The 1,153,433-nt window shown below is 38.7% G+C and overlaps 11 protein-coding genes and 6 long non-coding RNA genes across 35 annotated transcripts in view; 8 read left to right on the top strand and 9 right to left on the bottom strand.

The window, feature by feature from the left end:
* Positions 1–2,227, top strand: part of HSBP1 (heat shock factor binding protein 1) — a 3,336-nt gene extending 1,109 nt beyond the window's left edge. The window contains exons 4-5 of one of the 2 annotated variants that reach the window (XM_035336867.1): positions 534–578; positions 811–2,227. The gene's annotated coding sequence lies outside the window, so the exon portion shown is untranslated. The remainder of the gene's footprint in view (positions 1–533; positions 579–810) is intronic. The other variant, XM_035336866.1, reaches the window with a different exon arrangement.
* An 11,696-nt stretch (positions 2,228–13,923) lies between these two features.
* LOC118172761 lies at positions 13,924–16,175 on the bottom strand. The gene is made up of 2 exons (XR_004753851.1): positions 16,044–16,175; positions 13,924–13,988 (listed from the first exon to the last, which is right to left on the bottom strand). It is a non-coding gene; the product is annotated as an uncharacterized LOC118172761 (long non-coding RNA).
* A 59,979-nt stretch (positions 16,176–76,154) lies between these two features.
* MLYCD (malonyl-CoA decarboxylase) lies at positions 76,155–96,354 on the top strand. The gene is made up of 5 exons (XM_035336836.1): positions 76,155–76,757; positions 82,682–82,794; positions 84,365–84,521; positions 84,974–85,123; positions 94,438–96,354. Exons 1-5 carry the CDS (start codon positions 76,197–76,199, stop codon positions 94,969–94,971), a joined length of 1,515 nt encoding a protein of 504 aa, XP_035192727.1. The 5' UTR covers positions 76,155–76,196; the 3' UTR covers positions 94,972–96,354.
* Positions 87,640–92,300, top strand: LOC118172742. The gene is made up of 2 exons (XR_004753844.1): positions 87,640–89,821; positions 90,451–92,300. It is a non-coding gene; the product is annotated as an uncharacterized LOC118172742 (long non-coding RNA).
* A 153,756-nt stretch (positions 96,355–250,110) lies between the features above and the next one.
* On the top strand, positions 250,111–252,675 carry LOC118172510. The gene is made up of 3 exons (XR_004753740.1): positions 250,111–250,352; positions 250,956–251,086; positions 252,564–252,675. It is a non-coding gene; the product is annotated as an uncharacterized LOC118172510 (long non-coding RNA).
* A 1,939-nt stretch (positions 252,676–254,614) lies between these two features.
* On the bottom strand, positions 254,615–730,096 carry CDH13 (cadherin 13). Of its 6 annotated transcripts, XM_035336423.1 has the most exons (14): positions 729,926–730,086; positions 640,499–640,610; positions 567,837–568,045; positions 538,227–538,343; positions 506,444–506,596; positions 454,743–454,887; positions 397,939–398,117; positions 345,016–345,156; positions 316,182–316,364; positions 314,670–314,923; positions 289,723–289,865; positions 277,888–278,121; positions 276,245–276,460; positions 254,615–260,163 (listed from the first exon to the last, which is right to left on the bottom strand). In XM_035336423.1, exons 1-14 carry the CDS (start codon positions 729,968–729,970, stop codon positions 260,156–260,158), a joined length of 2,139 nt encoding a protein of 712 aa, XP_035192314.1. In that variant the 5' UTR covers positions 729,971–730,086; the 3' UTR covers positions 254,615–260,155. The 6 variants fall into 6 exon arrangements, with proteins under 6 accessions (XP_035192314.1, XP_035192315.1, XP_035192317.1 ...); XM_035336422.1 differs by lacking the exon at positions 254,615–260,163 and having other exon boundaries at positions 275,970–276,460; positions 729,926–730,087; XM_035336424.1 differs by lacking the exons at positions 506,444–506,596; positions 538,227–538,343; positions 567,837–568,045; positions 640,499–640,610; positions 729,926–730,086 and adding an exon at positions 458,228–458,695.
* Positions 730,097–800,742: 70,646 nt separating this feature from the next.
* On the top strand, positions 800,743–860,202 carry LOC118172961. 3 transcript variants are annotated; one of them, XR_004753941.1, is made up of 4 exons: positions 800,743–800,856; positions 837,083–837,224; positions 858,100–858,204; positions 858,586–860,202. It is a non-coding gene; the product is annotated as an uncharacterized LOC118172961 (long non-coding RNA). The 3 variants fall into 3 exon arrangements; XR_004753940.1 differs by lacking the exons at positions 800,743–800,856; positions 837,083–837,224 and adding exons at positions 854,589–856,124; positions 856,567–857,124; XR_004753942.1 differs by lacking the exon at positions 837,083–837,224 and having other exon boundaries at positions 800,754–800,856.
* A 31,478-nt stretch (positions 860,203–891,680) lies between these two features.
* On the top strand, positions 891,681–899,753 carry MPHOSPH6 (M-phase phosphoprotein 6). The gene is made up of 5 exons (XM_035336702.1): positions 891,681–891,845; positions 896,209–896,321; positions 897,856–897,946; positions 898,984–899,081; positions 899,502–899,753. Exons 1-5 carry the CDS (start codon positions 891,795–891,797, stop codon positions 899,641–899,643), a joined length of 495 nt encoding a protein of 164 aa, XP_035192593.1. The 5' UTR covers positions 891,681–891,794; the 3' UTR covers positions 899,644–899,753.
* Positions 899,754–904,085: 4,332 nt separating this feature from the next.
* On the bottom strand, positions 904,086–909,464 carry LOC118172647 (arylamine N-acetyltransferase, pineal gland isozyme NAT-10). The gene is made up of 2 exons (XM_035336701.1): positions 908,770–909,464; positions 904,086–906,361 (listed from the first exon to the last, which is right to left on the bottom strand). Exon 2 carries the CDS (start codon positions 906,354–906,356, stop codon positions 905,484–905,486), a length of 873 nt encoding a protein of 290 aa, XP_035192592.1. The 5' UTR covers positions 906,357–906,361; positions 908,770–909,464; the 3' UTR covers positions 904,086–905,483.
* A 135-nt stretch (positions 909,465–909,599) lies between these two features.
* On the bottom strand, positions 909,600–915,289 carry LOC118172645 (arylamine N-acetyltransferase, liver isozyme-like). 3 transcript variants are annotated; one of them, XM_035336696.1, is made up of 2 exons: positions 914,522–915,289; positions 909,600–911,593 (listed from the first exon to the last, which is right to left on the bottom strand). In XM_035336696.1, the coding sequence occupies exon 2, from the start codon at positions 911,586–911,588 to the stop codon at positions 910,701–910,703; it is 888 nt and encodes a 295-aa protein (XP_035192587.1). In that variant the 5' UTR covers positions 911,589–911,593; positions 914,522–915,289; the 3' UTR covers positions 909,600–910,700. The 3 variants fall into 3 exon arrangements, with proteins under 3 accessions (XP_035192587.1, XP_035192588.1, XP_035192586.1); XM_035336697.1 differs by lacking the exon at positions 914,522–915,289 and adding an exon at positions 914,153–914,337; XM_035336695.1 differs by lacking the exon at positions 914,522–915,289 and adding an exon at positions 914,002–914,336.
* A 1,808-nt stretch (positions 915,290–917,097) lies between these two features.
* Positions 917,098–926,728, bottom strand: LOC118172646 (arylamine N-acetyltransferase, pineal gland isozyme NAT-3). 3 transcript variants are annotated; one of them, XM_035336698.1, is made up of 4 exons: positions 926,591–926,728; positions 923,835–923,993; positions 920,085–920,267; positions 917,098–918,149 (listed from the first exon to the last, which is right to left on the bottom strand). In XM_035336698.1, the coding sequence occupies exon 4, from the start codon at positions 918,140–918,142 to the stop codon at positions 917,270–917,272; it is 873 nt and encodes a 290-aa protein (XP_035192589.1). In that variant the 5' UTR covers positions 918,143–918,149; positions 920,085–920,267; positions 923,835–923,993; positions 926,591–926,728; the 3' UTR covers positions 917,098–917,269. The 3 variants fall into 3 exon arrangements, with proteins under 3 accessions (XP_035192589.1, XP_035192590.1, XP_035192591.1); XM_035336699.1 differs by lacking the exon at positions 926,591–926,728 and adding an exon at positions 924,502–924,518; XM_035336700.1 differs by lacking the exons at positions 923,835–923,993; positions 926,591–926,728 and adding an exon at positions 920,360–920,375.
* Positions 926,729–950,931: 24,203 nt separating this feature from the next.
* HSD17B2 (hydroxysteroid 17-beta dehydrogenase 2) lies at positions 950,932–961,180 on the bottom strand. 2 transcript variants are annotated; one of them, XM_035337056.1, is made up of 5 exons: positions 961,084–961,180; positions 956,127–956,339; positions 955,641–955,826; positions 953,353–953,490; positions 950,932–952,326 (listed from the first exon to the last, which is right to left on the bottom strand). In XM_035337056.1, the coding sequence occupies exons 1-5, from the start codon at positions 961,163–961,165 to the stop codon at positions 951,968–951,970; spliced, it is 978 nt and encodes a 325-aa protein (XP_035192947.1). In that variant the 5' UTR covers positions 961,166–961,180; the 3' UTR covers positions 950,932–951,967. The 2 variants fall into 2 exon arrangements, with proteins under 2 accessions (XP_035192947.1, XP_035192946.1); XM_035337055.1 differs by lacking the exon at positions 961,084–961,180 and adding an exon at positions 960,613–960,937.
* Positions 961,181–979,469: 18,289 nt separating this feature from the next.
* SDR42E1 (short chain dehydrogenase/reductase family 42E, member 1) lies at positions 979,470–982,168 on the top strand. Of its 3 annotated transcripts, XM_035336864.1 has the most exons (3): positions 979,470–979,580; positions 979,910–980,008; positions 980,573–982,168. In XM_035336864.1, the coding sequence occupies exons 2-3, from the start codon at positions 979,941–979,943 to the stop codon at positions 981,675–981,677; spliced, it is 1,173 nt and encodes a 390-aa protein (XP_035192755.1). In that variant the 5' UTR covers positions 979,470–979,580; positions 979,910–979,940; the 3' UTR covers positions 981,678–982,168. The 3 variants fall into 3 exon arrangements, with proteins under 3 accessions (XP_035192755.1, XP_035192756.1, XP_035192754.1); XM_035336865.1 differs by lacking the exon at positions 979,470–979,580 and having other exon boundaries at positions 979,595–980,008; positions 980,578–982,168; XM_035336863.1 differs by lacking the exon at positions 979,470–979,580 and having other exon boundaries at positions 979,595–980,008.
* Positions 982,169–984,126: 1,958 nt separating this feature from the next.
* PLCG2 (phospholipase C gamma 2) lies at positions 984,127–1,048,434 on the bottom strand. 4 transcript variants are annotated; one of them, XM_035336860.1, is made up of 33 exons: positions 1,048,153–1,048,434; positions 1,042,564–1,042,813; positions 1,027,634–1,027,774; positions 1,025,373–1,025,466; positions 1,023,845–1,023,892; positions 1,020,540–1,020,624; positions 1,019,687–1,019,770; positions 1,018,247–1,018,290; positions 1,016,993–1,017,065; positions 1,015,752–1,015,853; positions 1,015,460–1,015,578; positions 1,014,752–1,014,837; positions 1,013,637–1,013,757; positions 1,012,670–1,012,838; positions 1,009,936–1,010,040; positions 1,009,639–1,009,728; positions 1,008,427–1,008,605; positions 1,007,469–1,007,669; positions 1,005,820–1,005,939; positions 1,004,698–1,004,878; positions 1,003,972–1,004,040; positions 1,002,962–1,003,071; positions 1,002,088–1,002,184; positions 1,001,126–1,001,192; positions 1,000,703–1,000,860; positions 998,118–998,220; positions 996,672–996,881; positions 995,900–996,045; positions 994,813–994,927; positions 993,316–993,483; positions 992,345–992,433; positions 988,651–988,835; positions 984,127–987,829 (listed from the first exon to the last, which is right to left on the bottom strand). In XM_035336860.1, exons 2-33 carry the CDS (start codon positions 1,042,757–1,042,759, stop codon positions 987,787–987,789), a joined length of 3,798 nt encoding a protein of 1,265 aa, XP_035192751.1. In that variant the 5' UTR covers positions 1,042,760–1,042,813; positions 1,048,153–1,048,434; the 3' UTR covers positions 984,127–987,786. The 4 variants fall into 4 exon arrangements, with proteins under 4 accessions (XP_035192751.1, XP_035192750.1, XP_035192753.1 ...); XM_035336859.1 differs by having other exon boundaries at positions 1,048,226–1,048,434; XM_035336862.1 differs by lacking the exon at positions 1,048,153–1,048,434 and adding an exon at positions 1,047,788–1,047,806 and having other exon boundaries at positions 1,042,564–1,042,816.
* An 8,698-nt stretch (positions 1,048,435–1,057,132) lies between these two features.
* Positions 1,057,133–1,063,263, bottom strand: LOC118172905. The gene is made up of 3 exons (XR_004753893.1): positions 1,062,613–1,063,263; positions 1,059,817–1,059,862; positions 1,057,133–1,057,765 (listed from the first exon to the last, which is right to left on the bottom strand). It is a non-coding gene; the product is annotated as an uncharacterized LOC118172905 (long non-coding RNA).
* Positions 1,063,264–1,077,261: 13,998 nt separating this feature from the next.
* CMIP (c-Maf inducing protein) overlaps positions 1,077,262–1,153,433 on the bottom strand; it is a gene marked incomplete at its 5' end in the record, with an annotated part of 126,158 nt that continues 49,986 nt past the window's right edge. The window contains 20 exons of the mRNA XM_035337071.1: positions 1,077,262–1,079,209; positions 1,081,545–1,081,615; positions 1,082,758–1,082,863; positions 1,084,230–1,084,376; positions 1,085,164–1,085,211; positions 1,086,171–1,086,311; positions 1,087,665–1,087,781; positions 1,089,424–1,089,531; positions 1,091,199–1,091,247; positions 1,091,714–1,091,740; positions 1,092,833–1,092,898; positions 1,099,992–1,100,345; positions 1,101,640–1,101,744; positions 1,102,276–1,102,379; positions 1,104,800–1,104,880; positions 1,106,220–1,106,282; positions 1,108,761–1,108,802; positions 1,109,945–1,110,106; positions 1,125,584–1,125,634; positions 1,134,628–1,134,753. Of these exons, the coding sequence (XP_035192962.1) occupies positions 1,079,156–1,079,209; positions 1,081,545–1,081,615; positions 1,082,758–1,082,863; positions 1,084,230–1,084,376; positions 1,085,164–1,085,211; positions 1,086,171–1,086,311; positions 1,087,665–1,087,781; positions 1,089,424–1,089,531; positions 1,091,199–1,091,247; positions 1,091,714–1,091,740; positions 1,092,833–1,092,898; positions 1,099,992–1,100,345; positions 1,101,640–1,101,744; positions 1,102,276–1,102,379; positions 1,104,800–1,104,880; positions 1,106,220–1,106,282; positions 1,108,761–1,108,802; positions 1,109,945–1,110,106; positions 1,125,584–1,125,634; positions 1,134,628–1,134,753 (2,022 nt within the window). The remainder of the gene's footprint in view (positions 1,079,210–1,081,544; positions 1,081,616–1,082,757; positions 1,082,864–1,084,229; positions 1,084,377–1,085,163; positions 1,085,212–1,086,170; positions 1,086,312–1,087,664; positions 1,087,782–1,089,423; positions 1,089,532–1,091,198; positions 1,091,248–1,091,713; positions 1,091,741–1,092,832; positions 1,092,899–1,099,991; positions 1,100,346–1,101,639; positions 1,101,745–1,102,275; positions 1,102,380–1,104,799; positions 1,104,881–1,106,219; positions 1,106,283–1,108,760; positions 1,108,803–1,109,944; positions 1,110,107–1,125,583; positions 1,125,635–1,134,627; positions 1,134,754–1,153,433) is intronic.
* LOC118172957 lies at positions 1,124,713–1,125,221 on the top strand. Its single transcript, XR_004753936.1, has 2 exons — positions 1,124,713–1,124,865; positions 1,124,903–1,125,221. It is a non-coding gene; the product is annotated as an uncharacterized LOC118172957 (long non-coding RNA).

Raw genomic sequence — 1,153,433 nt, 5'->3', positions numbered from 1 at the left:
ATACGTTACAGTAAGTGAATGTGCAGGAAGCTCCCTTCAGCAGGAACTTGTTAGTTTCTTCACCAAGGATGTTTTCTTCATGCATAATTAGTTTTGAGGAACTGCAATAGCTGTATTCATCCTCTCTTGTTCACGCACTCTGATAGTCTTGGTAAGAGCTGGAATAATGACCATCTTTGCTGCTTGGAAAGGAGAAGAGTTGGAAAGTTCCTGCATAAAAACATTAGAGAAGTAGATGTCTCATCCATTTGGCAAACAGCGATTAAGAATCTGGTACTAAAATATATAAAGAAATTAAAGTGGTGACCTCATGCAGCATTTACAACTGTTGCTAAAGGTATTTCAGAAGGAAGGGGCAATGCAGGAATGCCAAAGCATTCCAGCATAAACAAGGGCTGTGTGTTGGAGCCTAACTGCAATATGTGAGTGCTAAGATTTCATTTCGGTTTGTACAGAACTTGATTTTTGCAATCCGTGGAAGGGAACTGGTAAATGAACACACGTGATATTAGATTAATGTTTTCTTTTTTTAGGTGGCTAAATAAGGTATGTCTCGGCCTCATGCCTGAAATTCTGAGATTAGTTCTAGAACACTACGCAGCCTGTGTAATAGGCACATATATATTTGAAATGTTTTTTTTTTCTTGTTACAGGATCTATGTTTTGTATACTTTGAGAAAAACACAAATTATTATGGACTTCATTGTCCCCAGTGTCAGTTTTCTTAGCTTGAACCCCCAAAATGAAAGTTTCTGATCAGTGTGGTTTTTAAATTCTTCTCAGTAATTCTTTATTATTTTTCCCCAACAGATTGCCAATAATTTAAGATTAATGCTGGAAGACTTTTTTTTTTTTCTACAAGCCCTTGGAATTACCGAACAGCTTTTTGCAACTACTGTGTGTAAAAGCATTTTTATATTGTTACAGAGCTTGCATTCCTAATGTATATTGTATAGGTAGGAATAGGTTAGTTTATATTTTGATTTGTGTACTGTAATTTCACTCTCTGAATTCTTGTTATGAGGATCAATTAGTTATTAAAACACAGATCTTATGGATCTCAACTACTGGGCGTATTTTTTTTGTTGTTACTTTTTTAAATACTTTTTCTAGACATTTCATTTTTGATAGCTAAACATCTAGTGACTTCGATTAAATGGAAATCTTAACTTCTATGTAACTTTGTGGAGTGAAGCACAAGTTTGAAACTTGGCATTAATCTTAGCTCTGATCACCAGTCTTGACTAGCAGATGACTATGTATTGTGTTTTCCTCATAAATGTAGTAAGGTGGTTTTTGGAAATGTAAGACACTGAATATCAAAATCGTATCTCATGTTCATCATATTACCTTACATGTGTGTTCCTAGAACATAGAACAGAAATACAGGTTAGACATCAGAGACATCTGTACACAGTGAAGCAATGACTGCCGTTCAAATGTGGTATATTTAAACAAAGAATTACCATGAAAAATCTCACTATGGGATTCAAGTTTTTTTAACATTGTAAACCTCTACTTTGTAACTGACCATGTGTCACTTGGCATCACCTTTGAACAGCAATTATGATTAAAATACTGATACTTGACAGATTAGGGATGGGATTGTAGGGGTGTGTGTTCTTTCAGTTTAAATCACTGGTTTGTTGTACAACACAGTTTGCTAAACAAGGCAATGATGCTGAGTAACAAAAGGAGAATCCAGTCAGAATTGTAAAGCCTTACTACTCTTTGAATAACAGAGCTGGAACTCTTCAAAATAATTAGTTTAGAAAAGTGTTTGCTTTTATAGTCATATCCACATTTATGGGCCTGAAGTTTAACTGATTACATTAAAGTATTTTGGTAATTATAAGTGTTTTTAGAAGAATCTGTAATATGTCACTGGTGTGAAGAAAAATGACCAATGTCTCATATTACTGACAATCATTGCAATCCTACTCCAGCTTGAAATACAAATTCAAGAAAGCACTAGTGGCAGTCAGCAGTTACATGTGGACCCCACTCAAGACTGCTCTTTGAGTGCCACCAAATTAGTACCTGTGTATTACGAAGGCAATATGACAGGTCATTTTTCAAAACTGAGAGGAAATTGTAATAAAAGCTGATAATAATAGGGCAATTTTGTGAACATAGAAAATGTATCAATATACCTTGTAATACCAGCCTTAGGCTATTTTCAATGTCATTAAAAAAAATCTAATAAATTATTATGTGTTAACAAATAGTCAGGTCATATATATTAAAGTGAAATCTAGCGTAAGTATATAATTTTATCAGAGATTGTATTTAGTTTTAAGTTATGGAAAGACCTTAGCACGACCTCTGTCTATAAAATACAGGCTAGAATATAAATGTATTGTGTACAGTAAAAAGCTAAGCACAATTCATGCCTCATCAGATCTATATTGTGCTGGGTAGTTACAGTATAGACCAAAGCCATCTGCTATTATCCCAGCGGAAACCAGAATACATATGAAGAAAGCTGTTCCTTACATTAATTTAAACCAAGTTCTGTAATCCTGTGATCTGTTTAGGACTGTCATTTGAGATGTGGCTTGCATTTTTTATCTTTTTATCTCTATGCTTGAGTCTACATAAGCACTTTCTTTTAAGATACCTTTTCTGCTATCATCATGGTAACACACAGTTGTGTTTTATTATTGACATATTTACAGTTTATTTTCACAACCATTTACTGATTATAGGCACCTTACTCTGATTTCATTGCAGACGCAGGTACGGTGGACAATGCATTTTCAGATTTGTAATTCAAACCTAGTGCAATTTCGCACAAACCTATGCAAGTTCAGAGACACAGCAGACCCATGCTATGGCAGCAAAATTGTCTGCTCTGCCTTTGTAAGTGAATGTGGGTATTGGGTCATTTCTGCCTCCTGCCTGCCTACATCAGGGGAGAGGGTTTCTGCTTTGATAGGTGCCATCTAGGAGGCAGTGAAATGGATGGAAAACACTCTCTTGAACTTGTCATTTTCTTTATTCTTTCCCTTGCTTAGTGGGCTAAGCAGCAAATAAGTGGACAGTGAATCTATTTTTCAAAAAATGAGCATGAGGTACAGAATTACACAGAGCAAGCAGAGACTTTGGGTTCTACATTTATGGGGAAAAAGAAAAAACAAACTGAACATAGAGAAGACAGAATCCCTGTAACCATGCTCCTGCCCAAGTTTCTCAGGCTCTCTCCATTGTCTCTGCTCTTACCACTTGTTACTTCTCCAAATTTTCATTATCACCACCCTCTTCAACCCCCCACTTTTCTTCAGCATGGAATTCAGAGTTCAATTTCAGCTGTTACTAAGGAAAATGACACAGTTTCAAGGTAAATACTGAGTATAGAAGCGTTCTTACAAAAGATCCATATTAGGAACAGCAAATAGAATGTCTTTTTCTATGACAAAAACGATGAGTGACACCACACAAGTCTTTGACCAATATTTAAGAGCCAATCATTAATAGCAGTATCATTTTCTGTCTTTAAGACCCGAGAACCCAGAAACAAATTGAAGATCATAGAAGTTGTTTCATATGCACAAAGTTGTGCATGCTGTTCTAAATGATTTAGAAATAGGTCTGAAACTTCTGCTACATCTCTTTTGGTGTCTTAAGTTCTATCGTTACAGCAGGAGCGATGCTCTCATTTACAGAGATTCAAAACTTATATCCCTGTTTTGAAACAGTCCCACTGATAAGTGACACAATTATGGAGTCCTTAAGAGGATTTTTCATTTAATCTCTGTCCTGAAGACAGTGTACTGTAAATAAGACTGGACACAGATAGCTCTTTAACTAATCAATACCATGGGGTACATGCACTGAATGAAGCCAGTTGTAGAGAGACCCTAAGCTATGACACCCACTGTCTGCAAGGGGTAGTTTCAAAGCCCGCCTTTCCTTTCCCTGAGTTGAACGCAGGGAGGTTTCCTCAGAAAAACTTACTTTCATGGTAAGTACTGTTGCCCACACTACTGCCAGTTTGTGGATGAATCTTGTGAGGAATTAATACAATTTCTTCTTGCATTTCTTGGCAAGGGAGACAAGGAACGGTTGCACAAATTCACATTAACCCCCCCTCTAGAATTATTATCTCAACATTCCCAATAAAGTTCTGCTGGGTCCTTTCCTCAGAAGGAATGATACATGGGAAATTGATTTGCCTGACATTACGGGGGAAATCAGTAAGAAAGAGACCTCACCCTCCTGTCTTCCTAGGGCAGTGCTGAGACTGCTCACTGGTTCTCTCTCCAACCTTGAAAATTCACGTAATGCATTCCTTCATATTATAAACACATTTGACACTGCAACCTTGAAAAACAAATAATTTTGATTCATTTTGGTTTTGCTGCAAAATAGCTGTAAACAAGGCTAGATACACTGTCCATCCTCTCTCTAAAATTGCACCTGTCAGCAGTTCTGGAAGTATTCACATGGAATTATTTATATGAAACATTTTCCTCAGTACTCTTTTCCTCAATATTATAACTCTAGCAGATAGTGCCTTCTAGTGGGCACACTGCAGTCTCACTAATAAAAGGAATGCTACTCAGATTAATTATTTGGTTACCTTTAATAAACAAGTTCAGATGTTAGGACTTTAATGAGCCACATGCTGTTTTGAAATGTGATTATTACACAAGGTACTGAGGCTTTGTTTACAGTTAAGAAATTAATGGGATATAAAAATCCGTTTCTGAGCTTTAAGTCTTAGCATGTTTTGAAAGACCTGGTACTTGTTGAACTTTTTTTTTCTGACTGATGTAGAGTTAATGAAATTAGGTCATTATGAAAATAAAGCATGGGATTAAAAAACTTTGCATCATATAAGCTCTGGGATAAGTGATCGAATAGGTTTTGTCTCTTTGGAAGATGTACATACATTCACAGAAATTGTTCTTTCATGTTATTTTGCTGGAGACCTACTTTTTTTTTTTTTTTTTTTTCTTTAATTGAAGCTCATCTAGTTAAATGGATATATATAAATTCTTCAGTTTACAAAGCTGTACCATATATAATCCTCACTGAAGAAATTAAATTCCATTTGAAATAGCAACTGGAGAATGGGAAGCAATGCAGTTGTTATCCATGACAGACACTGTGTAGTTTGGGAACATCGAAGCAACTGATAACAGAGGAACAAGACTCATGCTTTAAGACCCAAGGCTATCTGCTACTGTCTAGACCCAACCTGAGAAGAGCGCGCGTGCTGAAGTGGGGCTGAGCTCTGACGTACGACACATCCCAGAGGCGATACCCAGGCAGTGTCTGTCTGCTTCCCCAGGGGCTGCTCCACAGCAGAGCAGGAATTTGTTTAGTTCACCAGCTGCTATGGAACAGGAGAGGTTTTGTATCATACAACAAGCAGCCAATTCAGTTAGACTGTAAGAGGACGAACTTCAGCCAAATCCTCTCTTCAAAATTTATTAACTTTAAAAAGTATACTTTAAAGTTAGAAAGCAGTAAAATCGGTAAATAAATGCAGTAGATAAATGTCTAAGGCCCAGAAATGCAAATGTCATTGATCTTTGCAAACAGATTGATTCTGCAAGGATTTGGTTCACTTGTGAAATACCAGGAAGACGACCTTCAAGGGTCATCACCAGATCTGGTAGGAGAAAGTATATTCCTATCTCTACACAGCAGTAAGGTTTTTTAATGAAAATGACTGGTCACCAAAGATAAAACAACCTGAGGGCTTGCCTGCCTAAATTCATGTGGAGAGACCCAAGGACAGACCTCAGTCATGTTATTATCTTTTATAAACATGCCTCATTCCAGTAACTGAGGATTCTCGGTGAATGTTAATGTGATATAAGGGAAAAAAAAAAAAAAAAGAAAAAAGAAAAAAAGAAAAAAGAAAAAGAAAACCTTACACATTATTCAGTGAAGCCAGCTCGCCTGCTGTTAACACACACACAGAAAAACCATTATAAATAGACCACACCTTCTTAAAAAACTAATGGGACTGCAAATGTTAAAATTAATGACAAATGCAATCAACATTTATTAGAAGGGACATCACTGGGATCTCCAACGAGTCAGGCAAAAAATTTAATCAGGTTCTTATCAGAGGGTTACAAATAGATGTGTCATTTTAATAAATTTGACAAGTGTACCATGCAACTGAGAACTGGGTGCATCTTAAAAGACAATTAACCAGGTCTCAGTGGTCTGGAAACACTTTGCAAGTCCTTTTTCCAAACTTTTAGTGTACTCTATTGTGTGAGGAGGCACAAAGTTGTGCTCTTCTTCATAAACAGCCCCAATTCTCACCTTTTAAACTGAATGTTTGAACAAAAAAAGTGTTCAGAACCAGTACACAATCCTTAAGCAAGAGGTCTTCAATTCATTCAGCATTGCAAGGTGGCAGTGGAGGAGACGGTTGGGGTACTTTTACAAACTGGTTTTACAAGCACTTAATTTTATTTCTTTACAAATCCTTCGCACTGATGTTTTTCTTTAAGGTCAGAACCATTTTAAAATAAAAATCAAGATGACAGTTTACAAATTTACCACTGGGCAACTGTGGAAGTGAATATGACTAGTTTTAATTACCTCACAGAGATCCTGGACATGCTCAAGGCCTTCCCCAGCCACATCCTCACCAAAGACTTTGGGATTCAAGGTGACCGATGACCTCAATTATTAGTGCCACCCGTCAACAAGAAATGTACTAAATTGAAACCCTTGAAGGAGAGGTCTGTCGCTTGCATGATAAAGCTCTTGTTTAAATTCCACTTTGAGCACTTTTAAAACAACAGGCAACAGTAAACAGCATTTAGCAGAATGACACCATCTGCCATTATTTTCTCCTATCATCTTTCCAGCATTTTAAGCAATGATTTGGTTAAAAATGCTGACAATTGGCACTATAAATTATGACTTTCTGCTCTCTGAATAGTCAGGAGTAAAAACAAAGTGCAGAATTAAATCTCGGTTTTCATGCATTATCATGCTTTCAAGATGTGTCTCCAAATTAATCCACTCCTGCCTCAAAGTCATGAGAGGCGATCTAGATACTGCTGGAACAAATTCAGTGAGGTTTGTCATTGCTTCTACACCTGGTTGGGCTACCCAGAACGATGGATAGGGTTCCACTTCACAGAGATAACAGTGAAATGAATGGCTGAAGGAAAGGAGCAAGACAAACCAGCCACCTTTGCATCTTTATTTGGAGCCCTCTCATACCTCAGTGCTGCTCCTTCTAAGGCTTAGAATAGCAGGAGTGTACCGCTCCTCCAAACACTGTGATATTTACGGGGGCTTTGTGTTCTTCCAGTGATACAAGACAACAAGCAGAATGTAAATTTCTACTGCCTTTACGCCTGTGTAGCCTCCTTGTCCCAGTGTGTTTTATGAAACCCTGCTCCACCTCCCTGCAAGCACTGAACAAAATTTCTGTTTCACACATCATGCAAAATTAAAAACAAATTTATTGAACCTGAGGCGTATTTAAAGATCAGGAGGCTTTTCATGCTGTAAGCTATTTTAAACCATCTTTGAAACTGCTCCATAGACTGAAGTTAAACAATTAAAATGCATAATCACATTTAAAAAGCAGCACCAAAAATGTAAGTCATTTTGTCACAGAGGCTGCTCCAGTATGGTTTGATTATTTAACGTTATGCTGTAAAACCAATTTATACTCGATACCCTTGATCTCTATTTCAATTTCAGGATGTTAATATATGCACCATTGCTGTATTAGCTGATAGGGCAGAACAAATACTTAGGGAAAAGTCACGATTAGAATTCGAAATCTCTCTCAGCCATGTTTAATACCCAAACGTACTCACCTTGCTGGCTTCTGCTGTAGATTTTCTCCCCTGAACCCCATGTTTTTTTCTTTCCTTACCTGCAAAGAAAGATTAATCAACATCGGTAACAGGTGAATGAGGAGCTCTACAGGGAACATATAGGTGCAGTCACACCTGCAATGAATGCAAAAATCCTCAGCCATCCATCAGATCTTGTCCATATGAGATGTTCCACAGCCCAGGGGCCTCTCTCACAGGGCAGGGAGCGCAGGCAGCCTCCACACAACATGCTGCAGAAATGTTAGGACCCAGATAGCTCAGTCTGAAGGTGCCAAAAGCTATTTTCTCATGTTCTTCATAGCATTACATACACGTCCAGTTTCTGCAAACTTTCTTCTATTTCTTGTGGTTTGTTTCACCGTGTACAATCCTGCAATGAGATGATGTGAGGGGGTTTGGATCAAGCTGAAGCAAGCCATGTGTTTTGGAGCCTCTAACACAGTCCCGAGCTCCATTCACCCTCTACCAGAGGGAACAACACACCAGATTAAGGAGGACACAGAACCACCATCACAGAACACATTATTTTGTATTCTGAGCACTAGCAAAGATATCAGGGAAAATTGAGCAGGCATTTAGAGGAATTTAGCTGGCAGGCAGCATTAACACAGGGGCTACCATCCCCTGTATCACTAACACTTTATTAATTGCATGCATACAGCCTGAAAAGTGATTCATTACCTTTTGTTGTTTGAGACACATTGCGTATAAACACAGCCCACTATTGGAATACACATTCCCAAGCGTTTCAAACTGAGGACTTGTCTAGAAGAATGGTAACATGTTCTTGTGCTCCCCGAGGAAGGCACAGAGGGGCAACTGTTCGCATCCTCCTTGAATTCCTCCAAGAAAGGACTATGGCAGGTGGTTGCTTGAACAGCATAGGGAGGCAGGGGCAGTGTAGAGCTGTCCCAAAAAACATCTGGTGGAGATGCAAGTCCTTTCCCCTTCAGATGAGCACGTGGCTATGACCCAGTGCCAGTTTCCCACGGGACAGTTGTCATTTCAGGGAAAAGAGGGACTTGAACTGGAACAAGGATTTACAAGGATGCCTTGGAGGAGGCAGAAGTATAATGAAATGCTCTGAACAGCAAAAACTGCAGCAAATTCTTCCATGTCTGCAAGAGGGCTGCTATTCCAGCCCGCTAAAATAAGCCTGATTCTCTTAAAAAGGAGCAGATAATTTGGAGGAGACAGCATTGCCTGGAACTAAGTGAACAGTCATTTTCACTGTGTACTACAAATCCACTCTTAAGTATCTGCCTAGTGTTTCTGTAGTAAATCTTCATTCTGAGGACAGAAAGCTTTCACTTTGGTATCAGTCACTTTTTCTCAGCATTTTACAGCTTGTATCAGAAAAGGATGGAAATCTCTCCCTACAGCAGCCTCTTAGAAAAGACAGGAACAAGTGGCTCATTCTTGATAGCAACACCCATATATTTTCAGAGGCAGGTTTACCAAGCAGAGGGACTACGACACTTACTCTGCAAAAATTCTGCAGTATTTTCTTGTGTAAGATAGGAAAGGATGGTGAAAGTAGCAAGCTGTCCTTCAAGTGCCCTTGCCTAAACAAAATGAACAGCCTGAGTTCCTATCATTAGCAGGCAGAACACCTCTGCAGGAGGCACACGGCTTGAAACCCAGAGAATTCTGCATGATTACAGCTAAGCAACTCCTCAAAAATCAAACAAAGTTTTCCTGAGGGAATTTTTCTATGAAAAAAGCTGTTTACATTAAGGTTAGCATGTATTAACTAGGTCTGAGTAGAAAAAAAAATGTTATTTGGAGATAAACAGGGAGTTTCAGCTCTCAGAGGGATAAAGGGTTGAGGGCACATGCCCTCACTGCAAGGACACAGAAGATGTATGCTTCACCTTGGGGTACTGTGGGCAGCATCTCCAGCTCCAAGGTGATGAGCAAAAACATGCGCTCGTAACAGAGCATAAATACACAATTACTGGAGGAAATATATTTCTTTGAAGTTGGGAAAGACTAAATGCCCCACAATGCCAGGCTAGTTGAAAGCTACTTCTGCTAAACAGAAATTGGAACAGCTGACCACAATCACACATCACAGTTTTCCTGTCTCTGATGTCTATGCTTCTGATTTCAGAATCATAGAAAAAACTAGAACGAACAATGACTAGATAGTTGATCTCTCAGCCTAGAAATTTCAGTGAGGTTTTGTGGTTCTGGAGCACTCCCACTAGGCCCTGTGGATCTTTTTGGAGGAGGTCCTACAGGTTTTGCTTTATCACAGAATAAATATACACTATATAATTCTTCAGAATTATTGCACAGATGTCACTATATATGTTTAACTAGGGAATTTGAATCCATGACTAAAAATCTTCTAATCTTCATTAGAATAACTATTGTTGCTTAAACATCAGCCTTACTTATTACAATGGCTGTTAGTTAAATGCAAGTCTTATGATGCAAGTCTTATGGCGATATTACCTGGTTAGATTTTTACCTTTCTCCCATGCATAGAGCTGAATTGTCACCTGGGTGGCAGAAGTCTTGCTACAAGATCGAGGAAATACTTTTGTAGGATCAGTGACAGAAATATCTCTTTTTTTTTTTTTTTTTTTTTTTTTTTCTTTTTTCTGAGCAGACACCTTAGGCCTGTTGCTACATTTTGATCACAGGAGCTTATTACAGCTCAAGAGTTTTGCCTCAGTGTGAAATTATTATTGAGTCCAGCAAAGCTGGCTTGCACGGAAAATGCATGTCTTGTACTTCAGCTATTTCTTTGATTTTATCAGTTTTCAGGTATAGTTGTTGGAACTAAACAGCTACTGAAGACATCACATCAGTGAGCGCATGCACAGGCCAGACCCAACTTAGGATTCTGAATTTTGGTAAGGGTCAGAGCCACACTTCTTTGTCTCTACTGCCGTTAGTGAGATAGTTCAGCAACCTCCAAATGACAGCCACAAGCCTGCAGTTGTCACACTGAAGTCAGAGCCTCATGATGACAGCAAGAGTAATTCCTTGATTTTTTTCTGTTCCAAAGAGCAGGAACAGATTTGCTGCCTGAAGGGAAGGAGTGAAGAAACACTAAAGCATTTACAACTGTCAAACCTAGGGCCCATGGGACAGCAAACCTTCCAGGTTACATGAAGGAGCAAATCTCATTCATTTTCCCTTTTAGCTAACAGGTATATATAGCCTTCAAAAACAGCCTGAACAGTACCATTTAATGTATTAGAATTTAGAAAATTACAAAACCCTCAACATTTGAGTTAAGAATCTGTCTCCATATACTGCAGGATTCTGGGCCACTGAGCAGATCCTGTATTCCCTTCATCTCTCAGAGCAGCCATGTTCTGTTACTCTTCATCACTGTAACTAGGAAGCTTTCAAATAAGTGGGATCTGCAATAATCATTCACAAACAGTGCAGAGTTCAAGAGCTATACAACTGCAAAAGATCCTAAAAACTGAAATGTATATGATTTGGATAAAAATATTATTCTATGAATATGTCAAATAGTCTTCAAAATGACACAAAACCATATAGTAAAGTGGTTGGAATAATGTGATTTCAGAACTGCTAGCGTGACTCTAACACATTACTGATGCTAAATTACTGTCCATTATTTATCGTTAGTGTGATCAGCTCCAGGCAGAACATACGGCAGGACTGAACTGAAGGAGCAGAGAGGGTTGTCTTAAATGAACAGTCAGCAGAGAGCACTAGGATAAATCGATAAAGGTACGAGATCATTTCACATTTTTGTGGAAGTTACGAAAACACACTGTCAGCCTGATTCAGTAGATGGCACTCTACCCTCTGTAATGAAGCAATGCTTCAGGATAGTGTTAAGGGAAGAATCAGGTTCTGGATGAGAAGTACAGCTGAGATCCTTACTCCTTGTAGTCATTAGATGCTCAGATACCGTGGCACTAAGTGCCACTGATAGGCCTTAACAGATGGCAAGATTCAGGGTGCTTTTCAACTCCAGGCTTGATAGCCCAATGACCTGGTTGTAGATTGGGTATTGACATTCTGCCTTCCAAAATTGCTGTGAAGTTGAAATTGGGCATAATGGCATCATTCATTTCCTGTCCTGAACTCCTTGGTCATTTCAGTGCCAGTTCCCAATCCAGCAGTGCATTGTATTCCAGCTGGTGTTGGAAGATTGCCATGTGTGTAAGTATAACGCTTGGGTAATTCAGGGGGATGGAGAAACACCTCAGAAAATAAAGATACTTTGCTTAGGTTCAGGGGAGGAACTTTCCAAGTGATATAATTAAGCAAGAGGGACATAGTCCTTCAATTTTTCACAGCCAGTCTCCTTTTCTTCAGCTCTTTCTTTGCTAAGGGAAGTTATTTTCTGCCCTCAGCTAAAAAATGACATATTGACACATTCCAATAGCAGCACCTTTGGGATTGTGATCTCTTATTGCAGTGTGGGGTCAGACTACAACCAAATTCCCCATGGCATTGAAACTGGACAGAACAGTATCCTTGACTTCCAGTCCTCAGTCACTGCTGATTGCTGTATGACTACCCAGCACGCTGGCTGCATATCAAATGCTGATAAAACCAGGTGGGCATGCATATAGAGCATTATAGGGATACAGTGGGGATAGGAAGGTATTGCAAAACTAAACACAAGCAATACAAGAATCTGAAGTTATTTTACTTATTGTAAGTCCTGTGTCTGAGAAACAGAAATGGGTCAGAATTTTAGCAAGAGATTGTGTTGGTGACCAAATAGGAAATGGCATTTCTGACCTACTTTCCCCTAAAAAAAATAGATATAGAAATCTTGAACTTCTTTTCAAGCAAAACAAGAATCTGTAGCATTTGTGCTTCTCTGCAAAAATCCTATTCTCTTTTATTACCCCAGCAAAAATCAGAAACAACTCACTTCAGTGAGGTAGAATCAGAATGAACATACACTAGGTGTGAAGAAATAAATCTTTTTGTTCCTTCAAGCTGGCACCGTGCATGAGATGGGATGGATGGCTGCATTATTGGTGTCCTCCTCCAGCTCAGGTGACAGTTCAGGATATTAAAAACCTATGTCTCTAGGGATGGTGAGGCAGGGAATCCAGAGATGAAAGCCACAGATCACATTGTTATCTCATTTATGGATGAAACCTTTCTCTTCTTATATTCACTTGAATTTCAAACCCCATTTTGACAAATGCAGGATAAGCACAATTTCGGACTACAGTGAAAGTCAAATTTATGTTGTACTTTTATGCCTGCGCTGTTCCACTCTCATCAGAGACTACATAGTCGAGAGAGGCGATGTTTCACCCATAATTCTGATCCCACTTCCCCAAGCAAAAACAGGAAAGAATGGAAGATTCAGCATTCTTCTGCTGATAATTTATCCCTGTCAGACTCCAAAAATAATAAATAACACCAAAACCAAACTAAAACCCATAAGCCTCCATCTAGTTTTGAATAGTGATTTTCAAAACGAGCTCATTCTGCCATGATTCTTCTCATGACACTTTCCATGATTTTTCCACACCAGCAACTTTCTAATAGCAGCAGAGAAAGAAAGAGCAGCTCCATAAAATAGCATTAAACAAGGAGGCTCATTGGTAATTAAAGTGGGAATGGAGATAGAGGAATACTGGGTAAAGCCTGCTGGAATGCCTCTTTGGGATATTTCAAACAGTTTTTTGAAATAACATTTCTGTCTTCCTGGAGCTAATTATACATTTGCTGCACACTAAGCAGAAGGCTAAATTAATTGGAAGAACAAAGGTAATTTGTTGCGGGTTGGAAGGAGGCCATGGATGCTTGTTTCCCTTGTGGGAGAAGAGCTGATGACCTATCCTAGGTTTGTCATCATCAAAAGGAGGGATGCAGGACCAGAACGTTCATCCCACCCAGCCCATCATACAGAACTACTACTCTCCAGCCTCCTCTTCATCCCTAGCTGTGCCAGGCACTGTGACTACTGCCTGGGTAGCAGCAGGTGGAAAGTCTCTCTGCCTCTCCTTCCAGCCCCCTTCCATTCTTTCACCATCTGGCAGTAGATTGCTTCGGTAAGAGCTGCCAAATTCAACGTGTCAATATTAATCACGAAAGTCACAATGGAGTATTTGTGAGGCCCATACTCATGTTCTGCCTGTCAAATAGATCATCTCCTTTGCGCTAGTTCTTCATAACATCTGGAGACACCTTATTAAAATAGAACAGATCATCAGCAGCTGGAGCATTTCAAAGATGAATGGGCTTTATGCCAGTAAATATGGTGCTTGCCAAAATGCAGGTGGCAACTATATCTCTACAAGACTGTTACCCTTCCTATTGTATACATTCATTCAGACAGGCTATACCATGTGGGACAGGTATTGAATACCTACCTCTTTTCCCCAAGTTGTCAACATTTGCAAATATGAATTATGCATTTTCAAGCTTCCAGAATGTCTGCTTAAATACAAAGCAATTCAGTAGTTCCTTTTTTTTTTTTTTTTTCTCTTATAAAAAGAAGTATGATCAAAGAATTTGCTGAACATTTGCAGAAAATCAATTTCTCTGAGGTGCAAGAAGGCTATAATGCCAAACTTGGAAGCCATTTAAAAATATACATTTCAGTTTGAGGTGTTCGTGCTTTTTCGGGAAAACATACACATGCAGTTGGCGTCTTTAAATGCAGTTTCATTCCCCTGTGAGAAGGATTTAATTGGCTTCAAATAAGAAACCACTGTTTTACATAGTACAATCTTTCACTTAATACCCAAGAATCCATGTCACGTATTTAAACTACAAGTAAAATACTTACTAATGAGCTAATGTTTTGCAAACACCCACAGAAATATTTGAACTTGACCACCTTCCTTTTAAACAGGACGCGGTCTAGAGAGGGAGGTAGCTTTCTCGGCTAACCGCAGTGTTGATGAAAGAACATGGCTGTTAAACACAATTGTGGCCCTTCATTTTACTTCCAGCATTTCCCTCTAATTCACTGTTTAACTTCAGGAAAGACACTTAACCTCTACGCGCCTCAGTTCACCCGTCTGTAAAATAGTAGATAAGTCACCTAATTCGCAGGGATGTTATGGAGATTAATTAACTAACGTCTGGAAAATGTCTCAAGATCCTTCTGTGAAAGGCATTATAAGGGCAAAGGATAGTAGTATAACCGTATGCAAAAGGTTTTATCACTTGGCACAAGACAGTTTGGTTTTATCCTCTTTCGTTCTGCAACATCACTGAGTATTTTTACAGGGACCATTGGCTAATAACAGACTCATAGAGCTTCACAGAGTACCATTATCTTAAGTCAAAGGACATGTTGTTTCACCCTAAATAAAACTCTATTTAGTCAGCTCCTGATACTGCTTCAAGATCCCCAGTGAGGTCAGAGCCCCGACAGGCTAGATGCTGTACCCAGTCCTTGAAAAACGGGCCTTGAATATGCAAGAAAACTGCATCTCCTTAACATAAGAGATCTTTATAAGCTAATTTAATTGATCTGACAAATGTGCTATGCGGGCTGTCTTTAACGGCGGTCTATTTTCATGGCCAGCTCTAGGTGGATGCAACCCAGGCAGAGCTGCCTTGAGCAGCAGACTGCTGTGGCCGTGGGCTTTCTGCCAGCTTTGCCTGTGCCAATCTATGAGATGTCTGCCTGACCATTGCTGCTCTCCTGACCAAAAAAAAAAAAAAAAAAAAGAGTTGGTGTGGATGGGGGATGAGTTATTGATCCCTCTGACCCCCAAACTCAGTGGTAGCAGTCTTCTACCCTAGCCTTTACTTTTCCTTTGCCATTCTGAATATAGTAGGTTTCATTCAAACCGAAAGAACAGATAGTGAAGCTGACATGATTTTTAGTCCATGAGATGACATGAAGTCAGACCTTACATTAATTCAACTTCGCAGTACCCACAGTAACTGCTCTTTGGTGCTTGCCACATGAACAGAGGGGAAAAAAAAAAAAAAAAAAAAAAAAAAGGAAGAATGGAACAGGGACAAAGTGAGTAAATGGCTTGCCCATCATTAAGAGCCAGAAATAACTCCCAGATCTAGCCACTCCCTCATATGTATTAGTGATTTGTTTTGGTCAACCTGATTTTCCATCAATACTTTTGTGTATGATCTGATAGTTCCTTTACCCAGGAAATTGCATTATACTCTGCTGTTTTCTCCAATGAGCCCTACATACAGCTTGACATGCTCCACTCCCCCGCCACTTGTTACCTGCTCTTAGTCAACTTTAAAATAGAAAAGTACCTGTCACAGCCACATTGCCTTCAACTGCACATTGCTGTTAAGTTTTGCATTAGGAAGGGAGCTGGAAAACTTTGTTTTCAAGTAGCTGTTTATCTTCTTGTGCTATTCTTATTCACTGTTTCCTCTTCAAACCACAGACCTGGAAGGGCAAGGGAATGGGGAGAAAGAAAGGTTTGGTCGCAATTTAGAGTCATTTGTTCCTGTCAGAATTTATACGAGCTAAATCTCAAGCCTGGACAAGCCTTAATAACTATCATATTTAAAGTTCAGCTTTACAGGGGATGACTTTGTTGCCCAAGGGGATAAGTAATAGAATATAGAATAGTTCACCTTTCATGTGCCCATTCATACCCAATCTAGCAAAGAAAGGCTGGTGCTGGCCTTTCAGAGGCATACATGACATGAATTTATCAGTCTCTAAGCTAATCCCATTGGGCTAAACTACTGCTAATTGGTGTCCTTGCTAGATAAAGTCACTTAGAAGGTCACAGAGAGCCAAAAGAGCTAGCTTTACTGCCAGGCCTATTCTGGAGGGATGGGAAGCCTCTACATTCTCCTGATAAGCTGACCCATCCAAACATTTTTTAATGTTCCTCTCCATACTTTATCTCTACAATCAATGTTAGTTTCAAGAGAATGCACCCTACTGAGGCAGTGATCTACACATGAGAAAAAGCAACACATGGGCAGAGAGGCTTTCCGCAGAGCGAGGTGCCTCGTCGATAGCGAAGACATGAAACAAACGGAGCGAGAGATCCCCCTCCACTGGAGTGTCACAGGTCACAAATGGAAATGTCTGCACAGAAGACTGAGGAATGTCTCGAGCAAAGAATTTTTACCACTGCAGACTACTAGGAAATCAATAATCATCTGCCAATTACCTCTTCAGAAACTGGCTGCAAACAAAGACATTTCTCCCATCATTGGCCTCAAGTTCAGAGCTTCTCTGCCCAGGATTACAACTTCACACATTCCTGCGAATAGCTACCACTAGCAGTAGGCTGTTACCAGAGAAGTTTTTATTTCAGTTGATAGAGGCCAGTGCTTTCCACCTGGAAGGTCCCTGAGCTGGTCCCTGCCAACCTGCTGCTGCGAGGTGTACGAGCAAGAGGCACGAACAAGCCTGTTCAGAAATCCCCCTTGCTGAAATCACTCCTGACCTAGGAGCACAACTCAAAGGCAGTGTGTTCTGCAGTAACCTATTTCTCGTTAGCAGCTCAGTCACAAAAGACATCCGCAGCAGCAGCTGGCCATCCCTGTGGGATATCATGCCCGGAACAGTGAGTATGGGTGTCTGCCTTCTAAAGGGGCAGTGGAAAACAGAACAAAGATGGGAAAAAGGGTTGCTAGGAGTAAGTTCAGTTGGGCAACAACCTTGTTGGGGATGTGGATGAATGCTAATGTGCTTGAATTATTCACGTGTAATCTGGTACGAAGAGGTTTAGCCCAAATAGCCTCCGGTGGTAGCTCTCTGGAAGAAGAAATCTCACCGAAAATGAGACTCGGGGCAGGAGGGAGAGAGAGAGATCTGGGGAGAAAACAAAAGCAAGAGGATCCTCCCATAACACCTGTGGCTAGAGAAGACATTTCTCCAGCACTAGAAGCTGATACCTTTCACTGGCACTAAATTTGTTTTGGCAAAAGACAAACACAAAGAAAAGGTCTGACCTTGTTCTTTTTCACAGCCACATCTCTAACAAGACGGAGACTGCCACAGGATATCACTCTCACAGAAACTTCCCCTCTTTAGTAGTCTGCTGATTGTAATCCTTCCTTAAGGGGACCCGCTTTGCCTCCCCCCATCTCTTAATGGGGAAGCTTGGACCTTGTGAGGAGCTTTATTTTGTGATGTGCATACTGTTAGTGGGAGTACACACTGAAGAATACATGTGCATGAAAAACAATGTAGAGGAAAAACAAATTTCCTTACTTTTAAAAATTGATCTCTTTTTTTTTTTTTTTTAATAATTCTGCAAGTTGAAGCCGAGCCCAATTTTCAATTGGTAACACCAGGTTTGCATTGAGAGGAGAAAGAAACAGCTCTAAAATTAGAAGACTGAATAATCTTGGGTTTAAAAGCATCACAAATGCTGGTCTTGTAAATATAGTCATCAAGAGAAATACAAGCATGTTTGCCATGTAATTGCATATTCAAAAATAATACGGAGAGAGCGTTTTGTAAAGAAATGCAAATTTAACACTCATGAGAGGTCCAGTCTGGACAGCCTGGAGAATGAAATTGCTCCACTGACTCACTAAGGAGACAGAGCAGTGCAGCAGGTCAGTCTCCATTCAGTTCTGCTCACAATGGAACAAAATCAGTGCAAATCACCCCTCATTTACACGTTGTTCCTGTAGCTCACCCCTCTTGCCCCTTCCAGCCTTTTGTTGTGTGATCACAGGTGGCAAATCTGTAAGGATACAAGCTCACTGATGTCTTTAGCCATTTTGCCACAAGAGCAAGCTTGTAAATGAAGGAAAGAAACCGACTCGCTGTCCTAATTCCATTTCCTTGGACCACCAAGCTTCACAGCATTCAGACAAAGTATTTGGTGTGCCTCTCTGAATTCAGGCAGAAAAAGATTAAAAAAAAAAAAAAGAAAAGAAAAGAAAAAGTCATTTTTCAGAAGAAAAATGGACAGAGATAGGGAAAAAGATGTCAAGATAAGGGAACAAAAGGGATTGAAATAGTCCCTACTTTCCAAATCCTCAGGAGTTTGGTGGGGGCTAACCATTACTATTCCAATGATCTAATCCCAGGCTCTCCCACTGGTGGGTGCTCAGCCTGCAAACCCAAATACCACAGACCTGAATCACAATTACATGTAAAGTTGAGCAGCGGATGGATCTACAGAGCTGCTACTAAGCACTGAACAGAGGCGTGCTTGAAGGTTTCTCACAAAAGTTATCTATTTGGCAGCTTCAAAGTCTCAAAAGCACATTTGCTAAAATAAACTAAAACATCCCAGTTTTAAACCCCTGCTCATGACTTTCAGACAGGTCTAGGATCAACACAAAGCAACCAGATAACATCATACATGCTTACTGACCGCATATGAGCACATACTCACGGACTAGATCAAATTGGCTTGAAAAGCAATGGAAGTAAAACCCATCATGTGGTGTAAATAATAGATTATCAGCTCTGATGTAAATAACAGATTTGCAACTCTTTCAGCACCTTAAGACACAGACATGTTCTTCAAATAGCCTGAAACTCTACTACAATATTGAGCAGTACAGTATACAGCTTACAATATCCCCAGATATTGGTCACACCAGTTACTGTAAGCTTAAGCTGCAAGAAACTTTTTACTGAGGCTTAAAAGCTTCCATTTCAAGAGCATAATACAAATCCTACTGGTAAACTTCAGCATTTAGATCCCTTTTGAATACATAGTCTCATTTACAGCAGACAAGACCCAAAACAAGTCCTGCCAAAAAATGTTCTCCATGTTAAACTTGAACACTACTTTTCCAAGAGCCATTCTAGCGAAATACTTGTTTATCAAGGGAAGCTGCAGAAAGGGATGGGTGCATTTTGTTCCCACTGCCTTTATCCAGATGCTTTGGTAGAGGCACTCCTTAGTAAGAGTGAGATGGAAAGGAAGACAGGTGGAAGAAAGCAGTATGGTTTGAAAAGGGTTTTTGGAAATACTTCAGTGGGCACTTTTGAATGTGATTCATGTGATAAGATCACTGGTAACTCCTCCACAACTGCATCAGATAGATAATTATAGAGGGATAATTACAGAAATAGAGATCTCCCAGTGTTTCCAAAAGGAATTCTCCATGTTACTGCTTCTATGACACTATGATAGCAAATGCTTGTAATAGGTCCAGCGTCCTCAGAAAAGATGCCCTGAAAGCCTGCTGTGCTGGGCTCTCTAGATTTCCCTAGGAAGACGCAAGCCCCAGAGAGCTCAGCCTCACTTGTCCTCACTTGGACAATGTGTGGTACATGTATGGTGACACAGGGTGAATGAAGATCTTACAGCCATGAGGTGACCGTCTTTTTGAACCAAAGAGAAAGGTTATATGTAGCTGAAAGAGTTTAGCAGAATCTACAGAGATTAATCAGGGTACGAAGAGGGACATTCTCCTGCCGCCAGTAGCAGTTAGCACCATCCAATTATGACAGAAAGCTTCCCAGGGAGTTCAGCCACCTCACCCCAAGGGCTCTCCCCTTCAGACAAGCAAGCCCGGCTTTCCTTTCTGCGATACAGACACTTGAAGCAAAATTCGTGAGTGATGTTCAGCTGGAGTGTTTGCTTTGCTCTAACGACCACCGTGCTTGCATCCCGGCTCAGATCAAATGTAGTGCTGAGTATATGCACTCCCTCTGAGGATTAATCATCAAAATAGGGCTGGAAGAGAACCTCAAAGGTCATTCAGTCTATCTTTCTGCCTAAGGCAGGCTAAGCTACACAAACTGTTCTTGACAGACGTTTCTCTAATCTGTTCTTGAAAGCCTCTGAGGATAAGGACTTCACCACCCCTAAGGAAATCTCTTCCATGCTTAACCACATTGCAGTCCCAAAGTTCCTCCTACCAAGTAAAATCTCCCCTGGTTTATGTGACACATGGAATAGCAAAACAATGCAAAATGAGGTCAGAGAGACCTTGTCTCCATCTTGCACATTTAATTGTGATTTTTTTTTTTCCTTTTAGCTAGAGCACATGCCGAGTCTTGAGTTTAGAGTTCATATTCAATATGACACATCCTGGCATCTTGTCTGTCCAAGATGCCAGACAAGCAATGGGATTGTTGTTGATGAACTTTCCAGTTGTGACTTTGTCTTCCAGACTGTATTGGAAGCTAATATATTGCAATGGAAAAAATGGAAATTTTTGAAGTAGTGCCCTTAAAAAGAAAGCATCTATGAACAGAAATTAGTTTAATTTTTCTCTTAACCTGGTTGTTTATTGAACCCTTTTGACATTTAAAGACTTTACTGTATTTCTGCCTGTCTGTGCTGTGACACAGGCAGAAGAGAACGTTGATTCAAAAGAGATTCTTTTGGCAATCATGCTTAAATGCACTCAGCTTTTAAAGACAGGCTTCCCATAAGGTTTCCCTTGACCTGAACTGTCATCACTTCCATCCACAAATCTCTCCCAAACCTCAAGTCAATGATTTAATCTCATAGTGGACCAAAACGAGGTCAAAGACCTAAAGACAATTTCTTCTTCAGGAGTTCAGAGTATTTCAGAGGGACTTGCCCTTTGGTCAAGATATACAGATGTTAATGGTCAGCGAGCAGCCCAGAAGAATGAAATTGAGGGCTAGAGAAACTAAACAAGAGCACAGGAAAGGGAACTTGCTGCAAGAATACGATGAGCAGCAGGATCTTGGGGAGAGGTACCCAAAGCCAGGCAAAAAACACAGGAAATTCTGAAGCCCTTTCGTGGCAACACTAGGGAGGAGCAGGTCAGAGAGCCATGCCTGCAAAAGCAAGTGGAAGTAGTCTAGAGAAAGCTTTTTCATTTGCTAAATAGAAAAAGACAGCAAGTCTTCCCCCGAGCACGGGTTTACAAGCTTTCACTTCTCCATAGTAGTCTTCCCCTTCAAGCAGAATTTAACTCAACTGCAGTGCTCCCAGGAATGGAGACGGACATCATCCAGAAGATGGTGCTCTTGGGTAAAGCACAACTTCTGGGAGAGGAAAAAAAAAAAAAAGTTTCTTTAAAATTCCCTTGGATTTCATGGCATAGCAGGATTCCTGCACATTTATTCTCAATTCACTGAGGAAGCCCATGCAAGAATTGCCACGCAGCACGGAGGAAGGCATAAGGAGGCAGACAGATTACTGGAAATAGGACTGGGCTATTGAGAAAATTCCCCACCCATCCCTTTGTTAGTACATACACACAAACAATAAAATTGCAAAAATAAACAGTTTTGCCATCAGCTTGATCCAGATCTTTTCAGGATCAAGGAACTACTTGGAGTCCTCCTCTAAAACCCAGCGCTGAAAATATGCCAGAAATGATGTGGGGAAGGGGAAACAGTCAAAACACGAGGAACATGCCTAGCAATTCATTCCCAGTCATCATATAACTTTTTCTGGGTTACTCATGTGCTGAGAGCACCACCTCTGACTATTGCCCACAGGGAAGGAGGGGTTAAAGGAAAGGGAAAGAAAAAAAGCAGCTGTATTATGAAGGCTCATGAATCAATATTATTTAGCCAGCATTTCATTTTTAAATGCACTCATGCATCTATCAAATAAATGTTTTCTCTCAAGGATCTCCAAGTATTTTACATAAAAAAAAATAAATATGACTATTTACATAACAGAGATTGAAATGGAATTATTTTCATTGCCAAAGCAATCTGTTTTTCTTACCTTTTTAATAGAGCACATCCACCTTTGTACTGGTGAGATGATGCATTGGAATATGCTACCGTGGCTTGTTCCCAGATTTTGGTACAAACTCCAGAAAGAAAAAAAAAAAAGTGTATATAGATAGACATATGAAAGCTTAATTCTCAGATGTAGTTATGTTTTTATTTGAGGGCTAGTGAAATCAAAAACAGACAGAAAGCTTAACAGATTTTAAGGTAAGTGTCCAGCAACTTTCTTGCACCAAGGGCAGGGCACCTCTTGCATTTGGCTGAGCCTTCATTGCCACCTTCTTTGTGCTCTTTGTTTCAGAAATCATGGCCACATGAGCCAGCTTTAGCCTGGGCTAGCAGTGAAGCCCAGGCTGCCTTTTCAATATAATTCTGCTACCCTGTGAGATGCAACAAGCATAGTTTCTCTTTTTATTAATCTAACAAGAAGCTAATAAACCTGATCTTTTTTATTATTATTATTTTTTCTCCTTTTTTAAAGAATAACCTTGTACCTCAGTTGTTGGCTGAAAGAAAAAGACTTCAACAAAAATAAATGAAGACCCAACCAGCAGGCTCAGAAACCTCTATTCCCTAAACTGAGAGTCAATTAGTTATAATCAATTAAATAAAATTAAGGAAAACAAAGTCACATGGGCTTGGGGAAGGAAAAATGATAAATGAACTACCACTGTAGTCACTTGGGGAAAAAAAATGTCACCATCAAGGAGAAAAAAAATGGAAGCAATTAAAAATTTAAAAAGTTTCCTTATTGCAAAGAGACCAGGGAGCGTGCCAGCCCCCCAAGGTTTTTATCAAGATTTTTGAATTCATTTCATTTCTCTGTGCTGAGGTACTGTGGGAGGTACGAAGCCACGAGGCCGGAGCCTTGCACTGCCCTACTTCACAAACCCAAGTGTAGCTGCCAACACTTGGGCTGCTGCAGGCCAGATGCTTACAGCTGACTTCAACCCAAATGTTTTGTCCCCATTACATTTTAAGAATGCCCTCCATGAACAAAGGACAATCCTACATAGGTGGTGGTTTGAGAAAATGAATATCCACCACCAGGAAGATGACTGATTAGACTCTATGGCTGCTCAACTAGCTATACAGATAAGACCCAGAAAGAAAAGATTTAAAAGATTTCAGATGAGGCATGCAAATCACAGTAGAAAAAAAAAAATGAAAGTCCAAGCTGCCCTGGACATAGGGCATCTTCTTGATGATACCTTTGAAGTCTGCACTGTCTGGATTTGAGTTCAGACAAATCTGACAAGTCTAGTATTAATACATCTCACTTTTAACATAGATGGAGCTTCTGTGACACACTGCCAACAAGAATGTCAATGAATACCAGCCTTGGTGGTAGGTTTCAAAATCAATATAATCAGCACAGTGTTCTATTCACAGCTTATAAATTGCTGTCACAGTGGCTAACTTCACAGTCCTATCAATTCCAGAAGCCTTGTTAAAGCTGCCTGTGAAGTTTGCTGGACACAGTTTTGTCAAAAGGTATTCTGCCTGCAGCTCAGCGCTGGCACACCATTCAGTCTCTGCCCAGAAACTCCCCATGTTGCAGCAGCCGAGGCCACAGAAGAGGAGGAAAACATGCTGACAACATTTCAAGAGGTAAGGCAGAAACAAAAGTGGCATATTTGGAAATAAAACTTTTTTTTTTTTTTTTTTTTCCTTCTCAAAGAAGCGTTCTTAAAGGCCATGAATTCAGGAATCTTTAAACAGAAGCAGAAGGTAGAAAAATAAAGCAATTATAAGTGCAGTGTTTTCTACTTCACCAGTTCATATTAATACCACAGAATTCCAGATGTCTAGGAGCACATGATGGCTGAAACATGCTATTTTTCACCACAGGACAACTCCACACCACCCACAAGACATACATCCTTTCAAGACAAAAATCACATCATTATCAAGCAGCTAATTTAGTCTTTCACCTATCATGTAATTAGGTGAAGAACTCATCACCCTCTTTCTGTAAGCTCAAATATTATTTTAGGATTCCTGTGATATGTGCCTTGTGCCTTGGACCTGGATTTGGCAGTATTTCATAATCTTTCACTAATCCTACTTCTCCAAAAATATCTCTGTTTTCAAAGAATTTGAATAAATCAATTCCTGGTATGGTTCCCTTGATTTCAGGTGAGTTATACCCTTCAGTTTCAAACTTAACAACATATTCTTAAAGTTTGGAAGAATAAAGTGTTGTTCAACACCCAGACAATCCTTTAAGGTTATAAGGTTTCATCATGACCCTTAGTGGTAAGGTGTCGTTTATTAAAATATTTTTTCTCTACTATATGCTTTATCCTGCCACCGTTAAGACTTCAGAAATCAAACTATCAACTAAATAATGTGAAAAAGTACTACTGCAAATCTACCTAAGGGGAAATAGACACAAACATTAAGTGATTTGCCTGCAACAGTTGAGGGAACCCATACTGGGGCTGGGAAATGAACTAATGCCCCTCAGCTCTTCATTCAGTACTTTCTTCTTGGGCTCACTCTCATCTTTCTCAGAAGTTTGCTTCAATAGCCTAGAAAGACAACATTTAATTGCCTTGGGTGGTGTCATCTTCTTCCATTCAGCCCTGAAGCTCCTACAGACACGACTATCTCAGAAAGCATTAGTCACTTCCACAGACAAGGGAAATTTCTGCTTTTTAACAAGAACAATTGCCTCCCAGTAGTAACTTCTAGTTTTTTGTTTGTTTGTTTGTTTGTTTTCCCCCTCTTTCTCCAGTAATTTAAAACCACCGGGATTAACCCATTACTCCCAGGATTTTCTCTTTTCTTCACAGCAGTTCTGTGAAAACAAAGAAACATTAAATCTGTTGTCAAACATATGATGCCAAAACACAGAACTGCTACAGCTCTAAGCTTTGTTGGGTAGCTTGGTATTTTATGCTGAAAGAGCACACAGGAAATATCTGATGTCAAAAAATATTACTTTGGCTTCTAAGGCAATCTAAATTAGCAACCTCCCCACCAAATCCATTCTTGAAACTACTCCTCCCATTTTTTTCCAGCAAACCATATCACAACTTCAACCACAATGCAAACATACAGATATCTAGGAGAACTGCAAAATTTTTTCAGTCTATGTTGGAAGTTTAGCTATGGATTGTAACTAAAGTAGTCAGACCATTTATATTCAACAGGGATGTTCAAGTATCACATCAAGATTAGTTTAGTGGGGCCAATTTTAAACCCAAAAACCTGACTCCCAAGTTATCAGCTTTGTATAGAAAACGTCTGCCGCCCAGCCTCTCTAGAAAGCTTGGAACTATACTTCTCATTTTCACTTCTCATCTCACTTCTGCATTATCTCCTACAAGCCATTGCATATCTATTGTGAAATTTCTTGTATGCCTCTGCCCAAAATTTCTCCTTTTTCCTTTCTTCTCTTTTTTCAATTTGGAATATTTCGCTGCATTCAGAATGGGAACCATATGGGTGCACTTCGCTCATGTTCTGTACCTATATTATCTCATGTGACCTCACAGACGTTAGCAAGAAACTCAATATAAGCACTTTCAAACATCAGCTGTCATTGTTAAGAGTGCTAAAATTCATGAAAAAAATAGATCTCACTAGATTTTTACTATCCCCTTTCTATGCTATCTTGTCACCAAATGCTCAGATTTACAGCAAGATAGTTCCAGTGAAAGCTGAACCTCCACAATCATGTAAACTTCTGGGAAGGTGTCTAAGCATTCTCAGAAGGGATGCCAGAACTGGGCATGGGACTGAAACCTTTGAATGCTCAGTGGGACTGAGTTCTGAATTAAATGCTGCCATGATTAAGTTACCGGGAGCTTTTTTTCCCACCACAGACTTCACAAAGAGTACAGAGACCTTGAATGGCTCCTTAGGGTAAGATTCAACTCACCTACTCCACTTGTCTACAAATTGGGTGTCAAGTCAAAGTTAGTCTTCAGTGCCACTCACAGTGCCACTGACTGTGTTCGTCATCCTGGGCAAGTCACTTCATTTTTCCTAGCTACATTAATTTCTGGAGTGTTTCATATAAGTGAAAGTAGTAAGAAAGCCTCGCAATGGCAATGTCCGGTATAAAATCAAAGTCTACAGAGAACATTCAACACTCCCACAAAAGAGGTAACACGAAGACATGCCATCACTTATATGGATATTTTTCAAGAGGCAAAGGCTATAATGGATCTTATTCTATTGGAGAGGTATCACAGACTTGGTGGAAGTTACTGTGGGGTAACAGCACAGTGCCTTTCTATAATTATGTAAATGACACTGGTTATGACTACTGGTTATATTCACATGAATGACCCTGATTTTTCAGAGATACTCCTCTTCCAGGTGTCATTTTGCATGCAACATAAACTGTGGACTTCAGAGAAGCACTTTAAGCATCTAAATATCAGACTGTGCCTACAAATTGTTTAGACAGATACTTTAATACTGTAATTTGTTAGTGCAATTACTTCAGTAGGCAAGACCTTGTGCAAGGAGGCAGTAAATAATTAAGACCACCAAGCTGGAGCCTAGGGCACCATTTAAAAATATTTTATCTAATATTTAAATTTGGTAAGTGTAGGCAAAAGGTGCTTAAGGAGAATGCACTTAGACAACCAGCACATAAGCCCCACATTGCACTACACAATCTATTTGCACTTATTGCTGAAGATTATTTTTGAATGCTCTGATTCTAAAGATATCAAAATTGGCTATTGTAAGCAGTTGATGCTGCTTGGCTTTTCAAAGCCTCATCAAGTTTTTAAAAACACAGATGGCTGTTCTAAAATAAAAAAGAATTTACCTGCAGTGATGCATTTACACCAGAATAGTCGGTCTGTAACAAGAGAAAGAACAAGCCGTATATTCAATATGGAAAGTTACATCCATGAACCCTAGTGCTGTCAGTATAAACAGGTGCTATGCTGAAAAATCTGAAGCCTCATTAATGCATCATTTAATAAAATGCACCATTTTCTCATCTTCCAGGTCTCTTTACATCTTCCACAAAGATTTGCTTTTCTAAGTTAGTCATCACAACCCAATGATGTGATAGATCTCGAGTCTCAGAAATGGTTCTGACTACAGCAGTTGACAACATAAAATGCCATACAAAAGAAATACTAAAACCTTTATGTATGTGATTAAGGCTACTGAGAATGCTCCATCTACAGCCCTGAAAATAAAAAGCTTCTTGCTGCTTGAAAATGTTGTTCCAGCAGCATTTCAGCTCAAAAATGTTGTAGGAAAAACAAGAGACAAAAAGCCTTCAAACAATCCCCCTCGCAGAAATAAATAAATAAATAAATAAAGCAACATTAAACACAACAGATTTCACAATGTCAAATCAGTAGCCTGCAGCTTTTTCACAGGCTCAGTATTTGTATTGGGGAAGCTGTCCAAGCCAACAGAGCATGGCATGAGATGGACAGAAAAACCTTGCAGAATCAATGCAGGAGGAATCCTGGAGTGAAAGAAAATGAAAGGCAGCGGGGTAGAGATAAAACCACCGTTAGGTAAGTCATCGCTCTGTGGCCAGCAGAGAAGTCCCTATAGAATCAGGCAGCTGACAAAAAAATGTCTTCTTGAACAAGAGAAGGTGGCAGGGTGGTCTCTGGCAGCGTACGGGCACAGCGAGAGTTTCACACTCTGGGCATGAAGAGGAAAAAATGGCTGGGTTGCTACCGACAGACTGTTGGGAAGCAACTGATCCACCCCAAAAAAGTGAATTATATCTTACAACCTCATTTTTTCCTCACCTTCTCAAGTTATATTAAGCTTCTGGACTGCTTCTGGATGTCTCAGCTTAAAAAAGTCTCATCCTGTAAAGCTTAAGAACTCCGAGCTTTGAGATATAAATATCCCTAAGGATTTCAGATCTTCAGACAGGAATTTTCCCAAGAAATCTTCACCTTTTACAATTTCCACAAAGCCTTTGCATCAAGATGATCAGTAACTTTGTAAGTATATTTTGATTTCACAAAGCTTAGATGTAATTTTCTGGTATAAAATTCAAACTAAATTTGCTTCCAGACCAGTGCCATCTTCAGCTCCCTCAGAGCTGCACCACAGGACCTGCTCTTCAGTTGCATCTTGATTTGTATTTTTACTTTCCCCAGGGTGGTATCCTCTGCTGCCCACAGTAATTGTCAATAATAGAATACAATCAGGTAATTTCCAGGAGGTATAAAGTCTTCCCCTGAGTCTCCAGGTACTTCATGAGAGATACAGCCCAGTTCAGGGCCACTTAAGAAAAGTGTAGGCCTGAAATGTCACTTCTTTGAGGTTTTAAAGTTTCAAAAACAAATTCAGGTTTATGTTTAAATGATTTAAATGTGTCATCTATGTTCAGCAAACAAAGTGAAGTGTTGTGACTCATAACACCCAAACACTTCTTGTTGGTGAGAAAAAAATGTCAAAACAAAAGTGTTCTCCAAATCAACAATTTTATTTTATTTTTATTTTTTCCCCTAATTCAGGAAGTAAACAAAAGATGGAAATAGTTGAACTTTTCATAGGTTATAAGTGGGACAAGTCAGTTTGCTCAGATCTATGCAGAGTACAGGTCTCCACACACCTGACCCATGACAAAGTTGCAGAAATTCTCACTGCCAGCACGTCTCTTTTCCCTCTAAAAGCAAAACCAAAATTTCCCTGACTTCATGGAAAAGTTATACTAGTGACACTTTCAAATTCAGAGAAAGGCAAAAATGAACAGCCTGAGGAAACTGAAATACTTGAGAGATAAGTTCAAAATGCAGTGCAATAGCAGACACCTATCTTAGCAATACAGTATTGCTCCTATAGGGTTTCTATAGGAGTAGCAAATATATTTTTTTGTATCTACATAAAAATACTTATTTAATTACCAACAGTAAATATTTATTCATGAGACTTCATACATCTACGTTACTTACACATCCTTATTGTGAATTCTCTGATGTCTGATAACCTGGCTGAATTTACATTGTAGCCCATAAGGCCATCCATTGGGATTTCTTCTCCCTGCTCAATTGCCTGCTTTCACACAACTTGTTAGCAGAAACCATCACTGATACCACTACAACTCTGTCAAATTTGGTTGAAAAGAGCTAATAGGATCAAAAGTTATTAAAGGAACAAAGAAGAGACAGTGCGTTCATAAATCTTGCTTCTTGAACAAACCAGAGATAATGTACTGTATTAAAATAAGAAAATCCCATATTAGGAATCAAATGTTTTACCTGTTGATGATAATGACTGATAACAACATGGTAAGAAGTGCTTTTCAGTCCATCTCCTTCAGGGGGTGGATTCTCATTGCTAAAATTTATAACGTTAAGCTGTGCTGTCCCAGTGATCTCTTAGAGAGCAGCTTCTAATTTAATAAGCTAAGAATCTTTCATTGAAATGAGGATAAATAGATTAATCAAAATGAAGAAATATTTTGTTTAAACAAAGATCACAATCTTCTAGCTGCCATGGAAGAAGTATCCACACAGTCCTTAAAGCTGGGCATATTTCTTTGAAGTGATGTTGCATAGCTCCCTCTAGCATATAAGAATTTCCCCTCTTAACTCCTTATATACTGCACCCATAAGCACAGACTGATGCTTTAAACTATATCCTTACAATAAAAATTAAAAAGACTTCTGGATAAAAGTGTAACATTAACTCAAACCCTAATACCTCATTGAAGAGTCAGTTATATAATCCTATATTAAAAGAAGAAAAAAAGCAAGTTATCAGTTGTAAAGTACTCACAGATCCTAAAATTAGGTCTAAAGTGGTATAGCCTTACTACAAATTTTGCAAGTCAGATCCACACCCATCTCTTGATAAATGAAGTGATAGTATTGCTTCACTGTCAGACTACCTAGAAGTTGTCAGGGTTCATACAGCGTGCTTGTCATATCTCTCTATCTTAAAATATACCGTTCCCATTTATCCTCACATTCCAAGGCAAAAATAAACAGAATTCACATATTACTCATGCAACCTTTTCTTCTCTATTAGACCAGACGTTCCTCAAATACTAGATCCTACTTGACGTAGCTGATGAAAACATATTCATACAGTATCTTGGTATGTTTTTTTCTTTAGCATAATTTATTTTGGGTTATCCCCTTGTCCTCAAAATTATGCAGGAGGTTCCATGTTGAAGTTACCAATTTGGTCTTGATAATCCCTGTTCAGCTCAGCTTTTTCATTGGCATCAGTTATTGCCTTAAGGAAAAAAAAAAAAAAAAAAAAAAAAAAAGGAGGACATGAGGACATCTTTAATGCCACTGAATCCAGTTCATAGCTGGCTGGAAAATTCTTTTTAGCTATGCAACTGAACAGTTTGCATCTGTATTCTACCTTGTAAGAATTATTTCAATCTTAAACCCCAGAAATACTTCACTCCAATACCTCTGCAGGGACTTTGTCAGGTCACTTTTGACTATGAAAGAAAAGAGAGTCAACTATGTGCTATGCAAAACTCACTATCATTCATCTAAATATTAAACCATTTTTTTTTTTTTATTAGAAAAGATGCTTCATCAAAAATAATATTCTTAAAAGCAGGTACCTGACACACTTTGGCTCAGGATGCAACATTTCAGCTGAACTATTTAGGAATGGGAGAAAGGGACTGAAGTGGCCTCAATGACAAATCCTTTAAGTAAGGGTCACACGAGCAGAGCTGCAGACAAAATTCAGCACAAAGTTGGACCCACAACCAGAGCAATTCTTGTTACAGTGCAATCTTTGATAATAACTATTACCAGTAAATAAAACAAATGGAACAAGAAAGATTAAAGCTCCATTTGATAGCATTTTCCTAAAGTATATTCTTTTGTTCAAAATCCTTAAATCATACTGAATGCTATTTTTACTTTAAATATAATCAAGGAGAATGAGAAACTAATATTCTCAAATTGCAATTATGAAAGAAAGCATGCAACATTTAGGTGCTTCATTTAGAGAACACTCCAGGTTAATTACATGATTTTTCTAATGAAGATATTTCCATGAATACTTAGGATTGTTGCATTCATCTCATTTGGTAATGAATAGATTGATACACAGATGATTTCAGCATTTCATTAAAATAGCTGCAAAATAAATGCTGAAATTCATTCAAGTGAATTGAGAATGCTAGTTCCAATTATGCTGCTTCCTAAGATTAATTAATAAGTTGTATTGTTATGATTAATCACAGTCAGATGATTACAAAAAGTGAGGTTTTATCATCTGAATGCTTTCTAATTGCACACTGTGATATACCTATATCTTTCAAGTCCACGTGCAGTAAATCCAACAATACATACAATAATATCCAAGAACTTGGCATAACCACCACGGAGCTGCTGTGAAACCCTTTTGGAACAGCTCTATCTAGATGCCCTCCTTCATTTATTGTAATAAGAAACAAAGCAAGCAGGACTGGGGCCCCAGCTCACATCCTGCCAGGGAGGCAGGTAAATATAAAAAAGAATGCAAAATTTGAAGGACCAAGATGGAGAATAATTCAGTGACATTTTTATTGGACTGCTGTGATTGCCAAGCAGGTACAACAAGAAATTCCCTCCACCACCTGCCAGGCTTTTTAGCCTGGCTAACCAACCACACACACAGCCTGGCCTAGTCCAGGCCCCTCCACAACCCCTGCTTCTGGCCTTCCATGTTCTTTAAAATCAGCTCTTGTCACTATTTCTTACCCCTTTTCCCCTCTCCCTTTAATCTGTCATAGCCAGAAGAGTAGCAAAAGCATTTCAGGTGACAGTTTACACTGCTACACATTAATTTCCTTGAACTGGAGTAGTAAAAGTCTTACTGTCATTCTCAATTGAGGGCTTATTTCTAACTGTAAAACCAGTGACCTTTTTTTGACCTGATAAGACAGCATTTGGTTTTCTACTTTACCTGGTCATTCTGCAGCTTTCTACCCCTCTGTCTTTTATGGTGTTTTAAAATAAAACTCCTTTTGACATAGCATTTGGAAATGAGTTTTAAGGACTACTCTCTGATAATAAAATAAGAGCTTGATCCAAAGGCCAGAGAGGTCAGAAGAAGATTTCCATGTGGCCATGTGCCCATTTCAATGAACTTTAGATCACAGCTTAGGTTTACCAATAGTTTTTTGTTTGTTTGTTTTTTTAAAATCCTTTATAAGTATACTTTTGCCACAATTCTGAATAATTGGGAGACTTGCATTGTGAAGAAAGAACATTATAGGAAAAAAAAAATCAGGAAATTTTTACTCTTAATTTCTAAATTGAATCACTACGAGGAATACAGTTGAAAGGGATTATTTTAGATCCATCCTTTTCTATTTCTAATTACACTTAAGATTTTTAATAACAGCAAACTGCAAGCTCTTCTCAAAAGATGAAAGATAAATTGCTTTCATTGGATCCTGCTTGGCTGAATAATAATAATAAAAAAAATCTGCTAATGTTTATACAAACCTTTATTTGCAAAGAACACTGAGGTTGCATTTCTCCACCAGAATGATATATGGTTTTCTAATAATGTTCCTTGAAACTACGCAGTTTATTCTTCATTTCAAAACTGCCATAAATTGGGAGTTCCTAGTTCTATAATTTCTCCAAGGGTGATCTGCTAGCAAGGTGTTGTTTTGACATGCCATTTATTTTGGAGTGGACTTGGAAAAGCAAAGATGACTTGAATAAACAAGTAGAAGTTATTATCTAATAATGATGTTTGCTTGAAGGCTTAGGCCAAGTTAGTTTTAACACCACTGATTTATTTCTGGATGCCTTTGTGCTAAAAGCGATCATATTATTTCAATCAAAATTATTTGGTGATAAAAATATAGATAATACAGGTATTTTTAATAAATCACTATCACTGACAACTTTTCATTCTGGTCAGAAATTATTCTGTTGCACAAAGGAAATCTGCAGCCTCACAATCCTCAAAATTCCCCTTGATCTTTTCTGGGATCTTCATGCCAGACAAATGAGAAGTGAACCAGTTGAAGTGAGGCTTTGCTACGTGGCATGCTATTACTGTCCTGCTCTGCTTCTACATCCTTTAGGAGAAAAAGCATGCTTTAAAATTGTTAGAGTACAATTTAAGTTCCCATTGTCAGATTTGCTGCTTGAACACACCTAGTACGTATCTGGGTTTGCCATTTCAGATAGAGGTGTACTGAAGATCAAACTAAAACATTTCAGGGGGGGTTTAATACATTCCAAAGATCTGACTGTAAGACAACTCCTCAACTAAAATATCTCTACCAGCATTTCTTGCTTTAAATTTTCTTTCACAGGAGATTCTAGATGACGCATTAAGTAGGGGCTGGGGAAGACATTACACTTCAATAATATCTCACCTCAGTTTTTTAAAAAAAACTATTCAGTCATAGAAACACAAGGCAGGGACAATAAGGACTTCACTTTTAAGTGGTGTATTTTAAGACCGTTAGGAACCAAGTGTTCTGCAGAGTACACGCCATGGTCAGTCTCGCCAAAGTAAATCTTAGACAAAAGTATTTTGATAGTTTGCTTTAAACATTTTTCACCCATATGAAGGGAACTCGAAAGTACAAAGTTTGATGATGTTGCCTCATTCAAGCAATATCATTTATTTCCCCAGAAAGCAAGGGCAGTACAGCAAAACCTCCATTGAATAAGATGACCCATCTTTACTAACCACATCTCTATATTTTATACCAGGTATCAGTGACCTAAGATGCACAGTCAAGTTCCAGAATCATTCAATCAAGCCCAGGAAGCACAGTGCTTTGGTCATACCAAAATGATATAAACTGAGAATTTACCTTCTACGGCAGTTTCTGTAGGTCATTTATGCTAAAAGGTGTTCCAAACCATTAGTATGGTATATGAGAGGAGACCTACATTTCTGGGAAGCTCCATTATAAAAAATAATAATAAAAAGTGATAGTTTTGTGATGGCTCTCCACATTAATTGGCTGATGTGGAAAAGGATGTGCAATCAAACCACATCACTGCGCTATGATTTTTTAATTAAACAATAAATTAACAGTGTGGAGATCAATACTCAATTCCATTTGAAAATGCCAGATGGGCCCAAATTCAGAAAAGGTCACACATTGTAGATGAGCTCTCCTGAAATAATTAGTGAAAGAAGATGCAGTCTAGCCTCTTAATTTGGAGCACATTTTGAAAAATGTGAGTAATTACTTATTTTCAGTATTAGGAAATTAATACAGAGATTATTGAAAGTCTGGAAATTTTACAACAGCATAAAAAATGTGAACTGAGGGTTGTGAGATGGATGCTATGTGTAAAGGAGAAATGTAAAGCTAGCTGGGCAAAAACAGGAGAGGGATGAGGTGTTTGCACTTTTGTTCTGCTCACCTTTAAAAGATCTATCCAGCACAGACGTGCAATTTCAAGACCTACAGAATTTATTCTCAGATGTGAATAGCCAAAAGCAAGCTTATCCATTTAAGCAAAAGAATAGGTAAATATAAAAGCATCAGGAAGGAAGCTGAATAGATTCAGTAATCAAATACCACCCAGTGGACCTCATCTAGTATCTATAGAACTGATCTGGCTACTATTTTGTTGTTATTAAGCATTGAGATTTAAAATGTAATTTTCCTAGATGCTGCGATGTGTGATACACTATATTTTACTACATGCAACATCTAGATGGAAAGTCATACTACTAACATCAGTTTTTCCATCTTTTTGCATGACCAGTATTCTAAAAAGTTGAGATCCAAACTACAGATAATTCGATCCAGATACATTAAAACCAATATGGGAAATTTACAGCAGATAAGAACTGACTCAGGTGTCCTCTGATCATCAAAACAGTGTTACATGGTGCAGTTTGAACCAATTTTTTGGTTGTTGCTTTGACAGCTAAGCCTACCTCTTCCTGAAGTAGGGCAAGCAGCACTAAGCCCTGTCAGAGTGCTCTTGGAAGATTAGGATCAGCCTCGCAAGTAGCAGATGCAGCAATCTGGTATTGCTACATCAGAAAAATAGATGTGTCCACCTCGTGGCATTGAAACCTACACAGCGAGTTGTCCCTTGGTTCACGGAACAGTTCAAACTTACTGCACTTTTCTTCAAAATCTGGAGCAAATCAGCCAGTAGCTCTTCTAAAGGAGAAAAAAGGGAGAGACCCAAAGCACCCACCCCAAGAACCCGTGTTCTGATTCCAGTTCCCTGGAGGAGAGGTAGGTTCCTACTTTAAGCATTTCAGAGCATGAGCTTAACTTCAGAGTCCTGATGTCTATTTATCATATTGGGAGATTAATTTCTCTAAGCTTCTAATATATATTGCTAAAATTAGTCAGTACTAATCTCTCCTCCTTTCCCCATTCTCCCAAAATTTCTCTTCTAAGGTCTCATATTACTTAGGCCTCATGGATTACTTACAAGAAAGAGGGCTTTATCCTGGCTCCCTGGGATAACTGACAGAAAAATAGAGGCCTAATTATTTTAAGCAGCGGTATCACGGGGACTATACCACAAGATACAGGCAGATTTCTGAGCCTCAAGCTAACCTAGGAGGGCTTCAATGCACTCATATTAAGACCCCAGCAGTACGTGGATTACCTTTGTTACTTGAGATTCATTGTGATATTGATGAAGGCGACACTGTATTCCTCAACAGAGCTTACAAGGGTAATAAATGTAAATGGACACCATGTAGAAGACTTCTGTTCCAGCAAGCTGGAAACACACCTTCCACCTCTATGAATCATTCCCTCCAAATAAGTACGAGCCTACAACTGGCAAGAAACAGTCCCTAGAGACAAACAGAGAATTATCAAGTGAGATCACACCTCAAAATGGGAATGACTAGCTTAGCAATAACTCCATCATTATATCCTGGTATCTGTAGGTCCTAATTACACCTAATATTTGGTAGCCTATTAAGTATCTGATGCAGTGGTGAAAGAAAGGTGCAAAGAAGGACAATGAAGCCAATAAGCAAACACACAAACGAGATATCTATCTTTTGTGAGAGCTTTTTTCCCTCTTCCTCTTCACAAAGCAAACTCTGTTCTACAAGAGATTGGAAGATGGATTTCACACAGCAGCTGAGGCCCTCTCCACACCCCTTTTCAAAATCTAAGTGCTGTTCGACCAAGGTGGCAGTCTGTCTGACACCTCTGGCAGAAGAAGTACTCTTGTTCTCTCTCCAATATCCTTTATGGCCATGAAAAGAAAACACAGCTCTCAGGTGGGTGAAAACTAGAAGGGAAATACATGCAGGAAGTACAGAATCAGTCTTAATAAATAAATAAATAAATGTACCATAATTTTTCTTCACTAATTTGTTCTAATATAGCTAGGGCTGGGAAGAAAACAGTTTTTACATAGGGCACCTTACCAGAATAGGTATGTGAAGCAGCTGAAACCCTTCCTAAATGGTATTGACATCTAAGAAAAATAGCAAAAACTTGGAATCCAGGTCTTAGCAAACTAACAGATGCTAAAAAAAAAAAAAAAAAAAAAAAAAAAAAAAAGGAAAAACAAGTACAGAACAACTCAACAACTCAATGTTTCACAGAGACACCTGGAAAGCAGAACAAGACACACCTCTGCCAGTTACAAAAAAATAAATCCAAGCTTTCAAGCTTTTCCCTAACCTTCACGTATTCTTTCAATGGCATTTAACAGAAAAATCTCTGTTGGAAATTGTTAGGTTTCTAAGAATAAAAACGACAAGTGGCTTAGCAAACTGCAGAATTTGGGGAATGGACAGAAGGAATCATGCATCTCACTGGGCTGTGTAACACCAGCACGCACCAAACAAGAAACTGGAGCACGTCAGATCTTACACCGTGGATCAAGCTCCCCAAAGGCCAGTGTTCCTTTGCAATTCTGTTTCTAGGTAACCAAGTCCCTGTCACACACAGATTCCCACATTTCCGCAGGGGACACTGACACGAGCAGCACAGAGACCGCTGCTATCAATAGGTAATGCTGTATCTCTGTCTTTTTATAAAATGTCAGGGAAGCGTAACATTACATTGTCACCTGCAACTGGTGGTGGAACAGGGCTGAGGCTGGGCTGTATATGCTCAAAAGGTTACGTGTGTGCTGCTGCAAGCCATTAGATTTCTGTAACACCATTTCTCAGGGCTGCAGGGCAGCAACCTCGGGATCTGCAAGAGCATTCTTGGTTGGGAAGAACTGTGCTATCACAAGGATTAGCCTGAAAACTGCGAACGCCTGCCAGACTTTGAGCTGCTGCCATCTGCAGCACGAATGGATGGACAAAGCAGCTCGAAAGCCACTGGGTGCTTTCTGTGGTGATGCCAAGGGCTTGTGCTAGCAGCTTCCTAGGGGAAACACAGCTCTTACACTCAGTTACATGGAAACACTAGCATGAAGGGCTGGCCCTTAAGCAGCAGAAATGGCAAGTCAGAGGGGGACAGATATTCAGAGGCTGACTGTTACTGCCCTGCTGCATGCAGAGAGCTGCACCATCCTGGCTATACAGTGAGACAGCAGAACTTGCTGCATCCAACCTGGGGCCTTAGAAGGCCTTCTCCATGAAGCATCCTATGCTCAACATAGAGGCTTCAAGACATGATATCAGTGATTGATAAGCCTCACTTAAGACCCTAAATTTAATACCAAGAATTGAAAGCCTGTGAATAATATCCTTCGAAGGGGAATAGCAAGATGAATGCAGAGTATCTGTATTTTAAAAAGTTACAGCATATTACCTTTCTACTTTTATTAAAACCTTTTTAGCTTAAAAGGAAAATACCTAACAAAAAGAACCACATACCAGGCAGGAGGCAGTGCTAAGAGACATTACAGCTTTCGGGTGCTTTCATCTAAGCACGCTCAACAAGCTCTATAATTGTTCAACATAAGCCAGTTCCTCTCCTGCTTCCAAGACTCTTTCTTTTAGTACTAATTTGTCAGAGAGATGCATCAAGGCAAAAATTAGTAATCAACCAAACATCAAACCATTCAGACAGCACTCAGGCCAAATATCAGACCCATATTTCCAGGCAAGTAACAAAATTAAAGGCAGTAACTTACATTAAATGTTTTAGATGTACAACCAATGAATACTACTAGCAAAGTAAGTTTGGCAAGAACCTCCAATGCTCATCTTTCCTACAAAAATATCCTTCGCATGCAGACCTAGCTGAAAGCTGATATACAAACAACAAACAAACAAAACTCCTAACCTCAGTATAAAGACTTCATTGCAATATATCCAAATGGTAGATTTCATAAGCTTGAGGTAAATGTTTGCTGAGAAATTATGCGGCCTTTAAAAATACATCAGAATTGGGTTAAAGAAATTCAATGATTTATTGATGAAAATCACGTCCATCAAAACAAAATTATTTTGCACTCAAGTCTACAGAGAAAGCCCAGAAAGCCACCCTTGTTTCTCACAACCATGTAGTTAGATCTATTTTTAAATACAGACAATAAGGGGAATTGAATTTATCTTTAGGTTTCTGATGTCTGCTTTAAAGTTTTAAGGCTCTAGCAGTAATGAAAGCTTAGCTTCTCTCATCAGCGATGCCCTCTCTCTCTCCCCCCTCGGTACCATGCCAAGTGTTTGGTTTTTGGCATATCAAATGATGGAAGAAAAGCTGAGACACAGGGTGGCATTTCAGCATAAGCAGAATGGACAGATTGGCTCAAACAAAGCTGCCAAGCTTAATACAGTTTTAAGGAACCCCTCAGATTTGCTCTAGTCCTTCTATCTGTAGTCACTGCTGCTGCACACGTCTGAGAGAAGAGAGCTCTAAATGAAAGACAGCAAGAGATGGAGCCCAAGAAATGGAGCCACCTGACACACGGGGAAGAAAGTTCACCGGGGACGAGTTGACTGATCACTGTGTCAGTCAGCTCATAACCCTTAAGTACACGGGTTAAGCTGCAAACAGGCTGCATGGATTCACAACAGAACAACCATGACAAAACCCATTCAGCATAGACAGCAAAACTTTCCTGGGCCTCTGGGTAAGCCCTGGGACAGCCAGCCCCAGGGGCCCTCTGTTGCCAGCACGTGACACAGCTCATTGGCAACTGCTTTGCCCTGCAGTTCACCCATTCCTGCAAGATAATGTTAACACTACAATAAGATGACAAGCCTTTATATGTTAAAGACTCCTCAGATGCACAGGATTGGTAAATATACAGCTATTAGATGCATCCGTACCAGCCAGCTTTAAAGTCACACGTAAACACCTAGATTTCAGGTATCTGTTAGACTACACGTGCTCTGCATCTCCCTGTTAAACTACACGAGTGCTGGAGCCAGGAGATGCTGGGCATACAGTTCAAAAGGCAGAGAGCAGGTCCATGGATCTAACTGAAAAAATTTACTTCTCATTTTAATCTTATAAAATGTAACAACTCAGCAACACTACCAGAACACTGAAAGGTACCTGTAAAGTGCTCTTGCAATGAATTTTCAGTTCAGTCACAGCTTGCCAGATATATTTCTACCTCTTCCACTAGCTATGTTATTGCTCAGATTTGAATTTTTTCCCCCCAAGATGGATATCACTGTAGTAGCCAGATTTTTGCCTGAGCACTCCATGATTCTGCTGGAACAATGACAGCACTCGTGACAGCAGTAGAAACACAGCATGCCTTACCCATTACTAAGAAAAAATGTCTCAGTACCAAGTGTGGGTTAGATCCCTGATTCCCACCTGCAAGACTACTGGGGAGAGAATCAAAATCCTCGAAACAAAAGATGACACACTACTTCTGCTTTCTGTTTGAAAATGTCATTTAACATAGCTTCAAAATTGTTGCTGAAGCCGATAGGACATATACCAGATCTCCTGTGGCCATATCAAAGTTAACTAGATAGTTTTATCCAGAAAAAATTCAAAACAATGCCGTCTCTTACTCATCCCTTTCTTGTTTTCTAATTTCACAATAGTGAATTAGAAGCCATTTATATCAAGGCTTCAAATTGCAAACATCCCGCACAGACTTCTGAGATGCTAGCACTTGCCGTGCTCATCTCTTTGCCTGCACAAAGACACGTGGCGAGGGAAGGTGCAGGAGCAGCACGCGGCTAGCCAGGTAGCATTATCTCACCCCATGTATAAAGAGGGAATTACTGCAACTTTGGTATTTATAAGAGGACTTTCCTTTCTTAGCGACTTCAAATCTTCTATTTGGAAGTTGGGTTCTAGACAATATTAGCAGCATTTGATATTCTTAATCCTAAAACTTTGAAGCTGTAAAAAGTGTATATATTCTAATCTGTATGCTAAGCTAGGGGGTATTTTCTGCTGAAACTATAGAATCATTCCACTATCTTTCGTTATTCAGCTATACCGTGACTATTATTACAGTAATGCCATTCTGTCAATTGCCCTTTCATCTTTTTTTCTTAACATAGATCCATTTTTAAACCTACCACGGGTTTTATAACACACCCCTTTAATGTGTCATTTATGCTCTTCCCACTTGAGTTTCAGCCTTTGTCCAAGATTTGAAAACTATATGATAGCCTGCTCAATCTTCAGGCAAAGCAAAATAATCCTATTTCACTTACACAGGAGCAACCCATTTTACTTTGAAATGTAAATAATTCTAAGTGTTGGAGGAATGTGAAAAATTTCCCAACACAAGTTCCCATTTGATAGCTTATAATAGAGTTCTGTCTCACTGCCACTGAACTCCAAAAACTCTGGCTGCAGTTCAGCAGCATGGTTAACTCATATTTATGTCCTGCTGATCAATATGGAATTTACATGCTTTGTCAGATCAAGATATACACAAAAATAAATACTGGTACCTCCCTATTCTTCACATTTAAAAACCTCTAATTCCACTCCACAGACAAACACAGGAGATAACCAGCACACAGGTAACCCTAAAACATATATGTGAATTTATTCTCATGAGCCAATATTCAGTGGATTGGTGAGTTTTTACAATATGCTGTAGCAACTGCAGAGAAAGGTCATTTATTTCATCACATAGCAACAAATGGGCTTAGAGCTAACTGCAATTATCCTCAGGGAGCAACAGAAGCCCCAGCTGATCTCAATTAAACTGGCATCAAATCAGAAGAACCCCAATGAATCCAGGCTGTAAGTGGAAATGGCATTTAGCCATTTTAATACAGGTAATGCATTAATAAAAGTTGCAACATTCCATCTTAATCTCATAATTTAATAAAACTCCAGAACAGTTTTTGAGCAAAAAAAAGCATTTTTAAAAAATATTTGTTCGTAAAACACTATTTTTAGTTAGAGCTAGAAAAATAGCAGTTTAAGATGAATCTGACATGTTTTGAGAAGACACTAGAGTGTAATGGTATTAATAAAACAAATGTTACTGTTATTCTGGAAACACCACCAAATAGGTTTGAGAGCTTTTGTTTTCCCTGAACGTATTTTTGCTTTTAGTCCCAATCACTATTTACTGCCACTGGCAGTCAGACACAGAAATACAAGCCTAGCAGAGATTATTTTACAGAAAAAAATCAGAACAGCCACCACATTATTTATCCAGGTTGCCACCTGGTTCTGTATTACTTACATAATATATTCATAAGGCACCTTCACTGTAAATCAAGTTGAATGTTCTTTCAAATCAAGTCAAATTGTTGGTTAGAAATGTTTTTGTTATTGCTTCTATGAAGAGAAATACCATAACATTTTACTGCTTTTTCAACAGCTGAGAAAGGCCCTGTCCCCTCTGCACCTTTCAGTGTATTATTTTTCAGATTTTATGAGGCATTTCATTAGATGAATCATGGATGGAAGATCTGACCTTGGTGCAATTTAAATTGACCAGTCATGGGTCAACATTTGCAAAAACCGCTGAGCACCTGAAGTTTATATACATTTTTCAAGTGAGTTATAAAGGAATAAAATTAGTGAGGAACAGCATTTTTTAATTCAGGTTGAAAGATAAAGTGGAAAATATATCAGGATTGATGCTGCTGAACCTAATAAAATTTTAATTTCCTCTCTCCACAAGCATCATCTTTTGTTTAACTTTGAATCAATTGCTAGGTTCATGCAAAACCCAATGGATGTGCTGTTATAGTACCTGATCTGAAAAGTGCTCAAAGCTTACACGTTTTGGGGGAAAGAAAAAAAGTCAGCAAATTGGAAACAATTCTGTAACAAAAGCCCTCCTTGAACAATACATTTAAATTATAGAGATGAAAAGCCAACTCAAAATGCTCTTGTATGTGTTCGGAACTGGTTCTGTCAGGGCTTTGACATTTTAGAGCAAATTGCAAGCGTTCGTTTCGAGTCCGTCTGTACAAGGAGGCAGCTGCCACATCCTTACGCACGGGGTTACCCTATGAAATACTCAGATTCCCCCCTTGCACCCTTAATTCCCTCCATGCAGACAGCCACCACTATTACACAGGTCAGATCTAAAGCCCTCTAAAAGGTAATAGATCGCTTTCAATTATTTTGATAGCCTTTGCATCAGAACTGTGTATGCACAGTTGTATGAGAAAACATTTTTATTATGGGATTTAATGAATAAGCACTATTTTATTTTTAAAAGGCGTAAGGGAAGGCAGACAAAAGATGGTTTCAAGAACATTTTAAATAGGGTATCTTCCTTCTACTGATCTATCTCACAGTCCTCTTATAAATATTATAGCAGAAAGCAACTCGCTTGGCAGATTTAAGATTAATTTTACTTTTGTTTTTTAATATGTTACTGTTAGTTGATTCAGCATTTGGATCTCTTGGAACAAATCAATTATATAAACTACCAAACTTGTTTCAGTAGCTATCTTGATACCAAATAAAAATCCATACTGAAACAATTAGTGCTCATGAGCTCATTACACAAGACATTAAGGCCCGTTGATCAATAATCTCGTCAAGTAGGTGATTACCATCATAAAAAAACATTACGTCTCCAGGCAGTGGGCCAGAGGCCGTGTCAAACAACAGGCTCTGTTTTTCCAGAATCTTCCATTTAAACCCATCTTCATATTTCTTCTCCTCCCATCTGCAATTCATAACAGAGTAGGCAAACTTTTTAGACACCTACTGGGAGTTGTTAGCAAGACAAATATATTTCTAGGGGCTAAATAACAGAGTTCTTTGTTCACCTTATTACCTCTGGCAAGGATTTGATGTGATCCTAACTCCCAGAAAGGCAAATCCTCAGAAAGGTAAAAGCAAAATGTCATCCAGGCCATGCCTGAGTATTCCTTTATTTACAGCATAGAGGAAGAAAAAGCTAGAGACACATCCGTCACATTAACCTATAACCCAATCTAACTTTGTTATCAAAGGACATCATTCTTCTAATATATGAAATCATCGTTCTGCTTTTGTTTGTTTTAAAAACGAAGCATTAAGTCATTACAGGTTTTGTCTCTGCTGCTTACTTTCAGAACGGCCTCATCTCTACCCCGAAACAGAAGCAATCACTTCTAGCACACACCACACTACAGTCATTGCCAAAGACTGCTTTCAAAGTTTTTTTTTAACCTAGCATTGCATAAAAAAACACTTGATAAACTCTTTGCCCAATCTTAGTTCTCAGTAAAGCAGATATGGAGAAAGAATCTTCATTTTAAAGATGAAACATTTTCAGCTTTTACCATAAGACGAAGAACCAATTATCCCAAACTTTGTTGACAGTAAGGTTCTAAGTGCAGCAGAAAAAAACTGATTTCAAAGATTATGCTCAGACCAAATAATATCTTTACAAATTAATGTAATCAAATTTAGTAGCATCTCATTAATAACAACTTGTCTGTGATTTGGCACTGATGTGACTTTGGCAGCTGTTGCTGTTACCAAGCAAATGATATAATAGAAATGTTAGAAAAATGTTACCCATAAAACATCCCCTGGAAGTGAGTGTTGCTCCTTCAGGCAATGCAGCAAATTAATGCCCAGAAACCTGTGGTGCCACCATCACTAAATAAAATATTTCAGAGGAAAAGTTTGTGTGAATAGCAGAAACTTAACAAATGAAAAAATACCTACCTACTTAAAATACAAGGCACTCAATAGGAAAACATCACTGAATTTGAAGTGTTTGGTGCTTAAACACCCCCACCACACAACACCTTTGGTCTTATGATGAAAGCTTTATTCTTATGTAAGCAGAAAAGCCCTGGAAAACCCTGGGGAGCTGACTATAGGAAATGCTTAACAATTTTGCAATGTAGAATATTCTTAAATTGATTAGATTGCTAAAATCAGGGTGCTGAACACAACAATGTTATGTCAATTGAACACAAGTTTGTAATGTTAACTTTGAACTTTTCCTAACCAAAACAGGGAAGAAAAATAGCCTTGACACAGGTCACCTTATAAAGACTGAATATTTTATTCAGAAAAGATTTATCGGGTTTCAGCACTATATTACAGTTATAATTCTTTCAGTCTGGCCATATGCATGCATACTGGGAAACTGATCTGCCTATAAATTGTTTGTTGCTTCTACTCTCCAAGGTAGGAGGCAGCAGTGGCAGTACTGAGGCAGCAGGGTTTTTATCCTGAACTCATTCACAGTGTCCTGAATTCAATTCATTCTGTGTCTCCTACAGCGAGGACTTACTGTGCAGTAAGGAGACGAGAAGCCTTTAGTCTGGGCTGACCATTCTGCCTCGGCTATCATGGATGTGGAGTGCTGATTTTCCCTTATAAACAGCTGAGATTCAGCCATAGGTACCCTCCAAATCCATTTCCTGCAATAATCTAACATTTCAAGTAATCTAATTTCAAAAAATATGAAATTGAGTTTGGAAGTTACAATTCATTTATGTGATCCTCCTCCATATGCTTACTCGAAGAAGTTCAGTTTTTTACCTGTTAAAATCCATGAAAGCAACCATTGATTTATTTACATGCATTCCCATGCATGCTACAGTTAAACTAAAACATGATTTGGGATCTTGAATGACAAGAGAAGACAGTGACATAGAGGAAATTTGCAGCTAAAGAGTGGGGTTTAATTTCTTAATTTTTCCCCTTGCATGCAGAAGAAAAAGCAATACACTGATGCAAAATGTATACAAAAAAAAAAAAGTAGATTTAAACTGGCAGGGTAGAACTATGCAGCCAAATTAACTTTAATCATTACTTGAACGTGAGGCTCTAAACATCTGTACAGTGCAATCTGATGCTCCTCACTAGCAGACATGAGGAATATGGATACAATAAGGCTTGATAATCCACAGGGGCTAAGTCATTTGAAAGGCTTTCCCATTCCCTGAGGCAGTAAGTGCTGTTGTTTCAGTTCAGTTCAAAAATTATTGGTGGCATAAATAAGGCATTGGAGTGCTTAGGTGAGGGCAGATGGAAAATTCCATCATGTCTGAGGGGAGATAGGACAAAAGGAAAACTGCTTCCATCTTAAAGCTGGAAAAGTTTAACAGCTAGACAGGTGAAAAAAAAAAAAAAGAAAAAAAAAAAAAAGCCAAAAGCTTTTAAAATAAGAAAACCAGTTTGTATTTGCTCATTCAGAGTTCTCTTAAGACAGTTATTTTTTAAAGAGCTGCCTTTGTTCAAGGGATATGTGGGGACACTGTCACAGAATTAGGAAGCATAAATTGGCTTCATCAGTTCTGTCTCGTGTTGCTTCCTCCAGCATTCAAAGTCACACAGAATTTGGCACGCTGGTTCTTTATAAACAAACCTCCCTTCAACAAGGCCTGAAAAGATGGAAGGTGGGAGGCAAAGAAAGTAAGTCGATATATCAACATGAAGGAAATAGCATTCTGAAAAAGGGAGGAAAAAGCCAAACTACTTTCAGAGTCAAGCACTGGGAACATTAAAGCATCAGGGACCAAACCTCAATTACAAGGCTTCATACAAATCTGAATCAGAGAAAAAGCTTTCATTAGAATCTGAGTGACATCCACATCCTGGGAGATACATCCCTCAGAAAAGGTCTCCAGTGTTCACAGGAGTTATATCAAGTACAGACGTTGTTTTCCTTAAAACTGGAGGAGTTACTTGCAGCAGAGGAGTCAAGGGTAAATATTAAACCAAGTTTGCTTCTTATATGTGCAATATAGCCTTTACCTACATTCACTGCCAGATCTGTAGCACTAGATGGACAATTTAGGGATGCATAAAAGTGAATAAACCACCACTTCCTAGCCTTGTCGAGTCTATAGAAGTGATCTAGTGGGTAACATTTCAAATACTTCAAATGGTTAACAAAATGGTTAAGGACCATGAGCAGACTACGTTGGAATACAAATATAGCATTTGTAACTGTACATTTTAGATGTTATCATGAGAGTAGGTAATCTTTGTATAAGTAAACAGCCCTAAAAAGTCATTAATATGAAGTTAATTTGGGAATAAAAACAACCATTTACATTCCTCATTATAATTCTGAGTTAAAAAAAATCCCAATCTGAAGTCAAAACTTTCTCAATATTGAGCTTCCACACACTCATCTGCTTCAGGTCTGTCAGATTTGATATTGATTTAGTAGAATAACCTTTATTTCAACCAAAGAAAAAGCAGCAAAAACAGTCCCTTTACAACTCTGAAACAATAAATACGCAGCATCAAAGACAAGAACCTCTACTCTGAGTCTTGTCTGAGACAATAACCTGGGACTGAATACCTAATGAATACTAACTTGCTCTAGGAAAGAAATACAAAACAAATAAATGCAGGAGAATGTTATCTACAGAAAATAAATCTGGGATAAATCCATATATCATTTGCAAATAGCACAAATCAGGAGAAGAAACATTATGAAACAGATGCAAATATATGAGTAGCATCTGAGTGATAAAAGAGACTTCAGAACAGCTTCTTGTGCCTCAGTGAAGCTGATGCTGGTAGAGACAAGCCCTCATTTGGGAAATGGGCAACTTTTCACTTAAACAAATAAACAAAAAACAGCCAAGATACTGCACTGAGGTAAGAAAATAGTTTTCTTATTCCCCTTACTATGCACTGATGATGTCTCTGAAGCGTAATGCTTGGAGAATTTCAGTGAGCTGGGTTTTATCTCCCTAACTACTGACACTGTGCAAATTTCTTTTAAAAACTCTGAAAAGTTTCTTTGGAAAATCGGAAAGTAGAAGCCATTTGTGCTTTCAAATGCATATTTTTATCTTTGGTGGAAGACCAGCAGCTTGACAAGCAAGACCTTGCATGCACTATGCATTCTTCCTCTCGAGACAAAGAGTACATTACAAAGACAGTTTGGGAACATTGCAGCTGAATCACCATTAGCCCTTTTAAATTAACCTTTTGCAATGACTTTAGAGTTTAACTACTATATTTATATAATATTCTTAGCAGGATTTCTGAATTTAATCTCAGTTTCATCAAGAAATGGGAAATCTTTCCATTCTTTTTAAGGGACCTTGCAATCCAAAACACAAAGGAGAGTCCTATATACATGAAAAAAATCAGGGGATTCTTATGCTCAGGTGACGGAGCCAAGCATTTCACTGTGCTTGGAAATAAATTGGTAGTGGAACATTACATCATTCTACTGCTAAATGATAATGCAAAAAGAAAGTGTTTACAAGCGAGTCCTCCGATTTAAAATCAGTAGTACAATATGTACTAACCTAGCAATGAACTCTGATATTTATGGGTAGTTGCTTTGTGAAAAAAAAATCAAAGCATATTTGCATCGATCGTGGGGGCTGTATGGGGAACACAATTCATTTCAAAAGATAACAGCAGCAAACAGATTGAAAGAAGAATTTTAGTCTGCTCCACTGTAAAAAGAACAAATAACCACAACTAGCGGAGTAATGCAAGAATCTATTTGCAAACGCCTTTATGATAAAGTATTGCATATTAATTCTCTCTTCTTACATTTGTAATATGTTTAAGTATTTTCTAACAGATACTGGTTTGTCTGTAAATATTTATGAACCCTGAAGCTACAAGAATAATACTTCATTTGAAAATATGTTCTAGAAATGCACTTTTCAACTTTCACTTTGCTTTAAAAAAGACTCAGCAAGCTAGCCAAAATGCAAAACAAGGACCTTTTGAATTCAGTAACAAATCACAGAGAAAACTGACACCCCAAATGAGAAGTTTGGCCAAAATTCACAGCTTGGAATTCATCTGCAAATGTTATTAATTAGAAATATCAATTAATCCTTCTAGATTTTCCCTTCCTTGGGAATGAGAAGATTTGTAAGATAAGTGACTAAATTTATCATTAATTATCCAATATGATCTTTACTTGTCTTGCTCTAACACAGATAAAAGGCCTAAGAATCTGTTTAGAGAATACATTGCTTTAACCCTCCCACTGATTGAACAAAGATGCACACAAGAAGCTAGAGTAGAGCTGAGGAGACAATTTATACAATTACGGCAGCTTGACCTGAAATGACCATGAACACGCTGGTCCCAGGAACTGGAAATGTAATTTTAAAGTTAAGTAGTAAGGTTCCCAAAGCTCATTTCCCTCCTTCATAAACTAGCATTAGGGATCCTCTGAGCATTCAAGTATTGTTTTTCCATTCAGCGTTAATTCAGCTGTTTTCCCAGCATACTATAATCTACCTGTCATTGCCACCACTAAAGCAAATACTGGCGAAATGGGCTACCACATATATGTTTAGAGAGTCACTAGCATCTTTGTTTCTAACAGATGGTTCCAGGAATCTCATTGTATAATTCTTAGACCCCTAAAATCTGTCAAAAACCCTCATGCAGGTAGATTCAAACCACCAGATCCCAGCAGCTCAGCTCCAGTAAGAGAACTGGAGACTCAGGTGTCCAGGATAGAAGTTGGAAAGCCTTGAGCCAGTAACTCAAGTACCATCTACACATTCTGTGCTCAGGCTTCAGCTTTATATCCTAGTCACTGGCCTGAAATCCACAGATCAAGTTCTACTATAAGAAATGCACAGACTACTTCTTAGGAAAACATCTATCTATATATATGCACACACATATTTCTATATATATCTATATATACATATATATACACACACTATTTCTATAGAAAATTGATCTTGTGCTTATGCATTAAGACTACATTGTCTGGTTTAAAACTCATTTTAACTTGAGTAATCTTGATTTGGCAATCTCTGCATCATCTAATACTTCAAATAGCCTGAAGAGTCGGTTCAAATGCTGTACACTAAAGACAGATGAATCTGCGTGGTGTCTCAAGAGATTTTTTTAAATGACTAGAACAACACATGCAAGTCAAGAAAAGTGAACCGAGATGGATGCTGCACAAGAATAGGGAACTACTCAGTAAAAAAATCCCATAGCAAGGCTGCTAGCAGTCCTGCTAAAGTAATGCTGGGAAGCATTCAGCTTTCTGAAGTGGAGAGTAACCAACTGCCCAAAGGAGAATAATAAACCTTTTATGTTTTTTTGCACACAAGAAGCTAGAGCAGAGCTGAGGAGACAACTTACACAATTACGAAAAAAATCTGAGAAGTAACTGATTGATAGTAGGAGCCAAGGATTTCCTCTGTCTGGTGTTCCATATTTTGGTGTTTGCTTTTAACTCTACTTTTTTCTGAAAGGCTCCGAGTGAATGTAAGATACTCTTATTCTGACTTTAAGGTACCATACTTTGATAAACAAGAAATCTGACTAACAGTAGCAAAGTAGCTTCATGGGAGATGACTCTGTTCTGCTTTAAGACAACAAAGGTTACTGTGGTTGATATAGTAAATATTGAGTTCATCATCCAATCTGCACTGATACATCAACTTGTGTAACACTACTGGTACCCATCTAAATATCTTCCTTATTAAGCCCTACACATAAATATACCACCCATGCAACCTGTTTTTCATCCAAAGCCACATCTCTGGGTTACAAACTTTCAGTAATTCAGGTAAGATTTGACATCCTCATTACTGAATAAATGTTTTTGTATCATCTTTAGTGATGCCTCTTCCCACAAGCCTTTTAAATGATGTTAAGATGCCTTAAAGAAGGAGGAGTGAGCATACACAAGCAAAAAGAAACAGCAACAACAAAAAACGAGCTCTGGATTTCTGCAAGTAAGGGATGAGTTGGATTTCTTTTCCCATCCTGAAGTCTCCTGATGATGGTACCAGCAAGGTACTTTGCAAGCCACTAAGAGGAATATTTCACCACATCAGTGTTATGCTGTTGCAGCTGATGGGACAGTTTTTGTAGTTATTATTGAAGTAAAATATTGTTTCAGATGCCTTAACCATTTGCAGACACTGTCCCACCCATGAAGACTAATGAGAGCACAGACACTGACTCTCCAGTTGCACACTGGTCATGCAGCAGTTTGTCCTTTATTATCATTAAAGTACTCCCCCCCGCCCCCACCCCAGTGTGGATGGTTTTGATTAAATGACATTTCCTAACTAAGCACTTTCTCACTAGATTGTGGCAGATTTTCAGTGCTGCTACATCTGTGGAATGTTTTCAAGTTATTCTCTTAAGTAAACATAAGACTATAAAATGTAAATGTAAACAAAACAGTTCTCTAACAGTAAAAGCATAATTTGAATAAATAGGGAAGTTAATGAAACACCATTATATGTAAGAGACTATCATCTCCCTCTATGCACTAAGCAATGAACTTGCAACTGCAAATTCAAAAGTAAAAGAATCTATTCAGCTCAATCTTTTGATTTTTATACAAGTCACAAAACATTTGTTTCTATACATTAGCCATTCAAACTACCTTGCAATTTTCTTATTTCTATTAGCATTTCAGTCGTGACTTATCAGTCTGAGAGCAGGCAGGAAGTGAACCATTTATCTGTAAACTAACAATCAGTGCAGAGGAAAGAAGCAGGCATTAATCTGAACTGCAAAATACAAAAATTACCAGATACTGACACTCTTCCAAAAATGTAAAACAATAAAGAAACAATGTGTGACCTCCTTATCAAAAGGAACCCATGTATACATCCTTTTTTTTTCTTCATAAACCATCATTTCAATTTCATTATGTATTGGAATCAACACTTCTCAGTGCAACACTTCATATACATACAAGAACATCAAGATAACCTGGAGTCAAGATTGCTTTTGGACCTTTCTCCTTTAACAAAGAAAAATTCCATGTTCTCATCTATACTTTCAAGCCTTTAGCTCTAGTTACGGAATTACAAACAGTGGAAAAGTGATACCTACAAACCTATACAACATTATAAATTCTCTCTAATTCTCTTTTGGTCTCCTTCAGGCCTAAATTCTGTCTCATCTACGGTTTTGATCTCCTTTTGCTACAAAACTCCAGGAGTCTGTGTTATATTGTTTTGATTCTGCTTACAATACAAAACGGTAGAAACCTACTGTGTCACAGAGACTTTGGGGACTGTTTGGAAAAAAATCCCACAACCTGGGAAACACAGTTACTTCCAGTTAGACAAAGCAGTTTGAGTCCATAAATAAAATGAGACATGAAGTAATAAATATAGCAATTTCTGCAATTGTTTTGATAGCTTTGATCAGTGATAAATTTGAAGAGAGGTAAGTATTCTCTAATGTTTGGGTTTTGTTTGCTTGCTATAAGTGTAACTGTGATTATCAATTAAAGAAGAGATTATATTGTCAACAAAAGACAACTGAGTCTTTCAAATGGCAGTTTGCATATGTTTACCTAGAGTGCTTAAGAATCTGAGACTAGATTTTCCTCATTTGGGTGCCTTACTGTTAAACCAGAATGCAAATTCTAGTATGTACTTACCATTTCTTTTGTTGCTTTTTCTCTCACTTTAATTTCAAGACAGAACCATTCTCTGCTCCTTCCTGAGATTTTATTTATTTATTTTTCTGGAAATTCCTTTTGATAATTCCATCTTCCCTTTAAGGGCAGACATACATGCACACATAAGAAAACCTCAGGAAAGGAAAATGTATTGTGCTGCCTGAAGTCATCTGTCACATAACCATAAAACGTATTGCTCTAAGAGGCAATAACTGCAGCTTTGCTCTCTGTAGTAACAGTGAAGAATAACTGGGAGCTATAGAAAAGTGGAATCTTCTGCTACTTCATTCTCTTTGCAGCCTTGATACATTAAGACAAATTTAAAGATTCTGCTTTATTACTGAATTCTCAAACATGAAATGTGTAGTGTTTGTAACACAGAAAAGGCCTTACCTTTCTAAAAGGTAGAGGAACAAATCAAAGCCAAGAAAGACCACTGTCTCTGCACTGAGAAACAAAAGCCTTTCCAAAAGAAGACAGCCTGTGTCTCTGCTACCCGAGAAGTTAAAATGCTCACACAGGGTGTTCACCTTACACCAGGAACTTCCCATTCGAAGCATTTGTGTTTTTCAAACACAAAACTACTCCCACCTGCTCTGAGAATTTTTAGGAATTGTCTCTTACTCAGAAAAGTGAAAGTTACTGCGTAGTCTGTAGACTACCTTTCTCAAGTCTATACTATGAATTAAAACCAAACAAAAATATAGTTAACTGACAGTATAATAAAAAACGAGCAGAGGATGACTTAATTAATTGATGGGTTGTGTAACATAATGGTCACAGATCATCAGTCACACAATACAATTAAAAACAAAAAAAAGTAAAAAATAAACTACATGCATTTGCCTGATTAAGTTTGGCTGGGAATAGAAACATTAAATTCGCATTATGGTTTGACCTTCTCTCACCTTTCTTGCTGTTTTCAGCAAGTTCCATTTTTTTAAGGGGGGAATTCAAAAAACTTTGTTTTAACTGGTGCTTTAAAAATTGTGTTACACTTCAGAACAGTCACTTAATTTAAATCATACTACTTCTTGAGAATTCATCTATTATTGTATGGTTTTGCTTAAAAGTCCTACTGCTTCTCATGAGAAACTTAATTAAACAACAGTGTTAAGCTGCCAAGAGTATACAAACTAATGACCAACTGACTTTCTGATGCCATACAGATGCCATTAGTTCTAAGAAATGTAGTTATCAGCGTAGGAAATGGCTTATTTCTTCATAAACTTCTGCCACTTGGTCACAAACACCATACCAGTACAAGCGATACTTGTACTCCCCTCTGGGCAGCTGAATACTTTCCTAAAGATGCACATCCAAAGTTAAGAAATTTCACAGTCTTCAAGTATCACTTTGGCCAGTTAGACTCATTTTCCCGGTAGTCACTGCATACAGCTGAGATCCTGCAGACAACAAACACATATCCCAAGCTTGCATGAGCCATTCTAATAGGTTATACTGTTTAGAAAAGTTTTCAAAAACCACAGGCTCAAATGACCACAACTTGCTGTTGGCTTTCAGACTTGGCCATAAGAAAGTAAGGATATAATCCCTTCAATAAGACATACAAAGACTGACTGCAAAAGGGGGCCATTGTGCATTCATTATGAACAGCGTCTCTCAGCTTCAGAGTAAAATAGCTTTCTTTTGAACAGTTCTGAAGGTTGGTTTAACAGAGACAAACTGAAGCCAATGCAGTCTGGCTTTTAGACTTCTCACTGGTTGGAAAGCAAGAAAATTTGTAAGACTTGTAGCTAGATTTTCCATATGAAAACTATTGCTGTAACAGTAGTTCCTCTTCTCATGCTTAGGTGAAAATAAGTGTTTTTTTTTTTTTTTTAATTATTATTATTATTTTTATTTTATTTCTTTTTCCTCCAGCTTAGTACCTCTTTTTCTACCCATCATATATTTTGCTGTGAGATTACTATCCTCTGGGGGAGGAAATTATAACTCTCTTGGTCTGGTACTAAAACACTAGATGTGAATTGAACACAAGACATCTCTTACAATAGGTATAGCACTTTCTACAAAATTAGAGCAATCGTGAGGAAAGCCTTTTATAATTCACTTGGCTTTACTTCCCTAGTGCTCTCAGGAATATTATTTTTGTTTTTTAATCTCTTGAACATTATGATCATCGAGACAACTGCTCTCCAAAACTCTTTAAAACCAGCCCCTTTAGAGAAAGGCTTCATGAACATCGCAAATTATGCCAAATCAAGGGATAGTTTATTCTCCCAAATTCCAAACCTCCATAATAAACTTAACTGCACCTGAATTTCAAACACTTGCTCCACATTCAAGTTTTACAACCTCATGGGACTTAAACTGGCAATAGAAAAAATGATTTTATGACTGGAGCAGATCTGGCTTAAGAAAATTTCACTTTTCCTAGGACAGGTTGGCTACATTTCCCCTGGAAAATCTTGTGATTTATTTGAATTTACTTTCCTTGATGCATCACCTCTATTGGAAGGGGTCCTGACCCGAATCCTAGCAGAGCAACCATCATTTACTGCCATTTCATCATTTCCTGATGATGTAATTGTTCACAAAAGTATATGGTGCTAAGCCAAAGAACTGAAGAACGAACAGCTCATGGTCACTGGAACAGATTCAAACAACATTTCTGGATATACGAGCATCCTTTGACTCAAAAGCAAATCATCACTTAACTTGACTTTTTGAAAACAAAGAGAAAGGAAAAAACAACCTTCATTTTTTACTCAGTGGTGGTTTTCTTTAAAAAGGTTCCCTTGGTTATGCTTTCCTCCTGCAAGTCACGCAATGGAGCTTGTATTTTCATGCAGCCACATTTAAGCTGAACCAACAGTCAGTGATAAAACCACATACACCACTTCGTATTTCCCCATAACTGACACTAACAGAGAGTGCTTTGCCAGTCAGAAATGATTCTACATCGGTGTGATCTTGTTTCAGCCGAACACTAGGGAAATGCCCACACATTATTTTTATCCAAAGCCAAAGGAAAATAAAAGAATTGGAAATTCAGCCAATGAATACAGTAGCGACTGACTTCACAGGGCAGCATCAGTAGTATTTTCACCCAATGTTCCCTCATTTGTTTTGCAAATTATTTTGCATATAATAAAAAGAGCTTCGCAGAAATAATGTGAAATGATAATAATAAAAAACTTTTAACTATCATTTTTTATGCTTTATTTGGCTTCATCAGATCTGAGAAAATCTAATCTAAAGAAGTCATCTTATTGAAACAGTATCAATACATTCACCTCTACAACCTATCACAAAACTCGGATTGGAAGTAAACCTGAAAGTGTTAAAGTTGGTTTGGGCCCTACCACACCTGGCCACGTAGGAGCTGTTCCCTTGCTGTGATTAGCACTGCATTAACAGCTAGAATTACAGCAAGCACAGAGAGAAGCTTTGGCAGTCATACACAAAAGGGGCACAGGGGAATTCTGACTTCACCTAGTCTGGCTTTCCTTCCCAACGCTTAATATCTTACTGTCGCGTGTACTTAATTCACTGCAGACATACTAAATGTTCACTGGCAATGATTGTGACAAACCTGGCAATCTATGCTTAAAGGTTTAACCTGATGACATAGTAAGATATGAGCTCATCCTTTTTATTAAATCAAGAACAAGACATTCTGCAGGCTTAAAAAAAAAATAAAATCAAAAGATATGGTTTAGTATAAGTTTGGGGTTCAGTGATTTTAAAATATTAAGTAGTTTCTAACACCATGATAAAATGTTCACAATGGGCAGTTAGAAATGTGAAAGCTTCCAAAATGCAGATAAGACTGAAGCAAGAAAAGCAATGGCTTTCCGACACTGACGTCAAACTGATTTGCAAAGTGTTCTTTATCTCCTATTACTGGTTGTTCCATCCACCCTTTACATCTTTTCAGTCTAGCCTTGCCTGTGTTGTCCCACACGCCTTGCTTTATGCTTTCAACCTCATTCTGGTTACCAATATGTCACTTGATCTCTTCCTGCCTGACTTTTTTTCCCCTTGCATACATACCTTGCTTTGATCTTTACTCTTGCATACATCTAAGATGTGAATTCCATGCAAAAATACCTGAGAAGCCTGTTTAGGAGTACAATATGTTCTTCTTTCTTTCTTTTTTTTTTTTTTTTCTCCCCCCTAGCCAAAACCACCAAAAACATCAATTGTGAAATCAATTTTCATCACAATTCACTCAAGGGACACACTGAGTTTCCTATTAAACTAACATTTCAGGCATTTTGAGTCAAGAGAAATATTAGATTTCAGCACTATATTTTAAAATATACAGTATAAAAATTAACACACTTGGAAAAATCCAAGATATTGTCTTCCAGAAATGAAGTGTTTTGACATTTAGTGAAATAACTCCTTTCAACTTTTCTTTCACAACTAAGTTTTACTGAAGTTGCTATGTACTTGTGGAAAGTTTCCTTTTTAGCAGAACTGTTTTCTCACGAGGACATACTCTGCTGAGACAGTCTCAAGTAGTAATAACTACACTGTAGATGCACTTCACCCGTCCTCCCCAAGCTACCTGCTCAGATTCCTAGCACTGAAGCAGCTATTACTTGTTTTTATAACTCAAAAGCCTCCAGATCTCACTGATGATCCTAAAGGCCATGCTGATAAATAAACTATCATTTAATAATTTAAATTTAAGTCCGTGAGATACGTACGAAATCGGTACAAAAGTGATGCTTTTACAGGGATGCATATTAAGAGCCAACACAAAATTAGACTGATGGACAAAACTCCAGTATTATGCACACACAGAACAATGAGCTCTCTTCCCCAAAGTAATAGCAAATGTAAAACTGGATAAAATATATTTATAATTTTCTGAAACAAAACAGTTTCATCTTCATATTTCAAAAAAAAAGGGCGGATTAAAGTTGGAACTGCTTGTACAAGCTTAAATATTAAAAACTTAAAAGTACTTAACTAGGATTGTTTTTAAAAAAACTCTAAGCAAGTTCAGCACTTCCATGTTTCTAGAAGAACAGCTTATAGACTATATGCTGTCTTCATTATGTTTTGTTGATGAATGCCACAGATACAATTCAGAAGAGAGCTAGCCATTTGCTTTAACAAAAGAATATAACAGGAGTACAATATACATGAACAAAGAGCCAGAGATACTAAGTTGCTTCCTCCATTTCTGCAAGCAGAACATTTTCCTATTTGTAGATCAACACCATCTCTTAAGCCAATAGAAAACTGCCAGTGGATAAATGTGGATAAATGGATTTATCACATCACATAAATATCACATTGTCTGCAGCGTGCTATGGTGTCTCTGAGCTCCCAAATGCCAACGTATAATAAACAGAAAACATTTTTACAGGAACTAATGACTGTCACAGCAAGAAGGATTTTACACTGGATTTTTCAAGTTCTTTTCATGCAATTGTGTACAGCAGCATTTTATATTGTTATGAAGTTAGTTAATTGGAAGAGTCATATCTCCCCTCAGCCATGATATTAAGTCACTCTCAAAATTTGTCCCTAGCTATAGAAACCAGCTTTGTAAGCTTGTTGTATGCTCCATTTTCCCACTCCTCCAAAACCCTACAGAGAGCAAAAAAACAAACCACAGTGCAACATGAAATAGCCAAAATATGACTTACAGCAGCTGTTTTTATACACCTCGTTTCTTGGCTACAATCATATCCTGAAGTCAGTGTCTTGATCTCTCTACAATGGGATTGGTTTGATAAGTTTATGACAATTTGTGCTGCTACAACTGATAGGATTTGCTCTGTACCAGTTTCTGTAGTTTCAGTACTACCAATCATCATATGCCGTTTATAAAAGCAATAGAAAAATATAACCTAGGAACTTCGGAATTTTGTTAGGTTTTGCTTCAAGTATTTTTCAGTGTCCCACAGTTTCTTCACTCCTGTTTTATATTTCCAGTTGCAACTCTACTATTATTCTAAAATTATTTTATAGCAGCACATCCTTACAGTCATCTTTTATAGCATTTGGATTGCTTCTCATCTGCCACAGACCGCACAACAGACTTTTACTCCCCTACATGCAACTAATAGTCTGGAAAGGATCTGGAAAGACGGTGGAGATTCGATATCAGCTTACACATATCTTTAACCTCAAACAGCACATGGCCTTTTTCCTGTCTTTGGACAGGGATGAAGTCAGAATCTCCGTCTCTTCTTTGGTTGGTTTTGAATGGGAACAATTTTAAGTTTTGACATGAAAGTCAAAAAGAAAAAAAAATATATATCCTTCAATGTAATAATTTGGTACTTCATTAGGAACAAACTCTTAAGATTTCTCTCTGAAAAGGGAGGAGCACTGTAGGAAAGAACTGAGGTAATGAACATTTCTGTCACTCACCTTACAAACTCAAATTCCTTCCACACATTAGATGCTGCCTTGCTCTTCTCCTCAAACACAAGTGACAGATTGTATTAGATGCATGAATTACACGAATTATATTTATGTCACCAGCAAATTAGCTGCTAAATTTAGTTTGCATGATGCTATTGACAGTTCCTTGATTTAAGAACCTTTTTACATTTTAGTCTTTTTTCCTCCACTTCTTTCCTCTTTTGTCAAGATCTCCACCGCATTTTTGGAAGCACCCAGTAAACAGTGCAAATGTATGACACAGACTTAAGTACAGCGAGATTAAGTTACTCCTAAAAGGGTAGGGAAAAGATTGCTTTTAAATGAATTCATAAACGAAGTAAATATTACATAAGCATACCAGCCAATAAATGCACCTGGCCCTGTAGATAAAAGTTTTAGCAGACTTATTTTTGTCCTTTTTTTTTTTTTTTTCTTTTTTGTATCCCTAGCAAGTGCTTCTGTTCCAAATAGAATTCAGGCAACTTTCGATATATTTAAGGAATTGTAGAGATTTGAGCTTTATGGCTGGCTCCTCAAATTGACTTTGTTTCTAGACCTCAGGAAACAATTCCTTTACTATGAAACCACTTCTACACATCACAGGTAGCCAAAAATTTACAGCATGGTTCATTCATGAGCTACAGCTGCAAAGTTCTGCCCCACTGAGTACATGCAAATCTCAGCAGGATGCATTAGCTTCAGCATAATGAGGTATGATCCAGTTTGAAGCCCCAGGTAAAAGAAAAGTTCAACAGGTACATACTCATCATCACTTATGATTAAACACCACAAATACAATAAATCTTTTTTTGGTAAAGACTTTATTATTATTATTATTCGTATAACACTTTCCAGTTCATTGTGGTTCATAAAATACTTTAAGAAGAACAAAGCCAGGAAGTCCCACTCAAAACTACAGAAAAATTGTCATCATCTCTGCCCAGTCAGATGACACGGTTAGACCTTTAGTTGTCTTTTAACTAAGTTATCAGGAAGAATACAAGCTCCCATCTGAAAGAGCAGGCAACTCCAGATGTGCTGTAATAACCAGTATGCTGAAGTCCAGAATTTTGCAGTAACACATTGTTCAAAAATACTGAGATTCAGCTCACTGCGCATCACAGCATTCTCCTGCCAAATCCTCAGATCACCTCCCCACATTAGTTGTAGAGGAATCCCCAGGAAGTTATTAGGATCTGCAAAGCTTGATGATGCCATTACATTTGTGAACTAATGGAGTTTCTATACATACAAAATTATAACCAAAAGACCACTCTGAAGATGAATAGTTTCTCCTGGGGTTCATTTTGTCAAAATTCTTAAGTATTTGGCCACAATAAATTCAAGCAATTGACAAGCAGATGTTCCATGCAGCTCTTCCCTTACATGCACAGAAATATTTATCCTTTCAGGATTGGTTTCTGAATTATTGCATAACTTTAAGGCTACTGCGATCTACAAGTTTCATGAATAAACAAATATTTTGATGTCTGGGTTGAACTCTGGCTCCAATATGAAGTAATACGTCAAGCTACTTCGTATGAGGCATAGTACAAGAAAAAAAACTGCGTATCGTTGAAAAGTTCACAGTGTTGGTGTTTCTGAGCAACAAAGGATGTTAACCGGTCATTTGATCTCTGGACGAGTTTGTGAACTATTTATGCTGCCTGTGGTTTACCCAAGTAGGGAAATTCTGTGGCACAGCTCGGCAGGAAAACACCTAAGGAATTCCCTTAGTAGAACAACCTGCCAGAACTGGAACTTTACCTACAGAATCACACAGAAGGGTTTGTGATCCAGGACTCTTCTACAAGGAAGAGCAGAAATATATTAAGAAGCAGTTAACTAGAATAAACACTGGAGGTTGAAAAGGAGGCTGTTTAAAAGCTTTTAAATGGACGTATATATATGTATGTATATATAAAAGCTCTATAGGTCCACTCAATTACAAAAGGTTGTAAAGTTGGTTCCTTAGATGTGTTTTAGCATGAAATAAGTGCGATAATGTTTTAAATCAAAATAGCCCAAGTACTGTTGTTTTGTCAATGCTTCTGCAGATATGCATTCTGTGGACTCAGTAATATTTGGTATATTCGGCTGCCTAACAAGTCACCTAGGCACCCTTTTAGCCTTTATGCTACTTTTTAATTAGGACTTCTGTCTAAACTCAGAACCAGACAACAGTTTTGTGCCTTCTTAGAAAAAGAGTGAACACGCTTTACAGCATAAATAGAAAGCCACACACTGTAGTAACATCACAAAGAATAACTGGTATCTAACCCCCACTGCGTGCACACAAGAAAGTTCCTACTAACGATATGTGTGCCTTTCAAGGTTCCGGATTTTTTTAGGGCTAGTCAGATTTTGTTTAGAAGCCAGCTCCCTAGCAGAATTAAACTATATTTGACAGAGAGCCAACTAAAATCATCAGAACAGAGGTATACATAGACTTCTTTTTAAACTCAAATTTCCAGATTGACTCTAATCTTCTTACAGTAGTGAAGGTTAAAAATAAAGCATATTTATATATCTCTTCAGAGACAGCCTCAAGTTCTCGTTCCCCATTTATGTGAACATAAATTCCAAGGGGAATCCTACCAGGGGGATGAGAAGGGAAGCTTTGAAGGCTTGGGCCCCAACACTTAATCTTAAGCACCACGAATTGCAGAAGAAAGAAAAAAAAAAAAAAAAAGAGAGAGAGAGAGAAAATATCTTTCCTTGTATGCCTACATGGTTCTCTTTAGGCAGAAACAAGCTCCTTGCAAGAAAGTGTTTCAATATGCCTAATACATTCATAAGAGACTCTTCCTCTCCCACCCCTTGCCTCCCCCCAGTTCAGCCCCTGTTACAAATTCTCATATGTTAGGATTTAAAAAGTAAGTTTTAATCCTGGCTCTGCCAATAATCTTCTGGATGACCTTGAGGAAATCGCTTAGCCTCAGTTCTTTCAGCCTCACTGTAAAGCTGGATTAATTCTTATTCACTCACAGTGGTGTAAAGTAAATGATTGTCAAGCAGTATTCTGAAGCACTACAACATGCAAAAGATAAGCAAGACATACACTAAGCTTTGCATGAACTTGGCAAAGATAAGCTTAAAACAACTGTCTATGAGGTTTGAAGGGAAGCTATCAATATTCTTATTCAAAAAGGTTTTCATCTTGCATCCCAAATGAATCCCACCTGAAACTCAGGTTTTTATTAAAAGCATTCAAGACAGTAAGCACATACTTGATTTACGTTAATAGGATAGGAAAAACACACAAGTAATTACCTTTTCCCTTATTTTTTTCTTTTCATGATGTATGGCTCTGTACTTAAGTATACATATGCTTTGCTTCAATAGCCTTGTTTCAATAACATCCAAAATCTTGTTGAAACATTGAAATGACTCCATTTTGCAAGACTTCAAAATGCAAAGCCAGACCACCATCTTATTGTGCCTGTAACATGGCTAGACACCAAGGAGTGGTGGATGGGAAAAAAAGCCTAATAATATCCATTATCCTCCATTTAAAAATTTAAATTAATTGGTTACTGGCTAGTCACACATTTGTTTTTACAAAACACTCCTAACACAGCAAAGCTGTGTTACCTAGTGTTCCCAATAATGATTTTAATTAAACTGTCAGCTTTTTGAAGCCAGAGTTATCTAAAGACTGTTCTTGCTGGTCTCTTATTACAGCTGGATTTTGTTTTCATTAGTCTCTTTCTCGTGGTGACTTTGTTCTTTGCACTCATTACAGTGAAGATTCGTATACTGAAATGACACTTTTGCAGGAAACTCCCAATTCAACCAACACAGCGTTTGTTCATTAAAGATACAAACCTGCTTATCAGGAACTTATTTCTTCTGCATAAATAAACACATAAGAACTACAATGACCTACAACACTGAAATTAAGAGTCAAACATTTGTAAGGGCTGAGAAGAACTGTTCCAAAGGATGACAGGGGTTCTTCAAATACATATACACAGAAATACTGTCCATACCTCTATAGACGTTTGCAGGAATACAACTTTTTGCAAATCTAAGGTAACTATCTTCAGACTTAGCTATTTATTTGTTTCTACAAAAGAAAAAAGTTGCAATGCATACCAGAAAAAAACAAACCCACAAAGTGTGGCTTATAGAGTTTGAGTCAAAGCCTTTGTCTTCCAGTACCTCAGCACTCAGTGAGCTGCTCATGTACTAGAGATTCCACTAGCTGGTGAACTGGCATTCATTAATATGCAACTCTTAGCAAGACTCATTCTCATTTTTGACTGCTTTTTAGTACCTATTTTCTTAATATGCTGATAGCATACCCATGGCAAGAAATGCTTAAAGTACTAAGGCATACACTTGCAATAGTTTCCTGAAGATGAAATAAAATATTAGTAAGACTGAGAATCTCAATAACCAGACATAAGAATTACATCAAAAGGTCTTGAGTAATTAACATACAGTGATGTTTCCGGATAAGCTAGTACCATCTCAGTCCCTAAAATAATCCATCTTTTATTTAAAAATTCTTTAATGTGATCTTTTCTGTACAGATCCTTGGAGCTAATTGAACAAAACTCTGAAATCTCACGCAGCTTCATACTGTTCTTGAAAAAATTCTAAGATCTCAAGCAACAGTGTCCCAAGGGAACAGAGTGAAGCCATAATCAGGATTGCTCTTCTGGCTGCAGCTGAGCTGGGTTCCAAGTTTAATGACCTGAGCAGAGCTAGCTCACTCCCTTCCTGCCAAGTGTTGCTGCCCCTTCACACCTGCTGATAGAAGGGCTTCTGTAATTGCTTTCTACTTCTGTCAAGTGACCCCGCTTCCTGCTTTTTTGTTTGTTTTTAAAAAACATCACCACCACAAGAACAACTTGCTATTAAAGGCAGATAATTTTTACTAGAATTGAAAAGCATTTAACATTGACATAAAGGACTTGAGTGTTAATTAAAATAAGTAAAGAATTTTTGAAACCTATGAAATCCACTGTGGCTTCTCGCTAAATATTCACATGCCTAAGACAAAGAAACCAGAACAACGACAATAAAAAGGATCAACTTAAAGCCTCATGAAATCTTCTGCTAAAGAAGCACTTTTCAGGAAGTGGACGTCCTGTGGGAATGAAGGCAACAGAAAAAGCAAAGCATGGCTCACGCCGAATGCAGAACAGACCCTGTAGAAAGCTCTCACGCAAGAACTCCATGAGTTTGTCTATTGGAATCTGAGAAAAATAACTCAACATATTAACCGCTGCCACCTTTTACAAAGTGCTTTGTGTGTTGCTGGCATTCTCTAATCTGTCAAAATGTGGCCTTAAATCTAAATGGGAAACCTTCAGGTGATGTGGTTAATGCGACCTTTGTTTCCTATTTAGATAAAAGCCGTTGGTCTTAGTATTTCAATTGCAAGATTCAAGACAGGCACTGTCTATACGGACATATAAAAAGTAATAGGATTACATTATTCAAGCTATTTATCCCACGTTGTACAAGCTTTTTCTGCCTTCAAAGCATAGAAACAGGAAAACAGCATATTTCCATCAGTTTCAATCCATCAGTTCAGTGGCCTCCCTCATCTCTATATCCATTCCAGAGAAAAAATGTTTCCTTTATTTTTAAAGCTTTTGCGGCACAGCTATCCATCAACGCAGAGATCAGCTTGCCTGCAGCCAGCCCAGTGCTGGCTTCTTATGAGTATCAGAAAAAGCTCAGACTTGGAGCAATAAATATGCATTTATTTCCCAGTAAAACCAATTGGCAGCACAGTTCGGTCAGTGACTAGGAGGAAACACTGAAACACGTCAGGTTGATAGATCATGATCTGACAAGTTACCTAATACCCACATGCACCAAAATCCACCAGAAAATGCAAATTCAGTCACAAACCAAACACCTAAAAATAAACAAGCATAAGGCCATCAGATCACAGGCTCACAACGGTCAGGATGTCGTACTCAGCAGCAGAGCTACTTTCAGAACGGCTTAGTTTATTCCTGCCCTATCACAACATGCTATTGTTAAAAATCAATTTAACTATGCTCATTATGATCCCATTACTACAAGGCCCTATATATTTGATTGTATAATCAGAGAAAAGTTTCTTTTCAATATATATACATATGCCTCAACAGGTCATATGGACAGAATTAATAGTGTGCTTAAATGAAGGATTAGGGTGTAAATGTGCTTGCTTTTCAGTGAAGCTACACAATAGGAGACAAAATGCCTTCCTCTAATGTGAAGACCATTTCAAAGAAAATTTGATTAGATATTTGAAGAGCTATTTTATCCATAGCTGTACTCACAGCAAGCAAGATGAATGTAATAAGCAGACAAAGCACTCCTGCAATCCAGACTAGGAAATGGAAAAGCAAAGATTTTTTTTTTTTTTTTTTTTTTCTCTCTCTCTCCGGAAGAGAACAATAAACCCAAAGAGAAGGCTGGAAAATATCTGGAAATGGCCAAAAGATTTTGGAAAATGCAGCAAGAAACATATTAGCTCCGAGAGCTGTAACACCTTGGGCAAAGCACCTTGCCTTTATATCTGTCATTCTCCTGATTTCTGTTTAGAATGGAGATCTAGAAGATATGTACTACATATTACTTGTCTGCATAATTCCTGACACGAAGACCCCCAAATGTGTTTGACTAGGCACCTGAAGAAAAATGATGCATCTTCAAAAATAAAAAGTTAGAAAAAACAAGTTGATTAAAGCAACAGAGGAAACAAGATAATATAAGAGCAGTGGAATTTGAAAATTATTATTATTATTATTATTATTTATTTTTCTTTTTAATTAAGACTACAGAAGGGCCAACAGTTACAAAATTAATGAGGTAAACTTTAATGCTTCAGGGCTGGGAAATTTAGAAATTATCCCAAATGCAAACTCCACCAATTCTGAGCCCAGCAGACAGCCACACTTCTCAAGCAGCCCTGCTGCAGGGACTGCAATAAAGGAACCACTTCACCTCTGAAGGGCAAAAAGTCAGAGGAATATTTAATATGGCATTCATAATTATCCAGACGAGGTAATGAATCTTCCGCCCTTCCTGTATTTGCTCTTATTCTGTAGAACATAATAAACAAGAGGTTGTTTTAGGTTCAAAAAGCTTACAAGCATGTGAAGGAGCAACACTGGAGGCTTCATTACTGCAGAACATCGGAGCAAGAAGGTGGTTTCTAAAGGCATCGAGTGACAGGATAATAAAAATTATTGATTTCCCTCTTCAGAAGGAAAACTGAATTCTATTTTAATAAATTAAATGACTGTGGACACAAGAATAATGCCTGTGTGAATTCTAGGCCCAGATCTATTTTGGCCTTGTGAGAACAACAATCAGAAAGCAGAAAAAGGCCAAGCTGGGCCTTAGGCCAGAGTTGTTTTTAGTTACTTATAACTTCATTGTACTTTCAGTTAACTGGCACTTCTGAAGTATTTATATTTACTGGGTATCAATGGGATAAAACCTCCAAAAAAAAAACAAAAAAAAAAAAACTAGAAATTTGTGTGTGCTATTGGTACAGGTGGCCTCTTACGTGCTGTTTGACCTCTACTTTATTTTTACTAAAAGCTATTCATTTTCCACTCAAAGCTTATCTGTGTTAAACTGCCCAAAACAATGGTGGGTTTGTAATTATCATTAGTGTCTAGAAATATTTAAAGCTGAATTTAGTACATTTTTAAATGAACATTTAAAGAAGAAGACGGCGATCATTTTACTTTATGGCACACAGTCATGCATTAATCCCTAAACAATGTCCCAGATTTCAAAACCTATGAGAAATGTATTTCTGACGTACTGTGTGTATAACTGCTTTTATGGTGCCACTCCACTGCAAGCATCATAAAACACTGAACACATAACAAATAATTCATAGCTAATAGAGGTATGCGTGGTATTTGCCAAACCGCAGGACAAACCTGCTTTTTGTCAAAGTTAGCTTGCCAAAGCACTAAAAAAAAGGTTAGAAAAAAAGGTTAAAATGTAAGCTTAAATAATTTTAATATGACTGGCTTCAAAGGTATCATACAAGGGAAACTATATTTTTCAGTTATTTGAGCTTGAAGGAAAAAAGCATGATTTTTCTTTTAGTTTTTCTCTTCGTAAGAGGTGTCCTTGGGCTTGAGTAAAAATAGCCTGTGTCAGTGGACTAGTACAATGCTCCTTTTTTTTTATCCATTAATATATTTGATGGGGCCTAGAATGGCACACATTTATGAATTGTTCTTTCCTGAATGGGATCCAGATGATCTTAACACAGTTTGGCACAGACCACTATCTAGCTCAAGCACAGCTTTCCTGGAGGCCACGTTCCATAATAACCATCCTAAGCTTCAATGAAAATTACGTACCATGGCCTACACGAAGTGAGAGAAATACTTCTGTTGCTGTTACCATGATCTGATATATGGCTAGAATGAACATCAACACTAATAAAATATTTAATAGCCTAGATTTAACTTGGCTTGCTATAGGGTACAATGAAGCTTTTGACTTGATTAAATATTCCACTTGAGTGTGGGATGCAGGTTTAGCATTGTTTAATTCTTCCCCAGAGCACCATGCCAGGTTTTCACATAATTAAGTGGGTACACTCCAGACTGTTTACAATTGGGTCCCTGACGAGACTACTGCCTGAAAACTTTATGTTCTTTTCATAACTACATATAGGCTATTAAGTTCTTTAATATTTCCTTTGTAGGGGCTGTTTCAGAAAGAGTTTTAAGTAATTTATCATTAAAGAAGCCAAATAGATGCCACCACCACCTCTCTCCCCTGCTTTTTTTTGTTGTTGTTGTTGTTATTTTTTTTCTAATTTCTTCTCTGCCATGGGTTTATGACTCTTACTTACACAAGTAATTAAGAAAAAGCTGAAACAGAACTAGCTTAATTTGAGGCATAGAAATGAGCCCTTTTACAGCATATTAATCTGTGGAATAATTACAAAGCAAAGAAGAAACCTTTAGTTCGTTTGAAAAGAATGACTGTCAAAGCTTCCGGAAGAGAACTATGCTTGATACATTAAAAATATTAAATTTGAAACACTGTCATCAGAATCAACTGCTATTGCACAGAAATACTCTAATAGCATATGAAATCATTCTCTCAATATATATATATTTTGTACAAATTTAATAAGACAGAACAGTTCCTTTATTCAGAGGTATTTGTGCTTTCAGTCCGCTATCCCGTCACATATTGTTAGGATGCAAGTATTTATATTAACAACAAAACATCAAATTGGAAGGGGACTTCCAATAAGAAACACCCGTTCAAGGTAAGTACAGCAGTAGACAAGGTAGGAAGCTTGTATACAGAGCAAGTCCTAGAGTTTTAAAAAAGATACTACTACCTACATTGTCCTTGTACAATGGCACGCAACCCAACATTAAGTGAATTTGTGTGTTCTTACAAACCTTAGAGTCCACAAAATATACAGTAACCACAGAATAAATGGCACTTCAAGTTGCAGGTGATGAAGTCACAGTCAAAGAACGCAAAGCAAAATTTAAAAAATGCTCCCAATAAGCAGTAAGAAGATATCCATGAAAGAAACAACACTGATCCTTTTCTTCTCATTTCACATAATTACCTTGAATGCCACGTCCAAAGATCATTAGCAATCCCGGAGATAAACTGCTTGCTAACATGGATCCTATCCATGTTCTGATCCCATCCAGGTATCATGTAGGTGACAAATACAGTTTTTCCTCTTAAGGCCCATCTACAGTGTAGACATTTGCTTATTAAATATTTTGAAAATAAAGTACAATTATATTAATTATAAAAATAACATACAATTGATAATCTGAAGTTTAATCCTTTTTTATTTCCCTGAATATTATACGAAGCATTACACATCACTTTAACAAAAAAAAAAAAAAACACCTCTGTACTAACCTTTGTTAATCCATATATATATATACACATATATATACACAGACGCCTCGATTATCTGTGCAAATACCCAACTCTTTTGAATACATGGTATTACCGTGAATTCATTATGCATGCATTCAGCATTAACTCATGTTCTGTTTCACGCACACGACGGTGCACATCTTTGCACCAAATCCTGGCTTTGGCTCTGCAGTAATGGTGCAGAAGAGTTATCAGCCCCAATCTCCACCCACTGTAAAAAGGGAGACCAGACACACATCCTTAGTACAGCACTCAATTACAAGGGCAGAAATACAGTGGCATATCAAGAGACACAAAAATGCAATTTCCTCCTAAGAGGAGCATTCTCTCCCAAATCCTTTCAATTTCTAATTTTGTTATGCTTTAAATTGAGGTTGTGGCCTTGACTCTTTTTTTTTCCTATCCTTCAGAGATTTCACCAGCCACCGCAGTATTTGCAAAAACCATCTGCAGCATCAGACAAGTCTCCCTAAGATTCCTCTCCCTCTTGTATAACTATATTTACCATCACGTTAAATGAAATACACCTCCGCACAGCACACGTTTTCATGCTCCAGTTTGTGGGTAATTTCTTTGGGGTCAGTAATCAATAAAAGTTTAAATGAAAACTATGAACTAGACCCAGCTGCATTTAGATCCCTAAGTAATGGCATAACAGTATTTTCACATGCATTAGTATAAAATTCAGAAAACACCCCTCTCTCCTAAACTTGGGCACAGACATTTACATTTCAGTCTCTGCTCGCAAATCTCATGGGTACACATGAATTACATCAGCTGCATGCAGTGATGCTCAAAATTTCAGGTCTAGGAACAAGGACTACATCACAGCCAAAATTTAATTCTGAAGGAGCTCTCTGCATTGAGTATGTATTACATCAGAGCCTTAGCCCTTGGACTGATTGACATAGATGTGTCTGTTTTTCACTTTTTCTTCTTTAATGACAGCACAATGAGCAGTTTCATTTGACATTCAAGTGTTTGCTGGTGTGAGATACTTGCTCAAGTTTACAGTTTCAAAATCGCTTCATTATTCAACACGTTCATCATTCACTTGAAGGCATTCTCATGTTTCCAAACCACCACCTTGCCTTACATTGCAGCATGACTGAATGCAAGACTGCACCTAAATCTCATCCACTGTAAAACAGAGGGTGCAGATCTTTAGTTCTGGCAATTGTACAGCACAAAGGGTAACAGGGATAGGCCACTGACACCTGCCATTTCTGAACTACTGCGGTGGGCTTCTATGGGAGCGAAAAATCAGCTGGAGCCTGATAAGAAAATGATGTGCAACTCTGTGAAGTAAGGACACTAAAACACTTTTAATCTCCAAGATACCTTGTATTAGTACATAGAATAGAATACAATCCATTCTTGGCAGGGAAAAACAATGTACTAAGTAAGAAAGATTTCAATGTCTAGCAACAACCACCTCAGTGCCTGCTGGGCATGGCTTACGGTGCTGTACCTCCAGCGCTGCTCAAGTTGAGCAGCAATCACCAGCTTCTTGACATGGCCTCCTACGGAGCTTAGCGAAATCCCCTTCCACTGTCTATGAGACACAACATTGACCTGCTGCCCTGTAATCTGAAGGCATAAGGGGAGTACATGCTAGCTAGTTCGGCTGGGTGGTTGTGACTACAGGCACCAAGATTCCTCCACTGTCAGTTAGGCGATAGGAAGGCATTTAGTCCCGTTCTGGAAACCCAGTGAGACGAGCAGAAGAACAGGAGCTAATCGATATCTATGTCCTGCTCACCAGTGATAGCTCCTTTGCGTACACCGCTTAAAAGGCCAGATTACGTCTGACAAGACTTTGTTGTTGTTGTTCATTCTACAGTTGTAGCAAGAAGAGACCACATAAGTTTTCATTTGATTATAACAGCCAGCCTGCACTCATCCCGGCAGCATTAAATACCAATTGTAGAAGAAGCAAAATTTACAGGGTAAATAACTATGTTGCATCCTGAATTGCTCCTCATATGATCGAGTAAATCCTTTAACTGAGCAAATGCCTGAAGCAGAATTGGACGGGGATGGAAAAAAAAACAGAAATCGCTCTAATCAGAGAGAGGGAGGGAGAGAGATTGGTCATCCAAGGCAATGCCAAAGTCACTCATGGGCAATGCAATACTTTGCACATAATGCAGTTACAAGAAATCAGGCCTCTACTACAGTAAGCATGCTTTGACTGTCAGCGCTTTGGGTCATGTTTTGCTCTAAGCTCCGCAGAGCTCACTCCGGCTCATTGGGCTGAATGGAGCCATCCATCCAGTCTTTTATGATGAAGAATTAAAAGAAGAAAGCAATGAAAGCTAGAAAATTCACATATTCTAAACTGCTTCACAAACTAAGTTAGAGGACAGGTGAGTTTACCTCAACATCTAAAACCATCTCACGACAGATGAAAAGTTGTGTGTCTTCCCACCAAGAGTACCGAATATTTCATTACATTTCCCATCCAGCTGCTGTGACTGAACACGTGAATAAAATACAAAGTAGTTTCCATATTCGAGACTTGCAGCTTCTCCTTCTTTATACCTTCAAGTTCAAGGAACTGAACAAATTGGGTAAATACTAACAGAAGTACTATCTAAAAATTGAATCATGAACTAAGATTTCTCAAAAGTCAGGAAAAGACAAAAAAAGAAAAAGAAAAAATGGCAATTTGCAAGAGGGCAGGGGGGAAGGAACTTTGTTTAACATATACAAAGTCTTGTATTTTTTATGCTAAAACAGAAGTTAGTTATCAATAGAAGATGGAGTTTTGTTGCTGTTTCTCATCAATCCAGAAGAAATGGGAGGAAAGAGTCAGTTTGAAGTCTGTACGTGCCAATTCCAGGCTAATTGCAAGGACTGGAGTAACAAGGATGAAGTATATACACAAACTCATTTGCTAGATTCCATTTTTATTTGCTATCAAATTCTGTAAGAGGACAATCAAGCATCAAACAATAAAGTAAATAAATGTTCATCTGTAAATTAGTAACTTCCAACACTGTAGTTAATCCCCATGACTGAAAATAAAAATATCACATTTGTTTTTAACTATAGACTGAAATCTTAAAGCCTTCTTAGAATCAAGAACATAGAACTTTTTTTTTTTTTTTTAAAGTAAAATTTGAGTGTGAGAAATGTACTCATCCTGACAGTAATAAATATTCTTAAAGTTTGTAGAACTAGCAAGACCTTTTTTTTTTTTTTTTTTTTTTTAAATAATGAAAGCTCTGATTTTTCAGGAACTTAAAAAAAAAAAAAAAAATCCTTAACTTCTAAACCATTATTTCAGAAAACTGCTCAAAACAGCAAGATTAATCACTTGAAACAAATATTACAATGATCTGATCTTAAAGACAGACACCTATCCTGAACAGTAATTCATTTTGTTACCTAGAGAACTACTATCTGCAGGCAAATTAAACAAGTATTTGAAGATCTGAAGAGCCAGGAATAAAAACACTGAACCCAGTCAGCCTTCCAATGAAGCTCTAACAAAATTGTTCAGTTGAGAGCAAAGAATTTAATCTATTGCCTCTGTATATAAGCCTCATGTTTAAAGCCAAAAAATTCTATAAAACAATATCATATTTATCTAAAATTAAGATTAAAGCTAAACACCAGCTACAGCTCTGGCAATTGAACATTGCTATCTAATTTTAAACAGAGAGCTCTGGGAGTTGTAACAAAACAACCCTCAGAATTGCCATATAGAATTGCCTATCTGGAGGGCCTAAATAATTGAAGGCCAACTAAGAAAGCTGAAAAGATCCTGCTTTTTACTAAGTAACTAGAGCAGCATTTTTTTTTCCAATTATACTTCCTGAGATTTATGATATCTTCAGAACACGATATTCTCTTATTTAAAGTCATTTTACAAACTCTTTCCAAAGCCATTACCAAACTCATTTAGAGCTCGCAACGCAGCTTGCCACTGTGTTATGACACTGTAAGCACTGCTACCTCACCAACCTTGAAAGAAAAAACAGGGGAAGAGGCCTTTTATCATCCCTCAGCTTTTTTCTTGATATCAAACTGAAAAAGGCTGTTTTTCAATAAAATAAATAGTTTGATGTTTTTAATATGTTCTGGTAGGTACTTTAAAAAAAAAAACTTAATTTGAGAGCTCTGCTTAGAAAAAGAAATTGTGTATATGCCTGATGATTACACGTAAGAATAGAAGTCATGATACCCTTATGGCAGCTGTGGAGCAACACTGCTTTATAAATCTCTCTAGGATGAACAGTTATAAACACAGGCTTTATTAGAAATACCTCTTTCCATCTTCTTTCCTTTGAAGTTAATGGAAGTTCTGCTATTCTTTTTAATAGTAGCACAGCTTTTTCCTCATTTAAGATTCCCATTTTACATATACTTGCACGCATATAAGTGCAAACACTAAAACCCACAGGACTGTATTCACATCCAACGTAAATCAGTCTGTCTTAATTACAGAAGAATTACTGAGCAGAGAATCCAGGCTATCTTCTTTATTTTTACTTAACATTTGAACTGATTAAAAAGAGGGAAAAAAAATCATCAATCAGATTCTTACCATCTTTTTTAATGCTTCTCATTTTGCTTGGAGACAAAAGTTACAATTACTAAAGTATAATTAGTTTCTTTCAATCTCCAGTTTTCTGATAATAATATATATATTTCAACAAATCCAAGAAAATACTTCAATTTTTAAGACTATCTTGAATTAATTTCCAAGTATCCCGAGTTTAGCAAAGTCTTTGTTATTTCAAGGAAGGCAAGTTCTTGAAGCAGCAGGGGTCGGCCGCTGCCTACAGGCCAAGGAGCTATGGCCAGTAGGAGCCCCGCCACATGAGTGGGGTGAGTGAGGCAGGCCTTGCTAGCAGCTTCCTTCAACTAAGAGGCCAGATCAATGTGTAAATCCAACATGTAAAGTCAAGCCAGGGCGTGAGTCAGAATCAGACCTAACAATAGCAACTAGAGTAAGACACAGAATGGTAACCGTTAGGTAGGCCCATGGCGGCAGTCTGAAGGCAGGCCAGGAAGTGGGGATACAGATAAGAATCAGTAAGGCCTGCGGCCAGGCACAGGCAGGGCACTGCCTGAGCTGGAAACCCATGCTTGTACTACTTAGTTCAGAAAAGGTCTGAAACACTCCAGGCTGAGTCAAAATGGGGCTCTGAGGCCCATGGCAGGGTGTGAGAGGAGACCCCAGGTGAAGCTGCTCAGGCCCCTTAATCTCCATTAGCGCCCTCAGGTCCTGACAGGAAGAGACCTATTTTCATTTTTGAAGCAGCAGCTGACAACGATAATAATTTTCCCGAGGGGACAAAAGAAGTAATAGATTTCAAAAGAAATCTATTACCTCACAAAGCCTTATATCTTACATCACACTGTATTTTCTTGCAGATCAACTCCATAGCTAGTTTTTAACTGCCTGTAGGTTATACAAGAGAAGTATGTTATTTCAAGAATAACCAAGGCCAATCTGAGACGGTTGCCAAAATGGATTTCTGTGTAGGATTTGTACAAGCCAGAAATACTGGACTAGATCCTAAGAAATGCTGTTTCTTGGGAGGTTGTAAGGAAGCCTTCAACTTATACCTCCACCCTCCCTTTATTAACACTTCTGTCTTGAGCTTCCTTAAGTTTCTAGGAACCACTGAATCACACAGAAACTGAATTGGTGTGTAAGGCTTCCTATATTTTTGTAAATACCTTAATGTTTTGCTTTTATTTATTTTACTCATAGATACACAAGTGTCCTGAGACACTAAGGAGTCACATCTTCCTGTAGTTACCTCTGCATGCAAGTCTTTAGGTTTTCTGGCTGATGAGGCAGAAGTAGCCATTTTGTAATACCGTTTTCAGAAGATGATGTGCACTACCAAGAACAATCTGAAAGACTAACTAGGAACAAGCAGTCTTCTGGCACAAATTTTAGGCTTACATTAACCAAATCTGCATCATGGCTTGTAAAGAGGTTTATTATATGATCATGTATCTGACAAACAAATAGAGCAGTTTAAAGAGAACTATCAAGCATAAAGAAGAATATGTTCAATTTCTAGCCACCGTAATGTAAAAATAAAATAAAATAAAATAATAAAATAAAAAATCTTTCCACCTCTCATTATGGAGCATTGATGAATAATGGTTTATTTTATTTTTCAAATGGGAAAAGTTGTGCCCAGATAATGGGTACCCATTTAAAGCTGCAGCATCAATGTTTCTAAACAGTGCTCATAAAAATATAATCATGTTAATTGGTGAAAGTCTCAGGATTCCTCTCTCTTGGAAAATATTAGTGTGTGAATCTGACATAGACAGAAGCCATCTTTGACAGCCTGTTTCATTTAGAGGAGAAACAGAACAAGTAACCAGCCAAGTTTTGAGTGTTTTTACTTTTACTGAAAATAAAGTTATAAAGTTGTTAAGGGAATTTCTGAAATGTAAGTCATTGCCTCTGGATTTTTTTAAAAAAGTATTTTTCATATATTGTAATCCTTCTGAGTCATATTTCCCTCCCTTAAGGGTTTCTAAGGTTATCTTATGACCCTCAGTTTCCCAGTGCTACACTGCTGACATCGCTTAACTTTTTTTTTTTTTTTTTTTTTTTTTTTCCCTTGGGAGCTCTAGAATATTATTCTAGAATTTTTTAATGATATTTCACGCGAATAGTGGTGCTGTTTTTATGTCTCTCTGTTCACTGGTAGAGAGGGCTTGATACTGTTTTCAATTCTTACTTCAGCTGTGGAGAATCAAGAATCCTTATGTTTCCCAAAGTGGGGACAATTGCTGCTCACTCCTAATCTCGCTGACAACAATCTGACCTACATGTTTTTCTTGGTTTAATGCGCATGTCAGAGTAATAAGGATAGAGCATATGGAATGTCAGAAACAAATACATCTTTGTAAAACTGGATGTATAAAATCCATATGCAGCGTGTATACATTTAACTTTGTTCATGAAGTGTCCTGTCACACTCCTCCCAAAGAGGACTTTTGGGTTTACCACTGGAGGCTTTTTTACAGGTTCCAGAGGGCACACTGCTTTCAGGACTACATCCTGAAAAAACAAAACTGAATTTGCGCAATCTCATGCACTTATTTAAGACTGAAAATATGTCATCAGGCCTGGCCCAGATTTCCTGGGACTGCGAAATAACCTCTGTACCCACATTGCTCAGCCACTCAAGCTGGTAGCCTTCCAGGAGCCCAAACAGGTTAACTCCCTTAAGACCAGGTAGACATGCTGTTTTAGATATTGCCAGTCTTAAATCAGCATTATCCGTGTTGCCAAAGTTTTGTTGTCAGGGCCTTTGGTTCACCATGGAGTTTGGCCTAAAGCACAATTAGCTCATGCACTAGGTATGGAGGAGCTGTGAGTGAAACAGCAGCGTGTACATGGAAAATGGGAGCAACAGGTGAAAAAAGAACAGGAACCGTTGGGCTGTACATTGAAGGCTAGAATCGTAGAATCCTAGAATGGCTTCGGTTGGAACGGACCTCAAAGATCCTCTCAACTCCAACCCCTGCCATAGGCAGGGACGCCACCCACTGGATCAGGTCGGCCAAGGCCCTGTCCAGCCTGGCCTTGGATGGGGAAGGGATGGGGCAGCCACATCCTCTGGGCAACCTGTAACAGTGCCTCACCACCCTTTCACTGAAGAAAGGAGGGAGAGAAATGTTTTCTACGATATGAAGGCGAGCCACGGAACACCCCTAAAAGAGGAACACCGCTCGCCTGCGCGCCACTCTCAAAATGGCGGCTGCAGCCCCCTCCACCCCCTTCCACACTCTCCTGCCCTTCTCCTTCTCGTCTCCGATTGGCGGGGCCTGCGACGCCAGCCAATCAGCGCGCCCGACGCAGCTCCGTGGGCGGTGCCGCGGCCTGGCCCCGCGGCGGCCGTGCGGGGAGCGGCGATGCGCGGACTGCGGCGCCAGCTAAGCCGCCTCGGGCCCCGCCTCGGCCCCTGGGCGGTGCCGCGGAGCCTCCGTGGGGTTTTGAGGGCGGCCGGGCCGTGGCGGGGCCAGTCCTCGGCAGGCTCCGTTTCCGAGCGTGGCGGTGCAAGCATGGAGGAGGTGCTGCGCCGCTCCGTGCCCCTGCTGCCGCCCTACGAGACCAAGGAGAAGGCGCCGCCTCCGGCCGAGCGGCGCAGCGCGGAGTTCGTGCTGTACTACCGCGGCCTGGAGGCCGGGTCGCCCAGGGCCGAGCTGCTCGGCTGCCTGGCCCGCGACTTCGGCGCCGATCACGGCCGGGTGGCGGAGTTCAGTGCCAAGGTGCTGCAGGCTCGGGAGCAGGAGAGGGAGCAGGGGGCCCTGCTGCAGGCCGAGGACCGGCTCCGCTATTACCTGACCCCCCGCTACCGGGCGCTCTTCCAGCACCTGGGGCGCCTCGAGGGCGGGCTACGCTTCCTGGTGGAGCTGAGGGGCGACCTGGTGGAGGGGCTGGCGGCAAAGGCGGTGGATGGGCCTCACGTCAAGGTGAGGGCTGGGCCTGGGGTCCCCAAAATGAGTCGGGGGAGGCTTGAGGGGATGTGGTGTGGGGCGTCCTGTGATCCCAATTCACTGTGTAACAAAGCAAAGCTGCTTCCCGTAGGCCGTGGCACCAGCAGGAACTGACTTTGCTCACACAGCTCAGCCTGGAAGGAAGGGAGCGGCTGGTGGTGTGAAGTAATGGCCTCTCCAGTGGGAATCTGGCTGTGAGCTACTGTGGGCTAGCATTAGGGCACTGGAGCAAGGGCCACACTGCCCCAGTGTGACACAGTGTGGCTGATGTTAAAACTGCCAGGCAGTGTCATGGTGCACCAGACATTTACCGCAGAAGTGATGGGACTTCTGAGCCTGGTATAGGGCCGCAAGTGACATAGCAGCAGTGCCGTGCTAATGGTGAAGAATATCAACGGGAGAAAGAAGTTTTGTCACGGTCGGTTCAGTACTGTGTAGAAAACGAGTGAGGTGGAACATCTACCGTGATGATATAATGCAGCGAGGTGTCGTGAGCATGGAAGAAGGAACAGTGTAGCAGCCAGCAGCGACAGGACTTTGTGAAGGCAATGAAGGTTCTTTCTGGAAGAACGACAATGAGTTGGCCACGTGTACTTGCTAAAATTTGTCTATGTTTAGATCCAAGTTAAGTTTGACAACAATAGGATGTTTTTGATGTCAGTGGTGAGTTCCTAATTTTGCTGGAAAAAGAGGTATGAATGAAACGTGATTAACACGTGACTGAAGTAGTAACAGAATTGGTAAGATTCAGCATCCAGTTGGATCAGCCTGGTAAAACCAGGCTGAATTTGCAGAATTAGCAAAATAGAAATGTGTATAACATATGAACGCCTGTGCAGCAAATAATACGTTACGTCAGAAACACGCTAAACCCATTGCAAAGTAGGAGAATAGCGTCTGCAAAACTGAAGCTTCAATAAAAGGGTTCTTCTCAAAGCATTTTTGAAAGGTTTGGTGGTGTCATATGACTGCGCTTGCAGTTTTTTTTTGCACTTGTTGGTAAGATTTACTTTTCAAATGTAATACAGGCTAAAGTGAGAGGTGGTGGTAAGGAACGCATAGCCAGGAAAGCTTAAGCTAGAACTGGTTTGCCTTGTTCTCTTTGTTTGTGACCGTTTTGGCTCTGATAATTTACTCCAGATAATGCTTCTTTTCAGTTTGGAGTTTCATTTATGTTAGTCTAATCTGTTTTCCGCGACAACCCAGATGTTAAGCTATGTGTTTCTCTGCTCTTCTTGCTGGGTTGTCTGGGAAGAGTTAGGCCTTCCTTCTGAATCAAATGTCTCGCTCGGCCTTTAAAATCTATTTGCTTCTATTGCAAGCAACCATTGGAATAACTAGAGGCTATTAAGGGAGTATCCAGCCCACGGGAAGTTTTGACTGTCACTGCAATGGAGCTGGTTACTAGCAGGTGGTCAGCTCAAGTGGGTTATCAAGAGGTTGTGTGAAGGCGTGAGTATTTATTTGGACAACTCAAGACATAGGTGTGAGTTACAGCATTACCCGTTCTGAGGTTAAATGTCAAGAACAGAGAAACCAATACGGCACAATATTCAGGCTATTGATTTTTGAAGTGGGGATTGTTGCTGTTTTTTTTTTTTTTTTATTTAACAAAGGATTTAAGTCTTGAGTAGAGAAGGATTCTCATGATACAAGATGTATCTTGTGATCTTTTAGTTTTAGTGGACAGTTCTAGAGTGGCTCTTGACTGGATTCCCTAACTACAAGAAAGAGATGAGAAAAAAAGATAGAGAAGCTCAGGAATTGAGGATGGATAGTAAATCCTTCAGTATCATCGTTACATATGATGAACTTTTGTCAATCTAAATTTCTTAAAATATATTTTTAGACGAAGAAGATGCAAAATACCTGATGATTGTTTCTCCATTAATGTCATTGTTCTTGAATCATTAACACAATAGATGAAGCTCTGCAAACCGCTGCAGTGCTGTCTTTTAGTTACTCCCGAGTATAGACACCTTCATAAAGCTTTCAGCTGTCTATTTCATAAATCACTTTTTACCTTAAACATCAACGAAACTTAAGTGAAGAAATACGTTTGCTTAACTCACTGTGATTTTATGTACTGTGTGATATGTGCATCGCTCCTCTGCTCTCCAAATTGTGTCTCATTATTAGAGTTGTGAAAGGCTCAGAGCACGGAGGTCACTGAACTGTATTAGCAGTGTCCATAAAATCAGAAGTCATAGAAAAAATCTGTGTCTTACATGTCAGGATCCAGTGTAAGGCAAATCGGGTTAGAAGGGCTCATTTATAAGAAACTGAGAAGAATGGTGACTGCCTTACGGGAAGAACTTCATAGATCCTTGACATAAACTCTGAACAATGCGTTGGAAATGCTTAAAGTGGCAGGCTGCGCAAAGAAAAGGTATGTGCTATAAGCAAGGTTCGGGTCATATTTAAGTTCATTATTATACGGCAAAACCATCACCTAGAGCAAGATGGAAAAAATTATTGGTACTTCCAGTGACAAGTTGTTGACATAGTCAGTGTCTTCCTGTGGATGTTTAAAAGGTGATGAGTTGTTGATAATCAGATGGCAAAAAATAGCAGTAAACTGATTTTTTTAAAGCTGTGCAGCCTCTTTTTTAAGGAGTCCACCGAAAATACATAGAAGATGTATTGAAAAGAAAAAAAAAATCATAAAATGTCCCAGAGGTGGGTTTTCTTTTCTGTTAAACACATGGCTCCATTGTTACTATCATAGGCCTTATGGATAATGTTTCAATGACAATTTCCAAAAAGCAGTAGTGTCAGAAGGCATTCTTTGAAAAGTTAAATTACAGTGTAGCTGGGCACAATTCTTTTTCATGATGCTGTTTGGAATTTTTCCCTTTCTCTCTCCTGATCTTTTTATGTGTTAACCTGCCTTCCACCAAAGGCTGTGCACCTTTTCAGGTATCTTGATACATGAGTTAATTTTCTGATGACTTCCCCTTAGAACACTCAGCATGAAACTTGTTGAAACCCTCTTGTATGAGTGTAGCGCTCCCTATTTCAGTGCAGAACGCTCCCAGCTACGTTACTTCTTTTTCTGTCCCGGCTCTTTCCTACCGGGAGGTGTTTTTTATGTTTTGCCTGCTTTCTCAGTTTTGGCATTTGAAATATAGACTCTGGTGAAGAATTCATAACGTTAATCTTGGTAGCAAACAATGATCTATTGCATTTAGAGTTTTCTTCATCTTTCTATATGATTTAGGAAAAAGTCAGTTGAAAATTCAAGTTGCTGGTAAGAAATAATGGAAAAAGAATTTTTATAAATAAGCCTGGTTCCATAATTAAGCAGTAGTTAAGGCGTATATGCAATACTGTGGTTCTCATATTTGTCTACTAGAAAACAGGAAGAAGCTCATAGTTGTTTTGATATTTTTTTTCCCCCCCTCATAGGAGCCACTCATACATAATGAGGATCTAAAGTTACATATTTTCTTGAATTACTATTTTTCTTAAGTGTCTCAAAGGTTTGAATGCTACATATAATCAGGGAAAATGGTTTAAAATATTTGTGGAGAAATTGTACTTTTGAGGAGATTTTTTTGGTACCTAGGCTGAACATGACTATCTGGGGAGAGGAGATATTTCTGGACGTACCTACGTATGTCCACAGGAGGATGTATTTCTATGTATGTATTTCACACAATTGTATTGACTTGAAGTAACTGTAGTCTCCTTGACAAGGGCACCAGTGTTCACTCCAAATATTGAAGCAGTCAGTTTCTTTTAAAGATCTGAGCAGCCCTTATCTAGAGAAACAACCAAAAGTTAAAAGTTTTTCCTTGAAAAAAAGAAAGTGTTTGGTATTTACCTATCAAAAGGCATCTTTAGCTGTTCAGTTACTGTAGATTTCGTTTAAATTCTAACATACATAAAAGTAAACTTGCAGCAAGAGTTTTATAACTTGTGTGTTTGTATCTGCATTGAAAACGAAATCTGGAAATAAAATTAAATGGATCTTCATGATGCTGGAGGGAAACTATAGAATGCTTTATATATATATATTTTTTTGGTTTTGCCCAGTCCAAGATATTTCTTAGGTGGTCTTAGTTCTTACTTCGTGTTTTGAAAGGCCTATTTAAACAAGGATTACCCACTACTGTGGTGTGAATATTAAACACTATTTCCTCAAAGCGTGTCAGTGCAAAAACAGCTCAGACTGGCTTTTATACCAGCGTACCTTGGACCTAAAGCAGCTCAATCATATGTTCTGCATCTTGGAAAGCAACTTCCAGTTCAGCTGGGCAACTTTATGTCCATCATATGGAGCGCCCTTGCTAAACCTGTACCCACTTCAAAGCAGCAAAATGCATCAGATTCCGGCCTTTTCCACTTGTACCGGTCTCCCCATAGTATAACTGGCCTCCTTCCAAGCCACTCGTTGCCATCTGAGCCGTGGTAGTGCCAGTAGACGGGAGCAGTGTGCTCAAAATGAGTGGTGGGAGCGCAGCCATAAGCAGCTTTCCCTCCTAGCTGCTTGCCTGCAGCTGGAAGTGCTGCTGCTTCTCCAAAAAGCAGATGGATGCTGGGAGAGCCACAGGAATCTGATGGTTTGACCCCAGCTCTTACAACTGTAGTTAACTTTTTCTGGCTTATGTTGTACCCTGGCCAAAAAAAAACCAACCAAAAGTCACCAACAATCCTGAAATATGTGGAGGTGGTCACTACACCAAGGGGTATTTGACCAATGTGATTTACGGTTATTTTTGAAAGTCTTCAAAGCTTTCAAAAGAAAAGCAAGAACGGTTTTTTTATTATTATTATTATTACTATTATTTAATTAATCTATTAGCATATATTGCCTTGTGATACAAGCACAGGTGGAAGTATAGCTTGACAGAAGACTTTTGGCACATCATGCTAGTCTATTTTACAACTTAAAGACAACTCTATTGAGCAAGACCAACAAAGAATTAATTTATTAAGTTAGTTTCAGGTAAGCCTACAGTTCTGCCCAGGCTGCTGGTAAGGTGGTGCTGGTATCACACTGTGTCCTGTATGCGAAGCAAAAATAAGAAAGAAAAATAAGCTTTAGAATCTCTATAAGGAATATTCATGCTGTGTTGAGTTCAAGAATACTTTCTAAACTCACATAAAGAATTTTAGACAGAAAGTCTTTAATAATGTAGGCAGGAGGAAATTAGTACAGAATATAAAATTCATTATTATGATGAATGCTTTTGAAAGTATTTGGTATTAGAGTTGGCTTTAATTCAGTATCACACTGTGTCAAGTCTGTTGTGATTTTTGATTCTGTAGTCTTAATGCTGTTCCTTTTGCTTTTCTTCCTCAAAAATTTTCACGTTTATATAGACGTTAAAAGAAAAATTCTGTAAAACCCATGGTTTTAGGTACATAGTGGTCAGCGGTATGCAGTTTTCTGTTTCATTATCCTGAGTGGGTGGGCATGTGCAGCTGCAGTGCTGTTGGATCTAGCGCAGTAATCTTCCTACGGCATGAACTCCTTGAAAGAGATTCAGAGGTAGAAATACTTCTTGAATTTAAAATCCTTATTTTAATCAATTTTCCTAAGACTTGTTTCATGATATTTAAATTAATGCATCTGAGCACCTGTGCAACTGCTGCTTTATCCTCAAGACTACTAAAACGCTAGCATTTATTGCCTTTTATCTACGTTGTTTTGCGTTATCTTCCATTTTCCTGTCTGCAGTTTACTACTGATGGTAAATTCATTCTGTCTGTAAACAGTCATTGTGTTAGTCCTGTGTGAGAAAAGCTGAGCTGTTAGGCCTTTCATCAAGTAGATGCATTGTTTTCCTCGAACTTCCCAAGGCTGTAGTTTGAAGTAATTAAGGTTGTTTTTACTTGTATTTGTATGCTATACCTAGCTTACTTAGCAAATATGTCCATCCTTCTTTGTGCAGGAAATGAGTGGTGTTCTGAAGAACATGCTTTCAGAGTGGTTTTCAACAGGATTCCTAAATCTGGAACGGGTCACGTGGCAATCACCTTGTGAAGTGCTCCAGAAAATTAGCGAGTAAGTGCTAAAAATTCCAAAGACTCATGAGTGAAGTGGTGATGAAACACATCTAACTGTAGAGATCCACTATTTTCAAGATAACTGCTTCTTCAATACTTTGCCATAGGCAAAGTATAATTGAGGAGTAGTTGCATTTAATGCACTTATGAGCACACTTACAAAGATTGAATTAAACAGTGAAGGGGGACTGTTGTCCCACACTGTGATCTTTCAGCCTACATGCTGCATGTGTAGACAGCTCTTTTCTGGTAAATGAATTTCCTTTCATCCTTCTCAGTTACTCTCTCTACCACGCTCCCAGAGTTGGTTCCCTGGTTGGAACTGGTGAGGTGTGCAGAACTGGTTGTAAACTCTACGTGAAGAGAGCACCTGTTTTTTGTTTTGTTTTTTTCTTTAACAAGCATTCACACAGAATAACTGAATTGTAGGGGTTGGAAAGGACCTCCAGATCATTGGGTCCAACCCCCCTGCCAAGGCAGACCTACAGCGTTTATCCTTAACCTTCTGTCTAATACTCAAAATTGTAGCGATGAAGTTGGAGATGATTGAATGAAAGTTATATCGTATGACATTTCATCATATTAAAATCTTAAAAAAAAATAAAAATCTCTAAAGAGATTTCTGGAAGTATGTGACTTAAATGTTGATAAGGCAAACAAAATAGGTCTTATACAAGCTGATTTTTCCATATAAAAGGAATTGGTAATATGTCACTTAATCTTCAGGGTATTTTGGCAAACGTACTAGACTTTCAAATACAGTAGAGAAAAGAATGTTTTGAGTGATTGTTTGAAGGTGTGGCTGTGGGAGTGCTAGTAGAAAATTAATTTCATCTAGGTATATATATTGTTTGTCAAGATCTATTAAAGCATTTGGCTAGCTTACTAAAACCTATTGAAGTAAAAGATGTTGCATTCTTGTATCTGCCCAGTACACTACATAAATCTTCAAAATAACAATTTACAAAACACCCTGCAGTAATATCTGAGTACTTCTAAAAGCAAGTGACACTATATGGGTGGTGTATTAGTGGCAAATACTTTTTAGAATAGGTTGAAGTAGAAGAGCAGAAATGCTCTAAGATAAGCATCAAGCTGAACTTCTAAAGTTGTATACTAGACAATATTATTACTGGAAATCATTTTCTAACTCTTTAGGTGAAAATTTTGAAGTATCCTACAAGGATGATCATCTCTGTAGTTTGGGAAAGCTAATTCCTTAGAAGTGTGTTCACACTCATTCAATGACTCATTCAATGACCTGATTCAAATGACATTTGAATCAGGTATCCTACACCAAATAGAAGTTGCAAATGGAATCTCTCAATGAGCATATCCCAAAAACTAGAGAGTATTGGTATGCAGTAGGCTTTAACAGTTGACTTGTCACAACATGGTGATGGATTTTACTTTTTTGAATTGCAGCCTAGTTCTCCTTCTTTGGTCTGAGAATTTTGTTGCTGATATCAGTGGGGAAAAGTACTGAGCTTGTAGGATTGGCAGCTGACCTTTGTTTATAAATAAATAATAAAAAAAAAACACTCTTTTTTTCTTTTCCCCTCATTGAGTTCTGAAGCTGTGCATCCTGTTAGAAACTGGGTTGATTTGAAGCGCCGAGTTGGGCCATATAGAAGATGCTACTTTTTTTCTCACTGTGCAATCCCAGGAGAACCACTGATAGTCTTGCATGTTGCATTAACCAGTGATATCTCCAGCAGCGTCCAGGTACAGTCACTGATAATATTCAGTACGCAGCAAAGTGCTCAAATTACAATGTATGCCTTGGTTTTCTTTCATTCTTTAGAGTTGAGAGAGTTGGTTTTCCTTTTAAAAATGACAGGGATACTCAGGAAAATTTTGGTGCTTTCTTCAATCGCAAGAGGAGTAAGATAAGAAATAAATTAAGAAACAACAGTAAATGAGATTAAAACTTCAAAGCAGTTACAATTGCTTCTGAAAATTTTAAACCCCATTACAGTTATTTCCTGCACTTCCTAATGGATAAGTAGCTCTTCTTAATACTTTTTGATTAGATTTTTGTTGTTTTTCACAGAGAATAATGAATAAAACAGTGGGAAAATGTGTTAAGGCATTTGAAAGTTAAAAAGAAGAGTCCCCTCACCATAATTAGAGTAATAACTACAACTATTTTTTTTGTCTTCATTCTCGTTTTCCAGTCCATAGTAAAAGATGTGGAATCTTTAGAAACAGAAGATGCAGACAAAATCACAACAGCAATTTTCTACTCAATCAGTTTGGCTCAGCAAGGACTGCAAGGTGTAGAACTTGGCCATCACCTCATCAAACGGGTCGTAAAGGAGCTGCAGGTGGGTGTGGCACGTAATTTAACATTTTGCCAATGTGCTCCCCTTACATTGCTGTGTTAGTTTCCATTTCCTCACGTTTATCAATGTGAGGAACTGCCTGGTCTGCTGCATTTTCAGCTTCTTACCAGATCAGCTTTTGAAAATGTGGAGAGAGTTGGAAGAACATTTTCTGCGATTGGTTGATATCAGCCAGAGGTAGGTAGTGTAGATACTTGGAACATGCATGTGTTCCAGTTGGATAGGTGCTTAAAAGTCAAATTAGTACTTTTCTGTTGAACGTATCTCTAGCTTTAGTTTGACATGTATATTATTAGATTCACTATTTCCCACAGTTGAGCGGTTGTGGTATTGTTAACACATGCTAAATGGGAGCCCTCCTGTTCAGCATGTGTTAACAGGGCCTTGATCAACATCTTCTCTTTTCAGTGTACTTAATTGTTTGTTTGAAATCTAATGGCTGCTCCAGTAGCAGTAATACTTCATTACGTAAATGAATTATTTTTCCTGTTTGTTACACTGAATTGCTGCTAGTTACACATAATGTTCACGTTTGCCTGGTAAAAAAAAAAAAAGTTTAATTTAAAAAAAAAACTCTTTGCTCAGACACTTAAAATATAGGAAGATGTCTTCAACACTTGAAAGTTACAGGAATCAGTTCCTTTATGAAAACCTATGAATTCATACAGTATCGTGGCATGCTGTAGGGTTATTCTTTGTGGTTTTAGGACTAGTTCTTTTAGAGCCTTCTTCCAAGTGACAGGAGAAAAGAATGAAAATTCATTTATACAGAGTGTTGTGGGACAGATTTCAGTTTTAAGTATATTATTTAATTTAAGTCTTTAAGTATTAAATTATTAACAAGGATACCACTTCAAAGTAATGGTCAATGCCTGTGTTTGTATTCATTGTTCTAACTTGTGGATTAGTAATGATGCTTGGAAAATTGTCCATGATTTAAAACTTCAGTTCTATTTACAAAAATAACTCAAAATTGGATGCACCAAATTTCTACTACTACAAAATGATTGATTAGTCAAGTACTGAATCATAGCTGGCTGCCCTGAAGTTGTTTTTTTTTTAATGGATATTTTGGCTGAATTTTGTTGCTTCTTGCTTTCAAAATGGCTTTTAAATTAATTGTCTAAAGTGCAATAGTCCAGGTATAATTAGACTGTGCCATCTGTCTGATCTTGACTGAGGGGAAATTGGAATAAATTCATGCAGTTATCTACTTTCACATCTGAAAAATAATTTTTGGATAATTGAGTTGCTCTCGTAAAATAACCCCATTGACAATGTATTTGTCCATCGCTAAATTGCTTACAACACTGGAAGAATTATGAGTGGGTTACAGAGGAAAATGGACAAACCATGCTTTGATAACATAGATCCAAGTTCTGAAATTTGATTTGTCTAACAGAAGAATTCGTTTCTTATTCGTAATTAAGACAAAAGTTTCTACATTTCAGCACTGTAAAATGCAGTCCTCCTTCATTGTTTGTCAAATACGTAATGAATAGAAAACAGTATGGTTGAGATAAGTTTAAGAACTGGATCAGGCTGTTCTCGTGATTCAGGAACAACTGTCATTACCTGTGCTCTTATTTCTCATTCCTATTCCCAAAGCTATTATGTGCTGCATGGATATAGTTTATTCTAGCTGGGTGTACAAGAACTGACGGTTGGTTGTGTGTTGCTAGAAATCTTAATCTCATCTTTTCAGAACAAGGCCAGATACTCTTCATCCTTCAGTCAACCTGAAGTGATCAGGCTGAGTGCAGGTGAAAATTTATGGAGGGGAACGCAGGCCAGTATTTCAGGAGGCCAGATCTGATTGTACAATTTGACTTAGGCTTTAATAATCTGCCAAAACCAGTTTTTATTTACAGGTCACATTTTTCCCTTTAGGTCAGACCTTTTAAAGTTGAATTTCATCCTCCCAATCTTGTCTTACTTCTAAAGATATTAATGGCCTTTCAGACTTCGCATCTGGACAGTAAGTCACCTCTGGCCATTATTACCTCACCCAATACACTTGGCTATCCACCGATGGCCTTCAGAAGGGTGAAACTGTGGTAATGGTCAAACTGATGTTTAGGAGGGAGTGTGTAAGAATATTTCCCCCCAGTTTTCATGTTTTTTTTGAACTATATAACAGTAGAATTTTCAATCAGCATAGGGAGGGGCTATCCCTTTTTAGATGGAAGTACATCTGAAAGATAAAGACTTAAGTATTTTTTAATCTTCTTGCTTAACATAAGATTCATGTTATAATAAATTTTCTATGTAGTGTTTATTGTTTATTATCAAACATATTTATACTACATGGACCTTATGAATTTTTATGTACATTATCCCCATTCACTTTGCATCTCCAGCCCTTTTCTTCCACTGATTTTTTTTTTTACGCATAAAATAAGCCACATTTCATAAACAACATTCTGTGTAATAAGTGAAGAAAATAGTAAAATAGTAGTTTTGACATTAACCTTGGGGGGGGGGGGGCGGCGAATCAGTAATTTGTTGTGGCCTTTAACAGCTTGTAAGACGTGTATGTAATTGGAAGTGCAAAGGAACGCTTATTTATATGTAGGAATTCAGATGCAGAAGGTGAGTTAATATTTTAAATCCCACAGCGATGAGATCCATCTTCATATACACATTATTAGGCTTATTTGGCCAGATACCAGTCACTTTTTTTAAATAGCAACAGTCAAAATAAGGTATTACTGTAAATCCAAGTTTTGTTCTGCATTGTGAATTAAAAGTGTGACACTCATCAGTCACTTTGCCTTCCGAGTAACTTCATATAGTGTTATTTTAACCTGCACCTTGTAGTTTGAGATAATTGATTAAATTTTTTTTTTTTGACCAGACATACACTCTTACTGGTCTCACAAAATCAAAAGCCCATCTAGTTACTATGGCTGTTCTTAATAATAGTAATGATGGAACATAGCACAAGAAAAGACTTTTTTTTTCCCTGACTCTTCGGCACATTTCTGATTCAGAATCGAAGCGTGGATTTAGCTTACTTTGAGGTACAGAGAACAGATAGATAGCTTCACCTCACATCCACTGCAGATCTGTTTCTTTGCTGAATTGATATGGAGAGAGTGTATACGGAAGTCTAAAGTTACAACACATTTCATGCCTTTTTCCAGAAGTCTTCATATTTCGTAGTATTTTATGACAAGCTTGGACAGCAAAGGACCCCTTGTAGGTAGATGGCAAGCTGTATAATTTTTGTGAGGTCTGGAGTGAAAAGTTCTTCAAACTGCTTGAAGTTTGCAAGCACATGGAAGTGTCATTATTTTGGTTCTATAATCTGTGAGTTAAGAAGGGTTTAAAGCCCCAATATGTTGGAAGTGTACAGTGATTTCAATGAAAGGCCAAGTTGAGGGCTGTTTTACATCTGTAACAACCTCCACGTATCTCCTCTACACCATCCCTTGTTGTCTTGGGGCAACATTGTAGGGCTGAACAGAGCTAGAGAGAGGAAGGATAATCAGGACTGTGTATCCATGACGGATATGGTTCTCTAATTTTTTTCAGTTCTTTGATATTTTCTATTTTCCCAATTCTTCCTTTCTTCCTCTTCATTCTAGAGCATAGTTCTTGAATTTCTTGTCTTGAAATCTGCAAGAACCATTTCCCACTACCTATTTCCCATCTGTGAAGTGACTCTAAGACATCATGCTGTTGTTACTGGTGTTTGGGGTGAGGGATTATTTAATGTACTTCTGTGATGCCTACTCATTCAGCTTTCGTTGTAAATGTGGTGACTCTTGCCTTGGTGGACTTCATTGTTCAGAGGAGAGAAGTTGTGTGCATTTCTGCTTCAAAATACATACATTGTGAAATACTTACACTGCAGTTAGGTTCAAGGCAAAGGCAGGGCACGTGATCAGCACTACTCTTGGCAGCATGTTTTACCCTTCTCTGAAAGTCCCACTTCAGTGCATTAAATTGCATGCATGTGCACTCTTTCTCTCTGGTCAGGTCCAAGTAAAGGACTTTCCAAGGTTGCGTGTGTTAAGATTGAACATAATTCTTTGCAGCAGCATAATAGTCACTTACTTGAGAAGGCACGAATGATATAACAGTAGTGCTGAGTTGACTTGGTGACAGCAGCTGAAACAATGTAGTCTCAGCAAAAAAAACCCAACTTGTTAGTATCAGAAATTACATCTCATTAAGCTTGCAGCTGCCTTTCTAAAAAATAGATAAGGTCTCTGGTAGGAAAATATTTTCTTTCTATAACCTTTGCATTGCTTTGCAATAAACAAATCTCTCCTTAGAGCACTGCTAAATGTTCAGGTGTTGCAGGTTACGTATGGTGAGCCTGTCTTTAAATTAACTGATTAAAAAATACTTGGCAGAGAGCATTTGAAGGACTTGAGGATTTTGTTGTTCATCGTACATGAGCAGTTGATGCTTAATACACTTTTGTAACCTACTATTTGTTTGAATTAACTTTTGTGTACCCGTTTGATCTGCAGAATGTTACTTGATTCAGACTTTCCCAAGACACTGCAAACTTCTAAAACTTTTTTTTACACTCATGTAAAAATCCTTTATATGACTTTGCCTTAGCTTAACCTGCTCTGACACTTCCACTTGTCTTTGTAACCTCAAAACTGAATTCTCAGCTGTCATTCCTCATACGAAAAGCTCTGAATCAGGCATGTCACGAAGGTGTATCACTAGATCAGAAAAAGACGTGCACTAAATTAAAAACATGCTAATAGCCATTCTTTCTCCCTCCCCAGTGAAGCCTTTATTTGGGAAGACCTTTGAAAATTGTACTGAAACATTGAACTAGACGACTAGACGGTCTCTACACTATAAAGTTATGTCTATAAATTCAGTTAGTACCAGATTCCTTAAAAGAAAATCTCATTAACAGGCAATTTAGACCTGAAGTTTTAGAAGTCTTGCTAATTCTTCTGAACCAGTTATATAGACTGCTAACGTATATAGGGTAGCACTGCTCACCTTCAAAGACTGTCTGTCACAGCTTGCCTCATGAAAATTTCTTGCAAATATTTTTTTATTAGGACCATTAGGAAAATGCAGCAGTAGAGGCTCTGGTGAGGATTACAACCCTCGGTGTTAAGCACAGATAGTCTGAGGTTCTGCACAGGAGTCAATGCCCCCCCACTTTGAGTCTTGCACTAACTTGAGCAGCTGGAGGACATGTGAAGTTGAGTCACAGAAATGGGTCCTTGGTTTCATCGCTTTATATGTGCACAGTAGGTTGAATCTCAGTATAGCCATTACGATTTGGCATTTGCCACAGGTATTGTAATGTAATTGGGTAAAAGGGGGGGATATAACAGGGAGCAGGACAGGGCCTCGGGGAAGGAGCTTGTATCATGTACAGAGGAAATCCTGGGTGGCAGCGTGCTGCTCTAGATAGAGTTTTTGGTGGTTTTTTTGGGTAGTTGTTTTGAAAGTTTGCTACACAAATAATTTAAAGCGTTTTGTAAACACACTTCTGTTGTTGTCTAAGTATTTGCTTTTTGGATAATTCTGGGGCAAGCAGTGGGATGAATCCATTCATCCACTGATGCTACTTCAGTCCCAGTTCTGCCTAGAAGAGATCTGAGAGTAGGCTACGTGTTCATTCCTGGCTATACAAAGCAGGGAGCAGACAGCATAAATCTCTTCTATTTCTTATATTTAAGCTTTTGTTGCTCCTGGAAATGAAATGGATTCTTAAACAATCTCAGAAAACTGGTTTAAAGAAAAAAAAAAGGGGGTGCTAGAAAACAAACAGGCAGATGCCTTTCTAGCAAGCTGATAGGTGCTGGCAAAAGAGTAGACAGAGATTTCTCATTAGGCAGACATTTAATTCAGAATGTGTTTATAGCCAATCTAAGTGGTCTGCAGCTCTGCAGAAGGTACATCATAGCAATTCAGTCTGCAGATGACAGACACAGATAACTGGTGGAGCCTTTGAGAAAACTGCTTAGAATTTTACAGCCTGTAGCATTTGGGGGAGAAAACTGATAGCTACTATGTGACTCAATAGAATGCTTAACAATTGGTGGCAGATTTGAGCTTTCTGGTTGGACTGTTGATAATTGCTACCTTAATTTGATCTAGGTGACCTGGGGAGATTATGATTTCCAAAACAGGCTCTGCTTTCATTGATGAAGAATGTGACCTTGGACTACAGCTTTCAGAGTGCAAGACAGTTTCAGATGAGTTTTAGATAATAGGAGAAATCTGCACGCTTCTTCAATTTAAAAAAAAAAAGCCCCAAAACGAAAAGACGGTCAAAACGAAAAATCCCCTCCAAAACAAAATGAGCAGCTGCTTCTTAACGGTGTGTGGATTTCTGACAAGAAAATAAACATTAATGGATCTCCACCAATAGTCTTACAAACTAGCACATCAATTTAGCAACAACATAAATGTGCACACTTCACTGCATCTATTTTATTTTTACAAGAAGTGGCCGGCTAAGATAAGCTCCTACACTCAAGAATTTATCAGATATGTAATAGTCTGTACTGTAGCTTCAAAATGGGGTCACTTTCCTATGTCTTATCTGTCTTATCTAAGAAGTTAAATAAATAATTTTTATATTTATTAATAGAGCAGGAGCTACCAACTTCCCGATAAATATTTTTGGGTTGGGCTTGGTGAGCAAGGCACTCCTGGAAGTGAATGATAAATAAAGAGCAGTCAACATCATAAAGAAGCAAAATGGCAGTACTTAATTAGGAACCTTGCAGTGGCTAGTATTAAGACACAGGTATGGGAAGAAATTATCCACTTGTTTTGTCATAGTGGATGGTGTGTTACCCTCTCACCTCTGCAAACTGGGAGATGAGGTCCTTACCCTACGTAAGCACAGGGAATGTTGTATGAAGAGCCATTAGTTTGTTTGGTTCAGTACCAAAGCAGTATTTTCAAATACTGTGCTTTCATAGAGGTGGTGCAGAAGACTTAAAGATTCCACTTTCTGGTAAGCAGCATTTTCTCTCGGTCCAATCAGTTTTTCCTTTTAACCTAAAAGAATAATTTCAGCTTCCCAAATTTCAACAGTACCTTCCATCTTCCTCTCTCAGGTTTCAACCCCAAACATCTGTGAAGAACGCATGAAAAACCTAAGCAATGTGTTCTCAAAGGCACTACTTATTATAGGATGAAATAATGTAATCAGAATTTCAAAAAATATATTTAAGAAATATAATCCCGTCTTTGGGTCAAAAAGAAGTACATCCTGTATTCCTTGAATTCCTACCTAGAGAAACATAGCCTCTAACAACTTTTTCATTTTCAGATATATAAAGGTATTTTCTAGTTTACCACGGTCATTGCTCCTTTTTTCAAAAGGAGAGGGGAAACTTTCCTAAAAATTTTGAACTGTCTACTCCAAGGAACACTTTTTTAAATTAAAACATATTTGCCATATTCATGTCTTACAAGGCCGTGATTTGCAGTAAGAAAGAGCACAACCTTAATAAACTGTTTTTTTTATAAATGCCATATTCTCAAATTGTGGAAAGAGATGCTAAGATATCACCAGAAATTACCTTCCAGAGACATCTCTTTCCATCAGTTTTCAAAGAATGCTTTTTCTTTTATAAAATCCAAATGCAGTGAAACCTTGTAGTTGTACTGCACGAATCTTGCTACAAACACATGCTTCAGAATGACTCTTAAAATAAAATATTACAGTGTCCTTGAGTGGAGACTTGAAAAAGTCAGAGGAGATCAACGCCTCAGTAATATTGCACTCTGAGTGTAGTAGATCTAGTTGTTGGGAAAATGACCCAGACAGCATCTCCTGGGCCCTCTGATTATAGAAACGCTTGTTTCATTCCATGTGATATAGAAATGAGTATTTTATTAAATTTGCTTTTTGCTTTATCCAGTTCTCCAAGGAGATGAAATGGGATGTTTCTTTGTAACTTCTGTCTCCTGATCTTGTTCGTGTCTGGTCCCCAAAGAATTCTTTGCCTTATGGATCTGTGTACTATTTAATGAACTTCTGATGAGGGGAGGTGGTGAGGTTAGTCACTTTATGCAGTCGTAACTCACAAAACTGAGGAGATGGTAGGTCTGAGATGACTGGCTGTATCATGGCACTGGAAGCCACCAGAATAGCAGTACGCTATTTGGGAAGCTCCATGTGGAAGGGGAAAAAAGATGCTGTAAATAACCAGCCAAGTATTATTGCAATTATTGAAGCTATTAGGAATGTTGCATGGCTTAGTGCTGCAACTTGTAATGGAAAAAGGGCACATCTGCTTTCCCTGGCTTCTCTGTCCTCACAAAACAGACCGCAGACAGCAGCGGTGTGCGGAGCACAGCGGTACCTGAGGCTGCAGCAGCGCAGGTGCAATTCAGGCACTGTAGCAGCATGCATGCCATTAACATTTGCTAGCGTAAGATAGCATCTAAGCGATGATGACTTTTTAATGGTTATCTGGGAAATGCTTAAAGTAGAACAAAATGCAGTTTGTAGTCATTTAAAGACAATTTCCCGTTGACATGAAGATGCTTCTGTAATGCTGATAAATGTCTCTTCTTACCACTGCCTCCTTTATGAACAGTAATTAAAACACAGTGGTTGTTCCACCTCATCAGCAGCTTACCTCAGTTCCTGGTCCCCCTGCTCCTTGAATAGGGTTGGCTTTTGGTGTCAGTTTTATTAAAACCAAGTAAGAGTGAGTTGAACAACCTTCTCTATTCTTTGCTATTGTGCGTCAAAACTAACATAGAGTGAATAGCATGGAAGGGAGCTGGCGTGTCTCAAGAACCTCTTCCATTACTTCAGGAAATAGTTATTTCCTAAAAAACAACAACAAAAAACAAAAACCCTCCAAAACAACAAGAAAAAGTAATTGCTCTACTGATTTCCTCATGGACTGGAATTATGAACCGTCTTCATTAGTTGAACATAAAAAGTAAATTATTTAAAAGGTTTTGAAAACTTTTATGTTGATTTAATTGTTTTTAAATCTTTTTCCTCTGAATAACATCCTTATAGCATGTGATTGCATTTATTTATTTCTGCCTATAAAAGGATAAGCCAGAACAAAGGCTTGGTAAGTACTGTATAAGCACTTTTAAATAGATGGCGTGTGCGGACTGTAATTCAGTCAGCGTTAAAATTTTCTTAGCACTCCAAATGCTTTTTAGTCACTTACCTGTTACTGTCAGTGTGATAGATTCCCCCACCCCCCTTTGGTCTATGTGTATCAGTTAATTCTCAGAATCCTTCATCTTTACTCAAACTTCTAATTGTGAGTCATGACAGAACTCATGAGTTTTTTTTCCCCTTTTGTCTGTAGAAAGACCTTCCTCAGATAAAAGCTTTTTCTTCTCTGTCGCCTATCCCTGGATTCACAAAATGGCTTCTTGGTCTCCTCTCTTCACAAACAAAAGAACTGGGAAGAAGTGAACTTCTTACAGAATCGGAACGCCAAGAAATCTCTGAGATCACGGAGGACTCTACTACTGAAACTCTAAAAAACCTCTTAACTAACAGTGAATGGGTGAAATCAGAAAAATTAGTCAAAGCACTGCATTCGCCACTTATGAGATTGTGTGCCTGGTATTTGTATGGAGAGAAACATCGTGGCTATGCTCTTAATCCGGTAGCAAATTTTCATCTTCAGAATGGCGCTGAGTTGTGGCGGATAAACTGGATGGGAGACACGAGCCCTCGGGGCATTGCAGCTTCTTGTGGCATGATGGTAAACTACCGGTATTTCTTAGAGGATACAGCCACTAACAGTGCGGCATATCTGGGGACAAAACACATTAAAGCCTCAGAGCAGGTTCTTTCCTTCGTGTCTCAGTTCCAGCAAAATAGCAAGCTCTAAGTACTAAAAGAACTAGGAACAGGTATCCTCACCTATGAAGAGCTTTAAAATTTACAGTGTCCATATTTACATGAGAATATCCCTTATAAAGAAAATTTAGTCAGCACAGCAGGATGCAAAATTATTTAAATTATCACTTGTTTTATTTACATTGTCATATATTCAAAATCTGATTTGTTGTGCTTGAGTCACTGAGTTCTAGACATCTGTCACATACAAATGAATTGGAGGTGTGCATTAAAGGGTGACTAAATTCTCAATTTCAAGACAATGATAACTTGTATGGGAAATACTAGAGCAATACCATTATTCTGCTGATAAACCTGTATTAATGTTGTGCTTTTGGTAGGGATAGAGTTCATGTTCTTCACAGAGGCTCATATGATCAGGTGCCTTGGATTTTTGATGAAAATAGTGGTGATAACACACTGATGGTTTTAGTTGTTGCAGAACAATGCCTACCTAAAGTCAAGGCTTTTCTGCTCCTCGTGCTGCAAAGCCAGTGAGGAGGCTGCAGATGCACAAGGAACTGGGAGGGGACACAGCCAGGACAGGAGCCCCAGCATGTCCAGAGGGCTATTCCATGCCATATGGCTGCATGCCCAGCAGTAAAAGCTGGGGTAAAGGAGGAAGAGGAAGCGATGTTCAGAGCGATGACATTAGTCTTCCCAAGAAACCTTTACACGCAAGGAGCCCTGCTTTCCTGGACATGGCTGGACTCCTGCCTGCTGATGGGAATCAGTGTATGAATTCCTTGGTTTGCTTTGCTTGTGTCTTTTGCTTTACCTGGTAAACTATCTTTAGCTCAATCCATGAGTTCCCACATTTTTACCTCTCTGGGTAAGAAAGGTTTTTTTTTAAAAAAAAAAAAAAAAAACAACTCTGGGGAGAGTGAGTGACCAGCTGCATAGTGCTCAGCTGCCTGCCAGGAACCATAACACTAACCCACAGCTTCAAAAAGAGCTGTGCTTCTCAGTTACACCACTACCATAAGTAGATCAGTACCAAAGCAGCTGGAATGAAGCACTGTATGAAAGTAATTTTGGGGTGAAACACATTAGGAGAACAGTAGTCTACAATTTTATTTCAATAATACTTTTTTTCTCCATCAAACACACAAAACATCTTATTGTTTTCCTTTCTCAAACCCACTAAAAATCTCATTGAATCTGCTTTGTTGGGAGCATAAAAAAGCCTTGCATTAATGTTCTTGAAAATCAGGTCTTCTCAGGGAAGCAGGTACGTAATGTTATAATTGCACTTTAGTCTGCTAAAATGTAATGAGTAAGAAGGAAGTGTTCAAATAAAAGACTTGATAAAGAGCTTTTTTAATGAAGAGGTAGGCGTGATGTGTAAACCAATAAAGTAAGATTTCTCATTAAATTATGTGTTGTGTATTTCTTTGTGTACCTTGATTTACTTAACAGCTTTTCTTGATAATAGTATCACCGGAGATCTAAGACCATCTTAGCACAGTTTAATGCTGTCATACAATTCCCACTTCCCTTTCTGGTCAAATCTTGTTCCTGTTTTTGAGAGAATAATTTTACAGGGGAATTGAAAGTGGTAGAGTCCCTGCTCCTGTATGAAAACAGGAATAAAGAAAGCTGTAAATTTCTTCACTAGGAGAAATTAGCCTTTCTCCTAAAATGAAATTATAAAAAATGTAAAACTAATTATATAGTTATAGTAAGAAAAAATCCTATCTTCCAGACTGGTAACCATTACGTGAAGCTTATTTATAAGTATCTTCTAACTAGAGAAAAGCTAGGTTAACTGGCTTGTGTTCATGGTAGATTTCACAGTACTGATGGTTGAAGGAAAGGGTATATTCCCTGCCTGTTATTCCCTTGAGAATAAAGACATTTTTATGTAGCAGCTGGTCACCAAAAGTGTTAATTATCCTATTCCAGGTTGCCTTCATTGTATTTTTGAGAGCTGGGGAACTAAGGCCTAAGGTTAAAACTGTTGGAGTATTGGAAACTTTTAGTAAGAAACTCAAAAAAAACAACACCTCAATCCTGGCCAACATGAGGAAGTAACGTCAGGGTGATCATCTAATATTGCTTTTGTGTCAATAGTTATAGTAAGTAGTCTGCACAGCCACATGTGTGTATAGTCTTTTTAGTAGTTCATATGGAAGCTTATAAAATTGAAGTATATCGTTTTAAGTTCCATCTGAAGTTTGATGTGAAAGTTTTAGACCTGGAACTTGAACGTATGGGAGAACACTGTGTTACGTGTGTGTGCATGTATATATATACACACTCCATATACATTTTTAAAGCACTTCATAAAAGGTAGCTATCTAAAATTTAGAGCATCAGAACAGGTGATTGAACAAAATACTTAGACACTTACTTTTTGAAGTAGAATGGGCATTTTGCTAATCAGGTTTTTATCTGGGACCTTAGGGTGAACATATGCTCATAAGTGTATTAGTACAGAAATTTTCACTGAAGTATTACAGGATTGGCTTTTTCTTCTAAGCAGTAGTCAGATGTCTTCGTTCTTTTGTTGGGTTTCCAAGCTTTGAAAAATACTTCCCAGTTCAGGTTTCAAGCTGAAATTTAGTTGCTTGTAAAAATATGTACAAGGTACTCTTGGCAGAGAGGAATGAAGAAAGAGAACCCTTTCTCTCTCTCTTTTTTAAAGGTCTTCAAATTTGAAGAAACCAGGTTACTTATTTCAAATGGAAGAGTTCTGGAAATGCATTTGTTGTTGTTATTTTGAAACAGGAGGAGGAGTTATGAGGGCAGTGAAATGTGCATCCACCTCTCCACATTTCAAATAGCGCTCCTGCTTATTGCAGATGGAAATAAAAGACAATGCAATAGTCTTAATGGCTGGACTTAGAGGATAATGAATTTTTTCCACCTGAAGCCCCAGACAAATGTATGAGAGTTAGTTCAATGATTTGATAATATCTTAAAAGGAAGAAAAGCAAAGCTTGCTAGCTTTTTGTTACCATTTCAATTATGTCCCTAGACCTCTGGCTTACACCCAGTGCAGAAAACACATTATTCTGTACTGCTTATACCTGCCTTTGGCTTGAGGGAAATGTGCACGTCAGTATCTTCCTATCTCTCCTAAAACTGGGAAGATAGAGACTGTCATTTTGGCACGTCAAAGCATCCACAGAAGTTTCTCTAAAATTCTGATAAACTCCTGTACCCCATGGTTCCCACACTGCCTACATAGCTGCCTACCAAAGTAATTTAGCTGACATGTTGTGAACAAGTCTGCCCCTTCTGCCTTACCTTAATGCATATGCCACATTTCTCATGAATTGACTTACCAGTCGCTTCCTGTATTAGCAGTCAACTCAGTTTAGTCAAATTCTTAGGAGTTGTTGTAACGTACTTGAGATGTGGGGCTGAGCAGCAGATTAAAGGCAAGGATCTGCAGCATCTTCCAGGAGCCATTAGGTATGGATACGTTTGTTATCCAACATCTGTTCTCCATCAGAGCCCTAGCACCTGCAGAGTTATTTCCTCTTCAGCCATTGTTATGGTTTTGGTTATTGATTGTGTTTTGCTTTCTGAGGTCACTTCATCTGTTTTATTGATAAGCTAGCAATGGGAGGCTCAATTTCCTACCGTGAGTTCTGTACCGGATTCACAGTATGATTTTAAATGCAAAAAAAATCAGATGAGGGTGAAGGTGGGACAATCCGTGCTCATAAAAGCCACCAGCTGTTAATTGCTATTACTTTTCTTTCATTGGTCATTGACTCCTAAGCATCTAGCAGTGCTTGGATTTTCCAATTTCTAAAGAGCGATTTTAGCATGAATGATGCTGAAGAGAAAAAATAAATATTCACCATCTGTACTACATCTTAGGATAATAAGCATGTCATTAGAGAGGGATTTTATTGTATCAAAGGGTGTCTTCACAGATCAAAAAGACAAGAGGAGGCCAGTTTCTTCCCCTCCTTCCTCTCAACATGCAAAAATTGTTACTCTGGTTTTGAAGAGCAGGCCGTTAACAGTAAGGGCATTGATATCTGTCAGGTAACACCCACGGGTCTCTTATGGGGGGACAACTGTCAAAAATAAAAGAGCAGTAGCTTCAAATCTGTCACTTATTGATTCTAAAATGAGACATACTAGAAGATGAGAATGGTTTGGTAAAGTTACAGTTTTGTACCAATGCCGTGTGTGACCGTGCCAGCAGCCCTCCCAGCACTAATGCTATTCGCCTGTGCCCCCAGGGTAACACGCGAGTTTCTGCTCTAGTAGGAGGCAGTGCTATCGAATGCAGGTTTTTAACCAGCACTGCTGAAATAGATGTGACTTTAGGCCACGATGTAACGCTGTAAACAGTGTTTGGGCTGCCCCACTCAGTGCAGTCCATAGGGGGAAGAAAAGGCCAAAGCTGTAAGGTGTGGTGCTGTTCGTTCTTCACATAAACCTACCTCACGGCCTTGCCTGCTCAGGCACTCACAACATCCTGTGATCACCTCCTCAAGAGGGCCCATTTTGCCAGTAGCTTTCACCTACCACCCTGGCCCTTCAGCCTGGATCCCTGACCTTCTCAGGACACTTCTGTCACAGCTTGTGGTGCCATTTGTCTAGAAGGAAAAAGCAGAGGCTGGTTTTGGTGCCTTGCTTCCTCAGTAAGCAATGAGAGCTGCTGTGCTGTTAGGCGCATCGCGGTTTCGCAGCTGCATTCTGCTCTTGAAAGCAAATCAATAGAAATGATGTTACTTTGTCACTTACACTTGTTTTATGACCAACTTACACCATTTTTCTTCTCACAGGAGTATGGCCTCTATCGGTACAACTTGTGTGGAGTTTAGCAGGAACTGTGCTCTAGCATGTGCCCTGGAAGGGTAACGCGAGGCCAAAATATTACTTGAAGGGAGGATATTCAGATTAGCTGCAGATGCTGAGCTATCACAAAGCCCTGTTAAAGAAAGCAGTAAGTGTTTCTTGAATCAGATAAACCTTCTATGTATTTCGCTATACTCTTTTTGTTTATACTCTTTTAGTTTAGTTCAGACTTTCAGGGCCTACAAAACGTGCCAGCTGTGGTCTTTGTGGAAGTAAGTACCAAGGTTTAGTAGACCTGATGAACTAAGATAATGGTGGTCCGATTCTTCAATGCTTTGATAAAGAAACCCTTGGAGCAGTTACACATTTTTAGCATTGTTTTCTCCAGAAAAATAAGGAATGAGGAGCAATCACATTTACCAAAAGATTAACAAAAAAAAAAAAAAAAAGTGTTTGATTTTTTAACAAATTAAATAGAACAGAAAAGTTATGTCTCCAAGATACTCATTTCCAAATACAGACAAAATTAGGTGAAAGAAAAAAAACTTTATTAATGCTACTCAGAAGTGGTTTCTCAAGCAGGCAAGCCAACCACTAGGGTGTTGTGCAGATGTTTCTCACCATTTAGCACCCCTCTTTGAAAGAGGACTCATAAATGGACCTAAAGGGAAATCCTATGCCATAAACCTGTTCAGACATGTTTCTGCACTTATTCAAGTGCCTGTCAGCAGATATTTTTCCACGTGCACCTGCCATGAAACTTCCATCAAGCCATCTACATACATGGTACGCAGGGTAATAAGGCAAGCTGAAACGTCCCAATATTGTTGCATCCAAGCCAAGTGCCTACATTTAGGTAATTGAGAAATTGCAAGTAGGTCAGATACAAAGTACTTTGCAGTCAGACTTTTTTTTTTTTTTTTAATTTAGAATATCTGAAATTCTTCAGAAAAAAATTGCTTGTTGCCATATAATATCTAATAAATGATAAAATGAACATATACTTATTCCTCTTAAAATAAATTTGTATCAGCATTAATTAGTACTTGGAGAATGCTGTGGATACAGCAATATGTAATCTGCCTTCATATTTATTAAGTTATTAAACCTTATATACTCACATTGTAGCTGAGAGCCCAATGAGAGCTTAATGTGGGATTGGGTTCCAGGCTCTGGTTTCAGCTCAGGTTTGTTACGGCAGTGCCCAGAAGCCATTACCCACCTGATGAGTCTTGCAGCAGACGGTAGTTCATACAACACATGTCAAACCTTGCGCAAAGTTGTCACTGTTCATTGCCTTCTTCAAACTTGATACCAGCCCACCCATTAGCTACTACTCTGGAGCTTGGCTAGTTTCCTACAGTTCTCCTAATTCCCTCAGAAGCGCAGGGCTGGAAGAGCAGCTGGCATCTTAGCCAGCTTTCTCTGGTTATCAACCCCAGTTAAAGCCTGGTATCAGCACCAGATGCTTGCTGTCTATGCAGATTTCTTAAGGTAAGGCTCCGAAGTTCCCTTTAATTTGGCTTGCTAAGTGCTGGAATCTGCTGATCTTATTTAAGCTCTGCCACTGTTGAAGTCAGTGGGAGATTTGTTCTCTTGGAAAGTGTTGGATTTGGATGTATTGATTGTTTTCTCACAGTGAAATCCTTCCAAATGCAAACATGAACTACATGCTTTCAAGGCTGTAATAAATGCTGCAAATGCAATTTTTTAAAGGAGTTTCATTAATTTTTCATGTGACTGGAGCTGCAGTAACTGCAGGATGCATTATCTCCCTGCAATAGCTCACATCACATTGAGAAACAGAAAAAGGTATTGCCTTTTTGTATTCTGTATAATATTTATGGATACCCATCTCTTCCCTTTTTTATTGTCTCTTTATTATGGACAGAACTAAGAAGGACAATCTCTGAAACGCAGCATACGCAACTAGTTGCTGAAACCAATAAACTAGGCAGCCATTGGGTTGGTAGGATCATGAGGAAATAAAAGGTATTCTGATTCCTTTTTTTTAGAAATGGCAATCAAAAGCTTTATATATACATATAATATACTACAGTTGTTCAAACTATTAGAGCCTTTTTTAAAATTATTTTTTTTTAATGAAAAAACAGGAAATACAGAGGAAAATTAAGGTAACTATTTTGCTGAAACAGATATGCAAAGTTCCCACCCCAATGTGATTTGTAAACCAGACAACTCATGAACCCAATTACTGGGGATTAGGCTAGAATCATGTTCTGAATCTTAACTGGAGCTGGAATCTGGGAGTGTTGGGGATGCAGAGGAGATAAAAGGGAAAAAAAGAGAATTAAAATGACCTAGGTTGTTTCTGCTTAATTACAATATATATATATATATAAATAAATAATAAAAAAAGAAATGATGCTAAAACTTTAAATAGTGAAAAAATCATTAAGTTGGTATGATCTGTATCTAAGAAAATACTTAGATGGACTTTACGTTCCAGGACAGTATTTAAAATGAAATTTAAATATTTAAGATGTTTGCTTAATTTTTTGTTTTGTTTTGTTTTCATTTGTGTATGTATTTTTTGTTGTTGTTGTTGTTGTTGTTGTTTTCTCCCCAAAGAATATTCTCCAGAAGAGATGGCCTTGTTGAAAGTTCATGTACTTACTGGAAATACTACTCTCATAAAGACTTATTTTAAAGTTAAGAGAATGGCTTTAGTGAAAGTATAAGGTTTAAATTTGGTTTCTGAATAAAAGGCTTTTGCATTCTAACCAAATTTCAAATAGTTCTGTATTCAAAATATGTATTACACTATAGATCTTTGATCTCGTACTGAAATTCTGAAGCTCCCTGCCTTCCTCATGGCACACTCTCAAGCCTTTCAGTAATGTGGCAGTTGCAGACTTGGTCATGGGGTGCATGTCACTGCGCTGCTTGACAGGGTTGTTAGCTCCGCTGGGGAAGAAGCAGGATAACTGCTGCAGAGCCATGTGTGACAGAAATGTCCCAATAATTCTGGGAGCCCAACATGAGATGTCTGTGACTTGATTTGAGCTAGTACTCTCGTAGCACATTATTTGTGCAAAGTGGAGCGTCTGTGTTTTGACTGTTAGTCTACACTGCTTGACAACTTTATGAACTGGGGCTCAGCTGTCTCTTGCTTGACACTTAAAAACAATGGGAAAATCCCCTGCTGTGCCTGTGAAAGTCTGCTCTGGGGCTAGCTCTTCAGAATCCCAGGGAAAATATGGGAACAGGCCTGAGTAGCACCCAGGTCTGAAGGTGGACACCAGAACTGAGGTTCCCAAGGTGCTCGTTGCTGCCTTCCAGTACCACTCGCTTTCCTGCTCTGCTTTGGTCATAGTCCTTGCCCTTTTTGTTTTGGTGACCCACAGCAGAACTGATGCTGCAGCTGCTGGTTTGCTTGCATCCCACTGACTTGCCCCATGCTGCACGCTGCCCTGGGTGCCAGGGACTCTGCTGTAGGGCTAATCCTTGCTCAAACCCTGCAGACCTGACAGGGAGCATGAACTCAGCAGTACAGCTGAACTGCTTCACAGAATTAGCTGATTGTTTTCCCCTGAGTCTGTACAAGCAAAGATTTTGGAGGCTTAGTAGGGAGGGAGAGCCTAAAGCATCTCTGTGAAACACTGGTAATATACACTTGAGCAAAATGATACCTTTTCTCCCTAACTATGCTCTGAAGGAAATATCTAGCACTTTTCTTGCTCATTTTTTTTTAAACCAATAAATAGTTGACCACTGTTTCCTTTCAATTTTTTTTCCCAGGTAGCCTGTAGGGGGATGCTTGACCGAGCCATGGTGAAAAACAAAGGTTAGATTTGAGGATAAGAAATTACTCTGTGAGTCACAGCAGCATAGCTGTATTTCTCTATGTTTTTCGTTATGAATCTGATTAAGATAAGGTCACTTGGAAAACCAGTGAAAACAAGAAAGGCTATTGTAGTAGGCCACAGTTACACAGTTCAATCAGGAGCCTGTGAAATGTCAGGTGAGAGAGCAATAACCACAGAATGAATGATGTAGGAGTGAATGTTTTTAAAACAGAACAAGGTTGTTGGAACTTCTACATAGACGTATCATTTCTTTTTTGGAAGGAAATGATACGGAGGATTTGAATATGTCCAGGCTGAAACAAGTGGCTGAGAAAGGGAGTACTGAGAGAACAGGCTTTTGATAGAAAATATATTGAAGTAAGTTATCATGTGAACACTTTGTGCCTCCCTGAAGTGCACACTTCTACGTGTAGGTTATTGTTAATGTAATAGGATTTATCAAGAGGGATTTATTCACTGTGTTGGCACTTCTGCTCTTTCTGCTCCCTCCCTAATGTACAGCATGTATACCAGTATCTGATGCGTGTATACCATATATACATACATACCCGTATGTATGCTTTGATGCATACGTAATAGAAAAGTCGGAGGAAAGGAAGCACTCATATTATCTTGTTTGTAGAAAAGTTCCTAATGAGAGTAACCTAATGTTTGAGATGAATGCATGTCTGTGTCTGTTCCCTGAAGCAATCAAGCCATTTTGTTTCTTTAGCCCGTACTAAACTCTAGGGTTGTTATGGTTTTATATAAGGAAAACAAATATTAGAAAAGAGTGAACCAAATCTTGATTATTATCGTGTTGCACATGTATTTTTTCTCAGTAAGCTTATTTATTAGCGTATCAATGAGTATCATTTCCCATGGCCAAGCTTATAAAAAGGAGAAGAGAACAATAATTAGATAATCTCTCTGACTCTTATAGGATTAAAAACTTTGGAAATACAGCTGAAATACTGGTTCTGTTGAAATCAACACTAGAACTCCTAATGACTTTCAGCGAGCCAATAGTGATTTGTCTGTCTGCTTGCTCATCTGGTCTACCTTGATTTATCTCAGGTTTGCTCTTCCTTTGTGTGCTTATTGCTCTTGATGCAGCCTATCAAACCATGCAACCCCCTATGATAGCTCTGTGGAGATATATTTAATTTGATTTGCTGCTGTCCCCAGGAGCTTATTCTCTGTCAAACAGCTGCCTGTTGCAGTGAAACCACAATATAGAAGAGTATAATGGTTTACAGATAGAGCATTTAAGCACCACCACTGAATGGCATATGTCTGATAAATATGCTCAAAATATAGTCTTGGATATGCAAAGGCCGTTGTTCTGTAGCAGGTCCAAAGATACGGCTAAAAATGCAACACAGAATTATCTGCCAAACTTTGTCAAGAGTTTAGAAACGCTTCTGCTGTTTGAATGTTTCCACACCATACATTTTAGTTCATTACTTCTGCTCAGGTTGTTAATGTAAGAATAAGGTAGCTTCAGTATATGTTCCTGTGCTTTGTTCGTCTTCTGTTCTTAATCCCTCTACATCCCTTCTTCCTGCTCTTTCTTCCCTCCTCCTCAAAAGGTGAAATAAGTGTCTACTGAGGCTGGCTCAAAACCTGTGTTAACAGCAAATTAACTGAGGCTGCTAAACCAAAAAAAAGACACAGAAATGCACATTATTTGCATGTGTTAATAGGAATAAGGAAACAAAAGAAAAAATAGAAAGTGCCTGTACTCCATCACTGCCAGCGCAGTCATTTGTAGCTACCCTGACACTGATCTACTGATGCTGGCTTCATGCCAGAGTACATCCAGTAAGTGAAGTCCTGCCCTTGGTGAAAGTGCTTTGGTATTAATTTCAATAGGGCCTGGATTTTATCCACTTATTTTAACGGAGTAATTAATTTCTATTATTCCCATTTGTATGTTGCTTCCCACATGCTCTTGGGATCATATAGATGAGCAATAAAGCTAAAAATGGAAACACTGGAGTGTCGTGTTAGAATGACATTTTCGACTGGTCGTAAAGATGTTACCTTAAGCCTTAATGAAGTTTCATGGGAGTAGGATGGCACATTCCCTAAAAACTTCCCTGCCCACCTTTTCCTTGAGCTGCTTCCCACCCACACTGCTCCCCAGAACTTCAGGCAGTTACCTCTCTACCTAAGACCCTCCAGCTCGATGGCTGCGAAGAGTGTTCACTAATATATTTCAGGGCTCCAGAGAGCTCACTGGAATTTAAAGTATTTGAGCCAAATCAGCTCATTGTGAGGAAAGCATTTCCCAGAGTAGCCAAGATGGTATGTCAGAAGGGTACCAGCAAGAAGATACCATAGCAATGGTTTGTGTGAACAAGCCCTTCCTGTCCTTTAACAATCCTGACTCCATGGATCAAATCCTGGCTTCACACAGAGCAGAGGAGATGATCTGTGTCTTCAAAGACCTTTTTGAAGTTAAGTTGAGCTTCACATGGGCAGCATCAAATTCAAGTTTTCCTTGCCTGATGGGTTCCTCTATTGCTTCCTCCCAATGTTGTTCGATTGCTGTTTTGTCCCAAGTCTTTGCTACTCTCACAGATGATTTACAGACTGGATTTCTGATTTCTGAAGTCTACATTCATCCAGCTCCTCACACAGCAAGGAATTACCAACACATGGCTTAGGCACTCACATGCGTTCAGGAAGCTTCACTTTTGAGAGCATCTGAACAGATGCAAAAAGTCAGTCTTCATTTCTAGATCCCAGCATCATCTTTCATGCTGGCCTTGGTACTCATTTCACAGGCATATTTATTCACAGGATGTTGAGTAAATATGGTCCAAAGGTCCTCTAAAGCCACTACCAAAGGGTCTTATGGTCTTTTTCAGAAATATTTGTTATGCCAAAGCCATGCAGATATATGCCTTTTGCTGATCCCAGTTCTCCAAAATGCAGAATTCTATTAAGAGATCTTTAAGGCCCTATAAATTTACTGGGCATTATGGAGATGCACGTGCAATTTAGATTGTGTTAGCTTTCTTTATAGGAGGTGTCAGCAGATGTCCTCAAAGTGTTTTGTTATTGAGCACTAACTACCACTGTGTCTAGCTTCATAAGCACAAATTTTGTCATCAGAATTTCATTGGGGTGAGGAAGAGAAAAATAACACTTCCTTACATGCTGCCAATCAAGTGACTGACAGTTATATTACAATCTTGGCTGTGCTCTTCACATGAAACTATGGCACATTACTGTGAGCTTCCAGGGACTTGCCCTTTTTAAAAAGAAAAAAAAAAGAGAGGAAAAATGATATTTGCCTTCTTTCACCAGGGTATGTCTGTACACAGCAAGCACATTTCATAAGCTTGTTCTGTGAGTGGCAGGCTATCCTAGGGTGCTCACACATGTTCTAGCAACAAGAGGCACAACACATTTGGAGAGGAAAATTTGCAGAATAACTCTAATCCAAGTAGATCAGAAAATAGTGATAATCAGGAATAGGATTACAGTCCTAAAACAGGTCTTTCATAATCTCTGGAGAAAATGCTGTTGCAAAATTTTATCAACAGTATAGCAAATACCCATGCCAGAGTACAGGAGGTGGGGAATAATGATTAATATATATATATTTCCTTATTTTAATATATTTTTAATTCTACTGTATTTGAAATAACTATGGAGATGAACCAGGTTTTGCTTCCTTGCCCTCCCGCAGCCTCATGGTCATGATCAGCAGAGCCCGTGTCATGCCATGGGTGGGTCTGTGGTGGGCTGGCCAGCAGCCAGCTGCTGCCGTGTTCCTGTCCAGCTCTTTGTCCCAGAGCAGCTGTGAGGATGTGGAGGTACCAGCTGTCAAGACCTCCTCATGTCTTAGATTGATGACCACGTGCAGGTTCTGAACATTTTTTTTTTTTTTTATCCGCAATCATACCAGTGTTTGCCTTTCCATTGCAGTTCTATCCCACAGCTCGAAGAAGCTGCCTTAGCTGAAATCCCCAAGAGACATCTATAGATTGTTAAAGCATTTGCAGTCTGTGCAGTAGCCTTTATAATTCTCTAATATGTGCATTTTTTTTTCTATGCACAGTAAAATATTGCACTGCTACTCTTTTGCCTAGCTTTAGTAATTGTTTTATACAGTACTTCAGATAGTAAATCTTTTAGGTGTAATGGTAATGACAAATTCTTCTGAAAAATTAGTCAGTATATTTACCAGTTTTATGGGATACATGTACACCTCTGAATAATGAGATCATTGTTTGTGTGCTTTCAGTTTGTTTGGTGCTGTGGGCTTGAGGTGTTTGGCTTCTTGGAGAGTACAGAAGCTTCAGGATGTAGCAAAAAGGTCTGGGGAAAATTTCAAAATAAGAACAAGGGCATCAATGAAGACGAGTAAGCAGAAGGTGGCTGTAGAAGAAAACTGGATTAAAGGGAAAGTTATCATAGGTCTTACTTGTGCTGGGTCAGTATCAGTCTGCCCTGGATGCTATGGTGTCCTTGAAGTTTTCCTTGATGAATTTGAAATGTTGTTTTGTGGGTGTGTGCTCAAACAAAAAATGTACTTATATATTTTTAAACAAGGTGTTGTTTTTTCTGGATGTATTGTTCTCGGAGTAGAGTTTTGCTGTGCATTTAGAGTGGGCGAGCACTCCAAGTAGACAAGCGTGAGGTCTGATAAATACTGCTTGAAGAGGAAAATGAAAAAAATCAGAAGTCCCAGGCAAAGCCTATCCTTTGAATGTTATCAACAAAAAGTTGAGGACGAGAGCATGTTCAGGTGTTGTACATTTGTTGCAGGTTATTATAGAGTGATCTGAGTTATAGTTTGAAGCTTTTCTTATGAATAAAGAAGTGTGGAAGAATGTAGTATGTTTAGTTTGTCAGAATATCCACTAGAGGGTGAAAATCAGAGGAACCTTTGGAGGATTTAGCACTACCTCATTGATTCAGTGGGACTTTACCAGCTTGCCCTGGCTAGAACATAACCCAATAAGTGTAAAAAATACATTAAGCCACATGACAATATGAAGTTAAGCAGCATGAAGATTGTTTTTGCAATCCTCCCTTAAGTGGCTTGGGGTTACCGTTTTATGAATGAAGGAATTTGTCTTGAAATTTGTCCAGAGTGACAGAGAGCAGCTGAGCATAGAAGCTATGAGAAGAGGAAATGTAAACCTAAAAAATAAATTAAAACCTTCATTTTTCTCACTAAGTACCCACTCGTTAATCCAAGTAAGTCTGCTTACCCCCTTCTTTCTGTTCCAAGGCTGTACTTTGTTGGTAGTCCTCTATGGTAAAACACGCACACTACCTGTTCATGTTTTTTTTCCTCCAGTAGGGTCCCATAATTCTTTCTAATCTACTTAAAGGATTTAGCCAAAGTATTAATGCAAGCCAGCAGGGATAATGTTGTTATTTGATTATAAAATAACACTGAATATCCTTTAATATAGGTAATGTCTACACTTCATACCTCACCTTTTCTATACTTTACAATTTCCTTCTCTCCCCTCGTTCTTTGTTTTCACTTTGGCAGTAGGTCAGTTCTTTCCATCTGTTCATGCATATGATCAATAATTCAACATGAGATACTTCCCAAACAGCCCCCTGAAAGAGGTCTAGGTGAGACCAAGCACATTGTCAAGGGATCTTTCCAAGTGTTCATTCTATCAGCTCCAGTGCAACAAGCTGTGTAAGCATGTGCCAAGTCTAAAGCCTATCAGTGGTCCCATTTCTTTGACTTAATTACTGATGTATCCTGATGAATTAGGGCTACAAGTTGTACCAACATTGTATCAAATAATATCAGACAAATCCAGCCTTCACTGTCTATGCTCAAAGCTGGGCAGATGTGGGATAGCTCCATTTTGGAAACTGTACATGCATATTAGTAAAACAATTGGTTGGAGCTCATAAGCTTTGTTAATGAGCTATCTTGGGCACGAGTCTGGACCCACGTATTTAAATGGTTTCAGATTGGAGCAGGCTTACATCCTACCAGCAACACAGGCAATCCATGTTTGCCATCCGCTTCCCTCTTCCAAGGGGGGGATCAGAGGGGACAAGCAATGAAGCTGGAGTCAATGTGTGTGGATGAGTGCCGTACCCAGGGCTCGCTGAGGTCTCCTCTGCCAGCACCACGGGGCCAAGAGCTCATGTTTGTGTGTTGCATCCGTTGCAGAACCTGGATATGCTGGCAGTAGTCATCCTAGTACAGCATTAGGCCGATGTTGAACTGGGAGGGTTCTAGACTGGTAGATACTAAGGCTTCTGCTCCATCTTGTTTTAAAACATTTTGAGAGTTAGAAAATACATTTTTGCTTCATTTCAATACTTCTGCAAAAGATTTACTATAATCCTTGTTTGCGGTAGTCAAACATAACCAATGATTCTAAGGTTTGATTTGGCAATTGAGCTTATAAAATAATGAATATAATCCCTCCATCCTCTACTGAACAGCTGGTGCAAACTTATTAAAAGGCAACCTCATTTTGCACTGGTTTCTGATGTATTTTTAGCTATTGCATCCTCTGCATGGTGTGCTTACTCCACACATTCTTCTTTCTTTTCTGTATTTCCACTAGTCTTTTCTCTATTTACTTACTTTAAGAAAGGTTACTTTCAGTACCTACTGTTCTGTATGATATTACATGCATCACTTCGTGTAGTATTTACTACCTTTGATCTAATGCCTACTATCGACCCAAATGCTGTCATCATTCTCGACTTCTCACTCTATGATGTTTCTGAACTACTCTTAAAATCAACACTTCACAACCTTCTCTAATTGATTTCCCTCTACTACCACTCTGTGTTTGAAAACTTCTCATATTCTTGTCATGCCACACCTCCTCATTGCTGTCTGTCATCCCATCTGCTCCCTTTCCAATGAGACCTCGGTCTATTCCATGCACATTTTTATACACGTCGTGTGTGTTGATGTTCTTGGTCCTCTGTAAAGCAGCGGATACTTAGAGAGCTTTGGTGCTCAGCTTTTCTGAAATAACATTTCAGCAATACTGAAGCAGGTTATAGGGTTATTTTACTTAAACTGTGTATAGTAGTCCTGTGAAGAGACAGTCACACATGTAATTAACCCAGACGTGAATACCTGGCTCCTACACCAGACGTTTAGCCTAACTCTGGAAAGAGCTCACTTGGTCCTGGATACTGTCTTCTTACCGACTGCAGTTTTAACCATAACGCTTACATCACTTTACTACTTCTTGAGTAAGCAGTTCTTCCATATATTAAGACAAAATAAAAAGAAGTTTAAAAGTGCTGTTTAATGGAATGGTTTCCCTATAACAATGTAAGTATGGGTGCAAGTGTCTCACTAAATATATAAACGTAGATAATCCTTGCTTTCTAACTCTCTTCTTCCAAGCTACATTTTTCCCTTTATAACTCATCCCTGGAGAAAGGTTCATAGTGAAAAATCATTGCTAACTTCATTTTTTCGCCTTCCCTGTGCATTTCTTTCCTGGAGCAATAATAAGAAATAATGGGTGTAATGCTTTCCTACAGAGTCCATAGTATGTAACAAATAGTCTGTTCTTTTATTTGTTGTTGCCATATTTAATTTAAGTGTATTAATTTTTCTCCTTGCCTTATCTATTTTCTTTGTAAGTTCAGGGGGCCTTTCAAACCTTTTTGTAATAATATTTTAGGAGCAGATCAGTTTCGTAGTTAGATGAGTAAATTAAGATTCAAGTCTCAAGTCTCTCCCACTTCCTTTCTGGATTAACTTCCACAGTTCCCATTTTTCCTGAGCAATCATCAATAACAAGTATCTAGATTAATAAATTGATTGTAAACCAAAATCAATCAGAGTCTACAACTTAAACTGACACAGGAAGACATGTTTTCTTGATGTCTCTGAAAAGCAGGCCAGCTGAGCCACAGAAATCAGCCTTGTTAATCTTAATTCCTGTATGTCTCAATTCTCAATTTCCTTTTTTTTTTTTTAAATTGTTGTAATATCTAATTTACAAGGAAGGAGCATTCAGTCTATTTAAAGCTTGTGAAACATTCACAGCTCTGAGTGGATTGCAGCTGATGGATGCTAAGTTAAATGACATTATTTTCTGTCATGGAGTGATTCTTCTGATTAAAATAGATTTGGAAAAAAATGGCTGGATGGGCAGATTCTCTTGTTATATCTAAGCAAATTTAACGAATCCAAGGACAAAAATATTTCCTTAGTTATTTCCTTAGTTACATTTTTGTGATCCTGTTTTCTTCATTCGTTCAGAGTTAGAAGATACATTTGTATTATAAATGGAATCTGTAATAACTTACTGTTCACTTTCTGGACTACAGGTTCAACTTGGTTTGACTAGTGAGGATTCCCACTAAGTAAGAGTAGAAAAATATGGATTTGCACCATCTGAACCAGACTTGCGGGGAGCTGGTTTGTTCAGATAGTCCCTGTCCATCTGGACAGAAGGTTGGAGGGACAGCGAGTGACAAAGCAAACCATGCAGGCCTGGTAAGTGCTCTGGCAGTCCTGCAGCTGAGCAATGCAGTCACAGAACACAATTCATCCTCATTCAAGTCTCAAGTGGCACTCAGGTGTGCAATTGATTCTTTGTGCTTTGTGTCAGTAGTAGAGGAAACACCTCGCTGGCCTTTCTGTTCTGCTGTGTACCCACACCATTCCTGCACACTGCTGAGGCCTAGGCTTACCTGTCGCTCAATCTGATAAACATCAAAACACAGAGGAGATTTTTTATGTATATTTTATGTATATTTTAAAGAAAATAGGGTTTGCAGGAAGATAAATTCTCCTTCAGATCTCTTAGGGAAAAAAAAAAATAATAAAAAAAAAAAAGAAAGAAAAGCAGAGGTAAATAACGCACATTAAAATGTTGGTTTTAATTTTTTTCACTATCTCTTTAGATCTGAGAAGACTGTATCTGTAGTCATTCTGTGGCTTTTTCTTTTCTGCTCCTTAGGGTTGTTGAAAATAAACAGCTGCTTGCTGTTTATTTTGTATGTACTTCAGTACAGGCATTGTTTTGGATTATGCTGCAAATAACTGAAGACTTTCCCTTCTTCCTGTGGTATCTATCCTTGCAGGTTCAATTGTACAGGATCACCATAAATACAGAGTCACTGCTTGAGCACTTCATCCAGCATAGTGGAGCTTCCATTTCATGGATGTAGTAAGCAAAGCAGTGTTGTTTCAGGAGTGTAAGCATGAGTGAAAACTGCTTAATTCTTTGGCTTACGGACCAAGGCTGGCAGGGGGTGCTTGTTTCCTTGTTTCTTTCTGGCTAATATTTGCTGAATGATTTTTCAGAAATAATTTAATCTCTGTTGGCTCCTTTGCAAAATGGGTAGCATTTTGTTCTTGCCCACATAAACGCTGTTTAATGGTACACTGAGATCCTGGAATGAAAGCTGCTATGTAACTTCAAAACACCGTCAAGCTACAAGTGCAGCAGCATCAAGTATGGATTCAGCTATTAATCTTGGAGGCTTAAAAAATGTGAAGAATTCTTGTTCTGGTATTCGAGATCTAGATGACTTGTCAGTGTCCTAGTAGATTGTCCTTAAGCAGAAAATATTCTAGTGCCTTATCCAAGCAAATGCCCAACAAAGCAGGGCAACAGTATAAGCAGGGGAATTTGAGGTCTTCATCTGCAGCACAATGCTTACTAAAGATAGTCATTTATTTCTTTTTCTTCAGCTCCCATTCCAGATGGGAAAGTTTTCGCTAGCCAGCTCAGTTTGTCTTTTCAGGTAGTTCTCACATTACATTCTTTTGACGGATGTAAATTGCAGTGCAATTATAATTTACTCTATATGAAATTACTATTATACTTTATAATCTTTTCATTTCTAAATTTCTTCTCATAGCTGCAAACCAAAATAAAGACTGTCTTTCTTTTCTTCTTGGAGAAAAATGCATATTACTGTTTTGTTATTAAATGCCACTTACTTTATTCCACTTGTTCTATGCAAAGAATGGACCCTTTTAAAAATAATAATGATAAAAACTTACTTACCCTTCCATTCAACCCATGGGTAATCTATCCTTTAAATTACAAAAAATATTTGTAATATTTTTTTTTAAAAATTACACATCTCAGCAGTACTCAATTCTGAACCCAAGCTGCACTTTTTTCTTGTCACCTATACATATTTAATACACTTCGGGATTTATAAAACAATATGTTTTAGACTAACAGCTTAGACACAGCTGTTCAAAGCAAGTTTCAAATTAGGTTCGTGGCCTGTAGCTAACAGTAGCCTAATAAAATATAATAGTAAATAAAATGCAAATAAATAACTGGGAAATATAACCAAGAAACAAGAAAATCTCCCTTAATAAAAAGGAGATTGCATTGCATAGTCATGACTCCAAGTTCCATTAGGATGTTGGCTCTCCATTATCTATAACACCTGAAATGTTTAATTTGCAGCTAAGAACAATATTTAAAACTCAAAAAAGCAGTGTTCATGCAAAAGTACTTTGGAAGTAGTTGAACACCCCAACTTTCAGAATAATATTTCATTTATTTACAAAATAATATTTCACGTTGCAATACTGAGGCAAGAATCCATGATTTGGTGCAACAGCTGTGCTAGTTTGTCTTTAGGATCCACAGGCTGGCCCCTAAACTGACATAATACACCTTATTTCTGTTGATGTCATTTGAATTACGATGGCTTACTCAAGCTGAGGTTCTGGTCCTATAAGTTAGTAGAAAGATTATTCCCCTTTGGTGACTTTGAGCTAAAACAGAATAGAACTATGACAGTGGGAAACTGAATTAGTCATAGATGATAATTCAGCAGCATTCTGGCCCAAAGCTCTGCTCTGGGCACAAGAGGGGATAAGGCGAGGTGCTCCCTAGTTCAGGGCATGAACATAAGTCTTTCTGCAAGTTATGCTGCTGGGAAATAAAGCTATGCTAGCGATGTTGTGTGCTTTTAACCTTCAGTACATTTATGTGAGAAAGCAGGGGGAATGAAAATGTATAAATGTGCCTGTCAGAAACCTTGATCAGTCTGGGAGGTTTATAATGTGCTTGTAAAAATAATGGTCTATGGCTTTTATATGGTAGTTCTTAAGACAGAATCACAATTTTTTAAATAACTGCTACTTAGTCATAGGAGAGCAAGTCATAAAGAAAGTTGTACCGAGAATTTTCTGATGTTAAAATCTTGGTGCATTTAACAAATGAAATGTTTCAGCCCCTATCAGGCAGCTTCTTATTCTGTACATATTTATTCATGTGCTTAACCTTGGACTCTGTGAATTGTCCCATTAACTGCCCCCATTGCCCTGCTTTTACATTAGTTAGTTAAGATGGGTAACAGCAACAGCAAGTAACCCTGGAGAGACATCAGGATGCTACTGCATTAAGTACAGTAGAGACGCACAATAAAAATGCTCCAAAAGTCTTCCAGGTGGAGTCAAGACAAAAGAGATGGGTACAAGAGAAGCAAGCTCAGAGAGAAGTAGGGAAAGCACCAACATTTTGTGGTGTGTCTGAAATGGACTGGTTTAGTCAGGCCTGACTCTTGGTAGGTTTGATGGCACTGAAGGGTTTAAAGAAGGACAAAGAAATTGTTTCAGAGATACTTGAAGAACGCATGCCTCAGGGGTGAGGCAGTGAGAGGATAAATGAAAGTTCCCCTTGGACAACTTACACCAGAGGGATGAAAACTATGCACATGTACAAATCTTTGCGAGACCAGTAGCTATGTGTTCAGGGTGATTTTTCACAAGTTTCTCATAATGTATTTGGGTGGTATAGTCAGAGCTATAGGTCTAGCTCTGTGGGGTAAAATAATTGAAAATTAATAAACAGACTCAGCACAATAAAATTCTAATTATGAAAAGGCATAATTTTTCAGCTTGAAAAGATGTAGGGATAGATATATAGGAGCTATGTGTGAATAATTTCCATAAGGTTGGAAAAAAAAAAGCAAATATAGCTTTCAATATTTATGACTCTTTTCTTGGACAGTTGCTTTGGTTTTTAAAAACAGTTTTTGATATTTCCTTAATTTCTTTCTTTTCCTTCCTATTCTCTTTATGCCATGGTTGAGGAATTGCTACCATTAATATTTCATAACCTCCAGAGTACGTGCTAAAAACGTGGAAATGTAGAAACAAATCACATTTTGGTATTAATGCAATATTGCAGAGTGTAGTTCTCAAGGCTGTGCAAAGAAAGGATTAGACTTTATGGGGGAAAAACCTAGCAGTAAAAATGTGTCTAGCAAAACACATTGAGAGTTTTTAAACAGTTTAAACAATTTTATCACATTCTGTAGTGACTTATTAACAGTGTCTTCAACCTTTATATATTCCAATAACAACCTGATGTCTTCATCTTATCTTACGGAACTATAATTGGCTGAATCCAGGTACCAGTGCCTGGAGGCCATACAGTCTTATAGACTTTAATGACTCATTAGGTATTTATTCACTTTAACTTAAACAGCTCAACCATTTGTGGAAAATGAGCCTTTAAAATAGAATTAGGGTTTTTTTTACCTAAGTGTAGTGTATAACCTGAACTGCTACTGAATTTAAATTTCCAGACCTGCCAGTTTAATTTGGCCTTGCTGTCTTCCCATTTCAAAATGGGTTATAGCTTTGTAATAACTTCTTATGCTGAAGCTCTGGTGGTAGTTAAAACTTTGAATTAAACAGAACGGCACCTTTAGTTAAAAAACAAACCAACCCACCGCTAAATATCTGGTTCATGTATTTTGATAACTCATGCTGACAGGTGTCATCTCTACAGGCTATCTCTAGCCTTTAATCATCAGAAAGCAGGGACTGAAGGGGTCCTAATTAATCTGAATTTTAGCCAGGGTGGTGGGTGGTTCTACTTCAGTGTTCAAAATAGCACAAGCCTCAACACACATGGTGAACCTTGAGTTGTGTCCAAAACCATGAGCCTGTGAGAGACTGTAAAAGATCACAGAGGATGGGGAGAACGTGATAGGCAGTTGCCTTTAACAGCTCCAGTTGAAGCCTGCAATCTGCACATTGGTCACACAACATGTGAATCTATTGTTCCCTTCCACTTAGTGATCCGGAAGGTCTGGCACAAAGGAAAACGTGGTTCATGTGCAGGATTTCACATCTCTGTGTATGAAGCCAAAGAAAAGCCTGGAATCACAGTGCAATGGCAGGCATTGTCTGCTAAACCACAGTCCTCTCTTGACAGGAACTGTGGTACAGCAGATAGAGGCTAAAACTGAAATTATCACTACCCCGGAGTGGTTTGGGACACCAGCTCTGCTGGATACACACTCTCTGTTGTCTCCCATTCATGCAAATCCTCTCTGCACATGGTAAAGGTGACTGACAGTAAGAGCCTGTTCCATCCTGTTTTGAGTATCTGTCTTTTTCCTGAAAAAATACAAGTAGTTCAACGAAAATGTACCATAACCATCATGTTTTTGAATGTTTTTTCAGGAAATTACTAGGCAAGGATATATGCTATTGGGCATAAAGGAAGTTAATTTATTTAACGTGGTTAGTTCTATGTAGCCATCATTGATTATCTCTTGGTGCATGCAAGTTTTGCTAGTGTGCTCGTCCTTCACTGCCCATGCTGCCATGCTAGGGAAAATGACATGGGCACGTGGCATGTGAAATAGAGAGCATTATGTGAAGGACACCATGGAATTTATAGCTGCATTAAGATTTTTGGGCCATAGGGTTCTGTGTAGGAACAATGAGGAATGCGAGGAAGAATTCTTGCCCCATGAGAATGCTGGCTCTGGTAGGCTTGTGATAATGACAACTGAAACTGGGGGGGGGGTGTGGTGGTTTTGTAAAGTGGAAAAATCAAAGCCCCTAAAATGCGTAGGAATTGTAATGGTACCTTTAATATGAACAGATTGTGATAGGCTATGCATGCTTCACTCTCATGTAGGCATGGGGGTGGGGGCAAAAATATAGCCTTGTTAAAGTTGTGGTCTAAAGAGTGAACAGGCCAAAACTGAGGAAAAACAGATGTTGTTTGTTCTTCCATTTAGAATCAAAGGAAAATTAAATACTGAAGGATTGATCCTCTTCCAGAATGATCATTAAGGTTGGTTAGTTACTTTAATTCACTTAGAGTAGTGCTCAAGACAATTTGTTTCTGATATCCCCATCAGCTAAAGCAAATGGTTTTCTTTTCCTCCCTTTCTTCCCTTTTTACCTGATGAGACCACAAAAGGCATTGTGAAGAGGGAAGGGCAGGAGACAGGAGCCTGTTTACTTATGCCACGTCCCTTTTTCATTATCCCGTGTCTGTTTTCTGCATGCTGAACACTATCTACAACTTTTAATGCCCAATTTAAATTGATTTCAAATAAGCGTCAGAGGAATGCATAAGCAGAGATGTCTGTTTCACATCAGGGAACAGCAGAGAGAGTATCTTGGTCACCCTTTCTTTTAAGCTTGTATACTCTGCTGCATGTATGCTAACTCCATGGATCAGCACCTTTGAAAAATGAGTCCATTATTATACAAAATGTCCCTATGAACCATGTTTTAAAAAGCAATATATCTACAAAATTAACCCCTGGACAGCTTTCAAGGCTCTCTCCCTTCCATAATAACATGGTCACAGTTAGAAAACACATCTTGATGTTTAATTACTGCAGACAACGGGGATGTCTGCAATATCTATGCTATTGAAAAGACAACAGTCATAGTATTACCAGGTCTGCTATGATGTACTTGAAATGCTGCTGTATCCTCTACTGTGTGTACCCCATATCACATAGTGAATAGAGGGGTCACAGTCCCTTAACCTTTCCTCTTTTCATCCCAGTAGATCCATCCCAAGAAACATTATTAGGATAATGGTTCTTCTGGGGCAAGATAGTTACCTCCTAAATCAACATTACTTCCTAATGAATAGCATTTTTTTTTCTGTGGAGCTCTTGAGTTGGGCCTAGCTCTGCTTAATTTAAAGTAGCTGTGTTGACATAATATATTTAGACTTCTGTAATGTGTTTGACTTAGTACTGCACAACATTCTGATTAAAAACAATTATCGCTATACAAAATCGGCGTTGTACATATTAAACGGCTCCCAAACTGTCTCAACGATAGCTTGTGGAAAGGAGCTGTGAAGCAGGAATCATCACTCAGGGGAAGTTTCCAGTTCCTCTGGGGTCTCACTGTAGGTTTGGTGAGACAGAGCAGAAGATCCAGCAAAGAATGGCTGGTATAAAAGACACAAAAGGCTGATTTCAATAGTAAGTCAGGTCATGCAGTGGACAGAAATCATCCAGCATCTACTTTCAATGGAACAAAACCCAGGCTCATAATTTAGGCTATACTTCTCCAGTAAGTGCTGTATAATAGAAGTGAATTAATCTGAAAATGCTGGAGGACATCACGTGAACCCAGCTGAATGTGACCCTTCAGAACAGTGTGGTAACTGAGGAGGTTGATGCGTGACTGCATGAACAAAGAGAGACAGGTTGAACCACTTCCGTAATGGCAGCCTCTGTTTGACAGAGAGACACCATGTCAGCTTTTGAAATCTGAACCTTTTTTTTTTTTTTTTTTTTTTTTTTTTCCCTTTTTTATTTTTATTTTTTTCTGTGAGCAGTGCCCAAGTCTGGGGGTCAGCAGCGGGGGCCTCTGTGAGGAGAGGCCTGCATTGCCTCACGCAGGCCACAGCTGGTTCCAGATTGTTCTGTGGCGGCCCCACCTCAACGCACCTGAGGCCCTCAGGGACAACAGCACCTCAGGGACAGCGTATCTAAGAAACAGTGAAAAATACTGCCTGCTATGAGGAATGAGGGAAAAAAGTGTGAGAAACAGCAATGTGAACCCCAAGGGCAGAGGAGGAGAAGGAGGTGCTCTGAGCAGGTATTTCCCCACAGCCTGTGGAAGACCTAACAGGGGAACAGGTGGATATTCCTGGACAAACTGCAGCTTGTGTAGCAGTGGAAAAGCGTGAAGAGGAGGCAGTTGGCAGAGAGGAGCTGTTAGGTACAGACCACAGCTCCATTCCCATTCCTTTGTGCTGCTGAGGGGAGGGGAGGAGCTGGGAGTGAAGGAGTGGGCTGAGCCTCAGGAAAAAAGGGGTGGGGAAAGTGAGGATTTAATTTTGTCTTTGCTTCTCACTATCCAAATCTATTTTAGTTGGTAATAAATTATTTTTCTCCAAGTTGAGCATGTTTTTCCTGTGAGAGTAATTGGTAAGAGATCCCCTGTCTTTCTGCTTACCCATGAGCTTTTTTTTTTTATTATTTTTATTTTTATTTTTTTTTATTTTTTTTATTTTTTTTTTTCTCCTGTCCTGCTGAGGCAGGGGAGTGAGAGAGCAGCTGGGTGGGCACTTGGATGCAGCCCAAGGTCAATCCATCAGTATTTCCCTTTGTAAAGGGCTCATAATACACATATAAGGATCTGATTTGGTAAATTCAAGGTCATCAACCTATTAATCTGGCTGAAGAGAAGGTTTTGATGTGTTTTGGGCATAGCCTGTATGAGGGAACAGACTGCATGAGGCACAGCAGGTAACTCCTTAACATAACAAGCAAAGTAAGGATAAGATCCTGTTAACTTTGCTTAAACTATAGTGACTTATTCTAATTGAAGATATGGCCCTACAGGTCAGTGAAAAAATAACTGCCCTGTGTTGACTTTGAGCCAAAATACAGTAACTTAGCAACTTTAAGCAGGCTGAGACCTGGTGGCAGACAACCGGAGCCAGCAGAAGTTCAGGTCAGAATTCAGGTGCTAACATTTCTCAGAAGAAATAACTAAACATTGGGATGATTTGCTGAGAGCTATAGAAGAGTTTTCATTATTTCTTTTTTTGTTGTTTTTTTAATATATTTCTAAAAATCTATTAACTCCTACCACAAAATAAGATGATGATACAGAGCTGCCAAGTGACATATTTTGACCTGGATTATACTGGAAGTCAAATAGATAAATGTAGTATTCCCTTCTGGTATAAAAATTCCATGAGGCTGAATGAGATCACAGCCTGCTATGATAGCATTTGCTGTCTCCTAGCACCACAGATGATTAGAGGCAGAATTATAGCAGGGTGATTTCATGTCAGAGGACAATGCTTTATTACTGTTTGATTTACTAAGTACATTGAATCAGAGCAGAGGAAGTTGTTTTAGATTTTTTTTTTTTTTTTTTTTTTTTTTTTTTTTTACTTAGCTCAGTTCTTTTCTTTAGTTCTTTCCAGTGACCTTCATTTGAGTATAGGAGCTTCTGTATAATAGAGATGTGAAATGTTTCTTTAAATTATGACTCACCCAAATGTAGCACTAGTGAAACAGCAATCTGCCATAGGGACAGAGGAAATTCAATGGACTTTACAACAAACTGATTAGTTTTGGAATGAACTCTTTCTGTAATTTCCGTAAAGATGCTAACAGCTACTGTTGATTACTAGGTAATCACTGGTAAGACAGGTTTCTGTACTCAGATAGCAGGAAGGAATTTATTCCGTTTAATTTGCCTATGTATAAGGTAGATCTAATCTAACTTAGGAATATAGGTTCTCTCTACAGTCCACTGGAAAGAATTAAGCCTTTCCAAAGATTATCATCCCATCATAAGATAGGTTCCTGAGACAGGTGGGCCAACGTAACTTCTGGAGATATCTGTATTGCTCTATGTATCATTAGAGTCATCCTAAGCAGGTGCCTAACTTTTATGTTCCAACAGAAAAAATACTCACTGACTTGAGCAGCCTTGTCTCTGCCTATGATTTCAACTTCCATGCTGCCCATTTAGTAGTACCAGCACAATAGTTTGTGGAGCTGTGTCACGAATCACTGGGGAACTGTCCTACTCCCTGCTGGAAGGGCATGATCGAGGGCAAGGAGAGATGGTGGAGAATAAGTAGAGCAAGATGATGAGTAGGTGGGGGCTGCTGCCCAGGAAATCTTAGTGCATTTGTAGCCTTGAGCAGCTAAATCTGGGGGAGAACCATACCTCACACTGATCGCAAGACCTATAAATAAGCCAAATAAATAAGAGGACTTGTATTTGGAAAACTTGTTAGTGTTTGATATAATCTGTCTACAGCAGTACAAGAGATATGGGCAACATAGGTTAGGGAATAAGATCTGTAGCTGTGATTTAATGAGGGTGGTGATCCTTAACTTTCCATTAAGGCTAATTCAGTAGTTTTCCTGGGCACTTAAATTCATGTGGAAAATACAGTCTTTGCTATTGTATAGTTTCTGTCACATTAACCCCTGAGTTCCCCACCCTCAAAGGTAACACCATTATATTCCATGCAGCAACATGACATATAACATCTTCAGTGAATGCATTGCCCTTGAGTACACCAGGGGTTAGTTAAGCAGTATTTCTGGATGTTTGATTACCATGTTGAGTTAATTAATGGGCTGCATGCGATCTCTATTAATTAGACCATGCTCAAGCCTTGATAAAGTGTGTGTCCTTATAGTACAGCATAATAGTTTCACAAATCCCCTACAAACTGTGGTTAATTACAAGCTCATCACGATTTCAGGATCTAAGGGAGGAAAAAAAAGATAAAATGCCTTTTTTTTTTTTTTTTTTTTTTTTTTAAATGGTTGTTAAATGGTTCTAAGAAAAATCTTCCATGAAGTGAAAGCAAGGATGCTTTTTTGAAGATGAAATGGTTTGGTGAAAGGATACAATTTTTCTTTTAGAAAGACAGTTTTGACAGTTTTCCTCTAACTTCATGATCTTATGTGTATATTTATGAAATTCAAAATAAAAACCCCAAAACCCTTTTGCTTTACAACTCTGGAGAATGCACTCTATTTTTGTATCTGTGTGGTGGAGCAAACTTAGGAAGGAATAAAAGTGGGTAGATGTTGCTTCAGTGTCTTTCTACTGTCAGTGGAAAGACAGTAGGTAACCTATACTGTTACCATTTCCTTAAATGTGGTAGGTCTATGCAGCAGTGTAAAAATCCCCATTCTAAATGCTATAAGAAGACACCTGCCACTTCTCAAATTGCAAGTTCCCATCATAGCAAGAAATCTTGTTCACTGCTGCAATCTAGATTTCATCCTGTTGTCCTTGGTTCTGACCCATTTGACTGCTAGATTCTCAGACACAGAGGCAAAGACATATGATGACATTTACCAGGTGGACTAAATGAGTGCCTACACTCTTCAGGCAGGAGATCACATGTATAGGTTTTGTAAGATAGAGACTACTTATCTGCCAGCTCTGAAGGGTCAAATTCAAGGGTGAACAAGCAAATTAAACAGAGCTAATTGACAACTGCCTGCCGTGGGCAATCAGTAGCTGCCAGGCAATCTGTATCTACAGTTCTCACAAATATAATTTGCCAGTTCGCAGCTTGACTTTTGGGTTTGTGAAGTAGGAGTCCTTGACTGGTAAAGTGGAGATGGCACTGGTAGGGGGTCCAACAAGCAGCTTCTTAGTGAACATAATTATTTATGTTGCAGCTATAGAAATGTCCATAGTTTTTCTGTTTGTATTGATCCAAACCCTTCAGGTCATTGCCCTTATTCTGGCTCAGCTGCCCTTGTAGTCTACAAGAGCTTAGGTTGAGCAGGAAAAAGGCTCATTGCGTACCATAAAATTATTTTAAAATATAGCATTTAATATTAAACATAGTAGTTAATATTATTATGTGTATTTATTATATAGAATATTTAATAAAATTTAATTAAAATTTGATGATCTACATGGAACTGAATTTGTGTTTAAATTACAGCTTTGCTGTTTCCTCAGTCACCTGAAGAACAGAGTCCTTCTGCAACGTTACGTATTGCCTCTTTACACTGATTGACTGCAGCATCACTTGGCCTCTTCAGCTATTCCTCTCCAATGGATGAAGGCTTCTTGCATGGAAGCTCCAATGTAACAGTAAGCTTGAACTTAAATATGAAATTTAAATATTATCAAAACAGTATTTGTTGAGTTACTGTCTATCCAAGTCATTTTGCGGGACATGAAAGGCGATCAGCTTCATTTTAGGGGTGCTGTTTCACTTTGCAAGCACCTTGATTATGATACATGCAAATGCAAGTCTGGATATCTTTAAAATGGTGGCTGATCACAACTCGTAAGACAGTTTAAAATTACTTCAGGTAATGTAATAGTTGCTGGGGCAAAAGTAACTTGTCTATCTAGACAAGTGGTTTGTCTGGTTAGAGAAACCGATTGCTTTCAAAACGAAAAAGAGGAAAAACTCATGGGGGGGGGGGGGGGGAAGGCAGAAAAAAAGCAAGAATAAAGAAGAAAAACCCACCTCAACAGGAGCTGATATTACTCAGTATTTCTTACAACAAAGCAGGAAGAATGATTTTCAACACTGTTGAATCAAACCATCATAAAATAAGTTTTAATGCATTGTAAAAGCAAGATAAACTTTTCCATTCCCCTGTAGAAACAAGCAACAATCTTGCAACACAACAAATTTCTCCTGCTTTGACTTGCTTTTCTCAACCATAAATGGAGTGTGGCCAGCAGCAGGACATATACAAAAGTAAACTACCAGTTCACAAAAGGCATGCAACATTATTTCTGTGTAAACCCAACTTGAACACAGGGATCCCTTACTGTTTTCTGCACTAGGTAGGTGGCAATCAACAGCATATATTTAATATTCCCCTGTACCTTGTGGCACAAGGAAGGACAGCAAATAAGAGCCGAATGTAAATGTTGGAGGATTAATTTTGAGGAGGCTGACAGCAGGTGAGTGAGGAAGAGATGAGGTTCTCACAACAGCAGCTTTCCAGTAGATGGCTCCATTATTATATATCAGTCTGTCCTGCAGCTCCTCCACCTTTCCCCAGAAACTTTTTGTTTTGTCTCAAGCAAAGCTTTAACACAAAACAGATGTACATATTTTTGCCTTTTCTTTTGGGCACCAGTGTCAAGTGTAGGTGTCTTTTTTATTATTACTAGTTTTTCCCTTGGTCATAACATGTAATTATGAAACTAGCATGATGCAGAAACTTTCACACAGAATAGACCAGCACTTGGCAAGCTGATAGTCTGAGTGAGGGCTGGTAGCTGATGTAGAGAGTTCTACTGAATTACTGGTTGCACGTTTATTCAAATAAAACTTAACAAGATCAATTAAAGCTTTTTGTTTAATGCAATATTACTTCACAAATGTTATTTCCAATTTCAGAATTTTTTGTGTTTTGTTTTTTGCAAAGAGCACAATATGGGATTGATGAGTCTTGTTATTTTGCCTATAAAGAGGTCTTAAATGCTCACAAATGCCTGCCAAGTGCAGCCATTCAGTTCTACACCACAGAACGAGATGAGTTTTACTCGAGTTATAAAATGCATTAATTTAAGATTATACCCCTGTATGCTGTGGAACATATGTAGGTACGGCACAAAGATGACAATTTGTCAGGCCCTTCTCCAAGCCCTTTCTGTGAAGAATGAGATACCATTTGGATAGATTACAAGTGAATAGACATTATACACTCAAAATCGTGCCTTTGTTGCTTAACAGTGCAAAATATTGTTGGTGTAATTATTTTTGTACAGTCCTCTTGCCCTGTGGCTTCAATCCAAATGTGATTCCAGCTCTACCTGGCTTTAACCCAAGACCATTCCACATAAGGCCCTCATGATCCTGATTCTCTCATTCAACTATGACCAGTGTCTGTGGTTTTAGTTCAACATACAATGATCTGTGCAGGGAAATCCAAACATTGTTCTAGTTGTCAGTGGCCTTCTGCAAAAATTTGTATTAATCTCTTGTACATTGTCAGTTTTTCAGAGACATCTATGTATCTGACACAATTTTCCCATTTCTTCACTTTAGCCCCTGATATTTTTCAGAGCCATTATATCCTTCTGTTTAAACTCCTGATACATTTATTGCATTACATACAAGCAGCCATGCATGCAAGTAAAGTATGTTTCCAAAAAACCTTTATTAACTGGGGCACCAAATCCATTCTGAGTAGCACATAATTCAGAAGGGAGCTGGAGCATATGACATATAAGCAGAGGGCAGAAGAACAGGATTTGTTTAGCCTTGAAAAGACAAGATTGAGGAAGCTCTAATTGCAGTCTTCCAATACATAAAAGAGGATTAGAAATAAGTCAAGAGTCAGATTCTTCTCAGAAGGGTACAACAAAAAGGCAAGACACAACAGTTACAAATTTTAACATGAAAAGTTCCAACTGGATATGAGGAAAAAACTCTTCACATCTGAACCACTTGTTTAAACACTGAGACAGGGGCTGAAAGAGCCCGTGGACATTTCTGTCTTGGACAAAGCCTTTTGCAACCTTATACAACTCCAGAGCCAACCCTGCTTGGAGTGGAAGCTTGGATTAAATGAACTCTTGAGGTTTTTTCCTTAGAATTTCTCCCCAGCATCTTTTTTTTTTTTTTTTTTTTTTCTCTACTTCACCTCATAAGAAGTATTCTAAAACAGTTCTAGAAGTTTTGGGTGAAGAAAGAAAGCCAGGGCAAATCTCCTTGGATTGGAAAGGCTTGAAATATGTGATGCTCTTTAGATCTGTGGGAGGGAGGAGGAGAGGAGACAGTCTAGGTATGGCTCTTAGGAAAGTTTGTTTTTCTACAGTGATGGGTTTCCTTGATACAAAATTTTTCTTACTGCCAGAGAAGCAGCAATATTTAAGCATAGTCCTTATTATTTATTCTGAACACAGCCTGTTGAATAAGTTGTAGCTACCTTCTGTCTAACAAGACTCCATTCTTGTTTTCCCAAGTCCTCAAGCCCATACCTATACTTTGATGTCTCTAAAAATGAAGTAGAAAATGAGACTCTTGTCTTATGCTAGACTGTATTTCTGAGCTGCAGAGTACAGTTTTCTGGAGCACCTGAAGTTTCCTGGATGGTAATGGTTCCTTCCATTTGGGTCCTAGCAAGATTAACGCTGGACCCCCACAGATGGTGCAATCTGACAGATCAGTCTTTGACCGAATCAGTGGTGCCCTGATTCAGGAAAGTCCCAAATCACCACATTGTCCTGTAGTTTGGTGTATAAAATAAATCCCAAAGATTTTTCTCTGCTGTTTTCCAAAGAGTTGAAGAGATGTAGAGTGTGGGCACTGTGGTCACAGGAAAATTAGAACTTTGGAGGTTTATGCTTTAGTATACAGTTTTAGAGGCCACTAAGGAGGTACTTTTTACATTTGCCTACAATCCTTTGCCACAACACAGAGGATATTTTCTCCCTTATCAGAATTTACAGATAGATAATCAAGTCCATGCTTTTCTCAGAAATAACTTGCAAGAAACAGCTCTTCATGCTACATAACATAAACAATTGCTAAAATATGCAGATCAGGAAAAGTAATGATGTGTAATACTATAATGTTTTAAATGTCTTAATTTAGTTTATAGGCACTCCAAAAAAATCTCTTAAGGAGCCAAGCATCAATAATGTGAGCCTGTGCTAGCTGAGTAATTACCTCTTGGTGCTGAATTCTTAAATATTAATTTGCTGTATGCTATTCATCATGTGCAACACTGTAATCTCTGAAGGAGAGGCAAAGTAAAAGGAGAGAGTAGCTTTTTCAGCCAACGTTCAGAGTTGCCAGTTCTTTAGTCTTGCATCTCCCACACTTATTGACAAACATGAATATGACATAGTTTCCAGTGTCCATTTGCATGGCCAGTTTAAATACTGGATTAGCAATATCAGATGACGTGACATCACCACATACTCTTCAAAGCACTGCTGTAGCTTACTAGTAGAAACCAGTTTGATGTGATGGATGTATGAGAGAAGGTGTGAATCTTTGAGACTCTTAGAAGTATACTGATTTGCTCCTAAATTACTCAAGAATTGCTTTTATTTTCTTGTGAGGTGTCTAAATAAATACTCATGGGTTTATTTTTGCCCTCAGCAAAGAAATGCAGTTCCTGTTGTTAGTGGGGTCAGTGAATATCTTTGCAGAACAGCTTCTGTGTAATCAAGTCAGGATATATTTGCATTGCAAAGTGCAGTATGGTAAAGACACCCAAGGTAAGGTCAAATGAACGAGGTCAGATACCAAAGGCACTTCAGCTGCAGTAATATACAACCACCCCAACTAATTCCCTGTGCCTGAGAGACTCTAAGTAAACAAACAAATATTTAACTTTAAATCCTGAAATGACATATTTTAAATTAATCTGACACCATATCTCATGCTTTTCCACTAGGAAAACTTAATTTCTTGGACTTGAGCAATTCTCTGTCATTTCAGAGAGGCTAGCCTATCTTAGGCAGGTAAACAGAGGGGAAAAAAAAAAACAACAAAACACAATATTTCACGTGCCCTGAAAATAAATAAAGCTGACTTAGAGAATCTTCTCCTAGATTGAGCAGGTTGTATTGGCTGGGGGGCACTCTTTTAATGCAAATCTACATTCTGGTGCTATGATCACACTGCTGATTATGGTCACACTGTAGTCATGCTTTATTATGGTTATGCTGTGGTCATGATTGCTAGCTGTAGCAATCACTAGGATAACAGGTTTCTGACTTGAGAAGGAAACCTCAGCCCTGATGGAAATCTCTAGTTCTGCCATTAAGATGATTTGTACAAATACACCAGTGTGCTTAATATATAATGCCAATAAACAGTGGGATGGAAAAAATAAAACAGCTTTTACTACTCATTTGGTGTAAGATTATTGGTAAGCCATTAGAACCATTTGGGGCTTCAAGGGTCTAATTTAAGTAGCAAATCTCCACACAGCTTGTGAAGTTACAATACCTAGTGGCAGAACTATGAATAAAAATCATTCCTTTTTCATTGTGCTTCGTGTTAAAAAGTGTTCATTTGACAGGAGAGATCCATCAGGGTGGATGTTTTCCTTCATCTGGAAAACAGAGGATACCTAAAGTTAGGCAGAGAGAATGATCTTTTCCAGTGGTTTATCCAGTAGTAAAATAAGGATAATTCTGTTTATACTCTCACAGGTGTGCTGTGGAGTGCAGGAGTTTTCCAAAGTCTTTCACAAATTTCCTGCCAAGTTTTACAGTGAATCTATGAGCTAAGATAGAAATCTGTTGGTGGGTATTAGATGTTTGCAGCTGCCTGAAAGGCTATGGCTCTCTGCCCCCTCTGGGTATTACGAAGTTCATTTATTTTTAATGCTATGAGAGGACAAAACTGTAGGGAACATCTGTGTGGAAAAAATATTTCTATAGTTGATCTCAGTTTTAACATCTGTGGCCTTTCAGCTAAAGCTTAAAACATGTCCTTCTACCTTTGCTTGTGCTTTTCCTGCTTGCTCACACCTCCTGTCGCAGCCTCTTTCATCCTGAGCTAACTGGAGTATACCAAGAGTGTGTGCATGCACCACATGCATGCATGCTTAGTAAGGAGCAAGTAGACAAGCAATCTTGTTCTGGTTCATCAGTTTCTCAAAAAACAGAGTTTGGAAAATGCTACAGCATAGTCAGACCAGAACTCTCACTGTCTATACAGAGAAACAGTGTGCTCCTTGGGCTGATCCTTCAAGGAAGCACATTTTCAAACTCCGCATCATCCCATTTGGTAGTTGTTTACCTTTTTTAACATGAAATTTTTAAATGATGCTTAATCATACCAAAGAGCTTTCTTTTCCTCAGACAAATTATGTATTTACATACAATTCTCTAATTGCTTACTGTATGTTGTCTTCCAAATGTAACACCTGCCTGGGGATGCTGCTAATTTAGATATAACAAGATAAACAGAGTTCTGCATTGTATGAAGCAGGAGAAAAATCATTCTTAAAACATAATTAAATAAGATTACATAATAATAGGAATAAAAATGTTTTTTTTCATATTTCATGTCTGCTTCTGCAGAATGATTTATTTTTCTATTGATTACGGGCATATTTCTAGGAAAATATAGCTTCATTATATGACAGAAATGAAACTAAAAATGCCTCCTGTTTAAAAAAAATGAGCTGTTGGTTTAGGGCTGGTAGGTGGCTTTGCATCCTGTTTTAGTGCTCTGGTAGATGCATATACCTATGTCTTTTCTGAGTGACTACCGTGGTAACTCCTTCATCATAGGCTTCACTTCTACATCTGGCATTGTCCTTTTACATCCTTGAGTCTTCTGTTATACCTACAGCTTTGCCCACCAGAGCAAAGATGAAGCATGCTGATTTTGCTCTGTCTCCTTTTTGCTTTCTTTTGCTTTCCCAGGCCTTATTGCAGAGACCTCTCCCAAACCTTTCTCCTTTATGTGCAACTGCCTGCAAGTACAGTGGAGAGCAAATATTCTTTGACCATTGGGAATTCATTGGCCGGGCTAGGTCGGTGTTGGTAGATAAAGCTGTGTTTGTCCTACTGGAAATCTTGCTGCAGTTCATAGTTGGTTCCTTTATTGACAAAAATGAGTTTCTGTTGCATTCTGCCTACTTGTCTTGTTCTGCTCTGTACATCATAAACTAAAAGGCCTATCTGGTTGTGGCTGCAAAAATGTTGGCTGAGGTGAAACGACCTGGGCTGAGAAAAGCATTCTGATTTTCACAAACCGTGTTTTGAATATTGTACTAGACCATTCATAGAAAATAACTGTACAGTGGTATTTTGTAATGTTTTTATTCCTACCACTCAATTTCATTTGTTGTTTTTTTGTTCCTCCCTTGGAAATAGTTTTTCTTTTCTGAAGATTTGAAAGTGCTTCAGAAATTACTGTTTTCTCAAACTCATATGTAGTTAAATGTAGTTTGCCTTTTTTAAAAATATGGAGGGAAAATGGGCTGCCTTCTTTGTCCATAGTGTACAAGCAGGTTGGTTCCTGCTTGGTTTTAGTTCATTCAATGAGTTTCTGTGTTGTTGTGAACCCAGTTTGCCATAGCTCCAGAAATGTGTTCCCTCCCTATCTGGGGCCTGATTATCTGCTCTTTGTATTTGTAGCATGAACGACAGGTTCCAAGCTGCACTGCCAATCTGCCTACTAACGCTGAAACCCCCAAATCGTGCTTAGCTGCCCATCTGAGTCCAGCTACATCCATTCCCTCCCAGCTGCCTTACAAAGGGTTCCCCTGAATTTGTTTAATAATAATAATAATAATAAATATATATATATAATGCAACCTGATAACCAAACAAATCCATCACAGAATGGGTTTTAAGTGATCTTTGTGTACTCACATGAGTCTAAACCAGAACTCAGATCCTGTCCATGCTTTTAGCATTTGTTTCATTTGTTTTCACTGTAGAGCATTCCTGCTTATGTAAAGGTTGCTCTGTGAAACCTAGAGGAGTGCCTTTGATAAGTGTGCTGTGACAAATGGTAGCATGCCACATGATGCAGTGATCCCTGATTTCTGTGGCTTGAGAACTTTCACAGAATTGTATAAAGTCACTCTGGAATTTTTTATTTTTTATTTTTTTCCTGAGGAACGTATTTCATTTTACAATTGGATCTTACTAAATTCTAAACGAGCATATATGGAAAGGACAGAAGAGGGCTGTGAGGTAATAGTGCCTTTTGCTTCTTGCTTGAAGTCTGTTCTTTGCTGTAAGCAAGCAAATAGCTTTGCCACCTGCAGCCGTTTGCAAGCCAAAATGAAATGAGCTGATGTTCTCTATCCTATTCCAAGCATACAGGTGTCCACTGTATGAAAAGTGTTATTGCCATTGGCATCATTTTTAATAGTGTCAGCACAGAAACCAAATGGCTCTGGTTGGAAATTGCCCTTTACACTGAACTGGGGCATGCTGGCTGGCAGTAGGGATGAGCTTTGACACAAAGCTGCACCTCGTTAGCAAGGAAACAGGATTTCAGTCTTTAATGGTGGTAGTCCAACATCTGCACCCAGAATATGACTCAAAGTTCATTAAATCACTGTGGTATTTTTACTGAATGCAAAAACCTTTACAGAAAGCCCTGAAGTCCTTGTTAGAAAGGATGTGGAGCTTACATTTGCAAAGTAGACCAGAGTTTCTCTATCCTCACTCACCTTCTTGTCTCTGATAACGTTGTTACCCACATTTGTTTCAGCAGAACAACCTGTTAGGAATTTTGTAGTGGAAGAAATGCGCTGCTCATGAACCAGAAACATTTTGTGGTTATTATATTTATATGTGGTTATTATATTTTGTGGTTATTATATTTACTAGTCTTGACAGGAAGACTGTCTCAGACCTCAGGTGGAATTTCATTAGTATATTAACCCTACTACAGAAGGAAACAAGGCAGCTATCAGGGCACTTCTTTTCCAACTTAATCAGCCCTGATTCCTCTCATTGTGAGGACAAGAGGTTACTGTGTTCACAGAACACAAAGCTTTATTTGTGTGTGCTTAATTTTTAAGCATATTCACATACCAAAGCAACCTGCCTTGCCTCCCTTTTGTTGTATCCAGGAATCTAAACATTTTCCAAATTTGAAACATTTTTGTAAGGCAAAGAAACTGCATTGCCCTCAGCATTACATAATAATTCTTTCTTCCTGCTCTACCCAAGTCTTGGACATTTTTACTAGTGTTATTATTGTTTTGTTTGGGACCTAAGGATAGGTACTGAATTCTGGTCTGACAGCAAGATTTTGGGAGCCTTTATTCTTTTAACTCTTCTAATACTGTTAATAAATCTGGTGAAAGGTGACCATAATTTCAGCCGCCATGTCTGAGAATTGCCTATTTTAATCTTATTTTTGGCCTCTGAACAGTGCCAAAAATTCAATACAGGCTATGAAGGCAGCAACAGCAGAGAACCCCCTTCACCTGAATTCTGGTCCAGTGCATAGGTGAGCCTGAGAGAGATGGAAAGTACGGGCTGTGCAACAGCAAGAGAGTCAGCAAAATACAAAAGCCTGACTGAAGCCAGAGGGAAAAAATAACAACAATGCAAATCAAAGCAGAAAGGCAGGTGAAAAACAGGCATCGAGTTAATAGGGACTCAGAAAAATCATGTTATCATTTGGTTGGAAAACCCATCAAATGTACTTGGCAGGGGAAATTTATTTAGATATAACTTCAGAAAATCCCACAAAGGATCCATTCTGACATGTGAATGCCTCACATTATCTATGAACACACAGGTGGCTTTTGGATGCAACATGCTGCATAACAGATGCCTTTGCCAGTGTCTCAGGAGCCACTCTTTGTGTATTCATATTGAGCCAAAATACTTTGACAATGCAAAAGATTTGGGAAAGGCTGCTTGGCTGATACTTATGTTGTGAAGCAAGCATTTAAAACAGAAAATCAGGATTGTTTTCATTGGTCATTAGAGGATAGTTTAACTAGCTTACTGCTTACTGCTTTTATTCCCATAAAACTACTTAAAATAATTGTGGAGACTGAACCATTGCAAAATAACCCTTGTTTATACATATGTATATTGACATCACTGTCCAATTTGGTCTTTGGTACAAATTTCATTAGCACAAAATGCATAAACACAAGTTTCAAGCAGCAATCAATACTTCACTAATATACCATAAAGTGCTATATCATACATTTACATAAATGATTAAAACTCCTCTTTTGCTAATGCATGCAGACTTGGTGCAGTGCAGATAACAATGCTGCTCACATGGCATTTATTAGCACGATCACCAGCATTGCAAAAGTTCAGTGTTAGGGCTGAAGGAACTGCAGCAATACAGAGCCATTAAGTAAGAACTGTCACCTGGCATGACAGAGTTCTGCTCAAAGAAATGAAGTATTTTTTTTTGTCCTTTTTGGGGACAAGTATGATTTTGAAAACAAATCAACCCCCTTTTCAGCTGTGTCTGTTTCTGTGCTCTAAGACCGCTGGGCTTTAGTTTCCTGCAACAGTTCTGTTGGAGGAACAATTCTGTGTTCATTTCAGTGATTTAAAGGTGTAAGGGAAGTGATGCCAGAAGCTAAGGAGCATTGTGCTTCTGGCTTGCAAAGACCTCTGTAAATTGAACTTTCCCATAGATGATGCAGAAATACTGTAATGATTCCTATGGGCTTGTGGTCCTCTAGTTTAGGTGATGCAGGTAGGAATAGCTCATATGGGACTTAAACTCCATCTACCCAGAACTACAGTTCTTTGCATGTATTTCAGCAGGATTTAGATTAGTTCCTCAAAAGCAAAGGAGCTTATCCATGCCCACAAATTCAGAGCATTGCTGTGAAGTATTTGTAACCACTTCAGCATTTTCATTGCTATGCCTCTGTTTTTCCAATCTTTAGCAGAAATGCATTCTTATTTCCTATTTCTGGAGGGATGTTTGCGTATTTTCTTTCAACTGTCCTGGCCTTTGGGAGGTTGAAACAAAAGGGCAGAGACCCCCTGCAAAAGATTTTGCTTCACAGTGGTATAGTATCTTTTATTGCTGAATGATTAATACCAATTTAATTATACTTGGGAGCCCTGTTTTTTTCTTTTGTTATGTCAGAACTGTGGAAATGAGTTTCAACTACTGTTAAAAAAATTGTTACAATACTACTATAAAATATAGAATTTCCAGTGTATCCAGCTTGTTCTACAGCCCTTCTAAATTGAACATAATTAGGCTGCATGTCTCCTTTATTGTCAAAAATATAATACTTTTACAGTCACATGTGGGATGTGGTAATGCATTAAGTCAGGATATTTGTCCATATCTCTAAACAGTGTCCTAAGGTGCCCTTTGTTGAAGTTCATTTTAAACTAGTGTGAATAACTGCTGAGATGATAATATGTCTTTATCTATATTTAGGATATTTATTATGGAATAGAACCAAGGGTAGGCCATAAGACAAAGAAGAATTTTTCTACTTTAAGACTTCTGAGCAGTGTTCGTGTGCATAGATAGATAAATGAGTATGATCACTATATATATATATATATATATATATATATATATATTGTGGCATGGGTGAAGGAGCTTCACATAGGTACATTTTCCTTGAGTTTAGTTGTTCTGTAGAAATATTATACACAACATGTCATGTGCTTCTGGTATAATCTGGTGCATTTTCAATGATTTCAGTGAGCTTCATCACTTAAAGTTTGCAGAAAAAGATTGGTCTTATTTTGTGGAAAATAAAACAAAGCAAAACACATAAGAACCCAATGCAAAATTCCATTAAGTTTACAGAAAGTTGTAGTGTCCTCAATGGGCACTTTATGAAGCACTAAAATTATTCTTAATACCTGCTTTTGAGTCATTTTATCTCTGTTGTTGCTGGTTCTTCCCACACCCCGTTTAAACTTTACTAAGCAATGCTGGTATTGAAGTGATATTTCCTAAAAGTATGTGCTCTAGATGACAAAATGTCAGCATACTTTTAAACAACAACAACAACAAAAAGTGAAAGTGTATTTATTTTATCCTAAAGAAGTGGGATGAGATGAAAAGCCCCATTGTCAGACACCTATCGGAGTAGTGAATTAAGAAGCAGCAGTATACTATTCAAATTCAGAGCATAATTCAATAAATACATACTGCACATTCACATTCCACAACTAGTAATTACAAACAGATGCAATCACCAGGTCTTTTTCAACATCTTTACAAACCTCACCGAACTGTTAAGAGACCTCAAAGAGGAGTTAATTGAGAAGTACGCCCACATCTCACACTCTGCTTAAATGTGTGTGCTTTTAAAGCTCGGCACCCCCACCCCTAAATAAATAAATAAATAGAGAAATAGAAGTGTGTGGGCAGGCAGGATTTATATAAGGAGAGAATTCAAACTTCAGCATGTTTTCAATTATAGGAAAGAGACGACAATGTCACCTTCTAAAACAGACTGGGCCTAGCTTGTCAGTCCCCATCACTTCCCATTGTGATGTGTAAACCGCAGCATAGAGGGTGCTAGGAGAGGTGATGTAGTTACTCGCTGATGCAGAGGTATCAGAGCAGTCCCTGCAGCTGGGCTCTTCAGTAGTTAGAGGACCAAGCAACGAATCTGTTGAGGAAGACGATACATGCAAAAGTAGGTTTCCTTCTTTTTCTTGGGTGTAATGATGTCATTTAGAAATGCCACATTTGCCTGATGTGTGGGAGTGGCAAACTCTATTCAAAGCTAAATATTTTTTTCATAGGTTTTAACAGCTTTTAAAACACAACTAACTTGCATTTCCACCTGCAGTGTCCTTTCTGCACCCTCGGACAGCATCAAACAAGGAATTACAAGAAATTGGGATTACAAGAAATGTTCCTTTTTTGTGATTGGTATAGTGGTTTATGTCACAAGAGGCATAATCTAAAATGTGGGGGAAGTTGTGGAATGAACAGCAAATATTTTTGTGAATAAGCTCAAAGCGTTACATTAATTGACAATACATACTTCAAATAGAAGACATGGCGTGAAAATGTCTTTCACAGTATCAAATTAGTTATCACTTAACGTTCCAAATATAAAGCAACCACGTTCTCTGTAATGCCATTCTATTTTCCTGCTTTAAGAATTGATCATAATAGCACTGTATATCAGCAGCATGAGCAGATATCTCCTGGAGCGTGAGGAGTCTCAAACACCTTACTGTAAGGAGAAGGTGAAGATGTAGGAAGTCCTGGTGAGTCTGAGCAGGCCAGGAGGGAATGATCTGGTGGGATTCAGGTTTTGGTTCAGTTTTCCTTCCCAGTTTGTAACTTCCTCATTGATTTCTTGGCTCCAAAAAGGGCAGGGCATTTTCCTCCCTGCCTACATGTTTGTTTGCTGCAGGATTGGTGAAAGTGGTAGGTAGTAAAAGAGCGATTTATGGAACACAGATGGATAAAGCATTAATAGAGGCATCAGGAGCTTTGACACTGATTTATGGGATAAGTGACTTGGGGCCACATGCAGTAAACAGTTTGAACATTGTTCATAATCTTTAAATTACATCCCCAAACTATTCTAGCTGAATTCTATAATCACCAGACTATGTTTTCTAGTGCTCCATTTCTGTGTTAATGAATCTTTAATTCCTCTCAGCACAGGGGCCAGATTTAAGAGAACAGTTGGTGGGTATTTCTCTTCTGACAGTGTTTCCTCCTCTGGAAACTCCTCTTCCAGATTCTTTCCCAATCCTCAGGATATAGGTGTTCTGGGAAAACTTTATTGAACTCAATCTCTGATAGAAATAGTTAGGGAGACCTCAGCAATACAATCACAGGAATCGTTGGTAGACATCTAATTTCTGATCATGCAAATTTCCACGTGGGAGCTGGTCCTAGGGCAATGTCTTGAAATCTTTCATGGTAACATGCAAGACTGTATTTTTTTATTCTTAAATCAGAGGTAAGGATAGTGTTAGAAATTTAGCAAGAGCCGGAACATAATGTATCTCAAAGGGATAAGCTACTGCCAATCAACTGATGAGCAGTATCATCACCCTCTCTGCAAGGCAGAAGCTGTCTTGTTGCCAGGTTTCACTGAGTTCACAATTTTGCTGAATGCTGTTTGCAATCACAAATGTAAGCTGCTCAGCCTGAACTAGGAGCAAGAAATCCATTTTTTTTTTTTCCTAAAAAAAAAAAAAAAAGATGATTCTCCACCATATGCTGTGAAATACATTTTTAGATACTCAAGGAAATTTTGAGTAGAAACTGTATTACCTCTGAGATGGGTGGTCCTAAAAGATGGAAGCTTGAGAATACGTTGTACTTAGGTACCTATATTCTGATTCAACCTTATTTTATAATCTTAAATAATTTGATCTAGTTTTTCTCCATGTTTACAATGCTCATTTAACTTTGGAAAACATCTTGTGGTCAATGGGTAGAATGTGTTTATTAAGCATGACGTATCACTTTATTTAGTTGATGATTGACCTGAGGGCCATGTATAGCTTTATAGCAGACCATAAAACAAAGCAAAGAGAAGGAAACTATCATTCAGATGAATTACAAATACAGAGTCCTGTCTGCAGCTGTTTTACGCCAGCTGTATGAAGTGCCCCTCATTATCTCTGGTAACAGGAAAAGGACCTGTTTTCTTCACATTTTAAAAATATAGCAGTCCCAGGGTCTCCTGTAGTATTCCTCACCACAGGGATCAGGGATCCCAAAGTGGTTTCCATATCAAGATGGTGTAGAGGAATTGCGTCCCTGTGAGAAAATTCCTGGTGGGACAGAAGGCAGCAATTGCTCACTGTGAGCAGGACCATTCTGTGTTGTCTGAGGCAGGTGGGACAGCCCTGAATCCCAGAGTTACCGGAAGGTCAGTCTGGGCCCGTTTTAGAAAGATGAACTACAAGGGAGTTATTATCTCTTGAGAATATTTTCTGGGTGATATTCACTAGACCAGCAAGGAAGATGAGTCTCCAGGATGTTCATGGTGACGGCACATGGTCTGAATTCAAAATGGAGAACCAAATCAGCTATACAGCAAGCAAAATTCCCATGATTTGAATTTCTATAGGACAAGTCCCAAAGGCTCTTTATTTAACATGTTTCTGAAATGACCAGCAGTCGTGTTCTCCTCATGCTGGCTGTGTAGTCACTGAACCAGCAGCCTTTAATTTGCTACAGCTCATCTTTTGTAGTCAGATCTTCACATTCATCCAGCATACCAAAGTTTTCTCATTTCACTTTTTTTCCCTAAGTGCAGCCAGTCATAAGCTCATAGATTCAGACATACTCTTTTAAGGAACCCCCTACCTGTGCTGCTTCTGTATTCAACTAGATACAAGGGTCAGTAGTTTTCCGCACCACCATTTCTTTCTCATCTCTTTCTCTGCTTCTTTGAGCCTGGGCCAATTTTTCATTAAGGAGAGCTCAGCAGTAGAAAGAACACATGTGGCAGCAAAAGCTGAGTGCCTTTTTCCATTTCCTACTGCCATGTGATTTTTTATTTTGAAATCTAAGCACAACATGTAGCATGCTGTTCTTCAACTCAATGAACTGGTAACTTGCTTCTCTGTATGTTGTCACCAGCAATCATGAACTAGGGAAAGGCAATCTCTCCTAAGACTGTTCCTTTCTAGGCTAGGGTAACAGAAGCCCTAGATGAAAGATTATTCATATCCTTCTATTGACAGTCTCATATGGTGATTTTCTTTGGAGAAAAAAAAAATCAGTAAAATTTACACTTCCAGGATCCTGTCTAAACTCTGCAGTTTATTTCATGCCTCTAAGTCAGAATGGCACTAATCAAAATACCTGCCACAGAATTTCTAGCTGCTACTTTACTGGCTAATCTGGACTCCCTGACATGTTCACATGTGTAGGTTAAATGAAAGATTGCACAACAGGGCTCAAGTTGTCCTTGCAGACACTTTTTATTTTATTTTATTTATTTTATTTTTTTTTCCCCGTTTGAGGCTGGTGAACAGTACATTCTTAACTGGGGACATTTCTTTCAAGTAATCAAGTGCCTGATTTGCAATTGGAAGGACTGGAGTTTGAAGAAGGCTCTACAGGTATGTCCAGATGATCACAAGCAATCCAATTCAGAAGCAAGGTTGTCCATCTGTCAAGGGTGGTAATTTTCAGCTAATGAGTGGTTATGTCTTAACACACCCTAACTTGGACTCTTGTGATCATCTGTGTACATTCTTGCTCTTGTTGGAGGTACAGTGTCGAATGCTTAATTAAATCCCAAGTCTCTTAAATATCAGGGAAAGAATTCTGCTCCCTTCTACAGTCTTTTGGCTTCACAGCCCGCAGTGCTGTAGACAAAGAACAAGGCGCTCGGTTAGCACTTTCTTAGCGCAAGAACAACAATGGTTTATTGCAAGTGACCACATTCAAATTCTAACATAAGAGGGCGGCATGTCAAAATGCGATCTACAGTCAGAAAAAACATATCCAGAAAAAAATAGTATTGTGGAAATGCTAAGCCGTATCAGGCTAGAAGGCAGCCCACAGGTAGAGCCTGAAAATCTGAAGAAGAAAAATAGTCATTTCAAAGCATCTCTCAAGTAATTCTCTGAGGCCTCCTGGAGAATTCCCTCCCAGAAGTAGGTGCTGCCATGGGAACAGAAAGAAAGAGCCCTTTAATATTATGTGCATTGAGTAGATTTGCTATCAATATGCTCTTAGGAATGGTAGCATTTCTGAGCTTAACGATTAAAGATGCAAAAGTATGGTGTTGTACTTCCCAATGAAAATTGGACCCTCCAGAGATTACAGATAAATGGCTAGATATCCCAGACCATAATTTGAGCAAGTTCCAGACCACTGACCAGAAGAAAATTCAACTACTGAACACAAAGACATGTTTGCAGCCATGAACACTATCTGACAGAGTAACTAGATTATATCAGATTTTTCTTACAGGCAAATGAAAGTAAATAAACCTGAAAAATTATTTTACAGTGTATGACTGTAGGTGTTGAAAAATACCACTCATGAAGAATTATGATACAAGCAAGAATTACCTTTCTGTCCCTAATCTCCTCTCAAGGCTTCCTTTTTGTCTTTAAAATAATAATAAAAAAAGAAGCTACTACCTCAATATTTCTTACATGTCAGCTCAGACCCCCTTGGGTTAATACATTCTGCAGTCTTGTTGTTTCCTTCTCATTAAGCTAAATGTTTTATGCAAATCGTCTGACATAAAGCCAGACGACCAATCTAGAAAGGCTGTAATTCCATCTGATGAGTTCATTCAACTGAAATCTGTACTTAATTTCCATAATTATACTACCCTATTCTCATAATGTGAACTGATTGCTGCAAAAACACAAAATAACTAAAATGCATTCAGATTTAAAATATGAAAATGATATGTCCCTTTGGGCACAAGAGTTATGTTTTACAAACAGTTTCTCTATTTTTTTTTTTCTTCCACAAAATATCTCTTTATTTAAGGCTGTGTCAGCCTAATTTAAAGACTAATAAAATGATAAGAGCCATTTCTAATGGAGTTTTGTCTTGATAGTGAAAAAAAATGGAAGGGAGGAAAGGAGGAGGGGGAAAAGAAAATTGAGAAAAAATGACACCAGGGCATTAACAATTATATTAATGTGTTATGCTCAGAAGCCTGAAGATTGGTATCTTCCTTGTCATGCAGCTTAAACTTAGAACAAACTGGCTGTGTTGTTGCTGACAAGTCTAAGTATCTTCTTAATTATAGAATCAGCCAAATTAAGTCACTGCTGCACCAATCAAGCTGTAAAAGAGCGAGCGTAGCTGCTTTTCACATGGCTTGAAGGAGATGACAAAGGCCTGAGCTTTCTTTAGGGAAAATCATGCTTTTCAAATATGTCTTGTTTGGTTGTCCAGAACCAGAATGTATATCTGTGTTGCTAGCTTTGGATTGGATTTATTGTGGGTATTTGAAGGAATCTAGTCTAACATAGAATGATATCTATTCAGCATGCTCTATCCAGCAGGCTCCCACAGTATTCCAAAGTTTGAGCTCAACATAACTCCCTAAGAGACTAAGTCACTGAGTTTCTAGAAAGCCAGGCTTTTAATCTTTTTCTGTTTGGTTCTATAACCATGGTCCAACTGAGAACAACAGTTACGATGTGTGACACTAAAAATGTGGAACAATATTTAGAAAACCCAGTTGAAAGGGCAGGATGCAAAAGAGGCATTCATAAAGGCTGACTGCCATTAACCAGGCTGCATTACCAACCTCTGTTGTTGTGCAGCCTTTGCCATTAAAGTGATCCATGAACAACCTGCAAAATTAAACTTGTGGCTGTTACCCAAAGAATAAGTGCAAACTGATCAATCCATCTCACATGTGTTATGTGAAAAGTACGCTGATAGTCAAAAATATATGCTTCTGTTTAATATAAAGCCTCTTATTATTTTTTTGTGTCCTGCATACAAAAAAGCATTTTTTCCTTGTATTACTCAGAAAGGTAGTAGTTAATTTTTGTTTTGGGTCACTGACTCTATCAGGTTTTGCTCGTTACCATATACTGCATGATCTTCCTTCTTCACCATCGACCGAGGGTCCTTTAGTATATCATGATTTGCGACTGCCCATTTGTCTGTCATCTAGGATTTGTGTTACTGAGTAATTTTTCTGCGTAGAGGAGATACCCTTGACTGATAATCTCTCATTAGGAAGCAATGCTCAGCAATTCAGTTCTACTAATGGTAATTGTAATACTGTATTTCAAAACCCAGATTCTTTCTATATAGGTGGAATAAACATAAACAGTGGCTGTTTTATTTCCCTTATATTTTAATCACTCTTGTCTCAGATATTTCTTCTTCATCTAAACTTTTGTGTATTGTAGTTGGGTTTAGGATTTGCTTGAACTCTATATGCTCTTAATTTGCAAGGAGCAGAAAAACAGAGTTCACTTTCTTGAAAACTTCCAGGGGTTCAGGAATGCAGTAGATGATGTTGCATATGATGAATGTTGAAACCAGTTAAATATGCCATGTTGCTTTGAGTATGTGCTATAATATTGCTTCAGGAATTCTATGGAATGGAGATAATTCTGCTGTTACCACGATGACCTTTCTAGGGAAAAAAGCAGAATCACATTATAGCTTTCTAATAAAAATAAGAACTAATCCTGTTAAATTCAAGCTCATCCAGCTAAATCACTTTAGCTTTCTCATACCCCTAGTTTAAATATCCTTAGCTGCCTTTCTTGAACTGACAAACACTCACAGATAAACAGTATTAGCCACTGCTGTGCAGTGAGAGGGAAGGCAGCCCATCTATCATCCTTTTCCAATAATGTTGAAATATGCAGGCTTACACCCATCTTTGGTCAGAGAGAAGTTCTTAGGGCACTTGCTTTTGTGAAGTGGCTAAAGAACTACAACACTGTATTTCTGTGCAGTTGCCTTAGCCTCCATTTAATGATTTGTTCTAAGAAGGTATGTCTAGTTGAGTAAAGCTCCTTGCTGGGACACTCGCTGGTCTTTTCAGAAGAGAGTGTCACTTACTTAATTGTCAGCATCACTTCCTGGAGCAACTGGTTATTCCAGAAGAATGAACTCTCTCTTATCCAATTAGCTTAATGGACTGGAAGTGTCTAAACCCAAATGCTCACACCAGCTAACTGAAAAGCTTTCTGTACTGAATACAAAGGTTGTTCATAGCCTTATGGATTATTAAGTTTATACTTTGTAATCAGAACTCAGAAGAAAATATTGTTTTGTAAGCCAAGCTCTATGAATTTTACAGTTGAGAGGAGTCCCTTTAAAAAACTAAATTGCATTTTATTTGGATGCAGGATAGAATGAAGAGGCTAATGAAACCAATTTGAAAAGGATGTCATTTGTTCTAAAAAGTGTTCGTCATTGTAGATTCCTTCATCTATTGGAGAAAATAACCTAATTTTACACAAGGTGAATCTAGTTCTGGAACTAGCAGTTTTGATTTGCATACACTGAATGAATCTACTTTTACCATGCTTATTTGCATGAAGCAATTTGGATGCAGCTTGGTCATAAAAAGTCTCTTGTCTGTGTTTCACTGGAGTTTTCGAACTGGTAAAGCTCAGTAATTATTTAATAGGAAATATAAGAATATTTTGCAGTGTCTGTGACTCCCTGGAATTTACCTTGAATTGATCTCAGTATGTTATTGCAATAGTGATCACCAAATACACATCTTGGTGATTTCTCTCCTCCCTCTTATTCCTTCCACTCAAAATTACATTAAATCAAATGGATTGGTTTTATATTACATAAAATTTCCATGAATTTCAGCATTGATTTGCATATCAATTGAGCAGATTTAACAATTAATAGTATTTTTATTGTGGTTGTAAGTACAGAAGCCCTACCAATTTGGCTTACTACGTAAGTATCACCACTTATTTTTATCTTGAATTCTCTTTTAATGAGATAGCTGTGAGTCACAGAACTCATTGGTTTGTGCATCTGAGGAAAAGAGTAAACTTACCTGCTGTGAGCACTCTATTGCCATTGCTAGATTCCTTCTAGTATCTTGTAGCTTGTTTACAGCTAGCTGTACACTGCACTGCAGGCTGTAATGCAGGCACACCCAAGATTGTTTTGCTAGTACAACTTCTCAGTATATTGATACTAAATCTGGCAGAGAAAGCACTATAGCTGCACGTCTGTTGCTGAAAATACCTCTTCCTTATTATGGCAATTTACAAAATGCCCAGCTAAAGTAATATCCAATATTTAATAACAGAAAATGTGGGTCTTATGTCTTAGCTGCAGATCTAAATATCAGACCTTGAGAGAAGAGAGATTGAATAGTCATTGAGAAAATGACTCAGAAAAGGATTTTTAGAGTGACTGTTCACTGCCTTCAAGCAGGCAGTTCCCAAAGCAGAGTCTTCCCACTGAGGATGCCTTGAGCTATTTGCAACTCATTGTTAACCTAAGATGATAAAAGACCAAAACTCAATTGGCTTATGAAGACATGCAGGCAAGTTACTTCATTTTCTTGGCCCCAATTCAGCAAAGCAGTTAAGCATGTGCTTCTGCATCATTAGAGTCCAATGGTGCTTTAAACCCATCCCTTAAAAGAGAGTTTTAATGTTGCTTACATCAGGTGGAACAAAAATGGTTAGAATGAAATAATCAACTAAAGAGAGTCTTGGGGTATAGCAGGGCAACACTATATATACAGAAAATGTTTAGTACCAAAATAAGTATTTATGAGCATATGCAAATATTATTGCACTGTACATGAAGTACCCCTTGGTAACAGCTTAATATTTTTCCAAGCTAAAGAGAAATACACTAGAATCTTTCCTTTGCTAGAAGATCTTTTTTGTGAGAAGTGGATAAGAGCGCAGAAGAAATAGAGAAATGGAGTTGCCTTGGGGGAAAGACAAGGAATTAAATTGAGGGGTAATTATAGAAATCTGCTTTGCAGACTCACACCAATTTTACAGACCTCAAACTAGCTGAAGTAACTCAGAGAAGCTTAAACTATTGGAAAGTCTTAATCACACTTGGTCTAAAAGTTTGTATTGAAAATGCACTCCCTGAATATTGGTTGAGTAATCAGAGATCATGTAGTGGCTACTAATTGAATGGCTGATCAAAGTCCATTACAGCATCTCCTCCTAGAAAAAAAAAAAAAAAAAAATTGTTCTGGAGTGTAACTCAAATCAAATCATCTTTCATGCCTATAGATTCAGCCCTCCTAATCTTCAGAGAAAAAACTGTGCAGAGCAAATATTGACATATCATACATGTCAAGTTGCCATCTCCCTTGCAGGTTTTTTTTTTTTTTGTTTGAGTTCCATTTAAAAAAAAAACTTGATTTTAATTTTTCCCTAGACCTCATATGGTAATGTATGCATGTTTATTTACAAACAAGCTGTCTAATTGGGAGACTTATAATTAAGTTCATATGCAAAATGGTCAACATTTCAAGCAATAGACTCCTTGGAACTCCTGGAATAGCTTCTGGCCATGGATGGCATCTCCATTTACATGAAGCAAATACTGTTTTAAAGTATCAGCTAAGCTCTTGTGCTTTTGCCTAACAGTTTTAATAATGAATCTTGCACTGTGGTTACAAGTTTTGCCTGAAGAAATGTGATCAGGTTAAGCTGCTTGGAATGCAAGGGATGGTTGAGACGGTGACATGATCACTGGGATCTCAATCTGGCTGTAAATTTGCTGTCAAAACCAACCCTATGCACAGGATTTTGCATGCCATTTAAATGCCAGCTCATCTAAATTTGCAGGCCCACCAATGGCAGACATTCACCTCCCTTTACTTTCTGTAGGTCTGGCTGCCAGAAGAGCCAACAGCTATGCCCAAAAAGGGTAAAACAAAGATGTATTACCCACTTTTAAGGAGTACCCTACAGATAATCTTAGTTATGGTTCTCAGTGACACATCATTCACTTCTTGTGAAAGAATGCTCACCTGTGAGACCATAATGAGCAGGTTATTAGAAGCCAGAAATATTCTGCTTTGATTTTTTTGGAGAGATGACAAGCTCCCTGCATAATCAGAATGACTTGAGCAATCAACCTCAGCAGGAGCTTATTTTCTAGTTCTAGTCTGTTTATAATCCATATGATATCTTCACTGTACTTTCACTAGAGACATATGTTCAGTCTTTTCTATGTATTTCATATGGACTTTACATTATGGATTTAGATGAAATTTGCAATGTAAGTTCATGCATACACTACCCATATACAAATAAATTATACATGCTCTATTAATTCTCCTTTTTCTTCATCACCTATCATGTATAAATCAAGATAGCAAAAATATATATGAAATGGATTACAGCGCTTCTTAGGATGTTCTCACTTTTCTGTTATGTTTGTTATTTCTATTTACTGAATGAGAATGAAGATTAAAATTGGAAAAGATATTTTCATAATTTTTCTACTTGGGAAGAAATCAAACAATGAACTGATTACTGCATCAATGGATACATAGATTTACTGTTAGCTTTAGGAGAGAGACATTGATTGGAATGAGAAGTGATCTTGGTTGATATCTTACAGTTATGATGGATTATGAAATACAATGATTTAATATTTGATGCGAGGGGAAGAACTGTGACATTCTTAAGCTTTGATTCAGGAAGGAAAAGATATATTCACACAACTTTCAGCACACAAATAGCCTATGTTATTCCAATAAAATTCCTCATGGGCTTTAAGTCAAGCACCAGCTTTAGCTGTAGGTAAACCTTTGTAGTAACCATGGTGTCATTGGGTTTTTAATAGTAGCCACTGGAATAAGGACAATCGGGATCTGTAGATGCTAAAGTGAATCCCAGATGAATCATCGGTTGAATGACTGGGTAATTAAGCATGCCTTTTCTGAACATAACCCTCTAGGGGACTTTGAAGCATTAAAAGGACTTGATGCAAAAAGAGGAATAGCAGAAAGAGCTTGGAGTTGTGATGGACAGCCTGTAGTGGTTCTCCCTGTAAGTACAAGTGAGGATCTTGTTTTTCCAAAGCTCAAGTTAAAAAAAAAAAAAAAGTAAGCAATTCTCCATAGATTCCAAGTCAGCATTCCTTCCCAGAGCAATACACTCATACCAATAATTTTATCCATGTATGAAATGTGATGAGCACAGAATGACTGTCTGTTACCAGTAAATGTATTAAAGGATGCTAATTAGAATTCATTAGTCAAGATGTGCAGTTACACTGCAAAATATATTTCCTCTCAGTGCACGTTCTGGGGTATGAAGCAAGAATAGTGAGGAAGAATGTGAGGTTTCAATGACAAACTATTCTGCATACTGGACTGAAGGCTGGTAGAATATCTTTCATTTTCCAGTCCTATCATCCTTCTTGAATACGTATTTCACTTCAGGAAAAACAAAACACAACAACAACAAAAACCACCTTTCGTCAAAATTGAGTTCAGTCCTATTTCAGACTTAATTTCTTGTGAGTGTTCTACCAAACAATTTTAATCAAGGTAGCCAACCTAAGAGTAATTTTAACAGAAGGCACATTTATAACTGTCAAGGTTCATTCCAGAAAAACTTAGATTTTGGAAAAGACAAATATACAACAAATTCTGTGTATGCACCTGAAACAATTTATGTTCTTGATATATAGTATTTGTAAATGAACATCCACCAATAGCTACTCAAGTAAGTTTATTGGCACCAAAATAATATAAGGAACTTCTGAGCTGTTCATGTACAATTTACCAGAAAGAAAGAGGTGAAATAACTTACAACTGTACATTGAATTTACTATACCACTATACTAAGACATTCTCTCTCTCTTTTTTACTCTCTCACTCATTTTCTTTCATTCTACCTGTCTGTCTTCATTGTCAGCAAAAAGATGAATCCTTTCTGGAGATTTTCTTAATACCAAGGTGGTGAATATGTGTGATAACATGTTGAGAGACATAACAACTAAGTAACCAAGCTGCCTCCTTAGATATTATTGCCTAGTGCTGCCACCAATTTGGGTTGTGTTTCTGGAGTAAAACAGCTCATGTTTATCCTCCTCCTCTACAGATGAATTATGTTATAATGGGAGGGGGAAATCCAACTCAGAAAAGGCTTCCTCCAAGGATATACTACAGTGAATGTTTGCTGCTTTACTTTGCTTTTGATACCAGTTTTGGTTTAGTGGAATAAGACCATGTTCAAACCTCTCCTTCAGGCTAGTTGCCCACATGCATGCTAGGTAGCTTGCAGCCTGCATGGTGCTGGCAGACCTAAAGCCAGCCAAAGTTCAGTGAATTTCAAACACAATTTAAAGCCACCTTTACCGAGCACCTCATGAACTGTGTTGCATTTCCCTAAGCAAGAGCTGAGGATTGTGTTTCTTCATACGTTACTTTCCAGTAAGGGACATTTTGATCTAAACTGATCATCCTCAGCTCCTAAAGCAGTCCTTGAAGTAAATGCCCTCCTCATATATTCATTCTTGGTTGGCAGCAACCAGACAAGGCCTAACAACATTACCTCCTAATCATCTGCTCTGTGGGTCAGCACAGTGGATCTAATCCTAATATACCACAGCATTCATTTTAGGGAATAAACTAATACAATAGTTACATGAATAGGAAAAATGCATTTCTAAGATGGGATAAAATGCTGTAGATATCAAATGCATTTCCTTCCTGTAATGCCATTCAAAAAGAAATCAGTCTTCCAACATACTCCATTGTACTGTCTGCAGTACAGTTTAGTCCTATATACTGTAGTCCTCATGCCCTTACATCCTTTTTCCTGACCTCATTATTTGGATGGCAGCGCTCTAGAATTAAATTTTCAGCCTTATAGAAATAGACTGTACTTCTTACAGTGAGCATTCCTTTCCAGTAGAATTGTTGAACACCTTTACTTTCTTTTTCTGGGCAGCAGTAGCTACGATCAGTGTATTCACATCTGTTCATACAATGGCCCTAATTTAAAAAAGGCCCAACTCCTTGTCAGTAGATGCTATTCCCCTTAAATACGCAGGCCTTTTAAAAGAATAGCTGTGTCAATAAAGGCCAGAAATTAATCTGGTGTCAAATGCAACATGGAATCTAGCAGCTTTATTCTAAACATCAAGACAAGGTCAACTGCAGATGAGTGGATTAGTCACATCAAGCTACAGGAAAGCCTACATATTTTCTTAAATTCCTTTAAAAAGTAAGTGTAAAACATTTTAAAATACCCCATTTTTCCTGAAAGGGTAAAGACAGATGTCATTCAGCCCTGATCTGATTTTTGGATGTTCTATTTCCTTAGTACAAATAGAAAATCAGCTCAACTGTGAGTAGAGAAACGCTACTGTGTTGTCTCCCTTTTGAAGGAAGCAAGCTGAAAGAAATAAATGAATGAGACCTATGACATTCTCCTCTTGGACTCAAGTGTCTAGGAGCAAGATTTTAATAGCCTTTGCAGGGAGAAGGAATCTTATCTCCCCAAACTTTAGCCCTGCCACTCAGCCAAAAAAAAGAGAACATCTGAGAGCAGTTAACATTTAACACATCAGAAGGAATGGAAGCTAGCTTACTATAGCAGCCAAGAAAATCTGTAATAAGGAAACAAGATTTGTCTGAGAGAAGAAGGCTGCAGAAGAGCCTCCATGGGGTTGAAGTCAAAGAAAAAGACAGAGCGTTTGACGTTGATGTCAAAGCTGATGTTTTCTTTGGTTGAAGCCTTTGCTCTTGGAACAGTATGTCATGGTGGCACTAAACCATCACATTGGTACAGTCTCCAAGTACAGATGTCAGACATTTTAAAAGTAAACAGAAGGTAATAGAGCCTTAGACACTACCACAAGAGGTCATGAGGAAAAGAAAATTGCCTGCAGGATACATTTTTGATTCATTTTCAGAACATTTGCAGAAGATGCAGTGTATTATCGGGACTATGGGTGCCATTCCCAGTGTAGGGCGACTTTCTTCCTTTCCTTAACTGAGCCAGGGAAACAGGAGAGGCATCCAAAATACTCAGGCATAACCCAAGAGCTTTTGGCTGTTAAACCAGTGTCCACTATCTAAAAGTAAGCTGGGTGGAAATATCATGAAGGTGAAGTAAAATCTGACCTGCGAGTGCACCTGGTCTATACTTATCCAAAATTTCAGTCTCTAATATGTAAGATGAGAGACTTCTCCCATACTGTTTCTTCTGGGGAGCTTTTACTAAAACACCTTCTGTAAAAACACATCCAGTCTGGAACAGAAAAAAAAAATATATATTTTAAATTTTCGGGCCTCTATTCCATTCCCTTATCTTCCTGTCTTTTATTTTACCAGATTAAAAGACTACAGGACATGGCATTTTTATCTTCCTCTTGGTCCCCAAGACACATTTTTTTTTTTTTCTTTATGATAAGCTAAACAGAGTGAGCTTTTTAAGTACTGTGTTGTAAGGCATCTATTTGAATCCTACTTTTATACTTCCCCCCCCCCCCCCTTACTGTTTGTACCAGAGCTGCAAGATTTTCTATTTCAGACTCTTGAGTGTTGGGTAAGATGATAAAAATCATATTTCTACTCAGATTACCTCTGTTTATATGAAGATTTTCTTAGTTCTTTTTGGTACAGCATCATCATGGATTCTCATCCATTCAGCTGTATATCCACTCTGAGCAGCAAATCTTTCCAGAGCAATTTCTTTCCAGGCTATAAATTCTTTGTGTGATAGGCATGGCCTGCCTTTCTTGTGTTTAGCTATGTCCAGTTGCATTTGGCTGTATGTGTCCTTTGCTTGAATTCCCCCAATTTACCAAGCAGCTCTGTTCAGTGTTCTAAACAATTTTTCTCTCAAGCAGTAGCTACAGCAGCCACCAATTTTCTCAACAGTGATTTTATAGTTAATTCTGGATCACTGATGAAAAGGGTGAATTCTGGTGGCAGTGATGTACTAAAATTCCATTTTTCCATGACAACTTTCCCTGAAAATAGGTTTGTAAAATGTGCCATACGGCTGGTTAGTAACCCACTTAATGTTTACCTTAAGAAGGTACAATACTAAATTTAAACATAATATTGTGTATTACAATATTCTAACATTAAATTTATAGGAGTTTAAGTGTGTTACCTCCCTAAACCCCACTTGTAAATTTACCACGGTGGTAAATGTAATTAGGTTAGTCTGACAAAACCTTTCTTCCATAGAACCATGGTGTCTCACACTCCCTTTTAATCCTTTATCAGATGAGTTCCTTGTTAGATATTTGACAACAGGCTAACAAGGCTTTGCTGAACCATCTCATTTGGTCTTCCTGAATATTGCCTCAAAATTTGCACTTTTATTCATGTCCAGGGTTTTTCATGGTATTTTACTCAAGCAGCCTAGGTATTGCCTAAACATGATCTCAAACTCTTGAAAAACAGCCATTCTTTCTGTCTGATCTTTGATTTTCTGATAGGCTTTATTGGACGTGCTCTTGGAAAGTATTTCATAATCTTTATGACTAGAAAGTACTTCTTTCATTTGCTGTAGGATAAAAACCATAAAAATAGAATATAGGTATAAAGCCAGTCACCTGCTGCTGAACCTTCCTTGCATTTGTCGGTTTTGTTAGCTTTGCTTTTCCTGACCAACTAAAATGCTAAACAAGCATTTGTTTTACTGAAAGAGCCCTTCTCTCTCTCTCAGGCTTTCTCCTGCTTTCAAAATTCCACAATGCTTGGTATAAAAAGAATTTTTGGATATGCTAATATTTGAGTATTTTCCTATGTACTGTTTGAGCTGAGGTTAGCATGGCACTGGGAATTTAAGAGAGAAGCCACAGCAGTAACACAGTTTGGGAAGAGGAAAAAAATCTCCTTTGAGAAGCAGAGAGTTCTTTCTTGGCTTTCCCTGCATACACTTAATAAGAGGAAAAAGATTCTTGCAGTGACACCTAATTGCTTTTGTTCCTTTATATTCCCTTTGCAAATCCTCTAAAATTGCAGAACTTCTTCAGGATTTGAGGACAGTTGTAAATCACCTTTTACTGGCAAAAAGACAAAGGATTGCAGCCCCCCTAGGCAAATGAAAATATTTATATTTTTTATCTATTTCTTGGCACAATATTTTGTCATTTTTCTGGACCTACACTTATTTCATACATCATATATCCTCCACCATCAGGAGGACTTGAACCACTGGGTCAAAAAATGCCCCATATTGGATGGTCACCCTTCAGGTGAGATGTGGTAGAAGAAGGACTTGCCAGGTGTAATAGTCATTTCATTTGAACAAAATGATAAGCAAATACTCAGTTTCCCTGATAACAGGCTGCGTTTCTTCCTAAAATTGAATATGATCTTGTTATTAAATTCTTCTTTACACCTCAGTCTACATGACAATTTTTTCAAGCTCTAATATTGGTCTAGAATTGAAAGGAAAACAATGTTTGCTTTCTAATTGCGCTATTTATTTTTAGTTTGATCTCATTTATTTAGCATTAAAATGAAATCTTTCCAAAGCAACTGCTCCATAAACTAAAGTGACAGCACTTAACACTGCTCCAGCACATATGTCTGTCACTCAAATAGACAGCCGTCTGTAAACACATATAAGCAACTTCATTCTTCCATCAGAAACCTTGCTGTTCCCAAGTCAAAACAGAAACATGGGTAGAATATAATTGTTATGAGAACTTGTTCCACAGTTTCCATGCTGCAGTACTGGCCTAATTTCACTGGGGAGGAATAGAAGTTTTATGGAGCTGGGAAAACTAGTGTTCAAAAATTACTTATAATTTATATGTGCCAAATGGTACTTCTGGCACCTTAATTATTCCTTGTTTCATTATTCCTGGATTCCTGATAGCGGGCTGATTCATAGCTTTCACTTGTTCTCACTGTAAGATAATACAGGGAGAGGCAAAGCAGCTGCTGTTTGCAGCAATATCTGTCACGGGGGAGAATCCTGAGTAGCGCCTAGGGGAGTCCTTTGAAGAAGGTCTATATGATGTGCTGGTCTCTTTGAGGAGTTGTGGAATACTTTGAAAGTTGGTTTAATGATGCTCACTATTTTGAGGGAATGAATCACCTGAAATTCAGCAGCAATAATACCTATATTCATAACAATGTCATTCTGCAATGTCTCTGAAAATGGACTGCAGGCAAGAGGCAATGCATACAGGAACACCGCCAAAGTCAAGCAAACAAAACACTCAGGATCATTACTTTTACCAGCCATTGCCCCTTTTTTTCTTGCAGTGAGAGGGCATCATCCATGCAGGTTCAATTTTCCTCTCTAGTTTTTAACCATATTTTACATGCAACAACTCTCTTCAGCTTGTGCTTTTGGGAGAAGAGGAAGACAGTCATTGTAATTACACACTCATCAGCCTGATGTGATCTTTGTCCCATTTTTCTGACATGTCAGTGCTTTCAGAGTCAAGTCTCGGGGTTTGGTTTTAAAAGCCACAGCCTGGAGTAGATGTCACAGGAGGAATGGGAGAAAGACAAGGACTCATTGTGTGGGTTTCTCAGGGTACCAAGGTACTTGCATCAGAGCTTCCACTTCAGTGTGCTTGGAGTTGAGGAATTAAAAAATTCATTGGTCCAGGAACTCTCACTACAGTCCATGAGGCTGAAATGAGTATGCTTTGAAAAAACAAACAAACAAACAAACAAAAACAAAACAAAAAAAAACACACACCCAAAGCCAGTTCATTTTGAAATACTGAATTAGTGAACAACTTTGTACTCCAAATTCTGTTAGAGTTTGATGAGGTGTGCTAGCAGGAACTATGAAGTGTGGTTCTTCAGATCATCATGGCCTTGCCCAGCTTCCACATGAATTAGTCTGCTGTGCTGCTTTGTAGGTAGATGAGCGAGAGTTTCCTGGAGGCTGATTATATTTCTGTGGCACTTTATAAAAATTTCCACTTATGGCTGTCATAAGTCAGCTCAATTTAAACTGAATAACACCTAACTATAAAGAGTGACATACTGTACTTAACCAGATCTGGCATTGTGTGATGGCATTTGTAATGAATGCCTCTTTTCCTTCATCACTTACTCCTAAATTCTTTCCTCCTCTAAACATGCTTTTAGTTTGTGAAATTGAGTTGAAATGCCAGTGCTTCATGCTGACATGCTTCAGTTTCTGATGGATTCATTTCTTCTGTGCTTCTCTGTGTTTCTTTTCAGTTGTTCTATATAAGAAAAAGGTAATAACTAAATTAGATTTCCAGGGATAACATCTCGTGTGTAATTTATGTTTTGAAGAACCTTACATAGTACTAAATGGGAATAACTGTTTGAACTATTTGAAAAGTTTCTCTCATAACTTTTTATGGTTGTTTCCTTTGGTTGTTGTTGGGTATCTTTGGCAATAACTTTTTTTTTTTTTTTTTTTTTAAGTGTTAGCAAAAAGTAATAATTTTGTTGAGTACTTTCACTTTTCTGTTAATAGCCTTCCCACCCCCTTTTTACAAGGAGACTAAAAACTAGTTAAAATAATGAAAAAGAAAAAAAAAAGTCAGTTTATCAACTCTTTTTTTCTTTTTAATTCTCATCTGCCTTCTTACAGCATATGCACATCTATGCAGTCTCAGTTCAGTAATGGTCCTTGAGGGCATTCAATGAAAGGTGTTCTAAGAGGGCAAATTATGAAGAAGCTATAATTTGCAAGGCCATATTTACACCAAGTACTCATTCAATGTGAAGAGTTGAGACCTCTGCAAAATGAGATGAAAGCCATTCCATATAAATTACTCTGTACTTTTTCTAGTTTTGTCCAGATTCCAGAATTTATCTTTCAATTGTGTCTTATGCATGGCTTGGAGTGCATTGCCAGTACCATTCCTTTGCAATCAGAAATAATCCAGTATCTCTTCTATCCACAATTCAGTTTAATGTTGTAGTTGTAGGAGGCATTAATTCTATGTGATTTACATTTTTTTTTTTTTTTCCCAGCTTGCACTCAAAATTCTTCCATTGTTAATCAATAGGTGATAACAAGGACAAAGCGTCCTAGGTATTCCTCAAGCTCCTTTAGTAGTCTTAATGAGTTGTCCCTCCATTTTCTTTAATTCATTTTAAAAGTGTACATTTTAGACATAAGGGTAGAAAAGAATGTTTTTCTAATTTACCCTGGGCTTGCCACATACAAATGGACAGTTGCATTTCTAACAGTGTAAAAAAATATCAATCACATTATGCATCCCCTTTTAAATAGAAGGACAATTTAGATTACAGAAATCCCCAAGATTGTATAATATGGATGTCTGACCTGGTGAAGAAGATAAAATATGAACTCTCCCTGGAATGTGAGAATCTGTAAGAACAGGCTTAAAATTGCTCAGAGGTCTTGCAAGTGTTCACTCCCTTACAATCCTCTATTTCCTCTTTCTGTGAAGGGCAATGAACCTATTTTTGGGAGCTGCTTAGCATTTGCAACCTTCTCTGTCTTGCCTGGGTTTTGAAGCCTGGAAGGTGAAATTCAAAAAGCATGCACTTTTTGCATCTCTATTTAATGGGTCTCCTCCACAGGTAAAAGAAAAAGAAAGGAAAAAACAACAACAACAACAAAAAACAGCAACAACAACAACAAAAAGATTGACTTTTCAGTGATGTGTAGTCTAAAATTAGAAATGCCACCAGGAAATCTGCTAGTATTAAGATAGAAAGCTATAGTTTGGAACTCATTTTCTCAGCTTTCCAGCCAAGCTGAGTATTGCCAAGATGTCTGCCTGCTTTGTATACAGTCTAAAGTCTTATAAACAATAATTATAAAGATTTCATTTATATAATATTATAGACTCACATATCACTTTGCAGAGATAGAAGACAAGGTCCTAATAGACTTAGCGCCCAGAGGAGCAACTAGCAAGGCCAGATGCAGCTTGTTGATAAGTAGCAGCAGTTTCTCAGATTGCATGCACCTTGTTAAGGTTCTGCCAGTTACAGGAATTATACTTTCCTCAACCCCTTGGATAAATCTAGATGTGAATAAGCTATAAGATACATATATGCCCCTGGAAACTGAGTCCTGTCTTTCCATAAAATTCATCCTGTGTGTCACTGTTATACCCAGATACCAAGTAAACTGGCACACAGCCAACTTGTCATGATTTTTTTAATTATTATTACTCACTTTCTGTGTTGACTGAGCCCTGATATCCTCACTCACTTTAGTAGTTTTCCTCCTTGCACACAGGCCCAGTGTCAGACATTTCACTGTCCTAGCAGAAAAATGCTGGAGAATCTGACTTGAGGCTGCTAAAAACTGACACTTTCAGTACTCTTACCAACGCAAGCAAAAAACAAAGATGTGCCATTTTCGCTTGCTGCTTAAATTACTTGAAATTTCATTTAGACAATTTTAAAAGGTGCAAAATGTAATCAAGAACTGCCAACCCGTTCTAAATTATTCAGATTCTCGATTGGAAGGGAGATGTGAGAAAATAAGATTTGTTAATGTTTCTAGTTTGTGTTGTCTTGCTGTGGCAATTATACTTTCAAATATGATGTGCCTGGATACACAAGCACGGTGTGCATAACTGATTGATTAGAGAAGCTGTGAACAAGCTACCTGTGCTGAGCTAATTTGAAACAGACAGAAGGCTTCCAGCATGGCCCAGGCTGGGGATCTCATGGCACATCCCTGCCCAGGGCTGAACTGTGTGCCTCCTGGGGCAAGTCGTCTCTGACAGGTTCTCATGTCTTTTTGTTAGATCAGGCTAAGGAGCTTGTGACAAGAGGGAGGTCTGTGCTGATAGTAACACAGTTGTACATCTTGAGTCTAATTTATTTATTTCATGACTTGACACAAGAGGATGGGGTCTGCCTTCCATCTCATTGCCTCTTTTCCTTCTTGTCAGAGTACCAAGAAAACTAAAAGGGCTTTGAAAATTCTAGAGCCACGTCTTACTTAGAAGACAGGCTAGAACCATAAATTTTTAAAAATGGTGAAAATTTCTAAGTGGGGCAGAGTAGCAACATGAGCACCTCATCTCCCTACATATACACCCCATGGCTGTGCAGCAGCTGCCCTCCTTTTCAGGTTTGCTCTGAGCCCAGCAAGGAGCTTCTTGGACTGCCACGATCTAAACATGTTTTTGTTTCATACCTTAAATATTCTTTTTCTTTCCACTGCAACTAAAGCTTGCTTAGAATCTCCTCTCCTCTTTTCAATGACACATCCTTTTGCACACACTGCACAGTCCATGCTGGCTGTGTCTCTTCATCCCTTCCCACACCATCCTGTATTGCTTTCCTAGGCTTTATAGTTCACTCTCAAAGAAGGTGCAATGATATCCACACGCTGTGCACAGTAGCCATCAGAAAGTAAAACAGAAGACCTGCTTTGCTGCAGACCAATCACAAGCTCTTTAAAAGAAAGTAGCATAGAGTACAAGCAGTTCCTGTGAGCATATGCATTAAATTATTACACAGTCTATTGCAAGCAACGCTCAATGTCAAATCAACAGTGTACATGTTACACAAGCAAAATGAAGTGATGGGGTTTAGAGGACTTCCAGCACAGCAGTTGCAATTCAGCTGAGCAGTCACCAATATTGTGAGATGTACTTAACCAGGCAGAGAAGGAAGACAGGAGGTGTTTTTCTAGTAAAGCTCCAGAGCAAGGTGACACAGTAAAGCACAGCTTAAGAAGTGGCCTTGCTTGGGAGTCCCTTTCGCCTTCTCTGAGGCCTTCTTTCTCCTTGCCTTCGTCAGTGGTGAAGGGCACATGCTTTCCATTTCTCCATTATGCAGTCACCTCATACATTTCTTGTCTTGTGGGTGCAATTTCAAAGCCTGGCCTACTTCATCTTATGTCCTTAAAAAGGTATATAAATCCTGGCTAAAATATCACAGGGTTTTTCACTCTCAAGCTTGGAAAGTATGTGAAATTAGAAAACACACACTCATTTAAAGTGTTCTGTCCTTTTACATGTATTCTAGGATGCATTGTAAGGAGCAAACCCAGGCACTTACACACAAACTAATGAGCAAAGTGGGACCGAGTTTCTTGGATGCTGAGGAGAGCTAAACACACAGCCCCTCCACAGTAAATTACCTTTTTAACACCAATGTTACAGCTCAGACTGTTTCCATTTAGTCTTTTCATAATTGTTCCTCTGAATGTTCTTCCAAATAAATATCTTCTGGGGCTTGTGTTAGAGGCTTTCATTTAAGACAAGTACCACCTGATTATTTGGTTCTCTATTTATATAGGAAGGGCCAAATTCTGCTGTTTTGTAAGAGGGGACAAAGCTGGTGATCATGCTACAGCTCCATTTACCATCACAAAAGGAAATTCAGCCCATCATCTCTTTTCTTAGAGAGAAGTCACACCCTGTCTTTTGCTCCTCCTTGATAGACCAATTTCCTTTCCTGCCATGTGTCCTGGCAGGTACGAAGCAGGATTAGGTTATAATGAGTACAAATGGATTTACATATTGAGGCTGCTGGACACAGATAGGTGCTGCATTTCCACCTGCTTTTTCAAGCTGCCAAACGGTCTGCACTTGCCTGTTTTAGTTTGTGTCATGGCTTCGAACCTCCTTTGAACATCGATCCTGAGGCAGCAGTCATAGAAGGGGTGATGCCACACTTCCAGCTGCCATCATTCTGCTAGGGAAATGTGGCTTGTCCCTTATCATTAGTGTTCATGCCTGTTTGGGGGGGATTTAGCATATCATTTCACACAGCTCTTTTTCCCTTCTCTCAAACTGTCAGGGATCCTCTTTCTTAATAGAAATGGAAAATTAATTTCTGCTTCAGAAGTTGCTGTGAAATAGACAATATACCGCAATTTGATTTTTGCCATAGCATCTTTCCTACATCCTGAATCCATATCTCTTCAGTGATACAGATACTGCAAAAAACAATGGATGGTATAGTTTACCACCCCCTCCTCCCCCCAAATCTTTTTAAAACTTAGAAAATAACCTAAGGAGTTGGTTCTTCATACCCACCATTCAGAATCATTATCATTGAATCTTTTACAGGCTGGACATTATCTTGTCTTAGCATCACTTACCAAGATATAAACCACTAGGGGGTTAATAGTGTAGAGGAATGCCTTGCCTGCCAGAGCTTATGGACAGACTAGTTAAATGACTCAGTTATATTCTCCATAAAAAGAGATTTTCATGCATTACTCCCAGCACACTGAGACATGAATGTGTCTTACTGTCTCCATTTTAATGTGTCCTTGAGAAAGTTTCCTATGAAAGAAAGGATTTGTTCTATGGGCTTATACAGCAATGGAGACTTGCATTTTCACAGACAACCACACCATTGTCAAGTAGATAGAGCTGAGAACTCGGAAATCGAGAGTTGCCCTTCCAGATGTTAGACTTTCTTTCTTAGCCCAAGGTACTTCAGTGCCTAGCCTCAGTTTCTCTGCCAGATGGCGGCAATTGTACTTGCTCGTTTTAAAGGTGATCTTGTAACTGGATGCTTCACAAGTCTCCATAAGAGTACTTGATGATACGTACATACGGGGCATCTTTATTGGTACTTCTCAAACTGCAGCTGGTTCTAATTTAAAAGATCCAGAGACATTGTGGTATTTCCGGGTATTTCTCTCCCCTTGCAAAGTAGGTGAGAATTTAAGGAGAGAAAAGTGATGGGGAAAGCAAACGGAACAAAACAAATCCAAAAGCTCAAATTCCACTCGATATAAAATCACTGTGAATTGGGAAGCAAAAGGACAGGATGTCCTGAATTCAGGGTTGGCTTTTAGGCATGCAGAAATGAGGCTATATCTTAGTATGCATATCCAAAGTGAGACAAATAAAAGAGCAAATGAAATACTTGGTTGAATCATGGGGGAAATTCTGTAGTGTGTGTGACTGTCATTGCACAGTGGGTGTCAGCCCTCAATCAAAGCAATGAATTCCAGTCATTACATTGGAAAGAGTATTATGGGACGTGAAAAAAAAGGAACAGGAGAGTAAAGGATTGACACTGTTGCCTTCAGCTCTAAAAGAAGGAGTTACGAGGACTAGTTTAAAACCTTAACCTCAGGGAAAAAAAAAAAAAAAGTTGAATAAGGGTATCTAATTAAAGAGCTCAAGCTCTATAATGGTAGAGCTAATGTCAGCATTATTCATAACTCAATGCAGAAAATTTGACAAAAGAGCACAAATGGAATTTAAATTGAAATAAAGACACAGGGGAGGATCTTCTCTGTCTGAAAGTAATAAATGTTTGGAGCAATCTACCTGGCAAGGTTTAGGAGGTGATGACACCAAGGGCATTTTCAAGAAGCACCTAAATTTTGCTCTGTGGAAACAAGGCATTAATATGGATGAGCTCAGATAAGCCAAATAGCCAATTCTCATATGTTTGCTGCCAGCACCAGCAGCTGCTTGATCTCTAATGAGCACAGGAGATTGGCAATGGCAAACAGCATCCTTTTTCAGGCTGATGGTGTGAGCGAGACCCTATAATGGATAAAGACATGTTTACCTTGGACTCATGTGTGATGTCTTCTTTACTGTAATATTTATGAAAATGCTTTTCTCCCTGGGGATATCCTGTTTTCCATTTCATATACACAACCCAGAAATAATTTACAGCCAAGGAAGAAAATGGTTAATTTCTACCGCTTGTCAAAGAACTAAATCAAATCATTTGTTGCTATTTGTTTATAAAACATAATAAAATTGCAGGAGGAAAGGGGAGGAGAATGGCTTAGAGTGAGCTTTACTAAAAGGTATTTTAAAGATCAATTTTTTTCCTTCTGCTGGCCCTTACTAACACCTTTTCTCACACATTAGAGTTCATCATTGATCTCAGAGGAAGAGCTGCTCATACTGGCCTTTAGGATGTCTCATGAAATGAATACCTCTTTCATGGTTTAGTCATTTCATGCTGAATCTGGATTTAAGAATGCTATTCTGTTTTGAATTATTATTATTATTTCAGGCTCAGTCCAGTGCTAAATTTTGTGAGGCTCACACTGGAGTTTAATTTAATATAATGCTATGATAGCTGTTGTTTTGACAGGTCTTTGAAGATTTAATATAAATGCAGGTGTTCTGAAGGAATAACATAAAGTTTCATTTTCACCCATAAGAGCAGTGAAAATTAAAAGTCTTTCATCAACAATCACAAACTTCCAGGAGAACAGGACTGTGTGAGCCATAAACTGATTCCTATTGTGTTTTAAGGTTCACATTTCTTATAATTATATCTTGAGAAGTTATTTCTGGTGACTCTGATGACTATTCCTAGGTATACAATCTGAATTGCGTTCACTGAAGGTGTAAGCCAATCTCTTTATGCAAATTTCTATAAAAATGCTCCCAAAAGTCGGATCTGAAATTAAGTTAATTTGTGATTAACACAATGGAGCTTGAAACAGGTTTTGGGGTTCTGTTCTTGAATTTGCCATGTAACTGCTTTATGGCTGTGGGTTATTTGTATATTTAGAACAAACTCCAAAGCTTGGTAAAGTTGATGTCTTTCTATTTATTTCAGTAAGTTCTGAGAATGTGACCCATTTCCATTTGGATGAATTGATCTCTCTTATGTGGATCTAGATGAATCAAATTCTTTCTAAAAAATTATCCTGGATTTCATGCAAAGGCATGAATTCACTTCCTTGAATTTCTCATCTATTTGTTGAAGCACCCTTGCATATTTCATTAAATATTTGACTGTCTAGAGAAAGTTTCATGATAATCACTGAAATCTCTATGTGGGGTGAATTTAGATTTGCTGCAGTAGTTTTTTTCTGGAAAAAATAACATACAAGTAAAATACACATGGTTGTGTTCTCAGCTGCCCTAAAAATCATCATTTCATCCACCTGTGTGTATCAACATTATTTAGTCATTTCAAAGAGGCCAGTTCTGTGCTGGTTCACAAGTCCAGACTGATCTGACATCCGTACTGTTTGCATGCAATGCATTGACGAACTCAGCGCAGGCACTTCATGACCCAGCTGCAACCAGACTAATAGGCTGCAACCAGCACAGATTGCTGCAGGGCACAATTTGCTGTGCTCAAGTCCTTTCAGGGGCCAATTCCTAGTCCTCTAGTACAGAAATAGCCAGGAATCTATAGATCCCAAATATGTCATCTCCCACAACTACTTTGAGAAATTTGGCTAGATTTTAATTGGGTCTTTGAGAAGTTTTATATAATTGCATGTCTTGTAAGCATCAGCTAAACTGCGTTTATTATGGTGCTTTCAAACGATGTTCTATAGTTCTATTTTCTTTGCAAGAAGGCCCCATAGCCCTAAACTACAAGTTAAATTGTATCATTGTTGTCCAAGTCCTTAGGGTCTTTATGCAATTTCACTACTTTTATAAGTTTGGTCCTTTATGAAATCCTTTGGATTTCTCAATGAGCAGGAGAAAAGATTGCGTAAGAAACAGCTATTTTAAAAAATCACTCTTTTAAAACAATTATCCCCCTGCAAGCTGTATTTGTTGGACAGGCAAAATGTGCGGAAGTCTAGCTTTCAAAGAAAACTAAGTAAGGTCATACAGAAAAATGTTACTAAGGGAATCTATGAACATGGTAGGATCACAGCTTCTTATGCCTGATTTCTATTTTTAGCAGATTTCTATTTTCAGGTTGCGGAGTGGAGCTGTCAGTTCAACTAGTGATTTAGATTTAATCAATGTAATCACCTTAATTTATTCACATTGACCAGAACCAAAAGTACAGAGTTCTATTAATTAAATAACAGTCCCACAGAATGTACAAAAAAAGTGATATCCATAAGGGATTCTCATTCCACCTTCCCTTCTTTCAATAAGGACTTTCAAAACCCTCTAGAGTCACTTATGGTCCTTTTCTACTAATGAAGTGATTAATAGAACATCCTAATTATTCTTTAACAAGGCAAGAAATACTTCCCTCTGAGCCAAGGGGCAAAAGAAAACATAAGAATTATTCTGAAAAATGTCGTCAAACAACTGAGAGGTACAGAGAGGAAGATACAAAAAAAGAAGAAGAAAAAAAAAAGACCCCCAAATTGCATTAAATTCTGGTATGAGATCCTTTAAATTCTTCCTCCACAAATTGAACATGAAGGCAATGATTTCATATCACTTGTGCTTCTGCAGGAGGATATGAATTGGATTGAGGAATAAAACTATAGCATTTACTGGAAATTGTGAAATTTCCCTGTTCTTTCATTCTCACTTTATTTGTTCATTTTCGTATTAAAGTCAGACTATATGACTACTTAGACCTAGGAAGAAGCAATGAATTTGAGGTTTGTAAGGACATGCTGATATACTTAGAGAACATTTACCTAGTATATTGTAGAGTTAAGGATTTGACCTCCAGAAGCTGTAAGATGTGAATTTGCTCTCCCTTAGTCTAAGCTTACCAGAAGCTGTTACTGTATTAACATAGCACTTCATCCAGGCTAATAAACCTGCCAAGTGCTCAGGTATTAGATGTGCCTTTAGTCATGTCAAAAGGTTTCGTACTCTGCTAATACTTTCACTACAGTCAGTGAGTGTAATTTCTGCTGCTGTAAATCAGCACAGCTTCAGTGCAGTCGCTGGTACTCCAGCAATACCTATCAGCTGGGGCTTTGGCTCATTATGTCAGGAAATCACAACCTCAAAAACAGAGAGCTGTGTAAGAGTTTCTGCAAAGTGGCGTGTGTAGCTGTATCGCTGGAGATCTCTAAGCATGGTTGTGTTCATCTCACAGCCAGTGAAACTCATGCTGTCGGCCTCTGAAGAGTTTTTAGGACACTATGACCTTGTGCTGTGATCTTGCCTTACTGCGATGGGCTGTGCTGAATCAGTTATTGAAACCCAACACCAAGATTTTTCAAAGCACCTAATTTTCCTGAGCACCTCAGGAACTAGGAGTTGAATGGCCTTTGATAGACAAGATCAAAGCTCTGTAGATTCACAAAAGTTAGAGGGACAGTAGGAGAAGTGATATGCTATGCTGAGCAGAGAAATTAGGAGTCTTAAGGAATCAGACAAATTCTTTTGCTTCCTCAGACATAATTTTGGGGTAAGCTGTTTGACTCCTTCTGTTTTTGTCATGTGTTGACTAGGAGTAAATGTTGTTAAATAAAAAAAAATGGTACAAAATGTATTATTTAAAATAACACAGAAAAAGAGCAAGTTCGTTCACCCTATGTATGTATTTTACTCCTAGCTAGTGCTCTACAAAAATATCATGTCTAATAGGCAGTCTGTCTCCAGGAGTCACAAATTACTACAGTTAGAATGGATTATAAATCTCAAGTAAAGTCTAGTCAATTCTACAAGTGATGTATTTCTTTTATTACTGACCCTTTATTGCTTCTCTCTCTTATACACATCTATCTTTTTTTCTTGGGCAGAGGGGGTGTCATACTGCATTAGTAATCTCAATAGCTTTTCTAGTCAGACCCATTTTCTTTCCTTTTTGCATCAGGAAACTTGATTCTCTCTCTTTTCATCACCCCCCCAAGTACTTACTTAGCAATGTAACAAAATACAGGGATATGAAATGTATTTAAAAGGGCAAGCAGGGAAATTGTGACATTTAAAAAAGAAGTATTTTTCCCAGAACAGAAGGATTCATTTACTATCACTGTCTTTTTAAGGGAAGAAAAAAAGTCCATTTCAGTTGAATTTTGCATCAGAAAGACAAACCTTTAAATTAGTGAACATTAATTTAATTGATCTGGGTTGAAATTACCAGAAAGAAGGCACTTGCTGTTTCTAAATAAATGTTCCCATAGATGTTTCTTTCCCTGAAAAAATTTGCTTTTCCAGCTTTCATCTTGACTCACCTTGGGGAAAAACAGTTGAAACATCTCTAGCTGCTGCAGAGCAGTATCGGCATCCAAGTCTATTAGCTGCTCATAGTGCTTGAAGGAGTAAGTTTCAAGGGATGTGGGGGGTCTGGTCTGAGTCCAAATCTCAGCACTGAAGATCCAGGATGTGATGGCCTCTCTAGTAACTGTGGTCATGAACAATAAGCTCTGAGTCAGTTATGCATAGCTGTTTAACAACCAGGTTGGACACTAGACCTTCAAGCCTGAGCAATCAGAAACCTGCTAAATTAAATCCACTTAGACACTGAAACAACGTGTGGGGCTCAATCTCTTCCACATGTCAGAGAAATGTGAGAGAGAGAACCCTTCCTGCCAGGTGCAGGGTGCTGAGCAACCATACAAACTCTTTATAGTGTGCAAGGAAATCACAATCCCTTGCTGGCAACAGACAGGAATGTTCTGCAGATTTCTATGCTATTTTGATGTCTGAATGTAAAAATCTCTTAAAACAAATATATGAAACATGCTACGCTGGAGAGAGACAAATCTCCCTTCCACCCTCAGGGACTGAATGCAACTTACAACTGCTGAGTGAATAATTAGTGGTAATTAGCACTAGAAATTGATGCCTTTGGAGATAGTCTGCCAAGTTTTTAAGCACTTTAATACTAATGGATTTTTTTTTTTTTTTTTCTCAGGGATAAATCTTTATAGAGGAAGCAAGTGCAAATTGATTTTTAAAGAGCCTGTCCAATGTTGAATTTATCTTACAAAAACATTGGATTTAAAAACAATTACATTTACCTTCAATGTATTTTAATGCTTTTTTTTTCCAGTGTGTTCATTTCTCTTTAAATATTTTTGCTGTCACTTTATGTCTAGCTCCTTGGAAAATGAGTATATGGAGTACACTTGAATCTTTAGAAGGTGCTAGGATAACATATGACACTATGTCAAGCTATTTAGTTCCTATATCATTTTTCAGTTACAGAAAAGTATTCAGCTTTAGTGATAATGGCAATATAATTATACTTGGAATTGTAAGAGTGAAGTTCTCTTAGCGGGGTAGAGGCAAAGATCTAAGCATTAAAAAAAATTGTACAAGCAATTTTGTGTCTCCTCTGTCCAAATAGTTGTTGACTGAACTCAGAATCCTTATTTAGATTTCTTTTCAGATCCTTCCAGCTAAAATCTAGTATTAAGGCAATAAGAGCTGGAAACAGAACTTGAACTTCTCCCTTCTAACTTGTATAGTGTAAGGGATTTGTGCATTTCCATGGGGAAATAAACATTAAACATGTAAGCAGGACTTTAGAGTTGGTGCACTGACAGGTCAAGGAGTGCACCGAACACTCTTATTGCACTGCTGGCTTCGTGCAGGGTTAGGTATACAGTTAGGTGCAGAGTCTGGTTCCAGTACTTTACCTGCTGAATTAGACTGAAATGTCAAAGATAAATACAGTACCCTGATTTCCAGAAGTTCTGGAAGTTCTGGGCACCTTGACCTCTCCCAGAAATGTCTAAGAAAACATAGATTCAAGACCTCAAAATTCTGATTGGAGAAATCTTACAGATTTTTGCAGGTGGCTGATGCGGAAAAGCCTAACATAAGAAAGAAAAGTGTCTTATTATATTATATGGTAGCCAGGAGTCTGAGCATTAAATCAGGGCAGCAGTTTCTTTGTTGTTATCACCAGCAATACACTGAGGATAAAAAGAGGAACTTCTGGAGAAATCAGAGATGAAAGCAAGGTTTGAAACATATACATGGTAAATATTAAGTACGTTAATTAGAGCAAAAGTATGTAACTTTTATAACGTGGTATATGGATGCCAGGTTCAGTGAAGCAGTCTGCTCTGTTGTGTTTTTTTAACACTGTTCAAATTATGCAGACAACGTACAAATTAATTTCCTGCAGCAAGAAAGAAGGACCGATTTTTATTTATAGGGAAAATGATTCTTTTTCACTGCCATCTTGAGATGTGTGAATATTTGTTCATGGCAGTGTGAATGTGAGAGTTACAAAATGAACAAAGACACACAACAGCCTCTCTGCTCCTCCCTCCCTTCCACTTATAGAATAGACATTTTCATATAGGTCATGATTCAAAACCAGCTCAAAGCAATGACATACCACCACTGATCTCCATAGCCTTTGGATGAGGCTGTTGTTTGAAATGACTGCCTACTCCACACGAGAGAGTTCTCTGGCCATGTACAGGACCGTATCTTGTGAGGACTGGTTACATTTGCATTTCTTCTGAAGGTGAAGAGAACTTCTGCTCATTAAGTGCACAAATGGGAAACAAGCCACAGAGTTTACCTTGTGGACTCTAGCAATGTCAGATTCAAAGTCCAGAGACCATTCTTCACAACCTAGTTACTAAGCACATGACTGTGACAGCTCACATATGATGTGTGTATGCTTGAGTAGCACTTGGAAAACTTAGGCAAGTAATGCTTCCTTTTCCTATTTTATTAATTTTCACTTTTAAAACCTGCATACAGACAGGTATGACTTAAATTTTGCTGTGAATAAAAATTAATTAATGTAAAAGATGGTTTACACAAACAATCCCTACTTCAAATTATTCACAGATCCTACCAATATGAACCCTCTGTATTCATACTTTGTTTGTCTTCACCATTTATTATCTGGAAATATTTCAAATGCAAAGTCATGAAGATGTGTGCTAACACTTCTTTGGGCACAGGTTCTGTGAGTTATTTGTGAACAAAACATCAGAGGAGACTAACAGTGGATATTGTGTTATTTTTGTTTATGCCAGCTAACACTAAAGGCTTTTGTGATCCCCAGTATGTTGTACATTGGTATTAGGAAATTCACCACTCTATCAAAATTTTGAGTTTATAGTCTCCTTGCATCTGTCACTCATCTAGATTTTCTGGTCAAAAAATCATACTAAGATCCAACACTCTCACCTCCCTCTTTCCCCTTTGCCATCCCTCCCCTTCCACTGAATAATACCTTTTACTCTCAGAATATATTAAGTACAGCATGATTCTCTAGAGATTATTTTCTCCCTTTTTATTGCTTTTGACTCTTTATTACTGCTCATTAGAATGTTATTAACTTGGCTGCAGTTACAACAATATTCAACACCTGTTTCATATAGCAAGCACATTCCCTTTCCCTTCTGTAGCATTGCACACCTGGGCCTTGAATTATTCCCTTTGGCTGAGTTGAAAGAAGGAGCATGAGAGAGCAGGTCCTGGATTTTTCTGAGGTCAGAGGATTTTAATTTGTGACTCAACATGAATCCTGTTATTATTGATTCTGTAGCATAATTTTCATCCTGACTATATGTAGGGACTGACACTGACAATTATTTTGGAAGAACAGAGATATGAGTGGTATTTCAATGGAAAAGAAGAGACAAGATTTAGTCAGGTTTTAGCTGAACTGGATTATTTGCTGGAAAACTTCACGTTGAGAACAAGAGACACATACAGATGGGCTGTGGCTTGGCTGGTGTGTGCAACACAAAAAGGCCAGCAGTCCTCTGGAGCTCCAGCTATGTTTTACTTCCAGCACAGTTATCAGCAGGTCAGAAACAGAGGGTCACCACTTTTTTCATTCTTTATTTCTTTCTTTCCTTTTTCCTTTTTTTATTTATTTTTTATTTTTTTTTTTATTTTCCACTAAGACAAGGCTAAGCAAAAGCCAGGGCTAGTGTCCTTATGAGTAATACTTCTGAACATGATACTGAAATGCTAGTGAAGTAGAGGTCTGTAAGGGAAAAGAAAGAGCATGGAAGAAATGGAGAATATGGAATGAGATTATCCTGTGATAACATATGTTCTCAGAAAACCAAGCAGAGCTGCATTATTTGGGATTGTATTGAAGAGAAATGTTTCCCCACCTCTCTAGTGATGGTTATTGCTTAGAAATAAAGACCACGGATGTTTTCTTTTCAGGATTCGTGTTTTCCCCTTTATTTAGTCAAGCTTTTTCAGTTATCAAAACTGGAATGAAGTCACAGCAATATCTCACAGAGAGAAAAGTGAGGACAAGAGAACAGGGATGGGATAGAAACATGTCCATGCAATTTAGAGTTTTTGTTGTTGTTGTTTTCCAAATCCTGAAGAACCACAGCTTCTGTACCTCAGACACTGATATTCTCACAACATTGACTCAAGGTTGGTTAACATTTGGAAGGAAATAAGAAGCCATTCAAAAATCTATTATTAATTTTACCAATGTAAGACATAAGGAGAATGAAGTTGTAACAAAGAACAAGTTTCACAGCCCCTTAAATCTATATAAATCCATTTAAATCAGACATTTACTTAAGCAGGTTACTTAAACTCCAGTACATACAACAATCTTGTTTTTCTTTTTCAAACACAGTTATTATGTACCGTATTTTTTTAAATATGAAGAAAACTATTTATTCCCATACCTTCTGCTATTCTTTCAAAAATAAAAATTTGAATCAAATTCAAAAATGCAAATAATGAATTTCTACAGTTCACAGTTCAATATTGTTAAAGTAGAAAAAATGATTTTATCTCTGTTGTAAAGGACAGGGTCCTCCCATCAAAGAAAACGTGATGTTTCCTTGATAAACTGAAAAAATATAATTTGAAGTCATTGTATTTTACCTGGTATGAACTGGAATTCCTTTAAGTAACTATAACCATTTTTAAATGACCAATTGACATTTCCAATTGAAAAATAATTTTGAATGGAAAAATAAGATGTGTTTTCTGGTATATGTAGAGGCTTGGAATGTATGGTTTTTAGCATGCAGAGTGGAATGGTTCAGGCTTATTCAAGAAAAATTAGCAACAAATAATGTTTGCTGGATATCTTTTTGCCAATTTGCCAATCTTTTTTGCCAATTGCAGAATTTCTCTTGGTAGTAAAGGGATGTGGAATGGGATCTGTTTTAAAAACTGACATATGGATAAACCTTGAGACTCCAAAACCAAGTGCCACTACAGATTCAGGGAATGTGATTTCACTCACACCAGAAATTCTGTTCATTAAAGAATTTAACTGCCTCACTTCCATTAAGGTCTTTATCAAGCAGGCAGGGAGTCTTTACAGCAAACAGCAACATCATATCTTGGTATCCTTATAAGGACCCTTAAGTAGGGCCCATCCATCTTTTGTGTTCATAACAAGCATTTTGAGATGAAGGGGATACTCCTTCAGTTTGTCCTGTTCTCAGAAGAGCTGAGTTTTCAGAACTTCAGCTGAAGCTACTGATGATCAGGCAATGGAAAGCCAGCATCCTGGAAAAACTGCTTTGAGAAGGACTGTCTAATCTCCTTTTGCTGATATATGGCTTGTTTTCTGGAAGGGGAGTTGATGGAGTTTACTGCTTGTTGGCTGAGGTCGTAGGGATGGAAAGGTAAAGTGTAAAAATACATGAACTCCTTGAGTATATATGCATTGTGAATATAGGAATTGTTTCAAAGTAGTAAACATCTATGCATGGCATCCAGTAGACAGAATTTTAAATTTTATAGCAAGTTACTAGGCAGCTTTTAAACATTCTCCTATTTGTGGATACATTCATTTCCTAGGCACTATAAGATGATAAAAAGCTCAGGATTTTTCTTTATAGCCTCAACTCTTTGACCCAGTCTGGCTGTATATCTTGTTGTCTAGAAGTGTGAAAAGATTTGAGGCAGAGTATTTTCATCCTAGGTCAACTTTCCCCAATACCTAATGCATACAAAGAAGGCCGCCAGGAGATTTCACACACACTGGAGAGTGATATTTGAAAGTACATGCTTATGACAGCTCTAAATGTAACATTTGTCACTGAGAATCCTTCCCAGCTGTACACTCTTTTCTATCACATTTCAAAGGAACTGAAGGAAAGGAAATTCTCAGGTGACCAACCTAAGATGGCACTAATGGAAACCTCTCCCCTGGGTTTCATGAGAGCAACTGTGGTTGAAGTTATCTATGTAACTGTGTTAGCCATAAGTGTTAATCAATATTTGTCCATCTGAACTAAAAAGGAATTAATAGTGGTCTTTAAAATAGAAATCTGCCTCCCATTAGATAGCTTTTTAAAAATTATTTTTGTCATCCATTGATAGTAATGGCTATTTATGTACACAGTTTTCTTTGTATTTCTCACCATCCGTCTTTTGCCCCTATTCATTCATAATAAAGTGATTATTAGTCACAATAATAGCTGAAGTAACTGATTGTGCTGCTGGAATTGAGGCTATACCGATTTTTCTGTAATGAGCTTCTTTTTTTCTCAAGGCTGTAAGTCAGCCATGAAATAGCTAAGAGTGAGGCAGCAGAAGGTCATAATTTGGGAAAGCTTTTTATTTTTAAAGAAATATAGATACAATGGAATTGATTGTTTTGAAGTTAAAAGGAGGCAACAGGCACGTTTTTGTTTGTTTCTTCTTTTGGATGAATTTTCTGTCTCAGGCTTATAATGGCTTTTTTCGTCTCAGAGAAGAAAAAGTGGCTTCTTTTCAGCCTGAAATGCTGTAATGCAGATTGCTTTAAAAAGGAAATGGATGAGATGGCCATGGAAGTGAATTTGGGGGGAGAGATGAATGGTATTATTATGTGATATTTTTAAAAAGGTAAACTTCGGAAATAGAAGAAATACCTGCATTTAGACATATCTACACAGCCAGTAATTTGGCAGCAAAAGGTTGTGAAGCCCAGGAAGCCTTACTAATGTGTTTTAGCTGACTATTTCAGCATCTTTAGAAACCTCTGATTCCCCTGCTCTCGCTTTAGAGAGGAAATGCAAAGTTTACTCATTTAGACTTTGGTACAGCAGCCTCCAGTGTACAATGCTGGCTTGGTTTTGTACTTCATAATGCAAGGGAAGTTACACAGATCTCTAAGCCATGATCCTGTGAGGTGTGTGAGGTGGGGTACTGTTCGAGCCACTCCTGGTGCTCTGTGGTGATACAGTTATTTTGTCTTTTCATCTTCTCCTCCTTCATAATGCTTTAGTGAACCCTGCAGCTGTAAAAGGTACCAGTTAGACAGCACTAAAATGCAAAAATGAACAATCTTAGTTGGCTGAAGACATCATTGATTCAGTTGAATCTGTGAAGCTACGAACATCTGCATCAGCTACAGATTTGTAAGTAAGCTGAGAAAGCTGAGGAATTGCAGGGGTAGAGCAAGTACATCTTGAGCTGGTCAGTTCTCGACAACCCGTACTGAGAGGTTTATGAAGGGAATGGCAAGGATAGTCATGAGTCTCAGCATGGTTGGATCCTGCTCTAAAACAGGACTGAGGATTTTTTGCTTACTGGGGCATGCACAACATTCTTGAAGTAGTAAAAATATCCAAGGCATCTTTCTATTTGGAATCATGCTCTTCTCCACGACTAAACTAGCCAATAGCTGTGATGAGAATTGGATGATGACTAAGTCACATTTAAAAATTGCTTGATAATTCCTTTAACAAAAGAACCTGTTGTGGACAAACTGTGAAAGTAAAGAATCTAATCCGATACTTATCACCCATTCCAGTCATAGGATAAATACAGCAATTAGACAATAAACCACATCTGTCTGCACTGTGAAGTTTACCTGATTGGTACAAAAAAGGCTGAAAGAACCTAAGCATTTGTTAAGAAACAAGAAAGAACATTACATTTGTGTTTTGCAATGCTTTCAGTCCTGGCTGAATAATAAAAAGCTGCAGTTCTAAAACACTTCTAACACATAAACAATTTTCATGAAGACATTTCCTGTGCCTTACATTACATCAGAGGAACAAAGGGATACCTATCAGACTGCTGACTATTGTTTGTGTTTTGTTCTTGATGCTTAACTTACTGCTTTATTTTGTTCTAGTTTTTTGAAAAAGTAGTATGTATTATTTTAATTAGTTTCAGTAATTAGAGTATATCATAAAACCATCCTGTTTTTCCTTACCATCCTATTATAACATTGTAATTTAAGGTAAGCTTTTGGGAGTTAGGCACACTAGAAGGGGAAGGGACTTTTATCTAAGGTTTTCCTGAACTGAATATTTCACCTAGAGATGCAGCAAGCCTCTTATTTTTAATTTAAACACCAGTGAATATCTCCCAAGCATGTCAGATCCAGATATCGCAATACTCCTGAGCTGCTGGTTACATTCTACATTAGAAAATGCATGTACCATACCACAGAGCTAATTACAAAATCTGCAGACTGAAATGGATGACAGTTATGTGCCCCAGAAAAGAGAAAAGAACATGACACATCCAAAAATTTAACTTAGAAAAACAAAAAACGTGTATGTGGAGGGAGGAATAAGACATGTTAGAGACATGTAGAATTCATGCAGACATGCCTTTTTTTTTTTTTTTTTTTAACTCTTTGAACATTATCTGCCTCTTCGGAAATCCATCTGAAAGCTGTTTGTCATGTAAAAACATTGACTATTAATAAATACCATGAAGTGAATCTGTGCTGCCATGACTTATCATCCAAACACAGAGATTAATTTCCAGCTTAAGGAAATGGAGGAGTGATTCAGAGGGAGCTGAGTCTATCCATTTTTAGGTTGTTCTAAGTTGTGATGTGCTGGATATGTCCTATAAATGGGAATATTTTGGAGTTGCACTCATCTTTATCACATCCAGAGATGTTTTGTTTAGATGGCTCAGCTGAAATGTTTGAGATAAAAAAAAAAAAAAAAAAAATGTTTTCTTGCAATACTGATTTTTGATTTGATTCGATTTGATTTTTTTCTGTAGAAAGGACTTAGTACATTTTAGGACAGCTGTTTAGTTGGCTGAGGCAGTGATGCCAACAGAGAAAAGTAAATAACAGAACCACTCCTCTTCAGTAAAGCTGAGGACAGTACTCCAAGAGTTTATCTGCTCATCAGCTCTATTGGAAAACTTATCTGAAATTTTCAGAGGAATTTTTAAAATTCCATACCCAGTCTGAAAGGAGTCCCTCACAGCCTGACTGACCCAGCAGATGTAGGGTGACACTGAGTTTTCTATGAAATTTCAAGGCATTCTCCATATCACCGTGTAGTCATTCTGCAAACTTGTATATCTCTTACAAGAACTCTCTGCTTGCTGGAAGGTAACGAGACAAATTAGTTATTAGGATTTGCCCCCCACCCCCCCGGATCAATAGATCAGCATACTGAAAACACGTTCAACAGGCTTGGGAGCCTTGTCTTGTGTAGTCTCCTTACAATTTAATCTGTATTTTTGCTTTCTCAGCTGTATTGGCTATGGCTTCTTTTAAAGCAACAGGAGATCTCCATTAGACCCCATTCTTCTAACTACTGCTCATGTGCTTGTTCTTCACTTGACGCTATTTCTTGTCAAAGACAATTTATTTTATTTTATTTTATTTTTATCAGAGAGGGTTCATGAAGAAAGCCCAAATGGTCTTTTCCAAGGGCAGTCTTTAGTCACTCATACAGCATCCTTCCCATCCCATCCCCTGCTTTGTGGATATTCCAGACTGTAGAAATGACTCATCAGACTTCTGGCTATTGTGAGCATCAGGTCACATGCAGCTTATCCATTTTTCCATTCAGAAAACTGGTGGCTTCTCTGTGCAGCGTGGCTTTATTCATAATTCAGCAGGAAATAATTGGTTTTCTGTATAAAACACCTGCATATTTTGGAAATAAGCAAAAAATAATTTGCAGACCAGAAGGCTTTGCTAATGTGCTGTGTTTATGTAGGTGCATATCAGTGTGTAATGTACAATATAAAAGTATTTGCTGGCTTTTGCTCCTGGAAAATTTGAAGGCTGACAGAAATATGCCATAACTATAGAGCCTGAACAGTTTTGTTTATTTTCTCTCTTTTTAATATATTTCGATAGGTTTCACACTATACGGACATGCAGAACAAGCCAGGGAAAATGACTGTAAGCCTAAATCACCAATGAAGAGAAATGTTAGATCTATTTATTCTGTAAAAACAGATGAAGAAGGAACACCTTAAAGCTTACATTTTGTTAATAACTCATTTTTCTCACTGTTCTTCAGTTTCTCTTCTTATTCCACAGATAAGTCTGTTCACTGATCCCCCCCAGCTCTGTCTGTACTCAGCTTCATGCACTGTGTTTGCTCACAGACAAATTCCACCCCTCCTCCCAGGTATCACTTCTATATTCTTAACAGCATTGTTTGTGAAATTAATTTCTACTGCTATATGTGATTTTTCTGATGCTATTTGCTGCAGTGATCATAGCAGAGTAGTGCTTTCCCAATAGAAATGTTTATGGCAAACTATATCACTGTTACTGAAACAATCACTGTTTCGAGTTGTATGAAGAATTGACACATTTCCTGCTGACTTTATTTTCATTTCCCTTAGATACCATCAAAGTCAAATCAAATCAAATCACCCCCAATTTATAACAGCATTTAACACCAACACAGCAGCAACACTCACTATTCACTTGTTTGAAACTGCTCCTTAAAAGACAGTTACATCTCTTTTATTCTCCTTTCCTCCTTTGAATAAAGTAGTAACCATTAAAACAAAAACAAAACCAACATAAGGAATCTAAGATGGGAGGATAATTTCAACAGCTCCATAGCCTGCTGCCTGAAGATTGGCTTCCCCAGCCTATTAAAAGGAATTGGAGTCTTCCAGTGACATTGTGTGCTCTGGGTCAGACCTGAATTTTATGGAATACTCCATCTCTGGTGAGTAGGCAGGCTAGATTTGCATGGGGGAGTTTGATTTACTCTGCCTTAACCATATTGTTTGTCAAGTTTAATATTTTTTCCTACATTTTGATATGTTTGAAGTGTTTATCAGAAAAACATATAAATTAAATTGTATCAGACTTTCAAATGCCAAGACCTTTTGTGTTATCTCTGCACATGTATAGAGAATAAAATTGTTGCAGTGAGCGATGCTAGAAGACTAGCCAGAATATAGCTTTGATTAATACTTTGAATCCATTCCCAGATTAAATATATATATAAAAAAACATTTAATAATAACCTTTTTCCTGGCTGAGATGAGGTACTTTGCATTTTATTCATTTCCGTTTGGGGGCTACTAGTCTGATTTCTGAAAGTTAGGTTTTGAATGCTGCATTCCTCAAGCCGCAGAGATGTGGATGTTATTTTAGTTGATGAGCTAGAGGAAAATGTATTTCCAGCTTTACTAGAATGGTTATAGCAGCAACACAAGTTATTATTCACATGGTCAGGTGGTGATGTGGTAAACATGACTATAAGTTACTGTGCAGTAATCCTTTTTGTCAATGCAGTTAGCCTGGAACCATTAAAGAGTCCCTCAAAAATAATATGTAGCATTTCACAGCAACTCATCTAACTTGTATGACTTGTATCAGCACTACAGCTCATCTTGGCTTTTTTTTCTAGTGGAAATGCTTAGTAGTGTTATGACTTTATACCAAGGCAACCAAGAGAGGGAAGCTTGTGTTCTGTATGTGCATTACAGGCAGTATGTAGCTGGTTAAGGGAGCTCACTAGCACAAGAATCACAATGTGTGGTTTTAAACAAAAGATTGGGTTATTTTATGACAGTGTCTTTGCAGCAAAAATGATAATGGTTCATGTATCATAGTTCAAGCAGGGGACCTGTAAGTACAGTGGATAACAGAAGTGAACAAATGCTGTCTTAATGCAGAGCCAAGGTGAAAAGACTTTCCACCCCGAGTCATGAATCAGAGGCCATTTCTGGAGCCAGAATATTAGATGTGACAGGCCCTTATCAGAACGGCAGGGCAGCAAGGCCATCACTTGGAATATTCTATTGCACATCAGACAGTTTCCTTTATTAGATATCCTGTCTAAGCGGTGTTATGGTGCCCTTTAATAAAGTATGCTGATCAACGTCCCATGGTAGGAACATTTATGCGTTATTATCTGTATAGCCAGCTGTAACCCGGGTGACTTGGAGATGCCTATTGCTGCCAGCACACAAACTTTACACCTTCTGTTCCGCAGCTTTTGAAATGTTAAAATACTAGACAAATCCAATGAACACAAGGAGTTCATGGATTTAACATGAAGCCTGAAACACTCGCAAGGAAGACACCTTAACAATATTATTTCTTCACCGATAAGATGCCCAAATCTCTTGCAGTTGAAAAATTACAGAGGATTTAAAAGGCTTCGTGCTCCAGGTTATAAATTGACAGTGAGGCAGTCACAATGAGAAGTTCTGTCTTACAGGGGCATTGAACTACTATTACTTCAAGCTTTCTAAATCTCTGCAACCTGAGTCTTGACAGATGACTGCAAAGAGAAGGCAGAAATGTCACTTGTTCCACCCCCTATCATGGTTTAGTTATTTACTTAAATGCTTCCTATACCATCCTTCTGCAGAGATAGAAGAATAATAAAAATGGAAAGGAAATCTGTCTTGAAAACATGGTGAGCTCCTCCCGAGAATCTGCTTCACTGAAGCACGAGGGTGATTCCTGAGGGAGGAAAAACCATCTGGTAGCTACATTGATGGGGAAACCACAGAATGTTTTGAGCCTGACTACTCTGTTACCCTGAGTCTTCTGCAGCCATTTACTCCGGTCCAAGTGATGCAGCCTCGTTCTGTACCCACCTTGCAGTGAGCACAGGCTGCTGCTGCTGCTGCTGTTGAAAAGAAGCCAGAAGGGCTTAGGCTGCTTCTCGTGTGATACATCACCTCTGCAGTTTCTCCGTTGGAAACATTGCTCTCCAAACCATAGCCTGGCCCTGAAAGCTATTAGAAGAAATCTGCTGTTAAAATATTGATTTCACTGTGGTAATGGCATGGTTAAGCTGCACCGATACATTACAGTTCCTGTAAGTCAGTGAGTCCAGGATGTCAGGCTGGGATTCTGGATACGAAGCTGTATATGTTAAATGTGTCACTGATTTACTGTATAACTGTGCAAATTAAAAGGCTGTCTCTAGTAGGATTTCTCTACTGGAGGTGATTCAAACTGTCATGTCATACCTTATATACCAGTGAGATGGGCCAGGACTGTACACAGTTCAGCTGAGGACAGGTATCTGGGTTGTACGTCACCATGACCCCCTTAGGTCACCTCAAATCCTTACAGAGAAAGCTCAGTGCTTCTGACTAAGATCAAAAGCCACAGATGTTGGGATAGCTGAAAAAGGAGTGAGATTTGTGATTCCTGGCCTAATACAGGTACAACAGGGAGTCTCTTGAACTATTCTTTGAGAGAACTGGAGGAGACACACACTCTTTTCTTTTTAAAACATCCCAGCCATGATCCAGGGTCTCTTGGCTGGCATAAGTGGGAAAAATACTTGTCTATGAAAAGGGTTTTCATTTTAGGATTGAAGCTTGAGGCTTCCTAATTCTCTGTCATTCCACCCTGCGTGCCTTTCCTGGGCTTTCAGTCCAGCCCTGCCTGATTCTAATAGAAGCAGAAATGAGAAATAAAGAGTTCCTGGTGCACCTCTTCTGCCCCTTAAATCTTGTGCATTTACGTGACGACCTTATCTATCCGATGTGACAGCAGTGGCTTATGAGTGCTAGTGTCAGTGGAAGGCAAGAACCCCCAGCCTGCAGCAGAAGTAGCAACATGGCTGTTGGGGGCAGCATGGATGAAGGTTAGCTCCCTGTGTGCAACTGCACCCACCGACCACGCTCTAGAACCCCTTAGAGAAGACACTTTCACCCCACTGCTTGGGCTGTGATTCAGCTGTGCCCTTTGGTTATGCTGCACAGAACCCAAAGGGCTTTGAGCTAAAACCAAATGTTGGTGGCATTTTTATATTAATGGAAAAGATCTGTAGTAAAGGCAGGTACAAAGGAAGTTTCTAGGAATAAATACTGAGGGTAGCTGACTGTCTTGAAAGTCTCCTTATCAGTTTCTTCATTTCAGATCACAGTAGGTTTAGTAATAGAACAGGTTTTTAAAAGTTTTTGCAGATACATAGACTTTTAAAATACTTTTCAGAACTTTTCTTCACTTAAATAACATCATCCCCCAACCAGATTAAATAGGTTCATCATCTGCAGACCCTAAGCAAGAGCTCAGGTGGAGGTAAACTGTAGTCATTACACTGAAATGAAAGCAGCTGTATGGACTTGCACCAGCTGGGAATCTAGTGAGGTGCTTAGAAATGGTTTCTTTAATTTAAACAGTATCTGAGAGCAGTATGTGGGATAGAAAAAAAAAAAAAACAAGCACTTTTCCCTGGAGGTAGCCTAGAAACTCACACCAGGATCATATTGTGCTGTAAGTGCAGGGAGATGTTCTATACTGCATCTCAGGTACAGTCCCTAAAGCACAGCGAGATCTTCAGGCAGGGTCTCTGGTGTGTTGAGTCAACACATCCAAATTCGTGGGCATGTTCAGGAACGTGTAGCTTAATGATGCAAAACTGCCAAGTTTTGCATTTATGAAAAAAGGGAATGCTAATTTAATGAGTGCATGTGTCTCATATAGCTAGTTTTCTCCATTTTTTTGCTATTGATGTTAGTTACATTCTAACTGCTTTCTCAAGCTCATTCTTATTATAAATCCATCAGGAAACTTTTTATTTGTAAATGTTTTGCATCTAGCTACTTTATATGTATACAGAAAACAAATTTAGAACTCTCCTGAGAAAAATGAGCATTATTTTATCTAAAATATTATTTTTCCACATGAATAGCTACCCATATGCAACAGCTCAGCTGACTCATGGTTTCAATACTTTCACAAGGGACTCCAACACAGTCCATATGTGTTAGTGATTCCCAGACATTAATCAAGGCCACTTAAGAAGTATTCTCCCCTAACAACAAAAGAGAAAACACATGGATCACTCACCTGAAATCTATTGATATTTTCTGGGGGGTAGTGCTGCTGGTGTAGTTAGCAGGCTGCACATAGGATTGGAGGTTATGTGTGGAGGTCATGTGAAGGGCTACAAACTGGGACTGAAATGTTTAGCTGGTACTTCTCATACAGACATTTTTTCAATGAAGTGTCAGTACTTCTGTCTCTTGTTACTGGATTTTCTGGATGAAGGAACAGGTGTTTTCATAAGGATTTCTTACCTAGCTCCCCATTAGAGGTAAGTGACATCCTAACTCCTAACCTTTGTGCTTAGTCAGGTCTGTTGTTGATCACAAAAAGAGAAACCTGAAGCTGGGAGTGAGGGGCAAAATATCTATTAGCTTTCTGTTTGCACTCTTTTTTCTTGATTTCTCTCAGCTTTCTGAAGGTTTTTCTTGTTTTTTCTTGGGAGGAGGGGGGCCTCTACAAAATATGAAGTTCCTTTAGGGTAATTCATGAGCTGGAGACTGAATATTTGGATTAAAGGCTTAAGATTTTAGTAAACAATTTAATGAACTGAACAAATAACATCTAGATATTTTTTCTTCTACATGTCAATCATCCTAAAACTATGTGAGCATCTACTTAACTTTTTTTACATGTTAATGACATCTCATTATTCCATTAATGGTATGCAGTGGGATTACATGTATTCATTTTCTATTGCTACTTATGCATATTGGCATGTCTCCACGAGTATTAAAAAGTTAAGCTTCACTTTTCCTTGGAAACATGGAAGAACTGAAGTTTCTTATAAAAAAGTTCTCAGTATGCGTATTTAAATATTTAGGTCTAGTTTATACTTTCTTTCAATTTCTCTAAGCTTTAGTATTTTAATTTTCCAGTCACTGAGTGATTGAGGGCTTGGTGGAAATAGGCCCTGTTAGATACTAGGACAGCTTTGTCCAGGATGGGCTTTTTCATTTTTGCTAATTGCTGGAGCTGTGATGGTTTATACTGTTTAAAGAGCTGGCTCTACAGCTTTAGTGAAGCTATCAATATCCTGCAAGTCCTTGGAATCTGCTGGTGTTATCTTTATTACTTATATTCGTAGAGTATTTCTATTAGGACAAGGTGGAATAAGGTCCCTAACCTCAAATTAGAGAGGCAGTAAAAAACAATGTATTTTCTTAGTTTTCTTCAGTACTTCTTGCTGAAGAGTGCTCTGGAATCCTGGCTTCATGACAGTGTAAATTCCCTCATGATCTGAACAAGTGTTTTCCTGACTTAGTGCAAGACCTGATAATCAAAAAGCTTATGGGAAAACCATGGGGATTGAAGTTGATGTTATCCACTTGAAAATATTTTTGAAGTTCTGAAAGAATATCTATTAAGAAACATTTGTGCTAAGACATCTTGCATAAGGAACTGGAGGTGTTTGAATATAAAAGTGTGACCGCTTCAACTTGGCAATACAATTCATGCTTAAAGACAGTCGTAAAAGAGAATCTGAGCCAGGCAGTGACCTCATCTGCTCTGCTATCACTAAAGCAAAGTAACTTGCTACTTTAGAAAATAGAGGGTGTGTTTTCCAAGACTATAAAATAACAATGAAATATGGTATTTGATACATGTTTTCCCAGAATGTGGCTCCTATTTCTTTGATGTTCTTTTCACTGTTATTGTTTAGCTGTTTTTCTTCCCAATAATGATAAAACTTTTTACTTTAGTACAAATTAAATCCTGTGCAGTGACTTACACTTAAGCAAGCACAGAAAAGGGATTAAAAGTCAGGATTAAACCAAAATTGATTTTTTTTGCCATAAAAGTCCTGTGTGGGTATTGGCTGCACTACTAGAAATCTCTCTCTTCCTGTTTCAAGTATTACAACAGGTTGAGAGCCTTGCCGTGGCTCATTACAGGTTTTGCCCAAAGTGGAGGAGAGGTAGTGTTGTGCATTAAGAAGTTTCAGCTGTTGAGCAGACTTTCATCTCAACTTGCAAAAGCTCAAGCCTGATAATGGCCCATCCCTGTTTGTACTGGATTTGATGGAGCTCTTTGAGATCTTTGAGAAAAATGAGTACATGTGGTCAAAATGAGTTTTGTTTTGCAGGTAAACTAAATTATTTTTTCTGCAAGAACGCAGACTTTCAGATGCGGGCTGCTTCTGTAAATTGTTTATATATGATTTGTTTTTAGACTTTTATAAAAATAATTTCATGATTGATCAGTATTCTGTGGTACTGCTATAGAAGTGGGTATGATGCAGGGCTTTTTCATTTTATTTTATTTTTTAACTCTTTCAACTCTTCAATTCCTTTAAATTGTTTCTCAGATTACCTTTCTTTCCCCTTCCCATGTTTCATGCTGTACTTGCTACAAGCTAACCAGGTGGTTTATTTTGGCCCTGCTGAATCGTGATATGTCTACTTTTGTCTTAGCTGTGAGGCTTCAGAGATGCTTTGGGAAAGTACACACCTTATTCCTACTGCACGTTTATCATATGAGTCCTGGTGTGAAGTCACAGGATCTGACAAAATATCCATGGTGATTTCAATTGATGTTGTATTAGCCCCATGGTGTTGTTTGATAGTGTTTTTAAAGCCTTCAGTTAGGTTCATAAAACAGATCATAGAATATTTGTAGCCCAGCCATATAACCTATTATATGGTGATGGAATAACCTCTTCAAACCCTTATTAAATTTATGAATGTAGTACAATATTTTGTTGGCTTTCTTTCCAACTTCTGTAAAGTGAGATTTTTATATATACATATATATATATATATATTTAATTTAATCTACTGCTAGTCCTACTTCTCCCCCATTTTGGCACTTGACCAATTGAGTTGTTGCTTTTCCCCATTTCATTTTTGTCTGCTCACATTTCTGTCTAAAAATGCTTTGCAACCTTGGAGAAATGCTTTTAAAGTATAACTTTGGCTTTAATAAAGGGAAACAAGAAGCAGTAGAGAAAGTGAAGGAGAAGAGGTGAATATGTAACAGATGTGAAGAAGAATGTGCTTATCCATATTTGTCTTTAATTGTTCGGTGTCTCTTCTGAAGGAGTGGGAAGGGTTATTGGTTTGAGAAAAGAATTGCCGTGACTCTGGCTGACTTTCTATGAGACCATTAAAGCTCATCTAAGATAAAATCAGAGAGATTGGTATTAAACTTCTTAGGAGTATTCCAAGATGCTTTGACCTTTATTGTAGCTGCTTTGGGCTAGTTAACAAGTAAGTGACTGTAATGTGAAACAATCTTATTAAAACATTCAAAATCACCTTTTGATCTTGAATATAGGCTGTGCGCGCAAAAGCTACCATAGTGCTTTCTTTAATGTTAGCAGTGGTACTCACAAAATTTCTGTGCCTTAATTTAATCTCTGTAATCCCACAGAATATCAAGAGGAGTCAGTCTGATGAATAAAAACATTATTTTATCAGGACTTGGGCTAAAGAATGTTTAAATTTGCTTTCTATACAAGAACATCAGAGTAAGATTGAAGCAAACAAACGCTTTCTGGGGTCTGTTGCACTTCTGGTAAAGTTTAGCTTCAGATCAGATCCAATTTGCCTTCAAGAAAGTAAATGCTTCCTTCTCTACAGCACTGTATTGTATCAGAAAATACCAGGGCTCGCATCTTCTTGTGACCTAGATTTATTAGTTGTCTAAGCTCTGTTTAGGATAGCTAATTTGGTTTGGTAGTGGATACCCGCAGGAGTTACCTCTCCATCCTGAGAGGTAGGTAATGTTTTAGTGGGGCCTAGCAGAAATTTTCACAGAATGGAAATAAACATTACTGTGCAAAGTGTCAACTGCCAGACTTTACTATGCAAATCTAGCAGTCTGCCAGGTGAAGTGTCCTGCAGGTCTTATTTTTGCCAGTTTAGGTTCTTCGTTTGCCTACTTATCTATAGGTGTTTAGTTGAGGTGATAAGGAACATGTCAAAAAATGAAGCTGCATTAAAAAATTGTGCCATGGCTTTATGGTGAGTGATATTATGAAGTCTTTTTCTAAATGTTCATTTCTTTACTTTCAAAATGATAGAATTGCAAAATATGTCCCGTGAGTCAGCACCTTCCATATCTAGGAATAGTCTGAGAGAGATAGCAAACTATGTGCATGACAGAGCTGCATAAAATGGTTCTTAGACTGTAACACAGTGACAGTTCTTCTGTGAAAAAGAAATAAATATTCAGCACAGAAATTAAGAAAGATGCTTCTGGTGTGCATGAGGTATGTGTTGCGTGACACATGCACCAGCCAAACCATTGTTTTCAAGAATATCTAAAGCATCTAATGGTAGATCTGCCCCATTCTGCTGAATTCATGAAGCAGACAATCTTCCCTGCAATCCCACTTCAGGAGAGCATATTAGAAAATACACAGAAAAATACCTGTAACTCTATTTCCTTGGTGCAACATCTGAATTACTCTTGAATACTGTGGGAAAACAATCTTTAGTTTATTGTACATCTCACACACCCTCGCTGTGTAGCTTTGCAGCTTTCATTTTTCAGTATCAGTAATCAGACATACCACAAATTTCTCAGAGCATCTTACCTTTCTCTTTCTTTGCCTCTGTTTTACGTGGCCACGTTGCACTCAGTTACTGAGATGATTTTTACCTGCTAGTTTGCAGAAGGTCCCATGCAAGTTATAAATAAAGAGCAGGCCACAGGGCATTGTGTGATAATTCTACCTTTACCTCCTGAGTAAGTGAAACCAACCTAATTAATGGCTTTCCTCCAACTAGAGATGTGCAGAATAGTAATTTGGATACTGGCAAACCACGGATTTATTGTCAGTTCAGAAGACTATGAGTGCCAACTCTGCAGTTCTCTATATCTCAACTTACAACTGGGATCAATACTGCACTCGCAGCTTCCCCTTGTATATTTTATTTATGGTGCACATATTTTGAAACTTTTTTCCTGTTGTTTTTAGAGTTACTACTGCTACCTATTTTGATTTAGGCTAGCCAGAATTTAGTTTGTTTTCTTTTGAAATTGGAACAACTGCTACCAATAACAGGATGCATTTAGGAATGTGCACACCTTGTGTATTGTTGGAGGTACCAGTATGTGTAAATCTGCCAGTCTGAATTTCAGTTAATTTCAAAATTTCCTTCCACCTGCTCTGTCAATGAACAGCTGTGATGTGGCCACCAGAATGGAATCAAGTCTTTGGTTTCCATGGGAATTATGCTTTTGTATATGCCTGGAAAATTCCAATAGGCTTTCTGTGGGCAACTACAATTGATAGTACAGAGGTACATTTAAACCACAGTCAACCTGAATATATATATATATATATTTTTTCCCCTCTCCTCTGGAGTTTGTGTCAGCGTTTGTATTCAAATGCTCCAGCTCTGTCCCTGGTGTGTTGACCCTTGCAGGTTATGCTTGATGTTGCATTTAATGAGGACATCTATGTTAAATGATCACAAAAAAAATGGGAAGCGCTACTTCTAGATCTTCACTGTGGTTCTACACCCACCCCTCTCTATACAGAGCAATAATGTAACCACTTTAATGAGCATAGGGGTGAGCTAATACATTATTTTCTTTGAAATCTAGCATGAGAATGCCTGGTTAACTATGTATAGACAATGGGAAAAATGGATTTTTTTCATATAGAAGCCACGACATAAAGCTGTACAATCAAATACAAAATGGCACTTTGAATACAAACAAGAAAATACTTTAAATGCTATTTGTCTGTCTTACTGCTTAGCTCAGCTTTCACACAAGTGTTACTGATGCCAAAGCATGCAAGTAGGGATCAAGCTGGCAGCATCTGTCCATCTGCTTTTGGGGAATTCTTTCCTGTTTCATGGGTAGAGTACTTTAAAGTCCATCTCTAATAGCTGTCGCACACAGTAAACCCTATCATTCTGTCTGTCTGCTCAGCTGCCTTCTCTGATGGTTTGCCACTCTAAGATGAAAATTAAAGTATGTACTGTATACAGGAAGATCAGATAAGATCAGATAAGTAAGATAATTATAATTATTTGCTATAACTTTTTTTGGATGGATAAGGTTTGGTTGCTGTCCTCCATAGAATTAGAGGAGCCTATTTACGCAGAAGCAGGAGTCCCAACTACCAAATTCATTCCATGAACCTAAAATTATTTAATAGTACCTCTGTTTTGCACTTAAGCTTAATTTTGCTCTTTAAAAAAATTACAATTTTTTTTTTTTTTTCAGAAGACCTCTTGTTTTATTGCATTGCCATAGTCCAAGTCTATGGGGACATTTTATTTCCGTGTTTTTCTGGACATAAAATTGTCCTCTATTAAATACCTGTGAATTTGATGTGGGTTGATTTTTTTTGTTGTTGTTGTTTTTGTTGTTTTTTTTTGGTCTGCTCAGAGTAATAACAGCTGAACAAAATGGAACTTAGGCACACGTATTTTTCATTCACTGCAGTTAATGCATCCCAGTTCACTGGATTTCATGCTTTACTGGTGACAATGAATGTGTTCTGGCTAATTGCAATATCTCTAGGTCTCAGGACTTCAAGAAAAACAACTAGAAAGTTTTAATTAAGTCCCCCCACCCCTCCCATTTTTATTTTTTATTTTTTTTTACTACCAGACAAAATATATATATTTTTTGTAAAATAATTTTGGTTTTCTATTTCGTAAACCATGGAGCATCGGTTTAACTATTGCCTAAAAGGTAATGTGATGGAAGCCTGGCTATAGATTTGATATATTGCAGGAAGGCTGCATACATGAATTGTGAATAAGAGCAACAATTTTTCAAATATATATTGTCAAAGACATTTTCTTTCCAATAACATTGCACATAAAATGTTACAAGTGTAATGGCTATTTTACTTGCAGTTAAAAAGTGCATACAATTGTAATATATCAGCTGTTGTTAAAATGACATCTAGGGATATATGAAGACCTATTTTTTTTCCCTCTTACTCTGTTTCAGACTTCTTTACTACCTTTGTTTCCTGTTAACTGTACTAGTATTAAAGAATTGCTTGAGAGGCACAGTACTTATACGCATTTATAAATAGGTGTATATATTTATATATACGTATTTGTTCTTGGCAGGATTTAATACCTGTATTTAATATTTGTTATTCAATAGATAGTAACATAGTTGTTTCTTTCTAGTTCAAATATTGGACCTTGCTGTACAGTATCACTTGCATCTGTCAAATACCAGCATCCTAGCTGGCCTGTGGTTGTTCTGAATGGCTGTAGGTTCCTAAAGCCCTTTGTATTAAATGGTTGATTCTTGTTGCAGATACAGAGATCACAGAACTGTAGGGGTGATCTTAATTCAACTTGTACAGCAAAGTCAGTTTCAGTAAAATTAATTCTTCAACTGTACTTCAAAGAAATTCTAATACAGGTTGTTAAAAACTCTAAAGGTCTGACAAAGAAATTTAAAGTGACTTATCGAGAAGGATTTCTCTGCTATAAGCAGCTGATGTGCAATCCTCGATCAGTTGAGGACAAATGCAAAGCTTTCCTTTTGCTGAGACCAGGATTTCATCTGCAGTGTAGGATTTTTGGAAAGTGTTCGTCATAGATGTTTGAAGTCTTTGATAGGAATACCCATGCTGAAAATCCTTCTTAATATACTGTGCATATGGCACGCACAAATCATCATGTTCCTTCTACTCATCATTGAATAAGTCATTGCTTAAACTTAATGTCTTATTTTTACAGTTTCTCCACGATCCTACACAGGAGTTTGTACTTGCAAAGTGCACACCACTGTTTCTGAAGGGTTTGCTAGCTATGTCTACTTTGGACTGAGGCTTTTAAAAGGCAAATCCTTGAGAGCAGGAAGCTGCATTTATTCATTTAGAAATCTGTAAAGCTCCTTATTTACCTTAGCTTTGGGATTGATATCTGACCCTGAGAAATGCAGGCTGGGAGCACTGCCTTGCCTTGAAGATGCTCCTCTAAACTTTCCCTGCTTTACCAGCAATCCTGGGCTAGCAAGTACAATTCCTTGCACGAGATAACTGCAAGTCCCTTCCATGATCTAGGAAGGAAATACAACTGAGTTTCCGTGACCAGCATCATTTCAAACTCTATAAAAGAGGCTGAAAGCAAGAGTCTATTATGAAAATTATTATATTTGAATATCCCTGCTTTTGCTGAAGTGTCTGCTCTGTCCTTTTCCCTGCATTTCCTGAGTACTTTGATACTGCCGCATGTACTTTATCAAGCTCTATTCAGAGCTGCTTACCTCATTAGGTTTAATGTTTGATTAGTGAGTCATTAAATCCTATAAATCAGGACACACAACATATCCAGTTTTCCTTCAGTTTCTAGTAATGATTTGAAAGTTTTCAAATCCTGTGTGATGTACCTTTGTCATGGGCAGGTCAGAAGGCATGGCAGTTTGTAAAAATAATAATAGTAAAAAAAAAATCTAATCAAATATTTTATAACGCTAATTCATCCAAGATTTGAACACTGAAATGACTAATCTAAGGACTTTGTTACTATTTTTTTTTTTTTAATATGATACTTGGCAACCTGTAGTCTCAGATGAGTGTCTCTGTTGTGTTGAGACAGAAGTTTATTTTCAAAGGAATTTAGCCCTGCTAAGAAAGAAGCAGCAGGAATTGATGCTGGCTCCCCCAGCTGTCCTGGGGAGAGGACTTACCTGCTGTGACGGACTTCTTGGAGAGATGCTAGTTGATTGGAAGATGGGCATATCAGGAGTCCAGCAAACGAGTTGTTAGTGCTGTTTGTAACTGATTTGGTCTACTTGCACCATCTCTCTTCTCCCTATACTCCGCGTGTGTATATATACGTATATTTCCACATGCATTTCCACTGGATTGCTGCAGGCCTCCTGAGCATTAAAGCAGCAGTTTGAGTTTGGTAGCGATATGCTATTGTGCCTGCGGTAACAGCAAATTAGCAGCATCAGCCTTCGTACTGCCTAGTTTAGGCTGCTGTATGGAGCAGGCAAAGTCAATGGAATGTGATAAAAATATTACAAATGCATATTTATTGGAACCATATTGTTTCCCTGACACTGACTTTTTTCTTGCTGTAATTAAAGTGGTTACATGTTGGCACTCTAATATTCATTCTGATACCTTCTTTCTTATGGAACCTTTTTTAACATTAAGGATTATTTTTCTAACACATGTTCAGATTCCATATTCCTACCTTAATCCTTTATTTTATCACTCTTGAATGCTAGGGATTGAATAACAGCTACTCTGTTAAGAGACTTGGCCACGAGAGACTGGGATTAATAGAGTCATACTGGTAGGACATTCTGCTGCTCTCTGGAGGCTGAATATCTCTCTCAGACTTTTAAGCTCTGTGTGGTTAACACAAGCTAAAGGAGAGGCTGTCTATTAATCTCAAAAATTGAGATTAATTCTGATTTTTTTTTTTTCATCTTGACTTGTTCCTTTTATGACACTGGTATCTACAGCAGAGCAAAAGTATTTCAAAGCATATTCTTCAGTGAAGTTCTTAGGAGTTCATTCTTGATGGGAATTTTGGACTCTGGGAAAAGGAGCTAGGGAGATGGTTGAAAGCATTGGGATCTGAAATCACTGCTGGGGAGAAGAGCTCAGGACCTTTCACTCAGGATGTTGGAATCTTTATAATGAGAGCTGGATAGGCAATTCTTTCATAGCTGCCTTAAGAAACTGGGTGTTGAAAGATACAAATGTATTGTTGAATAACGAATTAATAGCACATGGTGTTAATATGAATGTTTCTCTGTTAGTATTATCCTTTTAAAGCTTTCCCCTCTGGGGTGGATGGGGATGATGGGACTGATGGCTAATAAGACATCTGGCTGACTTAAAGCAATGTTAGCTTTGGGTCACATCAAGGTTGTTTTCTTATTTGATTTTGCTATTGATCTTTCCTTTATACAACTTGTATAACTGTCGTGATGTCACTCTTGCATTAAACAGGTTTTCCTGTGGTTTCCCACATAAAAACAGTCAAGCAGACTAATAAAGGTATAGTCTGGCCCTGATATATGATGTGGCCAATCAATCTGTAAGGCAAGTCTTCTAAAATTCAGAATTGCAATACTAACTGGTATTGCAGAGCTGTGCCCTAATGCCTGATGGTACAGAGCGAGTGCTGTTAAAAGTTTCTGCTGGGTTGTTTTCAGGACTCTGCTGTAGAGTCCTTTTGCTTAAGGTCAGCTGTGGGAGGGAGAGGGCAGGGAAGAATATTTCAAATCTTCCTTCCATTGCAGGCGGCATTGATAAGAATACTCTGAGCATGAGTTGGATAAATTTGATAGCTCTCTGAATGGGAGGTTACACAAGCTTTTCAATTGCCTAGTTTGATGGGGAAGTTCCATCTCTTAAAAGTGAAAACTTATTTGCCTACAACTGTTTTTCTTCTGGGCGTAGGGTTTTTTTCATTTCATCCTCTTCTCCCCTTTTCCATTTTGATACATGGGAGTATAAATAAAGGGCAAAGAAAATACACCAAATCTTAAACTGAAACTTTAAAAGCTTTCTATGACAAACCATATCCTTTTTCTTCTTGCTTTAAGTAAAGGACTGTGCTAGTATGAAGCTGGCTCACCCTTGCTTTACGCAGAATCCATCATGAGATCAGGAGCTAATGACTCTTCGTTACCTTTTGAGATAGTGGCATATTCTATTTACTGTCATCCCTTGTACAGCTAGCGCAGAAGGGAGCAAGAGAGGATGGGATAATCTCTTTGGAAGGCAGCATTTAAAACCTGTCTGGTAGGAGATAATTGCTGCATTCCTGGGGGATTAGCACAGGGAACTTTATTATAGTGCAGTGCAACTGTAGCCAGCTATCTCCCACCAGATGGATGTCAGATTATTTTGTTGCAGGAGACACAGAATATGGAATGAAAGATGCGTGAATAAAGCATGTTTGTGTAGATGAAATGTAGTTTGTGCCATCCTCTCTGCTTCAAAACTGGATAGAGATTTTTCTTGCTGCTGTCCGGCTTCAGAACTGTTTGAGGAACACTTGGGAATGACTGAGGCAGTGTCTATATTGGAGTCAGAGGAGTGACTGTGTAGGAGGCACATCTATCTGTCATCTAGCTTGCTGAACAACAGAAGCAGTGTTTCACAGCAGCGTGGCTTTTGGATGGGTAGCATCCTCAATCAGAAGTCTGGGTTACTGTGCCTGTGTTGCTTTCCACTGAGCACGCAAAGTTAAAGATATCTTGGGAGACATTTGCTGCTTCTGTGGCCAGTTCTTGCTGGCATCCCTGGGGATTTGCTGACACACTGAGCTATCGGCAGATACACCTGATTCACCCTGAGAAAAAGGCTTTGGTCATCTGAACCCAAGCTAGTATCCAAGCAGCTCTCTTACTTCGGCTAGCTAGACATACCTTGGTATTTTTCCACCAATGTGGTAGCCTTCAGTATGTACTGACCTTTTTGGCTTACAAATAAAAACAAATATTTTCAAACGCACGTGAAGTAACTGGAGCTTTCTTATAAGATGAAAAACCCCTTGGACACTGATGCTGTAAACTAGAGGGGGTTGGTGCATTTTCAGCAATGTAGTTTGTCTATATTTGGATCCTCAGCATGCAGTTTGAATGGTTGGTGATATACTAAGAAACATAACATGTACGAAAGACAAAGGAAAGGAAGCTGAAAAGGTAACAAAAAAATTCAAGGATAGGCATACGTTCTGCAAACTACAAATATACTATGAGTTGGTTTGGATGCCAGTTCCTTGCAGCAGCTAGAAAAACAAGTTGATAGTGTACAAATTCTGATGTTCATTTGCTTTTTATTTGAATTTGTTTTATACATGGATTATAAAGTACTGCAATCCTTTTTTTTTTTTTTTTTTTTTTTGTAAGCCTGAATGTGAAATTGCATCACTTCTTTCTATGCAGTGCATAGGGTTTAAGTCTCCTGGGGAATGCTGAGTCCTTACTCTGATTATGTTATCATATTGTGATAAAAAGAAAAATACATGTAATTGTACTATCTGCCCTAAAATATCTTGCTCTAAAATTGTGTGTCCAAAATAAGTAACTACTTAAAACCTTGCTTTGCAATTCTTCTTTTGTTCTGGAATGTTGTTTGAGCAATGAAAAATGTTATTTTTCGGCACTTAATTTGCAGTACAGAGCTACTTTAAGAGTAGACTTGATTTCATCTACTTAATGACCTTCACTATATGTAACTGTCAAAGACCTGGAAGTTACTGGAAGGTTTGTGATACCTGCAGGATTCCAGGGTAGAGGAAAGGCTGTTTACTAGTTTTGTGAATAATAAAAGCAGAGCAGCACAATACTTGGTGTGCAGCATTTTGATTCAGTGATGAATCGGAACTCCAATAATTTTTTTCTCTTTCCATTGCAGTTGTGTGAATGCTGTCAATACAGAGCACTGTTAGTAGCATGTAGGAGTTGTCTTTACTTACTAAAAAAAAAAAGGGGGGGGGGGGGGTAAATTCCAGTGTTAATTGGAGTTAGCTGGCTGATGGATGTGGAAGATGATCTTGTTTTGCTATGGACATCATCATCCATAGTCCTCAAACTGCTATTTTTTTTTTTAACATCGTACACAAACTTGTTTTGTGGTGATCCTTGTCAAATGAGATTGCTGCCTATGAAATTCAACTTGAAAAAAATCTGAACTCATCTTTTCAACCTGATGTTGTTATGGTAAAATATATATATATATAAAACACAATCTATCCACAGATATATATATATATATATGTAATTTCTTATACTATTTCAAAAGGAATTTTAAAGAATTGTTGAAAGTGTCTGTCAAGAATAATAATTCTAAATCATCTTCATCCTAGGATCCTTTGAAAATTGTCTTCCATCTTGCTGATGCATTGGGAATTGTCTGTTGTTTAGCAGGCAAGATAAGTCATAACCCAACCTACCGTCACAGCCTGAAAACACCTGGTGTTAGAGTGAAGATTTTATCACAGTCAGGAGGCGAAAAATGAACTGTTTGTGTTAGAGTTACTTTCCTGTCACAGTGTGAGTGGTGTTAATAGACAGGGGACCGTAACTACCAAAGGTGTTTTCAGCTAATGTGTCCTAGTGTTGCATTGATAATGGGAAAGGAATAAGCATTAAAAACTTATTACATCATGATTAAATATATCTTCTTAATGCATCAACTTAGTTTGTTATCACATGAGCATAAATGGAGGAAAGCTTTTTGCCTTTGCATGTTTTGAATATATATTTTAACACTCATTCTATCATGTTGGAAGCATTCAGCACTGACGCTAATTTCCTGTGAAACCAAACGATCAGAAAATAGTGAATGATCTAGTAATCAGAATCAGCAAGTGGAGTTTAATTCATTTGCCTGTAGAGTGCTTGCCAACACTGTCGTGTAGAGCTCGCTGCTGTTCCAAGAGCCACTTGTGCTTATAATAATTAGAGTTCCAATGATCTGGAACTGCTTGATTCAGCTAAAGTTTTGGCAGGTGGCTGACACACTGAAGCATATTTAAACACTGTGCTAGCCTTGAAAAAGTCGCTTCAAATTATTTGCACGCCTGTAATACTGCTACCGTCATCACAAAAAAAAAAGTGGCCAATCTATCAGCTATGGATGTATAGCTATCATTTTATGTCACATAAAACATATGACTTACTGATTTGGAGGAAGAAAAGGATGAGGAAAGCTTAATTGGTTAGATTACATTAAAAATTTTACTTGTATAATTTTAACTGTTCCTCTGTATATTTTGATGTATGATATCTCATGCACACTTAGCAGTATTAGCCTTCATAACCGTAATTGTGTCTGAACATGTGGATGTACCAGGATATATACATAAACATGGATTTTATTTTTTATATATATGCACACAAAATGTGTATATACCCACATTTCACTTTTGAATCTTCCCAACTTATATTTTCAGTCTTATTTATCGTAAAATGTCAAGTTTGCCACCAGATGTCAGTTAAGGCCTAAGGAGCTACTGTTTTCATAGATGTCTAAACTGAAAGGTACTTTTGAGATGGCTTAGTTTAGCCTCTGTTTGGAACTGATATAATGAATGCTTCAGTATTTGTTTTCTACCTGAATGTTAGTTTACTTTTTAGATAAATTATAAGAGAAGACTTTTTGTCTGTATTGCTCACTGACCCTCCAGTTAGCTGATTTTTCCATCGCATCTGCATAAAGCTGTCTCATGCATCCTTTGAGGATCTGTTTGAGCTTTAGGGGATTTAGCTTGAACTTGTGTGTGTGTGTGTGTGCATGTGCTAGTTTAGGGATAAGATGGCTACAACTATTGTCCTTGCCTTGAACTGCAGAACCTACAGCTTGAGAAGTCAGCCTGGGATCCTAATGAACTTCAGATGTAGTCCAGGAGTCTGATAAACGTGAAATCATGTTTATGTGCTTGAAGTTCTTGGGGGCTTGTGTTCAGTTAATAATGTTCAACATATTTGTGTTCAGCTTCCAAATTCCAGGGTTAATAAAATATATTACAATATATTATGAGCAACAAAGTGTATTTCTTCAGGATGAAAATGTCCCTGACTCTTGGCTTTTCACTGATCTCTTACTGACTTTTTTTTATGTGATCATAAACTTTTTGTCATCACATGAGTACTCTCATAAAAATGACTGCTAACAACTCCCATTGACTTCAGAAGGAACTGGGGTTTTTGGCCTTCAGTGATCTACCTCCTTCTTCGTAAAATTTTGTACACTACTTTCTGATAAATTCTACTGTGTCAAACCATGGTACTGTTTCATTTGTTGTCAACAGCCTTTTGTGATGTTGTTTACTTGTCACAAGTTCTCAGGGGGGCTCCAAGTGCTTTGCATTTTTCATCTGATTCATTTGTTAACAGCAGTAGATGCTTATTTAGGAGAACTATAGAGAGGAAAAAAGGAATACTTTTTTTTTTTTTTTTTTAACTTGCAAAACTCAATACAAAGCCAAAATGAAAGTAACTCAAATTACTATGTTTCCACCAAGAAAGAAAGAAAAAAACTTCTAGGAAGTTTTTCATAATAAATGTTGAATTGCTAAAAGCCGAAAAGCAGTACAAATAAGAACTTGTTATGCAAAGATGCCTGTTTTGTGGCTTTTTGATATCTGAGTCATGGCATAATGTCTTGAACTAGTGCTATCCACCTGTGTTTTTGTTAGGGTCCAGTAGGAATGTCTCAAGCACCCATTAGCATTGTATCTTTACTAAAAAGTGCCCCGATCTACTAATCACATCCTGTCCCCTCACAGAAGTAGTCACCACTGTAAACAGTGTAAACATTGTTCAGGCAACATTAATTAATTGGCACCAGCATATAAACATGTTCTGACCATATGAGAACTCTGCACCCAATTTTGCTGAAAAGCTTTGCAAAACAAAACAACTCCCATCAATAACTGGTACACTATTAAATAGAGTAGACGTGGATTGCAGCAGAAGGTACTGCTTTTCAAGAATTAGCTGAATTAAAAAAGATTCGGAGAAGAGGTCTGTAAATGACTCAGCTCTGGGACTTTAGCCTTAGTGGTCATTTATGAGGTGAATGTGACTTGAACATGCGCTGTTAGTATCTACCTAGGGAAGAGATTTCTGAGAGAAGACAGTCTGATCTTACTAGAGAAGTTATGGTGAAATCCAGTGACTGGGGCTGAAAGATAAAATCAGACGCTTCCCAGTGGATGACTTTCCAAAGGGTATGTTAAAGTTGCAGCAGAAGTGAAGGGCAAGATAAAGATGATGTCTGAGTGTTCTTGAGCTGTGCCTCAGTAGAGGGCTGAAACAGTTCCTCCTACAGTCTTAAGATCAGTAAAAAAAAAAAAAAAAAAAAAAAAAGCTTGGAATAAATCAGTGTGATGTTTTTTAGGAGCAATACCTGTGGCTCTGCATTGGAGCAACCCAAGGCTTAGGGGTCCTGGACTCGGTTCCTATTGCACTGCAGGTCCTCTGTGCAATTCCGGGCAGATTGTGCATTGAGCTGCACTTCAGCCCTTTCCCTGTAAACTGAGTATTATCATCTCTTTATATCTGAGTATACTCAGATGATACTCTTTTTATCATACGTATATATGTGATAGAGTATATATGATATATATACTCTTTATATCATACTGTGTATTATAATCTCTTTCATCATCTATATCAGACTTGGCATTGGTGCTGATCTTTATCTTCTCCTTTCCCTATGTCCCAGCATGTTTTTCTACTCAAATTTTTCTATTGTCATTATTTTCCCTTTGTCTAACCCGCTGCACTAACCCTTCCCTACTTCACTGGCCTGGATAATGGAGATTGGAAGTTAAATATAGCAAAGGTTGCAAAGTACTTACCCAGCTCTGTTGTGGTACTGTGTAAGTACCTGAGAGTGCTAGATGGATGCACATAGGCACAAGACCTCACGACATACATACTTGTTCTTGGTATCAGTAACATCTAAGTTTCATTCTCTATAAAGTCTGTTGTACAGCACAGCAGTTTCCTTAGTCTTTTATCAATTCTGCCTTTAGTGCTCTCTGAAGGAGTCACTTATTCTTTGTCAGTATCACACCACTAAAGGAAGAAAATGTAAATTATCTTTCTTTGGTAATAACATAAAAGTTGGCTAGTAAGAGCCTGAAATGAAGTTTGAAAGTTAATTCTCTGAAGATGAGCATTATGACTTCTTTGTGTGCAAAACTTGTTGTCAGGGTCTGCATTATATGAACTGTTTTGTAATTTTGTAAATAAAGCACCGATGGGCTTTTCAATGTGCAGGAAGAGGGCTGAAATCTTGTCTTCTGCAGTGATTTGTCTCAGCCTTAAAATTCAAATGTGAATGCATCCAAGCTGTTCCATGCACTCAGTGCAATAAAACTGGAAGTAAATGTGCATGTAAAAAGTTGCACGTGCACAAATAGTCTGAACCAGATCTCTTTGAATATTCAGTTCTTAACATGTAACATTTAATCACTAAATACTGAGTTTAAATAAAGCTTTTGATGATGATGATGAAATGATTAATAAAGTGGTCTGAAAAGGCAGTTCAGAGCCTCTCTCTGGGGAGTCTTGCTTTGCCAGTTCTGGCAAGGTGGCCTCCTACAGCAACAGAATCAGAAATGCCAATTCTAATTGAAGTCTTTAATTATGTTTCCTGCTTTATTTCAAGGTAACAAGCATTCGAGATTTTTTTTTCCTCGTCTTTGAATTTTGGTAGTACTGAAAAATGTGTTTAAGCTTACTGTGAGCCCTTGGCTTTATGAAAATAATAGATGAATATGAAGGAAAAAATTAGTCCCTTCCAGAAATAACTATAGCATTTTGCAAATCTTTTCAAAGTTGTTAGGTCTTGTCAGGCATACTGCAAGTTTGCTTGAATATACTCTTCAAATTTCACTCCATATTAAAGGAAGATTTAAGCAAGTAGAATGGTGCAGCTGAAAAGAATAGTACATGCCCAGGCTCTTCAACCCTCACAGCATGAACCATGTCTTAAATCATAAATCACAGAGAAAGGGCAGAAGGAGATGAAAACAGCTAGGCCATTTCTTAGCAAGACAACTTCTCTACTTTCTTGTAAAAGGTTAGCGCCACCATCATCTTTGTCAACACAAGAAACGCAAAAAGGGGCTTCTGGAGGGATGTTACCAGAAACAGAAGGGTGGAGAAAATAACTCGATGCACACTGTGCATCAAGAAAACATTGTGCCTGATCACCAGATGCTGGACAAACGCTGCTTTTCATACAGCCTGCAGATAATGTTCTGGCCTGGTATCTACTAAATGCTTTGATGCACTTAGTCATAATGTCATGTTTATGCCAAATCATTCTGATGAAGCTATTTGGGCTTTGTGCAGCTCTGGAGTGAATATAGCGCAGTAAAAGGCAAGAGACATCTTCCCAAATTGTTTCTCCTCATGTTGCCCACTTAGGCAATATGTGATTAAATGACTCACCTACAGTTGCTTTTTGCTGTGCTTTTTTTTAACATGCCTTTCTGACCATTTAGTCTTTATTTATTTATTTATTTATTTTTATTTTTTTCTAGTGCACTTAGGATTTAAAAGATGGGGGGAAGATGAGAGGAATAACACAAGTTCTAGTTTTGACAATGAGAGGAACAGACATTCAATATGGAGTGTGTTCAATGGAAAACTGGTGCTCTTAAATGATACACGTGGAACTGCTTGATTACAGCAAGGACCATACCAGCCCTTTCTCTGGTCTGATATTAAAATCTTGTTTCATTCTGGTATTCCTTTCGTGTAGAACTGAAGAAAGCAGAAAAGCATCTTTATTCTGGCCTTGATTTCCTCTGTTTTCTTCTGGTGCACACGAGCTGCTGCAGAATCCGTTGCAGACAGCTGCCACGTCTCCTCCTCAGCAGCGGATGTGCTGGTGTTCACAAATATTTGCTCTTGGCTTTCAGTTCTGCTCGTCACGCTCTCTTCTGGAGAGCAATACTCAATGATGTCAGCATTGAGTTGTATAAACTGCTGTATCTGTCTCTTGTTATTGTAACCTTCAAACCCTCTGATGGGTTTAATTTTTTTTTTCTACTGAAATAAAGCAAAGAAAAGTTGAGACCTTGGTATGAAGATCTGCAGTTCAATACCTTTTACAATTTATTTTTAAATGCACTTTATAGTTATGCTAGATGGCACTCTGACAGACGGCTGGCACACAAAGCTAATGTATGTCTTCCTGAAGAACTCCTGTTAAATTTTGAATTTCACTTGGCCGTATCTTTCAAACTGAAGACAAAACTTCCTTAAGGAGATCCGACATGTCACCGTTGTGATGGCTTTGTTTGTTTTAAGCTGATGGCAATGTTTCTTATACATAACAGGGCCAAATTTGTCTTTCATGTGTCTTTCCACCTTAGAGATGTTACAGCAGGTTTTCCGCCCTAGAGAAGTTACGGCAGACATCTCCTTCAGGCTGTGTTGTCAACAGACTATATCTATTCCTTGAGTACCAAAAAGGCCTAATTTTCAGAACATGTCAGTACAGCAAGGATATTAGGACACTGAATATCTGTGAAAACATTGGGAATTTCTAAAAAAAAAAAAAACAAAACTTCATTTTTGGGGGTTTCATAAACTGTAGCTGAGTGTTTTTTCTGTTTGTTTTTAAGGAAATTTTTGTTTTAGCAATAGTGCTGGCAACTTCCAAGTCAGTGAACATCCTAAAAATTAAACGTGAACTTTCATGGAGCCAATAGCTGGTCTACACATTAGAAGCTTTTGTGCATGCTCACTGTTTTCAAATATCTCATTTAGAAATATAAATTAGGAATTGCAATAAATATGTATATTTTACAGGACTTACATTGACTTTGCTTTTAAAACAAAATTTTCATTTCAAATTTACTTCCTATTTATTTTTTTACTTTTCAAGAAACAGTCTGATTTTTTTTAAGACTGAATTTAGAATGCCTTGATTTTAGATCATGGGAGCGAGGGAGTGCAAATCCATTTTCAGAAGGGAACTCTAGTATGGAGAAATTCCAGTCTTCATTAGGGTTTTAAAAATTCTTTTGAACCCTACTGTGCCTGAAAACAACTGTAAAAAATGAGTTAGTGTTCCAATAGGTATGGATTTTCATGATCAGTTTTTTGGCATGTGATTTGGAGAACATGGGGGGGGGGGTGAAGGACATGACTTGAAACATTACAAAAATACATCTATTCATTTTCTGAGTGGAATTCCGCCTTTATATTTATATATTTATACCTGCTTAGGTTTTGGTTTCATTGAAGTGCCAACTGCAGCAGAATCCCTGGAGTGCTTTGTCTGTGTTTTGTTGGTTCTTGTTTTACAAAAACTACCTCTTGCATGACAAAGATGATTTGGGTTAAGGCTATGGAAATTGTGTCCCAAGAGAGGTGGTCACTGGAGGAATCCTTTCTTTATTCTTACCATGTGTATTTGCTATACACGGCTGCATATGGATAAACGATATTACCAACTTTAATGTCTCCACTGCAAGAAAAAAAAAAAAAATCTAAAAGAAGTTTGCATTCTCACCAGGGAAATAATTAGTGATTGCAGGGGAACATGGTAGCACCTGAAGTGCTACATGCAGCAATATTTGTAAATTGCTGTTTTCTTGTCCTCGCTTTATTCTGCCAAAGGGTGATGCATCACTTCGATGTCAGAATAATCCTTGATGTGTTTTGCTGTTGTTGCTCTTGCAGCTCTGTGAGGGAGCCCCAGGAGTGTGCAGTGGCAGCCAGCTGCCCAGCAGGTGACTTGGCTGTGTTGGCTGAATTGCCTTGATAAAATCTCCTTTCTCCCTGGCATGCCTGCTCTACGGTTTGGTGTGGTGGAACCTTGCTTACTGCCTCTCTAGCAGGAGTAAGAAATTTTCAAAGGGGAATTTTCTTTGGAGATGACTAAAAACATAGCTACCACCTTCTTTCTTCCTTGATGGCTGCAATAAAGAAATAGTCATCGGACAGCAGAGGTTATTTTTATTCACTCTTGTTCTGCTTTCCCTAGAGTGTATGGTTCACTTGTGCTGTATACATAACTCTTCTTCCAACTGGAATGGAAAAACATCTTTATTTGCGAAGTTTTCTTCCTGAGAACACAATACTGTCCTAAGGCAACAGTTGCGAGTTCAAAGTTAACCATGACTTAATGGAAAAGGGGGAGAAAGAGACAGTAGGCTGTTGAGGAGACATTTATATGACAAGTTATAAAAACGAATATTTTGTAGTTTTCATATTTTTCCAAAATTCTCACATTGATACCTAGCTAGAACTCTCACAATCTTTCTTTACAATGTCTCCAGATATACAGTCTTTCCTAACCCTCCTTGCAGCTAATGCTCTCAGCAAGGCTCATATTTCAGCTGCAGCAATGTTCCTTTCACTGCCCTTGACTAATTCATTCGTGCTGTATTTATGCTTGGATCCCCTTTTTTGCAAAGATCTTTTTCCTTATCTGTCACTTGGACCATGTCACTGCTCTCTTGCCGTTCCTTCTTTGCCTCTTTCTTTATTGCATTAAATCTCGAGTTCACTGTTAAGGCCCTTCACAGCCTATCTGTGCCCTAACCCTTATCTTAAGGCTGGTATCAAGTCAGCTCCCCCATCTGATCAGCCTCAGATGCCAGTCCCTACATCCCAGCTGCTAAATATTATGAGCAAACAGCTATGTGCTTCTCCCTCATCCTTGGGAAAAGATTCCCACGCATACAGCAAAGCCATGTCATGGTTCTCTTTCAAATTCCTCTTTTAAAACAAGCTTTTCTTCTAAAACTCTTTGTTATGGTACCCTGGAAACTTCTAAGAGTGTTTAGCTTCTGCAGAGGCAAACCATTGGTGTATGATGTGAATTTACTACTGGCCTGCAGTTTAATTCTGTTCCCTTATCTGTCAAAATCCATCTATTTCTCATGGGGTAGATCCTTGGCATGGGCTGTCTTTTTCTGTCTCTGTGGCCTCAAAATTGACATAAACTATACAGAAATGCAAATAATGTGTGTAATACTGACAAAAATGTTTATCCTCTTCATGCTTTCTGTAAGCTGATGTCCCTTAAATACTCGTAACACCAGAAGGTAAAGATGTTCTTTGTAACATGAATTTTCTCATGTTCCCTATACTGATATGTTGAATTTCACTGTGTTTCAAGTACTTAATTGCTTTTGGCTCTATTTGAAACCTTCAGTATAATTCATCTATTCTGTGCTGTGAAGTTAAAGTTGAACAGCTTTTCTGGGTTTGTCTGTTTTTTGGGTGTATAGAGGCAGGCAGAAACTGTTAGATAAGTTCAGGGTGAGAGAAGCCACCTCTGTCTCTGAGCCAACACCGGGCATGTAGTTGCACACACAAAATGGAAATGATCTGGCTCAACACTGGCCCAGGAGGGGCTGAAAAAAATAATATTACAATTAAAATGAGCAATGGCTGCATAAGCTTCCTGCTCTGACTTGCTAGGAGTTCGTGCGATGCGCAGGCATGGGGGCAGTATGGAAGCAGAGCACCAGCCAGAAGGCAGAGGCTATCTCTCAGCAGCAGCCAGCCCTTGGATTACAGCTATCGTGGGGTTGCAGGCGCAAACAGGAATGTTAAAACAGCAGAGATACAATGAACAAAAGTAGCAGGGTTACGAACTAGGTACTATATCGTCTGCTGCAGTGTTCCCTGAATGAAAACCAGCTGGAAATGCCCATCTTAGCATTGATTGTCACTTAAGTCCCTTTAACAGAGCAAGGCTAGTTGAGAATGAGCCATATTTCCAGAGTTCATGTATGTGTGAATTTGTGGCCTAAGAATGCATTTAATACACTGTTTTGATTTAAAACAACAACAAAGTTGAAGTAGCAGGACTTTGTTATTCCCAAATAGGTTGCCACTTTAACAAACCAGCACCAATACTTCTGGGAGCTTGAGAAGGTGAAAGGGAAGAACATTTGAATGGGGGCTGTAGCTTTTATGAAAGTTTTTTGTTTGTTTGTTTGTTTTTTAAGATTCTGGCTGTTTATGTAGGTCATTTGAAACAAATCATAATTTAATGTTGTGCCTGTAAAGCTGTCTTAGTCTTGATAGGAAAGATGCTGAAAACAATTCTGAAAAAAATTGAGAAAAGGTTTATTTTGACACTTGAAAATTCTATTCTGTTGAGTGACAGTTCTTGGAATGCATCTTCTAATGCAAGTTTAACTACTGGAAAATGAAATAAATTCAAGCTGAATTGTGTGAATTTATAACTGAATGATGGGAGTTTGGAGGCTGAGGCATAAGAAAGGCTGGTCTTTTAGGGAACCCTTCTGGAGAACTGGATGAATCTGATACAAAAGCAGAATGTATCGGACTGGAGAATACTCAAAGAAAAGGGAAATGTAGTTGCCTGTATATAACTGCAAAACTAGAACAGATCTCAAGAGGCTGTCCTGTCCATCTTTCCCTAGCAGTGTCACGTACACTTCCAAGATCTATCACTCTGCCGCTCCAGAGGCAGCAGACTGTTACAACACCTTTTTTAATCTGAGGAAGACTTTCCTACTACCTAATGAGACTCTTTTTTTTTTTTTTTTTTTCTCCCCAGTTTAAATCCATCACTATTTGTGATGATTTTCATGGATATGGTTATCATACTTCTCTTCCATGCTTTTATTTTAAAACTATCTTTTTTTCCCTTTCTGTTTTTATGTCTTCAGGCTTAGCAACCGCCTTTGTCCTCTGAGGAAAGACAACACACATCTCTGAGGCGCATTGATGATTAGGTATAGATGACCTATCTATATGGGTCATTCTTCATCTTCTGAGCTTGTGTAAGACTTCAGAGTAGACAAAGGGTGTGAAGACATAAAAGTCCTTAGAATAAGGGACTTTTCCAAGTCCTGCAGTCCTAGGTGGAAAAGGATTTTGTGGAGAGGAAGAGTTTCTGTAGGAGAGGGACAAATGGGTGATTGAATATTTAGTTAGGAATTCAATCACTGTATAGATCCTCAGTAAGCCTTAATTATTCTCTTCTATGCATGATCCCATATGCCTTCTGCAAGCAAATTTTTATTAAAGTTGGAGAGATTTTTTTCTTCCCTGAGAATTACAGATTTAGCCCATTGGCATGCATTGATTTGCTTGTTTAATTCTATGTGTTTTAGGTGTGTATCTGATAGTTAACCTTAAACTCTCCTTCTAACACCCAGATCTGCCCAATTTTCATAAGGTATAAAAGGACAAAATTGTGCTTTTTAGAGCAATGAGGTAGAATTAATACTTACTATTGCTGCTGTGATTGCTTGATTTCTTGTCTTTAAAAATAAAAAATAAAAATGAAGTATGTGACTTGGTTTTGCCAGGAAATTCCTAAGATAGATGGCAGTAAAGTGCATGCAGAACCTTGCCAGCTTTATTCTGTATAGTCATAAAGGCAACACAATCAAATGAGGAAGCTAAATCCAGTTGCAGAGCTGGAGCAGTATGTTGTATGTTGGAAAGTTCTTGCTGGTCTTCGTACGGGAGTCATAAAGAAGCTGCAAACTGCTAAGGGTTCCACCTCATGGGGACTGCAAGCCAAGTGCCCAAGTTCCCTGCTATGAATATCTGCGTGAAGCTTGTTGAAAAGCTTTCCTTTCCATTCTTACATAATTCTGGGAAAAAGCATTTGGAAAGTATCTCTTCAAAGCTATAATACTAAAAATAAATGCTTTTTCTGTATTTTAGCATAGCTTCTATTCCTCCCCCTCCTCCCCAGGATTTGGCCTTACTTTCTGAAAATACTGGGAGAAAAAATGATAAAAATCCACTCTCTACTTTCCACAGTGATGGAGAGAAATATTTTTTAAAATCTGTATACAAATAGGAAAGTGTTCTAAATATGAGGGAGACAACATTTTACTGCTGAGTTTTCAGTTCTTTGCTCTCAGTGGATTGTGTATAGGATGACAGGGTGTGCATTCAGGACACAAGATGAAGTGCTGGGTTTGAATAACATTCTCCCATTTCTGGTCTCCGACTTGGATATTGCATTTGACAGTAGAGCAGAAGTAGTAGCAAATGATATCAAAGTTTGTAAAGGTCTGGCACTCTGTGCTATAGAGCAAGTTGCATATCCTGTAGCATTTACACATGAAATAATTTGGAAATTATTCACATAAATATTCAAATAATTGTATATAATTGAATGTATTCAGTAGGATTGTGATTAGCATGTGGTAACTTGCAAAGGATGAATAACTTGAAGGATAAGGATTTACCTGAGAGATGTGCAATCGTCTTACAGCACTCACTTCAGAGAAGTGAACCTGAGGATGGGGCAAGGAAAGAAGAGTACTTGTTTGGGTTAAGTGCGCATATCTGGCTGCCCTGGAATAACTGCTGTTGGTCACACAAATCTATAGCTCTGGTATCTGCTTTCTGCATTGCTAGCAAAGTGTGGTTCTGCTTTCATATCAGCAGTTGTGGGTTGCAAAGAACACACTAATACCTGCAAGTTTGTCAGGTACTCCTTTATTTGCCTTACCTGAATTATTCTCTGCTCCAAAGAGGTATGATAGTTCAGTTAGTATTGAGCCAGCAACTGGTCTTTTTTTTTCAGAAGGCTGCAAACTAGAGCTTGAACCAGTTAGAGCTAGTTGTTCTGCCCCACAGAAGCAAAGCCGCTGCTTGTCAGTCCCTGGTTTGGTAAATCAAGCTTCCTGAGACTGATTAGCAGATATAGACATGTATTTATACTGCTACATTTCTTGTCTTTTTTTTTTTTTGTTGTTGTTAACTTCTGCACGTTGCATTGTTCTTCCTTTCTTGACATCTATTTTCATAGGCATATAAAAAAAAAAAGGAAGCCAGCTACATGTATACACAGAACTGCTGATTTGTTGATCTGTCCTGAGTTTGCAATTTTTACTAATATTTTACAGCTTAATTCTGATTACTCATCACCTTGGAGAACAGAAATAACCCTTGAAGGGACAAAAATTTCCTGTAGTTCTTTAACTAATTTCAGTGTTAGATACTTAAGGACAGCAGAACAACTTAAAAAATCTTTGTTTTTTAAACCATTAGATCAAACACCAAAGAGGAGGATAAACAATTCTAAAGTTCCCTTGTGATTTCTTTTCTCATAGTTTGTTACCTTTCTAATCTTTGGTAAGCATCTTGTGGAGCCAGAACAAGCAGCAACTCTATCGCAAAACAAAATGGCATTTTCTAGGCTGACATCAAAGCTTATACAGAGGCTTAAAACATGGTCTTTCTGTTCTAACTACTACTTGGAAGGCACAAAAAGTACGTCTGTTTTTCTCAGTGGTCTTTCCTGGGGGTTATTTATTAATCCAATTCTTATTCTCAAACCTCATGAGATGTTTAGCTCTGATGGAAACCTTTTAGCGTATTTGTTCATTCCTTGGGGAAGGTCCTGCTCTTCTGTAGGATCAGGCTAGCTCTGACAGATCTGCTTTATTCGTGGTTATAGTCATTGACAATTACCTTGGTAACTGTAACCACAGACTAATTAGGAAGAAGCACTATTAAAACACTAAATAGATAAGCAAACTGGAATTCTTTTAGCTTGTCAAATTGGTCCATTAAATCTGTGTGTGTTGTACCTGTAATTGCAAAGCTCCAATTATCATACACTTAGTGAAAGGAGTGATAAGGTTTTCTGGAGTGGAAAGAGATAAGAGATAAAAGTGAAAAGTTTCCTAATAATAACTTTTACTAAAAGCTATCAATGGCAAATGTATGCTTCTGATAAGAACCAGAAGCAGAGAACTTTTAAATCCTGGTATCTCCAAGCAAACAAAATAAGGACAAGTAGAAGAAGTTGGAGAGAAATGTCATCACCTCACGTAGATGGTTTAAACAATGTTTAAACCCTTCAGTCTTCACAACCTACTTGTATTGATCCTAATAGGTGCTGTATTGGGGTCTATGCAGCACTGATATCAAGAGACTATGGCCATGGGGAAGTTTAGCACTCAACGTGCTAGAGAATGAAGGGTCTGACCCTTCACGCTTCTTGCCGGGGAGCACTTTTGACCATAACCATCCCTGGGAGATGGCCAGCTCATAGGGATTGTTATAGTTTGTTTTGAAAATGGTGCTTCCTTACAGGTTCTTTTGAAAATCTTTTGAGGGAAGATGGAGAAGGATGACCAAATCAGGGAATTCAGAAATACAGGTCTGAATTCAAGCACTGATGAAGACTAGAGTTTATGTAGAGGGGGAGGGAAATGGACGTGTTTATATTTCTGCCATAATTCACAGTGGTAGTAAGTTGAATAAAGATCTATCTTGTCTCAGTACATTTTGATCTGAATCTTTAAAGAGGGAGCTGGAGAGACTTTAGAAAGCCTGGAATCAATTTGTGAAGGGGTAAAAAGGGGTAGATATATACTGTGGAATCAGTGATTTTGAGAAATACATAAAAAGAAGAGAAGGGTGGCCTTAAGAGCAAGCAAGATTAAAAGAACTGTTGTTACTAAGTAGAATTTTCTTTTTTTTTTTTTTTTTTTTTTTTTTTTTTGAAGTGACTGCTTTTGTGTGTAGGGGGGTGGGAAGGAAAAGGATAATTCTTCTCTGAGGGCCCAAGAGGTTTTATCCATTTAAGAACCAATTCTGTGCAAAATAAAGGCAAGCGAGCATATGTATTCTAAATGGCACTTCAACCTCACTCCAAAAAAGTCATCAGTGTTCAAATAGGCATCATTACTCTGTGGTGTTGCTTTCTTTCTTTCTTTTTCAGTTAGTGGATTGCAAATGACAAGCCTGATTTCTAATTGGTTTTAGAGATGTTGTTTGTGAAGTTTTGCCTGTAAAGGGAAGCTGTGATTTATTTATTTTTCCTAGTTATATCAAAAGGAAAAAAAAAATGATGCAGATAAAAGCCAGGAAAAGGGGAAAAGGGTGATCACTTCTACACTCAGAATGGCTTTGGAAATTTGACTTGAAATGATGGAATGTACTCTTTTGAATGGTTGAAATAAAACAAAAAATGTTTTGCCTCTGAGAAATCAAAATGTTTGTTCCAAGCAAGTGAAGTCTGATGGTCAGGTGGTTAAATTTACACTTCTAATGGCTTCTTAAGCTGAATTATATCCACTCAAGCAGTGGCAGTCAAGCTTGATACTGGGAGTTTATAAATAGTTAGAAGGTGGAAGAGCATGCTTGGGAAGTAAAAACATGCTCTCAGATTCTTGTCTTTTTCAAGGCTTATATTAGTATGCCACTTTTCCAGTTCTTGTTTTGCAGAACTTCATTAATTTGGAAGACTTCTTTAAACTTAAATTTTGTAATGTGGCTTAGGAAGGAAGCAACAGGGCGGTAAGATGAGGGATACATTGGCAACAAATAAATCTGCTGTCAGAGAGGGAGGAATCTTTACACTAATATTGTCATTTTCAGAAACAATTAGCTTAGGCTCTGGTCTTCAAAACCATGTTTGTTAAAACGTAGGGTCTGTCAACTAGCTGTACAGCTCAGGGTTTCTGGGAGAAAGTAATCTGACTTCATGATCTTGTTGCTAAAAGGAGATACTTCAATAGCAGTGCTCCTAAAAACATAGCTCATATAATTATCTCCCTGTTCTTGTAAATATATGCCAGGTTTTCAAAGGTTATTAGTAAGACAACAGGTTAAGTACTATTAGAATGTGAAAAAATGGGAAACCTTAAATTTCACATTTCCTTAAGTGGCAGGAAGATCTGGTCATGTTGTGATTTATGTTTGACAGACTGCTAACATCCAATACATCCAATCTGACAGGACAGAGGAAAAGGCAATTACTCAGTTTTAAAAAATTTATGATGGCTTTTCAGTAGCTTGGATCATAGCAAATGATTATTGGGACAATCCAATACCAAATTAATAAATGAAGGATTGAGGTACTGACAGAAGGGGGCAGGGGGTGAGAATTGGCTGAAGATTTTTGGCTGTGTGAACATGATCTCAAAGAACACATTTTCCTAATGTCAAAGACTGCCTCCAGAACCACGTTCCTTGAGAAGTGAATTGATATGGGAGAAAGGTACAAGCTACAACCATTCTGCTACTGCCAAAACTGTATTGGAATCTGTGCTTTATTCCACATGGAATAAGCTTGCTGAATTTCAATGTGGGCAGAAACAATCAAGCAATATCCTTCTGTAAAGTCAAGCAGCAGCTTGGGGGTTGAAAATAGATGATCTTGAAGGTTGCTTCCAACCCAAACCTTTCTATGAAATGCACTAGCGCTTCTTGCTTATTTATGCAAAGCAGCCTAAGTAATTTCTGCAAGCTATTGTAAAATATTGTTCTCTCTCTCTCTCATTCTGAGCCCTAATGTGCCAAACTTTTGGGCAATATGCTTTACCCACCTGAGTAACAGCACACCTGTGGTTTAAGTGTGGATCATGGGATCTACAGATGCTGGCTACAAATCTGTGTCACTTTGAGCTTATCGGCACTGGAGGATGCAGTTTGTTTATTTAAAATATATGGAGATTCGTTGGGGTGAAATATAATAGCTTAATGAAAATAATACTTGAGAGGCTGTAAATATCACTGGATTTTATTAGACAATGTTTATTAAGCGTGACTTAAAAACTAAGCACTGCATCAAAGGTCTGTAGTGACACTAGACGCAAATGCTTCTACAGGATAAAATAATATTTCTTGACTAATTTTAAAATAAAAAAAAAAAGAAGCTTATGTTTAAATCCAGGTACTTTGTGCTTTTTGGAACAGTGCCTTTTTTATTTTTATTTATTTATTTGCTTTGGAAGTAAAGGATGGCTTTTGATTGCATAAGGAGGTTTCTTCAGGGAAATCAAACATTCTTGGAGGACTGCAGAATTCCTTTGCTGAGCCACAGCTGCGAAAGGAGGGCTTTAAACATTTGTGTCATGTTAAATGTTCACAGCAGGAAGAGAGCCAGGTACTTGGACTGACATGATGGATTCCCCTTTCACCTGCTGCCTCTACCTCATTAAACTGCAGTGATTAAGGAGTTATCAAAATTTAATACTTCAAAATGACTGCACAAAAGCAACTTCTTATGGGAAGCGATCTTTTAAAAACTGCCACCTACATACACAATTTCACCCACAAACCTCTTCCTCTGTGCACCCCTCCCTCCCCTGCATATTCTTTCCTTTAATTTATAGAGAAGTGGTGAAACCTTTAGCCAGCAAGGGCCACTCCTGAGAACAAATATGAGCTCTAAATTATTTGAGCCCATCGGGCATATTGGTTATTAAACTTCATCTGTTGTAAGAGGGCAGATGGATGTGCTGTGTCATTGCCAGCTATATTAATTGCATACTAAAGATTTTCAATTTTTTTAGGTAGAAATATGGATTGGAATTATAGCAGGATTATTCAGGTGACTCTGACAAGCTGTAGCTTTAGAGATGTATTAAAACAAATTAACACTTTGGCTTGATCAGGCACTAAATGTTGCCACCTTGCTACTTTTTTTTTCTCCTTTCCTCCTGTGTAGTCCACACACGTTAGCTGAACCTGACAGAAAGCAGATGCTAGAATTTGGTACTAAACCACTTAATTCTTAGTATTTTTCCATCAGCAGATCTCAGTGGAGTAGAGGAAATGAAGGAAACAAAGCAACTTGCCCAAAGCCTATTGGAAGAGGAGGCTGCAGCATTACCTATAGTCTGCTTATCACGAATCTCAACCCATTGCAATGTTTACAAAGCTACACTGTTTCCTATTTGATAACCTGCTGACTGACATGAAAAAATGCCTGAAGAGAATAGTGCCTGGCCAAGGCTCAGTGCAGATTGTGCCAGCCGGTGGCACGGCCCCTGAACAGTGTTATTCCCGCGTGCCAAGGGAGGGCAGCTTGGAGCTCTCTCTGTATCAAGCAGCAAAAGCAAGGGGATTAAAAAGTGGGGAAAAAAACCTTTGGGGTCTTCAATTTGTCAAGTCTGCCTGCAGCTGACATAATGTGTTTTTTTTTTTTTTTTTTTTTTTTTTTTTTTTTTTTTTTTTTTTTTTTCCTGATAGCAGTAGATCCTGTGAATTATGATACAGCACCTGGCAAAAAATCAGCCATACGGCACAGGTACTGATAAAGCTGACAACTGGTATACGATGGAGCTCCTTGATGCTGCTCCTTGTGCACTGCACTTTTACCATTTGGAGGTTGGATGCCTTGCGTGTTTAGGCTCGTACAATTTTTATTAACTAAATTCCTTATGGCAAATAATAAAATAATGACCTTTGTGCCGGAAGAGAGAGAGAACTTCCTGTAGGAACCCTAAATGTGAACAAAGCTTATGCAGCCTTGCTTTTGTGGGCAGCAAAAGCGTGAGTCTTTAGCAATTCACAACAATGGTAATAGATCTAAAATATTGAAGGAAATATTTAAAGATGTAATTTAACAAGATCTAGATTATATTGCAGGAATCCCACATTTAAATGAAGCCTTTAAAATTAGTGCTAATAGCACTATTAAAGATTTGTATTGTGAGCCTTGCTCATAGAGTGCTTGTGTTGTGAGTAAACATATACAATGCAAAGATCTCTGGCCTTAAAAGCTTTTAGTGTGAATAAAGGAGAAGAAAACTGGATTGATGTAGGCAGACAGTGGGGAAAAGGAGGCAAGGCATTGGTGTTGGTTAGCCTGATGGATGGTGGTGTTGCTACATGCTGCTCAGCTACTCTGCAACCCTCTGAGGCATTGCAGAAGGGAAGCGCTGGGGAAAGGATTGTAATGCATGCTCTTGTTTTGACCATGGTTGGTCTGGCTTTCAGCGATGATGTCAAATATGAAGTCTGAAACATGTAAATCAGCTTAAAGTTGCATTAATGTCTGTGTTAACTACATGATATGGTTCTCTTCATACTCCAGTTTAGAACCCAATGTAGCACATCTAAATTTGTGGTCCACGTATATAGAAAAGTGTGCACATGTATCCTCACAGATTCATTTTAAGGAAAATGGAGCAACTGCATAACACTTGCTTTTATTTCTTGAGTTTTTAGGGCAAGAGCTTGCTAATAAAAATTAGTCAATCTGCCTTCCCTCCTCCATCACAGATGTCATTAATCAACTCACTGTTCCGTATCAGACAAGGATGGTCATAATTGTGCTTTATATAGATTACTTATTAAAAGTCTATGTTTAGTTCTTCACTTCATCTCCTATTTATTAGCAGGTCCCCTTGGCTGCTTCTGTGTTACATATGTCAAAATGTTATGGCCAGAGGAAACAAAGGTTTATTTAGGCGATGTAGTTACCATTGCAGCAGTGTGCTTGTTGGTCAGAAGTTCTCAATATAATTTTCAGTATATAAGAGTGGGTGAAAGATGAAGTGGTTAACAATGGTGTTGGTCAGAGATAGCAATGGCTGGAGCATACCCGTGGGATGTTTGTATCACACAGAAGGTTTTTTTTTTGACCTGGAGGGGACAGAAGCCCTTTCTACTTTCACTACCACATTTTAGCTTATGTTAGAAAATGCAAACGATAGCAGGGCCATGAGCAGTGAGAATGCTCTTCATTCTATTTTTTACCATATATGTGAGGGTCCAAACAGCTTGCACTGTATTAATAAGCAGTGGAAGGCAAAAAAACATTAGGGAAGCAATGGCTAGATATATAATAAAGCTATGAGAGGTAAGGAATTTATTTCCAGGCAAGCTCTACGTCTGTTTTCATGAACTTCTCTCTCTCCATATCACATAGTGGCTTATTATTTTTCTAATTGATCACAATTATTTGTGGTGTGAGCCTGGACAAATAGACATTAGGACAAGATACTCATCCTTTCAAGCTCATAGTCAAGGAGTCTGACCTTGTGTAGAACAGTGCATGTTCAGTCTCTTGTAGATTCTTGCACTCAGTCTACTTATGATCCATGATATGACTGCAGGGATAAAGAATTTGCATTGTTTATGTACATTCACTTTTAACACTACTCTAGAAGTACAGAGGAGTCTTAAAGATAGTAAAAATGACATTGTACAACATACTAGGTTAATACGCAACCTATTTTACCCTTGGAGAAATTGAGCTAGTGACTGCTTGTGAAGCCTCCTAAGGTCAACATTGTCTACTGTAGGGTGAATGAATTATTGCAAATGGTGGTCAAGGTGGATATCAAGAGGCTTGTGTATATTCAGTGCTGGTATTGCTGAGCACATTGCCCACTTTCACTGTAATTTGTTTTGCTCTGAACAAAACTGAGGATGCAGCTCTTAACTGGATATCCCAATGATCTTGGAGCTGCTGACTGTAGATATATGAGTGTTGTAGCTCTTCTGCACAATAAGGAGCTGTACAGAAGCAGTCATGATAATGATGGTATGAATATGCAAGTAGTTCTCAATGCCAGCATCATCATCACAGATGTTCCCATGCATCTGGGGTCCATGCACGATTCATTCATTTTGCACATGTTCCCACTCAACAAGCTTCTCTGAATGCTTTCACCCAATGGGGGATGGCTGATTGTTCAACCTTTTTATCATGTTTTTCTCAAGTTTACTCTAGTAACATCTGTGTACAGCCATTATAGACCTGGCGCCTGTTCTGAGTTGGTACTGATTTTTCTCCCATGGTGACAGGCAGTGCTCCCTTTTTCTATCCCATTGAACAGAATTATAGTAGAAAGCAACCTATGCTGTCAGATGCTGTCTGGCTAAATGTATTTCTCAGAGACTCTGACAAGATAAGTCTTTCAAAAGCTGCAGAGCTTTGGCAAAACTGATTATAACACCTATTGTACCAGGAGCTGTGCTCTTCTGGTGTTGTCCTTAGATTTGGCTGGCCAGCTGGACGTAATGCAGTGCCTTAAAGCATTTTCTTAGCTTGGTGTGTGAGAGATGCTCCACCAATCAGTTTTTGCATCACTTCCTTGTTTTCTAGCATATCTCGAAAAGATGAAAGCAGCCTTTTGATCAAATAGTTACAGAACACTTCTGGGATTTGGGTCTGATGGAGTCAATCCATTTTGGGGTAAGGAAAACCTAGAACCTTCCCTTTCTTGAGAGTTGATGGATGGTTTACCTGTTAAATAATTGTCCAAAATTATTTGCTGCTTCTATGGTGCCATGTATGTGCAGAAACGAATGATAGCAGGGCTGTCAGTTTAGCATGACCTTGTCGTGCCCATATGTGAATTTCTAAGCGCATTATAGGCACCTATGAAATATTGCACTTGAGAAGCCAGGTGCCAACTGAACTGGTATTTGTAAGCTCTGGCAGTCATGGTAAATACAAGATCTCTACTGTTCACTCAGATGTTTACTAAGGTACCCATCTCCAGCCTTGGCAATGCAGAAAGCAGCTGAGAAGTTCAGAGAAGTCTTTATTTGTAGGAGAGCACGATTGGAGCAAAGTTATTGAGAATATAGCGTATTTTGGTTATCCAAGTAAGTTTGTACTAAGTTGTAAGTTCCTTTGTTTGGAAAGGAGATTGTTCTTGGCTTACTCGTTACTGGTGTGTGCTTTCCATGAGCAGTAATTGAGATTAAACATTCTCTAGGGTTGTAAGTAATTTATCTTCTAGTAAACTGATATCTGTTTATATGTTAACATTGCTTACATTATTTACATGTAGCTTTGCATCCATGAACTGGAAAAATATAATCTTTTATTTCATAAAAAAGTAATTTAATGTTTAAAAATCAATAAAATATTAATTACATATGAAAAGGCTTCTGTAACACAGAACACGTACTGTATATTTTGGCAAATTGTTCATGCTGAATAAATTGTGTAGCAAAGGAAACAAGAATACATTAGCAAAAAACAAAAACAATGGAAGCTGGCTGTTCTGTGGTTAAACAAGTTGCACATGTAGATTAACCTTTACTTGAAGACAGCAAAGAGAAATTGGTGTACTGCAGCTATCTCCCCTTGCTCCTGAAATGCATCTGATGGCTAGAATCTTCCCAATTGTACTGTATTAGTGCTGTACACAAATGTTTTATTTCTTCCTTCCCATCTCCTGTTGGAGTGTTCGAGAACTTGAAATTGGGAAACTTTGGGCTTCCACAGTACAGCTTTACAGTTCATCAGAACTCTAATGATTCAAGCAACAGCATAATTGGGCAGAGTAGGATTAATGTTTTGACAATTAATTTAAGACTTCAGTTTTTGTCGGGCAAAGGACAAGCTCGGCTGGTGTTGGTGAGAGCATTTTGTTTCATTGACAATACCAATATTCTCTGTTAGCAACAGATTTCATTGCAAGCCATCAGCACACAATTATTCCTAGATTGTACATTAATTTCTGTGTTCAGTCTTGGCGTCGCTTAATTTCTGATGTGCTGAACTGAATAACATCTGAAACATGGAACTGTTTTGTTAGGTGGGTAATCTCTAGGCTGTAAATGCAATACCTTTCAAAGTTGTTTGAATAATGTGCTCTCTCAAGAAGGAAAAACCTACCTGACTTTCACATGGTTGAGAAAAGTCATGCCTTTTAACTTTGCATTGCTTTTGGTCAAGATGATTTATTCTGAGGAAATACTCTTACCTCATGCACTCTAACCTTTGCAAAGCTCGTTCCATTACACTTTCATAGCCTCTTCTACAGGAATGGTACTTCTCCTTCTAATGTGCTCTGTGGCTTTATAAATGGCAAGGTCACGTCTTTGTAGGATTTGCAACAAAGATGAAAGTTCTCTCAGAGCCTCTTTCCCGAGAGCTAAATCCACCATAAATCCAGGGCTTTCAAGATTTTTCTAAACTGAGAAATGTTGAGCACTTGGATAAAGATTGTTTTTTTTTTTTTTTTTTTTTTTTTAATATATTTTTTTTCTTCATTGCAGTAGCTGCAGAAAGGAATATGTACGCAGAGTGTCCATGAATTAAGTATGTTTAGGACTGTCCTTTGACTCCCATCGTTCTTCTGCAACCACTTTAAATCTGAGCTAATCTGGGTAGTTCTGCTTCTACATGTTCTGTTGGCTGGCTGTTGACTGATTAATTATTAATACCGTGTATGTTTCCTCTGAATATCTCACAGCTGATGATTTTTGCAATATCCTTGAGTACTTCAGATTATCAACTGCCAGTTCAAGCTTGTGCACGCAAAGCAATTGTAAAATTTATGGAATGAGGCCTGAATATTTGGGCTGAAGCTAACTACATTTTAATAACTTCCAAGTGCTAAGGTAATATGCGTATTCAGTATGCGTAACTGTAATGGTGTGTCTGTTCCTTATGCTTTCCTTACCTTTCTAAGGGCCTTTAAATCAAGGCCCCTTTTGGTGCATACAGTAATGCATGCATTTAAAGTTATGATAGTGAAATGTTTTTTTCCCTAGTATTTCTTTTTTCTCTGTATGTTTGAGAAAACTCTAGCGTAGTTCGTATTTATGATGTGGGATGGATGACTCCTGCTTATTCCTCTTCCAAAACCATCAGTATATTTCCTCTGTGTTTCCTCCTTGACTCTCTCGGAATACAAGGACAGTGAATTCCCTTCTGTTAAAAATAATGTTGTTGTATGGCCACATGTGCACACACACTAACTATATAGGACATTATGAGTTTGGGGAGGGAGCTGTTTCATGTCACTAGCTGCCCACAAAATTTGCTTAGGGCAGCTGTGATAGAAGCAGTGTATGTGCTTCTACTAGCTACATCTCAGTTTTTGTATGGCTGCAACAAATACTGACTCTCTTCAGATGGAGGCAGGAATTCCTTCATTCATGAGAACATGTGTTCTCATGAAGATATTAATATATGCCATTGAAGCAAGACATTCAGATATTTCCCAATAGGAATACCATTGGGATTCTATGTGCCTGTCATAACATTGATCCAGTCAGTCTGCTCCAATGAATTTGTTAAACAGGTTTTTACATCAGCACATAAAATCAGGAATTTATGGCTTGCCATAAGGCATACAAAGTGAGATTTCAACTCCCTGTGGTGCACAGCACATCACACATCAGGAATGTCACTATTCCGTGTGGCATCTATTGCTCCAACCTGCTGCTAAAATGCAATTCTGGGCTGTGCTTCATGTATTTCAGGAGCTAGGATAAGACAGGAAGATGGATAAACTGCCATAGGCTGATGGCACAGAGGTGGCAAAGCCTATCATTCTCCAAAACTACTTTTTAAATTTTATTTCTGAACATGACCTCTTCTAAAACGACTCTTGATAACCCTAGCTGTTCAGATCTATGCAAGCAGAATAAAATAAGTAGGAGGAAAAAGTGAAAACATGTAACAAAAAAATAGTGATGGAGTTTAGAAAGCATAACAAATGGTATAATTGATTGTCAGTCTGAAATGAAGTTTTCTTTCACGCAGGGATCAACAAACTATTCTGCAAGCTTGATTTGTTTGTATAGTGCCTATTGTTAATTCCTGTTACGAGTGCTGCTTGGGATTTTCTCTAGTGCCTCTCAGCTGAAGGGACTATTTTGGTCCTGAAGAGCAGTCCTTGGCCTCATACAGCCAGCAGCAGTTACCTGGCAAGTCCTTGCAGGGTTTCAAAACCTTTCACCAAGACTTCATTTACCTTGCACCTACTCACGATGTCTAATCCCAGTGTTCTCAGTGATAATACCAGTTATCCCCAAATAGACAGTGAGCGTGGTTGTATTATAATGCTTTTAGAGGTATTGAGTTCGGGTATATTAAACCAGTGATATGCTTCATAGCAGCTGGAATCGGCTAGTCCCATGCAGTTAGTCTTGCTTCAGTTTTCAACACAACAGGCAAGGTCACGGTCAAAGTGTTGCTCTTTTTATCCTCAGAGATGTTGAGAATCTGGTGATGGTGATACTTTAGGGAGGATAGTAATAAACTCACTTGTGCAGGTTTTAATTACACATAATTTGTGTCTTTCTGGAAGGCACTGAATCAGTCTTCACATGTATCCAACGAGCCCTTGAATTGACTGCTATTTTGCTGGATGAATTTCAGCCTTGTTTCATTTTCATTTCATGCACCGGTGTACAAATTTCCTATCAGCTTCTTGCCAGAGTAATGCATGTGCCATGCCAGAGAACTTGGATGTCAGGGTAGCATAGAAGTAAAATCATTTTTATTGGCTGGGCTTTTGAAATGGATAATGAACTGAAAAGCCTGTTACACCCTGGCCTCTCTTTCATATGTTTCTCATGTAATTAGCGACCACAATAAAAGTGTTGCTTGATGGCTAATTGATAGCTGGTATGAGGAGAAGTAGTAGCACCTACTGCAATGGTGGTTGTTAAATTCTGTACCTTTTAGATATGATCCCTGTCTTTGTATCCTCTCATCCACAGAAGATGTCATTATATTTTTATTTTACCATACATATACAGTCAGACTTCTCAAGGAGACTTGTAGTCATTCTCTCTCCTACTGTACCCCATCTGCAGATTTCAGCCTGTAGTTCTTCCATGGAATCCAAATTAACTTTGGAATGAGTGGATAGTAATAGGGAAGCTGGTTGGGTGCTGTCTGACTCTTGCCTAGACTGCAGCTTCTAAGCCTTCTGAGCTCTTGCAATAACAGAAACTCACTGTCTTTCAAGGTACCCACACATTCTCTTTTATGCTGATGACCCCATCCTTCAATGGGAGGAGGACAGACCTTGCAGGGAGTGAGGGCTGGATTTTGTGCCATCTCTTAAGTGAACAGGGGTCAGCAATTGCGATGGTTGTCTTGCTGTAGCTGATCAGGGCTCCTAGCCAAGCTTTACCAGGCATACCACTGAGCAGGCAGAGTCGTAACTGCCCCTGTTCCACCCCGGGAATACATTTTTCCTGCTATATTTACTCATCCACCTGCACTCACTACAGAGGCAAAGGGAGTTGTGGCTTTGCCTTGTGAGCATGGGCTCCAGTCTCCCACAGTAATGGAGTAGTACATGGAAGGGGAAAAAAGTTTCTATTTTAATTCATCATTATTTAACTTCCTTTTCTCATTTATTTTGGCATTGATAAAAAATGGAGGAGAGGCTGCTGTATGGCCGTGTTATTGCTTGGCTCAGTTCCAAGAGAAACCTAGCTGATTGAGGTTTCTGTGCTAAAGGCAGCTGGTCTGCCCTGCTCAGGGGGATTTCAATCTAGCCTGCCAGCTTTTGCATGGATATGTGTTCTGCCTCTCAGGTTCTGAGGCCATATTCCAATTACTCCTTCAGAAGGGCAGATTTAAGAATGAGGGTAGGCACTACTTTATTTATGTATTTAGCTTATTAGTTAAAATCAACAGTTATGATGTTGCTTTGCTGCTTTCTGGCTAGGCGGCACAGAATGTCTTGCTATCAGAAATACCCAATACCTCTTAGTATGGCTAAGAGGCTGCTTTGTACAAGGCAGGCTCAAACAGAAATACAGGGAGAAGAAGGGAGGGAGTACAATGACCAATTAAGCTGAATCCTGTCAGTCTTACCTACTCCTGTGGTGTAAGCTACAGCATAGAGCTGGAATGCCCAAGGTTCAGGACTGTGAGTAGGTAAAACCACTAGTTGTGCTATCAGTTACTGATTACTGATGGATGCTATCTGCTGCATACGACTAGCTTTTGTAGTGAAACAACCTTTTTGTGTTGAACAGATGCTTGTGTGTGTGTATATATATATATTTCTGTAATTATACCTTGAGATGGAGCAAGAGTGTAGATCTAGAACAAAACAGATATGAACGATCAATCAGAATGTCACTGGGCAGTATCTAAGTGTCTAAGATTACTTATGAGGGGTTGATGGCTTGTATGTGTCTAATGAAGCTGCATGAAATCAAAGCTTTATCCAAGTTAGCACGCCTTTATGTGCTAAGCTCTCTGGTAGCATTCTACAAATGGGAATTCATCCACTTCTCAATTAATTGGAGCAGTTGTTTCAATGCAGTTTTCAATATATAGACAAGTCTAGGCAAGAAGGCAGACAGAGAAACTCTGGAAAGTGATGTGTGGACAGAGGCTGAGAGCCAGTGTTGTTCAAACTGGTGCTTGCAAAAGTTTGGTCCAAATTACTTAAAAGTAAGTAGCTGTATGGGAAGAGGAACTAACCTCTTTTGTAAAACCTACTTTGTAAAACATTTGGGACTTTAGTTGATCTGGAATAATAACTTTTTAATGCTGCATCGTGGCCACACCTGATCAGACATCAGAGTCCATGCAAGCAGAGCAGATTGTTGGGAGTGCTTTAAATGGTGCTATCTGGATTTGCATCTCATTGATGATGAGGGAAACCTTAAGAGTAGATGAGCTGGTAGTATCTGATAAAGATCTGGCTAGCTTTGCAATCTTTTTCTCAGAGCATAACCTATATAACCTCTCTGTTCCCTGAGATCTTTCCTCCATCAAAATTGATTGAAACGTAATGGACAGGTTTAAAGGCTGTTTGGTGGAAGACAAAGATGTGTATGTTGTCATATATCTTACTATCTGATCGGATACTAGGCTAAAAGCTATAAATCAGAGAAGAGCCATCCTAAATTTAGCAAGTTAGGCTTTGTCACAAGGAAGAGGAAGGGATAAATTTGTTTATTCTCTGGAAAATGTTTCAGACATCATTATTCTTGGAACCCTGTAGTTTGCCACATCAAGCGAAACATCAGTTTCTAGACACCCTGCTGACCACACAAGGAGGAATGCCAAGTCCTTCCCAAACCCAGGACCTTCACACAGCAAACAGATGTGCTGCCTGCAGTGCTGAGCCACTGAGTATAAAGGTTGGATCAGTTTCTAGGAAATTAACATTATTTAGCCTTTAGCAGAGAAATCCCATCCCTGGTACTCTTCTAATAATTTTTCTAGTAGCCTCTGTTTTATTTGAATGTGTTCCCCAGGGTCACATCTAATTTTTGTATCTGCATAGAATCCATTGTGGAGGATCAAACAGCAGAGTCTGAAAAAGCAAACACATGAGCATGGGTGATATGGCACAGAAGTGCAGTCTTAACACCATTGCCTACTGCTCTGAGCACAACAAAGTAAATCACTTTCAAAATACAATACAATGACCGTCTGAAGCTTATTCAAACCATTGCAGTACAAACCCCAGAAGGGCCTGAGGTTCTGGTTGGCTCAGATAAGCTTCAGAGAACATCCAAATGTTTTGATGATTATCAGAAACTCTTGGATCTGCTAGACTGTGCTGGAAAACTTATGAGAAACTCCCAGCTTTCTTCTGAGACTTTTGCTACTACCTGCTTTGGTCCAGATGTGCCTCTGAAAGGGCCTCAGTAGTGAAGATGAGTGGCATGCTACAAAGAACTAAAATGGACAGAAGCATCTTGTCTCCAAGGAATTTGGCCCTTCTGTTTCTGATTCCAGCTGGGAAGAGATGATAGAAAAATAAGTAGAAAGGATGAACAGCCGTTGCCTTTTAGATCTTAGTAACAGCAATAAAAAAAAAAAAAAAAAGTCTGCTCTTTGTTCTGGTTGCAAAACTTTTAATTTTTCTGAGCTAGTTGTGTATCTCATGCTGAGCAGAGAACGTGATCTCCTTCTGCCATCTTTATTCCACCTGGTGAAATAAAATACAGACCCTGGCTAGTTTTCTTACAAAATACTGTCACCCCTTTCTTCCTCTGATACAATTTTCTTTTCACTGCTAGCATTCAGAGAAATTGAAAATGTAGTAGAAAACTACGTGTTAGAAAGGAACAGCCTTTTAGGAAAGAACACAAATATCATTATCTCATCATGAAGATTCTGTATGTCGTGCTGTATTTGTCTGTGGGAACTGGGCATGTAGATATTCACAAGACAGTGGGAAGAAGAAAGTATTCTCCAAAGAAATTGTAAATGTTTGAAAGTAGTATTTATCTTTTAAGGCTGTTCACTAAATTTCAAAGTAGCCATTTCATTAGTTAAGTTTGTTATGAGATTTGTCAGCTAAGTGAAGTTTGACACTTAAGAAAAAAGGAAAAGAGTGAGCTGTCCCTGTTGTCTTTCACACTACATCTCTGTGCTTTATGAAAAGGTTTTGATCACTGGATTATCTTGATCCAGTGTGTAGCTCATCATGTGTGGTGATGCTTCACAGCTGTAAGGCTACTGCAGTAAGTGCTGCCCTTGTGCCATACAACTCCCATGTAACAGTCACCCAAGTACCTTATGTTGCACTTTCTGAAGCTGATAACCGAGCTCTGGGAATTCTGGCGTTACACTGTGAAAGTGAAAGATTTGCCCAGACCCCCTCTGAATAGTTACAGACTTCTGTTCATCGCTTTGGATAGGTCAACAAGTTTGCGGATGCATGTGTGGTAACTACATCCCTTTAAAAAAATGCATGTAAATGGGAAGTTTAGGGTGCTGACATGATGTATAAATATCTAATACATTTAGAACAGCTTGCTTTTCTAAATGGTTTGGAAAAAAAAAGTGATGCTCAAGTATAAATATTTGATTAAAAGAAACTAATAAGTAGTTAATAGATCATATTGCATGTGATAGAACTCCAAAAAAAGACCAGATCTGAGAAAGAAATTAATTGTTTGCAAGTATGAAACTGAGATGGCTTTACAGTTGGCAGTTTCCCTGGACTTGCCTGTCAGGGACATGATCTTAGAGGCAGCCTTTGTGCTGTAAGCTGGAAAATGCATTATGACATCAGATCCCTAAGACGTTATCAATGTCAGACCATGAAGGCAATACAGGAGTTGTGTGAGGAAATTCTGAAGAAAGCATTCAATGAGTAAGCTCCTAGTTTTTGTCAACAGCCATGCAGGAAAGCTGCTTTTATGTTTCTGTTGTATTGGGTCATATGCCAGAAAGAAACTGCTTGCTTATTTGTGTGTAGGTTTGGTGAAGTCAAGGCTCTTCTTTCTTTGGGCTCCAGAGGCTGGGATCCAGTTCCACCTATGTTGTTCTGCTGATGCCAGCTGAACTGCAGCAGGGGGTATAAGTTTGCAAGTTCTCATTGGTTTTGATCAATTTATATTTTTTGTTTATTTTTTTGTTTGTTTGTTTGCAAAGTCAAGTTTCTTTAGCTTTACAATGAGAAATTCTATTTCTTCTAGTTTTATTCTTTCTAAATCTGAAGGGCCTTTGGCCTTAGCTTCATCCCTTGTTTCCCACAGGGCCAAGCAATTAGTCAGGGTTCAAAGACAAACTGCCACTTCTAGATCTAAAAAAGAAAATAAGGTGGTTTCTATATTATTATTATTATTATTATAATCAGTATTTAACTGTATTTTGGTTACGTGAATGTTAATCTGCAATAATGTATTTTTTAAAAGAAACTTTTAAAGAAAATGTGATATTCTTGCTTCAGAGCTTTTGCTGAATTCTTAAAATTATCAGGGTTAAAACATTATTCACATAGCAAGGGGAAAAATTCAGGGTTTCTCCTCTTTATTTACAGAAAATATGTCCAGAGATAACATGGAAACCACTGGTAATGTTATCTGTGTTGCTTTAAGTAACTCTTGTAGAAAGGGACATGTTGCCTATATCTAACTGCACTGTAGTCTTTTGTGATGGAATTCTGTTCTTTATTATTTCCATTGTCCGCATTACATTACTAGAAGATGACAGGCTCAGACTTCACTTTATGTTCTGAACAAATACATGATGAGTGGTTTAGAGACTTTGCTGTGTAAAAGTGATAAGCAGGTAGATTAATAAAGAAGGCAAAGGTGAAGGATGGTAACATGAACAGACATGCTTACGAGTAATAGTTGCATTGTGAGAGGTGCTGATGTTAAATCTGATTTTTTTTTTTTTTTTTAAAGAAATTCTAATGCATTTCTGTAGATGTTATAACACCATCCTCAAAAATTCAGTTAGGGATTCTCTGCTTGCTCACTCGCAAGGACTATATATTTTTTAATTTTAGCTCTGCAACAAATTCTCTATCAACTTGAACTGAAATTAACTGCCAGAAATAAAAAATTCTAATTTAGATTCTTAATTACCTGCCTTCAGGTAGTCTCATGGATCATCAGAGGCTAAGGAAAATCTGTAATGATTGTGCAATAATTTTGGACTGGCAGTACATTAAACAAATGTATTCAGCCACACAGGTTTACTGAAGCAGTTACCTTGGGGACAGCTCTCCAAGCTGCCACATACATCTGTAACCTCAAAGGCACTCGAAATGTTGCAGATCTCCTATGGACAAGGACGGATATCTGCCTGCATAAGAATGTAATCAAGGGGAGGCTCTAGTTGCGATGTTTGAATGAAGCGCTCTGTAGGTTTTGTTCTGTTAGTGCAGAAGAAAGGCTTTTTGCTAAGCAGCACATTGCCATGTTCAACTATATCAGTCTGCTAACCAGTTGTGCCCGTTCGTAGGTCTGAGAGGTAGATAAGGCTTTTATACTGCTTGTCCCTCAAGGAAAAGCTATTTAATCAGTCTGTCATTTGAGAGACAAATCCTTCTAATTTTGTCCATGCTGGTAGTCTCCTTATCTTTAATGGGACAACTTCTACTCATACTGATCTGGAAAGTTTTTTTTTCTTTCAACATGAGAAAGACAGCAACAGTTATTCAGACCTGTTTGTATTTGGTTAACTACAGTAGGACATTACAGTTTCTCTTTCATTTTATTAGCAAACTTTGGATTCTATATATTCAGTTTATATGGAAATTCCAGTAATTAATTCTCAGTAATCTGGCAAAACTGTAGAATCAAGGGGATCTTGAATCAGCTGCTGCAAGTTAGCTAGTGGAGCTAGCCACCTGGCAACAGGAACAACTAGTGGGAGTACAAGCACTGTGCCAGTGGTAGTGATAGCTGGAGAAAGGTCCATTCTGTGCTAACTCTTCTTGGTTTTCCAAACAACCACGTAGAGCTGGTTGGATGAAGAGTTGGTGTGTATTTTGTCTTTTCAGATTTGGCAAAATATTTATTTGGAAAAGTGATTTTTATTTGCTCAATCAAAACAAATTTTTTTCTTTTTCCTTTGGAGTGCACTCATTAGCCAGTATATCTCTGCTTCTTTACTGCTATGGCTTGTGCTGGGTTGCGTGAGAGTATCTAGAAAATAAAAGGCTGGGGTAAAGGTTTGCTTTGTTGAGGAATTAAATGAAGCTACTGCGAGGTGGGTTACAGTATTTCCTTGTCTCTTACATCTCCTGCAAGTGATCAGTTATATGGAATAATCAGTGAAGAAGATTTACCTGTTCCATAATTGGTGTTTTTGCACTCATTTAGTGAACTACCTTTTAAAACAAGACAGGTGATTAAACCATGTCAGCCTAAGTGAGAGTGTATAATGAGGGTCCAACTTCTAGGATGTGCTATTAGATGGTGATTAAATATAATCCTGTCGTGTAGCCCAACCAGGAGTGAAGCAGCGTCGGGGTAATGGTGCTTGCAGGGACAGATTTCCTCACAGCCACTACAGCAAGCTAGCATCTGGTGTGCTGAGACTGCTACCCCTTGTGCTGAACAACACTCTCTGCTTTTGCTCTGACTCAGCTGTAAGATACCCACACAATGTCCAGCTGAGCTGTCATCAGGGTAGGCGAGCTTACTTTGGCATTGAAGAGCAGCAGTGTGAGGTTATATGCTGTGCAATGACTGTATGCATACAGCTATTGTCCTTTGGTTTAAAACTGCCTGGGACTAGAATTAGCATAGTGGGGAGCTGTTTATAATGATGCTTCCTGACCTCGCTGCAATATAGTAATTGTATAGAAAAATATTTTACTTGCAAATGTTTCCCAATCGCGGTTATGTTCAAATTAAGCTACTGTTCAGTGTGAATGAGTATGACAGAATTTAACTATCACAGAATAAATAATCTACCACAATTTAATTTGTACTTCCTACCACTTTCCCACTTCTCTGCAGGAAAATGAGCTTCCCTTGTTGCCAAGACTAGTGTGTGCTGAGATATTCCAGCTAAAGCATGTAACGTATGAGTCAGCCTGAGTTAGCCTTGCAACCAAAAGGTTCATTAAAGCCTACAAAGTGGTGCTATGTTTCAGATAAAACCCAAGGAATGAACCAGCAAAACTCTCTTCAGTTTTGTTGAGTTCTACTTAGAATTTTGGGTGCATCTATAGAGTATAAAAAAACAGGCAGAAACCAGGCAAAGGTCACCAAATAATGTGAATCCATTCTTTAATTATCTTCCATTAGTCAACTAATTTTAAAGAAACATCACCTAATTTAAAAGTTTATCCAAGACTGTTGGAGTTGATCATATTTTTTCATTGATTTTTAGCAGGCTGAAGTCTGAGTTTTGACTTAATCTGAAAATATGTCCCTACGAAGCAAGCCATGTTTGCTAATACATGCCAAGTAGCTTTTTAGCTTGTTAATAAAATGAAATATTTCATTTGAACAATAGTTTAATATAATTGAGCAATTATCTGATAATCTGTACATGCTTAATGGGGTAAATGCAAAAGGCAGGTGCAAAAAAAATCCTTCAGTAAATTGAACTAATACAGCATTGAGTGAACTAATGAGGTGCTATGGGAGTTGCATTTCAATTAAAAATCTATGAAGTTAGAAGCACCTTATGAAAGTTGTTTGTTAGTTTTGCCTGCCTTCACTGGAAGGGAGAACCAGCTAAAAGCTCCTAAAACACATGACTGAGTCTGAAATGAAAGATGAAAATGTTTTAATGAAGAAATAACAGTTTATCTTCCAACTGCATTTGGCAATCCTACTTCTTAGCAACCTGCCTGCCCTCACTTACGTTCCACGTAGAGCAACTTGGATTTTCTCATAATGCTTTATGAAAGGGCCAACTGTAGAGAATGACCAACATACGTCTCAATTCCTACAGGCACAGTAGAGACTAGCTGTGTCTGAGAAAACCATTAGGTTTATAGACTTTAAGAATGAATAACTCCTGATATGCTTGCAATAAGCTAAGGGGATTGATCTCCAATGGTCTACAAGATATGTGGAGAGTTATTCAGCAATTTGGAACACCAGAGGCTGCAGCTGAAGCAGCCAAGAGCAGATTTGATCGTCAGCCTCACAGTTGTCCGATGAAGATATAGATCATTCAGCAGAGTAGTGCTCTACAAATGGGCTATTTGAAGTGAAGTGAAGCAATAGGGAGAAGATGGACCAAAGGGAGTGCCATTGGCAGGACTACTGTAACTGCTGTAACTACTATAAGCTTGAACTAAAGTTTTTTGAAGTTGCAGACAATTCCATGTGAATTTAATGAATATTAAACCAGATGCCATCTCTATTTTATGATGCTATAACAATGCTTTAATAAATTGTAGTTGCACTTCCTGAATTGTGGTACCGATAGAAAATAACATGAACAACACCAATGCCTAGATCTTTCTTCATCTTTCACAGGAACATGCAAAAAGAGGTGGAATTTCTCTTGAACAGCTTGTTCTCTTTATTTTGTTAAATGGGGAATTCTTCTGTTTTGTTAAAATTCATGTTGTGCTGTTGTAGGTGCTCAAACAAAACAAAGCAAAGTGATTCATCCTGGACATCTAAAAAACAGCAAATAAAATTAACAACAATATGCCGCCTCCATATATATAGTTAGCATTAATAAGAGAGAGGGTTGGCCTAGTAATATTATAGAACTCAATTACCAATTTTGATTTCCATGTTTTGCTAGGGAACAGATTCCCAAACAGTAGTAGAATGATATTTGCCTGATATTATACTGGTATGTCCCCCCAAATAAAATATTAGATCCCATGTAAATGATTTATTATGAAGGAATTTCCACAAAAAAAGGTTAGAAATAACCTTTTAAACCCTCAAAATGAGAGGGACATTGTTCTCTACTAGAATAGTAAAATTACCAATTATGGGATTAATGAGCTTTGAATTTGCTATTATTTTGTTAACCTGAATGCTTATACATGTCTATTGACATAGAATTATTCTTGACAGGTGAACCTGTAATTTACCGTATCACTTTCTTTTTCTTGTTATAAAAATAATGTTTTATACCAGGAGAAAATTATTTGTCATACTCAATGTGTCCAAATATTTGGAAAGTTGCCCAGAACATGAATTAACCAAACACCATACAACATTAGGTTTAATGTAAATTTCATTAGCTGCTCTATAAATTACACAGTGGTTGTATTTCCCATATCTCTACTGGTTTATCCCACTGAGTGTGTCAGTATGAAAACTGTGTTTTGATAATGATAAACTATGTTTTGATAATACACAAGCAATGGAGATATTCAAAAGTTCTACCTTGGAAAAGAATTAGGCTTTGGGCTGGAAATGGTTCTATGAATGTTCCATGTTCTGCACAAGCCTACCTTCAAACCCACTGAAATCAACAGAAAAGCTTCATCTGATCTTAACGGCCATTGAGTAATGATCCATATATCTTTCTCAAAATAGCTCAAAATGTACCTTATCTGAAATCAGTGGCAAAACTCCCAATGTCGTCTTTATGGACACAGTTTGTCTTCGGTTTTGAGTTTTTTTTCACCTTGCATGTAGATACAAATTCAAGAATGAATGAGAAGGTCATGCAGCCATCAGCGTTTTGTGACGTGATGATACTTTTAAAGATTCAATAACGCATTACATTACAGTCTTTTGTTATTTTTACAAGTGTGACTATTTCAGCAACTTTTAAAAATTGCTTGGAGGGGGTTGTATTGTTATGCTTAGAATCAACATTTAGTATTAATATGTTACATTGCAAAAATAGAGTTTAAAATATCAATCAGCTTTTATGTTGTCATTGTAGAAAAAAATTTAGAGATCTGCAAGTAGTCTATGAAAACAGGTATTTCAGAGGAAACATAATTCTCTTTAAAGTGCTTATTTTAAAGCAAAGACGTTATCTGTATTGCAGCCTTGTATGCTTTGGAGTTTTGCATAATTTCTAGCAATCTCAGTGTCTGAGTTCCTCTCCATTATGCATTCCACTGGTTAATTTATGAATTGTAAGGAATAAAGCTGGTTAAAAATAAATTTACTTTGGTGATAGTTAATCTTTTTCCACAATATGTGCTGTAATTAACATATTAATCTGTAACAAATGCTAAAAGTTTCTTCCTAATCGCTTTGCCATACATTTCATTTGACATTTCAGTTATATTTCACTGGCTTGTCCTATGTGCATAAAGCAATAAAAACATTCAATGAAATTGGGCATATTCATACTAAGATTTTTTTTTTTTTTTAAGATTAATTTGATCTTTGTGAAAAGACCCCACAGTTGGGAAGAATGTGACTTACATGAACAAAACTACCATTTGCTAAATACCATAAGTTGGGAATAGAATATCAACTTGGAAATGATTAAGTAACACTTTAGGTGCTCTCCAAACTATCTCAGTAAAAGTTAAGTGAAAAGCATTACAGCAGCACATTAAGTTGCATCTTTACAGGGAACAAAAAGCTTACAAGCCACAAAACCTGCTATGTTCTGCAATGAATGAATAAATGTGCTGGCATCATACCATGCTGTGGGTCAAACTTCCCTCTAAGCACAACAGCCATACACAGTTTAACTTCAGAAGCAGTTTGAGAACTTCAATAGCAGGTTAACCTGCACTAGCAGGTTAACGTGCTAGTCCTGGACAGAGTCCCCCAGTGATAGATAAACCAACACAGAGAGATGTTGGTGAGATGAACCCTGCCTCTGATAGCTCATAATCTACTGTGAAAGAATAGTAAGAAGCCCCATGATAGAGTACTGAGGTGGTACTTATGGCGTAATATGCAACGTGATGTACCTAAACTAATTTAATCGTGAATAATGCTCTCCAAAACTTCCATAATTGATGTTCCAAATACTGTAGAAGGGAAAAACCTCTTTATGGGGATTAGAGGCAAAGTATGTCATTACATAGAAGGAACAGAGGGTCAAGGTGCCAAGTTCCCAGTAGGAAGTTCCTGCAAGGAGGAAGGTCCAGAATTTCAGATCCTCAAGATTTCTGTTCATCTGTGGTTGAATCCTGGCAGCAAGTACTATGTTTTTCATCAAAAAGATTCTCTAAGTAAAGCTTGTAATCCTGGGCTATGGAGGAAGAAAAACAAACACCATGGCTCCAGACCCTGTCAGAGCACTGACCTGAGAAGTGAAAATTACAGCACATTATGGATTTGTTCCATTTGTGACCCCATTTCCCCTTGTCATTATCCTTTCCTGAATTGCTCCTGTCTGCTGAACGTCTCCTCATATTGCATTTGTATGTTTGAATCTTCTTTCCAAAATGAAGCTATTTGCATTTGTCTTTTTAACACGCATAATACGATAATTTCTTGAATATTTGTCTATTTTACTCTTATTGGTACCCTTTTCTCTAAAGTCTTCATCAGTTGCCTTTCTGACTTCGGATCTTTTTTACAGTTTATTGCCAGGCATCCTGAAGACAAACCCTCTATGGCCATCTCAATATAAACCTACTCCTCTTAGAGTAGGTTTATTCATCTGTTCTTCCTTGTAGTGACCGGCTGCTGGATGGGAAATGCACACGGGCTATCCTTGGCCCACCAGAAGAGTTCAGTGCTCTGTGTGTTCCCCTAAAGCCCTTTTCCTTGAGAAGTCCTGCAGGTACCTGGTTAGGTTAGTCTGGTGCAGAAGGCACCAAGATACCAAGCAATGGCATGGCAAGGCAAAGAACAAGGAGTTATCTGCAGTATGAACTCTTCAAGAACAGATTCAATAATCTATGTCACTGTGTAGGAATTATTGATGAGAAGCTGTACTAAATCTCAGACATATGACATCTTACTGCTCTATGTATTAGGCCACTTACCTTGCCAGAGGTGGAGAGCAGACATGTTAGACGTGATAGATTCTTCAGAGAACTTGTCAGCCATTTCTTGTCAGTTATTTATCCCCAGGCACTTACAAATTAATTCTCTAATATTTTGTTCTTGTATTTTTCTGGGCACTGAAGCAAAACTGTGTGGTGTCCAGTTGCCCGTATCCTTCTTTTTCACCACTTGTGAAGTTATGTATGATATTTGCCCTTCGTAGTCTTCTGGGGCTTCCTCTCTTCTTTGAAAGCAAGCCTGCTTATGGAAACCAAGCTAATCATTCCATTTTGGCTTTGAGTTGCTGCAGTGGCATGACTGACATTTGATTCAGCACTTCTCTGATATTAGCATTTGAGAGCATACAGAAGAAACAGCTTCCTCTTTTTTCCTCTTTTTTCCTAGTTAGCATTCAAGGCATGATTGGAGCACAATAGACAGAGATGTCCAGGCTTAGCAGGATTATAATTAGAAGAGAACAAAGAAACTGAGAACAAAGGTGAAAAATAAAAGGGAGGGGTGAGAAATAGAAAAAGACCTTAGAGTGTCAAGGAGTAATAAGAATTGGATCTCTTGATTCAAATCATCAACATGGTTTTTAGGTTATTTTTAGCTTAAGGTCTCAGTCTGTCTCCCCTGTTTTTGTCTTAAACAGAAAAAGGAAGTCTTACCACATGAAGTTGCTACAAAATACAAATGTGATTTCCTTTTTCTAGGATATTGAGGTTGTTTTATACTTATTTATATATTTGTGTTTTATAAATATGTGTGTATCTATATATTAGATATACACACCAAAAATCATAGCTGCCTAGGGTAGCGCTAAGCCTCCAATCCATGTAGAAATAGATTTTACTTGGAATACTGGCTGTAGCTTGTAGTAGTGTCTTCACATGAGATCCCAGTGTTCCTGAATTGTGGTTTAGTTGCTGAAAGAAAAATTCATTACAGCTTCGCACTGGACATCTGGTACAACCCTTCTTTGGCAGCATGTTGTTACAAATGTCCTCTAATATTCTGGTTGGAAGATGGCTGCCAATGTACTCGGCATCAGACCAGAGACCAGAAAAATCTAGGTTTTTAAGCCCTCATCTCTTATGTAATATAACACTGTGATAAGTGATTTGGCTCTCCCTGCTACAGAGGATGGAAATTATTCTGTAGCTGGGATATTTGTTACACACATCCATTCTAGTGAATTCACCATTGAAAGTCTGCTCTGTTTTTACACTATCAACTTTGGCTGGGTTTTGTTTTGATATTTCTTTGTTTAAAGACCCATTTTCTAGACAAGCTGAAGTAAATAACTGCTTTCCATTTTCCAACTTGTTTCATGTATATCAAGTATACAGTCACTATTTTAAAACATAAGTTGACTATTAAAAACCAATAAAAAATAAATAAAGTATGACGGGGTCCTAGGATAAGCAATTGTTTTCTGTTCACCTTTCTCGAACAATCTGTGATCGTTCATAGTCCTGTCACAGGTTCTGTATTCTAAGTTTATTTAACCATGTTAGCACAGAAGCCAATCTATGCCTCTCCATGAGGTGCCTTTTTTGGTACATGCCTAATCCCAGTAACTCTGAGAAAAAAGGCAGAGAACCAGCCTGCTGATTGAGAACATGAAGGATTGCTGGCAAAATGTCAGTCTACATGCACAGATATGAGTTATGAGATTATGACCATAAAGACAACAATCCTTAAAGGAATGAGGTCTTATTATTGAACAATAGGATAGTAGCAAAGATTTCTGTGTAGCTGGAGTAACTCTTACCCTTGGGGAAGTGCTAAAATGTCTCCTGTGTAGAGACAGAAAATGGATAAAAATTATGATGTGATCTTCTTCACACACACACAAAAAAAAAAAAGATGAAAAAAGATGAAAGCTGTGCATCACACAGAAATACAGTGAAAACTGGGTGTCCTTGAAGGTAAGGGGAGGAGGAATATCGTTATGTAACTCCTGGGAGGGAAACAACACAACAACAACAACAAAAGCATTCTATTCAATATCTCCTACAGCTGCTCAAATACATACCAGGTGATCAGAGAGCAGATGAGTGCATTATAGCATTGCATATTCTTTCAAATGCTGGTTGTACACCAGGAAATGTATGAAAAGGCTGCACTTCTGTAAACAAAAAAACTATAATAAAGAAGGCTAGAAAACTGAGTGGATGGGCTTTTAAGGAAATTAGGTGCAAATTTATCAGCATATCTGTGTAATGAGTTTGTAATGAGAGGAGAATGAAGTAAAGTAACTGAAATGTGGAGCAGGGGGAAGATTTGCCAGCATTGAGACATGGCTTGCCCTTTTACATGGTTATGCTCTGCACAGTACCTGTGTCACTAGGCAACATTATTGTGGGGCTTCAGGCAAGTTAATTTTCATCACCCTCTTAATTCTCATCTCAAAGACATTGTAGAGAGCCTTCAGGCTGTTTTTTGAGAGCATTTTGATTTTATTAGGAACTTGAACCAGGGATAGCTGGTTTCTCTAAACTAGTGAATCTTATACGAGAAATGATGATGCCTGACAGTGATTACTAAAGGACAACTCTGAAGTGGAATCAACAGTACAAAAAACTTCCATCTAACTATACCAAACAAAAGGATGCTGGATAAATGAAAAGCCAGCATTTTTTCGATCAGAGTTCTGAAGGCAAAGGAGGAAGAAATGAACAAAATAATTTTGGATGTGATGAAGCATTCATGTGTGGTCTTTGAGGAATATTTCTTAACACTGAGTAGTATCAGCAGGGTTCTATGTTGTCATTTTGATGTAGCTGGAAAGCGCATACATGTGGAACTCAACAATTTGTCACATATTTATATTGAAGTAGGCCAGAGATTTGTAGGTTATTTAATTTAGCAGAAGAAAGTGGAAATGTGGCAACTCCAAAAGCTTATAACGGAGAATTACATCAGCCAAGAGTATAGTTAGTGGTAGAAAATAAAAAATATAGCATTCATAGGTGAATACAATTAAGTATCCAAAGTAATTTGAAAAAATACTGCTGTGAGGATTGTAACATCTAATATATTTCTCTTAGACAAAGCTCTTACCTGTGGAAAAAACTGTCTTATAGGCATATTCATATCCAATGTAAATTTCTATATCTCTATTGTTTCAGAAGAACTCTGAAATCCAATATCAACTAAAGAATTTGTCTAAAATAGTACTGAAAGTGACATCTGAAAAGAAAAATAACACATCCTGGTATTCAAACACGTCCAAATAAAATAATTATTGTGATCAAATATTTAGAAATTTAAGGCTACTGTTAAAATATAGCTCACTAAAATGATGATTATAAAGCCTTTTCCTAGACGCAGCTCTAGGATTTATCTACCCATTTTCATGACCTTTTATTGCTTTAACCAAAAACTTTTAATAAATCTCATTAAAAATGCCACTCCCCCTCAATTACCCATTTTTTTCCAGAAAAAAATAAAATTATAATCAGTGTTATCAGCGACTTTAAAAAATACGTGTATATTCATAGATAAGCCCTAATGTCACTTTAATAAACTCCACAGTTTTGAATATCTGGAAAAAGTTTTTGGCAGCATTTCAAAGCTCTCAAAGACATTGCCACTTTCAAAAAACATTCAATATTCAAGAAAAAGCCGTTTATCATAGGAAACACATTGTATAACAAAGTTGCAATCTCAATTAATACAGGAGATTTTCACTGTGCGTTGAATCTCAAATTTGGAATTATCAGCGAGAGAGGTAATTAAGGATAAAGCTGCTGGAGATAAGTAACTCTTCAGCCATCTTCCAGGTGACACGAAAACGTCTAACCACTACTGCGAGCAATTAGTCTTCTGTAACTTGCATGATATGCAGATTAGAAGAGATCTGGTACCAGGCTACACAGTGCATGTTCAAGTTTTGCATCTATGTGTACAGTCAACGTCACATTTCAACTTTTGCCTTAGCGTGTCTTCCATTAAAGGTTAATTCTGGAGATGAGAAAAATAATATATGCTGTTAAATTGTTTATTAGCAGAAAAACTTCACACAGTGGAAGAAATGATTGTTTATTGAAACAAGACCTTCAAGGGACTCTTTAATTATAAAACAGCTTGATATTTTAAAGAAAATGACACAGACAACAGAAAGAACAATTTGCTGTGGGTAGCAGGTTGAGTATAGCTTGGGGCCTATTAATCAGTCATGCATAACAAGTATCCTATAAAGGAATGGGAATAAACATACAGATAATGCTGCTTGTGCTAGAGGATTCAAAGAAACAGTGCCAGGTTTTCAAGTGTACTTAACAGTTACATCGTGTTACGTTAAGAGGAGCAAAAACAGTAACTATCTCACAAAAATAGATAGTTAAAATGAAGAAATTAGTTCTTCAGATTTGCAGCCTCCTAACAGCAAAATAATTGCATGTCCTGAAAAAAATGGGAGCATGTTAGCTACGTGACATCACCAGCTGCAGGCGTTGGCATAGAGGCACCAAGCAAGGTTTTGAAGTGGAGTTTTATGTTTGGTTTTGTTTTCCCTTTTATTTTTCCTGGGCGTCTGACATCTCAAAGCCAGAGAGATAGTAACAGAATTTTGTGCTGAAGATTTCTAGAAAGTAAACAGTAAAACCATCGCTGTTAGCTTTTAAAAACTATATGTCTGTAAATATGTATAAATGCATAATGATGGGTAGGGGATGTTTTCCCATTTAAATTGTCTACAGCAATATAATTAAAAAATACGAAGGGGGAAGGAACTTTCCACGTGTAAATCCTTAGTGTGGGTTATCTGAATTGTTGTTTGTGTGGGACCCAGCAGGGTTATTCAGTGGGCAGCGATAAACTTCGGGCTCAGCCCTGCAGAGGCCAGAAGTAACCTGCTCGCTGCTTTTGGGATTCACCATAGGAGCTTTCCCTTACCCCCAGCGCTGTTGTGAAAGAGCAAAGCCTTTGGAAAACCATTATCTGTCAAATGATCCTGCCCCAAATAGATTATGTGGGACTACCGTTTGACAAAAGGATGGTAGTGGCTTTTTTTTTTTTTTTTTTTTTTTCCTTTATTTATTTATTTTTGAAGCAAACAGTAAGGGGGTATGATGAAGAGCTTATTTATCAGATAGATGAGATTAGGTGAGATAACTGGCATGAGACTTCTTATGGGATTCAAAAGCTACAAATATTTCAGATGTTTTTTGACCTAATTTCCCAGTATTGATACTGGTTTGTTGCATCCCTTGAACTGCATGCAGCTTAGCTATGATTATTTCGGTGCTTGGTATGTAATTGTGTCAAGTTTGGTGGTGATAACGCTTAAATTTTCCTGCCCTTGTGTCTTCCCACTGGCTGAGTGGCAGGACAGCTGTTATTTACAGCAGCAGTGGGGGGGTCTGGTTCACTTGTGATTCCCAAGTGGGAATCTGTGGGCAGACAGCATTCATACGAGTGTCATTAAGGGAATAGTGGTTGGTTGCCAGCATTATCACAAAAAGGTTAGATGGCACATCCAAGTCACTCCATAAAGAGCATAGACAATGCAGCAGAGGTTCTCCATGCAGCAACAGATGGTAAAGGGTGCAGAGAGCAATGACCTAACATTTTGCAGTGGTAGGATGTATTTCTTCTGGAAATAAATTGGCTGTAGCAATCAGTAAGTTGGGCATCTAGTTTAATATATTCAACAGTAAGGAACTGCCCCCTCCAAAGGGCAGTTTGTCCTATCCTAAAATAAATTAGGTGAAGTGACTCACGCTGACTGCAGAGGAAGGCTAGATAATTGGCTTAGGTTCAATTCTTGGTTTTCAGTTGTCCGAAGTTGAGCTGGGCCGAATCCCTCTCACATACTTTTCTGAAGCGAATAGAGGCATAGAAAAGCTTCTAACGGCAGCTCCCCTTTGATTATCCACGTTCAGTGGAAAACAGCACTAACAGGTTGAGCAAGTTGTGAGGTTCTGTGGCTTCAGTGTATACGTGCTGGCTAGTAAATGCTGAAAATACCATTTCTGCCTGCAATAACACATCCTTCAATAAGTCAAAGCAGACTAATGCATACATCAGCATGAGTAAACAGTGTAACTGCAGGGGATAACATCATGCACAGATAGCGAGTTACGTGACTAAATGTAAAAACAAGTATTCCTCTTCATCCCTCCAGATGCAGTGGTTTTGGTCCATTTTCTAGGCCTAACTAAATTGTGGAGATAGAGACCAGATTGCTTGCAGTGGTCTTCACCCTCTGTAAAGCTTGAATTTTAGCCACTCTTGTTTGCAGCATCTCCAAATTAGATGCATTTTACCTCATTAATCACTGCTAGGAAATATCACATTTTATTCACCCTGAACCCAGAGTCTGATCCCCATCATTAACTGCCATCTGCTGCTTTGTGATAAAGTTATCCTCAGGCTTCCTCTATCTGAGTCAGGTAAGAATGTCAAAATGGCATTATTAAAATTGGAAAGACCGTTGTGTCATTAGCACCCCTGCAATCACAGAGCCTGGTTGGAAAATTGGATGGGTTAGGCTGTTTACAATCTGCAGTTTGGTTTTGTTTGTCAGAGACCTTAGTGACAGGCACCCCTGACTTTCAGTCTTCTGCAGAGCTGTGGTTGAGGCCAAGTCCAGTACATGACTGCCAGGGAGGGTGGCGCTAGGCATGTTAGTGTGAGGTCTAGACATACAAAACGAACCAAAGAGGCTGGTACCATTGCACTGTGTGACCTTGTAGACTGTTAAATATGTGTTTGGCATTGGTAGTAGCAGACCACATGGCACAGGGCTTCATGTCAGCCTCCAGAATTTTCTTGACTCCTCTTGTTTCCCTTGGATGCAGAACAGGTGGTTAAAGTCTAATAGCAAAAACAAATAGTCATGGGGTTGCAGCTTAGCCATGGGTCTCGTTCACTAACCATCGTTCTTGAACTTATTTGGACTTTTTCACTAAATAGTACAACGTAACACCTATCTACAGCTTATCTGGTAATACTGAGTGATATGTGCATGGCAAAGCTCCAGCAAAGAGCCTACAGAGAGGAAAAAATGTAACGTGATATGAAATTGCTGATCAATGGGAGAGAAAAACATTGACAAAATAACCAAAAGCCAGCCTCAGGGTGGCACTATCAGTACTGACCTCCTGGTAGGAGCACAGGGTGCTGACGTGGCACCTTGCCCCCAAACTGCCCACCGGGGACACCGCACACCAGGGGTGACCCCTAGAAGGGGGAAGGAGCTCAGATAAAAGTTATTAAATAGCATATTCTACATATTACACCTTTAATTATGTTATTAATTCCTTCTCCTTTAGTCAAACAGCTTGCATTGTTGTGCAGGTGACATTTTAACTGGGCTATGTCTTTAGCTTGATTTTAATTGGAGTAGCAATAAATTCTTGTGCCTGCATCTGAGGTATTTTTTGGTATTGCCCATAGCAAGTTTTTGAATGTAACAATTAAAAAGGCCTTCCTGAGCCCTTCGTTAATGTCTCTTGCTACTGCAAACACAGACACTGTCTTTTTAATAAATTTTCACTTTCCCACTTAGAAGTAATTAGGGTTTATGAGGCTTTTCTGAACGCCTCTATAAAGGAGGCTTTTATTATTTATTTATTTATTAAATGCTCATTCATAACTGTGAGCTGTCTTCTGACCAGAGTGGGATAGAGGTTGTCCCTGAAAGGGACATTTGAGGTCTCTCCTCAATTGTCTGAAGTTAAACACCAACACGTGCAGCAGAATCAGACCCCTGGGCAAAGTGAACACTTGAGGTGTGAATACCCGGTGCTTTGAGGGTTCAGCGTCGATGCCCTCCTGCAGCAATACCTCCCAAGAGTTAATGAGGATTGGATCTCATCTCGATATATAGCTCCAACACACTGAAACTTCCTTAATAAATTTTAGGGTAGATTTTAGTGTGGAATTACAGTGTAGGTCTCTAGCCATTAAAAAATGAATTATTGTTACCAATGTAACTCAGCAGCAGAGCACCCTGACAGCAATGGCCCGAGCTAATTCCCCCAAAGATTAGTCTCTGCTCCTGGAAGATAAGTGCTCTTGTCTTGTTTCCTTATGTTGGATTTTTATATCATACCTTTTGTAGCCCTGCACCATTTTCATATGCGTGTACCGTACAGTACTCTATCGACAGTATCAGGGAAGGTACTATATCCCACCTAATTTGGAAAGACTTGGTGAAGGTTAGCTCTGCCTCAAGCAAAGGTACTACTGAGCTGAGTATAAAACTGTTGGAATATTTTCTACTGAATACTGCCTTAAACAATTTTCCTTTCCCCCTCCCTCTGTGCACAAATCATTTGAGGCATTTTTAAAGAAAAAAAAGTGAACAATTTAGTAGAGAAACTATAATAATATTGAATTGAGAAGTTACTTACAGGTAGAATATCTAGAGACAGACTTTAGTCCGGTTAGATACTTTAAATGCTCAAATTGTTGGCTACTATTCATTGCTGGTAAGTTTTGATTTGTAGGTCTTTTATGAGGGATCTGTAATAGGCATCTTGACAATCCAGTTTCAAGCTATTTTGATTGGATGCTCAATCTCCTGCTGTTATTTTTCCTCCCTAAATGGCTAAAGGTTTTACCCTTTTCAGTTTGAAGATGAAATTTAGTTTATACCAACAAGCTGAAGCACTGATTGCTCTGATAACCATTCCCTTTTTCCCTTTTTCCTTTTTTTTTTTTTTTAACTTTGTTAAAGCTGTCAAAAAAAAATACAAAATGGGCGAGAGGCAATATTTGTTTGTTTGTTTTTTAGAATATGATCGTTTATGATGATTTTTGTAACAGCTACGTGTTTACAGGAAGATAAATATGAGAGACTCAAACTGAGTAAACATCTATGGCGAATACTTGTTGAAATCCTCATGAATGCACTGCATTTGCTGACATTTAATGATATGTAGGAGAGGTCTCTAACATTCCTATTTTTGTGGAAAATCTTTTCTTTTTCTTTCTTTTCATTATGCTATTTTGCCATCAGTGATGATGTGGTCGCCTGAGTTTTTGGTGTCCTGGCAAGTGACAGACATAGACTGTCAGCTAGATCTCTTTCATGCTTAAGAGCAGGTTGATTTGGGTGGCACTAAACCTACAAGTTTATGAATTCCTCTTTGAGGAAAAAATAATAATGAGAGAGGAAGAGAGAGAGAGAAGTTCATCTGTAACTGGGAGAAGCTCTGCTCGTGATTTTGTAAAGCTTGTTCAGATGTAACAACCTCATAGATAGCCAGAAGCTGTATTTTTCTTGAGGAAAAAACACAAAAGTAACTGCCTTCAAAGAAGCAAGTAAATATATTTTGACGACACCTTCCTATTCTAGTAGTCTTTGCGTTGTTTCAGTAATGATAGCTTTGCAGCAGTCTTTCCACCTTGATGTTGTTTCCCACCACCACCTTCCTCCCCCCCCCCCCCCCCATTTTTTTAAAGTAGGTTTAAAGTTGCTAATTGCACCTATACTGGGATGTGTGTGGTATATTTCATAAAAATGAGATAGATTCAATTAACATAATATGCAGACAAAGCTCATAACATTTGAGTTCAACACATAAAGGGGCTGCATGATAAAGCTTCTGACTTTTTTTTTTTTTGGAAACAGGAAGGCAAATCATTTGCACAGGGCTGATATCAAAAGAGCAGGACCTGGTGCACAATTTAATTGAACATTTCTTCTTAACTTTACTCAGGGACATGTGACGTGAAAATCCTTACTATATTTGGCAGGAAGCCCCACTGATTTCACAGATGAAACCAGTTGCATATATCCAAAGCTTGATGGTTTAGTGAGACGGTGGTAGGTGATTGCTTATTGTACAATCTCGCAGGCTCTCTGGGGCAATTAGAAATGCAAACCTGTTACCCTGGCAACTGTGAAATTGGACAGGACTTGAAATATCAGGTCTCTTTGGATAAAGCAGCAGCATTTATAAATTTTTCTCATTCACCTTACTATAGTTGTGCTGTTGAATTGCATCAGATACCCTCTTCTCTGCTGAAAAGACCTCAGATGACTATAGAGGTAATAAATAACAGCAATTGTACAGAATAGAGCTTCCAAAATTTCACTCTATGGACCACTGCTGAGCTGTCAAGTGCCAGCTGACTGCAAGATGGTGGTTCACCCCCTGTATTTCCAGCTGTTAATATTTCACTAAAAGGCAGCTAAAAACATTAAATGTTCTCCTAATAACTCCAGAGAACAATAAAATCAACATCAAACATCTAAAGTGCTAATGCCAAGCTTGTTCTCTCATTGGTTTTCTTTCTCATCCTCTCCTTTCCTGTGGTCACATGCTCTCAATTTTGTTGAATTTGGAGGCCTGTCTGCACTCAATCACAATGAAGTCATATTTGCATAGCTCCATGGTTTTGCTGTAAAACTGTAAGTGGGGAATTCTGCCTTGTATGGAGCTGGATCCTCTCTGGAACTCAGTGCTGCTGAGGTTAATACCAAAGAACCCAGTTTAGACTTGGTGTCTGTATTGTTTCATTAGGTTTGTCCTGATTTCAGCTGGGATGGAGTTAATTTTCTTCCACGGAGCTGTTACAGTGCAATGTTTTGGATTTAGCATGAGAATAATGCTGGAAGCACCCCAATGTTTTGCTTGTTGCAGAGCAGTGCTACTCTCTGCAATAAGTCCAGGCTTTTCGGCTTCTTGTGCTGCTCTGCCAGTAAGGAGGCCAGGGGCCAAGTTTTATATAGTCCAAACCACAAGGTTTATGGCAATTTTAGTGAGGGGAAAAAGAAAAAAAAAAAAATAGAGGCTGTAAAATGATGGAAAAAAAATAAGGGTGATAAGCAGAATGTAAAGAAGACTGACAACAGAGTCTCTGTTTCCCACATAGAAATAATTTAGTGGGGTAAAAGCACAGCAGGTTCGTACAGGTGTCTTCACAAACGGAGGAGATAACAGGAGCTACATGGGAGTTAAACACAGAGAAATACGAAGTAAAATATATACATATTTAATTGTAAGGTGAACACTGTGCATAGGGGAGCTCTGGAATCCCTATCTTTTTGAACTGTTCAAGGAAAGACTGAATTTCCTTTTTTTGTGTGTGATTGATACTAGTAATTTTATTCAATACAGGCATGATACTGTAGGGGTTTAAATATAGAAAGATTTGGCAAAATATATTCATGTTCAAAAACTTAGCAAAAATGTATTTTACTCTTCCTCTGGTTGTTTTTTTAAAAAATAAAATAGTACTACTGTGTTCTCAATATTCTCAGTTAATGTTCAACCTTAAAAAAGGTCTGTGTTCTATTGACTTCCTTGAAGTGCCCTGTTACTGGTTTGGGAACCAGTTCCTTAAACTTCTGCTAACCTTGAAGTATCCTGGGTAAGATTTAAAAATGTCAAAGTCATTCTCCACCCCTTAACTAGAACCCATTTCAGAATGTTTGTCTTGGCTTTATGCTACAATAACTGTTAAAAGCTCCGATAACTTTAAAACTCTTATTCTCCTTAATTAGAATTCTGGATTCTACTCATACTCTTTTCCTCTCAACTTTCAGCAGATTTGGCATTTGTGCCTAGCACTGGTTCATAGCCTTAGGAATGAATCCTTCTATGCAGGGAACTTCCTCTTGCCTAATTTTCTTTCTCTGATGGGAAAAGAATTGCCTCCAAACTAAGGTGCTAATTACATCATTGGCTCAGTGACACAATTGCTGACTTATTTTACTTACTCTTCTTAATAACTAGCACTAACTAATGACTTGGCTGCTGTTAAGCTAGGGATGACATTAAGTGACAGAGTCAGTGAAACAGATCCACATGCCTGTAGCTATCTAAATCCCTGTAATCTTAAAACTAAACTATATTTTTATCTTCAGAAATAAGTTTCATGTAATGACGTTTACTTTTATTGCAGATGTCAGTGAATGGGCTAAAAGATTGCATCTCAGCTGCGTCAAGGTTTCGTTTTCTTCTTAAAACAAAACAAAAAAAACCTTTTAAATTATTTAATGTAGTATTCATATTTTTTTCAGAAGCAGTAGGCTTGTTTGTAGATAAATTTGTGAATTTGGAGATGCAAAAAATTGAGGGTGGGTCTTTTTTTTTTTTTGTATTTCATTTGGGGTTCTCTGCTTGTGGAATGTCAGCTAATTAGTTTTTAGGCAAATTAATCTTCAAGTGACTATAGGAGGTACAAAGTTAATTTTCACTCGTTCCTTGTTTCTTTATCACAATCTAATTATTCATGAATGTTATAGGGGTTAAGTTCTAGAAAGGCAACTCAACATGGGGTTAAGCAGTGCCCGAACAGAGGAAGTAGGGTAAAAAATTTACATATTTGACAGGCATACAGCTGCTTTGAGATCGTCAGTCTCCAATTTTCATTTCTGTCCTGTTGGTATTGTAAATTATTAATCAAACAATGATTACCTATACAATCCCCTGAATTTCCAAAGAGCCTTGTTAATATGAACTAAGACATCTGTTGTGCTCAAGAGAAGATCTGGTCTCAGAGCCAAATTTTCCCTTGCATTATGGTTATGCATACTTGCTTATGAGTCAAGGAGTTTGGCACACAGGAAGAAGTGTAATTTTGTTGTGAATTAAATAGTCCAAGGAAAGACTTGTGATCCAGTTTGGAATAAGGTCTTTTAAAAAACAAGAAAAAATGCTGGTTCAGGTGGTCATGAATCTATACAATGTAGAAAAAAATGTAAATAAATTTCCATAGGTACTGTAGGCTAAAGGACAAAAATGAAAGCAGATAATGATAAAGAATTTTAATAAAAAATTGGGGAAGAGTGAGGATATATGGAGATAGCTGAGGAATAAATGATGCTAAATATGTATATACATAAAGTCTTACAAGAGCACAATTGAATTTCAGGATTATCTAATACAAGAAGCAAATATTTCTGGAGGATTGACAAAAAAGAAGATAGACTCAGCTGCAATAACTGAAGGAAAGAAGGAAGATGAAGCCACAGAGGTAGGATTGAGAAAGCTTTGCATTATTTCATCTTTCTTATTGCAGTTACTAGAGTTGTCTGCAGGTAGTGAAGGTGGTCAACTGTGTTCAGTGACTAGCAGAAATAAGGCCTGCAACAAAAAGGTAGAATATTTGGAGTCAGAAGGGGGAGGGGAAAAATGCCCTTATGTAAAATAAACTAATATTTTCTCCAAAGATTAATGGAAAATAATTGGCTGATTTTTGACAAAAACATGTTATGTTATTTGGTTTCTTTGAACTTCTAGATAAATAGATAAAGAGACACCAAAGATAACCAAAGGGATCTAAAATTCAAAAGCCGGGCTTTTAAATCTGAATACAAATCATAACAGCAACATTTGAAACAGAGAAAACAGCAATACAGATTAAAGTGACAATCTCTCACCTTGCCACTCTTTTTGTGCAGGACCCTTGAGGTCTCTCTCAGTCCAACGAATTTCAGTGCATTCCTTGTTTGCAGCATGTTCCACTTTTAGTCCCTCTGGGACTTGGTGCTCACTTCTTTCCATCACCTCTAAAGCTTAACTCTGCATCTGTTCCCTACCAAGACCAACACACTTATGTTGCAGTTTTCTTGTTTTCTGCCTGTTTTCCCACCTTGTACTCCAGAATCTGCTTTTCCTTATTGATTTTTGCACTTTCAGTTGCTTTACAAGAAGTAACAACTCCTGTTCTTGCCCGAGGGTCTCACCTTGGCCTGGGTCAAGGATATGTAAGCACAAAGCCTCCTCCCATCCTCCCCACTGCAACCTTCTTAACAGAACAGAGCATACAAAACAAACAGATGCCATCCATCTTAGAAACATTTCCTTTCCGAGTACCTGCTTCCTCCTGCCCTCACTTTTTAGACCACAATGAAACAAGTAGTTGGAATATTTTTTATTTTTTAAAAAGAGAGGCCAAATTAACAACAAAAAAAAAATCTGCTCCTTTTTGATCAAAAAGCTACCATTTATTAAATGGTTTATATGGTGATAATTCTGAAGCTGATTTTAACTGTAAAAGTACTGAAGAATCACCACATACTGGTCGCTAGAGAAGCCGTTGAGTTTGCCCATTGCAATTCCAGGCAATCAAAGAATATAGGTGTTAATCAAATTGGCGGTTTAGAAAACAGAGAAGACGACTGGATTTTCAGTGACGGCAGAAGAAAAGCTGTGGTCCCAGGAATGGGAAGAAATATTTACTAAAGTAGGTGAGAAGGTAACTCACCTCCTAAAGCTTGTCAGTGTTAGTGAGTACTGCAGGCAGACTACAGAAACAAAGCAGTACGTACTAACTTTGCGTGCCATTTTATTTTGATACATCACAGAAAGAAATTATTTTTCAAATAGTGTGTGGCCAGCCAATTTCACCACCTCTTTTAAAAATCAAAGCACTCTAAGCAATATAACTTTCTCAAGGGTGGGGGGGGGGGGAAGGAAAAAAGAAAGAAAAAAAATGGAAGAAAATAGAAGCATATCTTGATGATTTCTTAAGAGATCTCACAATTATAGGTATCTTACAAAGGAAATTGATGTATCTTCCTTTCTTCTTTGCGTGTTCTTGGTACCACAAGCTGTGCACAGCATGTTTTCAATTAATTTAAACTAACTTTCCATCTGCTCCAACAAATGTAGGATTTGAGTGAAAGACAGTATGATGGAGTGACATGAAATACGCTAATAGCAAACGCTAATGTGAGAGCCAGTCTTCTGTGGAAAATGTAACACACAGTGCACTCTTTTTAGTCCATATTAAAGGCTCACTTTAGTGAAAAATGTTTATTGTTTTCAATATTTGCCTAATCAAGATGTAGAACTAAAGCTTTAGTGAAGGAGATGGATTTTTACATTTTACAGAGCATAGTAATTTGAAGAACAGGATGTATCAGATCGATTCCTTTTTAATCACTATTTTCATCAAGCTTTGTTATGGAATTATATCAAAGTGTTTCTACATTTAAAACAAAAGAACACAAATGCTGAATGTGATTAGAGCTTGGAATGCTTTGACTTTGTTATCCGTTCAATCAGAATCGTATGTATTTTGTGAATATTTTGTTTTTCCCTGACAAATTAAAGTTCCAACAAAGATATTTAAATTAGAAAAGCCAAGGCCACAGCAAAACATACACAATGTCTACATTCAAGTAATGACACAGACTAAATTATAGTAACTATGTACAACAAAAGCCTTTTGCTACTGAATGTATGCACTTTACAGACATTACTGTAGTCCTTTCTTTTTTTTTCTTTTTTTTCTTTTAGTATAAGTTAGGAACCTAACTGATTCTGGCACCCGCCTTTCAAGCAATAACCATTTAAAGCCATGTGGTAATTAAATTCTACCTGCAGCACAATTTTGTTCCCTATTGAACCCTTGAGAATAGGGTTATGGCCTTTTTCCCAATTTAAATTAGCATGTGAATTTGCAAAGTAGAATTTATTTTGGATCCTGGTTCCTCCTCCCAATATTTCTCACATTAAGTACTGTACTTTTTAACCCTGGTTTGTCCACTTTGATCAAATAGCCACAAAATTCTACACTTGGTGAGATGCCCAGGGAAGCGTGGTGGAAGCATTAGTATGAACAACAGCAAGTAGGAGATAATGAGCTTATTCTGGGTAGTTATTACCTCAAAACCAATACCACTTGCACTTAAAAGTAGATTTCCATACAGGATAATTCTATGTAATTTTGTGCAGATCCCCAGGAAACGATGTCATATTTTCATGACAATTATGTGCCCGAGTTCAAACTTGCAGTAAAGACTGAGGTACCTCAGCTGCTGCAGTATGCAGCTGCCACCTCTTGCCAGGTTAAAATTCCTTAAGCACTGACAGTTTTATTTAGAGCTGCCCTCATTCTTGGCAAGGCTGTGCAAGAGCTGACTTGTGGGTGTCCCCAGAACCTACCTACAGATCAAGCAGTGTAGAAAATACCTGGTAGATGAAGGAAAGGGTCCTTCAAAGTAAGAACTTAAACACAGAATTTCTTTCCTTGGGAGAATATAAGCACCTAGCACCTAATCTCTAGCAGCAGTGTGCCCTCATCACCAGTTTATGGCAATTTTGGGAGATACAACCTGTCAGAGCTGTTCTATTCTGCAGAAAAGAGTTAAAGATTTCCCAGGGTGAGATGGTACATGCACAGGAACTGTTTAATTTCCTTTAGATCCCTTTTGGTTTGCCACAAGCAGACCCAAACAAAGAAAAGTATTTTTGTCAGCTACTTTTCGTCACTTCAGATGTATCAGTTGCTGCAAAGATGGAAGGATATGAGACATGGAAGGTTCATAAGTCTTTTTTCTGACCAGATGAGACAGGTGAGGAATTACAAACAGATGTGCTTTTGGACATATGATAAAATCATTCTTCACTGATCGTTAGCAAAGTTGTTATGTCTCCAAAAGCTTGTCCTTTTTCCTATACAATCTAAGAAAAAGTATTAACTTTCTCTATGGACCTTTCCTCCTTACTATTCTGCAGGACACTTATACACCTATGACAGGTAATGTCCTAGAGAATTTATATGAATCCCTTGTCTGAGAAGTGATTAGACAAGCTTAATTAGAGCTGGCATGACAAAATATGTCAGTAAACCTGCACAATTCTGCCTAGAAAGGCATTTCCAAAGGGTTCTGACTGCTCTGTTAGTCATGCTCATTTTTCAGGTACTATATACAGTAGTGTGTAATATTTAACCACCATTAAGTGTTTTTCCACTTGGGACTGTTTCATGCACAAGCCAACCATTTAATCAATATAATTCATTGTTAGATTACAACTGGCGTGACTGCAAAGAAGTGAGAGGAAAGGGGAAAATTGAGATGTACTGTTAGAAAACACCATCTAGAAGTGACAGATGAAGCTATTTGAAATGAAGGCAGTGGTAAATAAGTTTGGGGGTGTTTTACTTTATGCCTAAATTGGATCATTTACTGAAAAATAATCACTTGGTCCAACAAAGACATAACCTGGAAATGGGATAGAGGCAGAAGTCAACCCGAGGATGAGTAATAGAGGTAAGAGATCAAGCATGCAGCAAGGCAGTGGTGATAATACAAGTTATTTTATACAGGAAACAATGGCAACTAACAGTAATTAGCAGTAATGCAAACACATTTTCCCTTCATAAATTTGGTGTTGGTGTCAGTGTGACTTGCCTGAATGCAGATTCAGGGGAGAACATGGCTCTAAAATGCTAACAAGAAAGCAGGAAATAATTACAAGAGCATCACTTGTGAAGGGAAAAAAAATCCATGAAGATTAGGAGAAGAAACATCGAAGAGGAATGTATCAGGAAAGATGTGCAGTCTATTGGTATATGTATTTCTAGGTCTTTCCAGTGGCCAGAGGAATAAAAACCCCTTACATACTTAACTCTAGAGGTCAAGTTGCATATTTTTAGCCTGTAGTTTCCAAATTGTGTTGATAGTCATTACTGAAGGGAAGAAGTCTTTGTTGTGAGATTAATTGTCCTCCCAAGTACATCTCTTAAAGGATGAAAACCATGTCAAAAAAGTTTGTTTGTTTTCTGTCTCATATGAACACTTATGCCTGTATGTGCAATTGTTGTACCTATGGCCTAACATTAGCAGATGAGTACTCTTCTAGGTTATCCCAATGTTTTATAGCTGTAACAGTTCCCTGCTAAAAAACTGTTCCAAGCTGTGATAGAAGAGTGGCTTTACTTAAGAGCTGTTTCAGAGTTTCTTTCATTATTAAAAAAACGTTATATTTTTTGCAGGAGTAGGAGGATGCATCCTGACAAATAACTCAGCTGTTATTTACATATTTTTTGACTAAATAATAGATATAAATATAATTTAACCTACCTGTTTATGAGGTAAATTAGTAGAATATATTATCCAGCTTTCCTGCTTGTTTCTTAGAACCTTGAGATAAACCATGCATATAACCATATATGTATCTATATATGGCGCGTGTCTACTTCCCACTTGTTATCTGAGCAACCTGTATAAATGTAAAAATATCTTGTGTCAGATTATTCCATGCAGCATACAAGAGACAATCCAGTTATCAGGTATTCAATATTATTCATTCATGTGCTGGCAAATTCTCTTTCATCTCCTTGTCCTTAGCAATGTTCATTACATGAAATCATTAAGTGTCCCAGTCCTGAAGGATGTGAAGGATAGGATTCAAGATTAAGTAGAGCCGTTTGTGACTAGAAAGACATGTAAATCTTGAGGCTTCTAGATTAAATTCAGAAGTTAAACTTGCCTAGTATAATCATAAAATGAAAATACACCATCCTACTGTCAAAGTAGCTAAATATTCAGGAGTAAGACCACAGTTAATGGGATATTAATCATTAACCATTAATCAGAGACAGTTTAGATCAGGCTGGAAGAAATCAAACTATAAATGAGCTCTGAAAAAGCCAGATAAGTTTGGATGACAAAGCTATCAAGTGGACAGGAAGAAAAAAACTAATCTGGAGCTAGGGAAGACCTGTACCCGTGACAGACCCATGGACTATAATGAATGAACAAGTCTCTGGCTGATTGATTTACTCAGATGTTAATGAACAGTTTGCTATCAGACAGGTCCACAGTCTCAGTACACCACTGGTCTCCTGGGAGTCATTCATTGACGGGCTTTGGTCTGCCCATGTGGCAGCAGGCTGTGGAGGCTGCTGTATTTCAGTGTAATTCCTCCTCCCGTTCAAGAATGCCTTCTTAAAGAGCTTCTTGTGGGCAGGTACGCTGCCCTGCAGGATGGCTACAGGGGCTACACAAATGTAGTGAAGGTATACGTAAAAGTAGTTACATCACAGACTTCCCGTCAGCTCCTTATGAGCCCATGAAAATGCTCTAGAATTGGAAAAAGAATTGTTCTGCATTTAAGCAATCCAGGAACTGTATTCCTTCAGAGCTCCCGTATCGTACAGATGAGTAAGAGCATTTTTTTTTTTTAAAGGCCTGCACATCATTCCTGTGCTGCTGACTGAATATAGATGTGGTTTAATTTTATAGTAGGCTACTGGTAATACACATTTCCTTATAATGTGGGAATTGATTTAAAACGTATAACACTTTTTGAAATACTTCCTGACATAAAGTTTTAGCTTCCCAGTCTGAAAATGTGGACTATAATTATTAAATGTTTAAGGTACTCCACTCTTACAAGAAATACTTTTTGAGTGCTATTTACCATTTCCTTTGTTGCAATTTTCTTACAGTTTTCATTAAAAAAAAATCAAATCGTTCGTATGTGATTTAAATGCTTTAGGGGTAATTATTAAGGTTAAGTACCTGGTTTACATAAGGCATGCCATCTGAATTTACAGTCAAGTAAACCATAATTGCAATATATATTTATATATATATTTCTATAATATTTTTAAACACTATTTTTTGGTATACTCCAATTCTTATTATTGTCATTTTTGTCTTGGTTTCTGAAGACTGGTTTTAAATTAGTAAACAGGCTTTCAAGGCTCATGGTAGGTCTTAGATAAGGTGCAAAAACAATGCTAAAATATGCAGTGATAATTGAATGTCATTTTAAGAACATGTTCCCCCTTGAACAGGTGCCTGTTGTTTCCTGTGAACTTGAGGTTATTGTTAATACACTGTTAACACGATCCCAGGAGTTTCCATGCAGTTCATTTCACACTTGGACATTGCAATATTTGCAACAATTCACAGAGTTCAGAAATGTCCAGGAGACTTTGGCAGGGACAGCCAAGCAAAATGCTAATAAGGAAAACAGAACAGAAACTGGAGCCAGGTTTGACTGTTGCCAGACATCATCGGCACTACACAATGTTGACATGAAAAAAGAGTTCTTTCATCTCCTATAGCCATAAACCAATGGGGATTTTATTTATTTATTAACAGAGAAATAACAGAATGAAATGGAAGGGAAGGCTTGAAAGAAGCTCATTGTGTTAGGCCAGTGACATCTCTCTCAAATGAATGAATATCTGTGAATGGGTTTTGCTTCATAACACAGCTATATAACACAATGATCTAACAGTCAGATCAGTGTTTGTCAGCCTGCAGAGTAATTTACAGCTCTACAAACAGGGAGAAAAATAGAAGAGAATCAAAGGCGATTGATTTATGGTCTTATGCTTTGGTGTAAATGCAGCAGTTGTATAAATGACATCTAGGATATAAAGCAATAGAATGTCAGCCAATTGGATTTCCAAGATCTCAGGTCATTGAAACATCAGATCTTAAAAAAGTCTTAGACATATGCTTTTCTTCTGCTTCAGACAGTAAAGTCGTGTGATATAATGACTGACCGACCTTCAAAAGACAGGAATCAGAGTAGTCAGACTTACAAAGTTCCCATCAAGATAAATAACAAGACGCAGATTTCTAGGCAAATGGCTTGGGGGCACCATCATCATAATCAAACTTTTGTTTGGCTTTTAATCCAAAGCTTATCCTTGCTTTTGGTATACAACAACAATTTTTAGTACGTCTCTGGAGCAGGACCCTCTGCTTTTAACTGTTTTTATGATGCTGTTATTATCAAAAGTGAGTGGCAAGTTTTCAGTCTTGACTCCTGTGACATTTTACTTCTAAACATGTTAACTTCTGGATTAAGTTAAAAATAAAATAAAATGTTAGCAGGCTCCTTGAATGACATTTCCTTAGAGAATCGCCATACTTCTTTCATCTCAATTACAAGAAAGGCAGCCAGATACGTTTCATAAAAGTCTGTTCTATAACCGGTAAATGTCTTCTGACTCACAAGAAATTGGACAGATCGTAAGAATTGTTCTTGAATCAGCAGCCTTTGGTAAGAACAAACTAACAGGGATCTCCCATAGGGAAAAGATGCTACATGACTGAGGAGCTAAACATGCTGAGAATCTTATATTATACTTTCTAGTCCTAGGTTGTTTCAAATGTATTTGTGTAAAGAAAAGAAGCGGGGAGCCAAGAGCGGGTCTCCTCAGGAGAAGTGAGAGCTGAATATGTTATGGGGATAAGCAATAGCTAAATCTAGTGTCCCCCCCCTTCCCCCCTTTTTTAAAGATTTTTTTCCAGATTTTGTGAAGATCCATATTAGATTTCTTTTTTTCCAGATTTCCTTTGAAACGATAAACAAAACAATGACAACAACAACAAGAAAAAAACAATAGAGCCCTCAGCAAAACCTAAATGTAGCAGAAAATCCATCCTCTGGGCTAATGAAGATGACTAGTACAAGCCCATGCTGCCTACAGTCCCCACTTCCATACCTTTAAAGATATTTGAATCATCCCAATTCCCATATTAATTAGTCTGTAGTACAGTTTAATTGCATTGTACTATTTTTTTCCCAATGAACTGAGCTTTTAATGAGTACTCACTGTTTAATAACAAATTAAAAAAATAGCTTATTCTTTTGTGGGAGAGGGTAACAAAACACATCACTTTAACTTTTATATTTGTATATATATAGACATGCATTTTTAATAGCTTGTTTTGGACATTACAATTATTCCATTTATGTATCTATCTTTGTTATAAGTGAGCTACACCTTTGCTAAATAATGGCATTTAAATGTACCTACTGCCTTCTTCGCTCTTCTTCAATCTAAGCAGGGCAACAGAGGAGGACGAGCTGCAGCAAGAGAATTCTTATTTAAAATTGTTCCATGAAGAAAGTATGTCTTGGATTTTATCCACTCAACCCCGGAAGACAGAGCTGCGTACAGCACACATTTTCATTAGCTTCAGGTACTCAGCGCTCATTTGCTGAAGAACAAAGTACACAGTGCCAAGGAACAGAAATTGAGAGTGCCAGAAAGAACTTCAGCCCACAAGTTGTGTAAATGACGAAGACAACTGCAATTAAAAGTAGCTTTATCATGGAACTGATAAAAGAGTAAGCCCTGATAGGTCTTTAATAAGGTGCTAGGAAAGAGCATCTGTGTAAGGGTGGTGACTGGATGAGAAAAGGCACAGGACCCAGATGAGAGAACTGTCTTCAGAGAGTGAGAAGGGGGGGTGGGATAAAACAAACAAACAAAAAAACCAACAGTAACGCTGTTGTTTCTTATGCTGAGGGTCTCTTTGTCTTGTACAAATGCTGACTGGCAGCCCAGTGATATGTGGGGCCTGAAATGCCTGTCAGGATTAATAACAGGTTTAATGTCTGGCAGGTGTCCTGGGCAGAGGCTGACAACTGCTCAGCTGCCACGCGGCCGTGGGGCTACCTGACCTTCCCAGCCCTGTGCCTCAGTGGCCAAGGCTGTGGTCCCTGCCCCAGGCAGGGTTCAGCTCAAGCCAGTGCCTGTGTAAGGTACTGGCACAAGGTGCCTGCCTCTGCATCTTGGCTCTTTGGTCACTGCTGAGGTGGCTGCGCTTGCCAGGAGGCTGAGCCTCCAGTTGGATCTGCCACCAGCATGGTTTTGAACTGTGCCCTCTGACTATTTCTGTATTTCTACCTTTACATTGCAGTTCTGTTCCTACTGCCAAAACAGAGTGAGAAGAGGGTGCTTCACGGTCTTGTGGAAGAAAAAACAGAAGAGAATGCAGCTTGATGGGTACACACAGGTCAAAATCCCACCATCACCTCTGCCAGCACAATGGTGAGCATCTGCACTGAGCCCTTGGCAGGGTTGAGTGTGCAGGGTTTTTTAGTCAGCTCAAAGAAAGGATTGCTCTCTAGAGCTGTTATTGTTTCAATTTATCTGTGCAGGATCCAAAAGTGAGACATTTTCAACTGGATTAATGCATTTTTTACCATTAGTAACAATGGCAAAACTTGCCAGGTACCATGGCTAAGCTTTCTAGCACTGGTCTAATTCTTACATGATGGAGCTAATAGCCACAGCTTGAATATGTGCACCAGAAAGTCTAAATCTTTCCTCTAGAATTAGTGTCTAAAGGAACAAGGTTTATTGTAGTTGCTACAATATATCATTTCTACTTTGTGTTATTGTTTGACTCTGTCACATTCACTATCATCCCATTATGAAATAAGTATTCTGATCTTGTTCTTTTTGGTTTTGGCAATGCAGTGTATGAAAGGTTGAATATCTGTTAATTGGGGCACCTGCTCTCTAGAGGTTTTGCTGGTTTTGTTTGATATGAAGGATGATGACAGTTAAGTTACCTTGGAGATATAGGGAACATTACAATTATATAATTATTTTATCTGTTGGGGAGTTTCAGCTCTCAGTCTAGCTTTTTAGCACTGCCAGTGAACTAGGTGGTTCAAATCCCACCAAAAGCTAACTCCCTTGGTACCAGCCAAATTAATAATACATGCTGTAACCCCAAGGCAGGTTATAATCCCTGTTTTATGGCTACTTGGAAGGTGTTTACTGCAGCTGATCAAATAGCACAAAGAATGAGAGACAGCTGATGTTATGTTTTATTTATTTATTTGTGTACAAAGAAGCACTGTTTGATTTGCTGTCATTTCCAAATGTAGGCTAGACTTATTATCTTGCCACTGTCCCTGGCAGATCAATTACAGCAAGTGTAGGGTTGGCAATATAACTAGAATGGCAAAATTAGCCCCATAAAAAATTGTTCCCTGGTGGCTCCTGGCATGAAGCAAGATAACTGGTGTAAACAACAATGGCTGTATTTGTAAAAGTTAAAATTTTAAAATCCTGCTAGTAACATGAAGATTTAATCCAGTCTGTTAGCATTGTCTACTTATGGTTCATTATCCTTCTGTTAAAGTATGTCTTCAGTTTGGAAAGACAACACAGTGAGAGGTGTGTGTTTGTTTTTTTTTTTCATATGCATACCCCCAAGAGAAGCTGCTTATGAACATCCTGGTCCCAGGTCAATTACTGCAGTATGTAACTGTACTGAAGAACACTTTGCAAACAATTCGTTACATGTAAGAGTCGAGACGCAGTTTTTCATTCTGAATTTTCAGCATGCCTGCAAGTAAACAAGCACTTTTCTTCTTTAGATGGTAAGTCATAAAAAAGTACATTCAGCTACAGCGATGATAGTGAGTATCCCACAATTAAAACGTCACATTAGTTTTAAAATAATGGTGAAATGTACTGGACTACAGTAACTTACATGCTGTTGTAACTGCAGGAGCAGCGAAGGTCATCAAGCACTGGGAGGTGGCTGAGTAGAGTCCGGCCAGAGGCGTGGCAGTTGAGGAAGAGCATCCCGGTAGTTTTACAGCTGGAGCAATGACCCTTGCTTTGTTTCTGCAGGTAAGAAGGTTGTACTGAAGCCAGAAGGGGCTGTTCTGATTTACTATTGCAGGAGAAAAATGTAACTGGATTGAACTGTGCAAAGTTAGCAAGTAACAGGAAGACTGCAATCCAGAACGTGTGCTGTTAGATGAGGCATAAGGTCAGAAGGGCAATGGAAAGCTTCTACTGGACTAAAAACCTTCAGCATTTTCTCTCTTTGTTACCATTTTCTTGCTTATGATTTAACTTTATAGTGTTTCAAATGACCCTTTCAAGGTACAAGGCACAGCATTAGTTTAGGACAATGATCTCAACTGACACCAAAGGAGGTGACAATTTTGCTGTGGCTTTCAGGTAATGACCTTTTGCTCAATTACACCACAAGTGTCATATACGCTGTTTCATCCTCTACTTATTACGGACCACATAAAAACCCCCCTTTAGATTCAAAGCCTGATAAACCTTTGGCAATAGGCAAAGATACAAAGCAGAAGCCTGGGGAGGTGGGTCTCAGGGAAAGCAAACTGCTGTGGCTTGTACTCAAATGTTTCCTTCTAGTGCAGTGCTTCCTCCCCAGTGTCCTCTATTCTCACATGTAGTAAAAACCTTTTTCAGGGATATTCTATCTTTATGCTTCTTTGTCACTTTAGCTAACTTTCTAGAAAACCATTAAAAAAAAAAAAATCAACTCACAGGAATTTCAGAAATCCAACAATCTCAGGCTATGTACTGGAAAAAGAATTTCCTGGCAAAAAGGCAATACTGTCATAGTGCTATGATGCAAATTGCCTGCAATATTTTAATTCTGCCTAGCTTTCTGGTCTTTATTCTGGCCTTGGTTCTGGTCTAATATTTATTATGTCACCTGCTGGAACCTGCAATGACTGGGAGCAGCTGGCTGTACAGGAAAAAAGCACACTAAGCACCCCACTTCCTTACCTCTCATAATTATAGATTATGAGAGCTTGGACAAAAAACAAAATAGCATCTTATAAACCTTGAGTCCTGCTACTAGGAATGCATGTTAAGGGATAAACCTTGTCAATAAAGCCTAAAGTTCCTGGTACAGGACATTAGAGCAGTGCAAACTTCTAGGGACAACCTGTCCTAGAGCAGCACAGGCTTGAAGCACATAAGGGCTCTAAATTTTGGACTAAGACTTTATGAGTCAGGGCAACAAGTCGACTACATCTGCATTCATATCTGCGTGGTGATACTTCCATGGCACTTAGCAGGGGGAGGGAGCATATCAGACATGACTACGGACTATGGCAGCACTCAGTGTTAAAAGCCATCATGTCATCAGCCATGACAGCAGTGAGTACTACCAAACAACAGCGATGCAGTCCTTCCTGTAGCTTGCCAATGCGGTTCTTGCCAACTGACATTTGTTCAGCCTGTTTCAGTGTTACTATGTGCACTTTTCTGGATATCTCTTCTACATAAGCTGAAATGATGGTAGTAGGTGGGGAAGGTGACCAGGTGAAACAGAAAGGAGGTGGAACAAAAATCCATTAAAGCTTCTGCTCACAATTCAGCCTAGGGACATCTGACCTGGATTTCACTCAGTGTGACTCTTTGTAATGAAAGTGTGGCTTCAGATGGCAAAGCATTACTGTTACCTGAATAGATGCTGAATAATCTACTACTGCTTTCTTGTATGGTCAAACCTTAATTACATCTGTGACCTCCAGATTTTCACTCTATAAGCATGGCATGATGATGATGAAGGCCACAATTCATCTCTTTTGCTGAGAGAAATGTAGGAGCTTCTTGTATTTAGCTCAGGCTACTCCAGTGCTTTGACAGTCACAGGGTCGTTTTGCAGTCCTCCATTCCTGCTGTACTGCATCAGGAAGGTCTACGCCCAGACAAAAGGTAAAAGCCCATACATCCTTTATTGGAGCATTTCACAAATAAATTACAAGTTTCTTTGCAACCACGTCAGAAATCAAAACGTTTATTTACACCTCAGAAACAGCAAGCAATTCAGCAACTAGGGCCCAAAGGAACAATTAACTGGAAAAGTAGCTGAATTATTATTATTATTTTTTAAATCAAACAAAATATTTTTCGCCTTGCTTGAGCTTAAAAAAAAAAGAAAGGAACTCATAAAAAAATCTTGGTGATAACAGAGAGAGATAGAGAGATTGTTATGGGGCAAATATGTTTTTACAGGACGCTTCTGTCTGAAATGGCAGTAACAACACAACCTGTTTGTACCAAGTTCACCATCAGTTCACCAGACATGCTCTTGTTCTACAGTCCCAGGCAGCATGTGTATGCGTGTACATACACATAGTCTGACTTTACATTCATTTCTACCCCCAAATGATCAAATACAGCCACTTACAGAGAAGGAGTGCAATGGTCAAAAGGTTAATGAAACTTTCCTAAATATCTGTCCTGTTGAAAGCAGAGAAATGCAGAATTCTGGCTCTAAACCCTTCCCTTTCCACTTTTGATGACCAGCTGATATGTAGGCAAGAAAAAAAAAAAAGAGTTGGTAAATAATTATAAGTATCTTCAAATGATATAAATTTTATTAAGAGGGGACAGCTAAAGGTAGCATAAATACAACATGAGAGTTGGAATAAGCCTGGATTTCAGTGTGTGGAGTTTGTTGTTTTTTTGTAATCAGACTGGTTTGGCATATGTAACACAAGCTGTCTCTTAACTCATCTGCGAATCATTGGATTAAACTACTTATTCTGATTCCCCATGTTGTATTAGTCTCCATCTGCATATAGTATATATATATTTATATATGTATGTGTATATCTCTATATATCTACATATATACACACACATAGCAATTGTGCAACTAATAACTTTCCACGGAGAGTGGATGAGTGTATCCATTCCATTTGGACAAATATAAACCAAGTAGTATATCTTGATGTGAAAACAGTGTTGTCAACGGGTTATATGGTTTACACAGTTAATAGTCAGCTATATCTGCTTTAAAGAGAATAGCTGTTATAACTACTACTGAAATACTTTGCTTGTTAACTCTAAATATTATAGATCACAGAACTAATAGAAAATTGTTATTTTAGTTATTTCTCATTTTGTCTCCATTGGCCAGCATATCTCTCAGACAACTGAGATGCAACAAAGGAAAGATAGGATCAGAGTTTTGTCCTAGACTTGCTGTTCTCAAGCTGACATGACTCTGTTTAATATGATTTATTGTGTAACATACAACTTTAATTATATGAGTAATTATTAAACCCATTCAGAAACAAACTTGGCTTTTAGATAAGGAGTGGTGTAAAATTATTTGTGTACAAAATTCTGCTCTGTCTCAAATGGCTAAGTGCACTATTGAGACAAAACCCAGCATTTTTCTCAGTGTTTCAGCATGAAGTCTTGCAATGGAAAGACCAATGATGTGAAAGTTGTTACTATAACATCTTTCCTTTTGTAGTGATAAAACATTTAACATAGGTTCCTATGAACTGATTGTAAGCCCACAATTTAATAAATGAGGATTGCATTACAGTGATCCCTAACTTAAATGACTACACGAGAGACCAGGACAAATTACTTGACTACAGGCCACAGCCACTTCAAATAAAGGTTAAACCAAATTATGCTGGGTTCCTTAGAGACATGTTAAAGTGGTTGGTGAAGGAAGTGAGTCATCTGTGCTTTACTGTTCACAGTAGACCAGTAAAAACAATATGTGGAGAGGTTTAAATGAAAAATTTCATCTAAATACGAGTAACTGAAGCTCAAACAAGTCTAGTAATGGAATTGCTCTTTAATTTACACCAGTGTTAGTGAGATGAGAACGGGGCTCAGAAAGTTTATTAGTCAGTGTTCCACTCTTACCTAATTTTCCTTGGTAACCAGAAGGAAAATTCAGCTGGTTTCCTTTTGTTTTAATCTTCAGACCTGCAGTTACTGAACAAACTGTACATTAATAAATGCACATAAGCATATCGTGAGCACGCATATGAGGTGTACAGAGTTCAATTAGCAAGTACACCACAAATTAGACCTTTACCTTGCTAATGAACTCCTCTTGCTGATTGTTATACACACTTCGTGTTTTAACAGCAGATACTCTTTTGAAGTGAAATGATTTTTGCACAAGACATTTTATGCATGTCTGAAAAAAAAAAATCAAGTTCACTGCCTTTCTGACTCCAGACAGCATTGTATGTCTGCAAACGTAAGCTGAAATAAACATTGTAGTGACCAAAACAAAATAGCTAGGTAGAAATCAGCCCTGTATTATAAAAACAGCAAGCTTGGCTGAACAGGTTAAACATAATTAACTAAAAAGAAAGAAAAAAGACAACTAATTTTGCAACCTCTCTGCTTTTTCATGATAGTGTGAGAAACTAATAAATTATTATTTCTCCTTTGTTTTAGTAAATGAATATCATTTTTTGAGCTTCTTTTCAGGTAAGAAAATTCAGATTCTCATGTGGTTCCTCATTTGTATAATGCCACAGAAAGTGACACAGTCACTTGTTAAACAGTGTTGGTTCTCAGGTACGGTGGAGAAACATTAACATGGCAGCTTCATCTTCTCTTTGAGTGCTTAGGTAGTCCAGTGATTAGCTCAGTCTGTGGCCTAAAGACATAAATAGGAAGGAAGGGTGACTTTAGTTTGGTTGGAGTGATAAAGTTATAATGGTGATTAAAGCCTTTGATGCATCTTGATTCAGAGTTTCAGCCATTGTACTGACTTCTCTACATATCAAAAGGTTGCAGTATTATCTGAGAAGAAAGATTTCTTGTCCTTGGGCACAAATTAGTAGAAAGAGTCTATCCGTTAGTGCAGTTCCAGGTAGAAGATTTTTTTTCTTTGTTCCTGGTTTTGGATGCCCTTGGAATGATCCACCAAATGCTATGTGAACCGTGGTGTAAATTAGAAAAGGGTAGCTTTATCTGGTACTTGATAGAAATGACACTAATGGCAATGGGTGTCTTTTTGCAGAGGTGGGTTTTGCTTGGTAGAAAGAGGAAGAAAGCAAGTAGAAAAAGAGTATTCTGGGGGGAGGATATTATCATTTCTTTTATTCAAGCTAGGGGTTTCGTAGATCAAAGTGAAGGGTGCAGTTTTTCTTTGGGTGTATTTGGATGAAGTCACTAAATATGTATCCTGAAAATCCAGTAGTGTTAGGCATTTGTTGATTTTTTTTTTTTTTTTCATTTTGAAAACATTGCCTTTTTTTTTTTTTTATAAGACATGACTGCTGATGATAAAGCAGCAACACATGATTATTACAGGGCATGGGCAGAGAAAGAGAACTAGAAGCATGCCCATATTAATGTTTGAGATCAGGCACTTCCCTTTTAAATGCCTGCCGCTGCATAACAGCCCACTCCTGAAGTCCTTCTTGCTCATCAGAAACTCCCACTAACCTCAAAGCACCACTGTGGGAAGAGAAACACCGAGAGCGTGCTGCAAGAGAAACAAGGTCAGTGGGAGATTTCACTTGGCCATGACTGCAGGAGTTAAGCTGGAAGAGAAAAACAGGTTCTTGTTTGAAGGCAGCTTGTATCTTATCAAGAAATTTACAATGATAGGGAAACTCATGGCACAAACTAATTCACAAACTAATTTTTCCTCTGTTGCCATTGTTATTACCCCTTTTGAATAAAAACAAAACAAATATCTGTTGTCATATTTGGTACAATATAGGAAGTCAGAGAAAAGCTATTGTACAGCAATTTTTAACCACCAACACACATTTAATATCTAGTGTAGCATTATGGAAAACTAAACGTATGTTTGGAGTTTGTAATGTTTCCAAAAAGCTTTACTATTGAAACATATATTTGATGTGGAAGATATGCTCATAATCTCACTGTAGTAAAGACGACATACAGTATGACTCATAAGTACTGTAAAAATGCTAACTAAAGAATGCAGCTGCAAAGTTCTATTGCATAAGGAAGCTTTCTTGTTTAAACTTTAAATAAGCAAGTTTATTAAAATATTCTAAGACACTTACCTTACCCTAGTTACTGGCAAGCTCTAATAAAAGCCACAGTCTGTCACTAGTATACTTTTTGTGTTAAATTTATAAAAATTTGGTGTGAGCTTTGATGGATCATTTACAATTTATTAACAAGATGATCATCTTGATACAGTTAGTTTTTTCTTTTTTTTTTTTTTCAGCCTTACATGCTCACAGAATATAAAAGGATTCATATTCCTACGTAACGAACACCCTTTTTTCCCATGTCTGCAAACAAGTGTGGTAAGTTTATGCACACAAAGAAATGCTCTTGTTACTCTTAACTGGAAACTGTGTGTACATGTGTATGTATGTATATATATATATTCAAAACTATATGTATATGTGAATATATTTATATAATAGGGTATCTGCTTTCCTCCTTGCGCTTATATGTGTGATGACAGCTGCACAGAGGCTGAGAGAGAGACCTGTGCTTCTGAGAAATACCTTACTTTTGCTGTTCTGATCAGCTTCTCATACAGACATATACTGACTTAACTGTGTCTGCACAACTGACAAAAGACTTAAATTTTGTAAATTGCCCCCGCAAATAATTATCTGCAGGAACATAAAGGAAGCTGACTTTACCCCCTTCAAAATCAGGCCCAGCATGTCCCACTGCTGTCGATAGCAACCCACACGGAGCCAGTCACAGCTGACTGCTCTCCACTGTCTCACAAATCTGAGCTCGTCTCACCTCCTGGCACTGCTCCTGCTGCAAGGGAAGGCAAAGAGCTGTGCTCCTGGGGGATCTTAAATTCCAATTGGGGCATAAGGAAAGAAGTCCAGATCAGAAACGAGCCAGGAGGACTTGCATTTCCTGTTTGCTGAACCTGAGGTACAAGAAGTGCTGCTGCAGAGCCTTGGACCTGCTTCGTTTGGTGTCAACAAAGAGGCTCTTTTAGTGATATGCTTGCAATAGGCTCTCTCCTTCTGGCCACACCATAAACAGCAAATACAGTAGGTTTAGCCATACAGAATAGTTATAATTCATCTGTGGCTGTATTATTCTGCTTTGTCACTTGCACGGTCCAGATGAATATTTTATAAAAGCTAAACCAGTCCTATAACTCTTCTCTCCATATAAATATATATATATATACATACACTCATACATATACAAATACTAACCCACAGACAAAATATTTTCTGAACAGTTGAATAGCAACAAGTCAACAGTTAGAAAAAAATGGAGTCAATCTGTTTTCTGCTCCCCGAAGGTCAAGTTTAGATGTCATGGTCTTTTAACATTCAGTGAAAAGTCACATAAACCTTGCGTCTTGCAAGAGGAGTCCATTAATAAATGGAAGTTAGGGTAGAGGCTGTCAAACACCAATGTACAGTCGGACAGATTGTGAGGTTGCAAATTAAACTGAATCTGGAGCAACTGAGGCCTAGTAGTGAAGAACAGTAACTGTAAACTGCAGTCTTCAGATCTGACGTTTTCTTTTTTCTTGTTGCCATGGCAACACGGTAGGACAGCTTCAAATGTCAGGAGTTGTTACAGACCTAAATGATGGGAAATGTGTGTGATTATTACTATGCAGATCACAGTATCTTTTAGTTTCCCCCCTCCCTCCCCCCACCCCCCCCCCAAATTACTTACTGAGTATATGCACATTTATCAGTAATTCACCATGAATTATCCAGGTTTAGAAACAATTATTTGTGAAGACAGAAATCTCCAGGAGGAAATCCCAAAATGTCACTTGGAGCATTCAGAGACCTTTGCAGTGCAATTCAGAAAGATGTAGAGTTGAGGCCCGAACATAAATCTTGAAGTTAGGACCTAATTCTTCCCATCTGACACCTCTTTAATTTATATTGGTGCAAAAGTGCAAATAAAATGCCAGTAAGCCTCCCTTGCGTGTGCACACTGACTAGTAAAGAGCAAACAATATATTTTTTTAAGAATAACAGTCTAATTTGTGAATATACCAGGGATTAAAAGAGCTGGCATAATTTATTAACGTTGCTACAGAAATACAAATCTCATCTTTGTTGCCTAACCTTTTAATTTATTTATTTTAAGTGAAGGTAGAACAACTTGAATGATTTTGGCCATTTTAGATGGGTACCCTGATAATACAAAGTAAGTAAACAAGTTTAGAGAAAACAAAGATTAAGAGCTAATCTATCAATTGTAGATAATGGGTTGCTTTCCTCCAATTTCACTTGGTATCAACAGGACAGTACTGAGTTGCAAAATTTGGCTTTGCAATAGAATCATAGAATCATTTAGGCTGGAAAAGACCTCTACTAAGATCATCAAGTCCAACCATTAAATAAAAAACATGTAAGAATGATATTAACAAAACACATAGCTAAGGTGATCTGGAGGTCAGTTTAGAGCTTGCCTGTGGGCTGATGCTGGTCTGGCCCCTCTCAAATGAATTCAGTTTCTGACCTTAGAGTGTTGGTTTACTGGTTGTACTGGCTTTGGCTAGGATGGACTTCACTTTCTTCTTAGTGGTATTTATGGTGGTATGTTTTGGGATTTGTGATCAAAAGAGAGTTGTTAACAAAGCGACGTTTTAATTACTGAACAGTGTTTACATAGTATGAAGGCCTTCTTTGTTTCTCATGCTGCCCTGCCAGCTAGTAGTCTAGGGTGCACAAGAAGTTGGTAGGAGCACACCTGACCCCAGCTTAGCACAGGGATATTCCATACCCTATGCCATCAAGTTCCTCAATAAAAGCTGGTGGAAAGATGGGGGGAAGGAGGGAGGGGGAAGGACATCCAGTGTTATGACCTTTGCATCCCCAGGTAACGATTATGTGTGCCAAGTCCTGCTTTCCTGGAAATGGCTGAACATCTGCCTGCTGATGGGAAGCAGTGAATGAATTATTTTGCTTTGCTTGTGCGCACAGCTTTTGCTTTACCTGTTAAACTCTTACCATCTCAACCTATGATTTTTCTAGCTTTTACCCTTCTCAGTTTCTTCCGTGTCTCACTGGGGCAGAAGTGAGTGAGCAGCTGTGTGGTGCTGAGCTGCCCACTGTGGTTAACTCATACCAGCGTAGCAACGGCCTTATGGAGATGCAGGGCTCTGTACCCTGGGCCAAGATGACTGTGGCATCAAAACATACAGCTGCTGTCAAGCATGCACATGAAAACCGACACACAGTCAGGAAACGTTTGTCTAATGTATATTGCATCTGTACCCTTAAATGATGAAGTATATAATTCTGTCACTATTACAGACAACTGCAGAAGAAGCAGTAACATAATGGTCATTATTAGATGTTAGTCTGTGCTCTTCATTTTTAATTATCTGTTTTTCCTTCAGGCCAACTCAAATTTAATATAATTATTGATAAGGCTGTTTTTGATTTTATCTGCTTTTTTCTTGTTATAATTTTGACATTATTTGAACTGACTTTAATATTAAAATCCTCCAGCTAGGGGCCTGTCCAGATGGGCTATACAGCAAGACAGACACCTGGATAGCATGCCACAGCCTGCCCTTCCCCTGCAGCACAACCTCAGTTCTGTTAAACAAAGGTCAGTAAAGCAAATTAAACAAGTATGAGAATCCATAGAGGGAGTGATGAATGAGGCTCACTGAAGTGAGAAGTGCCACTGAGATTTCCAAATAAAACAAAATCTGGAATTGCCTGGGATGGGGATTTTTAGCATGCATCTTAAAGAAAAGGTCTGACCACAAAATTAGGCTTCAGGCTTCTATATAGGAACTTTGTAAGCATGACTACCAGAGTTTGGATATGTTTGGATTAAGGGCTGGCTGGGACTAAATTCTCATAAGCAACTTGATCTCCTGGGAATGTGAAACGCAAAAGTTTGGGACTCTGATTTCACAGACTATCCGAAAAATATATTTCCAAGTCACAATGACGTTTATTATCATTAAAGGGCATTTGTTCAAGCCTGACTCAAAGTAAATAATACTGGCTTTTGAATCAGCAAAGCTTCTCTGAATTTTTTGGAGATCCCTGGAGGTCTCCTTGCTAAGGACAGGCACTTGTATGTGATAAAGTATCTCTTATACTGAATTGCTGTATCCATAGGCTGAAACTTCAGAGGAATCTGTCAGCACAAAATTTATAAATATCACACAAATTCAAGCAGCTAGTGACTGCTTCACCAACAGCTTGTAAATAAAGGGCAATATATGTTGATTTATGTGCAGACCTGAAGAAAAGCTTGTATATTTTACATCATATTGACAGATGCAATGAATGTTACTACCTTATCACACACCTTGCCTTTCCTGAGTAAACTATATATTAAAACTAGTTAGGTCAGCTTTAACTATGAATATATATATATATATATATATTTTACTGTACTAGTTGAAGGCTAGCTTTTCTCACAAATATAAGCATGCTTTTGGTTCTCCATGCCTGTTCCCCACTTGCCTCTAGAAACACCACCCTAGTTGCCTTCTCCCTTTCATTCTGAAGCACTGCAGTTCCTGCCTTGACTTTCCTTCTACTGAAATCACTTATCAACCTCATCATATCTGACTTGTCAGCTGTCTTTGACACATTCAATCACATGCCTGGAAATCTGATGCTTCCCTCAGCTCCTATGACTGCATCTTCCTATCATTTTCCTACAAGGTCTGTAATCACTTTTCCTGCATGTCTTTTTCCTATTCTTTACGTTGCAGGTTTCTGGGGAAATTTTGTTTTCCCCAGTTCAATTTCTTGCCTTTCTCTGTGCTACCATTCATACACGTTCAGCGATTGCTTCAGGGCTGGCAGTTCAGAGATCTTACTCTTCCTACTTGTTTTTTCATTTAGACTACAGTGTTGACCTCTACCTTTTCAGTGTTTAGCAGACAGCTCTTCACAGCCAAAAACTGAGTTCTTACATCTTTCCCTTAAAGCACTCCCTTCCAGTTCTTCTTTTGATTGCTCTGGACAACACTATCATCCTGCCTCTTATTCTAGCTTAAAAGTGAGACAAAATGGAGAACGTTTTTGTCACAGAATCTCCTTTCTAGGTATGTGTATTTAGGTTGCATCTTAATCTGGAGGATTCTTTCACACATCATCCCAAAGGGCTGTTTCTAGCCATTCAAACAGCTAAATATCCTGCCCAGGCTCTCCTCAGCAGGTTTGCAACGTGTTTTCACAGCCCTTGTCAAAATCAAGATACTGTAACTTCATATCCTGACAGTCTTTTGCTGTACAGAGTATTTTCCTAAGCTGCCATTTCAACAACACCTCTGTTACTGTGACTCCTTCATTGCGTCTTCCCTAAAGCATGTCTTTTCATGGGATCATCCGCACATGACCAGTTTTTCATATTCATACACTATGGCACCAACTGTCATTGACATGTTTTCAGATAAACCTTTTGGGCTTTTTTTCCCCAGGCTTTCTCATGTAATAGGAGGAGCTCCCTGCAAGCATGTGTAAAAAGCTTTCTCCTTAGCATCTGTTTCTTCTGATAGATCTACAAGAATCTTGAGATTTAGCAAAGGGTGCCAAGACTAGTATGAATCCAGCTCAGCCATTTCACCAGCCTTAATTGAAGTTGTGTTAAAATAACTTATTCTAAACACAGTTTGAAGGAATAGTACATACCCCTTGCTTCTGGCTTTTAAAACAGCTCCAACATTCAAAATTAGGGGCTATAAAATTTATGTAGCTAACCAACTTCAGTACTTCCAGTAAGACTATTCAAGACCAAATCTGTTTTGGTTCTTTCTATTGCAAATAATGGTGATTAAAGAAAAGAATTTGCTTGTGTCCAATGGTGAAGTTAGTCTAACTTTTAGTTTCTGTGGTTAATATCAAAGTTTGTCAATTACAAATTTACTTTCTAAAAATATTCTGATATAATCTTAAAAGGTGTGTTATTGGACATTCATTCTGGCTAGTAATGCCCTTAAAACAAGATCTACAGAAATCAAAAATGACCAAAGTATTGTGCAGAAAACTTAATGATGAATATAAGCAGACCTATAGAAATCACAGAACTGCTCTAGTATATATTTCTCTGCAGATCTGATCAAGCATCTGGTTTGTATTTAAAATGTCTTTATTTGCCCAGCTGGATTGCTATTGTGCATTATTGTTTTCTGTACAGGAATTGTAGTTTTCTTGTTTGCTTTTCTTTCTTTCTTCTGCCAATAAGGACCAAATGAAAGTTCCAGAAATACACACAGACTGCCAAAGTGTTAGGGCAGTTTGATCTCTAAACAGCCAACCTAAAGATGACAGGCTTCAAGTGTTTATCCACTGACTTTTGTTTTGTTTTGTTTTGACCCATTCTCGTGCATTTTATATTTACAGTTTGTGTTCAGCAACAGGTTCTTACTATTTAAGGAATACTGTGAGTATGAAATGTGTAAATGCATGCAAGGAGAACATTTGCTGACCCATGCTAGCTCTTTTAGGAACCTAATGCCCTGGCACGCCTGTGCCTGGCAGGTTTAGATCTGTACATCCTAGTAATTATTTTATATTTGTAGCATTATATGTAAATAACATCACTATATCTATAGCTCATCTCAGCACATAATTATTACACACCATGTGTTAAAACCATGTTTTAAATGTGATTTCTGTCTACCTACTACAAGTAGGTAGGTTAATGGTTTGCTAGGTGAATGGTTGGACATGATGACCCAGGATTCCAACTGTTTTGCTGTATACAACTGCAGGTATGAAAGCCACAAAGGTGATGTGTACATTGTTGTTCTTTTATTGCCAATAGCCACCCCCCACTCATTCCCTTTAGAGTATCTGGGGAATGCACAAGCAGCATAAAGCTAGCATAACTATATAGAACTTATTTTCCCCAGAACTCACTCTCAATGCAGTCTCCAATGTGATCATCACCATTTTTAACCTCACAGGTTTCTGCTCTAGCTCTTCTGTTCCTGAGAGAAATGTTCAGCCACATTCCTTTTACAATAACAGTCAAATAGTGAAATAACAGTGAAATTTGCAGCGTTGTTCTTATGTGCTTGCTGTCTGAACTGTTGCTATTATGGTTAATTTGTCTCAGATAAGAATTCATGGCTCATTATTGTAAATGGATGGTGATTTTTGGCATTAGTACTTTGACACTGGAAGATCATTTTTGCTTTTGTTGGTCAAGAAAATGAAAACTGGACGTGTTTATCTGGATGGAGTGTAATAATACTATAGGAATATAGGTCTAAAGTATGCAGTTTAAGGTAGGGAGATTCATAATGTAGTTACCTAAGATGGAACAAAATCCCCTTTCTACTCCCACTGAAGTTGATTGGAAAGTCAGAAGGTTTGAAGTAGGTGGCAGAAGACTCTACAGGACTGATATCTGAATTATCATCTAGGCATTGTGGTTTCAGACCCTGAATTGCTTCAAAAAAGGAGCAAGCCACCTAATAAAGACAAAGTGTCTATAATATCGATTTCTTCAATGACTACAGCCACCTGTCTACTTCACAGTAGACTAATTTAAAGTTTATTCCCTACACTGATTCATATGATAAAAGACAATGGAGAAAAAAATGTACATAACTCTTTAAAACCATGAATGCATAACGCCCCATCTTAGAAAAAAAATACAGCCTTTCGCATGTAACCTTGTTTACCATGGTTCAGGATCTGGAGAGCTCATGGTCCATCAGAACCCTTCTAATCAGCTGGTAAACAATCTAATTTGCCAAATGACTTCTACTTAGCTCAGAAAATTATTTGTGATTTCCAGAAACTTTACCTTTCTACATTGGAGCCTTAGCTTTCTCTGAACATGTTTGTAAATTAGTGACTCAACCCCCTGCTTATTTTAAAGAAACAGAAATAACTTGATTAATCCAAACCCTTGAAAGATGTGTACCTTATGAGACCAGACATGCTCCCTTCTTTCCCCACCATTACAGACTCTGTGTCTTAAAAGACAGTTTAAACCTTATAAAAATTAAAGGCATTTAGGTTTCATGCTGACCCTCTGTACAGGAGTGAACTTTACCCAAGACGTATTCATCCTGTAATTCTCATTTAACATAGTGAAGAGAGTTAACACAGCTGGAGTCCGGAGTTCAACTCAGGCATGCTCAATTTCTTTAGATTTCCTTCAATTACCCTCTCATCAGAAATATTACATTAATCTCTGCATAATTTAAAGTCTCCGTTACATCATGGACTTCATCAAAACCTTGGTAATGTTAAAGGGGTAATGGGGAAATAGTAGAAGAGATCAGAACCGTGTTTCTGATTAGGCAGTTAATCAACATTCAGGTACCTCTTTCCTGGTTTTAGCATCTATAGAAGAGCATTAATTAGATACACAGTTATTAATATAGCCTTCATGTAGAACTTAGAAAAATTTAAATTGGTTTAATGTATATCACTGGTAGATTTGTTGTGGGTGGTTTTAAACACCAGAATTATCATTGTTTTTGCACCACTTTCCTATAAATGCTAATATCTTGTACATTTCTGTAAAAATAGTTATTTAATAACTGTTATACTTTTATATATATATATATATATATAAAATACTTTTTACGTAATAACGGTGTATGTTCACCTGTAACCTCTTCAGTGGTCCAATGCACTGAATGCAGTAGTGCCAAATTTTAGTGGTCACTAGTTTTGACTGTCCTGGAATTGTCTTCTGAAAAAAGAATCTTTTCACTGCAACTCTCACTGAATTTGAAAGGCTGAAACAGCTGTCTCCAGACAGATAACACACAACCTTATTCCAGCAGCTAAGAAATCAATTTTTAGTATCAGGAGTAGCGGTAGGTATGCTTGTGGCTAGAGCAAATGCATGAACTCACTGAACAGTAATAACATTGTAAAAAAAAGATTTATAAAGAAGAGAGAAGTAAATGAGTTTATCCTTAAAATTTGCAGCTTATAACATCATATATAATTTGTTTCCCATTTATATGAGGAGATGATTCCAAAATTCTTAATGATAGGAAAAACACAGTATGCATTAGTACTGTGTTTGTGAAATGAGTGTCTTATAATTCTACTCAAAGCTCCAGTAGGCACTCATATATCAATGTCAATATTTAACTTTGGGAGCTAAAATGTCGGCATGTGCTAAGCAATTGGCCAAAATTGGCAAGACTGGGGAGAAACATGCCAATCCAAACTAATCAGCTTGCACAGGGGAATAGGTTGCTCAGGCTGAAGTCATTTTCAAAGGGTATCTGACACCAGCAGATGATATTTCCAAGAGTCTCTCTTACACTGCTAACTCATTTATTATAAAACTATACTGGCAGATCTGGAACAATGCTGATAGACACCAACACACTCTTCTAACTTCTTGCACTGGCCTTGCTCACTGCTGAATTCTTGTTTCTGCTTCTCCTACTTGTCTTGTAGCTACATATACGCACCCTATTGGGCTGTTCTTGTGATGTGCAAAATGTACATGCATGTAAGTAATACTGTCTAAGACAAAAGTTCAGCAACTAGAAGACTAGTTAAGTTGGCTCTGAAATTCAGAAGCGTGTATTGCCCAGGGCAGTGCTATGTTTATGTAATACAATTCATATTTACTATGGATCTGGCATACCTCACTGAGGGTGGTGTAATTTCTCTGGTAAATCAGCTAATACATTGCAGATATTTTATTCTATATTTGAAATTGTTACAGATTTTAGATGATACTTTGCCAGAGCAATGTCACCTTCATTTGACCAATACTAAATAAATGCTTCCTTTCTTTTCCAGTTTGTTCAAAACAAAACAATTGCAGAGGTGATTACCTGCAGTCTGGAAATGTATTTTCTGATGCTCTAATCTGATAAATTTAGCTGAACAACTGGAAATATTCGGAAAGCGAAATTAATAGGTACAGTTTTGAAACAGTAGCATTGAACAAATCTAATTTCTCATAAATGCATAAAAAATAACAGCTACCCAGTCTCTTAAAGCACAGTATAACTTTAAGCAGTCAGGTCTCAACTTCCATAGGTTAGTTTACTAACAGTTATCAGTAAGTCGAATGTATTCATAAATAGGATTGTAGAAACATAAGAGTTGGAAAAGACCTCCAAGATCATCTGGTCCAGCCATCCCCCTACCACCAGTATTACCCACTAACCCGTGTCCCTAAGTACCACATCTAACCTTTTCTTGAACACCCCCCATTTTGTAGTCTATCACTTTTCCTGAACAGCCTCTCTAGATGTTTATTTCAGCAATGTTATTTCTCAGATTTGTAGGTGTACACTAATCCCAACTTGAAATACTAAAATAATCAACTAAAAACTCCTCCTATTTAACAAAAATAAGCATATTTAATATGCTTAGCAGACATGGAAAAGGAGAAATCAAAAGAAAATTGCCAAGTTTGGCTACACTAATACTGACCAGACTTTATTTCATTTTTTTTTTTTTTTTTTTAAAGAGGAACTATAAGCATGACCGGCATGAATACTAACAAATGACACATATGCACTAGATGTATGGGTAAAGAAGAGCCTTACAATGTAGGTCTGCAATACTCCAAATATCAATAGGATTTTAAAGGCTTATCATCAGCTGTCTAGAAGAGAAGCAAAAGCAACATCATCTAACCTTCAGGTCCAATCTAATCTCTCTATTCAGCTTCAATATCACATATCACATTTAAAACTGAACAGCAAGCTGTCAGCATGAAGAACATATTTTGAGGTGTTGGGATGTTACAGAGTGGGGAAATATCCAAGGAAGCAGACACTTAAAATAAAAAACAAAACAAAACAAACAAAAATAAACACTCCCACTGTGTCTAATAGCCATTATTGATAGAAAAAAAAATATTTATATATTTGACGTGGTCACCAGTTTAGTTCCAGTTTTTAGTCACAGTCCACCCCAGAACAATTCAGATAATTATCTTAAGTTATATATTTAGCTGACTTTAAGAGGTCACTCAGAAATACAAAATATTATAAATCTATGGTTTCTGATGAGAAAATGAAAACATAAAAGTTGCTTTGAATTCATACTACTAAATGGTCTATCAAACCAGTCTCTTTAAATGTTCATTTCATGTCTACAGAATAACTGTCAGGAATGATATTACAGATTTTAAGGAACGAACTAGCTGTATTTGCTGGTAATTTTTTTTTTTTTTTTTTATTTTTTTTACATCACAATCACACATCTTCTAAACTAGTGTTTTTTCAATTAGTATATTTCTGGAACATGTTTGAATGGTTTAAAATACACAAAACCTGGCATTTCTTACCTAATTAACTCATTAAAAGTTAACATCATTAAGTACATTTTAAATATGTTTATGTACAAGTTGAGGGTATTTCTACTTGTCATGTATATGACTAGGTATAACATCCTCTGTACAATTAGGTATGTCCATATGGACTTCTGTGCCATTTCAAGCCCCATTAACTTTAGGTGGGCTCCCAAAGTCGACTGCACAACAGGTTACAGAACTGAGTACACCTGCACAGAAATTAGAAGACTGGACACAGAGGTCTGTGGTACAAGTGAAACTCACATCATGACTGTCTTGATTTGACTACAATACCTAAACCTTCAAACTATCCTTCCCTCACTAGAGTCTAATCAAGCAAAGTATCTAAAGAGACCAAAAAAAAAAAAAGGTATTTTTCTCTTACACGTGTTCGAGAATGTGTCTGTATTCACTGATAATTTAGCAGTAACAATAATGATGTTAATATGAAAAAAGCACCTGTAATGAAGACAGTAAGTATCAATGTAATAGAGAGAATTGCTGGAGTTACTAGTTTTAAGAAGTGAGATTTATACCCCTGGAGCTCACTGGTTGTCAGTACTTTCTCGTTACTTGGGTATCATTATTTATGTACTATGTTATATACCCGCATGGTATGTACTCTAGTGGAAGAAAGGAACTTTAATTAGACTTGTGCAAACAAACAACTTTCACAGCAAAACTCTCCCCAGTTTTTGAAATTCTGGCCAATATAAGAATATTTTGTTTCTCAGAAATGGGAAAGTTTCTTCAGCAAAATTTCCTAGTTGTCCTAGTTAAATTTTTGTTGTAATTATCACTGCTCTGAAAAGTAGAAAAATGCCATAGAAGATTAAAATATGCTAAAGCAACCCTAAAAGGTTCAGGATAAATACAAATAAATAAATACACATGCATATATTGTTTTTAGCAAAGTCACCTTTTGTAACTAGCTCCTCTGAAGCTCTCTCTTTGGAACAGGATTTTTTTTTTTTTTTTTGATGGGGGGAGGGGGAATAAAAATGCTACAAAAATAAATACTAGTTGAGCCCTGAAAAACTTATTTACACGATTGTCTAAGACTCAGCCAAGTCACTCACAGTAAAGGCTGAAAACTGAATCTGTGGGTAACCAAACTGCACTTGTGAACAGAAAGAGCAATGACCTTAAAGGTCTTTTCCATTTGAAACTTTCTGTGATCTGTCTTAGTCTCATGCCATTCAAGAATGGGTTGCTTCAGTCTTCAGACATTTGATGTTCCTGCATAAATAACAAAGGATGTATAAGAGATACAGATGCTTCTATTGCTTTGAAAAATGAACTGAGTGAACGATAACACTTTAAATCTGCCTGTCCATGTTCAGGACAATTCAAATCTGTCAGCTAATACCATTTAATTTTTTCTAATGTTTTAACACCAAACGTAATTTACGAGAAAAAAATAAAACATTGTCTGCTGACACTGTAGCTGCATGCCTCAAACAAGAAAAATATTATGGTAGTGGAGGAAGGGCATTAAAATTGGAAAAGTGAATGTAATTAATAGAAGTTAAATTCAAGATTGTCTTTAAGGCTTCTTTGCAATCACAGTACTGACATCTGTCCAAGTCTCTGTTTTTCAACACACCTGAGGCCTTCCATCTTCAGTTTAACAAATTAATTCCAATGTAGAGACTTCCAGCTCATTTAAATTCTTCATAGCACTGTTTCCCCTCCAGCCTCTCACCTTACTCTCTGTTCATAGTAATGGAATATTTTGCTTACTTGATTCAAGTCAACTGGCCAGGTTAACAAAAACAAACAAACAAACAAACAAACAAAACAAACAAAAGCCACATGCACACACACAGACAAAACAAAACAAAGAAAAAAACCTTATCTTAGTTGACTGTCAACTACTGATATCATTTTTTTTTTTTTCCAACATGAAGTGTTTTAATTTCCTTGTAAGAAAAAAAAAATAGACTAAGTAAAATATTATTTCTGGTGTGACTGACCTACTAATGAATGCTCCACGGTCTGCTTGTTCAAGACATTACTGCTGTGTTTTTGAATCTTATTTCAGTACCTTGTTTCAATAAATTTGAATTTAACTTCATCTTTTTTGTTCATAAAATATAAAAGGAAATATGAAAACCAATTATCATTCTATGATTAGTCAATTAAGTGAAATAATTATTGTCAAATTAAAATTCCAGATTTCAAACAGTCCTTTAAATAATAATATAAATATTTTGTCATTGGTATAAAGCCAAATCCTGCCAGCTAGAGTAGTTCTTTTGCAGATTTCCACAGGGTTTTTGTTGCTGAGCTCATTATGACAATATATACAGATTTGTTTTTGATATTTTACCTTTTTAACTTGTCTTGTTTTCCTCATCACTTGTGTGTAACTCAAATCCTAGAAGTTCTTTAATCTACGTGTTTGACTTGACTTGTTCTAACCAAGTTCTTCACAGAAACTTTCTCTGACATGTCATTGCCAGTGTAGAAAAAGAACAGCTCTACCAACCTCAATATATCTTGTGATGAGATTGCTGTTAAATGTAAAACATACGCTTAACAGTCATTTGTTTTAAATTGATGAGAATTGAGCAAAATTTGCAGGGACTGCTATTCTCTCTTTTAGGTATTTTTCATTCAACCCTAAATTAAATGTCAGCTACCAATTTGTAGGTTGCAATAAGGGGCCTGTTTTCTCTCCCCCTCTGTCTCATCATTGGAAAGTTTGTAGATATTCTCTTCTTGAAAATGTTTGGGAGCCTTCCAGAGAGAACCATCTGTACCTCTAGTGTTGTTGAGCCCCTTGCTTTGGTTACATTCATTCTGAACAGAGCTAGTTTACCCATGTCTGCTGAAAATATGAGGAAATGAGTGAGACAATGAGTGAGCAGTAAGGAACAACATGGGCAATCTCAGGCCCAGCAACAGGCATGCCCCATAAACACACGTTTTTTCCTCCTGCTTTTCCTTTCCTCAAGTATGATTTTTGTTGTCCTTCTCCCTGACTAGGAACCCAGATCTAGTTTTTTTATATGTTCTTCTTCCTCAATCTGAATTACTAAATTCTAAGTTATATCTGAACAAATTGGTCCTACGTTGTCTGCAGTAGCACCTAGAAAAATCTCACAGAGGACATCATCTAGGTCTTGTTTTAAACATGGAATCTAGAATAATGACATGAGGTTTAATATTCTTTGCAATAGTTGTTAGCATTAACTAACTAACTTCGGACAGTCCTGTACCTGAAAACTATATATCTTGCCAGCTTGAAGTCAGTGATTCTCAGAGGTAATAAGTTAGGCACAACGATGCCCTTTTGTCAATCAACTCCTCATTCAGCATCTTTTAATTCCACCAAACAGCTTATTGTTTTGTTGTGGAAAAGCAGCAGTCTGCCCATATACTTGCTTATCTTGCATTTTCTACTTCTGCTTGACAAGAACCCCTAAACTTTCTCTTGTTATATCTGGGCAACTCCCTTGTCTGTATCCCATTATCCCTCAATATCCTGAACACAGTAGGCAGCTACAGAATAGGCGAGACTGCTGCTTTTTGCATGCATGACAGTTTTAATCAGGCTCTTCAGTTCTATGCCCAGTTACTTCAGATATCTACCACATATGACTTCTTCCATGACTTACAAAAGAGGCACATATTCTAAGTATAGATAATAATTGTACCATTTAAATGATAATACCAAGATGTTTTGTATAGGGAGGAAATTCATGCAGGGCATTTTTACCATGAACAGCTCTTTCACAGGGCTATCTATCCTCACACCAGATGTCAAATACAAAAAGAAATACTTTGGCATGAATAACAAAGTTCATTTGACTGAAGGATTTACCTCCTAGGAACAAGAGCCTCATAAAACATAAATACTGGGAGCAAAGTGAGCCTCGTAAGGGCTTTTGCAAAAATTAAACCCATAACTTGCCACTAGAAATGGGATATTTCATCTGTTCAATAAGCACTAAAGTTCTCTTTGTTTTTATGGCATCGTAATCTTTGATTACTCTGATAAATATTTGGACTAGACAAAACATTGCAATGGAACTAATCGCAGCTATAAAAGAACTGTGTGTAGAAATGAATTGGGAATGCAATAATACCAGCACATTCTATGATTTTATAGAAGTTCAAATACAGAACCACATTATTTAAGCTGTCTCCTGGCCCCATTCTTTCATGTCTCTGTGTCTCCATCAGCACCTAAGGAAAATGTTTGTTATGCTTGCTGGCTTCGCACAAACATGAATAGATAACCGTACCAGATATGGAGTACTAGCCTCCCTCTGCATGACTGGATGAACCGGAAACACACAACTAAATAGTAGCAAATGTTGGCAAAGAAAAAAAATACAGTCCTGTGCTGAGGACTATGCTGGCTATGCTGAAACCTAGCTAGAGAATTCATGCTATCGCTTACAACAACTGTGTACAAACATCCTTAGTCTCAAGGAGGAGATCCTTCCTTCCCTGTCCCTTCAACTCACCTGCTATGTCCCTTTGTTTTGGTTTTATTGCTCAGAGAACAGACTGATACCAGTATGTAATACTGAACAAACTGCTGGCAGATTACATGCACATTCTTACTCTTTGCTTAAGATTACAGTTCTCTTTCTCAATGCTTACTATTATAGCACTCTGAAGAAATATAAGACTTGCCTAGAAAGGCTCGAGGCATGTCTTATTTTTTCACGTTGCAAAGACTATTCAGTGCTACTTAATCTTTTACAGTAGGAGAGGGAATCCCTCTGTCATTCTGAGCACCAGGCAGTGCTCAGATGCCAGGGGCCGACAGTTCAGCTGGGGAATATCTGTAGTCAGAAGATCAACTCAAGAAGCATTTACCAACACCTAGAACTGCTTTTTATAACTCAATCTAAGGAAAGTGATCAGACTTTGGGTGCTAGAAAACCTCAACATGAATACTTTCAAAAGCAAAATGCTTTTCTCCACCTCATTATATTCTAAGCAGATGCAATAATGTAAATAAAGTTCAAGCACAAATTATATCTAAAAATGTTAGCCCAGTGGTGAAAGTCATGCTTAGTCTAGCACCAGCAACATTTATGAAGTGGTAACAAGAATATATTTGAATCAATGGGCTGCATATTTATATCACTGATGCAATGGTGTCATGTACTGTCACATATTTCTAACATATTACTTCTAACAGCTGAAGTCTGCATTTGTTTCCAGTCGACTAAACCCAGAACAACTGAAGCAAAGCCAATGGAGATACTTCAGATGTCACTGATTGGAACAAAGAACAGGAATTTGCACTTAGCATTTATATAGTCCTTTTCATCTTCAAAGAGCATCACAAACATCAGCTACTTCTAATTCTCTCACAATGACCTTCATGCTAACCTTTTGGGATAAAAGTAATATATTATAAGAAAAAAAAAAAAAAGACACTGTGTGTAATCAAGCATACACCAAGCCTCAGATGTGTAAACTATCTCTGCCTTGACCTCTATCTCTGCCTCATGGTAGGTTGTACCTTATCAAGAATATATCGCCTTTTACTATGGCTCAGGTAGTATTTCACCATACAGTGCATTCTACTAACATTAGATGATGGTAATAATCCCTGAATAATAGTTTACTACAATAGGGGATACAGCTATTCCTTTTTAACAGACAAAATAATACTGCATAAAAAAATTGCTGAAAACTGTCACATGGCAAGGCAGGTACATATCTAGGTTAGATGTCAAAATTCTGTAGCTTTGAATTCCTACTCTGCAGTTATTCTGGGATTTCTTTATATTTTTTCTTTTTCTTTTTTTTAACACCTTCTAATTCAGATTAGGAATTTCATAAGACTTTTAGAAAGCTTTCTCAGAAGCAGCAGAAGCTTCCTCCGTATGCATGACTTCTCTCTCTCTCTTCCCCAACCCAGACGTGCAATTCTGATTATCAGTTTTGTGAGTCTCTAAGACCAGAATCTTGAATACGTTCCTTATGTTCCAGTTGCTTGTGCACTTCATACAGAGGAATAGATCGAAGCAGACAGTGCTCATTTTCATGGTGACCCAGAACAGCTATTGTTACAAGAACACCTTTAATCTCCTGTTTCTGATTTTGAATTGAATTCAAGTGGGGAGAGATGAAAGAAAGTGTCTCACAAATCTGTTGCTACAGCTGGTACTTCTTAGTTTATCATATGCTAGCTTTAATTCTCTTTGATTCTTCTTAGAATTATTGCTTCTATTTCTTAATTTGACAACCAGGCATTTTTGCTACTTTTTGACAGTGAAAAAGCCCTCCCCTCCTACTTTTATGTAGCTACTTCCTCAGGGAAAAAATAAAGTTACTGCATTATGCTATCAACGTATGAATTTAACTTCTCCCTTGGTAAGTTTTCTTATATAGCACACAGATGAACAGCTAAATAACACTTCATTACTTACAGTTAAGGAAAAGACTTACAAAATAAACTGAAGAGTGAAAGAAGGATCAGGGTCATGCTGATATGAAGGGCATCAGTTGCACTGCAGTCCATTCTGGATTTCTTGCAGGAACACACTTGTAATTTCAGTTCTGTGTTGTTAGTCAGAGGTGGTTTTCCAGAATCTGTCACTGAGATTGGGATGTTGTAATTGGCCTTTTTCAGGTTTTGAAGCAGGACGACCTGGGCATGAGTATCTGAAAAGGATCAGGACATAAAAATTAGCCAAATAGTAGTCACTTGGATAGGAAGAGGAATCTGTAAACAGTATCAGACATGTCACAGTTACTTGTGGAAATTAAGAAGAAAATGAGAGCACTCTAAGGAAAAGATTAGAGAATTGAACCGAATAGGAAGTAAGAAGAGGCAGTTACATAAATTCTTTCAGGGGCTTAGAGCTAATTGCAAACATATTCCAAACCCCATCAAAAGAAAGACTTTCAAGTGTCCCTTTTGTTTAAATACATTATTTGGTCTTCAAATTATTGGCAGAGTTTACTGTGGAAATGAATATACTAATGAAATGCTAAGGCATGTCATCCCCAAAGCAACACAACAGGGAAGAACTTATCTATTTGCCAAAGGAAAAATCCCTTCTTGCAAGGAAGCACAGGTGAAACTGTTTAACTGCTTCCCCAATTTCACTAAGAAGGCAGTGAAGGGGAATGATGGCCCTTCAGATCCACAGATCTGCTTCACCTGAGCAACAGTGAGTCTTAACAGCTCTTTTTAGCCAGGTGTGCTCTTTTAGGAGGTTTAGTACAGGGTGGTTTCATCACTGGCAAACAGGAGAACAGCAACGAAAATGACTCATTCACACTGTCCATGATAACCTTGAGGCAGGCACAGACATCACATCCATATTTAGTTCTTTCTAAGCAGAATGTGAAATGAGCCACTAAAAGTCCTGGGAGCAGCCTTGCTGAAAGAGACCTGGGGGCCATCAAGCTTAATGTGAGTAAGCAGAGTGCCATTGCAACATGGCGGCAAAGTGTATCCTTGGCTGCATCTGTAGGCACATCACTAGCAGGGATAGCGACGTGATCATCCCACTCAGTGTCAGGCCACTCGTGGGGTACTGTGTCCAGTTCTGGTCCCCACAATTCAAAAATACTTTGATCCTCTTACTGATGATAGTGTAGATAGATCCAGTACAATTGGGTGTCATATTTGTGAATTCTATAGTCCAAATACATGAACTCAGGAAGTTTTTCAGGTGTACTGCCAAAGCCCATGCAAAAGTTCCACGCTGTCCTATAGCAAAGCTTTGTGTATCCCTTGCAAACAAATTCCATGGAAAAAAATATGGTAACCTTTACAAAATTATAAGTCATCAGTAGACATTCTTCAAAGCAATACTAAAAGAGAAAAGTTTGGACAATGTATTAAGAAGAGGAAAAAAAATCTCGTGTCAGACAAAATGCAGACAAACTATTATTATTTCCCAACAGGCAGCTGGTCTTGGAAAAAAACACTGGACAGTGTAAAGCAGAAGTAATGGATTCATCCTGCAGGACTTCCATGCACTGCTGCTGTTGAATTCACATAATAGACAGCCTCAGGTTGAGTATACTGTGAGTTAGAGGCAGGAGGACTAAATGCATAAGAAAAAAAATAAACTTACTGTTAATCTTGGTGATTCTCCACAATTTTTCTGGGCCAGATTGCTTACTCAGTTCAAATTTAAATGGATCTGTGTTAGGATGAAGGTCTTTGTCTGACGCTCCTAGTACCACTACTCTGAGATCTTTGGCGTCATCACAGACTTTTGCCAGTGTTGGATAAAGGGATGGGACATTGTCATTGACGTCCTCCAAGGTGATGTGTAAAGTTCCTGTACCTGTAGCGGGAGGGTTACCTAAGCAAAGAAAAAACACAAGTGTTTATTAAATCATACCTCCATAAACATTTCTCTTATTCTCTTGGCATGCTTGCCAAGGAAAATAATTTTTATATGTCTTCCTTCTTTTACATGAGAACTATTGCTTTAAAACAGTGAAGAGTCACTATTGTAAATAGTTGCCATATTTTCAAAATGCACCCTGTCTGTTTCTCTACAGTATGGACAATTATTCCAAGGAAACCTCTGGGAGAATAATATTTTGAAGTCAAAATGAGATTAGGACATGAATAGGTATCTGGAACAGAAGCTGTTCATAAACACATACTGAGAGAATCATAGCGGGAAACATCCCTTACATAGACAGTGTGGTATTAAAAGAACCAATAACAAGACAAATAGGAGGAAAATGACAGCAGAAGGGAATCAATTTGTATGGTGGGGACCCATAAACAGACCGGGAACAGATCATTCCTCAACAGCCCTTAGGCCCACATTTAGTTATGTGGTGAAGTAAAACCTATCAGCCTGCAACTCTAGAAAATGAGATCTTTTATTTTCCCAGAGCCATCCTGTGCTAGCAGTGGAGTTTCAAGCTTTCTCAAATTATTTGCCAGCCTGTCTCAGCCTTGACCTGAAAGATCCAGTTTCAGAGGTGAGGATGTTGTTTATTCACCATGGTACCACAACAAGCCTTTGCACTGAGGCTGTGACTGACAAACCAGCCATGGCACTGGAAGTGTTGTAATGGAGACATCTGCCCACTGGGAGCCAGACTGATCCTAGCACCTCATTTCACAGAGGTCAGAGAGGAGCTGACAAGTGGTAATAATTTTCAGTCACTACAGATGTGTGCCATGGTTGAGCCAGTAACCTACTGATTTTGGTCAAAATCTCAATATTGTATTACAGATCCTTTTGCTGTCCCATTTTGACTAATGTAAAAGTTTTCTAAAAGGCCATTTTTTTCTTCATTATACACCATACTTGCTAATTTCCCACTTTAAATGCTGCACTTACTGAAGGGTTGTTTGCGGTGCTCATTTTACTGGTTCACTATTCAAAATCTGTGATCTCTGCACTTCCCTTAGCTATAAAACCTCAGCAGGTAGAAAGGATTCATGAGATTGTGCTTAACCTGTAAAGCAGTAGTGAAATACGTGACAGTGGGTTTGAGTTTATCATTGAAAGAGGTACACTTTAGCAGCCCACCAAACTTTGGAATTACTGCTGCATTGTGAGTGCATAGTAAGGGAGAAGTAAATACTCTGTGGTCTGGATCTGATAAACTACTAATTGTAACAGTATGCAATTAGTCCTTTCAAATAACAAATTTTACTAATGGTGACACTTCATCTGTTTCATGCACACATAAATGCATAACAAAGGCAGAATTTTCATAGTTCTTTAGCTCCCCCCCATCTCTCACTTTGTCATCAGGAGGGTTAGGGTTGAGTTCTTTTTAATGAAAAAGAAATTATTTTTCACTTTTTATTGGACTAATTGAATTTGCAGAAAGACTCCAATACATTTTTTTGTTCTTGATATATTATTAAGTAAAGTCATACAGCAGAATGGATGAAAAGACATTCGAGTATTTGAAATATGATCATAAAAGCCAGCCTTTCATGAACTTAATTAAACTGCTGTCTTTAATTTTGAATGCATTATTTCCACACTGGACTGATAATGTCATATGCACTACCCTTCTTATCTTTCTCTGAAGTCAGTAATATTAAAATCTGCCTTTTGAAATTAAGAAGCCAACAGCATTATGAATGTACTGTTATTTTGTCAAATGCAGATATGGCTGCATTTTTTTCTGCTATGTTAATGTTTCACTATCTTTATGTGGCTTATGGGCCAGTCAACTATTACGCACAAATAAGGAGAAAGGAAATTGCTTCTGTCCATTTCAATGACTTATTATCTGGTTGTTTTATTTCTAATGATTCAAACAAAATCTTTCAGTGATTTATGAAGTCTTCCAAAAGAAAAAATAAGCTAATGTCAAGGTCATAAACTGTTGCTTGTTAACATGCATGTCATAAAAAATGCAACAAAAAATGAATCAAGGAAAAATGGTCACAACATATCCATTGGGAATATATGACTTTTATAAATTTCACACTAATATGCCTTTGAAATAAGAAACACTCAAAAATCCTATGATCTCTAGACAGCTCTAGTTTTGAAATGAAAGAGTTCCTTAGCATATTTTAATTCTGAAATAAAACTTCTAAATTTTATTGTAAAACTTTGCAGCTGAAAGGAGAATTAAGGCGTAAACCAGGGACTCAGTCTGATAACCCTTGGAAGCACCTTTTCAAAAGAGCTCAGCTCCCATTTTTGTCACTGAACTGGCTATTCCTACTGAGGCTGAATTCTTTGAACCTGCAGGTACTTAGAATCATTTGGGACAGCGAAAATTTCAAATTCCTGCTAAGGTTCCCACAAGTGGCAAAGCTGTGAACATACTATGGCATATGAATGAAATGTCATTGCGTTACTCATTACTCACATATGTAAAAGCTGCTAAAGCAGACTGAATGATGGCTAGTTTGGATACTGAAAGAAAACCAGAGCTTGCTATTAAATCCTGATTTTAATAATCTAGGTCAAAACTGAGAACCTTAATGAGTAATCTTCAATGAGACAGTAATGCAGGTAAGGTCTTCCAAGTTAGTTAAGGTCTGTGGGACTGAAACTGTGGTTGGGAACACTAAAAATGTACAGATTCATCTTAGATCATGCAATTGGAAATCTATGATACATTATCTGAATTGCATTAGGACTGTTAATGTCTTCATATCCTAGCATTAGACCACATAAAAAGCTTCTGATAGCAGTCTTCATTTCAGCAACCGCTACTGCTGTTGTAAGATGCAATGAGCAAAAAATAGACTAAAAAAAGTATTTCTATTTCATGAGTTAGATACCGCCATAGAATATGATGGGATCTATTGTCTGTGGACTAGAATCTATAATGCAAAGGACTGTTACCAGAAGATGTAGATGTTAAATTTAATTTTAGTGCTATCAGCATAAATGACTGTGTTGCTACCTTTACTTTAAAGAACAGTATCAAAAGAAATATGATAGAAACATATACTTTGTATACTTCTATTTAGTTGTATTTTAAGGCAGAATCATATCAGAATTATTAGTATGATGTCTTGAGATAAAAGCCCTCTGTAGAAAAACCTGGCCAAGAAATTTGAAAACTAGTGTTCAGCTTTGGTCCAAAAAGTTCCCATAGGAACGATGATGGCATTTAGACATCTAACTACTCAAATGAGACTGTGAATCAGGTAGTTGGATTCTTAAAAGATACCAATTATGGACAACGATGGCCATGGACTAAGATGACATTTCTCTTAAGTATAAAGACTTGCATAAAATGGCATGTCTAACAAGCAATCATATGGTTGAATGGCTGATGATGCGTTTAATCTGAGCATAACATTTTTATGGACATGAAGAGACTATTCACATTGCCCTTTCTAGTTTTCTTACAGAAACGTGATGTTGTATACAGATTTCTAATATGGCTGAACTATGCTTCATGAAATTGAAGATGATATTTGGACTGTTCTGAAACTGAATTAAGAAATTCCTTATCAGTGTATCTTCCAACACCAACTATTTGCATTTACTTGACATGATAACAGAAATACAGAGTTGGCAAACACTGCACAGGAAGTGAGACTTTCAAATATGCCTAGCACAGTAAGAAACCAAACAACCTCAGAAGTCAGGGAAAGTCAAGGGCTTAATTTTTGGGGGTATCCAAAGGAAATCTCATGTGACTGAGGATTGCCTGCGTAGCATCCTATTTCATTGCACCTGCATTTCTATCCTACAGTTAGTATCATAAAAGATTGATAGATGGTTCCATGCTGCATGAGTAAGTCTGCAATCATGTCCAAATGTCTCACCACACTTTGTGTAGACATATCTACGGAAGCTTTAAAGTAGTCAGTGAAGATGTTAATAGCTATGTAGCATCAAGTAATTTATATGAAAGTTGGTTTTATATGATGTTAACTCAATATGTGACTTTCATGAGAGTATTTTGAGTTTATACATTTGTTTCACTCAATGCTAAGGAAGCCCTGGGAAACATACCACTGTCTGTACCGGCATGTGGGCCATGCCAGCCTGACATTTTCACATCCAATGGTGTTTTCCTCAATTAACTAAGCAATAACAATAACAGTAACACTGGGAAAAAACTAATTAGGCACTTCACTGTTGGAATTGCAACAGTTCTCATGTTTAGACCCTACATTCCCTTCTAGGAATAGAGCTGGGCGTGCAGTGGTTAAGCATAGACATCCATTTACACTGAGTTTCCAGCATGTACTTACAGGAGCCAGCTAGAACGATTGTTCTAAATGGTAGAATATTTGCAAGATGGAAATGTTGTTTAAATGCAACATAAAATCACACGCAAACAAAATCATAAAATATTTAGTCCTTTTCTTCCAGCTTTCCCTTTCCTATTTTCAAATGCCAACATTAGCCTAAATGATCCTGAATACGTTATACAAGCATTGAAAAACAAACTCAATACTTAGAAAATGAACAGTTTGGGACATTTGAAATTACAGTGAATTTAGATTATTCTTGAAAATGAAAATGCATATTTCTTAAAGGTGTGGAAATATTTTTTTAATGTGTAGATTTAAAGGATATTATTAGCTAAACAAATTGGATATAACAACATTTTTTCAGCTAAACTGAATTTTGTTTCATTTGTGAAAACCAACATGAAAATCTTCAAGAAATATTTTCTCTTTGAGCTTGACTTTTTTTCTGGTTTGACACCAAACTTGACTTGATCTAAAGCAGGACAAGTTGCACAAGGGAGAAATAAGTATTATCAAACTCAAAAATCATTTTCCACATGCTATGTCAAAGGTAGCTTTTGCTAAATCAGATGAAAGTCAGTTTATACTTGTACATAATACAATTTGTTTAGTGGCACAGCTAGGAAACAAAGGATTGATAATCAACTAACAAAATCCCCAGACACAAATCATAAAGTGTTAAGGCATGAGAATACATGTTTTTACTTAAGTTTGGAGAGTTCACCTAATGGCATCAAAAGCTAAATGTATGAATTATTCTGTTTTTAAAACACTAACGTTTTGTATCTTGGTCTTTACAGCAATAGCGTATTTATATAAATGCTTTTACAGAACAATGTTTAACTAAGAATGATTAGGAAAAAATGCATTTAATTCAAATTATTATACCTTCTTTTTGAAGAGCATTGGACACCAGGGATTCTGGTGGTATTTATCAAATTCCCAAAGAAGAAAAATCAACCACTTTAAAGAATGCAGTGGCTACATAGATCTAAGACACAGTACTGCTAGAAGCTAGAACAGTATTTTAGGAAGAATGGAGCATGAACTGTCCCTTTTTACATGCTCATTATGAATGGTAGAAAGACTTCTGCACTCCTTTCTTCTTACTGAATTAAGCTTCCAGAACCATCAGTTAATACATATTATCTATGTCCTTCTATGTCACGATGCAGAAATTACAAGGCCATTTAATTCCCAGAGCAAGTGGTTTGTCCTCTGCCAAACCTGTAGGGTATCCATTGCCATACAGATTTTCTCTCACGCTAACAGAATGGAAATGATTTATTTTCAATTTTGCTATTTATGGTTTACTATTTAGCAGTGTTTTTTAATCTTCCACTATCATTTATGTAACCCACAAGACTAATTCTAACTTTTTTTTTTTTTCCCTGCTGCTACTTTTTAGCTGGCTAACAGAGATACATGGATACAGAATGAGAAGGTAGAATGAACTGTTTGAGCAATTACAGTAAGAACAATTTTTCTTCATATTTGAGCAGAAAAAAAGCCTTTGAGAATGTGGGTTTTCTAATTTCTGGCACAATTACCTTTCCTCTGACCCATCATGAATAAAGCTTTCTCTCTTTAAACTTCTATAAACCATATTTGAATCACAGTCATATCAAGGTCAATTTGGAACAATTATAATGATATCTACAGAATTTCCTTCATTTTACTCCCATGTAACTAACTATAAATTGTAGGACTGCCTGTGATCTCTCGTTGGATGTGTTTTTTTAATCATTTTCTCTATTTCCATGTTCATATGTACGGGAAGGAGAAGCTGTTTTGTTGTATTTAATAGAGCAAGAAAAGAGGAGAAGAATGAAAGTAACATTGTAGAAACTCCCAAAGTGTTTGGAGGGAGCTATGCATTCAGACTGTGCAGTATGTGGTTAGACTATGTAACATATTCTCTCTTAAAGTGATTATATTTCAGATATACACTGTTAGAAATAATGGTTCATGCTTTATAATGACACTGCTATGAAAATTTAACTGAAATTTCAGAGTCTCCTCCCTCATCATTCTCTTTTTCCTCCATATGCTGTTTTTCTAATCAGAAAACGTGTGCACGCTAGGTGATTTGGCAGCAGGTACCCTCTGTTCAGGCATAAATCCCATTCAGACAGGCATATTCCAATACTTTTTGTGTTCAGGCTGAACTCCATTAATGGTTCAACTAAAGTAAATGGAACCAACAGTGGGAAGATACTAAGATATGTGTGTGCTGCTCAGAATCTGACATACTCAGAAACTGGCCTTATAAATGCCACATACTGACATTTTCTATAAAAGAGGTCCCAGATTTCCCATGAGCTGAAATTTCCTATTTTAAAAATATGTATTGGCATACTTTTTTTTTTTTTTTTAATGTAAAATAAATAATTGCTAAAAGTTGCAATCCTTCATTCATTCAGATAATATATGCAGATCCTATTTTTGAGTAATTACATTTCAAAAGAGCACAGCTCTTTCAGCATATCGAATTGCTACTGACATATGCCATCCGTCTTAAATACTGTTTTCAGCATTCTAATTTCTTTTTCTAATCAGGAGTCCATGATGACAAATTAAAACAATATTTTGTGTGCAATTCATATTTTATTGAAATTTAAAATGGCAAGAAAAGGATGAGTATTCCGTTTATTTTCTCTTCTCAATTAATACAGCAATTAAGATAAGGAGTATAAAACTGGCTTAATTGGGTAGCCATGGCAACTAATTGCCTGATTTCTTCAAAAATAGCATGTTTTAGGTGGAATCAATCTGTGGTAATTTAATTACGTACATCATGGAGCAAAAGACAGGTTAGATACATGTGAGGAAAAATTCAGTTTCCAAATTGTTACACATCTTTGTTACTCCAGTATTTTTCTAGCTGCTGTCTGTTTCTGTTCATTACCTGTACTACAGAATGATTTTTTTTCCTTTTAATGATTAGAAGTATCAAGAGGAGCACAATGAATGCCTGAAAGTAGTTCAGGTGGTACCCAGAAAAAAGGAAAAAAGTGAAAATTAGACTCTGACTCCTTCCTCACTTTCCTTAGAATGGCAAACTGGCCACAGTCATAGAACCAAAATTCCCCTTTAAAATATAAATAAATAAATAAATAACCAGTGCAACTTGAGGCAAAAACTGAAATCACTCCAATCTAGATATAACTTCGTATGGCCTTTACCTTGTTTAATCATGTATAGTCCATGAAATAGAGATTACTGCTCCTGAAGCTGATTTCCTGCAGCTCGACCCTCCTGTTGGACACCCTGCCTATACTAAGGATGGCTGCCATGCAAAGGCTTTTGATGTCAAATGCTGGGGATGGTGATGCAACATAGGGAGCAAACCACTTTCAGAAAAGAGAAAGGTGGTTTTCACTCCTGGGTTACTGCTGTAACAAACTCTGCTTACTGAGATTTAGTATATTGAAAGCTGTATCTATTAAAAATGTGAACCAGTAAGAAGCTGGCTCAGTGGGAGAACACTGCTAACTGACTTGTATCCTGCCAAGGTGGCATAAGGGAAGTAGATAACAGTATTTCAGCCCAGTCAGCTAGACTGGGCATTAGTTTTTCAGCATTTTTCACCAGCAGCTTACATACCTGAACAGCACAAGTGGTTTTTCCATATATTAGGCAAACAAAGGCAACCAAAGTTTTTCTTCTAAAGAGGTGGAAAAAGACTATACCACGGGAACATTAACTAGGATATTGTGCCTCACGTTGTTCATTAACTTAAGACTGTTTGAATATATATTGTTATTCCTTCCTCCCTCTTAAAGAAAAGGGAGAAACCATATTTAGCTTTTTTCTTTATTTGTTTTTAAGATTTCATACATCTTCCAGATTATTTTTTAGCTTCCCCTCCATAATTTTCATGTTTTTCTCCTCCCTTACGTTTTCTAAATTGCAACTCAAACTCTCAGAATGTAGGTGAAAAATGGACCCTTCCTGCAGAGTTTTTTTAGCATGACTGACCTTATGAGAAAAACATACAGGCATACAGATATTCTGCTTTATGAGATTCCTCCCAGATACTCCATAATATACTACCATATGTAGGGTGACCCTACAACATGGTCACACAGCAGATCTCCTGGAAGGTCTGATGCAAGCAGATTTCTCAAACTGAAACAACTTCTTGCCTTTATTTAATCCATATGAGTTTTACAGATACACTCCCAATAATTGTACTTTATTGTGGTGATACTGCATTGTTTTTACTGATTAGAATAATGAATTCAGGAAATAAAATGATCTCTACTTTTGGCACTTTCGTTAATTGAATGAAACCTCTGATGTTTTCCAAGTTTGCATAAATATGACTTTGTCCCATTATGAGCTCATTCTCAGATTAAACATAGTTCGTGACACTTCAATGTATTAACTCTGCTTCATGATATTTCCTACCATTAGTTAATTTCTTCTTTAATAGACCAGAGACTCTATGTCCACACAAGTATTTAATAAAGAGTTTTCAAATTCTAAAGACACTACCTTGACCTTTACTGAAATCAAAAGTACAGAGCAAATTAGGATATTCATTCCAAAAAGTCCTTTTTAACGTAAAATTTCCCTCAATAAAAGGTCAAACTTTATTATCTATAAAATTAATACTGTGTCCATCAAATTTGCTATTACACATTGTTTCACTTGTGTTTGGGAAGGTACAGGAACCTTTAGATGATGTTTAGAGCAGAAGTAATATAGTTCATACTTAGCTACTTTTCTTTTCAGTTAATTGGACAATGCTGAAAAATAGCAAATAGCAAAAAGAATATCATAAACAACCATATTATTTCCTGCAGTAAAATGATTCTGTTTAGAGTTGAATGACAGTAAAGAATACTTCTGTGATTTACTGAAAAAAGATATATGGATTTATATAAAGAACTACCAACCGTGAAGCTCCTGGTTTTACTTCTGACAGAAATCTTCAACATTTTACAAATAAGAAAAATGCCCCAGCACTTGTCCCCTGCACTGAAGTGTAATAACCAGAAGCCAGTGCCTGATGAATCCAGTGACAGATTCTCTGTTGACATCAGGGAAATGGTATGAAAAAAGTATTTCTGTAAATTTTGTTTTCAGCTGTCTCATCTCTTCAACTAAAATAGCACCCAAATGGTATAGTCACTTTAAAAACAGGTGGCAATGAAATACGATGGGACAACAGGATCCCTTCTGTAATTAAATATACTCTATATGCTAGGAATACTAATAAAAAGTAATATGTTTGTTTACTCTTCTTGTGTAGGACTAAGGTCCTACATTTATCATTTTAATGTCCAAGGTTTTATTTTATTTTAGATACTCTCATTATAAATACTGTTAAAAATTAGCATGCAACTCACAGACGTTTCCACAGTAAGTATCATGTCTGCAATCCCTTGTACTGTCAGTTGACATTAACACTGCTGAAACTCCTGGCAGTACTGTCAGAAACTGAACTCGGGAAGATGTGCAAGCATCTGCCTCTGGCTTTGCCCACTGAGTCTGGGGCTCCAGAGCAGCTCTTGCTCCTTCCTACCAGCTCTCCCAGATTTCATTACTACATAGTTAGACAAACCAACAGCAATTTTTCCAGTTACCAACCTGCTTCTAAGTTTAATGTGTTCTTTGGTAATTAATTCAGGGCTGATACAGAGCACAAGGTTAATACCAGCTATTTAAGCTCTGCTATTTAATGCTATTTCCACATATGGCTGAGCTACATACGGTGAAGTAGTACAATACTCTGAATGATCATTATTAACACCTTAGCATGCCAGTACTAAATGCACACATGTGGTTTCTAATTACTTCATTCAAAGAAGTCAATAATGTTGGAGTAGATTAGCTCCTGTACTAACAGGACCACCAAATTACAAATAAACACAACAGATGCTAGAATTAGATGCTGACCAGTGATCTCAGTGGAAGAGGGTTACTTCCTCTCTAACTTACGTTAAATACCTTCTCTTGCTCTGCTGTTCAGTGCACAGACACCTTTCCCTCCTCTTTTTTTTCCAGAGTTTGAATGTTTCCAGGGAAACATTCTGTGACTTAAGGGGTCACCTAGCAGTAAGGCTCCTGGCTTGGAATGGATGAACAATGAGTGTTACTGCCCTGAGAGCATGATAAAGTTCTACCCAAAAAGTTATGAAAATCCACTTTCATTCAGACCAATTTCCACAGTAAGAAATATTCAACTTTCTGTTCCACATTTTCTCTTGAGGATATTTGACTCCATCTTTAAAACATACACAACTTTGTCCTTTTGATAATTCCTCAATAACATTATCCTGACTTTTTACTCTCATCCTAAGACATTTCCCAGTGTACCCCATTTTAAAGATGCATTTAAAAGATCTTTATTCAATAGCAAGTAAAAACAGAAATAAGTTTAGAGCTACATTTTTCTATGAAAATTTCTTAAGACAAATACGTATATGAATAGATAAGTAAATCATCATGTCAGCAGAATTTTTTTCTTTTATATTGAAGATAATACTTTCTTTTTCCTGTCAGGCCCTGCAAATGTTCCCTGAGTCATGTGGTTACAAAAATAAAGAATTACCCTCCTAAAAAGAACATTTTACAATTCATCACCAGGACTAAACCAGCTGCAGCTGTGAAAAAGTGTTAACATATTAGCTGTTATATTGCAGACAAATCTTTTATTTATTTTGTGCCGTCAGCTCTAGAGATTTGCAGAAATGCTCAGGATTTTCTCTTTCTTTCTGTGCCACTGAAGTCACTGAGTTTTCACTAGATACTTTAATTTTGATTATGTTTGACAGAAGGAACTTTAATCCATGTAATATGTAAAAAATACTGCATTTTAACAAGGGCTTTTACTTATGTTTTTATTGCCACTGTCATTGCATAGAATAGAATTCAGCTTATCAGGGACGGGTTGTTATTGGTATTTAGGTGCCCGAGGCTTACTAACTACGCAAATATTATGAAGAAATTAACTCTGAAAAAGATTATTTATAACTTTCCAAGAATGTTCATATACTATTTCCATCTCATATTGAGATCTCAGCATAGGAGTATATGTGTGAGACATAGCCTTAAATTAAAGTGGTTCTAAATTTGAACTTTTTTTCTGTTTTGCCACAATGACCACTGATACCTTTCGGTGTCCGCTTACCAAAGTGCTGAATGTTAATGGGCACATTTTGAAGAGGAGCTTTCAAACAGGGAAAACAAAAAAATTCATATACTTTAATGAATACGATCTATAATAGTTACTCACCACTGTCTATTGCCAGAAAGAGAGCAGTGTATATGTTGTCCTGAACATAAGGTGATTCCCGATCCAGGATAGCAGTGGTGCCAATGGTACCATTGGTAGGGTTAATTTCTAGCCAGCCTGCTGGATCCTTATAAACTGAGTACCTATATCAAAAGACAAATGTCATTAACAAATTATATATCTAGATATAAACTAATTACATTACTACAAAAGAATATATCTTTACACTCACTGGGTTTCATGAGGTAGATCTCTTAAGACTTACAAAAATTACAACTTAAACCTTAAAGAGAGTTTTGATTCATTAGATCTAACTTGAGAGCTGGTTACATGCAGACCTCTAGTTTGTACACATTTAATTTGCAGTTTGTAATCCAAAATTACCTGCTTCTAATGGTTTCATTTAGATGCTTAGAGTCTTGGAACAATTCAACCCCATGTATGTTGTTCAAAGAAGGATGTGAAAATGCTGTCTGCCCAGATCCTGTAATATAATTCACTGCTGTGCTTTGTTTGCAGTCATCAGCACAAATATTTAGACCCCGCTACTGGAAATAGATTGTGAACTTTATGCACTAAGAACTGCCCTATTAGACTGAAGTAATAAATGTCGGAATGTTCTGATTCTATCCTGAGTTAATATAATATTGTTGTAATATAACAACATAGAGCTGAATGAACTGGCACCAATTCCCTCTCCAATGAAGTTTTTATTATTTTAAACAAAACCTCCAATCATATAGTCAATACTTAGTATAATAACCTGTTTACCTTTTTTTTGTAGTGAATTGTTATAGGTCACGAACAGCCATAAACTCTTCTACAGACATTTTAAATTGTAAGTAATTGACATGAAGCCCGTTACTATTTAATGAGTAGGTGCCAAGCCAATACTTTTCATGTGAAAGGTGTCCTATGTGATAATGCTGCAAAAAATAATTTATCAGTGCAACTATCTCCTGAGAGAATAATAAAAAATAACAGATTGTTAGAAGGGGAAAAATAAAGTAGGTAAAATGAAATAAAATGGCAATAAGTAGAAGAAAGGAAAATTTGCAGGCCAACAAAGACCTGGTCTCATTGAATTCCTACTTCAGAAGCTTGATTTGGTCTCGTGTTCTCTGAAAAGGTAAAAATAAGTGGTGGTGAGTTGCTAGATCCCTGTAACAAACTGTAACAAACCTTTTGGAGTTTATGAGAAAAAGAGACAAACACTAAAAACACATGGCTTGCTTATGTTCCCACAGAAGTCACTCAGAGTTTCTCCATTGTTCTCCCCAGGAGCAGAAATGATCCCATAGGCAATATATGAAAAAGAAGCAAAGTCAAGGACTAATACATAGTGAGACTTTCCATCAACCCAACATGTTCTTCCACTTAACTATGTAAATATTAATCAATACAGGAGCTTTATCTTCTATTAAAACAAATTGCTAGAGTAGTAACAATGCAGATCATTATTTCATTTCACTTCTTTGCTTCTTTTTATTGTTGTTTTTATAACTTTGCAACAAAGGTATGCACAAAAGTATGGAATCAGGGCAGCCTAAACAATTTGTAGTCTATTGTAAAACTGCAAATTCTCAATTAACCCTGAAACAATTTAAGAAGATTCAACACTTTTAAAGTAATGAGAATTTAAAATGGATTGTATTATCTTCCCTGATTGCTCTACAAAGCACTGATGGCTGTGCAAATAAAAAACTGAATTGTATAACCTGTGATTTGGCACAGGATATTGTGAAAGTAGTACTTTGTCTTTCCTACCACATTTTTTACTTATTGTAAGTATATTGCAGTGCAGCTGATTATTCTTTGTTCTTTTTTTTTTTTTTTTGAGGACTCTGCTAGCAAAAGATTTAGAACAGACTCATTCAGACTCATTAAGAAAAGCACTATATATATATATAAAAAAGAAATATAGAATACACAGCTTCACTTTTTACATTTAACTTTAGTGGTATCCAATTGTGTGGCAGTATTGAAAATCAGACCATTTTTTTAGGTGGTTAAACATAAATGTTTGTGCCTACTTGCACCCACTCAAGTTTCTGAAAATCACAAGCACATTGATAAGTCTGTATGGGTGTATACAGGACTGTGTTCTCTGGAGTGCCAATTACTGCTTATTCTGGACTTTACATTGCACTAGTGAAATTTAGTGCTGCCTTGTGAGGTTTTCTGTATTTTGTTCTTTAGTTTTGAAACATGTCAACAAGTCACAGTCCCCAAGGTTTTATGTGAACACCAGGGCATGGGTAAGTGGTTGTAGCCTATTTTGTTTGTCATCTCCTTGCACTATGTTCATGCCCTGGCATTATATGTAAGGCAAGTATTGCAAAGGAAGCAGAAAAAAACAATTCTCTTAGACTGGGATCATCTACTGCGAAACATTAAGTATATGCTTCAGATACAGACCTAAAAACAGATGCCGGGAGGCTATAGCTGCAGAACAACAGAATACAAATCAAAATGTGCACTTTGCCCATTTGGTGCAGAACTAAAATAAAATAGCATATATATGGAAATAATTTAAAATGTTTAAATGTCATCATCTCCTTCCTGTAATGCAGGCAAATTGTTCAGACAACACCTCCTGGGGTTGCTAGCAGACATGCATGGTGGTTGTGGCTGGCGGCTTGATTAGCACAGAAGACTCTTACACAGAACACTGGTGATAATATGGACATGGAAATCTAATCAGAGCCACAACCTTGCACTAGACAAAAAAACCATTTCACAGCCAACAGTCAAATAGCCCAGGGGGTCAAAGGAGAGCAGCCAGGCATCTAGGCACAGAGCCAGATGCTGCTTTTGACTTCCAGAGCTTGGTAGTTGCCAGACTTTTCCCATGTGGAGTTAAGGGGTCTTGGCTCTTATGTTTTAACAGAAAGAGAAGGAAAGCAAAATGAAGCATTTTGAACATACTGAGCATCACCACAACAGAAAAAATCAGTGCCAAATCTGTGCTGAATGACACATCTGTGCCAGCTTGTTGTGCAGCAATGACAGGAGTTAAGGTGAGCGATCTGGAAAGGCTTGTTGGGGTGGCAGTTCTCCAGCCTTGCACATCTGGATATTGCTCAAGTCGCCTTCCACAGAGACCCTCTGACCAAAAAGATGCAACAGAAAAGAAGTGGTACAGCAGTATTGGACCCATTAAACATCTATCGGATCCTGCAGTTAGGCTTTGTACAGCTGACTGCAGGCATTAAGATGCCACTGCAGTAGACTACTGAGCAAGACTGTTATAGCATGATTAGGACCTGGAGATTTGCACTCCGAGTCCTGGCTCTGTCACGATGGAATCTTGGAAGTCATTTAATTCAAGCTACACACCCAATTCATAGCGTTAAAATGGTAAGGATGTATTTCTGCCTTGAAGAGCTTTTAAAAGGATAACATCTATAGCTGATTGCTAAAGGACTGAAAGAATACAGCAATGAGAGACATCAAAAGTACTGAGATGCAGAACAGGAAAGAATCATTTGAATAGTTCTAAAGATGCAGAGAAGTAGTTACTGTCATTTTCAAATTGTATAGTTGCTTTTTAAAACAATATTTAAAACAGAATTAAATAGATGATTCAAAATTCATTCTCTCCTCTGCATACATGTGTGTATGCATGTATGCACGTGTACACTGACTGGTCCTGGGTGAAACTTACAGTGTCAAAATATTGATAGTAACTATTTTCATAGTGCTTCAATCTGTTCAATCTGATTGGAAGGAGTCCGTATCAGAAATGTAAAAAAGCTTGTTCATACATCAGATTTCCAAATCATATTTGCAACTTTTATGGATCCTGGTCCTGCTGACGTAAGGAAAAAATATCAGAGTGGAATACACCCAATATTTCCCCTAAGTATAGGTACATTTGTATTTTGAATGAAAAGCATTCACATTATCCAAATTACTGATTCCACAGCATTTCACCTACAATTAGGTAACATATTGAAGTTACCATATCTGTCCTGCTCCTGCTGGGACTGTACCATATAATGACAGTCTCTGATTTTTTTCTATGCGCTCTTCATGAACTACTCAAGTGAAATGATCAGTGGGGAAGGTAACTTCATATTTTCTGTGCTTAAGAGCTCAGCATGAGAACTCTCTTTTGTCTCTGAATGAAAAATTCTCTAAATACAGACATTATGTAATCTTTAAATCAAGCCAATATGAATTTCATCTCATTATATCAAGTCCACCTGAAAAATTGAGAGCAACTACCTTTGGAAAAACATTTACAGGTATTTGGGAGAGATCAGCATAGCAACTGCAGCATAAATATACACACCTATATAAAAAAGCGGTTGTTCTAAGAGAAAGATAAAAACACTTCTCAAACTGTAAGTGTAACATTACATATCTGGATTAAAACTGTGTGGTGCTGCGTATGCTATATGTAGAGATGATATGAGGCAGAGCTTTAGAGATCAGCTTGCACCCCATCATTGTGTTCCATCTTTTCCACTGTGCTACCTTTACCTTTTGCTTGCACAAATTATGGCAGTGTTTGTCACCAGAAAAAAGCACAAAAGAAGACCAACTGCAACACAGCAATTCTCCAGATGAAATATACCCTAGATTCATTTATGACACATGCATTTTTTCTGCTATTTGACTGCATGATAACAAAGGTAGCCCAGCTCCTATATGGTTTTAGGTTATAAGCTTTGGGAGAGCAACTTACATGTTGTGTATGTATATCCACAGCCTTGTACAGCAGGGCCTCTAATTGCTATCCCACCATGCGGAATGGAAACAATAGTAATTCTCTGACATATATTACATCTAATATTCTCTAACTATATTTTCACTTTTATATATATATATATATATATATATATATGTGTGTCAGTAAAGACATTGGAAGAAAGTCTTTGGAGTAGTTGTGGGTTTTCCCTTTTTTTCAGATATTGAAACAACTGTTGATGAAAAATATATAATAATTTCAAGATGCAGGTGAATATACAGGTTTATTTTCCATTTAATATCCAGAAAGAAAGCTACTGCCTCAAATTTTCCACTGTAGCCCCTAAGCACTATTTCATACAGGTCAGTAACACATGATCCATGGTCCTTGTGTTTAGTGTGTTTTCACATCTCCTTTTTTTATGTGCTGAACTCAGGCTGGTAGTTTGCTGTTCAATTTGGAAATACCTGGATCTGAGCCTGCATGTGAGCATTACACTGTTTGGCACTTCTTTCAACAGTCAGCAACAGTCTGCAGTCCAGCAAGTGCCAATGCCAACTACGCAGCCCCAGTGCAGTTGGCACTGGTCTGTCCTAATAGTTTTGAGTCTTCTTTTGCAACTCCTTTTAAATGAGTGCATGCAGTTAGTGTGGCAGTGTTGTCAGAACTATGTAATTACTATTATGGGCACGAGATCACAAAAATTTCAGCATAACTCTGCTATTGCTTAGGGTGTTCTGCAGGCATATCTGAGTAATAATTCAGAGCTAAGCCTTTTTCTCATGATTTATTAGCAATTCAAATAAAACTGCCTGAAATAACAAAGGCATGTCAACAGGTAAATGTCTTTGTGTTAGAAGAGAGAGTGGCAAAAACTAATCAGTAGTGTTTTCTGTAAATATACAAACTTCACTGCTGTTGGCAAATGAATATGCAATGCTACTCTGGCACTTTCTAATTCCCATATTCCACGCTGCTTCCAACACACTGCTCTGTACCCAAGCATGTAGGCCTTGTGCCTTCCAAGGGGATACAATGGGCATTTCCCTCTATTATAGACGTATTGATATTATATATCAATATATGTGACATTATATATCAATATGTACATATGACACATTAATAGCTTAATACGCTATTTGCAATAAGTCTATGGTTTATACACAGGAGATTTGGCTACTAGAGGATTCAGCTATACATACGACATTTGAATTACCACAATAACAGTTGGGCATTTATGTGGGAACCGGTAATCTTAAGTACTCATAACAGCTAATGGATATCCCTTTTGAATAATTAATATTGTTTTGTCATCCAGTGAATAGGACACCCATAAGATGATACAGCAACACATGCAGCCCTACCAAGTCAGTCAAATGAACAAGTTCTTTAATTTTTGCATTTTCCTTTTCATCCATGTAATATAAATGAACAGAAAAAAATAAATCCTGCATTATAAAATCATAGAATATCCATGTTGCAAGGGATCCACAAAGATTATCATCCCCAAAAGACCACACACACACACACACAATCAGATCACGCCTTAAGAGTGTTGTACAAACATGTTGAACTCCATAGACCATTACTAGTACCATACTGGGACTACTAGTAGTAAATTTTAAGCTAGCCTATATATCTGTCCACTGTACTGGGGACACAACCTAAAACACAATTCCCATCACAGGTAACAAAATAAAAAGCAACTGTGGAATTTCGTATCACAGGGAAAACAGAAGCATAAGTATTTCAGCACAGAATGTTACTAAAATCTACTCATTTATTCCTCTCTAAACCTACAGGTGAGGATATACATGGTATAAGAGAAATGACAAAGGCAACAGTGCCAATATCCTGTTAGATCTTTCTTAATCAATTGCATAAACACACATGTTGATTCCTGATCCTCAAGGCTTTCAGAAAATGTGATTCCACAATACCATCTCTGACAGTTTTTAAGACTCATTTTGTATCATAAACCTACCTGTATCTGGTAGGTTTGACACATACATATCCCTCATAAACATTTTCTATTAAGAGATTTAAGAAGCACCCAACAACCTGCAAAAGACACTGTTAAAAACTCAGAAAGGAAAGGAAAAACAAGCTAAACTGTCTACTTGTATTTTCCATTCCCCGTATTTGACTGACACACTGCAAACGGCAAACCAAGCATAGTTAGCCATCTTTTCCCATTAAATATATGATCATACAAAATGCATGCCATTCAATTTGGGTTGAAATGCTGTTACTAAAAGTATGGCTATATGCTAAATGTGCAGTAGGCTGTAAAATATCTCCTGTAGTGCTCTCCTGCAGAGATTCAGGCACGCTCAAATTACTTTGGGTAGATTCTTTAAAATAAAAAATGTTAAAATAAAAGAAGCAAATTTAACAGAAATATGCTATTATTGATAAGAATAAATACTTCATTAACAAAAAATAAAACATAAAAATCACATTTTCTGGCAACATTGCTGAGAAAGGTATTAGGTCAGATGCATTTTTAAACTTACTGTGGATAGAGGATTTATGCAATAGCCATTTTTCAGCTTCATGGAACAGATTTATGGGCTTGCAGACTGTCTGTATTTTTGCAGGCTGAAAATGTCAACTTAGAGTACAATTTTAAAAAAATAAATTAAAATCCCCATCAATGTTGTGCCACAAGTCACTCTATGCATTTTTTGGTCACAAAATTCACATTTCTGTGTGATAAACTGGACATATTCCAGGGTGAATTCATTAGCTACGCACTAGTGCATAGCTTAGCTCTGCAGGCTGAGCTTGACGATCTCTGTAGTAACTCACTGCAGCAGCTCTTTCCCAGGTGATCCCAAAGTGTCTCTCGAATTTCTAGTTTATGTATGAACATAAGCATGCACATACTTTATTCTAACCCTATCTGAATAGCCATATACTTCTCTGGCTACAATGCCAATCTGGCACATGAAATAATGTAATAATTCCCTCCCAGGAACAGACATATCTGCGAGGATGTGGAGTGGACACGATATACACACTACTAAATACAGCACTGCTGCACACAACTGATATACATTGCTTTTTAAGGCTTAAGGTTTACACATCCATGTTTTCAGTCAGACACTTGATGTTAATATCAGCTTTCCATTGATTCAGTCTCAAGAAAAATGCCTTTCAGCTTGTTCTAAAGAAATGTGTTTTATAGAGAACCAGAGCAGGAACGCTGTGGTACTACGGGGCTGAGCACACCACTGAAGAAGCTCAGTGGTTTTTCCTAAATCTCCTCCATGCTATATGAACACAGAATATTCTCTAGAACAAGCTTCCATTTGAATCTTCTTTCAGTCACCCTTTCAGTTTATGAGTTACATACAGAAATGTATGGCAAGAAAAGGAGCCTGCCCAGTGCTTGGGAGGATGGCTTCTCTCTCCTACAGCCCTTCTTCTGGTACCTGTCTGAACCAAGTAATAGGTGACAGTAAAGTCTGCTGGAAGTGTAAAAACAATTTCTCCAAAATATTGAAGCTATTAGTTTTTTTCTGATCTTTAGGACTGAAAGTGTGTACCTTTTTAGTTACCACGTATTTAAAAAGGCAGACAAAATAAAAATGGAAACTTTAGACGCTACTTGGTCTATAGCAATATGCCAGTACACTTAGAAATACTGTAACATTCTGTTTCCAGTTTTAAAAAATAAAATTCCATTTTTTCCCATTAAAAATAATAAAAATTAACACACACAAGGATATTTTATACAAACAAAAAATCTTGACAGGAATGATACCAAACAACAAAGCAAAACAAAACCACAACAAATTGCTTACTGAAATCTTTTTTTGCAGTTAATTGGGCTGTGACATATAGTTTTATATGGGTGGGAGGGGTTTGTAATGCTGAGATATATCTGTTCGTGGAATTTTCTCTTAACTACATTCAGAGCCAAGTGCAGACCCCACAGACAGAATTAAGTAGCCTACCTCACACAGAAATGTTTTTGTCCAGTCCAAGTAAAAATGTGCAGGCAAATTGGAGCATATGGGACTTAGCATAGAAGGTCAAATGAGAGAGCTTCAGCTGCTCTTCTCTACTGCTAAAGACAGATCAATATATACCCAATATTGTCTCCTGCTACTCACTGAATCACAGGGAGCACAGTGGAAATAAAGTGTTAGAAATGTTAACTCTATTCTGCATGAGACTTAAAAGGCAATGAGATGCTTTGCTCAGATAGTGAGCAGGCTGGGGCTCTCATCTGGTAAATTTTAGCACTGGGAGTGGTTCTGTGCCCGAAAGGAGCAGTTTGTAGGTCTGCAGCCACACTACAGACAGTAATTTCTTCTGTTTTAATCTGCAAGGCACTTTTTAAATTATGCACCCCACCTCACCATCTAAACAAAAATACTCATCATTTTGGCTTTATTTTCCTTGTCACATCAGTGATTTAGCAGGTTCACTTTCATCACAATTCTCTATCTACAATGATATGATCAAAACAGAATGAAAAATCAGATGAAATTCAGTTTCTAGTCCCCTGCTACTGAGAAATATGAGATCAGAAAATGGTTGACTAATTAGTTATTTGTGTGGAAAAAAAAATATAAATAAATAAAGAAGTAAAACCCTTGGTAAACACATGAAGTAACTGTAGAGTCGTTGCAATTATAATAATAATAATAATAATACACCAAAACCTACAGCAATTAATCAAATGAAATTACTAAAACTGTAATAATGAGGTAGTTAAATAAACTGTTATGAAAAGGAAAACATTTTTGTTATTTTCATTGTACAGTCTTCCAAACATTTCTCTACACCAAGAACTAATATCCATTTTTTTTTCCTTCAGGGCAAAAAAATCCTAGAAGCTGATGTGTAACAACAACAACAACAACACAAACACATTTATGTCTTTTTTAATCAGAAGTGATTAGGGCTATGGTTAAATGAACCCAGAGGCCATAACTATCTGAATTATTCCTAAAGCTAGGGAATAATACACCATATCTGGGACTAACACACCTAGCATAATCAGGTTGTTACTGTTAGAATAATTGCCGACATGCAAATCAGTAAAAGTTTTTTCATTGCAGCAATTGTGCCTCGAAAGCTAATCAACGGGAAGAGCTGGAGGTTCTTTTATGAAGTACCTAGAGAAGGTTTTGGCAGTAAAACCCTATCAAGTTTCTGTATATGCCAGATCTTTGCAAGTATGCTTCCAGCAGAAGCAGCTTCTCCCACTGCAAATCCATTTGCTGCTTTTCTTTCAAGCTGGGGTCCCGGTAGCTCTCAAACATAGGAAAATTTTCCTAAGAGCCCAGCAGATTCACTACTAAAATGTCACTATTGAACACAGCCACGAAGTAGCACATTTCTCCAGATTTAGTGGGAGGTATTTTTTTTCTGAGGGATAGACAGAAAAGTGGTGAGAATTGGCTCACTGCTGTGAAGCATTAGTCTATCTGGATCAATACAACTCCTGTTGCATCGCAGATCTTACTGGCAGGAGCCAGGCTGTTCCCAGCAGTGGATTACTTTGACCAGCTGCCATAAAACCTCAGTTTTGCCCTGGCTAATACTTCCCAGAGTCATGAAGCGTTCCCCCCAAGAAGCAGGGCAGTGGAGCCGCCAGTCTGGGCTCCAGCACAGGTTTGTAACTGGTGCCGATGTGATGCTTGGCTGTTTGTGAGATCTCCTCTGGCCCCCATCAACAACTATTAACTCTGGGACCCATCTTGTAGGGAAGCAATGGGATTAATATTTCCACAAATTAATTTCCAAAAGGAAAGCATAGCAAATTGGTGAATATGCTGAATAATCATTTTAGCACAGTTTATGTCTTGTGCCAATCTAAGGCCTTCACAATATCAATGCCATTTCAAGCAGAGGTTAATGTATCAGGCATCCCCTGTTCATCTGTTTCTCTCATGCTTGCTTGCCTCTTTTGTTGCCCTCTTGTTCCATTTTCCTCATCAGAACTTTTTAAAGAATTACAGGCCAGTATAAATCTAGATGGGATCTAGATCCTAGAAGACTGGGCTATCCCAGAGATGGGGAATAACTCCTTGTCACTCTGAAAATAACTTAAAAGTAAGCTTAGAACACTCATGGGTCATTTGTCCTACTGCCAGAGCAGCAAGCCACACCAAGGAGAACATTTCTTGAATTGGTTCCTGCAGATTTAGCAGGATGACTTCCTCTGATACTAAATGCACACAACTGCCTTTAATTACCGCTGTTCATTCGGTAGTGAAGAATATTCACAAACAACACAAATGAAATGAACAATGTCCAAATCTGAACACTTTCAGAACATACACATATGGGATCACTGGGACCATGGCCTCTGGCTGTCCTCAAGGCATTCAGAATTATTAATAGTGTGACTTTCCTCTCTCATATCCCCTTAATATGTGTAGCCATTTTTACCTCTTCAATGCCAGAGAAAATTCTTGGAAAGTTGAAACTATGAATTTGACACAAATTAAAAAGGAAATGCTTCCTTGACTTTGTGAGGGATCCTAAATGGGAATTTGAAAGAGGAAAAAATGTGAGGTATTTTTTTATCATGCTGGCTAGTAAAAAAAAATACTTACCTCTAACAGAAGACTAAATTATTATCCTCAAACTGCTAGACAATGCTTGGAATTTTTCCTAGGGAAAAATGTGCCCAGTATTTATGACTTATAGCCTTTTTTTTTTTTTTATCCTGAAAACCTGAACAAACGGGTGCCCCCCGCGGCGCCCGGCAAGGAGGAAGAGATGTACTGTTATAGAAGTCATGAAAGTCATGAACTAGGATTTAGCCAAAACACAGCAATTCCAAATAAAGAAAAAATACTGAATCTTACAAATTGTTAACTCTGAGTTGAAAGAGACAGTAAACATTTCTGAATGAACAGATGCTTAAAAGTCAGAGGCCTTGAAAATGCAGTAGCTAATGCAGTAGCTCTGTGAAATCTATTCTGCCAGAAAAATCTGGATCATGGCCAGAAAAAGCAAATATATTAACAAGATAGACCTTTTCTAGAAAATAAGTGCCAGACTCACAAACTCAGCCTTGCAATCAGTGGACAACATTAGTTACAGTTGTAAAAGAGATGCCACGAAGAAAATGTCTGCCCAGTCAAGGTCAGCAAAGATAATGTCAAAGGCCCCAAGTAACAAAGACGATGAAGCAGAGTCTATCTTGGATCCCTCAAACAGGGGTGTGAAGTATCTGCTATGAAGAACATGTAACTACAGAAAAGGACAGACCCGGCAATTAGCATTTACAGAAAAGCTATCGCATTGATCATGGGGCAATTTTCTATGCCTAAGTAAATCTATGAAAGAAAAAATTCATTATGAAGACCGAATATTTCTAACAAAGTAAGTTGAGACCAGATTCTAATTCCATGAAATTTTTCTTCAAGGAAAAAAATAAATTAGGGATCCCTTGGCTGTATCAGGTATTGAAGCCAAAACACTTATATAAGACTATTTACTGCGATGAACCAGCACAAACATTTTCACTATTTTTTTCTTAGCTTAGCAACAAAGGACAAAGAAAAAAGAGACTAGTGTAAGAGAACAAAATTTAACACACAATAAATTGACCATGCAGTAAGTAGCAACTCAGAAAGAAAATCTGTGAAGAAGCTGATACTGCCAGAAAAGTAATCGAAATAGTTTTCTGTGCTGACAGAGCTGGGACATTCCTGAGTTGGCTGAACTTGCACAGGACTCATTTCTAAGATTCAGCTATTTCTAAGGCAAGCACTGTAATGCAGGAGATGATAGGAGAGCAGTAATGTTCTGCTGACTTATAAAAGCCTCCATGTGGCTCTGAGTATCTTGGCAGGTTGCGGCTAGGGGCCTGGCAAGAGAAACAGTCTCACTCCGGCTTGTTTGCTCTCCTGTCCCCATCGAGTACACACCACTGTACCCCCAGCTCTGCTCAAAGTGTGTAAGTAACAGCTAATAAAAAGTATGCAGCTGGTGTGGGTTCTCTCTCCAGAAGCTCATTGTGGTGAGATACGATGTAGTTTAGTTGCTAATCCTGTAAGAGTGTGTTTTCATGTATTTGACAGGCATAATCTGGAGTGGCAAAGATCCACATTGGAATCCAGACTTCCCCCAAGTAAAAGGGAAACACTGAACCTGGGAGTAGAGTTGAACCTGATCCAGGCAAAAAAGCTGGCTCGAATTTTTTTTTTTTTTTTTTTTTTTTTTCTCCCTCACATTAGAGCACTGCCTGAGCCATTATTTATAGCCTTTGCTGTATGTGGAGCTGATCCCCAGAAGTATTTCATGTTACTAGTTCACAATAACAACTGAATTAATAACTGACATCTCTTAGAGAGGATTTGTTCAACAGGGAGAGAGCTGTGCAAACCTATGGCAGGCTGCGGCATCACCCCTGGCCTCTCCTGTCATCCTCCAGAGCCCCATGCTGCTATTGCCACTGCAGGCTCCCGTCAGCCCCTTCCACCCACTGATCCCCCTGTGCACCCCACTACACAGCCCCATGCGCATGCTTTAATTTACACATCTCCCGATTTGTTTGTTTTTCTGTACCTGTGGGACAGGTGTCTGGCAGTAAAGCTTTATCAGGAAGGCTGGACTGCTTCATTAACCCACCTCCTGCCCCTGCCACAACATAGATGCCAGCTCTAAAGACCAAAATGCCACCACATCTCTCCCCTGCCCACCACCAGGGAGCTTGGCAGAAGCAGCAGCGTGCCACAGATTCAAGTTCCTGCTAGTACACAGCACTGGGAGTGGGGAATGAAAGGCTTTTCCTGGCTCAAACCCTTTATGTGAATATCCTAAATTCTGCCTCTAGAGAGAAAATATGTTGAATTCCCAGCCTAGTCAAAATCACAGAATCACTCAGGTTGGAAAAGACCTCTAAATTCATCTAGTCCAACCTTTAACCTAGTACTAAAGTCCACCACTAAACCATTCTATTACGTCCTACATCTACACGTGTCTTGAAGACCACCAGGGACAGTGACTCATCCACTTCCCTGAGCAGCCTATTCCAATGCCGCACAACCTTTTCCATAAAGAAATTTCTCCTAATATCCAATTATATTTTAGAATGAAATGGAATCAAACCTGAATGATTTTGTTCTCAGTTGACTTCCAACCCATGAGTCAGTTAAAAAATAGTTAACTCCTTATTCGCTATTTCATCTGGTAAGCATCTATTATGAAGGTTAGATTCTCTAAAGGTCAGCGCTAGAGCAGGAATTAAGGATGGGGTTATTCTACAAGAAAAGAGTTGGGCTTTTATTAACTTTATTTTAGCAGCCTACATTTTCCTGTATTTTTTCTAAAATCCTTGTGTTTATTCATCAAAAGTATTTTACACACAAACACAAAATAAATTTGTCCAAGGAGGACTTAAGGAAATTCTATTAGTTATTCACATAGATGTGAGAATCACTCTGCGTAGGCATTACTTTTGGAAAAGTATACAGAAGCACATATGCAACAACTCACGTTAAACTGAAGTCTTACTGAAAACAACATCCTTACCATTGCTCAGCATCAGATTATGTTTTCAGTTGTGTATTACAATACATGAATATGATGATGCAAATTTCATGTCAATGTCTATGTAAAAAACATATACAAGGCTGTCTGATGTTTGATTAATGGTCTGAGTTTATCTGGAATACCTGGAAATTCTCAAAGGGTTTTCTAAATCACATGAAGAGCCAATAAATTAATATCCTTGTTTCCACAGAAATAGAACTCAACCAATTCCATAAAATATCTAACTCAGGTATTATTATTGCAGCAATTAAGATGTTTTTCCTTTTAGTTCTTTAGTTTAGCTTTGTTTAAAAATAACTGTATTTGTAGTAGGAAAATAGACTGTCTTGATGCATTTGTATAGTTTTATAGGCCTGAGGAATTAATACCCACTGAGTTAAAGTACGTTCCAACCTTGTAGCATTTAATAACAAAGAAGGAAAGGGTAGGTTAGAACTTCAGTAGCATGTCTGATAATGTGAGAATGTAATATTCAAAAAAAATCCCAATCCAATAATAGGAAGAAAAAGGAATATTTATCCCTAGCTAGTAGTAACAAAAATTAAGTTTTCATTTTTCCCAGCTGATTTTGAATACACTTTGCACTTCATGGGTGCAGTTCTTACAGAAGAAAATTAATTCTCTTTCATTCTTTTTGTAATAATAGTTTCCTACTGTAATAATTAACTGCTATGTACCAATAAACTCCAATCTGAGTTTTATTTGACTGAGTACACTGAAATATACAAAAAAAAAAAAAAAAGTGCAATCGCTTTCTGTCAGAAATGTTGAAGCAATTTGTGATATCGTGTCATAACTTTTCCTTTATTTTAGGCCACTCACTTGGGTTTGCCTAACTCGCTGTCTTTAATGGCCATGACGAATGAAAAGGGAAGTGTGATTTACCTGATCTGATCTCTATGAATCAGGTTCTTAGACACTCAAGCTGTCCAAATGCACTTTAAAATCCATGGAGCCCCCTCCTACCTGTCTGGCCATCATCACTTTTCAGGATTGTGTATAAGCAAGTCTTAGTTGCTTTATTTATAATGTCATCAAGTCTAGGTTGTTACATTTATTATAGGTTGCTGGGATGATTTTTTTTTCTCTTTCTGCTTGTGCCTTCAAGGAATGCTGGAAAAATGAAATACTACTTTTCACTTGTTGAACAAAAACATTAAAAGTCAGATTCTACACAGCTATATCCCAAATGCTTGCTCTGATGCACTGCCTACTACAAGCCTACTCTACACAGCCCAGTTATTCTCTCATGTTCATCATTATAGCAGTCATGTCCCTTCCAGATGTACATTAAGCAACCTGACAAATATACAGCTTTTAAGAGATCTGCTGGACAGTGATGGAAAATTTGAAGAAATTAGAAGAAGGAGCTGCATATAAGTATTCATTTATGACACAAAAAAAAAGCTTTCATTAGAGGTTATGAGGTTAGGCACTGAAAAGACAAGAAATGGAAGAATTACAGTTGTTTGGTTAACCTTAATTTGCCACAGTGATGCCACAGTGATGCTTCTTGACAAAATTTATATCTAGGCCTTGTTTGAATGCAGTATGGTACCAACAAGGCAGACATTTTACCAACAGTCTTTCACTTTTTGGTCATAACTAGTCATAGTTAACTTTGCTTCCAGGGCCAAAAGCAACTTTTAAGTTCTCCATTTTGAAGCTACAAACCTTGAGTCCTATTAATACAAACATTTTCTTGTTTTAGCCCTGAAGCATAATCAGATAAATTCTGTGGCTGCATTTGTTTTTTATGTATAAAATGCTACCAATGACCCAGGGCTGAACCTCCAGAGAGGCCATGCCTTAGGCGGGTAGAATTCTATTGGAAATTTCTTTTTTAAAAGGAAAAGAAGGAAACATTATTCTGACAGACACATTAAAATAGGTAAATGTGTAAAAATTCTCCAGGGGTTGAAATATTCAATGAAATGTGGGTGATACATGTTAGTATCTCCAAGGCAATGCTACGCCAAGTACTACCCAATAGAGCTGCCCCAAGGGATCATATGGATAATAATTATGTAGCTACACGTAGGCAGGCATGTCTCTATAGGCATATTTACCTAGAGCATATTGGTCATAGGAAGAAGTCAGTCCTGAGCAATTCATGTTGGAATCAAGAATGGGTCTGCAGGGTTACTGCTGCTTAACAAAGTGCATAATTTCACTCTTACTCAGAAGCTATTTTACAGAAATTGGTGTCCTTATTACTAAGTTAATAGAAAAATTCCAGTTGAACTCTAGAAGACTTTTTTCCTATTACAGTAACATTGCAGAGCTCCATTTAGTAAAAATGAGTGCTTAGGCCTTCTGACAATTTCCTTACTGAACTCAGATTCCACTCTAAAAATAATCATTTGTGAGTCTGAAAGATGGGGTTCTTCATTTTTTGAAACAGCCAGACTAGGGATGTTTTGCTGTTCAGTAGTGGTTATAAACATATATCAGAAGCTCTGCGTGTTTCAGAAAGCTTCTGCTCTGAGATTAAATTCTATACCCAGATTCAGTGGGAATTTTACCACTGAATTCAGCATGTCCGTGGTTTACTCTATCTTTATTCTGGAGACTACAAATTAATGAAATGTAGCCATAATATTAGCACTTTATATCTTCACAGTATGGCAAAAAGCTCTGAAAGAATTATAGTGTTTCCTGTTTCCAATCAGGAACTGAATACCTGGCAACACCTGCTCTGGTATCATCTGAGATCTGCACCTGCTTTAAAGAGGGAAGCACTGAGCTCCACAAGAACAAGAAGAATGGCTTAATTATACACTTCTGCTTTGTGACAGGAGTCTGGCCTAGATGTGTAATTGGTCTCCTTGGCAAACTTTTGAGTGCTTGGTTTCCCAGCTTTTGCTGTGTTATAAAATAACACTGGTCACTGGGGTTACAGTCTTTACATATTACCAGTGCAAATAAAACTCTGTCAAGGCACCACTGAAAACTGTGGCAGCTACATCCAGGCACGCAGGCACAATCTAACTTGGCTGAGTTGGACTCAAGAATTCAATGACCATAAAATACTAACTGAATTCCTACCACCCCCTTCCCTGTCAACTTGCCTCCTCACACGGCATCCACGTATTTGATAGCCAACTTATTATAATCAAGATACTCTTTACTTCTTCCAGAGGCAAAATCCTGCCTTATTTGAAACCAGAAGAGAACAGCAATGACAAAGTGAGTTATTGTTAGGATCTGACTTCCACTGCAAGCATAACTTGTGACTGATATATCCTATTGTTACACTTCTCAAGAAGATCTGCAATATTGTTTAGTCAGTGACATGAGGAATGTGCCCTATAATTTCACAGTTCACAGACATTTGTTCTGAGAGCTGACATAGTGGAAATCATAATATGGCATAATATTGTTATGCAGAAAAAAGACAGAGGGTCTAATTAAACTCCCCTTAAATGTTACATTTATCCTTATTAATCAAGAATTTTAGATTCTTAAGGTAATATCAAGGGAAGTTAAAATTGGTTTCTATGGCTTATTTGATTACACGGAAACACAGGTTCTCAATTTTATCATATACAGCTTTAATATCAGCATATTAGGTATAATTTATGCCAACAGAGTAGAGCAGATAGAAAATTTTAGGAATACAATCCTCTGACAAGTCTTGTCAGGAGTGATAAAGGCTGGTTTCTGATAGATGGGTTCCCTTCAAAACTGTGAATGACTTGATTGAAAATTCCTGAGACCCTTGCATTAGCTTGTCTTTAACAGTTTAATTCATACACTTCTGCTATTTCAGGAACTAATGAAACAAAGAGAGATTAACACCCCCTACATCGTTATCACCACCACCACCTTTTTTTTTTTCCCCTCCTTCAGGAAAGGGACACTGTTCTTCAGGAGACCTGGCTCACTCAGACTGGGTGAAAATTTGATCTCTTCTGGGCCTCCATTTATGTTAGGAGAGGATAAGGAAAAATAGCTTTTACAGCTACCTGTTCACATACATTAATCTTTCCCCCAAAACCTTGGCAACAGCTGGGAAGAACAAAACAGTTCTAAGACATTAGCGTAGATAAACCAGAGAGCGTGGGAAGGTTCCCCCACCTCCCTGCAAGGCAAAGAAGGGATATCAAAACTTAGCACCAACTGGTTAGATGAGATCGTCGTTGAGCACTAAAAATAAAAATGAAGATATACAAAAGCAGAAAAGAAGAGGTCTAATATCTGCCTCAACACAAAGACAGAGAATATCGGTAAGAACAGGGGGAAAAGAAACAACTAGGGAGACTTTGAGCTGTTTACCAAGAGAAATGCTGGAAGCAACTGAGGACTCCTAGGAACTCCCTGGGGTGTTAAATGGCAGGTGTTGACAGGTTGGCTGTAAATTAAGTAAGCCAGGGAATCCCTATGAGTAACAAGAGAGCTGAATAACAGACTTCGGAAAGCAAACTATCAACACCGGTTCACTACTCTGAGGAAGAGTAGGTCCTTTAACAGTGCAACTCCAGTATTGAAGCTGACAGAGTTCAAAGTGACTTTCCTGAGTGGTCAGTGTAAGATGATGCCCATAGATCTTACAGAGCCTTGTTTCCAGATTTGGCAGTTCAGCTAAGGTCCCAGCACTAGGATTTTACTCTGTTCATTTATTCTCTTAAGTCTGATCTTGGGAATTCACACTGGTGATTCTGATTTTTACCAGTTGCTTCCACCAAGTTAATTCAGACTCTGTGATCTGTCTGAACAGTGCTGGCCAGCTACATATCAGATGAACAGGAGAAACGGGGCCTGGTTTTGCTCTTAAGCTGCTATCACCCTTCCAGAGTTGAATCAGTGTGATCATGGGTATGAGAGGAGAATAAAAGAGGGGCAGTATGCTCCAGACACAGTTTTGCTCCTTTCCCACCTTTATGCAGGCCTATTAAGTTTGCTGTATAGGGAAAGAGTGGCATGTTGACTTTGTTTATTAAACAAAAGGTGGAAGTCCATTTGGTCAAACAAGGAAAAAAAAAAAAAAAAGACAATGTATTAATATTAGGATAATTACACATATATATCACCGTGATTACCAACATTGCTAGTATTAACACATGCAAGAAACAGCCTCAGTAAAAAGACTGTTGAGATAATTATTGATGGGAGAGTACCTAAAATTATAGGTGGTAATTGTGTAGCATGAGGGAATTGGCCAAGTTCTTTCTTTTAGAAGTAATCGGATGTCTCCTTTTCTGGCTTTGCTTGCCTGCCCTCATACATGCAGTTCTCTAGAGTTACTGTTTCTGTGTCTCAAAATTTTGCAGGAAAGACAGAAGGGGAAAAAGTTTTGCTTCAAGCAGATTCCCTCTCTACCTGTCTTTCCTTCTAACTTAAAAAAAAAAAAAAAAAATCCACTGTCCAATATATGGCAACTTCAGATCCAGAGATGTGCTGCAAATTCCCAATGGCTCAGTTCAGGCAGGTCATAAATAAAACTGCAGAGCCAACTCCAGATGCTCTTGGGTGTAACTTACAGTGAAAAACTCTAGTGCTACATGCAGAGAGCATGGCTTAGCCATTCATTTATAACAACAGAACTATTCTTCTGTCTGCACAAGGAAAACAAATCTCCTGTTGTTAGGAATCAAAGACAAGTCCTTCAGACTCTAGGAGACATATTTAACAATGACTAAGTATGTTACTTCATAAGCATTCACTCTTTAGGCCTTTCTGTCTTTCATTATATATTACTTCTGCAAGTGATTGCAGTTTCCCAAACAGCAAGTTTCTTGACCTCTATCTGCAACAAAAGCACTTTTAAAAGGCGTGATGTGAAAAAAGTATGTAAAATTGATCCCTTAAAGGGTTTGGTTGTGAGGAGCATGATTTGAAGTCTCACCCTAGCTCCAATGGGGTTCAGAATCTCTGAAAAAAATCCAGCAAGAGATATGAAATAGATTTCTTGAATTTTCCTTCCTATTCTTGGCTTATGTAGTCACTCATACAAGGGCAGTGATTGGTACCAACAAGAGAAGTAACAGAAGTAAACTCCCACCCCCCCCTCCTTTTTTTTTTTTTTTTCCTAGTGAATCTTCCTTAGTTTTCTCAAGTATTTTTTGAGATTTGGAATAAACTCACTGAACTATATAGATCCCACTTCAGCATAGTCTCATCACTATTTTACAGAATTTTAGGCTTTTATTTTTTTATTTTTTTTTGACAATGTACCTTGTTCCATACTTCCAGAAACAATTTATACTATGTGGACTCAGCTGGAATCAGGTGCAGATTAAAAAAATACACACACACACAACTTGCTTACATATACTGCTTCAGATATTTTTGGCAACCTTTCATATTCCCATGAAACTTATTGTAGTTTGGGTTGCATTTCTATGTTCTCCAGCTTCAAATACTGCATTTTAATTCTACTTAATGAATTAGATATGCTTTAGAGCTATAATAAACTTTTCTTGTGAAGATATCTCTGAAGCATTGAGTCAAATTGCTTACTGAGAATAAATACTGCAATAATATATTTACATAAATAATTTAAAATCCAAGAGCACAGTAGGTAATAAAAATATATCGCCATGATAAACCATGAAACCAGAGAATAACATTGCTTTAATTAAAAATTACAAATACACTGCAGTAAACAACTTATTTACACATAGTTAAAAGTCTAACTACTGAGTATCCTGGACTTGTTGAATTCAGAAAGGAAAAAAATACTTAAACCAATCTCTCCACACAGACAAAATATTGAGGACCGTAACTGTGTTTAATTAAGATCTACTGTTAATAATGGATTTCAGAGAGTAAGACTCTTTTTTTAATTTCCCAAGGTGGAAAATGTTATTAAATTTGGCCTTTAACTTCTCATTGACATGTACACTTGAAACTTCTGATTAAAATTTCAGAGGTTGGGAAGAGGCACCCAAAATTAAACTCTTAAATCTCGCAAAAAAAATAACAATGATCCCTGATTAAGAAATCAAATTTCAGAAACTTCATTACTGTTCTATTAATAAATTGTTGGGTTATAATTAAAATGGTGCCTGCTGGATTTCTTTTTTCTTTTTTTTTTTTTTTAATTCTAAAAAAAGTTGGAAATGAGAGGAAATTAAATACTTCAAAAATAGGTTAATGAATCTAAGAAATGCGATCCAACTTCAATAAGTTTCTTTTCTTTCTGGCAGTGATCACAGAGGTAAAAATGTTGCTCACCACCCAAATGTATGTATTCAGGTAAATTCCCTTGTTCTGTCTGCTCCTTCCTTTCTACATCCGTGGTACAAAGCGCACTATACTCATTGCAGCATTTTCACAGGAAATCATAAATATAGGCATAGTTGGGAAAAGTCAGTGTTACCCTAGTTTTAAACAGGTATAATTTAGAGTAAGATTAAACCAGATGCCTACATTATTTGGCTGGCCAACATAAGCACCTGGTTCTTGTTTCCAATAGGATGTTTCTCCCTTGAGCTTCTTTTAAATGTTAACATCAGTAGGTCAGAGAAGAGCTGACACTCTGAAAGTTCACTGCTAATTGTGTGCAAAACAAATAGCTAGAGCTTGTTATGTGGTTTTGAGTCTAGCAAATACTTGGAGTCATATTTTGTTCAGTGAAATACATTTTTGCCAGCTTGTTTGAGCTTTTAAATGAAATTTCTCAGTCTGCAAAAACACACCAAGCTGAACAATAAGAAGGCAAATTGCTTCAAAAGTACAGCTGTCTTTAGGAATTTTTACAACATAAGCCACATTTTTCAAAGAGATAAGTAATTTGAATCTCATTCAAACCTGCAGTGTTCAAACTATAAATTCAATCTACATATGGACAGTGGCACGAAAGGTTTCAATACACTGTTCATGGTTCTTGAAATGCATTTATAATGTTATATCTAGCAGAGTAATTAAATTTCCTGATTACTAATAGCCATCAGCCCCTTCTAACAAGTTTTATATAGAAAACTAACCAAAAACATAAGGCTGCAATTAGACTTGTTATAGGCTGGAAATAAAAAAGTAAAATTAGTAATACTCTTGTTATTTTGTTTGTATCTGTTCTGCACATTCTGAACAGACACATACTTTGTTGGGGGTGATGGACATTGTTCACACAGCACACTGAATAAAAATCTGATATTCATTGACTCTTGCAGACACACAACATTGCTTTCTCATTGTCACTGATATTTAGTGTAATGTCTTTAAAAATTCTGTATTGCGTCTGCATGGCCTTTATTTTACCAGTATAATCAGAGTAAAGACTCTGATGATATAATTATTACAGAATAGTCTGAGAATTATGTAATTTGGCATGCAACCTGCATAAAAGCTCTGGACCTAGGCCCAAACTCTAAACAAATGCCTGTAGAAACTTAAGACAAAAACATTTCTGCCAGACCCAAACTAGTGAGTAGCTTTGGCCTTTATACATGCAATTTCACATGACCCAAATTGCAGATGCTGCTCCCATATACTGCAGACTTCCTTTTTCACTGCTGGTAGCTTTGTTTCAGTAATATTAGTCAGTGCTAAAAATATCTTCTAAGAATGCTTTTTTATGCTTTTTCTGTTTTATCAGAAGGACATAAAGGTAGGGAAACTAGCCTTGCATTCCACTTTTTCCCAGATTTCCATTATATTTGCACTATTTTCTTCTAACTTATACAAGCATTTCCTTTTAAATAGTTTCCATAAATAATCATTCTTCATTCCCAACCCAAACTAGCTTATTTCTGTTCTTTCATATGCAGAATACAAAAGAAAATCTTGCTTTTGGTTAAAAAACTTCCAAATTCTAGCTGCACAGATATGAACACACTTCTGAGAAACTTTTTTGTAGTTTATGAGCCAGTAATGGTCAAGATTTTAGAGCTCCTTTGCAACCAATTGTGAGATGTGGTGGACTGCAAAAAGTGTTTGTTATGCAGCTGGTTACACACAACACACAAAGCTAACAGAGTTTTCATTGTCTTACTAGTATTTCCTAAAATTTCAGTGGCAATTCAGATAGGATAAATTCAGCAAAATTAGTTGGTCAAGGAGAGAAATTCAGATAATAGGTTCCAGATTGTTCATTTTGATAACCAAATCCAAATATTTTATTGACTTTTTTTCTTTTAGCATTGCAAAATCAACTGTTAGAATAACTAATATGACTCTACTTATCTGCCATGGAAATATGTAAACTTATGGAGAACTTCAATAATTGTTTCTTAAACTGAGTCCCAATCCCAAAGGGCATAAATATCTTTTCACTACACAAACCATGTTCTGAATAGTGCTGCTGAAGGTCATATTGCTGTATGCAATAGAAATCCTGTAGTTTTACCATCCGTCAACACAAATCTGCGTGACAACAGTGAAAGAAATAAATCCTTAGAGCAAAAGCTAAAATTAAGAATATCAATGCATTCTGTAAACAAATAAATTTAGAAAACGAGGGAAATGACATCTGCTAAAAATCATCCTTAAGATAAACTGATCTTTGAATGGCAAAACTCAAAGTTGCTTTTGATAGAAAGAACTGAAATATTCACACTCCATTAACTAGGTATTTTTGAGGTGATGCAGAGAATTGAAGCTTCTAATTATCTGCCTTGCCTTTTTCCTCTCTTATTGCAGATGACAACGCTCACCTGATAAAATTCACCTGCTCATTATTTGAATCCAAGATTGTCAGTGCAGTCTTTTACAATGGCATGCTTACCAACATTTATTACTGACAAAGAACACATTCAAGATCTTTTTGTAAATCAACATTCCTTTTGTAAAACAGTACCTATGCCAGACCTTCTTAAGGAAATGCAAAATCAATGCTAAATAATCGTGTAATAGTAAAGAAATCTACCTCCACAGTATAGACTGATATTACGCATTGTTTAGGTAAAACTTTGAAGACATTCTCACTAAGATATTTATGCCTTTATAGATATACTCTGTTATCTAGGGGAAATTAGACTCCTGAATGAAAAACAAAAATTACAGTTGTAGACTTTAGCTTTAGTGCCTTATCTGCAGTCCTCGAATGCTAACAAAAGCAGTCTGTAAAGCCAAGTTAGTATTAGAGAAAAACCTGTTGATCTTTCATAAAAAAAATTAAAAACAAATCTGAAAACAAAAGACCAGTCAAGGTGGATCAATTTATAAGACAATGGCATCACTTAATACCCAGCTTTGCTCCTTGTGGCATGGTGCCTGTATAGATTACATTATCATAGTACAGAAATCAGCATTTACTTGCATTGATCTGGGCAAGAACAAGTCCTAGCTTACTGTAGCTTCAGTGTTTCAATGAGAAATATTGTCCCTTAGCCCTTGAACATGGATGTACAATCATTATTTCATTAAGGAACATTATAAATGATCATTAACCAATTTAATCAATATGTAAAATAGATTTGTTCTATCCACATTTTCAATTTTACATGTTTTCTCTGGCTCTCATGAAGGAAAAGGTATAAACAAGCAGGTTAAAAGTTATTTTGAAACACTATGCAAAGGTATATATCTATTACTTGTGGCACTCGATTATTCCACTGCACTCTCATAGCCTGGAAAACTATTGTCCCCTGTCTAATGCAGTTCTTTGTCTCCGTCATACTGAATCTCTTCATTGCAGGAAAAAAAGAGGCCACTTCTTCCACTTTTTATTATCTAGAGCCCAAATGACTTTAATTTAACTCTGTACTGGCAGACAAATTATTGGGCACAAAAGACACTCAGATTCTAGGGGATGAAAATTAGAGGGTACTGCACTCACCTGATAGTCTGATGTTGCAAAGTATCTGGATCAGTGGCATTTACTGTTAACACGACGCTGCCAATAGGGATGTTTTCTTGTTTTGTCACTGTCATTGGGTTCGGGTGGAAAACAGGGCCTTCATTCACATCCTTAACAGTGATCTGAACGGTTGCTGTGGAACTGGGGCCATAGGCTATGTCTGGAACCAGTGGGTCTTCATTTTCTACTTTGATCAGCAACGTGTGGAATGCTGAAATCTCGTAGTCTAAAGGCTGTAAAATATTATAAATCAGATTAGAAAGAGCAAAGAGAGTGCTTAACACATTTCTTCATTCAACTTCCCACTCAAAGCTTGTGGGAGACAAAATTAGCCAGAAAGGGACAACAGCATTTATTGCATCTGATGCTTGGCCAGAGCTTAGCAATAGACGTGACAGTAGTTATAAAGTGCATTGAAGATACTTCCTACCTTTCTTATTTATATACCATTCATTTATATTATCATTCATCTGAAGAAAAAGGGAAATATAATGTGAAAACCAGAAAGTTCACCATGCTTTGAGATTAACAGACGTATCATGGTATCCTAGAATTTTTCATAATTCCTCTACTTCATCACACTGAAGAATTCATACTGTTATACTATTCAGCTGTTATTTTTAAACATCTTCATTTGAGCTTTATTATTGGCAAGCTGACCAGTTGCACTTAATGAAAGACTGACATGTCTCTATATTCAAGAGCATATATTTTTCTGTCATAGCTCAAACATACAGTTCTTACATATACACACTTATTTATGATGTTACATGCATTTTTCAAACAGAGCAGAGTTATACTTAATAGCTATATATGATAAATAACATAAGGCTCTTTTCTCAACTCCTACATTGAAACCAAACCCCCTGCCATGGAAAAATATTCCATTACTCTTTAGAATTGAAAATGCATTTTCTGAGATATTCTCAAACAGAGAAAATTCTGGTACAGGCAGCAACCAGGACTTATTTATTTATTTATTTATTTTAATACAGGATTATCTTTGATTATCTTCATACAAAGACAGGTAATGTTCTGGTAATGTTCTTTTTTTTTTTTTTTTTTTTTTTTTTTCATGATACTTTAGAAATGTGGAACCAAAGACAGCACTCTAGTTCAGTTTGAAGCCATGTTCCTTACTTCCCTGGTATTTGTTCTCTGAGAACAAAATGTGGCATTCAATTCTAATTGTGCTCTCAGTCACAAACAAAACAGCACTGTAAAGTCTCACTATTAATTAATTGTGATGGTTCCAACAAAACTAGCTGTTACTTACGCACAAGGGCAGTGTAGTTAGCATCATGCAGGTTGTTATCACTAAAGAAGCAAAGTTATTGTAACAGAAAGGGAGTTAGTGGCTTAAGGAAACAAGAGCTGGTAGCCAAGAACGTATTTTTGAGTAACTTATCCTTGCTGTGCCTTCTGCAATGTGGTAAATTCAGGGGAATTAACTTACAGTGATAATGCAGTACAATAGCAAATTATCCTTACTTTGACAACAGAGAGCATTCCCTCATTTGTCTCAGGATTGGTATGGATTTCAAAACTCTGCCCTGGATTTCCATTAATAATGGTGTAGACAGCTCTCCACGCTCCAGTTGCTGGGTCATCTCGATCGCCAACAGTTAAGTTTACTATTACACCTGTGACTCCTTCTTTTACTGTGGCCTGAAACTAGAAAAAAAAATGTAGAGGAAATTGTTAGTATTTTCAATTAACAACCATGCAGATGAGATATACAAGCCAGCATTAATTATTTATCACAACAGGAGACAGATGTAATCCTTGAGTAAAACTGAATGTTATTGGCTTTAAATAATACATTATCACTCATGAAATATAAGGTATTACACGTTACTTCTCTACAGTCAATGAAAAGCAGATAAATAGTAATGTGATAGTAATCAAGCTTTGGAAGATTCTGACCACAGAAAGACAGTTCATTTCATATTACTGGAAAAGTGAACCCTGAAAATATTTACAGGGTTGCATAGATGCATGTGCTGTCAGAAAGGGAACAACACTCAAAGCTATACACTAGGAAGCTATCTAATACAGCCCATTCTTGTCCCCTAATGTAATTATTTACAAATAATCCAGTCTTGCATTTCAGACGATTATTTTTATAAAGTTCCACATCCTTATTAATTGTTCATTATACTGTTATCAATACGTAAAACGGTTTTCACAAAAAGTGTCCCCATGCTATTTTGGGCAGGCAGGCGGGCTTGCTCTAAAACACTAAAAAAACTGAACATGCTATCACCTTGTTTGTATAACTTTATGTCAGTATTACTTTCTCTTTTAGTGGAAGAATTTTTTATGACCTTGTGAAGTTTGTTGCATTGCTGTCTTACTCAGCTGGCCAAACCCTATATGAGAAAATTCTAATTTACTGTCCAGCCAAACAGTGTATAACATCAATTTTATTTATGTAGCAAAAGCATTAAGCAAACCATTCAAAAAGCTTGTAAGGGTCAGACTTAATAACACTCCTCACCCTTCAAATACTTGCAGTTGACATGCTAAAAGGATTGTATGTAAGAGTGATAAGATAATACCTGCTTTAGAGCTGGATAAACCAGAATGATAACATACCTAATCCTCAGAAGAGCTGAACATCAGCAGTACCATGCTGGGTTATTAGGAAATCTTAGCATTTCTGGAGATTAAGCCTTCAAAAGTCCAGAATTATGAACCTTAATGACATGAATAGGTTTTCATATACCTCTACTACTGAAAAGCTACATTGTCAGTGGCAATGCTTGACATATCACTTGAGAGCAAAAATCACTCCAGTGACTTCAAGACCTGAATAGGCAGATGTTCTTGTTCTGTCTTAAGACCACATCGTCATAACACTACAAAAGATTTTGTGAGAATGTGAGAAAATGGTATGTTACTAATATAGAGATTTCAAAATCTGGGCATACAGTAGGTAAAATGTATTTCCTGATATTAAATTATTGAGGAGACAACTACATTTGCTGTTATCTTTTTTTTTTTTTTAATTTATTTCTTCCAACAGATTTGACTTACATTTTTAAGCCCTTCTTCAATTTGTGTGCATTCAATTCAAGTTATCCAGCCTCAAATCTGATTTTATAAAAGGATGACATTAATGATTGGCTATTTCTTTCTTCTTTGGTACATTTAACAAAGAATTTAAAGGTTCTTTTGATTTTGATAGTTAATATGTAACAGGTTGTGATTGAGCTTTGTTTTGGACAGATCATTAAGCTCATTTGCAGTTTAATTAACTTTAAATGATAATATAACAATATTTTCTCTTGCTCTGAAGTGAATCAAGAGAAATGCTCTATTAAGAATATTGAAAATAACAGAGGAATGATTATGAAGATTGTATTCCTTCCTGCTCAGCAAAAAAATGTCACTGGAAAGCATACTTAGATACCTTTTACTCTAGTTGAAAATAAGTGATTAGTCTGATATTTTTGTGTTATTTCCTATTGTCTCAGTTTGATCATGTATAAAACACATCAGCTGACTCATAATGATCAGAATTTTTCTCAACAAGTGTTCGATACCAAACAATTTCTATTTAACTACGTAAAATGGTGACTAGGCTTCAAGGAAGTGAAAACTAAAGAATCTAACTCTTAGGTTTGACTGGGCATCTTCTCCTAATTCATACTGATCCTTGATAAAAGTCTTGTCCTCAGTCCACTAATCTGATTCAGCTACGTGTTCAATACTCCCTGGATCACCTGGTGAACAGTTACACCTGTTAGGGTTAAATATTTTAAAATCTTTTTTATTTAGATGAATAATTGTGAAGCCAGTGAGATTAATTTAGTATGCTTTGTCCACCAGTGACAAACTGTGATGGAAAAGGTTGCTGTGATGTGCCACCTATCTCAAAAAATATTTAATGTCATTTTAAGGATATCTAATTCAAAGGTATCTCAGCTGGGGTTGGCTCTCTTCAGCACTCTAACTTTCTCCTTACTTAGGAAGGGCTCTCAGAAGCTTCAGTTGCAGTGAATTAGCAATGCAGAAAGGGCACATAGACTTGCTAGGGGCATAAAACTGCAGAGCTTCTGACACCTGCAGATCAAGGAAATGACAACGTCTATGGGCAGAGGCTGTGCCAAGATGGATAATTCCAAGCATAGTGGTACTTTCACCCCTAGTATTCTCTACATTTTAGAAATGACCTTATAAACACAGGGGGTATTTGAAGCTGTCTGGAACATTAGACTAAAATCTGTTCAAGATGGATGAAAAAGCAGAATGATCAAATCACAGAAGTTGTCATATGGGTCTACTCTAAATTTATAACGTGAAAAGTGTAATAAATCACAGATTTGTGATTGCAAAAGCTAAATATCTACTGTGAAACACAGAGGCCCAGAAAAATATAGGGCATATTATCTAGAAAGTGAACTCTTTTGCCTGTTCAGTCACCTTTATATAAAAAATAAGCTTCCTGTTATTTAGAAAAATCTGTTGTATTTTATATGAGGTCCCTTTCAAAAACAAAGGGATTTTTAAAACCATGAAAGGACAAAAAGAAAAGAAATTAAATTCGCAGATAGGGAAAAGATAACCACAGGTTCATCACATTTCAAAATGAAAGTTTTACATTCTCAAAGCACAGTGCTTAAATGGGAGATGCTGATCCAATGCTCTAAAATAAAACCCCATAGGGGCTAACACAAATAATTGGATCATGAATTAATTGATTTTACTCTTTTTAAATATCTGCACATCCCCTAAGCACCGCTATAAATTAAGAATAAAATAGATGAGTTCAGAACTTTATTTAAACTGCCATAATCTGGACCCATATTAAAAATAATAATTTGGAAGGCCTTGGGACAGAGCTGCGTTTGGCTGGAAGGAGCTATGTTCATTTACTACAATCGAGCATTTGAATATATAAGGTTAACTTGCTCTGCGAATTATATGCCACATTGTTATTTAATTGTCAGTTATTGTCATTTAAACATTTAATTTTTAATGTTAATAAAATATAATTCTGTTTATCATTAATACAGACTAGAAGTTCTAGTCACTGTGTTATGTTTGGAGGTTTATATCCAATTTCTTATCCAACAGTCTTATTTAAAGCTTCCATAACAAGTGAGTTTTTTGTTTGTTGTTTTTTATGGGGCAGAGAACAGAGTGCAGAACAACAATTGCACTTAACTGAATCAGAATCACCTCAGTGTTTGTTGTCCAGCAATGACATGAGCATGCAGGAATAACCTCATTGCCCTTATGAAGTCACAGAAAAATGTCTGCCTCAGAGTGGACTGCTGACATAACCTATATCAAAGAGCTGCCACAAGCAGCAAACACAGCGTGAGATAAACGTGTCTGGGATTGGTGATCGCTACCCCATGGCTCATTAGGATTCTACACACTGTGATTCCCAGTCAAGAACAACCAAATTAAAACTGCACATCAGTTTGCATTAATCAGGGCAACATTTGAGTTGAAGGTATTCTGTGTTACCATCATCTGTTTGTTTCCCCATCTATATATCACAAAAGATGAGAAATAATGGGATATGTTAATTCGCACAGCTCCAATTATAAACTCCCCAAGGAAACTGTATTATTGTATTTGTCCTTCTTCACTGAAGACCACCTTTTGCAACCATATTTTTTATCTATTTTCTTGAAAATACAAAGACGAGCTTATGCAATTTTTGCAATATGTTTGCTGTTTGTCTTAGGCTTATTTTACTTCACACACTATCACTCAGCATGTGTGCACCTGAGTGGCCAATATTCTGTTGTTAAGAAAATAATGTATTTTCTATAGCTTTGTATCTGGAATATCTCCAAGGACAAACAGATTTTTAGAGTAATCACAAAAGTTTGCGTATTCAAACAATCAGGAATTAGGATGTTATGTCAGTAATGTGGAATTTCTTGTGGAATTCAGTGGGACACCAGGCCCAGCTTGCTGGCTAACAATACAGCAAGTAATCTGGTGCTCAGAGCTCATCAGACTTCAGACGTGAGGCAGGTGAATTAAATACTATGTGGAAATACTTAGCATAACATTCAAGCATAGAGCAAAGTGATTCTGATGATTCTTCAGTCACCTTTTCAGCACAAGGACCACATCTGCTGGCCTAGTACTGGGGCCCCCAGGTGGGCCATAAAACAGGAAAGCTGGACTGACTGCAGCCAACCTGAACTCTTCACACCAGCAATTTTATTTTTAATTTTGTGGCCAGGGCAAATTGTAACTTAGTATTACATTCTCCCTAATCTCTTCTACAGATTTTGAAGGTATTTTCTCTCTCTTTAAACTGTGCATAGCCTTTACCATATGGACTCGAATAGCTGCTGTACCTCACTGCAGAGATAGCTGTATTAATGTAATGGATTAAATTGATGTAATCTGTACATGGAGCAATGTATGAAGCACTTTGGAAGCCACTTAGGTGAAAGATACTTTGTAAATGTAAAGCATTATCATAGCATGACAAGAATTTGATGGTGTAAACTAGATACAAAACACAAATTAAAGCTATGAGTCACCTGAACAGTCTTTAGTAATTGTCATTGTCTTACTGCTATAATGCTGGCTTGTAGGCACTACGTTATTTCTTAACTTAAAGTGCGTCTTTCATTTTTTTTTTTTCCTAAGGACATAATATTCTTCCATCTCCTTAGTGAAATTACAGAAAGAAATCAATTGTAGCTTAGAAAAAGTCTTTCTGAACGTATGAAATTGACCGTAATCATTTTGGATGCATTTTTGCTTTTTACTTTCAAATGAATTTCACAGGCTATGCAATGTAAATGCTGTGTGATCTTTCAAGGCACAGGCCAGTTACTTTACAAAACAGAAGTACTTCTCAATAATGAAAGACCAAATGGATATTTGTGTCCACTATATGCTGGCACCTGCAAAAACAGCAACAAATCCAAAGGATTAATTAGCTAAATGGAAGGCCAGAGATTAAATTCTGCTCTCTGTAATATGGCTACAATTTCTGCAGGTTCTATAAATTGGTGCCTTGTTATTGAAAAACACAGAGATGCTTAGTAATGCTGATATTATATGCATGAATGATGAAAGGAAAGGCAAGAGGGTTTCAGCATGACTTTATCTTGTTTTGCTGCTCATCAGTCTGCTTGGAAAAGCACTCCTAAGAAGTCCAAGTAATGCAGCAAACAAAGCAACAAAACTCATTAATCAGGCTGTTTCCCCATGGTCCATGTACAAATCCTTCTGTGAGCAGTCTTCCACTGTAATGAAGCCAAGCTGTCTCTAGGACTTGGTTGGATCTCTTGAAGAACTCATTAGGTATTAGGATTCATGGTGGAGCAGGGCAGGGAGAGGACGCAAGTGTAACAGGGTAGAATAGATGGATGGACGACCTGCCGGGTGCAGCAGGAATTGCCTGTTAATTTGCCAAAGTGGCCATGCGAAGAGCTTTTTATTCCTCTTGCAGACATCATAAATCTTAGAAAACCTTGAGAGATTTATAGAGTAAGATACTCATAAAATTCACAAATGAATGAAAAGAATTTTCCTTCCTGCTTCTTTCCCCACAGCAGTGGCTCAAACCTCCTTCAGAGCTGATGCTGTATTCCTATCCCCTCATTTATATGCTTGCAGAAGAGTAAGAGGCCTTTCAGAGACTGTAAGTGATGGTGAAGGATACTTGGAAATAGCCACTTTGGAGAATTGTTTTGAAGACCTTTGCTTACAAAAAAATTTGACTACTTAGTCCAGCTCATGAAGCTACAATGAAGGCAAAAAGAGGATTCTAACATATTTTTATCATATGTTGAATGCCTGCATCAAAGCTTATTACCTCAAGGGAATACATCAAATGTAGTACAGAGCTCTAAAGATTCAAAAGGAAAGCTTTTTTATTATTATTTTTTTTTATCATATGTAAAACATTTAGAAATGATTCATTCTCTTTTTTCACTTATAAATACAACATGGATTAATTTATTTCTATAATTCAAATAATCCATAAATGCAATGAACACTTCTAGAATGATGGTCAGATCATAGGAAATACTCTTTCTCCAGGTGGACAGAAAGGTCACTATAATATTTACTACACTTTAGGTACTTTTGAGGACAAATCAGAGAAGTAGTGATGTTCTTTACTTATCTGCCAAATAATCTCCTCCACACCCCTCTGGATAGAACAAACCTTATGTTTAAAACAACAGCATCAGAAAAAAATGATGATCTGACCAAGCCCAAAAGAGCAAACTACACCTATCCACCTGGTTCAGCATCAGTGTGACCTAGGGACCAGGGAGAAATCTGCTTTTCACGTTTGAGACCACTTGTGATGTATTCAGACAACTCAGCTAAGTATAATCTCCTCCTAATTGCTCTCCCCATCAAGAGCAGCGTAAAGCCTATTTTCTTTCTAAGATCCTGGATATAGTTTTTAAATAAAATGACCATAGTTGGATTTTTCTTTCACTTTCTTCCACTGCATTTTAGGAGCAGGAAGATTTTACAAGCATTCTCCCATCAGTGCACACAGTTCTCACTGAGGCTAATGATGATCAGAGAGGACATTGCACTTTTTTCTCAAGAAGACAGTTATTCATTGTGCCAGCTTACAGCTGATCACAATCCATGCTGCCAACAACAGATGTTTTGACAGTGGTTAAGCTTCTTCACGTGGTCTTTGGTGAGCAGTGCCTAACAGCACCATTCAAAGCAACTGGTATCTCTAGAATATTTTAGCAGTGAATTTCATCAATTCCCCAAACTTCTGGCATTTTAGGTTGTGCCAAGTGATGGGGATGAGATGCCCTAGATTTACAAGCCCCTCCAGCTGAGAGCCGACTGAAGTTAGTCCGATTTGAAAACTATTTTTTGGAAGCAGATAAGAACTCTGCAAGGTTTCACACTGTGCCAGTGGAGGCAGGAGGTACAGATGGAAGTTTACAGGCAGTTTTATCTGCAGTGATACAGAATTTGTCTGAATTTAAAAAATGAAATCTCTAGCCAGCATTTTGTTTTCTGAGGAAAACTGGGTGCGGAAAGGAGAATGTAGGCCAACACTCCATGTTTCGGTCCATCTGAACACAAGTGTTCCAAGCCTGCAAGCAAAGTAATGAATGAATTCTACCACACAGTTTCTTCTACTGCATACACATTACTTTCTCGCAGATTATCTAGCATACATCCTGTTTGCAAAGTATACACTGAACATGAAGATTACTGCTATATCAAAAAGGAGGTATATAAATGTATACAAGGAGAATAGTTCAGAGATCACAGGCATAAGTGAATTTTCATAATTAATAGTCTCTCTCCTGTTTTTTCCTCCCATAGCAGAAACATCTTGATTTTACCTTGAACATCCAGGAAACTACAGTGCTCTTGTTAGTTAATCTGACAAAGGAACAGCTTGGTCCTGGGGTCTTCAGCCCCGTTAGAACAACATCAACAACAACAAAGTTCTTTTTCCAAGGTCAAGAAGAGAGAATAACAGAAATAACTGCAACCTAATGGACTAATAACTATGGAGTGATCCGAGCCTCCCCATGCAGCACTGTGATGTGAGCTTTCAAAAGGCAGTTTGAAAGGAGTTCACTTGCAGCTGAGGTGGCCTGCTTTGAAAACACATGAGATTTAAGCATATATTGAGACTTACAGTGCTGAAGAGTGATTGAAGCATGGAGCAGACAGCTACGCAGTTTGGCATTGAACAGATGTGGAAAAGGTCAGGAAGAAAGCAAAGATATGCTAAATGGATTCATTGCTTTCTGCTTTAAGGTTACCCACGGTCTCCATCTCCCACTGCCCAGCTCCTTTTGCCAATGCACATTTAATCTCTTCTTGAAAGAAAAATATTTGTAAAAAGGAAAGTGAAACATTACTTTTGTAAGTGCCCATTGTGTGCTTATTTCCTGTCTAGAATGTTGCAGACAGAACATTGAGAGCTCTTTTATTTCTTCACCTAACCATACATTCTCTGTACACACAGCCTTCTTAAACACAAACACCTTTTCAACCTCAGCTGGATAAGTTTTGCTGTAAATAAATAAGTACCATTTGGTTCTTTTTATTAATAGAGAAGATAAAGAATGAAGTAAGGATTTTTATATACCCTGATACTCAGTTCTCTCTAAGCTACTTGGACAAGGTGAACGACTACAAGTTTGATGGCAGTGCTCCTCACTTTATGGGTCTGAACACCAAGAATTAAAAGCGAGGTCAAGACAGGCCAAGGCACCATATGTGTGCTTTGGACAGAAAGCTGTGCACACCATGAAGCTTATATACAGTGGATCAAGCCTATAAGAACTACCTTGTATGGGCTGCAGAGATTACCTGAACTTTAACAGCAAATGGCCTGTCCCAGTGGCATGGCACATCATGATTATTGTGCCTGTAAAGAGCATCACTGCAGTGTGCTCGTGGAAGGTAAGGAAAATCATGCCCAGCACAAATCTGCTCCACAGTTAGTCTGAACATATGCAGAAAGTCCAGTGCATCTACACAGCAACTACTCACTGGACCTGACTTGCTGGGATGTCCAGACTTTATACAATTTCTTCATCCCAGACACAGCTAACATGGCAGCGTGCTCAAAAGTCCTTGAGAAGTGGTGTAAGGCCTCCAATTTCAAGCAAACCAAGTTTCTATTGCAAATAAAGGCAATTCCCAGGAAATACAGGTGACCCCAATAAGAGAAATAAGCATTTGATAATATCATTGGTTTACGTTAAAAAAAGGCTTTTCCACGAGGATCAATGCTCATTAAGTCAGTACATGTATGAAGAAAATTAGTTTATTAAGCATCTGTGCTATTACTCTCTCTTATGACTGCTTCCCCTTCTTCTGTAGCAAGTGTCTACATAATATGCTAATACATCTGCATCAAAATTGCCACACTGAACTCTTCCCAAAGAGAGCAAGCAAGTACACCAGTAATTAAATGGATCCTAACACAAATTTCTAGATACTGATTTTTCAACTGAGCTTGCCAGTTCTGAGGGAAGTAATTTTAAGGGACAATAAATATCACTTAATTTCTATATGCAGCTGTATGACACACTATAGGCAGCCACACTTTTTCCCCTTGGAAGTGAGAAAAATGCTGTGTTAGCAGGTAGCTTGAAACATATAGTATTTCTTGCTTCTGAGTAAGCTCATAATTAGAGTTGAAACATGAGGAATGATTTCAGTGGAGCTGTAAACTCCAACAGGAGGAAAAATCTATTTGAGGTTAGAACAAAATCTTTTTTAATCTGGCTAATGCTACTTTTGTGCTGATGCTGATCATTATATTTATTACTAAACTGTGCGACATTCCAAAGCATTGACACCTGACTTCACTTAGTAGAAAAGCAATCAATTTCAGATATTCTGCTTGGTGATTAATATGTAGATACCTAATTTTTAGTGAATTAAACCATGTTGTATCAATTTGGTGGTCTTTAGGATTTATAATCAAGCCCTGATGACATCTGATTAATGCCAGCTTAGGCTCCCTGAACCTTACAATATTCTTGTTCCTTTGGAGCTCAGATCATGGCAGGCTGATTACCCCCCTGATTATCCTGAGTAACTGGGGTCAGAGGTTAGCTAGCACCACAGAACACATTTAATTCAATCAATTTAGTTAGTGAAGCAGTTAGGAAAAAATTATTCCAATTGCTGTACCACTGCATTAGAAAATTTGCCCAGGATTCCTGTGCTCCAACTGATGAGCATTTTTGCTTAATTTCTAATTTAATATTCTGCTGGGATTTGCAGCTTAAATTACTTGTGATATTTTCACTCATAAAGTCAGGGACATTGAGCTTTGTAGGCGAAAGAAAAAACAGAGGAGGAAGAGATTCCTGTATTAACCGGTATAATAAACATCCGCACAGACACACACATGCTTTCAGCGCTCAGAGCATTTTTCCTGGTAACACATGCTAGAGGTGGCTCAGAGAAGCCCTCTTCATTCTCTCCACTTGTCCCTCCTGCCACTGCCAGATTTTAGTTCTTCTTTTGCCTTTGGTAGATTTTTAATATTGTTTAGCTGAGTCCCACTTTGTTTTTCTTCCAGGCACAGAGGCTTTGATTACTTGTGATACGCCACAGGCCTACACTGAGGCTGCCCAGCACCCTTGTGTGTGCCCTGATGGAAGCAGTGCACACTGTGTCTGGGATGAACTATAAAAGAGATCCCTTACTAGTCCCTGAAAGCCTTAGGCACTTCTCACATGAATACAAAGGCCCAGCAAACCAGTTTGACTCCTACTGGTTAGTTTTACATCCTATGTAACAATCCTGATGATCACTGATATTCTTTATTCTGAGTCCAGAGGCTGCTGCCACAGCCACTGTCTCTGCCTTCTGACACACAGATGGGTTGGTTAACACAGTTTCAGTGGACTAATGATGATGGAGAGCTTCCATCACACTTTGAAATACGTCGGAGCACATCACTCGCTCACTCCCCCAGCAGTGAAGAGACAGGGCCGCAGTTACACGAACTCTGCATCAAACATGATACTCAAACTTCTTTTTCTATGAACAGGGCCCAAAGTGCTGTCATAAATGGTGAAACTTTAAACTGTTCACCAACTGCCTGCAACTTTGTTTTACTTGGATTCAAGTTGGACCCACCAACATTAAGACCCAGAGGAACCAGGAAAGGGTGAGCATACACAGCAGGAAAAGAAGTAGAAACTAAGAAGCATGTGTGACAATTTTATAACTGTATTACTATAATTACTGACACTTTTTCTGCATAGAGGATTTTTTTCCAGTTGTCATTAGATCTGAATTAATAACGATTGTTGGAATCGGATAGCCTTGGATTAGTTTTCAATTATGCTAACAATAAAATTTTGGCCAAAGAGGATTTCCCTTTGCCCAACAACAAGATTTTGAGTGTAACACTACAACACCAGGGTTAGCTGTTATTGGACATATTCCTTTAGAAATTAAAGCAGCTTTCCTGAGTAGGATCCTTTAATAAAGGAAAAAAAGTCTTAAGACTCCATTTTCCCTGCAAGCAGCAGAAAGCTGCAGTTTAATCTTCTGCTTGCCCATGGAGAGGATCCGTTTTTGGTATGTTCCTTTGGGGTTCTTTGGAATGAAAAACGCTATATACTTAAAAAACATTTGCTTAACGAAACTTGCTCGGAACTAACTCTGGAATTGATGAATCTCCTCCTAGGCCCCTCTGCACATTTGCCCATGGCAGAAAGCCTGACTCAGCTGTCAAACTCCCTTAGATGAAGAAAAACCCAAAATAGGAACTATGGGCTAATTGCAGGTCAGAAGTTAGGTATATTAGCAGAATCACGTGGAGATGATCACAGTATGCCTAGATATGACACAAAGCTCCCTAGCCAGTGCTTATACATTCTCATTTGTGTATGAAATATCCTCAGCCAGTTACATAACAAAACCCAAAACAACTAAAAAGAAAATATCTGGATGATTTAATCAAAATTTCTGTATTAAACACAAAACTACACGTATAAGAAGAAAATAAACAGCTGCATCCAAGTGCTCAAAATCCATACACTCTTTTCCTCCTGTGGTGAGGATGAAAGAAGAAGAAACCACATATAGCAGATGTTAGTTTTGTCACTTCCTCTGCTATTGGAAAAGAATCGTGGACAATAAAGGCGATATAATGTTGTGAAAACAGCAAAACTGCATGGAGATGTATAAGAAAAAGTATAGCGTGCAAGACAGAAGCAGGAAATCTTCCATCTGCTCAGCACTGGGGAGCCCCAGCTGTAGTACTGTACCCGCTTCCTGCCCACAGTGCTGAAGGCAAAGAGCAAATGGAGAGCAGGCAGACTTCTCAAACTCCTGGCCTTGAACAAACCTGCATAGCAAAGATACACATGGGGTTGCTGTAGAGAAGGGAATTTTCTATGTGCCATCTTCATAGAGGAAAAGGCCAAGAAGCAATGAGCTTCAGTGGAGGCAAGAAAAATTCCCATCACAGATGAGTCAAAACTTCAGCATAGCTGAAGTACTGATATAGATTGCTGGGGGACCGTGGAGACTGAACCTTCAAAGCTCTTGAGGGGAAAATAAGATAAACAAATACTATAAATTGTACAGATAGGAGGACAAGATGTCATTATATCTTGAGATCCTTTCCCCTGCAGATTTCATGATAGGACCAAGTCCAAGACCCAAACAAGAAAGGGGAACTAAGCACTTTTCATAGCTTTCTAACATTTTTAATGCAGTTGTACTCATTAACTTCCATGAAGCTAACTTGATTGCTAAAATAAAATAAAATAAAATAAAATAAATAAAAAATAAAAGTCTTTGCCCCAAACCAAGTGTTAGGAAGGCATTCCCTCACTGAGTTCCCAGTCTCAAGCTCTCCACCATGCAGGACTCTTCAGCACAATGGATTTAGGGCTGACGGCTAGCGGTACAGTATCTAGCTACCAAATCACATTTGCCCTCCCTTCTGCAGATAAAAGATGAAAATTATACTTCTGACATTTGCCTTCCTAGCTTGTAATATTCTCTTTTGGCAAGAAAACACAAGGAAAAGGGAGAGGAAAATAATTATCATCTCAGCTTAGGGAAGGATTGAAAGGGAACAAGAATGGCAGAACCAGATACCCAAATTTAATTGTTTTGAGATTGTCTGCAATGTGGTCACTGTAAATACCTGCTCCAATTATAACTCCTCCCCTCTCACTATGGAATTAACAACTCTGTCTGATCAGTTGCATGGGGAAAAACTGCTCCTGCCACTACAGAGAAGCTTCCAAAGAAACTCACGCTTCTTTACAAATCTCAACCATTACTTCACAATATTCATGAATTGTCTGGCAAAGAAGTATTTAAAGGCCTGCATTTAAATTCCAGAGCAACTACAAAATGAAGAAAGCAGATTGATTCACATTCTGTTCCACTATTCCCTTTGCCAAAGTGATTTTTATCAGGGAAAAATAAAAAATAATAATAATAATAAAAAAAAACAAATATATATATATATATATATATCTCTGAGCCTGAGAATTCTGTTATCAACTACAAATCCATTGAAATTTTTTACAGCTCACTTACAATATAAACTCTTAGAAAGACAGCTTACAGAAGAAATTCTGCCAGCACCCCCAGGGCATATTATCCACTCTTTCCTCACATGGAATTAGTGCAAAATATCACCCTTACATTGCCCACAAACATTTCCAACAAATAAGAATGTCAATAGGCTGAGAGCACACTGTCTGGGATTTTTATACTCATTTTTTCCCATGGCAACGTGTCTGTTTCATGTGCTGTTAAGCCTCCATAATTTTATTCCATCTAATCTCTGTACTGCCTTGTTTTGTTTGTTTATCACTTCCAGGGAGCACCTGCCATGCTTGTATACAAGACAAATAAAACACATCTTTGTCAGTGGTTGGGGCAAGCAGATGTGTGTTCCTTAGCTGCAAATTTCACTACAATTATGCCCAACCTTCTCACCTGTCCTTCTTACTTGTCATTATCTGCTATCTGCTCCTTCCTTTTTTTTTTTTTTTTTTTTTTTTATACCAACTTTTTGCTCAGAAATTTCATAGCTTCCACTGGCATTGTAAATGCCAACCAAAAAGATTAAACACAGCCGAGTGCCACCTCATTCTGTCAGAGAGAACAGATAGTGTCCTCAGAGTCCACCTGCCAGCCTTCAATGTAGAAGGCCAGGGAGTTTTGCAATCGGATCCTGGGGTGTTCCAGTGCCTAGGTTTTGCTGAATAGGCTTGAAGAGATGGGATTTAAATTGTATTGAGGATATTAGTCTAAAGTGAATGAAGTGGAGAGTATACTTCTCGTTTATATCCCCAGAGTGATAAATGTGAGAGTGTAATATTTTTTTTTTTTTTTTTTCTGAGGCAAAGAAAATGGGAAACCAACACGGATTTCAGACACATGAGAAATAGCTTATGAATTTAGATGATAGTTCAGCAGAAATAAATTGTACATCTGTTCATTCATTTTAATAAAGCAGGGAAGTGACACACTGCTGGAGCCCTCTGAGAACACTGGTATTTTTAAATTATGATCCTATAATAGTAGCATTAACATTTGTAATGCTGCCCATACTTTATGATTTTAAGAAAAATAAATTTATGGTATAAGTGAGCTTCAACCTATATCCTGGACTCTGGGCATTTAAACGTGAATAAGGTGCTCCCTGAACACTTACAGATTAGTCAGCAAAGACATTGCAATAGCTTTACTATGTAACACAGATAATCCTCTGTGTAAGTGTTGACAAACCATGCTTATTATTTCTGAATAAATAATTCAGATGTGCAACATGCAGCTGAACGCATTTATTTCTGCTGACTAGTGCCTAGTCTGTTTGCATTTATAGACAGATACAGTCTCGTACTTGCCGTTAAAGGGAGTCTTTTACAGAAACAAACTAGATGCTTTTCTTGGCTGCATGTATGCATGGAAACATGCACTACCTTGTGCTGAATTCAGGCAGGAACACTACTTTTCTCTTGTATCTCCCATAATAAAAAATGGGAAGTGGAAAAAGTTATGGGTTGAATGCAATTACTTCATTGTTTCTATGTTACCATTATTTCTAAGGATGACATGCTAATTTAAGAAAAAAACAAGTGACACTTGAAAATAAAGTGATAAATAAAGTGAAAATAAAAATGATTTTCCAAATTGATTTCCAGGGGAAATAATAAATTAATAGTTCAATAGTAGCTGTCATGTTTCCTTTAAAACCACAATTAGTGATATCATTAAAATTTCCTTTTAATCGATTGCATTAAAGCAATTGCTACTAAGGAAAGAGAATCTAAAATTGATTAGTTGCAAACATGTTGCCTTATCAATCAACTGAGATGATCCTCATTCAGGAAAAGGGTAAACAGGCAAACCTGACATCCTTGAAAAGTGGTGAAGTTCAGCTGAAATCACATCAGGATCTTAGAGCTCTTTTTGTGATCCACCCTTGTGTACCATTACCTGCACACATCGCAAATGAGCAAAGGATGCATGCTTAAATATTTTACCTTCCTAAAGGAAACTCTTCACAGAGGCTATGCTGGAGCTCAATATTGTTAAGAGAGCTAACTTACTGCTAACATCTATATCTCTATCTACCAGCCCATGAGTGTGTTTGTGTGCTCTGTATTGCTCACTCCATTTCCAGCAGGCAGTCCAAAAACAACCTCAATGGGCGGCCTAGGTAAACAAGACTTATCATAATTTGGTTCTCTGGTGAATACAGAAGAATTGAAGAAAAGAAATACCTCTGGGACACAGAAGACCCCTAGGCAAACACTTACCATTGACAGAAACTGTACAGATTTATTGATTGGAACTGTATTTTAATCATATGGCTGGAGGAAATAAAACAGTTCCTAGAGACTACCAGTCAGCCTCAGCATGGGGCATGATAAAACTGTTTCTGCCATTAATATCAGGCAGTGGCTATGTTAGAGTAAAAGGACATTAGAGTTCAACATCTGCAGGCAAAGTTGGATTTATTTACTCATGGCTTCAATTATTATTTAAGATGGAAAACTTGAAAAGGTCAGAGCTGCTAACTTAGAAAACATGCCCTTCATTTGTCTTCAAACATACACTTTTTTTTTCTTAGCCTAGATCAACACCAAATCAATTAATCAACTACAGTGTTTTCTGTTTTTAAATGTGAGTTATTTTCAAGTAGACAAGTAAAACCAAACCAAATTTCATTTTTGATTTAATCCATATTAGAAAATGCAATTTTAGGATGTGAAAGCATCTGGTCTTTGGTTTAGGTAGAAAAACACCCATGGACCTTTGTTTCTATGTACACATGCATACATATAAAATACAGATTTACATTATAGCCTAATCCTGCATTCACATCTCTACAGAACACTGGATGGGAGCCATAGCTTGGATACAGGCAGCTAAGACTATCAATAGAACAGATAAATCTTTTTCCTCAGTATGATTTCAGCAACAGACATCTGTTTGTTTAGATATAAGCTTATTTAGTAGGATTCATTTTTCTTATGTATGTTTTGAAAGTTTCTCAAATAACCGTCTAGTTTTTTTCAAACTTTTTTTCAACCAAAAGATTGCTTTCAACCCCTTAAACTTGGTAAGGAGAGTGCTGCTGTCCTCAACATCAGTCTTTCTAAATGAAGAAGAATCACTGGTCTAAAAATATCTGACAGTACAACATAACGTATGGGCACCGTTGGCCTCAGTGACTGAAGACGGTCAAAACAAATGAGCTGAGGAGGAGGAAATAAAGCATAAAAGAAAAAAAATGAGATGATGTGGGGAAGCAGACAGTGATGGGACTCGATTTATAGAAGGCAGACAAAGAGTGTATGTAGACTTCTGTGAGCCATAAGCAAACAATCAGGTTAGGTCATGGAAACAGAAAGGTGGTTCCCAAGGGGAAGTAGACAGTGAGGGGATGAAGAAGAATTCATGGGTGGGGAGTACAGAAATTTAAGGAGAAAAACGATGAAGACAGAAGATCACGCGATGACAAAGGACAGAAACGTAGCATCTTAAGAAATATTACAGGAACAGCTTTCCATATCAAAAGACAGTGGTGAAAGTGACAAAAATAAGGAAGAGAGAGAAAGGAGGTGCCATGCTTATCAAAGAGCAGTCAATGGATACATCACTGAAATTAGTCTTGGTGGAGCTGAAGCAGGAACTGGAAACAGGAGTAGAAATGTATTTAAGGGATACTAAATGTGCAAGCTCTGAGAGTCAATGACAGACTCAAGGACTTTGGAGAAGGAAAAACTAAAGGTAATTACTAAAATTCAGAGAAGATTAATTACAGATCGCTAACTAAATAGCAGGCTTGAAAGTAAGAAAGACCAAAAGAGTCTTGTTTGTTTTTAAGACATTGATGAAGCAGGAAAAGTGAATTTTGAAGGATGGTATAAAAACATGGTAAATTTCAGCACTAGGCAAATTAGATATCAAGAGGACTAGGCAAGTAAGTAGCTGGAGATATTCCAAAATATGCAGAGAATAAAAAAATACATAACTCTCTAAAAAGCTGCATCAACCTATGTGGAATCAGAGAACGGAAGTTAAGACAAATTAATAAGCACTGACCACAGAGCAACAGCATTGAAGGGAAACATAGGGTCAGGTAACCAACTTGGATTCAGGGAATTTTCATAATGGGGTCAAAGTCTAGAACAGGAAAGTGAGGATAAAGTTAATACTTTGTGTAGTGCTGAGATTATACTTTTTCTTGTGACATATGGAGTGGGAACACAGGGGAAAACATTTGTAAAAACAAATAAATATTAAGTGACTGTTAGACAGCCGGCTAGAGAAAGGGCTACCCTTTAAGCAAATAAGCATCTGGGACTCTAAGGCAAACAAGTCCTGGAAATAAGCCAAAGTAGAAAGTACAAGGGTATGAATAAATTACACTCCTGAACCATTTTCCTCAACAGAGACTATAACTGCAAAGAGTTCTGTATGAATCCCCTAATCTGTTTTTTTTTCTTTTTTTCTTAAATGTATCAACAACATTTTCATTCCAGTAACTTCAAGAGACGATCAGCCCTATAGAATTTTATTGCTTTCTAAATGAGTCTCTTTCATAGGCATTTACTAACAATTTTACTTGAATAAATGTACAGCTCCTTTTAGCATGTTGATTTTTATCGGTTCACTATTTTAATGTTCCAGAGCAGAAGGAAAAAAGATATTTTGTCTAAATAATCCTGACATTTTGATTCGTATGCACAGATGGTTAGCAAATTTTGTAGTAGCCAAATCAGTTTTAGTGTTGCTGACAAAAAAAAAAAAAAATCTTAAAATCTCACTTGTCAGTGAAGAAATTGATAAACTGATCACAAAACTCTCTCTAGTGGAATGACCTACACAGTCATATAGCTGTTATTTTTGTATGAATATACTTCAGTTTTATAAATCCCTTCTGTTCATATAAACGACTACTATGATACCAGCTCGCACATATTGTGTAATTGCTATTAAATAGGGTTTTGTCTGCTGCAAATTGAATATGTTTAGATCTATAGTGTGTTATCTTGTTTAATCCTACTTTTAAAATAGAACTCCTACAGATGCTAGAGGCATATTAACAGTGTGGGATTCTTAACTCATGGGATTAGAGTGATTTTGCCACACATCTAACAATTCCTCTATGTTTTGCTCCTCAGATCAGCTGCGCTGTGTCAAACAAGGAGATTTAGAGTTCTTACAATTTCACATTTCACATGTGCAGAACTGTAACTCTTCATGTACATAAAATAAAAGACCTTTCAAGCCACAGAACAGTTTTGCTGGCTATATAGCACAGGCAATACCTGGTCATCTAGTTACCCACCAATTTATATACTGCTTAGGCTGAATATGAATGATGTAATGATGGTTTAGGAGCCACCCTCCAATGAATATCAAGTATGGAAAACCACTGTGCCTGCACGCAGAATTTAGGATTTCAGTCAACTGACTCTTACCCAGGCTAGTGAGGTCTCCGCATACAGAACTCAAAAGTAATTTTGAGGAAAAAAAAGATGTAATTTTTCATATCCTATCTGAAAAATATTTGTGAGAATTTCCTTTGAGTGTTCTGCCTGCACTAAGTATTGAAGGTGGAACTCCCTGGACAGTTCATGAGGAACAATATGCTATAAAACTGGACAACAGTGAAATTATGCTTAATTTCCAAGGAGTGCTTCAGCAGTAGATTCATTAAAAACAAAAACAACAACAAAAAACATAAGAACATTTAATTTCTCAGGCTAAAGACTCCGTTTTTAGACTTTATGATGAAACTTCAGTCTCCAGAAAACAGTCCTAATTTAATTTGAAAGCAACTGGAAAATTCCAGCTGGACAGAAAATTTTAATTGGAAATCACATAGACATTCCTAGCAATGACTGCTAACTTTCTTGAACAAATGGCCTGAGCCTAGGCCTGGAAACATTACATTATTTTTGTTTAGCTGGTGTGACTCTCGAGAGCTTTCGCCTGAACCTTCCTTCCTCTTTAATTTCTACTTTTTCTAATTCTACCATCCAGTCACTTATCCAAACTTGTACCAGATGTATTTGTGCTAAATGTAGTCAAAACCCTTACTGCTACTGTTTGCTTTGTAATTCAGAACTTAATATCTATGGTAAAGTTCACACTTCACAGACCACATTGAGAAAGCATATTAACCTTCACTTCTAGCAGAAGAGAGCGATAAATTGTGGCTTTATGGCTTTTTTGTTGCTCACACTGTTTGGATATTTGCTGTTAGCAGAAGCAGATGGAGGAAGTCTTCAGAGGATAGTCAGCACTGGAATGGTTTTGCAGTGAGAATTTACCAGCTGTAGTAAGAACTGCTGTTATTACCACTGAGTTGCTGCTGACCTTCTGAGCATAACTGAAGGGTTACAAATGGCAAGGACTCACACAGACGTTCACATCAGGACTGCTCAGATCACAGCAAATCAATGAAACTAAACAAAGGGCAAGGAAGGAACACAGGAGGAAAAAAAAAAAAAAAAAAAAAAGGATTGGTAAAAATACAAGTTTACTATGTGAGCTCATTGGAGACCAAGAATGCTGGGAAAAAGTCAGATCTGGAGAAGCAGTGAAGTGCTTTTCTGTTCCTCCCCAATTTCACACTGTTTGAATGATCATTTCTATTCATAGAACCTTTCCTGTACTTATACAAGTGTTCCTCAGCTGCTTTCAGATTATAAAGCAGGCACTCTGTTGTTTTATGTACCACTGAAATGTGTTTATCTGGAGATTAAATAGACAACTTCATGTATTTCATGACCTTGGTGGAGAGAAACAAAGCAATGAACTCACCCCTCACAAGCAAAGATAAATGTAGAAGTCTGCTGCCTACTGCTATGCAGTGTATCCAGCTCTAATTATGTGATAAGTGGATGGACTCAGTGTTAAACATATTTTGCAGAAGTTCTTGAACAAAGTGCTTACACTGGTTATGCAGATAGCTCACTGAAAGCCACATGAATACAAATTATTATGCACACAGTATGAATCTGGATGAGTACAGGAAATACTGGTTTTCTGAACACTTTTTTTTTTTTTTCTTAACAATCTTATATTTCAGTCAATGCACAACATAAACATTTGTTTTTCTTCCTCTCTCAAATTATTCCATTGTTACTTGTAATGCTACAGCAGAGTGTTTGTTTTAAGGTCATTGGTAGTCCAATCCTGAATGGTGCTGAGCATTTCTCTTCACATGAGAAACCTCAAACCAGCTAATTCTGATAAGAACTGACACTCAATATTGAAGAAGAAGAAAAAGAAATAACAAGAAGGTAATTTAATTATCCAGATAGCCAGACTGTTTAAATAAATCTTCCAGATGTCCTTAGATTGGTACCACCACAACACAACCCAGAAATATTAACATTTTTCTCTGTCACAGGCATTTTTCCAAGTTATTTGAAAGTGATTAGGTTTAGAAAGAAGATAAACATTTGGGATCCTAATTACACTGAGAGCCAAAGCAATCTATGCTCCTAACACTAGCTTTTAAAATTCTAATGGGAATTAGGTATCTTTAAATCCTTTTTTTTTTTTTTTTTTTTTTATTTTTTTTTTTTTTAAATTTAGCAAGCTTTTCTCTTTCGCATCTAAAATTATTCTAAAAACTAGATCAAAATGCCTGGGTTATTTCAAGACTTAGATTCTTAAACTGCTTATGTGATTTTGGAAGAGTTTTGAAGCTCACAACAGTGGAGGAAACTCTGAATGCCTTGGATGGTAACACATGAATGAACAATGACCAATTATTAACCATATAGAACTAGAGAATGTAAATTTCAAATAATGTGTTATTTTTGCAGTGAGAACAGAAAGCTCAGTCTTCATTTACAAAAAAATAAAAAATAAAAATAAAAAATCACCATTTAGATGCTTGTTTCCTTTCACATTGATTTGATAAATAGCTTTCCACTTGACTAATAGATACTTTCCAAACTAAATTACTATGTACTTTGCAAATGAACTCTAGTAGAAACATATTTACATCTGTATCTTTGTCTTCGTTTAAACATGAAAGAACACGAGTCAGTTATGGGACAACTTCATCTCTTCTGTTTTCAACTAATCTCCTGAGTTAATATTTATGGGAGAAAAATGAATGTCACAGGTTTAACAGAAGGATTATTTCTTTCTTTTAAGAAGAAATAGAAGAAGAAATAGAAGAATTTCTTAAAAGAAATTTCTTTCTTTTAAGAAAGAAATAATATATTCTGAGCTACAAGTCTTCTCCACGCATGTCCATTTTTACACATGAATAAAAAAGACATGAAGGGCATAATTTGCCCTCCATATCTGAGGACAACAGAAGATGCAATAATCTTAAATTCTGGCAAAAGAAGCTAAAATCAGATTATGCAGATTTTTTTTACTGTTAAGGTTTGAACAGGAACAGATAGATAAATCTGTTCATTCTCAGTCTCTGGATGTTTTAAGAACAGGTGAGAGAGACAGTTTACAAGGATGACGTAGGAATATCAATCCTGCCTTGATCACATTTCTTCTATTTTCCATTATCAGATAAATTTTCATTGAATTCTACCCTTTACATGTGAAAAATACACCAGGTAGTGTCTTTCAGCTGTTTTCTGGGGGACTCTTGGACACCTGGGCTTCAGCCATGGCAAGTGTATTGGTGGGCTGCTCCAAGAGTATGACGAGCAAGTAAAACTGAATGAAAAGGCCAGTGCAAATACTTATCTAGCATAGGGGGGTTCTGAAGGTTAAGGTACACTTCAGAAGACTTGCTAGCTGTATTTATGGTTCTAGAAAAAACAAGGACGGCCTTGTGCTAAAGCTGTTCTTTATGCCAGAGTTTACTGACACCTGTAGAGCTATGTCCTGCTCTGTTGAGTTTCTATGAGATTTCTGCTTTCTGCATACATACATTTTAAGTCCAAAAATGGGAGCCAAACAGAAATTCCAGCATGCATTTTGTCCATGTGATTTTACTAAAATGGTTTTATCCATTCTACAAAACTATTTTTTGTGACAAAGCGGTACTGGGGACAGTTTGCTCCAACTTGAACAGGCTGCTAGAACTTAAAGCTGATTCTCATATTGTTTAGGCCACAGCACAGCTCTATTTCTTAATTATTAGCCTGGCAACTGCTTCTTTTCATCTGTTCGGGTCTACTTATTGCTGCTCACGTACCCCAGCTCAGTCATCTGGCCTTCCAATGCCTAGCATGAGAGAATGGTGTGTGAAACAGGAAAAAGCCAGGCCAGCATGTTCTCACCACCTTGCTGAGCCATGCTGGCAGCTCCTACTGGTCTTTTCCTTGCATTCAGTCTGGCTTACATGCTCACTTCCCTCCCAGACGAAAAGTAAAAGAAAGTTAAAGAGGGCTGGTACCTTGTCATGCTCCTGCACTGTGTGTTAGTCAAAGCACAGCACACTTGCTAAGATTTTTGCATACAGGTATAGCTCTTGCTAGTGATTTCTCCAAAATACATGTAAGGGTCTAGAGGAGAAAATTGCAAGGGGAATCATGTACCATTAACAGAACTGTTAGTGTCCAAACACAGGGTCCATCTCTCTGATAAAACACACAAAGCAGTGACATTATTTAGGAGTCCCAAAAGGCAACATTTCCCCTGTAAGGGGAATTACTTACTTACTTTCACAAGTAAGACCGGGGTTGACTTCCAGATCACTGAACAAGGGAAAACAAGATTTATTGTTTTCAAATGAGCAAACTGAATGGACAGATCTGGCGTGTGTTTCTAAGGTATGTATATCATGGAAAACAATAATATTATGTCTAAGTAATTTTCTAGAGTGAGTATGGAAAAGAAAGCCAGGAGGAACCTCAGTAGAACTTTTAACTCAGGATTTGGTCTTCAACATGAGCTAGGCTATACCGAGAATCAAGAGGGGCTCTCAAAGCTACAAGCGTGTTTCTCAACTGCCTGAGTTGAAAAATAAATCTCTCCAGATGGTGCTCTGAAAGTCTCATATCCTCTTCGAACCACGAGCAGACGGAGATACATATTGTACTCCAGGGGCTGTTTTACCCCAGTGGGTAGCACGACTGAATCAGAAGACAGTGCTGGAAGTCATCATAAATCATGGTGACAAGCAACCTATTCGCTTACAGGTCTCTACAGGAATTGATGAATCATTTATTAAAGCACACATTAGTCATTTATTACTCTTTTATAAACCATTAGTCAGTAGGTATTCAAATGTGAGCAAATCATATTTTTCATTTAAGACTTACAGCATCGGTATATCTCAAATATCACTGTAGTGATGTTTTGTCAAATTATACAAATTTCATTGTGTTCACAGGAGGCAAGCTTCCTTATTTAACTGGAAAAATCACTTAACTGGAAAGATCGTTTTGCATGACGTTAGAAAAAAAAAAAGAAAAAAAAAAAAAAACTACTACATTCATCTATCCCTAAAATCTAAAATAGGAAAAATCTTACTCTCCTGGTGTTACAGAATTCTTTGTATTTTACATTACTTTGTCCCAGAAGTGGATGTCCCAGATCTGTAGTGAAGGACAGATATGAGAATTACGTGGCCTATAGAAGAATCATCCCCTTAACCCACATCACTGCATTCTTCTCTCCAGTCCCAGAAAACATTTGCTAAGGAAAGGCAATATATCCTATATTAGGGAAAAATATTGTACTACTAAAGAGGAGCAATGGAAGCCTCTTCCTTTGGGAAGAGATACTTTAAAAAAAATATTGACGGCAGCCATGAGAGAAAGGCAAAGGAGTTCAGTGGAATTCCATGTTTGAGTACATATACCGGTCAGGAGTAGTGTAAGATCAGAAACAGAAACAGGATTCCTAGAACCTTTTTTTTTTTTTTTTTTGAGATGGAGGACGAAGAGACAGGAAAGGGGCAAAGTACATATCACTGTCATATTGAAACAAGCTGGGTTTTCCTCCACTGTGTCTTGGGGGGGAAGGACTGGCCAGAACAATGCCTACAGCAACAGATGCAATAGAAGTATTTGCCAGCTTGTGCCTTCCAGCAGATGCTATGTTGTTCATCCTTCATCCCTCTTCAACTACAGTGACATTAGCTTTAGACTAAAATCATGGTTTTGCAGGCACACAACACTGCAGCTGCCTGTCCTCAGTTGTTAAAGTGATACAATAAAATATTTTTTCTTAATTTGCTAGGTTTAAAAACAATACCAGCACCATTAGCATTCGTTCAGTCTAATTCATTCCTGCATGGTTTGAATATCCGTTAGTGCACAAACCAGATATCAAATTTTCCAGAAAGATTAATTTCTGCTCCATGCTTTGCTTCATTACTTCTTTTCAAAGAAGTAGTCCCCTTCTACTAAAAAAAAGTCCAGCCTAAGGCCTTAACTTGTTGGAAAGGAAATGCCAAATTGTTCTTTGTGGTACGAAAAACATGTTGTATACACTAATTATTCATAAATTTCATTTAAAAACTCTTTCCTATTACAGAAATATGATTGTAAATTAAAAAAAAAATCTTCCTTAAAAAAAAAAAATGTGAACTTTACAAATATCTCTATTTTCATTCTCTGTAATTTAAACCTGGCACAATGTCCTGGCCATTGTAATGTTTTAAATGGTAGACCCTGTTACTTCACTCAAGGATTTTTGGAGGAGTTTTTAAAACATTGCTCTTTTAGGCATTAAAGATGAAATTATTTAAACCCCTGGAGGGAGAAGGGTAGAGTTTGCAAGTCTGAACGGATTTTTGCACTGCTCAGAGCCTATTATGAACAGTAGGGGTAAGTATATACAAGAAACAGAACAAGGCAGATCTTTTGAGAGATGTATATAGTGATGGGGCAGTAACAAAATAATTAACTGGGCTGAATCTCACGAAGCAACGTCTAATACATTAACCCATCAAAGTACCTGACACATACTTATAATCTCAAGGGCTTTAACAATTCCTCTGAAGTTAATGGAAGTGCTTTGCTGGATCACAGCCATGTTGCTCAACTTCTGTAGTTATGTCCTAAAGCACCAATGATTTTTTCCCTAAGCACAAAGGCCACAATTGCATCAGAATGGTATGGTTGTGGTATACTAGGGAAAAAATAATAGCAGATGGAAGAACAGATTCACTAGATGAACACTTCCTCTTCCAAGAAAACTTGAATAAACTCAATAGAACCTCCTGCAAAGCTGTGTACAGCAGCAAAGGAGCATTTAGACCTTTCTGAAAATATCAAATAAAACCCATTAATGTGCATTTTGAATAAATGTATAAGGTTCTTGCCTCCAAGGAATAAATACAGTACATATGAGTACGTGGAAAAGTACCACTGCTTAGGTTTAGATCCAAAAATACACAATACAGTCATAGGCTTTGTAAGAAAAAAGAGGAAGAGATCACTCCAGTGTCAAGAGATAAAACTCATCTTCAATTGACAAAGACATGTTCACGCATGGTTGAGATTGCCTTGAACTGAGGACTAAAAGATGTATCTTTTAATACATTCAAGGCTTCTTGGAAAAAAGTATATATAGAAATACACAAATTTTCAGCTTAGGAGGAGGCTCAAAAAATCATTAACCTTTTGGCTTAGCATTAATGTTACTGAAATAATATATTTTTGAGATTATGTATAGCAATACATTCAACAAAACATTTAGTCCAGAACCTGTACTGCCTCATATTGTACTAATAGAGTGTCCAGATTTTTGTTTAACCTTTGGTGAAAAAATATTTAGAATACAATCCAGTTACAACTTTATTGTCCTTCCCTGTGTTGTATCAGTAATGAATTTGACCCTGTGTTTACAGATGAAGAGAATGCATTGAAAACTTGGCTTAATCAAGCTACATCAAAAGCATATGACAAATAAAGGCAGAGCTATGCCAGGCAGAAATTTACTGTCAGAAGAAAACACAGGTCAGTAAATATTCATTTGTTTTATAAAATGGAAAAAGGTACTGAGAGGAAGTATTTTTAAAGAGAAGGAAGATAGCTGGGAAAATACAGCAATACTATATAAACCAAATGCTAGAGCAGCCAATCTCTAAGTATGTATAAAAATCAAACCTTCAGATTTACTGTATTTGAGCTTTCTAATTCAAAATTATCTTGTAGAATATGTCTTGTTCTTTCAGGTCTTCTTCAAATCAATGGTATCACAGTATGTGGTAGACAACTAGTATTTAAAAAAAATAGCTAAGTACTTTAAACAGTAAGACCAAGAAAGTGGCATTAGCTTTATTACTAGACACTCTCCCTCCTCTTACACTACATATTTTAAATAGAGCATATGTTCAAAACGGGGTCCAATACCATATGCCTAAACACTGAGTTTTCCTGCCTTATTCATGGAATAAGAATATGACTTAGCAAGGTAGAGTGAAGATTGATGAGGTCATTAACATCTCTAAAGAGTGGCTAAAGGTTCAAAACCATGTCATACTGTATATATATATATATAAAATACATGTCATCTCTACAGTAAAATTTGAGTAACATATAAATTGTAAGACAAGCATATAAGACCAGACTTTTCAAAGATAATGTTGTCTCTCAAACAAATTGTTTCTAAAATGACCCAACCAGCCAGCCTCCTAAGAGTACAGACTACCTTTTAGTATCATTGACTGGAATGAATTTATAAACATTTCTGAACTTCCACAGAAACAGATACCATCTATCGGTAGATTAAGGACCTACTTCATCTACTAGACACCCAAGATTTTAACATTATCCTGAATTACCAGAGAAAAATATTAAGGATATGTAAAATATACAAAAACAGGATATATAATTAAAGCAGATTTCTTGTTTTGAAAGCAAAGTTTGGAAATTCAAGTAAATAGTACTCTGAATGGCATGAATTTTCTGCACTGTTGATGAATACAATGAATTATTTCTAAACATAAGTAGTTGTCCTTATACATTGTTAATTATGTTCCAGAAGGCTAAAATAATACAGATGTTTTAAATATATTTCAAATACAGGTTGTCAGGAAACAGCTTTCAGAGAACTGAAAGCCTGATCCAAAGGGCAATTCTATGGGAATTAAGGGTTAGATCAATGCCACTTCGTTATCATGTACATACTTGAAAGGTTTGGATAAGGCTCTTCGTAGTACTTTTCAGGTGGCTGTAATGGTCTTGCCAAAGCAAGTAATTATAGCTATTGCCATTGATTAGTGAAAGCTAACATTCCTGTCGGCAAAATTGTCACTGTTTCTTATTTCTTATTCTTTTTGACTTAAATATATATATATTAATCTTTTTTATATTAATATATATATTAATCTTTTTTTTATATTAATCTTTTTTTCCCTTCTTTTTTAACTTATCCAATTTGCATTTATAAAATAAGTAATTAAGTAAAATGGCAGTAATTTATTTCAATATAATCTGTTGTCAAACTGCTAAAAAAAAAAAAAAAAAGGAAAAAAAAAGATATATAAAGGAAAAAAAAACATACCTAAAGAAGAAAAAACAAGACTTTTACAACAACAGGCTCTCATTTTCTTCTTCTAAAATTACCTGAAAATCAGCAACCCTAGTGCTTACTTCTCATCTTTTGGGAACATTCCTTAAAACCTGCACAGCTTCAGGAAAAAATTTATAGCAGAATCCAAAACAGCTGTTATTAGGTAAAACTTCAGACACTCTTTAATTTTCTCCAGATACCAGAACCAAAAAAAAAAAAAAAAAAAATGCACACTAATAATAAATGTAGGTGAGGGAAAAGAGTAGTGTGGGAAGGGCAGGAAATTGGGTGGATGCTTTCCCTGAAGCCAGAAACTTGGCTGTAGCAGTTCCACACAATCTGGCAGGCAGTGAATATTTTGTTTTGTTACAGACTTTTCAATATTGTTCCGTGGAATTCAACATGCAGGGGAAAACAACAACAACAAAAACTCTCCTTAAGAATTCCACCTGTAGGTTGAATTTAACGCTTTCAGGACTGGATTTTTCATTACAGAACTGACAAGACTAGCTTTCTCACAGAAGTGCTGAAGTCAGGACAAAATACACTGCTTTCATTCATGTTCCCTATCATTAAAAGCCCTAAGCTAGAATGCAGGCTGGAGGGAACACTCTGTTTTCCCCATAGGAACAAAACGAGAAAGTTACCATTAGCAAACTTGTACAGGTTTTCATCCCACTAGCCAACCTCTCAATGATATCCCTTGACATATTTTTTTACCTTGTGGTTGCACTGTGCTTTAGAAATGATGCATACCAATTTATTAATGTAAAAGAGCAGCTCTTGGAAAGTCCCTCACATTGAGCTAAAAAAGTCTAAGTATTTTCCTCTTCCATTAGGAACATTTCTGTATTAATTACAATTACATGCAACAGTTTATAGAACACAGATAGCAAACTCTTACCTCCTTCTTGGTAAATTCTGGTGGATGGTCATTTTTGTCATCAATAAGAATAGTGGCAGTTGCTGTTCCAGTTAGCCCCACATCATGACCTCCCATATCCTTAGCTCCTATAACCAGCTCATATTTTGGGGTTTCCATAGTCTGAAAAATAACAGAAAACGAAATGGTTCAAGAAACCAAACAATTACATACTACTTTTACTTCACATTAAAATTAACAAAATCTGAAACTTAATTTGGTCTGACAAAACATAGCATAGAAATGGATATGATGACATCGTTCAGGTTTTAGCAAAGCAGAAGCAAAACCTCTGAACTTCAGCTGTAAGGATGGAAACCTTCTTTGGAATATAATAGGAAGGAATACAGGTGAATATTGGTAAACAGTATATAACCTATCCTGATATTCAGGAAGATTAGTAAAGAGGGAAGAAATTAAAATATACCTGCTCTTTCAGAGTAAGCTTTCACTTCACTGCACCGGTATCTAGGAGTTGCCTCCTTAGTATTATGATGGGTATATAATTAAATACTGATGTCACAATCTACATATACATTCATTTCATTTTATTTTATTAAATCTCATTCATTCTGAATATTAGCATTTAGAATGGTAATCTACATTTGCTTCCCTGTAAGAAACAAGAACGTAGTTCCTAAAACAGGCAAAACATGCCTGTTCTACAAAACAAATGTGAACAGTAATGTTAACAATTTTACATCTATTAAGCCACTTTTTGTGTCATGGTTACTGATCCAATTGTCTACTTCTTGTAGAGGTAGATAGAACTAACTGCACAGAGGAAAAGCAACCTTTATTTTACCTACAGCCATGACTTTGAAAAAAATTATGGCCACTACGCTGCAGCAGAAATGTTACAGCGTATGTAATTCACCTCCCTGACATTAGACATGAAGTACATCTGTATGCTCACTGGACAACTGAGTATTAGGACATCCAATCAAAGGGAGTTATTAGCATCAGAACCTGCTCTCATGGAGCTCATAGAGAGTTTTGACATGGATTTCACTAGAGACAAGACTGGGCACCTAATGAAAATGAATATTTTCCACATTTGTATGGCTGCCTCATATGGAACCATCTGCACAGAGACCATATGTGCTGCATCATCAATGGAGGACACAGATGGAAAGTGCTGCAGTCACCTTTAAAGCTATATGGTAAGGATCACCAGTGCTCGGGGGGTTTTTCAAAACTTCCTTGAAAAACAAGTCTGGAGCTCAGGTGCAATGGTACATAATGGCACCTGAAAGGGTGGCCAGGGCACTACAGCTCAACTGCTTTTTTAACCTCAGACTAGCTCTGTCAGCCATCTATGCATACAAGAACCAAGGCTGCACATCTTTGACATCACTCTTCTATGTCCTTCAGTTAACAGTCTTCCAGAGAATTAACAGGCAGGGAGAAAAATGGTGTGAAATTCCATATAGCAACATCGTGATCTGTCTGCCACCCATACGCTTCTTTATAAAGCAGAATCAAAAAAGCTGGAGTAGAGCTTATCCCACAGCAGAGAACCTCTCACTGTTTAAAATTTAGAAAATAGTTAATTTTCATCTCTACAATAGCAACCTCTAAGCAAAGGTTAGCAACCTCTGGGCCACACAGTCTGCTCCACAGCTGATTGGAAAGCATTCACTAAATGGTACTTTGTATATTCTCCTGGGTACATCACAACATCTTTCTTGGAACATGTGTAAAAGGGGGACCCTAATTGCTTAGTACTTCAATCCTGAAGCATTTCTAGGCCAGAACAAAGGCAACCAGACCAGTTCCTCATCTGATCGCCTATATGAAGCAATATCTTTGCATGTGAAATCAATGAGTCAAGCCAGAAGATATATTTAGTTCAAAAAACATATGGACTACTGGAAAATTGGGTCCCATTGGCACTAAGGGGATCCTAAGAAAAGTATTTCCTTAAGTCTTACAACATTGTTCCATGAAATTCATCTCAGAAGTCAGCAAACTCAGAACAGGATTTTGATTTATATCATAAGAGAAATATACACAAAGAAATATTACTGACATTTCTCAAACACAAATTCAAGTTATAGAGTGGAACAAGATTTACAGTTTTCATATATATTTCTTTTCTAAAATGTTTTCAAAGTATTGAAAACTGCATGGAACCTCTCTCCCCTCCCCTAACTGTAACTTTTTCATTATTTTCATTAGCAAGTTTTTATTATTGCATGGAAAAATTGCAAAAAGCCATTTAGTGCTTCATGTTTATAAACCTTTTGCTCAAAAAGAGGCCCATTTTTACTCACAAATTGGCCTTTTTTCCTTTGAAAACTGTCCCATTTTCTGTTGAAAGCAAGCCCATTTATGCTAGAAATTGTGTCTACTGCAGCAAAAATATCTGTGACAGGAGTCCAATGTTTAAGCTTGCAATGGAATCTGAAAAACATCGAATTTTGAGTAGTATTTCGTATCATTATGAACACTTCACACTTTCCTGCTATGCAGCACTTTCTACATCTAGTTCTGTCACTAAATATTTGCTTTGTTAGAGAAAGCAACTCTTAACACGTCCAAACCCAAGAGCAGAGGCTTGTTCCCATCAGATATTCTCTTCACACTTGGAGATGCATGTAAAGGCCTCTTCAGCATTTCTCATGCTCCTAGCCCAGTAATTCAGCTCAGTCACAAGCAGCAATTACTTGGACTGTGATTTATCACATCCTGATAAATCCTGGGACATGGGACTGGGGATCTGTGTTCCTCAGCAGGTGATGCTATGGAGGGCCCAGACCTGTGCGGGTCCCACCAGGGCTGGGGGGCAGTGCTGGCCTGGCAGCTCCTGGTCGCTTCCCTCTCCCTGTGCCTGCTCCTGCCGTGTGAGAAATGAGTGCCTGTGGAGGATGGCCATGGAGGAGAAAAGCAGCCCTCCTTCACCTCCACCATCAGCCTTTCCTCCCTCCTCCATCCCTACTACACTGTACGGTCCAGGGAAAAATACAGCACGCCACTAATGGGAGGATTTGGGGACCCACAGTTGCACAGACCGCTGCCCTACCCTGACATCACCTGTCACTAAACCCAGGCCTCCTGTTTCTCCAAGTGACCTAGTCCCTAGAACACAGTCCTGCAAAAGCAATCCAATTAATGCTATTTGCTAATGAGACATTAGTAACCTAAATACACATCAACTCTCAAGAAAGTAGATCTGCAGCTAAAAAGGAAAATAGATTATTTTGAATAAATAAACATTAAGTTGCTTTTTGTGTGGCTTAGTATTTATCAGCTGTGACTGTGTGGAGGGTAACACTGTTGAGAGAGTTTGTATAATTACAGCAGGAGATCCATTCATTTCCCCATAAATTTTCACTGCAGTCATTTAGCCACTGCAGGGGTGACGCTGGCAAATTGTTTGGATTGCCAAGGAGGTGAGCTGTGTCTTGAGTGCTTTTCTTTGGAGGTCTACCCACTGCCATTCTCTCCAGTGCTAACAGTGGTATCAGATTGCACTCCCCTGCCGTCTTGACATAGCTGGATCAGCACTGGTAAGCATCAAGATGCCAGAAAGGCACTTTTTTTAGATTTTCAGATTCCTGACAAAGCCAGCAGGATCTAATCACAACAGAGGAACATAAACAGTTCAGTGTGGGTACATGCAATTAGAATAAACCAGATGATAACTTGTAGGTAGTGGAGAACGGAACCAGATAATTATGATTTTCTGCCAAGGTTTAAGCTTTTAATATTTCCTTCAGATACAGGAAAAAAAACCTACATGACTTAATTGATGCAAGCCATTGATAGTGCTTCACACCAACGGCAGTAACAGTCCAAATCTTGATATGTGTTATTAAGATCACAAAAAGCAGCACCAAAATGAGGAACAGAAATAATGTTGTGGCATGATTCTTTAATAAAGAAACATATCCAAGCAGTGAATAATTTGTTGTTCAGCTAAACTTGATGGCCATGGTAACTACATTTATGTGTGAGAGGAGGTAAGAGTGAATGGAGTTTGCTATTCTACACCATCAAAAGGAGGTACACCAAATTTTTCAAATCTCCTGAAGCTCCTAAACCAAGCAGTTTGCCAATGAATGAATGAAATTTTAGCTTTGCATCATTTCTCTGGGGTTATGGACTCAGCATTTTGAAAATCAAGACATTTATTTATGTGCCTAACATATAATGAAATGTTTAACTTCTGAAGTTCAAAAATTTTGGTCAAATGTTTTATTTGAATATGAAGAAAAGTGGAGTAAGAAATGCAGATTCACAAGAAACTGTCCCAGAAACTATCTCTCCAGTGTTTCCTCCTGGCTGCAGACCTTCATACTGTGTAAGAGACCTACACATTGTATGTACAGAAAAGAGCAGACAATGTCACAACATCACAGACTTCATTTGGCACTACATCACAACACCTAAAAAAACAAGGGGAGAACAGGAATTCCCAAATTGACATGAAATAGTTGCTAAAATCAAAACAAACACTGTTTGGGAAACAAACTGTACAGAATGTTCAAAACACCTGTGGCAGTTTAAAGTGTATTTACAAGCTATCTTAATGCTTACTGCCAATAGTTTTGTACTTTTTAATGGATATTAGTATTTTCTATAACAGTGCAACAAGGCCTCAATGCCTCTATTTATAATTCTGTTTATAAACTATGTATTCATGCATATTAATATATCAGTAGTATGCTACCATCTCATAGTTGTTACTAATGCCTTTATAATATAATGCTAACCAGAGAGAAAAATTCTTTGAATTTAAATAATTTCAGTTAATGCTAAATAAATGCTCGTGTTCATTTAAGATGATAATTGCATGTAGTATGCATTGAATACATCCTATTAAGACATAATCAATCTTCTTGTTGAGTAACAATATCAACATTCAATCTAACACTGAGTATGCTGCCAGGATTTTGACAAATGTAGAATAAAAAAAAAATATGAAGTAATGTGACTATTAACAGCTCTAACAGACATAACGCTTTTATAATCATAATATCAGCATTTATTTTAAATGCCAATTGCTGCTGTGTAAAAAGGGCAATGTAGACAGACTTTGCATTCAGAGCATGAATTACAGCTTGATGAATACAAAACCAAAACAAATTTGTAATGTAAATTCTCTTTAGCTCACCAATTTACTTTTTTTTATATATATATATATATATATACACATATATATATATATAATAAAGGAAGGTCTACAGTTTAATCACTGTAATAAGGTACTTCTGTTATGAAGAAAATCACTGTTTACTACCCACAGGAGAGATACAGTTCATACGTGTATCTGGGAGCAAAAAGATGACGAAATTTTCTCTTTCAGCAGTTGTTAAAAAACAAAAGAAATTGTTCCAAAGTGCTTGATATAGATACCTTCCTGTATACCCTCCTGCCAGAGATATTTGTCTCTCATCAAGAGGAAACCTGTGACTATTCAAAATACAGGACATAGAGGATAAGAACTTCAATTCTTCACAATGCTGACCAAACTACAGGGACCGTATGTGTATGTTTCCAATATTTGCAGTATAGTTATCAATTTTGACCCAAATCATATATATGCAAATTACACTTTAGAGTTGCCACTGAATTTGCATCATTTTGGAGAAGGCAGCCAACTGTGATGGGGTGACAGGGTTTCTTCTGAGAAATATTAGAGACCTGCAGAGAAAAACTATTCGTTTACTGCTCATTCACTGTAGGAAACATGTATCCATCCTGGCTCTTGGAGACAAGCACCATGGTATTTACGCAGATACCAACTTCACTTAAGGAATCATCCTTACATTGAGAATGCTACTGATCAGGAATCTAATTTCTAGGACAGAAAATGACTGAAGCTCCCTTTACCCTGAATTTTCTATTTGAATTATTGCTGTCAGTTAGGCTACTCTTGAAATATACCCTGGGAAGAGAGCAAATATTCAGTATTCTGAACAAAATCCTTAACTGTTGCAAAAGGTATTAACACCATTGAAATCAGTACCTCTACATTGATTTTTACCATATTTTCCTACGTATAATCTGTCTGGAACAGACTGTCATGTTGAACTGCAGCAACCACTCTCTAGATGCCTGTGGCTAGTGAAAAGAACGATTTTCCATGTCCACAGCACTAAAAGTATAAAGTACTATAGCAAATCTGAATAGCATTACAGAGTAAGAATCCTAGTGTCCTAAGGAAGATACTCTCAAATGTCATTAAATAAATATATACTTTATTATTTTATTTTTTAATTTTATTTTAAACACAAGCTGTTTCAGCTTTCCTTCTGGACTACTGCACATATTTCCCACCCTGCCCCCCCAAACAAACAAACAAACAAAAACAAAAACAAAAAACATTTTCCTCACAATTAAACAGTACTGCTGAAAGCTTTCATTCCAGTGTGAAAGCATCAATTATTATGCAACTTCTCTTGCTGATTTTAGACCCTTTAAACAATCTGTTATTATTATTATTATATACTTGGAGGTATTGGGAATACAACTACCACACATCTCATTGGATGGATTTTTTAAATGAAAAAGGATTTTTTAAATGAAAAAGCAGAACATATGATAAGAAAAGTTAAGTTTGACTGACAGGTATAGGAGCCACCATTTGCCCTAGTCCTTATTAATACATGTTTAAGGTAATATTGAAACTATATATTTTATATATTCTGCCAACTTAATTATTTTTTGCAGAGTGCATCAAAACTGCTTTCTCAGAATGAAGTGTCTACATCAGCGCACTCCACCAGAGGAGGGAAGATCCTGTTCTCCTGTATGAACAAGGACTTCAACCTGACTGTCCAGCCTGCCTCAGAAAGAACCAAGCCTCAAACTAGCTGTCAGCAGCATTCAAAATAATAATTTATTTCTGGATTACAGATATTTCTCTCAACAAAGTGGTTTTTGTTTGTTTTCCCCAAATAGGCATGTTTCTGTAACACATTCATTTTGACAAATCAATAAATTCCCTAAAAAATTGTTCTCCTGTAACACCCAATCAGCTCTATTTGTAGTGTTATATATTTCATCTTAACAGTCACAATTTGTGATTCAAATGATCTGCAGACCAAAACATATTTGCTAAAAAAAAAATCAAATAATTTTCAGCCATTAACATATTAGAGTTGTACAATCTGCAGACAATTTGCAAAGAGAAAGAAGGGCAAAGCTGTTCTAATAAATTTTAGTTGCATATTATTTAATCACTCTTAGTTCCTGCCATAGGTAAAGATAAGCATAAAAGGAGTGGAAAATTTCCCCAACACGGTAACCTATCATGGTTATCAGTAGAGACAGCTTTTCAAATACCTCTATATTAAAATACCTCTGCCAAGAGGACTCTGTAAGCATATGAAGGGTGCTAAGGTCACATAAGAAAGGTCAGTACACAGAGATGAGTGAAGGTGTTCTGCTGTAACTTTAAGAGGAAAAAATCATGAGCAAATCTGAAGAAGACCCTCAGCCCAGCATAAAGCATCACAGCTGCACTGACTTTAAATAGGCTACCCAAGTTTATTTCCACATTTTTATTACGCTGTAACTGTTTATGAATGACTGCACATGTATGCTTTCATACAACAACATAAGATGCTGTGTTTTTTGTAAAACTGGTGGGTTACCACACATTTGCATTCAAAACAACACAGAACTAAATGCAAGAGGGTGCTTTCCAAATCATTATGACATCAAGAGCATGAGAGCACACGCTTCCAAAACACACGCTTTAAAAAAAAGAGCCCCTAGATTCCTCAAACTGTGATACCGAAGGAAATATTTCCTTCCTTGTTGCAGGTATAATCACTTTTGAATTTGGGAAATCTTCATCAGTAACAGCAACAGGGTGTCTGTGCATGTGCTTGTAGAACACAGGACTGGGAACTAATGAGAAGTTCTAAGCATTTAACCCATGGCGAGGAAATCAATTCATGGTATAAATATTTCATACAACAGCAATAACATGCAGCTGGTCAGCACTCCCCTCTGTTTACGGGAAACAAATTGCTTTCCTAAATTGTGTGGACAGCAGCCAACACAGTTATCAGTGATCTCATTGATAAACACACGTTTATACCTGCAGCCCTGAAACACAGGAATCCTTTGCTGAGCAAAGAAACAAAAGGACCTGTGAAGTATGCTTATCAGTGCTTAAACCAGCTCCTTCTTGAAACTGAACCAGGTTTAAGAATCCTGGCCTTAGGAGGAGGATACTCAAGAGTTCCAGAAGGTAAATACTGCCTTTCACAAAAGTGTGTCCAGAAAAAAAAAAAAAAAAAAAGTTCAGCCTGTCCCAGCACATTTATTTCCTCACCAAATCACCTCTGAACCAAGCAACACACCAGTAACAAAGCTGAAATCCTGGACACTAGGTGCCTTTGTACTCCCAAACTGCTCTTCTAAGTGAAACATAATGCTGATTAGTTTAGGATCCATCACCATCAAACAGTCTATCATCTTGCTTAAGACGAATTTAGATTAACAAAATTTATACCACTGTGATCTGCCTGGACGCCAATGCAGTACTTGTGCTAATACAGTTTGTCATTCTGAGACATCACAGATCCATACAATGCTTTTCTTCACCTTTTCATCAAACATCACATCCTAGATGGATATTCAGGCAAGTTAAGTCCATTTAAAAGCATCCAGCTGACAATAGCAATCCTAGAGAAGGCTGCCCAACCATGTGCCATGCAGGGTTTATGTACACTGTTGTGTCTGCGCTGATTAGCAAATACTATTTGGAGTGGATTTTCCCATTGTTCATGCTTACTACACTTCAATTTGTATCATGGAGAGGCCTTGGAGTGCGGCAGCTGGATTGCTTTCAGCTGAAATCCAACTAGAAAATGTGCCCCAGGAGCCATCTAACGCACTCCCAGCCATCAGTGTGATTCAATCTAGGAGACAAGAGTAGAGCTGTCTCAAACACTGTAGGACACAGTATGGATGTCAGGTACTCAGCTTCAACTGTTTTGCTCTATGGATCTGCTTCTTGTCTGTTCTATCTGCTAATGCAGAAATAGCATTCCAGTCCACAACAGGCAAGACTGCTAGCCTTTAGGTACGGAGCCAGTGCCAGAAAGCTCATATTCCAGAGACCAGGCGAGGAGACAACAGCAGGGACAAGAACCAACAGAATCCACAAAGTTCCAGAGGCAGTCAAGATTACGGTGGTCACAAGTATGGATCATCTCATAAAGCATCTGGTGGTACTTGCTACAAAGGCTTTTCAAGTAGATGCTTCATCCTTACCCCCAAACAGCATGTCTAGATCTACAAAAGCTTAACATTTTTTCCTATACCCAGCTTATACTGAAGAACGCAAATGAGAAAGTGTTAAGGGCTGTGACTGATCCCTGGGAAACAGATTCCTTGAAGATATTTACACAGCAGCTGAACATGGAAGTTTTCTTTCAGTTTCAATTTATAATCACCTAAACCAATATTCTCCACCTAGGTAACAAAAGATAATAAGTTTTATGCAACCTCCTCCCTAGTGCTAAATCTTTACATAATCTGTTATCAAATGAATCAAAATGAAGCTTTCTGGGTTAATGTCAGAAATCACATTCTTACAAATTAGGTGCACTTAGGCTGTATTTCTCTCCATAAACATTCCAATTCCCACAACAGAAAGCAATGTTATAAAGGTCAGGACAGAATTGTGTTTCTGCTGTGTAATCTGCTTTGCAAATTTGTACCGGTGGTCAAAATGCCCAGAAAACTCAATTACTGACTTGCTATGACAACCGTACATCAGCAGGCCTAGATGGACAGAGGTTATTTCTAAAATTATTACCCTAATGCAAAAAGCTTATTCTATAATTCCAGTTGTACAACCTTTGCCTGATGTTTATATTGTTAAATATTAACATAATATGTCTATTATTTCAGGCATATTGTTAGGGACATAATATTCTAGTTAAATAGGTGCATTCTAAGTTGGAGTTAGAGGGTAAAAAACCTTCCATGTCTGTTTGAGACATTTAAACATGGTATTCCAATCAAAATAGTCATCAAATGTTAGTTTTAATCACTATTATCATTTTCCCTTTAACTTTAATTTTTATGCAAATCTTATTTTACTTTAGTGTTCTATTGCCAGTAATAATTCCAGGTAGCTTTTGAAATAAAGGACCCTGCTGAGAGTGTAATGAATCAGTAAATGATACCAGCTTTGCCCACGGACAAAAACAATTCTAGTGGCTGCATTTATACTCTCATTGGGTTATAGCTGCAGAATATAAATTGATCTAATTCTAAATCATCCAAGGGAAAATGATGTAAAATGGATTTCAATTACACTATTGCTGTTTTACAAAATGGCTTATCACACTATGGGGTGGAAAAGCAACCCCTCCATAGGATTTACTTTCTGATGAAAGGCGTAAAAACAGAATTTTCCATTTAAAATTTATCCAGTTTCATTCTTTTTTTACTTAATCCTAAGTATCTTTTTATCAGCTTTCTTTCTTGATAGAAATAATGACATGCCTTATTTGGAATTATAACACTTTCCACATTGGTTAGTAAGTTTTATTTTGTAAACATTTCATAATCCTACTTACATCTTCTGAGAGCATCCACAAATAAAAAAACATCTCAGCACCCCACCAAGTCAGACTGTTTTCTTGCAACCACACCAAGATTTCTTGGTTATTCTCCCTCTAAAATGTCTGGTACTAAATGTCTGGTACTCTTTCATTGCCTTGTGCAGATTTTCCACTACAGAACAGTTGCTATTGATAAATAACATTAACTGCTAAAGTTTGCTCCTCTTATAAGTTTATCTCTGTGCACCAGAACTATACACAGCTTCTTTCTGTAAATCAATTATCAAGAGCTTTTCACATTCGCCATAAAAGAAATAACAGATTTCTAATTCATTTGTGTAATTAGCATACCAAGATAAAATCTACTTATAGTACGAATTTAATGTGGTGACCCGGGGGAAAATCAAAAGAAAATAAACAAAAAAGTAAGCGTGGGAAGATCATGCATGCAGAAGAATTTTCCTTTCAAGGATTTTGGAAGACTGAATAAATGCATAGCTCTGCGTTTAAATAAAAAATATCACAAAAAAAGCATATTAATCAGAACCCTGGCACATACCTGACATAAAATATAGGACACGCTGCTCAAATAATAAGAAATAATATAGGGATATAAACTTGCCTTCTCATCTGTACAGTCAAGCAGCTGCATGTTCTTTTAAATGTTTAGCAGTGTAATTTTCTGGCACAAAGCCTTGCTGAAGACTTTTTTTCACTGAAATAATTTTTGCTTTATAGGAAGTACATTATACTTTTATTTGCTCTAATGCCATGGCACTCGTTAAAATTTTTGTCTGAATTAATTGTTTGCAAAAAGTAAATATTTGGCTAATTTTGTCTGCTTCCTCCTGACATCCCGGTTCACCACAAAACACTGATGACATGTTCCTGAGGATATGCCATCCTGGCCTTCCTATTCAAGAAAATATTCTGCCAGGAGTTCTGAACTGTGGCAGACCAGGGGCACTTGTGATCATCCTCACCAGCAAAATAAGTGGTAAAATTCCCTTCAGCTTCAACAGGTCTCAGTGACACGTTCCCATGGGAAGCAAAGTGCACAAGTCTCTCCTCAGGGAGAAACACTCAGTGATCCAATTTCATTTTAATAATTTGATCATTTAAATCAGGATATTGCACTGGCAAAGGTCCAAAGAAATCTTATGCTGCTTTAATAATGAAACATTCAATTAACATTTTTAATATTGCCTGCTTGTAACTGGTTTAGATCATACGTATTTTAGCAAAATCTACAGATTTGGTATAAATAAGGTTACAATGAACTAAGACTGCAAAGCGTATTGTTCACTAAATATTGTACCAAAATATCCTTCATTCATGCTACTCAGTGCCAGAAATAATCAGGAGGCCTGGTTTTATGTGCAACTTTCCTTCATGAGGAGTCACACTAAACAAACACACTAAAGAAAGAGAAAAGAAAATAAAAAGTGATTTGCAGAATTCAGAAAGAAAAATAGATAAGTGTTAAAGACTAAGTGAACCCTGCTGCTTTGTATTAAGCTAGAACAAACTTCATTTAAGTGAATGAGTTGTACCCACGTGGAGAGACAGAGGGCAGAGGAGTATATGAAGTAGGATAAAAGTGGATTTGAGACTTAGGAGAGGTCAAGGAACTACTTGTGAAGAGTTTTGCAAACTTGAAGTGCCATTTCCAGACAGTTCTTGTAGCCAAAAAACAATAAAATCAACAAAGAAGAGAATGGGATGGGAGGCAATGCTGGCAGGAAAAAAAGGGGAGGAAGGTATACTTTTCTCTCTTAAAGAACTGGTAGGAGACATCTGTACTATTATTAAAGGAGTATTTCAAGACTAGAAATTGCTAAGTAGTAGCTGTGCCTGGGGATCTAAGAAGTACTACCAAGCTTATATTAGCCATGGGAAGTACTGTGCCACAGGGAGTTTTCAAAATATCAGCCCTGTCCTGCTCCCCTTGTTTCTTGCTATGAAGGGGAAGGATTAGTAGCCTGCTACTCATCCAGCAGCATATTGTGCTCCATGTGTCTACGGCACGCTCTTAACCTGTTCATTTTGGTTGTCTCAGCTCTGCCAAATCCCCATCCATCTGTTCGGGAGAGGTACATGTGCAGTGCCTGCTTACTGCCTGTGCCTGGAGGCCTGATCCAAGTAGTGTGGATGTCTGAAGGGATCCATACATCCTTGTAATCCCCAGCATGGTATTTTAGTGTAACTCATATGTCAGAAGACAAATACAGAACTATAGTACAGATAAATTCAGGCTATACTCCAAATGTTTTGATAAACAAGTTTGCCCACAAGCAAGGGAAGAGCTTTTAATAACATGAAATAAACCGGATTGCACTGCAACCAACATCCTTTCAGTGCAGTGCATCCAGACAGGTGTAGATAAATGTAATTTTGTATGACTGTCTGGCACGTCATCAAGATTTGTGATAACGCCAAATAAACAACTGAGGCACCTTTTCAGTTCTCTGCAGATTAGCATTTTCTGTGTCTTGAAAGAATACCAGAGGAATGCATGAATCCCACAGTTCGTATTTAAGGATGTCCTTCAACAGTTTTTAGAACCAATGGTACATTTGATGAGCTCATTCAGATCAAGATCTAATTCCTGACATTTCTGCAGGTCAGAGACTATAAGTAGTCAATCTGGAATGTCCTGCAACCTTTACTGGATCTAAGAATCTTTTACATAATTAATTTATATGCATAAATCTCCTACTGAAATCAACAAAAGAGTCAGTGTTGCAGGAACATGTGGAACTACTTCAAAACAGTTTTGTGAAAAGAAAATCAAAGTGGGCATGGCAACTGTAAATCTAATGGGATTTAAATATAATTAATATTGAATACTAAAAATTAGGATGTATAATCATAGTGACAATTCAAGCTTAACAAGAGTAAAATGGTAATAAAACTCATCCAAGCAATATCCCTCTCTTTCTCCCCTGCCTCTCTCAATGGAATAAATACGATTTAATACAAATCCACTATTTGAACTAAGATTAACAAATATTAGTCTCATTATAAATTTTAGTATTATTTGCATAAACTTTATTGAGAGATGAAGAAAAGGAACAGAGGATTTTCAAATTCATAAGAAACAAATGCAAAACAGTAGTATTTAATTTTCTACTGCCTTAAAAGCCTATCTAGGTCACTGAGTTAAACAGATTTCTAGAGGTAAAAAAAAATGCTGAGTTAACATTACAAAAAGTGGAGCTGATTGGAAGGCAGGCTAGAAGGCATGTCATGAAATAATTAGCTTAATAAACAGATGAAGACAACCCTGAAAATGACTGCCTTTGTCAAATGTTCAGTATCAGAAGCCTGGTAAGATCCTGTTTATTGAAGCAGGAATGCAATTATTAGTGAAAATACAAAACAAACTTTATATGAGTTATGTATTAATTTATTAAAGCAGAACTATTGTAGACAGATGAAAGCAAAACAGGAAAAAAAAAAAATCAACATCTATCTTTCTCTCTCAGGGAATTTAAAGGCTGTTAATAGATTATCAAGGCAGAATTCAGCTATCTTCCACTATCCTCCCTCTCCTCCAGCTTTGCCTTCTCTGCATCTACCCCAGTTCTAAAAATATTTCAAAGGCACTGAATGAGAAACTCACACATTCAGCTGTGCTTCCTGTCAGGAGGGATATCACAATGGGAGACAAAATTGAGCAAGGTTCTCTCTCCATGGGAGTGAAACTGCCTGCAGTTCTCCAGGCTTGATGGGGAAATGCTGAATCAAATGCATGATTCTTGGCCAACAGTGATATATGCAACGTGTTAAAAATTGTAAGGTCTGAATGTGCCCTGGAGTACAGTGTGTCCCAGGATGGATGTGTTACACTTTCTTGGGACTTAGAAATGCAGATGAATTCAACTACTATGATCAAGAAAAACAAAATCCCTAACAATACTCAGGAGAGGAGCACTTTAAAGGAAAACAGTACCGCACCAAAAAAAAAAAAAAGGGGGGGGGGGGGAAAAAGAGAGGAAAAAAAAGAGGGAATTTAAAAGTCCTTTTCTAATGCGATTACAAAGTGTCCCCCCCCAACCCCCCTTTTTTAAAGAGTTACATTGAGTTTCACCAACACTTCTGAGATACGCTTACATACAATCTAAGCATTTTAACACAAAGTAGCTGAGAGATCTTTCATCAATATTCAAATTACCCAGTTGACCATACCTGTTAGACAGAATACAGCTCCTACAAAAGCACTTATATTAAAAGAATGTCAAATTGTATCCTTTGTTTGTCTACAGATGCCCTGTTTGCCATAAGTCAAAGCCTGTAAGAAATCCATGCTTATGATGCACCATTAATTCCTATATAGGCAGTTGTATGGGTTCAAGCCCGTATGTATGTATGACTGTAATAGAAACAACAAGCATTGGTTAAGGATCTTCAAATAGAACAAGGATTTCACCTTGGAAGTGACTTTTTTTTTTTTTTTTTTTAACATGAGTTCTTTTTCTAAGCCTTGCACCAAAGTAAGGATGCAGCTATTAAACAATGTACTATTTAAACCTGTGATGGAGAAATATGCTCCTGTTAGAGCGCACTGACATCTATTTAGCATGCAGTATAATACTAGAAATAATGATACCGAAATGCAACTTTACACGACAATCTTGATGACCACCGAAAACATCCATTAACTGGATGCAGCAATGCACTGCAGATAGGTTAATTGAAACAATGATAAATGACACTAATGCGGCCAGGCTGAGAATCACTCATGGACTTGGGAGCAGACTGAGACTTCCAGTTCCTAGTCTTTAACTCCAACCACTTCCTCTCTGTTAGTTATAAATGAAAAGATTAAGACTCCCTCCCAATTTCTATAATGACTTGTACAATTTCCTTGCTTCAGATGGCTGATGTGCATATCCCTCGTGTTATTCCCTGGCCATACTAATTGACCAGCTTGGCTGCCTAGCTGAAAATCTGCACTCCACAAATACAGCACTACTGTAAAAGAAAACAGCACGTGTCCTAATCTCTGCTGGACAAGGTTTCTGTGATTCAATGGTTTTCTTTTTTTTTGATACTATAATCTTTGCTGAGTATTCCAATTAAAACAAAAGTTTAATTGCTTTATGAGGCAGTGGGAAGGGGAAGGTTTCATGTCAGGTCAGTTGCTGACTACTTTTTTTCACAGTGACTCTAATTGGAATATTTGCCTCAGAATTTTAAAGGGAATAGGCTGTGGGGGTATTTGCATAGATAGTTTGGTTTATGTATATCCTTGTTATTAGATTTTCTGAAGAATCGACATTCATACACTCATTTTCCTGAGACTAACTTTAAATCCTCTAAGCTCCCAGGAAGTACTTAGTTTCTACCATTTAATCACTACCTTTTATTTGATGTGACAGGGCTCTGTAATGAATCACGTGATTATGTTCACGTGAACATAAGTGTTCAGATGGAGGAACATTTTTTATTTTTTTTTTACCTCATGACCTCATCTTTTTAGCTGGGGGACAATGACTGAGCTTCACTGCTAAGACAAATGAAAAAAAAATATATAAAAATATTTAAGCCACTTGTAAAGTTTGCCCTGAATTTCTCAGTGGCCAAAAGATATATAACTTTTTTATTTTTTATTTTTCTGAAGAAGTCTTAAAAACATTCTAATATTAAATAGATCAAGACTGAAAGATTATCAAGCACACTTGAAAAATATTGTGTGTCAACCTTGGAAGTCATAAGGAAGAATCTCTTATTCATGCTACTGTAGGCTCTGCATACCTTCCAATTCTTTATACAGAAAGCTTAATGGCCATGGATTATTTGCCTCATTGGTTAAGGTGCTGGGAAATAAAACAATGGGAAATATTCATTACAATACTTTCCTATATTGAACTTCCACTTGGTTGAAGTATTAAAACAAGCTACAAGGAAAATTAAACCTCAGAAAGAAATGGCAGGTGTATTTATGAATGCAAAGGACAAACTAAAGGCTCTGCTTCTCTTGGTTTGCAGCGATTGTACTGTAAGGGCTCTGTGCTTTGGGCTCTTTTCTCTATCTAACAACTTTTCATACATTTCCATTACTAGGTGGCAGCCTAATAACAGAAACTGGGAGCATGTGGGAGGTGAGAACAAAAAGGAAAAGAAAAAAAGAAAAAAGATGGAACAAAAATAATCATAAGCATATTTCAAGAAGAATGACGCTGAGCTGCATACTATATTTTTGATGTGTAGATGTAGAATTACAATATACGTTTTACTACTGTAATTACTGTCTTATGATTAGGTTAACTTCTGTCCATCCATGCAGTAGTTTTGTGTTGGCAAATTTGAAGGCATTAATAATTTGAATGCTCAATACACACTGACTAAAGGCTTATCTCAGAAAAAAAAAAATAATAATATCAAGGGAACAAAAGCTGTGCCTTAGTCCTATTATGCCAAAAAATTAGCTTTAATATTTGGCAGTTAGCATAGATTGTGAATGACAACATACAGGCAAAAATTAAATGGCAGGCCGTAACTGGAGACACTTGAAACAATGTCCTTCGTGGTTTTCTTTTTATTATATTCCCAGTATCTTCAGAAAGCAGACAGATTAGACCATTTCGGGGTAGGGGTATCACACAGCCTTTTACTTTTCATACAGCCATATATAACAACTAAAGACAGAGACATAATTCCTCTTTCCTTTTGTCTACGTCTGATGGAAATATTACAATTTCCCACTGGTTTATCTGAGTAGCAAATTGTGTGAAGTTCTGCACTCTGACTGGTACCAATGACAAGCTGTTAAGCAAGGCATCCACATCTCTGCCAAATACCTCTGCCCCAGCATCTGTTAGATGCGTGGAAAAGACTTGAGGGAAAAAAACATTGGAGAATCCTTTAGGCTTTGCTCACATTTGAGAGTCCAAGCTGAAAACAGTGCAGTGAGTTCCAACATTTTACTGTCACTTTCTAGATGGAACCATAAAACCAATGTGAAAGGCTTCTATATACATTCCTCAGTTCAATACAGTCAGATATTTGTAATGGGGTAGTAATATTAACTGGTTAGAGCCATCTAACCAGCATTATGAGTTTTGCTTTCTTCAAAACACAGGCAAAAGTCAGGACAGTGTTCATTTTGTCTTACCTCCTGAGATCAAAAGGAAGAAAATTTTAAAGGCAAAACTATGGTACACTTTCTGGAAATCTGTTACCAGAACTTCTGTGTTACCAAAAATAATTCTACCACCAACCTAGGCTTTGAAGGGATGTACACAGTCTTTTTTATTCATATTTTCAATTTGTCCAGGCAGACCTTTATCTTGTTCCAATAAAAATCAGTGTAAAGCTGCATCTCATCCACCTATAAAAAGATTACAACCCAGCCGTCTCACCAACACAGGCATTATAGCTTCACATTCAAAATGAAGAAGGTGAAAGAATAAATGCCCCTACAAGTCAAAATGAAGTGTGTTAAAGCCAGTAGTGTTTGAAGCTCTCAAACAGGAGAGATGAGGAATTTCTCAAGAGCAATGCACATACCTTTCTCATGGCCTGCAAGACCTTTCTTCTGCAAGACCAATTCAGAATTAATTGTCCACTTGTAGACTTGAAAATTGGACAGACTTCATATAGAAGGGAAGAATCAACTAGCTGAAATGAAACTAGAGCAAATTCTGGGCAGTAATCAGCCCTGATGCTGGACTGACAATGAGCACAGAAGTCCATATCTGTAAACAGTTGGCTCATTATTGCTTTTCGAATACCCCTTATCTGCAAGGACAGATTATACAATAGGCATTAACCAGCAAGAATTCAGAATCACAATCTCAGATGATATGAACCTGCACAGCCTCCCGAGAAGCAAGGAAATCACACTGGGTTATACCAGGGAGGATCTGGCTCTTCTGTCCTCATCTTTCAGGAGGTTCTGCTGTTCCTTCAGGGTGCATGACCAGCCATGCCAACAGATCCAGTGCTCAGATCTCAGATTTCTTTCTAGCTGCTTATATCCATTTCTAGCACTCAGGGAGGAGGCAGTTTTTATGACAACCATAGAAAACAAACTCATTAAAAACTAGTCCACTGTGACAGCTAACTTTCATATCTGTTTTATTACCTCCTTCAGCCTTTCCACACTAGTGGAGTTTTTTTTTTTTTTTTTCTTTTTTTTTTTTTTTCCCCCAGTTGTACTATGCATATTAGGTAACAAAGCCAAGCCTTAAAAAAAATATATACATATATATATAGGAAATTAAGATATGTAATTTGTGATAAAAATTTGCAACATATTTTGACAAAAACAATAGCAAGGTGTCACCTGAAACAGTACAGAAGTATGAATTTATAGCATTATTTTATTGTGGATAAAGATCACACATTCATCAGTTGGTAATAGTTTACTACATGGAAACAATAGTCTAAAACTTGCAGAAAGGTCCCTAAACCTTAATAAGTATTAAAAATAGGCTTTGAGTGACTTCGTAGAAAAACTGTACATTAGATACTACAGGATATTGACAGTTTATTAGCCAAATAGTCACAAATTACTTTTTTTTTTTTTTTTTTTTTTTACATTTTCATGGCTACTGCTTTCTTCTGTCAGTGAGATATGGCTGCAATTGAAAAATACTGTTCTAGGTCAACACTGACCTGAATCCACATCACTCAGTAAAACTGATAAATAAGGCCATTGAAAATATAATATCTTAAACCCTAGTTAGTACATTTGATGACTGCCTCATTAATAACACAGCAAAAACACTTCAGGGATTTTATGGTGTTTAGAATTGATGATTACATCCTTTTTTAGATTTAAGGCTGGCAAGAAAGTGCCATCAGAGATCTACGAAATGTAATAGGGACTTAGTCTTGCTTCTTCCTGAAGATAAGGTTACTTCTTTCCCAGCACTTTTTACATTTCATTTTTAAAATAAATTAATATTTTTAAAGGCCAAGCTTGTGGTTTCATTTTTCACTTTGACAGCTCCTGAAATGCAGATAGATTTTCTATCATATAGAATATTTCCCATGGTTTAGTTTAGTATTCTTTTGTTTTAGTGGCAGGCAGCAAATCAGTGACTTTTCAAATGACCTTGTAAAAATACAGGACTGGGAAATAAAGTTATCCCAGGTGGACATTTAGTCAGGAACATCATACTCTAATCTCGAGGAAGCCAGTTTTCTGCTCTTGTTTTCTTCCTCTTAGGCAATTCCTTTTAATCTGTTCTAGCAAGAGATTTAACAGCTTAGAATCCTTTTGGAAAATCCTGGTGACATTTCTAACAGCAAAAATAAGTAGCACTTAAGTTCAAACACTTCACATAAGTCCTTTCTCTTACTAATTTCTCCTTTTTGGAAATAAAAATAAAATCAGATGAATATGGTACATCTGTAAATACAGACTCCTGTAGATAAACCTTTCAGATGGGTCAAGTTAGGACATACATGCTTGCGTATCACTTCAAATATAACAAGCATCCTAATGCATCGGCCTGGAGAAGTCTGAAAATACTGCCTAGATAGTAGCTTTGATATTTTGAAAAGTACATTATTTAATTTGCCACTGAAAAGGATATCATGTTTTCATCTTATGAAACAGCACGTGGTTTTAAAAGACCTTTTGCCTTCCAACTGCCTGGATGACCCTTGCATGCCCATAGGAAGTTTTAAGTGTTGATGAATCAGAACACAACCCTGTTGAGATATTGAATTTCCACTCATTTTTTCTAGAGCTACGGGTAAGGATTCTACTTCCCAAAGGATGAAAAACTTGTCTACATAGTGCATATAAAAGAATAATTAAAGGTGACACAGTCAGGATTGTCCAGCTTGTACATTAAAGCATTAGCACAAATATGTTAGCTAGACAGACTGTACATTGTCTTGCTCTAGCAATTTGCTTTAAAGTTTTGTAATTCTGATTTTGAAGTAACTACTAAACTACAGAATGTGGTATACTAAACAGTAATTGAAATTTGTTCTTTTAAAATAATGTTGAAATCATTAATCCATCACAGGTTCGTTTTATATGAAACATGCATTACTCCTTTTCTAAAGTATTTTTGTATAATATTTCTTCAAGAGGAACTGGAAAAGGCCCACGTATGTATCCAACAGCTCTCAGTGTGACTTATTTTTTGAGAAGCTAACACCATATGGGCTCTAACAGCATACACTATAATGGCATTGGACACCAGCTTATTTGTCTGTGCTGTTTTGTAGACACAGAGGACATGAGGTGAATGCAAAATCTGACTGTAAGGTATCAAAGTGATGGAGCATTAGCCAGTAAAAGTGAAAATTTTTCATCAAACTGATGATTGACTAGATATGTATTTTCCTACAGACATTTTACATCATATAATGAAACCATAATATGAGCATATATTATTCCTTGTCCTCATTAGAGATTTAAACAAGCTGTAACAACACAAAGTATAGGCCACAACGTGCACAGCAGAGCTCAGTGGCTGATTTATTATCATCTTAAATAGAAGCAGAATTGGACTTGACACTGAAAACTTTGATTCACCTGCATCAAGACAACTGTATGCCACTAATTTTGACATTAAGTTATACTCAGAATATAAATTAGTAGTGGAACATTATTTTCCAACTGTTTCAATTTATTCTATAACAACAGGCATGTCATGACAAGATAGAAATTAATTAAAAAAACTCCAAAAGTATCAGGCCAGTGTCTGATGTATCAATTCCAAAGCCATTCAGTTGTGTTCTGTAGCTGAAAGGCTAGAATTTGATACTGCTAGATTAAATAAAAACCAAAAATCAATTGGTATAAGACACAATACTGAAAAATATATGTAGCAGCAGGAAAAAAAATGAAGCACAATTTACACATTTCCTCAGGTCATTGAGAAAATTTTTGGAGTTGCCACAGAAGATGATTCAAATATCCTAATTTCCAGGACAAAACTATAATTGAAAATCTGTCCATCTTGGAATACTGTCTGATTCCGAACACAAAACAGCTTTTTATTTAGTAAAAGCATTCAGTCCTTTACCCTGTCCTAAACAAAGATTAAAATAAGGCATGAATATGGGCAGTCTAGGCTTATACTTGGGAGCAGGAGGTTCAGGAGGAAAAGAGCTTTTAAAGGAATTGTCATGCGTTTACTTCGGTGAATACACAGCTCAGATATTAACTTGAGACCACAAGCAAAGAGAATAATGAAATTTCTCTTTCAGCAGAGGGCATCTTTTCAACTGTTGCTGAATGTCATGTGCTTGGAAACATGGAATTACAATACAGGTAACACAGGTAGGATTCAGCAGAGAAGACTGACATACTGCACAGATGTCAAGGCTGAAAATCTTTTGATACATGTCTGTAACATTACAGCTTTAACATAGAAAAGGAAAGAAAATAAATCAAACAGGATTGCCCCTCTCATAGGCTGCTTGTACACCTAATCCTGCATGTATCTGGGAAGATCTGTCCATTGCCACCAAAGTACAGTAGACACTTTGGGGGATTTCCTTTTTATTCCTCCTTCAGAAACATTTGGGTAACGAGGTGTTATTTGGCTTAGACTAATAACAGTCTTTTTGACAAATGATGTCACACTTTGGCACTACCAACAAATGAATGGGCAGTTCCAGATACATTAAAAGTTTCTGAGACTAGAACTGACTGAGAAGTCTGTCTACCCAGATTTCCATCACAGGCCAGATGATGTTCCCCACTTCAGGTAAAGCTAGCTGACTGCTTTGGACTGTATTTGGTTTTAAAGATCTTACGACACCATCAGCTACCATTAGGCAATGAATAACAGTCACTCTGATTTCGTAGGAAATAAAAAAAAAAGATTTGTATAAAAGCCAAGCGTTGACAGTTAAAGAGATTCACAAACTAGATTGAATTGTAACTGAAAATATCAAACTTAAGTCCCTTACCCTTCAAAAATAGTATTCCCTTTTATATCTGTGCCTGTGAATTTCAAAACACTGCCACCTCATTCCATCAATCTTCTTCCTCCATTTTCTTGCCTTCTACCTGAACTCAGTAACATCCGTCACTCTCCTCTGATAACAAATTCCTCTGATAACAAATTCCTCTGATTTACTTTCTCTTAATTTATTCACTTTTTTTTAAAGGGCACAATAAACAATCATAGCTATCTAAAAACCAAAATCGAGAATAATGAAAATTGAGTCACTAGCAAACTGCATTCTATCACTGACCTAATAATGAAAAACTGTTTAAACTATGATAAACCTTCTGCTAGGACTTAAATTTAAGATTAAACAGATATAATGCCTGCCTCATTTAGGGCATTTGGTCTATCGTTTATTTTAAATTATGTGAGAAATAAATTAAACATTTAATGGGCTAAGCTGTCAGCAATTCCTTAATGTTAAATGTAACCATGCACTCCTCACTCTGAAAACACAGGTTGTGAGCCTGCACTCAGGTTATTCCATGTTTACCATTAAATTTAAGGGGAAGAGGGACAGGTTTGGTTTCAGTAACATTCATATAGAGGCAAAATACCTTGGCTAGCAGTACAGTATAGCCAGTGGCTTCCGCAACAGCACTTTTTGTACCTTTACAAAATTATGATATTGTCATATAATGCCTGAATTATAAACACTTTGTAGAAGAACTGGACATCAAACTAATGCCTAGCTGCATTGGCTATTCATCCTTCAAGGCGGAATCTGACACCAATTATTGATCCTACTCTGAATATTTTTCCTGTCCCTGCTGGCACTGTTGATATTTTTGGAAAGAATTTCTTTGCTGTTCTGCAACCTGCCAATGTGTCTGATTCACCAAAATACCTTGGGATACATCTAACTTGACAACAGAGCCCAGCACAAAGTGATCCCAGAGGGTGTTATTACATGGCAAAGGGCAGCAAGAGATGCTTGACTGGTGTCCTGTAAGGACTAGAGCTGTTAATATAGCCCTCCGTTGGACCTAATCAGCTCTGTCAGCAGAGCTAATTAGCAGCAGTTCACCAATGTGCTGATGTAGCTACGCCATTTCCAGTCCCAGCATTAACTTGCTCATTACTTGCTCAAAGCTGCATGAAGCTTCAGCTGAATCTCCACTACTCCTAAGTTGGCTATTCGACTAGAATATAATTGTCAATCTACAGAAATTCAACTTTTTTCTTTTCTCTCTCTTGCCCTTTAAATATTTTGGCCTACTGAGGCTTTACAAAAGGTGACTCTGAACAAGCTGATTTTAAGTGGACAAAAACTTACTTGAGAATACAAAAAGCAGCACCACTAGCAGCTTCTCAAAATCCCACATCCAACCACAGGCTAGGAGTTCATCTCCTGAGGCTACTGTATAATGCAATCTTATCTCAGGCTGTCCTGACTTACTAAGCTACCCAGCAGAAGTCAACTTCAAGTTATAGCTTTAGATCATTTATCCCACACCATTCCCACCTTGCCACTGCTCCTGCTGAATCTGTGCCTCCATTAGGAAGTGCAGTTTACCATTGCTGATGTCTTAATGACTTTCCAAATCAGCTGCAGCTGCGCTGGGCTGTATCTAACATCAGGGACTATTGGTCACTACCTGATTGCTTTGTGGATTCAGAATTTCTTGTTGATAAAAGTCATCTGCTGCGACATACTTCAAGCAAATAAAAACATGCTTGAACTAAGAAACAGGAAAAAGAGGTGGAAAAATAAGAAATAAGTTGATACTTTTCCACCATCCTAACAGATACCAACTTTTCACGGTCAGAACAGCCTCCATTCTCTATTGCTGTTCTCACTTGGCTACTTTAATGGGGAAAAAAATGAGATTTCCTTTAATGCAAAATTATAGGTGGAAAGACTGGCTGCTCTGAGGAATGGGAGACTGATGGATGTAAAAGTCCATATATACACACCATTCTCAGAACTTGTGAGGAACTATAAAACTTCCAGGAAAAGAAGTGTAGTCAAAGCAACCTTGTTCTCCCTCTCTGGTTTATCCTTCTCTTACTTGGAGGACGTGGCTAAGAAAAAAGCTTTTTTTTTTTTTTTTTTTTTCCCCCTAACAGTTGTCTTGTAAGAAAAAGACTTAGAACTCAGTTTAAAGAGTCATGGGGGCCTCTTAAAAATGAATAGAGAGATTTTTTTTTTTTTTTAAATGGACATTACATAGGATTTTGAGCACTTGTGCAAATATACACAGGAGTTCTCACTACTACCCAAAGCACAAGACAAACACTGAGCAATCTTCCATGCAATTTAGCTGCTATAATTCCATGCTTACAAGCAGCCAATCTGCACATCATTGCTAACATCTCTCTAAAGACGCTCTATAAGCTTTCCCTTGGTGCTGCAAGATACTGGCTTTGTAACAGAAAATTTTGTAAGACTGGAAGGCAATTACACCAAAATTATTTTAGTGCAACCCAAGACAAATCTGAGGCTTGACATATGGAAGAAGAGTGTATGGGGGAGATCAGAGGGGGGACAAATACTTAAAACTAGTGCATTAACTTACTGAACTTTCTATCTCTTGCTCTTATGTCCCTCTCTATTTAAATGATTTTCTATTGAATTGCTCAGCAGTGCCTCCCCATTATGGTCTGAATATGTATAGACACAGCAGGTGGTTTAAAAATAGCTGCAAGTGTCTCTGAAAAAAATATGTGGAATGTATTCAGCTTGTTTAGGGAGAATTTTAATGACACCTACAGCAATTTACAGTTGACAAATTTTTATGTTTCTGTGGTGCAGAAATACCCAAAATGAATTATCTTGTTTATCACTGGGAAAAGGACAGTAATGAAACATGCTAATTTAGAAGGCAAAATTAAATTCCAGTCAAGGCAGTATTCAAACAGGTGCCATCCCAATTACATTTGTTACACCTTGGAATAACAGTCTCCAATATTAAAGGCAGGAAGGTAACAGAGGTTGGGCCAAACAGACTTAAGTATGCTCTGCACAAGACCACTGCTGCGAAACCCTGGGTGTGTGCTTTAGACTGCCTGTATTACATCTCAGTAGGCCTTTGCCCATTACACGGAAAAAGGAATTTTCTCCATGGGATACCAAGGAATAGCTGTGTCACCAAATAAAAAGCCACACACTTACAAAACCAGATCCTCAGCTTAAACTGCTGGATTCCTACAAATGTGTATTGGAATAATAATGCCCTCTTCCTAGAATATATTTGATAACATAGTCCCTGCCCCCCCAAAAATAATAATAATAATAAAATCACAATCACCACACAAGACACACAAAACAAAACCCACAACCAACCAGCCAACCAAAAAACCCTTCTCTAAAATTTCATTTATTCAAAAGAAATACAGTAGTACCAATTCTGGTTTGGAATATTTCTTTATGCCCTTATGATGATACCACTTGCAAACAGTAAACTATAAATACTATTTTACTTCTAAGAGCTGTAATTAGGACCTCACAGTTTTAATTCCAAGGAATTGTGGTATTAAACCATTTTAGGAGAAGGTGATGTCTCACTCTGTTGAGACATTTATTGCTTTGGATCTGCAGTCCCTCCTGTGGCCACCAATCATCATTTCTAATTATCACTTCAAATCATACAAAGTGTATCCCCTGCTATGCACAGAAGGCAGGTGGGTGAGTGGAAATCTATTATAAAAACAGGCCTCTGGGGAATGAGAATTACACTATGTTTTTTTTTTTCTTTTTTTCTTTTTTTTTCTTTTTTTTTGGTTTTTGAAAAGCAGTGCTGTTAGTTACAGACCCTCTTCTAGAATAACTTTAAAGCTTCAGGGGCTTCCCTGTGACATGACTAACCATGTAGCAGCAAGAAGTGGTTGATATGCCACAGAAAGTATATGTTTCAAAGTAGTAAAAAAGTAGTAGAGCACCAATTACTACAGGATGACATACATGATGAAATGCCTCCAGGACAACACAGTTGTATATCTATAAAGTCATCCTGGGGAAAAAAAAAAAAAAAAAAAAAAAGTATAACAGCTCACTTAGCACATTCTGGGTCTGAAATGTGGATCTCAGTACATAAAGGACAGACCAGAAGACCAGAACTCATTGTTTGGAGGTAAGCTAACAAGCAGAGAAGTTCCTTAAGTATTACTGATGCCATCCCATTTAATAGCTCTCATTTAGCACCAGGAAGAGGCTTTCATGCTTTCTCCTGCAATGACCCTGCTCACATGAGGCATTACTCAGTGTGTCAGGGTAGGTGCTACAGTACCCCACCTCTGTTAACGTCCTCCTCAGTTTGTCCTAAAATCTGGTCTTCCAGGCTACTACAACTATTGTCCATCACACTGAGAAAGTCTGGGGTTTCACTGTGTCTATCTTACCCACTGCCTATCATACATGCCTATCAGTATTTTAAAGGAAGGGTTAAGGAATTTTTATATTGTGTTCATACTGTTAAGTGATACGTTGGGTTCCTGGTCCATGACTGAGAGTCCTATGCACCAGCACCATGAACAGTAAAACTGTCCCCGAAGTGGAAGAATGACCCATGACAAGGTTGTTGAAGGTCCAGGTAAGGACGTGGTAATAAGAACTGCAATAAAAGCACCTCTGAGATATGCTTCTCAGCCCTAAAGGAGATTTAGACTGGACAATGTGATTTGCCTTTGCTGGCCATCAGTTAAAGACAGTGCCTTCTGAAGGCGTCTCCTATTGTCCTGCTGGATACATTAGGTTGACTAATGAAGCCCTGCTGCTGTTTTGGAGCCCTGTAGGAACACGCATTTGAATGCAGCACAGTTGTCAAGGATGGAGCAGCTAAGCTCCCTGCCATAATATGTCTAGTAAGGCTTCTTAGCTCAGTAATGGTGGATAGTGCACAGAACTGAGGTGAACTAAATCTTACATGGCTCTTCTCTGATGTATTTATTTTTATTTAATGCCTCTTCACTTAAGTGCTGGAATGCTTTTTTGTCTGAAGCGCTAGTAGTGTAATACAAGATAAGCTGAATGGACCAAAGCTATTCCGCCTGGCGCCAAAAAGAACAGGAGCCTATTTCTCAATATAGACATATGAAGGCGTAATAAAAAAATGTCTCAGTTGTAGATATGAAAACAGCAATATTACAGGTCAGTAGTATGCTACATCTTCAAAAAGTATTTACAGAAACCGTTTTTTCGTCTAAAAGTTTATACTAAATAGAAAAGGGATGCAGATGGTGAGCAGGAAAAATATAGTATTCTACCATTTGTAGGTCAGGGATGGAAATAGGATAAGAAAATAAGGTTACTTCAATATTTCTTTTAAAATTCTAGTCTCAGTTCCTCTACCCTCTTTCAAAGATAGAATTAAAATGCCAAGACCTTTTGGGTGGGCAGGAAAAAAAAGGGCAAGAGAGGAAATATATGCAGTTTTATAAAAGAGTTCCTATAGGACCCTTAAGGGGAAAATCACCAAATAATATCCAGAAATCTAATCTGGAAAGCAAAATGAATCCATAAAAATGAAATTGGAGAGGAGATGGACACAGTTCAGAGAACAGGGTGTTCCTTATATACTACCTTTACTCAAGGATGAGTCAGCCAGGCATTAAGGCAAAGCTATGAATCTCTGAACTGTATCATATTAGAATACTTCCTGTAGCAACTAAAATAAGGTCCAGGATGTACTGTGGGTGAGTAGTTAGAGGCTTTTTTTCCTTTGTAAAAGGTAAAAAAAAAAAAAAAAAGAAAAAAAAAAAAAATTTTTGAGAGATAAAATTAAAAAAAAAAAAAATTGGAAAAAAAAAAAAAAAAAAAAAAAAAAGCTTCCCCTGAGCACTGTGTGGTATTGGTGGCGATCAATTTTGCTCTTCCTCCAGCAGCTTTCACTGCCTTCTCAAACTGTAACAAACTCACACAGACCTCCCAGGAATTCTCTTTTTCTCCATAATCACTGAGGCTTGGCTGGAAATCTGCTCCCCACTCCTTTTGGGTGTTTCCTGTTGTTTCCTGCATGAGAGGCTCTCAGCTTGCAGTCTTTCTCTTATGCCTGCACTCCTGATACGTGTTCCCAAATGAGTGTACTTTGCTGCTCTCCCCAGAGAAAGAAAAACTGTCACTGTTCTCCTCCTGCTGCCATGTTCCCCCACCCCACTTCCCCTGGATTGCAATCTGCAGGAGAAAAGACACAGCAGTCAGACAGCATCCCCTTCAGCTACCAGTCTAACACATTCAATCATACTCTTCCCAGCCAAGAATAAGCAAATACATCAGAAATACTTCTCATCCAAAGGAGTCTATTAAGAACCTTAAGACTGCTGGAAGAAGGAACTAAGAATGAGAGAAGAGAGAAAAAAGGTCAGAAGAAAAGCAAAGTGTTAAAGCTGATTGGCATGCATGCAGCCACCAGAGATCTGCCCAGTTTTTCTTTGAGTAAAACTTGACATGCTGATAAGGTTTACCTTGAGCATGTGATGACAAGAAATATTCCATTTATTTCAAGAAATGTTTTTCCATTTATACTGTAGCAAAATACCAGGACCCCCAAAGTATAAGATACAATCTTTGTTTTCATTATAACTAGTTAGTACATTTCTTATTAAACACTTCTTATCAGAAAACAGTGATCCTTCAAGGCCATAATTTTTATTTGGAAAGCACTGGTTTCAATGAAATATGTACCAAGAACTTAGTTCAAGACCAGTATGGTCTCACTAAAGACAGATTGAGATTTAAATCCTTATATTGAAGACCCTGAGAATGCTTTCCAAGTGAATATTCTAACCATGTTGGCTTTTTAAAAATAAATAAATAAATAAATAATAATAACAAAATCTCCATTTCATTATGTTCATTCAGATATCCTTTGAAAACTAAACAGGATAAGAAAGGTGTGCTCTCTTTAATTAAACTTTTCTTAAAATTTCTAATCTAAAATTTCTTACTCTTTTCCCAGTTAAACTTTTGTTGTCTTTCAGGCTTCCTGTAAGGTTTAAAAGCTTCAAAGTCATAGTAGGAACCACTGCATTCTGATGAGGATCTTTAAATCTCACACCCTATAACACATAAGAGTCCAACATAAATCACACATTAAGTCACTATACTGCCAGATGGAACCCATTTGTATAGTGCTTGGAAGACAAGGACCTTCATTGCGTTTGAGCATTGCTTCTTATTAGTTACAGGTCATTCAGTCACAAGATGTTTCTAACACCTAACACAAACCAATTATGACAGCACATTCTGTGCAAGGATGAAAGTGTTACAGTCTTGCTGCTGAGTGGCAAGCATTGCTAAAGGGGCTCTGATTAATATGCAATTCAGCCTGATTTGATTTGTGCACAGCAGAGCGGCCCTTGTTTCAGCATTTGGAAAGTAGGATGCAGAATCTCCTGAGCAGTTCTTATTTTTGAATGTGACAGAAGTGTACAGCACTCCTGAAAGGCAGAACACAGACGGACTCTATTCTGTTTGATATGCCATCTTATGTCTGTTTTTACTGCATTTAAAAATTCCATTTCATTATGTTCATAAAAGCTGAATCTATCCCACTGCTGAATCTAACAGCTGTGTTGCATATAGATATTGATACCCTCAGGCAAAACTCTTTTATGGGACATCTCATGGGATCAGATAGAGAAGCTCCAAATGTTTCATCTGAGAAATAGCTGGGATGACAAATAAATATTTGAGACATACAGACATGTACTCAGACTTTTCACTTTTGATTTCTAAATAAAGTCTATAAAATATGTAGCTATGCCTAGAATGGAATGCCTTGTACCACACACACTGAAACTTATTACCTGCCTTTAACAACAATACCATCACCTATTTAAGCAGACAACTTAATCTATGCCTGTATCAGTGCCACAAAAAATTAGGATTAATATTTATTACCCTTCCTAAACCACATCTAAAACACCCACAGCTGTTGATGCCTACTGCATGAGGAACTATTTGGGTGGGATTTCTAACCCAGCTAAAGCCTGAGCTAAAACTGCACAAAAAGCTTTAAGTTTTCAAGCCCAATTTTCTAGGTACAGAAACTCATTTTCAAAATGGTGATCTAACTTGTGCAGGTGCAACTTCTACTGTCAAACAAACAGAAAATATACTCCAAGGTACTGAGCTCTTCATTGCTGTTGACTTCTTGCATTGCTTAAGTACAAAGCCGAACTGCTAAAGCAAAAAATAATGCAAGAAGCCACTAATTTTGTTCCATATTAATCATGCCATTAAGCATCTGCAAGGCATTTAAAAAGAGAACATGAACACTCACAGGGGCTAATTTAGAAACACAGTAATTCTAGTTATGATCATTTCTACTTGTATACTTTAAATTGTGATTTAAGTAAATTCCATGAATTCAAGCTTTCTAGCTGATTTTGGACTAGGCATTTTATATTACAAGGCTTAACCTTCTCCACCTATGGAACTCGTGCAATAATAATTAACTTTGCCCTCAAAGGCACTGAGAGGCTTTCCAACTATGGGACAAGAACTTGGGAAAACTGGAATCAGAGGGGTCACAAACAATCACTTGGAAGCAGACAACAATCAATAGGTAACAGAAAAACAGCTGTGATTTCAGCTTAGCTGCTCTTTTTGCCCTTTTCTGTTAGATTTGGTGGTTATTTCTTTCATAATGGATTGCTGCAGCAAAAAACTGGAAATGAGTAATAAGAGTAATTTGCTGTGTACATTGCAAGACAATACAAGTTATATTTCCAGTGTCTAACAGAGAGCATCACAAGGAGAGCACACACAGATCTGGCCATAAGATAAATCTACGGAAAGGTTAAAGGAAAATGCCAAAACCGCAAGTGGTTCAGTCATTCAAAAAGAGATAGGCAGCAAAGTTCAAAACCTTGTGCGGGTGAGGGCGAGGGAAAGCATGACTCCAGGCTATGCAATTGCAGGGCAAGGGCACTAAGGAGGTCATGGCTGGAGCAGAGGGGAGAATGAGTGTACATAAAGGCTAGAAAGGTTGGGCAAGTACCCAAAGAAGGTCCAAACAACAGGGACTATTTTGAATGAAGTACCGTTGCAGAGCATTAGAAGTTGATGGAAGTGTCACTATCCTGACTCCTTTACAGTAATCAGAGTCTGATTTCTTAATCAGGTCCAAGTCTGGTTTCAACATACATTTTTAACCTATGTAATTTGAGGTTGAATTTTAACTGCCACATCCTAATCTGATGGCTCAGTTACCACTGAAGGACAGACCTCCTGGCTGGCATCCTGGGGTGACCCAGTGACACTCAGAACACAAAACCCACCAGGACAGCAAGGGATACATGCTCCCATGTAATTTAATACCAGTAGGGTGAGAGCTGACACCAACTAAAGCACTCCTTGGCTTTCTGGGAGAGAGTCAACTGGGAACGTGAGTGAGACCTCACACCAGAAAGTGTCTCAATGTAGTATTTTTCAGCATTATGATCCCCAGAAATCCAGCCTTCACACTGCTGTGGGTTCCCTAATTGGACCCTGTTTATTGAGGATTTTTTCTTTCATAACTACCCCCCCCGCCCTTTTTTTCTTTCTTTCTTTAGTGGCCAAATACCTGCATGCTATTTCTCCAATTTCATCTCAAAACTCAAAAAAAATAAAAATAAACCAAACTTATTTCTAGTGTTGCTCTACTCTCCTGACTGTTAACCTTTATCCTTGGGTTTCAAAAACAGCAGCAGACTGATGCAATGTTTTTTGTTCAGCTCACGTCTAGGAATGAGCTACTTCACAAACTAAATATTTTGGTACAGTTGTAACTAATGAGGTGACAGTTATTTTAATTTTGCATATGATTTTGCCTGTTGCAACTAAATGCCTTTAAAATACCCTGCTAATGACACTAGTATTACTGATGAAAATAATATGCACATCTTTAGCTCAATGAAAGTTTTCACATTGTTAATACATTAAAAATAAGTATTAATGAATAAGAAATAACATATCTGGCTGAAAGCCAAATGTTCTGATTCAGGCCCAGGCATCATTTAGAGCTAATTAGCAATGTTTAATGTGATGAAACGTGTGTTTCTCACAGCTAATGACTGACTTGGGCTTTCATTTAAAATACCTCAATACTGTAGAGTCAACACAGGGAACGGTCAAGCAAGGAAGGTGAGCAGCAGCTTATTACCAGCATTTGTGTTACAGGGTCAGGCAAATTGTTTCGGAGACAAGTACTTTTAGACTACTGAATGAGAGTCAAAAAGCCCTTTGGAAACTACCATGTTCAGCATAAAATCTACCTTTAATTTATTTTCAAGGACTTTAAACATTCCAAATTTCATTCCAATATAAAAAAATTACAAAATTGAATAATTTAACAACATTATTAAATATGTGGTCCATAAAAGCCTCTATATGGGCCAAACATACATTTTGTAAATATTTTCTTGAACAGCTTAAATTGAGGCTATATTGAAGGAATACTGGACGTCAGACCCTAAAGCAATACGCTGTTTTTATATATTTACTAAATTTCAGGAGGTAAAACAAGTGCTACGATCATATCACTGTATCTATAAAGTATATTTTTTTGTTTGCAGGCTAGGTCTTGATCACCTTACACTAGTGTAAATGTCATTTAATTGCTGTTTTTGACTTAAAAGACTTAAAATGTATGAGAAAAAAAAAATGAATTATGTTAAGTATCCCCTAGATGGAGCAAGTTAGCAAGGGCCATGCATATGCAGGCATGGGCATTCAGCTGCGCTGCCACACTCAGATCTGCAGATGATTACTTCATAACCAAGTTTTAATGAAGGACAATCATTCTGCAGTCCTTAAGCATATGCCTGGTCATATTCAGTGTCAGTTATCTAGAAAAACCATCAATACATTTCTGTGCTGAAAATGGGATACAGATTCTTCTTTCTCAATAGATCTACAAAATTTGCCTAAAACAAGCTCCGCACCCATGAGATATTTTCTTCTTAGCACTATAGAGCCTTATACAGCTACAAAAGAGTGATGTTAGTTTTTCCAATACTCTTTTACTAGACTTAAAGGTCTAAGGTTCAAACCTCAGAATGAAGGTTCAAACAGAGGCTGAAATATCATTTTCACTTCTAACAACTAAATGTTCTGAGGACAGAATATCATTTTCCACATCTACAGTACTTAGCTCTAGGGAAAACAAAATCCAAAAATCATGGCTGTATGTAAAGCAATTAGATTTATTTGTCAATTATAAAAATAGGTTTACGAGTCATCAGGGAATATCAACAATTCTGAATGCCCCATAAAACTCTGAGAATAACTATAAATACCCATGATCTTGACCTTTCTATTATTTAGACTTATTTTTCCTTCTGATTATATGACCTGATAAAATTAATGTTGCTTCGCCCTTTTACTAAACTTCCCATGCTTAAAATTACTTCTAAAAAAATATTTTGTCTCCTGTGTTTTGTTTCTTGTACAGACCAAGGTTAACAAGAAACAAATGGCCCAGTTAAAATCAGGCCACTCAGAAAAGTTTTTGGAAAGTAGGAAGTAACTGGGACAGATCAAGAATTCTCTTTTTTAATTCAGTCAAATAAAAACTCTTGTATTTCATAAGCATACCCATCTAACACTAAGGAGAATGCTTATTTGAAAAGCCTCATCCCCGCCCAAATATATATATATATATATATATATATAAATACTATAAATACATCACAAAATCTCAGATGGCAAAAGTAATGGATTAAAAATAGTAGCTGAGTATTTTCATGAAATGAGCACTGTTTCCCAACATTTCAGTCCAGGGAATAAGTATTTCAATACCGTAAGTAATTAACAGAATGAAATAATAAAAACAGCAGTTTCTACAGCAGTTTCTATAGCGCATAATATTTATTTATAAAATGAAAGATATGTATTAACTTGTGAAGAAGTGCAATAGCAAATGTGAATCAGTGGATCACTGGTTACAAGAAAACTGTGATATATAAGAATCCACCTTCATGTACCCTGTTATTTGTGAATGCTAAAAGCCATGGGCCAACACCTAAAACCTGTTTCTGCTTTCCTCTGCCTAAGACCCATTAGTTTCAGTGACTGTCCATATGGAAACCCTACCACCTGCAGTCATGCAGCATCATGCTGTCTGCACTTGAGGCTCTGTCTCCACAAATGGACCAAGTGGTTACAAGTCTACTACAAATTTAATGCAACTAGTGTCTGCTGAATGCCAATATCCTTATTCTTCTGAAAACCTGTAATATAAGCCTCGTCTCCACTAGAGAGAAAAAGGTTGTTGAATAACTTTATTTATTTATTTATTTATTTTCCTGTCTTTGCCTCTTGAATTACCTAAATGGGGCAACATACACCAGCTTTTCCTCCAATGATGTTCTGGAAAACTACACGTATTCTTTATGTAAGAAGTTCATTGTTCAGTTTAAGAATTATTCAGACTACACTGTCCAATATTTATACATTTCACTTCCTTGTTTCGGTCTTGTTTCACAGATCTCAAATTATGACCAAAATTTGAGGTGCATATATGTGCCTTTTACGCTGAAATAACACCACTCCTATGCTGTGCATATGTTTGCATAACTACTGCCATCTTGACTCAAGATGGTAGATTCCTGCAGAGGAAGATAAATTCATCTACAAGGGAATTTCTTGGATTTGGATTTTCACTACAGTTGTCTTAAGGACAAGTTATGTTGAATACATTTTCTTGTTTTACCTTAAGCCACTCTGACATGTTTTTATATATTAACTTAATCTTACTGATTTAGTAAATTTAGAGGATATTCTTATCTAACTATTGTATGAGCTGTAAAGCACACCTGATTTCCAGTAGTTGCAACATCCAAAACAACATTTGCAACAACCAAAACTACTCCTTTTGTAAATAACTGGGGGCTTTCTGGACTTGAGTATGATGGTTTAATATAAATGAGCACTACTCATAGAATAAAACAGCAAAAATAAACATAAAGCAAACATATAATTACATAAAGCATGACCTAAAATCTATCTATATTTGAAAATAATAGGTATTGCTTCAGTTGTCATTGTGTGTACTGTTTTTCAAGACCACACAACAATCACTCAAGTCTAGGCAGAAAATAAATCCCAAGTCTAGGAAGAAAATCAGCTCATTCTGACAGCTCAGTTAGATCTCAACCTAAGATTCACAGCTAAAAACCGCAGTTGAAGAGGTCTTTACCTATTCAGAACAGTCCATATATGTTCCACAGAAAATGCCATTATTGTCCATACTGCTCTTCAACCACTCAAATAGCTCTTCACAATAAACAAAGATCCAGAATTTCTCATTTTCAGACTGCTCCTACAGAGACAGGATCTTTGTAAGGAGACACAACTCTAGAGTAGTCCTACCTCTGTTTAAGATTGTAATATAATATAGTCATGGCTTCCATATAAGATGTTTTAAAACAAATTGTATAGAAAGAAATAGCAACAAAAAGAAGGTGTTGATCTGCTAGTGTCTGTACCCACTTGATTTAAACATGACATTTAATAAATTCCCATTTTGTTGAGGAGTCTGAGATTTGAAAGACCTCATTTGGTACGAAAATAAACATACTATACCCATGAACAGGAAAGCCATATCTAAGCCTGTGATCCGCGATAAGCGTTAAATACGCTTTTTCTAGGTAAATGATTTTCAAAGCTTTTCTGTTACTTCCTTATCTGCTAACATGCATGTAAAAGGAACAGGTCAAGTGAACTACAGGTTACAGAGTAGAGTGTCTTCAGATGAAACACCTATTTGAGTTTGCAAGAACCTAACATTCTGCATATCAAAAACAGATTAACTGAAAATGGATTTTGATATGATTAAAGGGGAAGTAATAAAATGTATTGCTGTCTTCCTCTTTCCATTAGCTCATTTTATATCCTTCATATCCTTTGTATTTGAAGTGCATGTCTTTGAGGAACATTTTTATGTAAATTATATTTTTAAAATATTACTTCCTCATTACTGATACCAGGTATATTGATATTATCACTCTATTGCCATTTACTTTTCATGAGATAGCTAGGATTAAGCCAATACAACTGAATGTGACATTCTGGTTGTCTAAAATGAGGTTCTTAAATCTTTCTTTAGCCACCTACATGGAAAATAGTCTAATTTCAAAGGTGTTGATCAGTTTCACCTCTTGGCAAAGTCAGTACTTTTGAAATGGATCCATATTTTTAATGATTAAATATGGAGGAAGCCATCTAATTTCACCCATCTCTATTCTCACTATATTAGGAACTGCTTCACTGTTTTTTTGTTTTTTTTTTTTTTGTTTTTTTTTTTTTTTCTGTTTCTTTTTTAAAGGAGGTAAAGAAAGAATCCCTTAATACAAGACTCAAATATTTTTATTTAAAAATATGCTTAGATTTCAAAAAAAAGCTCGCACCTTGCTTAATTTCAAAGTCTGGGACTAAAACCAAATTATTTGTGTCCATTTAGAGTGAGCAGATGTGAACAAGTGTAGTATGTCTATGAACAAATCTGGAAACATGATTTTTGAGCTAACCGCCTGAAGCAATTTCTGAAGCAATTTTCTACAGAAGAGAAGAAGCTTGGATGACTCACAAAATCTAAAACAATGTGGATAAAATAACACTTCAAACCCTTTCTTGTTTCCATTCTTCTGCCACACTTATATGTGTTGATTTGCATTTTTTTTTCTGAAGCACTCAATTTATATCTTTTAAAAGACTTCAAAAGTCTGATGCTATCTAGAGAGATAGAGGAAGGTTTGTGCTAACTTTAAATAGCACCTTATTATATGAACATCTGGATATGCAGAAATGAACTGTTCTTCACTAAAGTCGTCAGAGTTCTTCATAAATAGCACGGATGCATTTCACCTGTTTACTTTTCCATTGCATTCACTGGTATATCCCACACATCTGATGAACACTGATATCTACTGATTGCTCTATACTACATATTCTTTAAATGCTTTTGTATGCCTTTTAAAAAAACATTCCTTTTGGATTACTCATTCTATGGTTTTGAATCCTTAAACACAGCAAAGTTATGCATGAAGATTGAAAATTAAATATTTCTAATTCCACGTTAGACAATTTCTCAATTTATATCAAAATGCATCTTTAAGAAACACCTCTAAATGTAGGAAAGGAAGTATAGGAAGTATTGTGAACAATGAGTACTTTGCACATGAAGTTTTTTTTTATTATTATTATTATTTATTTCTTTATCCAGTTTCCTCCCTTTACCCATAAATAAAATAGATACAAGTGAGCTACCGAAAATTCTAACTCAACTTGCTATCTTTTGTGCTTCTCTGTCTTCAACAAATTTCTCTATCCCTCCTCCTCTTCACAGGCTGTTTGCCCCATAGTTTTGCTCAGATGTATTCCAGGGTGGTAAATTGACCAATGTTTTATTACAGCATTAATACGTTTCCAACTCCTCATGGTTTCTTTATATATATATTTTTTTATTTAGCTTCACTGATGTTGAAAACTTTAATATATATGTATATATATATTATTTTCTAAAATATATGTTGTTTGTTGAGAAAGAAATTCATCAGAAGATGAGAGCCACTGAAAAGATATTATTTACCACACTAGAGCTTTAGAAAAAAAAAAAAAGGAAATAAGTAGAAACAGAAGAGAAAATAGCTTTAAGATAAATAGTCAAAAGCCAATCTTTTTTATTCTGTCATCATCCATCCAGTTATTATTTTTAGATATAAATTTCTAATGCACCAGCTACCACAATATTCTGTTGCCAAACATACAAGGATTAGCAGAGAAATAAATCAGCGTGCCAACAGCACAGGAGTTTCTGGTCCTCCCAAAGAGACAATTATACCTAAGAAAGATTGTTTCCAAAGATGGATTACCCAGAAAAAGGTAGATGGGTAGACAGGCAATTTGAGGTTTTCCTTACTACAGAGAAAGACTGAACAAAGAGATAAATCTTAGTTGTGCTTTTCTTCGTCAGCCTCTGCCAACATCAGCATGCATTTCACTGTAGAATTTTGGAAGAGAAATGCAGAAATGGATGGGTTTTGCATTAGTTAGGTCCCAGCCAAGCAACTTGAGAAGGGTATTCAACTACAAAAGAAATAAAATAAAATGGAATAGCAATAGCAGCTAGATGTGCTCTTAATTCATTTTATTTAGGAACCAGATGGATGCAGACAGTAGCAGGAGAAATGTTCATGAATCTTTTACAAGTAGACAAAAAAAAAAGTCATAAATTATGTGACTGATTGAGGATCTTTGGAAATAAAGCATTGTCTTTTATCTGGCTAAGCATGTGGTTACTCTTCTCTGTTATGACAGAGATTGCTATTAGATAATATAATCCACGTACCACAGAAATAAAAGCTCTGTGTTCTTCCGAGTTTCAGATGTCCGCTGAGTTGAAGGCAAAAAGGAAGAAGAAAATCCTAGAATTATTTTCAACTGCCAACTTGAATTCATGTGACTGAGATTTTGCATATATATAGCCATACATTTCCAGATGTTTGTACAATAGTGAAGCTGCAGAACAGTATTCTGGGGATAGGAAATGATTACGCAAAGCAGAATTTCTCTTTTTTTTCACCAACTTTTCCGGTGAAGCTTTTATGAGGTAGTTAATAAGACTAGTCACCTACTCCTCATGCACTAGAGGAGTGCATAGTCATTCTGGATCGCCATATCTCCATCAGCGAAAAGAAATGGGCATTTGTAATGGACCACAAAACATGCCTGAGATCCAAATCCCCTTTCCTCATTGACTATAAAGGAGCACATCTTGTCTGAAAGCCTAAACTAGGTACAGTGAATCCCTCACAAATTGAACTACTTGCCACTCATTATTTTCTTCTCTGCTCATTACTGTTAGAATTCTTACACAAGTGATTATTCATTTCTTAGCCTTTACCTCCTATTTGCAACATGAATACTTATTCACCCACAAGTCTCAAATCAGGTACCATATCTTTGAGTGATTACTCTTATGCCCATATATCAATAACAAATATATTTATAGGCAAAATGTTATAATGCACTTTCCCAGTTTTCTTCAATATTTATAACTGGGTAAAAATCATGTTTAAAATGATATAAAATATTCTAGTATGTTTTCCACAGTGCATTGTATGATTTGTTTTAAAGATACTGTCTATTATTTTCTGAGATAGGCTGTGCAGAAAATAGGAAAGTGTTTAGAAAGTTACCTTTCTTACTACTATTTATTGAAACTTAGAATATTCTATTTGATCCATTACACTTATCAGTCATAGTCTGAATTATACTATATAATTTATCTTCTCCGGATAGGATTGAAAAAGACAGGCTTTGGTCCAACTAAAGCACAAGGCATCTTCTGCTTATCCATTTCCTCAAAATGTCATCTAAATTCTTAATTTATATTCCAAAATCTGTGTCAGTTTTCTGTCTTCTATCTTCATGAAACAAAAATTACACATTTCTTCTATCATTTCAGAGATGATGAAAATAAAAACGTATCTATTTTATCTATTGGAAACTAATATCCTCTGTTTAATTTAAGCCCACTCTGTTCAAGCAGGAGTAACTTACCAAGTCACTACGATCACAGAATTATAAAATACAGAATCACTGTATATACTGAGTTGGAAAGGACCCAACAAGCATCGTCACATCCAACTCCTGGCTCCACACAGGACCACCCAGAAAAATCAGCCTATATATTTTCTGGAGAGTTCAAATGCTTCCTGAACTCTGACAGGCTTGCTACCATGACCACTTCCCTGGAGACTGATAAACCGAATATGAAATATAAAGTATGGGGAAACATAACTAGCTAATACACTGATACTAGAGGAAAGTACCTAACAAGAAAGAAGTTTCTATTGAAACTTTCTGAATACAAGTATTCAGTATCCAGCTTTTCCAACCCAGAAAGAAAAACAGGACCTGCTTGACAGCTGAAAAAAAGAAATACTGCTAATTTACACATCTTTAAATCTTGATTTTGTTTTTAAAAGATTACATCCTTTCTAAAATCATGCTGTGACCCTCCATTTTGTAGTTATTTTAGTAAAAGCTTGATTTAATTGTATCTATGCCTTTCAATGTAACGCAAATGTTCTTTCACGCTGAAGCATGACAGCCACAACACAGTCATATTACATCACATTTTCCAATTAAAGACAAGCCACTAATAAAAATCTCTCAAAGAATTCTCAATGGAGGAAAAAACAAAAACAAAAAACAGCCCAAGACCCCCCAGACATTATGCATATGCACTTACGCAGATTTACACATACATAAAAGGTATGTACATGGACAGTTCACAGTTATTAGTTTAAGGATCTATTAACCACCAAGAAATACATGTTTAGCCAAGTCCTTTACTCTACTTCAGTGCACCTAAAGAGAAATGAATTTGAAAGAATTCCTATCACCTAAAGACAGTTCTTAGTGTAGTCTCACCCACCCCTTAATGAATTAGGCAAGACGGAAAATTCACTGCAAGCTTGAGGCTATTGCTAGTGGAATTTCCTACTATGTAAGAAACAAATCCCTTTTCTTATTCCCTGGTGAAGAACTGCCATATTGTTTGTAATGATATAGCACTGAGAGTTTTTTTTTTTTTGTTTGTTTTTTTTTTCCAAGGCGGAAAGTGCCTTCAATTGTGTCATTCTGTACTTGGGAGGAAATCAATGCCCTTTACAGAGAACTGGAGCCCTGTACAGTGAATTCAGAGTGGTGGTACAATCTGGGATACATTACAACCGCTGCCCAGCAAGGTAAGTGTTTTCCAGCCTTATCTGCTGTTCTTCTGCTGGATGAAATGGAGCGTTAAAGGTTTTGTTTTGTTGCTCATTTGTTTTGATTTATTTTTTTTTTAAACAGTGCTGCACCAAAATTTTAAAATGTAAGCTTCACGTTGGATTTCTAAATAAGCCTCCAGGCATTACACATGCTCGAAAGAAGGAACAATTCACATCAATAAGACTATCTACAAAAGTGACATAAGTCACAAATCCAGGGGAGGATTACCCAGTGCAGGTGAGCTAAGGGAACGGCTCGCTCATTCTTTTCACTGCTGTTTCATGTCCTGTCCCTCCATTCAGCCACATGGCTTCATCCTATTTCCCACATGACAGTGTGGGGAGACATTAGGCATTTTCATGACCTGATTCAACTCAGGAACCCAGCAAGCTTCTGTTACTGGGTCAGTTTCTTGCTCAGTTAGTAAACGAGGTGATGGGAAGGTGGTTGGGCAGGCAGTCACATTACCTTTTCATGACAGGGACCTGGCAGATCAGCCCACCCTGTCTCACCATTAAGCTGTTGCTGCAAGCACAGAAAAACCCAACAGTTTCCAAAACTTTATAGCGGGACTGGGACCTTTTGAGCTCTCTTAGAAAAACAGGTTTGAAAAACAATCTGCTTGGAAGTGCTGAAATTTTCTAACTGAACCACACGGCTTGCTTCTCTGAATCTCTTACAACCATCTCTTTAGCCACATTGCTAAAAGCAATGCTTTTACCTATTGTTATCTGAAAGTGCTACCTTTAAAAGCGGAGAGACGACAGGGTACAGAACCTGGTGATTATTTTTCCTTTGAGTCAAGAAGATGAAGCCTTAATGCTGTAATTTGGTTACAGTGAGAAATCAAAAGTCCAGCAAAAAGCCTTGCTATCTCTAATTCCCTTGTTCAGCTGTACAGTTGCCTTGGACCTGCTGCAAAGTCTGTCACAAGAATCAAAGGAGATGACTTTTCACTTACCTTGAAAAAGGCTAAATCAGACTTATATTACCATCAGCACAGCTTTTACTGTCTTTCTCTTGTATTCTCAAACATTTAATGACATTAGTGGAAATCTTTGGACTTCTAGATACTATAAGGTACACTTCCAATACATTTCTCTGGAAAATGTCTCCTATTTCAGCATTTAACATCTACCACTTGTAATTCAATTAAAAGATTGAAATACTTAAGGGAATTCTAGAGGAATTTTGTCTCTTTGGTTTGTCTCTAAGTTTTAGAGTTTATCAAGGACACATTAACAAAAGTACAGGCAGATGATTCAGAAATTTCTAAAACAACAGAGAATAAGGGAAAGAAAGGTAATACACGCAACAGAATTTCTGCCACTTCTTATGGATGAAACAGCATTTTGGTGTCTCAGAACAAGCTTTTTCCTCAAGTCACTCTTCTTGCCCAAGACTTTCATGCATGCAGTTAAGTGTCAATGCTGAAGTAAATGTCAAAATAGCAACTGCCTCAATCCTGTAATTTTTCTAATAATCTGACAGTCTTTTTATTACTATGCATACCTATTTACTCTCTAAAGTGCAGCTTCCACTGAACTATTACCTAGATAGTTATTTTGAGCTGCATTATTGTACCTTCTGGTGTTTCACTGTCTGGTGACAGCTGAATCAGATGTCAAAAAACCATTTATGTCAATCCAGAAATAATGCTTAAGTGAGATATTGGAGCAAACACCTACATTTGATCTCTATGGGCTGGCTCAGGCTGGCTCAGCATTGAAAGCCACCATCTATGATAGTCATGACGTGAGTGCCATTGTCCTCTGTGAAATTTAGATTAAGTTATTAATAGGGGAAACTCAAAGGTCTGAAAGCTGAAAACGAAAGTATATTGGAATAAAATTTAATTATGATCTTTTAGTTCATTAACAGACTGTGGAATGAGTGTAAATGAACTTACAGGGCTATAGAGACTTGTGCCTCCCATAAGATTATGACTCCATAACTTTCCTTCAACATTTTTAAAAGTGAAATTCAGCAGTAAACTTAAACTGAATTGAAACAGCATATCTAATTTTTACAGTCTAGTTACTACTAATATCAAATATTCATCTCTCCCAACAAGCAGGTAACTATAGCAACAAACACAACATGAATGTATGCAAAGGTGCTGAAGAACAACAACGAAAAAGGTAAAAATCTTTAACTTACTACTTTTAATTCTTTCCTCAAATCTTTTATTTGTTTAACCTTCTTTAGAATTACCAGGACAGCTGTCAACTGTTTAAAATATCTGCAAATGATTAATTTAGTAAAATATTATGGAGACACTGAACAACTTCTGTACACACACTAGAAGAATTCCATTCCTCTCTGAAAACTGCAATCAAAAATAATTTCCAATTAAAATACTTTCTGACAAGAAGAAGAAAATTAATTTAAATTTTAGCTGTAGGATGAAAGGAGAACGAGCAACGTCATGTTTCATTTTCTTCAGCCTGTCACTTCAATTCTCTTTTGAGGAAGACTTATTTTCAGATGATATAATTACAATCCCGAAATGGCAGTTTTAAATATACATGACAGATGTTTATTAAATTGAAGTACATTTGGAATAAAATTTCCTTTCCTCCTCTTCACTGCAGACACAAAGGCCACATTCTAGGGTCTCTCTCTGTTGCAGTCCTGAAATATTTTCATGATTGTCAGTAGAAATAACCCACATTTTAAAGATTAGAACTCCTCTTCTATCCACTACCACCCCATGTATCCCACGTCATCTGTAGTGTGTACGTTGCCTGGCCTTTCTAGGCATGCTTTCAAGCTTTACACGATACAACATCCTGGTAATAATACTAGGACAAGTTGTGGTCCGTTCTTCTAAAAATTATTAAATAAGCATTGTCAGGCAATGTAGTATAAAAGCACAAGTAGTATGTCAAAAAACAAACAAACAAACAAACAAAAAGCCAACATTCATAAATACTGCTCCATGGTACCATCAACACACAAGGAAGAATTCATATTTTAGATGGAGGAATCTATTTAAAAATGGTAGTATAATATGGCACTAACTTTAAGTATTTACAAATCACTTTTCTGAGTGAGCAGTATCTTCACTTAAGAATGATTTATATATGTGGTCCTGAAGGCATCAACTTATATTTGTTCTGCAGGGAGAACAATGCTTTATAGATTTCCTCTCAAGAAAATCAACCTCCCCACCCTTCTTTTTTTGTTTTTGCCTTGAAAAACAAAATTCCATGCTACAAGATGGACCAAATTAAAGATGTCAAAAACAAAACAGAAAAAAAGTAATAAGCAAAACTGAATTATATGCATAAAAGGCAGTTTTTTTATACTGGCAGAAAAAAAGAAAAAAAAAATCATATAGAGAACTTTCATAACCGTATTAAAAAAAGAACATAATGCATATAAAGACTAGCCCTTCAATAGTAAGCTGACCTTTTTTCTACAGTAATCAACCATGTGATTACATAGCTTCATTTGAGCTTTAGATTATGAGCTTCTGAAATGTTTATATACACATAATAGGAGGTGCTTTTGTTGTGTGCTTTGGGGGTTTTGTTGCCTTTTTTTATTATTAAAAAAAAAAAAAATTGAATACAGTTCTATATATTTCAATACTACAGACTGAGGACTATTGGATGGTGACAACTAAATAGAGAAATGCTACCTAATGCTTCACAGAAACCAAAATAATACAATTACACTGTGAGGAAAAGCTAAAAGTACATATATAAATGCATGTTGCTTTTTAATTATATACTCCAGAACAAGGATAGGTACAATTAGGCAGAATTTGGAGAGAGAGATTCTTTTCTGATTGATGGTATTAAGATAAAATCTTCTACAAAAAAGCATAATTTAATTAATTTTTACTACATACAGTCTAAAAATAGAAAGTCCTAAAAACACAAGAAATCCAATGGGGACATGGAATCTAGACCCAAACCACAGTTTTATAACTAGATTCTTCTGGGTAACAATTCTTAATCTAAGACTTTTCTTAGTTTTCTCTTGGGAACACAACCATTGTGTAATCTGAATTTCTGGCACTGGATAATACTCTCCCTTGCCAAGATGTTAATACAGATGCATTTTTATTTTTAGTTGTTTTGTGTGTGTGAATTTACAAATACAATTTTTGTAAATTTACAATATAGGGTTAGGTGCTATCTGGTGTATTTCTTGTAGAGAAATTAGTAAGCATTCTAAAACTACTAGTATTTGGTGAAAAATCAAACTTAAGATAGAAAACAAGATATATATATATATATATATATATATATATTTAACTGCAGTATATCACTACTTTTACAACAAAGAGTTCATATTATCCAGACAGAAAAAACAGTTTACAAACTAGGGATATTTGCAGAAAAAGAGGGTTTGTTGAGATTGATAGAAACTCTACCTTTTGTAGTCATATTCCTCAGCCCTAAGAAAAGACTGAAAGACATGGGAAGTGTGCATATTTCAGATTTGCTTCATCTTTTGGCCCTTCTATTCTCTCTTTTAAGGTGACATTGACCCAGACATCTACAAAACATATGGTACGCCGCTAATCTGGATTTTTTTTTATTATCTTCTTTGGTAGATGAACTTTAGCTACCATTGGACCCTCTGTACTTGTAGAATAAATACCAGCATTTAGCAGTAATTTACCATCTCCTTCTGCAAAATCTGTTACTTGAAGGTTTTTTGTTTATTTTTAAAGGTACATCATTTTTTTTTCTCCTCTCTTAGTCATTTGACAAACGGGGATTTTAATATCTGAACATTTATAGAGCTAATATTCCTTTCCATTTTTTTTTAAAAAAGAAACTCTAGCCAAAAAGATAACATACATCAGTTATCAGCCTCTATTCAAAGTACTTGGGAAGCTGTTATCATGCTTTTTGCCACTCTTAATAAATGCCTTGAAGATGATATTTTAAAATACTTCTGCAATGTATCAGAATCAGAAAAACTCATGATATTTAGATGAGTGGCATGTCTAGAGGATCAGCAAATCTGCTACAGATATCAACACCTAAAATTCTAAGTTAAACATGAGACAGTGCAGAAAACTGCACATTTGAAAAATCATATTCACATCTTCCAGAAAATACTGAGCTCTCCCAGAAAGCAAGTTATTTTAGGAGTATGTTTTTTCAAATGATGCTTGGAGTCATCAATAGTTGAGAAACACCTGTTTTTCCAACTATGGCAGATAATGCATGATCAGAGGAATGAAACGCCAGTAGCCTACCAAAGAATTAAATCCAAGATCCTCATAAAGAGTTGGGCATGTTGTTTTTATTCCCTTAGCATCAGAGAGAAACACAGAAAAGGAAGTAGAAAAAGACATATTTACAGGCATCAGAAAACATAGTATAAGGAAAGCATTAAGGGTAAAAGAATGAATGCTTTTTTAATCTTGTATTCTAAGTGGAAAAGAAATATTAGATATTGCTATATATGTCACTAAATAAATAAAATAACAGTAGAAACTGAGGTCCAGCTATAAGGTAAAGGTGTGCAAGTAGGAATTCTGTCAGAGAAGACAAGACAAAATGATACAATTATTCCAACTCAGAGCTGGTAGGCTCCAAGGTATCCGTTTTCCTACCATCACTGTAAATGTGAATATTTTAGAGGTTAATACGAAGATCAAATGTGGAATGCATTTGCTGAAAAGATTAATATCTTTTCATTAAAACTGAGGGTGCACTGTTGGTTCAGCATTTGCATTTAGATCGAGTAAGTAATAAGTATATTGACTGCTTAAGACACACATCTCCAAAATGGAAAATATGGATGAAGAGGATAGCATCCATCAGCAGAAGTGGAGAAGGTTTTTCTGTTTTCTACTGCTCTCCGTTCAGAGAACTTAAGCCCTATCAACAGGAACACTGATTTACTTATCACAGCAGAACTGGCTGAATACTGTAAAGAACATTTATGCAAGCATTCATTCCTCCATGCAACCAGTGTATTGGTGAATACGTATCAGCAGACTGGCATTGACTTGAAAAATCATAAGCCAATGTATAGTCATTCATCCATGTATGGACAGGAATGGGTATTTGCTAGTTGTTACAGACGTTTGTTGTTGTTGTTGTTGCAGTTGTTGTTTAAAGCTTAGAGGCATCCAGATAAGTGAGAGCCTCAGCCTGCTATTACATGATTACAAGTAGCCTACATAAAAATCAGCAGGACAGGCTAGTGTAAATCCAGATTTCTTGTGGTTTATAGTATAAAGCTATCAGCTCCATGTTTTCAAGTAATAAAGAGAGGGGCAGGTAGATATGATGCAAATAATGATATTTAGATGCACCAAGATTGATTCAAAAGGTTAAAAACGTAGGAAATGCTTGCTGGAGTGGTGCCATGGCTTTGCACAGGCACACTGAGTGTCTGTCTCACTGGAGAACTCACATTTAACTGACTCCAGCCCAGGGATTCTCAGAATCACAGAATACTTGAATTATTTTTCTTGAGAAGAGTTTTTAAAAACATATATAACAGCATATAGTCCAGCACAAATCAGATATCTCAAACTATTTTTTAACTTTAAGCCAAATTAAACACAGCAGTTCCTATCAAAAGCATATTACTCCTCAAACTATGAGAAGTAAATATTTCACTTAACTGTGGTGACAAGTCTTATAGTACTATAGTCATGCAAAATTTATACAAATCATACAGCTATTTTCCCACAGAGCAAGGGTCTGTAACACTGGCAAAACAGTATTGTGGGTAAGCAGAAAACCTGATTACTGTTCCATAAAATAAATTCAAGAGCTGGTTCTACATTGTACTAGTGTTTTCTCCTCCTATGAACAAGTATTATTTTTGTCTCACTGCAGGGAAGTGTCACTTTGAAATGGACTCTCCATCCCTAAAATACAACACTCAGGACGCTTTCTCAAGATCTCAAGATTCCTTTCATTTTGCCTCCCCCCCCCCGTGTTTTTTGTTTTTTGTTTTTTTCTCTATTTGGGATCATTTAGACCACACACTTTGGTAGAGGGCATCCTTTTCTGAATCTATGAATCAAATGTGTTCTCCAATGGATATCTGTAGGTATAATTTGCCCCCTAACACTCTTCAATCTTTATCTCTGACACATTCAAGGATGCCTACCTAGCTCTCGCAAGAATAAAATGCTCATTAATCTTCAAAAATATGTCCTTACCTGCCTTCTGAAAATGAAAATGGATGTTCTTGAATAAACTAACAGAGACTTGCTGCAAACCCTGAGGATCATGCACTTTTGGAAAATTTTTGAATGTGAAAAAATTATAAATGAAAATAAGGTGGTAGATTCAGGCCACATAGATCCTGCATGGTGCTGAGTTTTTCTTTGAAGGCTCGAAGCACTCTTAGCTTCCCTCAGCAGATGTCAATAGGAATAAAAAGCACTCAGAAGTTGATATAACGTGGGATTCTTACATACAATTTTTCTGCATGTTAGAGAGGATGACCTTGTTGTTTAATACTTTTGTAGGTGATATTATACAATGGAAATTACTCCAAACACAATGTCACTCATCTGTGCTAATTTAAACTTCTATTCAAACTTGTTAAGCAATCAAGAACCATGTCCAATTACTAGTAGAGCTGCTGGAAAATTCTAATTCATGCAAACTGGATCTGGCTGTAGGATGTATTTTCTCACTTTACAAAATTTTGAAACCATGTCATATCTTACATATCTTCTAAGTAATTAAAACAAAACAAACAATTAAAATAAAATAGCTAGGTTGGAGATCTGAAATGGAAAAAAAGAAAAGACCTGAGAACACTTTTATTTTTCTAGATAGTATAGAAAGAAAGCAACCCTAAAAAGAGTGAAATGACTTTCACATTACATATTCCTTCTGCTACCTTATGCATGTAACAACATTCATAGTGTATGAAGAAGTCACATACCACACCTGAAAGCATTCCCATCTCCATACCCTCAATTTATTAAGACTCCTAATAACTGTTAAGTCACAGAGAAAGAAATTACAAAGGCTTGTAGAAATTTAACAAAATTCATTTTGAACTGATCCTCTACAGCAAAGGAACAGATGCAGCCTGAGGTTCGCCAGAAAGTTCATCTTTTTTTTTTTTTTTTATCCTTTATTTTTTTTTTTTTATTTTAAAAAGCATTTATTTATAATTAAATTTAAATCATCAGATATTAAAAAAAAAAAAAAAAAAAAAAAAAAAAAAGACTTGATTTTTATCTCCTGATATTTATTGTTAGTCTAGATGTTTACTTATGAATGCTGAGATTCTCCCATATGTATTTAATCAGAAATAAAAACTGATGCCCACGCTTTACTTTACTTTAGGGTAAATACCTTTGTTTTGATTCTTTGCACTGCAACAAGAATTTCTGAGTCTGTGTCATGCCAACTCCTATGAAAACACTGAAGCATTAGAAAAAAAAAAAAAAAAAAAAGGACTATAGAGTATGTTCAAACCTACCAGATAGCGAAATGTAGATGCAAGGCATCTTCCACTACACAATAAACCCAGTTTCCTGTTTTCTCTGATACACAAACGTGAAACTGATTATACTATAAATAAATAAATAAGCAACACAAAACACAACGCAAAATTTACATGCTGTTAGTTTGTCTTAAATGAAATGGAAAGTTTCCCAAAAACATCAAAATCCAAGTGGTGGTTAAAATTATGAAAAGAGATGGAGAACTTGTAACTTTAATCAGTGTCTTAGCATAATTTAAAACAGTTTATATCAACCTCTGATGCATATAGATATGATTAATGCAAAACAATTTTTGCCTTCTCTATGGCCATCCTTGAGAAACTTTTACTTTAATGCAGCTCCTCATTTGGTGTCTAAGGCTAATACAGTTTTAAACAGTACATGTCCTAGGAACAACTGAAGATAATCCCCTTTTGACTAGTAATAGCTTTTTTCTGATTCATACAGAAAATAAATACAGCTAGCAAAAGACAGAAAAATTACAGGCAGTTGACCCAACTTGTAGTTTAAGTAAAATCTAGGAGAAGCTGCTGGTTTGAATTGGCAGTCATGATGCTTCAGATTCACCAGAACCCATTTTTTCAGATTCTGAAACTGTGGAATTCCCCAGCATAAATCTTCCCCCATGGAAAAAACTATGCGCTACACCTTCATGAGTTTCACCTAGTTACCTGCAAACAATGCTGACTAAAATCACAATCATCAAAAAGGAGAAGCTGAGTTGTTCACATTCATTTCCTTTTCCAAGGAGTCAATGGAAAACTTAACTTGCTGTTCTGCATCCATATCTACCTTAATACGTTATATGCTGAGATACTGACAAAAGAGCGGTAGGAACTGAGGAGAACAAGGAAAACTGTTCCTCCCAGCTGTTCACTGATACTGTTTCACAGGGTCTTTGCCCATCCATTCTTTAATGCCTCTATATACATTTTTTGTCCTCTGTTGTTATACCTACTAGCAAGGTTTTCAGAGAAAATACCATTTATTTGTCCCATATTTCTAATGATGCACTTCATAGAAGGTTGTGATAAAACCTTTAAGAATTATAAAGGTTCATCAGAGGCATATATAATATAATAAGGCACGAATATCATCTGATATTCTACACAGGAAGGGCAACCCAGCTTTTCAGCAAACCTGGGAATCACTTCTCCAAGCCTGGTGACATACACACCTTATCCCTAAGCAGTAGCTAGACAGAGATATTCTCCTTGAGATGTAATTCTTGCCTGTTTGTACAGACAATAATTTTACAATACTTTTACAATAATTTCTGTAAAATATTTTTACAATTATTACTGTAAAATACTTTTACAATAATTCAATTTCACGAGCTACATAGAAATACATAGAATTATTTATAGTATCAAGATTATGTTGGTAACCAGAATTGTTCAGAACAGGATCATTAGGCCACTTGTCCCTAAAAATTATTATTCCAATTTAAAATAGGTGATGTACATCTTTGCATATGAATGGTAAACTCTAGAGATCCAAAAAGGGTGGTATGTCCACTAGTTCCTATACAAGCAGGAAGGGGGAGAAATGGCAGAACCCACAAAGATGAGAGAAGACAACACAGCATCTTGAAGAAATAAGAAACTTGCTTTTTACCAAGTCTTTCACCTGACAAGTCAGTATTAGACTGGTCTTTAACAGCAGAGAATGCTTGTTTTTGTTAAAATTTTACACAGTTCACTCTACATTTTGACTCATAAAAAAATCAGCATGTGTTGCAACAATAAAAATTACTTTGCAGTTTCAACAGGACAGCAGTTTGCCATGTCACCTTCAAAGTAAAGGTAATAAGTTGACTATTATTAAAAATCATGAGGAACTCAGATCTTACTCCCTGAATATACTACCCAGCTATAATATCTGTTCGATTGAGGCCAGACTTCTTGTATGGAGACAGCATCATTATTTCATGAATCACCAGTGACCTTTGGAAGGTACTAGGAAAAGCAGGCATGTTCATTCCCTTCCATTGATTTTCTAATTTTGAGTAAATTGGTTTAATCTGGGGAACGGTTATCTATTAGGAATAAAAATACCTAAAGTGACTTTAGAAAACAGTATAAAGGTTTTGAACTGAAACAATGAAGTTAGAAGGGAAACCTGAGGCAAAAAGGTAGTGATTATATACACCTTAATTTGGGCATGATTCTGTGGCCAGTCACACAGGTATGAAAGAACTGAAATTTCTCTGAACAGATCTAAAGGCCTAGATCTCAGTACTATTGCAATGTGTCTGGAATATGTTATTTGTTTTACCCATGAACTGTCTGATGTTGGAAAAAAATACAGAAAAATGACTCACCTAAAATGTATATGTGGTATGGGTATTGTTTTCACATGGTTAAAATAAGACATAACATGCTGAATATTGACAACATTGGATAGTCCTGTATCTAACCAACATAAAAGACCAGTTCAGTATATCAGCACATACACTCAACATGACACAAGGCTGAAGAGTGACAAGTTAAGATCTTTGCATTTCCTTGAAGCAGACTGTAAGGAAAGAACCTGGTCGCCTCCAGGAACCTAAGAGCACACAGGCCTACATAACTGAGGAAAGTGGTTATGTACATAGTAACTCTTCAGGTCATCGCTGTATTGGTTTCCAGATTTCATAGATTGTGATAACATCTGGATTTAGTTTATTCTCTTCTGAATCTGAAATTATCATACCTAAGTTTTCTTTATTATCATTTCATGCTCATATTATGTTAATGATCAACAATAACCATAGATTTTAGCATGATAGTAGCTCACCTCCAAGACACATGCAGACAATCTGTCCCTTTACTATTCCTTTCTTGTGTTTTCAATGGGTTTTTCAATTAAAAAAAAAAAATCTAGAAAAAGATTTAATGCACTAAGCTGTGACAATCTCATAGCAAGCTACACACACAGTTAGGTCTTTTTTGTTTTTAATTTGCTTTTTTGTTGTTGTTGTTGTTTGCTGCCAAACAGTCAGCTGGTAACTCTAGTTTGACTTCCATTTATTCCTGGGATCTTTTCTTTCATCATCCAACACTAGAAGTCTTGTCCAGCAATGATAAACTATTAGATTTATAAACAGTGATCACAAAATGTACCTTCTTATGCTGAAATAATAAATTAGCAAAACTGTATAAAAGACTCCTCAAAGTTGATCATCCCAACCCCCAGTCCCAACAATACTCTTGAACATTTCCTAATTTCACAGGAGACTGTAGGCGTGAACATTAAAACATAATCTGGTGATAGGAAACTTACCTCACGATCCAACATTGAAGGTGAAACCACTGTGACAATATCTCCCTTCTCTGGGTCAATATAGAACATGTTTGGAGATGGTTTGGTGGGTGTCTGTTTGATGATGTTATATCGCAGAAGAGCATTGTCTGTGCTAGAGTCATCAGCATCAAATGCTGTCATACGCATCACAGTTGTTCCTAAGAGAAAGATGGACAGACAATGTAGTTAGTGAAAACACTTAAAATTATGCTGCCATCACCCGTGAGAACCAGGTAGGTACAAAACAATTATCTCATCAAGACCACTAAATAGTTTCACGTGATACTTAGTCTGTAATTGCAGTTTTCCTGTTTTTAATTGCTATTGAGCAAACAACAAAAAGTTGTTAGTGCTTCTGGTTTGCAGCTGACAAATGACTAACCAAAAACACCCCGTATTTGTGTATTTTGTTGCTGTCCACATTAATAACATTTCACTGGATGAAGTGCAGATGCATCTTCTATGCTTTAAATTCTACAGGTAGAAAGTCTACAGGATATCCATGATGAAGACAGCAATGCTGAAATAAGAGAAAGGTCTCTGTTTGTACTTTGAATTCTTGCACAGTTTCAAAACTGGCTGGACATTTTAAACCTTCTGTCAGTATGACAAATTTTATCATGAATAAAGCCTACATCATTCTAATTTCAATTTGAACATACTTATGGGATTATTGCATCATTCTCAATATAAAACACCCACCTTTAATGCCAGACTATCCTTATTGTGATGAAGTTGCTTTTAATATGAAAATGTTATAGCATACACTTCTGATATAGAGAGCAACAGGGTGAATGCTGCTGACTGCACAGATTCTTAAATAATTTACAGAGGAAAAAACTTAATACTCTTCTACCTCTCAGATAATATAGAGACAACTGAGGTGCTTCCAAGTCTCTGGTTAGCTAATGGAGCACATACTCTCACATCATGGGATCAAGTCTTTTCCCCTCTCTTGGATAGGCACACCAGACGATGACAAAATTAAAATGCTATCATAGCATCTTCTATTTGCTTTGTGCAGTAATTTGGGAACAAAGGAAAGGAAGTAATTCGACATCTAGGCTGACCCCTGCGATATTCACCCCTAGACCATTAAAACTTATTCGGTTCATTTATAGGTATAAATATAATTATTAAAAAAAAAAAAAAAAAAAAAAAAGTCTAACTAAAAGCAATATGTCATCACACCAAAACTAAAGGATTTCTGGTAATAATTTCCTGAACAAAGAATAGAATCCTAACAAACAAAAAAGTTATGATCAAATCTGCAAACTAGTTCCAATGGTGAATCAAAATTAAGTAAAAAATTACTGCAAAAGATATTAGCAAATCTTAAACCAACAAGGGAATATAAGAAGGTATCTGTTCCTTTGCCCCAAAACCTCAACCAAAACAATTTATGAAATTCCAATCAACTATCCAGTTTGCATTTAAGTTACTTAGTAGTGAAACCATATCATTTAATGTTGATTATATATATATATATATATTTTTTTTTTTTTTTGCTAGAGTTCAATTCTTATATAGTATCTAACTCTTTTTTCTTTTTTCCCCCATAGACTTTCAATAGACAAGTATTACTCTAAAATGTCATGATGAATCTTAAGAATGGCTTGGGGTGGAAGGTATCTTGAAGATCATCCAACTCCAACCCCCCTGCCACAGGCAGGGATGCCACCCACTAGATCAGACTGGCCAAGGCCCCATCCACCCTTGAATACATTTGAAATACACTTTCATTTCATACTGGGTCTGTAAGATCATATGATTTGTCCTCAGTATCCACACAGACTTTGGTTTTAAAATTACTACAAGGGATTAAAACCCTCTAGTACAGACAAGACCTAAGACATTACATTGGAAGTGCCTGCAGAACAGAAATAAATATGTATGGTAATAAGTAGTGAGCTTTTATTCTTTGTGAAGGTCTTCAAGCACAAATTACTTAAAATCAAATAAAAGTGAAGTATTGCATTAAAAGTAAAAACAAAACCAACTAATCTACAGGCTGACATAATTGCTTCACTCTCTGTTAAACATACACAACTGGCTTGTTTAGATGTTTCTTTTTTTCCTTTGCTGCATTTCTCAAAGTATTGCCTCTTGTTGTAGTGACCTTGAATACAAGCTCTCAAAGGTTTTGCTTCATTGCTACTTCAGGCATAGTTACCCCCTTGAGAAATATAACAGAGATCTGACAGCATGTTGGTTTTATTCACCAGTGATTAAAGGTCAGACAGCTCAAAAAGAAGCTTACCACTGGATGCCATGCCATGTTTTCCAATATTACAAGATGATCCTAGCCCTGATATTTTCAACTACTTTGTTTGAGACTTCTTCAGAAGCAAGAATAAAAAAATATCTTTCTGTTTTGAAGGGTGAATATTCAGCCTCTTTTTAAAAGTACAGGGAACTTGTGACACACTGTGCTATTTTTTAGGTATTTATTGTATTTGAAGAAGATTATGTATATTCATGTTAGATAATGTTTCATGAAGATCATCCAAGTCACAAGACTTCACTGAAATAAATAAGAATTAGGGCAAGACTTCAAGAGATCTTAGAGTGCTCAAAATGTGTTTCACTCAAAGTGAAATTCAGCGGTAGTCAGTACGACTCGTCCTTGAAAAATGCAATTTAATGGGATGCTATGTTCAAGTACATTAGACTATATTTTTAAATAAATTTAAATTTCTACCATTATTCATCTATTAGAGGAGTTATGTTCAGCAGAGATTCAAACCTGATTGAAATACATACTCAGGTGGAAATCCTATTTATGCAGTTGTCCTAGACAGTTCTACTGAAATATTTCTAATGATAAGAGTGTAGAAGGCACATACGGATTTTAAGATCTGATGTAAATCCCCAAATCTCTAGTTACTCTGGCATAAAACTGGCTTGATACAATGGCTGAATCTGTTTCTGATTTGCCAGCTGCAGTTCTTTAACCTTTCTATTCACTGGACATGATCTTGTTCTGTGTAATCATTCCTCTGCTGCAAAAAGATAAAAAAAATTCTAGTAAGTCAGAGGAACAGAATTTCACATTCATTTTGCATAGAGATGCTAGTGCCAGTAGGACAGGTGTTGAGAATATGATCCATTTGTTTTTATCTTTCCTCTGCCAAAGATTTTGAAATATTGCTAACTAGTTAACAGCAAGGTAGTGTGTATGCTTAAGCAAAAGTTATTCTACTCTCACAAATCCATATAACAGATGCAAAAATGCACATAAAATTTGTCTTTAGATGTCATTATATATTAGTACTGTCTGTATAAAACTTTATCTGTTTTCTGTTCATGAACATCAATAAAAAGAACTACTTCTCTTTAAACACTACCTATATGCATTCACCACCACAACCACCAGGGAAGCTGCCTAATACTGCTACTGAAAACAGCAAGGAAACCTTGCACTGAGTTTAAAACTAGTTCTAGGCTTCTGCAGCCATGCTGAGAATGGCTTGTACTCAGAAACATATCCCTGTGCTCGTGCTCACAAGTGTGTTTGCAAACTAACCAGAGTTCACTGTCCATTCATCTCAAAGCACAGTGGTACCTACTGTCTATTCTACTCCATTAAAGCAAAACAAGAAAACCCACCTCTCATATACAAAAAGTTATAATGGGCTGATGTTTGTTATGGATGCCTCAAAATCACAGAAGCTTTAAACCAGGAGCTCAATCATATTCCAAGAACCTGTTGGAGAAGTCTCGTAACTGTATTACCGGATAAGAACTAGCCTCAGTTAGGGTGTTCATTGAGAGTACAAACAAACATGACTGTACATTTAGGATGGGGCCACCACAAAGACTATGTTTAGAGATTTGATTCCTAAAAATGCAGTCACACTTTTATTTTAAAAGGCTCTACCACATTCATCCAGTCCAAAAGAGTTTAAATCAACATGGATGCCTCCTCAGATTTACTCCTTCATCATAAAGTTTTATTCTTCATAAAAGATTCATTTCCCCAGACCCATAAACTGACTACTTCTAATTCAGTGTCATTTTATAAATACTTCAATTCCTGGCATCAATCAAATGCAGCTGGCTTTCAAACCACAAAACAACAGCTTGCTACATTATCATGTTAAACAATATATATTAACTTATCAAGCTGAGGAACAAATGTCTGCAAAATCAGCAGCTTTATAGTTCTGCTGATGATGTGCAGATACTCACTGAGGCAGTCTCTCCCAGCGAAGGTATAGTTATGCTGTGTTGTATTTCAATATTCATGCGTTATTTGCCACACCTTTTGGGCAGTTTCACTGTTACCATAATCACTCAAAGCCTCTGCTTGCACCTCCAAGAGCTGCTCATCGATCAGAAATATCCACTAGCCAAGTCATTGCTCCAGAGGCCGCAGCTATCAATCTGTTAATTGCTCATTTGGCCTGTAAGTTGGCTTGGAAATATTGGCAAAAAACTCCCCTTAGGCATTAAGAAGTAAAGCACAATGCTTGCACAATTTTGTGGTGATTGGAGCAGATGGTTTCTTGGGAACAGCTCTCTGGCATTTTGTTATTTACTTTGTAATAACCTTTTTCTTCCCCCTCCCCCCCCCCCCCCCCCCTTTTTTTTTTTTTTTTGAACGTCAAGATGCCAAGAGGATGCTAGGGACAGTTCAGCTGATGGATGAGGTTGCTACTACTAACAGCCTGACCCCCTTTTTTATTATTTATTTTCTTCTTCTGGGTGGGCTTATGACGTTGTGTCCAACTCCTTTTCCAGTTCTGTTGTAGAGGGCAACTGTTCTACATCCTGTTCCCAACGTCTGGCAAAGGATTCATCAGGTGTAACAGTGTTACACTGATGCGTGTTGCTCTAAAGTCTATGAAATTTTGTAGAGTCTTTCTGAGCAATACAAGCATTTTTACTTCTATCTTTCAATGAAACTCAGGTAACATTTATTCACTCTTGTAATGGTTAAGTGCAATTTATTGCTATTAAAATAATAAATTTACAAAAAGGACTGAAATTTAGGGGAAGTTAGACCTATTTCTAGCTTGATCAAATGTGTGAACAACTGTCTTTACATAGACCCTTAGAAAAAGGCTCTGAATTTGAACAGAACATTAAAATATTCAATTTAAGGACTGAACAATTCTGAGTTAGTGCTTAAAAACTTCAGACTAGATTTGTTTGTTTCTACTGTATGTTCAGTTCTGTCTTGTGCATGTACTGCAGAAAGGGAAGAGTCCACTTTCATAATTAACATGACCAGTTCACTGAATGCTATTTCCAACTTCTTCAGAAGTTCAGGTGTACCTCTGTATACTGAAAATAACCAGTTCCACAAAGGTATACTTTTAAGAAAAAAAGCTATTTTAGCCCAAGAAGGAGAACAAAGTACAAGAAATTGGAAGAAAAAGGAAGAAAGCAAAAGGGTTACTAACATCCCTTGAACACTTTATTGCTGTAGAAAAAAGACCAAAACACCAACTCAGAAAATAGAGCAAAGGAAGAAACCCTTCCATACCCATCATAACTAATTACATGTTTAACTGTCATTTTGTACTTTAAAGACAACAAGCCCCAGGGAAGTAAAACAAATATAAGAATAAAGGTCTATTATGTCTCCAATCAAGTGCATTTGAATTGCAACTACAATTATTAACTTACGCGTGTTATTAAAAACTTGAAGGCTTTGCTCAATAGAGAAGACATTTAGTAAGAATTAATGACTTCAGTCTTTTAGCATATCTCAGATTTATATAGGACAATAATTTCCTATCCTGCAGGATTTTTTCACATCATCTATTTAGATGTCTGGCAAATGCAGGATATATATTCACTTCTTAAACCAGAGTTTAGATAGCATCACTGATCAGCACAGTGGGCATGCCAACATACTGCAGCCAGAAGGAGTGGAGAGATGCACTGGTGAAAGTTGTGGAATGAATAACTATCTGCTGTCGATACACAGAAGAAATTTCAGTGATGTTAAATAGAGATGAACTGTTAAGGATTGCTACTATCTATAGAGAGTTAATGTGTCCAGAAAGCTTGTAAATGGAGGTAGAACTAATGAGAGATTTCCAGCTGAACATTACGACAGGACAGTAAAGTAATATGGGCAGGTCAACCATTAGCAATACTAACAATAATTTTCTCATGAGGCATATAGCTAGAAAGTACAGACAGAAGAAGCCCTAGGTAGAAGAAATTACTCACTGCCTTTTTTTTTCTTTTTTTTTTTTTTTTTTTTTTTTCTTTTTTTTTTTTGGGGGGGAGAGAGAGAGAGAGAGAGAGAGATAACATTTTCTATGTCTCTAGGTATACCATAGGGTATAGCATCCTGTGACTGAAAACGATGTTAAGAGCTTTTGTGTATTTGCAGCTCCAGGCGAGAAACTGACACGTGAAATGTCAGTAAATGAATTTGTGTTAGCTGAAGTTATGTGACATCAATGATACTCGTATATTTTGCTTTGTCTCTCCATTTTTATGAATGTATCTCTCTTCGTCATAAAATATTGAGAGAAAATGCTGAAAATAGTTAGCCCAACCAAGGATACCAAAATTATATATGAGATCCCTATCACAGATCCTGCACTGTACAAAATACAGAAAACCTGATCCCCAATCAGGATAACCTACATTTTAGATCGCATGCACTCTTCCTCCAGAGGGAGGAAAAATAATAACAGAGGCGTGCAGTCTTTTTATTTATCTGATAGACTACAGGTACCATGAAATCTGCATTTGCCTAAGGAGTAAAATTAGGTAAGTTTCATTTCCTCTCTCTTATTTTCTGAAGGCTCATCTGGATGGCTAAGATGAAATGTTAGAAGAGCTAAAGTCACCCATTCCCTTAGTAAGTCCTTTAATAGAATTGTTTTTCCCTCTTTTCACCTTTTATTTTCATGAGACATCAATGAATTTAAAAGACCTCTACACAGAGATTTATCCCTACAAGAAAATTAGTGAAAATAGAGTGATTAATTGGGAAGCTTTGAGGTAGTGACTGCCGGCCGGCCAGCACACTTGCTAAAAAGTTAACTTATTCAGATGACTCCTCGCTTTTATGTGCCAGTTTATTTTCATCAGATATCTATACTCAAAGTCAAAAATAAAAGCTATTTGCCAACTACCAGTCCATCATGGCAAAGCAAAAGCCTGGTTTTCCCTCCACGTCATGTGTACTGCTTATTAAGCTTCCCACCTATATGAACATTCACAGGTATAGAAGTAACAACAGAAACATTCACCTGTGGTGACGTGTTTATAGAAGGCTTTTGAGTATCAGGAACAGGACTGGTTGGTGGAAATGTGCTCTTCTTATTTCAGAGTATGTGCTGAGCTCCTCAATCTTTTAAAAATATTAACTTTTCACATATTAAAAATAAGGAGGTTTAATATTTTAACGCACAGGATTCCTGAGAGAGGGGAAAGTGTCATGATGTATTCCTGAATTAAGTTTACCCTTGCTTAAATACAAATCTAAATCTTCATATAACAGGACCAAAGGAAATAAGAGAGGAATAGTGACTGCTGTGCTGCTGTTAGAGGCCCTTCACCAAATTACACCTACCTACAGCTCTTTCTTCCACTGAGCAGTTTGCCCCAGTTCCCCTCAGCATCATTGCTACACCTTTAGGAAATGAGCATTCCTTGCTCAAACATAAGTAAGTCATCACACTCGATCACTTGCAGATTCTTCAGATGGACTGGGAATTACAAATTCAGCTGACATTTGCTGAAGGAGGGCTTAGAACAATAGAGCTGTAGATGGGGAAACAAAACAAACAAAAAAAAACAACAAAACAAAACAAACAACAACAAAAAAAACACCAATCCCCTTCCTTTGAATATGAAGAGGCTGTAGATTTAAGCAAACCACCATTTGCTGAACCAGAGATATTTCCCTAACTAGGATTCTGCCTAAACTCTGGATCAGCAGTAAAAAAAAAAAAAAAAAAAAAAAAAAAAGGCACTCTCATGTCTGCTTCCATTTTGACCAGTAAAGTCTATTAAGAAAAGGCATTAATTACTTCCTGGATCGTGACCATAAGCCATAAAAAGTCCCACTGTTCTAATATTCTAACTGCCAATTCATAACATAATCTTATATGTCAGATAACATAATTCATAAAGCAATATAACACATTCTCTTGAAGTAAATGGTTTAATGTAAAAGATGATATGCACTGAACATCTCACAGCAGGTGAATATGACAGAATGGTGATTTATGTGCAGAAGAATAGCTATCCAGCACACAGAGTAAGATTCAGCCCTAGACACAGACAGAGAAAACAGAGGACCCACATTCTCCCTGGAGTTTGGCTAGCATTAGAAGTCAGTCGTAAGATTACAGGAAATAAAGACCATAGGAGACATTAAAATGTCATTGAATTCAGCCCCCTAAAAACAAGGCAGGACCATTCGTGAAAAGATACAGAATATCAGCTTTTTTTTTTTTTTTTTTTTTTTTTTTTCCTGAAAACCTCAAACAAAGAAATTTCCACAGTCCCTACGTGACTTATCATCGCGGTGACTGTATTTGGTGTACACCTGCCAGAAAGCCAGCTCAAGCCCTAAGGTAATCTAAAATAGCCAGCTACACTCTAGCCTGTCACCACACAACTGGAGACAGAATGTTAAGCCCTTTCCCAACCTTTTACAAAACTATCATAGGCAAAGTGTCTGAAACCCAGCACCCTCTGCCTAGAGTGACCTTCTCATTTACTCAGCCCTTTGATCTGAACTGCTTGACAGCTGAAACATTTTGTCAGAGATGCTCACAACTCACATGATTCACCATGCTGTTTTCCCACTTCCATGTGAAATTGGAATTGCCTGCAATCATTCAAATTTGATTTCAGGCATATACAAGCTGTTTAAATGCAGATGCAAACTTTATAGTCTAGAACAGCTAAGCAGAGAGCTTACTAAAATATACATTCTGCTAAGCTTTCATTTATCTCTGTTTTATAATCCAAATGTTTTCTTTTAGCTTTACTGTTCCTTTATTATAATAGATTCCCATTCTTCTACTCTTCCCTGTTTATCAGGGAGGTGTAGTACTGGCCAGAGCAACTCAAGTTCCTAACAGACAGCAATCTTTAAAGTAACAAAATATATAAAGCCTTCATACCCAGAAATACACATGAGAAACAAACTTTTGAATGTGGTAGAAAGCTTCCCCTAAACTTCAATACAGAAAAAAAAACAGACAAAATTAATCATTTAACTTTCTTCCAAAAGAGAAGTTAATATCCTGTTTTTCCCAGCCTGCAATCAGGGAGTAATTCTTAATCAAGATAAATGATTAAAAGAAAATACATGTTTCAGAGACTTAGTTTAGTAAAAAAGGACTGACAATTATTTGTATTCTGAACTTCTGGGATAGAACTAGCCATCAGTCACTTTTCTATCCATCATTCACATTTTCACCTTGTCTCCATCCAGCCCTGTTAAGAGTTAGCATTCTGAATTTCTATAGGAATGACTAGAAGAACAAACACAGGCTCTTCTTAGCCCTTATTAAGCGAAACACACTAACTGGAAACCTAGTTCATGTTCAGCTGTCCATTAAGCTATGAAAGCTTCTGAATTTGAAGACCTGGCAGCACTTCCCAGCTCCTTGATCCAGCCATCTTGTAAACCCACCACCCTTCTGCAGCATCAGGGTCCTTTGGAAAGGAAATTTGGCTGCACTGGTAAAGAGGAAGCAGCAATATGTGTTAATATGACCATCAATATGGACTACTGTGCACCATGGACAAGGCATATGACAGCTGAGAAAGAATCAGAGTAACTTCAGACAGTTTTTGTTTGTTTTTTTGGGGGGGGGTTGCTCATTTGTTTTTAAATAGAGGAATCCAACACTGAAAACTGCTCCAATGTAGAAATGATCCAAATGTAACTGTTCCAATGTTTGTCAGTTATGTTTGCTTTTTAAGCTAGGACTGTCTGTAAGGCAGGAGTGAAACCAGTTAAACAAAATTCATGGAAATGAAAGAGATCAGTGTCAAATCTAGTTTTTAAATCAGAAGTACATTAAAATCTAATAAGACTGAAAATAAAGAGGCAATGAGAATATTTTTCATTTCAACATTATTTTTTTTTTTCAAAATGAAAGAAAACAGTGTAATATGTTGACAGTAACTGTCTTTAAAAAAATGCTGTAAAAATATGTTTTGTGTGGCATGTGTAATAAGAAACTGAAGCTTCCTGGTTGTGCATGTTCTGCATTAAGTCTTGTTCAAGAACAACAAAAAATTGGAGACATTTTTTTTCTAAGAATGGAGTATTTTCAGATTCCAACAGTCCTTTGATCAGTGCCACACTTGATAGATAGAAAATCTCATTCTTTCAATTACTTACTTTTGTAAAGGAATTTACTGGCTTCTTAACACTATCTTAACACTAAGACAGCAATTATACTCCTGTCCCAGTAGGCTTTAATCAAAAACTTGTCATTATGCTACAGAAACCACTTTAGACTATTCTGCTACATCTAAGTAAGGTATGCTGGCATCCTTCCTGATTAAAAGGTAATATTATTATATTTTAATAAGGTCTCTCAGTACAAGGTCAGTTTTCCTTGACTGGAAATGCTTTTTGGGACAGTGGTCCAGAATTTCTGTTGATTTAAATCAGCCCAGCTCTACTAAAGCAAAGATTCATATTAAGTGAGGCTATAGAATACAGGAACGACCTTGAGACTCTATTTTTGGAATACACAGTATTACACTGCCTTTATTCCTTTTTTTTTACGTTCCTAATTTCTCACTTCAGTATATGTGAAATGGAAGAGAACAGCTAAAGGATGATCAGTGCCTTTTCTATACCTCTGCTAACAGCTAAAGGATGATCAGTGCCTTTTCTATACCTGTGTAAACCCCTTTCTTTCTTGCTACCATTCACTTATATAAAAATCTGTTTTCTCACAGGGATAATGAAAATACACCAACATCCACTTTAGTCACTGCCACCTTCATTTCTTACCTGCAATTAATATGAACTGGTTCTCCATTAATTTCATGTTACAAAACAGGGATATAACTGAAGCACCCATCTTATTCTTGATTCTGTCACCGTGGTTGTCATCAGCTACATCAATCTAAAATTAATCTATATAACCCAAGGGTGCTTCAATATTATAAAAGTAGCAGTCTGAATGAAAACAGAATCAGACCTCATAATGAGGGGGCAAATCTTGCATCATTTCTGGCTTTTCTGTAGAACTGGAGTGCACACTTATTCTAATGTATCATTTCATCTTTGCATTGATTTCACAGTCAAGTCCTAGCTATCTGCTCTATTAAACATCTGAAAGTTTTTTTTTTTCTTTTTCTTTTTTCTTTTTCTTTTTTTTTTTTTTTCTTGAGGGATGTGTTTCTTCCTTAACACAGGACCTTCTAAGGTGAGTTTCTTTTTCTTTCCCCTCCTACAGATGTACTACTAGATAAATTTGATTGCTCTCCCAGTGTCTACTCTATTGAAGTTATTACAGTTACTTAAATTCATCCTGTCCAGATAATATTTTATAATGAACTTCTCCCCTGCTAAATTGCAATAAATGATTTAGGCAACTGTTCCCTGTTCTTTGTCCAGAGAGTTGTATTAATTCCACTGCACTTTTCTAGATAAATCATATCAAAGATGCAGTAATTCCTGTTATGACTACAAACAAAAGTGGAGTATTTGATTGTAAGGTTTTGAATTTAGTATTGAACAAATCCATAGAGGATTTTAAGGCATGCCTTGGAAAGATATCCTTTACTCTTAAGAATGATTCATTCCTTCCCATACATTCTTCTGAATGACGTTCAGTAGCTTCTCACAGTCAAGAAGCCCGTACGCAGAACGGATAAACACCATCAGTTATTCTGGACAGCTACACTTTGAATTGGTCAACCTTTCAATCAAGTCCATAGCTTCAACTCATTCCCTAAGAGCATTCCAGAAAAGTAGCTGTTAGAATGTTTTTCAGCCATTTCCTCATCTTGAGATTGGAATATCTCCGTACAGAAATCTTTGCAGCTCCACTCAAAGTCCTCTTTTTGGTTAAATTATATTTTAAAGCCACTGATAGCTGAATTCAATATACGATTCAAATACTTTAAGAGTATGCTGTATGATTTTAAAGCAGGTCTTAGAAACTACCTTATAAATCACAGGTTTCAAAAATCTATACACACTATGTAACAAGAATACAGTTTGATGCATGTCATATTTTCAGTAGTGGCCTTGATCTTCTTTCCTGAATTATATCATTAATTAAGCCTCTAAGCACAGCAAATTTGGGCTTAGTGTGATTCATTTCACTTATTTACAACCATTTTTAGGCCATGTACCTTGTCTTCTACACTTTTTAATAGTTCCTGGAGATGTACTGGTGATTTTGGATGAAATTTATTCCATTCCAAACTGAATATTTAAGAAAGGTGAGGTGAAGCATCTTTAGAAGGGATTCCTAACTCTGGAGAAAATCTAACCTCGGAAAAGATACCAGACTCCCAGGTCCTTAAAATGTCATACCAATCCTATTAATTCTGCCCATCATTGCAGATGTAGAAAACGGGGATAGAGCACCATGATTCTCCTGTACTTTTCTCCTAGTATCACACACTCTAAAAAGACTCTTTCCCACTTTATGGAATAAAGGAAAACATGCTTGTATGAAATGTATCAGAAGTCATGGCCCAGCTTTCTGCTGGACTGCTTTCCAGTCTGCACTGACTCTTGACCCTCAAAAAGTGGAGGTCTGCAAGGATTAACAGCAGGCCATGGTACTTACTTGCTTAAAATTGATGCATCATGTTAAGAAAGGACCTCAAGCAACAAATCAAGTTATTTTAACTTTGTGTGTAATTGATTTAGTATTAAAAGGACTACATTATGTCCCTGCAGAGAAAATATGGGTATGGAAAAGGTTCTGTATGTCATAAAACATCTAAATATTGACTGTGGAACTCCTTAATGTAAAATTAATAATTAAGGATAGAACAGCTCACTATATATCACTGCCAGCAATAGGACAGCTAGAGATCATAAAGAGTTGGTGAGCTATGTGCAAACATGGCGCCACCAAGTCACAAGCTTAAGTATATTTATCTATAACCACCTACACATTTTTGATAGCCTTTGTGTTTCTGTGATTTTTTTTTTTTTCCACTAACTTATAAGAAATCTTAATTTCTATGGATGTGAACTGTAAATTTTCCAGCTAGTCAACTAAGTCAGGGTCAGTATTGAGTCATAGTTTTTGTCTCTTAGATGACTGCTAGTATCTTTCATTGACACTGTTTATGTACAGCAAAATACCTACCTACAACAATTGTAAGCAAGCCACAGCGACTTATATCCACGGATTATGTATCAAATTTGAAAAATTGTAGCTTAAATTCATGATAGATCTTAAAAAACTTAAGCAGAGACAGGGATTCCAACAGAATGTACCAGTGTCAAATGAAGTTATTCTATATTCTTATTATCAGAAATGTGTTAGATGCAAACCCTTTTTGTGTCCCTGAATTTGCCATTTATTCAAATGTACTACTTTAATGAGAGTTTTTTTTTTTCAGTTTGTAATTTCATACCTTTCATGTCACCTATGAATACTCCACTGATACTAATCCCAGCAGCATAATTACGTATAGTGCATTTTGTATCCCCATAATAACCTGATCTGACAATGATCTTTGCAATAAATATATCTGTTGACACAGCGTAACTCAATTAAAGCAGATATTTCGTTAAAGCAAATAAAAGGCATAGTCTTTTATAAGATTTTATCAGCTATACTGTAAAACAGAATATCAATAAAGTTTAAAACATAAAGAACAAGTCATGTATACTCGATGCAAGCACTGACTTTTCAAACTAAGATCTGGTGACAATATTGTTATATTGTCAAAAATACAGAAATACATATATATTGTTATTGTATATCCAGTTGTACCCCCAGCTTTCTGTGCTATATTAAGAATGTAATGGTCTCAAACAAAGCTCTAAAGATACCTGACACTTTGTTCCTATATATATTTTCTGATTTCTTCAGACTTTTCTGGTTAATAAAACTCCATATATATTAAAATATACACAAATATTTGCCTGAAATAGAATATTATTTAATAACATAGAAGACTTTGTAAGGTGTCATTACTTCTCTACATTAAATACCAGGGATGATTTCTGCCCTTTGAGTGATTGTAGTTTGAGACTAGATGGAACTAGAACCATAAGATACATTCAGATCTCATGTTAAAAGCATCCCAGAATGAAAAAGCTCCTCTGATGTTCCATATAGCTTTTGTATTTAATAAATACAGAACTTCTGTATTACATGACTGCCTCCATAGTATGCTATTCTCTCACTTTCATGAAATACTGTAACATACTAACTGATACTTTATCTGCTGGAGTAAAACATAGAAAGAACAACTAAAATTGAAGTTGATAAGCTATCTACAGTAAAAGGAGAATCTTCCAGAAGCAGGTCCTATGCCAACTTCACTATAGGCTGACTTCCTGCCACTCAGATGCAACATTTTCAAGAACTGTTAAATGTCCTTCAGTCTAAGAGTTCATGAACAAAGCTGCTTTTATTCATGAAAAATGAGAATTATAAAAAGGTTACTTTGGTGGCAACAGTAATACTAGAGTATTTACATCATTTACATTGACATTTGCATACAGAAATAACATAAAGCAGTTTCTAGCAAAATAATTATTCTGCCAATTTGAGACTGGAATAGGCTCACCCTGGTGCCTAAAAACAGTCTGAGCCAAAATTCTTTTTTTTCCCCACTTCTGTCTGGGAATCTGCTGGTAGTGCTGAAAGTAAGAGTTTAGCTAGAAGCAACATTCACACCTGGGTTCTCTACTAAATAAAATGAAAAGAGCTGCCATTTTCTACTTAGACTCTATCCATAAATCAGGTCTTACTTTTGCAAAATTAGCAATTAGTACAGAATGCAGAAAAGCACAAAGTTTTTTTCTAGCTCAGCACTCTTAGTGGTAGTTCATAATATTATTCTGTTGCATCCCACTTGCAAAACAACCTGGTTATGCTAGTTTCAGAGCGATTTTATCACATCTACATGTAGAAAACTAAATTGATAAACATTCTGTTGGCATATCAGTTACGAACCTATGGTGTGGGTGTGTATACTACCTGAGATCCACATACAGATACTTCATGCTGCTTCAAACAATAACATTCCCATGTGCAGGCAAAAAGTTATATCATGAATAATTTAATGTAATTGAATGTAGTCTTCAAATTTGATTTTAAAATGTTCGTTTTAAAATAATGCTTTCTCCTCTGATATAGCAAGGTCTGGGCACTGGCATCATGAAGGCATTGCTTCAACAGGATTTGAATGGAAATGGTTCAAAAGGGCACCAGTGCGCAGTAGTTGGAAAGTAGTCAGCAAAAAGTAGTTAAGGAAAATTTTCATCCTCTAGTTGCGTGCATGTTTCTAAAGCAGTTAGATCTATGTATGATCCATCTACAAATTAGTTTATTAGATTATGAATTAAGCACAGTACAGATGTTTATAAGCCATAATTAAAATCAAACCAGTGACCCTCAATTAAACATTTATGAAACATTTATACATAACTTGTTAACCATGTATACGGCATTTAGATGAGAACAGAGTATAAATGATGACTTTCAATTTTGCAGGCAAACTTTACAAAGTATTTTCATTTTATCTTCTGTCCTAGTTTCTGAATGTGGAAACACTGATACCGGATACGTGGCAATTTCTTGCAAGTTTAGATTTCTTGATAGTGGCAATGACACTGTGAATAATAGTGCAGGTGCAATACATGTTCATAAAAGTGAATGAAAGCTTTAAGAACTGACAGTATATACATTCTTAAAACTAGAATCTAAATGTACTACTGTGAAGCAGAGATAAATTTTAATATACGTACAATTAACGCTGGCTGTGTGGTTTTCTTTGGCAATTTCCTTTTGAATAATACCATTTAAATATGCAATGTAGATAATTGTACATATTGCACAAAGATACACGTGGTAATACATACACGTTAGATTTATAGATCCGGGAAAATGTCATACATAAATTAAAAGTAACTTCATTTTAATCTGCTTATCTCAGTGCCAATGAGATTCAAACGCAAATTCTTTTCATTGACATTTTCACCTGAGTTATCCCAATTGATTTGGATCGACTCAGATAATACAAAAAAAAAAAAAAAAAAAAAGAAGCTTATCACCATTTCTTAGCTCTGGTAGCCAGTGTCCTCCCCGTGTCCTGCTTCTTCTGCATCTCCAAGATGCGGAACAGCTAACTGATTACACATAATCTCCTATGGTCCTACAGAAAAATGTCCCTACAAAGTGCAACATGCTTCCCCCCTCTTTTTTACAAAAACAAACAAACAAACAAACAAACAAAAAAAAACTGGCACTTATTTAGTGCTCTGTTGACAATAAGACAAAATATACTTGTCCAGTGATGGAAAGAGCAGTTATCAAATTTGAAGGGAACACTGCAAGCTCTCCTTTCATGCTCTTTTGATAAATGCCAATACTACTCTGGACAGGCTGGACTAAAGATTTCACCCATGTTTTACACAAATCCTCAACTACTCATCTTAATATCAGTTAGAAATCACTTTTTTTCACCCCTTTTCTTTCTGTTGCAGATTTTGGGAATAACACTGAGACCTCACACTAATTTCACATTGATTACCAGTAAGGCATCAAAGTTTTTCCACTATCGACACACTGACCTTTTGATACAGGTTTTCACCTGTGAGCCTGAAGATAAGATTACAGAGACCATCAAGTATCTGAGAAATTCAGGTCTTCACGATTTCCTTTTCCTGAGTATATATAATATTATCTTAACCACAAGCAACTGCTCATCATACTCATCATACAGGTTGTTCAGGACTTGAATTCTTACCTAATCAGCCAGCTATGGTAATTTAAAAAAAAAAAAAAAAAAAGCATATGCTTTTTAAAGTAATCAGTGAAGATATAGTATTCATACTGCTCCTGTTTTGCTGCATACACCAAAAGCAATTAGAATTAATGAAAAACAATATACTAGGAAGTGCATCACAATTATTACATAGAAGGAACAGAGCATCATTTCTCCTCCTGCTCTGAAAATACTTTCACTGAAATCACTGAAAATTGAAATGTGACATTACAATAAATAAATATATCCTTTATGCAAAAAGGATGTATTTTTGCAATTCTACTGTACAGAAGTGACAGTATTCCTTTTTTATAGGGTTTATTCAATTAGAAAATTTGAAAGATATACAAATACATAAGGCAATCAGACACGAATAACTGTGAAATGTAAGATATTGACTTTTATGTTCAAAGGCACCTTAGAAAGTATCGTAAGTAAAATTTTCATTTAATGTTTTGATTCCTAAACATAGTAACAGAAACACAATTACAGAAGACTAACAAATGGAATTTAAAGAGAAAAAAAAAAAAAAAAAAAAACAACAAAACTGATTCCTCCAATTTGTTTCATGTAGGCAAATAGACAAAACCTAAACAAAAGATTTAAAGATCCCCCCTCCCTCCATAGGAAAACAGCTTCATTTGCATAATCTCCTACATATCTAATCTTCCTTTATGATACTTTTTAATGTTTTCCTGAACAGCAAATTCCCTACAGCCACAAAAAAGTTCTTCTATACTCAGTAATGAAGCATTTTTTTAAATCACAAAATGAGGACTTGCAGAGCAAATATCCCTGGAATCCTACTGTAGGACAATATTAACTCCTCCCTTTAAACAGAATCCATATAAATAACATTTATGCTTTTGTACTAAAGCAAGAAAGATTTCATGAGATAGGGATACTTGTGCTTATGACTAACCACCTGACAACATTGTTAAGATTGGTTGAAACTGTGAAAATGAGTCATTTGCAATCTCTATGCTTCCTGTCCTTAATGGAACAGACAAAAAGGACTTGGAACAGAAATCAGAGAAAAGATGACAGCAGACAATTAATTTTACCTTGAGCAGGAGTTTATGTGAAACACGACCCCAACTACTTCACTAATTCATGCTTCTAACAAAAGCTATTATTACCTGTCTCATAACACTTGCACAGCGTTGTGATGTTCAGACTTGGGCGATTCATAGGGGAGAACAGCATCATACCTGCTACTAGAAGAGAACGGGATTTGTCTGTTATACCTCCCTCATACGTACTAGATACTACCTACGTGCCAACAATGCAGGGGATAATGCAGAAAAAAAAAAAAAAAAAAAAAGTACTTCAATGGTGAAATGGTCTTATAAAGAAGCCAAAGCAAATGAAACTTGATATCTTATAGAAGGGAAAAAACTTTCAATGCTGTGACAGTAGAAGACCATTCTTCTTGTATACTCAGAAAGCTTTGGTAGATATTTCAATTTCTAAATTAACAATTCCAACCACTTTCTAGGGAAGTATGAGTAACAGGGTGATCATCATATTCCTAGAGTTATAGTAGAAGTGAGTGATCTCCATCAAGAATTCTTGTGATGGCAATATCACAAAAAAGATGGGGAGGAGATGGAAAAGTACATTTTGATTCATCAACAGCTGCAGTATTACCTTTACAGAAAGACTGTAGGCAAGTACAATTCTGTGCTAAGCCATTAGTCAGAAGTACTCCTAGACCTATGCCCAAGACCTCCTACTACATCAGAGAAAGTCAGAGGGCACTGTGGATGTATGTTCAAACAGATGTAACTAAATGGAACTATAAGATTGGAAACTAAGGGAGACAACCTAGAAAATATAATAATGCTGTTGATTCTGAAAGAGAAAATTATTCATCCTTGCATGTTTTTAGATGTTATTTCATCATATAAAAAAGGAACGAATGAAAAGCTGTTGATGGTGATCAATTCAAAGAGTGTGCAGAGTCATACTGCTCTATGAATCACTGCACTTTAATGTACTGCACAACTGGTTAGTGGTCTCTTACTGTACTGCTGGGGAGTTACATAAAATGAAAAATGTTTATTTTGTTATGTACAACCTATTCAGAGAGTGCAGGCCAGAGGTATTACAAGGAGAAACAGACCTCTTGAAATACATCAGTACAAGACCAACAGATAATAAAACTGCCATCATCTTTCCTGTCCTTGGATATAATGAAACCTGCCTTGTCAGGTTTCAACCACCTTTAAATGTTAAGTAACCACAAAATTTTAAGGTCCTAAATTTAAATCTGCATTAGCAAGCAAGCTGCCTCCCAAGTACCCTCTACATAAATATTGCCAGGACAGTGACACTTCTGCCATGTATAAGTCTTTCTCTGAACAGAGGATGTGATGAGAGGTGTTGTCTTAGGATCCAGTTCTTTGAAAAATAGACTATACTTTATTCCACATTAACACAGCATAATTATTGAATAAATGTTACTACTGCTGACATCGGTAATATTATCACAGCAAGCTAATCATAATTTTCAGTTTCCACATTTCCAATTTGTTCCATTGTTTATCTTGCAACTATACAAGCTTAAAAGACTTGTTAAAAAAAGTCACAGAAACAGAATACAGAAAACAGATTGTCAAGTTCAAGCCTATATCATTATGCTGTTATATGTTCATTCTCACCAGATTACATATGTGGGAAGGTGAATGTTTATTTTAAAGGTATTTCCAATAAACTATTTTTGCTGACACAAGTCCAGATTTTTCTTTGCTTCTTTCTCCCCCTCTACAACAGGCTGCAGTGACCTAAAGGAAGTGCATTTATGAAGTCTGAGACTCACTAGAAACATTGCAGCCCCACAGTGCAGACTGTGCTTTATACTCAGCTTCTGCTTGAAACCATAAGCAATGCTTCTTTTTGTCTACACTGTTATTCTTCAGATCAATGATGTTCAACTGTTTTTTAATTAAAAAACTGTAAAACAATGTGTTCTTCTTCTGTATACGCAATACAAACTGCTCTAAGAAACACATATGAGAAATGAGGCTCATTCTGAGCCTCAATCAAACATATGATCTAAAAGGGCTGATTCAGCTTTTCTTCCAAACAACAGAGAAGAAACATACTTGATTCTCAGCTGTATCAAGCTAATACTAACAGCTTTTCAGGAAACAAGGGCAGAGATTAAGATTCTCTATGTGTTTTTTCATTTCCCCAGTCAAAGGCAGGCTTATTGAAAGCAACCTCCATTCAGCCAGGTGTCTCATAAATTGCTCTTGTGGTGTATCACAACTTGTATTGCCTGCTTACACCATTAAAACATTCCTTGTACTGACTGTAATAGCGATAGCTGTGCCAGCAGGATCTTCCGCAGTTAAATTCACTGTACAGGTCTGAACCCTAAACCAGGTATCTCATCTAACTTAAGAGGTTCACTATAAAATGCATAGACAATTCAATTTGCTCTGAATTCAAAAGCAAACAAGCTACCTTTCTTCTCAGAAAAACAGTACTGGTTTTATCTGACCAATAAATCTAACTAGAAGAAAGCAGACAAGCTTTGAGGCACATATGTCTTACTTCGAGGATACTTTTCAAATGAGTTTGGTGCCCCAAAGCTGTCTTGTTTCTGGTTCTGTTGGGCAAATAAAAAGTACTGTTTTTGCCTTACAGATATACCCTACTCACACTCTTAGACCATCACAACCACAGACTTCCACTGTGCAAGAAAACGCTTATACTGAAGCCTTTAGCCAAACATGTCCTGTCCTTCAGCTGTGAACTAGGCAGAATATATCCTATGTGGTCATGGGGGAATGTAGCAGCAAAATAAATTGACTGTTTGTAGTTCACAGTAAATAATTGCATGCCTGTGCCACAGAGATGGAACTTGCAGCCCAAACCAAGACAGAAGAAAGGGCTTTTGACTGAAAGACTCTCCTAAACCACAGGCATGAAGGGAGCAGCTCACACATCCAACCGGCAGCCCATGCCATCGCTGGCCTTCGTTTCCCCTGTGCAGAAAAGATTTTGGCACATAGAGGAGCACTGTACTGCACAGAGCTCTATAGAGGTTCTATGGTTAAAACAACTGAAATTACATTTTGATTTCATATATAACATGAGATAAGAAACATTTGATTAACTGCTGACTACTCTTTGTAATCCTCCTGTTTAGCTCTTTTATCAAGACTCATTTAATTGCATCTGCATGAAAAATCACACAGAGCATAGGGCAGAAATAAATATTTTACTAATCTCATCCTTTTTTGTTTGTAAACTTAAGCAAGAAGACTAGTACTGTGTTTCAGAGAGTAAATCTACATAATATGTGTGATAAACCTCCGAAGATGATTTAACTGATGTTTGTTACATTTCCTACTATGTCCTTGGAAAACCTGTCTGTATAACAGTACTATATATATATAATATTTTCTGAGGCTGACGAACTAGCTTGTTTCCAGTAAAATGACTTTCCCTTGAGAGGAACATTAAGATTTCTTTAATGCAATCTTCATCCATTACCATTGATTATAGCTTCATTAAATATGAAAACGAGGATTTACTCTTTGCAACAGATATCACTTTCTGCATAAGAGAGTAAACATTTTCCTCTGTATGCTTTGCTCTGCGAGAGAAGCATGAACAAATATTTTATTTATGTGCTATTTTGAAGGAAGAAATTGCCTGTAGCAAAAAACTAAGCACAGCTCACTGACAAAATACGCGCTTCTGGGATGAGGGTGGAGCAACAATAATAAAGTCTGGAACACAAAGCACTTGCAACCCAGGCACCCTCTGTAGCACCAAGGGGTTAAATGCACCTAATTATTCATTAGTGAGATAAGATGATGAATTACACTAATCCTTACTTGTACATGAATCAATACATTTATGAAAAGGCCGTTTTAAGACACAAAGGTATTTCAGTCACAGTGTAAAGCTAACTGTTCAGTCAGTTTGGTAATAAGAATGAGCTCTGGCAGGTACAATGGCTTAACCTGCATGCATGGAATACATATAATTTAAGAGAAAACAGCAGAGAAATTACACATTAATGTGTTAATAGCACGTGAAAAGCACTAAAGATTATTACTATTATTAGTTTTCTTGCAATGTTGTTTTTTGGAAATGTCTAAGTCAATTATGGCTTTGAAAAAAAGAAGGATTTCAAGAATCTTCTAGAATCAAGAAAACATCACAAGAACACATATTACTTATTCTAATTAATACACTGTTCTATAATCGATATTTAGCATGTGAAGCTTTGAAATGCTAGGTTCCAGGTACAAAGGCAACTGTTCTGCCATACTACCTGAGTTGCCCACCATCAGGTGAGCAGGCCTTGTGCTGGCTTCTTTAAATCAGTTTACTCCTGGTAAATGGTATGGTGTAAGGAGATATTTTGAAGATCACATTCAAATTCTCCCTCTACAGCTTTTGCCCACATTGTAAGTAGACAAATTCACCAAATACTTGCTGTAAAGTGAATTCCCAGTTTCCCCATTTATCAAGGAGATTTTTTAAAGGGCTGATCTATAACCCAAGGGATCAATTTGGGCAAAAGCACATCGGATCAATAAAGTAAGGAAGAAAAAGCAAAGGAAGACAGGAAACTGAGAGAAATAGGAAGACATTACTTTTAACAGGCACTGCATACAACCCCTTGCAAACAAGAGCTATTCTCATGAGCAGGCAGTCTCTCTCTTGGCTTCTCTCTAAACCAAGAAGGAGCACACATTTAATACTCATGCAGTTTGTTACCTTTGCATCAAGTGCCAGACACTGGTTTCTCTCTTAGGGCTAAGCACATTTCTATTGTTATACATACAATTGCCCTCAGCAGTTTATTAAGGGGAAATATGTTCAAATATATCAGAAAATATGCCCATCTCTTGCAAGAATAATAATTTACATGATACAATACTGATTTAAGCACTGATATTCAAATAAAGATACCCAGTCTCTTTACTGTAAATACTTGGCTCTCCACAAGAGGAAGGCCATTTCCTTCATGCTTTGGTCAAAACCTAAACAAAACCCTTAAGAATTAGCTGGGACATAGCAGCAGTGATACCAGATAGATTATTGTGTCCACTGTCATGCATTTTTAATTAATATTTATGAATTCATTTTAAAGGAGGTAGCTATGTATCACCTATGATACATGTCCCTGGGGTAGCCAGTGCTGAGGCAGGTAGACCAGCAGTCACTCTAAGGTGACCCTGGGAGCCAGATTCTAAACAAAGGTTTTGTCTCACCTTAGATGTCACAGACTTTGTGCTGGGGTCTCTCTAGAACTTGCTAGCATAGCCAGAGGGTATTTCAGTTTGCCACTCATGTAAAAAGCTGGTATTTTACCCTCGGTATCCTATGGGATAAAGAAGCTATACAAACTTGAAAACATACAGCAAGAAGTTAATTTCTTTCAACGCTATATAATAAACTACACTTGAAAGAAAGTGAAATCATCCTGTCAAAAAGAATACAGGTTGTCAATCTACAGCATGTCTTTGAAAACAGACTGTAATAAGCATTGTGAAAAAGCATCCCATCAGGAGGACTGTCTGTGATTAAAAACAGTGCAATGGTATCTTTGAAATTCCTCTTTATTCAGGAAAGAGAAGCCCTAGAGAACACTCAATACCAACATCAGTGGGCAAAATTTAGTCACTTTCTTAAGGCCTCGTACTCGACCAGTTCCCCTGTTTTCAAAGAAATTACAAGAATAGTGAAGTAACCTTATTAAGCACCAAGCCCCAAGGTGTTAGTTGTAGATACTCAACAAGTGGTCATCGTGAGCTATCTACTATCGTGCATGTAAAATATGCTTCTTTGTTGGCTGTTTGACATCTAGAGCACACGGATGACCCCTACTCTCTCAACCTTAAGTGTTCCAATAGAAAGGAAAAAAACAGACCAAAAAAAAAAAAGTAGAGTGATTTTTATTTTCTTGCAGTAGGCCTATACTCACTTAGAACAGTCTATGCGTTCTGTATAACTTTGGGTCAGCACAAAATAAGAGAAATATTCAGGTGATACAATCAATGGTTTATGACAGCATCAACACTGAAGTCAGCCCACAGCATTCCTACATTTACGACTTTGGGAGCAGAACTCTAATGAAAAGCGTATAACTTCAAAATGTTAGCGAAAACACAATAAAACCAAAATAAATCTCATCACAAAACTGACATGCCAAATATTTTACCAATTTACTGAACTATACAAAATTCTGCCTTGGATCTGTCACAGGAATGGGTCTGAGATAGAGAGGGAGTGATGAACTCATAGTATTGATCCATGTAAGATTCTCTCCTTATAATTCTCATGAGGATTCACAAAAGCTAGCTTATTTGAATATAGAATAAACTTGGCAAAACATGTCAAGCATATTCTTAATTTATAATAGCTTTAATGCAGAACTGAAATGCAGCCGTTAAAGTATTTGTTTATGGTTGGTTCTAATACTTTTTTGTTTATTTTTGTCAAGGATATCCTTCTACAACTTGCTCATATCTACCATGAATCAACAATGATTAGCATTAAAAGAAATACAGTATTTATTACACAAATGCATTGACTGTCTTATTTCAGCCCTAAAAACAAATAACATAATATTTAAATATATTTTTTTCCTCCACAAAGGTACATTTCTATGAAGTTTTTTAATGAAATTCTCTTTATAGTGAGTGCAACAGAGCAGCTTTTACCTGACAAATAGAGACAGAATAAACTAAAAGGGATAGTCTTCAGCTAAATATAGCACAGAAATTGTAACATGGCGATCTCTGCAACACTGCTAAACATGTAGTGCGACCTCAAAAAATAATAATAATAATCCTTCTCACTCTTGTTATGGTTCCCATTTGTAAAATATGGACATCTTGCAAGGATAACACAGATGGTGAACAGTAAATCAATGTGTACACCCATTTATATATATTTTAATACTTGCCAGTCAACTCAAAAGGTAAATACATGGAAAATAACAACAGAGCTAAACTTTCAATAATGCGGACAAAAATTAACATAATTAAACTAATTACAATAGGTCTAATGTAACTATTTATTTTAGATTTGTTCTAATGAATCAGTGAGAAATCTGAAGGAGGAAATGATACCTTGATTTGCAAATTGACCCACTACTCTGGATATGCATCTGAAATAACTACAGAGGGCTGGATTTTTGCACCATACTGAAACCTTCCCTTAGAAAGGCAAACTCTATAGCATCTCTTGTTGCCCCCCCGCCTCCCCCCCAGCTACTTTTGAAAGCATGCCCAGTTCTATATGTGGCCAGTGGAACTAGTTCTTTAAAGGATCTTGCAGGAAGAATTTTTCCCAACACAACACAAGGTTTCTAGGATGGTGTTTTAATAAGAATGAGTTTGTGTTTACAAAACCTATTAAGGAGAAAACAGTAGGAAATATACTTTCCTTCAATGTCACATTTCATTTTGAGATTCTTCTGACTTTTCTGAGGTGATGTACTTTAATATACCCATGAAATCCACAAGGTTTTCCTTAAACACTTAAAAAATCACTTAGAAAATCTATCAATATATTTATCTTTATTTTATACAAAAAAAATAAAAATAAAAGATACAGAGGCCTACCTGAAGACAACCCAAGACTTTCATAAGTGATTTTATTCAATTTCCTATAGAGTATCTACAGGATAGTCAGCAAAGTCATAAAAGATTACCATATCAATCGAGTGTAACAAAACTCTAAGTCTCAAGATCTCCCTTCAAAACTTGTAATTTGTGCCCCTTCAGCTCCTGCATTTTGTATCTCTTACTTGATCAAAGAATAGCTATGTGAACACTATGCTGATGGGAAGTACATACCCTTTCTGAGCTTTAGTTAGTCCACTGCTGGAAAACTGTTACTCATGTTATCTGTTATCATTAATACTCCACAGTGTATTCTTTGTTTTTGGTGCTCTATTCTTGGGTATAAGTTCCCCAAGACTATCCTCTGCTATCAGAAAAGGAACCCACAGAAAGGAAAATGGTCGTGTATTAAAAAAAAAAAAAAAAAAAAAAAAAAAAAAAGCCTGAAAAGCAAATGGGGAAAAATGTGAGCTATTGCAATGACTAATAGCACAGTAGGTGTTATATTAAAAAAGGTGTAGTATGAAATGAGATAATAAAAAACAGGTTAGTATAAATTCATCCCCAGTGAATCATAAGTTTAAAACATTTGCAGAAACAAACAAATGGAATTACAATATAAAATCCCAATTATTTAGAATTGAGATGAGTATCCTCCTGCCTTATATATTTACAAAAGAACTATAGAACTGCTGAAAAAGCTTTTAAAATATCAAGTAATGAGAAAAATCATTTTCTCATAATAAAATCCTTGACAAACAAGTTGTTATCGCATAACAAAATATTCGCCTATTACAACTTCCTAACTGCTGAAACTTCATGCAGATGCAATGAAAGTTAACCCTGGCAAGAGGCGCAGAAAATCTCATTGCTGCTAATAGATTCCAGTTAGAAATTTGGATAGAAAAGCTAGCACTGGGAAAGTGTTGACTTCATGCTCTGTTCTTTCCTGTTCTCATACTCACATACTGACTAACATTTGAACATATGGTTCCATGTTTCTTTTATTTTTATGGGAGTAAACATTCTGTGGCAGCTTTTTTGGTATTTCATTTGACTACAAGTTTACATGGGGTACTGCTGAATTTTGAATTGGCTCCAGAACTTACATTGCTAGACAAAGTCTACTTTTGTGAACAAAACTGTCTTAATTGTTTAGATTTTATTTGTCGCAGAAGATGGCAACGTCAGGAAGTGATGTTTCATTTATCCTAGTGTACTAAGAAATTGAGAAAAAGCCCTTTTCCTCCCAGTAATATTTTCCTCTCAAAGGCTGTAAAGTGTTTGTTGTGAAACCTATCCTAGAATTCAAGGTCATTAGCTGAGATATGAATAGTTAGGTAGCTCAAATCAGTGACAAGTCTTATGGCCTTTTTGCAGCCTTTCACTCTGCTATAATCAGCTCTCCTGTTTCTTCTTTAAACCAGTTAAGTGGTCAGCATGCAGTCAAAATTTGCAAGTTTGACTCCATCCTCCATGGCCTCCTGCCATCAGCAATTAGCACAGTATTCTCTAAAATGATAGTTTCCTATTACTCTCTATATAATCCTTGTGATTATGAGCATGCTAACGTGACTGAGAATTTATTCTTGGACACATTACATTCACGTAATCATTTATATTATTGGCACATGAACTGGCTGTACGTCATTAAAAATACTAAATGGCAGGTGTGTATGGATGTAATTTATTCATTCTTTCTGCATCTTAGCTGTCAAAATATCAACATTAAGTTATATTAGATACAGATTATTTTTAACAATAAGAATTATCACCTTCCCCCCCTTCTCCCTCCAAGGACTAGGGGCAGAAGCCACATTTAGCATCAAGTTTACCCAAGTCTTAAAATTGTTGAAGTGATGCTGAGGAAGCCCTAGGAAAGGATGAAGTGAAATATCAGTGTCAAGACAATGACTTCATCCAATGAAGTCCATATAGCAGTGCTGATTCTGTGTTGCACTGGATAACAGCTGCTGAACCAGAGAGGAACCTAAAGAATGCAGTGTCTGTCTCCAAACAAATATCCACAAAGTTCTGCTGTTGGAGTGCTACAGAAGCAGAGCTCTTAGCTCTTTTGACATATGCTGTATAAAATGAGTTAAAGATCACAGGAAAATGTCACGAAGGAATGTCTCTTGGCAAAGCATCTAATCTTCCCTAACATAATCCTAACAGATTCATCTTTAAATGCCAGAGGAAGATCTGGATATGAACCCTTTGTTCCAGTCCCACATTCCCAGTTTTTCACAGTGGTTAACATCCCTGCTCAGAAACAACAGGATTAACCTAATCAAACTCTAGCCACGGAAAAGTTAGACATGCAGTCTAATTTAATCATTCTCATTCCTGTTAAAATCAAGGAGAGTGAAAGCCCCCTTTGGAGTACAGTTCATCTTCTGCCCTAAAACCTTTTTGAAGATGAAGTGAACTAGTCCTCAAAAAGCAGACAGTAGCTAATTTTTAATTAATGTTCTGCTCAGAAAGATTATTGCTATGATAATTCTGTTCTGGGTCAGGTTTCCACCATTCAAAAATCGCAGCAAGGGATCTTTGCACCACCTGCCCTTGCTTAATTTGATCCCTGTGCCTAGACCAACCATTCTGAGTCCCTCTAATCCCTCCTTGGATCACCTCTATTTCTCTCTCACTTAACAATGAAGTCAGTCTTTAGAGGTATAAGGCAACCTCCACAAAAAGCTGAGTTTCTTTCCTTTCCTTCTACAGAGTAAAATGGATACACTTCAGCACCTTGAAGGATCTGAGAGCCTTCTGGGGAAAATGAGAAAAGTGCAGGAAAATAAATTGTTGGGATTTGAGACTATAAAGCCTCCTCAGTGGTAAAAGTAATGAAAAGATGTCACTCAACAGCAGGACAAGGCTTTAGATTTTGCTGATAATTTAGATATCGCTGAACTTTGTCTGTTTACAAATCCTGAAAGAAACAGACACTAAATTCCATTAGCAATCTGGTAGTTTGAGCTTTAGTTTCAACTGAGTTAGAGATATAGCAAAAGGTGAAAAGCAAAGAAAACAAACAACCAAACAGAAGGAAAAAAAAAATATGAAATTGTAAGCAACTTTTAAACCCACAAAATATGCCGTTCTTTAATGAGATTTGCATATATAGCACCTAGAGTGTAATTTATAAAGGAACCTATTTCTTAATGAAGGTGTGGCCCACAGCTAAATCTTCTAAACAGAATAAAAAATCTTTATCTGCCATGCAGTGTCCTTCAGCTTTATCTGTCTTATTGTTTTGATATATCACAACTACTTAGAAAGGTAACAGTGTCTGTGCCAAAGCAAAATAACATCTGTACAGTCAGTCATGAAGGTGATATGCCAAAAGACACAAAAACCTCCAGCACACATAGAAAGAAAGCACAGCACGAGACAAGCTACAAAACCTCCACAAAAAGCAGTCAGCACTGGGTTCTGCAAGAATCCTGAATCAATGAAATGAACTCTTGGTCTCTGTACAAATGAAAAAGGTGAGATTCAAACTGTTTGGAAAAACATGTTCTGAGGTAAAAGAAAAATAAAATAAAATCAGAAGCTAATACATGCGAGATAAAGAGCAATGACTCCTTTCCATATAAAGGGTTGTTCTGCATTTAAAATTTATGTCCACATACATTATATATAAGCTCTATATGCATCTTCAACTCCCAGAAGATTTCATCTACTGTGATTGCTGGAAGTTTTTAATTCTCATTCTTAAAAATTGGAGAAGAGCACTGCCATTATTTGATACCTGCAACCTCCTCTCAAACAGGAGTTAAATGTGGATTTGTTCTTCAAAGTTTTACTTCAGAAGGTCCCCCATGAGTTTAAGGTCTACTGGAAGCACACTGCATGAAAGGTCCATGCTAAACTCACACAGTAAAATAGCTCCTATTTTATGTGAAGGGTTCATAACCCTGCCTAATAAACTTACCCAAAGGAGATAAAGGTGTAAGATTCCCTAAAATCAATGAGAGATGCATCCCTGAAAAACACTACAGACATTTGTATATTGACAATATTTTATTACTATGCTCAATTCATATTGTTTTACTTGTTTATTAGGACATCGTGAGAACACGGTACTAAATGTAATAATTATGTTTCAGGGAGTAGCATCTCCCCCTGCCCTGAAGAAATCTGAAAGCAATTCATAATCAGAAAGCCAGAGTCCATAAGCATATATACATAGCTTAGCAACTTTCAATACCATAGCCACTACAAGTGTAAAGCAAAGCAAAGCTTTAACTAGCTTGCATGTAGCAAACCATTATATGCTTGATTAAAATGTAAGCGAAGAGCAAGTCTGCCATCTCTTTGAGATGACTTTCAATTATTATTCCATGCAACCAATTCCCTAAAGAAAATATAAGTTTAGCCAAGGTTGATGCTTCAAGGGAAGCTAATATTGTCCAAAAGGTTTACTAAGTCAATTGCATATATTCACTTGATCAGCAGACTAATGAAATCTGAGGCAAAACATAGCTTAGACCACTTAAACAACCCACAAAAGTCTACAAGCAAATAATTTAACCAATTGATTTTAAAGAAGAGCTGAACACCACTGTTTTATCAGAACTGTTTTCCTCCAACTAAACTAACGGAGAATGGAGAAAGAAAGATCTATTAAAATAATGTTTATTATTTGACCATACTAATTTAAGGTACATTAAACGCATGGCTCAGGAATAATGCTGTTACAGTAAAACTGAAATAGTTTAGCAGCAATTTCAGGATTTCAAATCATGCATTCTAAGCAGACCGTGGAAAATTATCATTGTACTATTAAAAATAAAACATGCTCCAGAATGATTTGAGCATTATGGATAAAAAAAACAGCTTTCAAAATAAGCATACATCCTGAAAAGATATCCTTAAATCAGAAAAGCTGTGAAAAGCTCTGACATTATCTTGTTATTAAAGGTGTTTCTCATGAGTCTACATGATTTTGTGATTTGCCTTTATTTTCCTACTGAAGTTCCAGTTCAATCTACAATTTCATGCCAAATATTAAGTAATTATGAAACAATTACACCCCACTGCTTCTGAATCTCTCTGTCCTTCAGATAACTGCTAATTTAGCACAGAAATGGCACATTAGAGTGCTGGACTTAGTGGCCGTGGTCGTATCTTGATTTACAAAGTCTTGGAAGGGAAAGTACAGTCTGATGCTGTGACAGAGAACTGCATAGTGATTCCGTGCTTGCCTGCTCCTAACACTGAACAGAGAACATTTCTATAGGATCTGAAATAAGGGCAAAATATTTTGGGAGCTATATTCCCTTCAAACAGCCTTTATGCACACTCCCTGTCATAAATAGTATTCTTATATTGCAGCTTGGCTACCAGGGTATCACTTCAGCTGTATTTTCACAAAACATACTGTGTTGGAACCTCTTGATGGTGCTGGGGGAAAGAGTGCTCATAATAAATGCTGTCCTGAGATGAACAAGGAGCATGTGTTTCCAAACAGGGAAAAGACCATATTTCTATCCCTTGTTTCTATTACAAATGGCAAAATAACAGGTCTGGCCCCTTGTTGGGCATGATGTGGACTGAGACCATGGACTTGGAGCACACTACTAACTTAAATGCACGTAACTTGATCCTGTGGTTTCCTGGACAGGATTTCTAGGCACTTGTGACTTTGTAGCCATAGAATAGAATGAGTCATATTGCTTTGAAAAAACAAGTTATCATCATCAAGTTTTAATACATTCTCTACAGTATCACTTGGCAATTGCCTGATAGTTTGAATTACTTCCCATTTCATGTGTTTGCAGGGAATTACCAGCCAATATTTTCTGTAGCTTAACAGATCCTCCTCTTAGTCCTTTTCCATGTTTTTTTTTAATATACTCTCCAACATATAGTTGTCTGTTACACATTTAATTGGTATCTTTGCAACTTTTATTTAATTGCTTATGACTTCTCAGCTACTAGAGTGCCCTTTTTCATGTAATAACAGACAGCAAGGAATGTCAGAAAAGCTGTGAATTTTCAAGGCTTACTGATTTTTTTTTCTCCTGTAAATCTATTCCTTATGATAAAAGAAGCAGTATACATCTGCTCTGAAATAGAGAACTCATTATCTTTTGGGGCTTCTATTAACTACAAGCTGTGCAATGTACATTTTTTTTTCTTTTAATATATAAAAAGGTTGGTCATTTGCAAGTGAAGTAGGGGATCTGCTGTACACATTTAGCCACGGATTTCCTCTGTAATTTCTAGTTAGAACCAAACCCTAAAAAGTTAAGAAGGAAAAACAAACAAACAAAAAAAAAAAGAACATTTAAAGCATTTTGACTAAGAAGAAAATATTGCAATTGCAGTGGAAAAAAAGACTAACGTTTTGACTAACTGGGTCAATTACCCTGAACATAGAAATGATGTGGCATCATAGCAGCAATTTGCCAAATTCCGCTGGCGATGTACAGTGCTATGTCAGCAGTCCAGAAGGTAAATATTTCTGCTAATTTATGAGACACCTTAACAACACAAAGTCTCTATTAGATTAATAACTGTATCATGGCATCCAAGATCCTTTGCAGAAGTACCAGATTCATATATATACATACACACACACAACACGTATATATATCTAAAAGAACAGAACCACTAAACAGCTTACAGCATGCTTCAGTTGAATGCAATTTGCTAGCTGCAATTAATAAAAGTGTTAATGAGACATAGGAATTAAGAAAAGGGTATGCTTAGATAGTGGAACCCTATAACCATGAATGTATAGATTCTCCTCTGCTTTGTCTTTTTCTTTGATTTCTCACCTCAAGTATGTAAGACATAAAACTACATAGCAAGTTTTAATACTATAGCTTTCAATGTACTTACTATAGAGGAATGGTGTCACCTTCAGTAGTTCTTGAAAATCATTAGTAGGTGTCTCCCAGACTCTCCAGAGGCCTATTTCACAAGATATTTTAATTATTCCTAAACTACTCTTAACAGAAATTAGCACTTCAAAGCAATTGGAAACCAATGAGAAAAAAATCCCTTTGTAGAAGTCCTCAAGTTCATGTATTGAGCTCGTGTGATTGTAAAAAGGTTCCATTTCTGTAAAAGCATTGTAAAATGAGGACACGAAGATAGAGTAAGAAAGTAAAAATTTTCCTAGCTCCTAAAAATTCAATTAACTGAAAGATTTCTTCAAAACTCCCAATGTTTTTACAGATTGGCTGCTACAATGTAGTTTTTGAAAGTACATACTCAAAACCAACATCAAACTGGCTTGTTAGCTTAACCTAGCTTCCATTCAAATCAACAGTTAAGCTAAATAAAAATCTCAGTTTGGATTGAAATCCTAAGAACAAGTCCAGATTTTTGTATTCTCAGTGCCTGGCTCTTCGTTACATTAATGGGCCATAAATAAAGTGATATTTAATGGCTTCACATTTTAACTCCATCTTTAACAAGCACTCTGTTTGTGATACAGTGAAAGAAGTTGGAACCCCAGTATTTTGATTTTAAGAGTTCCAGGATAAGCTAACACATTAAAATCAAGAAATGAGAAATAGTTATAATCAAACATTTTATAACTCCACTCCATAAAATACAACTCCCAATAACTCCTCTTTTCCAATGGTGTAGCTGAAAGTCTTGTTAACAGAGATCTCAAGGAAAAAGAGTTCCAGATCATTGGGCGTTTTATGTCACTTTAATGTTTAGGGAGGCAGCTGAGGAAATACCTTAGCTTATGCTTACATTCCCATATTCATAGTAGACAGAGTTTATGGTCTAAATGAAGGATCAGGTTTCTTTTTAAATGGGTACCTGCAATATTGTTTCCTAGGCATGAAGAACAATTAAACTAAGTTAAAATATTAATTCCATTATGCATTTAACTTCAGGTTGAATCAATGGTAGAGATAAATACATTTGCTGACTTGTTTGCCAAGTTAACTGTCTGCAGGGAAGAAGATTAACAAGGAAGACAGGCTGTGAAACAGATTAATTCTAGGACTTCTGGATTTTAAGATTATATTGGCCATTTCATTTTATGCAAAATGTAAACGTGCAATTACTACTACGAAAAAACTACTCATAAGATATGATTAATATGTCATGCTACTGTATGAAGACAGTTAGTGGCATTTTTGCTTTTACTTGACACTCAAATTAGTCTATGGTAAAAATTGTCACTAATCACAAACGAACTGAGATTAGCAGGGCTGATAACTGACTGCTTTCTTATTCATTCATTTAAAAAAAAAAAAAAAAAAAAAAAAACAAGAAGCAAAGCTGACAAAAAATAATTTTTTCTTCCTCTCATGAGAAGAAACACGAGTTTGATGGCTGACGCCTATTTAGAAGTCATCATTGCTTTTGAGTCTGATGTACATGTTAATGAAATAACTTTGTTTAGGTTTGATTTTACTCCATGGCTAGATTGTGACAGATAGATAACACTGCAGCATCAACAAAACATATCATCATCATCAGATAAGAAACTTGTAGAAAGATTTGTTATTGTGTGCTGTAAAACTCACTAATTCTGAGTTAAGCAGTCTCATGAAAGGTGACTGCATGAAGACCGATCTTCCCAGTGGGTGCAAACTGCCACAGCCCAATGTGAAAAGTTGGGAAGATTGACTAGATGTCCTACCCAAACAACACCATGGTACAACACACTGCACACCAAAGACAACTTCTACAAGTGTACTTTATCTTAAACAATTAGAAAAATAAAATCTATGCTACTTAGATTGTGAAGTTTTCACCTACCACCTTTTGCAAGCACAGTAATGAAAACACTTAGCATAATAATCAGAATATCAAATCCTACAAGCAATGCAAAGTTATGCTTAAAATTCCATTTTGGGATAGAGTGAAACCTCTCATAGAAAAAAAACTCATAGTGAGGACTCTCAAGGGAAGAAATGGCCCTTGAGTTTACTTCTGTTCCATTTTCCATTACTCATTGCTGGAGTAGTAGTTTTCTGCATTAACGACTATCAAAATTGCCTCCAAAATGAGTAGAGCTGAAAAGCTATAAGAAAAAGTCTGTTACTTGTTATCCTGCTTCTCTCAGACCCGATAAACCCTTCCAACTTGAGATGAGTGATGAGAGTACCCTTCTGAAGGGCCCTTCTGCCTCCTCTTCCTGAAAATGTACTTCCGGAGTGCCACCAGAGTCAGTCCTCTGACTTTGCTGTAGCACTGCTGCAGAGAGCACAAGCAAGGCTCTGCCAGGGCAATCTTCTGTCTCCTGTCCATGAGACCAGAGATTTTTTTCCATCCCATATCACTTCTGATTTTTTGTTATTGTTGTTGGGTCCCACCCCAATTGAAATCCTGTCAAACAACATCTACCCTCTTCTGGTCCAGACCTAGATTTCTGTAGCATTTAAAAGACAAGGGCCTTTGGAAAGCAAATTTAAGAGGACACACAGAGCCGATTAAGTCACAACTATTAAGTCAGAGATCTTTACAGATCTTGGTTTGAATTTTGTCTAAGCGTAAAGGACAGTATTTGCAACACAATTTTAAAGAGGAAGCCAATCCAGAAATAGAACCTAACTGTCCCCAAATTACCAATTATCATTACAAAATGTTATCTCACTGACAGTAGTAGTGCAAAGTTATGAAAGAACTGATTTTAAGCTAGCTATCTGACAATACCCAAAACAAAGTTCTCTTTAAGATGGCACATCAACGTGCAGCTCGTGCAGCAGAATACATGACCCTGTGACACTTTATTTCTGTTCTACTTTCCAATTACTACTGTGTGCCTGAATATTCATAATCTGTCTCCTTCATCCCCTCCTCCTCCCCTATTTATACCTTGCTTTTCTCTTCAGAGTTATACATAATGGAAGCTATTTAGAGGTCTTGGACCTACAAATTTCACTTAGAATTAAGAAGTTATGCTTCTTAATGCTTCCAATATTCTGCCAGCTTACAGTTCCAGGTGAAAATAAATTAATAAATAGGTACCACATAAACAGTTATTTGAGCTTTGTAGTAGGAAGAAATGGGGCCAGCTAATTTTACAGAACAGTTTGACTTGTCCCTAAATTCCCAAATGGCCAAATATACAAGGAGAAGCTTGTTCCTTAATATAAATTAATTACATTATCAACTCAGTTCTTATTGAGTATTTTTATTGTGCCATCTCTAGAGAATTGTTATTTATAAACAGGCATTGTAGATAGAGAAGAGAATTTGAGTCAGTATCTGAATTATACTTCCAGTCTATTAACCCATCTGTGGCAAATAATGAAAAAAAATGTTAAAATCAAGACCTACGTGATTAGCTTAAAGCAAATGGATACATGCTATGGGCTTTATTGGGGCTATAATGGTTAATGTTAAGCAGTTAACTAATGTTAAGCAGGAAAAGACAAGTTAATTTTATTTTTTTAAAACTGCTCTCAATCCCTGGGGTTTGATTCATTGTACATCTCTTTCCCTTCACATCACCTGCCTTTCGCAGCAAACGAGAGGGGCCCTATAAAAAGAGTATAATGCCAAAAATTGTATCAAAAGACTGGAGGTAAACTCAACAGTTTTGTTGCACTGTATTTGACAAATTGAGGGCACTTCTATAAGGGTATTTTATAGAAACAAAAAGCCATTTTGTATTTTCCATTGCAGAACTAGGGGGGGGGGTTATGAATATTCATGCCTTGTACAATAGTTTTTATTTATTTAAAATAAATGAATATGTTAAAAACAATTAAAATGAAAGCTAAAGCCAGTGAAAATGTTAAAAAAAAAAAAAAAAAAAAAAAGTTAGAAGTTAAAACCAGCTCTGATCTGCTTAAAATAAGACTTCAGTCCTTATGGTATGGAATGGTTTGTCATTGTTGAAACTAAGAAAATACTATTCAATTAAGATCAATTCTTTTCAAGAAATGAAAGAAAAAAGTTAAACAGAAACATTTACCACAGCTGAATCAACACTTTTTCTCTTTTTTTTTTTACATTAAAAATAGTATTTTTATAAATGTAATGTTTTAAAAACAAACCTGCCATTCAAAATATGAAGGAAAATACTTGTTTCACCTTTCCACTGTCTTAAGCTAAAATTAGTCCTCAAATTTGATTTAAAAAAAAAAAAAAAAGTGCAAAGTTTTAGTGAACCAGAACTACAAATATAAGATCTCACCTGCTATGTACCCAGGTAGCGCACCATGATTGACCATGGTTTCTAGTAATAGCAGTGAATTAAGCACACATGAGTAAGAGATGTATCAAGAGCAAATAGAGAAAAGGAATTTGAGAAATTTTCCATTTCTGTGTTTCACTAGCCTTTTCTGTAGCAGAACATGCTCATTACCAGAATTAGATGTCTATGACATAGTAGCACATTATTTAAGTCTGTATAACCAACCTAATAATTACCTTTAAACATATATACGAGACATCTATACAATGAAGATGTATTTCAACACAAATGTTAATTTGACTTAAGAGAGTTGCCTGATGTTAACCTGGTGATATTCATCTTAAAGGCATTTGGATATCTAGAATGATATTTAGTATACTGATGACAAAACATTTAATATACTTAGTTTTCATAGATCACATTCACTCACTAGATTAATCACCCTTTAGAGACACCTATTTCTTCACACTGACTCTAGAGGGAAGTATAGGACCAAACTATAATACACTTCTCATTCATTAGATGAATGCTCCTACTTTACACCTCTATTTTTCTGTTTTATTTTGAAGATGGTTGCAGAGATATGTTGATGCATGACTCAGCCACCTTCCACATTTTAAATTCCTGTTGGTTTTTGTTGTTGTTTGCTCTTGGTTTCTTGTAGATATTGACTGTATTTGGGAGCTTGACACAATCTTTTAAACGTTTTGACAATTGAACTTTAGAGTATTGAGTACTGAAGGCAAAGCTCCCAATGTATTCACCAGAACCAGTATTTCACCTTGAAAAGAATTAATTTTTAAAAGAAAAATGAAACCCAAACTTTTATGATTCTATGAACATCCTTTATGCCTCAACAGAACTACTATTTCTATGGTATTGTGCGCTACATGACCATTGTTTCTTGGTGCCTACTTTAAAAAAAAAGCAAGAAACATTAGCAATTTGTACAATCACATATAAAGAATTACATCTTTCTCCAGTAATTAGAGAATTATGAATTTTCTATATATTTTTGAAAAAAATCTTCATGTTCTACATATTACAAGTTGCTTAGATAATATTAGGTTCAACATTATTTATCATTTAGCAAATGATTTACATTATTTAAATATTCATGTAGCTTTTAGCATTTTAGGACTAAGGAGTTCTGAACACTAAGCATTTCATTACTTCTAATATTTCAGCTAGTTATTTATGGTATGACACTAGGGAAGTTTCTGGAGGGGTTGATATTATATATTAATAAAATAAAATGTAACACAAACTCCCTTTTTAAATCCAAGAACATTCTTCTAGAACCAGTTAAGTATCCCTCAATGATCCCTTTTTTAAGGCACATATTCACATATTTTCATTATTAAAAGATTTGGAACCATTCTTCATTGGAGCTCTCCCAGTATATTTTGGTTTACAGATCCCAAGAATTCATTCTATCCACAAGATAACATGATTGCTAGCAGAGAACCAATTAATTTTTATTTTTATTTTATTTTTCTCCTTTCTCTATACTGAGCATTCCTTTTTAAGACACAAACAGGAATGGAAAAGCATGAGTTCAATACTGAAATACTCTCTTGAAGACTGCACTACTAAATATTTCTTTTTCATTGTTGGGTTCATAAAGTTATTCATAACAGAAAACTATACTTGAAGCCACTATGACACACTGACTGCTTTCAGCTTTGAAATATAAAATTTTGCAAAAATTCAGTATATGTGCATAGGGGTCAAGAAAGAAAATGAGGTTTTAGTGCCAATCTCATTAGATCTTATCATTTTACTGATATTTTTAATTCCTAGCATTGGCCCTGAGGCAGCTTTTCTGTGGCTATGTGAAGTCTTGCTTCAAACAGAAGCTGACTGTCCTGCCATGCAGCTGCATGTGATGTGTGAACTCAGGCACCAAGAGACAAACTGTGGCAAAACTGCAGCAAAACTAAAAGGTTTCAGTCAGGTTTGCTGAACACAGGAAAAAATCTTAAGAAATGTAATGACTGAGTTTTATAAACAGTTAACTTTATTATTTTCTTAGTACCTGAAATCATCATGCAATGCTACTTACCACACTTAGCTTTGAATATCCAGAGTTTGACCTCAAAACCAGGAGATTAGAATGAATTAATAAACAGGAGTGTTAAAATCCATTTAATTTTTTAGTCTCTTGGGCAAATTAGGCTTATATTTTTAAGCTTTTTGCTGCAGCCTAAAAGTTTTGCAAAGCTTTTTATTCTGATATATTCTGTTGTTTACAGAACAATCACTTAAAAATATGCAATAAGTTGCAGCTCTCTAGCATATCATAAATTTTGGCTACATTTGTCTTTTCTAATAGTGCACTGAATTTCCAAGATACATAAATAGAAATGACAAAGGATGAATCTATCTGAAAAATAGTTGTCTTATAACATAGGCAGGATGTTATGGTTGCTTCATTTCACCCCAAAGCAGGAACTCCACAGCTCACATAAGCTCTTAAAGCAAACTGCTGTAGGAGCTAACACTGTGCATACGCCCTTTGCTGACCTATGGCAAAAGGGCAGATTTCATCAATGGAAAACATTGGCTTCCTGTTGCATTAACTGCAGCAAATAACTTTTATGAGCAACAAAGCCCATGAATATGGTCAAAGCATTCAAAATTTGAATAATATTGGAACAGCTCCTTCTGGCATTTGCACAGCTATTTATTCCATCTAAAACTGTATTCCATTCAAAAACATGTCTGCCTTTTAGAAACTGTTCCGGGAATCTGGTTTAAATTATTTCAACTTCTGAAGGCCTAAGATATTTTTTCTTGCATACGGTTTTTCATACCAGGCTATTCAATGATCTAACTATAAAGTTGACCCTGATTTGAGAGAAGGGCAGGGCCAGACAACCTCCAGAGGTCCTTCTTCCATCATTACTCTGTGACTATACGGAGTAATCCATCCTTTACAGTTATTCACTCCAAACGACAAATCTCAACTTGACCTCACTTACGAACTCCTAAGTGCTTTTCCAATCTATACCAACAAATAAATGGTCATTCTCAAATATATAGGTCTTCACTGCACCCGCTATGCTACACACCAGAGGTTTTCGACAGGCATTGTTTTAAATAGCAGAATCTGAACCTGAGCTTGCATGAAGAGCAGAGCAATGGTAAGAATAGCACTGATAAGAATTTCAAACTTATTTCAAACTAGTGACTCAGAGAGTCACTACAGAAGTTTATGCTCCTTCACTAACAGAAACTTTAACCCAAAGTCTAGCAGGGCCTAATTTCCCTACTTTCTTTCTGTTAAATTTACAACCTATGCTCTCTCTGTCAACCATCTCTATTCACATCCTAGAGAGTAAACAAATCCACATGACCTACAAAGAGGCAACTTTCATGCTCCATAATCAGTTTAAGAACTCTCTGAGATATTGCAGTGTTATTTGTTCACCTCTGAAAGGAATCCCCGTAACTTGGAAAATAATGTTATTTAACAATTATTAAATCTAAACTACACAGTAGAATTTTATGAACTAAGATGTAAATGTACGTACATACTCCAGGTACATGATGAGAAAATCTAAATATCATCATTCCCCTTTCAAAGCCTAAAGAAAAGATCTCCATAGCAACTCATAGTTGCCAACTGTTGCAGTCATTTCCAACCATGCAAGAAAATAATTAATTAGCAAGCAAGAGTTACGTTCTTGAAAAATAACTTGAAAAAATCAAAAGTAAGAGTAATGACTGCATCTTATGCAAGTGGTCTCCCAGATTCATCTGAAAAGCCCAAGTGATATGTTTAAAAAGTAAAAATACACAGCTGGAGGTGCTCATCATGCTTCAGATGAAATTTGGAACTGCTATGTCAGACCAGTTTTCACTGGATCCAATCCCAGGAGTGATTTGCAAGAAAACAAACTACATGTATGTATGTATATATGATGAGGTGTTTCAAAGGATGTCATCTACGAGCACATAGAAATATGCACTACTTGACAGCTTACAAGTAATAAAATTCTTACCGTGTAACATATCATTGACAAGGTTACCACTCACATCAAAGCTGAGACTTTCAAAGCCACCTTGTATATCCAAGATGCTCACTTGACAAAATTCCTTACACGTTTCAAAAACTTAACCCAAATTCATATACTTTAAGAAATAAATTAATGCATCTTCTGGGTCTTGCAGTTTAACACATGAGAAAATACGCAGTGTATGAGATGCAAAAAGAGATCAACAGATCTGTACGGAAAAATTGTTTAAACTCTTGATTTATACACATTTAAGCTTGTGCCCTCAGAACTCAGAAGTGCTTTGCTTCAACAAGGACCATGACAGAAGCCAAGCAGGGGCAGAGAGATGAGAAAACATGCTGGTCTGGTATGTACAAAGCATCCCAGATTTTCCACAGCCAAATGGGAAAAAGATACTACACAGATCAGAGAGAAGCCACAAATTTTAGGTCGTTTGGAGTAGCATAAAAACAGCAATCATGAGAGGCCCCACCAAATCCTTCTCACAGATACCAGCTGTTACAAGCATTTAAGTAATAGTCCCTCCACAGCAGAAGCAAACAGACAGTGAGGGGAGTGTCTGGTTCTTCAGTTTTCACTTTTTTTTTTTTTTTTGTGCCCAGGAAAAAAGAAATATCTGCAAAAATAGCATATTTTTTTTTCCAGTCTTTTCCTAAGATGCTATTTTCAACTGGCAAATCTTTTCAGCTGCAATTCTTTACCAGGACTCTCATTTCTTAAAAAGTCTTCCACCTATGCTTTAAGAAGCAATCACATCCTTAAGGAAGATGTTAGAGTTTTTTAGCTACTACATTAGAGCAAATGCCAACTAAATAGCAGAAGTCATATGAAGTCTGCAGGGGATTGGCAAATGCACATATGGATGAATCCTAAACATATTTCTCCATTTGACTAGAAATCATTAGAAGTGAAATGACTTTCTGATTTCCTCAGAAATTTGACATAAATTATTTGGGGACATCATGTACAGAGTTGGGAAGCAAGCACAGTTCTCACCTGGTGCGTTACCTTCAGCTTACAACTGTGTTTGGACCAGGATCATAAAGAACACAAATCAAAAGCTGGTCATGAATTTGTACACATTAAAAACAAAAGTGATAAGAAATGATTCTTTTTTTCCTGAAACATTTTGTGTCCCCTTCCTTCCATGCACTAATAAAAATTAAGATGGCTGTCTGCACTGCAGACTGACAGAAAAACTCTCAAGGAGAAGGAACTTTAAGGGCATCCAACAGCAATCACAACTATGCCTGCAGCCAAGACTCTCCCAAGCAGCCATATTTCACTGTTTCTTGCATTCTGAAGATCTACCAGATAAATCTGGGGAAAAGGCATGCTTTAGCGAGGACTTAACAAAATAAAGCGTGAACAAAACTTTAAAAAGTTTTACTGAGCACAAGGACTAGAGCGTAAGTCCTCACTTTGCAGCATCAAGCCATTAAAATTCTTGACAGCAGCACACGTTCCTGGCTTGCCAATGGCCCACTTTCATGCAGCCTATTTTTGCTCAGAAAAACTTCTGAAAATCCTGAATATTAAACCTTTCTTCAAGCTATAATGATCATGGAGATTAGCTCTGATCAGCAGTTTTAGGCCATATGTAAATTTGATATCCCTAGGCATAGTAGCAAACCATGAAATACCCTTCCTTTTCCTTTGGCTAGAAGTAATAAGATGACTGCTCCACAGCCCCTCATTAATATTGGTCCACGCCATCTCCTTAGCATTCAACAGGTCTTAATTCCTAGACCTTGTCAGGGACTAGCCTACAGCTAAAGTACACCAGATTTGCAAGAGAAAACATAATTTAAGCCTTGAAATCAGCTACAACAACAACAAACGCCTTTTACCTCATTCTGTTTCTCTTAATCCTTTTTTTTTTCCTCAATGTTTTCCAGTTCTTTGGCTGCTGCAGTCCAAGTAAATTTAGTACTATTTAAGTATGCTCACCCTCACCATTCTCACAGCCATGCTTATGAAAATGACAAAATACAAAAGCCAGGGGAGATATTTTTCCTCTACTCTAGCCCACGCAGTTTAAAACCCCACAACAGGCCAAAGGAATACTAAAAAGTACTATTCATAATAAAATATAACACCACATTTTAAGCAATAGTATATTTAATAGAGGCATGGTAGGAATGAATGAATTCTTTCCCTGTTACAGCCCATGCATAAGCACAGCATCTGTCCCTGGGTGAGGTCTGAGAAAACAATCCCTGCCTTTGTCACGAAAGTTGATTTAGCTTCATTTAGGAAAAAGATATTTACAGTCAATAAACCACACAGAGCAAAGGTTTCTTGGCAGTTTCCCACATTGCAGTGCATGGCAAGAGCTGGTATAACAAGCAGCTCTGAATGCCTCTGTGCAGGGGCTTCTTCAAATAGCATGGACTTACCTGTTCATGCTATTTGGAAGGGTATGCTGCTAATACTGTAATTGCTGTTTTAATCTGTATAGGATTTGAGGAAAGCATTCTAAATTTTGATGTCCTTTCACTGCACTTACTTATAAGTAGCTATTTGTAAATAAACTGACAGTCAAATTGTAAGCTAGAAACCAGTAAGAGTGGAAAACTAAAAGTTTTGGTTACTTCCAAAAGGATTATTCAGTTTGAAGAAGAAAAAAAAAAAAAAAAAAAAAAAAAAAGTGTTAAAACTTTATTCAATTGCAATGAAGCCTGAAGCTCACAATTTCAACCTTCACTTCTTGGATACAGCTGTAGTAATGAGAAAATAAGAGCCCAAAGGATGGATAAACTACATTATCTTAACTAGCAAAGGCAAGCCTTCAAAATATGAAATTGAAAAAGAAAAGCTATACTATTAACGTTTTTTCCCTGGCTAAGAAAAATAGATCAATTTTCAACTCTTCAGTTCTTATTTAGTAAGCCTGCAGCACATACCAAACCTGTTGAAAGTGTAACCTCCCAGAATTAAACTGCCAAATAAGCACAATTACAAGCAGTCCAACAGGTATGCCCATCTTTTTGTCTTATAATTTTGAGTATTGTAGATTTTTGACAGGAACTATGATAGAGTTAAGCTTAAAAATCAAAAAGGCAAAGCTGTTTAAATTAAAAACCAAGAGTTTGCAAAATAATGTTTGCAAGCGTGTCCAAACAGTAATATATGCAATTTCATGTTCCATTACACTGTCTGCTAAAACATGCTGATATGCTTCTATTGCTTTTGTTTTCTATAGCTATGGTGTCCTGCTGCAGTTGGATACTGAGATCCTATGCCAAGTCCTGTTCTCAGGTTTGGGGACCTCTCATTCCATCACCTAAAGAAAGTTGCAATAACAAGAACAGTACCACCCATCGTAACTTCTTTTTAACTCCATCATAAACTTTTCTTGCTAAACAGTTTTTTTTTCATTATTACTAATTTTTGGCCTTGTATGACTACTCCTTCAAAATCTGACCACTCTTAAGTTACCAGAAATTCTCATAGGGACATAGGGGGTATGCAGTTTTCTTTGCAATAAGATTTGGATGAACAGTCCTCAAAGTTATTTGACTACTACAGGATTTGACAGATTAAAATCTTAAATTGCTTTAAATTAGCTGCTGTTACTAATGTTATGACATCTGAGTATAATGCAGATCCTGGTCACCAAGTAGCTGGACACCGTTTTTTCCTCAGTTTAAGGAGCTGATCTGCAGTCTCTTAGTGTAAGGATCCAAAGCGAGTTCAATTCAAGCAGATAACTGGGATGCTTCCCTGTCTTGTTCTCCCTGGCTGCATTCCAGGGCTCTCAAAACCAGCCCAATCCTGCAAACGTTTACAATTCTTCTGAGTGTAGCACTTACATAGCCTGTGGGAGTAAGAACCTAATCTTGCATATAGAAAGGAACTGTATATTGTTTAATAGTTTGATTTGCTATTATATGCTATTGCATAAGTTTTATTTTAGTATCATGCAACTGCTGTGATTGCACTTTTATAATTGGTGCTGTACCCCAAAGGAGAATTTTTTGAAAAATAAAAATGCTACCTAGGTGCTGAATCAGAGAATTTACTACAAGAGCTTTGGGTAGCAATACTTAGTTATGAAGCTTCCCAGAAAGGGTTCTGCAGGTGCTAAACAATTCAAACTACAAGATCAATGACGTTAATTAATGGTTCATGCAACATAATATGAAATAAAATGAAGGTAAGTGAATTTAGTGTCTGAAGAAAAGTCCTGCCTGGACAGAAGCCAACTCAGACACTGTTGCCCTTCTGAAATTTCTGTATATTTTATTAATAGATTCAGGCTTACATTATTACCATATTCTGAATCGAGCAAAGGTGTGACAATGTAGCAATAATGATTTTTGCTATGCTAAATACATATGGCTGAAAATTTTGTCTCCAAAGACTCCGGTATTTTTAGTACACTGTTTTGTAGTAATAAGAAGCCAGCATCAATTTAATTGACATTCCTACACCCATTGATTTAACAATACCAGATTTCAGCAGAGAGAAAGAATTGTCATTTGACAGGAGAACACTAAGAGATCTTTCATTAGCACTCCCTTTAACCTAAATATCTCAGATGCCTCCCAGACTTCTCAGATACACCGCAGTAGCACAGCACTGATGGCAAGAAATGACAGATAAAGAACATGCAATCGACTACATCTTCAAAATTAGGAACTGCTTTAAAGAAAGAGACCATTTCTATAATTGCTGACGTAAAAGAGAATGTTTGTTCAAAAGAATGTTATTTAAACAAGTGTCATGGAATTTTGATTGTAAAAACATACTGAGATACAATGGTTTCAACGCCCAGAAGAGCTGTTTAGCACCGCAGAAGGTAGATTAGAGCTTTGCACAACAGATCATCAACGGTATTTTCATTTGAGAAAACTAAAACAGGTTTGACAAACTGAATTTGAAGGGTTGGGTTTTTGTTTGCCTTTGTCCTTGTCCCACATTAACACACCTCCCACATACCCCCAGCCAGGGGAAGTATACCTTACCTCCCTCTGCAAGATCAACTATAATCTGGCCTATTAAGGCCTAAAGCACCAAGGCCAATAAATACTGTTGGCATGTGTACTTAATAAAATTTAAATTATTAAAATATATATGTATTACAATTTTTGTCCTTGCTGAAAAGAATTTGGAAAGTGATTTGTGTCCTGAGCTAAAAGAGAGCTGATATCTATTCCTGAAAACTGTTTGGAAAGTAGATGCTAAACCCTGCTGTACTGACATGACCAGTTGACTATTGTAACAATTGTGCATCCCATCTTCTGAGCTATGTACTAGGATGGGGTACACACTTCCAGGTAATAGAGCTCCATATACTTTTGGCCAATATTAGGAAAGGAATTAATAATTTTGGAACAAGATTGTAACAAAGACAAACTTATCAGCAGGTCTACCTAAACCAGAGCTGGTTAGGTAGCTGTTTTCTTCAGGAAGAAACAGGTATATCATAACATTGTCAGGTAAGTTAACAGACGTGAAGACTACGTGAACCATTCCACAGTTCTTACTTTTCTTACACTGTGACTTGATTTATAGTGTTATAGAGACATAATGGTAGCAAGAATCAAAAGAAATGCTCTTAGCATTTTTCCTCTTAGCAAATGTGAAGAAAACTTATTAGAACTATTACTGTACTGAAATACATAGCTTTGTTGCTATGCTGTTACTACCGAGACATTTTGAAAGATTGGGTCAGTTTCTCCAGAATTTTTATATAAAGAAAATCAGAAAAACAATTCATAGTGTTAAAAGTCAACCATGTGAAATTGTTCCACTTTGACGTTTTCTTATCAATTGCTTTGAGATGATTATAAAGTTGAATTAATTTAGATGCATTGATGCAATTTTCTTCAAGGAGAACTTGAATACTTTTTCTTTGACAGTAATTGCAGAACAGAGCCAAATTTCAAACTCTCAAAAGATTATTTTTTTTTTTTTCAAATAGACCATCATCTGTTATCCCAGTAATTCATAAGTACAAAACAGACATAATTTATAAACAGTGGCTTCAAAAGTTTTATTTCTGGCATCTGATCAATAGAAGAAATCTTAGTTGGGTTCACAGTAGCAGTTGCTACAAATTAAGTTTCAAAACTCTACCACTTTTTTTTTTTTTTTTTTTTCTTTCTAAGCATTACTGCTCCTGAAAACCATTTTTAAGCCATTGGTGAATACATTCTGAATTATAATGTGTCCATGTGTCCCTTCTATCCAACTGGTTCTTGGCTACTTGAAGTGAATATACTTAGGTTATGTACCTAGCTATGAGACAGCTTCAGAGTAATCCTCTGTGTTTTGGTCTTGCAGAAGTTAGTGCTTCTTAAAATGTCAGATGAAATTAAAACTCAAGTTCTTGACTGAAAAGTGATCCTTAAAAAATTGTTTGTTTTTTCCCCACCCTGTAGATTATAAAATAGACTAACTCTGAACTATGTAAAAACTGTAAGATATCCTTCTGTTAACAATTGCTATAATGATCATCATGTTTTACTGTTGTATGTTTGAGTCACAACAATGATGAGCTACATTGCTTATTCCAAAAAACCATTGCCTTGGATATGTAACATTTTCTCAGGTCCATATTTAAAAGATATTTTCCACTAGGAGCTTCCAACATATGCCAGCAAATAAGGATACAAAGCAAGAGATCTTCCCTGCTCTGAGACTTCATCTTCAATCTATCACACTTGTGTGTGATTTTAACTCAGTCACGTGCTCTTCGCACATCTTATACTGACAGCAACATGATTTATTTATATATTTTTTTAAGCAAGAAAGCCAATAATAATCTTTTCAACCTTACCAAAACATTCTCAGGGAACAAAAACACTATTTTAAAATATTATCTTACTTAATTTCAATAATTTTAGTGGTGCTTACTAATAGCAGTACTTGATTTTTAATAATAAATGTATTTTCTATTTCTAGTTTTTTTGAAAGTTGTGTGTGACATATGTAAGACAAGAGAACTATTTTGAATATTTTGATGAAGAAAAATAACATTGTATAAAATTAATTGCACATCATGATTTTTAATATGTACTTCATATTGTCCAGCCAGTCTTACTAAAGTTGTTTTTCATATATTGCAATTCTCTGTGCTAGTATACAACTGTCCTTTGACCTCTTACAAATACAGACTGCAATTTAAACCCCAAGGGGGCATGAAATTAAGGGAGAAACATGAAAAAAAATATTAAGGGAGAACAAAAAAAAAAAAAAAAAAAAAAAGAACCAACAGTTTAAAATATAGGGAAGCTCTCTCCTCTCTCTTTTAAATACATGATCTGATAGTATCTTTCAAATAATACTGGGAAAAATAATCAAATTAACCTGCAAGGCAATAAATAATCCTGCCATCCTGCAATTTCATGTTTTCTATTGAGCTACGTGACTCTTTCACAATAAAAGTGGTATGGATCTGTCTATTGGCTGCTCCTGGCATTGTATACTAAGGCAATCAAACCCTGCCTGCACTGACAATTTATAGGCCTTTTTCCATTCAGCACTTGGAGCAGCGGCCGCACCATGGCATTACTGTCAAAGGAAATGATGCCCCATTGTTATAAAACCTGGTAACACAACTCCAGGATTTACATCCAGCTGCGTGAGAGGACAGGGAAGTGGGGGTAGGGCTTCAGCTACTGTATCTACTGCCATCAGTCTCCAAATCATATAACAATTTTATGGCACATGATTGCAAGCTGAGAAGATTTAACACCCTTTTCACACACCTCAAAGGGCTTGAACAAAATACAACCGTGTGGCCACTGACAGTCCACTGACTTAAAGTACAAGTCACCACATCGCCTGCAGGGCTGCTGGCCTGCAAATAGGTGATGGGCAATATCCAGAAATGGTGCTTTAGAACTGTATCAACACAAACTGAGGTTTTATACCACTAGTAAAGCCTATCAAGAGAGCTGTGGCATCATTCTCCTCTCCAGTATGCCACAGAGCTGTGTATTTTTTTCTTATTATTATTTTTTTTATCAGATATATTTTGCTGGCAGTACAGTATCTTTCAGTTGATTCTAAGGATAAGGCCATCTCAGGCGCCCAAGCTGCTTAAACCTTTCAAACCCACCCTTCCCTCTTCTGAGAGGGATACATTAGCAGATGCAAGAGCCAGCGGAAAATTTACTAATGCATAAATTTCCCTTTACAAAGAATTACAAATTGAATTATACTAATACACTTGAGACCTAGTTTTTTCAGTAACCAGAAAGGACTCCAGCACTTAACAAAAAAAAAAAAAAAAAACAACAACAACAACAAAAAAAAGTTATTTAAGAAACATGCTTCTTTTTATTTAACAAACCTAGGTTATAACACAAAAAGAGCTGAGACAGCTAACCATCCCATCTTAGCTTTCATTGTTATGTACCAGCCAGTACATTAAAGAGAATATTTTACTATGTGAAATGTCCAATGCAAAGAGGCCATAATACATTTATAACCTTTAGCAGCAGGCACTAATGTTGATCTGGCTGTAACAGTAATTTTTGGTATATCATTGCATAACTGGAGGAAAGCTTTCACCAAGGTTACTTTAGCAGGAGAGTCAGTGAGCAAATCAGTTGTGCATAAAAACAAGAAGTCAAAAGGAATTTTCTGTCTGGGGCTGAAGAAGGGGAGTGGCTCTTTTCTGGTCCTTACAAACAATGGCAGTCACCGTGGCTTGAGTAGCCAAGGTTATCTGTAGCCTTTTCTGACTCTCACCTATGTCTACCAGGAAACAAGAATAATTGAACCCTGGAGTGAACTGCAGACTCTATCTTCCAGACGCTCACACCAGACACTCAGTTTGAGTGAACTGCTAATTGCTACGTTATTATATATTATTTAAATTCACTAAATTCACTCAGAAGGTGCTGGTTTAACCACACTGGCACTGCTGGGCAACCTGTTAATGACTAGATAATACTTTAATGGGTTGATCCTCTCAACTTCTTCCAAAAACACACAGGGGGGTTAGTTTAGATGTACATCCTTCTCTGCCACAGTACAACTACACATTATTTATAGATACAGAACATCTTTTGTTTTCTTTGTATATAGACATTTTTATACATAGACAATAACTAGAATACCAGGATCCCTAACCCCTACTAAATGATCAAGTAAGTGGAGCATTCATATATGTATGTCTATCTGTAATGAACATTTTTAAACATATAACATACACATGTCCACAAAAATACATATACACAACACCAATATTAATGTACAGCCATATTTTACACCACAAACCTGGGAACAAATTCCTACTGGTATATACAAAGTAGCTGTGTGTAATTAGTCAACTGGCTTCTGCTTGACTTCTGTTTGAAAATTAAAATATTAGCATTTCACATATGTCTAACTAGTTCGTGTCCATTACATTTCCAAGCTAGGTTACAAAAAGCTTCAAAGATACAAGTACATTTTTATTGAAATGCAAATGATTAATCCTAAGAAAAGATTGCTAGAAGTTTGTGGTAAACATTTAAAGTATGCATAAAACTACCCACTTTTGTACACAGAACATACAATCCTTTTTCACATATTTTTCCCATAATCATCTACTGAGGGAGATGGGTTGCTAGGCTTTAGATGTAACTCAGCATAGCAGTTTGTATCTCTAAAGATAGATTTTTCTATATTCTTCTGTTTCCTTTAACTCAGAGGCTTCCTAGGCCAGAATCTAATTACATAGTATAATACAGAATAACTAAGCCATTTAGGAAGTTTTTCGCCCTGGATAAATCAAATTCCTTGAACCAGTTTATACTTTTGTTTCCTACAACAGCTCATAGTAATAAGTTTCACAATTAACTGTGTGACATTTCAAACCTCCACTAAAATCAAAGTATTGCTGCAAGAGACATTGCTCTGAATCAAAAAAGCTCAAGTTCAAGTATTTAACTTGGAGATAGTGGTGGATTTTACTGAGACATTCCAGCTTTGCAGCTCAGATCTATATATACCTCTAAGTTTTCTACTGCTGATTTTAGCAAAATTATGAATATTTTAAAATGAAATAATGAGCTCAGACATTATATACCTTTAGAAGCTAGCAGGCAGAAAATGAGATTGAATTGATAGGTCTTCAGAACCTGCTAAAGCACCACCCATAAGTGGGGTTGCAATGCACACTCACATTTGCAACAGTTCTGTTAATCTGAGGCAAGACCAAAGTGGCTCAAGGCCAAGCTTTTTTTTTTTTTTTTTTTTTTTTTCTTTCAGAATATGTACCACTGAATCATTTTTTAGCTCTGGGTTACACACAGGATGTAAAGCTAAACCATACCTTTACAAGCTTTTCCCCTCAGTATTTTTTTTCCCTCCTAAATGAACAAATGAAAAAAAAAAAAAAAAAAAAAAGGGAAACTTCTTTTGCTTACCTTGAGAGGAAAAAAAAAAAGTAATTTAGATCAAGCCAGTTCAATAAATACCAGTGAGAGAAGTACTTTCTTCAGGGCTAGCAGATCATGCCCACCCTGTTGAGACTAAGACATGGTCTAGTAGGCAGGCTATTAAAGGTTAAATTTATGGTATGGTGAGATTCCTATAAATAAAAATCACAACAAAGAGCCAATAATAGTTTACATTCTAGTACTAAAATGCATCAATATTGCCATACTACAAAAAGTAGTTCTACAAGGAATATATGCAAGCCTCCATCACACAAAAATTAAATGCTTGGTATTTGCCTTGGTAAACACAGTAGATTTTTTTTTTTTTTTTTTTTTTGTAGCTGAATACCCTAAAGAGTTTATCACAATCACTCGTATCAAAAGAAATATCAATAAGTGATAGCAATTATTTGATTCTCCTTATACACTATAAGCACTAAACCATTTTTGCTTTGTCTTGAACTCACTTTTTCATTTTTTTTAAGATCATCATTAGTGTCAGCAGTACTTCAAGCTCATGCCTTTACTTAGAACTACACTTTGAGATGTATCAAAATGTGCCTCTTTCCTTTGATTACATTTCCTGCAATTCTTATTCAAACATTCTATATTTTATTCTCATTATGGTCATGAACTCTATCTTCACTCAAACTGCTTTTCAAGTATTTGTTCCTGAATACTGTGCTGCGGAAAGCATTTTGTTTGCTGAAATAGTTTTACACAGTATGTTTGCATTCCTTTAAACTGACTGCAGATTTTCTGTGTGGAACTCTCCAAACCTTTGCAAATCTCCCTGTCATACACTGAGTAAAATTCAAAGTGCAAATCATCACCATGATATACGTATACAACCCACATTCTTCTTCAGACTTATAACATCAAATGATGCTTAGTTCTTGTTTTACTGAGATGTTGATATTTACATCATTTTTGTTTTTATGCAATTTAAGGTTTGATATCCTGAACTACCCCTTCATATTAATCTTCCAGAAAGAGCACCATCTTTATTTTCAAAATGGTTGCAATGTGTATAAAACCACAAAAAAAAAAAAAAAAAAAAAAATTGTATGCATATGCACAATTTGGTAACTTTTCTGACAAAAGTGTTTGAACAAAGGAGAAATACCATCTTACACTAATGCTGATGGAATCAGAAGGCACTGGAGAACTTCAGATGTTACTCAAGACAAAAAGACTTTTTTGTTTTACTATTCTCTTCTGATGGCTCTTCGTGAAAGTTCTTAAAAGCACCCCTGTGGTTTTCCCCCCAATATTACTGCATTTATACATCACAAGAAATAAGTGGTCCTGGAGAGCTCACCAAATTCAACACAATTTGTCATTTTAAAGCTTTGATAACCTTACCTCATAAATCAGAAGGCATTTCAAGGAATTAAAAACCACAGGCCAGAAAACACTACTGTATCTGCAATGCATTGAGAATGATTACTGACACATAAGAGACCAAGAAAGAGGTCCTTCGTTATATATCCTCACCATTTTGCTACGTCAGCCTTCCTGGAGTTTACCTTTCCTGGTATCTTTTGATTCTCATCTATTATATCCAACCTCATTTCCATTCATAAGTGTACTAAAGTAGTAGTTAAAGTGTTGTAGTTAGTTGAAATATCAAAAGAATATACTGGCAGGTTGCTCTCAATAAGAAGCCACCATCTTAAGAACCATTTTAAATTTATCCAAATCACAGCCATGTCCTATTAAACAACCCACAGCTGTCAACAATACTTACTCAGTACTACAGACCCTTCCTCATGCTTTATCCGTTTTTACAAATAATTATTTTGTGATACTGAACATCCCTCTAGGCCACTATTCTTTATTCCGTTTGCCTCTTTGAAGGTTTTTAAATGTTCCTTTATTTCCAGCAATTATTTGTAGGCATCTATCAGTCCTGCTTTGGGGCTCTTCAGCTGGAATGCAATGTATTCAGGCTATTGTTCATCGTTGAATTTTTTTTTTTTTTTTTTCAAATGCAATTCTTGAGCAATTTTTCCAACCACTTCAGTTAAGATTTTACCCTGTTGGGCTTGCAGCATATTGTTACAAGTCACATAATGTCAAATGTGTTTAAAATAATTTCTGCTAAATGCCTCCAGCAAGTGAAATGAGATGGCTGCCATGTTCATTTAACCAGCCTTCTATTTTCAGTCTTTAAGGAGTGAGACATACCCAAATGCTTCTACCTACGTAAACCATAAAACAAGTCACTCATTAATTCACTGAGGTATGTCTGCAGTAGGGCACAGACCCTAGAGCTGGTAGCTTGATAGACCAGAGATCAATAGGAAATAAACTGGGTCATAACTTAGAAAACAAAAAGGTGAGAAATCAGTTACCACAAAACCCGTTACAGTCATTAAAAACCACACCATAGTTGTCAATGATTTAGGCTCACCTATTATTTCCCTGATGTAGTATATCCTGAATTCAGTACCTGATTAGAAATTAGAGAATACAGTAACCAACAGAAATAGAAAAAAAAAAAAAAAAAAAAAAAAGGCAAGCCTATTTCTCTAGTAGCTTGTTTTTTTTGTTGTTGTTGTTTTTTGTTTGTTTGTTTGTTTTCCACCTCAAAAATGCATAGCCATCAGCTTTGCTGATTGTTCAGGAAAAGGATCTCTTAATAAAAATCTAAAACTATCTCTAGTAAATTTTAAACATATATTTGAGTTTACATTTGTTAGAACGTGACTAAGGTATTTACAGGAAATTCACAGTTTTCCGTGAAAACAGATTACCCATAACTAACTATATCACAGAATCACTCAATGAAAGATATATCAATAAAAAAATATAGTAATATATCACCTACCACTCAAATAAGTTAATTAGAAAATAAGTTATAAGGTGTGGCAAGCCCTAGCTTGAAATTATTTATTTTTTTCATGTAATGCATATAACATTTTGTATTCTCTATGCCCAGGCATTTGCATCTTCCATAATGTGATGACATACAAATCCTAACTGTCAAAATAACCACGTGGTGATTACTGTCAGTTCAAAAATCACACAAAAAGTGAATCAAAACAAAAGCATGGCCTTAGCAATACAGATAATGTCTTAAGACACCACCAAAACACATCCTCACTTAGACAACACACAAAGTTCATTTAATTTATGAACTTGTAACTAGCTTCCAGTGGCAGCAAGAAAAAAAGATGATTTTTAAAAGGGGCATAGTACATTTCACTATACTGCTGTAAATTTAACTTAGATAATTTTAAGCAAGACAACATATGAGTCTTCAGAAAAACTGAGACAATCATCACTTTAGCATTACTATTGATATAGTGATAATTGCTAAAACAAGTTTGTGTCTTTCCATAATTAAGGAACCAAACTTTTAAATAACAAAGGAGAAATGGTATTTCAGGAAACAAAAAGAACATGTCTTAGATCAACATGAAGAAAGTCCAACATAAACTTTAATTTGAATATTAAAATGAAGATGTATGAATTTAAAGTTACCATACTAACTTTCTCCAAAATTAATCAGTAGTCCTCCAATATTTCCACTAAATATTTCCAGTGAGTGATAAACAGTGTATATGTTTAATTTTAATAAAATTAAAATACATGGAAATAAATATATGGAAAGCCACTAAAAAATTACAGGATCTGTGAATGCTAAAATTATGACCCCACAGGGAAACACACGGGAACCCAGCAATGAATGGCTTAAAGGAAAATAATCCCTAAATCCCATCTGACTCCCTTACCAAGGCCTCAAAATCTTTCAGAAAATTTTCACAGCATTTATCTTTGCCTATATAATTACATATCTCTAATCACTGAATTATTGGAATCCACGGACACTTACTTGACTCAGTGATCCTAAATACAGATCCAAGACACTTATACACATATGCATCAGTGATTTTTCAGGAAAAAAAAAAAAAAAAATCAGTGAATGGGTTTGATTTACAGCTGGAATGAAGATGGCTGTGACAGGAAATCAGGTTATGCATAGAATGCAAACCCTTTCTTTTGGAACTTTCAGAGAATAAACACAACAATAAAATATTAATACGATAATAAGGAAGGAATCAAGAATCATACATGCAAACGCATGCACATAAAGATTTCTATCAAGCTGTGTAGTGGAACTGTTGACTGGGAGAAGCACAACAGCAGAACCTGATGAATATATTTAAGACACATGCCATAAAGTTTGGAGAAGTATGGAAAACAGATGTAAACAACGTAAAATTGTTGTTGAGCAGATGCCATCTGTGTACAGAGCTATGACAGATTCTTGCTGACACTGATTCCACAGGTTCATTTTTGCACAAAATAATTTTACAAATATTGGTGTTCCTGACATGCAAAAAATGAGTTTATGAAGTTTAACAGGATGAACACGTGGGGAAAAGAGGGAGAGGATAACAAAAAAAGATGAAGTTGAGCAAAATTATTTAAACTTTGATTAATTGGTATGACAATGATAATGTCAAATGCTACATGGACAAGAAAGAAGCAAGAGAAAAAGGATTATGGAAATAATCAAACAATTCACTGGTAGTTGGACTGAGGAGCACACATACCATCTTAGAAGCGTAAACTTCAATAAAAGGAAAAAAAGCAACAATTGTTGATGATCAAAAACAGAACTGCCAATTAAAAAAAAAAAAATCCTTGGCAGTGGAAAGAAGTTTGGTATATAGGTTGAGGAAAGAAAGAACATACAGTAAATACCAATCAAATATCGTCCCATAGGCTGGAATTAAGTCGCAACTAAATATTACACAACATATTGTCTGAGAAGGGCGCCTAGCACATAAGAGGAATAAGCTTCTGCTTTGATGCAGAGAAACAAGACTACTGGAAGGCTTACAGAAGCAGACAGCTCATACATTGGAGGTTTAAACACTGCAGAGTTTGAGCTGTTTCACACCATTTTCTGTTGCTGAAATGCTGGGTTTGGGGGCTTTGAATTTGCTAAAACTACACCACCCACATCAGTGGTCTAGAAATGTTTATTTAAGTAGGTATAACAAAAACAAGCTCTAGTATGAATGAGAAAATAAAGTTGGTCCAGCGATCTGCTTAGTGATCCTAGTGTCTCATACTGCTGAACAATTTATGCTTAGAAATTTCAGAGCAAATTGATAGTAATATATTCTAAGTTTATGAGGAAACTAGTTACAACACAAGGAGAATGGGAAGTAGAACAGTCTAAGGAAGTTTCTTTTGAATTCTTAGTAAGCAATCAATATCTGAAATGAATCAAGAATGTGCTAGAGAACTACAGTAGGAAAGAGATAATGTTCCAATTGGCAGCCGTAATTATAAATATGAAGCATGTTCCTTGCTTGAATGAAAAAATAGTCTAAGTTGCCTTGTTGGTTCATTGCATACTTGTCACAATGAAAGTACACTTTATATGAAATGGGAAATTTTCTGGATCACAGCTACAGTTGATCAAACAATAGCAACTATAAGCAAAAATGCTAAACTCACTAAAAAGTCATCATGATTTCTAGGAACTACATAAATAATAAAATATGGACAAAGTATAACAACTAGTTCTATCAACATACAATACAAGGAATTGAAAGGGAATATCTATCCTCATTCAGAGTAAGCAAAGCACGTCACCACATTAAGCTTCTATGACTATTAAATATCCATAAAATTGTATGTATTTGAATCCAGATTTCATTTCAGTATGCCTATAGAGATATGATTGGCATGGACTTACCTGTAGGGGATCCCTCCATGACGTGACCAACATAGGGTCCTTCTTTGAACATTGGTCTGTTATCATTCTGATCAATAACGGAAATATCTAGGCGGACTGGCCCATCAATGACTTTCCCGCTTAAATCTGTGACCTCAACTTCCAGCTGTATGGAAAAAAAAAAAAAAAAAAAAAAAAAAGGAGATAAGTTGTTCATTATCACAGGGAACAAAGAGTAAGAAAAAAAGCTCCCATCACTGCTGTAGTAACAGATCTTGCCAGGGTTACCACTTCCAGCCCATTCACTTGGACTAGGGTCACAGCAGGTTTTAAATCTCAGCAAAAGAAAATGACAGATGTACATTCACATCAGGATATCTTTTCATAGTTTGAAAATACCACATTCCCTGAAGAATGAAATGGGTAGAGTATAAGGAAAAAAAGACTCTAAAATTTGATACTAATCATGGGAAGATTTGCTTAGAATTTCTTACTTTACTTTTTTCAACCACATTTAAAGAGTACAGGTATGGAACTATCGTAGTATAATTGACTTATCTTCTAATGGTCTTGTAAGAGCTTTTTTTTTTCTTTTTCTTTTTTTAAAGGCAAGAGTGCCTTAGACATTTTCTCAATGATCATGGCATGAAGTATTATGTTAGATATTTTTGATAGTTCATTTTTTTAATAAGGTACAAAAGGACAAAACATATGCAGTTTTATATAAACAGGTATATATGCACACACACACCCTCACATCCCAGTGTACGAAAGCATCTGCTGGGCAAAAACTACATACAGCTGTATATTTGTTTCTTTTACTTCCAAAACCTGGAAAGCAAGATTATAACATGCATATTTCAACCCTCTAACCCACTTTTAATGGAAAAATCAGAATGAGTTACTAAAACTTAGTCATTAGCGCAAACCACACTAAAACTTCTTATACGTGATGACAGACAGGGTCAGTTTAGATTGCAGCTGCATTCCATATTGGCAATTCTCTCCTCACCATGACATCAGTAAAAACAGTAATAAGTGTATCAGAGAGACAGTTATCATTTGCACCCACTCTACCCATCCCGAAACTCAACTCTTTAATGGAGTTAAGCCAGCCAGAAAATGGACCTGGGCACAGATGTTAACATCATCTTCTTCCCTTTTTTTTTTTTTTTTTCTCCCCCTGAGAAAGTGGTAGCAGCAGGGGCTGAAGTCTCCAAGCACTTTGTTTATTCTGTTAATCTATTCTTCATTGCCATGTCTTATACCTGTAAGTTATTTATAAGTTGGTGATAAATTCTATTGGGAATTAGGTCAGAATTCTAATTCCTAATAATAATGGAAGTTTATCATCACATCTGTGTCTTTTGTTATTCTTATAAATAAATCCCACTTTCATAGTTAAACTTGTAGGGTGTAAGTAGGAGTATTCATGCTGTAAGCAAGATGTCTCATCACACCATTTGTAAACAGTGTCACAGTCCATTTTAGCATATACTTACTTTGCTCATCCTCATTTCTCAGGGAATGTTCTTGCAAGCCTTACCCAATGTTATTTTTTTACTAGATTAAAAATGATATTTTTTATTAGATTTGTTGGCCTAACAGCCAATAAATGCTCTGACATGAAGACAACTGACTCATGGCATCAGTACAGCTGAAGCGTTATGGAGGAGCATGCCCCTTCACCTTCGAGGCCTTGCATAACACTGGACTCTGTAGCCAATGTAATAATTTTAGGATTGTGTATGATGTGAGGAGAACTAGGAAGGAAAAGGCAGTGTTATTTCTGAACTACATTAAAGCTAGATAAAACTTTAGATACAGTTAGAAACTGCTGACAAAAAGATTTATCTAAGTAAATGTTGACTCATCAAAACTATGTTAATTGCTTTGGGGAATGAAAGAATAAAAATATTTCTCTGTGAAATTCCAGAAAATTCACTTTCAAATTCAAGATAACTTGCTCTTAATCTCTCTCTCAATATTGAGTAGATATACTGCTCACTGGACAGAACAAAGGCTTTCCTAGGTTTAAAATAACTACTTCAGCTGCTTTCATAGAAATTGCGAGTGATCTAAAGCAAAGCTTGATCTAACATCTGTCTGTTTCCCACAGACTTCCATAGGTTAAGGAAGAGAATAGGTGATACTTATTAGTAACTGCAATAGATTTATTGTATCATTGTAAGTCCACTGTTTCTGAGTCCTCCTGGCCCAAAATATTCCGGTAACATGTCCACAGGAAGTGGTACATGATCTCTGCTTCATTTTATTAAGATGACAGAAGACTTCATTTTTATTAGTCTCTGCACAGTAACTTGTAGATCCTAAGCATTCTGTAGCAACCATTAAAAGCCTGCAGCACCTAATCATGACCATCTGTCTTTACCTGGCTGCTACACAAAAAAAAAATGCTTGCCTAGATCTTGTCTTACACAAACTACACCCCCAAAACAAAACAAACAAACAAAAAAAGCACCAAGGAAAATATACTTTACCTTAAGAAAACAAAAAACACATGCAGGTGGAAAGTAGTATTTAAGAAAGACAATACTGGCACAGAAAACATTACCTTAAACAGGCTGTAAATAAAAAACAATGGAAAATTAGATTGTGTCTAACTATCCGAAGAGTGAGATTTCAGTCTTTCAATAAAGAAGAAAAGCAGAAAAGCCTATCTAGTTTTAATATAAAACTTGACTGATGTATGACAGATACTGCACTCTTTCTTTTGATAGCAACAGACTGTAATTTAACATTCAGAAAGTATCTAACTTCCTACCTGATTACAACAAAACTTAAAAGAAAAATGGTAAGCATAGATACATTTGGGCAAACTGACAAAAAAAAAAAAAAAAAAAAAAAAGTCTGCAGAGCTCTGTAGCTACTTATTATGTGAAAACCTGATAAGACTGACTATGCTTCTCATGTTCCAACTTAAAAGTTGTGAAATTACATTCATAACGATAAAGTTACATTCATCATAATCTAACTAACCATATTTTCAGGAACTCTGAAGGCTAAATCCCAATCTCATTTCTGACAAAAGAATACACACAAACTACAAAGGATAGTCAAGGGTTCATGAGAACTTCACGCTTCACAACACAAATTGCCATGATAGTATACAAAGCAGACCTTGGCCATTGCTGTTAAGATAACTGAGAAACACTGAAAAAATTAAACACACCAATAAGACAAGGAGAAGTAATGAAACACTGAAAACTGCAGGCAGGAACAAATTTTAGCCTGTTTGTCCATGCAAACTCTTCTTCAGTACTCCCCCTTCTCAAAAGGGAATTTTCCTGCAACTTCCCTCCTGCTATCTGCAATGAGGAGCTTTCTCCTCAAATATAAGGATTTAATCAGAAGTTTAGTAAGCTTTTCTAAGCTGTTCAAACCTCTTTTAAGCATTCTCTTGTAATTTATATAGACTTGATTTCTTTCCACTACAGTACTCAGCAATAACATTTACAGGAAAAGATAACCAATCTCAACCTTACCATTACCTCAAGCAGTTTCAAAGGTTTCTCTTCACAGGACGGTTGTTTCTGTTCATTTATTGCTTTTGGTGAAATGATTCTGGATAGCCACATTCCTTCTCTGCATATAAACGTCTGTTTTTACTTCGCAGCCAGCCAGCCAATGGCCCACACCAAATTATATCATAAATTTAAAGCTTTTCATAAAGTAAACCTGGAATATCTTTTAGAGCTCAATTATCTTCGAAGTCTAATACAGGTTCTTTAGTCATTAACTGCCTTCTAATTTTAATTTCCAATTTGCTGCTGATAAGAATGTTTCTTAAAGATTTCTTCCAGTTGGCTCAACAGATGGTTTTGCTACATGGTCCTTGCATCCAGCTCCACTCAACAAAAAAATAAATTCAGTTGTTTGAGCATGCAAAAACAGCAGCTTTCTAGAATGGCGCAGTCCGCAGGGTGAGTAGCACCGAAACAGCCGGGTGTCTCTGAGGAGAAGCCGGGGCTGCCTCACGCTGGTTCCGGATGGTTCCAGATGGTTCCATGGCGGCCCCACCTCAGGGCACAGCTGAGCCCCTTGGCAACAAAGGTGGCACCCCAGGGAGAGGGTATTTAAGAAAGAGCAAAAAACACTGTCCCGGTGTTTTGGTTTTTTCTCAGCCAACCAATTTTTCATCTTGCCTCCCTCCCCCATTGCACTGAGGGGAACAGCGAGCACAGCTGGGTGGGCCTCTGGCCGCCAACGAGGGGCAGCCACCACAGCAGGAAAAGCAGGCCAGAAAATTGTGAGGCAGACAGAGGAAAGGTGCCTCATCCTGTGCCTAAAAATCTCACAGAAGTACTGTGTCATTACAAATACTGCTATACCACTGCCTGCCCCAGTCTCAATTATTATGAGATATATATTTATACAGACCACTGCTGGCTTCACTTATTTCTCCCTTGGCTAGAATTAACATTGAGAATACATGTTAGGTTAGTTTATCATCAGTTCCTAGGTGTGGATTGACAACAGAGAAAGCCTCATGGATTTAGGGACCTTTCATACAGGCAATTTTCGAGAAAGAAAACAGAGTTGGCTTTCTCTGGGTCATAAAAGGTAGCATAGAAATTCTCATTACACTGGAAAGTTGCATTCAAAATTTTTTGCAATTACCTAGAACAACTCAGAGAAGACAATAATTTAGACACATTACAAATAATTTTTCCTGCTATTAAGAATATGAATAAAATATTAGCTGATTATTATATGGCACAGAGACGAAGATATAAAACCCAAACTACAGTGTTTCTAATAGATATGGATAATTTTATCTCAAGCTACTTGATGTCAGTATTAATTACCTCAGCAAGGTTGTATGGATGATGGCAAAAAGATAGCAGTTATCTGTCATGGAAGACTTGGGTCTCACATTCAGAGCTAGATCCTGCGTGTGAATTAGCCAGCCCTAGCACACCTGCCCTATTACACAAAGCGCTTAAGTTCCTCTCACAGAAAAATACAGATCTCATTGCAAAACTTCCATGTTTATCAATATTACTCTCTATAAAGCCTTTAAAGAATTCCAGGAATGTAGATTTCCCTAAGAAAACTAATTACAACAGCAACTGAGTCTTCTGTGAATGCTTAACTTTTTTCTATGCAAACAGTAATTTGGGCAATGCATAGACTGTAACCTCATACAGTCTACAAATTGAAGAAAACAATAGTGCCTGAATTTACAGTGGGAAAAGATTCCAAATTCATGTAATTTCATTCTATTGTTGTTGTTTTTTGTTTTGTTTTGTTTTTAACTTCAGTTAACAAAAGAAGAACATAGATCAAAGCTAATATCAAAAAACAAACAAACAAAAAATAATTTCAGAACAACTGTAGGGGTTTTAGTATACATTACATGATTTAAAAGGTTTTCACTTTAATGCATTCTCCAAAACTGTATTTTAAAAAGTAGATGATTTTATGGTAGCATCATTATCCAATTCTACTTAGCAGCATGTCTGAACCATTGAAGACAAATGAAGAAGGGAAAGCTAATTTTGAAACTAAGTTGGCTCATATGAGTAGCAGATTCCTCAAAACATTTTTAATTAATATTTCTTTATATTGCACCATAAACTTCACAATGCTGTGTCAAACCGTAACAGTGAGTTCAGTTCAGCATTCCCCAAATTAGGTGAAAGATTGATGAACCTTAACAATGACCTTGCTAAAATAAAGCTTGCACTGACCTATCTTACACTCCTGAAATTACCTACCAGTTATTTAATAGTTTAAATTTTCTTAGCACAACTACTTCTTAACTTTGTGCATTAATTTAAAAAAAAATACAACAAAACAGAAATTCTTTCTCCCAGAAGAATGACAAAGGATGAATTCTTCATTAGGCAAATGTCACTTCATCTTCTTTGATCACATCAGATGCAAGGCTTTGCAGACATTTTAATAGAAGCTTTGTGAAAAGGAAGAGGAATTTAATATTACAAACAGACAGAGACTTACTTCTTCCACTTGTTTTAAATGTAGTGCTCTTAATATTTTTAATCGTCATTCACATAAGGAACACAATTGCAGAGTCATACTATTCTGGTTTCTGAACTGTAAAATAGCAAGTAATCCCAAACAAAGAATCAGGGAATAAACATTTAACTTTATTCATTCTGAGATTTTACTTTTCTAAATTTCCTGGAACTTGAACCTCATTAAGAAAAACAAAACTACAGAAACAGTATGTATATGTATTTACTTACTTTACTAGACTTGTAAGAAAGGGTGGGTTAGTTTATTTACTCGCACCTGTGCAGAGCTCTTCACTGGGGAAGTAAGAGCAAAACAAAGTGGAATGACTGGTCTAATCCTTCATAACAAGACCATACATCAACAGAAGGAAAAGGTAAAGCAAGGATGTTTCATGAAATTGTGCTGTGTTATATGTTGGAAGTTAGATGGTTTGATGTCATTTGATACCAAAACTTGTTTTTCAGGAAGGGCAGGTGTATCCAGAGAAGCCTCAAGAGCAAAGTTACCAAATAATAATAATAATAATAATAATAATAATAATAAATAAATAAAACAACAACAACAACAAAAAATGGAGGAAAGAGAGAAAGAATGAACAGAGGTGATAAAATACGACAAACTGCATTTTCAAAGTTCATGCAATTGTTACTAATAACAACCTCTAACTTTTCAAATCTGAGTTGCACTTGAACTTGTCCATAGAGGGGTTTAACCTATATATGGCTATAAGTAACAATAAGATTTCCATGTCACTTCAAATGTTTTTCTTTAAGCAAAACCAGCCCAAGTCAAAAAAGTTCCATTAATTAAATAAGTTATTGTCTATTTTCCACATTTACGCATAGCATATATTTGTAGTATGAATATCTTACTGTCTACTCTTTCCTAGAAGTAGGAAGCAAAATGACCTTGCTTTTTCCACTTTCTGTTCAGTTAAGGCTGACCTCCAAAAGCACATTGTATGTGAACCTCCCTTTGCCTTGAGATAGCATCAGAAATCCTCCATCTCTCTGAAACATCTGGCATTGGCCATCCCGAAAAGCCAGTGCAACTTGGCAGAAAGATCTTCCCCAGTGTCAGATTGAAAACAAATCTTAAATGATTATACTAGTGATAACAATACTTGGAGTTTTTCAGGTTCTTTATTCCATACCGGTAGTACCACTGCCTGTCTTCTGGCACCAACACTCTTGATTTGCAGTTCACTTTACAGAATATGCCTAGAAGATGCCATCAGTGAAAAATGTTCATTGCTGCAAAATGAAGCTAAAATGCTATATATACATTTTAGATTTTTTAATATAGTAAATTCTTTCATAGCACTAAACTAAGCAATTATGAGTTCACTATCTAATTGAATATATATACTGTTATGCTATTAGTGTCACAGTAAATGTATTTTTTTTCCCACAGCTGTGTCTCTCTGAATCATAATATTGCTAGAAAGGTGCAATTTTCTTGTAGAACTTAAGTCCTGAAATTTTTTCTCTGTTGTCAGCATGAAAAGGTCCCTTTCCTGTGAACAAGATCACAAAACAAGAAAACAGAAATATATGTATATATATATAGATGATGATAGCATAAACCTTAGAGAAAAGAATACATTAAGTATTTATAGAAAATAGATACTTAATCTGTTAAGTATCTAAAGCATCTATTAGTAGATATTTAATACTAGAGAAAGCTTATATCAAAATGAACTCTTGTGTTTTCCACAGGGCAACACTACATCCAATTTCAAATTTTATAAAATTTTCAGCTCATTAAAAAAAAAAAAAAATGTTGTAGAAATTTTCTTGCATGTTAATGAAGAAAAAGAAAATGAAATGGATAACAATTTGATATTTTACCAGCTATTCCTCAGGAGAGTTTTAAGCGCTAAACACAAAGCTGGTCATCAACAAGTAGATACTATTTTCAATTATTTGTATCAGTTTGGAGTAGACAGAATGTACTCGTGAGTTCTTGTACAAATGTTCTCTTACATTTTAAGATTTCATATTTTTAAGATTAAAATATTTGTAAGAAGCAATTAATTACACATGCCAGATTCCTTCTTATGTTCACGGAATATGTAGTTTTATGTACAACATCAAACACTAGTAACCAACAATTTTCAAAGCTTTAGTCTATCTTACACCCTAGATTCACCCCTCATAAAAGCCAATCACTCTGATGAATGTCACTGTCTGGGGACACTACAATCTCAACAGTCGAATTGCATAGGGGAAAACTAGGTTTTACTGGTTAGCTATGCAAAAGTCACAGTGAACAAAGGAATTGGAAGGAAAGGAAGACACTGATACTATCACAGAACTCTTTCCATTGTTGTGGAAACCCTGACCTCAAAAATCACTGTCACCATTTTACAAGTGAATGTAAATGAGGTATTAGGTGCTTAAATTGGTCATAACTATCCTGATTAGTTACGATATAACTGATGGGACCAACTGATGCAATATAACGGAGCATTTCAAAAGAAAATCAATTATATAAATAATATAGGCAAAAAGATGGGAGAGGAAACATGAAATGATTTCATGAAAACCGTACACCAGGCAAAATTTAAATCAAGCTTGCATCCAGGTTTTTTGATCTCCAAATACAAGACTGATAGCGAAATTCTATCTCTTGCTGAGCAAGTGATGTAAAATTAGATTTACAAAGGTTATTAAGCTACCAACATGTGCACAGTGTGATTTTCAAAGTGCATTACAAGACTGGGTAATATATCCTATTAAAATCAAAACACCTTTGGAAGAGCTTTGAAAACCTGATTGTCCTCTCCGTGTCTCGTTTTTCCCCCATTAAGCACTTTTCTACAGCTGTATAGACACAAAACAACTGAAAATACTTTTGTGTCCTCACAACAGAAAGCTGCTGCACATTTTTAAGGGACTCTCATACACCTACAAAAATAGAATTAAAATTACTTCTGAAACATACTTCCTGTTAAATATTGTCTGGGAGTTATGAAATTAGCACGTGTACTCCAAAAATAACCTCAGTGAGCAAATGAGAAGGACATGCCTTGAATCTGTGGAGCAATACAAAGGCATGTGCACTTCACACAGAGCAAAAGTATTATGGATGATCACATAAAAACTAATTAAAATCTTCCCATATCACAAGAGAGCACATGTTGAGCCCCTTGAAAATGGGGGTGGGAAGGGGAATATCAGGATTCACCAAAGCAATCAAGTCTAATTGCCACCAAAATAAAATAAAGAAAATTAAAAAAAGAGAGGAAGTAGGACTGAAATAAAGGATTAAAACAAACTCTGCCAGAATTTTTAGGCTCTATGCTGTACTACAAAAACAAAAAACACACTTATGTAAGAAAAGATGAAAAATGGTTTTGCACTTTTAAATAGCTCCTAGCAGTATTCAAGCCCTGCTCACTGTTCTTACTGCTTGAAAATCACTCTAAACAGCATGTAAGAAGTGGCAAGAGTGTAATGAATTTCATCTCTCAGAAGGATTCAAGATGCAACAGGGTCAGAGAGAGTCCATAACTAATCAGACCAACAACAAAAAGCCAAGATCTAAAAAACTGGGGTGACAAGAAAACTGACTTATTTTGGCATACGAAATAAAGGCCAGTGTAAATGTCAGGTATATATCACACACATACTTTACTTTGTTATTATTGCTTAAAATATCTGTTCCTACGAATGGGTAGGAAAAGGTCTTAGAAGTCAAGGATCACTCAACTTCTACCCACCTAATGTACGTGTAACTAGGTTTCTCTATCTCAAAGCAACAAAACAGGCTTACAAGAGCACCTGTAGGAGCTGCACTGGAGGGCACCCAGCACGCTGCTGCCTTGCTGCTCAGCTTCCCGGCTCTATCAGTGTTCCTGGGATGATGTCTCATCTTCTTCACACTGTCAGTTTTCAAGTGATAAACTGCAGCCAGGAGTCCTTAAAACCCCTACCTAAGAAGGGAGTAAGTGTACTTGGTCTCTAAGTGTCACCAAAGAGAAAAAACGTGGTAAGTTGGAAGCAAGATTTTCCCACTGAACTTTTTTTTTTTCCCCTTCTGAGAAATTTGCTTATTCTGCAAATAAAATTGCCTCTCTCTTCAAAATTTAAAACAGTATCAGCATATCTTATACAGTATTTGCCACACCTTTGTAAAATGAAATTGTCTTTAAATTTCACCTTCTTAAAGATTAGTCTGTAGAAATCACATCAAGAGAACTAGATGAAATTTCTTTGTGTCTATAAGATTTAGATGACTGTACTGCAAAGCATAAAAGTCGTATGTTATGAAACCCTTTCAAAGTGCTTATCAAGAACAACAACAACAAAAAAAACAAACATGGAGAGTCGTTGCTGTGAAATGTTGTGTTATGATGCAAAACATCTGCCACTCCCTTTTGCAGCACCCTGACTGCCATCACAAGGAACTCTTAAGCACCCTATGTCTGCACATATACAGTCAGTTTCAGTATTGTTTTTATTATTATCTTTTACTCCACTGCTAAATCTCATTCAACTTGTCTGTCAGTCTTTGGCAGCCTCTCATCTACTCAATGCACCTGCACTAGCAACCAGAGCCTGCCTGTTTGACCACAGAGCTGAAAGAGTTTCCACAGAGCACAGATCTCCCTCACCACATTCTTTCCTGGTAAATGTTGTATGCTTTGCTGACTCTTTCTGCTAAGCTGAGGATAATATATTTCAATGCTGATGATAAAAGCTTTGGGTGTTGGAAATGCCATCTACATGATTCACTATCTACTCTGTTGGGTTACATAAATCATGTAAAAGCAAATTTATTGAAATTCCTCAAAATCATCATAAGAGGTTGTATACTCTGTTACGTTAGGAATGCTGAATTTTGACATCTGATTGGTTAAATATATCACAGGAGTATTCACAGTGAGCACTCCTTTCATTTCCCTCCTGTATTCTTTGCCTGGCCTTAGCAGTTACAATGATATACGAGCACTGAAGTTAACAAAGCACTGTTTATCTTTCCCTGTTGTTCTGAACTAAATGAGTTTTTGCTGATTTTGTCTACAGTCAGCTTTACTGAATTTCACATAATGCCAGGTTGTTTTTTTTTGGAGAGGATGTCTATGGCAGATACTTTTATAATTCAGACAGTTGATCTTCCTGGTAATATCTAAATGGATTAGCAGATCCATTTAGATATTACATCCCAGATGACAAATATTTAGCAGCTTCTCTGTTTCAAGTAAAACAGTGTAGCTGTTTCTTCTACTTTGCCAGAAATGGCAAGGTATGTATTTCATATAAGGAAGAAAGGAAATACCTGAACAGTTTGCACATAATATTTTAGTGGAGATGTTGGCAGATACATACTTAATAAGAGATATGCCAAGGGCAGCCTGATCTGAAATAAAATGTTGTTTCTAATTACCTGTTTTCTCTCTTTAAACCTAATCTTTGTAACTTAACATGTTGGACCATCTTTCTATATTAATTGTCAATAAGAAAGATTTAGTCAATGAGCCTCAGATTAGCTAAATTAACACAGTAATGGTCCCTTTGAGCAGTCAAACAGTTCTAATGTAGTTCCCAAATGATCGACAAGGGTCTGTTATACAGTGACACATCAAAAGAGAGAATTTATTTCATGTACACCTATTTTTATTGCTTACATTTAACCCAGGAACTCTGTGCAATGCTTCACTGGTCTTCAACTCTGATGACAGCGTCATCTGGTAAAACTACTAATCTTAAAGTATAAATACTAGTATCAGTGCATCTTCCTGGATTTTTGTGTCTGCGTGTGTGTGTGTGTGTTTGGTTTTGGATATCTCAGTCAGCTGAGATACTCAACCCAACTCTGAACATTGGGTACGTTAATAAAGGCATCCTGTTAGTAAACTAGCTGCTCTATCAGCACTGTCCCTTAATTCTGAACTTTCACTTGAAATTTTATAACATCAAGTAAAATATCATGTGAAACAGCAAATCCCGTGTTAATACTACATCTTCATAAAGATAAATCTCAAAATAAATCTAAAGACCTCTAACCTATTACCCTTCACTACTTTTCAGTACTTTCTCTGTGCTAGGCTTCTACGTCTATTCTGGTTTTGGATTAAAATAAGACCTCCCTTTTTCTCTCCCTCATGCTTATTCCAACACTCATAATGTAACTTTAATGTAACATTTTTTTTTAATGTAACTTTTTTTTTTTTTAAGTATAAGAATACTACACTAAAACATTTTTTTTTCAAGGAAAATGATTATGTTGCAGATTGCATTTTTTACAGTGCTTGATGCAACTGAAAAAGACATACGCATAGTACTAGAACACTTACATGTTGACAAAAGGAGAATTGGAAAGTCAGTGTTATTGCAACAAAAACAAAGCCCAGATATAGTCAGTCACAAAATTCACGAAATGCCTTTTGCACCAAAACTGCAAATGCAAAAGGCCTTTTTGAACTATCACAATCAGCAAGACTTTTTTTCTTGTACCCTCAAAATAAATTATCATAAAAGGAATAAGCATACAGAGGTCATTACAGAAACCTGTTGCAGTGAAGTTTGCTTCTCCTATTGCAATGCTGTAACTGAAACAAGAAAAGTAACCAATGTAGATACTCAGTTAACAGAACACCAGGAGTGAATTAAAGTTATAGCAAAAATAAAATGATGTCCTATTATGTACTAATAACAATTAAATAAAGGCAACTGTAATTTCCAAGAAACAAGTTTACCACAATAGTACTGGAAAACTGAATGCACAGTAGAAATCTTCCATTGTTCTGACCTGTTTAAATCTACTGAGGTACAGCATTTGTTGCAAGACTTAAATGACCTAGAACAGGAGGCTCTTGTACAGACCCACTGAAGTTTATGCTCCGAAGTATCATTATGAGTTCTTGCATAGACTTATTCAACCTTCCTATATAGTGCCAAAGTGGCATTGCACTCACAGCATGATAAGCATTCATCCTGTGGCTATTTTACTCCATTTACACCCTTTGAGCCTAGCTGCATCAATTCAGGGACTGTACAGTACAGACCTTTTCTAAAAATAACAGGCCTGTGTATGTTAAAATCTGAAAAGATATTTCAACAATACGATTCTCATTAAATGCATTTATGTCCATATCTCTGTATGTATTCTATATGTCTCTAATTATAGCTTAGAAGTGTTACCATTGTTACTAATGTCATGGCTGGTAGCCTCAGTGAGTATAAATAATTTCTTACTGTAGAAGTTCCTGTCTAAAAGCAGAAAAATAAGATTGTACCTAATATTCTGCCCCATAATCTGACATCATCTTTGACTAGGTCTAATCTTGTCTCTATTCCACTGTTACTATAACCTTCTACTTTTTAAGTTAATGCATGCAACACACAACAATAGGACTTGATTGTAGAAAACAAACAAACAAAAAACAATTAGTTACAAACAGCATAAAGGTTCTTCATTCAGTTTTGCCACACGACCAAGAAGTGTTCTCCTTTGACTTGGCAAAGTCACTTTTTGTCAATATATTGCTGGTTGAAATATAAGATAATTTCTTTTATTTAGAGTAACTTATTTATAAATCCATCACTATTAAGTAAGTTACTAACTCATTGCAAAACACATACAGAACCTCAGTCCAATCAATACCGAGAGTTTGATTTTTGAGCTTCAATCAGTAGCAATCCATCAGCCATACAGACTCTATCGAAGAGTGTAAAACTATTCTGTTTGTAATTGAAGTGTCTTGCAGAACTGAAGGTTTGTCATTATGACACAAAATAAATATTATACCATCTGGATAAACAATGTGCCTAAAACTATACAGCAACCATACCTATAAGGAGTACGATACCTTAAGAAACATGGAACAAACAATAGATCACTTTTTCTTGCCAAGAAACCAAAAGGTGTTCAGTAAACAGAGGTAACAAAGACACTAATGAAAAAAAAGTGTTGAAAGAATTGATGTCACAGAGATGAGTTTATGTTCTGAAAGACACCCAATGGGAATGCAGAATCAGCCTGCAAAAACAACTTAAAATCATTAGGTCTACCTAGGAAAGCAGTAAGATCTCCAAATATTTTCTCAAATGTAAAGTAGGCCAAGAATAATTATTTTAGAGGCTCTCTGTTCCACTTTATGTCAAACAAGGGAATGAAAATAAAAGACAACATCCTAGCAAGTTAGCTGATGCCTCAAACCTGTCAGTGTTCAGGAGGCATTTGGACAATGCTTTTATAAAATGCTTTAAATTTTGGTTAGTCCTGAAATGATCAGACAGCTGGACTCAATGGTCTTTGTAGGTCCCTTCCACCTGAACTATTCTCTTCTATAATAAATTCTCCAGTAGGTTGTTAATTTTTCTGTATGTTCAATATTTTACAAATATGGTTGTGTCTCACAATCTTTCAGATTCAAAACCAAGGCTGCAGGATCACATAACTGTTCGTTAGGTGGCACTATACATTCTTCTACAAATACCTTACATGACATTAAATGGACACAGCTGAGAGAGAGATGAGTGGACTGAATTTAGTCACCTGCCCTAATTTTACTACACACACTGCTTAAAAAGAATTGCTCTTTATGAGAAGATCTCCACACTAACAAATTCAAAGAAAGTGGAAACTTTAACCACAGCAAACATGCCTGACACAAATGTATTTAAGTAATCAGACCCTCATTTCTCCCTCCTCTAAAAGGTCAAATAAATAAGCATGTCTGTAGATTGCCTCTTCAGCAAGGAACCAAATTTGTACAAGACCAACATTCTCCTACAGGGGAAGGAGAAAAAAAAAAAAAAAAAAAAAAAAAAAAAAAAAGAACCGTCTGTCTATCTGTTTAGTAGAATGCTGGAGAAAATCTTATAAAAATGCATACTACTAAACACAATATTCATACCTCATCAAACCCTGACATGTTCTGGAATATGCTAGTGCCAGACTGTCACTTCAGCTGAGTTTGACAGCAGGTAAATTACATTGTGCAAGAGTTTAACTAAAATGAAGTTACTCACCAAAACTATCTTGATCTAGATAGGATATTCAATGTTAGAAAAATATTCTATTATTAATGAAATAACTGAAAGAAAACTGACATTAAGTTTATTTTTCTGCTTTATGTTCTGTTTTAACTAGCAGAAGGTCACAGAAAGCAGAAATGAATAAATCTGTGGAAACTTTTTTTTTTTTTTTTAAACCTTTTTCTCTTCTCTCTTTTTGGAACCACATTCATCATTTAAAATTATCCATCAATAACTGTAATTGAATGCCTTTCAGCCCTTAGCTTTTGAATACAGCTTTGAATAGCCGTGCTGACTGATCGCTTCAATCACATGGCATTGCTGGTACACTCTGACTTGACCTTCCCAATAAACATTTAAAGGACTGGAATAACTCACTTCCACATCAAAGCTTCATGAAAGCATATGGTAGTATGACTATCCTATCCAATAGCATGACTATTATATTCATCTATAAACATTCATTTGAATACCAAGTTTCTTAAACTCAGATTACTAGAAAACAGCTGCATGAGCAACCACTACTGTCATCACAGCAAACCTAGTGTTTGCTATACAAATACGTTTGACCTTCCATATAGCTAATTTGGACTTTTTGGATTACTTAATATCCATATAATATTTAGTTATAGATGCATTGAAATAAATTAACAGACAATCCAGTAAGTTAAAAATAGGCTCACATTGAAATATAAAATGCAAAAACATATTTCCAGTTGCCAACAGCTGAGAAGACCTCCTTCTGCCCCCCCAAATTTCTTTTATAGGTGATTATGTTGATGGAAATGTTTTAAAATTGCTAGCTACTTTTTTTTTTTTTTAAAAAAAAAAAAAGAGTAATAAAAGCAGCAAGTTCTTAACTATTATGCTACTATTGTAAGTAGTCCTTTTATAGTTAATTACTTTTTCAATTGTTTTTATTTTTAGTCTGTTACTGGTTTTATTATTGATGTTGATTCAACATAAACCAACTCTGTCACACTTCAGTATTTTCTGAAGAATGCAAACTATCTATGCTTCTGTGATCTTGTTGCTGTAGCTTTGTATCCTGATCACAAGAAGTAAGATTAGTGAATAATATGACACTTGGTCAGCCTGCAGGTATGCAGCTAGAAAGGAACAGCATTTTTAAAAACCTCCCACAGAGAGAAACTTAATACCAGTGCTGTTTTTACATTTTTGTTGTTGTTTTTTTGTGTTTGTTTGCAGTTTTTGTTTTTTTTTTTTTTGTCACACAGTAGACATGGCTATTTTTTCTTGTCATAATGAAACCTTCATTTGTATAAGTTAGTATGTTAGTATCTAGAGATCAAGAGGCCTAATAAAAGCTGTATCATAATCAAAGAATGACAAGAGTATGGGAATTTTCCATTTACCAAGGTGATGAAAAATACAATAGCCTAAGAAATATTTCTCTAATTTTCATTCAACTTTCACATCACACATTCTGTGACTTAAGAATTCTTAATTTCCCTTACCAAGCCAGGTTTCTGCATGCACCCATTCCCTTTAAGTAAATCTGTATACAATTATCAGTAACATTTCTTTGACTTATTTCTTGTTCCTTCTACCAACAACCACAAAAGCTCATTTACCTTATGCAGAATGTAATTAGTTGGTATCGTATTTATTTGACAGCTTTCTCATTTTCTCAGTTCTACGTAATTTGACAGGGACCATTACAGATCCGTAACTAGTCTTTCAGAATGACTTTCACAAGGTTAGCTCACTTATTAATTGACCCTTGGTAATGGTAATTTAAGAAGCATATTAATCTCATCTGTCAGTTCTACCACATACTAGACGTATAAAATAATTTGTCTTTTGCAAGGAGCCTTGCAACAGAAATGAAGTGTCTAAATTTTTAATTAATATGCATTTTCTTTCAACAAATGAGATTGGAGTGAAAGGAGACTTCTTTTCAGTGGTTTTCTTTATTCTGCTTTAAAGCGCCTGCATTTTCTTATTATGAAGATAAACACTATTTCACCAGTCAATAAAGCCTATGATCTAAATAATCTTCTACAAAGGACGTTCTGTTATTCTCAACACAGATCCCCGAGACTTAAAGTGTGAACAAAGCATTCACCACTTCAACAGCAGTGTTACTTATTATTGCATATACTGATTAAAGGTTTCTTGGACTTAAAGAGATTTATCTCACTAAGAATATTAAACAAAAGATTACTATTTAGAAACTGAAAAACTTCAACCAGTTTCAGATCTTTGAAGTTGTAATCTTTTTAAATCTGGTTTTCTAATGCATCATATGTGGAGCAGAGCCTGCAGTTTAGCTCTAAGAAAGGGTTATATAATATTCCTAATCCAAAATACTAGTATGGGCTATGGGTAAGTTCTCATTTATTTCATTCATTTAGTAAATAATGGCAACATCTAACAGCAAGGGGAACGGAAGGAAAAATATGAAAATAATAATAATAATAATAATAATAAAGCAGCTGTGCCCTTAGCATGTGACTGTCTGAACGTTATAACACATGGATGAAGTGCAGCTCTCCACACTCCAAAAAGGCACAATGTGCACAGTTCTCACTAAGGTTAGCATAAGTTTGAGGTGGAACAGTAATCCTATAGTCACCTTTTAAAAGCAGAGAAGTCAAGAAAGTACAAGGTAAAAGATGAGGTCTTCCTCCACCCTGAGGTTTCTCCTCCAACCTCACAAAGAGGAGACCCTTATGCTGTAAATGCAGGAAGGCTGTACCAAGAAGGCAGGTCAGGCCAATATTTGTGCACTACCTTACAATCTTTTACAGAGATAGCCATATTTTACTTCATACTTACAGTAGATTGGTACCGTTACCACATAACAGCAATGCAAAATCCTCTCTGCTCTACAGGATATAAAGCTATTACTAATACCAGAGACTTTACTATGTAGACACCTTGCAAAATTAAGCATGGATGCCAGGCCATAGCAATCAGTGTGTTCCACAGCAGACTCAAGGAGGGCCTTCAGGAAACAGGAAAATTTGGAGGCTGCTGAAGGTAGCTAATTGCCCCAGGTGATTGCATTCAAGTCCTGTGGCTGGGGGTGGTGGACTCAACACTACAAAAGTCCACCTCCTCAGTGCTTGTGTTTTCTAGGGTAGGAATGGGAAGCAAATGTAGATGACACTATACTAATTTCCCACAAGACTCCACATGTGACTCCACTAATGAAGACTATCTATTATTTAGATTAATTCAGCTTCAAAGTGGAGTAACAGATGTAAGACCAAACTGTTACCAAACGTACTGATAAATGTTACCATGCTTAAACTCCCATTGATTCCACGTGAATTCAGATCAGGACAGCAATTTCTCAAGAAGCAATTGCTTGTATGTTTAGAAAATGAAATAAATATTTTATATAAATGCATGATAAAAGATATAAGCAATAATACTAAGAAATGCTGTTTTAGTGAAGCTTGTCCAACTGGAATATTCAAGCTATTAACAATTTTGATTATTAAAATCTAGAGGCAGCTAGGCCAAAACCACAGCTTTGTCTTTACAGAACTTTACAGGTATGTGCTTATCTCTTTCCTCACAGACATCATGCTGGATTTTGTTGGCATGTATTTCAGGCACTTAAAAAAATGCTAACCATCTTATTTATTGGCTATATCGTCACAATGTCTCCCCCACTGTTATAGTCTACTGAATAAATACATATTCAAGCAATATTTAGGAAAACAAAACAAAACAAACAAAAAAACGAATTACACACGACAGAATACAGTGTCTCCTTCAGAATCATTACTGTCAATCATATGAGTACAATTTTAAGTGCTGTTTAAATGCATGCTACTTAAGCAATTGATCATCATATGGAACCAATCCAATTCTAATACAGCCATAAGAACATACAGTACCAGCAACCCATCTCCCACAGTAGCATCTGTATTTTTAACAATATAAGAACATACTAGAAAAACAATGCCTATTTATTTACTCATAATTAACACAAGCAACTCAATTTCTTAGTTTTTAACTTTTTAAACTTTGGAAACTATGGTTTTTGATGAAGAAAACAGTTTTTAGCATACACAAAGAATGCTCCTTCAAGAAAGGATATGGACCCTGTATGCAGATGATAGAAGTCAGGAAAATCAAACCAGACTGTCAAATTGTTAATAAAAGTATCTCATCTTACTGCCTGTGATTCCTAGAATTCAGTGGCATCAGCTGAACTGCATTGATTTTTGCCAGCTGAACATTTGCATCTCATTTGAAGATCTGAGTCTAAAATGTTTCTGAAGACTTGTTAATGTCACAAAACTTGTTACAGAGAGAGCAAGCTTTCCACTCTGTGGCATTGTATGCTCCTACCAGCTTATAATACAGCAGCAAAGATTAGAGATGACCTCGACCATGTATTACACTTCTCCACTGTTATTACAAGATTGGCAAACTACACTGTAATCAGAACACTTCTGCTGCTGAAAGAGTTATTGACAGCTGGAGTATCCTGCCTGTTACCATTTTCGACAGTAAGTGGAGAAACTAACCAAATCATCAAACCAAATGCATTCTTAACACTTTCCTTTATAACTTCTAAATCCCTAACATCCATACCGTATCTTCAACTAAGTTACTCTAGATTGGTATCTGTAATAAAGAAAAGAAAAATGAATAAATTGAAGGGAGGAAGGACTCCTGGACTTTCAGTGAAATCACTTTCATACATTGAAAGGTTTCTGTGAGTAACAAAAAGCATAGTTTGCTGTTTGTTCATTTTTTTATATTCTGCAGTGGTTATTGTTGTTATTTTCTGATGATTACTCATCTTTTATATTTGACAGGAAACCCATGTGCCCAAACAACTTACTTCACTTCATATTAGAGAGAGTAATGCAAACAGAGTACACAAAGACAAACAATAAAAGTACACACACACACACCCTGCTGATTAAGTGTTTAATTTCTGTTTGAATAAAGTAGGAACATTTCAGTACGAGAGGCAAAATCTCTTGGAAAAAGGCTGCTTCTGCAACTCTGAAAACAAGAACATCCTATATGCTTCCTACAAAAGGCTGACATGCTGTAGGGATATCCATCATCTTAACGGTTCTCACAAAACTGTAAAAAAGCACCTTTAATACACGGTTTTGCAGACCTAAGGGGATTGTATTACACTTTATGAAACCTTCATTAATATAAAAGGAATCCATAGTTGCAAACTTGTACGTCTTCCCTAGGATAAATAATTATTCACAATAGTATGACACATGGTGTTATTGTCCAAACAACAGGAGCACAGTCAGGGGTGGGCCAGTCTGGGAGATCTACAGAGTCAAAAGTCGATGCTGAGGACCTGACAGCTGTGCTCCACACCTCTCCCACTAACCACCCTCTGATGATGAGCATCTGCAGCTCAAGTATGGAGAGTTCTCTGAACTACATCTTCCAGTTTGCTTTCATTCAAAAGGACTCCAGGTCAGGATCTCCAAACCTATTGGGACGATTCATTTCAAAACATCCCTCCTGATCTGAACTAAAAGTTAATGAAAAGAGACTGTCAGATTAACTTCACCTACCTAGTCATTCTGCAATCTGTGTACTTTCCTCAAAGTCTCACGCAACTTGTCACCAGCTGTACCTCCACTGGCAGATCCAGTTCTGAATAATGCCTGTTACTGACCTCACTTACTCATATTAAAAGACAAACTGGTGGTATAAAAAATTTGCATCCTTTCTAAAGAGTAGTTATGGAGGAAATGTCACACACAAGGAAGTTGTTTGTCCTTCATGGAGATGAAACTCCAATCAAAAACAGGCTGTTAACAGGGCCTAATTTATGCTTCCCTTTATAGCCAGAATGAAAGGAGCCCCCACAAGACCCTGAATATTGAGCTTTATCTGTGTGCAAGTCAGAATTCAGGCTTTTAATATTCATTTCACTTTGCTGTTTTTAAAATTTTCCAAGAGAAAAAAATAATAATAATTGAACACTTTTTTTTCCATACAAAATGTACATTCTGAATAGACACTAGCTGACACGAAAAAAAGAAAGAAAGAGGAAAAGTGCACAACTACTTAAATCTTTTATGAGAATGGAAGCTTCAGGAAGATGTAAAAATCAGCATAGAATATACCTAGATTAAATGGAATTATCAGTTATGCTGTCTGAAAATGAAGTGGGTACAACTCTGATATGCCTGCAGTTGCAATCCTGTAGGTTGCTTGGTAATGGGCATTGAAAAATAAGTCTAAAAATCTGTTAAACATCTTCCACAGGTTGCAGAATAAGGCTCTTTCAAGATGCTTATTGTAATGAAATGTTTAATAGTAGTTTTATATTTTATTGGAATATGGAAGTGCTGTGCATATATGCAGAGATTAAAAATGAATAGAGCAGAGAATGGGATAAGCAGGGGAAAGGGACAGATTTGTAAAAACCCAACCATGACTTTCTAATGAGCCAAGCCAATTTTGTAAACTAACCTTTAAAATGCAAATTGCACTCATTCCTTCAGTAAACTGTCAGCACAGAATCTAAAAATGTAAAGAACAACATTTCTAAAGACTGCTGACTAAATTCTATGCTCTCTATTTTCACATTATTTCACCTTATTGCTGCTTATTATTTCTATTATGGTAATAGCAGGAATAAATTGAGATGCTTACTGGGTTGAGCAGCGTATAAATTAAACTACGTGGTTAGAGACAGGCCCCAATTCGTAAGCTCAAAATCTAAATTTAAGATATCCTCACAACTGTGAAGAAGACATCACAGTGTTGTTATTTAAATTAAAAATACAATCTCTGTGGCAAATTTTGCTGTAATCCTTCAGAAGCAAACTATGCTGTACCACCAGGACACTGTGCCAAGATTTAAGCTGGGAAGAATGAATGTTTAACATCTTAATACTATCAACTAAGTCCTTTGTAGATCTCATGGATGGCTTTTCCTAGATCCTGGTAGATCTTTACGTAGCTATTTCATCATCAACATGGGAAACACTAAAGGCAAGTTAGCTAAAAGTGAACCATCATAACATATAAATCAATCAATTGAAGGACCCGAAGAGAACTTGGGAGTAGCATCACTCTGCCGCAGCTTCAGAAATTCAAAATGAGCACTACCCTCAAAATCTAACGATTACTTCACTGACAAAAATTTCTGTGATATTAGGTACAAGTCTAGCAATGGCCAGACATCAGAAAAGAGAAACAATTAAAGGCATATGATGATGGCAGCACAAGAGCAAATAACAATTAAAATCTATATATATACACTTTTATTTTGGAGAGTCATGGAAGTTTCTAACCAGAGCAAAAAGGGTCTGAATCAGCTTTTTAATGGGAACTTGAGTGTAGAAAAAACAGAGTGATGATGGAATTGGATCAGTTTATGCATCAAACTGTAATGAGATGAATCATCATATATGAGATGCTTTCAGTGCCTTTTCTCAGGCCTAGGATCTTTCTGGGGTTCTTCTCACTCTTTCTATACTTTCCCTTCCTTCTGGCAAAGAGGTGGTAGAACCCAGGGAAAATGCAAAATGAGTTTGCACTCCTTTTCATCTTTTTTTTTTTTTTCTTTCTTTCTTTCTTTTTTTGATGTTATATTTGAAGAAGAAAACTATTGTTCAACATATTCTGGCCACCATCATGGTCAATGATTGACTCTGAATACTTTGCTCTAGTCAGCTCTTCTCCTTTTACCACTGTCAGTTTTTTAATTTCAGTGAAATTCCTGTATTTTACAAATGCAAAAAATTTGCTAAAAGTGGTAGTGGTAGTTAAAACACAAATGCCATAAGTCTTTTCAAAATTAATGAAAACTAATAGCTAAAATGACCAAATGCCAATTGTACTCACTGAAAGCAGTAACAAAGCCAGCTTGGACTGCAGTAAATCAGGATTTAACCTTGTGTATCCAATCTGAAAATACTCAGTTTACTATATTTTGCTTGTACCATATGGAATGTAGACATAAAAACTTTGCTCCCACTCCAGAGCAATCAGCCTTGAATACAGCCACACCTAACATCTTTGCAAAAACAGATGGCAAGTCTCTTAATATTTCATGGCACTGCCCCTCATAATTATGGCTTTTGCACAAATAAACAAATCACACATTACACAGCACATTCCATCTCACAATAAAATAAATAAATGGTAACATTTAACAGAAGTTAAGTAGATAGAAGTGCAGAAAATTTGGATTTTTTATTTTTTAATATACAACATACATTTACAGCATACATAAATTTGATGACTTTTCCATATAAAGCCTTTGGAGAATGTGCTTTTTACATTATAAATGTATAATTGAATGATAATTATTAAAGTAATAGCTACAATGTCTAATGCACTATTTGTTAACACTTGGTAATTGACCCCTTAGATTGTTTAACACTCTCACTTCACTAAGGTTATTTAATTATAAATGGAATCTATTATCTAGTATTAAGCAGCATATAAAATATCATTATCTGATTAGCGAAGAGTGATTATTTACAAAAAAATATTAGATAGTATTTCAATGAAGATAAATATTTAAGGCATACATGCATGTTCTGCAAATTAAGCTTAAGCAAAGCTAAAGGTCTATCCAAATAGGCACAAGTAATTGGACAGTATAATAGCAAACCACTCACTAATTCTGACAACTTTTCCCTTTCAACTGACTTCAAAGATATTAAACAATTTTCCAAACAAAAGCCATTTTCCTATAAATTTAAGATTTTACCATGATTCAAAGAAATTAAACTCGAGATGAAGAACGAGATTCATCTTTCAATATTATGTATGAATTAATGTCTCAGCTATGAATTATGTGGAATATAATCCAAAGATCGTAAAAGCCAAGGGAAGTCATTCTTTTCGTATTATTTTGCTACAATATTTGCTAATCTACATCCCATTGAAAACACGGGAGTCTCTCTAGTGACATGCTGAATTTGTTTTATAGTCTTGCTTCATCAAAACAAGCAGCCACAGGAAAACGGACAGAATTCTTGAGGTAAGAACTGGAGATTTTTATCATCACTGCCATTGCCATTTGGAACTGCAAAAGTCAATTAACATAATCATTTTACATCACCTCATGTATCTTTCTGTTCTATAGAGAATCCATATGAAAGGACCCTTTAGAGGACTTCTGTTTAATTTCCTCAAGTTCTTCACATAGCCGTGGTATATTCTGACCTGTCGTGAGTGCCACTGATTTAAAAACTTTCTATTTAAACCCTAAGAAACACTTCTAAAAGGGCAAGAGAAGTAAAATCGTGATCCACAATGGAAATTTCTAGACAGGGAAAGCTACTATACAGGCTACTATATCTTTTATGGTGTTGCTCCCCTCATCCCTTCTTTTCCTTTACTCGCCACAGAGTAAAAATAGGAGTCTATGAAAATGCCTCTTGCCAGAAAGTGCTCAACTATCTTTGAAGTTCTTCAGCAACAGTAGCACTCAAAGCTATTGTTACAATATGAAACACACACACATTTTCTTTTCAGAGTGAAAGAAAGTAGGTCTCTCTAAAACAAGCTGTCAGTAATTACTTCTTGAGGTCCTATTCATAAAAAAACACCTGTTTTATAGTCAGGTCACATTTATTCCTCAAATGTTTTTGTGTGCAATTCAAGTTGATTTATTCTATTCACAAAGAGGGAAAAGAATATTCTTTTCCTAGTAAAGACCAGAACATTGCTGGGGTCAGGTGAATGCTCCTTTACTCTCTCAGTAAAAAGTAACAAAAATTACTGAGAGAAATTTAGTATCAGAATAGCTTTGTGAGCTACCTGCTAATTGAAGCACTATGGTTCATGAGCACATGAGCACGTTTCACCCCTATTCAATGGCTCATCTCAGGATCACCAGTTACTGAGCTCTTGTTGCTAAGAAACAGTACTCAGTTATATTTGAAATATATATTATGAAAAGGTGCTGCTTTTCTTTGTGAAATGAATGTGTTGCCAGATTGAGAGGCATGGAAACAGGCTGAGCAGTATGCATTGCTTCTTTCAGTGTTCCACAACATAGCCAACCATGCTACCTGATTGATGTGTTTAAAAATGTGAAATGCCTGTTCAGTTGTTGTCAGTATGCTAAGACAGCTAAAAGTGTACTGCACCAATTAGATTCAGCCTTTATTATAAAGATATTTATTCACATTAAGCTAGAAACTGAAACTCAGAATCATCTAAAAAAATAATGAATTAATACATAAATATGAAATACACATAAACATATATCTCTGTGCATATACACACACGTATATGAGATAGTAATAATGTGCTGCTTCTGTTCTGGTGCAAACTTACACTCACGACAATTTCCTCACTGAAGAAAATTATTTCAGTAGGACCACACTGCTGCTCCCAACGACAAAGAATTTAAATGGCGCATTCACACCTTCCTCTCCCCTTAAGCAAGCCTCTTTGGCTTCTATCAGCAATGAAGTATGCATAACTGAAGACGAATATTAAAGTAAAAGCACAGTTTGTTGAATGACCTTATTTCTCCTAGGTATAAATAAGGAAACAGATGAATATATACATTCATAATCTCTTAAAGAGCTTCTTGACTCTACAATTTCAAGACTACATTGCAATTTCTGCTGTGCGATTACTTTTTGTCAGTGCATTGCTTGTAGTCATAAAACACACTCATCAGAAAGGGTTAATTAATCTTAAAAAGACACACAAGTTGAATCTCTTTTCAACAATGCATTAAGCTACTACTCATCAAAATACAATTGAAAAATAAGACTATAATCTTTTCAACTCAATTGAATCCCTCTAAAATTATTTTTTGCAAGAATTTTGTATTCATTTTCTTATGGATTATCAAATATCTTGTGCTTCAGTCGCAACAAAAGTTGGTGGGTCAACAACCTTAATTTACCATACTGTGGTAACTCCTAAGGTATTAACATTTGTAAGAAGCCTTTGCCAATGGAAAGTTATTCAGCACATTACCTTTTAAAATAATAATTAGAGCTGAATTGCTACCCTCATGAGCTAGTGATGTCTTTGGTAATTCAGAAGATATGATAACTACTATATCCTATTAGGCTGAATGTTACTGCAGAACCTGTATACCCTAAGTACATTTGATTCAATTTTCAGCTCATAGGAGTCCACTTCATATTATGTAGTGACAGAGCAATAAGGTCTGTCAAAAAGTTGCATATACTTAGGTGTTAAAATCAGGAACATTCACTGGCACTGTATGATATAATATCTCCTGTGATGCTCTTCAAGTAATGGGGGTTTGAACAAAATGAATGTTCTAAAGAATAATAGTACCAGAAAATGGAGTTAGAATTTGCTGTCATAAGCAAATTTTAACTTAAGTGAAATAAATGTTCAATTGATGCAAAGAGTCATTCTAACTTCCTCAATCTTCTCTTGAAACTGTGGTTCTGCTTCTATGATGCATCAATGATCCTTTACAGCAGTTTCACAATGCGAAAGAAGAGCAACCATGAAAATAATTTAGATTTAATTTAGGAATACTTAACATTATCCTGTCATCTGAAGCCATTTCTATTTAAACTATGATGTCTATCAAATTCCTTGCTGATATGGATACAAGGCCATGAAAAAAAAAAAAAAAAAAAGTGTACAAATTCTCATTTAATATATACCTTGGATATTTTCATTACAACGTATGTATGTTTTCCTGTAAACTTATATGGATCAAGAAGTACAGAAAAATATAACTGGAAACAAAAACCAAATACATTGCATCAAATGCTCTAAACTATTAAGAAATCACTTTTGTACTCTTAGGGGAAAAAAAAAAAAAAAAAAAGGTAATGGCACAAAATTATGGCCTGTTTATTTCAATTCATGTCAGAACGATACCAGTGTTTGAAGGAAAAAATATTTTTGTAATGAACACACCAACCTTTGCTGTATTCTGCAAGCATTTCCTTTAAGAAAAGCACAAAAAAATAATAATAATAAAAAAAAAAAAAAGAAATTATATTATTTTTTTCTACTTGCAACATATAGATATTTTTCTACCAAATAATTCAACATTTCATATTGCAGTAACCAACTTATGGAAGGTGGAAAATATTAACCTATAAAATTTTATACATTTTTTTTAATTTCAGTGTTACTAATTCTCGGCATTATGATCTTCCCATTCTGGCCCACAGGGTGTGCATGTTTGTCCTGTTTGTTTGCTTTTTATGCAAATAGGTAAAGGTGATCATAAACAAACAGTTGTTCAAAAGAAAATAAATTTTAAAAATACAAAAATACAAGGCAAAGAATCTAAAACTTTCTAAATACTTACTGCTACTGACTTAAACCTGCTTTTTTAAAAGTTCAAAATATGATCATGGTTGTATACATTTTTATTTATTCAAATATAATTACATAAAGTGAAAAAGCTGAACAAAATAATTATCATATTGCTTTGTGCTCAAAACTTTGAAAACTTGTAGGGCATGAATAATAGCATGAGGCTAGATGATGTGCTAATCTAACTGAGGCTAGATTCTGTAAATATAGTCTTCTTATTTTTCAGGTAGACAAAATTTGAAATGAAACTATTCCTCTAAAAATAAAATATATTTTTAACCTTTTAAAATACATTTCAAATAAATGCTTCACTTGAAAGATCTACTTGGAATATAGTACTGAGTTTCCAAACCACACTTCTGAAAAAAAGTAAAAGCACCATTTCCCATAGGAAATGTATATTTTGGATTCAAATCTACAAATATCCAACTAACCCACTAATCTTGGCTGAGCTTTCCCTCAGCCACTAGATAAGGCATAAACAGGCATTTCTGGGGAAGTTATTGACATGTAAAAGTAAATTTTATTAATATTGTGAACAATCAAATAAATGCTATCTCAAGTAATTAATAACTCAACCAGAGTTGGGTGTTTCAAGTCATGAAAGAACAATCAACTTTAAATGATGTCATCTAGAACCACTACAGTAGTTAAAATAATAAAAATCACCAAACTAGATTCCAAATACATTTGTACAGTTAGATAAGGAGTACCTGATTCAACGTTAAAACTCTATTTTAAATATTTAAGTTAATCAGACTTTGACTGCAGTAGTAGTTATGTCCAGTTGGAAAGACATTTACTCTCTGTTGAGCTAACTTTAAAGTCCCTGTCTTCTCTGCACATACACACAGTACCACACGTTTGTTCATCAAATTCTCCTCTTTCAACCATTACCAATACAACATGTAACCAGAACTACTGATTTCTTTACCATAAAAAAGTGTATATATAATTTGAGCAATATGCTCCTAAATACAGTAAGAAATAATGCATGAAAACATGAAATCTTCTAAATCACTCAGGTTTGTAAGATTTTGGAATGTCTCAAAAAATAAACAAAGCCTCATGGCTAATACATTGTCTCATCTTCATATTTCTATAGGGAAGCTTCCAATATATAGGAATAGACAGTTTTCTTGTGCCAACCACTTAATCCACGCCTTAAACTTTGATTCCCCTTCTTTTCTCTTCCACAAGTACAACTAAACTTCCTAAAATTCATCAATTGAACTTTCTTTAATCACTCTATATTTATGTTTGAATGAAATTCCCTTCAAATAAAAGATATCCACTGTGCAGTTTCAACAAAAGCTCAGCATGGTAATGAGGTTACCTAATGAGCTTAAAGTGGTTAGCTTTGGTACAAAAGATAAGACTTGCTGAGATATATTTCAGCACACTTACCAAATAAATGATTTCGTATTGCAGTACAGTTTATTTTCAAGATAAATATATATACATATATATACACATTTAGACAGAGAGTTCACCAGAACTTCCAAACCAAAAACATAATAATAATTAAAAAAATATCCCCAAGCTGAAATAAACTGATTACTGTCAAAGTCTATGTTCTTAAAAGCTACAAAGTAGGATTTCAACATAGGATGCAACATCGGGGCTCCAGTCCCCAGCTGCTTTTAAGGCTGCAAGCAAAACACGCATGTGACTCCTTAGTATGAGATTTGCTATTGTAATATTCTCTTGTAAAGATAAGAGAGAAATATGTAGTCACAAAAGATGTAGGTGATAAAAAACAAACAGTGCAAAGAAGCTCTCTTTTGCAAAAGATTTGGGAAAAATCAATTTTTATTTTTTTATTTTACTGGAAATGAAAAGGAAAGCCAAATTTCAATTTTATAAAAGAAATTATTAAGGTATGTCTACCCACAGCAGGTGGGGGTGGAACTAGATGATTTTTAAGGTCCCTTTCAATCCAAACCTTTCTATGATTTTATGAAAATACTTTGCTTAAGAGAGAAACAAAGAAACAAAGAAAGAGAAAGAAAGAAAGTAAGGAAAAGAGAGAGAAAGAGAGAGAGGAGATGAAAATCAAGGTTAGGAAGAAAGAGCTAAGCTAGATCTTAGGAGACTTTTGCCACTTAAAGAAGTCACTAACAAACCACCTCTGACCAAAGTGGCACCTTCAAAGAATTTCTGATATCCTTCAGACAACACTCCAAAAATGAGATGGATTTGCAGAAGTATTTTGGTTCTGCAATATTGTGAGGTGTGTTTCTTAACAAATGTCCCAATTCAGTTTCCCTTGACACCTTCTATTACTGCTGTGGTATTAATTCAATGGTCAAATTGTAGGCCACAACAATCAGAAAGCATCTACAGAAACTACTCCTTACTTTCAAGAGGTAAATGCATTTCAGTCTATCAATGACATTACAATTTGTTCCTCAAGGGTGAAAAATTGTGTCCTCAGAAAAGCTGTACACCCTTGTAGAGCTACAAGTGTAGTTCTAAGAGTCTTTTCAGGTTCCTGCCTTCAAAAACTCCACTTCAAAACTCCACAAGGATCATTTTTTCTTAACCTGTTTGGACTAAAACTAAGATTCTTTAATCCCAGAAAGTATTTCATTCTTAGAATAAATTCCAGCAGATAGACCAGGAGCAGAAGACAGGAATATCTTAAATTTGTCAGCGTTGAGAAGTATTTTGCCATCATCTAGGCTTACACTATTTGTTTGCATAGTGAGAGAAGTCTGCAAAGACTTTTTGCTAGTGGCAGAAGAACCTAAGTGGTAGAAGTCTCTAAGAAGTATTGTCTTTCATCTCCCCAGCAAAATGCAAAATAATTCAAACATGCCCTTTTAATTTATACAGATCTCTTACTAAAACTAACTTCTATAGAGAAGGTTTGTCTTAAATTGCATCTCACCAAATACATACATTACAACAGTCAAGTAGAATTCAGAAGAAAAGCAATGTTAATCATCACCACTTGTGATGTGACTATGCAAATACCACAAAACATATACTCTATTTTTTTTTTAATTTCTTCTTTATTTCTTTTTACTTGGGACCTGATCATGGAGACCATGGACAAACAAAGCATCTCAGTTCAGCTTAACTTTTAAAACTACTTGTATTATTAAAGATGGTTACGAGAGAACTGTAATAACCATTATGGAAGTGATTGTAAGGATGATCCACATCATAATTTCAAAATGACAATTTTATTTTCATGTTGCTATAGTATTTCTTGTGATTGAATAATAATATATAAGATTGCAAGGACAAGTTTGCTGTGGCTAAGGCTTCAACTACACGAGAATACAAAAAGCAGACAAATAAGAGCAAAAAGACTCCTTTCCCTAGCCATGGGATTCCAATAGTTGGCTGTCACAGCAGGAGCCACTCGATGTTACTGAGACAGACTATTAGGCTCTCTTACAATCTGAGATATAAATGATCCATAAGAGAATTCAATGTATTTCTATCTAATTAAAAAATAAATAAATAAATAAATAAAAAGTTGTGACAACAAAGAAACTAAACTACAACATAAATTGAATGTGTTTGGAACTTTTTCTTTTAAAGCTTCTGAAAAAAGATGGGAGAGCTAGAGGAGCTGAAAAGCATTAAGAGTCCCAAAGTGTGATGGAAGGGAAACTTTTACTGCTTGGTGGAAGCAGATGGCAAAAAATGGGAACTTCTTAGCAACTGCTTCGTATACCTCACTGCTTCATCAAATGTGAGCCAAGCAATTGGCTCATTCCCTTGAAGTTCACTGAAGATCTTCCCATAAGGGATTTATTGGCAGCTTGGATATTACTTCAAGTTTGTTGTAAACCACCTGGTTTAATCTTAAAATCAAAGAGTTTCATTTACAAAACTTTTTTTAAAGTTCTTCTGAGTCCATAGCAGCTAAGTATATTTCACATCCCATCTGCTGTCACTCTTCTTTTTTCCTCCTCACAAGAAACTATTCTGGTAACAATCACACTTGGCAGAATTTGAAGCTGGGAAATGCAATAAATGAATATTCTAGAAAATACAAAAATAATGATGGTCATATCTATTTCATTGCAAAAGCACAAGAGTATTACATTCATGACTGTGTCATGACAATATCGGTAGTATGGTTTACTAGAATGTAAATCAGATCAACAGATATGAGTAAAATGTGAGAAGGCTTTCCTTCAAGAAGAGAAAAGAGATTTTTTTTGCACAGAATGCAATTAGATTACTGTTGACACCGATGCTGAAGACTTTAGCAGCATAGTGAAAAAAAATCAATGAAGATAAATTGAAAAGGGGTATCTTTGAAGAAGTTTAGACAATAATTATGAGAAATGAAGAAAAGGTATACCACTTATAGACTAAAACTTTAAGTATTACAGTACCAGAGGTATTCAGAGCAACATTCTAGATATATGTAGTGACCATGTGCCTACAAAGAGCAGATAAAGCAAGATGCTGTAAATTACAGGTTAATATCTTATGTCACAGATGTACAGATTTAAGAGCTGTAGCTCTGAGAGAAGCTGATCAAAATTGTCACAAAAATATTACTGAAGTAAAACCAAAAAATGAAAAATACTTGATCAAGCAGTTATAAGGATGAGGGAAGAGAAAAAATAATAATAAAAAAATGCTTGCAAATACAGGAAGTTTAGGACAGCAAAATTCCATTTCAAGCATTATCAAGCATTTCCACTTTTTTTTTTTTCCTTTTTTTTAAAAAAAAAAAACTAATAACAGCAGAATGGTACATTTTGGAACGTTATATTCTTTGACAGTTCATTATACCATATTTTTGACTACTTCAAGTTACTGTACAAAGTGATGTTCATATTCTACAAAGTTGTAACAAACGAAAAGGTAGCAAACATTTTATTTTTGTGTTCTATGTTCTTCAACTGCACTCAGAACCTCTGGCATGCCTTTCTTCCTAATTTGATTCCTTGATAATTTTCTGGAAATGGTTGGTCAAATATATGCATTTTCTATAATGATTCCTTAAATTATTTAAGTCAAAGCTCAACTAAATTTTAGAGAGAATGAAATTCTAGGACATATACTATACTGTAACTGACCTATTTTGGCATAGAATTGGACTACCCTTTTTTGCCTTTAATATCTTAGATACATTTTTCCTCTCACGTGTATAAATGGAAGCATTAATAATTAATTCCTCCCCACAAGACTGGATGTTAAGTTGCATGGTATAATCAATCTCAGTAAAATTTCAAACATGCAGACTTTAAAGTAATACCAGAACTCTTCTGTTCTTAATATCCCTTTTCTTAAGTCTTCCACAAGCTTAATAATGTGATCACAATATTTTCATTTCAGTGATCTCTACTGGGTTCTGCAACTTCTGCTCCTATTTTCAACATTAATTTTACTGCCAGTGACAAAAAGTTTTGTTGCTGTTGTTTTTTCTTTAGAAACAGTACTTTCTAAACTATGATAACTTTTTCACATTGGTCTTTACTCATTTCTTTGGTCTAGTTTTTAGTGTTAAACAAAACCATATCATGAAAGCACTTCTCAGCTTTAGGAAAATCATGGTGGGTTGTTTGTTTTTGTTTTTAGCTTGTTGCTTATGTTAGATTATTGCTCTGCTGTGTGATAGCATCTAAAGAAACAGTAGTATAACTCACTTGTGTTTTCTGAAAATTAAAATTTCTGATACCAAAGTAATTAAATTCAACGGGGAAAACTGTTTACTTTAGCAAAAAGATTAATAAAAAATATTGCAGAATACAAAATCCTGTTAGGCAGCTGCAATGCCATATTTCCACTCATTGGAATTGTTTTAAATGGCTATCCTATCTATTAGTGAAACATCCTGCCTTTTTCAGGTTGTTTAGCTTTAAAAATATATAGGATTCAGGACTGCTGGCCTGCAATGAAAAAGACAACGGAAAAAAGCATTAACCTAACTTAAAACAGATGAAAAGCACTCAGTAATTCTACTACATCTCTTCCTAACCATAATGAGCTTTTTCAAATACAGCATTATTTGCACATCCATATATTTACAATGACATTTATCTCTCTTGCATTAATCTGGTCACACCAAAACGTCTGATTTGTACATGGAACCACAGTTCTAGGAAACAAGCATTTTATATCATTGCATTCAGTGTACTTGCACATTAGTAAATGAGTAATGCAGGAAAAAGAAAATATAAGTGAGTAAACAAAGAAAACCCTAACTCACTTATTTCTATGCAACTACTTCACAGTGTTGTAGAAAAGAAACATTTGGAAAATGTCTGTACAGAGGACAACAGTACAATTTCTATTAACTATAATTTAAAGTTCCTTATGCATTTTAATGTGAAATAATATCTTTTTAGCTTTTGAGTAATATAAATCAGACCTTTCTTCTGCCTAAAGGTATGACCTCTTTTGCCACAAAGTTAGCTAGACAACCTGCCATTTTATTCCTTGACAAATTAGCTCATTGTTTTCCCATTAACTGCTCAGATACTATACTTTTACCACAAATACATGTTCATGTGTCCATATGTTTATCAAAGTGTTGGTGCTAAAGTTCAAACTAGTTCTTTGTAGAATTTCAAAACATCTGAATCAAAGGGTAAAATAAGGGAGAAGTTACATTTTAAGTCAGTCAAAAGAATATATGCCAGAAACTTTGGAAACTGCAACAGGCTTTTTGTATAATTGGGAGTTTAATGATAAAACTATGATAACCTATCATATGTGATAAGAGGAAGGGAAATGTTTCATTTTTAAAAGGTACCGTATCACTTACATATATGCCTCCTGACCCATTAGTGTCAGCTGCTCAGAGTTCAATAGCATTCATCCTTCCCTAGGTATACATCATTCTCGTCAATATCAGAGAGAGTTTGGGCTTGGTTAGGGAGAAAATAGCGGGATGGCTGCTAGTAAGTAATCACAAAATGAGATTTAAGAGGAACATGAGTTCAGGGATCATGGCATTCCAGCTGCTGTAGTGAATCAGGCTTAAAGGTCTCATACTAGAATATAGTATCATTGAAAAACAAATGAGTGCAACAGAAAGAGAAATATAAGAGGATTCATTGAGTTAGCAATTGACCATATGGTAGAGGTTCTTGAGTGTTTCATGTTTCATAAAAATGCACTAAGCAATGAAGAAGAAAACTGATTTTTGGTGACCATCTGGTACCAGACTGACCCCATCCTTTCTGCAGTATTGACAACTCATGAAGAAGTGGTTATCCCTCCGACTTAGCTGAAGCTAACATCCCACTGACAGTGCTAGAATAAGAAAGTCACAGTGCATGTCCTAGAAACAATCTTGAAATAATCTTTGCTATTCAATAGGATAAAATGCTTCTATGGATCTGAGATGTAAACAGAGAAAGATCAAAAATTTATATTATCTTTCTTCCAAATAAGATTTCTATCTGACTTCTTTGGAAACAAATGGGTTTCCACAACAGACACCTTGGTAATTTCCAACATCTTACAAAAAGATTTTAAAAGCAATACATACAAAGCAAATTAAATCAGGATATTTCTGCCACAGAAAAGCTGGAAGAGATGTTAAGCCTGAGAAGACTAGGACATGGATGAGGGGTATAGCATGCAAGGAGAAAATAAGTTTGCAGTTATAGTGGAGGAAGGCCCCAAAGGCTTGTACATTGAAAGGGTATATGGAGCAAGCAGAAAATATGACAGTCTACCAGCTTGATTGGCAGGAGGATGGTTGTGTTGTCTATATTGACAAAGAAGAGGAAAGATGAAATGATTATTTCTGAATCGGCAGTAAGACATCCAGAAGGGCATGTCAAATAAAGGTTTTGATATAAGACTCCATCAAGAGAGAGGTCAGCATAGAGATGGAGCTGTCAGTGTATATATAATTGGAAGGCACGGGAGCAGACAAGAGGTGCAGAGACAGAAGAAAGTGAAGACATCTCAGGAAAAATCCCCCAGAAAAGGAGATTCATCAGAAGAGATGCTGACAGAACAGCCAGAGATAGGACAAATCAGAAAAAAAAAATGGATTCATGAAAGATGAGGAGCCTGAGATTTTCTGAATGAAGTATGCTGGACAATGTCAAAAATGGTATCCTTCTTGTAAGGTGAGCTAGAATTTTTTTCCCTATTCTACTAGCAGTCTGGTGAAATCTACCCTTTCCTTAGCACAAGTTGGAAACATGTATGTGACATTTACTTTGTGATATAATAAACTTAGTTAAGTTTTTTAAAAATAAACATATTTCTATGTGTCTACTCAAAACAAAGACTTTCAGTGATGTGAAGACAATTACAGTGCATTTCCAAAGTGCCAATATGAGGCACAGTAATTGAAAGTGCCATTTAAATAACAATAATATGGATATGAAACATGTACCCGTAGTTTATAACAACATGATGTGCTCTATACCATTAACTTTTAATTAACTCCAATTTTGCCACAATTAAACTCAATTAGAGCAGAATGTCTGACACTGCAATTAGCTGTATATAAACACCCCAGTTGGTGTCACATTGAATTAATGTCTCCTGATGGTGGATTCTCTTTCCAAGGATAATGGATTTACCACCATCAGACTGTTAATTGGACCTGGCACCTCATGTGTTGTATGTATTTGAGACATAACACCAGAACTTTGTTTCCTGCACAATTGTGCTTGTCAGTTCTACAGATTTCAAATGCAACTAGCCAAATTCTTTACCACTCTGTACATTCTGTAATAAGTCCCATGTAGAAAACCTCTAAAAATTTAATCTCTCACAATTTTACATTCACGTTTCTACTCATCCAGCAACAATTAAAACTATTATATATCATTCATGTTGAAAAAATACAATAATGTATTTAGAAAAAGAAATCATATCTATTAATAAGCATGACGTTTAGCACAATAAATCATTGTTTATTAGCAAAGTTTATTTTGAATGATCTATTTCTTCTGCCCTTGCTCATATTAGAATCTCAATCTTATCTCATGAACAGTGCTACTGAGATTATTAGGTTTTGTCTCAATATATTACAGCCTCAGTGGAAAGCAGCTAGCCAATGATCAGTCTTTGTATATCAGACTGTTGATGCAATTATACTCCTCAAAAGATAGATATTACTAAGAAAACACCTATCGCTTCACTTCCAACCTCACCACTGTAGAGAAATGCACGAGCACATGAGCACATTACATTAGTCATAGAATAAGACAGCACTTACTACTAGTTAGTGTGCTTGTATCTGACTTTGAGTAAAATCTGTGATTTGCTGTGACAGCATGAGTAAAGAAAACTACTCCTTGCACCTTTAAGAAAACTGATATTTAAATCGTTTGAATTACCTAAATATTTTTAGAAAAAAGTTACAAACAAAACAAAACAAAAAAAAAGACAAAGCAAACTGAAATACTGGCTTCACAATGGGAAAAGAAAAAAAAAAAAAAAAAGAGCCATATAAAAATCAGAAAATGAAGATAATCTACCACATCTTTTGAAGAGCTGAATCTTGTTTTAAGAGATTTTTGGCATGTAAAATCTAGTAGTGAAGTCAATGGGAAGTAAAAATTACTTAAATAAGGTGTGTGTATATATAAAATGTATTTTGAAAGTGATACATTTAACCTCCAATTTGCAAACAACCTCTGGCTTCCTTTCCTACTATCCTTCCTTTCCTACCTCCACTTTATTCCTGTGTGAGATAAAGTAAGTAGCTTGCACAGAAGCTGGTAACTTCTACATGCTACTTGCACAGAACAAGTTTTGTGTTATGAAAAGGAAAACATTCTCATTAATAACCAGCTTTAATAATTCTGGCTCACAAGGAGGCTTATAAGCTTCATACATATCTCCTGCCATTCTCTGTGAGAAGATAAAAGAAAATTGTCCTGTGGATGTGACTTACCTTATTCATATACTTTTCAAAAGTTTGGGGATTCAGACCAGAATGTATAATTGGTGTAAATCATAACCAAATCATACAGTCGTCATAAAATTCAATAAATTATGGTGTTAAATGGCAGAAATTAAAATTGACTAGCTAATATCAGTACATCAGTTTTTCACATCACCCAAATGACAGTATCAGCAGGAACAAAGGATACTGCACAATGTAGGTGCAGTTTTGTGTTACTACATGAAGCTGTATGAAGAGTAGCATCTACTAAATCACAAACTGCATCTTTGGGGATCAGAATGTGCTCTGGATTTCTGCAGGATATGGTGATTAAACTGTGCATGTTTTGCAAGAATTGCTGAGATGAAAAGCTCAGGTTCTGTGGTCACTGCCAATAACATTGGATAATCATATATATGGACTAAAAAGCACAAATGATAATGATGGAGATGCAGTAAGTGATCAAAATATGTTCAGAAAGGCACTAATGAATATTCGAATGAGCTCACAGCAAAACATAATGAAGGAAAAACTCATAGCAGGGTAGCAACACACTGCCAGTATTAGGAATGAAGTTGCTTATAAAATCCTTGGCATTTTATCTGTCACTGGGGAAGGTACAGGTTAAGTCTCAAATGCAAACATGTATGCCTGAAGTATGCCCTGAAACTGCTACAGCAAAGCATGTATCAGTGCACTGTAAATACTAATTGAAATTGAATGTACAATGTCCACACTGTTGTTTTAAATGCTTTGAGCAGAGTCTACTGGAAAAATAAATAAATAAAAAGTATGCTACACTTATGGTACTTATTTGTAATTATTTTCACTGAGTCACATCTCCAGTATTTTAAAAAAATCAATGGAATTTACTTCCCCCGTGAGCTGAAAAACTGCAAAAAATACATCTTTTTTGCTTATTAATTGCTATTATTGTCATGATTTGATTTACAAACAGGAAAAAGTTATTGAAAACAATCTTTATTCCCAATACAAGCCCATGTCAAAAGCCTGTAATCTGACTGCTATACTTCTGGGAAATGACTTGGAGCATGAGAAAGACGATTTTGCCTTTCATTGTAATTTTAATTCAGAATTCAACTAATCAATTCACTAATTCCACCCACCAGAATTTAGGAGACAGCTTCCTTTCTATATTTCAGCATGGTTAGAGCAGCCAGACTAGACCAGGGAAATGATTTATACACTTGCTTCTACAAGTTCGAAGCATGTGGTAGATGTAGTAAGCACAGTATTGATCAAAGCTACCAATAATGAAAGAGTGAAATTAAATGCACATCCTCAAATACACCAATTACTTTAAAGCATTTTCTTTAATAAATATATTGCCAATATCAATCCCAAATAGGTCTGATAGGAACAGAGTACCAGTATCAGTAGATGACTTGGTACCTTAAAAGTAACATTGAAAATTAATTTTGCAATTTTAAACCTGACAAAATGCAGTGCATTTTTCCAGTTGATGTATTGTTAATATAGTAAAGGTTACAAATGTAGTTACACTCTCCTGCTTCTGTACTGCCACAAATGTGTTCTACAACGCTGAATGACAAGCAAATTACATGTTTGGAGAATCAGTTTGCTGGCTCATAAAGCCCATAAACATAGCAGATTGGGCTTTAATTTATTGGTTTCATGTCCAGCAGATCCACAATTCAATAAGGCCAGTGTCATTAAATATGCCCTGCATAGCATAGCCAGCACACAATACAAACATTCATATGCCAAGATTTGAACTTAGAAACACTTTAGTCCTGACAAGTACCAAAATTGCTGCTTTTTCTTTAAGTCTCCATTGGAAGCGCTACATTTCTAATCTTGAGACCAAGATTGCAGCCTTCACTGAGAAGAAGCTGCAACTGCAGGCCTTCGGACCTGCAAATCCCAAGACTGTTGAAGGAAACTTCGTCCCTTTTTACACAGTGAGCATGGCTGTCCCACTGATCATTGGGAAAATAGAAGCTCACATGAAATGACTATTTAGGACAGTACTCTTCCATGCCAAATGTTTTCTGTCCTGCTTAGAGAAGAAAATGTAAAATACAGTAAAGTTCCATGGCACGTTGGGAATATATAACATATTTAGAACCATTTCTTTTACTCAATTTTGTCCTCTTCCCCTGTTCCTTAGCAGCAAGAAAAAAAAAAAAAAATCAAGTTATTTTACAAACTGTTTTAGAAAACAAGAAAAACTGGTAGTTTAAAACTGTCAAGATTTTCCTCCCTCTTAACAATTTGTAAGTAGTACACCATAATCCTGTTATTTAAATCTATTAAATCGTCTAAAACTAACACAAATACAACAGCAGTACACTGCTTTATTTGTTCAAATCCACATATAAAAACTGTAACCTGTATTCATATCACCTGTGTATACATAATACATTTAAGAAATAAATATATAATCACAGAGCCTCAAATAGATAATAGGTATTTTTAATGCATTGCATTCAGATATCTGAATTACCATTATGTAAAATAAATACTATGAATAATGGTAGAGCAGAGGTTGGGAAGAATTCTGCAAAGATGAACTCTCTCTATTTTGCAAATACAATCCACAAACACAAACTCATAGCAGGGTGTGCTATCAACAAAAACTAGAAGAAATTATAATTAATATTACTCCAAGACTCTCATGCACATAACAGCTACAAACAGAGGTTTTCTGGCTCTGTATCACCTCCAATATTTTATCCATGTGTTTTCCCACTCAGAAGCCTACAGTGTCAACTGGACAATATTTATGATTATCTCCATTTTAGTGTTGGGCTTCAGGAAAGGTCCAAGCAGAACATTTACCAGCCCCTATTCCTTCTGCCAGCAGCCTAACAAGTTTAGATGGAGTATTTTGAATATGGTTGAAATGCTGTCAACAAGCACTGCCCTTTTGGATGCATGGTGTAAACAGGAAGCAATTCTCAAGACCCTGGTGACAGTATGGAAATATCCTAGAATTTTATATCTCTCAAAAACACAGAACTGAATTTTTCAAAACCAATCAAGTCTTAGGTATATTTATACATTAGACAAAAAAAAAAAAAAAAAAAAAAAAGAGAGAGAGAGAGAGAGAAACAATTTCCTTATGGAGTAGCTTCTTCAAAAGGATCAGGATTACAGTTTCTGCAACCACCCTTGCAAACTTCAATTTAGTCACGCACCTGCACAATGAGTTTTGCCAGTAGCTACTGCAACCCATTTTATCCTATAAAGAAAAACTAAGAAAAGAATTAAAGCCCCTCAAAATAGAAAGATCCATCATGGTATTCTACATGTACTGACATAAGCATCTTAAATGATCTGATAAAATAATTAAACTAAAGCTGTGTCTAGTTAATGAGCTACTAGAAAATAAAAAATAAGCAAGCAAAACCACCTCCACAACAAAACAAAACAACAACAAAAAAATCACCACCAAAAAAAAACTCCAAGACATTCACCAATATACCTTGGTTTTAAGGAGAATATGTAATTAAAAAATTATTAGTAGTGACCTGAGTAAACCTGGACGAATACAGGAAGACTTTTTTCATTTACACATCAACAAAATGATGCCAACTAGTATTTCCATAACGTTAGAAGCCTTTTCATACAGTGTTCTTTATTTACTGCTGTAGTTCAATACAACTCTCTCACTCATTTCCTATTATGCATTGAAATAGATCTAAAGGAGGAAAAATGTGAACACAGAATTGCCTGTTTCCATGAATGTTTTCACCACAAAAGACTAATAATGGGAAAATGGAGATTCTTACAGCTCTGCCTGCAATAGGTAGTGATGCCAACTCTTACATTTTAATGAGTTTCATTACAGCCGGTGGTTTTCTTAGAGCTCCACCTATTGAGACCTGTCATATTTTAATTTTAAAGAAAGAAATATGTAACTGCCAAAGAGAGTTTGAAAGATCAGGTACATGGGTCAAAAAAAGCCCAGAAGCCAGATTAAAGGGAACTCAATACATCAGTATAAAGTGCTCATGCAAACTTTGAAGATCTAACTTGTATATTTTAAATTCTTGGAAGAGATAATGCTTCAGATGTTGAAAGTAGAATGCGTATGGCTCAGAGTGACTGAAGTCTCCACAAATAACTCAGAAATTTTGTAATTACAAAAGACTGATAGTGCACATTTGTGTTTACGCACCAACACATACTTGTGCATAAGTAGGTATTTAATCAAATTACAGCAGAAAACCAACCTGCAAGTACATAGTGCAGCTGTACTTTTAGAGTGGGTAGATAAATGATTCTCTTTGTTACTGGCAAATGTTATCAGTCAGAACTATATTCACAAAACTCGCATTTTCTTACACTTCATTTCTTGTAAATACCACAGAGCTCACGTGTGATGCAATAAGGGAATAGATTCTGTTTATGTTCATGCAGCATCAGTCAATTTGTTAACCCAGGTTAAACTGCAGGGCCGAATTATGCTGTTAGCTACATTCATGGCACACTGCTTGAAACCAGTCAATTGCCATCAAACATCGGCTGATATACTTGCCAAAAACCAAACAAATCCAAACAAAAACACCACCACAAAATCAAAGAAAAAAAAAGGGGGGGGGGGGGGGGGTTCTAGTTCCACACTTCCACAGTTCAAAACATAAAATGTTCTTACCACCCACCCCCAACCAGCCATCTGCCTTATCTGTGGGACTGCAGTGGACTTAAAATCTAGCAGTCAAAAAGCTTTGAAGATGACAGGGGGAAATGGATCCTGGACTGCAATCATCAATCTTTTTCAAAATTTCTTTTTACAACCCACAGATATTTTTTCATGATTTCACTAATGGAGACCCCATGATCCATACTGCCATTTTTCCTCAAGTCTCTGGCAGACATTGAAAAAACATAATTAAAAAAAAAAAGAGCATGTCACTGTAAGGGCTTTATCAAACAATTGCATCACGTTAGGGCTCCTAAACATTGGTGTGAGAAAGAGCAGATGCAGAAAGACCGGCTTTTGAAAATTGCTTAACTACACACATCTGAACATTTCATAAACTAAATGCTAGGCTTTTCCATGCACCCATGTACTTCTTAAATTAATATGTTTAAGCTGACTGAAGAGATATACAAACTAAAAATCATTAAAATGTAAATAAAACTCCCTTTTCCATCGAATTCCTTATAATTACATATAAACTACCTAGGCTGTTTCACCAGAATTTTAAAAAAAGGCAAGTAGCAAGTAATCCCAAGTTCAGGGTTTGCAGAACACAGGTTTCTAAAGGAATTTGTTTAAGAACACACCAGATTAGAATGGGTAAAGCAGAACAACTTTTGCAAAGACAGTGGAAAGGTTCTGTAAAATAGCAAAACAAATTTATGCTTAGATTATGGTTATGCATACCCCTAGCAATGCAATTTATGAAGAGCCTAAAACAGGTCAGTATGTCTGAATAAGGAAATGCAGAAAGTGTAGAAAAATGTAAGTGAATGACATAAAACATCAAGACAGACAGGGGGAGTAGAAAGGTTATGGAATGAAGTTAAAAGTGCAAGGGAAAAAAAAAAATCCAAAAAGGTGGAAAATGAAAAGAAGATTGCAGGAGAGGATAAGAGAGGTAATATGATTTTCTTCAGGTACATAAAGAACAAGAGGTCAGAAAGGAGACAGAAGGTCCTCTAGCTGCAGAGAAAAAAAAAAAATATTGACATAAAAATATAATGAATTCATTGCCAGAAAGAAAGAAAGAAAGAAAGAAAAGAAAGAAAGATGTTTGATAGGACAGGGAAACAGTGTAGATTAATAATGAATATTCTCTTTCAGAATGTGCTCAGTTTCAAAATACATACCGTTTCTGTATGCTTAGCAAAGGATCTAGAACCTCACAACTTGTGCACTTATTCCAAGGAAATAAACAGGAAATAAATAGCCAGTAACAGATGAAACAGGACACCCACCCACCCCCAAGACATACATCTCCCCATTCACAAACACAAGATTAATATTTTCTTCTTAAACTATGGTTAGCTAGAACAATATCAATGCACCAAAATAGGCCCAAGATAAATTTTTGAGAAGAAAAAGATTTCCTAACCAAGTTGTCTTGTTCCAACCAAAAAAGAATACTCCCATCTTTCCTCTAGACTGAGCCTTTGCAAACATGAGTATAAACAGGAATGTCTGAGTACACAGCAGAGAAAAATGGGCAAATGCTACAGCATTGGGGTACACAAAGTGTGTTTAGGGGGGAGGGGGGGGGTACAGACCTTAGCTGCAGGAGCTCACTTAGTCCTTCTCTCCACTCCATTCAGAGCTGAGGGGCCCTGGCCAGAGATATAACATGTCAGCAGTCCCTGCCAAAGTGCTGCCAAATGCATCACTGCATAAGGCTGGGAACAATAATCTGTGTTTGCAGAGCAAGGCATACTCCTTCCCTTTGGTGTAGGAAAACATAAGGTTCGGAGAAATGGCAGTGGTGCCTTTCCAGGTATTTCTGCCAAGTATTTCTAGGCTCACCTAGAACAGTGAGCCTTCTGCAAGAATTTTTGACAGTTGCTATAATACAAGTAGACAAGGAAAAGAAACAAACAGATCATGCTAAAGAGTGAAGCAGTATCATGATGACATTTAAATGCCTTAAAATGCAATTAATATAAAATAGCAAAAATGGTTTCACAGACTATTAACATTACATGACAAAAATATTATTAGTCTCCTCTTGTGTAACTGAACACATCATTATTCTTTTCAGGAATGGTGTTCTATTTTGCAAGCAGTACTCATTAAAAAAAAAAAAAAAAAGGCAAATAAACAAAACCAAACATGAAACCAAAATTGTCTCATTTGTTACTGTTTCAGTAAACTCCAACCATTCTTTATTTCTTACTGCTGTGCATTTCCACCTCCTACTCTTCAATAAGAAAATACTAATTTTGCCTGATGTTGGGAATTTGGCTTATTTTTAGCATGGAAATCCAAGCCCACTACCTTCTCTTTGCAGTTATAGGGTATAGAAAAACCTTTGCTGATTTCTCCCTTTAAAGAAACCTCATTCTGTTCCTCCTACAAATGACATGACAGTGTTGTTGAACAGCAGGAATGACAAAGCCATGCAAGCAGCTAGATCTAAGAATAAAGCATATGCCCTCTAACAAAACCAACTGTTGACTTTTGTGTGCTTTCCACAATAAGTGATATGAGGATTCTAGTGATTTCTGAAATGAATCACAGTACCCTGCTGATATCTCATAACATTAAGATCTGCAGTATGTATTGAATAGACTATTTACAGTAAAAATGAACAAGATATGGTAAATTGGAGAGTTTATACAAAATAAATATCTTATTCCCCCAAGACAAAATGGCAGAATATACATAAAAACAACATGAATTTTAACTAGACTTTGTCAGGTTTTCATTTCATCCAATAAAAAAATAATAATAAAATTGGGAAAAAAGGAGATATTCCCAGTAGCTTGACATCCCACTTACATCACAGCTGCATAAGCAACTATTTAAATCTTAGTTTTACAAAATATGATTCTGTGTAAAATTTATATGCACAAATACTTGATGTATGCACACAGTTGTGGTGATCACCTTGTTTTTCATTTTAATGAACAACAAATGCCAAAAGTTCCCCATTAATTCAGGAGTCTGCCCGTACAGATCTCACTGAATGATGTAGACTGCTGCTGGGTTTTCTCACTGCTGCATTTCTGCTTTCAAGTTAAATGAAAGTAAAATTTCCTAAAGCACAATCTTTCATTTTATAATCTCATATTTATAATAAAGGTTAAAATATGAATTTTATTTAAAAAAATAATAATAATACCAGTTTTCCTCAAGTTTAGGGCATTCTCTTTAGATGTCTTCTACACCTAAATCCATTTGATACAGAAGAACACGATGCAGCATTTTTTGACTAATTCATCACTCTTACTTTTTAGATGAAAAGTATTTTTTTAGGTTGACAGATCCATTTACTTCACTCGCTTCCCATACAAGTGAAAGCAGTGCTAAGTCCTGAGCAATCATGTCAGAAGCAAAGATCAGTACTAAGTCAGTATTGTGTGAATGAAGAACAAGGTCCCATAAGATTTACAGTCCTCTGTAACATAATGTAATTTTAGGGGCTGAATACTTTTTTTGGCAATTACAGAGGCCAACAGAAGACCTTTAAGGAGTCAAAGAGACAGACAGGCAGAGACTCAAATCAAGCACCACAAATGCATGGAGCTCCACGAACTGCAGAACTTGCACAGCCACAGGCCCATTAGTACATCAACCTAACCCAGTGCCAACAGTGGTGAAACTTTGCTGCTCTGAAACTTTGGGCTGTAGTGAAAGTTCTAGAAAGGAGCACAAAAACAGGGCAACATTTTCCCCAGAGCAGACCTTCAACTTCCTTCATTTCGCATCTTCAAGAAGTAGAAGGGATTCTGATATAAAAGCAGAGTTGATTTCTTCTTCCTATATGAAAATGCCTATATTGGAATAATAGTAGTGTAACTGAGCTTCAGTTGTGAATTGATCAATTTCTAATGCTAATTCGGAAGCTAAGCCAACACAGATTTTCAGAAATTGCAGCCTGTGACTGCTAAGTGAACACAAGTGCAACTTCTGAGACATAAATCTCTGCAAAATTTAGATTATCATGCCTATCTCAGATTACAGAGCAGCCTGCAGTCCCTTCATGTGTAACTATGAAAGAAGGAATTCAAAGTTTTTCAAGATGCAGCCCACTTTCTCTCTCTCTCTTCCCCCCCAACCCCCAAGATCCTACCCATGAAATTCTTTATTTTTAGCATTCACAGTGATGAATTTTCTGTACGGAGCTGATCAGCTTGCTTACTGAAGAATCCACGTAGGGACAGCTAAACTTCAAGCAGTGCTGCCTGGTAACAACCTAATGGCACTTTGTCAGCCAGTGTTCATTTCTCTTTCTGTAGTTTGACTATGAAATTAGTTGAAAACAGTCATCTCTGAGTTTACCCACATGTGAACATTTTGTCAAATATATACATATAAGCATATTATAAACATATATTTTTCTTTATATTGACATCTCATGCACTCTTTACGTATACTTACATAATGTAAGCTACAGAGATCATTTTCACTTCCAGAATTTTAGTTATATGTCAGTTGATCTAACTACCGCCCATTTATACAAATAAGTTTCTAGTTCGTTAATAATCAAATCCAATAGCTACACAAGAACTGCTCATTTTTTTCCCAGTGAAATCTTTTCTCATTGCTAAATGATCAGGATTCTTCCTTGACAAGTTTGTAGTTTGCCATGATTCCAAGATGTTCAGATGTAAACACATGCAGTTTGAGAGCACCGTTATTTTATTATATTTTCTCTGTGTATCGTTTACATTTTAATTAAGTCAAACACATTTTACTGAAATTTACATCCCAAGACCAAACCCCTTCCTCCCATGGAATGCTGAGTGCCTTCTCCTTTTCAGGAAATTACTGGGAGATGACGGAGGTCTGACCTTTCCCAGCAATAACTGGTTTCAGCTCAAGACAGAACAGATCACTTAAATTTCATACAATTCTGCCAGTGCAGATAACCAAGATAAAAATATAGTTTAAACCAGTCTTGAAATTAGAAGTAAATCTGTGGTTTTCCTTCTCAAAGAGAAGCTTGTGTGCACTATCTATCTCCATGCTGCATATTGCAGAGATTCAGTATCAGGGTATGTTAAATCATACTGAAAAGGATGTGGCTGCACTATACTCAACTTAAACACAAGACAAATTCATTTTTCTGTACAAGACAAATTACAGTTGTTTACTTCTAGGTTTTTATATGGCTTTCATTATATGCAAAAATACATTCAAGTACTTGAACATCTTTGTCAGAAAATACTCCTAGGCACCTGACTAAGCCAGTTTTCCTCAAACCTCTGAAGCATTTCCATGTTTTGTTCCTTATGAAGCACAGAAATAGAATCCAGTAGGACTGCAAGCATCACTGTAAATGTTTGGCTCAGTCACAGAAATAGCAGTCTCATAACTTGAACTGATGCAGTTCGTGCTAAAGATTTGGTTGCTGTTCATTGATCTGAATCCTTTAGCCTGTTCTCAGTCTACTTGTTATCCAATGTATAGAAACAGTAATATAGAGAGAATAGTCCTAATTTGCTTTTCAGAACTGGTAACATAACTTTTCTGAATATCTCAGTCTAACAGTTGCAAGGCATCCTTTCATAGAAGTGTGAGATGTCATAAAAAAAAAAAAAAAAAAAAAAAGCTGAAAACTGATTTCACACCTCTGCTTGTGAAGTATTTTCTAAAGCAAATAAAGCTCTTCACTTAAAAAAATAATTAAAACTAACTCTTCATTAACAGTTCAAATTACCTATGTAAATTTGTTCACAGCTCTAATTTGCACACTGTCGCTGAATGTCTTTATCAAACTTCTTCATTTTGTGTTTGCAAAGGATCACTTTCTGATCATTTATCTTCCACATACCCTGTGGTTATGAAAAAGCCCATCAATGATGGCACCTTCCTTTAGCATCTTGACACCTGACTGAAAGCCAGCCATTGACTAGCTGGCACATCGCCACTGATGCTTAACAGGACTGGATTTTACTGCTGCAAGGATCACATGGTGATGGGAAGTGATAGGAAATGAGTTTATACAGTTTCAGTCTTTATCCTGTACGGGGACATACCCAGGAAAGAAGGAATGCCTAACCAAAATCTCATATATGAACTGTAAAAACATTAATGGATTCTTATTCCTATATCTTTTGGACATATCTAAGCTTTGAATAAAGAACAAAACATAGTTCTTTAAATTAGTAATTTTTGTCATCTCAATCATGGCAATCTGCTGGTACTTGCATGGAAGCACTTTGCCTATGAACATAGTATCTATGCAAATATGAGGCTTGGAAAAACAACTCCATGTTTTTAATTAACAGGTTAACCCATAACCTCTGTTTCACAACCAGTCTTCACTGGCCTCATATTTGAAATTTTGCTTCCCAATTTGCTAGCCTTTCCTTTCAATGTTTAACACAACTAGACTTCCAACTTAATTGGAATCCTTCAGTTCTGTCGTCAGACATTAGCACAACTGAATTCTTTTGATATTTTGCTTAAAGATGTAGCTGAAAGTCAATAAAATTCCTGTTCTGGTGGAAATAGAAAAGACAGCAGAACTGAAGTGTGCCAGGAATTTCTATTTCTCAGATTGGTAATTTTTGGATGTACCTCAGTGATCTGAACTAGAAAATCCATCCTCTTTCTGTATTTGTTTTAAACATCTGTAATTTTTAATACTAGATAAAGAAATGATCTACCATTCCCTGAAATTTGCAACCAGTTTTATTCATTCAAGTCTTGAGAGAAAACCAAAGACATTATTTTTGATAGCATATTTGTAAACTGAATGCCTTTTTCTTATATCAAGTAGGGGCTCTAGGTGACCTGTTTATCTCAACAAGCCAGAAACAATTCAATAATATACCCATAGTCTGCCTAAGTCCTTTCTTAAGACCATTATTTAGTAGTTGCACCAAGAGGCAGAAACTAGCCCTAAAATAAAACTACTGAGTGTAAATCCATTCCTTTCTCTGATCCAGAGAATTCCTGTAAGGATGCTCTACACTGCACTTCTTTAGAGAGAAATAAAAATAATAATAATAATAAAATGCTACAAACTTTTCTAAAACAATCTATCTTAGCTTGGCAGAGTAACATCCTTATATCCTCTCACACTTCTTCATAAACAGCTTTCATTTAAAATTGATGCTAGCTGACATTCTCCAACCTTTAAGGAGGCAACCCACAAAGCTAAAGGGACAAGCATACCAGAAGAATCTACCAATTTCCACTGGCAAATAGGATTTCATTAGCATAGTGTCATATACATGAGAAAAAAATAATTACTTATGGCAAATTTCACTGTAGTGGCTTTTGGTCTACTGCTGTCTCACCCAGCCTCCTCTGACACAGTTTCATTTTCTCAACAGAAATCAGCGCATTTTCAAATATGCAAGTGGTTGGGCTTGCTATGACAACTAATCACCCTTGACATTAATATTTCAGTGGAATTTAACATCCTTGTCCACTTTTGAACAACTTAACTAATTTTATAAAAAACAACTAATAAATGAATCAAATAAGTCTGTATTGGGAAGGGGGCTGAGGGCTCAGGTCATTAATGCATGTGCCTTACATTCCTCTCCCGGCTTGAATTTCTTCTGCTATTAAACAAGTAAACTCTTCTCAACACACAACTACCATTCAACTCGACTGCAGCAGATAGAGTTTAACAGGCCCCAACTCTCAGATTTTTTCACTCTATTTTATTTTTTTTCTATCCTTTACTAAAAATAAAACAATTGAAACAAACAGTGGAAAGTGGCAATTAACTGAGACAATCAACAGTTTTCTGAGTGGAATTCAGTTGCCCCTGTAATTTAATCACTTTTCTCTTGTAATGAATTATCATAGGAAAAAGTCCTACATGCTTTTCAATATTCCTCCAGGATAAACAAGACAGCAAAAACTACTCTTGAACCTTCAATGGTAGAAAGAACAACATTTTTTTGTAATAGATTAAATACCCTTAGATAGTTTGAAGTGCTTTGAGGTACATGGATGTGTAAAAGCTGCAAAGTTCTATGAAATACTGTGATCACCAAAGCTCGATTTCGTGCCCTATTAACATCTGCTTTAATTTTCATCCCTTGAGTATATACGCACTAATAGGAAATAAATCAGTGCTAATGCACAGCAGCCTTCTGTGTAGCTGGAATGATTCAAACAAATTTAATTTTTTCATCCTTGCCCCATCACTGAATATATACTTGATAGTAAGATGGCTTGCATAGAACTTGCACTTTTTCATGGAGATCTATTCTTTTCTTCTTTGCCTTTTGCTTTGAAATAAATATTTCAGGAAATCAATACTGTGAGGGCAGGGGAAGCAAGTAAATTTTTTATTTTTTTCAAAAAACTTGACAAAAATCTGAGTCTTTTTGGTAATTCATCTTTCAATGTATCAAGGAAATCAAGGAGAAAATCCCGCTGCCTTCCTGACACCATGAAACATCTTTATTGGAAAACAACAGGCTGGATTCAAAGACAAACTAAATCAAGTTGAGGGTTCTCCTTCTGCAGAACTTTTCAGCTACATTTTGCACAACAGGATACCAGTGAGCATGCTGAGCAGAGTGCTATATAACAGGTTAGGAAGCACTACAACCTATTAGGATATACATTTGCATTGCTCTGGATAATCTGCTACACTGCACTATTTGTATATAATTTGCATTGCTTCAAAAAGACTCCTCTAGGGAAATGTTTTTTGTCTTAATTTAAGTGTATGCTTTGCCAGATCAGATAGGAGGGCCATTTGTGGTTTGATGCATTAGGCTGAAAAGACTACTATGATTTTCCAGTAAAAAAAAAAATAAAAAAAAAATCAAGGTTTATACTCAATACATTAAGGTAGAAAGCCACTATGATAAAATAGGAAACAGCTGGAAAATGAAGATGAGGAACAGTATTATAAAGAGAAACTGCAACATTTCTCTTTTAAGAAGGACAGCAGTGGCTACCATAAATCCTATGCAAGTGGTTAACATACATTTCACTGTAAACCCAGATGAGAAATAGATGTTTAAGTGTTGAAAATCAACATATGGTACATTTTAGCAATGCTTTTTGGGCAAGCATGACTAGCCATCGAACTAGCAAACTCTTCCAGAGGAACAGCACTGAAAGCAAAAGTAGTCATTACTACACAGCAGAAGACAAAACTAAGAGGTTGGAGACAGCAATCAGAACTGTCAGCAGATCCCAAGCCCTGCATGGGCTGGAGCAGTACACACTCCCTTCTGCATGATGATGCAGAGATCAGATCTGCTATGCTGGGGCAGAAGTGGCAATGCACAAATCTACTGAGCATTTTGAATCCAACTTCTGATCTATATTGAAGTGCCAAGACACAATTTAACTGAGTACACATTTCCAGAGTGATAAAAAACATGAATTGACAGATCCTCTATTTATACTACGCAATTCAAGACATCATGGTGCAGTTATTTTTACAGATTTCCAAGATCACTTGCTGTATTTCAGTGAGGAGAAACGTAACTTTTATTGACAAGGAAAGGAATCCTTCATAAAATCTTTGTTGAAGACACACGTTTGACAATGCATCTGCTGACATTAACAGGATCTTCTGCAGCTCAATTAAAAATATCCATTACTACAAAATAGAGGTGAATAGTATATTCCACTGACAACTTGACAATCAAAAGGAGAAAGTATAGCCATGTAGTACCTTAGAGGCAACTTCCCAAAATACCTTCTTTTGTCCAAACATAATTTTGTATTCAAAAATCATATTCATACATGAATTTCAGACAGTACTTCTACTGAAGATAAATGACAGAAATACATGCAGAAAGCTAAGTAGAGTTTCAATTGCACGTAAAAATACACACATTTACAATTTCCAAAGGATAAACGGTTCTTCTGGAATTTTTTTAGGACAGCGTCTCACAGTTTAGCCTTCAGTAACTGTAGTCTTTTTCAACAGCTAATACACATTTAAAGTATGTATTACCAACAGAGAGGCAGAGATCCTATTGCTATGAGCACTCACCTCATAATTGGCAATTGCTTCTCTGTCAAGGGCTCGGGTCACAGAGACATCCCCACTGATCTCGTTGATTCTAAAAATTCCTTTCGGGTCTTGATCTACTCCCTTACCAGAGAGTCGAAACTTTGCTCCCTCAGTCGCTTCACTCCTGATGACCTGCACAGCAGAAAACAAGAAGTTACAGGCCATATTCTAAAAATAAAATAAAATAAAATCATTCTAAACCCACATAAGCAATTTCAATCTTTATCCTAATGTTGAGGCATATTCCCTGCCAACAATATGAAAATATAAAATATGGTTTCTATCATTCAGAAAACACTCTGCAATTCTTGTGTTAAACCATGGAAAAGCTAGTCAAGTCCTTAGGCAGTTGATATCTTATCTTCACACTCTTCTATTTCACTACTTAAAATTTCTATTATTCCATTGCTACTGTATTCACTCCCTGTCTAGCATTTGACATTTTATTTAATTTTTTCTTTTTTTTTTTTCCCATTTAAATTGATAAACTAGCTGTGAAGAAATCCTACAAGCAAAAAAAAAAAAAATAGACACATTCCACCAAATGGCATAAAGCATACTTATTTCACGACAACTCTTATCATAGCAGATAGCCATCACACATTATTTTCCAATTAGTCATCCCTTTTTATTAGCAATCTTAGTAATTTCAGAATATATGACTAATATATGACTTTGGGGATTTTTTTTCCCCCCCTTCTCATTCTCTTCTATGCTATTCCTTTCCCAGGATTTTAAACCAAGGAAAAATCTCCTCACAGAAATATCTGGGTATCCTGCCCAGAACTCTGCTTAGTCACACAGTTGGAATTCCTCCACTTTCCAAACGTGTGGATACTTATATACATATGTGTGTACTGAAACTCCTGCTTACTATCAATATCTTGTTTCCCATATGAAAAAATCCCTAAAAATCCGATTTCAAGGCTGTCTTACATTACTGACAGTAGCATATGTAAACTTGCATAGCTACACAATGTTTCTATAAACTACATGCTTTGCAAATTTGTACTTGCACACCAGAATCTAGAAGGATTATAAAATAATCTTGCCCTTTAAGGCTGACAATCTTGCCAAGCCATTCTTTCCCACTGCTGTTTCGTGTTCTTTTGTTTCTAGAAATTTTATATTGTTAATGTTTCCACAGAAACATTAAGTCAAGTATTTATATGCTGGTCTAAATCACAGCTCAGGAACCGGAAGAAACAAGGGGCATTAGAAATCTGGACCTGTGCCCATTTTGCAATAATCAATATGCGGGGTGTTTAATAATGTCCCTGAGGAAATACATGTTTGTTGCCCTATTGCTGTGGGTTCAGCAACACTGGTTGGCAGATTACTGAGCAGGGAGATTTTGACTAAACTCCATAATCATTATTCCTTTATTTTAATTGAGGAAAAAAATACCCACTAGTTATGAAATAGAAAATCAGCATTTTAGAGATAAAGTTTCAATTTTCAAGCCCTTTGGGAAATGGAGAAATTTCAAAGTAAAAAACTGTTTCACCTTTTTTTTCTCCTTCCTCCTCCTCGTCAGAAATGCTAATAGATGAATTTTTCTTCTTGTGTATTTTTGAGCATGTCATGACAAAACAGAGAGGCAAAAAACACTGCAAGTGAATAAAGGGCAAACTAACTTTGCACTTAAGGTTCTGTGATGAAATCAAAACTTAATGGCTGAAAGCTACCCAATATTCAATACATATGTTGACCAATCTCTAGTTTTGTTCATTACATCAAGTTTAAAAGTGTGTTTTTTTATTTCCTTATTATGCTCATGATTTAGCAGTGTCATGACTATTGCTCACTTCTGTAGGAAAAAGCTGAATTGCTTGTCCTTTGTCCTGATTTCTGAGACTTATTACAAGAAGTGCTCCTTTACATCCAATATAAGAAGAGTGGTTTGAAAGGCACCATTTCAGCCATAGGCCAGCACAAAAATCTAATTCAGAGATGTTTGCACAAGAGTCCTATCCCACCACAGCGATCTAACATTTCCTAACTGTTCATCACAAATTTGAGACACAGAATAGGCCAAAAGCCCCAGCTGCAAGAAGCCATAGAAAGAAAGCACAACAACTCATGGACATTACTGATATTCTGCAAGGGAATTTATAAGACAAATTCCAGATAATTATATACAGATCCTTCTTCACACTAGATAGAAAGGCAGAAGAGTAATAATAATAGCAGTAAGAAGCATCCCTGCAAGGCTGACTGGAGAGAAAACTTACTCTTTACTCCAAATCTGGCAAAGACCTTAATCTTGAATTTGCTAGCAATACATCCTAATGTGGTACTTGAAAGATTTGTACTCCCTGGAGCTACAGTGCATCCCATATCTCATCCCAACCTTAACTGCAACCATTCCTCAGCATACAATGTATGGGATCAGTGGAGTTACCAGAAAGCAGAGGGTTTTTTTCTAAATGACAGGATGTGTCCGCTGAGCCTTTTTAAAGGTTCAGGAAGCAGGCACAGTCCTGGTTCAAGCACGTGCAGAGGCTTCTCTCCTATCTATTTAGTCAGTTGGGCATCTAGTTATTGCACAGCAACTCATGCTTGATGGGGTATTAAGAAACCATAGAGATGCTCCATATACCGTTGCATCACTTGTTCAAGTGCAACGGTGGTAATATAAAAAGTAATTTTCAGTATGATATTTTTAAAATGTTTAATTAGCCACAAGAGGGAGCTACATACTCCCAGGAACGTAAAGAAGAACATTAACATCTCCTAATTAAGGAAGCTTATATAATGGCTGCATAGTTCAAAGAAAGTGCATTTCCCAGTTCACACTAAGCTCAGTACAATGAAAAGTTTAATACAAATCAGGCTTAATTTGCCATATGGTTTGGTGCTTCAGCAAGAGCAAGGAAGCAAGAACAGGAGGATTGTCTGACATCTCTGGCAAGACTGCTATTCTGAATGCCATCTAAAACACAGCACTGTTGGTATGAAAATTTCCTAGGTTACAACATATTACACAGCAATGCTCTCCCAATTTACAGGCAAGGCCAAATTATTTCTGCTGGAATGTTTGCTTTGGGACATTATTTCTACATTTCTAAAAAAGCTCAGTTTCCCACAGTTGCTACTACCTACAGATTGAAATGCTTATCTACATATTTTTTTTCACAGTTTTAAGACCTTCAGTGCTTCAGTGCAAGTTCTAATATTGAAAAAAATCTGCACCATATGACAGCAGCTATGCGTTGCATATAAAACCTCTTAATCTGGGGGTGATGAGACACTGGAACAGGGTGTTCAGAGAAGCAGTGAATGCCTCACCATTAGAAATGTTCACAGTCAGGCTGGGTGGGGCTTTGAGAAACCCGGACTAGTGCCTGTTTCAGGGTATTGGACTAGCTGATTTTCAAAGGTCCTTTCCAAAACAAACCAACGTGGGCAGATGGGGTAGACAGAATAGACGCTCACCGAACATCCCACAATAATACAGACGTGTGAAGGCTATTTCCTCCCCCAGGACCCAACTGACAGCACAGATGCACTTGGACATGACTCATTTCCCCACCTCAACAGGGGTTAACAGCATTTTCCCATGGGTGAAGGGTGCACTGGAGAATAAACATATTGAAAACAGACGTGATCCATGTTAGCTTTGTCAGAACCCCTTATACAGCACTGAAGACAGAACAGCATTCTTTTTGAAAAATCAGAAAAAAAAAAGAAAAAAAAAAAAAAAGCAGAGATGAGTATGGGGCTCAACTAAGAGGCACTTTAAAAAAAAACAGAGCGTTACTTAGCTGACAGGATCTGCTTTTTGCTGAACCATAGCCAAAACATATTTACCAAGTCCTGTTTTCCACCTGACATTATGTATCCCTTCCAGCTAAACTCATTTCAGCATTGTGATCCCCCTATTGTTACAGGTACACCACAACAGCTAACCAGTGTTCTCAAGAGAAGAAGAGAAATAGAAGTACAAAAAACACACTATCCCCTGAGAGAGACTTTACAGTTCTGCAGCCATAATAATTGCGTCCTTAACAGCACCATCTGAGTTCACCAGTCTCAGTAGGTGTTTGCTGCAATCAGTTCTGTAATTTCTTAGTTCTTGGCACTGTCTGAATTAGAGGTACAATATATTAGTTTCCATTTTAATTAGAAAATGAATGCCACCTTCAGAGAGGTACATTTGGTTCCAATCCTAATATTTTTCACTTTGGAGCGTTAAGCTGCCTCCAGCGTGCTTTTCAGTTTTGTGTTTTTTTTTTTTTTTTTGGTTGGTTTTCATGGTGGTGTTTTTCTGCCCGCCTCCTCCTTTTTCTAGGAAGCAAAATTATCCACAGAATATTTAGCACTGAACTATTTTTTTCTTTAATCACTGTACTCCAGAAGAGCAAAACAATGGTTTAAGGCCCATTGTTTAGACAACACATAAATATTTGAACAGACACTTCCTGTCCTGCTATACTGAAAACCACTCTTTACAGCTGGAGGCTCCTTCTGCTCTGTGCTCTGACTCAAATAATCTTTCAATCAAGACAAATCCAAAATATTCTCATAATTATGCAACCCCCCTAATCTTCAGAACCTTCTTCACTACTATAAGATAAACATACAAAAACTATGGTTTTAAAGCAATTCAAACAAATTTGCTGGATCTAATAATTTATTAAGTCTATTGGTTTTCAATACACGTCTTCATTAACTGGGGATCAGATCAACTAGTTTATCGTGGCAACCTACTTCTGCTCTTTGTCAATGGGAGACGTATTGGCCAAATCCGACCTTCTCTCTGACTATGGCTTACAACAGAACTCAATCAATACCTGGGTGATGCTAAAGAACTTCCAGGTGATTTATTGGCATAACTAAAGGTAACAGAAATTAAGTTCCTCCACATGACTCTGTCCATTGTTCATGATAATTAGGGATAAAACAAACACGCTATAAATAACAGCATATATTTTATGCTACGCTTTTCTCTTGTTCACAAAGCAAGCCTTGCTGTTAAGGTCCACAATAACTTCCTTTCACAATCATCAAACTTAAAAAATAATTATTAGCTGAAATGCATCTGAACAAATTCCTATTCAGTATTTTCTCCAAGACACAAGCTAGGTTGGTATAGAGCAGCCTGAACAATATTTGCAAAACTCAAGTAAACAGCAGAATGAGCCATCAGCAATTAAAGATGCTCATGTAATATAGTAGCGGAGGCAATATTACAGCCCTGAATTTCAAAATAGTTCCAGATCAGTTTTCAGTCACCAGTCTATTTATGAGGCAAGATTTTCAAAGCTGTATAAATCTCCTAGACCATGCACTGTAACCCCAAAGCTTAAAGCAGCACATCAGCCAATCACTCAAATTCTAATATTTGTGCTTGCACTAGAGCAGCACTTTTGAAACCACAAGCAGAGAATGAAAAAGGAAATGTGACCAGCCATGGGAATACACAACACGGACCCAACCTCCAGTGATAACTGATGTAGGAAAACAGTCAAAGTCAAGGTGAAGGTTCTGGTTTGTAAGCTGGAGAAAACAACAGTGAACAGTGTTTCTGTGTCATCATCTACAATATTTTTGCTTGATGCTGTTGACAGTCCTAGAATTTTCTAGAGAAAGCAAAATGTGTATGTATATGAAAGATTTGATTTAACTCAGCAAAGAAAGCCGTAATTAAGATAGTTTAACTGTAAAATCCTGCGTCAGATTTCAAAGACTCAGTTTTAACTGGGAAAAACATATTACCAAAAAATGTTTGGATTTTTGCACTTAAATGTAGAAAGGTGACTATTGGGTAAAAGTACTATTACAAGACTAGCAATTATTTCTTATTTACACTCTTTTGTATTAGACCTCTTAAAACTCTTGGAAATTACAGGAAAAAAAAAAAAAAAGTTCTTCAAAAAGACAACGTGCATTATTATTGTAAAATGCATCTGTAAACAAGCCTTTTTAATAGCTATATAAAATTTTTGAAGTATTGAGCACTAGGTGTTCAAATACCTTAACCATGGAAAATTTTACACCGTCACAGATGCAATGTGGGAATTAAAAAAAAAAAAAAAAAGTTGAAACTGAAATTAATTGTGAAAATGAAAAATCCTACAATGATATTCTCAAGATAACAGGGTTGTTTTTTTTTAGCATCTTAACTATGAGCTTTGTCATTGAAAACATTAGGAAGTGTCACATTTAGGAACACCATTGTGAGAATTAAAGTATGTAGTTTTAACATACTTTTGATGCATGTTTGCAAGACTGATTTGGAGCTACAAATTGTACAAACGTTCCTTGCCTGAAGCAATCTAAAAAAAATGAATACTCTTATCAGGTAACATATTTAGAACTTCAGGTAAATGAAGAAAATAGAACTTGTAGTGCTTGAAATGCAGATGACACATCTAAATTTTTTGTTGCACTGGGGCTGTGCTTCATGAAGTTACTATACCAACTTTTATTTTGCTACACCAGTGCAAGTGCAAAGTTTTAATCCATATAACACAAACAATTCTGAATCTGAAATTTGCGAAGGTTAATAAATACTACAGATAAATATTTCAACGTAACGTTGTAATGTATGAAAATTATATAGCATATGAACAATTGGTGAAGTAATTTCACCACCAGTCCTCATTTTTAAAGGTCTTTTTAAGGATAATCAACACAAATAGGACATTTTATCTTCAACCAAAATATGTCTTCTCAACATAACGGCTTTTGATTGTAATTATGCATAGACTTTTACAAAATTCGAATCAATTTTGTAGCAGGATGCACAAGTGCCCAGATGAAATACAATGAATTTATGTATGTGGAAGCCCTGTGTCCTGGTGGTTCCCTTTCATCTGAGGTTCACTGTTGTAGTTCTACACTGATGTAACAATTTCCCCTGAAGAATCAGCCATAGCACTGGGGCGTGCAGACTTCATCTACCAAACCTGAGGATTTGACCAATACAGACTAGTACCAGTGAGCATTTGCTTTAAGACAGAAGTAAATTAATTCTATGAACATATAACAATGTGTGTTGTCTTTTGTAGCAGGTAATCCTTCAACTTCTTTTGCTCTTAATTTATAAAGAGCAAGAAGATTAATTACAAATAATTTTCACTTCCCCTTTTTCTTAAGTAGTAGTTGATTTCAGATAAGTATCAGCAAACTCTAGAGTCAGAACACAATAATTTCCTCCTACTGGCAGCACAGAATTTATGAACACAGGTTTTTGTAATCTCAAAGGAGAATTACCTGGAAGTATTGCTTGTCACAGAAGGCCTGGTTATTTCACTGGTTGATTTGGCCTACCAGTAGCCATTTAATCATATTTTAATTACTGCTTAGGTTACTAACTTGCAATACACCCCCTTAGCTGAAAGAATTTGAGGACCACCATATTTTGAGTGACAACTAGATGAAGAAGCTACAAAGCTACAGTTATTAGGAAAAGTCTGCCTGACTATAATACATTAAGAAAATCTCAAAGAACATCCTTTAAAAAATAAATAATAAAAGGATTATTTAGACTTATAGAGGGGGTTTATTGCAAACCTATCATTGATCTAAAAAGGCAGAAATGCAGAGACAATGTTTAAGAGTTTCTCATTGCAGAAATTCAGGACAAAGGACAGAATACACAACACGTAACCAGCACATATGGAGCAGCAATGTCTTCAAGGAGTAGGGGAAAAAGAGAATAGAGCCAATTTACAATATCTTTTTCCAGGTATTTCACAGTATTGCCTATTCCCCATAAGATCAAAGTCTTCACTTTATTATTCAAGGCCACTTTTGCAGCATCCAGAAAACCATAAGGCTGTCTGATCTAGCACTGGACTGGAAGAAACATAGCCCATTTTGGCTGTACTGTGCCTTGGCTAAAATAAACTGCTGATAAGGTCTAGAGAAGTCTGCCCTGGGCTGAACGGGGAATATTAAAAACAAAACAAAACAAAGCAAAAAACGCTAGTCATTTTCTTTCCCTGCAGCTACAATTACTGCCCACAGATTTAGCTACAAATGTTATCTTTAGATCCATGCACGCAGCAAAGAAAGAAATCAAGATTTGGATTAAGTGGGAACTTCCAGCCGGGTGGAGTAATTGGAATTGCAAAATGAGATACTGAGGTTGCAGAGCCAACCTGAAGAATGGAATAGAAGTAATAAAGTGAGAAAAATGGAGTTGGTGAGAATTATTCACTTAAAAACAGTCTTGAAAATTAAGATTCAGTTTAAGTTGAAGAAATTTGTTGGAAGATTGTGTCTAATTTTATTTGGCTTTAACTAACAACCTGTGGAGTCTAGACTTCTAAGAATACTTTGAGGTTAAGATGAACGTAGAGGAATAAGTACTCTATCAAGAGCATTTAGTTTTTTTAAAAAATTGAAGATATTAAAAAAGCAATATTATGATGAAGAGCATTTAAAAAAAAAAAAAAATGTTCCATTATATGAAGTCAATGTAATGCTTCTGGATGCTTTAAGAACCTGCTTAGCACCCAATTCCCATTTGTAGCAAACAACCCACAGATCTAATTATAGATTTTTCTCAGCCACTAGTTCCCTAGGAAACAAATCTATGGCTCATGTCTTGTGCATGGAAGGTCATAGTATAAAGATAAATATTTTTCTGTGTATAGAAACTTATCTAGAGGTCACAGGTCTGCATCTCAGCAGACGATGGTGCTTCTGTCAAGGACAGACAACAGCTATATTTGACGGATATCTAAAATATTTAAAACTTTAAACACTTTAATCTGATGAAGCACTTAATACTTTTATTAGTTACAGTGCTCTATGGCTCTTTTTGCTGTAAACAAAGGATTAAAATTTTCATTTTCTAAACTCATTCCCATTTTTATCATTGGTCCACCTCACTTTTCATCTTAAATGTTCAACAGTCATAGGTGAATGCAAAACAGCTGATACATAGTTACAACTGATTAGAACTGAAAGGCAGAAATTTAATTTCAAGTCATGAAAGGTAAATATGATTTGAATTTTCTGATATTGACTCAAAGTTAAAAGATGTCATCTCAAACTATTACAACATTTCTACCTACGTGCATGTAAACTGCAGTAGTCTTATAAAAAAGGTGTAAATATTGCTACTCAACTTTTGATTTGATTCTAATGCATTGCTAAAAAAATATAAAATTCAGACAAAGCATAATTCCAAGATATGTGTGAATAAAAACTAAATCCAGATATGTGTGAATATAAAACTTGAACAGAGGTGAAGTAGAATGAATTTGAGGGTGGCAGAGGGAAGCTTTGTCAGATTTATCCTCCTCATTTATAACATAAAAATACTATTCAACTCCATCCTGAGCCATTTACAATGACAGCTTGGAAGTTAAACAGTCTTACTCACACTAGTATAATATTCAGCCTGACTTAAGGTCAAATAAAGGCTTTAAGCTAAGTCAAAGTGTCTTCAATCTGTGGGAAGCGAGAAGGAAGCCTGCGCTGTCAGCACGTCTCAGGTAACATGAAGCAACCCATGCCAACCCTAGCCCTACAGAGGTCTTGTCCCACTTGTGTCTGTGGACAGGCTGCCACCAAGATCCAAGCTGACAGCTAATACCACAAGCCTGGACAGCTTTGCTCCCTAGATCACAGAATGGTTAGATAGATGGATGCACAAATATTTGATTCTCAAAAATGTTTTTGGATCCCTACTTTGTTCTTTTAAATTTACATTCTTTCCCACATTTTTTAAAAAATTCCCTCCATTTTTGTCCCTTATTCACTTTTGTAGATGCTACCAACTGTGCTACATTGCCTTTGCTTCTTTAGCTGTAGTAGACTGAATTCTCATTAGCTAGAGGTGGGGGAAAAAAAAAAAAAAAAAAAAAAATCCATGTGGCTGGTGAAATTGGTACCACAGACTTGCATTTCAAATCTTTTAATGACTGCTAGCCTTAAACTGGTCTTTCACTGCTGAGTGAGGGTTACCCACATCATTGGGCACAGTGCTGCAGACATGATTACATAGCCAGGGAGCACTTACACCAATCTGGGATTTCCACACATCATCGTCATTCAAAAAACAGGCTGGCAGCTTCAGAAAGTGCAGGTTTTTCCAGCAGCATAGCAGGTACCTCACTCACCAAGGCAGGAAGTCCCATGTAAAGTTTGCTTCCCTTTTCTGGGCATTTAATTCCTTCATGCTCTCATCTATCTCTAAAGGACACCCTAACTTTCATGTGTTGGTATTTTCCAGATGGGGCTGAGAAGCATTTTAGCTACACCATTCTTTGTTTGGCCTACTTTTAATAGTAAAAACATTCCCTGAAGGTGGTTTTGTTAGCAGTTCCATAAGTGACTTTGCCTTCAGACTCATTTCAGAACTTGGTGTTCTGAAGTAATTTTTTATTTTTTTGACAGTGACAGTGTCACCAAAGTATGGTAAGACACTCCCTTCAATCTCCTGTAATCTTTTCAATAAAGTTTGCTCTTCTTCTCCTATTTCTTCCTTCCTCCTATATTCCATGATAAAGTTTCAAAATCCACAATACATTTCAGAAATGTTTTAAACTTTACAGTTAAAAAGTTTCCACTAACTTGAATTCACTTTCTCATTTTAAAGAGGTCAGCTTTTAACTTTACTGATTGCTTGATTCTTGCTAGAATTAGAAATGTAATGCATTAAACTATGGATTCTAATGTGTAAACATCTTGATGGAGTTGTAATTAGTGACAGGGTTACATTAGTCTGTTAAGAAGCTTTCAGATGACTATCCAATAATTGCAATACAGTCTTAAATATATATCGCTCTTCGTGAAATCATGCTGGGGAATTATGGAATCACTCACGATGAAATTAGCTAAAAAGAACAATTTCAAAACTAGTCATTGTTAAGATACAGACCTTCAGACTTTGTTACACTTATAAAAGCTGGAAGATCTTTAGAGTCGTGGAACAATTAAGCTTCAATAATACTTATGATGCATTGTTGTCTGCCATCTCAGTTATTATCTTCCAGATATATTATTACTGCCTTCCAGAAGTTAGCATTTAAAATTATATAGCTTTAATATTCATTCACTGTGCTACAAAGACGTACACTTACATTTTAAGTGAATAGCAATACCTGGAACACCTTTCTGAAATAAGACCTCCATTTGACAACTCAGAACACTGGACAAACAACTAAAAAAACAAACATCCCACCACCAATACTCACCTGCCCCACAAAAAAAGAAAAAAGAAAAAAAAAAAATAAAGTACCATTCATTGGGAAAAGCTGCCTAATGGGAGGCCAGCAAGGCAGCTCTGGCCTGGGAATCAGGCTACTGCATCTAAGTAACCTGTCCTGTAATCACAGGTCTGCACAAATGACTTGTCCATATCTTTTAGGTCTTAAACAAGAATTGTAATAATATTTTGTGAGTACAAGAAGAAGGAATTATATCTCTGAAATCATGATGAAAAGTAGGCACTATTTATAAGCTTACACTCTTGTATAGCTGAGTCCAGTATTCCATTCAAATTCTTCAATGCTGAACTTTCTACTCTCTGGCTGAGAATTTTGAGCTATCATAGGAAATGAAACTTTATTATACACCACTCAGTTTATCACATATCTCTTCTTTATGTAATTTTGTGAATGGTTAGAAAACAAACAGTCAAAAGAGAAGCTGTTTTTGCTGCACTTAAAGACATACAAGAAAACAGCAAGTCCTAAGCTGTGAAAAGTATATCAAAAATAACAATAAAAAAAAAAAGCACCCATGAATGCTTTTTAAGGTTATTTTCCCACCTCTCTCTTTTCCTTTATCTGCTTTTTATTACTGTAGTTTATGATAAAGTTGGTTTCAGTTTGACATTATATGACACACCATAGCCATCCTTATGATGCATCCTCGTGAACTATTAAAGTTAAAAGAAAATCTTGACTAGTTTCTGACTATTCAGGTCCTCATTGCTTAGGCTGTGTTTGCAGATATAACACAGAAGTGGCAGTAGCCAGTGCTAACATAAAATACTCAAAAGAAAGCTACCTTGAGAAGTCTGATCGCTTCTAAGGTGAAACAAAGCTAGATCACTGGAGATTTTGCCATTAATTCCATGGGAGTTTAATTTCTATCTAACAGTTTTCAATAGAAGGTGCTGAGCCTCAAGATACAACAAGCTAAACAGACAATAATGTAAGGTGGCCGGCTGTTGTAGAGCACTGTTCTGTAACATTTACATCTGTTCTTTCTACATTGCTTGACAGAAATACTTAAGGTCTTTGGAATTGTACTTTTAACAGTTACTGCTAAACTTCCAGAACCCCACAGATGAGGGACATTACAAATTACTAGTAGTTATCATGGAATCAATATGATTCCTTTTACTGGCAACCAACAAGGACTTTATCTTCATGTATACATTGTAAAAAGGTCTTCAAGCGTTTATAATTTTTTATAAGAGCTCTTTCCAACAAAATCACAGACAATAAAATATTACTGATGTTCATTTGCATCAAGATGATTCAGCATACCTGATTGGGCGCTTCAATATAAAACTATTTAATTCAATTTTGCAACAACACCAATTATTCAAACTTCATTTCCACAGAAAATAATCACTCTAGGTTAGTGTAATAATTCATTCATCAAATTTTATAATTTCCTTCCTAGAAATACTAGAAGCTGAGACATAAAATCTAATTATGTATAACATCTATATTTTCTGAGTCAGCAAGCCAAAAGTTGTCTTTATTCCAACTGAGGATATCTGAGTTTTTTCTATTGACATGTATATTTATATAAATATGTATGCATAAACACATGCATGTGTGTACAAAAATTGGTAACTATGCATCATATATAGTTCAATGTATGCAAACATTAATGTTCTTTCAGTGGTTTCACTTCAGCCTACAATAGCTGGCAAGAGAAATTACAGTCACCTAAAGGATTGCAGGTACAAGTCAAATGCATGCTCGTCATTTGCAGGTACTGATATGAAACATTACTTCAGTTCATTGTACCAAAACAAAATACATATCAAAAGTTGCTGTACTGCTGGATCAAATGCCTTAAACAAGGAAGTAAAGCAGAAAGCAGCAGAAATGTGTTTCTCAGGTTACTATAGCTTTTGGTCTGTGGAAAAAGGCCCAAATTTGTAACAGGTAATGCAAATACTATTAATTAACCTTCTAACATACAGAGATCTATTACAATGACAATACTTATCAAGTATTATCTTAATTATCCAAATTACAACTGATTTTTCCCTAATGGCAAACAAACATTAACCTGCGTTCATCTAATGACTCATTTAGAAAGACAACTCCTTTTTTTTTTTTTTTTTTTTTTAATTTCCTACAGAAATCATGTAAAAAAAAAAGCTAACTGCTTTCAAGGATATTGGAAACAACTGCACAACTGCTTGCTTTTAGCTCTAACACATGACTGTAAGGTTATAAAGATTTATTGATAGCTCTTTGAGAATAAATAACAACCCACAGCAACAAACAGAGAGTGTTAATTTTGTCGAGTGATTAATTGCATTGTATTTGAAGTGTTAGGTGATCTCTTTGATTAAGAAACCTTATGCAAGAATTCATCCAAATCAATATCTTGTTGACTTCCACAAGCAAAAATCACCTCTAAGAGATAACATAGATTCTTCAAAATATTTCCCTATTTCCAAAGGAATTTGATAAATCCAGATCTTTCTGGTTTCCTCAGCCTCTACTAAAAAAAAAACTCCTACACAATAAAATGAAGCTATAATTGTCATGTCCAATGTTGTCTACTCTTGCAAAAGACTCCAACAACAAAAATTAAATGTACCAACTCACAATTTAGTAAAAGCTTGAGTAATTGTTTCTTCTCCTTTAAGAATATGCATGATAAACTTTGGATGTTATAACCTATAATTATTAGAGATGAACTTAAACTGTAGTTGCTCTGCCTATATATGCAACAACCCCAAAGTTTAAGAGGACCTTTATAGGAATCTGTAAATTGAACCCAGTAACGTGCTGTTCTTTCTTTTGAGAAAATGACATTCTAAGCAACCTAACAAGTGTTACTATTATCATGTACACCACAATAAATAGATTTAGCTCTTTCATCAGCTTCAGAAACATTTTTGATCACTTATCTCTGTCTCATATATGATTGAGATTTTCAATCTTCTGTGAAACTTAGTCCATCAATATATAGTTTCTGTCTTCTCATAACATATATGCTTACAAAAAGACAATATTTCATGATATCATAGCCTGCAGACTAAAAATAAAATATCTTAATCCATTAATGTAATAATTATATTTTCAGACTCACATCACTGGTTATTAACAAAATACAAAATACTGGTTATTAACAAAAATAGCATTCAAGGAGAACCTATATACTATAAATTCAGTTCATGAGTTTGAATGAAAATTATTTTTGAGAGGAAAGAACTGGAAAGTAAATAAATATACACAAACTCCTATAATAAAAGGTTTGATTTTGCCCAGTGTTTGCCTGAAGCAAAGAAAACAAAATAATCTAGGCAATAGAAATAGATTGCATTATTTCTTTTAAGGCACCAGTACATTTGATAAACGTGCTAGTGAGTATCAGCCCATCAATTTATCACTTATCAACAAATAAATCTAAATTATCACTATTATACAATTAAAACTTTTTCTTTTTTTGAAAGGAAACAAACATATGCACCAAAAACATCCTTTAGCTTTTTAATCCACTTGTAACTAAATGCATAGAAGACTTTTTTTTCCCTACCTGTAATAGTATTATCTTTTCTAAGCGTGAAAAATGAGATGATTTCCAGTCACATACAATTACCTACTATAACATTGTTCAATGTCAAAAAAAAAAAGAAAAGAAAAAAAAATAAAGCGAATGGTAAGATTTTATGAAAGTTTGAGCAGTTAAATTATTAAACTGTTAGATATGTAAGTTTGGTGGGTAATGGCTATGCATTCTACAACTTGCAGAATGTAAATGTAGCGATTAGTATGGAAAAAAAAATCAGTTGAACGCTTTAGTTGAGATAGGAGAAAAAAGAAATAGAGAAACTAATTCAAGAAGTCTTCACACTGAATAAAGTAGAGCTAGAAAAGTAAAGTAGGATATTTGTATAAAGTATTCTAAATGTTAGAAAGCAATTTGCACTCTTGTAGCAATGAGGTCTTGCCTTTAGCAAGGCTTAAGAGTCAAGGAGGTTCTGTTGCATCCATCAGAAGAAGCTAAAGCAATTTTAAACCTGTCTTAAAAAACCTGTCTAGTAGAGATGAATCTGGTATAGAGTAGCTCTGCGACTTTTAGAGGAACATCAAGATCCAACAGAAAAGCTGCAACGATCTGTGTTCTGGTAACATCTGGCACAACAGGGCCTTGGAGCAGCCTCCAGTGGCTCCAGTCTGCATGCAAGGCTTCCTGCCTCCCATCGTCAAAAATGCAAAGCTGGTGTTCAAATCTGGAAGGTGGCCTGCTTTTTTGGTAGGTCCCTTAACTCACTAAAATCAACAGTCTTTTGTACTATGTGCAACAAGCATAACCCATCTTAAAGTCACAGAACTAAAATAGAAATCAGAGATGCAGGTCTCCAGAACCATTTTAAACTGGCAAAATATAAATATCCCACCAGGAACATCTCCACCTGTACTGTGGAGCGAGAGGATTCAGCTATGCTGTGCTCTAAGCAGCCACTACTACTCTGGGCCTTGGTTTTGCCTTATTCAAGACACAGGTGAAACTGCAGCCTTGGGATTACAGCCATAACATGCCACTGGCTCACAGCTGATACACAGAAAGGAGAATCCACATTTTAAAGGGAAGCTGAAGTTAATTTCAAGGCTATTTCTACTTCATACTTACTACTTCTTTCTGATACTGACTTTATTAAGTGATAATCTGTAATCACCTATGGCCACATCTGGCTTCAGTTACATGGGTGTAGCTCCAAAATATACCAAGGTGTCATAGACATTTCTTGAACTCAAAAATGTTAACAAATAGCACAAGCCATAGTTTATCATTTGATATGGGATTAGGTTATTACCATATTCATATGATTTAGAAAAAATGTAAAGGGATAACTACAGTTTAGTATGTAATTAGTTGTGGTCTCCCTCTATTTAACTATTTCCAGAACAACTAAAAAATCCAGTGGTAACACATATAAAGGATGTTATTCAAATAGTGCACCTTCTTTTATTCTTTTTGTCTACTTGATATAATAACATTCATATTGCACTCTCAGGCAAAAAGAACTGAACTTATCTAGAATATCAGTGAATCTTACAAAAATAGAATCAAATTATTTGGAGATCCTCTGGATAATTTGCTGGCACATATAACAATGAAGGCACAAGAGCCCACCACGTTTCATAAGGAATTCAGAAATAAAGTATATGTGATTTTCTCTTCTAATTTAAGTGAAATGCAGGGCTGGCAAACAAGCTGTAGGGATAAATAATGAGGTAAAACAAACCTTTAGATTAATGAAGCAGGTTAGCTTCCCCAGGATCAGACTTTCTTGTTTAATTTTTACTGAAAATTAAGGCTGCAGGCATATGATCACTTTTCTCAAATAAAAATAAAAAAATATATGTAATGATATTAGTAACTATTTGTTTTTCATAAATTAGGCAACAACACATCATGAAGTTAGAAAAAATAATTTAACAAGGTCTACTACTTTTATTAATAATGAAAATCAACTTAATACATATGTTTCTATGGGCACAGTTATTGTGTTTAGGATACAGAAAGATCTGAAAACAGCCCCAGGCTTATCAAATAATATGAAGAACACAGAATGTTTTGAAACTGATATTTAGAAAGAACAGTCAATTCTTTTCAATTATAAATCATTCATTTTAACTTCAGCCAAAGAAATCAATAGGCAAGAAAACAGAACTCTTGTCAATTAGGACTACTTCAGTAGATCTATCATTTTGGCATATCTTAGCAATTTTCAATTGGCAACACAGTGTATCAGCCTTAAACCAAATTTGAAGACCAGTAGGACAATTTAAATGTGACACAATGTTCAGAAATTTAATCCTGCAAAACCCTCAATTTAAACAGTTAAGACAATGGATATATCCTCATTAGAACCACAGGTTTGAGGAGTGATCAGTCATTTGGTTGCACTATTGTCTTGTTACAGTTTTGATATTTTACTCCAAAACAAAGGAACCATAAGTGTTTTAAAGCATGACCTTTAGCATATCTGCCTACCATATACTAATGAAAAAATTGCTAGCATACAATGGTATTTAGCTGCCGTCAGCCATCATATTCTGTATACTTAAATTGTTACCTATTGCAGCAGTATATTTCACTGAAACATATGTATGTATATATATATTACAGTCCTCTCACTCATAACACATGGCATCTGCTTGCCCCTCACCTCTTTGAGTAACAGCGCACTGTACAGGAAGAAGTGGAAGGGAAGCCTTAAATCACCCAACTGAAAAGCCCAGCTTCAAATGACCCTAAGCTCCAGGGTCAACTCCTGCATGCAGATCATTAGGACAATTTGACCTGAAGGCACTGTATATGTCAGCGTGACATCATAGGCATAAATAGCAGTAGGAACCAAATTAAATTACAGTAGTTTTAAATAGGATAGTGCTTTTCTCCCAACTAAGTCATAGTAAACACCAGGGACTTCCCTCTAAGTGATTCTAGAACCACACAGCATTCAGCAGCATCTAGAACTTCTTGACAGGATTCTGGGGGACTTCTCAGAGTTATATTAGGTGCAAGTTGCAGTAGCTCTTACCAGCCATTGCATTTTTCTACCTATTTCAATAATCAGACATTATAATCTTTTATTTTACGTTACAGTAGAGCTGGAGGTGCCCAAATGCTCACAAACTTCAGAAGAAATAACTATTTAACTCCAATCTCTAACTGCAGATTATACACCTTCATGGTGAAGGAAATGAGGCACCTAAATTTCACTGACAATGTGTGCCGCAGTAACTTAAATCTCATTGCTTTCAGAAATAGCTTTTTATTTCTAACATTGCCTACATACTTTGGAAATGTGGAATGACTCTATAAATAATAAAGCAATATTTGAACACAAATAATGAGTCAGACATTCCTCACCCTTTCTCTCTGCTCTCTCGATACATTTGCATGATAGAAATTGTTTTTAGAACAAAAGCTTAAACTTGAGATGGCTTGAGAGAATACAGAACAGCAAAGGAGACACTTGTATAGCCACTCAGATCTTTTTGCAGACTGTTATCTGCAAAAAGAGCAGTAAAATAAAATGTAATTCAAAGACAGATCAGGGACACCGCATTATTCAAGAATGGTCATGGGTGAGCTCATGTAATCGGTAATAATGACCAATAATATGCTGTACCAACAGCAGGGCACAAAAAATCAGGCATAATAGCAACAAGAATACCCTTTACTTTTGGCATCCACAAAATCTTTTTATATTATATAGTACAGTACCACAAACTTTGACAAAAATCAGGGATATTATTATTTATTTTTTTTTGTATTTTCTTTCAATCTATGACCTGGTAGTTATGGAAGTTCTTTAGTTCTTCAGCAGGAAAAAAAAAAATTAAAAAAAGGCAAATAATTATTCTTAGTGTGTTTCCTCCACACTATCTAGAATTTTCTAAAGCACTATCATATCCATCCTTAGCTATTTCTTTTTCAGCATGTCCTGTTCTATTTCAGCTCCTGATTTTTTACCCCTGATTATCTGCATTGTCCTTCTCAGAAACTTAAGTCTACTGTGCCCTTTTTAAGGCTGCATGACAAGAACACAAAATTAATTTATTTGTCCTCTGGTCACTATTAAGGATTGAGCTGACATTTTTAGAGAGCAATCCACACTGGTTACAGAATTGCTCCCAAAATTTTATGAACTTAATCTGAAGTTATCAATAAACACAATCGTTCAGTACTGCTAAATCCTTCTGCAGATCTTCCCCCCCCCCCCCCCCCTTTTGTTTTTTTCCCGGTTTATTGTACACCCATTTATTTATTTTGACGCTTCAGTTTGAGATCCTCCTTCAGAATCCTGTCCCCTTCCTTCACAGAGACTATCGGCAGTGTGACACAGCCTTCCCTTGCAGGGAACACTAAAATGTTTTTGCTGGTAGTTTATCCAGCTTTAGGAGTCATTTCCCAAAACTATGCTTATTCTCCCATTTTAACAGGACTTTCACTTTTTAAGGGATGTTGGGATTTTGAAAAACTCTTACAGTATTTCTGAATAACCAAAGGAAGGAAATCTGTTTATGTTAACTGCTGGTCAAAAATTTATATATATATATATATATAAAATCTCCTGATATTAAATTAATGACTGAAAGCATATACTGCTACTTAATTATTTTCAATGAAATAATTTCTCCAGCCTTTCTACTCCTTACTTCCTTACTTTCAAAGCTACTGCATAAGGGTTCACATGGTTCATTACATAAGCAGCAGGGAGCCCCTGCTTGGGAAAATGAAGGACAAAAAAATGGCAGCCTCAGTGCATTTTGCCTCTAGCCCTTGATTTAATAAGCTGATAGGAAAATTTCAGTCTAATTCCAAAAATATAATTAACACTGACAGTCTAATAAGAATTTTAGAAAACTGTTCTTTTGAAAAGCATGTGAAGAACAAATTATTTCTAGCTCTTACTTCTGCTGCGAATAAATATTGCACTAGAATTCAGAAACACAGCATTGTACACGTCTTCATCTGATATAAATTACATACAGAAATTATGATTAGTGAATTTGCTTAATTGGTTCCCAAAATTAAAAGACTGTTCAGGATTGGAAAGTTTTCTACGTAATGAAATACAGTCAAAGTCTATTTGCTTGTCAATGAAAAAACAAACTGGAGGGTGCACCAGCAGCTAACACGTTCAGAGCTCAGAGCAGGTGACTGTCAACTACACCTGTATCTTTTCATCTACAGGTTTTGAAATCACCAAACTTTGTGGAATCTTACTTAAAAGAAGCAACAAACAAATAACCCAACTCAATCAATATTCTTCTACTTAAAAAGTGTATCCTTCATCAGTCATCCCCTGAAGGAAACGATATGCCTGTTTTTTAAGATTTCTCATTAACAGGTGATGAATTATTATTATTATTATTTTTCCCCCAAAGCATTATTGACTGTATCATGATTTTTTTTTCCCTAAATGAGATAATTTATTAAATAATAATTACTGTAAGGTCCGCGCAAATATATATATATAAATTGCTAAAATTCAATAATAGCACTATATGCTTCTTTCAAAAAAAATAATAATCCACATATAATAGATTCTATTAATTCAAATTAATTTTCATGTTCCAGTGACCCTTAGCAAATTCAGACTACAAAGCCCAACAGCACAGTATTAATGGCGAAGTTGATTTATTACGTTTTCCTATTTACACAATTTCAGCATGCTCTGTATCACTCATTAATTTTTATTGGTGATAAAATTCACATAGATCCGTATAGTTTTTCCCCTACATAGTCAGTGAACTCCTCATTGCAGACATTGGTCTTTGAATATGCCTGATGTAACCATTAATCCAACCCACTAGGAACAATAGCTCTTCAGTAACACTTAAGGGTTTGTGTGTCAAGTAGAAAAGAATCTGTCGAGGAATGGCAAAACACCTGATTTTATTATTCTGTTGTCATAAAAAAAAAAAAAAAAAAAAAAAAAAAAGTGAACTATCTCATCCCTTTTAAGCTTACTGCTTTCTGTCATTTCAAACTGGGTGAGAGAAAGTAGAAAATAACACCAGTGGTGCTGAGGGTACTGTGGGATGATGTAGGGTGTAGGGACGCTTGAGGTGTTATCATGGGTAAGAGAACCTGGGTTTACTGCAAAAAATGAATATTTGCAGGAAACCAGCCTTCATTGCTTCAACTGTTCATGAAAATACTTGTAATATATTGTACATCAGGTCTGGACATGAATTTGTTAAATTAATATAGCCCCTGAATTCAACTTGTATCCACATAAAGCTATATCCACATTTCCTCTTCTCTTTGCAAATCTAATAAGTAAAAATACATTAAGACACATGTTATTGGATTACAGGGATCACTACTACTTTCAATTTCTGGACATCATTGTTGTACAGGTTTTTATTACCAAAATCCATTCTCATCTCCAGCAAGCTCAACTGAAAATGTAAGCTTAATAATTTATTCCATGTGTTGAAGAAATTGAAAAGCAAAACTTCTGAAGCAGTGTGAAAATACTTATGATACAGAAAAGACAGACAAATTTAAACCTTGATTAAAATCATACTTTCCAAAGGTACTTTAACAATATTTCCTATAAATACAACTAAAGTAAAACTGCAGCTTATTGCTTTCAACAAGCTTGACTTCTTCCCTACAATCTCCCAAGATGGTTGCCCTGATCAAAAGTCCTTTCCACCTAGATGTGAGAAGTTGCTAGTTGCAGTGTTCTTAAAGTCAGACATGGTTGTACAATGATACAGAAAAGCACTTTGTATGTGTTGAACAAATTGTTGCTCCATGGAAGCGCTGACTGGTAAAGACAAGCTTATAAAGCCTGAGCATCTCAGCTTAAACTGCAACTTACGCTAGACAAAATTGTTAATGTGTTTGCAAAAATGTACAATTCTTTTAAGAGTTATTTCTATTCTTAGTTAGCATTTGTGTAAATAATCCATTTTATTCAGCTGTTCTTCAGAAATATGAGACAGAAAGGAGGAGAATAGAATCTGGAGGAACAACAATGCTAATGATACTTGTTGGCATAAGAGCAGATGAAACTAGTACACTTTCCAATAGAATTAATGTGTTCAGAGCAGCATTTTATAGATGAAAATGGGGAGAAAGAGCGCATACAAAACAAATAGCATTGATCAAGAAGAAAGTACATCAGAGTCTGAACATATGTGTGTGTGCCTGTACTCATTTGTTGGTATGCATTTCTGAGTATACATGTGCATATAAATCTAAAATGGAAAGCATGATTCCTGTATTTGAATTCTAAATATAGAATTTCCAGCAATCACATGACTTCATACACAGTCTCAGAAAACGTAAAGAATATGATAGTAAAACAAAAATCAATGCTCTTGCTAATCTAATTAAAGAATATTGGAAAGCAGGTTAATCCGTAAGTACAGTTGACTGAATTTTCATTTGCTTTTGTTTAAGCAATGTTTCAATGGCAGAAAGTAATTTTTCTCATTTTGACTGATTTTAAAGAAAGTAAAGTGGTCAGACTAGAATGTTCTTTTCAAAAGATGGGCAAAAGCAAATTGAAGATTTTAATTTAACAATGGATTGGTGATTACAATGAAATAATTCATGCTTTTTATGTATTTGACCCTGAAAGAAAAATAGGTCAATAGAGCAGAGTAACATTTACTTCAAAATGACATATTATTAACCATGATAAAAGACATCAGCTAGTCTTTAAATAAGGTAAGGAAAAAAAAGTTTGCTCATTACATACTTAGAGCTACAAAGATACAAAAGTCATTTCATCCCTGTACGCTATAAATGACAGTTCATTTCTGAATTTCACAAATAGGGTTGCAAGCTAAGTGATAAAGCTGATTAAACAGAGAGGTTAAAAAAGAAAGTTCCCCTTAGAGGGCAGCTGGAAAAGGGTAAAAAAAGTCTTGGGAAGGAATAGGAAAAATGTTTATTGAACTGAAATATACCTGTCATCATACATATCAGCATCACACTCTTTCACCTACCCTATTGATCTGTTACTATACAGCAGTATAAATGTGAGAGAAAAAATGCAACTGAAAAATTATCTATGTGTAATAAGTTCAAGAGCAAAACATGAAGAGGTTACAATTAGTCATCACTGAAGAGATCTAGCAGTTAGTCAGAAGGAAGAAAATGACTACTGTTGTGTGTGTGACAGCTGGTTACTCCACCTTACATGAGCCATATGCAAGGCGTATCATTTTTCCTTCTGGAAATACTTTACCAATCGTCTTTCCTAATGACACTTTAACAACACACATGTAGTAATATCAGATTTGTCACCAGTCCAGTCCACAAAATGTCTTTTATAAAGTCTTTCCTTAATGTAGAGTACCAAGGATGACAGTACGATAGTATTAAGCTTGTAAATTGCCAGGGATAGGTTTTCTTCCTAAAATTTAACTCATATGGATATTGCTCTGTATTAGACTATCAACATACTAGTTGCATAATAGGAAACCAAAGGAATAACTTGGAATGAAATGGGAAAATGATTGGATAAAGTACAGTACTCAGGTAACAAGCAGATCAATTCCTAAGCAGTCTGGAAACTCACAGCTATCAAATACAATACTGTGATTCTGTGAAATATCATAATTGATTTACAGGAAGCTCCATGGCACTGATCTCTCCACTGACTTCCATATTCTGCAGATCTCACCTCCTTGCTAGTAATATATATATATTAACACAGCACACTGCTACGTAATGCTGGATAAGTCTGTTGTATTTGTTTTACTCCTTAAAAGGAAGCATTACTGTAAGTGGATTTGAGGGGAGCAATTTTACAAATTAAAGGTACCAAGCAAACAGAAATCCTTACTCAGAAGAATAACTTAGTAAGAAATAACTTACTCAGCATTCCTACACGGGGCTTACTGGCTGCTCCCTGTTCAAGGTGTGCTCAGTAAGACCAGGTACAGAATCACACCCTAAATGTGAGCCTTAAAACACAAGTCCGAGAATTTATTTGAGTCAAGAAAGTTAGAAAGGGGATGGACTTTTGAATCTGGGGAAAGCTTATTTTGTTTTGCAAAGATTAGTAAAATTACCCATTTAAGAAAAAAAAAAATGGAAAGGCGTGTAATGTTGGGCATCATTGAAAATCATTGGGTAGAGATGAAATAGCTGTTGTATTTGAAAATAATCCAAACACATTTTCCTTAAATGTGAATCTAAAATTCAGTTAATGTGTGAATGAAAAATTAGTTGTCAGTGTTTTATTTTATCTCAGTTATTTTACATAGGTAATTTACGGGCAAGGACTGACTTTTTTCCCCTCTATCTTCATCTGCAACACAGTTTAAGATATCAACTTTGGAGATCAAAGTTAACACAAACAATGTGACAGTTAAACTGTAGTATACTTCACTGAACAGCTTCAGAAAATAAATTCTCCTCTCTTTGGTGCTCTACTTAAGGTCATTTGCATGAATTATTACAGAGCAGGAAATTAGGTACTGGATATTTCAATATTGGGTACAAAGTTTAATTCCATCATTGCCATAGAACTTCTATATCTCCAACAAACTTGTAACCATAGTAACTAGATTAGAAAGCATCCTTCAAATGGTTAAAAATTCTTTTATCCATATCAACGACATCAAACACTGCAAAATGATGGTAAATTCTTATTCTTTTCCAGTTTTCCAATGCATCTGCTGCTCAAGTTTGACTCTTCTAAAGTTTCTTAAGTAAACAAGAGCATTTTAAATAGAGTTGCCATTAAAATTCTGTTAGCTTAAAGAGAACAAGTGTATTCTGTTGGAATTGTTTATGTGACTATCAATATTTTTTTTAAAGTGGGAAGTTCGAAGAGAGACCTTTCAGAAAACTAGATAAATTTGAAGTGCTGTTTTCACTTAATGTTTTGTTGGGATATCAAATACATATCCTTTAAAGAAAACTAATATGCTGTAGTTTAATAATTCATGTACTTGCATCAAAAGCCCTTTAAGTTAATGGACTGTTGTTCATTCATTTACATTCATTGCTGAGGTAGACTGGTATTTTTCCATGAAGGACAAAAGTGTGCCATGCCTTCAAGAAAGCCAAATGTCATCTCCAATGGTCCATTTAGGTCCAGCTCAGCAGGGTGTTACACATTTCCTCCAGTTCGAGAGCTTTTGAAAACCTCTTGGTGTCTGTTTTTTCATGATCATAAGCAGACATATTATGCATTGTGACTGTATATTTATCAAACTGTATTCTCTTCCCTGGAATACTGGTGAAAATTAATTCTTCTGTGGGGACTAAAAACTTTTTTCCTAATCTTCAGCCAAAAACGTATATCTGTTTGCTATTATGACAATAATTTCCCTTTGCCTTAAAACACTACAATCACTCTAGATATAAATAAAACACTCACTGTACTAAGCTGAACAAACTGATCTCAGATGTATGTATTTCTGCCCAATCTAATTGTATTAGTAACATAACTGGATATTTTTCCTCTAGTTTTAATCTTTTTCCTAGCTAGAAGTTTATTTGTTAAGACTGACTTCATTACCTAAGAGCTATTCATTGATATCAGATTTTTTTCCCCTTCTCTTCACAACTTTCTTTCACTCTGTTTGCTGCTAGTTTATGGATCCTCATCTGTGGATGTGTCTTTTCCTGAACAGATTGATAGACACATTTCTTCTGTACATTTTAGAAGATTGTTCTCCTTATTTCTCCTTATGTGCCATCAAACCTTGATGTAAGAAGCCAGAACAATTTGTACCTGAGCAATTCCACTCTCTGAGAGAGGCCCTCACCCTGCAATGCTTCCCCGGAGTCAATCATTCCAGCATCTCCCTGATGGCACTGCTTTTTCAGCTGTCACATCCTAAATATTCTTGCCTCCTGGAGAAGGCAGAATTCTTGCTGATAACCACCTCCCCTTTTCTGAGCATACTCTTTGGCACAGTCTGATCATTTAGATTTGATGTGGCAATGATTTGAACACAGCAAAATGGATATTAAAAAATAATTACAAAAATCCAGTGGATTTTTCCTACGCAGCTCAGACCAACTTCTAGTTCTATAGTAGGGAATGTATTTTCTTGTTTCTGTATCATTTTTTGTAACTGATAAAGATTCAGAACAAGAACTGATACTTGGAGTTTACCAGCCGGAATGTTGGTAAGGAGTCACACAGATCTCTGTTGTTGTTGGAAAGGCATTTAGGGGCATCTCTGTTCTGCACATCATTCTGTTCTCTGTCAGTGTACACCATTATCTTCCAGACCTGGACAGCAATCCTAGCTAGCTCCTTTCCCTCACTCTCTATGCCTCATCCCCAATTTTTTGCCTAATCTGCCTGTAAAACAAATCCACTTCCTAATTCGGCTCTTATTTCACTGGCTGATCTTGTTCCCTGTTGCCTTTTACATGTCCTTCTGTAACCTACAATACTTCTTTCTAGGTTTTCTTCAAAGATCTGTGGATCATGATAATCTCTCTCTTGTCACTTCTATCACCTTCTTTTCAAACTTTTGACTCAAGTTTGGCATTTTTTCCAGCTTCATCTTTAGTACTTAACACTTCTCTTCTGTGAAGCATATAATTTATCATATACAAAAAGCCTCAATCAGATATCCACTCAGAAATAATAAGCTTCCAGCAGCTTTTTCATCCAGTTATCTTCAGTTTCCTCTCCTCTTCAGGTTTTCCTATTGCTGCATTAACAGACAAGCTGTGTTTTCACTTGCCTTAAATTCACAAATTGGAGGAGGAAAAAAAAAAAAAAAAAAAAAAAAAAAAAACCTCCTCATAGATATTATAGATATTAAGAGATTTCTCTTCTGTTTGATAGCCTGCATTACCTTTTTCTTGAGCTTATGACAGTTCTGCCATCTAATTGTCATTTGGCAGCTATCCGTCCATTAGTACAGATGAAAAGCAGGGAGTACATATACACTCTCTGATATTAAGCATCTGAACAGTCCCGCCCCACCCCTTTGTCTTCCAAAAGATAAAACAAACAGCCAAGCAATAAAGAAACAAATTATCTTACTGGCAAAACCCAAGGTTTTGCATTTTCTTTGTTCAGACATTGTTTCCTAAAGAATCTCCAGGGTTCTTCTCTTTGTCTCCCAGCCTTCACTGACCATTAAAAGTCCAGCCAATTTTTGCTAGCCCACTCACGGTTTCCATATCATATGTTACAACAATTAAAATACTCATTCTAAGGAAGGGCATTCCTTTAAATTAAAGAATAGAATCACGGATTCATCATATATCAATCAATAAATCCATAGCAAATCGTTCTGGGCTTATTAACACTTTCACTTTGCAGATGCCCTTCTCTCCAAAGATCTGTGTGAAGAGCTGGAACATGCCAACTGTCCTCACAATTACCTTCTGGCACTTTGAGCTCTGTGTTAGTGCAAGGATTAAACTTCAAAAATGACCATCATGCAGTTCATCACCACAGTTAAAGTGTGTCTGGAGAGTGTCATCAAATAGATGCATAGAACCACCACTCTTAAGTTAATTTTAGAATACATTTCTGTAGTGCACTCACAAATAACCTATCATAATTACAGGATAATCCTGCACCCCACTGTTTCGTACTTCATTTGACTTGATGTGGACAAATAAACCGGAAGAGTAACATATGGAGAGAGACTAAAAATTGAATATCATATCCCTCTGCTTTATCAGCAAGAGCTAAACCAAACACATCAATAACAGTCAACAGTTGTAGCCTGGGCCATCTGGACACAGAGGCCCATGTTACCAAGACTGTATTTAAGTATTTTAATCTCCCTGTTCTCCCTGAAGAATGAAGGATAATATGAAGAAGTTCAGATTTTGCTAAAACATGAGATTCCTCTACCTATGAGCACAGCACATCTACGATAGTTTTTAACCTAAGAGATATCCTAACCAACCTTATCCCTAAGTGGATATGACAGAAAGCCAGTAACAGCAAAGAAAACAGCCTCTACACTTGCATTTCTTTGTTATGCCAAGTACTTATTTGAACTTTTCTAATTACAACAATCCAATTTTGCACTTGTCCAGTGCAATATCTCCTTTCTGAGTTATTTCACTAAATCTTAATGAATAAAGTCTTCTAAAATCACCACGATTTTCTTTTTTATGCTATTGTTTCCTAATTATGAAATATATATTTTTTCTCCCCCTGCTCTTCTATTTTTGCACATCTGCCCTGCTCCCAGCCAAGTGCTAATAAGCAGCTCAACTGCTGGCAGCTGCTGCAATCACTTCCAAACAACCTTATGCATTTTCAGGCAACGCAGTGTTAGCATGAGTTAGGAAATAGAAGGCAGCCAGGACAGAGGAATAAATTAGATTGGTAATTTTATGAAATAAATGGAAGAAAGAAAATAAGTCAGGGTGCAACTGGAAACCTAACTTTTATGTAGACATCCAATCTGCACCACATGAATCAAACAGAACTAGTCATATCTGAAATTATCACTATCCTGACTGAATAAAGTGTGGGTAAGCTTTTCCTTTCTGATGAGCAGAAAGTGTAACAAAGATAAGAGCAAAACAAACGTTGTAATTCTTTTTCACACAGCAAAGTGTGTAGTTATTCCCTCCACCCCAACACACATTATTGCATTAGAAATCTTACTTCCTAAATGTGTTTATTGCTATGTTTTATCACCTAAGAATTTCATATTTCCAGAGGATAAACTCATTTAATGTTTAAGTCAGGAATAAGCCTGATATGTTAAATATGCTCATGCCATTCCAATTCAGAAATTACAGAGGCATGTTGCACTTCAGTCTGACAACAGGTGGAGCAATACGAAGATCCAACATTGCATCACTGGAAATGCCACACAGAGTTGTTCCAGGCCCTGACATCTCCTGCTCCCAGGGACCTTATGACCCTCTAGCAGGTGATGGAGTCTCCAGGCATATTTGGATACCTGCCACTATGTTACCATCACAGATGTTTTGTATTCTTTCCTTATTTTGATAAATCCTTTTTCTGTAGTCTCTCAGACACCAGCCATGGCAGAAAGCAATTTTCTGGAGTAGAAATTATTCTGAAAATGACTGCATTGCATTGGAACTAATTCATTTTTCCTCACTATAATGCTTGGCCAACTGAGTCAGCTGTGTTCATCCTTATAGTGAGCAAGGTCAATAACATTCAGTATTACGTTTTTATTATAGCCAAACTGTATATTCCTTCTCTAAATTTTACTTTTTAGTTTCCCTTTGAGATTTTGCCAATGGAGATGGAGACATAGGAATATGGGTTATGAAAATACAATACATATAAATAGTTCCTACGTCTGTAAACTTATGGGTTCCTCTATATCCTATAGTTCACACAAAGAGGGTGCCTGATTATGTCTGAATAAAATATGAAATGCCCCGCAGTGCACACTGAAGCAAAATATTGCTGAAGTTTGGAAGTGTTTATTTAAATGCTACAAACTTCCTTAGGTACGGTCCTTTTCATAAACCTCTATATTTCATATATATATATATATCTGAGGCTAAGCAGTATGGAAAGAACAGGGTTCTCGTATAACAGTTGTTACAGTTCAGCTTGAGTTGACCCTGGCTCCTGGCTGGGTCACCCATGGCTCACAGGGATTTGAGCAGGACAGCCCATCACAGTGGAGCTCAGAAGGACATCGCTCACTGTCTTGGACAGATGAGGTGAGCCCTGAGGTGGGAGAATCTCTGCCATTCCCTTCACAGCAAGCCTACACAAGTCCTCAGCCCTGGCAATTACATGACAAAAGTATGCTCCAGAATGTGCTTTTTCTTTCCTTTCATTTTTTAAAATTCTATCATAACATGCAAATTAGCCTAGTTAGAAGCTTGGGATCAGCATTCTCTTTCACTTTTCTCTTCCTCCAAGCACTATAGAAACCACAGCTACAAAATATGTCTGCAATGTCCCCTTCACAGTGCTTACAACAGAATAGAGAGACGGAAAAGTTCAGGAGAAATTCATACACATCAGTAGCTATAATTCATCAGTCCATGCAATGCCTTGTTGTTTCTAATGATAAGCCCCAAAATAATGTGGAAGAGGGAAGTAATTGTGATTCTTTTGCCTCACAGAAGGGTGCAGAATTCTTGCAAATTCATGAAGCTACATACAATTCACAATAAACATCTAAAGTTAAATGAGAAAGATAATCAACCTTTTCTGCAAGTTGTGGCTGAAACGAGTACATGAATTGGGTGTCTAAGGTTCTCTAGAGTAGTACAGACTTTGTTGTGTAGCTTATAAAAGCAATTATTTTAGGTCTTTATTTTCGGCATTGACTTCTACTGATTTTTTTATTTAAGGAACAATAGATACCTACCATCAGTATGTCTGAGGCTCTAAACCTTTTTATTTATGCTTTATTAAGCATTCAGTTGCAAATTACTGCAGTTGACCTAGAATGTTTTATTCCTTTATTTTAAATATCTCTAAAAGTTTTGTCTCACTCATCACTTATTCACTCTATGTTACTCATTGCAACAGACTATAGCCAAAATAGTCATCTAGATGCCTAAATTGGAAATATACTGGGGAAAAAAACATATTTAAAGACTTTTTAAATTGATGACAGCTCAAAGTATTTCAAGGTGCTGATCATTTACAGTTCCTATAATTTAAACATCAGTTGAGAATAGGTGTCTCAGGGCCTTTGAAAAACAGACTGCCAGATGCTTTTATACTTCTGTGTTTGTACCTCATCTACCCCATCTAACTTGTGATCCCTAACTAGCATTTCAAGAATGATAACAAATCAAGATGACAAGATGCTAGGAATACATTTAAGTACAAACAATACCAGATTCATCTCATTCTGTTTAAGGAACCTCAATTACAAGGACTATCATCCTAAAAGACTAATAAAAATACTTAATGGAGGCAATTCTAGAGAGCAACTCAGACTACTTGAGATCTAAAACTTTAAAGTAATCACAGGCAGCCGGGGAAGAAGGAGAGCAAAGGGGAAAAATAATAAGAAAAATAAAAAAGACTGCAGATGTGTGTATAAGTAACCTTCTGATTCTCTCACTCCTTTAAAACTGTGCAACAGAAATCTTAAAAAATAACTGTTTATCACTAGTATATTAAACAACAATATTTACTAAGTTATTGATCATTAATTCTCAAACACTGAAACATGAAAGGAAAAGTTGAGAAATAGCTATAAATAAATTACTCAGAGAGAAAGGGTAGAAAAAATCTTCAGAGATTATTCTTTCTTTCTATTGAATAGAAGACAATCTTTCCTAATTATTCAAGTAACTGATTAGGTACCAGCTAGCAAGATTACACATTCTAGAGTAAAATTCTGCCCTCGACCTGTGCATATAGCTCTAGTGATTTCACGGGTGGGAATTACGAACATATTCTACAGCTGTATAGTCTATCACATCATTGTCACATCTACTAAAATCAGAGCAATGCATAGGATTCCTGTTTCAAAATTGCCAATGTGCAAAATATATTCATATAATTACAACTTATGTTGACCAAGTAGCCATTTTAATAGATATTTTTATTTCAATTTGAATGATTTTGTATTCTAGCCATATATCTGAAGTTCTGGAAAGCGGGTTGTTGGAACCCTCATTCATATAGCTTACTGCAGACACTAGAGAAACCTTCCTCTTTTTCAGACCTTTGAAACAATTTTAAAAAAATCAAACTGAAAATGTCTGCAAAAATTTGCTTAGTCTTTGGATGCCAGAAATGAATTTAAGGACATGAATTTAGGACATTTTTTATATTTAATGCCTTTTGAATTCCTACCAAGAGTTAAGAATAGACACAAGATAAACCACACTATGCAGCAGGATATTCTTCATGGCATTTCTGGCCTAGATTTCAGCCTCAGCCTCACACGTAGATACACAGTAACCTCTGTTGCAGAGAGCAGTCCTGATTAATACTTTTTTACCAGAATGTATGCTATTAAAGTCTCCCATGAATACAAAGCCATGTTCATCTGTCTACGCAATATCCACTCTGTTCAGCTTTAGGCTTCTTAATTTTGTCTGGGATATTACTACCAATTTGATAGGCATCACAACATTGTAAGAGAAATACATCGATTACTTAATATAATGATTCTATTATTTGTTGACTTACCTTGCCAACAGATCTGGGGAATGGTGGTCTTTGATTTTCTGGAATCAATATTGGAGTTGCCAAAATAGCCCTTTTTTGTCTTGGAATTCCAAGGTTGCCTTCTATCTTAAAGATTTCCTAAAAAAAGAAAAAGACCAAGTACAATGACTTTCAAAATAGCATTCGTTATTTCCAATCCCTCTACCTTCAGGTAAAATGAACATGAACTACCATGTTCTAAGTTTTATATTATGTTTTCCAGTGATTAGTGATAACATATCAAACTATTCAAAACTGTTGTTTTATTCCACTTATGGCAGTAACAGTGGACAGGCTGTATTCATTTTGTATTCCTACTGACTAGTTTTAAACTTAAGCAAGTGTGTCTACCTTCCTAACAAGAGGACTGTTTAACTCATAAATCTTAGACAAGGTTTGGCTTACCTCAAATACTTGCATATGACCTTTAAAAAGCCACACTTTAAATGTTTTACATAATTTTTCCATTATCACATTTCAAGTCACCTCTATAGTCAGCCACTTCTCAGTCCACACTTTAAGTCAAACAGAACTTACAGGTGGTTTGCTGAGACTGTCCCCAGCTAGTGATCTCTCAAAAAGGACCAAAAACTTGTAAGATATAAAGCAATGGGCACCAAAACTCAGTGCAACTTAGAATACCAGACAGAAGGTTTCTTTTACATAGTGAAAACTTCATGCTACTATATCTGAAAGAACAGTTATAGAAGTGGTCTATACACAAGCCTGCTTTTTTCCTATTGCATTTGCTGGGGTATTTAGTTCTAGCTGAGCTTCAGGCAATTCAGCACGTTATGAGCTACAGCAAACTCTTCAGAGTGGCCTCTAGCCCCTGGAAAACTCTGTCCATCACACCTCTGCCTTTCCTCCTCATTACTTCTCTGATCCTCTCGGTGCAAAAACTGCAGCTTCCCAGAGGCCATTCTCTTCTTTTTGCTTCATCCTACAGCCTCCGCAAACCTATTCTCCAAGCACACTCAGCAGCTACCAAGGTCAAAGACAGCCTCTTCCCATCTCCCAGTGCTCTCACCTTGACTCATTCCCCTTTCTTAAAACAAACAAACAAACAAACAAACAAATAATAATAATAATAATTTTAAAAATGCACCAATTTGTACTGTGTTGTGAATTAATTTTGAAACAGGAAAAGGTTTAGATTACTACAATTTGTTCAGATTGTCATGACTTTTGCAAAACAAATCATAGGGTGAATGAAATATCTAATTTCAATAAGGTAGTTACATCCTACCATACACTTTTCTTTGCTCTCTTAATGCAATAAGTTTTTCAGTCCGTTCTGGAATCCAAGTTGTATTAATAGCTGCTACTTTATAACCTAAGGATAGCTTCATCTCTATGTTATATTTTTATAAAACTGCAAAGATGAATGAGTTTTCTTGTTAGCGCTATCTGAACATCAGTCAAGAACTCCACAGGCTGCTCTGCTGCCACCTGCATAGATGCCTTCCATCTAGTGAGTATATCACAGCCAGAGCACTGATTTACATCTACTAGCTTTAGTGTGACTTTGCAAATTTGATGACAAGCAGCAGCAAGGGAAACAAGCCTACAACTGTCAGCTTCAGCCACGATAAAGTCAAAGAGCAGTGAGAACCATGCAGAGAATCCCTTCTCACGATTTTGCCAATTTTCATAACCTTTTGAGGCTCATCCTGATTCGGAGTTCCCATCTCTCCCAAAGGCTTTGCCACTTCTCTGTAATCTTTTGGTCTGAAGGTCACTTGGGTACCTATTTTTGTCTTTCAAAAGAACTTTCCCCAATAAAAATTCATGAGAAAGTTCAAGGCAAAAATATTTGAAGTGTCAAATAAAAAGGAAAGAGCTGAATTCTGTCCAAATGCAAATGCACAGAGCAGCTTTCAAAATCACTTACGCTATAAGCACAGCAGTTTGGCTGGCATGCATCTGTGACGCTGCAAAGGACAGGAGGAAAAATGACTACCAGTATGTCTGAGAGGGAATATCAGTTCCTTAGATCAAATGCAGCAGTGCTAAAATGATCACAGTTCTGACTTGTGCTAACTACTACATTGATGGTTGCCCTTCAGCTCACGAAAACTAACGGGTAACCTCCCAGATGCATTGTCATTGGAAATGAGTATGGCACATATTTAGATCCTTGTATCATGTTTATTCCTATACTAGTTCATACTGTTTTCCCCATTTCTAAAGAGGGAAACAGAAGATTTTGCTTAATGCCAAGCAGATGGCAACTGATGGCTTTATCTTCAGCCAGTATATGAGATAGAAACCAAGAAATTTGAAAGCACATGTGCATTTAACACCTGATTCAACAGTCAAAACACTGAAAAGATTCACATTCAAAGGTGGATATTTTGCATACATAAGCATTTTAACTGAATTCACTTACAATTTCTTAAAGAAGCAAATCACAAGGCATATGAAATCACTCCAAAAGGAGTTGGTAGTTTTGCTTCATGTCTTACAATAACGAGCTAGAATTACAGGAGCCTTCTTTTGGTCTTTGAAGCACACAAAGTTTTCTGTGATCTTGCTGGACCTAGCTCATCAGACTACAGTATCTACCACATCCTTTTAGCAGAAATGGCTCCAGACAAGTGCTTCTGTGCCTAGAGTCTGGAGCCATCAGTCTGGAGAGCCAACACACATGGGGTTCATCCAGTGCCCGAAGAGACAATGGCTGTGATGGCTGTCTGCTTCTCCCACTCCTGCTGCTTTGTGCGACAAACAGAAGCTTAAGGAAGGTGTGCTTCCAGAAACATCCATCCATAAGCAAAGGTTTAAAGAACAAAATAATATTATAATAAATATATGCCTTTCTAACAAGAGCAGAGCAGAAATAAAAAATTCTGTTTCTCTGATTGCAAATAAAAAAAAAAAAAAAAAAAAAAAAGTGGTAGGAGAAAAATCCTACCAGGTTCTTTATTTTCACTATTTAATTGCCCTGTCAGGCCTGTGATTGCTATGCTGCTATTTTCCTGATTATTATCCAACTATCATTCCATTGTCCAATTCACAATTTCTTAACTAGTTTTTACACCTATTTTTCATTTTATTAAATTCCCTTTCTAGACACGGAATCAGTACTTTTAACAGCAATAGTTCAGAACTCAACAAGGCAACACTGTTCACTGATTCACTGGCAACAAATCTCAATTCCCTATTCAAGTTAAGCAAGCAACAAACAGCCACCTAATTTTTCTAACATTTAGCTAAGTGAAAGGTGTCAGTCTGCCCAACCTGTGATGCTACACAAGTTCAAATTTCTTCAGTTCCCTTGAGAACTTTCCAGTCTGATGTTTGTTTGTTGTTGTTGTTTTTTGTTGATCGTTTTTTTTTTTCTTTCTTTCTTTCTTTTCACAAGGGGTTCTTGGGGTCATTGCACTTTTTGAATATTTGAATGAATGGTCTAGTCACTATCCAGTAGCAGGCACCATTAGTCTTAGCAAAGAAAATTTCATTATAACTTGTCATGGGAATAAGGTGGCTGAATACTTATCGATTCATCACAAAAAGGGTTGGAAACATCACTGGAGTGGCAATCTATAACCCACTATGGTGACCAGAAAAGTGGCCAAGTTTCTTGCCATTTTGTTGTTTTTATATACTAAGCTTGATGGTATTAAATGGGGTCAATCCCAAGTACTACTACAAAAATAAACAAAAGTAAATGGATGCTCACAGCAAAGAAAACTAATCTGAAATGGCAATTGGGATGTGGTATTCAGTGGTGTATCAGTCTTTCTACTAATAAGACTGCATAAGATGAAAGAAAATACAACTGCACGCAGATTAACTTAAAAAATATTTGTATACAATTCTCAGCTGACATTTCAGACTTGTGCTGCAATACTTATTTAATGTATCGTAAGTGCATTATAAGTAAATTCTATCATCAGACCATTGTTATTAGCAACAGTCTTAACAGCAGTATTAATAGCTAATGATTTCTCAAATACGTCAAAAAAAAAACATTTTCTCATATTTTTAATAATACCAAAAAAAATAAGAAATATGCTGAACTTTACTTGTAATTCAAAGAAAAACTGCTTACAACAAGTAAATCATTAAATCAAATAAAACTGAGAATTGTTAAGGTCAATAGCATATACAGAAACATCTGCTCAAAAATAGTCTGTCCTCAATGCTCATAAATGTCATGCTAAAAAAAAAAAAAAAAAAATCACACGTTATACTTTAAAAGAGCAAATACAGCCAAAATCTAGCATGCTAAGGAGATTCAGTTACCTCAGAGCTTCCAGGATGGCCAGATAGGACATCTGAGTAATGGAAACTCCTAGGGTAACTTGATTTAACTGAGGGGGGAGGTATTTCTACCGTTCTGATTGCTACCTAAAGGCAGGTCCTTACATGGCCTAGCCAATATACCCTTAACTTCATAGGTGCTTCATAGTCTCAGACTACAGGTTTGTCACTGTAGATTCAGCTAGCTGTGCTATATGTATTTTTATAGGATGGAAGTTACTTTATCTTCAGAGGAGTCAAGAATAATAAAATGAATTTTTGTTTTAAACATTTGGTAATGTGTAAATCACAACTATTTTAATGCTAATTTGTTCTGATGTATTTTTGTAATGCATATGTGACAAATAATGTAAACTACTGTGGAGACAAATCTGAACTTCTGCTTTGTGAAATGATACATTCCATTGAACCTCTGCAGCATCTTTTGTGGTGGAAAAGCCCTGTCTATTCAAGTATAAGTTTTATTTATTTTCACAACTGCCTTATTCTATGTCAGGGAAAGGTTTTTCTAGGATGATAATGGACTGAGTGCCATTACCTTTCCATTCCGTACACATTAACCATAGGAGTTACCTGTTCTGAGAAAGAACTGGCAATCAAGCATTTATTTATTTCAAATTAACATTCCAGACTTTTCTTGTCATCATTTAGTGGGTGTTATTTGCATTTTGAACCATATGTGAATCACCCCCTCTTTCAGAAAATCTCATACTGGTTCCACACTGCTCATTAAATATAATGAGATACCCCTTATACACAAGCAACCAAACAAGCTCTGACTGACTGCATCTGTCAAAAACATTGCAAATATGAGCTTACGGAAAAAGACAACAGCTGACCTTATGCCTCTGTCTTCACCAAGGTACACTAAAGAACACATCACTTATCACCATTAAAAATACCCTCCTCCCCACCTCTACTGTGCTTACACCAGTTGCAAAGCAAACAAAGACGACTGTTTTTATAACATGCCAGGAAAAAAAAAAAAAATCAAAATTGTCAAAGATGTCCCAAAACCTTCAGCACCTTAAATAAATGTAACTTAAATACAGAAAACACTTGCTGATGCATTCGCCAAGACATCTGGCCTGAAGAAAGTGTCCTTTAACAAAACTTCACCTTTGAAAACAGGTGGTAGATTTTTGTTTGCTTGTTTGTTTGCTTTGTGTTTTGTTTTGCTTTTAATGAAAGTATCACCCATTGAACTAAGATACCAAACTGCTATTGAAAATAGTACTAGACACATGCTGGAGTTCTGAAGCAATGAAAACAGATCCTTTTGAGAATTAACCAAAATCACATGGAAAATTTATTGCACAGCATGGACACAAAGCCTTAACTTCTTACTTTTAATATTCCTACCCACTGAGCAGACTCCTTTCTCCACTCATATTGGAAGAACTCATAATATAAGAGCTTCTCTTTAACTCCAGCAAGCTTCAGACATGATGAAAACACCCTAATCTCCAGAGCAAGAAGGAGAAAAAACATACATACAAAGAACATCTTGATTCTAAGGAATGATAAATGAATCGAAGATGAACTGTCTTGGGGCACTAGCTTATACAAGACCACAAAATCTGTCCATCAGTATCAGACAATTGATATAAATACAAATTTGGAACAGGACGAACAGCCATGAGCAAGCTGTTTCATGTTTCAGTACTGGGATATACGGACAATTCCTAATAAAGAAATTTTAGTTCTCACAAAAAAAATTAGCCCTATTCATTGCAGAAGTTGTCCCACCTTGGAAAAACAGCTTTCTATCTCTTGCTGCAGGGCAGCAAGCTGTAAGTATGTGGAAGAAAACTGACACATTTTATACTCATGTTCTGGATTGCTCAAATGCTATGAAATTCACTGCACTATAACAGTGCTGCACAAAAGCAATTTCATCATACCCTAAAGCAATAATACTGTGTGTTAAAATCATGTATGCTGTTAATAGATCTAGTGGCTGCAGTCCCAGTCCCGTATCTGAATGGGTGCATAAAACACACTTCTTCCTATCCCCTCCAAGACTCCAAGCTGTGATTACAGTTCAAACCTTTTCAGTCTTGCTACTTCAACAAACAATATTTTCAAGCTCTATCACCACATATTCCTTGTTATTGCTCAGTTTCTTCATTATCCCCACTCCATCAACAACACAACCCACAATCTGATTCAAAACATTGATTATTTACCTTGTTATTCTTCTCTAAACTCTGCATGATCCTTCTGTTTTTCCTGAACATTTCCCACAATCCCAAATAACACCCCTCACTTTCTCTCGCTCCAGGTATCAGTGTTGTTCTATGAGCCTTGTTTTTCTTTGGAAAATGTTCATCCTTTAACACTCATTCTGAATTTGTTTCTCTTGAACCTTGATCATACAACTCTACGCAAATGAAGTTATCTAAAATTTGCATTTTTGTTACCGGATTGCCTTTTTATTTGTATGTATACTCTTAGGCCTTTTTCTTCAGCAACATCCTTCTGGGCATTACACCTCCAAAGCTTTTCTATTTCACGTATTTCCTATTTCTTTATCAGATAACCAATTCCAGTCCCTCACAGAAAGCACATCCAGTATGAAAAGTTCTAAACTCCTTGTAGATTTAGCACACGTTCTTCAACTCATTCAAGGGAAGAAAAGTAATAGCAGCCCCTCATAATGTCTTTTATTTTAACCCCTGTCTTTCTCATTAGAAGCTGACAAGACATGCATGAAGTACTGCAGCAAAGAATAGATTTATATATGTCATATATCAGCCTAGAGCTGGAGAAATCCCACCATAATGCACACTGAACCCAGTTTTCTCCTGCCATTTTTCCATCCCATAAAATTCTCAGAGGGGAAAAAACTATTTGGCCCTTATCCTGCAATTTCCAAAAACCCAGAAAAAAAAAAAAAAAAAAAAAATCCCAAACTGTATGTGCTACAAACATACTTGGTACATTTTAGCAGCTTAAACTCTGCAGCTGCAGTCAGTTGGGCATACCCAGATCAATCACTTTCTTTGCACACCACAGATTACGTATAGAAGATGTGGTCATGTGTATTGCAAAAACCTGCCAATTACCTTATGCTGAAAAATAAGACACCTTTTATTCAGAATCTGAGAGGTCTGTTTCTTCTCGAAGTAATCAAGGACTATTTATCTGGGAGAGAGTTTCAATAGTTTTCTTTCCGCTAGTATTGGTACACTTTTGCATGTAATGTAATGCTGCAATGCCCGCAGCAATTTCTTCCTCCTCTCCATTAGATCAGGTTTATATTGACTACTAGCAAAAATAATATATTATATGAGATTGCAGTGCAGGAATGAATTATGTTGCGATCATAGATCTGCACAACAAATCTCAAAAAAAAGCCTGGATATATTCTATTTGACTTTACTATGCATGCATGGTGCTCTACAAAGCTGGCATTCTTGTGCTTTCCAATACAGGAGCTGCCAGACTGACAAATGGAGTGATAGCCTGTGATGAAGACAAAATGCCCACTTAGATCCAAGCTAAGGCAAAACTCCTCATTCACCAAACTAGATTTGAAATTTGGTCGAAATGTTAGTACATTAATCCACTTCACAGCTTGGTCCAGATACTCAGACCAAATTAATTAACAGGCATTAACTGAGTGCAAAGAGCCAAAATGGTAGTGTATTAATCCACTTCACAATTTGGGTTGTATTTTTATTCTTCAATACAAATGAATTAACAGACAGTAAGTGTCCGATATCAGAAGCTTAATTCTGTTCTGTAATACAAGTAAGAGACTGTGGTGTAGTGTCTTTTAGACACTCCTTCTTATTCCCTGAGTGGTACTGGTGTTGGAACAGTACTCTACACTGACTGCAGTTGTCAGAGACAAAAATACAAGACCTGAACAACTCCTGTGCTCTTTGTTTCCACCATAGTGGCATGATTAAATTCACAGGACAAGGACCATACTTCAGGAATAAAAAATAAAAATAAAAATAATAATAATAAAAAAAGCCTAAAATAGCAGGAGTTACAGTTTACTGGAGTTTGCAGTTGTTTCTTTTTCTTTTTTTTTTTTTTTTCCTGGATTATAACAGCTGAAACTAAAGTCAAGCGCAGCTTTACAATACATGAGATGTGACATTGATAGTGCAATACCATATATCACTCAAATTCATATGTTTGGATCTGAGCATTTTGCCCTAGCGACCTGCAGCCATAGTAGCATACAAATATTTATATTCCCTCCTTCATACCTGTTGACTTTTAACTATGCGTCTCCATGGGATAAGAACAGTGACCACCTACACAAACACCAAGTAAACAGGTCTTATTCAAGTTTCCTGGCCAAGAGGAGACAGATCCAACCTTCGTTCCAGCCTGCATGCCATCTGTTCTGCAATTTCTTTGTTACTCCTACTGCCTTGTTTTTGTAGGGTTGACTGTGGGTTACCTGCTGTGGGTTTCTGGTCAGTGGGAGACAGCATCCAAGAACAATAAAAATAAGTAATACTCTCAAAAGTGTTAGAGTAGGGTGAGAACACTCCATAGCCCTTTATCAACTACAGAAGAGTGACTGAATAGGAATAGAAAGTCCATTGGTCAAAGTAACCACAGGGAACAGAGAAGATACATAGAATCAGCATTTTCAGTTTTAACAGTTGCCTCCAGAGACTTTCCAGTGGATCACATTATTTTAGCACTTACACCCCACAGATCTAAAAACTCCATTCAGATCTCAAATTCTAATTCAGTGTCTTTCTGAGAAGGGATGCATTCATAAGCCTGAGCACCGGCCAAAACAGAATATTATACATCTAATATTTACTTTGTCTGCAAACATTTTGTTCATATTTCATATTTGTTCAGTCTTATCAAATAAGTTCTACTTTTATCTAACACAACATCTTCTTCCAAAAGCACTGAAGTCATTCAGTGAGACCTGTGATGTATGCTGCCTTTGCTGACATACTGGAATCTAAACAGAAGAATTCTAGAATTAAAAACCTGAGTACTCACAGCTTGAGCTAAATCAGCAAAATCTCTCTACTCCTCATAATTATCCACCATGCAGCTAGCCCCAGAAGAATCTTGAATGGGCTGCATTTAAATAGCACTATGAATTCATAAAATAAATTCTTCAGTTCTTGTCACACATGCCAAGTACAAATGTCCTACTTTAGAAAGTGACTGAAAACCCATTGTGTACATCAGATTATGCACAGCGTGTTGCATTTATAAAGTGCAGAGTTTCCAAGGAATGTAAAAAAATTACTAATTCTACTCTGTGTTACTCAACTTTCTTTGCACTATTGCCTTTGGTATGTGAATGTAGCACTACAGCAAAATCAAACTATCAGCTTAGTGCTTCTGATTGTTATTTCCTGAACATTTCAAAGTGGAGTGAAACACAATATTAGAGTCTCTTAACTTAAAATAGCTTTATATCGCTGAATTTATCTAATAGAGGTTAATAAATTACAGCATTTATAATTTGATACATTTTTGGCCCTGTCTCAGTTTACAAACTGTCCACTAACAGACCTTGAAATCTGTGAATAAATACATTATCTACCATGATATGCAAGTTTCTCAGATGAGTAATTTTTGATCTTCAGATTGCTCGGGCAGTTGCTTGGAAACATTTGTCTGTATTAGATACACAAGCCATGTGGTATTATTTTTCTTTTCAGATTGGAGGGCTTCTGTGAATAAGCAACAGAGCATGAAATGCAAATTTCATGATATAAAATTCAAAACTTGCTTTTGGCAAGGATTTGATTTATTACATTTACAGCACAAGATGAAAACAAAAAGGTTATCTTGGTGATCCGGAAGACTTGACAGGGCAAATAATGTCTATGCCACTTGGAAAACTAGTGCCATACAATGCAAAAGCAATAAAACATAAGCGTTAAAAATAAAGGAAGGTCAAGAATCAGTAGAGAGTGTGGCCTAGGGATCTTACTTGGCTAAAACATCATTCACAGAAAAATGAAGAAATTAAAGAACAGGTTGAAAGTTTGAAAGAGTCTTGCTATAGTATCAGATAGAACCTATGCAGTAATTCCTCTACTAGTTATCTACATAGAAATTATTAATTTATCCTCTATTGACCAGTACTTTCCAGCGATTAGTATTTTCTCTCCTAGATTGAAGTATAGATAGTTGTTATTTTCCTTTTTCTGAGCTTTGAGCAAAGAAAGAGAAACAAGAAATCCTGCTCATATTGCTCATATTAACCAGGCCTCATTCAATGATGCTGAAAAAGTATTTCCTGGTATTTCGTTGTAGATTGTACACAAACTTAATAGATTATTATTATTCTGCTAATATCAGTATGAGAAACATTGAAATTCACACCTTTTTGTCTTTGTATTTTCCTTAGTGTTTCTGCTCCACTAGCAAAGACTCCTATTCTCTACTGGAAGAAGTGATTTATAAAAGCAAAATCATTCAATTCAAAACTAAATATAGAGTTTTGCTAGCAGAGGCTGCTTCTCGCCATTGGAGAGAACCAAATATGGTGAAACTATGTTACTGAGCACACTCTCAAACTACCTCAGGCTACTGCTTCAAACTATAAAGCCTACATTCAAAATCTAGCCAAAGTTGCAAAGACCAAACATAATAAACCCTGAAGTAGAAAAGACAATTAAAACAATGGAGAGAAACTTAGAAAACAACAGTAATTATTATTATTTCAGTAAATATTTAAACGCAAGCTGCAAGGACTGATGGACATTCAACCCATTTGCAAAGAAGAAAATGTATCTGAGTTTTTGCCAGACTGTCACATCGGAATATAAAGGTGGCGTGGTTTTTAGTAACACTTGTGATAGCCAAGGTCTCATCTCACTGCCAATTAGGCAAAGACAGACAAAATTCCTGGTACTTTCCATCAAGCCAACAGCTCTCCAGGACGCCAACGCCAGTGAGCGCCAAAGGAAGTAAGTGTGCCTAACAGCTGAAGCCTGACATCAGTGCAAAATATTTTGCCACCCATGATTTAAAACAGGCTTAGTTTTGGGTGGACTGTGACTAACCTATGATTAAGTTCAAATCCTTCTGCTAGCAGAAACAGCACTGGGTGAATGTGAAATATGTATGCACAGCCGCTGCTTACTGTTTAACAGCCTATCTCATAAATCCAAGTAAAGGCATTCCACAAAAACAGCCAGAAGTGTTGTCACTCTGTCAGCATTTCTCTCCATATTCAGCTGAATGCCAGTGTTATTAATGAAGTATTAAAATACTGAATATGAATTTGATTAGAAAACAAAGGTATATATTTTGATTTTAGCAAAAACAACCTCTTCAATAAACCTAAATTTCTCCACCACATGCATTCAATTGTGTAAAAACTTACACATCCTTTAAATAAGAGTTAGTTTTTACTTTTTTCTCCTGCCTTTCTCTGACATGCATTTCAGTCAGATCATGCTCATTCATTTTCAATAGTGTATTGCTCCCTTCATAGCTGCATACAGAAACTTGGTGTAAGGAGTATGAGCTTATAAATTGCCATCCTTTGCCTGTCTTTTAAATAAGGCAGCAAAAGAAAGAAAGAAAAGGACCAACATCCTGAGCTAAGATTAAAAGCTGCATTCATATTAAAGAATGGTGTCTTTTTACCATTGAAACTGAAGCTGTAGATTATTCTGAGCTGATAAAGTACTACAGTGGGCAAAGAACTTTCTTATAATGAACACTGCTGTAAAACAATTTATCTACAAGAAAGGAAACAAGTTTGCATAATCCATTTATGGTTGGTTCGGCTTTAGCGGAATTTGTTATATAAATATATCTTACCCTGGGGAATTGTTTTGCCAAAATAACTAATGAAAGCATTTGAGAAACTTAACACTGATAATTAATAGGATTTTTCAGTATCACAACGGACAGTGACATCTTCCTATGTAAATTAACTGTCTCACCAGTGAGGAGACAAAAACTTGGCAGACTCTAAGAGCCAAATACATCATAAAATGAAAAGTGAATTAACTTAGCGCTTACAAAAATGCTAAATAGATTATATGTTTTAACTGATCATCAAAAGGTGTTTTATAGTACTTTCTTCACAAACATTCCATGTTTGTGACTCAGTAATTATCACTTTAGAAATCTTAATTAATAGTTCATCAATTGTTCAGCTGGCATTTCTAATATTCTGCTGTCATGCTGGAGTATTTGACTAAACATAATCAAGTACCATTATGTTGTTACACACTTTGCTAGCAATCAGAAGTTATGTTTAAAGTTTAGGTGTCAATATTAAATCATCAAGAAAGATTACCATAGGTAACTCTCTCACAATCTCATCAGCAATGCCTTGCCAACTACAACCCTGTAGAGACTTAAAATTTACAGTGAACCTTACCTGCTTTTGTGGTCACATAATTATTTTTATTATGCTTTGTGGCAATGTTGGCTGCCAAAAAAGGTTGTCCTAAAATCCCAGTGTGACAAAAATCAATTTTCAGATGCAAATGAGGGTGCCATAGGTGACATTTTTCATACCCAATAAATTGCTTGTCTGTGGCTTTGAACTAATGGCCACATAAACAAGAAAGATTGGTACCAAGGTATTGCATTATAATCTTAGCAAAGTTTTATGAGACTCATGCTACAGGCTGCAAAGAGAAACTGATATTGAAAAGGGGGCATGAACAATTTGAAGAAACCTGTAAGAATACATATAGTTTTTTTGTTATTATTATTATTTTCATTTTGTTGTTGTTGTTGTTTTTGAGTTCTGATTTCCCACCTACAATCTACTTAAAAAATAAAAAATAAAAAAGCCAGTGCCCTCTATGACATCTGTCCACCACATTTACCTTATTATTATTTCCCAGCCCTCCTCTTCTCTAATCATTACCTCTATTCTCAGTTTCTCTCCTAGAAAATTTGTCCAAACGGGATTCCTTCTTGTTACTCCTTTGTAATTCTGGCTACACTGTGCTCCTTGAACAGTGTGATGAGCCACTAAGGTGGCCCATGAAACTTTGATGTATCATGCCCAAAAGAAAACATGAAAACAGTTTATCAATGCTATAGGACTCTTTAGAGCAAATAAATGCAGAAAAGAGCTCAGATTAAAGCTGCTGATGTGAATGTCAGGGTACTGAAGCAGAATCATCATCTCAGTGACATCTCACCAAGGTCTCAGAGATCCACGTCCCCTTCAGGCACTGGGACTAAGTGACACTTCAGTTGAAGTCTGCAGTTTCAGGTTATTTTGCTTCCTTCACATATACAAGGATTAGAACATGATTACTCCAAGACAGCTTGTTTTTCTTTTTTCCTTTTCCTCTGAATCAATTTTTTTTTTTTAATACAAAATTCATTTTTTGTATTAAACAATGAAGGAATATAGATTAGTTGTGTGCTGCTATATCTGTACTTGCACTACAAATACATTTAAACGTTACAGCTCTAGAAATCCAATGCATCTAGGCATTTGTTCTGTCCTAATACAAGGAATATACTGAAACTAGCATTATTTTTAAAACAGCAAAAACTTTAAGTGACCTTGCTGCACATGTCAGTTGTGGCTATGCTTCAAAAACATGAGTCTGCATTTGCATAAAGCACCTGCAATTTTTTATAGGCTTGTCTGAGGCTCAGCTTGGATAATCATGAAGTTTCTGAGCTTGCAAATTTAGGCTGGAAGTCCTGAGAGACATTTACTCTTGCAATACAAATAGAATCACAATAAAAACAGTATTTTTATGGTATGTTGATAGTATTGTTTCCAAATGTAGCTAAAATGAAAGATGTGATTACATAACAGCTTTTCAAACCTCTTCGAAAGAGGTGAGTAAAGTTCAAATCATAAGCTTTGGAGGCTTTAATCTTGAAATAAAGATCAATCTTTCTGTTATTTCACCCTTTTTCTCAAGTTAGGAAAATATGAACAGTACTAAAATGACAAAGAATTGAATCCTACTTGAGAAGTCTCAAGTATTGTCCCATGTATATCCAGCTGCTAGACTGGGATAATAACTTGGGAAGTACATTTTAAAAATACCTGTTAACAGCCTCTCATCCTGTTATACTCAATAACAAATATTATTGCAGCTGATGTTACTTAGTTGTTTGTTTTCAGTTCTGTTTGCTTTGGGGCAGAATAGAGAAAAAGGTATTTTCTTCTGCTCCATGTCTCGCTCTCCTGAAAAATCAGAGCTCCCTCTGAAGTCAAGAAGTCACAGCACCTTGACTTTGCCTGTCAGCATCTTCAGCAGAACAGGGAAGCAGAGCCGGCACCTAGTACTGTGCAGGCATAACTTGGAAAGCACGGTTTTAAACTTTTGTTTATGCCCCTTGTCTGGTTGGTCAAATATCATTAGTGTATTCCCCAGAGATGAGAGTTTATTTCTATTGCCAGAGCAACCCCTGGCAAGGCGTGCATATGGAATTCAGGGCAGAATGCCATGACCATCTCCACCCTGTTCTGAAAAGAGAAATTATGATGGAAGATATGAAACGTACTGTTCCCTGCCTTTTAAGGTCACCACTGAAATTTACTTCACATGCTAGCTAATATATCTAGCCTCTCTGTCAAATGCCCTCCCCATCTTCCTACTTCTTCAGTCTTGTAACCCATGCCAACATTCAGAAAGCAAGTCTTTCATTCCAAAACTCCACTAGTGACTTAGGTGGCCAAATTCCCTGATCAGATTAACAACTCTTTGCACTACTTTGCCTAGTAAATTCCTAGGCAGTAGAGAATTACCTTCTCGTAAATCTACACCACAGCAATGTCCCATGGTTTCTTCATCCTCTACAACCACAGCAAAGTTTGCACATGTTGCAGATGGGCATTGATTACTGTAGAGCACAATTTTACGCTGTTTTACTGTTCTTCCAGTCTGAGAGCAGCTTCAAGTTGTATGGACAAAAGAACCCATAGAAGAAATGGACCCCAGGATTTTTAGCTTTTTTCTGGTACTGAAACAGACTTGACCAGATCATAACTTTTGGCAGCAGAGGGTATCAAAAAGATCAGCTAGATCAGATTCACCAATCTATCTGTGATTAAAAAAAAAAAAAAAAAAAAGAAAGAAATTGGAATAATATACATTTTTAAAAGAACCCAGTACACAAGGGAAAACTGCTAGAGGATACATTCAGTGACAATGAAGGCAAAAGATTTACAAGCAAATTTAGAGAAAATTCTGCTGAGTAGTTCTACGGTTCTGAGCTCCTTTTCTATCATCCAAACTTATTCATTTATATAATAAATTAATTTAAAAATAGAAGCTATAATACAGCATAGTTTTATGAACTCTCACTAAATACACTTAGAATTTAGTGCCCTTTGGCTCAGTGTACTTAGTATTCCACATATAAATATTACAGACTTAAATATACTGGGATAAATGAATTTAGACTTGTTAAGAGGTTTCCATAAACAGCCATCTATTATGTCACTTCTCCAGATAGTCTCTGCTTTGTTGATGGTTACTGTCAGAACAGACTATTCCAAGTTCCAAGTGTAGTGAACGTGAAACAGTCACTAAGGAAAGCCTTTCATAATTAGAACAAGGCAGGCACTAAACCCATTCCTTGGCTTATCTATGTATTTGTAGCTGGAGTTCATTAACTTGTCAGCACTGATTCCTTTTGAATAGGAAAGTGAAACGAAAAAACAACGTGCAAATCAATATCCTCTGTTAAGTCATGTTCCCGTTAACACAGTGTCAGATATGAAATAATGAGAATTAAAAAGAAACTTTCTGGCATAAAAAAAAATGCTTAATATGCCTTTAAAAAATAAAAGAACTGCTACAGTGAATGACTTAAGCTAATTGTTCTTTCATGATAAAAGTCAAGGCACGTTAAAGGTTAAAGAAAGGCTTTGAAAACCTATTGTTATTTTCAAGTATAATTTAAAATGGCATTAAACTTAACAATAAATGGAAGAAGCATTTAAGAATGTATAATTTATGCTTATTAGTTGGCACAAAACCTGTGTAGCATATCTATATATATGTAGAGAGAGAGAGAGAGAGAGAGAGATCTGCTAAAATGACTTCCACACCACAACTCCAGTGGCAGATTTTCAGAAAATACATTTCATTTATGTAAAAGTGCACTATTATCAGAAAGGGACTATAAATAAGTATTTATGGACATGTAAAATGATAATAACAGAGTTGTTAAAAGCACAGAAAAAATTGTTGGAGATGAGCATAAGGTAAAGGCAGGTAAAGACCATATATTCCTACATGTATATGCTGAATTGCTTATTATCTTTCTAGAGAAAAGCAAAGTTGGTAAGCTCTGCAGAGTAGTCTGCAGGCCACACAAGTCCCCCAAGATGCTGCTGCTCGTTCCCCCTGAAACTGAGCTCAAACAACTCAACAAGTAGATGGTTTAGGATGGAGTTAAATCAATAACCCAATGAGACAGCCTTAATTTCAAAATTGTGAGGTCTCTGCCTGCAAAAGGTGAAAAGTCCTTATTACCTTTTATCTAAGCACCTTTCAAATAGTGAAAGAGCATCTCCATTTTATACACAGAAGTTGGAAGCAGTAGTATTTAACAACGGAGATTGTCAATACTGTAACACTTCTTCCCTTTGTCCAACCTCTGTTTTGTCTGGCTCTTTGGGCTTATCTTCTACACCATGCATAAACAAGGTCTTATAAGCCACAGTCTTTGTCAGTCTTTCTATACTGCGACAGTAAAACAAAGGAGAAATAATGCAAATCCAAAATGTCTTTGCTCTCTCCCTTGATTCTCCTAAACACATACTCTTACACTGGAAACTGGAGTTTTATCTTCCTCTCATCTAGAATGAAGATTAATTTCCCTCACCTTATTTTCTCATTTTTATAGTTTTAAAGACTGAAGGTCAATAAAGTCACTTATCTAATTCACAATTGTTCTGAAACACATTTTCAATTAATAAAATGATCCTAAATACAGCCTAACACATTAAGCGCTAACTAGAGGACAAGACACAATAATTAGCAGCAGTGACAAGGAATCAAGAAAGCTGTTATGTTAAAACAAAACAAAAAATTCCACACCTTGAGTATCCCATAATTTTCTGCCACTAGAAGATACAACAATTATATCTGTTATCCCATGTTAAAACAGTAAGTATTTCCATTTGGGATACAGATGATTGAACAGAGTAATGAACTTTCCTTGCAGATGTTAAATTTATGACACATCATAGCACTGGACAGAATCTGCCTTATGGTATTTATAAATTTCAGATATAATCTTTAAGTAATTACAGTCAATACATAAAATCTGTGATTAAAAACAATTCAGAACTGTGAAACTTCTGAAATCCTCTAAAGAACTGCTTGATCAAAAAAAAAAAAAAAAAAAAAACCACCACCACAAACATTAATTTTGTAAGGATTCAGCTGAAGGCACAAGTGTCATTTAAAATGGCTGAAGAAATTCATTTTTCTGTCTTATAGACAAGCAAGATGACTGGCATACTGTGGCTGCCACATTACATGCAATTAATGTTATATGTATATATCAACATGATGCTAATAGCATCCAATAGAAAGGACTATACCAAATGACAGTCCCACTAATACATTCAGTTTTCCTGGCAATGGAACAACATGGATACATTAACAATTAACATCAAGGTCACCCTCAAATAAATTTTGATTTGGACACTTCTCATGGCAGATTTATGAGTAAATTCAAAGCTCATTAAAGTCGGTGGAATGACTCCTATTGACTTAATGGAGTTTGCATTTGGTGTACGGCTTTCTATGATTTCCTGATTAATTACACGGTTTTGTGAATAGTCATGCCTAAAATCAACCCTGTAACTTAAAGCTTCAAGCCTCACCTCACATATACATGGAATTTAGTCAGCTGTGATTTTCAGTGTTACACAAATCTACAGTCAAATCTTCCCCAGATCTGACTTTAACCTGAAGTTTTAACATCTCCTCCTCTTACTTAGTTCCCAGGTTGAGGGTCAACATGAAGCATGTCAGACTTGTCTGATTTCAATGATTCACCATTATATTAGTAATGTTTCTATGGATTTAGCTAGAAATTAAATACATGTGAACAGTTCCAATAAACCTCTCAGTATAGAGGTTCCACGTAGGATATAATTGATGGCAATAAATGAGACAGTCTATAATTGATAAAATCTCTGTTGACTGAGCCAGTACCAAAACAAGTAATAAATATCCATTTCCTAAATCAGAAATTCAGTCTAAGTGCTTTTAATTCTATCAGTCAATTCTGCTGCAAAAGACTGGTAGAATTCACACATGCCACATCAAACACAGAATGCCAGTGAAACAATCATCTTCATCTAAGGCATGAGTTTATAGTTTACATCAGCAAAGGCAATAGGAGCAGAATATCCAGTCTGAATATTCTTGTTGCCAGATGCTACTATGCTGGAGCATAGTCAACTGAGTACACCTGGTCCCACCAGGGGTTTTGTCTACCAGTAATGTCTTTCAGCAGTCATGAATTTCATCTCAGACAGGAGTGGCTGGCTTTTCATTTCATCTTAGAGGGAAAAAAAAAGTCACAGTTATGAAAATATTCTTTCCTTGCAGATAGAACAAACTACAACGTGTAGTATTTGCCAGCCAATCAGGAATTTTGAATTTACTGGAACCTTTGTTAGTGAGTTCACAAATATCTGAGTCAAACTGATATGCCTCATGAGAGCACTAAAATGCCCATTTCATAGGGGCTGATGGGCTATTTCATCACTACACTCCTGTGTTTGTAGGAAACCCTCTGCATTTTGATACAACTTGATATTTAAAGTATTTGCAGTGCAATCAAAATCAGATTTCTTGCTAGCATTTTTTGGGGGGAAGATCAAGACTATGTCAGGTGATACTAAGATACACTACAGTCAATGCATGTATAAAGTCTTCAGCATCTCCTAGGATAGTCCAACACTTCACAGGATTATACACTTGAAATCTTTATACCAAAAAATAATTATGCCAATACTTGAGAATGAAAGTTTTATACAGTCTTGCATAGATTAAATTTATACTGTCCCCTTTCGTCTGGGTGATTAGAAAATACATATATATATTTATATATATAAAAGCTCACAAGAGGGCCAGTACAATAAGAGCTAGACCCAGCTCTTATTTTAAAAGGATTACAGTACATTCCGTATCTTAAAAAGATGCATATGCTATACTCCTGATTCATTTTTTCCCTAACCACAGGCTATTTCTAGAGATAGAAAAGAAACAAAAGACAAAATGATTTTAAGATAGGTTCTTCTCAGTTCAAACATATGTCAAGTGATTCAACAAATATTGAACACCATCACCCACAAGGGTGTTTGCTGATTTGCAGGTAAATTAGAGTGTATCTGTTTGTAGTGGTAGTCTGAACAGTTGCTGACTAAATGATTTTGTGTTGCTAAAACTTGGATCAAACCATTTTACCAGAACAATTACTAAAATTATTTTAACAAATCTATTTTCATCACTCACCAGCAAGCTTCTTGTTTACTGCTATGCAACAAGTGACAGTCATAGCAAGGTTCAGTTAGGAAACTAGAGGTAAAATTAAGTCTCTCCTATCTCTTTTTGCCAGTTAGGTTAGGGTGAGGATTTTACTTTCCATAGCAACAAAGTACACCAAGAAATTTTAGTGGCACCAAAAGTATCTGAAGCAACCAACTACTGGCCATTGCAGGACTACTGGCCACTTCAAATTGTCCTCCTTTCCCTTCCACTCTCTTCTTGTGTAATTGCTATCCCTATATGCCCTCTCACTAAGAGGAGGAGATATATACACAACTAAAACTATTTTTTTGTAAGATGGATCAGCTGCTTAATGCAAAGGTTATGCAGCTTGATTTGGTGGTGAAATAAGAAGTGAAAAACCGGATGATTAATAACTCCAAGATGACTGCACACATTAGCAGAATTGTTTATTATACAGAGATATCAAATTATATTAAACTTTAACTCTGTCATTCTTATGCTGAATATTTCTTTAACTTTCCCGGTTATTCTAGAGACAGGAGAAATCTAGCTATAAAATAAGATATATCGGAATATTCTTAAAAACAACAGAATTACAATGATCAACAAATAAGGAATTTCAGGTCCAAAAGAAGCCATCTGTCCTTGCAGTGGCAGAATAAATTATTGGGGGAGGAAAAATGTAGATTTTTATCCTGTGATGCCCCATTAAATGCTTAAGATGTGTGCTGAGATAGGTGTTACTATAATAAACATAATAAATGGTCCTTCAGGTTTGTGAAAACCAGCATGGAACTATTGGGGCAATCATTAGGGACGATTATTGATGTCTCAGATGGGGAGAAATGACTAAACTCATATTCCAAAAATCATCCTTTCATGTGAATAATTTCTCCTATTATGGCTCTATTTGAAATCCACCTTGTTTCTCTAAGCTGATGGAAAAGCTTGTAGGGGGAAAATACCGGCAATATTTTGTGTCTCTGACACAAAAAACAGAACCTTGAATTTAGTTTGAACACAACTGAGTTTGATTTCCTCTCAGAATTGTCTCTGTTCCTTAGTAAATCTGAGGTAACACTGGTGAAACTGTGATAGTTGTCATAAAATGCCTTCATCATTCTTGCACAATGAGAGAACATGGAAGAATGGAGATGGTTTCTGTACCAGAAGTCCCCCCCTTTTTGTTTATTTTTTATTTTTTTTGGTGATGTTTCTGATTCATTATAGTTTTGAGGACATTAGGGATATCACGGCAACTTTAGCACAATATGGAAATCACCACATCCTTTTTACAGGGCTCCTGTTTAAAAATGACTCTATTGCTCTCTTGATGTGAAAAGAAGTATTAAGAAATGTGTATTAATAATATAAGAAAATATATACTTGAATGCAAATACCTCTTATTTTGCAGATGTATGTATACAGACATGCACACACACTCTCTTTTTCTGTGTATGCCATGGTTACACAGTAAGGACTTTACAGGATGACAGCTGCTTTATAAATTCATGATATTACACACCCTAAGAGACATCTACTTATCCTTTATGATCTCGCTTAATGTTTCACTAAATCATGGCTAGCCTGTTGCCTTCCCTCTTCCATCCTCATTTACTACTGTCCTGGTTGCAGCTGGGATAGAGCTAATTTTCTTCCCAATAGCTAGTATGGTGCTGTGTTTTGGATTTGGGATGAGAATAATGCTCATAATACCCCAATATTTTAGTAGCTGCTGAGCAGCACTTCCACTACTCGTGAACTTTTTGGCTTCTCGTGCTGTCCTGCCAGCAAGGAGGCTGGGGGTGCAACAGGAGCTGGGAGGGGACAGGACTAGTACAGCTGACCCCAACTAGCCATGCGGATATCGCATAGCATAGGATGTCACGCTGAACAATTATATGGGGTGGCTGGCTGGGGAATGCTGCTGCTGCTCAGGGTCTGGCTGGGCATGGGTCAGCAGGTGGTGAGCAAGTTCACTGTGCATCACTTGTTCTGTCCTATTAAACTGTTTTTATCTCAACCCATGAGTTTTACCTTTTTTTCCCATCTCTCTCCCCCATCCCACTAGGAGGGAGTGAACAGCTTTGTGGTTCTTAGCTGCCTGCCAGGTTAAACCACAACAGCTGCAATGATTTTTTTTTTTTTTTCTAAATGGTTCTTTTATAAATGTTCCCCACACCTCTGGCACAATTTCTCCACAACTTTATCAATAATCTCTGGAGATTAACACAGAAAATTTGAATCATTTTCTCCATATCATCAGAACACTTTCAGGCTGGATTCAGAAGAGTAACTTGAATATATATATATGTGTGTGTGTGTGTGTGTGTGTATATATATATATGTCAATGCATAAAGATTTATCACTCTTGCACAAAATTTAGTGGATTTAGGACAGTTAGCATCCTAGATCTTAAAAAAAAAAAAAAAAAAAAAAAAAAAAAGCTAATTTAATCCAAAAAGTCTTCATGCAACTCACCTACCATTCAAACTCTCATAAAAATGTTTTAGTGGTAAGAGGTAGGTAGGTATTTTCTTGGCACCCTGTGCCAGGGTGAATTTTAATTCAGATAGAAGACTTAAACAATCTTTGAATAATCTCTCTCACTGAGATTTATGGTGTTTTGCCATTAAGCCTTATGGATGAAGGATAAGACCCAAGTGTGTGTTAAAAGAAAACAGAATAAGACTGATTCCTTTCCAGAACTGCATTTGGTTCTAAGCTTCCAAATAAATAAATAAATAAATAAATTTATGCCAGATGCACAGCAAGCAATAGTAAAAAGGGCCTGTGGAAGGTACCTGTTACTGCAGTGAGAATGGAAAGGCTAAATGCAAATCAGTGCTAAAAGGAGATATGATTTTAGATGCTTTTAATAAGAAAGTGTTCATTTAGAATATTTTTGCTTGCCATTTTTCATTAGTCTGTTAATAATTTGGAAATATTAACAAAGACTGGATTTGTTTCCAAAATCACCTCATTTTACCTTTGAATTCCTGTTAGCCATATTTTATACTTGTCCTAGCTCTGTTTGCCACTGGAAAGCAAAAGTCCCTTTTTCAGGGCAAATGCACCCCTAGATCATGTAAAATCACATAGATTACTCAGAGAGGAAAGCACTGAACATTCACAGAAGCTAACAGCTTCTTGTTTCACAGTCAATTATTCATATTTCTAGTCTATAAGACCATTTTTCTCTCCTTAAATAACCAAGTACATCTCATTTACGTGCTGAAGTTGTGCACTGAGGGAAAGGGAAGGAAAGCTAGCCCACATGTTTGATCTAAGCATTTATATATACAGTGAATAAACTTACAAGACACACTTTGGCCAAATAAGGAACGTTAAGTTAATGAAAACCACCAGTGGCTCATGTTCTTTACAGTATTTACTCTGGTATTCAACACAATATGTAACTGTTGCTATGGCAACTGCCACATCTCTTGGCACCATGATAATTCTCAGATAAATGGATCTTTGTCAGAGCAAATTCCAAAGCCAGTGTATACGAAACCTGCATTTCTTTGGTGGGGGGAATTTGCAGAGTTAAGTCAGAAGGATAAATTCAGCCCAGGCCTGAGGGAAAGCACAAGCCTATTGATAGAGGTGAGGCTCTGCTGCAGAGCTGAGTAAAGGGGGAGTGTGGTTATAGACGAAAAACCATGACCCATGTGCACTGTGCCAAGGGATTTGCAGGGTCACTCGGCAACAGTCAAGGAAAGAGGTGCAGAAATCACATCCATAAGGCACTGTCAGACAAAACTCCTGCTTTGAGGATTTGATCTAAAGTCTGCCGGAATATGATTATTTCAGCAGGTTCTGGATCAGGCTGAAGGATAAAAAGGGAAATTAAGTGACTGGAATTTTTATAGAAAATAGCTTATTTCTGTGGCTAAGGAGATTTTTATATAAAAGGAGCTCTTTGTTGTTTCCCAACAACAAGTGATGCACAGAGCATTTTTATAAAAATATAGCCAAAAAGGCAGCTAAATGATACTACAGAATGACCCATTGATGAGAACAAGCTCTTGCTTTCACTGACATTAATTAAGATGTATTCTGTGAAACCTGCAATGTAGCACTGCGGACTTAAAAATAAATAAATAAATAAATTTACTAGCATCCTTCCATTGATGATTAAAGGAGGGAAAAAGCCACTTACCAAAAAATCACCAATGTCCAGGTATCAAATTCTAAAATAACTTATAGCTCAGTATTTAATGCATGAAATCCAAGTCAATTGGTGTTTGCAATGTCATAAAGAACAAATATAAAAGTAGTAATAGAATCATTTAATGGATAAAAATATATGTAAAAATCATTTCATGGCTAATATGCAAATGTTACTATGTTAAGCTTTCTGGAAACTGAGAACAAAAGCAAGAAGTGGGATTTTCATTTGTTTGCTCTTTAAGAAAACCCGTGTTTATATGCTTAAAGGAAATCGTCATGTCCAAAGGGGAAGTATCTCCACAGATTTTCTGGAATTCTACATACTGTTTTGAACAGTGTAATAACTCGTAAGTGTGTCATGTATATCGATGTACCCATGCAACTTACTCTATTTTGTGCCTTAAAATGAAAAGCAAAATATGGTATTTTATTTATGCAATGCATTACTTTTTGCAGCAACTGCTGTATGCAGATCTAATAATATGAAACTCTTCTAGCCTGTTTGTCAATATCTGATGTGATTCCATCTTCATACAGTCATTTTCAACGTATTTGAAACTCTATTCTAAACTGGAAAAAAAACACGAAAAACTCTAAACTGAAAAAAAAAAAAAAAGAAAAAAATGCTAATATACATTAATGGGAATGATTGCTTGCTATAGCACAGCAGTTGATTTTTGATCTTATTTTCCAAATAAATTATTGAACTGCCAGATGACAAAACTCAACCACTCGCTACCTTGTGTATTTTTTCCATGAGAGAATCCTGGTTCATAATAAGACTATTGATCCTTTATCATCTAAGGCAGAAAACTATGCATGTAGGTTTTAAGGCTCAAGGCACTTTTTATCTCATATCAATAAAATTTGCAATCCTTATATTGTAGGGATAAAGCAGAGAGTAAGACACAAACAAGAAATGCTAACATTTAGATCCAAGGAGCTTAGTTTCATTAGTTTTGTTTGATACAGAAACAGAAATAGAGGAAACAGAGGCACAGACTTAAAGAAAGTTGCACAAATATCGAGGCAGTAACATATTAGGAAACAGAATTCAGGTCTTCAAGGCAGCAGGGGAAGTTCTCGGACAGGCTGCCACTCCCATCCCCACTATAATAAACACAGCATGGCACTGATGTTGGGAAAACAATGCTTGGACAAAAGGAAAAGTACAAGCAGCCTATCTGAGTAGCATCTCACTGTTACAAAGTGGACTGGACAGAGTAGCAGGACTGCAGCAACTTCATTTCCTTCAATCTGAGCTACTGCTGGAGACGATTTTAAACTTTCGTCGTCTACAACATGCTGTCTCAGGGTGCACTCCTCCCTCTTATCTCTTCTTTTCTTTCTCCTTTTCCGTCTAGTGCCTGAAAAGTGTCCTGAGGGTTTGACAGCTTTTATTTAATCATTTCATCCTTCTGTATGGACAACCGCTGAGCACCATACAGTGAAGTTACTACCAGCCTGGAATTTCTGAATATTTGCCTGCCCTCTTATCTGCTTTGGTGCCAGCCTCTTGATATCTAGCTCCCCCCGTTCAGTGTCTCTGATGCAGTAACAAATAAAAGATCTAAATAACTCCCTATGCTGTGGAAAATAAAGGCTGCATTTGCCAACACACAAAAAAGCCTATCCGCAGAGAAAGATCATTTCCAAAGATTTTCTTCTAGCTCCTAGTGTACTAGGAGTACAGTTATTAAAACCAGCATTAGTTGTTCTCCCTCTCCATAATCTAACAAACACCCATTTTATTTAGCCTTGGAGGACACAATTCAATTCCCAGCTTGCTGCATTTTTCAACCCACAATCTTTTATGGGACTCTACAAAAGGTTAGCTATACTTTCTGTCCTTCACAAACCCAGACTTTTTAAATAAATAAATAAAACCACTAATGTCTGGTTAAATGCTCAGATGTGATGAAATTTCCAACTACTATTCCTACAAAACAAAGCAGGGACAAGGCAATGGATGAGGTATAATTTTGAACAATAACTACTGCCACTCATCAGTTCTGCCAGTTTGTTCCCTACCAGGGTTTTGTGAGTGATTTATTTTTCCATTAGAGATCTGAACCCTATCAATTCCATGAATTATTCAGAATGAGCCTAAAGTTCATTTTGGGAAACCTGGGTGAATAAAAACATTTCCATAACATTTATTATTTTTTTTTAATCTCACCAAGCACTCAAGTTCTGACTGTGTGAAAGGGGAGTTAAGGAAACATGGGGCAAAGCAGAGCATAAGCACAGACTATGTGTATGCCTCATCAGTGCTGCGCCAAGCTGAAGCTAAGTGAGCTTCATTTCTTCCACCGATTGCCCAAGGGCACAAGTACACACACACATTACTACAGAGATGACACCCTGTAATGCTACACCCTCCATGGGCCCATGACAACTCTTCTGTTCAGTCATATACCACATGCCTCTCAAAAATGACAGTGGCTTTTTGAGAATTTTCCCCTCTGTTAAGACAGAGGGAACCCAATATATTTAGCCAAAAATATAGCAGGAACCGACACTAAAAGCTGGGTGTAGAAATCTGTCTGCAATCTAACGTACAGACTTTGGTTCTTCTTACACTAGATCTTACACAAGATTCTGTGTCAGAGAGCAACCGTTGGCTGATGATGCTGAGGAGCCACGTATCTATCCTCATATTGTAGTCAAGGTCATCCTATGATAGAAAGCTCCAGGCTCTACAGGGCCAATATGTCTCTGGCAGAAGAGTAAGAAAACATGACCTTTAGACTAAAAAAGCAGAATTACACAGTAAGTGGTATTCGAACAGCCACTGACTGTGTTATGGCCACAAACGTAGTTTAAGTTAATCACTGATTAACTGATCAGTGAGGCTAACTACAATCTTCCCACATCTTGAGTGGGAAAGAATCACATCCTTCAACCACTAGAATACCAAAAGCTTTTCTGTGCATTCCATATATCAGCTGTAAATACTTCCAATATTCCTCTAAAGTATGGTTGGTAGCAATCACCCTTAAAAGTTTTAGGATCTGTGCTGTCTCTTTACAGGCTCAGACTGCCAGTCAGCACATTAGAGATCATTGTTGTCAGTCACTTCCAAACATGTTGGGAATTTGCAATTAGAAACATTAACAATGGGATTTCACAGATGTAGGTTACAGGCTTTCAGAAAAGAAATGGCAGTTGCTGGCAGTGAGGAAATATTTAACTACTTATCCCCTAATTAAACAAGGTACTGTACTCTAAGTACTGAATGCTAAGCAATGCTCTAACACGTGCTCATCTTAACCCTACAAAATTATGCTGAAATACTAAGGCTCCATCTGAGCTCTTCTTAGCCAAGACACCCTGCCTAAGCAGATGGAGCAGTTCTGCTGTTTCCATGCTGACACATTCAGACTGTAAAAGTAGATTAAGTTCAAACTTATCATAAAATCATTTCAGATAGGATATTGTAATATTTATATCCTTCTTAAGTATGATAAATAGAAAGACAAGACTGTCTGTGTTATGTTTAAAATAGGCAAACAATAGCTCAAATGACTGCTAAAAAACATCTATTTAACAAGTACAGAATGCTGGTTCAGGTCAGAGTAGGACAGCCAGTCCCAAAGACCTGTACGTTGTCTTGAAGTAGGGGATGATCCTCATTACATGGACTTCCCAGGACACATTAACACATCTTCTAACACCCAAAGGCACTGCAGACACCAAGGATCAACATACTAAAAAAAGTAAGCTTCCAGTTATGAGCTGAATATCAACATCCATAAATAAGTGATGAATGCAGGTAGAGATGATGTTATGAGATTACTCTGAGTAGCCGCCTATGAGGGAAGACCAGCAAGTAGCAGAACATACCAGATCTAGACTGGTTTTCTCTCTCAGAAACAACTCAAAGTGGTTGTAACAGAACCCAGGAGTGGGACCAAATTAGATTTGGCTTCATCTGGTAATAACTTGCAACACTAGATATTAATGAATATTGCTGGAGCTTTCTGAGGAGAGACTACCCAGAACCTGAATACAGCATAAAGAGAAAACTGATAAAGCTGTACTGTAGTCAGTGCAAATACACATCTTACTTCCTACTCAGGAGGCATGATTTTCCCAATGTTGTAGCCTCAATGGGAGGCTATCTCCTCTTGAACACATGGAAAGGCTGCTTCTCTAAGTAAACCAGTATAAAAGCTCCAGAACATGATTCTCAGAGAATCAGATCTTTGCAGAGAAACCAACCCCACTAACTCCAGATATCCAGTCAGGGATATTTCAAACTTCTCCACAGTTTCATTAACTTCTCACTGGAGAATGAGAAACTCCATTTTGAAACTGCTCCTAAGCTTCAAAACCCGAAGTGAAAATAAAATCATTTGCACATTCTTATGAATGCACCAGAAGGAAAATGTCTTGCTAGCTTGAAACAAAGGACAGCCAAATGCCCAGCTCCTCCAAGTGTACTTTTCCTATTCTGAATTCGACAGTTCATGGTCCTGAATCCACAGCTCCAACAAGTTAGACAGTCTCTCAAGTACGACTTTGTTAAAATTGAACTTTGTGAAGATACGGCATATTTAAATAAAATTAAATTCCCTCTAAGTGTTCTCATCAGCTTTCTGCACAGTTACACATTCTGATACTTTTCCCCTGCTGGCAATCTATATTCACATCTTGCGCTGCTTAAAGTGCAGATCAAAACCTTTCCTCAGCCACAGACTTTGAGAAGTTTGTTCAACCTTTCCCCTAAAGCTAAATTGTTTTAATGGAAGACTTGTTATACTAAACTATTGTTGGAAATATAATGAAAATTCTGGAAGCTGAAAGTCTAGAAACCAAAATAGGACAATAGATCAGTCATTCTCATCATGGCTGCTTTATACTTCCTTGAAATTATAGGTTTGTAAGGGTACCAGGCTTAATTGTGTATTAAGTCACTGTCTTGCCTGCCTCTTACTAAATGCCATGACACAGAAATGAAGGCTATCTCACATTTCTTTTTGTTACTCTCACGGGTGTGAAGTAAACATTTCAATCAATTTGTGAAGCACTTTTCCCCATATTATGAGGTTAGTATTACACTGAAATTCCAAAGTGGAAAAGAATGGAAACAGCATTCAGTGGGAAGAGTGGAGCAAAAATCAGCAGTGCAAACAGACAGAGGGTAAATACGGATTGCTATCTGCATGCACACATTTATGTAGTATAACACATAATGGTATCAGATAAGCAGACCCATGTGAAAATTTAATTTCCACAGCATGGAATTCTTTTCCATGTCCCTAGACTTGCAGGGAACAGGAAAGTTCTGTAAATTCTAAATTACATATTCAGAAGTATGACTTTTCTATTTTCAGTTATTGCCAAACTGGTTATCTGGCATAATGCTCACCAGAAGAACCAGACAATTTTGATAATCAGGCTCTTTTATATGAATCTTTGAATATTTATATTATTTATTTGAATCATATTCATATTATTTATATGAATCTTTATGAATATTTGGTATTTACACCTCAGGATGTAGCTTATCTTTCAAAAACAAGGAAAATTAATATTTTATTAAGTTAAACTAAGTGCTAAAGTGTTACAACAATACCTGGATGGAATTATGATCTCTCTGCTAGCAGACTGAAACTTCTTACAGTCCTCAATGACATATCAATGTAAGTATCTAACAGCATCTTCTTGGCATTTTCTTCTACTCCTTTTTATTTATCTTACCTTTAATGCACCACGTTTTTCATTTGCTCCGACAATCAAAATTTCTGCCATATCCTCTGCATGCTCAGACCGTGCGTGGACAAACAAGGCTCTGCCAGCTTCTGATACATTCTTTAGTGCAACTAAAGACCCATCATGTTCCACCTTAAAGTCTGGGTTAGAAACTTCGAAGTTCAATTTGTTATTCCCCTCGCAGTCATCAAACACCACTGGGGAAGAAAAAAAAAAAAAAAAAAAAAAAAAGAAAAACCACAAGTTTAAATATCCACTTTGGAACACAGACTTCAAACATTTTTATGTTATTGGCTTGTCTACCAGGAAGAAATGGCTCTAATCTAAGGGAAAACTTTCAAAGCTTTGTATTTGTATGGTTATAATTTCAGAGACAACATTATGAATATGCAATTGCAGAAGGATAAGCAGATTTTGACTAGGTTAATTGGAGAAGGAAGAGAGAAACTAAACATTTTGGACATAAATATCTTCTGATCACTTAAATCAAAAGTACAAAATGCGCACCTAATTCTACAAATCAGGCAGCAGCACCAGAGGCCTTGCTGTTCTGCTCAGTGTTAACAAGAGAGCTTTAAAGGCTCTTCTACTGGCAAAGTGGTTTCAGATAACCCAATTTTTTTTCTTTATTTTTGGGATTGGCTGTTTACAGAATATTCAACTTGATATTCTACTGCAGAAGTGTTACATATTGGAAAAATCAACCTGTAACATTTCTTATTAACTACTGGAATCGTGACATAGTACACAAGCTGCACTACTAAGCTAAGGAGAACTCTCAATTAAACAGCTGTCAAAAGCCCTGTTTCACTTTACACAGAATATTTAAAGTATTTATGAAGGTTGACATAGAGAGAAAAACATCCCTAAAGATAAAGGTTTGAGGCTTTGCCTCCAGTTCCTTCTCTGAGTCCAGTACATTCACTTTGCACAAAATACTGGAAGAAACGTTGGCATAACTGCTAGCCATATGATTAAGAGGTGCTAACTAAACTTTTCCTGGTTTGACATCTCTGAAAGATATATTTGCACGTGTAGTGATTTTTTTTCCCCAGAAAATCTGTTCTATATTCCATACCTGTTCCTTAAGTTACTGCTGCTACAGACTTTTTGCTTATCTGTATGCTCTTGCTATTTTGATTTTACATTTCATTTCTATTGGATCTTTAAAAACTGCATTACAGACAGGGATACAGACTACAGAAGATCAAAGACAATAGGGTTTTACTGAAAATAAAGCACTTTTTATAATTGTTTACATTCATTGTATAAATTATCTTGTTGTATTTGATCATTATTTTTAAAGGAAAAATAAAATAAAAAATCTCATATTCTGTCATGACCTCACCAAAACCTAGGCTATTTCAGCCTGTATAATTGCTATAAGTGGTTTTAAAACACAAACAATCTCACAGTGGATGGCCACAAAACATTCTTTGGAACAATTTCAAAAAAAAATAATAATAATAATTTAAAAAAAATCCTCTTCATTAAGACCTCTACAACTCAAACCAAATTTTGCATCCATTTCCAGACAGGCCACCTTGAAACCAGGGCTGCCAGAGTACCTTGTGGAGATCCTTCCTCTCTGGACATTTACTGAGACTGAATTCCAGAGTAGAATCATAACAGGGAAAAAGGAACTGTTGCTGGTTTCAGAATTTGAATGCAACTGTATTTTATGATGAATATTAGTGAGAAAGGTTAAAAGAAAAAACTCAAATGCCCAAAATTCAAAATAAGGTGCAGAATGTAAGATTTGTGACACTGTTTGACAAGCAAGCAGAGTGTTGGCCAGCTGTAAAACGCACAGCCAGCTGTTCTCTCGCTCTCCTCCTCAACTGGATAGGGAGAGAATAAGATGAAAAAGCCCATGGGTCAAGATAAAGCCACAAAGATCATTTACCAGTTGGCATCATGAGCCAAACAGACTCAACGTGAGGAAAAATAGTTGAATTTATGGACAATTAAAACAGATTTAGATGGCAAGAAGCAAAGACAAAAACAAACCCTCACTTTCCCCACCCCTTTTTTCCTGAGGCTCAGCCCACTCCATTCTCAGCTCCTCCCCTCCCCTCAGCAGCACAAAGGGCTGGGGCTCTGGTCTGTACCTGGCAGTTCCTCTCTGCCATTGCCTCCTACTTATGCTTTCCCCTGCTCCAGTACAGGCTTTCCATGGCCTGCAGCTTCCTTCAGGACTCAGGCACCTGCTGTGCTGCAGTTTCCCCATGGGCTGCAGGGGAATACCTGCGCAGAGCACCTCCTTCTCTATCTCCTCCTCTGCTCTTGGGGTTCACATTGCTGTTTCTCACACTTTTCTCCCACATCCCTCACTGCCAGGCAGGATTTTTTGCTCTTTCTTAAATAAGCTGTCCCTGAGGCACCACGGGTGTTGCTGAGGGACTCAGGCGCGCTGAGGTGGGGCTGCCACAGAACTTTCCGGAAATGGCGGGAGGTGGCTGAGGCCTGCCTCAGCAGCACAGGCCTTACCTCACTGAGGGGCCCTTGCAGCCCCTGGACATGGGCACCCTGTTCTCTGACAAAGAAATAATAGCCTGAAGTGTGATTTTTAAAAGAACATTATGTTGTGAACCTGTAAATTCGAGCCTGACTACCCTTTTACTGTGGAGTATCCAAACCTTAGTGTCACCGAGCGTCTTGCAGAAAAACGATCCCAACACCTGAAGGATCTGGTCTTCACAAGTTTTGGGCTTGCTTACATATTTTTAATGAAAGCTTGCTCCCATTTCCTCAGATTTACTTGAGGGTAAGAGTACTATCCTTGGATTCACAGTGGGATATCAAACCAGAATTTCATCAGCCCATTTGCCATTTCATTGAATTTTGCCGAAAGCAAGAGAGAGTATAAATAAAAAAGAAACAAAAGCTCTTTTTCCCCTCAGATACTGTAGTCCCTCCAGACAAATCTATCTCAGTCTGTCACATCGCAGACCTCGGCTCTTACGTTGCAGTAAAAGCTGGGGGCAGGCAGGGTGCGAACCGCAGAATTTCAGAGCAGCAGCACTTTGAAACAATTTCCCAGTGCTCAGACTGGGCTGGCATCTGTGCTGCCCAAAGAGCCACAGCTGCTCTCTGAAGCCACGATCCGCTTGCAGAAAGGGTCCTGTGATCACAGAAGTGTTTTGATAGAAGGTTCTCTATTGGTAAGGCCTCCCTGGAGTAAAACTACTGATTGCAATTGATGATGGTAACATGACAGGCATTTTAACAGATTCTCTTCAATCTCCTAAAGCTATCAACCCACAAAGAGACAAAATTTCCCTGTTTCCCTGTCACCACAAATATGGGAAATTGAAATTTTCTATACTAATCACTGTATAGATTACAGCCTTGATGAATTATGAGTGGATTATTTTTTAACTTAGTCTTCTCCTCTCTTTAAAAAAACAATCAAACATGGCCTTGCAAAGCTACCTTGTTATACTGAATAAATATGTACTTCTCATGACCCAAAGCTGCTGGCGCTTATAAAAAAAAAATATATATTATAATTTTTATTAACAGTTTACAACTGGGAAAAAATGGGCATCTGTAACAAATTCATAGCAGGAGTAAAAAGTCTCCTACTAAAACTTAAATGAAAGAAAAGCCTAACAACTTAATCACTGAAGGAAAAAAAAAAAAAAAAAAAAAAAAGAGTTCAGCTCTATAATGTCACCCAGCCAAACACCAGATTCAGAAGGAAGCCACGCTGTGTTACGTTTCTAAAAGAGGGGTGAAGTTGGCTGGGAGTACACTTCTCCCACTTTGTCACTCAGCAATCAGAATTCTTGAGGTTCACACATTGCTGCCGTCTGCATGCATTGCAGAAGTTCAAAGACCACATGCAGATTGACACGTGGAATTAGGAGAGATACTTGGATTTATATTTTATGTTTACTTGGACTTATGAATTTGACACTTTCAGACCTTTTATATTATGCTCACCTATTGGCCCTGCTTTATGAAACGGCACTTTTTCCATCAAAGGGCTGAGGCAAAGTTGCTTGAAAGTGGGAAACTTTTCTTACCATATCTCATCCAAAAGCACTCATGCTTTCAATTCCCAAGTCTACTGTAGAAACAAGGGTATTTGACGAGGTTAATAGCAAAGAGAGGGAAAGAAAATGAAAGGGCTATGAGAAGTACTGATATGTAGGAGAGAAATTAGAAGTGGGTGGAAGGAGATGAAGTGATCATAAGGGTAGAGACCACTGAAGATTATTCAGACCAGGGGCCAACAGAGATGAAGTTGAAGCAAATTGTTAAGAGAGTTGAAGAGAAATGTAGCCTTAGATAAAATCTCCAGTCTGAAGTTAGAGGCAAATGAGAACTTTATCAGAATGATGATGCCTCCTGGACTGGGATGACTGGGGAATGTCATATGAGGTTGCGCTCCATTGCCAGTAATTCTCACAATGCCCGTCACCAGGAACATTTGCTTCCTTAAACTCATGTGGATTCTGGGACGAAGTCAATGCAGTCCATTGGCCTAAGTGACCAAAAGTACTAGATTTCAGGAAGAAAATACGGATGTCTCTTTTCAGAAATAAAACATCTCATTGCAAACGTTCTTTCAATAGGAACTTTTCAGATTATTTAAATAGTGCCCTAATACCAAAAAAAAATAAAAACAGTTACCAAGGTCTATGTTAGCTGGATGGATAGCACATACCCTAAGGAGTCTGCTGAGGTTCATGGAAAGAAAGATATCAAACCCTCTGGCAGTCTGTCGAAAATGGAAAGGTTGTCTCCCAGCATAAAACATTTTGCTGCCTCACAACCATGATAATACATGTTTATGATGGATTATGATGTTCATGATGCTCATGCACTTATCACAGAGATTAGGTATGAGGAAAATCATGAGATGGGTAACTAACATTATTCATACTGCCCAGCTGCAGTATAACAGATTGGATGAACAGTAGCCTGTTGATTGTCCACACGCACTCATGCACTGAATCTTCCCACAACCTCTTACACATATTGTGTTAGAGTTTAAGGAGTTTAACTAGATTGTCTTCAGAGCAAAGACCACTTGCCTTCTCTGCATCTGTACAGCACCTGAAAAAATATATATTCATGTTGGTGTACTGGGTCTGGCTGGGATGTTAACTTTCCCTGCAGCAGCCCATATAGTGCTGCGCTCTGCACTTGTAGCTAGAACAGCAGTGGTATCACACCGGTGTTGTGTCTGCTGCTGAGCAGTGCTGGCACAGCATCAGGACTCTCTCTGACCCTCCTAGGGGGTGGGCAAAAAGTGAGAAAGAAACATCAGCAGGGCAGCTGACCTAAACCAACCAGAGGGATATTCCATACCATATGATGTCACACACAGCAATAAAAGGTGTAAAAAGGAAGAAGGGGGGGTGGGGGGGTGGTCTCTCGTTGTGAAAACCTCTGTCCTCCTCCCGAACACCGGCTACGTGCGTTGAGGCCCTGCTTCAAGGACGTGGTCAAGCATCGCTCATTTGTGGGAAGCAGAGAGTAATTTCTTTCCTCTGCACTTCCACATAGCCTTTACTTGTTTTGTTTAGTTATTCCCTTCCCCCCTCCCTCTTCCCCTTTCCCTTTTTTCCCTTTAGTTGAATTGTTTAATTAATAATATTTCCTTAATAAATATATATATATATATATATATATATATTTTCTCTTTAATTAAATCATCCTTATCTCAACCCGTGAGTTGTTCTTTCCTTTACTTCTTCCCCTCCTCATCTGAGGAGGGGGAGTGAGAGAGCGGTTGTGGTGTTCAACTGCCTAGCATGGTAAAACCACCACAGCTGGCAACTCAAGGTGCTATAGAATTTAAAAAAAAAAAAAAAAAAAGGAGCTGTTCAGCTATAGTCATAAACTAGAATTTTAGAAATGCTATACCAGGCATGACCACAAAGTGATTGTCTCATTGTCAAGAACTCAATGGCCAATTAAATAAATGATCTAATATTTATTTACATGAAAGCAGAATTCTTAATTTATTGATGCATATATGACTCTTCTGATGTTCCTAGTCATGCTCCAGCTGCCAAATGAACATCTTTATTGTGCTTAATATGCCATATGGTATGAGACAGGCTCCAAAACTCCATACAAGCAGAATGAAAATACTGCCAAGCATCTCCCAATGAAAAACAACATGCATGTCACTCATCATCCTCTGTTCATTTCTCAGCCTCCTATACTAGACTTGTACTCCTTTCTGTAAGAAGGCTCTCTCACATACAAACTGTACAGAGTATTTTTGTCCACCGTTATTAACAACACCTGCATGCATCCCAAGGCTTTCATCACTGACTTTGAGTTTATCATTATCAAGGCAACTGCTGGAAAAAGGATTCTTGTGTAAAACCACAAGTCCATTATCATAATGATTGGAAACGGAAGCTGTGATTGGAAATATTACCTATAATAGACCTCAGCAAGAAATTTCAAGTTCCTAGTATTCATCAGTTCAGTACATCTCACCTTGCTATTATGATGTTCCACATATGTGAGGTTTCTACACAACTGTGATATTTATGATAATGAACCACAAATGTTTTAACACCATTTTAAAACACTGAAAGGTTAACAGTTGGATCTCTTTTGTAAACTATGTAAAAAGAAATAAAAAAGCCAAAATAGATTTCTTATATACAAAGGCACATTAAGCTGATGTATTCCTCTTTCAGTCTTTTTTTTTCAGTTTAATTCTCAGAACTTTGTTTTGAACAGAAGTACAGAATCCATAATTTTCTCTGACAATCTCTACAGATATTTGAATAATTAAATATATGCATTTATAAACAGAGAAACTTACTCTGTACGTCTCTCTATATATGTACACATTTTTATGTTAGCTAATGATAGCTAGCAACAAAACTGCTCTTCACACTAAAAATACATATCAAACACAGAGACTTAATTATTATAGCAATGAAGGTTAGGGTCCTTTGTGTAAATACAGTCTAGCCTTGTACAAATCAGTGGGAGTTACGGTATCAACAGAATTTTATCCTGTGTATTTTTTTTTAATCTATTTTAACAAGTAACTTTAGATCATATTGGAATGATAAGTTGTTTTCTTCTATGAGAAGCTGTACCTGTGAGAGGCCTAAAGAGATGACATAAGCACATTACAGCTGCACAAAGGCAACCTAACTTTCCAGCCCAGCAGGGAACCCTTGTCTGTTCTAAAAAGTCTTCGCTGCTCAAAGATATTAACAAAATACAACAGTTAAACAGTTAGGAACCGGCAAAGCTGAGCTTCATTAACTGCAATGAGAAAAGCGATGGTTGAAGCAAAAGCAAGTGACTGAGTGCTGTTGTATATAAAAAATCAAAGTGCCATAACCTACCAAAGCTCTTGTTAGCAGTAAACAATGGTGTTGACTGAAAGCAGCAGGCAAGCAAATAAGGAGATGGTAACAGGCCACCCTACGACAGCGGTAGTCATGCTGCTGAATGCCTGACTCTAGTGCAGGGTGTCACACAGCAGCCTAACAGCAAGAAATAGAAAGGTGAAGTGTTATGAGTCTTCAAGAGATCAGTTAGCCTGTCAGCGTGGACAGGATGAAATCTCCCTGGAACCAAAACATCTGGACAACCTAAATCCATCCAAGATTAGTGAAGGAAACCGTTACAACAGATTATGACAAAGGCAGCTGAGAAACAAAGAAGTCCTGCTTTTCAAGCCAGCAATATTGTCAATTAGGAGAAACAGCTTTTCTCCTTTCCTTTGAGAGGCCTTCAAAAGAATCTCTGGAACATGGGTTCTGGCAGGGAGCCCACAGCCTGTTTATTTCTGCTGTTTTTCTTCAACAATACCTGAACAGGAAAAGAAGAAAGAGCTGAAAGAGAAAATTTCTGCCCCACAGTACTTTTGGAAGCAGACTAAATTCCAGACAAAACATTGTCAATAGTTCATTCCAACGTTTTGAACCAAAATCCTTTTTTTAGCATATAAATCAATCAGAATATTTCTTCACTTGCACTGGACGTTGAGGGATGGAAACAGGGAGTGGTTGGCACAGAAACTGTTTTACAAAGCCACTACTTTCACTCCACTACCAGATTTTGGGAGCAAGCAGCAGTAAAGCAAGTTTCCTTCCAAGCAACAAGCACCCATCATGGACAAGCTGCAGGTTTACTTTAGAAAACCCCACCTCAGACTTAAGTTTTACAAAGCCAGTTCCTTTAAATTGAAATCTAAGATAAAAATTATCAGGCAACAGGAATCACCTTTTATGGTGATGCTGAATTCCTTGGGTGACTTGTTCCAAAGTTATTTTGAAAATAAAAGCATACCACAATTTTGTGTGTTAGCCCTAATCTCAATCATCCTAACTCTGGCATGTTTACCATCACTGTGGTGTATATATATAATTGGAAAATAGGGAAGGAAAAAAACAAATTGAGCAAAGCAGCAACTTTTAGAAAATGGAGACATATTTTCCATTAAAAGTGAATTTATCATTATTTCTTATCTAAAAGTTCTCTAGAAATAATGGGGTTGTGGCTTAGAAAAGCTGCACACGACTAAAAGACATCTTCGCACACACAAAAATCTTACTGAATGTTTAAGAAAATGAACTAAATGAATTTAATGAAAATGCCTTTTTTTAATGGTTTGATGTTAAATTCTAGCTGTGCTACAGAGTGATTTTAAAAAAAATCCAACTAACAATGGTGGGCTGTTATCTTCCACTGTGTGCTTATGATTCCATGTTTATGATTTTTTTTTGTATCTATGTAATTTCTTTATGTGCCTTCTGAAAGAAATTATAATGATGAGTTATTTAGCATATAGATAGTCAAAACTGTGGAGACACGCAACAGTACAATATTCATCAAAATATTACAAGGATTGCTGAACACACAAATGTGCATCTATATTCAACTTTGAAGAACAAGAACTAAACAGCAGACTTGATCCTTGCACACACTGATTACAAAAACTGGCAAAAAAAAAAAAAAAAAAAAAAAAAGTTACTTAAACTGGCAAACATCTCCATGCAATTTGTCTGTGATGGTGAGATTTGAGCATAGTGTTGTTAAAATGTGCAAATTAGGCCCACAGTTCATCCAGTGGGCACTAGGGCATATGTATCTGCTCTTCAGAGAATACCCTTTCAACACTATGTACTGTAGCTATTAATAGTAACTATTATTTTCTTTTTTTCTGCACTGTAAAAATACATGGGAAGAATATACCACAGACAGTAGATAAGGTTCTCATAGATCAAGAGCAGGTATTTCACCTGGAAACCAGCCACAGCCAATAAAAGGTGCAACGTCTTTGCTGGAATAATCACATTGGTCCCTTCCCTCTCCCACGTTACCTGGCTACCACTGACAGTCCTTGCAGAGCTGGAAAAATTATTAACACTTTTAAAATCTCTAGTGCACTTCAACTGAGCCCAAAGTGATACTAGACGAAAGGCTTCCTCTGCCTTTGGGTAATGGGTATTGCGTGTGATTCCAGAATGAGCAGCTCCCTCCCAGCTGAAGCACCACCTTAGCAGTGCTCTGCTCCATCTCTCTCCCTGCCTCCTGCTATACCCCGCGCTGCATTCTGGCATCTTTTGTCATCTCTCCAAGCTCTGCCTCTCTGCTCCTAGCACAACGCCACTTGGCTAGGTATTGGCATGGCATCAGGTACCCTGAGTTAGAGCTGAACAACCAGAAGCAGCACAACTCATGTCAGCCCAGCATAGAAGGAAAATTTATGTTGCTTGGTTCCTTGCCAAAGTCGAGGATTCACATCTTTTTAAGCATGAGTATGGCCCTCCTAACTCTTGCCTTTTCCACCATACTTCCTCTTTTCTTCCTCCCAGACAGAACACCCCACAATCGCATCTCATGTTCTTCAGCAAATTCACTTCTACCAACAGGACTCCATCAGCAATCTCCAGCTCCTTGAAATTATGGAAAAATACAAACACTACAACTCAAACTGAAGGCATTCCACCCCCCCACCCCCCCACCCCCCCACCCCCCCCCCGAGGCAGGCTTCACCAGCTCATATTGCATGATACCTTCACACATTTTTTTGATGACTGTTTTCTCATTTAGGGCAAAAATCTAATCAAGTGGAAGGAGATGTAATGAGTTGTTCTCAGCTGGAAGTTATCTTGACTTATTCATTACAATGTAGACATATTATTGACTGATTGCTTACGTCAGTGGCTGTGTTATAAAGTCATGGTAATTCTATAGCTTCTGCTCTAAGCCCTAGAGAAAAATTACTGTTTCAACAGAAAATATGATGTCAGTGAATGTGTTTGAAAAAAAAAAAAAAAAAAAAAAAGATGAAACTTAAGATGTTATATCAAGTCATTGATCTTCTGAGCGCAACACATAGTTCAGTTTAAATGGAGCTGTTGTCTCTTTGGAAATACAGAGGACACTTGTACTGGTATTACATTTGTGTAGCTAGTCTCAGAGGAGCTGTCACATCTCTGGAGGAACATGACATCTCACTGCTAACACAGTGTTGATTCTGAACAGTCTAAATGACCTCAAATCCAGAAGCAACATGTAGAAAAGATTCTTTTTAACTTTGTTAGTTTCAATGAAAGGGTTTCCCATCACAATGCAAATGATCAATACTTTTCCATCTTTGCAGACTTACCTAACATTTTGCTAAGAATCCCAGGTGAACATACAATGAAATTATTTTCACAGGCTGAGTCCAAGACACAAGCAGACAGAATCAAAGGCATTCAAATGCATTCAATACGTTGTGGTTCTGCAAATTACTGTGAGAAATTTGTCGATAGAAAATTAATTGCATCCTATAGTGAAGGAAGGTGGGACAGAAGTCTGAGTTCATGCAGAAATTCCCAGTGGGATATAATGGATAATTGCCTTCAAATGTTCTCTGAGTAAAGCTTTAAGAGGAAGTATACTCCTGACCATGCATATTTTTGGCTTCAGCACAAGCATACATCTGATCTTTGAGCAGTCGCCCTAAATGCTACCCAAACCAAGTTTCTTGATATATATAATTTATTGAAAATTAATCAGTTGAGGTTATAGGAGGTTTGAGGTCCCAGGAGATTTAACTATGTAAATAAATTGCTGCCAGCAGATGTCAAAAAGTAACAACAAGCAATCACTCACAAGAAATAACCGCAGCACCAACCAGCACAAAAATACCTTATTTACACCAGTATGTTTTTAAAATGTCTCCAAAGCCACAAGTTTATTTAGTAAAGGTTTTCAGCTAACTAGACAATTAGCTGCAGGTCACAGGGATTTTTTCCCTCAAGTTCACAATTAAAACTGTTTGCCTTCAAGGTCGGGTTGTTATAATTACAGTGATCTGTCATTTCTTAATGTGATCTGTCATTACTTCTTATTTCCTTTCCTTTATTTATTTTATTTTTAAATTCTTATGGCACATACTTTTGTCAATATTCAGCTGGGACCAGTTTTCTATAAGCCTTAAGTGAATCACTGGAATTCTGATACACTGTTAGATGAACAGGAGTTTCACTAAATCACATAGATATTTACATTTGGCTGAAGTTTGGGCCATCATTAAGAAGCCTACTAAATGTCAGAAATGAAATATTGGATCTCATTGGAGAATGCCTGCTTTGTCTGTTCCTTCAGTTGGAAGTACAAGTACCTCTGATTTTGAAGAAGAAAACCACTATCTTTCATCCCATAGTCAATCCATGGCAGCCACTCACACCATTGTACACCTATTTTTTTGGAGATGGGTAGAGGAGAAAAAAAAAAAAAAAAAAAAAAAAAAAAAAAAAAAAAAAAAGTAAAAAGGTACTGCTGAGGTTGTCATTAAACAAGCTATCAATATATCAGTACAAAGTGCTTTTTACACAGATACTGTCATACTGTCCAGAGGCAGCATTGCCTCAATCTTCTCAATCTTGGGTCTTGGTTTCACCTTCCATGTAAAAGAAATTACAACCAATCTGTAACTCAACAGTGAGTTGCACGGACTGCTTCCTAACCTCAAGACTCAACTTCAGAACCAACTTCACCTATAACTACAGGAGCTAACTTCAAGACTAACAAACAAAACTGGTGGTCAGTGCATGCTAGGAAATGTTACAAAAACAGAAATACCTGGACATCTATTTACAACTGCCCTTCTCTTGGAATCATAATCATGATAAAAGTCTTTCTTGATGTACAGTAATGTTTTCTTAAAAGGCATCCCTAGGAATAAAGCTTTCAGCTTGTGCCGTGTGCAACTGATTTCCAAATAGCACTAAGTGGTAGGAGTTTGTTTCTGAAATAGAGAATGACGCATCATTTACAATGCATAAAAGGAAACAAGAGTGAGTAATAAATCCACTGTGTAATATTTTCCTTTCAAAATGGGTTCTGTAGGCTGCCAGCCTATTTTCCCAGCTGCTGAATGAGTAATACCATGCCTGAAAAAGTGCTCAAGCCATTTATTCAGTGGATAGTTCAACTTTCCCAGGGACAAACTGGAACAAAGTTCTTCGTTTCCAGGGGGTAACCCTTTTGCCGCCTTACCTTCGCTATTGATGATCCTGACAGAGAAATAACAATTTCTTGTAGTGCTTTCAACTGAGTTCTTTCAAGTGAGTTCCCTCAATATTCTTTTTTAAAAGAGTCACCAGTAAAAAAGTTGTTTTTCCAATAAATGCACAAATAATAGACCTAAGCTCCTCTTCAGTCCTTAGTCTAAAAGCTGTGTTATTAAAATACAGACCTTAGACACAGTTTATGAGTAGCTTTTGAGCCTACCTTCAAAAATCTAAATTACGTTTCAGTTTAAAAAATTAGTTGGTGGTTAAACTTCTGTTTTACTCAAATATCAACCAAATTCCAACACACAGGCCACTCCATAAGCCATGGAAAATCAACCTCCTAACTGCAGACTATAAAGTACAAAACTTCTATGAGATTATCCGGGAAAGCCACCTCTCAAAACTCTGCTGGATTTTAAACTTGCTCAATTTATTGTTATCTCTTTCAAACAATACCAGAGCTTAACTAATGGTTACAGAACCAAATAACCTTGGTTTGAATTTTGACTCTCACACTATGATCAGACAAGTAGCACCGCTGAGAACAATGTAATTAAAATTGCACCATGTAATCTTTCTCTACACAGTCATTCCCAGAACAGTTTCTATTCACATCAAACAGAGGCTTTTATACTTTAAAGAAAGACAGTCTTTGGCATCTTCCACAAAAGAATTGACCTGAGGGAAAGTAAATTCTGTCAGTCAAGATCATTTAAAAGCAATGTGAAAGTTGTTTACATAGATAAACCAAGGAAAGAGCATCAGACTACTCAAGTTTCTGCCTCTCTTTACTAAGTAAGTAAAAAATTAAACAACAACAACAAACAGGTAGCATATAAAACTCAAAGATTATTCAATGAGCTAGGTGATACTGTTATTTGCATTCAGTTCTTATAAGGGTGGTGTTGCTACATGGAGGCTCACATTTAAACAAGTGGCATTGCATATGAAGGAAATGACAGAGAAAACTTGTGTTAATTACTTAACAAATTCTACATTTCAAATATACCCTATGAGTGGTAGTGCCATGTGGCTGCTTGCTGGTTTCTAAATGTGGATATCCACTTTCATGTAAACGCTGTGTACATAATATTACCAGCACATAGTTCGCATCAGCGCGACCACAAGCTAAGGTTGAAATTAATGCTGTGTTTGATTCCAAGCCTTTTTGTCAGCTTCAAGAGTATGGATTAAGCCAATAATCGACAGTTTCTACACAAAGCTGCAACCAGTCAATAGAATTTTTCATTATTTTAAACTCCATAGTCAACAGAAAGAGGTGTAATGAAAAGCTACCTGAGCCAGCATTCCAGACATGAACACCCACAATGGACCTATTTACTGAACGAAAGCATTACACTAAAAATGGAAACAGAAATCTCTAGCGTGGAGATTAAGGACACCAGAATACCTCTAGTGAATAATATTTCTTATCAGCGTCATATTTATTTTTTCATATAGTAATCACACTGGAGACAGATCAGACAAGATGCTAGACTACCACACAGTAATTACAATACCGACTTAGTATGGACCAATTTAAGTACTCTCTATGATTTAATAAATTACATAGTTATTTCCCATGACTGTGAATTCTATGTAGCAGCATAATTGTCAACACAACAAAATTGCCAGTCATTCAGTGGAAAGTCTACATCTACTCATTCAATTCCTGTCTAAAAAACTAATATTTACTGTACTTTTTTTTTTTTTTTTTTTTTTCTAATTCAAGTAGATGAAAAATGCACAATTTCTAATATTTTTTTTTTTTTTTTCTCTTAGACTCGGTATGGTTGTCATCAATTGCAAATACTCTGATGACTGCACTGGGGATTAAAGATATAGATTTCCTAAACTACTGCCTTTGTAGTGTTAGAATGCGGAAACGTTAGCATATTTGTTTGAATAACTGTCTATTTTATTTCACATTAGAATAACTGTAATGATTACAATGCTTAGCAAGTTTGAACTGATAAGATAATAATCAGTCAATCTTTACTTTGCTTCTGGTTATAAACCCATTTAAAAAAATCACTAAATCAGTGCATTTTTCCAGCTCACGTCCCCTTCCAAAGCATTAGTCTCTTGTGACACAATAAAGCACAGTTGTTCCAAACACTGATCTATCTCCTTTGTGTTGCACTTTGCTCATGGCTACAACCATGATAAACAGAATTTGTTTGGTAAATGTCATTTGCCAAAAGTTTTCAAGTGACAATATATTTTTACACATGGACACTTAGCAGCTTTGTAGTATTTCTATTTGAGAATTGAGGCAAAAATAAAGAGTTATGCTATATCAGAGAGTGCATATGAGACATTTACAGATTTAGGAACAGAAAGGTTATCAGAAGTGCCTTATCATATAACAATAAACATGGTATCATCAGTTCCCCTGACTAGTAAGCATCCAGCAAGATATTTATCATTATGTCCCCTGAGTAGTGAGTTAACTTTATAGTTTAAAGTTTAAATGAACTCTGGAGCTAATTAAACTTAGTTCAGTGCTTTTGGAGGCTGTACGTTTGCATTTTAGTACATGCTTTATTCTGGAATAAGCAGTTGCCATTCACTCATCAACAGATGGGTCGTATTCAAAAGCTGACAAATTCCAGGGAATTGAGAATATAGAAATACCATCTTCTTACAGTTCCCCCCAGAAATGAGAATGGTTATATAACGCATGTAAATACAATGCGCAGAAGCAGTTCTGAGTACATGCTGAGAGCCCTGCAGACTCCAAGAACGTGAGCAAACTGGTGTCAACATGTTTTCCACAATGCAGCTTTGGCGATGATTCCAGTTACAAAGATTGGTTTTACAACACCACACTCATCTTAAACATTTCAAAGTAATGGATATAATTATTCACTAGGATCATTTAACAATAGACTAGAACTTGCATCAATGAATATTAACTAAAAACAAAATTAGTTTTCAAGTACCAAAGGCTTTGTGTATTCAGCCTACTAGACAACTTTAATTCCCTCCCTTCTTTCTCTCTCCCCCAGACCCCCACTGTTTTGCATAAGTACTCTATTATTATAAACTCCTGCTTTCTTGAAACTAATGAGATATTATTGTATGGGCAATGTCTGCTGTTGTATTTCAATGTAGAGTGATATAGGTGCACTGTTAACGTCATGCTTCTGAGTTGTTCATCTTGTATTATTTTAGGAATGCAAATTCTTAATCATCACCTCTGAGACCTTTATTTTCCAAACCTCGTTATTAAAAATTCTTTGTAAAGCTGAAGGCTAAACGAAACCAGAGTTTAGTACAGCCCTGTTACGTGTCCGTTGATATTATGAAGTTGGGCCAGCGAAGTGTAGAATGAGCACATTCTTCACCATGGAAGCTTTCACAGAAGACAAAACTGTAGCCAGAGTGCTGGCATAAACAGGACAGCCCTACTATTCATTTCTTACACACTGAATAGTTACTGTACATATATCCCAATTCCAACCTAGGAGAACATTTCTCTGTAGAAGGAATCAGAGCTCAGCAGCCCTGGCTTATGAAAAGTTGGTTAGCTGACCAATCAGTACAACTAATTAAGAAATAAAATACATACCTTTTACTTTCACCTATATCTTTGCCTGTCTTTGCAGGCTAACCCTTTATACTGTTTGTATACTCAGTCTCTAGGCTACTGTGCATGGCCCACATCTTGAAAGCACAAGACTGAGCAAGTGCTGAGAATGAACGTGCTCAGTTCTTCAAGGAAATGTTTCTCCTATGGTGATTTACGCCTTGCACACCTCCCTTCCACCAGCTCCTCTGCTGACACTGACTTTCCATACAAAGATCCTATACATTAACTGACAATACATTATACTGCTCAACTTAGTTATTCTTCCAGAGTTGCTTACCAAGTCTACATTCATCCTCTGGCTTTCCAACACACCAGACTAATAAACATTACTTCATCATTGCATTCACTTGCTGTTCCAGAAAGAGAATCTATATTTCTCTGTTTTGTTGGGGGCTTTTGTTTTGTTTTTCTTCCAAGTATCTATAAAACCTTCCTTTTTATATTAGAAAATAAACCAAATTTATCCCAACTTGTTATACGAGTTCTAGGTTCTGTGAATTGCTCTTTTGAAATCACAATTACCAGCCACTTCCAGAGCCAGTGCAAGAACTCAGTCTGGCCACAGGGATTTGCCAGCTGGCCATGGGTCTGTCTAGGTCGCTACTCATATATAATGGTCTGAAGCAGCATACTTTGTAAAGTCTCACAGCCCAGAAGAACAGCAGACATTTTGACAGAACCATTTTGTTTGGGAAGAAATATAGAACCACAAGGGTGGTTGACAGGCATTTGTAAAATAGGCTCAGAAAGTTAACTACCACCTGAAAGAACCATTTGACAATAGACAATGTTACAAAGACCGTCACTCTCAGAAACAGCAAAGCTTTCCATAGGCAAAGGCATGTTAAATTTATTTCAGTCTCTTTCTACAGAAGGAGCCAGTTTTTTATTTGCACTGAAATGGATTTTGGCTACTGGTATTGAAAATTCATTTGTTCAGAGTGCACACTGTGGCCTACAGAAATCAGGCACAGCTACAGAAACTACCTGAGAAAGTTCATCTCAAGGGCAAGCACATATATAAGCATTGAAAATGTTAGACTGGGATGCTCAAATTGGTACTTAGGATTAAATAAGGATATTTAAAATTCAGCAGTACCAACATGAGCATCCAAATGTTGAATATGGACAATAACTAGACACTAATGTTTGGAAACTGGACATCTAGTGCCTTTAATTATTAGGAGTGGAATAAAATGTACCTGGACATATTTTTTTATTTACACTGCTATTCAGAAGAGAACTCAATTAGACAGCAATGCATGCAAAGAAAAAATGTTAAAGTGAACAGAAAATGGGGTCATCTACTTTGGTGATTCTAAATCTGTTTTAAGATATTATGTGGAAAAAACATTGCCATCATACTGTTCCCTGCTTGCAGTTCTCAGAGATCAATTCATTCTCCAATACTGGAGATTTCCTAGTTATAGAAAAGCATTTCAGAACACAGCAAAGTGTTTTTCTGTACAGGGCTTTGTCATCAATACAATTTTTAACAGTCTTCAGCCTGATCCCCCACTGTTGGATATAAGTGAAAATGTTGCAGTGAAAGGTTTTATTGAAATGCTTGTACATTCATCCCAAAACTAGTTGCAATTTTAAGCAAAATTCACTAAAATATTTTGAATGATTTTTTTTAAAAAAAACATGCTAAATATCATAAGATTCTAAGATAGGAAAATTTTAAATGAAAGTATGCTTTTTCCTCATCCAATTGCTCCTCAGACAGAACATTAGATTTCCATGTAGTGAGTTTGAACCCTTCTCCATCCTAGGTTAATTGCGTTAGGTGTATACATCGCATTCAAGAGAAAGTTCTCAGTTTCTCTGCTGAAGGTCTCTCATGTTGTATTATCTACATTCTCTGAGGAATGGCTTAAAATTTGAGTTTTGCCTCCCAATGAAGGAGGAATGCTCTCTTAATGCTAATAGAAGTACTTTCCACCTCCATGACAGCAAAGGAGAGAGCACACAAATCTGACAGCACTGGTTCGGGTGTTTACAGAAGATTCATATACCAGGCTTCTACTCCCATCCCCAGCTAGGCATTATTATATGACACAGACCAGTCTCTCGACAGACACCACTTCTTCTCCAGTTAGTGTAAGCGATACCGTCAATACTACACCATCGACAGGAGAAAACAAGAACCAACAATCAGAGTCTATAACACTACACAGCGTAAGAGACACATGGATAAAGGAATTTACTTACTCGAAAGTGTTACATTTCATTTGAGTGAATTCTCAAATTCCATAAGACGGATAGGGGATTTCATTAGTGGGAAGTGATTCTACACAGCAGGAAAAAAATAAAAAATGCGCTCCTATTGCTGAGCTCCTGAAGAAAGATAATACTTAGACTATCTACATTTGGCAGAGACAACCTTTTGGGTCTTGTTTGTGTTTCTCCTCTCTCTCTGTTATTCCAAATGTATTTTTTTCATTTCAAGTCAGAGTAATCCATTAATATTAAAAGGATTTTATTTTTATTTAAGCAAGAAAAAAAAAAAAATGAAAACACAGATTTTTTAATATTAAAGAATTTATAGGCCAAAAAGTAATTGTCACAAGTCTGAAAGGTGCGTTATGAGGAGTGGTCCCAAGAAACTAATGTAACAATACCACCTAAGAGTTGTATCAGAAAGAGATTTTGAGTATTTTTTTTAATAAACAATGAGATTAAAGAGTTTTAAAAAGTACAAAAGCATCAGTGCCCCCATAAAAAAAAAAGAAAGAAAGAAAGAAAGAAAGAAAGAAAGAAAGAAAGAAAGAAAGAAAGAAAGAAAGAAAGAAAGAAAGAAAGAAAGAAAGAAACCCTACCATGCAAACAATAAAACCACATAATTCAAGAAAATAAAACTAAAAAAAGAAAACTAAGTACTGTGAGGCAAACCAGATAATCTTTTTTTTTTTTTTTAAAGGACCCAATATCCATCCCATGCAGAAACAAACACTGGTGCCAAACACTGGTGAATTAATTGCTTGCTTATTAAAATAATATCACATTCCCAAAAGCACAGAAGGGAATTTGGGATTTCTCTTTTCAGATGTCACCTCCTCCATAAATCTTAAAGCTTTATACATAATTAATTAAAAACTGATGCAGTGCATAGCTCACCATTATATATGTATACACTAACATTTCTCATTAAGGTTGTAACTGTTGTGATTGCAGCTGCTGCATGTCAAGTAAGATCTTTTTATATGCACCTCCAGTAAAACAATCTATGTTACAGGTTAACATTGCTCACCCCTCCACTCCCCGCAAATATGTATATTTCTGCTATTCCTTTAAGGCAGCATTTACCTGAAAAGTAGGAATTTAAAATGCAGCATTTTAAGAAAGTCCAAAAAAGACACTTCTTAGCAAATATCAGAGCAGAGCAAATAATTCAGAATAATCATTTATTTATTGGGTTTGCCATTTATTTTTCTATTCACTGTAGATTGCTAAATTCTTATATGTAAATTATTCATGAATTTCTGCCAATGCTTCTTCCATTTAAATTACTATGAAAATGCAGTAGCGATTATTCAGATTTCAACATGGGCTCTGTCAGTTTTTTGGAGCACTGGTTGTGTTCCATGATTGGTTGCAACTTGCCAATTTGGAATATGTTTCAAGCATTACACTTGAGTACACAGTTCAAAATTTACTTTGTCAGGTCTATACTTGCAATTTGTGCTCTGAATATAATGTTTTCTGACATTTCCATACTGACAAAAGATCTAGTGTAGATGCAGCTATATTTTGCTTCAATGTCATTATTTTGGTTATTTTCAGTGTCAACACCATTACTAAAATACATAGGAAAGAAAGAAGAGTTCTTGGACGTTATCTGCCTGTGTTTTCTACCGTTTATAAAGGTGCTGCTGTTGCCCAAGACAAGAGGGCTCTTGCTACCGATCCCAGCTGGTTGCTGCACAAGCTGTCCTTAAGCTGGACATGCAGCAAGTCAGGGGTAACCCAGCAGCTCACAGCCTGAGTCCAAAAGAGACAGAAAGATACGGCAGGGACCAGCCCCTTCTAACTAGCAGGTTCAGGGTGTAGAGGTTGATTATATCCTCCGAGGAGGAGGCGCTCTGCTGTTGGCTGCAGCACCCTGGCATCCTGTTGGGTTACCTCTGCCACAGGTCCCTCTTCTCTAGGACCTGGGGCTCTTGCTCACCCACATGGGGAAGCCCTCACTGCTGCCACTACAGATCATCTGCCAAAAAGAGGCCATGAAACTTAAGGACAGAGATGCATCAGTACTGAGGACAGAGATGCATCAGTGAGCTCCAGGGTTTCTTGCTCTTCAGTTCCGTTACTGCTGGGGTTTTTTGGCTTTTTTTTTTTTTTTTTTTCTCCTCAAGTTTTTTCCCAAGTGTTTCACTGTATCAGGTTCAAACTCAAGTGAAAGTGTGAATGAAAAAAGTTTTTCACCTCAACATTAGCACAACTGAAGATCATCACGACTTTGGGCCACTTCCATCTCAAAATCTGTAAAGCTACTTGTCAATCTCCATTAGTACCTTTATTATTGAGCCATTTTTTCCCCATCCAGTGTGGCTCGTGCAATCAGATTGCCTGACCACCACCTGGTTAAACACAGCGATGAAGGTGGAACAGGAAGGAAAAAAAACAGGGACACAGAAAACATTGCAAGCTGCAAAATTCACCATTCTTTCAAACTTTTTAAAGTTTACTTTTTCCCATCGCTTTTTCAGAAGATGTATCTTGGAAGAGAAAGATTATAATTGAGTCTGCTGGTGTTAGTAGTAATGCATTTTACATTAGAGAGCCTGATCTTGCTTCACAAGGTTGAACAATATTTGCAAGCCAGTAAAGCCACACCGCTTACTGTAATACATTCGTCTCTCTTCAAAACAGTAAGCGCCAGCAGTGATGGAGAGGGCACTCAATTGAAAAGATCCAAATAAGAAAGTATTGTCATGTGAAATAAGGGTAGATTATGCACTGTGTTCAGACTGCTGATTTCAGAAATGAAGTTTATGTAAGAAATGCACCGTTATAACGATAGGAATAAAAAACACTGAGAGAAATAGTAAAATAATCTAAAATTAAATTTAATCTAAAAAGTCAACCTAAAATTATGTTAGTAATAGTAACCGTGGTTTATAAACAAAGCATTTAATAAGAGGATGTATTTTGTATATAAGTTTTTCTTTGATGTCCCTGGGCAGCACATCAAAGAAGGGAAGATAGCATGCTCATTCTCTAGGGATGATTCTCATAAAAACATCCTGCTGCAGAACAGAGACCCATAAAAACTGGACTGGGGACACATTTTGTCACTCCTCTCAGCAGAACAAATGCGCGTAGGCAGGTTCAGTCTATTGCCTTCAGTGAAGATTTGATCAAATTGCAGCTGTCTGATAATTGCCTTTTGGTACAAAGATGAGCATGCATGCTACTGAGCTGGGGAATTAGTCATCCCTCTTCAGAAACATCCACAGGAACGTGGGATGTCACTGAGAATTACCCAGTAAGGTCTCTTACTGGGACCATTTGGAGTTGGTAGAGATTCCCAAAACACTACGTCCTGATTTGCAGCAGAAATCAGGCTTGAAGCCATAGCATATGAAGGCAAAACAGAAGAAGAAATATGCATCTCATACAACTTCAAACAAGAGGTGCTGCTTCTTTCAGCAGTTCCAAGCTTTTCTTTTTACTTGCTTTTAAAGGAGTATTTTAATGGTACTTGAAAGATCAACCTGAATGCTTTTGCAGCCCAGATAATAAATAGAGGAACAGAAGTAAATCAGTTAAATTTAAAAAAAAAAAAAAAAAAAAAAAAAAAAAGAAATTAAAATCTATTGGGTGCTCGAAAAAATTTGTGCGAGCCACTGATGCCGCAGAAAATTGATTTTCCCACAGGTTCTGCAGCTTTGCATTGCCTTTTGAAGTACAGAAGCTAGATATGTTTCACTACGTATATTTCTCTGAACTAGAGCCCATAACGGTTTTATGTTTTGCTGAACATTTTCCAGCTGATTAATGTTATGTTTACCAAACTATAAATATAGAATGATGCTGCCTTCTTGAAGAATTTAACTATTTGCCTCTATTTTTGAAAATTGTTTTTTGTGTGTGTTTTTAAATAAATGCTTGAAACATAAAACTAAAAATAAATCTTTACATTATATTTTACATACAGACTTTCTTTTTAATAATGAGCTGTATCAAAATAGCTGTAACCATCTTATGTACAAACACAACTTAGATATTAACCAAACAGTACGTGCTGAAGGTTTCAATACAACATTAGCTAGGCATTCAATAAAGCAGAAAATTATGTTGTCATGTAATCAGATGGCATGAGAGGTCTTTTTAAGTGAAGTTTGAAGTTTAGCTTCTTCCCATGCTTTCTAGGAAACGTCTGCTTTGCTGTCATCATCAAAATAAACACAGCTTCAATTTTTTGTTCACTTGTTTGCTTTAGAGGGGAGATTCAGAACAAATGGTTCTTCATCTGTCTATAGCTGTTAGCCTGAACAGTTGTGCTTTTTCCCTGTGAAGAGGAAACAAATACTTGCCTGTTGTAAGTTATTTTGCCTCCACTGACAGAACTAATTAGAAATCTGAGCTAGTCTATCAATGAAAAGGGGCTTTTGCATTGATCTCAGAAGGTTTTGATTAGGTTCTAATTAGAAGATATTTTGTAGAATTGATATGCAACTTTACCAGCATACCAGTCTTTACAGAAATACTGTTCCTTCTCACCTTTCTTTATTTTCATAATTCTATATTGCCAGCACCCAAAGATTCTGGAGGAGATGGAGAGCTTTCCTGTGCCAGGTGCAAGACACGTGTAGTAGACAACATCCCCCCTCAGCCACAGCTTCATTTTGTGAAGCCCTGGAAATGCCATTCTTCAAACACAGGTGACATCATCCTAGTATAAGGAAATGTCTTCTCTAATGATTTTACAGATTCAAACCAGGGCTTCTTTCCAAAACTCATTACATAACAACTATTTTCTCATATCTCATCTTGACGTTTTTTACATAGCTCAGTACTTTTCCCCTGTGCTAAGCATTCCACATTTTATGTGGTGTACAGATTATAAACAATGCTAAAATTAATTTGTATCTCATACATTCAGCTTCCCTCTGACTTAATCATTCTGCTGTGTGTTTACTTAGATAAATGCCTGACAATGTTACTGACACTTCAAAGAAAATAAGCCATTTCCTTTATGCACGTACATCAGCACCACTCACATTCACCAAAAAAAAAAAAAAAAACGCAGAGAGGGATAAGATCAAAAATAATCCTGACTTAATCCAAATTCAATTTTCCCAAATTTGCAAGCATTGTAGTGCAAATATTTCACAAAATTATACTATTCTGTCCTCCAAACAGCAAGGAGCCATGAACAAAACACTGATTAGTCAGGCCTGCTTCTGAATGGCATTAAAATGATTTATATATTTTTTCCACATCTTTCAACTCTCTCACATTCGAAAGCTCTGTTCATTTTAGTACAAGAATAACCTCCATTCCAAACACACTGATGACTCCTGATGCTTATTGGGAAAATATATATATATATATATATATATATATATATATATTATTTCCATCAGAAATAAACAATCTTGCAAGCTAATAGAAAATACATATTTTTTCTTTCACTAAATGAATTGATTTTCCTGCACCAACATGTTCAGATCTTACATCTGGACTTAGCAGGGTAAAGAATACATTCATTTTTCTGTAAAAGTAATAAGGCGGTGCTTCCTTAGCTGCCTTGTAAAAGATTGTTAGCAATTTCAGGTGGAACTCTCATCAGTGGAACTTCTCAAATAATATGAAAACCATTGAGCCAATTACAAATATTAGTAATCACAAGAATTTTGGAAACGTTTTTCCTATCTTCTTGTGTTTGGATTGGTTTGAAATCTCTTCTGCACAAACCTTCAGATGCACAATTTGTAATGCTAGCATGCATTAGTTAATCCATGCTCTGCTACTCAATAGTTACATAATCTCATATAATTTTGTATTAAAAATGTGAAGCATTTCTGCAAGTGTCTCCTCTGTGACAAATACTAACATTGTAGGTTCTGTTTGAAACTTCTCCACATATTTATTAAAGAGCTAATGAATTCTTAGTAAAGAGTTTGAGGTGTTCCCATGACCACAGGTCAGGCAGACTGGCAGGAACATCTTTCTTGTCTAGTTTCTCCATGATGTTAAACTAATGACAAGTATCTGAATTCATAAATACAACTCACATTACATGCCATGATTACCAATAGCTGAAAAAATGATAGCTGTCTTTCCCCAGTCTAAACACTTTAAGGAAATATGTACACCCTCCGCGGTACGTCTGCCACACACTGGAAAGACTTCAGCCAGGTGATGGAATCTCACATAAAGTCCTGACATATTAAAGAAATGCTGAAGCAGTTAGGTACACACTCCCCTCAGTTGCAGGCACAGATGTCTATTTGGGTACCTAATGGTCAGTGTGTTTGCTTACCATAATTACTTGTGTACTTTTGAGACCCTTATGCACTTAAGAGTGTGTGAAGTTCTGCAAATCTGGGCCTGGTTGTTTTTAATTTAAAAGCAGAGCTCCTCTTTTCTCCTCGCTAGTTAAATAATAGCCTTACATGCAAGAAACTAGAGCTTCCAGATAAGGCTGAAAGGCCATTTATCTTCCCAAATGTTGCTATAAGTGTTAATTTAGGTAGTTAAAAACACACTAGCTTGCCACATTTATGTAACACCTTCAACAATGTATAAGGTGTCATTAAAACCAGGAAACAGCCAATTTGGATCTTAAAGACCAGCTTAAAAGATTCTACAATTCCACCTAATTAATGTTAACTAAAGAAAAAAAAAAAACTCATTGATTTCAATCAAGAATCACAAAAGAAAAAACAAGCATGTTTGGACTTTTAACATAGATTCTGTAAAACAGAAGCAAAACAAAAAATCCCAACCTCTGAGCTGTCAATTAGTTATTGTGCTCTTCCATTGTGAGCTTTTCTCTAAGTTATACATTACAAAAGCATAAATGATAGCTTCATGGCTATATTTTCTATAAACTTGACAGCTGCCTTCAACAGTGTTGTTGACTTGAGCTTGCATTTAATAAAGTCTCCTTTCTATATTACTGTGAGCAACATTTTATGGTCCATCTTTAACACTTTTCTTTCCTCGCTGACAACTCTTTTATGATAGTTTATGCCTTACCAGCAAATACTTGCTTTGTTAAATGTTCCTCATACCTACATATGCTGGCCAAAGAATCATGCTTGGGAAATAGAGAGTGCTCCCCAAAAGCAATGTTATTTGGGTCTCAGGAGCAGAAAACTGCATTATTGCAGCAGAATTCAAAAACAGCATGCCACACATTGCATGAAGCTAAGTAACTCAATAACTGTGCTGAAAAGTGAAAGATTTACTTGTCATGGAGCATTCAACAAAATACTCCCAATGCTCCATACGGTCAGCATGCTACCCATGCGCAGCATCGTTCTCTGAGAAAGAAACAATCCTCACAAAGAAGGAAAGAGAATCATAGAATCATAGAATATTCCGAGTTGGAAGGGACCCATAAGGATCATCAAGTGCAACTCCTTAAAAAGGAGTTTCCTTTTCCTTAGAAAACCATAGCTCTCTTCAAAATAACTCCAGTGGGACTGAGACAGCACTTCAATACATTAAAAAAAAAAAAAAAAAGAATTTGCCTGCTCAACAAACTTTTTCACCAACCATCCTCCAAACAATGGTTTGAAAGTGAATTCATGGGCTCTTCCACTCCCCCAGCCCTAAGAAATGCTACTGAAGCCTGCCTCAGTAACTGCAGTCTACCACACTTTTTTTTTTTTTTTTTTTATGATGGAAAAAAATATCTGTAAAAGGAGGGATTCCTTGGTAAATTATACCAGTGAATGGAAAACAAAAGGGGCCCTAAACAAGTTTTGTTATGGTCTTTCAAGGCTTAGTTCCTTTAAGTCTCAACACATATTCAGACTTCACACTCCTGTTTCTCCACATTCAACTTTAGCTGCAAACAGTTCACCTAGCGGAACTGCTAGCTTCTCCCTCAGGCTTGGACAACTCTAGAAATCTCTGACAATACATACATAACACTGCACTACATCCACAAAGAGATGAATAACTGACTATACAGCTGTCACAGCATCCTGCAGCATCCTATTGTTTTATTAAACCAGCCACTTTGCAAAAATTAAAAAATAAAAATGGAAATAAAATCTTCTTTATATAGTGTAGCAATGGTTTCAAGGCTTTCCCCACATGCAGAGGTTTCCTCTGGCTCTTATTTCCATGCATTTGGGCCAATCACTACCATACTGTGGGAACAGATTTTTGAGAACTTCCATTTCCCTACAAGCTTAAGATTTACTTCAATTTACAGAATAGGGGCCTCTTTGGCCTCTTTTATAGACTATAAAATAGCAAGATAGTTTTGAAGTAATAGCAGCTATTAGGAGAAAGAATAAGAAATAAAATAAATTTTTATCCTTTGAAAAATAACCTTAAGGTCAAATCCTCCTGACCTATGTAAGGCAAATCCTTCTCTTAACATATCAAGGACATGACGGTTGGGTTTCTCAGCTTCTTTCTTCCCCTAGCCTACAAAATGATACAACTAGGAAAATAAATCCTACCATCTGACTTTTACAATCTTGGAGGAAGAACACTTCTGTCTTTCAGGAATTCATGCTGGGAAAGAATGCAAGGCTGTATGTTATAAAGCAGAGTAAGGAAACAATTCAAATATTTGAACAGTTAATTTAATTCCACCAAAAGCAATTATTCCATAAAATATATTGCTAGAGGAAAGCATAATATGTCAATGTGATACTGCAAAAAGTACAAAGTATGTATAAATAACCAAGCAAGGGGTCTGTGTCCCTTTATTAGCATTATTTTTGGTGCATGCATTCAAGTTTAAAAAGTACTGTCTAGAAGATGCTGCCAAATGAAGGTAGGGCATAGTAATGAAGATCATACATGCACTGTTTGTTCACTTTTTAGTAGGAAAAAGATGCTTACTAGTTTTAGTAAAAAGTCACTTTGGTGACTAACTCACCTTTGAAAGAGAAATATAGACATATAACGGCTTGTTTCTGTATCATTTCATGAATTGGACTTTACCTGTTGACTTTGTTTTCAGGTTCCCCATTGGATTCACAAACAAAAGCATTTATAACCCTTCAGTAGGGCAGAGGTAGAAAAAGTCAGTCAAATCCTTCCCCCCACCACAGAAGGTGTCTCAGCCCAGATTTTATGCAAATGGAGTTAACATTCTTGTTGAGGCCTGATGCTTTTGAAGGGGAAGTTTTCTGACCATTTTTAACAGCTTGACTTACAAGCTGGAGAAAACCTAAGAGATTGTTAGGTTTGGAAATGTCTAAGATGGACTGAATCTGCATCTGGAAGTTTTTAGGAGTTTCATTCTCCACCGATTGTACAGGAAATACAAAAAATGATGTGAAGCAGAGCAGGAACTTGAGCTATGTCGGAAACCCTCCACCATATTTGCTACATGACCTACAGAACATTAACAAACTGATCCTCCTGTAACAGACTGCCATGGAGACAGAGATAACACGTATGCCTTGGAGAAAAAGGATTGTGGAAGAAAAATAGCTGAAATTAGGCATAACTGTAGTATCTGGAGTCTTCTGAAGAAAGATCTCTGATAACCAGGACTTAGAAGCACAGAACTAGATTCCACGGGCCTAGTTATACACATAGCACAACTGCACCACCTTAAGGCCTCAGCTTTGCTACGTGGTCCACAAACCAGGAGAAAATCTGAAAAAGTTAACATGGAAATGACTTCAAATGCTTGAGATCCCCAAACAAATTCCACCCTGTAACTAAAAAAAAAAAAAAAAAAAAAAAAAAAAAAAAAAAAAACAGGCCTGCTGAGGTTGATATGGCAGTACTGCAATGCAGCCATTGCCCTCATTCAGTTTTTAACTCAGTACAGTTCCCAGGGCTGCAACTCTAAAGCAGACATTGCAAAGCAGAAAGAGAATTTAAGGTATTCTGTCAAAATGACATTGCTCCAGTAGCCAGTCTTTAAAGTCTCCCACGCCTGTATTAAACAAAATACAGCTAGTTCAATGTTTTGGAGTTATTTAAATTTTAACCAAGGTAGGCCTGAACTACAACACTTCCTGAGATAAAGGTATTTCTTCTCTGAGAGATAGTATCAGGGCAGTTAATCTTTGAAATATTGATAACTGCATATCAACTTGCCAGATGCTTGAGGACGTTTCAACATTGAAGGCAAAATATAATTACAAGAAATTCTTTACAGACCCAGCAACCAGAAAGATGACAAAATGATTCATAAAGGTCCATTAAGCGTGTTCACTGCCCTTCTCACCACACATGTTCCTAAATAGCGGACATAGTATGAAACAGCCCAGATTAATAGTTTTTTCAGTGAACAAATTACTTTTACATCCACAGTTAGGTCAGGAATTGAATCACAAAAGATGTGTTATACTACAGGAAAAATTCTTACCCCTTGCTCCAAGGTTGACTAACCTGATCTACAGAGTGATGCAAATGTTGTGGTTGATAGTGAAGAATAAAAAAAGTCCATTAGTGTGGATTCAATGATGCCTGATGTCATACTTTTCCCATGACTTTTGTGTAGCAGATGTACCATTTAACCATACAGGTTGGAAATAAAAAGCAAAAGCAATACAAAAGCCTTAAAGGCTCTGATGATTTTCAGGTGACATTTTCAAAGCTCTTTGATGTTACCATAGTCTTTACCTTTGCACAAGAAAAAAAGTTATATACAACAGCTGATCTTCCCAGGAAGCTGTGGAATATCCTTGCTAACTTTCCATCAAGGAACATTCACTAAATGGTAGCATTTATTTTACTCTCTCTTCCATTGGGAACCTGTGTTATCCAAAATTACATAGTTCCTTGGCAAAGGCAGGAAGGGTACAGGAAAACCAACAAGCTGGATGTGGAGTATTGTGGGGCTGTGCTCTTTGGAGCTCCGTAATGGGGTAATAGGAGCTAGGGAAAGATGGCACCTAATGCCGGAGCACCTGGAATGACTACTGCTTTCACCAGACAACCCCCTTCTGACAGCCAGCATGAAACAGATTGCTAGTTTTGGCTGGTACTGAATAATTTGCTGAGTTACAGAATTCATCAAGAACCTCAATTTCCTTAATGCTTTGGGCAAACAAACAGAACTTTCCCCAATGCACATAAATTGGAATTGGAGTCAATACCAGAAGATACAGAGGAGGAACATATTATTGCAATCAAATCAAGAATATATTAGAAAAATTCTTGCCTGTGGTACTGTTGGATCTTCAGTATTCGTAACCTAACAGGGCCTCTCCACAAATGAGAACCCATTGCAACTTCCAGAACCTGACTGAAGACCCAGCGCCAGCAGTAACTCCCTCGCAGCCAGCTGAGGCAGCATTTATGAGGAATAATGGTTAACGCGGCTGTTCAGCAGTTGGCCCGTTTATCACTAGGCAGGGAACACTCTAAAAACGCCACAGCTGAGACCATAGCATGAAGATCTTTACTATACTACAAACAACCTACCCAAGTAGACATTAATCAGACTGCACAAGTATGGAAAGCTGATTAGACTAACAATTCCTCTCTAAGGCTCCATGATTAAAGCGGAATGAAAATACATATACAGTCAAAGACACACAGGAGGATACTGAATACACTGTAGGTATCAGCACTGTTAAGACTATATTTTGTAACAGCCATAACAGCTTTTTGAGCTGCTTTTTAATACTGGGTAGTTGTGTGATAAAAAATACAAGAATTTGAATGCCCCAGAGTTTTCCCTGGACTTTTATATGGGGCTTGATGGAAACCATACAGACCTTACATGCGTTAGCAGTGAAACTGCATTTGAACTGATTTCCTTCCAATGCACCTAAGAACAGCCTTGTTTCAAGACTGTACTAAATACTGTTTTCTGAACATAAAGCAGTATCTTCTGGCAATAACCTCTAGTAAACAGAGCTTCAACCAGCACTTGCACTTTTTTGATACAATTGTCCCAGCTGTCCCAAGAGACCTCCCTCATCTGGAAACTTATAATTTGTGATTCTCAGAATTAGTAAGTAGCAAAGCAAATACAAGTTCACAAGGTGTTTTCAGTCACACTGCCCCATTTGGCAGATGTTATAATGCATCTCAAATTGGATTTACTCTCACTCTGTACTACTTTACCTCTCTTTTCCATTAAGCATTCTTTCCACCCACCCCAAATCTTTCTTAACATTTCCTTTTCTCAGCTCCTTTTAAAGTTTTTTCTCCTGCTGTTACTGGCCAAAAGACAGAATTTTAAAATTAATTCACTACTCAAAATGTTTAAATTACAATAATCCAGATTTCTATTGTGCTATGTTTCCCTCATACTATTTAATCCCAGAATGTGTTCTGGGATACAAATACTGCACTACACATAAATGAAACAAGGTACAGGAATGGCAAATATACAATTTGGAATTTTGTGTTTACATTAAAACATGTATAGATTAAATATAGTTATTATATATTGCAATATTGCCTCCTTCGACTATCATGTCACTAGCAAAAGGATAAGAACATGAACATAACTTTTTTTTAAACATACATAAGCCAAAGAAATAGTATCACTGTATACACATCATTTAATATGTTTTAGAAACTAGACGAAGTTTGTAAAACATGACACGTTTTGCTGTTTTTATTGTAATACTGGAAATACACCATTTTCACAAAGAGAGCAAATTAAATTAGCCTTAATGTCATATACAACATGTACCTACTTTAAGTGCTTTTCTCTCACTGACTTTGGTTATATAATCCTAGAAGAAAATACATGCCTTTAAAAATGCCTCTTTGGGCTTTAAACTGTTGTAGGGTTCATTTTTTAAATGAGGAAAAACACAGGTTAGTAGACTGAGTCATCCATTTAAAAGTTTCTTAATTTGTCTATAATTTACAAGAAGTCCCAGTGCTCTTTATACTCTTAAATATAATTTCTTCTCAATTCAAAAGAAATGAATTATCAGAATGCAAGAGAAGTGGTGACATCAACTTGTAAGCCATTATCTTTCATGTAAATGTAATCTGACAGAAAATGGAAAATTGGCAGGTTTTGTTTGCAACTCTGCTCTGCAGTCTTTGGGTGTGGAAGTGTTTATTTGTCCAAATGTGTATAGCAGGAGAAGCTCAAAGAATCAAAGTCAAAATTACCTAAGTTTTTCAGTAGGTGAAACAAAAAGATGATCTTTCTCTCTAAGGAAGTACATATTTTCAAGAAACAAATAGACCCTTGATGGTTAAGTTGTTCCATATACTTGATTATTTCTTCAGGTCCCGAAAAGTTTGATGCAAGCCTGAAGTGCATTCCACAGAAACCAATTCGTTTCTTAATATAAATGTTTATTTAAAATAAAAAGTATTGTCAGGTGCTCTTTTGTGCCCAGTAAATAAAACAATCCTGCAAAGGATAAGTCATCATCTGTCCTATACACAGTCACACCTATATGAATTTTGAATTTTCAAAATAAGCACTGTGTAGATACGTAACTATTCTCTTGTTTGGTAACTATTGCTGAAAAGAACCTAGCCTGAACTTGTATTTGAACACGCAATATATTGCAACACATCTGAAAAGACTTATATGATTCTACCATGACTGTGCTGTTACCATGTCTTTCTATTTAGCAACCAATAAGCAACAAAAATGTTACAAAATTTCACGTTTAATTCTTGCAAACAGAGCTGGAGATACACACTGATACATTTATGTAAATAGAGCAATAATGATGCTATGAGTAAGTGGGGGAAAATGCAAAGGGAAATCTATTTTGGTATATAGATTTAAAACTAAAAAATCATTTGTGTATTAAAATAATGTCTGTGAGGTCTGTTGTGCCATTGATTTCTGAGTAGAAGTCTCTGTTTAATTCGACAGGGGAGTTCTGCTTAAAAATAAAAAGCTACAGAATGCCTGCTATATTTAGGGCCAGCTGATGTAAATCAGAACAACATTGATTATAATAGACATATCCTGATTTACTTCAGCTGAAAATTTGGCTTTTAAAAGCTGATGGTAATCATTTGTATGTGCTACAGAAGTATAATGTAGAAAGAAAAATTCTGAGATTGCTTTATTCAAATATCAGCAGGTAAGCCATCACTGTAGAATATAATTTGCTTCTAAGTTAAATTAACAACAAATGAAAGTTGCCTTTTCAATAAATAAATATAGCTGTCACTGTGGCTGCTTGCTTCCATATTGATTCTATGTGATGCTCTATTACAAGTCTGATCAGAACACCAATGAAACGTATGTTCAGTTTCCTATATTTTAGCTTTATCTGCCGCTAATAGCGTTGGAAAAAATATGACTTAAAAACCTTTAAAAATTTTAGTGAAGCAGAATAAACTAGACTTAATTTTTGATTATTAAGAAAAATGTTCATTATCAGAACACATACATGTTCTTATTTTGGCCTCGGTGTAAAAGAGTATGTGTTTTGACAAAGGTGTGACTACAGTGTATGTATGTTAAAGCCTGGATATTTTTCCATTATTTTCAGTTTATTCTGAAGAAGTTCTCCCCCACACAGACTTTGCTTTGGCTTTATGTTTGTAAGACCATTTTAACTTCCAGGAGGATATTGATAAAATGAGGTAGTCAGTGAGGAGCAAAAGAATGACTGAGGATTGCAAGGCATGCCTTTTACAGTGACAGACTCAGGAAGAGCAATCAGTTTAGTTTATAGAGCTTGCCAAAGAAATGTTTACAGGTTGACTTGATCACGAGCTGTAAGTAGCAATACAGGGAGTAAGATGGACACTCCACTTTGCTTTGGAAGACAAAGTAAGATACGTGCAAAGGTTGAAATTGAATTTCTTCTCAGTTAGCCAATACTGGCTTTTTTTTTTTTTTTTTTTTTTGGTAACAAAAATGCCAGGGTCAGATGAACCAGTTCAAGGAAACCACCTGATGTGTGAATACAGTAGGTAAAATGAAGTGATCTTAGGGGTCTCCTCTATGGATATGTAATTTTTAAGTTTCCTCCAAAGTAAGATGTTGATTAGTGAAAATACAAACATGTTTGTTGACCTTACAATGTAATGAAAGACATTCATTTCTAATTATAAATTGGTAATACAGATCTCATTAAAACATGAAAGAGAAGGAAAGCAGAATTGAAAAAAAAAAAAAATCTATTTCCTTCAACTTACACTTGTTTAAACATAGACAAAAGTGTTAACATCAATATACATCTTATTTTAACTAACCCAAACCTGACATTCCCACTGCAATGTAGCTTAATCCTATTGCCCAGGGAGTATATTGAGGTAAACGAGAATGTACTTACACAACCAGCACAGGCAAAATGTAAAATAGGAATTAAATGTTTCACCAAGAATTCACGAGAATTGCAACAGTAAAGTTGGCCCATTTGACAGAAATTTGGCAAGATATGTTTTGTGAAGAGATGCTTTAAAAATAAATTTCACATAAGTTTCCTGGGGTCATGTTCTATGTTTCATTGCAATATTTTCCTCCCCTCCAAGGACAGTATTTTACTGGGTCTTCACTGAAGTCACAAGTATAATAGCCAGATACTTATTCTCTGATCACCATTCGGACTCTCCATAAATCCCTACCATTTTACTGCAATAAGAAAGAACATTATTTCCTAGCAGGTTTCAATAAACTGAACAGATGCATACTACAGCCTTGGAAATGGAGTGGTTTCGGCTTTGAAGAGGAAAAGATTTTGATAAATTGATTGAGACAAAATCTTTAATCTCTAATCAAGAATCTAATTCCTTGTGCAATTCTAGTAGTCATGTTTGCCTCTTTTTATGACCTTCAGCAGTAGCTGTCTTTTTCACATTGCGGGGGGAGTACAGTTGGCAATCCTCTTTAGCAACTTGTAGAAGTTCAGGGCATTTCAAAAAACCAAAGATGAAGCACAAGCTAAATTGTAAGTTTTTTGCTGTAGCAGAGACCTGAGTCTCACTGCAGTTAAGTATCTGCTACTAAACTACTTAATGAGTATTCTGACTTCATAGTTTTAATTAATGGAAGTCAGTTGTAAGAGAAGGTACAAGGTAAGCTCTTTGCCAAGGATTCATCTTTGCTTCAGATCGATGGAAGCAGAAGAAACAACTAATTTCAGAATAAGAAGTATGACAGTATTTTCAAAATCATCCCAAGAATCTTAGTTAAGGCTTGTAGTCACTTGTAGACAGGAGATTTTGAATATTAAAGTTAAGACACAGAAAATATAAAAGAAATGAATACTTGTTAAAAATTGAGATAGGTAATAAACAGCTGATATGCTTCCCTTAGTATTCTAAAAGTGCATTTTCCAAATACATTGTTATTCTACACTTTGACTTAGCATTGCAACCTGAATAAATAGTTAACACCATCCATTCTGTCCAAATACTATAAAGTATTAGAAAGATACTTTCTAATAGTTGAATTAGATAAATATGATAACTATTCTACCATGGAAAGATTAATCTTCAAGAAAATTTCCAGAATGAAGAGATGGACATTTTATATAAAATGAGATATAACCAAAATAAGTGCTTAATCCATATCAGTTTTTGTTTCACAATCAACTCAATTCCAACAGATGACCCTATAACTGCACAAAAAAAAAAAAAAAAAGAACCTGAATGCAATGAAAATCCAAATCACTAAAGTAAAAGACCAGGGTATTTTTTTGTTTTTAAAGATGGCTAACATACATTAAGAGAAAAATAAATATATAATTATTTAGAAAATAAATTTAGAAAATATTAGAATTAATTTTCTCATTCTCCTGGAAAGCCTCGCAACTGTCCCAGCAGTATTTTAAGACAGCTTTAAAATGCATTCTGTGATATTACAAGTTACTGGTTGAAAGAGATAGTGGAGTCTTTTCTAGGCTAAATGGTTTTACAGTGCATTATGCAATGATTAGAACTGATTGGCACTTAATTAGGGAGTGTTACTGATTGATTATTGATTCACCATTGGGAGATTTCACATCTCTTTTCTATTTTAATGTTAAATTTCACCCTTGAACAAGGTTATCGGCACTACATAATCTCATCTGAGATACAAAAATAGATTTTAATTAAATAATTACTCAATATAATAGTAAGAGTATTGAATAGAAGCATATCCCTTCTTTTATATTTTGATTCAAAGAGATGATTCAGATCTATATTGAGATAGCAGATTTTCTAGGCTTCTGAATCAGAAAGATGAGAAATGGCATTTAATAGGTTTCCCATTTTTGTGATTTTGATTTTTGTCTGTCTATTATTGTGATTTTGCGGTATCCAACATCTAGACTACTTTAACTAGATATTTACCCAAATACCTAGCTTAAAACATATCGGCAAAAAGTCCCAGCAATTTCTGAGTTGGGATTTAAACTTCAAATTCATATGGGAAGGGTTCCCTTCTAGTTTTATTTTTCATGTAAATGGAGAGCGTGTTTTCTCAGGGATCTCAACATTATTGTCATGCAAAAAAAAAAAAAAAAAAAAAAAAAAGTATTGATTGTTTGAGCAGAGGCTCCCAAAACACAAATACATACACAGTTAAGTGAAAATGATACTGTTGTTCTTGAACCAATCCACTAAAACCATGATCTCTTGACATTCATCTAGCTAAGCAGATAAAGGATAACAGAATTTAAGATGAGCTAATTATCTCTTGCTCATTCATGGTGTATCTGATGCACAACATGCCTCCCCTAGTCACTCTAAAATGGCTTTATTTATTGAGAACAACAATTATAGCACCAAACCAAATTATATCCAAGAGGTGTACTGTACTTTCCACTACAGTGATGTACAAATGTTGCTGGTAGCTAGAAGCACTTTCTCATTCCTTCTGTGTGAAGAACTAAACTCAATTTCCAGAGATGAACATAAAGACTAAAAGCCACCTGTTTTGGAGGTGTTGTTGAGGAGACAAGGGGAAAAGCTGAAAATGGCAATATCCTTCCCTTAGAAGAAAGTTATGACATTTTAAACCTACCAGCAAAATGGCATTATTTAAAAAAGAAAAAGGAGCATCTTGCCCAAAAATAAAAAATAAAATAAAATAAAAAAGCTGTTTTCGTCTATCAAGCATGGCCACCTCATTTGTCCAGTACTTTCTTACTCTCAGAGTACCGTAAATGGTACAAAATATTTGATCTTATTTCTGCATATAAGCATGATGGTCAAATATGCATTTAAATAAAGTAGAAAACATAACACCCTCATTTTCATTAGACATTTCTTCATAATTTATGAGTTATGGAGCTGGAAAAAATAAATAAATAAATAAAATGTTTCAATCAAATTGTCCTCCAGCATGTAGTGAACTAACTCCATTGCCTAAAACAATGTCAGGATACAAACCTGTCCAGCAAGCAATAAATATCTTAGGCTCACTGAAGTTTCATGTGCTACTTACAAAAAAATATAGTTAGTAAATGAAGTGCTGGATTTGGACCTCATCCCTTAAGATGCCATCAAGCATTATTTGCCCAGTTTAATAGAATGCTCAAATCCATGTATTATATAAGTACACTAATAATCCTTTTGAAGTCAAAGGACCTATCCATGCATTGAATATTTAATGTCAAGCAAAGCACTCAAGTACATATTTAACGTCAAACACATGGTCCCTCAGAGTCTGAAAAAGGACTACTCATTAGCTTCAGTTATTTGGTTAAATTGGATGATGGATTAAGAACTCATTCTTAGCCAAGTATCCAGTCTTCCAATTTTATTGCCCCAGTCTTTTTGCAGACACTAATTCATGAGAACATAAGTAACTTTGTGCCTAGTTTTGCTGGTTGGGCATACTATCAATCTTAGTTGACTTTCCAAACAATATTATATCTTCTTTTATTTAAAAAGTAGTACTTCTGTCATGTGATGATTCCACACTGGAAATATTACTCATTTTTACTCATTCAATTAACTACCAGCACCCCCCCTTGCAATTTTCTGTTGGATTTTATCATCTACTCACATTAATAAACAATAGTAACTAGGTCACCATTATATACTGCTTTAATTAAAATCCTGTTTTCTTTAAGATCACTACAGTTGACTACCAAATTACTTTCAGCAAAGTAATTCAAAAAAAAAAAAAAAAAGGAAAGAAAGAAGTGTGTGTAGGGGTAAACGCACTAGCAAATGAATTCTTGACACATAAAAGTCAAAATATTATGAATCCCTTTCTGGAAGTCACTATTAAACCTCCTCTTAAAGATATATCCTAATATATTCTGAGATCATCTTTTAGAAACTCTTCTCCCTCATCCCCCCCAGCTTTCAAAAGAAAAGACACATTTTGATTAATATATATATATAGCGTTTACTCTTCCTCAAAGTTTTCCAAGCCTTTGATCTTTGAAGAGCTCTGAAATAACGATTTCAAGAAATGCTTCTTCCCCAAGGATAAAGTATAAATTCATATTTTTTTTTTCTGACTACATTATATTCAATAATACAAATAAAAGTCAAAAAATAGTTGCAACTTCTGTGGACGGCACAAGTTTAAAATGTAGGAGCCAACATATGCATCTTAATCCACAATGAAAGAGCAATTGCTACCGAGAGAAAGAAGACATTTAAAACAACTACTTGCTAATAGTATCTGAAGTGTTATAGTAAGGGCCTGACTCATAATCTTCTGAAATCAAAGGAACGTCTTCCACTGATTAAAGCAGAATTTGGGCCAGGTCTTTTCATGGTTTTCTAAAGAATTCTGTTTAGGCATCACTTGAAGAATAATAAATACAAATACAAATAAAATACCCTCATAATACAGCTGCTCAGCGTGCATATGGGGGCACAGGAAACGTTATCCTGAATTCAACCAACAGAGGGGCAAAGCATGCATTGTACCAGACATGGCAAAGGGAAAAATTATATGTGCTCAGGCAGTAGTTATAGCAGTATCACACTTGATGGAGGAAGACAATAATCATGCCTTTTATAGCTCTGATACAACAGCATCTGGAATATTGCACTCCCCTGCATGGAGATATTGACAAGTCACTGAGGAGAAATACAAATAATCAAGGGGCTAGAAATATTGATCTAAGGTAATGACTGAGAGAGACAAATACATCAGGCTTGGCTAAGAGAAAACAAAAGCTGGGATCTGATAACTGTACAAACACATGAAAAGGGCAGCTTTCCAGAAAGGTAAAGGCATTATTTAGGTCCTTCACAGGAGGATCAGCAGCAGTAATGGGGGAGGGAGGTCTCTTCAATCTCATTTCTTTCAAAAAGAAATTTATTCCTTTGCTATTAGTGGAAACACATAGAGGAAAAACTCACGGGTAGCTAACAAGTAACTGAAAACCAACCGGACTGTGCACAGAGCTGCCCTATGGCTTTTTCCTTGTCTGCAAAAACACTTGACTTTGTAATTAGGCTGAACACTTCTGGGCAGGGCACTGCATAGTGGAGTCTTTATCTTAACTGATGTTCTGGTTATAAATAATGCACTAAGCTACTTAACAACTGACTTATCGGGAAGCTTTAGGCTGGCAGCATGCAACTGCAGTGGAGTTTGGGCTGTACAGAAGAGTAGAACTCTGATGGCACATCTGTAACATTAGGGTTTCAAGTTTGGTGAAAGGCTAATTAGGATACTTTCTGAAATCTATATGAACACCTGTTTTATTACTATACTAGCAATCTGTAATTCCTCCAGTTGTGCATTTTCTCTTACAGCGAGAAAATCAGTGGAAGAAAAGCATTAACAAAAAAAACAGTTCACTAAATAAATAGCCCTCAAAAAGGCCAGCAATTTTCTTCATATTTCTAAACTGGGATTGTACTTTAAGTTATGAAATCATGGCAATATAGTGTGTAGTCAATTTTCCAGTGTTCGTTAACATTATTATGATAGATAATATATATATACAAGTTATGATACAAATATAGAATACACAAGTTACCACAAAAAGGAAAAGGTCATATGAATGGAATATGAGTAATGCTAACACAACAAATGCCACTAGAACCACAACACAGAAAACTGCTGTTTCTTTATTGAACTCCAAGACTGTGAATATCTACTTATTTCCAAGTTCTGGGTTCTGGGACTTGCATTAGGCAATGAACTTATCAGATGGAACACTTACTTTTTTATAAGTTAGTGAAATATTTCAGATCTTGCCTATTTTTGAATCATAAGAAATAAGGATTCAAAGAGCTTGGAGAGCTCAGTGAGAAACAAATACTTAAATTTCTTTTTAAAAACTCAAATTCCTTGAATTTTATGGAAACTGGTGGTCTAGATGCCACATGACCAAGTTATAGGCCTAACTAAAAATCTGTCCAAATGCACAAGAAAATTGTCTGCGTAGATTGTCCATTGTCCAAAGAGTAATTTTCAAATATACCAGAAATGGAACTGAGTTTGCAGTTTGATGAAGTGACTGAGAAAAACTGAAGACAAGCGTTCCGGCTCCAGGCAACACATTGACTATTCCTGCTTGAGATCCAGCCTCTTTTAATCTGATGATGCAAAAACAAGAAAGAAACTAAAGAAAACAGACTAAAGCAAGAACTCCACTAACTATACCGATTTTGCTTTTGAGATTACTAACCTTGATTTAAAATAATACAAATATTAATTCAATATCTCCATGCACTATCCAAATCCTTGCAGGCTTCCTGGAACATGAGTGTACTCAACACCCATACTAACTCATATCATGTTCACTTCTACCCTCAAGAAAAAAAAAAAAAAGAAAAAAAAAAGAGGAAAATGAAAACTAAAAACCACTAAGACTTTTAAGTCCTCTGTATCCCCCCAGAATTAGTTTTATATTTCCACAAGGCCCAAGTAAATAGCTTGAGTCCACTGGAATAATTCCCCTCACTAACACTTATTTACATAAAATCTAGCTCAAGTTATGTATTTAGTGTGATGATTAAACACAGAAAGAAAAAAAAAAAAATGTATCTCCAGTCCAGATAGTCAATGGACTTTCTGCAACCTGAGCATGGTCTTCAGCCAAGGCAAAGAGTGAAGTGCCCAAATGAACTGAAAGTGTTCAACCTCGATTCCTCAGCCTCGTGCTATTCTCACAGGCTTGGTGTGCTTCATATGAACTCAGTATATTACCTGTAATACATAAACCCCACATGCTTCATCCTGAAAGCTTATTTTCTTGAAGTATTAGTTTTAGTACTAAAAAAAGGACTGACTTTAATTGTACAACAATGGAAGGATTTAAAGCAAAGCTCTGAATAATTGAACTTTATCCTCCTGCAAACAAGAGAGCTGACACAATGTATTCAGTATTATAAATCCTGCTGTGCTGCCAAAGTTATAATAAGGCATCCTTAGAGGAGTGCCTAATGAAGGGGGAAAATACAAGCTTTTTTTTTTTTTTTCTGTGAATTCATACATTTTCTCAGAATCATGACTAAACAGGAATGTACTACATGCAGGAAGATACGTTAAAATAAGCATTCACAGTGTTATTTGTAATGTTACAAATTTTGCCTTCTTCCTGAATATTGTGTTCAATATAGGTATTATAGCGCAGCTTTTAACACAGTCTGAATTGTATGGAAAACAGCTTTGGTCAAAGTGATTTGTTGCTGTTGGATCTGTTTAAATACCACATAAAAATACCTCTTGTTAACGCTGAAGTCTACAGATAATGTTACTTTTGTTGCACAGTTTTGAGGGTTAAGCTACCTTTGCTGGGAGCAACCCCAAAGCATTAAGGAAACACATTAATGAAATTCAGAGAAACCTTATTTCCCTTTCTGGATGTAAGAAAGTTGCGAAGGCTATGGTGTGTTTTGTTTTTTTTGTTGTTGTTGTTGTTTGTTTCTTTTTGTTCCCTCCCCCCCCCCCTTTTTTTTTTTGGCTGTTGCTTTTTCTTTTATCTGGGGGAGGGATTGGCTTATTTTTTTTTTTCTTTTTTCTTTTTTCTTTTTTTTTTGTGAAGGTATAAAGGCCCTTGGTCACCAGCCTAACTCAGTGGATGCCTCAACTTCATGATTCAGTGTAATTACCCACAGAAAATATTTATTGACTAATATGTCTGCCTGTTATGAGCAATTAATTAATGTGAATATTCTATATAGGGCCCAGAATGCCTAAAAAAATAAGTCTGCATTGAAAGGCAAAGAAAATAAGCATTTCAGGTAGTTCCAGGCAGAAGCTAACCCAGCTTTGGCTTTATATTTTATTATTATTGTTAGGCCATATAATCGAATGACTGACTCTGTTTCCAGATAAAATGAAATTCATGAGAGCACCAGGCTTTGAAAACTGTGTGAAAGGGCACTGGTTTGCATGTTGTACAATAATCCTCCATTCATCACTGAAAGCTACACAGAAAAGATATCTTATGCAGCAGCAGGAGTTAGATACCGTATACTAAGATAAAGCATGATACTTAAAGCAGGCTCACAACTCTTACTATATTGACAAAAAAGAAAGGTGAGGACTGCCATAACTTCTGTGAGGTCTAGCAAGCACATTGTCCTCTACTCTGAATGACAGTAATGAATTAAATCGTGGTTAGATAATGAATTTCTTCCTTCCAGGTCTAAGGGATTAATCTTACTTGATCACAATAATTCCAATGCCACAAATATTTACATCCAAATTTTCAGTGGTCAGAAAGCTGAGGGCAGCAGAATTACACACAGCCAGGATATTTATTTAATGGGGTGTAATTTAATTTTCTTTCATGCTTTCAAATAAAAAAAAAAAAAAAAAAAAAAAAAAAAAAAGCTACTCCATCCCATAATAGAGATTTTTAGTGGTTAATTCTGCCTTAGGAAGAGCTAAACCTTTCACACTCGAGCAAAGCTAAGAATAGATTCCTTGTAAGCTGGGTTTATCGGAAGCTAATTCTGAACTGCTGAAATTCATAACTTATCGAAATGCTCTCTCCAAAAGGCCAGCTGTTCCCTCTGGCTTCACAGGGGCTGCTCAAATACGAAGCCATGTGGGATACAGCCCTTGGTCAGCGAGGTTAGACTTGCTGCCAAATTGCAGGAAGAAACTTTTACCAAAGTCTTCAACATCAGCAGAAACATTTAACAATCTTCCACAAAAGCTTTGAGATGCATCAAATTTGAAACAATAACTAGGAAAACAATATTTTCAATTTTTTAGTGTATCTTTAACAAGGTGACTGTGTGCAAAACATCAGAGGAAGGAAATCCAACAAATATCCAACAAATTCTTGTTTCCTGATTCAAATCCACCACTTTATTCTTGGCTATACTGGAATTTTGCTACAGTTTCCAAGGGAACAGGATTTGAGTCTTATAAACATAATTACTAATGAAAGTCTGTAGGAATCATCAGAGAGCTCTAAAATGAGATTACAAGTTGCTATAAGTGCAACGCCACTGCTTTCAATACTATTTCACCAGCCTATAATAGATATGGCTATCCCATACACAACTAATGTTTTGGTAGGGGCTCAAATGGGTAGGAGTGGAGAAGGCTGAGAAAGAAACAGTAGCCCCCGCGGCGGGGGGGGGGGGGAAAAAAAAAAAAAATCCAACAAAAAATATCAGTTCGTCGCCATAAAAATAAATGGTAATTAAAGCACTGAGTTGACATCCTAGTCAGAAAGAAAAATATTGAATAAATAGTAAAAAGCATTCTAAGAAAATATTTTAATCCCTATTCCTTTGAGACCAATAGCCTCAAAACAGTATTTCTGCAGCAATGACAAAAATCATTCTCAATAATTATACCAAACCATGATTCTGGATAATTTTCTAGGAGAAATGACTATAGGAATAACTTCATTAATACTGGTACAGTTTGCAGCCCTGAGCAATATGTTTCACTTACGCTGTGTGAATAAGATCACAAGGTTGTGTTTTTTGTTGTTTTTTGTTTTCTCTCTGTGAACTGTAGTATACTGCCTCAAAAAATAAAAAGACTTGAATATGCTGGCAAATATCACAAGCTTGTGATATTTTGAAATAGTCATGTTAAAAATGTATAAGTTCCACAATGTATTGGCTATTGACTCAATTCTTTAGTTACAGTTTAAAATACTCAGGTGAGCAAAAGCTGTGATCGTGAAACACAAATATAGGCCATGTTATTATTCCTTAACACCAGGTCTAACATACAAGACCCCTAAATAAAAACAAGATGGCATGAGTGATATCAAGTATTATAGGAGTAGCAACAGCATCAGGCATTTCAAAGGATTTAATAAATCATAAACAGATTGATAAGCTGTTTGTTACACTATCACAAAGCATTCATCTGATAAATTTAACTTTGACATTTTAGATAGTAAAGAAGATAAAAAATATATTGTGACCCAATTTTGTATAAAAATGCCTTTCATCTAATCTCACTTCATGAACGGACATAGATAAAAAGCACCAATCTATCATGTATTTCTTTAGAACTGTTTTTAATTTGGAGATTTGGAATTGAATGTCTGTGGACAGATACTTGTGAAGTGTTTCCAGTAAAAGATAACAAAATACATCAAACTCTACAAAAGAGTTTGTGAGAATCTGTCAGGGGGACATTTTGAAGCACTGGTGTCATAAAGGTGAAGGCCCCAGTGGAGTTCATCTCAAACAGCTATGTCCTGTGCTAACCCATTAGAAAGAACTGCTCTAATTAAAAACAAATTAAGTCAAACTGTCCAAAACCAACACTCTGAAATTCAAGGCATGTTTCCATTGTCATTAGGGAATGTCCAATGCAAAATATTGAACGGTTTTGTAATGTACTCAGCAAGAAAGCCCTCAATATTAAAACAGGGCTGTAAGGAAGTGGTCTACCTCATTCAGAGGCACTTCCACCACTTGTTTGCCTCAAAGAGGCCATTTCCCACGATATCTACTGCCATATGAAGTAGAATAGTCTTCCGGAAACAGAAGCTTTTCTTCCCATAGCTTCCTAGGTTTGACAGCCTTCTCTCCTTTAGTGGACAGACACTGATAGATTGTAGGGAGCAGCATAAGAAAAGCAAAGCATTGCCTGATGGCTGTAAAGAGTTGGATCTGGAGCTGCCTTTATGCTTACCTTCACATCACACCTAGCACACGGAGACCTCAGCTGTTTCTGTGTTACCACATACCATTCTGAATCATAATCTAGGTCACTAGGCCTTAACAAATACAGATGTGACAAGAGATGGACCAACTTTTCTGATTACAATCAACACTTCACAGAAGTAACAGAGCTAAAATGGCCTGAAAATCCTGTTCCTAGACCTGCTTGAAAAGGAGTTTTACTCCCTCTGCTTCAGAACTGAAGACTGGTTTGTGAAGCCAGCAGCTTATCTTTCTTCCAATTATTTCAATTATTATAATATGCTTCCACATAAAAATTTCATCCTGTTAATATTCTGAGAGCAACATGGCTATAACAATAATATTCTTCATAAAACCTCTGAAAGATATGTAGCCAATATGACTTAACTGAAGCAGGACTCGGATTAAAGTGCATACATTAGAGTATTTCTATGTAAGAGCAACTCCTGTAGCATCTGGCTAAAATAGCCATGTACCTTTTGGAACTGTTCTGAACCATCACGATCCCTGAACTGTCACAGCTTTTGTGACCAGAAAATGGTCACAAGTGCTTAGTGCTTCAAGAGCACTCTCCACCAGAGAAGTTTGTTTGTATGGATGAATAAAAGGTTTCAGATTTAACACAGCAACATGACCTGGCAGCATAACATTGTGCTGCAGAACACCAGAACTCACATTGGCCCAACATTTATAGTTCAAATGCTGAACACCAACATATTAACAGTGATGCTCATCAAAAATAAAACTAAATCCCACCAAATCTGGCTTCTTTCATATTAACCAATTCCAAAAGAATACCTGATCACCTTAACGTAAAAATAAATAAGTTAAAATTCTGCTGCTCCATCATAGTAGTTTTGAAATATTTATAAACCCAGACTGTGTGTTCTAATCCCAGTGGCTGGCATAACAACGGCCCGAGGATCCTAGGCTGTCAGGAACAACAAATTGCCAACAAGAAACACATCCTGTAAAACACTGCCTCGGTAGTTTATTTAAATTTGAATTGGTATCTCTGTTGTTGGCACATAGCATTAGTCATGACTTAAACCATTAGTAACAGAACACTCGTCCCCACCTAGCACACAATGCAATAACAAATGAGACTACCGTATCAGCAGGGAGCAGGCTTTTTTTTATCAGTTTATTTTTAAAATGCTAGTTGTTTGAAAAAATAAAATAAAATAAAATAAAATCAGGAAAAACTAAATAGAACGTGCAGCAGTTCTTAGCTGGTTATCTAACTCATGGTGCAACTGCAGAAACCAGAGTATTAGAGGTTATGGTGTCGCATTGATCTTCATGCCAGCAGACTTGGCATGGTGCAAGAGCATCCAGTGCATGATAAACTACAATGTATTTCATAATGGGATGGTTTGCATTAAAAAGGGAAAACGGCGGAGGCTTGCTGGGTGTAGGCCATGGCATGCAATTTTTACTGTCTTGGGGGCAGCATGATTTATGGTACACTAGCAGAGAGTGGTTTATATCTAGCTGTACCAGCTGCATTTAATAACCTTAACTGTCCCTTTTGCCAACGGGAAAGCACCCCCCAAGCCAGCAGTGCCCTCAGCAGGGGATTACTGTGTTCATACCTATAAGAAATAAGCACTCCAGCTTGAAACACTAGCAGAATCCAGTCTCTCCTAATGAGAATCAAGTAAACAACCAAAGTAAATGCATGGAAATGTAGACCTCTTCTACTTAGTTTAGGCCTATAAAGAACCTCCAACAGGAACTGAGTCATTGTAAGGCCCCTCCATAGTCATTGGGTGGGTCACCTCTATAGACTGTGATCCTGTAGATCTTAGGAAAGCTAAATTGCTCCGATGGTGCCTGTTTCTCTCCATTGATAACAACACAGTCACCTACTAGACTCCTGATACACCTCACATTGTGATCTCAAATAGGTGCTAGAGAAAGGTGGGATGAAACTATGCATCTGTATACTTATTTCATTTGCTAATAATTTCCCCAGTATCAACATCCAAAGTCCAGTCATGCTTTCAGGTACGCAAATTAAGTAGAGAGAGGACTAGCCTAAAAAGTTGATGCCTCAACTGGAAGACGTTTACCAGCCTTCCAAAAAAATATAACCTCTCCTGCTTTAGTAGTCCTTAGGGACTACATGACAAATGAAAAAAAAAAAAAAAAAAAAAAAAAAGTAACATTTTTAATAATGAAAATATTAGCTTTCATATTCATCAAAGGCTGAATGTAAACTGCATTTTTAACGTCTTTAACATCCCTTTTAATCAAGTACTCCAGAACAGCAACAGCAGCAAGACCAAGTGATTAGAAGATTTGTAAAAATTCTCACTCAGAAAGTCACAACAGCACGTATTCTTCAATGGCACAAAAATAAATTCTTCAAAGAAAGCTTGGTACTCTTCCATGCAAATGTAAAGCTAATATGTACAGCAGTTTGAGTTCAGATTTTTCCTCCTTTCACTCTTCTTTTCCCTCCCTTGTATTTAGAATGTATTTCTCCTGATCCAATTACCTCCATCTCTGGCTTACCAGACTGATAACCACAGTTCACATGCTGCTTTGACATTGTACCCTGGCATGCTTATCGGGTTTTTTATAATCCCTGAACAAAACTAAGGAGCTCACCCAAACTCCCTCCCCTTTCTCTGCCTCGGGGTCCAGTTTTGGCTCAATGTTCTCTTTTGAACCTGGCCTTAAACTTACAAAAAACAAACCACTTAAGCCAGAAAGCAACCATGAATGTGGCTCTACTATAAGTAGTTTCTTGGCTCTTTCCTCAAATATTCCAGCTGTAACACTTCTGTCTTTTCTGCTTGCATTTTTCAACAAACACCTTTGATTTAGCAAAATGCATTCAGAAAAGATAATAATATACTGGAAAAACTAGGAAGCATACCGTTGTACACATCATTCACGAGGACAGAATGTTGGCTAATTGTTTTTGGGTGGCTTGGTTCTTGCTCAATGGAGATTCACTAAATTTTACATATGCTCAAGTGTTTACAAGCAAAATAAAATAAAAAGCAGACAAGATAACAAATATTTAACTATTTGTTTTTTTTTTTAAAAAAAAAAAAAAAAAAAAAAAAAAGATATTTGAGGCTTTAAGTATTTCTAAGAGAAATTAAGTGTTGATAAGGAATAACTGTTTTCCCCTAAAGTGCAATAGTCTGTTGAAAGATAATGAGCAAAGGATAGTTAGTAAACAGCAAATTTGATCACAACAGACCTGTTAATTTGGAACAGACTCAAATACATAAATAAATACACGTTTATTTTCAGGCTGAATTTTAAGTGTCCTGAGATTTTTATTAATCAATCTGCAGGCATTATCTATGTCCCCTAAGGTTTTCGGGTACTTCCTACTATGTTTATTAGAGAATAATTACCAGTTGCTTTTAATGGCTTACATTCACAGCTTTGAAGAAACTTGAGCTTTCATATAGTATCAGAATGAAAACTACAACTGAGCCATTCAAAAGCAGTTGTTATAATTGCTTCAGAAACCTTGATCGATTTAAAACATGTAGTTCTGCTTTGAACTAATAAGTCTGTCTAAGCAGAAATTACAAGTGTGGTGCAGATATCCAGTGAAGGTGACAGGTAGAGAAACCAGAAAAAGCTGCAAAAAATATTTCACTTCATGCAAATGGAATGAAAAAATGAATCTTAAAATACATATTAAAATAAAATGTATTAAAATGCTAATCCAACACAAGTGAGCTGAAAAGCATGTTTTACCATGTTCATAATCATCTGTTTTGACAAAAACACACTGTGGTGACTGTTTAATATGCACAGCGTACACTCAACCCTTTTTGCAAAGAAAAAAAAAAAAAAAGTAAATCTGTGGATAATTGCCTTAAGTATACCCTGGAAACAATGATTAAGGATAAAAGCAAGACAGGAATCAGATACACCAATCTGAAAGTTATGAGCTAGCTTCTTGGTTCCACAATTTCTCCAGATCATTTTTGTTGCTCCCCCTTAAATATCTTATAAACACTTATCTCACAAAAGTCTTTATGCATCACATACTGTTTAATGAACCACCAGATTCTTTATATATCATTACAGGCTCTTTGCTCCAGAAAGTTGACTACTCCCACTGTTACCCTGAAATACAAGACATTTCCCATTTAAGTCTTAGATGTTTTCCAACTTGGTGTGCCCTGGACAATCACCTAGGTGCCTTTTATACACACACACACACACACACACACACACACACACACATATATATATATGTGCTTTTTCCATGCACTGGCCTTGGAATGATTTTGCCATGCATTCTTAAGTGAACAAGTTTCTCAGGCCTTGCAATTCTGTGTACAAGTGTTGCTGGGCTCCATCTGCAATTGCAGCCCAGAGGCTGCACTTTCCCCTCCAGGATTAGATGAGTGAACAATCTAGCAGTAGAAACTGCTTCTACAGTTTGTCAGTTGATTTGCAATCCAGTAACCTCAAAGATCAATATGTCAACACACAGCTTGTTCGTGTTGTTTCTAGATGTTGATTTATTTGCATGTTCAACCAATTCCTTCTTGGAAGTGTATCATATTGTAGTGATTTCTGTCACTGTGTTTGACATGCTGCCTGGGCAGAAGGCTCCATGCTTCTAACACAGAATGATTTATCAAAGGAATTAGTCAATGTAGTGCCAGAGTTCAGCCTGATTTCCCATTGCTTTCACCCAAAGTCTTCTTGCGCTTCCTGTTCTTCCCTAGTCCCATGCAGGTTGCTTTCCTTCCCTAGTCCCATGCAGGCTTTGTATACCTCTTTTTTCCAGTAGCCCAGGTGACATTCTACAGCACTTATCACAACAAATTTCAGCATGTGTTGGAAACGCTACAAATACACAAATGTTATGTCAAGAAAGCTAGCAGCATGTGCAAGACTTAGTAGTTGGGAGAAAATCATTTCACATCTGCTTCAAAAACAATTTCAGAAGTATACCGTGTGTCTTAATTAGTACATATTACAATATGTTGCAATAGATGAATCAGTAGAAGGAGGGACAGAAAGTCTCTCTAGACAAACTGCCAATTGAAGCATGACTTGGAAAAAGCGGTCAAGATGTTATTCAGCCTCCAACTATTCCATTGCAAAAAGATGCCTTTCAGTTGACTGTGCACTGTCAAATTGCCTCACATGAATCACAGAGGATAAATTATATATGACCTTTATCCTCATGCTCAGTCTTCTCCATCCTACAGCTTTTTATTACAATTTAGCACAATTATTTAGAATGATTTCACAGCAACATGAAGGTAACATTTTTATACAACCTTCTGAAAGGCATCTAAGATATAAATTAATTTCATGGACACTAATTTCTCTGAGCCCTCAAAATAAAACATAACTAAGAAAGCTCCGCTGACAAATAGGATGCAACTGTGCAATTACTGAACGTTTTTACAAGGAAGTAAAAAGCTGAGTTTTCATGTAAATTTACCTTTCATATTTTGAGCATTTAATTGCATGAATTTACTCTTCATTTAATGATAGACTGTTTTAGCATTTTGGAATCATATTTTATTGAAGGAAATTTACAGACCCACAGTTCTGGGGCAGACGTTACCCGATGCCACAAGAAACTACGCTGTTTTTACCTGAGCCTGAACTTTAAAACATACTGAAGCTCTAGATGCTGTATCTACACTGGCCAATAAAGCAAGCCACATACACAATATACTATGTTGTTTAAACAAAGTCTACTGCCACTGTCAAATCAAAAACAGCTTTCACCCAAATAAAAATGTTTCTTAACAATGAGTAATACCACTTTACTGAATTTCAGCTGTCCTCCTACACTAGTTGAACCACACACTGCAGAAGATTTGTTTTTACGGAAAGAAAACGGGCATTTTTATTTTTGCTGGAAAAAAAAAAAAAAAAAAAAACTTTTCCTTCTTGAGTTGAAGAGTGTTTTGCTTATTGTGTTGTTGTTGTTGTTGTTGTTGTTGTTTTGCTTTCAAAGATAAAATGCAACCTTAATAAAAACTACACACAATATCTGGGTAACAAAAATAAGCATTGGATATGAAAAGTTAAGAAACCTAATAAATGGAACACAAATGCTTAAACAACCTTAACTGTACCTACACACTTTTCCAGCTATAACAAGTCCATTAAGGAACATTAATTTTAATAATTACATGCTATAACCTGACAGTCATAAGTAGTTTAGAAATACTTTAAAGGTTTTATTAGTAAACATTTTTTTTTTAACTATTCATATTCTTTGGGGGCAAGAATGGATTGAAACATATTTAGAAATGTACAGTTCAAGACTCTCATAAAAGCATGATCAACATCCCAATACACGGGAAGAAATATATTCTTTTAGAGAGGAAAACAATTCTTGAAAGGTTTACAGTACACATAAAAATTAAACTTCCTAATACATGGCAATAACTTCTATAACCAACTGAGTATTTTGAATGAGGATAAATGACTAAGTAACTAAGTAGGCACACAGCAGAGATATCACAGTTAGAAAAACCTCTGGACTATAAAAACATACATAAGCTTCTGCTTAGTCCAGTTCTTCTCCCTGGAAATGTTGAGCACTCTCAACATTAGGCTTTAGAATAGAATTCAGATTTAGCCTGACAGATAATGACGACAAACACAAAATAAAAAAGGATAAAAAATATTATTGGCAACTTTGAAATTTTCCATAAATTCCAACGTCAACATTTTTCTACACATTTTGTAATAAAGTGTCAATTTAGTCAGAAAAGTCTTGCAAAATCTTCACATTCAGTTTTGCTGACCTTGAGTCCGCATCTCCACATTTGCAGATGCCCAGTGTTACTGCAAATGGCAAACATCTAGCAGAAGTCATAAAACAAACAGACATTTTGAAAATGGATTTAGTTCTCCCAAGCTTCAAATGGAGCTAGAGTGCTAAACTTTCCACTAGTCAATTTGCAAACATATACCAAGTAGGCTTTTTGATTAAAACCAGCCAAAACAGCAATAGCCATACAGTTTGTCCTGCATTAAGATTTCTAAAAATAAATTCATAATAAATAAATTTTAAGATTTCTAAGAAGTTATCAGAAGCTGGTTGTACATCTTGAATTAACAAATAAAACAGATACAGCCATTGCACTGATCCCTGGAAGATGGCTTTCATTTACAAGGATTAAAAATTCAATACTAGCTTAGAGACGGATGCTGCTGAATTTATATTATGTAAGGATGGAGAATTCTCCAAAACAAGATTGACATATCAGAATTGCAGAACAGACATGTGAAGGGGGAAAGAGGACTTGAACCTCATCCATTTGTAATTATTATACATACAGTTTTTTGTCAGCGTACTTAGCGTGTTGACAGACTAAAAATTACAGAGTCTATGTTCATTAAATTGGTTCTATACTGTAGCTAGTTCTAATTCAATGCCCTTACAAATCCAGATCAGTTTCAAAAACTTGCTGCAAGCATTAAGCTTATTCGTTACATAGATAAGGACCTGTTGCAGCTCTGACAATTCAACCAATTCTTCAGTAAGGCTGTTCACATGAGGAGATCAACTGCCTTGCACACCTGCATAGCTCAGACTCTCCCTGCTTCACAGTGAATGAGGGCATGGATATTGTTGATCCACACATTAGAAGCCTACCAAACATGTCTGGGATGTGCTGGGATTGCCATACATGCTCATATCAACTGCTTCATTTGTATTTTAAAAGTTAAGACTTTGTTCAGGAGTCTCAGGAGGCTTGAGGGCTGGTAATTTAATAGGGCTCTGGAGAGCATAGTCATTTCAAATTAGGTCTCCTCCATGCAGACTGAGCTGGCAGAGGCATTGGGAGCCCTTATAAATGAGCAGTCCAAGAACAGGGCTCAAAGGAGACAATAACACCTCACTGCAAAGCGCTGCTCTTAATTAGAGTGTGCTGGGAGGGAGGAACAAAAAATTATTCTTAGCATGACTTTAGTCTAAGTCTTCAAATACTGAGTTATATTCAGCAATAAATTCCACACAGTATCATCCATTACTCATAAACTAACATTATACTTTTTGCAGAGACCAGTGAGTTTTGTTCCTAATAGACAGCCAACAAGAATGGCAATTAAAGTGAACCAAAGCAGTGATGGGTACATGTTACAAACAAAACACTATCTTTGATCCTCCAGGTTGAAAGGCCTTCTGAAAAACCTTTATCTCATGAGGAGACAAGGAATGTTTTAGAACCTTTTGACTTTTCTGATACGAGCCTTGCAACTTTTTTTGAGCCAAATTTTAATGATTCTTTGTAATTAGCAACACCAAAGTGGAAGCTGATTGACAGGCTACCAGCAAGCTGTTTATACAGTGGGCAATCAGGAAAATTATGGCAATGTTTGAGATGTTTATTTAACTCCCTGTGCAAACACAACACAATCTGACATCACCTACACTGCCTCAGAGCTGTATTGCAAACAGCAGGAACACAAAAGATGTGCTACTCACAGCTAGTGAGGCCAACTTCTTGTGGGCTTTGCAAAGGGCATTCACCAGGAGAGGCACCAAGGTATGGGAAATCAGTCACCTTCCACATGGACAAAATGTGGAAACATGCATCTCACCCTTGCTGCAATCGTCTAACCTGGCGCTAAGGTTCACTGGGATCAAACCTTAAAATTTATGCTCAAAGCAGCAGTCATATCAAAAGACAAAAATCACAGAGAGGATCAAACTCCTAAAGCCTGCTTTCCTCCTAAAGTACATTGCAATAGCTTACAGCTATGGCATCTCCATACCAGGTAACGTGCCCTTATTCTCTTAAACCTCTCAAAGCTCACACAAATATTTTAGAGTAGGTATTTTTTTCTCTCCATGCACCCTAAAAGGCGGTAAGTAAAAAATAGAATTAATTTTCCTTTTTTTTTCTCCTCCATTCTGTAGATATAAAAAATAATATAAAATAAAAAGGAAAAAATATGATAGAAAAAAATAATGGTAAAAAAAGAAAAAAAGGCATCAGAGAGTGATGCCCTAGGAATGAAGTCCTGTTTCACCAGCAAATATCTGGAACATAACAGAAATCTACTCAGCACTTGCAAATATTTAAAATTCTTCAGCCTTCCCATCACAGCACCCAAATAACTTGAAAATTTGAGTTTAATTGATCTCCTAACACCCTTGTAAAGAAAGGAAGTATTCTGATTCCACATTTATGGGAAAATGAATACCTAGGCCCAGATCATCAGTAGTACTTTAACACCTTTTGAGCACCTTGGTTCAAATGACCTACCCACATAAAATCAGTGGCAGCTGGGGTACAGAGAAGTAGAAGTCATCTTAGTTCTGAGCAAGTGTCTAGTCCCTAAATTGATATTTCTTAGGCACTTCCTAATGCTCTGAACATGAAGAGCTTGGACAAGGATCCAGTGTATTTTCTCTGCAGTTCAGCTGCTTTTTACCATAGAATAATAGCTTTTGGTCACTGGGATTTTGATCCAACTCATCAAAATTCATTAGGATTTGACTTCCCAAAAGCTTACCTTATGTTTGATCTATCTCTATGTTTTATGATTTCAAGAGGAGCATTATTCAATATGGTGTGAGTGGGGAAGAGAAGCAGACCTAACAAAACAGCCATATCATATAAAAGCAAACATTAATTTTCACTTCATTTCTCCCCACTGCTTAATAGCTTGACTTTTGTATACCAGTATTTCACAGTTATAATATGAAGACAGCTACAGCATAATGTGTTTATTTCTAAAAGGTCATCATTATATCAGCAGTATTTGATGCATTTGACCACTGCACTTTTTTTTTTTTTTTAAGAGATAAGAACGTATGTACAGTTTTTCTATAATTTATTGGCATCAAGAAAATCTATTTAATTTTTGCTTTCAGAAAAACATCTGCAAGTGGTTGGCATAACTCAAGGAACCTTTGCAGCTGCAACTTCCCCCAAGAGTAGAGCAGAAAGCCATGTTTATCAAGATGCCTGAGTAGGATTAAAAAAGAACAACAAAAACAAAAATGTAAACAAAAAATCCCCCAAAGTACAAAACAGTTAATTATTGAAAGTAAATGTTTCATGACCTGTGTATGGCACCCAGAGCTGAATAGATCGTTAGCTAAACTCCCCGTCAGCATTCCACATAAGAATATGTTTTCTTCATAAGCACTTGCATACGTTTGCCAGCAGTCTCAGTGACTTAACTGGAAGTACTTATATGCATCGTGCAATATGCAGGAACAAGGAAAAGCAGTGATTTTTCCAGGGTTTTAACTTCATAATCATATGCATTTCCAACAGTCCTATAAAATTCCCCACACCCCAACTTTTACCACTTAAAAAATTTTCCCTCTACACTTCAATACTCAACAACAACAAAAAAAAAAAAAAAAAACACTACATCTAGCAAATGCTGCTAAGAGGTTCATCCAAACCCCTCAATGCTGCTTAGTATGGCTTCTATTTTCTGCTTGTGCTTCCCTACCGCAGCCTAATTGCGTGCATTCTCACACCTGGTTTGGGAGCATGCATGGGTCAGGGATCATGCAATGTGCGGCCACCCTGGTTATGAGAGTAAGAGAATTTAATGGTGCAAACGCAGATAGTTCAGTGCCAACTGGCCTTCATGCCATTGAGCGGTCCCAGGCACATTCAATTTACTACTGTAAGATGTAGCTGTCGAGCATTAAGGAGCAACGTGGACAAGACTTTGCAAATTGCTGGCTCCCATTCTCACACCACATACACCGTGCTGCATGAATGCTACCCGTAAATGAGCTGACAGCTGAAGAGAAACCAGCTAAAGGCAAGTCTGGGCGGAAAACATTCCTGAGAAGAGGAAGGAATACAACAGCTGGTGCTGACACCAACTCCATACAGTTCAGATCTGACCCATAACGTTCAGGACATTTTTAGTACGATGGGCTCAAAGTGACCATAGGAGCCCACAGGTCCCTTTAGCATCAGCCTTCTGCCTTGGTAGCAACAGCCCACGCACAGTGCAGAGTGCCCCCAAGCAATCCCGAGAAACAATCTCACTCAAAAGTCCCAAGCCCCAGGTGCCCTATCCCTGTTTAACCTTCAAGAGCACATTGAATTATTTTAATATTTTAAACATTTTATGAAGTACTGTAAAGCCTGGAAAAGGTACTAATCTCCATTTATCTCCAGCAGTGATCTACCAAGGTTCTCACTAACTGAAAACAGACGTAGGAGAGTATTCCCTGACTCAGAGGTCATATTACTTCTAGCAGCTAGAATTATTTACCAGCTACAGAGTGCTTCTGTATGTGGCATAAATGGGATGCAATTTAAATAATGGACCTTCCCTCTCTATTCCCCTCAGAGAGGCTGTTTTAAAACAGGTTCCCCATCTCATTTAATTTTAGAACAAGAGGGAAGTGCTGTTTGCTGAAACCTTCTGGTCAGATCTGTTTGTTTGCTTTTTTCTGGGCTGTAGGTGGGCTGACGCTCAGAGCATTTGGGCTCGAGGAAGCGTGGGGTGGCAGAGACCTTCACTTCCCCCGCTGTACTAATTTCCAAAGACTGAAATAAACATAAAAGAAGTGCAGCTCACAAAAGGTGTTTGAACACACAAAATTAGTTCAAAAGCCTCCTGGAGGTAGAGTCTTCCTGAACTGAGAAGCTTCAGTACCAAAGGAGCTCTTTTAATTGAATATATCTTAATAGTACCTGCTGAGGGACACTTTACTGGATCCTGGCTGTTCCTGGAATTCTCAAAATGAGGCCATGAACAGAAACTGGTTAAGAAGCAACAAACACTGGAATTCCTTTCATACAAAAGAAGGAAATAAAAATAATCTTCATGGATATGGCACATAAGACATACATTAAGAAAGAAGAGTTTTCCACCGAGCTTTAAGTACAGTGGGAGTTGTATGCCTCCCAGAGAACACATTTCCTCCAGAATAAAATCAAGGGAGCTGATACAAGATGCTGAGTTAGGTCCTGAAAACCACACCATCTTCCTCATTGATCTCATTTTTCATAAGCGTCATTACAATGTTAATTATCTGTATTGATTAGACATTACATTCACCATAATCTAAGGTCATTTTCCATTGTCACATAGCTCACGTGTAGCTGCTGCATAATGTTCTTGTGAAAATTTAACATGAACTAGTGAATTGAGTATTAGATTAATAAAGAATCCAATTTAAAACATCTTAAGATACACAAAGGTTTTCGGAGTGCCTTTAACTATGCCCTCCCCTCCCCCCCCCCCCCCCCCCCCCCAAAAAATGTATGTGTGCCTCCCTAAGAAACCTAGCCCCAGCTACCCCAAAACAGAAGCAATCAAGCTCATTAGGTAGTCCATATTTGTGAAAAGCAGCCCTGTGCTGCTAGGACTCAGCACCAGGCCAGCAGCGACCAGATTGCACCCAGGCTGTGGTCGACTCAGAAGAGCAACAGGCAGAAGTTCAGCCATACGTGCAGCTGAAATGCAGCAATGTATTTGTAAATCAAAGAGCAGGGTTAAAGGAACTAAATACATTATATGTGAAATGAGTAAATAAATCCCAAGAAATGGAATTAAGATGAGCATTAATCAGAAGGGTGTTGAGCACGGCATGTGCATGGACCAATTCATAGGAATCTCACTAATTGCCTTTCAAAGGCCACTTTATCCTATTAAGATTATCCTCAGGAGGTTCAAGACTTCGAGGGCGGGGGGTTGGGGGGGGGGGAGAAGACTGAAAAACCTGGCCACATTTATCACTTTTAGAAACAAACAGAAATTGATTTTTATTTATCTTATGAAGCAAAACGTCTGTTATCTTCCTCTCCTGATATTTAATCCTTTTTTCCCCCTGGCAATATAAATAATGAGACACACCAATTAAGCTGAGGGTAACCTCCTAGGCAACGAGAGATAAATACCACGACAACAACTTCAGTAAGCAGTACGTGAAATTTCTCTTGTGCACAAGTATTGATGCAGATTACATGACAGTTTAGACTTACTGCTATGACCAAGTGAGGCATAAATTATGACAAGTCTACACGGATTACAGATGATTTGGAGCAAATCAAAGACATTAACTTTAATAAGGTGCTTTGTCTCTCTTAAATGCCACTCTTACTTGCTGTAACAGCAGCCACTAAAAATCAATGATCAGAGACCTCTGCATGCAACAGAGCTGTTAACCTCTGAAACTTCAGCTAAAGGAACCCATGCATGCAGGACCACAAACCCACCTTGCAGATTCCTCCTCTGTAACACACAGCACCTACAAGAACTCCATGTTCCTCCAAACACAATGCTTCACATTCCTCAGGTGAAAGGGAGCCTGACACTGATGAAGAGGAAAGATGTGTTCTAAATTCCTTTTTGTTTTGGTTTTGCTGTTGTTTTGTTGTTTGTTGTTGTTTTGCTTTATTTTTCAGAAGAAAAGTCAACTAAATTTGCCATTAAAAAAATATTTTTTATTTTTCAAGTTCTCTCTCTTAGTTCCTTCCTAAAAGCTATAGTCTGAGAATGCAGTACCCTGTATATTGCTACGTATAGCAGAACGACATGCAGAGCAAAGCTAAAATACAGCCATGAAAGAGACTGAAAATTGAAGCAAAATGCTTATTACACTTTCGATAACAAGGCGATACCTTGAACTAAGTCTCAGCCAGCTCTCAGTAAAATCAATGAAAATTGTTTTATTTAATTCAAAGGATGTATGATTAGGTCCTCACGGAATTATATGCAGTACTATATTCAAAATTGTGAAGAGTTTCAGGATAACATCTAAAAGCTTATTTTCCTTCTGGAATTCTGCAATGAAGCTACTGTAAAAAAAAATAATAATAATAATTCAGAATAGTGGAAAGATTATTATAAAGGGTTATTAATATAGCTCAGAGATTTTGGATAATAAGAATGAAATCCCTCACGCCATACTGACTTATACCAAACACACTAATGCTGTTTAAGACTTCAAAAAACCTGTTCCAGATTTCAAAATGGAATCCCTAATGCAGTAAAAACTGTTACAGCATCATTTTGCAGAGGGGGCAGGGAGAAAAGGTTTTAAATCTCCTCAAGATAAATTTTAACTGAAAATTTAGTTTTTCATGAAGTGTTCCAGGACAAGGCAAGAAAGTGTTTCCTAACCTAATTTTCCAATTTTACTTTCAGGCTTGCGCTGTTATTGATAATATCCATCACAATTCTCGGTCTTCCCATGAGGCAAGCAGAAATATCTGAGTAAGTGCTGACTCACACACCTCAGCACCTCCCTGTCAAAGTTAATCTGAAATTGATTTTACTTTCCAAAAGGTAAAACAGAACTGCATGCAGTCAGCTACAAACGGCATTCAGCATATCAGTGTTCAGCATTTTCTATAATTCTTGTAAGGTTGCATGAGTATACCCCAGTAGCTTTCCACCAAACCCTTGGAAGCTCCAGATCAAAATACAGTCAATAATATTTCTGCCCTTCTTTAGTAAAAATACATTTTTCCCTACCTTGTTTCTGTTCCTGTAACCCTTCTAATTAGTTTTCTTTTAACACAAAATTGGGTGGGAAGTATTCATTACCAAACATTAGACTTTGGCAGAGTTCAGTTTTGAAAGCAGAACTGGCAAATGCCATTTCTAGTTTGAGCATGGTAGAAAAGGAACTTTAAATTCAGGTTAATTAATTAGAAACAAATGTGATTCTAATATTCAAAAATTCTTTTTTTACGAAGTATTTGTTCATCCTGCTATTATGATTCAAAAAGAATATACTAATTAATGTAAGGAAAAGGACAGGAAGCCTACTTAAAATCCCCAGGGAACTGATATATTTGATCGAAGGAAACATTTTGTTAAATTTTAAGTAACACCCACAATTTTGTGGGACACGTTAGTGTAGTGTACCTATGTGTCTTACTACAGAACTACGTAGCCAAGGAAAAGCACACAACCACACTTGGTGACCTACCAGAACATGAATGTCATTCTCAGAAACTAAAATAACGCCTCAATTAATCCCCATCACTAATCAATCTCTCACCACCATGATATCACTAAATAAACAGTAATTCTATTATAACAGGTTCATAACAAGTTTTGAGGGAAGATATTCCCATTATTTTCCCATATGAAGTCTCTGAAATACAGCTGAGGAAATATGCCCTAAATTCACTGATATCACAGAAATCAATCAGTATCACTTTGAGTGGAGGTCTTTGGCTTTGTTCTGAGGGAAAAATAAATAAATAAATAATAATAATAATAATAATAATAATAATAATAAAAAAAAGACCAACTGAAACACCAACCATTCACGTCTCTTGCTCTCAGGCAAGCTGGCAGGCAAGATAAAATGGCTCCATAACCTCCTTTGCTTTTTAGGGTAGCGCTGTGCCATAAGCCAGATGGCAAATAAATCAGAGTATAGCTTTCCTTTAATCTATTAATGAACATGAAGTAGATGATGCACAAAGAAAGAGATGCTTGGGATCCTTCAAGGGCATCCATGTTGCTTTTCTCATTTCATAGCAACCTCGAAGTTATTAATTTCTCTGCAAAATTCCTGTTGTCATTTATCACTAATAATGATCACTGCAGGGCATTCCAGAGAGGAAATGCACTCTCGTGGTCTATGGAAATCAATTTACTGATGCCCTTAGAACAATAGAAATAATTTATTTTTGGTTCATCTGCCAAGCAGGAGGTATTGAGGTTCTGGTTCCACCAGAACTCAACTCAAAAGAAAAATCATTTTCTTGCCAAAATGGAAAAATAAATAAATAAATAAAAGTCTTTCAGTGCAAGGGAAGGAATTCCTGATGACAAATAAAGTATTCACCAGGATCCATTTCAGCTGTTCTCCTTGCCCAGAGCTTCTGGAGCTTGCACTGCCCCTTTGCTTTTTACACGAGTCTCCAAACCAGCAATCTATGTCAGCCCCTTTTGTTGGAACCATTTCAGTAGTATCCAATTAATCATTGCAGGAGGAAAAGAAAAAAGGAAATCATAGCAATGATACTCTAGCATGGGGCTTGAAAATCCATAGAAAATCCAGAGGCACTTTTTCTCTGCTTGTTGAAGCTGATGTTTAAATATTTCCACAGTTTGAAATCATTATACACAAGTATTCTCCAGCACACATCAAAAGCAGGTTCCAGTTCCCTGAATACTTATTAAAATTTCTATAAATATACTTATTTTAAAATCACTAATGCTTCTCATGGTTTTAATGTTTTCTTTTCAAAAAGCATTAGAAAAGTATAAGCACTCAGGTGAGTATGGGCTGAAACAGCAACCTTCCATCGTGTATCTAACTATCAGCCTCCAGAGTCACTTCCTCGTTTGATCCATTTGTAATTAATCCATTTAAAGTACAACAGTTCCAACAGAAGGAAGAGGCAACAGAAGGGTAAAGCAGGGAATATGTGTGTAGTTAAAAGATTTCACTCTCCTGGTCCTATGTCATATGTAGACCTAGTAAAATCTCCTCTCCTCAGGAAATCCTAGATGAGAAAACACTACCTGGTACCTAAGACTTTGAAGATCGTCACAAACATGTCACAGAGAAAACACAAAGAGATGAGAGAACGGGAAGGAGAAGAAAAGCAGAGGTTTGCTGTCTAGCATGTTATATTTGCCTGAGTCATGCTTTGAAGGCTCTACTGAATTTGTTGCTGTTGTTGCTTTTGGTTTTACAGACCAGAGAGGCAGGAGAGGCACACGGTGCCATCCTCACCTGTGCACAGCACTCGTTGGCTGAGTCCCACACACAGCTGGCTCAGCATACGTTGTCACCGTGCATATCTCACAGCTACTCCCTCCAGCAGTCACAAGTCGTGCCAGGAGAGGTTTAGGTTGGAAGAATTCATTCATGGACAGTGTGGTCAAGCACTGGAATGGGCTGCCCGGAAAGTTGTGGAGTCCCTATCCCTGGAGGTGTTTAAGAGATGTGTGGAAGTGGCACTAAGGGTCATGGTTTAGTGGTGAAACTCAGGAGGCAAGATTGGATTGGTGATTTTGAAGGTCTTTTCCCACCTAGATGATTCTATGATTTTCATAAAGTTGTTTTCATCTCGGTAGGCTCTTTAATGATCCTTTCTAGTCACCATCTTTCTGTAGAAATTTGGAGTGCTTATCTCCATGAGGAGATATCTTCCCGATGGTTCTCTCTCATCATTACTAAACTGTCAGCGCCCTATTAAATTCACATAGACCTTTCCACAGAGGACAAACTAAAAGCAGTGGCTGTGACTCAGTCTTCTGAATCACCAGCTCTAGAGGCAATACTCTATTACAGGCCTGGCATGAGAGACCAGTACAAGCAGTAAAGCTAGCCAGAGAATGTGATTTTATGCCCTTTACTTGTAACCTACCATAGCCTGGTTGCATTAAGCCTGGCTTTTGATCTCGCTTAGCAAATATTTATATCTTTATGAAACTTTTAAATCTGTCAGTTCTTATGGGGGCTGTGGCAGCTGTTCTAGCAAGGGCTGTTCCCCACCCAGCCCAGGGGCAGCTTCTGTTCATTCCCCACCGCCTTCCTCAGCAGGATCCCTGCCAGCAGCCACCAGCCTGACTTTCCGGGGCTCTCACCTACGTACCATGGGCAGCGGGGGTGCAGCACCAGCTTTCCCCACCTATTTTTAGTGTTCATCCTTGTCCAGAGCTTCATTATATTTAAGAGGTCATTACAAGGTAATAAAAAAGACCAGTGATTCTTAATTTGTTCAGTTACCCAAATCCAGTCCCATTTGCATCTAGGAAGAAGACAAGTTTGGGCACAGATTTATGTGTGGAAATCAAACTTTAGCAAGATCAGCACACATCTGGGAAAACTGTATTTCTTGCTGTAGATATGCTTCTGATCATAATCACTCCAACTTATTTGTTTCAACACAGAAAACACAAAGAGTAGGAAACATCTATGCCTTTTATTTTGTGTGGCTGCAGAGGTAACAGTCACCTTACAGTTCTGCCACAGCCCAGTCCTTCAAGAATGGCAAACATTTTGCATAAGAAAAACCTTCTGCTGAAGCTACCAGAGTTTAAGCATATTCTTACATTGAAGTAGAGTTAAATTTCAATATAAAGCATAGAGGGAACTTAAGTTCCAGCTTAAGTACCTTGTTAATCAGGATCTAAAGCATAGCTAAGGCACCAGAAAGAGTTAAGTCAAGTATGTCCAGCACTTGTTCAATTACAATTTCATTTCAATTAATTATCAGCGCTAACTGTAGTTAGTATCGTACAATTCTGGGAAGTGATGCTGACGTATAAAAACAGTAGTAAGTAGTCAATGACTAATATTTCTAGGAGCATTAAAACTAATAGATTTATTGTGCAAGTGTTAAAGCTTCTATATTTCAGTTTCTTCTAAGTTTATTGGAGAAGCTATTAAAGACAGTGTCTCAAAGAATAAAAGTGCCAGAAGTAATAATCTCATTTTTAATAAAGTTTCTTATTTTGATTTACAGTCAGTAGAAGCTGCTATTCTATTATGCCATAAAGCCTCTGCCTACCTGCGTAAGATGTCTCAGACATTTCTCAGAAGAAACACCCAATCTTACAGAACACTTGGAGTGCTTTATTTTCTTATTAATCTGAGGAGTGAACTGATTGGCTCCATTATTAAAGATCATTTTACAGAATTTCCTGTGACACAAACCTTATTCTTAAGAATTAGAAGTAAGCTCTTTATATAGGTCATATATTACACTGTATAACTCCCAGAATACTGATCTCTTTTCCTTTGAATATTGCAAAAAATACTTATTTCCTATTTTCTTCTCACTACAGAACACTTAATTTGATTCTCCACAGACAAACCAGGCCAAATACCACCTTTGTCTAGAAGAGCCAAGATTAAGAACAAATAAAACAAGCAACCCCCTGACACGCAAAACAAACAAACCAACCCACAATAGTAAGAAAACCACCAAACCTATTTTCTTAGGCAACTGAGTTCATGGCCTTCCTTGCAGCCACAATAAACCTTGCACATAATGAAGCTTCCTGACCACACCACTCAGTAGCTGCCTTCCTACCCTCTGCATCATTTGTTTGCATGTGGCATCATGCTGGAACACAAACTCCTGTATTCCTGGAGAGGAATTAAAGAAATTCCCAGGGCTTTCGTCACAGCTGCCTGGTCCTTCAGGTCTAAGGGAGCTCTTTGGTCAACACAGCTGCACGTTGGTTCCTCTCTTGCAGTGGGCAATCTCTTGCAAACACTTCACCCTCCTCCCTCAAGCACTGTGACAGCAGAGCAAGCCTCTCCTCACGTGCAAACAAAGCAATTATTGGAGCTGTGCTGCTCCCCACAGCAATACAGACATACCACCCCATGTGCAACAGCTCTTCAAGGCAACTTTTAACTATAAGTAGGTCTGCTAACTGTGAGGTTGGTAAAAGTAGGAGTCCTGAAATATCGTACTCCAGGAAATTAGTACACGTTCTTGTTCATTCTTTCTCTTCCTCAGTATATCTGGCATACAGCAAGAGGCATCACAGAATTAATGCATCTTTCTAATGGTAGCTATCCATAACACAAAGCATCGTGAAATGTAACAAGAGGAAATACAATTAAAGATAGATGTGCACAGTTCATGCTTCACCTGTCAAATGAGCAGCAAAATAAAGGTAACATAGGCAATGAAAACAAAAATATTTTAGGTCTCATAGAAGCAACTTCTGATCTTAGCATTCAAATCTGGTTGTTTTTACTGGAACATTAAAAAACACTCATTTAAAGTATTCTTATGTTTACAGCTTCAATCAGTTTCATGAAAAGAAGCTAAAGTTGACTGAATGATGTTCTGAATGGTATTAAAAGACAAGGAAAACCTGGAAAACATTCTTAAGCACCTTTCTACAATGACAAAATCTCCAAAATATAGTGAGCTGTCATGCCACAACTCATGAACTTTTTTAGCTAGAATTAACCCAAAATTCACGCATATTTGTGACTGTTCATGGTGCTCGATTCAACTGGTCAAAACCGACATTCTTCTGCAGAGGCCAGTGTAAAATTCCTCATTTCACATTCCAGCAGTGCAGTGGCATTGACTGTCACATGCAAGCCTTGCACAGGCTGTGTGTTCCTGCTTCCCACCCCACCTTGCACTTCTGAGACTCGGCAGAAGGATGGAGCACTTGGCCCAGTGTGTAATCCACAACTGCTGACTGCTCCTACTCCCCTCTGACCCGTATGGTGAAGGACAGCAGACAGAACAATGACAAGAAGAGATTCAAGAGTGAGCACCTGAAGTTTCCTGAATTAAGTCTCCTGCAGAAACACAGAGGCTTGGTCATCAATACATCAACATTTCCTCTATGGTTTATGTAGCAGCCTTTATTCTGAACCTGGCAGGAGGACTGCAATCTCCAAGACATGGTAAAACTGTGGAAAACACTTTTCTACCTTTCTGTCAACTGTGCAGCACTGATGTGTTTTTTTTTGTTGTTGTTGTTGTTTTTTTTTTTAGTTTTTTTTTTTTTTTTTTCATCTGTTCCCCCCTACCTTTTTTTTTTTTTTTTTTTGAGGACCAGAAGGTGGGTACAGGGAGCCAAACATACCCACATTGCATTGGTGGCCAACCTGGTACATTTTAACACTTTTGCTTCTGGAAAATAAACATTATCTGAACACTTTTTTTCTTTATAATTCCTTGAATTCACCTCCCACTGTATTTATTCTTCAAGGTTGAAGCTATATTTTTGTATAGGTTGGTGTTAATGTCAATGTAAGAGGTCAAATTATAGTGGTCTCCCTACTGTTTTATTGTAGGAGTTGAGAGCTGGCACTGTAATTAAAATTCCAGTTAAATAAAGCCTGCAGGAGTCCTACTTATAAACCAAGCACTTTGGTTTTCTAGCATACCAGCATGTTTTCTGTTGCCACTAGTTCACTGTCAGACAAAAGAAGTTAAACAAAATCCACGTGCCTGAATGTATTCTACAAACAACACTTCTTATCAGTATGTTAGGCACAGAATATACATAGATTCCAGTTACAGAATATATTAAAAAAAATGAAATTAAAAAAAATGCAACCATTTTTTACAATCTCCTCTGCAGTATTTTGGCCAAAATTGTCAGACAGGACAACTCAGCCTATAACATAAACCTAGATCCTGCTGAAAGGAGGATCACAGCTGATGAAAAGGAACATAACGAGTTGCAATTTGCCCTTCAGAAAACTAAACCTGAATTCCTGGTTACAGAATGGTCCCATTCATCAATTAGATCAATTATCATTTACTTCAATCTGGCATGCTTTTAGTCCTAGAACTTGCTGGCAAGTGTTTTGCAAATATGTCAAATACATACCGATGGTTGCTACAACTTCAGTGAAGAATTTATCTTTTGCTATCGACTACCTGTAAGCTGCTTCAGTGTTGCCTCTGTTGTGCTTCTCTCTTTAAAAGCACCTCAGTTCTGCTTCAGTTCTTGAGAGAGAAGGTGGCACTCATTTTTAGAGAGGAAACGGTCCAAGCTAGTATTGAAAGTAGAGCCCCTGTCTAAAGAGCAGCATCCCAGATTGTTATAGGCATCATCTTTTAGGCCCTCCCAGTGCTCCCAGTTTTATTGCTACCTTTTCTTTTTTTTTTTTTTTTAAAAAAAAAAAAAAAAAGGATTATTTGCTACAGAAATTTCAGATTTTTGATCATTTTCAGTCTGGCTTTCTTAAGGCAATTTCTTATTTCAGTAAATCCTACCAGCAAACACTTTAATTAATATTCATAGCATAAAACATGACATGCACTTATTCCACTATCTACAGCTGTACTTGTCTGCCCAATAAGAAGTAGTCGGTACCAGGCATACAGTCATGCACACAAAATCACTCCAAAATGACCACAGTTTTCAGAATCAATCCATAAAAAGTTCCTTTCTCTTATCTAGAAAAGAAGTTCTGGTGGTTAAGCTGAACTGAGACAGACAACAAAATCAAAAACACCAGCCTCCAGCTAGAAAAAAAAGCACTCAATCTAATAAATTTCTGAAAGACTTCATGAGTTTATTGCCAATGTTACTTATTCTCAAAGAGAGATGGAGAGATCACGTGCTACAGGAAAGGTATGTAAAAAGGAGATGCATCCATTAAAGCAGACAATAGCCAACATGTGCAGACAGATTGCTCTGTCAAGGAAAGACTGCTTTAAATAGGCAAAGGGAAAGAAAAACTGCAAGTTGAAGCCTGAGCATAATCACAATACAAAAGTTATAATTTGATTTGGTTAGCAGAGAGAAATTCCAAAAGCTAAAAATTAATTGTGAAATCCATCTGCAATTATTTTCAAGAATACTTGCATGCTTTAAGATATCATTGTTTATGTTTAAAGAAAGATTTAACCTCTCTTACTTCCATTAATTCTTGCTAAGTGTCCACACTGCAGTTTGAAGCATAATGGAACAGGTTAGCCGTCTTTTGCATGGGGCTTTTCTAAGATGCTCAAATTAAAAGCTGTCAGAAATGCAGTCTGTGGAAATCCGAAGCTACTTACAACAGAAGAGCAGGAACGTCTCAGCATGCAATCATTCATGCTACATCTGTTTGTCAGATGCAAACAGCATCCTCCTGACAAAGATGGGCTGATGCTGAAGGTGTTACAGCACAACCCCAGCTCCAATGTCCAGAAGTCATATGTCCCTACCCCTCATTTCCTCAGGAAGATTGCCCTGGTGAATTTTGTCAGCCATAAGCAGCATTTCATGTCAGACTACTTGCTTGCTGTGTTTTGCCAAGATACTTACATTTCCTTAGAAGATTTTAGCCTTCCAACATGCTCATATGGCTGAATGAGGCTGCCTCTTGGCCTGCATCACTTTTCGGTTAGGGAGCGATAATTTAGTTAATCTAATTTTTGTTTTGGAAGCGCCAACTGGAAACGAAAAGAAAAAGTCTTCCATTAAAGCACCTGGGGACATTATTAATACAGGGTTTGCACTGCACTGAGCAATGGACCCATCCTGCTTATACTGAGCAGTTGGTCATTGATTTAGACTATTAGAAGAACAGCTGGCTTGTTTCTGCCAACCAAAGCAGAAACATATTTCAAAAAGTATTCTCTGTAAAATATTATGGTTCATGGAAAGTCTCCAGGAAAATAAATAAATAAATAAACCTGATCTCAAACCAAGTAATCAGCTACTTTTACCTTCCAAAATCCAGGATCTACCGGTTAATAAAGCATGCACAGTTACTGTAAACATCTTCCCCAATTTTATTTTATTTATTTATTTATTTATTTTAACCCAGGGTTGCATGGCTTTTCTGACCAGAACAGACAAGACACTTTCTGGGTTTAGTTTTTCATTTTCTCCACCTTGCAATAACGATAAAGACTTGATAATGGCAAGAGGAGGTTTCACCAACACATATGGCTTTTCCTCCATTACTCTACAAGAGCTGACTACATCCGAGTTTTTGACTTAGCATGGAAGATATTTCTCAGAGACAAATTATTTTTTCCACATTGTCATCTAATATCTTACCCTCTTGCAAGAAAAAAAAAAAAATAAAATAGTTTAATTAAATGTTTATTCATAAAAAATCAAACAAAGTATATTTTTTGACTCAATTCCCCTCAGATCCTGTTCATAAGCTGACAAGTACTGTTTGGAAGGCAACTCTTTGGACACCCATTTTGTTTTGTTTGTTTGATTTTAAATTGTTTTTGCTTTAGTCATGTGTGAAAGGAGTCTAATAGATGTCAGTGTTGTGTTGAAACATTGCTCTGCATGCATCTATTCAGAGACATACCCGAGATGTTCTATATTAATAATCTTACAATAACAATACCTATTTGTAGTACTTATGCAGAAATTTTTCTCATTATGTTTGTGTAAGAGTTAAGCAATACTGAAATTTTGGTAACAGGAGCTTGGCTTCCTACAGCTATTTAAAGGGGAACAGCATGATTAAGGGATATCCCTAATGTCTGGCTTCAAATCCTGACTAATATGTCCATCCACATGGCATAACACCAAGTCCCAGAAGCCTGGACTTAATCATGTATTCAAGTGCCAGCAGTGAGGCTCTGGAATTCAAGTTCTATACATGGCTACATGCACATTAAGATGTATTTTGGACTATAAGCAACATTCGGCTTTCTGGTTTGAAAGGCTGTCAGGTATATTTCTGTAGAACCTGCTAATAAACATCCATCATAGGAATCATTTTTCAACATTTTGTAAAGTACATTCCTTAATATAGTGTTATTTATAAGAAACAAAAATATTTTAAATGTTTGTAAAATTCAAAATCTGTTAGAGACCTCCTTATTTTGAATAGACATATCTGTGCTTCAAAAAGGATGTACTACAGATATATATACCTGATTAAGTGAAAATTTCATAGTTATCTAGTTGTTGCCCAGAAGTCTAGACAGTTTTGCCTGCATGAAATTACTAAGCCAAAACCTTACCTCACTTGAACTTGTTCTTTTGCAAGCTGCAACTACCACCTTTAGTTCTAATTACCTAAAACCTGGCATATTCAGTGTGAAGAGCCAACTCTGGTGTATAAACCTCATGTTAAAACTCTGTAGAGGATCTGGCAAATTACAGTATATTGAATTAGGTTGCCAACATCGGCTCTATACAAGTTGCAGAAAAAGTGAAGCAGGGGAAATGAAAAATGTGATAACTGTATGGATCAGCGTAAATAGAGAGTAACAATGTAATATCAATAGACTATTCTGCAACTGGTTCATGCTGTCTGTAAAGTCAAATGGCATGGTAAACAGCAGGAATACTAGATGTGATAAATCACAGATCTCACACAGCCTTAATCTATTTATCTGAGCATCTGTAGGAAATGTTTTGATGTGTGTGATCATCAGCACTATGATCCATGTACACACCTAATGTTGTAATAGTAGGAACGGTCTTCTCTGATCTTTCCACAGGCATTACTCAGTTCAAGCAAAGGAAATCTTGTTGGAGGCTTCAGCCTTGTTAAACAGCAAAACTGCCTTCAAGTATTAATGGTAAGCAGACTAATGTATTTCCCACCATATGAGTAAACAAAGATGTTCTATATGACTGAATAGAAATGTCTTTGTTCAAATCCACAGAATGAAAAAGCACACAAATGCAAACAGACAAAGCTGTGATCTTGAAACAGCTCAAGCTCTGAAACATGCAATCTATCATGTTAGAGACTGAAGAGGTCAGCCATTAATTAACATCCAAATTAAAGCTTTTCAAGTAAGGGTCAAAAATTCCTTTGTTTTGACATTTAAATCACTGACAGTGTATTCCCCATTTTAGTATGCACAACACATCACCTAATGCCTTATGTTAATTGCCTCAATTTTTCAAGTGTACTATTTGATTTATTGTCAATTAAAAGTACCCCCAAAAGCCCAGGCACATGTATGTTAAGTATAAACATGATTAATGTAACACAGTTACATTTCCACCTTTGATGGGTCTGATTAGGAACTTTCTATCAGCCTGGCATGATGGAGCATTGTCACTGCCCGTGACCTGTCAGCATTGCTGAAGACAAGCTTGCTGATGAGAAAGCATATTGACAGACACAAATGTTTCAGAAAGGTAAGACCTGCAATTAATGCTGTCAATTATCACCTTATCAAGAACCTAACAATCTTTGTGATCTTCTCTGTTTAATTGCAGAAGACAGTCTTAGGTATAAGCTAAAAGAGCTACAAAGAAGAAAAATCCAGTAGTGTCATTGCCTGTTAAAGCAACAGTTATGGGGACAGACTCTTCAGTATTTCCAGAGAGTGGCTGTATGAATCCTCTCCTAACACATCAAGGGACCATCTGGTTTTAAGAAGATGGCATTGGGGTAAAAGAACTGGGCAGTTCACAAGCAGGTGAGAAATGCTTGGTTTTGTGTGTGGCCGTAGAAAACACAAGAGATAAGGACAGAAGGTGATCTGATGAGGAGAAGAAAAAATCCATCGTAAAATACAACAAACAAAATTAGGATAATGAATGGTCTGAGTAATGTTAGAGGTTGCTGTTAAGTGAGATGTAATGATAAATCAATAAAAAAGTAGTTCAGTCTGAACACAATGGGATAAAAGATAACAAATAGCAACAGGAGGCCAGTGAAACTAAGGGGAAGGAAGGCATGCATAAAAAACTGGACTGATATATATCTGTTACAGTCAACTTATACATTGGTTTTGATAAGAATCAGTACAAGTAAGAATAATAAAAGATAAAATTATGTACCCTTGCTTTGGGGTTATCCTCCCACCAGGAAATGTAAAATATAATTAATATTACCATATTTAGAAATAATAAATACATAAGAATCTGCCACAACCTATATTTAACTGCTAGGAAGATGCTGGCAATGAAATGTACAGTAGGTCCTTGCTTAAACTGAAAAAAAAAAAAAAAAAAAAAAAAAAAAGACTTTATAGCACTTCAGAAAAGAATTAAGAAGCTCCTTTCCTTTCCTTATTGAGGACTACAAAAGCAATCACTGCTACAGACCTGCTTTGCATACTCGCTCTATTAATTTACATAGCTCTGGAAAGCCTCACATTCCAATGCAACCGCTAAATTACAGCGCTCTTGGGTAATGGGTATAAAAAGATGCAAGAGCATGCAAAGTGTATTCAAACAGACAATTAAAAATATCAATTCTGTTGACAGCTAAAATGAAGAAACTGTGCAGAGGTTTAATACCACTGCATGAAGGACATACTATTTACAAGTGATTGAATTAACTAGAATCATGCATCGACAATCTGCCTTTGTTGAACATTACATATTAGGCCAATTTAGTGTCTGCTTATTAAAATAATTTAATTCCCAAGATTGTTTCCAGGCGTTTCTAGATCTCCTCCTGTTCTTTCCTTCTTCTTACTTTAATGACGGCATCTTAATTAATGTGCCAGTTTCACACCAGTGCAGTTTGCTGATTCACCACAGAGCTGACCAGTCAACACTGGCTTGATCAATTTATCCTTTACTTGTTTGGCAGAGCAAGCCCAAATCAGCAGGAGATCTGGGCAGACATGCAACAGCCTCAAATTTCAGAAGCAAACAGAATACAACAAAGGTTATTTTTATTCAACTTAACAGTAACTAGTTAATACCGTTTTTCCTTGCACAGGTTTTCAGCATTGGAGACTTATCAGCACCACCAGCACAGGGAAGACATGAACCTGGTAAAGCTGGTCCAGAGGAGGGCCACAAGGCCCAAGATCTAAAGGCTGGAGCACTTCTTCTATGAAGAGCTCCTATGGAACACCTCTCCCTCTCCACCTGAGAGAGCTGGGGATTCCATTCAACCATTCTCTGAATCTATGATTAAATGCAATCTACAAATTTCTATTTTAACAATGTAGGAATGTTTAAATCCAATCAAACTATGTTCATCAATGCCCGGAAGCAATTTTGGGATTTAAAACAACAATTTAGAGCAAAATTGCCTAAAGAAATTGGAAGTTTGAAATCTGTCTTCTAAACTGTATAATCTTACAGTTCTGAATAGCATTTTTGTTTTGTTTTGGTTTTAAATTTAGTGGTATTTTAAAATCTGTATGCAAATATATTATACCTTCATCCAAACAAGCATAACAGTGCACGTATATCAATATGTTGTAATAGTACCTGGAGGCAAATGAGGTGGGAAACGTGCATTTAATGAGTAACATTGCTTTGCATGTCTTTGTTTCACTAGACTGTCACTATGCACTGCCTTATAGGATCTAGATACTGTATTTAGATAGCAGCACTACTATCTCATGCTGCATATCTAGAAATATTGTGATTTAACAGCAAGCAACCAAGCATAACTAGGGAACTATTAGTAATATATATATAATGTGCAAATGTAGATCTGTTTGAAAGTTATGAAAATGACAGCAATGTCCCAAAGCCACAGGAATGAACAAGTTGTATCACTTGCTTGTTAAAAATATGTGAAGGAACTAAAACCAGGACTCAAAGACAGTTGAAGTTTCCTTTAGCGAATGTTTTAAGCATACAGCAGCAGCGTGGATGTGACACCTGGTAATTTGAAATATTATTGAATAATCCATTTGTACAACACATGCAGTAAAAATTTTCTGTCACTGATGATCACGAGCTTGATCCAATCTCTTCTGAATTTCATGGAAATGCTTGGACTTACACAAGCTTTGAACAGAGGTTGCATTCTAAGATACAAGCTTCTGAACCTAATTTGCAGAGAGGAATTACTAGTGAAATTTCCAAGCAATCTCCAATATTATAGAAAAGACTGAAAAAAAATCCAAGGAAATTTACTTTTCAAAAACTGGATGATTTTAAGTTTTCACAACGTTCATATTATCCTAAATTTATGTATATATAGTATTTTGCCATCTCTAATACATGAAACCAAGTAAACTCTCTAGAGATATGGGAGCACAGACAGAATCATGGCAATATTCAACACCTTACGTAGAATAAAAAGCTTTCTTATAAATGGCTGGAGTGATACAAACATATAGGCAATTCTGATTTCTGCACAAGAGTAATATATGAAAATAACATACGGTTCAGAACTGGCTGGTCCTCTGTGAATTCAAATGGCTGTTCAATATAAAAAACCTTTTGCTGGAATCCAGGGATGCATTCTAAATCTTCTGCACATGCAAGCAGCAGAACCTGAAGAAACAAAGGAAATGGACTTTGAACATCCACTCACTCATCCATCATGTTAGCTTCTGGGAATGATACTGGATTTGGGCTCAGTGCTCATAAAACCAAATATTGGGCTCCACATTCATAAAACAAAATATCTATCACATCACACTTCCCCCTTCAAACCTTGCTAAATATAATTTTTATGTAAGCTTTTGCTTTTATGTGTGTGGGCTGGCATAGAGATTACAAAACAGTAACTTTGAGGGCTAAGTTCTCAGTCCAGATGATGAAAAAGGATATTATTTGTCTTTATGAAGACATGGGATGCTTTTAGGTTGCCCCTAACAACACAGTTGAACCCAGTTCAGTTTAAATATGTGCTTAAACTAAGCACTTCTAATTTAAATAATTTGATTTAAATAATTGAATGTAAACTGTTTTCTTTTTTTCCTCTCGAGTCATAATTCATTCATTTTCCTCATAATCAAAAACTTCTTTTCACCAAGGGAAGACTGAAAATTAAATGTGTGCATCATATTGGAGATGGATCTGAAAATTGAAGTTAAATACAATTTGTATTACTCTTGGTATGTAGTCACCAAGGCTCTTTGTCACTACAGAAAACACCTTGGCAAAGAAGGGAGCTTAAAAGCTAAATAAGATTTGTTGGAAATAGGTATAATGCCAATCTCAGTCTCTGAAGTTTTGTGTTCTATCTCCAAGTACAAAAAACAATCTGAAGTGCTATTTTTCTTGGCAGTTTTTAAATGAGAGCAGAGGGGTAAGAACGTCTGAGAAAGAGTCAGCAGGAAATATATACTAAGTAGTTTAAAAGGTTAAAGAGAGAGGCAAAAGGAGGAAAGGTCAGGAGAGTAGGAAAACCCAAATCTTTATTTTTCAACTTAAATGAACATAGCCTCATTTTCAAAAGTAATTTCTGCTTCAGAACATCCAAAGGTGGTTTTCAAATCCTGACCTTAACCTGGTGTACACAGCACCATGATCTCAAAATTGTTGTGGCCATTGTGCTTCTTGTTGGACATCCAAAGAAAACTCAAAGAGATTGGACACCCATAATGACCAAGGTGAAGAAGGTCAGGCAGACATGGCTGCCCTGAAAGCCACATTTCATGGTTCTACCTCCACAACATTACTGTCTAGGTAAACTGATCCTAATCCTACAAAGATGCCCTGCTAAGTTTTTTAACATCTGTGTGTTTCCCTCGTAGCCACCACTTGTAATCCATTCACTCAAACACAGCAAAACATTTGCTGCTCACTCTCTTCATGCACTTCATACTCACCAAGTTTCACATGATACCATTTATAGAAATCAAAGGCAGCAGTACCTAACCTGGTTTGCATTAGTTTTTCTTACCGAAACCAAGCATTGGATCATTTGTTTCATGTCACTGACATTTGCTATAAAAGCTTGGCTAAAAGTGCTACAGACTGAGAAATAGCCAGACTATTTCGTGACAATTAAGCTGGTGGTATTCAAATGCAGCAGATAGACACCTTTCCTTTCCTCCCTGACCTCCGCTACATTTGTCCCTTTGAGGGATTAACCAAGAAAGAAAAGAACGACTTAAAGTAGTAATACACGAAGCAAGGTGAAATACACTTGCCTATTATTCACTTCTATATGTCCATGTAACTGCTGCCTTTCTTACAAAACCTTAAAAAAGCACAGTGACTAATCCCTCATTCAGTTATTGAGACTGATGTATTGATTTTATTGGAGACTCTGCACTCTACAGAGGTTGAGAATTGAACCGTGTTCCCCTTCAGTCCTCCAGTACAAGGTATCCATAAACACAAACATACATACTCAGAGCCTCCCCTGAAAATTGTGCATGAATCTCGATTACTGATCAAAAACATCCTGGTATGTATTTAAATGGTCACATGCACACATCAATGAGATTTAAACATGTATTTTCTGCACATATTTTCCCTGCACAGAGATGTATTTTTAAAGTACCTGTCTCTCTGACTCGTGCTATTACTGAATGAATATGCACAAAAATACAATCAAGATATGCTTAAATTTAACTACAAACCTATTTCTTCCCCTAAAGGACTAACACATCAAAGAAGAGGCAAATCATGTTGTGATCTCCCAGCTTCTGAAGTCTTAAAGTTGAAACTCTTGTCTTATAGAGCTATAAATGAAAAGCCTGCTCTGAACATCATCTACGTCAGTGCTCTTCGAGAAGAGAATGTCTATTTTATCAGATTTGTGACAGTATAAGTTGACTTTGAAATCTGGGCAATCTAAATAGGTCATGAGTTAACTTCTGTAAGCCTGGTACAGAAGCTTCACATAATACGGATGTAGCAAATAGAAAATGACCTTTACTCCCTTTGAAATAATTACAAGACTCAGGCTTGGCCTTGCTGTGAAATGGAACATTTTATTCTACTTGTGCAATTCCAAGCACTTTCTTCTCAATGTGTCAGACAAGACGTTAGATTTGCCACCACACGGAGAGTTTTTAATTAATTATCTTTTAGAAGCACAAGCATTCTTTTAATTTACTTGTCTCATGAAGAAACTTCTTCTATAGAACTAAATGTCTATCATGTTAAAATAATTTCTTTTGAGTTTCTTCATGTTGTGAGAAAAAGTCTTTAAAAATATCTTGAAAAAAAAAGCCAAGCACAGCTTTGCATTGAAGGCAAAGAGAATATTGTTCAAAGTGGAACACATTCTGAATTTATCACCATGTAGATTTCACATTTTTTTAATGCAATGGAAGTGTTTGTGGGCTGATAGCTACCTAAAGAAAGAGCACAGCTAAATACACTGAAAGTAATGTTTAAAAAGTGTCATATATGTAGAATTTGGAGTATATAAACATTTTTCACACGTAGTTAAATATGTACTGGGCAATTAGTACAAAAGGATCCTTCACCCACTGCTAAGAAAAAAAGCTGCATTCCTGAAAGAACATGACTATTATGTAACAAAATTTGCACATGAAAAAGCCTGAGAAGCAAACCAAGGAGATTTGACCACTCAGACCTAAAGCACCTCTGTTCACTGACAAGCAGAATCCAAGTTTTTCATAACCTAATGTTTTTCAAAACTGTACAGAGTGAAGACTCGTTTTTAATATCCTGACTATTTGACTTTCTGAATTTATTACCAGTCACTATAAGGAAATGTCACTAGTTCAGATAACTCCTGTGAAAGTTTGGTCACTGGGCTAGAACTGTGTATCTGATGAGATATCAAGCCTAAGAAACACCTTTATTATTATATTTTTTTGGTAGTTAATAAAACAGCAGGCACATGGTTCTGACCTTACTGACCTCAACATTTGCACTGAAAACTGCTCCCATAGAACATGGGTTAAAAAATCAGAAGAGGACTGCAATTTTATACCATGCCGCAATGGAGATTAATAAAGCCCCTGATTTTAAAATACCTCTGGGCAATGCTGCATCTCAAAACCCAGAGTTCCTTTACCTCTGTAGTGATGGAAAGTTAATCTCTGTAATGACCTTCCACAAAATTACAAACATTCTTTTAGGCTCTCCCAGATTCAATGTATGAAGCAACTCCATTCAGATTTGATTGGCCACTCTCAAAATGAATTCGCTCTCCTTTAACTGTAAAAACTCTCACGCCTTCATTAGCCCTACTTGCATTAAATCAGCTTTCTATTATTAAAAATGCAACCTTCAGAATATTAATTACATTTCACATATATTCCTATGGTGTTAAAATCATCCTAGTGCCAGGTTTTATTTAAACAGAGATGTAACTGGTGCAGACACCTGTGAAAACCATCTGCCCAACGGTGAGTTTTACAAACAAATACAACCAAGATCTCATTTCATGTGGCAGTATTCTATAAGAACACATTCTACTTTTGACTTCAGGAAAGTAACTTTAAATGCAAAAATTAAAAAAAAATAATAATATAAAAATTCACAAAAGAGTTAAAATAGAATTTTAGAGTTACAACCCATCATTTCAAAAGGCCCCAAAATAATGAGTAATTTCTTTAGAAATTAGATTTATTTTCTCAAATTGGGGGGGGGGGGCAGTTTGGGGGGAAAGTGGGGATGGAATTATTTTGACTTATTTACTTGTAAAAGTATATGAAAATTTATGCTCCGGAACTTTTCTCTGGAAGCATGAGAAATGAGAACTAGATTATATATATATATATATATATATATATATATTTTGCATATGACAACTTGAGATTTTCATATAAAATAGTGATCCTAAGAGCTGAGCACCAAGAGGAAAAAGTAATCTGAATAATGAGAACCTCCAACACCAAATTAAATTGCACACGAAAAACTATTTTTTATCATGGAGATTGAGAACTCTCTATCTTAAAAACCTTTCTATCTTCAGGTGCTGCAATACTAGACCCCAAAAATTGGATGAGGAGGAAGCTGTCAGAGAAGAAAAAATAATTAAGATGCACACAATCGCAGTGATTCGCAGAGAGATGACGAAATCCCTTCCTACTGGTCAGTAAGAGCTATTCATTGATTTCATGATTTTACTCATGATTTACATGAGGGAGCTATTTAAATGAAATTAACAGAGGGATACTCAAACTAAGCTAAAGACAGCACTGCTTTAAATAAGGTTCTTATTCTGCATTATGACTCCAATTAGAGTGCCAGCAGGTCCTGAGGCAATCGTTTCATCAAATCACATACAGACTGGACATGAAGCTCTCCTTGTCTTCTGGTACTTTTTAACATCAGATGGCAGAGGGAAAAGCTCAAAAGCATGAATACCTTATCCTCTTATTTGCATAATTATCAAAGTGTTTTTTTTTTAATACTATATAAAGGTATGCTGAATTATTTATCTCTGAAAGTGACTAAAGTAACTAAAATACACAGCTATATTGCAATAATTTGATTTCTAGAGCACAAATGTTTGGTGATTTTTGTATCCAATATTTTCACTATGGAGGGAAAGTTTTCACCGTTTCAGGCTTTAACCTTTTTATCTGAAAAGGGTCTCAGAAAAAAGAAGTATTCACAAATCTCTACAGCTCTACCTTTAAATCTGATAGTGAATTCAAGTCATTTTTGTAAGAAATGCTATTAAGATTTGGCACTAAGATTCTTCAGGGATGATAAATATCCTTTTAAAGGGTCTACATATCCATTTACTGCATAGCTCTGTCCTAAAAATGAAAGTCACACTTGGAGTACTGAAGGGTGGGCTATGAAAATGCAAATTAGAATGACTTTATTGGCTGAAATGAATTCAGTTCTCCTGTCACTAAGTGGTGTGACTGTGGTAGGCATCCATTAACTGGAAACAAAATATGACAAACTCTTTTGTGAGAGTTTCTAGCACAGGAACTTTCTTTTTATGAGCACTTTCCTTGTGAATGTATGTTTATTACAAGCATTTTATCACAAATCCAATAAAAAGTGTGCATCTTCCATGACACTGGAAATCTTGTTAATTTATTTGAAAACTAATTTGCCAGCACTATTGTCTGAATATACAGCTACTTTTCTTCTGAAAGAAAGAGCCAGAATGAGGAGGAAGATGGCATACCACCATGGTATACTTGGGTAAACAAAGCTGCCAAGAGGTGCCTAGCACTCAAAGATCCATCACAGTCATTTAGTCCTGTTGAGCTTGGGTGGGGGACCAACAACATTTTATTAAGCTTCTTCTGAGGTTCAGGCACACCTGAACACACCTCCATGCTGTGAACACAACCAACACACTCAGAAGCCAGAGGTCACTGAGAAGAATAGCTCAGCCTGGGGTTGCACCAGTGTCAATGCAGTGTCAATACAGGGGGTCCCTGGGTATTTTCTTACACTGAAATCCTTACTACCACAACTTCCATGCTTCAGAACATGAGCTAGCATTGCTCAAGAGCAAGCTTTAATTTGGGAATCAAGAAAACAAACAAAAAGTAAACAAAACACATATATAGGCCTGTATAATTTGGGTCTGTATACAAAGAACCATCTCTATTTTTCAGCTGTGGCATGCAGGCATAGCATAGTTTCCTGGCCAGATCATTGATTCTTCTTCTGTTCCACAATTCTGGACCCTCATTCTGATGAGCATTTCATAGCTTCCAGAATAAGTGTGTTCACGGTCAATTTATAGCCATTTATTCTTGTACCAATCTTTGTTTCATAACTTAATTAACCTTTTTTTTCCTCTCTAAGTCTTCAACCTGTTAGGCTAGCCAAACCAAATTCTTTTAATCTCCTCCTATAGGATCAATTCCTTTGATTATCTCAGTAATCTTTCATTGTGCCTGCTCAGGTTTGCATATGTCCAAAATTCCAGATTAGGGCTCTCCAAGGCCTGGTGAGCAACATTCATATTTCCTTAAGCCTTAAATATGTTGCCTAATGCTCCCTAATATTCCACTTCTCCATTTAAAGTTTTGTCATTCTTATGGATTACAATCATTCTAAAAGTTAACAAACACACAAAAGAGCTGAAAATTTTGACATCGGTGGAGATACTGCTTCCATTTAGCTACAACAATGTTAAGAGGCTTTTACAAACAGAATCAGGATTAATCTTTATGAAATACAAATACAGATGCAAACCCTCATGCATTGTTAAACCTATGCCCTTTCTGGCCAGATGGGAACCTGCTCTGCTCACAGATGGCAGGCATCATACAGCACAGAGCCCAGGCTTAACTTTCCCTCTCAATAGAGCTTATTAGCTGAGATTCGGGATTTGCTGTGAGAAAATGGTTTCCAGCTCAAGAAGGATGGTATCCACATGGCTCAGAGTGTAGGATCAACTTGCTGTTTCATCTGTATAGACATCTCTGAACAACGCTTGTTTTTTTTTTTGTAAGTCTGGCAATAAATATCATCCCAGTTCATTAAATACTTTAATGATTAGTAACTGAGGCCAAAATGCGTTACTTGTGCTCAAAGTGAATAATATTTTTAATTACTCAATTATTTACCAAGTAAATACCTACCCATCATGATTAATGACACCATTTAACAAATAGAACCCTTTAGACAAAAGAATGGGTTGGGCCCCAAGGTTTTTTTTTTTTGTTTATTTTTAAGCATTATGAAAAGAGTAATCACATTTTTCTGAAACCATACAACACTGGAATGAGATTACAACTGGTTAGCCTATTTAGAGAAGCTGCATAATAAATTCATTTTACAGGGCACAGAATAATGCAAATGAGCCATTCAATAGCACTTCTGTACTAGTGAAAGACGCATAAAGAAGAAACATTGAAAGTCAAAGTTCTGTTCTGGTTATACTGCAAGATATGGAATTACCGAAACCTAAACTGCATTACAACAATAACCTGTACAAAGATTGGTTTATGCTGAACATTTCAGTTATTTATCACCTAATGAAGTAAACAGGTTGATCCTATTTTCCAGCAGTAATGACTTCATGAAACACTTAGATGAATGAAAATATCAATCTCTGTTTTAAAGAAGGAAATAAATTAAGGATATTTTAAAAAACATTTATAACCCTTCACATGCAGTTGCACAGGGCAAAGTCATTATTCCATACAGGAGAATGCTGATGTGGTAAAAGCCATTAGAGAAAAAATTAAAATCATATACTTCTTATAGCATATATCGTTGGGTTTTGTTGATGTTGTTGTTTTGTTTTGATAGGATGTCTAGAACCTATAGGGAACATGATTTAGGTTTAATTTCCCAACAGTGTGATCATTATCAAAAAAAAAAAAAAAAAAAGTACAACCTTCCATGCATTGTTCTCTTTATATTCCACAAAGTTATAAAATAAAGCAATTATTACTACACCACAAAACTGAACTTACTGTAACATTGAACATCTGTCTTTTGCACTGGTAAGCTAAAACCAGAAATGAACTTGATGAAAACAATCTTTCAAAGAGTAGCATGTGTAATAAGCACATGCATGGTGCTGTCACCTTGAAACATTACGACAGCAGGAACCAACCCTCAGAAGTGTTAACTTAAAAAATAAAATATGAGAAAGGGAAAATGTCTGCTTTTCAGCCTCAATAAAACATTTGCTGAACATTTTTTGACCTTCTCCCACATGGTCGCAAATTTAACATTTTTAAAAAGTGAATGCTTTCAAGTAAATCCCTTGCCCAATGTAAACCTGTCAACTGATTGTGTCTTAAGGAGGAGTTGGACTTAATGATTCTCGTGGGTCCCTCCCAGCTCAGGATATTCTATGATTCTGGGAAGAGGACAATATGTTCTGTAAAACCACAAGCTATAGGCAGTCTGTAGCAGCATAACATTGTCTGCACATCAAATGGCTGTTTTTTCTTTACCACAAATAATAACTTGCACTATTAGCCTGATAGCAGTAAAATAGTTCTGAAGAGTGGTTTTGTAGCACTTTGTTGCAAAATCAAGCTGATAGGAGGATTCTCCTGTAGTAAGGACAGGGAATATTAGTCACCTGAATCTTTCTTTCCATCACGATGCCAACATGGTCTTTATCTTCTCATCAACTTCCTATTTTCGTTAAACTGGAATTAACTTAACCCAGATAATGCAGGGTTATCTACATGATAGATGCAGAAGATTTATAGTATAATTTATCAGTATTTCAGCCTAGAACTCATTTCAAGTTGATTATTAAAATTATTTACACACTTCTGCATTTTCCTTGTTCAATGATATGTTTCCCAAATTATTTTAATTTCATTTTCTAAATATGAGGCATTACCTATGCCTTTTTATTATTGGTAGGCTAGCTACCATTTAAATTTTTAATTTATTTTGTTAAATCTTTTAATTTGTTTGGTCCCATTCGTTGCATCACTGTTCATTTGATCAGTTAAGGACCTGTGCATTCAGTTACAATAAGCATGAATTTCCAAGCTGCCAGAGTCAAACAGAGGTTTAAAAAAAAAAAAAAAAAAAAAAAAAAAAAAAAAGTCTTTGGTTGGCAGCACCAGCTGCTACTTGAAGAATATTTTTAATGAAAAACAATACAGTTGAAAAACTAAAAAGCACTTGCACCAACTCTTCTGACTCTAGAGGAAGCATGCCCCAGGGGAGAGACAGCAAGCAGCTGAACATTTTTGAGCGCATCACAACAAAGCAAAACATCCAAAGCTTACAGACTCCCTTGTGTTAAGTGACATCGCATCGTGAATGACCTTTCCAAAGAAATAAAGCGCATTACAGCTAGGAACATGATAACTGTTAAAGATCAACACTTAGTCAAGGGAGGAGGGAAAAAAAGAAAAGAAAAGAAAAAAATGATTTCACTATCTGGTAAATTAATTAGAACATAAATAATATGAAACCAAGACCTTGGTCCATAACCCTCTCTCTTATAATTGCTTGCCATTTAAAAGCTGAGTTAAATCTTTTATGCAAAAGATACAGCTATTGACCCCGCATGTATTAGGAAGTCAAAGAAAATCCTGCCACATGGAGATCTGGTGAGTCCTAAAGATTGCTTTAGTAACACCCTACTAAATTTATTTTTATTTCTTCATTGTAGAACTTAGTTCAATTATCAACGAACACTACTAGAAGATATTGCAAGTTAACTGTCATATATTTCAGGCATTTGGTTGGTTGGTTGTAGAACCACAGAACTATTGGACAAAATATGTATATCCAAATGAACATTGTGATTTTTTTTTTTTTTTTTTTAACATGAACTGACAGTCCTGAGACATAAGAACAGAACTATGGTCATATCCCACAAACTCCATAATGAAATGTCTACAATAAACTAACATTTGTGTTTTAAATCTATAAGTAAAAGTCAAGAATTTAGGTTTCTGCAGTAGACAGGAAACTCATTTTATTGTAGCCTCCCCAGTGAACCTCAAATACAGCACTTTGAGTATCTTCCTTAGTTCTACAGTTACCTGTATTCACCAAGTCTATCATCTGTTCTACAGGAGATTCCACAAAGACACAAGCAACAAACGTAAAACATACTGAAGTTTGTGGAAAAAGTTGAATATCTGCCTTACATTGCAAAAGCAAGATCCACATCTATGCTAACATGAATGCAATGACTAAAAGTATTGTGAGGTCAGATTCACATCTTTGTTTAAAAAAAATCCCGGACAGACATCACATAAGGAATTTTGCATCCATCTAAACTGAACGGGTAATATTGTCTAGCAATTTGGAATTGAGGGGATCTGAAGAAGTTTTTTTTTCATCATAGATTTAGGCTAAAGAGGTTGGGTTATATTTCTAGTTTATTTGAACTACATGTAGTAACCAAAGTATTGAGAACTCCGACACCAGTGTATGATTCCATTTGATGATGGAATGTCCTAACATTACTATTTGTAATAGGGGGTTATTTAATTTGTTTACAAGTTTATACAATCAGATCTTTTGGTGCATTTTCACTAAGTAAAGCTGTTCAAGTTGTACACAAAAATAAGAAGTCTTAAAGAACAAATTCAACTATCCAATAATTTAAAAGCACTTTTCGTTGTGCATAGCAATTTAAAATTACTGGAGCACTTCAACTTTTTTCATAAGTGCTTCAGCCTGGAAGTGATTGGGGTTCTGTGCTTGCACAGTATAAAGCAATTTAAAATTATTCAACTGCTTCAATTTTTGTGTACTTCTATTTGAAAATGATTGGGGTTCTGATCATGTTCTGTATTGAACAATTTTCTATTATTTAAATGCCAATTTATTTATTTAAATCAATGCTTCACATTTGGGACTGAGTTCTAGGAGATTATAGTAGAGTATAAGGCAGTTTAAATTACAGAAGCATTTTACATTTTAACATTTTTCATCTTCTATATAAAAATTTCAGTTTGTAACAGTGAAAGTATGAAGCATTACACTTCAAAATACACCAGCTTTATATAAAATCAGAATCATAATTTCTTTTTAAAATTTTATAAGACTTTCATAATCAAATTTACATGTCTTACTGCATACTATGAAACAAGTATTTCAGAAACTACAGACTTTTACTTCAGTATATAAAAAATAATTTCCAAGGATAAGAGCAAAGTCTAAAAGAAGTTTTGAGTCCAAAAAAGAGTGAGGGTTTATTGCCTCAGCATTTCACTTATTCATACTCATGTTAAGCAAGTGTTCAGGTCCTTTGTAGTGTGTTCACCAGGTTCTGGTTCAAGTTTATTCTAAATATTAATTTTATCAAGTAGAAGATTCAGATTGCAACTTTAGGAATGTCATTCCTCCTTTCACAGGAGTGGCATATAGAAACCTGCTTGGATTTCTCCCTCCCCCTCTTTGGTTAATGAAGTTATCTTTCTCAATAGTCACAGACATCCTCTGCTCTCAAGCTTTGCCCTTTGACAAGAGAGGAAATTAAGCTGTGATGTTTGAAAATAGCACTGGAGACGTACAAATGGAAAACTAAGAAATACAGCTGACGGACATCATGCTATTAGTGAATCCTCTACTTTTTTAATGCCTGGTGTCTTTCACTAATATTGTGCATTCAAGATGCTTACATTTACTACTAAACACATGGCAAAAATCCAACACCAGTATTTTTGTACTTTTCACAGGGATATTCAATGAACATCAATGTGGTCTAACCGTTGTTTTAAAATGTGACATTCTGGAAAGAAAAATTAGTGACTAACTTCTTCACAAGGCTTGTCTCCATATTTCAGCTTTCACTTTTAAACACAAATCACATATAAGAAATAGAAAAATTTGTCAGCAAGAAAAATAACTTCGTATTCCTCTGCACAATTATTTGAAAGGATAGTGGCTAGTCCTTAAAGATATTTCATTGGAATGCCTTACTAATCACAGGCTTTTAATTTTGTGTCTCCAGTTTCAATTACAAGTAAACACTGACATCCTCAATTGCACTACACAGAGCTCCCTTTTATCCACAGTTAATCATGCTCACTGCAGCTATTCCCTAGGCTGAGGTTTCAGAGTTCCTAGCTTCTGCAAATCCTCAGTATTACATCTTTGGATTCAGAAACAAAAATACTAACATGTCTTATCATTCAAAAACATGTGCCCTGGGTTCAGGAAGGGCTGTTTTCTGCTCTCCCACTAGTGAACTGATGTGCTCCATGTACAGAATTAAGTTGTAAAACACTGCTAAATTCATTTGAAATATTTTCCTTAAGTAAAGCCTCATATTACTGTAATTAAAGAAGCTGTGAGAAACTGTAATTAGACTGAGTGTCCCACAAATATTAATCAGTAAAGTAATATTCCATTATTAAGAAGCAGCTATGCACAGTAGGAGTTTCTCATGCAAGAAACAAGATTAGGAACCAAGCCAAAAGCAAGCCAGAAGGCACCACAAATTAGCCTGTTTGATGCTTTGTTTTACTTTAGGAATGCTTTCACCTGTAGTTTACTTATTTTTGTACTGCATTTTAGTGAAGAAGGTGTAAGCAGGCTTTGGGCTAAGGTCGTAGACCTACTCCTTAGCACCAGTGTGCCCAGTCATTTCATTAAGGATTTCCCTTCAACTCTTGGCTTGGAACTCAGTGCCCACCATGGGTAAACCACTTAACCTCCCTAAGTTCCCCATCTGTAAATGAAAACAATACAATTAACATACTTAGCAGGGAGGTTCTGTCATTTACATAAGTGTTTTGAAGTGATTTGAAATCTTGAGTAAGTACCGTATAAATGCTTACAAATATTGGCTGTTTGGGGGACAATCAGTAACAATTTTGAGCATGCAAGAGATAAAAGATCATGTCAAAAGCCTCAGTCTCTGAAACGTGAGGTGTGCTTAGCTTTATGTTGTTCCCCTTGCTCCCTGCCTATCTGTTAAAAAAAGAAAGTGATAGCTTAAACTATTTTTCTCTTTGCAAGGTGAAAATACGGTGAGACTCAGACAAGAATCCAAAAGTAGTAAGTGTTGGGGGTTAATGTAAGATACTACTATATTTATGTCAAAATTATTTTTAAGTTACACTATCACATACAGGTTCACAACAATATTGTGCAAGACTGCAAATTTATTTCGGGGAGAGACCTTTAATGCAATGGTTTATAAGCAAATAAGTATACAGACCAGTTAATCAAGTATCTGTCCTTTCCAGCTCTCAGTTACTTCACATAGATCAAGATGAAGTGATAAACTGTGCTAGTCGACTTTTCCACTGCTGTTAAGAATTATTTTTTAAGCAGCACTTTAAATCACAGATTGTTACCTGAGCTGTTAAAAATGATTTCAAATTGAGAATTTATCTAGGCTGTATCTATTTGCTCCATCTAGAATACAACCATTAACTTCCTTCTATATTGCTCTTGTGTGTATTCACTACCCCTAAAGAGAGAGGTTTGCTTTACAAGAGAGATGGAAGAGATCTATAAAGAACAAGATTTCAAAATTTGAAAGTTGGATTTTTATTTTTATTTTTAATTAGGTTGAATAGCTACATTCATATATAGATATGCAAGTCAAGCATTAGCTATTATGATCTTTTCAGTAGAAAATTATAATCAAGCCCAACTCTTAGTTCTCCATGCCCCAGTACTCACAGATGTTCTTTATGTATTACTGAAGAAGCGACAAGCAAACAGACCATCCACAGCTTCCATGGGACTCTGCCTTTTATACATGATGAAATGCATCTCAACTAGAACACTCATTCTAGCAGCTCATGTCTACTGAAATGTTACCTTTTTATTTTGCACTTGTTAATGCCTTGATGGCAGCAAATGCTTCATAAGTAACTTGAATGAAATCAATATTAATATACGAAATTGAAAAGTAAAACTCTGACAAGAGGTTTATGCTTAATGTGACCCCAGGTTTTAAACTCATATAGGAAATTTAAAAATTCAAACAAAGTAGTGATCTAAATTGTAGAACACAACAAAAACTTTGAAAGACAAAGCCATAATGCAAATGGGACAATTATGTTTGCTTCTGCCAAAAATAAAATTGCAAATCCCTTGTATGCATTGGCCAGAGAAACAAAAGCCAAGTAGTAAAAGCAACAAATAGTACACTGAACACAGGGAGAATGAGAAAGTGTTTGGTCATGTGTCAGGTAAACCACTCATTCTATTCCTTTCTTTCAAAAATAAAGAGAATGCAGAAAGTTAGGCACAGCAGATTGGCAAAAGTATGAACATTCCCAAAAAGAATTTGCTATATGTTATTCTCATGTAGCGAGATGAGGGATTTACAATATCTAAATATATATTTAATTCAATTGGTAAAGAACCTAGAGGAAGAACTCATTAGTGAAAGTCAATTATCCCAAGGGGGAACCAAGCAACAATGGAGATCAGTTGAAGAAGAACTGAGAGTTGGGGGGTGCAGAATGTTCTCTTCGAAAGCTCACAGAAGATGCTTCACAACAGTGTTGTGTGCATGATTGTTCTATATTCAGCACCACCGAATTGCACGGTCAACATCACAGGCTGCATAATTTTCTATCCAATATAAACACACCGGTGTTTCTTGGCACGTAATGTGTTTCACTAACACATTTCATATTGTTTCCATGCTCACCAAAAATTGGTTAAAAAAAAGGTAAGGAAGAAGGAATAATTAGTCTTCTTTCATTGCTTGCTCTAGTCAGCTTAGAGGATGGAGAATTCTCCTGCCAACCTACAAGGGCAAATTCCTAACCCTCATGAAAGCCTCATCTGCAATGAAGCCAGAATCCCATCGCACATTTTTATTTAAACTCTGTGCCTTTTTACTTGGCAATTTACTTCTTGTCATTAGCTGCCTTCTATGGCCTAAATTTGGTTTCTCTCTGTTTTGGCTTTAATTTCTATTCCCTTATCCTACATCCCAGAGGCTGCCAGGATTATTGGACAGTTCAAAGGGGCACATGTGCCTGAATTCCCTTCACAGCAATGACAAAGACAAGAGCATCCATTTTGCACTAAGTAGTGTTCAGTTCCCAGCTATAAAATTGCAGGTGGCCTGTGTGGTTTTAGTAAGGAGTTTTAGAGAGGAGTTCATACAAATACATACACAACGGCATGTGTAGGTCAAGTTTCCACTGGAAATTGCACTACAATTGGCAGACTACAAGACTAATATACTTTATAACCTTTACCTCCACAACAACTTTAACTCATTCTAAAACTTGGTGCAGTACCACATTAAGAATTGAAGAGCTAGAAATTATTAGTTAACTCATTAGTAGACACCCATCTCTAATTAAATAGAATCATAAATGTATTGAGAAATCAGTATGTTGAAAAGGTCTCTCTCTCTCTCTCCCCCCCCCTCCCCCCCCCCCCCCAGTTAAAACATCAAGGGAAAAATTTGGTAGGTAGACAATTTCTACTGAATAATTGATATACATCTTTCTGCCTGTGAAAAGCCTAGGGAAAAAACAATAAAGTCAATATCTTCAAGGTAGGTCAATATTAAAGCACTTGGATAGGAGAGCAGAAAACCATCTGAGACTAGCAAAGATTAAATTAGGACCAGAAATGAAGATGAATAAGACTTCAAAAAGCAGAAATAAAATAAAACCATCTAATTCACTTAATATGAATGACATTTGTTGTGGTCTGTTATGCATAGCTTAGATAAAATATTCCATAAAAATAATTCTTGAGTGAATTTCCCTATTTCCCTCCCTTGGGCAATACTGCTGTTCTAAAGGGGGGCTATGCTGGGACAGAAATAAAAAACAAAATATTTAGACAAATGGTCCTGAACTGTTGAGACATTGTTACCATTTTTGAACAAAATGAAGTTAAAAGACTCCCAAATCAGAGCACTTTTTTTTTTTTTTTTTTTTTTTTGAGCCAAGCTATGATCTATGATTTCATTCATGTTACTTCAACATTATGCATCTTCACTGCTGCTGCGTGGTCTAGAAGCCAGTAATTTTCATAACTTGCTGGACATGCTTCTGCTATTCAACCAGACACCAACAAGGCACCTGAGTTGTAGCCTTCAGAGGCCACATTCCTCACACCAAGGAAACACAGATTGCTATTAAACCAACATAGAAGAAAGTTTGTTTGCTAGTCTAAGATGTATCAACTGCAGATGACATGATCTAAATTAAATAAATTCAATTTTTGATTTTCAAATGTAGGAGGAGATGATGGTAAAGTTATTTAGAAAATATCAGGAAGAATTTTAGAATTTCATACAAAATATTCTGAGCCACCTGCACAGCTGGACTTAACTGGCTTACTGAACCACCCATTCTTCCTTATTTCTGGAATTGTTTAAAGACATGTCAGTGTGCTGTTATAGTTTCATTTAACAGCTTCCTTAGTTCAGCATTGTATTCTACAGGCACACCAAGCTGGCACAACCAACAGTACAAGACATTAGTGAGGCAACCCAACACAGGTGGATCAGCTCTGTTCAAGAGGAGGATGAAGCTTTAGCCCAGGAGGATAAGAGCAGCAGAACAACTAAATTGTTTCTAGCGACCAGCTCACAACTTTCAGAGTAACATAGATAAAGTCAAGCTCTACCTAGCTGTGGAGACACTTTTTCATACACTAGTTGAGGTTATAAAAAAATATCATGTGTCTCACAACATCAAATAAATAAAGCGTAGGGAGAAGAAATGGTAGCAATAAAGATCGAAAAGAAGCATTTCCAAACTCAGAACTGCATTCTGAAGTAGTTCACGCATTAACCAAGCTGCCTACATACAGTTTTTCTAAGAAATTGAAAACCAGACTTGTCACCTTTACATGGTTTCAATGTACTGAATCACACAATAGCTTTTTTTTTTTACTAATAGAACTGTTACTAATGAAAACTATCATTCCATTCCTTTATTATTTTTATTATTATTTAAACTATCGACTAAGATCTTATAAAGCTACAATATCTCCAGTTTACCTGACCTAGTTTCTACAAAGCTATATTTTAAACTACACTTTCATTATGCTTAAGTGAATGCTCACCAGAACAGATTCTGGCAAGCAGGAGTAAAGCACGAACTCCAAAGGTATTGCAGGGTGCCTTCCTTCTCTATTATCCTCTTTAGTTTGTATTCCCCATTATATTTAGGGTCCCCTGTTGTGCCATAAAGAACAGTGAATCTACCTTGAGCATAAATTAATGTGAAGCTATTGCAGCAGTTTCTTGCTTCCCCTATGAATTCTCTCAACAACACACCTGTTTTAGGCATGCACTAATTATTTTGCAGTTACCTGCTGGAAGGAGAAAGGAAGCCTGATAGCAATGAATTGAACTTGCCCTTTGTCCCCTTTCATTGTATCTACCTACAGCAGACAGCATGAAAATGCAACTCAATTAAAGACAGCCCTCTTGTCATAATACACACAGAAGCTCTCCTCACAGCAGAAGCTGGAAAGTTTTGCCATGACACTCCTTGTTGCATTTGACAAGTTTATTCAAAAACAAATATGTCAGTGGGGAGGTCTGTCATTCTAATCCTGTTCTTTATGTGAGAGCTGCTAATGCAATTTCAGCTACCTGAATAGAAGGGCTCTTGCTTCCAGATGTTCCATTATGCCTTGCAGACAACAAGCGCCATAGGATTGACACCAAAAGGGATGAGCATTTCCCTCCACCACCACCACCAATAGCTTCCTCTTAGCACAGGGCTTACAGCTGCCTTGTTGATTTCTGTAATAGGTATAGTATAAACTGGTATAATGCTATCCTTTTATAGGTCAGTCTGTCACAGAATAGCAACAGAAAGAGGGCAATTGTACTGAACAAGGTGGTAAACTTAAGTTTCTCTTGAGCTATTGAAAGACTTTTTAAAAGCTGAAAGAAAAATAACAGATTGATTCAACGAATCAAGACTTGGAGAAAATTGTAGACTATTTGTACTTCAGGATGCAAACCTCAAATTGCAGTGTCAGAGATTAGCCATACTTGTACTGATTGGAGATAAAGCAATCCTGCAGGAAAACCTCTGCAGGGAATGCCGGGGTACTGAGGAGGATAAGGAGCTGGAGTGGCTAAGCCAGTGCAATTGTCACAGCCAGCTGAGGAAAGGAGCTGGAAAGAAGCTCAAGTTACTTTTGGCAGCAGCCTTAGAAGGTACGTGGACATTTCTGGTGCCTGATGGTTTGCAGTAAGGCTAAGCAAAATAATACAAACAAGAAAAACCCTAATAACAAACCAGGTAATAGCTTTTCCTGTTGCATTTGTTAACATTAGCTAACCAATAAGCTGGTTTTATTCCATTAATAATGTATTACTGTTTTCTAAGCATCATAACATGTTTTTATTTTTTTCTTATTTTTTTCATCCACCCTCTGCAAATATTAAAGAAATAAGCCTTGATATGACACTACTAGGAGATTTATTTTTTTTAATCCCATTTGAAAATAGAAAGCAGATGCAAATAAAGCCATGCAGGAGAAAGAATAGTAAAAGAAAAACACAAGTGGTAAGATTTTCACATAGGATGCTTTCAATGAATTGAGATATGCATTTGGCTTTGCTAAATATCAATTTAAATTATTCTGCATGCCGTTTATTGTCTAATAGAAACATGCTTTCTTCCCACTACTGATGATTTGTGATGTATAAGTAGCTTTTATCTAGACATGAGTCTTTTTTGTTTGTTTGTTTTGTTTTTAAAACATGAGCTTCTGCTAGGACATAAAGAGCTTTCCTTAAAGCAAATAGTGCAGCTATTAAGCTGCTCCACAGGACTGCTGAGCATTTGCAATTTTCTCTAAAGCCAAGGGAGGTTGAAGGTGCTCAGTAATTTTCCACGGCTAAGAGACATTTTGGAGAAGGAGCACTGGACCAGAACAAGTCTACCACCTATGCCGAGTACAGTGTGCTTTGCCCAGAGCAACTGTGAACGAAGATGCTTGCTATATGGATTGTCATGCCCAGTAAGTGCACTACCCAGAATTTCACTCTACATACAATTACTCAGACATATGAGCAAATGCTACATAGCAACATTGATACGTTTTCTCGCTGCCAAAAACCTTGGAGAAAATAATTTGTTCTACTCATCTTCACAGAATGGAAAACGTGTTATAGAGATCAAGATCAAAATCTGATCTAAGGAGAACAGGAGTCATTGGTATTTAAGGCGTGGTATCACCACAGCTTATCCAATTCAACAGCAGCAATCGTTTTCTTAAGTGCGGAGATGCATTCATACTCCTCGAATGGCTTGCACTCAGCAAGATGGAAAGAAATAGTTGTGTCTCAGCTTACGTAGAAAAAGATTTTTCTCTAGGCCATTGAAAAAAATTGTCTTATTTTAAAGTACCATAAGTGATCCCCTTTTCTCTGAAAGAAAAAAAAAAAAGTAATTGCTTCCAATTTGCTTGTTATCAAAGCATGATGATGCATCCTTTTCTTCTGTAAAAATTCATGTAATAGATGTACGTAGCTGCTCAGATATGCTGCTTCTCATCCATATGGCATTTTCTCCTACCTTGTTATTTTTTGGGGGGAAATGTCTATAGAACAAATGCAAAGCAAGCAAAAAATGTAAAGCCATGCAGCAAACAACAATAGAGATGTTCTTCCAGAGACTTGACTGCAAACTGCACCCTCCCTTGTTAAACATGATAACTAATGTGAGCAAATTAACAACCTGGTTTATATTCAAATTCTTTTTCAAACATAATTCTCTTGCTATTCCTTTCCATGTTATCTCCTGTTGAAATAAGAGAAAATCTGCACAACCTTGGAATGTAATTGTTATCAGATGGTAATCTGGAGCTCTGTCTATATGAAGTACATTGTTTTCCTAACCACAGAAGGACAGAAGAATTGGCTTACAATTGAGGCACTATACTCTGTGAAAATTGGGTCAGGTTTACAGCAGACTCCTTTGTGTTATCAAATGTCTTCTGGAGTAGCTGGCAGACTTGTGACTGACGTCTGTGGGGTTTGGCTTGGGTCCCTCTCAACTTCGAGGAAATGCAGATAGCAGCTGCCTCCTCTGCCTGCCTGACCCCCCTTCTCCCTTGTTTACCAGGTAATTTGGGGGGGGGGGGATGGATTATCAGAGTTATGTCTCTTGGCAGTATATAGCATCATGTTTCCCAAATCTCAATCAAGCGAGAAGAATTCCTTGAGGCCATGCCTAGATTTTCTCCCCTTTTCTACAGCACAGAGCACACTGCTTCTATTATAATAAATCACTCTCTGAAAATGGTAACTGACAGAGTAAAAACACTTTGAATAGTAGCATATTTACACCAGATGTGAACATAGGTCACCAGAAAGATGTTCAAATTAAAACAGATGGAGAATCAATGAGGCGGAGAGCTATAGGAAAGCACTTCTGCATGGCAGAAGTAGCAAAGGCGGCTGTGCCTTGACTCTGGGAAGGGAGACACGTTCAGAGGCAATATGGAGAAAAAGCTGCCAAGGTCCTCACAATTTCCCTTCTTCTACACTGACACAAGCTGCTTTTGTGCTGAAAATTCAAAAACGGTTCCAAAGCTTATGGAAATCAATGAGAATCTGTCCAGAAATTATAATGGATTTTGTATCAGACATGCAGTGAAATATTTCCTCATAATAAATTTTAAAAAATCACATTTATAAGATCATGAAGTGAGAGTAATAGGTATGCTGATATGCCATACTGTTTGCCAGGGGATTACAGTACATACGTAACATAGGCTGTTCAATTTTACACCAATTTGCAGTAAAACTGAGGGTTTTCATGATACCTTCTATACAGAGAAGAACAGAAAATATAAATGGATGGATGAGGATAAGAGGTTGTATTATTTTTGTATTTTCAGGTATAATCCCTTCAAATGAGTCATGGATGATATGCACATCTTTATGCTGAAGAGACTACTTCATAATCATGATATTTTTATTTTTTATTTTTAATTATTCACATGAGTAACTATTTCCTGTAGAGAACTTTTCTCTTGCTAACTTCTGTTTCATAGCAGTGAGTCAGAAAATAGAGCAAAGATGTTTATATCATCATGTACTTCCTCTGAGGCTTTGAGAACTTCATTGTATAAATGACATTGGTTTGTATCCTTCCTTTTCCTCCCTGCTGTTCAGTTTTACCTACGTACTCCCTAAATCAATAGGGGATGCTTTGAAATGCCTAATTCACCATGGAACAAGTTTTAATACTGCTGGTACAATTTTACAGGAGATGGGAATGGTGCAAAGAATGAGAACTGGATGAACTAATTGCTCTTTTATTATCCAGGTTTCTTATCTAGGATATATAAACACACAGGTGTTGCTTATGCACACCAAAGGTCTAGGCCTTCTTAAGAGTCCCTTAAGCTCTCTTCTCCTCTCCCAGTCCTCTTTCTTTACACGGCCTTAAAAAACAGGATTTGAGAAAACAACTCTGCCTATTTTCAGGCACTCACAGCAGGACAGTGATTACACAAAAAGAAACCATAATATTTAAGGAATAAAGTGATGCCAGAGATGTTTGGTATTATATGATGTTGTAAAAACACTTACTGGGTTAACTTTTAAGTGACACTGCTCAGGAAGGGTTCCCCAGGTATAAGGGCAGACTGACAGAAGCAGAGAATAAGCACTTGCAAGAACAGTCTTTGAAAGAGGGTCCTGTACTTGACTGAAGAATGAAACACCAGCAGTTCCACAGGCAATAATGTTCTTTGTAAAAGTGAAAAATAAGCTTTATGACTTTTTTCTATTCAGATAGCTTTAAAATTAAAATAAACAACCACACACGCACATGATAGACACCTTCTTTACTTAGGCTCTAAACATTTCCCCCACACATCTCTTCTTGCTACTTCCTTTCAGGGTGTCTGTTATGAAAATGGCCTATATCAACATAATTTGATGATAACTTCCACCGTATCTTCACTGCCTTAAAAATGTTCCCTGGATTGACACAGCGATCACACTGGGAGGATATCCATCTGCCAGGAAAGCTTTCCTTTTGCACTGAGAGTTTACCTACCCATGCATCCACCACCAGGAATGGCAATCTGCTGAGTTAAAAGGCTGCTGTTTAATGCGTGTGCTTACTACGAGCAGATAGATCCATCCCTTTTTATGTTACAAGGCTAGTTACCAACGTAATTTCTCCAGGCTGATCCATGGACTTCTCCCCCTACTGCCCACTTACTATATAGCAATAGAGTTTCCTTTTCCTAGCTCACTTTCGTAATCCCCATTTTGACAAAAAGTCTACCTACCCAGCAAACAAAAGCTGTCTGTCAAAGGGAAAAAGATTTCATTTCCACATATTGGGTACCACAGTGATCCCATCTTGCTGCCTGTCTCTTTGGTAAAAGCAGCTAGGAAATGTGGATGAAAAAAGTTATCAGACTGGCAACTTCACTGCTGAGACAGCTTCCCCAGCCTTTCAAAAGAGAATCCCATCTGACAGAGCTTCTTCTGTACTTGGGATTCGTGCTCACAATAAGGAGACATAATAGCGAGGTGGGAACTGGGTAGCACTGAAGAGAAACTCCTTGAAGGGCTGTGATAAATGATAAAGACTTAGCAAAAGAAGGTGAAATCAAAAATGGCTGTTGCCTTTGTGAACTCTGTGGCAAATCACTTGAGTACTATGCCTGAAAAACCAAGTTTCAGATTGCATTTTTAATTTCCCTCCCCTCAAAATTGCTTCGTGGTGAGCTTTTCAGTAGACTGAAGTCCTGTGTGACATGTAAAGCTTTTTGACTTCCAAGATGACTTTGGATGATTTTAATAATATAGCTATACTATCACAGGGAATATTTCCAAAGAAGCAACTGTAAATCTTCTACAATTCCTAAGATTTCATAGGTTTTAAAGTCAAAAGGAAACAAAGTGATCATCTAAGTCTAACCTGCTACATAATAAATGCCAAATATTTTTCCTCAGTAATCTGGCTCCAAAACCTGAGCTCTGCGCCAAGGATGAGAAGATGTTTTTTTCTCATTAAATCGCCTACTTAGGGACATAATTTCAGCAAGGGATGTAAAAGTATTAGATCAATGTCTTCATTTGATGAAACCCTAAGTAGCCTAGGAAGTAGCTTAGCTTTATTATTATTATTATTATTATTTTATTTTTAACTGGGAAAAATTCAGAACACAGTTTTCTTGAAGTGTTTTTCCTTCCCTCAGAATACCATTTCTACTTCCCAGCCCCAGTTAATCTGATCCACTTTAATTGAAATTGTTTCATTCAATCTCAAAAATCCCAACTCAGATGCTCTAAGCTTGACTGTAAAGTTAGATAAAGTAGGTAACCCTGTTACCTACAGGGTAACAGGACATGCCCTAACTGTAACACTTAAGAAACATAGCATCGTCTCTACTAATTCAATAAATGGGGGAAGGTTCCTCAGCTTGTAAGCATTGTGTCTGGCAAAACAAGCCTTAGTTGTAAGCCTCATAAACCTCTTAAATATCAGCTGCCACCTGCACCTGAATTACTTTTCACCTTCACCACACAGTTCTCCAGCATATTTAGTTCTGATTTTCAAAAGCAGCTATCCCATCCCTCTAAAGATGTTATGTACAAATTTGATTATAAAAATGTGTATATTTTACATCGTGGATGACAGTACTGTGAGTACATTTTGCTTGTGCTTCTTCTCTACTTGTTTCTGAATGAGGCATGTTGATAAATCCCCCCACCATTTAAACATTTCTGTGTGACTGTAGAACTTATATCCCAAAGTTAACTAGGTGTTTATAACACTGTCTACACATTGGTTTCTACTCAGCATGGTTACATGGGTAAAAAGCTATATGCCTATTAAAAGCATACTGATCTGCAATGTTAGCATGCACTGGTATAGTTTAATCCTGTAGGGCTATATCTGACTTAGGACAGAGATGTTCCACTAAATAAGCACATTTTGATTGCAACTGGAAAGCATTAAAAGGAAGCAGAATTGGACCAAGAATGAGCACTTCTAGAAGTCCCCTCACACTCTTAAGGTGGGAGCGCGAACAATGACACTCAAAAATTTAATACAAAGCAACAATAGAAAGAAGTGGCACCCATCACCCAGCCTTCCTTGCCGTACACAGGGAATTGTATAATCAAAGGAAAAGCAGAACAACGCACATGCAATCACACTTCTTACAAAGGCAGGAGAACCGCTCCAGCCCTCCTGCCACTGCAGCTCTGGAAACTGCAGGCTCACCTCATTTCTGCAAGAGTTTACCCAAACTCTTAATAGAAATACAGAGAACAAAAGCAATGCATGAGTATCTCCTCTGACACCATTTCACTAATTTGATACAAACTATGACACCTGGGTGCCACATCTTAAAATCAGCATGATTTCCTTCAAAACTTAATTGTCATGCAGCATATAACGCACCTTACTCTGATGCTCCTGGCAGGAGACAACAATATTAGCTATGAAATCTGTAGGTTTCTGCCAAATTCACAAATACTGGCAGCAAAACCTATGGAAAGGGCAGACTGGGCTGTGAAAATGAGGAGTAATTTAATGCAAATGTTCTATAGCACTCCCCAGGCTCCAGGATTAGGGATGTCAAAAAATTTAAGTGCTCCTTCTGGTTATTACTATGGAGAACTGATTATTGCTCACTGTATATAAGGTTTTCTAAAATGATTGTATTTTTCTTAAGTCTTTCATTATTTTGTTCACTAAAGTATATTTTGCTGTATGCTCAATAATTCCCCCCCCACACAAAGTGAACGTTAATTGTTAAGTTCTGATTTTAACCATGATTTTCCTTTCACTTAACTTATTTTTACTCCCTAGTGTAGCAGATAATGGCACATGTTTAAAAAAAAATAAAAAGATGGAGGGAAAAAAGTACATTTACTAATGTAGGTAAGCATAACTTACATTGGGAGCTAGACTATTTCAAACATACCATCTAATTTTCTCAGAGAAATGTTAAAAAAACATCTGGAGATTGCTTTTGAAGGTGAAAGTACCCATGTGCACAAGGTGATTGAAAGTTACATAAATATATTTGGCCAGACTTCCAAATACTGTGAAGAATGTTCACTGAGGTCACTGTGATTCATTGAGATGGATACACCTTACAGTCACATTTACCTAACAGGAATAATCCTGATTAATTACTGAAAATTTCTGGATTAACAGCTGTGCTCTCATGCACAGCTGAATAGTTCATTAGAGAATTTAATCTAAGTGCAATCTGTCTAAAGAAGAATAAAATATATTGAAGAACTGTAATGAGATAAGCATAGTCAGCATTCTTCTCTTACAAGAAATGAAGCAGACTTTTACTTATCGCCCCCTTCAAGAGGGGTTGAAAGTAGAGGAGAGTTCGTTTGTTGAATCAATATAGAAAAAAAAAAAAAACTGCTAATGAAAAATTTGTCATTCTTTGATTTATAAATATTTACTCATTAGGAATAAAATGCTTCAGTGGCAGCATCCAAGAGCTAATTCTCCACAGAAATAATCTGCTGTCTTCAAAAACAATTAATTTTGTGGAAATACAGCCTGAACTTCCTCAGAAAGGTCTTTGGTTTGGTAGATTTTTAATATGCAAGCTGTGTTCAATAGCTGGTAGAAGCTGTGTTTCTGCAGTAGAGATTAGTTTACTGAGAAAGTGATGCAACTTTACAGATAAACCATACTGGTAAGACTCCGATGAGATCCAGAAATGAAATGGTCTGGATACTTCCTGTAAAGTATCACCATTTACTAGTACTTAATTTTCATACATGCTGAACCTCAGTATTTGACCTGTCAGGCATCTGTTTGATATTCAATTATCCACCAGGTAGGTTTGTTTGTTTTTAAGCCACAGCTAGGAATGGTGTTCATTCATTGTTAGTCTTCAGATCTCTACAGAGAGACATTTCTTTAGTATAACAATTCAGGCCTATCATAGGACTGCAGATCAGGTAAACATGAAGTGCACTCAAAAAAAAAAAATGATGCCTAATCTCTTTCATTGACTGTGAAAATAGCCAACAGAACTAGGTCAGGTACAGACATATTTTAGACTTCACATACATATGAGATTTATAAAAAGGAGTACCCAAAGAAGGGTCCCTTATGAAAATCTGGTTACCTTTCTGTTTACATGCATGCATACGCTTAATGGGATCCAGCTGCTCCTGTAATTGATAAAAAGCCACCATCTTTTATTGCAGGGAAAACTAATTCTTCCATTCCCATTACTGCCAGAAAACTATATTCTATCACTTTTTTAAAAAGGTATGCATTTTTCCCTTCCTTATTTACTGAAAACAGTCATAATGAAACTCAACTGTTTTCTTAAGTGCTTTATTTCTAACAACAACATAATCAAGATAGAGTCACTGCTGGAAAGCTGATGGAATGAAAGTGTTCATTAATCACTGGGTGCATAAGTGTATGGGAGATGCTAGTCTATATTTTGGTTGAGAAAAGGGTGATTTACAGTTGCGCACATTCCTCAGAATTGATCCAAGTTCTGTAAGAGATGCATAGCAGATTGGTCCATAATCAAGTGTTCTCTAATGAGATTACAATTTATTTTTTTTTTAAATCAATCCACAGGTAATGGAAGGTTTGCTTAGTACTGAAAGCCTAGAACAGAATGTGAAATTAAGTTTACCACATAAAGACAGTATCAGTTACTGGAATTCAGAGTACAATTAATCAGGTACTTATTGTGAACCATTTTCCTAACCCTTCTCGACTGATGTTGGAAATGCCTGTTGTGGACATCAGCTATGTTACTCTGCTTTACAAACCCATGTGATTCCAGAGCTGTGCATAAAATACTGTCTTCAGACTTGCTAAAGTTCTCTGGAGTTTTCATAGTTCCTAATATTTTCAGAAACAGAAGTGCAGAGCTCTAGCTAGATGACTGTGTTTATCTTCTGGCTCTGTGCTTTTCCATAGTACAACACACTTGAATAGTGCGGCCAAAAATCTTCAGCCCAAAAGGGACCAGTAGAGGAACTGCCTGCTTATTTATTCCAAATAAAGAAAAAAAAAAAAAAATCCAGAATCTTGGCTATATTATTACTGTGGTATTTTCTTATAAGTAGAACTGTGCAGCTCATTTCAACCCCAAAGCAAAAAAGCCATTACTGCAAGAGGCTTCCTGCCCCCATCCCCCTCATGCAGCTTTTAATCAAACTGAAAACGTACCCCTTGTTTCTGGAAATCCTAGAAATTTATTGAAGTGGTGGTTATTAAGCAACTGTAAACAACATGAAAGAGATTCAGATGTGCAGTGTTTTTTTGTTGTTGTTGTTTTTGTTTTTTAGCTGAAAGCTTTCCCTCACACCAGACCTCCAGGAAGCAATCCTGTCACAACAAGCACATGTGATGCTCAGGGCCGGTGAGGTCCCTGGGGCTGCCTGCGTTCTGCAGCACTCTCAGCACTGCACCAACAGCTCGCACCTATGCCCCAGAAGCTTTCAAAATAAGGAATGAAGAAAAGCAGGGTAAATGTTTCCTTGCCTCTCCACGCAGCGCTTCATTTCACCTGACAAGAAGGTTCATTCCACACAGGTGTGGGATATACAGTGGTTATTCATTTGCACAAATGAATCCTGGTGAATTACATAGATCTACTTTTCCAGAATCTCCTGAGATCACATGAAACCACCAGCTGAACAGATACGGGAAAGAAGGGGGAAAGAAACCTTGAATGCTCAAAGAGTGTGTTTCCTGCACATAGCGCCCCACTGGTGAGGCAAAGGTTTGCCCAAGCAGCAGAGAACTGCAGTGGCTCCCCAGATACCACACCTCAGGATAACACTGATGGGTGCCAGGCCTGAGTGGCATAAGAGCCAGCACGTCTAACACAGTGTAGGCTCCCAGCTCTGCAGAAAGTCCATCAGGAAAGGCTCTGTGGAAGTCATTGATTTTTTTTTCACTTAAACTGCTAGTGAATCTGGCTTGATCTCTCTTCTGTGTCATAAATCAGCCATAGTTTCTTATATTTGGATGCTCATCTGTTGCCAGTCATCAGGTCATTAAAAGGGGAAAGAAGAGAAAGGGTAACATGAAATTTTGATGAACATCTGGCAGTAAAAGGTGCTAAGCTGCAGCGTAGAAGATGCAACTGAAAGGAGTATAGACCAAAATAAATAGAAGCTAGCCTTTTTTTTTTTTTTCCTGTGACACCAGCTCTAGAGCAAAGAAACACCAAAAGGTAAAAATCAACCCTTTACACCCAGAACATCTACATTTCATTCTACTGGATTTGCAAACAAACCTTATTCTGACTCACAACCCAGAAGTATAGAAAAACTTTTTCTTGCTTAGTAATAAAGAAGTTCAGAAGGTTGTTTTACATTTCAGTTTTGCTTCATCAACTTTCCAGCCCTTGGGGGACTCAACCTGAATTGCATGCGTATGGAAAATGAGTTAGTCAGCCTGCAGAGTCCCCACTGCATATAAATGCATATTCTTTCATCCATTTTGGACCACTGTCTGGATAAGCCCATTCAAAAGAATATTCAGATAAAACAAGCAAAAATCAAGAACAACCTGCAAAATTATCAGTATGTTCTATTATCAGTATGTTCTAAGAGACTTTCCACCAGATATAAACATAATACGTGTATGAGTGCATTTCATATGAGTTTTCTTTTTTGTAAATATATAAAAGACAGCACAGGTCTGGACATTTTTATTTATTTAGTATCTGGACCATATAAAGCGGTAAGATTGCTTTGCATCTTTTGCACTAGTTCAAGCAGTTAGAAGGCAGCCAGATCCTTACAGACACTGATCAGAAGAGAACATCTGATTTCTGAACCAAACCAAGCAGTCAAAACACATGGTCTTTGCTCAGCTGCCAAAACCATAACATCCAGATTTGTGTCCAAATAGAACCCATCATAACGTAATCATTAATCAGTCTGATTTAGAATAATGTTTGCACCAACTGATTACTGCTGTACATTAACATTTATCCTTTAAAATGTGAAAACATATCCCATAGCATTTGAGACAATGCAACTAATTCTGCCAGTACGCTGGGGTTGGGCAGAAATGCCAGTGACTCATCTCGAAAGGATGGAGTCCTGCCTAAAATAAGTAAGTGCATACTTTTTGTATATTCAAGGGCTAAAAGCCACCATTATACTCACAAAACACTGATGATAGGCATCTGTACCCAGTTACGCTCTGACTTGTGACTTTAAACATCATTTTTCCTGATCCACATGCTGCAAGCACGCACTGAATTTTGCTGCTGACTGGCAGATCAAGTTTCTATATGCTGAAGTTTGAGATGAAAGAGAAACAGCTTCATGCCATGCAATAGCAGGAACTTTGGAAATAATTGCCACTCATGTAAAAAAAACTGGAATGGCACCTGGTGAATATTATTTGAAATAGGAATTGATCAGACTTGGTAAAAGGTTGATTCAAGCAATGCAAGACAGGCTGCTGTTTATTCCTTCACAGTCTGTCCCAGCAAATGTTCAGGTTCAGACCACAGCAGGAGGTATCTTTTGAGGGATGTCCCTCACACAGGTAAAGATGCCCCTGGCAAATCCAAAGTGAACATCTGATCTGAGAGGAGAGGAGGGAAGAAAGCAGCAGAGCAGATGGGGAGAACTGGAGTGTTTTTGCCATGAGGGTGCCTACTCCAGCTACAGGCAGCACAGGCAGCAACTCAGGGCACCCAGCACAGCACCAGCACTAATGCAATGGCAGACGATGCACCCTGAGCCGCCACGTGCAACTTTCACTGGTGGCACACCAGCAGGCAGCCAAGCCAGGTTGAGAATGGGCAACCAGAGTGTGATGGGATGGTGAAGAGGCAGAAAGCAAAACAGAAGTCCAAAGGACTGCACTAAATTTGATCAGAGGGGTGACAGGATGTCAGAGGGGTGATCTATGTCCAGCTGCCCATTCTTCCTGTCACAAACACCCTCACCAAAGGAAGAGATGAAAGCAAATACTTGGTGAAGGAAAAGCATTAGAGGAAATGGAATTAATCCCAGGTATGGGTAGAAGAACCTCTGCCCATCTGTGCTTTCTACTTCTCCAGAGCATGGGGACGGGGGACATTTTTCTGGTGTTTCTGATTGCTAAACAGTTCTCCAAACAGCTGCTTCAGTTCTGTAACTGGACGTAATTCCACCTAATAGGAAATTGAGCATTTCATTGTTGGCATCACTGAAGGCCTGGACCGAGCTACTTTCCTATGAATAAGCCATTTTGTCTGCCTGAACATACAGCCTGGCATGTAAGAGCAGTGAAGACGACAGAGCAGTGAAGTCAGAAGACACCACAGCAAAGTGCCTCCACAACACCGCTCGGCAGCCACAGCCTCCCTATTTGTCTCTAGAATTACATGCACTTTTCCCCAGACTTGCCTAAGTGTCTTGTCAAGACACTTGATTTGTGTCTTGGCACTCAGAAACAATAAATGAAAATCTTTCCCCACTGAATTTAAGTAATGCTGAAGTTGCAAGGGGAGACAAGGAAGCCAACATTCAACATTAATAGTAGAATCCATTCTTCATTACGGCATGCTGGTTTCACAGGAGAAGAGAATATTGTCATCAAAACATTCTCATTACTTTAAGTGCTCCATCTTCCACAGAGATCCAGATTTACTTCTGCTTTTGCCTAAAATATTCAGTTATTTATATTTTTGCATTCAATCTAACTCCAATAGAAAATAAAGATGTGAGAGGGTCTCCTCCACAGGAACTTTAGTTTTAACTTTTGGGGATCAGAAGAAAACTTTAGTTTGGGGGATTTTTTATTTTTATTTTTCAATTAGAAAAAACACATTGAGGATCATGCGATTGTTCCCTCCAGAGAAATTCTAAGATGGTCTTTCAGCATATGAGCAGTGGACCTCAGCTCCAAAATACCTGTATCCAAACCACAACAACAAAATCAGTGGAAAACCTGATCAGCACACTCTGCGCAAGGACCCCATGAGAAAATTTCCAGTACAGTTGGCTACGAGCAATTAGCTTCAAAAATCCTCAAAGGAGGCATTCTCATTGCTTAGCATCACATTTAGCATGATGGGTTCTCAGGGAAAGATTAAGACAGAACCACAATGTAATTAAATAATTATTTTAAAAGCTCAAGAGCATTCATACCTCTTTCTTGAGGAAAAAGCCACTGTCTTCCTAAACAAAACCACAGTACAATTAGGGAATCAAAAGTTACCCAAGTAACTGAACATGTGCACGCTCTCTTCTGGTCACACTTTGACCAGCAGGTCAAATGCCTGGGATGTGCAGGACAAAATCTGGCCATTTCTCCTACTTACCTGCCTACTCCATAAAAAAATAAAAAAATTAAAGAAAAATAAATAAAATAAGAAGTAATTGATATGGGGTTTTCTCCTTCCTGTTTTAGAGACTTCCTTTGAAAACTAGTATTTTCTTGTTGCTAGGAAAAACAAAATGAAAGCCTTTCCTTAGACTCTCAATTAACACTAAACAGATCGCTCTACAACTGTAAGTATTGATTTGATGAGTGAAGGCGCAGATTTAATGGTAAGGAAATCAGATTTTCAAAGAAAAAGTGAACTCCTAACCAGCTGGGGAAGGCCAGTGTAATGCGTGTAGATGCGTATGGTCTCAGAGATGAAAAAATACATGTTAGAAGTTGCACTGCAAAAGCGATTAAAGTAATCAAAGCAATACAGACATACTTAACACGAGAGGATCCTGATATTTTGATATTTTGATATACACGTTGCATTTCAATAATTATCAGTAGTAAAAATGAGATTCAGCTACATAAAGTCTAATTACATTCTTAATCAAAACATGAGAAATAAAAAAGGTTACTGCAATACCTTTGAAGTACATCAGGAATAAGAAATAGCATAAGCCCTTTGGTATCATGCTGGTTAATTAAACACTGAAATAAATTAATACTTGTAGTTAGTTAAAATAAATAAATAAAAAGAGCCTTCAATCAAGGCCACACGAACACCAAGCAAAAACACAGCCTGTACTCCTGAAGGGTTAAGTTCTGCCCCCAGTCAACAACGGTGTGGGTGCAAAGGTGAAATTAGATGCAGAATTTGTTCCTGCAGCGTAGCCATTTGCCCAATTACCAGCTCGACAGAAATGCCTCTGTGCCTCCAGTAGACATTAGTGCTCCTTTGTTTTAAGGAAAACAAACATCCAAGGAGACCTGCTCCTTGCCCTGAGGAGTTTAAAGTCCAGAGGCAAAAAAAGAGAAAAGGGGCAGAAGAATGACAGGATTACAGAGAGCTGGTTCCCTACCGCATATCTCTGCAAGTCCATCAAAGTTCAGAAAGCTGAAGTAAACAAAGAACTGCTGTTTAAATAAGCACATAATAAAACCAGGATGTGGCTCTATCACACCTGCAACTTCTTCATGGATCTGTATCAGCCATTAACTGTCAGTGCTCAAACACCTGTGACAGCTCAGACATTGCTTAAGTTATTTTCAGAGCCGCTACAGTCTAAGGAGCATTTACATCACTCTTTCATATCACATCACTTAACTCAATGGCAGAGGTAAAAAGAAACCATCAGTCTGTTCCTTTTTGCATGAGCTCATTTGCATGCCATTAATACAATTAATATTATATTGGAATTTATACTAAAGTATTTCTCATCGCTCTAGCTAGCAACACTCCAGGAACACTCCAATCTGTAGCCTGCAAAATAATTTCAGGCATAAGCGAATCTGAGGTCACTTCAGAGGCCAACTAAATCAAGAAATAACCGTGTTTGTTGTGAAGTGACAGGTCACTTGAATCCTAACAAGATTATATCAACAGCCAGTTACATTTTTGTCTGAATACAAGAATCAAATCATTCAAGGGAGCATTATAACACTAATGAAAAAAGATGGTATTGAGAATGAAACGGGTTCCGTTTAATCATGTTCCTACTTTTGGCAATACCACATATTAAGAGGCAATTAAAGTAGCTATAACGTTGTTGGCTTTTTATTTATTTTATTTTTGCTGTAACACACTTTACTTCAGAAACAAATCCAATAAGCCATCTGAAATTATCTTTGAAATTGTGTTCGTAACAGTTACTTTAAATTACAGAACGGTAATAGTTTCACTAACATCATTTATTTTGACATCCCGAGGGAACCTTTATTTTCTGCATTCACACCAGGAGATTGAAGTCCACCTCTGATTAATTCTGAGTTCCAGGTTCTCACCTGTGTTTGTTAAACGTGCTGCATCACACACTAGGAAGCAAATCCCCTTTCCCCATGAGACCCGTGTTGATTGAGCAGCAGACATTAGGCCAATGTATTGCCTGGGTGACATCTACCTCCGACATATACCAGGACTGCACTGTGATATATCTCACAGTCCTGGTCTCCTCAGTGTCCTCACCAGGTGTCTAGGAGTGTGCAATTGCTCCCATCCAATTCATGTGTCCAAATTTTCCTGGGGAGAAATCATGGAGCAGGATGGAGCCAGACAACCCCCTGTTGTGCAGCCACTGACTTGTGAAGAAGGAAAACCCTACTCCAGAGCAGAGATTCAACTGATGCCACACAGTCAGTGAGTCCATGAGCAGCTTTTAAATCAACTGCAAACTTTCTCTACTACTATTAGTTATCTGTAGGAGCTTACTCTTTTCCTAGTCAGAGACCAAACAGTCCTTTCATATTCCTTTGGGGACAACTTCAGGATTTTGATGATCATCCATCATTATTTCTTAACATCAAAATATTAAGGACAAGCGTAAACAGAAAACAGCTAACATTTTGCCATCATAACAACTTGCTCAGGGCCACATACCCAGTCAACTCACAAATATCAGCCACTGCACTGAAATGAAGACACAGCCAAAAACAGGCAAGTTCATGGCAAGATTAGAACCTTTCACATGAAATGCAGAAAGGTGACAAAACCGTGCACGTGAAGCAGTGTTAGTGTTACCCAATGGCAAATGCACTGCCAGAGATGGGATAATTTTGCAAGCCACTGTGCTATAAATGGACATTTTAAAATGACTACTGAGAGAATTGCTCAGCTCAAGGAAATCGCCAGAAGTTCTAGTTTAAGAAATAGTCATATTACTTTTAAGATCATGTTTAAATTGCTATAAACTGAATAACCTACTAAGGGAGGAGAGAAAAAAAAAAAAAAACAATGACAGTATGCTGGTCTCAGAGGAACCTGCTGTCACTTGAAACACCACCTGTGCTACAGTGATAAACCATTAAGAGAACATCTCTTCTTGCTGTTTAACCTGACAAATTAATTGAGAAGATCTATAGTGTACAATATTGGTGTGCCCAAGTTGAACTCTCTGCTTTATCAGCAACACTACATCCCTCTCTTTTACAGGAACTATTTTCCATTGCAGAATTAGTAGAGCCAGGTAAACTACTTTACCAGGATCCAGACCATTGCCTGCACTACCGTCATTCTGATGGGCCTGAAAGAGATTAACTGGGTGGATGAAAAAGGCATCAGCAGGTTCTGTAACCTTCAGAGATAGCAGCTCCCCAAGGGGCTTAACAAATCAGGGTGCGGCATCACTGCAGGAAAGCGGCAAGTAATAGCTGCACAGTCCCAGCCCCAAACTGCTCTGAGCTGGAGAGGTTTTTGCCCATTGCAAAGCATGGTCTGGAGTCTATTAAAACCTTTCATAATCACATTTACCACTGAAATACACTTCTAGCCTTCACAGTTAGCCCAACTACATAAAAATGGCATGCATTAAGGGATCATATTTTAGGCGAAACAAGGTTAAATCTGGTGCCAAAAGAAAGATACAGAGCAATTTCCTTTTTATTAACAGAAGATAACAATTTAGAGGCAATCAATTCTAACTCTACTGAGCCCTCAAAATCTTGTCTTGAATAACTGTGGCTAGAATTGGAAATTGGAGCTGTTGCTGTGCACAACAGGCAGATGGGTTCAAATCAACCTTCTGATGAATAAATTAAATGCTTCAGACACCAGACTGCCCAATTTCATCCCCCCCCCCCCAAAAAAAAATACACACACACATGGTTTGAACTTCAGGGCAGAGATCATCAAGATGAATGCTTGGAAAGAAGGATGATGTGTGCTGCCTGAGTGTTAGAGTAAGAAAAAATTAAAAGAAGGGAGAGTAGGAGAGTAGGTGGCCAGCGTTTCTATATTTACTTTCATAGCTTGAGGGCAAGATATCCCACCTTCCCACCCCTCGGTCTCCCACATACCGAACTTTTTTGTTCTTATTTTTAAGCACAAAGTTACCATTCAAGTCAGTCAGGACTATTTGGATTATAAATGCTTTGAAGTAGCAAATCTGTGTTAGACTGTGTCCAGGCACAGAAAGAGAATTAAAACTGACATCGGAGGTGGAGCTGAAGGAGAATTTCTCTATTATAACAGTAACTGCAAGAAGAAATAATTTTTAATTGGTTTGATTTCCTTTTCTTAAATTGTTAGGACGACCTATATATAAACGTGTCCAGTAAAGTGCGTACTGTATCCTTGAGGGATATCTTGCCTCTGTCCCAGATGTTTGAGATTACATTTACCACTCCAGAATAGCTCACGAAGGCACGCACTGCCTACTACAAACTGTAAGACATTCTCTCTCTTCATTAGCAATGTGCTCCTCTTCAGACAGTCAGAGGGGAGAATGTTCATGTACATAGCAATGATCATTTCAGCTAATTAATTTTAGCTGAGATGCTCAAGCTGACAGTTTCTAAAGTTGTGCATCTGTGACTTGGGATGAACATCCCCAGCAGAGATTCATTTATTCTGAGAATACTTGCCCCAAAGGGTACATCAGCTTCCCCCTCCCAACCCCTAGCACTGATAACAGTCTCAGGGCATCAAGGTATCTGGTCCCCCTAGACCCATGCGGTTCAGTTATCATCTCATGGTTTATCTCTCGAGGTGCAGCTGCTCCCATTCCTCACCGAACCTCACAGCCTGCCTGCAGCCATTGTGCTTCAGCAAGGATGTTCCTTCAGCCCAAGATCAGCCTGCTTACATGGGATAAGTTACCACTTAATTATTTTACTCATGTTTTACTTGTCAATGCAAAACAGTTCAGTCAGGGAAAATGGAAGTGCTATGTTAACCTTTGAAATCGTAGTCAAAATTATTACGACTGTCTCCGGAATAAAATAAATTAAAACATTAAAGTTTTTGTTTGTTGGTTGGTTCTTCTTGTTTCTTTTTTAATTAGGGTGGTTGTAGTATTGTAATAAAAGCCCTGTTCCAGAGCCTTGTTCAACTTCAGTTATCTCCTCAAACAGTGCAACCGTTCAGATACTTCAAGGTAGCAATTAGTTCAGTAAGGCACACAAGACACTTACACTTAGCATGGACTTTCCCAGGGTAATAACAGAAGGTAAAGAGAATTTTATGTACAACTGTTCATGATCAGGAAGGAACAGGGTGAGGATTAATTCAGAAAATACTTATTTGATACTTCTTCCACCTTCAACACCAATATTTAAAGAAAATAGGCTACTGCACGTGAAGACAGCAGAAAAGATGCAATGCACTACAAAAAGGAAGTTCCAATCTCTAACCATATCTAATTCCAGTCTCTAACCATATCTCAGCCTGTTGCAAAACTCACAAAACAAACCAGTAGCTGACAGTTTTAAGTGACATCCTCAGTACCAAATAACTTCCTGGACATGGCTAAAGATCCACAACTTCAGTTTTATTACAGAGTTATCCAGAAATCATCCTATGATGCAAAATAGACAGACAGTTTTTACTCAGCTGAGGTGCATTTGTATGCCTTATTTGTGCATGGAATAACTGTGATTGCATTTGTAATTTGGGTAATTGTGCATGCACAACTGGCCAGCTGCATGCAGAATCGCCCAATTTGCACATGTTGCCTTAATTACCACTTGAATTATGACATTTCACAGTTATGTGCATGCAAATACGAGCAGAAAAGAGACTCATTTGGTAAACAAAGCACTTTGCACTGGTTTTCAGTCCTTAATCAGTCAGAGTACTTGAGGCCAGTTCTGCTGACTCTTGAAACACTAGATGTATCCTGCATTTGGTACACAGTACTTCTGCTGAAGAAGCTTCTGCCAAATTTAAATAGGCATGGTTAAGAAACACTGGAAAACAAAGCTATGCAGCATGGCTAGAACTTCAGGGCAAGTCAATTCTCACAGCTTCTCTCTGTAGACCTCTGTCACCCAGGAATACCTCAGAAGTGAAGTTACTCTGCTTTGCTGCAATGATCTGTGTTGGAGGACATCCACTCTGCTGAAGACTAAAGCAGCAGAGAGAAGCCTGCAACTCAAGAGAAATGGAATGGGAAATAATGGAATAGGAAATAATAGAATTCAAAGATTTCCTGCACAGATGAACAGTAATGGCCAGAATGGATTGAAACAGGAAAAAATAAAAAATCAATATATAAAATGAGGTATATGACCCACTCTTTACAATAGCAGGAAAGCCATTTCATTGGCTATGCAGTTCATCAGTCAAGAACTTTCTATGATTACTAACTATTCAATTATCATGATTGAATTATCGTGATTAAAGGAATAGAAAAGGGAAGAATAAATGAACTCTTATTGATTAGCATTCCAACATAGACTAAACATATTCCAGAGACTATTTCTTAAACCAATTATTGCCAAGCAACCTTAAAGCAATAATCAGGGACCAGATTAAAAGGTTGGGTTAGGAGTTCCCCGCCGTAACTGCAGGCAATAAATAGAAGGCATGTTATTTACTGCTGAGCTAGCCACGATTAAGACATTTATATACATGAGAACTGGATGTACAAACACAGCTTTCTGCACGTTACACAAGGGAATTAGTCATCAAGTTAGGGGGTGGAGGGATGGAAGGGAGCAAACCCTATCTATTACTTAACTGCAGTTTTTAGGTAGCATCTGCATATCACAGTAATCTTCAGTTTTCTACCCTTAAGTACTATGGAATATTTCTATATTCCTTTAAATACCCAACATGAATTGTGCACAAACCCAAAAGTCACTTTTTCAGTACGTGGAAGAATTTATACATAGCAATATAGTGGTTTATTTGATGGAGCTGGTTTAAAAACCACTATCTGTCAGGCATCTCAACAGCTTTGTAAACCTGCCTTACACTTTCATTCTCCACGGTCCATCTTGCATTCATCTATACTTTGTGATGAGGCTGACAAGGTCTATTTATCAAATATAAAAATATAACTGGACAGAAGCACCTGAGAGATTAGGCCATCCTCTTTTCAATCGAGTTACACTTTTTCACGCTACAGTCATTTTCCCTGCTAAAGAAAAATAAGTAAGCCTTCCTGCTCACAATTTACTGTAAGACAAAAATAAAGAAAACCTGTTGGCATAAGAAGATGCTCAGCCTCAGGCGCACAGAGTACAGAAGATAATTCCCAGCCCTGTCAAAGCAGAAAGATCACAGCAGCAGAGCCACGTCCATCCCCGCGTGCTGCACCTCTGCTCTATATCACATTCACACAGCTCTGGGAACAAAGGGCTCTATTTTTGTCACATAAGTAAATAAAATCCAATTCGTTATTTTAAATGCAGCCGGTTGGATCAGAAAATGTTGACTTTCACCATACCGGAGCTGTGAATACCAGACTTCCTACATGTCCTAGGCTACGTAGTTTTCCATGTAGATGCTCTCATCCCTATTTCTTGGAAAATAAGAGCCACATTCTGAAGTTAGTTCTAGCCAGAGTATCTGTCGCAGCAACACATTATTAACAATGTCTTAAATGAGGAGCATCTTTCATTTTTTCTTCATATCTTTATTTTTATGCACAGGCTGAATCACTGTAGAATCTGAAAGTCTTCTCAGCTTAGGAATTTATTGTCACGACACTTCAGTGCAACTGGGAAGTAAATTTGACACTTTTTATTTAACTTCTCTTTTAAACAAAGGAAAACCAGGACACAGATCTTTGCAGTCTGCTCAGACTGACAGAAGTCCACCTCAGATGTGATACGTTACTGTCACTAGCAATAGTCTGAATAAATTCACGTCGCCAAGCCAATAATCTCAGCATACAGCAGTCCCTAAAACAGTCCTTCAGCCTGAGGTCCGTGATGCAAAGGCTGCCGGCGCTGGTCCTTCACCTCGCACCTGCTTACATCTCTAAGACATTCACATTATATTAAAGCTGCTTACTACCAGAATTATAACAACAAAGCTTCACTCCCTTCCACATGCCCTGTGAGGTGTACAAAGCAGATAATAGATGTTAATTGATAAGCCAGTGAGGTCAGCTATAGCAAGGCTTTAATTGCTAATTCACACCTGGTCAAGCAAACTGTCAACACGAAAGAGGAAACTTCAATTTCCACAATACCGTTGGACATAAACCACTCTTTCCACTTCTTTTCTGTGCTCCGTAAGCAATTAAGTCAGATTCAAGCAAGTATAAAGATGTTACACAGTATATGAATTTTGAAGTAATCACTTTATAGACCCATATAGCCTAATTCTCATGTGAGAAATAATTCTATCTTTATTCGTTATGTGTTACACACAGGTAGCTGAACAAAATTTCAGGCTCTGGCAGTCATCTGACAAAGAAAAAAAATGGATATTCAAAGACACGGTACTCCATTTTAAACAAAAAGAACATTCTTCTTACCCCTTACTCAAAACATCCTACAGGAAAAAGAACATTTAACTAAGATACCAACTAAGATACCACACACTTGAAATTATCTTATCCAAACTGTGGGTTGTTGTTTCCCTCCACCCCCCATATTTTTGTAGTTCTCGGGCTTTGTTTAGACTTGTTTTAATTGCAAGTTTTTTCCTATTGAGTCACAGTATGTTGATGCATTTCATTAGTGTTACTAATAACTGTCTGTATAAATAACCCTCTTTACTGCTTGGTAAACCTAAGGCGCAGCACAAATACAGCAAGTCTCTATCCATGAGAGAGGGCTGGGCTATAGCTATATCTTCCAGCTTTTGGGATAAAAATCCTTAAGTCAGCTGCAGTTCCAGGAAGATTAGGGCACACCCTGAGGCACAGGCAAAAACAAAATAAAACAACATGGATTTTGCACCTCTTTCACCACCTTCCAACTTTCAAGAATGAAAAACCTTCATCTGCATATGGTTTTCCACTGGAGTTTTGTTTTTAAACCACAAACTTTGGTAGGCTTTAGTTTTTCCCCTTCTTTTCTGGGATTGGAGACTACAGAAATATTTTGCACCCCACTGAAACACTGCAGCCTGTATTCCCCTCTGCAGAAATACTGCCGACAGCTTAAGGTGAAATAATTCCTCCTTACATTTTTCTCTGGATCATAGCATACCGTTCTGCAGCATGTCCCACTCTTTTTTAAAATATTCTTTGTTAACAAACGTACAAGAATCACCACAATCTATTTCAAATCCCTATCACCACCCATCTTCCACAGAATTCTATTTCTTAGCTTCATGAATGTCAGTTACTCCAGACATCCCTTATTAATATATAGAGAGTAGAAGCAGTCATGATCACAGGCCCTCTAGTGTTATGCCCTCAAGCAACTTTGCCAGTACCTATTTGGCAATTTTGTGTAGACAAAACAGCATCCTAGCTTAGCAAAAGGCAGAAACTGATCACCACCACCACTCCAGAAGCCCCACAAAATATTTATCCATTTACTTTGTACACTCTATAAGCTTATTAAAATATAAAAATAGAGAAGGGAATACTGAGAAAATAACTCATTACTAGCATAGTTCTAGCATAGTTTTCATAGCCTCTTGCCCCCTTTTTTCCAGGTGTTTGAATAAACTCTTTTAAAAGCCATCTGTATCAAGGGCGTATTTCTTATGCAGCTCTGGGAATGATGCTTTCCCCCAGAAGGCCTCTCAGCCAATACAACACAAGCACAAACGGATCCAAAGAACAGAGAAGAACTCAGTCACCACAAGTAGAAGCTCTACGTTGATGGGGACAGACTGAGAGCTTGGCTCAGGATTGTTCCTTTTTAAATATACAGTCTTGGTTTGAGGTTTAGAGGCCCCCTTCTAGATATCCATGCAGAAAAGGAGCAAGAGAGGTGCACACGGATCTTTGATTACAATAAGCAGAACAAGCTTGGTGAGAACACCACTGCCACGCTGGGGCCTCTTACTTGCTGGTGAGGTATCCAATACACAGAACTTTCCACATTTTTACACCCAAACACACCTATAAATAAGAGATGGAGGACAGCAAATTGTCATTTAAAAGTAAGGAGAGGATTCCAGCAGTACCAAATAAAACTATTTCAATTATGGCAAATAGGTAAGAAAAAAAAAATGGTGCTGCACATCAGTCCAAGTAAATGTCAGCAGAATATCATAAAAGATTTTTTTTTTCTTAAAGATTAGGGGGAAAAATATTTCCTACCCTTTAGAAAGTGTTCATTTAAATCTATAAAATATATATGTATATTTTTGAATTACCTGCTAGTGAAAAGGATTTAATAACTATACTTTGATTTCTGTTTTAGAAAACCGCTATGAAGCCTAGGTGCATACCTGTTTCCCACTACCACTTTCCACAATTTGGCTTTCACTGTGAAAATTTACTGTGCTGCTATAAATCTGACATCCACAGGAATAAAAATCTAAATTAAATATTAGGCATTTTTACCAATATGATAAGTGTGCTAATCATTTCCTAAAAGGAAGGTTTTATCCTCTGTAGAATAGGATCTGATTATTCTGCATGATCGCTGTCCACTAAGTCTTCAATTATGAGCTTTACACATGGCAGGGAGGGGACACACATGTAACTGTCGCTTACAATTTATTACAATACGTCCTGAAATTAAGTCGATCAATTTATTGTTAATGGACTCCTAAAAGAATTTTTAAGTACATTCCTTAGACATACTGTAGTTCACCAACACTTTCTTTCAGCACATGATGGATAGTTTCCATTTTAAAATATGACATTTGTTGTAATATAGTTTAAATTACTTTTCTTCCCAGAGCATGTGTTATTCAGAGTTACCATTATGCAGTAGGAAATTGTACATTATGTTGCTGCTTTATCTCCTTTCATGGCTCATGTTACAGTTGCATCCATTCAGGTACAATTACACTGGGAAAAAAATGATTTAACATTTGTATTAACAACAATCCTGTTCAGCAATTTTTTTTTTTTTTTTTAATCTTTTGGTTAATTACTAAAGAGTAGTGAGAATAAGCTCAAACAGCTACAGTATGCAGCCTTTTTAATTAAGTAAATAAAGCATATTTCCTCCAACACAAGTACTCACAGTAAAACAGATTTATTGCACTGTATTTATAGTCAAAGTTATAGTAATCTTAGTATATTACATAAATTAATTCTAACATAGGTTAGGCAATTTTTCCCCTAAAAGCCTTGGTTGTAGTATTTCTTTGCCTTATGTCTGAATTCTCAGAAGCTTCATGAGCTGAACTTTGGCAACAAACAGGTAATTGCATATTATTATGCTAGCAACAAGTTTCTCACATTCAAGGCACTTGAATAGAGTTCTTATAGGAGACTCCAACCAGTGGAATGGATATCCATTCCAAATTCAACTGTTACTCTCCTCCTTTCAGCGTAAAGCCAAAAGGACTCCTCCACGCCCATCAGTTCATATTCTATCTTCAGATATGAACACTGAAGAGTTATATTGTAAATTAGAATCTGGTTCCCATTGCCAGTAAGACAGTGAAACGATATTTTATATATAAACTGTGTAACCTGTTGGACAAGTACAAAGACATTTTAATCAGGATGTAATAGGTATTCTTATTCTGTTCATTAAGATAAAGAAATGTTTGGCAGGCAAATGTTTCATTAGGTTGTAATTTGCTTTGATATGCAAATTAACATGTAATTAGTTTTGAATTTCTGAAGAGGTACCGTCTATGTTCTAGACATATTTTTGTGTGTTGTACAATGAAATTTCAAGTAGCTTCCAACCCCCCCAATATATTTATGTATATATTTTTCATCCTATTATTTTATATACTTTTAAAACCACATCTTCCATACGCTTCCCCCACAGTTGTTTTAGTTCTTAAAAATTTACTTTTAAAAATGGGAGGATGACTGTTAAAAGTTCATTTTTTTCCAATTTCAACTCTATTCTGTCATAGTAGGCACTGCGAGACAGAATGAAAAGCTGCTGTAAATAAACATGGGCAGAGCACCAGTAGGACAGCTATATCAATTTACACCAGCTGTGAACCTGACATACATACTGTGAAAAGAGCTTGAGGTTAAGTAGGGTTGCATATTTGAAATGAGAGAATTAAGCTTAAGACACAGAGGTATCTAGGGTTATTAACAAGCAGCAAAGTGAAGCATAATTAATTCTATACTTGCCTTGTTAAAGATATGACTTATAATATAAAACCAGAGCTAAAATTCTAAAATAATCCATCTATTTAGTTCAGCTCTTGGCAATAAATCAGTAGAAAATAGGTAGCGTAGTGAACTATGAAACAAGCCATAACAGTACAGGTCTTGGGAGTTTCCGCACATCCTAAATCATCACACTTGACATCAAGTGACATGCTCAGGCCACAGCACCATCAGAAGCTACAATACAGAGAGCTTGATCCAGTGATGCCATCACTCAACAATAACAGTTCCCCACAGAGGGGCTGTCTCCAAGACAAAGCAGTTTGATAAATCTGCCTTTTTGGCATGCCAGTGGGTTGGAAGAGCCCCAGTGAGATCCTTGGCAATGTTCCTCAGGACAAATATGTCCAAGGACTGGAAGTCACGCCAGTGTCTGCCAGGCCACACACATTCCACACCTCAGCTGTGTGTCCCTCTAATACACAAGTTACCAGCAGCCACCCAGCTATGGTTAGGGCCTGTTAATGTTTCATCTTTTTAAAAACATTTTTGTTAGAATAAACAAAAAATTCCCCTAATTTAGCTAGAAGCTTAGAACCTTAGCTATAAAAGTTTAAAATATTTGCATTCAGAAATCTAAGATATCTTCTACTGCAAGGCAGCGACTGTCTTCACTGCACCAGTATTTTTTCTTTAAGTAAAGAATCTTCAACAATACATTAAGTAAAATTTACATTAAAAATTGTTATAGAATTGTCACATAGGAGCTGGGAGAAAATATTCCTTTTTCCTTTTTTTTTTTTTAATCCCTGCATCAATTCATGAGCATCTCAATCATTTCAGCATCTCATTTCATTCATTCCCTTTCTGTTCATCATTGAAAGAATTAAACAGTGAAAGAGTTAATTCTATGCCAACAGAAACATCTCACAAAACCCCATAATTTAATATAAAAAGTTTAAGACACACCAACATAGATTTATTGTAGTTCCAAGCCAAGCTGAAAATCACCTCAAACATTTCACACACAATAAAAAGCCCCAAGATTTCAACTGGCTCCATCATTATTATTTTGGACAAAAGCAGGATTGACTGCTTTTCCCCTCTTCTCAGAAAGGTTTAGGATTGGAGAACTGTGTGAAATTAACTTATTTGCATGCTCCCAGGCAGTGTGAAGCTTGCCAGCGCTGTCCTCCTAAGAGCTCCAAGCACCACACTAGCAAAGCAGTCATTTTCCCCTCAGCACAAGTTGTCTCCACGACGTATTACACTTGCAAACAACAGCGTAACTCTCAAAAACCAGGAGTTTACAGAATCTGTCATCCTGACACTACATACTTCATGTGGCACAAGACTGTTTCCCCCGGTGTTTATTTTCCCTTATCTGAAATCAGAAAGGCACAGATTTAATAAATTCATACCTTATATCAAGGCACAAACCGAACGGAGAGAAGTGATCAAAATTTTTACATTTTTACAAAGAAAATAATGGGGAGACATTCACAGGAGATAAGGAATGATTGAAACTGATCTACAAAGATTTAGAAGTGTAATCTGTCATGTTCTGGACAGGTCTGATTTAAAGCCTGTCAGGCTCAATGGAAATACTCCCCTCAACTCCACTACGCTTGGGTGCAAGCTCTTAATCTTTAATCTTAACAAGATCCACAGGCTAGAATTTCAAGCTGGAAATACTTCCCTGGAAATGGGATCACAGTTTTCTAAATGAGTTGCTCCCCAGCTTTTCAAGATATATAACAGACTGACCATCAGCACAGTCTTTAGAAAGACACTGAATGGTGCCTTAAAGATGTGCCGTGTCCCCATCACAAGATTCAGACAGGAATTGTGATTCAGATCTTTAGGCACAGCACAGCAGAGCAGGTCCTCAACTGACATAGTTCATTCTACTCCAAGCCCACTGCAAGTAAAAATTAAAGTGTTGATTGAATTCCTTAGCTCTTCGTAGGAATGGGGAAGGGAAAAAAAAAAAAAAATCAGCACTGTTGTTAGGTGGTTGGTGTTGTCATTGCTCCTACAGGGGAGCACAGACGAATCTCTCATTTACAAGGGGGAGAAATGCACGAAAAGCAGCGGGCTGGTAGCAGTGGTTACATGAGTAGGATGACACCTGAAGCGTTATGCTCCAAACAAACATCCCCGCAGCTTCAGCACAGCCATGTGTGAGAAGCTATGCCAAGAGTCTAAAATAACACCAAAACTGTTTCTTTTGTGGCACCTTCCCTTTGATGATCTTCAAGTGCATTGCAAACATGAATTAATCAGTTCTCGAATCACTCTGAGCACAAAAGATGGCTTTGACTGCCTTGCAGACAGGGGAAACATGATAAAAGAGTTACAACTGCTTGTGCTGTAGAAGTCATGGTAAGTACCTAATATAATGCTACATTATCAATGTTTCAGGGGAAAAGGTTTGTGGCAGCCTGCAAGTTAAGGCCCAACGCATTAAGGGATGCCATTTAAGAGGTCATGCTGTACCAGCCTACACCTTGTATTTAGCATTAACCTAATTCTGCTACGACAAACATTTAGGAGCTTTCATCAATGTCACCCTCAAAGTCTTTTGCTCTAGTTTATTGCAAAATGTTCTATGGAAATTTTCATTCTCTGATCGCTAGTTTGATCATCTCAAACTAGTTAGATAACAGTCGTCCTTTAAAATGATTTCAGTAGAGCTATTCAGTACCTAGCTATGTGATGAATTCTTAGTTTCATAGCTCTAATGTGACTGGTAATTACACTATCTTTTGCGGGTATAACCTTAGCAAACAAGTTTTGGCTGTAATGCACCTGTCAAGCCCATGACTTTTTCATATGGAGAACCATCTTAGCATGCACTCGCAAAGGAATGTCAGACATTTGACTGACAACGACATAGCTTTCCTTTTTAGAGATTTTGTAACAGAAGCAGCACTGCAGATAGTTGAATTGAAATTCAAACAAAGGTGATTAATGATATGAAATTGCACTTTTTTTTACAGATGAACTACTTAGCCACCAGAGCAATGTTAACTACTGTTAAAATAATAATAATAAAAAAATCCCATTGTTAGCTTTCAATAAACCCCACAGATAACAATCTTATTGGTTTATTCTCATTACTAAGCTGCTTTTGAAAATCTTCACTAAAGCAGAAATGTATATTAAAAAAAAAAAAGTTTCTCACTTCTACTGAAAATTTATATCTTTATTGTTGCTGTTGATAATGAATAACAGGAGGTGTAAAGCTTCACTTTTTTAAATGCAGAAATCTGAAAAGGAGAGAAGCAAACAGATTTAATAGTGTGCTCTAATCTACTTTAAACTTACAACATAAAGTAATTTTAAAGCAAAACAGGTCCCAATGAATTTCAAAGCATCTTTAGTCAGTCTGCTGTGTGAGTAAAAAAAACATCAAGACTAGACAGCAACTTGACACTAAGATGAAAATATGAAACTCTCAGGGTCATTTAACTTTGGAAGCTTGTCTCGACGTAAATGTTCTCAAACTCATTTACATATGCATCTATATCATCTCATCATCAGTCTCCCACAAGCATACATATTAGAAAGTGTTTCAGCTGGTTGCTTGGACAACAAAAAGGGATGCAACAAGCCCCTCTATTCTTTGCTAGGTTGCTGTGAAAAATAGGTTTCAGTCTCATCACAGACCTGGAAGTTTTAACTGCAGGCAAATTGATGAAGTGAAATTTTAACCATATGCATCCTGATGAAGTGGAAAAATCTGTATATGTGACAGTCACATCCTAATCTTTACTCTGTTTTCTGCTCACACAGTACTAGTATATAACGAAAAGAATGTTCTGCCTTATTGATCTTCAGGCCATTGCTAAGTGCTTGAAGCATACCAAAGACATTGCACTTTTCTTCTTTCTCTCTGTGAGTGCGTGTTACATTATGCTAACCTCTGCAAAGCGTCTTTCATTACTTGGTATGTTGGTGGGCTTTTCACCTTGAAATTGTTGACAGGAGAATAGAATGCTCTGTGTTGTATTTTTAATCTCTACTCAAATATACATCTTGCTGTTTTTCACCCTGTCAAGTTAATCCCTTGAAAGTATCATAAAATAGCAGTGAGGTACGTAACTGTAGAACTGCTCTGTAGCAAGACAGAGCTCAAACGTGCCAAGCATCAGCACTGAAAGTTTTGTCTCCCCCAGAATGGAGAAAGAATCCCTTTGGGTTTTTTGTTTGTCATCTGAAACTGAAAGCTGTCTCAATGATAAGGTGACCTGAAATAGAAAACCTTGCAAATGAAGCACTCTGCCTTTGTGCTTTCTAGGATTGAGTGGTTTTTGTTTGCTTGCTTTTTATTGCACTTTTCTTTACTCACTTCACAGCTATTACTTTCTAGGATTTTAATTATAGACTGTATAGAGTCTACCTAATATTCTTTTTTTCTGCCTTTTACTGCTTCTCACTCATGCCCTGAAACGTTCATAACCATCTTATTGAAGAGATGTGACAGAAAAGCCTTTGAGAGAGCTGGCACACAGAACAGATGATATCACAGAACAGAGATCAGCTGTTCTATTCCCGCAAGCATACCTTCAGGAGATCAAAGAAAGCTTTAAGATTATGATCCATGGATGGATCCATAGAAAGAAGCAGATGAAGGTCGCTCTTTCATGAGACGTGAACAGGACACCGTTACCCTAGTTCATTCATATCTCACACACACACACACGCTTCACTGCAAAGCAAGAAGATTCTTCTCTGATTTGAGAGCCGTCAGGTCTTTTGATAAATCAGATTTGAAGAGCATCTAAAGTATCTCCTGTAAAAGAAAACTAATTGTTTAGGTTTCCACAGCCACGCCTATAAAATACAGAGAATTTGGTTAGATGTTACAAAGACATTAATCAAATTTTCATGAAATATATATTAGGAAAGAGAAAAGTACTTTAACTTTTTGTATAAGATTGTTCACCACTGATGACACCTTATTTACATTCATGTAACTTTAAATTAAATGCAAACTATGCTAAAAATACAACCTGTATCTTCAAAACAATACACATAAAAGGTAAGCCTTGAAATTTTAATGAACTCTTCCCAACTTTTCTAGACTGTTGACTGTAGCCGAGTTCAAGAGAAATGGAACAAGCCACAAATTAATTATTCTGTGTTCTGTGGCAGAGAAGTCATAACTCTATAGAATTAGGGTAATGGCTATTGCAGAGAATGAGATTAAGCAACCATGTGACCAAAAACCAAGTGTCCTTGTCTAGAAATATCAGAATCCCTGCTGTGCAGTCTCAGCTTTGACCTGAGGCTTTGTGACAATGAGATGTCATACATTATGTGGATTTAAATTCCATTTGAACTGTTTCTTATTGACTAATATAAAAGCTTCAGCAAAACCAGTTTTAACACAATACTAATTTTAATGTCCTTTAAATCAGGACCTAGATTTTGTAACGGCTGAATGATTCCTAGAGCAATATTCTCCATTTGAAGCTGATGTTAACAGCAGATAGAAGTTGAACTAGTCAAATAGATTCTCTACTTGATTTTCACTCCAGGCAGTCACTTTGTTCCTCTCTTCAAGGAAGAGCAGTAGGATAAAATTAAAATTGAATTAATAGTAGGCATTATGTGTTAATGCCATCACTGATATTCACTGGACACTGAGTATAGGAATACATTTTATATGAGGTTCTAATCCATTCCCATAAGACATTTTAATACTCCTTTCTGTCATTTGCCAGCATATTTGCCTATATTCACATTCAGTAAAACACTGAATTCTAACGAGAACTTGACAGAGTCTCTAACAGTAAAAACATGCATGGGGTGCAAGCATTAGGCTTCTATTTCTTGCATTTAAATCTTTCTACAGGAGATAATTAGCTAGGTTTCTTGACTAAGTCTGTCAGTATTTCTACTGTCACTTACTGATTTGCTTACAACACAAAAGAATGATGGATCAAGTTTGGCTCAAGTTGGCTCTGACTTCTCAGTGAGCCAAGTAACACTAGCATTTTTCTGTGGCAATCAAATTAAGGGAAAAAATGTTTTGGAATGCACACTTTGAGTGAACCCACGTGCAAGGCTGTGGGGATACTCCATTTATATTATCTGAATAACCATTCAGGTAGCATGTCCTTAGAACTGCTAGAAGATTTCCATTTCTTTTTGAATGATTTAGGCTCATTAGAACCCAGCCCTTCTGTAGGAATATGCTGATTTGACTGAACATCTGCCAGGAAAACCTTCCTTGGCTGTGCATCTCTACGCAGGTACGGACAAACACCCTCCCAGACAGGCAACAAATCAATGGTTAGAGCTGATCAGTTCAAGCTCTACCAGGCCTCTTTTCCTACTGGCTATTCAAGAATACCTGTATTGATTGTTTCAGAAAAAATCCAAAAGCGTTGGAAGATCTTGGGATCATAACAGTGTGCCAAAAGGACAACCATTAAAATCCCAAATGTTTTAATGAGGTAGGAGTATCTCCTATCCAAACCCACGCTAAAGCTACTTTGACCTGAGCTTTATAATTTATGATCGAGAGCTTGTTGCAGAATCTTGCAAGAAGTTACACTTCCCACTCCTGGCCATTATGAAATGATCTTAAAATATGCTTGTTTTATTTAAGCCTTAAGGTTAAACATGCATCATGAACACAGAAAATGAAGATTAGGACTCCACTTAAGCCTGCTATGCTTCTGCTTAGTAAATTAAATATTCATTGCTGTCTTAATAACAGCTATCTTTCCTTCCCTGTGTAGATAAACATGAAAAAGGTTATTTATTTTTTTACATAAAATGTTGCAGTGTCATCTGTGTTTATTGCACTATCATTCATGGATGATGCATTAAGACTGTATAGGACATATGCCTACAAAAATAAAAATAAAAAAATCAGGCAATACAACAGAAATCAAGTTGTTTTTAGAGTGCTATTTAAAAGACTCAATTTTTTACTTCCAGATAAACATTTCTGCTGTCAAAGGAACTATGACCTTCTGGCTTTGAAATGCTGGTGGTTGCTCAAGAACAAGCTTTGTTCTAATAGTCCGTTACAATTAATTAACTATTTTTTAATTTTGTTTTTAAGTGATAGAGAAATTGTAAGGGAACCTTTTAATTTCAGATTCACAGTCTGAATGATCTGAGGAATATTTCCTCCTGAAAACATGTCTCAGTGAGTTGTCATTCACATATGTTCTACTATTTTCAAGCTGTAGTGTCACTTCGCTGTTGTTTTACATCTATAATCTCATTTGGGGAAAAAAAAAAAAAAAAAAAAGGATGAAAATAATACTGGAGCAGATAAGAACATGTATTGAGGAGGTTACGGAAAAGATTTAAGAGGAAAGCAAATAATAAAGTTACTAGATGTTTTTTCATTGCCACTAGTAAGAAAGGCTTATTTACTTATCCCAATATGTACCTAACAGAACAAAAAAATAAAAATAATTAAAAAATGAACAGTTCTTTGTCCATCTTCTATGATTCAACAGCAAAGAACCTTCATTCTTCCATTTCATCATTGTGATTTGCTTTATAGCATGCTTTGCTTATCAAGTTTGCAGTATCCTTTTATTTTACTGCTCTGTAAAGACACAATGTTTTTTTGGGGAGAAAGAGACATGGAGAGAAAAAAAAAATTAGAATGTGAGGTTAGAACCATGCCATGCAACCATACAGTGGTGCTACACGAACTCTCAAAGAAAGATGAAGGGTTTGCTGTCCACAGTCTGCATTTGCAGCACCTTCTGAGCATTTCATATTCTTCCAATTTAAGTAAGGAAGCCTCAGTTTCCAGTGTCTTCAGTTTCCAGAAGTTTCCAGTCTAGAAAGACCTAACTGCATTTTGACTGTCCGTCACTAAAAAGAAAAGATTGAACCTTTGACATGAGGCCAGTCAGTTTCATCATGACTTTGTTTGTTTTGTTGTTGTTGTTTTTTTCCCTCCCCCTTTTCACCACCAAACCCAAGGTAAACAAGAATCAGATAGCCTACAAAGCAAAGCAAACATTATTTCCATAGAACCAGGGGCAAACAGAGAATGAAATTAAGTTTATCCTCTCTGGTTCACATAGAGCTGCTTCAAAGCTTCTGAGCAGCACAAGCTGATCTGAATTTAGGCATCCCAAAGACAGAGGTACAACCCACCTGGAATAATAAACCCAGAGAAAAGCTCTGCAGAGCTGCAATTGCAACACCTGCTCCAATTTTACATCCACAGTCTCTTTTGGAGAGATGACAAAGGGGCAGAAGGAAAGAGACCGATACCTAAAAAATTAGGTGTCACTGCATCCCTGCCTGCCTCTCTGCAAGAGCCATCAGCAGCTCAGCAGAAAGCAGACTGGGGCTCCTCAGAGGTCACACAGGGCACAGACACCATGCCCATTTCCCCTGGCTCAGACAAAACACGAGCAGAACCAGGGTCACCCCCCTTTGCACAGTCATTTTGTTACTGCCAGTCCTCTAACCTTACAGAGAAATGCCACATCTTTAGGCTTGCTCCAATTCCAGTCCCTAGAGGGGCCACACCTCATTCAGGACTGGCTGCAAAGCCTCTATCTAAAGCAAACAAAGTGCTTGGAAGAGAGATCATCATTTTGTTGAAGGTGTTTCTCACTTTTCGGAGTTCCTTTAATATTCTGTGATGCATCCTCTAACTTAGAGCAGCAGTGGTCATCACAGTTCTTGCAGCTCCGTAGAGCAGATTTTTCTGTTACTCTCAGATTCATTTGAGTAGCAGCATACAAAAAGCGCTTCGGAATCAACACAGTTGCCTCTATTGTAAGGGGTAACTCCAGAATAAGCCTTAATTGGCACTGCGATGTTTTGTAGAAAGTATTGCCAAAACGAGAATATACAAAACAGAATATATGCTAAGAACACATTTCACAAAGGATATTACACAAAAATCCCTTTAAAGTAAGACTCAGTTTCTCTATTTTTTGGCTGAAGAGAATGAATATAAAACAACCATGGTACAGAATTATCTGGAATTAGAAAAAGAACACATACCGGTTCACAACTTCAGTTTTAGTTAGTTGCAACCCAAGAAAAGTTTTCCATAGCCTAAGACCAGCCTGCTGCAATCATGTCCTTCCCCCCAAATCTTAGAGCATTGTGTCATACCACACAGTCCATGCGTGACCAAGGCACGTATCGCTAACTTCAAGTGATTAAACAAATTTAATGAAATATTTCTGTTGTCAAAATGTGCTCTTGCAGTCTAAGTAAACTTGAGATTTTTGCTTGATTGACTGCTGAAACAGTACAAAAAGAAAAATAGGAGCTAACAAAACACCATGAAAATGGAATTAGGAAATCTAGCTGAAGGGGAGACAATGCGTAGGGGTCTAAAAAGCGTACTGATGCATAGGAAATTCATAGTCCTAACTCCCATTAGCACTAATTGAATTTACACATTCCAACTCCCATTACCATTAGTACAAGTCATCCCCTGACTCTGGCAGGCAAGCAGACCCTATGAAGTGGAGAGCAGAAACAAATCTTGAAGCAGAGAAGACAGGGAGAAAATTCAAAGCTTGTCTCAGCTCCAAATGCATCTGCTGAACAAAAGCAGCTAATGAGAACAAAAGGGGGTGCAAATAGAAACTTCCTATCAGTAAGTAACATCTCAACTACTTTTCTACACAGCTCTTTGACAAAGTTTGAAATAGGCTGGGTAATTACAAACATGAGAATCAATGGAAGTGTAGCCATGGAGAAAACAACATCACTACATAATTTTTTTTCAAGTCTTCTAAGCAACTCCAATCTATTTTGACTCCAAAAAGAAACATTCCATCTGTGGATTTCTGTTTTTGATTTTCAAAAGCACCACGTGATACACACACAAACTGCATTCAATTTAAAATTACTGACTACCATAACCACGTAAAGTTCTTAATTGCTCCGAACTGAGGATAGGCATGGGCATGTCAAATTTGTACATTCTTCTGAAGTTCACATTTTTATTTTTATAATATAGGACTAAGCCTGGAGGGCTGCTCTGGCTGCTATTTCCCTTCACATCCAAGAAATATTAGCACTTTGAGCACGAGTGACCAGAAGAAATAAAAATCAGCCAAACTGAAATTAGAATAAGTCAGCAAAAGTGATTCTGTGTCTCCATAAAACTCTGGGACCTGTCACTGCTGATGACTCAGCAGAAGATCTATGCTTTGCAGAGCCCTGGCATTTTGCAAGCTAGTCCGGTCCGAGCCTTTACAAAAACAGTTTCACATTACCCATTACAAAAGGGATGAACAGAAGGTGAGAGAGACGAGGACGTGATAGCAAACATGCTGGTAGAAGTTGTTTATAACAGCTATAAACTATGTGGGGAAAACATTGCCCTTCTACATCGGGAAAAGGCAATTTTCAGCCTAGATAATGTAGATGTCATAATAAATCATATGGTAGTATTCACATATCTATTAATCATCTCACAGAACGTGTCCCAGTGTCCTACTTTGCCTGTTGTAATGGCAGGGATAACCTTCTAAGAATGACTGTGCTTCTGTTTATAAGAGATTCAGTAGACTGCCAAAGTGACAAACATTTATTCTATGTACTGTTGGTCAGGGAATGACAACTGCTGAATATACACTTTAATAATGTGCCCAAAGCAGAGTAGAGATGATAACAATGGCCAGATCAAAAGCAACTCCTGGCTCATTGAATTGAAAAGATGGAAGTAATTTTTTGCATTCAGCCCTTGGGAACAGCGATCAGGATGCTCTATCACCTTCCAGATAGGGGTGAATCCCATTTAGAATTTGAAGATTGGCTATTGCAATTGCTGTTGGACTGCAGTATTTCAATTCAGGTGAGATACTTGCGCTTTTAAGGGAAAACTGCACAAGGTTCATTTCCCAATGCCAGAAAGAAAAACTTCACATGCACCGGCTGTAACAAGAACCAAAAGAGCTTCAGGTTTACCCCTTTTGGCATATTCCCTCTGGCTTTGCACTGTACCTATATGTAGAATTTCAGTGAACTTTGCAGAAAAGCATATCTGCTAATGGGGAAAGGACCAGTATCCTGCAGGTACAAAATACACAAATGGAGCCCAAAGAAGCTACACAAATAGAGCCCAAAGAAGCAGCTTGCTTATCTGTGTTGGAGGATCTCCCCAGTGCAACAGCTCATGGGAAGGTATTAGGCCTTAAAGCCTGTTTTCTTTCTTAGGAGCCCTTTCTTTCTTCAACACACAGCTTAATAAAAAGCTTTTTTGAGAGCTAGCGATACTTTTTCTTTTCTCAGGTCTGTTCCACTAGCAACAGCTTCAGCTTGTATTTAAACAAAACATCCACTCCCATCAGGCAGCAGACATCTGCTGTGAGGTGTTTAGGGTCTACCAAGGCACAGGCAACTATACTTCACCAGCCTTTCCAAAATCACATTCCTAATTGCATGCTTAATGACTGGTAAAAATACAGATTTGATGCATAAACAAGCAGCTGCTTCATCTATCTGGAACCCATTAAATTAGCTCAATAGCTATCAGAGAAGTCATCTACCCCAGCACTCCTTGTGCTGAAAGCACAAAACTACAAGCACAAACTCCTAGTGCCACTGATGTTCACACAAGAAGCAGGAGAGGTTATGTCCCAGTCATATTTCAGTGATGGCAGTTCAAACAGAACTGTTCTACCCTACAAGCTGAATCCAAGGAGCTTGCACTTGAGGTGAGTAGGAAGGACCATTGTAAATTCTAGAGAGAATGCATTTAATTGAAGATTGGCAGAGAGAAGTCTCTAGGATAAAGAATTATGTACAACCAATTAACTAAATTAACATAACAAAGATTCCTATTGAAAAAGAAAAATTAATAGTCACCATTTCTCAGGTGAGTGTCCTGCTATAAAGCCTAAATGGATCTAACTCTTAACCTTAGCTCAGCGCTCTCGAATCCTCAGCACAATTGCACTGATCACGTTTCTTGGCTTTTACACAGGAAGGGCCCAGACCACCACAGCATCAGTACATGGCCCAGTCATGCTGAAATATGCACACAGAGGGAACTAAGCTACAGTATCTGAGAACAGTTGCTTGTCTCTATTTTTAAAAGTAATTTCCTAATCCTATACTGAGTTGCACAGGTAGGTACTCCAGCAATTTGAACATAATCTACCTCAGGCAATAGCAAGGCTGAAAAGTGACATCCTCCATCCCAGTCAACACTAATTAGTCATTATAAGATGATGCCTGCTCATCTGCTCACATAAGGATACATTCATTTTTGCAGTGTACGCTACAAAACTCGGAGTAGGTGTCAAAAAATAATAAAAAAAGAGGAAGTGTGGAATCAAGCCCTGATGCCAAGGGACAATTCAAAACAGTCTCAAAGTTAGAAAAGTAGGAAGACACAAACATAAGTAGTACTCCAGAAAGATGAGAAAGAGGAAAAAGACCACTTATTTCCATGCTAGATGAAGGGAGGTAGAATTCCTCATCCTTTGGCATCAGAAAAAGCAACAGAGAAACTATACTTGCATGGACTAATACAGACCGCTCTTTCCTCAGAAGAGATCCATTTATCATATCTAATCCAATTTTTGCTTCTGAAAAATACAGTCAGGAAGGCACTATCAAGGTATTTTTGCACAAAGATTGATGCATCCTGACGACAGTTGCTCACCTGGAAGGTCTGGCCTCCTACAGTGCAAGGAGGCAACTTTCCTACCAGCTGCCACATGCTGCATTCTCATATATTAGAGCTTAAATTAACTTAAATTAAGCAATCTGTTGTTAAACTGTGAGAGTCAAGTACCTCCTTTTTTTATTTAAATTTCATGGGAAATATTGGCAGGTTGGAAAAAATAAGGACACTCTTGAGTTGCTCCAGCACAAGGGCCAAACCACCAGGGCTGCTCAGGGTTTATGACACCGTGAACAGAGAGCATTGCTTTGATCAAGCTGCAAGTTAAATATCTTCTTTCCATGCAGAAAGTGCCTGCTTACCACGTAAGCGTCAATCCTTAGCACTAAATATTAAAGATTAATGTACATGAACACTGACCAAATCCCCAGTGCCTCATTCAGGCAGAATCCCATTGACTTTTTGGTCAACATTTAACAACTGAATGCTAGAAGATGCTTATGGGCTTTTTGGATGAAAGCACAGCCAGTCTGGAATGAATCGTGTATGAACATATAATTAACGAATTTTCACACAGTTCATAAATATGCATAAATATTTGGGGCTTATTCTTTGCCATTCACAATCTGATCAAAAGTCCTTGAAAGTCAATACAGAGTCTTCCATTAACTTCTCTGGAACTGGGTTTTGCCACCTAAGCTGAAAGGATAATGAAATTATGTGTAGTGACTATGTTTAAGATATGACAAAATTAACAGGGAAAAAATGTGTTGTTCTGTCAGCTTTAATCTTCATCTATGTCCTTTTTCTTTTTTTTCCTGGGGAAGTCTCTAGTACTTGTTGCAATCTGTATTTTTCTTAAATTCAAATCCACTGGTTCCCATTACGCATTACAGGGTCACAAATGAAACAGGCTGTCTGCTGCAAGGTCCTGTACATTTTGTTGATATGCTCATCTTGCTGTGTCAATCAACAAGTTTGCTCTGCATAAATTCAGCTCTGTTGGGAAAAACAGCTTAAGTGCACTTAAAGGCTAAAGGTAGTAGAATAAACAGTTTGCTAATCCTCTAAATGCAGAAAAAAAAATCTTGACATCCAAGAGCCTCTATCTTCAGGCAATTATACGCAAAGGCATACACAGGCCTTTGAAGTACCAACACTTGTGACATTTTATTTGCCTAATAAATCTCCATAAACTTTTATTTGCACACACTACAATAAAGCATGATGTACAGCTGCCAGATCTGTACCACAGCACCCTGACAATCCCATACTTTTATTTATCCCGTAGCCCACTCCACATTCCTGTATTCACACATTCCTTTGTTCACATTCACATTCCTGTATTCACTACTTCACTTTCCTGCAGCCTTAGAATGGTGTTGGTAGAAGATAACTTACCTATAGCTGAAACATTGCTGCTCCTAGCTTGTGAGCTGCGAAAACTGTCACATTTCACTAGCAGTTAGACAACATATTTGAGTTGGAACTATATGATACAGAAACTGAGTAGCCAGTCAACTACTTTGTAGTTGTAACCAAATACTAAAAACACTAATCCTGTTTTTATATATATATATTTATATACATATAAATAAACACACATAATAAAAATGTATTACTTTGCATGCTACTTATCACATCACTTGAGATTTAAGTAGTACTATCCAGAAATTATAATTGGCTAAATCAAGTTTGCTTGAATAAGCCCTCTTTCATAAGGAAGGAGTTGTACCTTAATTAAATGAATAGAAAAGACTTCCCAAATCATCTCTAGTACTTCTGATTATTTTAGAGCTGTTATATGGTGAGTTTTCCTTTGGAAACTTTTTTTTTAATATCAAAAATAGACGTCAGTTTATCGTAGTTGATAAGTTATGAGACTGCAGCTAAAAAAAAAATTATCAGAGTCTGGGATAATCTCAACACTTTCATAACTCCCTAGTGAACAGAACATTAAACATGCTTGGTTGCTTTGAGTCAGTAATGGCCAGAGCGTGTTTGACATGGTCTTTGAGTCTCTGATGCGGAAGATGCTTACTGTTTCTCTGTCAATTCTGAAACAAATTCATTTCATAATATTGTTAAACTCTTAAAGATGTTAAAGTAGCATATTTTTAAAACTTCTGTATGAACATCTTGTCACCACTCAGTTCTACAGTAAAAACAACAGAACTGCATAACTCATATTTTCCTTTTTCTCAAAAGAAAAATAATTAAGTTTGATGGTATGAGTAAGTTGCAAGTGAAGAACTTCATATCACATCAGATCAATGGTGTTTTTTCACTTCAGTTACACCCATACTGAATTCACAGCTGTAGGAATCATAGTTGCATTTTATAGTAACAAAAGTTGAAATTTTGTTTTCATGCCACAGAAGGGGAAGCCTTTTTCAGCATGCAACCAGGTGCTCTGCATACATCAGAGCAGGATGGAAATAATGGCAAGAGTAAGCAAAGAAAGAAAAAAGGTCAGAACAGGATAGTGGGCAATCCTTGATAGTCTTGCTCTCTCTGAGGACAGAACATTCTTGAAGGAGCCACATTTGGGCAGCATTTCTAAATACAGTATCCTATCCAGTTTCTAAATACAGTATCCTATCCAGTTTAGCTCCTCTCATGTAAAATCAGCAAGTCTCAAGTCTCACCAGCATCAGGATAGCCGTAACTCATGCAAAGTAGGGATGTGGTCCAATATTCCCTGAACACTTCACTTACCAAATTTAAACAGACCTAAAAATCTAGGATTCTTCTTCAGATTTCTCTTTCAGAACTCCCCATCTGCTTCTACCACGTGCTTGCACAGACCAAGGTAATTCGATTTTCTGTTTGTAAAATCTCTCAGCAACAGTTTGGTAAGGAATTCTCTTTGTTAGGGAGTTTCCTTACTTGGTTCACGTCTAGCTTCTAAATTGTTTATCAAATAATCCTTTAGTACATTTCATGTGTTTTTATTACTTGTCAGGTTCATCCAAGCACATTCTGACCTCCTCCTTTCAACATACCAAGCAAAATATGGCTCCTGGAGCTCACTGCATAGTAGGAGCTCCACATTTCTTGCTGTTCCCCTTTCCATACAGGTTTCAAATTTTATATTTCTAGGTATAACATGGAACACTTGGATTCCCAGAGAAAGGTCTAAAACTTAGAAGTACAGGTAATTACAGCAAGAAGAAATGTACCCATGACTGCAAACTAAGTGCATGGATTTAAGACAAACTCAAATAAAGCTGACAGACATCTTTCCAAGCTGTAGAAAACTTTGTCCCTATATATATTTATACAGTTTTAAGAAGGAACAAATTGTTTTCTATAAAGTATAAAGAAGTTAAAGGAGTAAGATAATGGGACCAGTATAAACTGTTTGAATGAGGAGCAGACGAGTCATCCTAACCTGTTCAGCACTGAAGAAAAAAATTCTTAGAGAACTAGATCAAAGAATGCTTCTGTCAAGGCTTTTGACAGTCATGTTAGTCATTGAAAGAGTAACTACTGATCTTTGTCTATCCTTCAGACTCTCATTTAAAAAAAAAAAAAAAAAAAAAAGTTATATATAATTAAACATTTTTCAGTGGCCAAAACATGCAGCAAATGATCAGTGTCTTGCACAGAGACAATGAAGAAACAGGAAATAAACTCATTACTGTGACAAAGCTTATAAAATTAAATGGAAAGTAAGGACTGATCCTGTGCTATGCCCATTCCAGGTGCTCACAGCTGTAAGAATCTATATCCAAATTAATCACTCACAACTGACACCAGAGGTAAGCTCAGGACAAAAGAACAAACATCTGAGCTCCTTCGCAAATAAATCTCTAGTGGATTTAGCCAGCCCAAAGTGGAGATATTTTGAAGTCTCATGGAAGGCTGGAATAATTCCCACTTATCTATAATATCCAATCCTGGAAGCTAATGGATTTTTAGTTTTTTTTGTTTATAATCATCATAGCTGTATGTTTCCAGGTAGTTCTATTTGTAGAAACCTTTTACAATAAAGCAGCATAAATAGTTAACTAATCTGAGAGTAACTGTGACGCTCTCACACAAGCTGGTTAACAACAGAATTCCAGATGTTTTGTTTTTTCCTGTTTAGGTTACAAAATAGTAATGGGTAGCTCTTATCCAGAGATTTAATAGTGCATTCTAGAACTTAATGTGGTTTACAAAAGATGTCAGTATCATTTTCCACATCTGGAGAGGTGGAATATGAGTAAGCAAATCAAACACCAGAGGCAACCACTCCTAACTCCTACTGCAGCTCTCTACACCATATTATCTCACTTTCTGAAGATGGTTTAATGAAGCTGTTTGCTAGAAGCAAGCAGAACACCCTTTTTCCTTCAAAGCATTTAAAAGAAACTTTTCAAAACCCTAAGAACAGGGAACATTGCCTATGATTTTTTTTTTTTATTTTTTTTTGGTTCAGACTTCAGGTTTTAAACCACCTGGTGCTTATATCAGCAACATCTTACTCCATCTCAGTCAAGCAAGAAAAACTGAAAACAGCAACCTTTCCTCCCTACCTGCTATGCCCCCTTACTTTCCCATCCATGACAAGCAAAATTATACCAGCTTGACTGCCATAGATTCAGCGTAGCATACACTGACATGTTCACACCTGGTATGCAGCATTCAATTAGTCATTCACAGATGCTGAATTTGTGGCAGCAAGGTCAAAAGCCAAGTTTGAGCAGGTATTAGTTGATTTGGCATGTGAACAAACACTGAGCAAAGATGCCAAGAAACCATTGAGATAAATTGTCAAATGAGCAGTTAGACAGGGGGTGAAAAAAGCCTATTAAAGTTCTTGCTGGTGAGAGCACAGCAGAGCTGAGTATTCCTAGTGTGAGCATCAGAAGCAAGCCTGTAAAAGGATTTGCAAAGCATGTGCTTTGTCAACATTTGTTAATAGATGCCATACTGTTACCACTAGAGCTAGGAAAACCACATGCCAAGGCACTCATTTGCAGCTTTTTGTGATGAGGTTATGCCCTGCACTCAGTGCAAGAATTCACCTGTGCCTCAGATGTCCAGAGTTTGTCCTGGGGGACAGAAATCACCACTTCTGTTGGAACAAGCAGGTTATAAAAACAGAACTGGCTTGTTCCTCGGTCCTCAGTGTGCCAGCTAGCAAACCAGGTAGATACAGACGAGATCAGCTGCATGGAATCAGCCTCTGTATTGTAAGCAAGCACTGGAAGAAACCTGGACAGAGAGCTGTCTGAATCTTTATACATTCTACTGGTAGACCCTTTCTGTTGCACAGTTTTGGGTTGTAAAAGAGGAAGGATTAAAAGAACAAAAATAAATACTTTTATTGTATACATCCTCCACCCCTTACTCCTCTTTCCTATGTTCTCACCTCTTTCCTATTGATTCCTTAGCATTCAGATAACTTCTGTCCAAATATACCTCTGGCTTGGCACCAAGAATTCTAAGTGCTGAGAGGATCCACCTCATAGTGGGGCAAGTTTTGAGAAGCACCTTGTCTCAAAAACTGCTTTTAACCAAGTAATTGAGGGAAGATGGACCAAGGATTGCAAGAGCCTGAGTAACCGAAGAGGTAGGTGGGCTGAAGCCTGTAGCGTAACAGGGCTATGACAGACAGGTCTCCCAGCATTGCAGGATGCTCCAAGGGATCAATGCAATCACTCCACGAAGTCCATAATCACCAATTCTTTTTCCTCTAGCAGCTAGACTGTGCAGTAGAGGAGTCAATCACCACTGCTAAAGTCTGAAGTTCAGGCCGTTGTTTTTTTTCCTGTAGATCACGTGAAAGAAACTAAGTATGCCATGTACACATTTAGCTTTTGGGACAACTGGAATCACTTTTTACTTGGTTATTTTAGTATTTGCACATCTACAGGTGTCGTTTATTGCTATGTCTCCCCACTATTGTGTGTGTGCCCGAACACATCGTTTTCTTCTACAACAGCATAGCATATTGCAGCCTACAATGCTTATTAGCTTAACTATTGCATAAAATGGGCAAAAGCTATTGCTCTCCCATTGTACCAATGCAGTCACATCGTAAACCTTTGTCTTTGGTAAACTTAGATTTCTTCCAGAGGGAAAACTAGGAGCAGATCACATGCCAAATGATGCTGAGAGGTCATATTCGTTCATGTGTACTGAACCAACTTAGAACAGTCTTAAAGCTCTCACTAGAGCAATACAGCACCTGTCACAACCAACTGGGTATTATGATATGTAGCAACATTCCCTAAATGTGGCATTTTCCCTCATTTAGTATACACCCTCTGATATAAGTTTGCATCTGATATCAGAGCTCCCTGCAGCATCTGCCAGTGCTGAGCATCCCCACGGCCCTGGGACTTTGACCCAGACCATTATTTTCCAGGTGCTAGCATTAGCTATCTTCCTGCTGCTGTAACAGATGCCTCACTAGAGAAACAGACCAATAAAGACTTTTTAGTCCAAGAAACATCTTCCAGCTTTACAGTAAAATCTTGCACTTTGTATGGGGAGAAACAGATGTTTGAACATTAAAATTGAATTAGCCTAAATAAAGATTATTCTGAGAAAACCAGACCCTTTCACAAGCTACGCAGTAAAGCATGCTGCTGCCTTCTTTCTCTGAGGGAAGGACGTCAGATACATAACTAATTTAAGGATGGTGGTGGACACATTTCTTGTTACAACTCTCCACATAAATACAGCAACTCACCTGAGCATCAGGAACTGCCAGACCACAGGGCTGGTGGAAATGTGCAAGGAAGCTGACGACCCAAGTCAAAAACACTGACAAATCTTCTACCACAAATTCAGACCTCTACCAGCTCAGCCACTGCTGATGTTTCACCTGTGTATCACAGCAGCTCTTTGCCAATGAGCAGCATCAGAACACTCAAATTCCGTAGGAGCTTCTGTAGACATTAACTTTATGAAAACAAAGACACTTGATTTGTAAGAAAACCTTCCAGCAAAGAACAATAAACAAGTTTTCTCCACTTTCCTTGTTCACAAAGCATATTGTTGCTTCTGAATAAGAAATCTGGATCTAATTGTTAATAAATAACTGCAGCTTGTAGCAGACAAGCTGTGGAATGCAATGCCATTTTGCCTCCTGAGTGGTCTTTATTCATAGGATGTCCCCACTTCAGCTGTATTCATCTAGACTACGGGCTAATGGAGGCTGACAGCACTAAAAAGCAGTCTGACCTCTGCTATGTTAGCCAGAGATTCATCCCACATCATACAACTGAATAAAGGGTCATGCCTTTAAGTGCCACAGTAGAACATGGAAATGGTAAAAAGCATTTTTATACCAGATTTAAATGGGCATTTGATAGTAATTTTTTTATCTGAACTATAATATAGATTGCACATTTCCAACAGGAAAGTTCCAACAGGAAAGAGCTGAAAAAGCATATGTAGTGAAGCCACAAATGCGTGGGATATTTTTATAAGAATTACAGCAAGGAGAAAAAGTGTTGATTACACTTGCTTGGTCTCTTCTCAGACAGTTCAGATACTTACACAAACCACTTAAGCTAGACTTTCTTTTCTATTCATTAATACTATATCCCCAGGTAGGTGTTTGCCTAGCTTTCTCTAGTGCTTAAATGCAAACAAAACCAAAAATAGACTGTAGAAAGCATCTAGTAATGCTCTCATCCAACATAATCAGTCTCCTGGGCCTTACATGTGAAGGGGGCACTCTAAAACCCCCAGTGAAGGGGTTCAAAGGTCTGTCTCCACAGCTCGATCACCCTTTTTCATGCTCAGAAGGCTTCAAAAAATAAATGAGTCTGTGGCTTAGATTATTCACACTACAGAAGATGTCAAAATCAGGCACACAGCTTCATGACACTGTGAGAAGAGAGAAGTAGGCTCCTAATTTAGATGCTTTCATTTGCCTACTAACGACTCAATTACCATCAGAAAGCACAGGTATCTAGCTTAGGCTCTTATATCTGGATGGTATGAATACATCTTCTCATATCTTGCTCTCAAAGCTGCCTTTTATTCACTAATTGGTAAGTGCCAGAAGGTAGCAAAACAGAAAACACCATTAGCAGATCCGCCTGTGAATTAATACAAGCAGTGTCACGAGCACGTTCAAGAGATTCAGGTGCAGAGTCAACACCGTGAATGTTCAACACTAAATTTGTTCAGACTGATCTAATCTCTCAAACTCTCTGGGATTTCCCCTAACATTCATTACTTATACGTATAGTAGTAGGGTCCCTGGGTCAGAGCTTGTCCACATGCAGACACAAGAAAAAATTGCATGTGCCCAGGCTTCCAGTCCAGGATACAACAGGTAAGTCAGAGAGAAGCATAGTGAGATGGTCCTGATTTGCATTATCTGCAGATGACTCAACAAAGCAGACACTGATGCATTACAGCAGCTGAGAACTTTACAGAACACTTAAATGAGGACTATAAAGTGGTCTTGCAAATAGCTCTCCCTAGGTCTGAATAGCAGCATTGGGAAAGTATTTGAATCATTGTTTACATTACCAGTTGGAAGGAAGAAATAGTTGACATTTCACTAAATAGGAGATACGTTTTAATTGGCCATAAAGGTACCCATAATCAATGAGGATTGATTCTGCCCCTTGTACAAAAAAAATATGTATAAAGTCACTATGTTATTCAATCTAAATCTCTTCAAGATTGATTGTTGCCTGTTTTTGCAGGCATAAATGAAGGGCTGCTAACAAGCTGAAAAGGCTGCATTACACTCATAGCTGTATTCACATTGTGCTTTCCCCATCCATGTTTTGCTTTTTCCTCTCAATGAGATTTGCAAGAACTGTTTTGAAAAGATAAGCAATATACTTAACGTTCTGGCTTTCTGATACAGTATTTCTAGATTCTGCTGCAATGCAAGAAAAATAAGATAGCCAAAAGGTGGAATTACAAAGACTCCACACCTGAACTAGTGATACTAAAGCTGTTATTTAACAAAGCCATTGATCCCCTTCAAAACACAGACATGCACAACAGAAGCCCAAGCCACTTGTTACAAAAACGTTTAAGTTTAGAATTTGTTTAACAATGCAATTAAATGGGCCCCCTCCACTGTTACTCAAACATTGGAAGAACTTGCTCATTCTTTTCTAAAAGAAAATATCGTAACTACAGCAGAACATCCTTCACAAGACCAACACACACACTGAAGAACAGATGCAGCAAAATAAAAAGCCTGTATTAGCTTGCTGGGAAAAGAAAGACAGATTCAAAGCCTATCAACCTTAAGTTGCTTTTACATCACAACACAAGGTACAACAGCACTTTGGAAATTATTGAAATTGCAGTTGATGCTATTTGTCATCAAAGAGCTAGAATGAATTACAGGGAATGAAAGACATAAGCAGAAATGCTATTAGTTTTTCTTCTGGTCATTATATATCAAAAACATACTTTCAGTTTGCAGTCATACCAGGGAGTCACTTCTTTTACAATATACAGTTTCTATTTTTCCCATTTTTAAAAAGGTACATTACAACCACGAGCCAATTTCAGTTTGTAAGATAAATATGTCCATAAGGAGAAAGGAGCATTTTGCAAGAAGAGCACTACAAATAGTGAGATTACTGCAGTCACTGACTACTTGGGGCTGGAAGAGGCCACTGGAGGTCAGCTAGTCCAACCTCCTGCTCAAAAAGCAGGGATAGCTTCAAAGTCAGACCACATTGCTCAGGGCTTCATTCAGCTGAGTTTTGAAAAGTCTCCAAAATCTCCCCTGCCTTCCCTAACAGAGAACTGCTGTAATACCTTCAGCAAAGCTCTCTTTAAAGTGAATTAAAAATCGTACAAGGAGAGCTTGGCTGTCTTCAGCTAAAAGAGATTAGGAAAGGAGCCGTGACAAAGTTCTTGACATGATGATACTTGGCATGCACACCGTAGACAAAATAGATGCTTGCCACCTTAACCTGCTTCTCATGCAGGCTTGAAATTAAGTAACTTACTGAGAAAAAATTGTTGGCCTTTTCCAGGCTTATCGGCTACAAGGAACTGGAAAGGTCAGAGTCCCACAACTTTTGGATTCGCACCCCAGAACCTGACAGCCCCAGAGGTGCCTGTGCTGTTCCCTACACAGAGAATGTCAGGCACAACTGCAGCCCAGAAGACCAAGCACATAAAAAAGGGGAAATAAAGCAAACATACACACAGTGTATAAATGCTTTTCATAGCATCAGCTATCTCAGCTAGTACCCCCAACACTCCCTTGGGACATTTGGGAATTAACACAGGGCAGGAACTATTTCCAATAGGCATTTCTCATATGGAGAGAGAAGATTTAATAGTATAGACACATACAGCAGCAAGACAGTTGACTAGTGCTAGATCACGCTCCTAAGCATGTATGTGAATAGCTAATGATAGCTCAAGAGATGCTGGAAGAAGCTCCTTCTATCTGGGGAGATTTAATACCAAAGAATTCATTTCTCCTTTTATTGTATCCTAGCCCTTCTCATTCAGAGGATCAGCCTTTTCAAGTGACACAGAAAGATGACAAGTTAATGGTTTAGCATCCTCTTTATTTTTCTTCTCTAAAGCCAAGAACATTTATTCACATTCTGTTTCATCTTCCATCCAAAGGAGACTCAAATCCATACTTTCCTCTTTCCCAGGAGAGGAACCTAATTTGTCAGTGTGGATAGAAAAAATTCTTCAAGATGCAGCAGCTGTAGCCTGGTGATGATTTGGTTGGATTTGCTGTTTGAAAGAGCATCAGATTCCACACAGCTAAGATTCAGTAGCAAGAGAATCCCCTGCGCACACAATCCAGCCGAGATCCTGTAAACACTTAGAAACGAACACAAATGCCCTACATATGCACATACAGGAACTTCTACATTTCATAGATGCATTAAAAACTGCAGGACTTAGGTCACAGTTTATGGTGCACTTCCCAGTTTTTAGAATAAAATGGCACATAAAATTATTATGCAATTAAGATGAATTAGATTGAGTAAGAATTAAAATTTCATCATTTCATTTTTTAGGTAACATACTTAAGTACTTAGGTAACATGCTGAAATCCAGGCATACTGAGGCCAAGGGAGTTTTGCAATCAGCCCACTGGGAGCGAGAATGTCATCCATAATAAATAATAATACAAGATTACTGATATTTAGCATCATTGATTAAAAGTGTCACTTTACTGTAACAGAAAATAATACGAAGGAATTTTTCTGGTTAAATGTGCTAGAATTAATAAAAAAAATGTGCCTATACAGTCACAGATCTACTTATTCTGCAACAAATATATTCAGATTCATGGTAGGCACAGATGAAGATGCCAGAAGGGTGACTTTTAATCACTGCTGGAAATAAACAAACATCAAAAGAAAACCAATGCCCCAGACAGAAATAAATTTCATTGTGCTCATGTTCTTAAAGAGTCCTCTTGTGTCCTTACTAGGAAGTGAAAAGGAAAACAGCCAGCCAGCACCAGAGTTAACAGTTTGCCCTCGTCAGGGATCCTTATCGTAAACACAGAGTAAGAAAATCTATTCACATGTCAAATATCATCAACATTATTCTATCCTTGAAATGATATTATTCAGTACAGGCACAGCTTAAATATGAGTAGATAAATGGTTTGCTAGAATATTGGTGCCCTAAATGGAATTCACACCCCAAAGGAACTGAGGAAAGAGGTGCAGAAGAGAAGGAAAAGCTGCTAAAGCCATGTGTGCTTCTTCCAGTGCTCTGCAATACCTCTGAGATCTGAATCTGCAGCTGCATGAATTCTACCAGACTTCTGAATTACCAGAATCTGCTACAAGCAACGCAAAAGTCAGATTTTTTATTTTTTTTTCTAACTTCTCTGCTCCTTACATTGCAAATTTAAGCAGGAACAGTTTATAAAGACACATCAGATGGACAGCTACTTGATTGTGTGCATCCAGCTCTACCACCTACAATTGTTGGGGTGTCTGCAATACGCTGGGATGAGTAATACCCATGTCAAAAACAGTGAAATTCCTCATGTCAAAGGGACCCTGAGCAGGTGCAACTGATGCTACATCATCTTCTCACCCTCAATCATGAAACATGGTGCCCAGGGACAGAAAGAGAAAGCCAGAAACATGAAACTTGAGAATGGGTGTCTGGGTGGTATTACAGGTTGCAACACAAACCTCTGCAGCCCAAAGGCACGGTTCTCTGCCTGCTCCCCAGCCCACATGACTACACAGCCTACACATTTCTTCTGAAACTCAAATTAGAACAGGATAGTAAAAGAAGTGAACTGCAGAGGAGGAGAAGGAAAAAAACAAACAAACAAAAAAAACCACTTGTCACCTGATTTTTACTTCGTTTTCAAGTTTTTGTCTATTGTTTTTCTTCTAGAGCTCAAAGGACAGAAATGCAGTTACATATACAACAACACACTGAAAGCACTGCAAAAATTCCCTATATGAGTGGGGAATAAAGAAATAAATGAGAAGTTCTGTGATCTGTTAAGCTTGTGTTAATAGGATGAATTTCAGTATCAAAAGGTTAGTGTATTTAAGAACTGTGATTTGGTTTCGGATTTCTTCTAAACCCTTGGTTTTATCTCAGAAAAGAGCTTTTGTTTTCTTTTGTTTGGTAGTGTTTTGTGTTTTTTTTTAATAAATATGACACTTCTTAACTGAGCAGATTTTACACACTCCTCTGGTCTATTTGTTCACGTTTTGAATGATATCTTGCCTTCTACCCATCCTTTCTTCTGAACAGCCATGTTTCCTACTGCACCTACTCCAAAACCAGTACTTCTAGGAAAATTAACTATGACAACTATGGGTAAAATCATGTTTTGTTTATATTTCAGGTACTAAACAGCTGCTACTAGATATTGCTACCAGATGTTCTAGAATTATATGCAACATTATGCTCAATTTTAACTTTTACAAAATTACAAGCTAATAAAAAATGACACTGCTGTAGTCAAATGATTTATTAAAGGAAAATCCATTAAGTTCCTTTTAAGCTTCACACCCTACTACCCCAAATAACTCGTCATTATATACATCAGTGAACAGATGCAAATGTCTGTACCGTTTTGAGATTTCAGTACTATCCCATATAGTAATTATATATCCAGATGCCTTTTGCTCTAACAGCTTCACGCACATCTGTCCATCTTAACCTGAATGCATGGTGACTGTTCATTTCATGGTTAAACTACCTGCAAGATGATACAAGCCTGGGATGCAGACAGTTCACGTAAGGATCATCTTTTTCTGCCACACAAATGAGCTTGTACACAGCTAAGGCGACATCTCATGCATCGAAAGCACCCTGAATCTAAATGATGGGATGAACAAGAACATACCAAAAAATTGCAATGTGACATTCAATTCCATTTAGACACCTCACTTCCCAAATAATTTAAAGGGCTGGAGCATTTATTGTTGTGGGGTGGTTGGGGGGATTTTGTTGTTGTGTGTGTTTTGTTGTTGTTTTTGTTTGGGGGGTGTTTGTTTTAAATACATGAGGTCCTATACCCTGATGATGATGATAAAGCACACGCTTTATTTTGTGCGGGCTCCCCAGATTACAGTCACAGAGCAGCACACAATAGGCAGTGCAGCAAACATCCTTTCCCATCCACCACCACAATAAGCAGAAGCGACATCAAAGGGGAGTGACAGCCAGTAATTAGAGAACTGAAAACTGCCATGGATTCTTCTATACTAATGAAGCCAGGCACAAAAAGAGTAAATCTAAATAGCTCCTTTCAATCTTCTAACAGGAAAATACACACATTAGCTGATCCACAGAATACTTTAAAAGTTTGTATAAATCTGCAAGTGAAACATTCCACCTAGTGCTGCCCTCACATGGAGCAGCAGAAGGCCCCCACCAAGCCAAGCAAAAAATTCAACCTGATGCTTGGGAGAGCACCCCAGTAGAGTCAAAGGCACAGTGAAAAAGTCCTTGAACTGTGATCTAAACCAGGGGTGAGTTTATTCAAGTCAGTGAAATTCTCCTGGGATGACATGAGGGAAGAGAAATACAAGTGCAGAGTGGCTCCAGCCTAACTCCAGCAGTTAAACATCTTATGCTTACGAGTGTGCGTGCATTACTTCATAAATTCATTCTACTCTAAGTACGTCACTTGGAGGGGGAAAAAAGAGCAAACACTAGAAATAAAAAGGAGAAAGAATGAGGGAGATGAGATAGAAATAATTATTTATAACTTCAGATATCTCTGACTCTGAGGTCACAGTAGCCACGCAGTTTACACAGCTGAGCATCTGGCTCTAAATATTTAACTGTTCCAAATTCCGGTGTGCATCCTTGCGTAGCAGAGCTTCTCTGACTAATCACGCTAGAGGTAACCACATCTTAAGTGTGTAGTTCTAAATTGAGTAATATACCATTAATAGCAGTGCCTAATTAAGACATCTATAATGTTTTTAATGAGAAAAATTGAAAGTCCTTCTGGAATTTTTCCAGTCAAATTAATTCTGAGGACTTTAGACGTTATTACAAGTAATGTTACAGGAATGAAAATTAAGTCTAAATTAGGACATGTCACTGTATTTAAAAGAAGGGGGGGAAAAAGGAAGCATTCCATTCCCTTCTCTATATGAAACTCTCTGTTATAACATCTCACCACAGGGGAGAAGAAAAACACTACTTTGTAGTCTGCTCTAAGTTGTTCTGCATATTGTTACATCTGATGCATCTCCAAGGTCTGCAGATATTTTAACACTTTGCTTTCGGCCTCTTTCCAAAAGATCTGATCAATATTCCCTTGGGAACAAAGATTTCCAAAAATCTTAAAAGGACAGTTGTCTCGGTTATGCAGGGCCAAACACTTTTGCCTATCATTTTCACAGCTGATGCTTGTTCAAATAAGAACTCCCTCTGCAAGTCTGCATGTTTAAGCAGGGAACACTTGCGGTTAAGAATGATCACATCCAGCCTGCTAGAGTTGTACAGGAAGGAACAAACCACAGTGGTCCAGAACGATGCTCTTTAAGGTAACAACCAGCCTTTAAAGGCTATCAAACCCAGTGAGCCTTTATTTGAGCTTATACTGGCTCTGATAGGCCAGTCCTTCAAACTACTACGTGCACGTACCTGCTTTGCCATTGCCTTTTCCTTACAACTGCTTTCATCAAGGGGTTTATGCTTGCTACTTTCTTACAAGCCTGCTACGTGTCACTTTGAAGACTCAGAAAGACACTGTCCTTGCTCTTCAAAACAGCTCCTTTGAGCACTCGCTTTCATTTCAGGCATGCAAGTTTGTGTTAAAAAACAGACAAGTTCAAAATAAAAGAGCAAATTCGTACCTTGCTCTAACAGGATTTTATATGAAGATCTCAGACTTCATTTAAAGGAACTTGAAGCCAAGCTCCAGTCTAAAGGCACACACTAAGATTAACGAGTTACAAACCAAGTGTTACCTTTGCGGCTAAGAGAGGCCCCTGTACTATGACAAAAGCCACAAAGTTTACCTTTGATTTTGCCTGAGCTACATGATGTGTATGATCCTGCATATAAAATTCAGATATACCTTCACATACACACGCATACATGCAGCATGCACGTTACTGGGGTAAGTAACGCCTTCACATTTCATTTCACCTCTCTACCATGAAACGTTCCTCCTCCCAGATCTTTCAGGTTTCAAAACCTAAGTTCTGCAATTGGCTGTGCCTTAGTAAACAGAAATACAGTAGCTTTTCTGGCAGGTCATTTCAGGCAGGTCAGCTAATTAGGTTGTTTATCCTTGAGAGCAGAGATTAGCACAACGCACTCAAACTAAGCATTTGTGCAATGCTGAAGATGCTGTCAGTGCTCAGGTAATATTCTGAATGGACTTAGAGCTCACAACAAGTAGAGTTATGAGAATAGCAAGGACATTTAGACACATGTATATTCCCTAAAAGCCTCAGGAGGCTTACCCTCTTTCAAGCCAGTTTTGTTTATAAAACGCTTGTTTAATTGAGTTGTAAGGACTCCTCAGAGAAAGATCTGATTTTTATCTTTTGTTAACACCATAAATATTAAAAGCAGAGAAGAAACAAGATGTTTAACTGTTACTGATATTTGACAGATACATACCTTAAATTTTTAGGAACATCACAATCATTGCTCTCAAGAACAATGCCAAAATGATGACAAAGTTTAAAAAGTAAGCATTGCTTTTCAAGGTCTTGCAATTTAAATGCTGCATTCCACCAAATACAGAGGTGTCTGAGAAAAGAATTCTAGTATTGAGCTAATATACACGAGGCTGCCATAAATGCAAGTTCATATTTAATCATGCATACAGGCCAGTATTACTTTATTTCTTACCTGTTGTTTCACATACAAGAGTCTGATGGAATATTTATTTTAATAATTAATTCTCAGTTGTTAGTTCTAACCTCTACTTTGAAACCTGCTATAAACAAACCAACCCATTTGCAGCAGTCAGCTGTGAAGCATTTGGTGCAAGACTTCCAGTCAATATGTCATCGTGGCCACTAAAACAATATTATATATTTCTAGTTAATGTGTGACAGTGAACACTATAGGACTGTTATATATTTCAAGGCTGCACAGAATACTATACATAGAAAAGAGACCACCAACGTGGTCATGCGGGTAAGTTTGGGCAGACCTTATTTCCCTCCTGCTCCTCCCTCAGACCATCTCAGAGGGAAGACTGCAAACAGCAGGCAAGAGTGGCTTGCACAGTATCTTGAGCTGCAGGAGAATTCAGTCTCTACCCCACTATTGCACCAAAACAATTGTTGCCCAAACTCAGAAGTAGGTGAGCACATTCCAATTAATGGAGAAAGCTGTAGTAATTTGTTCTCTCATGCAGAAAGAGAACCATTCCTAGAAGACCACCTCCACTCTTTTCTTTGATCACAGCTAACTGCAGACAGCATGCGGCGAGAACAGGAACCTAGTTCTTTCAGCAAGTTTAAAGCATGACAGAAACATGGATCCAGCAATTGTCACACATGCTACTGAGTTGTTCGACATTGTATTGCTAAGAGTACCTATGTTTCATTCCACAATGTGCAAAGGCATTCGGGAATTAACACCCGTCAAGGTGACAACGGAGGACAAATTGGAAAGGGAGGACAGCCTGATGACTTCTGTGAGTCTGGGCAAGATGTGCTGCCCTTCTGCCAGGACTCACATTGATCACCATAAAATATTTTTGTGTCTGATGAACATAGTTTGGAGGGTGGGGTATAGGAGTGTAAGAGAAAATCAGAACATGTTCCAAGAGAAATCTTTTCTGCTTTTATTCTCAGATTTGTAAGCATGCAACTCACATTAAATGCTCACAAGGAAGATTTAATTTAAGTTGTCAAGCAAAGAAAATGATGGAGCACTCCTGAAGAAATAAAAAAGAACAAACAACAACAACAAATCAGACAGAAAAGGAAAATATTCTTCAAAACCCATTGATCCCTGTGTTATTTTACTTTGTTGACATCAATGCTGTACTGAATGTATTTCAGATTACTGAACAAGAACAAAATGATAACAGCAAAGCTTCCCCTTCGGGTGAAGTCATTCTGTTAACCATAATTCCCCAAGTGCACTAAAAATACATCTTCATTGTCACAAGATGACTGCAACCTATCTTTAAGACAGGCATTAAATGCTGGCAATTGGATATACTGCAGAAATAAAGTAGATAGTTTGTATCCTAATTAAAAAATAAAAATTCATCTGTTTACTGTAATTCAAGTTTTAGTTGGTCCTAATAAACAGAAAGAATGCAAGACTCTTTCCAAGGTCCCCCCACATCCCCCACCTCCACTCCCCCCGCCCCGCCCCCCCCCCAAAAAAAAGTATGCTGCTCTGGACTCTCTGTACCAAAGACAATGAGTACTGATGGGTGATTTGGAGCTCCTGAGCTGCAACCGCATCTTCTTTGTTAAAAGCTTCCTATCGGACTTGCTTTGCATTTCAAGTTTTCCCCTTCCTCAAAACGATGATCATCTTACTTAATTTCCCAACTTCTGTGAGAGATAGTGGCATACAGAAAGGGGAGTCCCTTCATTATGTAAGGTTATTCAAACCACACAGTAATGTAATTCTGCCTTGAAAAAATGCATCCTCCGGGTATTCTTAATGATAATAAATAGCTATAAAACACATTTTGGAAGAATATAGGTCACTTGTATTCCCCTTTTATTTGCTATGCTATCCAGTTCAGGGCCTGGCTTCATGCAAGTCTCCTGGAGCTCTGTTTTTGGAAGAGGTGAACACCCCAACCTCAGCCCTGTCACCCCAGGAAATAAGTGTCCAGCATCTCTTGATTCTCAGCTGATCCACCTCAGAGCCATGCTCTTATTATATCCTCAAAATGACACAGAAGCTCATGGCTTAATTTCTAACTCTTCTGAATGCTAGCACCTTTTGACTAAGAACTTGTTTTTGCAGTTTTTCTTTTATCAGTTTCTGCCACTCTGGAGCCCACATATCAAAATCCCTTCCTGATTGGCCTCCAGCAGTCCATAAACATCTTACAGTAAATCCTGTAGCTGGAGACGTGCTGCTGGTACCTTGCTGGATGTGCTAGACAGCAAAATGAAATAAATGTCTATCATAAGAAACCGTATTAACTTAGCTTCACAGAGCATTTAAAGATTTCTGTTACTTTTGGTTTCCCTTGATTTATAAAGCAGTTGAACACTTCTGAAGTTCCCTGCCAAGCAGAGTTATTGCTCCCTGCCACCACCCCCAGCTCTAGAGCAACTGGCCTGGCAGATGTACTCAGAAACTGTGCAAAGCCTGTCCCTCCAGGAGGGTCTAGCAGCCAGTAATTGACCAAGAAAATAGAGTTGCTTCTTTACGTTAGCACACATTTTAGTTTAAAAGTATTCTAGAGAGATTTCTTACTATTAGCATTCAAAGCCCTTTGCAAATGTGGAAAATGAGGCAAAGGCATGCTCGCTAGATCTTACAAAACCTTGGATAGCAGAACCTCATCTTTGTAGTCATTATTCAAACACAGGTCCCCAGCCTAACACTGCAACTGAAAGGAGTCTGAAAGAATTTTAGTAGATAAGATAGGCATGTGAGAGGAAGCCAAAGGAAGTTTTAGTAAATAAGACAGTCTAAGAGACGTGTACTATATCTTCCACTACCTATTGTGCACGAAAAACAGTTCGTGGTAGAAACAGGAAACATTTCAAGAACCAACTGAAACCAAATCCGCAGTTTAAGCAGAAGTTTATGAGTCTGCACTGAGACGAGAGGTGCTGAGGAAGACTCACTAATTTTCATCCCCACAACCCCCAACGACCACTACCGGAAAACACTGCACAAGCGTGGATAGGAGGAATCTATGGAAATGACTCCCTAGAACTAATTTTAATACAAAGTGGGGATAGGTCATGCATATGTATAGGCATATCGAGAAACTTCACACATATGTAACTTCACCACATATAACCAAGGCAAGTGCTGCATTGGGGTGTGCACAGCTTTAGTGGGACCATCCCCCGTGCCACCCAGAGCTGAATAAACATACCTACTTTATAATCTTACTGATCGTGGAGTTTGCTTTTCGCACGTCACAATCTTGATACTCATCCAATACATATATACGTGTGGAGAGAGAGAGAGAGACTATTTCCACTATGCTTCCTTTTAGTATTATAGACACATTTCAATGTTGAACACACTAGGGACTGCTATTGGCAGCAAACAAAAGGTTAAGGTTTTCCAAAGAGCACTCACTCACAAGACTATTCTGACATTTCAGAAGTCAAGAGGAACTATTATTAGCTGTGTCTAATAATATTGCAATTTCCCACCCATGGAATCTGTGTGCAATCCCCCATTGAATTGGCAGCCTTTGGTAATATCACTGCCACCTGATTTGAACCAGGCAAGTCTCAAAAACATTGCCATAGCACTGTGTAGCCAGCCTGAAAATATCTTCACCGCTCTAGGGAGATGAGTGATCCCTTTGGAATTGGTTTTTGGAACTGTAAACTAATGAATCACTAACAGCTTTAAAGTAGACAAAATGTATTGCAACACAGCATGTAGTGCCGCAGAACTGAAGGAAATCTGTTTACAGTGCTTCAACAGACACTTGAAATCAAGATGCTCAAGAAGGATGAGGCTGTTAAGAGAAAAACAAAGCTCCAAGTGCTGTGAGCATGGTTATCCCTAGCAGGGCCAGCAGCCACCAGGGGTACCAGCCAGCACTGCGCAACGAGCAGCAGCTCAAATGAGAAGGTCCACGTGGAAACTCAAGAAAGAGCCCTCTTCTGGGTCTGTTGGGCATGTGCTCCCATGATAAGCACAAAGATCAGAAACTTCTTCTATCATTCAGACACATTCACTGCCTAGATAAGCCCAGACAGAGCTGCCTGGAAACCTCATCAGCAAGATTTATGCTATATTTGGTAACGGGACAAGGTTGACCCCAAACTCTGTATTCAAGCCAAGGGACAGCCTCACGCTTGTGGCTGGTGGGAAAAGGCACTGTTATATAGTTTAAATTCCTAGTGAAGCAGCACAGTCTAAAGGGAGAGGCTCCAAAAAAAAAAAAAAAAAAAAAAAAAAGTCCATGGAGACATTGCTGGGTGGGGAAGGGGAAAGCTTGAGACTCTCAAACTAAGGACGTGCCACAGCTTTTGCTTAAGAAAGCTCTCTGCCCTACTTTTGTCCAGCTGAAACTGGGCTGTTAGACAAATAAGATGTCTTCAGCCAGGAAGAGACTAAGCAGAGAAACATAACTTTGAAGGGAACAGTTAAAACCTTATCTGGAAAAGGCATCAAGTTTGATGTTCAAGTGGTTATCCAGGGTCTAATTACATATTTACAACAAAGAGTTACTGCAAATACCAAGGGACTCCTTGCTTGAAGGATGCTCTCTACCCATTAGGCTGCAATCACACTTCCTTGCCTCCTTCCCTTTCAGTAAGAAGCTTTGCCAATAGCACTGAACAAAACCAGAGAGATTTGTTTACAGGTGCTAACATAGCTAGCTGATCAGATAGTTCAGTAATTCACAACAGAACATATGGAAGAAGGGCAAATTAAAAGACATGCTGATTACTATTTAAGCGGATTGCTCAAGATTTGCTATTAAGGAAATTCATGTAACCACCGCCACAGAAAGTGACTATACGGTGAACCAGGAAATATGAAAGTGGGATGAGAAGGGAAAAGTCTTTCTCCCTTCTGTACTGGGCTTGACCAGCGTATGTCAGGCAGAAGGTTATTACAAATAAATCAAGGAGGAGCTACTGTTCCCATTTTCTTAAGCTTCTGACCCCAGAAATATAACCTAATTCCAGTGCCCCAAACACAAAGAAGTGTAGAAATACCATGCTGGAGATACATACCCTACCCCAGCTGCTGCATTGCCTTCCCTCTCTCCCCCAAAGAGGCCTAAGAGAAAAGCTAACCCTGATCTCTTAGTTCAAAACCCATCCCCACCCCAAGAGCCTGGCACAAAAACTGCACACCACATCTCTTGCTTGCAGGCTGGGAAAGACATACTGCACATGCTTCCTCTGCTTTTAAAACAAAGGAATGTGCTCACAAATCAGCATCAGTTTTAAGAGGAAGAAGCAGGGGGGGGAGGGGGGGGGGGGATTTTTAGTTCCCATCATATTTTGAGCCATACTGAGAGCCGTGCACATTCCCCAGAGCAGTCACGGAACGGGGAGCAGCAGTGTAAGAGGCCTGGCATGCCCCTGACTCAGCCACAATGCTATTTTAACGAACCCAGCCCTTCCAGGAAGGGTGAGCTCAGGGCACAGCCAAACCCTGCTGGCAGCACTAACCAAACGGGCATATGCACACCAGAGAGCACTCACAGAATTACTCACTTTTTAAAGCTGCTCAGAGCAGTACTAGGATGCACCCAAGCTAAGAAGGCTGCCAGCTAGCTCAGGGGCACCACACGTCTCTTTTTGGGGGATGTAGCAGACCTGAACTGCAGGACAGTCCCTGAACTGGAGAAAATCAAAGTTGACTTGAACCCCAACTCCCGCAGTTCGCATGCATCATCCTGGGAATGGCAGGCATACAACGACAAGTCTCAGCTCCAGAAACCTATGCTACCAAGGCTGCCAAAGCACAAATAATGCTAGCTTGCTCACAATCATCGCATTTTTTCTTCTACATATGCCAAGTAACTATTTTTCTATTTTTGTTTTATTTTCAATATTTTAAAAGGTCAAATGTATTTACACTCTGTTCTCTCTTCTTTATCAGGGCTTAAACTGAAGCACTGCCAGATGAATCGTGAGTCATGCAAACACCACAGGAATACAGTGTCAGAAGCAGAGCCATTGTACGTGAATTGTATGCTCAGTTGTCAGGAGAGGTTTTTTCCCCTGTTTTAAGCATGGAAGAACCTGTAGGAAACTAATAGCTAGTTTGCAGATATGCCTAAAGTCATGTTCTCTTCTCTTTAATCTTTGCTCTTCAGCTGGCCTCTAAGAGATGTCAGAAAATAAGTAAAATAGGATCATACATAACAGCTGGCCCATAATACCTGTTTCGGCAGACTTTGCCTACTCTGAGCTTTTCCTGGGATCTGGCTCTTTTCATATTTATTGCTGGAAATCTGTAACAGAGCTAAACCCTTCCAGGTCCTCCAACCCTTTCCTCCTTCTCCCATGTCTCTGGGACATGCTCATTTTTGCTGGTATGCAGTTAAAAAGTATGCTTGTGTTAGACAGGACGTGTGGGAAATAACTTGCTATACATAAAGCTCTTTTCAGACAGCTAAAGGAGAAGTGACATATAAATAGTTTAAGAAATCGCAAAGTTGCTGTCCAGCAAAAAAAAAGGTTGCTTTAGCCTCAGACCTTATGCCTGTTTGTTGGCTGTTCTCTCTTTTCCCATTCCTTCCCCATCCAACTAGTCAATTAGTGGAAAGACAATGCCTAAGTTTTATTTCATCTGTGCCTGTAACAAGTTGCCCAAAGCATCAGTAGAATGGATTTAATGATTATGAGCACAACAGTGTGAAGACAGCAGACTGAAAAATATCATCTATTAAGACAGAGCATGTAGTAAATGAAAACAAAAAATCCCACCAAAACATAAAACGTAGAGGAGGTGAGTTCTGTGGCTGGGTAGTTAATGAATGCTCAGAGCTGGGGAGCAGATGCAGAGTTTACAAAGGATTAAATTTCCTGCCTGTCATAAACCAGCATGCTGATACATACACAAAGGCACATAAAATGGAGTAGAAGTACTGCTGTTTCTTGATGCCAACACCTTCAGGTCCAGATACAAGCCAAAGCTCTTGATACAAACGTCAGCCTAAACGAACAAGTATCAGGTAAGATTGCTGGATTTCCATGTCTTCATTTAAACAGAGTCACATTGAATGCTGCACCGTATTCCATTATATACCTTTTAACTATATAATAAACATAAAAGGTTATTTTCAAAATCGTAGCAGCTGCAAAAAAATTACAAGACATGGAATTCTCTTTTTTCCTCCTCCCTTTTGCCTTCCTCTTCCCTTTCAGTTGTTATGTTAAGGTTTGTTCTTCTTTCTCACATTCTTCTGTTAGCCAAGGAACGGGACAAGAGATGGAGCAGCTACATCAGGAAATTTATTAGTAACAACTATCCCAGCACTTCTGGCTCTCTAAGAGATCACCAGCTTCATACCATTAATGGAGGAGGTAAATTAAATCCCCCAATGCAAATGCAACTAGAACTAGACTGCCTTAGAGAAAGGAGGAAAGTCCTAAGAAATTAAAGTCCCTGGGTAGGTTTGCATAACTGGCAGTCTCCAGTGGCAATAGCAGTTTCTATTTCATTTTGTTTAATCTAAATTTACCACAGAATGCATGAGGTTAGTACACAAGAACTGACACCACAATGCTTACAGTTACCATGTTACTACAGGTTACAATTTAATGCTGCCTCTAGGCAATCTGCAGATTACCCAGGGAAAATAAGCAGGGCCTATGTAGGATGACAAAGGAATGTGACTCTCCTCAGGTACATCTGTTTTTCCTCATGCTACAGGAAAACCCCTATCATCTTCTCATCTATCACCAAAATAAAACATCTCTAAGGATGTTCTGTAAGCACCAGAAAGAACAAGGATGGACTTTCCAAAAGGGCCTGCTGAGGCTTACCTAAAGGGCAAGTTCAAACATGGCAGTAAAAATTATTCATCCTTTAAATGGTCACTTCCTCCCACCACCAGGACTTCTGGAAGTTTGAACAGAAAAACTAAAGGCACTCAGACCAACTGATTTTTTTTGGAGCAGATGAAGTGTAATTTGAACAAGGATATTACAGGTACGCTGATGCTTGCAGCCAGCCCAGAGGTAAGGCAGGGAGAACTGCTCATGCTGTTCACATTCATTTTTTCCTTTTCATACAAAAAAAAAAAAAAAAAAAAAAAATCAAAGTCAAGAACAAGTTGGAAAAGCAGCATTGTTCAGGTTCAACATGAGTTCTGGCAGACAACCAAGTTGGTTTCTATCTTAGCCAAACTCCTTCAGCAACCCTTACGGGTGTGTTATCACTGTTTAGTTCCCACACACAGTAAGTAAGAAATAGGTTCTCCGCTTGTATGCCTTTGGCTCATGAAAGAACAAATGCTTTGAAAGTTACATTCTTCAGAAGAAAAGTGTGAAAAATTGAATCCTTATTTCAGAGGGACACTATCAAACAGGAGGAGCCCTCTGTTTCACAAAGTCAGAGATTAGTCCATGCAAGTCCACACTTTCTCATGCTTTGGGCTTGCAAGAAATGGCATCTCCCCCAGTCCAAAAAAAACAATGAGGCTTTAGGACAGCAACTCCACACTTCCTGGACATAGGAAGTAAGTATCACGTTGATATCATTGTACCATCACCTTGCATCAGATGGGAACACACACAGGCAGGGGCTCAGGAATACTCTGCCACTGAGACCATGTCTCACGTTGGGGTGGAAATATCTGACAGAGGATTTTGCCAGCAGCCATCACGTAAAACCCAGTTAGCAGCAAATACACATTTTCCTTATGCCCAGAAGAGCTCCGTGCAGTCAGCTGAACACTGTTTTTATAGTTCTTCTATATGCAAAAATATTAGCTGTATAGAGATAGACAGTTTTTTGGCAAATCATAACTAATTACATTCTTGAGAGTAAAGCAGAGTTATTAAAATAATATCATGTGCACCAGCTTCCGATTGGCCTAAAGACTGAATTTATTCTTGGCTCCCTCCAATCAGAATTAATCTTTCGACAGCACAATGAGCTGTCACTACTGAATCAACACCAGCAGCAAAAATGACAGCAGCCTACATCATTACTCAACTAAGATAATAGAACTAAAGTCATTGGAACAGGCAGATGTTGGAGGCTGTCTCCCATTTCAGAATAATGTTCCTGTTGTAACTCAGCATTTATTTTAGGGAAGCAAGGATAAATTCATTATTATTTGCAGGGTGTTTAGATATAACAGTAATAGAAGCCATGTAAGCTTCCCAATATGAACACAGTAGAAATGCACGTGGCATCAATACTAACCATCCCTCACCTCAATGAGGTAAAGCAGGGCGATGCAATCAATCCACGTCTGCTGAAGACCTGCTCCTGTGCTAGCATGCACAAGCGTTTTGCTATTGCAAACTCATAAAAGTCAAGAGATGGACAAGACCAGGAGTCACTCCCACAAGACACATTTCATGCTTTATTCCCAGCAACCTTATCATTTTTCCCTGTAGCATGTCATATCTGAAATCATCATCTAAAAAGCTGTGCGCCAGATTGCAATAATCAGTATCCCCGCTGCACAGAATGCTGCACTTCTGCAGTGATAACCAAACTGCACAGAGCCAACAATCAGAAAAAACTACTGATGACATTTAAAGCTTGAAATCATATTCTGCTTAATCATTTCTAAATGAGACCTTTTAATTAAAATAAATCAGAATAAAATAATAATTCAAAAAATAGAAGCAAATGTCAGACCCTTATCTATTTCAGAACAGTAGTGTAAATGGGTTTAAAAAGCTGTGCTTCCCAGTACTGCTGGGCTCTAAGGACCATCCTTACATCTTCGTCCCACAGAATAATATCTCCTGTAGTGATATTACCATGTATTAAGGAAAGGTGTCTAAATACTTTGGTATTCAGAGCAGAGTTCTATATTAGTAAATTAGCAGGGTTATCGATATTCATAAGGCAAGATTTATAGAGTTCATAGTCCAGTTACTTCAATGAGATCATGAATTATGAAAACACAAAATATTTTCAAAAAGAATAAAGCCACTTAGCCTGACACAGAATACAACCATCAGGTAGCAAGGTAACATAAATATCCAGAAGTTGAAACATTTTTATATATTGTTCTATTTTAATTTCATTCTCTTTTGTCTTTTCCCCACAGTTTTTTTATGTTGCATTTCACCTGGATAAGAATGGTAGATAATATTCATGACTTCCTGACACTTGCAAAGCCAGCTATCTTATCTTGGCAGAAGGTCAAGCTGAACACCTTTTAATTTGGCCAGTTATCTAACTACTGAACAGCCTGCAGCTGAGATACCCATTCCTACCACGTAACATGGTTGGAGTTGCTCAGCTTCCTCTGACAGAGCTCAGAAACAATGGGTTTAATGGGGAGGGAAATACCCATCCAATTCTAATGGCTAATTCCATTTCCTTTCACTTAGAGAGCAAGGTAGCAGATGCTCTGGATTTCCTGCTTTGTTAACTGCAGAGCAGCGTTACCTTCAGCTCTCACATTTTGATATACCTGTTTGTTGTTTGATAAAATGTGGCTCCCCAGGGAAAACATAGGGCTGTCTCTGGAGAAATGTGTAAGTACCTTATTTGGCAGTAGAGGAACTCAAAGCCAGCAAGTTTGTCTAGGGAAAAATGAAAGATTTGGGGAATACTGGTCCTAGGATTTTCTCTGTTACCCAAGCAGTTACCAATAATTGGTTCAGTCAAAACACACCTAATACATTTTAAAGACTACCTTAAATTAAGGAAACTGTAACAGGCTGAAGAGGGGACCACTCTACATGATTTTTCCCCATCCTTGTACACTGTCTGCACAAGCTATTGATCATATTCCTAACTCATGCGTGCTGAGCTAGTTTCCTACTGGATCCAAATGAATTTACAGCAGCTAATTTCTGCCTTTGTACAGTGACTACAGTGAAAGCCAACTGCATTTATTCAACACTAAACGGGTTCAAAATCCCCTACATTTGACTCTACCCAGAGAGACTCTTCCTTAAAGATGCTTTGAACAGAAACCCTTCTTACAATTCCAAGTTATGCCAAGACGATGAAAAGAAATTGATTGTCTATAAAGTAGATGAGCCAATTATCAGTGTGCTAAGTATGTTCTAAAATACCTTTTGCTCCACAGTGATTGAAACAAAACTCAATGCACTAACAACAATTTGGTGGATTGATTTGAAGCCGTATGAGAACTTATTCATCCCCTCTCCACCTCTGCCACAGGTGTTTGTTACTGTCCATGGGGCAGACTGCCACTAGCACCTAGCATCAATATCCCTCCACCTCTGTTTCCAGCTAAGCTTGCTGACTTTGCACTGGAGCAGATAAGGAGCACCCACACTTGTTCTCAGGGGGAGAAACAAGGAGTAACCTCTAGCAATAATCTTCAGGACACAAGTAATAGTAGCTGAAAAAAGCTTACAGGCATATTTGTTTGCCAGTGGGCATCTCTCACACCCTAAAGTGAAGATGTAAACCTGTAACTTGCTCTATCTTCATGTGTATTTCTTTGCATACAGCCATATTAAAAGTACTGTGACAGCTTAATGGCCTAGAACCTGTGGCTTTCAGCATTTTAAGTCCTTGTTACACACAAGGTCCATCTGCTATGACTACTCATTTGCCAAAAATTTCTTCAAACTCTTAGAGACACACTTTCTGTCTGTACTGTTGTTAGCACATAGCCTTCAAACACACAAATTATTTAGTCTTCATGACATACTAGACTGCAAAGTCCTTGGGAATTAAATAAATGCTAGCTTTTGGAAGTGTTTATTGCCGCTACCAACAAGGAATTAAACATTAGTTGTTCACAGCAAGAGAACAAAAGAGGCTAGACTGAAAGAGACAGCTACTGTTAGTTTTTCTTTGTTTTTGTTTGTTAGTTTTTCTTTAAGTCATAGTTTTGAGAGTAGAACCTTTATCAAAAGAAGTCTGAGGAACCTTAACTGAGAAAAAAAAATGATGAGTTCCAGAGGGCTGTATATGGACACCCAATTTTGAGATGCTTCAAAAGCTTGAAGGTGGGTGTTCTGCTCCCTCAAAACAAGACCCCTTAAGGATATCAAAACACATCCATACATGGATGTTCATAGATATCCGAAGTTATCTAAACATCTGAATCAGCTTTTCCAAGTGGTTAGAGATACTGATAGACTGCTGTGTGCTGAAAAGATTCACTCCATCCTACCCTTAATAGCTCATATTTATTTTAGCCTGTTCTTAGAACTGTTTCAACCAGCTCCATCAAACCAAATCTTAAATTTCTTCTTCCTCTTTTTTTTAAAGCCAAGAAAATTAATGTTGCAAAGAATAGTTGAATACTGAATAAGTTAGCACTGGAATGAGTTCCCTACATATGAAACAGTAAGGCTTTGGAAGAATCAGATTCTTCCATTTGACAGAGAATACAGTCCACATCACGAGTCAACACTAAAACAAGCAGTAGGCAAATTTCCAATACCTTTGAATAAGGAAACAGTGGTTAATAAAGCAAGCTTTATTTTTCACTCCTCTTTGGCTTTTAATATCCTACTAATTTGTATATGCTAACACTGTTCTAGCTGCAGGCCATACAAAGTGACACAAAAAACACAGTCTCCCAGATGGGCTGGTCCCATCCGTCTGGTGATTAAGAACCCACAAATATCATCCGGAGCTAGCAGGGAAGATCCACTGGCCACCTAGGTCTTCTGAGGATGTTATCTCTCTCCTCCCCAGCAGACATGGTAGATTGTCTTTTTGTCCTCACAGAGGAAAGATTACTGGTTAAAATGCTAGTGATATACACACAAAAAAAGTATATTTGGTGTTAGCATCTGTCAAAGAAGGAATGAAGAAGTGATTTCCATGAAACCACTGAAGCCTCACCACCATCCACTAGCCCCATGTTTCTGCCTCAGGTCCCAAACAGTGCCCCCTCCTCCCCAGAGGCTTAAAGTCCAAACCCACACCCAGTACACTGGTACAAGCCAGCAGCTAGAGGCAAGAGATGTGGCTCCAAGCAGTGATGCAGGAAGAGTATAACACTAACAGCTCTGTTATATAGCTTGTCCTCACATGTTAAAGGAATGGAGAGAGCCTACTTGACTAGCCAATATCAGGAAGAAAATGAAAGACAGAACTTCATCTCTTCTTGAATATTTGCCACTGTTACTATCTACATAGATCTAATAGCTCCTGTTGCTCTGGTCTATTGAGCTGTCTTTTAGAAATGCTGATTTCTTACTTGGCAAGTTACTAAGAATCAAGTCAACATCCCCTGATGGATTATAGCGCAAATATGTTACATACAGTAGAATAACCTTTTTCAGTTTTTGATTATCAAAAAGAGAAACCAGGTCCCAACATTTTGCTTGAGCTACCTCAGGAGTAGAGAAATACTATCTGAAGTAGTACACAAAAAAGTGAGTTTAACTGTAATGCTGTAAAGCACAGCATTTTCATGACAAGTTTCCACTCATCTATTACATCAAATCTCTCTTGCTTAGCAGTAAAGAGTCTGGTCAGGTCCTGTGTAAGAATGTCTTTAAAAGGTTAGAGCTGTTGCCCAACATCAGACTAATTCACCAGGGGCCAAGCTTCCCTTCAAGGCAATATTTGGCAAATAGTACAGCAGGACTGCTGGAATGGTTCTGTGTTTTGGGAGACACCATCTTTTGAATGAGCTATGCAAGATGAAGATCTTTGACTTCATAGCCACAAAAAAAAAAAAAAAAAAAAAAAAAGGCCTGAAACTGTCCGGAGCAAGTGTAAGCCTGCTCACAAAATGCACATCAGTACAAATAATTCTATATAGTAATTGGCAGTGAAGTTTCTCTAACATTTTTAAAGCATCTTTTTAAAATATCAGGTATAGCACAAGAGGTATAGGACTTTTTCCCTCTAGAATTCTGAGATCATAATCCTACTTAAACTAAATAAGCACCAACAAGATACAACAGGAAAAGCCTGATCAGAATTTGAGCATAGTAATTAATGTTGTTTAAACAGACTTTGTGAGCAAGATTTTTCTTTTTTTTTTTTCCCCTGAAGCTGATAAATTTCTTTTGCTTTTAGCACATTGGTGTTGACTTTCAAGCTGTACATGGAGCCCTCTTCTGGAGAGATTTGAAAAAATAAAAGCTTAAGGATACAGCAATGTGGTCTGTGTATTTGTGGAGAGTTTTAAAATTGTCCCTATTTGCTATAAAGATAAGCTTGTAAAATTTACACACGCTGCCCACTTAGTTCTAGCCCAACAGAACATGACAGTTACTATTAAGGCTATGAAAAATTATTTTTTCTTCATCTTAGAAGCTTTACTTTAGAAAAATATATCTTGGATTCATCTGCCTGCATGCAACACATAACATACAGAAGCAAACCTGTGAACAACTTTTGTTTTAGAGTATTTGTGTACATGAGCCTTAAAAACCATCCTTTGAGGAAAACAAAAAACCCTCTGACTCGATAGATTTAGAAATCTGTAGGTATTTACTGCTTAGTGTACATTTTATAGTGAACTGCACAAGCTACCAGAGTACACTCAGTTTTTATTGTCAACTTCAGATCAATAAAGCTGCATATTATAGATACGCTTTCTAGTTTTAAAGGTGATCGTGAATTAAAGGGTTGAAATTGAAACACATCTTATTCAGCTACCCCAAGTAATGTTCAGTTTTCTTCTTGGTGAAAACAGGATAAATTGTAGTAGTGTAGACTAGGTCTTTACAAACGGGAAAAAACATTTATCACCCACCTGTTTAGTGCAACCTTTAATCAACAAAGCAGCCTACTAAACATTTGAATGAAAAAGTGTGATTCCCCACTAACGTCCTCATCCTTTTAATGCTTCAGAAGATTTCTTTTCTATATTTAATAAATTCAGTTGAATTAAATGCAGACTAAGAACACACAAAGCAGAAGTTACCAGTTTTATAAATGATCTTTCAATTATACCTTTCATTTATTTCAGTCCATGCTCTCAGTCCCAACAATTTGAGACTTTCTACACTCTAAACTTTGCTATCATTACTTTGAAATGAAGTTCTTCTTATCCTCTACTTCCACAGAAAGTATTACATTACTAGATTGCTACTGCTTAGAAATCATTTTATCAAAATTGAGCTTTGCTGGTTCCACTAGCATTGTATTATAGGAGACATTATTGCTACTGCTAAGGGGGGGGGGAAAATCATGAAAAATCCCAAAATGTGTTACGACCACTACACAGCCAGATGGCTGCATTTGTTTAATATGTTGTTTCTCACATTCTTCTGTTTACTTTTCCTGTCACATGAAAGTTGTGCATGTGGTGTGTCAAAGAGAAAAGCTGAGCAGCGTTTTAGTAATTCCCCTTTTTCATTCCCTAGAATGCCATCAACTTCAGTTCATACTTTAACCTGCCAATACTCAACATCCTCACTCCTGAAGACGGATGTATGAATGCTTGCTTATTACAACTCTAATTCATTTACTCTTAGACACAGTACACAAAGTAATCCTGGAGGTGTGTTAAATCACCAGACACAGACATTGCTAGATAAAGTTATGGATGCTAGTAAAGAAGCGGGGTGCAGTTTAAACAGAAATGCAGAGCTATGCCAAAGTACCACAAGCTCATCCCTGCTGTGTGCTCGGACTTGCCTCAGCCTATGAAGAGAAGAAATGCTGAAGTATTGCTAAAAGTTGTCAATGAAGTGCACAGTTATGCTGCTTCCAGAATCAGGTGGGGTGGGGGTGGTTCTGGTATGAGGTTTAACAGGCCTTAGAAGTCTGCTAGAGAAAATGGGCAAAAGAAAAGGGACTGGAGTCCCAGAGAATGGCAAGCAAACTGCAGTTCATCAGATGGCAGGTCTCGAGTCCAGGGGCACCAGCTCGGTCTGTCCGCCTGTTGCCTCTACCCTCTCCCCTCCAGCTCCCTGAGCGTTGCCTCCCACTGGCAGCTGTGCCAGCCCAGGCTGGATCTCAGCCCACTTTCACAACTTCTCCACTGCAGAAGCCCTGTGGATACCCCTGCCTGTCTGAGAAGCACTCTGCCCTGCCTGGAGCCAGACTTGGCAGGGCTGGTGAGCTGCCCCCAGGGAGCCCCCTGCATGCACACGCAGCCCCAGCTGCTGAGGACACCCCACAAAGGACACCATATACATCCCCAGCACCTCAAATGCACCCTTCACCAGTGCTTGCAGGCACCATGCCTATGGCCCAGAGCAGTAGCTTTCATTTATTACAGCTCCCTGAAGGAGGAGGCTGCCCTGAACCCTCCCAAATGCCTGTGTGCTTGCTCACAAGTCCCCAGCCACTGAGTCTCCTGCCCTGCAACTTCAGACACCCCATTAATGCTTCTCCCCCTTATTGGGTTCAACCAGGACCCAAATATCCCAGCCTTGACCCACAGTGTAAACGTGTTAGTTCGTATGACTGCTGCCTACTTACATTCTTGGTGCATCTCCTGTCAGCAGTAAGCTCTCTCAGGGGTCAGCCCTCACCCTTTTCCTTATCCTCCTATTTGGAAAAGCAAACTAAATTCTTTCTAGAGATTGCAGTCACACAAACACAAGTGCACAGACTCAGCGTCCCAAGCACTAGTTTGACTCTAAAACCTACCAACCCCCTAAGGGTTAACAAAACCACTTGATCACAAGTCGAAAAGGAATTAACTTTTATCTCTACTCAGTGCACAGGATGGCAGTGCTACCGCCACTAAATGCGAGAGTTTTCAACGCTCCTAAGACAAAAGAAATAAAGATGCATTTGTGCTGGACAACAAAGGATTCTCAAATCTCCACAGAGCTTCTAAAAAGTAAACCCTGAAACAGCAGGAAGAGGAAAAGGGAGCAAACCGAAGGTATAGAGAAGTCAAAGCCCAGCGAGTCCCTTTGCTTTGACAGACAGCAGCAGCAGGGCTTTAGCAGCTCCGCGTTTTCAAGGCTGGGTGTTTTTTCCTCTGCTTTCTGGCAGAGGGGGATCTATTACATTTAATAAGAGAAAGGCTACACAGCAAGTCACTAACCGAGTATTACACATCTATCAAGAGAGAGTACGGAGAAGGGAGCCTTTTGCAAGGTCTGATTTTATTTTTCCTCTGCATTCCCCCCTCCAATTTTTAAAAAGCAATAAATAATGTGAGCTGCCTATAAGAGCCTATATGCCTACTACCCGGCAAAAGCCACAGAGGAAAAAGGCAAATCAAAGTTGCAGCATTTGATATGACAGAAAATATTGCTGCTGCAGCTGCTACTGAGACACTTGAAAGATTCCTCCCCTCCCTCCCCCCCGAAAGGAAACAAAAAAAATGCTATATATCAGACAGCAAATTTGTTGTAATTGTAAATCAGGGAACTATGAGATTCTACATTCCTAGCAACTGGCTTGCAGCAGAGATCTTGCATCTTTCAACAGTAATTCAAGCAATGTATAATTACTCAGATATCAGACCTGAATTACAAATACTTCCAAATCCAAATGCACAAGAGAAGGAATATGAAAGAAAGCAAGTGGAAAAAAATACACATTTCTTACCTGGGACAGTAGAAAAGACAGAGTAAGTTGAGTTTTGTGCTGCATTTTGCCAGACTAGAAGGTACCAGAGGCTTTTTCATTCATGCACTCGGCTGCACTGAGCATATTTTCACTGTGAAACAGCCTTTGAGAAGAGACTCTGCCTTGAGAGCCAGCCAACTTCCCAAATAGATCAGCAGCATCATCACTAAAGCATTGGATAGAGTCTGATGACCAGAACCAATGGCTTTACAAGGATGATTTCTTCACAAAGCATCCCCATTTTGCATCACACATATTGGGCTAGCACCTCTCACAAACACAGTACCTTTAGAAAGCATTTTGCTTTGGTGTATGTGTGCTTAGTTTCAGTCTAACAAATCACACCGTACAGATCTCAATAGTATTTTCCCTTTTAGAGAATCAAATTGCACAGAGAAAAATAAGAGCAACTCAGAGCACCACTGCAAAGACATTCTCTTTATTAAAATGTTAATAAGGTGTATTTTATTTTCAATAAATCAAAAAAAAAAAAAAGCCACTGCAGTTTTAGTTACTTTCAAGCCTCAGAAGAACACAGTGATTTTTTTCAGTGCAGCAGAAATACAGATTATATTTTCTGTTTTCCCCTCAATCTCACAAATCACAATGAAGACATCAATTCTAGCCTGCAGAAAAAATCCATCATAAGGCAATAGATTTTTATTAACTGCTCAGGTAATTGCAGAACTGGCTTTTGATTCAATGAACTTGAATCTAGGACAAAGTTTCTAAGGTGCATAACCTTCAATGACAAAAAACTTTTTTTGTCTGGAAGATGGGACCTGGTGTTTCAAGAACCTGCTTTTTCTGGATTGGTGGTGTTGCAACCAAGCAAGTAGCACCAGGCAGACAGACCAAAAATTGAGAACAAATTCCCCACACGCTGCATTTCCAGCTCCACCTCTCCTGCCACTCCCCATTACCACAACAGTCTTATCCTTCTTTTGACTTGTTTTCTTGCAGTCACCAGGGTTATTTAGCAGTCCCCTTCCCTCATCTTCAGTAGGCTCTCAAGTCTCATCATCTCTTTTGACCGCCACTTTTCCCTTGCTTGCTCATCTGGCGGGGCTGTCTGCCACCATGCTCTGCTCTGCCCCACCACAGGCGACTACTGAACCGGTGAAGATGAGCAGAGACATGGGGAGCAGAAGGCAGGTAGCCAGATGGGAAAGGATATGCATTCAAAGAAGCTGCCAAACACTTTGAGCTCCTCAGCATCAGCAGGAGCTTCCTGCAGTGAATAATGTGGTTTGATAGCTTCCAAAACTGCTGCTAGTCTACTGCTTGCAGCTCACGTCTTTTACTCATGAACTAGACAAAAACTGAAGGAAAACACTATCTTTTACATCTAGGCCCTCACACGCAGCAAACGCTACTCCAGTACCTTAATCATACCTGAGGATCAAGTAACACTCAAAACAGATCACAATTCAAACCAAACCCAACAGAAATTACTGTTAGCAATTATAATGCTCTATATAACTTCAAAAGATTCACCACATATACACTAAAAAAAAAAAACATTTTCCATCCCTTTTTTCATTAAGAGGATTTTTTTTTCCCAGATGGCTAAAGAAAAAAACCGTACAGCTCTTTAGTATTAAAAAACATAAATAAGTGAGTGATCATCTCCCATAGCTTCCTCAAAGTCTCAGCTTTCCCCAAAGCATAAATCCCAGACTCAAGGGAAGCACCCCAGAAATTTCTGAAGGTTGTGGGGTCTATGCAGGGCACAACCTGCAGAGGGCCATACCAGCAGTACCACTGCACACCACACAGCCCATATGGGAGCGCTGGGATTTGGACAATGCCTTAAACCCCATAAATTGGGGCCAAACAGCTGAGTGAGTTTCCAGACTGACCAGAAGTAGGCGGTGACTGAGAGGAACAAAAGCATATCTACATCCTGTTACACAGGAAAAAGGACTCATTAAAAAAATAATAATACTGGGGGGGGGGGGGGGCGCTCCTCGAGGGAAGAAAGAATTAAACCATGAGGTAGATGATTTGCTCCAAGATAAAAACCTGCAGTAACACAAGATTTGAGCTGATAGTAACATTTAGTTTCCACATAAGATAGGTCACAGCCAAAGGGCCACTCTATGAAGGGGGACAAGAGGGGAATTGCAGGCCTGAGCCCTTCCCACAGGGCTCCAGCAATGAGGAGCCATGCTGGGCCAGCCACCTTCCTCCTCACAGGGGCGGGACAGCACAGCAGCCATGCCATGTGACCCTGGCTACAGCCTACCACCCAGAGGGACCAGGCCATAGCCTCCAGCTATCAGCCAAAATACTAAAGGAACCACACACACTGTAGCCTTGTAGCCCCCAAACCAGCAGATATCCTCTACCAGCATAAATAATAATAATAATAATAACAATTCATTAACCTCTTACCTCCAGTTCCACTCAGCTTGTCCTCCAGCCACAGCCTAAAACCTCTACCTCCTGCCTTGTCCCCTCTCCTCACTATCCCCAGAGAAATGATTAACTACTTCTGGAGGGGCAATTAATCTCCCTCAGTAGTTAACTTTTCACAGGCTGCTGCCAATCCCAACATGGCAGGTGTGTGAGGCAGCAGCATCCTTCCCCAGGGCTCACCCATGCAGGGCCTAGCCACTTTTGGGTAAAGGCCCCTAGAGAAGTGCCGGTGTGAGGTGAAATCCAGCACGGGGCGGCCCTGGGTGATGAGAAGGGGCAGGTGGTGGTTATTAGGGGCCTCTAGCCCCCCAAAATCAGCCCTTGAGGGCCAGGGTAAGGGTTTGGCCCACTGCAGGTGGACTCACAGCAGAAGCAGGGTGATCTTGACTAATTCTCATTAGCTTATTAATGAAAAGCTGGTGGGTTATAAATTGGAAAGTAAGGTGTGCTTTTTCAGTCTTTTATCTCCCTTAGAAGATGGGAGAAGGGTCAAAACCTTCATAATATTTCTACTGAGTATCCTAGAAAGCAAGGGTACTAATAATAGAGCAGAAAGTTTGCTAACTTTTATTTTTTGCACAACGTGTGTCCTATCTTACAGGATGAAAAAGGTTGAAAAAAGTTTATGGATTAATTGGGAGGGGAGTTGGGGGGGAGGAAGAAGGCAGCATAGAGTTTAGGGCATGGTCAGAGGGCAGACTCTAGGGCTTAGCTCATTCCTTCTTAGGACAAGCAATGCTTTTTGTGCCTGCTGTCTGCTGATGTAAATTGTGAGGTAATTTTAAGCAATAGCTGAAATGGGTTTTGGTTTGTGAGAGAAGCAAGTTCTTGCTAAGGCACTTTTGATCCAAGCCTAAATTAACTGAGAGATGTAATGTACTCTCTAGTCTTTACGTACAAGATACCATCCTTTTCACTTATAAAATCTTAAGCTATGTAGTGTTTCAGGTCGCTTTTCTCTTCATAACATACTCTGTCAGTAGAGGCCAATGCTGAGCTGGGGCTAACATGAACAGTGCTAATTGCCTGCAACTCATTAGGTGTTGCTAGAGATGGAGCCATTAGTGGATGAGGGAAGGACTCTGTGGAGTGGTATACCTCTATGCTGCCAGAAATGTGTTTTGACCTTCAGAAGATTTGTACTTGTTCCAGTTTGTACATCCTGAGGGTTAGCTGCTATGAATCTATCAGAACAATAGTGTAAGTTTAATTTTGTGTTAATGTGAGTCACATAAGAAACCTGGATGTAGGAGAGAGGGACTAATTTCCTATGCCATAGCTCTGATAATCTATATACTTCTGGATGCCATACCACACTGCAGCTTCTAACTCCTTGAATCCTGGAAAAAGACTATATTCCTGGGCAGAAACCAGAAGTGTGTAAGCTTGAGTGGCATGTCTCAAGGACAAAAAGGGCACACTGCCAATGTGAGAGCATAATACAGTCCAAGACAACTTGATCCTCATGATCAGAAATTGCCCCTGAGGACAGGTATTGTTGAATTTCTTCTAGGGAAGATGGGTCAAGTACATAGCGGAACAGAAATTCAGTCAAGCAAATGAATTCAAGAGTAAGTTTAGCTGCAGCATATTTGACATTGACCTTATTATTAGGAAAAAAACATGCTGGTTAGGGCTTTCTGAAATCCTGCTGGGTTCACTCCAAGAACTGCCAGAGAACAGAAGAAAACAAGCCTGACCTGCAGTGTCCATCAGGTTTGGCACTGCCATGCCTGCAGAGCTGCTACCACTTCCTGAGGCCAAGAAGTTGTAGTAAATATACCTGGCTAGAGCTAGACTCTGTAGCAGAAGTGAAATCCCATCTTGTGCCTGAGGTTCTCCAGCAGCAAGAAATGAAGGAACTGGCACCAATAATTTATTCTAGAGGACAGAGATTCGGAAGGCTACAACAGAAGTGAATTAATTGAGCAGTTAAGGAATATGTTTCCATTCACTGTGGTTTTCTGCTTGGCAGTTCTGCCAAAAGTAGGTTTGGGTGGCAATCTCAGTCTAAAAGCCGCTGGAGTGTCTTTGAGAAAGCTTCACAAAAAAACACCAAAAGTGAAGTTTTGCAGTTTGAAAGTGAGCCCACAGCTTTTTATTGTGTACCCAACCCAGTACCTCCATAATACCTCAAACGTCTACTGTTATTTCTTACACTAGGGGCTTATTGGCAACAGGAAGTTCGGCATTAATGTAGCTTTCTTTAAAACCTGTGGGACTGCTGAATGCTTTGTCTGCTGCTGTTTCCTTGCATACCAGCCCAAGCTCTAGAATAGTAAATGAATTTTGTTTTCATACATGCTAACAGGCAACTAGAACAGACTGATACTTCACTGAGAAGAAATAGGGTGTGTTTCATAATCAGGAGGGGGGATAAAAACAGTTGGTGAGTCAGACAGGAATTGCACATTTTAGAGAAATCCTTAAGAGACCAGCACACCCTTTTCTCTCCAAAAATAAATAAAATAATCCCTGTTTATCAGGACCATGAGAGCTACTTCTTTAGCACTTAAAGTAGAAAGTCCTATAATTATTTTTTTTTTTTGCATTTCTGAGTCCTTTAAGCATAAACAAAAAAATCCATGTTCAACTTCTAAAATTGAGTTGCTGTAAAATATTCTAGAATAATAATTTGCAGTGCTGTACTGTAATGCTGTATGCACCTGTAGAATATATGTTTTCACATCTTAAGCCTTTTCATCTGGAACTAGAATTGAGTATTAAGAACTACCTGCACTGCTACTTACCCAGCTAGTACATTTCTAACCAGGAACTGTTAGTAAAATGCCTGGTATGTTGAGCTGATAAGGGGTAGGCACATGGTTCTGCACTTCATAAAAACCACTACATGAAAATTATTTTATTTCTGATTGCATATATACATATGTGTATAAATACACATACATACCCAAAAGCCTTCAGGTTAGCATCCTTCAGGCTTGTCTTTCTCTTCTCTACCCCAGTCCAAAAAGAAAAATAAATAAAAGTGCTGACTTTTAAATAAAGAAAAAATATCTAATCTAGAGAGCTTTAGGTATATGTTGAGTGGGGTGTTCCACAGGGTCTGCTTCATGGAAATGACTTTGTTTCTCTCACTTTCTCTCAGCTGCTCTCTGTGGGCCCAACTCCTCAGCATCTGACATTCAGTATCTGACATTCAGCATCTTACTCTGGCTTTTAGAGTGGTGGCAGGTATTTTCTCATATCTGTTACGGACTTGTGCCTAGCAGCTGAATAATTGCAACTGAGCTTGCACTGTGACTTTTCTCCAGCTGTGAAGCTCCCAGGCACTTTGGCTTAGTGGTTGTCCTACATCCACTTTGGACAGGTAGTTGAATTATGCTCCCCCTATTTACCTACTTTTCAGAAATACGAGGTTTCCTGACACTCATTAACACATATGGAACACAACATATAGAAAATTATTCCTGCAATGCTGCTGAAGGAAAACTGAGCCACAGGATGCAAAGGGACCTGATTAAGACCATAAAGATGGTCAAAATTGGGCCACTTGCTAAATGTTTTAGGCACTGGCCCTTCCATCTATTGAAAGAACCATTCAGCCTTCCTTTGGGGATATGGGAGCTTCCTCTGTTATTATACAAAACCAACGCTAAAACAATTTAAAGTAAAAGCTCTTCATAGGCTGGGCTATTTCCATTCCCCACATGGGCCTCTCCCTCCTCATTTGACCACCACTCCTTTGCCCTCCCTCTGTAAGTGTGTTTGTATCTGGCCTAAATACAGGTGTTGTGGAAGCAATTACAGATCTGTTGAAGAATATGACACATGGTAGCTCATCAGTGCTTTGCCCACACTAAGGGAATGACTCCTTTTTTCCCTTCTGACCTCACCTATTGTCTAGGAAATGAATAGGAGTGGGAAAACTTGTTTTGGCAACAGGATCTGTATTTTCCAAGTCTCTGTTATACTAAATTATGCTCAGAATTGTTAAAAAAAAAAATGTACAAAGGAGCTTATTCTCTATTTTTTTAGCAACTGTACAAAGTCAAAGTCATTATTTAAAAATCCGATGTGCAAGTTTGTTAGAAAAGTTACTCTTCTAAACACACACACACACACAAATAAAAATAAAAAATAAAAAATCCACAGGAAACACAGGAGAAAAAGCAAGTTATCATTGTCAGAGTTCTTCTAAGACATATCCAAGCTCAAGATATTCATCATGAGTTATGGGAAAGTTAATATTGTAGGAATAAATTAACCACAGAATTTTAATGGCTTTATTGTGTGACAGTTTCTAAAGCCCAACCAAATATCAGCTAGGAAATTCAAATGTGAGAGATGTGCTCTTAATTCCCACAGTTATGGATTTTTTTTAAATCCCTTCTTATGATATAAGGGTCATTTTAAATATTCTACCATGAATATACGGCTTACTTATGGGTAGCACATTTCACCATTCTCATCCAGCCAGAAGCCAGCTTAATCTTTCATCTTTTCACAGAGGAACAGTAGATGCATAAGTATATTTTAGGGAGAATAATATAGTTGGGAGAGAGAGGGAAGATGTGTAAGTCTGAGTATCTCTGTGCACAGGACATCAGCTGACACATAGGCCCAGAGCTGCTAAAGCTCCTGACTTTGGGCATACCTGCTTTCATTGTATGTGATAAGAGATGTACACAGCTCTGTTTCCTGGCTTTTTCAGCTACTCTGCACTGGCCAGTGCAGCTCCGTATTTCACATAACGCAGCTGCAAAGCCCCTTCATCAGAATCACAATTATATCTGCCCTGGGCAGGGCGGCAACCAAAGTGGCTTGAGTTAAAAATGGGGTCAGATACAGGGTTCTGTGTCCTAACAGCTGCTCCAGAAGAAAACCAAGGTTGTAGGAAGGTAAACATGAGCAAAACCTCCCTTATAAAATATAAAGACACATTTATGAGGACCTTGACCTGAAAGAACACACTGGGCAGCCTGAACAAGCTTAGGGTATGCCAAGGGATATCCTTGTCCCACTGAACTTGAAATGCCAAAGATTTCAGCTGCATCGGGATTTCACCCTCCATCCTTAAACTCTTTCTTCCCTATTTATATTCACAACCTTTTCTTTATGCAACTATCATGGCTTTTAGGCAGATAAATATCTTACATGCTTCTCAAGGGTGTCATATGCTATTTAGTATTTTCCCTCTGGTATCAGCACCTGTTAAGCATGGAAATAAAGTGATTAGTCTTACATGTTTGGCTTCAAAAATTTATTTTGGATATGTCTCCATATTATTGGCAGATTTGCCAATTAAAATAATGATTTTGCCTTCAATAATAAGTTTTCTGAGTTCTGAAGAGTAGGAATTACACCAAGAAGTTTTCTGGGTTTGCCTTTCTCTTGGAATTTTCTAGATCAATCCTTTTGTGACAAAGCTCTTTGATATTATGTAGCCTTAAAGGAAGTTTGTCTCTGTAGATCTAGACATGACTTTAAAAAGTCCTTTTGATGCAGGGGAAAAATATATTTGAAAATTGAATGTTCTTTAAATAACCAGAAAGATGTATTTATTTATGTATTTATTTTAAGTCTGAAAATTTTCTGTTACTTTAACCAATCTAAGAAGGCCTGATGATCAGGTTGGATAAAAACTAGCACTATGCTGCCATGCAATTACTTTAGAACTAAGCTAGTGGCATCTCAAAGAACAGCTAAAATTAGCTAGGTGCCATTTTAATAGGTCACTAATGACCTTTAAATCAGTTGAGCATTACATTGTAATAATGTATACAAATATAATTATGAATATAATAATACAATTATTACTGAATATATTAAAATGAGCCTCAAGAATGGATGTTGGTCCAGAACTCAGCCTAAATAATGGGATCCCTCTTGCCCTCTTGCATCCTGAAGGTGCAATGTGCCTGATGCATCTTCAAGTTTCAACTCCATTGGGAGGAAAATCTCCCAGACAGGCTACTCCGTATACACCAAAAACATCTGATTCCTGAGCTGCTTTTTTACATGTCTTTGAAATATTGTATATTATGCATGAGTTCTTGGTTCACAATGTATCTTGAGATCTCTTTGTATTTTGTTGTTTGTCTTCAATTTTGTATCTTTCTTATGTAAAATTCATTAAGCCTTTGTAAATATGAAGAAAAAAACTGTTCCTTTTGCTTTCCCCCTTGGGATTCTAGAAGGTTACCTTGCTTCATGTGCAGCTATAATTTCTCTCTTGGGCTTAGTTTTTAAAACAGTTTTTAGTTTGTAACCCCAAGAAAGGGTCAGTCTATGGTGTCTGGCTAAGTCAAGGCCCAAAGTGAAATGAATAATTTCCTTTGAATTAAGGAATTCTCTAGCACTAGAACAGAATATACTCATAATATTTTGCCTTGTAAGGTTGTGTCCAGAAAGTTACCGTCTTTTTTGCTGAGTGAGTCCCTCAAAGGAGGTAAAATCAGGTTGCTGTGGGTCATTTTGGAGATCTGAGGCATCACACAGCTGTTGTACTGAGGTCTCTTGTCAACTAGAGCGTGGGTTGGAAATGTGTTTAAGTTGATACAGGAAGAAAGCACTTAGCTTTGAGAAATGGAATGCTGTGAGAATTACCCACATCCGGGTATTTAATTCCCTATTTCCTACATGTTCAGTCAAAGTAGGACTTCGGTAAATCTAAGAAAACCTACTGGTCATGCTTGATTAAAAAAAAAAAAAAAAAAAAAAAAAGGCATTACACATTCTCTTGCCTGTTATATGGCCAGTATCCGTAGGTTGATGGTCTCCTGGGAGCTGCAACCAACTGGCTCATATTAGAGCAGCTCTGGGCATGTTCTGCTCTAAGCTGAACCCAGCACAGACAAGCCAATAGATCAAAGAAGACACTGTCAGTTCCACAATACCTTTTTTCCTTATGCTGAGGTTAACATCAGGAAATCCCCTGGGCTGCAAATAGTTGCAAGCTGGAAAAGCTCTCAAGGGAAAGATCATATGAGAGTGACTTGTTCCTGCTTTCTTAAGCATCTGTTTATGGCCACTGTTTCCATTGATCTCCTCTGAGACACAAGTGTAAACGCATTCTTAAAAAAAATAATAAATAACTGTCTAAGAAGGTGAGGGGGCATGGTAAAAAGAAGTGAAGTGTTGGAGACACTGATGTAGTCATCTCTGCACAGTGATGGTGATTACAGAGTCTGTGGACTCATCATTTTGGGATGGAGAGAAAACAGGATCGGTTCTTACAGGCAGCATTCTGTCCTCATGGAAGAGCTTAGAAGTATTCTTTAGAAATAGAGGTGTTTTCTAAGAAGCATTTTCCCCCCTCATGTAGGGAATAAAATATCTTTCTGGCAGCAGTTTCAATCTGGTGAAAACAAAATCAATTTCTGAGTGCTTATTTGTAGTGATCGCTGTCTGTTTCCAAAAAATGGCCAACATTAGGTAACCAAACCCATGCACCACATCCTGTGTAGTCAGTTGGTCTTGCTTCAGCCCTAGGAAAAGGAGCTTCTATGCACCATGGTTTGGGGATGTAGCAAAGATAAGATGCTGAGAGATGTCAATTTTCCACTTTTCAGAGAGTCTCAAAGAGATTCAATAGCGTCCAGGCAACAAGAGTACTTTTGAGAAAGCTCAGGTGAACGTGTCTCAAGTACACATCCTGGAATGGCTCAGGTGGGTGGCTCAGTGTGGAGACAGTCACTGGTCTCTTCCCAGCATCTAAACTTCTCTGGGAACACAGGGAGAAAACTCTTTGTGTCCCATCCTTATTGGGAGCCCAGCATATTCAGGGTGCTGCAAAAAAAAAAAAAAAAAAAAAAAAAAAAAAAAAGGATATTTCATAATAAAACATATAGCTTAAGGTATTGGCTCCATGCCTAAACACAGCCTACTGAAGAGAGATGCTAAAATTTTGTGCTATGGCAAAGGATAAGTTGTTTTTTCAAGCTCTTTGCATCTTTTTATATCTTATTTGTGTTTCTTTCTTTTAAGTAAAGAGGGATTAAAATAAAACTCTAGGCCAGAATGTACAAACTGAAATAATGCTTTATTTTTGGAAGAGAGCTTGTGGGAATGCTGACTCAGCTATTAGAGTCAGTGCTTCCCTGGTTTCCCTCTCTTTGAGACCAAAATTTAAGTAGTTAAGTGAGGTACAGTGAACTGAAGGGGCACAGATGAGTTTGCTGGCCAGTGTCTAGGGGGTGCACCTTGGATAAGACAGTTCAGTGTATGCAAATAAGGTAATTAACCCTTTCAATTTATTGAACCCTGATAGCCAAGGATAAAAAAATAATAGCAATCAAATGTTATTAAACATGCTAAGTGCTTTAACAGATAATCATACACAATCAAGCTCCAATAACAAGAAATAAAATTTACCTATGATTACAACCAAGTCAAAACAGTCAAAATAGATGCAAAAGGAGAGGATAAACTCAGCAGGAAAAAAAATATCTCCTTATGTCAAGATCAAATGTAGTTTACTAAATAAGTGAATTGACTGACTTTATAAAAAGTGATAAAAGCTGCTTTCTGAAGTGAGCAATCAGATTGTATGCTCTTTGGGAAACATCATTATATATCTACATAACACCTTTTCAAAGCATGTAGTTATAATGTTGCCAGGGTGCCATCAGCCTTAGAGTAGAAAACAATAGTTGCTGAAGAACTTCCAGAAAAACAGCTTTTAAGCATGGAAAGCTAAGATATAGTTTTAATCACAGATCAAGTTAAGAAGGAATAAAATAAGGAAGCAGAATTCCAGTGTAGACAGAATGCTGCTTCAACATTTAAAATCAGTTGCAAAGAATAGCTGCAGACAATGTTTCGGCTTTATACTTTATTCAAAAGGTGTCAGCACGTAAATTAGAAGGCCTATTCTGCCATGACAGGATATTGGCTCAGAAATACAGAAAAAGAAAATATCAATACTATTTTCTCCATAATAAGCAGAAGTAAACAGAGGGGCACTTGTTGATCACTAACTTATAGCAGCTTCAGGTGGGAGTTGTCTTTCTGCCTCTATGCAGCCAGCTAATGGGGGAGTTGATCCAGGTGTTTTGGAGCTTTGAGCTGAAGCGATGGAGAGAAAGCCATGCATTGACCCAGGCTGTTGTGGAAGTAGAGCTGAACTCAAAGAACAGGTTGAGCTCTTCAGAAGCTGTTACTCCAACTCATAAATAAAAGTTAATTTCTCTCTGCAAACTGCCTTGCTATGAACTCTTCCGCACAATGTCATTATTTGAACTATGATGGAAAAAGAGAGGCAGGAAAATACGTAATATTTTTCTTTCAACTATAGCATGCAGTTCTGACCTAATATTGCTGGTGTATTGGATGGTTATAAAATACACAGTGGGGGATTTTCCAACAGAGTATTGGCAGAAATTTGCCAATTCTGTGTGAGCTGCTGTGCCAGTGACCACAGCCACTGCCTCCTTCAACCATCTTTCACCAGCATAATCCAAAGCTGCAACAGAAAACAAACTGGCTTTGGACGGCCTGCCCCTGCACTTATGCAAAATGCTTGCATACTGTGAACCTATTAAGAAAAATAGAAAAAAACTCTCTTGTAAACTGAGGAAAAAGCCCTGGAGGTCTAACTGAGCCTGCTGGTGACACTAGCCCTGAAGAGAAACCGTGTTTCTATTGATTAAGTGTGGAGTAGTCAGGAGGCAGTGCTAATATGTCCTGAGGGCACTGATTAAAGAAATCAGTGCTGTCACATATTTATGCCAGATTTTGTTTGTTGGCATACCTCTTATTTTTTCTGGGGTTCCACAAAAGCCTGCTGAGCCATTGCTGCTTCAAACACCTATTGCTGAACACAAATCTTGCCTGAGTTCATGTGGTGTCATGGGTTTTAGCAGCAGTGAGTTCAGTCAAGCTTAGCTCCTTGCTCTGACAGTTTGTAGGGAATTTATCCCAAACCATTTCTTCCATACCAAGAAATGCATTAACCTTAGTCAGCAAGTAAGATACCATCAGAGACGACAGGTTGCATTGTTTCTTACTCTTTGCAATGAAAGGAATAGCATGAAAACACTTTTAGGTTGATTCATTTTTCAGGCCTTTTACAATATGTACACAGCTGCTTCAGTTGACAGAACTACCCGAGTATTATAAAGCATCTGAACATTGCATCTTTATCTCCATGCTGGTCTAGCAGTCAGAAATATTTTTAGTCCCCACAAGAGAATTCAAGCAGGTGTTATTTGTCCACAGTTATGTCACCTACATAAGTTCTTTCTTACTTTCTGAATTTGCTTAGGCAATTCATAACTTTGGTATATTTGGTCAGTTCATAGCACCGACCGTTATCCAAGTGAGTAATGCAGACCTTCTGGTTTCATGCACTATTTTGTCTCTTTCTACACAGAAACTGAAAAATCTCATGGATTTCATTCCTATGAATGTAATTCTTTATCAGGGATGTTCAGGCAAGAGGCAAGCTTTAACTGTGATTTTGGGAGGAACTGTACCACAGCTGACGCTTTGCATTTCATGAGATTCCCTGGCTATTGAGATGAACAGAACAAGACAGACAATGTACAATAGCACCATCTGGTGACTCCCAGTAATCATGTTGTTGCCCCCAACTCCCAGAGACGGAATCCATTACAAAAAGAAAGAAAAATAAGTATATATACATTTCTTAAAAGGAGAAGAATTCAGAATTCAGTAAGAAATTGTTTTAAGGTAGAGCCAGTCACCTCCATGTGTTCAATTTTCATATCGCGTGAAAAGATAACGACAAAGAAGATGGTTCCTAATGGATCTGGGGGATCTATTCTTAGTTAAATACTGTGTAATCTTATATCTCTCTTCTAGCAGATTCCATTATTTACCAAAATATTCAAAAGTTGTCTCAAAACACAATAAAAACATGCTTGGCTAGTAGTTAATAACCAAGCATTCTGCTCTACCACAATTCAAGTAAAGTGGATCATACTTATAATTTGCAATTTATTTGGGCAGAGACTGTTTCTTATACGTTAATCTGCAGCCTCTGGATAGAAGAGGCAAATGTGGGAATGTGGTTTTGTGGGGCCTCTGAAAGACAGTGAAATAATCACAAATATTTATGAAATAATTACAAAGCTAATTCCTCCTGAGTATCACCAGGAAAGATATCCTTAATGAATTTAATAGATCTTCCAAATTCTTTAGTTTATTTTCTTTCCTTGCTGGCCTAGCCCAGTCTGTGAGCTGAATTCTGCACTACTCAAACCCCAGGTTTCTGCTATGTGATTAGAGACATGCTATGTGATTAAAGGCTGCATGTGAGTAGAGATAACATCTAGGCAATAAGTTGATGCTTGGGTAACAGCCTGTCTTCAGAGACAGAAAAGACTGAAAGGTTTTCTGTAGAGCACGGGTGAAGCATGAAGAAGTCAAGGTGCTTCTTTGCATAGTTATGTGGTTGGTTATCATTTAAAAAAAGCAGTTGCAGGAGAAATATTGAAGAGAAAGGTTCAACTTGCTGTGACTGCTGTGTTTATCTTTTTCTAACAAATATCTGGAATAGTCAAGCACAATAAAAATTTCTGCAGAGCTAAAGCCAAAGGAGAAGGATTGGGAATTTAAGTAGCAGTCCTGGAGCTGATGAGAAGTCACTGGAGAGTGAAGACAGTAATTACAGGATCACTGTATGTCTTATGGGTCCGACTGATACCCTTAATGCGTTTTTCTGCTGCACATGGATCCCAAAAGATTTCCATTTCTCCATTCAAGTCAGCTTGGATGTGGGTTTGGTTCTGTGCCTTGAATTCTTCACTGAAGGCACTGCGTGGTTTTACTTTGGCTAGAAATGGTCTCTTCATGTGTGTTTTCTCTATTCAGTCTTGTTGAAAGATGCATATGAAGGTACAATCTTACTGCAGAATATTTTCCATTTATGCATGTCTTGAAACTGTAAAGAAACCATTTTGAGCTGTCTTATGTGGTTAAGAATAAATTACCATCCTTTTGATTTGCTGTATATATACCTAGTATTGAAATGACCTGCAGCCTGCAGGAGCTAAGGTTTTTACTATAACATAACGTGTACTGCTTTTATTTATTCATGAAGAGGGAACAATCCACTCTCTTACTATATGTGTATGTATATTTTTTTAATGAGGATATAAATTGGAAATGTCCAGAGCATGGGACAGGAAACTATTGACTGAATGCCAAGCGTCTTTCCAAATCAAAATAAATAAGAACTAATAATCCTTGTTGTGCTTGTCAGCTGTAGCCTAGTTAATGATATGATGATAAAAATAAACAAGCTCTTTCACAAATTGGCTGTAGCATACTATGGAACTTATAATGCACCACTTGTGATTGGCCTTTCCTGCTGATTTTTCCATTTCTTGGGCAACAGAGCTTCTTCCATGTTACATGCCATCTGAAATAGCAATTCCAGAGACTAAATGGGTCTTAGTGCAGTCTATACAACTGGCAGATGTGCATGTATGTGAAAGCTGTGAACATCATTACATCCACTGAGGGCTTGAGCCATCCAAATCTTTTGCAAGTTCCATCTTTCACAGAGAAAGGCAGATAGAAAATGTTTGTGCAGATGGAGAAGATTTCTTCAAGACAGAACTTTGTTTTTGTTCTGTAATGTCATCCTTGGTGAGCTCTTGACTTCTCGTTTGGGATCCATGAAACATCATTTTGAATACAGAGAGCCATTTCAGGATGATTTATTGCATCAAAACAATTGGCAAAAGTAGAGGAATGTATTCTGGTTACTACTTTTTTTCTGGTCCCATGTGTGCTCCTATCCCTCATGTTCCTTTGCTAAATACACAGGGGAATAAGTATGTAGGTGTAAATATGTATTATTTATTTGTTGAGCTGAGAGTGCGGTCTGACACATAGATGATTTGCAGCATTTCCCACATCTTACTATAGGCAATGCATGCAATATGAGAATAAACATTATTTTGTTCTCTTTAACAAATGGCAAGATTTTAGGAGAAAGTACGGCAAGTATTTGTGAATACAAAACACTAGCTCCTCATATTGCCTACCTCCCTCAACAGACATTCACAATGTCATGTCAGTGTCCAGAGCATTGGGATGTTGGAAGACCAACCAGCAACCAGCAAATTACTGCTCCTCACATACAGGCTATAAGACAGGCCTGGCAATGCTGCGGTGGCTATTTCTGCTGCAATTTTTCTCTCTCTCTTTTTTTTTTTTTTTAAAGTCTTTTGAAAATCAGCTTGCATCTTTAGTTAGTTAAATATTTAAATATACACAGGTTCTAGTTCCCAAGAAGGTTTTGTTCTCTCCACTTGTGAAACTCATTGTATTTTCTGTCATTTTAAAGTAGCGTATTAATATCCTCAGAAATCCTAACTGTGCTTATGATCGGAAGGAGAAGCAACCTCCCAGGTATTACCGCTTTGAACACCAGGACTGAAAGTTGTGCTTGGTAAGATGCTCGTACGGACAACTCTAACAAGCTCCTGCATTGACATGCAGCTGGTCTGCAACGTGGGCTGTGCAGTGCCCTCAAACGCACACAGGCATGTCAATGCCTTGTTCCGATGATTCATGGAAGGTGTTAACATCCACTGCATCTCACAGTGAGTGCTAATGTAAGCCCTTACGTTTCTACAATCACTTAACATTGGAGCGGTTCTTAACGTTTTGGTATAATACTCCTCATCAATTCAGACCTGTTTTTCAGATGTTTGTTCTTTATATCCCACTTTCTGCACCTAGTGACAGGGTTGGGAAACTGCTGTTTGCATGGGGAGAGGACTGTTTAGGAATTCAGCCTATTACATTTGAAAATAGGGCTCTCAATTACTGTATGTTCCAGCTCAATTTACTTTTGTGATCTTCAAATTGTAAATAATTTCTTGCCAGGTGCTTTTTAAAGAATGGAATTTTAAATGTTGGGGGAAAAAGTGAAGGAACAGAGATCAATTTATTCTTGGTATAGTTTTCTTGTCATGTCCTAAACCCTTAAAAATGAGGGTTTCAGTGTGGTCAGAGACAGAAACATATCACAAAAAGAGTTTCTCAGGCTTATAAGCCATTCACTGAAAGTCAAAAGTTTATTGAAGGGTAGGTGAAATTTAAAGTTGTTTCCTCTAAAGTGTTATTAACATTTGACGGACACTGATAGATGTTACTAAAACATCTTTGAAAGGCAAAGGAATAATTCAGCCAACAGTTCCACTGATTTTGCTTTCTGATATATCCCCTCATAAAATTAATATCCCTTTGATGGATTTTTTTTTCAAGAATAGAGCACTATATCTGAAGAAGAGAAGGAAAATATTTCCTGCAGTATTTTCTCGTTGATCAAGAGCTTGCAAGAAAGAAAAATTCACTGCGCTGGGATGTAATGAAATAATACCAAAGATCTGGATTTAATTATTACAAATAGGAAAAGGTTACCTGGATGACTTTAAACAAATGTTGACAATGGATTTGGTGGTATAATATTACTATGTTTTAACCCTGTGAAAGCTTTAGACCTTCCTTCTTTCCTCCTGCAATTATACAGAATGCTCTCATGCTAACTTGGAGTTTTGTAATGTACTTTTCAATCCTAAATCTCAAAATGCCTTTAAAAAGTTACAATATGGCCTTTAACATTTTTTTTTCTTACCTGGGGAGCACAAAATTAAATAATTTGCTAGCCTGCAAACTACGTTTATGGTAAACTATCAATCTAATCCCAACACTCCGTAATAACGGTCTGTTGCCAATTGAAATGGTCATAGTAATCCCATTTGGAGTACCTTTGGAAACAAATGGCATACAGCTACAGTCAAACTCCTGGTCCTTTCTGAAACAAATAAATAAAGTGGATCTGACAGGGTATCTTGCCAGTTCTTTGGCTATAAACCCAGTTCAACTACCCTTCAGTCAAGTAGTCTCAATAGGGCAGAAATCATGGACAGGCTCTTCCTGAAATACCCAGAACCACGGAATAAATTACTCTCCTCATTTAAACAGGAAAATCTGTGAGTCGATTATTGAAGAACTCCATAGCTGCTTTTAAATCATTTCCTGCTCCTCAAAAGCTATTAAATAAAAAATTCGGTCTCTCTTTTTCCTTTGTGTAGCATCATTTTTAATCTCAGTCCTGCTGTTGACTCTGGGCAGCTAAACTTTTGTATGAGGCTGTTCTGAAACTGCTTTTGCATGAGTATCTCCCTTAGCTTCAATCGTTGCCCTCTTTCTTCTGAATTATTTAGTAGTGCAGATAACTTATTGGCATAAATCTGTCACCTTCGTCAAGAGCTTATCTACCTCTTTTCTACGATAATCCCCCATGTCTAACTAATCTTTCCTTTTGACTCACGTTCCCCAAACCTTTGAACCCTTATTTTTTGTTGTTGCTACAGCTCTACCAACTCAATCTCTGCTGAGAGCGTCTTATATTTCAAGGACCAAAATTGCTCATAAAATGTTAATGGTGTCTATCTTGTTTCCCCATAATGCTAAAATAACTGTAATGTTCTGTGGGCTTGTCTACCCAGAGAAACTAGTGCACAGTAAAGCAAGGTTTGAATTTATAGCTCCTCACTTCACACATAGACATTTTAAAGGCATACTGAGTAGCGGATGAATTCTTCCACTATTCAAAGTGAAGTAAGCCACCGTGAACTTGAATGTGCATGGGACTTTAGAAAGTAGTAATTAGGGCAGAGCAAATCCATAACAGCTCACTACCTCCTGTAGCAAAGAAGTCCTGTATTCTTAGGCAGCTCTTCCCTGTCTCTGAGAAGGATTTTCTTGTGGTTATAGTAGCGTGGAAGAGGGCTTTGTCCGAGTCCTCCACACACCTCTGTTGGGTGGACACCAAATAACTTAATGTAAGCTGATTGAAAATTTACTTTCAAATTAAAGTTTATTTAAATTGGAAGCCTGGATTGCAGAGAACTAATGTGCATATTAATGAATTCATGCTTATGCTTCCTTTGAAAAGGCTTTTCTTGGGAGGGCAGAGTAGGAAAAGACATGCAAGAATATTTTCATTGTTTTTTTTGTTGTAACCCAAAACACTGAGGTTTTAGCTGCAACTCAAAATTTCCCATGAGAACTGTGACAAAATTTGAATATTTTTCATTTTCAGCTGTATTTTTAATTAAAAGGTCACATTTTTCCAAGCAGCTCAAGCTTTACCATCTTTATGCCTCAGTTTTCTGTCTGTCATTGGGGATTATAATTCTTTTCTATCTTTTTGTTTCCCCTGTCTGTTTAGATTATAAAATGCCTCTTACTGTGTGTTGATGCAGAGACTCGCAGAATGGGATCCTGAACTTGGCTGGTATATAAGGTTGCTACTATAATGCAAATCAATATTAAGAAATGAGCATCAACCTCCCTTCCGTTTCACCTTTTACATTTCACGTTTCAGTCAATATGCTCTTGAAATTGTTGCTGGACTTTCTCTACTCTGATAAATATCACAGTAGTTTACTACATCTTCTACAGTGATCCTTAAGTCCCCACCATGATCAGTGTCTCCTAAGAGTATAGCCTTATAATTATTTTCTGCCCCCTGCTGCATTACCTTATACTTTCCCACCGGAAAGTGTATCACACATTTGCTTGCACATAAGCCTAATTAATTTCCTCAAATTATTTTTAGTTTGTTGGCTTTGTTCCATCACATTTGTTGCCCTTCTTCCCTGATAACAATAAATTTATTCTCTTTTAAAAATACAACTGCTGCCAAGTTTACATATGTAATATAAAAAGTAGTCCCTAAATCATCCTTAACAGGACCAATCCTATTGCCTCACTTACCCTTTTGAAACATTGCTTATGACATTTCTTGTCACTCAGCAGCATTTTTTTGGAGCCAGATGAACAGTGCTCTCCCCACTTACCAGGTACAGTGGCTTTGTAGATTAACCTTTCGTGTGGTATGGCTTCTAAATTTGCATAATTTATATCGTCTACTTCACCTCTGTCTGTGATGCGGCTAATGTACGCAGCAATTTCACACACATCCCTCATGGGAGTGAGGCAGGAGACTGCCATGTGTGCCAAGTTCAGCTGCACGGCCCCATGATCGTCCTGTGGGGCAGCCCTTAATTTCACATGAAGATAGCAAATGGTAGAAATATTGCTTCACCTCATTACTAGAGAAAGCAGAAAATAAAAATTCAGAAGAGGTACTGCCAATATTTAGGGAAGAGTTTGCTTTGCTTTGTTTTCCCAGGGAGAGGAGAAGGCATGATGAACAGTTCTGTGACAGATTAAAGAAAACAAGTCATTGTGTAAACCATGCTCCAGTGCTGAGCACACTTTCAAATGGAAGATTTTAAAGATAATTTGAGAGGATTTTCATCATTGCACTAGTTGAACATTTGTCAAGATGCCGCAGCAGGCTGACCTTTCCTTGCTGCCAGAGACCTAAACCAGTAAGACCTGCTATCTCATGAACTCATCAGGTATCTCACATAGCTCTTGAGATTGACAGGCCTCTTTGCATCCACACAATTAAGCTGGAGCATCTTTGTTCTTCAGTGCTATCAGGTCTAGCCTTGTGAGCTTCTTCCAGCTGAAATACAGAGTTTTCACGGAAGGAAACTGGAACATAGGTAGGAGGCAATCTTTGAAAAAGAGGGAAAGAATCAATTAATAAACTCTACTGAATTTGCTCCAGCTCTAGTTTTGCAGCAGCATCTTTGGAAGCGCAGCCATCTATGAGCAGTCAGGACTCCCCAGACAGCACGAGATCGTTCAGCGTGTGAATTATAGACTTCAGCCTTGAGAATATAAATGATGGTCGGGAACAAGAGGGCAACTACAGAGTGGTAATCATTCCAACTTCAAAGTTAACTCAGTACTATATTGCTTCATTATAGGGCAACAAATCAGCAGAGAGATCTGATTAATCCTTGATGTAACTTCCTTGACATGCCCTGGTTGTTAAAACATGCTGTCTTTCTCTAACACCTTCATGCTATTTCAACAACAAACATTTGAATAGCTACCACAGCACACAGACATCAGAAAAACCAAGTGATATATATTATAAACTCATCCTTAGAAAGCAATGCGTCAAGATGACAAAATGTCCTAACACACTAGGAAAATACACTTACCTAATCAGTTCATCTACCTTTATCAATAAACTGATATGACGTTATATATGCTAGACCATAACACAGAAAACACATTTGTTCTGAATTTGGTGATGGATAACTTTTTAATGGCAACCATTTAAATGCAGCTAGCTAGGTGTAGTTGTTCCTGCCTGGAACAACAGCAGATATAGGAGCCGTTCTGTTGTATCTGCTAGGAGTCTGAAAATCTGTAAAAGGTAAAAGCTTATCCAGAAATTTGCAAGATAAAAACAAAATCTGCATGTACAGTGAATACAAATCACAAAATAAATATTCTGATAGCTTAGTAGGTAAGGAGACAGGCTCACAGTATATAAGAACTAATATATGTACAGATATATAGATGGATATATAGCTACATGGCTGCATAGTTATACAGATATATAAATATATAGATCTATACATGGAATGAATTAAATGCACAATGCAGTTCCTATAAATCTGGAAGAGTAGTCAAGTAGTAGTCAATTGTAGTGTACTGACCTATAGCCCCTGCAGCTAGTAACAAAAGCACAGAGGTGATTATTTGTCAGAAATGCTCTCTGGGTTGTGAAATATTTTTTGCTTAATACAGCAATGGTGGAGCCTAGGGTCATGGGGAGAGTGAAGAGTGGGCTTTGTAATGAACTTTATAAAGAGAAACATTCTCAGTGCTTTGCCTTTGTATGTCCTGTCATGTAGATCGGTGTTTTCCCTTCATGCATTCCAACCCCAGCTGTCAAACTGAAGTGTGTACACATGCACCCACATACACACACCCAAACAAAAACCAGCTCACTCTGAAAATCCCTTTTAACACTGTTTCTCCTTCTTAATAATCTCTCCACCTCTGTGAAAAGTCTCACTTTGGGATAATCTCATTATGGGGTATCCCCTTGACAGGTTAATCTTCTCAGCTACCTCCTGAAGATCTTGTCATCTTTTAATCTGGAATACGATCGGATAACATCTACAGATCAATATCTTCTTTGTAGTCGTATTCCAAAGGCTAGGAGAGCTGTTCTTCCATGCAGTTCAAATGCCTCATTAAAGATTTCTCAAACTGTAAAACCCTTCCAGAGATATCATGCTTTCATTCGCTATACATCCAGTGTAATATTCTTTAATTCAGTCAAGTGTTTTAATGTCTGTCACAGTGACTGTTCCTTCCTTAAAGCCCATATATTTCCTTAAAATAAACTTAACAGCTCCTACACATTTTGAAAAAGCAGTATATTGATTTGAACAAGCTTTAAGTGAATTATATCAGAGCATTTCTTGTGATGCACTGTCATATTTACTGCATGTTTCAGCATGAATATGCTAACTTCTCATTAGCTTTATGTCTCTTGTGACAGTAAATTAAAATGATTCACTGAACTCTGATTTTCCCTTTTTGCATTCAGTTCCTAACATAATTCTTTTCCAACATTTTATTGTTGTTGTGTGGTTTGGGTTTTTGTTGATTTTTTTTTCCTGTAGTAGGATGATTCACATGTATTAAGATCTCTGATATTATATTAAGAAAAAAATGTAAGGTTACCTGTTCAACATTTTTTGCTTTGTGCATATTGTTAATCATTAAGATTTCTGATGCATTCACAGAAGTTTGAATGTTCTTCTTTTCTAAAAAGAACCAATAAAGGGATTATATAGAGCATTGGGTTCATAACCCTTACTGTTGCTGAGTGTTATTTTTTACATTGATGAATTCTGCTTGCCAAGAAGCAGTGAATAAATGAATTAGACATTTCCTTCTGGAGGCAAACATCCTGATGACAAAAAGAAAGAACAGAGCATCTCAGGAAAGCATGTGGAAAAAACTAGCCAAAGGTATATGAAGAAGTAAGACTAACACTGAATGCACTTCACTCACAAAGGGAAAAAAAAAAAAAAAAAAAAAAAAAAAAAAAGATTGCCATTTTGCTCTTTTGTAAGCTTCAGTGATTAAGAGTCTGAAAATATACCTGGTCTCCATTTACACAGCAAGGTGTTTATTAGTTTGTCAGATCTCACATAGGCAGAAGCTAATTTGCTTCTGAATGGTATGCTGTAATTATATCACTGAATAGTTGTTTTAAGTATTCCAGTTTTAATTTCTTCCTCTTTGATATAGTCATTTAATTACAACACAGCACGATTGATTAATTGCAATTACAGTATTTTCTTACTGAGAACTCACCTACAAAGTACAGTAGGATACTAGAGAGTGTGAGGGAAAGCTGCAGGATTTAGTTTGTAAGGCCAACAGACTATACGCAGAGATAACCTGTTTTCTTTGGATAGAAATACAGCATGTGCTATTCTGGTGGGGTGATGCTGCATTTAGTTCCCTGCTTCCACCTCTGTTTAATACCTGGTGGGAAAAGAATCTCTAATGCTTCTCTGTGCCCACTTGTCAAAGCTCTCTTAATGGCCCTGATGCAAACTCACAGAATTCAATGAAAAGACTTCTCTCAACTTCAGAAGCCTTTGGACCGAGCTAGTTACAAGCTTGTCTTTCTTTCTGATCTGCAAGTTACCTCAAACCTTCGAGGGCACTACAGATAGTCACAGTAATTGAATCAGCATGGACTCCTCACCTCTGCTCGCTGCTTGGGTTATGCTGAAGTAGCCAGCGCTGGCTCTGCCCACAAGAGCTGATGGAAGTCAGAAGCTGTCAGATGATGCCCAAATTGCCTTGCTACCTTTGTCTCAATAATTTTTCCAATAAACTCAAAGGTTAGAGACAGGCTAATAGCCAGTGAGACAATCAGTGTCAACAGAAAGCTTCTTCAGTAAGGGTCTGATAGTAGTTAAAGTGCAAGAGAGACAAAAGGACACAGGCACTGCGATGCTGACTACTGCAAAGCCTGGCTTTTGGGGACCCTCAGGAATCCACACAGCACTGTGTTTGGTCAGAGGCTGGCAGTAAGACGAGCAGGTTAGCCTGTGTGCAGCTCTGGGCTAATGCAGCGGTATTTCCTGTCATCCTCCAGCTGGGGAAAAGGGGTAGAGGTTAGGTGAGCTACTGAGCTGCACCCCAAGCCACAAGTGCATAGGCTCTCCATGCCATAAGCCCAGCCACACACAATTGGTTTTGGGGAGGGGGATTGCAGAGTCAGAGTGACTCCAGGTCACCCTCATGGGATAATGCTTAGGGGTAGATACAGCCCACTTTGCCCCCTCCTCCTATGTATCCGTATTAGTGCACCTAAGGAGAGAGGAAGGAGAGTGGGGAGCTGCAGTCTTTAACCCAAACACTTCAATTCTGCCAGAGTCCCTTCTACATCTCAATACCCTTTTGAGGATCTTAGCCTTCAAGACTTAGTTTCTCAAGCAATTTACTGTGATGATCAGTAAAACAATATAAGAGTATTCTTTAACTCACCGTGAAAAGGTTGAGCTTTAAATCTAATGAAATTTAATTACAGCATTAACGTTATAGAGATACTTATTTCAATTCAGAGCACCAGAGTCAGAGGGAGCATCTCCAGAATTAACTCTATCCTAACTTAACCTGCTCTATGTGGTGGATATTCTCTGTAGACAAGAGGGGAAGTATTCTAGTGCTAAATTCATGGTTAAGATGCTGCTTTGACATATCCCTGAATAGTGCACTCAGCAGAGTTCAAACAGCTCGACATTCAAAATTAACACCATAAATATGACCCTAAAAATGTCTGGAGTTCTAAAGTAGTGGGCCATTAACTTTTATAGTGTCGACCTATTCACTCTTACATCAGTTTAATTAGTGTGCAACATAAGATATAAGGGTAAATATCACATGGACAAGCACAATAATCATTGTTGGCTTCAAACAGATAAACTTTCTGATGAGCTGCAAAGCATTAATACAACCACCTACACATTGCCCACACATACCCATGGCAACAAACATACATCAACATAAAGCAGAAAAAAAGCTGCAACCTTTCAAAGTTTTAATATTCATCATCTGAGGCTAGTGTGATTACATTTGCATGCCTTTGCTGCCTTTTTTTCCCCCAAGGACAAAACGAGAGAGAAAAAAAAAAAAAAAAAAAAAAAAAAAAAATAAAAAAAAAAAAAAAAAAAAGAAATGTAAGAGAAAGTGCTTTGAAGCCTCAGAACGGTTTTGATCATACGTCCAAAATGAATCAACAGTTACTTAGAGCAAATGTGTGTTATAGGACACTGCCTATGCCCTCTATAAATAAATCAAGATGGACATTAATCGATATGTGAATGTGCACAGAAAAGCAACTGGTGGCACTACAGCCTGCTGCCTGGACAAGTGATCTGCCACCAAATGGAGGCAAAGTGTCATAAATTCAATGCAGTTGAGAATCTTTTTCACTCTTGAAAGAGGAAGGTCTTTGCTATTTGTTTATATATTATTCTTCAGTGGTAAAACAAAACATCTGATAAATGGCTCTGAATTTCTATAAAATATTGTTTTCTTTCCATACATGTGTATTGACTTTTTTTTCCTGGCATGGGCTCAAATCTACTTCTTGGATGCAATAAGTTTTATATTTCCTTCTGCTTTTTCCATTCTATTTCTGTGGCATTTATCTGAGACTTTGGACCTTCTCTTCAGATTGTTTTTACAGCAGCAGAAAGGGGCTCAAACTTCACAGAAGCCCAACCCTCCCTGCAAACACTGAATGCTTTCTGCTCAGTGAGATGAGAACATCCAATATCCTGCAGAACCTGTCTATGTGAATGGGTCTTCGGGGCAACATCCAAAGGGTTATGAGCTTCTGTTGTTGTGTGGCTTTTCTTTTGTAATAGGTTGTGAAATGGGTCCTGACATTGTTTCAGCTGTGACATTGTAACTTGAATTGGAACCACTGGCCTATGAGATTCATCATTAACATCAGTTCAACAACATCCTTTCTTGCTCTCCTCTGCAAAATTTTATGAACTCGACCACCCTATCTCAGTGAAGACACAATGTGTGGATACAGGCAATAAAAGTGATTAGCAGTCTAGAGAGGCTTCTATTTAGAGGGAGGCAGAAAAAAGAATAGACCATTTAATCTAGAAGCAAGAGAAACCCCATGGAAGGGACCCAGTGAGATATATTCAGTGGGATAGGAAAAATACATCTGTTACCACTGTTTATCCTCTCACTTAATGAAGTCGCAATCAATTGATCTGAAAGGCAACAAATTAACAGCTGATAAAAAATTAAAAGAAAACAGCGTGATCCATAGCAGCACTAGCCAAAATGAAATATCAATCCAAAAACAGATTAGATATGCAAATAATGTGGATGTAGATAGTTACACTACAGAGAAACACAATTGATTTTATTCATATGAAGTAAAAATTACTGTGATATAGGTCATAAGTCAACTGCCACTAATAAGGTTTAGAAGAACTTTCCCTAGGATCATTTTCTTCTGGACTAGGCAGACTAAAGAGCCAATAACTCCTATGTTCTTCCAGCAATTACAGCTGTGCTTTTCACTATAGATATATAGTTATGTTGGAGGCTGGAACAAGGTTTGCATATACACTCAGTATACAAGACAATGTCTGAAAACAAATAGCTCTGTGTACAGTGGAACCAAAAAAAGCTTCATGCAGCTGTCTCAAATCAGAGCTGCTGTGAATTCTCTTTTAATGATGCCACTTTTCCCATCTGATACTAAAGGATTTTTTCATTTTTTTTCTCCTTCTAAAAAGTTAAATATCCTAGGAAAATTATTCCTAGGCACTAGTCACACATGGTAACCCTATCTCAATGAGAATATTAATAAAGTCTCTCTATTCTTCCAGTTTGCTCATGGAAAACTTACAGCATCCTAATACCTATCCAAATAGCCAATATTTAAAAGAGTCCAATAGATTTAAACATATACAGAACATAATTACGTAAGCATTACAGTCAGAAAACAGGACAGAAACATTTATATGGGAAGTGCACTGCAGCCCAACCACTTACCTCCCGCCCCCCCTACCCCCCCCCCCCCCCCCCCCCACCCCAAAAAAAAAAAAAAAAACATTCAGGAACAGCAGACTGCAAAGAGCAATCACTCCAGCCACAGGTTGGCAATCACGTCTTCTCCAAACAGCAATCATGGCTCCCACTGATGGACAACAACATGTGAGAAACTGTCATTTTGATATTTAAAATCTGTGGAGTGTAAAGCACTGACTGTCAGTCTCAGCTGGTGGGATCTGAGTTTCTGGAGAAGGAACTACAGGAATTACTAGATCTGAAATGGATCCTACCAGTCAAAATGCTCTTTTTTCTTTTTCTTTTTTTTCTAACTTATTTGTCTATGCTGCAGACTGTATAGCTCATTTATTTACATGACACAGTACTTCAGCAAACAACATTTGGACTCCAAAATTGTATTATTTTTTTTTTCTCCCAAGCTCTTCTAACCAGGTATTTCTTAACTCCGAAGGAACAAAAAGGTGTATTCTTGCTTTCAGTTCTAAGAGCTCAAAGAAGAGTTGTCTAAGGCCACTTGTCAGGAGAGAAAGACTGTGTTAGCACCATCTTTCCTGTCCTCTTCCTATATATAGTACTGCTATAATGGTGGTAATGTGATCAGTGATGCTGATGAAGGATTAAGGGCTTGACCTAGTCAGACTTTATGGTTTTCCAGCTGGCAGTGAGAAATTACTTCCTGTGTTCCCAGTGCCAAAGAATGACTTAACTGGAGGAATTGGATTTTATTATTTTTTTTTCTTCTTTTAAAATAGAAGGAGGGAGCCCTGATGTCTTTATGAGAAGAACAGAACAGCAGAAATCTTAATGGATTGTCCAGCACAAAATGTCCATGGGATGAATGAGGCCCTTAAACCATCATGGCTTGGGCTGAAATATTGCCAGGCTTTTGAGTAGTTTCAAGACTTTGCTTTCTATCTGAACTTTAAATCAATTGTCCCATTCATTTCAAAATCAAATTTCAAAGTATATGAGATAATGTAACTTTTTGACTTCATTGATATTTATAATTGTTGGGGAAAAATATGGCATTTTTTTTTAAATGCACTGTTTTTAAATAGACATCTTGAAATGTCAAGAAAACTGATAACACATTGACATATCTAGTAGGGATTTTATGTGAACAAACTAGGGTGCACTGTTAACACTGAGCAGCAAGAACCTTTCTTGCCCAGAAAACAGTAAATTTTCTTACATTCTATTGCACACAACTCCAAAGAAAGTAAACTGGTGTCTACACAGAAGAAGAAAAGTTGTCATGAAATAAAACACTGATATTAAAATACAGCTGGGGACAACATCCAAAGATGCAGCACGTTCTTGCAATGAACCAAATTCTGTTTTCTTCATTAACTGAGAAGAGTGTCTGAGAATTGACCTGGTATTTCTAATGACAGAGGAGGTACAGTCATTACATGAATTGCTAAAAGCCTGATTCAGCAATTTGTGATTTAGAATAAGCTAATGGACGGATCATAAAACAAGGAAAAGGTGTTCCTTGTTAAATGGCACCTACTTATTCCAGCTGGAGGTTCCCCATTAAACTTCACAAGCTTTGAGTCAGGAGCTATGTATGTCTACATAGTCCTCTCTGAAGAGGTTCTAAACCTATCTGTCTCAAAGGACACCATTTGGCTTATTTGAAGAGACTTTAGCCATTTCCGAAACCAAAATATTTTTTTGGATACTCAACATCCAGGAGAAATCAGAGAATCTGCACATTTTCTCTGATTTTGGTATTGGTTAACACCAATGTAGCACAGCTTGTAGTGGCCTTGATAGTGCTTTAGGTCATGCTGTACCAGCACAACCATGGTCTAGGATACCTGGGGACACACAGTCCTGCTTCAGCATGCCACCGATAACCAGCCGTAGGCAATGTGAAGTGAAATCGGCCTTTGCCTTCTCTGCCAGGGCACACATGTCCAAGATGTGCCCCAGTCCTGCTACAGAGCCACAGCTGAAACCTCTGCAGTGGTTGGTGCAGCTGTTGCTGTTGGTGCTCCAGGTTGTAGGCTATTGCTGCTAAGTCAGTGTCCTTTAGCTACCACAAACTTCAGCTGCTCTGAATCTCCTTTAGAGAAATATACATACATTCTCTAACTGTATTTTGATGCTACTATCCAAAAATTTGGCTGAGGGGCTTTTCAGGGCCTTTTGTTGTTGTTGTAGTTGTTGTCCTGTTTCTCAAAGATCTACTGACAAAGCCCTTTACTGAGCACAGCACTGGTTAGTAATTCATGAGCTTCAGGGAAATCTTTCGTGTTTCCATGATGAAGAGCATTGCTGCTGTTGGAAGGAAAGCTGATCTGGAGCATAGACCCATCTGTTCCTTAATAAAGTTTAGAGGCAATATTCCATTTCTACCTGGAAGGCAAGCCTAGAGACAGAAAATAATGATTTTTGATGAGGTATTTAGATAACTATCACAGACTCCTGCTTCTTATAGTCAGATGTATCTACTACTGCTATTCTTTATGCTTTAGTGGTTTGGACCTGTGACAGAAAATTCATCTTTGGGAAGATATATCTGTGAGAGCCACGGCATATAAGATTGATCAACTTCAGCTGCTGCTCTGCTGTGTTCAGTTCTTTTTCTGGATATATAGTCAGTGAGATAGGCGGTCAATTTTTTCCCTTTTTTTAGAGCACAGATTACTTCCTGCTCTTAAGGCATAAAAAGATCATGATAATATACAAGGACACTGGACACTGTCCAGAATTAGTACTGGAGAAGATGGTGGAGTGCCTCCATGCGTCCATTACAGGTCACCTAGGAGGAAAGCAGGCTGCCAACTCTGCAGGCTTTTCTGCATAGTAAATCTGAATTTTCAGGTTCTAAATAAATATGAAGTTCATTCCACTGAGTGACAGGAATGGAAAAGTAATCACTATAAGAAAGGGAAAAGATAAAATTCTGTCGCTCTATGGTGCCTTTCATGTGAGGATTTTACTCATGTTAATGAGGCCTTGTAACGTAATAGTGATACTGGGTTTCTTATGGAGGGGTGAATTCAGGCTTTCCAGAGCTGTGTGCCATAAAGTCACAGTGCTGGGGGCAAAAGTGGAGTTTGGGTAACAGTTAAGCAGTCCAGAGATTGTGGTCTTTTAAACTAACCACTGAATCATCTTGATTTAAGGGAAGAAAAAAAGCAATTTCCAGAGGCTCTGTCACATTGCTGTGCATGCCAGCCTCCCAGCTGCGGTGGGAATTATGCAAAAGTAGCCAAAGTGGGGAAAGGACCAAGCCTGTTTCATCTCCCTCTAATTAATCTTCTGAAGGGGCTCAGAGGTTGGGGCTGTACTGTGGTAGGGGGGTTGGTACTCCCTGGCACATCTGATGTGGTCAGCACCCACAGAGAGGGTTACCACAATTAATGTGTACTACAGATGAGCTTGGTTTTCTCTTTTCCAGCCCTATTAAGAGAGGGACACTGCAAAATATAATTGCTCAAGCCAGTACCTCTTTTGCCTGCAGATTTCATTCATGCAGCTTTATTCTTCTCTTTGTCCTCCTCCTTCCAGCTGACAGAGCCAGGACACCCTCACTGCACCTCACAAACAGTATGAGCCTAATTATAGATTTTTTTTTCAGAATGGATCTGAGCAAGTTTAAGTGGAAGACAAAATATTTAGTTTCTACAAATTAATGAGGACAACAGAGCACACATCCTTTGTATGTCAATTAGCAACATATGGTGTAAGGCTTGCAAAACAATCAAATGATCAAACAATAACGAAATGAAAGAATGTAACGGTTTCTCCCACTGTCTTATTAGCTAAATATAGCACGAGGCTTTTTTTTTCTTTTTTTTACAGATTTTCCAAGCAGATTGTGGAACACCTGCAAGTACATAGGTATTGTTTCATCAGGATGAGCAGCAGGTATTTTTTCTGTATAAACCATTATGTTTAATTTCTTTTAAACAGTTAAAATTACATTAAAAAAAAATAAAGACATCAGATAGCTTGTAGTTGTTTTTCATGAAAACAATAGGATAGGCCATAGAAGAGATTTCTTAACATCTCTTAACATTTTTACTCAGATTTGTCTTTGGTGATGGTGGGTTTTTGTTTGTTTGTTTGTTGTTGTTTGTTTTTTTGTACACTCAGGAGAAGCAAGTAAAGATGGGAAGGTGCTGGGGTGCTCCTATCTGTTGCAGAGCCTCTGGGAGTTCTCCACTCCCTGTAGAGGGATCATGTGTCTGGTGAACTACAGCAGTCTGTAAAGAAGAAATTTGGGTTAAACTTGACTGGAGTCTGTCTATCTCACCCTCCTTTAACAGCTACTACAGACCAGGCAGTTGGAAGCCTAGGGGGAGTATTTGGGAGTGAGGAAATGAGGGGAGGAGGAAGAAATATTCACTTTTTGCGGTTTCTGTCTGTCTCTCAAGCAACGTGCTTCTCTTTCATATTCTCACTTCAGATTCTGGCTCATGAACCCAAAAGAGGCAAACTTTTTTGTTAACTCTTCTGAAAATCTGGCCGTTTATTTAAATGTGAAATATAAATTAGGACTTGTATTGAAATCTCACTCTAAAGCCTTGGGTAGCTTTGTTATATGAAACCTTTATTAGTCTCACACTATGAGCTATCTGTAGAAAAATCTCCCTATTACTACATATAGCTATGCTCTTTGTAGATAATATATGTACATCCTCAGATCCTGATTTTCTAAGGTTATAAATCCAATACTCAGAAGCACAGCAGCAAATCTAGTACTTGAAAACACGCTTTACTGTTGATGATGATGAAAAATGGTATTCACTAGTTTCAGCAGCAGAACAGGCTTCTTGATCCATTTTACCTAGATGCCTAAATTGTAAAGTAAGATTATCTGTCTGCAGAAATACCAGCAGTACAATGTCAAGGGATTGAATAGAAGGACAAATGGGGATTACTGGGCCATGGAGATCAGGAGGATGAGAAGACAACTGAAATATAAAGGAAGGTTTGTGGGTGCACAAAACCATTCCCAACAAGAAAGGAATATTGGGTTTTTGGGTGCCAGTCAGATGATAATGAAAATTTTACATCTAAACTTTTAGAGATCATAGAATCATAGAATCATAGAATATCCTGAGTTGGAAGGGACCCTTAAGGATCTTAAAGTAAAGAACATAGTAGAAGGGGGAAGCATTGTTGCAATAAATAAGCTAGCAATGGCTAATTTCCCCAGAACTGGGTATCTCACCAAGCATCCCTTCCCAAACCATCTCCATGGCCCCTGTCTCTCCCTCTGCTGAATCCTATTCAGCAAGGGCAAGAGAGGAGGTCAGAGAAACCCAGGGTACTCCTGGAAGTATACCAGAGGGAGGGAAAGCAGAGGAGGAAGTGCAGTTTAGGAAAACAATGGAACAACTTAGTATCCTGGAAAAGTATCAGATTATAGAAATAATAAAGTGATAAACCAACTGTTCTTTTGGGGGGCTAGTTATGAAAATCTGCAGGCTGAAGGTGAGAATAGTTTGGAGTGGCAAACAGTAATAATTTCAACCATGGTTTCTATAAAATGAATCATGTTGTTATCTGGACTTTATTCTTTCACACCATATGCAGATTCTGAGTTAAGACAGTGCAAGAACAAGAACGAAAAAAAATCCCTCACTACTGAGCTATAATATGGTGCATACTTTAAATTAGAGGAGGCAGGCATGTGACAACCACAGGAATGGCACTGCAAGGAGAAGTGAAGGAGAGGAGATGGTGGTGCCACACAGCTGCTGTCATGGGCTCCAGGGACCATCACCACGGGTCTGCTCAGCATGGCCAGGAAGGTTCAGCATCTGTGGACCGGAGAGATGTCAGGATCAAGGACAACATGACCACTGATGCTGTGCCTTCATGGCCAATGAGAACTATGTTTTTGATGCAAGGATATCCATCACAGAATAGCTGGCTTTCTCTCTTTGTGGAGAGAAAGCCAGCTAGTTTTCTTAGCTGCTCAAGGCCAAGTCCCGATAAGGAATATAATACTGCCCTTGACTCTACTGCAAAGGGAAAATTACTTTGGTGCTTTGTCATAGAGTTCATCATTTCCGATAAGTAATCTTAGTGTAAAATAACGCATAGGTTGTGGAGTGAGGAGTGAGCCCAAGTGGGTTTTTGTGTCCTACCCATTGAAAAGTAAACTGACAGCAGCTCACTTATATAGGCCACCAACTATCTATTTAATTATAATAGCTTACATTCTTCACCTACAGAGCTGGATTTGAAACAGTGATCAAAGGATTTATAACTCATACCAATAACATAAAGTAAATATTCTGGATTGTTTTAGCTCGCACAAGTGATTAAACATTCCTACTTAAGCAATGTGATTTCTTATTTCTTTCTTGTAGAATCAGAAATAAAAAAAAAAAAAACTTTCTTCTTTGTTGTACCATGAAATCTCCCTTCTCTAATGAGTATATGAACCAGTCATTTCGATCTTAATAGGCCACTTACTGAATTTGATGGAGGAGATAATTAAATGTGACAGATATTCGCATACATCTATCTTAAAACTAGCACTCAAAGATTATAAAAGCCATAATATTCTCTTAATGAAATATAGCAGAACATGAGAAAAACACATTACTATGTATCTGAAAACAATTGCAAAATTTAGAGATAAACACTGTTAACACTTGATAAGCCTTTACAGTGTTGGTATGTACACCAGACATAACAGTAGCAAACAACAAAAAAAACTTTTTGAAGTAGATGAAAGCTGGAGATAAATTTGTTTGGCATCCAAACAAGAGAGTATGAGTTTGTAGGTCTAAGAGAATATATGCATTATAACTACTGATGCAAGAGAGAGGCTTTTTATACCTTATAAGGAAAATGCCAAGGAAAATACATTTAAATAAACCCTTTCAAAACTTCAGTGCTGAATTTCAGTGGCTGTTAGAATCCAACCTCATATTCCTAGATGGTGTTAAAAGGCAAGATGCCTGGATCGATAGCTCCCGGCACTTTTTCTATTCAGTATAAGTCCTGCTCTATCCACCCAGCTGTGTTCTTGGTACTTACACTTAGCCCACTTAACTAAAGGACAAGGAGATGTTATGTAACGTGGGGAAGTAATTATAAAAGCTTTCAGAAGCCATGAAAATTGGACAATTCTGAGAGCTCATGAGATGACAGAAAAGCACCTGTGTGCAGATGTGCGGTGGGAAGGGAGCCCCAGGGAAGGGCGGTGATCCCGCTCCTCACTTGGCAGAGCATCAGCACCACATGAATATTGTTGAGTGGCAGCTCTAGAAATGTTTAAGCAACTAAACCCTCATGACAGGTGAAAGATACCTGAAAAAAAAAAAAAAAAAAAAAAAAAAAAAAAAAAGTCATAGAAAAAAAGCTTTGAAAATGCCCAGCAAAATGGATGTGAAAAGTTTCCTTACCAGGAGAGAAAATGCTGAGAACCCAAGAACTCAATTTAGAATTTAGTCTACTTGTAATATTTATTATACTGCAAAGTGAAATGTTTCAGTGACTGATGAGTTTCTGAATCTTTCTTTGAAAGTGTGAAACACTCCTGAGCCTGAAGCCACTCAGTTTAGGCAGCAAAGCCTGGCTAGGAGAGGCTGGCAGACTCCCGTAAGATGCAGCGAGGGAATGTGTGGGCATAGCTGAAGTACAGCAAGGGAAAAGGAAATAACTGTTTATTGAGGGTGAACACTTCATGCTGACTGAATATAAAAGTATCATTACTGCTTATTATTCACAGTATATGGATATTTATCTTCTGGCAATATTTCCTATCCACTTCACTTGACTGTGAGTCAGAGTTGCCTACTTTGTCCTGAGACCTGTTGTGGGAAAGATGGGGGAGCAGGCAAGGGCACTGGGTAGCCTTGCTACCTGGTCTCAGGCATAGAAAATATGGACGTTAGCCTATAGTGACCCATACATGCTGAACAGATTTCAGTAAGATAGTGTGATGCTGTGGGCTTGCATGGGGCTCCACTCCATGATGGGATGGGATTCCACTTCAAATTTATGCTCATTGGAAAATACATGCTTGCTTTCCCACGGGGAAGGGACAAGTTTAAGTATTGCTATGACTGCTGTCTTGTTTGACTGCATTTCATGTTGCTGACTGCCTCAATTCAGGCACCATGCTGGGATCCAAATAATCTGAAGAGGAATAACCTCCTTGTCCTGCATAGGGACAATTCTGCTTAGACAAAATTACTTGCCACCATCCCTTAACCTTATTTTCAAGAAATCCCTTGTTTACATGGGATTTGGATTTAAATTTTCCTCAAATAAAAACAAAACAAAACAAAACAAAATTTAAAAAAAAAATTGTTCTTGACTGTTCTTGGAGAACTGTTAATAGGAGATAATCTCTCCTATTCCTCCTCTGCCTCTGCCTCTGAGGATATTGCCCCTTTTAGGAACCTCTCTTGTTCTAAATGGATTGATGAGCAGCTTCTGCCAAAGCCAAGTATATGCCCCAGCGCTCTGCATCAAGAGCTGAATAAGAGGTTCCAGGGCAACAGTTGAGTTCTATCATGCAAGGTGTCGGTACATGCCCTCTCGGATGATTACTGTCCTTAGAACCCAAAACTCAGCCTCATAAGCAGAAAATGGCATTTCGAGCGAAGCGGTGCCTGGCAGTTGCAGGCCTCCTTCCAGCAGCAGAGTTCGCAGAGCTGAGTGAGATGCCTGAATTCCCTCTGGGGTGAATGGAGAGGATTAAGTGCCTCAGAATGAGATTCAAAGCAGGCAGCAAGTAAAGCAGGGAACACTTAAGCCTGCCTTAGGAAATACTAAAGAGAGGGGTGTAGTTGAAATCCTCTATATATCCTGGGTTTAGCATTGACCCACATCCAGGAGATAGGAAAGGCTGTGAAAATGGGATTCAGAGCCCATAACCCCTTTCCAGAATTAATTTGTCACTGAGTAAAATACTTCTGTTTGCTGTTGATGCCAGGGTCGGAGGCCAGCTGGAGTGGGAAGTGGAGGCAGCAACCACAGCCACCTTTTGTAATAGCTTAGTAGCTAAAATATATTCCTCAGAAGCTGGGAACCTGCATCTGCAATCCTGCTCAGTTTTGAAGAGGTAAAAGTATATCTTTCCTTTCCAGGAGGGTGTGTGTTAACCTAAGGGACTGTTTTCCCTTTCTTATTTTGGAATTACTGTACAGCAAAGATTGCAGGATTCATGGGGCCAGAGACAGAGAAGGAAAACAAGGCAAGGCATGGCAAGGAGAAATGAGCACTGTGACCCCTCCTTCATTGACCTGCAGTGCTTCCCAACATGTGTCATTAGGGAATATAATCCACACCCTTCTCCTCCTTGTATCTACATCATTAATGGGAATATTCAGCAGGGCCCTTTACAGGCATGATTTTTAGTCTCTCACCTTCCTCTCATGACTGCCTTTTGTCAGGCAAATATGCAGGACTTCAAAGCTCCCCAGTTTCTCCAGCATCCAGAACAATTTATACCAGCTGCTTTATAGACTCTGAAATAAATAAGATCAGCTGCATTTCCTCTGCTTACTTAATCTATTGCTTTTGGGTTTTTGTTTTCAAGTAAAATATCAGGATATTTTGGCATTAGCTATTTTTAGAAAATCTTAGCTGCATGTTCTGTTCTCTGCTCTCCAGAAGGTTTTTTTCCACCACGGTTAGCTCTGAACCTTGCACAGAGGCTTTACCAGTAATGATGAACCCTTCTGGTAGATTGTGGCAATTTTTTTTCAACACCCTATTGTCCTCTAACTGGTGTCATTCCAAATTACTGTCCATGCCAAACTTGCCCCTACAACCAATGGTTAACCATTGGATTAAATAAAATTGGTTAAATTAAGATACCTGTTCTTGCCTCAGTGATGCTCTATTTGCTATTCCCATTCACACCAGTCTCATACCAGTTTCAGCAATACGTTGCTGGACTTGCAGTTTGTTTTGCCAGTTCCTTCAGAAGTCTGGAATGGAAGTTATTTAAGTCCTCTTCCCATGGATGCATTAAGCTTTTTACTTTAAAAGAATCTTAAAAATGCAAACAAACAGTAATGGGGAAAAATAAAGCTTTTTGGTCTTCTTGAATAGAAGGGATTTTTTTTTTTCCTTTCAACATTCTGATATGAGGAGGTTAATGTGTCACTATAAAAGAAATGTGGCACTCTGCTGTTCTCTCACAGAATACATTACTTAAATTCTCACTATGAATTTACATCTTTTTTTCTGAAATGTAGTTTGGCACTTAGTGAGAAATGAATCTTAAATATTTTGAAAGTATAATTTAACATCTCAGCAAAACCCTGAATTGTGAATTGTGCTTTATAGAAACTTTAAGGGCTAGCTGAAGCTGACATTAAAAAGAATAGAGAATTACATCCTTACGTGGTGCTTTAGCTACAGATGAGTCTCCTACAGTTATTACACACTTTGTTTATCCAATTATATAGCTGGGCTATACTCTTTATAGATTTTTTTAGGGTGAATTTTATTTTGAATGACTTTTCATTCTTTGTTTAAATATACATTTATATATATGAAAAGTTGTATGTTATATAAATAATTTTTAACTAAATCACAGCAAAAATCCAGTAACTGATCCCAGTACCACACTCTAGAAAGACAGATATGTATGATGTATAATTGTTCTTCTACATGATTTATTATTTCTGGATGCACACGTAAACCATGGAGGCCAATTCTATGAGGCTTGAAACTACTGGTGTTGGACTTATCATTCTCTGCTGCTGCCATCCAATTTGTTAGAAATAAATCTGCCCTTCTACTTATATCAATTTTACATCAGTGTAAATTTATGCTCACATCGATCAATCAATTCTGTTTCACTTGAATTTAAGTCAAAAATTAGGGAGGCTCTGAGTATACATTTGGAAAGCCCAAAACATTCACAAGGAAAAAAAAAAAAAAAAAAAAAAAAGGCAGTTTTGCTCAGTAGAGAGCCATTACTGGATGTCTTCAAGCCATTGTTCCTATTCATGAAAAAAGCCCGCTGAAAAAACACTCATTCATCCTGTATTTCTTTTTACAATGAAAGAATACCAGCTTGTCCTGGGGCTCTACCTCTTCAGATGAACTTGAATGCAGTGCAAAAGCACAGCTCTTGTAAGCACTTCAGGAGCCCAGAGAAGTGGGCGCACTGGGGCACATTGAGCTTGGCAGCATACCTGAATGGAGAGCTCACCCGCACCTTGTGCTTCCTTGATGGTCGGTGCTTGGTATTAAGTGTGATCATTATGTTTCCTCCTGAAGGCCTGATCCAATATCTGTTAAGTCAATGGGAATCTTTCTTCCAGCCTCAATGAATGTTGCTCTTGGAAAGGTGCCCGTTTGAAACTCTGGTTCTGACAGTGTGTTGTGCGTGCACTGGAAGGGGTTGTATTTTAGCGACCTTCCCTCTGGACTAATACTTCCCTTTGGACTAATCCATTGTCTTACTCTTTGATTCATTAACATCTTAATGGTCATCCTGGTCTTGTTTGCAAACAAGAAAAAAAAAAAAAAAAAAAGGCCTGAAAAATTACACTAATGCTCATTTTTTAAAACTGGGAAATTGATGTGTACACATAACTGCTCAGACTACATTTCCCCTTAAATCCAGTTAGAATATGCTACATACTAATTACACATTGTACACAGAAAAAATCCAAAATCCTATTATTTTTCATTATGTTCAGTATCATCTTCTTGTTCTGAGAAACAGTGAATAGGATTATCTGATTGGCCTTCAGTCTAGCATCTTTTATTCAGTAAGCTAACTTCATCTTGTTCTTCTGTTATAAAAATGAATTATTTTTAATGTCTTCTTTTATTTAAACTCCACCTATTTTCATCCCCCACCACCACCACCTTTTTTTTTTTTTTTTGGCTTTTCCTTGGAGTCAGTCTATATTTGCAGTTTCTTTTTTTGAAACAAGAATGCCAAAATTAAATGCGTGACATATACAAGGTCACTGGGAGTCTTGTACTTCTGTATCATAGTCTTGCCCCTGGGTTGGTCTGCATATGCTGACTCAGGACATCTTCCTTTCACAGGCTGGCTGTGTCCCTATTTATTTCCTCTAATCAGACTGAGTCAAGCATATGCTCTTCATGCTCCCTTCTGCTGGAACTCTCTCCTCTCTAGGATTGTTTTGGCTGAGGCTTTATTAGGTTTTTAGATCTATGTTTCTTGCCCTCTTGTTCAAATCTGCTTTTGGGCTTTTGTTTTTTATGCTTGTCTCCCATCAGTCCTTTTAAAATGAGCAAGTGTCAGAGCTCTGTGATTTATTTTTATTCTTGCCATCAGTTTCTGCTAACAGAATGACCTACTCAATAACATGGTCCTTTGCTTGACTTTCTTTCCCACTGTAAGAAATAAATGCTCTAGAGAATGTTTAGAGATTGGGCAGTAAGAGAGAGGGAAGTAGGGAATCCAAGAGCCCCCACAACGGAAGAGGAAACATCCAGAAGAAGTGAATTTCAGCTGCAGGCTGATTTCTGAGGATCCTACTTAGCAGATAAATAAACAAAACAAAACGAGGGGCAGAGGGAAGGAAAGGAGGTTGAGGGAAATGAGAGGAGTCCTAGAGAGGAAGAGAAGTTTTTGTGTTCAGGATACTTCTGAGCTTAATTTAAATGTTAATTGGGAGCAGGAGGCAAGGAGGAAAATCAGATCATGAGAAAACAGAACAAAAAGCTGACCAGGTTAAATCTGAAGAAATGCAAATGAACAAGTTATTCTAAAAATGAAAAGCAGAGACGGCATACACTTTAAAATGCCCTTCTGCTGGCTTTCCTGGTAGATTTTTTTAAAATGTTAAAAATCAGACCATATGCAATTTCCTATCAGAAGAGAAATCCCAGATAAATTAATCTGGATAGATCACACCACATTAAAGCCAGCCACCTGGCTGTAGGAAGCAACTTGAGCTCATGGTGGGAGATGGACCAAGTGCAGCAACCCAGGACTGAACTGAGGCACCCAGCATTTGTAGGCTCAAAATCTCAGGCTCCCAAAGGACCCTGACAGGTATCTTAGATATCAAGATACCTTACAGGTATCTTGCTGGATCCAAGGCCTGCAGTCCCGGACAGGGCTTTCCTTAGACAGGGGGCTGCTCCCGTGGGTGCCTCAGTACCTCAGCACGCAGCCAAGGAGCTACCAGGAGGCTGGGGAAAACACATCTGCGCTCTGGCAGAAAGGAGCCAAACCCATGTGCATATTTATGAAACCTTGTTCATTTTGGCAAATAGGCCGTTTCTGATGAAAATAAATAAATAAATAAAATCAGTCCAACTAATTTTCAAGCAAAATCTTCACTTATTTTATTTTCTTGTGACCAGTGCAGTAAGAAGCAGGAAGGTAAGAAAGGCTATGGTAATATGTGTTGCTCTTCCTCATCATCTCCAGACCATGACAATTAATGAACTGCACTTTCTTATTCTGTGAAAAGATAATGGGCATTTATGTTTTTTGAGCTCAAAACAGCAGGGAGTAGAGAATGAGTTTATTGCAAAGCCAGAACTCAGACATATCTGTCTTCCGTATCCAACCTTTGTAAGATATGTGCACTTGAGATATGGAAGAATTTTGTTATACCAAGGGGGCAGTTGTCAAAGATAGAAGATCAGTTTACCACACCATCTGCATGAACAAATGTCTGTGTATGGTCTTTGATGCCCATATGCAAGTAGTAGCTATTCACGTGCAAGACATCTGAGTAAAACACTCCAAAATACTCACAAATTAAAGTTATAATTCAGTTTATCATGTCCATGCTATGGGCAGCTTTGATGATTTCTGCATTGATAATGGTGGACATACTCACAGGCTGAGCACTCACTAATCTGAGCTGAAGTTATACACTGAGAGTCATGGAGAGCTAACACATCAAAAAGCTGTTTGCCTTCTCTAGGGTTTAATTTTGCTGTCACAGATGTCCTGACTTGTGAAGCACATCACAGCATGTTGAGAAACAGCCGAGGTACAAGTATGGAATCCAGGTAGACAGCAATACCCTGGACTGCTGTTTTCATATGCAGTTTACGAGCCAAATCTGGCCACCTGCATTTTGCTCAGCATTTTAGCTTGTGAATAGAGAATATTTGCAGCTGGGTAATTAAATCTATTTGTACTTATATGCATATGCATGTTTTGCAGGTAGAAGTTACGCATCTCTTTTGCAAAATGTAACCTCTGATGTAAGGAGGAGATGGCAGTAGTTATAAAAGAAAACGTTATTTCCATATCAAAATGCAGATTTCTTCGAAATTTTTACTCAGATTTTTGAGGAGATTTGGCCCCAGATATTTTCAGCAAAAGCATAAGTATCCAGTGACTATTAGAACACATCTTTTAAATGTGTTTGTGAAGACACACAGCGATATGTCTCATATTTACTGTTTCCACAGTACTGGCGACTTAGCGCTCAGCAATAGACAAACTGTGGTGTTCTCCTGGAATTTTCTTCTGAACCCTTAGCCAATTATATTTTTTTCTTTTTTTTTCTTTTCTTTTCTTTTCTTTTCTTTCCTTTTTTTTTTTAATGTAATGGATATAAAATTCAGACAGCATTCACAACTGCACAACTACAAAGAACCTATTCTGTACTGTGACTCTAAGATGTGTACCACAGAGGAAATCAGCTACAATGATCTAATGAACCTAAAATCTGTAAATCTATTAGACTGTGAACAACAGAAAACTCAGTGCAGGGCATCTGTTTGCCTGGTCTGCTGTATAAAAGTATCTCTGTTAATGGGCATCATTCTCAAATGGGAAACACACTTGTTAATAATGAAGGAAATTCAATTGTGAAACCAATCATGGTATATTGTATTATCTATAACAACAGTGGCAACCAGAAGAGCCATTTTATCCCAGGTTTTGACGTAGTTTTAATTCACAATTGATTTATAACATGATCATGAAGACCTGAAAGTCCATGCACCAGGTTTCAGCCTGGGGAGAACTTTGCTTTTAATACTTTACATTAAATATTGTTTATTGTTGGCCTATTCCAAAGTTATAGAGTAGCGAGGACAAAATAAAACAAAAGTTGGTGTCTTTTGGCAGTTTTGTGGCAGTTCTGAGCATCTTCTGAGTAGAGACAACAAATTACCTTCTACTGACAAGCTGAACTACCCTAACCTATAAATGAAATGAGGGAAGATTTGGCATTGTCTTTGTTTTTCAAGGTATGTTTTTTTTAAAAGGATTTACAGTTTAAACACATGCGTAGTGCTTATGCCTCTTTTGAAGTCCAGAATGTGTCAACTGAACACAGGCAATAATTTATGACACAATCTCACCACTTCTGTACATTTGCACCCCTTTGTCCCCTTGAGCCCAGATGTTAGCATTACAGTGAGCAGCACTTTTGGTGTCCCTCAGGCTGTTGCATGTCCACCAGGAGCACATGTGACTAGAAAGGCACCATGTCAGCAGACAGAATCCAGGAAGCCTCCAGAAATTAGAGCCTACTGAGCAGGTCCCCTGTGCACCCCACTGATGCCTCTCCTTCCTTTATCCCAGCACCCCTAAAGCAGCACAGCAGCTGTGGGCTGCCCTCCCACCACCCATCTCTCGATGGCCACCTCCTGTCACCGATGGCAGCATGTCAAAAGCCCTTTGCTGAGGAGCTGGAGCTGTGCACAAAACTTTTCGTGCTTTTCCTGGTGTCTGGGAGGGGCATGATGTCAGGTCCAGTCCACGGAGCACAGGTATTAATCATGTAACTGCCAAAAAGACATCAGGTGCTGCCTGAGATGTACAGCTTCCAGCTGGTAACAGGCTGGTAACAAGGAAGGAGAGATAATTAATGCCTGTTTTCACCCATACTATCTGGCCGAAGGGAGTGAAACAGTACTGACCATCACACATCCTGCTTTGCTACACACCCTTTACCCTCTTATTAGAAACCAAAAGATCTGGGAGCTAAAACTCAGTAAGTCAAGTCTGTTTGCATCCCTGGTGATCCACAGGGCTCTGATTTTTAGATTTATGACCAACTGCTTAAAGTCCGTTCCTATTTTGTTATTAGTGCCTGACCATGGTTGGATTACCCATTACTGAGGCAATCACTTGGATCTTTGTATTCAGCAAGCAGCACGAGTTAAAAGATGAAGAGATTGCTTTCCACATTTACCAGTTGTGAAGCTTCTCCACATTAAAAACCTGACTTTAAAGTAAATTTATAACCTTCATTCCTTCACGACCACAAATAAGAATTCTACACATTTTCCCCATTAATTACTGTTTTTCAGTTTTTGATATAGATCTAAACATTTAGAATATCACTTATGAAAGCCCAAGGAATGAGTATAAATAGATGACTAATCCTTGTAAACATGCAGTTTGCATGTTGTATCAGCAAATGCAAGTTAGGCAGCCCAACCTAGTACCTGGGCCAGAAAATGCTGTCGCTGCACCCTCCCAGCACAGCCACGAGCAAATTGTAGAGACACAGATCCAAAAAGCTGACACAGAGGCTTCAGCAGCATGGAAAGGGTCAAAGATTGAGAGCTTTGCCAATGCCCTGTGTAAAGGGTAAATTCAAGCCCAAACCATACCCTTCATATAAACTGCAATGGGAGCTGCAGGGAAGATCCCAAACTCTGAATTTTAGTTGTTCACCCTTTGCTATATTGGTGTTTTCTTCCAGCCTTTCTCAAATGTTGTAGAGATGCATCACTTAATCAGCTGGGGAAGGGAAGATTTGTGTTTAAACTTCAACATAGTGGTTGCAACAGCATAGCTGATAAGGAGTCCCCTCCATATGGTTATTTGTACATGATTGGTATTATAAAAGGTCCATCAGTCTGCAGGAGGGGAAGAGCATCACAGATCTGGTCTTTGGCTACATGGCCAAAAAGTGGCTTCTCACTTTGCTCATGTTTCACTCCCTAAGAGCTGTGTAGAAGGATTTAGAGCTGCCTGAGTAGCCTGTGATATTCTCACTGTAGCTTGAAATTCAACTAAATATTGACTCTTTCAGAGGTTTGACAGAGAAAGGCAGTATCTTGGACCAGAGTATTTGCACTAAAACCCTTGAAGATCAATGAGCCAGAGTGATCAGACAGTTCCAGTTGTTTTGGGGAACTGCATTTATCTTCCAAGCCAGCCTTAAAATTTGGATTTCATACATTATTCAAAGTCCAGCTGCACCCAGTCTTTATGTATTTCTTCTTGCATGTAAAGTCTCCTCATTGCTTTTATTGCCGCTGTAATAATAAAGTAAGCTTTTTTACATGCACAGTAGGAACTCCAAAGCTGTACATGTTAAGCAAATATTTTGGATCAAGTCAGTTCTGCGTAAACCAGACACTGATGTATCCAAATGGAAACGTTTCTCCTGCAGGAGCTCCCAGGAGGCAGGAAATCAGAGGTATAGGCTGCCCTGTGCCTAATGCAGACTGGCCTTGTAACACTGGGGACACATTTTCACGGTCGTGTTCCTATGCATGTAGCAACAAATAATTTCTGTAACATAAAGGTGGTTTACAAACTGTCAGGATGTGTGTATGTACAACACGGGGCCCTGGGATTATTTTCCTCTGCTTAGCAGCTCTGTTGGATCAAGGCTTTAGGACAAATGTACAAAATTATTGTTATACATAGTTATATAATGTATGCATATGTATGTTTATATTTAAATGCATACACACATATTTTAGTTAGTATTCAATCCACCTTTCTAAGCTGTGAGGTGTTTTCTAAGCAGACCACAATTTTGAGAGTAAATGCCTGCTCATAAGCATACCGCAGGAACCAAAACTTCAACTGCTAGAGCAAAAACTTCCAAAGGTAGCAGCATGAAAAAGAGAGAGGTTTGAACCCATTTGCAGAATTGAGAACTTGGAGGCAAGTTGCTCTCAGCAAGTTTTGGTGCTATTTGGCCTGGATCAGGTGTTACACTTAGGACAAGGCTCTGCAGGTGTGTGATGTCTGCAGCCTGTGCGGCTGCTTTCTGCAGTGTCCCCACCTGTGCCTTGGCCACTCGTTGGCTCTGACCACCTCCCACCCTGCTGCTTCCTCTTCTCGAGCACACAGTGCTGCTCTCATAAGGAAGCAGTTTGTCTCCTTCTGACCAAGGCAGGACATACAGCCTTCATCTCTTCTAAAAGTCGCATCCTTTTGGTGGAAAAAAGTCTGCAATGCCTGTTTGGGTGCTAGCAGAGCGGAGGTAACAATAATCACGCGTGGGTGCTGGGAGCAGAGTGACACAAGGGGCTAGCTTTTCTCTCTTCTTAATGATGGTAACTGTGCTTTGGTCCATTCTTTGCAGTAAATATATTGCCCTAGTGTTCCTCATGCCTTTGCTTTGCTTTATGTTCCTTCTGGAGTAATGCAGTCCCAATGCAGTTTTTGAAAGCTTGAGCCTTAGCTATCAATATCTATGCTACACGTAACTAGAGAAAGGAGGAGATGGATGTGAAAACCAGTTGTGCTGACTCTCAAGTGTGGTTTTGTGAGCTCAGAATAACTCAGGCTTCTGATAGTGTATCTCAGGCTTTATACCGGTGTAACTAAGAATGCTGCATGGTTTGCTGCAGTAAGGGGGATAGAAAGATGTGACTTGTTAAATGAGGTTACAGGACTTCTGTGGCTGCGTTTTATTCATTTGCTGTTAGCTTGCAATGATTCTTCTTTTGTGTTTTCTTTGTTTTCTCCCTGCAGCTTGTTTACTTGCCAACACTTGGGAATTTTGTTTTTACAAGGTGTTTATGGTGTTAGCTTTAAGGCATATATTTAAGCATCTGAAACGTTTTAGGTTTTTAAAGTTTGAGGTAAATACAATATTACTCTGCCATATGCAACATGTAAATATCTACTCTATGAGCACTTTTAAGTACTCAGAGCTCAAGTCCCATTCATCCAAACAAATGTGTTGCTTTCAGTATGAATAGATTAGGACTAAATATAAAATGGCTGCATAAATGAACATGGGGGTTTAAAATCTCCCTCCTCCCTAGGCAGCCACTTAAGGCTGATGTCCAGGTAGGTTGGTTCAAGTGCTGTGCTGTATCTGTGGTGCATGCTTACAGGGTGCAGGACAAACTGGAGTCTCAAGAAGCTGAGATTGTGGCAGAGCAAAGAATTCAATCTGCTTTAATTCTCTGTGTGCCTCAGTTCAGCCAAAAGGACTTCACTGTTGCTGATGGAAGTTGAGATAAAGGCACTGGAAATGGCGAAAGCCTCGAGTCGAAGGTACCGGGGCTGTGTCAGCGGAGGTGTGTGCTGTTCTGCTAATCGTCTGCCTGTAAAGCCTGCAGAGAAGAGGGAAGCTTTATGTTGAATGAGTGTGACAGGGTCACGCAGGACTTTGTGCACCTTAGGGACCAAGTTTCAGAAAAGAGTTTCAGGTTTTTATCAACAGTCTCTGCAGCTGAAATGCAAACAAAATTGTTTAAAGAGCTCCAACAGTGCCATACAGACAACTGTCCTGGGGGAACAGGCTAGTTGTTAGACCATCACCAGTGTAAGCTTATTGACCACAAAGTCTTGTAGACAATAAGCACGGAAAATGTAAGTCTGAAACTGAAAAACCTCTGGAAAGTGTCTTTGTGAACATGTAGGTTCTCAGAGGATGTTTGCCACCTCTCTATCGATCTGTTGATGTGAGTCACAATGACCGTCCTGCTTGTAAGAAAAGGATTGCTTCCCTCGGAACTTGTATTTGATAAAGATTGTAATCATCGCTTCCTAACAGTGCCAAAAACCATACACAGCATCTCCACATGCAGCAGGTCTGAAAGCCCTGGATGGGAGGGGTGTGTCCTCAGTTAATTGTTGCTGTCTGGATTATTAAGGTATTTGCTATGTGTCAAACTTCACCTCACTTGCTGGTCTCAGCTTGCCTTCTAGGCAGAGTTAGATATAGGCAGGAACAGGGTGCTTGGCATTGTGGAGGAGACAACAGCCTCCAGAGAGGTGCTTGGTACAAGGGGATATGCTCAGCTGTAGCCCGTCTTTCCCATTCAGCTCCTTACCAGGCAGCTGCTGTCCTTGTGAAGTGGTGGTTTTGTTCTGCTGAAAATTGCTCTGGTGAGTGCCTGCCTCTGGCTGCCCTCGGTGCTCTGCTCCGGCTCATGTCATGGTTCCAGGAAGGCATGAACCCAACTGCAAAACCAAACAGACTTCATTATTTATTAAAGCTGGAAAAAAAAACAAGTTACTCTAGTCATAAATACATGGGTAACATCACTTAATCCTGTGAAGGCAGTGCTCTTATCACAAAAGGTTCAAGCACAAATAAATTGTTTCTGGGCCCAGGAACACATTTACAAAGTTGACCAAAACTACCAGCAGTATTAAGATGAAGATGCAGTGTTTTTAGAGCATGAAATAGTGCTGCTGAGGGTAGTCTTGAAATGAGCACTGTTATTCTTGGTGCTGAGGATGCTTAACAGATACAGCAAGGCACAGGCTTCACGCAATTTCACAAATGAAAACCAAAAGTGTGCACTGCCTGATAGTGATATATTACATGCGACGAGTTGAATGAATCTTTTGTACTGCAGTTGTGCAACTGATTGCATGCCCTGAGGGGTTGTTTTCCCAGGTCCTGTTGGGAAATGATTCATCCCCTTGAAATTGGGAGTTTCTGTTCCCTTCTCTGGATGGCTGTACCGAATTAAGTTGGTTTGTTTCTGTGCAAGCAAATCATTAAGATCACTGATATAAGAGTGGAGATTAGGATTACTCAAAACCAGGATGGTGTTCTTCTAAGATTAATGTACTGCCCTTGTAATGACTGTTTGCAGCAGACGTATGTTAGTACATTGCCTTCCTGTTACAGGCACTGTAGTCACCGTTTGATGGATTGTTACCTGTCTACTGTATGCTGCAAAACAATGAGAAAGCTTGTGCAGATTTGAGTTTAATTGCTTCTCACACTGGTGGGTTTGTTTTTGTTTTATTTCTAAGGGATAAGGGTCAGAAACCCATATATAGGTAGGTTTAAAAATCTCGGGGGGGGTGAGGGGGGGGGGAAATCTGCATTTCTTCTTTTAGATCACACTCTAATCCCTTTACCTGTTATGATTACAGCAGACTTCAGAAGGTTTTCCAGCAATTATAGTCTTATTTCTGGATACTATCTGTACAGTTTAGAAGGATACTTCTTTGTCTTCCTCTCTCCCACAATACAGCAGCTGCACCAAAAACAGATGGCACAGAGTCAATCCAGTTGAAATTAATGGAGTCAGGCTATCTACACAAATCTTTGCAATGAAAAAGAAGAGATACTTTCTTCTGTGAGTTGTGTACAAGATGTATGTTGTTTATAAAGGAATTTAGTTCACAGAAGGACAAACTGTAAGCAGCAAAGAGAAAAGCCTGCTTTTTGAAACAAAACTCAAGTATCCATATGTTGAGAGTGGTTTCACTGTCTTAATGAAAATATCCTATTTGTAGGTAAGGGTGGAATAATATTTCAGCTTATACAAAGTTTTGCTTAAACAATAACTGCATGCAATGATGCAGCATGTAGCTCAGTTTTACATGCAGATTAGTAACGAATTTGCAACTGGACTTGTTTGAACCCCTGAATCTTAAAAAAAAAAAAAAAATCAAAATTGCATGAATAAGCATTTGTACATTGTCCATAAAATCCTGGTTGCACAGGAGAACAGATTTACAAAGGTCTTCTGATGTCTACTGGGAGTTTCAAAACCACTTAAGCAATTAGGCTCTGAATACCTTTACGACTGGTACAAATTAGGTGACTAACTTCTGCAGGTGCTTTTGCAAATCCCACTAGGCTCATATATGCATAAATAGGTGCCTAAACAATGTTTATATGTTTGCTCCATAGTCCCTAAACCTTTTGGTGACATATTTTGTTCCTTCCTCTGAGTAATCGAATTGTCTCCTTGCTGTGAGTAATCCACTTGTCAGGAGTTAATGCCGTGTCTTGCAGCTGCTCTGTGCAGGTGGGGTCATGGCTGGTGTTGAGCCAAGCGAGCTCATTCTCCTTCTTCTGTTGCTGCTTCCTGGGAAGAGTCCAGGAAGGCACTGCATGTACAGAAGGAACAAGTGTGTTTGCTGCAGCACACCTGTGTTTGGCACCAGGGAATGGTAGCCCAGGTTTCTAGGAATGGCTTGTTAAATACATGATTGTAGAGCACGGTGGATGTGTGCTAGCCAGCTTGGTTAACGCTGTGTCAGGAGGAGTGCTGGGTGGATGTGTTAGAGACTCCTTACTGAAGGAATGTGTCACAATCTGGTTGTATTAAATATATTTGTGTTGAGGCTGGAGTCTTACGCTGTTGTGATAAGACAAAATGACAAGTGTACTCTAAGCAACAATTTTACATATTTTCAACAATTGTAGTTTTTTTTATTCTTGACAATAATCAGACAGTTGGAAGAAGAAATGGCAAATAGGGTATGATGAGGATTTCAAAGCATTGCAAGAAGAATATCAGAAGATACTGATTAGCAATGAGATGTGGCGGGTTATGTATGAATAAAACAAGCTGCCTAGGATTACAGCAGAATCCTGTTGTCAAAGGTGTAAGCTCTTTACAAACAAAACAGCAGCAAGCCTAATGGAGACCTTGCTCCTGAAGTGATGGGGAGAAGCACCGGGGTCACAAGCAGCCATCACACTCGTATTTTCTGCCTATTTGACTGGGGTGACATTACATGGCATGTGGCCTTTATTTGTGTTATGTTTGGGCTTATGCACTGACATTCCTGTTTCTGCGAAAGGCACGTCTAGTTAAATATTGCCATTTCATGTATAAGTGTCAGCTGGAGAGGAGGGAGGTAAAGAAACTTCCTAAAAGTGAGCCCATTAGCAGAAAAGGGGAAACTACTATCAGCTAATAACAGGGTGAAGTCTTAAGATTGCCAGCAAAACCATCAGGTGTTTTTTGCACATATGTTTTCCTGCATGAAACAGTTTATTCTCTTCAACTTCAAGGCTCAAACAGACTTCTGGGATTTATAGCATTTATTTAAAAAACAGCAAACATTTTCATTATTTCCACATTGTTCAGGGACTGTAATTTACTTAATGCTAGGAACAATCACATTTCTCAGGGACTCTGTGAAATGTCACCTCTAAAGGATGGCTCCCTTGTTGGTAGAAGTGAAAGCCCCATTTGTAGTTTTTGTTTTTATTTTGATTTAATTCTCAAACGATTCAACTTTCACACTATGCATGAGTGACTAAATTCATTTAACTTGTCAGCAGAGGAAAAAAATTCATAACTAAAATCTATAACAAGGATGGCCTTTTGCTTGCTGACCACGTACTCTACATCTGTTTTATTTCCTTCTTTTGTGGTTGGCTCCATTGGCTTTTGTTCTGGACGTAGTCTGGGGCTGGGTATTTTCTTCCTTCCTGAGCTGTTATCAGTGGACAACCTTCAATAATTTGTCAGAGCTTTGGAAGAAGATCAGTGGAGGGGACAGATGTGCCTTGGATAAAAATCCTCCCTGTCCACATGAAGACAGCCCACTCTTGTTTATAAGGCTAGTGCACCGTGAGGTGATACCATGTGTAGGTCTCAAATGTGAGATTATGTGCAGCTGTTCCCCAGGATTACCCTGCCATGAAAACCTGTGCAAACATTTTCGTAATTCTACCTAAAACCAGAGTTTTTGCAGCAAGGTGTTTTTTGTCCATCTTTGGTTGATCTCCAGCAGTCCTGCAGGGGGCCTCTGCCATGCACATCTGTCCCCTAATTGAGCTATCAGGCCATTTTGCGCAAGCCAGCAGTGAGCTACTGCATGGTAATAACCCGAACTTCTTCTCTGCATGGTGACTGTCCACAACACAGGAAAATGAAAGTGAAAAATCCTATATCAACCAACCTAGTGAGCAAATGCTAATTCAGTTGCTGTTTAAGCTGGTCTTAGGTACAGGGTCAATGCAAGGCAGCAAACAAGTCTAGTAGTCTGAGGAGCAGCAAAATGGTTGTGCCCATGGAAAGCAGAGCTGGTTGCCTTCCTTCTCCATGGCAGATGTCTGGTGGGGAGGGTTTGTCATTTCAAAATGTACCTGGAAAAAGCATGCTGAGCTCTTCTTCCAAAAGTTGGGCTGGTTTCCATTAAGAATCTATGCACTATTATTCTCTAAACGTACTTGCTACTAAAACCTTATGCAAATAATTGTTACAGCTAAGCCATGGTCATAATTTCCATTTCACTGAGGTCAGTTGTGCTACATTTTTAGGATTAGTTGCTAGTTGTATAAATGTCTTACATTCATCTTTGAGGGTGCTGGCTTTAAATTAAATATAGAGCTGGGATATGTGTATCTGCTTGCTGGTTGCTAATGTGCTCCTTTTAATCAAAATCCATTACCTTTCATATGGCACAAAGGATTAACCCTTAAGTGGCTCTGGGGACACTGTTCAGTTAAAATAGCATTGATAAAGTCAGTGTTATGTAACACTTATGCTTTCCTGTTGAAATAAATGGTCCCTGGGAAGTTCTGAACTGGGCAAGTCAACAAGCCATTCACCATTTCACAGGTGAATTATATTCAGTCTCTTCCAAATGTGACTTTAAAAATATTACCTTTTTTTTTTTTTCCAGGCTGTTTGAAACTTTTCTTAACGCTGGATCTACCCTGTGTACTACCTGGTAATGTTTCCCTGCTGCCAGGTACATGTCTTTTAAAGACAATAAAACATGGAAGAGGGTGGGCTTATGTTAACATAAACTTATCTTACAGTTGTCCAAGATAGAAAAAAGTTTGAGAAAATCAAAAGTTTCAGTTGCTGCAGAAAGCGAAGGAGAAAACAGATCTAATTTTAAACTGGGTATAGTGCATACTGGAAAAGAATTGTACTTTTAATTAAGTTTGTCGGCATGTTATGCACGGCTGAAGCTTAAGGAAATGTTATGGGAGTATGGAAATGTAGGTCTGCAGTAGGTAGTATTTTATCTGGGACATCTGAGAGGAGAAACGTGGTACGTGATCAACCATTATGTAATGAACCTAGAGTTATCAAAACAATATCCACTGGTCTAATTAGAGAGTTCTCCCCACCAACCTTTCTTTACTAATAGCCATCAGTCTCTTTTTTTAAAAAATAAAAATAAAATAAACTGCAGCAGTAACTCCAGCACTTCCAGGATGTAGAAAATGTTATTTAGCACAAGTATAGTTGCAAATTTACCAGCAAACTTAGATTAATTTATATAACAGATTTATGGGACTTGTGCTACTAAATTAGTTGCCTGGGACTACTAAATCCAAGTTACCATCCAAGGAAGCCCTGTTTGTGGTGACTGTTAGAATGATAGGCTCTCTGGTCATGAATTACATATGTCTGTTTGTCCTGGTGGTTTCCCATGTGTCAGCAGGTTTTATTCTGTCTGTACTAAAATCGGACCTGGTATGAGCAGTCAGCTGGTGCCTTTGGAAGCCAAAATGAAGCAGTATTGAAGTGCTTTCAGGACTGAAAACAAACTGAGATCAAATTCAGTGAGCCTGGAGGGGAGGGGGGGAAAACTATGAGACTACAGAGAATGATGGGTAACCCACCTAGTAATAATCTAAATATTTAAGTAAATATTGAGGAAGGAAATAAAACACCTACTTTTGTACATTCCTCACCCTCAAAAGTTCCAGTCCTTCTTTACAAAAAAATGTCCCAGTACAGTGGGCTGTGAGGTGGTCTAGGCAAAGGGCAGCTTCCACCTTGATTTCAGCAGCTGAGTGGCTGCCTGGCCTCCCCAGCCTAAAAAGGTCATGCTTCTATCTAGTTCTAGTTTAGGGATTCTTATTTGTGTTCCAGACTTTAGCGTATTGTTTCTTCTTTGTGTTTGAACAAACAGGAACTTTTGTCTTGCTCCTGGTAAATCTGCTTAAGCATTGATTCCTCTCCATCAAAGAGAATTGAAGTAATTCATTGTTCTGACAAGCATCTCCTTACCACTTTTTCAAGGAGTTTCCCTGCTTGCTCTTAGGATAGCCCTCTTCCCTCAATATTTCTTTAATCATTATATTTTCTCTCTAAACTCCACAAAAGTTAGCAAACAGGGTCCTGCGTTCCACTCCTCCTGTTCCTTCTCCCTCAACCCCCGGCCCCTCCCTTGCCCTTCATATCCTATCAGCCAAGTAGTCCTCTGGGATTGAGATAGGTGGAACTGTTCTCTGGATCACCTTCAGGACACAATTTCTGGGTGTTATTAACCCTGCTGGAGTGGGACAAGAGATGTGGCAGTCAAGTCTTGGTGCTCCCCCTTGCTAGACAGGGTTTCCGTATCTGAAGACTTTGCTTTATTAATGTTGGTCCCTCATCAGGGAAATATGCAGATGTCCAACCTGAAAAGCAGTGAAATTCTAGTGTTCTTGCAACCAGAGGAGGTTTGCCAGAGTTTTTCCCAAGAAGTAGAATTTTGAGATTTTTACTGTTGCTGACAATTAACAGAATCCTGAAATCTTTTACTTCATCAGAGTCAGCTTGCAAACATTTATTTTTTGTGTACCATCCTCAATACGCCACAGGAGTCATTAACCTACATAAATTAACTGCATCCTCAAAATGTATAAACAAGCTAATTTTAAGCATCCTCTACATCTGTATGAAATGCATTTTATGTGCTAAAACGTTAAAATATATAATGGTGAGAAGAATGGTGTTTAACATTGAGTGCTTTTAATCTTCAAAGAGTTTAACAAATATTAGTTGATTTAGTAATTTAATAAGTGATATTAACGTGCAAATGCAAGACTCACTGTATATCTTGATTTGGCTTCAGTGATTCAGGATTTTCATTTATTTTCTCCAAATAATGTCAGTGTAAAAATTAATTATTTGAGCAGCTAAAGTAGTTTGTACACTCACTTATGATCTCAACTCTGAGTTGCAAATGTTATTACAATAATAAAAATCAAAGTATTTCAAAATGAAGAGTTGTTTACTTTTTAATTTCTGGATTGGATGGTCAATAAATAAGATGGCTGATAAACAATTGTTATAGAAGTCCTGTGCTGGAGTGTTACTCTAGCTGTCATGCTAAATTACATTTCCAAATGACGCATCTTCCATTTGATGCTTATGGAACAAATTAGGCAGAAAAGCACTTCATATTCCTAAATACTTTTAGCCACTGGGCTTTTCAAGGTTAAATAGACAACATACATGATCTTTGAAGTAGCAAATGGTCCTACTAAAAATCCATTAATATGCACATTAGCAAAAATTTGACAGGACCTCATGGCAGTTCTTGGTGACAACTAACAAGGAATGTTTCACAGGACCAATCAGACTTCCATGAGGTTCACTTTGTTAATTATTTGTAACTTTGAGTGCAGTGATAAAAGCATGCTAATAGGCCATAGAAGCCTTTTTCTTTCCCCTGCCCTAATTAAGGACAAATTCATCTTTTTTGGCAAGACAGTACAGTGGCATGTCTTCAAAAAGGTCCTTTTAACTTCCTTTTCTTTTCACTCTGATTCACCTAATAATAATTATCAATGAAGAAGCAAGCCACTGATTGTGAAGAGTTGAATAGCATTAGATGCTAAATCAATAAATATTATCTTTATTTGCAACAGCCAGCAAAAATGCAAGCATTGTGAGACTCTTAGATATCTAGCAAATGGATCGTGATCTGCCATAAGCTGTCACTGGACTACTGGCCTCATTGGCCTACTGAAACATGCTGGAAATGGGTTTGCCCACTGATTTTGTGGGCCGAGCATGCAGTGAGTACTTCTGCGTAATTGTATTTTTTAAAAAATTATCTGTTTATATAGAGCTTTGATGTTTGATGGTTTTGGCTTGAGGAAATACCTGAGCTGATGTGTTCTGGCTCCTAAATAACCTGGATGCTCACTACAGCTGAGGTTTTCTGTAAGCTTTGCTTCTGTTCATAAAAGCACTGCAAGATATGCTCAGGTTTAATCTTCAGGATGATGTTTCTGTCCTACAAAGCACTTAAGCAAATAAGTAAATTTCAGGATAACAGTAGCCTTGCAATAAATAGATGCATGCCTTTAAAGAGGCAGGCCAATATTTTTGTTATTATTTCCTTATGCTTCTAGTTGTAGATCGCCCAACACTTGCATCATAACAAGAGCAATGCTGTTTCAGCCTTTTGCAAGCTCCTTGAGGATTTATCCCATTGCTGCCCTTCCCATGAGGCTTCACTGGAAAAAAAAAATAGTCTGGAGGTGGCTCCCCATGTAGATCTGGAGTAGAACACAGTAATTTTGCAGATGGGAGTCATAAAGCTTTAATTTCCATCCTGTGTTTAGAACTGGTGGCTCCTGTCAGTCCTGAAGCAGTATGCATTGGTTCATACTGGGGGGTTCCTACTGGATCGGCATGATCTACCTCTGAGCTGCTCATTCCTTAACCAGGCTGGTGCTCGGGACACTCTGGGATACCTTTCTTTTTTCTCCAGTTCTTTGTACAATGCTCCTATCCACCCTCCAGCATCCCTAGATGAATATTTCCCATATGCATAGCAGTTTCAGTCACTAAAATCTTCAGGGCATTTTGAACAATCTGAAAGTTGCTACCAGAAGTGTTCGTGTTACTCTTATCTTAACAAGCGCTTCGGATGTTTAGCAGCTCTGCTGCTGCCTGCTTCTCAGAGTCATTCTTCCTCTTTGCCATCTTCACAAGAAGGTGCTTTGTCATGTTTGTATTGGTATCTGTGGCACCATCCGCTTAAAGTTCTTCAATTGTGTACTTGACCGTCACTGTTGTGTACTTGTCACTGCTGTTGCTTCCTTCTCCTTCAGAATTACACAGTTAAGTCTATCTGGGGTCTTGTCCACTTACTTTGCCTGAATTCTGAAAGGTTTTCTTTTTTTCCTTCACATAGTCGCTATGGGGCATCATTAGAAATTTTAGCATTGCTTAAACTTGAAGAGGGGAAAAAAAAGACTCATGATTATGCTTCTACACAACAGGCCACGACATTCTATGTGATCAGCCTCTTTCAATATGTGCCAAAAATAATTTCCATTATGCCTTAAAAACAGCACCTCCTTGAATCAAACTGAGACAGTAAAATTACTGTAAATTGAAATATGATATTAAATGTCTGGAAACCGCCTTCACAGGTTATTCAGGTATCAAAGAGAAAATAGGAGGAACAATAAAGTATTGATGAGGAAATTATTAGTAATGGCTTAAAAATGTAATCAGCTCCAGAGCTTGGCTTGAAATAGGACAGTATCAGTACCTTACTCAGGTGTGAGTGGAGTGTGGATCCATTGGGCACACAGTGGACTAGAAGTGCTGGTTTTGTGCCAACTTCTGTCACCAACCTGCTCTCTGAGTTTAGCAGCCTTTTGGCTCTGTTTTCCCTGGGCATGAAGACAAGTTGCAGATCTCCAGATTCATGGGGATGATCATTTACAACCAAGTTACCATTTGCAAGTTTGCAGCTTGGTTGCAAGTGTTCTCACGTAGCTGGCTGTATGTGTGGCATAATTTACCATTGCTTGTAAAAAAAAAAAAAAAAAACTCACAACCTTGTTTTTTTTTTTTTTTCCTGAAATGAGCTGTTTTCACCCACCCTGTTGTTTTGATGGGCAGCTGAGGCATCCATGGACTATGAAGCACCCATGAAGACTTTAGCAGAATAAGGAAACAAACCCGTGTTTCTGTCCCAATGGTAAACCATGTGAGCTGTTTTAGCAAAGGAAGAGAGTCTTGGAGAGGAAAGTTTGCATCTGCTAAAAATGGTAGATTGGTTGTTTGAGCCATCCTTTGTCACCCACCCACATAATCAGCTGGATTCCTTCTCTCTTTGAAGCTGACTAATGTAGTTTATCGTATAAAACCCATTTACTCAGGCTATATGCGGGAGAAAGAAGGGTGAACTTCCCCATAATGCTCATGAAACACTTTGATATCAGAGCCTGGAAGGCACCATAGAAGTGCAATGGATTATTATTAATGAATTAACTAAATGATTAATTTAGTTAAAAGCTAAATTATTTAATTATTCATTAAATTAGCCCCAGATGTGACAGCAGCAATGAGACAAGCACTCAGTCTGCAAAGCAATAACACAACTCACATTAAAAAGTTGTTTTCTCCATTATTTAATGAATTAAAGCTTTGGTTATAAACAAGTCATCCAACAGCCTTTACGGTCATGGTACAACTGATGCCTCTCTGGTGCGTCGTTACAGATGATAGCAGTGTGAGATTGGAGACAAGATGAGGTCGTTCCTAATGAAGAAGAACTTAACCTTTTTGATAGTGGGATGTCTAAAACTAATTAATCCTATTCTTAGAAACTCTGAGGTGAATAAAGGCGTGTCATTTAACAGAAACTTCCCTCTGGAGAACAACTGTGGGCTTACCAGAACTGTAGAGGTTTTCCAGAACTTGAGCAAATTTTTTAACGTCACACTTGTGTGAGAAAATGAAGCCATATTCATATTCTGGTAAGTGGCTTTGCTGAAATCAAATACACCAATAAGGAATTTTGGATTGCTTATTTTTCATCTGCACAACTAACATGACCTTTTAGCATGTCACTCCCCACACAGCCAGATCTATTTGCAAGGCAAAATGAGGATGGGATATTTTTTTTTACTGTTCTGGTTTTACATCTCTGGAGTAAGAGAAGCATTCAAAATACTGGCATACCAAACAAATGTCTTCAACACCTGTGTAGGCTGGATTACACAGTAGATCTAGCAGCAACCAGTGGGAGTGCAGAGTATGTAAAGCCTGTGCCACCAAAATTCATTGAGGAATTTTCTATGAAATGTGTTCAGTTTTTATTTGCAATGGCTTAGGGATGTTTCTGAACAAAGACACTCCACCAAAAGTTAATGAGTACTTTATCTGAAGTAGCTTACCTACATCTTTAAGATGCCTCTAGTCTGTCATTAAATGCTGCTCTTTTTTCTCAGAGTCTGCGCAGGCTGGCGCAGGTAGGTGTCCGATCTTGACCTGGGTGGTCAGAAATACTGAGGCAGCCAGTCTGGACAGAGAAATTCACTTTCGGTAGCATCCAAGCTCCTTCCAATGCAGTGATTTTTTTTTTTTTTTTTTCCTGCTTAGCCTTGCCTGCCTTTTCCTTTTTCATTCTCTCTTGCAGACACATGAATGCGAGCAGACGCTGCCATTATCATCTTAAAAGGCAGAAGTCAAGCTGCATTTGGGAAGAGCTGTTTAGCAAGTTTCGTGAACTCTTGCAATTTAGATTATCAATCAACCACTGGAGTCTTAGGCCTCAACTCGGCAATGTCCCAGGCATACAATTAAATCTATCATGCTAACTTGGCCTATTGAAGTCTGCTGGCAGGCACAAGGTTTAAGTTACATATGTCCTTGAAGAATTAGACCTCTTATTCTCTTTTAGCACTTCAGATAGAATAGTTGGAAGCCTAATTTCTTGTCAGGTTCACTGTATCTACACCTGCAGAACAGCTGTCTTCATAAGGCCTTGTATTTTATGATTATTAATAATTCTAGCTTGTGCTACAAAAATATAAGAAACTTCAGCATTTTTTTCAGCTCAGTACTTAAATTCTTGAATTAGACTTTGAGACATCTTGTTTCACACATACTGCAGAGGCGGAGAGTGGAGACAAGTTGTCATGCATGAATGAAGATGCAGGGAATTAGATGAAAGAGATTTTCCCACCTCCTAATAAAAGTCAAAAGTGACTCATCTGAAATAGAGGAGATTAACAGTGGCCAATAATTTGAGTACTGCTTTACTGATGTTTGATGTTGGCTATTCTTATGAAAAATATGACCCAAGAAATCCATGTGAAATACCAGAGAGCCAAAGAGACTTGATGAGAGCCATTTTTTTTCGGCCAAAACTTTGATACAGAAGTCTCTCTGTTCTTCTATTCCTCAGATCTGCAGTTCCTTAACATTTAAAATAAAAAAAAGTTCAGAAACACTTTTCTCAGAGTGTTCCTAAAACAAGAGTTGACAGATTTCAGAACGTCTATTTTGTAAAATAAGAAAGAAAAGTGGGCTCAGGTTAGTGGCCATTAATGTGTCAGCTAGGTAAATCAGAAGGCTTCTACTAAGGATCTTAATAAAAATTCCACTTGGGACAATGAAAAGTGGAAAAATAATCACCAGTAGACTTTTATTTCCCCCAGGTTCCAGGGGGGAAACTATGAAAATGTTAATTCACAGAGGCACTTAGAAAGGCATTGCCTAAATTTATCTATTTTGGCTGACAAAAACTTACTTTAAACTAATTTACACTATCCATCATGAAGTATCACTTCAAATAAAAAGATTTAGATTTTAACATAGGACCGTAAACTCCCAAGGACTTTTGGACAGTGAACAATGAGTTCAACCATCCTAGTGAGAAGCTAGTGTGATCTGCAGTCTCCAGAGGACACTTATCTCACTAGTTACTGCTGCAGGGAGATCTTGTAAGATCAGTGGGTTTGATAAAGTACAGATCTCAAATGGTGGTAACAGGAGTTGACTTGGGACCAGCAAACAGACAGATTCTGTACAGGTTTTATTAGTGTCTTGTGGTAGAAAACAAGTTGTTTCTCTTCCCTTTTAAGAGGGAAGAGGCCACAAGTTTTGTATTTCAGTGGCCATAGCAGGGTAGGTCTCACGGCGTATTCGGGTACAATTTGTCAGTGAATACCACTGAAGGAAGCAATGAGCTTCCTACCTAACCTGCTTCCTAAACAATTGTACTGTAGATCAAGTGGAGAGTACTAGTAGCAGTGGGTTCTCTTTCCCCACTCTGCAGGAAGACTTACAACGTACTGAAGAATTCCTATTCTGATGCCTTTTAAAAAGGATTCCTGCAAAAGAGTTGCAGAACACTTTCCCTATGAATCCCCATTCAGCATATCTTACAACTGAGCTGCTTTGCAAGTGGGGAAAGAAATCCCCAACTTCATTTCAAGTTTGGAATTTTCAGACTTGTAGGGCCTGGTCTCTTTAATGGAGAGAGCTAAAAGATGACATAATCATATATTAACGACATTAAGCTACTTACTGTCTCTGTGACACTGGAACTTGGCTCTGGGGAGGCAGTCAAAGCATCATCTATTTGAAGGGGCAAAGGTGAGGCATTGCACTGGTGTTTTTATGAATATTTCATGGCTTAGAGCAGTAACCTGTCTATTCCCATTGCAGATGCCTACTTACACTTTAAACAAAACAGAGCGTAGCTATAAGCAGATGTACATTTGTTTAAATTTTCCTTTGTACATCAGTAAATTTGCTGAAATTGCGTGGGCAGAATGTGAAAATGTGCAGTGTAGAGGAAGAAGGGCAGAGATGAGACCTCAAGGGTTTAAGAGCAATTTTTGCGTGTTCCCCACAAAAGATAGGAAACCACACAAAGAAATTAATAAAAAATAAACAAACTCATCTGCTGCCTATGCCTTGCACCTGGGCTATGCTGGCTGAAACAGTGGGACTGATCTTGCAATGTCCTGCCACAGGATGCACAGCTTCCACACCATGCTGGAGGAGAAGAGCTGTCCTCATGTGCTGTCTGTGATACACAAGCAGCTTTGATTCAACACGTCAAAGTCAATGGTAGTGTGTGTGCCTGTAACAGCAATTGCCCTTTCTGCGACTCTTGCTGTTTCATTTACTCAGCAGTTTCAAGGCCAGACTGTTTCTTTGGAAGATATCACTGGGAGGAAAAAAAAAAAAAAAAAAAAAATCCCAAGTCTTTTTCAATAGCATTTTATTTCTCATATACTGATATTAACCGCTAGCAGAGTTCCCCGGAATTATCATTGATAGCAGCCTATGGATCAAAATTTTGTTCCCTGGCATTTTCCGGACTTTTTCTACAGTATCAAGTGGTGGTGGCTTTGCAGTAAAAGTGAAAATTATGTGTAGTTTTTTAGTATTAAGATAATGACAACTTTCAGCAAATTTTTTATTTCACAAACTTTCACAGCCAACGACCTCCAAAAGTAACAATATCCCAGCATATTATTCTATGTGCTTCTACTGCAAGAGGAACGTAGGTAGCTCTGAGGAGAAGCATCTAAATGCCATGTGTAGTAATTTGACACACAACTGCCATTAGCAATAATGGGAATTGTATGTCTGATGATCCATCACGCAGAGCAAAGAAAATTCAGCCCTGGGGGTTTGCTCTGCAGTGTTCAAAAGTGCAACGCAGAATATAGAGACAAGACTAAGAGGCTTGTTTCTCATCTCATGCCCATAAAGAGATGCGAAGGACATTTTTTTTTTAAGAAAAATCCAAATCCCTTCCTTTTTTTTAATTGATAGCATAAAGCAAGGCATTTATAAGCTTGACTATTTAAGCACACACTTTGAACCCAGATGCTTGTAGCTGGGTGATTAAGGACCCTTCTTGTTCTCAACCTCAGGACTAGACACTTAAAGGGTCAAGAGCTCTGCTTGCTGGCTTGCTTCCCTCTTGAAATAAGCAGGAAAAGCTGTGTAAATGGCATGAAGGGCCAGAAGAGCTTTGGCCGTGCTTGTCTCCCTGGTGTTATTTGAAGAGCTACCTCAGCATTGGAGCTTATCTAAAAGCTAAAACAAAAACACAGTTTTTATTGAAGTTTATTCAGCTATTTTTAATTATTCATGTATTAAAGTCACAAAAGTAAAAGTTTTATGTGATAATTTTGATGTTTTAATTTATTTTCATGGTTTTTTTTTAAATAATAAGTTTCCTAACCCAATCTAAGACCTATCTTGTAAAATTTGTCACATCTAAACAGAGAGGCAGCAAATTCCTCAAGAGAGATGACTCCAATGGAAAAACAAGGTAGTGCCAAGTGAATGAGGACAAAATCTGGGCCAAAAGTGATTCATTAAACTGCTAAAGCCAGCTGGGACACGAGATCAACTTCACTGGCTTCCCGTGTAGCATAGGATGTAGAAGTGTATATCATTCTTGTCTATTAACACAAGAGGACGCTGCATAGTGAAAACTTTTTCCTCAGTTCTTCATCCTTATTTAAGGAATTTCCCCTGAAAAAGACAAATTCTGGGCAAAAAGGTCAGCCTCTTCACTCCAGGCTCTGTCTGTCCATATCAGCAACAAGATTATTTCATCCTCCTTATGAGCAATCAGTGATGGAAATCAAGAATAAACACAGCATTAAGTGTTGGACCCTAGCTTTCAGTCACGTTTCTCTCACAGTAACGTGAGCTGAAGTGAGTTAAATTTGTAGGAGTCTGCTTAAAAAATGGTGAATTGGTGATCAGGGAACCTTGTTTGACCTAAAATTCTTTTGCTATTTGTAAATGTGAAAAGAGACAAAAGGGGAGAAGAAAAGAGAAGAAATCAATGTGAGTTTTGGATCCAAAGTGGAGTCTGCAGATCTGACACACAAAGATGCTTTTGAGTTTGAAACGGGGCACATCTGATATCAAGGTTTGTGGGAGTTAAAAGTGACACATAGGAGACAAGTATTACCTTTGTTTCATGCTACCTATTTCACCTTTCCTGAAGTTTTTTCCCTTCTAGCTTTCTTCTCTCCTCTTGCGACTACCTGCAGAAATAAGTTACATGAAAGATGAGCTGAAGAACTGCTCTTAGGTATAAAGTTTTCCTACAGTTTGCTATAGCTCCTCACCATACCCATCTGAAGGTATCTATGTAGTGTGACATTTCAAAAGGAATAGAAGAGCAGCCATGGGATGCTGGCAGAAGAGATTTGGCTTGTTAAAGCTCCTTCTCTTACCTTCTCCTTCCCCCCAGAGAGTAGAATTGTCTCCTGAAGTGGGAAGAATTGTGTTTGGTGCATTTAAGAACAGTAGAAAAAGCATTAAAAATGCATGATCTGGTTCAGCACTAATGGTTTTGGTTGGATTAGAAGCAAAGCATGGACAAAGTAGCCTAACAGCTTTTTTCAGCTGCAGTTTTCATGGTCCTAAAAATACATTTCATGTAAATAATTCACTGCCCTGTATTCACAGTCAGTTCCCATCTCTCCATCTTATAGCACACACCTGTACCATTTTAATAAGCGAGGTTAGCTATGTCATTGTACCTCTAACTCATCTTTCTTTATTTTTTATATTTTTTTGTGATGCAAGAAAGTCCTTTCAAAAAATCTTGCTTAATCTTTTAGTTATGCATGTCCCACTGTTTTATAGCCACACCGTACAATGGAAGGGTAGATATTTTTAATATAAATGCAGGATCATGTGCTCAGTGATACACCTAATGTGATGATGCAGTGTTGGAGGCTACATGCAAGTAACACAATTACAGTCTCTGCAACAAGGTACTCATTTGTCCGTGCAAATTCCTCACTTTCACACACAGTGGCACATGTGCAATATAATACACAGCAGCTTATGCTCTAGCTGGGAAAAATAGAGTTCAGATGTTAAAATTTGAAATCTGCATTTTTTTTTTACTTTTTGTGCCGCTTTCTGATTGACAGCTGCTCATGAAAGTGTTTCTCTGGGCTGTGTTTGTTTGTGTTTTCCAGATAGAAGTGTACACTGTATCTCTTAAGACCTTGTATTGTCTGTCACTTCCATTTTACTCAATCATGTACCTGTCGCTTTTGCTAAAACATGACTCTCATTTTTATGTGGGCTGTTTTTCTCTTCCAACATGCCTTGAAAGTTAGCTTTTCTGAAATCATAGACTGCATCTCCAGAACCAGGCTTAAATCTGCTCCAGCAATCAACTGCAGGTGCAATTTTGTGAGCACAACCAATTGCAGGAGGAAATTATAGAACTTAAAGATCAAGCATCTCCCTGATTTGTAAGCACAAATAGCAAGTATAAATGAAGTTGATGGGAACACTAAGTGCACAAAGCTTTTCGGTGTAAGGCTGTTGTTTGCACCCACAAATTAGATGATAAGAAATCAGATCCTACTATTCGCACTGTCAGTTGATTGCAGGATTGATGCAGGAGCCTGAGATAAAGTCCCTCTAAAAATGTGACCCTTCAAGTTGCTTTTGTTTTTTCCAATAAATACAAGATTTATCATGCACTGTTGGATAATGTCTGATTTGGATGGTATTCAGTGGATGGTATCTCTTGCTTCAGATTTTTAAAAAATAATAATAATAATAATTGAAAAATGGGGAGACATAATGATGTGGGGATATAAAGAAGCTGCTAGCAGGAAGGGATATTTTTATAGGGTTCAGCCCTATGTATTCTGTTATGCTCTGGTAAATCTCAGTTATGAGAGTAAGATCACAGGTTCTGGGATGAGAACTGGGCAAGGAATCCATCTTGTCCAACTCCCTTTCCTTTCCTTAGGTTCTAGGTACTCTTTCTCGGACAAAGCCTCTCTCCTGTTACATCTCTGTACGTGTACAGGCCCCATCTTTGTGTGGCCAGGTGGCAACAGAAACTGCAGTAGACAGAAACTGTAAGTCATAGCACAACCTCTGTGTCTTCTCCTGTATGTTTCTTAAAAAATAAAAAAAAATTAGAAATAAAATGTAAAATGCCTTGTATAGTCCTGCTGTTGGGTTGTAGGTTAAGCTCAGATCCAGTCATATGTCTTGTACCACCACAGCCTCTTACACTTTGGACTAAAAGGTAATCATTTACTACTGGCTATCCAGAATTTTATATCCATGTATCTCGGGGGTTTCCTAATATACACTTAGTAGTTTGAACTCGACCATAATTACACCCTTATTATCTTCATAAGCTTTACTTATCTCATTATCAACTCCTTCCTATGTTGGAGGTCAGTAGCATATCCCTTTTATTAGCCATTTAATCTTTTTACCCAGTAGCTCTATTCTCATTGATTCATTTACTATATTTCTCTGCGGCTAATATTTCTGACATTTCAGACTAACCTCTCCCCTTGCCTTTTACTCTGTCCAAAGTAATCTGTACCCCTATAGATTTTGAGTTCATTACTGTCCACTTTAGGAGTACTGGAGGTCGCCGTTAAAATCTTTATGGTTTTGCCTTTAGAGCCATGCACTGTCACATCACTGCAGTTTGCTGGTGCTGCCTGTTCCTAGCACAGGACATAACTGGGGAAGACTATCATAATGCTGTTTGCAAAGAGATGGGCAAAATGCCATGGTGATGACAATAAATAAAAGGAATCCATTCCCATTACAGTAGCAAAACTACTCTGAAATTGCCATTCTTATAAAACAATATTTTTGCTCGCTTATTTCACCTATATTTGGTGTTGTGTACCAGTTTTTTTAGAAATAGCATTTATTGATTTTACTTTCCCTTTGAGATATAATTAACATTTTGGAGGCTCAGGTTTCTTATTCCCTTTCCATCATGTTGTCATAAGCACGTGATCCCTTTCAACAAGAGTTCTTGTTCATGTTTCTGACCAGGTTTGTCTCTGCAAATCTGAATTTCTGTGGGGGAAAGGGAGTACGTTTTTGACAAATCTTTCAGCTGCTTTCCTGAAGAAATTTCTTGCTTGCTAACTTTTCTTAATGACCCTCTTTGGATTTAAAGAAAACATTTTTTTTTTAACAAGGTGACACTTAAGCATTCTGAATGTACTCCAGCTCTTGGCAGTCTTAAGCGTACAGCTGAATGCATGCTAAGTCTAGCAAGGATAATTACACCAGCTGTGACCTTTTTGAACAAGTATTTGGACCAAAGCAGATTTCAGTCACTTCTGATTGACTTAGAGCTTACTTGAATTTGCATTCTGTAAACTTCAAATATCACCTTCCAGGTACCGTGGTTAGACTCTGCAGGGTGCATGTATGCTATCAGAGGTGTTATCATTTGATATTTGTTCCTCTTTATGATGTGTGGTGACTCCGGGGAAGTTTCATAGCAGACTGGATGACGTGTTCATTGCGGCTTTGGGCTCATGTGGCCGTGACAGGCTATTGAAAAGTGTCCCAGAGGTGAGTGCTTGGTTCCTGCCCTTGGGCTGGGTAGGAATGGAGTCAACATGTGGCACTTTAGCAGTGCAGCAATTCTCCATTTAATGCCTTGTGCTATGTGACTCAGCTCTTAGGAGAATAAAGGAAAGGAAAAAATGAATACAGATTAGTAATTACTGGCTTTGGCATGGATTTTCAAATATATATATTCTCTATTGGAAAGCTCTCACTTCTCTTTAGAAAATCAGAATATCATTGGTCTTACTGAGATTCTCCTGTAATCTGGAGTAGAATTTTAAAATTTCTTAATGTTGCTGTTTTATTTTTTTCCATCTGTAATATTACATTTGACCTCCATTTATTATCAGAGGACAGATGTTTAAGGTAGCTTTTATGATGATGTCCTGCATCATATTTAACAAAATTTTCATGACTGTTTTAGGAGATATGCCCCTGAGCCTGCCTGCTGAACAGTAGGATCACTTAATGCAGTTTTATTTCTAATTACGTCCAGTGAGCGATCAGTGCAGACTTCTCAGAGAGTGCATGCGAATAATTTTTAGTTATTTATTTAGGAGTATCTCCTTTTTATAATTGTTATGCTCGCATGAGGTATAGTGGTATTCTATTATTTTCACTTTTAGAATTCCTTGCTTGCACTGGATAACCTTTTTGGCTTCTGTACCATGGGGTGGACAGAGCTGGCAGCGTTCCTTTGCCTGGATTGGTTGCTTTCCTTCAGACAATTTCACTGTTGACCAAACAATATGCTCATTTAGATCAGAAAGGCACTTTTACTGTGAAAGCTAAATAACCGTCATAGTGGAGACATATAACTTCAGGCTGCTGCAAAGATCCTGGCTGTCAAACGGGCTCTGTAGGCTCTCAGTAGCCTTTCTGGAAGGGTATGGGTAAGCCCAGGAGGCAGTGTCCAGCACTGTTGCTTTTGCGTGAAATAGAGCCAGATTATGTAGGAATCAGTGTCTTGCAAAGGAAGCTCATCAGGGGCAGCACTGTGGCTGGGTAAGCCATATCCAAGAGGATTAAAGAAATGAAACCTCTACCAGCTCTCTGATTGTCTGCCACTGGTTAAGACAAGGGTGGTGTATTCAAGGTAATATAGACCAATCTCTAACATCCATGTCTAACTGGGACTGGGCAAGCAAGCTGCGTCCCTTCAGAAGTCCTTTTTTGGGTCATCCATGATAAGCAGCCCCTAGCAATATCAGCACAGCTCAGTTACATCAGGAGGTAGTGCAGACCACTAGGAGCAAACTTACAGAGTAAAGCAGTTGCTGCTCAGGACCTGCCATCCACACAGTACTGATTTCAAGGGATTTTGCTCCCAGTTAGCTCTAATTTGTCCATGTTTACTGCCTGCCTGTTAGTGCTGGGAGTACTCTGTGTGCCTCTGGAGTACCTCATCCAGCATTGTTTCGGCCCAGCATTTACATCCTCAGGGCTGTGAACCAAACCCCAGTGGGGATGATTGAGAGGTGCAGTTCAACAGTGCACTGCTGATCTGCCATAAAACACTAGCACAGAGGTACTCTCTCTGTTTTGTAGTGGAAGCAAAGTATTGAAAGTGCTTTTAAAAGAACCTACAGCCTATACGCCTCTGTCTCACCTGAACCCTTCTCTTTATATCTGATTAGTCACTTGTGTTCAGATCCAGCCCATCAAATACGGGGTCCTCCTGCATGCTGTTAAGCTTTGCTGATGTTTTTTTCTGCTTTCCCTGGCTGTGAGCTTGGCCAGAGCTGGTTCTTCTGCTCGGTGGGGGCTCGAGGTGGAGTCTCCCATCCAGTTACCAAGAGCTTGTCTCCTAACAGCCCTTAAGTGGTTGCTGAAGGATGGTTCATCTTAAATCATTCTTTCTGCTGGCTCTTTGCTCTGCACCAGTCTCTTGTTTGTTTAAACCAATATAGCCACATATAAAACACTGACAGCATATGCTCAATGTACTGGTAATAGAGTGCATCCTTTCAACAGCTTGTCCTCTTCAACAATCCTTATTTTTGTGTGCTGCTGTTTCTGGTGATATCTTGCAGATAGGGATTTTGCTCACAGGGAGACATTAGGCTGAGCGTTCCTGTAAATCCCACCCTAACTATGCATTTGGCATAATCATGTTATTTTAAAAGAAGGTAAAAGCAAATAGATGGGATGTAATATCCCATTAGCTAATAGTGCATGCTCCACTGAGCTGGATTCATTTTCCACACAGGTTATACACAGTGCTGTAGGCATTTTGGCCAAGTTCTTCCCTAGTGCTACTGTTTTAACACAGCAATGCGCTGTACTCGAGCCAGTCTGTGGAGGTGGGACAAGAAGATGTGGCAATTCCCAGATGTGTGAACCCTGCAGCAGCTGTCCCACTGCAGGTGGTTTGACCCAGCAATGCCACGTGTGAAATAGTAGCATGTTAAAGGCTCCAAGCAAAACTGCTCTTTGCTTTTCAGCAAAACAAATGCCCAGCATGAAACAAATTGCTTCGGGAACATGGATGCAGACAGGTTTGCACCTAGGAGACTGCAGCACAAAGGCCAAACACTTCATTTATTCAGAGGGTCTGGAAGCAAAGGAGAATGTTTGTTGTTGTTGTTGTTTTGTTCATTTTTTTTTTCTTTTTCCCTATTAGCAGCAATTTCAGCAGCTGTACTGAGTCATGAGTGTGACCAATATGTGGAGTGTTTTGGGGTCTCCCTCTCTGCCCTGTCTCTCAATGGGAAAATAGAAGACAGCCCTACTCCCAGCACCAGCTCAGAGCCCCTGGGTGCTGTGGTGCCTCTCCCTCCCATGCAATGGGAGCCCAACCCCTCTAAGGACCTGGGACACCGAGTCTTTCTGTCACCTGCCATCTAGGCATCTCAGATGATCACACAAATATAGGTGGGCTAATAATATCTTCCTCTTTTTCATCTTTGAGGGAAATAGACATGCTCCTGGAGCATTCTGCTCATGCAGGGGAAATTAGAAAAATGGGAGGAAGATCCAGGTTGGCTGTCACTCGTATGTATTTAATGCTATTCCCTTATTGACAGTGCCATATGGGCCCCATCCAGGTATTATCACTAGAAGGTCTTTGGCTGTGGTGGGAGACTTTTCTAGATATTAGTGTTATCGATAGAATATCCTGAAAAACTCTCTTGCAAATATATCTTCGAACTGTGGAGTGTTGTTTTGTTGTTGCTTTTTTTTCTTGGATAAAACCCAGGGCTCATTCTTCTAAGCTATAAATTCTTCAGTGCAAGGATTTCTGTTTTCTTTTATGTCTAAAATGTACCTTGTGCCACTGAATGCTCAGTCCAAACCAAGTAATATATTACCATACAAAAGCATCATTTACATTCGATCAAGATTCCTTTTATTCTCTCTCAGAAAATTCAGATATCTGAATTTTCTGGGGTACATCACACAGTGCTGATGGTCTGAAGGATGCTGGCCCAACCCAGCCAGAGCCCAGTGCTCTGCCCCCGACATCCCATCTACCCACACATCGTGTTCCTTGAGTGGCACAAAGGTGCTGTGGAGTCAGTCCATATCAGTTAGATTTTAGCTGCAGAATACAACCAGTGTGAAAAATCAAGGCAAAATCACACAGAAAAACATCCAATGAGGAAAAAAATAACAGCGAGTAAATCTCTAAGGTACAAGTGCTGATAATCTTTTGAATTCCTGCAGTCTGCATGGTATTAAGGATCATTAAAATGAAAACACTCTGCCATTACAGCCAGGAAAGGAATCTATACCACTTTTATGATAATACTACGAAGCTACATAGAAGTTCATGAAATATGGATGTGCTTATATGCAACATGCTCTAACTTAAATTTGTAATGCTAAGTAAAATAACTATCTGCAAAACACACATTCATTCAAAACAGTCAAGTGGTGAAGTCTTAATTTGATTTACTACAGGTTAGCACTGTATTATTTTCCTGTTGTTGTGGCATTTTTCTCTTGTTCTGCACAAAGTCTTGATAGATTGGAGGTCACTAAGGCTCAGTCCTTGGTCATTCTCTGTTTCTCCCTTTTCTTAACAGCTATCTTTTGTGTTAGGTTTCTGTTTTAATCTTGAATTCTCTACTTTAGAAGCTGCAGTTAAGTTATACATGCATATTTTATATTTGAACATGCAGATAACATGGGATTATTACTCTGATTACTTTATATACTCATATTTTTACATTTTAAAAATTTTGCATGCTCAGACATCAACAACCACAGGTACAACACTGTTTAAATACACAGAAAATTAATTTCCATTGCAAAGAGTTTACAAAATAAGGCTACAGATTTAGCTTTGCACATAGTAGACTTCAACAAAACTCCTTCCAACATGTCAACTTCAGCATGCCTATAAACATTTGTGGGGCTGCAGCCTATAGACTAGATGTGCTAAATGAAGGAGATCACTGTGGCAAAAAATAAAAAAATCCTGAACTCATGGAGGGTTAAGGCAAGGATTAAGAGATTCTGGATTTAACTTTTTAATACACATCTATATGGATGAATTATGGCTTCAGGTTGCAACTGTTGCAACCTGAAGTGTACAAATTCACTAAAACAACACAGAGTATAAGGAGGCACATTATGGGGAAAAAAAGAATGAACTATAGGAGATTTAATAAAAATAATGGAGCTGTAGCTACATAAGACTTCTCTATTGCTCATTATTACTATATAATTGCTTTAAAGCGTCATGTTTTTGGAAAGGCAAGAAATAGCAACTATTCAAATGACCAAGAGAGAACCAGGCATATCCTGCTGCGTTGGTGAGCCTGACCCAAGGCACGCTGAGTGCTGCTGTTGGCATTCCCAGCCTTTGGCTCACTTCCCTCAGCAGCAGGAGCTGCAGCTTGAAGATGAATTTGCAATCCAACCACTGCTTGGTTAAACAAGTCAACACTGCAAACGTTTAATGCAGAATGCTGAGAGTCCACCTGAATAGCTGGAGCATGGGGTGTTGCCCAGGCTGAAAGTTGTGTCCCGTGGGGAATTGATGTATTTTTAGGAACTGAATGTCAGTACTGTTTTGTAACATATCTCTAGCAGAGGCTCTCTGCAGCACAGCTTGCAGTCATCGTGCAGCCCCATGGTTTGGGGGATGCTTAAAAGGGTTATGGTGAAGCCTCTGGCTCTTCCAGTTGTTGGGGGATTTGGTGCATGGGGAGTTAGTAACGGATGGATGGCATGGGGTGTTCAGCCTTGCTTCTGCTGATATTTCTTTTCATTGGCAATAGGAGATATATTAAAGCTTTCAAATGTAGTGTCGTTCTCACTGCAGAGATTCTGATGGAGGTTTCTCTTGAAGGGCTTATACCCACATCTCTTCTTTACTCCACCAGGACCCTGGGGCCAAGTCTTCCCTTAGCAGAGGGTGGTGTGTCATTGCACAGACAGGAGATGACGGGCAAATCAAAGATAAACTCTCTTCCTGCAGTGTCGTAAATTTATAAACACTTATTCTCCTTGCAGCATTTAGGACAAGTGTTGAACAGTCTATTTTTTCTTGCATTTATTTTTTGAAGTCTGTTTCTCCCCAGGAAGTTGAATGTATGAGCAAGAGTTTGATATTATCTGCCCCTTGCTGTGGAAAATGTCAAAGACATGTCATGACAAATGCCACTGCTCTCCTGTTTCATAGGCAGGAGCATCAGTTGCCAGTCACACAAACTGGTGGTGTATATTACCAAGGAAGTACAGCTGGCTTTTACCCAAATCCGTATTTGTGGAAGAAAAAATGCCTGTGTGTTCCCTTTGTGGCAGAAATGAAAACCAAGATCAATGGCTTACTCTTTTTAAGTCTTACGTGCAAGGTAAAACTAATCTTTCACTCTGTGATAATGTCAAATAGAAAGAAATATACACCTAGTGAGGTCATGGTCAGTTCAGGAAAAATACGCTAAAGAATAAATCGCCTGCATTTTCTCTGTGTGTGGTGGGGTGGTGATGTTTTTTAAAAGAAATTAAATGGATAATTACTGTACTTGGATTACATATAATGAAGATGATAAAAGATGAAAATTTTATCTATTTTTAATCAATGTAGTATTTCTATTCTTTGCTTCCTGGCTGTTCCAGCTCTTTGAAAGCAAGCTACTTCTGGCTTGTTCAACACATTGATTTAAATTTTGTCAGCTGCATTTTGCAATACAGCCCCATAGGTTTCCTGGTATTTACAGCAGTATGAGGATGAAATATTCATGGAGCTGCTCTGCAGAAAATGGAAACAGGGGTTACTGTGCTTTCAATTCCTTAGATCAGGTATCTGCTGGTTGACAAATGCAGTTGACCACAGATTACAAAAGGTACTCTAAGGAGTTTATCAGAAAAATTGGGAAGCCATGCTGAAGGAGCAAATTACTGGTGCTGGGTGAGAGATGGATCTTCCAGAGCTTTAACTACAGCAAACAGCTTGTGGAGAACCACAAGATGCAGCTCATCACTATAGAGTCACGGTTAGGGGCCGAGTCAAGCACTGTCGCTGTCCTCCATGATAGAGATGATCATGGTGGAAGGCATGCGGCTGCCTGAGGCCGGGTTTGCCCTGTAGTGGCCCCATCAGAAACCATCAGAGGCAGTGAGGACACTGCTGAGCAGACACACATAAGTAATATAGTGGGATAAATATCCCCTGTATTTAATTTAGGCTTTTAAGTAATTTCTTAAGATTATCGTTGGGCAAGATCTCCTTTCTTGGTTCTAGTAAATAGCACAACATATTCATTTGGGTGTCCTAAATCAACAAAATCCTGATTTTGTTGCTTAAAAATATGTAATGAAAGGTAATAGGTGGCTGAAATGAACTCTTTGCTTTCTGTGTGTAGTTTTCTGTGTGTAGATCTGTTCTTCCAGGCTTGTGCACCCAAGGTTGAAATCTGGATCCCTCAGAGAGGAGGTTTGCCAAACCATTGTTAGCTTGATTGACTCTTTATTAAAATTACAAAACTGGTCATTAGAGGAAAAGCAGTACTTACAATCCATCTACATTTTATAACAGGCTGACTCCAGAGCCTCTCAAAACCCTACTTGGAAAAGAAGAGCAAAGGAAGCTGGCTGCAAGTATGATCACATGGAGTCCATGCTGGCTGAAGGACAAACAGTGGTGTATCAGTTTGGAGAGGGAGATTCATTAGAAGTACTTTGGGGATTGGTGTTAAGCCTTGTTCTATTTAATGAACTGGAAGATGGGGTAAACAGCAGATTAATGCAAGGTTTTGCTAAATCATGAAGGTTTTCATCACTGTGGAAAACAGAATAAATGGTAAATAGAAAAGGGGAAGGAAGAAGCTTGGACAACAAGGTAAAATTCAGGTCTTCATAATATGCAGTTAAAACAATCGCAAAATGAATAATCTGAGAAGTAAATAAACAGTGGGGGGGGGGGGGGGGAAGGGGACTTAGAAAGTAGGAATGGCCTCAGGCAATCACAAAGTATGATATTGCCATGCAGAGTGGGAGCACAGAAAAGCCAGCCCTGTTTAGTGCTGTTTGCGCAGGTGCATCAAGTCCCATCACAGGTAGATGATTCTCTAAAGCCACAAAAGAGGCCACCATTAAAATATTTAGGACAGTTTGTCCTGAAGGCTGGAATTTTCATAAACACACTGTACGTGCCAAAACCTGCTTCCAGTGAGGATCCTGGGAGCTTTGCCATTGATTTCAATGGGAGTAGATTTGGGCCATTGCTGAGACCTTTCTAAAATTGACCCTTAAGATACAAAAGACGTTGACAAGTTAATTTGGCTTCAGAGGTAGGCAGTCAGAATGATTACAGTGATTCATTTAGAAGACAATATTAAAATAATTGACTACACGTTGCCTGCACGGATGTTTGGCTAGATAATTGCCTAAGCATCAGTAATCTGTGGGTAGCACCAAAAACTGGAAGTAAACACAGATCAGGAAGGTTGAAGGTTGGGGGCAGCATAAAACCTGGAGCGAAAAGCAACTAGGTGAAATAAAGGTTGAAAATGAAAGTCCTTTCTCAGGATGAAGATTGACTGAGATATATTCTTCAAAAAGAAGTGATAGGTCTGAAATACTGTGAACACAGTACATGAGATAATATAGAGGTACCTAAGTGGACTCTTTCTGGTCTCAATTATTCTATAGAAATTGTTTGTAAATATATTTGGGACCAGACATTAGAATGTATTTTGTTTAAGACATGACAAACGTTTTTCTTCCTCAGAAACAAAGGAATAACTTCACTTTCTTACATCTCTCTGAGTGTGTACTCTTCTCTAAATCACTGCTGTTATTCTGCCATGACAGAGACAGAAGGCAGGCTCGGTTTCTTTTGTGAAGTGGAGACGTTTGAGGACAAGAATGTGCAGATACATCCTCACATGTTTGAGAATTTGGGACTGATTTCTCTCCAACAGATTTCCTCTAAAGAGATATCATCCCTCATGGAAAATAACTAGGTATTATTTGTCAGTACAGCAGGAAATGCTGTTTAGGAGGATCTGAATGCAGGTGTTTAATTTAGCTTTCATCTGGGGGTCTGCTAATGGACGCGTTGTTAAATATGGCATTTTACATTTCCCTGCAAACTGCACTGCACTGCTGAAAACTTTTCTGGGCTGATTGTCATTAATGCCTACCGGTATGAAAGGGCTCTGGAGTAAATGATGCTCTTCCTGACATATGATAAATGGTGTAAAGCTATGTCAGACATTGCTTCCATCAAACCCATCATATAAAGGTTATCTGAGGACATCAGAGGGTAATTTCCTGAGTTTCATTAGGAATCAAAATAGGGTGGTATGGCACTAAGACATTGAAAATATTTAAATCTAAGTCAAGGGGAATTCTAGATGTCTTGTTCCTCTGATACCTACTTTCAGTATATTATATATCCTTATTTGATGTTACATATTTCATATCCTCACCCCAACCCAAATACAGTGAAATTTGCAATGCAAAAAAGGTCACTGTGTTACTACAAATGAAAAAATAACTACTGCATTTGTTAGCCCTAATCTATGATCTCGCCTGTGAAATATTTTATTCATAAATGTGCATCTGCAAACCTAAAGGTAGCATCTACATAAAATAGAATAATTAACAGCTATACAAAAATATTGGAGGATAAAGAGGGGAAATAAATCTTTTCACTGATATTCTGAATTATAGAAAACATTTTTCAATCAGCTCTTATAAATAAATTTATTGGCAGTGAGGTGAGCAGTAGATTTAATAGGCTTGCTGTATTTCTGTAGAGATACAGTAAGTCTGGGAATGAAGAAGAGGGAGGCAGAGTAAACAATTCAGTGTTACCACCTTCAAGCACTCCAAGAATTTTTGATTCCACTCTAAAATAAACAAAGTTTTAACATTTCTTTGCAACTTCTCTTTTCAAAAATGAATGAAAAGAAGTAAGCAATGTTATTTCCCTAATAGGAAAGTGTTCAACAACATTTTTCCTTTTTTTTTTTTTTTGATATTCACCAAACATTAATATTTTTTCCCTAATCGTAACATGCTTTCCTTTTTCATTCAATGTTGGAAACTGGAGAGGAAAAAAGCTTGATTATTGTCAGATCTATACTATTGCCAGAAAGCTGACAAAATGGAAGACCAACAGGAAAATGTGAAAATTGACACTAAGGAAAAATCACTCATAAACCATGAAAGAAGAGAGTAGGGACAGACCTCAGACTGTGGAGATACCTGGCATATGAACTGTTTAGTGCTGCTTGGAGGGGAGGTATTTGTATAGCTCCGGGTGAAATCCACACTGTATCTGGACCATGGAAGACTGGAGAAATTATAACTTCTAACATTATATCATTAATATAATTCTAAGCAGTTTTCTCTGAACAATTACAAACCTTACAATCCTATGCAGTCATAGAATCCTGAATTGGGTGGATTTTAACCTATAGTCCCAAGACTCCAAGAGCAAAGACTTAATTAAAAAAAAAAAAAAAAAACACTTCAATTGTTACAAGCCTTAGAATAAAGTAAACTGATAGAACAGGTTGGGCAACACTAAGCAGGGATTATTGTCCCTTTTTCCTAATAAAACTCATATTTTTTAAAGTGTGATCTCTACTGTGCTTCCAAGCAGTGGTAAGACCCTTGGTGCATGCAGCAGAAACCTTTGGTTCATGGGTCTGTTGCCCATGTTCTGAGCTGACTACCAGTTATGGGACAACACTAGCCCAGGGCAAACCCAAGCTAATAATAAATGTGTGGGGGCAAAATATGGTTGTATGCTCATGCAGCTGCAAATACTCTGTAGAGGAAATATCTTGTGTGGCGTGGTCAAAGCAGAACTTCACTGTGTACTCCTGCAATATTCCTTGTATGTACATATATGTATAGTTAAACATATGGGTGATGGTAGAATCTAAATGAACTCTCAGTAAAATATTTTCAAATAATTAAATGGTTTAGATATTTCTCAAATATTTTTGGAGAGATTCCAGTGCACATGTGCCAGAGGCAGTACCCCATCTCCTCCCATACCCCTTCCATGCCAGAAACTTTATAATGCAGCATATTTATTCCAAATTCAAATTCACAGCTTGCTAAACTTTCTTTGTGTGTTCAGAATACGCCTAAAGAATGAATTTATCAGAAATAATTAATGTTTTTATAGACAAGACTGATTGCTGCAGCATTGCGTTTCAGCACTAGTGTATATAATAGTGAACAATTTCCTAGAGGTATCATACAGAAGCAGAAGATGCCATTTCGAGTAGTGAAGTGCCCATGGAATGTAAGATTAATGCTTGTATAGTACAAGAATACATGTAAGGACTCACTATCTTTTTTTCTTTTCTAACCTTGTTGATGTCATGAATATCAATTTACATCTCTTACCCCCCCCCCTTCCTTTTTTTTTTTTTTTTTTGAGATAATTTAACACTCCATTTAGTCATCCTAGGTAATGCAAATCATATCAATTCTGCTGCCAGACTACAAGGTGATCTCCATTGTATCGCTTGGAAATAGGAGATCAATTTTTCTTCATTTATTTTTATTAAAAGAATAATTTTCTGTTTAAGCCCTTTGATAAGAAACAACTGAGAATTCCAGGAATTTCAATCACGGAGTGAAGTTGTAACCAGTGAAGGCATTACCCTTTACTCCTCAGTTTTTCTGTCTGTTTCCTTTCCATCCTTCTCTCTCAGGGTATCTGCATAATGCGACTAAGGACGCAGTAATAAATACAGCTGCACCTAAGGAATATACAGGGCAGAACGGGTGCCTTGTAGGAAACAGCAATGCTCTTCTGAGCCTTTTCAATGTGAGTAAAGGAACACTTGGTGTCTAGGCTAACTCCCAGATCTCTATTAAATGTCCTAAAATTTACTTATGGGTCGGGCATGGGCAGCCCTCTCCTGCCTGCCATGGAGCTATCTGGTTTCTCAGATCATCACCCAAATCCACAGAGGCATTAGCATCCTCTGGGCAACTTGTCCCCTGGTGTTTTACCCTCCTGAGCCATAGTTCATGTTAACGCAAAGCTGTAAGGTATTAGGCACTATAAGAGGAATCTTTTTCAAATGGAAAAAGATAAGAAGCTATGCAGTTGTTTTGGTCTTGTTTTTTGGTATTATTTTTTTCATAGTTATGATTCTTGTTGATAACGGTTGCAGATATTTTGTGTGCTCGTGTGTATTCAGTTCATGCCTCAGGCTTGTCTTACCGTTAAAGAACACCGTGTCTCAGAACCAGGAAATTTAAAATGGAATTTCAATATTGTATTATACCGCTGGTAATCAGGATCAGCCAATTCAATAATCATTATTGCTTAAAGCCTCCAAGGTCATTTGTGGGCTCTGAGCAGCCCCAAGAGATGGGGTGGTGTTGGGGCAGGGCCAGTTAATCAAAGCACCAAAATCCGCTTCTGCCTGGTGGAGCCGTGGTGCACACTTTGATTCGTAAAGAAGAACCACAAAGCTATTTGACTGCCTTCAAGCCAAATGCTTTTGTTTTTGTTCTTAGAAACCATCATCTATTTCAGTCTGTCTGGGGTGGGCTTGCAGCCAGATGTGGTATAAGGTCTGACACACATGATGCCTGGTAACATTGGTGACTTTTTGCCTGACATGCAAGGCAGGTTGGGCTTATGAAAATAAATACATAAAATCCAGAAGGAAATTACAGCATGTCGGAGCTGAGTAATGAACAACTTCTCCTGCTTCTGCAGGAAAGATCGGAGGAGACAGGCTGCTGGGGACTGCCATGAAAGCCACCCATCCTGTGCTGTGTGGCCATGTTCGAGCTGCAAGCCAGGGTGGTCCAGGTCCTCAGCATGCTGGGGCAGCAGGAAAGCAAGGCCAGAGACCTACTTCATAAAGCAGGATTCTTGGCTTCTCATGGTACCTACTGGTTTTTAAAGCAAATAAATTAATTATTTTCTGGTAGTTTTATTTTTGTTTGGTTTTGGTAGGCTTTTTTATTCTTCAGAGGTTCACTAGTTGATCACTATTGCATAAAGACAGGTCAGTTTAATTTGCTGAATGAAACGCTTACAATGGCAAATTGTCTTTCCTGGAATATGAATATCCTTTGATTCCTGTGTGAGTATCTTACTGAGAAATTCATTGTGCAGGGCTGTCCATCCCATTTTTTGCCTTTGAAGGAAGTTTCATGGGGACTTGTAGCTGGGAGCACAATTCTGCATAAGAAAGGGAATGTGCAGAGGGAGGAGGCAGCTGCCATCACCCCCCTGGGAGCAGATCTTGTCAGTCTGTGAAGGGGAACGCCTGGCCAGGGCCTCATGTGAAAGCAGTAAGGGCAAAAGCTACCATTTTCAAGGATAAAGGGACTAAAAGAAAACAGGGCTGCCATTCAGTGAATTTACACTGAAATACAAAGTTGAATCATGTACTGAGGTGTTAGCAGAACTTGCTTTCTAGAGACATTGGGAGGGGGGGGGGGAGGGGGGGGGTCTTAATTTGGCAATGCCGTTTTGTTGCAAAGCTCCTGCAGAAAGCTCTTGCCCCAGCTTTGCAGGGCAAAAGCTGCCAGCCTTGTTCCTGCACCGTGAGAGGCGGAGGGCACCCGTGCAAGGAGGGTGAGCTTTTAAGTCCTGCTGGTGGTGGTCTTCAAAGTCTCAGAAGGGCTCCTGGTTCGTCGAGCCCCTGGGTTTGTCACTCAGTTTTGTAAAATTACAGCACTCCTGATTTTCCAGTAGTGAAATTCTGGTTTCGCCCAGACACAAATGGCTGAGAAATTTTTGCTCTGAAGGAAAAGATACCAAAAATATTCTTGTAAAATTCTTGTTTCCATGGTTAAAAAGCTGTAATTATTTTAAATGCTTAATGGTAGCTCAGTGTCTACATTGGTGACTGTTCACTTGTGTTTGCCCTGTAAATTTATCCTGTTAGTACGTGAGTGTGTGAGTGAATTTATAAGTTGTTTAAAATATATATGTTGGAAAATATATATATTTATCTATTAGAAGTTACTTGTTCTTCTGTCTTTTCAAATGTCTTGCTGCCAGCTGCCTGCATCAAAGGAAGCGAACAGCTGAAACATTACAGCAGTCTAATTTTATGTCTGTTTATTAGACGCTGCTTCTTTGCTGTGTATTTTCTAAAAGAGTTTATTGTCCACAGGGGCTCTTTTAAAGGGAGGCTTGGATACTGGGGACCTTAAAAGTGATGAAACTTAAACGCAAATCCATTTACCTTTTTTTCCATGCAGTATATCCTACTACTTGCACTCTAAAATGCAGAAGGTAACTGTTATGGTACCCTATTTTTTAATCCAGTGTTGATTCCTTTGCGTTAACTTTCTTGTATTTACCATTTTCAAATAAGATATAAATTGCAGGTTACAGGAATCATCCAAAGGCAGTTGTTTCTTAAAGGTAGAGTAGAATTCAGTGTGCTTGGTCAGGGCTGTGCTGGTAATTTTGCTTTCATTTCATCTTTGCTCAAGGGCCTATTCCTGAATAATGATGATGTCCCTGGATTTGAAAACATAGCTATGAGAGGGGAGGTGCTGATAGAAAAATCGAGGATGGGTGTGCAATGCTATGATGGGAAAAATATTTCCTCTCCAGAGCAGCAGGGTAACGAATGTGTTTTGGGTATGTCTTTTGACTCCTCGTGACTAATCTCTACAATTAGAAATAAAAACTGCATCTGCGTGAAGAGATTCAGTCCTTGATTCAGAGAAATGCCTTTAACAGCTTGGGCTTAGCTCTAAGCATGTGCTTAGCTCCAAGCTTGCCCTCACTGCTGCTGGGATCATGGAAAGCCACCTTCTTAAGTGCTTTGACGGATGGCAGAAATAATCATTCTGTGATGCTCAGTCTTGTTGGCAAAAACTTCTACCCGTTTGGGGGATTTGCATAATCAATTCCTAAGGCCATCTTGTAAGTTTTGACAACGTTAATTAGGAAAAGGCACATCAATAGTAGAGCTTATCTGCATTTTTGGTGCTTGGTCAGGCCATTCACATTGAGGGTGGTCTTTAGGCTTGGGCAGGTAGGAAGCAATATCTGCTCAGCTCTTTACAAGTGCTTTTTGCAAATGATTTTCCATGCCTTGCATCACCTCCATGGTGCTTTTAATCACAAGCCCCATCAAGGCAACCTTCTTGTGCGGTCATGGGAATGTGCTGAGGCAAGCAAAACACTGTATATCTACCCAAAGCGCCGTTCTTTTCATATCAGGTAGCTGCAAGTGTAGTGTTGATGCTTCATAAAATTCTGACATCCTGGAAGGGGAGTCCTAGATCTGTTTTATATGCTGTAGTAAAGGTGATCTTTGGAAATTGTTTGTTGAATAACTCCGCAATCTGCCATACATCATTTTTATCGACGATAAGGAAGATGTCATCAGTATGGCTTGCCTTGGAGAAGAAGGAGGTGGTGAGATGTTGAGTTGGCTGAAAAGTTATATTCTGCATTATGGACCTCACTGGCTATTGCAGAAAGAAAATGCTCCTACTGATACCCCTGGGTATTGTCTGCAGAGTTTATCGACATCCCCCAGTGCTGCACAGGCCAGTGGCACATAACTCTGCAAGATCCAGGAGGCCCCTGCTCTCACACTAGGGCTTCTTATTTTTCAGTGCCGTTTGGTGGTAGTTTGCTGTGAATTACTGACTTCTGTTAGCAGTCTGGCTACAGGGATGGATGTGTGCAGGTCTTCAACCTTCAAGCTCAGAATTGTGCCGCTGCCTACTAAATATGGTTAGGGTGTTTTTATGATAGCTGCAAATTGTAGACTATTAGGGGAGAATGATTGGTTTTATGAGCGAAGCAGGATCTCTCTCATCTGGTGTATGTGCTGTGTCATAAAGGGGTCACCTATCTCATGTGGGATTTACGTGGGCAACTGCCCGCTACATTACTGAGAGGGGAAAGCCATTACAGGATATTATGGGAAGCATTTTACAGATTAAAATGTGAAGTGTATGCCACTACTAACCAGGAGTACTTTGCAAATTGTCTCTTTTCCTAATCAGTTTGAGTCCATTGAAATCACACAAAACAATTAAAAATGAATCATTGTCAAGGCAAATGTCTTCTTTCCCCTTCAGATAGGTTTTTATGGCTTTTTATAGAGTTTTTTTCTCCTGGAGTTTTCCACCTTGGAATAAAAAGTATTATTTCAGCCCTGGACATAAGGAATGTGCATACATAATATATTTGTCATGTTTCTATAGATCTCTGGGGTTACAACCTGAGTGCCAACACCTAAATACAGCTGTTTTATGCTTGTAAAAGGAATTGAAAGATGAGACCACCTGCCACTAGGAAAATAAGGACTTAATGATTCTGAAGATCATTTAAAAATCTGTCTTATTCAGAACTTGGGCTCATAACTGCTCTTCCTGGCTACCTCAGGCTGTATGATCTATACTGTTAAATGCTGAAGTTTTCTCCCTTTAGTTATTATGCGATAGAGGCATCGCTGTGACTGGAGCCTTTTAGAAGCTCCTGTTACAGGGCAGCTGCCATAACCTCACTTCTAACACATCTCAGCTATTTTCATCTTTTTCTTTGGATAACCCTGGAAAGAGAGCATACTTGAATCTTGAGAGCCCACAGCATTTGTCATACCTGCGTTTCATTTAATACCTAGTACTTTCTCAAGACATTTGCTTTCAGAGGCATTTTCTTCCTATTTGTAGGTTTGATGGATTTCCGGCTTTTCCCATCCATTACAGAAAATGTGAATTAACCTTGAGTTTGAAGATTCATAGTTTGGTCATTACAATATCCACAGCTTAGAGATCAGTCTTGTGTGAGCAGGTGAGCGCAGCTGCCTACATCCCAATTCGTGATAGTGTTTTCCTTTACCTGTTGCCACTGGCTATCTCCTTCCTGACAAAATAGGTTGGATGGGCATGTGCCCTGCATGCGTTTTCCTTCCAGTTCCAATAAGGTTTGAATTGATGGTAGCTTTCAGCAGTTTGGAGCTTTATTATTCTGTCTGCTTTGTGACACTGGCTGTTTCAGTCTTCCCTTGGAGGCTGGCTCTGCTACCACCACGAGTAAATAATGAACTGTGGTTAGACCACACAGTGCCCATCCAGACCCTTCCACAGAACTGAATAAAAATACATCCTCCAGCTTTACTCCTTAACCCCCTGCCCAAAGAAGTCAGGTGTTTCTCCCCACCTAACATGTCAGCAGAGCAGAGAGGATGAAGTGAAATTTTATATTCAATGTTTCCCAAGTCCAGCAAAGGATCAGTGACCACTTAGGTGGGACAGTGAGGTTTTTTTGAGATCCAGCATGTGTAAGCCCAAACTAGAAGGCAGCACCCAGAAATGGGGGTTGTTCCCCTGGGGGAAGAGAGGAACACCCACCCGTTGATGGACCTGCTGCAGCCAGGGCAGAGCTGCTGTAGCTGGCTGCCCACTGCTGTCAGAGGCAATTTGAAAAGTTAAAAAGGCAAAAACTTATGGCAGTGCTTACTAAGTCCCAGGTTATTTTCTTGGCGTATTAAGAGACCTGTTTGTCAGATTTTATATTGTTGTGAGCACCACAAGCATATTTAATGTGCTGCACACAAAGCAGTGATATTCTGTATTTAATAAATGTGTATATGCATCTGAGTATTGATGTATGGCACCCGGTGGTGCGAGGAGCAGCCTTTTTTTGCAAATGAGGCCACCTGTTCCTCCTTTCCTGATTTGACAGGTTTTAGTCTCTTCACTGCAAGTGGGCGGACAGTTGGGTTTGATTTACTGAGTACTCTCCTCTGGTGTGATTGCAGCATAATTATATTGATAATCAGCCCCATTTGTGGTCAAAATGTTTTCCGGCACGAGCACACACATCTACTGACACTCACGTGCACGCATCCTGGATTGTAACACATTTAAAAAATGTGTCCCGCTTTTTGTTCAGAATGGTTAGGTTACGTGATAAATATAGATTGATTTTTAAGAGCGTGTAGCTGTTACTCAATTGACCCAAGTGTGTGTGGTATACGACAAAATTTACTGTTATGCCATGCAGGTATTTTGTCACGTAAGACTGATCCTTGTTAGAGAAGCGGGGAAAAAAATGGATAATTGATTTTTTTTTCTTATTTTGATTTGCAGGTTCACCTGAAAAATGAGAAGGAGATAAAATGGGGGTGGGAGAAATGCTACATGAGCAAAGAATATAAATTTTACCACCAAAAGACTAATCAAAAATCATTCTGGAGCAAATACAGTTTTTCACTCAGCTGCAAACAAATTCTTCTATTTGTTTAGGCTTTGGCTGTTCTTGTTATTTTTGAGCTTCAAAAAAGTATAAACACATAGTTGGAAATACCATTTCATTTTTAGTATGTATCATTTAAAATATTTTTATTTTTTTTTTTAATAGGCTTTTTCTTTCTATAAATGTACTACATTTGACAAACTCATAGGTTATCAATTGACCAAGTATTTTTACTGGCAAAAAAAATTGTTCCAAGCACTTAGTCTAGTTTTAAAATAGACATAGTAGCTTGCCGTCGATGTCCACATAATGTGTGTCTTTTCAAGTGTACTTAAAACAACATGAGTGGTTAATGTCTTGAAAACTGGGAGGAATCAGGACAGCGTGTGGGTGCTAGATTATTCACTCCTTTAAGAAATGCAAAAATGCAGGGAGCCAGATGTGCACTGGGGACTGAAGCCCCAGTAGCTAGGGGTTATGCAGTGGTACATTGCTGGTGGTTTCACCCAGAATGAGCATTAAACATCTTTCTGCCTCCCTGCTGAGGAGAACTTCCTCTGCTCCAAAGACATAGCTTGTGGGTGAAGGTGAGGACCAGTGATGGTTCCTGTAGCTGCTTCTAAGTGGGCTAAACTGGCCCGGACCCCTTATCCTTCTGGCAGCATGGCTGGACCTGCCAGCAGTGGAGGCAGCACCTTTCTGCCTTCTTGTGCTTAGCTTTGGGCTACCACCTCTCAACCTTCAGCATCACCAGTGCCAAACTTTCTGGGACATGTGTTGTAACTTCATCGGGACTGAGGGTTTCTCTGGGATCATAGTATTTCTCTGTCTACCCAGCTGCTGTAAAAGCTCATTACTGCAAAGCATCCCTTGCCCTCACAGTGCTTGAAGATGACCACGCTGTGCCAAGCTGAGACTGCAGGCTCCAGGGGTTACCCTGCAGTCTGCCAGACTAGGACAGCCCAGTGGCTGTTTTATCCTGACAGCCTTGAAAATACAAGAATCTCTCTCTAAATTAATTGTTGTAGCAAAGGCTCCCTCTGCCTTCAGCTCTGCAGCTCTCTCTGTAAGGAAATGCCAGGAGGAAGGGGAGGGGGAGACTTTCTCACCAAGAAAGTCTTCATGAGCCTCCTTGGCTCATTCCCACAGCCTGGCAGATCGGGAGCCAAGGCAAGTTACGATTGCCTTTTTTCTTTTTCTTTTTCCTTTTTTTTTTTTTTTTTTTTTTTCTTCAGACTGAAAAGAGTGGCCTAACAGAAATAAACAGAAGGAAGTAACAAGGAAAAATGGTGAGGTTTGCGGCAGGTGGCCAAAACCAGGGTACCAGGAGCTGCTCCAGAGAAAGTTGTGCCTTTGCCTGTGTCCTGTACTGGAAGTTAGCCATGGGTAAATTTCTTACATGGTGCCTTGGGTTAGAGTGTATTTAATAGAGAAAATAAATCCCAGTTAGCCTGAGTTTTTACTGCTTTTCTACCATCTTTTCCCACTCCTTTTCCTTCCCATTTCATTGGTGGTATCCTAAAATACCTGCCTCGGTGACATGATAGCATCAATATCTGTGACATCTCTGAACCCTGTGACATCACGACATTTTCAGCAAGAGAGGCTGGGCTAGGATGATTTGCCAAAGTGGAAAATCTAATTTTATTGTTGACTACACCGAAACCTGGATGCTCTAGAATTCCAGTTTTGCCTTTACTTTCTTTCTCTGAAGATAATTGTATGTTGTGCATTGCAGTACACCGGCAAACACTGCTGATAATAACAGACCTGACACCTGTAATTAATGTCCTAACTGGTACTGTCTGGTATGTGATCCTGCCCAGCTTGACAGAGGGCTAATCATCAGAACAGCAGGGAAAGCTAGTTTCATTATTTACGTACAGGAGAGGGCAAGCAATAGCTAGAGAGAAAGGGCAGAAAAGAAACTTGGCAGGGAGAAATACCTACTGTCTTGTTCAGAAGTGATCTTAAGGATGACATATATCAATAATAAAATAAAAATAGCCATTTCATATTGATTTTCTGGCAGTTTTGTATTCTTAAATAGCCCAAGCAAATATATATATGTATACATATATATATATACATAAAATTTAGTGTTGTTTTTTTTTTTTTTTTTTTAAACAGAAAGGTAAAAAATTCAGCTCAAAAAAGTTTTTCTCCCCTTATCTGTAACGAAGATTTTTCAAGAACTTAAAAGCATCTTTAAATAAAATGCATTGTTAAAGGCAGCAGTTCAAATAAGCTCAACATTTTTAACGTATAAAATGCTAAAAGCTGTTTGCAGAGACAGATTTGTCTGACTTGAGGTCACATTTTCAGTGATGAGGGAACCAAAATTCATCAAAGTCTTGTTATAAGTCAAGTCTTCAATTAGTGTTGTGTTATCCTAAAATGAAAGGAAAACTCTGGGAAGGCTGGAGAGTATTCAGTGTGTGCATGCATTTGTGTGTATTTATGTGGATATTTAATAGGGTAGGTCTTTATCTTTAAAATTCCTATTTGAGCAGAGATTTAACTAGACCTTTGGCTTCTTCATGCTGTGAAAAAGAAGTGTGTTAAGGTTTTATTGGTGAAACGTGTGCATTCAAAGCAGAGCATGGCATTTTAAAATCCCTTGGGAACCTTGTTTGATCGGTTTCTCCCTGATAATGTTTGTGTTGCTCTTCTGTAGCTCTCTTGTTGTTTCCTTGCTTGTCATTTTATCTACTCACCAAAATTTTATCTATTTATTTTTACGAACCTTTGCCAGCAAATTTATTTATTAGGATAATTGGATTAGGGAATGAAAGAGCAGGAGATTTCCCCTCTAGGCAACTGAACTTTAGTTAAACTTAGGTGAAATTATGGAAAGGAACAGGCTTCTTTCTGGCTTTTGTGCTGTGTGAGCTGGAGGTGGGTATCATTTCTTGCCTTCATCAGCCTTGTTTCTGTGTGTGTCACCCTTTCTGGTACAACTCAGTTGGCACACTGCAGGGCAACAGCTCCGGGAAGCAGCAAGTATCTGCAGTGGGTGGAAGTGGATGGGCACTGGCAATGGATGGACTAGATTCATAATCCACATTGCTTCATTTCATCATAGCAGCAATAAATGAATGACTAAAAGTGTTTGCTGCCTTTCGCATAAAGAAGGATAACTTTAACCCATCCACCTCCACCCACAGAGATTCATCCATCATTGGTGACTTCAGTTGGGTATGATCAGTTTAGACTGTGCAGCCTTGGAGAGCTGCTGTTAGCTCAGATAAGGGCAGAGCTCCTCGAGAAGCAACTTGCCACCCTCACCTCCTTTGCTCCTGTTTCTCACCAAGTACATCCAGTTCAAAATCTCCCAGCTGTCATTCTAAGCTTTGCTGCAAAATGGGCTTTTACTTTGCCTGGGAGATGTCCTCTCCCTTTGCTGTCACAGATGGTTTCTTCTGAAGGGAGGCAGCTGCCAAGTAGATGTCACAAATGCCTGGAAGAGCCCCAGAGTGCCCCTTTTTGGGAGCCAGCCTCCAGCTGCTGAAATTTGCCCCGGAGGAGGGGGTGAAAACCAGCCACATCTTTTCAGAACTAAGATGGTTTATTTTACTTTCTCTCACCTGCAAACACTCACAGATACACTCAAACTCGATGTTTCACACACACAAACCACTGGCATACATTAAGCTCTGCTCTTTTCAGCACTTGCTCTCAATCATATTCTTCATTCCCTTTTTAAAGATGAAATGTATATATTTTAAATCTGAAAAAAAAAAATAAAAAAAAAATCTTTTGTCCTGAGATTGAAGGAAAGGCAGAGGTTGTTATTTCCAATTAGTTGTGGTTTGCCCATTAGCAAGTCCTACTTCAATAGACTCTTATGTGTGGTGCCACGTGAAGTGTAATATCTAAGCAGAAGAGGCTCAGATAAGAATAAAGATGCAGAACTTAGGTGTTTTCCTGTCACTGTTTTAGTGTGATATTATTCCTGTTGTGTTATGTATAGCATGGATCAGAAGAACAGATCATGGGAAACTTTTCCTTCCAGCTGTAACGCAGTGAACAAATTGCCAAAAGTGATATCTATGTTCTGAGCTTAATAATAAAAAAAGGATATTTTTAGAAGTTTTTTCCAGCAAAAGCAAACTTTAGCAGTGCAGTGTTGCACTGGTGAGCTGACTGCATACTTTGGAAGCCTTTTCATAGCAAGTGCAGCTGAGTGTGCCCTTGCTGAACCTCCCTGCCCAGCCAAAACCTCTGCCACTGGAGTTAGGCAGCAAGGCGCAGCTCCATTCTGCTCACAAATCTTTTTCTAGTATTTAAGGAACTGTGGACCTTCTGGAGAAAATCTATGGAAATGTTGTTTTGTCTAGGGATCATGCTAAGTTCTCCATTTTTCCATTTGCTGCTTGTCTCAACACGGCCAAGGTGGAGCACCTGGAATTTTTACTGTGGCACAGACAGCCCAATGGGCCACAGCAGCAGTGTGGTGGGAAGTGCAACATCAACACCTCTGGATGTGCATATCTCAGGTCATATTCAGGGGTCCCTCACAGCTGTGATTTAACCCAGCAGGCATCTGGACACCACCCAACCACTTGCTCACTCTCCCCATGTGGGATGGGGTAGAGAATCAGAAAGGTAAAAGTGTGAGAGCTCTAGGGTTGAGGTAAAGACAGTTTACTAAGTAAAGCAAAAGCCACGCATGCCAGCAAAGCAAACCAAGGAATTCATTCACTGCTTCCCCTTGGCAGGTGGATGCTCAGCCATGTCCAGGAAAATGGAGCTCGTCACACTTAATGGTTTCCTGGGAAGAAATACACCATCACTCTGAATATTGTCTTCTCCTCCTTCTTTACCTCAGCTTTTATTGTTCAGAGTGATACTACGTGCTATGGGACATCCCTTTGTCCAGCCTGGGTCAGCTGTCCCAGCTGTGTCCCCTCACAGCTGCTGATGCACCCCCAGCCCCCTCGCTGGCAGAGCAGCATGAGAGGCAGGCATGTCCTTGGCTCTGCATCACCTGAAAACATCGGTGTGTTACCAACACTACCTTCATCAAAAACCCAAAATGCAGCATTGTGTGAGCCTCTACAAAGAAAACTAACTCTATCCCAGCCAAAACCATAACAGTTGTATAGACCGTCATTTTGGGTTCTGCACCTGGGATGCAGCTGGGGAAGGTAAGTTGGGATTTGGGAAAAGCACTAGCAAGGAGGAGACAGCAAAACTAGAAGTGTGCTTCATAGGTTTCTGTAAAGCATATCAGCACAACAGTGGTCTGATAAATAGCTTGTAAGAAAAAAAAATATACAAAAATGGCAAAGAGGTGTGCATATCCATACAGCATCTGTTTCTTCCTGCTGTTGCAGACAGTCTAATAGAAGCTGGAGCATCTCCTTCCACCTCTGTCTCTAGCAGGCAGAGATGCTAGCTGCGCCGAAATGCAGAGCTGGGTCCTGATCTCACTTCAGTGGCAGCCAGTGGTGTGTGATGTCGGCCTTTGCAGGCTGAACGCAGATGAATATGAGTCCATCAGATTTAGACATTGGGTTCAAAAACTACGAGCTGCCGTCTGCTTCAGAATTGAAGTTCATCTTCACAGTCACATAGAAATCTTCCCTAGCAAGAAATAGATACCATAAAAAAAAAAAAAGTTTTTTACTTATAAATTAAACCAGATTTTCAAGTGATTTTGGCAAAATATATGAGGATTTTTATACACTGCCTTTATGTTAGAAGGTGTGATTTTTAGTTTTTTCCCTTCATGCTCCTAAGTGTCAGAGCTGGGCTAGCAAAAATTGAAATATAGATGAAGCTTAAGCATGCAAGTTGTATTTTACCATTATTCCTCAGACTGTGAGTATGGCAGATACAAGAGCACTTCACTTCCACAAGTAGCAGACAAAATGAAACATCCATTTACTTTTCATGCACAGAAATGGTAATAGCAGTTGGAGAAAGGAGATGACAATTTATTTTGAACACCAGTCATTGCAGGGTGGTTATAACAGTTAGGACTGCTCCACAGCTGTGCTGCAGCCAGCAGGTTTTAGAGTGGAAATTTTGCCTCTCTGTATGCCTTAGGCTCGACTCTAGGTTTGGAAATACATCAAAAAATGGTCTCGGGACGGTTTCTGGGACAGGTCCTCAAGCATGAAATGTCTTTTCTCTAACTCACTACTGTTCCTTTTCTGGAGCTGCAGGTTACAAGAGCCACACTTTTTCATTGCTAACTGGAACCAGTTCAATGTTAAATTGTTCAGCCTGCATGTCCATCAGGTTCCTCTCCTTTGTTTTTGAAGCTTGTGATTCAGCAAGATATTGGCATATATTTGAATTCAACCAGGTGATTATTTTGACTGAAATATAATAATAATTGCATTTTCCCTCCTAAAAGTGAAGGCTGTATTTTATTGCTGTATCAGATTCCAACCTGAATTCTGATGTCCAAAGCATATAGCAAAAGCTTTGAATGGAGCCAGAAGCTTAATCTTAATTGTTTAGCACTTTCATTATGAGTCAGTTCTTGAGTTTCTTGTTTAATCTTGAGTGAGATAAAGCCCTCCCTGAGCCCTGCTGGAGCTTTGTCCAAACTTGAGGATCTGCTCATGAGGATTTCCCATGTCTTTCCTTCATCTTCCCCTGTTACACCCTGTGTTTCCTGAGCTCCTCTCTGCAGCCCAGGCTGGGAGCTGCCATCCACACATGCCAACCACCTTCCCTGTCTTCAAAGCTGCTTCTCAGCACACATTGCTGCTAGGGAAGCTTGGCAGCTCTGACCAGCCCTTGAGGTGAGGGGAAAAAAAAAAAGAGAGAAAGTAAAGGAAACAAGGCAGAGCTGTATATTGTATGATCTTTAGCAGCCCTGGGGACTTTTGCCCCTGCTTTGAGGCTTGTTGCTGGAAGATGCTCTGGCAGGGACTAGGTCTCCCTAGGCTAGGTCTTCCTCTCCTCACAGCAAGGAGGAATCCAAATGCCAGGTGGCATCCTGTCTCTGGAGGGACTTCCAAAGCTTTTCAGTTTGTCACTAAACTTGCTGCAAACTTAACCCATGAATTAAGGGAGGCCCCCATGCCGCTGCCAAGACAGAGAGCTGTGGATGACCCTGGCCAGGCCCCTCTGCTTTTGCTGGGCTTCTGTACTACCTGGGCTGATTTAGGTATTTGGGATGCAAACACTTCCCAGCTGGGACTGTCCCTGTGCATCCACATGGTGCCAAGGAGACCAAAGTGACTCTGTTTCCAGGCACTTGGTAGGAAATAACTAATGAGGTCCTAAGTTAGTACAGGAAGATCAGCTGTTATAGTCGATGTAAAAAGAGAATACAGTTTGTGCAGAATAACTCTACGTGGAAGTCCTATTTATCTATTTCTTATGTCTGCAAGAGCTGTAATCTGCAGCTGAAAAACAGTCACTTCTGTGGGAAAATAAATAAATAAAAATAGCTATTTTTATAGCACATGGTTGTTTTGGACAGGATATGAAGAATATTACATCTGATTGAAAATATAACAGCAGCAGACGTGGGAAGGATATAATTACTCAAATTGTAGCTTGGCCAGGACACCACAAATATCTCGGATAAAGTGCCACCAGGTTGTCGGTTCCTTTCAGTGCCCGGGACATGTATCTTACAGCTCATCCAGAGACAGCACCTCCCCCAGCACAGCTAGGTCTCCACCAAAGGACAAGTGTAATCACCTCAATTGCTTAGCCTGTTTCATGCAATACTTTCCTTTTTGCTTAATAGCCTCGTTTCCCAAAGCTGTCTAAATCCAAGCCTATTACCTTACAAAAGCTGCCCAAAACAGTGTGACTGGAGGTATGAATGACACCCTTAAATTCCTGTGACACGCATGGGTTTTAAATCCTCATTTGTTCCATTGGGTGGAAATATGCTCCAAAAGAGGTGAGCGGTAACGAAGTGCACATATTAATGTTACTAAGTGCCTCCAAGGGGACGCCTGTTCAACCAGCAAAAGAGCCACAAGGCTTTCCTCTCCCCTCTGGCTGTGCTCAGACTGAGGAACTCCAATATTTGGGTACTAGTTAGGAGATGTTTCTTCAGTCAGGCAACCAGTCCTGAGGCTATGAACAGTAATCAGAGGAGGATGAGTGAGGGAAAGCATCAAGGGCAAAAAAGAAGAAAGTTTCTTACAGCTATTTCTCACTCCTGTCATCATACAGATTCTGGAGGGGTCTTCTTAACAGCCCCTGGACCATAGGGTGGATGCACCTCCATTTTCTCCCTTAGAGATTGGAAGGTCTTCTGCAATAAGAAATAATCCTTTGAACTTTGTAGGCTACTTTCAACACACCTAGTCTTTGTACAGCTAGTTCTCCCTGGCTTCTCCTTCTGGTGGTGTATTCAGATCAACAGACCCTCTTTGAGGGAGTAAGGGTTTGCAGGAGTCAGCTGACAAACCCATTCCTAGGGGGGAAAAAAAATAAAATAAAAATAAAAAAAATCTTTTTCCTTCTTTTCTTGCTAGAAGTAATTTGTGGCTCTATATTTGAAAGCTGCTTTTTGCTGAATATATAATTACTGTAATACACAAATGGTCTCCAAAGCGTCACAAAGCTGTATTTAAAATATATGTTAATCTTTACATCACATATGGCCTTCTTGTTTCCTGCTTTTACAATTCCTTTCACTTCTAAGGATCTCTTAATATACACATCTGTGAAAACAGAATCAATTCCCCTATACACACTGTTGCATATTCTTTGGAGAGAATATATTGATTGAAAAACCTTCTACCAGTTTTATTAATCTCAAGCAATATTAACTACGTACAGTTGTAGGCACCAGTTGTACATGTGGAAACCTCACAAAATAACAATATCAATAATGTTTTGCAACAGAAACAATCATTTTATAAATAATGGATGTGTCATATTGAATTCTACAGGTATCTGGGGCACTTTTTTTTTTACTTTTACAGGTCCTTTGTCCAATTTTGTTGACACCAATATAAATAAAAAATAAATCCATTGCATTCAATGCAGTTACATTCATGCTAGAGCCAATATAAGAGTCTTAGAGTAGTCATTTGTCAAATGAGAAAGTAGGACATAGCATAAGTACCATCTGTGGCGAGTGATTCATAAGACAAGAATGCAGCTTAATCAGTTAAATAAATACTACCCTTGTGTTTTGTACTCTAAATGGACCTTACTCTAGCACAAATCATAGTGCAAGGTCAAAGCAATTGCAGGGACATGTGGAATTTGTTATTCTGATTCTTAGAACTATGTGGAATTAACTGTGTTTTAAGCTGGAGCAAAGCCAGAGGCTTGCAACTATTCTTTTCCACATACGACAGGAACTTAATTTCTGCCTGGAGGGACAGGACACGAGAAGCTGGAGCAGGTCTTAACAAACCAGTTGAACTGAAGCTGTGAGTTTTTGAGAGACAACACCTAGCAGCCAGTGCTAACCTGTATCTTGGCCATGCCAGGTCATCACAGGGCCCTGGTGAGTGCACGGTGGAGAGGTTGGCTCCCTGTGGATGGCCAACAGGACAATCCCTGTGACGTTGGATGAGCTGTGGGGATGTATAAAGGCTTCTGTGCAAACAGCTTAAACCCAGTCTGAGCTCTTGGAGCAAAACTTCCTAGGCTTGTGAGACACGTGCACCACGCACCTGCAGACACTTTGCTACCTGCTGGGCAGAGTGCAACATAGTGCATCAGCAGGCAACAAGGTGGGCAAGAAAAAAAAAAAAAAAAAGCAGTGCTCAAATGTTATATAGAAAATGAAGAGGACTTGTGGGTAAAAATATTGCACCCATGTTCCCCCTTTCTTTAAAATTCTGATTTTGTAAGGAGTTTGTTTTCGAGTTCTCTGTTTAAGAGGAGAAACTTACACTTCTCGCAATCATGACTCCAACAGAGGCATGCTATCCTTCACAGGCAGAAAAAAACTAAAGCAATAAATACTTTAGCAATGAGTCAGTCATTTAAACAGTTACTTTAAAAGCTATGGGATTGTTATGTTGAAAGACAGCACATGCTACATATATTTTATTTTTTCCTCACTTTATTATTTGAATCATCTTAGGCCGTAAAGGTCACTGCCAAGATTAGTATTCAGCATCACCAAACTCTAGTGAAACAAAGACCCTGCTCAAAAGGGGACCAAAATGTCAAGTAATGAGAATGAAAAAAGGATCAGTAGGAAAAAGGTGCTGTGACTTGTCCCAGGCTTGTGAAGTGAGTGGGCAGCAGAGCGAGGAAGAGACCTGGTGTTCTGTGGCTGATAGCTGTGATTTTTCTTCCAGATTACATGGCCTCTCCGTTATGTTTTCTACTCAGATTGGCTTCTTTGCCCTTTAGCTATTGTCACACTCAGACCCAGCACCATTTCTGACTGCAGTGGACTTGAGCCAGAAGGAAAGTGCTCTTTAGTTATTAGTGTCAGATGAATATCTGAAGACAGGGTGCTTTGGTTCAGCACCCCTGAGCTTCAAATCCTTCAGCAGTGCCTTGGTTTGGTTGTGCCACTTTGGACCAGTTCTGTCTTCATTTTGATGTGGTTAATCACAGCTAAAATGACTCAGGCTCATACATGCAAACAGGGCTGGGACCCAACGGATCTCCCCCTGAATTTCTAGAACTCCTTGTTCTTGCTTGTTCCAATAATAATAAAGGAAAAAGCCTTTGTTTGGAGGCATTTTGGCTTTCTGCTGCTGTGAATCATTGGGAGGTATGTAATAACAAGAGGAAACTTTTCAAAACTTATTGGCACTGGAAAGAGGCAAATGTTTATTTTAATCCAGCTTGCTTACATTTTCCCCTTTCTTTTACAATTCCATTTGTAAAAAGCAATGTAAATTAGTGACATAGTCTTAAGCATGCAAAGAAGATGAGCTTTCAGAAACTCTGTAGAATGTACAGTTTTACTAAAATGTGAAATACTAACTCAAATTCTAGTATTTGAGCACTGTGTGAAGGACAAAGGACGTTAAAAAAATTACAGATGCACTAGTTTAATTTTTCAGTTTGTGATGGATTAGCTTTAACATGCATTTTAATTTGTAGCTGGATTTTATCAGCTGTAGACAAAGTTTGATAATCTCTTCTTGTTTAATTAGCACAATCCTCTTAGGAGGGAGAAATGCACAGACAATAATAATTCTGTATATTTTATGACAATTTCACACTGACAACCTGAAATATCTTCCTTTAAAACAAACTGATGTGGAATTCTTTCACACGTCTTTGCCATACCTTCTCTGTTTGTAGTAGATGTATGTGTGTATATGGAAGGAAAAAGAGAGGGAGCTCACACGATAAAATGTTTCCTCTGCGTAAAGAGCCAAGAGAACGTGTAAATAGACTGCATAAATAACAGCTGGTTCCTTAGAAACCAAGAGGTACACTCATATAGAGGCTCGGCTCTGTTACACTCCTTGAAATATGAAGCAACTCATTAACGTTGAGGTTTTACTCTGGCTTTTCCCCACCATCACCCCTGGATGAGATCTGAATCCGGCCCTTCGTTTCCATGCAGAGCTGGGCATTTGTTGTTTTTCCAGAGACTCGAATCCTCTCTATGGGATGGGGGCTGGCTTTTTTGCTGGTTAAAAGGCAAGGCATTTTCTTGCCTTTTCTAAAATATCACCCACTAGATCCATCCTTTTCACACTGTCTGCTCTGGTTTGCCATGCTTTGTGCAGGGCCCCTCAAGCTGCTCATGAACGTCTGTGGGACTGTTTCCATCAGCGCCTGGGGGAGATGAGTTACCTCCAAACCAGGGGTGTGCACATCCATTTTGGCACAAGGACTGAGTGAAGTTTGTATCAGCAGGTTCACGAGGTTAGCTTGAGCCTCTGGAAACCTGGGTTGCTGTAGGGGAAGGGAACCACCCCATTCCCAGAGGAGCTGGTGCACCTCAGAAGTTCAGACAGCAACATCCCCAGAGTGTGCTGGAGAGCAGAGGATGTGCCCAGAGCTCTCTTCACACTAGCCAAATCTCACGGAGGCCAGGGCAGTGGTCTGGTAGCCATACTGTCCTGCTGGGCTCCCAGCACTGTAACAGCCTCTGCTGGCCGTGGTCAGCCCTTCCCCTCCCACTGGGAACTGCTCCTTGAGTCACACAGTGTGTAAGGCCAGCAAGAGCAAGGGCAAGTTTGCTCTGTCATATACATACACACACGAACCTTAGAAACCTGACATAAATATTTCAGTGCGTATTTTACACCACAAGGTTTTTTAGGTCAGACTTTAAAAGGACTGAACATATTTTTTTTTCACTTGTGCTTTCCTTTGACTCTACTTTTAAAAATCAGTCTTCCTCTCTGATTCCAGCAAGCCCTAATGGCAAATTAATGTTGTTGTGATAACTTGGGCTGTGCCTTTGAAACATATCAGAATACTCTTTTATTACAGCTCAATCCAAAAAGGGCTCTCCATCCCCAGCCCCATGACGCTGCTCTCACTGAGGCTGTTTTCCCATTCTGCCCTGCCAGTTTCCAGGCTGGAATTGGTGAGTTCTGCTACACAACCACTGCTGGCAAAGGTATCATTTTGGGATGTGGCTTCAGCATGCTGTCCTGACCTTTGTGGGAAGCAACAGCACACTGACTTTTGTGTTGGTTTATGTCCCCTGAAATCAAATTTCAATTAAAATTCATATATATAGAGCTCCATCTGAGCACCCTGCCACAAATTATGACAAATTCTTGATGAACCAGCACTGAATGGACCAGACTGTGCTTTCACCTGACTTCCAGACTGCCCTGACAATCAGGAATCTCCTTGATTTGACCCTCCCTGAATGTATTATTTTGGTCATGAAAATCCCAGAGCTGCCTTAAAAAGCTGCTGTGTTTCAGACAGGGGCTGTGTGGGAATATTCAAGACTTCAGTGATGCAAAGCAAGAGGGCTGCTCTCCATGTTGATGAGACCGCTGGTGTTCCCCGTGGGGAGCTTGGCTCTTAATGATGTGTAAGAGTGGCTGCTGGATTGGAGAGAGGCTTGAGAGCAGCCAGCCACAGAGATGCCTCCATCTTCCTCCTTGCAGCAGGATGCCCCATGTTGCCATGAGCTGCTGTGCTGGAAATATGAAGAAATTCTCTTGATTAATTAGCTGTTAAGGCCTGGTTCCCCTATATTATCTGATTCACACCAATTCCTCTACCTTCTGTTCAGAATTTTACCTTTGAAGTAACTTTTTTGTAAAGCCATATTCTGTGTGCTTAGGCTCATTGGACTAGGATAACACTTCTTCAGCTCCTCACATCTCATGATTATTCTTTTCAGAATAAATATATACATATATTGCTGCATTTCCATGCTTAATCTCAGCAGGAAACTTCACATTAAAGCATCTTCAGGTAATTACTACCCAGCCCTTCCTGCAGCAGCATTTCTGACATGGGACACATCTTCCCGCATGACAATACCCAGATCAAAGAGCACTGCAGTATTGTTTTATCTTTTGGTGATGTGCGCACTAATGCTGCATCGGGCCAAAGCCTGAAGGAAGATCTCGCCCCATGTTCAGAGACCCCAAATCAGAGAATAATTTGCCACTTGAAGTGGTGATATATCACCACTCATGGGTGGCTGAGAGGTCAAAGTAAGGGTCTCCCTGTAGGAATCTCAGCTGAAGGGGCTGAAGCTGAGGAGGGAGGGTTGCAGTAAAATATAAATGATAGCAAGTGAACTCTCCTTTATTGGGCAGAATGGAGTTTATTCGCTTCTTGTACATACCAAACAAAAGAGTTTGCTCTCTCTTTTTTTATTCCTCTCTATTCTGCTGCTTTCCTGCTTCATGCAGGATGTTTGCAATATTGACTTGTTAAGGCTCCCTGGGCTGTTTTTAGGCAGCTTGCTGTTGTTTTACCTGTTTTGCTTCTGGCTGTAGTAGCAAAAGGAGTTCAGGGCTTTATTTGTAGAAGTGGAATGAACCTGTGTGCAAGCTAGATAGAAAACCCAAGATTTCTCTCCCATTAAATCACATCCTGCCTTGCCCATCAGTAAATATTATTACTATTTCTATTATTATTATTATTAAAATGTTGAGGCTATCAAGCAGTGTTTTGCAGTGCAAGCATTAGGAGGCACAGCTGAGCTCGTCTGACTTGATCCAGCAGAGGCAATGCATGCATACTAATGATTTCATTGCCTTATTTGTCTCCCAATATATTTTAAAAGGTAAATTAATGTTCTTCTACCTGATCTTTAACGGACACCTTACATCCTCCATTAGGAACTCATCCACTTTCCTAAACTATTGCACACATCAGTCACTAGGAATGGATAGAAATTTGCTGGTGCAGGAAACCATAGACTTCGGAGCTGCAGATTACTTTGATAAAGGAAATTCTTCTCTTTTCATGCTTATGCGTACAGCTAGGGTAGTATTTATATTCAGCTGATGAGCTTCAGTTGAAATATTTCTGGAATAATTAAGAATTCAAACAAAAATAGTTGCACACCCTCCTTTTTATTTGTCAGCACTCATATAGAAGGCTCTGTCTTTTACTAGTGTAAATAAAGTGAATGATTGATGCTCCCTTGACATTTAGGGGCTGTCTTAAATGCAGTGCTAACATTTTCTCAATATAGCAACTTTTCAGAGAGAGATTGTATTTTGCACAACAAAAATATTTTTCCTGCTTTGCCTTGTGCACCCTCTCACCTCCACAGACACTGTAACCACCTTCCCCAGGAGAAACAGCCAACTGCAGCAGCTGCATCTTGCAGACACAGCTGTGATAGAATACCCAATCTACACTGTTCGGAATAAACGCATACGGCAGGTATGTCCTTTTCCAGATGGCTCACGACCACAGATACTTCTGCTTTTTGCTGTGGTTCCCCATGTCTTGTGCCGCAAGAGCAAACATGGGAGGAAGGGCTGCAGGCTGGTTAGCTCCCACGTTGGCTACTTACTACTGGGCTGCTTTACGTGTACTGATAAGCCACTGGGCCGTCAAGTCACAGCCATTGCCTAAATTAATACGGGATGCATGTTTTTAGCAGAAAAGTCTTGCCCTACCTGTCTTTGCTTTCACATCCACATTCAGAAAATGAAGATAAGAATCCCCAGTTCCCTCTGGAGAGAAGAGCGCGAGCTGTTTATTTATGTGTCAAGTCTAGGAAACACAGAATAGCAAATATTTATTGTAATGTTGCTCGGGAGGAAGGAAGGGGATCTGAGGTGGTGACAAGAGGAAAGCGCTGCATCCAGCCCAGCTAATGAATGCCAAAGTCCAGGTCCCTGTCAGCTGCTACTGCTCCATGGCAAGTTTTATTGCTCCTTTATTTAAAGTTCCAGAAACCTGAGCTTTGAAAGGGCAGGGTAAGAGATGGCCCATGCCAGAAGGAGCCTGCAGTTTAACTGAGCAAGAGATGGAAAACCAAAGGGCAGGAGAAGGCAGGCGGGATGGCATGTCTGCAATGCAAAGCCCACATCTCCTACACTTTTTGCCAACTGTGCCATGCACTGGGCCAGGTAAGTGAAACAATGGCCAGAGATGCATGGCGTGGGATTGTCCTGATCATTGCATTGAGGGCAATGCTGTGCTGTTGCTGGGAAAGTTGAACTTTTCTTAGGACCCAACCCAGAGCCCATTGGTGCCAAGGAGGGCTTTCACACAGATTTTAAATGGCACTCAATCCAGCCCTCAATGGATAATTTCACTGACTAATTTAGTCATTTAACATTTTCAAATTAAGTATAAATGAAAAAGAAAAAGTCAAAGCAGGAGGAAAAAAAATGGTTAGTTGTCAACTACCACTTTTAGAGCGTAATATTTCTGACAGTAAGTGTAAGTTTCTCCATGGACAAAAGATTTCATGATTTATTGAGCCATTTATTAATTAGAAGATTACAGCAAGTCTGCTTCCCAGTAGCAAAAAAAATAGACTTCGGAGTTAATTATAAATGCTGTAAAAGGGTGTAAGAAGATTCATAATCCAGCTCACTCTTTCTTCCACTTCAAGTTATCTACAAAAACATTTAATATAAGTTGAACTTTATTAAGTTCTTTTGCTAAATCCTCTTCTGCAAAAAGGCCTTAAATGTATGTAAAGGCTACTGTGACCTTTCTTGGCCAGGTCAGATCTAAATGTGTGCAGTACCATCTAAGCATTAACATCTCTCTGCATCTCAGCTGCCCTCCTCCACCTTCACTGTACCTGAGCGGGGCACCTCGCAGAGACCGTTCCATCCTGGTGCCTGCAGAAGCTCTTCTATCCATTCTCCCTGACAAGTCCTCCATGACTCACATCTCTTTCTCTTTGCTCTTTAAGGACCAGCTGCCTGCCCGTACAGCCTTGTTAGAAGGCTTTGCAGTTCCCCTATCCCTCCAACATACTCACTTTTGTGAAACAAGAAAATCTGATTCTTATCTTTTGCTAAGAGTTTTGTTTCTATTTCCCACAGGACTTTTCTTTTTTTTTTTTTTTTTTTTTTTTATGAGCTTAATAGCCACAAGCTCTCTCTTTGCACTTGATAATCCCTTTAATCTTCTTCACTCATTGCTCAGCAGAGTGCCATAAGGATGGTACTACCTTTAATCTTTCTTGCCATTGATCAGTAATATTTCTGTCCACTGCTTCCCTGTGATTCCTTTGCTGAAATTGCCATTGCATTCACTCTACGTTTTCTTGGAGGAAGTGTCATAACATAGGCGATGCTTCAGGAGAAGATCACAGTTGTTAGAAGGAGCAGAGTATTCAAGGAGAAAGGTTAGGGCCAGTAGTAAATATGTTGTATGTTTTACATATATGTGCTGTGGCATTTTTTCTAGACAGTGAAAAAAAATAGTCTGGTCTGTCTCTCAAGGGCTTGTGGCTGAAGCTATATCCTATTACAAGGCAAGTATGATGTTTCCAAGAGCAAATCCTAACAAATTCAAGTTGAGATCTAACACCTAGCTTTCCTTCCACTTCTTGAAGTAAGTCATTGCCAAGAACAGAACACTAGCTGATGACGTTCACTGATGATAACAGAGGCAAAGTAAAACCAAACCTTTTTTCCACATTTATATCATTTAACACCACCACTAAAAATAAAATTAAATAAATATAAAAAACATGCTGTGAGGAAAATGAGACCAATATGACTCAGAGATACACAAAAGGTAGGCGCTAGATCAAGGAGGCATCTTTTGCATATATTCATTAGTCTGGATATAATTACACTTCACTACAAATGTGCTTCACCCACCACATATTGCATATAGATTTTCGGTCTTCTAGGTAGGAAGAAGACAGATTTGGTTTTGCCCATTGTAAGTTTCAGGAGTCCTTAAAACTGTAATTCAAATGTGAGTCAGAATTTTGAGCGCTCCAAGGAATGAACTACAATTACAGACTTCTATGCAACTAAGATTTTATTCCAACAGTGGGACAAATGACTTTATGTTAATCTGATAATTGTTAAAAAAGATATAGTCTGGATCAGTGGATTCAGCATACAGCTGGTTACAATGCCGTGCTGTACTCTGCAGGAGATGGGAAAGGGGGGACTCCCAGACCCCATTTAAATAAATAAAATATCTTTCTGCTTATTTGGATTCCAAGCGAGCAGGAGCCATTGCTGCTCCATTTACATGACTGAAGGTCTTGCTTTCCCAGAGGAAGGAGTCTCTTCCTTGCAGCCTTGTGTTTGGACTTATTTTGTAACCAGCAGCAAAGCCACATTCCTCTATTAGATCAGAGGCTGCTGGTGCTGATGTGCCAGGTTTTGTGATGTATAGCAGAGTGTCATCTGCACGGAGAGAAATTCTGCTCTCCACTCCCTCTGTATTTATACCTTGTATCTGTGAGTTATTGCATATTTTCCTGGCCAAGGTCTCGATTGCCTGAGAAAAGAGTAATGGGCATAAAGGAAAATCCCCATCCAGCTTCTGCCCAGGATCTGGAAGGTGGCTGTTCAAAACATCCACACAGGTCATGCAGAAGAGAAGTGAGAACAGATCTTAATATACGACATAAATTCACCTCTTAATCCTAGAGGGTGCAGATCTGTGAAGCTGAGAAGCCTTTTTACTCCTGACCCTCTCCCCGGTGCGATTGCCTAGACTTCTGTGAATGAGCCACCCCTAGCCTAAAGGGAAGGGTGAGGGGGATCGGGATCTGCTGAGGTCACTCCAAAACTGGAAATGTGCCGAGTCCCAGTGCAGCACCATCACTGCTGGTTTATGTAACAGTTCTGTATTTTCACATAATATTGCATAATATCAAATGCCTAATTATGTAAAATGTGAGAATGTAGATGGGAGCTCGATACAGGGATCCCATAAGGTGATGTTTGCCATTAAGCATTGGCGGAGCACAGCCAGAAATGGCTTGGAGGAACCAGAGAAGCAATTGAAAGGGGAACAACATCTTTCCATCCTGATAAGTAAAGTTTAATGTCCTCTGATCTTACAGCTTATCTTCTCTGGCCTGGAGCCCTTCTGGGAGGTATGGCCAGGACACCTAATCAGGAAGTGACCAAAGGCAGAGGTGGTACAGAAGCAACTCTGCACTTCTGTATGTTGCTCAGCTTGGAGAAAATCATGGGGTTTAAAGGGAGCCCAAAAGCCCAGCTGGGACCTGAAAAGTGCAATCCCACCACATTTACAGACTATAGACATGGTGTCAGAGGCTATCAAGCTGTCAGCAGCCCCATTTGATCACTGTCAGCCCCACGGGGACCCACTGTGCTGCCCACTGTGCCAGGCAGCCCCACTGCAGGCAGGAGTGTGATCGGCTGTTTTGTGAAGCTGCAGGGTTCACTTTTAGCATCATTTGCTGTTTCTTGAATTATTTACTGCAATTATGCTGCTGATCCACAGAGGCATTGCTGCTGCGCATCATATCCAGATGTCTGCAAATGCACTCCCAGGGCCAGATCCCAGTTTTAGCTACATCTGCAAAATATTCTCCTCTGGACTGAGGCCCTATTTCTGTCTGTTGCTGCAACTAAGCAGACCGCTGGCTTGTGGAGCTAAACACTGTTCCTCTGACGAAAAAAAAAAAAAAAAAAAAAAAAAACTCTGTGAGGAGGAGCCAGATTTTACCTGTACAAGCTGAAAACAAGTTAAGCTTCCTCAGCATCTCCAAAAAATACAGGAGTCAGAGAGCTGGAGCCAGAACAAAGACAAGGGTGAAGCTCCTTTGCACCAAGGACACTGACTGCAGCTGTGCAGCTCTGCCCCATCCTTCCCTTGTGTGAGTGGGAAAGCCCTGATACTGCAAATCCTGAACAAGCCTTTGGGAGCACATGGGAGCTGCAAATGGTCTTTGCAGTGTGGAAAATTCAAGTCACCTAGCGGCAATCTGTTACAGGGAAGAAACCTGGAATTTTAGTAAAGCCAGAGCAGTGACACTCGTGAAAACTAACCCAACACTAGGACACGTTGTAATCCAGCCTCATCTAAATGATGATTATTTAGATAAGCATACCTAAAATGATGGATCTGTTTAGTGGCACCTATAAGTTGTTTACCAGGAGCCCGGTGCCAGGCTTGCTTTGTGCTGGTTATGGCCACTCCAGCCAGGCAGAGGGATGGGGCTGTGTCCCTTAGCCAAAAGCCTCTCCCTAGGCAAAATAACCTCCCAGCATATGCCAAAGGAGGTTTTGATTTATTTGGCACTTGTGAGTTGTTTATAACCTGGTTTTGTTAGGATTTTTAGGTTGATATTTCCCTGTTCTCCCAATAATTTGCTTATAGGCCTATTTCACCTGTAGGTGGGAAAGGAGTAAATATCAGAAAATCCATAAAGCATGCAAGATGGGGAACCAGTCCTGCTTCTTCTCACAGCCCTCTTTGCTTCCCAGATTAAGCAACTGATGTGTTATGAAGCTGTGCCTGTAGGAGCACAGTCAGTTTTGCTGGCATGAGGGAGTTTTTGCGACAGGCTCACATCTCTCTTTATTGCTGGTGTTATTACTGACACCGGTAGCAGTTTTATGTATACAGCACCTCCCAGCAGAGCGTTTGGGGCCCTGTGCAACTTGTTTTCAGAGCAATGCAGGAGGTTTAACAACATGGAATTCAAATCCATGCTGCTTGTAAAAGGTATAATTATGGTGTGGTGTGTTTATTAATAATAAAAGTCGTGGTGGGTAGCTTTCTGGCTGAACTGCTGTGAGAAACGGGATGCTTCCACCATCTCTCAGCAGGCCTTCCCATCCCAGACAGCAATACTCTAATTAACTTTTGTCAAGTGGTTCATTGAATCTAGCAAAATGGAGCGATCCAGAGGTGCCTACAGATCTGTCAGCTGCTACCTGAAAAATGGCTTTCTGTTCTCCACAAGGAAGGGCTTGGAAAACACTTGCTAATGATCGTTTTTCTAAATTCAGTGTGTCCTGGGACAACAGAGGCACAGGAACTGATGGATAACTTGGGGGAATGGAGCAAAACCCAGGACTCTGTCAGCATCCATAAATGAAAGAGCCAGAGGGGAGTAAGGGAAAAAAGAAAAAAAGAAAAAAAGAAAAAAAGAAAAAAAAAAAAGGAAAACCTTCCCCAAAATGCAATCCTCTGTGTGCCTGAATAAGGAACATTTATGCAGAAGGTGGTAATAGAGTTTTTCTTGAGGTGGAAAATAATGACAAAATCTGGGGACTGAAATATTTAGTGTCCATTTGAGGAAGAGTAAAAAATCAGCATTACAGCTTTCCTGGAGCCTGCAAGAATGTGTAAAATCAAAACCCTTCTGCTTGAATCATAAATTCCTATCTCCCTCATCTCTCCTCTCTCCCAAATTCAGAGATTTTAATACAAGAAGAGACTTTTATGATCCTTTTCTCTGGCTCGGAGCAGTATCTGAAGGGAGTTGATTTCCAGACGAGGGTCCTGCTGTGCCCTTCACACCCCTGCAGACTCTCCCCAAGCTGGGATCTGCCTGTCCCAGGGTCCAGCAGCCCCCTGCTCGCAGTGAAGGATACCCATGCACCCAGCTGCTGGACCAACACTTTGGATTGCAAGCTTGTCAGGACAGGAGGCATGATGTTTTCTAATCTGTGAACTGCCTGGCACATTTTTAACACAGTAAGGATAATAATCACATTTCTGAAGCATGTTCCCCAGGCACAAAATGATTTTGGTGCCTAAAGTGCAACCTAGTTGTTTCCAGCCACACTTTAGATCTTGAAGACCCCACATAGGGATTGTTTTCAGCCCTAAAAGTGCTGGAAACACTCAATATTTTCCAACACCAAATCAGGAGGCAGAAACTTGGCATTTGTATGCTGAGGCTCAACCCAGTAAATGTCCTCAGAGCCTCCCCTTTGGGGTCCAGACACACCTCAGTATCTGCGATTGCATCCCTTCACTGCACCCGGGGGCGTTTCTGCATGCCTGTCTGTAATACAGCACCTCCCCTCTACAAAAGAGGTAAGGTTTCAGCTCTCCTTTGATTCACAAATCTGTGTTGTTTTTTTTCTAGGAAAGAATGAGGTCTCAGTCAGCCCTATTTCCATGCAGTGGAAAACTTCTATATCATTGCACGCAAATACATTTTTTATATTGGCAGGTGTCCTGCTGGCTATGTATGCATGTATGTGTGTCTATATATATATATTAAAATTGCATTTCTTTGTATATGTGTGCATATATAGGAATACGAAATGTAGATTTTCTTTCAGCTTTCCATCTTGTTATTAGCTCCACAAAATGCACCCATAACAGCACGCGTAAAACTACATAATTTGGTCGTGCTGAATACTTTCGACTTCATTTCAGTCTGGGATTCTGGGCTACAATGCAGAAGTTCATGAAATCATGAAATCTGACTCCTAAAATTGTGTCAGACAGTGAAACTACTAACTACTTGGTTTACACATGCAAGCATTATAATTACAGGTTTTGTAAGGTAAATTTGAACATGAATGCTTGCTTACATTTTAAACACAGAGACATGTAAACATTAATTACATGGTTTTTAAAGATAGCCATTTATTTTCTTAACTTACAAACTAAAGGGGCAGATTTGGAAAGCTGCTCTGCCTAAAATCTTGAGCTGCTGCTGACATAATGTTGTTTTTGCTGCATATTGTATTTTCCAGTGATAACATAATCAGCATAAATTTGATCCACCATAAAAGTACAGATGAAGATAGAATTTAAAATTGTTGTCTGTTTGGGAGAATGCACATGTTACTTGATTTTTGGACAGCATTTTATGTATAGCTTAGAACAGATGCTTTCTTTTTTTTTAATTTAAGCCTAAGTCTTTGAACAGTATTTCAAGAATTGTTGTCGACTTTTGAACTATATTGCCTCGTGGAATCATAATATTAATTTATAAAAACTGTAAACCTGTGTTGTTTCCAAATTTGCAATTCATCATTCAATTCTGCTTGAATAAATCATACAGGTTTTAATATGTAAAAATGCCTTTTGCTGTCATGCTCCATTGCAACTTCTTGTTTAACCTGGTTATTTCTGAGGGTGGATTTTTATTCCTGCCATAATTGTTTCTAATTGAATGTGATTTGCTGCCACTGTTCTGCACAGGGTGGCTGCCCGTCACAAGTTATACATTTTTCATTGCTGATCTGGAAAAATGAGGCTGAATTTGACATATCCATGCAACAGAGTCATGAGGGTTTGTGCACCCTGAATTGTGTGGTGACACGAATGTGATCCAGCTCAGATGTGTGAAGAAGTCTGTCCCTCTGCTTATCTAGCTAAAGCACACCACGAGGTCTTCACCAGCATCGGAGGGCTCCCAGGGTGCTTGATCAGGCCCTTGCTCCCTCTGCAAGGACAGGCAATGCATCCCTCGGTGAGGTTTATGTGGACAAGCTGCTGCTCTGCCTGCCTTGGCTCTACTCTTGTCATGTTACAAAGGCAGGATCACAGGAGGAAAATGAACCACAAATGCTGCATTATTAAAGCAAACCACTGGGTTTGCTCTTCCACCTGTAGAACTGAAATTTCTCTGGGGAACTTCATGGACTTAGCTTTTCTCATGGGTTTTTCAGAGGTGTCTCTTGACTGCTCTGTCCCTTAGGATGTGACCTCTGCCTGGCTGGCCATGGACCCCCAGCCTCATGCTGGCAGCTGGAGATGAAGGATTTGAATTGCTCAGCTGCCAAAATTTGCCTTTCCTCTTTTGCTTTGAGGGATGCTCTCATGCTAATATTTTGGAGATCTGGAGCATTCTCCCTGCAATGCCAGCAGCCTCTGTGCCTGCCGTATGTAAATTTGTTGCCTCCAGAACTGATTCTGTGTGAAGTTGTGGCTCAGGACTATTATCATTATTTAATGTCACTTTTGCAGCAGCGTAATAGTAAAGCTTTTTATAAAAATATATTATCATTCTAAACTTTGTTGTTAGCAAGACAAAGCAGAAATAACAGTATGCTGGGTTCAGCCATCAATATAGAGGGTATATCATCAATCAAATCCATAAAGCTTTTAAGCTGTCTGGTTTTAAATTAAGGTTTACAATGCATTACAATGGGATATTTAAAACTGTGTACACGTTTTATCAGCTTCTCGTGACTCTATAAATGCTTTCTGATTAGTAGGTCTAAACACAGTGGACTTGATTCAAAGCTGACTTTCACAATTAATTCCATTTATTTTGCAGGACATTACTTTTATTGTATAGGGAGGACTCAAGGCTCCGTTTTCAGTTCTAGTCAAAGTCAAAATTAAATTGGAACTGACTTGAACACTCAGTAAAATCTAACAAGAATCAGTAAAACTGATAAATTAGAAGTCTGCCATAATATGACGACTTTGGGCAGGATGTGGCATTGTGGTGGTGAAAGGGAAATATGTAAAAAGGAGTTACATCTATAAGTGAATGCATGGCTAGTGTGTGTTATCCATTGCAGCAGTGCTTATATGTCTCAAACAGGGTCATAACTGCACAGTGTTAAATGCCATTTGGGTACATCAGGGAGACATTAATGTGCTGTAAAGATCTCACAATCATAGACAACACAGAAAAGGATGGAAAGGGAAACAGATGCAAAATGACTTGTCTGCATTCAGACAGCCATTCAGCAGGAGAACTGTGATTACAACCAAGTCTCCTCATTTACAGTCTGGTGCTCGGAATTCAACCAGGCAAAATCCCCATTCCTTTCCTTACCATACCTGTACCACGTGGCTGGCAGCCATCTAGGAGAAGCCCTGATTTTTTTGTAAGATGCATCATTGTCAGTGGCAGGAGGGACTTTGTGTGTGGTGGGAGAAGGTCCTATCTAATCCTGCTCCCACCCTGCTAAGCATCTCCTCTGGACTGAAGTGTTTAGCATGTAACAAGAGTTTGGTTTCTAGCCCTAGGCTTTCCCAGTAAGCCTGTCAAGAAGGATGTCTACCAGTGAAGTCTGGTGGCCTACACAAAGACAAGAACAAAGAGATGAACCAGGATACAGAGTCCGTAGGTACCAACATAAGTGGCATTTAATTTATCTGGTGCTTGAAAAATGGCTTTCCTTCTTCCATTTTCCTTTCAGAACTTGATACCCCACTGGTGAGCCTGTCTGGGATTCAGTAGAAGGACTGTGGACAAAAAGATCAGAGGAGTAAAGGGGAACATGCAGAGGTATGAGGACAGAAGGGAGGCTCGGCATGGAAGAGGAGCATGGACACAGACAGGTGACATGAGAGAAGCCCTGGGGGTAATGGAGTAGATGAGTGGTTTTGAGGTGCAACATGACCGTATTGCCTCTGAAGTCTTCTTTGCCACTGTTAGACTTCAAAAAGAATAAACTTCAAAATTTCATATTCAACCCACATCATATTAATGGTTATTTGAGTCATTTGCACAATATGCACAACGGCGGGAGAAATAAGAGACACAGATCAAAAGCTCAGATCAAACCTACAAATTCTCTATCTTCACAATCTTAATAAAGGTTGTGGTCAAGTCAGGAGCTGGCTTTTAACTGTAACTATACGACACTGACAACTAAATGAACGGGAAATGAAAAGCCAGCTTAATTGTTGCCTGTTGTTATTGTCAAAATGACCGGCTAATTAAATATTTATTGTTTACTGGTTTCAAGCATACATTTGGCATGTTGGGATACTGTGTAATCAGTAGATCATACATTTCCCCAGAACAAAATAGTAGCCTCACAAAAGCCTGTTGTGAGGATTAGCTGGCTAATGGGCTCGACTCACCCCCCTGAGCACCGAGGGTGCAATTTGCAATTGCAGCTCTACGCTCCCAGCTGGAAGTGCTTCATGCTCCCAGCACAACTCCCAGCGGGAGGACGCAGCTCCATGTCTCCCGCCTGGGCTCTCTCGGAGCCCTGCCAGCGAATGCTGCCCGCGAGGATCTCCAATTCAATACATCTGGCCCCATCCGCCCTTCCCTTCTCTGCTCTCTCCTCCTGCCCAGCCACATACAGCTCCTGCCCTTGGTGGTTCATGGGGTGCCCAGAGGAATGGGGTGCTGCTCATCTCCCCTCCCTTGCAGGGCCCTGGGAAACCTTTCCATGAATGAGGGATGTCTGAGACTCCAGTGAGCAGAATGCTTTCTGCTTCGGCTACAAACCATTGCCGTTTTCCATCAGCAGGGAAAAAGAGATCCTGCAGGAGCTCACACTCCTGCCAAGCCTTAAATGAATAGCAGTCCTTTGGGGTACAATGGTGAGGTGTGAAAACTGAGGGGAAGGCAAAGACCTGCAAAGATGCCCAAAGTCTTAAGATGCTCCTGGTGCTGCCCAGCTGCAACTGCAGCTTTTAATGAGTGGTATTTTAGTGTGGAGGAGTAAGAAACATCTGCTCTATGGCATGCCCCAAATGGATGTCTGTGGTCAGGTGTCCAACAGCAGAGACGCTCCTGGGAGCCTCTCTGTGGCTGCAACCCTGCCAGCTGCTGTGGGGAGGGGGTGAGCATGTTCACGGACTGCACAGCGAAAAACACCCCATGCCCAGGCTCTCAACGGAGCCTTTTCTTCTGGTTTCCACCCCTGGGCGACATGGCTGTGTCTCAGCAGGCTGTCAGCCTCGCTGGCACCTGCCTAACGGCAAGGAGATGAGGGGAGGCAGGCGAAGGGAGAGCCAGGCCACCCGTTCCCAGCCGGCAAATGTTGCAGGGACAACAGCCAGGCTTCAAGCAAATAAGGTTCGTGAATGCCCATGGGCCTGGAGACATTTCTGTTAGGGAGGGGGAGAAGAATTGCAGCAAGCAAAGCCAGAAGGAGGGAGAGAAAGTTTGCAAAATGGAGAGTGGGCTCATTGCAGGGAGCATCACTCAGCTCTTCTATCAGCAACCAGGCCTTTTAAGTAGCAAAATACAAACAAAAAAAAAGCAAAAGCTGGCATTCACAATTTCTCAATTAAAATGTAATTTACACCCTGCACTGTCTCTCTGATAAAAGCATGCTTTGCTTACCCAAGTGTGAAACAGTATTTACAGAAACATTTTGTGGCTTAATATGCTGTCTTGATGTTACAGGCATCGGTATGCGCCTGGCCACAAGCACTGGTTTGTTACCAAAGGGAGATGCCCCTCATCAGCTCCAGGTTGGCATTTGGTCACCATTAGGAGCAGAATTGCCCCAAAACCAAGCTTGCCACCCAGTGTTCCCTTGGAATCCAAAGAAATATAAATGCACTACTATAAAATGGTCCCAAGTTAGGGCTGAGCTCACTGGGTAGGCTGAGACCTCCTCTAGGAGCTTTCCCTTTCAGCAGCAGCCTCTGGAGGTACTCGGTTCTGGGAACTTTTTCTGAGTTCAGAGGGGGTTTGAGCTTGAAATGGAGTTTCACTGGGCTGGGAGGACTGAGCAGAGGACAGAGCTGGGATGCTCGCGTAGAGGTCTGTGTTAGGAGGATGAGGTCTGTGCTGAGGGATGTTTTATTCTCCAGCAGCTACTTAAAGGTGAGGAAAGACTTGCAGAAAGGGGGTAGCACTTTGCTCAGATCCTTCTGATTTGCTTGTCCAGTTCTGTCAATCCCAAACTCTAGGGAGCTTTTTGTATAAATAGGACTGGAACAGCTTTCTGATGCTTACCTTTTTGGCGTGAGGTCTTTCAATGCAAGGATTTGATTTCCTGTACAGAATCACATACTCCTTGCAATAGCTTTGTTAGAGGATTCTGGTTGTATTAACCCTCTCCATTTTTTTTCCAAGATACCAAGATGCATTCAAGGGCAAAGAAGATGCACTCTGTGTTTAGGACAAATGTCTGCATGGAAGTTAAGGGAAATCTTATAACAAGAACACCACTTCCATTAATTGGTTCCCTAATCCAGTGAAGCATTAGTCTTATGTCTAATTTGAAGCATTTGATCTCTACAATCAAAATTGCTGGCTCCGATCCGAAGCCAATCAAACCATCAGCAGCCTTGCCATTGATTTCCATGGATGAGATCCAAAGGAGCTATGCACATGTTAAAATTAAACACATCCTTAATTGACTGGCCAGGGGCTGTATTTAGATCTCCTTAAATCACCTGTGCCAAACATATCCCTGCAAATACTTATAACAAAAGTGAGAGCAAAAATGTAGAGATCTCCCCCAAAAATACCACCTATCCCATACAAACTGACCACGTCTTCCTGCATGTTGGTTCCTCTTCTTAATCCATTTCCTAAATTAAAAAACTCTAGCCACTGTGACCTGGGCTGTGTCAGTCTGAGAAATATTTGGGACCAAAACTCCTTAGCTCCCATGGTCTTGGGAGGTCAACAGCCTCTCCTTGTTACAGCGACAACGTGGTGGTGAACTTCTGCAGGACTACAGCAACCACAAGATGTGTCGCTGAGGTTGGTGGTGAAGTCGGGAATTTGAGGGTCATTTTGCACAATAGGGTATGCTGGCATAAAGCTGCCTGGAACATCTGGTACAAATCTTGCCCTAAATTTATCATCGGAATTCAGAGCAGGAACTCCAGACTGAGCTCATCCTTCTTATTTTTAAGCAATTCACACATAGTTATTCTAGGACACTTGCTCTAAATGCACCTCTGAGTCCCAGGGAAAAGTGGGGTTCCTCAGGACCTGTACAGGGGATTCAGCCCTGACCCAGAATATCTCTAATTCCTCAAGAGCAATATGTTACAACAGCTGCCTAAAAATTGTTCCAGACTAGATAAAAACACAGATTAGGCAATTAAGCTGGCAAAATACCTGCAGTTATGAAGAAATTTAACAATTGTTGAGTTGGGGGCTCTTTGTGCTTTTTTCCCTATTTTTTAAAAATTATTATTATTATCAGAATGGATTAGCTCTACATACTCTTATCTTATTTGCAAGCTGATGAATTATAGATAGTAATTGGATAATCTCTCAATTATCCCTAGTGACTTAATTATCATCATTAACTGCATTTATTTCACTAATTTGGAGGATTTCTTTGGGGGTTTCATTCTCCAGGCCTATTAGTTTGACTGATAATGGGGAATACTGGCAATACTAAGGCAGAATTCTACAGTTATTTAAAAAATAATGGGTCATTTCTTACAAAACATAAGAAAAAAGAAAATCCCATTCTATTTCAGGGATATGTCTAAAATCAGAACTTTCAGCTATTGCTCGGTACATTTCCGATTATGTAAATTACAAAGTTTCATCTGTATTGCATTGAGTTTCTGAATTTGCAGTGAAATTTGTGTTATACTACAGCAAGAAATGGCTATTGTAAATTGAAAGTCAATGCAAACGGCAAACATAATGCCTGTAGGAGAGAGTGTCACAATCTGAAATTTAGGAGGTAATGCAACTTCTTTGTCTGACTGGTGCACTTACATTTGAGCATAATTAAAAAGCCCTGGAAGTGAAAGTAATTCCTGCAGCTTTATACCAGGAGATGGATCTCCCAACTAATGAACAGATCTCATCTACGTCTCATCCATGTAGTCTCCATAGCGATGACAAGCGCAGGGGGCTTTGAGCCCAGTCTTGCTGTTGTTGAGTTACCCAGGATGGCTTGGGCTTGGTATCCAGTGCTGCTAACCTTAATATTTAGGTACACATGTGACAGCTGAGCCAGCACTGGCAAACAATCAATGACATTTCCTATTTCTTTCCACCCCAATTTTTCTTTTTTTTTTTTTTTTTTTTTTTAATGAGCCCGAAGCAGAAGAATATAAATGTTGGAAATTGCTTTGCATTAGTTGATTATCTCTGGCTAAGTTGAGAGCATTTGGCCTCGCTTATTTGAAATAATTTAACAGGAGAACCCCATGGAGGGTGGTAATTTACAGGGAATAGTCTCAATTGTGATATGTACATATTGTGAGGAAAGGGTGGGGGAACTGCCCAATATATTTAGATAAATCTTTGAACTGCTGCTTGTTATTCCAGGCCATATCTTGTTTCAGCAGATCAAATGCTGTTAAAATCACCAACACTCTCACATTAGAAACAAAATCATTCAATGCACTTTGTCTAGTCAGAGCCATGCAACCTAAATTTTCAACGTAGCCTACAAATGAATTGAAATGTGCTATATATGCATATGTATTTGCACAGCTTATGTGAGGTGCTCTGTCATAGGTGTGGAGGGCTGCTCTTTCCCTGCAAGTTCTCCAGGTAATTTCCTGATGCACTCTCTTCATGCTGCCCCGTGCTGTTGGTCACTGTTCCGCCACCTGCCATCCCCAGCGCCACCAGCTGCCTTTGCTGTCTGCTCCTGCAGCCCTGCAGGAGAGGCATGGTGGGTTACAAGGACTTGCTACCGATGCAGCTTTTGATTACCTGAAGGATTATCTTGAGTTTCGGTTATTTTTCTTTTAAATTATAATCGTTGAAGTGTTATGCTATTTCAAGAACCAGATACCCATTTTATGCCTAAATATTGCCTTTTGGATATGACACAGGAGGGGAATACTCACACTTCTGCCAATAGCATTCTCATATGCAAGTAATTGCTTTTCCCGGGGTTATTTATTTAGACTACTATTTGATACCAGACTGCAATTTTGTTGTCTTCAGTACATGTAAGACTATTTTTTTTCTGTTAATTGTCCTTTGAATTCTATTCTTTCACTCAAACTAGAGCCAGAAGACCAAGACCAGTCATAGATCAAATGGCAATATCTGCTGTAAACCCATGTAAGCCAATGGATTATTAAAGCAGAGAATCTGGGTTCAAATATATTAGAGAAGGAGAGAAATAAATCTTACCTGCGCTGAGAGACTGCATTAGCTTATTGTGCTTGTAAGACTTTGAAAAAAACTAATATAGATTCCTGTAGTGGATGAGCACAGGGAGCTCCATCATTTCCTATGCGCATTTGGCAAGCCCAACCACTACAAAGTCAAGCTTCTTTGTGCTTTTATTTTTCTGCCTTACTAGGCGGTGAGTTTGTTCACATGGAAGTTAACTTGTTAAACCATGCTTCATCTCAAAGTGAAGGGAGCTCAAAGGAAACCAGCCTGATTTCAATGTGGAACAGTGATGTAAAAATTTAATGTAGTTTAGCTAGTGGGCTTTTAAATCAAATCTCTGTTTAACACCCTTCCTGAGTGTCCCCTGAATAGATAGGGGACAAATGTAGACAAAACTTGCTGTATTTTCTCTCATTCAATAGAAAACACAAGGCATGAGGTATGAAATGAGGCTGAATTTTAGCTGGGGGCACTAGGAGATGCCCACCCATGCTGCAGCTCATCATTTCAGCTCATTTCAATGTTTCCAGAGCAAAATTTTCCCCATAGGCAGACCTGCAGATATCCCTGCTCAGTCTCCTGACACCCAGCTTCTCACTCAGACCTGGAGCAATTTGATAAGGTGAGAAGCTCAGCTCTCCGCTAAGATGCTTCTGGCTTTTCCCATTGCAGAGAAAAGCCTGAAGGCATGAAGTGGGGATATCTGGGAGGCTCAAAAGCCAGATAGCAAAATAAACCTTTTGCCTCCAATATTAACACTCGAAGCCTTTTCTCACGATACTGAGGAACGAGGGTGGTGTCATGATTTGCGGGGAGACCTGAGCACTTGTGATTAACCGTGCTGCTCATCCCTAGAGAAGGAGGCACTGAATCCCATAAGGTTTAGTAGCCTCAGTGGGAAATCAGAGGCAGAAAGCAGGAGGAACAAGGATAGCATATTCCAGCCATTTCCTTGCTGTTGCTGCTACATGGGGTTACAGCACTGGAGGATTGTATTTAAATCCCCAAAAAGGTTTTCAATTTAAAAAATAAAAAAATAAAAATATTCAGGTTTTGTAAAGTTCAGCCTTCAGTGTAATCTTCCAGTGACTTAGAAATGTAATTATAAAGCCAATTGACAGCGCCCTTTAAAATATGTCATGTAGGAAAATTAATTTTAGGATTTTTTTTTCTAATTTCACTGTCACATCTTGGGCAAGAGCAAAGCTTCTGAAAACGCAGAGAACATCTGCCATAGGGAGGGGAAATAGTGGGGCAATGACACGCAGTCCCCTTGTGTTCCTCTCTTTCTGCACCTCACTTTAAGATGGTACTGGATCAGGGTGTTCTGTCTTCCCAGGCCTTGCAGCCAGCACGGACCGTGGAGTGGGACTAACCTGCTCCGTTTATCACACCAGAGAGGCAGTGTCTAGGTGACAGCACACAAGCCCTTTGGGATGAGGGGTGGAGGCAGGGATGTGCAGGTTTCCTGCGTGCTCCTCCCTGCAGCCTCGCCTGCTTCCTGTGACCCAAGCACAGCCTGAATTAAGTTGCTGCAATGCAAGTTGCACAAACACAGACTAATATAATTTGTCACAATTAGGGGTTGATTGGATGTTTTCATTCAGGGTGATCCGGGCCAAACTGTTACAAATGACCTCTTCGCCACAGAGCACAGAAGGGCTTTGCGGGGAATATCTGCTATAAATACTGGGAAATGTTCACCGGGTCATGGCTGGGAGCCCTCTCCCCCACCCTGGTGAGTGTCCTAAAATATATGTCCCCTTCAAATCTCTCACAGCAGCAGACACTGTCCCTGCCCACACAGGCAGCCCCTCAGCCCTTCCTCCCCTTCTCACAGCTGGGGAAAGCCACCAATCCCCAAAGCACGTGTCCAGGCTGCCGCAGCACGTGGGGCCACCAAAGCTCAGGAAAGAACAAGGAAATGGAGCTGGAGGCAGGGCTAGGTGCTGCAAAACATAGCTAAGCTTTCAGGTTGCTTTTTTTTGGCAGCCAGGGCAGGAAGCATCTCTCTCACCTTGGCACTCTGCATCACGCACAAAACAAGTGCTGATAATGACGGGATGACCGCTCGGCTTTCCTCCACTTGCAAACAGTTGGTGGTAATGATGTTCATTATGCATTCAATAGGCTATTTTACAATATGAAGTCATTTAGAAAAGGATAATTAGTCCACAGCTTGCTTTTCATTTTATTTAATTTTCTTTACTTCTGTCTGGAAAAAAAAAAAAAAATGTATGTAGGGATGATGTTATTTTTGCAGCAAGCAAAATGGAGCCGTTTGATTTATGCTCACTCACAAGAGATATTGTGAAAATGGTGCCTTGTTTTTTGCTGAATGATTTCTTGCAACTGAGCATCCAAAAGTGCATTTTAATCTCAACGTATGCTTTGCTATTGTATCAAATTATGAAAAGCAGGCAGGGGAGGCTGCTCAGTGAAGAATCTTCTTTTCCATTAATTTGGATGTGTTAAGTGTACTATCAGAAGCCAAAAATATTCTTGTAAAAATAAGACTCTGCAATGGGGTTTCTTGCTAGGGCATCAGTCAGCTTCCAGTGTTGATAAAATTAAACAGGGGTGAAAGAGTAATATCTCTAGTTAACAGCTTGTTTGGTTGTGTCTGTTCATTTGATCCTATGGGGCAAGAATCTTACAGACCTACCAGAGCAGAAGATTTGGGGCTCTGAATCCTTTCTTGCACTCCCAAATTCCTTTTGCTTCTGTTACAACAGCCCAAAACAGAGCAGTCCCTGTTAAAAAGGCATTCAGGCACAAACCGACTTTTCAGTGAGCCAGCCCGTGAAATGACAATCATTATGCTCCAGGATGATATAAATATATTAACTTACATATTGGCAGCTGCAGTGCAATGAGCTGATTGCCCAGGGAAGATGCTTCGTTATGTTGTCCTGCCTTTGGGGAATAATGCATGCACCCCGGCTGCATCACGCAGGGCACCATCTGGTCCCATCCCCAGAGATGTTGCTGCTCCCCGCATTGCTGCAGCCCCCATTTGGAGCCAGAGCCCCCTGCATCGGGGTCTTCACCCCCTTTTTGTGGGATGTGCTTCACGGCCAGGCAGTGGAGGGCTCTGAAGGCAACTGGAGCCGATGGGTTTTCTATTTCTGTTTAAAGGAAATGAAATTTGTATGTTTGGGAAAAGATAACTGGAACTGCTTTGATGCACGGAATCGCTTTCAGGTGACTGACCTATTTATTGAGAGCCCAAATGTGATTTTAGATAAGTAGTCCCTTGAGTCTCTGGCCAACCACCACATTAGGAGCTTCCTAAAGGTGATGTCTCCTGTACAGTTAGAGTCAATAAGGCATGAAAGAAATAAGATGTGAAACACTGTAATGTATGAAATACGAATTACACAGCAGCCTTGGATTACAGCAAGTCCAGCCGAAACGCCTGGTTCTCCCCTTTACTTTTATTTCAATTAATATTCCTCAAGCAACAGCAAAGATCGATTTGAAGTAGAGAGCACAGAGAGTCATGGGAGCTTCATTAGCATGCAAATCTGAGTGAATTCATTAGCCCTGCAACTGATGCTGATGCTCCTGGAAACTAGTAAAAGAGTAAAGTCTGCAGAAGTAAATCAGGCCGTGCTAATGAGCCTGTTAATAAAGCTTTTGTAAGCCTTTTCCAGAGCCAAAGTGACAAAGCACACTGTCAACATTAAACCTCTGGTACTGTGCCTTAGATGAGGGACACTTTTTTTTTTTTCTTTAGTGCTGGGGAAGAAAGCAGAGAACTGTAGCGAAGGTAGAGAATGAAACAAAAGCAATTAAAATATTTCCTCATCAGAGATAAAAGTGTGGTTGCAGAAAAGAGACAGCATGACAAATGCAAGTGTGCAAATAAGATCCATTTGACTGAAATTATATTTTAAAGAAAAACAGGAGACCAAATTTTTCATAATGGGCCTTTCACCTTCCGGCTGTATGTTCTCATTTTCCCTGCACCTTATTAGGCATAATTTCAGGACTGCATTTTGTCTCATCTCCTGCTAATCACGCAGCAATGTTTACAGCACGAATGCGGTGCCATTGCAGCACCTCCTTGCCATGCAGGTGCTTTGTGTTAAAAAACATTGCTTCTGGCCAGCTCTGAGGCTCTGCCACCTTCATTACAGGCTCTGAGAAGAGCCACCGGGGGCTGCCTCTGGTTGTGGCCCCACCTGTGAGATATGCTGAGCTGGGGACAATCTGAGGGGCTCCGACAGACCCAGACCTCTAAATTAGGGGCTGCATGGTGCAGGGAAGGGCTGGGGCCCAACTGGTTCCATGGCTGCTGGTACAGAAGGGAAGGGAATCGGACAGCTATGAACAGAACATGGTCTCAGGACAGTGCTCGGCTTTCTTCTGATAGAAGCAGCACCCAGGAGGGGAGCTCTTTGTCATTAATGGCCTGAAAAATGCATTTCAGTCCATACAGTGTGATGTGCACCCCTTCCCTTGCTGGTTTTAGACCCTCGTGGTCACAGCTGTGGTTTGGATATGTAACATAGTCGGCTATGTTTAATCTGAAGATCTAAGCTTCACCTCTGTACCAAAGCATCTCCTCCTCTACCTCCCATTTTGCAACAGCTTCAGGCCAGGCTAAGTTAAAGATCTCTTTTCCCTGTGATCACACCAAGGCTGTAAGTTCTCCAGGTGGGAAAGACATCGTAGTGCCCCAGCCAGGGGACCTCCCATGACCGGCCAGGCACCGAACGATGTGAGCAGCCACCTCCCCCTCGCCCTTGCATCAGCTTCACGTGGAGTCAACATTTGCAGCACACAAAAAGGCTGCTGGTTCACTGGGCTCTGAGGCAGAGATAAGCAGGAGGCTGGTTAGAAATCTACGTGGTTTCTTTTTGCAGCAACCTCTTTGTGTAAAAGAGCTTGATACAGGGGGGAACCGCTTGCTGCTTTCTCATCAAGTGGGAGAAGAAGTGCTTTTATACGCAGACTGATGGAAAACTACTGGAATGCTTTTCAGTTTCCCTTTCTAACCTTTAGAGCTTTCTGGTGCCTTAAAGGGAACAAAACATCAGTCTGGAAAAAGGGGGAAAATATATCAAAATGTATTTGGAGATAATGGCAAGTAATACAATAGACAATGCAGCTGGGCAATAAAAAGAGAGGCAAGGGGAAGGCATCGAAAATACCGCAAGAAAGTGGAAGGAAAAAAAAATATGGCAGGGAGGAAAGGTAAAAGGAATGAAATTAAGAAAAAAAAAAAAAAAAAAGCACTTGCATAATGGGGTGACAAAGGACAAAGAGGGAAGGAAGGAAAGAGAGCAAGAATGGTGGAAGAAAAATGACAAGGAGGCACGCAGTGAATGATGGAGCAGGGTCACGGGCAGGCACGAGCAGAGAGGAGAAACGAGGTGGAAAGGAAGTGAAGGGAAGTGTGGAGTAGCGGTGATGCTGCTGACCTGTTTGTCTTTTAGCTGCAGAGTGGTAGCAAGTGTTTGCGTTAATAATGCTAATGTTTGGTTACCTGAGGGGAGATGGAGCGGGACAGCCGGTGTCGGGATGCTGTTTGATCAGCACCACAGGCTGAGCTGTGCTGAGCATCTTGCACAGCCTCCTCAGACCCAAGGGGAGGGAAGGCACTGCAAGGTAAAGGATGCCAAGGTCTGGGGTAAGACCCACTGGGCTGGCAACAGACCTGGGGCTTGCACTTCTTCCTTCGGTGCTTATCACTTGCCCACCTGCCAGAAGGTATCTGGCTTATTGCCCTTCACCTCCTGGTGACTGAATTTGATTCGGTATAACATAGGAGATCTTTCTGCCCTGATTTCACACACAAGTTCACCCAGGTAGCTCGTCCTGCCTGTAATCTCATAAGCACAGTGTCATAACGCTTGCGCTCAGCCACATTTCTCATAGCCTGCTGCATTTTTACATTGCACAGCAATTGCAGCCCTCCGTGTGCCACATTTTAGGTGCAATCTCACTGGTGCCTTACATACCAACTGCACCATCTGTTTTGATTCCTCTTTCTTTTGTATTACATCACAGCATCATGTTTTCTTTCTTTTTTTTTTTTATTTTTCTTTTTGCTGCAGCTGCAAAAGCTTTGGGAACGTTCCTATAATAACTCCCTACAGCTTGGTTTTGCAGATATTTGGGCTCTTTCATTCTTAGCTGCCAAATTACATTTGGTTATCAACATGCATTATATCTGCTGTCAATTAGCTGTTATCTAACACCGTGAAATGACTTAACTCCTTCAGTGTGTTGTGAGATCTGTCCCCGACCAGCACACCGCTCAGCTTGCATCAGCTTGCAAAGATCCAGGAAATTTTGTCACATTTATTTTTTTACTAGCACTCATTACAGCTAAAGGTCAGTTGTGTTTCCATTGTAAGCCTAGGGATAACAGCATGATCTGGCAAACTCTTTCTCGTGTAAAGTTAACAGGACTATTTGCATAAAAATCCTTACTCGAGGAGTAATTTGCAGGATCACACCTTTAAAACCCTAGCCTTAGGAGTAAGGCAAAAGCTGGAACCTAGAACAGCAATCTTCCAAAGCTGTATTTTATCAGAGAAAACGATGAAAATTTAATGAGGAGAAAAAAGATACTTAATGGCTGTAGGTAGTGTAATTTCAGCCATAAAAATGGGATCATCTTGTAAGGCACCGTGCTGTGGCCTTTCAAATCAATGCTAACACTGATAACAGCCTCAGTGGTAGGAGGGTGAAGATCTACAAGCTGTCGAGCAGAAGTCCCAGCGTGGTGGCATGTGGCAGGTCCGTAACTCAGCCTGATGGACTGCTTAGGTGAGTGACTGGGGCTTCGTCCTCCACAAAATCTGTGCTTGGCTGCAAAGTCTTTACATGATTGTCTTTCACAAACAGATGCAGTGAAATTCAACTAAAATGTGTGATGGCCTTGGAACCAGGGCCAAAGCTCCTTGCATCTCAGGAGGGTTTTCATCTGCTCTCACAGCAAACACTTCAAGTGTTTCACCAGCTCAGTTGTTTATAATTCAGGAGAGTCCCTGGGCTCAAAGCTGCTAGCCTTGAAGATCTGATTACATTTTAAAATATGTTCTAAAGTTGAAGCTGTGGGACAATTAAGTGAAGTTAGGTAGGCCAAACAACAAAAAAGGAATCCAGAAAGTTCTTTAGTAAGTCTTGGGTGAATATTTCCACATACTTTCTTGAACAGCCCAAGTGACACATTCTAGACTTCATATCCCGGGTTACACCTGAGAAAGGCAGCAGCACTTTCCATCCACAGATGGATTTGGCCCTTGGAGAGGAAATATTAGTCCTGGACAAAAGCACTGCTTTATTTTCCCAGTGTACCAAAATTAGAGAACCCCCTAGTGCTAAATAATTTTGTTCTGCCTCGCTGTGAAAATTCCCAGTGTTCAATAGCCCTCCACAAGTTCTCATTTTATCCCTGTAGTGCAGTGCTCCTGTGGTTATATGTCAGCTGCAGCAGTGGTAAACATGTACACACTACTCATTTAAGAGCTTTTAAAAGACTTCTTACTGTGCCCAGAAATTACACCTGTGCTTTCTTACTTACCCATGCTGTTGCCTTTGTTTCTCAGGCTATATTAAGCCTTTTTTTTTCCTCCCCTTTGAAAGAGTGGGAGAGTATAAACATCTTTAAGTTCTGGCTTTCTCTCCACCAAACAAGTTGTGCAGAGGGACAGAGCCAGTGGATCTGAACAGAGGGAAAAAGGAGGGCTGCGGTGCAATAGGGCTGGCAAAAGATGTCTGCCCCTCCTGAAGACACTTGACTTTTCAGGAGCTCCGTGCTGCTGGCTGAAATCCTTGGCAGCTGCAGTGTTTGACTTCCCCAAGACAGAGACCTGTGATATTCCAACTGTGCCTTCTATATCTAGAGATGATGGAGAGAGACAGAGCACAGGGCACTCTGAGGAGCTGCAGTGTATATGCAAGGGTGCAATGAGGCATTGACCTCTAATGAACTTTTCCATCATAGGGCAATCTTTTAATGTTAAAGATGATTAGTTAGGAACAAGAATGAGAGGAGATGTGGTAAGTAGCATAAAATGCCATATCTGAAAGATTGTTCGATCTGTTTCCATTACGCTGAATGGAATAATGGAACTGAAATGGAGGTTCTGCTAACAGCACTGGTCAAATTCTCTATTGGTCTCATTTGTCCAGGATTTTATGTGGGAACTCTAACAGAAACAAAAAGCCCCCCCCCCAAAAAAAAAAAAAAAAAAAAATCAATTTATATTAAAATATCTCCAATAAGATAATTGTACTTGGGATGATGTGAAGTTGATCTGTGAAGCTCTCTAATGTATGACTAAAAAAATAAACCAAAGGCTCTTAAAGTAAAGCAGTGGTGTAGGACAAATGTGGCACCTCTTCTCTTATAGTGACTCAAATGCTAATAGTGAATTTTCACTTCCCCATCAGATCCTGAGCACATGAATACATTTTTCTTCATGCTGCCACTAAGGCTCACACATGGCTGTTCTCTATAACCCTAGCTGGATTCTCTCTATAACCCTACCTGGATCCTCATAAGATCCCTCAAGACAAAAATACATTATTAATTGAATAAATGGTCCTATTTTTTCCAGCACTGCTAGGATATTTGGTTCAGAGCATGATTTAACATACTTCGGGCAGGAAAATTCATGACTGAACTTTAAAATTCACTGAGTTGATCTGATCCAGCCCATCCCAGTAGCTCTCCTGTAAGAGAGGCTTCCTTGGGCTTTACTGTTAAACATTTGCTTATGTGCCTTTGTCAAGAACCTACTCCAATACAATTAAAAAATAATAAAGCTCTTGCTCTGTATTTCACAAATATTAGAATCATGCCTTGAAAACAGCTGCAATAATTATGTTTACTTGTTAATAAATGCCTTCTGAACCCCAACTTCATTTACTGCAGCTTTTGAATCTCTGACTGCTCATGTTGGGAGTTATCAGCACATCTCCACTCGAGCTCAGATCCTGCTTCTCCACGCTGCAAGTGAAATTATCTCTGTATGTCTGCACCCATAAAGTGAAGTGCACTTGTGCTTCCAACTTCCACAGAGTGTCAGACAGTTAGTTGTGGTACTGCTCCTATTAACGCCTGCAATTAGCACTGACAAAAGTGCTATTCCGCGGCTCCCTGAAACTGCTCTTCTTTGATTGGTATTTTAGAAAATCCCAGTGCAGTATAATATCTCCCTGGTAGTTGTGTTTCAACAGAACAGTGAAGTTACTGAGGCATGACAGTGCTATTTTTTTCTAAACCTATACTGAACATCCTTAATCAAGCTTTGCTTTTTTAAAAATAATGGGTCTAATTCTCTTTAGGCGTACGGTGTATTCATGCTTGTGTAAGTCCATCAGGCCATATCCTCAGCTCCTGTAAGTTGGCAGAGCTGGTTTGATTCACTTAAATTCCAGGAAGATTGGTAATAGTTGAAGATTTGGGCTGCTAATTTCCAAGCTATTCCTGATATATTCCAGTTTGAGAAGATAATGTGTCCCAAGTTTTGTTTTTTCTATGTGTGTGTGTTTTGTTTTGTTCTGGTTTTGTCATTAGATCCATTAAAATAATTCCACACTCTCTACCTCATTTACATCAAGCATTGCACAAAATACATCCAAGCTACTGTTTGTGGTTTTTTGTTTGTTTGTTTGTTTTTATGCTTGTTTGTTTATTTCTGGGGTGTTGAGCTCTCTCCATTCCTGTTGATCCTGATATAAAGCTCTAAAAAGCTCACACACCCAGCAGCTCCTGGAAGCATCAACACATCTCCCTAAAGGACCATTAGGAGAGCCAGGCCAATTTTTTGTTTTGTGTTCATTTTTTTCGTTTGTTTTGTATGTTTTGTTGTAGTTTTCTAAATTAGATATCGTCTGCCAATCTGGAGACATATGATGACATGCAGCCATGACTAGATTATTATGTCTGGAGATCTTCCAGAAGGAACACATGTAGATGCTTCAGCATATCTCTGCCACAGCCCAACAGTGACAGCATCCTCACCCTCTTCCCTTACAGGGTCCTGAAATGAAGTAGTTGTGTTTTGTTTTTCTCTTTTCCTCCATTTATTCCTGTGTTCAGTAATCATACATCTGCTGGTAGCAGCCAGAATCTATGGCTCTGGGGATAGCAACAGGCAGGTAACAAAAGTGAAGAGGACAGAGTCAGCTTGTTCATTCTTGGTGTTGTCAAATTTGTCTTTAGTAGGATCCTGGTCAATCTGAAATGCAAGAAAGATGTGAACCAAGAAAGAAATGTGTTGAAGGGCTGCTGGTTGCAAGTCTGTTCCCAGGATCAGAGAGCACATATTTATACTGGTGGTGCAGTAGCTTGTCTCATATTAGACTGACGTTTAAATTAGGTACAGACTTGGTGATAACTCTGGTTCCACCTGGGACTTGAGTGCAGTGCAGGGCAAAAAAATAATGATGTCTGTAGCAGTAGATAGAGATGTTTTTACTAACTTTGGTACAGCAATGGGTAAAACATTACACAGGCTGACAGATGTGAGATTTTGTTGGCTTCAGATGCAAGAATAAGGAAAACAAGACTTGAAATGAACTTCTTTTGATACAAGCTGCCAGGCAGGAAGCTTCCAAACACCTGTAAAATCACTATGTGATTCCCACTGGTGGCTGCACCCGGTACTTCAACATAGAGATATGAACTGTGGCAACTGAGCTGTAGCTCTTCAATAAGCTTTTGATAAACTTGGATTTTTACAGATCATGAATTTACAGTGTACAAGCTTTTTCAGAAGTAAAGTGCCTAAATGATGGTCTTGTATTCAGAGACATAACTTGTGATCTTATTGTACCATGCTGGCCATACATTCCTGCAAAAAGTACCTAGATACCAGCCAATATATTTTGGGGACTTCCACATAATGATCTTCCATAGAGGGAATCACTTCAGCACTCTGACTCTCTGAAAGCTGTAAAATCGGTTGCCACAAAATGCTTCATTCTTCCCAGTTGTGCTTTGATGTCTTCATTGTCCAGAGCCTCCAGAAACAGGATATTTCCCTGATTCAATTAAAACACACTCAGCTTTCTAAACTCTTCATTTCTTTATTGTGTTTGGGGCTTGGCTGCACAAGTCAGAAGAATTTCATGTCATCCCTTTTGGAGGACATACCCTGGCATTTCAAATGTCTCCCTTCCTGTAGGATTATTGCCATCATTTATCATCCGGTATAGGCTGTACATTTGATGGTATGAATCCTTGCTCCTGACCCTGCCAATGACATTAATAGAGAGAACACCACACTTTTGTGCAATTGTTTCCTCTCGAATGCTATTCAGCCTCTGATAATGATTCGGATGAGTAAATCGGCACAATTTTGTGGAGGGCTGGACTTCTGCCAGTTGTGACTTGCTGATTTTTCAAGCATTTACAATACTGATGTTTCTCTCCCCCAGCACTAAGCCTTTCCCAGGATGACTCCAGCCCTGGAGAGGACAGCTGAGTCCCTGCTGACACACGCACCCGGCCATTCCCCCCCTTTGGGGACAGTATGAGAGAGATAGGGGTTCAAACCAACACCTATTAACTATGGAAAAGCTGACACAGCATCCTCCCTCCATCCTCTTCCCAAAGCTTTTGTTTCCCCATAATGCTAAGAGATGGTTTTGATATTATTTTCAATTTTGATGTGGTTGCTAACCTACATAAGAGCAGGACCAACTACGACTGTAAACTCATGACCACTTTTTAGTTAGCTTCAGCTTGATTCAGGTATTACATCCTGAGGTGTAAATTAGAACTGAGTTACACTGAAATAAAACTAGCTTATGTTGGGGGTGGGGCAGGGGGGAAAGGCTCAGATAGGTCTAAATTGCCCTGCTGCTCACCAAAGTGCTCATCAGTGTTCCTTTCCAGGAGGGCAGGAATTCTCCAGGGCATTAACTGTTTTCTGTTGTGAATAGGATATATTTGCTGAAATTTGGTGGATTTCAATATGCTGGTTCATGAAATCAAGTGCAGAAGGACAGTGCCCTCCCTCTGCCCACAGTACATGATGATTGAACTCATAGAAATAAGAGTTCTTGAAAAACGCATGGTGAATCTACATAATTAAAAATCTTTCCTGCTGGGGGTTAATGATTTGGGTAGATTAACTTGATCATGTAATGTGAAATGTCGAAATCAAGAGTGTGCATCCTGAATACTGGTGCAGCTCTGCAATGGGAGACAATTCTAAGTAAATAACCAGAGAAAGTATTTTGCAATTAAATTAAAGATGTTTCCAAACTACTGTACTTTGCTATAAAAAACCATCATCTTGAAAAGTCAAGTTTCATTTATTTTAATTAGTGCTGTCATGAAGTATTCCATTTGGCACACACTGACTAACAAGCCCTTTTCCAGACACCAATTTGAAATGTGTGTGTCAGAAAAATGATCGCTGCCTCTTCATGTAGTGTCTTCTGGGCCAGTCTTCAGGTACCTGGGATCAGCCTCACCCCACCCAGGTCATTGCAGCACTGTGATTGGAATCAGGTGGAAACAGAGGCTTTCTTCCCCTGGATTTGCCTCCTGAGAGGTGATGGAAAGGCTGCTGACATCAGTCAGAGGATTTCTGCTGTCTTCAAAAAAAAGCCAGGCTGAAAGCTGTGTGCACCAGGCTGAATCTCCACTCCCCATCACCGTTCTCACACTCGAGTTATTTAACAGGAGAGGGATTGGTATCAAATAGATGGGAAGCCAAAGTGGTCTTGATCCTCCTCGGAGACTTAGTGTTGAATTGCATTAAATATAAGCAGAGAAGCTTTTTTATTATTAATGGGATAGAAAATCAGAACCATCAAGGAAAATTATATAACTTCTATTAAGATTGATGAGTTGAGGCTAAGTCCATGTATTTGCAACAAGAACGTTCTCTGCAACTCCTGGAAAAGTGCTTCTTCAGGGAAGACCTCACCTGGAAATAATGCCAGGGGAAATGCCATAAACCCCTCCTGGGGCAGCATCCCAGCGTGGTGGGCAGTTGGGTGGGCAATGGCCAAATATCTGCAGGCACCAGGCTGCCATGGGGGTGGTCTGCACCAGGGTGGGCAATGTGGGGCTGCCAGGAGTCGACCTCCCTCGTGGTTTTTTGCTTAAATTCCCCTCTCTGTTGTCTGACTTGTTTTCATATCTGCCAAGTATTGCAGTTCCTTCTGCATGTCCAATGAGGGGATTATTTTGCAGGCTTAAATCTCACTCCTAAAAAAAAAAAAAAAAAAAAAAAGTTCACTGATAAATACCTGTTGTCTACATGGGGAGGCTGGTAAGGAATAAGCCAAAGCATTAGTGTGAAGGGCACTGTCAATTCTGTAGCACTGCCTCTTATTTCACAGGGCTAACGTCACATCCAGAGTGCTCAAAGCAGTCTTTGTGCAGCACAAGGTATCCTCTGGGGAGCGGGTGAAGAGTAGCTATTCTGAGCTGCCCCCTTATTTAGGTAAGCCACATACATAAAATCTGATTATTCCCTTTTAATTTCATCCTATTGCTCGTAGCTAAAGCCCCTTGTTCCGCCTTAATTTATCCCTTCTCTCTGTTAACACCCTTCAAATATTTCCAGGCTCTTTCCCCTTCCTCACCGTTTAGCCACGCTTTAATCTCACCTATTTATTCATTCATCATAAATCAATCTCTCCTGCCCCCTAATCAGCTCAGCACCGCTGCTCTGCTCGGAGCTTCCTCTGGTTTGCACACTGCTGGTGAGCAGGACGGGGAGCCCAACAGCACCGTGCAGGATGGTGCTGAGCATCCACCCCCATGGTGCCTGCTCTCCCCTTAGTGCCCCTCCTTCACTCCTGTCACCTCTGAATGCAAAACCCAGGGTTGTTTTCTTCCTGCCAGCAGCCTCATGTATCTTTTCCCCATTACTGTCATTTCAGGAGGAATACAGGCATCGCAGAATGGCTTTGTCTGGATAATAATAATTTTAATTTCCTCATTCAGAAGCTCCTCTTATCTTCTACCTGCGCGTAACTGATTGAGCGATAAGGACATTCCCTCTTTCCTTCTCACCTTATAACAAGCACCAGCACATCTCTGCCAGTTTGAAACTCAGCAAGTGTGCACTCTGCACCTTCAAGTGGGTCCTAATCCAAACATTATATGGCTGAAAGCATTCGAGTGCTTAAAGGATGCTCAGCTTTTTCCCTGCTCCCCAGGGGTAACACACACAGATGTACTCGTCAGTAGGTCCCTCCCCTGAATCTTGTACAGCAGCAGCATGACCTCTAAATAGACTCCATCTACACGGACTCCCGCATCTGATTTCCTCTCCACTGTTAATCTGAGGTTTTTGTGAAAACTATTGCTGTTGGGTTGTCTTTGGCTGGTGTGATTCCCATGCTGAATGCTTCTAATGCTCTCAGTAACTTTCATCTTGGCACCCAAGAATCGGCTCTGTAGCCCCTTTATGCCAACTTACAAAATCATCCCTTCAGGTATGTCTGTATCTTTCTTCGTGTTGGCATTCAGTAGAGGTGATGGGTGGGCTGGTGCCCAGCGTAGGCACACAGGAGCAAACAGTGTCAGATTTGAAGCCCAGAGGTTTATTTTGCCAGCAGGTAGTGGGGAACGCATGGCTGGAGACAGGGGTACGTGTTGCAGGGACTGCTCTGAACAGAGCTTCAAGCACTCAACAGCCCACAGAGGTGGCAAGCTGGACTGGGTGATTGCTCTGGCCTCTCCTAGTCCTGTGTTTTTACCCTTTCCCATCTTGCTTTGCTTATATTTTGCCCCATTCCAACTCTCCCATACATTGGAGCTCACATCACGGTGGTGTTCCTGCCCAGGTGCTCCCTGCCCACTGCTTCCAGCACCAGCCCTCAAAGCCTTGTTAGCTCAGCTCCCTCCCTGCCCACCTCACTTTCCACTTAGTTTAATGGAGTGAAATTGCGATTAAGTCAGAAACAAATACTGCAGCTGACATTTCCTCAGTTTCTCACACAAATCTGAAAAATGGACAGGATCGGAGGCTCCTACCCTGCACTTAAAATGAGCTGTTTCTCCAGGTGTTAGTATCGCTGTCTTCTTCTGCGCCAGGGTTGCATGAGCTGATTTTGTTTTTTCCTCAGCAAAGACAGCCTGAACTATTCATGGCAATGTCAGAGATCAGAGGGAGAAGGAAAGAGCTAAAATGAGCAGGGAGCAGAACCGGGGCAGTGGGAAGGCTTGGCGATAAAAGAAATTGGTGAGATGACAGTGAGACGAGCTGTGATCTAAGCCCTCCCCATACCTTGTGTTTTTATATGTACACTCAAAACATATTTCAGGGATTGAGAGTGTTTTCTCCTTTCTGGAGATCTATTTTGTCATTACTTTAGCTGACAGCAGCTGGGAAGAATGAAACACTTCGGTTAGCCTCAAACACCTGGCTAAGTTTCCCTAGGTTGAAGCACAGTGATGTTTTATTACAGCTGACACCCATCGAGGCAAATGGACAAAAGTGAGCATTTTGATTTGGGATCCATGAAAGAAGGGGATAAATGAAGTGAATTTGGGCTCACTGGATGAAGGAAGGGGTAAGTAAATTTCACGAAGAGGTTTATCTTATCAACACCACTTGCTTTGAGGATGACACTTTTTACAAGCAATTCTGCAGCTTCTGCAAAGCTGTTGTGCCAGGGTCAGTGCTTGGTACCACCTCTCCCCCTGGGGTCTCACAATGCAGCCAAGGTCACAGGAAACTGGGGTTACGGGGGGGGAAAAGAAACCAAGAATCTGTCCATCACAAATGATTGAGCACTTGTGAGTCTGGCCCAAAAGGATTAAATTATGGTTTGTTTGCTCTGAGAAAGCACCACAACAAGTCATTGTCCCATCACGCTAACTAGCACACAGTGTCAGAAAGTCACCCTGAATATACTGTCCAAAGTTAAGAGAAATAAACCCTGTCCATTCAGCAGGTCCAACTCCAGCCCCTATTGCTCTAAATTATCTCAGAACATCCTTGTGAGGCATTGAGCCCCAGGAAAATATTACAAGGCAGCAGTGATCAGCCTCGATGGACAGGCACAACAGCACGATAACAGCCCTTCAGCCATCGAGGCGTCCTTAAAGGCATCGCTGGGCAGGGGATTTTTAAAGCAAGATGTGATGTGTTGGAGGCTGAACTCAGTTTTACAGCAGCAAAGCCCCTGCCATCAGAGGAGCAACCCCAGATTAACATCAGTGGGAATCAGCCCTGCAGCGCCAACAGGGAGCCACAATGGGGCTGGAGCAAGCATCTGTGTTGACTTGCTCATGTGAGGAGGAGCGGGAAGTGTTTGTGATGAAATGTGAAACTGTTTGAAATTCACAGTTTGTCACAGGCCATTGTGAATTCAAGAACAGGCCTTTTTTTCAAAGGATTTTTTTGTGATGGCATATTAAGAAAAAACAGGCCACTTTCTAGTAAAAATGGCGAGGGAAGCAAGCCTGCTCAGGAGCAATGCTTTGATAATATGAGCCCATTTTCCATGGCTTTGGCATTAAAAATACAGAGAAGTACACACTGTCCAAAATCTGCACAGAAAACAACCGTGTTGTCAAAGCTGTGAACAAAGAGAAATGGGAGAAAAGAGGAGAAACACATTCTTATCCTTCTTTAGGAGAACACTACCTAGATATTTGCTTGTGTTTGGGGTATCTCAGGAACTGGTCCACATCTCTGTGCACTGGGGGAGAAAAGTCCTGAGGGCTACACCCAGGTCACAGCAGGTTTCACTGCTCTGACCTAGCATTAAGCTGGTTAGTTTGTGTCAAAGAATTACACAGCTTTTCCTGTTCCCTCCTGTGGCATTAATAGCAGCAAAATCAAGTTGCCAGCAATCCCCACGCCTTGTGCATCCGAACCAACCCCACGTTGCTGTGCTACGGTGATTGGAGTATGGGGATTTCTGGGGGAGGATAAAGCAAAACCTTGCTTTGTTTGCCTGCTGTCCTAAATTTCACCCAAGTAGCTTTGCCTCAGCACTTTGAACTTTGCATAACTCTTTAAAATGATAATAGGAGGAAAAAATAAAAGGAAAAAAAAAAATGTGTTTTGTTGTTGTTGTTGTTCCAAAAGCAGGAGAGGGCCTTGCTGGAGCTTAACCCCTGAGCCCCCCGGGTAGTGCGGGGCAGGGGATGCGGGAGGCACAGGGGCACTCCTCGGGTCCGGCCGGTGTTTGCGTGACTTAACAGTGACATCCAGCGGTCACCGAGCTCCGCTGTCTTGTCCCGGCGCAAACCCAGGCAGACCTCGGAGCACCAAATAATCTCCAAATCATCCCGGTTTTTCCTCGGTTTCATAACCCCCACTTGTTTGCAGTATCGAGAATATTGTTCATAATTAAGCTGCGATAAATGTAAAAATAAATCAAAACCCTGTTAAACACTGAATCACAGAAACTTTTCCTTCTAGTGGTTATTGCCCTAAACAGAAAAATAAGCAGTTTTCATCTCAAGTTTAACATTGCAGACATATTTTCACATGATAATTTGGTTTTCAAAAAGTCTAACTGTGAAGTTTAATGATACCACATGAAGCAGCTTGTCAGTTCATATTTATATTCAAATCTGAGCCTTCACAGTTCCCAGTGTGTTTCTTTAGTATTTTGTTGAAGATATTCTGACAGTCTTTCTTAAAACTGTCTCTAGGAGAAGCAGCATGAAAACCTACAAGGAAACAAAAAGCTTCCTACACTTCTGGCTCGGGGTTTTGATGCTCGAGGAGGAGACTTCTATCTCCCACCCCCGCGTGAGGCTGAGGCTCGGAGGCTCAGACGCTTGGCTGCTGCAGCACAGCTCTTCTGGCTGTGCCTTTCATGTCCTACGAGCGACGGGCAAAGGACCGGAGGAGTCTCCTGAGGTTAAATAAATGGAAATTCGCAGCATGGGAAGCTGCAGCCACCAGTGCCTCTGAATCATCCCATAGAGGTGAGGTGCCAGGCCAGGGGCTCCCCTCTGCCCTTTCAGTCCCCCTGTCCTGGCTGCAAGCCCAGCTGGCTGTGCATAGGCAAAGGAAGTGGAATTTGGCTGCAGGTTTCCTCATGCACTGAGATGGATGCACTCTCCAGCCTCCTGCCTTCCAGGACCTGCTTTAGCACAGGTAGCAGAGCCTGAGCCATTACTCATCATCTGCTGCTCGGCGGTGAAGAATGGAGGTCACTTCCCTGCTGACAGGGCTCGGAGAGAGGAGGTCTTCCTCCTGCCCTCATCCTGGGTGGGGGCACGTCACCCAGCCCAGCCTGGCTGCTTTGTTTAAAGGATTTCTGTCTGCACAAAAGCCACACACACTCTGAATGGCTCTCCTGTTGCTCTTCAAACCCCTTCTCCTCCTCAGCTGGTGCAGAAGGAAAAGAGCTGGCTGGAGGTGGTGGATGTGCCAGATAGGACAGGGGCATCCCAATGCATGGCTGTGCGAGATGCCGGCAGAGGGATGGGAAGGAAAAAGCTGTGACTGAGCTCCCCTCTCAGACACAGATCCTCCTGCCTAGAGCCTCCACGTGAACCCCACGGCTTGTCAGGGAGCTCGGGAGCCTCCTTGGCCCACCCTACCCACAGAGGAGCTCACCACATGTCCCTCTGGTGCTAGCATCAGCCCCACTGCCAGGATCCAGATGTATTTCTTTGTAATATAAGTCATGGAGGGTCTAAAATGACTGCAGCTGCTATTGTATTAAAAAAGAAAAAAAAATGCCTGCTACCTCTGGGGTTTTTGACATTAGATGTTCTTTTCAGTCTCTCCTTAGCTGACAGCTGTGTTTCACATCTTGTGTCCACTGCAGAAACAAAAGCAACCTTTAATCCTGGTAAGCCAGCCTGAGCAACCTCCCTCGCATCCCCTCCTGGTCTGTGGGTGTTCGTTTGTCCTGGTTTTCCTCTTTGTCCATGACCTTGTGCAATCAATCCCTTTGCTCCCTCCTGCACTTTGCTGTGTAACAACAGGCTGGGACTCGCAGAGGTGCAGGCAGCAACACCATGGGCACCGCGCACAGGGGTCTGGTCCTCAACCCCCCCCTGCACCCCATGTCCTTGGGCCCACCAGTGCCGCCCACCCCTGGGCTGCACGAGCATAGCTGCCGCATCCTGCAGCCCCAAACACAGGTGTCACGCACTAATTCCTGATCAGCTTTTAATGATCCCAAACCCCTGCACTGACTCAGGCAACAGCTAAATTTATCCCAAGGTTAGGGTGACTCTGCTGTACCAAAATCTATTTAAAGTCAAAGCAAGCACCTCACAATAACAAGTTATTATACAACTCCAGAGACTAGGCAGCTTCCCATATTCTTTTTTTTTTAAGTAAAAGGTAACATATTTTCATATTTTGTGCGTGCTAATTGTTGGGAACGCTGTCAGATGGTTCAGCAAATTGAAAATGACAACATCAACCTGTTCAATCCATTAAAATCTCTCCAGGATCGTAAGGGACATTGTCAGCCAAGTAATGCTGGCATCCCCGTGGTAAAGCCATCTTGCTCCTTATTAATGACTGGCTTCACAAACGAGTAGAGTTTCTCATTGTGCACGGCTCCAGCACAATATCCAGGAGGGGCACAGGCACAAGGTCAGGAAACCCAGAGGTTAAAAGAGAAGACTTTCATCCCAGTGCAGACTTAATGAAGAGAATGGATGAATAAAATTTAAATAGGTCCCAGGCCACCCAGCCAAGATAAAAAGTTGGGAATAGCTTTCTCCTTGTCCAAGGATCAGTGCGGGAGTTTAGAGGGACTGTGGTGCCAAATCTGGATCAGCCTTTTAAATAAGAGAAGTAATAACCTTTTGAAAAACTCCTGAGTCATCTTTCGGAGAAGGTAAGGAAAACATCCACCCCAAGCCCACAGTTATTCAGTTGTGGGCAGTCCTCTTGGGGAGTCAGATGCTTAATACCTTGACCTGGACCTTAGCTTCTTTGTGCAGAAACACAAGCCAGCTCCAGTCCAAAGAGCCGTAGAGATAAGTTAGTGCAGTGCTATGCCCAAGCCAATATACCATGATATTTATTTCCACTAGTATTTATTACCTTGGCCGTGGTATTTCCCAAAAGCAGAAAGCAGCTGTGTAAAACTTCCAAACCAGAATTTCTGCCTAGCCGGGACTGAAGGCAGAGAAAACTTGCATCTGTTTTCATCCATCCTGACAGACACTTACAAAATCATTTTGGTTTTGAATACACTGCCACAAAGCTGTTATTTCATGGTTAGTTCATGTGAGCCTTTCAAGCCACCCAAAATCTGAGCAGAAGGGCCCTGGGATCCTGCCCAGCTCATGGTAAGCAAGGTCCAATTCTCCTCGAAGGATGGCAGCAGCAGCTGAATGTCACAGAACAAGTAGCAGATCATTGTCCTGGTATTGATTTATCTGTAGTACTAAAATAATAATTATTTTTACCTCCCTGGTATTTGCTGCACTCTTTCTCTAAGATGCTCTTGTGGGTATAAAAATCTATTGGGATGGATTGTTGATGGAGAGATAGCATTCATTTTAATTCATGGAATAATGGTTACAACACAGGAGAGGAACACAGGGTTGTTATTTAAGAGCAAAATTACCTTTGTTTTGTGGTTTAGGGCTGCGGAATGTGCCCCAGGAATTGCATTTTTTCTCCTTTAGTATCTCAGCCACTTCATGCTAGCAACTCACAAGCTAAGCTGCTGCTCTGGGAGCATCACAGACTATTAGTATTTCTTTATCTTTCATTTATGCCATCTTGTTTGCTCTCCTGGGTTGCTCTAAAGCAGGCTGACATTGCCAAAGAGATTTACTGTGTGTACTTTGTATACACTTTAATTAGGTCTCCATTCATGCCTCTCACCTGACACTTACATAAGAAATCACTCATAAACTACTAACATGGTACGGAAATCAATACGTGTCTTAAACGCACGGTGACTTTCAGGGAAATTAAGTGCCTCCAGTTACTCAGGTGGTGCCCACCTCTGCTCCATGACATGGAGACATATGGGTTTGCTTCGAGGGTTTTATTGCAGATGGGCTTGGTGTCTTTTGGTTAAACAGAGGCACGAGTGGCCCCACGTGCAGGGTCTCAGCTCAGCACATCCCACTCAGACTCAAAGCATGTAAAGACAAGGAGGTGTACAGAAATTAAAGCTTTGGCATGGGGTTGTTTCTTTTTGTCACTTCAATCTTGTTTTTATTAGATGTCCTGACAGTGCCAAGCGTCAGACATCAATGTCACTGGTGGCTGAAACATACCACGGTTATATTGCTGTCACTTCAATTTTTGCTTGTGTTTCTAATGGAAATCTAAATGATGAGGCATTTAACTTTCCTGCACCAACAACGTGAGGAGGAGAAGAGCACAACCACCTATAATAACAATTGGTGCTCTGGACATGGCCATTTTTGAGAGGGGATTTTCTTTTGACTGTTAGCTTATACAAAATTGTATGTGGGTTTTATGTGTGTGTGTTGGTTATTTTTCTTCCTGGGTGAGTAGGGCTTCCCATTTGCTGGGAAGATTACCTCCAGAGAGGAGGAGGGATTATTGCCTAATGCCTGCTTTCTTATTCTTCTTGAAAAATATATAAATATATGGCCTATCTAAACACATACTTGCAATAAATGACCCTACAGGAGTGTACCTGACAGCTATTTATTTATTTATTTAATACAGCAGGGGCCAACTTTGAGAGTGTAAATCCTAAAATCTGGAGAACTTTGGGAGATTCCCATTCTTACAGTTCAAAGGGAAGAAATCCCTTTGCACACAAGCACATCCCATAGATAATCTCATGCTGGAAATTAATTTGTAGGCAGTGTAATCATTCCATTAATAAGATTAATGCCAGGTACAGCTCTATAGATTATTGAAAAGACAAAGCAGCCTGATCCATGCAATTAGAATGAGATACCTGCATTAATTAGGACCCTCACCCGACAGTAATGGTTACATCAAACAGCTCAAGGAACTGAATCTCCTCTTCCAGTCTCATAATTCTTCCTGGTTTGTGCTGTCAATAGCTTTGTCAGTTTTCCTTTATCAAAGGCATTCAGGAAGAATAATAGTATTGTTCTGACATGCAAGTGTAAAATCCATCCTTTCTCCACTCTGGTTCTGATACAAGTGAAAATCTAATATTCAGCATCAGTTTTTGTGTTGGTCTGCTTGAAATACAGAACACTCCAGATGTGTGGTTGGTGTGATATAGGGCAGTACTAGCTAGCTCTCCTTGATCAGACTCTGACCACTTGTCCTCTTCAGCTGAAAGCAGAAACCACCAAGGCAAATTTCTGCACTTTTTCCTCCATTTGGTAAACAGAGGAGGTCAAATACCAACCAAGGCAGGAGACAGCATGCTTCCATAATCCAGAAGGTCTCCTGAGATATTATGAAGCAAAACCAAATAACGCACCATGCAAGCACAGGATGTTGGTCGGGCCCATGTCGTGCTGATCCTCAGAGCTTTATCCTGCAGCAGGGCATCCTGCCTGCCCCACAGCAGCCACCTGTTCCCCCACTTAGTGCCAATGCTCTGCAAAGGTCTGGATTCTGCTGATGCAGAGCCCAGTGCACAAGTATGGAAAAGACCTCTGGCAACCAGTCAGTGTTAGCTTGCTTGTGTACCTCCGGGACATGTCACCTTTTCTCCACGGAGTTTGCAGTCATGCACAAGTCTTTGTTTGCCCTAGTCTGTGACATTAATAGGAGGGTTTCTCTTGTGCAGCTAAGTTAAGCACCAGAGTGCCACGTCACCCTAACAACCATCCTTGGGAAAGGAAATCACTCTGTTCTGCTCTGTTGTACTCATTCCCAATTACAAGCCAAGTATCTCAGTCATGAATGTCAAAACAGATACTATCTGGTTAAATGATACAAGATAGGTGCAGTTAAGCCATAAGCTGTCATGCACCCAGAAGTGATTGGCAGGAAAGCTGTCTCCTGATGGTACAGGGGAATTAGCTTCATACTTAAGGTGAAGTGCTGTCTGCTTAGCAGAGCCCCTGTTGTTCCCCATTGGGAAAAATGCTGGCAGTGGTACTGCCACCACGCACTTTTTTCTCCTTTATTTTAAGAAAAATTACCATGCTTATGTATCTCTTTAAAAATGTGTTGGACCTTCTAACCTGCTGTGATTAATTTCCAAAAACCAAAGCTACATAAAGACATGCAATGGTTTTGTTTTTGTTTTTTTTTTTTTAATCTCTGCACCTCATTAAGCACCTTGTGTTCAAAATCACCAGTGCCTTTTAGGGGACTGGTGCCCTGGGTTGCCTTGAACAGCATAACCCACAAATGGTGCAATGCTCCTTCGATTCCCTCATGCACGGAGTTTTGGCCATTGGTGGCTATGCCCAGCTGTGAGATTAATGTGTCATTCTCGTTATGTCAGGATTACTGGCATGCTGTTCTGATCGTTTTGCTGAGCTACGGGAGCTGCTGGGCAGAGCTGGATCATCTCCAATAGAGAGGAAAGGAAGTATCGGGTGAGCTGGAGTCGGGGGCCTTTGCTTGAGATTTCACTGCTGAAGCCCTCAGAGTAACCTGCTTCATTTTTCCAGGTGCTGGATTCATTTCTGCCTTGTCCTCCTTTGAGAAGGAACACAGGCTTCAGGTCCTCATTCAGGAAAAAAAAAAGCCTTCACCATGATCCTCAGCTCAACTTTGTGCTCCAGAGTTTTCTTGAGTGATAATAAACCTAAAAGCATTTTCCAAACTTGGGCAGCTCTGAGCAAGGTGTTTCTGGACATGAGGTAGCTTCAGGACCAGAGAAAACCCTGTGAGTCCCACCAGCACGCAGGGGAGCACACTGATCACTTGGGAGGGGACCATGGAGCAGATGAGCCCAGGATTTGCAGGCTTAAGCACCGCTAACTGATTCCATTCACAAAGGCTGCAAAGGAGGGGATGTACTTTTTTTTAAGTACATTTTACATTTGCATTAACGTTTTTGAAATGTTCTCGCTCTGCATAAATTTGTCATGACTGAAGATTATGTTAAACATAAGCACAGCGAAATCGCACAGCCAGGCTTCCCTGTGCCTTGCACACTCCACCAGACTTGCTTGCTGCATGCACAAGGCAGGAGCCATTTCAGCCCGAGTCTGTGATCAGTGAACCAACCCTGAAAAGCAATTCCAGGCCTAAAAGGGGGAGATGCTCTCATTTCACTCCCATATCTACAGTTTTACTTCTTTCTCTTTTTTTCCCCTGGTGTTTTACTCCAATGGGGTTGTTTTTATTGCAAAGAATTATATTCTTGATAAAAGGAAATCTTGGGGCAGTCTGAAAGATATCTGAGGAAGTCTTGAATGTTGCCAGAAGGCCTGAGAAGGAACAATTTAGCTGGCAGATAAATTGGTGCAATAAGTGACCTGACATTTCTTTCTTGTTCGGCCATGTTGTACAGTGAAAATTGACAAAATCTCGTTCCAATTGAAAACATTTTATCCTGGTTGTGTAGATGGTTAATCCTGAAATCGACCCAGATTTTCCATCCCATAGCAGAAGAGCTCAGCTGTGGCTGTGTGCTCGTTATTCCCAGCTGGCTGGTGTTATTATTTGGCTACTCTCATTTTGGGCTATTGTTCTAGTTCACCTTAAACCAGCTGCATTAAAAACATCTTTGGGAATGGCAGTGGCACCATTTTCTGGGCAGTTGAGGACTCCAAAGCATGACAGCCAAATAGGCAGGTGGAGTCAATCTGCAGAAGTCAGCTCAAAATCAATAAGACGATACATTTCAGGTGAGAAGATGCTGAACAGTTATTTTAAAATGCCTTGGGATTAGACAAAATGTACTTCCTGTCCCGTTTATGTATAATAAGTCATTGGCACTTTCTGCATGATTGAATTTCATTTCCATCTGTGTTGTATACTAACATTCACCTGTACTTGTTTTTTTTCAGGGGGTGGGGTGGGTGTTTTTTTTCAGTCTGCAGTTGGTTTTGAAGGCTTTTAAAAATAAAACAATACCAGCAAAGAGAGGGAAACTGGAGCAAATAGTACCCTGGGTTGTGTGTCCTATTAAAGAGCTTTGCTTGTAAAGAGAACTGTCCTTTTGGGGAAGATGGACAAAATGCACCGTGCCAGAGGGAAGCCACAGAAGTTTGCTGTGGGATGTAGGTGCGCTGCAATCCTGCCAGCTCACCTGAGGGTGCAGGAGGGAACCCCAATGGTGCCATCACTGGATACTCCAGGACGGTGTGCTCTGTAAGCACCTGAATAAACCTACGTTATTTTGGAGGAAAAAATGATGTCAGCTCACTTCCACAGCAACTTAGCTAGCTCCAATATCAATGATTAATGAAGAAAATGCTAACAAGCTAAGTAAAGAGAAAATGCATGGACTTTTTTAAGTTCCTTCCAGTTCATTTGTCAAATATATATGCAGTGGGGGCAAGCAGACATCTGACTGAAGTTATAGGTTTTTTCTAAGTCTTTGCCAGACCATGAATCAAGTGTGGTGTACCCAGGGTCTCCTTAAGGAGCTAAGTGCAATGTTGTGAAGCAGAAGGGCTGCCAGGGTGCAGGCTTGGAGGGCTTGATGTCAGGGCATCATGAGGAAAATGACGGGCTTTCTTCTCCTCGGGAAAGGGCATGGATTGAGCAGGACCCTGTAGCTCCTATGGCTCATCCTACACATCCAGCACATAAGATTCATGGCTCTGGTCTGAGCTCAAGAGGTGGGGAAGATCTTGGGTCTCATCTCATGCTGTGCATTTGCAGTCCAAACACCTTCATCTTTTCAAAGCTCTCTGGGCTGCAAACCTGATTTCCTTGTTTATTATCAGCTTTTATATTGCTAACAAACAAAAGGCAGCCCATGACTGGCAACCCCCTACCACCTGCATCTGTTAGTCCCACGCTTTTCCAGTGGCACCCTCCACTACAAATAAATCTGTCAGTCTCCAAGTTCACTAATAATTTAAATGCATGATTAGTATTACAATGAAGGGAAAAAAAAGTAGCACGAGGATATACATTTTGCCTCCAGGAATTCCTCCATCTGTTGATAGGCCTAGCAGGGTGTGATGCTCAGCCTCTACAGATTTCACATTAAGGGTTTGCCAAGATACTTAACTGAGTTAAAGGCAAATCAAACACAACAGCTTTAGGAAATTACAACAACCACCCCATTGTTTGACTTCCACAGTCTCTATTTCAAGCCTCCTGATTCTTAAGTAAAGCAAGATTCAGCTTATTATTTTAACAGTGTGAGAATCAAAGCACTGGTTACAGGTGGGACGACTGGTCTTTTGAGATCTGAGGGCCACACTGTATCTGTGCATGCCCAGCATACTCTCATGTAATCAGCTAGGTGTGTTCAAGCACTTTTTAACCAGTACATGGGTCCCACTTATGGAAATTGCTTACAAAACTTTTAAAAAATATTCCAGCTGATACAAGTCAGCAGTAAGAATATAATTTACATTGTGTTGCATGCCATAAATACAAGGTGGCATAAGTTGTCCAAGAGTGATAAAGAGAAAGTAATGCCTTTTCCTACATAGTTAATAGCACGAGAAATAGTGTGTGGATGAATTAGTAGTCACAAACATGCAGGTAGGTGGGCAATTTCCTTAATACAATATTGATTTTACAGATTAACAACATTTTCAGAGCTTGCGTGTGGCCAAGAGTTTTTGCCAGATGTCCAAATACCTAGCTGAGTAGCCAGAATAAAAACTTAAATAAGAATCTGAGTTGAAATAAATGTCCTATTTCCTACCCTCTAATCCTGTTTGAAGCTCTGGGAGTCCCGCCGTCCTCAGCACTGGTTGGTAGTCAACAAGCAAATAAAGCCTATGTTGGATTAGTGGATTTTATTCCCCCCTTAGGACCTGACATTTTTTCTTTTCTTTAATGTTCAGACTGAAACACTTACTGCATAATAACAACAACCTGAGTCAGATGCAAGATGCATAACTGTGAAAAAATATGTTCATTGCTTCTCGTGAAGCCTGCCAGTTTGGGAAAGAGAGAGCCTGGCTTACGCTCAAGATTTTGGGATTGTATCATAATTTTGAATGGAGCCCAGGCTGCAGCTGAAATGGGAGAGTCAAAGAGCCAGAGGACTTTCTGATATTAAAAGCACTACTGGAAAAACATGAAATGGACAAAGAAAAAATCAATCAGATGAAGGCTGTAATTAGCCCATGTGTGCTCCTTGCAAGAATGGCTGCACTGCGCTCTTGGTGCACGTAGGACAGAACTAATGCCAGCTCTGCTTGCTCTCCTCACACTGCCTTGCTCAGCAGCTTCCCTGTTCAAAAGGGGTAACACTGGTAAAATCAAGCCTATAGCCAGTCCTTTTTTATAATCTCTCTTCTGAATGACAAACCCCCTGACTTGGATCAGTATGTCCAAAGATATCATTGTGGTTTTGCTTCTGAGTTGGCTGATGGGAGCAAATGCTTAATTTCTGTACTCCATGGGTGGTTTGAGCCAAGCTCATCTTGATGGCAAGCAATATGCAATTCTGAAATAAATGTCCCTTCATTCAATTATATAGGAAATAATTACAGATGTGTAAAACCATTTAATGGAGACATGCAGAGATCAGCATATATTAATGCAAACTGTGTCTTTATCCTGACATGGGAGGAAAGTTCACCTAAGCTCCACCTCCCTTGCCACCTGTCCTGGTTTCAGTTAAGACAGAGTTATTTTTCCTCCTAGTAGCTGGTAGGGTGCTATGTTTTGGATTAGGATGAGAAGAGTGCTGATAACATGCTGATGTTTTAATTGTTGCAGAACAATGCTTACACTAAGCCAAGGACTTTTCATCTTCTTGCTCTGTCCTGCCAGCAGGCAAGCTGAGGGTGCAGCAAGAGCTGGGAGGGGACAGACCCAGGACAGCTGACCCAAACTGGCCAAAGGGGTATTCCATACCATCTGACATCATGCTGAAAAATATATAGGGGTGGCTAGCTGGGGTGGGGGGCTGGCTGCTCAGGGTTGGGCTGGGCATCGGTCAGCAGGTGGTGAGCAATTGCATTGTGCATCACTTGTTTTGTACACACTATTATTATTATTATTATTATTATTTCCTATCTTAAACTGTCTTTATCTAGACCCACAGGCTTCACTTTCCCATTTCTCTCCCCCATCCCAGAGAGGGAGGGGGAGGGGGAGCGAACGGCTGTGTGGTGTTTAGCTGCCAGCCGGGTTAAACCACAACACCACCTTGTCTCTAACTGTGCCCAAAAACGTGTTTCAAGGACAGAGTACAAATGGGAAGGAATCAGTGATATTGTCCAGATGTAAACTCATGACCCCCAGCAGTCTTTCATCACATTCAGTGATGGAACCAGGCTGAGGGACTGGCAAGCCCAGAGTCTTCTCCCTAGGGAGTTCTGTTACGGATTCAGTGCTCTCTGGACTTGCCGTATTTTTTCTTGATGAGGAAAGACCTTTTACTGATGACCAGGAAATGGTTGCTTATTTACACCTACCTGCCCATTATGTTCTCCATAGGTCTGTTCTATTTGAGCCATTTCTCCAGCTGTGCAATTTTTTAATTATTACTTTCCTATTCCTCCTCACACTTGATGGGTCAGCAGCACTTTAAAATGGTAATGCTGGCCTGTCCTTGAGTTTGCAAAGTGCTGCAGTCAGTAGGATGCTCCAGCAGAAACCTCTTCTGCTCCCCACCAAGCAGCAGTGCCCTACAGCTTGAACCAGCCTTTGGATATCAGAGATGTGAAAGTCCTAAGGCTGGATGCCAACCCAAGTCTCTTCAATAGCAGCCCAGCATGAGCCCAGATGAGCTGTCAAGCTGGCTGATGATACTGTTTTAAATACACGATAATATATTTTTCTAATTTAATCTCTGAAATGGAAGTGCACATTTCAGCTCATGATTTCCAACTTATCTTCTATTTCCTTTCAGCTTTTCAATGTTTCTGAAATGCCTTATGCTATAGGCAAAACACACTGATTATGATGGGGCTTTTCTTTTAGCAGCTGCCACTGAGCAATGTCACACATGGAGAAAATGGGATGACGACTCTGCCCAGTTGTGTCAAGCATTTAGAAAGAAGAGAGGAAAAAGACTGCATGGTAAGAAACAGGTGGCAACTGTTGCTGTTGAATCCAGCTCTATGGAAGGGCATGCGAGGGATCTTTTTAAGAATTTAGACATAGTGAAGCTCTAAGGTAAATAATCCAATAGAAATCAGCCCACCAAAAAGGCATGATAAGTTAGGCACAATGATTAACTGAGCTTTGCCTTTATGTTATCCATGCAAATGTATCTCTGTATCTTCAAGAAAAGGGGGAAGACAGGAAGAAATTAATTTCCATAACGTGTCTGGAAGATGTATGGCCAAATCCTTGTTTGTGTGAATGTAGCCAATTCCACCCCCTCCTTGATAGAGAACATTTTTTTCTGGTCCAAAGTGCAAGTGTGGAACCAGAATTTACAGTAGAGACACTGAAATTGAAGTAAGTCAATATACCTGCCCATTTGCACAACGTAGCCTTCCAAAACCACTGCTGACATATACATTTGTTAGTCCCATTATAAAACCCAGACAGAAGATTGCTATTGGTATGAGAGCTGGGAGGACTTAATAATGATGTAAATGTGTTGTACAAGGGATAATAATGGATGTAAGGGACGTGAAGCTTTCTGTTCAAGGGTGTTCTCTGCCTATAGATGTACAAGATATTGTATTTGTATCCAAACTTGGAAAAAACAGAGCAAGACATGTAGTTACTTGTTGCTTCCAAATAACAGCTGTTCTGAGCAGTGCCCCGCTGCCTTTTTGCTACAGAGGGACATTGCACTCTGTGAGGGCAACCCCGATTAGAAGGAGCGTGTTGTGACAGCCCAGGGAAAAGCCTCCATCAGACCAAAACCTCACTTTTTCAAGGTAAGCCTCTCTTTACCATCACTTTGTGCTTTCGCCTCTGTTATAGAGAAAACCCTTTCCCCTTAACGGGGGTCTGAGCCCAGCAGGTGAATGGCCAGGGAAGAGGGAGCCATCAAAGCCAGTGGCCGTGAGTGACTTTCTTCCTGCAACAACAGTTTCACTGCTGATAGGGGGCATTGATTTTCAATGGATTCATTACACTCAGCCTGTTCAGGAGCTGGAATTTCTCGGTCTAATCACGTGGCCAGAGGTTTGACATTTCTCAGCTGCAAAGGATAGGGCTGGGAAAATCATGAAAGACAGCACTGCTGGCGGAAGCGAAGCCAGGGAGAAACGCTAACCAGAGGTTCTCGGGGCCACCTGGTGGAGCTGGGCACCTCCGTCAGTGGCCACAGGGACCCAGATGGCAACACGATGTGGGCTGGCACACCTGCAAATGCTGCCAGAGCCATGGCTTCCAGCTCACTCCCACCCTCCACAAAGGCACTGCCACCTGGCAGAGCCAGGACACAGCTGCTTTCCTGCAGCCATTGCTCTCTCTTGGCCACCACTCTGCCAGACCCTGCCTGTTTGGTCGTCTGAGCCCAAAAATGACACCGGCTTACAGCGAAGAGCACTGAGAGGCAATTTTTGAACCAGCACAGCTGCACTCTTTGCCCATGCAACACATTTTGGAGGAGCGAGAGGCAGTGTGCTCCCAAAATGTCATATTCTACAGACTTTTTTTCCCTGCAACCCTTTTTCACAGAAAATCAGACGTTTCCAGTTGGGGGGCTGGAAAAACAATACCTGGAGGATGGATCCTGCAGGACAGCCACCCGCCAACCCCTGCCCACCATGCGGCCCCATCCCCTCTGTCCTGCTTTAACCGCAGCATGAGCTGAAGTTTAAATCAGTGCCACGCACCTCAGAAACATGAGGGATTGCTTTCGTTCCCTGAAACATTGCTGCCTCCCGAAGCACACAGCAGCTCTCATTTAGTGCTGGTGCTCTGCGCACAGGTTTTCATGTTTGCTGCGGGGAAGCAGGGATTATTTCTATTCTGAACAAGAAAGGGAGGCACAGCCGACACACAGCTGACAAAAGGCACGATGAAAACGCGACGTAGTGCTGGGGAGGGAGGGGGGCGAGGAAGTGCTCACTTTCAATTAGGTACCCCATTTTGTTCACGGGGTGGGCAGACATTGTAATCCGAACTGTGTGGTGGGAAGACGGTGATTGTGCAGGACCAGAGCCCTCTGCGAGGATGATCATATCCCAGCATGAAAGCAGAAGAGAGGGGAACTTTCAAGCAGCCGTTGAACAATGAAAGCCTATTAACGGCTGGCGGAGCACCACTGCATACACGCACCGACAGACAGCCACACTTTCAAGTCAGCTTCATTGTCTGGGAGATGTTCGTCATGCGTGTGGCTCAGACCTTCCCCCAGACTCCTCTTGCATTAGCAAGAGCCAGGGATGAGTTTTCCTCGCTTGTTTTCAGAGATGTGGAATGGGTTCAGCCAAAGGGTGGGATTTACAAGTCTGTTCTTACAAATCTGGTTGAAATCTTAATAGCATGTTCACTAGGAGAGCTCGTGTGTTCTCTGAGTTGTTGAAGAAAGCTCTTGAGATATGCAAATGTATTTCTTATGCTTTTCTATCCGTAGTTCCTCCATTGTGGTATTTCTTGGGATTGAATTTCCACCATAGGATGCCCATGGACACCACACCTGTACGGTTTGTTGGGCTATACAATGGGTCTTGTCACTCACATCACTTCAGTAGTGCATCTCCTATTGACTATGCTGCAACACTGCACTCTGAGGATGGGGCTTACCTTCCTTTAAATGTCTGTGGTGATTCTGCTCTTCCCAAAGCTGCTCAGATGAACTATATCTTAGAAGTAACCCCCACACAGAGGGATTCCGGCCAAGGGCTCCATGGTGTAGCACTGGCAAACACACTCAGTTAGGCAGGATGAGTCCACGCTGCCCAGTTTAGCTTGGGAATGCTCTGCCAAAACAGTAATTTCCACTGACTAAGGTTAGGTTTTCATCAGACATACCCTTGTGGCCAAAGCATCTAACTGTAAGGATGCACAAATCAATTTGGAGCAGCATAACCCATAAAAAATATTTACCAGTGTCATGTCATCTTGAATTTGAGCTCTTTTGTGAATTTTCTGATGCCTTACAAGAGCTACACTAACACTGCAATGGTTTTGCCTGTAAGTTTGCCCCCCAAAAAATGTGAAAACTAAGTATCTCCAAAACTGTACCCCCAGTTAAATCTGACTGATGTCAGCCACAAGGTCCAGAATATGCATGAGCATGCAGAGTTCTGCAGCCTTGGTGTGATTTCTGGTGGAACCAAGCTGAAATGAGATTCTGCCTCCACTGAAGTCAATCACGCCTCGGTGTCCAGGAGTTCCCCAAGATGATTTCTTTACACAGCGAGTGGACATTGCCAGCTGAGCTCTTTGAACATGTAAACTCTTCCCCTTCATGCTTTATTTCCTGATTATCTTGAGTGCCTGTAAACCTATTGCCTTAATTTTAATAAGATTTTGCAGAGTTCAGTATAAATACCTTCTATCCATCACCATATTAGAAGAAAGAGAAACAATAATAACTTAATTATCTCTTATGCAGAAACTAATTATAACTCTCTGGATTCATAATCAATACTTTAAAGCTGTTCTATCTCAGAGAACAGTTTGTCAATATTTTATATACTGTTAATAATTCATGGTTTTATTACATAAGCAAACAGGAATCTAACTCCAGAAGGACTCAGCACAGGAGGAAACTGCACAAGAAAAAAATGAAGCTCAAGAATTCAAAGCCTTGAGGAATTTAGAGAAGTGGAGATGGACAGACACTCCACCAGCCTGCTTCTCAAACTGACCTGCGAGGGTGGGTGCATTCACAGGACAAAGCTGGTTAGTGGAAAGGAAGAACACACCATAAAGCTACATCAAGAGAATCAGTTAGAAGGTAGATTGACATTTTCCAAGCAGCAAGGTTAAATCAGTGTAATTTATTAATATCCCTCTTTTAGAAACATGAAACCCCTTGTTGCTGCCATGCTGCTCCATTGCCCCTGTGCCTGAACCCAAGTCACCGAGGATAACAACCAGGGATAAAATGCAGTTTACAAGTAACCCCTTACAGAGATCAGCTCTGGAGATAAACCTGCCCAAAATCAATGTGAAACAGGAAAGAACCACCTCTGTGACATTAAAAAAAAAAAAAAAAAAAAAAAGTGATGATTTATGGTGACATAAATGGCATTAGAAAGAGCTCATCATCACCTTCCAAAGAGGAGAAAACTGAAGGGAAATGTAGGGAAAGAGTGCTCTTTAGGTCAGCCTGACACTTGTTGTCCCATGCACAGGAAAACATTTTTTTCCCTGAAAATAGGATGTCACAGTCATGAAAACTTGGAAGCAAAATGGGGAAACTGTTGGCTGTGATCCTGAGCGATTGGGGACAGCTGCCTCTGCTAGTGAGCTAGTGCACATGCCATAGGAGAACAGAGAGCCCACTGCAGAGACATATTCTTGTAGACCCTGTACAGAGACATGATAAAATACGGCTTTTGCCACCAAAAGTGCAAAGTCTAAGCAGGTGCAGCAGGAAATCAAGGCTTAGTATTACTTCTTTATCGAAGAGAAACCACAGCAGAGAAGCTGTACGTGTTCATATTGGCACAGGAATTGTGCAGCTCTCAGCTCATAAGTGCCACCACAGCGTCTTGCACACAAAAGCATCCTTTCTGTCAGTTCATTTTACTTTAATGAGTGCAGAATGGGAGTGCTCTCCACTTTTTCTTTCTCTTTGAATTTGTATTGCACTTCATCAGGAACAGGTTTTGTATGTCTGTAGTGCATCCCTGGACAAAGTGGTTCTTGCTGTACGCTTGTCATTTTTTTATTATGTTATTCTTTTTGAATCATTATCAACTTTTATAAGTGTCTGTAAAAATAGTTGTAGGGAAGCGAAAGTCTTCAGAGTAAGTAAATGGACATTGTGCTAAATGAGTTATGCCTTTGATGCTATTATGTCTAAATCAGCATAGATTATTCAGGCTGGGGGCTTTTAGAATCATAAGTGGCTGAGATCATTTCTCAGTTCATCATCCTATTACACGTAATGAGAAAATACTTATAAATATGAAGATTACTCTGCCAAAAGATCCCTTGTGAGTGATTCCCCAACACTAACAATATTTATTAACTCTTTTCTTTCTGCATGGGAAGGACCTAGAGAGAAACTCAAAGTCCTCAAGGATTACCCTGAAACATCCAGCAACTCTGAATTTGCTATCACTCTCCTGGGACACCTTTGGCTCTGTGTTCCTGTCTCTAACAGCATTTTCTTGGTTTCCACCTCTGCAGTTGCTTTTCTGCAATATGTAAATTCAGCTGCTGGTGCTGAACCTGGAATGCGATAAAGCCTTTTAAACTCCATTTCATTATTTTTGAGTGGTTCTGTTTATGCCGGTTTTAAGTTTCCATTCCATCAAACACAGGTTTTACTGTTTCTCCAGCCAATGATTTCTACATGCAACTTGACAAAATGACGGGCCCCCTTCCACCCCCCGAGTGGGGAAGATCCTCAGCATACACATGATTAACTGCCCTCTCCTTCCTTTATTTTTCCACACTGCCACTGACTCGTTTCCTTATTGCATGGGTAGAGTTATTAGTTTTACTTATTGAGCTACGTGTATCTAAGAACCCATTTAATGCTCAGTTTCATGAGGCAGTTTTCATGGAATATAAAATCCATATTCCAGCTCTCGAAGGATTCCTTTTACCTTGCACCAAGTAATACACAGCTCTGGAAAATACACCTTTTTCTGCAAGGCAAGGTGAGATTTCAGCATACCCCACCTGACAGCTAATCCCACCTGAAGAATGCCATTGCCCTGGCTGAATTTGGTCCCAATCACACATAAAACATCTTTAACAACTAAGGATGAAGCAAACGTAAATATATATCTTGCTCTACATTAACACACGTAAGGAGCAATTGCTTATTCCAATTTCTGCTCAGCTTTGCCATTGTTTTCTTACCCTCGTTATTTGCTTGAAAAACTGCCTGAGCTGATCTAATTATTTAGTGCAATTCATGGGGCTGTGAGGTCTTTTTCAGTCTCTACATCTGCTAACAGCACATGATGTTTGCAAATGCTTTATTTCAAAACCATTTGGATGGCTTTATGGGCAGATGTCAGTCTGACCGGTGACAAATGGCTCTTTGGTGGCAGTTTATGACAAACTTTTTTTGTATCATGACAAGAGTTGGAAGAGTCTCTTGTTAACACCATGTCATACCATAAGCCAGAGGTTTACTCTCTGTAATCATTTACTGACATAAAACTTGGGTAACAAGAACTTACAAAAAAGGAAGACTGAGACCTAATGTGAAGGGTGAATTGTTTTACAATTGCCTCCTGCCTGATCTTTGCACTTTCCTCCGCAGTATTTCATGTTGGCTGCTGGCAGAGAGAAGGTACTGGGTTAAAAGGCCCCCACACCCAAGCCAGTAAGACCAAGAGGAGGTTTTGATGTCAGCATGAGCTACCTTCATAAAATATACATCCCAGCTATTTGTCCAGGCTTTCAGTATGGAAAAGTTTTCCATTATTCTACAGCTGTAGATCCATCCAATAACATCACTGGAACTGTCAGGGTATCCCAGAAGATCTTTTCCATCATAGTTTTGCACACACATGTATATGTGATTATGTCATTATGAGGCTTATACATTATGAAGGGCAGTTTTAAAATTATTTTTTAAATACATCTGTTTTACTTCATGCTGCCTTTTTGTTCTGTCTTTGAATTTCTGTTCAGAATTTTTCTTTTTTTTTTCCTTTGCTTTGGCAGGGATAGATAAAGTAACACGGCCACACATCTCAGCTGCCTTCACACATGGTCAGAGTTCAAGCCGTGCTTGTGTTACCTTATATGTCATTGCTTTTATTCATTACTGCGTGGGCAGAAGCCACCATGCTGACACCACATTAGTCAGAAGAGCTAATGAAGTGATGCTGTGCTGGGATGCTATGTTCGTTTAGGCAGCTAATGCTCAGGGCATATGCCTCCAGCCCCATGGCTTTAAGCAGGAGCTGAAAGGCCTTGGTGAGCTCCACAGCTGCTGTGCTTTTGGCCAAATCACACTTCTTTTAAGGGCCTTTAAAAGTGTGGTTTGGGGGGGCATTTGAGCATTGCTCTAGCAAGATGTGGGTGTAGGGTAGAAGTTAGTATGGAAGGTTTGAGGGTAAATATGCACTTGAGTGAGATCCTAAGACAAACCCTAGAGCTTCACTCAGCTTCAGTTCCACCTTTGCAGAGACACAGCAGATCAGATACGCTGCCTGCTGGAAGGACTCTTTGAGAGACTTGTTGATCAGGCCTTCTGGGGATTGCCGTGCTGCATGGCTGTTATCTCTGTGAGTACATTGCATGGTATACTGGAGCCTGGTGTTCTCTTCTAGTGTAGAAGCCATCTGCCTAAACAGAAACGCTCCTTTTTGCTAAATTCTACAGATGTGTTCATGGCAGTTGTAACAGAAGAGACTGCTGGGTGGGACTGAGCAGAGCATAGTCCTGTTACATCCCTTCAAAGGATCTCTTCAAGCACATTAACCTAGACTTGAGATATTTTTTTTTATTTTCCAAACAGCATTAGTGTCTGCTTCCGAATTTAAAATGTTAAATGAATTAGCCACTTTCAGCTGCCTTTCAGAGCCAGTGCTATTTTGCTTTTCCTGTATCTTGAAGTCCCCCTCCCCATAAAGCACTTAAAAAAAAAAAAAAAAAAAAAAAAAGACTATCTCTCTTCTAGAAGAAACGAGTTTTATAATTTCAGAATGTCTTCTCTAATGATCATTATCCAGCCACTTAAAATGAAGTCTTTTGGGACAGATGACTTCATCACTAAGAAGATTTTAATTTGATTTTTCTACTCTTATTCTTTAAGATTCTCTTAAAGAAAAGCAAAGACTGCTTTTTAGTACAGATATGCTCCCAATGTGTGCTGTCAAAGTCTGTACTTGCCATCCTTTCGGTGGGAATAGCAGCTTTAGAAATGTTTATATATTATCAAAATTAGGTTCCAAAATGAGCTACAGTATCTATATAAAAGGGAATAATATTATTTTAGAGAAACTAATTGGAAACTTGTTTTTGGCTAAAGTAGTTATTATTTCCATTATGGTGAGCTGGAAGTAGATGAAATTCACCTTTATCTTTCCTAGCCCGGTGTCTCAAATAATTTATTCAAACTGAAATTAAAACCTGACAAAGTCCCAGGGAGGCATTTCACACCAGTTAAAGATTATTCTTCTATAAAAGAACTTTTGTTCCAAAATTTCATTATGTTGTTACAAATGTATTTATTGTAAAAGGGTGATACATAAATCAAAAGCTATCTGTTCTTATATATCCTCCCCTAACAAAAAAAAAAAAAAAAAAGGGACCTAAAATTACATGTGTGGTTTCGTTGTTGTTGTTTTGTGTGTGCCTTTTTTTTTTTTTTTTTTTTTTCCAGAAATCTTAAGTTTCAAGTTAAGATAACCACTGTTTCATACACTGGGGAAGGTGTGCTACAGCCCATGGAAAAATGCTGCAGGAAAGCAGACACTCTGCAAGTGTTCAGCACCAATTGGAGCATCACTAGCCCTAGTGCATGTAAGGCTGAGTCCAGCTGGACACATACAAGAAAGGAAGAGCAGAAAATAAGGCAGAAAACTTAGTTGCTTTATGCTGCCTTTATTCTACCATGCCAACCTTCATCTGTGTGCCCAGCACTCATGGAAAACCTGCATGCCCTCCTTAGCTTTGTATGGGAGAAGGAAATGAGGGATTGTGAGCCTGCATGTTGCATGGCTTTAAAAAACAGCACAAAATAGCAGACGGTTGTGATATTGGCTAGGGGCTACGCACGTAGGTGTTATTCTTGGGTGGGTTTAAAGCTCTGAGTCCTGACTCCTGTGAAAAGTGCCCTGTGTGGTCTGTGCAGCCTGGGGCCAACGCGAAGCAAATCAGCAAGGTGCGCAGCACCACGACGGTGCTGGGCAAGCAGTAGGTGCTTGTGAAAGCAACGGGGTGAGAAATTGTTCCTTGCTCTAATAACTACAGGATATTAAGAGGAGTAGGTTCACAGGGGTGTAGGCTACTTTTCAGATTTAGGAGAAATTTTCCAGAAGTGAAAAATGATAATTCCATGGGGAAAAGGTGGTTAATAATTTTCCCTGTTAATTCATATGCACAAAAGTTAATTGCAGCTTGGCAGCCTGAGATATACAAATTAGAGTTTAATTCTGCTAATCCTCACTTTAAGTTGCAGGGTATTGAATACAAATATGATTGTCTTGTGAAGGGACAAATCCTGTCTCCACTGAAGCCAGCAGGAGCCTTGCCATGAACTTGAGATTCAGCCCCTGGGTGAGCTCTGTGTGTAGGAGTGAACTGGCCCAGATGAAGGGGGAACCTGTGGGATTTTTCCCTCAGCATATGGGCCCAGAATTACTCAGACAGTCAAACCCTGCCAAACTTCCCCAACACTGCTGTGCTTCCCGATTTGTACAGCTGGTTTTGGCTACCCAGGCACCCTGTGGGAGAAGCTGGGTTTTCTGCCCTTCTCCATTCCTCTCTTCATTGTCTGACTGATTAAATAGATAATGCCAAAAGTTCATGGGCTGTAACACAAACCGGGCTGTCTCCTAGAGGAATCCTTTTTCCCATTCAGCCCTCAGCAGTCTGCCTGCTTTCCCAAACTCACTGCATGCTGTTGCCTCCACACGTTGTCTTACATGTCTGATTTTAGCCCACACAAATTTTCAGTCCCTTCCTCTGGGGACTAAACTCGAGGAGATTCTATGAAAGCCACCAAATGCACCACCAGAGGTGAGATATTGGGCTTTGAGGTGGGCTGTAGGATGAGGCTGTGCCTTGCAGCAGAGGACAGCTTGGGTCTGGAGCTCTACTTCTGGGCCAGGATGTGCTTTGGGGCTCCCTGAGCACTGCAAAAATGAGGATAAAGTTATTTGTCCATCTCTGTGACATGTCCTCCTAGCTGTATAGTTGAGAAGCATGGCTAAATCTTCTTCAGGTGAAGAGGACTTAATCTCTTATGGTGTGATACGTTTGGGCCAAGGACCTTTCCATGATTTAATTTGAATTCATGGCTACAAATGGCGCTAGATGAATAGTAAGAAGGTAGCCCAATCAGAAATGGGTATTGCTTGAAAATGCCCATTTGGCTTGAAATATTGCATGAAAATCAATCCAGGATCTCTACGGAGTTGAATATCAGTCTCCAAATATCTGATGTGAGCCAAAGCTCCTCATTTTGAGTTCAGTTATCACTGACACTTCAGCTATTATTCATCAATTTAGGAGGAAAAGCGGAACCCAGATCATTTGCAAAACCTGTATGGTATTTCCAAACACTTTTCCTGCCTTCCTGGTGATAATTATTATACATTGCTGTAATTAAGCAGATAAATTTACATCTCCCATCATCAGAGGATGGAGTAGCAACCCAGATTTATCTGCCTGGATTGCTTTCCCCAGTCACTGCTCATAGTGCTGAAGCTGCAGCAGTATTTTCTCCTCAGACCAGCAAAAATGCAGTGGCAGAGATGCTCTGTGATTCCAAATGAAATAATTCTGATGTCACAAAAAAATGTCATTAAAACTACTGCAGTCTTTTAATAAGCTCCTTCTTGGGAGGATGGATTTTCAGCGTCTTCGTGCCAGCACTCTACAGAGCAACTACATTGGAGCTTGGTGCCAGTGTCCCCATTACAAATCTGTTTCTCAAGGGTTTATAATTACAATGTGCCCATAAAAATTTACTCTTGTTTGAAAACCAGGATATAGTTTCTCAGATGGGTACAAAATATTACTTGCTGAACTTGGTTTAAATCAATTTTGAGTTTCAAGAATCCAAAAATAATAAGGTCTGTGGGTTTTATATGCTTTTTCTGTGGTTCTATAACTCAGAAAGAAATCACTTTGTAGAATAAAGTGTCATGTTTGTTTATAAAGCAGAGCAGGGGAAAAATACATAAAAGTTCAGACTTCTTATAGCAGCTACTGAAAATCTTAAGAAAATAATTTTCTCAGACAATTTCCCTGTAGTGTCTCCCACCCAAGCCGTGTCCTGACCAGATACGATAATACTCATTGCAGGAACTCAGGGGGGTTGTGGGTCCCATCCTTGTAGAGCTATTCTAAGCAGCTGGAGGAATAAGGGATGCTATTGCCTACATCCACGCTTTTCCACTGAGGCTGCTGCAGTGAGGGTTAGCCCTCATAAGGATTGTTAATAAAAACATCGATAGGCAACCCCGGCACAACTGGGAGTTCCAATTTATATCAGCGTTGCCAAATGTCTTGCTATATTCAGCCTTTGGCTTTTATCAATAAAGAAAATAATACCATTGCTGAACTGAAATAGTAATGACATAAGCAAGCATAGAAAAGACAGAAAACAAACCCTGTAAATCTTGGTGTGATATTTTTTTAATTTCATTTGGAATTCACAATCAAGTCAATTTTATCCACTTAAGCATCATTCCGTCTGTCTTTGTCAGCTCTCCCCTATTAGACAAAATGTTCCACTTTTCGATATTCAACCTCTCTATCAAATTGACAGGGTCATTTTTCACATGGCAAGCTGGGATTAAGGTAATATTAAACCATTTTGCATACAACAACTAAAATCGTGCTGCAACAACAACACGAGAAAAGCTGTTTTCTTGGTGTTATTTATGATGCCCTTTCAAGGCTATTTTGGTGGGTTCCTGAATATCTGCAGATTTGCTAGTTTCATGGGACTGACATGATATTGCAGGTTTGGAAGTCACATTCAGAGGCGTAATGATAATATTCTCACTTTCTCATTAGCAGCTTTTGGCATAAAGGTGCAAGGCAGATAGTTGTAGAGTAACCTGAGAGCCCACTAACAGGCAGTATAGGTATACTCCAAAGTCTTTGCCACAAGTGAACTTTTTCCTTCAGTTTTTTGGGGAAGCCAGGGGAGTGTTTTTAATTTCTTCAGTTAAATTATTAGTTTTATGCATAGCACTATGACTTCTTTAAACTCAGACCATATACAGAACATTATTTCTTTTGGGGGTGTTATTTCCACCAAATATTCTTTCTTTTGGTAGTTACTTCCATCATGAAATATATCATGCAATATTTCATTCTCACAAAATCATGGAATAAATGATTTAAAAAAAAAAATCACCTTAGCAAGGAACATGTTTGTAAGTGCATTTTGTTCTTCCTTTAACTTCAGACTTTTAGTACTACTGATTCAGATCCCATATGTAAAGCAATATATTGAGTACGTGCGTGGGTATAAGAGGAAGTATTCATATTTTCCACAACTGGCTGACATCCAAATGTATTCCTAAATCCTAAAGAAATTCTGCCCATGAGTCATCCTTGTAGTGTGGTGTAGGAGCGTGCAACTGAGTGGGAAGGGTGGGCTCTAATGAAGAGCATTCAGCACTATGCAGAGAGACTTGATAATAAACATCATTATGAAGGTTAACACTAATTTAATGGTTGTCCAGGACTTTAGAGGCGTTGTTTCTATGACTGTCCTGAAAATCCTAGAGGAGATGTTGGATGTAAGACAGATGTTTGGGTAACATATCCTAAGCTTTCTGTTTTCATATCATGCTTGGTTTCCTACCCAGCTCTGCAATTCATTTCAGCCATGGCTCTAGCAAGAGGGGATAGCTGGTTCTAAAACCCTTTACAGATGAGATTTCACTCTGTATTTGGACTGAAACCAATGAGTAGGACTTGGACGATTTGCAGAAAAAAAAAAAAAAAAAAAAAAAAAAAAAAAAAGCAATGCCACAAAACTACTCACTTGGTATAGCCCCATGGCATGGTTCAATCAATATACCATGAGACTTCGCTGTTTACTTATCGTCTCTTTTCTCTTCAACCTTTTCTTTTAAAATGTCACGGAAAGCTAAGTAGTCTGATTTTTCTGAGTGATCTTTTAAAAATACATTTTTCTTCCATAATAGGAGATTCCTCATGACCTCTTCAGTGCCTCCTTTCTTCTGCAGTTCAGTTGGCAAAGCAAAACAGATGATCACCTACACTAAGAGAGATTCTCACTGGCCTTTATGCCAGGGCAGCCCTAAGCCAGTGGCTTTTCCCGTTGTTTTATATTAGCACTCCGTTGCTTTTATTTTCCTGAGAAGACCTGAAGTTTCCTAGCTGGTATTGCAAAAGGTCATGACAGTGCATCCGTTTATCTCGTCTGTGTTCTACAAGACTTTTTGGACAGGGATTTTTTTGCCTTTCTCATCTTTATGTACCTTTACAATGAAAAGCTAACTTGGATCCCACAAATTCGGTTACTTTCAAATAAGTTTCAGATGGTTATCAGGACTGTAGGGGACATATTGAAAAAGAAAACTTTTTTTCTGGGTTTGTCCAGGGGCATCCAGGACTCATAAAACTTTATGTTAAACATCAGGCTCACTCTTCCCAATATTGCAGTGATGAAGAACTAGCTTGAAATCAATTTATTGATACCTAAAAAGGCAGATATAGAAGGTTATTAAAGTTAACACTTCAGTACGTGCAAAATCTGTTACTGAGCTTGTTAACATTCACATTCACCTCCATTCTGAAACAGCTGCTCATGGGCAAGAAATCAGCATTAGCCCTGTTTTGGTAGGTGTCACATCTAGACTGGAGCCATTGAGAAGTTCCAGTTGATGTTTAGTTCCTTGAAGAACTAAGCCATGCATTTAGCCCGTGTTTCAGAATTTGTACTCAGTTTTTTCAGCTTTGGCATTTACGTTGAACCAGGAAATTACCTTTGTTCTGAACTATTTGGTTTATTCCTCTTCCTACACACTTGCAAGAGAAGATGTGAAGGTTTGCAGTGTTGAAAAACCAACCATGGTGGGAAAAAAAAAATAAAATAAAATAAAATAAAATAAAATAAGCCGTGGTTGAAAATCAGCCATGAGCTGAAGCATGGCTTTAAGAACTGTGGAGTGTGCAGCTATGTCTATTTACATGAATTTATTCTACTTTACAGATGTAAATGAAATCTTTTGCAGTCAAAGAAAGAAGGTTCCTGTGGTCCTTCATTTTGAATCCATTAGTTTTCAATAATTTATTCACTTGCAGATTCTCTGTTGCAGTGGGTTTGCGTTTGTCACATCACCTCAATTTTTCTAATGAGTTGCTAATGAGAGGTCAATTACTTATGGAAATTAGGAAAACATTCATTGAGGAACTGCACAGAGGTAAAGTGTGCTACCTCTTAATGTTATGATATAAATCATTACAGCTTTAATGAATATTTCACCCTTTTTCATGCTCCAGCTTATTCCCTACCTTGTAAAATGGCCTCAAGATGATTTTGAAATGAACACAAGTGACTCTCCTGAAAATGTTATCGTATCGTGGTTACTAACAGCTGCAGAGGAATAACTCACTTTTTCCTTTTGTTATTCAATATTTGTTCATGCGTCAGGATCCTGCTGTCAAACCTTCATTTTGGTGTGGGGGAAAATGGCCATCCCGTAAAGCACCTAGCCAGTGGGATCATACCCGGGTGGGTACCTTCAGAGTGACCTCCTGACCTCTCTTTTGGACAACCAGCACGAGCAACACTGCAGGAAAGCATCCACGTTCTGCAGCACTTCATGCCCCAGTGTTACTGAGCTCTATCCCTTCCCTTTTAGTGAAAAATCTTCAGGAATCAGTGGCAGGTAAGAAGTTTAAAGATTCGTTTCACAATTTGCCCTCTTCTTGTGCAGCTATTTTGCACTTTTAAGGTTTTGAATGAACGGTAGAGAAACACAGGGGCACGGGCAAAAAGGATTCAAGGGACCAAGACGAATTGTGGTTTCTTGCAGAATCATGCAATTAAATGTAGAGGCCAGGGGTATAATTCACTGCTGAAATTCAGCTTTCTGCTGTCGTAAGTTATTATTTCAGAGCAGAAGCTGAAATGGCCAGAGAGGGGAAAGTGTACAAGCAGAAGTATAATTGGACTTCAGTATTTCATATTGACACCCTGAGACTTCCACAGCTAAGCACTGTTTCAGAGTCCAGCCAGGGCAACACTGCAGTGAACAATCGTAAGATCTCCCGTATTTGGCCCATGAGATTATTCCATTTCCCCTGCAGGCACTGTAAATCAAAAGCCAAAGACACCCCGTTATGTCCTACAAGACAGTTTTGTTGGCCTTTCTTTCCAAACACATTCTGAACACACATGTTTTTTTATGCGAGTCTCATTCATTTCAGCTTTACTGTCTCAAATACTGATTTAAATTGGGGGACAGAAGGAAAGGAAAATAAGTAAATAAATAAATAAAGCAGGCCTTGAAACCAAGCAGTTATCTACCGAGAAGGAAAGTGGCAGCTAGTTAAATCAAAAATTTGTGTCCATGTGATGCATTCATTTTTGCAGTATCTAAAGAATTACAAGGCTATGTCCCTTGATCCAGGCACAGACTGTATGCAGGTGAAAACCTTGCATTTATTTGACTTAGGAATGCTCAAAGCCCATCATTTTAGTGCAAAGAAATCCCTTTGCTTATTAAGGAATAACATTTATATTTACACCTCTATTAAAATTACATTTACACGTCCCTTCCCTTCCCTTCTCTTCCCTTCCCTTCCCTTCCCTTCCCTTCCCTTCCCTTCCCTTCCCTACTTCTCCTCTTGGAAGGATGAACGTGTTAACAACAAGGAGGTGTCCAACTACTAATCACAAGCAATAGAATACCACCAGATCAGATCTATCTATGATGAAATAACGAAGAAATGAGTGTGAATCTAAGTACCATCTCCTCATATCAGAGCCTCTACATTGTTTTCAGGAGCTTTTTTTTTTTTTTTTTTTTTTTTTTTTTTTTGGGGGTGTTGAAAGGCTGAGAACAAAGCGAGTAAAATTTCCTTTTACTGCTTAAAAATTCTCAGCTGGTTTGCTATATCAAAAAGCTGTCTCTTTAAACAAATCACACGGTTAAAAATGCCAAGTTATAATTCAGCAACTAACTCAGAAAATGACAATTTAATCAATCAGAACCAACCCTCCTGAAAAAGGAAGAAAAAAAAAATCAAAAAAAATCTTCAGGCTTTCATGCGATCTGAGTGGTTGAAACTATAAAAAGGTTCAATCACTGTAGAACAAGCCTGCAGCATCAATGTTTATTAAAGTCAGGGGAGCCATTTATTGACCTGGGAAATAGCAAACCACCAGCAGCACTGCCAGATTGCATTTTTATAGTTAACAAATGGAAGGTTGATATTTTTCTTTTCTCTTTTAATTGTGATTCCATCAAATCCAAAGAGTTAAATGCATCTCGATTTTTAAAGGAAAGCAAAGAGGAGCATTCTCTGCACTGTTCTCCAGTCACTCTCTCTGCTCTGACTCCTAGCAATGGGAGATGTTAAATTACTGTAACACAGGATCAAATTTTTAGGCTTATCTGCATGCCAGCAGAATGACAGGCTGGTGTCTGCTCCCCCCTGCACTTTAGGTGATGGTAGAAGATGGGGAGCTACCATTATCAAGCTGCTTCTTTCTGTAATCAAATGGAATTATTGTATTTATTCACATAAAGGTCACCCTGCCACTGAGACAGCCAAAAGCACTTAGAATTAATTGTCTTCTTCAAACTGACAACAGGCACTTTTTTTTGGATAAAAACACAGCTTGGTTGTTCTGGAGATTTTGTAACTGTTTTGCTACAAGCACTTTTTTTTTAAGTCACACCTTTTCGTGCTGCATAAATTGTAAGCTATGTAAGGCTATTAAAAGGAAAGCATCAGCAACGTGAATCGTGCTTAAGCATCTGTGCTACCTAAATTACATGAGCTGAGCTTCTGCTTTGTTCTTTGCCCAGCCACGAGAAACCTTGGGCTTAGCTGAGGAACACTCAGGGTGTGTCAGCTGCCACCTAAACCAGTGCCAACACCAGAAAAGGGGACTTCAAATGCTACAAGGATGACTCAGGTTACCTAAAGCTGCCACGCCACACACTGAGGCTGAGAGCTGTAACAAACCCGTGTGTCCTCTATGGGTTAGGTACAAAGCGGATGGGCCGGCAGGTTATACATGCATGCATCAAAGGTAATAAATATTGGAGCAAATCCCCGGCCACCCATGACCTTTGGATTTGTCGATGTGCTGCATGCATTAGCAGCTCATGGCTTGGTGGGAGCAAGGGAGATAAAAACCAAATCCCAAAACCGTGTGTCTGCTGCTTGGGGAATTTCACACTGCTACTGTGCAGAGCACAGGGCACGGAGCTGCGTGTCTGATTCCACCCCGTCATACACAGCATTTCACACTTCTCTTTCAGGTTTGCAAACACACCTGCAGCAGCTCTCCTTCTCATTTTCTTTTCCTCATTCACAGAGAAAAACACATAATATCCTCGCTTAAAACACAGTGGAGGAGTTTGACACAAATTAATGACTCACCTGTCATACTATAAGAATTTTGATATTTGCAGGGAAAAAAAAAAAAAAAAAAAGGCTTTGAGTATTTTGAGACATGTAAAAAGGTGCTTCATGATTCAAAGACAGCTCATAAAAAATCGAGTCAACTGATGGGTGAGTGTAAGGTCTGAGATACCGGTTTCATGTAAAAATCACAATATCGCAAAAAAATATGAATAAATAAAAGGTTACAGAAAGTGTAACCCATGAGTTCCCTCAGATTAGATCCCATTGGCATGAAATTAGTTCACAACTGTCACTTGTGTTGTTTCAAGGGAGATTACTTCTTAAATAACGTTAACAGCAACTTTGATTTGACTTCTGTAATTACTGGAGAGAGAAGGGACTGCATTTCCTAGGAAGAAAGATCTTTTATCTGTCTGCTTAATGCATAATCTTTGGTGAGATGGAGCTCCTTTCCCCTGAGTTATTTCCCTGAACTTTTTTTTTTTTTTTTTCAAAAATAAAAAGATTTTCAGGTTGAAAACAAATCTGCCATGTCAGAGCTGGGGGAGAGCTCTCTAATTGCCATTTACAATGACCCTTGTATTTTTTTCTAAACAGAGCATCCCTTCTACCTTGTCTCCTCACCCTCACTCTGTCTAACAAGGGATCTTTACGGGGCTGGATTCTTCTCTGGCCTGCCTCCACCACCACCAGTAAATCATAAATATTTCTCCTATAATCAATGGAGTGTCTTCAGATTTACCAGACAGTATAATCTGGTCCACGAGACAGCTGATTGTTATCTATAACCTCCCCATCCAATTCTAGCGATGGCAGATGTAATCCAAAAATTTCCTTTAGGCTTTTTTACTGCCGAAATAGATCAAATTCTGTGGCAGCCTTTTTACAATCTCCACTTTTCTAAATAAACATCACACAGCCCGTACTGCGTTTACAGCAAAACACTTCTCCCTGTCTGCCTGAACGCATCGAGGCAGGCTGTCAGCTGATATTCTGGCACAAGAGACAATCATGAGCAGCATCTCTGTGCAAGTCCGTGGTGCAGCACCTAGATCCCAACCATTCATGGGGTACCACAGGGCTGAGACTGTGGATCCCAAGCTCTTGCTCACCAGGAAGAATACAGAATAATCCTTACGGTTAGATGACTTCAAAACCCCTTGCATTGTTTCCTCCCCACCTCCCACCACCCACTAGATAACACATTCCTGCAAGCCATTTAAAATGATTAGATTACAAAGATTAAAGAGTTGGTAGTATCACATCAAATGTATCGTGCAACTGGTATGTGCCATGGCTGCATCCACAAAACATTGGAAGCAGAGGCTGCTGAAGAAGGGGATTGAAGGGATTGACTGTATATGTTGTTATGCCAGCAGGACAGGGCAGTACGCAAGGAGTTGGGAACAGCTGTCGCAAAGGGCACCTAGCAAACCAGGCACAGCCACTGCTCAGTGGCTGGAGACGTACTGGTGGGTGCACAGTAATGTATTTAGGAGTCGTTTGAAGTATGTTTCCAGACTTCTTCCAGATTTCTTTTGATGGGCAGCGCTAGTAACTGTTAGTGATGCAGTGAACAGAGAAAGATCTAAATACAGCAGGGCTGAATGAAGCCAGGGAGCTCCCTAACTCACAGACACTTTCTCTTTGAGGCCTTGAGTTTCAGAGTACCTCTACCCCATTTACAGAGCCTGGAAATGATGGTGCTTTGCCTATATGAAAATTAAATACTTCTATTCAGTGTTATGGCTCACCCTTGAAGTGGTTGTGCCTCTGAATGTGCTTCATTCACGTTTGTGGGCATTTTAACCCATTGGGTTTAACTGTGTAGAAAATATGCCTGGATTTGTGTAATTCCTCCTTCTCTCCCACCACAATCAAGCTTTCTTCTTCACTGTATGTTTTATGTGGATGCTATTAGATCATAAATCTTTTAAAAGTTCTTCAAGCTCACTTTGACCTGCATCTTGCACATATGGGAACTTCTCTCTGATTGCCTTTCTGAGCACACCAGTTCATTACAGTTTTGAACACTGAACTCTCACTCTTACTACTTTACTGCCTGCTTTATGTGCCAAATGTCAAAACAGGCATCAGAAATCTGATTTATGAGGATATATACAAAAATTGTGGTTCCTACTTGTGACTCGGAATCAACTGGCAATTTCCTATCAGGATTTCTGTTTAAGATACCAGGGCCCAGCCAGACAGCCCAAAGATGGCACTGCCAAGCATGAATTTGAAAATCATGATCCAGGACCCACAGAGCCTTGAAACATCTTGTAGTATCTTTGAACTTACTTGCTTTACAGTTTTAACCACATTTGACTAATCTGTGGGTTTTTTGCGAGTAAAAGTCAATGCTTATTTTACAAAATTGAAAGCTGAACAAATCGAGTAGTCTCCAAATGCCAATATGTAAAAGATTTTATAATCTCTTTCCTTTTCTGTTATAAACATCAGAAAAGTATGGATAAAGCCATAAGCCTCCAGAGCACACAAACGTTGATAAGAAATCTAAGCTTCCCCTACTAATTTGCCATTTCATATCGATTTATCCCCTGCTCACGAAGGCACTCCCCCTCATCCCATACACACAGCTCTATACAGAAACTCTGCTGCTTTTTAATTGCTGGTTTTGCACCGGCCGTGGCCCCCTGACGGCGCCCGCAGGCCCCGCCGCTCCTCGGGGCAGGGCCCGGCCCCGATCGCGGAGGGTGGAGCCGAGTCGCCGCCGCCTCCTCCCCCGGTTTCCGCCCGGCCTGCGCGGCCGCGGCGCTACTCGAGCTCGGGGATCCAGCGCGGCCTAGTGCCAGCGCCGCGGCCGCCATGGCCGGGGAGGTGAAGACGAAGCTGTCCAAGAACCTGCTGCGCATGAAGGTGAGGCGGGGGGGGGGGCGGCAGCTGGGCGGGCTGGGAGGGGAAGGGGAAGGGGAGGGGGAGGCATGAGGCCTGAGCCGCTGGGGGGCGAGGAGATGGCGGCCGGGCCGGGCCTGAGCTGCGGGGCCGCCCTCTGGGCCACCCGCTGCCGTGGCTGTCCCTCCGGGGTGTGCAGGGACCCGCACTTGGGTGCCCCTTGCAGGGTTTGGGGACGTTTTCCCTTCCTGCTGTGGCCACGCAGCTTCTGCCCTGTTCTCACACAGGCACGAGTCTCTCCTGTGTCTTGTACTTTGCACGTGGCTTTGTTTGCATTTTCATTGCAGCTTTTTGCTCAAACTTCACTAGCAAGAGGCTATTTTAATGAGCTGCCTCAGACAGGGTTTCATTTTTTGTCTGTTTTCACTGATAGCCAACAACGTACTCAAGCCCAACATCAGTCCATTTACCACCTTCCTCCATCTTTTCCTAGTCACAAACACAAGGGCCTGCTGCTTACTGGCTGAGGGGTTCTGGCTGAGGGGTTCTGGTACACGTTGTGTAACGCAACACTTAATTCAATAAAGTACATTCTCCTGTGAGGGATGATTCTTTATTGTTGGAAAACAGATACTAGAAAGTTGAATTGCCTTTTTTTTAATGTTAATATTTATTATTTTTTTATAAGTGATTATCATGGGCCTTTGTGGCTTCTTGCTTGTGGTGTTTTATTTAACGTGTGGGTTTTTTACACCTATTTATGTGGGACCATGTTTCAGATACTGCCTGAAAGGTGTTTAGCTGACCAGTTCAATCTTCCATGTAAAGTTGACTGTTACATTAAGATTGTGGAATATTTACCACAATTAATAGGTACTGCTAATGAAAGGCTAACATTTGTACACAGGGGAAACAAAACACATCCTGCCTCACTTTCAAAAGTAAATAAATGATGAGCTTAGTTAGCCAGCAACATAGGACATAGTAAGACTCCCGTAACCTAGATTGCAGCATCACTGATTTTTGTTACTTTTATGTAATACTCTCTTCTTAGGTGAAACTTATGCTGCTGGTTTTTGCCAGTTTATTAACCCTACAGAGATTTCAAATACTAGTTTTTAGATTTTCATCCTTGGAAGGCTGTGGGGAACCAGACTGTGAATGTGGTGCTGTGACATTTGCAGATTTAGAGTCCAGGCAGTAGTAACCAGCTTAGAAGAGATGAGTAGGTTTTGAAAAGGTCATACACAGATCTTGTGCTTAGCACTTTCATTCTGCAGAACCTGATTACAAATCACATGTTTTAATTAATCTTTTAGCAGCTGCCTCCACAGGTAGTGATAATATGTATAACAATTCAGTAGGCAGGTGAAGGGGCACCCAAAGGTGGCATGTGGTCAGTGGTAGTGTTGTGAAAACCCTTTTCACCAAGGTCCAGACTACGCACGCCTCTCGATGTCAAACAGTAGCTCATGCTTTTAGTTCTTGCACCATTTGATCCAGGTCCTGTTGCTTGGGAGTTGTGGACTCGAATGTGGGTGGAAAGGCCTTGCAGAGGGATCTGGATAGGTTGGAGAGCTGGGCGATCACCAACCGCATGAAGTTCAATAAGAGCAAGTGCCGGGTCCTGCACCTGGGACGGGGAAACCCTGGCTGCACGTACAGACTGGGCGATGAGACGCTGGAGAGCAGCCTAGAAGAGAGGGATCTGGGGGTCGTGGTAGACAGCAAGTTGAATATGAGCCAGCAGTGTGCCCTGGCAGCCAGGAGGGCCAACCGTGTCCTGGGGTGCATCAAGCACAGCATCGCTAGTAGGTCAAGGGAGGTGATTGTCCCGCTCTACTCTGCGCTGGTGCAGCCTCACCTCGAGTACTGTGTGCAGTTCTGGGCACCACAGTATAAAAAGGACATGAAACTGTTGGAGAGTGTCCAGAGGAGGGCTACGAAGATGGTGAAAGGCCTGGAGGGGAAGACGTACGAAGAACGGCTGAGGTCACTGGGCCTGTTCAGCCTGGAGAAGAGGAGGCTGAGAGGAGACCTCATCACAGTCTACAACTTCCTCGTAAGGGGGTGTCGAGAGGCAGGAGACCTTTTCTCCATTAACACCAGTGACAGGACCCGCGGGAACGGGGTTAAGCTGAGGCAGGGGAAATTTAGGCTTGACATCAGGAGGGGGTTCTTCACAGAGAGGGTGGTTGCACACTGGAACAGGCTCCCCAGGGAAGTTGTCACTGCACCGAGCCTGTCTGAATTTAAGAAGAGATTGGACTGTGCACTTAGTCACATGGTCTGAACTTCTGGGTAGACCTGTGCGGTGTCAAGAGTTGGACTTGATGATCCTTAAGGGTCCCTTCCAACTCAGAATATTCTATGATTCTATGATTCTGTGAAACTTACCTAAATAACCACGTAGTTACTGGCTTACATGCTCTGCGTCTACCACAGTTGATATATTTTTAATTCATTCACGTGTGTTTACATTTCTGATAAATACAATCACATTTTTTTCATCTACCTATTCGTGTAGTAATCTTGAGGAACATAATCCTTAAAATGTAATGTGAAATGATTATTTAATTGTGTGCTTGTAGCAAAATTTCTCCTGTTGAGTTTTCTGACTGGCTAACTAATTTCCTTGAGCAATATGGTTTTCCACATGATAGATTCCCTTATTTTCCTCAAGTAGATACTGTAATTTTAATTGGAAAGCTTTGACATATTTTGGGTCGACTCAGAAAACAAAAGTCAATTTTTGTTTCATTAAAGATCTTGTACAAATGGATGCAAATAAAAAAATAAAAGGAAAATGAGACACTATTGGCTTATATGTCAGGGTTTGTTTTGTTTTGCCTGGGCATTCTGTAAAGACTGAGAAGATGTGGGTGTGTACACGTAATATATATTACATACATGTATTACCTATATACTTTAAATAATCTCAGTACTGCAGGATTTTTGTGGGAGGGAAGTGTGTAGCCTTCTTGGGCCTTATTGCCAATCCCACTGTAGCTGGGACCAAAGCTATGACCGGGTCTCAGCTAATGTTTGAAAGACAGAAGAGCCCCACTGGTGTATTATCTGTCAGCCTGCAGGCTTATCTAAACACAGAAATGATGCTGCTTTTAAATGAGAGGGGTACGATTCATTGATATAAAACTCCTCTGCAGTGTTGTGCCTACAGGTTTGCTTTGATTGCCACAAAGCAATTTTTCTACAGAAATGTGTATAAACAGTGCTGGTAGCCTTGTCTCTTGCTGTGAATTATATCGGTATAAATGTGCACCTCCATCAGAGGCAGTTACTGAAACACTTTCTGTAGGCCCAAAGGAAGGACCCAGCTCCTAGGGATGTGAGAATGTAAGGATCACTACTGTAAAGTTGTGAAGAGTTCTGTTTTCTCCCGTGTGCCTGGAGAAGTGAGTTAACCTTGTCAATACTTTTAAATTGTCAGTCAGTTCAGGCACCAGACTTGATACAAATTGAAGTATAAGGGATGTTGCACGTATCTCAGATCTGTAGTTTTGCACTCTCAGCACTTTGCCATGGGCCATGACAAATGCCCTCTTCTATTCCCAGCTGCAAGAGAGGTTACAGCTCCTATCTGCTTGTTCCCATTCCCTGCCAAAGGCTATCACAGACAAAGCAATTGGCAGGAACATCCTTGTATTAGGCAGAATTAGCTGTCTTACCCTAAAGTAATTTATTGATCTCAGCTACCTTGGCTGAAGTTCCTGAAGTGAGTTAGCAGGTGTTTACCATACTGCTTGACGAGTAGCTTGGTGGGTCATCAATGAGAAGAGTTGGTAACATCTTCCTTTAACACAGCTGGATGCAGAAGATTTATTTTCATAGCCTCGGTTACTTATTTCAAAGGCAGGTTATAGCCTTCTGGGTTACAAACACAGTTGGTAATACAAAATCTGAGAAAAGAAGATGGTTGAAAATATAGAAGTTTCAGAAAGTCACCAACCTGGTATGACCAACGTTTAGGTCACAGCTCCAGTACTGGTTGGTGGGTGGTGGTGGTTTCTCATACGCAGCAAATTTTTTATTTAGCATTACATTCTCTATGGCCTTTGCTGAAACAGTTGAACTATCTGAGCTAAACTGTGGATTTGTAACAATTCAGATCCATCAAAACTGTCTTTATTTTTAATTACAGTTGTGGCTGACTGTTGACTTCCAGTCAGTCCAGATGGTTGCGATCCACAGGTGTTTACTTTTCCTTTGTCCGTTTGCCCAAATTCAGATTAAGCCCAGAGAAGATCACAAAAAGCATTTACTTCTTATATAAACTTAAATATGTAATGGATAATTATGATTGTGTAATTATTGCCTGTACAGAACATATTCAAAAGAGACTGAAGTTGCGTGTTTTTATTTTCAGTTCATGCAAAGGGGTTTGGATTCACAAACTAAAAAACAACTAGAAGAGGAAGAAAAGAAGATAATTAGTGAAGAACACTGGTATCTTGATTTACCAGATCTAAAGGAGAAGGAGTAAGCTTGTACTCTTGTGTCACCATTGCACTGTTGTGGGGTGGGAACAGAATTTGTTTTTTCCCTTTAGCAAAAATATTACTAATAACTATTAACAGAAGAAAAAAGAATGGTGACAGACTGGCATTACAGCTTTTTATTTTCAGGGACATTCTTAAGGTTGCCAAGTCCAGAGTTTGACCTACTTTCATTTCTTGCATGCCTTGTCTTCTTTCACTCGCATTTTCTTCTAGATGCACGTAATTAGTTTCTTTCAGGCAGGGACCAATTCATTCATTGCTGCCTTTGCCATTCATTTAAAAAAAGAAGTTTGAAACTTTGTGTTAGTAAATTGAGCTCCAGTCACATGTAGGCCCATTCAGGACCATGTCTTCTTGAATCTGGCTCACTTCAAATCCTGTTTTTGAAATAGAAAAGATAATGGATGAAGTAAAAATAAAGGAAGGCTTAGCTAATAGGGAAGCAAATGTCCATTCCCACTATTTAGAAAGGCGCTTTAAATAACAAGGGAACTACTTTAAAAATAGTTTTTTAGTCCTTTAAAATGAGAACAAAAATTTAATAGAGTGAGAATGTATATAATTTATGAAAGCTGGGATCCAGAGAATTAACTGGAGTTGAGTAAGGTCATTCATAAACTATTTTCCATGACAGTAGATATGACAAAAAGGTATTTGAGCTTCAGTTGCACCAAGGAAGGTTCAAGTCTGATATTGGAAGATTTTTTTTGAACAATGAGGCTATTGAAGCATGCAAATAGATGGCCTAAGGAGACTGGTTTCTTCATCACTGGAAGTCTTTTGAGGACAGGCCAGGTAGACTTCTGCTATTCATAGTTCATGTTTAGCTGATCCTACCTTGAGGTAGGAGAATGAGCTTGGTCTCTTCAGCATGATTTCCTGTGTGTGTATGAGTTTGTTTTAAATGAGAGATGAAGAGGTAGAGGGAAGGGATGCATGTGTGTGAGAGGAAAAGAAGGTTGGAACAGTTCAAGGAAGTACTTTTATCTAACATGAGTGTTATGAACGCCTCGGGGTCATGTTTCTTTTCTTTCCAGGCTCATTGAAAGGAGGAAGAAAGAAGAAATCTTTCAACAGAGAATTACACAGTGGTTTATATCCTAACAGACTCAACTAATTCCAGGTCTAACATCACAATGAAAAATTAATTAGAAGCTTTTGCTGGTATAGTAATGCCACCTGGAGAGTGATATTTATGTGGTATTTTTATTCTGGCAAAAGCATTAATGTAGGTGGAATCTTACCAGCAAAGAGTGCTTTCTGTCAGGAGAGTTAATTTTGCTTGTGGAACTGGCACAGCTTTGCTGGCAAACAGTATTCCTTTGCACTCCAAGCTCCTTGCATTGAAAGATTTATCAGAGCAATTAAGCTTCAGAAAGTAGTTGATGGTATAAAATACACTGTGGTTTTGTTTATTTGTGTGGGGGAAGACAGCAAATGCTTTTTGCATTTGTTTAATTTGATTATATTAAAGTGCACTGTTTGACAAATGCTGGGTTTGGGGTTTCATGCAGGAGCTTCATAATAGAAGAGAGAAGCTTTATGCCATGTGAGGATCTACTTTATGGCAGAATGTCCTTCAAAGGATTCAATCCGGAAATTGAGGTACTATTTTAATGTTCTTTCTTGAGGTGGTCTCACATTAGGATCGAAACCCTTAGAAATAGGGATTTTAGTGTCTGCCCTCCATGCTGTCTGGCCTTTGCAGCACCTTCAGTAAATTCTCTCATGTGCAGGAAAACTGCAATTCTAACCAAAATGTTGATCAATTTAGCATCTGGTAAGTAGAAACCTTTTATCTCAATGGGTTGATGGTCAGTAATTACATAACTCCTGCAGATTTTTCCTTCCTTGAACTGAGAAGACTGTCACGCATACAGCTTACCAAAACAATATCTCTCTGTTCCTCCTGCCATTTAATTCAGAGCCCAATATTACAAATACTAGACACTGTTTATTCAGCATTTACTCATATAAGAAGGGTCTTGAAATTCCAAAGTAAAAATTCTGGGCAAGAGAGTCTTTCATTTCTTTCTGGCATGATTCATGCTGATAGAACTAGTAATTACTGAAATAGTAATAAAAATGTTACTGCTGAACTGAAACAAGAGGATGAAAGTACAAAGACAAAGAGATGTGAGGAAGGCTATGCAAGGTGATTTAATGGGGCATTCTTTTAGTTATTTTGAACTTGCTTTCACTGTGACTTGGCATATAATTGCTTCATGGTTTTTATTATAGTTTATTGTAAATTCTTGCAGATATTTTTCACCTGTAACAGAACCATTCCAAAGACTATGTGCTGACATCACAATGAAAAGATAATTAGGATCTAACTGTCTGGTCCCCTCAAGATGTCTGCCATGCATTTGAGGGTGCTTGGATAGAACAGTTCACTGAAAACCCTGTTTATATCTTGTCTTTTTTCTCAAAGGCAAACTCTAAGCTCAGCTTAGCATCAAAGATGCATGTTACCTTTTTTTACAGCCCTGTGTTTTAGCCTGAACAGAATACAGCAAATGAGGAAAATCAGGATTAAAACTGATCCTTAACTTTTATGCACTTTTCCTGCCAGTGAATTTCAGCATAGTTGACATTGTGTCAGGGTTACATGTTTAAGCTATTTCTTACTTCATTTTCAGAAGTTAATGGTCCAAATGAACTCTAAAAGCAGGAAAGAAGAAATTGAAGTGGATGATAAAATGGAGGCTGATGTGTCAGATGAAGAAATGGCCAGAAGGTACATTATTCCTAGCCAGTATTGATCATGTCTTAAAATACGTGATATATTAGGTATTATGTGCAGGAGAAGAAACAAAAAACAACAACAAAAAGCATTTAATACTTCAGTGATTTCTCTGGAATTTTGATGTTTGTTCAGTGAAATCTCTATTACTTTGGGGGTTAAAATCTTGTAGATGTTTTCTGCCTTTTGATATCCCTATATTCCATTCCAATACCTCCTAGCTCCAGATTACTAACAAACCGAAGCTGTCAAAATGAGCAGTAATTTAATCTGTGATCACGTAGTACTTCTGCTTCATAAATGTCTAATGACAGGTTTTTTATACCAGTTGAATTATTGATAAGATTTGTGATTTCCTGCATTGAACTTGCACTGATTTCAGTAAAAGCTGGCAATTTTTAATTATCTTTACAGATATGAAACATTAGTGGGAACAATAGGGAAGAAATTCTTGAAAAAAAGAGACCAGCGTGTTCTCCATGATGAAGATGAAGATGAGAATAGTAACACAAGACCTAAGAAAGCCAAGAAAATGTTCTTAAAACCTCAGGATTAATGTCAGCTGCACAACTGAAGCTGATAGAAATGTTATCTACCAAATATAGTACCATGAACTGAAGATTGTTTTGAGTTTTTGCTAGTTAATATAAAGGATAGAATTGTAAACCTGAGTCTGTTCTCATTGAAATTTCTGCCATCCACATGACAAACATTTTTAAAAGTGGATGTGTATATAATGGATGTCATACATCCTTTCCTCTCTGAGCAGCTTTTAACATGCGGGGCATTAAGCCCATCAGTCATTTTTAATGTTGTGTATAACGAGGATGAGTGTCAACGTGCAATCAAGAGCAACAGTATTTACATTTTATGATAACATCTAAAAGAAATATTTGCAGTAAAGACTAGCTTTGTCCAATCCGGTAAGGCAGTTCAGCTTTCACTGCTATTTTTATTATAAAAATGAAAAACTTTGCTCTCTGCAATTTGAAAAAAAATCAGCAGAAACATGTCTCTTTTTTTTTTTTTTACTTTTTTAAACTGTTCTACAGATAAGCTGGGAAAAGAACAGACAAAATGCATTTTGTTGAATTTTCTGTTTTTTAAAAAGCTTATTTAAAAATAGAGGGGTTTGTAGCAAAAATCTTTTTTTTCTAGAGCAAGCCAAATATTGGCCAACATTTACAGTTTGACACTTGAGCAGATTGTGAGTCTTAATTTCTCTCTTCCAAAAGAAGTTTGCTAATCTTGTCTCTTTTTTAGCCAAAAAAATCAAATCTTATAATTATCTAGGTCTTGTCATAAAAGCATAATAACAGCTTCAAAAACATATTTGAAAAGTGAATAAAAAATGATATTTTGTGTGTTTAATGATTGTGGTTTAGCTTATTTAATGTAAAAAAATGATAATACGATCAGATAGAAGAAATCCTGTTTTGTGCTGGCCACAGATGTCCCCACATAGTAGTTGACTGAGCTGACTTTTTCTGTTCAGCAAGTAATGAAGCCATCTGAAGCAGTGTTTGGACAGAAACACCATGGCCTTTAGTCACTTAGTGCTCTGAACTTACTGAAAAAGGTGAATGTGGTCTTGTCTAAAATCATAGCAGATCTCTGTATTCTAGCTTTCAACAAGAAGTACTTCTTTCTATTAATTTTCTCAGCTAGATATCTAAATTACTCATCCTTAATGCTGACTCTCTGAAGAAAGAAGAATTTGTTAAATTGAAGCAAGACATGAAACTCAATATAAAGAGACTGTGTCTGCTGTAATGCATGTATGCTATATGAACTATAATTCATATACCAAGAGCACCTCATTAGGTATTCAAGATGGATCACACATGGAAAGAAATACACTTTTAACCTAGTAAGAGGGCCTTGTTCAGGTAGAAAGTCTGATTCATGATCTGAGATAGTTTTTCAGAGCTAATTAAATTCTACTGGTTCAATTACTTAAAATTTGATCATATATTATCACTAGTTGAAAAGAAGTTAATGACGGCGAGACATTTCTTTTCCCATGGAAAATGTGACCTGAGCTAAGAAATGATTTATTATTGGTCATCACAAGAAAAACTCAGAATATATCCCATTATTCTTTCTTGCTTATTAGTAGGAAAATCATTCCTTCAATGGAGAGAGAATTTCCGCATAGCTGTGCTGGACGGTTCAGGGAGAAAACCACCAGTAACCACGAGGTGTCACTACACTTGCGCTTCCCTGAGAGAAAGTGGATTGGAGAAGGTTTCAGTGACATCATGTACAGAGCTTTTGGGTAATTTCAGTAACTACTAGCAGTTCAGATGAACTCTGAAGTCTTGCTTGGCCGAGGCTCTATGCAGAAAGTTATGTTGTATTGCAGTTTTGTTCAATCTGATGGGGTAATTTTGTGCAGCTGCAGTGTGTTCTGCCATATGCTGGTCCTTACATTTTAAAGGTACCCAAGTGGCCAAAGTTGCAAGGATTTAGAGTTGTGATAGGGTCTTTTGAAATGCCTGTCTGTATTTTCAACTTTGGTGTGTGTGTGTTTAAGTTAGGCTCTAGCTTCCTAGCCAAGGTAGAAACATGCTGCTGTATAAAATTAGTGTTTAAACTACTCTTGATAGAGATACAAGTGTAGTGGTGAAATATTAATAACGCAAACCTACATTAATTTAAGCTTTCTTGGCTCTGATAAGTCCCAAATGCAGATCTGTTTTCATGGACAACTTTCTAAGCTGTAGAATTTGAAAAGCCACATGTTTCTAAACGAAAAGTATTTTTTTTCTCAGAGCACAAAAGCAAGTTGGGATTTTTGTTCAAGTTTAAAAAATAAAACATCACCCGCAAAATTTAGTGGATAAAGAGTTGCCAGACAGAAGTGTTTGTGTCTGTTACACTAAGGTAGCTATTAGAGCGAACAACCAGTGTGTTGTAGTTTGTGCTTGCTGACAGCTCAGTGTTAAGTCTAAGCATGCCTCCTGACAGGTGGAATCTTTGTCCCTCCCTTTGACAGGCTGACAGTGCTTGTTTCTGTAATGACTGCTGATGTTGGAAATGTGTGAATTGAACAACATCCTTCTTGTTGATGCTTCTTCTTTTGTTACTTTTATTCTGCTTTGAGTTGGATCTTGAAAACTACTGGACCAGAGTCCAACCGCAATGAGACATGCTGTATCTTCCCTTTAGTAATGCATGAGCTGCTTAAACTTTGATTCTTTGGGGAGGAGCAAGGCTATGCAGTGATGCCATGGAGCTTGAACCGCGTTTCTTCCGTTGTGTGTCATGTTTTCTAATAAGACTCTCCATTATACAATTACACAATTGTGGATGGCTGCCGTTGCCATTGGGCATTGTGTGTATGTAATGGGCAGCTGGGCTGGGATTCTGGGAGTTGTTCCAGAATTCAGACTTGAAAAGAAATTCTCTACTCTTTCTGTTAATTGGAATGCCATTCTTGTAAATTTTATTTGGAATTATAAAGGTCCTGGGTGAGGGGTTCTATATGTGTGCTCTGCTTCATTCGAACAACAGTCTGCAACTAAAACTGCATGATAGCTTTGGCTCTCATTAAACCTTTCTTAAAGAGAGATCATTAATAAATAAGGCATAGTGGTGGTGAAGGATGTCAAACTGCCTTGCAGCTGTGAGATCCTGTGTTTCGCTTCTGCATGTGGATGCAAGTTTCTCTGAGAGCTGATGCTTTAAGGACTTGGTTGTTGTTGTGGGGGTTTGTTTGCGTATTATTTTTACTCTAGGAGAGCATCTGTCTCCTCCAATAATGCCTTGCTAATGGAACCCCTGTATGAGGTCTCTGAGTTTGATTTGGTTTGCTGTTTACACCATTCTCGTCTCAAACCTTTGAGACGTTTTGGGTCTAACATTCACACCTTAATATCTCTGGGCTTTCATCATCAGCTTTTGGGGAGTTCAGTTAAACTGTGAAACTGTTCCTGTACATGTTAACACTTCTTTGTGTGATTTGATGCTGCACAATGAGGACCTGGTTATAACTTGCACAGAGAAGAAAAACCCATCTCAGTGAGTAATTACCAACAGATGGAGTCAGAGAGAAGATTAAAGTTTCAGTTGTTGGCAGCCCCATAGATCTTTGGTAAGAACAGAACACCAGAAAGAGGTACCTGGGTTGAGTCCCATCTTTCCAGGCACAGTTAAAAATGTCCATATGAATCCATAGGGCTCTGCTCCAGGAACCTTTGCACACCACAACCTGAGCAATTACCTGGGAGCAATAGTAGGACCATCTCTAGAGAAAGAGGCAAAATAATCTGTTCATGGCTGTCCTCAAGGCAAGAGGCAGCAGCACCAGGAAACAGCTGTAGTTCATTGCATATGAATATGGTTTGGTGACCTGGGTTGAATGCAGATGGAAATTTCTGTCAACTAAAATGGAGGTGGTAAGTGTCTCCAAGCTCAGAGTGTTCCTTGGGGTCTTGAGGAACAGCTTGTTTTGATCAATCATTTAGAAAGAAATAAAAACCCTTAATGAGACCTTAATATGATACAGTAATAAGAACACATTATAGAGCAAAGTCCTTAGTTCCATTGTTTATAGAAAAACTGTGTTCCCTCCTCAGTAAGATCCTTCAGTGTACTCTATCACCTCCCACTTGGTCCTTTGTTCCTTGTCCCTGCTTAGGCACACGTGCACCCAGGCCATCAGCTGCCACCACCACTGATGAGCAGGGAAGAGCCAGCACACCCCATGGCCAGCCCAGAATCGTTGGCTGCTCAGCCCAGCAGTGGTGGAGTTGGCTATGGGAGTTCCTCTTCAAACTACAAGTTCTTTTTCCTGGAACTTGTAGGAATTTACCATCTCCAACTCCACTGTAAAATTTGTTCAGTATCGGTGTGTTTGGCTCAAGAATTTTGTGGTGGGGAGGGCTGACCAGCAGATGATAGCACGATTGCATAGACCTCACTTGCACAGACCCCACTCACTTGCACAGACCCCACTCAGCTAACGGTGCATAAAAGAATCATTCATTTTCTTGTGGGGAGGCTCAATTTACAGCAACTCTGTTTTTATTTTCCTTTATTTTCAAATACACAGAGTATTTGTGTGATTTTTGATCAGATAATGTCTTTGAGCAAAAATATACACCATCAGTGAAAGAAATCAGCATTTCACCAATACTGAGTATTATCATAGATGGGGGAGAAAACATAGAAAAAGGATGTTTTTCAGTATTGCTGCTACTCTTTCATGCACTTGAGAGCATTTCCCCTTTCTTAGTGGTTTTCTTAGTCAAGCTTTTTGCAGAAAAGCATGGTGGGGGAAACAACTTTTTTTTTTTTTTTAATGTGGAAATGCAATTGTAAAATAACTTTTAAAGGAATGAGTTCCTTTAGATTTGGTTGGCACCTGAGTACATATTTTTTTCAATTTAATACAGATGAAACTAACTTGTGACACTAAAGATCTTGTGCTAAGTGTTAATCATTTAGGATAGTCATATGGACCCCCGTATTTGCTATACACAAAAAGGTAGCAGGGTAGAATTAAGGCTAAAGCAGGGTTAGCTTCATTGTTCTTTCACCTTTGTTATACAAATACTTTGCAATACTAAAAATACTAAATTTCTCCCCCATTTGGGATAGAAGTAAATCTAAGCTAGTTGAGACATTTAAGCACCATTCACCCCTTTATAGGGTGATTACTTATAAGAAGCAAAGAGTGTTGGGTACATCCTCAGAATCCATCAGCCACAATAATGCTGCAATACATACAGATTGCATCAACTGAAAAATACCTACATACCAAAAATTACTCTGGGCAGTTTACTGCAGTAATGACAAAAGGGACGCACATGATGATAATTTTCATTTTGTACTATATTTTCACCTAAGGATGATGGTGAAAGAATTACACCTCCTAATGTTCCTTTCAAAGATGGCAATATTGTTCAACCTATATTAAAGGTAATGAGATGAGCAGTGAGTGGTTAGATCTTGTGAAAAATGAAGTTTTAAATGCATACTTCATTGTCTAAAAGCTCACAGATGACTTTTTTCCTGTAATGACCATAGAAAATGTGTTGGCATCATATCGCAATGAATAATCCTTACTCCTATTTATGTGCTATAGGCACTCCAAAATTACCCAGACATATTTCTTACCCAAGTTTATAACCAGATTCAAATCAGTCTCTACATTTGTGCCAAAAATTGAACTGCAGTCATCTCACAGAAAATAATTCTATATACCTGACAGACGAGTCTTAAATCCCTGATTTTCTCCTTTCCCCAGAGTGAAATTCACTTTAATCTGGTATTAATGTATTTTTCCTTCAGTCGCCTGCAAGAGAATCCCATAATCTCGCAGTAGTGATTGCGCAGACCATGGAAGATACGGTATACATGTGTAGCATTATCATAGGTTTTTCCAGTCGTCTAGATTGTGTAAAATCCTTTGACGTTAACTGGGATAAGTTTTCTCTCTAAAGTGATGTTGAACTTGTCTTTCAGTGTCTTCTCCACCTCTTCATCTTTAAGGGTTATAAATTCCACCAGATCCATGTTTTCCTTGTAGTTGTATATGGTCTCCGTGAGCGTCCACCCGATGAGCGCTCGGAAGCCATCGGTGGTCTGGAGTGTGCAGATAGACTTCTTTGTAAAGAGGGAATCCGGAGAAGTCTGAAGGTACGTACACTGGAAACGGAAATCCTCTACTGTCCGTGGTTCAAGACTGAACATATACACTTTCCGACACTCTTTTTTCTCTAGAAGATCAGAATTTGAGAAATTTTGATTGGGGATACATTGTTTCCGTCTCATTTTCTCAAGGTACCAGGTAGCATTTTTTTCCGTGAAACGGAAGACACCAGGCGCCTGGGGCTGATCTTTTCCTGACACAAGCTCCATCGGCTGCCACATTTGATAGGATACACCAAAGCCTCCATCAACAATGTAGGCTTTTCCGTCAATAACTACCTTGACTAGGAGATGGGTCATGATGGTGGCGTATGCGTTTTCGTGCGGATTGAACACGTACGCTCCCAGAAAGCTGGCATCATACCCCAGGCATTTCAGGACCCAGCCTAACAGCTGGTTGTTTTCCATGCACCAGCCACCACGCTTCTTCCGCACGATTTTGTTATAAACGTGCTCCAGCTCCAAAGTAATTTTCTCCCCACAATGGATGCTGAGGTTTTCAAATGGAACAGCACGGATGTGGTGCTGGAATATATCAGTTAAGGTTTCCAGGTCTTGATTTTCAAGGGAACCTTTATACCCGGTTCTTGCAAAATATTCTTCAAGGTTCATGTCTCCTGTAAAAGTAGGAAATGCATTTTGGTTTTGTTTCTTAACATCAATGATTTACAATGCTGTGAAGAACTGCCCAGGCTGCTGCCAGAAAAGATGCTTTAATCTACTGAACCTCATCAGAGCGGTTTTTAAAGGTAACAAGTATTCACATCAAACGGTTTCCGGCACACAGAAGAGCAGTGCATGTCGGGGTTTGCTTTTTGTCTTAGTCATCCCTATGGCAAACAGCTGATGCAATTGCAGTTTATATATGCAATGGCTGCAAAAAGGGGATTTGCTGTATTTGCTGGGTTAAGAAGCAATGTAAGATCACGCTAGGGAGTGTTCAGAACATTTCATGAAAAACAGTCTAAATCCACTCTTCAATGAAAGGAATGCCAGTAGGTGAAGCAGTGTTGTCTGCCAGTTGGAGGCAGAATAATTTGAGCCAGGATTCACACGTTCTTTTCATGAGTGTACCACTGGCCTGTGATCATAAATGAATGGCTTGTTCACCGCATGTCTCTTTTGCCTCTGACAAAAAGTGAAAATGATACTCCCTGCACATTTTGTAAAGTGTCAAGTTTTATTCGGATAATTACAGCGGAAAAAAACCTCTGACCTATTCAGCAGTTGTGGACCACTGTGTCTCTTGTCTGCTCTGAGTATTGTTAAAACTCATTTTGGTGTTGGAATAACAACGGTGAGTGACCTAAAAGACAAAGAGCACATCTTCTATTCCCCACTGTGCCCACATCTCTCAGGGTGTCATAAAAGTGGATGGTGGGTGCCTTACAGCTGTCTAGTCCTGACCTTTCCCAAAACTCACTTTATTCCTGCAAAAGCAGGCATAACCAAGCATTTACTGAAGCCTGATACAGTGCATCCCTGGTCTGTCCTGCTTGTAGCAATGTCTGCCTCCTGGCTGGCTTGGTAGGACTCCTCATGAGCAAAATTGCTTATGAGAAACTATTCAGCATGCTTTCTGCCTTCTAATACCACGGAAAGTCATGCCGGTGATCTGTTTTTCACAATGGCCCATCGCAGTCTGCCAGCCGTCATTATGAGTTGGCCGCTCTGTAGGTATCTGATAAGATAGTGTTTGTAAAATATGTTGTAGATTGTCTGCTTGGATATAGAGCTGGAGATAAAATGTTTTGAAGGCTTCAGCCTTTACAAAGAAAGCACTAAGTATTTCAGCAATCCAGAGTTACTGCAAATATTTAGCTTCTTGACAGCCCGCAAAGCTACTTGAAAATCTTTTGTGCATACAGTAAGCTGAGGTTTAGACACTTAATATTAGTGACTCAGGAAGTCTATTGTATTCAAATAAATTTAGCAGTGAACCACCAACCGTTTAGTGCAAGCTAGAATTTCTCAAGGTGATTTTCAGTGACAAATTTATGATGTGCATATGGATGTTATAGAAGCAGCTGTCCAAAGTGAATGGAGAGCCCCATCAAAAACTGCATGTTATCTTCCATAGAGGGAATTTAGCTTCCAATGATATTTAAGTGCATTGTTGGAGAATATTCCAATGTAATCCTTGTTAAGTAGAACATAAACTTCTGGGACTTTCTCCTTTTGATTTGCAGAATCTAAGTCTATCTGATCCTACCCGGTCAGATTGTGAACATGAAGTAGATCACACCAGCATAAAGTTGTATCTTGAGTTTATAATATTTGTAATTTCTCTCTGCAGTTCCATAATATGATTGATCTATGTTAGATCTTAAGTGTAAGAGATGAAAGTTACAGTTCTTTTGAATTGTGATCAGATGAAAAGATAGCTTTTAAAAAGGTAATCCTACAAATGTGGCTATGATTTATGCATTGAAAAGTGTCAGCGAAAGAACTTCCAAGGATTATTTCTAAATGTCCATATGAAGGTGTTCATGCAAAAAATATTTCTTACTAGGACTATGCACGTTATCAGCATTTCTGCTGTTAAAATATGTCTGCCCACTTCTGTCTTAATGCATCAGCACATGGACTTTCTGGTGTAGGTAAAACACCGTCTACAACTTCATTTTTTTTCTTATTTGTTTTTTTAAAGGCCTGTAATTTTATTTCCAAAAAGCAGAATCCATTGATTATTAAATTGCTTTTTTCTTCCTTTGCATGTGCAATATTTTTAAATGAATTAAAAATCTAAAGAAAAGGCTTTAGTTGTAAATTTATATCCACTACTGCATCTAAACAAAAGTAAATCTCACAGTCAAGTGAATATCCACCTGAAGACATAAGAATTGAAATTACATTGTTGTTTTGTCCTCTTCAAGAGTCCATGTTTAGCACGCAATATTTTAGCTCCATATCTACACATTTTTAAATATTTATCCTAAAGAGAATTTTGCTTGTTATTCCCAATGACCTTTACCATCATAAAGAAACCATTTTTTGTTTGTTCGTTTTAACAAAATAGACTTACCTCTTAAAATAACCTTATTTGTTTATGTTTGCAGCTTCTGGATTGCTTATTACTGGGGCAGCAGTCGGTACAGCCAGGAGTGGATACAAATTTTGAGGGCTGTCTTCCTCTTTAAGCTCTGTTGTCCCTCACTCCTGAAACTTAAATGCCAAGAAAGGGCAGAGTCCACCCAAACGGAATACACATTTTTGGACTTCACTGATCCATGAGCAAATTAAACTTTGTTTCCTCTCTGTTAGTAGAAGTTTATGTTTTCCTCTGGTTGAGACCAGACTGAACTTGTTTTCCATGTAACATAATTTCTGTAGATATTCACAATGGTTCCATTTTTTTTTATAATTGCATTATTGTTAGTTGGTGAGTCAGCACTTTGTGGGGCAGTATAGCCTTCTGCTTCCTTCTGGGTGCACTGCATTGCCGAAGAAGTGCAGGCTCTCTTTTCCCAAGCTCTGCAGATGTACAAAATGACCTGTCTTTGCTCACAAAGGAACTTTCTGATCTGTTCAAAGCCTCCACTGGAGCAGGTAGTTACTTTGGAGCTGCCGTGTCTAATGAATACCATGACAAATATTTATTTGCACAATGCTGTGTGGGAACAGAATAATACGTTGCCTCTCCAAAACTTGGCCTTCTGCATCCTGACATTGTGTAGCTGTTTGATTCTCTCCTTGTCAAGCATGTTTCCTTCACTTGATGGAGGTGGAAAGCTGGGAATCCCTTTGGGGAAAAAAGAGAGTTTGTTGGGCTGTATCTGGGGAAGCACCTGAGTTTTAGGCACACCAGCTGCCCCATCACTTGGTGTTGTTGACTGACATAAGCATCATCCTTTATCCTGGCTGAGGACCGATGTTGTTCTGTCACCCTCTCATTACGCCTTCTGTGTAGTACTTTCCACAAGACTCAGCCTCATATACGTAAAAAGTCTGTCATGTTACACCCAACGTGCTGTGAAACCATGCAGCTGGCATGTCCTAACTTCCTAGTGCTCTCTTTTGCATCTCCAGGATTTCTTCTTTAATGTAGCTTTTGTGCAGAAAACTACTTGTAATAAAAATAAAGCAGTTTAGTGATAATACTGTCATGCCTGTTTGATGTCAAGTTGTCAAGAAGAGCTAGGCCGTAAAAGTTTAGGTTATATTTTTCAAAGGTTGATCTAATTTTGATTGTTTCAACTTCTGATACAAAAAGCCTGATTTTTAAGAACTGTTGAAGCATCTCAGCTCCTATTGATTCTATTTCAATTTCAGAGGCACAGAAAAATCATGCTGAAAGGAGCTAAAATTGGGCACTCAGGACTGGAGAGTTTGGATTTGTTTTTGTTTATGTGTTTGTTTGTTTTTAAGTGCCCTTGCATAAATAGCTGACTTCAAGCCAATTTCTAGTAAGGGAACAGGACTCAAGTCTTTCAAGTTATTTCATCAGCAGTTAATCAGTATCTAATAGTACCTTGTTTTGAGAAAGTCTTAACCTTTTTATTTTTAGGAAGTCTTTGATGTCAGCTTGAGTTGCTCTAGTCTCTATTTCAGACTGTTAAAGAAACTGAATAATTTGTAAAACTGTGTTGGGAAGATTGGAAATAATATCAAAAAATGTTACAGATCTATTGTGTAAAATGGTAATGCAGCTTTTTTTTTTTTTTTTTTTTTTCTCTCTTTGTGGCAAATGAGTTCCAGAGAGGTGGAACAAAATTTAAGGGAGACAAAATGCAATTTCCATATGAGAAGATTAAAGGTAGTAAGATGTTTCAGTTTCTAAAGAAGTTTAAGAAAAAATACAAAATCAGTATAGGCAGTTCATTAACAATATACTTGAATTTACCAAGCTTTGTGTTCATCTGATTAGCTCAACTTTAGAATCAGATTAATTCTACTAATGTTAATTTTAGAAGTTCTATATTGGGTGTTTAAAGACTCATCTAGCAGCATTTAAAATTAGATCATATCCACCAAATTAGGTGGCAAGCCACGAATGTTCACTGGTTCCAGTTTGTTCTCTAGCACTATATTGAATTTGTCTTTCAGTGTCTTCTCAACTTCTTCATCTGTAAGAGTTGTGATCTGCAGGAGGTCTGTGTCCTCCATGTAGTTGTACTTCATCTCAGTGAAGGTCCACCCAACTAAGGCGTAAATCCCTTCAGTGGTCTGGAGAGTGCAGATTGACTTCTTCCGAAGTATGTTATCTGGAGACACTTGTAGGTATTTGTTTAGCTCCTGGAAGTCATCTATATGGCAGGGCTTAAGAGTGAACGAATATAGTTTTCTGATATTGCCCGTGTTTGTTGCATCAGTGGGAAGGACAGTTTCCTCAGGAATATAATGCTTCCTTTTAACTTTCTCAAAGTACCAGATGCCGTTGTCTTCCCTGAAGCGGAAGATGCCAGGGATCTGGGGTTGATCCTTCCCAGAAATCAGCATCACTGGCTGCCATGCCTGATAGGCACCACCAAAGCCAGCATCTACAATGTAGGAGCTTCCCTTGATCTCCACCTTCAGCAGGATATGATTTATGTGAGCAGTGTATGCCTTCTCTGCTGGGTCATAACTATTTCCTCCAAGAATACAAACATCATACCCTATTTCTTGCAAGGCCCAAAATAAAAGGTAGTTGCTTTCCAGGCACCATCCACCACGTTTCTTTCTCACAATCTTATTGTAAATAGATTGTAAATCCAGGTCAATGGTCTCCCCACAATGCATGCTGAGGTTTTCAAAAGGAATTGCCTGGATGTGATGCTGGAAGATGACTGTTAAAGTTTGCAAGTCTGCATCCTTACGGGAGCCATCGTAAGAAATTCTTGCGAAATACTCTTGAATGTTCATTTTGCCTGTGTGAGTAGGAAAATAGCCAGTTACTGTTGTGCAGCTCTCAAGGGGTTTACTCCCATTTCTGTAGCACAGGTTAACCAGCCTGTAAATGTAGCTGAAGCCATTTCAGTGAAGATTTGAAAGAAACCTGTGCCTTTGGTAGGAGATCAAGCAGGTCTAACCTGCATTCTATCATCTCTATTTCTTAAGAAAGAGGTATGGATAGGAGCAAGTAACAGTAAAGCTTTATCTCTCAGATACTGTCTTCAACCCAGGTGGGTAACTTAGCTATAGGAAAACACAGACGTGGCACATGATAATCTCTGGCCCCAGATGAGGGTCTGTGTGGCAAAAATTTTATAAAACTAGCAAACAACAGGTTTGCAAACAGCTGCTAGCCCACATCAGCATAAGAGTCACAGTTCTTTTTATTATTTCTTTTTTTTTTTCTTTCCTGTTTCTTTTATAGTAACAGGCAAGCAATTCTTTATCATGCAGAAAATTTATCTGGAAATTTTTACATTCATGGTTTCAGCTAACTGGGATTAACTTCTCAGCATGTCAGCGTTTCAGCCAAGCTTCCATGTGAAGTAGATTGTTGTTTCCTTAATCTCTTTAGTTTCCCTGTGGAGTTCAGACAGTGCTTTGACCCTGGCTGTTGAAAGGTAGAGATTGTTAATTTTTCTAACCTATGGGTCAAGGGAATTGATAATTTTAAGAATGCCTTCAAGGCATATCCAGTGGCTTTTGGTTTCTTCTACTATCTCTTACAAATCAAAGACCTTAGCCTCAGCTCAAATTATTGTATGTATTTTGTGTCTTCATGTCAGTGATCCCCTTTCTTTTCATTAGCAGAAGGAAACTGTCATTGGTACTGGCTGCATGGCCGAGATGCAAAAGGTTCTATGTAACACTTCTAATCCACTGACTGATCTGGTATCTGCAAGGATTTGTTTTGCCTTTAATTTAGATTTAATTTGGCTTTTTTCCATGCAAGGAGATATATATATATATATATATATATATATATTATTAATTATTATTATTATTTATTTTTTAACAAAAACGATTCACAATCTGCTAAAGATTGTATGAAGTTCCAAAAGGTCTGTGGATTTTTTGTCCTTGAAATCGGTCACACATTCCCTGGGAGGATTTCCCAAAAATGCATTGATGTAGATGATGCAGGCAAGGTTACCTCGCCACAACTGTTCTCAGCTTTGGTCCACCTGCTCCCCTAGCAGTGGCCAGCAGCTCAATCCGGTGTCTGGAGTGCAAGGAGCTTTTGAAAATCGCATCTCAGATATGTAAGTGGAAATACCCTTGTCCAGGAAGGTAAGCATATCAGAAGACCTAATCTCTAGACTTTAACCCCAACTTCAATGCCAGCAGCATAACTCACTTGACTAGTTGTATTGCTGCTGATTTGTACTAGTACCAACAGTCAGACTGTGTGACGCAGGAAAATACGCTAAAATCGAGTACTATCATAATAAAGGAATAAGAAATAAACATTTTAATTTCAAAAGAACACAGCAAAGTTACATAAAAAAGCAGTAATGTGATTTGATATTGCATTTTATGTTGTTTTTTTTTTTTTTTTCCATCCCTTTATAAGGACAAGGGCACTCATCTCTGGCAAGATCTCCTTGGAAACACTGTTTGTAGAAAGCCATGCCCCCCCTGTAGACATGAACAAGTGTACGCTACCAAGGCTGTCCTGTGGTGCTTTGCCCCGTTTTTCTCTCCATTCCCATTTTCAGCTATTCTGCATAGCCAGATAGAAACATCTCTTTCTCACAACGGTGCCAAGCTGCACCTCTTTGCCCAAGAGGGGCCCGAGAGAGTCCTGGTGGGCCTCATAAGCTTGACATTTCCTTCTGGGAAAGTGCCCATCCATCCGTGCTCCAGGCCAGCAGCCAAAGCCCTGGTGTGCTCCCTGTAGCTCATCTCCTGGCTTGGGGTCCCCGAGGGCCCTGGTGCAGGGACAGCACAGTGTATGAGCAGCCCCTCTGCCAGCCATGGGCGCCTCCCCGTGCGCTCTACGCAGCAAAGCTTTGAGAAAGTCGGTTTGGGGAAATGCATAGCCCGTGCCTCAGTTTCCCCAGCTTGGAACCTCATCAGTTTAAAGTCAGTGTAAGAGAGACAGGATGTGGTTGCTGACAAAATAGGCTCTGATCTCTACTAATACTGAAATAGGTGTAAGAAGGATATGGCTGCAGTACAAAACTACCAGTGCTAGTGAGCATAGGCAGGTAACAGCCATGTAAACTGCTGTTTGCTCTCTTGGCCTCCTGGAGACAGCTTTTCTTCCCAGCACAACCATGACCACCACCGCAGGGCTGTAACAGAGCACGAGCCCTTGCCCAGGGGATGGTTTGCATCCCAAACCGGGCTGCCAAATAAATCTTTTCGCCCCAGTTCAGACCTGGGTCTGGTTTACTTTTGCTCCCACAGCAGCTGAACTCCATTCTTGTGCATTCGTTCACAGATGCAGCTCAGTGGGCAGCAGGATGCAGGCAGGAGTTGTGCCTCTCTGCAAGCCTCCCTGGCGCTCACTGAATCCTTTCATAATTCACCTCAGTGGTAGGAACAGTTCTTCACTGCTAGAATTCAAGAGAGACTTCCAAGGTAGGATCACTCCTGCACATGCCTCTACAATTTATTTGATTTTAAGCTGCATTGCAAGACAGGAGCCGGCTTTTTCATACACTCTGGCTTAGCATAAAACAAGTTAGTTTGTCTTGAGTGCTTGATCTTTGTACTTTGACAATGGCCTCACAATGCTATGCGTGGTGTCGACCCCCAGGCTTGCTGTAATTTATACCTTGCTAATATGCCTATACTGCCTAAGCACATGGTATGCAGACGCGCAGGGGTGGGCTTTTCCAGCCGGGCTGACCCGCAGCTACGTGCTGGAGTTAGAGCTCAGACGCACGGGTGCTTACCTCTATGCCAGGAGCCGCAGGCTTTCTGGGCTGGCTTGCTCCAAAGTTCCCAGGAACGATTGCACCGGGCACTGCTGCCCTTAAAGATCCAGGCTGCCTTTTGCTGCCTGCCAGGGGCAGGATTTTCCTCCAGCAGAACTGGGACAGGATGGCAGATGGTTTTGTCTTTTGTAATATTTTATGTTCCGGTGGCCTTATTGCTTTCGTTGTTTTGACATGTGCATAGAAAGCCCTGTCGTGCAATTAACTGCAGTACGAGCTATACAAAAAGCCAGAACATGATGCATTCCCCAAATTGTTCACAATGTTGAGTAGGCTTAAACCTCCCACGTTACTGATTGATAGCTGAAGCCTTCCAGGAACACAAAAGAGCAGTACATCACAAGTAGCACCTCATGTCTGTCACCCTGTCCACAACCCCTCAGATCAGCCCGGTGCTTCAATCTCCGGGGCACCTTGCCAATTGTACCCACGCTGAAGCTGCAAAGCAAGAGTGCAAATTTTGGTACAACTGTAACATCAGTGACACTGACATGGCCTGGTTCCCTGTAGGAAGCAATTTAGGACTAAGAGCTACTAATCCAAGCCAAGCAAGTCACTGATCAGCTGGGGGGGGTGGCAACTATAGGATTAATAGCAGAGCACCGAGTCATTCTTGGCAGCTGGTGCCGGCCCCCCAAGCAGCAAGGCCGGGTTTGCCAAGGCCTTCATCTGTCCAAGACCCTGCAAGCCCTGTCCTCAGTCAGCAAGGATGCTACTGCCTGAGCACAGCACTCCCAGAGCCTGCTGCACCTTTAAGGATTTGCCTCTGAAGTCTGTGATAAGGAAAAAAGCAAGCTAGTGAAATCCGAGCTGAAGAACCTCTTTTTTTTCCTCCTGGCAGCTCCGCATGTGATTTCTCAGGGCCAGAGGTGCTGAGCTGTGCCAATGGGCTGCAGCCAGGGCATGCACCCTGGGGGCTGAGTCAGCTGAAAGGACAGTGTTTTTTTTCCTATTACTGGTTGCCCTTTGCATGCTGCATCTCTACAGCGATGAGCTAAACCCCCTACCCCTTCCCCTGAGACAACAAAACAGCCCGAAGTACGAGAAGAGGCCAGGCACAGGGTGCTTCCCAAGCCTGGGTTTCCACAGAGGCCTTGCAGTCACTGCCCGCACCTCCATGCAACCTGCCTGTGCTTTAAGGCTGCCTCCATCCCACAGGTCTGTCCCAGCCACCAGGCACTGTGGGGGTAAATACATCAGCTTTGGGAAGCTTCCCAACCAGTTAGATCCTGGGATGGGTCCTGCTGGCCCTGGGCACAAACATTTCATTTCCCCATAGGCTGGGGAAGGCCCATGTGCTATAAGGGACCAACACATGTGGCCAAGCACACACACATGCGTTTTGGGAAGCCATGGATTTGGGAACTAGCTGTGTCGCTAAGAAATGCATTTTGAAGGTGCAGAATAGCAGCTGCTTTTATTAACTGTAAATTTCTAGTTATAGGAAGCTGCACACATTGCATAACAAACAAAAAAAGAAGGGACGGCGAGTCCTTGTATTCTCAAAAGTCTTGGCTGCAAAACATCAGCATTTGCAAACAATCAGGACAACTGCAGTGATTAATGATTTTTTTTTTTTTTTTTTTACTTAGAGAATAAAGATTGCAATATGGAAAAAAAAAATGAAAATTTCACAATTTTTCTTTTTTTAATGTAATTTTAATTCATTTATATGATTTACTTAATTGTAAGTGCATAATTGTAATGCTTCTGTGATTTGTACATAAAGGAACATCAAGCATCATCTCAAAGGGCAAAGTGATTACATTTGTGTAATTTCTCATACTAAAAATCTTAGCCTTCAGGTATCTGACTAAGATTCATCGTTTTTCCTTATATCAATATAATTAGTACCACTGCAAACACATTCTCAGTCAAGCAGATATGTTTTGGAAAAATAACTCTGTGCACTTGTTTGAATTCAGTCAAAATAACTGACGTGCTGTAACGTTTGGAGTAGAAGCAATGCTTTTGTGCAAGGAGAGTGCATTCCCATCAGTCCTCTGCTGGATGGTCACAAACAAACTCCATGGGAGATGCTTTCAGTTTGAAGTTCTGCTTTTTGGTTATGTCGCTGAGAGAAGAGGAGTCATGTAAAGTCTGAAACAAGGCAGAATTATCTCCTAGCATTTCTCATCACTGGTTTTAGGCCATAAAAAGCCCCTCGATACTGGAGGGACTGTCTGACTGCTATGTGAGAGGGTGCTAGGAGTGCAAGAGCACAATGGAGAGGCTTATGGCTTACTGTAGCAAATGGCACTGAATGTCTTTATTTTTCTGGCTATTACATTTCAAAAAATAGTATAGCATTCATTTAAGATGTGGGTATGATTTTCCCCAGGTGGCAGAGCAAAGTAATAAGGAACAGGACATAGTGCTCCATTGCCCTGCCCTGCTGCTCTGGTATCGTGGGAAAAGCTTTTAAGAGATGAAAGGAGCAGGGAATGGGCAGCGTCTGCTGCCAGCTAAGCACAAACAGAAGGGGAGTGATTTGATTGAGTGAGGAAGAAATTATTTGTACCCAAACCAAGGAGAGATGCAGGAACAGTTGTGAAAATCAATTTATTTTCCAGATTCATGCTAATCTGTTCTGCCTTACACTGGGGTGGAAGGAAAGAGAAAGCTTAACCTTTAGATGCTTGTCAGAAAAGAGGGGGGAGAATTGCATGTAATGCCACTAGATTGAATTATAATTCAGACAGTGAGTTAAAACAGAGACAACCTGCTTGTATTGATGGGTACAAATTTCTTATCTAGTGTTATATTGAATTTCTCTTTCAGTGTTTTCTCCATTTCTTCGTCTGCAAGGATTCTGATTTCCACCAGATCCATGTTATCCTTATAATTGTACTTTATTTCAGTAAGTTTCCAGCCAACCAGTGCCCGGATGCCGTCGGTGGTCTGCAGGCTGCAGATGGACTTTGTAACGAAGAGCGAGTCTGGTGCAGTCTGCAGGTGCAGGTTGCGGGCTCTGAACTCCTCTATGTCTCGTGGCTGGAGGGTGAAGAGATAAACTCGCCGGCAAACTTCTTTGTCCACATTATGAGAAGTGGAGACGCTTTGGTTGGGAACACACTGCTTCCTTTTCACCTTCTCAAGGTACCAGGTCCCATTCTCTTCCAGGAAGCGGAAGATGCCAGGAGTCTGAGGCTGATCTTTCCCCGAAATCAGCTCCATTGGCTGCCACATCTGGTAGGCCATCCCAAAACCGCCGTCCACGATGTAGGATTTGTCACAAAGCACCACTTTTAGCAGCAGATGATCGATGTCATCAGCATACGCATCATATTCCGGGACGTAAACTTTCGATCCCAGAAGGGTGACATCGTACCCTAGGGTTTTCAGGGCCCAAGATAAGAGGTGGTTGTTCTCCATGCACCAGCCCCCACGTTTCTTCTTCACTATCTTGTCGTAAGTGGCTGCCAGGTCCAGCTCGATGCTTTCCCCACAGTGGATGCTGAGATTCTCAAAAGGGACTGCTTGGATGTGGTGCTGGAATATTTCTGTCAAGGTCTCCAAATCTGGTTTGTCGTAGGAGCCCCGGTAAGAAATTCTGGCAAAATACTCTTTGATATCCATGCTGCCTCTGAGAGAAGGGTGAAAAAAATACCATAGCTTGTGTCAGAAGTAATGGAAGGATCTTCCCCATCTGTTATAACGGGGCTGTCATCAGAATGAGCAACCTGCTCAGAAGAGGAGCAGGGTTTGACAAATGGTCCTATCAAAGGCAGCTGAGTGCAAGTATTAGCACTGAGGGAAGCCAATGGGACACTGCTGATGAGCACAAATGTTATTTTTAATTGTTTCTTTTACAGATGTGACAAGAGGCTCCAGCTGTGCTAAGCACATTTCAGCAGAGAGTTCCTGCCCAGCAAAGCTACAAATCTCCGTAGGAAGGAACAAAAACAGTAACAGCTCTGTTTCCCCACTAGAAATTACAGGAACTGAGACTCTCCAGCTCTGAACTGCTTTACTTGTGGTTTGACTCAGCGAAGTAGAAGCAGAAAATTAATCCTCCCTCCCCTGCAGAGCAATCTAGAGACTCCTCTGCAACTGCATCTGAAATAAACCCACCCGTCCGTGGTGTTTCCTCCGTTATTTGGGCAGGCTGGAAGAGGCCGGTCACACCTGCATCGGCTCAGTGCTGGCGGTAGAAGATGTGACCTGGAGCACAGAATTGTTTTTACAGTCGCAGAGGCAGAAGAAATGCGGGAGATTTTTGGTTCGTCTGCTGGGAGCCACTCCCTGAGCAGGGCTCAGCTCCCTGGCCCTGTTCCTCCACCCTGCACCAGCAGTGGGAGGAAACCAAGGTTTGGGCCAAAAATACGAATTTCAGGGGCCCCACATTTTCTGACATCAGTCTCTTTGGGGTTGTATTTGAACTCAGAGGCGTGTTTCAGGGAGGCAGAGGTCTGCCAGGCAGCACGCATTGCCCTCCCTGTCCCATCTGTAGCAGGCTTAGCAGGATGCTGTGTTTCATGAGCACAAGGGAAGAAAGCAGCCCAAGGACCTGAGCCCTTGGTGTAGGGTGGCAAGAAATGGGATTTTAAGGTGGCCACATACCTTTCTTATTCCACCCTAGGCACCGGTGCGTTTCAGATGGCTCTGAGCACAGAGCACTGTTGATCAGATCATTGACCTGAGACGTCCCAAAATGTTCTCAAAGTAACTGTGTGTGGTTCTTAAGATAAAACCATAAGAAAAAACTCTGACTCTTCCAACAGGATTCAGTTCTTAATATGATGAAAAATAGCATGTACCAAATTGTATGGGAATTTTATAGTTTCAGTATATAGAGAAAGCAATGAAAATAGTTCTCCATTTCTCATAATGTCCTGGCAGGAGCAGAGGGGGTTCCCGGTGTGACTACCCACATTTAAGATACAAATGGTCAGAAACCTGGAACTATTTGCATCACGACCACCACCACATCTAAGAGATTCAAAGAGCAGGCCTGAATTGTCAAACATCAGGTAAAGAGTATCTGATCATTATTCTGGGCCTTCTCTTTCTTCAGCTTCCACCTTGTTCCCAAGCTTTTCCCCAAAGCATCACAACTACCACTCTATTGCTTTTTGGAGATGAACTTTGCAGAAACTTGGTTCTTGCAGTGGGAACAGAAATCCAGCTTCACCAGCAATGAGCATCCCCCTCCCCCTCCTTTTTTTCTTCCTTTCCTTCACTTTGCCAAAGTAGGTGAAACCTTTGTATTGTATGAAACCTTTGTGGTTTTATTTTGTCTTTCTGTGTTTCATGTAGTTGTTTATAAGACCCTTTCAATAGCTGTAACTGAAATATGTCAGATGGCACCAATGCCCGAGCTGTTTGAGGCTGATAACCAAGTAAATAAAGCAGCCTATCTAGTACACTGACGTAAAAGGAGGCATCTGTAGCTGAACGTTTCTCTCTCTGCCGTTACACAACCTAGCCATTTTCTGCTGTGTTTTGTCCTCACTCATATTTAACTTCCTGGTTATGAAGTGCTCGGTTGCCAAAATTGAGGGCTGAAAAAAGGTCTTACCTGGAAAATCAGTTCAACCACGAACGGATCTCCTGGGGGGATTTGTTTAAGCTAAAGCAAGCAGCGTGGTCCTCTGTCCTTTACCTGGCGCAGGCAGGGGTCAAAGACTGTCCTCCAGCTGCTTTCCAGGGGAATGTCTTTTCTCTCAACTTGCTTCCACCCGCCTCTGTCAGATTGCAAAAGCTGAAAGAAAAAAAAAAAAAAAAAAGGGTGGAGCACAAGAGCCGTAGTGAGCGAACAAAACCAACAGCACTGACTCAACCCGCATTCAAAACCTGGTTGTTATTAGAGTGTTTTCACTCGTTTCATGCTGCCTGCAGTGGCTAGTTTGAGCTGTAACAGAAAACGACAAAAAGCTAGCCAGATGCACGTGGGTGATATAGAGCTTCCCCAGGTATTGGGTTACTGGTTGTTCGGGAACTTGGGGAATATTTCTTGTAGGCATTGAGCCTGGGAAGTTTTTTCCACTCTGAAAAGCAGCAAGATTTCTGCACAGCACCCCTCTCCTCTGTCAGCATGCACAGGAACTTCAGCCTTTTCTTAATTCATGCTGTATAATTTATATGCTTGGTTTTATTTTGGTTTGGTTGTTTGTTTTTTCAGTAAATTTCCTGGAGTGTAAGGAAAGGCTGGGACAGCAGTGCATCTGCCTTGATCCTGGCCCAGAAGTAACACCTGAGGATGCCATCCATGGTGTTGAAGATGCCTCTGGCAAAGTGATGATATGAAGTGCCAGCACACAGGTAGCTCTCAGTGTGATTCCTACTGCTTTTCTCTCTGCATGCTTTGCTTACCCTTTTCCAAGCTAAATCTTAATAATTCTCTGATATAAACAGATAGATTCTTCTGTGTCATTTCCCCAACAGTCCTTCACATGTAGTATATCCAGCGAGTTTCATTCAAACACAGATTTGTTGGGATAATTAGCAAAGATAATAGATCAGACCAAAAAGAGAGGCCTGTGGTAACCCATTACACAGCTCCACTGCCGTATCAAAATTTGGCTCTTTATCGTACCATCGGCATCCTGTGTTTGACCCCACAAACAGAACTGATGCCCAAGGCAAGAGACACTCGAGGAAATGGATTGCTTGCCTTTCTTGGGCTCCTCTGGGCAGGTCCAACTTGCTGAAAAGAGGAAGCCTATATGCCAAGCCAGATCTTGCTGTGCATGGAATAATCCATTCTCTTCTCAGAGGCTTCATTTTGACAAAGAGGAGCCAAAAGCCAGGCAGGCAGACCCATGGTGCTTGTGGGAACCACACCAAGAAGAAGCCCACACTCCCCAGAGCCACGTGGGACCCCAGACAGTGACAAAAGCACCATGTTCCCTTGGGCAAACGTGGGGGTAAGGTATTGGTAGCAGCTAACACTGAGTTCCTGAGAAGACACAAATGTTTGCTACCCAAGTAGGAACAAAACCTGTTTCTCCTCATACTTTGATACCCAGTTTTCCTCAGCCTCCTCCCTACAACATAGCTCTGTTTCTTCCTGTGTCTTTCAAATTCTCAGCTCAGCTCACTATCCCATGCCTTTGTTCCTGAATCACTCCTTTTTGCTCCCCACTCTCCACCATTTGCTCCTCAAGCCATTAAAGCCAAGAAGTCTCATCCTCCCCGGGTGCACCCAAGGCTTTTAGAGGGCAAAGCTCACTCAATGAGACCTGAAGGTAAGGGAAAGCTCATCGTGACCCAGAAGCCCTGCCAGAATCTGTTTGCATTTCAGCTCTGTGCCAAATCATAGTGGTTCATTTCAGGCTTGGCAGGGCAATAAACTGCAATAACTGCTGATGGGCAAGGTGCCTGGACGTGCTGCACATCCTCACCTGAGCCCATCCCAAAAAGTGGCAAAGGGCAAAGCCCAGCCCGGGTCAGGGGCAGTGCTTGGCCAGCAGCGACTTGTAACACATTGTCCTGGACCTGGCAGGAGGCGAAGCTCGCTGAGCTTCTTCCAGAAGAACATCAATGTAATTGCACTCAGCTTTTATTTATTTATTCATTTAAACTGCCGACAGCATTTAATTTATTACTGAAATCCTTCTCTCTTCCTGACTCTCCTTAGAGGCTGCATCAAATATTCCTCCCTCCCCCCTTTAGCAGAGCATTATGTGCTGCAGTGTTTGCTTGGAGAAATAAAAGCATATGGTGCCCTGTTTGGGGGAACGGTGTGCAGTCAAGTGTCTGCTCAGTGTTAAACAGCTCCCACTACACTGCCCTCTGTGATGGGCTGCATAACAAAGCAGGGATTGTTATCTCCTATTAGCTGGATGCTTAATATAGAAATTATGAGGTGTTCTATTTAGCTGGCTGCATTTGGTGGGGAGAAGGGAAGAGCTGTTTAAAAGAGATTAGTTTTTAGACTAATAAAACATTTGACATGTTTTAAATGGAATAAAATCTTAAATTCTTACACAGGTTCCGATTCTTCCATCCTGTTGAACTCTGGGTGGCTGGAAAAGAAAATGCTGCACACCCTGAGTGGAGCAGCAGGCCCCATCCTACCATTTCCGAAGGGATTTTAATAGATGTAAGCCGCTCTAATACGCAAGTAGTAAATAATATTCATGGCGTATAAACATATTCATAATGGTAGGACTCTTGTGCTTTATATTCAGTGCCTTCCTTATGTAATTATAGATATCAAGCAGCTGTGGCTACATATCTTTCTGATTTGCGTCCACAGCATCCATCACGTGCAGTTTGGGGGATGTAATAAGTCCTCCCCCTCAGCAAAAGGATGGGTCCGATGAGAGCGGCGCCTACGGCCCATGGGATTAGGGAAGGGAGTAACTCCGTGGGCGTTGCGTGGCTTTTTCTCAGCAAGGAAAAGACTAGATCTCAGGTTTAGTGTTCCCACTATTCGAGGCATCTTTCTGAGGACTGTTGAGAGTAAAAAACTCTCTCTTCTCTTTATCTTTACCCTGCCAATATGAGGTTTTTCACACAAGCCAACACCAAGTATGCTAATGCAGACCAAGGAGACCGCTTTGGTCTGTGGGGCCTTTCAGTCCAGAGGGTTTCAGCATAAATCTCGTAAATGTAAGTGGTCGTAATTCAGTTAAATTCCATTAGAAGGGGAACAATCAGCTTTTCTACATGAATGGCTTTATCTCATGGAGGGTTTGAAACAACAACATCAAAAAAAGCATATTTTAAGTAGCTGCTTTGATGAAAAATATGTCCATACATCTGGCTTTTATTTTCCCATGAATTGTGACTGCTGTTGTGGACAGGTCAGAGTGGGTCCTTGTCCACGTGTGTTCCCAGCACCGCAGGAACACCGTCTGGTTCCACATGCTTCTGCCACCCCAGCGCCAGGCTCCAGGGAGCACAAGTTGTCCTCCATTTCACAAGCAGTAATCACACCCTCAGCGCTCTATTACCTTCTCCATCTTGTGGTCCACCTCCCTCAGAGTTGCCAGTGTCATCGTCAAACTGAAAATTTTGAGTAGAATCTGGAAATGAGGAGTAGTGGAGAGTGCTGAAGGGAGGATGAAGAAGACAAGGAGAGCGAGATGGTGTGAATGTACAAATGCTGCTTATCCTGAAAGCTGGACAAAGGAGCTGGAGGAGCAGCCAACAGCCGGGTTAGCCACCTGGGAGCTTTCTGTGTCTGATGCTTCATTGCCTGCCTTACCCAGGGTTGCTGTGGCCAATAGCCTCCTTACCAGACATTTGGGTAACCTTTGCAGCACCTCTTTGGGCTCAGTGGCCCTGTCCCCACTACCTCTTCCATGAGATGCTGTCCTACCTGGGCTCACGTACTGGTCCTTTTGTACACCTGGTACATCCACAATCCCCATGGCCACCAACCCCTCTGTTTTTTCCTTCTGAATGGTCTGGTTGAAGAGGAGCTGATCAGCAGTTAGCACCGGCCTTCTCGGGGGTCTGGGCTGTGCAGGTCCTCATCCTGTAACCAAGATAACCAAAACTCACTCTGCCACTCTCGGGCACGTTCTCATGCAGCGCTCCTGCCAAGACTGAGCAGAGGGATGCTGAGTCTGATGGAGAAGGTTGTGCTCACAGCGGTTGGCCGTCCAGAGATGCGTTTAGTGGCCACAACATGGGACAGAGCAGCGAGCTTGTGTTTCCCTTGGGCAAACCCAGGCTCTTTGTGCTCACCTTCCCACAGCAGTGAGAACCCTGGTTCCAGCCAGGAGCTGCTGAGCTTCCTGAGTTGGTGCAGCGGTCACGCTGGTGGAAACGCAGGTGGTGGCACCTCACTGAGCTGCCACTGCAATTCTGCTGCCCTGTGGTGCTGGGTGAGTGGGAAGGAGCTCGGACAAGGCCAGGCAGACCCCGGCCCTTTCTCCACTGAGTTTTTGGAGCGATGCTATCAGCAAGCTTGCATCCCACTCCTCCGCGCCAGCTTTTCCCTCACCACAGTCCCCAAAAGCGCAGTTGAAAATGCTCCTTACCGTTAGGGAGGCAAGTCAGCACCAGCAGGGTCACATGTGAGCAGTTTCAGAGAAGAAACACATCTCAGCAGGATGTGAAACCAGTTCTGCTCCCAGCTGGGGCACCGCCGGCTGCAGCCACCCAACACGGGCACCCTGCCGGCAGGTGGGAGGTGAGCCATCCCCGCTCTCACTCTCAGCAAAATGGTGGGAGGCTTTTCCCCTCCCTTCCTTAATGCTCAAACCACGGCGTTATCACGCAGCAGCACTGCTTCCGGCTCTGCTAGGCAGAGCTGAGCAACAAGCAGCAGGACCTCCCCAAAACCATGGGGAGGTTGGGGCTGCCCCTAAGCTGCAGGTACAGAGATGTTAGTTCTGCAACTTCAGCTTTGCAAGAAGTGCACGAGCTCCCTCTCTCCGCATCTGAACACTGCATCCACTGCCTTGAAAATATTCCAGAATCAATATGCAATATGCACCCAGAGCACTTTTGGAGACCCAGGGTGTTAATCTTTCTCTCTTCATTTCAACTTCCCATCAAGAAACTGGATATATTCCATTTTCCTGGCTTTTTGTTCAGACATAAACTCCCAAGATTAACCAGATAATAATTGCCATCACGTTAAGCTGTGTCTGCCCAAGGGAAGTGTGACAGTGTAATGTGCAATGGGCCTCAGCATCTCAGGCTGGACCCTGAGACGGTTTCATTTCACATTTTCTAACAGGAGCCTCCAGTCACGCTGTCAAAGCCCACGTGGGACATTTCCTCATGCACCCCTCTGTTACAGACATGCTGCCAGGCAAAATGGGCATCACAGCAGAGCCCACGAGCAAAGGAGATGCTATATGGGGCAATACTCAGACCCTAGGGACAGGCTTACAATTCTGTTTAATTTCACCCCATTTTCATGGTTATCAATAGCTGCTCAGCAACAGCAAGGCAGTACATTTTCCTATGCAGGGTCAGAAAGGCCTCATGTGAAAATAAAGATGTTACATTGGTCTTAATATATATATATATATATATATAAATTAGTTAGCTGATCACCTACAAAAATCCCATACTGTAGCTAAACAAGTATGGAAATAGGCTGTGAGCAGGGCACGTGTTGTTCCATCTGCTTAGGCATGGCCCACCTGCACAAAGAGGATCTGCAAGTCAACAGCCTCGATCATTATCAGGTACATGAGTGACTGCCTATTTAAACCTGTGTACCATATGCAAAGAATATTTATGCAAGGTATTTCAAGAGGAAAATATTGGCAGCTAATCCACAAGTACACTGACTAAAGGAGGAGCATTTACCTGAAGAAATACTGTGGGGAAAAACATTTCTGTGCAAGGGATAAAGCAACATAAAGAACATCTCATAGGGAAATATTCCTTAATTTGCCAAACCAGAAAATATCTTGGCTCTATAATTTAAACGTTCTCGATATAACGATCTAATTTATATTATAGAAAATAATATATCTCTTTCTGTATATACACACATACATATATTAAATCTGAAAATCTTTCTCCATGTGCCTAAATGCAGCAGCAGCCACCATTTATGAGCAGTTATTTATCTTCTGGCAACAAAACTACCAAGCCCTGTCCTCAGCAGGGTAAAACTGGCGTTATTCCGCTGAAGCCCACATAGCAATGCTGCTTGCCTTCACCTGACTTCGAGCATGCTCCTCACAAAGCTTCTCCAAAATAAAGGTGTTTTTTCAGTGAAAAAGCTCTCATTGACTTCAGTGGGATTTAGGATCAGCCCTATTTCAGGCAATCAGCCTGGAAACAAGCAATTTGAGGAACAATTACACGAGTTCTGTCATTGCTGCTACTCGGATATTTTATTTTTTGGAGAGGTAGGTGGGTGGGAAACCTTTTATCTCAGTAAAGAGTAGGAAACAGAGAGGTACAGTGACAGCAAAGAAAAAAAAAATAAAACATCTGCTTCTTCAGAAAACACATATTCATTACAATGCACTAACAGGAATCACAGAAATCACACACGTTCGCGATGACAATGCCTTCCCTCCACCCCACTGCTGAATCAGGAGCATGAGCAGGCAAAAATAGGAGAGATGCTCGGGGTTGGCAGCACTCCCCCAGACTCACCCGTGCTGTTTTGGCTGTGTCAAGGAGAGTCTGGAAGTTGGGGGAAGCAAGGAGCTGGTCCTGCAGGGCCCCTTCACACCAATCCTTGGCATTCAGTAATCCCACCATGAACACGATCAGTGCACGTCATGTGCATGGCGCTGGGTGTTTGCAGAGAGACAGATTTTTCCTGGAGTAAAAGCAAAAGGTGGTGGAGTGGAGGTTACTGTGGCAACCTGCAGTTCCTGCCTTTTCTCCCTGCTACGCTTGGGAGCCATGCTGGGGGACACTGGTGTCACAGGCTCAGCCGATTTGGATGGCACAGACACGTCTCTGATACCAGCTCTGGCTCAGCTCTGCTGCCCCAGGCCCCTTACCCACAACAGCATTATTTTTCCCAGCAAGGACCAGTTTGATCCTTGACCATCTGAACTGGTGAATGGCCTTTCCTGGGGGATGATGAACCAGCTTTGAGTGGCATCGATTCTCTACGTGCCAAAGCATCCGATGCACTTGAATTTGTCTCTCCCTTATGCATACACCTAAGGCATATTCTCCAGTGGCACCCAAGATGGGTGGGAATGTATATTAGGCTTTCAGCTAATAATTAAGACCCTGAACCTGCCTGGCTTCTGGGGACTCATGGGAAGGCCTCTGAAATTGGCTGGGAGCTTCCTTCCCAACTTTTATTAAAAGTTCTCCTGAATGTTTCATCAGAAGAAATTTGACTGCATATTTACGTGGCCACAAATCTACCTGGTTTAAAGCCGCAAAATCAATGCTCTAAGTGCATTGCTTATCGCTCCGGGTGGCTGTTCCGCTAACCTGACCATGGTGGTTTTCATCCCTTTGCACAGTGAAGGCACAGATGAGGAACAGCCCAAGGATTAACAGGAAGCCTTTGCTTTACTCCCTTTACTTCTTTGGTAGCACGTGGCTGCTCAGCAGGCAGCCCAAACCGGTAGAAAACAGCTTTACATATATATATGTATATATATTTAAAAAAAAAAAAAAAAAAAAAAAAAAAAAAGTTCATGTCATTGCTCTCCCTCCGTTTGCTTTCCTCCCGTGCCAGGCCCTTGCTCGAGAGGAGCTGCGGATGCGCTGTGTGCTCCTGCCGCTGACGAGGTTTCATCTTGCTTTCCCCTCCCTGGGGAGCAGCATGTGCTTTTGGAAGCTACACACCATTTTATTAGTTCTATTCCCAGGCGTGAAAACGTCAAGCTGCTTTTATACGAACACGCTGCAATTTAGTACCAATGGCAAACTCTGCAGAAAGCGTGAGAAATGCAGACCTAGCCCGGATCCCTGTGGAAACCCACCCGCAACCGTTCCCAGCACTGGGAACTGGCTCTGCAGCATCCCTGCAACACTTTAATTCGCACCATCTCCCCCGTTTGTATCCCACCTCATTCCCTGCCCTTGGTTAATGATCTGATTTTGTGCATTACGCATCCAGAATACTCCCTGGCAATAAATGTTTTATTTTTTCGCTCATAGCACCTTTGTGAAATATTTATGATCACTAGATGTCACTGTAATTTTACTCTGTCTCCAGCCCTACTGAACTGGTGTGATTCCCCATGCTCTCGTGTGCTCGCTTTTAAAACCTCTTGAAGAAGATATTGGTGATGAGACAAACCCCCAGCTGCTATCCCAGTTTGGGGTTTCCTGTGGTGGAAGGCAGTGTGCCTTGCTCCGGGTTTGCCTATGCTCCCCCTGGCATTGCAGTTAATCACACGTGTTAGAAGCCCAGAAATGTCTATAAAAGCATTTTGCCTCTTTCATTTGCCTTTAAAGATTTTTACAGACTATATTTCTTCAAGGTCAACAAAAGTCCACACTCCCTATTTCCCTAAACTGTTCCTTCTATGATTTCTCTGTTGTACAGTACATGGCAATGTAATTATTATAGGCATAGACATGCATGATTTTTATTTTTTTTTTTAGCTGGAAAAGCCTCGATGCTGAAATGAGTGGGAACACCAATGCATTAACCCTTTGTCTCCACCTGGTGAGGTTACCCAGCTCAGCAGGAGGACACACTCATTCCGTATGCCAGGTCCCACTGGGGAACATGCCAAAAGCAGGACTTTCAAGAAAAATCCCTTATCCGATGTGCAGCAGGAAGGCTCCTGATGCAGCACTGGTTTCAAGGAACCGAAGCTCTTTGCTGGCATCTTTTGGTGAGCAAGGAGAAGGGACGTGAGGGTCAGGGTGTCCCAGCTGCAGCATGGATTTCACCACCTCCGAGGCAGATAAATCTGGTTTCTCTCTTTAGTTAATGAAGAAATGTGGGGAGGAGTGGGAGGAATTCAGATTCTGCTGGAGGAGGAATCTGTGCCACAGCTGTGAGGACTGGAGATGATGAGTGCTGGGCAGAGCAGCACAGGGAAGACTAACCAGCAGGCAAAATTCCTGCCCTTTTGCCCAAATTTTGCTGCCTATCCAGCAGCATTAATCCCAACATCTCGGGCAGCCTAACACATTGTGCTCTGCTACTGATGCTGTCTCACTTTTGATGAGCTTTCTATTCAGGATTCATTAAAAAGAACTTAAATGAGCAACGAAGCTTCTGGACAAGTACTTTTTTCTTTTTCTTTTCTTTTTTTTTCCTGTGGAGCCATCAGAGAAGCTTTCTTGATTCCCCTGAGGTCAAGTTCTTTTAATCTTCTCCGCCAGCCACAGCATAAAACCCTAAATTTCCTTTGAATTCTGTTGATTAGTTGGAGCGATGGAGTGCTCTCTTTAGAAACTCTCCACTGCAAATCTAGCCCAACATGATGGACCACATTCTGCCTAATGAGTAACAGCAGCACACAAACCAGGAGCTGGTTGAATTGCTACTTGCTACTTGCTACTTGCTACTGAATTAAGACACGTGTTAAGGCTACAGTGCTAATCCTGAGAATGAGCTCATATCAACGTGTCTATGTTAGGTGAGTGGCAGGTAGACAGAAGTAGCTCTTTATTAATTGGAGACCTATTAATCCTGGCTTAAAGCTAATGCAGAGCCAGCAGCGCTTTGCATGGAGCATGAGGAGTGTTTTGGGGGTGTGTTGAATGCAGCACTCCAGTCTTGCAGTAGGTATAGGCAATGACACCAGCTCTCTCATGGGGTTCCTCTGCCAGGAACAGTGCTGGAAGGGCTTTCATCAAGATAACTGATAAAAAAAGGTGAGGAAGGATAGAGAAATAAAATGAGTAAAGCAGGTAACTAATGGAAATGACATCCTGGATCCTTTTTTTGTGTTTATAGCCATCTCTTCCTAAGGAATTGCATGAATTTCCTTATTTGTTTTGTAAGGTTATAAATTATCTAGGAACCTGACTGTGTGTAAATAAAAATTGTTGAAACAGTTCAATTAAAGGTGTGACAGCTTTAAGCCCCATTAAACATGGGCAGCTCCCTACATATAAAATCACTCACCAGGCCACTGGCTTACTTCTATGTAATTTGAGTCAATCAGGAGTTCTTTCAACATAACCCAACATAAATCATTATCAATACTAAGTGAGGGATTGCATATTAAGAGCTTAAACCCATTTATTTGTATTGGTTTAAAAACAGGTTAACATTACATGGAACACAGTTCCAAAACAGACTGAAGTTATGTGAAACACCCTTACGAAAGCATTAGTGTAAATCATATTTTTAAACAGATTTAATCATTGTTTACCCAGCAGTACCCCAGAAGACTAACTCGAACAATACATCGCTGTGAATTCATAGCACAGATTAGTTAAAGCAGATGGTAAGCCCGTGTGGATGCACTCCGTCAGAGAAAATGCAACCATAATTGGATTTATTTTAATTCACTTATACTTTGACAACAGGAGAAATGCTAGTAAAGTTCCTCATGCTGACAAGCCCTGAGGTTAAGGCTTTCAGGGAGCTGCTGCTTTCCTTGCACACAACCCTTTTTTGAAAATTAGACTTTAATGCAAAAACAACATTTAGCCACTTTTAAATAACAGCCAATCCCAGTCCAAAACCTTTATTCATGTTTGGATCTTGATGCCTCCATTCACTCCGAGTAGCACTTTATGAAAAGTGGCCCCAATGAGACGATGACACTCATCGGCATCACCTCACTTCTCCACATGTCTTGCATGGGCTGTTGTGGGAGGACACACTGTGTACCTCCAGCAGCCTAGATGTTACCTGGATGGCACGCAATCTGTGCTTCTGACCTGGGTTCTTCTTGAAAAGGGCAAGAACTGCATTTTCCTCTTAGAAAGGGGCTGGTGATCTGAGTCCTGACTTGCTGGAGGACGCACACAGTGGCAGGGAGAGTTCTACCCCAGCCAGAGAGGGGGAAGGAGCTCACTTCCCTCTGAGCTGAGCTTTTACGGGTGTAAATAGAGCCAGTAATTCTCAGCATATTTTCTGCAAACACATAATAAACACAACTCTCATCTCCTTAAAGGTTATAGGTCAGGGGCACCTACACTACTAACTGGACGACACGTTGCATCAACTAGCCGTGAAGGAACCTGCCAACCACATCATCATCACAAGCCTCAATTTCCCTCACAATCTCCCCAGAGTTCTTGCTTTCAAGTTGCCCCAGCAAACCGCCAGGCCAGCTGGATGGCCATGGAGACAATGGAGAGGAGTGTGAGAGCAGGAGACAAGTGAAGAGGAGTGACCCAGCTCTGGATACACCTCAGCTATCTGTTTATTCCACCACATTTAATTGACATTAGCTCTTGTTTGTTTTGTTTTGCTTAGATTTTTGTTGACTGTGGTTATTCTGTGTGTTAAAGGCAAGGAGGAGACATAATGGTTGGTTTCACTTCTGAGTCTGGTTTCACTTCTGAGCTTGTTTGTTTGTTTGTTTCAAACCTTTCCTCACCTATATTTAACTGTGTGCCTCTGGTATATACTGGCAGTAGCTTGCTGCTCTTGCTGGCTGCAAAACCTATATATTTAAACTTAAACTCAGATCAGCATTTCTTGTCTCAATACCAGCTATACTTGGAAAAATATATATATATATTTTATATTTATTTATTTATTTATTTATTTATTATAATAATAAATAATATATAATATATATATATTATATTTACATATTATATATTTATTATATATATATAAGTATATATATATACTTTTTTTTCCAAGTATAGCTGGTATATATATTCCAGCACCTTGCCTCTTATTCTCCAGCTACACAAAATATTTATTTCTGTATTTCCTAATTAACACACTATAGCATATTATTTTCTTTGCAATTAGCTTTTCAAAATATTCTGAACTGGTCTAAATTTCTGTCACGAGACATCTGCAAACTAGTCTTAAATTTCGGTAACAAATATGCTGGGCAGATCTTCCACTCCTTGTCCCACATGTCACTGAAGACGCAAAAGTTTGAGCAGTCCACAATAGGCACATGGATTTGGGGCCTAAACAACTCCTGGTGTCAAAGGGACTAGGCTGTTGTTTTTGGTTTTGTTTTTTGCAGAAATATTTAAAATAGCCTTTATGATGAATCGCTCGGCTCTAAGCAGTTAACTGAATACTGAATAAAATGGCAGCCATGGAGATTCTCTGTCTGAAAGACCCAGTTTCTCCCCCAGCTGTAAAAACTGTCAGGCAAATTCTCCTCTATTTCATCACAAACTAATGTGCCTTTTTGGAAATTAATTTGCTTTTGCTTGGTCTGATTGCAATCATTACTTGTGTTCTTGAGAGTTCGCAAACATGCTTGAATTAAATTATGGGACTGGTCACATAATTACATCCCGTACAGTTTTAATTCATTCGTTGCTCCATTTTAACGTCCTAGTTTTGTGCATAGCATGCTTAAAAGTCCAGAGCGATGGTATTCCCACCCCTTATGCCACTGTGAATTCCCAGCAGCCACTAGATGTCACCATGATTTTACTTGCTTTCTAGTCTTTACTCAGGTGGTAAGGTTAAGAACACAGGAAAATAATTACTCATTAATAGCTACAACAACATCAACAAAAAAAAAGTATGTTACAATGAACACAAAGTTTAGAAAAGGGGAAAAGCGACCCATATTCCTGCTTTTGTGCATGCCTTCTGTGAGAGTACCCATCCTGTACACATGGATATGACTTTGTCTCTTGATGGCAGAGGAATAGTTTGATACCTTGATGACTGAATTTCTCAGCTGGGCATCAAGGTAAAATTACTTTTGTTAATACATTTACCAGAGCCCTATTTAATTCTCCAGACTTGCTAGCTTTAAAATTATTATCCCCGCTTGGTAATCCTGATGGAGAGAAGCAGCTAACAGAGAGCTGCATCACCTGGGCAGTGAAGTGGCCAAAGGAAGATGTGGTAACCAGATGAACCAAATGGCTCCACAAGCAAACAAAGAAGCAAAACCACTTCTGGGAATCCCTCTGTCTCCAAAACACATGAAGCTGTAGGAAATCAAAAGACTGCAGGGATCGATGCAGCTGATGCTAATTTTCATTAAACTTCTCTGATTATTAACCAGTAAATTTGCCATTCGTAATCTGGAGGATTAGGATTAGAAACCGTGTGCATAATCCCATGAAACTCCCCTCTGCCTCTCACCTCACAGGCACAAAGTCACATAAATGCAGTGCAGGGTGAGATTTTGGTGGCCTACCTCAGGCTTGGTGAGGGCTGGAGCCTGATGGCAGTGTCCCAGCTTCAAAGTATGCCAATGTAAAATGCAGAAAACCTCCCCAGATATGTGTTCAGCCACACAATGTGCAAAGCAAGCTGCCTGTGCAAATCCTGTCAGCTATGGGCTGCAGCCTCCTGTGGTGACAGGCACAGCCCATGACAGAGGCCACCTAAAAATCCATCTTTGTGTTTGGTGATGCTCTCTTTCTCTGTACTATTAAAAGACTTGTGCTGGTTTATGTGCTGGTCCATTAGCAATTGAACTTAAGGTCTGCTTTGTAATATATTCAGCTACTGAACTGAGCAGAATTCTTTGCATTTTCCAAAATGCTGACAGGTATTTTCTTGAACTCCCTGGACTCCAACCGTTTTTTTTGCAGGCACAGTTATTTTATCAACCTTACCTCTCTGGCCTCACATCAGCACAACCCCAGTGCCTCGTGCTTCTCTTTAGCTGTTAAGCTCTCCTTTCAGCTCATGTCTTCAGTCAGACCATCCTTGTCCTGTTGTGCTTCTTCAGGCCCAAGAAGATATTGTGAAATTGCGTCCCCCTCACTTACCCAAAAGTCTAGCAACATAAAAGCTCTTCAGAAGGGCCCAAGGCTAATACCTCACCTCCTAAATCATGCAGTAATTTGGCAGACCCCCATGAGACTGCTTGACTTTGCATAAGCCCTGAACAGCATAAATTACTGCAAATAACGGGTCCCTTTTTTAACACAATTCCTTCAGGTTTTCTGAAGTCAGCCTTTAACAGAAATGACGGTGTCCTTCCCTCTGTCCACCCCAGTTACACCCTGTTTCTTCTCCTGGAGCTAAAGGTGCATCTCCCCATAGCAATAACGACTGGGGATGTCTATGTTTGCTTAAAGGATCATCCTGTGCCTCCTACAGCACATATTCTTTCAATCTAAAGTCTGCTGTCTTCCAAGAAAAGTCAAACAAAACAGACTTTACAGACCTCTCTGAAGAGAGCTTTTTAAGTCAAGGGTTATTTTCATTTTTGCTTCAGGACACATAATATATTTAATACAAAAGAAAATATGATGGGCTCAGAACTTCAGCCAAAGATGACAAGTCCAAAAACATCTCAGCTTGGAAATATTCCTGCCCAGGTTGTTAGTCTTAGGTTTGGTTTATGATCACTTCTTTCAGCCATGCTGCTATACTTGGAATTAATTGGAGCTTGTGTTCTTTCTATAGAGAAAAGGATGAAATAGATTATGCATTTTATCACTACTTCTTGCACAAATATGAAAAGAGCAAAGGTTGCTTATTTTAATTTCTTTCATGCAAGTATGTCTGTAACCGTCACTTTGTTGCTTGCTACTGATTATGAAGTTGATGCAGGTTATCTTTAATTTTGCATTTTCCTTAGGAAGTTTCCTTCTTCTAGGATTAAGTAAATCATTTAAATTTCAAATTACCTTCTTTACAAAATATCTTCAGTTCACTCCGGTAGTAAAATACACATAATACCCAGCAGAACTGGCCAGGCTTCCATAAGAAACACAAAAAGGAGTGCAGATCTATCTAGGTCAAAGTTTCTTATGCCTCATTTTCTGTAATTCCCTCTTCTCTTTTCTTGCTTCCCACAGAACCTGGCTCAACAGATAAAAGATCCTCCTGACAGGCAGGGGAGGTGATCCTGCACCCTGTATACCCTGCCCCTGGCTGCAGCTGGGATAACCTCTACCTCAAACACCACTGGAAGCTCCAGCAGATGGTCACTTCAGGAATCCGTTATGAAATCTAATTCACAACCAGTGCTTCAAAACAAAACAAAACAAAACAAAACAAAAACAAAAAAAAAAAAAAAAACAGTAATGACCAAAAACAGTCATTTCCTTCTCTACTAGATCACCTAGTCAAAATCCCAGTATCTCAATGCCAGGTAGATAAAAGCATTTGGGGGTCCAAATATCCATGAGAGCTCCAGTCCCTTTGACAATTTGGCAACCCTAAAGCAAGTGCCAATGTGACTGATGGATGTGGCGGAGGGAGCTGCTGCAGGGGAACTAATGCTGCCATGAATAATGCGATGGAGCAATGGCATCTTGCTATTTCTCAGTCTTGTTAGCTTAATATCACTTATTTAACTTGCCTATTTGCATTAAACCCAACAGCTTGGATGCCTTGATGTATTTTATAATACTTTCTTGCTTTTGCATTTGATGGTCCTATTTGTGATTCAGCATATCATACCTAAGTAATCAATATTCTGTCTGGATGGACATTTTATTTATCAACAGAGCAACTGCATGAATTCAGTTTGTTTCATGGAGGTCAAACACTTTCCATCGTCTCCATGAGCCAAAGAAAATTGAAAGATTTAAACTCCCTTTGCATTCCTTTGATTAACTCGGGGAAAATACCTCACTTTTTTTCCAACTCAGAAGCAGAATTGTCTCCTTTAAGAATCTACCTCATTTTGACACATTGATCTCAGCATAATGGCTAACAGCAAGAATTCGGGTATAAACTAGAAGATGAAGGAAGCTGTAGAGTGATGCTGCTATCAGTTCTTATCAGCACATTCTCACCTTCTCTGGGTGGGTTTTAAAACAAACAAGCAAACAGGAAAAATCAGTAAGATCTGTATAATTAGCTATGGGACAATTTGGGAATTGCACCTTTGTGGCAAGAAGCACCGAGGCTGTATCAGTAAATGTTAAATCAGTGTTGTGTGCTTACAGCAGAATCACCTTCTCAGCTGGACAAAATTCAGCCTGCACAAGTGCGTGCAATGCCTCCACTTCCATCACGCTGATTTAAAAGCAAGAGGAAGCCCATTACTTCTCAGACATGAGGAAAGGAGAAGATGAAGACCAGATTTCAGCTCCTTGGCACCTCCTATGCACAACTCTGTGGTGCTCCAGCTTGCAGGGCTGAAAGAGACAGAGAAATCCAATTACTAAACCAACAATTATAGAAAATAATATCCTGGATCACTCTCATGTGTTATTTCTGTTGACTTCTATGAGCTTTTTTTAATTTGTAAATTTTTAGTCACGTTTTTAAAAGCATTTAAGTGATCCAAGCCTCTTCCACATAATGTTGTACCATTTAAAATAAAAGCATGGCTTTAAAAAATATTTAGTTAAACAGAGATACCCCTATACAGACACAGTTATATTAGTTTTGTTGACTTGTTCCTAGTTATTGAATTTCATTCAGAATTGATTTAAGATTAATTATAGTAAGCCACTCCTTCAGGATGTTGCAGCTTGCACTTTAACTAAACCAATTTAAAGTGGAAAGTGGTGTGAGGTTAGGAAAGTGCAGAAGTAAGAAAGTTGTGAAGAGACAGCAAGAGCTGCTGTGCTCTCAGCACATGAGGGCAGATCCAAGCAGACCTCACCTGTGCTGTGTAGGAGAGGAATTTAAGAAACCCATTGCGTTGCAGCCCCTGCAGCTGCCCCGCTGCGCCCTCCTGCTCCCCGTGCCTCACCGCTCACTCCAGTCATCCTAGACGAACGTTTGCTCCCTCTCCTCAGCTGTCTCCTTTGTGGACTAAACAAACCCCATTATAGCCACAGTTTCTGATAAGAATTCTTTTGAAAGCTTGACTTGTTTCTGTTGTTTTTTCACTGGGCTCCTTGTGATGTGCAGCCGAGCTGGCCATGTCTTCGCCTCTAAATCACTGTGTTGCCTGAACCATTACTTGCTGCTCATTGAGAACAGTCTTTCAACTTTTAATACGTTCACCTTACTGCATTTTTTTTTACCCTGTATTTCCTCTACTGGTTTATAGGAACATCATAGGCACGGCATTGAAAGTCCTGTGAAGTTAAAGACAGATGAACGCATTCTGCAACTCCATATAAGAAATAAATAAGATTGGCTTGAAATTACTTGTTCTCAGAATTCTGTTTAGCAATGCACAATCCTGTAGGCATCTATATATTGTTTAATAAGACTTCTGGGTCTTTTCAGGAGCACAGCTGGTAGCGATGAGGGAGAAAAAAGTAATACAAGAGGAAAGCAATGCAGGTGAGCACTCCAGCAGAGCCAGGACCTGCAGGGTGAGTCAATGCAGTGGATGACTCCATGGTCCCCCCATATTTGCAATGTTATTCTTCAGTTCCCACTCCATTCAGATTCAAGCAGTGCTTTCATGCACCCTGAGTGCATTTTTTCAGAGCACTGGCGTGTTTCGACCTTTGGACCCAGCAGACATGTGCATCCCCAAAATGCCATCCTGCATCACCCACCTCTGGGCTCCTTTCAGCTCTCTGCTTGTTCAAACCTTTGCATGCTTCATTGGCATCTCTAAATATTTACATGCGGCAGCAGTGATTTTGGCGGCAGCTAACACGGCAACACACATTGGCAGCATCTGTCGGGGTGTTTGTTTTCGTTCCTGTGCTGCGGTGGCTGAGTGAGCCGGGGCTGGCAAAGAGCAAGCCGTTTCCTCATGGCCATTGCAAACAGCTTTCATAGCACCTCAGAAAATAAGGGTGCTGGATCTTTCCTCGATGGGGAAGTGAAACCAGCTGTCGGCTTTCATGCCTCCATTGCAACAGTGCGTGACCCCACTGGCAAACGGTTCTGGTGGCTGAGAGGGGTCTCGCTGGAGGGTGGAGGCTGTAGCTATGAAATGCATTTGCCAGCACCACAGCAGTAGCAGGAGGTTGCCGCAAGGTCAGGATGGAAGTGCCAAATGGGTGCAGCAGAGTGGCAACCGGCAGCCAGAGATGCTGCAGGAACAGCAACGGCTGTCCAGGAGCTGGCCCCAGGCTCTCTGCAAACAGCACCACTTTGCAGGGCTTTTTCTGTCCTTAGACAACTTGAGTGAATGGGTTCGATTCCTACATGACCGCCAGGTAATAACAATGTGTTTACTACCAGCCGTCTGACCCAGAGGTGTTGGCAGCGTGGTGCAGGAATAGCAGGGCTTTGCCTTCTGTCAGACCCCAAGCTAAAAGGAGACAATATGCCTCGATCCAACTTGGCCAGGGAAAGGCTTGTGAGGCACTCACAGCAGCCCTGGCCGGTCAGCCACTTGGCTCTTGAGTCCTTCAATAGCTGCCTGGGTTTCTGGCCACCTGGTTTTGTGCTGCTCAGATAAGAAGTCTGGCTTGTGATCAAGGAGGGGGGGGGGGGGGGGGGATAGGGCCGCAGCTACTCGTGGGTGCTGATGAGTTGCATCCCAGCAAGCAGAGCAAGGTGACCTTCATCTTAGGAGTCTGAATGGTGTTCTGACAACGCTTAGGAATGTTTTTTTAAGGGAAGATCTTTTACTGTGTTGAAATAAAGCCTTTCACTGAACACTTAAAAAACATCTCCTGGTGAGCTGACTCATGGCTCCATGAATCATCGTACTTTCAATCAATCATTGACTTCTTTTTCTATTTTTTTAAAATAGCTATTGATGTTGTATGTTATTAGTTTCTTGGCACCTTTTTCTAGGCTTTCATCAAAGCAAAATGCTGATGCAATTAGCAAAGGATATCAATTTATGCAGCAATTCACATTATCCCTCAAAGCTTCATTAGCCTCAGAAGCTAAGGCACTGGAGAGAAAATTTGGGGAAGTGCTCTGCTACCTTCTGCAGCTCAGCCCATCTGCGCTGCTGCAGAGTTTCCGTTCTATGCTCCCCTCCGTGGCTGGAGAAGGGAGATGTGGCAGCACCCAGCCCCATGGCACAGGGCACTGGGGAGCAGGACAGCAACCGGGTCCTGCACCATCCACCCCAGCTCAACCTAAGGACCCACTCCTGTATTTTGCACAGGCCCAAGCTATTGTGCAGGGCTGGGTATGCTTCTATACCCAGTCCCAGAGTCTCTGGGAGCTTTTTTTTTTTTTTTTTTTTTTTTTTTAGGAAAAACAGGAAAAAAAAATCAAATTTTCTGTCCTACAGTTACGCTGTAGCCTCTGTTCATGGTTGATGCTCTACTGCTGTGACAGTGTGCCCTGACCTCCCCATGCTTCTCCTCTTGTTCCCTACAAACACTCCTGAGGTCAACAAGGCATCGTAATTGCCCCATTATTTCAAAGAAAAGCCAGCGACGTCAGCAGGAAGCAGCTGCTGGTCGGATGGAAAACTCACTTAGCCACCCTTTTGCCAGGAAGGTAATTTGGTCTTTACAACTCCAAACACAGCCATCTCTTTATACCTGTTTCACTGCATTTGCCATCAAATATTTGATCTCCAGATTTCTTTTTTTCTTTTTTTTTAAATTTCAGTTGAATAATTTTTATTATGTTGATCCGCATAGTTATCTGCCTCTCCACAGCTCTGAATACAAGCCTTGCCCCTGAACAGCACAATGGAAACCTTTAGGTCACAGCTTTTAGAACACTTGATACTATTTCTTCTTTATGGAAAGAATAAATAACATTGACCTCCCTGTTAGTGTACAACGAAAGCAGAAAGGGAAAAAAAAGGCTATCAGCAGCTCCAGGTGCATTGGTTAAAACCAACTGGCACTGGGCTTGGAGGATCCTAAACCCGTTGACTACCTTGCAAGGCTTGACAAAAAATAACCTCATGTCCCAATTAGCTGAATAATTAAAATGCTTCAGCAGATCTCCAGATACATCCTGTAAACAGACTTACTGGTAAAGTAAGGTGAAAAAAATATTTTCCTTTCCCTCTGCATCAGTGCTGCAGCTGGTCTATCCAAATCCCGGCAGCTACTGCCCTGGGGCTGTCCTGGGAAGCAAAAGTTTTGGTGGCAGAGGCTGGGGCATAGCACAGGCTGTGGCTGGCAGCAGATCATCCTTCCTCTCTTGGCATCTTCAGGAGCTGTAAACATGTTTTAGTCACGCACAAGTCGTTTGGCTCAACGAAAGGGAACTGCTGGATGCCTATGCCAGCAGGCCACATCACACTGTTTAGTTATCTGCAGTAGGTGTAAGTATCTATGGATTTGTGGAAAACTACAAAAAGGGACAAAATTTAAGTCAGTGACCTGGTCATGTCTGGTACAAATACAGTACTGGATTGTCCCAGAGAGAAACTTGGCTGAACGCCCTTTTGTACAGTTCCAGTCCTGAGGATGGTCACCTGCCCCAAGTGGCCTCCCTATGGCACGGGAGCACAAATACGTTCGTGCTAGGTTGGCTCACTTTCTGGAAGCACCCCATCCTTCTGAGCAAAGGTCGTTTGCATTTTGCACAAACAGCTGTGCAGCTGGAGGTAAAAGAGAGTGCAGACACAGGATAAGGTTAAGCAGCCTTGTTCTCCAGCTGCCTTCTGCTGGAGTTGCAGCACATATGGCCAGAAGCTGGCAACAATATTCATTTGAAGATGACCTTATTGAATGGATGGGGGTGGTGAATGCTTGCCTCTGAGGAGCCATTTCATTTCCCGGAGCTCACATCACGGTCTGCAGGATCACAGTCAACTTCTTATGCCTTCCTGGGTTGGGAAATTCAACTCCAGCCGGCAAAAGCTGTAAAAGCCCTGGTCAGAGAAAAATGAGCTGAGAATAACTTTGTTTTCTTACCCACTCTTTGACTAGTGGCCTTCCCTTTCAAGAGATCCAAGGAAAACAGAAAGAAAATGGTATATATGCTCCCACATGGAGATGTCTCATATGTCCCATTGAAACAATAAATGTGTTCTGAGGCAAAGCCTACATCTTATTTATTATTCACTTCTACATCCTTGCCGCCAGTTTTAAATGTTCTTGTAATTTTCCAAGATGAAAGACGTTAAAAAAAAAAAAAAAAAAAAAAAACTTAAAATTCAATTATTTGTGCTATTTTACATGTCTGCAACAGCATGAATTACTGTCTTTTTAAATTTTTTAGCAGCTTGGAAAACAGCAGGAATTAACAGAGGGTTTTTTGACTGAAGCAGTCCATTCAAATTGACTGCATTACCCAGTTTTCTTCTGGCTTCATGCTTGAAAGTGCAGGCAAGCCTAACCAATAAAAATAAAAAATATTTTTTTAAAAAATGTTATTGCTATGCTGGGGGTGACAACAGTGTGGTGACAGAGGTATTAGCATGGGACTTTGGAGAAATGCATGCAGTTCCAGCTCTCATGACAGGAGTATTATGTGAGCTCAGGTACAGCTCGTACAGCCAAACGTTAGATGCAGCCACATGCGTAGAGATGCAGATCAGCATCCCATAGGACTCATGGGCAGGAACTGGGCATTCACAGCTCAGAGACTCTGGATTGTAGGCTCACAAGTCACCTTAACATATTTCCAATTTTTGGCATGTACAAACCTTTAATTTATGTAGATCTTAAGTTTAATTAGAAAACTATTTAGAGGAGCAGCCAGAAGGAACGCAGTGTGTTCTGGTGGAAAGAGTGGCCTCCACAACTATTTAATGTCTGCAGCATGGTCAGATCATCCCTTGATCTGCCTGGGATTAGACCTATAGGACTGCCAAAATCCCTATAAGAAAGAAAATCCCACTCCCAGCACCTTGCAGGGGAAACACTGGATCTGATGTTCACTTTTCTGAATCTCCACAGCCAGGATAGATCTAAGGAGGGAAAAACTTTCCCATACATTTCATTAGCAAACAGATGGCCAGCCATCCTTCACTGACCACCACATGGCCATCTTCACAGACATCCCTCACTTCTGGCCAACCACAATTTTGCCTTGCTGAAGCCAAGTGGCATTTCTGCAGAAAGAAGAGGACACCAGGCACTGCAAGGATGTGATCATGCTGTAATTTCCACCCTATCTGCCTTTTCAGCTATTTTTCCATGACAGATGGCAGATTGCGACATAACTATAGCATCTCCTGCCTAACTGCAGAACAACTTGCCCTTCTGGCTGCATAAACTCTGTCATTGTGCAAGTCCTCTGTGGCAGCTGCTGTGAAGTCGTGGGATATTAAGGGACTGTCATTCATATTTCTCCGGATCTCTGCAGAACTGATAAAAATTATATTTCTGAAGAAGATCAAGTCTCTTGAAAGAACAAAAGGCAATGATGAGTAACCAGAGAACCACAGAGGCAATGTGATGTCCTTAAGAGAAACTCAGTGTCTTCCCAAAGTGCTTAATTGCCTTCAAAGAACAGGGTATATGTGAGAAGATCTACAAGAAAAGTATCTGTTAATGACTGAACTCACAACAAAGTCCTGTTTAAGGGACAATTCTCTCTGAGAAATGCAAAAGAGTCACCAGAGATGAGATTTTCATGGGGGCAAGAAGGCAGATTTGAAGGGGTAATCCTGGTCTGACAAAGACCCCAGAGAAAATGAAGTTATGTTTCAGCTAATTAAAAGACATGGCCAAACTGTCACCTAGATGAGCAGCTGGTTAATCCAAACATCCTGTGAATTCCACTCTAGGTGTTTCTGGCAGAAGGTATTTCCTCGGGGTGGGAATATCAGTTGGATCCACTCAGAGCATTTAGGACTGCAGATAAATTAAATGGTTGGCATTTCTTGCTTTCCTTAGCCTAGAAAGAAAACTTGCAGAGTTAATTTCTGTTGAAACCAATTAAAGCTTTAAGTTGGGACAGTGTGTACGGCACATCTGATTGCAAACCACCTCCACATCTCATTCAAATTGGCTCCTGTTGCTTTTATCACTAGGTTTATGTTCATTGAGTGAAAAAAACACCAACTCTTTTAAAAAGAAAAAGAAGCCCAGGCTTGTTTTTTTCATTCTAGATCCTATAGACCCATGCAGACTGCAAACTACTGCCAGTCTGAAATATCAGCAACTGGACACACGTCCAGTCCCAAAAATGCATATGAAGGGGACAACATTGTTCATATAAAAACTGCAAATTAATCTTGCTGCAAAATGCATGACACTGAAGCTGCCAAGACAGGGACGTTCCCTGCTGTCGGGAGCTGGCAGATTACGCAGCACCTTACATAGACCAGTAAGAAGAGGTTTGCAGTGCCTAGTCAAGCTTTGGTGCCCCCCTGCCCACCTGGGCTGAGCCCTCCAGGCCAGGGCCACCTGCAGGCACCCCGGGAAGGGAGCACAGAGGTGTCCCAAAGCTAATGTGCTTGCTGTGGTTGGTATTCTCGGTGCCTCCATAGCTCCTGCAACACATCAGGACGTGTTCCCTTGCTCCTCATCCCCATTTCCACCTGTACCACTCACAGATGGGACCATCTCATCCATCCGTCTCAGCAATGTACGTTGAGATAACGCCCCTAAAACACCGGTGTCCCCAGAGGCAGCTCTGTCATGGAAATCCCTGCCTTTCCCCTGGTGGTTACCTCCGCCCAGCTCCAGTCTGATTTTCCTCTTCATCCACCACTATCATGGCAAAAAAGCTCCATCATCTGCTCATCTCCCAGTTAAATCTTACAGCAGTGATATTCTCAGAGTTAAAGAGACTGTAAGCTCAACATCAGAGGAAATGTTTGTGTTAGGCAAAACTGTGATTTTTTTTCTGGATTCTGGAGATTATTTTTTTTTAGTATTCTGCATCTTTCCTCACAGCCCAAAGACTCATTGCATGTGAGAGGATTTGTTGCTAAAATTCAGGTTAAATACACTGTAAATATTTAGCTAAGTGTAGTAAGTTGTCTAGTTAATATGCTGGCAAAGAGCTGCTGGCAGTGAGTGCTGCCTGAACAGAGTTATCTAAGCGGCTGGAGACAAGCAGGCAGGAGCAGGTTTTGCTGCTGGAAGCTGAGTATTTGCCAGCAAGGACCCCCCATTCCCCCTGAGCACCAACACAGAGGTGCCAGCTACACCACCCCATGTAGTCGAAACAAAAGACTATTTGGTTGTGCCCCAACAACTCATTTTTCACTTTTACCACTGGTCCCAAGTCATCCCTCTCTATGACTGAACAAGATAAGGGGTTAAGAGGAAGTTTGTCTGGTTTAGGTCAGAAGTAGTTGTGTAGAAAGCTGCGAGTAGAAAAAAATAGCAACCGTCTCTGCTACCTAAAGGGACTTGGATTGTCAAAATTGCCCTTAACACAAGCAGGGAGCAAACAGCTTGAAGGTATGGAGGGGTCAGAGGAGAAACCAACAGGTATTGCAGCTTCCCAAAAAATACCAGGGATATTTAGCATGGAGAGACTTTTCAGTATTAAGAACTGAATTACCCTACCAGGAATTCATTACATGCAGAAATTTCCATTAAGAACCAGAAACAACTCAGGTTACATCAGAGTTTCAAGAAGTTAAAGAAGCCAAGCCTGAAAAGCTCTAATTTCTCTCTGGAGGCATTTGCTTTATCTCTAGGGGCTATTGTAACAGCGGTGTGCATTGGACGTGGCTCCTGGCTGGTTTGGTGTACATGCCCAGGGACTCCAGAGGTGTTTCTGCCAAGCTGCATGTGTGCCTGCGACATACCAAAAGCCATCTAACTGTCCATTCCCCACGAGAGAGCCAAGAGTCCTCTTCACTCCCAGTAACTCCTCTCCCAGAGACCAATGCCCTCTGGTCCCACTTCTGCCCTTCCCAGCTGCCACGAGCCATGCCGGAGCCCCACGAGTCCCACAGTGGCTGTCCATCCTTGCTAGCAATAGCAGCACCACTTCCACTAGGTGCACCACTGCATGCCAAATAGATCTGGACTTTTCCAAATCTTCCTAGATTAAGACCATGCAGAGGCCCTGGGGACCCATTTCCCCCAGCAGCATACGTGACCCCAGGAATAGGAGCCCGTCAGACCTCAATGCACGAGGAACCACAGGCAAAGCCTATTTCATCAGCCCTGTTTTCTCTCCTTACCCAAATGTACCCAGAACGGGCTGTCCTCTTCAGATCACAGAGCAGTATGGAGTAAGAAGAGAAAGCTGAAAGCAATGCTTATGCCTCCTTCCAGGGTAGAGCAGGATGTTGTGCAAATGTTTACAAGGAAGATTAAGAGGTACCTGGCACTCTTAAACCAATTCCCCTGAAGTGGTTGGCCTATCCATTTTCTATAGGTGCTGGGTATTTGCATTGCAGTCAGATACACTAAAAGCTGCAAGAGCTGCCCTCTCAGCTCATCCAGCAAGGAAACATCCCCACAGTCCTTTCCTCATGAGCAGAAGGAAAGTCATCAATAATCTCTGGTCATCAATACCCTGAAAGAAAGACAGAGGGAGGCTGACACTGCATATTGCAAATAAAAATGTCAGGTAACTTACGGGAGAACGTCCACTTTTCCTCCCTTCCTCATGGAGGAAGTCTCCCTCATTTTACAATGAGGGACTTCAAAAAAAAAAAAAAAAAAAAAAACTTCAGCAATGGCGAGGCCACAACCTCTCCCAGATCAGGAGTTGTCTTTGCATCCAGTGCATAAATCCAGTTTGCTAGAGTTGAGCTGTAAGCTCTACCTGGTACATGGCACATCCATCACATTGCCCTTGGTCATGCTTAGGCACCCTTTGCTGCCTGATGCTGCGATTCAGCTGACGCTACTGGAGCTCGGCTGCTGTGTTGCTGTCCCTTGGACACAGCCATTCATTATGGAGCACATGGGTCTGTCACCATGTCCCATTTGCTTCTCCACACCATATGTTAAACCAGTAGGCTGAGCAGAATCATTTATCTTCTTGTTTTCTGCATCTACCCTTTTTTATTATTATCATTAGCCTTTTCCTGTCCTTGAGAATACTTTAAAAATACAGAAGGAGCAATGGCATCTCCCAGAGGGACGTTTTCAAATCACTGCTGGTAAATGGGTGTCTTTTTTTTTTTTTTTTTTTGGATTTGGGACTTGTTTTTTCTGCTTAAGAACTGTTCTCCACTCAGATATCTAAGGCAACACTATTGCAATCACAGTGACAACTTTGGAGTGAAAGGATATACACAGCACTATATTATTGCATGAATATGTAATACTGAATAGACTATGAAAAATCCAACTCCCAATATGATCTTTCAACACAATTTTTCATGATAAACATTCTTGAAAATGCAAAGTTTTTAAGCCTCTTATTCCCTTGATTCATCTATGCCCAGCATGCAACATGATTACATTGTTGTATATACATTAAAATTCAATAATTATATCATATTTGCTCTGTTTTCCCCTATTCACCTTTTTAATTAAAATAGATGTTTAAGGATTTCATCCTTCAGGCAGTGAATTGAGTTTGTTTGCAAAATTTATGGCATTAAGATGCTTTCTAAGATATGCAAAAGCAATAACAAAGATTTCTAACCATTCTTCTGAAAAGGTAGGATTCTCCTACACACAAATTGAATAAATCACCCCCAGGTCACTCTCAGTCAGATGCACATCTTCTTCTTCACTTTGTTTTCTTTGTTCTCTGTATCATAAAGGCACCAGAGATTTCCACATATGCTGGTGGATCTGTGTCAGCACTTATTGCTGACTGTGCATGCCCACAGGAAACCTGGGAGAGACAATGCCTCCTACTCTCCCAGACTGCTGTAATGGAAATTACTATGGCCAAAGGGCAATGCACTTTTTTTTCTCCATTATGACAGGAATACAGTGTGATTTCTTTCCTGCAGACAGAAAGAAAGCAAATAAGCAGGCGCTGCCAGAGTTGTGTGGGCTTAGTGTGGGAGCGATGATGTGCGTTGTCCCACGGCCAACATCCCCTCCCTGCTCCCAGGCATGCAGAAACAAAAGACCAGGTTCTCCCATTAGCACCCAAAGCCAACAAGAGCACGTCAGGCTCAAAGCATCACTGAGCTGCTGCCCTCTCCTTGCCGTCACCCCCCCCGTGACAGAGCAGGTCACCCCAAAACATGGTTTTGTGGGATGGCGTGCTACAAGACCAAGTAGCACAAGAAAGGCTTTGAAGTAAGCCATTTTATGACTGTTCACAGTTTCTTAAATAACACTTTTTAAAGTCAAGTGTTGAAGGAGGTGGTGGAGAAGGTGTGGAAGAAGGTGGGCAGGTTACCATGACCCAGAGAATGACACATCAACAGAGCTGAACTTGCTCAAACCCATTTCCTGAGCCGTGCTTCCTTCCTTCCTGCTTTCACTCTGAATTTGTACTAATCGCTAACATTTTGTTTTCTTTAGATCTTTCCTTCTCACACCCCCTGATCTTTGCTTCATCTTTCACCTCTTATTTTTGAAGTTTGAAATGTGCTTTTAAGCCACGAGGACAAAGTCCCAAGCCCAGCTGGGCTGTTGGGGTGTGAGGAAACAAGGAAACATAGGTGGAACATGAAACTCAAACAGAAAACAGGCAAATTAAGAGGCAACTTCTGAGAATCTCTGTAGGAAGAGCTATATACTTTTCTCACCAATGGTAGCTGGCAAGATCAAAATGCTCCTCTCACAGGATTAGTTTCCAGCTCATTCAGTGCTCTTTCCAAAGGTAAAGGCAACAAGATAAACAAGTATTTAGACTTGGATTATTTAACCTCCATACTCCAGGCATTAAACCTATGGAGACTGCCTACATTACTATAATTACAGGATGTTAAATCCATATTCATTAGTTTAGGTTACAGTGACCTATCAACATGCTTAAACCCCACTTATCCTATTAAACATATTTAATATATGTCTTCTGTCACGGAATGCCAATGCTGTTTGATTTATAATAGGGGGATGCTTTAAAAGCAGCTACATCTCTTACTACAGTAAAAGCCCACTGTCCCAAGGCTGCCACAATACAAGTATACATGAACAGAAATGGCCCTAATCCTCAGGTTGGGTGACAAATTCAAAGGCTAGTGAAATTCTGCCTACAAAGGTGTCTGCATACCTGGGAGCACTACACTAGCTGACAAGTTTCTGCAGGAATGATTACACCTCAGGCATCTTAGGATTCAATGTGCTGGGTGTTTCCTGGCAGTGGCATTACTTTTCATTTATTTATCCTAATATTTTAGGCAATGGAAAAGGAGAAAAAAGACAAAAAAGAAAAAATAAATAAATAAAAGAAAAGAAAAAGAACCCTTCCTGTTAATTTCCATGCCACTTTGCAAGAGCCAAGATCTTTTGTCTGAACACTTTTTCTTTGAAGCCTGCATGAATTTTATTTCAAAGGAAGTCTTTCTGAGCATTCCTAGAAATACGATGACTCCATGCTGCTTAGTTGTTGCATCATTTAGGGAATCCAACTGGCTTCTAAAACCCAGCCATAAAAAAGGCTAAATAGGCATATTTTTCCCAGAAAGGATCCCAGATCCAGTCTTTCTAAGAGATACTGCCAAACTCATATTTTTATCCCAAACATGCTGTAAATATGACTGGTGTTCACAAGGACTCACCTACACAGGTAGGTGCTGATAGCCCGGTGTAAACTCTGAATCAAGTGAAGGAAACATGACCCATTCTAGTTGTATCTGCAATTCTGTGCCAAGACTAGCTGATTTACAGCAAAAATATTTTGTGTGTGTATGTTTTTATATTATATAGATCTCAGAGTTCCCTGGAAGCATACTCTTGACGCAAATAATATGTACAAAAGTCATTATGACTTTTCTTATGCACCTGTAAGCAAAAATATCCTCATACATGCCAGGGCACTCACTCATAGGAACTTGGAAGTTTTCCTCTCTCCCCTCAGGATATTGGGGAGCCAAACTGTCAAAATCTGGAGGTTTCTCTAACATTCACATACATCTTCTGGTATGAAGTCATTCTAGCACCATTCTTTCCAATTTTAAACCATTCAGTTTAAAATAAACTAAGCTATTTATCATGCTCATTAAATCAGAAAAAGTGACTGTTGCCTTTCTCCCCTCTTTGCATGTGTTTGGCCTCTACTAATGAAAAATTGACTTTATTATAGATAGATGCTATACTATATTGATGGTTTTGGCCTGAACAACAAAGTTGTGCATAAATATTATCAAAATACCCAGCAGAAAATATGCAGATGTGTAGCAGCAGGAAGGTTTGCTCATCCTTACTCTGCAGGGCTTAAAAGCAGATTCAGGATTCACTCCTGTCCTTGTGTGACCCTTAGTGACCCAGAGCTTCCTGCTCTGGGGAGTAAAACACCAGATTTCTCCAACCCCAATCCCCTTTTGGAGCCCCATTTGAACACCATAACTCCTCAATACTTTCACAGCTGCTTTCCTTACCTCCAGCCATGTGGACAGTCTTGCACATTAGAGCTTCTGAAGACTTGGAGATGGTCCTTCAGCAGGTGACCACCCAAACTTGTCCATCATGGCTTTCTCCCAGAACATAATCACAAAAATGCCTGGTATTTCTCTGCTCTTCCCCAGCTTGCAATGCAAAGCGAGAAGCACACATCAGGTACATCTGTCATCAGGAGGCCCGTAAAGAAGGCAAAGGGAACCAGAATAAAGAAGTTATAAAAACAAATGACTTTATAACCCACCTTTTGGTTCACCAAAGATACACATCTTAAAATCAATTGCTCACATTAAGCAAGAACAGATGTGAGCCAGAGTAATAAACACAGACTAAGAAAGTGGGAGGCAGGGATTTGCTTGCTAAGAAGTGTCAGACAGCATTCACTTCTCAGTCACAACCTGCATTCCAGAGGTCGGAGCTGAGGGATGAGTATAAAATCTGCTCTTTAATCATGATTTTTGAAGCACATAAACCCTTTTAAACTGTGCATGTACGTGTCTTTAATATATACACACTTGATTAGTAAGAGACATTTTAGAGTATTATTTATTAGCCCCTCTGTAGTGCTATGGCCAAATTCCTCAGTTTTCAGATGCTTTTCATTAGACTTTTCTTTGAAAATAGTTCCAAGTTATGGTGATTAATTTTTTTTTTTAATACATCATTTTCTACTGCTAGAATTAAATATCGTCTTCTCCCACTCCAAATTTGTTTTGTGTTAGAACAGTCTTTTTAGAAAGTGAAGGTGAAACACCTAGACACTGATCCTTGCAAATAGGAATTAGCAGCACCTGTAATATTGATAGAAGCATGTTGGCTGCAAACTCCCATAATTTACTCTCCTGTTCTCCTAGCCATCAGACTTCAGTTTGGATTATTTGCAATGTAAGTTATTGGTAAAAGAAACTCATCTCTAATACTATAACCCATTAAATGATGCATAATTCAATAACATATTACAACAGAATTGTCTTTAAAACACAAAGTAGGATCCCTATAGAAATGAAAAAAGGAAAAATCTTTGATACTGTAATTGAGATTTGCTAAAGTATCTTTGCAGTTAAGTGAAGAGGTGTAAAATGGCTATTTAGAATGTAAGTTTCATGGGAAAGAAAAGTTAAAATAATTTTTAAAAATAAACAAATCTTCCACATAAATGCCTAGTTTAACATGTTTACAATGTACAAGATAATATTCCTATTAAGGAAGTGAAAGGGAGAAAACTTTACATTTTATAACCACTGCCAAAGAACATAGCAGTGATTAAAGATTGTTGTGAAGATTGCCACATAAAACAGCAAACTGGCTGCTAAGAGGAATTCAGGTTGTATAATGCTTGTTAGCACCTAAGGGCAAAATTCCAGCCCACCTAAGTTACACCTAAGCTGGATATTAAGTGAAAAACAACCACCTCCATCCACAATCAAGACAATCTGTGAGGCAGTAGTTCCCCCACCTGAAGGTAGCCAGACCACAGAGGCTGCCTCCCTGCATGCTGTGAGCAGCCCTGGAGGGCTCTCCACACCCAATGCCCCACACCTCCACACCCTTCCAGCTCACAACAAGCCTTCTTGAAACCATTTAGGATTGCTTTCCACCCTAAAAAGTGGCACTGACTGCTGTGCTGTCTCCTCTTCCCCAGAGAAGATGCCCTGCACTGCCATCCTCCTTCGCTGCTCTCCTGCAGGAACAGGATCAGCCCCAGAAGGGAGGCAAGCAGCCTTGCTGGCTGTAGTGCTCGTCCCCAAAAGGGCAAAGTGTCAAAATCAGAACAATAGTCAGAACAATCCAGCTTCTAAATATTTTTTATTTAAATATTTTATTATGCAATTTTGCTGACAAAAAGTTTTGTGAAGTAAATAAAGGAAGAAATGGGCAGGGAAACTGAAATAGTCTCAGGCTTTCTGGGTGAAAAACATTCCTAGCATCGCTTTCCTTAAAGGGTGTCAGAAGCTAATAGAGACTGACAAACCCACAAAGCTTCAGCTGCAAAAACAATAACAGAATATACAGGACAGGGGGATTTCCATACTGGAATTCTTCATAAGCTCAAAACTGAAAAAAGAATTGTACAAAAAGCAGCAGTGAGATCAGTTTACTAGTGATTACAAATAACGTACAAGCATATACAAGACAAAACACAGAATGATCAAGACAATGATATCAGATTAGCAGCTGATAAACTATCGTTTTTTATAATACTGTAGGAAGGAAATGGTTGGCTGCTTGGTGAAGATCAGTCTTCGTTCATTTTTCCCCAGCAAATTTATGGTGATTGGTACAAAGAGGATACATCAGACAATTATACTTCACAAAAGTTGGGGTTAAAAACAGGATCGATCGTTTCTCAGGTTCAAAAGGAATAGAACCAGGGGAAAAAAAAAGTATTGGGCTGAAGCTACATTAAGAATTATTCACATTAAACTTTTATAAATGATAGGAATATGCAGCTTTTTCTAATGTTTAAGAAGGTTGTGGATTTAAAGATATACTTAGAAAAACACAGGTTAGACATCTGTCCATGTGTCAGTAGTGCCTTTAGAAGCAGACAGGAACTATATAACCTCATGAGATCTCACAGTGAAGGCAGGATACCAGGACATCAGGGAAACATCGCAGCTCCTCCAAATAGGCCATGGCTGGGAATAATTTCCAATTTCTGTTTATTTACCACTTTTCCTGAGCACTATTCTTAACACAAAGATTTCCCTCCACTCACAGGGCAGCACAGATTCAATTTACCAAAGACAGTACAATAAATAACAGTGTCTTAAAATAGAGTTTTTCCCCCATTTATCTCATCAAGCATGATAAATGCTGATGGATACCTTAGAGATTCTTTTTTTCAGCCTCCAGTGTTCTCAGTGCCCTTGGGACAGACTCAATGCTCATCAACTTACTGATGAAAAAGTCATATAACCAGAGAGGAAAGTAGCAGAAGATGCAGAGGAGCACGTAAGCCCCTCTGCCGGGGGTGTACAAGCCGTGGGGCCGCCTGGCCAGCAAGGCATGCAGGATGGAGCTCAGCACCGGCGAGAGGTCAGCATCGCAGTATGCGGGTATCTGCGGGAGGTAGCTCTTCAGCCCCAGCAGGTAGTCCTCACCATAGTCCTGCCTCACGTCTTCTGGGAGGTGCTCCACCAGCTCCTTTTCTTGCTTGACCCACAGCTCGGATGTGCCTTGTATACCTGCAGGAGCAACGGCATGGGATAGCAAGTGAGTTTGAGGTTAAGTGAAATTAATCCACAAGTAGTAGCTGATAAGCTGTTCCCACCACCAAGCCCAGATTCAGTTGTTCTAAACTGGAATGAAGAACATACAAAGCTCCTGGTTAGTTACAACTGCTCTTACCAAGAAAAGAAAAATAATGAAGCACAAATTAGACAAAGAGCATGGGGTTCTGTTACCAACTCTACTCAAAAAGGCTTCAGTATCTTTTTTCCCCTCCCTTTCCATTCTGTGATCACTCATTTCATGGGTATTTCTAACCAGTATTTGTTAATACATGTCATTAACAAACGAAAGAAGTGGACAAGCTAAAACAAGGTTAACTTGGATTGGTCAAATGCCCTTCTCATGAGAGACACTGATATTTCAACAAGCAGTTTCATGAAGGATGAGGCTTGTACGGGGCTTGATTAAGAAAACACACACACACACAGGTTTTCATCACGGCCCTGCAGGAACCAGGTGAGGAAGCATTCAGGGGAGAGAAGTTTTATGGAAAAGGCATCTATTTTGCTTTTCACTGACATAGGACTTGTCTCTGAAATAACCAGGACTTCAAGTAGGCAGCACTGGGACTTTGTTGTCCTCACGTTACTGCCAGGCACATCCACAGAACAGGGACCTGTGTGACACCCACCTGGCTACTGGGTGGGCACAGGCAGTGGGTGCGACAGAAAATGGGTCTAATATGGACAGGCTCTACAGAAAATGTTCAGAGCAACAGGAAGAGGAGGATTTGGAAGAGTAAGAAGCAGGAGGGGAGCAGGGGAGGGAGCAGAGGAAATCTCAGGAATTATGTAGAGTAACGTCAAGAGCAAGTAAGTGACCAGGAGGGGAGCAATATTCAATTAAAAAAAAATAATCTTAATTTCCATAGTCAACATGCGGAATGGAAGAGTTTGAGAATCATTCAAGGCTCTGTTTGAGGATTCTGGAATTCAGGAAAAGAGACAAAGCATAAACCATCCGAAGTGTCAAACACCAACCTGTTCTGAAGCCTGATGGGTGGATGGCAGCAACCTTGATTCCCCATTTGGAAAGCTCCTGCCTCATTACTCCAGAAAACATGGACAGAGCTGCCTTGGATGCACCATACGCAGCATACCTCGGTAGCGGAATGCCTCCTGCAGGAGCAATATAAACATGATAAAGCTCAATGTCTGTCTTCTCAAGCCTTTATTTTTGTGATTTAGATAGAAGATTAAAGCACAACCAGAATTATGTGGCTCTCACTGAGGTTAGAGACAAGTCAGTGAGGGAATCATTTCTTCCTAGAGGTTAAAAAAGTGTGAGTTGTAAATTAGCACTTGCTTATAGCAGTTATGATTAGTAAAACCTTGTAAGATAGTTTCTATGGCAGAAAGCATGAAGTGTATTGCATCCAAGGGTAAAAACTGCTGCAAATTACAAAGTTCCCATTTCAAAATAACACTTTCATCTTAATGTACATGAAACTTGAAAGAAAACATTTCAATACAGGGGAATTTTCTGATAAGTCACTGGTGCCATTTGTTGGGTTTTGTACTGCAGCAACCCATGTACCACAGGAGCTTCACACACAAGATCTTTCCTTTGAAGATGTCAGGCCAATCATATGTTAATTTTTCTTCTGCATGCATCTGAAGAAGTTTGAGTTTCAATTGGTTTGAGCCAATTGAACCACATAAGCTTTCCCTCTGAGGTCAGACTAACCTCCTGTCCAGTTAAATTAGCTCTACACTGTCAGGAGTAGGCTCAGCGCAGCAAGACCTCCAACTTTTCTGGTAAAGTTTTACCAAAGGACCCTCAGACCCCACATTAAGGGGAAGCTATTTACTCAATTCAGAACATCTGTGTGAACATCTATAGTTTAAGCAATGTCATTACCAGCTCCTGTAATAGTAAATTATTTAGCACAGAGAAGCTCTGTTTATCCCTGCAAGACAGCTTGGGGACTCACACCAAGAATTAAGACATCTGCCTCAAAACACCTAAAAATGCAAGCTTCACTTGGGTGCTCAAAGAAAACAGAGGTCTGTCCTCTGTCTATGCTTGCCAGGGCTGGTGGGCAGAGCAGTACCAGAATGGTCTCTCTCATAAGTCAGTCCTGATTTTTTATTTATTTTTTTAAGTATTGGCAGCGAACCATAAACACAGGTGTACACATACAAAAGCCTTCCTGGGACCTAAATACGGAAGATGGCAGTGTCAAAACTAGGCTGAGACTACATCCTCAACATAAGCCATGAGCACAAATTAACAATTACAAGCCACCTTGGCCATACAGCAGGATTCAAGTGGACACCACCTGCACAGAAAAGAGGGTCCAAGCAGACAGGGAAGAGAAATCTGGAAAGCAGATGACATAGTAATTCTTTAAGAAAGAGGTCTTTCAAAAAAAAAAAAAAAAAAAAAAAACTTCCAGCATCACAACATCCTGCTTCTAGTAGGTCTCATTTTCAAAGGAGCATTTTTGCTCCTCAGCTGTTCGCTAACAGATACTGTTATTACTTCTCTTCCTACATCTCAGTTTCTCAGCTGACCTCCTAGAATAGGACATGAAGGCGTACATATTTAGTAAATACAGGATCCAATTTATAGGGTAAAACTGAAAAGCCTATTACACACTGTTAATATTTTAACTAATAAAATCACTTCTTAGCAAAGTGATAATCCTAAAAACATGTTAGGATAAATTATTTTTAATAAGATTACCAAAATATTTTAAAGAAATATAAATACACATTCTTTGCTGCCCAAATGAAGCTTCTAATACTTGTTATTAACAGTTACAAATGGTCTCTGCTTACAAATGGCAAATATCATGAACTTACACAAAACACATTTACAGTCCAATTTTAACTCAATGTATTGGGAGGGGGGAATAGTTGAATTGAGCCTCAGCTGTAACCAACCCAAATGGAAGAATACCTGGTTTTACACAAATCAGATGGTATTCAGACATCTCCACAGTATGGTTCGGTGATACGCAAACTGAGGTGTGTGCAAATTTCTGCTGGAATGTGTTCTACACAAAACTGTGTTGGTTTTTTGTTTTTTTTTAAACCACCTATCTGTCTGGAAAAATCAGAGCTATCCCTGATTTCCTGGAAACAGCCTCCTGATTTCCTGGAAACAGCCTCCCAAGCAAAACCTACACTTATTGGCTAGATCCTAACTCCCCAGGCATATTTACAGACAAGATTGATCACACCTTCCTCAGCATTTACGCCAAGAAGGTTGATTGCTTTTCCCATTGCACCAGAAACTTACCTGGCACTTTAGCTCAGCTCACCTGCCATACTGGACATGTTAACCAGCCTCCCCTGAGACTTCCGAAGTAATGGTAAGAAGGTCTTGGACACCTGCACGGCCCCAAAAAAGTTCACCTCCATGCACTGCCTGTACGTGCTCATGGGGAGCAGCTCACCATCAGCAGGGAAGCCCAGGATGCCCGCATTGTTCACAAGTCCCCAGAGCCCTGCGAAGAGAAGAAAGCACGTGGCTGCTATAACAGTAGGATACCAGCTCCATTAAGGTTAAAGTGATGAGCTAGATGGTGCCCCGAGATCAAAGCAGAGACGATCCGTAGCTATAGATACACAGTACCTCCCCAACCAGCCATCACTGTTTTTCCTGTGTCTACAACAACAGCAGAAGCCATCAAAGCAAATTCCCTGGCTTCCCACAGACATACACAAGACAGAACGGGGCCAACAGATAAGAGAGGTCTTGTAAACAGGTACGTTAGTACCCCCATATATTGGCACAAAAGCTGTACCTGTATTTTGCACCTTCTCCAAAACTTGTAAATAGGCTTCCTTGACTTGGGTGGGATTGGTTATATCCAGCTGCAGGAGAGAGAGCCTCTGAGAACACGTCCGCCTCAGGTCCTCAGCTCCAGGGCCATCCTTATTCAAAACCCCAGCAAACACAACGAAACCTAAGTTATCCAGGTACTTAGCCAGCGCGTGTCCAATCCCAGTGTCACTTCCTGAAAGAATCAAAGAGACACGTGAAAAGTCAGTCTGTCCCAGACCATCATCACCATTAAAACAGAGGGATTGGAAATGCACGCAAATGTAACCAAAAAGGGGATGAAAGGAAGTCACTGAAATATATGAGTAGGAAGGAAGGTTGTGATTCATAGATGTGAGGAACTGGTCCTTTGCATGTTTAACAAAAGCTGGCAGACCTCCTCTGCTCAGAGCTGAGGGCATCAGCTCATGCTCCCACTGAGAGATCTTAAGACTTACTCCATGCATACAGAAGAAATAAAACCACAGACTGGTTTAATACAAACATTCAGGCTGAAGACTGATAATAAAAGTATCTAGAGAAAAAAAAAATCTTAATGTGAAATCTCAGCTGGACAAAGCAATTATAGGGCATTGGAATTGACAGAAATTCACTTGCATCAGACTTACTCCCAGACTTTATCTTGGAAACTTTTATCTTTACCTATAAACCAATGAACTGCCAAATACATGAAGCACCACTAAAGCAAATACACAGCAACAACCATGATCATGATCACCCAAATTCTCCCACCAGGGAAGAGTGATAAATATTTAACAAAATATTGATTCACAGGTTTTCATGTTACCTTTGAGATGACATTTTGCTGCTACTATCTTAAGAAGTTTTTAAGGGTTTCCTAATGTATTTTGTAACTATATTTTCCATTCTGCTCATCTGCAGAGAAGTTTCTTACCAACGGAGGAAGCATCTCATTCAGCTTCCTACTGACTCCCAGTGAAGTGACATAGGACTGAAGACAGGAAGGGAATTTATAGGGACACTGCTGCAGCAGTTTTGCAGGTTACAAGATCAGGAGGGAAATGAAGAGGTTAAGGAATGGATGAGATTTTCACATCAGGAAGAGGAGATGTAACAGCACGTCCCACAGTACTGCACTGCACCCTCCCTCTGCTGCAAAAGAGCTCCTGTGTGTTGACGTGCAATATCTGTGGAATTATGCCAGCGTTTGGCTACCTCCTGTAATAGCCATTTCTTGCATATATGCTCAGCTTCCAAACTCATCTGCAGCATGGGTGGAAATCTGACTGTGGGACAAAGGTCTGGGACTTTTGTCAGCCTTTTTTTTAAAAAAAAAATAATAATAATAATAATAATTTGTGGAAGGGCCACAAGACTCCCTATGTAAGCTTACCAGAAAGGTAAAGGGTTAATTTATGATTCTAGCACATGTAGAGGATATTATAGTTATTATTTGAAGGCCAGCTCCTGCACCCAAAATCCTTAGTCAATAGAATTTGATTGCCAAAGAGACTCATCTTCATGATAGATCTTTACTTACAGGTTTTGTCTTCTATCTGGGACTTTAGTCCCGATAGACGAAAAAATTAATTCCAGGTGACTTGAGAGAAATATGTACTAAACGCATCAATCAATAAGTGCAAGATGTTGAAACAAATTACTCATGCTCTGTTTAATCCCTTCTTTTAAAAAAAAATTGCTTGGAGGCATTTTTGAAATCTACAGTTTGTTGAAGATGCACCAGACCGCAGTATACATCACACCTCACTTCTTACAGCTGTGGCCTGGAAGAGAAGAGATGAACAATCCTACATTCTTGGAATTCCCTAGAAAACATGAGGAGGCCTGCAGAGATCCTAAAGACATGATGGATTTCTGGGCATGGGGGTGGGGTGTCTTTCTTCCCCTTCTAGTGAGAAGCAGATTTCTGGATCAAATCCTTCCCCTTTTGTGCTTCCCAGTAAGTACACAGACATTCTATAAGAAAAAGCCCTACAACACAGCTTTAACTGAGAGAGTGGCAGAGCACTTAAGAACCAGGGACAGGTGTAGCAGCCCTGAGAAGGAGAGAAAATCGATGTTTATTTGTACCTGGGTTCCTCCCCAGCTTTTATCAAAATCAAACCTGATTTGAGTTCCAGACCTGTTATTGATGCCCAGAGAAACTACCTTTCAACTCAAAGTTCAAACAGCACAAGCTTCTTTCAGCCTTAGTTAGGTGCCCTGTACAGAAGAATTAGATTTCCTCCCCACATATAAAATGACCATTTGGGAACCATTCCAAGATTTATTGAAGAAAGGCAAATCAGTACGGACTGCAACCAAGTCACTGTTGAGAATCCTTTGGCAACTCAGCACCAAGCGTCAGAGACACCAAGTCACACACCAGGAATGGAAAGACCAAGTTAACTGGAGGAGTTTGTCCCACTGAACACAGAATAACCAAAACAGGAATTTTATAGTCCCTGCTACTCTGCATCTTCATGACATTTTTGTTTTTAGAGATGCTGGCTGCCAAGCCCATCAAGCCACATAATGCACCTACATGGTCAGGACCATGTCTGAGGAAAACGAAGCACTCACTCCCATCAAGAGGATCAATTGAAAGTTGTTGATGAAATGTTTATGACTGCTCACACCCCCCCAGTTACTGACGCAACAAAGCAGTTTGACAGTTGGGGAGTTTTCCCTAGTTGTGGTGCTCCGATGAATTAAAAATAAATAATGTGTAGCAGCAGCTGCACAAGGGCCATCCAAAGAGGATCAGAACAATGTTTGACAAAGCCCAGACAGATGAGCACAGAGGTCGCTCCATCTCCTGGCCATAGGCAGCCATCTCACAAGTGATAGATATGTGGCAGCTACTCCAAACACGGCAGCACTCCTCTACCGTGCAGGGCTGAAACGGGGGGCAGAGGAGGGGAAGTCACCATTCCCATGAAATGCCTGCCTCAGGACTTCTCTAAATTGGAGAAAAATGACAACAAAATTGATGGAAAGGCACCCTGCACCTGTGTGCATTCTGCCACACACACACCTTGCTGTCAGTAAGAGGATGAGGACTGCAGACAAAGCAATTTAGCAGAGAAATGTGTTGAGTAAAACCTTCATTTCAATTGATAGAGGGTTTGATAGATTGCATACCAGCCTGGAATCAAAGAAAGATTGAGAAGAGCCTCTTCAGATGTGTCAGCTGCCAGAGGTGTCCAAACTTGCATTTCTTCAGGACAGTTGCAGCACAGGTACAAAGAAAACATTCCCTTGCTGCAATGTAACTCAGTGTTCTTCTCTCCCCGGTATTGCCCTAACTCCAGTTCTCCGGAACAACTAAGCTCCGGAAGAAGAGCTTATTTGGGGGGTTGGTGTTCTCCCAAAGAACCACTGAAGAGCAGGCTTGCACTCGGGCATCCTCCTGCCTTTTTTAAGTGTGAGCACAGTGCCTGCCTGGTGGAGAGGCACAGAGGCTCTCCCTTCCCATGTGTGATGCCTGTCTTCATCCTGGCCACCTGCACAGAAAAACCCTGCTGACTGTGAGGGGAGAGCTTGCTGATCATCTTCTCCTCCCTTAAGTTTTGTGTTTAATCCCCATAGCAATGCCTGCTAGGGAGATTTGAATCATTTCCATAAAGCAGAATGAGATGCTGCAATAAATAGCTATATAATCCAAAGCAATTTAACTCAGCTTTTCAGAGAGGAAAATAGAAAATAAAACAACAGAAAAAAGAAAAAGTTAGTGCAAGAACTAGTAGGTAGGCACTCCAATTCAAAGGTCTGATTAACACAGCAACATTTAAAGTTTCAGAAGAAGCAGGAGGAAAGCCATAGAAGTACAAAAATGCCATCCCTGCAAACCAAAAGTGGGTTTTGAGTAGGTCAGGATGTTAATACAGAGAATTAATTCATTAGCTCTGAACTTTCATTTCCAGAGAGAAAAATTACTCACTCCCAAACAATTTCATACCTCGTTTCAAAGAGATGGCACCAACCTGGTGTCTTGAAATATAGGCATGATATACACAGCGTGTACTATGTAAATGCGCACATCAAAAGATAACTGTACGCCAGTACCTATTGCAGTAAATTCAAGTAAACAGAAGTAATGTATGAGTGTAGTATGCTGAGGGCTTCCAGAAACTAATGCCTCTCCTAAAAAATTATACTATGATAAGTATTCTTGTGCTTATTTTTTTTTCAACCAGCTATTTTCACAAGCATATCTAAAAAGCTACTTGTAAAGATTAAATGAGACACTTAAAAAAATGGCATCTATTAACATGCTTTTCTACTTAATTTCAGAGCACTTCTTCACCAGGGAAAGGAAAAAAAAAAATTAAAAAAAAATACATTTCTGGAAAAGCAAATAAATCAATAAAAGAAAAAAGCAAGCCCCTGGGAGCACACGTTTCATAGATTCCTGACCCAAGAACACAAAGTTTTCCAACACACCTCTGAGAAAAGCCCGGTCTTCGCTTCCCGCAGCGCCTTACCTGTGACGAGCACAGCTTTGTCACCCACGGGCAGTGGCACCGTGCCACCCAGGTATGCAGAGGAGACAAGGCACACACCGCAGAACATCAGCAGCCCCCCACAAGCCCCCAGCACAGTCCCGCACAGCAGCCCCAGTGAGGTGGGCAGCAGGCTCCAGAGCAGCACACTGCCTTTCTCCACCGGGCTCCTCTTGGCCATACGGAGCACGGCGGCCCCAGAAATCACAGTGACACCCACGTAGAGCCATCCCACAGGGTTAGCAGCAAGAGCATCCATCGCCCAGGCGAGAAGCAGGCACAAGCAGCCCACCTCACCTCCACAGGGCAAAGCAGGTGCTGCTCGCTGCAGCCCGATTATATAGGAGCAGGGCCAGGGGGTGGGGCGAGAGAGGGGACTCCGTTTAAAGGTTTGACATAATCTCACTTACCCTTGGCATCTGCAAGGAGCAGGAGCCTTCTGGTTTTCCTTACCTTTTATTCCTTCTGCCTGACAGCTCCACCTTCTGAATAATGTGCCGGCTGGGTAATGATTGACAGCAGCGGGAATGGACATGATGTAGGAGTGAAGCACTGGCTTTAGGAAAAAACTAAGCACTGTATGTTTCATATGCTTAAAATACATTTCTCCAGAGGGTTAAAAAAAAAAAAAAAGAAAAAGAGCAATGCTTTCTTTGCAGGAACTGTTGGAATGCCCTGCCTAAAAACTTTGGGTGAAGTTTCAGGGGACTTGGTTTTGATGGGCAGTGAGAAAAATGATCACCTGGACGAGGGGATGAGGTTGTTTGCTTTGTAGGGCAGCCTGGTCAGTGTCACACTTCATCACAAGTGTCAGTGCTGGGCCACCCTCCTCTTTCAACAGAAAGCCAAAAAAGACTTTCCCTGCTTTAGGGCACACCTGGGTATTTACCTGTTACTCAGAGGGTACCTACAGCTCACTGACATTCAGACGTGTTCAGGTGGCAGGGAAAATGGGAATGGGTGGCTGCTGGCCTGCCATCGAGGGCAGTTTGTTAAACAATGACATTTAACACACCTGAGGTGGACTTCTCAGCTGACCTCCAGTGGTGATGTTAACCTCTGTTTAGGCAGGAATCACTGGTTCAATACCCAGAGCAAATTGAAAACAAACATGCGATCAGTTAACTATATTTGAGAGATCTAACACCTCCCCTGGTGTACTCTGAGGGTTATTTAAACAAGAAGGAAAGAGTGCTTTAACATCCAGCTGGCTAAAAGGCTTGAAATGCATTTTAGGCATGTTTAACTCTTTAAAAATCCCCGCTAAGCGGCTTGTGACCACAAGAAGCTAATGTGATGTAGCTGTTTTTCAGACAGAAAATATACTGCTGCCTACTTCTGTTTAGACAGCCACAGGGAGATTGAAGTGCAGGGTGCGCGCCTAGCACGAGATACAGGCACATTTCCATTCCAGTCTTCCTTCTGGGTTTTATGGGGTGGTAAATCTGTTGACTCTGAATTTTTACAGCCAGTAAAAATGTTTACATACCTCTATATGTCGTTTACATTAGAGGTGAGGTCACTTTCTTAAAGGCACATTACCCCAGAGGTCTCCTTGTCACTCACTATGTTGGGAACATTCGTTCATCCCTTCCCTCACAGCAACATTAGTGCAAAAAGTGCAAATTATTTCCACTTGCCTTTGCCATTTGCTTCTGCTTTTATTTGTGTGGTGTTCCTCAGGTCAGTTACACCCTGCCCTCTGCTAAAGCATCTTTGTAAAAATTTCCTTGGAGAATTTTGCTTTCTCTCACTGCTTGGTCTTTACCGCATGGTTGAGATGGTCACAGACGTGTTGGCATTTAAAGCATCAGCTCCCGCAGTGGAGGACACAGCGAGCTGGAGGTTTCGCAGAGTGAGAAAAGGGGCAGAAGCGACCACCTCCAGCCCTCTCTCACCCCAGCTCCCACCTGCCCACAGGGACACCAGTCCTCGTCCCCACACGGTGGTCCCCATTCAAGCCTTCTCCTCTGCCCCATGTGCTCCTGCCAGGTACTCTAGTGAAATATATACGTGCACCCCCACACACACACTGTTGGCTGGAGGGCAGGGATGTGTGGACGGCCAACGATGCCACACATAGGCTGTACATGCTCCTGATGCTGTGTGCTGACAACACCCATCTGCACACACTGAGGGGCAGGGCACCCATGGGAAGGGCTGGTGCAGACTGCTCTGTGTCTGAATTCATGCTGAATTTATATATTGAATACTAAATATAAACACTGAAGGCTCGGGGGCAGCTTTTAATGAGGGGCTGACCATGTGCTCAGCCTGCAGCATGTGAATAAAATTACATGTGAATACACACCATGAGACGGGCTGCTAATGGAAAGGAAGGCACCATCTACAAATAGCTAAAAAATGTTAACTTGGAGTAACCACCTCATGTACTCTCAGCATGTCCTCCAACACCAGCAGAGACAGATTGCTGCTTGAGGATTTCTCAGTACAATTTTGCAATGAGATAAGTTTTATCGTCCCATGCCCACCATCCATCTTAAGAAAGCATCCACTCTTCGGTATGTCTCCAGTCCTCACCGCTGTACATTAGCACAAGCCTGCAATTGAGCTTGCATTCTTTTCTATTTCTCTGGGCTGTGCCTACTCATGCTGTGAATATTCACCCTTATCTCTCCTCTTTCTTGATAGTTTTGCTGGCAAACATGGGGCTCCTCCAAATTATCAGGATGTTCCTTCAGTAAAAGGTCTGAGTTAAAAGGAGGATGGATTTGGGCTAATTAATTTTGAGCTAAGCTTGAACTTCTTCCTTTACCAGGATATTTGTCTTCCTTCCCAGCTTTTCAGAGCCATCAGACAATAACTCAGTGTCCTGTCTCTTTACACCCTGTCAATCGACATATTCTATACTGAAGCCTAAACACTGCTTCCATGGTCATGCCAAACAGCAGAAAGACCAGCCTCCTGGATTAACTGTCCTGCCGTGCGGTTATGATAACCTTTGAAGGTCAATTAAAGCAATGGCAAAAGAAGATGCAACTTGAATGGCCAGTATCTACAGAAATTCTTGAGTCCAAATCCAGTTTGTTTTTTCTCTGAACCTTACAATTACGGCATCTTTCACCCTGTTGTATTATCACTTCAGAAGACTTTCCCTAAGACAGAGAAAAGACACGTCTCCAGCTTGTGGGATCTTCATCATAGCAAAGCCTATGTTTGGATTCACATATTCCTCTGAAATGTGGTCAAGTTGGGCCTGTCCATGACTTCTTTGAAATGCACCACTGAGCATTCCTTCTGTTCTAGCCTAGTAAGGAGCGTTCTTCTGTCTTTGCCTTGCATGGCTCCATTCCTGGTTAAGAAGTGTTCCTGTTGGGTTTTGGTTTATGCCTCCATGGCTATCTAACATAGCAGCAGCTTTCAGCTTGACAATGAGGTCTTCATGTCCCTGCAACCTTTCCTTTCATTGATTGCCATTTCTTTGGACATGCTTCTCAAGTGCTTTCTTTGTACTTTCCAGTAATTCACTCATCAACATTTTTCCTTTCAGTGCTTTCCCTTCACCCAGAGGTACCACGTGCCTCATCCAATATTTGTTTTCTGTTGATATTTTTCTGACCCAGCTGCAACGTAAATTACATCGTCTGCAAGCATCCCTGCCCAGTCTCTGTTTCCTTTCTCTCTGCCAGTCACAGAGTTGTCTTTCAGATCAGGCTGGAAGTTCACACAGAGTCCTTCAGTTTTCCATTTTGCTCTGTTTTGTTTGCTGATGCAGCCGTTTTGTGTTTCAGCTGTGCAATTCAATGACTACTGCTCCTGAGAGACTGTGCTTTGTGTGCCTTTGTAAGTAAAGGAACTGCATTTCAAGTTCTGTGGGCTGGTTCTTGGCTACAAGGTTTTTATTGGAAAACATAATTTCAGCAGAAAATAGACAGGAATTTGTTTCACCAAATGAATCATTAACCAAGATAGGAAAGTGTTTCTCAAGAGTAAAGACATTTGTAAGTAGCAAAAATATGAAATTGTTTACTTTTATTACAGTTTCTGAGCGTACATATCTTCATACATTTGGATTTTGGTGGACTTAATGGCTACACCAGCACTTGTCAGGCTTTACGTCCTGGATGCAGAAGTTATTGACCTTGTAAACACAAAACTCATTTGGGCAAACAGACTTTGCACTTACAAACACCACTGAACTCCTATACAAAGGTTGAGATAATCCTTTGCCTTCAGCAATTTATCTATTCGTGCACTCAACTTGAAGCACATGAATTGTCCCAGTAAAGACAGCAAAACTATTCATCTGCCTAAAGCTAGGAATGTAGCCAAGTACCTTTGTGAATTAAGGTCTCTGAAAAAACAGACATGTACTGAATAAGTCCAAAAAAGGTTATGTGCAGCTGAAAATTACATCTAACCTCTCCTCTATTGTCAAACTACTTCATTATTAGACACTTAGGGAAAATAATTCCTGTAGAATAAAGTATGGATTTATTGAGGAAAAGTATAAAATATGTATTTACCTCTAGGATATTGGAGATTTTTTCTTTAGAAATAAAGACTGGGAATTCAGAGATAAACAGTAGTTCCTGAAGATCACTTGGCAGTGAAGAAAGTTGCAGCTCACCATTTCTCAATATTCAATTTGAATAAAAGCTAAAAATGATAATAATACTAAGAATAATTATAAGAAGTTCCTCAGCTAAATCTCCTGTTACTTTCTCAAGTGATAGAACCTCAGAATTAAGGAACTTGTACCCATGGTCAAATTAGACGTATAAATCCTTTTGGCAGATACTCATACAATGCACACCTTAGTTATAAGACCCTCAAGAGAAATAATTGCAGCCTTCATTTCTCATGTGAATTCAACGCCTGCAGCATATATATGTGGATTGGGTCTTGTAATAACGTGCCATATGAAAGGAACTTGGGCTGTAAGTTCTGACTTGCTGTTTACATGAACTCTAATCACCCTTTTAAAATTTTCTGCAATAGACAAAACATCTTAAATCAGAGAAATAATTAAGATTATGAGCACTCATCTCTGTATTTGCAAGGGATGTTTTCTTCTGTTTCTTTCAAAAACAGTTGAAAGTGGATTGCACTCTTTCCAAAATAAGTCACTTTTTTATCAACCTAGTTGTCACTAACTTCCAAAAAGAGGATGGAATAAAAAAAATAAAAATAAAAAAAAATAATAATAAAAAAAAGGCAATTAGGTACTCTTGAGGAAGTTAGCCAGGAACCATCTCTATGTTATCCTCATGAGAAATTACATTTGTCTGCCTTTCTTCTGTCATCCCCTAACACAAAACAGCTTTCACAGAACCACTGGTCTTAGAGAAGAAAAGGTACAAGTTTATCTTAACCCACTTTTCTGACAGAAACAGACTCTTCCTTAAAATTTCCTTTGGTACACTGACAGTACAATTCTAGCCCTGCACAGAGCATGGCACAGTGGTACCTCAGTACAAGAGATATAAAGATGTAAGCTATACTCTGGGATGGAAAATTAGTTTGGGTTTCCAACAAGATTTTTATTATATCAACTCTATTCCTTCCCTTTCCGTCAGCACTGCCTTTCTGAAATTTATGGTAGCATCTGTGTTCCCAGAATACAAAGGATTTCCACAATTTGCTGTCTGCTGTCCCACTGCCTGCTCATTTCTTGCTTCTTGAAATGCAACTACAATTTTCCTTGTCTTTCTTCTAGATGGTTTCATAACCATAGGTCAAACAGACCTTAGCTACATCACCAAAAAACTCCTTGCATCTTCTTTCTGTAACTTTTCCTCCTGCATGTCTCCAAATAATGGCATGTGTGGAGAAACTTGTGTTTCACATCCAACCTTTTTTCCATACTTTTCAATAGTAGGTGACAAAACATTTTCAAATATTTATGTATTATCCTTGCAAAAGTCACACAATTTTTATCATAGTTAAACTCACAATTAGCGACGTGAAAAGGGAGGCACACAGAAAATCAGGCATACATACTAATCAGAAGTCTGATTAAAGCATGGGTAGACAAACTGAGTAGCTAAGACAGGTAATGTTAGTGATGGAGATGCAGACTTCAGCAATTCCAGCTCAGCAGTGCCTCCAGGTACTCATGGTAGATGATTAGTTCCCATTGGAATCTGGGCCCTATAGCACCCTTATAGATATTTAACCAAATTTAACTTACAGCTAGCATAAACACATCTGTGCTGCAGACATTTTATCATACCTTTAAGTGCAATCCAGGCATGGACCAACATTGTCCAAAGCAAGATTTTGACAGAAAAAAAAAAAAAAAAAAAAAAAAAAAGATCCTCAACTCCGAGTCTATCAGCACTTCTTTCTCTTCCCCACCAGAAAAGAGTCCCCACAAAGCAGGGAGATTTACTACATCACCAACACAGCTTGCCATTCATAGTAGATAGTGACAACATTAAGAATAAATCATTCTTGTTTGTGCCCCCCAACACGTTATTGAGCTCTGAGCATGGATTCTGTGAAGACAATGAAAGGAAAGGAGTGGAAGCAAGTCCCCATAGTCAGGTGGGTTATTAAATATGCACACCTCTGGTGCACCTTCCCTTCCATCTGCAAACTCCTAAAAACACCTCTCCCCTCCCAAAAACGAATTCACACATTTTTAGATTTTCCTCACAGTCTTATCAGCTAGTCTTTGAAATGCAAACTGAAATGAAATGAGATGAAAAATGAAAGATGATTCAAAAAGCATTAAGTGATCAGCCATGACAGAGTGTCACCTGCCCTAAATGCATTCTGTTTTCTGCTGCTTGAAGGACAAGTCCCTCGCTTTTGAAACGTGAAGCCATGTATTTTTCCTGTTGAGGTATCACGACCTCAGTCTGTGTTTAATCAATGACTTACATTACTGCTTTGATCGAATGTGTTTGCTGCGTACCGAATGTCACCAATTTCTCCTTCAATGCAGTTGATCCGAAGGGCATCCCCACGGTTTTTCGGCAATGCCTGTGCTGCTGGCAAACTGCTGCAATCTCATTTGAGTGCTGTTGTCAAAACCTTTCTGTCAGGAACAACTCAGGGATGGATGATCCTCCCACGGAGCAGGGCGGCAAACTAGGTGACCTCTCAAGGTCGTTTTCAGGATCTGTGTGGGAGTTGATGGTGCTATGGCAGGTACCATTTTAGTTAAATTGTTGTGTTTTGTGTTTTTTTTTTTCTTTCGTCAAGCAGGTGACTATGGAAAGTCTGTATACTCAGTGTAATTTGTTGTTGTTTTGTTTCCCTTTATTATATTGTCTATCTTAGACATTTTATATCATGCAGTAACCTTAACCCCTGACTCAAAAATGATCTAGATATAATATCTAATCCCATTAAAATCACTGTGACTATTCACACATATAAAATTAGATAGACGATCAAATAGCTTCCTGAACAAGCATCCAGATACTCACTAGGTATAAATATTTCCTGAGAGCCTGAGCCCACAGACACTTATGTACATTCTTAAATATAAACATAGCTACCCATGCACAAGTAAATGACATAAATGTTCATACACATAAACACACCTGCAGAATTCGACCCTGCTGTAAAGCCCCTCTCCACCTAGATTTGAGACATCTACATGCCAATAGATTCATGCAAATGAGCACACACCATAAAGCAGTTTCTAGGTAAAACAATTTTCAAGTGCAACTTCTATGAACTTTTACACATTTTGTACTCAATATTAAAATATTGCCAAGCCCCAGGTGGAGTCATACCCAAATGGATTCCACGGGAATAAGTACACACACATACTTCAAACAAATCATCTCTTGCATGGGATTCCTTCCTGAACCGTGCTTACTTTGTAATTTGTTTTATTAATACTGTAAACTGTCACTTGGCTTTTAATTTTTATTTCAAAACTGCTTTTTAACAATGTGCATGACAGCCTTGGGGCAAGCCCCTCTCATGGATGAGCACATGCACACTTTGCTTGAATCACTGGGGGCTATGCACATGTAGCTTCAAAGGCAGATTTGGGACCTATAACTTTAATTCATCCACCAAATGGAGCTCCAAAATCCATTAAGGAAAAATAACTAGTAACCATCTGTCTTTATTCATCAGACTGAAAGCAGTCAATCAAACCTAGTGGACATTTTTACTTTCTTCTTTCTCACTCAACAGCTTTGAACACAGATGCAGCCTTTCCATAATTAAGCTGAGCACAGTAGCTCCTAGACAGATTAATGCTGGAGAGCTTGTCAAAAATGTCAGATGGCATACAGGTTCTGTATCTTGTCCCTGGATTTATATATATGTATTTATATATATCAGATTCTGGATATAATTATTAAAATTAACAGCTACCTATAACCCACACTGTTGACCTATCACAATGACAGCAGTGTTAGGAGAACATGTTCTCCATGACAAGGTATATTTTTTTGTATTCACTGCAGCTCAGGACATCACCTCTGCAGCTGAACAAATGTCCCTGGGAACAGAACTGAAGCACAGGATGCAAATAGCCCCCAGCAGGCCACTACTTCTACTCCCTGCTAAGCCACGTTTTCACTAGTGACTGAAGGGCAAAAATCTCTGTAAAGGCATGGATGGTATTTTGAACATGAAGAACCGAAAGGTGTTTCCAGTTAGAGAATTTATATTCTAACAAGCTGGAATATAATTAGATAGTTCACACCCAATAACTGTTCCAAATAAGTTTTTAGGGACGTTCTCAGATATATGAGATGGTTTCTATTAACTTTAAAGGGGGCATGCACAAATATCCAAGGCAGCTTTTAGATCTCGATTACTACTAATAATGAGGTCATATGTGTTTTCAATTTCCCTTTTTCTGAGTTATAACATTTTAAAATGGAGAGCACCTCTGATTCTTAAGGATTTTATGTTTCTTATTAAATATTCTGGTTTTTCAATTTAACTTTATGATAAAATCTATGGGCTAAAACCAGGATTTAAAAGTGCCAGCCTAGGAGCAATTTTTGCTTCCCTTAAATTGGGTTTTTATCTTATTTTTAAATAAAGTAAAAACTCAGATCAAATCTATTTTGGTGATGTTAAATTAGAATTCCAATATCATATAAAAGTGTAAAAGTTCTTGTCTTTTTATCTGGTGGCAAGAGTTGATTACTATTACTGTTGATTAAACAGTAGTTTGAAAAGTTGTACAAAACAAGGGGAGACTGTCCCAGAGAACTTCACTGCATGTCTCTGGAAAGGAGAAAAGAAATGTGCTTTCAAAGTAGTCAGGAAAACAAGACCAATGGAAGTACTGATAGAAATGAGCAGATACTGGCCAAACTTCAGGAGCCAAATTCTGCACATGGAATCTCTTTGTGTAATTAAGAAGATAATTTTGCTTCCATGTGTTTAATTAATGATAACTGGCTCATCCAGCCCCACAGATGTATTCAAACTGGCAGATGGAGACAAGGCACCCACCTGTACTCGGAAAAGTGGGCAAGTATTAGATAACCTTAACATCTCTAGATCTCAGACTCTACAGCAGAAAATAGACAGAAAAGAGTTATTTTGAAGAAAAAAAAAAGTATGATCTCTCTTTAAATGGTGCTTCTTTCCCTTAGAAACATTTGAGCACTTAACTATCATAAATGTCCTACACGGCAAGATAAAATTATTGTTCCCACTGTACACATGAATGAACAGAGGCAAAGAAAGGTCATCCCCTAATTAGTCAAAAAATCAGAGATTAAACCTCCAGTATCATAGCGCTCAGTCCTGGACCCTGCTGCTAGAATGCCTTCCCTTTTAATTTCTCCTGTGACATTTCCCAGTTCACTGTTTAGTAACTGCTACGTGGCAGCCAGATAGCCTAACCACAGAGCTGTTCCCTTTGTGCTAGAAGCAATTCAAGCAGGCAGTGAAAAGGACAGTTTCTTCACCCTAAATGTTACCAGCCAAATTCACAGGAAAGTGCAGGTGTTGGGCACAGACACTGAAGAATAGATTGAGTCAGTAGTGATCAACTTGACAGGCTCTTAATTACAAGTAACCCAAAGAGCATAAAATAATGTTTTATAGACATCATAACAGAGTTTTAAGGTCAGCAGTGAATCACACTGTAGATGCTTACACAGGATTTCTCTGGAAAATGACAGAAACATAAGCAAAAGTAGGAAGCTGAAAAAATAAGAAGTGGGCAGTGGAGACTGGAATTGCAGACTCATCAGAAGAGGCTGTTAGCACCTCTCTGCTGAATCAGAGAGAAGTGTAGAAGATAAAGACATACATGTGTAAAGGGACAGATACAAGTAAAGAAAAATAGCTTTTATGAAGAAAGCTAAAGGAAAAGGATATATATATTACCAGTGGAAGGGCATTATGAATAAAAATGTTATAAAAATGTTATTGTATGAAGATATTGTCCATGGGCAATTGTTAACTATGACACACCTGGCCTCACTGGTGTAATTCACAGAAGGGTTTTCTGCAGCTGGAGACTTCACTCCTCAAATACACACAAAATATTCCCCTTCTCCTATTTACTTTTTCTGATGTTGTTGTCCCCACTTGGTTCATGTGTGCTATCAAAAATAGAATTTCAGTGTTGCTAACCCAAGCATGATTATTAAAAAGAAATGAATGAAAGAAAAGACAAGAATGTTTCAAGGATGGAGAGGTGCAGAGGACTGGTTTCTTTTGAGGAGAGAGGTTCAGAGAGAAGAAGCTGAGTGGGACTCTTGCCACCCACTGTGTCCTCCATGCTACTCAGAGAGGAGGTATCTTACAGAAAGGAAAAAGCACAAAGTGAGCCTCAGCTCCGGCATATGAGTATCTTTAAGGGCTGAGAACTAGGGTTATATAAAAGAAATGAGAATCTTTAAAACTGGAACTTTAGACTCTATGAAATCTTGTCAGAATGTTAAAAAGCTACTGCAAGCTAATGAGGCTAAACCATAGCCCAGGACTGTACAATAACACATCTGAACAAACGGGGCTATGCTCTACAAATTGTCCATTAAAAACAGAGCACAAGTTTACAGTAATGCTAGCCAGAAAGCTAAGAGAAAAATACAAAGACTTGTAATAAAAAGGAAATAATTTAAAACAATTATTTTCATCCATTCTTATGAATGCAATTATACACTTCTGTGTCACGTTATTATAAAGTCTCTCTGCACAAAGTCCCATTTTAGTAAAATGCCAGAGAACATGTAAAGCTTTTATAAAATCAGTATTTATAATGAAAGATGATGTATTATAATGAAAGAAGATGAAGCCTGATCTGAATGGTATTAAAGGTTTACATTACATTTAGTATGTCACCTGCAAGAGTACAGCTCATCTACTAAAATTGGATAGCTCCGTCACCCAGCAGCTTCAGAAAGTGTAACTGCAATATGACAATCACAGCTCAAAGGCTGCAAGTGCAGCCACAGAATACATGCAACACAGGGAAAAAATATATATATACACTACCTCAATCTTTCTTAGGAGTGCTGTTGTGCAGTCCTCCAGCATGATGTGCTAAGTGGGCTATAGCCACCACGCATGAAGTATATTCTACAGTATTTACATCCATGGGTTTAGTTTAGCCTTAATTTTTGTACTTAATATTCCTCTTTTCCCTCCACAAAAGAGGAAAACAAATTAAAAGTTCATACTCCACAGCACCTTCATCCCAAAATATCAGGCCATGATGTTAATTTCAGCTATTATGGCCAGAAGCAACCAGTGGCTAACTTGTTAAAGAAATTTAATAACTCCAATAATCTAATAATTCTAGTTTTAAGAAGTACCAAGTATGGAGCACACAAATGATATGATTTTGCACAAGGATGAAATATAAAAGCTGGATTCAGTGACAGCAGAGACACTTTCTTAAAGCATAGTCTACAGGAACTGGAGGTCTGCCTCCTTATTCAGTCCTGGTTGGATTGCTTTATGACATGTTTATCTTACCAGAGATAATAAAGGAAATAAATTTGCTATCTAAATGGGGGCATTGCTTGTAGCCTGCTTTCAAAAGGGCCATTCCAACTTTGAAATTCTTTCCCAAGTTAGTATACTTTAGAACACAATGAGAAGCCCCTCCCTGACAGAAAATAAAAATAAATAAAAAATAAATAAAAAATCTGGAAAGGCAGAAGCAGTGTGATCCCTTTGCAAACACAACACAAGAAGAGTTTGGCTGCATAATGTATTCTCATTAACACTTACAACCTGTGACTTTTTTTTTTTTTTAATTACAGTTATGGAAGGTATTTTCTCCATAAGCAGATAAAACATCTCAGAAGGTGAGATGATCCTGACTGATAAGTTACAATGTGTGTGCTACTTATGTGTGGTTAACTGCATGATTTAGTTGATGCCTGTTCCTAGTACAGATTACCTTAATTTATGAGGTTAGGAAAAAGAGCCAGGACCAGAACTACACGAGAAACACAAACAGTGAAGTCTTTTGGCTTTTCCATTAACCATACAGCACTCAAGGGATTCTCACCGGTCATTCAAACTGCATTCCCAGGATTTTCCAGCATATTTTAAAGGCAATGTCAGTAACAGACTTGGGGAAAGAATTTTACTAGATAATGCCTTCCTTTTAAAAGTGCTAAAATGATGACAGCTAAAAACAGACATTCTTATGATAATAATAATTGTGAGTTGTTAAAGCTGAAAATGTAAATTGATTAAGCAATTTTCCTCTATAACATTTTGTTCAGATAGTGTATAAAGAATTCATTTGCAGCATTTATTATTTTTTTTTTGTAACTTTAAGATTGCATATTAGATGTGCAAAATTTTCATGATACAGGACATCCAGTTTCTAGAACATCATTCTTCTAAATCATTCAGAAGAACATTTCAATTTATACAACTTGCCCATAATGCATCTGATGTTTTATTCTTACGCTTCCCTAGAATAAATGACAAATTAAGCTGATGTATGTCCTGAAATTAATCCAGCATTGTCAACCAGCTCAAATCCTGTTTCAACTAGCTGGATACTCTCTGAAAGATAAAGAAAAAATACATTAAGTACAAAGCCCAGTCAGAATTCCTTTGCTAGAAAAATCAAACAAAAATTCATATATTTGAATCCCACAGGTATTCAGGTCTTGCTTTTCCCTCAGAAGTAGAAAAAAATCAAAATTAGTTATAACCAGATGCTGCACTCACAATATCTGTTAAGTGGAATGAAAACTAAGAGCAAAAATACCTTGCAGAAAATTACAGTGTTACAGCTCTTGCACACTCCCAGTTGAATAGTTCCCACTTTGAACATATCCTTCACGTTACCATTCTAGGATAAAATATGTCTGAATAAGACTTTTGAACAAGATAAATGCATTTTATAACTAGCTTGTCTTTGAAACTTTAGTAACTGTTCCCACTGTACAGTAAGGGGATTTACCTTGTTTTGACAAAGAGTCTACAACCTTCAGAATTTTGGGTTCTGAACAAATCCATTTCAAAGGCACGGCTTTGTGCCAGAACCACTTAATTTGGAATGGCTCAGAATGAAGTAATATATTAGGTCATGATAGAACGTTTACAAATTCTGAATTCTACTATCATTAATTTCATGGTACAGATAAATAATACGGATGCATAAGAAAACTGTTATTGTAAATACCAAGTTGCTATTAAGTAATGCTTACAGAAGTTATCTAATTTAAATACAGCTGAAGCAAAAAAAAAAGAGATTGCATCCTTTTTTGAAGTTGTTTTCCTTTACTTAGCTGTTCAACTTCTTGCCTAATCATTCCTCTGCAAAATAATATAATTTTTGCAATGCTTTCAAGGTAATTACAGAAGTAAAATGGGCAGTATCATTTCTGATGCCAGTGCCTGTCCTGCTGTTACAAGTGCCAGAAAAGTGGAAGACCACTACTGAGACCTAGAACACTGTATCATGAAAATGAAAGCACCAGAAGTACAACAACTTTTCCTCAGCAAATACAGCTTCCCCCGAGAACCCTACTGAAATGCTAGAACAAACCCAGGCTTTGGAGTTCTTTCTGACACATCTCTTCTTATCCTCAGCACTGGTACCTGCAGATTTGTTATTCACAGATAGAAAATTAACACAGTACAAGATAACAGATTAAAGAACATATTTTACCTCCAGTTTGTTCTACATACAGTATAGCACATGATTAGCTGCTTCTGAAGCCAAACTATCCTTTAGATCCCTCCAAATGATCAAAGTAGTACATTTCCAACCATCAGCTGGATGTTCAATTATTAGTGTCAATGATTCATAGCAGACTGACATCTTGTTTTTGCTAGCTAAGGAGGTAAAACTGCAAACCTACAGATAGTGCAATTAAATTAGAATTTACTACAACAGGGAAGCCGTTCATCATTATCAGTGTGGTAAATCAGGGCAGCTGGATGCACTTGAATCACACTTGAAAACTAATCGGACAATTACTGAAACGTAAGTGTATAATTCTGTTCCAAAGGAGCTGCCCGTTTAACTTAGGAGAAGACTTGTTTTAAGTGACTGAATCAAACACATTCAGAATTGCATCCCAAAACCTGTCCTCCCTCACTCTGAAAGCAAAGACATCTGCGAAAGTCTTTTCAAGAATATCTTGCTAGCCTTTTCATCAGATGTTTCTCAATGAACTAAGTTTTAAAGCATATGATCTGTTCAGGTACAAAGGGGCTCAGCCCTTAGAGTCATGTGTACTTCCTTTGCATTACAGAAATTCTTCATGAAGTAAAGGTACAGGATAGGCTAAAATTTGGCCTTTACCTCAGTGATACTGGATAACATGCTTTTGTACTGTTAAATACTAATATGTTTGTAATGTATTTTAATTATATGGATACCATTGATATTTCATCAGATTCTGAGGTAATCGTCTATGCTTTAAGAATCCCTGCAAAAATAATCCAAGACATTTTCATTGTCTTTTATAATAATGACTTTTAATATATATAAAAACTGATGCACTAAAGATGACCACAGTGAAACCCTGCTACAATATACAGGATAGTCATGACATGACCGCCTAGGTTATGTCATTCTGATCTGTCAACAGCTGTCTGGAGGGAAAGATGATTTCTGTCTTCCTATTGTTTCCTGATTCAGCACACATACACTGCATAAAACACCAAGATGGTAATTAAGCTTTAACAACTGTTACCAAATATAATGCTGATATTAACGATGTCAGATACCTGTGCTACATCAACGCTATGGTACAACAGCACCCTCTCTCAGGGTGACTGCCACTAGTGTTGAAATCCTTTTCCTTTCTCAATGTGGAACAGATAGGCTAAGTTTTTCTATTATTGGAACAGGAAAAAGAAACTGTAATACTTGGCTTGTCATCTCCACATCACCAAAAGTATGGCACCTTCCACAAACAATATTGACTGGGAACAGATATCCTAAGAAGTCAGTGATAACCCTTTTGGAATGTCTATCTTGCATGCTTTCCAAAACTCTTGAAGCCCCATACAATGGGTCTTCTGCTTTATCAATATTTGTGTAGCACCTCCAATGTGAGCTTCAGAAACACAAATGAAAAAAGCACAGTGAAAAAGTGCTTCATTAAAGAACTGGAATTGATTTTCTGAACGTCACTCAGAAAAACCCTACCCAAGCCAAGAACTCAGACTAGCATTTTTATTCATAACCCTCATAACTCTGCTCTCCTTTAAAAATATTCCTTTCTAATCTAAATGGAATTTTTGATCCTAATTTTGAACATTCCAGTTCTTTCTACTTCCTCTCACAACATATATACTGTTTTTATCTTGTTAGTACTGCTCTAACCAATTGTTTTTACACATCTTAGTAAAATCTGACGCAGCTTGTTTAGATCTAGTTTTGAGTCTTGTGCTTCTCTCCCATCCCAATGGTTCAATGAAAAAAAAAAAAAAAAAAGGCAGAATTAAATAATACCAAAAAGAAATCAATTGAGTAATATAAAAACAGTAGACTAAGGTTTATTTCCACAGATGAAATACTTCCGCTTCCTGAGATGGTACTGTTGGAATGTTATATTTTGATGACAAAAGTAATTTTACTGGTTAAGTATTTTAAGTTGCGAACACAATCTGATGAAGTAACATACAATAAAAGAAGAATAAATGAGTTCATTACTCAATCTTTCTACCTTATGTGGTTCACTACAGCTGCTTATTTAGCTCTGTGTAGTTGCTGATTTAAGGAGTTCTTTGCAGTCCATTTCAGCTTCATTTCATCTAAGCTTATGGCAGATAACACGCTATTTACACTGCAAATGGTTCTATTCTGACATGTCTTGTCCTAGCCTGTAATTGCACATATCAATACAATCTCTTCAATTGACTGCAACATAGTTTGATTCTCTGCATGCTGGGATATATGCAAGATGTGCTATAGCATGGCACCAGCTCTAAATGTCTGGTTCTTTGAAGTGAAAATGGTAGTGGAGACCAGGACTGCAGGTTAGAAAAAAAAAAAAAAAAAAGGCAGGATAAGCATTCCATCATACAAAAAGTAGAAGTTGAATTGTAATATACAACTTATGATACATTCAGAAAGTCCATAAAATCTTAGGGAAAAACAGAATCTCATAGGAAATTAATGAGATAGCATGAACAAATGGATTGTGCAAAATGTGATCTTTGTCAAGTTTTAAATTCAAATCTGTCACTGTAAGGTGAGGAATGACCGTTTCCTACTATGTTTTGAAGACCAACTAAATGGATAAATAATTAAATGACTTTGTTATAACAATAGTCATTTAAATTTTACAATATCTGAACTACAGCTTTCTTATATTCATAATATTTACACTAATTATAACATAATCTGACACAATTCTTTCACTGTACATAACCAGGCAGAAAACAAGAAAAAGCAGAATGTGGATGAAGAGAGAGGTCTCAATCCTGCAAACTGTTCTGCACAGACATATCACAAAGCCCTGGGGACAAACTGTCATACTGAAGTTAACCTATTCAAATGCAAGGATTTACCCACATAACCTGGAGAGCAAGGTCAGAGACACAGTTCAGGTAGCTCCAGGATTCTCATATTTAGTATAAGGATATATAAATGATTTTTTGTTATTGTTTCTGAGCTAGAATTCTTATGCCTTTATGAATACACTGCAAGCTATTTTAAGGTATGCTTCAAGGCTGCCTCAAGACCCACTCTTCTGCACCTACAGGCAGCAGACAGGGAATTATAGCATCAGATATGACTGAAGGATGCTCTCCAAGCCAGACACTCCACACATATACATAGATGCAGCACCTCTGCATAATCAGGTTGTTCACAGGCTAAACACAACTGATTAGCATGTGACATGCAAGTCATTTGCTCTGCTCACATGCGACATTTCTCTATGCCTGAAATTGCTATTTAAGAGCCACAGAGGTTCACTGGCAAAAAAAATAATTGCTAATATACATATATATATATTTAGTGCTCATAATATTCTTTTCAAAATCTGCTTAGTTTTAATTCTTGCCATTCATCAATCAAAATAAAACACAGCATATTTTGTCTACTTCTCTCAAGGTTTTGCAAAATGGAAACTCTTATGTTTTAAGTAGTTTTGACAGTGAAATCACTTTTTGAGTTCTTTTTGACATTCCCCAGGTGACTCACACTGCTTTGAAAGAAAAATGGAAAATACTACAAAACAGACTTTGAAAGTGTAATTCTGTGTTGTTTTCCTATTACTGCTCTCTCTTGTAGGCAGCTTGCACTGGATTTCTGATGCTTAACTCGGGAGCAATTCTGCTGAAGTTAGTCACCATTACACATTGCTTCCCTACTAGCAAAAACATTTCAGCCTCTTCATGAGATTAACACTCTTCTGTTAGCATGCTATACAATACAGGCTTGTGATAGATGAACATTAGAGCAACTACACATACTAGTTATTATTTAGCCTTTGTGCAGCACAGATTGCACTGTGAGAATCTGGGATAACTAGCACGACATCAAGCTGTCCCATTTCTTACTGAACTCTATGAGAAATAAAGTTCTTCCAGATTGATGACAATATAACGATAATGAGAACCTGTGTGCTCTAGAGGAGAAAGTGATTTATGTATCAAATTTTTGTTCTCTAATGAAATCATCTTCCAAAAATAACTGCAAGGTTTTACGTTACACTTTCCAAAATGGGAAGCAAGCCTGGGGAGGCTCTGTCACCAGGTACTTTTAAAACACTTCAGTAAAAATGAGCTCCAGAAGCAGGGCACACCTCAAGCAGGTTCATGGCCCAAGGACACCGTGAATACACAGCTCTCCTGAAGGTCGCAGCCTGTTCGAGGGTGGCCGAGGTATCTTCACACCGGTGTCATCAGCAGCATGGCCAGAGAGGAGTTGGACTAACTGGTGCTGTGCTTTGGCTCTCAAGCAGTAAACAGAAAGATACTGGGATAACCAGGCAAAAAAAAAAAAAAAAAAAAAAAAAAAAAAAAAAAAAATTGTTGTTGTGTTTTTTTCTTTAAGATTTCCAGTGGCAGGCATGTGATGGAAACCAGCATTTATTAATGGGCGCCTGGTGAGGTTGTAATTATAGTTCTTTATTGCACCATAGAGGCACCTAAAGGCTTTATGCACACTCAGAACATCAGGACTAAAAGAAAACAACAATTAGAAATGAGGGAAGAGAGAAAGTTAGTTGTATTTTTATTTTAAAGTATAAACAGTGGAACGTGACACAGCGTGATAAGGCTCAGGCTTCAAATATAACTGGAGATTCCCCATTTAAAGCACCTCACAGTGAACACCAAGCTCTGCTCAAGCATCGCTGGGGAAGGAAGGGCTTAAAGCAGCACCTGCGGGCACAGAGACTGACACAACACGGCACATTGACACCAAAACCCAACGCCCACCGACCCATTCCACCCCCGGGTCGCCCTCCCCTCTTGGCGCTTCCCGCCCGAGCCGCCGCCATTTTGTGGCGCGGGGCGGGAACTCCATTTCCCGTGGGGCCCCGCGACCAGCTGCGGGAAGGCGGCGGCGGGCGGCGCGGAGCAGGGACGGGGTCGGGGCTGAGGTACGGGGCTGACGGGGCCCCGGCGGTGCCTCGGTGCGGCCTCACCCGCAGCGACCACCGCGGCCAAACGGGCGGGGAATGGCCGCAGAAAGCCGGGGAGGGAAGACTGAGGTTGTCCCCGGAGCTTCCCAGCCGTGGAGTCGCTTCGTTTACACAACAGGCAGCGCTTCAGCGATAATCTGGCTTGGGAGCAATGCCAGTTTCCTCCTTGCCTGGCAGATGGTGGAAGGAAGGGCCTGAATCAAAGCATGAACTATAGCTGGGAATAACTAAATGCACATTAGAACTCAGATTGGTTTTAACATGTATTTTTACTGTGTGTTTTATAGGTCGAGTTCCTTAAACAGCACCAAAGGCAAGATGGAGGCAGAAAGTGTTGCCAAGGAAACAGTCCTAATTACTGGAGGAGGTGGCTATTTTGGCTTCCGGTTAGTGCATTAAATAGTTACTACATACAAGAATAAACTTAATAGAGCACTGTTGGTGAGGCAACAGAATCTATCTGTAAAAGGAAGCCTACTGGATTTGAGGCTTGACATTCCTCATGTGGTTCACCCCAGCGCCTGATGGTTCTTATTGGGGTCTCATTTTTCAAACAAACAAGCATATACTGCTTCAGAATGTTTTAAGCAAATACATTATTCTGTTTCCATATGTTTGCAAGACAGTTAGCCTCACTATTTAATCAGTCTGGGCAATTTTGTAACAGGAATTTTCATTATCATCCTCAAAATATGTAGGGAACAGAAGGAGAGAAATGCCTGGGTTCTTCCAAAAAGCAGTTAAAAACACCAATTAGTGGTGGTGTGTTTTTTTTCCCTTATTGTAGTTTCCCCACTTTATGTTTCTTTTGTTTTCCTCTAAGTAAAGATGGATCCAGAATAAATTAAAACATATATTAAAATAGTTAATAGGCTTCTCTTACCTCCAGGTGAAATGTTTCATGCATTATTATGTTATGTATATAACATGTGGTTTCTGTTACGTTTTAGTTTAGGTTGTGCCATATACCAAATGGGAGTTGATGTGATTCTCTTTGATGTCACGAAGCCACTTCAACCAGTGCCAGAGGGAATAAAGTTTATGCAAGGGGATGTCTGCTGTCTGTCTGAAGTGGAAGAGGCTCTTAAAGATGTAATCTGCGTATTCCATATCGCTTCCTATGGAATGTCTGGCAGGGAGCAGCTGAACCGAAAACTTATAGAAGATGTTAACGTGAAAGGAACAGAAAATGTCATCCAAGCCTGCAAGAGCACAGGAGTGTCAAGTCTGGTTTATACAAGTACATATAATGTGATATTTGGAGGCCAGATTATAGAAAATGGGGATGAATCTCTGCCTTATCTACCTCTTCACCTTCATCCAGATCACTACTCCCGGACCAAATCTTTAGCTGAAATGAAGGTGCTGGAGGCAAATGGTGCTGAGCTTGGAAATGGGAAAGGTATATTAAGGACTTGTGCTCTCCGACCAGCAGGCATCTATGGGCCAGGAGAGCAAAGACATCTTCCAAGAATAGTTAGTTACATTGAAAGGGGACTGTTTAAATTTGTATATGGAGATCCTCTCAGTTTAGTAGAATTTGTACATGTAGATAATCTTGTTCAGGCTCACATCCTTGCCTTTGAGGCCCTCAAAGTCAACAAAAAGCACATAGCTGCAGGCCAAGCCTATTTTATTTCAGATGGCAGGCCAGTAAATAACTTCGAATTTTTCCGACCATTAGTAGAAGGGTTGGGTTACAAGTTCCCAACCTGCCGCCTTCCTCTCTCCCTTGTCTATTTTTTTGCATTCCTTACTGAAGTAGTTCATTTTCTTGTAGGTCACGTTTATAATTTTCAGCCTCTCCTCACTCGCACAGAAGTTTACAAAACCGGTGTTACACATTATTTTAGCATGGAGAAAGCCAGGAAAGAGCTGGGGTATGAGCCTCAAAAATACAGCCTGAATGAAGTGGTTGAATGGTTTAGATCTCAGGGCTGTGGACCAAAGCCAAGAAAGTATACCATTACGAAGCTTGTTAGGAATGGAGGATTGCTCTTGTTGATTGCTGTGGTGGTCGCATGGTTTTCATCTGCGGTTACATTTTCACACTGAAAGATGAAACACTGAATATTACAGAGTATGGAGGACAGAATTTAGTTATGTTGAGTACTCGTTAGTTTTGACAGGTATTTAAAAAAAAAACACAGTTGTGCTATTCAGGTAAATATCTTTAACATTCTAGCCCCAAGAAACAGAACTAAGTAAAAAAGATGTAATTTTTATACAAAATTCCTCTTCAAAGTGAAATTGATCAGATCACTAACAAGATAAAGCTTAGTACTACTGTAAACAGCATTTTATTTTCTATAGAATGGTACACTTAGACTGACCCTTCCTCCCCAACAATATTATACTCTGCTCTTTATTCCTAAGAGGTTTCTGCTGCATGATCCAGAGGAGAATAAACTTACTCTTTGATCACATTCCAAAACCAAATTCTGCTTTCCAGCTTGGATGTATATATACCCCACCAAGAATTTGACTTAATTGCTTGATTAACTGTTTAAGTGGTGGACAATAAATGAATGGTTTTTTTGTTTGTTTGTTGGTTTGGTTTTTGTGTGTTTTTTTTGTTTGTTTGTTTTTGGTTTTTGTTTTTAAATACATTCTGGTGTACTTCTCTAAGTAAACTGTGATACCTAATGACACTTCTGGAAAATGTTCAATTGTTAATAAAATGACAGCGAAGTGCTTGAAGCAAACAGCTCTGTAGATCTTTCAAATTACAATATGCCTGTTTAAAATGAGTGAGTGAGATAAAGTGCATTCATAAGAAACAGCTATGATTTTTCCCAGCATTAGTGAATGGTTAAACAAAAAAAATATCTAAAGGACATCGGGTAAGTGATCACACTCATGTTCCATTATAAAATCTTATAAAAGCTTATAAAATCTTTTTAGCCTTTAATAATATTTCGTTAGCACCTGATAGCATTTGAAGAGAACTTCACCTTTGAAGCAGGATGATAAGCACTACACAGTAAAAGTCAGAATTCTGTGAAGTGAGTTTTAAGAATAGAAAATACTTTGCTAGAAACAGTAACGATCTGTACTTAACACCCTCATCTCTTTCAGTTTAACAATAGGAAGAGATGCTGAGAAACTTCACATCAAAATGTTAAATCACAAAGTTGTGACCCTTAACTGATAAGCATTACAGTTTCTCAGTATTTCTAGATAAATACACAATCCTTCAAGAAGTTCACATTTCTCTTAGTCTTTCCATTTTAATAGCTGAATCTACACGAGCTTAAGTTAATTTTATGCAAGTTCCAGTAACTTCAGTTCTGGATTTAAATAGGGAAACGAAGAGGAAGAGTCTTCTGTTTCATTGCTGAAAGACTCTCAAAAAATAAAAATGGCTAAGTAGGGAAACCAAGCTGCACGTGCATTGCCACCTGTGTTTTGAAGATGGAGATATTTTCAGATGGAGATATTTTCAGTTAATGTTGACTGAAACCAGCCTTCTTTGAATGTTTGTTTCCTCAGTTAAATTTTTTAATCATTGATAATTAGATGGTTAGTTTTTCTTGAAATCTGATTTTACCCCCTTCATTCCTTCACCATTGTGCATACCGTAATAGTTTAATAGTTGATTTAAGGGACAACTGAAGACAACAGTGTTTCAGTGTTCTACCATGCTGATGGCAGAAGGGCCACTTACCACTAGCCATTAGTATACATAATCAGAGTTTGCAGGAAGAAGAATCTCACTTTACTAAAAGATGGAAAAATAAAGACAGTTGTGATCTCATGAAAGCATTGGACTGCTGTTCTCCCAGCCGGCCCTGTTTTTCAAGTGAAATCCACCTGGTTTGTCTCTCCTCCAAGCAGCCTGGTTTTGACATAATGTTATCAGAAATAGATAAAGAGATTTTAATGCTAGCAGAAGCAATAGACAAAAGAAAATGTACAAGAAAGTGCACAAGCCTGTTGCGTGGCATGAAATACCAGTATTATGGTTCTGATTCTTGTAAAAAGCAGACCTTTTTAAGATGTGGAACAGAACTCCTGTGCCCCAGAGGAATTTCTTCTGCTATTTGCAATAGCTTGGGGAGGGGAGCATGAACACAAATACCAAAATTAAAGCAGCAAATCCTTCTGCAGAAGCTGAGCAAAACACATGAAGCTCTTAATTTGTCTGGAGTCAAGGACAGAACTTCTCATTGATAACAGAGTAAGAGGCATTATTGTGTCCTAACTGCCCATGACTTATGCTTGAGCACGAGGTACTAAATCAGGCCTAGTTTAGAGAAACAAGCGGGAGCTTGGCCATGGTTATCCCAGACAAAAATAAAAAATAAAAATAATAAAAAAAGAATCCAGACTACAGAAGAGGTGAAGGATACTCTTCCTCTTTTACTTTCCAAAATGAAGAGGAAACGTGTGGCTTAAGGAGTTTAAAATTGCTTGAGTTATGTACATACAAAGCCAGTCACAGCTGCTCCATTTCAAGTACTTTTCAATGAGAATTCTCTCCCCTCCTTCCTGTTTTTTGTTATTACTACTTTTGGATGAGCAGCTGAGTAAACTAAGGTAATTCAATTGTTGTGTCTATTTCAAAATTGTCATCAATTATTTGTTTTCCTCAAGGTTAATTACCAGAATAACACCTGAAAACTGAAAAAAGCAGAATTGAAAATTTGCTACTCCTCACCATTATTTAACAAATGGCAAAAAGAACGGTGCTGATGTTTTAGGTGAACGGTTTAAGAACACCAATATTCAGAAATAAAGGGGCAAAGATGACCATTTGATCATCTAACAGCCTCCTAGATGACTTAGGCTACGGATACCTCATATTGATTGCTACTCAACATGCATACAGTTTTCAATAAAAAACTGATCAAAATGTTCTTCCCAAGATATAAATAAATATAGCAAAAAATAAAAACATCATGCCTTCCCCCAGCAACGCTTACTCCCATACAATTAAGGTGACCTTGTGAGCAGAAAGGGAGCACAAGCGTTCCAAGCTACTACAGACTTCATCTTTGCCTTGTTTATGCTTTCTTGTTTGAGTTGAAACAAATCGGATACTCACTACAACCCAAGTTAGTATCTGCCGACTAGTGGAAAAGGTCAGTTAGGAGTTAAATGTGATCTTCAACCTTTTCCTTCTGCAGCGCTTGTTTGTATCCAGATGAAGTGCAACAACAATGACTTCTATGGAAGCGATCAAAGTCAGTTAATCTTAAAAACACAGAGATGCCGTTCTTCTGACCACCAGCCTAACACACCGTAACTCTAACAGACCACTTTTCAGCAAAAACATACTCATACTGACTCAAATGGCTGGAGATTTTAAGTCATGAAATTCAATAAACAATGCTTAAATGAAGAAGCATCTGGTATCATTCACATCACCGCTATCAAAAATTATTTATTAAGAATAAGTTATTCTAAGGATTTAAAATAGCTTCTAGAAGAATGTAACAATACAACAGATATTGTTAACTTCAAAAATGTATGATTTTCCTCCTAGATTATAAAATTACCACACACACTCAAACCTAGTTTTATGTTAAAACAGCTGCAACCGTGAAAAAGTTGCTAAAGTCTGCCCTGACAACGAATTGAGAGGTGAGGCTTCAGAGTTAAAACACAATGCAAGAAAAGAGTTAGTACACAGCCTGGCCCATCGCTCACACGTCAACCAAACAGCCAGTGCAGTATTTTCTTTCTGAATACAACATAACATTTATACTCAGGGGGGAAAAAAAGCCTTACTGTAAAATGAAATGGATTTTCATAAAACTGAGTACCACCTCGTACCTTTTGACATTACGTACATGACATAACGTACACACAACTTTCCGAAGGACTGCAAAAGGTGCTATTTCTTAAGCATTTGGCCATCAGCAGCACAAGGAACTCATATACGTTCATCACACAATGGCTGTTCTGTGTCAGGAACATGCAAAATGAAAGTAGTTAAGACAAATGATCCATGTGGGCAGTCTGGCTATGTCTGCTCTGGAACTGAGCAAAAAAAAATAAAATCACAACAACCTGGAGCTCTAGGCTTTGATCTCCCTCAGCCTGAGCATCTTATAGTCTCTTATTTTTTTTTGTAATTGGTACAAGCACAGCTGGTAGTCAGCTGTCTACAGTTCCAGTCCCACCTGCAGCAACAGCTTCAGGACCTTCCAAACAGGCCTTTGGGCCCCCTTGTCTGATCAATACTGACAACACGGCATTCTCGAAACATTAAATGAGACACACAGAGGCTGCTGAATGAAGCCTATACACAGGGACTGCTCATGAACAAAATGCATCCTGGATCACACTACAAAATGTGTATGCACCAATGGTCCTCACCTTCCAGCAACAGCAGCCGGGTCATCCCATCATGCCTGGATACTGCGGATAAGCACAGCTTTACACAGCAGTCTAGGTTATTGCTGTATCATCAAAATCCACAGTTGATTTTTTCTTTTTTTGCCCCCCCTTTTTTTTTGGCATCCATCTAATCCTTGAAAAGACCAGTCAGAGTAGGGGATTTCAGGCAGGAAGAAGCCTAGAATTACCTTTAACTTTATCCTCTTCTCTTTTCCAGTTCACTGATTGGTATTAATTTCTCCAGGAAAAAAAAAAAAAAAAAAATCTGCAGAAGCCACCCCACTGTGGGACACTATTACAGCACTTTCATCTCAAGATAAGTGAGACAGGACTCTTTTCAGAGTAAGTAAAACCTCAAAGGGGTTCCTCAGATCATCACTGGTGAATGCACTATGGCATCAATTAAGTGAATCTTGAAACAACAGAAGTCATAGCATGAGGAGGAGCAAGAGCAACTCAGAACTGCTGAGGCAGCTTCATCATGCAATGAATCCCAAATCCAAGCAGGCTTTCTGTGATCAGAAATACATCGTGACATATGCAACATTTTATGATTCAGGCAGTCATTTAGACAGAACTCCTCTGCACACACATGAAAGGTAAACTCATGCATAGAGATAGCAAAATGCCACCCACGTAGAGAGAAAGAAACTAGGAATTTGATAGTAGTAATGTAGTACTATCACAAAGATCCAACACATACACAAATTAGGACAACTGGTTTTAAATATGCCATTCAAGGGCATTCAGCTCTTGCAATAAAACACACTTGATGCTCTAACGAGTTTTTTCATCTGTAGCTCGATGCTCTTAATTTGATTAAAGCTGTAAGAATGACTGTGTATACTATCATTCTTGGATTAGATACATTTTGGGAAAACGGTCTACACATTTACAGAACACTATCATTTGATGCTACCATCTAACTAGGATTGCAAGATTAAAAATGGACAGTTCGTTTAAAAAAAATCATTTCTAAGCACATTAGCAGCTGAAAGGGTTTGCAAAATGATACTATACCAAAGTAAATGCTTTTCAGATTTGAGATACCTTTCCTTTCTGCAAACAGATATTTCCTATCACATATATTAAAACCTTTACTTCCAGTGCCTTAAGTGAGGAATATAAATGCAGAGGGGCTGCAAACACAGGTTCACACATTGTTCCTTTCCTAAACTTTTCAAGAAGAAACAACTACAGTCACAGAGGATATTTGGTTTCAACAAAATTAACATTATTTGGTACTCAAAAAGAGAATAGAAAACTTACAACGAGACAATACAGTATGAGCTATTAGCTGCCCAAAATACTTTATACAATATTGAAAGTACAATCTGCTGTAACATACATTAAAAAAAATGCTGGTGCAAGTGTTTTTACAGCATTTAATAAATTAAAAAAACTCACTACCAGTTAATCCTAAGGAGCCAGGTTGTTAAAGTGGTGAGGTTCCATGCATGTAAATGGTTATGAATGTCTTATCTACAGCCTGTGTACACAAATACAGTAGATGATATAAACTTGTGCTTTAGGTATTGATAAGAAGTGAAGTCTATGCAATTACCCACCCTCCAGTTTTAAAGATCTTGAATACACAGAAGTCTGACCTGCACAGAGGGTATGCTTTGTACAGAATATAAATTATTAGGAATTTAAACAGTTTTTCTTATAACAAGAAATTATTAAGGAAACCCATCTTTCCTCCTCCTCCTCTTCTATTCATTCAGCTTGATGAGATCTGCATGGAGTAGGATGACCAGGATAAATTAATATCTCCTCCTGAATTGCTCCATAAAACATCCATCAAAGAATGATTGCTCTAAGAGTAGAATTTGCTGTTACTGACTTTCTTCTCTTTTAATCTTAAGGGAAAATAAAAGAAAAATAAAAAAGAATAAAAAGTCAAGTTTACTAGGAATTTCTCAGAAGAAAACAGTTTACTACATTCATTTTACTTAGACACAAATGGCGAGTAACATATTGGCAACAAGTATTGTTTTTCTTGCAATAAATGGGAATAAACCAGTGATTCACACAGCTGTTCAGCACATATAAAAAGGTAAAAATATTTAAGAAAATTATTTAAGAAAATTAAGACATAAGAAGAGTCTCCCATCTGCTCAGAAAGGAAAAAAGATTTATTTGACTGGTACAAGAAGCTTCTGTCTCCCTCACAATGCAAAGGTAGCACCAAAGGAGACAGACCCTTCTCTTAAGCTTTGGGAAGTGCACTGACACTTAACTGACAGTTCTGTGCTGTAACAACTAACTACTGCTTTTATCTTTTGCAGTTTGTCTATCTGGAAGTGTGTTTTGTTCCCACATATTTAGTATGTTAATAACAAGGACATAATTCTGATAGTGTAGGAGTAAGGTGGCTTATTTGACTATACAGTCTATTTGGCTGTACGTATTTCCAGGCTTTTCTCCTAGAAAGCAGCAGCAAAGAACAAACTCACAGGATTACATGTTTCAGTGTGATCCCTAAAACGAGGATTTCGCTGAACAGACATTTCATTGAATCTGCTGGCCTCTAGTGGCTTGCGGCCCAGCATCACTTGAGATATTACTCATCCTACTCCAGCCACTCTTTAGATGCTTATTAAAATAAGTCTGACACTTCCTTACCATAAATCATGTTTGGACAGAGCTGCCTTGGGAAGGAGAATGATTATCAACCTACCTGCGGTTGCATGTCTCTTGATATATCTGTAGTTTGTGCTCATTCACATTAAATTCTTTTAATATAGCATCTCTGTTAGGATTCCTTAAATTCACATGGGTGTCATAAAGGAATAGCTGATTATTAAGCTCCTCCTGGCGTTTCCGAAGTTGCCGACATGAGGAATAAAGCTCTTCTTCACTTTCCTTCAAAAGAATATTGGAAATCAATGTACAGTGTAAGACACAACCAAAATGATACAGAACCAAGTTTGGTTCTGGATGGTTATTTTGTTTTCCTAAACACATTCCATTGGTTTTCTACAATTAGTTTTGTACGATGTTTCTGCAACATTTATGGAATAAATTAAGTAACTAAGAACGCAATGGAAAAAAAAAAAAAAAACCTTAGGCCCATTACCTAAACCACCTAAACCACCATACTGTCTAATAGGGGCATCAAGGGCATTCCAGGAGTCATGACATGGCTGTATCTGAAACATATGCTGGAATATTTTTCCATACACAAAGTATGTCAGCATGTTAAGGAAAGGACAGCAAATGGTGTATCACTGTGGGACATCAGATTATAAATTTTAAAAGACTTTAAAAAAAAAAAAAAAAAACTGTTTTTGACTGCTCCACCATATTTGTGTAAGGTGACATATTCCTGGCGCTTTCTTATTGAAATCTAGACTGCAAGTGGAAATACCGACTAGTAAATAGGATCTCTAATATTATCAAGTGTCAGACGATCAAGAAAAGGACACATCCTTTGTTTCTGTGGAGTTATGACAACCTGCAAAGGAACTGGCTAAGTATTTCAAGTATAATTTGCAGCCATCTGAATTTCTGTTGTTGTATGTGGCCCACAGGAGAACTTCTCCAAATTATCCACAAGCGTAAAACAATCATCATGATTCCCTTCATGACTTCAAATTGCTTTAATATTTCAAAACTTCGGATGCACAAGCTGTCTCCTTTATTGAGTTACTAGTGGGGAATAGTGTTGGCAGGAATAAAGTCTTAATTTTTACATCAGCAGCAAAACAAGATGCACATCCTACAAGAAATGACATGCAATCAATAAATGTAACAAATCTAAGCATTTGCAGAGATGGCATACCAATAAGAATGCCTCTTTTAGCACTCAGTACAGATCTAGGAAAGTTGTCATGTTTAGCAACACACCCACGGGGTTTCAACAGCTAGAGCTTCAAGATCCTTTCCTAACCCTTCTTTTTCCTTCCAAAACATAATCCTACAGCTCCCTGGTATGGCTTGAAGCAAATGGAGTAGCCTCAGTGCTATGGTACTGATTAAGTTGTAAAAAGCTTCTCTTTCAAGAATGGGAATGAATCTTCGCGTTCCCAAATCACAAAGGGAATAACAGATTGCTAATTACCAATTTGCAGGTGTAATCCTCAAGATGCATGCGTACTACTATTTGTTTGTGCAAAGCTAGACTTTAAAATGCTACTTAAGAATGTCCACTTTGATCTTTATGTTAAAAATACATGCTATGAAAGCTGACCGTAATCAGGAAGTACTAAAGAGGTACACATACTTTCTGAAGAACGTAAATCAAATTTTAAACAAGTAAGACATGCTTCTAAATGTAACAACAGCATCAGTAAAACAATTTCTGCAGGAGCAGGAAAACTGGTCAACTTGGACAAAAACAACATAAGGTCCCACATAATAATTCACACGTGAATGCTTACTTTGCAATATTCTTGCTTCTCTATTCCTAAAGAATTTTCAGTCATCTGTAATTCCCCTTTATATCTTTGCATTTCATCTCCAAGAGTATGCAGATGGGCTCTGTATATAAACAGGCCTGTTATTAAATTATATCATTTTATGGAGTGTCATTATTTAAAAAAAAAAAAAAAGGGGGGGGCAGAAGAACAGATGGACACAAGCTTAATCTTTCCTGATGCTTCTTGGATGATCTGGCAGAAGCTTTAGAAGCTGATTAACCACGGCAAATTTTGGTTTGCAGCAGACTGCCAAACAAAATGAAACATTTTTGAAAGTTCTCCTGCAACTGCATTATCACCCAGAGATATCAGTGTGAAAATACAGAGCTGTGCTTCATCTTCAGTTGGCCTAAGCAGAAGGGGTTTCAAGAGTGTGAAATGTGCTACTGTCAAAGGACTTGGTGCTGACAGACTGGGAGACATACTGCTGCTACGAGCAACATTTAAGAGATACTCCTGCTCCAGGCAAGGAATGATCTGAATTTCTGAAGAGGAATTAGCAATATATCTACGCATCATGCCCATGCTTGACAGCTTAGGCAACAGCAAGTTGTTACCAGCTTTCTCAAAGGAAGCAAGACAAAAATATGTAAGTTTTTCTGGCCTCCTGTATCAGAATTGCATCCATGGAATATGAACATTTTAAATCTTATCTTCAAAGGACATGCATCTCTTTTCTTTATAAACACCCTTGGTCTCAGCTCCTAGCCTTCTCCTTCTCTCCTAACTCTTTGCTAGCCACCAGATGAAAGCTACCATGGCTACAAAAACTGTGATTACACACAGTCATTTTACATCACATGTTCATAAGGTGGCTTTGCAAAAATCTTGACAAAGGACATTTGAGAAAGAGGCTGCCATTCCTCTGTGAGGAATGTGACCAAGAATTCACAAATTTCCATTTCAGTACGTGTAACTACAGGCACAAATCTCTCCGGAGACATAAAGACTTACTGTTAGCAGAATCTGATGATTTAATCAGGAAACACAACATACAGCGGTGTCAACTATAGCATAAGCCTAAATGGTTGTGAATGACTTCAAATAATAAGTTGCACTTTTTTCCCGTCTTCTGAATCAGAAGGGTACTGGAAAACACCCTGAAATCCTCACTTCCCAGAAGTACCATAAAATTTCATCACTTGTCCTCTATGCCAATGTATTAAATAAAATGTTATAATAAAATAAAAAAATGAATATATAGTTATAATTGCATATTTATTTAGTTCCATATAGTTACTGTGTATTAATATATAAAGTATATAGCATATATAAAGCATAACATACTGTTGAGGTATGGAGATGGTCTGAGAATAAACCTGCTTTAAATTAGCATATAAAGAAGCACCTCTGGAGCACCAACAAATGCTCTTCACAGATCAGCCACTTTAATGCCGGGCTTCATAAGCAAGGGATGCATCATCATCATTTTTTTCCTTATGTGCGCAAAAATACTAGTACTTCAATCAGTTGTTTTACAGAGGCTTAAGAGAAGGAGATTAGAGCTTCAGTAGGAACCAGGATATGTCTTCCATTTGTTGGGTTATTTATGTTAATGAAATACTGGGAGAAGTGAATTTATCTTCTCTTCCTAAAGAGGTTTAAAAAAAAAAAATGCTGGACCTTTAAAAAAATATTCACAGAAGCTAAGGCCTGAATTTAGCTAGCTTTGCACGGCATCAGGTAGTTAACATTGGAAGACAATCACCATGCTTGTAAAGGAAAAAAAAAATAGAGGTAATTAGTCTTTGTTTCTGCATTATTTCTTTTACCAAGTGAGTAATCTGTGTGTCCCCCAGAGGGGAGTAACTCAGTTTGCATCACTGGTCTTCCCCAATACCTAAAGAAGTATCAGACTGTACCAAATCAGAAAACTAAATCCTTGCTTTCCGGTTTCCACAAAGAACTGATAACATATGCTTTAAGTGCACAAAACAAACCAATAGTTCTCACCAGAACTTGCTGCATTTCACAATGAATCAGAAGCGAGGCTAGCTCTATGTCTTCACTATAACCATTCTTGAGAGGAACTGATCTAAAACCTGGGGAAAACAAACATACACAATACAATATTGCAAACACACACATACACAAAGGAGAACTAGAGTTAAGGCAAATGGTTATCTGCAGTCATAAAAATGGTGCAAACCGTCCTAAGGACTAAGAGATCCTTCTCTGCTCAAATGCTCCAGTGATGAGAGCAGGCTTTGCTATGACAATTACAGAGAAGCAAAAGACGATAATGGCCAAAATGAGAAACACAAGATTTCACATGCTCCTGAAAACTAAAGCCAGTTGCAGAGAGAATCAGAAAAAACTACTTCTGCATATGTCCACAACTAAGGCAATTAATAAAACAAAACCACTGACACCAAAACAGAATCTTCCCATATTTTACTCAGAACACATAACCCTGTTGCTGAAATGGAGCCCATGGTGAAGACAGTTGAGGACACAGAAGTGATATTAGTAAGGAGATAGGAATAATATCAAAAGTAGTGATCTTGTTACTTTCATTTGAAATGCAATATGAACTAGAGAGAAAGGAAGAACCTTTATCGCAATCTCCCACTTTCAGAACAAAGAAGTCAGAATTAAACCTCTGGGTCTACAGGTACGCAAGAAACTTGCGTTTAACTTCCTCAGAGTCACGGCACACTATCAGTAGCAATTTTAACATCTTTGTTGTGTATTTTGCTGTTGCAATTTTTGCTGTTTTCCTAGTTCAATTTAAAAAATCGGAAGGTGAGAGGAGGATTATTTTAAATACCTTCACACTACACACCCCATATCGTAATAAACAACTAGAGGAGCAGATCAAAAGAGCAATTCTCCTTTGGAGTGTTTTAGCTGTTACTGACAGCAAAATCACAATAAAGCCACATTTTTCTAACTTAGGCCCATATTACACCTCCTATTCTTACCTGCTTTGATTCCTTTGATAGGAAAAGTGGCATGTGCTAAGAAATTAGGGTCACTGAACATATCCTCTTCATAAACAACAAAGCGCAGAAACGCTAGATTGGGATCATAAATTTCAAATTTCACTTGCTCTGGACACGGCACCCAAACTGGATTAAGGCCATTGTCATCTGTAATGAAAAGGAAACATTTGCTGTATGAAGCAATAAATTCACTTCATTCATACATGGCTATGTATCCCTGGACATTTTCTGGGAATACAAAGGCCCAAAAATCCTATTTACCATCTGTCTCATGTAACCTCGCTTCAGACAGTTTGTATTTGTTTATTTGTGGGGGGAGATAGGAGGAAGCTTGGCAGGGATGGAAATCCACGAAGAAAGGCTATTATTTGTCTTTAAATATACAAAATCTCCTTGGATGTGTATGTGTAAAAAAAGCTAATTCATTGCTCATATTCATGAGCCTCATGCTCCGTATCAGTAAAAGCATGGAAAGTACTGGAAAGACTGATGTGCAATTGCCCAATTCTCATACTCATTTCTGGAAGACCAAGTAAGTTGGCATGTGCAATACTGCCAGGAATTTTGCTGTCTAAGGTCTTGGTCACTCCCCACAAAAATTTAAAATCATAATCCTCTTCTCTGAAGTACTGAAGAGCCACAACACATATTTTGCTCCTTATTCTGTATTTATCTTCCACTGCTGTCTAAGCTGTAAGTTTCAGTGGCCTGGATAATTAGATTCAAAGCCTCTTGTCTACCAGAGGAACACTGCTACATACAGATATATTAAATTGTGAAAAGACAGCCAGTCAGTTTATTAAAGATTGTTCTGTGTTATCTTCTTACATTTAAAATTCCAATAATCAATTTTTATTTGGCTGCTGGTGAGATACTGTCCCATTTCAGTGCACTTAAATGAAGCTCCTCTACAGACAAACACACACCTTATCCGGAACTCACCAGGAGCAAGCTTTGATCAAACTTCTGCTTTTCAGGCTATACTACTTTACAGCCATATATACTCAAGCTGTCTCTGAGAGGATGCCAGTCTTCAAACCCAAATTTAAATAAACACAATCTGGATCTCACAGTAGTAACTCCCCACTGGGACCAGAGTTTGGGCAGATGATTATCACTGTAGGAGGCACTTTCAAGACAGCAATTTTTTATTATTTTTTTAAAAACATGCATATTATGCAAACTTGTCCAAAAGCAAAAATTAAAACAATCATGACTTTCTACAAACTAACAGTTGAGGTTTTTTTTCAAAAACTCTGATAAACATTTAAGTTTCTCAAATTAATTGGCACTGAGGCAACCAGGAAAACAGTAATGTATGACTCACCAGCCAAGAGCAACAGTTACCTAATTCCTCCCCATACAGGTTGCTGACCAGCTACAGACATTGTAAATTCATGATCGTCACCTACTCATTTTATTTAAGTGCACTCAGTATTAGCATGTCCCAAAACCCAGAAAAGCACAGATACTCACTCACAACTGTTGTCTTGAATTTGTTGTTATCATATTCAGCCCCACAAATTTCTACCTCTACAAAGGGACAAGCAATGCTTCTACCAGGCTTAGGAAGATGGCGAGCACCTAAAACCTGCAAAAGAAACTACCTTATAGCCACCTTCAAAGGAAACTTCACACCATTATTTCTGTGTGGAAGGCAGCCTACAGAACTGAAGGAGAATTCACTAGAGGAAAAAAAAATAAACCCAGAAGAACATGCTAAATCTCTTGAATATGTTCACATGTATTAAACTATCTGTGCCACGAATAATAATATCCTCCCATTTTTTGGGTGACTCAGTGATTTATGTAATGGCTGACATTCATTGCACAGAGCATGCAGCTACAGATCAAATTTGTAACACAAGTTTACTTATCTTTCCTCAGCCTTTATTACTTATCTACTTTAAGAAACTCCTGCTTTACATTCATAACCTCTGTTTACCTTGTCTCTAAACTGTCGTGAAAAGCAGTTAATGTGTTTCTTCCTTCTCAGAAAACATACTTCTAAAGGACATCTCTTTTATTGAATATCAACTGAGAACAGAAACACGTTCAATTCACATTTGGCACTAGAATACAACATACTGTAACTTTTAAGTGATAAAACCCCATCTCTCTATGCGTCAGTGTGCTAAATACTATGATGAATGGGGGAAAAATCAGTTTACTATTTGTTCTGTTTAGTTTCTCTTTCATTATAAAGATCTTTCATCCACACTGGAAATTTCTGACTTATTTATTCTGCTGCTAACCAATCTCCAATAGGACATTTCTATTAAGAAGTCATTAGGTTGGAAATGCACGTTAGTCTATTTTATTAACAATTATATAAAATTATCCTAGGATTGTGCTTTCAATTCTATATCATGTGCTTCATTAGCATAATAAAGATAGTGTTTCCTATCAGGAACCAGTGAAATTACTTTTATTCCCCAACACTGACATTTAAAAACAGTATTTTGACAATCTGTCAGGTCTTGCTATGAAACATAATAGCTTTATTTTTAGTTGTATAGATATTTATGACTTGTAAAAAACATAATTTACAAAGGAGATTTACCCTCACTGTCATAATCATCTGCAATTTCCTCTTCGATTCATTTGGCATTGGGTCATATTCTTCATTTCGCATGTTTTCTGGCTGCAGAACATAGCCAGTGCGCCCATTAAGTGAAAACAAGGCATGGTTCAATTGCATGTATTTATCTAGGGAGAGAGTTAAACAGTCATAACAGAAGAAAAAAAAAAAAAAAAAAAAAAAAACATTTGAATAAAGCTAAGGAACTACCAGAGTAATGGCTCCTCTGTGCAGTTCCTCCTGGTTGCCACTATCTCAGAAAGAGCTGGACAGGTAAGTTGGAAGACTCAGTTCCCTTCAGTAAGTGAATTTGACTGGTAATTTCTCACCAATTTTAATCCAAATAAATCCATCTCCATTCACAATTAGTTTCCTATCAGTGTGCCATAAGCTACCCAGCCCTCATTTGGAAGTTGTGTACACCTTTCCCTGTGGGTGAACAACAGTTCGTCCACCTGAACTGTAAAGTAACTATCTCTGCTTGGTTATCATGAAGAGATAAAGGTGGAATAAACCTTTCAGCAGTAACAAGTGGGTTAGTCTGGCTCAGCAACAGGGAGACTGATTTTGGTGGACCAGCTCCAGCAAGGGATTCACACACGCAAGATAACTTTAGTTTCTGCATCTCCCTTCTTGCAGTGAATTACAAATCAATAGGATGGCAACAGTGATTAGAATGGCAGAGGGTCCATAAAGGGGCTCGTTAATGGTGAAACGGAAGGCAGACCAAACCCTTTTTCAAAGGGAGTATTACCTGGAGTTTGGAAGTTAAGAGCCACCATCTGAGAGCCACAAAGCCAGAGGCGAAACGGGTCATAGTTCGATGAGTCAACCCTCTGCCCTTTAGGATAGACACGTGTCAATCCCTTCAGGTTGTATTTCAGCAACTCAACTGGCTTTTGCTTAACAATATTTTCTGCCTTGGTTTCCACGAAAGAACGGATTTCTTTGAAATCAGGATTTTCTACAGAAGGGAGGGAGGAAAAAAAGTCATTACATTACTAAAGGAAGAAGGAAGTCGACATTTATGCTGTATTTCTACTAACATTTAGGTTCACTTTGTTTTGCCTTGTCCTTTAATGCAGCAATTTCCACTGTTTTAATGCAGACACAGCAAATTGGTTGAACACCAGGTCTGAAAGCTAAAATTGCCTGCCTGCCTCATGTTTTGCAGCAGGGCAGATAGTCTGCAGTCATGCTCTCATCTCATCATTGCTAATAATGCACTTCTGACCACTGCAAGACATATTTAAATGAGACATCTTTTCCTAGGTTTAAATGGAGAGAAGAAAGGGTGAGCCAGGGTTACCCAATGCCTCAAACAATGACTGTAATTATAATGTCTTAGCCATACCGACAGCTTATTAAAAATGTTTGCAAAGAAGCTTAAGGAAGAAGGGCACATTTCCTGGCTTCTCTGGAATAAGAAGTACATATTTCAGTGTCAGATTCTACACCCACACTTACACAGACCCCTGTTCTCATTTATATTATGACAATATTCCCAATAGCTTACATAAATAGCAAATACACCATTCCTGTAGCTTATATAAATGGCAAATGCATAACAAATCCATTTTGAGGGTTTTTACAAACAAATTGCAAGTGTTCAGTCAGACTTTTTAGTCTTCAAAAAAGTCAACTGACACATAAATAGTGAACTTCCCTATGAAAGTTATATTGAAATGTCTTTAGTCAACTAGGTTAGAAATTTGTGACAGTTGCAAGATGTCTTCTTTTAAAGCCTCCTTTCTAATGGAAATTCACAAACATTGAAAAGCTTTCTAGTCCTTACTGTGATTTTCCTGACAGCAAAAATGCAATGCTATGGGAAATGAAAGCCTGGATAGTTTCACAATTGTTCTTGTCTCCTCATTTATGGTCTCTTGTTTCTTTGTTTCATATGACTAATTTGTTCCATATTTGGTACCACACATAAGCCTCAACAGGTTGAGATGTACGTTCAAAACAATTCTTATAAACCATAGGCTTTTACCTGACATTTTATAGTATGAATACCATCAAGTTCCCCAGTGTCCAATTCAAATTGCCACTGCAAACTCTCCACGGGTGATGCAGTGTTTTTTTTTTTTTCCTCCCATAGAGAAAGGATAAATTTTATCTTCAGTTCTATAATTTCAGCTAACATCTGTACAGATTAGTAAAAAAGTTAAAACTCGTGTAATATTAAAGAAAGTACCTAAATTGTCCTTGGTTTTGCTTGTTGGCTTGCAGTAGATTACCAGATCAGATAATTCAATAGCAATCAATTGATTCTTTTCCCAGTATTTCCTCCTGTTCTCCTGTAAAATTTAACAATGCTTTAGATTACAGATACACTGGATATTATGGTGCAGTAACTCCAGGGTATACTCTAACAAAAAGGACAAAGTCGACCCATTCCTCTTCACCCAGATTTCTATTTGATACTTAGAACACCTACATAAATGTTGTGTACCCAATTCAGAGAACAGATTAATGAGTGTGTGTTTGTTTCTTAAAGGAAATGTTTCTGAGCTTCCCTGAATCAGTCCTACTCAGGAGCTGGGCAAAAATGCTTTACTTTTAAATAAAATTTAACGTGGTTCTATCCTGTTGTAGGTATGTTATTGACTCTATACCTCATGTAAATGCAAATGTATGAAGAAAAAACATGTTAAATGTAGTTATGTTTCTCACTATTTATCATCTTGAGCAGGACTTAGGTCTTGTTACTAACTCCCAAACAGCTAAATTTAAACCCTATGGTATCATTCCTGTAATTTTCTATTTGCACATCAAACCAACAGCGTCATGTATGGTAAATCATGTGCAATCATGTAGACATCATCACTAATAAACCTAGTAGCTACTTCCCTCTTTGTAAGCACCTGCTATATGGAAGCTGAGCCAAGGTCTTTGCAACCAGAGGCTGGAAGCCACTGAAATCAGCAAGACATTCACCGAATTGAGACATTTTGGCTGGAGGCTTTTCAGACATAAGAAGCAATTACAGGATAGAACATGTTAGAAGAGCCCCATACTGAACAACTATTAGCTTTGGTACAAGAGGTTATGAAGCAGCAGCAATTAGGAAGTCTTCCAAAGAATTCCCTCAACAAGATGAACTGAAGAGGAAAGAAAAATCAGAGAAGAGGATGTGTTTCTACAATGTTTCAATGAACCAGAGATTATACATCGAGGTCGAAGAAAAGCAAAGAGGAATATATCATTAAGACTTGAAATAGCTTGGGGAAAAAACTGCAAACACAGACCTCATGGTACTTAGTGATACACCAGTTTCCCAGACACTGCACAACAGAATGTGGTGCTCCAAATAGCAAAGAAGCACTTCAAGATGCTGTGAGCTCAACTTTAGACATGACCCTCTAGAGATACCCAAACAGGAGAGCTAGCAATGAACAACAAGTCGTAAGAGTATGGCAGGTGTTATTAGAGATGACAAGGTATATGAAGCTCGGATATTTTTACTTTTTATATACAACGTACACAGCCCAAAAATAAAAGTGAAACCATGTCTGTATCATACTGCAGCATCGTGTTGACTCACTATGTTTTTTCCTTCCCCAGAATTCAAACTTAATTTAATTGGCAAGAAAGCTTTTTCCTTGTCTTTTTCCCCTCCCCATGCTGCAGCCTATCATGTGAGCTTTCAAGAGGCCAAATTGAGAAAAGCCTCCTGATTGACAGAAACAAATTTTAAACCATCTTTGACGACAGGCTGTTTAATACTTCTCTTACTGTACAGAGGGAGAGAAAGCTGGCAAGCTCCTGAAGAGCCATTGATGTACTATAAAAAAAAAAACATTCAATTTAGAGACATTTCTCCTAGGTTGTGTTTCTCTTTTTCTTGTTTTTATTTCTAAATGAAAGCCTTGCAATAAGGACCACATCTTTCTTTCTCCAACATTATGTCAACAGTTCATGTTGCTTCCCTTGCTGAATTTGCTGTCTCCTCTGCTTGAGATACCAACTTGCTTGCTATAAATAGGATTTTGATGACCTTCAGAACGTTACTACTCCAGAGGAAGGATAAACAACACAAGCCAACATGATACTGAAACATATTTTCCATTGTTCATACCACCCACTTAGTAATAAAAAGTGAATAAAGGCAAGAAAGGAAAAAGTACACCTAAGCATAGTCAACAGAAGGGCACTTTGAATATTTCAGAAACTTAAATGCTAAAAAAGAGATGAGCAAAGTAAATTAATACTTCAGAGCAGGAACAGCAAGTCTTGAAGAATGTCTTTCAGTGGCAGTAGTAGTACAGGTACATTATTAATGAGGTGCACAGCTTAGGAAGAATCCTCCAATCTTTAGACAAGGATTTGGAAACACTATTAAAGAACTGAGAAATCCATAATGTGGTTTTTAGTTACAAATAAAGTATTTGCCTAGACAATTACCTATTCAATTCTGCATTCACTGCAAAGCAGAGTTAGTAAGGATGCAAAGGTGCAACAAAGACAGTATTCTGCTGAAAAACTCCTGTTAACGCAAAACCAAAACGTTTTCTGATGACTGGCACTCTGCTATCTTGAGTACTATTCCCAAAAGGGTTCAGGGAACAAGATTCATGGCGTCAATAAAATGAACAGACAAGCAGTAACATGCAAGAGAGTCTAGAATCAGGTCTTAGCAAGGTTTAGCAGTACATGGTAGCTAAAAAACAAACAGTATTGTAAACTTATAACAGTACGTTATAAAATACCAGGTATATATTTTTTTTAATCAATACCAGGTGTGTGTGTATATATATATTTTATTTTTTTAATCAATACCTCTTCTGCAGTTTTCCACGTGATTTCACGGATACTTTGGTACCATTCAAAGAGTTCTTCTACTTTATCAGTTGCAAACTCAACACATGGATCTTCTGGATTCTTAGGTTCCAGAATGAAGACAAAAGGCTTTTTGTGTTTCCCTTGTGGCATTTTCACTGTTAAGCAACACAGTAGCAAGAAGTTTATACTAAAATCTAGAAGTAGATTGATCTGTTACAACACCTAGTAAGTAGTTGTAACAGCTGGCCATGGTAATAAAAGCTCTTATTGGTCTGAACAGTTAGTATTAACAAGTTTAATAATATTAATTGTATTAGCTATAGTAATACAAATATTCTTCAAAAACAAATCTGTTATAGTAAAAACAGTAAAACTTTCTCAATACAGAAAGCCCACAAGTAAGAATCAGAAAATACATACCAACGTTGTATGTGTTGAGTACCAGGATGCCACGACACAGAGAGCCTAATGGATTGTCCTCGATAATCTGTGAAAAACATGAGTTAAATCTGACCCTCAGCCTTCTCAATTGCATTTAAAGAATATTAACAAATAATACATACACACCATTAAATCTACTCTCAGTTTCACTGAAAGCATGCCCACTGTAATATTTAAAAGCCTACTTCCATATCAAGAATTTCTCGTTCTGAGAAACAGATGAGAACTTCTGTAGTGAGAGTCAAAATGAGGACTGCAACTTCTGCCATGACACAACCACTTATTTTTCAAGTCTGTTTAAAACTACTATCGTCAGAAGAAAACAAAAAATCTAATAAACATATTTTCCTCCAAAGGCTCCTGGCAAATCATTGGAAGTACTTAACAACAACAACAGAATCATGCCAACATTTTTAAGACTCAAAAATGTTAGAACAAATATCTTTGTCTTCTTGTCATAAATAGAACTTTGTTCAAGACTCTGGACTAGATTTTTTAGACCCATTTGACAATCAGTATAAAGGTTAGTTATGCATCAGAACGTGATCCTGGACTGTGAATATGTGAATGATGTGTTCGGGCATATGGTTTTTCTATCTGCAAATATGTAGGGAGTAATTACACAGGCAAACTAGTTTCAGGCACATTATAGATAAGCTATCTGAAAAATCTATACTGGTATGATTTTCATTAGCATGAAACCATTATAACCTCCTAAAACCCAAGCAAATCAGCTATCTCCTTAAGTAGTTTTCCTTGATGGAAGTCCTGACAAAAATACTCGACAGCACGGGGGGAGTGAAGAATGCATTCATTTCTTTATTCTGCATTCCTCAAATACAGCATGCAGAGTCACAGATCCATAAGCTAGATTTCCACTTCCAGAGGGCAGGGAAACATGGCAGACAAATCTTAAACCTCAGACAAGCCTCAAACCTCACCTGGCTTTCAAGCTCAGCAGAGTTATCAGATGACATGTCTTCAACATAATTAGATGGAAAATAGTGTTGGACTTTTTCTCCATAATCCCCCTTCCACCTAAATTCAAAAAAAAAATGCATAGAGGAAAAAATAGTTAAAGAGCTTCAACAGGCCATTAATGAAGCAATAATCTTCAATAAATTGGTCACTGATACCTAACACTAGCTTCTCTAGCTGGCAGTCACCAAAATATACGTGATGAAGTAGCTAAAAGCTCTAACAAAGTGATCATTAACTGTAGTAACAGATCATTTCAGAGGGATTACAGTTACTGTAAACTGCAATTAATGACTTAAGAGGCTTTTCCCCCTCCAGTACTAAAAACACTATTATGTGGTTGATTGCACTGCAGAAACTAAAGGGAAATATTAGGTTCCCAAGCTTTCTAAGCAATTTGCAAGCCAGCTAAGAAAGAAAATCTCTTATGAAGGGAGACCATACAGATAACTAAAAAAAGTGGATTTGATTCCTGAGAAGTACCAAGCAGACGAAAAGATACACAGCAATGATGACAATGGTAATAGATGTGTGATTTCCCAGAATAGACAAGTGTTCAGGAAGTATTCATGTAGCAAAGGAAAAACACTGGCCACGCTGGGATATAAAGGTTCTGCATAGTGAGGTTAGTGCTACAGAGCAGAACAATGAAAAAGACAAGAAAAGAGACTTGAATGTGAGGTGTTTTTTTGGTTTTGTTTAATATACTAGAATTAAGACTTGTAGGACCAGAGTTAATAAGCAGCAAACAGTTTTTTAAAAACCTAAAAGCTTAATTTATTTTTCTCCCATCTAGTAAGTCACTAGAAGTTTTCCTATGAGGAATTTTGTCCTTACCAGCCTCCAGTTTCCTTTGTGACATTATGAATTAGAGCTCCTCGACAGAAGCTTAATTCATCACTTCTTTTGGCTCTGTAGTCATACAAGGCTTTCACTGTTCTCTGAGGCTTTAAGAGAAGCAAAACAAAGGGGTCATCTATAGGGGGATGGGTCGTAAAATGATCAATAATGCAATTTTGTTTTATTATTTTTTTTATAAAGGGTGGGGAGGATGGAATCAGATTTTTTTTTTAAAGCTTAGAAACTGCAATACTAAAGTTCCAGAGTGACATCTATTGGTGGAAGCAAGTAATGCTACTTAACTGCTATTCTTTGACTACCAGCTTGGAAAAATATATATTTTTATTAAATTAAAAAAAATGTGAAATATCAAGCAACTATCCTCATCACATGTACTCATATGCAGCTGTAGCTTGTAGACGTTGATGTAGTCTAAAAGCCTCCACTTCCAAACCACATCAGCTATCCTTCTGGTCATATTTCCTTTAGGAAGACATCTGGTTTCAGCAGCACAAGCAGTTGCTTTATCTTGAATTTCCTACCACTTGAATTGATAGTAAATGCTACCAATGTAAATGGTAGCTGCAGTGTAAATTCATTAGCCAAAAAAAAATTTTTTTGAATTACAGCTGCAGAATTTACAAGCAGGTGAACTTTTATGAGAATCTACAAATTGAAGGCCGTAACAAGAAGTAGAGAAGGCCTGATTAAGCACAGCTGATAAATCATAATACTTCCATAAACATTTGGGCAAGAAGTGCCCAAATTCCCAATATGGGTGAATCAATACAGGATTTGCACACAGAAAGTATGTAGGTACAAATTTAGAAGAGATACTAGAAAAAAAGTCACACTTTAAAAGTTCTGCTGCCTAGTCCTCCGTAAATCAAGCACCCTAACATTTTCAATTAATGTTTTCGTTACTACTAACAGGAAGTCAACGAACAATTCTCATCATTTTCAGAAGTCTAAGAGAAAATGTGAAGGCCATCTCTCCTTAAGCATACCACTGTAGGGTTGATTTCACTGGGTTCCACATACATCTTGACATCATAAAGGGAGTTTATATCTTTTTCCTAAAAATGGAAAAAAGGAAAAAAGATACATTACATGAATCAAAAATTAGAGAAACAACTAATTTTAATAGAACAATAAATTTTTGCCAAAACCACCTTTCTGACAACATATAGGCAAATAGAAGAGGAGGAAAGCCAGACACCTATGTTAAGCTCATTACTACAGTTGAACACAGCTGAACATGAAGTTTGTTATTTAACTTGTCTGCACCTCAGTTTAATGAACAGTTAATACAATGAAACAGCAATGCCTCACCAAGTTTTCTCATAATCAAATAGTTTTGAGATTGTGAGTACCATTCTGGGCACAACAGTGGAAGACAATTCCCACGCTCAGAATTTCTGTGTTAAAGTACATTAGTTCCAGCAGTGGTTTCACTGTTAGATAGAAACTCTAAGACAAGAAAAGTGGTTTCAATGTACACAGTCATATTTATTTTTTTATTGGCATCTGCATGATCAATTTAAGATCTCTGCCCACTCCAGTAACAAAAGAGAGGGACAACTGTGGGAGAAGCTATTATCAAAAACTTGTTTCAGCAATGATACACCTCAATTTTACAGACTGCTTAAGCTCCAGAGAAGGACATTATCACAGTCAGAACCAAACCCAGCTCCACCAAGTCTAGATCTGGGACTCAAAGGTCCATCACTCACCATGCTGTAGCGCTCCAGCAGCTCCTCAGTCACTGGGTAACGCAATTTCATTTTCCTGTACAGAGGGTGCTTCTCGTAGTATGTTACCAGCTCCACTAAACTCTCAAAATACGCTGAGGTTCCAAGCACAAAATGGGGACCTTCTTGCCGAATTCGGAAGTGCTTCACCTTCCCCTCAGCTCTGTGAAACAAGTACAAGTTCTGTAGAAGGTATTGGTACCTGGCATAGTGAAAGCACTGGCACTACAAACTAGACCAGAATAGCTTTGTGCATCTTAATCATATGAAATTGTTTCACCCTCTTCCAGAACATCTTTTATTCAAATCAAATGCCATTTGCCTGACTGAATTCACAAAAAGACATTCTCACTTTTCTACAACATGCAGGGCCTTGGGACAAATCCATGTTTTTTCCTAGATTAAATTTCCCTATTTTTTCCCCACTACATGGGTATTCTGTCACTTTCATACTAACTTAAATGTCTTGAATCAGACAGAGTCCCTCTGGAATCCACTGCTGCTGATCTGCTCCTGTCCCTAAGCAACAAGACAAACTTGCTTCAAATGTGATTTGATTTGAAGGCACAATGGAGAATGCCTTAAGTCTATACATTTTATTAATGTTGTTACAGGAACCACGGTTTGAAACGCAGTTTCCCTGGCAATAAAAACCTCCAAGTAGGTAGAAAATAGCTTCATTTTGACAGATAACAAATTAACTTTGGTCAGTTATATGACAGGGCAGGATTTCCAGAGGATAAAGGCCTCGAATTGCTGCTGAACCAGCACCAAAAGTAACTTCAAAATAGCACCCTGCAGCAGGGAGCATCAAAGAAGTGAAGACAGGTCATGCACAGTTCTGTATAGGAAGAAAGGGACAATTGTTACCCAAATGCTCTTTCTAATAGCGTAAAGGTTTATACCAGTCACAAACTAAGGTTGTGCAATTTCTTAAACACATTTTACTACGTACAGACCTACTATATAAATTAACCACACTAATTACTCAAAATTTGATGGCATGAATTTTATGACTCCAAAAAGCCTGTAGTATTTTTAAATGAGACAAAACAGAATACTCTTGGGCTACTAGGTAATGTATTCATATCCATCTTTTCTTACCTGAAAGTCATGGCAAATGAATCAGGCTCATCTCTCTTTCTAATCAGAAAGGCTCCATCTCGAGGAATTCGCATCAGCATGTCTTCTGCCTCTCCCCGACTCAAGTTGCTATAGTACCAACTACAACAGTCAAAAATCAAAATGGACAAAGGATTACAAAGCTTGTCACATGTCATTCAGTAACAATAAAAGGTTACTAATGATACTAATGATAGAATTAACATTACTAGTGATAGTGTTATATACATAATGTCATATATATATAACATTATAATGATGTAACGTTACTAATGATAGAATCTCAAACACTACAAGAAAAAATATTCGTTTAATATTTATATTTATTTTATATTTGGTCAGGCTGAGAGAGTTGGAGTTGTTCAGCTTAGAGAAGAGAAGGCTCTGGGGAGACCTTGTAGAGGCTTTCTGGTACCTAAAGGGGTGCTGCAGGCAAAATGGGGAAGGACTCTTTATCGGGGAGTGCAGTGATAGGACAAAGGGTAATGGTTTTCAACTAAAAAGGGGAGACAGATTAGATACAAGGAGGAAATTCTTCACTATGAGGATAGTGAGGCACTGGCACAGGTTGCCCAGAGCAGCTGTGGATGCCCCATCCCTGGAGGTGTTCAAGGCCCAGCTGGATGGGGCTCTAAGCAACCTGGTCTAGTGGAAGGTGGGCAGGAGGGTTGGAACTAGATAATCTTTCAAGCCCCTTCCAGCCCAAACCATTCTATCATTCTACGATCTAAATTCTTTCACTCAGAACTTAATTATATCTTTCACTGTAAGGACAGACCTAATGAACATTCAACGTAGCTGTGACCGCTTCTACTGCCAGTAGATCTCCACATTATACATAAATACAGGAAAGCCAAACCCCTAAATTGTACCCTCTTCTCATGCTGGCTTCAAAAGTTATCCGTGGGCACACAGTGACTCCCCGATCACAGGGGAAAAAAAAAAAAAAGAAACTTAAGGTCACAGATTTATATTTCTCAAGCAAAGGAGATTTTCTTTTTTTCTGATTTCAGAGAAAACAGATCAAAGGGCAATGACTAGAGCGCTCTGCCAATAAAAAAGAGCAAGCTTTGCCCAGGATCTATCTCAGGCAAATAGCAGCTGGAAATAAACACCAGGCTACACTACTCCCAAACAGCATGGGGTCAAGTAAGCCTAACCAACTCTGACAGGGGTCAGTTGGAAGTGGGGATTAGGGAAAAGTAACTCAGTTTGGTCTCACTGCCCCAGTAATAAAAGTGTCCAGATGGCACAGACCATGACCACTTAGTTGACAGGTCACAGTCAGCTACTAAATATCTAACCCAGCCCATTGGGTACTGTAAAACACTGGGCAGAGAACAAAGGAATTGCACACTTCCATAGTATTACAGTTCTCACTGATTGTTCTAGCTGTTGCTAGTAAATTGCTTTCCAGGTGACTGCTCTCTGTTTTACCATGTTCTCACAAAATCAGCGATCTTACTCAGCATCCTTCAGGGAAGCTTATTCCTCTGATATCTACAAACAAGCAACACTCAGGTGTGCTCCTGAATCTGGGGAATTTTCTACGCAAAAATCCAAGACCATCAAAAAACATACAAATACTCTGTATCATAACAGCCCTGGTGCTTGCCTTCTGCTGTACATACTCTTTATTTTCGTGAGGACTGGGATTAGGCACAGCATCCGTCAGACGCAGCTCAAATTCAGCACATCTCAAGTGGGCCTCTCTGTAGTGTTGAATGAGATCATAGATGCTATCAAAAGTGAGGTTGTCTGTCAGGTAGTATTTCACAGTGTCCCCATCACTTGAAGAACGGATACGGCAGTGTTGGACTCTACCTGACCTCCTGAAGATGTGAAGAGGGGGATAAGGAAAAGAAAGGTATTTAACAGGTTTTATTCTTTTGTTTCCTCAACCATTCCTGGTTAACTATGTGGGAAGCAAGAAATCTTTACTATCTCTTAAGGTAACTGAAGTAACAACAGCAACAAAAAAGCTGACCAGTGATAATTACAGTCCCCAAAAAATTATTTTTCCACCCACAATGGTTCAAAAGGTGACAAACACTTACCCCCTTCAAAGTTTGTTCTGACGACAACAACAACAACAAAAAAAAAAAAAACACACAATACATCATGGAAAAATCCATTTCACCCCCAGGGGACTCTTTCATTGAAAAGATCGATCTCTGTTAATAAAGGTAAACTCACAAGACAATGAGTGTGGAAAGTGTGGATCAGTGTGAAAAACAGTAATTTATCCTAAAACTAAAAAAAACAGATTTTGGCCCACTCACTGAAGAAATAACAAAACATACATCCTGACAGAGTGGAAAAAGGAAAAAGACATCATAACAGTGAGTCCCCTCTTGACAACTGCAATGCTTCAGATAAAGTCTACTTTGCCAAAATGCACTAGTCAGTGCACGGCAGTTCTATTTAGAAGCTAGTCTCTCAATCGCATGAATACCATTCTAGTAAATATAAACACCTTATTCCTCTTTACTCTCGGCTACACATGCACATTTACAAAATGCATATATTTTTATTCAATGCCATAAGATAAACAAAACCCAAGTAAAGTTTTTATGATGATCACCATACCAGAATGACAAGGTGCAATCATTAGGGAAAGCCTCGCTTTCCCTAACTAGGAACGTCCCATCCTTGCCACCCATTTCAGCACAATATTCCTGGAGCAGCCTCTCAGCAGTTGTTCTCCCCTCTTTCATTTTCCCATGGAACCACTTCTCTTTTAAGTGCAGTTCAGTACGTTTTACCTCCTAGACCAGAAAATAAGAATTTTTATTGTCCACTTTTAACTTTATGATTCTAACACAAAATATTTTTTATTGATATAACAACCCTCTTTTTCAGGATTTTAGCTCTTCTCAGATCTAACTCTCCTTCAACAAGCAATCTGATCACCTTCATAGGCACACTTGACTCTCTTGCTCATTCAAGCCACTTCTTTGGATCAGTGACCAACTTAATCCTTATTTAAATATGTAATCAACATATTGAGAAATATGTTGATAAAGTGAAAGAACACAGCAGTGCAAATGCTATTTTATATTTTCAAAGCACCCTCCTGCAAATTCACGAAGTTTCTATTCTGCTTTTTCCTGGAATCATCTCTGTTACATTTGCTTACACATTAATGATTTTAATAACATTGACATGTAGGTGAATAGAAAAAAAAGGTTTTGTATGTGCAGAGATCTCTCAGAACTATGCACATACACGTTAGAAATGAAAGAGTATGCATGGAAATCAGAAAAAGTCAGGACAAGAAACCACAGTGAACATAGCTCAGCCTCATGCTTCTATTTTACCAAGCATGACAGACATGCAATACATACCTGTGACAAACACTTTGCACGTGTGAAATGAATAGCATGCACTATTGTGCACTGTGTAAAAGGCGTGCTGTATTAGTACACAACAAACCTTAGTTCAGACTGCCTAGTCTGAGAACAGCAATACTTAGCCAAAGGCATGTAAGAACTTCGATTGTCAGTGGGCACATCAGCATTAGCATTTAACCACCAAAATCATATTTCATTGTCTTTGTACTCACCTTTGTATGTCCTCCATTAGCCAAAGGGAAAAAAGACATTTTATTTAAAATAGGGTTAGCTGGAGTACCTTAGCAAAGACCCCTTTTTAAAAAAATATATTTGCAGATACATGTGCTGTCTGATGCAGATCCTCTACGATTTCAATAATGTCAGCATAAAAATATGCATCTGTAAACACTGAAATAATCTGAGAGATTAAAAAGAACATGCTTAAGCAATAAAAAGTAGCCATCACCTTTGATGAATCTTCATCAGCATTCTGTTCTATATCATCACTGAATGAAAGCTTTTCATCAGCGATAGCACAGTAGTGCCGAGTCCATTTCTAGAATTTGAGAGAGATTAAAACCATTAACGAAACAGAATCAAACTCACTAATTATAATTTCCAACTGGGTGTAACACTAAATAGAATGCCTTCTTCCCCTCGCTCACATTTCACAAACTGAAGATATTACACAAATATTGAGAAAATTCATGTACGTATTACACAGCATAGTAGCAAACTTCAGCAAATGTCACATAAACAATACCTGTTCTATTGTGTCCCACATGTAAAGTTCTCCTTGTTGCTTTTTTTCTTCTTTCTTATCTTCTGGGTTCACATCAATGTCTCCCTTCGGCCCTAGTTTTTTGTGCTAAAGAGAAAAGAAAAAATACACAGCAAATTCATACTCTCATAGAGAATTATATATAAAATTGATCATACAGTCTCAGTGCACTCAGTATTACTGGAGTTATTTCCCTTCATTGCCCAGCTTTCTTCTATTATTGCCATAACAGCAGCTGTTCCACAAAGCTTTATGTAACCTTGGTGGAATTTATCTCAAACATTTAAATCTCATGATAAGGATTTAAAAATATAGTACAGATATCATTCAAGCAATGAAGAAACAGCTAGTCCGATAAGAGCTCACCATTCCTTACAGGACAGAAAGCTTGAAATGACACTTGCATAACAAGAAATAAGGACAAGACAATAAACATTCAGCAGAGAGCAGGACATAAGGAAAACAATTAGGAACTAAAAAAGTAAATTAAAAAAAAAAATCAAGAATAGAAGAGGAATTAAAATGAAGGGGAATCCACCCTCCTAAAAGAAAAATGATCAGACATGATATCTTGTGTGAGAAGAGGGGTGAGTTCTACTTTCTTCTTCTTGCCTTCTAAATCCTAGTTTTGAGAGAACACCACAACCACAGCATAGAAACAGAAGAGGTACACCCAGGAAAGACGTGGGTACTGCTACAAAATTAAGCCCAGATCTGTCCAGCAAAAGGTAGGTTACTGCACAGACGGCACCAGTCCTTGTAGGGGAGTTGAGACAGCTCTCAACTAATTGCTACTGAAGTTCATGGGGTTTTTGTGCAGCACATAATTTGGCTGACAGAAAAACACAAGCCAGAATCCTTGAGAAGCATTTTGCATTAAATCCTGCTATGTCCTCAGTTACAATGAAAAATGATGATATGGCAATTTAGACCATCCTAATGCAGCAATGAAAAGCTTATGACAGGGAAGAGCAGACAACAAGTGAAAATAGCCTACAGAGCTAATCCTTGTAGAAAAAGGCTGAACAGAAGAAATTGCAATAGCTGGACTATTCTAAATGAAGACTAAAAAAAAGGAAGCAGGCTAGCTACAGCATAAAGAGCAAAATAGATAAGAATAGTTTTTGTTGTAACTTCTATGATTTTATTCTTGTAAGACCATTCCTTCTCTAAAAGTACATTAGAAATGTTTGTGAGTGATCAGTGTGCTTTCATATACACTAGTTTGCAATTAACTACAGGCTGAAACAGTACAACACAAGCTATGTTGAAGGGCAAGGCTCAGCAATTGAAAGTGCTCACAAAAAGCAGTGGCTCAAGCGGCTAAAGAACATCAAACACTTAACCTCCAGTTAATGATAGGATTAATCCTCTCATTTCTAGTAGTTTTCAAATACATTCAGTTCTGTATCATCTTCTATAGGAAGATTTCAATTTGACAGGCCTATCTGAAAAATCCCACAGGCCCCTAAAGCAGTACTCAACTTTGTTTACTTTTTCCAGACAAAAGCCAAATACAACAACTAGCTTACTGGCAGGTGCTGATCTATTTACAAGATTCTTTACTGCTCTTTTAGACAGGAAGGGATGACATGGGTGTTCTCTTCTGCAAAGTCACAGTAGTTTGTAATTCCCATTAAACCAGATCTGTCATGTAATTATTCATGTACCTATACAATTTCCCTTCTATGTTCATCATACCAATAGCCAGTTTAGAGAAAGGAAGAAAGAAAAAAAAATAAACACAGAGATTTGAATTCTTTGCTTCCTGATCTTTTGCACCTCACAGTGGGGTGCTATCATTTCCAGTCCTACATTAAAGAACTGTATGCTTATATCCATCTAGATGCTGCAATGAAGCAATCCATCATTGTTTCTTCTGTTCAGCAGTCCAATCCATGTGATGCAGTACTACCACAAGAGCCAGAAAACAGAAGCATCGGTAAAAGCAATTATTGTACTAAAAAGATCATGAACAGCCCCCAGATTACCCACCTAATTTTGCCCTTCAGTAAGTTTTGCTGCAGTTTCAATCCAAGAAGTCTTCTTTCAGTTTTCTGCCTGATGCACAAGAGTGCCGAGTAAAGCATCTGTATTGCCCAGCAGGTAAGACACCCTCACAGTGACTGCCTTCTAACAAAAGCACCACAGTCTTTCCAAAGTGGTTTACTAAATTGTGTATGTAAATCACACCGAGTGAGCAAATGCCAATCAATTTTTGCAGTACGCCAAGTAAGCAGTCCTGACAGCTTAAGTCAGCAGTCTGCAAGTGCTTTGAGTTTTACTTGAAGGACAGACATTGTCTGAAAAAACAGTTATCGTTAATCCTACTTTCTATTCAGGAACATACTTTTAATATTTCTTAGCCAGTCACTAGTTGTGTAAGAAGCCTATGAAGAGCAACTGCAGCAACAAACCCTTGGTGAAATTTAGCACTGACATTTCAGGAGCTGGAAGACCTTTAGAAAAGAGCTGACATTCCATCTGGCACTTGAATTAGCAACATTTATTGCAAAGAAAACCAACAGCAAGCATTTTAATAGGTATCTTTACGGAACTCCATACAATATTATGAACTGTAACTAGTACACACTTCTAGCACTGGGTTTCTTGTCTCTTCAACAGAAAACAACCGTTAAGCTGTGAAGCCAGAAGTAGCACTGACAGCTTCAGCTCGTTTTTATCCTTTATCTACAAGCACACAACACAAGCCTACCTTGATGATGATTTTTTCTTTCAGCTGGGTTGGTGACGGTAGCTGATCTGCACTGGCTTCAACAGGTTTCATTAAAAGCTGATCCCCAAACACCTCCTTGAACACTCTGGCCATGTATCGCTGCTGTTCCACGCTACAGTGCTCTTCAATTGACAGAATGACTGGGTATCTTTGAAGAAAACAAAGGAAAATTAAGACATTCAGTTTCTTTTTGATTCAACAGACAAGGCAAGGAAAACACCACCCTCCCTCAAACCCCAGATCAAAAAAAAATATTTGAAGCAAACATGAAGACAAAAGGAATAAAGGTAGACGCACAACAGATAGGGTCAGAAGGGACCTCTGGAGGCCATCTAGCCCAAGCCCCATCTTTGAGAAGGCCCAATTCCTAAGTTAGATCAGGTTGCTCAGAGATTTGTACAGCCACGTTTTAACTATCTGCAAGGACAAAGATTCCTTAAGTGCTTTGGGCACAGTTTTAGTGTTAAGTGTCCTCCCTCCCAATTGCTGCGTAATACTTTTCATATTAAGGACATCTCAGTACAAGGTTTAGAAGGGCAAAACAGAGAGGCAGATTAAAATTCATGTTATCAGTTCAGGAAACATTCTACTAATTCTACTCCTAAGACCTCCCCTACAACATGAGTATCTACCCAAAGTTTCAATTTATTTTTTTTTAAATACACACTGTTCAGGATTTGAAGTTTCACACTTCAATTCAGCAAAAGAAGACCGAAGCTAGAAGACAGGAATCCCTTTTAAGGTACTCATTAACTTCCCCAGGAGCAAATTGTTATGTAACAGCACCTTTTCTCAAAAACAAATCATTGAAGACCCAGGTTTAGCAACAATAAATACAAGGATGTCATTCTTTCATTATTTCTTTTTTCTTTAAATTACAGGGAGAAAAGTTCAGGAAGGTCCAAGCATTCAAAAACAGGCTTAAGAAACATAAATCAAAACTTACTCAGATGTAACGAAGGCATGATCTTTGATTGCCTGTACTACATCATCAAATTTGATCTTTGTTGTCCGTGTCCATCCATGGTAAATGATTGGTTTCCCATCAGGACCATCCCAGCAGTCCACTAGGAAAGACAAGCAGTGGAAAAATGAAACACCAAGTAGTTACTTACCTCTAGTAGAAAGAATACAATGTACATTCAGTTCTTCAGAGTGTTTCATACATTGAGTCATACATTGATTTCTAATAAAATATTCTTAGATGAATTTATCTCTCTCATGGAAGAAATTAGGTTCACTTTCAGTAAGAACAATACAAATGAAATACAGTATAATATTTTCCCAAAGCATTATTATGTGAGAATTTGGAAAAAAATCAGGCAGCTAAACTGTCCGTTTACAAATTTACATTAATTTTCCATGGAGAAATAGATTTTAACAAGTTTGGACCATATCTATTTTTCTGATTGAAACCCTAATTGAAACCCTGAAACCCTAATCTGAGATATCTTTTGTAACATCCAGATTGAATGAAGTCTCTTGTTAATTGTTACAAATGTAAACCTGGAACTAGTTTATTAAGAAATCGGTCAATAACATGAAATTCTAGTCAAATCTTTCAATAAGAAACATAAACACAGGATTGAAGAAGCATACAGACGTAGTAGAGAACAATGACACAAAGACATCAACTGATTTACAAGCAACTTAAACAGGATGACAAATAGCAACAAATTACAAAAACCTGAGACTTAGGCTCGTCTGTATTATGATGAAGGCAAATAAGCTTTATACCTATCTACACTGCACAAGTAATTCAAATTTAAATCTTAAGCTTTCATATAGTAGATCAAAGATTGAATTGTTTGTGTACAGTGAGAGAGTCAGACAGAACTTCTTGGAATTCCCAGGGAACAAGGAACAGAGAAAGTAAACAGAGCAATAATGAGGCATAACAAAAACTATTTAGGGAATCAGTGTTTTTCATATGACTAAATAAAATCTCAAAAAAGAAAAACTAGTTCTTGATTTCGGTTCTTTTTTCTTTCTTGGTAAACAGGGGAAACCCTGCTTATATTAAGAGTATGTTATAAACCACTCCACAAGCTTATTACTCACACTCAATACATCGGCATCCCATTCTAAGGCACCTGATGTAAGCTTCTGTGGAGGATTCACTTCGAAGCTGGTCTCCTGTCAGATATCTAAGGAATAAAAGAAAATGGTAAGAGAAGACAGGCAATCAATTTCAGTTATTTCTCACTCATTCACTGGAAAAAAAATGTTTTCTCCTGTTATAAAGGCTGTATGGTGACTGGTTGGGGTTTTTTGCAAGCTTTCTATGGAAGAACTGGGCTCTGCTGAACCAAATGCTACCAGATTTTGGAATGGACAAAATTACAGAAGGTTAATGTTCAATCTAAACGTCAATCAACTTTGACAGGTTTCTGGAGAACAAACCATGAGCTCTGCAACATATAAATACTTGATCATGTTGAGACAATCACAGTGAAGGGATGTGGAGAATATTTGGAGTGATACTACACCCTATACTTCAAGTTATTGAAGTATACTTATATATATACTTATATACTTCAGGGGGTTTTGCAGCAGAGCTGATCATGTCTCAAAGTCTATTAAGATTAAGAGAACAGGAGAAAGGAAAGCCACGTGCTGTTTTTGCCACATTTACATCACACTTCAAGAAGATTTCACACACCCAGACAGCATATTTCTGGATATTATAATTTAAAATGTTTTACTTTCTCCTAACATGTATCAGGTCTGTTTGACCAGGGATAGATAATGGGACTCCTGATAACTTACGTGTTATGAGAGGAAGAAATCCAGTAATGGGACAAAGGATTATTCATGTCCTGCACATCTATCGAATCATATTTCTCATCCCAAATACTGTTTTCTTTTGCAAAAAGGTAAGTGAGGAACTAAAATGCAAAGAGAGAGACTGAATTTAAATGTTTTAATCATACAAGAACATAAGACACTCAACAACATAGCAGGAACATCCCAAAGGATCTGTCAACCAATTAACAAACTAGGAACTAGGAGCAAAAGAAAAAAATCTATGAGAAACTATTACAAAGCATCATCATTTTACCTCATCAACAAAGAGGAAGGGTTCAGCAGTTTCTCTCATAGTGTCATCTATAAATTTGGTCATTCGTTCTCGGACTTTACTCAGATCTTGTGCCCAAGACTCCTTCAGATAATAAAGTAGAAAACAAATTTAGATGTCGTGATACGCTATATAAAATCTGAGAAAGAACAGAAACCTACAGATGTGATTAAGGCTTCAATTTCAGATAGCTTATTGACAGTACATTTCATTGTACTCACATCTTAAGAGTTTCCTCTATGATGTTTAAGAGGGAAAAAACAGCTGAGTACCTTTATATAGATTGGAGGCCCACAAGATCCACACACTATGTATGTACGTATATGCATGCACACACACAGGAAAAAGCTGGCCTCCTTGAAATACATGCCTTAAATATGTTCTGTTCACACGTCTAAGTGCAATCTGAATGTATTTTTAACACAGTGAAATAAGGAGAAAAATAAATTAGCAATCTTACACAGGAAGCATAGATCTCACTTTTCAATCGTATTTGCAAACCTGCAGTTTATCAGCACCTAACAAATATAACACTAGCTAAAAGACATAGGAGGCAAAGAACTGGAATGTGGAAAAATTCCAACAGCAGTCTGAGACCCACTCCATTATAACCTTTGTGAATGTCTAGCCTTAGAAATTGGCCTATATATCAAATTATGATTTTTCTCCCACAGTGTCTGTGCTAAGTAAGATTACAGAAGGCCATGAAGACAGTTCCAGTACCTGCTTCCACCCTTATATGCTTGCTGGTATGGAACATCAGACTGGCCCATTCAAGAAGAAAATTACCTTTGACTCGAATGCAGGCAGTCAGCTCAGCTTTTTACAAACAAGCTGATAAATGGGGCCATGGCCAAGGTATTACCCCTAGCTGTATCTATGGTGACAGCTGTAACTAGGCCAGGCTATCATGCAGGGTTTATTTCCAACCTTGTTTGTTTATCTACATGACTAAACGAAGACCTGCTAAAACATTATTTACTTTGTCCTGCCTCTCTTCCTCTGGTGCACCTTCTGAGACTTTTATATGGATGAAAAATAATAGTTCTTGTGAACTTCAACAGCGGCAAATAAGAAGAAATCTTTCCAAGACCTAGTAACCTAGTATCATAGCTGACATCAATCACATTTATTTTGTTATTATTATTATTATTTTTTCTTTTTAGGAGCACATAATTTTGAGAAACAGCAAAAAGAGCTCAAAATTTCTGTAACATTCCCACCTGCTGCTCATGTAGCAGGAATCTCTGAAAGTCATGGAGATGAACTGCTGAAGCATCTGGGCGGTCAGTATTTCTTAAAAAATAAAAAATAAAAAAGAGAGAAAGGAAAAGTGAATCTAAAGAAACAACAGAGAAAGTGTCATCAGATGTTATAGCAGAAAATGACAGGGATTTGTATCTTGCATTTACAGTCTAAATGTGCTGCCATCAGGAAGAAACTTTTTATAACTTCAGTGGAATTGAGATTAGGCTTGTAATAGTGTATTACCTAATCACTGTAATTTGAGCCATTAAATAAAACCTCCTAGATTCCTGATGCATTTTTGATAATGATTCATTGGGAAAAGTACCAAATCTCTGTTCATTGATCTGTAGCAAATGAACAGCATTCACTTCACAGGTGAAGTGAAATTAAGTTTATCTGAGGCACATGCAGTGACTGTTCTTTTGAATTATCACCGAGCCACACATCCACAGATAATTGCTTCCATGTATTATCTACCACAGTAGATCGCCTGAATAAAACCTCTTGAATAAAGAGGCAAGAATGCAGCCAGACCAACAAAAAGCAGCACAGCTGCTTTCTGTTTTATAGGACACATGTTGCATCATCTGGTACCAATAAGGCATTTATAACCTTATACATCCTTGAGAAATCTGTGGTTTAAAGCAGTCTCACCAGTTTAATTCACACAGCATGACCAAGGGCTAGGGAAATGCATGGTATACTTAGAACAAATTTTTAAAACAACTTCCTTCATCTGTGGTAATATTCAAAGCTAAGATAAACTGGTTTAATTTGTGGTCAAAATAGTAGCAGCACCCAAGACCTCCCTTTTCACTCTATACACATTTTACTAAATTTTCCAAGTCCACCAAGTGAAACTTGTAGAAACTGTTAGCATTAGTGTTCTGCATGAATCCAGGCAAAGACTGTGCACCATACCACTCCAGTTTAAAGTTTTTCCATCAAATTATCCTTCACTAGTTCTGTTCTGCACTCAGTAAGATCTAAATATGTCAACTTGCTTGTTTGAGTCCATGCCATTTTTCTTCTTGTCAGAAGGTAAAAAAAAACATTTACCAAATGATAACCAGATCTTTCAGATAAATTCACCTTTCTGAATGCAATAAGATCTATCTTTTCTTTTCACTTACTAAAGCATAAGAACAAAAGCCAGTGATGTAATTCAGAAGTCCTGCAGCACTGCTACCATATGCGTGTTATTTGGAAAAATAATACAAGAGCCTTACCCAAGAATGAACACAGAGGAATCCTTTTTGAATTCATCAAGAATCTTTAAAAAAAAAAAAAAAAAAAAAAAAAAAAGGGTGGCGGATAAGATTAAGAAAATAAATAAAAGAACATGCAATTTTTCATCTAATTTCATCTAATAATGACTACTGGTTTGGAAAGGGGAAAAACATGCATTTCTGCTCTAGAAAAGCTGCATGCAAGTTGACAAGATACATTTTGAATTAAACGCATTAGAAAAAAAAAAAACTTACTGCCAAGACTGGTGATTGCATGTCAAGCCTTCCACTGTAAAGGCACATAAATCTCAGGCAAAAAGCTTGTCATTGACAAGACTGAATTTTCTGTGGAGCGTTTATTGCTTGATAGCCCACAGACATTGGAATTAGGTCTCTTCCATCATATTTATGCATTTGAATGTATCTAAATTGCTCCCAGCTTGGAGCAGCCTCATTACAGATCACAGGAAACTTATCAACTGCCCCATAGCAGTTGTTGAGCAAATTGAGGAGTTTCTTTGAAATGATCCACAAGTGGCGATAACAAGAGTTTAAGGAAGTCAGATAACCTCTTTATTTTGGGTTTTACTCTTCAACCTTCTGCTTAAGATAATTTTCTAGACTTTCATAACTAAAAATAAAACCTTATCAGTACATGGAGATTAATAATTACTTCACAACAATTTCAGCATCACTTTTAAGCAGCACAAGAAAGCACTACTGCCAAAGGAAACACTTTTACTGTTGAAGTTTCCATTTCAACAACTGCAAGTTGAGTCAACAATATGCATGTCACCAATAAAGATATGTATGCAAGTAATTTCAAATCATCTGTTTTCACACCATTATAAACAGTTCCTAATTTTCAGAGTCATTAAACACTTGCAAGTTCCACCAACTTCATGAATCTTTGCAATTAATACAAGGAAACAGTAGTCAGGCAGTTAATCCACTGCATTTATTTTTCACAAGCACTGTCTGAAGCACGTTGTGCTCTGGACTCATCACTTGTCATCTCTGAGCATGAGACACGAGAACAATAGCTGTTACTTGATGTTCAGGATATACCCCCGTAGCTTACAGAATATTCCTTGTAATGCAAGATTAATACAAGTATGAAAAAATATTGCTTCTACCAGCAAACAGATCAACCAAACCAAAGACATTCTATATCCTAAACAAACTCACAAGAAAAATTCTTCCTAGAAACCCCATTATATCTGTGCATATCTTTACTACCAATATACAAATAGCAACGTGAACAACTTTCATCTTCTTAAGCCAATTGCTGATGGTGACTGTTAGCTGAACGGCAAGCCTGTACTATACAGCCTTTCTGTTACAAGAATGGGGAAAGATAAAAACGTTAGCAAAAAAACAGCATTCACTCTTTGTTCTGATCAGTTTAACATTATGAAGACTACTTATAAAAAAGCTTACCGATCTCTGTTGTTCAAACATGATTTTCTTGTAGAACAAATGAAATTGTTCAAAACTAAGTTCTTCTTTGTGAGCACCAATTTCCTACAATAGAAAGTAGCATGTAGTGAATTTAGAATTCCCTGAAATGCATTTGCACAGCTTACAAGTTACTCCTACTCTAGCAGCCACCCTCTCACACAGTCAGTTCTACTCTGACTCCATTTGTTTTATGTTTGGGCTTTATTTTATTTTTCTAAGTTTTTGTTTAAGAACACAAACAAGTAAATAGACTCTTGTTTGTGACCCAGTGCTCCTAGCCCACATCTTTGGCCTTTTATTTTGTACCCTATTTCCACTATGTTACTGAGAGTGAAGTAGTGCCTTATTCAGTCGTTGTTTGCTGGAGCAACAGTAGCAAAAATGTATGCTTTAAGGGTGGCGAATTACAAAGCAGGAAAAGGTGGGGATATTTAAAATTCCTGTAGGAATGGAAAGCACCTTCAGAAGCTAATAGTATTACCATAAATTGGAAGAAATAAGTTATTACTTTGATCATATTGCAAAAGAATTCTTATTCTTATATATGAACTTTATCTTAAACATCCAACAGTTTCCTGTGCACTTCATAGACAGTATCAGCACCAGAGCTCCAAGCCCAGTGTTAACTTTAGGCAATCCTACAATGAAAACTAGGAACATTTATGTCTGTATTTTCTTAAAGCCTTACATACTGGCAAAATCAAACTTAGAAAATCAGCATAATTTATTTAACTGTACATGGTAGCAAACAAAACTCTACACAGTAACCTGAACAGAAATATCAACACCTATCAGATAACAGCAAAACAGATAGAATTTATCAGGTAATTACCGCAAATTTATCCTTCAAGAACTTCATGCTGCTCACTTTGAAGTTTACTTGGGGAAGGACAGTTTTCAGCTCTCTAAGACTAATACTGGAAAAAAGAAAAGAGAAGAAAATAATAATAATAATAAAAAACACAACTCTGGCTGTAATCAGCCAGCTACCAGTGTGTATATATATATATATATATATTTTTTAATCAACACAAAAATGTTACTATTGAAACATTTTGGCTAGGACTCATCTCTCATAATTACTAAACTCCTAAAAACATAACATCTACATGTCAGCAGGCTAGACACATTTTCTAGTTAGTGGGGAGAAACAGGCATGTCAACCATTTTGGGCATTAAGCTTTTAAACAATACAGTGATGTACAAAAATACACTGACTATTTAAGCAATACATAGATACAAAGCTAAATTTATTGATTGGTGCAACACTGGCCACACCACTTGAATCATGTCCAACGTCTATGTCAGACATTTTTTGTTGATGGAAGAGTCTGTGTTAGAAACAAAACTGTAAATAGTTCCATCTGAAAAACTCAATTTCCTTCACATCTTCCCATTCTCTCAATCTCAGACGTTTCTCTCCAGCTTCCACTCTTGTAGCTATGGCCTCCTTCAGGACGACCTCAGAGCAGATCACAATACTTGGTATACTTATCCTCCAAGTGTAAACAGGAGGTAGGGCAACGCTATGATAACTCTTGCATGAACAAAACGACGGTTGATTTCTATAGGAGCTAGCTGCCTAAATGCTTTAAATGTGCAGATGGTATAGGTGAGGCAATCCAACAGCTCACTGCTGTTACAAGAAGCAACCCATCTCTTTGCTCCTGTTGCTATGGTCCCATTGCTTCCATAGGCCAACTTGGACACTCAAACCTTCTACTAACCTGATTCAACTTGCTAGGCCAGAAAAAAAAAAAAAAAAAAGAGAACTAGTCTTTCAGTCTTCCACTAACTTCATGAGCTCACTCAGCTCACCTTGTGTCCAAATCAGCATCATACCCAGAAGAAGGAAAGAGTCTTGAGTGCCTGCTGAGAAGCACGTAAAGATGGTGGAGGAAAAGGGAAGAGCAAGACTTCCCCCATTGAGTGGCACCAAGCTGACAGACCAGCTCAGTCATCCCCTGCAGTGACTTTTCAGTGGTCTGCTATTCCACTTGTCTTTGGATAGCAAAGAATGGAAATTAGGTCTCATTTTAGCACTGAGTCTCAAAGTCTGGGTAGGTACTGCTGTGAGGCCTCAAAGAGAAAGACGTGGCTTTAAAGTGGGACATGTGAGAGGCACGGGGAAGAGACCTAGACTGGAGGATGAGGGGAATAAAAACCCACAGCAGCAAAGAGAAGTCAGAGAAAAGAGAACATAGACACAACACCTGTGGGTGCTATGGCCAATGCCCACAATACATTAGGCTTGTTTTCTTGTGTATTGTTGGTACTGCATTAAAGGTGCTCTGCCTTGACCTCCAGTGTAATTCATAAGCCATTAACTCTGTGCAAATAAACAGGATCAGAACAGAGTCACCTGAAAGCAACAAAAACAATTAGCACCTAGACAAATGTAACACTTCTGTTCTACAGCGTCCATGCAAGCACCTGCCCTTTGAGAGATTCTCATCTCCATTGTGTAGAGAGGGAAAGAGGAAAAGCAAGAAGGAACTTAGCCAAAATCCATGCCAAAGCCAGATTAGAGTTCAGGAAATTCCTGGCTTTCCGCCCTGTCGCCAGACCTCTCAAAAAAAAGCACTCCTTTTAGGAGCAAGAAGGAGCACCCTGTTCATTCCCCAAACACCAAAAACAAGCAATTTCCTCCAGCAAGACAAACACAAGCCAAAACAAAGAGCTGGGACTTCATTATCACTGGCAAAAATTCAACCTGTTAGGCAGGACTTGCCTGGAAGCCTAACCTTTACAATTACCCTCCCTAGAAACTGCAGCACTAAACAAAACCTAAACAAAATGAAGCCCACCTCCAACTCCTTTCCTGAAGTTTTCTAAAAGCCTGGATCACCTACCAAGAGAACAAATCAAATCACTGCCTCTTCCATAGCACAAGTCCCCGAGATCCTAAGTAGATTGCCTTGTAGCAATGAAAAAACCCTTAAGCACCCCGTGAAACCTCTTCAACAGACATATCACCAGCTACAGCTTCCGTACCTTAACAAAACCAAGCTTTTGCTTCATGGTCCTCTCCCTGAAACACCCTCACTGTAGGGCCAGTTTTACAAAGTGCATCAGCAGGTGTAGATTAAAAACACTTTGTTGTAAAGGATGACATTGGGCCTTTCAACACTTTGGCCATCTTTGGAAACCCTGCTCACACCGAAGCAAGCCGCACAATAGCCCAGGCTGCCTGCAGAAGGGTGTTATTTCCTGCAGTAACAGTCTTATTCGCACAGTGAAACATCGTGCTTCATTTTGCTTTCAGGAAAAGGCCTAAATGAGAGGAAATGCACGTTTTTTTCCATGCTGAATTACACCTTAGAAAGAAAAAAAGAAAAAAAAAAACACTACAAAGAAAGGGGGGTTAACATTCTTCACAGCTTTGCACATTTTCTGGCAACCCTAACCAGAGGTGTGCAGATGAATTCATTTAGAAATTCTCCTTTGTTATGCAAAAGCTACAAAACCTACTTCTCACATGGAGCTAAAACAAGTTACTGAAATTCAAACATATGAAGCAATGCAGCACATGGGAGCCTACAACCCATATGTGGTTGTTTTTTTGTGTTGGTTTGTTTTTGTTGTTGTTTGTCCAAACAAGCTTGCTTTTAAAAGCTGATTCTGCTCTGTCTACATTAGACCATGGTCGCTCCAATGCAAACACGCTTCAGCAATGAGTGAAGAACTTGTGGCAAATCCACACAGGAAAGCTGACAGCAGGCTATACAAATCACGCTGCTGGGGTCCAACTTGGCCCCCAGGAAATATTAAAGGGCAAATACCTCTGTAGAGCAAGCAACCTAACAAACCTACGGAGCTGAACTGAATCTCTGCAGTAAGACTGGGAGAAGGCAACCACACTTCTTTATACTGGCAGGGTAAATCTACACTAACAGCAGAGTATTTATTTCTCATCACTTGTTTCCTCATATTACATAATGAACATAAGTGAACTTTATGAACGTGCTGCATTTAGCAAGAGGCAAAACACATGTTAAAGCAAGAGCAAATACCATTTTCAGAGGTCTCGTATTTTACATCTCAGGCAAAGTAGTAGTTATTTCTCCTCATTCTGTGTTACAGTCTGCAATGAAAGTTCACTAAAAAGAAACTGTACATAAAAAGCGAGCTTCTTACCTATTTCTTCTAGTCTGATCAACAGAATAGATCTGCTTTCTCAGCCAGCTAGAGGAAAAGGAGAAAAAAAATGAGTGAAAAAAAAAAAAGAGAATTATAAAAAAAATATAATCAATGAAATACCAAAATCCAGAGGTGAAATTCAACAGAAGTATTTAAAAATTAGAACATACATCACTAAGGAAAGCAAACATATTTCAGCATAGCAACTAAGTAATCAACCAGTTTTATAACCCTAGTTGTAAATATATACTATTCTGCTGCTTAATATTGCATTTAAAGGCCACATAAACAACACAGGAAAGGGAAGGGTGTGTACAGCACAAAGGAATAAACAACCAGAAACAGTAAAAATGTAAATTGATACAGTGGGTCAAGACTTCAGCTAATCTAAAGTTACTCCGCCAAGTCAATCATCTACGTCAGCTGAGGCTGCTGACTGAAAGATCTTAGATGCATAAAAATTAAAAAAGAGGGGGAAGGGAGGGAGGGCTTAGAGAATTTTTAAGAAAATCCTGATTAAAATACATGTCAGTTTTAGGTACAGAGCAAAATACTATTAGCAGTATTAATAGTAAATATACACATGCAATTTTGGTCTAAAGGATTATCACAGCATGCCAGTATTAAGCTTATCTTAATTTCTCTACAGAAAGCACTTTGTCCACTGCACAAACATAGCCTGAAACCTTTGTGTAACAGCTCTCTGCAATACCACACGATATATAAAGGCAGGAAGAAGTGAAGCATACTTTCTCCCCAACTGAAACTACAAGTAGGTAAAGACAACATCAATGTCAATATCAAAGTTGCAAAAGTCAGGTAGACTTCAAGGACAGGGCATATCTTAAAACAGGTAATAGCAGTGACTCACTCCCAACAAAAAAGCCAGCAGTGATAAAAGCAATCACGTACGGCGTTAAAAGCTTGTCAACAAAATTGGCATTCTGAACATAAGCAGTTTCGAGCACGACATCTTCAGAAGCACTAAGGGTGCATTTTCACCATCATATTGCTGTCTGCTAAAAAGTAATCATTTAAAATGTTCATTTTTATCTTGGCTCTCCCAGGTGAGCTGATCACACTGCCATATGATGCAATGGTATCAACAGGAAAAACTGCAAATGTGCACATGGGAATCATAGGGACAGAGAAGCTGCAACACGGACATCTACCAGATCAAGCCTATTGTGACTGCATTAGACATCTGAATTTTCCAAGAACTCAACACAGATCAGATGACCTTGATATTGCATTCAGAGATGTTATTTTTCTGTGGTATATAGAACAAGGCAAACTGCAAGTTCACAGCAGTGTATGAGAAGTGTAGTTCCAGAACATGTATATAGCAAAATAGACATGGAGAATTTCCATAGGAGCTTTCTGTATCACACACTAACCAGCTAGTAGTTGTTCCTACGGTAATTGGAAGGCAGCACTTGATGCACTTCAAAAATTTCTTTGGCGTTTTCCACTTTACATTCCAAAGAGATGTCAAGTCTCACAGAGTGAAAATATGCCTACGTACCTCTCCATGATTGCAGGTGTGGGAGCACTCATGACTTCTTGATACAAGATATTCAAGCCACACAACCATTTATCAGCATCATCTTTAGAATCAGCTGAAAAAAAATAATATGCTGTGAGAAACATACAAAAGTAGGACATAACTTGTGATGTCTAGATAAACGCTAGTACACAGAGCTGCAGGTTAACCTTTCCCCTTGATAAATCTCATTGCATAAGTCCATGTTGTTAATACTAAAACTAATAAACACATAATGTAAATTTGAGGGTGAGAGGGCAAATCCTGGAAACTCTGACAGAACATCTGTTTCCCAGAGGAGGTAAATTTCAGTATCTTACCAGAAAGACTATGAAACTGCTGCTGAGTTCTTACCGTAACATAATCAAACTTCATTTTCTCCCCAGGGACCTAGATCACGAGCAACTTGAAGCACACAGAAAAGTGAATTCAGTGTGTTATAGCATAAACCTAGCTCGTGATATTCCAAGCAACCTCCAAGAAAGCTGCAAAGCACTAGCCTTTGACGAAGACGACCACCTCCTCTTTTCATAACCATGCCTCTAAATGCAGATTGTCCCAGACTACACTTAGGCAAGAGGAACAGAAAGGGAGCAATGTATGAAATTAATGTAGCTTATATAGAGGATCACAAAATCATTTAAGTTGGAAAAGACCTCTAAGATAACACATGGTAATATAAGGTAAATTTAAAAAAAGGTCTACATAGCTAAACACTGTAACTCAGGTGCATATGCCTTCCAACCTCACAAGCTGGTTTAGGTTTATATCTAGTTTGCCTTTCCATTTCCCAAACCAGAATAGTCCTCTGCATCATTTAACGTGATCACACGTGTAACATTTCAGCCTTACAGAAGCATGATCGCAGACTGTGGTCCATTCTGGGTACAGCTTTCCCTGAGAAATGCCAATTAAACAAACCATTTTGGGGGTCTTGGACGAGATGCTGCTTTTACAGCCTTCAGTTAGACAAAGTCCATTATCTTTAGCAAGCTGGTTCTGAAATTTCACGAAGGCAGTCTTCAGTCAAAACAGTTCTGAAGAAAATTATTTTCACACAGGAGCTCTAATCTGTGCATATTCTTTAACTTCAAAGCAAAACAGTTTCTCAAAATATGAAGATTATGTTTTATATAAATATATTTTCAGATAATGTTTTATCCTCCAAGTATAAAACTAGAACCCAGCCTCAGCTCCCCACGGAAATGTTTTTCAATTAGTTACAATTTCAGAAAGAACACCCACTACCCGTGCCAAAACAATTCTCTCAAGACAATTCTGGGCTTTATGATAGCCACCATTCCTGTCTAAGTAGCAACTATTTTATATTGTTTTAAAAAAACACACAACAACGTGCTTTAACAAGGAAAAGGATTTCCCCCATAATTGAAAGTTATATCAGTCCTGCTCTTCTCAGTTCAGCATCACATCAACGTACCTCAAGGTACTGAGTGTTTTCAAAGTATTGGCAGAAATCTGGTTTTGAGAACTGCCATGGAGGCAGGGTGGGAGGTTTTGAAGGAAATCAATCTGAAGTACCTGGTACAGCTGCACTTAAGCATAGCCACTTACTCAAAATTGTCAGACCTCATCCAGCAATGGTAAAACTTGATCTGAAGTTAAAAATCTATTACACTGGATTAGTGACAGTCTTTAATTACCTGTGCATTGGACTGTAAAACCAGGCTTCCAGTGCTGTGATCTACACGCTATTAATTCCCACATACACATGAAGCATTTTCTAGCTCCCTAGGAGTATATCATTTCTACTTTAAATAAATAAATAAAAAGTACTGCTGGTGTTACAGAGCTTAGAAAGTGATAAATTGATAAACACGTACTAAGAGACATGCTATTAATTAGTGCTTAAATAGCTGTTGCCTTCTAATGAGCAACAAGCATCCATCTTCTTAAAACACAGCACTGTTGACCTGTACAGTGCAAGACAGACTGCAGCAAGTGACTCATGTATTACATCCACAAGTTATACAACTGTTCTGTTTAGACAATATAAGGAAAAAGTCTCACACAATACACTATTTGACAGCAAAATGTTACAAATGGAGCAGTTCACAGACATTAAGGGCTGGCTGAGTAAAAGGTCTCAGGTTTTGTACATTTGGTGCACTCCTGAACTGCCAAGAGCAAAAAAATCCCAGCATTCTTTACATTACTATTTCATCGGTGTATTTGATTGTTCAGTTGTTAGGTTTAAAGAGGAAACAAAGAAGAAAAAGGTTTACCTGCTAAACTTAAGGTGTTGAGGACAAACTGGGTACCATAAAAGACAGTAAAGCAGTGTTCTTCTCTGTGCTTTGCTTTGCAACGCTCAAAGTCCTTTGAATTCTTTCCTGGGCGAATTTCTTTTATTTCCATCAGATCCACTGAAAGGCAAGAACAGTAAGTCAGTCAGTACAACTGTACTTGAGTTCCAGCAGAGCCTGAAACAACAAAAATAAAAACGCAAAGCACGTATACATATATACCGTAATATATAGTTATAGATTTTTATAGGACAAGAAATGGAAAATGCACCAGCCTGCAATCCACAAATCCACAACTAAATGACTCAATGTATTAGTGACTAATATGCAACAGCAGAGAAGGACCAAAACAAGAAGAAAAATAACTTATCATTTTTATCATTTGATTATCACCAACTAACCATGGGAAAAGTTTGTACGCATAGTCCCTTTGAGTTACAGAAGATATGTTTTCATAAATGGAATTTACACTAAGAAATTTCCAATTACCATTCTAACCTTTCAGAGACAAAAGAACGATACAACTTCTAACTTACCCACCTAAAAAGAACACATTAGATCTTCGATAGTCAGCTAGCACCCCAGTACACTATCACTGACAATATCAGCCACTGACACTCATATGAAGGAATATTTAAAGAAAGTACATTTGGCACCCCCCAGAAAGTAAAGAGAAAATGCAGCCTAATAATTAATTTTTTAATGAGCCTTCTCCTGGTCAACTCCAAGCAGATCTCTGTCATTTCATATAACCTGTTGCAGCACTTTTAACATGCTGCTTTCTACAGAACATGGGCACTCATGAGGGCATAGCCAAATGGCAACGACACACGAGCACACGTCTTAAGTCAGCTCCCTTTTTGTCAACCCCTTTTCATACCGCCTGCATAAGAGCAGTGAGACAGCACTGAAACAGAAATATGTGCAGTCTCAAGATAAGATACTTATTAGAAAACTGAGGAAGTGGTTTTGTTCTGCCTGTGGACCAGACAAATAAACAGCTCTTCCCGCTTCTGGACAGTCCTGAGTTACAGAATGAAGAGCGAAGAAAAACATTTCATGGCTCCTCTTGAAATGTGTTTATCAGAGCCAGCAAGATCCAAGGAAAATAACTGAGGGTTTCTGTTTGTGCATTTAAGAACACCACAAGATTAAAACCAAGTGTTAAAAGAGCATCTCGTCAGAGTTAGTAACACACAACAAAAAAGCAACTTGGCTGCTAACAGGGTGGGGGGAGCTGAACACTAGTTAAAGTTTGGGCCTGTGTAACATTGGTTTTCTATGAAACCAGTGTGGAAAGGAGGGAGACACAAGCAAGGATGTTTATCAAATTAATCTGTCTAGGAATTTCTTATTTGTTACAAAGAATTCCAATCCAAACTTCCCACCTGACACTCCTTATTCCTTGCCATTAAAGAACTTCTCTTGGGAAAACAGGGCTTCAAAGGTCAGCTTGAACTTTTCCTAGAACACAAACATCTTTTTTAAACTTATTTTTCCCAGTGTGATTATCTTCAAGATAGAGCACATCTAATGTCTCAGCCTCCATGGTTCAGTCACTCTCTCGAACCACAAAACCATCTCCTAAGATCTGCATATCTGGATGGCCAAGGCTCCTAAATTTAAGCGTAAACTTTTAAAGTAAATTAATGACAGAACAACAAATGAACTACAGCCAAAAGCTCTTGCTGATGACTCACATCCTCTGACAACCCAGAGTCTCACTTAGAACCCTAGCAGTGTATCTGAAAATCCAGCCCAAAATGCCAGCATCTGGAAAAGATGGTCTAAGCCCAGCAATCCACATTACTATCAGCAGAGAAGAATCAGGATGCAGAAAGTACCTAAGTGGAAGGGGAAAGCGGTCGTGTGGCTGCAATAAATGGCATGGGACTGTACACCACACTGGCTCATGCTATTTAAGGGCAATAACAACCCCAGACATCTCTTCTTCACCCAACAAATCTCTACTGAGAAACACAGTTGTAACTTGAAAGTGAAGCCTACCTTTCATTTCACACTCCCATAAATCCATGTATATCAAACACCACACCACAAAGACCCCCTCAAAGCGTAAACTATAAGCAGCGATAAAACAGATTTCACAACCTGCACCGCTGTTGTCACTTCGAGTGGCTCTTACCTCATACTGACCTCTGAAACAAACACACAGCCTTGCTTAATGTCTTCCCTCAGTTACATTTACGCTCACTACACTTCTTTTCCTTGCCTTATAACCCTTCTACCCTACCATCCCATTCCCTCGCAGGAATGCCTGTGTAAATACATATCCACACACGAGGACTTTTGCACACACAGATTTCACAGTGGTACCGCTATTCTTATGTTCTTGTTTTACTCACACTGCTTTACAGACCAGACTGTGAGCCTTAGTCTCACGCTAAGCTCTGCTGGCCCTCCATGTATGCTAGTCACCCTCCATGCGGTGCCCATGGCATCTGGGAGGGCTGATCCCAACTGAACTGGGAAAGGAAGAGCCAGGAAAAGCTGCAACGTGTTTCAGTCTCAGATTAGTAAATCAACTGCACCAACTCAGCTGTTACTCAGCTGTTAAACAGTTACTGTGACCTTTTATAGCACAATCAAAATGCAACTTGATGCCTACGCCAGTGCCTTGCATGCTCCATCTTCGTAACACCTTGATGTTCTGGAGCCTATCTTCTCAATCCCACGTGCAAATTGCAGAACCATTTGCTGACCTGGCTTCATGGACACACATTCCTGGGGCCTGATACATCTGAAGAAAGCACAGATCTGGACATACACAGGTTGCAAAGCGTAAAATCAAGTAAAACAGTCTTGCGAGTGTGGTTTCCATAAAAGCGTACAAAATTACTGCATTTCTCAAGGAAACATAAATCAAATATGTTCAGTAGAGAAGCTGACTAGCTTCTCTAGCTGATCCAGCCAAACAAGGAGGACACTCCCAATGCATTAAGATGCTGAAGAGTTAAGTGACACTAGTGACACTCAAGAAAACCTACAATAATAGTTTACATTTCATACATCCTTTTATACGGTTCTTTCCATGAGCTAAAAGAATCTTCTTGGCAGCCTCATCAGTCATCTATTAATTCTGACAACTCCCTCAGGCAGCTCTTAACTAGACCGGACCCCAAGGCACCTTCAGTTACCATCCTGTCTCAGGCTCTCATCTGGGTGTGCAGTTTTCACTACATCCTTGGCACTTCAAAGCCTGCAGCTGCTGAACTACTGCTCTTGAGTAGTAGTTGTGTGCAAATCAGTTAATTCAATGGATCATTACACCACTACACAGCTACTTCCCAAAGACTGCACAGATTCAAAAGCACTGAGCAATTATGAGTGCCTGCTAGAGCTCTTCACTGCCATAAACTTCACAATAAACCTTTGATCCTCAGCATCTCCGCTGATCTCCATTCAAATAGCTTGGCAGCAGAAATCTCATTCAGTCCCAACATTATGACTGTGAATCCCCGTTACCTTCCCTTCAGGAGGCAGATGGTAAAACACAACTTGGATTCCACTACAGCAGGTGCTGGGCAAGCTCAGCAGAAGACAAGACATAAGGTGAGTGCAGGTAGTGAACGAACAGAACTGAAGAAAACATGACGTTGCTACATACAACACTGCTGATCATCCCAGACATGCTTTGGGCAGGAACGAGCCAGTCCTGCTATTCAGAGGAAGCAGTTCTGCCTCTGCCCACCCCCAGCGCTCACCCACCACCCATCTCCTGCAGGGAGCAACCAAGCAGACAACTGGATGAAGGAACCAACCCTGCTTAAAAGCAGCCAACGCTAACAGCAGAATGACAATGCATCAGCTGGAAGTGCCCATATAAATTGACTGTTGTAAGGCATGCTTGCATAGATCAACTTTGGTAGTCAGGTAGTTTGGGGCTGGGAAGTCAGGTGAACTGTGTATAAATGGGATAAGCCAGAAAACCTTACAGGCTGCCAATCTAGCAAGGCGTCCTTGGCAGAAGAGTAGTGACAAGCAGTATAAGAGTTCAGCGGGGACTGGCAGTATGGAGTAGAGTCCTGTAAGATAAGGCTCCCGATTCCATGTCCAAAGGCCGCAGGAGACTTCCATTGTATGTGGCCACAAAGAATGGTCACATCAAAGTTAGGTACCTAATGGAGCAGGAGAAGGAAAAGCTTACAGAGAGATTCAAAGGAGGCTTATAGTGTCAGAAATCAGGCCACAAGCATTGTTTGCTTCATTAGGTATTTTCAGCAACAGTCCCAAGAAGTCTTACAGGGAAGATACAAGCAATGCTTCAGAAAGGAAAATAAGGGACTCTGATCACCCAAATGGTGTGGACCCAGACACAGAGGTGGGCATTGCCTACACGAGTATCTTCACGTTTTCATGTGTGTATATAGTTACATTCTGCCCCAGCTCTTCAAAACCAGTTTTTGAAATCCACATCCCCCCTAAAAAAAGCAATTTGCATTACAAAATATTCCAAAGAGGGTTTCATTTCAGAAAGGCAGAAACTGCCTCCTGCAACACAGGCTATGTGCAAATGAGCTGCCAGTGAATGAAGAAAGCCTTCAGTCTCCTTTTGCAAATGCACCTCACAGCGGTTTGTAAGGACAATGGCTTTAGTCTCACCTCTGCAGAATTAAAGATTAACTATACAAGGTGTGTCCTAACAGCCTGTTTTATTCAAAACAGCAGTGAAACACAGATCAAGTGCATCTCTAAAGAGAAAAAGGTAAGGCTTGTGTCAGAGAAAGGCAAAGTCACATGAAGGCAGAAATCTGCAGCGTGTGAGTACAGATGCGATATGGAAAGTGATCCAGCTCAAAGAAACAGTGGAATTTAATCAGACATTCAGGGGTCCAAGGAAGTCGTTACAGGTAAGCCACAGAAGTATCTGCAAACACGGTTACAAGGATGCAACGTGAGAAATGGTGTGGTGCATCTTGACAAAGCACACATGGCTACCTTTCCAAGGGGTCCTCTGGGACTCAGCCGTGTGACTGGCAGAAGCTGTAGCTTGGTGTACCACTTAAACCAGCAGGCTTTTAAATAATCAGGTCACACAGAGCTGATTATAGCAAATAACAAATTACCATCTTCCCAACTATAGCTACATTTCAAATTAACAACTTCTCACTAGACTGCTCAGCAGAGCAGTGACATATTACGGCCCTTCCGGGTTTGAAGGATTCTGAATGCAAGGGGCCTTAAGCCTCAAAGAGCTATTGGTTTCATATTAAAAATTAAAAAGCACCTTCAGAAAATGAGGTTAGGATAAAGTTTATATACGTGCCCATAAAAGTTTACACTCTACTTCCCAAAACAAAACAAGAAAGTTGCCACACAAAACTTTGACTTTGGGGAAAATCTACCGAAGTATCCACATCTTCCCCTCACTTTGATCAGCCACATTCGTGATGCTCAGGTCTGCAAAGTGCTCTAGATTGGATCCCCATTTCACTGGCTGGCCACGTCAGGAAGTCTGGTCACTGTAAGTTAGCATTAAACACTGCAAAAGCGAGCTGCTAAAGTGAAGACATGGTTTGAAAACAGCTAAAGGCTACACACATTCTTTTTTTCATTTAACCACAGAAGCCAGGCTCTAAATACTCAGCTGAAGACTTACACAAAGATCCCCCGGTAAGAACTGAAACACACCAGTTTCAAAACAGAAAAGGGTGAATTTTAGTGTCCCTTTGAAAAGACACTCTGCAAAGAGTAAGAAGTAGATTCACTTTTGCAATGACACCTTAACAGTTTACAGAATACAAAACAGAAAGAAAGACAGAATAAGGACCTGGAGCATTCAGTGTGAGTTAAGTTTATTTATTCTGTTTATTTATGATTGCCTGAAACAGTAAGAAAATTCAGACAGGAAAAAAAAAAAATCTGATAGCTTGACCTTTCTAGTAGTGATTTTTTTTTTTTAATAATTGCTATCTGAGCATTAGCAAGGTCAAGTCTGACATTCAAGCCAAAAGAAGCAGGCATTTCTCAGCAGAATACATAGATATTTGTTACTTGTCCCAGAAAGGTACAAATGCTATAAAAGTTTATATAATTTTCTCCAAAGGCAAAGAAATAAAGTTTTCCACAACAGAGAAAGTTCACACTGACATTAAAATTTAAATAATGGAATGACTTAGCTGTTTAACTCGATGGAAAAAAAATCCCTCGACTAAGTTTAAGAATGTAAGCCACTTTCATAAACAGTCTTTGAGGTGCTTGGGCTTTAATTTAAAAAAATAAAATAAGAATTCCTAATGCATCTGACAGCTGAAAGGATGCCCAGAACCACAGTGTGCTCTCTTCAGCAGGTCATTTTAGCTAGGATCTTAAAAGCAAAATCAGAAAAAAATAATTTAGGGGATAACATGCTGCAGGATAACATTCACAAAATACAAAAAGATCTCAATAAAAAAATACCCTGTTAGCTACAACAGCACCACCTGTGGCAACAGATCAAAGATTGCCATTGCATTAGTTACACATCCCTGCATTTTACCTCACCCTGCAAACTGCGTGTGGACTGATCAGCTCCTAGTATCTACATGACTAGGTTATAGATGCTCTGCTGCTCCAACGAGTTTCGATCATTATCCAGGTGCAACATTTTGCAGTAACGTGGTTTCTACTTGGCAGCATAACAGTCTGAAAACACACGGTGCAATCTTGCAGATCGAGAAAAAACAGAATCAAAACCTGTGACTGCTGTTATGTGTACAATGTGCACTTCTTTCTTTCTTTCTTTCACTCCCTTTCTTAATACATCCCTGGAAGACAAAAATTACACTTGTACTTAAGGATTTTTAAGATGACTAATTCTGTACAAATCTCCTGAGCAGGAAGTAAATCTCAAGTGATTTTTAACAGTCTCTGATAATTCTTTCTACTTTCATACGTCAGATGCGTTATTAGTAACACTAAATGAATCTAAGAGGGCAAATGTATTTAAGAAGGGGGCCACAGTCATTTTGTTCACAATCTCTGGAAAAAAACACAGGAAAGAAACAGAAGAGAGATAACATTAAATTAGCCTCTCTTGTTAATCCTAAAATAAAACGTTAGACACTATCAGAGGTATCTTTTGATTAAAAATGAAGAAAGGTGTATTAATACAGCAGGACTATCTTACACATCTGGACTGAAGAAAAAAGAAACGGTTACTACATGTTGTCCTGAAGTATACCATCAGCATTAAAAGCCTCCATTTAAACAGACTTGGGCCCTATGCTTCATAAATTTTGCCATTTTGTTAAAAAGAAAAAAGTAATCAAAAATAGAGAAATTATCTACAGAAATATGTATACTTGCATTACAGAGAAGCACACATTTGCAGAGTGAAGGCACCACAGGCTTCTCAGAGCACAGTTCTCCTGGCTGTGAATCACCACTTAACACCAGGATTGATGGACGAGTATGCAGAAACTTGCCTATTTTCCCATGACTAATCAGACTCTAGTTGCCAGACTTTCCCTTAATTCTCCTTGAGGACTTGAATCTGACAAAGAAGGAGGTATCTATTACAGCCCACCTTCCTGAAGACCTACAACTTGCCAAGGACTTGCTCTACCAGCTTAAATACCATAACATCTGTGGGGCTTGGTCTACTAACGTGCATATCAACTTCTGTATCATGATACAAGGAAATTTGGGAAACGGTATTTGGTAGCACTGAAGTGTACTTTAAGTCAGCAGATGCAGGTGCCTGAGACATGTCTCTTAGGGGAGGACAGACTTCAGCAGTTCCTGCTCACAGCTCCTTCCTCTCTGCCTTTGCCTGCTCTCCAGCAGTTCCCTCACCGCTGTCTCAGCTCCAACAGTACGGTTGTTTGTGGGCCGTGGGGTATCCTAGCAAAGTAACAGCGTAGCAGAGACGCTGGTATGGAGGCAGAAGTGACCCCCAGAAGCCACCATGAGTACAGCATCTGCTGCATGGCCAGCCAGCAACGGCTCAAAGTGGAGAGAAATAGTACAGGGTGTGACCCAGGGGCCACTGCACAGCCCCGTGCAGTTGTAAAGGGCTCGTATGCAACAAAAATACCCAGCAGAACCATAGGAAGTGACACGCTGAGCAACACGTTGCAGTAAGTTACGCTCATACTTGTGTAAGTCACAGCTTCACAGTCACGCATACAGCAAACATTGTCTGCAAGAGGGAAATCCATCGCAAACTAAACAATTCCTTCCATACCAGGAAACTGAAGCTTCCTTTTCTGATGCGTTGATAAAGCAAACGTTAGTTTAGTTCTGTTCTAGTTACCAAGATAAGTATTTCTTAAATTGCAAATCCATGAACTCCCAGTGGTCAGTAACAGCCACGGGTAAATAAATGTTCCATAGCCACATCCTGCAGGGTCTCACCTGGACTAGGACAGCACTAGAGGGAGAACACATTTACCCACCACATGCTTTCCCCTGCTATATAATTGTGGTTGCCAAATGTCTTCTCTAGAAACAGGCAGCTTCTCAATCAGGCTATGTAGGGAGTGGCTGGGGACTGTGGTCCACCCTCGATTTCTAGGAGGTTTGCTTATTTTTCCTGGAAATTGAAGGAAAAGTCCCCTTGACCCCATGCACTCTGCATCCGAGTCACCAGCCTTTCATCAAGCCAGCGTATCCACAAGGCAGTACTTCTGCAGTGCTCACCAAACCTACTTCTTGTTCACGAAAGGACCAGACTTCTACTGAAATAACGGCAGGGGTTCCACTGCAATAAAAGGTGGAGTGCATACAACAAAATACAAATGAAATTCTGAGCACCACGAGCAGTCCCAGGGTCCACCTAGCAAACACCAGGTTATCTTTATAGTTAAAAATGATGCAGGACAATGCAGAATAGAAGGAAATGCCATGTATAAGCAGAAGGCAGAAGAAGCAGCCCCGACATTTTGTAGCCAGTATCTACAAGTGTTTCCCTTGGATGACTTTAGAGTTATTAGGGCATCTAAAATGTCTCTCTGTACAGAACAATAGCAAGATGACTGAAAGAAGCCCAAGCATGGGTGAACACAGTCTGATCTAGCTCAGATCTGCTTCCCTCAGTTATTTGCATAGCTCTCTGCAGACCCACATAAGGAAGCACATGCTGTTGGCATTAATTTTAATACACTAATGAAATCCTGCATGCCAAACATCTGCAATTAAAACTCTTTGAAAAGGTGCACTGCTCCCCTCTATCTATTTTGGTTTTGTACAATGAGTTTTGTTGGACTCTGGTGAGCCCAGGGAAGGCAGACACAAGGTACTCTGCAATCTAGTAGATGACATAAAAAACAGAAGCACTTGGAACCTTCCTGGCCTCCACTACACCTGGAAAACACTCTTGGTACAGGCAGCCCCTCTTTCCATCACTCATCTTTTCCCTTCATTTACAAGGAAACTTGGAGCTGTCACAAAATGGAAAACGTGGACAAATTCTATTTCCTTTTTTTTTTTTTTTTGAAAGGTGCTCATGTACTAGACTCTTCAGACATTACAGACTGAAAAGAAAGAAAAGACACCTCAAAGTCAATGCGTGTTTGGTCCTACAGTGTGTTACATTTTACACATTGTAAGCAGAATCACCGTAAACCCAAGAAACACAACGTACAAGAGGATTTGAATTTCATTACATGGAGCAAAATCTACTATCTTCAGCAAGTCTGATTAGCTTGGAGAAGTTCAACAGCTACCTTGTCCTGAAAATGGAGATAGCATCCAAGAACTCCCTTGGCTTGAAGGACTCTTAGCAGCAAAGCTGTATAGGAAAGAAAGACTTGGCATGCACAGGTTACTCAACCCATCAGGAAAACTCAGAGGAAGAAGTATGTGCAGCTGCTATTTGGTTGCTCCTTCCCCTCTTGCAGGTGGGCAGGGAGGACTGGCACGAACAGAAGAGCTGGTACTTACTGCTCCCTCTCCCCCTCATGGGACAACAATGAGGTTCCCCCATGGCATGCTTGTCAAGGTCCAATTTGTAAAGCTAGAACAAAGCACCGGCTAAAATAAGAGCCTGTGTTTGCAAAATTAAGAAGTGATGTAGCAGTGCTCCCAGCACTGAAGTAAATCCCAAGCAAAAAGTGACCAAGGCCCTCAGTTGCTCTGTTAAAGTCAGACGACTCCAGGACACGCATTAGCTGAAAATTTGGCTCCTTGATCCACTGTTGAAACAGCGTATCCCTCCTAAAGGACACAGACAACCTGTACTATTGCACTGGGAGGAAAATACAGAAGTTTCTCACTAGTTCCTTTTTGCTAGAAAATCCCTTCTGTATATGGTGACTCAAGTCTTTCAGAAGGTCAAAGTAAAATCTCCAGTACTCAGACATCGCATGGTCTGAGCCACACAGTGAAGATGGGAGAGCATTTAAACCAGCTTTCCTTGCATTTGTACATCCTCACTTGTTACCAGGCCAAAGGCCTGGAACTAGGAGCTTTCTAAAGAAGGGTAGCTCCATTTTAAATTACTCATCTGGAGAAAGACATCTGCACTGAGCAGGAAACACACATAATTTTAGCACCTCTTTCACCCTATTCTGATCATAAAGGCTGACAGAGTATATTAATAGAAATAATATATATAAAAATATAAAAATATATGTAATATAAATAATTAATATAAAGGCTGACAACAATATTAATCAAACTTGAAAAAGGTCCTTGTAATAACCTCAGAGTTCATCCATACCAGGCACTGAGCAGAATCACCTCCACCCATTTGTTCAGCTGTCTCCAGTGACTTGGACTTGCTGAACCATTCGGTTTTGAGTAGTACCATAATTTTAGCAGCACTGGAACGTGACCCCAGAGAACACAGTACAGATGGATACATATTTAACATGTCACTGTATATTAGATGTTTGTGAGGTATAAAAACCAACAGCAGTATGAAAGCTTACCAGCTATAGATACAGTAAGCAGCTCTTGAGAAAATTAATATCTGCTGTCTTATCCCAAGCTAGACCCCACAAAGCATAAAAGTAATTTAAGATAATTGTGTCTGAAAGAACAGCAAAGTTCTTTTTGTACCAACCTTACAGAAGAGCAGTATTTACCATCACCGTATCTGCAAGCACAAGCCACTGCTTGAGGATCTATGTAAAAAAATGTCACGACTCCAAAAACAACTCCCCATTTTAAAACAGCTCCCTTAAGAATGTCTACCAACTACATTCGTGTGTTCCCAAACAAGCTTTCATTACAGTGAATGAAAGTTAAAAAAAAAAAAATGACACCAGCATCCTGCATCTCTGCCTCACTTCAGGACGTCTCAGATTTTTCCCACTGCAAATAACACAAACTACTTCTTTCAGAGACCACACTACTCCAGTGAAATCAATGCAGAAGTCTCCTTGATATCCATCCTTGTAAAGCTGCAGGTGTCTTTCAGCAGTTTACAATATCAATTTTTTAAGCTATTTACTCATCTCCTCACAAAAGGGCTTTGCACCCCTGCAGTGCAGAGTGTTGACCAGCCTACACTACGAGCTGCTCTGGCTTAGAGGAATTTGAGAGCCCGTTACACACTTAACAGTTCAACAGCAAGAAGTTTGGCATTACGATACCCCAAACTCACAACTCTACACGGAGCAGTTAAGAGAGAGAAAGGGGGAAAAAAAAAATTCTTGTTTTCCTAAGGAAAGGTATTAGGATACAATATAAAAACTGGTCTCCATCCTCTCTATTAACTCTTTTTGCATCCCAAAACTTAAGAGCTCTCCTTGCTATCTGATTTAGGATCACAATCTCCCCAACAGGTGCAAACATTCAGTTCTCTACCTTCTCTAAGCAGCAGGCAAACAAGTTAAAATTGCACACACAACGATCTTAACTCTCTCACCCATGATCAATATTAATTCTTATTGGACTGCAGCATGTGGAAATTGCAACCATTAAGATCACATCACAAACATTTATTGAACAGCAATCTTCAGGATTAAAGCACGGAATATTAAGCAACAATATAATACCATACCCTTTGTCACTAAATATATATTTTTCAAATGTGTGAGCTTTCTTAGTTCTTAGTTTTCACAAAGTCAACAAAATCCACTAGTGCGTATTTGGGATATTCATACATACATTTATATATGCTCAAGTGAAAATGATTTTTCTCCCATCACAAAGCTGATAGCAACTTTTTAGCACAGCTCCAGGGAAATAAAAGTTCTTATTCTCCTGTCATTGGTATTCAAGAAGCCCATCCATTTGATTATTAAATATGAAAAGTTCAAATCCATATTTTTTCCACTTTTCAAGCAAAAAGGAAGCCCACGTGTCAGTCAAAAGGAGTAATAACAAAATTAAAAAAAAAAAAATATTTCCTTCCTCTTCAGTAGAAACAGTGTCAGCAAGTTAGAGCTGCAGCAACTTTCATTTCAAGCAAATCAGATAGAATTTACCATGAACCAGAACAACACAACAACAGTTCACATCATATTCTGAAACAATGCTTGAAAATATGTCTTGTTTTTGGGAGGGTTCTTTGCATTGTAAGACAGTAGAACAATACTTTGCATATTCATGCTTTGGAGCCTGACATATTCTCATACCTAAAGTTTCTATTAAATATTTCCACTTAAATATTCCTGAATTTAAAAATACTGCTAGAGTACTTTAGTTTTCAGGGAGAGAGGCAGATGGCCTTTGGATAAATTGCAGGTCTATAGCTGAATTCCCCATTCTGGTCACAAGTGCCTGTGTATCTGGAGGCAAGTCATTATTCTGACAGACTACCCACGTGTAAGAGTCAAATAAAATATTCACCTTTCTTTAAAAGGTTCAAAATCTATGTATAGAGCAAGCACTTTAATTATTAATATGTATTCCTACACACGCACGGGATGCTTTGATAAGACTGCAAGTCAAGCACTGAAAAAAGCTGACCCCAAAACCTGGAACGATCTGGAATCTGGCTTTAAGTTTAGCCACTGTGCAAGTGGCTATGTTACAGTCCTTAACTACATGATCCCATTTTTTTTTTTTTTTGCCAGAGGACTCTGAGGCCTCATTAATCCAGCAAGTGGTCATTTTCTATTTTGTTTTAATCTTATTGTTCTGCGTGTCACCCCAGGCTTTATTTGTAAAGTTTATTCAAGCCATGCTGTCATAACTGAATTACCTCCACACAGGACTTTTTGAGGCACACCTCAGTCTGGGATCCGAACATATCAGAACTGGGAATATACTTGCATTCACACTCATCAATGCAGGAAGGGATAATTACCCTAATTTTACATGAGTAACCAGGGCACAGCAAAAGGATGATCCAGAGAACCTGTTAATTAGGGTGTCCAGATCTGATTGCTTTTTCCCAGAACACTACGAATGACCACATTTTCATCTGCAATTATAAAAACATTCTCCAGACAACCAGTCTTTCATTCCATTACGCTAGATTTCCTGTTGAAGGTCCAGTCTACGCAAAGAACAAGACAGGAACCAGTGGAAATAGTAGCAAATAGGAATTTAATGCTAAGTAGCTTGAAGTGAAGTTGCACAGACAATTCAAAATTCATGTATCTTCTCAGCGCTCGTCTTTGCAGCCTTACAGATCAATGCATTTTTAGCTTACTGTGGATTTATAACAAAAAAAAAAAAAAAAACTTTGAAAAATCAGTTGATGAACTCCATTCTCTCTCTTCTAAATTCCTTTCACAACATGATGCAGATTTTTTTCCCCACTGAAGTTCACATATGCCTATCAAGCCCCCAGAAAAGTAAGACACCACAGGGAGAAGTATCTGCCCTATTCTCCACACCTGTGACCCCTTATCCCCCCCACACTTAATTCAGGCTCAGTCTCCCTCATGTTCCTAACCCCCTCTTCCTTCTCTTAGGCGTTGATAACTTATTTCTCACTGAAATCTCGGTCTCTGCTCATTAAGTTTTAGTCTCACCTCTGAGATTCCCTGTGCTGTACTTATTTCCCCACTACAACGTACCAGCTCAGCCTTTACTTCTTCACCTCAAAACTCCAAATTCTTATCACAATTTCAATTCCTAAATTCAACTCCAAGCTTCTCGTATTAGCTGAGGACAACCAGTAAACGTCAGCTCAGAGTGATTGTCCAATCCCTTCATAGAAGGCAAACGCCATTTAGCAACTGCACAAAAAATCATGCCCACAAAAAAAAATAAAAAATAAAAAATAAAAAAAAATCAAATGGTCAAATGCAAGCCCTGTAATTACATTATAATAATGGGAGCTGTACAAGCCCCCAAAACTGCAAGCAGAACTTGGTTGACATCAGCCACATTCAGTAAGAACTGAAAACTAGTTTCACTTTACTCTTGTACCATGACTTTTGCAGTGCTACGTAGCTTTAAATTCCCCTTCTATTTCCCCACCTGGTTATAAATAGCAGATTTTACCAGTTCAGATATCAACTAGAGACATTATCAACCCGGGACCTTCAAATGATCTCATATCTCACAGCTTCATCTTCCTAAGTCATTGGTACTTTCCAATAAGGATCCTAAGTAATGATTTCTAACCTGAAACAACAATTTCCTTAAGAAAATGGAACATTTACTTTGGGTGTTTTGATTTTGGGAAGAGAAGGGCAAAAAAATAGTAATTGTTTGGATCTACAAGACATCTCAGTGCCTAATGATGGAAAACAGTTCTCAGTAACACAATTCATAGAACACAAGCACAATCACATTAAAGAATGAAAACTTTGAGAGCAGGGTTTAGGGAAAAAGAACGTTAACCACATACAAGTAAAGTGTTAGGTATCTAACTAAGGACCTGCTGAAGATTCTCCAACTGCACTGCCCCAATTCACCGTATTCTTGGCAAGTTACCACGCTATTCTCAGCCAAAAGCTTCATCATGTTAACAAAGGCTCATTAAATAAATATTCAACAATATTCAACAATTACATTGATTTATTAAGTAACTCCAAGCTCAGGTACGTTTTGAAAATACTCACAGAAACCTTCAATCTTGTCAGCTGTCTTGCTCCATGCTACCTGTCTGGTTTCCATTATGACTTGTATAGTCCTCCTTTCCGGACTACTCTTCTTAAGACTGAATACTGTCATAACAGTTCCCAGCTCCAAGGTCCTTTTGATCTGGCTTTTCTCATACTCCGGCAGCACCCCATAGTCTATATTCTTTCTGGACATGTTTGGTTGTTTGTTTGTTTGTTTTTATATCAAACTTTTACGGTTTTCAGTGTGCTGACAAAGGAAGAAGAGGGAAAAAAAAATCAGTATTTAAAACAGCATTTTTATTTCCTTATAATTATATTTGTATAGAGATACATAATAGCTTTAGGTAATAGACCACCCGTTTAAATGCATGGCATATACATGGTTAACATTAAGGATAAAATGGCAAGGATTCTGGTAAGGTAGGAAGAGTCTTCACAAAGAGAGGTACCAGTGACACCTGGGAGACATACCACTGCAACATCTGTTAAACATCGAGAGCCAGGTGGGGCTCCACTGCTCAATTCCTCAGCAAGACCAACGCTCCTCTTCCAGCTGTCCCGTGACACTAACTGCTCCTGCAGTCTTCTCACACAGCAGTACCCAGCACTCCAGAGCAAAATAAAGTGAGCTAAGTTCTGTTTAGCCCAAATACATAAGATCACGTTCAAGGATATAATTCCATGTATTCTCTTATGCAAGCACACGTTCGGTTGCATAGATACACCCAGTATTACAGGCTTTCACCTTTAAAATCTCAGCATTACGACATGAAAGTGTGCAACATAAACATGAAGGGGGAAAAAAAAATTAAATAAATAAATAAAATGAAACCAGGAAGAAATAGCAAACGGAATTATACCTGAGTAATTGGACAAAAGAGCAATAACTACAAAGAATACAAAGCATAGAAATGTCAACAAAAACAATACCTAGGTCATAACAAAGAAATCCTTTAAGTCCCAGAGTATTTAAGAATGAACAAAACTAAAGAACACGCTGGAAGCATGAAAACGTGTTCAAACTAAAGCAGAACTCCATTAAAAACCTCTTCTAAATGAGCAATATTCACCATCTCTGCAGCATTTTCTGACATGTTTTCTATCCCCTCTCCTAACTAACAGAGCAGTGTAAAAGCAGTTATCCTGCACAGATTGTTTTCACAATGACTGTTTATTTCACTCACCAAGACTCCAACTTTTTTTGCCAGTATAACCAACGCCCAAGGAAGGATTACTTCCTGGGACAGTTTAACAACTTGTGAACAGTTAGCCAAGAAAGGTTCTTAGCATAATTATGAATAGAATCCGCCTCTGCCACATCTAGCAGGTTTTCTGTAGTTAAGTGTATCACCAACACATTACACATGTAAACCAAGCATAAAATGTAAGTCTAATACATCACATATTCTGTCTAGATGTACTTTAACCAAAAACAACAACAAAAACTTTGTAGCACTAGGAAGCAAAAAAAAATCTCTGAAGTCTGCAAATAGCAAATACTGGTTTCTACCCAGGAAAGAGTAAGTGTTACTGGTAGATCCAATGTAGAATAGACTCCCTTAAACAGAGTTCAAACTCTGATTATATTTATCTCAATTTGAAGACTTTAGGAGTCTCATAAGACATCAGGAAAAGTATCACTTCAAGCCTTCTGAGATCCTTTCAAGTATCAGATCAGCTTTTACTTACCATTTTATGGGGAACTAAATATCATTAAGTCTTTGCTCATGCAGATTTTTTTTTCTGACAGAGACAGAACTAGTTCTTTTCAGTAATCACCATTCCTATAAAAGTTTCTTTATTGTTTTCAGGTATTTATAGACTTATGCCCAATAAAAACTTTATGAATTCTATGTTATGCTGACGTTAAATCTTTAGCTCTAGAAACTGAAGGCAATTGAATTTCTGCAACTGTAAATATATATATATATGGAAATCGATTTTGTCCTTAGTATTAACGATCAAGCTATCGACATGGAAAAAGAGGTGTGAAGCACAACCAAAATCATCCTCCTCCCTCCCAACTCTTTTTTATATTCACAATACTACCACCAGAGAGTCAAAATGCTGTCCCTATGGTGAAATGTAGCAAGTTTGTTGTTCTTCTTGCCCTGACTTATTACAGAAGCAACAATTTGCTGCTTGAAGAGAATTCCAAAATCTGAGTCTGTAGCCAGGGAAGCTGTTGTCTTCATACTACACCGGGAAGAGCTGAGAAAAAATGCCGATGAGTAAGGCCTAGCTGTCCAACGACAAGGTAACACCAGAATTAGTAACATCAGCTTGCGTAAACTCCTGCAGCACATGACCTATATGAGAATTTAAACCAGGCGACTGTCTTGCTTAGAACAGCAAAGAAAATTAAGCAAAAATATGAGTGAATACAAATACTGAAAGAAATCTTGGCAATGTCTAAAGCATGTCAGCTCATGCACTTTTAAAACGCCATGGCTATGCCTCTCCTAACAGAGTCTGTTTTTCCTCACTGGTATTTGCATGCATACATTCAGAACACATCTTGGCACAAAATGGGCAAAAGAGAGACGTGCATGCAGCAACTCTCATAAATATTAGCAAGTTTCTGTGCTCTGGTCCCGCCCACATCAAACAGCTATTTACAAGCTTGATTACTCCCCAGCAAGCTTATTTACAAACAGAGTGCCCTGGAACCTGCTCTTTCATCCATGCACAAAGAAGGAAGTGATATAATTTTCACCCAAGATACCATTTTCACCCATTTTGCTGCCAATCTTTCCCCTTAACCTCATCCCTGAGCAGGACAGGTTTAAGTGGCCATTTGAACATCCCTGCAGCAGGCACGCTGAGCCACCAGACACAGCATCCCCTTGGGCTCTCTTCCTCTCCCCTCAGTCCACTACTCTCCATCACAAGCAGTTTCAGTTTCCGTGTTGATAACTAATTTGACCATGCCACTTCTCGCTTCCCCTTCGTAACTTCTTCCAGCCCTCCTCCCCCTCGCCCCATGTCACGGGCTCCTGACATGCTCTTCACTCTCTTTTCTGCTCTTTCTCATTAATACCACAGAGCTGTCTTTCAACATCGTGTCACCAACTGCTTTCAGTCCCATCTGTCAGGCTTTGAAGCTGCCCGGTGCAATCTTTCCAATCCTTTTTTAAATTCTACCACTTCAGTAAACACTTTTTTTTTTTTCCAAGTTAACAGAAAAGCAAACAACAGACCCTTCTTACCTGCCAAGCAGTCTCTTTTGCATTGCCCACACTAAACCCAAAGTTCCTCTAGAGCAGAAACCGTGCCTTACTCCATGTTTTGCAAAGCATTGTGCAGGTTATATCATATGTAATATCTATGAGCTTGTTACTGTATAAGAAAAGGGTACTATGTTTTCCTATTGGTACTGAAGTATATATATACACACATCAATCCTACAACTGAGAACTCTGGACAACTTTTAAGGGTTGTAAGCAATGGCATATTTTAGTCAGAATGTAATGGATCCTTTTTGACCCCCTGGGACCAGTCAGATTATCATAGAAATGATCACGGCCTTGCATCTCACAAGATAGCCACCGTCATCTTGTCTTACATTTGTTTTTTCTGTTATTACAGTGACTTAAAATAACAGAAGCGCAAGGAGCAAAAAATAAAGTTACAAATCTTTGAACAATGCCTGGTTTACAAAACGGAGAAAGCAAATAAAAGAACCCTACTGTTCTCATTTTGGTCCTTGGTTAAGAATTGTAATGAAACAAACACGTTATGATTGGAACGTTTAACCATTTCAGTAATACTGCACAGCAGCAATAAAACTCAACTTGTAAATGAATAATTTTTTTCAGGAGAATATAACAAAACATACATCTGCTGTGCCTTTTGCAGTACAAGTTGTAGCTGTAAAATAAAGCTTACTTTACAGCAACATGAAAAAGAGTTTCTAATATAACTACTTAATAAAAGGCGATGAAGCATTTTTGAGAGAGTAGTCCCTTAGTGCAAAGGAACTGCCTTTCAGAGGTGGCTTCTTAAACAGTTTCCGCTGAATATAATATACTGGACTTCCCCTTTTAAAGTAGCTCTTCCTTCTTAAAAGAGAGTGAATACTGTTTTTAGTCTACCTTAAATTCTAAGCCAGGTTTTTAACTTACTGTGAAAAAATACTGCAGCTGAGGATACCTACTTCATCAGTAAACAGGTGGAAAAAATATCATAGTATTTCATCAACCTATGTGACCATTCCTTTATTGTTTCAGCTACCTGTTCCAGTTTGCGAGGAACACTGCAGGAAGCTTCCTAGCAGTGAAACACAGCAGACCTCCCAGAAGAGCTCAAGGAAGCCCCTCATAGCCTTTTCAGTATTGAGAGTCTTCTCAGACCCACACGTGGGTGCCCCTCAGCCTTCTTACACTCATCGCTGCACAAATATTTGAATCTACAATATTTCTGTCCATTCACTCAGCAGAACTCCGTTATAACCCTCATCAAAACAGTATCTGGATGCCTCTACACCGGAGGAGTATGAGCTACAGGACACCTTTGCGTGAAATAAAAGCACTGCTGCTCTTCTACAGAATTACTGACGCCTAAAGTAGGGAGGTCCAGCACAATTCAAATGATTCAACGAGTGATCCAGTAATCACGTAAACATATCACAAACTGTAGTTTAGACACAGACACATGACTTTACTTTTGACTGTAGGCACCGCAGGTGTGAAAATGTTGGTATGTTATATGCCATGCAGAACTGGGACCATTCGTTACTTTTTGTGTTGTGACACAGGAGCGATTTCTACATTGTCTTTTACCAAAGAACCTGAATACTTTGAACTAAAGTCAGAAAGGCTCATTGCAAGGAAACAAGCAAACACAAACTACCAAACACAAATTACCAATTTAGTCCATCCCCAAAGCTGCATATTTAGTTTTACTTCATTACAGTACTCCTGAATTTCAAAAGCAAACCTTTTCTGTAGATCATCTACAGTTTTTACCTAGCAGACATCTGATAGAACAGGGAAGGAGAGGAAAAACTGAGAAAAGTCAGATCACAAAGGTACAGGTTGGCAAAGAACATCTCAGATGAGCACTGCCGAACCCCCACGCTTAACTTCAGCCATAGGACACAGCAGGCGCCTTCCCTGCACCAGGTCGACCAAGAAGTGTAATCTGAAGGCGGACTCAGGTCACTTGCTGTTTTCCCCCGTGCTCTGTGCACCAAAGCCTCCATCTCTACAAGACCTGCTGGCTGCATCCTCTGCCCCTCGCTCTGCCTTCGGCTGCATTTCGGACACCACCTCACCACAGCACCACCAGCACGGGTACCCACAGCTCCAATAATTAATGGCAATCAACGCAGGGCTCTTTGCAGGGGGGACTTCCCTGCTCACCCCTGGACCCCCTGTCAGACACCCACCAAGGCTGAGACGGTTTCCTTCCCTCCTTCCCCAGCCGGCCAGCCTGCAGCAGGCAGCGTCCAGCCGCAAGGTGCAGGCAGGCAGTGTCCCCTCTGCCAGCCTCCCCTTGTCCCCTTCGCCCCAAAGCCGTCCCCGCGCCCTCGCCCACCTCCTCTTTGCCCTCCTCTCCCCTCCCCGCGGCCGCCCGCCCCCTCACCTGCCGCGGGGAGCAGCCCCCCGCCGCCACCACCACCACAACCACAGCCGCCCTGCCCGCCCCGAGCCCTCACCTGCTCGAGGGGCCGGTGGCTGCCCGGGAGGTGGCGGTGCCGGTGTCGCCGCGCCCCACCGGGGCTCCCACTTCTGCTTCTGCCCGAACCGGGAAGAGGCGGGGCGCCGCCGGCCACCTACTGGCGTACTGCCCCTCAGGGCGTCCCCTGCCTGCCTGAGAAGGAGAGGGGGCTCAGCCCCGTACTTCTTCGCCCTCTCGTGCTTCCACCTCCTCCGGGGACCAGCTCCCTGCTGCCGCCTCCCCTCAGAGCCGTTCCCTTGTCCCCCGCAGCCGCCCGTGGGACTTCAGAGAGCCGCCGTGCCCCCATGCGAGGCCTTGTTGCCGAAGCCCCTGTGAGAAGCAGGTGCTTGTGTGCCTTAGGTGATCATTAACCCGTCACAGTTTTCCTTAAATGCAAAAAGCTCCGTACAATTCCGGGTCGCAATGATCTTTCGAGCCTGTGGTAGCAGGAAGCCGCAGAAGCAGGGATATGAAGTTGACGTACTCGGCTGCTCCTTTGGGGAGGAAATTTCACTCAGCTGAGAAGCGCTACGTGATTGAACAGTATCTTGAGCAGGTGGGTTTACATGAAAGACAAATGGAAAAGTCTTAAAAACTATGACAGGAATTATATTTTCAAGTTAAAAATTCACTTAATGGGATCCACTACTGCGCACTTTATATGACAACAACTTCAGCTTATGACCTGAAATACCAAAAATATTTCCCAGTTTGGGACTCAGAAGAGTAGGAATAGAGGATGACATACTGTTTTCAGGTCAAGCCTAGATACTGCCATGAAATTTGATGTATCAGTCTTGTCCCAGTCCTATTTCAGAGAACTGGTGAAAAATCCTACATCCGTAGGCAGAATCTCAAAGTCATCACAGAGAACTAGTCATACCATGTTTTTCAGTCAAGACTAAACAAAAAAAAAAATGCCTAGAAAGCAAAACTAGAGATGGCACAGTGTTTGCAAGGAACAGATCTCCCCATTCTCCCCATGCAGAGGAAGTTGTGGACAATTCGGCAAGGGCCACTCCATGCTGCTGTGGCAAAATCCATGTTCCACATGCTGCTTTCCAAACACAGGTTAAGTCTATTAGAGAGAGCTCTTCACCTGGTCTCCTTCCACCCCTGGTAGCTGGCAAAAAGGAGTGAAAAGGACATGCCTCCTAGCAGTCAGACTTGGAATCTGATCTGATCTACTGACAAATGTTCCAGAAATGTTCCAAAAAAAATTCCAGAAACTGAGGAATGTATTTGAAACACCTCCACCACAAAAGGAAAAAAATAAAATAAAATAAAACCCGATTATCTGTGAAAGGATCATTTTAAATGCAAAATAAAAATATGACAATTATAATCTTGTCATTGTTCACTGTTTCATGAGCCATCTTGCTAAAGACTCCAGATTTTTCCAGGTGCCAGACCTGGGAAATGTTTCTTTATAAGGTGTGATGTAGTTACAAGTTCACAGAACATCTTACAGATGACATGATACTAAAAGAATGAGAATAGCAGAATATGTATCAATCATATCAACGTGTCTCCCAAAGTTTGTTTGTAGCTCTTGATCATTAAAACCTTGAGTGTTTTATATTGAAGCTGCCTTTGAAATTATATGAATGGCGACAGAATGCTAGCATCAAGTGGCCAACTTTCCCAGCTGCAAAAGCTGAATACCAGAACATCCATATGACCCAAGCCACAAGGCACATACCATACATCACAGAGAGCTACAGGGTGCGGGTGATCCCAGGCATTTTACAAGCAGGAGATAACAGAATTCTTTGAATCCCATCTGTCAGATGCAGCATTAACCTGGATACACTGGCAGTGAATCTAAGTTTCAGCAAATATCAGCCTCAGCAGCCCCTCCTGCTACTGCTTCATGAGTACCAAGTCTCCTCACCAGTCATATGGCATAAATGCAGCAGAGGAACCACCCTTGAGCAACCCACAAGCCACAAAGGCACGGAGCTGACCATCTTTATGATATTCAGAGTCTTTGCTGCAGAAGTTAAGTAGGGCTGCAAAACATACCAGACTTAGGTCTAGACATACTTCGGTCTGGTTGAGCCTCAGTGGTGCCCTGAAAGACTAAAACCTACCAATTCACAACATTAAAAAACTAAAAGAGTGACTCAGAAACATCAGCTATTGGAAACATCAGCTATTGCTCAGCACATCCAGTACACCAGAAGTAAGAGTACTCAGATGTCCTCACAATCACAACAGAAGATTCAAAGTTCCTGTCAGAACCAGCAGCTCCTGCCATCCAACTTTCAAACCTTGAAAGTGGGACCTCCCAAGCAGACAACAGAATTCCCTGTAAAGAGTATGGACCTCACAGTCACAGATAATTATCAGGTGGCATGGTCAGTCCTCCTTTTTTGTAATAAAAGAAAAGAAAAGAAAAAAGAAAAGAAAAGAAAAAAAAAAAAAAAAAAAAAAAAAAAAAAAAGAAGAAAAGAAAAAAAAAGAAAAGAAAAAAAAAAAGAAAAGAAAACTTGTTTATATATGTGGGCTGGGAAGAGTTGTGGGAAAATCTGTCCTTTCATTTGAGGAATCTGGCCCCAGAAAACCCTGTCTGTTTAAAGGTTAACCACTAGAATATTTTTTCTTTTCTTTTTTTTTTCTTTTTTGTTTCTTTTCAGCTTAACTTTCTTTTGATAATTTAAAAAGGTTCTTCGCATTGTTAAATAGAATCAAAATTCATACTGTAAGATCCGAAGAGAGTTCTCATTTGGGAGTACATTTTTATATGTCAGTCATAAATCCCCCCCCAAAAAGGGAAATCATAGGCTTGACATTGACACTTCCTTAATTACAGCTTCAACCCTGTCTTATTGTCATATTTGATAATGAAGTGTTGATTACTTCCCTGAAGAATAAACAAGGCACAAAAGAGGATCACAGGCCTGGGAAGACAGCCTCATGGATAGAATAAATAATGGTCACAAAACTGGCACCATTTCCTCACAGGAGCTACAAAGAAAATAAAGCTTTTGTGTAGAGGATAAAAGTTGAATAGCTTTATCCCATCAATCCCCACTTGTAAGAAATATTAAAGAGCCATTGGGCATGAGGAACAAATATTTTAGAGACCGTCACTGATAGAGTATCTCGTCTTAAGTATTTGCTCACCATCAGAGCGCTTGAACTCCTTGGTAGGAGTGCATAGCCTCAGCTAGATTTTCTGGTTTGAGCTGCAAAACCTATAAGCAGAGGCTTCATAGAGAAAAGTTATTTTTCAAGCTTTTATTTTAAGAACTTTTCCTCTGCAGGACTCTGAAACAGATCTAAACCTGTTGCCAAGAGAACTTGCACACTACCACATCAGGATTACACATCAATCCAGTTCCCTGTTGGAAAGCAAGTGCCAATTTGTGAGGGGAGAAATCTGTGATCACTAAGGACGTGCTGAAGTCAGTTCCTGTTGGTGGAGTGGCATTAACACTGCAGAATTGTTTAACTGCTTCTTCGATAGATTTACGAGAGGGCGCGCACATTCACATCCACACAAACTGTTTGGCTGCTGGGATTCTAGGGCACAGTGTGTGCATAGGACGTGTTGTTCTTTTATAGCTCCTCTTCATAAACTCATTTATTTTGTCAAAGTTCTTCCCTGGCCATAGAAAATTAATTTACTTATGTACGGGGCCTAGTAACCAAGGCTAGTCCTAGACTGGAGGTTGCTTGCAGTGGCCTAGCAGCCATTGCCCAGCTGGCCTATTCTAGAACCTTCAGCTATGCCAGGAAGCCTTGATCAAGTTCTAATCATCACCTTTAGTGTTTCAAAGTGCCTTTGTAGCATGAATCCAACCTCTGAGAATAGTGTCCAGCTGCAGCAACACAACTCAAACAATGAACTTTCCAGAGGAGCCAGCCTCAAACATTTTCATGCCATCTTATAATACAACAGCCTCAGAGCATCTTCCCAACACATCTTCCCAACATAGCGGAGTTCAGACTCCCTGCAAAGTGCATTCCTTATTTAAAAAAAAAAAAAAAAAAAAGTTATAGTGTTTACTTGGCTCCATTCTTATCATATTTTCTTTTTAATCTTGGTAAATTATTGTCACAATAGCAGTATTTAAAGTAAATATTGATTTAAAATAAACAAAAGTAGCTAAAAGAAAAGCTGACATGAAGGACGGGAGGCTGTGCATGTAAGTGGCTGGCCTGTTGCCTGCTGTGATGTTTGCCTGAGTCCTAAAACATTCAACTACTTCTCACTTAACTCACTGTGTCCCTTGCTACTTGCAAGCACCATGTTTAGAAAAAAAAAACAAAGAATTACTGTCCTAAAAACTTGACAGAATAATACCCCTTGGCATTTCTGAAACAATTTTCATTTATACGTGTCAAAACAAATTTAATAAGGAATAGAAATCATCATTTCACATTTTCAAAGGAATCGAGGCCCGCCCGGAGAGTGAGGAGGTTTGCCAGAGATCTCACAGCAGTAGCAAGCCTAGGGAAGAATGTCTTCCAGGTTTAATATAGTGACCTGTCTTAAGAACGCTATTTCCTCACAGAAAAACTAGCTATTCCAGAAAAAAAAAAAAAAAAAAAAAAAAATCATTTCTCAGAAAGACTTTTTTTTAAAAAAAGTTTAAGTTTAGCAGAAACTCTTGTCATGTGATTTGGGATGATCAATCAAAAACTAAAAATAGATGTGAGAACATGTGAATTAAATGTGGTTTTTCTATACACATATTAGCTAGCTAACTGTTCACTCAGTGTCTTTGACAGGTTTTGCCAGCTGTGCATAACACCAGTGTATTTATAGGGCCTGCAGTTACACCTTCAAATGAAACATGAAGTACTACAGTCAGCATGTCCACAGCAGAACAATGCCAGCAGCTCTTCACCAGCACTGCTGAGAGCGAGCAATGCTGCCTTACTAAGGCCTCAGCTGAGCAAAGCTGCAGGAGGCTCTGCGGGGAACAAGGTAATCTTTCTGTCTATGCTTTTAAGCCAATCAAATGAAAATCCTTCAGATAAACAATGTGCCAGCAGGTGAACAACAACAACAAAAAGCATTTGGCAATATTTTTCAACAAAGCGAGCTGCCACTCAGCCAGAAAAAGTCCAGATCTTCCCTCTAGTTATCTTCCAGCCTTTCATTTTTCCCCACTGCAGAGCAGCACCACAGGTGAGCTCAGGAGAGAAAAGCGCTCTGTTATCATGTGCTTTAGCCTCCTGCTCTCACTCGTCATCCCTTCAAGCTCAGAGAGGTGGAAAGAAGCACAGCTTCAGGCAGGCCGGGCACGGTGATGAGCAAGGCTAGACCGGAGTGTTTCACCACTGCTCTGAACTAAAGTCACAGGCGTCGTTGCAGGATCATACAGCGTGCTGTGATGACGGGAGGAACAAACCAAATACTGCTGCACCGTGCTCTCTCACTGATCACTTCCCATTTTCCTCTCATTCTGCTAAACACTTCTTAACATTGGCTTAGCTGCTATGGGTGGAAGTTCTTCTGGGACCATTAGACAGATGTAGCCCCGGTCTTTTTCTACTCTACACATGGCTGATTGCAGGGATTTATTATAGTCTAAGGCCTTCCCTCCAGGCACACAGGAAGGGAGGAGAAGTTTCTTGCACCAGTGCTCACTCATGCAAAGATCAGCTTTAATCCGTCACACACTGCATTAGAGAAGTTTAGAAAATCCCTCCGGCATTAAGTGAGGACAGAGCGAGCACACTGGTCCTATTTACAGATAAGCATGCAATCATGTAAAACACACGTCAAAATTTCACTGAAATGAAAACACGATTGAAAAGCTAATGAGGTACTTGAGAGGTTTTTTTTCGGAGTAGGGGTAGGATGAGAGATACTCTACTGGGATATGTATTGCAGGCGCGTGTGCCTTGGAAGAGAGTCCATCTGGTGTATCTCTGTGATCAGCATGTTTGCATAGAATGCAAATTGTAAACTGCAACTGCTGTTATCTTTATGCACTGTAGTTATAACTGAATGAGTCACATAAAAGGGTCAAAACCTTCTGTTCTCCTTTTTATGATAAACATCTTTTTAACATACAGCGTTAGAGATCCTGTGCGTCAACAGATCAAGGTAGGAGTTGGTACTGAGTGAGGTATGACAGACCCTGGCATAGGGGCCCAGTCTTATTAACATAATTGTTAACAATTTAAAAAACAGGGCAAACAAAGGAGACAATATAGATAAGTCTATTAACTACTAAAAGCCTGAATAAATTAGAAATTCAGGATAGGCTGCTTAAGTTTTCTCGTTTCTCAGGCTGCCCTCAAGCCTGCAGAACAAACCAGAGTAGCTGAGTTAGGGTCTGCTGTGTACTCTGCTCCCAGGCTGGCCGGTGGCAAAGATGTGATACTGCAGCCTGTGCAAATTTGCTGGGGCCCATGTTCTGTTATAATGGTCTCCTGAGTATCCATGCTAAGTAAATTTAACTTTGCATCTTCAGAAGGACCTCTGTTTGCAAAAGATCCATTTTTCAGAAATGCAAACAGATATCATCCATCACATGACATGCTCCATTTCTCAAATACAAGTTTTCATACGTAGGTAGAGTCCTACTATTTTACTTATATTAAAAACTTTATGTAACACACTTTTCACATCTCCCACCAGGTTTCATTTGTGCTACAAAATTCAGATACTTCACGATACATTTGTAAGTACCAGCTACCAAAACCTGTCCAGTTAGCAACATTTGACTGAAAGTTTGAATTCATATTTTGTATAAGCTCTCTTAAGAACAAACATTAGATTTGCACTTTTCCAACAGAGAGAAAAACACAAAAAAATAAACAACCTTCAAGGGAAAATTTCTCTCATTTATTAGGAGACAAATCTAGAATAAATGAAGAATCTAAGAATGTGAATTTGCAAATGCTTATTTAGCCTGATTTCCAAATTGGAATGAAATAAAAATAGCTTGGTTATTTTCCAGCTTTAGAAATTTAACACACTTAGATTGATTCCTCCACTTTCTTTCCTTAGACTGGACTAGTAATATTAAGACACCACTCCCTCTTTCAAGGAAAATGTCTTTTACATTTCCTGTACGATTAAGACAGTCCTTTTATTCTGGAGCTAAGCTACAAAAAAAAAAAAAAAAAATACTTTACATGAGGGAAGGCAAAAACTAGAACACAGAGGGCTCTGCCAGGTAATTTAAACCCAACTGTCTTCACTCCAGAACCTTTCTGCCACACATCAGGAATTATTTGACCCCATTTCTGTGAAGGACATCTGCCCTGCTGAGTCTCAAAGGCTGCAATACAGAGCTTACCTTTAATCCTGTGCAGAATAATGAATGATATACTGCTGAGATTAGCTAGGCAGTGTCAAACGGAGGTTTCTTCCTCTTTGTGCTCTGATTCCACCTGGGTAAAAGCATACTGTTAAGACCCCTTAAGCACAAAAAATCTCACCAGCCTGAGCCTTTTGTTTAATATAAAATTAAATAAATAATTTAAAAAATGAAAAACCTGTCACCTGTGATGACAGTCTCTTCTTCAAAAGGGCAGATTTTCTTACGGCTGTTGCTAGCAGAAAAAAAAAAATAAAAAAGAAAAAGGAAGTTATAAGAAGGAAAGTGGAACTCATGAAGTGTGTCACTTTTCACCAGCAAGACTCTCTCCTCTTTCACCGTCTTTATGAGCTGAGCTCTTTCATGATGGGCCACTACCATCACACATTAATAGCACATTAATAACACCCCCAAGTACGACAAATGCAACAGTTGTTTAAAGTTTTTGTTTTGTCTCAGGTAAATTTTGAATTCTTTGCTTTCTGGTTTCTACGCCTTTGGGATGCCCTCTCTTCCTGTTTTTAAAATTTGTCCGCAACCAAGGGAGTTTGTAATTTACTTTTTCAAGAAACATAGAGAGTTTCACAGACCCTAGCAATTCCAACAACTGGGCTTTAAGTAAAACATTTAATACATTTAATCCTTAGAAAAACATATGAAAATTGAAAGCACTCATTTCTGGTTTGAGATATGCTGTCTGGAAACAAATGGTTTACACATGGAACATATGATTTTCAGGTTAGACCAGAAGACAACTCCTAGCTTGTTACCTCAGTGGGAAATAGATTAAAAGAGGATGGAAATAGATTATCAGTCAACGCTTGAAAATTTTGACCACGTTGTATTCCATTGAAAATAATCAAATTGTTGAAGCTGAATAATACTAGTTTTCTAGTAATTTATATGCAAAGAGTAATCATACTTTACAGCTTTATAAATCAACAAATATACATAAATCTATTTGTAAAGAAATGTTTTTAAACAGATTAAAAACAGAATCCAAATATTTGTACCAAACCAATGTTCATATAGGCCGAAACAGGTATTTTTGAGGTATTTTATGAAAACAGAGTATGACACCATCTGACCAAAAATAAAATATATGAAAATATACAAAAAGCTGATCCCCACAGGTGACAGGCACCAGCTTTCATGGGTCTGGCAGCACAGATGGAGGCAGTGTGCAGAGCTGCTGACTTGATGACAAAAGCCATCAGAGGGAAGAGGAGACCTTGGTTACTCCTGTGGAAGGAAAGACTCAGTCACAAAGCAAAGACAGAGCTAAAGTTGCTTTTTGACAGTTTCTGTAGTCTAACGACAGCCAGACTTGTAGCAGCTCTTGGCATTGCAATAGCAGTGCTGCTGCAGAAAGGATATGTTTTGCTAAGAAAATAGCCAAATGAAAGTTACAGCAGAAGAAAATCTTTATTAACAGGGAAAGAAAAAAAAAAAAAATGTTTACAGCCTCTTCCAGCAGCGGACATCAGACAGGTGCTTTGGTGCTGAGGAGGAGACCAGAAAAGGCAGTCAGAAAAGACCCAGGCTGGAGAAGTGGATGCTCTTTGCTTTGCCTGCTTGTAAAGATCAGCTTGCTACCCCCTGAAAATAGAGATGAGGCAAATGGAAAAGCAAGGTGTTGCCAGATTGTGGGTAATTTTTTCTGTGTTTTCTTTTTTCTTTTTCTTTCAAAGAGAGGAAATAATGTGTGCAGAGCAGCAGTGGTTCATAGTGGGTCAGTCAGGAAGTCTGGGGCTGGGTATTTAGAAGACAGATATTTTTATTTCACGTTGTTCTCAGAGAGCAGAAGTATGCAAGAAAACATTTTCTTAGCTAAACATACAAAATTAGAGTTCACATATAGTTAGCTAAGCTATCAATGGACTTCATGTTTCACTCTGAAGAATGCAATTTGGAGTAGGTTTTGCAACTGCAGCTGCAGTTATTATAGAAGTGCAGAGGAGTTTTAGCTAAAGCTGGTGCTTCATTGTAGCGTAGCAGAGGTAATAGCAGGCAACAGGACAGGAAAGTAATCGTAGATTATTAACTCTGTTCCCACAGGTAAAGAGCTGAGGCATAATCGGTTTAAAGCTGAAGTTTCACGTATGTCTTCATCCAGCACCTATAATGAAAAGAGGCAGTCCCTCCTGCTTCTGCCTCCTGCCAGCTCTACCCCGACTGCTCCCTGCCGCTGGCACAAGTGTTTGTGCAGCTGCTCTGCAAGCACCACCGGAGAACAAAACCATATTGATCTGCCAAAACAAAAACAAGAAGCAAAAAGGGAAGCAATTCAGGGTTGGCCCGTGTAGATAACAAAAGAGCAAAGGTATCTGAAAACACAAGTCCAAAACTGACATTACAAATACTGCAAGTAATGGAAAAGAGAGAATCAGCCATGTCTTTAAGTTCAGAAATGGCTTTTAATCTGGCCTTTCATGATCATTGTTAACAGTACATTAGCTGATAAACTTTACTGCTATAGATGTTCATGAAAAATGAATGCAACAAAAACACTCAGAAGCTCACAGCAATAGTCCCTGAACAGTACAGTTGGCTGAAATACCTGGAACTCGATCTGCATGCTGCATGGGTTAGTTACATCTAGCTTCTGATGAGGAAGCTGAAAAATTGACTTTGTAATTAAGCAAAGCAACGTGTGTTTTAAAATTTGACTATGCAAAATCCAGGCAGCCAGCTAGTGACTGATTCTTACAGTGATGAAGACAAAAGAAAAAAATCAAGACGTCAATGAATACCTACAAATAAATTAAAACATTCACTGCTGATTTTTTTTTTTTAAAAAAAAAAGGACAGAGTAAGCAATTTGTCAATGATGCATTGAAAATAAATAAATAAAGAGCATCAAGATCGTTTTTCAATCAGAAAAAGAACTACCAGGTTTTCTGAGAACCCCCATGATGACCAAAAAAAGTAAACATTAATAATTTCTGCTGAAATATTCAAGCAGGAAAGTTGAGCTTATAGCTGCCTGGAAAATTATATTTCCTGCTGGCATATACTTTTTCAATTTTTTTTAGACCTTCAAACATCATGGCTTTATTTATGTGTGTGGTGAGAAGAAATTCACTGCCTTCCCAAGCCTGTTCAAAAATGGTGTTTAATCATTCTATCAAAACTCAGACTCTACAGAAGAAGTTGCATAGCTGAAGATAAAACAAAATGCAATTGCTCCTCAGTGTATGTAGTGCACATTCATCACACAGCTTTAACCTCACCTTCTTTACATTTTTACTGCTTAAAGCAAAGACAAATATTTGGGGGTTAGTCTGACTGTACCAGATGAATGAATGAAGATGTTCTTTAATTAGTCCTCCCTCAAAGTGGAGAGGGCCAGCAGTTTTTCTGGATGTGTTTTAGTTTAAAAAAAAAAAGACAAGGAAAAAAATGGTCATGCTCCTTGTACAGAAGTTCTGGACTACTACAGTGAGTTAAAAACAAGCCCAGGCAGAGTGACAATCCTAGATAATCTTACAGGAAACCATTTTAAAGAAATTACAGAGACATTTTAGAAGCTGATGCGCAACAACTTGTTCAAAAAAAAAAAAAAAGGTATCCTAAAATCCCAAACACAGGCACTCTTTATTTCTGTAGGCTTTGCTATGGGCCCTTGAGAACAAAGAGCACAATCAGGACATAACTAAGGCAATGCTGTGGTTTTGTAGCATCAGGTCAAAATTCAAACACCGTCTGATGTGCTGCCGTTGCGTGACCGCTGTCGGGCCATTTATATTCACATGAGAGCAGCAGTGGCTCATTTGCTTGTCCCTGCAGCTCAGGGCGGAAGTTGGTATAGCTAAACAAAACTCTTGCAAAGCGCCCGGCAGAAACCAGGGAATGCTATGGAAATCAGCCGGCAGTTCATTTTCTTTCCTCGTTTGAACTAGTTCTGGACTGTGAATATGATGGGGGGCCATATGGCAGAGGGTTGGTTCAGGGACGGCTTCCCACGTACAAGGAACAATGCTGCATGGGCACCTCGAGAACACAGTAGCACCCAACAAGACTGTGAGCCTTTTTCTAGGGACTCAAATCATTGCGTTACAACGTGGCCTTCTCCCAAAACTCTGCATGTGTGCAAAGGGGGCTGCAGAGGTGCAGGTTTGCATTTTGGGGCAGAACTCCCCTGGGATCACAGCCACAGCTGTGTTCACCCCTCCTAAGCCCCACAGCTGCTCTTCAATACCACTGAGCCAGTCGCTTGTATTTAGAAACAAAATCTGAGTGAGTGTAGCACTGAAAAAATAATTTCTAATTCTGAGGCCAACATGCCTGCTATCCTTACCTAAATTTCTGGTTTCCCAGCTACCATATGATGGAATCACGTCTGCCTAAGAAGAAATATTTAAAAACATCACTTGTTTATGTCAACTTCAATGTCGTTTTTACTGGTTTTCTGAAGACAAAGGATTATGTAATAAAAAGAAAGTCAATATTACAGCACTGGGGTTTGAAATTAGTGTGATAAATTGAATTTTAAAACAATACTGGCCTTCTCGTAAACTTACAGATGATAAAACATAACAGAGGGGATGATTTGCAGGTGCTGCCATTGAGAATATAACACAGAAGGAGGCTGCCAAAGTAATATTCCTATTTATATATCTCACATTACAACTATATGTCCCTCCCATTGCCTTTCCTCAGGAAGAAGAGTTATGGTTTGTGTACTGTAAGCCTGAGTCAGCAACCTTGCTCCAGCCCTCCGTAGCTGTCAGTTCTGGCTCTTGGGACCACCTCCTTTAGCCGTGCCCCTGGGAGAGCACAGTCCCCTTTCTACAGGAGTGGTGTTTGCCTTATTGCAGTGGTACGAGTTTGGCTTTCTGAGCAGAGGAGGAGAAAATAATAATAATAATTGGAAAATGACAGGGCACTGCACAAGTATGTGGCAACCAAGCCAGTAAAACTGAAACGCACAGATAACATTACCCAATGACACCCCTGTATGCTGCGGGCCAAAGTCCCTTGTTTGTCTGTGTGGGCAGTGCAGGTGTGCCTCCCTTTGTGCCACTGTCACCTTTGTTGACTCCTGCCTTTGCATTATTCAGACTCATGAAGTTGTCCCCAGGATGATGACAATATCACATGTGCTGCTTGCTACACACACCAGGATCCGTACCCTTTCTTGTAGCGCTGCCTTTGCCGTCCTTTTGGTGACAAACCGAGGCTGGCTCGATGAGCGCCAACATCCTAGGCATTTCCGTCACCAAGGTTGTTGCTGACGTTGTACATACCTAGCAGCAGTGAAGTTCAGGTCAGAGGAGAAGAGGGGAGACATGACTTCTTTTTTCATCACTGGGGGCTGCAGGACAGACAGACTGGGCCAGCACAAACACGTGGCTTTATTTCCATGCCCTGCAGCGCACACTGCTTACAACTGGCACTTGGACAGGACACTGAAGTCCAGGCAGGATCCCCGTGCTGAACACAACCCCTCTTCAGCAGCTGATCTGCCTCCCTGCTGTGTCCAGTCATCTCATTTCTGCTGTGCTGCTCCTTCTGCGGTACCACGATGCCACTCACTGCCTGCAGCCTGTACTAGCAGACTTTCTGCTCTAGTAAAAATGTTGCTACCTCAGCAGAAGCTTGCAAGTCTCTGGCTTAGCTTCTAAGCACCTTTCGTCATATTGCACACCCACTGTAACTTTTCAACTGCTTTCTTTCAAAGTGGGAACAGAATTTAGTGGCTCAATCTAACAGCACCAGCAAAAGCCACCTCCAGACACCCCAACAGCCTCCAGCACAAGGTCTGCTCCAGCCCTCTGACACCTACAAAACCTTACAACAACCACAAAGAACAGCTTGCTTGCTTTCCATGACAGTCCTTCATCCAGCCACAGGGATGAAATTGCACAGAGAGGTCAGACACATTCATCCCACCTGAACCAGTTATCTCTGCTCTCCCCAGGGGTTGGACCCCTCCACCTGCCTCTCTCCGGGTGCAGAGCAAAGCCAGCCAGGCACACAATACCAAGGCTGTTAGCTGCTGAAAGGGTTGCTCCAGCAGTTATATATTTATTAAGCCAACATATTTAGGTGGAGAAGCCTCTTTTGGAGCCTGCTTGCATTGCTCCGCAGCTTTCTGGTTGCTCATTTTCAGGAGCTCTGGAAAACCTGGTTACCCCGAGCACCCCAAGGGACACAGAAGTGTCCCTTTGTGCAAAGCAGCTTGGCTGCAGCTGGAAAAAAAAAAAAAAAAAAAAAACACAGAAAGAAGCAGTCTTCCCTTCTCCCTCATCATGAGCAGCATTTCCCTTGTGCTGACACAGTGTTCGCACAGTGACCCGGATCAGGAACTAATCCAGATTAACACCAGCTTTTTTTTTTTTTTTTTTTTTTTTTTTTGCTTCCCAGGCACCAGAAAACAAGGGCTGCCTTCCTTCTGCCTTATATTTGGTACAACTATGCCATTACAGCCCTTTTTAGGCTTCAAAGTCTTGCCTTGCTCTGTTTCTCAGTGATTTGGCCAGTGTTTATCATTTGATTCATCCATGCAGGCTACTTGATGCTTAAAGATCTTTCAAGATAGTTTACAGCAAAGATGGATTAAAGATCAACTTAGCTATTAGCTCAGCTGTTCTAGCTTGACTTTCTCCCAGAGACAGTTTAGCAGCTTATCTTCTCAAATCTGTTCCTGCAGACATAACCTGTCTTTGAATATGGCGCATATCCCACGACACAGTGATTTTTGTCTTCTGCGGGCTATATGTTACTAGCCCTTTTACAACAAGCTCTCTGCTTTCTGTGATCGCTCCAGTAACGCTCACACTGATGTGCATCCCACTGTAAATTTTCTCCCGGGATTTAGCAACAGGGAGGTGAACAGTGAGGACAACCTGGTGCTAAAATTCAGCTCAGGGATGAAAGCCGAGCTGCTCAGCTACAACTAGAAATGAACGCAGGACAATGAGATATTTAAATGTACCTTGTTCAGAACACCTGAGTTTCTTGTAGCCAAGAAGTGGGCTGGATTCAGGCTTTCCTGAGAGTTAGGTCGATATTTTGGCACTTTCATGAAATATAGCATTTAGTAGTAACAGCAGTAAGCAGGCCCTAATGCAAACAAAGTTTTTCCTATTACCTAAAGGTCTGAATTCAAAGCAGGGCTCGAGGCTGTGTTTTATCTTCAGGTTGAGCAAGGCTTTCCTAGGAAACGGGCTTTTAGGAGGACTAACGATGAGCGTTTTGAGATCCTCGCATGGAGAGCTTCAACTAAGAGCAAAACATCGTCCTAAACCCCAAAAGTGCCGAACAGGGAGCAGCCGCGGGCGAGCACAACTCGCTCTGGTGCGTCCCCGTCCCAATCCCTTCTAAAAGCCCGGCTTTGCGCCTGAGCACGGCGCTGCCCGGGCGGGGGCAGCAGAGATCGCGCTGAGCCCCGAGCCCCGGAGCTCTTGGGCCAGCAGAGGTCCGGTTCCCTACTCGACAGGGGCAGCCGAAGAGGGAAATGATGTCTGAGAAACTGCCTTGAGATAGAAGCACGCTGCTTGCCCTCTCACCCTGTTTCCATTCCGCAACTAGGTGGGTTGTAGCAGAAAGTTTCCATTTCTTTGCAGAACTGCAGATTTTCAGTCTGCCCAATTGGATAAATAAATGTTCATTGATATGTGGAAGCAGAAAACACTAGCAGGAGGCATTGGGAAGGCTTTCTCTTGGGCAGTGCTGCTCACCCTGCCTGCACTGCAGGGCAGTGATGCAGGACAGCGATGCAGATCAGCAATGCAACACAGTGATGCAGGGCAGCCAAATCCCCCACGCAGCTGCCACACCATGTATATAGAGCTCAGCACTGGGATTTGGCCGCACCCGACCCCGACTTTTCAGGCTCCGTTAAGTCTGTCCGACTTGGTGGCATTCGGCGATGATTTTACGAAGGAAATGGTGTTGCTCAGCACCCCGTTAGGCCAAACCCCAGCTGCAACGCTTCCCTTGCAGAGCTGAGCAGCTGCCAGGAGGTGGAGCAGTGCACCAGGTGCCAGCGCTCCTGATGAGCGCCCAGAGCTTTCAGCTCCCCCCGCGCACCCCCACTTCAGCCAGGATGATGCTAAGCCTCCACCCAAGGTCAGCTGCCTGCTGACAAGCGCCAGCAAACGAAGCAGAAAGCACCGATGATAATATCGCTCATTATCGACCGCGTGCTGGAGGTGGTGTTCGAGAAGGGCCACCGGCTCCTGCACATCGCTAGGTAACGGGCATGCTCGGGGGGCACTCAGGCACCCAGCGCAGAGCTGCAGAGATAACGCCCTGCCTTGCTGTGTCAGGGCCTGTGCTGTGCTCTCATCCTTGTCCTTGGGAAGGCCACTTCATCCTGAGGCTTCAGAGGGCTCTGTCTGACCATACTCGATCGGGTGGATAACCCCAACATGAAGAGGCAGCTACACGTACTCTTCTCTGAGTTGCCTCTTGACTCTGTAATCTTCTTTTCCCCTAAAAATAAAGCCTTCAGCTCTTTCTACAAGAGCTCCTTTTACCTCCATGCCCAAGCTACATCGCCAATGGTCCCCTGCGTCTGCTGGGGACAGAATGGGTTGCATTGCTCCACCCAGAAGGTGACCAAAAGTGGCTTGGGAAGCCAAGTCTGCCATAGAAACTGGTGGGACAAAGCACCCAAACATAAAGTCCATACAGGCAAGCACAGGCTGATGTTTTAAACTGGTCAAATACAGGCACTGTGATTTGGTTTCGTTTGGATCACTCCACCTTGAAACATCTACTCTAATCCTGGTGTACTTTTCTTAAGGGAAAACTGAGAAACAGCAAGATTTCAATTTTGCAGGAATAACATTTTCCACTTAAAAACAAGCAACGTGGGAAAATTCCCAAGAAGGTCTCAACAATAAGGCTGGAGTAGTGACAAGCATAAGCCTATGATGTCCTTCCATGCCTGTGGTCTATTTAAGCTATAAATCCTGTCTGTTATGCATAGGGATGGCTGTTGAACATCTTGATAAGAGAGGTGTGATTTGTCTGTAAATACACCATACAATGATGTTTTTTAAATATTTGGTGTAATAAAGGCTTCTCCTGCAAATATTGTCATTGGTTACCTCACCGATACGTAACTTTCTGTTGGCAAATCTTTCACGGTAAGGTTATAATAACATCACTCTTTGGCATCTCTGCCAGATACTCAACTCTTTATTTTCTGTTCTGTCATATAAGCTGAATAACTTATACGCCTGTTCTCTACAAAAGGTGGTTATTATATGTTTGAAGAAAGATTTGACAATACCTGCCTTGTAAGAAATACCAACGAAGTAGTACAGAGTAAAGGCAAAGGAAAAAGCTGTAAATCAAAAGGTGACAAGGCAGTTTTCAGATGAAAGATTAGAACATTGCTAAGGGTTCCACAAACAAATATGGTGAATTATAGACAAAAATCCACTTTCTCGCATTTGTCCCCTGTTGTGGCAGTCCTTTTATGGATGCAAATCCCACTGAAGTCAAATCATGTCTATAAACTAAATTCCAAAATTAATCCATAAGTAGAATCTGTCATGGAAATGCTTATTATTAGTTTGATTTGTACAAGATGTATAGATATGATTTCAAATAAAAGCAACATTATGGAAAAAATTACGTCAATTGCCATTTTGTCTGAATAAGGAGTGCACAGGATGACTACTCTCCCAAAATAACACATCTGCAGTGATCTAAGCGGAGCTTAGCTAACACTCCCTGCACTTTTTTTTTTTTTTAAAAAATACAGGTAATTTCATCTGAATGCCTAACCACTGCTCTGAAATGACATCAGTCCCCAGGCTCTGACGAATGTACGCCTTGCTCTGCCTGGCAGGGCAGCGATGGACCCTGGCCTGACACCAGCACTGCTCTTTGATCCCTACAAAGATGCAAGGAGATGCATTTTATCTGATGGAGCACAAGCACTTCGCATTTAGCAACCGCACAGAAATGTGCCATCGCAGGTCTACCTCCTGCCACGCAGGCCATCAGCCAGACACACAACTTGGAGAGCTTAAATAAAGCAGCAGCAGCAGGTGACAGAAAGCCCATTTGGAAGGGGACATTCCCCGTCTCAGAGCAGTCTCTTTATAAAGGAAAAGGCACCATCACATTGCACCGGGGAGGGGAACGTGGCTGGTGCTATTTTGAAGCAGCCGCTGTGGTGGAGGGCTGGTGGAGGGGTATGAACTCCTTCCTGCTGGCTCCTCTGACCTACTTCTGGCACACTGCGTGAACAGGGCTAGGCAATTGTTAATCCTGTGCTGAAAACTAAAACGGTTGGGCAGGGACTGCAGCAACAACTATCACATGGCCGATGAACCCCATGGAACAAGGTACTGCCCCATGGCAGTGATTGCTGGACAATACTGCATTTCAGAAGCGTGTTTTGGGCACAGCTAGAAGAAACACAGCCATTGTCTGAATCAAACAATCATTCAAATTATTTGATGGGATCAGTTTTTGTTACATTATGCGCAGTACTTTACCAAATGCAGAGTTTAACTTTATCTCACAAATCACAAAAAAATGAAAAGCATTTTCATGCTGATAATCCAAGCAGTCCTGTGCCTCTGTGTGAGCAAGGCTGAGCAAATGAGACTGTCAGCAGGATAAGCACACTGGCAAATTCAGTTTTTTCCAACAGCCTGGCTGCGTGTCAGAAATCACACGAGCTATACAGCCCTGCCATACGTCACACACCGCTCTGCGCTGGCAGGGCTCTCACAAATCTTCCCTGCCTTTATTTCATCCCATCTGGGCCAAGCAATGCTCAGCTAAATCTGTACTGAGCCACCACTGCTTGAGTTTTGAATGGTCATCACCCATACATGGAAGAGAAATAAATTAATGAGTTAACCACTCTTTTGGACTTTTAATGATTTTCTAATGGCTGCACTAAATGAGTAACAACCGTTTCAGAAGCTGGGATTTGGTATGATATTTGCTTATATTTTGACTTTATACAGGTTTGGTGGTGTTGTGGGGCGGGCGCCCCCCCGGTATCTGGTTTCTCAATACATTGGCCAACCCAGTTAAATAGCTATCTTCAAAACGACCCCCAGATACCAGCAAGAAAATTGACCCCAATGGTTGCAGCTAGCAAGTCAAGGATCTTTCATCTCCCTCTTTCTCCCAGAATTAGATCCTGGCACCCTAATTCACACGCAACACAGCCCGTCTCCACAGTGAGTCGCAATCAAGTCAACTCTTTCTTTGCAGCACAAAGGAAATCACATTTCTTTGAAACACCGAGGAAATCTGAATGTGTGTTCCTGTTTAGCATGATTAAGGTGTCACATAGCACTCCCACGCACCCCGACACAGAGAACTTCTTGCCGGCTGCTGATGTCAAAGCAAATCAGCTGAAAACACTGAGGGCTTCTGAGAAACACAATTAGGACACGCTAGGCAGGCTGCAACGAGCTGCACAGCTTCGTGTGGCCTGGGCAGCCTTGTGGGCACCAGGGAGAACACAGAAGAATTCCATCCCCACAGCAGGCCTGTGGGATATGCATTGAGCACATCTTTGGCAGTGTAGGGATTTCTGCATGTGAAACACTTGTTATAAAACCCGGTATGTAACAGCACCCATACCTGTGGAAAACCATAGCATTCAGAAGTATCTCCAAGGTGTGCACACTTCTTGGCTTGTGCTCTGTCTCGGTCAGCTCAGACATCTCACTTTTTGCCAGGCCCAGCTCTCAACACCCTGATGGGCCCAGCTGCTGTCCTCTTGATTGCCTTCAGCTCTTCCTTCTGTGTATTTTTGCCTGTGCCCTGTGGTTTGTCCACTATTAACATTAATAATTTAGGGAATTGTCTACTTCTGCTGAAATCAATTCCTGCGCTACTGCTGCTAAGTGCTGGGCTGGGCCTAGGCCCAAGAAATGCTGTGACAAGGCCCAAACAAACAAACAAAATGAAAGCAGTGGAGAAGAGGATCTCCATCATTCACCACCCCACAAATTTAGGAGGGGATGCCCAAAGCCTAAGAAACATGAGCACCAAATTCCAGCTAAAATCCCTTCCTTTTTAGAGCTCTCCCATGGGAGAGTTGTGGCCCTGCTGCTGGAAGAAGTCAGCACCACAGCAGGAGCCTCACAAGGCCCACGCTAAGTCCCAATGCAAAGCTACTTAGACACAGGTGGAGGGGCTGAGTCAGTGAAAAATACAACTCTGTGCCTCCACTGTGTTCACCTAATGGCTGAGGAAAACTCTGAAGGACAAAGTATTTGTGCAAAGCCATTAATCCAAGGGGCTCCTTCTAGGCCCCTGTGACTCCTCCATTCCCATGCACTCACACCAACCTTGTGCAGACCTTGTTTTTACGTGTGTTCACCATCCTGATGGCAGCCCATTTCCGAGAAAAGAGAGTAGGAAAAGCACTCTGTACCTCATGGCTTAACCCAGCCGGGACTGAGTTCTCCTTGTTCTCATTTCCTTGCCAGCATCTCAACAGTTGCACTGCTGATGGCCACACATGAGGAAACTGTCAATGGCAGAGGGCACAGGCTCTGTGAGGGAGCAGAATAAGAGAAAAACTAAATAACTCCATGATTTAGAGAGCAGGAATGCAGACAGCATGGCTTAAAGCTGAGACAGTAAGTTCACCTGCGATACAACATCGCTGCAGCTAACCCATCCACACCACTGAGCCATGCAGCTGGCTGCTTTGCCCTTCCCACTCTGCCAATTCCCTGAACAGCATTTAGCAGAAGGATTTCTATTTTGATCCAAGTGGCCAATTTCTGCCCCTAAACACCGGCTGCAGCTATAGCCCAGCGACAGCAGGAATTTGCCAGCCAGCAGGGAACATGTGCAAGGCTCCATGAGGAGCTGCCAGCACCCACAGGGGCACCCAGCTCCACCGCCCCAGCTCTCACTGGCTGGGAGTACAAGGGGAACACCAGCATGCAAATCCCAGCTCATTCACCTGGCCAGCAGACACACAGAGGCTGATATGAACACTGAAAACCTCTGTCTCCACCTGCTTCCTCTCCAAGGGCTCTGCTGAGTCCCTCTGCTCACCACACCACCAGCTCTGGGGGTTCAAGTAGCTTCCTTAATTCCAGCAATCACAAATCACTGGCAGCACCTGACCGGGATGTGGGGATGCACTTCCCTTACCCACAGGTTTTTGGAGTCCCTGGGCTCCGGGAAGGAATGCAGTGCCAGTTGTGATGGTGCATGGACAGAAGCCAGAGCAGCGTGCTGCAGTCACGTAATTAAATAACAAAAATGGATTAGGCAATCTCTGTGCTTCATGTTGACAAGCTTGAAGGGAAGAACAGAACATGTAATCACATGGGGGGGGGGGGGGGTTCTTTCTTGCTTTATTTTGAAAGAAAGTCAACATTACAGCATATAAGATGTGGAAGAGCATGCACTAATTATGCTGCCCTGGATATTTCTCTCTTGCAGGTTGGAGAACAAGACTGAGACTGAAACCCAAGGGAGCAAAGGACCGGAGGAACTGACATTCACTGACAATTAAGCATACAGCTCATTTAGTCCTTATTCACTAACTTTTGCCCCTCTGTTTGGCTAACCTGAACACAATTTGCTCTCTCATTAGCAACCAGCAATCAGAAGTCACCTGCAATGCTGATTTACTCCAGGAATAGACAGATATCTACATGGTCTCCTTAACGACAGATCAGCTTAAGCAAAGGGCACAAATTCACACCCTGCTACTAGGAGACGTTTAGGGCTTCCCCCTTTCCATGTTTTCTGCAGTGCTGCTCCTGCTGTGCCACCAGGTTCACAGGGCTGCGTGCCCACGGGCGCTGCAGGAGCTAACCCAGGGCAGAAGCTGCCTGGAAGCACAAGGAGGCTTCCTTGGCTTCCCTCAGGCTTCCTTGGTCAAAGGTGCGAGCCAGGGCTGGAGTAAAATTGGAGCAAAGAGATCATCTGACCCATACGTGAGGTTTTTTAGCTGAATTGCTTCACTGGCTGAGCAGGCAACTAGGCATCTAGTTATCCAGCTATCCATTTCCAGACCCAAGGATATAATTTGATGACTCACCAGCATTCAGGTACCAGTGATGACAGCTGAAGTTGTTTTTCCCCAAACAACCGATTTTAGAGATGTAATTAGTTTAGATCCTGTTAAAAAATCTGCTCCCAATTTTTGTCTCTACAGTGTTAGAGACATCAATATCAAGTAACGCCTTCTGCAGCAGTGACCTGGGTTACCCTGCTTTTGGGAGACATCCAGGGAAATGAGGCTCTTCGCTTTTTGAATCACCCTTCCAAAGCGATCTGCAGATAGAGCCTGAGAAGTGACAACCCCAGACTGCTAATAAACATCCTCAGGCTTTAGCAGATGGGCTCCTAAGCTCAATGAGATCAGGCAAGCATCTTTGGTTCAGCAAAGCCCTCCTGGCACGTGCAGGACTGCAGGTATCCTAAGCTGTGACAGGATTCCTGGCAGAGGAGCAGCGAGGCATTTTGCCCTATTTAGGAAATTGCTGGGAACATTATAGGTGACACTATTCGCTGGTGGTGTCATTTGCCCTGACACCTTTCCAGTGGGAATGCGGCTCGTTGCAGCCGAGCCGTGTGTGGCGTTGCCTTATTTACTCTCCTGGGGTGGCATGAATCAGAGTTGAAAAGTGCAGCGTGCCGGAGCCAGCCCGCGCTCCCCCGATGCGTGAGGATGAGTCACGCAGCGGGGAGATTCTGCCAGGGTCCCTCCTGGGCGACCCGGCGCTGCTCAACGCGCCGGAAAATCCACGGATAAAAACAGCCCCGGTGACGCACGGGCGCCGCACAGCCTCCCCGTGCCTTTTTGGGAAGCTCCCGAAACACCGATGTTTCCTCCTGATCAATAAGCTGGCGGGGAGCTGAAGCAGCCCAGAAAGATGTGGCTTCTTCCTGCATGTTCTCTGCTATTTCTCTCCGGGCAGGTTGCAGCCCCCAGCACAGGCAGGAGAAGGATTTCTCCTCCACTTCTTTTTAAAACGAGCTCTCCTGCAAGACCTCGTCCTTGCAGAAAAGGTGATGCACGACGAGGAAGGGCTTTTGTTTTTGGAGCAGTTTGCTTTGCCAGGCAGGCCTGCAGTTAGCGCTTTCCCATCTGCAGTAAGTAAGTCCATGTGCAAAATGTCCCATCCCAACCTCCCCCGGCCGATTTCCTTTCTCCTCGTGTTCTCCTTTCTCCCCCCCTGCTAAATACCACTTGTGGGGTTGTTGCAGGAATCAGAGAGCAAAACCAAGCTGCTTTCTGCAGCGTGCCAGCCTGGCTGTTCAGAATGGGGTTTTCTGGCCTTAAAATCCATAACTCAGCTGTTCCAGTGCTTATCGCTGCTGAGTCTCCAGTTACTGCAGCGATCGCAGTGAGGTCACTGTTTTCCTCAAAGATGATTTCCATGCTATTGTCCTGACTCGGACTACAAAGAAAAGGCACTAACAGGAATATTTCCAGATAAAAATCTCATTAATTTCAACCACAGGCAGCCATGAGTCACTTCCCCTTGGCTACACTCATCTCTTGTGACCAGAAACCGTGCAGTGGAGATCTGGTCCTGTGTAAAATTCGTAATTATTTTGAAAGGATATCAATAATTAGTCTAAAAAAAATCGGGCCTAAAAAATCGTTTTTCTCCAGAGATTTGCTGTCTGTTAATCCCCCTTGTTCCTATCACAGCTATATAATAAAAGTGAATAATTCCACTGCAAAACTATTGAATATTTCTTTTAAAACACATTTTGGATTTCTAGCAGAAGGTTGGCTTATCCTGGATCTGCCTCTGAGTAAATCGTGTCCTTCTTCTGTCAAAAAATAAACTGGCTTTAAGCTGATGCTCACCCTTGTCACCCATTCTGTGAGCCCACGGTCGGGTTTACCTCCCCGTGCTGGATCTCACCCAGGTGGGCTTGCCATGCTGAGCTGTGCCGAGCTTTTATTTTCCTTCCCTTTCAAGCCCCTGGCTCAACTTGGCTGCGCTGTCGGCAGCAGCGCGGCTCGGAGCCTGATTAATTGCAGACCCTGAAGCCTGAAAGCCAGCAGTTTCTCACATGCCAGCAGATGTTGCTCTTTGAGAGAAAAAACAAAAAAAAATAAAAAAAATAAAAAAATAACTGATCTGTCTTTTTTTCTCTTCTTCTCTGAAATAACAACAGCTTGTCTGAGGTCCAGAACCCCATCTACTAAAACAAAAGCCAGAGGAGCACCTCGCTGTGTCACCAGGCAGACAGAGCTTTTCCATCGGGGTCGTGCAGGGCTGCCTACTGCCGCGTTGGAAGCGATGCAGGGGCATCGTTTGCTCTGGTAAATCATCTGAGCTTTTAAGCCTGTGCTTAAAATCCACTTAAAAAACAAAACCAAACAAAAATCCCAGAGTGCTTAATATCCACTGGGACCTACCTGCCTTATAAGATACTAAAAAAGAACCTCCTCCATAGCCTTTGGTGGGCTCTGGGTTACGCTTGTCCACTGGGGGTGAAGGCACAGCAGGACAGGCCCCGTCAGCACCCTCCCAACAACGCCCTTGGTGCTGGATTGGCCTTTGGGCCGGGTTTGGCAAAGCCCCTGGGAGCAGGGGGAGCACTGCCTAGGCCACAGCAGGGCTTCAGCTGAGCACAGGGCTGGCATCGAGGCTTTGTGCAGAGCCAAACCTCTCTCCTTGCTTCAGTCACTTCTCTTCAGCCCATGGGTTCACTCTGGTGACTAATGACTGCTCTCGGCTGCAAGCAGGGGATTACGAGGTGATAACCAAGCTTTAGGAAGTTTCTCACTTGCACTGACAAAAAGGGGAAAAAAAGGTGTGGATGGGTGGGCAGGGGCAGGCTTTCCACAGCGTGTGCGCCCAGTGTTAGAAGAAATAACAACCCCCCAAAATGAAGCCGCTCCACTCATGAGCAGGCAGAGGCCAGCAGCTCTGAGCCTCCTTGAAGACCATCACCACTCAAAGCAGACAGGACGGGAATCCTGGTGATGGCCAGGTGGGGACCTGCTGTGTCCCCACTTGTCTGCTGGCACCAGCAATCCCTCCTCATCCTCAGGAAGCCCCAGAGTTGCTGGGACAGCGGCAGGGACAAAGGATGGAAGATTTTCCCAAGTAACTTCCACAGGACGGGGTGCTGGCAGAAGGCTGGGGAGCAAAGGGCAGCACAGCGGGTGCCTGGCCGAGAGGAGGACAGGGAAGGAGGAAGGAAGAGGAAGGCCGCAGGCCGTGTGCTGGAGCGCGGGGCTGCCTGGCACTCGGGCGGGTTTCCTTGGCAGCCGCAAGCTCAGGGCGCTCACCATACCTAAGTGAAGATTTTGTCACCATGGCAACATTGATGTCATCAGCTTTGCGGCGGAGAGCAGCGCTAACCTCAAGTGCAACTTTTTTTTTCCTTTTTTTTTTTTTTTCCTCTTCCCGTTTTGGGTCTTTTTATTTATTTATTTCAGGAGGAGCTGAGGGTGCAGCCAGTGCGTGGGAGTGATGCCGCGGGAAGCCCACTAGTCCCTGGTCCCACCATGCAGCATCTGGGGGTGCTGGGGACCCTGCCACCAGTGCAGGGACAGTGGTGAGATGGTCCCCATATGGAGACAAGGCCAGCAGGTGCCAATGTTTTTACCAGACATCACAACAGCAGGTCACCAGAGAGCTGGCGGATCTGCTCCATTACCACTACCTAGCAGACACCCAACCTCCTGGTTGAACATCGGAGGGTCTATACCCCTCAAAATCCATAAGAAAGCAATTTTCCATAGTGCTGGCACTCACTGCCATCCAGATACAACTCTGCTCTGCTCTATCCAGTTGTCATCGACTTGCACAGCTCCGGGTAGGTGGGCCTGGGGATATTCAGCCAGCCCCAGTGCTGTCCCTCCTGTCTGGTGGGGATGGAGAAAGCACTGCGTGGGAGATCAGAGAACCACATGAAATCCCAGTAAGTGGACTCGTTTTGCAATGTTTCTTCTCTCTTGTAAGGAAACAACAATGAACTGGAACTTGCATCTTTCTAGCATCATGATGCTTAAATCCAAATTCAAAGCATTCCTGATAAATGTGTTCATACAGCCTCCAAGGTTCACAAAACAGTGCAACGCTGACTCTTAGTGCAGCAATAAATAATAAAACCTAGCTCCAAGGTCTCAAAGCACCTGGCAAATGAGTCAGTAACATTAGTTATCCTTAATGTCACCATAATTGGTAAAACATGGAAATAAAACTATCCCAAAGCCAAGGTTTTTGTATTTTAAATATGATATACTGCATACCAAAGATGCTAGCAACACTTCTATTAAAGTGAGAAAATCAACCCTCATTCAAAGCAAACTTTTCCTTGCTGTCTCCCTCCCCGCAAGAACTTCACATGCTTTAATACAAAAACATTGGTTTTATAGTAAAAGCCTATGTAAGAATGGGAGATTTAAGGTGGGAGAGACTGCTATGGTTTTAATATTTATCTACAGTCAACAATTCAACTTCAAAATGTGTGCTGTGTTACAATTAAAGGATTAATGCTTTGATATTATAGCCCAGCTGGAACAAGAATTAACAAGAAGCTGGTTACTATATCAACTGTGAGATCTGTGAAGCAAACTCATCAGTTTAGGTGTTCAGACCAAGTCAATGCTAGTGAAGTGAAAAGGAGCTATGAGCTATATTCTGGTATATAGACCTTTGTTTTATCTTTGCAAAGATTTGTAGAAAAAGGACACATATTTACATTGGCAGTGCTATATTGACAGAGTTCTTTCATGACCACTGGGTCACGGTGAGATTTGTGTACATATATATTTAAAATCTGATAGGGCCTATTTTATAAGTACAAATATATTACAGTATTTGTTCCACTTAGCAGGTGAAAAGCATGACAGTGAGATCACCTGAAAAATAAAATCAGGTACGAAGCTAGCAGGAAAAACACCCACATTTTTTATATTACTGGCAAAAAGGATATTCCAAGATCTGTTTTTAATAAAAATGGCTCATCTCAAATATTTACTTATGATATTCCCCAGTCAATAGAAAAGAGAATGGAAAAAAACTGGATGTTAACATCCACTTAAAACAAGTATTTTGAAGCTTGTACTATATTTAGTTGGCAAAAAGCATTAAAAATTCAAGAGAGCCATAGAGTTGACTGATCCTTTCTAATGGGTACATCTGGCTGGCTTCACAGAGGCTGGGAGAGGTCAGCATTGCCTTTAGCGTGAGAACGGTAGTAGCTCTACAGCCTTATTGCTTAGTGATGTATAGAAAGTTTCAAGGAGCTCTTTTCCAGATTAGAAGTCCTTGTGTACAACACACGGGTTTACTCATGCTCCCGGCCATCGGGGAGCAGCAGTCCCACAGATAAACAGGCCCAGCTCTGGCTGTTGCTCAGCAGACAGCAGTCGCAGGCCGAGCTGGCCTCCACACTGGCTTTTTAATCTCACCATTACCATTCCATACCCTTATTATACCCTTACTGCATTTAGGGATTCATAGCAAAGACTTCAGACCCCACACAGATCTGCGACAAGGGTTTTCCTGCTCGCTCCAACACCTTCAGGCTGTATTTCCAAGAGGACTTCTACCTCAACTTGAGGAGGCTTGATGCACTTTGGAAAACGTGGGGCAAAAAATAACAGCGAGACCTTTTGTGCCCAGTGCACCCAGTGCGGGGTGAAGGCCTGCTCAAAGCCTGGAGGGCTCTGGGGACCTGCTCTGGGGACACGCAGCCGCCCTCAGATCAGGATGCCCACAGACCACAGGAATCTGCCCTGAGGGCACCCCAGATGCTCCACACCCACCCTGAGGCCACCATCTACCACATCTGCCCATGAGGTCCCACCGCCAGCACTAGGCCGAGAGCCTCAGGCCCTCAGGGTCTGGAGATGGCCTAGAATTGCCCTTTTGTAAAAGGACCGCATGAACATGACACACCAAGCTCTTACCTGGTAAAAATAGAAGAGGCAACTCTTCAAGTCACCAGCTGTCAGGTTGCTTGCACTTCCCTCAAGCAAATCTGTGATGAATTAACAGGATTTTAGGCCTCAGAGTAGCGATCTAGTACACACCCAGTTGGGAAACTGGAAGTAACCGGTGCTCTGTGAGATTCAGCTCTGTGTTTGGTCTTCCAGAACTCCACACGTAGCTGTGAGCAGCAGGGGAAGCAACAGGAAGGTAGTGCAACTGCAGGTTTTTAATGAGAACGTGATAAAATTGCCCCTGGAACAACGTATTGCTGCTGCTTTGTGCTCTTTGGACTTGCTTCAAAGCCACCACACTAGTTTGGGTTGAAAGCCAAACCCCTGCTATTCACGGTCCCTGGAAAGATGAGCTGCTGTAACCTCCCAAATGAAATTGGGCAGCTTGTTAATGGCTCGTATTATCAACAAGCTACAGCAGAATGGAAGACAGAAAAGCATCATTATCCAGGAGGAACTGCCTGGGCACCCTACGAACCCAAGTGCTCTATTAGAAAAAAAACTCAGAAAAACCTTTCTGAGTGCAAGCTCAGATACAGCATCTCTTATTACACCACATCTAACCCTCCCATTTTGTAACTGATACGAGAACCCGTTTTCCAATGCAATCATTAGAAATTTCTAATGACGTCGCTTGGTAATTGGTGCTGGCTGGATGCCAAAGGCACCTGGCTAGGCAGAGATGCCTACTGCAAAGCGAGACAGACCACATGCATCATTTTAACAGCAGATCGATCATCTGCTAGCTAGCTCCAATTCTTTTTCTCAGAAAAACAGAGATGTAACACAATCCAACTTTTTTTTTTTTTTTTTTTTTTTTTTTTTTTTTTTTTTAAGAGGGGTCATCCCCCTAAGGAGCCTATTCACAGAAATCCCAATTACTGAGCCCATTTAGGAGAATGCTGTAGTTACTCCCCCAGAAGACTGAGCCCTGGGGAGCAGCAGGTTATGGCTGGCAGCAGGAACCCACGTCCAAGTATTGCCTGCAGCAACGCTTTCGTCTCACCATGGCCAATGCTCTCCTCCTCTGGGCAATGTCTCAGTTCTTTCTCCAGCATCACTGGGGTATTTCTGGCTATTCAGGGTCCGGAAAAGCTTTCTAAGGTCCCTGAGGTGTCAGGACTGTTCGTCCTGCTGCAGAGGACAACCGACATGTGGCAATAAGTACCCAAGGGGAAAAGCACTCAAACAGACCGACAGCCTCACCCTGGAACTGCATTATTTCAGAGGGAAAAGCTGAAGTCACAGCTTATGCTCTTTATTAAGGGCCATCCTTTGTGTACTTACTACCTTGGCTGGGAACACACTCCAAAATGCTTGTTTCTCCGCGTCCTAAGGTCTGTTTTGTGGAATAGGACAGAAATATGGATAGAAATAGGAGAATATGGACCAGATAACATAGGCAATGAAGGTGGCTCTTGAAATATGTTCCAGCAGCTGTTCTAAGCAGGGGCTGATTGTTTAAAAGCTAAAAAAAAAAAAAAAAAAAAAAAGTTTGGTAACTGGATGGATGGCCAAAGCAGAGCTGTGATGCTACAGCTAGATTTTGTGCTGGCACCCAGCTCACACACCGGAGTGCTTTATCACAGACAGAGGGCAAATCACAACCTCAGCACCCCACTGGGACACTGCCCAGCAAAGCGCCTAACACAGAAACCCCTCTGCAGTCTTGAAATGCCTCAGCCTCTCCAGTACTGCCTACATTAGGGCAGCAATGAGCACAAGTGGCTCCCGACGACCCCCTTCTTGGGCAAGCTGTTGTCCTCCGGCTCCAGCTCTGCCCCCCACAGCATCCCCGACTCACCTGGCCGGTGAAAGTTTCCTTCAAGGAAAGCACAAAGCACGCAGCTAAAAGATAGTCACTTACAGTTTATTTTTGCCTGAAATTATTTCACATCTCTTTTTACACAGCTACAGAACAGTAGTAGTAAACCATTGGTAAAAGCAACAGTGCTAAGGAAAATGTTGGCATAATTTTTCTTCCTTTTTATTTTTTTTCTTCTGTCTTCCCATACTGTATCTGCATACAGTTTGGGATTTGAAGGGGAAAAAAAAACCTGGCACACTACATGAGTTAAGACTCAATTTCCATTTCATTTATTTAAAAATGAAAAAAAAAAAAAAAAAAAGAAAACATGATTTGGGAAGGGGTTGTCTACATAGCAACAAAGTTTAAAAACAAAAACAAACAAACAAAAAGCTTGGCTTCCATTGAATAAGATTAAATATATATATATTTATATATAAAAAATTACATTGGCTGTATGTGAAACCTTGAGGTGCTGAAGAATAAAACAAAGGTGTTAAAACAGAGGAAAAACTTGTTTTTGTTTTTTTCTTTTTAAATAAGCAGCTCTGTACAATGAAGGCTCATTATGAAAAAAAAAAAGTCAACAGCATAGTTATAAAAGAAACCACAATTTTTAAAAAATCATCTTCTAAGCAATTGTGGAAGAAAATTTGAAAAAACGTAGCAGTCACATTTACAGACAGGTCAGAGCTATCAGATCAGCAACAAGGCTATGTTTGCAGCCTCCCCAGAGGAACATGCAGAACAATGCGTGCACAGAACAGGTAGGGGGAGGGAGGGAAGGGCGGAGAAGAGGGAAAAAAAAAAAAAAAAAAGGGCAAAAAAAAAGCTTACACACAAAATGGAGGGAGAGCATTTTTTTCACTTTTTGAAATATTGGACGTAAACAGAAAACAACGGAGGCAATTTGTAAAATCGACAGAGTTTTGTTATTACCCCATTGGCAAAATAAGTGACAAATTTTCCCTATCACCCTTGTTTAAATCTGATGTGGTTTAAAAGACTAAAAGAAAGTTTTCCAGACTTCGGAAGGAAATCTCATTTTTATTAATCCCTGCAACCCCTCCCCCAACAACCATACCTATGATAGATATTTTCCTTCCTATTTAATAACATTTGAGGCATTTTGAAATCAAAAAGACAAGCGATGAATGTGGTGACAGAGAGGGAGTATAATACAGTCTGCATTACTAAAAGGCAATTCTTCGAGGACATTTCCTTTAAAAAAAAATAATAATAACAACAAGACAGCAAACTAGTTTATACAGTACTATACGCAAAAAGGGTAAAAGAATTAACAATTCATAAATAAAAGACAGGTCCCAGACCTGTTATTTGTGAACCATATTCTTAAATAGGTGCATTATGTAAATCTTATGTACAACAAAATTACTTTGCATAACAACTGAGAGGACACAGGGTGTGGGGGGGGTGAAAATCAGATCGCTTTTGGTTTTCTTCTCTTGAGATTTTTGTAAGTTTGATTTTCTGGAGCAAAACTGGTCAAAGAGGAGTTCGGACTGTGCCAGCCAAGGAAACCCAGGTAAATGACAAATGAATATATTTTTTTCTCCACACGGCATAAAACACAAAGGCAAATAAAATCCACAAAGGTGTTTTTTTCCTCTTTATATTCCTCTTGCTGCTACAAAGTCCTCTTTTTTCCTCCATTTTTTTAATTCTCTCCTGTTCAATTTAAATTATGTTGATTCCGAAATCACAAAGCTGCAAGAATTCGGCCGGGTCCAGGCCTTCCCTGTCCCCTGACACACACAATTCCTCCACCTCATACCACGACTCCTACCACCAAGTCCCAGCACTCACTGCTCTACAGGTATTAGCCAAAAGTTATTTTTTCCATTTTGTTTTTCTTTGTTTGTTTTAAAAATCTTTTCCTTCCTGTCAGAAGCAAAAGAGAGAGTTGGAGGCAGGGAGAGTTCACCACGCTTCGGTGTAGCGAACATCCACTTCTTTCAGGTTGGGCAGTTTAGCCTGCGTGGGAAGAGAAAAAAAAGAATTAATTACGTGCTTTCAGGACTTAGGCTCTGTTACAACTGACAGCAACCGCGATCAGATCCCAGTCTTTATTTTTTCTACAAACACTTATCAAAATGTGCTTGTCAAGCTGCAGTCGTGACGGCAACAGACTCAAACTGCAGCAGCCTCCACCCTATGGCATTGCCTGATTTCTCCCTCCATTTATTAAACAAGTTTAGAGAGTGTTAGCAATATCTTTTGAGAGTGTTAGCAATATCTTTGTGGTCTCAGTTCCACAACTCCAAAGCATTTGGACTCATTGTTCCCAAATTACCCTGTGCGAGACAGGTGGCAATCAACTTCTTGCTCTCTTCCTACTTGTCGGTCCCATTTCCATGCTCTCTGACCATAATCGTACAGCTAGTTCTCCAAACCCGTACATATTTAATTAGTCTAGGGCATAATTGAGAAGTTGAAGGTTTCTAGGAGTTGTTATTACCTCACTCCTTGATTTATGTGCACGCATCTTTTGATAAGAGCTAGTCATAATCCTACAGACACTGCCAGCAAATAATTTTTCAGTTAGGCAATAATGACTTCAGTAGTGGGTGTTTATTTATTGTCTGGTTCAGCCCGCCTGGTACATACGTGGGTGTCTGTGTGTGTGCAAGCGTGTTTAGTGGGGCGGGAGCAGGAGTGAGGAGAAAATGGCATCACTGCCTCGTGCCCCGAATGCTCCTGCAGACCGAGGGGAGAAGAAGGGGAGATTTGTATCAAAAATAAATTCTTTGAAGGCTGAGCTGTTCTCAACAGAGTTATAACCATGCACCCCAGGGTGAGAAACTACTCCCCTCCCCTGGAGAGCAGCGTGCACACTGCTCTAAAAAATGGCCACTACGATTCATCTTGATGAAAGAGGTGAGAAGGAAAAATGTGACGTGTGCTTTTTTAATCCTGTTTTAATTTCAGCTTTTTTAATCGTGTGCAATCAGCACGACTTTGCTTGTCACCAGTTCTGCTGTCTGCCCTGGCAAGTCACTCTCTTGTGTTGCTGCTGAGGACTTTCATTCAACACCAGAGCAGAGGGAACCGGTTTGGAAAATGTGAGCTTCAGCCTCAAGTTAGTGGCAAAAGGGCTCAGAAGCAGGCATAGGACTGGAGGATCCTTTCAATAGACTCGATTTCAGAGCCCTGGGCCAAATGCAGCATTGACCTTGATTGTCTGTGAATGCTTGGGGCCTGATACAAGCTCCATTGTGTGAACCCATCTGCAAGCCAGCTGTTGATTCCAAGGACGACTTCTTTGCATATACAATTGTGACACAAGTTTTGAAAACTTGATCTTGAAAAATCTCTGCTAGCAGCATTGCAACTGAGTCCCTGGGGGAGCCCTGGCTCCACAGCCAGAACTGAAGATATACATTTGCAGTGAATTTTGAAAGCAGAGCAGTTTCAGGACTTGCCACGAGTTTGAAACTCAACCCAAGGTTGTGACCTTTTTGAGTAAACCTGGCACAATCTAAGGTTTAAACACACGACAACATAATGTGGAGTTTCATCTTGAGCACTTAGGTTTATAAGGTAAGACTCTGGGGGGAGATGTGACTCACACAACACCAGAGTGAAGAAAAAGTCCATGTGAAGTCGCACAAGCCAACACATCTCAGTCAGTCTTTGTTTGAAACCACCTGGGGCCATTCCCCTCCCACAGCTCTGTTCTGATTCTTTACCATTTTGCTGAAGTGGCTGTAAATTCACAGTACAAATGGTAACACCAGGCATCTTACATATCAAGCTCAAGGGAACTGGGCATTTGTGCAGGTGTTTCTGTTTCAAGCACAATTCTAGTCCAAGAAGTGTCAAGATAAACTTGCACCTTTCTCAACACCCTTAATTCTCCCTTTGCATCGTGAACCAAAACTCTGTAATGCTATTCATCCACATTACTTTTGGTCCTGCTAATAGTACAAGACATGGGCTTTGGAGGTGTGCTCTAGTTTTTCCCTGTTTGTGCATCCTCATGAATAGCAACCAATATGTTCCTATTTATGAAACCTTTACTGCTGATAGCTCTGGCAAAAAAGGACTTGACTTCATTTCTGATTCCACCTCATGCTCATCCACTCAATGGACTAAACACTTCCTGAGTCCATCAAAGCCAACAACCTCAGAAAGCTGCTTCAGCCATTATCCTCCCAAAATAATCCACATCACTTCAGGTGACTGTCATGTTACCCACTCCACAGGGCCAGTGCTCTCTGCACTGGGCACTACCATGCATTTGCTAAATCTGCAAACCCTCTAAGGCCAGCTAGTTTTCTCATCTTTAGCAGGTTTAACTCAGAAATACCTTGAGATCTTCATAGGTATCTGCTGAAAGTTTGGTGCTGTTCATATTTAAACTACACAGGCTCTTCATGGCTAGAAGAGAAAACACACACATATTTAGGATCATGCTGCATTTCCTTGAAATATCAGGCTTATAGTAGGCCAAAGCATAAACAAGACATGATTATGTGCAGCAGTCTCAGGAAAAAGCTGAATAGTGTAAAATGTAGAGCTACAAATGCATAAACAGCTGTTTGGGCCCTCATCCAGGAAAAAGTCCCTATTTAGGAAGGGCCATTAAGCATATGCTTAAGTCCACTGACTTCAAAGGAGTTCAGGCAACTTCTCATAATCAGTTTCCTGCACATTATTCTGAGCAGTGCTTGTTCTCAGTGCTTTGCTTGTTGTATGCAGGGGGCACGCTGAACCAGCAGCCCTTCTCCCCCTGACCTATTTCCATTTTGGGCTCCAGCACTTAGCAGAATAGTTTCCTAAGAGGAGCTGTAACTACTGGCCTGTCTGGCATGTCTGTGTAAGATCAAGCCTGTTAAAGGAGCCCTTTAAACCCAACAGGCGAGGTTTGTAATATGCTGTTGGACATAGGGAAGAGTCTCATTGTGGCACGTCACACAGTGCTCAGTGCAGAGGGGAATCCTGAATGCTGCTTACATGGCCCTGCTCTGCCTTGTCCTACTTAGCTCTGATATTAAACCAGATGAGAACGGCCAGAATTTAACCTCCCCCAAAAAGAAGGAGCCAGACATGCCAGAAAATATGGAACCTACTGCACACAGTTGCTTATCTCACTAAAAAGCTGCTATGTGGCTCTGCAACCTTCCCCTCCGTCACCACAAGCACAGGGTCCTGAGCAGAGCACGGAGTGAAAAAGGCTGGGAAGTCCCAGGGTGACGGGTCACGATGTGAGACTGAGACAAATGACACCAGTACAGTTAGAGGCAAGAGGGAGAGTACGGTCTGGGACAAAACATAACTTAAAAAAAAAAAAAGAATACTTGAAGCATTACAGCAGGCTCAGGTGGCAGTCCTGCTTCCCCTGAGCGCAGCCAGACTCGAGCCAGACTCGAGCAGGCACGGAGAAGGACAGTTTAAATCTCAGCATGACTATGGCCTATCCTACGTCACTGTGGTAGCCAAGAACGAAATCTTCTGTGTGAACCACGTGAATTCCTCCAAGCCCACACCGTTTCCCTCTGTAGCTCGAGTTGGTCACTTACAACTAAGCGCCAGCAGCCCGGCGTCCGTGACGGGCGTCTCGCACAGGTTGAGCACTTGCAGCATCGTGAGGTGTTCAGACAGAAGCCTCAGCCCCGCATCCCCGAACTGTGGGGGCAAGCAAAGCTGCGTTCACAAATATGCACCAACAGCGCTGTGCAAACAGCGCACATTTAGGACAGGGCTTGCAGGTTGTAAATAATTTTGTGGGTTTGAGTACAGGTCTCCGTACTCACTACCCAGCACTTATCCAGAGGCCACCAGTTAATGAGAACAGCGCCTTTGAAGTCTGCACTGCGTATGAGGGCTCCCACCCAGGCTATACGAGATGGCTATGGCAGTCTCAGCCAGCTCCCAGCCACATCACAAAAGCACACAATACAAGTGGTATTAATCAGCTATTTTGGTCGCAAGAACAATGTACTATTGATTGGTAATTGTTCTATTGACCCACTTCATTTCTGCTGTTTCTGAATTCTAGATTAATGGAAACCAGGATATCACAAAATAAAATGGAATCTAAACTTTTTTTTTTTAAATCATACAAAAAGCAGTCTCTTTGTCTAGTGAAAATAAATTGATTTTGATCAAAAAGCATCAAAGTTTTCAGATCCAGAAGTTACACTGTTAGGACAAATCCAGACGAGATAGAATCTGCTTGCTAGTTTTCAGACTATCTACTTCTTATTCCCCAAACAAAAAGAGGAAAATTTCTGGGATACAAAAATAGTTGGAAGAAAAACAAGACATTTACATGACATTTTAGTGAAAAAGTACTGCTTCTTGTGGTTGTGCTGGGAACTATCATATTTTAAGTGAGCACTACGAATAGGTGCTAACAGAAAACAGGGAAAAAAACTCTTCAGTGGAGGACCTCAGAGACCAAAACAGCAGGTAAACATAGAAGAAAAAATTTACTTTAAAAGCTCTTTCAATTAACTGCTGAAAGATTTATTCAGTTAAGTTGGCCTCATTTTGCTTACAAAATAACTGCATTCTCATCATAGTTTCCTTATATGTATTCATTATTTTAGTTTATTTTGCCACTGTTTTTAAAGAAATTCTGGTTGATGAGCACTCAGAACAATTCACTACCTACATACACTGCATAGACTGTGTGTTTCGCTTGACCAGTTGGGCAGCACAGTGTCTTTTTCTTTGTCCTAAATGGGTGAAAGCATAAGCTCTTCTCAGATGAACAGTGGCACATGTACTGTAAAGTACACAGCATCGACAATGCCTAACTGGAACTTCCAACCCAAGATAAATGCCATCCTTTTTAAATTAAAAATTAAAAAAGAAAATCAGTTCCCAAGATGAGCCAGACCATAGAAAGGCCCTGTAAAAATAGCATGCAGACAAGCTCATTCTATGCAAGCCTTTTCACACATTCTTCTCATGCTGACGTAACATGAAATTTCAGAATTAGTCAGCATGGGTTCCTGCTCCGAGTTTCAGTCTGCAAAGCACTTACCTGAGTTGACCACAGGTTCAGCTGCTTGAGTGAAGGCAGTTTAATGAGGTGCTCGGCACAAGCACTTGTTACATTGGTAAAGGCCAGGCTGAGATTTTCCAAATTTCCAAACGATCCCGAGCTTAGCAAGCGGGCCAGGTCTGCATCCTGCAAGCAAACACCAGATTGATAAGCAAGATTATCAACTCCTCAGCCTGCAATCATCTGCAGTGGTGTCACTGATACTGCTAACCAGCAAGGGTTGCACAATTCTACCACTTGTTTACAGTAACAGAGAACCACACAGAGAAGTTTCTGTTTGTTGGCAAGCAGCTGAGCTCTTGTGGCAGCATTGCTTCACACACCCTGGGAAAAATGCATCCAGACAGTAGAACTCAATTTGTCTTTCCTTGTGTATCCTTATGAGACACCAAGGCTTCAGTTTCAAAACTCATGGTGAAGATGGGCTGTTTAATTTAATGCAGATTTCACAGCAAATTCTAGATCCAAACGGTGCTCAGACCTGCTACCCGTTTCAGTGAATTTACTCTGGGTTTCCACTGCTTTTATCTGCAACAGTGACGGGTCTCTTTCAGACATCAGGTTGTAAGATCTAGAACTGCACATTGTGAAGTCTGTTTTTTTTTAATGCAAAATCTGGTCCCCGAATCTATGTTTAGATTCAACTGTGCATTCCAAATCTCTGCACCAGTGTAGATCTGACAGCCTGCTGCTTGCACTGGGGTTGGAAACTGTCATGCAGACCCAAGAGCAGAACTGTGCCCTTCTTGCTTGTGTGAACGCCAGTCATGTTGACAGAGTGAGTGGAAGGGCTCCCCTCTTGACCAACCAAAACCACTGTGCTATGTGGTAAACATTTATCAAGTGTTTAAAGATTTCAAGTGTTCAATATGGAAAGACAAAGCTTGTTTTTCTATTAATGAGATTAACTTACTGTGGACTTGGATGGCAGTGTTAACCTTGTGGGACCACCTTTTCTTTGCTGTAAGAGAGAAGATACTTTGGTGAAAGGGGTTGCCATTCTACATTTCAGACCACATGAAGTAGAGGGAGAGGGAGCTTTTCACCAGAACAAACCCTGCTCCAATTTCAAAGCTCCCAGCCAGCCCTTCCACCTCTTCCCTGCTTTTTCTGCATTGACTGGTTATTTTCTGAGCGTGCTAGATGCAGGCCTGTTGCTACCCAGGGGACTGCCACTAACCACAGCTAGCAGTCTCCGTGCCATGGGTCAGCATTTCATCTGACTCGGCCAGCCTTTATTCCTTTACTTTCACTTTAAAGGAAGCAGCCTTAAAATGCTGGACTCTGAGAGCAAAGGGGGATGTGACTGTGCAGCTGATAAAATCATTTGCTTGACTTTAAAAAGGCATATTGTTTTCAGGCTGGGAGCAAGGGGATTGTAGAAGAGAACTGTAAATGTGAAAAGGGGAAGACTGTAGGTATGTCTGCAGAGGTGAAAAAGTGCTAATGAGAGCAGATTTATCTTCAATCTATAGACTTTGTCTTTAAAATCAGGAAAAATTCATTTACTCATAGGCTCTAGCTCTGCAGTCCAGACCTAAAGAACATCTCAGTGAAACGTGTATGTCAAAGCATTAAGAAATGCTGGCCAGCCCCAGAACCATTTGCTACTCATATGTCAAAAGGTGGCAGAATTTGACAAGCTGACTTACAAGATTTTAAGACAGCAAGATTTCACCTTTATTCTTCCATGCAGATTCTAAGTAGGTTATTGAATATCATTCAGAAACATAGTAGGGGATTAGACACATCACTAAATATCACGCAGCATATACATTCACGGCAAGATCCTTTAAATACTGCTCCCATCCTGTTGTTAGCCAGGAATTTCACACCCTGCTTGTCTTTCTTTTGTACCTCCATTTCTGGAGAGTACAGACCACAATGTGCTATGGCAATACTGCATGCAGGGTGACATACCAGCTCTTTTAACTCCCTCTGCCTGTCACACAGCTGTTCATACATTCTCTTTCCCACGTCTGTGCTTTCCAGGGTAGAGATGATCTGGAGCTGCGTGTCATTATTATCGATGATGTTGTATTCCAGCATCAAACACAAAATCTAGCAGCAGAATGAAAGAAGAGTGGTCACTGCAGTGCTTAAATTCAATTTTTTTCCAAATATCCTCATTACCATGGGCATGCTAGTTTAAATTACTGGGTAAGTTTTTAGAGCATGCATTATATAGGCTAGATTAGAGGATCTGAGCAACATTTACTGACTTCCCAACACAAGAAACCCATTTTTTTATTGGTAAAGAATGAACTCTAATCTCTGAAAGTCACCTATTTATCCTGTCTTCCATTAGTGCTCATTCCTTCTGACTGAGAGGTGCAATTACTTTGCATCGGTCCTGGAAGATGGCTTCATGCCACAGCCCTCATCAGAGCAGGTACAATCGATCCAGTATTTCCCAGGTACCGGCGGGACTGCGGAGTGGCAGACTCGGGATATTATGCATGAGCAGCAGGGCCATGCAGCCAGCCAAGTGCTGGGTTTTCCGTCCCTAAGTGCTGGGCTTTCTGTGCAAGCAGAACTCAAGTGAGGTGCACCCGGTCTATTTGGCAGATGGGGAAATGTCTGAGAGGAAGATGATGCTGGGAGATGGCTGCTGTGGCCAGGACACCCTCCAGCTCATGGGGAACTCGCCTGACTCGCCCTATGAGCAAGGCTGACCCCATGGAACAACTCCAGTGGGACACAATCTGTCCCCTCCATGCTGCCCTTCATTTTCAGCTACATATCATATCAATGAAATCATGGAGGGAATAAAAACTTTGCATTTTAATTTTATTTTTAATGAAAAAAATCAAGTAACATTATATTGCAAAAATTGCAACTCCTTCCACCTATTTAATCACCCTCTATTTCCCTTTAAAACATATAATGGCATTTATCAAGAAACTTATCTGAAGAAACACAGAAAAATAATACTTGCTATTAATGCAATAAAAATAACCTATCCTAAAAAAATGCATTTTAATAAAAGCAAATACTTTTTTTATAAAGGTACTTTCGCAGCACTGCTGGTTTTGCAAGTGGCAAGGCAAGCATTAGGCATTGAGTCATGGAAAGGTCTCACTGCCTTGCACCCTGACCCCTCGGTACAGTCTGTACATTCATTGCCATTTATTTCCCACCACAGTCTCTCAAACTGAATTACAGCAAACAATCTCTCGGTCCAAAAATTCTTGCAGCCACCTCTCATGTAATTCACACTCTCGTCTGCAGAGCAACAATATTTCATTCCAGTTAATCAAGGGGAACACAAGTACCCGCTACTGGTGTTTGATATGACACAGAGCTGAACTCAGCTCCTCTGGTTCCACTAGATCTAATTCTGGGAAAGGCAGTGTGAAACTAAATCTGAGTGCTGCTCGTAAACCCGTATGACTACGTATGCTTAGGGCTTACCTCTACCATCGTCTGGTTACCCCTCAAAGCCAGTAGCATGCAAGGTCCTAATTTATTTTCAGCCAGTGAAAGCAGGAACTTCTTTGTTTTATAGCAGGATCCCATTAAAATATGAACCTATTTGAGAAACAAAGAGCTAAAATTAGAGATGTGAGACTAAGAAAAACATGCATTTAGAAGAGACAATGTTATGCAGTCAAACAACTTTAAGTATTCGCAACAAACCTAAAGAAAATGAGGCCTTTCTTACTATTATGGCTGCAGTCTCCTGGTGGCTTTGTTGCTGATTGGAAGTGACTTTTTGAACAAGGTCAAAAAGCACATCTTTCCTTTCACTTTGCCCTGTAAAGAAAGATGTGCTCCTCCTAAAACTCCCTTGAGTCCTCTAGCTGACAGGTGTCCTGCAGACACTCTCCCAGCTCCAGAAAGCACTGGATGGTATCACACAATGACACCTATGGCAGGAATGCACTTGTACAAATCAAATACGAGAGTCTCTTCTCACAAAAAAGGTTGGCAATATCCTTTCCCATTTAAATGCCCCAGATATAACTGCAGAGAATTTCAGATTCCTAGCTGAAAGTCTTATTTTATGGCCCAGGCTGATCCATCAGCATGCTGGCAGAGCACTATTTGACAATTTGTAGTTTTCAGTCACCTGAAATATCACACCTATTCCATGACGGGGACAATTCTATAGAGACTGTGTGCTACCATGCAATTCTTTTTCCTTGTGGCTTTATTGCCAGCAAGGCCTTTAGAACACAAAATCTTTAAGTATCCACCTGCTCAGATGACCTTTAAAAAATGTGAGCTTCAAGCCAAATGAGATTTCATTTCATACAGTTATCATTATTAAGCTTTTTTGGAAGGTTTCTTGAGAACTGGAAAATACTGATGCTAAGATTAATGTAAGACCCATCTTGGAACAAGATGTTTTTCAAACTTTATGGTTAGTCATTAGCAGCTCTTTAAGTATTTATGGCCATCCCTGCAAAGGGCACAACAGTACTGCATATTCATGTATGTTAGCATTGTGCTTTTTCGTACACCCTATCTCCTGATGCTCATAAATATCATGAACCACAAGACCACAAAAGCTCTTGGGAGAAAGTATTTAGTTCTGTAGATATTTTCTTTCCAAATACGAAAAGAAATAGAATCAGTGAAGACACATGAACCCTTCTGTGAACAGTCTTTGTCAATTCTATTTCACAGATATCTGATCCATCTCAATTTAAGAGTACAGACATGCATGTTCTACAGGTCCCAAAATGCTCAGCAAATGGGAGATGCATGAAGCATATATCTCCATGAAAATCACTTTGCTCTATACCAACAGCCAACATTTTTCCCCTAACCAAGGGAAGGAAGTAGACTTTCCCATTTATTTGATACATGGAGAATTAAGACACAGTGAGACCTATGTGACTTGATCCAGGTGGTATAGGAAGACAGTGCCAGCATCAGGGATTCAAATCTGTTATTTTCTTTCCTGTCCTTCTACAAGTTACAAGCCAAAGTTCAAAAAGGAAAAGTTAACCAAATTCTGGCTGCAAGCAATGGATTTGGCACCATAAAGATTAAGGTTTCCCAGTGAATACTTGTGGCTTACAGAACCATGAATTAGATATTTTTGGGGGAAAAAAAAAAGGGAAAAAAAAAAAGGAGAAAAAAAAAAAAAGCTTCTTATCTCCAGCTATGCATAACCTACTTACTGAAGAGAAGTTACTAAACTCACATTATTGCAGACACGTACCATACTGGCAAACAGCTCTCCGTCATCATCACACGCCACTCCTCCAGGGCTGTAGAGCTGGAACCAGCCGTCTTTGCCAGCCCGCACACTCAGCAAACATGAGTGGACCTGCCAAAAGAGAAGACATTGGGAAGGTTACAGTTGCTGCCAATAACCACCAGTGTCTCCCACACTGGACAACAGAAGTAACTGCAAAACCGGGGGCTGCTGGTAGTGTCATGGTTAATACCCCAATTTACACGTCAGCAAGTCTTTACTCACAAAATCAATCTTTTGTGTTATAAAGGAGGAGGGAAATTATATCACTGCTAACTGCATGTCATTTTTCATTCCCTGTACAGAAATCAAACACAAAAAGGCTCTAATCTAGAACAGTTCTTTTCACTTGAGGAAAAAAAAAAAAAAAGAAAAAAAACAACAACAAAAGAAGAAGAAAAAAAAAAACAAACTCAAATTTCAGAGCTTCTGCTGTTTTCCCCCTGTCCTCCCAGCATGTGTCTATACTTCCGACATGATCTGAATACGAAATGCAGAGGCTGATGGCTTGCTCATTCCGATCACGAAAAAACTCTTATTAGTCTTGCTGTAACAAGACTTGACCAGAGTCTGGGTGAAAGAAGCCAACACAGAAAATGCAACAGGGACACATAAGGTAGAAGATGCACAGAAGAACTGACACCACTGTAGAGATAACTATATCTAGTCCTACATCTTAACAGAGGAGTCATCATTAACAAACTTTCTTTTTCCTCCTTTTTCTTTTCCCTCCGTGAAGAGACACAGACATTCTGATTTAATTTTTGAGGAGGTCAGAGGGGAGGTAAAGTCCATGCCCCCTTACTTGTGCACGTTAACAATAGTGACAGATGAAATCCTGGTGCCATTCTAAAAAATAAAGCCTTTCTTATTCCGCAAGGGTGACTATTGCTCACAAAGGCTGAAACAATGAAAACCATGAGCTCCGGGCAATGATGACAACACGGGCTCCTCACTGACAGTTCGGGGGAGCTTTCTCCTCTTCATGCTGGCAGAAAAAATGAATGTGGATGAGAGGTCCCCTCTGACTCAGCCAGAGCTGATTATGTTAAACACGTTACATGTGCAGCTATGAAGCAGTCAGCCGCCGTGAGGCTATGCTACAGCTATGCACTCATTCCAGTAACGTACCTCCTACCCCCTTTCTCCTGCTAATTTATGAGAATCACGGTCACTTGCACACAATGTCACTGAAACACAGCTAAATAAACCCTGCTTTTTTGTAAGCTGTATGGATCCATGGATTTTGCTTCCCTTTTTTATATGTGGAAGACAAAAAGCTGGGAGAGAATCAAGAAACCAGGGAAATCTTGCTGGCTGCAGTTTACTTAAGAGCAAGAAGAATTTACAGAATTTCTAGGTTGGAAGAGACCTCAGGATCATCAAGTCCAACCTCTGACCTAACACTAACAGTCCCCACTAAACCATATCCCTAAGCTCTACATCTAAACGTCTTTTAAAGACCTCCAGGGATGGTGACTCCACCACTTCCCTGGGTAGCCCGTTCCAGTGTCTAGAAGGATATCAACTGAGCTCAGACAAGGAGGTCACAACACGTAAGGGAAGAAACCATTCATACTAAAACAGTATATCCTGAGTGGCTACTACTTCCTCAGAGACTCAAGAGCAGCAAAACTACACCATGTTTTGAAATAAACTGCTTCAGGAAGGATCCTCTGAACAAGCATACTTGCAAATCCCTCCAATTAATGCTCTGTGAAAACAGGCACTGAACTCACTTCTTGTCTGGGGTCTTCTGCAAATCTCTGAATCACATATTTCAGCTCCCTAAAACAAAAAAGAAAAGAAAGAAATTTAAAAGGACAAGAAAAAGCAGCTGCTGGTTGCAGTCTTCACACAAGTATCACAGTTCTCTTGGATTACACTTTAAACGATGTACTCTAAAGAGAAACAAGTTCAACTGCTTCCACAGGAAGGAAATAGAGGTCTAAAAGTGATTTCCAAGGACACAGTCTATTCAAAACAGTCTAGAAAAGCTTTCAGAGATGTGCAGCGACAAACTGGTTTGTAAATTCTATCAGCATCCAGTGCCTTTGGTCCTTGGGCTCCTGCTGTTGCAGTAAATTGTGAGGAAAACTACATCTTTATATTGCTAACAGAACATGCTCACAGCCCCACACAGATAAAAAACCTTAGAGACACAATATTGAATAATGCATCGCTGCTGTTATTGACTAGTACAAGTATTTTAAGTAACCACTCCCCTTAACGAAACAAACAAGCTCCAACTTACTTTGTGAATTTCTCATGTGCAAGCGCCCTGAAATTCAAAACAAAATAGCATGAGGATTTGGGAGGAGGAAAGAGAAAAAAAAAAAAAAAAAAAAAAAACACTTTTCATTTCTTTCCAGATAATAAGAGGATTTGCTAAGCAACTGCAGCACACAAGACAAAAATAATAATCTTTCCAGAAAAGATCAGGTAAAGTCTCCTTCATTAATCTAGGGGGAAAAAAATAAGAAACAATAGCACTGAGATTGAATCTTGTGTTTCTTCCTGCAGTCTGTCTTAAACAAGCATCCAAGGCTCACGTCAGTGGGAGCTTCGGGGTCAGATGAAATCAAGTGAAAGACTTACAATACAGCTATATAAATATGAACAGAATTTTGGCTACCTCCAACAGCCAGGTGAACTCTTTAATTGCAATGCAATCAAAGTATGCTCACACCTAATTAATATCATACATCAGTAAAGCAATTAATGGTCATTCTGTGAAGTGCCTTGCATCACGGTACGGCTTACACCTCCCCCAGGACTCAATTTTGACTTAGGTAAATGATGCCTCTGTTGCCTATTTCCAAGCTCTTGCTGTAGCCCAGGTAACCTGGCACAGAGGATTAGACCTCTCTGATTCAAGACACCAGGTCATTAGGGGATGTGATAAGCTAGCAAATTGTACAATTATAGGTTGTAATGTTTGTCCGTGGAGGTCTGCATTTTATAAACACTACTGCTCATTAATAGGTTTCCGAGGGAGCCTGGCTGATCCATAGGGTAGCTTCTTCATTTAATGCAAAATACAAACGATACGAGTCTCTGTGACGCCAGTGAAGCATCCTCCTCCACTAAATCTCTCACTTTACTCTCCTCCTCACCAGCTTCCCTTCCTTTCTTGTCTGCCTATCTCTAGTTAAACACTTTTCTCTTTAAGATCATCTTAGAGAAGTGAGGAAGGAAGATGAAGGTGAGGAAGACTTTGGGTGCCTCCATCTGTAAAAATCAACTCTGAATCCCACCTCAATAACTGGGGGCACAAAGCCCCTAGTACGGTCAGGTTTTACCTGACGTTGTTTCACCATAAAACAACATTAACTAGAATTACCCAGTAAATACTAAGACAGGGCAAACTTACTCCTTGGGAAATGGGATAGGTTGAAGCAAGCTGGCCAGGGCTGGTCTCCAGTCATCGTAGTCTGACCTGAAAGAGGAACATCTTTATTAACAGGATAGCATGCATGGAATATGGTTTGTCAACAGCTAGTTCGAGGAGTCAAAAGCTTTTTATTGCAGGCATCAACAACTCTTTTGCTTTATTGAGATACTCCAAAGAGCTATGGTGACATTTCCCATTCCATTTTCAGCACATTCTCCACAGGGACACAATAAATCTGGTATTTACAATGAGAGGCCTTCTTTATGTCAACTTAAAGACATTTGCTGTTTATGAAACCTGTTGACATTTAATCACTAAGTAATACTTTCATCTAGGTTGGTACAGCAATTACCAGGCCATTGCTATTTACAGCTCTATTCTGCATTTAATTGGAATTTATTTTCCTTTGCTAGAAGGCATCAGTCTATCGCAGAAAGAAAGATAAACCCCCATTTTTGACCCACACATAACAAATACAATTCCACGGGCTGATTTAGAAAATAATTGCGTGGCGTTCATCTGACACTTTTTTTTTTTGGTATACCTTACTTAACTTTTCCAAAGATTGCCGTGCACATTCGTAATTCATTCGCAAATCCCCAGATTATGAGTGAAAGACTTCAGTGTACCCTGTACAAGGTGGCTCCTCTCAGCTGTGTTCGCTGCCAGCTGATGCCCTGTTCTATTCTCTGCTGTCAATATACGGCGTGCCCTCCTAGGAGGAGCCACCAGAAGGGGATGTTCACATGAACTAGGGTAAAGAGAACATCCTTTAGCAGCTTTGCAGCCTGCACGGGTAGGTGCAAAGCACCCTGGCAGTGTGTTGTCTCGATCTGCATGCACGTCGTGGCTGCTCCAGTGCCTGCAGCATGGCCAGTCGGGCTCGTTGCATAGGAATGGCACCTCGCATGCAGCCACCCCTCTCCTTCAAACAAGCTCAGATAGCCAGCAATCAGTTAGCACTAATTAACCGCAGTAACTACACGCTGCACAGCAGGCACGACCGTCATAAGTTGAACGAAGCAAAGAACAGAGAGGAGAAGCGAATCCGGCAAGTCAGCACCAGAACCGGGAACAGAACCCAGCAAGATGGTGCGAAACACTTTGGGGTGTCTGTACAAGACAGCGTAGAAGATCCTACAGTCTCCTTTTACCACTGTTACCCTTTGGATTTCAGTTTCAAAAGCTGGATTATTGGCTGCAGCTTACTGCAAACTTGGCACACAAGTCTGATGTTTCGTTAAGAAGGAACGAAGCGTAATGTTCCCAAACGGACAGCACTACTGATAGCATTAGAAACAGGCAACATATGCACAGGAACTGTTCCAAAACGATGCATTTTTTGCAAAGACAAGGTTCTAAATGGATGCATTTCCAGAAGTCTCACCCACTTTTTGAACCACATAAGAGAGTGGTTTCCATAAACTACGAGAGGTTGATACCCACGATGTGGGACAGTTCACCAAGGCATGCTCATGGACACACCGAAACTGGGTGTGCCTGAGCAGGGTACTCTTAAGAAGCAACATAAAAAAAAATTAATTGAAAGAATAATTTAATTGAAAGAGTAATCATTTAACAATGCATCAGAGAAGCAATTATCACTTGCTAAACAGTGGTATGACTCCAGGTTACAAAAACATGTAATATCTCAATAACCAATATAACTCAATGTAATGTGTCAAAGTAACCAACCCACAAGAACTAGGAGCTGGTAGTAGCTTAGGATATTAAAAAGCAGATGAACGCTGTACAAAAAACCCTGGGATGGGCTTCTTCCACACTTCCCATGCCATATGCAACTACGTGCCTTTCAGTAGGTACTTCAGCAAACAGCCCTGCCCTTTTCACAGGTGTGTTACCAGACAATCCTAGCATGTACTTTCCCAGCTGTTTCCTTCCTGAAACTCCTCTGCCAACAGGCCAAGAACCACAACACCGTGTTGAGTTCAGGGAGATGTCTCTTCCCCCACCCGCGCTGGTTAAATAACCACAAATGAGCTCAGTCAGGTACAAGGCTAGAGCTTAAAGGCAGGCAGGCTGGCAACGAAGGACGCACAGGCCAGGCAAAAACCTCAGCATTGCTTCTCCCCAAAACACAAAGCAAATAACATTTGAGAGTCTTGGCTATGCCCCCTGATGAATATACCTTGTTGATTTTCCTCTCCTTTTCTTTAGCATTTGAGGCACAAAGCAAATCACATGTCAAACTACAGTTACCCAAAAAAGAAACTTCATGCCCATGCCATTCACTTCAAAAGCCATTGAGCCTAATTTTTGCCTCCATCAAAAATTGTGTTCTGTTTGTTAAGAGCAAGAACATAGTCTGTAGTTCACGCAAGTGGCCTCTGGGTGCAGCTGAACAGTGAGCTCGTGCACGGACCTCAGCGCCTGCCTCCGTGTCCTCAAAGAGCCGAGGAACCTAATGAGCACAATCTTTGTTATTATTATTATTATTATGCACATATTTTGGAAATTCCTCCTAAACCACCGCCTGATTTTACTCTAAAAATGACAGATTTTTGTTGCTCAATGCAGCGGAAATAACTTCAAGAGCAGAATTTAGAGCAGAGAGACCCAAATGTCAAAAGGCTGAGTGAGAAAACTGAAAGGTGCTCAAGGTATTTCACATCACGTGAAATAAAGCAGCTACTAATCTTCCCTAGCAGAGCCTTAAAAGCTGAAACCCACTTTGAGGCTTAGTTCCCGCGACATCTCAGGTTAAGTGTTACACCACCAAAATTCCTCCTTGAGCAATCTGGAGAGTTGTGATTAGTAATAATGTGAACCAATCAATTTTTCATGGCTGCTCTTCAAAGGAAATTGCAATGGGAAGAAAAAAAAGCTGCTTTGTAATAGCCCAACACCAAGCAAAACGCTGCAGAGAGAATTGGACGGTGTTACTCTGATGAAAGCTGGAGGTTATGTGCTGCATCCATTTGTGGAGCAAGGTCTGCGAGAGGGCAGTGAAAACAACCATCACCTTTTTTCCTGGGAGGAGAAGAAAGGAAGAAAACTGTCTCCTATGAAATATATAGAGCTCGGTCACATGAGTGGGACCTGAACATAAGATCTACGCAACCTGTAATCCCTTCAATCTGCGCTAGGAAACATGAAACAAACATAGCACAAGAATAAAACTAAACTACTTATTAAAAGCCTACGGTGTTTCTCCTCCTCCCACCTCTTCCCTTTTCAAAAACACTTTCTTTCTGTCTGCGCTCATCTCATCTGCGCTCTTCTTTCATTTCAGACGGCTGCCTTTTTATTTTTTTTTTGCTCCGTTCGGAGCTCGTGCACGTGCTGGGAGCGTCTGAAGCAGGCAGAGAGAGGCAGAGGGATCAGCTCTGGCTGCAGGTAAGGACCTGCACCAGGAGCCCGACGAAGCGGCCGTGCTCGTCGTGGCCACCACCTCGGCCAGCCGCAGTATTGCAAAAATAATCCCCCTCCGCAGTGGATTTGCCTTTGGGCCACGGTTGCCATTGGCCTGTCCACATAATACATTTTCCTTCCCAAGGATCACCTTTCACCAAAATGAAAACCTGCCCATATGTCATGTGCGGCACAAACAATCCAAAACATATTAGCAGCCATGGGCAACCCTGATAAACACGACACAAGAGAATCCACTGGGGATATTCAGAGCATGCCCCTGACCTATTGGGGAATGCAGAGAAGGCAGGGGCAGCTCTGGCGGACGCTGGCGTTTGCAAAGCTGTTGGTCTTATCGCCGAGAGACCGCGAGCCCCAAATCCTCTTTGTTTTTAGAGTGTAATAAAGAGGCAACGAGTGACTGCTCAGAAATAGCTCATTTCTCCAGACCAAGCGGCTTGACAAAATCAAACATCTTTTAGGCAACTCCAGATAATACAAAGATGGCCAAGTCTCCCGACTTGGTTTTGAAAGAAGCAAATTTAGCACCACTGATTCCCTAATGCATGGCAACGTTAGCATGCAAGTACGGAGCTGGACAGTGCTGAGCAGCTCTCAGATCCTCTAATTCAATCTGATGAACAGAAAGATTTCAATTAATTTAGTGCATTTTCTACACACCGATTTCAGCCTTGTAGCATTCAGGAGGCACTGGCTGGCATGAATAACCCTAACAGAGTCCAGGATGCATTAGGGAATATTGACACAGACGTTTGATCCATTCCTGAGCACAGGACAAAAATATCATGTTCTGCTGTTCTGTCTCTCCTCTCAAATCTGCCCAGACATCTTAAAATGGTCATCTGCCAACATCTTAAAATCTACGACTTTATGTTTTCCTTTTGTATGCAATAGTTGTGTTTTGTTGCTCAACTACATTAGAAAAAGGGTCAGAGATGTTCCTGGTGCTTCGGAAATGGCCACGCAGCTGAATTTGCTAACCTGCACATTTAGCCTTCTGTGCAAAGAGGGAGGTCTTACAGTGATCATTAAATAATCATTGCTAGGCTTTAATCAATATTAGAAGCTTTTTATTCACAAGTATGCATTGCGTAGGAGTTAGGTGAACAATAAAATGTCCTCTGCTGAAGATAACTGTTAAGAACTCTTATTTGCTAGACTTTCAATAATTAAAATCTGCCTAAATAAATTACTCCCTGCTGCCCTAAGTTAATTATGTAAAAAAGATATCATTGTTGGTGACTCTTGTTTTGATGATGATATTGAGTCAGACACCTAAAAGAACAATTAAATTCAATGCTAAGCAACTTATTTATGTTTGGCTTACCACTGATATTAATAAGAACATTATTTTAGTGACTGCCCGCTGAGAGCTCAGCTCCTGGATAGCTGTTGTTTTTATAATGAATGTTTTCTTCCTATTGGCATGAACTCCAATTCTCTTTATTCACATTCTCCATTTTTCAAAGTACAGTGACAGTATTTAGAGCATCAGAAAGACTTTGTTCAAGAAGAGCCTGAGCATGCTAAGAGTCAGCATCACAACGGGATTATCTGGCATTTTTGTCAGTAACTACTGGCCCTTCTACAGTCCTTTTCCAACAGTGGTTGTTTATTAAAACAACCTTCAACATCTTTACCTATATTTAAAAGTAAGGAAAATGAGGCACAAAAAGAAGCAACTCATCTTAAGATCTCCCACTATGCCAGTGGCAAAATCAGGGGCAGAACTGATTTTTGGAGCAATGCTTTTGGGCCCAAATAATAATAATAATAATCAGGGAGTGAACAGGAAAAGAAGTGAGCCCAACTCAGTGGAGCTACAACAACATATACCGGCTATGGCTCTGCCTTAGAAACTGTCCTATATTTTCATAGGTTGTGATTTCTAAAGTTGGGTGTGGACTTTGGCAAGGCAATCCAAGGGAAGTTGCACCAACTGCGTAGTATCACTACCCCTGCGCTGTACTAGTCTTGTGGGCTTTGCCTTTCAGAATTACCAGCTTACAAGCTGAGAAAGGGCACAAAGCTGTTCTACCCTACAGCCTCTGCAATGGCAATAACAGATTCCCATTTTCAATGTTGCTGTTGAAGAACTCGATCAAAAATCTTTAAAAAGAAAGCAAACATCAAAAAAAGTGATTTGAAGGTATTGAGTGAAATAAGAATTAATTTATTTGTGCAAGAAATAATATGGGAATGGAGACCTGGCATATCAAACTTGTAAAGTTTAGGGAGACCGCAAGAAGAGCGTGCCCGTTTGTGAATTTGTTTATAAGTGTGTATCAGCTGCATGATGAAACCAAAACCATCAATGCTTAATGAGTCAGCACCCAAGCCAGCATCGGGACTGAGAGAGTTCATAGCGTTTATGGAAAACATCTAGAGTCAAGGGGACAGGAATAAATACACCACATGTTTAATGCAGCACCTGGGTACATGAAGACTTAGAAGCCATCAGAAAAAACAAAGCCAGATACTGTGATAACCTAATGCAAACATTTTAAGGGGAGAGGAGGCTAGGCTAAGGAAAAAATCATCCTTCAGCAACTTCCCACTCAAGAATACAATAGGAACAGTATCTTGAGTTCACTTATCCTGCCTCCAATTCTGGGTGTGTACTTATGAATACATTTGCAAGACAGCACAGGAGTGAGTGAAGGAATTATGTTGAAATTGGCATTATATACTCTGAAAACACTGAAAACATGGGGAAAACTTTCACAAAATCCTCCGTCATGGCAACTTCAAGCAGTTCCTAGAGAGTGAACACCCAAGCTGGCACTTGACTTCAGTGTAGCCCAATGCTCACAGTTTACAGAGGAGGCTAAATTTAACCCACTATCATGTAATCTAAAAACAATCAACTATCATTTCATTAAGCCTTTAATAGTCAGTAAAGTTTGCCCACAGACATATGCAACCCAGTAACAGAGCTGGCTGTCAAAGCCCACAGAACTGTTTTGGGTTGGTTTACTACACTTCATCAACACATGGTTCTATTACAAGCTTCTGTCCTGCAGTCTACCTTTTGTGTTACCCCTTCACTTCATTTAATTATCCAGGAGACAAAGAAGCTTTCCCTAAAGAATTTCTTATTCTACATTCCTCTTGAACATATTCAGAGGATCTGCCTCCCAGGAAACCACGGAGCCATCATATGCTAAAGGTTATCTGAGCACTGGTTCATTAATACAGGTTTGCTATATGAAAGCAATCAAAGACTAACAGAGGATCCATTGTAACAGAAGTAAATCTGAGCAAGTCCTAAAACTTCTACTGACACGTGCAGGGAGAACACCTAAGTGAAAGGCACCGGCCTCATCTACCTCCTGCTGAAGCCAGGGGAGCAGTGCTGCCCACCACTGCACTAGCAACGGACCTGTCTTTTCTAGCTTTGTCTCAGGCAATCCCCAGAGCCCTACAGGAGACAAATAGATTCCCCCCCTTTATTTTTTGGTGGCTAAGAACAAAAGAGAAACTACTGGCAACAATATCCTGTCTTCTGTAATATGCCCGAGGCTCACTGTACAAATCAGCTTTCCCTTTTCATCTTCCTAATGCTATTTTTAGAATGCATTGGCAGTGCCAGATGTCTCTTTCAGAGGCCGGCCTCCAGTGCTGGAGATGGATTTATAACCGTGTGCTTGCTGGTCACAGATGTTGATGACACCAGGCCTGTGGGAAAAGCCCCCCCATTGTTAGGATGACATCGTTCAAAGAGCTGTTTAACACAGTTACTCACAGCATCTTGAGTATTTCAACATAGCAGCCGAGGATCCTGTCTGCCTGGGCGCTGAGCTCAATGCTCATGGTGCTGCAGGTGGGACTGACCATCAAGCAGTCGATCAGGTTGGGCTCGCTGTCATTGCCCACGTTGGCTGTCATCTTCTGGTTAGCCGTGTTGTTGCGTTCCACTTCCACGTGGATCTCGTTCGAAGTGACGATGACTGGTTTGAGCCGCGATTCAGTCAAGGTGGCCTCTTGAGAGACCAGGTCAGGACTTGTGTGAAGAAGGCGGAGGGGGAGATTAGGCTTTCGGTCGCACTGCTGCTGGCAGCCATTCCGAATTTCCTTCAGGCTTGGCGAATTGTCTCGGCTGAATTTTAAAAATAAACAATTTCAATAACCAGACATAACAGCAGAAAGCAGGAGGGAGAGGGCAACACTGAGAAACCAACATCTTTTGTAATTTCCCACTGCGTTTCACCCCAGCCCACCAGATTGTTTTCTGCCGGGTAATCAGATTATTGAAATCAATTAAAAATATTAAAGGGCACCGATAGGACTGCTCTGCAGCCCCTACTCTGCAAACATTTCAGCTTTTCATTAGTCTAATTGACATGCCAGTTTAGTACAAAGGTGAACTTTCCCATCCAAGTTGTGCAAAGCTGTAACAGGATCCATGCCCAAGTATGTATCTGGCTACAGTACATGCCCAGACATTTGTCTGCAGCCCTCGCGTCTGGAATTTCTGTTGGACACTAAGCAGCCCCCGTCCGTGCTCTACCATGAGGAAAGTCAGATAGCCATAAACAAACAGGAAACATAGCAGAGGGGAACCCTCGGTGTCTACTGGAAACTGGCTCGTGTGTCAGGAACTGCAGCATCTATTTTGTGGTAAGTCAGGAATCAGATTTTCCACGATAATGGAGACAGCATCATGAAACCAGCTCAGGTTCAAAGCTATAGATACCCTGGGATTTCCACACAACCCCCTTCTTCAGGATCTCACCCTTCCCTTTGCTTTAGGTGTAACACCCACTTCATGTGCCAGAAAGGGAGCAAAACTGAGGCTGCTCTGGGTAGTGCTTAGCTCCCAGAGGCTGTTGTGGAGCACTCTCCTGCTATTCTAAACAGCAAAACTCTCATCTTCTGCTATTCTAAAAGCCAATTACAGCTGCAGACAGCCTCAGAGGAACATCTCAATGGTGGCCAAGGTCAGCACGCAGCTGGCTGCTGCGCTGCATCCTCAAAGTTACTGCAGCTTGCAGCACTTCAGTTCTGGAAGCGCTGAGCTCCTCAGCTCCCTGTCGCACCAGCACTGCCCTCTGGTCCAAGCACAGGAACCAAAGCTGTGCAGTGATGACATGTCAGCCTCACCGCCTCGTAGCACGCCACAGCGAGTACAAGTGAACGGAGACTGGGCACCTTCTTGTCTTCAGATTTTCAAATATGCAAAGTGTAACAAATACAGTCCCATACCTACAAAAACATGCATGTGACCGTACAGAACACTCACATGTAACGCTAGCAATGGGTGGAGCAAGAATGAAGACATGCTCTTGCATACCCACACCCATGCTCATGCCGATCTTGTTTACAGCCTGAATGAAAACTCTTTGACGCCACAAATTTGGGAGTAACGTGGTGAACTGAGAATTCATACTGACCTGTTGATAAATTCCTCATAACACGAATAAATGGCTGCTAAGCAGACAGCCACGAGATTTGGCAGGACCCTGGGATGGGGACATTGTCCAGTCGGACCATGCATGCTGAAAAACAAAAGCCAAGACAACGTCAATTGCAATGAAAACTTCTGTGGGCAAAAACAGACAGAACAGGGTGCCAGAACTGGATAGACAGCCTTGGGGAATCTTCAGACAGGCCATAACAGAGTGTTTTAACCCTGTAAATCCCCTCCAAATAGTCCTACTTCAGAAGAAGGCTGAGCTGTGTCCTCGCTTTACTTGATGTAGTACCCCTGAAAGCTCACACGTGATCATTGCAGGGTCTAAAGTTGATGGGAATCTCTCTGTAGAGGCTCTAAGTCTCAGCACATAAAAGGCATGTACACACAGCTATGTCCATTCACCTCCAGCGTGAAAGGCAGAAAACCCCAGCCATATTTACGAATAAGCTAAAAAAACCCTTCAGCAACGTCTCCTCATGGCCACCTCTCACTTATTTGGTGCTTGCCAGTACCAAAAAGCACCAGCTACTCTAACAGCTAACTACAGGGGTGAGCAGGGCTGGGAGAAGTAATGTAAGGAAGCGTGCACACAGTAATATTGAATGTAACTAACCTGTGAATAAACTTCTTCACCACCTCCATTCCAGCATTCAGCTCATTCAAAGCCAGAATGTACTCCTGAGTAAACAGACGCAACCGAGGGCATTTCCCAAAATCCTGTCCAAAAAGGAGAGACTCAGTGAAGACGGTGAAACATGCCTGCAATGTACATTGAAACTGTGGGTTTTCAAAAGAAATCAATTCAAACACAGCTGAATTCACTCTCTTGTTATGTGACAGCTTCAGGAGCACAATACCACTGCATGCTGAAGTGATGTGCTACTTGCTAATAATGGCATGCTTGACAATCTCCTCTTTCCCCCCAGACCCATTCCAAAACAAAAAGCATGTTCAATGTTCATACCTGCAGTTATTTTACTTTCATATGTTTAACTTTATACTTCTATTTTGAAATACATTTTTTAATGTTGTGCATTTTTGCTTCCACTCATAACTGCGGGTTCTTAGAAGAGCAACTCAAATATGAATTTTTACTTCAATATTTGACATTGTACCTATTCTGCTTTTAGAGAAAATATTGTTTGACATGTGACCATTACATGATCAGTTATAAAACCACTGGTCAGTTCTTTCTCTGTTGCACTCCAGGTACAATATGAATTTGACTTCCAGGCAGGAAGGCACGTGCTTACTGAAATCTGGCATCTCCTCGCCTTACCTGCTATTTTGAGATGTGGAAGGAATACAATCTGCTATCTGGTGAATGTTATTCCACAGCACATTCTTGCTAATTTACACAGGTGTAACCTTATTATGCAGGTGTTACAGAGCTAAAAAACTAAATTTCAAAGTGGTAAACAAGGCCTGCTGAGTGCAGCAAGCCCTCCCAGTTATCCCTCAAGGAAGAGGAAGTCATCCCAAAGAAATAAATGGCAACTGAAATCTTAAATAAATGCTGCAAGTGGTAATGAACCAGGGGACTGTGAAAGAGAAGACACTCCCGAAGTGCTGAATCCTTCCTTCCTTATTTTGGTTTCAGGCACTTCTATAGCACAACCTATATTAACATCTCATCGGCTGTACAACTAGGGAAGATCACCAAAAATGTGAATACAGCCCTAGCCAAAACAATGTTCCCTATAAGTCTAGAGTCACTCTTTGCCTGTATGACCCAAGAAAAAGACTGACAACGATTCCATTACAATTCACATCACCAAACATCTAACAGCTCCTTCTAGCAGGTGCAAATACACTTGGTCCAACAGCATGAGACCGCACATGCTTCGTATATCCCCTGGTGCAATTTAACTTCATGGAAACTCCTTGCAAAATAGTTTGTGCAGTTACAATTCATTATTTTTTTCAACCTGTGTAAGTGTCCTAACCAAAATTAGAACAAAAGCCCAAGCGATCATAAAGGGGATGTCACTGCTGACAGCTTTAAAATACCTCCAAAAATAATAATGACCTGTCACTGTAACATGTACAAAACAAGGCACACTATCAATATTGTTTACTCCTAAAGAATAAAGCAATAGTGCTTGTACTCAAACATTTGGGCTGAGCCCACAACCAGCTGTGAGAGGCTGCCAAGTGCTCCCAGCACAACTCAGCACGTGATAATCTCCAGTCCTGCACGTACTCGGTGCTATCAGCAACACAACAAGCTATCCTCGATCATTTGAAACTTCAAAATGACAGATAAATGAAGCACTCTTTCTCCGTTTGGTAAGTGGGAGACTGTAGAACAGAACTTGCCATGAACTTATCAAAGACCACAGAGGAAATTAGTGGCAAAGGTTGGAACAGACAGCTAGGTTTCCTGCTCTAAGCACACTAAATTGCACGTGGCCTCCTAAGGTTATGAAGTTTACTGCCAACAGCACTGTCCCCCTGAAGGATTACTTTATTTACATGCACACACACATTCTCTAAAAGACTATTCAGTACAGAAATCCCTGAGGAGCAGTAAAGTGCCCAAATCCACTCCAATTAATATACGACACCGTAAATTCTCTGACTACACACTGCGGTACAGACATGTTGATTTTCAATCTGCAAATGTTAAGTACAGTAAATATACCCAATTCTCTAAAGCTAACCAAATACAAGCATTACACTATGCATTTAGATTTTACTTGAGACCCCTCAAGAGCTCTGGATTCTTTAAAAAAAATCACCCTGAACTCCAAGAATAACATTTACAGAATATTTCATTGAACACTACAGAATATTCAAAAATGTTTACATGTCTGGAGAGCACAGGCACAGAGCCAGGAATACAACCTCTTTGCCATCTTAGGCTTTCTAGCTAGTTCTGTAAACTTGAGGAGTTAAATAATAATAATGTTATAAAAATAAGAAATAAGAACTGTTTTCTACTGGATTCATGCTGTACACAGGAGAACAGTGGATGGTTTCTAAAATTATACCAGTTAGTGCAAAGAAGTTGCTTGTGTAGCTACAGAGGGATGAGACTCATCCTTGAGATCACAGTTAAATCAACTGCCTTAAATATTTTATTTATTTGTTACTCTTTGCCATAGCTTTGTGATGTAGAGTTTTGTTTCACTCACCATGTTGTGTTTGAGAATCCTCTGTACCACTGGCGTGAACACTTCTATCACAACCATCGACCGTGGGCGCTCTCGGCAGTGCTGTAAGGAGCAACAAGTCATTTTGTGAGCTGCAGGAATGATTGAAATGGGTCTCCCCTGTGGCTTCACACCCTGTGCACAGATTAACCCTAGATTAATAAAATCCAAGGGCTAATGAATCTTTCCTGGGAATAGGATACCTGTAACAGTGTTCTCTCCTACAGATTTGCTGGTGTCTAATAAAAAATTACAATGGGAGCTCAGGAACTGTGCAAACTGCTTTCCCTACTGTTTCTTCTTCATGAAACTCACTGGAATTTAATAGTTTTTGGGATACATCCCAATATATCAGTCAGAGTAATTCAAGTAGGAAAGGACTTTTGGAGCACATCTGGCCCAACCCCTGCTCAAGGCAGGGCCAATTGTGAAGACACCTTAGCCTACTGATTAGCCTTGCCCACTCAAGTTCTGTAATCTCTGAGCAGGGAGAGTTCATAACCTATAAAAGCAATTTTGCATGCTGCCACTATACACAGCCCATCCCACACCTTTAGAGATAAAGGTTTATAGATAAGTAGCTACCTCTGATGGTGACCAAAGGCATAAAAAAAATATAAGTGCCCATATAGTTTGGAGGATGAGAGTCTGGTGGGCAACATGGAGTCTTGGAGGTACCGGAGTCAGAGACTAGGAATGGCCCTAAGGCTGGCTTATCAAAGTGAAATAAAGTCAGAATTCTTTCTTGAAATCTGACAATTTCTGCAGGAGTAACTGCTGACAGGTAACTCTGCGTGGGAATTTTAAGCAACATCCAGACTGCTTTACAAGTGAACATCCAGTCTTCAGCAAGCAGATTAAAGCAGACTTAAAACTGAAATGCAAAGAGACTTAGAGAAAAAGTAGTACTTTCAAATTCAGAAGCTTTGCAATCCAAAGCACTCAAAACTGTAGAGAAAAGATGCACAATGCAGCAGAAGCCTGGATTTTCCAGGAAAGAGGATGGGTCCTTATGATCTTTCCACTACCATTACCCCATGACTTAAAACCATTACGGCTGAGTTACGCATCACATTACCAACACGTCTGAACCCGGTGACTCCAACGATTTTTGCATTAGCTAAATAGAACATACAGTATGGCATCTCATGTACCCAGACTGGGGTGGGGTTGTCTGAAGATCTTAACTCTCATGGATTATCAATACTGTGCAGTCTGGCGTGTGAAGAGTATGTATCTATTTATCATAATGGTGCTGTCAACTATTCCATTGTCATCGGTTGTTGACCAAAAGATGAAATCAATTTGGGCATGAAGCAAGGAGCTAAAGAAAAAAGCAACAATCCCCTCAAAGAACTACCCACATATACAACTACAAGATTTCAGAAAGCCGCTCTGATACCTTGCAGAAGAATTCACAGAGGTCAGGAGGAGGATGGTTGTTTTCCAGCAAAGGTGCAATTGCCTTTAAAAAAATAGAGAGAGAAAAAAATTAATTAGAAGGCTGCAACTGGAGTAAGAGTTTTGCAGGGGAATATTTTTATTGCAAAAGAAAGGTCACTTTACTTTTGAAAAAGGACAAAAGCATCAGTATAGAAATTAGAGGTGGGCTGTGTGTTTTACACATAAGCTTAAGCACACCCTTGCTGTGAATCCTCCGGAAAGTTTTGCTTTTAACTACATCAGCATAAATTCATAAAACACAGCAAAGGAGTACAATTTTTATCATGGTTTCAATGAAAACAGGAGCTGTAGAACAGTTATTTAGTATGCAATAAAGCAAGGACAAATCTCCTTCACTGCTTTGGTAATAACATCTCTCTAAAAGAAAAAAAAAAAAAAACACCAAACAAATACATGTCTTTTCTATAAGAGTTCAAGCTCACATACAGCTGATAACTCATGAAAAGAAATACAGCACTGTTCTTACCTGGAAGGCCTCTATTTATCAAAATCAAGAATATAACTTTTTGAAAGTTGAGATCAACAGTTGCTTCTTTGCTGCTACGCCAACCGATGTGGTTATGCTCAGTAAGTACATTAGGGGTCATACCTGCCGCTGAGAGTGTAATGAACTTACGTTGTTGTTACTTCCTTTGTAATTTAGGAAATGGTACTAGAACAATGTATTCTCTCTACGTGATGGTGCCTTCGGGCTTTTCCAATCTCGAGCTAAAGGGATTCCCAGTACCCATTTAAAAGTAAGGCTCTAAGCAGCAGCTAGAACATTTTGTATTAAGCAACCAAACACCAGATATTTTATATTTTATCTGGACGGCATCTGGAGCTTTACTAAGGCAGCCTCTTCTGATTTTTGCTGCTCTCCCTCTCATCTCCTTAAGGTCTTTGGCCCCAGTGAGTCTGCCCAAAATGAGCGTGTTTCACAGCAGCTGCTTTCACACACGAGCAGGTTAAGGTTAATGTGAATTTTAACAATGAAACCCAGCACAAAGATCTGTTTGGGTTACGGGTAACACTTGTGACATTTCTGTTCATTCTTGCATGCCATCCTTCTGCAACTATTCACTCGGCCTCTGGCGGTGGCCCAGAGGAGATGGAGAAGGCAACATGACTTGGTAGGAGTATCGTATCCTCGCTGCCCACCCACCACCTGAGCTAAACATCTCCCTGAAATCCACCTTTCGAAGTGTCAGCCATGGCACCAGCCAAACCACAGCAGGCAGGCGTTGCAAAATCACCACGTGTTTATACCTGTCTGGCCACTGTTGTCACTGCAGCAGAGATGGGGCTGGCTGGCTGTCAGCCTAGGAAAAATGGGCTTTTTTGTTCAGCCCCGTCCCTGCTGAATGCAGGGAATAACCGCAGCAGACACTGACAAACAGGTCACAGCTCCGCCTGTACAGTCGGTATGGAGAAGTGGCAGCATGAAGAAGCCTGTGTTTGCCTTCTGTGAAATCTGCTGCCTCACATCACCCAGTGACGGGTGACTGATCCCCTACCAGGAAGGGACGAGTTGTAATATTGATCTGTTCCAGTGACATCTAGATAGGAAGGGTGGTTTGGTCTGCACAGCAAATCACCATGTGCCTCTGCGACATGACACAAGCACACAGCAACAGCAATACCTCCTAATAGCACAGGTTGGCTGTATAATGGCAGTGAGCTCTGATAACCACAAACCTCTGACTCCCTAACAGCTGGGGCACAATCTGCAGAAGGGCAGGACTGACCTGAAGCAGCCTTCACTCAGAATCACTGAATAATTTAGGCTGAAGGGATCTTTGGAGGCCACCTGGTCCAACCTTCCTGCTCACAGCAGGGCTACCTGACATCTTTTGTTAAAAAATCATTCCCCCAAAACAACCAGCTTTCACTGGAATCCTGAACTTTCCTTGGCACTAGAGGAAAATGAAAGCTACAGCAGATCTCAAAGAAAAGTAAACCCGCAGAAGAGAAACAAGTTGAGGGGGGCATTTCTACAGGCCAAGTATGGGGGTTAAACTGCAGTGACACATACACATATCCGTACTTACAAAAACAATCACTTGCTCACATACCATCAGAGATGGAGACATTCTCTATATGGCAGCATTAGCCCCTCAGGAAACTACTAAGCCTAAGGGTTTTATAGGGCACATCTGGAAATGATGTTTTTTGACTATTTAAAGTACATATATAACATTGCACTGTGTAGCCCAGTAAGGAGGCCATTTTGGGAGCATATTAACCCTACATATGCTGTACTGTTTCATATAACTTGATGAGGAAACTATCATCATTCTTCTGTGAAGCAAGGGAAGAGGAACAATAAACCATGCAAAAACCAATAGGCCAAATGGGTTTGATCCTGCCTCAGTTCATCAGCATTGATACAAGTGCTTTCATATCTGCCCAACTTCAGTAGGGCAGAGGCTTAAGCATTAAGAGAAGTGTTACTGAACCATACGGATTTGTTCCCGGATTTTGACAGAAAGTTACTCACCACAATAATGCTCTCATGGTCTTGAGTGGTTAAGTTGTTGTTCTGCAAGAGTCAAACAGAAGAAATGAATGAGCAAACAGTACTGAGCTGGCACAGCAGCATACGCTGTACTCTCAGCTACCACCAGACACTCATAGAAAGACTCAAGACTGCCTTTATTTATTTTTAGAATAAAATTAATCAAATTAAAATCATTCTCTTAAAGAAGGTCTTATAAAATCTGCTATGAGGGGTTGTGGAAGCTTCAATTTCTTCCTCAGTACCTTCAGATTCAAGTCACCCTGGCCATGAAAGCTAAGCACACAAACACCAGGATGCCAGAGCAGGATTCAATTAACTGGAAAACTAAAGCTAGTGATAGAGTTCTTAAAAGTGTTTTCTGTAGCCAGGCTGTATGTTTCTAAGAAAATTAATAAAAGAATTGTTCCATTGTTGTATACCATTTTTGGTAGTAAAACAACTGATGCAGTTTTCCTTAAGCTCCTTCTTCTAAAATGGAATCAGTGAAAGCCTACTGGAAATTAGTGGTTTTCAACAGTAAAGTGCTTTTGGCTTTCACAGCAGCACGATCCATCCAGAGGCTACAGAGCCTACTGCAAGACAACTTCTTTGGTTATCCCAAATCTCTGCACTTCAGAATTTGGACATCAAAAACCAGCTTGGCATTAAACTTACCATCCACAAAAAGTTAACTATCTGAAATAGATGTAAAAAAAGAAGGATAGATATCTCTGAAGAAGGAGACTATTTTTCTTTGACAGAACTGGTAATAATAAAAAGCTGCACTATGAATTTATTGCTAGATACATTTGTTGGCCTTGTACAAGGATGATCAGTCTTGCAAACAAAGCCAGTGGAACAGAAGTCAAGGGAAGTTTTACTACTGACTCAAAATAAGACTTGAGTCAGACCCATAACAAATTTACCATGAATAACTGAACAAAACCCCATAACTTCCAGAGAAATGTTTGTTTATTTTGTTTCCAGACATCTACCTAGCATGGGTCAAATTCTTATTTTCCCTAAAAAGTACAAATTCCACACAAGTCAGCAAAAGTCACAAGCAGATTTAAAGGAAGAATTTTGAAAGCCCAAGTTAAAATAAAACCCACCCACAAACTTTTAACCGTTTGTCTCTCATGTAAAGGTGACAGTGTCTTGCAGGAACAAGGCTGGGGTCATACCTCTGAGAGCAGTTTAGAGACGATCTCCAGTGGGGCTTGGTGAATGGAATCGTCCTGAAGTGGAGACGTCAGCGCCATGTCCACTAGCGTCCTGATCTCCTTCAACACCACCTCCCAGCGGCTGGGGTTACTGAGCACCTTCTTGTACTTGTAAATCTTTTTCTGCAAGGAAAATGAAAGGGTCATGTTGACAGCCCCTTGAAAAACTGACTTGGACACGTGCCTCCTACAGGCAACCAGCAAGTGGGTTGCTTTGTACTTTGGGTTTTGCCTTTTCTGTTTGCTAAAAAGCTGTACTTAACACATTGAAATGGAAAAGAAAACCTCATATGTGTAAATCAATTATTTCTGCGAATGCAGTGAAAAAACATAGCTCCTTTTTATCTTGAAAATAAGTTTATAAACTCCAGAGCACCTTTCTTTCCATCACCTCGTCCCGCAAATGCCCTACTCCTCAGGCTAATAACAGATACTCGCTATCACACTGTTTCCAAAGCCGTAAGACTTTTTAAAGAGAGTTAGTCACAGGGATTGGAGGGATCAAAATATAATTCCACAGATGTTTCACTCCCCAGAGCTGATTGATGAATTCACATTCAGAATGAATTATAATTAACAGTAAAAAAAAATCCAACTGCTCCACAGGCGGTTTGGGTTTTTCCCCCCTGTTTCTTGAAGGATGCTGAGAAGTTGTGTCGTGACTCCCCAGCTGTGACAGAAACACGCCTGCTGAGTCGCTAAATCTCCCTTGTTTCAGTGCTCGGATGAGCACTGCCCACTGCCCAACGCCACCACCCTCACCCTGCTGCTTCCCCCACCGGCGCTGCCCGCAGCAGCTGGGGAGCAGAAGGCACCTCTTACCTCCTCGGCAGCCACGTCGCCAAATGGCTGGCACACAAGCTGCTCGCCAGTATAAATAGCAGTCCCTAGAGGAAAGCCACCCCTCCCAAATTCCCAGAGGTGGCCTGTTGAAACTCTAGAAGTCCAAGGAAGTGACGAGGGGAGCTACAGCACCAACACGAGGCGCTGACAGCAGCTTGCCAAAGACCCATCCTCCAGGCACTGCGTGGGGAGGGAGCTGCAGCGTTTCGGCTAGCTGATGGCTCCTTTCACTCATCTCTGCCTGCTCAACTCACCCCCTGATGAATGGGGTGACCAGAAGTCTGGAAACATCCTCAGGTTTATTAAACAACACCAGCTGGGCACTAAAACACAGACGCTTTGCACTAAATATGGATTTGCATTTCCAGAGAAACCCCAGAAACTGCCCTTTTCACACAGCTTGTAGATTCAGCTGCACCATCTGAGCTGAACACCATCAGTGTAATAAAGGCAGGGGACTTTGCAAAGGGTTGGTCTGCTTTGTTTTGGTGTGGGCTTTTTTTTGCTTTGTTTAATTCTGTTTTGGAGCTTTGCTGCTCCACACACTTCCCCTTTCACTCGCTCAGGGCAGCTGCCACCAGGCAGGCTGGCTCACTGCTTCCCCAGCACATCTCATGCTCAACAGAGAACACAGTCACCTCTGTACCCTGTCTGAAGTATTGGGAACAATCCAGAAAAGCACAGATTCTGGATGCTCTGGGTTTTTCTGTACTGCTGGACAGGGAGATGAGGGTAGCACTGGGCTGACATGTAAAGGGCAGGGCGGGCACAGTGGCAATTTTAAGCTACCAGCACTCCTTCCATTACCATCGCAGATTTCTTGGAGCCTTGAATAACAGAGAAGCTTGATTCATAGAGAGTTTAATTTTTGTTTGTTTAGGCAGTGCCTCTTTCTAGGGTCTTTTTCTTAGACCCACTCTGGCACAAAACAAAGTCCATGCAGCCCACTTTGTCACCTGAAGCAGCTCCTCTCTGACTGAGGACACTAAACAAAGCCAGCTCCACAGATCCGCTTTCCATGCAGAAATGTCCTCATTGGTCCCGTACTAGGAAGAAATCAAGCTAAAAGCAGAATTCAAAGCTAGATGAGAAGTGGGGCGGGAGCACTGGTTACTGTGCATCGCCTGCTGTGTGCTGCCCTGCTCCCGGGTGTGACAGCGTGGTTGGGGACAGCAGCTCCTGCAGCCAAGGGGACGGCTACTGAAAGCAAGCTGCCAGCCCCACAGCAGGACCTGAGCACAAATCTCTTCCCTCCGCTGCCAAATCCCCCCTTGCATGGGGGTGGGAGGAGCGAGGGAGGCCTCCTTTCCCTTTTAGAGACGACCATGAAAAATTAAAGCTCTGTTCATGCTGACGCACATAAGAGGAAAGCCAGAAGGAGCTGTACTGCGCCAGGGAGACCTCCAAAAGCTCACAGCAGCAGACAGCGGCTCAAAGGCAGCACCCAGGGAAGCCACCTTTGCACGCACTGTGCCGGTCGCTGCCAAAAAAAAAAGCAGACTTAGCGGTCCCTGCTTCCACCTTTCAGCACAACAGGGTGTGCTGTGCTGGTGCACCGAGCTGCAGCCTTCCAGGGACGTCGCCCAAGTTTTGAGTGATGGTGGGAAAGCAGCTGGAAATAAATAAATAAGTCAGGACGCCGTCCCCAGGAGGGCTGAACTCTGCTGTCCTGAACCTTTGCCCATGGTTACTGTGCTGTTTTTCTCGGCAGAACGTTTTTCACTGTTGAGCGCCTTGCTGAAAGCCTCAATTAAAGCCTGAACCCTATCAGTCGAATACAGAAACAATTTGCTTTGTATCAGCAAGCACTTGGCCAGCACCGAGCCATCTGCTCCATTCTACCTGCACCGGCTCCGGAGTGAGCAGAAACAATCCCTTGGGAGCTTACAACAAAGCTGCCCAGTAAAGACTCATGCTGGAGAACAGGCACGTGGACACATAAGAGTAGCATGTTCCCCCGAACATGGGTGTAAAAGACGCCTTCAGCTGCATACAGGAAAAATGCTGGGCTGGGAATCCAGCTTCGTGCAGATTTCGCTAACAGCTCCTGAGACCATTCCTGCGAGTGACAACACCACGTGCCAGCGTGGAGTTTGTCCCTTTTAGTTACTGACCAGCCAGAACCACACAGCTAACATCATCCCAAAAATCTCATTATGCTGACTCGTAAAACAAAACCAGTGAGTTTAATAAATACCAAGAAGCAGCAAGGGGAATAAGCGACACCGACAGGGCATCCTTCGTTCTCAAGTCACTCTCATTAATTAAGTCTTGCAGAAACCCAAAGATCTAAGTTTCAGTCCTCTTTCAGGGGAGGAGGAATTGAAGACTACGTGAGAAAAATTACTTGTCCAGGGTTATTAAGCAAGCATGTGACAAAAACCTGTAGGCAGTGGCTTTTGCCATCAGTGCTCAGAAGCTTGTGAACGTTGCTGTGAACAGAAAGTTCAGACGGGTCTACGGTACAGGAAACTTCCAGCTTTTTTTTAAATGACATCTTTGTATGTTACTCTATCCCATAATGGTTTCAGCTGATGGCTCTTGCTCATTCAGCACCTCTCTGGACAAGAACGGAAATGCTGATAGAGCTGAAATCTAGAAAAAAACAGTCTCTAATGCACAGAAATGGAAGGCAAGGCACGACTGCGCCTTTCTTCACCCTAACAAGACCTTGCCTGTAAAGAACATCTTAGAGCAGCTAGGCACATGATCCAAAAAAGGCGAGATGAAGTTGGCCTCCTCCTTCACCAAATTTCACCCTGCTTTGCCACCAGTGGCCAGCAAACATTTTGTATTCTTGAGAACCAGTCTTTCCCTCAGCTACTACTGCCATCGTTACACTAAAATAAATTGCCAGCCCGAACCCAGAGCAGCCAGTTAAATTCTAGTTCTCTGCTCTTCGGCCCTTTTCCTTCCAACATTGCTTGTTTTGTGGCGGAGCTCGAGCTACTGCAGGAACACGCATGACTTGGATGGCTGCGTGTGCCAGCGGCTGTTTATTCCTCGCCGAGCACCGAGGGCAGCTCCAGCAGAAGGGCAAAGTTGTCCTCCCGCACAGCGGTCCTCCCCAGCTGGTGCTACGGTTTGGTTTTGATGGAGCGTCAGTAAAATGTAGGTATCTCATGCTAGACGTAAGCAGACAGAGGAAAAAAGCACAGAGAGCAGCCACTGGAACTGTTTTCTCCACCAATGCCAATTTTTTTGTTAAAATGCTACGCAACAAGGAACAGGAAAGTCACTTGCAATGTCCAGTACACGTCTGGCATGTCCTACACAAGTCCGGAGCTGTACCATGTATTCTTGAGCACCACCTGCTGGCATCTCCAGGTGGATCCATGGAAAGCCTTTCAGCATTTACCAGTATGAAGATAAAAAGCAACTTGACTAAGTCTACAAGAAGTGCCACTCCAGGCAAAGGGGCTGGGGCCAGGACCGGTGTATATAAATGCTGGCAAAGTGGGGACGTGGGACTGCTCACACTGCAGCAAACTCCTGACCTTCAGAAGGTTTTGCTAGGCAAATCCCTGATCCTCCCACAGTGAAGGTCTAAATAACACTTCACTTCCTGTCAATTCACATTAAAAATTCCAAAGAAACCGCCATTATTTATGGTACTGAGATTGGCACCCATGAGTGTAGGCCCTGTCTATATACACCAAGTGACAGTCTCTGCCCCGAGCAGCTCACGATCTTGATGATTGCAGGCAGGAAGGCGAAGCAGAGTAAGAAAACCGAGATGATTTCCTTGAGGTACATGGCAGGTCAGGACCAGAGCAGGACTGAGGCCTCCTGACTCTCAGGCCTCAGCCCAATTGCTAGCTGAGAACACATCTAAACAAAAGCACCACCAATGTGCACGGGGCAAGTAGGCCGAATGCTGACATCCCATCACCGTGCTTCCCACTCATCTCCCCGCAAGCCTTTTTTCATTCATTAACCTTCTTATTTTCCACTGGTGTCTAGCACCCTGCTCCAGGTCTCGGTTAATCCAAGCAAGAACCTCAGCCACCCAAACTGGCAGTGTTGAAGCTGCCGGAGTTCAGCGGGTTCAGGAGCAGTGACGTGGGTTGAGCTGTTACTAATACACAGGCTGGAACAACTGAACAGGCACTTCCCACGGGCACAAAGCTTGTCCTTTGCTCAGATACCACTGGGACACCACCACTTCAGGACTAAAAGAATGCTGAAATAAACAAAACTTGAAAAGGACGCGCCATGGGTTGCATTTCTGCTTGGGCCCAGAGAGGTGCAACAAGGCCGGGGGACCTGAGGGCTCGCAGGGCAGCCCCTCACTCACCCACCTGCACAACACCAGGCACCTGAGACAGTAATGCACTGGAGAACTTGCTCCCAAAGCACACTGTATTACATATACATCCACCTCCTTTGTCCACAGCCGTTCCCTGGCTGTCCGTCCTCCTGGGCTTGTGCTCTGTGGTATGTTCTAGACCACTGCAGACACCCTTCAACGAAGGTGGGTGAAAGGATGAGTAGGAAAGGATATTCTATGCAAGGGAGTAGAATAAAACAAAATAAAACAAAATAAAACAAAAATAAAAAGACTGGGGAAGCAGGTCTTAAATTTATAGACTCCACGGAAGACAAACCTGCATGCAAATATAGTGTATGTGCCTCCAAAAATTGAAGGCAACTCAAAAACTCTGGCTTCCTTCTAGCCCCCCAAGTGGGGAAGGAAGGGGTTCTCTGGTGGACCCACTGCCAAGCAGAGAGACCAGGGCTTGCTTTAGCCAGTCTCTTGCCTTTTTCTCCAGTCCCTGCCCTTCGGTCACCAAGATCCAGGAGCGCAGCTGGCAGATCCAAACCCAGATCTCCCCTAGCTGTGCATTTGAGATGCTGTTTGCCAGCTAGAAAACGCAAAGGACCAACTGCGGCTCCAGCTGCACTGAGCATGGGCTAATGCGGTTACTCTCGTAATCAGACCTGTCCACAGGGGAGACGTTTTTTGGCAGTGCTGACTCCGATGCATTCCCCGAAACCCTCCATCCCTGCTTCCATTTCCTTTTGGCAAACGCTCCCATTCTTCAGGCCCCGGTTCCAGCATCAGCTTTACACTTCAGGTTGGCAAAACATCAGCTCTCATCCTGTACACAGCAACTGCTGTTCCGTATTTTCCGTATCAGAGCCAAGCTGGGGTTTGTTTTTAATGTTGCTTTGGCTATGCGGAATTTCACTATGACTGCAGATACGCTTCGAGCAGAAGCACAAGCCACACCTTGCTCGCGAAAAACATTGGTAGAGGCACAGCGGCGGTCTTGGGTTGCAAATCCCATGCAATGTCTCCCCAGAAGAAATGTTTTAAAATACGTTGACCGTGTGGGGTTTGGGGTGGTGTTTCTTTTGGTTTTAAGCTTAAGTCACACAACACCTTTTTCTCCTGATGTTGGGCAGGGAGAAAATCTTTGTTACAGTTGCTGACCACAGATACTAGAAAGCTCTGCCCTCGGTGGGGTTACAAACCCCCCTGGGGCTGTTTTAAACCATTCTGCAGAATGAGTGAGAAAAACCTCCACGGAGAGGTTGCCAGAGTCGCAGAATCAGGGCAGGAGCCAGACACCCTGCTTCATTTACAGCACTCTGACAGCCTCTGAGTCACCGTCAGAGAAGGTTTCAGACATGCTCAGGCACAACTCTCTCCTCCTCCTCCTGTAGGGCCTCACCGCTGCCTGCTGCAGCACTTTTGGCCTTTTTTGCCAGCGCAGCAACTGCTTAGCATGGACACTGCCTGGGCATCGGCACCTCTGGGTGCTGCTGGCACCACCCATGGTTTCCAGAGGGGTGCAAGCCTGACATGCATGAGCTGGAGTCAGCAAAATTACATTCCATTAAAAAAAAAAAAAAAAAAAGGAATAAAATAACAGACTACTGGATGAAAAGCAGGAATGTGTGTGCACCATTCAGTTCCACACTCTCCAAAACCTTCAATGGACTAACTGCATTGCAGTGCATGGGAAAAAAACAGCATTAAACTCTAGCAGGAACTGTATGACTGTGGAGTTCAGCATTGAATCAGAGAAAGCAGAAGCCACAAAGCACCGTGACATGAACTGCTACGTAGGTGCAGTCCTGGCTGGGTACAGACCTAGCATTTCTGACTGCATTACAGGATGCACCTGACACCAACCTGAAGTGCTCCGGGTTTCCCGTACCTACATATCTGTGTGCTTTATACCCCACACGTGACGGCTGTAGCTGTGGAGCCTGGTCCTTGACATCCACCAGCTCTCGGGCTGCAGCAGGAATAAATGACTTTGCCACTGCAGAGATGAGATAGTGTGTAGGGAAAAAAAAAAAAAAAAAAAAAAAAACGCGTACAATCTTATCATCACTGCACTTTGACCAAGTCTGCCAGAGAAAAAGCCATGCACAAGGCCACCGTGGAGAACGGCCAGGCAGCATACCTGCTGTGCAGAAAGCCACCCCACCAGCATTGCACCCTTCTGATTCCACTCAGGTACAAGAGCTGTTCATCAGCAGGAAAAGGGGACGCTGCCTCATCGGCAAGGCTGCGGAACGTATGCCAGTCCTTTCAGGCACGAAGGGACCCTGATGGGAAGGACTTGCCCCCCGAGAAACCACCTCAAATTAGAATTAAGCAGCTGGCTAATGGTAGGAGCTGTTAACAAAAGATAACCTCTGAAAGAGAATCCGGTCCAATTCTGTTTTCTGGGAAACGCCAGTCAGCTTAGGTAGCACCGAGTGGCGTACAGAGCAATTATTTCTTCCCAGATATGCAAACCAGATTAAAAAGCCACGTCATCCCTTTTCCTTATTACTCTGCTGCTAGCAGTGGGCACCCTCGCCTTCTCCTGCCCTCCTCCCCACTCGCCAGTCAGCAAAACCTTCCAAATGGACGTTTACCCACCTGCTTCACTCTCTCCTCCTTGGCAAATGTATTATTTTGCTGAGTTTCCAGCACTTCAGAGCCATAAATGGCTTTGAGATTGACTTCTCTCTCATGTGCACCTGCATCATCAATGTCGTCAGCAAGAGAGATGTGCAGGGCTCGAGGAGCATGTTTGTGTCAGAGATCTGCTGCAGAGCCTTGGGGAGAGCACAGGCACTGGGTACTGATGTGAGGCTTGCAAGCATCTTAAAAGGGACTTTGGGAAAGCAGGGTATTTCTGCCTGCAGATCACAGGGCTTTGGAGCTCTGAATTTCCCAGTTTCTCACAGGGAGGTACCAAATTTCAGAGCAGCATCCCTATCTCAGACAGTGCCATCGCTCTGTTCCACATCTTTACGTCCCATCTCACTGCACCAAATCAGCACAAAACGCCAAAGCCACTGCAGCATTTTAGCCTACTGAAACACCACCAGATCTCTGCAATTTGCTCGTCTTCTTTCCCCTCGTACAAATGCTGCACGATGTGCAAATCCAACCAAGACCCACAGCATTTGGCTCTCTAACCCCATGGATGACGTCCTCACAGAGCATCCCGCAGTGCTGGGGCGCCACCAACACCACCGTGCTTTGGGGACGGGCTGATGCAAGCAAGGCGCTGACAACCACCCTGCTGCCCTCGGTGCACCTTGCCCCCGGCCACGCAGCCCGAGGGAGTATTCCCATCTCAAATCCTACAGCAAAGAGCAGTGAGGCAATGGCTTCTGAATGAAGACAGGGTAATGAAAGGAGTACTTTTACTAACATTGTTTTCTGCTGCTTTTTTTCTAATTTTGAAACAATCGCTATTTCTGAGGGGGAAAAAAAATAAGGAAGTGTGACAGACACGCTGGGCATGTGACTTGTAGCAGATGATACAGGCTGTGACACTGGCAACTTTCAGAGTTTTTTGTGGATATCAGCAGCAATTTTATAACCCTCTAAGACAACATGTTACGCGTACTCTGATGCCCTGGACGCACAGTAATTATACTGGAATAAATAAACAAGAAATAAAAAAAAAAACATGCAAGGCAGGAAAGAGAAATCTAAAACAACACCTCCATCTCCTTTGCTCCTTCAGGCTCCCGTAAGTCTTCTCCAGACACCCATGAAGTAATTGGCAAGAGTCCTCATAACATCAATAATGCAGAACTGGGTCCCAGCACAGCAGCTTAACAAGGCACTTAGTACGTGCCAACCCCCCGAGTTAGGCTTTCACACCCAATGCGTCGTGCAAGGAGGATAATTACACTCCTGGGAAAGACTACCGGCGCTGTGCTCATACGAGATCTCCGAAACACCAGATTTTTTACCTCGCCTCTGCAGCTAGGAACCTTACGGAGAGATTAATTTTGGTGCAGCCCTATATTAGGGCAGCTACAGAGGAGAAGTTGTAATTTGGTGAAACCAGTGGTCACCGTGACCTCGAAGTCTCGAATTGCAAAAGATTAGTCATATGGTCAGCCCTGGAATAATGCTGAAGAGCAATTTGTCAGGACGAAAAATGAGGATTCCTCTTGGCCAGTAGTGCAGCATTCCTGTGTAGCAACATACTCCAGCAATTGTAGTTACTCCTCCTCGGAGCTGAGACCTAGGCACACAACAACAACCTGACCTGTTTATTCAGCTGTTTTTGACGCCCCTCTATCTTCAGACCTAATATTAGTTTGAATAGGATAGCATCCAAGTCTAGCAGGGAAAATTTAGAGCTGGTCCTGACTTAGCTAAGGCAAGAAAATAACTATCTAGTTTCTACTCAGATTTCACCACTGGCCGATTAATTGGCCGGAGTCCTGCCTCCCTAAAAAAGCCTCTTTTGGCAATGCAGGAGGCAGCTGGGGGTACACAAGCGGGTGCGAGGGTAGCTCCTGGCTTGGCAGAGAGGTTGTCCAGCCCACAGACCAACCATTCCCCAAAGGGTGAGGGGATGGCACTGGAGAGCCCCACGCAGGCAGCACATCACAGCTACCCTTCACCTCACCTTTCCACGGGAAGTGTAAAGGCAACAGCCAAGCAGTTGTGGCCTGCCTTTTGTTTGTCAGAGCAGCAGAGCAGCTCATGAGCAGTCAAAGCCCACAATGCTTTTAAAGCCCAGAGGCTTTGAAAGGCAAACCTTAATTCCACAGCTTAGGTTCCCATCAATATATCATTGACTCATACACAGACACAAAAGGGAAAAGAAAAAAAAAAAACAGTCATCAGTATAATTGTATATGAATTATTTGTTGTTTCACCTCAAAATAACAGAAAATGTGAAGTTCTGTGTTCTGCTAAAATACCTGAGGTTTTAGCTAAAGAAAGCAAAGAAATAGCCAAGACAATTACAGTTGTGTGTGCGCTCCCTAACTGCCAAAGAGAGGGTCTGAAGTCCAGCAGACACCACCCCAAAGAGCTGCTGAGTGTGTCAATGAATAATAGCTTCGCTATGAAGCACAGCACAGGGCTCCCGAGTTGTCACAGGGTACCAAAGCTTCCTCTCTCAGCTTGTAAATCAGGTGATTAAACACAAACGACAGACGTAGGCATTTTCAGCCATAACTGATGTGATTTTTTTTCCCGATCTCATAGTTTTAAGGCATGATTTACCGACATTTAAGGCTCTAAATTTTAATGCCATCATTTAGATTCTATATAAGCCCCACTCCTGTATCAGCACTATTTTTAATCATTACCATGGTGACAAAACCGTAAAGGTGCTTTTACACAAGGAAGGCTTTGCCACACTTTTGAGAACAGTTTCTCGTAACTTAATTTTCTGTAGTTTTAAAGCACAGAAAAATACCCCTCTCTGAACTTTCCCTGTTAGATGAGATACAGACACTCACACATAGCTGGGCAAATCACCTACTGTATAAAAATATTCTGTGTTAATGGACATAACCTGGACAGGGAATTCTTAACCTGGACATGGTAAAAACCAGAGAGGGTCTTGTTATTCGGGTCAAGTGTGACTTTACATGACAAGCAATCCCTTTGCAATTAACAGGGCCGCTTGTGCATTGAAGTATCTATTTCCCGAAGACACAGATCAAGCAATCCCTCAGGGAACCAGAGAAATATTAATTCAAAATTAAAGTTATTGAACGAGGGCCAACAATTCTTGTTTTAGCATTCACTGCAAAATGTTTGCAAATCCCAAATGACAGCATTGTTCCAGTTCCCAATTCATGGGAATCAAAACACAGAGTCTGTGTAGAAAATGAATGTGAAAACAAGGGTAATGTGTTTGTTGATGGCAAGTGCGTACGCACACGGGGCTGCACGAGCAAGGGCACAAGCAGGCGGTGGAGGGAGGTGGCTGTTCCCCTCTGCTCAGCACTTGGGAGACCACACGTGAGCTCTGTGGTCAGTCTGGGGCCTCTCAGCTGGGCCGTCCACGCTCTGAGCAACCTCATTTGACTCCAAAGTACGCCCTGCAATGAGTGGGAAGGAAGGGGATGTGTGTGGTGAGAGGACCAGGTGATGTTCAGTGGTCCCTTCCAAGATGAACTACTCTACAATTAACACGTTTTCCCTGTCCTGCTAGCAGATGGGTAAAATCCCTGATCAAGCAGCATTACTCATGAGAGCCGAGAAGTGGTTAATAGCATCAGTAGGAAAGACAAGATATAGGCAAGCCTTTTGAGAAGATCCAGGTCATAGGCACACAAAGCTCCCAGCCTGAGTCACACTTCACGCTTTACTGCTGCCCTAGGTCTATTCTCTCTGCACTGGGTCGATTCAGGACATTCCCCCAAAGCCTTCTGCTGCCATGTTTCATTGCTGTATCATTCAGCTAACCAGAAAACACAAGCAATCCACATCTCGTAATGCAGGCGGTGTTCAGAGTTTACTATCAAGTATGCTAAAAAGGCCTTGTGTAACCTTTAGGTTACAGGCCACAGGTTTGCCCTTCCCCCCGGCAAATGCAAATCTATACTTGTAGGGCCCATCACAGGATAAGACCCTTGGACCCCCTGGGAAGACCTCAAAGAGATTGAATTCTAGAGCAGCGTGGTACTAACCTAGTCAAGTGGTCTTTCCATGACCAGTCCTTTAAGAACATGCTGTAGGAGGGCTCAACGTTGTCAACATTGTACTTCTGTGAGCCACAGAAATACAAGCACACAGAAACAGGCCTTACCCCAAAGAAAGCAACATACAATGGGCAACGAAGCAGACGGATACTGTCAGGGGTCCACAGATGGGTATTTGTGTGTGTCCCAAAATTACAAGGTCCAGTATCCATCAAAGCCAAGCTTAGCTGTAGCCATCCCCTACAGAAACAGTTGGTTATCACTGTATCTAGCCTAGATCCAGAACGGGCAATGAACTGCATGTGTTATCATCTTTTGTGTATCCACAGAAAGTGTTGTTATCTTTATTGATACACTGCTATGACTTATCAGCTTCCAAGTACCAAAGATTATGTATCATGGTTTCAAACCAACCTCCCTGGTTGAAAGGAATGCTTCTTACCCAATGGATTAATGATTTGTTTAGGTACGAGGATTTGGACGGTCGTTAACATGTTCTGTTTATTCTCTGGACAACGACAGTTTGGCTTAGCTATAACCCAAAGGAAATCGGGATTGCTAAAAATAGGCTGAGGTGGCCAATAATCTTTTAGGAGTTGCTGATAGCCAGATTAAACAAGAAATTACGCATAACCCTTAGTGAGAGGGTTTCAAATGGAAAACCCCAAGAGAAAATGAGTACATAAGGAACAGACTGCCCCGACATCCAGACTGCCTTCAATAAGCACAGTATTCAAGGAGAAAGTCACACCTAAAAAGCTGTGTAAGCGTCTTGACAGCTAGTTAGCTGGATGACACATAAAACCTCTTGGAACTGGATCTAAAACATGGATAATTACATGTTGGGTTTTCTCTCAGTTCTGTTTATCTGTAGCATCTCTTTTATTATTCTCTGGGCTGCAGCAAGAAATTATTTTTGATTTTTATTTCAGTGTTTGTCTCTTGGAACAAAAATTATTTCCAGGGTGCTGGCTGGCAAATTGAATTCCCACAGCGTGTTAATCCTTAAAACTGCGCCACATAAAAGCTCTCACAGACCTCAGCACCTTCGTACAAGGCCAAAGGATACCCGGTAAGTGCCCGAACCTAAGGAGCTTCCCCAGATGTTTAACAATACAACAATTCACTAGAGCCAGCCATTTTCCTGGTAGCTCAGACAACAGGCAGGCCACAACTGAGTCCAACAGCTTGAAGCATAGGAAAAGGAGGCAGAAAGGTATAAACAGAGCCCAGATCTGCTCCCACAGCTGTACTGCACGTATTCCTGTTTTAAGATCAAGGGAGTATACCTGAGGCTGATCCCCACTGCTGGGAACTCTGGCTATCAGTTTGTCATCTGCAAAAATGGGCTGGGGAAGCGAAGTTCTCCTGCTCCATCCACATGAAGAGACTCGTATGGGGAGGCTCTGGGTTCAGCTGGACCCCCTAGACACTTCCACCCCAGCAATACAAACAACAGCAAGCTCATCTCTATGGAGTAGCTGTTCTCCCCCCGAGTAACTACTTCAGCTATCTGCTCCACTTTGCATCTGTACTCTGCATCCCTGCAGAAATGGTTTGACCTATTATTTGCAAGACCACTGGACAAATATATCATTCATCAGCACAACCACCCAATTACAATACAGCTGCGGCGATCATGCTGCCAGCTGGTGCTTTGTGTAAATGACCCATTCCAGAAGAATAGACTTCGTGGGGTTTTGTGGGTTCCCTCACTAACTGCTTAATCATCAAACCATGCAAATTTCAGAGCGAGATGAACATCGGCACCTGGCTCTTAAAGTCACAGGCTGCAGTGCTAGGGAAGTGGTAGAAGCTTCAGCAGGGTACACCGTGCTCCTCCAGTCTCTAGAGATACACTGCTTGTCCTGCCTCTTAGTTCTGGTGTGGTTTCACTTAAACCAGCCAAATATCCTCCAAAGCAAAAAGCAGAAAGTTGCCAGGTGTTCTTCCTCTCTGCTAAGCAATAAAACCCATCAAAACTACCTCCATGTTAGCAAAGAGGAATTTGTTAGTGTGAAGTACCTGGGCAGTGACTAAACCCTGCCGCTGTTCTTATGGGAAAAAGCTACTTGCTATTCTTGGTAAAGGGAAGGTCTTTCGAATCAAGATAATGTTTCACTTGTTTTTCAAAAGTCAACTTAATGGGGGTGGGGAGGGAAGCAAGGAAGCAAAAATAAAATCTACTTTGCAACAAGTTAAATTACTCAGAGTTTCCCAAAATGAGAGGCTTGGTCAGAATCATTGGAAAGTTTAAGAAATACTCCTTTAAAAACAACTCCTACAGAGCAAAGCTCCCTCTCCATGACCGAAAGGCATGTGAGCAAGCCAGGTCATTCTGCCCAGGCTTTTTCTTCATCGTTAAATTGATGGGGTGGGAGGGGGTGGGACCAGGTTGAATCTTTATATGCTCTTCACATTTTTCAGAGCTGTGTCTCCAGCCCCGATCTTGGCCTCACTGCAGGAGGGAAGTGGGCACATGCCACCAGCACGGCGGTGCCTCAAACATCCTGCCCGGGGACTAGGTTCTGCCTTTCTCTGATCGTCCTCGCCTGCCAACGCAGGAGGGAATTAGCAGTCAGACGGAGATAGTGTCTCTGCATGCTTTAAGCTTCAATGCCTCTTTGTTATCCTCAGGAGCTGCGAAGAAATCAAGGCCAGCTAGGCATTGTGTTAATGAGGCTGTCAAGAGGCCAAAATAAAGTGCCACACCATGGCCCAGCCTTCTGCTATCAGCACCGCTGTCCCACGCTGATTTAGGCAGCCGGGGGAACAGGCTGGAGAATATGCCAGTGGTCTGGAAAAGGAGATGTCGACACTTGGCTCCTACTGATAAGAACCTGGACCCACTCTGCACACGATGCTGCCAGCCACTGGTGGCTATACAAAGCCCACAAACCCTGCAGTTTTGTCACACAACTATTTTCCAACAGCAGTGCTATCAGAAACACCTACAGCCCAACCAGTTTGGTGGGAGGGACTTCCTTGTATTTTCACATGTGGTTGCTGTCAGCAGGCTGAAATCTTGATAAGCTACGCAGCCAACCTGGCTGGCTTTACTGAAACCCTGCTGAAGAGAAATCCTGAGCTGCAAAGCCGCCGTTTTGTTTCACACCACCGTGTGAAACAAAGGACAACCAGACATGAGATGCTGAGTGCGGTTGCAGAGGACAACCGCACTCAGCATCTGGCCCAAACTTATTTCCAAGTGCATCTCGGATCCATACGGATTCCATCCAAAGGTCAGCAGCCACAGTTTGTGATGAGGAATGTTCTGCTTTGGAGACACAATGTTGTCACTGTGATCTGCTTCCCCTGCCCAGAGCAAGCAGTCCATTGTTCCCACTGAATGCGAGAAAGGGCTCGAGATCTTTGAAATGGAAACTGCCTTTAAATCCAAATCATTTAAAGCATAGACACAGACTGATGCTACTTACAATAAGCAACTCTGAAAGACACTCTTTCTCCATAGTTTAGGGGGAAAAAAAAGAAGTATCCCAAGAGCCCAGAACATATGATTGGGCTGCAGTCATCCCATAATGTATTAACTTCACAGTACAGAACCAAAACCATCCAATCTCTACACTGCTTCATTGTGAATTTACTTGCTATCTGCTTTTTTGAAACCATCAGATGTTGATAACAATAGGCTACGTAACAAGTGAATGAGTCCAGTCTACTTCATTCACTCTAGGAACATGTCGGATCTGCGGAGACATTCTCATTTAGGGTTTGTGGAAGCAAAGAGCCATTCAGGGCTCTCACAATGGAGGAACAGGGAATGTTAAAGAGTAGTCCTAGAGACATACAAGGAAAGATGTAAAGTACAGGACTTACCTTCCACTGCAAAGAATGGAACCACTGATCCCTCAGGTAACTGTTTGCAGCCTGTAATAAAAGAAGTTGCAAATAGAATCATTAGTTTCTATCAGTGTTTCAGATCACTGAGTCAAAACTAAGCAAGTCACCCATGTGTGCCCTAAAAGCAGCAAGGCTGCACTCGCTGTATTCTTCGAACTTTATGACCTTAGCTAACTTCAACCCCAGCCTCACCAGAGTGAGGGCAACTCCTTGCTCAGAGCTACAATTTTACATTAAAACCAATTTATTTTCATGGAAAGCAATGACCCAGAGACCTTGCTGCAGATGTAAAACACTGAACCAAAACCCTACAAAACATGAACCTCCTAGGAAATGGTGTCCTGCCCAAAGACTGTGAAAAATCCTCACTGATTTCCATCAGATCTCTGATGGCTGTAGGACATTTGCTTTTTAACTGCAGCGAGCAGGGTAAGAAGATGAGCTGACATTTCACTCGGAGGGGTGGGTTTTTTCCATGCGCCAGCCTCCCCTCTTGTCCTGTTCCTCAGCTGGCCACAAGGCAATTCAAATAACGCCGCGGCTCTGTCAGCGATATTAAAACAGAGGGAAAAGCACAACACGGACATGCACATACATGTACAGACTGCAGCAACTGCATAAATGTTGCAATGACTGCTCCCAGGGATCTCCCCTTTTTGTCTGTATTAAGCAGAGCTGCCAGAAATCCTCAGTGTGGAGCCAGATTCGTAGCCAATGGAGGAATAGTTCAGCGCTCCCAAAGGTCAAAAGGCTCGGTATCAAAAAATATAAAAGCATCCACAGTGACGTAAATACGCATGCCTTAACAAGGTGACATAAGTTTGAAATATTTGAGTGGGTAGAGATGCCCTTTGGCTTTTCCAGCTCTATCTCATCCCTGCCAGTTTTACTCACAATGCAAAATGTTTTACACAATCAGTGAAAATTATAGGATAGCCCGTCTAGCCACATTAAAAAACGGTGAGGTTTCTTCACTAGAGAAAAAACCACTAGTTTCCTGCAAATTAAAGCATCCCTTCAACAATTTTTACTCTCCAACACCTTTTTAGATAAGTATGCACTGCAGAATGAATTTCACTTCCTGGCAAAGTTCACTGATAACGTCAAGAATACTCGAAGTAAAAATACTGCATGCTTACCAAAACTGTGTTTAATCTCAAGGTCAGATACTGATCTCACAGAGAAACACATTTGGACTGATTTCACTGAACTAAATGGAGTAAATACTCTTTTGCATATGTATTACATGTTAATTGGTTTTATACAGAGATGAGAATCAATTGCTCCTCTAGCAGAACTCTAGGCAATAAAGCAGAATAAATCTATCACAACAAGTCTTGACTGACCACAACGTTTATCAGAAACAAACTTTCCATGTCAAAAAGTACGCTGACTTATCAGAATATGAATTTGCTACAAACTGAAATAAACGTTATTTCCTTCCTTTTTTATGCAATGGAAATTTTTAAAAACATTAAACACTTAGAGAGGGGTTCCTTGGGATATTTTGGTTTGCCAATATTTAACAATTTTCCTTCTGCTATTTACCCAGTATTTCGTATACACATGTATGTTAAAATATGTAAGGCAGACCTTTTACCTACGTATGCTAAAGAGCTGAATTTCATTTAATATTGTTTATACTGTAGTTTAATATGATAAGAAGGTCAAAAAGAAGTTGACACAATAGGACATGAAGAACATTTTTGCCATAATTAAAAAGGCAGAAAGTAAATATGCCGAGGTACTTTCTTTCTCCATCTCTCTCTTTTCCTGCTCCCCCTCCTTTCCCCTCCCTTCCTCTCTCTCTCAAAAACACTTCATGGAGGAGAACAAAAACTCTAGCAGTGTTTTTTTGGATAAATATTCCTGTAGAAGTGAGTGCTCACAATGGCTCTAGCTGGAGTTTCATATCTTGTTACTCATGGGAAAAACCTCTGCCAGCGCACACAGAAACGACCAGAAGCAGAAGTGGCTGCTGCTGAAGGACAAGACTGTCAGTAGGAACAATCGTCAGTGCCAGTAAAACTCAGAAACTGCAGCAGCTGATATTTGGAGTACTCTATCAGGAACTTCAAGTCCATTAACAACTTTGTCAGAAGAATATATGTAGATATTTTTAAACACGGTAACCAAAGTGAGGCCATAAGCCTACAAGCCTGAACATCCAGCCACTTGCTTTTAAAGAAGGGCTGAAAATATCTGTAGGTTTGGGCCCATATATTATGCGACAGCACCATTAACAAATTACACATCCATTACGTTCTTAGAAAAAAAGAAATCATATGCAGATTGAGTATACAGGAGCTATGCTAACTTGCTAAGACACTGATATTTAAGTTAATACAACCCAAAATATTCTAGGGATATGAAGTACTTCTCTCAAACAGGCAAAACACCAACCGGACTTAATCTCTGGTCTGATCATAACGTGGCTTGAGCCAACATCCACATGAGGCTAAAAAAGAGCAAGCACTACAGCACTACGTGGGAACTGCTGAGAACCGTTAGTAACTGTCCTATTTTTGTGATGTCAGCAACTACAGGTTGTAAGAACACTACAAATAAATAGAAAATACTACATGTAGATAGATTTTGCAACCAACTGGAGCCTTACATAAATTGGATGACAGAAACTATTAATGAGGACAACAGCGTCAGGCAGAGGTAGAGACATCAGGGGACTGGAAAGTACTGGAGGAGAAAAAGAAAGAATGATATAAAAGGCAAAAACAAACCAGCACAGACTTGTTTCACTTGAAAGCAGTGGTCTACAAAAAGCATTTAAGAATAAAATTAGCAAAGTAAGGCTGCTCCAAGCACAGGACCAAGCATTGTCTATGCACAGGCTACACATTGACTACTGGGAAGGAATCAAGAAAACTTGCATGTGGATCTAGGGTGTGAGCTTGAATTGCTCTAAAACCGAGTTTGAGCTTTCTTTCAAGATCACTTCCAAGGAAAACAAAGACGAAGAAAACCAAGTGAACACAGAACTGGAAAAACAAACCTTTAGGGAATCCCCACACTTCTATTAGTGATCAGGAGCCAACGGTAAGAAGAATGTAGAAAGCCAGTGATCATTTCAGCAGCTCCCCACACAATGTTCAGCACAGATAGGCTGAATTCACATAACCCAGGCACAGTTATCTCAGGGGAGCTGCCTGCCAGAGGCTCTCCCCCCGGCCGGCCACAGAGGCTAATCCTGCCAGCGCACCCTTCCGCCCGCTAACCCTGGTGAGCTGCAAAACCACAGCCGTCCGCAGGAAGCACCGGCCCTTGGCAGAGGCCAAGAAGCATCCCGCGTTCCTCCCTCTTCCAGGCTTGCACAGAGAAAGGCAGCCCTCAGAAACATTTATTTCTGATGGGAAGAAGGGGGAGTTTTGCAGCTAGGGTGACAGATGACCACCAGGCTTGCTAGGGTGTCCAGCTGCCCACCTCCACACCGACGTACTCAGGGCACTGCACGTTTCTGAGGTTTGGGGCAACGAGCACCAAAGTGTAAGGCTGTGGAGGGAACTGCAATTCACCCACAGGTGCTGCCCACACGTTTATGGTCAGGTCTGATGTGTGCTCCTGGATTCCAGCACCTCCACACCGTCACCTGCCTCTGCATACTGCAGCTGAGGGCTTAGCTGCTACAACAAAGAGGAGAGAATGAGACACGAAAGACCTTAAATGGGCTTTTCCCATTGAATTTTTTCTTACTCTCAGCCCTGTCCACAGAGCACACCAGGTTTTCCACCACTACCTCCAACAGCTCCAAAACCCTACAAGTGCTCCGCTTGCTGCTGCCTCCGGCAGTCAATGATGCAGCTAGGAAATGCCCAAGTACTTCATCCCCATCTATCTGCAAAACCAACGCTTCAGGTCCCCTGGGGGTTCAGTGTGTTCGCCCCAGATGGGCTACAAATTTTGTTCCCAGACAAGGATGGCACAAGGTTTGGGGCTTTCTTTTGTACAAGAGATTAAATGCCTGCACATACACTGCTTCGGTCAATGTCAGTGCAATGTAATGTACAAGTGCACAGCAAGGGAATTATTTTTTCCTGCACCCAAACTACTTCATTTCTTAGCCAAGAGCAGAAAGACAGTTTGTCATTAAAAAACAGCAAATTTCTAAAAACTAGTGGTTTTTTTTCTAGCAAAAATAGGAAATCCAACACTTGTTGCATGCCAGTATCGCAGCTAATATAAATATTCACGGCTCCACTGATACCAACATGCCTATAGCAACCAACAACTACAGAAAATTTGTCATTTCCATCACACCATACGTGCCATGCCACCAAGTTTCTCTAACAGTAAGCTAGCAGCCCAGCATCCCTCGTTACTGCCATGTACGTCACTCAGAAGAACACAAGAACAGGCTTGTCCACATGGAAAAAATTCCCAGCTTTCTCCTTCCACACATGGGATTCTGCCATCTGAAAAGATGTTGCAATAAGTGGGATTTAAAGATTCAGATTCTGCTTTTAACTCTTCCAGGGTTTAGTCTGTGTTTCTCTTTCCCTTGCTTGCTCTCTCGTCAGCAGAACGGGTTTTTGTTTTGCTTTCCTCCAGCTGATACTCATTACTGGGGCTCCTTCCCACATTTGCTGCTTGTGAAATTACACTCTGATTTTTCCCAATTACCTTCAATAGGTTACTCCAGCTATTGGGCTATGAGTAGCAGAATCCCCTTCAACAACATGCACACAGCACCCTAAATGCACATCATGCTTTACACAAAGCAGGAAGACAACAGCACAAAGAGGCTGGCCTGTTACTGATACTGAGGAGCTGACACTTCTTCAAAGGCTAAATTTAGTTTATATTCCCCTGGCCTATAGAGCTTGTGTCCAGTGAAACAGCTCCAGCAACACCCCCTCTTGCACCTGCTTGCCTAACTGCAGGAAAGGAAGAAGAAAAAACCCACGAGAGCTCAGTGCTTTGCATGGGAAGGGATCAGGGACTGGATCAGCTGGCGGGAGGCAGGAGAATATCGTGCTGCATCACACATGGAGATGGCTTCTCCATGCGATCCCTGCCCAGATGAAGAAGCCCTTTGCTGCCTGAGAACCAAATAATCCTCCTCTGAAACCCAGGTAGATGCATCCTGTTATCACGATCGGATTTCCTAAGAGGAGCTGCATCACCTCCGGCACTGTTTGTCAGTTCTCATGTGTTAAAATAGGCCAGGATGGGTCAGTGCTGCTATGGGAGGACATTAGGATGATGTAAGGAAAGGTAATGGCACTCTTCCTTCTCTGACTCATCGCTGTGCAGTAACAAGCCAGAAATAGACCTTGGTGACAGCAGACGGGGGGGGATGAGAGCTCAAACATGGACTTGAACTCTCTCATGGCATTTATCACGCGTGGCACAGACAAACACATGGAGTATGTCCTAACACGACGTGTCGACATCCCCTTACGGGACCACTGGGAGCAAATTTCCATTCTAAGGGAAATTCCCGTTGTCCAAAGTTTTCCTCTGCTTCAAATCAGTGAAAAAGAAATGAAATTTTAAACTTCTCTGCAAAATGAAAGATCTGGAAAACCTGTAATTCATTAACTACTACAATGCTTCATTTTATGTCAAACCATGTCAATAGTATCCCATGGTTTTAAAGAATTCAGAAAAATAGCACATACAAAAATATGTAAAACTGAAATTAACCAGAAATATAAATGCGAGGGAAAGTCAAAAGAGTTCATTTAAACATTTTCTTGTATTTAAAACTCATTTAGATTGACTCTTTGGGGATGGGGGAGGAGAACAAAACCACAAACAGATTTCACCACAAGTTCACTTCAGAAGAAACATTATTGGGAACGTGTTTTGGACTAGTTTTACTTGTTCCACTATCACACGCTTTCTGATAGCAGGGTCTGACATTACACCAGAGCATGCTGCTGCTTAGACTAGCAGGGCAGAATGATTTTATACAAGATTTGAAGTCCTGATTTCTCATAAATATATTGAAGTCTCTTGGAAATCTTAAAATAACTGAAGCATGCAAGGGCTAATTTCTTAGCATCTCAGTTTCCCAGCACCTCAGTGAGTAAATCTTTTGGATACTTAAGACTATTTGTCACATATAATGGAGAGTTTCTGCTGAACTCAGTTACTAGATAAATCTATTTCTTGCATCTTGATTTCTTAAGTATACTTGACATAAATTTTGGTAAAGTTTTGGATTTGTGAGTACACGTTACAACTGTATATGGGGAATCTATTTTTATACTTCCTCTGATCTGGCCACATTTGATGAATCCAGACACTACTAGGGACTAAATCATACTAAAAACATTTACAATGTTTGTATTTTCAATTATGTTGAAATACCCATAGAGTTATACTGTAATGCGATCCAGTCTGCACAGGCAGTCAACAGCATACAGAAGAACAGCTCATATCATTTATCAGTTCCTAGGAGGTTACACAAAGACACCAAGTTTTTGAAGAAAATACCAAAACATCCACACTAAGATGTTAATTTCTTACAAATGTAATTATTTGTGGGTTTTGTCTGTTTGTTTGTTTTAAAGAAACACGTGGCAGGCTGCTCCAGATTCAGCTGTACATGCCCTACCAAATTCCCTTTAAACTCAGCAGGGAGCTTGGGTTCATGTTATCTTCTTTCCTATGAAGGAGGCCAGTAGAGGCAGCCACCAGAAGCTATGGCATAAAGACTTAAAAAATGAATTTTGAAAGTCAGATGCAACTATTCTAGCTGTTGAAACAGACAGAAACGTAATCGCTAGCACTGCTAAGCAAATTTATGGAAAAGCAGAGTTGAAATTATCTCAAGAAAAAATCACAATCATCCACCTTGACAAATGAGTTTCTCTCTAATTAATTCAATTAATGGATTAGACAAGGAAGATTTCATCAATAAGAAGACCCTAATCTAGCTGTTGGGAAACCGTGGTTTGTCTGCCTGCCTTCCCTGGTGTCACGCACTGGAGAGGCTTTTCAAACCACAGAATCAGGACTCTGGTGGACTTGCAGCAGCCTGTCTGACATTCAGACTCCCTACACTCCCTGGAAACGCCTAAAATCAGAAAGACATTTTGAGCCACAGAAATGTGCTAGGCACCAAGCAGAGGCATGTGCATATGCATTGTGTGCAACAGGCCACATGTCTGTGCTCCAGGGACATGTGAAAAAATGCACAAATGCTACCTATGCACCAGCAGAGCCCATGCCCATGAGGTTACGTGTCCTCAGGTCGTCCCAAATTTACTTGAGCTGCACTGGGGGAATGGCTGCAGCCTCCATTTGCAGGGCTGAAAAATGCCAGATTACATCAGTGAGGTAAATGAAAAGGAGCTCCAGAAATATAATCCACAAAGGATGTGGCCATGAATATTTCCACGTACACCTCTACCCATTCCTGAGTGGTGTATTTGCTATGTTGAAAATCATCAAAACCTCATGATATTTTTATGACATTCCAAAGCTGTTCCAAACCCCAAGCACAGGAACCACGTGAAGGGCTGAAGTCAGGTTCTGTGCTCTCTGAGCCACTGGTAAACAGCTCTGCACACAAATGGGTCCACCAGCCTGTCTGAAATGAAGGCAAAGGAGAGCTGGAGTAATAATAGCACAACCCAGTCTTACTCGTATTGGTTTCCCAACTCAGAGTCAACTTTGTTTCATGCTCCTACAGACATCTGTGCTATGCAGAACACAGGTCAGCTCAGCACCTAGCCTCAGGCTGCTAAATGATGCCACTCGGATTATTTCCTCATTAACTGCAGATCCAGCCAGTTCAGAAGAGCTTTGTCGAAGCCCTCCCTGGATACAGATGGTGCCACATGCTCTGTGGCCTTACAGGGCCTCCTGCCACCCATTCACCAACAAGAAATAATGAAATGCTCGCCTGTGTATCATGGCTCTCCCAGACAAACCATCCAGCAGACTTGGGCATCACAGTCATTGACTATGCTATCATGTATCATTCACTACTTTCCCAATTTTTAACCCATTTAACTACATTTCTTGCAAAAGTGGTACAGTGAAAGTGTGCACACCCAAACACACAACATCTATTATGATCAATCTTTTGAAGTTGTTCAGAGCTTTCCAATAAAAAATATCCTATGAAACATTTAATGACTTACCACAGCTTAAACTGATCTTTCCTTCACATTTTCTGCAGGAATTGCTCACACAGCCTGTTCACAATCCTAGCTATACAAAGTGCATGTACACAACCATGACTATATTCAACAGGAAAAAAATAAAATAAAATAAAATAAAATCCCAAAGGATAACAGCTATCAGTTTGTCTTTGTGACACTGCTGAGAACCGCTATATGAGCTAAGCTGGAGTCAATTTAGTCTCTTTCAAGTTATGAAAGCTTATAATCTGTCCGGGGGCAATCAGCTGGGTTTTCAGTTATATTTCGTTTCCTACTCCAAACTAGCTTTAGAGGTCAGGGCTGTGGAGTGCACTTTTGTCACTAATGACTTACAAAGTCCTACAAAGCTTCACAAGTGGATGAAGAAATCTGGAATAGTGTAAACACAGCATCTTCTGCTAGAAAACAGCACTTAGAGAACTACCAGATGTAGATACCCATACAAATATACATCCTCAGTTGAAATCTTTCAGTGAAGGCCAGATATCTTTTAAAAAGATACCTGTTAATTCCAGTGCCAGCTATGGCTTTCCTATACAAATTGGAGGAGGATCTTCTTGATTTGTTTCATTTGGGAATAAATGTATAAATAGACTTGTTCCAGGCCCAAATTAATGTGCTTTTCCACAGAGCACTATTTTGATGCATAAAACCATCAAGAAGATTAAATTCTTGTGCCCCACAGTTCTCGTTCTGACTGTCAAGCAACCCGGAGAGTTTCAGAGGTATCACTCTGAGCAAATTTGCTGGTAGGTAGATACTTGACAGCGCTACGTTCTCTGCCTTTCTGAGTCCAGCTAATTAGGACTAGATTTCCTGAACAGCAAATAAAAATTCAAGGAGATTCATAGTTAGAAAATGAGATTAGTAGTTCTGTGTTTACTGTACCTGCAGTAAGACAGTACCCCCCGGGATTGTGAGCTGTAAACAGTACTTAGGGGCGTTCTCCCAGGACAGCAGTTGAACATCTTCAATAGCACTGTAGGAAATGGAGTTTTCCATGTACCCAGTTGGCTGCAGAAAAACAAAGGAGAGAAAAAAAAAAATGTTTACTTAGCCATCAGAAGTTTCACAATTTCAAAGTAAGAACAGCACTATCAAAATTACTCTTGATGTTGAAAATATCTGCCATATATCTAATTGTAAAACAAGATACCCACACTAGCAATTCAGCAGCGACATCAGTCCAGCCACTGTCATCCAACTGGTTCGTGTGTTAAGAACACACACATAAAAACAAACTCAGGCCAGACTCAGGTGCATGAAATTCCAAAATGCCAAACTGAATTTGTTTTGGATCCAAAATCAATGAAACCTAATTTCAAGTTGAGCTGAGCTATGACGGTGCCTGGCCATACGCTTGTAGTCAATGTGAAAAGAAGCATCTCAATACAGAAGTATATTGTATTTAGGTGGTTTTATTCCACATTCTCCTTCTCTCTGGCTGCCCTCACCTCTTAAACTCATAAGCAGAAGCAGAGCAACCGGACCTACTCATCACAGCCCATACACAAGTACCAGTCTCCTGCAGAGATTGCTGATGGCCAGTTTCAAGCGAAAGTTACAATTAAAACATAAATAAGTAACTGCACGTTGCAATTACATGTACAACGTAAATTGATAGTAGCAAGGAAATCAAGTTAAACACGAAACTCCTCATTAGCAACCCCGTAACTTGCAGGCATTACAGAAGTACAATTATATCTGAAGTGGAGATAAGCTGAAATAATGTATATACACAAGCAAACATAAAATTATGTCCTAAACATGAGTAAATACACAGATACAGGTGTGTACCTATTGAGAACGCACATATACACTGCACATTATGCAAGTCTTCACATACTTGAAGTAGCTGCAGTGTTTAACAGACGTCACTTATTTTGCTGTGCTATCGTGTAAGCCAACCGATCAGTATTGCTGTGGCAGCGTAACTGTTTTTCTCTACAAACGCTGATTAATCCCACCACGTGGATAAGCCCTCACGTTGGCCACATCTTGAGAGAGAATGGAGCTCATTACGCTTGTGAACTATTTTCTTACATTACTGGTTTCCATCTAACTGAAACTTCTCAAACTTACTCCCACTGTGCCCAGTACATAAGCTATTTTTAGCTGCTAGTCTTGAAATAAAGAAAGCAAGGGAGGAACCACATCTACTTCGGGGCAAACAGGGCCACCTCCGAACATCACAACATGGGATTCCTGGGGGCGAGTGTGAAATAAGCAAATGGCATTTGGAAGGTCTCTGCTTTCTATTGGTATGGCTTTCTTCCATAAGTTAAGTGGGTGGTGCATCTGGAAATCCTACCTTTATGTTACACTTCATACGTGTCCGTAAGGCCATAAGCAGCATCGGCCTAAACACAACAGGGCCCTGTCATACGGCCTTGATGCTACAAAGAGCCAGTCACCTTTTCAGCCAGAAAACTCAGCAAGCCTAGGAACTGGACTGCTATTTCGTTTTAAGTAATGCTCGCTATAGGAAGGTTTATTTTACACGAGGCCTCGCTGAAAACAAATTTCAGTGTCTCTTTAACAAAACCCTTGTTATGCAGGAAGTATGATAAACTTCTGCTTATTCATTTACCCACAATATTGTTCTACACTAGTGACTGGAATCCCAGTGGCTTAATACTGATACTGTACGTCACGCGTTGCCTACTGGAGAGTAATTATCTTGTTCTCACAGGAAGCCGAAGGCCCAGGATCCTTTGGTAATCAGCATTACAACACTCGGAAAAATATGAAAACAGCCAGCATAAAATCTAGTATGCTCGGGAGGCACAGTTATCAAAAACATGCTCTGAAAGACTGGAGAGGGAAGAAATCCAGGACTAGTAAATGCAAATATAAAATTAAGTGAATCAAAGCAATTTAAATGTCTCTCTCAAGAAGGTGCTGACTGCCCTTAATACCCTCCATTAACTTCAAAGAGGACATGAAGAACTCTCACAGGATCTGTTCCCAAGAGAAGCCTCCTCCATACCTTAAAGTGTCCATTCAAACAACAGCAAAGACGACCAATCCCGTTCAACTGCAGCTCTTACAAATGACTTCATCCCAGACATAAATCCTGCATAAACTTTTATTTAAGGAGAAGGGAATAACACTGAGCTCTGCAGTCTGCAAAGGATGAGAAGACTGCCTAACCTATAAGGTGAATTACAGAGGTGGCTAATTCCTCCAGATGAAAGCGTTAGGCCACTGGGGTGGTTTATACAGCACTCTCATGATCCCACCTCCAAACTTCCTACCCAGCCACACCTCACACAAAGCCACACTACAATTGTTGCCCATCCTACTCAAAAACCCAACAGCCCAAACGTCCTTTAATCCCCATAAGCACTGCCATATGCATTATTTCTGTTCACATTTCAAACACCATGCTCTAGAGAGTGAGGTATTTTCAGAGCTGGTGTTTTCAGAGTTAAAACACACTGTAGATAGTTTCACCTCTGTTTTGCAATAGAAAGTCTAGAGCTAATTATTTGTTACTACACAGAGCTCCTGAAAGAGTGGTTGTAGATGCTGTTAAACACAGAGGATCACATTCCCACATTAGGGCCATGCAGAAATGCCCTAAAAAGACACCAAAATGGACAGGAGGCTTCCCAGAGCTGCCAGGGGCTCGGCTGAGATGCTTGGTGCAGAGACCCGTACAGCAGCTCCATGGAAGCCAGCCCCAACGTTGGTGTCCTTTCCCTAATCCCTGGGCACACACAGATGCAGGACAGTGGTGTTCCCTCATTGTGTTTTCACAAGACCAAGCACGGTTCAGCCGTTTATCAGGAAATGGCCCGAGGTAAAACCACAGCCTGAGTCACTGGTTCCTCTTTAAAACACAGGCAATTTTGACATTCAGGTATGTGAATGTCAATCACCGTGAATCATTGTGGTTGATAAATAAGCACTGCAAGCCTCGAAGCCTCTCATTTTCCAGTAGGTCTTGCTTGCACAACCCCCCAGAAGCTGCATCCTCACCCACAGCTCGCTCCATGGGGAATTCAAATCATACATGCAAGACCAGAAATGCGTATTCACACATTTGAGAATACCTAAAAAAGAAGTGAGACCGACCCTCAGTGGGTCAGCATGAAGCATCTGGCATCCATCCTGGTTTTATGCAACATCCTCACCTCCATGCGCCTGCTTTGCTTCTGCCTGCGCAAATACTTGTTTGGCTGCGGTGTCAGGCCGATCAGGGAACTGATCCTGCTTTTGCCACAATACCTTGTACCTGGTTCAGTCCAATTTGTAACATGAAACAAAAACCACTATGTTAACATAACGTAGGGGGCAGCACATCACGGGGCAGGGAGCGAGCAGTGAGGACTGGAGTATTGCAGTCTAATTATCGCCATGAGACACTTCACAGTCCAAACCACAGCATCTTTGAGGAGTAATACATCACGTTCAGTTGAAAATGCCTTTATCCAAGAAAATAATAATTCTTAATTTTATAGCTGTCATTTTTGAAGGAAGATTTATATTTCTTGGGAAAGCCTGAAATCCATCAAATGAAACGAGATAATGCACTCTTCTCATTCACTCTACAAAATTAATCCTGACTTAGGAAACTTTGGCCTGAGAATCTATGTGTGTCAGTTTACAGATTTACAGTCACAGCTTTAACTTCGGGCTAACTATTTGCTGTTGAAAGTGCTCTGGAAAACTGTAAGAGACTCATAAATGAAAAAGAAATGTATTACAACAAACAAAAAACCTAAGTTAAGGAAACATTTTCTCTTCACATTAGCCTTTAGTCTGCTAACGAAATATGCAACTTTTCCGTTGGGAAATCAGGTATGTCTTAAACTCAGTGAGAACTTTGCCTTTTTTTAGTTCTGCAAAGATTTATTAATCATACGGCTTTGAAACAACTTGGGTCCAGAATAGCCACACACCAAAACCTACTATAAATCAAATCTTGGGGGAATCCAGCACTCCCAAAACTGGAAGAACATTTCGGCTCACGTGTAAAGCTAGTTTTCTCTTAGCATTTCTGGGAAAAGTCAGCAGCAGCAGACTATTCAATAATGCAAAAATCTGCCCACTTGTTTCCATGGGAAATTCTAAAAGGGAAAGAATAAACATGACGTCCATTGTTAATACGAGGCTTGTAGGCACTTACTCATATAATAATGTACTAAACCTTCAGCTGCATATTTTCCAAAGAAAGCATCTAGAAAAGATGAATTCTACAAATATAGATGGTTATTTGCATTAAAACATATTTGGACTGACAACTCCCACCGACATAACAACAATGAAGAATGATTTTCCCAATTAAATACTCTAGCTGGTGGGAGGAAATGGGGCTGTTCCAGTCGCTTGCTCCTCCACTCTCAGGTGCTTATTTCTCTCTCGGCTGCTTTTAAGAAAGAAGCATGCTGCTGTGTCCCAGGATGATGACCACACTACTGCATATAAGTTTGTCATACCCAAACAAGACTTGAACAACATGTAGGAAGAGTTGATTGCTCTCAAACTTTGATGGGGGTGGAGACTCTTCAGCCTGTACACTGAAGGGTAATGGACTCTGAAACTGCTGAAAACAATGGGTGATTTAAAATAAATCTCTGTTAGGAGACATCCACAGCTCCAGAGAACACCCCTGCAAATGTAGCTATTTCAGATAAGAGCAATTAACATCTTTGTTCATTAACTATATAACCTATCAGAAGACATTTATCAAGTTAAGCAATTAGTAATACTACGCCACAATATGCAGCACAGTACGATTTGTCTCACTCTTGGTTTGGAAGAATTTACTGCCATGTACACTTGGCAGAATGACTTGAAAGAATTTAAAGTCACTGTTAACCTCATGGAGATAAATGAAATGGGAAAACAGACAGAAAGGCTACCAGTGGTGAGACACCCAGCTCGGTCCCAAAGCTGCATAAAGGAATTTTGGAGCTTCCTTGGAACAACGTGCTCACCTACCATACTTCCCAGCCCCCTGGCCTGCCTTCATCATCACCATTCCCCTCCCAGCCCCACGGACAAGTTGGAGGTTTCATGTGTTACACCATAAAAAGAGACCTTCCTTGTTCCGTGCATCGGGAGTAGCACTGGGGACAAGGGAGGCTAACCCATGGACCCCTGTGGAAGGGGTCTCTCCTTGGAGTGAATCTCCATTCTTTCTGCTTGGAGTCCCTTTTTTCCTACCTGTCTAAAAGTGCAGTGGGGATGCTTGTTGGGGTTTTGGTTGGTTGGTTTTGGAGCTTTTTCTTACATGGAAACCCATGTGAACTCAGTGGTCCAAACTGTCAGGGCGCAGTGGTCCAAATCCTCTACCCCCCTATGTCAGCTGAAGCCAAGGGTACCCTAGCACAAAATTAATTACAGGAGAAAGAGGAAGGGTTCTTCCACGTTTATTTTTGTGTGGGTGACTGTGTGTATAAACACCCGTGAGTGTATGTGTGTGTGTAAATGTACACACATACACCTGTCTTTCTGTATAGCTACAAAGAGATAATAAAACACAGTAAAAACACATCCTACCCCTGTTTCTCTAGACAATAATACAGCAGCAATTGTCATATGGCCAGCGCAAACCAGCTCAGTATTAGTGATAACATTTAAACGAGAGAGGCCAGATCCCAACTGAGCTGATCACCCCAAAGACTTCAGTGGAACTTCACGGATTGATACCAGCTGGGAATCTAACTCATGAATTCAACAGAAATTCAACCAAATCGAGCTCTGCAGCTAGATTTTTGCAGCTTCTTTCCTCTAAATATTTAAGACAACCAGGACCGAAGGCTGTTGCATTAATTAACCTTACAAAACTGATAAAAATGTAAGAGCTGCCAGGAAGAAACAGATTATCCCAGGCTGTGCAGAAAAAAAATAAATCCCAGTCTTCAGTGGGTCTGAAGTCTCCATCCTATGGAGCTACAGAAAATGGACAGGGCAGAACTGTTCATTTTAGAGCTGAGAAGGAAAAATAAAAATGGTGTTGTCCATGCTAAGATATATGATCAAGGAAATCACAGAAATCAGAGCAGCTGGGGGAAGAACTTCAAATTAATTCAGATCTGAAGAACGTTTAAAGTACAGAACAGAAGTTCATCATTAAGAAGGGAAAATAAGGTCATATTATGGGATGTGTACCATGACAGGTGAGTCAAACAAGCAGGAAAAAAGCATTAATTATGTTAACTGAAATGCATATAGATTTTTTTTAATGAGAAGATTCTTCCCTTTTACTGTCAAAACCAGCTGAAGAACCACTTTTAAGTGTTCAGTTTATTTTACCAACAGAACTATTTCAATTTCTGGGAGGAAAATAAGACATGTATCTTAAAGACTTTCTGAAGATGCCCATCATCACGATGGCCCTATCCAAGAGTCCATAAAAAAATCAATCGTTTGTCTTTATGGCAAGCTTAGCATGGCAAAGGGAACACCACTTGCACTTCTAGCAGTTCTGAATGCTTATTATTTTTGGTGCTGGAGTCTGAAAAGCTCTCAGTGTTCTGCTAAGAGGGATGAGAGCCTGCTGTAAGCTGCACCTGACCCACTGCGGGGCTGGAGGCTGACCGCAGCTTGTCACTGGGATGGCCAGATCCTGGCACAACTGCCCCAGGCCAGTGAGCTGTGTTTGATGCAACCTCCCAGGCTCAGCAGGACTTTGACAGTCGTGAGCTGGACTTGCTGGCCATGTGGACCACCTCTGCTCTTCAGGCGTGTGCTGCAGCCTTCAAAGCCCCACTGGCTTCAGGGGGGGCAGAACAGTTTGCAGCTCTGAGAGGGCACAGTGACAAAAAGGGATTGCTCATCACCTTGGAATGTGTTCCTATATTGCACAGGCTGCCTGGACTGCATTTCTGAAATGCTTTGCAGTTACATAGTATCCCCAATCAAAGGAAAGCAAAGCACTAATAACTCCAAATATTAGCCCCCCAGTGAACTTAGGAAAACTGAAAAGAGGAATTGTTATCCCCCGCTTACCAACCTGGAAGAGAATCTCAGCTAAGGTTGCAGTTGCACCATGTCCTTGGTCATGCCCTAGGTGACACGAGAACTCCGCAATGTGGGAAAAGAGCTCAGACTTCCTGAGTCTGACCATGTGAACCGGCTCCGAAGGCATCCTCCTCCTCCTCCAAAATTGCACAACCGACCCGTGAGAAGCGCCGTTCTTTAACAGGATCACATTTGCTGTCCCTCAGCATTAATCACTGCTATTTCACCCTCCTGAGGAGGAAACACTCAGCAATTTTGACAAGATGGATGGGTTCTTTTTCTTTTTCTACCTTCCTTGAAATTACTTCAGGGAGGAGGGGACAGGACCAGCCACCACGCAGCAGGGACGTACCTTTCCAGAGTTGCATGGACTTATTGCAGAAGACTGTACTCACACATTCTTCTGCAGAACAAACGTTAGAGAAATATGGGAAAATCCCTGATTTTTGCCCAGAACACGAAGCATCTAGTGACTGCTAAGCAGATCTTTGCTAAGTCACCATAGCAACTATGATGTGACAGAAAACAAAACTGCATCCACAAACCGCTCTCAAGTCAAGGCTGCTCTCTGTTCTCAATTCTCTTTCAGTAAGTCAGCCTTGTCACACGCTATGAAACGTTTCAAACGCTGACAAACCAGAGAGAGGAAAAGCACTGGGTGTAAGGATTTCAGGCCAAGCCAGCCAGGATTGGCGCTAAACAAAAACGCCACCTTTTGATGAGTATTTTAACCAGAGGCAGCCCTGAGAGCTGGAAATGAAAGTTTATCAGCTGATTTCAAACACAAAGGTGGTCCCTGGGAAAAAAATCAGTCTGTTAAATAACTGGAAACATGGCCATGCTGACCTGTACTACGAACAGAAAATCTCTGCTCGGTTGTGTTTTTCAGAACTGGCCTCACCGATCAGAAACCGCTGGTCTAGGTAACAGCAATCACACGTTTCTGTCGCATATTGTGCTTGCACACACAGTGGTTTTTGCTTTTGGTTTGCAGATCTCCAAGGGCCTGTTGTTCATTATCTTTACGAGGTCAACAAAAGGTGAAGAAGGAAACCACATCTGTTATCAGTAGGGTCACGTCTGCTGCGCAAGGATCTGCACCTCCCATGGAAAATTTTAGCTGAAAACTCAAAAGGCCTCAGGCAGCTGCAAGGGAAGCAAGGCATTCGTCTCCATCGCCGGCAAGTACAAGGTCCAACCTGGAAGGTGTTCTCCACTCGCTCAACTGGTGGAGAAGCCGAGCTACCAGAATCCCACATCCCATCAGAAATGGGCAATTTGACTCCTGGGCTCTGCCGTCCTGACAGCTCTCACCACCTTCCTAGTGCACGTCCTAGCTCGTTTCTCACTAAATTTTATTTACAAGACCTAGAAATTAAACCATTGCAAAACTAAACATAGCATAAATGTGCGATATATCAAGTTCTTGTTCTTCACTTCAACAAGCATTCACCAACACCACTTACCACATCCATGCCTTTTACCTAGACACCAGAGTTGAAGGGTCTCCAGTAACATTTTTTTAATTTTCTTTTTAACACACCTTTAACCCTGTAGCTCCCAGGAAACCACAGCCAATCTCAACCTAATGGACAAGTGTAAGATGGGGAGGGGATTGCAGTAACCCAGCTGTGCTTCTGAATTCCCAACAGGAGATGCCCAATGCAGAGAAAGGATGGGCAGGCCTAGGGTTCCCAGCAAAATAATAGCACAGCTGCCTGCTCTGTGTTAGATAAGAGAAAGCACACATAGTGGAGAGATACAGATGTTCTGTTATGGCTAGTCTCACTAAACTCTCTGCTGCTAGGGGAAAAAAAGTGGGAACCTCCTGAGGAGGAGCAATGGCACTCGAAATCACCTCCTCCTCCCCTTGCTCCAGCAGGAGGTAAGAAAACATGGCAAAACTTCCAGTGCTTTGCTTCATGTCTCATCATTACCAGTAATTCGGACACCTCTACGTAATGTTAAGCCATACCCAGCTCTGGTGTCTGCAGCAGTGATTTCCTCTGGATTTTGGGTCTCTCCCAGAATGACACCCTGGCATGAAGGGAAAGCAAAGCGCCACCTCTGCTCTTGCTCTTTTGCAGCAAGCCTCTTGCAAAGCTGTGCCGCACCCGCAGCCTCCTCCACCTTCATCTTCCTCATTGTTTAACGACTGGCCGGCTGTTTGCACTGCAAGGGAGTGCTGCTGTTCAAACAGAGGGTGACTGAAGTATGTGCAGCACCTCCGTGGAAGGGAGATGGTGAGGGAACGGAGAGGGAGAGGGCGACTGCAGGGAACTATCAGAGCAAATATTTGAGGAAAGCGTTGGCTGGCTGGTAAACATACAATGGAGAGAATCTAAATCACCTCCCTGAGCTCCTTTGCAATGCAAAAAGGGTACACTGAAGTATTTAAAGTGACACTTTTTCTTTAGTTTAAAAACAACTAAATAAATTAAATATTTAGCTAAAATCATAAAGATGTTTTGCTTGCGAAGGATGGAGCAGTATGAAACTGGCATATCCAACTGGCAAATGTTTTGATTTAATACAACATGTATTAGCTTAGCACGTTGTTTCTCGAGATAATTAAGGAAGAGAACCTAAAGTGAAGCACGAGTACCTGTTATCAGCATCTCAGCAGACAGACTTTGAGGGGAAAAACAAAGAGCAACACTACCATCACGCTCTATGAAACGGCAAACCCACTCATCCAGGCAGCTCTTTACAAGCAGGAGGAGAATTCCAAGGAACTGCAATAGTCCCCCAAGGGATCGTGATGAGCACGGCTCCAAAGAGACACATTTCCAGAGAAGCCTTGCTTATTAGGAACTAATCATGCACTGTTCTCTCCTATGCTGTTTTTGAGAAGACTAAACTGCCTTAGTCCTCCAGCGTCATTTTCTGCCCAAATTAAATGTTTCAGACCTCAACAAGATGCACTCACGTATTTCCTCTGCATTCCCTTATACAGGGCTTGCAAATGGACAACGAAACAGAACCATGTCCTCTCTGCCCCTGCTTCAGGAGCCCAGGGGCTCCCCACCTCACCAGCCATGCAGATGTATCTCTGGGTGATGCAGTTTTGGAAGCTCCTTGCCCAGCCACCAGCTACTGATACACATCTGAAGGCGAGAAGCAAGACAAGAGTTTTCTGGGCTGCAGGACAGATGAGACAACTTTCTGGTTTTCCTCTCCGTATTTACGTGCCCTTGCTTATGTCCTCAGCCTATAATGATTACCACAATGCCACTGCTTAAAAGGGAAATTATGCGGCACCCTACCTATCAGCACGGAGATGGCTTATACACCACCACTCAGGAGTGTTATGTGATCAGTGAAAAAACACCCTCCCAGCAAAACAGCTTGGGGTACTAGACTAGACTGATTTTTCCCCTTCCCATTTCACATCAAAACTTGCTTTAAAATAATTCCAACCTTTGAAACAATCTAGATTGCCAGGTTGTCTTGGCCTAATGGCTGCAGATTTCCCACCCTCGGCAATTAATTTTTGGTTTTCAAGTTCAAATATGCTGTCAAGTCAGCCTTCCTGTATCCAGTTCTGCAGCAACATCCTTGCCTTCTGTCAAGATTACTTGATTAATTTATTTGCTGTCTCTAAGGGAAATAGCTCGTTTTTATAAAGCTTTAAATGTTGCGACCACAACTTTGTAGACTGAGTTTTCCACCCAGGGAGGTGGATCAGACAAGAGAAGCATGCCATTGCCAAGCTTTGACCTCAGCAACCAAACAGTTGTTATTATTAGTCCAAGAAATTTCTATCAAGGAAATCTGAATGGCCCTCAGTGAACCATTTGCCCAAAGTTAAACGAGCTGCAGATTTTCCAGCAGAAAGCCAATGCTACCAAAGTACTTGAACGTGTGTTGGTGAATCTGAATCCAAACCACCGTGGACTTGCAGCCACCGCTGAGTATTATGACTTGGGCTCCAACCCTTGATGACAGCATGACTTGCTGCTTCTCTCTGGCGTTTTGGTTTCAGCGGAACACAAAAGCTTCCAAATGAGAGGTGCATTTGAACTCTGTACCTGAACACACATCAAGGCTGTTGACCACTTCTGCTTGCATCAGCTTTACCCAAGGCAGGGATGGAAAAAAGGATAACCATTCCTTCCCTCCCCTCTGTAATTAAAATCCACAAGTACGCCGCGTCGCTGGATGGCATCGCCGCTGCACAGCCATGGGCATAGCGGTGACGGAGGAGAAGTCCTGCTGCCGGAACCCCTGTTGGGTCCTCCCCAGCTCAGAGCAGCTCTGGGTCGCACACTTTGCTAACTCTGTAAGTAGTAGACTGAGGACACAACAGACCTGCCCTAAAACCAGCCACCGACACGGGTTTGTTTCTCAGTTTTCACTTTCTTAACATTTTATTTGATAAACTCAACTGTAACTAAACATGGCTGAACAAAAACCCTTGTGAACTTAGTGTTGGTATCGCCTTTCTTTCCTCTAATTGCTTTGGCTACCTGGTACTACAGCACTAACACAATGTCACGGCACTATTTTGTTTGCAACTATGGAGAAAAATCTGGCTTATCAGAAAAAACACCAGAATTAGTAGGAAGGGCTGACCACTGAGACTGCATTAGCTTCATTTTCCTACCTACACCTTCCCGGGTAACATTTACAGAAGAATGCTTAATATAGAGATTGTTTATCAATTGTTTCCTCAGAGATAAAGAAACAGGTTAAATATAAAGCATCTTAAAATAAGGTACAGCACCAATGTTACCCTTTGAAAAAGGCCCAAGTGCCCAGCAAGCTCCAACTGGAGATTATCAAGGCATTTTAGCAAGTAGTACTACTGGAAAGAAAACATAAAGCCTGCATAATAAAGTAACCTCTCCCTTTTTCTCTGGCCTTCATCCTGCTGAGAAAGACCTTTTTTCTTTTTGATTCTGAAAAGCATATAATTCTTAAAATATATAACTTTGAATTCCAAAACTAACTCTTTTCTTGTTTCCCTGAAAAAGACCAACTCTTCCTGGAAACGAATAAAGCAGACACCAAAATCAAATTCAACTTTTGGAATATAAATGTTGCAGCACAATATTTCCAAATACTCCAACACTGCAAGATTTTGTATCACCGAACCCAAACTAAAAACTCAGAGAGCAACCAGGGAACTGAACTCTCAGAGAGTTCAGAACCTAAACTTCAAATTCTGCTCGTTGCACAACAAAAAGTTTGGACTCTCCTCCGGGGTACTGATATAAAGTTTCAGGGTGACCCAGATCCCAACACCTCTGCAGCCAGTCCTAAAAGCTCCTGCCAATACCTCTCTCAAAGCACAGATCAAAGGCTTTACTGTACGTTCAGAGTCACTCCCGTGATGCAAGGATTAGGCATGAAGAAAGAGAGCGTCATATTTTCAAAGGCGCAACTGCCTATAAGCGTATCTCGTGCATATCAGAGCACTAGGAGCACAGCCACAAAAGCCAGTGCCAGACACGCCACACCTCTAAATTCTTGTCCTGTCTCCCATTTTCTTTTTTATCTCATCTCTCTGAACACGCTGCCTCTACATGCCCAGTTACGAGGAAGACATACCTAGTCATCAACCCCTCGGTTCTTTTATTTGCATTAGTCTTTTCATCAATATTTTCAGTTCCTTTCCAGCATATCATTCGTTCGGGAGGTTATTATGGGGAGCTGAAAACACAATGTTCCAGCCCGCTGCTGTGACCTCTGCAGGAGCCAGCGATGCAGCAGTAATGCCTCAGTGGCAGCAGCTGTACTGTAGATGTCACTGAATTCTAACACCACTCCTTGAAACGCAGCCTGCCTGGGTAATCCTGGCAGTAATCTAGCATTAGATTAAATGCATTGTTGTCAGATGAGAAGTATTACGGGCCTCTAAATATACAGCTGGATATGCACACAATATTAAATAGCATTGCACATAGAGTACTGTCTTCAGGATGAATAGGAGCCCGGGTGCTTTCAACAACAAAGCTTCGTGAAGCACCAAGTTGGTTATTTCGGTGGCCACGCTAGGCTTTACTGATGTCAGCGAAGTCAGACTTAACTCTGCCTTCAATAGCCCGAGCAGGCTACTAGGAAAACTGCGGGTGCACCTCCTTGAGAAGGCCAGGTCCTGCAGAAGCATTCTGAGTCAAGCAACCCGTGGTTTTAACAGCCCTCATCGTGCGAGTACGGAACTGAGATTCGGCCCCTGCACTTGTCATCTGGTCCCTCACACCTTCTGAAGCAGAATGAAGAGCTAGCAAATTGCAAGTTATGAGTCAATGCAAAACTCACTGGATGAGGTTTGAAGACCTCAAACTAGACAATCACAACGTTTCTTCTCAGGCGTTAAAAACTGTGGTCTTTGGCTAAATGCTGTATCCATTCTGTTCTAGAAGGAAAAAAATCACACTAAGGCAAAAGAGAATGGCGGCTGTACTGTCCTTCCTAAGAGCTAAGAGCTGCAGGCTGAAACCTGTTTGGAATATTCTGATCCAGTTCACGTTCGCTGGGGATCTAGGAAAATATATAAATAAATAAACCCCACAATGACTGAAGCTTTGTGGAATTTATTTTTCATTGACACTGCATCACACAACTGCTCTCTGCAGCACCTCATTAGGAGGCCTTGGAGATGACAATCCTGCAGCAATCTCTGATGCCTTATCAGACCTTTCCCAGCCAGGGGCGACTCCAGCTGCTGCCCAAGTCAGACACAGAAGATCAGCAGTTTCCAAGCCATTAGTCGTGGTTGTGCCTCCTTCCTCAAAATCTTAGTCGTCTCCTGAACCATTTTAATCAATTTATGACTCTGCTTAATATGCACTGACATCATTTGGGGACAGAAATCCGCAGCCCAGTCGCCAACACATCTTTAAGACGGCACAGACTGAACCAGGCCGGGGAAGGAGATGTCTCTGGTGGTGCCGTATGTGACTAATCTGAGGCTGACACTGCTGCCTTGAGCTGTTACCAGGCCTAATGCTCTCTACAAAGCAAAGCATCAAACGTGTGAATTCAGACTACAGACGGGATTCAAGAGGCTAAAAGATGTCCCTCTGAGTTATGTAAATACAAAAGCAGAGCGATGCCAGTAGGGCCGCATGCAACTGTATTATGGAAAACAAGCGCACAATCTGCATCCTCTTTTTCTCCTGAATGGCCCCCAAATGCTCTAGGGATGTCATTTAAACTGTGCATGAAACCCGAGAGTTCAGTGCCATGAACTGAGTCCTCATTTCCACAGCTCCCATAAGCGATCCAATCAAGCCCAGGAAAATCCAGACTACAGTGAATCAGATGCCGAGACCTGAGATCAGGTGCCCCAGTTTCTGTACGATGTTCCAGACCTTGTGTCTCACCCTGCTGCCCAGGAACCAAGCCCAGCCAGATGACTGCCCAAAAAAATGGCTTTCCGGTGGGAAAAGCCCTTCTGACCGAACTCGCTCAGCTGGCCAGGCTCGCGCACACCCTGCTGACAGACGGTGCTACCCAAGCACAGATCCTGCTGTGTTCATGCTTTGAGCCTCACAGAAAGATCTGGCAGATCACAGGAGCTCTGAGTTTTCAGATCAGGGGGCTTCTCACGAAATTTGAACGGGGTTTTGCAGAATGAGCAAACAGCAACAGCGCAAACAGGCATCCTACCCTCTCCCTGGTACCTCACTGCAAAGCCTTACACAAAACTTAATCCCATGCCTTATAAAACTCCTAAAAATCACTGAGAAATGTTACAGATTTTTATTTTTTTTTTAATATTAATTAGTGCTGTCAAATGCACTGGAGACTCAGAACTAATAGTAATCACAGCTGAGGACATGCACTCACTCGGCTGCTCTCACCGAGGTTCTGCAGTTCACAAAACACAAAGCCTCGCCAAGTGAACCTGTCAGTTTTTACAAGTTTCTTCTTTCACTATATTTATGTCAAACGATATCGAGAGATGAGTCTGGCACCACCCAACAGAAATGGTAAAGCAGAGACAAAAGCAAAACACCCAACCAAACAAACAAAAAAAGTAAATTAAAAAATCTCCCTGCTGTTGTTTTTTTTTCCTAGCAACATACATTGCCAGCAAACGGAAGAGTAAATTTAAAAATCCAGTGGGACTGATCAGAAATTACACCTTCTCAGACGCTGGCAGGAATTCATCAGAAAGTTGCAACAATCTCTCTTCTATCAGAAGAAGGTAATCTAGGACAACTTTCTACTGCCGCTGTACAAATACAAGCCTTAAATTCCTGAACAGGGCAAGAACACTAAAAAACTGAAATCACTGATCTGGCAAACATAACAGCAGGTCTTTTGTGCTCTCACTCTACAATGCTGCACCCGAGTTCCTCACTCATCTCTGCAGAAACTGAAAAATCACTGCACGGTGTAGAGGAGAAGCCCAGAAAATAGCCCCCTGCTTATTGCTTGAATCCTCTTCTGTTAAAAGTGTGTTTGCACTATGTTCAGTAACAAATTCTGTGTCTGCAGAATCAGGCTCCCCGTTCAATTAGGAGCTAATTATTTCAATACTGCAAAGCTGAAAACCGAGTCGCCTTTCCAGCTCCACTCAAGTTCTTTATAAATTATTCTCAAAGAGCAAATGAGATTTCTCATTGCAGTTGTACTCCAACATGACCAAAACTTACTCCTTCCAGCTCAGAGCCTTTAACGCTCTTTCATTTTAGGTACTATTAGGAATAAAAGGACGCCACTACTTCATCCGGCAGTCAGGCAAGCTTTTGAAGCTGCATGTCCACAATGTCAGAAGACAAGTAAGAGCAGAACTTAATTTGTGCAGCCGAGCAACTCCTTAAAATCAGCAGGGAGAACTTCAGCAACACCCAGGCAGGATCTCAGTTCTCTGAATTACATTCCAGAAAATAATCCTGCTTCTAACCAGAACGTGCCTGTTCACAGGGGCGAGAGCCTGAGACAGCGACCTTAAACACACAAGAGGGGACTTTAACATCCACTCTCCGCATGCTTAAAAAGAATAGGAAAAGAAGTGCCGCGTGCTTTTCAGATTTCACTGTACTTTTTTGGACGGTCTTTCTGAACGCTCACTTCTTAGGCTCGGGTTTGCTGTGCTTGGCAGTGTCTTTTGTGTCTTTTGCAACACTGCACACACACAAATGGCCTGTGGTTTCATGCCTTGCTTCCCATTTAAAACTAACACTTTAACAGTAGCTTTATTTTTGTTAAATAAAGGATTTGTTTTTTCTGAATTCTAACATCTATTTCTCTACCTTTTTAAAACTGACACCCATCATCTTTAGAAGTAGTGTTTTGTCTTTGCCACTTTGATTCACCAACCCTCACTTGTGCTCTTCCTCATCTTTCCATGCTGTGCTCACCAGAAGCAGCGAGAGCAAGATTTCGGTTTGGGCCAGTCAGCTTTGATGCCGGATATATTTTGTTTTGGAGACCCCAAACTGCAAAGAAATGAGCTTAAGTAAAGAATACGTGAACACACAGACACCACTGCAAAATGTTTATGTTTAGAAGAAGCCCAGTACTTCATATCGCTGCAATCCATTGTCCCCACACAGGCAATGTGGGGAGGATGGTATGTCCCCACTAGGGCTACTCCAGGAAATGCAACAGATATATTGGAGCACGGCTGCAATCTCACAAACACCTATCTGCTTGGCGGGGAGAGGCAGACCTTTAAAACCACCATACCTGAAAAATCAGCAGCTCTCTAACTGCATGTCAATGCAGAGGAGCTGATCAGCTGCTACACCGGACCAGCATGGTTCTGCCTTTTTGGCAGCTTTACCCCAGCTTCCAGCAAGCTGTCCTGCTGATTTTAACAGGTTGCTTTGACCTTTGAGGCTCTGGATGGTTTCTAGGTTTCGTACGCCTTCCGTCAGGCCGTGCCGTAGCCTATACCACTGGCTACCCGCAGGCTTTCTTGCTTAGCTCATTTGGAAATGTTTCCGACGCAGAACCTGCCTTCTCTCTTCAGAGAGTTTCTTTTATTCTTGGCCAAAGGAAACCAAATACGTCAAATATAAAAAATAAAAGCAGGCGACCCAAACGCACTTGCTGTCACACAGAGACACCTGCTCTGCCCTTGTTTTGCATCAACTAGCAAAAAGAGCACAGCTGGAAACTTAAAGAATCGGTGAAAACAAAATCCTTTCACCCATCAGATTCGTTATCACAAAGTAGCATGCAACAGCTGAGTTTAGTTTGTTTTCTAAAGCAACCCTATTAACTCGGTAGAAGTAAGGCCAGCACCACTCCTACGCGGTAGGGCACGGGGTTACACTACCCATCATATTTAGAAAGCAGCCAGCCAGCCTGCAAGCTCCCAAGCTAACAGGCACGGCTAACCTGAGCATCTGGACTAAATCTGCCCTGGCACGCAGCAAGAGCATGGAGGACGTTTCACTGTGTGCTGAAGGAATAAGGGGGAAACACATCCCCTGGGACGGGGGCACTGCTCCTGTTCTTACCCTGGAAGCTCCTGTTGCAAACACAGCAGCGCGGCTTTGCAGAGCGACAGCTGGCCATCAGCGAGCAGAAGGAAAGCAACGTCACTCAGCCTCAGCCTCTCCTTGTCTATCCCACTTCATTTCTTTGTGCTAAAGTCCTGGAACACGGCAAATCCAAAGCCACCACATATTTGCCTTTGTAGGAAAGAGACTGGTAATAGCTACTCTCCAGCACAACTGCAGTTGGCATGGACTGTCGGTTACTAGCAACGTCAGAACGAAGGCCAAAAAAAATTGGGTCAGGAGTGTTAAAGCTCCTCTGACCTTGCCTGCTGCCCCCAGCGAGCAAGGGACGGGATACGCTGCGGTGGGAGACCTCACTGTTGATACTCCAGTTCCGCAGATAAACAAAGATTTGCTCCTGGAAGCAGATGAACAAACTACACCAGACACATTTCAGAGCAACATGCAAATGATTGCCACCCAAAAGCCCACTTTTGATTTTAATTTCAGAAAAAGATCAGCTTACACACTGCAAAATTATGTTGCAGCTAAAAACCACTCTCCACTTAGACAAGCAAAGCATTGCCTCACCATATGTGGGATTATCTACCTACGTCACATAGCTGTAGGTCAGAGAAGCCACTATTTCGCCAGCCACTTTCTGAAAAAAGGTGTAAGAAAGAAGCTGCTGCTGCAGAAATTGAAATGCAACGTGACTGCCATTGCTCCCTCAATTCTCCTACTGTCAACTCGAGATGGAAATGTTACAGGCAGCAGAGGATGCAAATTCCTACAGAAAATATACAAATAATTTACATATAGCCACAGCTTCCAGTACCATACACTTTTTGTTTTGTTTTGTTTTGTTTTTGAGAAACTTAGAAAGGAATTGCATACAACATTCAGTCAGTTAGGAGAAGAAACACGAGACAAATCTTCTTGAAAAATTTGCTATGCTGCATGTAGTATTTGAGTACTAAGTAATCCCTAACTGTGGCCACCTGTGCAAAGAGCAAGTGCCACTTCGTGCGCAGGGCAGCAGGAGACCTCGCTTCCCCTTGAGGCTCAGTCCCCGTTGGGCTGGAGAGTCGCTTGCTGCTCTACGCCCCAGGTTCCTCATCTTCAAATAGGAAGGAATTTTCTTTGCGAGGCACTTTGAGATCCACAGATGAAAGACATGACAGCAGAACTAGGTCAATTATGATGTGTACAATTATCTCTGCAATGTACATGGCTGGAAAGTGTAATTAAAAATCTAGCTTGCTTTTCTCAAAGATTCTGTTAAAAAGCAGGCAGCATGGTTTTGATTCCAGA

The sequence above is a fragment of the Oxyura jamaicensis genome, chromosome 11, assembly GCF_011077185.1.
Source record: "Oxyura jamaicensis isolate SHBP4307 breed ruddy duck chromosome 11, BPBGC_Ojam_1.0, whole genome shotgun sequence".
In the NCBI taxonomy this organism is placed as follows: Eukaryota; Metazoa; Chordata; class Aves; order Anseriformes; family Anatidae; genus Oxyura; species Oxyura jamaicensis.
The sequence above is the reverse complement of the archived record's forward strand: the minus strand, read 5'-3'. Positions and strand labels throughout refer to the sequence as shown.

Coding starts and splice junctions, on each gene's coding strand:
- MLYCD (XM_035336836.1), top strand. CDS start 76,197: ATGCGCGGACTGCGGCGCCAGCTAAGCCGCCTCGGGCCCCGCCTCGGC. Junction 82,795..84,364: donor GTGCTCCAGAAAATTAGCGA/GTAAGTGCTAAA, acceptor CCCCTCATTGAG/TTCTGAAGCTGTGCATCCTG. Junction 85,124..94,437: donor GGGTCGTAAAGGAGCTGCAG/GTGGGTGTGGCA, acceptor TTTTGTCTGTAG/AAAGACCTTCCTCAGATAAA.
- PLCG2 (XM_035336860.1), bottom strand. CDS start 1,042,759: ATGTCCAGAAAGAATATAGACTATGGGGTGCTGCCGGAGTATGAGAAA. Junction 1,004,879..1,005,819: donor TCATTTGCCATGACTTTCAG/GTAAGAAAAGAT, acceptor CTTGTTTCACAG/AGCTGAGGGGAAGGTGAAGC. Junction 1,000,861..1,001,125: donor ACTCAACACATACAACGTTG/GTATGTATTTTC, acceptor GTTGCTTAACAG/TGAAAATGCCACAAGGGAAA.
- LOC118172645 (XM_035336695.1), bottom strand. CDS start 914,044: ATGGAGTTCAGCTGCTGTGGGAGCAAAAGTAAACCAGACCCAG. Junction 911,594..914,001: donor CAAAAGTAAACCAGACCCAG/GTCTGAACTGGG, acceptor CTACTCACACAG/GCAAAATGAACATTCAAGAG.
- LOC118172646 (XM_035336698.1), bottom strand. CDS start 918,142: ATGGATATCAAAGAGTATTTTGCCAGAATTTCTTACCGGGGCTCCTAC.
- HSD17B2 (XM_035337055.1), bottom strand. CDS start 960,889: ATGGATGCTCTTGCTGCTAACCCTGTGGGATGGCTCTACGTGGGTGTC. Junction 953,491..955,640: donor TAACATGTCCAGTATGGCAG/GTGAGCTGAGCT, acceptor TTGCTCCTGCAG/GAGGCATTCCGCTACCGAGG. Junction 952,327..953,352: donor CCCATCAGGCTTCAGAACAG/GTTGGTGTTTGA, acceptor TTGCTCCTGCAG/GTATACAAGGCACATCCGAG.
- LOC118172647 (XM_035336701.1), bottom strand. CDS start 906,356: ATGAACCTTGAAGAATATTTTGCAAGAACCGGGTATAAAGGTTCCCTT.
- SDR42E1 (XM_035336863.1), top strand. CDS start 979,854: ATGCACATTAGAACTCAGATTGGTTTTAACATGTATTTTTACTGTGTG. Junction 980,009..980,572: donor GGTGGCTATTTTGGCTTCCG/GTTAGTGCATTA, acceptor GTTACGTTTTAG/TTTAGGTTGTGCCATATACC.
- MPHOSPH6 (XM_035336702.1), top strand. CDS start 891,795: ATGGCCGGGGAGGTGAAGACGAAGCTGTCCAAGAACCTGCTGCGCATG. Junction 891,846..896,208: donor AGAACCTGCTGCGCATGAAG/GTGAGGCGGGGG, acceptor TTTTATTTTCAG/TTCATGCAAAGGGGTTTGGA. Junction 897,947..898,983: donor GATTCAATCCGGAAATTGAG/GTACTATTTTAA, acceptor CTTCATTTTCAG/AAGTTAATGGTCCAAATGAA.
- CDH13 (XM_035336422.1), bottom strand. CDS start 729,970: ATGCAGCACAAAACTCAACTTACTCTGTCTTTTCTACTGTCCCAG. Junction 568,046..640,498: donor GGACCAGCCAGTTCTGAACC/GTATGTTATTTT, acceptor TTTCTTCCCCAG/TGGTGTTTGATGACTGCGAG. Junction 398,118..454,742: donor CATGGAGGGATCCCCTACAG/GTAAGTCCATGC, acceptor TCTTTCTCTTAG/GAACAACTGTGATGCGTATG.